At 39.8% G+C, this 1153433-nt stretch overlaps 6 protein-coding genes across 25 annotated transcripts in view; 3 read left to right on the top strand and 3 right to left on the bottom strand.

The window, feature by feature from the left end:
- Nucleotides 1-341184: 341184 nt before the first annotated feature.
- On the bottom strand, nt 341185-374658 carry ACTR3 (actin related protein 3). Of its 2 annotated transcripts, XM_064451107.1 has the most exons (13): nt 374457-374658; nt 358085-358140; nt 353727-353851; nt 353060-353170; nt 351368-351463; nt 350712-350819; nt 347763-347906; nt 346884-347057; nt 346024-346116; nt 345438-345563; nt 343382-343465; nt 342852-342978; nt 341185-341683 (listed from the first exon to the last, which is right to left on the bottom strand). In XM_064451107.1, the coding sequence occupies exons 1-12, from the start codon at nt 374498-374500 to the stop codon at nt 342883-342885; spliced, it is 1257 nt and encodes a 418-aa protein (XP_064307177.1). In that variant the 5' UTR covers nt 374501-374658; the 3' UTR covers nt 341185-341683; nt 342852-342882. The 2 variants fall into 2 exon arrangements, with proteins under 2 accessions (XP_064307177.1, XP_064307176.1); XM_064451106.1 differs by lacking the exon at nt 341185-341683 and having other exon boundaries at nt 342074-342978.
- A 13089-nt stretch (nt 374659-387747) lies between these two features.
- Nucleotides 387748-425922, top strand: SLC35F5 (solute carrier family 35 member F5). Of its 5 annotated transcripts, XM_064451105.1 has the most exons (17): nt 387801-387830; nt 390619-390689; nt 392845-392926; nt 396765-396906; nt 398026-398169; nt 400526-400588; nt 402135-402216; nt 403577-403767; nt 405419-405500; nt 406305-406392; nt 406953-407017; nt 407385-407489; nt 407946-408105; nt 411661-411751; nt 416540-416694; nt 417166-417254; nt 418218-425922. In XM_064451105.1, exons 4-16 carry the CDS (start codon nt 396772-396774, stop codon nt 417245-417247), a joined length of 1443 nt encoding a protein of 480 aa, XP_064307175.1. In that variant the 5' UTR covers nt 387801-387830; nt 390619-390689; nt 392845-392926; nt 396765-396771; the 3' UTR covers nt 417248-417254; nt 418218-425922. The 5 variants fall into 5 exon arrangements, with proteins under 5 accessions (XP_064307170.1, XP_064307175.1, XP_064307173.1 ...); XM_064451100.1 differs by lacking the exon at nt 392845-392926 and having other exon boundaries at nt 387748-387830; XM_064451103.1 differs by lacking the exons at nt 387801-387830; nt 392845-392926 and adding an exon at nt 388072-388361.
- A 31176-nt stretch (nt 425923-457098) lies between these two features.
- On the top strand, nt 457099-539979 carry GPR39 (G protein-coupled receptor 39). Its single transcript, XM_064451098.1, has 2 exons — nt 457099-458675; nt 539456-539979. Exons 1-2 carry the CDS (start codon nt 457805-457807, stop codon nt 539977-539979), a joined length of 1395 nt encoding a protein of 464 aa, XP_064307168.1. The 5' UTR covers nt 457099-457804.
- Nucleotides 537854-556725, bottom strand: LYPD1 (LY6/PLAUR domain containing 1). Of its 3 annotated transcripts, none has more exons than XR_010372971.1 (4): nt 556391-556725; nt 555300-555437; nt 538487-540566; nt 537854-538394 (listed from the first exon to the last, which is right to left on the bottom strand). XR_010372971.1 is itself a non-coding variant. In XM_064451099.1 (3 exons), exons 1-3 carry the CDS (start codon nt 556440-556442, stop codon nt 540337-540339), a joined length of 420 nt encoding a protein of 139 aa, XP_064307169.1. In that variant the 5' UTR covers nt 556443-556725; the 3' UTR covers nt 537854-540336. The 3 variants fall into 3 exon arrangements, 1 of the variants encoding a protein (XP_064307169.1); XR_010372972.1 differs by lacking the exon at nt 556391-556725 and adding an exon at nt 555945-555997; XM_064451099.1 differs by having other exon boundaries at nt 537854-540566.
- Nucleotides 556726-557447: 722 nt separating this feature from the next.
- Nucleotides 557448-967428, bottom strand: NCKAP5 (NCK associated protein 5). Of its 8 annotated transcripts, XM_064451091.1 has the most exons (20): nt 967208-967428; nt 947393-947521; nt 837046-837119; nt 788805-788868; nt 763135-763268; nt 710896-710986; nt 693050-693199; nt 665593-665661; nt 658694-658732; nt 652530-652649; nt 629571-629675; nt 626262-626453; nt 621922-625769; nt 621048-621225; nt 616810-616888; nt 595459-595770; nt 593132-593268; nt 587899-588028; nt 585002-585189; nt 557450-559063 (listed from the first exon to the last, which is right to left on the bottom strand). In XM_064451091.1, the coding sequence occupies exons 2-20, from the start codon at nt 947459-947461 to the stop codon at nt 558782-558784; spliced, it is 6261 nt and encodes a 2086-aa protein (XP_064307161.1). In that variant the 5' UTR covers nt 947462-947521; nt 967208-967428; the 3' UTR covers nt 557450-558781. The 8 variants fall into 8 exon arrangements, with proteins under 8 accessions (XP_064307163.1, XP_064307162.1, XP_064307166.1 ...); XM_064451093.1 differs by lacking the exons at nt 947393-947521; nt 967208-967428 and adding an exon at nt 889523-889668 and having other exon boundaries at nt 557448-559063; nt 595504-595770; XM_064451092.1 differs by lacking the exons at nt 947393-947521; nt 967208-967428 and adding an exon at nt 889523-889668 and having other exon boundaries at nt 557449-559063; nt 710905-710986.
- A 117380-nt stretch (nt 967429-1084808) lies between these two features.
- The window catches only part of MGAT5 (alpha-1,6-mannosylglycoprotein 6-beta-N-acetylglucosaminyltransferase), a 137409-nt gene continuing 68784 nt past the window's right edge, over nt 1084809-1153433 (top strand). The window contains exons 1-4 of one of the 6 annotated variants that reach the window (XM_064451082.1): nt 1084809-1085019; nt 1127850-1127927; nt 1136555-1136943; nt 1140821-1140988. In XM_064451082.1, the coding sequence (XP_064307152.1) occupies nt 1136706-1136943; nt 1140821-1140988 (406 nt within the window). In that variant the 5' untranslated portion in view covers nt 1084809-1085019; nt 1127850-1127927; nt 1136555-1136705. Of the gene's footprint in view, nt 1085020-1085722; nt 1085744-1127849; nt 1127928-1134062; nt 1134157-1136554; nt 1136944-1140820; nt 1140989-1153433 lie in introns of those variants that run through there. The other 5 variants (XM_064451080.1, XM_064451085.1, XM_064451084.1 and 2 more) reach the window with 5 other exon arrangements.

Raw genomic sequence — 1153433 nt, 5'->3', positions numbered from 1 at the left:
CCTTTCACCTGAACTTCTGGAAAATTTTTCTTCCTACAACATAATATGTATGCTAGAGTACAACAGTTGACGCAAGCCTGTTCTGAACATCAGTTCTCCTACCAGGCCACTGATACTCATACTCACAAACTGATAAAGCAAAAGATCCCTCCAGCCATGATTCTAGTGTTTCCACAAAGGCCGAACCTCCCCAGGCCTGCAGACGGGGCCACGTGCCAATGGGAGCCTGTAGCAGGTCCCTTCTAGCAGACCCCACAGGGTGCGTGTGTAAAGCAGGAGAGAAGTAAGCTGTAAGCAGCAAAGTTTAAGAAATGTGTTCATACCTGTTGCTGATAGCCTGCTTTTGCCATTTGATAAAACTGTCCTTTTAAATACTTTTCCACAACACTTCCACATGATTATAACTGGGAAAAGAAACAACAGAATCAAAGATATTAGAAATGTGGGAAACCTTTTACATTAAAATATGGTTTCTGTTGTTTGGGTTTTTTTTTAATTTGTTTGGTTATTTATTTTTTCCTTGATTTATACACACACCTGAATCCTAGATCAGAAATTACTTTAACGTAGTATGGAGAGAGAAAGTATAGTTTTAACTTCATTTTGGTGGGGTTTTAAAATTTTTTTTCAGAAGATAGGAATATCATAAGCAATATATCTGCCCTATCCATTATAAAAAACCTTTGTATCCTAGGAATTAAATATTAGTAGATCTGCCCTTGTGTGCCTAAAAAGACACTACTGTTCACCAGCAGTAGTTTGAAGACGCAAACAACTCTAGATCAGATTCCTTCCACGCAAGGGTTTTTTGTTGGGGTTTTAAAATACTTTTTTTTAATGACAAACTTTGAATGAAGGAGTATAAAAGTAAGGAAGTGAACAAAGACAGTTTCCCTTCCATTTTCATCCTTATGCAGGATTGAAAAAAAGTCCTAGGTTGTAATCAGATTTTGCACTGGGCTGGGCTGCCATTGATGCTGTTGGGGATTGGTCAGCCCCAGTGCACAAGAGCAGGACTGCAATCTTCATAATCCACTGCACTGATGTAAAGAAAGTAGCACATTTTGGAAAAATGGAGAAGCTTTTTAAGGAAAAAAAAAGAGTTAGCAACCAATAGGAAACAGAAATTTCTATACCTAGAAAACCCATAAGATACGAGACACTGAAGACACGGGGAGGGGGACATGGCAGGACAACACAGAGAGAGAGGCTGGGACTTGCTTTTGTTTCTTTTCTAAGCTCATTGCAATAATAGAGGTCTATGATGAGGCAGGATGGTAACACTTTTAGTAGTATCAAAGACAGGGAAGAAGACTTCAGTAATTGTTTTCCATCTGTTTTTGGAAAGAAGTTGTGCATACCTCTCCCTTCACTAGTAATCAAAGTCATAGCAGACAACAGCTACTTGGGATGACTTGTAAGCTGCTTGTACCCAAGATTCATAGCTTAATAAATCTTGGGGCTTCACATATGCTCCAGAAGACTAGAAAATTGTGTAGTTGTAATAGATTGTTGTAAAATATTTGAGCCAAACATTCTTACAAGGAAATAACCCAAAGACAAAGAACTGACTGGCTATCTAATAAAACTAGAAATGTTTTCCAGAAGTAGATTTGGGGGGAAGTGAAAAGAGGTTCCATAACAAAAAGCAATAGATGGTCCTAACAAGCTATTCTTAAATGATTAAGAAACAAATGTAAAGTCAACGCTGATAAAATCCACAGATGATGCAAAGAATGACCTGGTGATAAATATCAAGACACAGCAGTCACAGGAGTAAATACAGACTGCTTGATGAGCCGGCAGCATTCAAGTAAGATGTATCTTAACATAGCCAAAGGTAGGCTTGTGCCATATTCACTGAACAGCCTCCTAAAAGGAGAGACCATGTCCCAGAAAGAGGGAGGGGTTACAGTGCATTAATGGGTGAGTTTCCACCATGATAATGTGGTTAAAAATGACGATTACTAAATGTGTATTAATAGGGAGGTATTTTTCACTCCGGTGACACAGGTTATAGGTCTCGTATCTACTATTTTTCATTAAAAATATTAGGAAGTCTAGATTATACTGCAGGCAAGAAAGAATGCCTTACAGTAGAAGGCAGAGCTTTTTAGGCTCATCAGAAAGATGACTGGAAGGAGACTTGATTAGACAGTGTACATGCTGCTCAAGAAAAATTGTTGGTACTAAAAGCCTGCTTAATTCGGTTGTGAAGCCAGAGTAATAACCAGTGCTTGGAAGCTAAGCCAGGCAAATTGAAATGATGCATATGTTTTGAAAGTGAGAACTGCACAAACGGAGGATGACTAGTTCTCTGTCAGTAACTATTGGACTGTCTGTTATTCTGGAAGTTTTTTTTCTCTCTGACCACAAATTCCACTCTGGAACTAGGAAATGACTCAACAAATCTTTATTTTCCAATGGGAAGTGTTTATTCAAAAAGTTCCTAACCAGCATTAATCAAGTCAGGGACTGTGCTATATATAAATTTTCCCAAAGTGGAGCACGGAACAGTTTTAAAAAAAACCCCAGTGGATCTACTATAATAAATTATTCAAAAAAATATAAAAAAAAATATGTGCCATATACCCAAGACTCAGAAGCTAACAACCAACTAGTATTACTAGCTTATGCGGCAGTTCTTTTTGTTCAAGAAATACAATATATGCTGCTGTCCTGGACTTCTAAATTCATTCTCTATGGATGACCTGAGAAAATATGACTCATGAAATGAACAAACCAAAGAACCAAACATATTGCACAATAACCCTTACTACATTACATAACAGCAAATCTAAATTGACCTTAACTTCATAGTACTCCAACAGAATTGTGTATTAATTTCTGAGAACTTTACCTGTCACTTTATATATCTCATACATTTTTGCTCAACCGTTAAACAAAACTATTTTCCAGTTCTAATATTCCATCATATTAAACAGTGTTAGAGACAGAGGGATTTCATATACTGGAATTTTTCAATATTTTTGCAGTATTCATTGAAGATACTACAGTTAGAAAAAAATGAATGGAATAATTTTCCATAAAAGAATGCCGCCTGATCAAATAAAAAACGTTTTGCAGTGGAAATGTAGAAAGTGAATAATTTTAATCTTGTCAACTGAAGAAGGCAGAAAGGTTCCAATTTAGCCTTCATTTTGAAAATTTTCATTTCCATTCAATTTACATTTATACTTATATATAAACAGAATAAATGCAAATAAAAGGAATTAACACATAAAATTAAACTACTTGACCCCAAAAAGCTTCACAGTGTCTTTTTACTTCCAAAGAAATTTCAGGACAACATTGTGTGTTGTATTCACAGGACTTCTCTAGATGCAGAAAAAAATACTTAAGATATTTATAAAAAACATAGCACAGATCATGTTAATATCACAGAAATGTATATGGGGTTATCGTAGTTCATTCCTGTCTCCCATTCCATCTATGCTGGTCTGATAGGGTGCTGCCACTACAGTGATCTTACAGGTCTTCATTAATCGAGAGCTCTCGCCATGACTTGATCAGATAAACAATTACAAGTTCAGAATGTAGGTAAAAAAAAATATTGCATCCTGTATTTTCTATTTGCCTCAACTGGGAGTCCAGCCAGCCTATGAGCCAGTATGAAGGATGATTTGCAGGTGACTAAACATAGTTGCACCTTTGTCACTCTCGTGTTAACATCCACTCTCCCCTGGCGACAGCAAACAATCCACTACCACCAGATGTGCTAACATGCAGTCACATCCACGCCACTAGGTTAGACATTAACCCTGCTAAAATTATTTATTTGAAAAATGCAAAAATAATTCAAGGACAGAAATGAAATACTAGAAAGACTCTTCAAAGGCTGATGCAGTTATACCATCAAGCAGATTTTCAATATAGCGATGCTGATCTCTGCCTTGGTAATATTTATGAAAAGATAATAACTAATGCTGGGATTATGAGTTCAACAAATAGTGTAAAACACATGAGGTTTTACAGTAAGTCCTTGGGACACAATTTCGTAAGGAAGTTTTGGTAATTGTGTGCCATCGCTGTACTCTGACAGCTACAGAGGCAAATCACCCTACAGGAACTTCTGTAACCCAACAAGTGCGTACCAACTATTTAGTGCTACAGCACACAAATTCAGTGAAAATAAAGCCCTGCGCGTGTTCTCTGCTTTGCTCCAATATTCCCTTTTGCACAAGTACAGAAGGATAGGAAAAGTTTGTTTCAAAATCACTGGTGTCAATTGAAAAAATAAGGAGTCAAGGGAAAGAAACAAAAAGTAGGTAAAGTGTAACGCAGTGAGGTACAATCAATAGGAATAAGAACAAAGGGAGAGTATTCTGAAAAAAAAATAGGGTTAAAGCTCAGAATAAAACAATCCACAAGTCCTGTTTCTTTAGACTGCAGCATCTATGGAGCAGGCTGACTCGTTCGATACAACAAGCTGTGTTTATGGAAACCTGAGCACTGTGAAGCCTGATAAACTGCTGCATCAGCCTGTAGCTCTACCAAGCTGGGAAAGAAGATTTTACCTCGTTGCTTCTGCTTGTGGTTAACATCTTACTTGCTCCTTATATGTTGTACAAAACTGAGATGTAAGGATAGAATATGGACTAGAATAAGGATAGAATATGGATAAACAGGTTAAAAGAGACACACAGGAACCGCAGTCACGCAGACAAATGCAGCCCACCTCCACCTCTGCTTGTTCTGCATCACATCTATTTCCATGGGGCAGGTCAGAGGGTTCCCTCTGTCCACAAAGTCTGAAACAGCTCAGCACTGGAGTCCCCACTGATATTATAGGGACTGCTTAGGTAGTTTTAAATTTTATATTTAATTACAATATTCCATTTCCCAGTGCAGATCAAGGACCACCCAGAAGAAACTACTTCTTTTAGCTGTTCATCACAGCTGCCCCGGATCTACCTCAATAGTCTTTCATCTCGTATTTTGGAATAAATTTCTCAAGACTTGAAACAAAAATAAATTTCTAAAAAAAACCCAAAGCCAACCAAATAGCAGTAACAACAACAAAACTTTCTGACACTTATTGGAGGTGTAATATTCCACTTATTCACAATTACTGTAGCATTCAAGGAAAGAACAAGAAATGTACAGGAAAAATCAAAATTCATTCCAGCGCTGCATTAGATACAGAGTACCCAGACATGATACAGTTATTATGTGCAACCATTTCAATTACAAAGACTGCTAAAGCACGTAATTTGACAGCCACTTCATACAGTATCTCGTCAGTTGATCTGACAATAAGGATCAGGCCCTGCAGATTAAGTGTCAACTTCCCAATCACCTGCAAATGCTAGCATTTACTTTAAAAATCTATTTTCTCATTTTAATTGCATTGTGTCCACATGCTAAATCTGAGTTTCTTTCAATGGCAAGCATCATACCCCAAACATGCCATTTGAAAAGGAGTTACTTAAAATATCAACTATCTGCAATGTGTTTCAAGCCTGTATTTATGTTCTTTACAACACCAGAACATCTTTTTATGTTGCAACATGTTGTATATTGTTTAAAAATTAATGACTATTATGACAACAGAAGTGCTATCATGAGAACAGTTTTCTCTTTGGAGTTTTAAGAGTATTCAACAGCTTGGTTATCATTAGCTTCTGTAAATTAATTTTGAAATCTGATAACAACAGTCAAGGTCTATGGCAGAAGAGCTTTCATGATGTGACACCTAATTATAAGACAATCTTCATGATCACTCATATAGAAACTGTGTCAGAAATCTCAACAAATGTGTCTAATTAAACACCTCCAAAGGGGAAAATGGAATCACTTAGTAGGTTTAATTGCATACTACTAAAAAAAAATATTTTTTTCATCTTTTCTTCCCATGGTTTCACATGTACTTTTTGCTTTGAGATATATGGAGTATCACAGTGGACCAGTGGCAGCCTGAAATATCCACATATGGTCCATAGAAATCACATTGCCAACAAAAAAATCATACAATGCAACATTTCATGTTCCAAAACATTTTCTTTTCAAAAGACTTCACAGGATTTTCAGCAGAAAACTTTCATTTAATCAGTGTCTCAACACTAGAGATTCTTCTCCATATATTTCTTGAGAAAATACAGCTGTTCATAATTGTTATAACAAAGGTAACATTTACCAAGCAATACCATTTTTCTTGGTATAAGCAAGTCAAATTATTGTAGCTATAAAATGCGTATGCACCTCCCAGCCACCAGGCTATGGTATTAGACTCTATCTATTGACCTTTGATTATACTGCTGAAACTAAAGGCAGGATCAGTGTATTTTTATTTCATTGTATTTTGCTGATTTTACAAAATAGTAAGAAAGCACTTACCAGATGAATCATTATGTGGACAAAATAGCAAGATGCAAATTAAATAAGCTCCTGTCATGTTTGTATAATTATGACTATGAAATGCGTTCTGCATTAGTAACCGATGGGAATTTAAACATCAATTTCGTGAAATAAATAGTTGGCTCCTAGAACAAACAACAAAGATAATGCAGTAAATTCATCCTCTGTTCAAGTTTTCTGCAAAGAAAGCACTGAGCAGGAGTAGGAGAAGACATAAGGTCTGTTCCTTTTCTATGATTCCTTGAAAGCTGTATTAGGTGCCCAGAGGAGACCCTCCATCAGATGATTGAGGAATTTTGTATCTGTATTATGCAAGTATTGGTAATTCACTGCAACCTGTGCAATCATGCCTCATTCGCTATAAATAGAACATGCCGTATCACCTGAACACAATCTACTGGCCATAACTAGAGTTTGGTGCAATGAAGTATTTTTCTGGGCTCATTCTGTGTGTCTCTAAAACTGACTTTTTTTCTGGAGAGTCCTCGCTGTTCATACTTCCTTTGGTCTGTCTTTCACCTCGTTGTCTACTCCTCCTCCATCTCAATAGTCCTTTGATGTTTATTGCTGTCTCCCACCTTACCAAGAGCCTGTTCTAATCTTCAGTGCTCAGTGTTTGACGCTTCACCCCTCCTCATTCACTTGATAACTTAATTCACACACAAGTTTTTATTTACACAACTAGCTTAATGTAGCACATTCACAAGTCCAACTGTCTACTCAGCCACTTTTCTTTCCGTCTGATCCCAGATATCCTCCAGCCTCAGCATCAGCCGTCTCCAGCTTGTCATCAGCATGTCAGAACTTCAACATTTTCCAATCTCTACTTCTAAAAGCTTCCTTGCTCTCTCTCTCCTTCATCAAAACTGGAAATTCTGCTATTTTCCCTATTATTTTCCCTTCAAATCTGTAATCTCAGGTTTCTTTCTGATGTCCTGCTTCCCACCTTCTTCCCCACATGCTCTCTCTCCTTAGCTCTGGTTGCTGCTAAGCACGCACAGCTGCATACCTTCATGCTGCCGAGGCACAGGGTGAAGGTGTCCATTTTTCCCAAACAAACAATGGTGAGAAGGATTCAGCTGTTTTCACCTGATCCTCAGCCACCAAGCGACTAGAGAAGATGGGAGTCCTAGCAGGCACCTCCATCTGTTCTCTGTCTTCACCAGTTGAAAGTGCCCTGCTCCTATTTCTGGCCATTTACATCTTAGGGAACTAGAAAATCATTTCATTGCCCCTACCAGAAAGAACTCAGTTTAGGAATATACATGTAGCCTCCACGCTGTACCCAAGGCACTGCCCAGTTAGAAAGCACTGAGGTGCCGGTGGATACTATTTAATACTCAGGATTTCGCTGCATTAGCATTTGTCAAGGCACAGCTGACACCGTTTCCTGCCTTGTCCTGGAGAAGGCACCAGTTATTTCCATTATTGGGAAAAGAGAGGAACAGTAATAACTGGTTTGTTCTCAGCTTTCACTAGTTACAAATACTGTCCCATTTCATGGGACTCTGGGGGATCAGAGAGTATGAAAGGCCACATTCTTTGGCAGGTTGGTTAATAGCTTTCAAGTCAAGTCTCGTCTCGTCTTGTCTCCCTGATTCAGGGGTTTTTCACTTGTACTCAGTTATGTTTCCAGCAAAGGGCAATGAGACGTTCTTTTAGCTCCAGTCTACTGCTTGGCTAAAGACACTAGATTTAGTAGCTTGTTGCTGTGTGGAAGAACTATGCCAGTAAAGATGATGTGATGGCTATAGTGGCTTTTTCCCTTTATTAAACTGACATTCACATTTTACACTTTTAAGCAGCAAATTTCTCATTTGGTCAACTATTTATCAGAGGTATCACCTTTTAAAAAAAACATCCCAAAACAATCCCCGTACTGAGTTACATTATTATTGCAATTACTATTGTATTTTCTAATTACTTTTAAAATCAGAATATTGTCCACGGCGCTCCATTGATTCAAACCTAGAATGCTTTCCTAAAATATCTTCTCTCCCAGCTTGCTCTTGGAACACATGAAGCAATACAGATTGGCTATTATATCACTGCTAAACCCAGCCTTTTCATTTTAGCAAAGTAATTTGAAGCTTATTGTTTCAGTCTTTGAACCATTTATAAATCCAGTTTTATATTTATCAAAAAAGTTGGAAGAACATAAGCTCTCTTTATGTGGTACCTTCTCCCCTTTCCTTAATGCCCCAATATTGTACCTGACTACTCACTTGCAACTGGTTTATTTTCTTAAAGAAAGGATAGCTATATTGTTTCTCCTTCATTGCATGTAAAAGTAGAAAACGATGTTATTTATATATATGACAGGTGATCCAACTTCTCTAGTAATTACACTGCTTATCTTACAGCTACATGCAGACCGCTAATTGATATGTTAAGGATATTAATTTCTTACTGAATAGCATCATAGTCCTTACTTAAAACACAGATAGAGTAAATAGAATATGTTTTCAAAACCTGACCCTAGCCAACTTTATTATACGCATTGAACCTAATATAGTTTGTGCAGTCAAGAAGAGAACACCTCCTATCAGCCTGTTTTTACCGCTGCTTCCCATGAACAGCATTAAGTGTTTAATGGAGCTTGCTTTCCATGGAAGCAAAGCAGGGAGTGAGTCCTTAATGAGACTGAGCACTGCATAATTTACTTGGAAATAGTGAATTCTGTATGTTTGGGAATAAGTGCATTAAAAACCTTAATATGCAAAGGTTATATGCCAAATGCATAAATGGCTATTCATGTATAAATCCCATTCTTTACTATTTGTTGATCCCACTTGTTGCGGGCTGATGGTACAACTGAGCAGACCAATCCTGTGGGGTAAATTATTATAGATAATAATACTCAATAACAATAATAACTCAAATACATGAAAAAATCAAGATTTTGACAGCACTGGGAAGTCCTAGCTATATACATATATGCACACTGCCGCTCTGAAAGGATGCTTTAATGATGCCCATTTAAAGAGACGTTGCTTCACTTCTGCATAGCATTAGCCCTATGAAACAGCAACTAGCTATACAGCAGCTAGAGACAAGCACCACCTTGCTGGTCTCTGTGCATTTTCCCATATAAAATGCCTCCCTGGTTAGCGGGTCCCTAGAAAGACCCAGGATGCAGTAAGAAAAGTGTAAGTTTATTTATCAACAGAAATAGACGGTCCATACTAGTGACAGATGGGGTCCAGTGCAAACAGAGCATACAGAAACTCACCGCACCATCATCTGTGCGGGCAAATTCAGTGTAGGGAAGTTTGCATTTTACAAGGCCAGAATTATTACTGGATTGCTGTGAAAATATTAAAATACAAAAAGCCAGTTTTAACGTTTGCATTCCTCCTGAAGAATACAGTCCCTTTTTCTGTATATAATCTAAATAGCAGTAATTTGTTGTCAGTCACATTACCTTCTGAAAAGTGGAAGTTGTGAGAGACAACTGCAGCAAAAATGCCTACTAAGGTATGTACATTTATGTAAATGAATTTTTGGTCTATGGTACTTACTACTTGCTGTAAAGGCAGGAATGCCCTTTCTTGCACTGGAACCAGGCACCCTTGTCTCTTTCAGAAGCGTTTATAAACTTTTACCATTACAATTGATTTAAAATAATTGACAATGATGGATTTATTCCTTAGATATTACTAAGTAGTATGCGTATTTTCTAGAAAGCTCACATTAGTCCTTATATGTACCGATGATACATAGAATCAGAGAATCATCTAGGTTGGGAAGGACCCTTAAGATCATCAAGTCTGTAGTGTGTGTTTCAAATTTTTTAAAATGCAGTCCAGCTGAGCAAAATGTTTTCAACACAGAAAGATGAAAGGATCCAAACATCTTCACTAAAATATTTCTACTGAACTATTTTCCCTAGGCAAAAAGCTCACAAGCTGTATGGATACTAAACATTATTTTTGCAACCTCTCCTGGCTTCCTATGAATTCTTGGGATGGGGTTGGGACAGAAAGGAAAGGTAAAAAAAGTAAAAAAGTACCCCTTAGAAACAACACCAAAACCATATATTCAAGTAAAATCAAAAAGCTAATTTAATAAAAATTTTGAAAATACCAGGAAAAAAAAACAAACATTAAATCCATAGAGCACGAAGATGTGAGAGTCTAGGCCTTAGCAATGAATTGAAACATCATCCCAAATTTTTTAGAAACACATAAAATATGTATTTCTGCTAATTAAAATATTTAAATTTTCAGATAATCCCACCTGGTCTAGCCTACTAAAGGTCTTCAGGTTCAAAAGGTAATGATCAGAAATCTAATAAAAATTCTTGTATTTAAATGTCTTTTAAATGGGATCAGTGTTCTTCCAGTAATTACTGCTTAACTGAAGTCCAATACCCTCTGAATATTTTCAATAAATCAAGACTTAGATGAAGTGTTGTTATCAGCACTATTGTTGAGGAAAAGACAAGATGCAGTCCTAGAAGTTAGCTGTATCAGTCAGGTAGCAATTACAATAAATTATATTCCTTTCCCCAGCCACGGACCAGCATCCCTTACTTGCAACAGCATGCAAGCCCACGGCAGAGAGATCCTGTGTGCTCTGCCTGCTCTCCATGGGCTGCACTGTTGAAGTCCACACTGACTCTGTCAGTTACAATAAAATAAAATTAAGACATTTTACTTTCCTAAAAGTAAAACATATTTCCACATTCCTCCATCATAGTAGGTTATACTGTGAGGCAATGCAACAGCACTAGTATACGGTTGACTCCATGTGAAGATACACATTCTCAATTGATTTAAAGAGTAAGAATTGAAGAAATAAGAACATAAATAGTAAATGTCAGTACAATCTATCCTTATTGTTATTTTCTAAATATTCTTCATACTTCTGGATGTTATAATGTCTTTCAAATACCAACCAAATTATTAATCTCCTCACAAACTGGCTGATATTATAAAATGAATATTAAATACATAGCTGCATCTTTTACTGTCTTGCTTGCATTTTAGATGAATAACTAATTCAGCTCTCTCCAAAACACAGAAAAACCAAAACAAAATAAAACCTCAAGTGGTTGCCAAACTTAGCAGGGTACTGCAAGGTACAAGACGTTCACATTTATATTCATCTGTGCAAATTGAAGGTATAATGCTGGGACACCGTGGCTGTTCTTTCCAGATAATTATATTTTGGAATTGCAATGAAGCAAACAGAATTTCTTCTACGTGGTGCAGAATTTCTTACAGCTAAAGCTACTGCATCTTACTGGTGCGAACAGATACCATAGTCTAGGGGTTAGAAAAGCTGTCTGCACTGTGAAAAACAGCCTTTGAGTGTTTCTCAGTGCTACTTCCTATGCATGAAATGATCATCTTGATGTGATCCATAATGCTGACCTTGAGACTATCTGCAAAGAACTAGTTTTCTTTCAAGGCTCGCTATCCTGATTCCCACAAAAAGCCAGCCAGGAGGGTGTACATATTGAAGACAGGTGTTTGCATAATGTTTCCAAAGGACAGTCTCTGGCTGGTTTAAGACTCCTGAGCAGATTCTCACGAATGGGCAGTGCTCATTAGAGCCCATCCTGCAGATCTTGCCATGTCGCATATTTGTCTACCAGACACACCTCTCTCTCAAGTGTCTATATGTATCTCAGATGTAGATACAGCCTAGAAACATTGCACGGAGCCCTTCATGACCAGGAGGTCGGTCGGATGGCCACTGTTCACTGCCTCTTCCAATACACCGGCAACGGGAAGGGTACCAACAAATAAAAGGAGGTTTTGTCCTTCATGCAGACATAGTTTGGCTGAGGAAGTCCTTGCCACAGGACACTGTACGTGCCAATGCTTTATTGTGGTTCACAGAGAAGGTGTCTAGGTCAGGGAAAAGAAATCCTCTGAGGTTTCTGAAGACATAAAAGCGACCCCTGCCTCAGGAAGGCACCAACATTAAAGCTGGGAGATCCGGCGAGGAGCAGTCAGTATTGTATGTTTTATGGTTTTTAACATATTTGCTCTGGGCTACTTGTAAAAATACAAATGATGAAAAAACATAGGAGTGAAAAAAAATTTAGTGTTTCCAGCAATGACCGTCCTGGTTCTTGACTTTGTACAGACATTGCTTTTTAGTTGTAGTGTGCTGAAAAAGTATTTCACACCTCTACCTCCAAAATAGTGTTGTCTTAATTCAAAAGCAACCACACACAAACCTGTTCCTCGATTCAAATTAATGTTACGCATGTGTTAGCTCTATAGAAACCCAGAAAGTAGTATATATGTGGATTAAATAAATTTATAGAAACAAGTTTAACTGCTATGATAATTTTATCTATTGGATATTCAAGGAGTGGTAGAAAGTGAAATACAATTAGAGCGGACATGCAGCTGCTAGACTTCCTTGTACCTGGACTTCCCAGATTAAACAAATTGTTATGTTCTTAAAATTCAAAAGAAAATCCCAAGTCTCTTCACTCTTTATGGGTTTGGGCAAAAATATTGGTGTAAGAGAGTGGGAGGATATAAAGTATCAGCTTGTCTATTGTTAAGGAGGTTACAAAAAAATTAGGCATGTACTTGTTGTTTATATCAGAGGAATAAAGGGCACAAGAAATCCTGCTGAAAAGCCGATGAAGTAATGAAAAAAGTACTAAGATTAATTAAATGTAAGAATCCTATGCATGGGAAATAAAAATATGTAAGCAGAACCAGGCTGACAGGGCACTGCTGTATGTCCTGCACCCACCACTGCTGTATGAGAAAAAACTGGATGTATGACAGAAAGCATAGGGCATAGACAGTAATTTGTACTAGAAATTATTGCACAACAAAATACAAAGCTGGGATTTTTTTTTTTTTCAAGAAATACTTCATTTCCCTGCCCAAAAATGCAGGTTTTCAATGGATGTATCTGCTTCCCAAATTCAGAAAATAGTGCAATCATAGAGTAATCAGGACAAGGTTTTACTCAGAAAAGAAAATTTGTTTGGTATTTTCAATTTTCAGATCTTTTACTTCAAAATGCCCTTGTGGTCCAAAAAGAAAAAAAAAAAGTTGGGGAGGGGGAGACACAGAAGATGATAGAGATGACATTAAAATTACCTGAAAACTAGTTTTGAATATTTTCAGTAAAATAAAATGTTCTCCTTTTTTTGTTCTTCATCTTTGTGGTCTTTCACTTTTGTGATGCCCCTGTGACCAGGGTTCGGTTTATCTTCTATACTTTCTCATGTTTTGTGTCAAGGCTCTTGGTATAATTCTAGTGATGAAGAAAAAACTAAATATATCAAATATAAAGACTCAAACAAAACTACAGATCCTGCATTTGCTGCAGTGGTTAGAAAGTAATCATTAAAAAACAAAAAAGAAAATTAGATTTACATTTAACCTTCTCCAAGCCTGAAAATACAGGCTTTTGTGAATTTTTATTTAAAAATAGAACTGAAATAAAATAATTCCCAGATGTGCTTTGAAGAATATACTAACTTTTGGTTCATTTTTTACTGAAAGACATTACTGACTTTGTTCATGACCAGAAGTCTTAATTTTGAGTTGTATCTTGAGGGCATTTTACAAGATTTGCCTGTATGTGCAGTACAGTAATTACTTTTCTGAAGTGCACTGGAAAAAGGAAATGAAGTCAGCAGGTTTATGATCTCAGAGCTTTTTGATTTAATTAAAAGTCATTAACAGCAACCCCCACTATTCAGTTGCTGAACATGCCCAAATAGAGATCTTAAACCAGAAGCTATAAGCTGCAGGCTTTCCAGCTTGCTCAGGTTGAATATATGGCAAAATGCAAGGTTTTGACTGTGCTTTGGAGTGGACAGCAAACATGACAACAAAATTAATATCATTATAAAAAATTAAGTGGTGAGCCTAATGTGATTAAAGGTGAAACTTAGTAGAAGTAAAGCACACTAATTTATACTATAGTCCCTTCATGAATGTGTTGTGTATTAAGCCTGTTCTTGATTTATGGCATTAGAAACTTTCTAAGTCACGCATTTTAATGCACACACTGAGTCACAGCTGAATCACTCACTAATGTGCTATATTCCCTGATGAGCTGGCCAATTTAATATCCAGGCTGATGCCAGAATCTCAACACAATGAAAGCCCCTTCATTGTCATTCTGGTGTAATATCTAATAACAATTAGATTCCTTTTCCTTGGTATTGTATCTTGCTATTGTCATTCCAACAACAGATGCTTTTCTTATAAACCACTGAATTTACTCAAATTTAAATGTCAGGCAGACCAAGTAAATGCACAGTCCATGAACCTGCACTAGGGAAAACGAGCTCACATCTGTCTCATTATAATATATTGTATTTCCATTTCATTTATTTTCAATTCTGAGCATAGTTTCAAGCAATTTTTCAATTTCCAAACCAAGCAGCATCCTAGAAAAATTTTGGTGATTTTTCCCCTACTATGTCAGAAAATATATTGGTTTTTGGTCTATTTGTACGGTGTCACACAAGATCCCAGCACAATGCTGCTCTCACAAATACATGTTTATCCAGACAGCAAAACAACATGAGAAACCACTTTGCAAAAGTTACCAATGCAGAAATTCTACAGACAGGTTTCCTGATAAACACTAGCGCATAATTCTAGGTATCATGTACATAAACAAGTAAAATTTTTTGTACACTGCATAATTAAACGAACAGGATTTCACATGGGAAAGTAAGAACAGCCAAGCTCCAGCAATCTGCAATTATATGGGTTGTAGTGCTGGAGTTTTACAGATACCTAGCAATGCAGGTAATGTGTCAAGGAGTTTCTAAAGTACTTTAATATTTAGGGAATTAGGTCCTTACATGTTTTTTGATACATCTCATTAGTTGCACCTTTAGGTATGTCAGTACATAAAGAAATCTTGTTACTGAATTCAATACCTGCAGATTAAAATAATGACTTGTAGGTGCATAACAAGTTTCCAGATCAGTCTCTGTATAAATCATTTAATGTAAGCCATATTGAATTTTAAGAGCACGATGAACAATTGGTTTGTCTGATATTCTTAAAGACATGGGGGAAAAACCCCAGTAAATTCTGAAAGTCTAAAATTATGCTAACCTGGTGCGAAGGGTAACTCTGTCCTAAAATATAAGGCAATCTCAGTTGCTATAGTTTTACCATTATTTCAAATGATGGCCAGTCTCTTGTATACTTGTATATATAGAACTTTCAGACTGCTTCATCCAAGGTTAGTCTGTTTATTCCCAGTCTTTCAATATTTTCTTATTGTTAGGAATATTAAATCAACATCTTATTGTCGAGTTCCCTGGCAGCAGTCCATGTGAGTTGGGAGTGTACTTAGAATACGAATGAGAAAATTAATTAGTTGGTGACAGTTTGGAATATTAGTTTTTCAACTGCCACTTCTTATTAAGTCTCTCTTTTTCTGGATGTGCATGAAGTGATTGACAGCGTATTTCAGAAATACATAGGATGTCTTAAAAACTTTCATACTGAAGAACAATATATTCTTACTCTTTTTTGGGGGGGAAAAAACAAAATGCCATATTGTACTTAAGTTGAATGAGTACACTGCATGGAAATGTGGGAGTTTATCCTCTGTTCTGCCAGGTTCCATCAGAAATCCCAACTCCCACACACTATAAAGAGTTTTCAAGACTGCAAAAGAATAAATGCAATTCTTTTTCTCAAAACGCCAGTTGCTTTATAACACTGCTGTCCAAATGCTGGCCTACTGATGTACAAAATATATCGGTGGCACTGCTAAAACTCAGTGGCTCTGTGAACCACTGTAAAGTTTGCATTAAAATTGGAGTTAATTACCTCAGAAATAAGAATTTTACCAAAAAAAGAGAAAATGTCAATTACTTTGAAGAACATACTTAGTGTAAAAATCATGTTTCTTGAAAAATAAATGTAATAAATTTACTAGAACATTTAGACATGATTAACATTTTAAACTTGTGGAGCTTAACCCAAGTCGATGTAAGGTACATATGATATGGTGATGGCTTTCTCACCTCTGTGCTTCCACTTATTTTTTATTTTTTAACCTTGGCATTTAATTTTTTTTAAATCTCATTTATATTCTCCTGACATACAACAAAATCAGTTTTTAGATCTTGATAGGGCATTGTAGCTCTACTATATGGCTGTGCAAATGCAAACATGCAGATATCTTATTAAAATGTCACTGTTACAGAGATGTCTTTGATGCAAATGTTGTTATTTAGATGAAAACTGATTATCACAACAGTAATGGCTCTTGTTCTGTAAAATTTCATTTTAGTCCAGCCTGTTTAGAAGTCTACAGCTGTCAAACCTTGTATCTTTCTCTCTGATCCCTCAAGCAGATGCACTTTGTTTGTTCTTATAATAAAGCATGTGTCTGTCCTTTAGCTGATTACTGCATCAATGAGAACGTAACAAGATATTAGCTGTTTCTAAAGGTTTGCACATCAAAGAGAACTTTAAGCAGCTTTGTGAAATGTATTTGATTTGTTAAAACCGGAAAACTGCAGAAAAATGGAGCTGGAGCAGGTTGTTGATCCCTTGCATCTCGCATAATTAGTGTATGTAAGCAGTCCAGGTATGCATCTTTGTCTATGAAATTCTTCTGGTTTATGCAGGACAAAACTTTACCATCCTAGCTTTTCTGTATAATTTCTACTACTTTAACTAAGAATCAGTTCCTAAACATACACAGAAATTTAAAAATATTATACTTAAAATATAAAAAACCACAAACCTGTGCAATAACTCTCTGTATTTATATAAAGATAAAGGACATTAAGTCAACCTACACAACAGTGGCTCTTCACCACATAGATCTTCTTCATAGATCACGGCTGTGCAGCCCAGCACCCTGCTGTGCTCATTCCAGGGATTCCTCTCTGAAAGTTATTGCTCAGAAGAGTCACCAAAACAGTCCCCTGGGTTGGGCATTCCTGGTGAACACTGGAAAAGCCACACATTTTCAGAAGTACTTAAAATATTACTCCTGCTCTGCTTAGATTATCTGAATGGCTAGATTTACCTCTAGTGGAAGAGAAATATTGCTGCTTGATCCTGAGAGAAGGACCTAGATTTCAGACTGGCATTTTGGTTTAGCTTATAGAACTCAGACCTGATGCTGAACCTTTGCGTACTGTGTAGAGTAGAGAATAATCGTTTCTGAAATGAGAATGCAGCTGTGATAAAATCTGAGTTCAGAATCGGAGTGAAAAATAGAGAAAAAGGTGTTTTTTAAAAATAAGTTCTAAATATCATTTTTATTACATTGATTTCTATAAATGTCTATAAATTCCTTGATACAAAAGATTAAGTTTAGTAATTACTTTTGAAAATATTATCCATTCCTCTACAGTATTTTAAAGAAAAAAAAATTCTTTCATAAAACACATACAGCAGATACTCTAAATATTCATTATAATGAAATGCTGAATTTTATCTACTAGGTATAAACAATATTGGGTTAAAATAATGCACATAACAGCTACAATAGCTTGTCAACTGCTTGTGGAAATCTTGCATGCCATCTTCCTAGCTGTCAGAATCTTCAAACAATTTTTTTTCCTCATTTTAAACAAATCTTACAAAACACATACGATACTGCCTGCTGCAAGAGGGGACCTGCTAGCAGACTGCACTCCATGCACTCCGGGGGGAAATACGGGCACCAGACTCTGGGCTTCTAAGTGGCCTGCAACCGGAGCTCGCGCGCTGTGTGCAGACCTGACGCCTGCAAACCTCCCCGTCACCCAGGTTTCTTCAGAAAAATTGCCCTCGTTCAACCCAGTGTCGGAAGGAGAGGCAGACAGCAGCTGCACACATTCACACGTTATCTGCAGTTCACAAAGCAGCAGGGAAATGGACAAGCAGAGCGCTCTGGAGCCGTATCTCCCTAGCGAATGAGCAGCCTCCCCTCCGCCGCCAGCAAAGTTCACTGTACACTCATGAAATGTAAGGCGGTGGGCAAGGGAAAAGAAGAGGGACATACTGATACCTTTCCTGCTATCTAGAATTCTTTATTCAGACTGTGTATGTAGATGTTCATGAATGTAAAAATCAGTTTAATATACCTTTTATATTATTTATCTTCTCCCTGTAGTGTTGAAGCAAATATATTGGAACAGCAGCAGGCTCCTGCCATCACTGGATCTAAGCTAGCTGGATTTAAATATTTCTTTGAAAGGATCTGTGCAAACAGTGAAGAAAATGCTTAGAACAGCAAGCAGCAAAATCAAAGGAACAGGCCCAACTGAGATGAGAAAACATGTACAATGTCAACACACAACAGCATCTTCATTAACAGCCGTTCAACCCATAACCTCATAAGAGGCTAGAAATCCAACAGATCCTCATGGACTTTCCTCACTATGAAAACAAGGACAAATTTTTATTCAAAATAACCAGGAATAATAAAGTGTAGATCTATATTTGTGCCAATATATTTAAGGGACTGTATTATATAAATTAAAACTGGCAGCAGTCAGACATATTAAGTTGGTCCTCATAAAGATCCCCTAAAATCCTACCAGTGCTGTTTTATCCATGCAGCCATATGATTACTGAACTGCATTAGAGGCATACAGCCTACTACATGTTCGCTCTGAACTCACTGCAGGGAACAGAGCACTTTTGTTAAAAGGTCAACAGTGTTAATTCTCTGTAAATGTCTTTTGCTCAAACATGAACCCTTAACCAGTTCACATTTCATAGCCTCCTCCTTCTATTCCTAAAATTCTTGCCCTGCTTTCAGTGTAAAATAAAAACATTGTCACAGAATCATAGAGTAATTTGGTTGGCATGAACCTCTGAAGGTTGCTCAGGCACTCGTTAGGCTGAGAAGCCAATACAGTCAACATAGCCACCGGAGAAATGAAAAACACAACCCAAACACTAATATAAACTTAGGTTTATGTATCTAGTCTCTGCATGTCCAAAAGCACGCTGTAGCCAGCTACTTCTCCGTGTCAAAGGACCTAGTAAGGCATCATCTAAGGTATTTCCAATACCTCAATTAGCGAACTAAGTCTTTTAAATAACAAATGCCACCTGCATGGGATTTACCTTCTTTTGCAGAAAGGATAATTTGAAACTTTAAAAGAATACCCACATTCCTTTAAGTTTTTCCTCTCTTCCTTATCTATATTCCTCTGCATCACAGCACTGACCTCAAAGGCCAAAGAACTAACAATTTTTGCTAAAGCAGTAATTCAACTTTAAATCAACTGATAGGGAGTGTATGGGAGTACTGCTTCTCTACCCTGCTGGAGGAAACCGCGACCCCCACAAATCTCTGATTTACACTGAATTGACATGTGTTTAACCATTTTAGTATTAAATCTGTTATATACTCTAATGGTTCCTGCTCCTTCAAGGCGTCACTGTCTGATTAGAGAAATTATAAATCCAAACTTTGCATTCTGATTAATGAGTCATGAACATCACAAGAAGGCAGCAAGTGACCATTTTGTTAATTTTTGCAAGCCTTCCTGTAATCAGCATCGCAAATATTTTGGCAGAGTTTGTTTATCAAATCCGTACTGGAGCAAAATCTGTTTTAGAATGCACTTTTCTTCCTATTTTGACTCTTCTACAGAGAATACAACAGTGTTATAGGTGTCTACACTCTAATAGCTGTATGCTCTGGTTCAAACTGTATACAGCCATCTAACCCGTGTTAGAACATCTAATCTGATTAGGGCAAAGATTGCAGAAAAAAATAAAGAAAACAAGCTTTAAGGAATAGAGTGCAGAAATACTGGGGGGAAAAAAGCCGACAGAACTCAAAAACCAAAACCCAAAAGATACAATTTAAAAACTTTCATCTAAAAGTAATTTAACGTAAATTTTTTGCAGGTAGTGCTGTTAAAAAAAGACTAGAATAGAAATTAAGATGACAAGGCAGAATACATCAAAAAGCACCAATCTCTGCTTATCCTGCTTTCCAGATTGTACTGTGGCTAGCGGAGAAAGGAAGTCCTCAAAGAAGGATCCCCTTCAGGCTATTAAACACATACTGCTAAATGATATTCCTTAAGGTTTCATATCTTCTTCTGGAATAGCACCAAAGCACATAACAAACTCAAGGCCTCTACAACTGGTTGAGCTGTTACTGGGGACTTTGAGCAGCTAGACACAACACCCATCATGCCATTATTTAACATACTGTGTATCAGCCACTATAAGAAATCTGGCAGTGTCAAAGGCAAGAGATTTGTGCTGAGACTAGAAAACAGGTAACTGATTCTATCGACTCAGATTAAATCTTGATGCTAAATCGGGGATCTGCAGAGGAAAAGAGCAGTAATTAGCAGCCAAGCTGTGCCCTTCCCTTTCCTGCTAATAGCAGGTACCAAGGAATATTATCAACACCGAAACAACAAATGTGTTTGTGAAGCTGAGGAAACTATGAAAAAGGCAGCAGAAGGATGTCAGAGCCACTCTTCCCCAACCTCTGTCCCGGTGAGCACCTAAGGCATGGTGGGCACCCAAGGAGAGGCTGGAGAAGCGAGAATATAGCACATACCATCAAGCAGCTTTAGGAGGAGGAAACTGCCCTCTGTATAATTTTTCAGATATTCTGTGGAGATCATCATTACGATTGGTTCTGGTAATGGAAGAAACAGTGCTGAACTTAAAACCTAACAAAGTCCTGAGCGATGATATATAGAAACAAGTATCCTAACTGACCTTCCTAGAAACTAGAGGAAAGACTGCCTAAGAGAACTATAATAGATTTTGATCTTAGGGAGGTCAAGATAAATCTAAGGCCATTGAGGAAATGGTAGATATATACTTCTATAAACAAAAAAGAATGTGACCTATGTTCTTTAAAAACAGGTCAAACAGAACCGAGTGGAAACTTCATGAAGTTTTATTTTAACTAGCGTCTTAAGAGGTTTTTCAGGCTCTTTCTGGTGATTATGGGATTTTGCAGTATTTACAATGGCCACGTAGCTACATATCCAAACAATGGTCATGCAAATCAGTTGTGCAGACAGAAGTACACTAATTTAAATATTTAAGAGGCAGAAGTCAGCCATGTAGCTGGCTTTTTCATGGTACATTGAAGATTTAGAAACAAAACTATTAGCATTCTTCTGCACACAAAAGGTCGATTTAGGAGAGACTAGAGGAATTAATAATCAAATATGGTAATGCATATTAAAACTACAGAAAAATCTGCTATAGAAGGTACAGACATGGTTGAGAAAGTTTGGTTAAAATAAAGAGTCAAGTACCAGTTGTTTTCAAAGGAAAGGGATCATCCTTGCAAAACGTTATTTTTATTTTTTATCAAGAGCATGTAATCTTTATTCATTTATTTTGTATTAAGACAAGATAATATCTGGGGGTCTGTTTCCATCACTAGAAAACATATGAATGAGATGGCTTTTTGCCTCAACTGATATTTTCTGAATGAGTAAGAACATTAGCTCTAAGCAATGTGTCTAAGACACACTGCAGCAGCATGCTGCACAAGGCTCTTCTGCATGCTCTTCTGCGCCAGCAGAGAAAACCGGCTTCCTGATTTTGCCATCCCATTTCTTTTCTTAGGCATCCGTTGTGCCTGCAAAATCTTGGCAGCGGTAAAGACAATTGTGTGCTAGATAGGAACAGTTGTGACGATCATCATCGTTTGTGCAAGGAAGATATTATGGGAAGAGGATGCACTACACGGCTCTCCCCCCTCTTTGCGTGCTGTCACAGAGCCCCTTCTCAGCCTTGCTCTCTGCTATCCAGTCTCTGCTGTGGTGGAATAGGTCATCTAGTCACTGACAAGTAAGAAATCTCTTACCAGCAGGGGCAGTTCCCAGAAGAGGAGGGTCATCATCAAATGCATCGACAGGGCTGGCGCCCTTCACCAGACCTGCAGAGTTAATTGCTCTCTCTACATCAAGTACTGAAGTAAACTCTCCAGAGCTTAATGAAGATTGTTGGTACAGGAACAAGGAGGCTGCACTCATGCAGTTGTTAGTGCCCAGACTGCACAGATTGAGTTAAATGCAACTCCTGTCAGCAGTGATCTTAAGATGGCTTCTGTCTCAAATGCACCTATAATGGTCACCTTTTACAAAGAGGATGCCATGTATGCTTCCAGCAGCAGTTCTAAGTAGAGGTGCTGTGTCTCCCAACTTGGATTCATTATCAGCTCAGCATCACACTGTTATTAATAGCATTTCAGAAAAACAGTACAACCCTATATCATCTTGAGATTCATATACACAGACATTATTTTGCTCTTATGCATGCTCCTATATCTTTCAGAGCTGTGCAGTGGGGTTATTTGTACAGAAAGGCTCTGTCCATTTTGTAGGACTTATCTTCACTCCTTCGTGTGGCCACTTGGAAACCAGAAAGCCCTCAGACTCAAAAGATATAACAAGGAATCAATGAATAATAAGAATATTTATCTTTAAGAGGGCTTCAGAATTATCTGAGACAGCAGATAATGCCTCAAAGTTTTGCTGCATGCAGCTAGAAAGGCAGTAAGTTGGCACTCATCCATCCTATGTCTAGAAATGTCTAGAAATTCTGCCCCAGGGTCAGAAGTATGCAGAAAGTGTGCAGAAAGGGTGCAGAAGTAGTGCAAGGAAGGACAAGTGACTACCAGGGAAATGCAGGCAGCGCAATGACTAATAAACAAAACTACAAGCCTCCAACCAAACTGATGGGAGAAAGAAGGAAGGAGGTCAAAAAAGAAAAGGTATACTACAGAGTCATAATTACTGAGCCCCCTGAGGAGAAAACAGTGACATTACTTCAGTTTTCAGAAACACAGATTAAAACATGTACTTAAAAAAGCAAATGCTAAAGAGCAAAGAAGCTGATTGCGAGTCAACTTCACAAGTATCAAATGAGAGAGATTTTCAGTTACTTCATGTACTGAATACAAACCAAAATCTAGAGATTAAATGTCAACAAATGAAGGCAAAGCATTAATCTATTGTGTCATATCACCTCACCCCCAAATCACTAACAAGTCACTATCTATCTTATCTCTGATTCACTTATTGACAATCTCCATTTGTTTCATCAAGGAAAGGGACAATCCATTCAGGACCTAGCATACATCATCCTAAGCAGAAATACTTTGCAATAAATGGCAGCAGTGTGATTGACTTTGTGCGCCATAAGGAGACTGTGCCTTGCTTTGGCACAAAAGTACACAGTAGAAAAGTATAAAAGCATGATTTTCTGCCCTTTGTATATGCATCTTTCAAACATTCAAACTCAACTAATTTTCTCTGGAGAACAGCAGGAACTGTTCCTTTGTCATACCTCTAGAAAAGAGAACCAAGTCTGAAATCACTCTTTCACAGTCCACACCAACACACCCAACCGCTCACATCAGCTGTTGGGGGGAGCAGGCTTCTTTCTCTGCACCTTTGGGTAAAATCATGCAACCTCTAGGACAGTTCTCCTGGGACACTGGGGCTTGGAGTGAGATCTTGTTTAATGAGACGTGCCTTTTGGGAAGAACAGGCTTTCAAGCACACCGTGGTGTCATATAGGGCTAAAGAGCTGTATTTAAGAGCTTATCAAGAATCAAACTACCTCAAGGAACCCAGTACCTACATGAGGATCCTCAGAGAGAAGCAAGAGACATTGTTCTTTATAATCATTACATTTTAAGGGGTAGAGGTAGACAGTTTTATGTTTATTAATTTCATACTAATAGCTCATGTTTTGCAGAAAGGCCTTGTGGTAACTAAGACATCTGCTCTCAACAGATAGAAGGCTGTAAAATGAACAATCTCAATAAAATTTACAAAATTCTGCAAGTTTGGCTTTCTCTTAATCTGTAAGATGGAACACAACAAGCACATACAACAGAGAAGCAGAAAGGTTTTGTCAGCAAGAGCTTGCAAGATACCTGCACACAATTATTTGCAGGTGAAACAAAAATGTTAAGCGATTGCTGTCTCTTGGCCACTGTCACTACAGTAGGTTTGAGATTTTTCAATATGAGAAATTAGTTAATAAAAGGCAAAGGAAAAAGTTGGTTGCTGTGGTCATGGTGATAGTTATAATGGAACCATCACATTTTTAAGTCAAACCTCCCTGAAGTGTAAAGGCAGTTTTGTTGCTTTACAATACCAGCAGACTCATGCACACAGAGCTGCTATAATTCACCTTCAGTTTGTATTCAAAATTATTTATACGTAATTGAAAGGTGCAAACGCTCTTTTTTAATTCAAAGGTAGGGTTTCTTAATGCATTTGTGTTATAAGATGATTCTCTGGCTAACATCAAGGCAAAAACCAAAACAAAAATATCACAAAGTACAAAAGATCCCAGGTACAGGTCACCACCAGAGATGGATAATAGACTTGATGGACCATTAGTCTGTTCCAGTGTGCCTGTACTCAGAGTCAGCAGGGAGGAGGTAGGCGGTAAAAGAAACAGGCTGCAGACTAGAAAGGAAAGGAGGAAAATGATGTAGGGAAATCATGCTAAAAAGAGAAGCTTCTCAGTGAGTTTCCCACTGACTTTTTATCTCAACATTACGACCAGAAAGAAATACTTACGCCTTCCCAGGTTAACTACTCTGCAAACAGATATATTGCAGGCTGGGTTGAGGAGATGTAAAATCAATGCTATAAACACGTATCAATGCTAATATTGGCTCATATTTCTATTATTTACAGCAGTTAACCTGCACCTCAGGGAAGTCAATAATTATTACATCAATAATGAATGTTAAGGTCATCGTGGCAACAGCAATTGAAAAGAAAATTGTAGTTTTATTATAACAGAGTCTGAAGAAGCATGACACTTTAAACCAAAACTGGAGAGTTTGGCCAAAATTCTGCCATGCCTACCTGCACGCTTATCAAGTGTAATTTTTGTGATGCATTTATTGCTGTAATTAGAACTGCAGGATTACTGAATTTAAAAAGAAAAGGCAGAGAACAGGATGCCAGAAAGTTGACTAATAGTAAAGTTCTGATAAAAGCATTAGTCATAACAGAATAATCAGATAAAATCAGAATGTGAATAAGTTCACCAGTACATTTTAGGAAACGTAACATTCCTGACGCTGAAGAAACAGCATAAATTATTTGCTAATGCAATACAGCATTCACTCTCTAATGCATGACTCTACTTTGTAATATAAATGCATTATAATTAGTTAAAATAATAAAGTGACAAATCCTGTGTGTTTATCAGAAAATGTATAAAGCAAGCGGATAGAAGTACCTTTACCTGGTAATATTTCAAGATTGTTCCAGTGTGTGCCAGACATCCGCAACAGTTTACATTCATGGAAAAGGGATGGACTGTGTTGATAAGCACAAAATTGGAATGATATGAGCCTTGGCTTAGTCCTTAATGCTAAACTCTCTGTAAATGTGAAAGCTGCGCTCTGGAGATAGCAGACAAATGTCATGTTTGAACAAACGATATTGGGAAAAACTAACTGGAGGTCCCAGAAATAGAACTATAGTGAGGGAGCAAAACCACGAGGGTACTTACTTCCCAGATAGTATCTATACTTCATTCAGGACAAGATGGAGGAACACAGATTAGAGACATCTCTATATTGCTCAATCACAGAGAGAAAAACACTTTTAACGGAATTATAAAAGTTTGAGATACAATAGGCATATTTAGGTCACCTAGGCCATCCTCCATCACCTCCAGAACTGAACTATGCCACATGACAAGTGTCTCAGTGCTTTGTCCAGATTACTTTTAAATGACAGGAGGAGGGTGGGAATATGCAAGAAGGCAACAGAAGTATTCATTTCACTGGCTTACATGAAATAGTAATGTTAGTATAGCCAGTAAGAGCTGTGCTAGCCAAGCCAGTTGTTGAGTATGGCCAGTATTATGTTATGCTTAATGGGACATGGGAGCTCAAATCACTGTACCCAAACTGTTTGTTCTTCATGCGTATATTTTTCCTACATTCTTCCAGACCTTATTTCCTGACACAAATTTCAATATTTGAACACTTAACATAGGATCTTAGTAGGTAACAGGTTGATTCCTTCCTAGCTAGTTCCACTTTTTTTTGTCCATTTAATCAAACATATAGGCACTTAAATACCTCCCAATTCTAGAAATAGAAGTACAAAAAAACCCCAACCAACCACACAAACAAATAAAATCCCACAAAAAACCAAACCAAACAACACAAAAAACCCAGCATAGCTAGATAATTTCCTACGGGGCCCTGCCACTGATATGCTCTCATCATGGTAGCTGTTATGTTTACATCCAACTATACAAATTTCAGTTTCTCAGTTTTCTCAGCATTACCGAGGTTCTCATTACTCCAGAATCACCAATGCCTTTTTCCTGTATTTTTCGTGCAATTTATTCATACAGCTCTTTCCGGCCACCTTAGTCTCATTTTTCTTCATTTATTAAATGAGTCTGCTTCCTTTCGAGCAATATTTGATTTTCAGTACTAGTGACAAAGGTACTGCAAAGTCTTATATATACACGCACACATACACCCCAATCATTCATCTGCCTTCCTGTGCGATTAAAAGTCAACTAGGTTAGAATTCACTTGTTTTGACATTTTGCAGTTATAACTTTTCCTTTTCAAGTCTTAACTAAGGTCCTACTTAATTTTGTTTAATTCTTTCTTCTTCTCTTATGACCAGACAAATTTTAAGGGACCGTTATAAAACATTCTGCAGATAGTTTTAAAAAACCCACAGGTTAAATACAAGCAAAACAGGACTTTCTTTGGAAACAGCTAACAGCCAGAACACCTTTTCTCTAGAAATGTTTCCCAGTAAACCCTGGAAGTTCAAATCAGCCCTAGACAGCCATCATATCTTATACACTTCCTTGAAAAATAATTCTGGGAAACATCGTGACTCCTGCACTGTTCTGTAAAGCCCCACTTTAAAGAAAGGAAAGGAATTAAGAATAAGAAAACTTGGGAGTGACTAGCAATAGCAAGACTTGGCAGAAGACCTAGGAGGCAAAATAATGTTCACCCTTCTCTAAAATGTTTAAAATACTGTCGAGGAGTGGAGTAGGATCTGTTCCTTGCTACAGGTCATCTTGAAAACAAAAGCAGATCAGTAACTAGTAGACATAGAGAAATATTGCTACAGTCAGCATCTAGAAACGGCGCAACGCAGACTCTCAGAGAACTGAGACAAGTGGGCTAAATTTAGAAAGAGAAAAAAAATAAAAAAAAAAAGAAAGGAGTTTTCAAGCTCAGAGCTAGCTGTATTTCTATGTCCAGGGAAGGCAACGCTAGTACCATAGGAAAATAACATCTGATTATTGATTCATGCTAATGCCCAAAATATGGCATTTATTAGAGCAATTTGTGCTGTGCCCACTCTTGGCGAGGCGGAGCACTAAAGCCCGTTGCAGCAGCACTGACAAGCACGTGCAGCTTTGCCTTTCTCACCCACCCGAGCGTGCAAGCGCAGCACGAGCTGCGCACACCCTGCAGGAGACCCAAGGAGTGCTGCGGAGGTGCGCAGCGGGGGCTGGCAACTGTTGAAGAGAGAACTTAAAAAGAAGTAAAAATATCTGAGGATCCAAAGGAAAATATTCAGCAATACTCAGAACAGCTGCTGTAGAATAAATGAGGTCTGTTTTACTGGTTTTTTTTTAGCAGAAGCCACACAACGTGCAGTTTCCAAGTCCTGATCCAAAAGAAAGAATTTTCCATTATCTCCTACACCAGTGGAAAGTCTTTTCTTACATAGCAACCCATCCTGAGAGCTGCAGTACATCTGCAACTGAATATAGGCTCTCATTTATTTCATACTTCCAAGGCATAGTCATGCACAGCATTTGAATAACAGAGAGACGGCTTTCCTGTGCAACGTGTGCAGTAACTTCCGCAAAACTTAAATATTGGGAAAGCACCTGTTGTGTCTATTAGGAATGAGCTGGGAAGGAATGCAAAATGTGACAAGGCAGTCTATGTGGGACCACCAGCAATCTCTGATACATGGGGAATGTTGCATAAAAACTGCTGCTTCACAGAGTCTGGTGCTTACTACTATTTAGGAAGAAATGTCTGAAAAATAAGCCGGTGCTAAAGTAAAACAATTTAACTCAATGAAGCAAAACTTTTCATACAAAAACCACTCCAATTAGTTTTGACTTGTACTCCTTCCTCCCTTTTTTCATACCTTTCTAAAGACAATCCCTATAGAGGGTAATCTCTTCAGGGTCACTATTTGAGAAAACTGGTAATAACGGTTTCTGATATTTCATTGCTTCACAAAGTCCTGTAATACCTATTTAGCCTAGGACATGGGCTAAATTGTGAACAGCTGAGCAGAAAGCATACGATATAATTTATTAAATCTCCAGTATGTCAAAGCTGGGTTTTGTTAACCCCACATCACTATGCCTGCTTCCCACTCCACCTGTTTAATTTGGCTTCTTTAAATATTTGTAATAGAAGTGGAACTGCAGTCACCATGAAAAATTGATTTAAAGGATAAATCTTTATTAGCAGTTCTAAATATCACCTCACTATATACAGTTGTAAATCTGCAACCATTTCTTCAGTAGCAAGTATGAATGCCACAAGTTTGTTTTCCCATTTACTATAACTATGATTAAATATCAAGACAACAAAAACCTTGAAACCACAGCCCAGAAAATACTGAGGTCCCAGAGGGAAAACAGCAGAGAAACAGTGTGTCGTAGGAAATTTATGCATGCTCTGTTGGAAGACCACCAGGTCTTTAGGCTGCACAATCAGCTGCTAATGACATAACATCACATCAGACCGTGGTGACAACTGTAGAACAAAAAAGCAAGAGCGTGTTCTAATTGCTTTTTGCCAGACAAGGTTACAATCAGGACAAACCACAGTGTTGTATGTTAAAGCCAAAATTCCTAAAAATGACTGCATTCCAAAGGAAAAACATGATTGATCCTGAAGTTAATAAATCAGAGCTGTAGTTTTAGCTGCATAGCAGATTTACAGAAATGGGTATAGCTACACTAATCAAGATGGTATTTGACAGCGATAAATATGATTTAGAAAACATTACTCCTCTCCACATTCCCAGTGTTGTACATTGGTTTGCTTTGCTGTGGGTGACTGAAGTGACAGCAAAGCTTTACTTAGAACAATACCAGTTAAAGGATTTAGTTTAAAAATCACTGCAAATTTTCTGAACTGCTTTTTATGAAGGTATATTTAGTCTCAGGTTTTAAACATTAAGGTTGGAAAAGGCCTCTAGGATCATCAATTTTTCCTAACATCCAATCTAAACCTCCCCTGATGCAGCTTGAAACTGTTTTCTCTCATTCTATCACTGGTAACTTGGGAGAAGAGACCAACACCCACCTCACTACGACCTCCTTTCAGGTAGTTACAGTACTACTCATTCCACTTCTTCTATTTAGTAATCCCAGCAGAAAACAAATAGGACAAATTTACTGGTTTTCCTCTTTTCACGGATCCCTTGGATCCTTTGGGTATGTAAATTAAAAGACTAGTACTCATCTCCCATTTTCCTTCTTTCTCTTTGCAACTCCATAACACCTGATAATTTTAAAATTGTGTTTCTAACTTCAGCAGAAGTCACTTCTGCTTCTAAGTTAATGAGGGAAATGGAAAACCAGAAAACAAACACACACACACAGTGTTACTGTAGAAGGAAGAAACCCTCTCCTTTGATGTTCCCCACTGCCTGAGCCAAATCAAGCTGTTCACTATCACCCCCCCTCACCAACTTTGATTAGCACGTCTCAGAGTGTCCGGGTGCTCCCCTCCCAGGGCAGCCGTATCCTTCCCCAGCTCCTCACAGGTGACCGTGGTCATCCCTGCATTATGCTTCTTTGTTTGAAGTGTTGTGTCATTCTGCATCTTTGCCACAGAGCGCACCACAGAGGCATAATATCCTGGAGCATCACTTCTCCTCCTGACCTGGCAAAACCTCTAACCCCTTCAAAGTTTGCCCTTTGCTGATGGATAAAAATGGATTTTTACAGATGTAGTTTCTGCCTCATTCTCACTAATTAACACAAGGAAAGGTAGGTTTTGTCACATGTTTAACCAACTGCTCCTCACCTAACTGCCAATCCTATCAGCCCAACAGGGATGATGAGTGGAAGGTGAACAAGGTCACCTAAATTGATGAAAGTGGATCAAAAAAAGATAAATTAATTTAAAAGCACTTATTGTGTACTCAAAAACAACGAAACTTTATGAGGATCTTGCTTCGTTGCACTCAAGATGAAGCTCGTAACAAGAAAAAAGAAACAACAATATATGTACACATATACAGGTATGCCTCAAAGCTGGCACCTTGACTTGGAAGAAACAGAACATGGCTCTGGGCTTTCAGAGCTTACATGCAATTGGCTTTTCCATTTATAAGTAATCAGAATTACTTTCAAATACAGCCCAGTACCAAGGAGATCATGTTAGTCCTAGTAATTACAAATATTCTGAGTTTTTCCATAACCACAAAGTCTTCATAAATTTCCATTTTTAACTGAAGAAAATGATTCTCTAGTCACATTTTATGAAGTTCTATTTACCACAGTTAGTAGAAATAATACAAAAGGGTGTGAGGAATTAACTATACCTTACAAACGGAGCAGCATCAGCCTATTGCACATTCGGCTTTCATTTTACATCAAGGACTTTTGGGTAGGGAACTTTTAAAACATTTTGCAAACAACATATATATTTTTTATGCAATTAATGAATAAGAATTAGAAGCCTAAATATATAAGGAATATTAAAAAAACCCCAACCTTTAAATAAACATAGACAAGGTCCAAAATTAGCACAGAGGAATATTGCTTATTCCTGAAGCTGAGACCACAAAGCCACAAAAACAAAAATGTTGCAGAGGGAAGTTTAGGTATAAAAAAGCACAGGGCGAAATGGATGCAACACAAAAAGCCTCTCACTGAGGACCTTCTACTGTAGGCAAAGGCTTTAGAGGAGTTCAGAGTTATCACCTAATAATGAAAACAAAATCTAAATGAACAACAGAAAAAAAAGATAGAAGCCACATTTTATTTTAAACATACAAGGTGTAGCCCAATTATGAACTTTTTGTTTTCTTTGCATTGCTCCCCTTCAAAGGAAAAATATATAAAAATATATCTTTAATATCTGGGAGGCTACATTCTTTGAGGAAAGAATTTATCAACAGCAAACAATAAAACAGCAGCATTTATTACTTTAATAAAAAATTACCATTTGCTTTGTTTTGTTGTTTCCAAAATGCTTATTTTCTCCTAAAGGAGCATTTGCATTAATCTTATCCAGCAGTCCATTGTTTTTATCCTGCAGTTAGCTATACTTCTCTTGTGCTTCATAGTGTTGCTGAAATTATATATGACAGTGCTGATACAGCTATTCACTTGCATGTTCAAGCCTGCATCAGTAATGAATATTTCTCAAGCTGCTTTGAAGCTTTGGTTATGAAAATAGAATGAAAATGTGATTACTGTCACAGTAATATTGCCAGGTTTTTTAATGAGACAATATTCTTTATTTTGTCTCAGACAAAATTTTACAAATAATACAAAGACATGATTAACACTTAAATTAGGCTTTGCTATATTACATTATAGATGAAATTTATGCAGATATGTCCTTTTCCCTCACCCATCACAAAAACTTTCTTCAGATATTATAATTTTGTTAATCTAGGCACAGATCTTGGAGAAAAAAAAACAAGTGAAAAATAGATGGATATGAATGATGCCCTGGTTTGACAACATAGATGTTTTCTCTCTCTATCCCTAATCTTTAATTAAGCATCCCCTCATGCTTTCTGCCCCATCCTCTCTCCAGAAAAGTAGCCAGATCTTGTAGTGTCACAAGCAGAAACAAGCCCAAACTGAAACACAGGACCTGAACATCCATGATGTTTTGGCAAATTCAGAGTAGGATTTAATTAATTAATGTATTAAAGTTGTTATACTGAATACATTACAAAATGAGAGAGATTTGCCTCATTCAGGAAGACTCAGATTGCAATAACAACCACGGCACAGGTCAGGCCTGAGGAGCACCACCAGAGCGCCGTGTGTGGAGCTGATCGTATCTACCTACACCACGCCAGTTTTAAGTTATCATCCTACGTCTCTCAGTATCATAAGAGATAAATTCTCTCCTAACATTCTTTTAAACGATACCACAATATCCCAGAGTTTCAAAGGGCTCTCTAAATCCCCCTTTCTAAAAGACACAGAAAGCAGAACATACTGTCCCCCAAACCTTTATGTTTCAGCAATTCTGAGTTTCATAATTTTAATAGAAAGTCCTTATAAAATATATATTAGTATCATATATCATAACTGTCAGATATTCTATATCACTTGAACAGAATATTGCTATTTCACAGAAAAAGATATAATAGTGAAATATGGGTCTACATTTTTGTGTGTTTATGAATACATATATAAATCTAAGGCTATTCACTTAAAGGGAGTATCTTATAGAAAATCCTCTAAAATACAATTTATGTCCAAATGTGTCACGTTTCTTACATGATTTCAACTGATTAATTTTAATTTTTTTAAAAAATTTACTTCAATTAAGAAGAGAGAAAAAAAATGTGTCCTAAGTTACTTCATAATCCAATAAATGCAAAATGCCTCAAGAAGAGATGAAGTAGGTTAAAATAAAAAGTTTCTACCTAGCCAGTCATGTTTCCTCACTGAGCTGCTCTAGAAGGGCCAATGCAGCACTGGAAAAATTATATGGGAAATATGCAAGTTTTATTTTAGCTATGCAATTATTATCCACACAATGTTTATAAGGAAAATCCATTTACTCAAACCAGTAAGAGTAAAAATATTGTCATATATGGAACCATTACTTAAATCATATATTTCTTCTTTGTGTATTTGTAATAATAGCTCTGAACAGCTAAATTATGCTGTTTGACCCTACTGACAAACTGGCCGCCATTTTCTGCAAGCCTATCTTTCCACGTTTAGGGTCTTCAGAAAACTGGGCTTATGCTTTGCTGAAATAAGCAAAGAAATGACAAAAGACCATCCTTCTCCAGGCTCCCAGTGTTAAGCATAGCTGCTGGTGCAGAAAGACCAGAGACTTGAAGCTCATGGCTCTCATATCTCAGAAGAGCAGCACTGATCAGTAACAAACTGTTTGCACTTTCAGATGACAATTATCCAGATGAAGCTGGTGAGTACCACCTTAACCACTGGGATAGGACCACCTGACTTGCTAACCACCTTAGATGAGTTTCATAGAAAGACTGACAGATCCTGCTCCACTGGTCGAGGCACAGTGATAAGAGGCCATTTGAGTTCTGATTAATTTTTGTGGGTTCAGCTGTTTTTCAGGCTGACACAGTACTTGTCCTTCATGGTAGTTTTAAAATTCTGCTACATTCCTTTCACTTGTTTGCAATATGTAAGCCAGAAAAGTAATTAATTCCTTTGTCACACTTCTCTGTGCTATTTGCTTGGCAGGGAACATGGGAAGATGGAAGACAAGGTGAGCAATGACAAGGACAGTAGTGGAGCAGCCCAATAATGCAAGCTCAAGTTATAGAACTTGCATTATTCAGCCTGGTCTTGGGACCGGTTGTGATGTGTTTGAACCTTGTAAGGACATGGATATGACATTTAGAAATACTTCCTAAAATGTTTCCTCTCCAAATATGAAGCCGTTGGGTTTTTTCAGCATTTCCACTTTCTTTGTTTTTCTTTCATCAACTTGCTAAACTTGGGTTCTATTCTTTTCCGTATTTGCCAAGTGTTTATGTATGTGTAGTTCCTGTAACTTGTGGCTTTTCTTTAGTTTCATGAACCACTGTGCCATGTTTCGACAAGCACAGATTGAATTCAACTGGGTTATCTGCCTGAGTTGCAATAAGAAGTTGATCCTAAATATATGACTTAAATAGCTATGTTATTTACATTCTTCCTTAGACAATTTACAAACAAATCACTTGGAATTAAACTAAAATTATTTCCTAAAGCTATGTAAGATATCTGATAGAATAAAGGATGGACGCTCAAGACTTCTATAATTTTTTTTAAAAATACAGAACAAGAAATAAAGCGAGAAATAAAGAATTAAAGAACAAGAAATTCCCACAGTTTCTTCCATTAGCTTCTGAGAAATCAAATCCAGTAATGTTGGTTCACAGAGTTTTCAGATGATGAGGGAATCATGACTACATGGTCACTTGCTGGTATTTTTTCTCCATAATTATAAAGAGAACAAGCATTACCATCCCTTGTATTGAATCAGACCACTTGAATTACAGCCGCAGATTACAATCAATAACTGCTGGCGACTGAGGTTATATGGATGCCATCAGTACACATATCAGGATAAGTCAGTGTCACCTTCACCTCTCTGCCTCTAAATGATACCAGCGTACTTTAAGACAGATGTCTCTATGGTGGAAAAAGTTCAGTTTACTACATGGCATTGAAAGACTGTCAAAAAGACCAAAACAAAAAATAACAGCAAAGGAGCAGAGAACAAAACCATGGAATCCCATAAACGTCACATAATATTTAAGAAAAAATCTCATAATTTTTCCTCAAAACATTTGATAATAAGTTCTTATTAACCTACTTGGTAGTGACAGGAGGCAAAGGGCTTGTTACATTAATTGCTATCATCTCTCTGTTACCTTGCGCCCCTTGCATCTGCTGGTTTTATCCACCTATTGTCTAATCTTAGACCTACACTGTAAGACATTTGAAGAACAACATATGTTTTTGTGATGGGTACAGGCTGCAGCTGGAATAGCAAGGTCATGTTTTCTAACTGGCCTGCAGATACCCTTGCAATACCAACAGTAATAAAATCTAGGGAGGAAAAAAGCAACCTAACCAATATGGGAACAAGCTCATCAAAGGAAGAAAGATCTTCCAGGAGAGAAAGGCTGCTGTTACAGCTGGTGTCAGCAATATTAGGAAATGGAGGGACCAAATGTTAGCTGGGACATTCCAAATGAATCCTGAACTATAAACCAAATGGTAATAAACAAAGCTATTTGTCAGTTGACCCCCCTTGGATGTTGTTAACAGGCAAACAGCATGCCCATAGCCTATGGCAACCTGCAGACTCCCAGTGATAAAATCATGACAGCTAACAGATGAATCCTTTCTGAATTCTATTAAATAAATTAATAATCTTAGCAACATCATTACAGCAAAACATCCATCTTCTGCAACAGCTGTTCTTCCATTGCTTGTTACATTTATTTTCTGTGCTCTTGCCATGCCTTATGCAGTACAACTGAACTCAGAGAAACTGAACTTTAGTATATCATGGCAGACCTATAAAAACAGATTATTTGTATTTTTTTATGCAGCTCCATCAGTTTGTGCTTTTGCTTGAACAGAAAACATGTCTAGCTACTCTGTCTCTCAGGTAAGTAAAAATAAAATTTGGTACTGTCTGATGAAAATCAAATGCAAACCCTAAAAAATAGACAACTTTCATCTAAAACCTTTTGTGAATCTTTCAATTCAGCAACCAAGATATTAAATTAAATCTAGTATGCTCTTGTTCTGTCTTTAACTGACTACCTAATGCTAAATGAAACTTATTGGAAGTTCAAGTATGCTTTAAAATGTACCTACTGCTATCAAATTGCTTCTGAGTTTGTTCCAGAGTTACAGCCTGCACCTCTGTAACCTGAAAAGAACAACTCTTCTAGCATTCTTAGGAGAGCATTTCCAGAACCCCACAGCCAAGATAAGTAATAAACAGCTTAGGAAAGAGAAAAGACACACTTGACATTGAGCCCAATGATCACTTCTCCAAGTCACCACCTCCATTGGAATTTGGAGACCGGTATATCGTTACTGGTTGTGGTACCTAAGCATTTGTATCTGATTCTGGACCTGGGCAGTTTTGTTTTGCTTTACCCGCTACATGCTCTTTCCAAAACTGCACAGAGAATGTAATTAAACACACTCTTCTATCTCAGACAAAATAATCGTATGTAGAAACCTTAGTAACCTTTGAATCATTAAATCATTTTACTTTTGAATCATTAATCATTTTACTTTTTGGTGACACCTCCTACGCGGTATGCAAGCAAAGTAACACTTTGCAGAAGAAGTTTCCCAAAGGAATAAAAATGCACTAACCGCAGGTGCTTTTTCTTCTAAGGGCTCTGACAATTTCTTTTGAGGCCCCTAGTACAGACAAGTATTTAGCATTAAATAAATATGCTTAGCGTCAGACACAGCCTCCTCTATTTCAGCCCCTATATGGGAAATAATGCATTTCTCACAAATCAAAGGAGAGACCTGTGAGGTCATTTGCTCTTCTAGTCCTTCTATGCTCTGATTTCCAATTACTGTAGCAACAATTCTTGTAACTTCTTTTTTTAAATCCTGCTTTTGCTGAAAAGATTTCTCCTAATGGCGTAAATTGTGAGGCCTCTCCATGTTTAATCTATCAAAAATTCTTGCGTAGTTTAGATTTCCACTTACACGCTAATATTACAGATATCCATTAGATGTTTCATTCTAATGCAGAGCAGAATTTGCCTCAAATTTTTGTAATATAGTTTTCATGTCATTCTCCCTTTCCCTGACCTGGCCTTGGACTGTACTTCAGAACCTACTTTTGTCAGACGCAAAATTATTTTAAGAATAACTTCTTTTAAGTACCGTGTGCCCTGCACATACATGGCAGCATTTCACCGGGGCTCAAGATTTACAGAAAGTTCCACATTTAGCAGATTTTTGTCCTAGGTTTAATTAATTTCTTTAAACTTTTCCTTCTGTACAGCAACATTGCTGTTCACTCAGCAGTTAAATTACCTTTAAAGTACAATTCTCTGTATTGCAGACATCATCTCAGTGATACGCTTGCAACACCACTAATGGTAGAAGGATCTCAAAGCTTTGGAAAAGCTTCAGCAGCTGTATCAAAATGAGGAATCTAAATGCACAAAAAATTGTGTCCTGCATCTGGTTCTCCTACTGACTCACTGTCTAAGATTAAATTCAGCTCCTCTCTTTAGGACATGGGTATAAATTGAGGATAACAGTACTTAACCACCAACCAGAGAACACATTAAAATTGTGGCTGACAATGTACTTCGCGTGGATTTTGCAGTGAAACTGAGTGTAGAGTTGTATTTTTAGCAACAACAACAAAACCCCAGACAATAGTATAACAAAGGAAGTTGCACATCTACAGCTGGAATCAGGTAGAATGTGGGGACCTAACACCAAAATTACGCAGCTACAATATCAGTTTCTACTTCACCTAAATCCCATGGTACTTTATTTTTTACGTTCAACAGCCTTAATATGTCCCCCTTAAGATGTTCCACATAGTGGAACACATACCATGTGCCAGAGTGCCTGAGCAAGAGCATGGAGGGAGGAAGGTCTCCCTGATAGCTAGGAACAGCAGTCCAGGTCCTGCTTCAAGAACATTTGCGTGCTTTATTTAATGGTGGTTCAAAGTAAATTATGTATTTTATGTAAAATATTTTAAAAATGGCTAGGAGGCCCTTTTCATGAGGAAAAGCACTTTGTCTTCTTTCTCCAGCTCCATATAAAAGCAAGGAGAAAGCTCTGCTTAGGCTTGCCTTTAAGAGGCAGAGCTGATTTCAGTGGCCTTTTCCTCTCTGCCCTTCATGTGTTCCTGCACCCATTACCTCACTGAGTGTCCAGCATTGCATATAGCCACATCATAGGCCTCATCAGAAGCTGATGCAGATTAAATGCGATAGGGAGAGAGGCAGAAGCAAGCAGTATCAACAGGGCTGCTTATATGAGCACAATAATTGAAAGCAGTGTTCAAATTACACTCTGATTCTTCCAAGGCCTTCTCGTGATGTGCTTCAGGAGCCAAACTGCTTAAGACAGGGTCATGCAACCCACTTGAGAAGCCAGGGACTGAGGAAGGAGGCATTCGTGCTCAAGTCCTTCTTGGATCACAGCCAGAGTATTTTGTAGGGGAAGATAAAATTTAATTAAGTTTCATAGGTTAAAAACATTTCCTCACTCTTGTTGTCTGTCATAATGGTTTAGAAATGCATAATGAAGTCTTTCTTTCCCTTTCATCCACACATTTGTTATTATTGGCCTTGAGAGCTCAGATGGAGACACTAATTTTTTGTACTTTTAAGTGACTATTGAAACATTTGTTCTGAGGAAAAAAAAGACATGTGGCACAAAAAATGTGGCACAAAAAACCCCACACAAAATATGTAAAAAGATCTAGGAAAAGGAAGACACCTCGCATAATTGTGAAGGTATAATGTAGACATCTATTTATTCCCTGGGAAGGAAACACCATCCCTTACAATGGGTTATCAGCATTATATGAGCTTAGTCAATCATGGGACTAACCCATCTGGGCAAGCGAGAGCATTTAGGCTCTATCCAAACCTTAACCTCTTCTTGGTTGGGAATATGGATGCTGAAAAATGGGTTTGAAGTGGGGAAATTTTGAACAATGTCTCCAAAGTAGCCTTGGATTATGAAAGGAAACAGGCTGTCCCTGGTCTGACCCACTTATAAAGATGCACGGTTGGGCAGGAATCAGAAGACTCAGCTGCTGCAGAGCCACTGAATCATCACCTCAACCACAGAGTAGCTCCTTAGAACCTGGGGAGACAGTTCTGTGGGTTTAACTCTGTTTATCAACAAAGATAACGTTCTCTCAAGATAACATCCCAGTCTGGGGAACAAAATAGCTGCATATATCCTACACATGGCGCTCTTTTCTCTTTGCATCAGTGTGGCCCCTAATATATTGCAAGGGCAGTTGTGGTCACCCTCCAAACACACCTCACAGCATTACAGATGACAGGTCAATGATAGAGTGAACTGCAAGTATTGTCCTCCAAATACATATGAATACATCTTCTAAAGATCCAACACAGCCTTTTATTTAGGGGCATGAGGGCGGCCTTCTACTGTTTAAGGCTTTAAAAGCACCACTGGTTACACAAGTTTGTTAAGTCATGACTCTAGTAAGGAACAAAACAAAGATGAATCAAGAGGACCTTAACTAACCTGGGAGCCTGTCATTCATTTCAGTCCATTCCTCTGCTCCCTACTGGAAAGTCTTTGTCTGTACATGGCAAAGAGAGCAGAAGCTGGTCTTATTCATCTCCAGCTCCAGGAACAAAAGTTAAGGAATGGTGCACTCCAGTAGTCTTGCCCTCCACTTTAGAGACTTTGCTCTTACCTGGCGGTAGCTGCTCAAAAGGTAGTTTCTGTTGTCCCTCCCCCCATTATTATTGTTAAAGGCTACAAAGTTTCCTGAAGTCCTTTCAGTTCGCTGGTCTTTGGACCCAGCTTCTCATCCTAAAGAGATGAAAGTAGAAAAGTAAAGCGTTCAGCTCAGAAAGTGAGGTCTAAGTGGCCTAAACAGCAGGAGTTAATTAAATTCAAGATACGTCCAACCCAATTTGAAGTTCTATTCTGGCTGACCTATCCTGGTGATCAGGTCATGCCGTATAAGAGCCAGCTGTTCAGGCTGGAATGGGAAGTGGAAAAGAAACCCGAGAGCAGTCTAATGTGGCATCCAAAGCTCTTACTCTAGAGACACTTTAATTCATACGGTACAATGTTAAAATGAAAAGATTAGGGGTGGATCAGTGATTGCTACCTTATTTGTATCAGTGGGCCTCACTTATCAAACATACATCTGATGATATTCAGGAACGAAATTACTATTCCTTACTGTATGAAGGTAAGGTATTCAACCCAGTTTCATGTATCAGAAAAAGACTGCCCCCAGCTACCCTACTGCACCATGTTCTAGCTAGGGCTGAGATGTCCGAGTCAGGCATAAGAGAGAGATAATCCAGACAACTGCACTAGTCCCAGTGTAGCCACTAGCCCAGAGCAGTCTTAAAATTTGGTTCCATGTATCCACGTTGTCTACCTAGGCAGTCTAAACTCAGGGCATCAAACTGATCATAAATTTCATTGTTCCTTGTGGCAGGTGATTTTGGGGCTTTTGGGTATCCACAAGGTCTTTGTAGTATCTTCCGCCCAGTATCATTCACATGCCATCACCATGAGACAGACAGGATATATGAGACGTTGCCCCGCTGCAGACACACATGCTTCAAGACAACCTCTGAAGTACTGGCTTCTTTGCTCTGGAGCCATGAGGACACTGTTAAGGATCCAGAGTAGACAGTAAATTTGGCTTTCAGTCTGACTTCAAAGCCATTCCTGCTTTAACCCATCTAACCATGGGTTAGATGCAGCCCATCCTCCCACAGCTTGACTCCTGCACCAGCTAAATCAAAGATGGACGTAAAATGAAATGTTTCTAATTTTCAAAATGTAAACCTGATTTATGGTATCAGCTGATTGAAAAATCTCAGAATTTTAAAAATTCCGTTAGACATTTTACACTATCATAATTTTGAAGAAAAGTTTATATTGCAGACCTTAAAGCCCCTAAAAATAAAAAAAATGACAAATTTTGTTTCCTGTTATTCAGAAATCAACTCCAAACATTCAACTATAAATTCTTTAACAAAACTGTCTGCTGTACGGGGTACAATAGCAGACATGCTCAGTGCCCTTCCTGAAAGCCTTCGTCAGACAATTTGCTTCCTGGCTCCACAACTTTCCCAGGTACCCACCAGTGCTTCCAAGGACATACAGGAAACTAAAAGAGGGTAGATTTAGACTAGATATAAGGAAGAAATTGTTTACACTGAGGGTGGTGAACCACTGGCCCGGGTTGCCCAGAGAAGTGCTCGATGCCCCATCCCTGGAATCATTCAAGGTCAGGCTGGACGGGGCTCCGAGCAACATGATCTAGTTGAAGATGTCCCTGCTCACTGCAGGGGGGTTGGACTGCATGGTCTTTAAGGGTCCCTTCCAACATGAACTATTCTATGATTCTATGAACTAATTCCTAGTGGGAGCAGCTCTTCCTTAGGAAAACATGGCCTAAGGTGGTGTCAGGTTGTGTTACCCTCCATGCCAAAATCACGTTTCTCAAAAATTTAGTATGCATCACTCCAAATTACAGCACACATGCACTAAGGTTTTCTTTACTGTTGTAATTAGATCATCTTGAAAATAAAGGAGAAAGACTAAGCCACTGCTTATGCTCACTTGGAAATAAATGATGTTACCTCCTTCTGTTTAATATGTTGAAGTCTTCTGTACAGTGTATTAGATTCCCTAGAATCAAAGGGACATTTTTTCCTACAGTCTTAACGGCCGCCTTAGTAAACTGTAGAATACCTGCAAGTGGAACCTCAATTCCTAAACTCTTGCAATTTCACAGATATACATATTGAAGCATGAATGTGAAACATACTAATAGCATTTCCAAACCCTTACACAGCACTAATCCACCACAGAGACAATATGACTGCCCACAAAACTCCATTCCTTTTCCATGGTGACACCTGTAGCTAGTAACGCATTCTCCACAGTCTTCAACCTACTTGTCACTTAGTACCTGCAATATTACAAAAGCACTCAGTTGCAGGTGTAAATTCTGTTGCCCTTTATACCTGCAGATCTGATGTCTGGTTTGTGTGCCTGCAATTCATTACAATCACAAAATTTGGGCCTCAATCCTACAAGCCAGGTTGCAGCCCTTGAAAGTAGCAACTGTAATAGTCAGTCAGGGCCTTTAGAAAACATGTGCTTTTAAGTTCTGTGCAAGCAAGTCATGCAGTAAACAGCAATTTCTATCATGCTCTGATTATTAGCAGATGGGTTGCACCTATACATATTGCACATTCAAACCCCTGTGTTTTTTGCCCCCACTGATTTACAACTTTGTCCAACCACGATGCAAAGTAAGAATGTTTTGAACTTAGTGACACATGTATTTCCTATAGCTCCAGGACTCTATAAGAAGCTATGTGCCTCTCAACCATTGCATGAACTTCAGTGTCACTAATTCTAGAAACCAGTCTTGCAACAGTCCTACAACCCAAGTTTTCCCTCACTGCTCTTCAATAAGGAGTTAATTTCTTGTACTTTTGATTAAAATGGCGAAAAAACATACAAACTTTGACTATGAGAAGTTATTATGTTTTCTTCAAAGTCTTAAACCACCACATTCCCCTGACGAACAAATTTGGAAAAGAGGTGGAGTTAAAATATGCAGATAGGATCCCTGTATGAGGAATATAGATACATTTTCAGATGAGAAACAGAAAAATTTATTGGTCCTTATGATCAAAGCACACAAAACAATAATTATAAGCCTATATTATTTCTGATTTTCATTCACCAAAAAATGGCACCAATGAATCATCAACAAATAACATGATATATTGTTTTTTTAAGCTGTCTAAGAATTTTACTGGAATTAGGAAGAAATATCTCAGGAGAGGAGTTAATAGCTTCTTTCCAGTTTTGTTGGACAGGTGTCCAATTCATAAAAGCTACTTACAGTCCAAGTACAAAAATAGCTTTCTTTTGGAAAATATTGAAGGGTTACATTTTACCGAGTTAACCACGGCTTTAAATCAAAGATACGTTTTCTTTATTCTCTGTTTCTTTGCTCTTATGTTCATTATCCTGTTACTTAAATCCACAGTTACAAAAATGACAGTATTTTTTCATTGACAGACCACAATGCAGTAATCAAACAGGTTTTAAGGTAAAATTCAATGAACCTTGTTCATGTTATAACTCATAACTACTGAAAAATACAGTTTCGTGCTTAGCTTGATCAGACTTACACAGCAATCTACTACTTTTTTCACTTAGAAGAAAAAGTAATAGATGCCATGAATGTGATATAGAATCCATCCTTCAGGCAATTCCAGTAATTCAATTGGGTAATTACACAAAGCAATTTGCATCTTTTCAGCTAGAGTCAATAAAGAACTGTGGAGTAGTCCTAGAAACACAAAGGCATTCATGTGGGTCATAGCGTCTTTGACCCTTTACACACAACAGAAGAGAGGCGTGCCTGCCTGAACACATCCACAGAAATCTCCAAACCATCCAAAATGCTTGGAGCTTGAAAAATCAACCTTCAGATGTACGACTGATGCTATGAAGGCTCATGTACGCCTGCACCACGCTAGTGCTTTCAGCGTGTACTGCTGCATGGTAACAGCCTTTGGCCAAAAATTTGCCAACTCTACAGTAAAAATCCTTGAAATGAATATGGTGGGATAAGTGCTGGACTTCTTGCTCACGTGTAAATAGGGGCAGCTAAACTCTCAATATTAGAATAAAACCTGAATATTTTCCAGGCAAACACAAGAAATAAATTAGAACATAGAAGAAAAAGGGAGAGAGAAGAATAACATGTAAGAAACCTTTCCTGAGACTCAAAACTGTTTTTATGCTTAACTCTGGAGCAAAGGAATACATAGAAAACAAAATTCCTAGTGCTTAATCTGCTTCTACAGCATAGGAAAATTGTACAGTCTCTGCTAAGACTGAAAAGTAATCAGGTTTTTTTTTAGTTCCATTTGCTTCACAGATCATGGACAAGTTGCCCTATAACATAAGGTGTGTAGTGGGTAATCTACCATCCATGCCAAAGAAAAAAAACTTCAAGATTGCCATATAAAATAATTGAAAACAAAGCATGACTCTGTAGGTTTTAGAATGTCTACTTTAAAATATAACTTTATAGTATCAGATCCCTTTTCACACCCAATAATTTGTAATAAATTACTTTAATCTCAGCAGCATTAACAACATGCCTTGAGCAGATAGGTAGATACACATATCTAATGGCCTAATTCATGTGGCAACTGATTGCAGAGAAGGGGAATTTCATCAGCTCAGATTCTAATCAAAGAAAAGGTCAAGTTTCCTGTAGCTGTAAGTCAATTGTAGGAATGATTAAAGGTGCATCCACCTGCCTGGTAGGCGCTCCTCCTCACCTCACCCATCACAGCTCTCCCTGCAGCCCTGCTCCTCTCCTGGTCTTCTAAGGGAATTAGGTGTCTGCCAGCAATTAGCCTTAATGAGCCAGTAGTACTTTCCTGAGAGAGATGTTGACAAGCCTAATTGCAGAAAGCAACTGCAGAGGTTCTGCCTGCCTGAGACAGAGCTGTAACTCCTGATTTGCCAGATAGCCTGCAAAGCTTATGCACAGTACAAGCATACCTCCAGATGGTAAAAGCAGATCAGAATGCCTGATTTAAAGACTTTCTGGGAACTCTGGTGCAGAGTTTTAGTTCAGCACTTGGAAAATGCTGCATATCCTCCGTGCAGACACGTTTGTTCATATATTGGGTACTGATGTCCGCTCCAAGTTTTCAGTGACTTGCTCTCCAGTTAAAACAGTAATGTTTTCTGTGAAACCAACACCTTGCATTTTACTTTTCTAGATAGTTTGTGATGTAGGTACATTAATTACACTGTAGTTACTCTGATTACAATATGGTTCTAATTTTGGTGTCTGTAATTACCACCACTTCATATAGCTAGAAGCTTAATTTAATGCCTGAATTACTTTTAATTACCTCTTAAGTTCCTTACTTTCATATTTGATACATGCACTTACTGCAAAATTCCACTATCAGAAGATTAACTTAATTACCTTATTTTCAAGTGAACTTTTATTCTTGGGCAATTCCTAGTGATCTGTGTGCTCACATCTTTAATTAGTCTCTAGCATATTATGCATTTCTGTGTTGAGAATACACTGCTTTAATTGCCTTCTCTTTGTGTCTGGTAATTGCATACTGTTTTCAAGCTTGCTGGAGTTACATGTGTGACAGGGATAACAGAGATTCAGTTTTTTACATAGTTCATAGTACGTGACTGAAAACCATCAGTAAACCAGTGCAAAGATTATATCAAGCTCATATTTCCTGAGTTCTGTAAAGAGTGTAGTCAAGAAATAAATATCATACACACATTTCCACCAAGAGATGCTTTGTGATGCTGTGCAGTTTTCTCTGGAATGGAATTTATAAATTCCATTAAGGTTCATTGGTTTTCATTGTACGAGCATATGGCTATTATGTCACAAAATCACTCCAATAAGTTAGATGAAAAATAGATTTGCTCCAACCTCAGGGGCCAAATCCATGTCTAACATGCTTCACTTGAGTGGACCTGATCACACCCACTCAGAGCTGAATTGGTTTCAAAACCAACAGGGTCACCAATGAGTATTAAATGAAGGTCTCTGCCATACCTCCAAAATAACAGTTATATTCCGTTGCTACAATGACAGCAACCCCAATAGGTATCCTTTCAAACTTCCATAACAATAGTGTCATCCAGTCATTAGAAATTTTGAGAAGATAACAGAATAATTAGATTTTAAACTCGGTCATTGTTATCTTTCTGACTAGGAAAAGGACTATATCATTATAGACTGGACACAAAATAATTGGGAGAAGTTAATGCGCTACAGGTTAGAATACTGTAGCTATCTTTGAGTAAGTAGAAGCATTAGCGCATATTCACTGCAGTAAAATACTTGTCGTTCATGGGATTTGGATTTACTTTGCAGTTTCTGAAAGCAGAATTTTACATTGAAAGACTAGACCAGGTTATAAAATGATCCAGGTCCCTCATGGTGAGGACTAGTGGGTACTATGCATTTTTACTGTCTATACTGTAGTAGGTTCCTGTTTCTTATCAGGCACTAGAAACAAGCATAAGACATACAAATATTTTTCATACAGTGATTAAAATAAGTAGGAGAGCACAAAAATAGCTCATATTTAGTAGATTTTTCTGACATGCATACAATTTTAAAATAAATGTCTAAATGCTGATAGTGATTAGTGCATCTAATCTCATCAATTAACTGTTGTAAAAACCGAGAGGCATTAGCCATTTTATGTGCATATCTAGGTAACAGCTTCTACTCCCAAGAGAGCAAGTGACTTAACACAGGTAGACATTTTCTGTACGAGTTGTTCCATTGACTTTGGTAACGTTGTTCAAATGGGTAAAGTTAAGCACCGTTTTAGAACTGAAGTTTCCTGATAACCACTAATAAAAGATATGATAATGTGCAATACAAAGAGGAAATCAAACGTTACAAACCACTACAAAACCAAATGAGGTGGGCTTCTTTACATAGAAAATACCCTCAATTCTGTATGAGGTCAACAGGAACAGCAAGCACTTCTCCCTTCAGAAAACCTGCTTAAACTTGTGAGACAGTAATATGCAGATAACATTTATGCTTAAAGAATGGAAAATCTCAGAAAAGCAACATCCTCAGTTCATTTGTTTCCTTTTCTGTTCTGTGACTAGCATCATATGAGCACAGTGATGAAATGTGTCTGATAACAAATTCTGCTCAGCTATTCAAATCCCTTGCATACAGCATTCCCGATAAGTTAAGGATCTAAAATTGTTTTACCTGTGTTAATGTGCAAGTTAGTTGAAGGTCTTATATGAATCCATATACGCTTCTGAAGATTGATTAAACCAGCTGTGTAAAAGGTACTCTACGCCAATGCTCTCTTACTCTGTCGATTAGTTTCTTGATGAGATTCCAGAAAGAAAAGAAAGAAATTAAGGGGTAAAATGGCACTGAAAAGAAAATCCAATGATGCAATTAAAGCACAAATACTCTTCTCCATGGTGCATATTGGCTTTATGTGTACGCAGACATACACATACACAGCATTTATAAAGACAAAGCTGTGGTGGTGGCTCTTCACTCACCCTCCATGTTTCGTTCTTCTCACATTTCATTCCTCAAATACTACCAAGGCAAACAAAGAGGGATGATGCTCCAGAACACCAAGTGCTTTAACCTTCTGCTCTGTTGACTTTTTTTTGACATGCAGATTTTTAGACTGTTGATATTCAGAAGTTATTTTGTGCTACTAATCTATTGCATACAAACAATATGTTTTTCACATGCTAGATGTGTTCTGTGATACCAGAAATGTGGGCTTTTTATAGGGTTTGGAGGTTTTTTTAAAATAGCGTCCTGGTTCTTTTTTGGGGTTGCCAACTATTTTTATTTTGTGGAAACTTTATTAAAGTATCAGTAAGTGACAGGAAGAGGGTAAAAAAAGCACCAAACAATTCGCTGGCTGCCTTTTTCACCTGACCAGCAGCTTGCATAGCTCATAATCGCACAGAATATGTCTAATGTTTCTAATGATTATCTGCTTGGCCGTTCAAATAATAGATTACATATTTGTAATTAAGCTGTTGCCTAACAACCCTAATTTAATGTGGGATAGCTAAAACATTTGTGGCCTTTTTGTCTTTATGGGGCTTTTTCCATTTAAGACAGCCTGCTTCCTCTGACCTTTCCGTTCTCATTAGCATTAGCTTGAGGAGTAAGAGAAACATCAGGACGTGGCAAATATACATATACATGTACACACACAACACACACACACTTTGCTGATGAGTTCTGAATGATTAACCTCTTCTGTTTGCTTGCATATGTAGAAATATTGTAGAAATAAATAAATACCAATGGTCACTGTTGAGACCCGTACCATTTTTTTTAACAGAGGTAAATTTCAAATATATTTACATAGCCGATTCAGATCATCTTTTGTGGGGCTTTGTACTGGATATAAGCCTCACAGCCTACTGAAAAATAATCAAAGTGGGACCCTCAAACACACATAGGATTAGGCTAAAAAGAAAAATTCACAAAACTATGTATCCCAAATTATCTCTCAGCATTTCATTAGCTTAATGGAGAACATTAAACAAATAGTATTAATAAGAAAGCTAATTTATTTGCAGGAGTATAGTTATCATGAAAACATTTCCCTCATTTTTAATGTACTATAGTATTTTTAATTAGTTTGAATCTTTAACTATATTCCATAAATCCTTTTACTTATGCAGCCCATGAATTTTTAAATTAGATTTGATTTTTTTAGGTTAACTACTTTCTGCAAACCCTATTAATATTCAAATTTAAATTCAGGAAATGAGTAAAGCTACTGACTGAACATGATGCATTTTGTTTGATGCTACCTTGCCATACAACATTTTCTGAAGGATACATTGCGATTTTTAAATCTCTAAACACCACAAAAGGCTATGAGATATTCTTATATAAGCAGATGAGAGATGGTTTTCCAATCCACCTAACAAAAATGAACTGAGAAAAGAATCCCCGTGTGGTTGTTCCATAGAGCACACCACTGCATTATTTTTTTTGCAAAGTTTGTAACTTAGAATTCAGGAAATGCTACTTGCTAAAAGGCCAGATTTTTCAGCTTTTCACGTGGTGAGTAGTACACTGATTACTGATCTTCAAAATGTTTATTCACATACTTTATCTATGTCACTAAACACTTTGAAATATCAGACAATGTTTACAAACAAGCATGTGCTCAATCTTCAGAATGAATTTTTCCCTTTGCGAATAGATCCATTTTCTTGTAGGTAAGTCCCACTGAAATAAACTGTGTTTACCCCTTCAACATCACACTGCTCTTTCATATAATCTGACAAATATTTATGTGAAAACAATTAAACAGAGAAAAAAAAGGTGTTTCCAGTTTTAACAGACAATATATTTCATCATCAATCTGACTGAATCTAGTCCTGACATTACTATACTCCAACAGGTTTATGTAAATAAAATACCATGGTTACTTTTGTTTAGGGCTGATTCAAAAATGCTTCCGTACTCTACCAAATAATTAAAAGGGAAATTTTTCTCTTTTTTCATTCAAAATTTCAATTCTTCACAATAAATTTTCAAGTAAAAACAAGTGGTTGTTTACATTTTGTTCTGATTGTAATCAAATGTTTTCTTTCTTCTCATCAAAAATGTCATTATTTTCCATAAAAGTTAAAATCACCTTTCCTATGAAAAATTACATTTTTTTACTGAAACATGTTTTAATTGGAAAATTTTTGCTTTAGATAAGCAATCACTTTTCTTTAAATACATGACTAAAAGTACTGATTGTCCCTCTCTGAATAGTCTTCTTTCAACAACTATTTCAATTTGCTACTTTTTAAAGTACCCCCTGAGATTTTCTTAACTCAATGACAGATGGAGTTATGGTTTTGATGCTAGAAGTGTCAGAAGGTATCATTTTTAAATGTAGCAAAGTTACAGGCTCATGGACACGTTTTATTTTCCATATCAATCAGAAAACGTTTGAATGTGTATAGAACTCTGCCACTTTCAGCTATTAGAGATTATCAGGGAGTGAAGTAAATGTGTTCTGGTTTAATGTAAATGACTGGTCTTCTCTTTTCTCGGTGACTAATATGTCATGTGTTTTCTTGCAATTACAGGACACTACGTTCAGAGCCTTCAGCCTGCTTAACAATCATGTCTATACAGAGAAATACTGACTTTTTCAAATATGCATTTTCAGTTACCATCGCACATTTCTTATTTGACAGACCAACATGATAATGCTAAATGCAAGAGATAATTACAAAGCAACAAGTTTCACAAGTGAAGTAAATGCTAGTTCATGCAGTTATTTCCATAGACATGTTAGGCTTATATTTTATTTCCAAAACACGTCAGGTTGTGCTGTTTGCTCTCCTGTTACACTCAGACATATGCTAATTCACCAATCTTTTCTATTTCTCAGTCTCCCAGTTGATGAGATAGCTTACATGATATATTCATCAAGCCAAAGAATCTTGTTTTAGATAATTTAACATAATGAAGCCTGGTTGCACGCTAGTTTATCATTAGGGCTCCACCATACCAATGATGTATTACACGAAAAAATTCAGATGGTTCAAGGTAATGATGCATTTCGTTGATACATCAAACAATTCAGAGTAATGATTAATTCATTGATATAAGATCAGACGAACACTACATTGGTAATATATTACACTTAACATGTTATTGTAACAATATGTCCTTAATGATACTCTGCACATTAATGTCAGCACACCATCAATTGAAAGGTTTAAAATGTAAAAACCCAGGCTTGAAATGAAGTCATCATGAAAAACAATTTTAAAGTTGCAGCTATCTACTTAAATATCTTAATAGTTATTCTTCATAGAGAAAACATAGAAGATAAATTCTCCATTTAATTTCTTATGGCTTGCTGTATACTTCAAGGAATGGAAGAAGGAGGTTTACAGTATGTGGGGAAAGGGACTGGCCACTTGGGAGGAGTATAAGAACGTTGCCAGGGTATGCAGAGATGCAATGAGGAAGGCCAAATCTGGCAAGGGGTGTCAAGGACAACAAGAAGGGCTTCTTCAAATTCATCAGTAGTAAAAGAAAGACTGGGGAAACTGTAGGCCCACTGCTGTAGGAGGTGGGTGCCCTAGTGACACAGGATGCAGAGAAGGCAGGGTTACAGAATGCCTTCTTTGCTTCAGTCTTTACTGCTAAGGCTGGCCCTCAGGCATCCCAGCCCCAGAGGTAAGAAAGAAAATCTGGAGAAAAGAGGAATTCCCCTTGGTTGAAGAGGATGGGGTTAGAGATCACCCAGGCAAACTGGATCCTCACAAATCCATGGGCCCTGATGGGATGCACCCGTGAGTGGCTGAGGGAGCTGGAGGATGCTCTCACTAAGCCACTCTCCATCATCTTTGAAAGGTCATGGAGGACAGGAGAGGTGCCCAAGGACTGGAGGAAAGCAAATGTCACTCCAATCTTCAAAAAGGGCAAGGAGGAGGACCTGGGAAACTATAGGCCAGTCAGCCTCACCTCCATTGCCAGAAAGGTGGTGGAACAGTTCATTCTGGAGGTCATCTCCAGGCATGTAGAGGACAAGAAGGTTATCGGAAGTGGTCAACATGGATTGTCTAAGGGGAGATCAGCCTTGACCAGCCTGACAGCCTTCTGTGATGGTGTGTTTGGCTGGGTAGATGAAGGGAGAGCAGTGGATGTTGTTTACCTCGACTTCAGCATGGCTTTTGACACTGTCTCCCATAACATCCTCATAGGTAAGCTTACGAAGCATGGGTTAGATGAGTGGACAGTGAAGTGGGTTAAGAATAGCTGAATGGCAGAGCTCAGAGGGTTGTGATCAACAGCACGGAGTCTAGTGTGGTGTTCCCCAGGTGACTGTGCTGGGCCCAGTCCTGTTCAACATATTCATCAATGACCTGGACCAAGGGACAGAGTGTACCCCCAGCAAGTGTGCTGATGATCCAAAACTGGGAGGAGTGGCTGATACACCGGAAGGCTGTGCTGCCATCCAACAAGCGCTGGACAGGCTGGAGAGCTGGGCCGAGGGGAACCTCATGAAATTCAACAAGAGCAAGGGCAAGGTCCTGCACCTGGGTAGGAACAACCCCCTGCACCAGTACAGGCTGGGGGCTGAACTGCTGGAAAGTGGCTCCACTGAGGATCTGGGTATGCTGGGGGACAGCAAGCTGACCATGAGCCAGCAATGTGTCCTTGTGGCCAAGAAGGCCAACGGTATCCTGGGCTGCATTAAAAGGAGTGTGGCCAGCAGGTCGAGGGAGGTTATCCTCCCCCTCTACTCCTCCCTCGTGAGACCACGTCTGGGGTACTGCGTCCAGTTCTGGGCTCCCCAGTTCAAGAAAGACAGGGAACTACTGGAGAGAGCCCAGCAGAGAGCTACAAAGGTAATCAGGGGACTGGAGCATCTCCATATGAGGAAAGGCTGAGAGACCTGTGTTTGTTTAGCCTGGAGAAGAGAAGATTGAGGGGGGATTTCATCAATACCTATAAATATCTAAAGGGCGGGTGTCAAGAGGATGGGGCCAGACTCTTTTCAGTGGTCCCCAATGACAGGACAAGGGGTGATGGGCACAAATTGGAACACAGGAAGTTCCACCTGAATACGAGGAAAAACAACTTCCTGTGGGGGTGCCAGAGCAGTGGAACAGGCTGTCCAGAGAGGTTGTGGAGTCTCCTTCTCTGGAAATATTAAAAACCTGCCTGGACATGTTCCTGTGGTCCACTACTAGCTGTGTGAACTATTTATGGCACCTGCCCTAGAGAGACTATATCACAGGCATAGAGAGGCTGGTCTCCTTGGGTACAGGACACAAGATCCTCTGTTTTATCTCCAAAGACTTCTAAGCATTAAGTGTGGAATAGCTCCACACACCCCAGTGTGGTAAGCTCTAAAGGGAGTGCAGGGACCTCAAATAAGAGTAAAGGGGCACCAGGGCAAAACCAGGGTGAAACAAAGATATGGGAATTAAGGGATTAATAGTCTGATTATTGGACACAGAAAGCAAAAGATATTCTCAGAAGTAGAAGTAAAATGGTGTCTTGTGAAACACATCTGAAGGTGAATTTCAGCCTTAATATAGCATAGGGAAGAAAAACCAGTCACATGATAATTTAAATAGCACTAACTCTAAAAAGACATAATTTAAAATGTTTGGAAAAAATATTTTGCTATGAGTAAGTTAGGCTTGCAATATGCAAAGTAAGTCCCATGCATCCAGTAAAAAATGCTATTTGTTTCTGAAAATTATGCACGTCAACATTTTAAAACAAAGGATACTGCAGTTAGAGTGTAGCTTTATTCTGGGCTTCAAATTTTCTTCTAGTCTCTGGCAATATATACTTTACAGAGGAAAAAGTGATCACAGATTACATACAGTGTAAACAAATACTAGACATCCTGGATAAAATATAATCATGTGAATAGGGGGACATTATAAGCAAACAATTGAGAAAATTAGGTAGTGAAATATTACTTGAAATTGGGGAGTAGAAAGAGACTGTTAGGTGGTCTTAACCCGAAATTTCATGAACAAGAAAGGTGAAGTGTGCGAACAAATAAGAGTTGCCCTGGAGGAATTAATAAGAAACAGGGAAAAATACATTTAAAAAACACAGGGAAGAAAAAGAAAGTGAATCACTGCAAGGGTTTTTTGAGAATTCCAGGCAGAAGAGAAGCATTAACCATAGAAATAGAAAATAAAATTAAAAATTGTTCTATCAAAATAATATACTGCTAAAAATTATTCATACTAGGTAGATTCATTCCATCATTATTTCCATTCTGCCTTTGGTAAGAAGCAGGACCGTGAACAAATAGTGTAAACATTATACCATATCAAGTAGGGTAAATATTTTAAAATAAGCTGGTCTGGATAATGTGAATTCAAGACTCCTCATGTCTTTATTACTGATTACTGATTACTCTTTTCTTTCTTTTTTTCTTTTTTTCTTTATTTAAGGTAAGTTGGGCCACAGCGTTAAGAAGATTACGGACTGCTAAATTTCAAGTAAATATTCAAAAAGTTTAAAAAATGGCCTGAAATCTAATGCCAAGAGAATTGTACTGCTGTTCCACTTGAAATTATGGAAAAGATGGCATTTGGTTGAATCTTATAAAAATTATGGGATGATGAACAAAGGACAAGCAAATGTTTTCATAGAAACAGATTTTTACAGAACAAAACTTATATCTTGACAGATAAAAATCACCATAGGTGAAAAAGCTAATCCCACAGACGTAATCTTAGGTTTTCTAACCCTGCAGTTCACTTCACACAGTAAACACATGTATCTGTTAATCTTCCAAAAAAAGTTGAGAGAGGATTAGTAAGTGTAAGACTGAAGCTATCCCACTCAACATCATTAGTTTTTCTCTATGAGAACACGAACAGCATAACTAACATTACATCGCAGTATCTGATTTTGACAGGTGGTCAGAAAGTAACTGGGACAATCTCAGATTTACCACTCTGAGTCTGTAGCAAAAGGCCTCAACTGCTGTGTCGACACACTCCACCAGCTACTGAAGAGGGTCAGGAGCTATGCCTTTACTACCAAATGGAAGAGTGCATTAGAGAGAAACCACGACAGTAAGATATATTCAGAAAAATCCATCTTGGAAAATGAACACACATTTTTAAAAGCCAAAGAGCAAGAGACCAAGAAAATGTCCAAAATGCTTACAATTCTAAACTAAATGTCTTTTGAGGAGATACACTTGGGGGGGAAGGATATTCAGTTATACAGGCTGAAGAGTAATAAATAGTTTGTCACCTACTGAAGATCAGGTGAGATGATCAAAGAGGACAGTTTGGACTCCACCACCACAAATCTGTAAGTGCTCACTGCTACGTGAAGACAGGAGGAGTTAAGAAATCACCTGGAAGGCAGCATTAAGCCACTTTATTCCAGGCTAAAAACAGTCTCCTGAGAACAGCCTTGGACAAGGTGACATGAGCAACAAAAAAAAATCAGAGGAGAACAAGAACAACAAATGGGTTTTGAGGGTCTATTTGGGAAATAGTGGAAAATTGGTAATAAATTTGTGAGAGGAAATAACATGAAAAGACCTTGAAAAAGTGAAATCTTCAAGGTGCATAGAAGAAAAAGCAGTGTTCAAAATAACCTCTTTGAACTGATGGCAAATATTAGGGTTGAAAAGTCCCATCCTAGCAGTAAGGGACAATAAGGTGAGGGCAGCTGAGAAGGTAGTATGCTTTATATCCTCTATGATCTAGGAGAATTTGTATATGCCTTTCACCTTGCTGACATGGGTAACTACTCCTAATTATTGTCAAGAGAAAAAAATATTTTTAAAAAATTTAAAATACCAAAAAACCCCTATCTGTGTGCCTTGTTATATTTTTGAAGTTATGATTTTACTTTAAAGGTAACTATATAATTAAGGAAGCTAAAATTACAACTTCCATGTTATCGTACCATAAATTCTTCCCCATGCCCTCATCAAAACCCGACCTGTGCCATGATCAGTCATGATCTAAGGTCTGGCCTAATTCTGTTTTAAGTCCTTTGCTGAGAATCACAGATCAAGAGGTACCCATGGTTACTAGCATCCTCTTCAAATATATCTCTATTTGCTGCAATACATTTGTTTTCTGTTCTTGTCTGATGCTTGCCTTTCTTAATTTCATCATCTTTTCTCTATTTTTCCTCTTTGTCACATTCCATTATCTCCATAACCTTCACAGATGACCAGATCCAAATGCCAAGTGAATGGAATGTCCAGCACTTACACATTAGGATACATTACAACTTCTCTCTTTACTCTTTATACTCTCTGCATCAACTTTATTTCTCCAGTCTGTTGAGGAAGACTACTAACAAACTTTTCTAACTCTGACCTCCTGGTTTTTCTGAAAAAAAATCTGTTTTCTAAGTCTTGCAGTAATGTTCTGATGGGAGACTAAAACTGCATCATGTTAAGTAAACAAGTCGGAGGAACAAAAGAATTTGTGTAATGAGGTGGGGCTCCTACACGTGAGGGACTTCATACCAGATTACACCACTTGAGGTACCAGCTAATTGCAAAAATCTTACCTGGCAAACTTCCTGCCTCTTTGCAGCTGATTGGGCAGATCAAATAACCCCATCTTTTAAAAGGACCTACAGGACTAAGGAGGATTTAAAAATGTGTGAAATTTTGGTCCCTGGGACAGAGGAGATGAAGAACACATTTTAAAACTGCAGTATAACTGCACTATAAAAGGGAGAACTATTTTTAAAAAGGACATAAGAAGCCTTTAGGACACAAGTAAAAGCCATTAAGCCCAGCAAAGTTCAATTCCTTCTCTTCTACACTATGAACATCTCTAATTATTTCCTGAATGACCCCACTGTTTTGCGTGCAGTCTTGCTGGCTAGAAAGTAGTACATCTGTAACTTTTAAAATATAATCTCCATAAATGCATCATTATCCTATTATCTGCATTAGGCTGGGAACACTAACTTGAAAAGACATTACCTATAACATTTAAGATGTCATATAATTTAACTGAGCTTTCCTAAAATGACTGCATTTTGTAGTCTCCCTAACACACACCTCTTTTTTCCCTTTTAAAACCTGGGATCAGTGTAATTACCACCCTTTCCATTTTTCAAGTACTACAAGGTATTTTTGTAAATATGCTGATATATTCTAAAGTGAACTACTACCAGAGACAACTAATCCCACAATTAAATGTTCTTCCATTTCAATTGCATGTTCTAGAATTATACTTGCTTTAAGTAGATCTCCTCTTCTGAGCTTTTAAAATAAATTTCCTGTCCTTTGTTTTATACTAAATTTGATATTTTTTTATAGTATTTTCCAATGAATGGGCTCAGGTGATAACAAATTACAACGATTTCTCATGGTTATTAGAATGCTTATAATATTTAGACTTATATCTATCCTTTACATCACTTATTATAGAAACAACTTGTGTTTTTAACTCTCATGTGCTAAATAATATTTTATTGTTAAAATGTAGAATCCAGTAATAATAATAAAAAAATACGTTTCATCTTACACACTATTATTAGAAGTGGCTAGAAAAGTTGCAATTAAATTGTAGAATCTTCTGAAAGATTTTGATAAGACAGTTTTGCTAAAACCACAAGTTCTGTAGTTTTAACAAGATGACAATAATGATGAGGCCAGAAGGCAAAAATCAATATCTACATAATACTGTTCTTGACCTACAAAATTGCTTTCCTACTTGAGTGCACTACTGAATGAATAAAATGTCCTTTTCTCTGATTCACTGTACAGGTATACATATGAATATATAAATTAGTACTGGCAAATGCTTAAAAACATATATATAGTTTTATGTATGAAAATAGTGACTTCAGTGTATATATAAATGCATGTGTATATACACACACACTACCTATTTATACAAATACATGTACACAGACATATATTTTATATGTAAGCACCTGCCACTACTTAATTACTACAAAGGAATTAATTCCCAGGGCTTCTGATTCCAGAGCCCGCTTGTGGCTGGACTGTACCAATGGTGGTGTAAAGGAGGACACAGCTGCATTTGTAAGAAAACTCATTAACTTCAATTGCTCTGCAAATTTCATGACACAGCTCTAGACAGCAACCTAATTAATGCAAAGCACTATCCTCTTATAGATTAACTCTAAACCTGGAGAGCCAGAAAAAGTAAAAACTATCCAGGATAAAACTCACACTGTCCTGAGGTTCTCCAGTAGCACTTTATTTTTACACTGAGGTCCTGTCCTCATTGGACTGATCTCTTGGTAGACAAATAATTTATCTACACTGAACAACATCATTCTAAATAAAAGTAAAATTACTATATATTTATAGCAGTTAAGCATAAAATGCTAACATTGGCTGGCTTTTATTTTTTCCTGTGATTTAGGTGAATGTACCTAATCAATGCAACAATGTAAAACTTATTTAAAATTAACCACCTTTAATTGACTTAGGTGCAATTTGCTGTACTTTCACAAATTTCTGCATACTCTACAGCTCCTCAGTACACTGTAAACTTTTGGGATATGTATTTAATTTTATACAGGGCAACAACCATGGGTATCCAAGATTTCACACCATGACAGGTTGGAATTTCACTGAGACATTGAAGAGCGAAAGTAAATGGTCTTCTACAATTGCCGGTATCAACCACTTGAAATAAAGAGAATTTGCCTGATTAAATCTGGTCACTGTCACCAAATCAGGTCGTTTCAGTTCCATGCAAGAGAAGGAACAAAGCAAAAGTTGATGGAGCAGCTGCCTTAAAAATCCTGATCAGGACTGTCTCATTTTTATATCCTTATTAAACACCTTTAATTACCCAGTGCAGGCCTTTGGGAGACATGCAATGTATCTCATGGGAGCATGAGAAAATGCCAGGAAAATTTATTTGGACCGACAAGAGAAAACATCTTCCCTCTTCCCCATGTAGGAAAGGGTCTCCAAGTTCCTATGATGTCTGGGTTTCGTGATGATATTGTGGAATTTTATGTATCCTAATAACCAAAAGAAAGTTTCTGAAACAATAACAATTATCGTATTACTACATACATACAATAATATTTTTAATTACAGCTGTTGTTCAAGGAATAGTATCACTAGGTCCTCAAGGGCTGACCTTCAAGTCCCTGTTTATGAAGAAACAAAGGCCAGATCCCCACCAAGTCTGCACATCTCGCTACCTCATTGGAATTTAGCAGAAATCCATAAATTAGTTCTTTGATATTTTTATCAAACACTGTTCCCATCATCTATCAACAGCAGGGCTACAAACAGCAGCAGTCTGAAAACCTGTTTAATCAAAGCAATCTTCTGTCTTAACTAACATTTGCAAGCAATATATTAAACGCTTTGAAACTCACATGAACATCTGGTCCCAAGTGACAAAGAGGTTTCTGGTTTTTTGAGTTCTTCTGCTCTGGATTTGTACTATTAAAGAAAAAAAAAAGACCAAGGAATAAAGAAAAATAAAAAGAAACCAACCAACAAAAAAAAATTAAAACAAAACACTAGCTTTTAAAGCAGGGGAAAGCAATAGGCTTCTTAAATGAGCCAACAGATTTCTTCCTGAGCCTCTAATGTTCTCCCAGATTCCCTGTTTTAATTTAAACCAAGGAACTTCTTCAGGAAGGTATGAAAAGGAGATGAGGCTCTGACATGCTTCAAAAAATTCTTCAAGAGTTATCACAGTGTCTGAAAGACTAAGACCACAAAGAAACAATACAGTGAAACTCAGGCTACTTTGTAGGCTGATGCCATTAAGAAAAATGTGTCACTGCATATTGCAAAGCTATTACTACTTTTACAGTTTTGTTCTATGCTGCTTCTTCATATAGTTAATACTGGGGGGGGGGGGCCGGACATGACCCATGGTATTTTTGAGTGAGGATTTTTACTTGAGAAAATAATGAGAAAAATCACTCAATGCTTGGGTATTTAAGTAGGCACAAAAAATATTCAGTGTGTACCAAAAGCCTATAAGTACTGTTGGAAAACCCTCATTAGAGAAGCACAGCTCTTCCACAGAGGTGATTATTGGATCACTGACTTTAGAATTAAAAAAATGAATATATAAGAAGGATTAAGCAGTTAAAGTTCACACAGTAAGGCAGTATCCAAACTAGAGAGACTACCCAGGGGGTCTGATTTCATCATCTTCAAACTATTGTTAGACCACTCCTACTAAATGTTGCTAATTTAAGCAGTAGTCTAAAATAATAAAAATTAAAACTGCTGCTTGGAGGAACACAAAAAATTCATGCTCAGTTGTGCACCAAATTCAAGTATACCCCATTACTTCAAGAGGGAGCTCCAGCACATCATCATGGCAAATACACATTCACATTATATGCATGGCATTGCACACCTTTTCCATTACTGATCCCTAACAAACTAAAGTACATTGAAAATGGGAAAGAAAGAACATGTTTAACTTGAAATGTTCATTACACAAACACCACATGGGATTTTAATGCTTAAAACTCAGGATGGAGGCCACGGATTTTCTATTTATCAGATTTTAATCCCCAACTGGAATCAAACTTTCCCAAAAGGTGACTTCAAAACATAACCTCTGTCAGGAGGAGTAGGTGAGTGTGAATTTCATAAATATATGTGCCCAGATAAGAACATCGCTAGTGGTAGGACCAGAGTATGACTTTGGACAAAGACTCCAGCAGAGTGCTGTGAATAAATTTCACTGCTCACTGGGGAACAGAGTCCTATGCCTTTACAGAATCACGACCTTACCCAGCTTGGTTTGACAGGCTCTGCAAGTGTGGACAGAAAACGTTCTGCATATCAACGTTCAAGAAGCTAACTCATTTCAAGTTACTAATTTCTTTCCACACAGCCAATAATGAAGGTCCCAGCACAGACTATAAAGTACATTTTTTCTAAATGTCATTGCTACCAGACGTGAGCTCAGTGCTGTCTGTTTTACAGAGGGAGGAGTTTGACATCATTAGAGTTTAATTATTTACACTCAGTTCCTCCATCGGACTTCAAATGAAATAAAAGCAACATTAAGAGTAAGCCTCTGAGACCTTTCCTGATACTTTTTTCCAATGAATTGTAACACTTGAAGCCATCTAAATATCCATAAGATACTTCTGTGACTCCATCAGCACAGCAAGTGAGCAAATTATGGTCTCCACTCCCTCAAATTACAGCCATTTCCTTTTTAGACATACACCATGGGAGAAAAAGGCAAGATTTTTTTCAATGTAACTCCACAAGATAGTAATGAATTATCCCAGATAGAAAGGATCGTTTTACTTACATCAGACTCGTGGCAAACATGCAACAGTCCTTTACACCTGAATAGACTCTCAAAGGGAATGGGAAGGAAACGTACAAGAAACTCAATTGCATACCACTCCAATAGAATTTCAGTTTTACTTTCAAAACGGTTTCCAGTTTTCTTTGCTCAGAGAAGAAAAAGTCAAGGCCCTTTAACAGACTGAGCTAGAACTAAACTGTAAGTAAGGAAGCATATGATTAATTCAAATTATAAGTATGGCAATACAGTTAGGTTCTATTACAGCTCTGCAAATAGGATGCATTACTACTGACTTTATAGAGCCTGAATTTCAATTACACAGGAGAAACCGTTTCATCCATATAGCTCCTATCTACATATTGTTTGCTACTTGACTTATATTACTACTTTTATTAAGCTGCACTTGTTAATGTAGATATTAGCCCATTGGGTGAGGCATTCATCATATACATTAGGCATTCTACAAATAGTTCTGTTTAGGAGATCCTTTATTCCTGTAGAAGGTAAAAAGCTTCATAGATGAGGTCGGACCGTGACCTAAAACACACTACATCATCTCCAATCCTTTCCAACATTAGACACTGCACCCAGGTCTCCTAGTGGCAGGACTTAAGAAGATAAGGACACTCCCCAATAAGTCATACTTCTTTTTAGAGTATCTTTTCTAAAAGGCTAGAGGTAGTTCAACAACTAAACTTCACTGGAAGCTGGAGTTTCTGCCTTTGCAAATAGTTCTTTTTCTTACCTCAGAAAATGTGAGTGATTTGAACCAGAACTGGGGAAATTATTTTATTTTTGCTATTTTTACACTTCTTTTGATAGAAAATGGGTGTAAGATTAGCAAACAGCATTGCTGCTTGGAACCCCAGAAATGATGAGTCATCAGGTGCAACACAAAAGCATTCATTGAGTCTTTATACAAATGGTACTAGATGCAAAATTTATCAAAGGTCAGGCAGTGGTATTAGTCCTATAAATATCTATGCAACCTGACAGGTTTGTTATGGGTCAGCACCAAGAGAAGGAACTTCGCAAGGCAGTAGATGCACTACATTTTGAAACCTTTTTTTTTGCATACTCAGGGCAACTTCCAAAATTCTTGCAGGAAAAGAGCGGTTTACAGTAATCACTCACTCTATTGGGGTTTTTATTTTACCTCTCAGCTCCCACTTAAACCAAGTTGTCTCCCTTTCAACTGGAATTGCAGAACGTGAAACATTAAAAGGTATGTCTCTGGGCTGTGATCAAGTAATTATTTAACAAAGCACAAACTGTATTTCCTAAATCCAAATGGAACACATCTAATGATGGACAGCTAAGTAATCCAGGAGAACTGAAAGGGGCTTTATTCTCTTCAGCATTATCTACCATCTGCTACAGTTCCTCCCCTTCCCTCCAGATTTTATTGGGGTTAGTTTCACAGCAGGGAGAATGAAAAATACAGATTCATAAAAAAAACAAGACAGTAGACAGACAGCCATTTACTAAAAAAAAAATATAACAGTTCTATACCTAACTCCTTGGGGGAGTTTTTAGGGCTCTGGGTGAAAACTTTTGCACAGAAACCTCACTCTGACAGGACACCAGGAGGAAGGTCCATCCACTTCGCAAAGATTTGCAGATTTTGACTGGAAATTTTTGTCTATTGGAAAAAAAATCTGGATGTCAGCTAAGTAGTTTTCATGAAGGCTGTAATGGAAAAGGATGTAAAAACATCCCAACATTTTCCAACAGTCTTTCTTTATCTTTGCACAATTCTACATACTTTTCTTGTATTACTTTTTTTTTTTTTTTTAAAGATTGGAACCATGTTCCTACCAAAATCAATGACAGTCAAAGATGGTAATCAACTCCAGAAGAAAGGAAACATTGGAAGGAAATCTCCTGTGACAGGTAAGGAACATCTAATGAGATACCCAGGTATCAACAGTTCCTCCCAAGACTGTTGGTTTGACTATAGCTAAATCCCAAGGAAATCCCCTTCTCAAATCCCCTTCCCTGAGATAATTGGGACAAAAGAAAGAAAAGACATACTCTGATAGATTCTTTTCCTTACAATTTTTGAAGGGAGGGTATATTTAGCAAGAGGTAAGAGTTCAGCTCAGGATAACTATTAGTTCAGTCAGAAACTCTAATAGGAAAAGTCTAATCTTACTGCAAGGATCACACAGTCTCCAAGAGGAGATACTGTTGACTTTCTTAGTGCCCCATAATAATACAGCATGAGCATTTCTGTGTTCAAACAAGTTGAGATACATGTAACTATGCATCTATGCCTCCAAGTAGCACAGAAAAAATTAAAATGAATGGATCAACTGGTGAATTTGGAAGACAATCAGTGATCTAGGTAACACTGAAGAGAACACCATTTCACTATACACACAACAGTTCCACAACTGAAATACAGCCCTGAACACTCAAAAAGAAACATGCTTTTCTGCAAACTTGAAGTTAACACCTAATTTCTGAAGACTCCCAATTAATTAACATTTCCGCAGACACTACTACAAGCTGAAGACACAGCAGGTAGTGGCCACCCTACAGCATGTAGACAGGCCTGTGGACACACTGGTTGCTGGCCCACAGTTACAGCCCCCGCACAACCTGAGCTCTGCCTGCCTTTCCCACTGCAGCACTCGTTCAGTCTCAACCCTCTGAACATCCACCAATCTTTTTCACAGAACATATGGGGATTGAATGTCATCAAAAATTCTGTCAAATTCAGATGGAATTAGCCAACAGGTTTAAAAGCTTTGGGAGTACAGGACACAGAGTGCAACAATGTGTCTTTTAGCTCCTTAGAAACCTATGCTAGGGATACTACAGAGATTGAAGGGTTTTAGGGATAATCAAAATCCACTGCAGGAATACAAAGATGTCCTTCTCCAGAGCTCATAAGAGATAGTACACTACACATGGTATGTTGTACTAGGTCACACCAGTTTAACAATCTAACAATTCACATCATTATTTTTCTCTTTAGCAAGCATTCATATATATAGCAAGCATACTAGTGAAGGAGAGAGAGTCACTGCATGGCTGATACTTTTCAACATACAAGAAGAGCCTTCCCCTCCAAAGAAATGGGGGAGTGGGGAAAAGCTGTTTCTCTCTCAAACCTAGTGATGTGGCTCCTTCCACAGTGAGCTCTAAAACCACCTTAGTGTCAGCTTCAGACACAGACAACCGTGTTGCAAGATGCTATAATATAATGTTCGTGAAATTAAACCAAGTATTGTGTATGTTCACTTCTAATCTACACTTGAAAGGTACTGGGATTCCTACATCAGCTCAAGAGCCTAGCGTGTCCAACATTTTCCCAAACAAGTAAGAACAGTCTGGTGCATCAATCAGGACAGACAGTGCAATGCGTCTGCTTTGTTCCTTGATATTGGATTGGTATCAAGTAGAGTGATGTTGCTGGCAGATAAAACAGGGGACCTACAACCTTTCTAGGACATGGTGACTCTGTTATGCGAACAGAGTGCCATCAGCTGAAGTGTTTGAAGGGGAAGGAAGGGCTTGAAGTAGTAAGATGCTCCATCTTCACTTAATGTCCTGTCATCTGGATCTGAAAGGCAATGATCGTTAAGTCAGTTTTTAATGATGTGGTGTATGGTAGCATCTGGATTTATACTCCCAAACTGAGAAAACAGAAAAAAAACCCAGCATGTGTGAAGATTATGGTCTGTAAAAGGAAGGAAGTTCATATAATCTAATTAAAATAATGAAAAAAAAGATAAAATTGATCCATTTAACTTTTAAGACATTCATAAACTACCAAATCCAGAAGGTCTATGTGCAAATAGCAAATAAATTGCCACCAACAATTATTAAAGCATAAGACAGCAACAATTTTAAACTAGAAAGCCATCTAAAATGAGTTTCTCATGCAGCTGCTTTTTAAAAAGTTAAAGTATCCAAAGATGCAATAGACAGTGAGAAGTAAAGCAATCAACACAGGAAAGGCATGAAGGACACAGAACCCTTCTTGTTATTGAAGTTTTCTACATGACATGAATAACACATTATTCTAAAAACCTTATCAAGATATACCATTAGCCCATTTCATAGTTTTCTCTAAGAAGTTATTTGAAGTGTTATTTAGTATTTTAGTAACTTTGTATTTCTCTGTAACTTAATTTCCTCCTTCATTAAGTAGCATTCTGATTTTGTTCTTTGATGAAATCTTGTGCCTTCATGTTTTCAAAGAAAGCATATGAAGAGAATAACTAATACGTTTTCTGTTTCTTATAATCTTCCAGAGTTTTTCGCCCAGCTTTAAAAATTATAAAATCCAGTCAAATAACAGCAATGTTGTGTCTATCAGGAACATGAATCCAACAATTAAAACTAAGTGTACAAGAAGAATTGTCTGAAAATGTGAAATGCTTTACAGGATTCAGAGGAACACAGTGGCTGTTACATAGGTCCCAACAGAACAATAAATCAGGGCAATCTAAGTATGAGAATAAAAAAGCCTGTTTAAAACCAGTGTCATAAATTTGAAATACTGGAATACTGCGTACATGACAACGAATGTTATATGCATTTGTGTTTATTACCTATAATACAGCTAATAAAATGAACAATAAATAGCTCCCTATGAGGAAAATGAAGAAAGAAAATAATATGGGAAACAAGCCACAATTGGAGATCTTCATAACAAATGAGGGTAGTGGTTTTCCAACAGCAAACGCCTTGAACCCACCGTGATCAAAAAAACAGGATTGATGATTTAATAGACTACAATTTGCTAATTATGTTTGCCTCTCTCTCCAGTATTATACCTTAATCAAATAACTTAGCATTTCTTTTTAAAAACAGAGAGAAGGAGAGAGGAGAGAAGGGGAGAAAAGAGAAGTAGTTTCTCACTTGTTAAAATGAGAAATAATCTGCAGAGGAACAGAAAGGTCAGAAGAAACAAAACTTATGTAACAATTTACCGTAATAACAATTTAAAGTATCAAAAAACAGACTTCAAAGGATGATGAAAATTACTTAAAATTCTTCAGATATAACACTAACTTGTAATTCATTCACTTTGGCTTTTAAATTTAATAAACCTGAGAATCACATTTTGATGTCTGTGTGGACAATGAAAAAGTCCTTCATGAAAAGCACAAAATATCATAGAACTAATGATAATATCCTAAAAGTGGTCACTATGGATGCCATCTGAGAACACATCCCAGAGGCAAACTTTTGCCTCCTGGTGCTATTTTTGTATCACCACCATTAGGTCATGTGTACAAAATACCTTCATGCCTCTGGTATTGCAGCAACCCGCGTCACACACATCCCTGTTGGAACCTGAACACCTGATCTACCAGGCTGAGACAATCCACAAGAAATAGTGTGCACATATAGATGATGCTGTCTCAACATACGCTCTTAATGTAATACTCTCTGTGGAAAACCTTAATTCCTCATTACAGCTCACCTTAAAACCATTCTAGATTCCTGTCATCTAAACATTGCCAGATCAATACTTTACTTCACTCTTGTCACAAAAAAAAAAAGTTGCAACTGATACAGCTTTACATGGAAAGTGCATGAAACTGGAATAAGTCTTATGAAAATTCTCAAATAGAACTGACTTGCAATTACTGTTATTCTGGCTTGGAGTCACATCACTGGCCAGAATATTAAATACCTGAAATCTGCCCAAACAATTCAGCATAATTCAGGTGTTTCCTAATTAAAGGTGGCCAAAAATCAAGTCAAGTACTTTTACTTATATGCACTGACCAAGATGCATCTCTGATAAACCACACACCACAAAATTTGTTAGCACCGTAACAAGCAAAATGCAGTCGTACCGGCAATGGCAATCACTATAAAACTTTGGTAACTCAGATGTTTTTATGGGACAGTGGTAAGTCTGTAATTATGGAGAGGCTAAAAGGATCAGAGGAAAGTAAACCAGCTTCTTTATTTCTGTAAAGTTTAAAATCGCAATTGAGGCTTAAATACATTTTTCTAAGGTTTTTGAATGGGAAATTAAAATATTAGGAAGCACAGAAATATATAAGAAGCAGTTCTTGAAATGCTACTTTCACTACAGGGACAGATGCATTTTTTCTCTCCAAATTTATCTGAAGTTTATTCTAATAAATACTTTTCTTCCTTTTACTGCTAGAAGTTCAATTCAATAGCACATCCAATTAACATTAGCAGTTTTACAGAATCCTCTGTGTGGAAAATGTGTGCTTTCTAGTAGGATCCATCAAAAGAAGGACCTTTTTTTTTAACCATTAACTGTATTTTCTCCAAATCTTTAATCAAGAAAATCTCACATGTCTATTTGTCAGAATACCTGACTTGTACCAAAGGGAAATGATTGTGCATATTCAGGACTTCTAAATGGTTGCTGAGAGCTATCTGCACCAAAATTACCCAAATTGTTAATGAAAAAATAACAAAAAAAAACCCCAAAACATACAAACAAAAAGGATTTGTATTGCAAATGTTTTGAGTTGGCTCTCAAAAACAAACAAGAAAAGCCCAATACACACACACACACAAAGCAAGATTCTTTAACCGTTCCCTTAGCCTTCATGGGAAATCAGAGAGATTCATCCTGCTATGACTTGTGCAATTTGACTGGCACAATAAAATGATTTTGCAAGTGAAAACAGCTTTCTCTCTTACAAAATGGAAAGTTGCCTCATCAAAATGAGGAGAGAGAACTGAAGGTCAGAACAATGATTCATCTTCCTAAGGCAGAGTCACATAGAAGAGACCTTGAAAGAGTCAAGTAGTTACTTACGGGCATTTGAAAAAAGAAAAAAAAAAAAAAGAAAAATCACATAAATGAAAATTGTCTGAAAATAAGCACCAATTGTCTGTCTGGTTTTGGAGCTATTGTGCCTTCTGCAGTGTATCACTAAGATGGGTGATTATAGCAAATTATTGTAAAATACAATCTTCTAGGGAAGTTTTGAGAGAGACATTGATTGGTTAGTAAGTATACAAAAGATGAGGAAAAGACAGAAAATGAATAGCAATAAAGAGAGGGAGTACATTAAGAAAGAATAAACCGAAGCCAGACAAAGAAGCTCCTAAAGTTTCTTTTGTTTAACATTAATCCTAAGAAGTGAATGAAACTGTAAGACATCTGCCTTAGCCCAGGAACGTATTTTTTGTTTTCCAGTTACAAGTCAAAAACCAGTCTTTCCCTCTCCTCTGATTTGGTCTCTGCGAACAGTAGTGCTGAAAAAAACTCCCAGTCAAATCAATGGAAAGAGTCCCAGTGACCGCAGGGAAAGTCCTTGCGCATCCATCAAGTAGGTCATCTCCTTTTCAAACCTTCTGTGTCTATATCCATCAACCCTATGGACACAAACAGAAGTAGACACGTAATGGGAATGATTATCTGTGTTCAGAGTGCAGACACCAAAGAGTAATTGTAGGATGATCAATTCTCGCAAAACCAGGTCACAGCTTCTATACAGTGCAGCACGTCTGGAGACAATGTGTAGGGAGCTCAGCCTTAGGCCTGGTTCCTACACAGCCTTTTCAGCTTCCTTTACATATTATTAAACAGCAGGACACGTTCCACCTTCAACACAAAAATAAATTCTTTTACAGTGCCAACGTACATGCACAACGGCAGCTCTGTAACCCTTGTTACTGTTGCTTATCTGCAAAAGGAACACTACCAAAATATTTGTTGAAAAGTAGCTGAAAACCTTTTGGGTTTGACAGGAATCATTAAGATGGATGGTTTCTTAATTGTAAGCATTCTCCTGCATTTATATTCTTTTCTTGAGCTTCCCTTTAATTTTTACTGTCTTCATCTCTTCTCAAATTCCTCTTTGCATCGTCACATACCATAATTTGATTTACTAATGCATAGCTTTATCATGGTCTTCATATCACTGGATCTTCACTGAAATTTAACAGGAGATTGATTTTAACCAACTTAATCTGAATTTAACTGGCTTCTGGCTCATACACAGTGCATGTAAGTGTCATCAGAGCGAGAAGAGTATGATCAAAAGAGAAGGACATAATCCATTAAAACAGACCGAATTTGGAAACAGAAGCTTTATTTTCCAACTATCCTGAAAATCAAAAGTATATTTCTAGAAATTTTTATCTATTTTTTTTTTACCAATTATCTAAAAATTAACCTCAGTAGCCCAATCAGGTTTGCTTTTTATTTTCACTTTATAGATATTTAATTTGTAAAATTTTCACAAAATAAATTGTATATTACTCAGATCAATAAGGACAGCATCACCTGGTAAAGCTTCAGTAGAATTGGATGTTATTGAATCTGTTTAATCATGAACTATTATATAACATAGCAAAGATGTCAACTTTTGTATGGTTAGCTACAGTTAGCTACAGAAAAGCAACTAGTTTATGTGATGCACACGGTAGGATGTATGACTATACGCGCAACATATTTGAACACTATTACCTCCCGCATATATTGTGATATACCAATTCTCAAAAAAAACACTTCTATATCAAAGTTATTTGCACACAGACGTCTAAGTAAATTTTGACTAGATTAATTGTATGTATTATGGCACAGCCTAAAGGCACATCTATATAAGAGTCTCTATATGCCCTCTCTTTCACACAGGAAAGGGCTTTTCTCAAGGGCTTCCGAGGTAAGAAAGGAACAATACAAAGCACAAAGAGAAGAAAAAGTCTAGAGTTTGAGAATTCTCTAAAGTCACTCACAGATGTAAAGGGGAAATATTTCTCTGTATTATGAATATTTTTGTTGCTGGCAATTAAAAATATTTGCTGTTCCAAAGTAGGGCGAAGAATCAGAAATACATTAACAAATTTTGAAATACCTTGGCTTAAATTCAATAGTATATACATACCTTTTCTTATGACTTAAAAGTTGTTTCAAACTAAGTGGTGAAAGCACAGTAACTGCAAAATTTAAGCATTTTGATCCTGAATTAACACCACTGATAAACATGTATGTGTACATTGCAAATAACCTGTGCTCATAATTATCTATACCTTTCAAAACTAGTTTCTCCTTAGTCAAAACTGATTCTTCTTTGCAAACCATGTTTCAGTCGTAGCAAATTCTATGATTTTCATCAGTTTCACTGTGTACAATAAGTACAAGGGCTCATAAAACTCTCTTGTATAGTAAACAATCTAGAGCAAGTTGAACAAAATAGGAGGACAAAATACACCTAAAGCACTCTTGACACATGCCAGCAGGAAGCATTTGCACAGCATACTGACATCACTCTGTAAAGGCATCACAGAAAGTGAAATAATTGACTCTCATGATGAACCTTCAAATAAAAGGTGTGAAATCAAATCATTGATCTCACAGTTCTAATACTTAGATCTCATTCAGCTACAGATGTGGCATTGATAACATTATAACATTATCCTTACAAAATTTAATGTCTGGTGCTCTCTCCCATTCTTCACACCTTTTGCTATTATTACGGCATTAAGACTACAAGCGTACCATCTCCAGATCATAACAAGAACTGGTGAAAATTATTTCTTTCTCCACTTTGATATAGCCTTTGTCATAGCACAGATTAATTCTGCATCAACTGGGAACATATATGGCTACGCTACTTTAAGTATGTTAATACGTTACCTATGCAACACTACTTTGACTTTTCAGTATTCTGGTTGTTCCTTCAAAGCTCCTCTCTTTATAGCATTCCTTGATAAGGCTACTTCCCCTTCAGATACCAATTAATGAATATGAAGTCTGAGTAACAGCCCTGTAAAGCCATGAAAAGGCTGACAGTCGATGTCAAAATGAGGGTGGAGTGTATTCTGAATGTCTGCCCAGTCTACACATTCCCTGTGGGATAATAAAGCAGTTAAAAAGGAGAGCATTGGAATGGCTACTCAATCAAATTACAGCATGTAGAAAAGGTCAAAGCAGTAGAGCACAATGATATAATTCACAGATTATACAAGACATTAAAATTCTGATATGACATTCTTTGGGAAAAAAAAAAAAAAAAAGATTATAACAAGGACAGTAAATGGCAGGACATTAATCCATTCCCATGACAACATTTATACCCAAACTGGAAAATTAACAACTGCAACCTTTGTTAAGACTAGTTAAATGGCTTAATTTTTACTACACATTGAATCCCTGTCAACAGGTTCTGCTTATATTTAATGGAACTGGGTGAGGGGATGAAGTTGAATGACACAGTTATATTTCTAAGGATATACACTATTTCATCATACCAGAGCCTCCTGTTTCAACAAGCAACTGCATGTGCCCTGTACAAGCCTGAATAGATACAGATATAAGTTTAAAGTATATGTAGCAGACGTGAACAAGCACACTTGAACGTATAAAATTATGTTAATTAAATTATTATTATTTGTATCCCTGTAGGACCTAAATTTGTTAGTCAGTGTTAAGGAACCACCATATGTGCTACAGTAGAAGCAAAGTAAGACATGGTCAACTTCACCTTAAGAGTTTATGGATCTAATGTTAAACGTGACGTGACAAGCGAGTGGAGCAGATGGCAGTAACAAATGTAAAGGCAATATAAATGCAAGGCCCCATCAGCTAGTGAGGAGCCTGATCAAAAGTAGACAGAAATCAGCAGGAAGGTTCCCACTGCTTGAATGGGCATCATATCAAGCCTTTGATCACACCAATTATTTTCGCAACATTTATAGTCTTTATTTTTGTAACAGTAGATGAGTAATACCAACTGCACCAAACCGTGGCTCACCCTAGCCCTTGCCATTCAACACACTTCTTGTGTGTAACAACAGAAAAATGCTTTGCAAACAATGACAGCAAAAAGGAGTCGTGGCGGCAGTACACTGTAGAAGAGATTTGCAGGAGCAGCACGTACCGCAAGTCCACTTTGACTGAGACAAACATGGAAAGTATTTTGCATAAGATCACTTCTTTAAAATTTAGAACAGAAGGAAACAGTGAGTTTCAATAGTAAATTTACCTAAAACTACTTTGACTTTTACCACATTTAAAATTCCTAGAATAGCTATCTAGAGAATACCTGAAGTCCAGCTTTTCATTAACGTTAAACCATGTACCGTCATCTTTGATACAGTGGTAGCATTAAAGCTGGTTATAAAATTTTAAGTCAGAAAGGACATAAGCTACAAAGGGACTCCTCTTTTCTGCCAGCCTGACAATCTTAATACAAATCTAGATTTTATATTCCATTATCTTTGGTGATTAAAGGTCAGTTTGTACATACAGAAAGTAGTTTCCAAGTGGTTTGAGTTCATGCCCTTACATCATGAAAACTTCCTTATGGGGAAAAAAGTCACGAATATAATCATAAAGGATATTGTGTTTGATGATGTAACATGTCAGCTTTATAATTTCTTTCCTGTCTATAGAGCCACAGCAGGTGAAATAGTTATCTGTGTATTTTGCAGCCAAATCTCAGAGGCAGGATTTCTTGTTCCAGACTTTTTGCTTAGCCCATGACCGAGATTTATTTGCTTTTATTTCTTGTCATCCTCTTTTGTACTTCAGAGCCAAATGAGCCTGCACTATAGCTCAAATGTTTAGACTGGCAGATTCAAAGATACGCTCTGCTAAGCACTGACCTGTGACTTGGCCTTTAAAAGGATGTACTACTGTAGCATCATAGTTGTATTTTCAGGCTAATTATTTAAAGAACTTTTCAGGTCTTTACAATTTTTAAGCATTGAAAACCTTTTTGCTTTTGTAGAACATGCAAGGGAAACTTTATTATAAAAACATCAAATCAATTTGTTCTATTCTTCCAGTTTGCATTCCTAGTTATTAACAGTATTAGCTGCATAGCATACTCCAGTAACCCAGGTCAGAGCACCAAAGAAATGAATTAGAGAATAATTTAATTTAACAACTGTTTAAATATAAAATCACAGGAAGATTTAGATTGCAGGAGACCTCTGGAGGTCATCTAGTCCAACCTCCTCCTCAAAGCAGGGCTAAATTCAAAGCTGGATGTGGTCGCTGAGGACCTGAATAAAATATCCATAGGTAGTACTCAGGACTTCACATTTTCAGGCAAATGTGAGGCTGCAGTCTTAAGATCTCTGTTATGTTCTCTCTGGCTTTATGGATCTTTCATGGTTTTTCAGATGGTAAAATCAACCTCAAAAGCTACCTTAGCTGGTTAAAAATGCTGGTCAGAGTCTGTTTCCTGTTTAGTGTAACAGAGGCTGGGGCTTGATTAGTGTGTTTAGTGGCAATTACACTATGCTTTATTAAGAATACTGATAAAGCAATGCTGTTAACAGCTCTCATCGTCAGAAATCCCATTCTAAATACAGATCAGGGCACCAAATTTAAAAGCCAACAGGTTTATCAAATTGTACACAAACATTCAGGTAAACAGCAGTGAAAACACTGCCCATAAAAAGTCAGAGGTTTTACTTCAAGCAGCTATACATCCCCATATTATCCCATCAATAAACTCAGAAGCAAGCAGAGTTCTCTGATGTATTTTCCCACATCCTAAGAAAGTAATGACATTGGTTAAAATTATGAAACAATGTCCTGCAGAACATGAATTTTGCAGTTTATTAACACGGGGGAAACATCGTTACTGAGCTACCAAGACTTAATCCAACACACATTCAAATGAATGACCAAGTTCGCAATGGGTTTTTTAAGTTTTTTATTGCTGCAGCTCCCCAGGGAGTTTCATTCCAGTCCTCAAGAGATATGAAAACTCTGCCCACTCAAACCTCTGCTTGTAAAACATTGACGCACAAACTCTTCTCAGTACTGAAGCACCACTGAAATGAACGTGCAGAGACCACGCACCTTTGAATACTTGTTATTGAAGGTAACTATTAAAGTTATAAATGTTCTTACTGGCTGAATCTCATAGTCAACTGATTTCTCTTCCTGTTATATGTAATGAACAGCATCAAAGCTTCTTTCTTTCATCCCTGCCATTATTCTTTATATTTTTGAAGTCAGAACTATACTGGAATAACATAACTGTCACAACGTGTACGCCTTCCTTTCTGGCAAATTAGAGCTTTGGTGCAAAATACATAAGGCTATTGAAGTCAAGAGAGTTATGCCATGGATAAACTAACCTGGTAATATTTTTACAATTCGATGTCATTACAACACAAGCTTTACTTGCCTCTGTGACACACAGTGCAACATTCTTTAGAGAAGTAAACTGTGTTTGTTGCAAAATGTTTCAAATGGGACTGCTTTACTACCTATTCCCATTCCATTTTAAATGTTCAATATGTATGTCTTCAGGGAAAGACCTCTCTATTTGCAGTATCTTTGATTCAAAGATATTGCCAGCTTCTTCACTTAGGAAGTACTGAAAACATACAGTTTATTACTGGGAAATCTGTGAGCTGAGGTGTGTCATATTTCCTAGCCAATATGCTAGGCAAAAAGCAGCACATAGCATTTGGTGTCTTTTACCACTGAAAGAAGAGAAAATGAACTTGCACAATAGAAGACAAAACACTTCCGGCACTAACTAAGTCAAAGCTCCTGGGAAATGTGTGGTGGCATCATAATTTCTTTTATACCACTAGTAATGAGATGAGGACAAGCAATTGCACATACACTGTATTATTTAAAATTATATCACAAAATAGCAATGGATAATTGTACACCATTCTGTGCAAATCATTGGTTATGATCAATTTAAGCCTTGAGAAGCCATACTACAAGTAAAGGACATAATACTAAATTTATGTCTCCAAAGAGTTGAAATGCTGTCAGAAAGAAGGGATATACTGTGATTTTACTTTATTTTGTAAGGGACAACAATACAGCGAAAAGTTGGGTCTTACATGGCCATATGAAAACAAAAATACCCTATAAGCTTTTGCTCAGTTCTACTGATCTTGCCACATACAAAGACAGAGTCTAAATTAGGGCGGCCAATACAAAGCAACATCCAAGGTACATCACGTTTTACAAAAGCTCCTGGAGGTTCATATTACCTCTCAGCCTAACACACTTTGAATAGATCGGTTCCCTGCCACTGAAATCCACCCACTTCTGCAACAAAACATAGTGATTGCATGAGGCTATATCGATAACATAACACAGGCTTGGACCCACTGGTCCAGTGCTGTCGTATCTCAGATAAACTGGGTCTTCTGATAAATAACAGACACATATTGACTGATCATTAGCAGCCACAGCTGGATATTGGGAACCAGCACAGGGCAACCTTGAGCCACAAGACCTCTCTTTTGACTCCCCTATTCCTGGCACAGCAGATCCTTTATGTTGAGGCCAATCAAGGGTGACAGAGACTACAGATTTCAGAGCTCAGACCAGCAGGAAATGGGGCCTGTGTTCACATCACATCAGGCTCGTGCCTGAGTCTTTCTATGCAATGGATTGCATGGGAAGCCCACATACACATGAGAGGCACAGGGTGCATTCATTCAGTACTGAGCCCCAGGTTTTAACACAGGTGCATCTCGTGCTGGATATCAGATTATAAATGGCAGTAAAGGATATGAGATCAAAGCATCACTTGTGGAAAGCCACAGGGAGGTCCTTGATGATAAGAAGAACCAAGAACTATGTTTTCTGCCTGTGCTGGGAGAGCACAACTGAAATAGTGGCTAATACTGTCATGGGACTTGAGGTTCAGTACAGACTGAAGGACAATGTCATTTACCTGAACCGCAGTGACTCAGACAACACATACACTACATGTTGTTTGGAAACTTCCTTCTCAAGATGTCCAGTGGGACTATTAGACTGTGCACACATTGGAAAAGCAACTGAGATAGCAGCTTCACAAGATACAAATGTTAAGCAGGAGATTTACAGAGGCTCAACAATGGCACAACGCACCCAAAACTAGTATTAGGAACTATCCCCAAAAAGAACAAGTTTCATGACTGAGCCTAATTTAGAGTGAAAGAAAATCTAATCAGTTACCTTTTTGAAAATAAGGATGACCGCTTTTTGTCACCCAGAAGATTCAGGGTTTAATGTTTTTGTTGTTAATTTTAGATTATGACTAATTTCAATAATGAGATCCTAAACATATTCCAGCTCCGTGGTGGGGCACCGTTATTCTTATTATTATTAATACATCTGCTGTTTAAAAAGTGCCTAAATACCAGTCAGGTGACATTATTCTGCCAAATGACAGTAATAATCATTAATAAAGCAGGCTTGCTAATGTTCTATAGTTATCAGAAGAAATGATACTGTGTTTCACAGTTTTCCCTTGAAAAATCATAGCGCTCATTCTGGAGAAGAGTATTCACATGACATCAGGTGTAGGAACGTTACTTGTATATTCTTCCATGCACACCTAAATACTCAAGTCTTTTGGACTCTGGCCCACTGAAGTGATAGAAAGACCCAACACTAAATCAGGCAGTGAGTCCTAAAAATAGGCAATAGAACTTCCTCCGTTTTATCATCACTTAGTTTCCTACATTTACTATACCTTGCTACAAAGTTTCTCAGATCTGACACTTGGAGCCTGTCACAATCTATCTGTCCCACACCACCCTTTCCCATTTGGCCGTGTAACGACTCCTCCTATCTTACCCTGAGACATACAGACCTCTAAAGGAAGATATTTATTAAATTGAAAATAGTTATTGACAACAGAACCAAAGGAAAGAAAACAATCCCATTTATAGCTTATTTTGCCTGATGAACATGTTAATAAAAATGCATTACACTGAATTACTTAATTAAGCAAGCACAAGAAGAAAATTCAGTTCTATGTTCTATATACACTAGAATTCACAATTTCATTTTCTATACCATTTATTGTGCCTTCAGTTTGCAAAAGCTGAGCAATCAAAAACTCCTTGCATCAGCTTTAATCGCTCCCATATCTAGTGTGTAAGTGCTTACATAGTAATTCTTCTGATACACATTTCGAAAGTGTCAGTTTTCTCATTTTTATAGTAGTTAAAACAGACTTTACATAATCATCTTAAGCTATTACCAACATTGCATTGTTCTTTTTTAACAATTAAACCTTATTTTATGGCATATAACTATGTATTTGTAGAAAAGATCTGCTGTTAGGTCACTAAATTTTGTTTCTTTAACTTGTATCATTCAGAGATGTTTCGTGTTTTCACAGAATTTATCCTTCCACCAAATTTAGTCCAGAAGAATTAGATACATTCCTTAACACATAAAAATAGTAGGTGAAATATCAGAAAAGTAAACTTGTCAACATTTTCCCAGACTCTGACCTTCTGTACAGAACACTGAAATTTGTTGCAAAAGGTTAAATGGTGACCACACAAATATAACTTTTTATAGCAATATCAGCTATTTTAAACTAATTTGAAGTCACAGATCTCTCTTTTTGGTGCATCAATGATTTTTACTATGATTATGATGATGATATGATAACCTGAGTTATTAGAAAAAGTAATTTCCCAGTTATTATATTGAAAGACAGTAATTACTTTTTCAATAAAGAAAGTGAGAACTATTAGGATGGCAAAAGAGAAATAAATTAGCTTTATACCCTACACTCAGTTAAACTATCACAGCAAGAAGGCAATGAATTAAAGTAATTCGAGGGAAGGAATGGGATTTCACATAACAAAGTGTTTAAACTTTTTGAAAATCCACTGAAATCAAACATAAGAGCAGTATAACTATACTAACAGCAGCTAAGATCCTATGTAAAAATAGACTTATAAAATGTAAGTAAAGTATGGCTGTTCATATAGTCAGCATGAGATTCTGGCATTAAGAGTACACAGAGGTGTTCACCAGGGAGCCTTCTGTGCTAATCTCACCCCCTGTAAACAATGTAAATTGGGGTACCACAGATAAAGACATATTTCCATCATTAAAAAAAATTTCAAAATCTTTTAGGAATGTGCCATAAAGTGGAAGTACTTTTTAATACAATCAAATTTTAGCCATTGCACATTTTGCACATACAGTAAGTATAGTTTCCATCATTTTCTTTTTTTTTTTAAATAGGAAATCAGAATGAGAAGCCTGTTTATTAATTTCCTGTCTACATACTTCAGAGCAATCCAAATACTTAGTGATCATATATTTTTAATGCTTTTTCTTTCATCTTTAGGAATTTATAAATTTTTTTAATTAGGTGTGTTTCTATCACACATACATCTAAGTTTATTGATGGAAAATATTTGCCCATCTCTAATTTTACCCCAATAATCTCAAAAACCAAAGCAAGCAAATAATTCTGAACTTCAGGCATAGAATCATTCTATGAATCGCGTCACTACAACGGTCAAAAAACTTAGGCAATTGTAAGCTTTGGAAATTGGGAGTGCTTCCCAGGTTTACACCTCATATGCCAGCTCTGAATCAAGAGATCTGTGTGTTTCCCTTTACCAACCACATGCCACAACATTTCCGTGTTTCCACAGGGGGGGAAAAAAAAACAAAACCCCAAAAAGTTATGTAGAGATAGCAGAACATAGTGACTGCAGGTACACAATGGGGTCTGACAGTGCAGGGAGTCCTGTCTAACAGTCCAAACACTGCCTTAGTCACCTTTGGTCCCCATTCTGTTCTGTGAGAATGATGGATAAGTAGGGAGATCCCGCTCTTGACTTTCTTACCTAACCTGACCAAGTGTTTATGTCTCTTTAGATTATAGAAGGGCTATTAAGAGGCTAGACTCTTAATTTTGAGATCTCAAGTAAGTGGCTGCAATAAGGTGAAATGAAGACAAATTTTAAGCATCTTATAAATAGGAGAAAATTTAATTTTGATTCATTTCTGTTCCTAATTCATTCAACATCAAGTCCCATAAGGCTCCTGTTTATGACTGTCATAAATTCTATGCTAAGGAGGCTTTATTTGTAATTTCTGTTTTCCACATTTTTATGTTGCTCTGTAGATCACAATATGAACAATAACTAAAGAAAATTAAATACCGTAAGTGACATTTCGGTAACAACAGGAATTTAGCCAACACCTACCGAATGTAAGAACATTGGAAGAGAACAGATCAGTCATGAGTTTTGAACAAAGTGACCAAGATTATAGCAAAATGACTGTTCAGGTATAAACTGTGATCTTCCTAAATCTAAACTAGAATATTCAAGTCTCTTCTGATTCAGAGAACGTTATCCATACTAATTTGATAACCGATGCAAAAAGGAAACTAAGTTCTAGCTATGTTTAGCTATTAATATGCAGCACAGCTGGAAAGATGCAGACAATATTTAGTATCTCTAGGCTTTTAGTATCTAAATTTTTGCATGTAGCGACTTTATGTATTGCACTCCAGCATCTAAGGTTCACCATTCGTGTGCACCTATTTAATTTTATTTTTCATTCCTTCATCAGGCATAGAGCAGCACTGAAGTGAGTTAATGAGTCCTACTGCATTATCTCCTCAGGAGTCTTATGTAGAAGAATATTTCATGTATTAGTACACCATGGCTAGTGTGACATTTAATGGTAATCAAATATAATTTCTTTTAGTGAAACTGACCTAAGAATTGTCTTCAGATCTCCAGGGGATGTAGGAAAATTAATTCTAACTTTCAGAGTATTTGAGGTTACTGTAATTCAAGCAATTAAACTAACCTTCAAGCTTCTTAGTGGAAGAGCAAGACAGTAAGGCATTTTAGGCTAAAATTTTGTAATTTATCATGTACGCTCTGTTTCAGAAGTGAATCTGAAGGTATTCAAAAGGTAAATTCAAACCTGATCTTTATTTTCACTAGGTGAATGAGGATGAAGACAGAATACTTCCATTGTAAAGTTAGTCTCCTTTTTTGCATTAGTTATCAAGGACTGTTTTTATTTTAGCTTACAGTTTCAAAAGGGGACTTACATCACAAAATGTCCACCTCTTAAAGCATGAGGGTAGAAAAATTAACATGTCTCCCAGAGATGATTCATAGGATTTTACCCCCATATCCTCAATGAACTAGTGTTTCGTTTTATCATATTTTTTTCCTCAAAAGAGTAGACATTAGTTTCCCATCACACAATTTTGCTGTTGATTACAGAAATAAGAACTTTTTCTAAGAGTTAGAGATCATAATAGGGTTAAATCCTATTTTTAATAATAAGCCCCACTTATTTACCTTGTCATCTGACCTTATTAAAAAGATGGTTAGTGATTCCAACCATGACTGGTTAAAATAGTCAGACATCTGAGCTGCCCACAGCATTCTTTCACCAATCCCTTCAAATATTATTTTCCCTTTGTTAAGCTTTCAGTGCTCATGCTTCCTCTGGAAATTGGTACTGGACTAGTCAGCTGCTAGAATTGTATCCCTACCCATTACCAGACATGCTTTCCCAGACAACAATACCTACTAGGTTTTGATTAGCTATTTTTATAGGTGTTAAATGCTGGAATTTTTTCATTCCAGCTTTTAAGAAATAAAACATAATCTGGGTAGGTTTAATACACACGTGGGTAACAGTAACTTATCTTCATCTTTAATATTGTTGCTGTATATATATATGACACATTTCAGGTTGAAGGCAAAGTCTCAGTACATAAAAAAGACTTCACAATCCTAGGAAAGCGTAGGAGTTGTACCTCTTTAACGCTATGATCAGAATCAATCATTACACAGAATATCAAACACAAAGGAGATCGGAAGACATTTTGACCAAGACAACCATATTCAGAAACAAAAATGACACTGCAAGAGATGCTTTCTTCTCCAAAATATTCAACGGCTCTGAAAGTTCATTCTTGGAAGAAGAAAGCCCACTAGTGAGGCAGCAGTATGTCTGAAATTCTGAAAAGCAGAAATACCACCATGTATTGTAATCCTATCTGTTTCTAAAGAAATATTACTCTTAGTACCAAAAATATTACCTCCTCCTTTCTTTGATTATTGTGCTTACAGCACACTCGAGCACCTGAACCAAGCTCTCTTGATTTACTGTGTATTTCACTGAAGGGGACATTTTACCTTCTAAATTAGATACTAAAAATCCAGTATTGAAACTTGTCAGAAATTCAACATAAACTCTTCTTACCAAAAAAAAAAATTCAATAACAGCTCTGAAATATTATACTATACAGCAAAATCTCCATGTTCATTTGATATAGATAAGCCAGTTAAATATTTACGGTTCTTGGCCTCCTGTTTATTGCTAAGGCCTAACACAATGAAACTAGGTTTTAAAGAGCTGAATTTTATTCACGACCATAAAATAACTTTACCCAAAAACCATGAAATACATTTTAAGTTGTAAATCAGTCTATTTCTAGTTTTACTAACTGCTCTTTATTTGAATTATAAACTAGTAATTTTATTGGTTGCAAGTATAATTGTGCTGAATTACTCTGGCAGAAAAGAAACATTCAAAGACCTCTACTACCATTATAATGGTGAAAAGGTCACTAATTTCCCACAATATGAATAGACACATTGCTATTATAACTCAAGTACCCTGTGGCACTGAGAACAATAACAGATCCCACCGCTGTACTGTTTGAGGCAGTGCAGACAGGGCTATTTTATTCAAAATTTTATTATGGCTGCAGACATTTCACCTGGCCCTACTTAAGACAATCTTCCTCCAGCTGCTTCTCCTTGCACATGAAAAAGAATTGAAAAGTGGACCTGAGCAGAAAATGGTTAAGTATCTGCAGTGAAGATAAACATCCATATTACAAAAGAAGATGGAATTAGTTGTGTTGATTAATTAATAGGTAGTTGTTTGCTGGTTCCCTACCAAGCATCCAGACCTTTGCAAGTCTCATTCTTAGCTAACTCTTCTTGACTATTTTACTGAAAATATAGGCAACTCAGATCAAAGACACCTGAGAGCCAGTGCTGCAAATTTGAGCCAGCCTCCTTGGGGATCTACTAGCCTTCATACCCAATGCTGCCTGAAGTAGTAAATAAATAATCTAAAAATATTTGAATCTGCTGAATAATTTATTTTAGGAATATTAAGTAGTTCATGAGACTAATGAATGAGAGAAGGTTACCTCCTCCGTGATACTTATCTGCCACATATAGCACTGAAAAGACAGTAATCGAAAGACGACAGTATTACTGTTGCTGTAACATTTTGTTAAAGCAAAGGTGAGATTTTATCACCTTTGTGGTATCAAACTGAAGCAAGTTTAGTTTTTTTTCATTTATGTCACATGCTTATATATGCACTGAGGTATAGGTGACATCACATGCAGAGTATTATGATGCTATTTCACTTACTGAGCTTTTAAATTTTAAATATTGTCTTGCGATATAGAATGAAGCTACAAATAGTCATCTTTATAAAGTCAGTTGCTATTATGGGGATGCGCCATTCTGAAAGGATTCCTGCAAGTGAATTTGAAAGTGGTGACAGAGACCTGATGAGCAAAACAATGAGCCATAGTCAGACATCTTTGCCACAGAAATCCCCAGAGACAAGCCTCCATCTACATGCCAGAAGTGACTGATGACACCCGAATACAGCATAATTCAAACAGCCTAAGTGTTCGTATTTATTTCATGTTGTTACCATCTTAACTGACATAACAAAGGTATTGCAAGTTTCTAGTAATCAATTGTTTATACTCATTGCACATACAGTTGAACTTTATAAGAAAGTTTAATAGTTCAGTAATCCTCATTACCTTTTTAACACTTCTGAATTTTTCTAAGCGAAAGGAGCTGGTGAGTGACATTTCCTAACTGCAATTATAGTATGTTTTATCAAGCATTTGGGCAAAAATGCACATTATGCTCCCCTTATCTGGAAAATTTGATATATCTGAAACACTACAAAAACTTTCCTTAGCAATGATGTATTTTCATTTTATATTGTAACCATGGATTACTGCTGAAAGTAGTCATGGTGTGGGGCTGAGGAATAAGAAAAGTTTCATATTCTTTCATGCAGCAGTACAGTGTAGTAGCGCAATGAAATGCTGATTCAGATTGAGGATAATGCCCCTAAGTACAAAAGAGAGGCTGAAAAGTAAATTTGGGGGGAGGAGGGGGGCGTTTGCACAGAGCCCCCATACAATCCTAGAGACAACTAAAGGAATTTTTTTGTGGAAATAATCCTGAAAATGTGGGTTTTATACAGTCTCCTGCAGTAAAAATATGAGAGATCTGTAGACTGGAAAACACACATTTTTCAACCAGATTCAACACAAGTTTACGCTACAGAAATGTATGTCGGGTCTATTGAAAGCTCCAACTATGTGTATACATTCTGGGCCACTTATGGCGCTACTGAGATACCACCCTCACTCTCTACATTTCATATTGAATACAGAAGGACAAACTCCTACTGCAAAAAGGCATGTTTTTAACAACTACTTCCACAATAATAAAGCATTCTAGTAAGGCAGGAATTTCTTCTGTGTGCATTCAAAATCCACATTTTGTTTCAAAGCACAGAAATCTTTGAAAGTTCCTATGCCTCTGTCTTTTTCTGCTCATGGTTTTCATTGAAACATCGGCTAAATGCATGTCTTACTTTATAAATACTAATGGTAGCCCTTTCTCAACTACGCGAGATGACTAGAGCCATAACTGTTTAATCACCAAAGCCAACTTTAATAAATTTTCATTTTGATATGTTACTTATTACTTACACATTACTCAGATATATTACTTATCTGTACTTAAATGACAGGCTTACTTGCTCTGTAGCAAGTTTACATACTTGGGCTCAATAGCATGTGCTAATTCACATATTTTATCTTGCTTCATGCTGTCTTACATGTACACTATGTATACTAAGTATAAAATAAACTGAGCACTGTGAAACACTGGCATCTGCAAAAAAGGACTAGGGGTTTGGAGTTTTCAAGCGCACATATAAAAAAAAAAATCTACAGATTCAAGGACGTAGCATCAGTTTTAACTGTCAACAATGTAAACAAGTTTCTTACACAGCAGCTCCTTTGGGACTCTCCACTCCAATAAGTTCCAAAATGCACAAATGGATTTTGTCCCATTCAACCTAAATTGCCCTGCACATACTGGAATACAAAGTAGTTCACTTTCTTTCTCATTATGTCTCTTGGAGTCAACATGGTGAATTAGTGATTTATTATCTGATTGTCCAGGATAGCCATCAGCAGGATCACTGAGAAATCAAAGTTAAAACTTACGTCTTCATTTAATGCAATAATGCAGCTTTTTTAGTTGGAATTTAGAGAAAAAAATGTTTCTTAAGAGACAAATTTCATGCTAAGTCAGGGGGAGATGAAAAAAAGAATTAGACCGGAATAGCACAAGTAGAGAATTTTTTCTAACTGAACATATAATTCTATACCATTGACCATTACCACAAAAGACAAATATCTTCCATTATTTTCAACAGCACTAGTAAAGTTCTGTTCATGAAGCCTGCTTTTCTAGATGACATTATGTGAATAAAGTAACTTACAAAAGAAGAGTCATTCTAATTTAAGAAGCAGAGGGGAACAATAACTTCACACCAAAACCAGAATGCAGTTACTGTGGTGCAACTCCACCAAATTGTGGACAATTATTTTAGATTTATGCCATTCTCCTAGAGCAGACTCTAGATATATTTATTATAATAGGTGCCACAAGACGTGTTTGGAGGCACTGGGGCTTTGTGCATTACTAAGTTCAAAATCAAAATGTGCGTCTGCTATCCCCAATGTAACTTCAAATTGAGTTTACCATGCAGTTGCAGGTATCTCATTTCAAACAATCCAAGGCATGCTTACCATTCATTCTGCTTCAAAAACTAGACTGCTAGCCTCCACTGAGTTCGCTTGTCACGGTGAACCAACGCAAGTCATCAAAATCAAGGCCATATAATAAGACAAGTATGCAGGAAAATTGCTTGAAATTTTTTTATCCTGGAAATAAACAGCTCTAGAACATAAGTTTATTATTTCTGTTTATTGCAAGTATTAATTAAAACAGACACATCACAAAACAGAATACAGATAATGATTTAAACTTAAAACAGATGCCCACTTAAACTCAGGGATTTGATTAAGGTATCCAAGTTAGGACCTTCTTTATACATGAGGTACAGAGACGCAGATCTCTGACAGTTCAGAAGTCCACCTCATTCATCCTCAGATGACATCTGTTCAATTAAGTGTATAATAACCTGAACGCTACAAGATTCCTAAATTTATACTTCTGATGAAGTGATGGAAGTTGGTTGATTTGGGGTCAAAATAACTAAGTTGATTCTTGGACTCATATACTGGAGCCTACTGTTTTTATTATTATTATTTCTGTTGTAGAAACTAGCGTATAATTCACTATTTATTGCCTAATAAAATTAATTACTGATTTGGGGGCAAAAAAACCTGTTTGGGCATTTGTTTTAATCCCAAATAATTTAAAGCTAAACAAATATGTAATCTTGAGCCCAGATATGCATATGCAGACATCCAAGAGCGAACACGGTTATACAATTATCAGTTACAAAACCAGACTGAGGATTTTGCATTATATTCTCTTGTGCGGAATTCCCATAGGCATAGGCACATACAAATGGTACATTGAGACATTCAGCCTGTTACAAATGATACACTTGCAAGTGAATTGTTTGCGTTTGGGAGATTCTCTGCCCTTAAGTCATGAAAATAAAAATCTGTATTTTTCAATTGAAAGATCCACAGTGATGAGGCTGAAAATGCCAGAGCAGCACTCACAATCATCTTAAAATTTGAAAACAACCTGCTTAAGTGACCAATGTATTTAAGAGCTTGGAAGGAAATGAAAGACAAAACCAGTCAGATATTTCAAGCTCTAGAGTGACAATTATGTAGCAATAAAAATCTTACGTTAAATGAAGTATCGTTCACAACTTATGTTTTCACTTTAAAAATGCTTAATGAGACAGCTTAACTCAGAGAAAATAATTTCAAATAGCATTCAAGAAAACAACCTGCATAAGCAGCAGACCTTTGCCTCTCGCATAAAGCAGCAAATCCAGAACAGCCTTAATAAACAGGAGAAGTGCTTCTTTCCTTCAATTATGCAGCAAGGCCTGTTTTGCTGAGTCAATTTTAGAATAAAAATTCAAGTACGCAGGTGTTACAGTGGTTATTGTATACATTATTTTGTTCTGGAAAATACCTGATTTATACATACACATCCTCTCCCCAATCAATTTAGCATTACAATAAGCGTTACAAGTATTAGAACTTCTGTTATTTCACTAGGGAAAACCCCAAATCCTCACTTACAAGGAATAGTCAACAGATAAGCCTTTTAAAATCAGTAATTACCATATTTTGTTAAAAATTACTTCTGATGAGGGAATTTCACTCTTCCTTGCTAACATGTACTGAAAGATTGACTGATTTCCGTTCCCTTCCCCTTTTCCTCTTAAAATAATTCAATTTTTAAGAAGTTCTATTTGCACCCAATGGTAATGGTCACTACATATAAAAACTCTGGAACTTACCTTATTTGTCAGGTTGAGCACTAACTCAGTATTGACTCCTCCAACACCGGATCACATTTCTTTAATGCAGTCCTAACTGTATTGAGGTGTTTGGGTAATTACACAGGTAGTCAACTTCTCTTATTTGCTTGAGATACACAAACTTTATTTACTGTAGGATTATCTCTGTTGGTATACTCTTGAGAAGGAGACCATATGGTAATCTAATCTATCATCAGCCCCAAGCACCCCTGGCTTCTAACGTCATGTACAGCAACCTAAACAGGGATACTTTGCTCTTAGTCCCTGAGAAGACAGTTGTCTTTTTTCCATCCTCAAATCAATGATGCACTCTGTGGCAAAAGTTGGGATATTCAGCACAGTTTTAAACCCAGTTATTCCAGTATTGACCTACATTTCACCTTGAGACAGCTTTTTGAGAAAATAACTGGATTTCATAAGCTCTGTGCAGCGCATTCTATAGATTTCTGGCAGGTCTCTGATTCAGTGTATTGAACAACTTAAGGCATCTGATCAGGTGTCCTTAAAAGGATAGTGTTATTGACAGAAGAGCTCTAAAATGGGCTGGAGAGCTGAGTTTGTGCCTGCAGCCCGGTGGGCTACTTCTACAGACATCTCCTGTGTTGTATTCACATGTAAACATAAAGCGAAAGGCTCATTATCAGACACTATTAAGACACAAAGTAAGCCCTTTCCTTAAATATTAAGCAGCCTACAACTCCAGAGCATGTAATAACTGGTCCCCAAATCAAGATTATGAAAACATGATTTCGATTACTGGATGAAATATATTTACTATTTACTCAATACTCAGGTGATGTCATAAGCTACATCTACATTGATAAATAAAAAGGTTTCTGTCAACAAACTTAAAACAGTGGATCTCTGATCATCCATACTGCTTAATTCTTAGCTTACTCCCTAAATTAGTTTTGACAGATCCAGCTCTCTTTTTCCAACACAAATCTGCTCCAAAGGGGGACAGCCCTAAACAAGCCATGCCACTTAGCTTCAGCAATCAAGCCCCACTCCTCCTCCATTCAGCAGTACAAATGTAGCAAGAGAGAGCAGAAGAGGGTCGTTAAAGGGAGCGGACCCTTACACAGCAACCGCTGATAATACGTTTGAGTCCCATCACTGTCTGTTCTGGATAACATGACACCAAACCAACTCCATGCTACAGCTCCACATATCATTTTATTCCATATTACTGAAACTAGGCTTTTCAGGAGCAATGAAGTTTGAAATGATACATTTTTGTTTCTGACTGTCTTGTAAAATGAAGAGATGCAGTGAGGCTATTGATTGGCTTCACAGAGTGATGGCGGCTGATACTGGCTCTCGTTCAGTTTTGGTGACTCAGTTTCAGAAATATCCCTCTCAATACATTCTCACTAAGGAATAGCACTTCAGTATCCCACTGCATTGGTGCTATAAGGCTTGGTGAAAAATTAATATTATTACAGATTATGTGTAGCTAAATCATTCCAAAGCTCTTAAAAATTTTCAGTTATGTAGTATTCAATTTGTAACGGGTGTGCCCCATTTACTATATTCATGACATTGTTATGGGTTGTGTTAGGATAGTTTTAGAGCTAAAACTCTAATCTCTTACTTATGATGAGCAGGATTAAAATACATAAGTATCTAAATATATTGAAAAATTATGTAACAGATTTTAGAGATATTAGACAATTCTACCTTATGCTTTGAAGCACTAATTTTATAGATATATAGAGAGCAAGGCAACACTCAGAAATTACTGAGTTTGAAAAAAACAACTTATGTTTTCTTGGGTTTTCAAATCAAATTGATCTATAAGCATTAAAAGTATTATTTTCCTTCCAGAGTGATATTACTACTGCTTTTAGCTATGTTTCTACCTCAAATCACTTCTGCAGTGAAGTGCTCAGCTGAATGTTTAACCTTCTGTTTTGAGAGTTCCTTTTACTCTCTTCCCTTGTTCACTCTGCTATTTTAAAATTAGTTCTCTTACATTTAAGTGTAAATATCTTGGATTGTTGAGATCTTTTGAGAAGGTCTGTCCTATATTTTTGAAGAAAGTAAACCAGGTAAACCAGGATAGGAAAAAAGTTCTTCTCTTGGAGTAATTGCTTAAAAATCATATACAAAGTGTTGGAACAATATAAAAGTTATTCTCAGTAGTCAAAACTAGAACCAGCTGTTCTAGTTCACTGTTCACTGAATACCCTAAGTTCAAACAAAACTAAGTTAATATGAAATGTTACACAAAATTTATGCAAAATTAAGACTGTTAATTGAAACAATCATAATTGGAAAAAGCATTTTAAATTACTCGTAAGACAAAAACTGACGTACATTAATGTAAGCAAAGATGATGGCAATTTAAACCTCTACTGTATAATATTTTTCAGATTGGCATATTTCACCAACTATTGAAGAACAGGAACAATCAACGGGCCAAATTCTGAGAGCATGATTCAGGAAGCAATGAAGGCTTCAAGCTTTGGCCAAATGATTTAGTAACCCAGCAATCCTGCTAGTAAAATCTGTGTGTGCATTTAGATTTATAAATTATCAATGAAGAGGTGAAGTAATTTTTGCAGGTACTGTGTTGGCTGACATACCACAAAACAAAGCAAAGCAAATAGCAGCAGCCCAAAATCGTGTGCTGGTATAGCCAAAGTATTCTAATTAGGGAATGTTTATTTCCATTAAAGGTGAGACATGAAATTCACTCGGAGTCTGAGTCTCAGCTACTAGACTATATACTTTCTTTGTTCAAAGTGCACTTGTGTACAAGCATCACTGGACCACAGTAATTCAACTTCTGGACTAACTTTACATATGACAGCCATCCCATTGCCTGCAACAGTTAAAGAAAAATCACGCCTTCTCAGTCTGAGATCCTTTGCATTTTCTATTAATCAGGAACACCTTCAGGGAGGTGGGGGAGGCAGAAGTAAATCCAGAAGCACTATGTTCTGTTCTGCATTAAGGTATAGACATTTTTAAGCTTCTCTTGGAAGGACAAAAAAGCATTTCTCAGAGATCAAAACATTTTGTTTTACCAATACACAATTCTGTCTCAGAGACTGAATTCTGATGCTTGAGGCATAGGAGCAAAAAGCCTGGAAACTCTGATTTATGACGTTGGAGCAGTCTGACCCTAAAGGGAGTGGACCAAGCCAGCTGCAGGTAAAGCAGGCAAACATGGCACAGGGAATAAGCATCTCAGTATACAAAAGATGATAGGACGATCATCCAGCTGCACATCCATTAGTCTGACTTCGTTAACACACAGAGTTTAGAAAATATTTTAAAGGAATGTGCAGCAGAAGACAAGAAAGTAAACAGAAAATGAGATAAAAGCCAATAGGGATTTAACAAATGTAGATTTGCCATATAAACTTGATACCTTCTTTGAAGGATAATTGACTTGCTTGATAAAAAGCATACAGTAGATATAGTCTCTGTGGATCTCAGGACAGTATTTTATTTATAAGGCATCATCTGGGAAATATTTTGAACTACAGAAGGTAGTAATTAATACAGAACTTACAGTAGTACATCTACTAGGGCAGGCAGAAATGTTGGAGCTCCTCTGCCTGTAGTACAAGCTGATGAGTAGTAAGCCAGCAATGCATTAGGAGTGTCACTGGAACACTTTGAAGGATGGTTTTCTGAAATAGCCACTGTTAATCTGGTTTTCACTGGTTTTACTGTGAGTGGCGCTGGATTTTGTCAATGGTGATATCTACATGGATAAATAAATCTAGATACGCACAGAATCCATGTAAATCCAGCAACATTATTTCAACAGGGAAATGAAAGAAAAAGGAATGCATTTCAAGCCACTTAATTGTTGGGGGTTTTGTTTGTTTGGGGTTTTTTGTTTTGTTTTGGTTGTGGTTTGCGTTTTTTTGTTTTGGTGTGGTTTTTTTTTTTTCTTCTGGCAGATAGAGACTGAATCTAAACCTAAGGTCCCCAACACTGAGTCGTGTAAAGTTAAAATCAAAGTGAAGTTATATTATTCACTCCAGCACTGGTAGTCTTTACTGTTCCTCAGAAACAAGTCTTTAAAACTGTCATTTATTCATAAGCCCCAGAACAAGCAGAGGATGGGCATTTGACAGAAAAGGACATAGACTACATTTTGATACGTTGAGCAGCCTTGTGTACAGGGAAGGGAAAGAAAAAAAGATCTCAGTCGTCCCTCCCCATATTTCAAGACACTATCAGCCTTGAAAGTCAGCATAGAATGTGTTGAAACCTACTATAGAGTAACAGAAAGTAGCTAGTGGAACTGCCTGAAATACTAACATTTAAAAATGCTACACTCCTAAACACCTCTAATTGGCTTGAGATAGAAGCGTTACTTTTTTATGGATGGGAGCATGCACAAAAGTAAATTTGAAACCTGTAAAACTTTATGGGCTTGATTTTTATTTTTATGGAGCTAAACCTCCTTTCAAGGTTTGCATTCTCTGAGTGCAGTAACCATGATTTTTGGTACCAAGTGCAACAGGGCACAGTCTGGTGCTGCTGTTGTCATGCATAGCAGCATGCAGAATGGGTAGTGAAAAGCTGTAGCTTGAAAAGGACAGGTAAAACAGACCAAAAGGATTAAGGGGTAGCCATGAAACATTAGAGAGAGCAGCTATATCACAGTCTGTAGTGACACAGTGAAGAGACAACAGGTTCTTGTGACAGGAGTTGAAGAAAGCTGACAGGAAGAGGAGTGGCACCTCCAGAAAGGGCTGCCTGAGAAGCGTGTGGAAGAGACAGGAACAGAGAAACAGAGAAAATGTGATATAATTTATACAGAAAATCTTGTAACCTAGTCAATGTAAGAAGATTAAAAACCCAGAAGAAAAATGCAAACATGGAGAAACTATAATTAGGAAAAGATCCATGTAAAGATACTGACCACTATGGATTGTGTAGCCTTCTACACCAAGAGGCACCATGTGGAAAAGATGAGGGATTTAGCATCAGCTCTCCAGCACTCAGCTTACTACAGTCTCCAATCAAACTGAATATAAAGCTGTCCAGAAATGACAAAGAAAAATGGAGCTCCTTTCTCCTTCCTTCACATGCAAACACCACACAGCGTGCATGGGAAAGAGACAGAGACAGGTACACATGCAAGCAAGCTGCAATGTTTCCAGTTCCTCTCCTTGGGGCTGTTGCAGAAATTCTGGCAGTCCAGAGACACCCAAAGAATTAGTCTTTCATTTCTGGAAAAAGAATACAAATGTGATGGCCACTATCATGGCCAAACACTGGGGCTTGAATTGAAGATACTTTAAAATTAGAAGGTCTCCGCATTTTGTTTCACAGCCATGCTAGAGAAAAAAGCACTAGCAACCACATATGAGCTATGAACCCACTAAGTAGGCGATACAAAAGTACAAAGGGATACAGGTAATAGAAAAATATGATGAGTGCCTTGAGCAAGGGAAACCAAGAAATTGGTCTTCCTGCTTTTTCTGTTTCATAGTTACGATGACACGATTAAGGTGTCAAACAGAAACAATGTCATTAAAGGTGGAGCTAAGCTGCAGCTGTGGTGTGTAGTCATACATCTTCACATTGAGCTCACCCCACCAGGTGAGCCTGGAGCTCAGACATCATCCGAAATGTACAGAATTGCTATTTAAGGCCGTATGCAAGACAGATTGATTAGTCATTTTTCATTTCCTTGATTTCAGTGTCTTTCCCCTCAATAGTCTTTTTTCCTGTTATTTCTGTTAGCCCAGAATTTTCTTCTCCATCCCTACATTTACACATGCTTATAAATACATATATTTTAGGTTTTCTTACATATGCATGATGCTTAGTAGAATAAGAAGGACAATACTTCATTTAAATGCTAGTCCTCACTATTTATAACTACTAACTTCTGTAAATGGCTTTGACAAGCATACACCTTATATACAACTGTGAATGGCATTTCAACAGGGACTTTCTAAAAACGTTTCACCTCAAGAAATGGGTTTGACTCTAGGATTCTTATGCAACAGTGTATACACAGGTAAAATTTTTTACTATACCTCATTTTATAAATATACCCTGACCTACACCAGCATAAGCTCAACACACTGTCTCTTACAGGATGATATTAAAATCTCCTCCAATTCATACTACCAAGACACAGGGCCACAGAGATTGAGCAGACAGACTCCCTAAGCTTCCCAGTAATTTTCCTGAATTGAGCACTGATGAATAAAAGCAAGATTTCCTGTTTCAGCTCATCCAAGGTGTTTTTACAAAAGCAGTCCTGACTCTCACCTCAGCAGAGCGTTATTTTCAGTTCTGATTGTAGGGGGCTTCCTGAAGCCTACCTTGCAGAAGAAAGTCCTCTTAATGTATATACTAATAGACGAGATATGCTAACCAAAACCAAAGAAGTGACTATGTGTTATCAATTTTATTTTGCTTTCTAAGAAATCCTACTTTAAAAGGTAAATATTTCAATGGATTGAGAATAAGTAGTTTAAGAAATTGAAACAAGGTCAGGTAGCAAGTACGAGTTCTGTAACTAGCAAGAGTGCAAGTACATATTTGGCATTTAACAGAACCTTCAGGCTTAGTTTGATCAGTTATTAAAATTATTGCTAGCCTACAGGGAGAATCACAATAATTGATATAGGTCATAGATAATCAAAAGTGTCTCTCCCAGTGGGATGAAACCTATTAAAATCAGATATTTAAATCTCTTTACACTTGCTTATTCAACTCACGCGCAAAATTACTTGTCCCAAATCTTAGTCTCCAAGGAAGATTGCAGACATTTTTCATTGTTCTTTATTTGGTGCTAATTAACATTTTCAAGAGGTTTGAGACAGATGAAACTCAGTATATCCCAAAGAAATTATTCTTTCCAGATGTCAGATCTTTGCTTTATCTTCCTGAAAGAATCGACTTTAAAGCTCTGAATGTTTAGATTCTTCAATTGACATCTCAAAGGCTAATGTCTAAAAAAGAATATTAAACATATCCCATTATTTCTATTGTGAAGACCTGAACTTAAAACAAATGCTAATCAGATCAATTTTAATTACTGATTGAAAAAATCTAGCTTTGCTATTGAGGCTGCTATTGCACTTTTCTCATATTAATAATTGTTATGACAAAGGAATCAGATTAAAAAGAATTATTTTCTCTAACAAAGTTTAAAAAAGAGAAAACCAGTAGACAGCATATGGAAGGTAACTGGCCAATATGTGTTATGCCATGAAATTTATTAAAGCAAATTAAAATGTAACTGTTAAGTGCCTGATAAAATCTTATCAAAGACAAATGGATGTTTATCACAGATTTCAAAAGCTGTGGGGTTGAATTCTGAGAACTGTGCATATATCAGAGTTTTAGTTAAAGATAAGATTTTTTTAGAGTTTATTTTTATTCTCATTTAAAATTACAAGTAATCAGAGAGTAGATATACTTCATAGAAAAAAAAATGGAAAACCAGCACCTAGTAATACAAAGCTCTACAAATTTCTTCATTTAACATAAATTAGACCCTTAACATATGACTTAAGAGATTTTCTGCTCAGATCATTGTGTCCGTTGTGGTCTTATTTAGAAATAAAAAGCGAAACTTCTCTTTTCACTAGCCACAATTCAACAAGAGAATAGAATGGAATTTTGAATAATAGCTGCCTCTGGGGCATACATGTAGCCCTTGATAGTTGGCCTAAAGCTCAAGTTTGAGCTTTTAAGCTTTAGCCTTCTGGCACCATTTTAATGACAGCTGACTATGTGCTTGCCAGTCTTGCCATTGGTAATGTGACTCCAATCAGCTGTGATAAAAACTCCTTAGAATAATTATACAGTATTTTTTGCAACTCTCTCATGATTCACATAGCCATTCTGTCTCTGGGAATGCTTTGCTTTGATCCTCTTTCCTCAAAGTGTAAAAACAATTATTTCCTGTAGTCCAGGGTATTTATCCAGTAAATGAAAGTGTGGAGAGCAGGAGGAAGGCAGAAACCATGGTTACTTGCTAATCAAGTCAATATACTAAAACAGATTTTACTCACCTTGACAACGTCCCTGCACATACAATGCAGTTGTAATATTATTCCTAATAGTTTCACTATTATTCATAATTTGAAATGTATTCCACATTTTCACATTCATGAAAATGCTACAAGAAAGGTGTTAGATCTTTAAAGATTTCACTCAATCAAGGCTGAACATGAATTCAGTGCCTATATAGAAAAGGACACGTGAGAAAGCATTCAGCAATCTTTAATAAACTATTACTACTGATGTCATTTTTCTTACCTTCCTGTAGTGGCACATTGTATAATTAAACATTTCTGTTCTTGCCCAGAGAGTATTCCTTTGTGTATCAACATAAGCTTTGTTATGGACTGTAAAACGAATGGATTCACCTCTACCAAGAGAAAGTCTCCTGATCAGGTCAAGGCAGCAAAACAACCACCCCAAAGGCCCTTGGCACTAACAGAGATTATGAAGATCCTGATTTGCCTAATTATATAAAAGAAGCCCCTGGCGAGCCACAAAGTTCCCAGGACAGCTGGTCAGGTTAACAGATGGGATTCCTCTGTCCCACACAGCAGAAAGTGTCCCAGAATGATAACTCACCTCTTCCGCACAGATCGCCTGCATGGCTCGGGCTAAGTCAGCATAGACACCCTGATGGACTAACATCCTAGGCCCCCACATGCTGTTGTGGCACTGAACCTATTCCGTAGTTGCCAATCTACTGGCAGAGGAGCAGACTTCCTACTGGTGTGAGAAGACACCAGCTTCCAGCCTTCACTGTCACAGGACTCTTCCATTTCCCAGCCTTGTAAGCACACAAGAAGATCGCCTCCCCCTGCCCCAGGCTCAGCGACAGGCCCCAGCCTAAAGAGCTTCATCCTGGGCAGGACAGACCAGCAGCTGAGTCGAGCCCCCTGACGTGCCAAGGGGCTTGTATGCTCTGTGGCCTGTCACCACCATTGCTGAGCATGTGTCCAGTGTCCTTGGCCAAGATTTTGGCCCTGCTCTATGTGCACAGCAAATTGCCATGTCTGTGGCTCCCTTCTTCAGCTGCACTGTCAAACACAGCCCAACACACATCATCTGCTGTTCTCCAAACTCTTCCAGCTACACCTACTGTAAAGAGAAGTATTAAAAAAGGAAGAACTAAGCCCAGGGGGGGAAAAAAAATCCTTCAGTCTTGCTGTTAATAGCAGAGGTGGACATAGTAATATTTTCTCCTAAGGAGAAAGAAAAAAAGTTACCAGTGTGATAAATTTAGATCAAAACTTTTTCCCAGTTCTCCTGGTAAGTCAATAAAGTCCTGACAGACAGAAGCCCAGAATGGACAGATCTAACAGCTTTCGGTCACCACATATACCTTCCCAAATGTCCAGTTATAGAGAGACGTAATACTGACATGATGTCAGGTGTTCACACTACGAAATTAATAACACTTTCAGCAACTATGTTATAATCTAATGACAAAAATACTGCAAAACTCTCTTCTCTGAAAACAACTGGAACACTAATATTTCAAAACTGACTTGGTAGGAATGACTGAATTGCTTGTGCCAGAGAAATGCCTTATTGTGAAAGAAAGCCTACAGCCAAATAAAACAAATTCAGTGTAACAAGTACTGCAGAACTCCCATGGATTTTCATTACCTGCATAAAGAAAAAATGGATTGTGCAAGTGAAATACCATCAACTAATGCACTAAGTGTGAAATGTTAAGTGAGATCACAGGAAAAAAAAAGCATCTTTAAACACATAAATAAGGATTCTTTTGAAGCATCTAGTCAGAAAATCCCAAGAGTTCTTGATTTAGACATAAATATTGTGCAAGACATGTCTCATGATGTAACCACTCTGACACTGTATTCTTACATAGTATTCAAATTCAACGTCCTTGAAATGAAAGAAAAAATGCCAAACCTACTTTAAAAAGTTTCTTTTTAAAAAGAGGAAGTGCGTGACAGTGTCAAAACTTACCAAACAAAAATTACAAGTAGCCAAAAGACTAAAATTTTGTGACCTGAAACACAGCAGAGAGAGTAAACAAACTACTTTAACAGCTGCGACTTTAAAAGCCTTTCTACTACTTCATTATCCCCCCAAAAGCTAAAAGGGATAAACAACGGAGCTGTAGAGGAACAGCAGGAGTAAAAGATGTTTCAAAACATGAAGGTCACATTCACAGCTTTGTGAGGGAACCTGTGCTATCTGAGACACACGTAAATGCTTTTCAAAGAGGATGAATAGAGAGGTGGTAATATCCAATGATGATACAAAATTATTCAGGATAGTAAAACCTAAAATAGACTACAAAGAATTGCAGAAGGGTTTCATAATATTGAGAGACTGGGTGATAAAACACCAAATGAAATTTAGTGTTGACAAATACAAAACATTGTAAATGGAGAAAAAAGTAACCATACCATATCCACACAGTATTTGGTTCATACTGCTCAGGAAGGGTAGCTCATGAACAGTTCCCTGAAACATCAGCACATCATTCAGAAGCCAGGCAAGCTGACAACCAGAATGCCCGGAATTCTTAGCAAAGGAGTAGAGAAAAGGACAAAAATACTATCGTTATTCCACTACATAAATTCATGTTGTTCCTGCACCCTGAACAGCACATATAGTTCTGATTGTTCCATCTCAGGAAGGACATGATAAAAAGGAAGAGCAACAAAGATCATCAGAGATATATAAAGGCTTCAGTATGAGGAGAGTTTAAATGGAGCCAAACTCCTCAGCTGAGTAAAACCGATGAGTGAGAAAGGATGAATAGGGAATGATTAGTCACCACTACTCCTAAAACACGAACTAATGGACAAAGAACGAATTTTTCAGGCAGCAGGTTTAGAACAAAAGAAAAAAATTTTCTCACACACGTAAATAAATTATTGGATTGATTGCTGCAGCCAACAATGACGGATTTTAAAAACTGTTGACACAAATTCAAAGGTGATAAACACAACAGGCTGAATGCAACTTCCTCCAGTTTAAGAAGATCCTGCTCTGCAGCCTGCCAAGTGTCATGTGATATTTTGCATTTTGACTGCTATTTTTTTCTGATATCCCTTTTTAAGCTTTGAACTTGCCACAATACAGTTTCAAGTATGGGCTCTCAATAGCTGAGTCAGCACAACTGGAAGAGCAACCAGTTTCAGTCCTGGGAGGAAACAATGACCCAAAGGGCTTAGCCCACAAGTTTTAAGATCTGCCATAGCTGTGTGAGCCATGTTGATGGACTTAAACCAACCCAAGTGCAGCCTGCCTCCAAAAGAGAAGGTCCCACCCTTGTCTCCATGCCCTAACCCTAGGTCTGGATTGCTATGCAGCTACAGGATCAAGCACAGACAGGTTTGACCCAAGCTTGTGGCAGCTTGAACAACAACAACTGCGGGTGCACGTGGTTTACCAAAAGACTTCCTCAGTATCCTGTACTCCTGCTCGGTAATACCCAAGTGTAGTTTGTAGGGACCGCTATTTAATAATGCTAGCTTTTTAATGTGTGGACATATTTTTCTTTAAAAATCCAAGGCTGTTCATTGTCTTAAGGACAAAGATAATATTCTTAGGATAATGAGCAATGACAAATATACTTTCTCCACACAGAGTCACAATACTTCCACATTTCAGTATTTGCTCTTCCATAAATGCAAAAAACCTACACAGCCTCATTTATTCATTAGCTACACTTTATATGCTACTGTTCAATGTTTATTGTTGAATTATATGTCACTAATAAAACAAACTCCCCTTCCTCTGAAATTTGCTTCCTTTAAATTCATAAAAAGATTTTTTCCCCCCTTTGGGGCATTTCAAAGCATTTAAACTGTTGATTAGCCTCCAAAACAAATTTCAAGTCTTGGATACTTGCTGAAGGAAGGCAAAGGTACTTTATAACGCAAAGATCACATGTGAAAACCCTGTACACAAAAGAAGAGCTTCCCTTTTCATTATTTTATAGAATGAGTTCAAGTACATATTTGAGTCACACGCATACTCAGTAAAATTAAATAACTGTATATAAAGCAGTATAGTTTTGCATCTAGGAAGCATTAATTACTACTTTGCGTAGTACCTGCTAAAAGCTGCTATTCTGAGTAAGACTGCCATTTTAACCTTTCAAGAGACATAAGTGATAAATCTGGCCAATGACAAAATCAGACATTTGTTCTAGAAAGTCTTCCAAAATCCTGATATTAATACATTATCAATAAACATATGTGGCAGTTTTCAATGCTTTTAAGTAAAAAAATAATAAATTATATACTAAGCATACCAAATAGTCCATAAAATTTACAATTAAAATAAGATGACTTATACAGTTCTAATAAATTAGAATATTTTTATCTGCTTTAGCAAACATAAAATGGTTTATTTTAATTTCTAGGGATTTCTCCCCAGTATTCTTATCTTGCAGTCCAGTAAGCTCTACTGCCATCTTCTGATGTTCAGCTGTATATATCAAAATACATCTTTACATTTCATAGAAGTGTTGTTAAAGCTTTCTAAACTTAATGGTCAGTGACTCAGCCATTTGCTGTTAGCTTTTTGAAATCCATTTTTCTAGCATGCTGATTTTAGTTCTGTAATTCCAAAAGGCTTTCTTTCTTTATGTAGTAATTCCTTCCCATCCCCCTATTTTTCATATCATTGACACTGATGTCATCTGAATGACAAAATGGATTTTATCTTCACGTGAAGTCATTTTACCATGAAGAACACTCCTTTGGCCAGAATCCATTTGAAACATAACATATTTGGTCCTAAAAAACATCACTAATTTTTCTCATACATGACCAGTATTCCTTAACTTTCAAAGTATTAAAAATATTCAATTTTGCACTGTAACAAGCATAAAACTTCCACATTTTTCAAAACAAAAAGGGGATTATCCGGAAGCAGCAATACAGTGTTTAGAGATTGGATCTTAAAGGTCACTAGAGCTCTGCACGTGGTAGTCACAATCACAGATTTGAAGTCCCAATTCACTGTGTCTATTTTTCAGTTTCTCCTCCAGCTTGTTAAATAAATTATATACACAGGAAAGCAGAGGGAATAAAAAGAAAGAAAAGAGACTCTTCAGTGATTAGGAATATAGCAAATGTGCACAACCAGGATTCAGGTCATTGCTTCAATAAAAATAGAGTTTCATTAAGTGGGACAGCTCCTGTAGAAGAGATTTATTAGGCTCTATATCTCCTACCCATCTGACCTGTCAGCTTGTTGGCTAATACAGGTGAATCTCACATTTTAACCAGGAAGGCCAGCCAAGGCCCAAAAAAAATCTTTCTTGACAAAAGCACACTAGGCCCTTCCAACATAATATTTATTTTAACAAACTGATATATTCCAAGAAGTATCTCATTATAAAATTTACAACCAGTTCTCACAATAGACATAGGTCTGAACAGGGAAAAAGTAAAAATGAATGCTGGGCTATGAAACGTAGCCCACAGGGCCAATTCTGGACAAAATCACACCACTGAATGACATCTCCCTGTCTGGCAACCACTACAGTAAAGGACAGACTATCCCAGGACTCTTAAAGCACTTTGGAAAAGAGGGGAGGAAAGAGAAAAATCTAACCATCAGTAGTAAGGATCATTGACCCCAGCGGAAGGTAACTGTATTTACCTTTCTTCCTTGGCTCACAGAGGTCTCATCATCATGTTCCAAGGATCTAATAGCATAACTAGTCTTGGAGCCTTTAGCACAACTCCCTATCTAGTTTAAGACTATAAGTGTTTCCCAGATTAGATAATATACTAAGTCGTCTTTGGAGCCCTGTGTACTAGCCAACCACAACCTAGACTTCAGAAATTCCCAAACTAAACATGGTTTTAACAAAAACATCATAAGATCTGGTTTTGCCTCTAACAATTTTATCACAACATAAGTTTGGTGAAATCAGCAGAATGACTGCTAATATGCAAAGAGGAATTAGACTTGAAAAATTACCATAACATTTAGCTCACTATATTGCCAGTAGGGCACACTCACCATTTACTGGTTGCATCCTTTTCAAGGTTTGTTACTTGTACCATTGGCGACTTTTTTTTCTTCTTCTCCAAAACTGCTGTTACCTTTAGACAAAATAGACACTTCAACATTGCCGTGCAGAAAGCATGCAAAGGTTTCAGCTCTGGAACCGCTACTTGTCCGTTTTATCCTGTTGTGGCTATCACCTCCCAGAAAGCCCCATTTATCTATATCAACTATTAAATGAGGATTTTGTGGATTTAACTAAAAGTGATACCCAGAATAGTAACCAACTACTGGTTTGGTGCAACAACAAAGCTTTTAAACAGATGCCCTCTTTGGAGTAAGATTTCGCTGATGTAATGGAAGCACTATCTACCCAGATAGACCATATTATGGAATCACACATGTATAGTATATAATAATACATATTCAATAACCTGGAATCAATAAGTTGTGTAATGCCACTTCTCAATCTAACCAGACTTCTTTCTGGATTTTCTACCTTCATGATAGCTACTCTTGAAGATATTACACTTCTTAAATTAAATAACAAATAACATCAACCATAGTATATTTGTAAATTAGTGGCAAAAAAGGATGTTTAGAAGCAAGATGTATCAGGATCTACAAGCTGGACAAGAGCAACACTGAAGTTATATTTTTACTCAACATCTCTAGCCTGTATTTTCTGGCACAGAACCATATTTTTCTACTTTACTGCTGGCTGATATCCATGTTGAGGTTTTTCTACTAGCACAACCTATTTCCCCTAGCATTTCAGAGGGCTGCATTCAATTTCCTCTCCAGGAATTCGAGCAGAAAAAGGTACTGGCTCGGCATTCTTCTTAAGTTTTGAAGATAGTTTCATCTAGCTATTTCATCATCGTCATCTTTTTTTTCTCCCTTCTTTGAATTGCACCACTGCATTTTTCTCCTCCTCCATGACTAAATTGTTTAATTTCCTCCCATAGTCTCTTAATTGGCAACCATATTCATCGTCTTAAAGGATTCTAATCTAAGGCATGTCACTAATAATAAGAGTCCTTAGTTTGTGAGTTAGAAATCACCTTGATTTTGTGTAGCAGGAAAACAAAGAAAAAGGAAAAACAAAGGTAACGTATTAGCCAAAGTTCCTACACAATGCTGAAAGTCCAAATAGATTTCTTTTTTTTTTTCTTCCCCCAAGGTGGATATTTACTTATAGTTAACCAAGTAGAAAAACAAATATCAGCATAAGATTTCTTGGGTTGTTACAATGCTCCCTAGCACCTAATCCTGAATTATTCTGGTTTAGACAAAGATGTCTGCTCCCCTTGCACCCAGGCTGGAAAAGGCAAGTTTTTACTAGTTAAACCAGAGCACTAATTCTTAGACTTACACAAGCAATAAGGATCCATACACACAGAATAATTAAGGATTAAAAGTAGGCTGAACTGATCACCTCACAGCCTGAGTAAAAGTGGCACTGTCCTCTTGGTAGGTGAAGCATAAGCATCCCTTGTCACCCCCACAGTGCATTAAAAACATGCCCAGAAGCAGCTACGATGACTGCTGTGTGTGATATTTTTTGAGCTGGCACAAATGCTAGACATGTCGTAGGGAATTCAGATACAGAAAATTAGCACCGGGAGTTGTATAATTTCATTACCATCTCCTAGAGTCAATGTAGTATTAAACTATAAATGTGTTCAGGTAAACAAAAACTATATTTCAGGACGCTTACAAGATGCAGATTACATAGCTATGGAACCAATATTACGTACTACTTTAGTGTTAAAAGGTGCTAATTTAGGACAAGTCCCTTCTTAAACCACGTGCAAACTTAAAAGAGAACACAAACACAGATGATGTGCCGGTACTTCTTTTTTAAAAACAACTTTTGTTCAATGATGATTACATAATTCCATTTAAAATACAAATTTATCAACCTATATGAATGTTTTTATCACTTTTGAGGTATAGCTTTCATAGAAGTCTGTGCATATAGGAGGAAGGAGTCTCTCATCAATCGATTGATAGCTAACACTGTTAGTCTTGATCAAAATACTATTTACCTGTAACTAGCCAAGTCAGCCTTTCCACCGCTCTTGTGGAAGTATCTCGATCTAATTACGGGAAGAAATACAATCACGACTGGAAGATTTCAACGAGAACAGAACAAAGTAACATACAGTGCCTGGCCTGTTACTCTTCAGATTAAGACATGAAGATTCCTACCTCAGGTCAGCATGGAGCAACAGATGAAGAGCAACTCTTACCCATATGCAACGTGCTGACTTCAGAGCACTGCACAGCCACCATCTGTCATGTTGTGGGATTTATTCAGTGCTTTTGTTTAAAAAAAATTAAGAACTCACAGGGAGTTAAGCCATTTCTCTTTGCATTCATTGGGTCTCTATGTATTGTCAGTATTAAGGTAGACAGGGAACTGGAGAGCAAAACTGTTATACACATACACACACTTCACTGAAAAGGCACATTAAGGCAAGAAGTAAACAGATTGACTCATTAAATCCACTATATCATTCTCTTTGACAAAATTAGGAAAAGGTTGAATTTCAAATCCATTAATATTGAACTTGATTTGATGCTAATCCTCCTAAAAACCACAAATTTAAAAACCATTTCTGAAAGATAACGTCATATCCTCTCTTTCATTCTCTACAAGGAATACTGTAGTATTACTTATACCAGGCTGAATTAAACTCACTGGTATTATTAACAAGGGCATTTTTCTTTCCAGCTGTTGGTTTTATTTTTGTGGTGAATTAGTCAACCAATAGTTTCTCATAATTCTAAATGGGCTCTTACCATCACTGTTGTTACAAAGTACAACAGGCACCTTCTTTCTAAAGACGAATAAAAGACTTATAGCACTGCATGTTTCTTTCCTACCAAGCATCTATATGATTCTCAAGGGCTTATTTATTTGGTGGATTGTAGAAATGTTGTAACATTAAATTCATACTTTTAAAATCGAGTAACACTTTTGCAAATAAATTTTCTCTTTCTTTAGAGATATTATTATCAGAAATAAAGGATGAGTGAAAATGACAGCCACATTCATCTTTTGGTGATATTTCCCCTTAATACACTTGCTCTCTCTTTAAATGACATTTACATGATAGGAATTAAATTTCAGTGTTTGACAACCAGGCATAAAGGCACTGAGCCCATACATATTGGTCAATATAACATTTTTTGTGCGTATGATTTGGACTGGTTACTGCACATCCACGAGGACACTGGCCATGCCTATATCTGACTTCTCCAGGGCACATTGGTCAAACGTGTACCACACATTTTAAAATAAAATTGGACAAAACATACAGGCATTTGATCATTTCAAAAACAAAGCACCAAACATTCAAATGCATCTAATCTCTTGTTGCAAACCTCGTTACAATCAGCGAGAGGAATCTCACAGGTCTCACTGTGCTTTCGACTGGCGTCTTAGAACCCAGACTGCCTTTTTCTTCATAAACTCCAAGCCCACACCACTCCCTCACACACACACCTCCCTCCCCCCAGTAACCAGACTTGATAACTGCAATCTGTTTTCTGGACAATATCTGTAGGTAGACTGCAAATGACTGAACACATTCCCTTTGCTCCTCTGCATAGGTGTGATCCTGATGCAGTAAACCTCAAAACCCACAACTACTAACAATCCTGCCTTGAGTGAGGGAGGCATTGCCCTTCCCAGTGCTTCTGCCAAATTAATTTACCACCATTAACTCCCACATCAGCCAGCTGGGCCTTTTTACTCCTGTGACAAAATCTCAATGTCAAGCTAACAGACAGAAATGACTAAATTCAGTACCTATTTTGTTTAAAAAATTATGAATCTTACATGTTATATTCATCTGTCCAAGAATTTCTGAGCACTGACAGAGAGTCTGAGAATTACTCCATCCATTTTAAGAAGATACTACTTTATGGTTTAGTTTGGTTTGGGGTTTCTCTTTTGGGGCGTTATTTTGGTGGTGGTTTTTTTTGGGGGGGTGTGGGGGGTGTGATTTGGGGAGTTTTGTTTTGGTTTTAAGGTTGCCCTGTCCTGCTTCATTTTTGCAGATTCATAGCTGCAAACCAACAGTGCCATCCACTGTTCCTCAGGATAATCTGACTCAATGGATTTTTCCTGCTGTTATATAAAATAAGACACTCTTTTAGAGTTTCAGTGCTTGCAAACACTGGGTTCCTGGTACAGGCAAGAAGGTTAACACTTCTAAAGAAAAAAGCTAAGCTGTATTTGCAAAGGTTTGTATGGAGGATAATAAGAAATCCTGATTGAGAGCTATAGAAAACTTAGTGAGCAATTCAGATTTTTCTCCTATGACTCTAGGCTTTTATTTAAAGATACTGTATATAACTGATTTTTAAAAGGGCTGTAGGCTAACTTCACATCCAAATCACAAATGGGGCAACTCTGTCATTGCACCGAACTGCTGTCAGCATGACCAGTTCTGGAACTGATGTTCCCCTCAGAGCGGTGAAGCTGCTTGATGTAAGCAGCAAGCTGGGCACAATACCTGCACCTCTGCTCAGAAAAGGTGCTACAGCAGTACAAAGCTGTGCTGGTTTTCAAATGATTTCTCTAATAATCTAAATGGAGCTCTGTTACTGGGTGCACAGGTCTCCTACAAATAATTTTTGTTGATCAAAGAGGGAACCAGCAGCTTAGGAGAGACATCAGAAATTAGCCATTTACAGTGAAATCAGGAAAAGCGCTTAGAACACCACATTCATAATACAGGAAGAAAGGAACAAGTAGATCAGTATGGTATGAAACCATCAAATTTTCAATTTGTTTGAGGGATTCTGGCAAATATATCATTCTAGGTAGGTTTAAAGAGGCAAAGATGTTCACAACTGCATCTCAGTGTCCTTTTCCAAAATCACCACAGTTATTAGATGAATTATGATCACATAAAAGGTGTAGTTACAGACTAGCAACTAATGTAATGGGGCCTATGCACTGCAGCAAAAACATACTGGCATATATGTCTTGGTGTAAACTAAGAGACTGTAATTAAATACATACAGACAGAGAATAACCACCACTTTATTATTGTTTTCTACAAGTAATATCTTTAGTGAATGTTGGAATAAATATGTTATATAACTTCAGAAATTATGATCCATATGGCTCTAATTCATGTAAAAACTTAAGTTCATGCATGCTTTTAGCTGGCAAATAATGAATGTCACAGGCTTCAAAAGCCCTATTGGTGTCTGACAGCAGTACTATTGGGGTCTATTTAGTTACCCGAAGAGTAATAGAGAGCAATGGGTTTCTTTATTTGCAATGAAGTATTCTTCCCCACTCACAGCACATGGAAATGGAATTATTTTTAAAGCCAAAGAAAAATTGTTACCTAGAAAATTTGGGTGTTTGTGATATTGTCCCTAAAAGAGAGCATCTATTTCTGGCAATAGATGTGGCAATAATCTGGCAAATACTGCTCAGATTATGTCTATTGGAGTTCTCCCCTTGAAGTTGAAGTAAAATACTCAGGATTTTCTGCTGTTAAATGCAAATATTTCTCTAGACGGTACGCAGCTTACTTCATATGTACCATGATATCGAGACTTCATAGTTCATGAAGCTATAAGCAATTTTCATTTAAGCAAAATAAAATTTTCCATACCTCAGTTACGCTATTAAGTAACAAGATTATCTGGAATAGCTTGACCATCTTTAGCCTTCCAATATTTATTTCTTTTTCATTGAAATGTTACTCTAATTAGTAAATTACCACCTGTTTATATTTACCAACTGTTTAAATAAACGTAAAACTTTCTAGTAGAGATGTAAGTTGTGTTCTCAAAGAATTCTGAAGTATCACCTTTCAAAACAAACACAGACCTTAAAGACAACAGATAATATGCTGATCTTTTAAATGCGTTTTTAAATTAGAATATCAGTCAAAGGACCTGGACCATACTGGAGTATGCTTTTGTTGAAAATACCACAGTTGTAAATTGGGGAGAATAATTTGTCACACTTTTCCTTGGCCAGAGATCAGCCCCAGTTTTCAAAACTAACACTAGAAATTGTCATATTATCACTATTTCACTCCTTAACAAAAATAAGTTTATTGATGCCATTTCAGGATCCAGGACCATATGTTCATCTTTTATAGGATAAAATAAGCAATGAATGAACACACAGTTTTTTAGCACTATAAATAAATTTCAGTTCCACAACTGTTACTCAGGAGATAAAAAAGATCTCCCCATAAAAATCTTCAAATATAGTTCCCTTATATCATACGCTTCAGCCGCAGGAAGGGTTTTTCATTTTCTCAAGAAATTTCTATTTGGATAGACCTACATAAGGCTTTTCCAGTTACAATAAAAAAACCCCGTACAACATTATTTGCACATTTCCAGGAGACCCCGACAATATCCATAAAGCAGCTACATCTGTAAGTTGCCTGAATACAGCAGATCCTCCCCAGGCCTTCTTGTGAGGACAAAGGAGGAGACTGCAACAGCTAAGGAATCTGAGGAATTGGGTGCCCCATACCCTCTTCTGGAAACCCACTTAAGGCAAGCCCATTTCAGTAGTCTCTCAATCAAGTTTTCACGGTTAATAGTTTAGCAAAAAACAGGTAATGTAGTGAAACATGCATTATTGCAAAGTCACCCTCAATTCGAAACAAAGTTCATAATAACTGTGAATATACCATCCATATGTACTTATAAAGCTAACTAGCAGTAAATGTAAATTAATATGTGCATAAATACCATAAAAATAGATAGCAAAGCAGCATCACGAACATCACATTTTAGATAATATGCAACGAATATCATTATTCAGTTTCAGTAAAAAAAATTAGCATTACAAAGTTTGTGGTGTTTGTGCTGGCATATAACTTCTCAAATACATTCCAGTGAGGTCAAAAAGCATGTATCAAAAGTAGTTAAATTAATTCCTGTTGTGCTTTTCATGAACGTTCATAATAAGAAGGATTTTTTAATAACACTCAAAACATTTTCTTGTGATACATCGCCATCAACACTAGCTGATAATAAAATCAGTCTTGGACAGAATAGTTTAATAATTTTTTTTTTAAAACAAGGTTTCAATTCCCTGGTGCAATTATGGAACTTGAAATGTAATTCTCTTTAGAACTGCAAAGGAATTAGACCACAGAAACCCAGTTAAGGGTAAAGTATGATAAAAAAACATCTTCAAAGACCTCTTTTATATTGCTGTTGCCTCATATCATGTTATATTCTAAGCCTCAGTTGTGTTAATATCTGCGAAAGGACAATGAGAAAATCAGAAAGGAAAGAAATCTGTGTAGCTTAGCATTTCAAAAAGTCACAGAAAAACATTAGCCGTTGTCCTACTGCAATTTAACATTCCACATTGGGATGTGCCTTTGAAATGCAATAGTTACTTGGCAGGATGTTGTCAGAATCATCAGTAACTATCATTTAACTGAACACTGGAAGGAGGCAGAGAGAAAACCTAGTCTTTGGTCTGATGTCGCACAGTGGGTAATAGAAATTCTTCTTTACATTACTGTTGTGAAAAGTAGATATTTTTTTAATATTTCACTCTAACAAAAACACTGAGCCTAGAACAGATGCTGAAAAGCCAGGGGAGTGGGGGGAGGCGGGGAGGGGTTTAACCCTGCACATTCACAGACCAGTGATCTGGAGAGCTCTGCTTCTGGAGAGCTGTGTACAGCAAAATCAGGGAGGAATGTACAAAGATAGCTTTGTCACATCTGACAATGCTTTTCCTGGTAAACTCTAAAGCACGTCTCTAATTAAATGTGAACCATTAAATGAAATATAAAGCAGACACTTTAGTCTGAGCTGAAAAATTTACTGTTGAAATTCATGGATATTTACAGTTACCTAAAATCAACCACCCAAAGACTTGCTGTACAGGGGGGTAGGGGGGGTGGGGGAATATATTTCCCTTTCGCTTATCATATATGTTCCAGTTACCTACATTATTGATCAGCTCTCTGAAATTTATAGCACTAGGTACATTTCTGGTGTGTTATTTGGGATCGTAGGTATGGCCCTGGAGGTAAACATTTGAAGCCAGCAGGACTGAATTGGGAAGCAAGAGATCAGATTTGAAATGCGTTTTTGGGCACAATATGAGGAGTATTTATCCGACTGATTACCTTATTTGAGGACTGCTGCTCTAGTTCTCAGAAGGAAGGTCCTATTTGCACCAGTCTCAGCACAATATCCAAAGGGCAAATGCCCAGGAAATCGGAGCAGAGGCAACAGCAGTGTGTGTTGCCTTCCCATTGCTCCAGCTGCCAGGCACAAGATAAGTGGGAAATTCCTATTGTTTGCCTTTCAGGAGCATAATGAAGCATCACAGTATCCCAAAAGTCAACAAGTCACAGCTCAAAAACTAACCACTGATCATTTTCATTGGGAGTTCCTATATTGTCCAAACACAACACAACCCACAGCAAATACAGTGAGAAATGAAACACTTTTTTGCCCTCTCTGTTTTTGATCTCCATTAACCACAGTCTTACACCAGGATGAGGATGATTGATTCTCAGAAGTCACAGACACACAGGTTTTGCTAGCCTGGAATGTAAGCATTTTGTGCAAGGATTTGCAATTAAAAATTTGTCTTTGAAGCCCTACTGTCTGTACTGTAAGATGAATCAGCCTAAGACTGGGTTAGTAGATATATCTTTCCTGACTGCACATTTCCAGCTTAGGGAATGAAGGATGTCCTTGGATAGCTGCATTTGTTTGCAGCCATCCTAAAATGCTCCTAAACAGGAGCAATTAATATCAGCTTTGGTCTGTTCTTCTATATCCTGCTTATTACTCTGTGAATCAGCAGAAAGAGAAGGAAAATAATCAAGAACATCCTGATTCTGCTTTATCAGTACATCTTCAAAAACTAACTTTTACTATATTTAAACAAAAAGTGCATAATGCAACTGGAGGCAAGTAAGTTTGTCTACATCACCTAAAACTGAAATTTGCCTCTGTGACTGTCTTCAGTAACCACTGATGCCTTTCAAACTTACGTTTGAGAATTGTTTTAAGACTACTTGTTTGACTATTTTTAAAAAACTGTACTGTGACAGTAAACATAAATAGAATCTTTATGAAATAATTCACCTCAAAATCCCATACTTTTTAATTTAAAATTAGAAAGTATTCAGTAAATCCATTTATAAGACTCTCCTATGTCTGATAGTTTTAAGTAGATCATCTCCAATTTTAATAGTTATTTATGAGAAAGGCTCTTGAAAAGAGAAAGGGATGGCATAAACATACATTTACATAGTCTCTGAATTTAACAGAGTAATTTCAAAAATTCATCTGCAGATTTCCACATGTGGTAAAAGACAGACAGTTCTCAAACATGAGAGAAGGGAACTGGAAAGATTGTATTCACAGTGACACAAGTGCTGTCCTGACAGATGTGAAGACAGAGATTTGCTTTCTCTTATCAGGGTTTAAACTATTTCTTCCTCTGTTGAAATTATTTCTAGAAAGATTTGCTATTGATAGCACTATAGTGAAAGCTATTCAACACAAAGAATGGCGGTGTTTGCACAACTGCCTGGTGGAATGGGGCTCTGGTCACTCCGAGTTATTCACAGAGTGGGGAGTAATAGTAGAAAATGTCCCAAGATGCTCATGTGAATAAAAAAGAACGGTGCAGAGGAGATGCCCATATCAACAGGATGGAAAGGAAATGGATTACAATGTTTTGCTTTATTAGGCTAAGACACCTCAATAATTTAAAAAAAAAAATCACTAACAAAGTACTGTCTAAAAATATATCAAAGAAAGGGTGTTCCTCAAAAGACTTGGAAGGACAGAAATGAAGCAGCCAGAGTGACACATATCATCTGCAACACACTCTGCTTTCTCTTCACCTTGGACATGTTTGAATTTTGAGGGGAAACTAGGAATTGGAAGGTGTAAATCCAGAACTGTCAGTCATTCTGTGTGGGAGAGAAAGGCAGAAGACACTTGGAGAGTATGATGTTATTCACTACAGCTCACCATGCAAAGTGGGAAATTTCAAGTAAGGCAAACCTCAAGTTTGCTAAAGCTAGGTACAATTAACTGTCTGATTTTAAACTTATTGATTACATTCCATGAAGTCAGAAAAAAATAATAAGTAGAGTGTGACAGAAGCCTGTATCAACAATAATGGAATTGCAATATCTCTCTCAGCTGCAGAAGAAAAAAAAAAATCACAGGAAAGGTGGGATGTACCATACTGGGACCGCAACACCAGAGTTGAAGCGATGGAGGAGTTGGAATACACAAAAGCGCAGGACGCGTGCCCAATTCAGCCTAAACGAGTTCTGCTGGACCCTACGGTGGGGCCACAGTTCTCTGCAAACGGGTGTTCTTTCCACAGTCAAGCTGCTTAGAAGAATTAACTTTTTTTTTTTCAAGAAATACAGTTTGGAATGGACATGGTAGCCAGTACCCCAACCGCCCCACCTCTCAGATGTACCCTTTTCAGAGTACTGGAATTACAGATGGCCATAAATCTGGACAAGATGTTTTATTACGCTGTGCTTCAGGTAAAAACATTGCCAACTCTGTTAGGCTTATGTTTCTGCAGCACTTGCACAATGTAACTGGAAGTGCTAGAGAAATCTAACCTGTTCTCCTACAGTCCTCCAGTTCTGAGTCTTTGTAACCGCTGTAAAGCTGCTAACACCACCTCTTCACAGGCATACATTCCTTGAAAATAGCTCCCTGTTAACACTGCAATGCACAGAAAATTACATATTGCAAAGCTTTATATTTATGCTCAAAATTAAAATGAACATCAGGAGCAATTATCTCGATGACCAACCCACAATTTCTTTATCATCAGCTACAGCAAACACACTTATCCTCTCTCAGAACTTTTTCATCTCACCTGAAAGAACCTGTGCCAAGAAGAAAGACTGGACTACCTCCATTACAGACACAGTAAACTGTAATTGAGGTTTCAGGAGAACACTTACTCTGCTTCAGCGCAGAGGCAGCCAGGTCAGATAGAATCACGAATAACAAAGAAAAGAAAAAAAGGAAAAATATTCTTGTATGAGATTCCTTAACTGTCACCTAAAACACGAATAAAGCTTGACATGCCAGAAGTTAGAATTTCAGTTACATTTCTCATATGAGAAAGTGTGACAAAATATTAACTCACACAATCAAAATCAAAGTCAATACTCAGCTATACAGACAGTAACAATGTTACAGTCTGTTGATGTAATTTAAAGTTATCTATGCAGCTATTAGCACATCATATTCCTGTTATTCTCTGGAGTTTTCATCCCTGTTTTCAGCCAATCTTTGCTTTTGCATAATAATATCTACTATTATTAAATCCCTACTCACCTAGTAGATGTGAGAAAACTATAAGAGGTTAAACAAGTTTTGGAAAAGCAAGCAAAAAAACCCCAAAACACCAACCATCAAACCCCAAGAGAAATCATTTACCTTTCCACATCTCAGTTTTCATGAGAACATTTAAAAGAATGGAAGCTCACAAACCAATGGCTCTAATAACTGCCTACTGGCAGCAGTCTGCTAAGGACACACTGCCTGCAACTCTGTGCTATACGTTTGCAGCTGGTAGTAGCATTCCCATATTATGCTAAGAAAAATTTTTACATGTTTATTTGTGTACAACACCCTCTTATTTCACCTTTCTACACAAAGATATAAGATTATATATCTACCCACCAGGCAGCAGAATTCCTTCCCCCATTGTTGACAGGGAATTAATGGACTGTCCTGTTTGGTGCTTCTTTGCAGATATGTTCCATGCAATTAAAAAATATAACAGCTTTTTAGGAAAATCATAACAACAGTAGTATTCTGATATATTTAGGTAATAACAAAAATCTCCAGTTGATTTTACCATCGTAATGTTATTAAGCAATAACAGCTACCTGAAGGACATCCCAGTTTGAGAAAAATGAATAAACGCTAAGTAGCACTGATATCAGTGTTTCTATTCAACTGCCACAAAAGGCCCATTTAGTTTTCCTCTGGAATACCTAAAACATACCACATATCCTCCAGCAGCCTGACAAATATATTGATTGCTATGCAGACTAGGTAACAAAAACTAGACTAGTGGTAATTTAAGATGAACTTGTCTTTAGTTTGGTTTACAATACTTGCAGTTGAGCCTCATCTGTTATCCTCTACTGCCCTTTAAACACCCTCCGTCTTCCCACACATTTCACAGAATCTTACTTAGTAACCTGTTAAAACCATGTTGAGTTTTCATCTCAACAACAGTTCTGTTACCTAGCAATGCCATATCAGCTACATCCTCAGCTGGTTTAGGTACTTTGATTCAACTTCATCTAGCTGCTTTAGTTGGAGCAACCACCATTGTTCTTGACTGGAGAATCTTGACTCTGCTGGGAGCCTGATCTACAATATGGACCTGATGCATTCTGTACCTTTCATTTGCAGAAAAAACCCCTCTGATCTTCAAGAGAGTCACATTTGCAGAAGGTCAGTAAATGACTGATATCAAATTCTTGTTACATGTTACATTCATGCCACAGAAATGTAGGAGTGTTACAGCTGGTGATTGTAAACAAACTACTCATAAACCCTAACATCGTTACGATAGTTTAAATATGAACTATAACATTTCAGGGCTATTTTATTTTACTTACTAACATCTTAATTATAAATATTACACTGCAAATACTAGAAACCTTCCCAATATTTTCTCTGTAGAAATTCAGCTTCTACACTCATTTTGTTGGAGAGGCAGAAAGGATGCGTACCAAAGAGTTAATCACCTTCCAGCAGTTGCTAGGTAACATGCTCTGCCATCCCTGCATCCCCATCCCAGGGCATTCAACAAAGTCTACTGAAAATCACTATTGCTTCATCTTCAATTTTATTATTTGAGCACATGTCCCCCTCTTTTCCAACCATTCCCCCAGCATCCAGAAGATGCTGAATAAGTATCATGCTGGAGTAAAACAGATCCAGTCTTCTTAATTTAATCTTTCTTAAAAACCTGCTGGTTTTCCCCTTTCCTTGTACCCGGAGCTGCAGCCCTGCCTTGTTAGCCTTGCTGCAGTGCCAACAGTGCTGATTGCTCCTGGGGGCAGGAGCTGCAGGAAGGAGGTGACCCCAAAATGCACAACACGGAATAACCTCTAGCCACGACCAGCTGAACCTCTGTTCCCCTTGTACTCTGCATTGAGTCTTAAATCCTACCTATTGTCCTCAGCTAGGTTATATCCCAGACAAAACCATATTTCAGTCATGTACTTCTGAATTTATTGTTTTTTGTGAAATCACTTCCAATCCAATTTGAGAGTTGGCTTTTTTTTTTTAAAGAAAAATCACCAGCATTATCACAGACCAGAATGGACTCAAAGCACAGAAAGCCAATGTCATTTCAACAAAAGCAGAAAGGGGGTATTAAATAGCTATTTCTGAATTCTATTACAGATAAAAGTGAACAACCTGCTGCTCATTTTTGTCACTAGGTGAGTTTTCCACACCAAAAATTGAGCTGCTATATTTCACAGCTCTTCCTCTGTTAGGGTGACTTTCACCTCTAAAAAGGGGTCTTCAAAAGACCCATGATGCTACAGAAGGTGGGGTCTCCCATGGCAGACTAAATTTCACTGCTGATATTTTCATCAGCTCCAAGTTAATGTATTTTAAAATATGCTGATTCCAAAATAAAAGCTTTGAAACTCTCTTGAATTTGAATTGCAGGTGCTGCAGAGATAGCTGATCATGCTTAGGGCAAACTGAGTGTCCCTCCACGTGCGTGGCATTAGCATACACAATAGGAGGCACTTCCTGTTTGCTAAAGGACAGAAAATCATCAGACCATACAAAACTAAAACCATCAAATTATTTCAGTTCTATAATGAACACTCTTTGTTGTAATTAAGTTCTAGAGAAACATGTTTCTTAGTCAACAGTTCTTCAGAAAAGCCAACTGTAAGAAAAAGTAATAGAAAGGATATATCTCTATGGAGATCCCATTAACTTCTAAGGGATTCAGCTACTTTTTGGGTTGGTTAACTTGTAGAAGAGACAGAAACATTAGAAAATAAAAGATTTTTAGGTTTGAATGGATTTGCTCAATTCTCTATTACTAGATGTTCCCAATATTTCTGTTTCATTGAAATACTGACAATTTAATTACAAGTCTTTAAAAAAATATCCAATTATTGAAAAATAGTAGTTTAGTTAAATAGATGATATGATAATTAAATAAGGAAAAACTGAAAAAACCCTAAGTAAAACAGATTATTATTATTATTTAGAGTCTGATTAAGGAACAAACACCACCATCTTTCATGACTTCCCACTTCCTTTGTCAAGTCATTGGGCCTTACTGCTTTAAGCCCTTTATCTTTATTGTTAGCAGATGCTGACTGAAGAGGATACTTCCCCACATTCTAATTAAACCATTTTTTAATTCCTACTGTGAGGGCATAAAAGCTTGAGAAACAAAATGATTACTGACTGGTACAGAAGTTCAATCGATAACAGCCTGATTCATTCATCATGTTGCTTTATAATCCAAATGGAATACTGATTACATATTACAGAGCAAATAAAACAGCCAGTATGTTACTGTCAGGCTTCAAGTGCAACAACACTAATTACTGCTACTCTGGTCTGAGAAAGGGTTTGGGGCTTTTTTGTTGTTGTGGTGGTTTTATTTGGTTTTTGTTGGTTGGGGTTTTTTTGGTCCCCATGTTTGCAATATGTTACATACAAGTATGAACTAAAGGTTTCTGCACTAAAGAATATCTTGATAATATCAGGGTTTTTTTACTCAGGACTCCTACAGATCCTTAAGTTTTGAAACTAGGCTTTATGTGATTTTTTTTTTGTTATTTGATGGGTTTTTCGTTTCTGTTTTTAAATTACATTCAAAGTTGTCTCTATACACAAAGTAGGTAGATGCCTGGGTCTGTAGGTTGCAAGATAAGCACGGCACAACTGCCCCCCCCCTGCACCACAGCGCTGGGCTGAAGGGTGCTCCTCTCCTCCCAGGGACATGGCTGCCACGGAGGAACTCAGAGTATATCTGAAAGCATGCAGCACAAGAGCTATAAGTCTGAATTTCCAGTTATCTCCATCCATCCCCTCCCTATTAACAGTTTCTTCCTCTTCCTCTAACAGCCTAGCTCTCCCCTCTCCGCCCCAGAACAGCAAACTCCCACACCTCCAGTGCTACTGAACAGCTGAGAGGAGGTTCTAGGTAAGTTTACACCCTAGACTGTTGAAAACAGGGTATTTAAACCTTTATTAAGCTTCACCTCCTGAAGCCACAACCAAATCTAACTACCTTAAAGGCAGCTCAAATATACCTAAATTCTAGAGCTTAACAGATAAATTACATGTGGGGGCACAGCTATTACCTCAGGGAATGTCACGCTAAATTTGAGAGGGTTATAGAGTACCATAAGATTCTCAAAGGGAGAGTAAAAAATAAAATATAGCAACTGTAGTGAACTTTCCCTGCTATTGCTCACACACCTCCACACTGACAGCTGTCTCAGCTCCAAAAGGGAAAGAAATACCAGTTTCTTTTCTCTCTTCTGAGGGCACTCAGTCAGGACTGTCCATACCTTGATAAAAACATGGCCTGCTTTGGGAGGCAGAGAAGGAGATAGTGCACTCGCTAGATTAGCTCAGTGCCTCAGGGGTAGCAGCCGCTCATAACTGCTCACATCTCTTACCAGGAATCAACTGTGTGGATGTCAGTAACTTGGTTCTCCTGTATGTCCTCAAGGATCAACCAGGGCTGAAGGTCAGTCCTGGTCATTCTCAAGAAGGAGTGTCCTGTCTTTTTCTTTTTTTCCCAAGCAGGGCCCTGTTCTCAACCAAGGAGACCCATCTGCTGCACACAGGGAGGTGCTGGTGGGAGGGAGCAGGCACCCTGCCTGCCCAGACAGGCCATGGCTTCGAGTGAGGCTAGGGCAGGTGGGCTGGAAAGGACTGAGCCAGCAAGGAGCCTAATTTAACATTAAGGTCCCAAATAGTAGGTTTAATAAATTACTCCAGGACAAAAGCAAAACCTGTAATGTGTACTGGGAAAGCCTTATTTTTGATCTGCTGCTCCTCAATGATTTCAGGAGGAAGACTCTCATTTTGACCCTGACAGCAGAAAGACTGATACTAGTCCTAATGCCAAAACATAAATACAGATGAAAAACAATTAGAGGCAATTTTGAAGTGACAGACCCACAAAGAGCCATAGTTTTGAGTTAAAAAGTGGTTATTATCTTATCTATAATTCTTTTTGAGAACTGTGCTGTATTCTTCAGTCATTGTAAAAGCAGATAATAACAGCCATTGGCCTAAAATGTTTGCAACCCGGGGAACCAAACAGGAAGACGGATAGCAGGACAGAGTGTATCATTAGAGTAGTTTAGCTATTTTTTTTTCTCAAAGTGTTATATTAGAATGGAACATCCTAGTAAGGCTGGAAATCTCATTTTAATGAGTTCTGCAGGAATAAATAAAAACTGACAAAGGCACATACCTTGTTAACACTACAACTACTATGATTGTTTTCCCCAAAGGGAAAGACAAATAATCATATTCAGTTTAGTGTTTAGCAACAGTCACATGCATTTAAAATATGTATATGTGTATATATATTCAAGTCCCAAAAGCTACTTGCCAGCCTGATCATTATTAGTTACCTAATTTCTTACAGATATCAAATATAAAAGTCACTTTCTAGTAGGTCAGCCGGACTGGTTAAATAATCTCTTTCCAAGCTTGAAGTGCAATATTGACTGTAATGTGCCATTCCCTTTTAAAGATCATATATATTCAGGAAGTTATATGAAAAATTGCAATGAATAACAACAAAAATGCTACAGCAATCAGCTCAAAAGGCAGATTAGCTAATCAAATTCTGCTACTCGTGTTTCCATGGATGATACTTTATTCTATTGGTATATATTTATATATTTTTTTTGTATATATATTTATACTACTCTGAGCTTTCAGATGCTCAGAGGCAGGTACTATTTCTCAGAACATGCAGATCATTTCCTCTGAAAAAACTCATAGTCTGAAGGAACCTCAGTTTAGACTTTCAGAAACTGATGTATCCCTGTTTTGAAAATTCAGGAAAGATGTAGTAGCTTGAGGCTTTGCATTGTTTGAATTTCTAAAATATTTTCATTCTCATAAGCGACCCTTATGAAATTTCCGTGTGCACAGAATTTCTGTACTAAAGATACAAAATGTTAAAACATATCTAAAATGGAAGGCACAGACTTTTATACTTATGCTGGCAAACAAAAAAAAAGAGTATGATAAGCTAGGAAAGCATGCACAAGCAAAAAACCACCACAGGCACTAAACTTAATGGACAGGATAGCAAAAGAGGCATTAGATGCTGTGGAAAGGGATTAGGCATTTAAATCACATACATAACATGAACCAATTGTACAAGGGAAGAAAAATAAGAATTTGAGAGTCGCAAGGTCAGCTGACAGGGTGCAGTACATCAGTTACTGAGGCACCCCATAGTCAACACAATGCAACCTTTTGGCTATATGTGCATTCCTGTTGCAGCACAACCTTGCAACCAGAATTCAAAGTGCTTCATGGAACAGGATGATATTAAGACAAGAGGTGTTACTATAGGTGTTAAGAAAGTTTCAGAAATCCACATGGGAATAGATCTGGGTTTTTTCCATCATTTCATGACATAGCAGTTGAGATCCAGCAATTACTGCTCACATAGCAAATTCAAAAATACCTGCTGATATGCCTTTATATTCCCTGAACTAGCCCCAGGACAGGCAGTGGTTAAATGCCTACACTTTAAGATTGCCCCATTTAAAACAATGGGACTACCCAATTAATATTAAGCACATCCTTAATGGTTTCTCTGGATCAGGACTTACTGCAGAGAATAAATATTAAGTGATTGCTACATATGTCAGCAGAGGGTTGGCTAGAAACAAAGAATTCTATTTCACACAAAAAATGTTGAGCTTTTGACATGTTTTCATTCTGAATTAGGAAAAGAGATATAGACAGTTTTAGTACAATTCCAGAAAAAAAAAAAATGAGATTAGAGACTGAGCAGAAGAAATACACTGGAAAGCATTCTTTCCAGACCATCCAGCTTGGACTGCATTTATGCAGAAAGAAAATCTGTACTCTGCTGAGAATGAACACTTGAACCCTGAGCCACTAATCAAGTAGATCTTTTAATGGAGTTATTTATTTATCATGGACCCTTTGGTGTTTTAATTCAACATTTCATTAAGGAAAAAAAAATAGGAATTGACATATTTCTGAAATAGCTTCATGTTTTTTAAAAAATATTACTTTCTTTGTTGACCAGCTGCAGCCAGCTGGTACTTTGTTCCTTCGTGCAACTGCTATGCAGTCCTTATGTAGATAGAGGTTAAAATTGCTAACTGCCAACCCGGTGACAATTGCCTGCAGTCCCACCCAGGCTATCAAAATTCCTGATAGTATGCCTCTATAAATCACCCTATAGCATATGCCTGCTGAAGGAATTACAGTCACTATGTGGTCTACATCTGCAAGAAAGTCACACTGCTTTAATTACAATGGTTAAAGGTAACGCATTGCAACTGAGAACACCAAAATTCTAAAATTATAGAGAGATAGAAATAGAAAACTGGTAGAACCACAGCAAGGCTTTTATCAAGAGCAAGGCAGAATAATTTCTCAATCTCTAAATATGAAAAGTTTAAATTAGTCTTAGCACATAGTTTTTCTTTTTAAAGTCATCAGTGACCTCTGAGAATTTAACTGATATTAATTCCATAAATCACCTGTATCATGTGGTAAGTCTAAAACCATTTCCTAGGTCCCTTGTGAGTTATTTTTCCTGTAATGTTTAAAGAAATGTAGTTATGTTGATAATAAAAATATAAACATGCAGCTGATAAAAATACACTCTTTTATTGATCTCCATACGCTATTTAAAACAAATTTTGATTTTTATGTGCTACAGTTTCTGCAGAGAAAAATCAATCTTCAGTTATCTGCTGTCACTATCTCTGAAAAGTTACTAATGTTCCTGCTTTGAGCAAATAAAGATTACTTAAATTCAAATGATGCATACTGCTGTCTTCCTGGGATATACCTAGATATTATCCAGTAGTTCACAGGAATCTAGACAATTCCTAAATGCCTAGTATTACCCAGTACAGTTCATTAAAACCATCTAGGAACTTTTTAACTCTGCACTTAGTTAATTCTGAATACAAACATTTTTAAAAAGTTATGGTTTTGGGAGGGGAAAGCAAAAAATGAGAATGCCAGCTTGTTCTCAGAGTATCTCTGGTGAAGGAGTAACCAAAACTGATATTCCTTCATTCAGTGCCATCCTTCGTCAAACCCTCCATGAGACTTGAGTCAAAAGGAAGCCGAGAGTATAGGATACTGCAAGGCTGAAGGTTATTGGGACTCTTCTAGATTTTCCCTACTGAAAAAACAAAACAATAAAAAACTCAAACCGTGAAGCCAGGATAAGTTATCGAAAAGGGAGTGTGTGCTCTATTTATGCTATTTCTACCTTCACAGTTTCTAAATACTCCCTGGAGGAGAGCTCCAAGGGCAGCTATTCATCACAGAGACCCTGGCAGCATGACTCTTTCACAAAGAATATTTACAGCTGCAGTAATCCATAGACTACATTAAGAAACTCTAATCCAAAAATGATTAGCTCCCTTCTTCCTCTGGATCTCCATGGCCAGATGTCACTTGGGCACCTATTTTAATCGTTTCTGTCTGCAAAAGCCCCTGCATTGCTTGCGTTTCAGTACACCATCCTACTTGGCACAGCATAGCACAAGGTCACTACTAACTTAACCACAAATTCTGACTTTTTTCATAAAGTCTGTCCCACTGCCAGTCACGAGCTAGCTCTTGAGTTCAGGCTTTTGCATGACAACCTGCACTATTGAAGTTCAGAATAATACGTTTAGTACAGTAGCACTTCTTTTCAAAACCTGCTTTAAGAAAAATCTTTGCCTTTACTCAATTTTTGCTTTAGCTCCTTCTCCCTGGGTTTCTTTAAATTACTTACTAGACTGGTTGTTAACATAAACTACCTGTAAAAGCATATAAATTTAAGAAAAAAAAATCCCCCTTCACACTACTCAATATATATTTTTTTCTGAGAAACACACCTGAAAAACTAATATGCTGCTTTTTTCCAATAATCCTGAACAAAAAGTGTGTTTTATTCTTAATGATGCAACTGTCTTCCTCAAAAGTGCACACAATTTGTTTGCACACTTATTTTCTCAAGTCTTATCACCTCAGCTACAGCATTTACTTAACACCCATTGAGTTCTATTTAGAGAATAATAGTACACAAAGTAGTATTTACTGAGCATGAAGATCCTATAAGGTGCTTAGGAATTCTCTAGTTCACTACCTTGGCTGTCAGTGGAAACAGCATTTTGTTGTTATTTTTTAAGATAGAGATATATATATAGGATACCCAGGTCTTCCTGTTTGTCACCAGCCTATATCAACATTTTGTGGCAATATATTATTGCTATAAAAAAGAAGAAAAAAATGAAGGAAACATTTCAAATGAGCATAGTAACCTGAACTGAAACATCATCTTAACATTGTCAATATATACAAAACAAACTGTAACTAGGCTAATGCCAAGGACAGCCTTGTCTAAACAAGAAACCTGCAGGGCTGCCAACGGAAATTCTGATGAGCCCAGCTTACATGGGGTATAAAAAAGTTTCCACTGTAAATTCCTCAAAGAAAAGCTTAAGTTTTTGAGGACTTCTAAATTCGGGTGGGCTGGCATTGCCGTGATTCAGCGCTACATCTAAATACCTGTCAGTCCAGACCTGCCTGTTTTTGCATGGATCATCAGTTTAAGTGACTCGGCGGGGTTCCTAGCCCCCTGAAGAAGCTAAACCTAGGGGAAATGGTGGGAGAAGCATTGGGTCAATGATCTCTTCTTGCAGCTCACTTTGAGATTATTGGATTCGCTATCATTGAACAATGCAGATCACAGTCACATGAAGAAAGGGCAAAATCAGCCTGAAAGGTTGAATCCATTATAATTTTTTCCCCTAGATTTAATCCACTTCTTTAAAGCTCTTCTTTAAAACTCTTTAAAGGTATATGTGAAGGAACTTCTCAGGAAGAGGAATCTTTGCACAAAACAAGAGCTGATGTGAAAAGCATGAAGTATCCAGCAGAAGGGCTACAAACATAAAATCAGAACTTGGCATTTAAAATTGGAATGCATTATGTTTTAATATAATTATGAAATAAAAACTTAATAGGAATTAATGTCATTCACGTTACTGGTAAGTAATAACCATTTTATACATTTCAGATTATAAATGCATTCAAAAGTCACTTTTATGAGCAGACTTAGGAACTTTTTTCCTACCTCTCTCAAACTTAAATTAAATTTTTAAAGTAGATCAGATGCATTATGTACAACATAATCACTGAAGTTTGCTAGTAATAGGTAATGACACCTCTTACGTACCTGCATTTAACAGAAATCATTCACTTCAGAATTATTACAGCCATTACTCTTGAAATTATTTTTGCATATAGAAGCTTTTTCAAAATATGAAGCTTAATTTTACTTAATATTAGTTTGGTAGTTTGATGGACTATGCATTGGAAAATAAAATGCAAATCTATTTTTTTTATAATAAATTCCATTTGTAAAAAATGTATAGGTTGTTTGCAACAAATTAGAAGAGGAGCTTTCTGCTACCATTCAACAGGAACCAATTTATTTCATTAAACAGAAATCCACACTTCCACCCACCTTAACTCTGAAAATTTAACTAAGCATACCGATCTTCATTTTATTATGATCCTTTGATTTAAACACCCATAGATATTTGGAACATTTGGAACAGGGCTATTCAAAACAAAGCAACGGCATTCACAGACCACAGAGGTAAATGTCTTTCATACACTCTTGTGCTGAATCATCCCCTTTCCAACACATTTAAAATATCTATTAATATTACAATCACAATTAGGTGTCCACTTTTATCTGAAAACAAATGGTAAAAGTTATTTACATATTTGTGCACAAAAATGACAGTAAAACACTTCGTGTTAAGTATTCCAAGTGCTATGCATCTATCATGCGACAGTTGGCAATCAGGTGAGTACAAATGTGGATATTCTTGCACAAACACACATGCAGTATGTATTTAAAAAGGGTACTGAATATGAAGCACCACCTCTCCAGATTAGTACTATGAATAAAATGCATGCACTGTACAATTTTTAATACACAATGTACATAAGCCCCTTCTGACTCCAGGGGAATGAATCCTACCACAGAACTGCAAAAGACAAATGTTGGTTTAGCAATGTGTTATTAAATCACATAAATCACAGCTCACGTGATCCTGTTAGGTTTTTGTTTTGGTTTTGGGTTGTTTTTTTGTTTGGTGTTTTGCTTTGGTCTTTTTTTAAGGACTTTCCCACTGAACTCTCAGAATTCATTTTGGCCGTATTAGAAAAACACTTACAAGGACAACATTGGTTCCTTCCGTGAGTCCCACTTCAGTGGTCTGGTCTTGCAGCTCTCATATTAACTTACTGACAAAAACATGAACAACATTCAAAGTATTGCAGATTTGCTATAGTAATTGTATCTCCTTTTTCTATATGCCTTGCTGTGTACCAGATATTGCGTTAAAAAGAATGTTTGATTCTGTTTTCTGTTTATGTGAGGTTTTTGTGTATGGGGGCATTGGGTTTTTTGAGGTTTGTACAGGGTTTTTGTGGGGCTGGGTGGTGGGGTTTTTTGCTTTTAGTTTGTTTCTGAAGTTAGATATCTATTAATGACTTATTTTTCCATTAAGTAAGTAAACTACCATCCAAATCTATGAATTTCCTATAAAAATCTTACTTCTAAAAGTTTTGCAGAAGATTGCGTCCATGCTTTCTAAACTATAGTTCTTCCTTTCTGATAAACTTCCTTAAATTAAACTCATTGGAAATTTTTTGTTTTATATTTCTCACTCAAAAGGACAGTGTCTTCAAAAAAAGTGATTGACAGCAGAACTACGGAGGGGGACCCACAGTAACATTTTCTTCTTCCCAGATTGTTACCAATCCAACCACATTCCCTGTTTTTCTGGGGACTGATTTATACAAATGTTTCAAAACAGAAAATCTAGAATATCAATATTATTTTATATTTCTCAAAAAGATTATTCACAAAGAAAAATTAAAATTCATACTATTTTATTTCTTTTCACTCCATTTAGAACATAATTAATAACCAGCTACTCTTGTTAAGTTAAACTACATATATTATATAATACCTGGTTCTGGATATTCCAGTTGTTTCACTTCAACATTTTGAATACAGAGTTTTGGTGACTGTGGGTACTTGTTGAGGTCTAGAAAGACCATTGCTTGTCAGAACAAGGCTGAATTTTTTTTTCCATTAAATGCTTCTGAAAGCAAATAAATGAAGCCTCAGATATTTGGTTGCTGTTTTATTTGAAGCACAGAGACCTTATGAGTATATTAATTAGAGCCAACTATAGGTCAACTGGCCTGCCTTGAAATGAGTTAACACACAATCATTCTTACTTAAACTGTATTTTTTCTTATATGCATGCCTTGAGACATTCATTTTCACAGATGTATATATAGTCATGGCTCCTATACTAAGCCAGACAAAGGCCAGGATACAAACTAAGTCTTTCCACTGAATTACTGCACAAACACCCCCTCAAACTCCCCTATTTTCTGAACTTGATCAACTATTTCCTATAGCATATCCATGCTGAGGTTAAAGGCTAACGTGGAAATACCAGTAGGAACTAGGCATCATTAATAGTACAGTATTATCTTGGAGTACACACGCTTATTTACTCCATTTCTTAAAACCTGAGCACAAATTCTGAAATGTATTGCTTTCTATGCAAATCTTTAACTTTAAATACTTAAGAAAACATCATACCTTGACATAGGAATGTATATTAAAATAGAAGCTTAATTATCAAACTGGTGATTGAGTGTCCATTAGTACTAAAGTAATAGAATCAAGTTGAATAAACCAAACATTTCTCCATCTCTTATTTGGAATCCAGGAAAAAGGTTTTTGTATCATAAATGGGAAGAATGATGAAAGGGAAGTCAGAATTTTTTCCTTATACAAGCACTACAGAAGTTGTTTTTCTAAATAAGGGAGGATTTCCTATTTATAAAACACCTTAAGTGTAGTCTACTCCTAAAGACTATTAGATTGAGGCAAGGTAAAGAAATAAAATCACATGTACCTAGCAAATGAGGTGTAGCTTTTGGTCAATAGCAGTAATACCTGAGACAGGGAAAAAATAATTCTATTTTGCACAAAAAAAATACGTTAAAGATTCAGATTTTAAGATGGAACTGTTGTTAGATTATGCATCAAATAATTACTGTTTAATTTGTTCATTACCATTAATACCTATTTTGGGTGACCAAGGGAAGAGTTACAATTGAAAAATGTGTTGCGCAATATTTAGTAGGGTTTGCATGTAGGGAAGAGAATTCTGAAGCATAAACTTCTCATTCTTAAAATAATCACAAGGTTTCAACAGCATTCATCTGTAACACCAATCTCTTCAGACAAGAAGAGCTGAAGGGTGACAGTCAATATCTACACTTCTGTAGAGTCAAACATGGTGAGAAGCCAAAACCTACAGCACAGGCATTGAATGGCCTTATTTTGGTCTAGTGTTGCTGTGAGTGTCATTCAGGAGTTGTAACCATAGCTCCACTTCTGGAGAGCATGTATTGATGCCATTTTATCAGAAAGGAATCCAGTTTGAAGTCTGTGGACGCTCCATACCGGTAAGTGGGAACAATTGAGTGACGTGTCAAAACTAAAAACACTCCTGTACAGACCCTATGGCTGGATCAAGGAGGCAGAAGCTCCAGATTTGGAGCAGTGAACTATTTCCCTCCACATTTTCTTTCCCAAGTAACTTGGCAATTCTCATTATGCAGTTTTATAGCATTCCTCAAGATTCATCCAACTTCTGCTTCCATACAGAAGTAAATAGATGTAACTAAAAACAGACAGAAAAAAATAGCTTTTATTAGACCTGACTTCTGTTTTATCACATTTATAAGCTTTGATCAGTATCTGTATTATGCAGACTTCTGTATTGTTTTGTTCATTACAAGAGCCAACTTTTTCAAGGCTATAGTTTGATTTTCAAGGAGTGAAACCAAAACAACAAGAATTCTGGAGATCGGAAACCTTGCATTACCAGGTGTTGTTACAAAGCTAGTATGTGTATTCACTGCATCTTATAGCAAACCAAAACAGTGCAGCAAGTACACCTTTTAAATGTAATTTCAACCTTGTTATCAGCTGCCTTTGTTCTGCAGATACTGTTATCTTTTGAGTCTACTGATAATTGCTTCTGACTTGAATAGACAACATCACTTCTGATCCATTCCAGTTCTGACACCTTCTGATTTGGAAAAAAGCTTAGAAGAATCTTTCTAGCAAAATGGAAATGATGCTTACTCAGTTTTAGGCTGAGAAGAAATTACTTAAAATAAAGGATCATATATTGTAGTGATGCTCTGTTATAACAGAAGGAAAGGAATTAATAAATAGGATAGATATATAGCAAGGAAGGTTATATCATGAACTTAGAAGACAGTACAAATGTACTTGAAGTTCAAACCAAGTGAAAGCATACCTGTGAGGTAAGAAATAAATCTGATTCCTTTTTATGTAAAAATATACTCCCGTAGTTCTCCTGTTGTCTTACCTGCTTTGAGGGATTTGCATAAAAATGTAATGTATGCAAAATACAAACACTGTGTTACCAGTGGTCAGTGATATTAATTCCAGTCACAGAAACCAAATCACAAAAGTGATTTGAGACAGACAGCGCAGCCAATGTAATTAGGGTTTGATTCTGTTGCTAAAATCAATGAGATCCCAAAGCACTGCAGTTTTAACTGATGTCTAAAGTTGCGGATGGGAAGAAATAATAGTAATTACAGTGATAATTATATCAACTTCAGTGGCATCAAAGCAGGATTTTGCTAGATTAGGTGGGACTTAAGCTCAACACCTAAGTAGCACTCGAGACCTCAGACAAGTACTATACTGCCCTTCATATAAGCTGTAACACAGTAGTTTCAATGTTGAAATTCTATGTACTGCAAGATTAACTCTGATTTTGGTATGTTCGTACATGCTGCAATAACACCTCACCTCTGCAGCAGAAAACTTCCTTAAAATTGGAAAAATGGAATACTAAATGCATTGCACATGGAATGCTTTGTATTCTGCCTTATCACCCATGTAAGTAGGAGGATGAGTCAGGTGTTTTAGAAACAGTCTGCTCACAGCAGTAAGGAAAGCCCTCTGTTTTCTGTTTCAGCTACTGATTCCAGTAAGTTAAGATGACACATAAAAAGAAGATACACAAGAAGTGGGGGGCAAACATTTACTTTTTTGAAAGTACACAAAACTTACCTAAATATGGAGAAGCTTTGTCATTTCTTGGTAAGAGCTTGACCAGCATCGGATCTCATTTTTCTGAATCACCATTAAACTGCTGATGTGTATTTAGCTTTTCTACTAACACCCAAATAAATTTCCACTGTACTGCTGCCTAGCCAGTTCTGCCCATCTTGTATTTGTGCATATAATGACACCTTTCCAGATATAGTATACAATTGTTTACTGTTTCTCATCTTGCTGATTTTAGACTATCATTATTTTTTTCAAGGTTATTTTATATTCTCTCTGATTTGTCAGAAGATTCTTCCAACGTAAGTGAATTCAGTTCAAATGCTACCTACAAACGTACTAAGAGTATTCTTTATTCCACCAGCCAACTTATGAAAATACTGAATAGGGCTGGATCCCAAAATCCCTGGGGGACCAAAACTCTCAGTTGGCAAACACTATTATAGTGGTTCTTCACACTCTTCTGAGTCTCCTTACAATGATTTCATCTAGGTTATATCTACCAAGTCAACTAATGGTATTGCCATATAGGAAAGTGTTACAGTATCACATACTGCTTCCACCTTAACCACAAAGGCAGTTACGATGTAGGTTTGACGAGCCACCTTCTTGAACCACTGCTGTTGATTTTTTTTTTTATTACCAGTTTGTCATTCCCTGTCTGCTTACATATTGATAATTTTAGAATTACTCCAGTGTCTTTCTAGAGATTGAAGATAGGGGCTACTCTGGACACGCTTTACTTAGTCCTTTTGTTCGCCACTTAAGATGGATAGTTTGTTTTCTTGAATCTTCAGAGACCTCCCTTATCTTTCTTCCCCCACCCCCACTCCCCCCATATAATCTGTAGACAATAAAAGAATGATTAATGACTAAAATTCCTGCTTCCTTCCTTCCTTCTTCTGTGGAAACTTTCATCAAGAATTCTCAGTCTGAAATTTCTTTTATAGAAGTAGAGTTTAACTTCTTTTCCTGTTCACATTTGTGTTTTCTTCCCCTTTTTGGATTTACATTATAAAAGGATCTGGTCATAATTAATCTTTTTTTCTGCATAAAGACAGCCGTTTTGGTCTTACCAGGCCATTTCTGCATCATCTGTTATTGCAGCTGTCCCCGTTTCTTTTTTTTTTATATATGTGTGTGTATATATATAAAACACAGGACTGAAAGATTCAAATCAGATACCCATCTGAGTGTGTAATGACCTAGCCATCTTTTCTGTAGAATCTGAATCATTAAAAAGATATTACAGACAGGGCTGATAGGAAGTGCCCTAGCAGGCAGTCCTATTATAGAGCCCTGCTTTCAGTTGCTTATAACTTTGCCAAAGTGACTGCACTGAAATGTATGCACTACGTTTGCTTCAGGGTGTTTATAGTCTCATTCACAAATAAATCAACTGTTTCCCAGAACAAGATGAAGAAATAGGAGTTGTGTTTGTTATTTTTCTTTGAAAACTTAATATCCCTATTCTGGTCCCTCCTGGTCCCCCATGCCTCAGCAGAGAGCACACATCTGCAGCCCTAATTCCTGCAGAAATACTTTATGTTAGCACCATTGGGTCAGGGAAGATGCTTAACATCAAGGGAAGAGACCGTCTGTCTTAACTTCCTCCAGTTAACTAGTGCTCAGGTTGGCCCAAATTAAAAACTTGACAGAACTTTGATTTGCTGAATTTCAGTTTGCTTTTATCTCCCAGGTCTTCAGATATTTCTTCTTTAAAGTACAGGTATGAGAGAGCACAAAGGCAAGCCCAGTCACCCAGTACCAGCAGGTCTGGGCTGCTGCTGGCTCCGCTCTGCCCGGTCAGAAAGGGGAGCAAACTGATGCTGAGCTCTCCACACCCTGGACAATTACCCATAGCCACAGGGCTGCAGCATAAAAGCCAGAGACACTACAACATCAATTTTATGACCATAGACACGAACAGATAAGCTAGAAGTCCCTAATAAATTTAGTTCAAATTTTGCATTTCTCATCAAATAGCTTGTGTGTCCATGAAGACAAAAAGGTTGATCAGACTTACAGCTAAGCCCATTTTCGTCTATATCCTCACTGCTTAATAATACTTCCTTTTTAAAAAGGCATTTATGAAAATCCAGGAGCAGATCTGCAAAGTCATAATCTCTTCTTCCTGGGCCTTCATAGTAGATCCCCAACAGATTCAGTGCAGCAGAACAGCACGTAGCTCCCTGCCAGGAGGTACACAAATATCTGCATCACGCTGTATTAACAGTATGTTTACCTGAGATACCTTGCTAATTTGTCCCTTCCCCAGACAGTTGTCAGGTAACATGATTTTACACATTTGTAACCTAATTCAGAGACCAACCACAAAATGCTGCATTAGGGAACAGTATGCACGTTGTAACACTCCCAGCAGGCACTCAGATTGGCAAAAAGATGTTGTTACCACCTTCTTTAGAGTAGAACTGCCCTGAAAATTATGTTTTATTGTGAAATTTCTTGCAATTCCTTTTCTAAAACAGACCACTTAAAAGGTAATATACAATATTCCAGCCTAACAAAGTTCACACCAAGAGAAAAGAAAGATAAAATAATTTTGCAGACTGGCTGCTATAACTCACCTGTGCGGATAGGCTAGAATCCTTGAGGTAGTTTCTGTAACCCTACTAATCCTTGTTGTCCAATTCAGGCTGTTAGTCATATGCTGCTGGCTACCCAAGTTTAACAAGCTTCTCTGCATCAACGGAATTATGTCTTGTTCTCTGCAGAATCAGATATAATGAAGTTGCTCATTAAAAATAACAAGCTGCTTTACTAATGAGCCCTGATCTACAGCTTCCTTCTGTGGAATATCTTATTTTCAATTGAAACATAATTAGATTAAATTGAGGTCCCCAAGTTGGGATATTAAAGGTAACTGCAAAAATCATACTTAATTATGAAAACTGAATACACAGAGAATTTCAAAGACGCACGTGTAATACTTAGTGTTGAAATATTGGTAAATATTAATTAAAAGAAATTAATGCCAGAATTGTTGAGTAATAGTCCTTAATCAGTTATAGAACTAGTGTTACAGAACTTGAGCCATTACATTTACACCCGATTGCCTGAGGACAACTGTTTACATATTTAAAGTTAATGGCTTGAAATTCAGCAGCGTTAAGTTCAAATGATTTCCACTGACACCAGTAGGAATTGAAGAATTCTGACACTGATAAAATCCAGGCCATTAATTTATGCACAGAGCTAAAAATTACACTCGGTGCCAAGTCCACAAAGTTAAAAATATTCCAGGCATAGGATGAAAGCCGAGATCCAGATATAGGTGTCAGTGCAAGGAGGCAATATCCACAGCTGATGTAAAGCAAGCCTGTACCAGTGTCTTTGCATGAGGTCAACCATGTAGCACAGCCAACAAATGACAGTAATGCACACCTGAGAGTCTCTAAGCTGCTGCTTATCACCACCAGCATTGTGCAGTCAAAAGGAATTTTCTGAGTGACGATTAATAATATTTAAGAGCAGCTAGCTCTCAAAAGGAATGGCATGCCCTGTCAAGCTACAGCTCCTGCTGACTTTGAGACATATCTCCACTGACATCACCTCTGGCAGGATGTCTAACCCAAGCCTCTTCCTTCCCTTTAGCAGCTGCTCCATTCACACAAGCACACCCCCCATTGCTTGGTATCAAACAAATGCTGCAAAGCGTTTGGAGCTTTCTTGGGGGCTTCTTGGAGAGTTTTTATTCAGTGTGTGTGTTCCCACTGCTTCTTCAAAAAGCCTGTCTCTGTGCAGAACATCAGGGCTGAACGTAGCCTTAAAATGCCTTAATATGGGCTGTGAACCTACCTGTAAATATTTGTTTAATGCACAAGATTATGAATTAGCACTCCCAGAGATAGAAACCTATCAAATAAAAACTGATCCTATTACCTCTAACATCCAAGCATTTCTGCTGCAATCACCAAGGCTGTAAATCAGTGCCAAGCTTATTGGTAGATTTCCTATGAAGACTTCGGAAGAAACAGGCCGATGCTATTTTCACCCTCAAAGCTCAAGAGGGCTGGGAATACTTGCAGTTGTAATAAAATCAGGAAGAGGCAATGTAGCTGGTGTTAAACCATGCTGCACAGAGTGCACTCTGCATGAGCAGGGGCTAATGTTAAAGGACCTTTTAGTATGTTCAGAAGAATCCAGACTTAAGATGTCTGTTATTGAAATGTACCCTACAATGTCCACCTGAACTGTGGGACCGGTCAGGTCTCCAGGCACATGCCCTGAGCACATCCAGACTCGTGGGGTGGGGTGGAGGACATGAGCCAAGAAATACTCCTGAAACAACCCTTGGCATAGATAATGAGAAATTAAAAATAGCTTCAGTCACTGTATTCTGCAGCCTCCTGATTTTAAGATAACCTTGTCCCACTGTACAGAATAATGCCATGCAACTCTCCCAAAGCACTAAGTTGTTTTACAGTGATCATCCCTCTGTGCTGAATAAGAAGGAAAAGATCTGATAGCGTGGGCCAATAAAATAAAATTTCCTAAATCTTCATATGAGCAATAGAAAAAAAATGTTCTGTCCTCAAGTATATTGGTCATTCTTACACCCCACAGTGCCTGTACAAACCAGCTAAGGATATTTAGCAAAAAACAGTAGAAAGGCAGGAAAGCTGGAACAACTGTGTAAGACCACTTCAGTAATTTTTTCACTTTTTTCCTGGTTTGCAGATTCCCTTGCAAACATTTTAAACCTCGTAGTCCTATTTACATACGAGCATGAAAAATGAGCAGGTGTTCCAGCTAAAGTACTTTCAGTTTTGATAATTCGTATACTTAAAATAAAAGTGCTTATCAGAAATATAAGGGACTGACATCACCCATGAACAGAGCTGAACATCTATTTCGTAGCAATGGATGCAGAGATGAGTGTAAGATTGTTAACTCCTATTACATGCACTGCATAAAGTTAGCCACACATATGTACTTTGATAGAGTGGGCAAAAATGTAAGCACCCTTAACGTACTTTTGCACATTTTAAAAAGGTGGATTTACTCTATGCAGTGAGCTTTAATTATGACCTACAAAACATACAGTAATAGAAAATGCAATTGTATCCCTTCTTAACCTTCATTTTTCAATCCTCTGCTTTTTAATCATTTGCTTCATTGACCACTTACTTGGTTAATTTCACTGAATTATTATATTGAGCCACAGATTATTATATTTTTATCAGTGAACTTAGAAAGGTAGCTCATTATAGAACTTTAATAACTTTAAAATAGACTTTTGCTTTAGCCAGGGAACCTTATAAAAGCGTTCTACAACATTTACCATGGATTGGGTGCAGACCTTGCTTTTGTAGTAATTGAAATATTAAATTTTTTTGAAACATAATTCAGTGTATTGTTACCATCACATACATATTCATTACAATACAGAATAAAAAAAAGCTTGAGATCATGACCCTTAGGTATCCAAAACTGTTAAATGTTCTCCAAGATTTTAATGTTTTCATGTGTCTCCTTTCTGTCAGGCTGTGCCTAGCCTAGCTACAGCCCTGAGTACACCAAATTATAGATATACACTCACCCAACTCCCAGAAAAAGTGGTTGCAGAGAATTTTCAAGATGCGCACTGGCACCAGGAGGAGATGTCAGTGGACAGCTCAGGATCCTTGCAGTAGTGCTGCACAAAGGACACAGAGCCAAAGCAGAGAAGCAGTGGGAAGCAGAGACAGGTTCCCAGAGGTTTCAGGGCAGAAAGAGAAGAGCAGAGATTAAAGGAACCTATATGCATTGCAATAAGGATAGGAACTTTGGGCAGCAGAAAGAAAAAGCAAGATCTGTGAGGAAAAAAGATCATGTGAAAGACCTTGGAAGAGGATAAAGATTGATAGTGTATTAGGAAGAGAAAGACAATTATGTCATCCCTTGCAAGGAAGCAAACAGAGCTTCAGGCTACAGAAGCAGCAAACAACTGTTTATGCTACAGGTAGTAGGGGAAAAAAGGGGATTTGAAGGCAAAAGATAAACAAGGAAAAAATAACCAGAAGGTGAAATAATATTAAAGAACTTTTTTCTGCAATAATGGAGCAGCCTCCATGGGATTTCCAACTGTGGAGCAAAGGAGAAGAGCAAGACTCCAGAGGGGAAAGCACATGGGAGAAAATAAAAGACCCAGCAACACTTAAAGGAGATACTGAACGTACAAACTTCTCTCCTTTTCTCCCCTTTGGCAATACAGGTATTTGGCAAAGAATAAAAGTTCAAAAGGATTTCAGTCAATATGTTTGCTTTGGGAAGACAGCTATGGAAGTGGCATGCATCGAGGTTACATGATCATAAACTTGAGAGTTATATTTGTAGTTGAGTGAAGATACAAACTTGCATGCCCACCCTCTTCACTGCTCTCACAAACCAGCTCCAAGGCTCCAATTAACAATTTTGTTTCTACTGCAGCAACTCTAACCTACTGTACCACCAGGGAAACGATAACCTGCCAAGAAACAGACTAAGACAATCTCAATAGCTTAAATCCTCCCTTTCAAGGAATTGTTTGCCACCTCTATATTGTTTGATTCTCACAAGGGCTGCATACGCCTCTACAACTGAGCTAGAGCAACTTTCTCGTCTCTGAATTTACCATAGCCGAGTTTTACTAGTTATTCACGAACTGCAATTCATGTGTCATCTATTGAGGAGGTCAGTTTTACAGTGGTCAAAAATTTTTTTATACAGCCATATGGTTTTGCTGTTACAAGTACGTGAAACTAATGATAAATGAATACAGAGGCTCCAGAATAACTGCAACTGGAAATGCCGGTGTGTATATTTTATTTTAAAGCTTATGTCATAACATACATCACACACTAGCTGGCTGTAATGAATAACTATTAAAGACAAATACCACCATAAGACTGCAAATTAGTTACATGTCATACTAAAATTAAACATTCCAAACATTATTGTTAAATAATACACAATATATTTCTCAGAAAAATATATTTTATTGTTAAAGAGGACTAGTTGGTTTTAAGTTTCACATATAATGTTTCTTGCTCCAGAGAGAAGTGAAGGAGCTATAATTGCATTTTATTTTAATTTTTTTTTCCCCTTTTTGGTGGACAAACTCCCCAGGTATTAGTAAAAAAAGTATTAAAACTTTAGGTCATCTTCAAACAGAAAAGGATAAAGGGGGAATTTACAAGATGTAACAGAGCAAGGTGCAAAGATCCCAACAGAAGTTTAAACTTATTACAGTATAACCATACAGCTCAATGCTGACTGTGTTGTTATTAGTTCAGGACTTGAAGGCTATATAGCTATATTTACTCAGTATTGCACTCAAGGTAATCAGCCTATCTCCCAGCAGCTCCGTCACAGCTTCACTCAGACTGATTTCGGCTCCAAAGCTGGGTTTGTACCTAGCTCAGAAATCTATGCATTGCACTCCAAAGCACAGCGTGGACTAGCCCAGAGTTTAGCAGATTTTGAAAAGCCACCGTCCCAGGCTGGTTTTGCTTTCAGAGTCTTCAGTGAGAGCAGATTCAAACAATGCAGAACAGTGCCACGCTCTTGACCTCAAAATTTCAGGCAATAGACATAAGTTTCAGTTATGAACCACCAAACACAAGCATTTCATGGGAACCAGGACTAGTTTCCAGGCAGATTAAAACAGCAGATTAATTCTGCTTTTATCAGTTATGTATCACAACTACAGATATAAATGCAATTTTTCTTTAAAAAATTTTAAAATTTCTAAACTGTCTTTGAAGAACTCTCTTATCTAAGTATGCAAACCTTGTCACAGACCTGACAAAAGTAGTGCAAAACCACCAGCTTTCTAGTAACCAGGAAACTCAATGCCAATGCAATCGTCAGAATTGTCACATTCAGGCAGATTTTGGATTAAATCTTGAGGAGGTGAAGTGTTTCCCTTTCTGTGAAACCACAGCAAGTCTCCACATTCACAAGGGACTAATCTAACTAAATGCTAATAAATAGCTGTTGGAGGAAGGGTCAAACAGGATTACCACTGAAGCAAATTAAGATTTGCTTGTGTCTGTTCTATTCAGATTCTTTTATGGCATATAGGTATCTTTATTAAAAGCATGCACTAGCAGTGGGATCCTTTTATCCATTCAGAGTTAGAGCTATTAGTGACAAATTGGGTTTTAAAAAGTTGCCACTAGCACAAGAGAAGAGGAGAGAAGAGCACTCAAAAACCTGAAGGCTCAAATACATGTCAGAACTCCTGACATGAGCTACAGCCATCCTCTGAAAAAACAACATCAACACAATTGTGAGGAGTGATACAGAACTGAGAGAAAAACATTCAGATTATTGAACGGGTTGGCAATTCACTGGCTTTTAAAAGGCCCCACCCATCTGCGTGGAAGTTTTTTTTGCTAAAGCATTCAGGTCTCTACAAATCATTATATAATTTTACTTTGTTGATCAATTCCTTGGCAAATATTAAAGCCTTTTCAGAAGTATCACATTCTGACAGTGCTATCCTCTGTTCTTCGCAGCACCTTCTCACTAAATACAGGCAGGGCAGCTTTGCACTGAACAATGGAGACACAATTTGTAAACACAAAGGCTCTACCAAACGATAGTAAAATTCGGTGGCCCCTAACTCTGTGCTGTATGCTGAGATCGTGTTCTAGCTCATAGGCATTCCCATAGCAATATAGCAATGTTCACAGTTCAGTATCTGCAAACAATCCAAAAAAAATAGAGGCCACTTAGTCCAACCCCTGCCATCGTACCTGTGTGATTTCTAACAGTCCACAGTGGCAGATTTTACAGCCTTCCCATGTAACCTCTTCATGTTTCACTATCCTCACTGCTGATAGAAAGTTTTTCAGAGCATCAAAATTAAATCTTCCACACTGAAATTTAATCCCGTTCCTCTCTATCTCATCCACAGTGTATGTAAATTATTCCTTTCCATGTTGTATGTTTAGGGACTGGAGATGTGTCTTGCTTCACCTCCCTTAGCCCCCCTTACAAATTAGAATTCTTTCACTGTTTCAAGACTTCTAGGTGTTGGCCTCATCTGAATTCTCCATTTCCCTGTATTGTTCAGGAAACATGACGTTCAGAACTGAACGCAGCTTCTTCTCGCTGCTGAATATAGCAAGAATCCTTCACACATCTTACCCAGTACATGCCAACTTACATGCTACATTATGCAACATCCACAAGGTCTTAGGCATTGAATTATTTAAATGTCTGTCCTCCAGAACAGAAGCTCAAATCTATTCTCAACCAATAATGACAGCTGAGTGTTATCAACTACAGACATTGTGGCTTATTGGACAAGTTCACACAGGTTCATATTACAAAGGCTTACTTCATACTGCTATCAACTTACACCTTCTGTTATTTTCAAGAGACTAATAATTGTCAATCCACACTAACAAGAAGATTCAGTATTTAAAAATATGGCACACGTGGAGCAGCACGTAGATCTGTTAATCTGGTAAAGCATTAAAAAAACCCAAAACATTCAAGGGAACCACTCTTATTCCTGAAGTTAGGCACGTGTTTAAAGAATTTGTTGGGTTGGTAGCAGAAAGTGCCAAGAGGCAGAATTCACTTCTACATTTGTTAATGTCATTCTGTGCCTCAATTAAAAATCATAATCCTGGAAAATCAGCAAAATTTTAAGATAGTAATTTTAAAAAGCATGAGAAAATATTTCTGTTGTACAAATAGGTTATCAGAGGCCTAAAAACAATACCAGCTAAATCACAGTACTAGCAGTGGTAGACTTCAGACATGGCGGGCCCGTCTACAAACACTGCTAAGCATGCCATACTAACTTTTCAAGTTACTAGAGCTGTTATACGTGATTCACTTATTGTCTGTCCAATTTTACCTAAAGAATATGATCCTTCATACTCACACTCAATTATATATCAACTAACTCAAAATTAATGTATAAGTAGCATGTCTAACCGTGCATTAAAATCAATAATTCCATTAATAATATTAGACTTAATTTTCATTCATGTAATATTCTTAGCACAACATCTGTTTAGGTCATCTGCTTTATACTGACAAGAAATCTGGAAGTACTCAGATTTATCTTTTTTTTGTCCCTCAAATTAGCATCGCATTAATGTAATAATATATGTTAATTAAGCAATGCTATTAAAAATATTTTAAACCAATAAAAACCAAACCCTGCATATTCTGATTTTTTGTGCACACGTGTTAAAGTCTACCTAGACTTTAGTAAGTCCTTTGACGCTGCTACGCACAGCATTCTCCTGGAAAAACTGGCTGCTTATGGCTTGGATGGGCATATGCTTGGCTGGATGGCCAGGCCCAAAGAGTTGTAGTAAACAGAGCTACGTGCAGCTGGTGGCTGGTCATGAGCGGGGTTCCCCAGGGCTCAGTGTTGAGGCCAGTTCTGTTTAATATCTTTATCAGTGATCTGGATGAGGGATCCAGTAAGTTTGCAGATAACACCAAATTGGGCGGGACTGTTGATTTGCTTGAGGGCAGGAAGGCTCTACAGGGGGATCTGGACAGGCTGGATCAATGGGCCAAGGCCAGTTGTATAAGGTTTAACAAGGCCAAGTGCCAGATCCTGCACTTGGGTCACAACAACCCCATGCAACACTACAGGCTTGGGGAAGAGTGGCTGGAAAGCTGCCTGGCAGAGAAAGCCCTGGGGGTGCTGGCTGACAGCCGGCTGAACATGAGCTGGCAGTGTGCCCAGGTGGCCAAGGAGGCCACCAGCCCCCGGGCTTGTGTCAGCCCTGGTGTGGCCAGCAGGAGCCAGGCAGGGATGGGGCCCCTGTGCTTGGCACTGGTGAGGCTGCACTGCAAATACCGTGTGCAGTTTTGGGCACCTCAGTACAAGAAGGACATCAAGTTGCTGGAGTGTGTCCAGAGAAGGGTGACAAAGCTGGTGGAGGGTCTGGAGCACAAGTCTGAGGAGCAGCTGAAGGAACTGGGGTTGTTTAGTCTGAGGAAAAGAAGGCTGAGGAGAGACCTTATTGCCCTCTGCAACTACCTGAAAGGAGGTTGTAGCGAGGTGGGTGTTGGTCTCTTCTCCCACACAACAAGTGATACAATGAAAGGAAATGGCCTCAAGCTGTGCCAGAGGTGGTTTAAATTAGATACTAGGAAAAATTTCTTCACTGAAAGGCTTGTCAGGCATTGGAACAGGGAAGTGGTTGAGCCACCATTCCTGGAGGTATTTAAGACTTTTGGGTGTGTTGCTTTGGGACATGGTTTAGCAGTGAACTGGCAGTGTTAGGTTTATGGTTTGACTCAAAGATCTTAAAGGTCTTTTACAATCTATACAACTCTGTATTCCAGATGTAAGGGAGAACTTCATAACAGAGTCTATCCAGTATAATCCTACCAGTATATTCCTACTATTCATGAAAGGTGGGAGTGCAAAACCCAAAAAGGCAATTTGTACAGAGGTACAACAGTCAAGAATAACTTTAGCACAACAGCAACTTGTGCAGTTCAAAATGAGTTACACACATACTGGACCCACCTGTCGACTGTCCCCGCTTGTCGCCACAGGCCATAGCACCAGGATTTTCACATTCAGATCATTCATGTAACCCATTTAAATCTGATTCCCTTTTTAAGTAATAATGGGAAGACGATAAAAATGTTCTTTGGTGTCTAGTTTAAGATTTATTTCTGAAAGCTTAATTTTTCAGTATTATATTTCCATTTTTCTTAAACGCATTCAATGCTTTTTTCTAATTGAGCAAATTCAATTAGATTCTGATCGCTGGCAGTTTATTAAGCCTTTTCACTGCTGAATTAAAGAACATATTCCTTTGAGATACTGATATAAAAGTAGACCTGTACTTCAACAGCTGTTCTTTCAAGTCAGAGCATAAGTTAAGTAACACCAGGACAAAGGGCTTATCATGTGTAAATAAATCGACAAGACCATCCAGCTGCCACAGAAAGGGGCAACACTGAAGGCAAAGGGTGTTTTTCAAGAAATTCTACTACAACAGTAGTAGAATAGTCTGTGGCCAAGATAGTCTGTGGCCATTCTCAGTGCAAAATAATATAATGCAGGTGCAGTTATGCAGCAAATATTTTCAGTGAGATTTCTTCTGGAAGAAAGTATATCCCACCCGTACACTGGAGCTACAGCTGCTTCCAAGACTACATGGGACAGGCAGCACATTGGGGATGGGGAAGACAGACATGAACCATTTCAACCAGTGAAACACAACAGGAAAGGAGCACAGTCATTAGTGCAGGTGCCCATTTGGGAAACAGGTTGTTGATGCTCTGCATCATCTGGAAGTCATCTCCTGACAGCACCTTGGGAAAAACGCTGGTGTTGAAGGGCATTTTGCTGATGGCCTTTTACTGGTATGGGTCAGCAAGGCCCAGACAGCTCCTGTTTGTCACCAGGCTCATCATTAAAGCAACTGAATTAGGAAGCAAATTGCTTATTGTTTCTTCCCACGGAGAGCACAATGAGCTTTCAGAGAACAATTCAGCCATGGATCTCTGGATATTGAGCATGCAAGAAAACTGAGTATCCTAATGTATTCCCCCCAGTTAGCTTCTTGAAATTTGGGGAGATTGGTGCAGGCAGTGCTTTGCCCATGGATATGGGCTAGTCAAATGGGGTAGTTGTGAGGGGTTTTTTTAAACAATATTTTTTAGGGATTCTAATTTCTTCCCAGTCTTGCACTACATCCACAATCTGCAAGTTCTTCTCAGATGCTTTGTAGATCTGTGACAGCTTAGCCAGTTTGTCAATCCTGGAAGTATTTTATCCACTTTCTGTCTATACAAAAGAGCCCCTATCTCTTCCAAAATTTCAATCATTTGGTTGAGCCATGATCTTCTGAGACTAGTGAGTACTAGCAAGTGCTGATACTTGCAATAGCTTCTAGAAAAAAAAAACACCAACCCACAAACAAAACAAACCAATCCACTCCCCACCCCCCCCAAAAAAGGCAAAACAACAAAAACACCCAAACAAGCGGAGCCCTAACCAGAGACATCCCAGACAGCGTTTGTGTGATATTCAGTTGGGTAAACAGACATGCTGCCTCAGTTTCTACCATCTGCAATTTCACATCACTTCAGTATATGTTTTGCAATAACAGTACAAGCTACTTTTTCATTTTAAGACATTAGTAGAACAAGCCTTATATCTTAAATCACATCTGGGTGGATCTGCACTCAGATCTCAGCTGCTACCACAGGAATTTGGGGATGGGACTTGAGAATACACTGATGCCCCAGGCAGGACCCTCACTCTATGCAGCCACCATGCATCGACCTCGCAGCCACGCTCCATGCTGCAGCATGAGAAAATCTATGTGCTGCCACTGTACCTGTGTTCCCATCCGCTATTGTCCAATATAAGTTTCCTTGCTGTGATCCTTACTCCTAAGTGTCTTTATCAAGGCTGTAATGTTTATTTGTTATTAGTGCTTAGCAATGAAATAACTCCTCATGCAAAACTTATATCTAACAAAAATAAGCAAAAAATATTTCCTGCTTGACCTGTTGCCAAGAAAAATGAAGCTGAAGCAGTCTGTCTTTTTCTCTTGCCACTAGAATAAGTAGTAATAAAGTTATATTCTCCTGGTCGTGCTTCCAGGGCTTCAAATTGCATATCTCACAAGGAAAACAGCAGAAGATAATGTATTTTTTGGAGACATGATGAATAATACTCTGCAAAGGATAAATTTCACTAGTCCGACAAAACCAGAAACATCTCCTGAATAATCATTTAATATATTAACTACTTATTAGTTGCTTATATATGGATAGATGACTTCTGAGAGTTCTCACATTACACTTTCATCTCATCTCTACTGGGTTTTTTGGTGTTTGTTTGTTTGTTGGTTGGGTTTTTTGTGGTGTTTTTTTTTTTTTACCTTTCCCTGTTGGACACACTGTAAAAATTTGCCTAAAGCCAATAACATTATCCACAGATCTTGGCCATGTTAACCAGAGCTAACACCTGCAACTCTGACCTTCTGACAGGAGATAGGAAATACAGACTTTCCTCCAGTAATTAATGTCATGACCTTATTTTGTAGGGTCTCAACACTTTTGTTTGCATTACAGTAAAAATACAGGTTCAGGTATCATTCTAGTTTGAAGAGAACTATTTAAGTAAAAAATTGCTAATATTGGAAACAATGCCATTACTATCCAGATATTAATAAATTAATTACAAACTATTTTTATGTATTTGTTATTTTAATGAATCATGGCACTGTAAAATGAGTTCTAAAGAAATTAAACCAAAATGTGTACATGACTTATTCAAACAACCTTACTGTTGCATGCATACTGCGTGATTAAGGAAAAGCAATTAGGAAACCACACCTGAGAACACAATCAGAAACTATCTGGAGGACAATTAAAGCAAAACACTAGGAAGACACATCTGGAAAGCATTATCAGTGTATTGGGTTTGCATTGCAAGGTTTTAGTAGTGGGTTGGCTCAGGGGTGGCGTCTGTGAGAAGCTGCCAGAAGCTTCCCCCATGTCCGACAGAGCCGATGCCAGCCGGCTCCAAGATGGACCTGCTGCTGGCCAAGCTCTTCAGCAATGGAGGCAGCACCTCTGCCACAACATAGTTAAGAGGCAGGGGAAGAAAAGCCTGTGCCAGCAGGACCTGAAGAGTGAGAATATATGAGGAACAACCCTGCAGACACCAAGGTCAGTGAAGAAGGAGGGGGAGGAGGTGCTCCAGGTGCCGGAGCAGAGATTCCCCTGCAGCCTGTGATGAAGACCATGGTGAGGCAGGCTGTGCTCCTGCTGCCCATGGAGGGTAATGGTGCAGCAGATATCCACCTGCAGCACCTGGGGGACCCCACACCAGAGCAGGCAGATGCCTGAAGGCAGCTGTGACCCCGGGGGAAGCCCACACTGGAACAGGCTCCTGGCAGGACCTGTGGCCCCTGGAGAGAGGAGCCTGCGCTGGAGCAGGTTTGCTGGCAGGACTTGTGACCCCACGGGGGACCCACACTGGAGCAGGTCATGAAGAACTGCAGCCTGTGGGAAGGACCCACGTTGGAGAAGTTTGTGGAGGACTGTCTCCCCTGGGAGGGACCCCACGCTGGAGCAGGAGAAGAGTGTGAGGAGTCCTGACCCTGAGGAGGAAGGGGTGGCAGAGACAGCATGTGATGAACTGTCTACAGCCCCCATTCCCCGTCCCCCTGCGCTGCTCGGGGGAGGAGGGAGAGAAAACGGAGTAAAGTTGAGCTTGGAAAGAAGGGAGGAGTGGGGGAAGGTGTTTTAAGATTTAGTTTTTGTTTCTCATTATCCTACTCTGATTTGATTGGTAATAAATTAAGCTAATTTCCCCAAAGTCAAGTCTGTTTTGTCCATGACAGTAATTGCTGAGTGATCTCCCTGTCCTTATCTCAACCTGTGAATCTTTCATTATATTTTCTCTCCCCTGTCTTGCTGACAAGGGGAGGGATAGAGCAGCTTTGGTGGGCACCTCGCATCCAGCCAGGGTCAACCCACCATAATCAAGGAACTATCTTAGTTAAGAAAAAGCAGAATACTCCTAATAGGAGACCAATCATTGTAAGGGGGCAAGCAATCTATGTACAGAATAGTACAAACCACTTAAAGCTGTCCATAACAGCTTAGGCAGACATGTCTTTAGGCTGTCAGAAGAAAAAGCCATGAAACACACCCACAAAAAAAACCCACCAACAACAACCAAAAACACCCCACCACAAAACAAAAAAGCCCTACCAAACAACATTCATTGCACAGCAACCAGTGCTTGAGAAACATGCAGGGAAACCTGATCATCCTGGTATCCTGTAATGCTAAATATTTTTGCGCTTTCTTACCAAATGAAGGGAAACATGCCATGTTTATGGTCCCCTACCTCATCCTCATGGCTAGGTGGTAATTCAGATACAAGATTACTCATGCGGGGAAGGAGAGTGGGCATAAGAGAAAAGCGTGGTAATAAATATGGCCTTTGAGACAGATAACTAACAGATAAGATCCCTGCTGAAAAAAAAGGCTGTTTAAGGTTTACAGGTGATTTGAGAACCTGTGAATATTATGAATATGTAGTTAATGCCGCTTCCCAGAAGTGGAGGTATAATTCTCATTTACAAGGATTTCTAGGCAAATTCCACAAGTGCTGAATATTCCATATCTTTGAAATAACTTAGAGAGTACAAATATGTCGAAATTCTCACTTGCTTCTAATGTGACTAGAAGCATATAATCAAGAAATTCCCACAGCACTAGAAACAAGATGTGTAACTGACTTACAGTTTAGGCACATATTAGTCTAACGAACAACACTTACAGCACCCACTGAAGAGTTTCAAAGAAAGGGTCTTTCAAGGTAACATATTAAATCTAAATCTGTAAGATGCCTAATTCATGTTTTTCATTTCACTATTTGCATATATTAGTCACATCTGTGGTCTCCTAGAGTAGAGACAGACAAGACAGAAACTGACTTCACCGTTACTCAGGGTAGAGGACTGAAACCAGATCACCAGAAACCAGATCAGACAGAAACAACCTTCAGACCACATTTTACTTCTTCTCTAGTGTAGTCACTGAAAGTGACTGATGAGAAAAGAAAATCCTTCCTCTGCTGAATGAATGAATTCTGAGTGTGTAGCATCTTTATTGTGCAGCATCCTTGTTGTGCTTACCGTTTTAAAATCCTGTGGCCCAAGCGACACATACTTTCAGATCTCAGCAAGTAACAGGACTTCTTTGTTAAACCAATCCTACCACTCCAAAGACCTTTCTCATGATCCACCCACTAGGGTGACCTGCAATATTGAAAATGTGGATTCTTAAAATTCTCCAGTATTTCATTTCCAGCTACTGTGCTGAATAACTAGCAGTTAACATTTAAAATAAAGTGCATAAATTCAGATAGGAAATTCCTATAAATGTCCACAAGATTAAGAGGAAAAAAATCACTATGTAATCACCTAAAAATACTTCCTAGACAGTATGGGACCAGACTTAAACTCTGGTCTACTGGTAGCCATAGCTAAATGAGTGCATAAGCAAGTTCAGCCAGCATGTCTGATGTTGGCTATGCTTTCTTAAGTACCAGAGTCATCCTCTTGCAGTGCTGCAACCTGGAACCCACCTCCAAATGCTAATGCTCAGTTTCTTCTCATCCACATCTCCCACACAGCCAGAGGACCCATAGCATGCAAACAAGCATGACAAGAAACTTGAGAATGGAGAAGGTATCCATTATCTACCCAGAGACCCTGGTGTACTCAGTACTTTCCAAACGCAGAAGCGACAGATGGTCTTTTTTCCCAAAAAAGTTTATAAGCTCTGTACAAAGCAAAGTCTGACTGGACAAGCCAGTGGTGCAGAAGGAATGCAGGAGGAGGAACTGTATCTGCAGTCAGAAATGTTCTCTCCAATTCCTACTTCCTTTTATTTCCGTTGTTAGCACAGAGCCATCTCAACACCAAGCTGTCTACAACACTATACCATAACACTACATAAAGGAAAACAACAGCTTCTACCATGCTGTTTTCTAGCTTTAAAGTTACTCAATACATCAGTGTGGTGGTGCAGCCCCCTGGGCCTATTTTGCTGTTACCTTGGTCATAATGACCTGGGCATCAGGCAATCTCTGTCCACACCTGGCCCATCTGCAGCCTGAATTCTGTACCAGAATCGTGGCCAGAATGTAAAATATTGACCAAAGCCAATCATCTTGAGATCCTATAAATAGCGATTCAAGAGGAAGACCTTGTGAGCTCTCCAGGCTGTGTGACCCTGTATCTCCCCCGGGCTGAGATGCCTCTCAGGGTAGATTTTACAAGGACTGAAAAGGATCATCTTGTTGATTTCAAGAGTACTCAAAGGCCTGACTTTGCAAGGTTTGCCGGCTGTGCGCTGATGAATGCCAGCACATGAAAGTGAGTAATTCATGAAACCCATGAAAAGGGAAATTTCTATCACAGATTAACCAGGGGTGGGGGTGGGTGTACGCATACCCAATTTGATTATATACACATTTTCCCTATTCGCATAAACAGTTAACTAAGTCTGAAACTAAGATTGGGACCTAGCTGCACGTAGACTTCTATCTGAAAAGAGTTTAGAAAGCAAGGGGGTCTATTCTGAACCTCGTGACTCAACGGGAGGGTCCTCCTTATCTCCTGCATCCATGACCCCTCTGTGGATCATTCTAACTTGAGCATAACTGAATTTTCCTTTGTGCACTTCTAGAGTGAACCTTGCCATTCTCAAATCTAAGTCACTATGTTGGTTGTAAAAAATTCCATTCAAATGGCTGTTTTAAATTAGCTGATGCTGTTAAGAATTATACAACCTAACACTGATCTATCTCAAAAACATTAATAAATATTAGATTGCTAAACAAAGCCATATAACAAGTCATATTCCCGATTTGGTGTAGTCAGCCATATCTACAAGGTTGTATTTGCAACAATAGGACATATACATCAGGGGAAGGGTAATTTTTCTTAAAAAGGTATCATTTCAATCATTTTCCCCATTTAGTGGGGCAATGGATTCACATGAATGGGCTTAAAGGCATCCCATATGTCTGTAGGTTTATAGTGTAAGTCATAAGACAGAATTTTTTGGTAGAACAGCTACGAAGTTATTACCTACCAACATAACAATTTCAGGCAAAAGCAAGTGCTAGGTGTTTTAGAAGATACTATTTTAAAACAATCTTTATGTTCTAAGAGATTAATACTTCTACTGTTCACTGTATTAATTTACTTTCAGAAGCACTATTTTAACATTTTAAAATATTTTAAACTCTTATTTTTACACTTATTACATGTTTTAAAATGTCTTTGTATATTTTAAAATAGATTTTGTGCCTACAAGCCACAATTAATAAAGTAGTTTTGGTTGGAACAGCATTGCAAAAGGATTAGTTTGTTTCCAGATACACATTAAAGCTGTACCCTATCAGTGATGCAAATGGAAGCTGATACCCATCTTCTATTTTTTTAGTGTAAGTCAAGAAATACCTACAATTTAATCCAAACTGACCCTACTTAATGGATAACTAACAGCCATTCTGCATCTCTATGAAAGACATTACAAAAGTAGAAATAATAGAAAGCATTTTGAGAAGTCAATGGCATAAAAAAATTTTTGTTCTGCTGAGGTCAAGCAGGTAACTTTAACTCTCCAAGAAATATTCTTATCTTCCTACTCTATTTTCTACTTCTAAGAAGGTAGAGCTGCTCACACAGTATAGAGTAAAAGTACTCATATAAGCCTATACTGAAAAATTTCGCATTTGTAATTATTTCTATTTTAGTGTAAAGAAAGCATTCTGTAAATTGCTGAGCCTCAAACGTAATCTTTAATGCAGGCTAATTTTAAGAACTGGAATTTCTTTTCCATCCTGCCATGGTGCCATGCTATGCTGACAACATAGAGCGCGATAGGGAAAGTATCTTGAGGAAGGAGCAGAGGGACATCACCAGCAATAGGTTGAAGTTGGCTGGACCACAACAGAAAGAAGAAATTCTGCTCATTACTCAAGAACAGTAGAGACAATAATGACCAGTAACTAAGTGAAGCCATCCAAACATATCCAAACATATGTGCCTTATCGCTCACGTTGATATTAATTCAAGATAGAATAAGGTACAAAACAGAATGAGGATTCAGCTTTCAGAGAAATGGACTAGATTTCCAATAAAGTCTTTCCCATTTCTAATTCCTATTGTTGTATGATATTGGAAAGCTTCTTGCAAGTGATGCTGTGGGTACACACCAGCCACCAGAAAAATCAGCCTCTGAGAATGATTCCCCTGCCTGCCTTATGCAGGTAACTCACATGTATACAAGCAAAAACTCATATTCTGCTACTGCAAGAAATACAACAGTAAACCACAAACAGAATGTTAGAACAGCATAGCCAGGACTGCCAGTTTCTGTAGGTACTAGCACGTAAAACGGTGATGTCATTTGCTCAGATTTAGTGGTGTTTGAATTCCCGGGTACTTTCAGCTAACTCGAAGGACTTTTGACTTGAGTTCGGGCCATCTCAACCTCGCTCCTCCAGATCTGCAGCAACAGGCCACTCCATCTTCCATCACATCCCTGGTAGAAGCACAGCTACTCCAAGTGCATTACTTCTAAGTAGCTGACATTTTCTTACCAATGTCAACTGTAATAGTCATAGAATAAGAGTATTGATCAAAAATACATTCCTCTGACACACACACAGTATATGAATATATCTCAAAAATTAAAAGTGTGGCAAATCTGCTAGTGCCTTCTTGAAAATCACATTGTCATACATGCAGTCTTGCATTCAGAGTGCACTACAGAGAGCTGTCTTAATCTTCAGTTGTAACTTTTATAAGCTGTATTTGTTACTAGTATTTGGAAACATTATCTTGAGAAGGAAGCGCAGAGTAGATTTCATTTCAATATTTTGTTATTAATGTATCTTAGTTTATATTTTTACTGAAGGGAAGCTTCAACCTATTTTTGTCTAAATTACATTTTAGAAAATAAAGTATTATTGAAAAAAATAGAGGCTTTGATCTTACCTCAAATTTAGCCAAGACACTTTCATGTTTCATTTCTTATAATGCACCACAAAAGCACAGAACCACCTGAAGTCATAAAGACGGATTACAAAAGGGTGAGAAAACCATCTTGATATCACAGGTCTTTTACTTCCCCTTACTGTTGCTAACATGGATGCACACACAAGGAAATTACCTGTTTCTCAAAAACTCTTTTATCTTCTATATATCTGTGTAAACATTTTTCTGGGGTTTTTTGTGTCAGAAACCAGGTTATTCAGCTATGAATTTTAGCATAAAGAATTCAAGATTCATTTTTTGGCATGTTCTCTGCTCTTATGACATCGTATTTGAGCTTTTAGATGGAAAGTTAAACTAAGAATATTAACTCTCTGAGCATCCATAATGATATTAACAATTTTATTTCACCTTCCCTTGCCCCCTGGGAAAAAAGGTAGTGTTCAAGTTAGCTGAATAAACCTGTGCCGTGTGCATCTCCACTTATGGGTCTTACTTCCACCACTCTCTACAGTACACTTAATGCTTTCCAGCTGAACAGCTATTACTCCTGCGTTGACTATTCAGCAGACAGCCATGCCCTCTCCCAGGGAGACAGGGCAGCCCCAGCCCTCCGTTGTTACCTCTCCCCAGCGCAGCAGTGATGGGGAGACCCAGAAAGGACTCATGACTTTGTGGGCCAGCCTTCAGATGGAAAACCAAACCCACAATCACCCAATATAACATGAAGTAAAACATGCATTTCTGTTTGTTAATCTGTCTTTGGTATCTACGAGAGCACACTTCTACAACAGCAAGCAAATGCACGGCCCCAGAAGAGGAACCACTGCCTTAGCAGGGCTGAGCAATGAGGAAGGGTGCACTGAGCGACTGACATACTGTATTTAACAGGTTTCATTTCACCCACCAGGTATGTACTTGTCACTGCTGGAGGAGTGCTGCCCACCCTGACCCTGGGCTACACCCCCCTAAACATTTTTCATTGCTTGAGGATAAAATCCTTGTCATGCTGAAGTTGAGAAAACTATTAAAATAAAAGATAAATTTGTCTCAATAGTACATAAGAACCTGCACGATCTCAGCTGCTCAGCCAGAGGCTGGAATAGAGCCCAATAGTTCACTTTCACCTGCACTCCTCCCATTTCAAATTACCACCAGACTGGCCAGCACAGCCTAGCTGCTATGCTGTTTCTTAATAGCCCCAGCTGTATGTGTAATGAAGGCACAACTGCTCTGAAAATGTAATACCTGGATTCAAACAAAATATGATACTTCATCTTTTGTCATCTCCAAGCACTCTCCCAAAACATCTCCCAAGACCAAAAACTCTTTGAAGTCTGAGAACGACTATTTAATTTTTTTTCCTGACTTCTCAATCACATTATTTAACTAATTCCTGCTCCTCCAAGCTGTATACAACCCTGCTCCAAGTAGGCACAAGCTGTTCCTTTCAGCTGGGAAATAAAGCAGTGCAAACTGGCATCTCCCACAGTTTTACTTTTGCCTTTTGCATCCCCTTGACTTCATTTTTTCAGCTGAAATATCAGCTATCAGCTTAAAATAAGCTGATTTTGAATTCCAAAAAATGTGCAACCAGAAACATTAAGCTGCACCCTGAACTCCCGTTCCTCCTCAAATCCTGAAGAGTGACCTTAATGTTCAAGTGTGTCTGTGTGACTAATAACAAATTTTCTGATAGACAAGCAGATGTGTTATGTTTCAGTACTCTTGCTTCTAAATAGCTTTCAAGTGTTTAGGCCACACACTGCTGTTGAATTTGAATGCGCTAAATTAGGCCATGCAACAAGGAAGACAGATATCCTTAATTCATTAAAGTTTTCAGTCTAGATGCATAAAATGCTAAATCGGGGGGGGGGGGGGGGGGGGGGACGACACACACCAAAAAATCCCAGCACACACACACACACACAGAGTAGGTCTGGACGTGGGGCACAGAAAAAGCGGCTCTTTTGCACAAAAACATTTTCTCAACTCAAGCAGCTGAGTAGCCTGAAAAGGCTGAACTGACCAACACTAAGTTGCACTTGCAGTCCCTTTCCTCCTACTCCAGCACACCACTTTCCCATCAGCTGGGGCCCCGTATTCTGCCCCCCACCCCACCTCTCCTGAATATCTCATAGCACATCTCAATTTTTCTGCCCAAGGCAGTCACACTTCAGACACAGCTCATGAATACCAGGATCCGGGAACGAAATGCGAGCAACAAAACAGTTTTCCCAGCAACAGCAGACTGTCTACAGGCTCCCCAGTAAAGCTAGCATGTGCAAGAACATGAGGAAGACAATTAGAAGGCACAGAGGAACACAGCATGCAGTGGGTTACCATTTCACTAGTAGATCCTAAAGCAGATAGTGGTTCAAATTAAAGTGTAAAATAAGGATGCTCTAGAAAATAACACTTTAAAGGTAACTTAAGCTGGGGAAACAAAAAAATTCAAGTCATCAAATCAATAGTCACTTGTGAGGACTTTGCTTTTACGCATTCTAACTATGGCTCTTATTTATCATTAATATATTCAGGTTAACTCCAGAGGAGGAATAAAGATTGGTACTTTGTTGCTGTACACTTCTGTGGGAGAACTTATCTTGGGCCCGCACATCTCCGGGACACAGGGCTCTACCCACCCTGGGGACAGGGATGCACAGACATCAATACGATGGATACAAAATGCCCGTTTATTTAACTGCGTCACACACTTATATAGCTCTTGCGCTTCCTGTTCCTGCCACTCCTATGGGGAGGAGCCTATCTTTCCATCACAGCCCGTGATCTTCCGGTCACCAATCCCTGTCTATTCCCCTACAGTGCTCCTATATGTAGAGATAGATATCTACCTTTTAAGTAGAGAGCCACTCAAAATAGATTTTTACGTTATTTACTTGAATGATGTCCTTTAGTCTCACTCACCATAATAGATGGTAGCTTTCAAGAGTTTTGAAATTCATGGTAACATTTACAATATGTCAAGTTTCCAGGGGTTGTAGAGACTGAAATATATGCTTTTAATTTACACTGAAATGCAATGCTTTCTAGATTTTGTCTGAGCAATTTCTGCTTCAGAAATCAACATCTTTCGATCTGTTTGCTTGTTTTAGAGAATAATGATTAATTTGGGCTGGCTTGTTACTATTGAAATTTATGCAGAATTAAGTTCCTGTTTATCCCATCGCCTGGAGTTGCACAGGCTGTTTGTACACCCTAGCGGAGAAAGGTGGCCAGTGCACTCTTCCAAAGAAACCCTACAGAATAAGCAGCTGTTCTATTAATAAACAGAATATCAGGAGTATGATTCAAACCATAGAAAGAAAAAAATAACCACTGAGGCCCACCTGCAATATCAGACCTTTTATAACCAAATTGTGGTGAACTGGTTTATGTGAAGTGAGGCCCAGAGTGTTCAAAAAAAGTGTGCGACTTGAGAAAACAGCATCGAAGTCTGCAAAGGCAGTAGCATTAATTTACATTTGAAAACACACTTACTTGTCATCCTTTAAATCTCTTTCTTATATCTCCTATAATAGCTCCTCAGTATGCAACAAGCATGATATTTCTGATCATATTGTCAGTGTAGCCATTTCTTCGTCATTGCAGTTTGTTGCTTCATTTCTCAAAATCCACAGAACGTGAAAATAACACGCTTACATGAGTAAAACAATCTACTAGTATGTTCCCCAAAAGCAAAAGTCCTATGTAATTGAATTCCTGTAAAAATATAAATTAATACTAGTGGGAACTTCAGATAATTAGTCACTCAGTTTTCATTCAAACTGAGTTACAGAACATTTGTTGTTTGTTACACAAGATGTACAAAGATAGTCTCCAGTTGAAAAAACTCTCTCTACTTTTCCATAGAAACACACATCACAACAATAAGTTCTGAAATGGCAGCTTTTATCAGTTCTTACACTACTCTACAAAGAGGAAAAGAGTAGTTACGTGGTTTTTCTGGTTTTTATGTCATTGGTATAATTTTTAAACAAACTCACTCTTGTCCTAATATGTATTTTGTACTATCATAGGGTTAAAATGATATGCCTTATTTAGTTTACTCAAACTGAAGTTTAACCAAATCCTTGTATTAAGAGAATTATTGTTTCATGGTAACTGTAAAATTTTTTATAATTCCATGTTGATATTAGATCCTTAAGCTTCATCTGCAGTACTATATCTCTAGTACATATACTGTAGTTGATTGTTGTGTTTCTTTCCTGTAATAGAATAGCAGTCATAAATTTCAGTTTACTGAAGCATCACACCATGAGGTAATAATTCCTTTTCAACATTTCAACATGGAGTTTCCTCTATTCTTAAAATAAAAGTATAGGAGCAGCCTGAAAGTCAGGCCTAAGTTCTGTACATAGACATGGTGTCTGTGATGTCCATCAATCATTTTGTCCTTACCCCAAGGTGTTTTGGACCTATGAGTCTCAACCAAATCTGGCAACAAATCTCCCCTGTTCTGTGGGAAGGATCGGAAGAAATGCTCCTGCTGAAAGGCTGCACCTCAGGCTCACTCTTTACTACAGGCGAAGAAATCAACATACAAACTCATGCTTGGGCTATAAAATCCCAGGAGAACAGGCCTCTGAGCTGTCACTGCTAATGGAAATACTTGCTCAGTGATCTCTACAGCCCAGATCTGGGCACTGCTAGACAAATATTATAAACACTTGTCCTTACTATGGGTTTCTCTTAACCATCTATTGCTGGTAAACTCTAAGTTCTTCCATGGTACAAATCACTATGTCTCGCAATTAGATATTTTTAAACCACAAAAGTTTACTTGCAAGTCCTGAATAAAGATTTACTACATGCAGCACAGGTGTTAATCCAACTAGTTCCATTCTACCTAACCATAGAAGAAACTCCACTGTGGCAGCCATGTCTCACTCAGCCACCAAGTGTTAAACTTTCTTCCTTCACATGCAAAAAACTTTCACATAAGCCAACAGAACTTATGAGTAAAGATTTTTTTGATGCTTTTAAGTATCAGTCACTAAGAAAAACATTTTTAAAGTAACTTTTACATACCATCTTAAAAATACTTTTCACCACTCGCCCATCTGTCTCTGCTAACATATGTATACTCCACAGAATGGGTGGTCCTTTAAGTAGAATACTATCAAGGATAGATTATTTTCTAGTTTTGTTTTTTTTATCCAAGCCTTAAAAGAATGAAATGACAAATTGAAAAAGAACTATGCTGCCCCTGACATGTGGTTGCCCTTATAAGGCTAAGAAAAATTTAAAAGAAAAAAGTTTTTTGTTCTACTGGATTTGTTCTAAATATGCTTTAAAAGAACAAGGGGACAAATTGAAAAGACAAAAATTATTATTTTTAAGCTGCAATAAAATCTAGAGGTAGTTTAAAATTAAGATCTATGGGGAAATGATTAGATAATGCCAAAGACACAGAGCTCATTCCCATTCACCATAGCTCAATTGGAGGAGCTCAACACAACTTACCTCAGTCTTCACAAATTGATAGATGAATACGTTTTCCCAAAATTATTTTTATAGTACAGAATGTTGCCATATCTTAAGTCATAAGATAGCATTTGAAAAGAAACATTTTTGTACAAATTTAATATTTTATCCACCTTTTGTAATGGTTCTTAACATAGAAAGGGTGAACAACTCTTGTAAGCCATGTTACAATTCTGCAGGAAAGAGCTTTCCCTAAAACACTGCAAAAGGCAAACTGCTTATAATTCCAACAGGATTTATAACAAGAAGGGCAGTAAACACTGGCACAGCTGTTACCTGATCTGCTATTTGTCCTGCTTTTAATGCAATATAATAACCAATTGACATTACAACAAAAGACTTTTCAGAAACAAACTGAATATTAGAAACATGACACTAAAATACTAAAATCATGACTGTTTCTAAACTAATCTCAGACAAAATATTGATTTTATTCTTCCTGAATTAATCCTCATGAACATTTCCTGATGTATTTAACACTTAGGAATTTTTCTCATTGAGGATGACAGATGTTGCTTTGCGCTAATAGACGAAACTGTCCTTTAGACTTGGAGTCATGATAAACAAACACCTTAACGTATTGTAGGCTTCATCTGAGTATAACAATCTCTTATCCTATTTCCATTCACAGTAAACTCAGTTCATGTGTGATTATTAGATCTAATAGTTGCACACAACTCACTACAGTAGTAAGACCAAGATGTCTAACAGTCACATTCTCCAAAATGCTTCCCTTGTTATCCAAGCACTTGCAAACCTGACAAACATGAACACAAGTGTAGTGGCTGAGTTCCATTTATAGACAGCAGACCAAATCCTGGAATTTCTATTTGCACCATGTTTCCCCACAACCATCTCTCAAGATCTGGAAAAACAATGTGTGTGCTCTTCCAAGCATATACCATCTGCGCTTTCTGGATCAAACAACCCTAAAAGTAGCATCAGAGCAACTTCTGTGAGATTACATGGATGATGCTTTTATTCATAAGAACCATAGGCTATAGAGAGGCCCTCTGAAAGACATGAAGAGTCCCTTCTGCAGCCCCCTAAGAGCCTACCCATTTCTTAATGGATGAGATACCTCTTATCTATATGACCAGAAATGTGACGGCTACCACTACATTTGGGTGCCTTTTATAAATGGTTAATCCCTTCCCTGCCAGATATGAATTAAAAACAGCTTTCTTAAATAACCATGTTTCTCAACATTGCATGTACATTTACTTGTCATCAGAATTTCTTTCACAACTTTATTTACACAGGCACTTTTTAAAATCCATCCTATCCTTCACAACTTGCAAACAATTGCCCTCGATCCACAGTAATATGTTGAAAATAGAGAATCATTTTTCTTGCCAGACAAGGTGGATGGTTATCTGAAGTGAAACGTTTGATTTCCCAGCATCTTTCACGGAAACTATCACTTAATAATTATATGGAATAGGAAGTGACCATTCATCAAACCCATAATATATCAATTTATCATGGTGATTCTCTCCTTCATGTGAAACAACCAAAATGAATCAGCCAAACCAAACACCACCACCACCACAAAGTTTAAAAAAAAATCAAATTGATAAAATGCATTTTCCTCATATGGCAGAATGATTGAGGCCCTATAAATATTGAACTACCTTCTGTCATTATAGGAAATTAAAATAATCTCACATCCTTATAATTCAAGCCAGTATAAATTTACTGGCAATTTAAAATTATTAAATGTTATCTGACTCCTAAGTGTGGGTAACAAATAAGATTTTTCATTCCCATGCTACCACAGGCAATTTAGTTAAATTAACACTCAAAAGATTTTGCATTCCACAAAGAAATCCATCCAAATGAACCCTATTAGCTAAAAATACATACGCATACATTTACTTTAGCAACATCTAACCTTCAGCATGTCTTCAACATAAAATCGTCATAAATACATCAGTGGATTTTGTCACTTCTGGCTGGTCTAATGTTACTTGACTCAGCCAATTACATCTTAGATCACCTAAAAAATTAAAACATATTTCCTACTGTCTTGATTCTCTATTGTTGTCTTTCAGAATGATGTCTACAAGGCATATGTCATTGTGTACAACAGGTTGCAACATGTCCATAAAGCTGTTGTTTCTGAACAGGTCAGATTTTTCTGACCAGTCAAGTTGCTTATAAGGAAAACAAATTATCTGGATAAGTAAGTACCAGATTGAGTCATCCAGCAGTATTTGAAATAAAGACCTATGGAGCAGTTTGGTCTTCACAGGACTGGAATTCTATTTATGGAAGTGCAGGAGCAGCAGTCTGAAGATAACAGTCACGCCTGCTCTGACTGTTTTTGCTACCTACCAGGAAGGCGTCATGCTGGTAAAGTTACTCCCGTTCCTGGCCGTGTATACCTGCGAGTGCCATCTCCACCCTGTCCTTTTCCATGACTGCAGGGGCCTGGCAATGTGGTAGGAGTGCAGAGAGGCACATGCCTCTGCCCAGCACCCTTCCCGCTCTGTTTTGTCACCAGACTGTGGAAACTACCAAAGCTCACTTTTCTCTGACAAAATGGAGGTGTGAGACAGATTTCAAAACTGTTTGGAATAGAGGTACGTTATTCCAAATCCTGCCCAGATTTACAGCAAGCTGAGGAAACAGGCAAGTTGTGTACATCAGAACTACAAACTCATAAGCACAAGTTTAGTCCAATGAACTTACAATAGTGAAGCATCATAGTTGCCAGATTGTTTTACATTATTTTTAAGTAACCATTTACTTCGGAGGATGTGTGTTAAATATCTGACAGGCAGCCAAGCGGAAGGGTAGGCAGAATCTCAATAGCCAAGTAAAGATATTTTATACCTTTCAGAAGCAGTAACTATTATTTTTGCCACTGGATAAGAAGCAATTCTTTCTATGCTCCTCCACAGTTTTTCATGATCACATCATTCTCACATGCAGAGGGACCAAAATCACCAAGCCTGGCAAAAATCTAGCATGCATGTACTTTGGCCTATACACTTCTACTATGTGCTTCTACAAGAGAAGTCACTGAGGAAGAACAGTGCGCCTGAATAGCCGAGGTACATGGCTTTCTGTGCAGCACAGTCACACTGGAGGGCTACCACCACTGCCAAAAACCAGGGCCAAATCTCCCTGCCCTCTTCTCACTGTGGAGGTGGAGAATATCTCTTCAGGACTTCCAGACTTTTTTTTAACTTTGGCCACCGTCTTAGATTCAGATCTTATTCATTTGACCTCCTATTTCCCTTTGGGTATATGTTCGCTGTTAATTATAGTCCTTTATCTACTTTATGTAATGTTTTTGTTAGCCTAATAAGCAAGCTATTAAGTGTTTGGTCTTTTGTTTTACTTTGGTTTTGTTTTTTTTTAAAAAAAAAGGCATGAGAAAAGCATGAGAGCAAGCTCCTTTCCCCAGGTACCCCATGTTCTAAACAAAGAAGCAGCCTTCCTGTAGGGAGGAAGCTGACACCTGAACCTACCTGAAAGACACTGGGATAGAGGTTCCTTATGTTCTGACATTAATTCTTTGCATTAAAACACGCACCTTCCCATGGCTTCCCCTGCTTCAGGACAAGGTATTTCTGGTCTGTTATGATCTGAAATACAGTTTGTCCATGAAGTACAGTATGCAACCTGCTGTAGCATTTCCTTCCAAATCCCTGTTACTGAGGTATAGGAAAGAGCTTAAGAAATCAGAACTAATCATAAGAACTGCATTAGCCGTGCTTGTATAGGACATCATCGAAAACTGATGTCAAATTCCTTTACTTCCAGGCCCTTTTTTGTGCAGCTTTAATTCCTCAGCATAAGGCAAGTGATCAGATACTAATTTTTTGTACAATTAAATATTAATCACAAGAATTCAGCAATCATCTTCAATTTTGCCCAAGGCCTTTTTAGTCCGTTTACATTTTAAGTATTCAATAAATTAGAATATATATTTTTTATAGTGGTTCATCTTGTTAAAGCAATGATTATTCAGATATTAAAAAGTATTACTATAATGAACTATAAGGGAGACATTTTGGTACAGTAAATATTTGCTGCAATAAAATTTTAAATTAATTTTCCAAATATATCTATATTCCATATAGAGACACGTACAAATTGTGTTTGTATACATCAGCAAGCAATGACTCAATTAAGTAGATCCACTGATTGATTACAGAGAAGTAAAGGGATTTACCAAGTGGCAAAACAAAAGCATTATTTCTTGCCCTGTTCCTCTAGACTGCCAAGGCCAGAGTCCCAATCTCAACAGGGATGCAAAGATGGGGGGAAAAAACCAAGAGGAAGTCATAAAGGCAAACTTTGTATTACAGCTAATGGGTAAGTCTACACTAACGTTTTAGTCTGGGCTGAGAATGCACTTCTGCAGGAATCCCATTGCCCCCAGCTCTCTCACCAAGTTGGGGGTGCAGCACCAAGTAGGCAGGCTGTCACACTCCCAGGGCACCCCAAAGGCACACATCAAGCTACTGATGGGTGCTCAGGCCCAGGCCACACCACAGCTATGGCCCACAAAAGGTGTCCTATGCGGATGCCAGTACCACTCTCTTCCCACTGTAAGGACCTACAGCTACGCAGCTGCATCTCTTCCTTGGGAAGGCACTGCTAGGGCCACCAGCATTAGCTACACCAGGACCTGCCCCACTCCTCAGTTGCATGTCTCACCTTGACTGGCATCTCAACTTAATGATTTCTAACCTTCTCCTAAACTCTACCGTTAAATTTACTGGCCAGTCACAAAAAGCCGCTTTAGAAAACAGTACACAATCCACGCTTTGTACCCATCCCCCCAGAGGGTACACTGGAGATAAGTCTATTACTGCCAGAAATTGAGCAACTAAATCAAAGAAGTTCAACACACTATCACCTCCAAATTCCCACAGGCCTTCTCTTTTTAACCTAAGTTCTCCTCTCTACCCTTTCTTTCAATCTCTGGTTGTCCTTCATGTTTGCTATGCATTAAATAATTTCCACTCCCACTGGCCTCCACCCACAAATCCCTCAGACACAAGGCAGGCTATTTTCTGTCACTTATATGGATATTTCTGAGTCTCAGCAGTGCATGTGTTGTCTTACATGCTACTTCACTGTGGTGGTGATGCTCTTAACAGCGTCAAGATTTACAAAGTTAAGAACTGAAACTGCTATTCTCTTTATTTATACCAGCTCTTTGTGGCCTTTTAAAAAAAAATCCTGCTTCAACATCTTAAGACACTGTTAAAATTTCATTTGTATATTCAAGGCTGATTGAACTAGTGTTCTTGCGAAAAAGGCTGGTTTGCAGTATGTGTCAAGGTAAGACAGGTGATTGATTGCTCTAGCTCAATCCTGGCTGGATATAGCCTGCAGATCACTTAAACCTGAAGTGTCAGGTGGGGGTCTCCCCCACTTTTTGCCCTGTGACTGTGTTTGGTCTGACAGGGGATCTCAGCCCCTGAAATCTAAATGCCACCTTCCTCCTTACCCTCCCCCATCAGATCCCTAGTGATGCTCAGCTAAGGGGTTTGTTAAGCAACTGAAAAGCTTTTCACTAATGGACATTTTAGGTAACAGCTTCTTATGAAAAAGTAAAGTACTAGCATACATTTTTTACTTGTCAAGATTACGTTGAAAAACTGAAATGAGAATTGCCATCAAGGGAGACACAGCTGCAAGATCTGGGCACAGTGACATGTTTGCCAGTTGATAAAATAAAAAAATTAGAATAGCAGCAAAAATAAAATCGGCTAATAATTCCATGAAGACTTTTCTTAAAGCAAAATAATTAATTACATATTTAAATATATTTGATCATTTATTCAAGACAAATTATGACTGTAAAAGCAAGAAAGTAGCAGGGTGAATTCCCCTTTACTTCAAAAGAACCCTGTAATGTCAACATTTGAAGTTGTTCTTTTTTCATACTTAATGAACAATTATACCCTTACAGTCTAAAATGGTTTACTTTACACTAAAAGCAAGCCTCCTAGAAGACAAAAAAGCAAAGTCTTCAAGAAAAGTTCACTACGAGTGAACTTTCATTTCACTACTTGCAGCTAAAAGAATAAAAGGTATCTTTAACTCTCAACCTGCATTAATTTATTTTGCAATAAATCTTCAAGAACATAAAAGAAGATATAAGCACCTCAGTCTTGCAGTTGCACATAGCACAGAAAGCAGTTGAGCTTTCAGGATGCTTTGCTTTACTTTCTGCCAGTAACATTAGGAAGAACAGAAGATACGCAGCTCCTTTTTGCCTCTTAGCTGTAGAAATGCAACATGAAGTAATCTAAAATTAATTTCCCAACCACCTCTGGACTGAGGTCATCTTTCCAGGTTTTGATACAGGAAGCAAAACTATTTCTATCTAGAAACATATTACTCTTCTAGAGAGAAAAATGGTATGCAAAAAGAGCATCTAAATATATTAAATACACTATAGAGTACAACACTGTTGTCAACATATAAAAGCTTAAAACAAACACCCCCCACCCCTAAAAAAAAAAAATCACTGCTGCTCTGCTACCCAGGTCATTTCTGCAGTTCTCAAACTATGAAGCAGCACCAGCTACCAGTGCTAGCAGATGGCAGCAGAGCCAGAGCCCCCCTGCAGATCCAGGAGGACACTTCACCATCCTCAATCAGCTCTGAAACCCAGCTTCAGGACTGCCAGGAAACAGCAAGTAAAGCCACAGATTTACACCACATCAGCTGGCTCTGAATACTGCATATTATTGGCTCAATAATCTATAAATTAGTTATTTACAGGAATAAACATGCTATTTCTACAGCACTTTTTAATTGGCCATTTAGAGTCAATATATTTATACACATTTTTAGTTTCCATTCATGGATGTCACGGACAGTTGAAAATTAACACTACTGGTGCTTTAGCATTCTAGAATAAGTGCAATAGGTCAAAATATGCCTAGGCAATAAATATACTTCAACAGTTTCAAGTCCAAAGGATTCTGCTTTAGGTACTGTTTTCACTGTCCTAGATGAGGGAAGCATTGGACACTATTACATGGGTTGGAAATTGATGCTCTAAGCACTCAAAGTGCAGAGCTGCACTGCCTTTAAATGAAAAAAATTGTTAAATTATGGCAATTTGAGGTAAAACAAATGACATTTATTTGAAAGAACATTTGAGCACTTACTCTGCCTGGAGTCAAAGTGCTCTACTTACATTCAAATAAGCCCTCTTAAACTGAATGAGGCACAAGTTCAAGGGATTTACTCACCTGGAGCTTAAGTGGTCACAAAACTTGGAATAGCATATCCTTAGGGATTTATGCATTCAAATCATGGGAAGCTTTACATCTTTATAGGACACTTACTGGCTTCTAAACACTACTATACTGAAAGCCTGCGGTAACCTTCTTAGCGGAGCTTTATGCTACTTCAAACCTTCTAAGATACAGAGCACTAGTACAGGAGAAGTTCATATTAATTTTGTGCTCTCCAGTATGTTTTGTACCATTCTTTTGTAGATTGTGTTGCATTTTGGTGGTTCATTCCCTAAATCCTTCAGTAACCTGGTTTACACACCTCTCTAAACCTTTGGCAATTTCCCCATATTTACCTATGCTAGAGTAAAACAAAAAACCCTTAACACATATCACTGTAGCTGCACAGGTGCTTAATTTACAAATATTTAAAAGGCAGGCTCTAAACATTCTGATGGGTTTTCTCAGTCATTTCAATGTTAATTTTACTACTTCATCCAAAATATAATTTCTCCACTCCATATGAGTAATTATTTTGCTGATACTGGATCTTTTCCTCAATGTCATTCCTCAGTGGGTAGATGTAACTTTGAGCAGCCTACGTGGGGTTGGTTTTTTAGAGCAGCTGCAAGCTTACTGAAACACCTAGAACTACAATTAAGGATTTAAATAAAAATATTGAAGTTCGTAAACACTAATGATTCATAGTTTAAGGTAACCTCTGGGAGATGGTACCAGTTTTCCAAAGGCAAATTTACAGTTCGTATAGCAGGATTATTTATACCTTTCTCTTGACTGAAATGTTGCTCACAACAGGCACCTGCAGAACACCCGATTAGATCTGGTACAGCCCAGCCAGACACAACAACTCCTATGCAAAACATTCTTCAAAGAGTACACTTCATTTTCGGATCTGTTACATTGCAGAGTCTTGCAAACTGATGTTGTGACCCAACCGTACTGGTTTACTGATATTATTCAAAACATTTTTCTATTGCGTATTTTTCACACCTAAAGAATGCATATGAGCATTACATGGACTTGCCATATTTCCTTAGATGGAGCCCGCCTGAAAGACTTTTGTGCCACTAACACCGAACTCAAGCTGATTCAGCCACAGTGGTGAAGTTTTGAACCTGAATGTGATGAACAAAATTAACTTCTAATGGTGCAAGGCTGAGTAGAATCTGTTCTAGTCTGGTAAACAGTAATATAATTGCAGCCAAAGTTTACTTTTCATTTGGGAAGAACTATGCAGTCGTGAAAATATTGCATACAAACTATAATTAGGTGATATTTTGTAAGTCAAGCTACTCGTGGAATAATTTCACAAAGCCCACAGATTTTATTTGAGCCTTATGATTACTTATTACATTGCTTAATTAGCCATGAGGTATCAAGTTTAATATTGGTTCACAGTTTTCTACCCCCTAACAATTTTTGCAGCCGGAAGAATACTTACCAATGCATTTCCATTTAATAAAAAAAAAATCAACCACAAATAACCTAACTGTAATCTGTCTTTCCAATATTAATAAGACTCCACTGGAACATTGTTTTCCAGAAGGATCATCCTACATTCTAATAAGTTTAAGAGTTTGAAACAACTTCGTTCTTGTAAATATTTATATTATATGTGAAGTGAAAGTGGAAATAGAAATTTTTTCCAGTAAGACGGATTTAATTACCATGATAAAGATGCAGCACATACCTGAATCGTTTGCTTACAAACTCAATAAGAGCCAAACATGTTAAACAGACAATGAATTGAAGTCGTTATGAATTAAGTCAAGGCAGTTTGTCCTATTGTTGAAGATCTACACATGTATTATATTCATAGTAACTGATTTCATATACCTTTTAAATATGAATAAGTTTTACTGTATTTATATCTAATAGAATGTGCATACCATCATTGATTAGAATATAGAAAAATATATGGAAATCAAAATAATTTGTGTAGAGAGGTTGTGAGATTGAATTCACATCCAATCTGCAGAAAAAGAATTTCCATTTGAATCTCAACTCCAATTCACAATGCATAAACTATGGCTATTTATTACAGTGTTGTGTCATTTGTCGCTTTTATAGAATCCACCACATTTTTCCAGGCTATAAAATGCCTTAAAATTATGCAGCAATGATGTATGCTATCATTATTTTTCTTTGCCAGTGTTTGGATTACATTCAGCAGCACAAAACAGGGCTGATTTATAAACTGAATGAATAACAACATCCTTCAACAGTGTGTGTCTATGGAAGCTTCATTTGCTTCCTGATTCTAAACGTTATATTCAAAACAAATATTTGATCAAATTAAATTCAGAACATCATTGCACTGGACTGGAGCAAGTAACTGCAGAGACTGCTGAAAGATCATAACTTTCCAGCAAACATTTCATCAGGAGTGCACTGCTGCCAGCAACTGGCAACCAAATTCCATCTACAAACAGATTCTCATTCAGAAGGTAAAAATAGCCACCATTAAGAGTCTGTATAATAGGTTCTGAATATGAGAGTTTCTAAAGAAACTAATTCCTAAAGAAAACAATCCTTTAGTAGTAAATTTACAGTTCAGTCCCCATAAGTAAAGACTGGGTATTTCCTTCATTCAAAACCACTTTGATGGTTCAGTAATCTCAAACTTATGAGCCACTTTTGTGGGAAAAATCCTTTAGATTATAGTAAGGATGAAACTAATGAGGCTGTAGACAAATAATGAAAAGTTTATTAAGAAAACCTGTCTCCTAAGGAGTTCAACAGAAATTTGTAGGCCTGCCAGAACTCCCACAGATTATTACAACGCCACAGAAAAGGTAAGCTATTTAATAGCACACTTCCTCCCCTGAAAAAGCCATAACAAAAATATAAACACCTAGCATATATTCACTGGCCTCACTGCAAGCTAATACTGCTCATTTTGGGGCGATTTGGGGTTTTTGAGGTAATGCAGCAAGTCACTCCTACAAACTCCACATCGCAGCTCTGTGCCTAGGAAGAACTTTGTGATACTCAGGGCTGGGATGCACCTACTTTCAGGCATCCATAAGTGACAGCATGGACCAGTGCAACCATTAGACTGCTTGCCTTGAAAACAAACTGTTTCTCTTGGTTTTATTTGACATAGCACATTACAAATAAAGTAAAGTGTCAGCAAAAAGTAAAAATACCTAAAGCTCAGAACGGAACCATCCTGACACCAAAAATAATTTGATTGTCTTCACATGCTAACACAGATAACTACTAAACCGCCTTACCCAATTAACAAATCAAGGAAGAAGAAAGTGGCCCCATACAGACGAAGCTGATAAACCCTACTAATGCACACCCAACAGCAGTGGGTACCTTCTGAGCATGGGAAGATTAGCCCACAATTCTCTGGAGACATCACACACTAGACAGACTTTCCAGCATGACTTTCTTAGAATAAAACTGTTTAGATGAGTTCTGAAAGGCACTCCAGAGGAAACATATGTTGTTCTTGGCTATAATGGCTGCTCTGATAATTAACTTTCACAAAGACTAAATGCATATCATTTAACATTGCATGCATCTTCAAACAGTTGCTCCTAAATACTTTTTTGTATATCAAGGTAAAGATGAATTCAAATTAATTGCAGCACTTGAAAGCTCATTCCTCCAACTTGCTACATGTTCAGCATTTTCATTTAAATGGCCATGCCCTTGTTTTGCCTTCCGCTTTCTTGTTGACGTGAAGTTTTTCCAGAGATTATTAGGATGTCTGAAATAGGTTTTCAGAGAGCCACCTGCATCTTCCTGATAGTGCCATCAGGCAGGTGGGGAAAAACGCAAGTGTGAGCTACTGAGGGAAGAGATGCACGAAGGACATCACTTGCCAGAAGTGACACGAGGGTACTAGGAGCATTAGAAAGAGACAGAGTAAGGTGGAGAAGTGAGACATACAGAGTAGAAAGAGTAAATGAGGGAGTACAGACAGAAGTGGAAGAAAAGGAGGGGTACAAGTGGCAATCTCCATGGGACAAAGATTGCCAAAAGAAAAAAAAAAAAGAAAACCACCAAAAAAATATTGACAGCACCATCACATCTCCTGAAAGAGCTACACAGGCCCACAGCAGCATGAAATCAGAAGGAAAAAGCCAGAGAACAGCACGTTCAGGACTGGGATTCTCTATGTGAATCAGCTTCACAATACAGTGCAGTTACCTCAGTATTTCATAATTTTGAATAAGCCCCTCAACATCACATTTTAAAAAAAAATCAAGAAAAAATGCCCAGGTGATTTTTTTTTCCATTGTCAGTATTTTCCATAGCAATAAACTTCAGTCATTCTCCACAAATTCTTGTCTATACCCAAGAAGACTACAAGATCCCACAGGCCAAGGACAACTCTCACAAATATTTGCCATCAGGAATGCTATTTTATGACTCCAGTCACTAGAAATCTGTCATTTTCTACTGCTGCATCTCCCTGGGAACACAGACAACACCAAGAGATTTTAGCTGCAGTCAAAGCTATAATTTCTATACATAAGTTTTGCCTGGAAGTGATCTATGACAACTAAAGGAAGGAGATGAGTAACTGACTTTGGAGGTGAGGTGGAGGTGAACAAAACAAAACAGCGAGTACCGTGGGGAAGGAGCAGCCCTCCATCCCATCTAAGACAAGCAAAACATATCTGAAAGGTTGCCCAAAAAGTTGTCATTCTAGAAATGAAGTGAGGGCCACACAGTCATTCCAACTTCTGAAGAATTTAAGCAGCAGATAAATATAGCAGATAAAATACTTCAAGTGAAGACAGGACAACAAAGGATATGATGATGAGATGTGATGAAAACTGTGTATGAGGACAGCTGATTGAGAGTTGGCGAGAAATAACCAGCAGGAGCAGAAACCATATAGTGAGAAGATACATTAAAAAAGCAAAAAGGCTTTGCAAAACAGAAAGAAAAACTTCAATGTATGGGTCAGAAGCTTAGGGTATGGATACAGAGCCTGATTTACTGCCACTGAAGTACAAATCTAACTGTAGATGTTAAAGGGAAAGATCCAACACACGACTACTGTCAATAGTATTAGATACACATCTAAGACTGGGATTATTTCTGATCACTCACAAATAAAGATACACTTAACTAGAAAAGGCCCTGGCTCTCTGACCCAATCTCCAGTAATATAAGTGGAAAGAAAAGACTCCTCATGACAGCAACAGCCATTGCATCAAGTTTCAAAGGCAATAAATACCTACATTCACGTTTTTGCAATGACAGAGCCCATTGCTGGCACACGTGGAAATTCTCCTACTCCAGTTGTCCGATGCTCTCGCGATTAGATGGAGCTGCAAGTGTGCAGGTTGCCTCTTAATCCAGCCACACCCACAAAAGGAAAGTATGAGTGTTTGGCAATACGCATGTCACCACCTCACCTTCCAGGAGGGCTAAAAATAGTTCCCAATCTGATCTGAGATTTCTACAACCTTCAAGTTACTCTGCTGAGCCCCAGAAAAGTTAATCTTCAGTCTCTATTCTTCAAAAAAAAGACAAAAGTGACAGTAATTTTCACACCACATATGATCATGGCTTCAAAGCATTTTATGATGTAGCAGGATGAATCTGCTAAAGAAATGCAAACAGCTGGGTGGTTTTTATTTACTCAGAAATCCTGAGATAAACCTGTTGTCCTCTCAATTTTATGGAATTCAAAGACTCTTCAAAACAGTTACATGAAGTGTTTTTGGTTTTTCCTTTTCCAAGTTTTTTTTTTTTTTTTGGAACCAAGACCAGACAGGATCTCCAACAGGTCAGGATATTCCAACAGCCTTTCAAGGAAGATAGATTAGCAACCACCCTGCCATTTTTCCCGTTGTGGGTAGTTCTGTCAGCTTATGACAAAATTGCTATGACAGAATAAGAAACGTCTATATTTTTTAAACTTAGAACAGTAACTTCTGGATTTATTTTTTTTTTTTGCTTCCACTGGCAGCATGTTTCAAAATTTAACTAATATAAATCAAGTAGAGAACAAAAAAATGCATCTGGAATCTGACAAATACATGAGACAAACTAAGAGACAGGTGAGGAACAAAGTGGACCTTTACACCTCTTCACAACAGGAGCCCCAGCACCAAGTTTCAGAGCTAGGCAAAAATACTCCTCAACAGCAGTTAATTACCAAACCTGGTCCAGCACCTCTCACCAGAACGCATTGAACTATTTCTCCATCAGACAACCATCTCACTGTCTGTATTATCTGCTACACTGAGAAACTCAGTGATGCACTCCCAAGAGAAAAATAGCTTTTTTCTTTTTTCCCTTTGCAAGGCAAGTAGATAACAGACACGGCTGAGCAGCCACAGTAATTCTGAGAATGTACAATATAACAGACTTTGATCTGTTGAAGAGTAGCGAGTACTTCCCATCCCCAGAGCATGATGTACTTCAGATGTGGAAGGCTTTACTTTCTCAAACAGGGACTATTTAAACACAATTGAAAACTTGCTTTGAAAAAACGTCATTATGGATGTGGTGATCACCATCTTAGTCACCTCCAGCAACCGAAGTAATGACTAGAGAAGTCAAACTTCTGCCACATCAGCTATGCCTCATAAACAGCTGCCATTTCACAAAGCACACCTCTCAGCTGAAAAATCTCAGTTAATGATGGCATTAAAGAAATCTACCTCTCCTACATGTATGTTCTTCCACAGGAAATGGTCTTGACTTATTTCCAAATAGTACTGGATAGTTGAGAAAGCAAAATTTTAGCGTTTGCCATAGCAGCATGGTTACACATCCATGTGTGCAACTTATTTCCATAGAGCAAGGTTTTCCTGTTGCTTTACTTGCAGTATATCTGAAAAGCTATGAACAGACAGTGTCTGCCACACAATTAAAGAAAAAAACCAACTTGCCTGTCTTTACATGTTAAGTTTTTATGAATAAAATTAAAGATCTACTGAATCAGTTTTAAAGTCTTTAATATTAAACAGGTTAAGTATATTTTGGTAATCCTCTTCATTTATGTATACTTTATACAGTTTGACCTTAGAAACATGGCCTATTTTGGAAAAGGGAGAATAAAAAGCATAAAGCATCTTAGGCTTGCAGTTGACAGGCAGCAGTTACTTGAAAGAACTTGGAGATCTCCATAAAAGTAAGCTTTAGCCACTGGAGATGGAATGAGAGTTTTATATTCAGAGAAAGGAGAACAAATGAAAAAAGTTTTAGCTACTTAACACACCTCTACTACAAAAGTGAAATTCTAAATTTTAAGTACTTTCCAAAGCGAGCTCTTGGTGTACACTTTTCCACATTTGCTGTGAGCCTCCCAGTTGTTGCCCAGCACAATCTTTTCATTCTACAATTAAATATGAACCTCATGTCTTCATGAGCTACAGACTATTCAACTATAAAAGAATTAAAGGGCAGGACTCAGTAAGACCAGCAAAAACAGCTCTTTGCAGGAGCAGTTAGAGACCTCGCACTATATAAAGGTTCATTACATAGTAAGATACACTTCCATTACCTTGGATACTGCAGTATGGTGTTGGTTATGGTAAATGCTAAAACAACAGCTGCTATAACCTAGTCTTTTCTACTTGCTTCAGAAATGCTTCAGGCAAACTAGAAAATGCTAAAATGTAACTCAAACCAGACTTCATCCTACGAGGAGTTAGAAGAGAGGCTGCACCTCCCTCAGTAACGTCTCTTGGACTCTCTATTTTAAGCATAGATTCTTTGATGATAGAAAACAGCCTACAGAAAGATGCACTGTCTTTCGGTACCTTGTTCAGCGTTGTGTGAACATGACTGGAAACAGTGCTGTGAAATGCATTCGGGGAAAAAAGCAGCCACAGTGCATGCTGAAGGCAGGTTTCCTCCTGTAAAATATTATGAAAATTATGTGCACATGAAAATCCCTCTGCTCCAGCCTTCTTATACCTGCCTTAGTATCTACAAGTCTCCAGGAACTTCCAGGAGGATATCTGAAAACCTGGATTGAGTCTGCAAAAGGCTTAATCTACAGTCCATAGGAAAAGATGGATTCCACTGGCACTTCAGATTAGGAGCCTCGTTTCATTCCTAAAAACTACCTTTTGGAGGAGCACGTGTTATCTCCCGAGGACAGTGGCCATGTCCCACACCATGCAGCTCACCAAGTCCATGGCATGGCCAGTGGCATCAGCCTATCACCATAGAACTGAGCTCTGCCACTGCTGCCAAGTGACACCTCTCCCCTCTCCTTCTCCCGCCCCGGCAGAAATCTGGAAATTTTTGACATATCAGTCTTCTGCCAAACCATGGCAAACTGGATGAGCACGCAGACCTCTCCTTCCCCAGGAGGGATATGGGGTTGTTCTGGGCTATGTCAGAGTAAAATGGCAGCGTAATTGCAGCTAAATATTTTCGACCATCTCCTGTCAGTACCATACACTATTTCCAGCATCATGCAGAGCCAAGACACATCTAATATATTATGTCACATGCATATGCCATATTTTATTATAAAACAGACTTGAATTCCAAAAGGCAAGAGTGAAGCTGTCATCTTTATACTAGTGAAAATCTCTCTAAATATGAAAGTCACATGCAAAATGAGAAAGATGCCGATTTTCTTTACCTATTGGAAGTGGTGCTGATTGCTTGCAGAGTTGAGAAAAATGAGTTTCACACAGCAAAATGTACTCTCCATAACCTGTTACTCGAGTTAGTCAGATGCCCGCCAGCAGACAGGGAGCTGAATTGCACCGTACTGCCACCAGGAGGCACAGTCAGATTTTACAGTTTGGGTATTCTTCCTTTTGGTATTTCAGAAATTGCCAGAGTTGTCAAATTCTTAAGAATTTGACTAGAAAATATATTCAGTTTTGTTCTAGCAGCAGAAGACATTAAAAAGTTATTAAATAATTTTTAAAAAATCCTAAATTCTATCCACATAGAACTAGAAAAGCAATCCACTGCCAGAATAGATTTTAGCTATTTCGAGTGAAGTCAGTTCAATATGAAGGGGCTACCCACAAAATTCTTTAAGATTGCTAATTTTTTTTTAATCATGTCCTATAGGTGGCTAAAATCAAATACAGTGTTCACCACCTTCAGTAGCATATGAAGAAATTTTTAATAAAATACAATAATATTCTATTAACTGGAGAGTGGAAGATGAATAATTATTTCATTAAAGTGTGGGGGTTTTAATTGCAATTTTAATGCTGTAGGCTATAAATAGATCTAAATTTAATGGCAGAATTGTTTCTTGCAGCTATAAATTATTTTGACTTCAATCATATTTTAGACACTTGGAAACCAAATTATTGCTTGATAAGGTGACTTGCTGCTTCTTTTCACAAGTTGCAGCTCCTTTAACACTAATATTTCGATGCAAGTCCTTTCCAGAGTGATACAGAGAAGAAAAAAAAACTTCTGTAATGTTTGAATATGAAAGAGTAACAAAAGTCAGAGCACCCTCAGTAATCTCTCATCTTGAGAGGACTGTTTTTCATAAAAAGGGAGCTATGACATTAAACACATGCAGGTAATTTTTAATTGCATTATCTTTGTGGTAGATCAGAAAGCGAACACCAAACAAGCCCCACTGGGTGCAGAAGCCAGTGTCTGCAGCAAAGGGGATAGGTGTAGCTGTCTGCTTCTGAGACATCAGATGCTGGAGTTCAGTCTAAAGTAAAATTACCATTAAGCAGTACTGATGTAACACCTGTAACTACTTTTTAGCCCCTTAACACCTGAAGGTGAGGCCCTTACAGCTGAACATGTCTGATACAGTTAATGTTTTTAAATAAACAGAAACCCAATCCAGCAGTTTCTTGGGGGTAATTTGGAGAGAGCAGGCGCCAATGCTGTTTCCTGACCCCGTCCCTTTTCTGCCCAGAGCCCTCACCCCAGGCTCAGATAGCCCAGCCATGACTCAGGCACAGCTAAATGCCTCATTTCAGGATTTCTCAGCCGTGGCCAGAAGTCAGGCTGGTCTTTGCCAGGTGCTTTTCTGTTGCTCTCCCGACACATGTGGGAGCGAATATTTTCAGGCCCAAGACTGATCTTTGCCTAAAACAGAGGCCATGCACCATGGAGGTGATGGCAGGAGGCCAGTGCCAGGCATTGATTTGTTGCAGCCATGGGGTTTGGGGGTTGAACGCAGGAATTGGGGTGAGCTGGTCCAGTGGAGCGAGATGTCAGCCTCCAAAACACAAGTACAGACATGCTGAGGGCCTGGGACTGCTGCTTGTTCTTGCTCTGCCTTGAGGCAGGAGGAGGATGACAGAAGTAAAGAAAGGCCTTTTATGGAGGATGTCTGAAGTGCTCATGGAGCAGCTGCCGGAGAACACAAGTGCACAGGGGACCCTGCCAGGAGCTTCACACAGCCTTTGGATACATCTCACACCTGTGGCTCTCTGGAGGCTTCCAGAAACCTTGCAATAAAGACGCAATAATGCAGTGTCCCAGACTTAAGTGGTTTAATTCAGGAGTGTAAAATGTAGCTTTTATTTTATCACTTTATCAAATACCATTAAGATTTTAAAACAGAAATATGAAACACAGCTTTTATCCAGAAACCTAAGTGTCAGTACACAATCTCCTTCCTACCTACTCAGCTACTAAGTGAAAAAGTACACTCTGCATTTAGACGTAACAGCTTCAAAAATGCTTTGATAAATGCCATTAAGAAAATAGCTGGTTTAGGAGCAATATAATCTAAATGTGATTCAATCTAAGTGTGGTATTGTTGCTGAACTGCTGAGAAACTTGATAGCTAAAGTACTATGTTTATAATATTTCAGGATGAAGTATTACAAATGATCTTGTAAGTAGAATAGCCAATTGATATCAAACTGAAAAGCTGAAGAAAAAATGTTAATTTAATAGGTTATCAGTTGGGGGTCTCACCGTGTAGCATAAAGCATGTATTTTCAAATATTTATCTAACTCAATATGAAGAGAGGCAGATTGGCAGCCAGTCACATTTTTCAACAACATCCAGATGAGTTAGGTATTTATCTTCCATTGCAGTCAGCAGGAGTTAGATGCTTATTAATGTATTTGGATGCTTTAGAAAAATCACATTAGGCACTTTACACATTTAGGTGCCTTAAATTTCTTTCAGTTTATGGCCTTTAGTTTTCAAGTGCCTCAGTCCTGCACTTCTCAAAAGAAAATAACTGCATTTGCCTAATTCACAGGGGAACTGGAAAAAGCAATAAAGTCTGTGAGGTGTTTGGATATTGCAGTAATGGTATATAAATTCCTTGGAGAAAGGATAGACTGAGGACAAAAAAAAGTGACTGGATGTTAGGGTGCTATCAATACAACACAACAGCGTGATTGTGCAAGTACCAGCTAGAGAGAAAGAGTAGTCCAGGAGGTAAACGCAGAAGTATTTAGCAACTTATTCAGAACAGAAGCTGTCTGCTTACTCCCATGAAATCAGCAAGTGAAAAATCCATCCTGAAAAGTTACGATACTGCACCTAGGAGGTCAACTCCTGTCCCTTTTCATAAAAACACAAAGAAAATAGATACTTCAGTACTCTTCATGCTGTGAAATATCTATTGCAGATCCCTCCTTATCTTTTCTATGGATTCAAGCTTCTTGTCTTTTGCTTTAGCATCTGCATCATTCTTTTCCAATCTAATAACAACCTTTCCACCCCACTAACAGTAATAACTGTCAAGGCCACCCCAACCCCCCACCTTCCTCCCGTAGTACCTAAAAGGCAGCAAACAAAACTGTAACAGAGACTTGAATCTGAATATCAGGAAATTCATCCTGACTAAAGATGAAGTTTAGTCCCAAGGGAGGCAGATACATCTCCAATGATATTTTCACTGAAGTGCATAATATAGTCCATTTACTGGTATCTTGTAAAAAAAGAAAAATCTACTGAGAGGACAAAAAAAAATCACATCCCTTGACAAGTTAAGTATAGGACTGGGAGAAAGGGAGGAAACTAGTAATAAATATATAGTAGCAAAATTCCTGTCCAGTCAGAAGAACTAGAGGAGTTAAGAGGCCTTTTCCATTTCTAGATTCTGTAATTGTCATGATAAATATGCCTAAAGGTTTAGCTTGCCACAGTAGATCAATCAAAGTATCTGAGAGATCAAAGTAACTTATACGCTTAATTGTCCAATACTGTCTTAAGCATAAAATCAATCCAATCAGTAATTCACCAAAAAAATCAATTCTGCATACTCTAGACAAAGAAGATATCCATTATTCAATAATTGTTACACAGCTGCTATAAATGTACAATAAAGAAAAATGACCTTGAAAGCCATCAGATACGCTCCCACACTCACCAAAGCACATCCGTTGCACAGTACTGAGGCCTTTGCTTAAAAAAAAATTGTTTTAACCAAGTGGAAATTCCATAAAGACTATAATATTATTTAGGGTGCTCCCTAAGTAGTGCTTATCACAGCAGCCAACACAGGCCACCTCTGCTCATCCTAGAGCAGTCCAGCAAAAGATACCCTACTTGCTAGCTCAGGTGACTGCAGGGTCAGGAGTATGCTAAAACAGAAACCCAGAGCCCTCAAGTATGCTACAGCCCCAACCAGACCTTCCACACCATGCCCAGGATCACACTGGTAAGCACACATGCCAAAAAGACAGGCCACCACCTCAGCATGAATATGAACCTGCTATGAAGGTTACTTCTGAACCTCTCTGCCCTTTCTCTCGTTGATCTCCTATTTCTCTCTCCAATCCTTTGGGGTTTCCATCTGCTCAGCTGGTTCCTGCCTGTGTCCATGGCTGCAGTGGTCAAAACACTGCAAAAAGATAAAACACCTCACAGGGGTCCAAATACTTGCCAGAAGCAAACCCTTCCTTTCTCTGCTGCCATTCATTCCAAGCTTTTCAAGATAAATCAGCGCTTTATCGTCCATCTACCATGGTCATGCGGATCCTGGACTGCTGAAGGAGTCAACTCAAGAATGAACAGGACCCCCCATTATCTAGAGACTATTCACCCCTGAAACTCTTTTGGTACAAGATACTGTATTATGCGTTCATTGGCTTCCTTTAGTAAGGACAGAGATTTGGCTTTAACCCCCCCTTGCCAGCCAGAACATCTGAGGTGAAGCAGGATAGTCACAGGTCACTGTTGGTAAGGAATTGCACCCACACCACACAGTTTTACACTTGAGTAATTTCAAAATTTCTACTGGATATCTGAAATTGTTACAGTAACAGCTATATGTGTTTTTAAAGATCTTGATAGAAACTTAAGGAAATTTACTTTTGCTCCTGAGGGAAGTTCTCCACTGTGATAAATGAATGTGGGAATGCTTTAGCAAAATACATAACATTCCCCACCATGTTATTTACTCTTTACTAGCTTGAACATGCTTTCTCCCTATTTGGTTTCTTCTGGTCTTACACTTTATTCCAGAAATAGACAAACATTTATGTTCATCTTTCCTCTCTGCTTCTGCTAGCAGCACTATATCAAAGGCAGGAAAGCACATCACAAATAAAAGCTATTATTATTAGAGCAGCATGAAAAATAGAGTTTCAGTTCAATGACCAAAAAAAGATGAAAAATTAATCTCAGGTCATCCCAAACTGAACAAGGGCTCCTGGGCCAGCAGGTTTATTCCTCCACAGCATCCTCGTTTTGCATTTTCAGCAAGTTTTATAAGTACACTCATAATATTTATGTCAAGGCCATTAATAAATATATTAAAGTAGTCTGAAGCATAGTTATTGTAGAATGTTTTGGGTTGGAAAGGACCTTTTAAATATCATCTAGTCCAACCCTTCGGCTGCCATGGGCAGGCAGGAACACCTTTCACTAGACCAGGTTGCTCAGAGCCCCATCCAACCTGGCCTTGAACACTTCCAGGGATGGGGCATCCACAGCTTCTCTGGGCAACCTGTTGTGGCGTTTCACCACCCTCATAGTAAAAAATGTCTTCCTTGCACCCAATTTAAATCTACCTTCTTTCAGTTTAAAACCATCATGCCTTGCCAGGTCCTGATAAAAAGCCCTTATCGGCTGGGTTGGTGTAAACCAGCTCATCGTACAGCTGGAGGAGCGTTACTGGTGGTGGAGGCTTCTGAATATGTGCGACACCAGTAACGCTACACATATCACTGCAACTTTAGTTACATACTTGTTTTGTTAGTTTTTCCATGTCTGCAAGTAGGGCTTGCATTTGCCTTTTCTGCTCCAGCAACATCAGAACAGGGGATCGGCTGTCCCTGACAGGCAGTGGGCCCACGCTGCAGGCGCTGGGGTGGGTATTTCCCTGCAGCCCGTGGAGGGACACAGGGGAGCCAGTGGACATGTCCTGAAGTGCTACAACCCGTAGAGCGCCCACGCTGGTGATTTAAACCATACACCCACAGGCTACATTCAGTTTTCAATACTGCCCCTGTGTTTATGCACATGAAGTGTTTGGGGACAAAAGCATTGAAGTGAAGCGTCGAAGATTTCCTCAAGCTCTTACAGGAATCCTCTGATCCTGAGGGGGGGAAAACATGCATTCAGCTAATTTGTACATGAGCTGCTGATCAAAATTAAGTATACAAGTGCTAAATTTTCTTTCCCTGCCTCTTTCTCCCTTTCTTTCCCCTCCTTATGTCACAGGTAAAAACAAGGAGCTAGGTTCTTTGTGTCATTCACCCCATCAGGTTTTCATACATACATAACAGCTCATGAACCAGATAAACAACAAAACTAATAGTTATAATAAGAAACGCTATTAAAAATGCAACACGTATTAACTCTTCCATAATCACAAAGCCTGCTTCATAAGCTTAAAAGATGGTAATTGTAAGACTACAAAGGCTTGACTGTACCTACTGTACATTGAAAGCCTGTGTCCCACAGCAAAACTAGCTCCCAGCAGATACCTAGCATTCTTACTATTAACCCCGAGGGGGAGGACCTTTCACTTTGTACTACTGAATTTCATTTTGTTGCTCTTACTATAATCAAGGTCACACCAATTCTTCCTGTAGGTCATCTCAAGCCTTATTGACCACCCCTCTTTAGTTTTGTGTCTTTAGCAAATCCTATAAGCATACTCATACTTATGCCAAGGTCATTAATAAATGTATTAAACATAATTGATCCCCAAACCAGTCCATCAAAAAACTGCTATTGCCAGTTGCTGTGTCCCCATAGCCCCCTCCCTAGTCCACCACAAGCTAATGGCTCCTGAGGTCTCCTCCACTGCACCAGCATTTGGGTTTTTCAGCCACATTAGTTACCTATGGTTTAGCTCATCGATCTTGTTTACTATGCACCTGTAAGTTTATCAGTGCTGGCTATGATATTATTTACACTCTCACTTTAGTTAGATCTTCCAGCAATTGTGAACTCAGTCCATACAGGAATTAAACTTCTTATCCATGAACAAATCAGAACAAAAATGGCCTTCTCTGAAAATACCAAATTCCCTTCTTTGAACTTTCCTAACCTTTATTAAACCTTTTCTCCAGCTTTTCTCTGTCATTTGTTAGATTCAACTTAAAGCAAGGAATACTTTGGGAATTAAAAAAAAAAAAACCACTTATTCAGCCACTTTTAGTCTACTTTCACTGAGCTCATTCTTTACCATCAACTCAGTTCTGAATAAGATAAACACACATATGGTATATCAGCATAGATCTTCCTACAGAACTACACTGAAATTGTTGCAGACTGTAGCCATTGCATTGTAGCTGTTACCACAGTGCTACAGGGGACTGTAGCAAAACTACAGCTTTGTCCTTTCTCAGCTCCAGGCAAGAATCACTCATAAAAAAACTTATGATTTTTAGCTTCAAACAGAAAGAGCAGCAGATAAATTTACTTGTAACTGGATTTGCAGAGTCAGGTCACAAGCTGTACCAGGAGCCCAAACAGCGAACACCTGTACCTGCCAAATGGGAGTCTCCTTCCCTCAGCAGCAGGGATATATTCCTGTCCTTTAGGTTAAAGGTGAAAAAAATATTCTGAAGGCAGATTGTGTACATGCATTGAACCTTGTAGATAGAGTATATTTAACCAAACCAGTAAAATAAAAGTCCGAGCCTTTGAAAGATAGGCCATCTTGATTTGGCTTTAGAGCTCTGAACTAAGGAAAAATATTTGCTTTTTAGAAGATATTCCAGACCAGAACAAGAACGTTAAAAAAAATCCTAATTCTAAGACTACCTCTAATTTTCAAAGTGGACCTAAACTCACAGGCAGCTACATCACTTAGACACCATAAATATTTAAACAGTATCTTCCTATTTAAAGATTTGTTACATTTCAATCTGAATTATCCCATGTTTTCGAGAAAAATTAACACATTAAAGCATTCATTCTGTTTAGAAAGAATACTAAACTGGAAGCTTTCCTCATGAAAACTAAAGTAAAGGTTAGAGTTTTCAGTAGATCTAACATTCAATTCTGTTATCTTTTTATATGACCCTCAACCAAAAACCAGGCACCCTATCTCTTCAGCAGCCAGATAATCTTACTTGGTTTTAAAAGCATTTTTCTGAGCTGAAAGCATCAGGTTCATAGTTGCCTTTATTAACTTCCTTATCATAGACCTCTATAAGATACCATGGATAACTGGATTTTTCCTGTTGCATCTTAAATACATCAATATTAGAGACAGAAGTTTGGCTTAGCTACCAGTAACTATATTGCCCTATCACAGCATTTTTAAACAACACCCAGCTTCCATTCCCAAACTGCATTCACAGAATTTTAGCCACATATGTGCTAAAAATTATTTGCATAGTAGCATTTAAATTGGTGACTTTTATCCCTTTTCTAGTACGGTATCAAAAGACAAGGAATATCAACCAAACAAGCCCAGAGTATCATAATTACAACCTCCTTCCTGCCTGCTCTGCCCTACAGTAGCACTACCTCAAGCAGGTCCACACTAAAATATTTCACCCAAGCAGCCAGAAAAGAAAATCTTACAGGAAACCCTGGTTTGCCTAGGCTGCATCTTGGAGATCATTTTGCTCAAACACAAATGAAAAATAAATGTAGAATAACTGTAGGAGAGTGGAGGCTGCAAGTCAAAAAAATCTGAATCTGGGCTTGCATGCAGCAATATGAACCAAGTACTTTCACAGGTACCAGCTAAGCTACAGCAGAAAATAGTAAAATATGAACACCAAATTTCATCCTATGTACTTTTGTTCTGTACCTTAGAAGATCAGAAGCTCTCATCTGCAAGCAGGTCATACCCAGGCAGCAGCATCAGCAGATTTCCAAGGAAGTTTCTGGTTCAGGGACAGCAATGATAGAATCTGATTTTTTTTTTTTTTTTTTTTACACCAAATTGTTTACTTATTACTATCCAGAGAGCTGTAAGCAGTAAAGACTGTATTAGCAGATCTACCTATCAGGAAAAAGTCCACCCTCAGTGAACAGGTCTAGAGAAAAACACCAAAAAGCAGCCTGCTCTTAGAAGTAGCTTATATGGCATGGCTTGCAAGGTGTTCCTCATTAGCTAATTGAACTGATAATGTGAAACAAAGCAGGGAGCAATTTTCTGATGGGCCCTCCCTGATTAGGTACAGAAGAAATAGATACTGACTAGTAAAGCATGGTGCTAACACCTGAATACTGCAAATGATATGTAATCAGAAGTTAACTATTACTTTTATTGATATCCAAAGGGGGTGGAATATAAACATTTGTTGTCATGAAGGAACTACATTAGGTATTCTTAGAAGATCAAAAGTACTCCTTAAGTCACTTCTTAGTCTGCCATTTGACAAATTAATGTATTTTTCAAAACATAGTCAAGTCTCCTACACCTTAAGTCATGCTTTTCCTGCCAATAATCATGGACGAAAGGTTTAACTAAAAACACTGAGACAAACCTTACAGCCACAACACTGAATTTTCAGCTGCTGGTATTATGTTTATCATTTGGCCATGCATGGATTTGAACAGTAATTTGTGGCCAACAGATTCTTTTTAACTGCTTAAATCAAAGCCTGTGCTCTGCACTGAAAATTAACCTGATTAAACTGACCAAAAATAGCATGCTTGTTTTGGCAACCTTAGGCTAATTGTTTTGAACTTAATCTGTCGTATTTATTCACAGTATAGCATAAAAGGGGCAATGTTATTTTTTCACCTTCTAGAGCATTCTAGTGCAAGTTAATCAGGGTATCCGTTTAAATTACCAGGTAAAAATTACTTAGGAGCTTAAAGAGTAATTCATTGAAAATAAATATTCAAGTACACAGTTTAAAGAAAAAGTTTTAAATTTATATTATTTATATAAGTTTTCAATACAATTCCAAAACTATTATTTCTTAAGAAAACATTGCACGAAGGTACTAGTTACAATGTGATAAGGTGCATTAAAACATTTTTGGCAGTTCTAAATCTGTTTGCACGATTTCCATAATTTTGTCAACAGAAAAAAACACATTTTTATTAGACGAAATTACTTCCTTTTTTTCAGTCTACATGAAAGCAGAGAGCAAACATATTCCCTTGTTGCCACAGTTACCAGACTACTAAGTAGCCCTTACAAATTTATTCTACAAAAATAAAATACTTATTTTTTCCCCCTTGAACTGCTTCATTGATGTGTGTGCAAAGGGGGGTGAGCAAGTGGCAAGACTATTAAATTGTCTTCCCTGCTTCTTTTTTTTCCAGGGGAATGAACTACAGACACATCTATAAAAAAGCAAATGCTGTCCTGTATGGGAATGAAGAAATGGTCCAGCTAACAGAGCAAAAGCTTATCTTTCCAAGTGTTGTTTCCTAAACTAACATGTAAATCATCTCACAGAATCAACAGGCACACCCAAATACAAGAAAAATAATTGGACAGCAAAAGCAAAGGAGCATAGCTGCCATTAAAGATTTACAGGCTTTCATACAAGAGCAAAAGTTGCCTGCAGAGAAGCCCACTTAAGCAATCTCCAGCCTGCTGAGACTCAAGCAGAGCCTGTTGGTCTTCTCAAACAATATTGAGCATATTAATTTCATTGTTGGCATCTCTCTTGAAGCAGCTGGTCATAGAGGGGCTGCTACAGGGCCAGAGAGATACCATGTGTTTCCCACAGGACTCCACAGCTGCCAATAAGGATACCTGACTCAATATGCCTGACATATGGCAATCAAACTTTCCTAATTAATTCCCATATGATTTTTGTTATTTTTTTGAAAAAAAATTAACACAGCATCTCCACTGTAAGGCCCTGTAGTCTGAAATATGGAGACAGTGTGAAGGCTTTTCCACAGGAGACACTTACCCTCTCTGACGGGCTACCCGAGAACCAGGAAGCCTGCAGGAGACTAGAAAATCAGAAGTCCTCTTGGCATATCCCAAGCAGTGAAGTAAGCTTTTCAGAAAATTCCTGCCTACATGTACAATTCATGGGCAGTCGGTCACGCTTCTCAGCCGGAGATGTCTAATGCAATAGCGGAGTGCAGGTCTGTTGGGGTACTCACGCAGGAGGATGTTTATCTGCAGCTCCCAAGTAGATGAGTAACCTTCATAAGTCTTCTCTTTCGCACCCCTTCTTCTGCCCAGCGAAGGCTTTGCTCTCATCTCCCATGCTAATCTCCTTGTTACACTCTTCTTTGCCCCATTCACATATGTTGGAGAATCATAACAATACCGCAAGTTATAATAAACTCTTCTCTTGCTTTTTAAAAGGATATGCTTTTCTACTTAATAGAGAATAACTCTTTATGTCATAGAATGGTAAAATAGGCCAAAGAATTATCATAAGGAAGTAGGGAAAGCAAATCACACAGTATTTAATGTTTTCAACTCCCTCTCTGATTTAAAGCCCAGCCTTTCCTGATGTCTCCGGACTTCATTTAAGTCTCTTTCTATCCATTACAAATACCTACTCTACTTTCACTGGTATCTCAATAAATCAAAACCTCCACAGCATTTGCAAGCTGGAAATGGTCATTTACCAACATAAGCCTAGTGAATGTTCTAAGCATTAATATATCAGCTCATTTATACCAAAATATCCATGTATCACTTTGAAATTAATCTTAGCCTGATCACAGAGTCTGTCTCAACCTGAGAATGGCAAGACAACATTCTAGGATGCGAGACTTCCAGTATCAAACATTATCCATGAGGTCCCGCAACTGTAACCACCTTAAAAGAACCACCATGAAAAACTGGCCAAAATTAGCATTTGCAATTTCTGCAATGAAGATCACAGAATCATAGAATCATAGCATCGTTTAGTTTGGAAAACACCTTTAAGATCACCAAGTCCAACTTCTAACCTAGCACTGCCAAGTCCACCACTAAACCATGTCCCAAAGCACCACATCTACATGTCTTTTAAATACCTCCAGCGATGGTGACTCAACCACTTCCCTGGGCAGCCTGTTCCAATCCCTGACCATTCTTTCAGTGAAGAAATATTTCCTAATATCCAATCCAAACCTCCCCTGACACAACTTGAGGCCATTTCCTCTCATCCTACCGCTTGTTACTTGGGAAAAGAGACTGATCCCCACCTTGCTACAACCTCCTTTCAGGTGGTTGTAGAGAGCGATAATGTCTCCCCTCAGCCTCCTTTTCTCCAGGCTAAACAACTGCAGTTCCCTCAACCTCTCCTCAGAAGAGCTGCTCTCCAGACCCTTCACCAGCTTCGTTGCCCTTCTTTGGACATGCTCCAGCACCTCCATGTCCTTCTTGTATTGAGGGACCCAAAATTGGACACAGTATTTGTGGTGTGACCTCACCAGTGCCGAGTACGGGACACGATCACTGCCCTGCTCCTGCTGGCCACACTACTGCTGACAAAAGCCCGGGTGCTGTTGGCCTTCTTGGCCACCTGGGCACTGCTGGCTCATGCCCAGCCCGCTGTCAGCCAGCACCCCCAGGTCATTCTCTGCAGGGCAGCTTTTCAGCCACTCTTCCCCAAGCCCGTAGCGTTGCCTGGGGTTGTTGTGACCCAAGTGCAGGACACGACAGTGAGCCTCTTTGAAACTCATGCAGTTGGACCCAGCCCATCGATCCAGCCTGTCCAGATCCCTCTGCAAAGCCTTCCTACCCTCGAGCAGATCAACACTCCCACCCAACTTGATGTTTTCTGCAAACTTACTGAGGGTGCACTGGATCCCCTCATCCAGATCACTGATAAAGATATTAAACAGAACTGGCCCCAACACTGAGCCCTGGGGAACATCACTTGTGACCGGCCACCAGCTCAAAGGAACTCAGGTCCCTACCTGGCCCCAGAATGGAGTGACTGTATTTGTAGGTGTTTATAATATGCTTTAGTCAGACCATTTTTATAGGTGGTTAGCTAGTTTCCTGATCAGCAAAACTGATGAAAGTGGTTTTCACAGGTTTTTTGGGGGCATAGTTGTATTGCTGGATCCAAGGGAATGGAGGCCCAGTGTCATGCTTTCCTCCACGGCATCATTGCCAAAAGCATTTCTTCCTTGGGGACTCAGTGTTGTTTAATGAGGCAGGAGCTCACTCTGACATTTTTCCTTCTCTGGGGACATTTTCTGTCCACTGGATTTAAACATGTTGACAGAATTACCATCTCCCAGGCTATGGGAAATAAAAAGCTTTGTTTTTCAGGAAAACCATAAAAACCCATAGATTTTCCATATTTAAAAACTGGTGAATGTCACAGGTAGAATTCAAGTCAAAATATGAAATTCAGTGAGTCTAATCATCATCTGGTTAAACCAGGGAACTCTTCGCTGAGCTCAGGGGACCTGATTTACACCAAGAAGAGTAGCAGTACCATTTCTTTAGGTTTTTTTCCTAGTGCTTGCTGAATGCTATTTCTGTTTCAGGAAGAGTTAAAATTTCATCACCCACATACGAGAAGATGATAGTGATACACAAACACCTTTATCATTTTTGATACTAATCTAGATATGACTGAATTCTATGTACAAAAAAAAAGGTGTAACCAATGTGTAACTTCCAAAACATCAGAAGGTTTGTTTATGTAGTTTTTAAATTATGAAGTTCATTTTTTAGACAAATGCACAATTGTTGGGCTACTTACCATAAGTTTTAAATGTTATGCATATTTGACATTTTTGTACCCAGTTTAGTGTTAAATTTTGTAAACATGATGTGTGATACACCTGGAAGACAAAGTTCTAATCAGAGCAAATGGCATTTTATTTTAGTTTATTACTGCGGTGGTGAAGCCCCCTGGGCCACTCTGAGATGTCTGGATAAGCCCTACTGTGCTGTTATCTTGGTCACAAGTGCAGTGACTTGGGCAGAGGCACCCCCTGGCCACACCTGGGCCACCCACGGCCTGAATTGTGCACCAGAATGACTCGGCACCAGTTGTGGCCAGAATGGGAAATACTGCCCAAAGCCAATCATCTCGAGATCCTATAAACTGCGATCCAACAGGGAGACCCTTGAGCTCTCCTGGACTGCAGCAGGCTGTGTGACCCAGTATCTCCTCCTGGGCTGGGACGCCTCTCAGGGTAGATTTTGCGAGGATTGAAGGATCATCTATTGACGATTTCAAGAGGACTCAAAGGCCTGACCGTGAGGTTCACTGACTGTTGCTTGATGAATGCCGGCTCATCAAAGTGAGTAATTCATGAAACTCATGTAAAGGGAGATTTTAATCACGTTAACCTCTGTGTAGGGTGTGGGGGTGCAATTTGAACTGTTTGTCTACCTGTCTGTTTGTATGTGTGCAATCTGATTTAGAGCTGTTTGTCGGTCTGTCTGTGCATGACCGTGATTTGAGTAAACCCCATCTGTGTGTGCAACCCTGTTGTAAGTCTTGGGTGAGCCTCGCCATTCTCGAATCTTTAACTAAGTCACTATTTTGATTTAACAAATTTCATCTAATCACTCTGTTAAATTGGCTGATGCTTCAGCACTGTTAAGAATTATACAACCTAATTTTGTGATCTATCTCAAAAAAAAAAAAAAGAATCTTACATTGTTGCTAAACCAGAGCCATGTAAAAAAATTTTATTCCAGGACAATCACATACTTGTTTAGCTTTCCTTTCAAATGAAAATTTGTTTACCTAAAAGGGGACAGAGCCTTCTCCACAATTTATCTTTTACAGTCTGTAAAGCATCCTGCGTGCAATAATTTCAGCTGCATCTTTTCAGAAGGGAAATACAGATTTTCTTCAGTAAAGTGCAATAAATATCGCAGGTTTGTCTTCTAGATATTTCCATTATAGAAGAGAAAAGCTCATTTAACCTATGAGGAGAGGTTACTGAAAAACCTGGGGAAATGAAATCCTTATAAGGTCATCTCTAAAAAATTACAGCGCACTGTTGATTTACCGATGTAAGAGAATTGCAGTTCTTTGGCAGGTTTTTTGGCAGGAGGAGGAGAGTTGCTTTTTTTAGCTCAACAGCATGTCTAGCAAATCCATATTCTGTTCTTGTTTCATAGTAAGTCTTTATGTTTCTGCATATTGTAAGTTGGCAAACTCAAGTGCTTTCAGATATTATCCATGTACTGGATCCCTCTCATTTTAAGAGGTCTGGAAAGCTAAAGGAGGCAATTTTTTTCTCATCCTGAACAAGTGTGAAAAGTTTTTAAAATACAAAAAAAAGTTGCAGAATAGGCAAGTGTTTCTTTTCAATATTTTGCAAATGCTTTATTTTACTTCAGTTTAATTTTAGAAATACATTAATCACCAAAATTAATTATGGCAGGAGACTAATCTTTATTTTTTCCACAAAATTGCTTTAAATGAAGTATCCCCACAATTTAAAAGCTTTTTCCTCATATTTCATGAGCAAAGCAACACACTGAAAAGAAGTCTTTCCCGTTTTGACAAATCAGTATTTTCCAGTGACAAAGTCTTGTTACAAATCTTTTCTGCAATTTTCAATAGCACCAAACAGCATAGATTTAATGGGAAATTCAGGGAGTTAAAAGCAGGTCAAATTAGATTATCAGCTGTTCCATTATATCCCTGGAATGGCTTTGCCACTTAAGAAAAAAGATGGCTTCAATCGCCATGCAAAACTATCAAAGTTTTACGGTATTGTCTCCTGCGACCTTGGCCGTATCACCTAACATAAAACTATGCTCTGACAGAAAAGGCAAACCAGCCACAGACTCCATTTGAACACCAGACAGACATAAGTGTAACCAGCAGTCTAAGCTGTGCCTTCAGGTCCGCGGTGGGGACTGCCAAAAACAGATCGATGCGCTTCCTCTCCCATAGAGAAAGCAAGATACTCACCTCAAAACAATGTCATAGTTCAAAGTAGCTGAATTAGTACTTCGGCATCCTTGGAAGCCCACATCCCTGTGGGAATTTAAAAAGCACAGCAGTACTTTAAACGTATCTCACTGGTTTTCAATGGAGTGTAAATCACATCTATGATTTTTGAAACTCTGCACAGATAATTGTTTTGATAGCAGTCTCTCTGCACTATGAAAAAGCCAATTTTAAAAAAAAACCATAATCTTAGGGTAATGCGTCACTGTAAACTAAAATTGTAGAATTTCACACTTGTTAGCCATAAACATGTTCACCCAACTTACTTCCCCAGAATTTCGTCGTCTTCATTTCCTTTCTATTTAAAATGAAAGGCAGAGAAATCTAAAAATATGGTAGCAACAAAGTGTCTGATCTATACCTTTCATCTTTTTGAGGAAGAAAATAAATGTTAGTACAAAGCAGATGAAAAGGAACGAAGAAGCCACGAAGACAGCTCGGTGACGGAGACCTGAGCACACCCTCACACGTTGGTAGCACCAAAGCAAGGCAGGGGACTCTGTACTTATCCCAATAAATGCTGTCACAAATCTTGACCACCTACAAAACAAAATGCAAGAACAACCCTTCGGGATCACCTTTGACATAGCGTTTCATTACCTTTCAAGCCTGATTGCCAGATCCAGAGGGAATATTGCATGGCCCCGGCAGACACCAGGAGGGGAGTAAAACTGCAGGTCTGCTTTCACATTTTTGGGAGAATTGTTTTAAGTTACTCAGTAAGGAGGTTAAACTGAAAATGGCACAAGGGAACAATGGGCTGCCTGTGCCACAGCACGGTGCTAGGCAGTGAAATAACTTCTGTCATTTCAGGGTCTGTGGTGCTGCCTGCCATGTCTCTCTTGGATGACAATGAGGGATGATCCATGCACTTTCACATCCATTTGGGGCACGGACACCCACTCTCCCTTAGCTCGTCCAGCCAGGAAGAAAGGTTTGGGGCTAACTGCACAGCTGAACCCCATTTTGAGAACAGGCAAGTTCTCTGGTGGATCTAAGCTGGGCAGTGTCATGATCACTAAGGTCTGGGGATTTTGAAGGCAAAACTGTTTGCAAAAATAAAATAAATGTCTCAATCCTACCGCAGTATCTAAAGAACTAGAGGAAGACAGTGCTGGCCCATTTAAGCGATAGTTATCTGCACTTCCATCCTCCAAAGCCTCTCCCAAGTAGTATGTCTTTCATCTCCTCCTGTTTCTGAGATTACCATGTGCTGACAGGAGTATTTTGGAGTGATCTTAAAGTGCTTTTAAAGGATAACATGTGGAAATAAATAATTCAAATTTTTCTTGAGTGTTTCTTTAGTGTCTCAGCTTACATATAGAGAGTGCTTTTATGGAGTGCTCACCTGTACAATGGGTTGTGCTCTCTGCTAAGTGTTTTGCCTGAATGACTTTTGAATGCTCTTCTTCTAACACAAAGATAGTAGACTTTTACATCCCTAGTCTGATCACATTCCTGCTAGACAAGGTATCAATGTTCAAAGTACTGGACACGATTACTGGCACAATTTTTAGCAAAACCACACATGCTTTATGAATTAGCGTGTAATATCATTTGAGCTTTTAATAAAATGTGCAAACCCAGGAATAATATGAATATGGGAATAATAAAATTTTGGAGAATTTTTGAAACAATCAGGCAAGGCTTAATAATACCAAAACAGAGGGTAACAGAATAAAATTAAGGACCTGAAAATACAGCTGCAAGCATATCCCATAGCAGCAACAGGTAATGCCAACAAAGTATATTCAATTAGTCTAACTGATAAAAATTATTTATAAAAGAATTATATATGACATGACATTGGGTGACTATACTTTCTGACTATCCCTCCTTGCTAACACATGATTCACATCAAAAGAAATATACATTTTCTGTTGAAAATGCTAGATGTTCTGCTGCCAATTTTTCTTTTAAAATACTCATTTTTTAACACTTGCACGTACACTCAGGATCATGCGCTTAAAGAAAGCCACCGTTAGCACATTCTGTGATGTTTTTCTGACATTTTTAGTAAAAAAACTCATGACTAAAGATTTCAGTAGCTACTGATATGGTTTATAATCCCTTAAAGTTTCACAGGATAGCAGTCTTTAAAAAAGTGTTTTAAACCTCTCTTTCTTTCACCCTCTCTTTTTCTTTAAAGCCATCTAGGAACCCAGCCCTAAGGAGAGAAGTCTGGCTGGTTGCATCAAAATTAAAGCTTTCATGGTGCATTAATATGTCCCGGAGGGCATAGATTACTGTACCGCTGAGATAAAATTAAACATCTTGGTCCAGGGGTGTTCAACAGTTTCATTTTAGATGACATAAAGTACAGATACTATTTTTATCTCTCAGTTTCAACAGCCTGCTCTGGTACACTCCTTTGCCTGTTTTTCACCGTACGCACACACTCCTACCCAACACAACAGGAGTGGACAGATGTTGGATAGGTGAAGCACGTGGGCTAAAGCAGACCAAAATTTCAGCTGATCAATGTGAGGCCAGAGCGACAGGGGCACGGGGGTCTCTCTGCGTCGCTCTTGGTGCAGACCACACCAAGCATTTACACTCCCAAGAACCTCTGGGCTGCAGCCTGACCTCACTTACCAGACACAACACAAAAGTAATTAAACACATTTCAAAGCCTGCTATCTACAGGAGATGGGGCAGGATGAGCCTCCAAGTATAAAATTTATGACACTACATAAGGAAAAATATGAATAATGTGAATATTTCATTTTGAAAAGGTGAAGACAGATAAAGTAATGAAGACTGAGAAAATTTAATTTGGGTTGTTCTACTCATCCCTTCTCAGCATATAAAAATAGTTGCCACAGATCAGAGAGGCAGCAAATCAGCCTCCCAGTGCCATTAGTGCTGATCTGTCCCAGCAAGGAACAGAAATGGCTGTATAGAAAAGGCCTTTTCAGTGTCCCTGCAGGGAGACTGGCCACCGTGCTTGGGAAACCTGACATCCTTCCTCATGAGGTTTCAGGTGATTTTAGTTGACCCTGCTGAGGTTATCTTCTCCTCTGCCTTGTAAGCAGCAGTTGTTTATAAACTACATCTTTTTTCCAGTGCAGCACTGCTCTTGTCATGCCAAGACACATTCCTTCTATTCAGCCTTCCTAAATTTCACTGATATATGTAGCAAGTGTAACCCAGTGATAAGACTAGTGATTAGAGTCTATTAAACATTTATTGAAAACAACCTTTAACTGAGCTAATGAACTTCCAGTTCCACCTACATTTACAATTTACATATTCAAAGATCCTATTTGACTATCTGTTAAGGCATAGAGATTTATATTTCCCTTCCCAGCAAATTGTACCATATTGTTCCTCCATTGCAGGATAAAAGCAATGAAAATGTCAATATCTGCAGAAAAACTTGTTACATATTTGCAAATGGTAAGGCAACTTGCACTTTTGCTTCCACCAGAAACAGCTGAAAACAGTAGCTAACTTTTAGGCAAGAATTATTTAAAATATGTTATATGTACTGTCAGCTGCTCCTTGCAGAAATACCTTATCTACACCTGAGGTTTGGCATCTCTTCTCCCGCTTCAGACAGGAGCACTTCAGGGCATGGTTTAGGAGACATGATAATGTTGGGTTGATAGTTGGACTTGATGATCCTAGAGGTCTTTTCCAACCTTAATGACTCCGTGATTCATCTCTCCTCAAAAGGCTCACAGACCATGTTTTTCAAGCTCTCCTGCTTCTTCTGCTGTTGATGCTGACAGGACAAAAAGGTGCAGTGCCGGCTAGTTTTCTTAGGTTTCAGTTTCAGAAAATATTGTACTAATGCCTATATGGTACTGATATATAAATGAAAAGAGTAAAAATCTTGTATATTAATAATCCTGGTTACTTATCATGAAACAGTAGTCTCTGGTGATGCACAGTCATTAAAGGATTCCCCATGTGTGTTATGTGTCTGTATTACTTATCTTTGGGCTTCAACTTTGGCTACTCTAGAAGCAACAGAAGGTAAGAAAATGGCTTAACTGGGACAAACTGAGAGCCCAGAGCAGCAGACCAGTCTGAGGAGCAACATGGGGCTCAGGAGGGATGCAGTCCTGCTGCCCCACACCACAGGGAACGGTCCTCATGTCATGAAGCACACCCAGCACGGCCCATCATTCACAAAATAGGATTTCAACCCCTGTGAAATGAAGTTGTAGGTGTTTCCTCTTCAAAACTCATTTGCTGAGAAAAGGCCTGGTCTGGCTGGTACTCAGAAGATGCAAATCTCTGGGTGGCAACTGAATGTTTCTTCCTACAAGCTCTAAAGGGATGGCAAAACCCCACTTTTTTCCTAATTTAATTCATTAGCTAGCTGTAGGTAGTCCCTTACTCCATGCATAATTTTGATTTCTCACTCTGCTCAAGTACCTTATGAAACCCAGATTTCCCTCCTGAAGCAAGACCTTCAAAGGAAAGCACTGAAAATACCTTAGTAATTTATACATACATTTCTTGACATTTTCCAGCAAGCCCATCCATCACTGTTTCACCATTTTGCCTGGCAGGAGCAAGACGGATGCAGAGTATAATATCATTGCTGACCACAGCAAAATAAAGAGTATCTGGGTACCTTTAATTGTGCTGTTCTAAAATTACTTTTATGCTATAACACGTTCTTTGCATTTCAAAGCAAAGCACCCATATTTTAAGTAATATTAAGTACCTGCTTCTAAGGGTTGCACCAAGGGCATTTCTTTAAGCAATTTACAGACAGTTGCAGCTTAGACTCCACATAAGCACTTTTTTCTTTCTTGAAATGCTTAACTAAGAGGATGAATTATACTAGTCACTTAACTCAGTGCTGTTCTTCATCTGGCTCCTACTTTTCTGTTAGATCAATACTGAATGCCGCAAGACAAAAGGAAGATAATCAGATTGTTACTTTTCATTAGTTGGCCTACATGATAATGCCATTCAACTGCATTTAGGAAAATCTTTTTGCTTATATGCATTACGACTCTGCACATAAATTAGTACTGTCCCCCTTGCCAGACAGCTCCCTACAAACAACTACAAAGCTATGTTTGAAGGACACATTGTTCTTTAAAACTTTACCCTGTAGTAACACCTACTAGAACCTTGACAATAGTTAAGCTACTTCTGTACTTATATTATGCCTTTTTTTCTTGCAAATGCCTCTCTGTGTACATAGGACATTCCTGGAGTAAACCTGCTGTTTAAACCAGTCTGTTGGGTCATTTTATATGCTTCAGGGTTTCATGGTTGGCCTCCAGCTAATGCCCCAGAAGAACATAGGTCTCCTGTAAGCACCACATCATATGTGCCAACCTAAGGGATATTTCAGATATCCAAGGCTATTCCAAATAACACTGAATACCCATGTCTATGCAGCTCAATCCTACTCCTCTTGTCTTTGGTGGCAAGTTCTTCAGGAGCAGGGAATACCTCTTTCTATTTTCATGTGAAGTGCCTTCTACTGTGGAGTCCTACATCTGACTTGGACTGCATATACCTGTATTGCTACAATAAGGCACACTAACCAACAAGTCCTATTTAAATTAGACAGCTGACAATATAATGCTGTTACATTACTTATGTATTTATCTATAATAAATATCAGTACTACTTAAACCCATCTGAGTCACGAGACATCCAGGCTCAGTTAAGGCTTTGGATTAGACAAGACCGAAGACAAGAAAAAGCAGTGTATGTAGCTCAGCAGTATTTCTGGCTTCACCATCGATCCACTTATAATCTTCATAAATCACTTTCCTCTCCGCATGTATATTTTCTTTGCCATTTTTTTTTCTGTTTAGCCTGAAGATACAAACTGTCTATTTTGGAGGGCCCTTGTGGATAGCAGCAATTATTGACTTGGGCTAAAAAATAACAGTAAACTGAAAAAATTAATATCCTGGGCTTTCCCTTCTGACATGAAAAGAAGACTATGAGGAAACTCCTCCAAACCCTCAAATTTCCATGTGGTTTCCCAGAAAGTCATAAACCAGGCCCAAACAGGAATAGGCCAAGAGGCAATGGCCTCAAGTTGCATTAGGGGAGGTTTAGATTGGGTATTAGGAAAAATGTCTTCACTGAAAGAGCGGTCAGGCATTGGAATAGGCTGCCCAGAGAGGTGGTGGTGTTCATCCCTCGAGGTGTTCAAAAAATGTGTAGACAAGGCACTTCGGGACATGGTTTAGGAGGCCTGGGGGTGTTGGGTTGATGATCTTAGAGGTCTTTTCCAACCTTAATGATTCTATGATTCTAACTCACTAACAGTTGGCAACTTCTAGAAAGTTCACAGTGACCTAAATTTCAGGCTCTGTTATGAAAACCTGTTTCAAAAAAAAGCACGATAAGAATCCACAGAGCCTTAAATTCATTTTGTATTAGACTGAATAGAAGTATCTCGGTAATTAAAGACATGAAAGTTGTAATCACTAATGACAGCCTTCCACAGAGCAGTGTGGGGGTGGCAATGGCACAAGCTACCTCTCTTCTCCATGAGCAGATCAGCCTGGGACACAAAAAACAATTTGGTGACCTGGATGCTAATTCCACCACAAATTCCTCGTGGAACACTAATGTGTTATTTGCATATATTCAAACACTGGGGGGGATTTGTGTGCCTGTGGTTTCTTTCTGCCTCCTACTCAGCCTGTCTATGCTACTCATGCATAAGCAGATATTCCAGAGCACAGTTTTGCAGCTGAGGTTGAATACACAGGCACCTTTCCAATTAATAGCTTATTAAAGATTATGCATATGCCATTATTAATCAGCTTAAGAAATGTGCCTTTCATTTTGCCTCCCTGGACAGCTCTCAGTAGTAACACAGGACTGCCCAAAAACATGTCCGTTAGAGCCATGGCTGTATCAGCTGCCTCTACACAAATCCTGTTGCTGTTGAAAATTTTTGCTACTTCTGAAGGACTATTTCAACCATCTGCATTTCACTGTGTATGCTGTTACAGTGCTAGGCAGTATAGGGGGTTCCTCCTTTTCCAAAACCAACTTACGTGAATTTTCTTATCACAGAAGAACAAACTCCAAATCAATGCACAGATGCTCATTTTTTCAATTTTTCTTAGACTTTATTTACTTCTCAAATAAACTAATTAATTTGCTGTACACCAAGAATTAGATCAAGGCTCTTCAGCTGATACCCAACAGACAGAGACAACACATGGCTGCACAGGGTTGCGGAGCGATGTGGTGGGCTGGCTGAAGTTGATACAGCTGGAGGGAGAACCAGCAACTGCTCCTGTCATAAACCTACTTGGGCGATCTTGAGTAGCCAGCTGAATTGAAAAAATTAGACCAAATTCATCCAATACTGATGTTAATTCCTCATTGGTAGCTGGAAATTACATCATTTATAGAAGAGGAATTCTAAGTGTTGTTTCTAGCTTTTTAAGTCCCCAGTTTTCAGTGAGAAACTAACCAAAAATATCTTCAGGGCTGCCACAGCATTGAATCTAAAGAAAACATTATTTTTATCTCCAAGAAAAATCCTCAGAGAGGCTCCCATGAGGTGACTGTATTTGTGAACGGTGCCGTAAGGCAGTAACAAGAGTTTTAGAAGTCAGATTCAGAAAATTCCAACAGTCCCAGACAGAGGAAGGAAAATGTCAGTCTTTTAACACTTTGTAAAGCACTACAATTTTATGGTATTTTGAATTTGTTTTGAATCTTTAATGTCAAAACTAGCTGCTTCACACGCTGCACATTAGGTGTTTTATCACCATCTTCAGTAAAATAAATTTAATAAAACTGTCTTTTCTTTAAAAGGTGCTTGGCTTTTTCAAAGCTCCAAATAGGTTTTTGCCTGCTCCTCTTCTGGAAAGGCCCGGAAACTCACCTGTTTAATCTTATAAACTGCAACAGATTAGAGGAATGGAAAGAGAATGAATATTTATTTGTTTACTCTTACAATGTCTCAACACCTCCCATTGCTTTAAATTGGGGGGGACACGCTGTCAAGTTTGAGTTACAAAACCAGCTTTGAGATTTCTTATTCCTTATAGAGCAAAAAGTTCGATTCTTACAACATTTAATCTCTAAGTCTTCAAAAATGTAAAGTTTACAGACCACTCTTACCTTAAAGTCTTATTAGACTAAACTATGCTCAAAACAAATGCTGATTTTCTCCCATGTGGTTTTCTCTGCATACCTATATTCATATCGTATTTTATCTTTCTTCCAGGTCAACAGATAAGCACAAGTTTTTGGAGTCACATTATTCTGAATGCAGAAGCAGCACATGGGGGATCACTAATGAAGCAAATGCTAGTCAGTCTTCCCTGGCCTTACATGAGCTTAAAGACTAAAAGAGAAGGCAATAGTGAATCTGTCAGCTGGATCATGTAAAGTGTCTCAGTCTCAAGACAAAATTGTGTTGTATTTAATTCCTATGTATAAGACTGTATATTAAAAACAAATTCTGTGCCAAATTATTCTTCATTTCTTGGGTTTTTTTTCCAAGAATTCATTAAATTATTCTCAAATCTGAGCTGGAACTATTCTGAAATAATGTTTTCCAAGTCTTCACTTGGTTACCAAATTCAGCTGTTACTGACCGTCATCTTTACACCACAATCTGAATCTTTACATCACTATTAGCGTGTGAAATTTTACCTCAGTTCAACACAAAGAGCTTGCAAAATATGAAAGTATATGGCTGCGCAACGCATGAGTAATTCTATCTAAAAGTTCCATTCCTATTTTAGAGAAAAAAAACAGAAAACTTGGAGTTCTAAAGGTAAGATTAAATGCAAAATCTACAAGAGCTCTGAAAATGCTTTTCATTAAAATCTATCTTAAACTCCCCCCCAAATATCTTTAAAACTAGACAACTTGAAAGACGCTGCTTATTCTTTGGACCTTCAGGACCCTCAGATGGGCCAAACCAGCATTTCTTCTTTCAAGTGTTTTTCCTTAGAAGAACATGCATGGTAGAACCCAGCGGAGTAGCACTTGCTTGTGTGCAGTGTAAAAGCTTGCATCATTTTTTAAATTTTTTATAATTTTTTGGCATATGCCCTGTCAGGAGAAGGAAGCCATGCCACACGCTGACTCTCTGACTGTTTCTCATGTTAGCTATGCTGTTTCATAGCACAGCCAACAACCCCGAACCTGAAAAGACTTTCCATCCACAGAGAAGATGGTCTTACTATAAAATGCTACAGCTCCTCCTGGAAAATGTAGAGAGGTGCATCAATTAAGTATATTTTTATATTGTTAATTTATAGGGAATTTTATATTGTAACATCTGAGGAAGGGAGGAAGGGAGTAAGGGAGGAAGGGAGGAAGGGAGGAAAGGGAGGAAAGGGAGGGTCTATTGCCACACACAAGAGGAGTCTGATAGCAATTTCTACTGTACGAAATCTTGATCTGAAGGAGGAGTTTTCATTTCTGAAGATTTTTTTATTTAGAAACAACAAAAAGCCAAAACCAGCGAGCCACAGCTCTACACCAGCTTTAATATGACCTCTGGTTTTCATGCTAGTTTAGCCTTATGTAAGGTGATGTCTAGAATTTGCATTGCAGAAAATGAAAACATCAAGTAAACATCTCCTGTGTCTCAAAGAAACATCTGATGTAGAAACTTTATTTTGCTTATGAACTTGCAAACCTAACTGAGGGATTTAAGATGTTGTTGTGACAGGTTTGGACACTAAGACATATCTAAGAAACAGTCTGGCTTCAAAGTACAACACAGAAGCTTCTGTTTATAAATATTTAACTAAAGTATTAAGTAAAAAATGAGACGATCTCCTTCATGTTATTCCCTAAGGAATTTCTTTGGAACAAAACTACTCACTGAAATGAGTGGCTTCTTAATTCTCACAGATATGGGGGAATTTAATATAAACATCTGTTTTAGAAAGTCTCTTGCAAGTTTCCAGTTTAGCAACATGTGGCATGACATTTGAGTCCAGTAGTTCTTTCCCAGAGCTTGTGGCTACACGTTCAGCTCTGCCCCATCGCTACTCCAGACTTCAAGGTGGTCTTTTCCAGCTATGCAAGAAACATCCTCAGGGGGCAGGAGTCTATGGCATGGGTTCCAGCTCTCTTGCTCCCCGCCCACACAAACACCACTTTTGGCATTACGGTTTCAACTGCAGCTGTAAATGCCCTTTCCAGCTCTCTCAAAAGACCTGTCTCGGGTCCATTCCAGCCCTAGGACGTCAGCCAGAGGGCAGGTAAATCTCATCAGTTGGTCTTTAAGAGGCTGAAGGTCTTGATCACTCATGGGAATTACCCCTTCTCCTCAGACACCTCGCTAGCTGCCTGTCCCTCTGGCTGCCAGACCTGGTTGCCCCACCTGCACACATCTACAGAAGCAAAATCTTCTCTCTTCCCCTGCCCGTGCTGGTCCTCCATTTTCATAGTTACACATAATTATAGCAGAAGTGCCTGATCTTTTTTAAACCAAGAAAATCTTCATCAAAAATGACTGTTGCAGTACTGTATGTCTGTTAGGTCATGAATTACTAAAACATTATTGGATCTGAAACCTAAAGTGAATCTCACAGTAATTCAATAAAATTTAGAAGTTGGCATTAAAATTGACATAATCTTTGGCAGTCTACTAGTCTTAATTGTCCAAGAGCCACCTACTCAAATGGGATTAAAGAGGAGGAGATCAGTGGGAGTTGTCTATCATGACTAAATCATAAAGTCACCCATTATTTTGTGTTAATTTAATGTGCTTAAACATTCAATAAGTCTTTCTGCAGTAGTGAAGAGACCATCTAAGCTTGTTCTCAGTGCAATCGCATGTTTTCAAAAAAGTTTTGAAAGCAAGCAATGAAGGGTACAAACCCATGGTCAGATGTGATCCTGTTCCAGCAGCTGACAGTCACCACACATCAGCTGAGCCGGTGTAACCTTTTGTGTGTTCCTACCCAGCTCTGATTAACTGAGTACACCAGAGCACAGAAAAGTCACTGTGCAGCACCTTCCCCTTCCCAGCACGGCGTTGTGAGGCTGCTGTGCGGCAAAAAGGCACCACAAAGCAGCTGCACTGCAGCCTTGCTATTGAGACCTGAGAAGAATCCAGACATGAACTTCCCTTTAAAATATAACCTTATGCAGGGCAAAACTGGCATTACTCTGGTTATTAGTAGTTATTTATCAATTACACTCAGCATCTGCAGTAGATTTCAACAATTACTCCAGTTTTACTATTTGATTCCATCACATTTCATCAGCATGCTACTACAGCATGCATTATACATGCTGTATATTCCTCCAGCATGCTCGGTATTCTACAGAGAAATGATGTATCCAATAAGCCCTAGAGTCAGCCTCAAGAAAGTTGTACTATCAAGTTTCCTAATAAGATCATTTGATACATGTTGATCACACTCATCACCACCAGCTTTCATTTGATCAGGAAACTTGGATCATATCTTGCCTTCAGGGAAAGCAGGGCAAAATCTTTGTAAGTTGCCACTAAATGTAAAGCTACATTATTAAGAAACATAACTCAAACTCCTTCAGCAGAGACAGAGCCAGACAGATTTTCCAGCTCTGTGGCATTTCGCACTGAAAGACAAGCAAATCAGTCAAATGCAGTCAGACAGGGAACATTTTCATTAGATGTCTTGCTCATTTTTGAATCCCTACTCTGTTCTTCCCATCGCAATGAAGTTCATAACTACATCAATTCATTACTATGGCAACACAAGGATAATTAAAAATTATTCATACTAATATTCTTCATATACAGAATATATTTCCTCCAAATTTTAGATTGTTCTATGAACGCAAATAATATAAACCCTGGCTGAAAGACAAAAACCCAAACAGTACTTTGAACACAGAACTGGCACAGTAATTTTTTTTTGTTCATCGTCAAGAAAACTAGTCATATGTGCTGAATATTATTCAGCAGGATATCGTTTTTTAAAAATGCAAGCCATAAAAAGTATCTAGGGAAAGAAAGTCCAATAATCCGGATTGCCAAAGCCATTATTGATAAAGACAAAAAATAAATTAAAATGGCACTTTTGGTAATTTGACAGCAGAATGTTTACAAGCAATTCTCAACACAATAGTAAATGAAAAGTATGTGCCAAAGGGCATTTGTTCCAGCTTCTCCAACACACAAATACTGCACTTCCATCACTGCCCCAGCAGAGCTCTCTGCTCTTGCTAAGAAATGCAAATAGGAGGAAACCCCGCCAGGAGCAACCCTTCCCTCCTGGCTGCTGTGCCACTGGCAAAGGGACGTGGCTAAAGCTTGTCTGAGAGCCTAAGGCTGACCTATAGCTCATAGGATACCTCAAAATTTGGCCACAAATATTAGATTCTAGATGAAGCTTTAGAGGCCATTCAAGTTCAAACCTTGGAGGTTTTTTTATACACTTTGCCCACCAATGGTTCTTCCATGTTCAGGTATGATTTGTCTTAGAGGCAGCTGCCTTACTTAAATAACATAATTGTATTTTAATATGAGAATTCAGAACTCACCTATCCAGTGACTCTGTCCTCTTACAAATCAATGGGATTTTTGCCACTTTGTCTTAAAAAGGAACAAGACCGGGATTTCGGAGACCGATCATATGAAGATGTGCAATGTTCCTTCTCTGGGTCACATTGGTCAGGCAACTTTTACTGTGAGCAAAGAGACTATAAGTCAGATATACCAAGTGTAAGAGGACAAAGTCACTATCTATTGGCTAATACACACAACAGATAACTGGAATTAACGAGCATTTATGCTACGGATTAAAAAGCTTTCCACCTGATAAGACACCTGATGAGTCTCTGTGGACCAGGGAGTTGGTGGAATTGGCGGGGAGTTTGGTGGAAAGGATGGGTCAAAACAGGGTGATCCTTCATTTTTCTGAGTTTCCATCTTCTGATTCTCTTTTTCTTCTTAGTGTTTTTACAAACTGTTATGTCAGTACTTTTCCTCTTGAATATTGTTGTATTTCAGCTGGGTATGGAAAAGAACTAGGAATCCTCACAGTATCTTCATCTTTAGTCCTTCAGCAGCCTTGTGCAAGTTTCCTTTGCCTTAGCACCCATCATGAAGGGGAATTAATAGTGCTTAATTGTTCATCATGTTGGCATGTGGCAAAAATCTGACCATTTCTTAATGTGTTTTTTGGAAATGTAAATTATTACCTACAGAAAATTTTAAATATCGCAGACCTGACTCAGGAAAACACATGCAAGAAATCCCCTGAAAGAACTTTTGATTAAATAATGATTGTGGGATTAGGTTTGTTATTAAAAAGATAAAACCAGTCTGTTATCTAGCTTTTGTAGCCAGCAATGTTCTCCATAAATTATAATGAACAAATTAGTTACATAAAATAATACTGAATTTAAAAGAGCTATCAGGGTAATTTTACTGTTACTTCTTACTATCTTCATTTCCTTGGAAACTTTTTATCATTTTTAAGCATCATTTTGAGAAAACACTGAGAATCAGGAATTTATTGTTTTCAAGCAAGCCCCCTTACCGAAAAGTTACAGTATTTTCTCTCTTTCCCTCCCCTTTTCTTCTGAAAGTTTCATCAGCTCAGCTCATTACCACTACCTTTTGATCTACATGAGAGTTCTCCACTGGAAGTAGGATGAAAAATACACTAAAAAGAGAAAGAGTTAGCACAAAGTAAGGTACAATGCCATAAGACGCAAATTCTTCGATGCCTTCCAGGCGGCCTGTAGTTAGCTGGGAGGGGATATTATTGACAACCCTGCTGCCATTGCTAGTATGCTTAATTTTCACCTTTTTCTACTCTGTGAAGTAAGACTATTTTACAACATAGCTCTACCTCACCTACATCTTGAAAACTCCCAGTTGTCTTTGATGATGATGGCATTTAGCCACTGGTTGGCAGACAAGAACTTTGATGCTTCCACAAATACCTTTGGTATAAAGCCATGTATTTGACATCTTAAGCCTTAGAGGTAGGGGGTGATCAGTCCAGCCTGGATATTTTCTTGGAAACTAAAAGTATCAAAGATAATAATAAAGAAGAAAAACAAAGAGAGAGCCATTTGCATGGTATTCAGTGATACTCTGCAGAACTGGGCTCACTAATAAAACAAAGATCTAGGGACCCTGATTTCTCACTCCGTTATGTATGAAGATGGATTAGAATTGATTAATGATGTACACAGTCCCAGCATTTTACTTTTACTGAGCGTTTTCATATTGCAATGCCCAGAAATATTTCCGTTATAGGTCTTTAATGGCAGAAATAGATTGTATCCATCTTATATTGACTGGCATCTGCTATGCATTACTCCATGTCAGAGGGGATAGTCATTACTATTCAAGAACACCAAGATTATTAGACAGAGGGCCAAGAGAACCTACACTTTAAATCAAAAAAAATTGCCGTCCAGCCTTTTCCTTTTATATATTTACAATTTGCGTTTACCTTTTTACTCTTCCAACATGCAACTTCTCTGAGATATTTCCTCTAAGATGTTTTATTGTTTGTTTACAGTAATTTAGCTACTTTATCAACCACTTAGATGATATATTTACTCAGCTACTTCATCTGGAACATGTTTTCTTTTATGTCTATTAATCTACCTTGCACTTTCTGCAGGAGAATTGTAGCTATTCAATAATTTAAACTTTGACATTATGAGACTTTGTCAAACATTCATAGTACTATTCTGGAGAGCTCTTACATTATCACATGCTACTCTAAACATTCTATACTGATAGATATCGAACATTTTAATTTAAAAAGTCAAAATGTTCAATAAATGCTAATTGTGTAAGTGTGCAGGATCACACAGGTCATCATTAGAAGCAATTATTAAATAGAAGCCAAAATTTGTGCTGAACTGTAATGTTAGTAATTTCATTCCTTTGCTCTAAAATCTAGAAATCATTAAAGACTGAGCTGCAAGGATTCAGATACATACTGTCTGCTTTCGCCACAGTAACAACGTAGAAGAAATACTGGAAAATAATGAGCACATTGCATTGCTTTTTAAAAAATAACTGAGCTGAGCAAGAAGGCTTGAGAATTGTTAGTGTTTTTGTGCCATAAAAAATAAAATTCTGTCCAAAAAACCACCTTTGTCAGTTGCAGGAACTTTTCCAAAATCTTGCAATGCATTTTTTCTGCAGTGTGTGCAGCATTCATCAAATGAGAGTACACAGTATTTTTTTGATTACAGTTTAAAATTGAAACATAAAAAACTTGAGCCTCAAATGTTTTTTTCATTCAAACTCATTCGGTTTTTTATTTCCATAGCATGTAACCTATGCCAGCTTTATTGTGTAGGGCTTTCTACATAGAGTACTCAGGCGGTGACACAAGCATAAAAAAATCTTGTATATAAATCTTCCTCAACCTGAGAAATAAGTTTTTGAAAATCCTGCAATGAAGTTTTTTTTCTTTCATCAGAATTTGGTGCTAAATGATTTTCAGCTTTAGATCTGGAGCTATAAAAATGTGTTTCGGGAGAAAAGGGGATAGATTGGTTGAAACTTAGAAGTTTTTTCAACTATTCCATATAAAAATGCAAATATGCTCTAAAAAAGGTGGTTTAATTACAGAAATCTTCTTAGGTATGGTGACCCAAATTCTCTATTGGCCCAGTTCTCTTGCAGCATCAGGAGAGTTACTTAAGCAAGCAATTTTCTGCATAACACTCATTCTGAACAGCGCCTGAGACTATAAATACATTTATTTTGTGCAACGGCAATCCAGTACAAAAATTAGAGACGCACTAGGAACACAAGGCCTGGTAGACAACAAGTCTCTCATTTCCAAAGCTATTACACAAAATGGATCAGCGCCTCGTGTTATCTCTTATGACCTGACATGATTCCCCACCACCCAACTTTCGCAAGCTGGTGGGGCTCAGCTGTATCCGTGACAGACCACCGCAAGTGCAGCCATACCTGGGGCTTCGGCTGGTGCTTTGGATACACAAACAGCTTGATTCAATGTGTCTGAAGCTCAATCCAAATTTAACTTGTCTGCCTCAGGATTGCTACAGTGACCTTACAGAATTTCAAGCCAACACGTATGACAAGGAATAAATGAAAAATCCAAAATTGTCACAGAGGAGAGAAAAAAAAAAAGCAGTTTCATTTAATACATATCTTCCACACAGAGACAGCAAGTCAATGACTTGGTATTTAGTACTAGATGTTGAAAACCACAGCTGCCCACCAATAGCCAAGAGGCCTAAATCCAATGGCCGTCTAAAATTATTTTTCTTCATTCCTTAAGAGTTCACACATCGCCAGAGACTTCTGTAAATCACAGAAGGGAAATAGCATCCAGAGAGTTTGGGGAACATTCAGAGAGGAGCAAATACCGTAAAATAGAAAAACACCAATATTTCCTTAATTATTTTATGGATTTGCTTTCACTGAGCTTTTGTTTGTCCTCTGCAAATATTTGCATAATCAAGTTTCAGAAACATTAATGTTCCCAGAAAACACATACAGCAATTGAATTATAAAACTGAAATTTTTCAAACAAAATTTTACAAAAAATGTACTCATGGAGGTAAACTGAGATTTTACTGAAGGCAACTGTGGGGAATTCACAGCTCAAATTATCAGAGGGAAAGAGGGTTTTGGGTAGCACATGTTTGGTCTTTAAACAGACAAATCCTTGGTTGTATTGATTTCCAGAAGTCAGATACTTTTGTGTGAAAAAATCGTTGAAAATATTTCTTGTACGTGCACAGTGCCATCACCTGAGGGTTGAAAGCAAAAATCACAGAATCACAGCATGGTGGGGGTTGGAAGGGACCTCTGGAGCTCATCCCGTCCAACCCCGCCTGTCTCCAGGGAAGGGACCCCACAGCCTCCCTGGGCAGCCTGTGCCCCTGCTCTGGCACCCGCACAGGGAAGGGGTTTGTCCTTGTATTCAGGTGGAACTTCCTGTGTTCCAACTTGTGCCCATCGCCCCTTGGCCTGTCGTTGGGCACTACTGAAAAGAGCCTAGTCCCATCATCCTGACACCCTCCCTTTAGATATTTATAGGTGTTGATGAAATCCCCCCTCAGTCTTCTCTTCTCCAGGCTGAACAAGCCCAGGTCTCTCAGCCTTTCCTCATAAGGGAGATGCTCCAGCCCCGTGATCATCTTGGTAGCTCTCAGCTGGACTTGCTCAAGGAGTTCAAACCAAGTCTAACAGGTGTACACACAAGCAAGACCTCTATGAAGTGCCATCAACAGACATGCCTCCTGAAGTCACCAGAGTAGCTCTGAGGGATTCACTTTTCTTCCTTTCCTTGGTACTCAGTCTTTTTCACAGTGAGGACAGTCACCATCGGAATAATCTCCCCAGGAAAGGGGTTGACTCGGCCACGTTGGACACCTTCAAGATTTGGCTGGACAGGGTGCTGGGCCCTCTTGTCTAGACTGTGCTCTTCCCAGAAAGGTTGGACTAGATGATCCCTGAGGTCCCTTCCAACCTGTGATTCTGTGACTCTTCCATGCAAACAACCTAGTCTCACCCAGAAGGAAATGCAAAGCCACAAACCCTTTGCAGTGCAGCACAAAGCGAAAGAAAGTGAGAGGCCTCAGCTCCCAGTGCAAAGGTTGCTCTGGCCTTTGGGTGAGCTGGGTCAGCATGGTAAGTCAGCAGAAAGTTTCCTCCCACCTCGGGAAGAGACACAGTTAACCGAAAGAGTTTGTCTTAATTCCACAGAAAAGCTCACAGCAGAATCTCTCCCTGGATGAACACTGTTACTGCCAGAGGTTACAGAGCTTATGAGCCTACCCCAAACTCCAATTTTCCAGTTTTTACCTCCAGCTATTAGACATTGTGTCCTGTACAAAAATAAATTTTAAAAAGGTCAACTAAATAATTATTGATATGTGTATAAATTACAACAGGAAAACGTTTAGTCAATCACCCAGCACTGCTAAGATGCTTTTATGGGTTTGGATTAGCAGGATGGGGTCGGGGGAAGGATCCTTACAAGCAGCAGAAATTAATACATCCCACAGGGGGCCAGTGCAGAAGCACAACAATTTCCTTCCAACTTCACGGAGGCGCAAGGTTAGGACAGAGACGGAATAAGCAGACTATCGTGCTGCTCAGCACCACACACACTGGATTTGCTTGTATGGATGAAATGTGAGTGATGGGAAAGCTCAAAAGCTTTGGGAGTTTGATTTCTTTCAGCGTTCAGGAGCTGCAATGGTAATCTCAAAACATGTTCAAACTTATTTATACTCACAACAGGCAAACAGGTTAAAGAAAAAAATATAAAGTCTCCCCCCTTCCCTAGATTTATCCAAAAAGATAAAGCAAGCCCAGAGTCTTCCCTGCTGTTCAGTGGGAGCAGCCTCAGTTCAGGTATTAGGATGCCAGGTTGCGTGTGCTCATAAACAGCCCGTAGTGTTGAACGTAGAGGGAGCCACATGTGCCGATGCTCCTGCGGTGCACAGAGATGGGGACATGGCAAAGCCAGACCCACCGCAGTCGGAGAGCAACACCAGTGACCTGAGCCCGAGGAGGCAGCGGGGCTGGGCAAGGGGCTGCATGGGCCATGGGGGAGGGGGTGCTGGCTCTCATGCCTGCTCCCCTCCTCTAGCCAGTAGAAGAAATAAAGGAAAACAGAGGCAGGTTTGGCTCCCAGTTATCACACACGAGGAATTATAAAAGCTATTTTTTAACATGATGCTCATGTCTGCAGGTCATCTCTGCAGCAAATATGAAGAGAAATGTTCATGGCATTAATCCCGTGCTGGCAGACTGATACGGCTTTCAAGCTGAGTAAGTGTTTAATGCTCTAAAGGGAAGGGGGAAAAAAAGATTTCTTTTAGATAAATTGCTTAATTGGGAAGTCAGGAATTCTCCTGCCTAAGCAATTGATTTTACAAAAGAAAAGTTTATTTCAAAATGTAAACCTGCAATTCATCTACAATATCCAAGGAAAACTAAGCAAAGGGATAGATGCTCGCCTTAACACTGCCACAACCACAATTTTAACAACACAAATAAGGCTAATAAACCAATATTAGTTAAGTAAAGTTTCTTCATGCCTTGGCTGTTGTACTGAAGAGTAAATCTGGTGTCGGGTGCACCGAGCTGCCAGATCACTGACTGGTCATTTCCCCAAAGGGCAGAGATGAGGGAACCAGGTCCCCGGAGGGGCACTCAGCCCTCACCACTGACATCTAATGGTTTTGGAGACCAGCTTCCCTTAAGTTTAATGGACTTGTGTATTGAACCACACAGCGTTGGAGATCTCAGAGCAAAGCTCCAGTACATTCCCCTGCCCAAGAAAGTTCCCCACCTTATGCAGGAGCATGAACGGAGCATTTACTGCCGCCAGTGCAACTGCCGGGCACAGGCGTCTGCCCTCGTTTTCTCCTTCCCCTGTGAAAAATCTTCAGCAGGTCTTGGTTTTGTCAGCACAGAAAATGTTTGCATCTCACTTATCCACAGGGTGAGAAAACTACCTACCTACTGCACCTACAGATGAAAACCAGGGCTCTCTGATGAACAGCCACAGGACGTATCGCCAGCCAGGGACTTCCCCTCGGGCAAAGCACAATTAGCGCAAGGGAGAATTAAGATCACTGAAGGGATCAGACACGCGCTTGCCCAGCAGCCAGCAGCAGGAGGAGGAACAGGATTACCACCTTAAAGAACAGGCTCGCCTTTGAAGACAAAGTTCATCTTTTTAATGATATAAACTTTAAAGCAAATTTGATATTAAATGCTAGAATGTCGTAACTTTCTCAAGCTAAGGGAAAAGAAAACAAGGTAAGTGTCATCCTATAATGTAAGAACATCAATTTTTCCATGCTTAGCAACCCGCTAAGCACCTCTGACGTTCGCTACCGTGAATCACAGTAGCTTGCACACTTCTGTTACACAAACAGTTTTAATCTTTATTCCTCCACAATTGTGTTAAGGTAAAAATTCTTAGGAATCTGTGAGCAGAAATGTCACTGGATTACTATATCTGACATCTCTGACTTACAAAGGTAGTTCAGGTTTCACAGGAAATAATAGGCTTATTATTTTAATTGGAATATTCATTTTTATAAGCTACATCAATTATCACATTACAGAGTAAGTTTTAAAAAAACTTATAATTTTGAAGAGACTAAGAATTTAACACCTACGTACTGTCATTGCCTCTCGCAGTGCTAAAACATCGCACAGGTAACTAAATTTGGGCTAAGATTACCAAAATATTATGTTTGTATACTTCCAAATCATTTTTTTAAAGGGAGAAAAAAATTGTATCATTATTGCCATAACTTTTCCAATAAACATGAGTGTGTACTTTTTTCTGTTACTGTTTCTCTGTTACTACACAAATCAAGGGGCCTAGTTGTAACTAGCCCTGTATTTATATTTTACTAGGTTTCTTCCCCGTTACCTAACTAAATAAAACTACGTGTAGAAAGCCCATGTAATGGGAGAAAAGTATTGGGTTTTTTTCCCCAGCATGAAGTTTGCGAACACCGTGCTACCTCGCTTCTAGAGGGCCATTCTGAGGTAACACTGCAAACCTCACCTCTGACACTTCGCAATAAAGTACGGTATCTCTGTCTCCTGGTTTCTCTTTAAGGCAGTGACCTTCTATAACAATTTTAGTGTGACTGGCCAGATGTAGCAATGTAATCTAATCTAACAGCCAATATCTCTAGTAATGTCTTTTTAGCTGAAGCTAAAATACAATACTCCTTCCTAATCTTTCTTGACTTGCCAGCTGCCTTTTAACAGCCAGCCGCGATCTGAGATCCCATCTTCCTGTGACTCCTGTATCTCTGCCTTCTCCTGCCAAGCTGCCATCACCGCCTCGAGGCGTCCTTCAGATATCATCTCTATTTCCTTCTCAACTTTCTGTAAAATTTCCACAGGGCTCGCCCTCCACATCCTTCTCACTCGGTAAGGTCACACACAAACTCAAAGTGAACTGAAGCCATGTCTATGTTGCGGAGTCACAAACTGGTTCAGTTCCAATCTCCCTCTTTCCAAACTAAAATTTCAGGTTATTTTTGTGATACATCCTCAGGGAAGAGGTCAGAAGCTCAAGACCAGCATAATTGTCACTAAGCTTTAAACATCCTTTGGCTCTATCCCACTTCCCTTGCGGCCCCTGGATGGCACCAGCACCCTCCCTCTTTCTGGCACTCCTGATGTGGGGACGAGACCCATTAGATGCTCACAGCACCCGCCCACTGTTCAGCTTGTTAGCTGGTGCTCCCTTTGCCATCAACACTGAGAAATGAGCATTTCACAGCACAATTCACACAAACTGTTTTACCGGTTAAATTTAATATGAAATAAATCACACCCTCATCTGCAGCTGTTGGATTAACTTCACAGCTCAGGACTGTGGAGAGTCTTCAGTTAAGCTGATGGCTCTGATTCTAGGTGTTGCCTTCCCTTAGGTACCTTGGGTTGGCGTATACTGCTGTGAATCACTCTTAACTTCATTCACAGTGCAACTAACCTGCGTGTCTAATTCCCTTTCTTTGAAACAAAAACCCCTTGAGGCACTCTGCCACTATCAGGTGCCTCATTTTTAGGAATCATAGATGTTAATTTGTAGGTGCATAAGATGATTCTTTGCTTCTGGAACTTACTGCCAGTAACGTTGGGCTTTGTCAACACATGAGAAGTCAAAGTCACTGATCAAAAAAACTGTCAAATGATTAACACAGCACAACTGCTAACCTGGATGTTACATAACTTAACATTTATAATTCAATTTAAGGACCTCAGATAAAAATCTTTAAACATGAAAGGTCCTAAATAAATGCCAAAACAGCGTTCAGTTGGTGGGCAGCATGCAAGTCTCACCATCCTAATTTAAGAATGAAATAGTGAACAAAATAAGCACAAAATTGTCTTTACATGTGTTTAGAAAATCAGTTTTGGATTAAAGAATGAGAAAGATTAAATTCCTCAGGATGTGGTATCCTTTCAGGAAAGTGTTATCTAACACTCACAGACCTATATGTTAAGTGCCTTCAAAGAGAATCAATGCCATATTTCTTAAAGTAACGACTTGCAGTAGGAAAATTTTTATTGGATTGCAATCCAGGAAAGTACTAACCTATTATTAAATATAATTTATCATAATGTTCATGTATATTTGTGTATATTAGTTTTAAAGTACTGCCTTTTAAAGTCCTAGCATTATCGTTAAATCAAAAGCTATAAATTGCATGTGTATTAGAATAGACTGCTATGCATGTTTGTGGTTATATATGTTAGATATATAACATGTATACTGCAGAATCAGTATATATATTTAAACATATAGAAGTATCCAACATTTATGCTGTTTGCTAATTGCTTTTAAGTTTTTTATGAAAAGAGCAAGGAATTAAGAATGGGAAATTTTGAAAGCATATTAACCATTTGTACATGCAAGGAAGAACCAACAAACGTTAACCACCAGCAAGTTCACGGCAGGCCATGGAACTGCGTTCCCCCGTGAGGAACAACCCTGACCATCGCCATCTCCGCAGGCAATTGCTCCTGGGGCACACTGTGCACAAGGGTCTGACCACTCCTTACAGCATAAATTGGGATTTGATAGCATCTCTTCCCCTTTCTCTTTTTTTTTTTTTTATTTTTAATAGTACTGTGGGGTTTTTTTCCACTAGTACTGGGTTTGTTCAAACTGGTACCAACTGAGAGTCACCTAAATAAAACTAATCTTGATGTTACTTTTGACATAGAGCACCTGTTTCTTCGTAGACTGGAAGGGAAAAATATAAGTATTTCAAATGGTTTTTTTTTCTCATCCCTGCAGCTGCTTATTTGTAACCATGCATCTTCTTATGATGAAGGAAGGGTTGTTTTTAAAAGGAAGGGGCACAGGTTGTTCTCTGGTAGTACAGATGTTGGCAAGGAGACTGAAACAATACAGAAAGGTAATATCTGAAAATGGGAAGATTTACAAATTGTGATCAATTCTTCGAATTTCCATCTAGAGACCTCCAGCTTGTCCTCCCCATACGTATATGTGTCATCCTGGCTGTATTTTTGGACTGCAGAATACTAATAAATCAGACCAGCACCTCCACTCAACCCAAATGTGATCAAAACCAGTTTACCGCAATGGAAGAAAAGCAACTGCAGATGATGAGGATGCAAAAGAGCCCAGAATGCTTTACGGGAACAAGACTCAAAGAATTTCTATCACGCTCCAAGCCAGTCTCTCTCATTAGTGCTATAATCACTTTTGGTGTTCCCTAACTGGTCTCTACTCTCCTTCTGACAGTCCCAAGAACAGGATAAACACAAGGGCATTGTACGTTGTACAAGGGCAATACGGAGCATTGGCTCAGCATTTACCAAAATAAAAACTTTAACTTTGTTCTAAACGTGCATTTTGAGATGGCCCCATCCAGAGGCATGACAGCGACCTGCCTTCCCCATCGCCAGCCTGCCTCCAGCCTCCGCTGCTACCTCCACACTGCACTCCCCCGGAGCTGTGGTTCCTCACGTGGCAATGCAAACGTGTTTCCACATGGCACACCAGCGCTCTACTCACCTAACAAAACTAACAATGACAGCCCTGTGTTGCTTGTGCCCTGTGTTACGTATTATCCTGGATAATTCATAATTGGACACTCACTGGATTATCTGTTAGTGACTTGGTTTTGATGTAATGGATTTCAGGAATGCTGTTCTCATTTTAAGGGATTTATTTCCCAAACAGCTGGTAGATTCGAATGATTCCCACACCTGTGCAAAGTCTGTTTTGTATACATCCTGTGGGTATTTAAAGATCTCACTGCCTGAAGTTTCAACCTGAAAAGTATTATTGAACAGCCTTTTGAACAGGGAGAGCTACGTATTAGTATCTCTCTCTCTTTAGGAAGAGGTGCGTGTATAGCAGTGTGCAGGAGCAGGTAGATGTTTCCTGCTAAGGTGCAAGTCTGGTGTAAAAATCTTAGTTGCTGTAAACACAAAAATAAGTCCACAAGGAATACAACAAATCCCCTTTAAATATGATCTGCTCCTCAACCTAACTGTAAATAAGAAAACTATTAGTAAACCACTATTCATCAATTAGTGAGTGTTAAAACACTACTGCCATAAAGCTGAAATGTAAAAAATTCCTGATACTGTCCCCGGATAGTGATGAAACTTGCTGCAGAATTTTTGCTAAGGACCTATCTGCACTTGCCTTTTATAGTTTACTATCTAAAAGCTAATGAATAAATAAAAGTGAAAGGAAGACAGGGAAGAAGGAAGACTAGAGTAAAAGGGTATAACATACATATTATATTACACAGTAATTATGTGCTTCTGAAATGCCAATTAGTAACTCCCTCCATGATCGACCTCACAGTCAGATCAATATTAGGTTGATAACAGCAGAGAGTCATGCTCTGGTAGAGAATGTTTTATTATTAAAGAATGTAGAAAGCCACAGAAATATTAGCTTAACTCCTCTTTTTTTTTCCTTGTCAGTGCAAACTGTCATCCTGACCATGTTAAGAGCAAGACATAAGTACTTCTGTCCTGTGGTCCCTGTAATCTCAGTACAAATGTCTGGTTTGAAAGAATTTATAACAGCAGACCCAGCCAGCCAAGGTAATAATTCTTTTCTATTTCTGGGTTGTGTTTTTTTCTTCCCACCCCAAACCCCCCCACCCCCCCCAAACAAGGCAAATAATGTTTTAACAGAGTTTTTCTCTGTTGGGAGAAAAAAGATTTAAAAATCATTTGGCCATCAGCACAACATGAAAGTGCACAACAACAGAGTGATTCTCCTGGAAGAACTAATTTACTTGTCCTGTTGGCAAGATGAGCCAAAAGCGTGAAGAATAAAACCAGGTTCTTTGCCCTGGGAGGGCTCCTGAAGTCAAGGCTGTAATGGTACAGGAATAAGGCAGGTATTTACATTCCCAGCTAGACCCTAAAAGTTTTTGTTACAGGTCTCAGAGTGAAAGATCATTATTCATAGTAATGTCAGCAAGGTGGTAAGATTTGCAATCATTTCAGAAAAGCTGTAAAAAGGGTTAGAGATAAAAGAAGGCTTTATTAGGAGATTTTGCATTTTATCCAAGGGGTTTGGTATCTTTAGGCTTTTCCTCTTGCTTTATATTAGATTTCCTCTGTGAACTTGTTTCTCCATCATCAAATCAACTTTGGATGCAGTACACCCAGTTCTCAGTGCTCACAGGTGCAAAAAGTTGCATCCCTCCCTCAACAAAGAGGGATGTGAGATAAGGGGTGGGATGTCCCTACACGTGGGCACCAGCCCCCTGCAGTCCCAGGGTGATCCAGAGCAGGAACTGGCATGGATAAAGTTTGCACAATTCAATTTACTGAACAAGTGGATCATTCTACTTTTTGCTACGTGGATTCAAAAGTTTATGCTGTGTTACAGAGTGAGTAGCTGAACCAGAAAACATTGAGAAGTAACATTACATTGATTGTAACACACAGGAGCTGAGAAGTGATGGGTTCGTGTGTGGGAGAGGTACTAAAGTATAACAAAAAGAGAAAAAAAGTAGGTTTTTTATAGATCTCATTTCAGGGGGTGTGAAGCTTTCCTGTAACCTTTTTTCTTGAATCTTCATAATTACTGGAACTAACACTGTTTCTAGGAAGGTACGATTAATATGCAATTTACGTTTGTCTGGTCACTAACTACGTATTTTTGAAGTGATTTCCAGTACAAGGTCCTCATTACCTCAGGGCAGTTACTGCTCATCTATGGTCATAAATACTTTCTCATGGAGTATCCATTTGCCTAACACAGAAGTACTTGAAACTATTTATAAAGCACATTTTACACCTGACACATTGAATTAAGAGCAGAAAAATGAGACCATTTTCTAATGGCACCAGTACCTCTGCGTTGGTTGTAAAAGGGACTCGTGTCTAGAAGGCTCTGATTCATGTTCTCTCCTTTTGAAGACTATTGACTCGTCTGGGACTTTTGGTTTTTTTAATGGCATATCGATATTGGTTGTTATTGTTGTTGTTTTGGCTTAGAAGTCCAGTCAAATGAATTTAATAAACGTCGTTGTCTGTGAAAAAATAGAATCGGCTGTCCCAAATGTCAGAGGGAAATCCTTCCCAGAGCAAGTACCACACTGCGCTCTGTCCTCTAGTACTTTCAGAGGTAGACCTAGAGAGGATGAAATGGTTTTAAGCAATTTAATATTATATATGCTGACTCTTTGAAGTGGGCCAGAGCAATTGTAATTCATCACTTCCTGTGGCCTTGCCCATTTGAGCATGAACTAACCGGCCGTTTGTGGTGTGATGGATACAGTTACGCATTACACAACTGGTCATTAGAGCCACAGGTCAATCGCCACCTCGTCCCCGAGCCTACAGACATTCTGCATTACTGATTATACACCGCGAAGTGTAATGCAGCCTATATAAAAACGACAGTGCTAATAGAAGATTTATACCTTTAATCCTCTCCTGCCTCAGCTCTAAGCCATGATTTTTATTCCCAGCACTAACTGGATAAAGCCCAACTGACAATTTGCTAACGTGACATGCAGTTCAGCTGCTCCTCCTGAGGAGACAAACCAACCCCAAACCCTCCAACTTCATCTGCAAACGGAGGGACGCCCCAGCAGGTTTCCTTGCCCTGCGCGCAGCCTCGCGCTGGGCGATCCTGAGTCACCGACAGCAAAGCACTGAAGTGAACTTTTCAGGCTTTCACATCATTTTATGAAACAGAATAGCTGGTCTAAAATTTCTTGATGTTGTTTTTTCAGAACTAAGAATCAATAATCAAATACTGTCAGTGATTGTACTGTTATCTTATTTCAGGGGAAAAAAAAACACACCACATTTATTTCTGCAGAGATACTTCCTAGGGAATACAAATCTGCTCAGGATTTTGTATCACTGTAGAGAGCAGTAACTCGGCTAGGAAGTAGTTTTCGATCAATGCAAAGGCAGGATCGTGTCAGAGGCTGGGGAAGAAGGCAGTCAAGGAGAGAGCCCACCGTTCCCCCGGGGTCTTCCCCCACCATCGCCCTCGCCGCCCAGCCACAGCACCCACACACCTCTCCCACACGCGAGGACAACAAACCCAGCAAACGCACAGCCTCGTTCCTTCGTGGATCGTTCCGACCGGACAAAATCACGATTTTACACCGTATTCTTCAACCGCAGCCTTTAACCATACCGTTACGACAGAGTAACGATTAGGGAAGCAACAACAGCTCCGTGCCCGGTTGTCACCTCCTCCGGGGCAAACTCGGAAGGGGTCCGGGGTGGCAGCGGGCCCCCGGCACCGGCCGGCGGAGCTGTGGGCAGCGCTCCCCGCGCCCCGGGCGCTCTCGGCCGTTTCGCCCTAACCTTGAGCAAACTTTCCCCGCGCCCGGCCCGGTTCCTCCCCGCCACACCGGCAGGTGACGGGGCGCGGAGGCGGCGCTCCGCGCTCAGCTGAGCTCGGCTCAGCGGCTGAGTCCCCCTGCCGCCCGCCCGCCCCAGCCCGGCGGTGCCCGGGCTCCAGCCCTACCTTGACGGCCCGGGAGGACTGGCACTGGATGTGGTGGGACACCGTCGCCGTCTGGTTCATGTTGCCGCCGCGGCGCGCACCGGCTCCGGCGGCGCGGCGGGATGCGGGATGGGCACCGGGCGGGTCTGGGCTCCCGGCGCCTCCGAGCGGCCGGGCCGGCTCCGGCTGCGGCTCCGGCGGCTCCGCACCCCGGGGCACCGCGACAGCTCCGCCCGGCGGGGGCCGCCCGTCCGCTCCGCCCCGCCCGGCACCGCCCCGCACCGAACCGCGCCGCCCGCCCGGCCGGGGCCGAGCCGGGGCCGGGACAGGGACCGGCTCCCGCCCAGGCGGTGCACGCCGCCCTCGCCGCCGGGGCCGGGCAGCAGAGGCTGAGCCAGACCAGCCCCGCTCTGTGAAAGCCAAACCCCGCAGTGCTCTTAGCTGAAATCAATAAAATTGCAACAGAAAGTTTATGCTGGCTGCTTTCTCCTTGTTCCCCGGCGGTTTTTCCCTTTCTCCGTTCCCTTCTGCCGCCTCTTCCGTCGGTGCTGATTCGGCTCCCGCCCACGGCGGAACCGGGGCAGAGGCGCGGTGGTGTTACTCAGGTGGGAGACACCGGCGTCAGCCCCACGACCACTGCCCGCGCACACGGGGTTTCCGAAACCTCTGGGCTTCGTTAACTACCGTAACAGCTCCACGCTTCCCCACAGATCAGAAGAAGTGCAGCCCTGATTAGGCTGCTACACAAATAACTTTTGGGGGGTTCGTTTGTGGTACAGTCTAAAAACTATCCCCTCCGGACTCATAAACAGGATTTGCCAGAAACATACAAAATGCTTTTTCCACGGGTCCGGCCCAGAGCTGGTATCAAAGCCAGAGGATTTGGGGATGGAAGCTGGTAAGTTCTGTGAGCAGATTGTGACACCTCAGGCTGATAATAAGCAAGCAATATTTTATGTATACATAGCATTTGTAAATTCTCTCTTACTTTAGAGAAACCACCTCCCAGTGAAACAGGACGCAGTGTGCCACACACCACAGCATTCCTGGGGCCTTTGAGGGGTGCGTGAAACCACAGCTGGGGCAGGTGAACTCGGCTCAGGAGGGTGCAAAGGAAAAAAAAAGGACAAACTACAGCTGGAAGTCATGGCACAAATCTCCCAAAGAAACTGCTGATTTGGAGTTTCTCACTGCATGAGACTCCAGCTTCAGGCATCTTTGAAGCATCTGTTCTTTCAAGAGGGAGGTTGTTGAGCACTATTTGATACTGTATCAAAAGCTAGACTCCCAGAGCAGGAAGCTATTGCTCAAAAATAAAATGGCTTTTAAAAATTCAGGCCCCAGGTTGAGTTCGTTCTCTGGTTCTGTCTCTTGGTTTTCCTCCCTCCCCCCTCCCTTTCTTTTTTTTTTTTTTTTTTTGAGTAATTTGAAGAAACTGTACAAAGCATGTGTCCAAAAAGTAGGAATGCAAGAAAACAAAAAAAAGTTTTGCTGAAGACTTCAAGCTGAGCTTAGAGCTGCATGAAGAAACACTGGGCAGGCACTCATCTCCTCCAAGCACCTGCCCAGAGGCACCTGCCTTCAGGCGTGGAGGTGTGAGTCGAAGGTCCATCTCTGCAAAGGAGAGGCAGGCAAAGGGAGAAGGCTGCAAGCTTGCTGTGCTCACAGCTCAACAGAGTCCTCCAGAAGGACTTCAGCGAAATTGAAGTGTCCTTGTAAATCTCATCGCAACTTCAGATGTCCACCTGAGCTCTCTTAAATGGGGCTCATTTTGAGAAGATTTTAATTTCCTGGAAGGAAATCTGCTTAAAAACAGCTCAAATCCGCTATCTCCAAAGTCCAAATTCATTTTGCACAACTTAAATCAGACTCAAAGGCAGGTACTGCTGCAAACCGGTGGCAAAAGAGATTGAGCGGGTGAGGAAATGACTGGTCTTCTGCTCAGTCTGCAGAAAGCTGCAGAGAAATCCCCGAATGGGGACCGTCCCTGGGTATAAACGTCCCCTTCAGAGAGGAGAGAGCAGGCAGACAGTGTTTACTTCAGCGGTACCCAGAAAAACATCATTTCCAATGGAAGTCAAATGTGGAGTAAAGGCACAGCAAGAGGGTCCCTCCCGGCCCAGACACGGTCACCTCCGGGCACCACAAGTGCAGCATCCAGGCTGGCCTCTAGCCTGCAGGACTTTCTTGCATTAGCCTCCTTCATCTTATTGGATTTATTGAATTTTGAGCAATAAAAAACACATTTAGCAAGCATATCAAGGGCTCAGCAGTGCTCTTTCACCTCCCTCCCTCATATGCAGGCGGGAGTGAAACTTAATGGATACAGATGGGAAAAAAACTCACAGAAAAAAATGAGACTTATGATTTGACTTGAAGGTTCTTTGGTTGGTATTGAGGGGGAGGGAACGAGTAAACAGCTGTTTGGGAAAAGGGCTAACAGTGTAACTTTCATCATGCCTGCCTTGTGCCCAAACGTTTGTTCTGAAAATAAAATAATGGCTTCGAGTTATTGGTACCAGGAGCTCAAGCAAGCAAAGGCAACCTGGAGGAATCAAACATCTTCTTATTCTTCATTTTGAAATATATTTCTGTTTAACAACCTCAGATGGGAACTACTTTAAGCCAAAAGAAGGAACTCATGATATTTTTAGTTGGGCTAAGTATCTGTGGATTTTTATAAGCTCCTTTGAGAACTTTGCATAAAGTTTTTATGTTTGATTTTATGCTTCACAGTGGCTGGCCTTCCATGCAAGCCCCAAAACCAGCTTTAAGCTAACACAGAAATTTCTTTCTTATAATAACAAAGAAAAAGCAGCTTGAATAAAAAAGCTGCCAAAGACAGAGATAAGATCAATAATTTGCTGGCATTGTTTTTAAATGAACTTCTACAAATGTTAATATATCTATTCCTAGAAAGTATAAATTTTGCTGATTAACCTCCTGCTCTCACAAGGTGGAACCTAATTAGAGAATGAACCTAACAAGGGTGATCAGGAGTTGTAATGACTCTCTAAGTGTGTCATTTGTCATTATAAAATATCTCAGAAATAAGTTAGATCAATAGAGTGGGATTCCACAACATGCCGACTGAAATCCTCCAGAGCACCACTCCACTGCTTACTTCTCCCATAATGTCATTCACTGCCATCCCTCCGGTTCCTCGATGCAGCCGTTAATCCTCCATAGTGTGTAATCTTCTTTGGGAACTGGCTGCTTAGCGAAATGCAGTTCACCCTGGATGTTGACTGCTAATGTGAATATCCACATTAGCCCTGCAAGGAGGTTTTCAAAAATTTCAGTGCCTTTAGGGTGCAATTAAATAACTGAGTGGTTACCAAAATATGCTGGAGAATATTAAAGCTGTGAGCAGATGCCTCTGTTACATACTGCAATAGAGCAGGTGGTACCTGCTGGTGTCAGAGGGAACCCCTCAGCACTCTGAACAAACCTCCTTCCTGAAATATTTAAAATTATTAAGAACTCAACATGATCAGCCAGGAAAATTGATTAAACTATCCAGAAAGTTTAAGTGAAAAGATAATCCCTGTTTCTGATAGAAAACCCTGCCTGCCCTGCTGTCCAAAAGTGGCGAGTGGCCGTGGGCAGCCAGATCTGCTGCTGGAGGCAGCATTTCCCAAAGGTTCCTGATCACTATTCAAGTCCTGCAGTAACCTGCTGTTAGTAACTCCCAATATAGTTCCCCGGCCACACATTTTCCTGCCTCTTGCTTGCTCGCTTGCTTTCTAAGCCTTATGTTCTTAAAAAATTCCCCACAACCCAGAACCCTTTCTTCATTTTTTAAGTCACGTTTCATGAATTACGTTGTATAATCACTATTCTGAGAAACAAAAAAATTAAAGTGTATATTGGTAATTATATAAACTTCATGACAACATGTTTTTCTATATGTTTTTCTATATGTTTTCTATATGTTTTTCATGTTTGCTTTCTTTTCTGTTTTATGCAAGTACATAAAAATTATTCTTTTTGCTGTCCCACATACCCAGGGCCTAATTCTGTGCTCACATACGTTGGCAGCTATTGACATGAGCGAACTCAATTTCTAATTCACACCGGTTCCTAATCAGATTAGTCTTCTCTGTTTACGGACAAAGAAGTTTTAATACTGCAAGCGAGCCTGACTCAGGATCACTGCTAGGCTGCCAGCTTCCTCAGAATTATTAACCACAAGGAGCCACGCTATGCGTTGACGCTGGGCTTGCGTGAAACAAAGACAGGTCATAGCGTCCCTCAGTCAACTGTGCAAAAATTCTCTATTTCTTTCCTCTTACCCCAAACAGCTGTCAATGGAAAGGCCAGCAGCTATCACATGCTGCTGGTCATGGCCAGCAAGTTCACACGCAGCAAAAGGTACCCCAGGAAAAGCTGTTCTGGGGGATGGCAATGCAGCCTGTGCATATGTGCACGACCCCATGGTCCCTGCAGCTGGTGGTCTGGCTGCAGCTGATGGAGGGACTGTGAAGGAGAATTCCCTCAAGTAAAGCCTAAGTTCAGACAGACTCAATAAATCAGCAGGATGCCAGGCTTCACTCTGGCTGCAGTGCCAGGAACTGCTGCTGCTCTGTTAACCTGCAATGTCAATGTTTGGTTACTGGAATGAGGGATTCCTCTGAGTGGACTGTTCTCCCATTGCGAAAGCATTGCATTATCCCCACAAGGTGTTGTCTTACTCACTGTACATATTTCCACTCCTTTTACCCCCAAAAAATTCCCTCACAGCTTACTGTCTTCAGGTTTTGAGAGGTGTTTTCTAAATAGCCCAGTGTCGTTCAGTAATTGATATTTTGAACAAAACCAAGGAGAATTCACACCATTGCTGAAAGACATGCTCAAAACTTATAATATCCAGTCCAATATATGGAACTGATAAAGAAACCGATACAGAACTTCCTCATTTCTACAAGCCAATATCCACAGAAGTATACGTGCACATTTGTTACAATTACCTTCTGTTCTTATTCACTATATGCATTTTAATAAAAAATGTTTAGGGGAAATATTTGTACCTCTCTTTAGAAACAAAGGTGTACTAAAATACTCTGATACATGTACAATGATTCCTTCAATAAGTTTTCTGTAAAAGTGAAGGTGAATAGTATTAAATTACAGCCAGAAGATGAAAAAAATCCTCCCTGTTACAAGAAGAATGAATTATTCTGACTAGATTTTGCCTGAAAACATGGGACGCCATGAAAATAGGATCAGTAATGTTCTACATATCACTGACTTAGTATGGCGAGTATGTTGTGAAAAGCAATGGAAGTGAAAAACAGCCTGCATACAACTGCCTCATTACCAGGGAAGAGAAGCAAGCAGGTTTTGAGATAGAAAACTGTAAGCAAAGGCAAGAGAAACCGTCTGTGCCTGAATGAACTGAAAGCGTCACCTGCAAAAACCTGCACAGGCAGTAAGTGACTTTATGAGCGGTACTTTGCAGTGCACCTCTTAGCAGGTCTCTCCAGGCTGCTGAATGAATTCTGATGAATCACAAGCAGTGACAGAAGCAAAGAGTATCTTTAGGATCCCTTCAGTCTGTTTTGTGTATGCTTCTTATCAGATTCAAACCAGGAATGAGAAAAGAGCAAGTATTTACATTGTGGTCATTCCTTAAACACCAGAGACTGAAGTTATATCCTGCTCAGTGTGAATGTACCAGTCACATAACATTTACAAACTAGGCAGAAAATGAACAAAAATGTAGGAAATAGAAAAAAAATACATATACTTTACACATGAGGAACTTCAGGAAAGAACAAATACTTTTTCTTCGATCTCACGTGAAGTCCATAGTAGACCCCAGGGGCACCATGCTGCATCTTACTGCATTCATTTAGCCTTCTATCTGCAGGAGCTACTGCATTATAAAAAGAAAAAGGCAAACCTGGATGATTTGAGAAGTAGATTTAATTTAATGTGTAACTATAACTTACACTGCTATCAGGATTCAATATTTCTACCGTGAGAACTACGGGATGAGTAATGTTTTTGCACACGTGAGGTCTTGCAGGAGCACAGCTAACCATCTCACTACCTATGAGTGTAGCCATGTTCCCAGTCTCATTGCACAGCAATCAGGACCAGCCAAAAAATACTGCAGACATGCCAGAAGTAGGGTGAAGTGTATTTCTGTACAAGTTTATGCTTCTTTAAGCCTCAAAATCTTGCTTGCTATGGAAAACACTGAACCCCATGCAGAACACTTAGTCTGCAAGAACACAACAGCCCTGATCCCTCAAGGACATTTTTGTTCACTGAAGATAGGCCCAAGCATCATATATCTTGGTTGAGACCATATCCAAAATCCACAGTCCAGAGCAGCTTTTTTGAAGGTTTGAGATGAGGACACAAACTTGAATGAAAGGTCAAGCAAGACTGAGGGTACTTTGTCTAAGCAGGATCCTCTCCTTTATTTACAGTACATGTAATAAGCCACCTAGAAGCAACCCCCCCTTTTTTTAAAGATCAGACCCCAGCTAGTAGCTAAGCTTAGAATCATAGAATGGTTTGGGTTGGAAGGGACTTTTAGAGGTCATCTAGTCCAACCCCCCTGCAGCGAGCAGGGACATCTTTAACTAAATCAGGTTGTTCAGAGCCCTTCTGAAACATAAGAATTCCCACCCTGAGAGTCACTCCAGCTTTCCAAGTATTTATGTACCTAGTAGGTAGCCCTGTAAACTTGTCAAGGCTTTGCCAAGCTTACTTTAACAGGACTTGACCTGATCAAATTCTTTGTCCCCTCAATATGAAGAAGTTACCCCACAATTCCTTCTGCAATGGGGATATCTGCCCTAGATATCACATGCAAGCAAAATTCATTCTGGGCCATTGTGTTGGGCTGGGAAATTTTACCCCAAGCTGCTTGTATGTAGAGGTAGCAACCTGAAATCAGCTGGCAGTAAAGCTGGAATGAAAAAGAAAAGAAAAAGGAAAGTTCACATATTTAAAGGATTTGAAGTTTTAATTAATAATTTGTAGCTATGGAGACTAAAGTGGGGGAGTAGGGTTTTTTATGTTAGATCTCAAAGGCTGAAGGAAAGAAAGATGCTTTCCAGATTAAACAAAATGGAAAAGTTCAATGAAAATAGAAAAAAAAAAAAAAGAGAGCAAGAGAAAGCAAATTGGCCACTGTAGACCCTTTTCCTTCATCTATCTGGTTTAATACAAGCCTAAAGCCTAAGCAAAATTTTAAAGGCATGGTATCACCTGTGGGTGTAAGAAGAAAAAGAAAACTGTAGAAGAAAAATACCGAAACCATAATTATCCCCAACATTATGCTTCAATGTAACTGAATAACAGACCAAGTCTCTCCCTTCCTTCACTCAGTGTAAATCTAATAACACATATCATGAGGGGCTTTTTACAGATTAAAGATAGTTTACAACCAAGTGAGTACTTTTCCCAAAACATTGCAGAGCAGATTGTTCAAGGAGCAACAAGCAGAGGTTGCCATCAGAAATTAAAAGAGGGCTTTTTCTGCCCCTCAGCCAACCCAAGGTCTCTTTTTCCTACAAGACACATATTTCTGTCTCCTCACTTTAAAGGTGGTTTTTACAAGACTACCCAGCATGCTGAAGAAAGCTCTAACTCATTGCCACATGTATAAAATAGCAGATGAGTGATTAATCTTCTGGTTTATTCTTCCCTCACAGTATTAATTTATTGGTCAGGCATATTTTGTATACATGTTTTTTTGTCATGGCAAAAGCCATCATTTTAATTAAACAGGATGAAAGATGGGATAGCAAACAACCCGGTTAGAAAGACTGCAGCTCAGATTTCCAAGGTGGCTGTTACAGAGACATTGCTTTATCTCCCCACCTCTGGGGCAAGAAGGAGCAACCTGAAAATAGCAGCAGCCTCATGCAAGCTTCTAGCAGTCATTTTGGCAGTGTTGACACCTGAGATTGAACCTACCTGGTCAACTAAGGATTCTGCACAATCTCTAATCGTTGCTTCAGTAAAGGAAAATGCATGATGGTACAAGGAAAGTGCTGGTGGGGAAAAAGCTTAAACAACTACTTTAATGAAGCTGGGAGAAGGCAGACTACAGGAATTTGAAGGAAGAGCTTGGCCAAAGCACCAGTAATGAAAGAGGCAATAAACCTCACTTTTTAGATATAGTCCCTGCCATAGGGATATGAAGATGCTGGTGGGGCTGCATTCCAGAACCAGACAAAGCCATGCCCTTGATTGCTGTTGCTTGCAGCCATAAATGCTGCTGTTTAGCATGTTCCTGGAAGACAGTCCTCTTCTTCCATGTGCAACATTTCTCAGTCCCTTCAGCCCTGTGATGCTTTTTCAATAAGAAAACATCTGAAATCGCCCTTATCTCTCCTTGTCTTTCCAATCACAAGTGTGTCAGTCACAAGCCCACACTATTCAGCCACCACGATTGCTGCCGAGCTTCAGCTGACAAGCTGTGAAAGTTTTGGCTGCCCGAAATCATTGTGAATATTTTTACTTCCTTTTGTTAGAATTATGTGATGTTTGCATCTCACTGCCATGTACCAATGTACCTTCACACATATACCTCAGTGAGTTTTGGTGACATCAAGTATCACATCCAAGTAGTTAGGAAATACTACCTTGTTAATGAGACACAACATTACTGCCAGCTGCTCATTCCAATCCCACTTAAACATGCACAGAAATCATTTCCTTATACTTTAGCATCCTTTTTATATTCCAGTTATAAAAAAGTAGAACACTGTGGGGAAAAACAGTGTGGATCATCTAATCCTGCACTTTGCAAAGAACCAAGGACTGTTTCAGTGGAAATTACATTCAATGTCGCAGTGCTTCAACTAACCTAGGAAGAAGATATGTGATTAGAATGGTTTCTTTGTTCTGTTGGGCTGTGAGGCTTTTAGTAAATCCCAGAGAGGTGTTGAAGACCTGTGGGACTGAAAGTGCCGGGAGGAATTTGTCAAGGAGAACAACAAAGTCTCATGCACAATTACATATTTTCCAGCGGTTGTGCAATCTTCTAATAACTAAACAGAAATTATATCATCCTGCTCTCAGTTAAGTATAATACTACAATTTATGCTTATTGTGATGCTGAAGGCCTCAAACACAGGTTTCACTGACAGCTACAGTACCTGTAGGCAAGCGCTGTTCATTGCATTCACTTAACTTCTGAGACAAATGTAGCATAGCCATCCTGCACACACAATAAAAGGACATGAGCTCCAAACACATAATCCAGCCATTATTTTGATTGCAGTATATTTTCCAAATCATTCTGAAAATATGTTTTTATTCAAGTGCATGATTTGTCAAAAGCGCTTCCAGCAGGTGTAAGAAAAAGAGCAAAAGAATTGGAGCTTGCTTAACCAGGTTTATAAACCTGCTGTTTCAGTCTCACAGATGAATTACACTGCAGGAGCACGTTCACTAAATGTTCATGCTCTCCTTCTTGCCCTCCTACTTATGTTCAAAGAGTAGAATAGAAAAACATAAATCAAAGTCTCAGAACATTCTTCTCCAATTCTGAAGCTGCCATATCTCTATACTAGAATCATAACCCCCCACAATACAAATAAAAAGCATGGCCCAGCAATCAGCACTTCAAAATAATTACAGGCAACACAGTAATTTACACTTATCTAAAGACTTTCACCCCAAGGATCCCAAAGCAATTTATATACAATATAGATGTGGCTGATATGAAAACAATAATGCCAAGGAACTACTTGGGAATTGAGGGATTCTCTAAACCGGGCAGATCTTTGCAGTACAAAACTTTACATATGCCTGTTACCCTGATAGAAGTTCGAACCAAATCTATTACAACCTCCTGCCCCAAAAGTCCAGGCATTGACAGGCATGTTCTGAACCTTTCTTTAATTTCGGCCAATGATATTGAGAAATCAGGAAAGGAAAGGTCTTGATACAACACTGCCCATCAGACATCATACCCAGCTTCAGGAGGTGCTCATCGGAAGCACTACCAGGGTTAACACATTCTTCTGGAGAGGAAAAAAGGCCTCAATTTCTATGCTTACTTCCCTTTTCTTTTATCAAATTTATTTCTGATCCATCCAAGGTCTGGGTACATACTGGACTATAGGCAGAGCCTTGCTTCTTCTGTGCTAGATCTGAAATATCATTTACCAACCAGCTACTCAGCAAATTAAAGCAGAGAGTCTACAGGTACATGCTGGAGTCTCAACACTGTCAATAGCACCAGGCCACAGAGGTATAAATTGGTCTTTAAAGACAGCTGTGAAATAGCTGCTGGTTCCCTAATCCTCAAATGACACCCCTGGGGCACTGGGTGAAAGGAAGCTTGGGGACCTGAACAGATATGTGTTTCTAAAAATTAATTTACATTTCCAAGGCAATTTTCACATGGAAAAGTGCTACTGGTTCTTTCTATATTATAAAACATGGATTTTGTATTGGTTTTCCTCAGCTGACAAAGTGTGGGCATACAAACTTTGAAAGCATTAGCTGTTCACTTTGTAGGATCCCCAGAAGGCAAATTTGGGGAAAACCAAAATCTCTTTTGCAATGTGAGTTATAGACACCACCATTATGAAAGATCCCTGGCAGACTTCAGATCCAAAGAGATGACTGCAAATCCCAGCATTTTAAGAGACAGCTATATATTACCACATTTTAAAATTGAAAAATTGAATCAAAACACCTTAGTGCTACGGGATGCTTTGGTCTCAAGGGTAGGAAACTTACTCTTTTCCCTTGCTCAGACCTCTGTAACATATTTCTCTACCAAAACATGTACATAGTCCTGTCAGGGAAATACAGGATTTTTAATGGATTGAATGAGAGCGGCACAGACACCCGGACTGGAGCGTCTGCTCTGCATGGCTAATGTGTCTGCAGTCAATCTGATCAGAGGACAGGATTGGCCTCGCTGCTCATCATCAGGAGTGTTAGTGGCTCAGGAAGAAGGAAAAGCTAACTGTGTTCTGGGGTGAGGGGTGTTTGCTTTGGTTTGGTTTAATAAAGTAACATCAGGGGGAAATCTCACCATTTTTGCTACCTGCATGGCACCACACTTCTGTTTCACTCCTGGGTGGCAGCTGCAGCATTTCTCAGCAGGGAGATGGGAGTTTGCTATGAAAGTACAAAGAGAGAAGTAATTGGGTGGGAATTTTTTTGCCCTTCCTCATGATCCCTGGGCTGACAGCTGATCCACTAACAACACTCGAGACAAGTGAATTATTCAAGCAGTTTTCATAATGGGATGCTGGAGATGGTTGATTGTATTGCCTCACACTGGATTTCTTTTCCTTATTACTTTTTTAGGGGGCAAAGAGGCAAAAAAAAAGAACATCTTTCTTTAATTAGAGAGTCCTTAGAAATTGCAAGTATTCTGTATTGTCTGCTAAGAGATAGATCCCAAAGAAAAAAAGGTGAATAAATAACATAGCTCATAATGAGGCTGGTTTGGGCTAAACTCTGAAACTAAACCAGCAAATATATGAGGTTTATTTATTTTTCAATCTTCATACTGCTTCAATTTGTGGTTCACATCTTCAAGAGGTGAAAAACAATTTCATTTAGTAGTAAAGCTGCCCAAAGAAGCTATGCCAATTTATACCACCTGGGAATCTCACCCAGTGCTAATCTGTTTCATTCATCCCCATTTCTTGACATTTAACTGCCAAGGGACTAGCCTGGATCTGGAAATGTATTACCTGAGTGTCACCAGTAACACTGTCTCTTTCTCTCCCATTTTCTCTGGAGCATCTAAGCCAGAACAGACTTCAAAACTGGATTTGTGAAAGTGAGTGCAGGCAAGGGCAAAATAAAAAATGGGACTGAAGGAGTAAGATTCTGTAGTAAATTCTGGATAAAACAGGCTCTGTCATTGTCTTTACTGCAGACAGGAGTTAATTCCATAGTTCAGTTTTATCTTCTGTGTTCATGTATTTATGAAAATGATTTATAACATGGAGCTTGTAACTGCAAGGGAGTGTATTAGATGACCCCAGAGGTCCCACAAATCTTCATCTGTGGTTTCACTGTCCTCATAGAGTGCAGCCGTTGTGAGAAGTTGGTCTGGAAACAGCAAGGATTTTGACTATCAGTACAATAGACAGTACAATAGGTCTTGAACTGACTTTGGAGTTCAATAAAGAATCATTGCAGAGACCTGATAACAGGCAGTACATATTTGCTGCCTCCTATGCTTCTAATCATAGTACACTGGACTGGAAAGACATCTGGGGTATTTAGTCCAGTTCCTTGTTATTGTAGATGACCAAATAAATAAATCCATTTTAGAAGCTGGTAGATTGCTATGTCCTGTAGTTTTATTTCTAGTTACAGAAACTTTCAGTCAGTGCCAGGCACACTCTTGATGGAAGTATCTTTTGCAGTCTTGAGTTATTAAAGCATTAAGAAGGAAGGAGAAAAGAGGGAGACCCAAAGAGGATCCTTAAGCTCAGACACGACTGTATATGTTCCCTTAAGAGGAAAAGTTTTTTAAAAGGAGCTGAATTCTTCAAAATTCAGAAGCACCATTTTTGCTTAGCCCCATTTTAGAGCAGCAAATCTATGCAAGTTCTCACCTCAGCTAAACAGAGGGAAAAAAAAGCCTTCATACATATCTAACACAGATGTAAGCCTTTCACATACTGACATAATTGCAGTCTGCTTTGCCTCAGTGGCTGTGAGCCTTTACTGCCTGACATTGGGTGGTGCCTAGGAAGTGCTATGGGTGCAGACTCACCTGGCAAAACACATCTGTGCACCACAGCGTGCTGTGCTCAGGCTGGGAGGCTGTGCATGTTCTCCTTTGCAGTGGGATCTTCGAGAGACAGAGTTTGGGTACTTCCCAGGCTGAATCATAGCAGCCTGTGAAACACATGGAGCTCCACAGCTCTGGGAAAGAGCAAACACCTCAGTATCAAAAAATATCCATTGACATGCAATCAATAAAGAATTAGGACTCAGGAGTATACTTATTTACAGTGTACATGGCTGTATGGAAAATAGGCCTTCTCAGGTTGTCATACCATTAAAGTACAAACTTGGCTGTAAAAGTAGCTGTGCTGATGGAATAAAATTCTGTATCTCATTTGATTTTCCTCCAAAAGATGCTCTGACTGAAAAGAACACTATGACACTACACAACAAAGTTTGTGCTAAATGGATTAAAATCATAGAACTGATAGATCTTAAAGCATAAATTTAAATGTAAGTATCTGTCAGTTCAGTGCTGCTGTACATTGCATTTAGAAGCAGAGCTAAGTGATCATTAATAAAAATCATAGTAACATTAAAAGCTAGTGAGGTAGTCAATAATATTTGGAACTGCCTGATTATGTAAATCAATCGGCAGAGTAAAAAAGATTTGAAAACTGCAAAATGTCAAGTACTACAGATTCTTAAAAGGTGGGAAATAGAATAGCTGGACGCACTGGCAATGAAAGGGACTCATCATAGAAAATCCCCAATGAAATGTGACATCCATAACTGAGAAGGTGTGAGAGAGAAGGCGGACCAAATATTGGGCTGCATCAGAAGCAGAACCCAAAATGCCCAAGAGGTGGGGTTTTTTCCACGTTTTTTAAAGGAGCTGTTGAAAATGCTGGAGAAAGAGAGGAGAAGAAGAGGAGGCTGAAGGCAGAACAGGACAGGGTGGGACATACAAGTTTTGTGATGGACACGGAGATATTATCACCATTGAATAACTTGGAGCTCACCTGGTATCACAGAGGTTTATAATCACGACGAAACAGTGAGAGGTTTTACTCCCATCACGGCTACTGTTGGAAGAAGACTTCTTCACCTCTACCTGTATGAATGCTGATGTCTTACAGCTTCTGCACTACTTGGTAGATAGCTTGCTAGTTTATTGTAAAGCACTTCCCTAAAGTAATACTCTTTCATTCCCTGTTAACTTTGTATCCAGCTTTACACAATTAATTAGGGAAGTGTTCAAAGACCTAGATTTTAAACCACTTAATTAATAAGGAATGAACATTTAATGGCTATTCCTTTCAGACTATTTAATTTAATGAGAGAATCTGCAAGAAAAAGAAGCAAGAAAAATCGATTTAGTGTATAACAAATTGCAACAGAAAACAGAAATGTCTGAGATGAACATATGTATCTATTTACTGTTTGACTGCATAAGAGCATCCCTATCAGAGCTCAGGGTGTCGCACATTTTTGGTAACAGTGACACAGCTCCTTAGTTCCAAGGAACTTCCCTGCCCCAACAAACTGGTATTTCCATCACATGTCAGGATGTTACTGTTTCCATCCCACCTCCTAAAAACAAAATCCAGAAACACAAGAATAGAGGATCCTCATCATTTGCCCCAAATCCAAGAAAAGGCTGAAAAAGTGAGCAATGACCTCCTGAGGTCCCAGATGCCCTCCTGAGCGCAGGTGCCAGGGAGTGGCATTCAGCTCAGCATCACACTGGGCCAGGAGGCTGAAGGCACCCGTCATCGTATCACAGGAGGAAGGAAACGCTGTTCAGAAGGACGTAGGACACATGTGGCACCATAACGTCCCTGACTAGAAAAATTAGTGAGTCCTCATCCTAACACCCAGCTGAGCAATGAGATTTCATGCAGGACACACTTATTTGAACTAAATCTTTCTATTATGGAAAAAAAATCAGACAGAGCAGCAGCCTATCAGTTCTATTTTTTAAGAGCTGTCACACTGACATCTCTCTAAAAGCAAAATTTCTTCTTCTGTCAGTGGAAGGTCTGAATGCCAAATGATGGGAACGTGTACTTCAAAGTTACTGAAACATTTTTAGCTGTTTCATTCCCTGAGGTATCTGCCACAAACAAGAAGAGCCAAGACTGAAGACAGGATAACTTAGTAAAAAGCACTGAAATACTTATAGTAATATGAGTAAGACCTAAGAAAATATCAGAGCTGCTGTTACACTAAGCTTTGTAAAGACCATAAAAGAAACTGCCCCTCTACTGAGACATCTCAAGACCAAGCTCTGCTTTTAAAACAAAATTACTTTGGTACACACAAAGCATCAAGCTTTGGGCAGGGGACAGGTGTTGCTTTGTTATTTTAAGAACTTGGAATTTGGTAAGATCTAAGTATAAGCATTCAAAAAAAACCATTAATTATTTAAAAAGGCTTTGTTCATCAGTACTGGCAAGACTGATTTTTTCTTAAGATGAAATGAGGTTTTAACATATATAACATTTCAAAATAAATACTAGCACGTAGCATTGCTATGATTTTGCCAGCCATCTGCATGATTCATCCCCATATGATGGTTTAGCCACCTATCTGTTTCTGCCAAGGCATTTGGAATATAGGCATAATGGTTTTTTCCTCAGCTATTGCTAATTAAGCCTACCACTGTAATTTGAATCAATCCAGTAAGTCTAATTGACAGAACTGGGCCTCTCTTCCGCAGTTCATATACAAAAGATATTTGCCATGAATATTGCTATTTCACTTTAGGAATTGTTTTTTTGAAAAACTGAGAGACAAACATTGGTCAAAAAGAAGAGGAGAGGGGGAAATAATAGGGAAAACTTTTCTGCTTTCAGAGAGAAAATCTGAATGCAAAGCTCAAGAAACTCTAAAGAGTAAGGAATAATTACCATATTGGCCAAAAAAGGCGAGACTGGCTGCATAAGTGAGTGGACTGGGGTAAACAGCAAAACGTTTCCTCAGCAAATCCTTAAGCCCACCCCAATAAATTTTAATCTGGCCAGCAGCAGCCTCTCTGCCAAAGAGGCAGGATGCCTCTGCATTTTCTGTCCCAGCCAGGACAGGATTTAACCCTAAACATGTTTTAAAAAAATCATATGAACTCTAAAATTTATGTAATCACTTATGACTAACTCCTCATTATATCAGAAGTTATAGTATATGCAATTATCTCTTTAGTTTGGGTTTTAAATTAATATGAGTCATTCTCCTTCCATTTAAAACCTCATTTTCCACATGTACAACACTTCCAACCGGCTTTGGAAAAGAAATATCAAAGGGGCTAATTCCCCCCTGTTTTAATTTAACTGAAGAAAATAAGAGTTACATAAAGGACAGATTTGAATCATTACAGTGTATCTGAGCTCTCACAAGGAAGACAGAAAGCAATGGCAAATCTATGGGTGCATAAAAAATTCAGTGTCTTTTACTGGGTTTTAATGAGGCATTTTTGTTTTAACGGATGGCAGGGAAAGAGGAAAGTATTTCTGCAACGCCATACTAAACATACGACGGAACAAGACTTGTCCTCTTTTCTGACCCCTATTATGCTCCTGAAATTGCTCACAAAAAGAAGCATAATTGATGTGATTGTCAAATCCCCTTTCTCCAGGCACCATAATAACTTCCTGCACCTAAATACCACGGGACTTTTGTCAGAAGAGAAGAAAGCTCTCTGCTCCCTCCAAGAAGTGGCAGCTTTCTTGGCACTGCCATTCTGTTCAACAAAATTATCTAATCTATATGCTAAATTATTCCCACATTTAGAGCCACACCACTGCCGTGCTGTCACTCTGGCGCTGCCCCAGCACGGCTGATTTTTGCTTTGGGACGTTTTGCAAGGCACCGCGCAGGGATGCGGGGGCTGGTGTGTTCAAAGCTTGATCGTGCCTTCTGGGCTTCACTCACCAGGTGCGTTTTGCACTGTCCCTTCACTGGGTGTTTTACAGCCTCGGGAGGCTGCTGCTCTGTCAGCAGACAGCACTGTGATGGGCTCCCATCAGCTGCCCATGCCTCTGATGCTCTCCTAATCTGCAGCACAGATATACACCTTGGAACATGGATCAATTGATTTTTCAAATATTTTAATTGATCCTTGCCTATGGACATCTTTATGATCACAAGGCTGATTTTTTCCAGAGTCTGGCTATACAGAAGATGCCAATAATTAGCAAGTGGTTGCCTTAGAGATGCCTTATAAGCCCTGATTTTGACTGACAAATGATATAGGCAGGTAAATAAACAAAGTTTGTTATGACGAACCTAAGAAAAACAACCCTTTCTCCTATTTATTTATTATTTTGCTAAAGTATTTCACCAAACTCACTACATGTTCTAGACCAGCTTCTGTACTATGAATTCCCCTGAATAATAAGAAATTTATAATTGCGTGTATTTTGGCCTCCTTTCTGTTTTTCTGTTCCCATATTAGACAAGCATAAGGATTTATAATAAAAATATGTGCATGCACAAGTATCAAATATTGTTTCTTATTTTTAACTTTAAAAATCACTTCCCAGACAAAATTTGAATGCTCTTAAATAAGCCAGGAAAATTACTGAAGTGAATTATGAAAAATATTTGAGAATGTTTTGGAAATTCGAGAGCAGGGTTTTGCTGTATTGGTTTGGCTCCATCTTTCGATGGGGATGATCTGAATGCATTAAGAAGACTATTGAAATACATCCTTCCTTTATATGAAAAATAGAAATTATCTGTCAAATTACTTGAAGTAGAATGTATTCAGTTCCATCCCGAGAGATACCATTTTGTTTTGAGAAAACAAGCAAACTACTTGTGAGCTCTATGCATACAAGTACTTAAAACTATGTATAGTGTATAATTTAGAACACAGCTCCCTAAAAAAGGCGTTGCTGGAAGATGACAATTGAGCAGAGAGCCCAGTACACATCTGGCCCCTTTCTGGTCCAGAAAGGAAGGGAACCCCATAGCAAACATCTGTCGCAGGAAGGCAGTCAGCTTGGGGGGAATCGAGGAAGGCAGCCTGGCAGCAGGCAGAGGCCAGCGTGGAGGCAGGTGGTTGCTGACAAGAGCAGCAGCAGCCACTGAATACAAACCTGTGCTAAAATAACAGAAGGTAGTTTAGGAGAGAGTCCTAAACTGGTGATGCTGCTGTTCCAAAAGGAAGCATTTCTAAATAAAAATATTCCAGGTTTCAGATTAAAAGTTTTCATTGTCAATGTTTTATATTTCAATTCTAGATTTAACAAACAAATAAAACACCTTTGTTTTGACAGAAAACAGACAGACACTTCTCACAAAAAAAAAACCCATCATTTAATTAGCAAACTCATTTCCCAGTAAAAGACAGTTCTGACAGCAAAAGTTGACCCACCTCACTCTACTTCATGCGTAATGAAAGTGGATTTTAAAAATCCTACAACACCTACAGGGTGAAGCAAATTTCCCTTTGCCCCATGCAGAGCACATTCATTTTGGCACCCAGGGTGTGAACACTGGCTCTCTAGAAACTCCACCGGGTTTGGGCAATGTGGTGTACAACACTGCTGCTATATTTACAAATACAATGATCAGATGAGCGCGTTGAATGAATGACACTAACACATTACAAAGATGACAGAAGTAAAAATTGCAGGAGAAACAAACATCTATGAATGCTATATTTAGATCTGGCCATGATTTGGAGTAGCTCAGCACACCTTTTCTGTGAAATTATTTCTGTCAGCATTCTTAAAATATTACTGCTAACCCATAAGAAATACTCCTCATTAATTTTTACAAGTATATATGAATCTTACCCAGAGATGAGCTATCATTGACTGATGTGTTAAACTTTTCCATGCCAATGTTAATTTGTTTGCAGCGAGGGAAGTAAGCTCTCCACATGGCTTAAATCTCTGTAGCTCAGAAGACTTCAAATTGTTGAAGGTTTCTTTCCTAAGAAATATTCACAAATTTATTGCCTAAAAAGCTAAGTAATCTGTGATTGACATTTATACACACACAATCATATGCAATATATTAACTCAGTGTTTATGGCTCTGCATGCAATTAGCAGCACTGCAATTAAGTTCTGGCATAATGCTGCATTTCAAAAGGCCAACAAAAGGATGGATATAAAATGAGCCAGCAGAAACAAGTCCTTTATCGTTGCATTTTCCCTTAGGTGGTTTCATCCTTAAAGAACGCCTCACAAGCACTGGGACTGGGCTGAGCCTGTGAAATGTTCAGAAATGAGGTACTTTATCACAGTCCCACTGGGGATATTCTGACTCAAACTTCAGTACCTGTTCTGAAAGCAAAAAGTAACGTATGAGTCACTTACCCTGTTATCAAAGAACATACCCAAACTAGATGACAAAAAGATGATGATTTGCAAAGCAATCGGTTGCTTAATACTGCAGTTTTATTCCTGGTGAACAATCCAGCTACAAGCACTGTTGTTCTCAGAAACATCTGTAATTAGAAGGAGTTCCAAATATCTCAGCAGTGTGGATTACCTCCTTTCAGATAGAGGCTGACAGATCCATCTGTACAGTACTTACACCCCAGTTACAGGGATGGCATGCATTTTTGATGATCTATTTCCCCCTGAGTGCCCATGCAGGGTTAGTGCCCTTGCACCTCATCCAAACAGGCTAAAGAATTGCTGTTGCAGCTGATTGTAAAGTTTCCAACAAAACAACTATCCATTAAAAAAATGCCAGCCTGTAGAAATTAATTCTTGTCTTGCAGCATGTCAGTTTTGATTTACCAGAGGCAATTTTTTTGCTTTCCAGTGGGACTTCTGGTGAAAAGCACACAGCACATTTTACTCCAGAGCCTCCATGGCCAAGTGTGCTCACATAGTGCCCTCCCCCTAGCCAGTTTCAGACCCCAGGTTTTCTCACATCTCTGAGTAGCTTTTAAAGCACTTGGAAAATGAACACAGACTTTATGAGGTCATTTGTCTTTAATCCACTTTCTAAATGTTTAAATATGGTATATTGTTTATGGCATTTCCTGATGAATTTAGTGTAGCTAACCAGGAGAAAGGCTACATGCCACCACTGCAAGGCAACAGTTGAGCAAGGATTTTCAAGAACATGGTTCTGGACTTAGGACCGTGCACAGCACACTTTGATAGATTTGTTATAACTTTGGAGTTGATCCTAGAAATAGTCCTGATCCTTTACTCACTCTCTTAATGTAAACTGCAAAGGGCATGAGCCACATCTCAGGCTAAATAATGCTAGGTGGGTTTTTTAAACCTTAATTGTATGACATCTTTTCTCAAAATTACTTAATGGAGGTAATGTACATAACACATAAATATAGAAAAGGTACCCTATCATTAGCAATCACACTAATCTGCTGCGTAGAACTATTAGAAATAAAAGTAAATGTGACAGTACAAAATGCTCTTCATTTTGGAGAGACAAAACACATGGAAGCTAATTTGTTTCTCTTCTATCACTACTTCTCAAGTTGGCAAGTCTCCTAAATTAGGTCTTATTTTATTCATAAGCATTATACAGCACTTTCAGTAAAGCAGTTGGTAACTACCAGTCATTCTGCTTTTTAAAGCTGAGTAAGCAAACCCTTCTGTTTTATTAACTAGCAGAGGTTTTGTGAGTATCATCTGTAAAACAAGTAATTCAATTCATTGCTTACCAGGATGGCATGTGCTGATTAGCTAAATTATACTTCAGAAAAAGATCACTCTGTATTCTCAAAGTCTTATGAGAGGTAGATTATCTGGTTTATCAAACAAACCATTCCAGAACAGTGCATATCTGTTGTGATTTATCTTTGCATAATAATCAGAAACCTATTTCTGAAAGACTTCTAAGGAGCAAGGAATGATTCAGAGTTAAAAGGCCAGGGTGTGTTTTCTGCTTGTGGCAATTTAGCGCAGATATGTTTGCTATCCAATTAGTGCTTGTTTCTGTCCTTTGGTACTGCATTAAATCGGGTTAATGAATTAAAATTGCAGATGGTTTAATATCACTTTGGCTATTCTGTCACTAAGCAGATTTAGCATCGATTTCTAGCATGTTAGATTATTCAAACACAGTTTGTGTTTATACATACTTATATATATACACCTATATACGCACATAAGGCATAATGATCTGTGAAGTGAGGGTGGAATAAGGCTATCTCCTGTACTGTACTTCTACAGTCTCAAAAAATCAATTAGCAATTGCATGCCCGCATCTGTGCAGCGCATCCTTCACAAAATTGTATCCAAAGGTTGCATCTCACCATGTGGTAAGCCTGTGCAAATGGCAGGTGACAGTCTAGTGGTTCAAAAGCCACTTCCCTTCTCCTTTTCTAGCTCTATGGTAAAATGGTGACAAGTCTCCCTGTTGACCTCAAAAAAGCTGAAAATAGTCATAGATAAAAAATTTTAAAAATAATATAAAATTAAAACAATGTCCCTTTAAACAAAATAGAGCTTGCAGCATCGTTATGGCACATGAATTGTGCTGCGTGCAGGTGTGCTGCTCTGCAGGCACTTTCCCCACCGCAAGTCCCAGTGTGGGAGAGGCACCACCACAGCGCAGCTTAACCCCTGCCTGCAGGAAGCTGTGTGCAGCAAGGATTTGCTCAGCTTGCTTGGCACAAACTCAGCAAGCCTTGGAGCTTGTGCTCTGGCTGATTATTTGTTGAGCATTCAGGTAGCCCTAGACCAGGACCCTGGGCCCTCATCTGTGACTCTGATTCAGTGCTTCTGCAGGGCAGGAGCTCACATAGAAAGTCCATGTCCTGGTTTCTTTTCACATGCTCAGAAAAGGCAACCAAAGGCACTTTTCTGAGTTCAAGAGCAGGCTTAAGCTGCCCAGCAGCATTGTTGGTGGTGTGCAATGCCTCTGCTCCCCTAATACAGCCATCCTGCTCTTCCAGCTATACTTACAAACTCTCAGGATTCAGAGGTAATTCATATCATCCCCAGTTGCACCTGACACTATTTCCAAACTGTATTTGTGGCTGTAGTGTTATTACCCTACTCTGCACTCTATTCTAAGGCTTCTTTAATATTATTCTAAGCATCTTTGAAATAAATATTACAGTGTCAGGCAGGAAGGCAAATCAGAGGTTCTGGGCAGAGCCTTTCTCATTTTACTCCTTATCAGACAATGAACCTAGCCTTGATGGCCATAAATTTGGCCAACAAGAAAAAGGCCTTCTAAATATTTTTGGCAATACTCATTAAAAATACCACATATAGCTGCTCCAGTCACATGTCTCAGTCACCCAGAGGGTATAAACACTCTAAAGGAGACATAAAATAGGCTAGCCCATAGCCAACGCAAACGCAAAATCTATTTTGGAAGCAATTTAAGAAAAATGTCCTTTCTTTTGCTATTTCAGTATTTTAACTTAAAAAGCCAAGACTGAGTGAATGCAACTTAGAAAGTCCTTTTGGAGATTAGGGTTTGGGAAAGTTTTGGGAGCTGTAGCAATTTTTAAAAATCTGACTAATCCCCATACTGCACTTCTGCATGCTTTTGAGCCTGAAGTTCCAGCAGTGGTGAATTTATTGTGCAGATTATGATCAGAAAAGACTGGTTTGCATGGGCTAAAAAGTATAAACTCGGAAGTGAAATCCTCCTTTTTCCCATTTTGTTTGATCCAATCAATATGGATAGTGTTTGAACTCTTCCACAAAGCATAAGGGACCTTAACTTGAACAGAACTGTTATTGTTGAAAAGTTGACATTGACTGTCATTACTGTTCCTACTGATCTAGGTAGTTCCTGATCATATTTTCCCGCAATATCTTTGTAGAGTTGTAGGATTTACTTCATTTAGACATGATGCATAACTTATCCCTCTGGTAGTTATCTGAATTTTTCCTGTGTCCATAAAACTCCTAAAACCAAACCAAGCTGTGTTACTTTCTGTGGGTGATAATGATGAAAAGATGTGTTTTGAACAGCAACTCTCAACCTATCATAAACTTCAAAGAAACAGAGAGTTAAAAAATGTCTTTCACTATTTCCATTTTCTGTAATATCTGACTAGGACTGAAATATTAAAATGTGAGAAGATCAATTATTGAACGACATTCTTTATTCACTGACATTTTTTGTCAATTAAGTCAACCTTCAGTTTCCCAGGCTTCCTACGGTATATTTTATTATGGTAATCCTTCTTTCTGCATTTTTTTCTTCAAGTTTGTTTTTTTAAAATTCCTAGATCACAGAGGTAGGCTGCTTCATAAGGCTCTGTAATAACACTGTTTTATAAAAACTCTGCAAGAAGGATGGGATGTATGGGATTTTCCTCAGACAGACCTTTTTACCTTTCCCTTCCCAAAACAAGTCCATTCATGCCTTTTCTCACAGCTAGCCAAGAAAATAATATTAACTCCCTACGCTCATTGCAAGAGCTGGTCAGTGCTATTCAGTGCCACATCCCTCTGCACCAGCAGCACAGGCTCAGCAGTGTTCATGTAACTCAGCAACTTCTGGAGGTGAGCAAGGGCATTATAGCTGCATTATTGATTCTATATTATTATCTGTGAGGCGTATGGCAGAACTGGAGTTGTTCCGGCTCCTCTGGTGTGTAGCAGTGGTGGGGCAGCCTGAGTGGCTGCGAGGACAAGGACACCTGATAGTCCCAAATTAGGACCAGGGTGGAGCAATTTCTCCTTGCAGCCACATGTGACAGATCTGGGGCTGATGGGCGGTGAGGGGGGGCTTATTTTACTAATTTCTCCATGCCACCTCCTGACTCAGACACGAGCTAGTGCCTGGGAGCAGTACCAGTGACAAAGGAAAAGGGATGGATATTGTCAGGGTACCAGGTCCCTACATCATTCTCCTCTCCAACCAGTCAGAAACTTCTTCAGAACTTCTTTCAGGGTTATTTTTTGAACTGCAGTGTTGGCATGATCTCCTTGTTAAACCCTCTTTTCAGTACTGACCCAGCATTGCCAGTTCTCTCAGGTGTGCAGCAACTCTTGATTTGAGGGTGTTTTGCCTATTTGGGTATGGAAAGCTATTCTCTCAAAGCCACTGCCTTATTTCATGTGCCTGCCACACAGCTACAGCATAACTGAAAGATATCCAAGCTAAGGTTACAATCAGCTGCCCTGCAAGAGAAGGGGTTAAATTAGCTCTGAACCTTATGGCCATGGTCCAGTATCCAGCCTAGCCCCTCTGAAGCCCCTTCAGATGCTTTCATGTGACAGTGCTGACTGCACCTGCCTTTAAAGGGCTGGCTACACCACTCACCTCTGTTTTCAGTAAAACTAAATTCAAACCCTCCTGCAAAATGCCACTGACTAAACATCGTGTTGGTGTTAGGTAAACTATGGTGGGTGCTAGCTACCAACTCACTATTTTGGGGGAAAAAGAGAGCAACAAAAGAAGATGATTAACTTCAAGTTACTGGGCAAGACATTTTTTGTGGGCACGTTTGAGACTATTAATGATGCTGTTCAGAGGAAGGATATCTTTCCCCATCACAAGGAAAATACAAGACAAAAAAAAAAAAACATTTATACATTTATTATTCTGGAGTACCTGTTGATTTCCCTGGTGACTCCCTGGTACATTCCTCACTTACAGGCATTCATTGAGGCTGCTGAGGTTTTCAGTTGAAGCAGTGGCTGCCAAAGGACCTATGGTCACAAGTAATGAGGAAGGCACACAGGGAGCACAACACAGCAGCCCTCTCTGAAAGCAAGCTCCCAGAAAGATGTTGCATTTCTGCTCGGGCAAGCTGCCACATCCCATTTTTTACTTGTAGCAAGGCAAAGACCATTCCAGGATAGCATGGCTGTCTCCTTCCCAGGCCGTTTGTACCAGAGTTAGCCTCCCAAAGTGCTCCGCTAGGAAGCGCAGATCAAAGGCATGGACAGGCACAAGGCTCTGGGGAATGGGACTCCCCTCTCCCTTTTGGCTGTATGTCAGAAATTACTCCCCTACGATAACAAAAGATTTTGAGCACACTGAAAAATAAGTCAACTGTTAACTCAGACAGAATTATTAGGATCCTCTTACTATTGTCTGTAATTCATTTATAGCACTTGAGATGCCAAAGAGAGGCACTTCAGTGTATGATGAAACTGAAGCAGATGCAGCTTTTGATTATACAACTGCTTATCCAGCAAATGCAAAGCAAAAAGTTCAGCAGGCAGTTGCCAGCAGCTTGGCTTGTCTGCCTGCATAGCTACTAGTAACTTCTCAGCTCTGTCCCTCATTCACACATAGGAAAATGAAGCAGAAAATACATTACATATTTTACCCAGAGATCAAGAGTCATACTCCTGTCACCGGTCCATGCACCTGCAACCCTTGAGAACAGAAATTTCTAGAACTTTAAGATGTTTTTTGTTTCCTAAACGCAGAAGAGTTTTAAATTTAAATTAGCCAGAGATCACTGATACACAGGCATCGGGAATAACTCAAAACATATGAATCTACTGATTAAAATTTAATAATGAAGACAGTACTGCACTGGTATACAAATATTCCCTTTATACACATATAGCAATTTCATGAAAAACCAAAAGGCATAAGGACACATCTATTTTGAAGTTCCTCGGAGGACTCAGGAAGATCAGTCTCTGTATAACAGCACTTGTCTTTGCAACATTTACCATTTGCACAGTTCAGCCTTCCAACTTCTCCCATGACCCTGTCTAAACTGGAGCAGTAATCCAAAAAACCCACCTGACTTGTATCCTTGATTTGTTCTACTGATGGCCTTTAACACCTTGTGAAACACTCCTCTATGTGTTGCACTATGATTCTGAGATGCTACAAAACATTATGGGGAAGGCAGGTAGGTAACAGCCTTGGAGATGGAGGTAGAAGAGCCAGGATGAGAGAAGCAGAGGCAGTCGATGGATATACACACATGTATGTGTACATACCCTAAACTGTTGCTGACCACTCTTTCCTAAGATGTGGGTGAAAGCAGTGAGATCAATGACCACCAGTGAGCAGTGACCACACCATCCAACGAATGCTGGCAGCACATGATCCATACATGCATAGACTATTTCTCCATTTTACAGCCTCAGGATAAAACCTTCCCAAGTCTGTATCTGCATAAAGACCACTGTGTCTAACAATCACAGTGGACCTGTACTCCTTAAATATATTTAATAAAATGTTGGCATCCTGAGGCAGTAAGTTCCACAAAGTGATTATGTGCTATCTGAAAAGCAATATTTTCTTCTTGATTAAAACAAGCTATTTGTCAGCACTATGCAGAGAGGAGGGTGACTCTTGCCTTGACAAAAATCTGCAGTCGCCAGCTCAGGTGTGCAAGGGAGCAGTTACCGGCAGAAATCAGGAGAGCAGACGCTGCCAAGAGGAGATAACAAAGATAATAAAGATAATAAAGAGCATCTTCCTCTATACAAGAGAGTAAAGGGCCAGCAGGTAAAGGCAAACAGTGAGAAAAATAATTAACAAACAGAAATTTTCTCACAAGAATTAGCACAGACTCTTTCTGTCACTTCTCCAGCAATATCCACATTATGAAAATGTCATTTGCCGTTCTGCATAGGGAACCTGCAGCAGAAACGTGTTTGTATTTGTGTATTGTACAAACCCAGCTCACCAAGCTGGAGAACACACAGACGAAACCCACAAGCGCTCATACCATCTCGGTTAGCTGAACGCACAGGCTTGGGTGAAAGGCTGAAGTGCTGGTCCTCAAAGCTATTTAAGCTCTAACTCCCACCCTAATCACAGTTTCTGGTCTGGTCTTAAATAATTGTTAAATGCTTCATAGATCATACAAACTGGTTATCTGTTTGCAGAAACCATTGCAACAATTTCACCTGTTAGAAGCTATAATCTACAGGCTATTCGTAATTCCTTGAATACATTTTTTGTAAACTGTTTGCTGTGATCTTAGAGAGAAACTACTTCAGGAAATTATTTTTCTTCCTTCCTTTTTATTTTTTTTTAAGTTGCTTTCTAACATATAATTCAACAAGGAATTGCAAGCTACTAGCCAGGTAATTCAATAAATAAGAGCCAGGTAGCTGCCATGCAGTCTCAGTCTTTCAGGCTGAGTGATGACCCAATACTGCAACATATTTCAGGGGCGTATTCATTTACTCTCCTCTACAGGTCCTTCTATCTGTCTTTTCTCTGCAGTGTCTGAACACTTTCCTGTAACACATTAAGCAATATGAATATTATACATCACCTCTATGGTTCTCTTCCTCAAGTTCATATAGCGATGAGAGAAATATATTAATGTTAATGATCTCTTTATACTTCCTTAATACTTATCTTGCTTCCACCTTTTCAGAGCAGGGATTCTTTCTTACTGGTTAGAACATTTGGGCTTAAAGCTCATTCTGATTTTAAAATGTATTACTGTGACAGTCCTTGTATTTTAAAGAAGCAGTAGCAATGGATTTAGCAACCTCTCTAAAGCAGCATAAATTTGGGGTGCCTAGGGTCTGTGAGGCACTCACGGACTTTTCAAGCTGGTGGGCGCCCAAAGAACCCTGCAGGGAGGGACAGCACAGCATGACTGCCTCTCTGTCCCCGGCACTGTGCCAGGGATGCTCTCCAGAGCCCACCTGTGCCCGTCGGGGCTGTAGCACCAATGCCCCATCCTGCAGTGCTCACCGTGTGAAGCTGTGGGAACCACCAGCAGCCCTTCCTGATAATTTATTACCAATGCTAATAGTGCCAAAAGCACAACGAGAGAGTCTGTGACCTTGGGTCTCACTGGGGTTTCAGTGTGTGGCATCCTGGCTCGTCCCCTCTAGAGACTTTCCAGTGCTTGAGAGCCACCGGCTTTTTCTCGTCTAATTTCTGAAAGTTGTCTCTGATTCCTCCAGTCAGCGCACTGATATTTTATCATTCATGTCTGTTTATATTCAGTATTACCTTATATGAAACAGCCCAGTAACATTTTCATACAAAAGGTGCTATGGACAGATGATTCAGGCAGTTATGGTACATTCATGTATGACTTGCTCCAAGAGAAAAAGTCTCCAGTCTCTCTCCCCATCTACTCAGTCTCCCTTCAGCGTTTCTCTTCCAGCTGTCCCAGAGCCTATAGACAGCCGCCCCTCTAGGTGCTGTTGCCTCTTCAGAAGTAATTTCTGAAAAGCAATATCACGATGTAAAAAAAAAATCCCCTATTAGTACTTATCTTTCCTCTAACATGATTTCCGGTTGTTTGTAGGCTTTGTTTAATATCATCTTTTCAATTTAAATGTTCTTATTCCAAGATAAGAAAAACAATTCACTGACTTGCATTCCTTTTATCTGTCCTAATTAGTTTTCTAATTAATTCATAACTCCAAAAGCCTTCATTTATTTCATGTTTCAATTTAACTTCCGAGCTGCCATAATCAGATTAGCAATCAAACCCATTTAGAAAATATTTCTTCTCACAGGAAGCTGGAAAAACTCACACAAAACTGCCTTTGCGAATCTAATCAGCTTATGGTTTCTGCTTTGTTCTCCCCAGTCTAATTTTCAAGTTTGCAGGCATCCCACTCAATCTGTGAACTTAGCCATACAAGGATGATTCTTTCCCCCAGCAACAGCTCTGTTATTGTTAGGTTTTGCATTACAGTGCCTGGAAAGGAATCAAAGGTGTAGGCAGCTGTGTCACACCAAGTTGCACAATGCCTCCCGGGCACAGGTACACAGGGGCACCCAGGCTCCCTGTTCCCCAAACCATTGCTCTCTCCACAACGCCAAACCATACCACTTCTCAGCAGTGACAAGTGACATTTCCCTTGCGCACTTGGAAAGCAGTCCTTTAAAAAGTACAGACACCTGCAGATCAAAAGGGATGTGATCGAGCAGGAACAGATAGCAGGGAGTGGAATCCTTCTCCAAAACAGTTTCACTACATCGCTTTGATTCAGGAAAGCATCACCCTTTGGAAAAGCACTTAAATAGGTCCTCTCTTTGAATATATAATCAGCCCTGCTGAAGTCTCTGAAAGATAAGCATCCTCAAGAGCATCTTGAATAAAGACAGACTTAGCATGTGATTACATTCCTTAGCTGATTTCAGATCTGGAAAATGTAACCCAAAAAGTAGGAAGTCATTGTCATGGCAGATTTACAGGGCATCACAACACTGTCTGTGCCTATCATACAGCAACACTAAGATGTCTTATCCAACTAATACTCTCATTCTTGCCAGTTTTGCCCTGGAAATGGAGAAATTATACAATATTTCCTACAGCATACCTTCTAATCTTTGTGCTATCAAACTTTGGGGATATTCAGAACCTTCTCCCCCATAGTAATAGTTTTAGCAGTTTCCTAAAAATCTTAATAAACACTGTCTCATTTTTGTGCTCTCCTTCAAGTATTACCTGACACCACAAAGGACTAATTCAAAACAACCTGAACAAACCGATGGCTCACACCACATTCAAAGTTTGCATGTCTTAGGAGCTGGGGTTTTTTAAAATGACATAGCATGCTATTTTCTTTCATATGTGTGTGAAGATTCAGAAAAATGCTAAGAAATTACATAAATAAAGAACTTTTTCATTCGCATAAACACACATGAAGAAACAACTGAGAGAATTGCATTATAACTTTAGCGCAGGCATTGCAAATGCAAATTTTTAAATTCTTTGGGTTCATCAAAACCATAAAGGTTTTAAAATTTAACCAAACATTTACCACCCTACCCCCAGAAAGCCCTGTAGTGGCTGGCCAAGGTTAATACAATGATTAAAATATGGACACATATAGAAAGAGAGGAATAATACTTACAGTGACATGTTCTACTGGGTTACACTAAGGACAAGTTTAGTTGGATAAAAGCTACTACATGAGAGTTTTACCAAGGGTCAAAGGTTCATGCATACAGAGAAGAAATCCTTGAAGAAGACAGCTACAAAAAAGAAATTAAAATAAATACAAATAGCCATGTATTTCTGTAACACTGAAATCTCTTTTCTTTTAAAATAATTCAGAAGAAATCTAAATGGCATGACATGATAATTCAGTTTAAATTGTCACCCATATTAATCAATATTCATTTATTCTTACAGCAAGTAATATAACAGTGTTGTCAACATTTCATCTTTAGAAAAAGGCTTAATGACAATAAAAAGATGTCTCATGATGAGAGAAAATTAAACGTGTGTTCATTCTTGTTAAAGAATATATGTATTGGTCCTATCATGTTATTATATTAGCTTTCAGTGAATTCATAGTATTTGCATGTTTCCACGTTAAACATTTGTACCCATGAACTGCAATTCAGTGCTGAAACTGCTAACTGTGCAACTGCATAAAGATTTTTAAAAAAAAAAGCCAGAAAGATTTTTCTTCTTTAAAAAACATTCTGCACATGCCCTCACGTAAAACACTGCAGAGGCTGACAGTACCCAGATTGGGATGTCTGTGTGGGCTGAGTAGGAAATAATCTTCCATTAATTTTCAAATAACTTCTGCATGCCAGGAGTGGCATGATGTTCAATGTCATGTTTTTTCTTGTTGGTTTTTTTTTTGACACCTGAAACCCATTCAGAATTCATCTGCTAATAAAAGCAACCTGAAGAACACGTCAGAGGAGGGGACACAGCTGTACCTGTCATGCTGCAGTGCATGGGCATCGCAGCATGCTCTGAATCTGTCCCCTCCGCAGCTCTGACCACAGCTTTAGATAGCAACAAAGCAATTTTAAAAAATGGTTACAGCAAAAGAGTGAATATGTGCCAGCATCTCAATTCTCCCCCAGCATACAGTAACACCAGATGTGGGTACAAAAGTGATGTCTTCTGGGCTTGGGTTCCAGGACTGCTCTCATGCTGCAACCTATAGCCCAGCCAGATTTGGATCCATTTTCAACAGTCCGAGGGGCTGTTCGGAAGACCCCAGACACACCTATGTGCTACATATGCAAAACCCACGTCATCGTCTACCCATCCATCCACACAACACATTTGTACTGGTCAGGAGAATTAAAGTTTACCACAACAGAAATCAAACCTGCAAGCAGAGCAGTTTGAGGGCTTTAACCTATTTGCAGTTGCCTCCTGCTGTGCAGTTTGCACATCACTTGGGTTTGTCACTTCTGAGGGACACTGAAGTGCCAGGCAGAAGCTCATTAAAATTGTGCAGCATTAAAAGATCAATATGTGTTAAAGCCGCAGTTTCTACATTGTCTCCTCGTGCCTCCATGTCCCGCTCAGTACTGCCAGCCCAACAGCGAGAGAAACCCTGGGCAGTGGTAGTGCTGGATGGGAGCCGATGCAGCGAAAGCAGAGGAGCGGCAGAGTGTTATGGGCCCAGAACGGGCACACCGGTAATGCAACACAATGCTACGCTTTGTAAAGCAATGTTTTATATATAACCCATTGTGGGATGAAGGACGTGACCGTTTAAAGGATGTGTCACCTTTTAACACTGTGCCTGAGTATGTGTTACCCTCTCTTACAAACACCTTCTGCCTGCACTGTAGGTGCAGGGAGTGTTAGCAGAGCTGGTGCACTAAGGTGAACACTCAGCTGCTTTTAGCAGTGCCTTACTGCTTTCCTAAGCATCTTGCTCAAAGGATTTAATACTTCCCATCACCTCTTTTTGCTACGCATCTGTCTGTCTGACACATAGATAATGAAAGTGTACTCTTCCTATTTTGGTTTCTCATACTGACAATCAGCTGCAGGGAAAACACAGTCAGTCAGCATTTGACAGGAATGAAAGAGAAAGCAGGCTGATTTTGACCCATGCAATACGTTTCAAAGGCAATCCCATAAACTCTCCTCAGAAAAGCTGCAGACTAACCATACCAGCTATCAGAGATGCTCACCCCTTTGCAAAAGTCCCTAGCTCCAGCAGCAGTTTCCGTAGCCTGCTAAATCACTTCTTTATCAGAAGAACACACGATTGTATAACAGCTCTGACAAGCACAGGACTGGCCATACATTCCTGTGTTTTAGGATTATGAGTAAGCCTGAAGTGAAAACCAGAAACTTTCAGGCAGAAATAGAAAGTCAGTCCCCCACTGCTGTGACCACAACAGTCCCATGCATGGCCACTGCGCTGCCCACAGCCACGTGTGCCAAAATACCTGGGTGCCTGGGACCGGAGTGACCTGGGATGCTTGCCCAGGGGCTGGCAAACTCAGATTCATGAGGGAAAACCTTCAAGGGTTTGGCAGCCTGGACGACGTAGAGTGGAAATGTCACTTTGCCAAGTCCACTGAGAGGCAACCAGCATTTCACTGTTTCAATATTTCTGAAGCTCAGATTAATCTGACTCCAAGACTAGATTTTCTGAGCTATGAAGATGGTTTTAATATTGATCCTTTTTGTATTCTCTTACATCAACTGCTACTTGCAGCTGGATGGAAATCTTCCCGTAATATTGCAAACAATAAATGGTTTGACAAAACCTGAGATATTTTATCCACAGAGATGCTCCTTATACTGGAGGAAATAAGAACCCTTCACTAAGTACTTGGGAAATATTCATTATTTATACAACAAAAACCACTCTCAGGTCTCTATTTATGTACTTCTCTGTCAAAAGCTTTTACATTACTCTTATAAGTATCAGAGCCTGCTTTTTTGATGATGAAATGTCACATCCTTACTGAAAATTTAGGCTTCCAATAGCTTGCATCTCCCCTGTACTAGAGTTGATTTGCCACTGCTGCATCTCTTACTGAGTATTAAACCTATGCTAAGGTCAAAAAGCAGTTGGTCTCGCTCTAAAGTATTTAATCCCCAGATGCCTTGCATAGTCATTCAAATAACAGTAAAGAAGCAAGACTGGAACTTTCTCACAAAATGTATGTATTTCTCAGTATGTATTTCTCACAAAATGGTTTCTCATTGTGTAGGAAAATTTTTACCCCAATGAGACTTTTTATGGTGGAGTTCCTGAAATTGGGCGCTCAGGCACAGGCACCTAAGGCCTCCATGCTTCAGATATGCCAAGCATATGCCACTCACAGTGACACTATCGAGCAGCAAGAACTTTCCTAGCTTTGGGCACTTAGATTACTGAATGTAGGTGCTGATGACCCCATGTAATCCATGGAGAACGATCTTTCCCCCTGGAAGCACCTTTGTCTCTCCACAGACTGCAGAGCTCCCAGTGTAATTACTTTCCTAACCTGGTTGCCTCAGGTGAGGTAAATCCATGCCCTTTTAATGTAGTCTTAACACTAAAATGCCCTGAATTACTACTGCCTTGCCTTCATGTTCATCCTCTTCCTTTGTATTGCCACAGATGTGTGGGAGGCATCTGGTCCTTCCCATTCAGTCCTCTAAAAACTAAATTCTATATTGATTTCTATCATCTCTGAGCTTCCAGGAGCAGAAAGGAGATGAGAGTGACGGAGGTTTCAAAATCACAATGGATGGAATAAGTAGCTACACATATTTTTCTTTATGTATCAAAAATAATGACAGTAGAGAATACCAAAATAAGTCTTTAAGACATTTCCTAACTGGAGGGAGAAATAAATTAAAATGCGCAATAAAAGTTTTATAGCAGTTAGTGCTTTCACTTTGGAAAACCTGCTAGGAGCAAAGTTAATGGCATAATAAATTCTTTTATTGTGAGAAATGATTATTTGGGTTTTTAAAGTTTGACAATTTCTTGTAAATCTAATCAGCCAGCTAGCAATTAATAACTTTGAATTGCTTCATGTCTTTCTGCACAAGCACCGTCACGCTGTGTCAAGACATACACCTTCAAATGCTCAGATGTCTCTTACAGGCTAGTTCATATTTGCTGTGTGCACACAAAAAGAAGCATTTCTGAAAGTGTGAAATAACTGTCAGCACAAGCTCAGGGGAAGGGATCAGAGGACACAAGATTTCTGCCAGCACGGTTGGAAGACCCTTTATTTTACTTAGGATTCTGCCTGGCATATCTTTTGTGTTTCATTTTAACTCTAAGAAAGAGGCAGGTAATTTGAGTCTGACATGTCTCAAATCAACACTCACACCCTCTAACTTACTGTGTTTTCATCTATTACGCTTTTGATCCTTGAAGGGACAGAAATCTGTTTGAACCAAATTATTTTTCACCATTGTGGATGACACTACAACTTTTAGCCACAGACTAAGTTCAGATGAGGAATGAGGCAGTGCCAAAACATCAAAGCCAGGGAGCTAGAGGTGGTTTGGGTACTTTTGTTAATTTGGATCCAAGATGATATACTGGACCACAGGGCACAAAAAAAGAGTTTGCGGTTGAAATAAACATTAAAAAGATAAGTGGGACAACCAGAGTTCAAACACACAGTTCAAGAGGTCCACCTCCTTTGTAACCCCCGCTTCAGAGTTTCACTTTAAAACTGAACTCACTCAGAATTTAATGGCAAGAGATGATGTGCAGATGAATCAGTGGTTGGCAGCCTGAAGTGAAAATTCATAGCATCATTGCACAGGAAAGGAGGCAGCACAGTGCTGAATGAGACTTAAAATCTATATTTGTCCATTATAATATATTTTCTAAGTTATTACATATCCCTAAGAAAAATGAATGTGCTACAGTGGCTTTATTTAAACCTCAGTGGAGTTTAAAGTTATTTGGATTTTGTCTTTGCACAATTTCATCTATTGCTCTTCTTGTCTCCCATCAGCTGACACATAAGCCAAAATCCTGTTTCAAAATCAAGTAGTTTTTCATCTTCAAACGTTAATTATCACAAACTCTATGTGAAGCTGGCAAATATCACTGCCCTCCATTCCTCAAATAAGGAGACAGACAGCAGCAAAGCAGCTTTCCTGAAACCACAAGCTATCCCAGAGTCCGAAATGTGATTTAACTTCTGTTGCTTTTATAAACTGAGCAGTGGCAGTGACAGTGGGCCCTAAGTCAGCAAACACTTTTAATCACTGTTTTGAAAGTGTGTAGAAGTGAACAAACATCCTCATGGGAAAGGCATCCATGGGAAGTTGCCCGGTGCAATTCTGTAGACACTTAGCTCAGGCAAAATGTTCTCTAGGCTAGCATCCCTAAGGCATACGCAGAGCCAATGGATCCATCCAAGGCAGAAACCATAGGCAAAGGTTAGTCATGATATAATGCCAAGAAAGGCAGTGCAGTTCTTCACCTCTACACATGATTTTAACATCACACACGTGAGGGGGCATGAATCCCTTGCTCCCCAAACCTATTTAGTTTCAGTCTCTCCCTCCCAGCTGGAGCAAACCTTGCTTTTGCCACAGCAGTTTCCTTTACCTCCTGTTTGATATATGTGCTGGGTTTCTTATTAGGCTATGTAGAAGAGGCATCAGAATAGATAAACTCTACTTTTCAAGAGCTCTTTGTAAGTATAATAGCCCTTAATCACAATTTGGGGGTTTTTCAGTTGAGCAGAAGGTTTATAATAACTGGTGTAGCCTGGGTGTTCCACAGGACAGAGCCTGTATCTGTCTGTCCGCAACTACTTGTGCAACAATCTCCGTATCATTGGCCAAAGCATTTCACATCTTACCACAACATAAATCCTGCTCCAAGCATGAAGTACATCACTTTTATCAAAAGTCTCTCACTTCAAAGGGAAACCGCAGTGGCACGGAGCATCAAACAGATCCATGGGGCTCATAAGCATTTATAAGCCTCCTAAGAGCAAAACTCTTATGGTTCATCTTCTCAGCTAAAAAAAGACTCGTTTTAACTTCTTTCTTTTACACTGAAATACCATAATGTCTGTGAGCTATCCAAAGTCCACAGTGAAGATAACTCCGGTATCTTAGTTGCTCCCATGTGCAGAGTTCAGTGGTGGGGACAACCCAAACCAGTTCACACACCACACCACCTTGTTTCTCTTATGTCACTTTTTGGGGGTACGTAGAAACCATTTGCTCGCCCAGGAGCAGGCAGCTGGATTATGCCCACACAGTTAGTTCCACTGCTGGTGGAAGCAGCTTATCCTACTGCAAGGAAGCCTGCAGCAGCCTGCAATGTGGCAGCAGCCCCCACAGGTGGTGGCTCTCTCCAACACCTCGCCCAGGTCAGCGCCCCACACACCTGCCCTCCTGAACCCCAAACCTCACCACTGCCCGACAAGGAGGGCAGCAAGTTACTCAGCCCTTAGCCTTGAGGCAGCCACATCACATTCTGCCACCACCACAGAGATGCCGCAAGGCAGCTCCCTGGGCAGATGACAGGAACCTGGGAAATTTGACCGATTATGGGTTCACCACTAATGCTTGTTATTGGAGAATTAATCACAAACTCTAATTCTCACTCTGCCTCCACTGCAAAATGCAGCGTGACAGTTCCTGTACAGTGATGATGCACACATACGCTGCGAAAGGTCAGCTCCTCGAGCAAAGCCAAGCCACCACAACAGCAGTGTGAGTCACAAGCAAAACACATAGCCTGGCACAACAGGTCTGTGGTGCAGCATCATATACTCCCTTATCAGCTATTCCCTGCTTTTTGTTTTTTTCTTTTTCAAAATGAGTAAAATTAGAATTTAAAAAACCTTATTACAAGTGAGGAATTTTATAGCAAAGAACACAGTTGCATGCAAAACTCAGAGTATCTATTCCTATAAAAATAATATTTGAAAGCTTCTATACGCAATTAGTTCTGCCAGTGCGAATTGTTTTCACTGATAATGACGTGATAAAATGTTAAACAGCAGGTGGGAGCTCCATTACTAAATGCCCAGGAGGAAACCAGATGAAGGGCTTTTTTCTGTCTGCTGAGAATTGACCATTATTATAATGCATAACCTTTTTTAAAAAGAGGTAACAAAGCTAAGTTTTCATGACCTTAATTGCTTCACGTAACTTCACACGTCACACACTATTGTTGTTCATGTCACTTGATATTCATGACAATCCATAAGGTCTATAATTTGTAATAATTGTTGTTATTAATATACATTCTTTGAAGGCCTTTATGTAATCTTTAGCTAACCATATGGGATGTAAAATCAATGATCTGAACTATGCCATTAATAATAAGTTAGGTGTAAAGTTTTTTCCCAAAATATGAATTTTCCAGGCAATTTAATTCCTATTATCACTGTAGAGAAACAATAACCTTGACACAATCCTAAATTTCCATATGACCCAACACAGTTATTCAATGATAGATCCTGGTTTTTAGTGAGAAAAAGTTGATATTATTTTCTCTACACTATGCAAAACTTTAGTCCCAGATGAATTAAAACTTTCCACTGTGAACCAAATCTTCTCTAGTGTAATTACTTAAATAAAGTGTCTGGGTACTGATAAAAATCCTGTGGTCTGAGAGAGAAGGAGCACAATAAACTTTTGTCATTAAATTCTTGGATAGTGCAGTATTCTCTTTATTTCCTCCTCCTCTCCATAAAAATCCAGGGAACTTTGCACCCTGTAGGCTATTCTCAAAGGCCCAAGCATCAAGTCACAGGGGAAACAATAAAAAGGAAATCACACAATCTCCTCTTCTCTATACTGTCTCTTTTAATAACTTTTTTCCTCATAAATGAAGTCAGAGAGGCTTTGCCTGTTGTCCATACACTCATTTGGCAGAGAGAGAAGAGACCACTGCAGTCACCAGGTTTAAATCCAGCTCCTGACAGTGGGAAGAGGACTCCTCCTTCCCCAGGACATCCCCAGGTCTTGCAGTGGTGATGACACCGTAGACACTGCCCAAAGCAGGACCAAAGGGATGCCTGGAACATCATGCCTGCTAAATCCCCCTCATCAACTGCCCGACCTAATTTCTGAACCTTGTTCAGACCTTGTTGTCCAAATGCTGGGTGGCTTTTACGGTGCTTCAAGACATGAACATCAGCAATTTTTTTCCAGCTGAGAGAATGGGTGGACCCAGAAGGCAGAGGTTTCCTGGCTAAATACTCTCCCGAGGCATATAAAGCATGGTAAGTGCTATTTTCTCCTGTGAACTTTGAGCCAAAGCCTGCCGAGTCTTCCTGACCTCTGTCACAGTGGTATTTTAGGCTTAAGCTGATGAGGGCAGTGTATCATCAACACACCCAAAGCAAGCAGCTTGCAGGGTGCGCTCAGAGACCGACTTGGCTCCCGGCTCCTTGGGAAACACGGCAGCAGAGATACTTGAAACTTGGCTCTGAGAAGCAGTGAGCCACAGTTAGAGGGCTGTGGGAGACACTTTCTCCTGGAGACACAGTGGGAGATGGCATCCTGTCCAGAAGTGAGACCCCTCTGGGCGCCCTCTTCCCCTCCCGCTGCCCACCCAGGGCATGCAGTGCCAGCCCAGTCATGCCAGCCCTGGGGTGGGGGGGGGGGGGGGAAGAAAGCCAGCTCTAAGAAAGCAAAGAGGAACCTGTGATTCTGCCTCATCTTAACAGGAGGTGCTAACATGCACTAATTGTGGGTGCTGAGCACTCCTGGCTGTCATTGTGTCCCCATCTGTATACTGCATGCAGATCCCGAGCTCTAATTCCTAGTGTCTTCTCCCCTCTTGACTGAAAACTACCCAAAATGACAGCTTTATAAACGAGATGTTGCTGAAGACAAGGTCTGACTGACAACATCTTTACAGATGAGGTGCTGTCAGGCAGAATGCATCTTGATTTGTAGATTTGCAAAGAAGAGAGTTTAAAATGTTTACTCATAAACTCAGCAGATTTGCTAAAAACAAATTAAAATCTATTAAAGCCTAGAAAAGTTTAATGCTATTTTATGAGAACTACTTTAAAGAATATTACCTTACTACGTAAATAACACTTTGCTGATTAAAACTGAATAATTACCACTGGAAAAGCAGGAATGTGGCTATGAATGCCTGAAAAACCACCAATCTCTCCACAGATAAGGACAGTGTATCTGCTATCACCCTAAGAGAATATACTACTAAAGCCCATTTTTTTTGTTTCATTCTTTCAGAATGCTGAAATTTGTCCTAGGAAACTTCTGTAGTTTCTCAGCAGAAAATTTCCTTTTCAAAACAGCTTCCAGTGACAGAAATGGTTGCTTACAGAAGTCCAGGCTGCCTCTAGCCTCTGCCATATATTTACTAAATCATCAAGGACACAAATTTCTCTTTGCAGTTTACTATCCATTAACAGTATCACTTCTAAGCACTTTGTTGCAAAATGAAAGAGTTTACCATGCTAAGTGTCCCCCACAGGAAGGCACCTCCCTGCAGCTTCTTGGTTTTTATGTGCACGCCAGAGCTGGACACTCACCAGCACAGGGAATAGAGGGAGGCTGTGTTTGCCATTGGCGTGTTTGAATTTCCATACTTCATTTAGCGTGGTGCACAGTTTCTGTTTTCATCAGAGATCAAGATAGCACTGATCAGGCTATTTTTACGTTGTATTACACTTTTTCATTGCTGCATGATACCCCCTTCTTGCCTTGAACTGGATCACAATGAGTTATTCTCCCTGTTTTCAATCTTCTATTCTTTGGGGAAAAAGAAAACAAGGCAATCACACTGCAGGGGCAGCAGCATCTTTTTTTATAAAGATCTTCTGGGTGTTTGTCAGTGAGGCTGGGTTTTATTCTCAACCCTTAGAACCAGAGGAATGTCCTCAAGAGGATGAACTGGCATTTGGGCACCTGTCAAACTTGGCTTTCACTAAAACTCATTTCCTTGCAGTCTGCTTGAATTAATTCTGGCGGCGGACACATGACTGTCCTGGCTGACTATGAAGTTCATTTCACATCCCATAGAAACTGTATTCCTGGATCCTTCTTGAAAAGATATTTGTTTTCATTCTAAATTTAATTATTTTAATTGCCAGCCATAAGAATTTGCTTTCATTACACTCACATTTTCCCCTTCCTACAATCACAAACCAACTCACATAAAAGAAAATACATTAAATTGATTTTCTTCCATAGGAAATACATCAAGGAAAGGAAAGAATTGATTTTCCTCCATAGGAAACAAGACATAAATGTTTTTAATCCAGCTGCTGCATTCAGTTATCATGTAGAGTATGAAAAACTGTGCAATAAAAATGAAATTAAGTGCATAATAGCACAGCCCACTATTCCTTCATGTTATCTTAAAGTATCCAGTGTTTTGGCAGGACACAACACAAACCTTTAAGCATTACCTGCACCCATCTATTTTCTGATGGGTTCCGCTACTTATTTATGCACCTTTCTGTGATGCTCTTTAGAAAGGACCATGTTTCATCATCTGTCTCTGATTTCAGTGAGCAGACTCTCAATTAAATCATCCTTACTTGAGCAAGGGTGTCAAGTCCCACACTATGCTACAGCAGACTACACTCTTCCATCATATATCAATCCCAGGAAGATTTATAACTGAGGATATAATTCACAGACAGCTTTAAAGATTTTATCTCAGGGCTGCACCATCCTTGACTTTAAAATCATCCATGCAGATTTTCACGGGTCAAAGATATAATTACATCAAATTTCGATAAATTTGGGGGCCTGTATAAGGCAGAAAGAAGGCAAAGCTAGAAATACCAGATCCAAGCACTGCAAAGTTTGCAGCTTGACCTGCTACGTTAAAGCTTGGGCTAATCCTTAGTGAAAATACATTAGTCACTATATCCTTCTGAGGTCATTATCATGGACAAGCTGCTGCTGAATAGGAGGATTCCCCAATATGTTACATTTAGAAAAATAATTCCCAGCATCTCTTCTTTTCTGTGCTGTACACACAAGGGGGGAGCACAGCTATCTGTGATCTAAATGCTTACAAGAGATGATGGGTGCTATACAGCGGATGTTGTCTGCTGTTCCCACAAAAAGGATCCATGCCCCATCACACCCCACACTAGGCAGGCAGCAGGACCCAGGGAAATGTAGCAGGGCTGACTTGTGCCACCAGTGCTCACAGTGAAGGAGGGCTATTCACTTGCTGCTGACTGAGTCACTTCTGAGCATTTACATTTCTCTTCCTTTTCAAGCTCATTTCCTTGGTTAACAAATGCTAGATCTTTGATCAGTATTCAGTAAAAGGCAGATGCAATCCTTTTGGATGGCATTTTCTATATCTGTAAACAAAATATCAGCAAAAGGTTGAATCTGTTCTGTCTTCCAAACAGAGAGGGACACAGTTATTGATTTGGACGTTAGACTGCCATTTCATTGAAAAAAAGACTGATTATCTTTGTATCTAAACTGGCAGAAGATATCAATAAGAAACTTCCTATACTTAGCACAAATGCAGGCAGCTCCTATTTTAGGGGTAGTATGTTGCAGAGACATCACTTTTTAGGGGTAGTATTAGCAGAGACATCACTTTCCTCACTGTCCTTTGTCATTATCTGCCATTAAAAAAAAGATGACCATTTTTAGATCGATACATCTGAAAGCAAATACATGGAGTATTTGTATGGGGTATGAAACTGGAGATTAAATGCAGCTTCTAGTCGTCTTTTTAATTGTTCAACAAAATAAATGCTAGTTCTAACTGCCCTCTGCCATCAGTGTACCAGAAGTGTCCATGTCTAATCTCTGTCTTTGGTTTTGAATCATCTATGATGTTCTTTTTAATTTCAAGAGAGTTGTACATGTTAAGGTTAAAAATAATCAGAAAAAGAAATACCAGCATACTTGCTCTAGCCATGAATTCATCATGTCTAAGTTGTGCAGTTATGAGGAAAAGGCCCCACAAAGGGCAGAAGTAGTCTTCTAACCACTCTGCAACAGCAACCAGAAATGTAGTGGTCATTTGTTGCATGCAGGAGACAATTTGCGTGTAGCTGGTTTGTGCTTATGGTGTGAATGTGCTGCTTCCAAAGACACAGGCACCAGCACAGGCTCTGCAAGGCTTTTCCTTTCTCTTGTAGCCCCTACACTAGGTTTTCTATGTTGCTCAGACAAAATTTTATTCATCTGCCTTTCTAATATTTTTCTCAAAGAATTCAACCACCTTTCTGTTTTTCACCAAAGCTCAAACAGGTTCCTTGACAGGCTTTAATAAGAGCTACTCAAGGGATGTGAAGTCAAGAGTCTCCTACAAGAGCACCATGCTCATCTGATGTTCATTTATAGACCAAAGAGTAAACAAATCCACAAAAGGCATTCAGGGTTGCACTGTCAGCCATGCTGGTGAAATACCATAGACTCCTTCTGGGAGATTTCAGCACTTATATGGGCAAGATCTCACATGAAAGGAAACACCTACTTTGAAAATTAGAAAATACTTTTTACCTAAGGTTTTTTAAGTCCCTAAGTCTACAGGGACATTCAAGATATAAAGCCATGTCCATGCTAAGCCTCACAACAAGCTACAGTCACAAACATTTTGCCCTCTTGCTAGTTAGCGGTTTAAGTTTCTGCAGGCAGCAAGCCAGACCTACAGGATTTGTCAGACCACAGTACATTAAGGCTTATCCTTTACCTCTGTGCTGCTGGTCAGGAGATCCTGCAGGCCTCCCTGAGCTCAATTTCAAGGTCATAGGCTAATTTCTTTAACTGATTCCTAACCTTAAAAATGCCTTCCTAGGAGCAGTGAAGGGAAACCGTGCTTATGCCATGCTTGCTTGGTCTATGGAGTTTTATTCAACATCTCTACAGAAAGAACATTTGACAATGCCTCAGTTCCCCTGCAATGAGACATGGACGATACACCATCTAGTCCTGCAAGGAGCCACAGAAGATCAATCCACCTGTAAGGATCAAACAGTTAAAGCTGATTCCACACCAGGAGGGAGTTACACCACTGGGCACAAAAAAGAATTGCAAACCAGACATACCTTGGTCCCTCCGATGGTTGATGCCTGTCATGGTCACACAGACCAGTACAGACAACAAATGGGCCCCCGTTCCTATCAGACAGCAGCAACAATGACTAATAGATTCTATAAAACCCTGTAGACTAGAATATTTCAGGTTATCAGACAGTGTCTTAGCACCAATCTGTGTCCCTTTGTTAGACATGTTCCTGTCTGTACAACAGTGCAACAATTTATCTGGACACGGAGCCATCAATATCCAGGAGGGGAGTACAGGACACAACCATGTAGGCTGTTATGAGCCATCCTGGATGTCCTCCATTCTCCAGTGGCTTCCCAGAAATTGTCCCTGTCCTAACCCTCAAGTTATCAATGGCTTCGCACATCTCAGAGGTTCCCCATAGCCTCAGGATTAAGGCCATGGTCAAAATATGTTTTGCATGTGAGAAGACACCTCTTGTCACACGGGTTGCCCGGGCAAGGGGGAGCACTTCCTCACTGACTTAAGCAAGATGTTTTGCTGCATAAAAGCCTCTGTGCCAAATAGAACCCAAGAATAAGGTTTTGGCCATCCTTTTAGTGCACATAATTCTAAAACAATCTGAGAGATACTTAGGGATTATAGCACAAAACCACATGCAAAACCTAAGAAAACAATGGGCTGTTTAATAGCGAAATGTCACTGCATATTTGAGAACAATTCATAGTAAAGCTGTCAGGAGCTGCTGCCAGCTTATTTGTTTGATTCTGTTAAGCTGTTACTGTGTCAAATGTCAACCTTATTTGCTTGTTTTTCACATGTGGCATCTCGTTATAAACTTTGCCCGAACTTCCAGAAAAACAGTGTTTATCTTCAGTTATTCAGTGTGGCACAGAGTCCTAATCCCCAGATGAGAATCTCCAGCCACTGCTCTTATAAATACAAACTCAAACAACTTAAAGCTATTAGGGAAAAGACAAAGTTTGTTTATTCTGCCCCAGGTACTTATACGGCCTCTGTTCGTTTCAAGAAATAACGTTGCTACTCTATAGTTCAGAAGAGGTTGTAAATTAACCAGCACTGAACTGGATATATTCGCAGTTACCATTTGCCATTGCCAACCACCTATAGATTTCCAATAAACAGGTCTCATTCATTGTGAAAATTAGATAATTGAAACTATCTATTTGCTTCAAGGCTGTGGTCTCAGAGGTGACGCTTGCATTTGCCATGACAAGTAGGCGATAGCAGCCGTAATTCACTTCCACGATACTCTTTGCCCATTTTGTTTGTCAGTAATGAGAGTATTTTATGAGATACTGGAGATTATCAGTTGGCTTCTGCCCACAGCTCTTATGCTTGAGGAACACCCCTTTTTCCCTATTACTGTCCCTATCTCAGTAGAAATATTTAAAAATTATAAGAGAATGGAATATTGTCAAAAACAGCAATCCCAAATCACCCTGTTATCTTTTTCATGCTGCAGATTGCTAACTATCAGTTATTATGCGGGCCCTGGAGTAAATACATCAGAGCAAGTGGGAAATGTATAGCAAACATTGCCTAACAAATTTGCATGCAGCCCTGCCTATTGAACAGTAAAACATCTACCGAAGTATTAATTAAATGTCTTTTCTTTTCTGATTAAAATCTTAGGGTTGAAAATGAATATTTTTTGTTAGACTGTGCAGTGAGGTAGAAGAGGTAGAGAAAGGTTCGACTAGAATAAAACGTTTGCATGAAGTACAGTCCACTGAGTTACGAGTGCATATCTCCAGTTTAAACAGAAAAAAAAACCCTCAGAAAAGAGACACTTCCCACTCACAAAATCCCTCATTATAATTTTCTCACCATTCTCTTCAGCCAGTGCTACAACATGTTAACTGCCCCCTCACTACAGTGCAAGTCCACTTAGTCATTAATTGTTCAAAACCTGTATTCAACTGAGCCAAGAGGAAATGTGTCTCGCTGGGATGGATGTCTCACTTCGTGCTATGCTATTTTTATTTCAGAACAATCATGATCATCACATTACATGCTCCCTAACTGAAAATTACACAAATATATATAGTAGCAGATAACCCAATAGTTCAGGGAATTGGTGACCGGGATGATCCATCACCCATTTCCCAGATGCAGGGCTATTCACGAGCCACTGTGCCTTGCCACCTGACAGATGACTGCTTGGATCCATATGAAGCAATTTATAAAATCTTCATTTATTAGTGTTTATCAATGAAGTCACTTCTGTTTCATGAAATAGTGTGGCGATATCAGACATTATTTAAACTGCATATCGTTAACTTGAAAACTTTGATTCAAGAAGGTTTAATAAAAAGCTGGCCCCATGGAGGGGACATCTGGATTCTCGCTTGTTCAGAACCAGAACATACCAAAACTGTCTTATTTTACCTTCTGTTGTCATTTTATTATTCTTAGCTACAAAAATACATCTGCAGTTTTTCTACAAATAATTTAAAATAAAGCTTGCCAAGAATTTTTAAAGGAAATGTCTTCTTTTGTTTTAATGCAAGAATTGTTGACAGCTGGACTTGCCTTGCACTTGGAAACCAGGAGGCAGATGAAACTGGTTTGTGTTCCTGCGCTGCCTGAGTTAGGGGCAAGAAGTTGCTCCCAGGTCTCACCTATAACCAGGGTCTGCACTGTTGCACCAGAGTTGGTCTCTCCTCTTGGAGAGGAGGACTCTGCATACAATCGTTTGTTTGGACAAGGGGAGACCAGCTCATCTTTGAAGGGAAAGCTTGTTTTAACTCCTTCCTGGTGAACCATGCACCTATGCAACATGGAACAGCTACAAGCAAGGATGTGGGGAGACCCTCAAGATGTCCCCAGGGTCGCAGACTCACAAGAGGTGATAAAGGTGAGCTAAAGGTCATTCTCTCAGCCATGAACCAGAGATGTTTGGAACCTTATCTCACACCCTCAGCAAGCTCCATAACCACAGAAATAACAGATACATTGGACTGGATGTTTGTCTCTATAACTTTTCATGGAAAGGAGATATCTCCATGCAGAAATGTTTCCAAAATAATAAAATCATATCAAATTTCTGTTTCTTAAAAAACAGTTTTCTGTTTTTCTCACTTAATACAGCAAGAAAATGAGTTTAAACCCAACATCTCTGCCTGAATATTATTTAGGGAATTGTCTGGTGGGTTCTCAAAATCATAGCCTTTGCTCAGTTCTCATGAGATAATCTGGCCTCTGCAGGAAGGACGTGACAAAAGCAAAGAAAGAGGCAGCACCAAGTGTGGGGCAGAGTGATTTTTGTGCCTTCTCATGTAGGACTTGCTGCAGAGGCATCCCTAAAACCAGCCCATTTCCACTGCATTCAGAGACACAGAGTTTTGTGTAATCTGTGTTAATAAGCATGGCGGCTCCAAAGGAATACTTGACCCATATTAAAAATTCTTCTCCCAAAGGATAAGAATAAATGAGAGTAACACTGGCAACTTCTCAGGCTAAAAGGGCAATGTCACTCAAGAGATACCATCATCAGCTACAGCAAGAACATTTAACTGAGCAAGTAACTCAGAAGCATTGAGGCCTCTGCCTTTAAAATTACACTATACTTCATACATAATTTCAAGCCACGTTCTGCATCATTCATTTCATGATCAAAAATGATATTTTTGCTCTTAGTAACAATATTTAAGCTATGATGTACCTGCAGGGAAATGCATGATTGCTCTGCAAGAGAACACTTCAAATATTGAAATTAGCAAGTCCTTTATCCATAAGCCAACAGATTTGTTGCACTTGTTAAAACTGAAATTTGCTGTACTGGAAAAGAAGGATATAATTATAATTTATGGAGAGAGTATTCACTAAATAGTTTGATTCAAGTCGTTTGTATGTGTTGCTTTAAATAACCATCCTTCTGCATGAAAAACTCTGAGTTCAAGCAGAACAAATGGAGAACTGGAATTCAAGTTGGTGTTTTCTTCCATACAATGACCATTCAAATAGAAAAATCTCTACTGATTACATTCATTTATGGGCCTTGGTAAGGATAAGAAACTATTTTAGCTAATTTATGAAGATTAGAATAGTCATGACTTATAGGAAACAATTTATATAAGCAGTTCTAAAATATACTTTTAGATCAGGAAAGAGCTAAAATTCTGGCAGTGGCCACATTAGCAAAGAGAAGACACACAATAGTATTGATTAAAATTTGCATAATATCTGCTCAATTAAAAAAGCAGTGTTATATATTGCAACCAATAGATTAATCCACTTTTCAACCACTTTTAAAAGAATAGCGTAATTCTAGTTCAGAAATATTTTTTCCTCCAAGCAATTTGCCAAATAGGGGACTAAAATGTAAAAAAATTTTTCCATTAGTTTTAGGTAATTGAAATGCAAAGTGCTGAGCACTTAATCTTTCCAGGCAGGAAAAGCTGCCTGCTGTCAGATTTTATTAAGTCTTTTTGCTGCTCTTTGTATAGTCAATAACAAGTGTCTAAACTCAGGAAATGATGTAGAGGTAGTGTTCAAAGGTAGGGATATGATAAGGTGGTGTCTGCATTCAGGATAATATGAAAAACTCCAACATGTACGCAGGAAGATTTTTCTCCATGTCAACTAGTTAGCATGTTTATTGGAAGCATTAATTATTCTGACAACCACAGAGATTGTTAACTGTGTTAACTCCTCACATACTCCCTTCCTATGTGCCTTTCCAAGAAGACTGTTTACCTGCCAACCATCACAGGTAGATTTCTATATCTTAATAAAGCGAAAAGAAACAGTTCATTACATTTCTAGCACGTGTTAGGAAGTAAAAAATAAATTCTAGCATGAATAAGTGAGTTTCAAAATAAACCCAGGAGAAATATAATTTTGATAAATATTAGAAAAACCTTATACCTTCACAGAGGTGGCCTTCCATTTGAATGTGTGGTGCCATCTGAACCTCAGAAAGATTGATCAGGTTTAAACCTACAGCTGGAAGACAAAGTAACAGTTTACAAGATCCCAATATCAAAGCAGCCAGCAGAGATAGGTGCCCATCCATGCCCTAAATGCTCTTGATGAACAATTGCCATATAAACAATGCAGCTTCTTGATGTGTCCCAACATGCAGTTCCTAGAAGCCCAAAATAGGAAATCTCACTTGCAGTCTAATGTGTCTGGTTCCTGCTACTTTCCCACAGAGATGGGCTCCAGCACCATCTTCTGTACGTTGGCACCAGAGCTGGAACCTCCTTCATGCACAAGCCTCCTGCCAAAAGCTTGTGCCACCACAAAGCACAGCTGGGACTGCCAAAGTGCTAGAGAGGGTTTGGGAACTGACGCCTCATCAAAAACAAAAATCCTGAATAGATAAATAAAAGCATTGCCAGGTTTGATCATTCAATCCCATGTGCAACACTAAAAGTTTTGGTGTTTTATCTGTTCATAAATTAAATTAATTTACATGCAACAGCTATTTAGAGTTACAACCACATTACTAGGACCATGCTTTCCCACTAGCCTCTTCCTCAGTGTCACTCCTCCTCAAGTCTAAATTTTTAGGGCCAAATAATCATTTTCACTGTGCCCAAAATCACTACTTGGAACAGCATTTTCCAGCCTCAGCCTCACAAAGCTGTTCCCCGCAGAAGAAAAAAGGGATATTTTTTATTTATGTCTTTGTACCGTGCCAGTGCACAGCTTTTTGGCAACAACACAAATATGCCCTATTTACTCCTATCTTTCTTATTTTCCATTATTTGCTTTCCACTTTCATTGCAATTTTTCTTTCTTTCATTTCCTCTAGTGTTATTTTCCTTGTCTACCTTTCCTGTAGTTTAAGCTTCCTATTCAGTTCTGTCTCTTTACACCCATATCTGGGTCAACCTTTCTTTCCTGACTTCTTCTCACTTTTCTTCATCTCCCACTTTTAATTTCACTGTCATCTCTGAACTGAGGCCTTTCAGCATGCAGTTCACATGTTCTCCTTCTGCTACATACATGCATAAAAGGGTATGTTATATACATGTTATATATATGAATGCATATGCAATGAAAATTGGGTATTTAATAATAGCTTGCAGTTGCTGAGCTCTGAATGAGGCTTTTTTACTTCCTACTAAATTTTTTTTAAAAGATTTCCCATTACTCCTGGGCCTGCGTTACAGACCAGAAAGACAGGGACCTTTGGCTATATACACTTTGAAAAACCTCAAATCTAGGACCATCACTTAGTCTTTTCTTATTCTCAGGTCAGCTTTTCCTGGTTTTCTCTTCCTCTGAAAAACTAAACAGACACAGATCTAATTACCAGTATCTCAGACCATCATTAGCAAAGTAGACACAGAGTGAATTGAATACCACTTCAGGGAGATCATTACTTGAACAATCCCACAAAGCCTTTTAATATACCTTTCATTAAAACTGCACCCCCAAGCATTTTGCAAGAACTCAGTAATACACTTGTGAGGCTGAACAATTTGGGGTAAGAAGAGAGAATTTAAGAATCTGCATGCAAAGTAAAGAACTAAGTCAAGATATAAAAATCCAAAAGAACAATGAAGTGACTGTGGGTGAGTTGATAGTGGTGGTTGCATGCAGATCTGAGCTCCCTCCAGATACTAACCTGACGTAAGCTGATAGGACATAGAAACATGTCTGTCATGGGCACACTGGTCTGTAGAAAGGTCCCTAGAGAAAGAGCCAGTATTGAAAAGCTAAAGCTTGCTTTACAACTGAGGTATTTCAAGAAACAAACAAAAACCTATGTCGCTTTTACTCCTCCAATGATGAGCACATCTGCACCACTCACGGGAAAGGACAAAACAGCGTAAGCAATGGGAGCAAGGCAGTTTGAGGCACTTAGTACTTGATTAGCAGTAATACCCAAGTAAGCAGCCAGTCTGATCCTACTGCTACTCAGGCTGAGACAGAAAAGTTTCTATCAATCAAGAAAAAAAATCTGAGAGCTGTTAGCTAACTGTACACCTCTGCACTTCAAGGCAGGTCCTGGCCTGGAGTTAAGTGAACAGGACTCCAGTGACTTCAGTAATTTTCTGAAAAAAGTTACAAGTCAAGGGTCAGCATTTCATAATTATTTAGGGGCCCAGGGATGCAGATGCAGTTCAGAAATCCGCTAGAGACTTATCTGCCTTTTTAGGCATATCAAAATCTACAACTCAGATATAAAATAAACAACTGTTGCGTACTGAATAGAGCATTAAATATGACATTGTACAGTTTGGTATATGTGTACTTGTTTCCTTTGGTGTAAGGAAAAAAAATAACTAAAAGAACTGGGATTAAGAACAAGAAGAATAAAGACAAAGAAGAACAAAATGACAGTCATGGAATAGCAAACTGAGCACTGCTGATAGATTTCCTACTTATTACAACAATTAAGTTAATTTATTCTTAACAGTAAAATATACCTTTTGGATGAGGTAACTGAAGTTGGCTACAAAGCCAGTTCTTTCCTGTGGGAAGGAAAAGGGATCCAAGCCAACAATGAAGATCTTCAGCCAAAATACTATTTCATGAAAGACTAGAAAAATCGAAGTGTAAAATAAATTGCTAAAAAAATTATTGGCTTGATATTTAAAACTGCTGAGCGTCTGCAAGTCCCATTTAAGTCACAAGGAGCTGAAGGCATTGACAGCCTTTGTAAATCAGGCTGGATAAATGGCAGGACCAATAGCCAGCCAGGCTTACCGAAGAGATTTCAGAAGCAAATAATGTGAAATTAAGAACTCACATGAATGTAGTGGTAAAATAAAAATAAATAATAAACTTTAAGAAGAAAGCTCTCAGAATTAATGATGAAAACATTTATGAATTTTGTGTGTTGTCTTTTAAAGAAGACTCATTTTCTCTGTCATGTTTCTGATAAGCAAAACATTTCAGTGACAAGTACAGGATTATAAGCAAAACTGTATAATAAATCAGTATTCAAGACACAGAAATTTTAGTAAGAATATATATGTGTCAAAGCTTGCCTCAGTGATCTTTCACTTTTAGCTTTTTTTCAATAATACAGAATCATAGAATCATAGCATCATTTAATTTGGAAAAGACCTTTAAGATCATGAAGTCCAACCACTAACCTAGCACTGCCAAGTGCACCACTAAACCATGTCCTGAAGCACCACATTTATGTGTCGCTTAAGTACCTACAGGGTTGGTGATTCAACAACTTCCCTGGGCAGCCCCTTCCAATGATTGACAACCCTTTTGGTGAAGACATTTTTCCTAATACCCAATCTAAACCTCCCCTGGCACAGCTTTAGGACATTTCCTTTTGTCCTATCACTTGTTACTAGGGAGAAGAGACCAACACTCACCTCACTACAACCTCCTTTCAGGTAGTTGCAGAGGGCAATAATGTCTCCCCTCAGCCTCCTCTTCTCCAGACTAAACAACCCCAGTTCCTTCAGCCACTCCTCATAAGACTTATGCTCTAGACCCTTCACCAGCTTCATTGCCCTTCTCTGGACACACTCCAGCGACTTGATGTCCCTCTTGTCCTGAGGGGCCCAAAACTGCACACGGTATTCAAGATGCAGCATCACAGTGCCGAGCACAGGGGCACGATCACCTCCCTGCTCCTGCTGGCCACACTATTCCTGATACAAGCCAGGATGCTGTTGGCCTTCTTGGCCACCTGGGCACACTGCTGGCTCATGTTCAGCCAGCTGTCGACCAGCATCCCCAGGTCCTTCTTCCCCACGCAGATTTCCAGCCACTTTTCCCCAAGCCTGTAGCGTTGCATGAGGTTGTTGTGGCCCAAGTGCAGGACATGACACTTAGGCTTGTTGAACCCCATACAGTTGGCCTCGGCCCATCAATCCAGCCTGTCCAGGTCTACCCTCAAGCAGATCAACTCTCCTGCCCAATTTGGTGTTATCTGCAAACTTATTGAGGGTGCACTTGATCCCCTCATCCAGATCATTGATAAAGATATTAAACAGAACTGGCCCCAACACTGAGCCCTGGGGAACATCACTTGTGACCAGCTGTCAACTGGATTTATCTCCTTTCAATACAAACCTCTGGGCCCGGCCATCCAGCCAGTTTTTTACCCCGAAAAACATATGCCCATCCAAGGCATAAGCAGCCAGTTTCTCCAGGAGAATGCTGTGGGAAATGTTGTCAAAGGCTTTACTGAAGTCTAGGTAAACAACATCCACAGGCTTTCCCTCCTCCACTGAGCATGTCGCTTTGTCATAGGAGATCATGTTAGTCAACCAGGGACTGTCTTTCATAAACCCACGCTGATTGGACCTGATCATCTGGTTATCCTGTGCATGTCACATGATGGCACTCAAGATGATCTGCTCCGTAACCTTCCCCGGTACCAAGGTCAGGCATACAGGCCTGTAGTTCCCCGATCCTCATTCTAGCTCTTCTTGTAGATGGGTGTCACATTTGCCAACTCCCAGTCAACTTGGACCTCCCTGGTTAGACAGGGCTGCTGATAAAGGATTGAATATACTGAAAATCAAAAGGAAAAAATCTTCAAAATCCTTTGACACTGATATGTTTAGGGTCACAAACAGTACAGAGAGAGCAGAACACATCAGTGCTTTATTCTCATCCAAACCAGAAAACAATATCAAAGAATTTCAGTTATCTCAGGAATAAAGGACTGGAGGGCACCATCTCATATTTCTTTAAGTTTAGGATGTTTTAGCTGTGGCCTTCACAAAAAGTTCTTAAAACTGGAGTGATAGTGGCCATATTGACTTTTTAACAAGTACACACAGATTTTGGGGGGGCCTAAGAGGGAAATTTTTATCATTACATGAGTAATTCTTCCCTTTGACAGGCAGAAGAGACACATTTCTAGTTCTTCCACTGGCAAGAACTACCTCAGAGAGTGATGAGGGTTAGTTAGCCTGTGAATGTGCATACTTTTAAAACCAGCGTGGTTTTACCCTCAGGATTTTCCATAGGCTGCTCTTCTGAGACCAGCAATTTCCTTTCCAGCAAGTCTGTTCATTCTTAAATTAATGTAATTAGATTGTGGTCTCTCCACTTCCTTCAAAAGAACCACAAAAGTTTGTCACATGCTTTCTTCTCCTCAGAATAAAATGAAATGGACACACTGAAGTCAGGTCAGAGTCTCTGCGCAATCAAACCTTAGATTTGAGGACGGTCCCATAACCTGAGATGTGCTCACACCTGCTCTGGAAGAGGTTAATCCAGCCCAGAGTATCAGTGTTTCCACCAGAAATTCTTTGCTGTTGGTCAGCACTCTCCTGCAAGTACCAGCAGTAGCAGGAAAAGACCAGAAGAAATTTATTCAGCCCAGGAAAAGTTTGTGTTTCCTCACCCAGTTAATATTCCCTGCAGCATATCAGCAATGTGCTGGCCAATAGCTGAATAACAATTCCCTCCAGTTGCAGGGGCTGAGGTCAACAGGGTGGCAAGGAGGGAAGTAAATTTTGAAAGTCCTTTTAAATATTATTGTCTGACATGTCCTGTCAGAGGAGGGAGCTGCCCCACGTGGCCCATGGGCAGGGCATGACCCATAGAGACGATGTACTTCCCCAGATCCTGCTTCACCCCAGGGCTGCAGGCAAAGAGGAGGGTAAAGGCAGTTTTGTCCTTGCTCCTTACTGTCCTCTTTCCTGAGAGATCCATGGCATCCTCACCATACCCCATGAGTGACCCTCTAGGCATCCGCTACTTGTTTCAGGCCTCCTGCCTCCAGGTTGTCTGCCTCATTACTAACCCAGCTCAGGCAAGCAGACTCTGCTCACACCATCTAGGTCCTCTGCTCCCGTCATGGCCTGGGAGAAATGTCAGCGTCCCCTTGTCCCCAACACTCTGCCACACAAAGGACAGATGTAAATGTGGAGACATCAGCAATTCCAGAAGAGGTTCCCCTTGTCCATCCTAATCAGAAGATGGGTCAGAACAGAAGCAATCCTAGGTGCTGGTTCATATAACAGATGAAAACAGTACTCTAACACCACCTACAAAATCCCATTTCCTCAGGTGCATAAGCAAGATTGCCCCAGAAGCAGCTGGAACAATCATGGCATCTCTCACCATCAGAGATATCTCCAATCCAAAGATGTTCAGAAGTCTGGAAAAGTCATGGGCACCCTTCTGACACCGCTGCAAAGAGCAGCACAAAACTCAATATGATTGCTGCAGTTCAGCAGCCACACAGGCTGCTCCCCTGATGTCCTCTGGGGTATCGGTCCATTGGGTTTAGGGTAATTTTCTACTCGATGGTACCATCCAAAGCATTTGAACACCTCTTTGCACCCAGAACATAATGTTTCCACTTCTATGGACATCTCTCAGTGAGCACAGAATTGTAAAGAATGCTGTAAACTGCTGAAATCTTTGGGCACATTGAAGTAACTGAAGAATTTCAGTGTTCTCTGAAATTAAAGCCTGGGAAACTGCTTTGAAAATTGTTGCGGTCTTAGTAACAGTAAAAAATGATTTTAGGAGCATTCATCAGGAAGACTAAATATGTTCAATTTCTTTAATGACACAAAGGCCACTGCAAATGGTTGCGTGTTTTGTCACGGAGTACACTTTGAAAAGATCTGACTACCGAGATGCCATTAAATTAGAACTGCTCTTGTTGAAAAGTGTCTCAAATTGCCCTATTTTTTAGTAAGAAGAAAAAAATGTTTTTGTTCCTTCCTGTAATTTGTCATAGCTACACAAATCTATTACATGGCTTGACACTTTTTTGAAGAGTAATTTCTGAGAGAATTCATAAGAGAAAGATGAATCCACATTTCAAGATACAAAGAGACATCTCAGTGAAATAATGTGCAGATCATCATCAGCACCCACACAACTAAGTGGACATTTTCCCTCCTCCTATACAAAGGATTTATATCACTTTTGCAGTGTTTTCCATTCCTGGAGCTCTTGGAAGAACCCACTAGGGGACAGGAGGATTTGCTGCTACCAGCCACAGATTTCCCAAAAAGCCTGTCGTACCCTGCACGAGTCAACCTACTCCCTGATGCTGTGGGATCCAAGTTGGGGAGGAAGAGACGAGACAGCCTCTGGTACAAGATGCCACCAGTTTTCAGAAATTATTCTCTGGCTGCAGAAGATCTGGGAAAATGAAGACTGAATCACTTACCAACAGACTAGAAATCTTCACCTTTGGTGAAGTGGTGTGGGACATCCAAACTGATGATTTCATCCATTTCAACAGGGAGAAATCCACCTAGGCACTCCAGATGCTCCTGTTAAGTATTTTTCAAGTGATCAGTTAAAAGAGAAACAAACACAATCCAGCAAATAATCACCCCTAGTAACCTGGCATTATTAGTGAGCACCCAGGCACAGCACAACATCAGGAACATGAGTCCATAAGACCATTTGAAAGTGTTGCATCTCCAGTACAGATCGAAACCTGTAGGTGAATAACCTGTAAACTGGGAAAATATGAATTCATCTGGAAACTGATGACTTGTTGACCACTTTCATATAGATTCACTATCTGAAAAATATAGGGCAAGGGGAGGAGCAGAGAAAATTTTTCATGTACCACAGTCACTGTGCTATTATATTTTCTGAAGTATGAAGTTGGGTTTATAAAACAGGTTTGATCTAGGCCTCACCCATTGTTTTCTTACCACCATCTGTGTCTTCAAGGATTTCAAGTGTCCAAGGGAAACTCAATTTGGATATGATGTTTTTCAAGTCCTGAGCACTTTCAAGTACAAGCTCATTTTGTTGTACCAAATTTAATAAGTTGAGCCCTGGCTCAACATACTCATACAACACTTGGTATCGCAGTATTTGTGGTGACGCTGTGCAGTTATACTAGGATGAGAGAGATCAAAGTCTGACCGCTCTGTGTTAAAGAGAGTTTACCTTCCCCTCTACCTTTCAGATGAGCTAAATACTTGTTTCCAGTCTTCTTACAAACAGTCCAACAAAGGTTAGCACTCTGAAATTCAGTGGAGAGAATGATTCATAGTGCAATAGACATCTAAAGATTTTTTTTTCCTATGCAGTTCCCTGAAGCCCCCCTCAGCAGATCAATTAAAAAATTGTCATTGGTTTCCCAAACACAGCTAAAATAAAGGAAATTCCACTAAGGTCTTCCACAGACTAACACACATTATATGGTGTCATTTTCTTTTATGTAAGGATGTCTCAATATTAGACAAATGCAGTAGGGAAGATAATAATGAATTAAAATATGAATGCAGTAAATAATTCTTTTTTCCTCTGAAGGAAGAACACAGTATTTTTCTAAGATTTCCCCACTAACAACTACTTTTACTGTTTTCCTCCTCCAGGTCATCCTCACCTGGCCCAATGCAAGGTAGGTAAAACAGAACTTCACCAAATGGCTTTCGCATCTTGTCTAGAAATTCTGGCTGAGGTAGGAAACATCTTCGAGATGAAAACACATACAAGTGGGAGAAGGAAAAGTCTACACTTTTGCTTATAAACAGCTTAGCACAATGGGCCCCTGATCTCAGATGAGGCCTTGAGTGCTTTGCCATGAAAATAATAAATTCATTTTCCGCATGAAGATGTGTCATTTTTTAGGACACTAGGCCTTTCCCCAATCATGTGACTATCTCTCATTTCAGATTAAGATACAAACACTTTCATGGATCTATATGCTTTTACAAAAGTATTACTTAAATTAAACACTTTGCTGGTAAAAGTAACAGAAATTTATTGATGCATGGTATTTTGCATATATTTCCAGTGCTAGTCAGATATTTGTTACAGCTCTGAGAGCACATACCAGGGGTAATGAGGAGCATTCCCTTTTTGATCCTTTTATATTCTGTGGTGTGTCTTGTCTGACTTTTTCATGTATCAAACACCAGTCACTGTACGATAGAGAAGCTGTTAAGCCCTAGAAACTGGCTGTAATGAGCTTTTCAAGCACCTGATGTGGAAAAACAGAATAGTTGTTTATACATTCTAGGAAGTTTTGCAGATATGGGTTAAACATGCAGTATCCATAAAATGCAGAGCATTTTATTTTACAACACCAGCAGTAATAACTGTGAGATTCTTCGCTTTATTTTGTTATCATAGCGACTAATGAAGCCATTACTTTTTTCTGAATTTATCTCACTAATAATTTCAGTGAAAAACTTACTCAAAACACTTCACCAGAGGCATCCCTAATGTTCTGCCAGTAAATAACATATTTCATTTATAAACCTGTTTTCCATCCCACTTGGCTCGTCCTTTAGAAGCCTGTCAATAGACTAAGGAAATCCAATTTTCAAACTCAGCTAAACCTCATTTCCAAAAGTGTCTTCAATGCTCTGATCTTGTCTTCAGTTCAGTCAAAGATATGATTGTAATTCAGATAAGCATCTCTGTGCTGGATAACTGTGCAAAGTACTGATACTGATACTCCTGCCACAGCACAGGTGCCAGCTGAGAAAACTTGCACTAAATCCTAGGTGGGTTTCTGACCCCTGCCTGGCTGTCATGGTTACATTGCTGCCGGATGCTTAACACTGTCTTTGGTCTCATTATGCAAGCTGCAGTCTGGGTTTTGCCTTTCAAAGGTGTCCCCATACGTTATTTTACACTGATAACTGATACGTTTTATCATACGCTTGCAATAGGCTAAAAATTATCACATAGCTAGGATCCCATGGAAAGTTAACAAAATCTGCCTTCCAGGCCAGGCCCACTTTAAAACTATTAAATGAAGATCCTTTGCACTATCATAATTTATAATATATTTTTAAATGTACAATATAAAACTTGAGGATCTAGTAACAGTACCATTCCATAAACGGCAGGAAGAATCCAACCAGTCAGTCAAAAATTATTAAACCAAACACAATTCTAGCACATTTTTTGCCTTTTAGTATGGGTGTTAAGCAAAGAGCTGAGTTTGCTGCATTGCAAGAGCCACCACAACAAAATATAACCCCTTCATGGCTGGTGGTTTTAGTGCCTCTGGGTAAAGCTCACTCTAGTTCAGTAAGTCCTGAGTGTGAGTAGGTGTTAATACTTACAGCAATATTTAGAACAGAAATGCACATATGTAACACAAATCCGCTCCTCATTTTGTTCAACAAAACATTTAAGCATGTGTATAGGCCCCTTGAGGCTCCAGTATGAGTGCTCCTGAGCTGAGAAGTACATTACTGAATTACAACATCACAGAAATGTATCAAGCTAAAAGAAAATGCTTATCTTTTGCAGGCAATATTTAGGCTCACAGTGAAATCTTAGTGGGCAATGACAAACTAGCAAAGTCCAGAGGGCTGGTAGACCTTAACTCTAGTAGGCAGTAAAAGACATTACCATCTCCTTGGAAGGAATCTTCTCATTTAGCCAATGCAAAATTTTAAGGAAATCTAAAGCACTATATGAGGAGAAATAATAAGTCGTAAGAAAAAGAAATCTATAACCAAGTGCATAATTTTATCTGGAGACGCATGCAGTATGTTAGCAGTTCAGAAAGAGCTCATTGCAGGCACAAGACCACAAGAATGGGTAAATCAATTCAATAGAAGAATCATCTAAATAAATAGATCTCACGAAAAGCTACCACATGCCATTTTCTGTACTTGGCAAAGAACATTCAGATGACTAAGCAGTTAAAATTGATTTCTGATTTAATTACTTGGTTTTCTGATTCTCATAACATTTACTCTTACATACAGTAAAATGACCTCATGACTGAGCATTAGGGCTCAAATGATATCACGTCTGAAAAAAAGCTGTAGCACTTTTTAGAGTCTGCCTACTGAAATGAGAAAACAGTAAATTTACTAAATTCTTTGCGGAGTACTCACTGATAACACATATAGTCAGCCTCTTTTCTTCTGCTAGGTTTTAAATGATACTGCCAAGGTACTGTGTATTTCCTCATTTTTAAAAATATTTTCTTTTTCTCTTATCCTTGTTTCTAAAACCTTCTGGAAGTTAGTTGCTTCCCTAGCCTAAAAAAGATACTATACCGTTTCTTGCATTTTATTATATGCATGTGAATGGTCATTTACTGTAGGATTGCTCTTAAGTACAGGTTGGTACTTAGGATTCTCCCCAAGTTTATGAAATAACTTGATTGCAGTTCCAGAATTTTCAATATACTGCCAATTTTAAAACTTGTACTTGCACTTGTCTAAGCAGTGTTTTAAACACAATCATTTCTGGAATGTTCTTTTAGAAATATATTCCATAAAGCACTAGGGAAAGGTCAGACTGGTGAGTATTAAAGCTGCTACTGTTATTTTAGGAAATGTCATGGTAGGAACAAGTGAGGTTATCACATGTTAATCATTGTACAAAACAGGCGTCTTTCAGAAAATCTCTTTCCGTCTGATCAAAGAAAATTTGCAATTCCAAAACAAGGAAGGGGGAACCTCCTCATGAGTTTAGTGATTAAAAAACTTCATCTGCTTTGATCTTCTCAGGAGGAAGGGGTTTTGAGAAAGTACATTCCCCTCTATTCTGTTTGACAGCCTGTCCTGGTTTCAGCTAGGGTAGAGTTAAATTTCTTCGTAGTAGCTAGTATGAGACTATGTTTTGGATTTTTCTGGAAACAGTGGTGATAATGTGGAGATGTTTTAGTTGTTGCTAAGTAGCACTTACACTGCTAAAAAGTCAAGGACTTTTTCAGCTCCCCGTGCTCTGCCAGGTGCACAAGAAACTGCAATGGGACACAGCCAGGACAGCTGACCCAAACTGACCAACGGGATATTCCATACCATATGGCGTCATGCTCAGTATATAAAGCTGGGGGAAGAAGAAGGAAGGAGGGATGTTTGGAGTGATGGCGCTTGCCTTCCCAAGTAACCGTTATGTGTGATGGAGCCCTGCTTTCTTGGAGATGGCTGAACACCCACCTGCCCATGGGTAGTGAATGAATTCCTTGTTTTATTTTGCTTCTGCATGCAGTTTTTCCTTTACCTATTAAACTGTCTTTATCTCAAACCATGAGTTGCCTCACTTTTACTCTTCCGATTCTCTCCCCCGTCCCACCAGGGGGGAGTGAGCGAGCGGCTGCGTGGTGCTGGGTTGCTGACTGGGGCTAAACCACAACACAGCCCAAGCCTTAGCAGAAGCTGTTTTACTTTCTTTGGAACCAGCTCAAGATGCTGAAAATCTCTCTTTACAGAGGAAACTTCATCAGTCTCTCAAGAATAAATATGTTCTCATGCAGTTCCATGAAGAGCTAAAAGGAAATTAGAGAAGGCCTTACACAAAAGCATCTGAAATTTGACAAGTATTTTGTTGATGTTGCTTGTTGTGGTATTGAACCAGGAAAAGCTGGACTTTTCTAATTCTCAGTGTCCTACTCTGTCAGATGTAAATGGCAGGTCTTCACAAAGAACATAAGACCCTACTCAAGACCTTATGGCTTGGCTGAAGGCTTTGAACATGAAAAACCTGGCTGATGCACACTGTTCTTTGATTACTGAAACTTTGGGGTCACAGTTTGCTGTTAATGACTGGTGCTTGCTTTGATTTTTATGATCAGAGGGGATATATTCATTTATACTCTTTTGACTGCCTTACAAATACCATCAAAAGTGCCAAGAGAATTAGGTCAGGCTTATTTTAGAAAACTCAGTGTGCATTATAAGAATGACAAAAGACAGAATAGTCTCCAGTGAACCCTATTTAATATAAATTGAGAGGAACTGCATACTGAAATGATGTACAGCCTTGTGGCTGAACCCTACACTATCAAATGTATAAAGCAAACTTAGCTTCCCTTTGTGCTCACCTTTGATGTGCCTCATTGATGACAATGGGAGTTCAACCAAAGGACAATTTAGACACCATCCAGAAGAGAGGGATGCAAACTAACTGATTTTTCCATCGGTGGTTTTCTACAAAGCCTTGTAAGAGAGTCAATGCTACCTTCAACAAACATATTATAGTGCAAAAATCATTTAAACTTTCCCATATTTCAGTTGTGAAAGCATCCAGTTCTCAAGTTCTACCAAACTGACCCATGAAGGCTCTCTATAGATCCCTACAAGCCCTGAAATACTGTAGAAGTCTTCATAGAGCAAAGTCCTGTGAACAGAGGACTGTTTTGCATATTCAGAGTTATTTTTGTAGTTGCATTGGGTATAGATAGCAAGGTTTTGGCAGCAGGAAGGCTGCGAGGTTAGCCTCTTCTCACAGAGGGCCCCCTGTGCTGGACTTTCTGCATAGCAGTGAGGAGTGAGGGGCACCAAGGTCAGTGCTTTGAACACCAAGGCCAGAGAAGAAGGAGAGGGAGGAGGAGCTCCAGGCACAGGACCTGGTATTTATTTCCCTGCAGCCTGTGGAGAGGATCACACTGGAGCAGATATCCACACGGCACCCCATGGAGGCCCCCAGGCCAGAGCAGGTGGATATTCCCTGAAGGAACTGCAGCAGGAATGTGTTGTCAGGTGCTCCTAACAGGAACTGCAGCTCAGCTCCAAATTAAATTCATTTTCTACAAGTCGAGTCTGTTTGCCCATGTCACTAATTGGTGAGTGATCCCCCCATCTTTATCTCAGCCCACAAGCTTTTTCATCCTATTTTCTCCCCTCAGCCAGCTGAGGAGGGGGAGTGAGAGAGCAACTGGGTGGGAATCTGGCAGTCAGCCAAGGTCAACCCACCACAGTACTATTTTGGATAATCCAGATGTTTGATTTGTGAGGGCACCGTGGTCCCCATTTATATGAACAACACCCTATACTCATTAGTATTTGCCATTCTGGGATGTTTTCTTTATTAAAAGAGACTGAAAGAGAAGCCAGAATGTGTCAGGTAGAGTAATGGGACTGGCTCTTGTAAAGAAATGATTAAAAGATTTATAATTTTTACACTTTTGCCCTCTCAGGAGATTTCTTCTTCTGTTTCATTGAATAGTCAATCTGGTTGTTTTCCACAATTATATGTTAATGTTTCAGAATGATGTAAAGAAAATGGGAGTTGAGACTTAGTTTGCTTTTTCTGATAACCAGCAATTTGTTTTAGCTTCTGGGAAGGCTGCAAACATACCACATGGAGCCCAATGCCTTTGAATCTGACAGCTACTTCCCAATAATTTCTTTAGTTTGCTTTTAAAAGTTTCAGAAGTCACCTAGCAGTTCTTTCACTGAGCTGACTTGCACTGACCTTAAAGACCTGAATTACATTAAACAGAGAAAAGCACCTATTTACAAAGTAAATGCGGTTTCACTGATTCAAAGGGGACAGGAAACAGAATGTAGTGTCCAATGGGAACCATGAAAAGTTAGCATAAAATCTAATGAAACAAGATGGAGGTAAAGAAGGAACAGTTAATTTATACTTCTAAGGTTTGCTGTATGCAGAAGAAGACAAGAATAATTGGCGTGAAAAGCCCAAAAGATTACTTAAAATTTATTTTGAAGGTATATGTATCTGAGGCAAAAAAGTACAAGACACTTTCATTGAACTTGTAAACTGCCAAATCCAACTCTCCTTTGCAACATCATCCAAGAAAGCATGCCCTAAGCATACAAGGACAAAAAGGCTGTATACATTTCTCCTACCTAAAAATTGTAATGTCAGCCTCCCCTCAAATTTAATTCAAACAATTATGGAAACCATGAGCTGAGAATTGTCATTTATTAAATACGTGTAGACTAGCATAACAAAAGGCTTTGTGTTTCCTATTAATGCTATGACATGCACTGCCGCATGCCTGGTCTTCTCTCAAAATTTAAATGAGGCCAGACACTTGGATCATTTCAAACTGCATCTCATGAGCCCAGTCCTGTCTTCATTTACTGAAGAGCAAAACAAAGAAGTCAGCAAGGAGGAAAACAAGGAGGGTGTGCGAAGCTTGTCCTTGAGCTCTGACAAGCTGCAAAACTTGGGTCCTGACCTAGGCGAAGAGGACTAGCCAAACAGTCAGTAAAGTCAATAGGTATCACAAGGAGTGAGTGGGTATATTTGTCTCAGAGAAAAGGGGGTTTGGATCTTGGGGAGGGGGTGGCAGCTGATTTGGGTTGTTTTCTTCTCTATGAATTGTCTTCTTCCTGCTCCCCTGTCCTTTCTTCTCATCTGCAGAATTTGTGTAGCCTGTTTCACGGTGCTGCTGCTGTAGGCAAAGGTGGAGGCCTGGAAGGGGAATGATTTGATTTGCTGCTGCTGGGACATTTATTTTCACCAGACTAATGGTGGACTGTAAAATACTGCTAAGCAAAATTTCGTTATTGTTAATTAGCTATTGTTAGGATGACTGGAGTCTGTTATCCAGGCAAATATATTTTAAAGAAAAAAATGTATAGGATTTAATATATTTGCAATACTTACACCAGTATAGAGTCATTTTCAGCTCAAATTGAACATATTTTAAAGATAAAGTGGCCATTGTGACATTTAGAAAATAATACAAAAGATTAATCTTAAAAGCCAGAAGGCCAGACTAAGAGCAGAACACTGATTTCCTTCAACCCACAGCTAACACCTCTGATTCTCTTATGATGGTGAAATTGTTATGAACAATATTTGTGTTGTTTTATTCTACTGTATTTCAGCCTGAAATAACTCCAGCTTTTTATTAACTGCAAGACTGAGTCCTATTCATCAGTTAGGCAGGTGTATTGCCTGATAATGCAATAAGCTTTCCTGGATGTATGAGTTGTTTTATTTCTTTTATACCAGTAATCAGTTCCAAGAGCATAATAAAAACAAAAGGTTTATTTCTTTCTTACTGGTAGCGGAGTTGTAAATTATCATCCATCAGCAATAACTGTTGCCATTTAATAAAAAAATAAACCTTTCCTTAATCTCACATGGAACATATTAGATAAGAATAAACAATGATATTAAAGTTGGTGCCAAAATGAAGGATTGCTGCAACTGAGGATGTGCAGTGAAGTTATTTATGTAGAAAACATGGATGGGCCACAAAAAGGAACTAATATACTTGTAATAAAATAGATAATCCGAACTGTTCTGAGATATAAAAAGTTATAAATAGTAATAATCCTAACTCATTCTCCAGGTATTTCAAAAACAAAAAATTGGTCAGAAACACAAACTCAACTTAAAAAACAAAACAAAACAAAAAAAAACCACTCCAAAACCCAGAACAACAAAAACAAGGCTGAATGTTCATTTCACCTGCAAAGCAGGCATAAACTGTTCACCCAGGAAACCCTGAGGACCTCCTCCAAAGAAGTGTTCCTCTTTCAGTCCTGTCCTGCTTAACTCAGACCATCAGGCTGTTGCCAGAGTTCTTTTTTTCTAGATTTTTTTCAATCTACTACTGAGCTAAATGTCAACTTCAAACAACCAACATAGAGATTGCTACTTCACAAAGTCTGCAGACCTTGTGACTGCAGCCAGATATGCACATTTTTAAAATCACACACTAGGAAAAAAGTTTCTACCTTGAGTAGCTGAAAAAATTTGACAAGAAAATTCTGAAAAACTAGGCAAGAACTATTGGATATGAACATCTCTGCAAGATTTAGTATGTGTTTAGATAGAGCGATCAAGTGCTTACACAGAAAAACATGCACATAGGCTCTAGGAATAACCAGGATGACCAAAATTAAATGTCTTAACCAAAACCACTGTTTCACCTCTCACTCTAGGCATGTTACCCCTTTCAGCGCTCTGCCCTGGCATAGACCACCCCTGAGTTTCTCCATAGCCAAAGGACCTTTGTGCATTATTTAACCAGTTTCAAACTTCACTATCTGAAAGTGACAACTGCCATGTTTGTTTGTAATATATTCTATAAATATTTCTCATTTTCTCATCACAGTTCTTTTCTGTGAAACAAGACAAAGTGCACAGTGTGTACATCTGCCCTAAAGCACTTCTTAAACCAGGAGCAGAAGAACCCTTTCCCAGCTACTCACCCCATGCCTCACACTCAGAGCTACTGAAGTCCCCACAGCAGGAAAGGGAGATCAGCAGCTCAATAAACCAACAGTATCAACATGTATGAGCAGGAGAACACATTCCCAGGAAAACTAATCTGTGGATGGACTGAATGCCTTCCCAGCTGTTATCCTGGGAAGGTGATAATTCATCCTCTATCTTTCAGCTAGGTAAAAATATTCCTTTCCATTTGCACACTGGCCAGCTGGGAACTGGATCATCACTTCTGTCCTTCAGGAGAGGGCGAGCCACTTCTCCACTTGCAGAAGGGCAGAGAGGGGAGCACAACCCCATGGGAAGCTCCTTCACCTTAGGTTGGTGAGGGGATGGAGGAAGCAGAGCACAGGACCAGATGATGCTGAGAAGCAGCCACTGGATAAATGCTGCCTGCCCCAGAGACCTCACCCAGGTGTGCAGCTGCACGCTGAGGTTGAGAGGACAGTGCCCACAGCTTCCCATAAATCCTGAAATTCAATACTGGCTTCTCTAAATATAGAAACAAGTTAACTACAGGAAAGATGCATTACGACCCAGCAATAAAATTCATAGGGATTCTTTTTTTTTTTTTTTGCTTAAGGTTTAAAAATGGAAAATATCTTTCCATTATCTCTTTTCTTGATATATAAGCTTTGTAAATCACTGGCACGCCATTAGTCTACACTGGGAAGCCAACTTATATGAGCAAATAATAATGTAATTTCATTACTTTCTATTTCCTCACAAAGCTGACCAACTCAAGGCCAAGGAAGATGCAGATGAGAGACTCCACAGAATAGAGGATAAAGACACATGGGCCAGAGAGGATGCCAGTGAGGATACATGGGACAGTCAAATGCAGTGTAGCATGCTCACAGACAGCAGAGTAATATCTACTCCTTCTCAGTCACCAACCAAAATGAACCATCAGAACAAATTGCTTGACCTCTTCAGGTATCATAGCTCTACCTTTCATTCACCTACACCCATAATAAGCTCAATAACTTGTGAGTTCATCTTCATTTGAAAAAAATCAAAGGATAGCTATGAATAAAAAGCTCAGCCTGCATATGCAACAGAGACACCGTCAGGCTTGTGTATCAGTTAAAGCACTGTGTGCATCTTGCAGGCAACTGGAGGTCTACCTTTGCTAATGATTTTATGTGAGCTTACTTTCAGGTTTTGCTTCTTGCCTTTCTACCTCTTCCCCATTGCAGACCAGCCTCTCACCTTGTGTAGCAGTCTCGCATATCTGTACCAGAATTATGAGTTCAGCAGATAAGGGATAATCCTTCAGCAGACACTTGTAGACAAGTGGCTCCTCAGTCACCACATGCTCTAAGCATTTCATGCCAGTGGTGATCTATTAGTAAGAGACACTTCAGATGGGACTCCACTAGAGTCATCTCAGAAGGAAGAGGAGAGATCCCAGACCTACACCAGTTTGGGTGAATAGTGCCATTTCCTACGACAAGGAAGCAGCAGCTATTACCCAGGTAAATGTCAGACTTGCCAGAGGGAAGCTGGCTTAGATGAGATGGGGTGTTGGGAAGGTTTTGGTTTGAAGAGAAAAAAGCAAGTACTAAATTCCAAATTTGCAAGGCTGCCAAAACCCCCAGTGCACAAAAGGGAAATGTTGAGTCACTCTGGCCTGAGTTGCCATATTCAATTAAGGCTTGAACATGTCAGTCTGAAATTCAAACCCCAAAGCACATATAGACCATGCAGCCACCCACTTGACTGCTGACAGGGAATTATATTTGACTTTCCTGCCAGCTGGACCACACAAGCCATCTGTGAGAAAGGGTTGCATGAAAGAATGTTAATAGAAGAGATAAATCTTTATTTCCTATCCCTAGTCACTTGATATGGATTAGGGTTAAACTTTGGGAAGTTACATCTCACTTAACTGTCAAAATGACTTTTACTAACACTGGCGAAAGTACTCTTGCTAACACAGTTGTGTCTTCCAGCCCATTCCATCATAATTTTTTTTCCCATTCCTCCCCCCTTTCATGTTCTCCTCCCCTACTCCCAGTCTCTCACAGCCCAGGTAAGCAGCAGCTCTGTCCCTTTGGCCTTTAGGGCTCATCCTAAAGGAGAAGTTCTACTGGAGGCTGGTTCCTGAGGATGCATCAGAGCCTGGGGAAAGCCTAAGGTCCCAGACAAGCACCTCCAAATTCTTTAACATGGATGCTCAAAGGAAAATTTGTAGGGGAAAAAAAAACCTTATTTCAAACATGTTTTAAGGACCAAGGGTATAATTTTTCCTCTGCAAAGAGAAAAAGGCTCCAAACTTCTTTCCTAATGGGACTTTACAGAAATAGCATAATGTACAAAGGCATCAACTTGTACTAAGAGGAGGGGAAATTAATTGCAAACATTTGCTAGAACAATGAGTTCAGCAAGACAGACAGTGTAATATTATAGGCTTTAGTATTTGGGCATGAGAAGTCATACTTCACGAACTCACTCATTACATATCCTAAGAAAATCGTGACTTTCTTACTGAAGATGGAGAAGGGAGAGAATCTGTTAAATAGTCTCTGAAAGTGATGCTATATGCTTCAAAGATTAGCAACATAAAACTTCTTTCACAGTAACTGTAGCAATTCTTCTGTGCTATAATAGCTTAACAAATATACGTAGGATTTTTACAATAATGAGAAAGTTATAAGGCAATTAGTTTCTACCCACAAAAAGCTTTGAAACTGTTTATTCAATATACCATCAAAATTACACATTAGATTAGCAGGTTGTAAATTATAATCTAGACAAACCTCAAATGATGGCTTTTGCATCCCAGAGTGATAACATTATTCCCAGCTAGAAGGGAATAAAAATACAAATTATTTTTTCATTGTGACAGTGAAAACTTTCCAGTTACAATTCACATGCAGTTCAGTATTTTATGCACAAGTGAAGGAAGCAAGCAACATTTAAATGACAGAGTTATCAGTCTTTTTTGTATATTGCAGCTGTTTGGAAAGCCACAGGGCAAAGGCATTTATATATGAGATAAGCTCAGTCTGTAGAACAAATTAATGCTAGATTGTGAATTAAATGGCATGTCTTCGGACAGCTAATTAGCTTTGTGCTGCTCAATTAAGCTTTGAAAGGACATGTTGTGTTTCTTGATGGAAGAGAAAACATTTCCAGGCTGTTTCACATTCTCGGTGCTTTCTGTTTCTTTGACTGAGAAGCCCAAGAAGAAAAAGAATAATCCAGCAGCCTTACTGAAAGGTATCAAAGTCTAAACTACAAAGTATGCAACAAAGTTATTTTCAATAGTCCCAAAAATCTTTGATTTGATGTCAAATGGCTTAAAAACATAAGTTAGCTTGGGATAGGAGGGAACTATACATCCATGTCTTCAGTGCTTTTTAAACTAGAAAGTAGTAAGACCTCTCCAGGGAGAGGATAGAAAAGCTGTATAATAGCTTTCAGTGATTTGTTAATAGTGCATCATTCTTCAGTTGATCCAAAATTTTCCACCTCTTTTTTCCCTGCTGGCATCCTAAGCATGTGTATTGAGCAATAAACACTCAAATGTCATTTGGGTTCCTTACTCAACAGTATGAAACAGGCATTAAAGTTTCAAGTTTTGATTCACTAAGAATTATGTTTCTCTTGTTGTTATCCAAATCCTTTGAGACTTAAACAGTAAGTGAAAACCTTCCAAGAACAGGTTTCTCACAGGAACTTCAGTACTTCCATCTTCTTTCTTTGCTGGTAGTAACTAGGCAGCTGACTTCTAACTTCTCTTTTTCTGTTTGCCAACCTTAGAGTAGAAAAGCCTGTTTAAATTGGCATGGAGAGGGAGTAAAACTAAATTAGATTCCTGGAAAGGAGTAATGGTTTTCAAATCTAAAACCATGGTAATTCAGGATGCATTTAGCTCTAGCAGTGGGATCTTTCTTGTACGATGAGAGATCAAATTCTCTTTCCTAGCTAAATTTTCACTGCTCTGCACATTAATCTACCATTGAGCTGCAAACTGCACATGCAGAGTATTTATTCAGTGTGAGCCAATAACCACCAAAAAGGAGAAACCTGCCATCAAATGCTGCCCTTTGGCATTGTGGACTTCAAGGATCACCAGGCTCTTATCAGATTTCTGCACTGGGTATTTTGGCTGGCCTGAATCTTAAAGTTAAGAGCATTTAATAAGTATTGTGGATTGTGAAATAAACAGACATCAGGCATCTCTATCATAAATCACTGAGGACCACACTCACAAGCAGGGTACAAAATCTGAGAAAATTCTGAAGCTATGAAATGGTTTTTCATCTTCAGTCACCAGTTTTACTTATTGTACTTTTCCAAGGAAATTCTGACTTTGAGCAATTGCAGCCTGGAAGCAGGTGTGGGAATCCAGCCCAAGGAAGGACTGTCATCTGCTAACCTCCAGATGTGTGTATGCACTGCATATATAGCAGCATGACTATATACATATGTACATACACATATGTATGATACGTAGCACAAAAGTGGGCCAGTATAAACCTGCATGCTATTCTGGCTCTTCAGAGAGATTCCCTTGTCAGAAACAGAATAGCTGCGTATCAAGACTATTTTTCTGTAACTATACTTTTAAAGATTTTTACTACCAAAGCCCCAATTTAGTGTCATACACCTACAGTGGTATACATGTATATAAATATATGTATTCTAGATACAAAAATATGGCAGGTACACTCATCTGTAAGACCATGGCAGAGAACCCCTTTTAAATATGTGCAGGTTTTGCACATAATTTTATTGTCTGAATATATTTTGTCTGAAGAAAACACCTAGTGTTCCTGCTCTTGCAACTTCTGTTCAGGGAGGAAAGAAAAGTTCCTCAGGGTTGAGTAGGAAAGTCTTTGAAATCAGAGGGTAAATCCACAAATAGCAGTACTGAGAAAGCAGTAGTTTTTATGAGCTCAAATGAAAACTGACCCAGAACCCATCAGGAAACATTAACGCTACCTTAGCAACAATTTTCAAAATGTTGTTTGGAATTTGTTGGATGGTTGTTCAATCTGTTACAGAAATTCCAGTACAGTCGACCTTTAATATTTAAGCTGTACAAGCCATCAAGGTCTTCATTGTGGCTTTCCTCAAATGTTAACAAGAATTTGCTCTTGATGCTTCCCTACTAGCCTTGGAAGAGGAAAAGAAAATGGCAGCAGGTACAGCTGATGGGTGCAAGGCCCCATACTGACAGACAACTGCAGTGCCAAAACAGAGCAAACAAGCCCGTTCTCCACATAGAGAAATGAGTCTGAGTACATTATCACCTGGTGTTGACAGCAGTTCTCCAACAAATATATGAAGATTTCCCCCAAACCGTATTTTCATTAAGAAACCTAACTAATAGGAGATATTTATCAGATGTTAGTAGCAAAACCAACCATTTCATTATTTAAATATCAGAAAGAGAAAATAAATATATTTTAGTCACCTCTCTTCTGTGAGCCACTCCTCAGGGACAAGCAAAGGGCTGAGATTTTTCAAAGCCAGACAGAGGATTTAGATTCGCAGTTGCAACTACTTGCATAATGGTTAAAATGATAAAATTGCAAAAATGGCCTTGAAAATTTGAACAGTTATAGCTACTAAGCAAACATTTTCAATTCTTTTGTTACTCACGTAATATACCCTTTTTTCTTCTTTTTTAAAGGTGCTATTAGTTTTATTTTTGCCTGCATTGTCTCTCAATATTCATACCACCACATTTAATTAAGCTAACTCAGAAAACTCTGAACACATTTCAGATATGCCAGGCATCATAAGCCTGTATGAAGCACACAGAAGTGCTTCATACAGAAAGCTGTCAGAATTGAGAAACAACACTTGTCTGAGCTGTATTTAGCATTCTCAGAGTGAATCTGACATTGTGTCAAGAGTGAAGAATCAGCAAGAGCCGATGTTGAAAGGAAGAGAGCTTGCTTTGTTCTGAGTCCAAGAAACTACTCAGCATCACTACTTCCCAAATTGTATGAGATTCCTTCCCCACTTTGTTATTCAAAGCCCTTAATATGATGGGTTGAAAGCAAGAATACTTCAAAATGCACCAGCAATAGAGCTGCAACCATTAAATATTGTGCTATATTACCCCTGCAAATTCTGTAGTGCAGTTGTCAAACTAATACTACGAAGCCAGCACAGAGGGGAACAGTAGCTTCTTGAGCACTGATTTGTAAGACTTTATATAAGCTAAGGACACATGGAAGGAAATCAGCACACACAAAAAGGAAAAGCAGTGGGAAAAATTAAGCAGAAAACTCACAATAACTGAAACCCAACAAAGTATTTTGAAAGAAACAAAAATTTTCAGTAACAGAAGGAATAATACTGGGTGAAATGTTTCTTTCACAGGTATTTATCAACCTCCAAGCATGCGGCCCCTGTGTTTCAGTGTTGGCTGCAGGGCACCTCTGGGGCAGCGCTTTCCTGAGCCCAGCACTGGATGCAGCAGCACAGCCTCAGCAATTCCTGCAATTGCACCTGCACCAGCCCGATGAGCAAAACTGCTGCTTTCCTTAGCTGCCTCCCCCATACTCCTTCCCAGCAAAGCCCCTTCCGAGCTCAGAAACCTCCCTCTGTGGGAAATGCAGTGTTGCGGGTAAGTTGTGATAGACATTTCAACCTTAGTAGCCTGTGTGCAAAGATTAATGTCAGCAGAAACCTAGATAAAAGCTTGACTGTGTCGAATGCCAGAAATGTTCCTTATTTCGTCTTCCATTATGAAAAATGATTTTATCTTGACTTTTCAGAAATACAGTGTGATTGCTCTTTCAATTAACTTAGTGTTCTGTTTTCCATTAGTACAGTACAGAATAACTGTAACCCATTGTACCGTCCCAGGGCTTTTTTCAAAGACACTGATTTACAGCAGAAACAGGATTTTGTGTTTCTTGCCAGTTATGAAATTACTAAGGTAAAGCCAGGAAGCAGACACGTTAGTATTCATTTCATCTTCAGCTCCTGCTATTTCCCCAAGAAGGCTGCAGCAGGCAGTTCAACATAAAAGAAAGTTATTAAAAATTCCACAGCCTTGAAGCAATCTTCATAAAACTGATAATAAATTCAATTTTCAAGTTTCTTAATACAGCCTTCTCTTGACTAACACAGTTATCCTAACTTAAGGACCTTTTAAACTAATGACCTGGAAGGAATAGGGAATATTTCATTTGAATCTGTGCAAAAGTTGAAGAACTGCTCCGTACTTTGATTTTCTGCATCTCTTAGTACCATTAGCAGTCTCTGGGCATCCCTCTCTGCCATGGAAACTTACAGGAAAGAACAGGGTGATTCATAATGCAACACAAGAGATTAGGTACATTTCAACTCAGAAATATTAATAAGTTGCTGGTCATATAGTTAAAACAACGTCATGCGTAAGTAATACCTTACAACTCCCATTCAAATATTACAATCGGTAAAATAATGAAAGTTTACTTTACTAAACCACTTAGGACTAGAGCATATAACAAATTAACCTCAGACTTTGTTTTTGAAAGACAGTTATGATCATTTACATCTTACAGCTCTTCTTCAAATACAACACTTGATTTTAAAAAATGAAAGACTTTACAGAAAATACTGACATGAACTTACATTAAAAACTAGATTTCCAGAGTTGTCCAGTTTAGTGAATATCATTTACACTGCTTAGGGGATAGTTTCTAAAAAGCTTGCTTCCCCACATAAGAAAACACACATAAGTCAGTCTGCAGTTAGTCTAAAACTCAAAAGGAAGCTAAACATTTGTCTTCGTCAGTCCCATTTGAAGATAGTGTCCTAGATTTCTAAAGAGCTTTGTGAAAAACAACCATGCAGAGGTACAGAGAGATCGGTCGTGTGTGGTCCCGGCTGATGACACTGGCCTCACTGTCGCCTGCAGTCCTGTTCCAGGCTAACTCACACCCAGCACAGCCCCGCCACAAACAGGGGTTCAGCCTCTGAGCTAAGCCAGCATCTCAGTCAGCCACTGGCATATTTACACAGTCTTTGCTGGCCCACACAGTCCATAAAAATAATTCACGCAGGCAAGATTTTCCCTTAGCAGAGAGCCACGAGCACTGGAGGTGACACTTGGGCAAGCCTAAGTGACAGCCAAAGTTCCTGCATCTTAACAGAAAGGCTTCAAATCACCCAGGTTTGCCTAATATTCAGATTCCACTGTACTACTTGCTGATAGAGTTTAAACACCGGCACCCTGACAGGAGGATGGCCTGCTTTGTGAAGAAGCATAAGCAGTTTAAAACAAACAGGAGAAAAGGTAATATTTTGCATCAGAGGGTTCCCACAGTCCCCATCAAAGCCTCTCAGCCTCTCACAGGGATGAACCCTTCTTCTACACACCACAACTACTCTTTTTTGAACTTCTGCTAGGGTTTTAGTGCTGATTTGAGAACAAGCTTGTGTATTGATTTGCGAGAGAAAGGGGAAAAATCCAGCTTTGAAATTGTTCTTTTGAAGATACTATCTTCCAACCTCATACAAATATCCAGTGAATTTGGGAAATATTTGCAACATCATTTAAGTAGTTGGATACAATCTTCATGCATATAGAAGTTTCTGATCTGATACTATGGAGTGTTGCAGAGATTTGGATGAGCAAGTATCCACGTGGGCCCACACGCTGTCTCCAAGAGCTACTTTTTAAAGCAAATTAGCAGATCAAAATTAATTTGTATTTTAAAAACTGCAGAATTTAGCTTCTTTCAAGTACACACTTTTATAAATTGCAGCTGCAACTTCATTATCTGATTAAGTGCAGTGCCTGTTGTCAGATTCAGGGAGTGATACGTTCATACATTCTCTGAGCATATATCTATGAACAGCTTTCATGACTCTTCAAATTTTAACATATGCCGTAGGGACACAGGCTAATATCCAGATACCTTTAGCTCCAGAAATTTCTGAAGATGCTTTGATTAGTTGGGCTTCAGAGCAACGTATGTTACAAGCAGCCTCCGTCACACTGGGAAAAAAGATCAAGCAGCTCACATAGACAAAATAAGACCACTTCAAAGCATGGTATAGATAGAGACAAACAAATGAGATGAAAAAGCCTTAACCCCACTTGACAGAGAATTTAATCTCCAAGCAAGGACCAGAAAAGAAGTCTCCCCCAGAGCAGGGCCCTGAGCCAGCTCCTTCTCAAGCCCTGTCCAAGGCCTTGGTAGTAAAATCGTCCTTACTCAAACTGCCCGTTGGTGTCACACAGAGTGCCACTGTCAAGAAGTGTTTGCTGTTGACCTCTGCCTGCTCTCTCTAAAGTCAATGGCAAAGCTCCTACTGATGGCAGTATGAGCACAGACAAGCCAACAGGAAGAGGCTTTTAAAATCTTCCCCGTAATATGCACAGTGAGAAAGCAATTTTATTTGCACCGTTGGTTTGAACAAAGCATTACCATGCTTTGAGCACACCTATTTTCTAGTGAGCTACAGAGGTTGTTAGAGCATAAGCACAATCTGCCATCACATAATAAAGTCAACACATTACAGTTTAATTGGATGGAGTCATTTACACAGTAATAACAAGGATTAAGACACAGAACACAACAAGCCATTTTCTTAAATCTATAACCAGCTGGTTTCACTGCAGGAGTAAAGAATACATGCCTCACTCACCTCTTATTAGTCTACGTGTTTTGCCAGGTAATTTAAGACATGTTTACCAAAAAATCCACCATTTTGAGATTGAGGCATTCAGCAACACAGATGCTCGCAGGGGAGTCAATCTGCATGGGAGTGCAGGAGGGGCTCCTCCAACTTTTGTGAAGCTGCTATATTCCTGGATACAGAAAGCAACAACCCAAAAGGCAAATGAATTCCTTTGCCAGAAGAAAAAGCCCAGTGACACAGCTGGTCCCTGAAAGCCTTTGCTCTCATGTACAACCCCCAGATGAATGCTTCCAGAAAACTTCTGGACAATTACCTTGAGGCATAGGACCACAACCCATGTTTTCTGCAGGACATGACAGTCAGCCACAGAAAAAGATAAATCTGTTTGAAGACTATCCTCCCCATCCTGAGTTTCACTCACCAAGCAATGCCATGGCAGCTGTGCACACACAATCACACACCACATTGACATGTCCCGGGCACACACAGGGTTGGCACCATTTTATAGTTCACACATTGCACCTGGGCAATGGAGGGGCATAACTTGAAATGCAGAGGCATGGGGTTTCCAAGTCTCCTGAAGGGAAACTACACTCACTGTGATTTTCTGAAAGTTTCACACGGCCTCATTCCTAAAAGAACCTAATCATAAACTCTTGGAGGTAGTGAGTGGTTTCTGAAGGTCTCCATGCATTTAAAAAGCCTGGACTGAACCCCTCATTTCTCTCTAATTTTTGCTAACCTTCCAGTTTCAGCAGTTTCAAAGGGAAAAGGAGGCAAGACTGAATTTTGCTGTTTCACAACATGCCTGAGGCTGCTATGTACCATGGGGATCGGGCAGGTAACAGCCACTGGTGAGTGCCACATGGGTGCCCCTACAGAACTGCCTCCCCCTTGTTCTCTGCAGCATGGAAAAATGGGAAAACATGGCTAAACGCTATGGAGAAGCCAAGCTATAGACTTTTTGTTGGGCCAAACTGTCATTCTCTCAGTGGCTTTTTGTATTGTTTTATATGTTTTTATATGTTTATATGATTTAGCTACAAAGAAGATGGAGGTTTTAGTTACAAAGAAGATGGAGATAGCTACAAAGAAGGTGGAGACTCCCTTTTTACACAGAGTCACCTGGAGAGGACAAGGGGGAATGGACACAAATTGCTCTTGGGGAGATTCCGATTGGACACGAGAGGAAAATTTTTCACAGTGAGGACAGTCACCATTGGAATAATCTCCCCAGGGAAGGGGTTGACTCGGCCACGTTGGACACCTTTAAGATTCATCTGGACAGGGTGCTGGGCCATCTTGTCTAGACTGTGCTCTTCCCAGAAAGGTCGGACTAGATGATCCCTGAGGTTCCTTCCAACCTGTGATTCTGTGATTCTGTGTGATTCTATATACTTGTGTTACTGAGCTGACTGGTGTGAGGTGGCATCAGATACGCAGTGTTACCAACACATACAGTGGCTAACAGACAACAGCCGTGAGCTGGGGAGAGCCAAGCCTCCCCCCAGCATGTCTGCAAGCAGCTACCAAGGAGAAAGCAGTAATACACAGTGCTTATTTGCTGAAATACAGCTTAATTCAGTAAGCTGACAAAGACAAGGATTGTACAATGACATTTTGAGAGATGTTATTATAGAAAACGAAAAATAAATGTAACCAAAGGGCTTATTTGCTGCAAGCTATTTTCCAATTAAATCTCAGTATTTCTTTTAATGTATTTGCTGGTTACATTTTATTCTAAATGAAACTTTATAACCTTTTAGCCACATCTTGCTAATTCATCCTTGCTGACTTGATTAGCACCCATCAGATAAAACATTTGACTGGATAACTACACTAATGTTTTCCGTTCAGTTGCAAACATGCTGTTGTTGCCACTTTGCCAGAGTCAAACATACAACTTCGAAACCTGGAACTGCTTTCCAACACCATCTTACCAATAAACAAAATGTTATGGATGATTTTATAAAATAAATTATAAAGTTATGCAACCATTAACAAACCTGATTCATTGCCAAATCAAATTAGTATTTCCATAAGTTCTTTGGCATAATTAATCTGAATCTCATCGTTATGCTTATTCCCCTCCCAATGTTTGCAGAAGGGCTTGATTTCCAGCAATACTATATACTGCTCCACAGTACAGGCAGTGCAAACCAATTAATCCAATGCAAGAATGTCTACATCCAGAGACTGGCTCTCTGGTTATCTGCTGCATGGGTCAGGACAAACAAGTTGGTCTAATCCCCAAATCTGTTGTCTCCAAGGACCTCTGTATTAGAACTATCTAGAAAAAGAAAATTGAGATAAAAACTAAAAAAAACTCAATTCTGTGATATTTTAGCATTTCCAGAAAGAAAACTACATTTCTCAAAGAAAATATCTTCCCAAGCAAGTAACTTTCCAACTACAATATATTCCTGAGAGCACCCTGTGCAGCCTGGGCCAGCTCCAGGCACTCTCCAGGTCCTGGCTCAGAACAGCAGCCTGGCGTGTCTGCTGGTGGGACACTGGGCAGGTTTCCAACAAAGCCTGTGTTGCACTGAAAGACGAATACAGTTCAACACGTTCCCATTTCACTTGTGACAAAGAAATGTACTTCCAAAAAGTTTTGGAATAGCTTCAGTTGGTGTGATTTTGCTACACAAATAGATCTTGACAGTGTTTATTGCCATCCGCCAGGACTCCATTAGAATGGAAATTCAGCATAAGTTCCTTCTTGTAAAAAGTTGCCATCATTTAAAAGTTTCATCGTCACACATAATTTTATTTCTTTGCTCCTGTTTCTCTTCAAGGTTTATTTTACACAATATTCTATTGTATTATATGTCTCTGAGTAATCTCGTCAGAATTTTTTTGGGTAGCAACTCATTGTATAGGCTTTGCTAAATATGGGCTTTTAGCCTGTTTAATGCTATCTTCTTAGAAACAAGTACATTTAAAAGCATTTTTTTAGTAAATGTAGTTATAAGCAATATTCAAGGTACTTTTATCTATACAGTTTATTTCCATAAACAGATTTGAACAATATTCTCCTACCTTCACTGAAACAATTGCTTCTAAATACATACTACTATGTAAAAGAAAGAAAATCCTACAAACTGACAGTTCACATTGTACTGTTTGAATATAAGGCATAAGATTGTCCCTGCGAAAACTGTCCTTTAAAAGTCCTGTCAGGTCCGTCAAAGCAAATATGTTCCTCCCTGTTGCACTAAAGTCCCTCAGCATCACCACCAATGAGCAGCCCCCCTCTGCCCAGGAGCATCCACTTTCCCCCATGTGGCCGGGTGCAAGCCTGGCACCCATGCACACAGCATCAGGGCAGAGCCCCAGCAAGGGTAGGGTGAGTGAGTGCTGAGAAAGGCGGGGGCAGGCAGCTCCACATCTCCCATTAGTGCCTGTTCCTCCTCTGACTGTTCCTACCCTGTCACCCTCCTCCAACTCTGTCCAGATTTTAGCCCATACTGGAGCTGTTTTTCAAACTCAGTGAAAGAATGGCACTGAGGCACTGCTCAGAGCTTTTTTCTTCTATTTGGGATTGGAAAACAGCTGTTTCCCTACACAGCAGGTTGGTATTTTAAAACGTGACCGAGACACAGGATACTGAGCATGCAGACTAGGTAAATTTAAGGCCTAATTTTAAAATTGAGAACATCTTTCTAACATGTCTAACACTGAACTCTCCAACAGCAGATTAAGACACATTATTTTTTTCTCCTCCTTTAACATGTAGTACAAGAACTAAAACATGCTTAGTATAGTATGAAGGATGTGCTTCTCTCTCCATTTGTTGCATATGGAAATCCACGAAGTAATGCCTTTACAGTGACAGCAAATATTGCAGTCTGGTTTTAAGCTAAAATCCCTTCAGGTAACTCAAAAGATCCTTTAGAACAAAATTTAGAATGACCAAGTCATACACCATTCATTTTCTTAATTTAAATCTACGCAGAGAAATTAGTCTCCAGTTCAGAGATTCTGGAAGCTTGTGAAACAATTTTGTCTCTAAACTGTTGAAAAAATTCCATCAGTGTCCAGAATTAGCAATTACAATAAATTAATTTAGGTTTCCCAGAGGTTGTGATAAAGTAGTATTGCCTTCCAAAGTAACAAAAATAATGCAGATGCTTTTGATATCAATTACTGCCTTTACAACTCTGCACCTGAGAAGATTGTTTGTCATTGTGTAAGGGGCTTGTGTAATGCTAGAGAGCCAATTAAGACCCCAGTGACACCAGTGTAGTCACCCCAACCTCTCCTCCCTCTGGTCAGCAGTGGGAAAGTCATTGCCAGTATACATTTCAGATTTTCGATATTTACGTTCAATGCCTAAAGTCATGTGGGAGGTATCCAGACTAAAGCATTGCAGTAGCTTTTATTGAGTTACAAGGTGTTTCTGTAAAATGCTCCTTGGTCTCTGACAGAGTTTCATGTGCTTGAGTAAAGGTACAGCAAGAAATGGGGGAACCTATTCCTCCAGTTTCTTACTCTGAAGAACCTCATCCATCACCAGGACCACAATGAAATTAAGTAAAATTCACCAAAAATGTTTGTTTTAAGAGAAAACTCATGTCCCAAGGACACAGAGTTGTAAAATCATAGCATTGTTTAGGTTGGAAAACACCTTTAAGATCACCAAGTCCAATCGCTAACCTAGCACTGCCAAGTCCACCATTAAACCACATCCCCAGGCACCAGATCTACACGTCTCTTAAATACTTCCAGGGGTGATGCCTCAACAACTTCCCTGTTCTAATGCTTGACAACCCTTTCAGTGAATAATTTTTTCCTAGTATACAATCTAAACCTCCCCTGACAGAACTTGAGCACCAACATGGCACCTCTTGTCCTATTGCTTGTTACTTGGGAGAAGAGACCAACATCCTCCTCTCTACAACTTCCTTTCAGGCAGTTGTAGAGAGTGATAAGGTCTCCCCTCAGCCTCCTCTTCTTCAGACTAACCAACCCCAGCTCCCTCAACCTCTCCTCACCAGACTTGTGCTTCACTAGCTTCGCTGCCCTTCTCTTGGACATGCTCCAACACCTCAGTATCCTTCTTGTACTGAGGGGGCCAAAACTGAACACAGTATTCAAGATGCAGCCTCACCAGTGCCAAGTACAGGGCACTATCACTGCCCTGCTCTACATGTTTTTTGAACACCTCCAGGGTTGGTGATTCAACCACCTCTTTGGGCAGCCTATTCCAATGCCTGACCACTCTTTCAGTAAAGACATTTTGCCTAATATCCAATATAAACCTCCCCTGGCACAGCTTGAGGACATTTCCTCTCATTCTATTGCTAGTGACCTGGGAGAAGAGACCAACACCCACCTCACTACAACCTCCTTTCAGGTTGTTGTAGAGAGTGATGAGGTCTCCCCTCAGCCTCTTTTTCTCCAGACTAAACAACCCCAGTTCCCTCAACCTCTCCTTAGAAGACCTGTGCTCCAGACCCTTCACCAGCTTTGTTCCCCTTCTCTGGACACGCTCCAGCAACTTGATGTCCCTCTTCTCCTGAGGGGCCTAAAACTGAACACAATATTCAAGGTGCGGCCTCACTAGTGCCAAGTACAGGGGCTCGATCACCTCCCTGCTCCTGCTGGCCACACTATTCCTGATACAAGCCCGGATGCTGTTGGCCGCCTTGGCCACCTGGGCACACTGCTGGCTCATGTTCAGCCCTCTGTCAGCCAGCACCCCCAGAACATTCTCTGCAGGGCAGCTTTCCAGCAACTCTTCCCCAAGCCTGTAGCGTTGCATGGGGTTGTTGTGGCCCAATCACAGGATACAACACTTTGCCACATAAGGCCCGGGTCCAATTTGTGTCTTTAAGCACAAATGAGAGTAATGGGGTAGATGATTTGTTTGTAATTAAGTACAAAATACCTTGTTGAAAAACAGTGAGAGAGTATAACCCTGTATGATCTGACAAAAACTTGTTCTTCAACATTAGCTTTATGATTTACCAGGAAGAAATTCTGTCAGGAATTATTTAGTACCATTCATTTTGTACTGAATTTTCCCCAGAGGAAGGGGATTTTGCTTTAACTCCCCATATGTTTGTTGACAGAGCCTTCACAGGAGCTTACCTGCAATAACTTACTTTAAGAGGCAGGTTAAGAGAGAAGATGTGATTTTTCATCTCTGCTGCTGGGAGAGCAGACACCAGGGAGCAGGGTCACCAAAGCTTTCTCTCTACCACACCCATTGCCTTATACATAGGTAACAGAGGAACTAGTACATCCCATGGTGGTTTGCTGCTTGCTGCACATATTGAGAGAGGAGAAATAGTCCAGGCTAACTTGTCTGTTCAGTGTTAACTGCACTTTACACCCACCAAGACACTGGGAGTGCACAGCAGCCACCTCCATCTGAACAGGCACAGCTACGCAGCCTTCTGCAGGTTGCAAATGTGCAAGTGCAACCTCAAGTTTTCTTACTTCCAGCACTTGTTGAAAATAGTTTGGATGCTCAGCAAATTTAGGCTCAAGCATTCACCTCCAGTCAGAGACCAGAAAACCTTGTTCCTCCGGAGCATCCTCTGCCACTCAGACAGTATGATGTTCTTATTCCCTTGCTGTTCTCCCATGCTGTCATTGCTGTTATAACACCAATCACTTCTCTTTGCAAACTAAATATTCCTGTACATCTCTTTCATTATCCCTCTAAATGAAAGCACCAAAGTAAATATGAGTTAAGATTAGGCTGAGTACACTCTGGTTTTGATTAAGAGTATTGCAAAGGTTATAGTGAAGTCCAGTGCTTCCCTCACCCTTGCTTATCCAGTTAATCGCTTTTCCATGGTACAGACAGACTGCTAGATTACCTTATCCTGGTGCTGTGGTTTAGCCCAGCCGGCAATTAAGCCCCACACAGTCACTCTCTCACTCCCCCACAGTGGGATGGGGGGGAGAATTAGAAAAGTAAAAGTGAGAAAACTCATGGGTTGAGATAAAGACAGTTTAATAGGTAAAGCAAAAGCTGTGCGCACAAGCAAAGCAAAACAAGGAATTCATTCACTCAATTCATTTGTAAGCACTGCTCAGCAGTAACGAAATCATCTCTGTATTATCATCAGTGTTTTCAGAGCAAATCCCCTTACTAGCTACTATGAAGAAAATTAACTCTTTCCCAGTCAAAACCAGCATACCTGGTAATGAGGGAAAATCAGACTCTGCCTATTTCTAAGGGCCTAGTTAAAGACATGCCTCGTGGGCTTCTGATATGCTCTCAGTTGCTGTTGAAAGACCAAGAAGCTACCACAGCCAAGGCAACGTCTTCCCAGCTAAAGTCATCTCAAGGCATGGCACCTCTTCTCGCAAAGAAAGACCAAGTAGCTCCTGCTGGCCACATTATTCCTGATGCAAGCCAGGATGTTGATGGCCTTCTTGGACACCTGGGCTCACTGCTGGCTCATGTTCAGCTGGCAATGATCCTGAAGAACTTGGTAGCACACGTGATAAGCAGTATAAGTTAGCTTCCTTCAGGTTACCAAATAACTCAAAGATGTTGGTTTTATCAGGCAAAGCCTTAAATTTTCCTCACTCCTCTCTATTTCATAGCAATACAACTTCTGGGGCTGCAGTCAAGCTCATGAGCTCACCATTGTCAGTACAAAAAAAGCCAAATATTCTCCTTTTGTGTCCTTGGCCTTTGAAATTCATATCTACCCACTCCCCTACAAACCAAACCTTCAAGGCACTCTTGCAAATGCAGCTTTACACCACTGTGCTGAAAAAGACTACAGTGGTGGGAAGCTGAACAGCAATTCTGGTCATTATTTTGGTGCATACATTTGTAGTGGATTATTTGATTTAGGGTAGGGGTGGGGAAGATCTGCTCTCTATTGGATTTCAGAAATTTTTCCAAGACATGCATGGTTTGGATCTTTAAGAAAATAATCCAAATAAATGCATAAAATGTTGATCTTGTCTGACAAGGCCAAAATAACGCAGAAGTTAAGGTTCTCTACCCTCAATGCACATCAAAATAAGCAAAAACTAAAGCAAAAAACTACAATTAAATGTTTGTTTCTGTGTCTTTCACACAGATATCCTTTAGCTCCTGATGTCCTGCAAACATTTTTGCCAGGTGCTATTGCACAGGGGCACGTATTATTTATGCACAGTGCATATTTACAAAAGGCAAGACCTTTGGCATGCTCAGGTCTTTGAGCAACACATAGAAGTGCTGGGTTGCATAGAGGAGCCCAAACACAAGCCCTGCAGAGGCTCCTCACAGGCCATTCTCTTGCAAACTGTAACCCAGAGACGTGCCAGGAATGCAGCTGCTGGAAAGGCCACGTCGGGAGCAAGCAGCTTCACACAGCTCTGCTATCAGCGGGCAGTGGTAGCCCAAGATGTGCAGCCCCAGAACAGTGAAAAATCAGAGGGCAGCAGAGCAGTCAAAGCCACTTTAATCCCTTTCTCCCTGGGCTGCACCTTCTGTACATTGCCTCCTACACAACACAAAATCCTACCTATGGTTTGCTAAATACCTGGAAATGATGTAAGATAAGAAGTGCTGCAGGATCTGGGGTGTTATAAGTCCACTCATATCTCGGTCACAAGAGATACAATCCCTATTAGTGACCTAACGTTGCCAAGGCTGACATGAAAACTGGTTGTCTTCACTCATCCTCACAAGCAAAGTGCACAGAGGACCTGTGAGCTTCCCAGCAGTGACTGACCCCGAGTCTGGGCCTCCTGTGCTGGGTGCACAAGAGAGCCAAAGCATGCTACCATCCCAAACAAACAGAAAGTATCTGGAAAGACCAGTCGGGATGCAGTAATGCAAATAGACTTCTGTACACCATTTAGACAGCCTTTCTGTGTTATATGAGAACATGAGTTAATGTAGATTAAAGCCTTTAACAGAAGAACAGGAAGATGCTGGGGAAAAGTCCCTTTCACAATCAAGAAGCTTCATACATGGTGAGCACCTCATACCTGGCCAAGCTGGTTTCATCCCAGGGATGGGATCAGCACAGTTCAGGCATCTGGAGAGTAGCAAGGGCAATCTGCAACAAGACCTGGCACGTCTGGAAACAGGGACAGGATTAGATGGACCCTCCTTACACACAACTGATTCTGTAATTAAAGTGCTATCTCACTGCTTAGATAACAAAGGAAGGGTTCGGCGCTGCAACCCCTTTCCCTGACCCCAAACTCCTGTTCACCTGGAGTGCAATGAATAAAGATTTTCAATGAGATGCGCAAGGTTATCTCCATCAGGCTGGCCAGCCACTGGTGTTTCTTCACATTTTAGATTCCCAGGACAGATACTGCTTGTGATCTTTTGTCTACTACTTGCTTTTTAAAACTAAAATACTAACCATCTTTCCAGAGAGGTGATTGGAACAATATATTAAAATGCAAGTTGTAGTGCCTCCAGGATACACTGTTTCTCAAAAGGCCTTTGCTCAATTAATCAGACATAAAGAGTCTGGCAGTATCACCATCTGTATGTTGGTGTCAAGGACATCACCCATGTGTCACTTCTGTAATCAACCCAATTTGCTAAGCTCCCAAGTTCCTTGCAGCAGCCTTTAGTCTTCCTGAGATGGAAATAAAGCCCACTTGTTAATCATGAGGCTAATGGATTTTGCTGTAATTGACAGTGACAGAAGTAAAAACAAATTGCCTTGGGTAAACAATGAACTAGCAAAAGCCTCAGCAGCAGCCAGCTATGTTCTGCATTTCTGAAATAACAAAAGCTGCACAAATAATGCCAAAAGTAAGCAGCAGTGGGAGATGAGCACACTGCCCAGTATTTCTTAAGCTGTCAAATTCCGCTAGTAATTTTATCCAGAGCAACAGGGGACTGAGATATCTCAGGAAACAAACCCTCAGAATATAGAGGTAGAGCAAGAAACAGAGTAAACTCACCCAAATTGGCTCAGAGTTGGCCAAAACTCTGCACCTGGTCCCCCACACCCAAGAATTTACTGACTTCAAAACAGAGCTGGGCACAGGGTGACCGCAGCAAACACCCTCCCTGCAACTATGTCACTGCCAGCGTGGGGACACAAGGACCCAGTTAACCCAAAGATAATCCAAACCACAGAGGGATGGGGGCAGCTCTCCTCAGTGCTGCCAGGAGGAGAGCACAGCTGAAAACATCAGAGCAGGCACAGCCTGGATATAACCGGGGCCAAGCCAGGCTTACCTGTATTGCCTCCAGCCTGCTGAACCCAAAGCAACATGGCTGTGCTTGTGTGGGTAAGGCCTAAAACATCAAATTACACATGACCCTAAGGTGCACAGCATGGCTCTGGTGTGTACCTGGATATACAGTATGGGCTGGATCTGCACATGTGGCTAGCCTGGGAAAACCATCCATGATTACCCCTTCAAGAACTGCCTTCACTTTATAGTCTACTTACAACATGAACAGTGAAGAACATTAGGTGGAAACCTGTGCACCTGTTTCAAACAAAGTAAGATGTTTTATTGTTTATTTGTACCACAACAGTACTAATATGCTTCGGTGTCATGAGATGCATTGTGCCAGATGCAATATATAGCAGAAGACTGCTCCTGTCCTAAAAGGTAAGATGGGGTAAGATCAAGTAGGACCAGAGTAAAAAGTAAGTTATCCAGAACACCACTGCCAGACTATCCTCTCCTCAAAAGCCTATATTTGGAATATTCAGCTGCACAGTGCATTACCCTTTTATCATAACTTAAGGTATTAAAACATCTACCTAAATGTAAAGGAGGAAAAGACTTTCCTCTTAAAGTTGTACTACTCAAAGCTATAGCAATAATTGAAGTCAGTGATGTTTAATTTGTAAGTGCTGAGAGGTATGAAACATCTAGCCCTTACTGTGTAATGCAGAAATGAACGTTTCAAAGAAGTGAAGACCAGGATTTACACACAAAACTTATCTAGAAAGAAGCTTAATAATGGTTGTTTTTATTTGCACCCTGCTGTCACTCCAGTGGGTGCAGTCCAACAACAGATGTCCATTTTGACATCAATCCCTACTTTAGGATTATTTAAAAAATAACCAATTCATCATAACACTTCAGAAAAACATATCCATTTCAGAGCTACCAGCTCACTGGTTGTGGATCACATATTTAAAGGGCTACCAGGAGAATAAGATGGGGAAACTGTTACTTTGGAAACATGGTACATTCAGACTTAGCAATGTAATACAATAATCAAAAAGCACGATGTGCTTGGGAAAGAGCGTGGATATCCAGTCTTATAGTTGGCCTGGGATCTAGGGAAAGTGCTTACTGTTTCCAGACATAACTTTTCCCTTTGTCAACTTGCCATATAGCCTTGTTGCACTGTGAAAACAAGACTGCATTTACACTGTGGTTACCTGAAGGCTTTGCTCCAGTTTTGCTTCTCTGGGCACCTGCAGGAAACAAGATTTCACATGCATTTTACAGAAGAACAAATTGAGTAATCATGAAATCAAGCAACTTGCTAAAGGATACTTTGCAACACTTCAGCAAACAAGTGAAATTACAGAACACCATATTAGAGATCCTTGAGATACTGAGGGTACAGTAAATGGAAAAACCCTTATACTCACAGGAAAAAGATTCTGGACATTGTTCAGTTTCAGCAGCATGTGACATACAGCTAGACATGACAAATCACTGGTTCTTTTGCTATATCAGTCTGTGTATTTCTGCAAAATAGGTCTAATGTACAAAGCAGTATTAACACATTGACAGACATCATTAACACTGCCACTGTACTACTGGTCGATTACTTCTCATATTTCTGAATCTTCCATATTTAAGAGGTTCTCTAAAACAAATGTAGGAAGTTTTAGAATTCTACTGTTTCCTAGGTTTCTTTTTTTCCTTTACTTTTTCCACCAGAAGCATTGTGGGTACCACATTGGCAGCTCTGACGCACTGCAAAGTGTTCATGCTTGCCTTACAACACTCAGCACATATCATTGCTGATCCAGTTACTCACAAGCTCCTCTTATATGTTATATGTACAGTAGGAATTCTGAGAACCTGCTGTCAAACAGCATTATACAAATCCTTTAGAGCCAAGTTCTTTAAACATTTATGGCTAACTGCTATGCGAGTCAAGTGCACTGTTTATATTACCAAATGTCATATCTAATTCCCTGTTATGAACCCTTGAAATAAAATTATGTGATAATCACACAATCTGTTTGAAACCTGACAAATATATTCCCAGTGCAAATGATTTATGAAGATAATGCGTTGCTATAGCATAATGGTACTTCTTAATGGAAGCAGTAAAGCTGTTTCCTATGCTCCAATAACCACAGTGATTTCTTACACAACTACTGATTAAGCAATAGATAATGCAGGCATTTTGGAAACTATATACGCCACAGATCTGTTCCAGGCTGTTCAAAAGTTATGGCCTGTCTATCTAACTGGCCTGTTAGCAAGGTATGAGCTTCATTTGGGCTGTTTCACTTGCTCCTACCCAATTCAGTGCCACTGCAATAGATTTATGTTTAAAGTAATACACAGTTTAGTCTCTTTTTGTAAGAACTGCTCTTAATCAGAAAATTAATGACTTGGCTGGTGTGGTGTGAGACATTAGTAATGCCTACCCTGGTCTCCTGTGAGGGACTTCTGACTAGTACCTGGTGAGAATGCACACCTGAGAAAGGCTCTTTGCTGGTGATCAGCTAGCTCTGGTGAGCAAGCCCTGCTGCTCAGAGGTCACCACTAGTGACAGTAACTGAGGAACAGGCAGCCAAGTGCAGCGTAGTGGCATCTCCTGTGTGTCCTCCCTTTGTGTATCCCTCCCACCAAGATGGGAAAGTGTTCTCAAGAGAGAAAGTGATTCAATACACTTTTCCCAGTTTAAGAGTGGTCCTACCAACTACATGTTACATTATTTCCTGCTTCCTTTCCCCACCAAATGAGAAATCTCTTCTCAATTTTTTCAGCGTCATTATAATTAATATGTATGGCAGATGACCAAATTAATTGTTTCTGGGTTTAAATCTAATACTGGTAAGATGTTAACAATTTAAATGAGACCTTCAATTTTCTACACATTTCTGCAGAGAATTTAGTAATTGCTTTAGCTTTGTTCATTCTGCCAATCCATGCTTCATAACACTGATTTCATTAATGAGCAGCTGAACATGATTGCCCTGCTGATGATTTGTCCCTGTGCTACTTGTGAAATGTCATTTGAAATGGCCTAAGCTCAGTAAAAGGGCACTGAAAAATTTTAAGTGGCAGCACTTTGTTTTACTCCAAATTGCTACATGTAGAAGAAAAAATTGTATCTTATACAGTTATATCAAAAAACACATCCAGAAATGATTGATGCATGTTGCAAAATCATATCTGGTGGGATGAAAGACAAAACCTCTCACTATGACAATTTTCCTGAGGTTTAATTAGCATAAATATATATTCTTCAAGTGCATTAGTGCTAGAGTCATAGTCTACTTAGAAAGGGGCTCTAACCTGGTTTGTTCTTGCCTTCACTCACCTTTTTCAGTAATGCTAGGTCTGTAAAGCATGAACATTTAATATTTCAGAACCAATGTGAAGCAGACTTTGGGAAAGGGAGTGGTTTAAGATGTAGCCTTCAGGAGCACAAAGGCCATGTTCACTTAGAATGGACAGGACAAAGGGCATCTGACATATTCACCCCTGTGGCTGGAACACTCACTTACAATAGAAAAAAAGGAGATTGCCATGGGGGAAAAGGTACTGTGCTGTTCTCAAAATTTAGCCATCCTTTCAGATAGACTAAGTTGCATCATTTTTTCCTGTTAGCAATACAACTGCTACAGAGAGGGGAAGATTTTCAAGTAACAGCTTGATGTCCCCCAAGAAACCACCTTTCCTATAGGTGTTATTATGTGCAATGGGGTTATCCAGTTATTTTAATCTCAGTATTCACTTACTGCACAAAATTCACTGAACTAACACTTATTTTATAGGAGATTAATGCATTGGCATCTTGTGGAATACATTAATAAAACTTTGACATTTGCAAGGTGTATTTGATTAGTTGCAGAATGTAGACATTTTGATACATCAAGACATTTAATCTTTGGAAGAAATAGATGGTTGGGGATACATAGGAAAAAACAAAGCCTTACACTTTATGGATACATTTGAGCTGATCTATTGAGAAGCAACCATACAGATGTCAACACCTAGGGATTCCCCACTAATATGAGAAGCAAAACTGTAGAAGGTTTTGATACTTGCAGAAGATTTTGTAGAAACTTTCTGGACGTCTCCCTAACATCTTTGCCCATGTTATATTTTCCTCTAGAAAAATCTTTTTACATATTAAAGTGCTCAAAGGGTACACAACTCACCTATTTTTATTGGCATACCTTTACTGTAATACTTCCCATGGTGGTACTTCACAGAGCTCCTACCCTTCTCCCTCATCTGAGCATTCACCCTTGGGGTTGGGGGGAGGGTGTACTTTTGGCAAGAGGTAACAGCACCACCCTGTTCATTTATAATTTTTGCCAGATAAGATACTTGGATTGATAAATTTTGTGACCAGCATTTATTTTGAACCAGAAAGTCTCTACTAAGCTTGGCTCACCTGAAAGCAAGACTGGAAAAATGTATTATTTCTTCCTTAGTGGTATTCAACATTTTTCTGTGCTTTGCTGAGAATTGCTGCTCTCTCCATGAAAGGTGGGGAGAGGAACTTTGGTTAAGGAACAGACCAGCGTTACAGACATATTTCTTGCTATTTTAGTGAAAATATCCCTATTCATTCAAACCTTCAGGATCTTTTCTTATGTGAGTTTATACATCCTCAGAACTTGACAGATAAATCCTCCAGCTGGGACAGCAGGAGGGGAGCCAGGCATTCCACAAGCATCCTTCCTGACAGCTGGTGAGGAGCAATGGCATGAGCAGAATCGGGAGAACAGTGCTGTGGACTGGGACCCAGACAAGGGAACACTTACTTAGCTACACCATACAGATTTATTCACTGAAATTCTGGGAAGGTTTATGATTGCACTGGGATTTGCTTCAGCATCTCCCCTGCTACTGACTGAGGTTAGATCTATTCATATAAAAAGGTTGATTCTTTCAGTGTTCTATGGCCTGCAGATGACCAAGAAACCTAGAAACACTGCTGAAAATTGTTACAAGAACATTTTTAGCATAAACAAAATAAGTTTTTTTTCTTTAACTTTGTTCAGATTCAACAATTTTAGTTGAACCATTCCTAATAGAGACAAGTCTTGTGACACACTAAAGGACTGGTAGTTGGACAAAGTTATAAGCAATTGAAAGCATTGTCATAAGGAAGGAAACAAACATACAACCAGGCACTGTTACCTGTATTGCCAAAGGAAGGATTAGCCCTAAGAGAAGCATCACCAAAATACTGTCCTCATTAATAATTTTAAGGTGGTTATTTAAATTAGAAGTACAGCAGGTGTTAGATACTAATCAGTTGTGCAAAGTAATTACATTAGTTTTATGCAGTGTAATTGAAAATTAGTGTAACAGGCATTGAAGTAAGGGTGGGAGATAAGAGTAACAATGGTAAAAGTCTGCAGCTACACAGGTGAACACCATGAATTTATTTATGAGGTAGAAATGGGAACTTATATTAGTTTTTACTGGACATGTAACCATGCCATGGCTAAGCAGAGTTACCAGCGTGTAGCAGAACATATGATGTCAACTGTACAGCAGTTGTCTGTTCTCCACAACATTGAAAAGAGCAGCTTGAAAAATGCAAACAGATTTTGTTAACTGCTATGTAATATTCCCATAAGGGAATAAAGTTCACTGATATTTTAAGACATTCTCAGATGTGAAAAGGGAACTGCAAGGAGCCTCAGACAAATTTGATTCAACTGCTGACTCCCTGTTTTCCTTTCCACTGTCTTTCATGCATGCATGTGCTAGAGATCTCCCCCCTTCACCCCAGCTTGACTTGTTGATGGCAAGCCTGGATGCCTCCCAAGAGAGGAGCTGGATCACCAGGAGGCCACTCTGCAACCTGTCTGCAGGACGAGGCAAGTCCACAAGCAATCCTCTACCTGGGCAGGTTAGGAGCACTTTGCCAGCAGTGGAAAGGACCTACTGGCACCTGAGTTTGTGGGGTCCCTTCCTAGGTGAGTTGTAGGCAACAAGGAAGGATTTGAAGAGGTGCAAGAATTTCCTTCCCTATGAGAAACTGGTTGGCAGGAGGAAATGGTTTGAGGGAGCCAAGATCAACTTCACAGGAATGCAAAATATTTTTGAGTTGGGGAAACAGGATGAGGTGGCTTGAGACTGAGAGAGCCAGAGAGCACGGAAGGAAGGAGAAGAGGTTTCAAAAAATCCCACCTACTGTGCACAGTATCAGGTCACCCTGTTGAAAACACAAAGACCACCGAAGACCATTAAAATTTAGCAATATGGATTAACATCATGTGATCAAAGCCAGACTCACTGGAGAGGATTTCCCAGGTGTACCACACAAAAGAAACCTAAGAGGTACATTGCCCCTTCAGCTTGCCACCAGCAGAGGAGCCATGCCCACAATTCCAGCCCTTCACAGGATTCACTGCACATTTTGAGGTGCTTCTCCACAGCCAGACACTTCTCCTGCCCTCGCCTTCACAGGTATCTCCCAGGCACTTCCAGCAACTGTCACAGGTCCAGGGAGTGAAACCTAGGTCCTAGGTGTTACCTGGTGAACCCCTGGTTCAGAGCACAAACCATCCTTCATGCTCTGAAATTCTGCATTCATCCAAGACAAAGCCACACTCTCACGTTTGATCTCACTTCAGCTGGAACTACATAGTTTTATGATGCTTGTTTTTTCTGTCTAACTAGAAAAAATATTCTAAAGGTAGGAGTAGAGAGACCACGGTTTTATAACAGGGAAGATGCTGTGGCTTTTTCGTGTAGTCAGTTCACATGTAGACAAAAATGTAGACAAAAACCTTAAAATCAGAGCAAGGGGGAGAGATTTTTATCCATATTTTGTAGCTATTGACCTCTATCAGTGTCCAAAAAGTAAAACATTTGACTTCTGAGGGTTTTTTGGTTGCTTTTTTAATTCTCTGAGAATCCTGGAGTCATGATTAGATCAATTCCTGACCATTAGAATTTGAAATTAATCTATTTTGCAACTAGTGAATGCCCTTCTAGTATTTCACTGAGCATTTTAGATAGATGGATGAATTTAAACAGAACAAAAATGTATCTGATAATGAAGTCATTATGCTTGTTCTGATTTAATCAGAATATTTGCACCATATAAGTCCATTAGTATATCAACGAGAAGAAAATTCATACCAGGTTGCTTCAAGGAAATAACAATCATTTTATAAAATGTTATACTTCCAACAACGTGACTTGTCTCTCGCAAGCATCCACTTTACACCAAGCCTTGGTAAGTTTGTTGTGCAGCTCTGCAGCCCTACGATCCTATTTCAATGCTTTCTTAATAAAGGTGCTATCATTTAGAAGGCACTGTATGAAGAACTGCATTTTACTTTTAAAAGGTGTTCATAATCCAAATTGATACTTAGAGACGAGTGTGTAAATGCACGTGTTACAAAGCTTCTGGGGAAGATCTGGTGTCTGTTTCTCAGTCACATGAGGAGAGCCAAGAGCAGGCAAGGACCAGGAAGACAGCACATCGGTGCTGCAGGACAGCAAAGCCCTCCCGCCCGCCCAACCTGGGAGTTCTCGATGACCAAGGAGAGGCTCTGGGGACAGGCAGTTTATGCCCATTTGCCAAACACATGCTGCACCAACTTTTGGGGCTGTCTCCCAACCTCAGCAACTGTGGGGCCATCCCTCCCCCTAGCTGCAACAGGTTGGATCCCACCCCACTGACCCCAATATAGTCTCATGGCACAACTCTGACACCAAAGTCTGTGGGGTCACTCCCTCTGGCCCCAGATTATTGAGAAGCCATCCACCTCCATCTCTAAATGACTGTGGGGCCATTCCCCTGACTCCCAATATCTTTGGAGCCGGCCCCAATCCCAAAAACTTTGGGGCCACCTCCTGATCCAAACAAACTGCATCCCACGCCCCTGACCCCAATAAAATCTCCTAATGCAACCCCAAACCCAATATAACCTCATGATGCAGACCCAACCCCAATGATTATGTGGCTGTCCTCACCAGCACCATATGACTGAGGGACAAGTCCCTGAACAGAAATACTGTTAGGGTCAGTCCTGGACCACAACAACTGTAGTCACACCTACCCCCTCACAGCCCCAGCTGACTGTGGGGCCTCACTTAAATCACACGTCCTTCTTCCCCAAGATTACATCCCCTTGAGGTTTCCATCTGATTTCCCATCATTCTGCATTACCCACCAAGTGTACCTTGGTCCTTGAGTAAAAACAATCCCATGAATGGGTTTGCCTTTTCCCAACGGAGAAGGAACCCATATGGTCATTCCCAGCCAGTGCCAGGACCTCACTCATACGCTACATAATTGGTTGGTTTAGGCATGGCCGCGTCAGTTAGCAGTGTCTAGGCTTAACCAGCCAACTGGCTTCTGCTAAATTTTCATCCCAGTTCATGCCTGTCCCAGTGCCCATTGCTCTCAGTGTAGTCTCTAAAAGTCTGTTGCATCTTTCAATCTTTGCAGAGGCTGATGCCTGAAAGTGGATGAGATACACATGATCAATGCCATCTTCCTTGGCCCAGGTGCCTGAGGCTGTTTCAGAAGTGAGTCCCATTTTTGGACCCAGTTCTCTCTGAGGTGCAGTGTTGGAACAGCACTTGGCTTTCAAGGCCTAGGATGGTGTTTGAGGCGATAGTATGGGTTACAGGGGATGTTTCCAAGCATCTGCTGGTCACTTCCCCTGTGGTAAGCACATGGTATTTGTGGCAGTGTGATGTAACTGATCTGCCAGGCCGTCCATACTGAGATCTCAGCTACAGTCCTCCATGCCAGAGAGGCTTTACATGCTCAGATTGCTTGATTATGGTGTATGTTTCACATTAATGGATATCCTGTGCAACTGTTTCAGTGGTTAATTCCACCTCTTGAGCAGAAGAGTTCCTCCTACATGTGCCCACTGAGCAATGAATAGCTTAAGCTTATGTTCTCAGTCAAGGTCCACCTCAACTTCAATTCTGGCAGCCCAGTCTACCTGCTCATTGTGGCTATGTTTGTCAGTGACGTGGCTTTTGGGCATACAAGCATCTACATGAGGTACCTTCACAGCAAGGTTTTCTACCAGGGCAGTGTCCAGCCACAGTGCAGCAGCCCAGATGGGGCTATTGCCAGCAGGTCTGCTTCCGTTGGCTGTAGCCTGCCTCTCAGGGCATTTGCCACCATCCAGGAGTCAGTATAGAGACTGAGTACCGGCCACGTTCTCTCTTTACAATCTCCAGGACAAAATGGATAGTTTTCATTTCTGCAGACTGACTTAGTTTGCATTTTCCTTCAATAATTTCTGTGACTTGTCAAGTATGACTCCATCAGCATCTTTCCACTGCCAATGATTTCCCACAGTATAATATAACCTGTACATAAACAGCACATTGTTGTTTATCTGGTAATTCTGGTAACATAGTGGAAAGTGGAATGCCTTGGCACTGTGCAAGCACTGTTCAGCAATAGCTAAAACATTGGTGTGTTATCAACACTGGTTTAGTCATGAATCCAAAGCACAGCACCGTACAGGATACTGTGAAGTAATTCCATCCCAGTCAGACCCAGTACAGGCTTTATTATGAATATTTTATTCTGTGTCTCCACTAGTGGTGTTTAGTAGATCTGGTCATGTGAAAGATTGTTTCAAGGTAAAACACTTAAGCAACTTCAAATTACTCATATTAAACATCACTGCAGTCTTTCTAACTTAATTGTAAGGGCGACAAGTAAACACCAACACATGAAAAAGGAAAACAAACAGCATTTCACAGAGCAAGGAGTTAGAGATGAAGCTGTGGCTAGTGTTTTGCAGTAGAGTCTCGAGGATAGAACTCAGCCAGTGTTGTCTAACAACAAAACAGGATTTTATGTTTATTATCAGTATATATTCCGATTCCTAAAGGGAGGTCCCCAGTACACGTGTGTGCAGTCAATGTACCTTTCTTTGGGCAAGCCTTCGCGTACAGTCAAGTGTGAACATTTCTCTAAGGCTAACCTCACACATATGTCACCCAAGCGCTAGAGGAGCAGAAAGGGGATTCAGTACACAATTCAGTAATGTGGTTCATCTCTATATTGACTGGTATAAACTGAGGGCAACTTGAAGGAAAGACATTTCATTGTGCCAATAGGAAAGCAGAAGAGTACAAGATCAAAGTGAAGTAGCTTTAAGGGAAGATGAGGAATTAAAAAAATGGTCATAACTTACTGCTGTTTGCAAGAGAGCTTTTAAAAGACATTTTTGGCCTGCATGTTGTGTTTCACATCCTCACCCATACACTGAACAGATAGATTATGACTAATCACTGACATAGTTAAACTTTAGCACACATTTCTAATTACATCCTAAATATCTAAATACCTTGAACTCTGACTTTAGTTAAAGTGTTTCTGCCCTACATATTAACATAAATGATACTTTAAAGGTACATCTCATTAGGTAAGACATTTCAGGAGGAAGGACTTAGAAATTTCAGCTGCAGCATATCACAAATTTCAACTCAATCCTGGCTGTAAACCATGACAAACCTGAGGATAACAATGCAATGAAACTTGCAAATGGTCTTTAACAAAAAAGGTGGGGAAAACAGTGTTTCAGTAGTTTTAAGCCTCACAGACACTTATTTTTAAATTAGAATAGTTTTCTACTTCTTTGTGAAGTACGGTGGCTGAGAAGAACATCAACACAGTCATAAAAAGAGCAACTCCAAAAGTTGCTTTTCACAGAGAGCTCACGTCTAATGGAGCAGATGTCTGTTATCTCTTATAATTAGAAAAAAAACCCACATACAAACTTAGCAGAAAATTTCCTCTCTGTTACAATAGCATTGCCAAGTAAATACTGAAAATGATCATGAGGGAAAAAGTCACACTTCAGTGCCCTGAGACTATAAGGAACCATGCCAGAAGCAAAGAGCCAAACTGCTGCTGCTAGGTACCAAGACCAAGTCCAACCCCTCCAGAAGAGATAAAAAAATTACCTCCTTTGTATTTGGCATTACCTTTCTGGCTAAATTCAGCATTTTTAATTTCCACATGTTTGGATGGACTTAATAAGGAAACAAGTACATTTTCCTTGCTTCTCCATGTTATTCAGACCTGTTGAGCCTCACATACTAGGTGCCTAGCAAAGGTAGAGATCATTTAGCAGTTTATAGCCCTGACATGGCAGGGCAACATTGCTCTCCACCCTCTCTAACCTCCCTTTGCTTCATGACAGTTGTGCAGATCCCCCCTCCTCCTTTTGCCAGCTCCAGAGCTTCACACTTCACCAAACTGTTTAATTTAAAGTAAGAAAGAGACCACTACCCACTTCCCTGTGCTGGTTTTGCCTTCCTGCAGAAAGCAATGCAGTAAGGACCAGAGCAGGTACAAGGCAGGTGGGGAGAGCACACTAGCGGAAGACAAACTCCCCCTTTCTGGTGGTGTGGAATCATTGCACCTCCTCATCTCTTGAATATGTATGCTCAGACTCAGGCAGCTGGCCCTCACCCACCCAAGGCACACTGTATTGCAAATCGCACTGAGCTCACCTGAGATCCCTTTTGCACCTATGAAACCCAAAGCTGTGAAAGATAGGTTTTTCATCCTTCTCCATGTCCCAGAACATAAAACACTTCTTTGTATTTCACATCTTTCCCTTCGCATCTGAAGCAGCATCAGTCCACCTAGAGGTTCTGAGGGCATTCAAAATAAATGTTTTGATGAAAGGCCTATTTGACCTCTGATGGATATTTCCCTTCCAGTCATTCCCTTTTTCCAATTGCAATTCAGCTGAGGCTGCATTTGGTCTAAGTTGTTATTTATTGCTCAACAGCAACTCACTTAACAACAGGTGAGTTATTCACTACTGACTGACATCAAATGCAGCCTCATCCTCTTCTGTGAGTCATGTAGCCTGCATGAGCCGTTTCAAGAGCAATGTGGAAAGGAGTGCGGAAAGGGTGCTATTGCCCAGCAGAGCATCTTGACTCTCGTTTGCTTCATGTTTGGAAATGAAGCAATGATCAAACCAAGTCCGAATGCACAACTTTTCATTAGAAATCAGTTCATAGCTAGAAGAATTGGTCTTAGAGGACTGTTTTCTGGAGGCCTGAAAAGCCCACTCAGTGTTGAGGGATCCTCAATGAATTCCTGCTCAAACCATATTGACATTTAAAATCTGTTTTCAGGGAAAAAAATATCACAGGCATAGTTTCATGAAGCCAGTCTCTTTTTTCTCTGCCATGGATGGATCAACTGTAATTGCAAGAGTTAGTTCTCATAAAGCAATAAGCTGTGGAGACAGCAAAAAAAGTGGTGTCTGCAGAGTTAAGATTAGTTAAAATTCTCTAAGTAGCTTTTACGAAGCATCAGCTTTCTTTCCCTAACATACATGAAAATCATACACTTAAGAGCATTCACTGTTAGGAAGCTAGGTTTCAAGTTTTTAGCTACCCTCTTTCTTCACCTAAGGCAGATAAAATCGGTGTTGGCTAATGCAAGTGATACATTCTGCAAGAGGTACCTGTACAAGTTGCACAACTCTAAATTCACAAAGCATCTTCCTGAGTAGCTCAATAAAAATCTCTGCTCCAGGCTACAGCAGTGGTCAAAAAAATCTAATCAAACAACTGAATGCCTAGAAAATGTGATAGAAAATACTGAAATTAGAATAATGTCCTCAGATCGATATTACTCTCTCAGAATATAAAGGAAGGCTGAACACCCTAGCTGCAAAAAAAGGTGAAGTTTTAAGCTTCAGTTTTTACTCAGTCTACAGAAAGGCATAGAGCTTGCAGATAAAAGTGCAAATTGATAGTGCCCTGATATTTTAAAATCACTTGGTCCCCTCATTACAACAATCAGTGTGAACGTATACAAGGAACACAAACCCGAGGCTCTGTCAGCATCTGCAAGCTCTACTCATGCTCTCAATCTTACAGGCAGAACACTTTATGGCTCAAGCTGTCTGAAATAGATACTGTGGACAGCAGCACAAATACTGAATTTGTCAAGAGAGCTGACACTGCGTTCAGCACATCTGTAATTGCAATCTGGCCCCTACCAGAAGTAATTCCAAGCAACCACTTAGGAACAATATTTTTCTCCCCATCCCTTTCTATTTTTAAAGAAACTCAGAGAAAATCTCTTCAGATGACTCAGGGTTCCTCGCTGCTGCATCCAGCCAGACTGAGAAGCCAACCCATATGTGCACACACACCCACACACAACTGGAAAATATAGCAGCTGCTGCCCATATCCCCGCTGGATAAGTAGGGTCCTCTCAATCTCTGCTGTGGCCCCTTGTGAATAATTTCAGAAGGAAAAGTGTTTTGCTGCAGCAATCTGGTAAACCCCTTTTCCCACTGCAATCCCACTAGCATCTACCTTCCCAGGACAGCTGCACTGCCAGGGAAACGCTAACTGCTTCACCAGCCAGAAGGAGCTACAGAGCTTGTCAGATAGTATAGATACCTAGGCCACCACTTTCATTAAAATCACAAAATAAAGGCATTTACAGGTACATTTATCAGCAGCCTCTGAATGCACAAAGAGGAAAGGTCAAAAGCTTTTTTCTCCAGAACTGCTTTTGAATGAATACACCATTTTCACTGAAGGAAGAAGATTCTTACAGGAAAATGTACTTTTGCTATTGCACCTGGCTAGCACACAGTACACATTTATCTGCTAAGGTATGGTCAAGAGGGAATTTTGGTATGGGTCACTGATGTCAGTATGGTGTTACTGATAAAAAGCGAAGCCCAGAATGTTGAGGCTCAGAGCAGCTGCCAGAGACCTGCTAGGTATGAGTATGTGCTTAAATCCTGCAGTACTCAGTGGCAGGTAGGGCTAAGTGTTTGCTGAATTGAGGCCCTCAGTATAACGGCATTCAAATGTTAGCAGACCTTAAACACATCTGTTCATTATAGGAGAACATATTTAAAAAATTCTAATACCTTAAAAATAAAATCTGTGCTTCCCTTCAACCAGTGAAATTGTAATTTATAGCTTGCAGACTTAGATATAGCTTTGCATGTTTAGATTCATGCATTCTGAAACTTGATTTTATTATTATACATCTTGACACTGACTTTTTTTTAAAACTACTTATTTACGTTTACATATTTTTTCATGGTTTTAACAACATTTACCTGTTGCTTACATTTGTATGAGATCACAACTGAAGCTAAAGCAAACGTGTGATCAAAGCTGAAGTTGTTCTGTAGACAATGATAAGAACACTTAGAGAATTAAAGCATAAAAGAATAAATCATTAAAGAATAAAGTTATCCTTCTAAAGAAAACAAAAAATTATAGCCTAGAAAGTTGTTATCTGTTATAGTATTTTCCATTTGAATGGCTTCCTGGTTTTTTCAGCTTTATGAAACGAATGCTACCCGGGCCTATACAGAACTGGGGCCAAACTGCAGACACTCAGACCCACAAATTCTTGTACCACAATTGCCACCCTTCCATAGGAAAAAAAATCTAACATTCTTCAGGTAAATTGTTTTGGCAATGTTTTTATTTTTTAAACAAATACTACCAGTTTTTAAAGACAGAAATCAATGACTAATGAGTTTTAGTATAGCGGTTCCAATGCCAAGAAGTAATTATGGTGTATTAGATTTGCTATTTTACTGGAAATGCCCACACTGATGATAAATTGTTACACAACTCTGTCTGGATGCTAGACCACATCCAACATTAGAAGAAAAGACGAGTTTAATTAGACTAGCTGTGACATCATGACGGCTCCTTGCACTCAACGGTACCATCTTCCTCAAGATAAAAGAGGAAATATCTGAAAGTTTTGATTCCATACAGCTAATGAAATAAACTAAGGTTCAAATTATTCAACAGACAATTTTTCAATACAGATTTGAAGTTTAAAAGTCTTAATTGCTACATTTCAGACATATTTGCTCCACAGTCATTTTAACTGTGTATCTTTTGTAATTATGGACAAGCATATTTGATTCATAGAGGTATTCTCTAGTCATTTTTGTGGCCTTTTTTGTCAGGAATGGGGCATTAGCACCAGGGAGAAACACTGCAGTGCACATGAGTTTGAAACAAGTTGAGTGAGCCTGAAGTAGTCACCTCGTCCACAACTTGCAAGCTCTTTCCCTTTGCTGTAATGCAGAAATCACATGAAGGAAGGCATAGACATGAAAGAGATCGGTGTCTGCAACAGGGCATGCTGGCGGTGCCGAGGCCAGCTGCCCCCAGTCCCGCCAGGGTCCCCGCGCCACGCGGCTGGGGGTGCACCAGCACCCTCTCCAGTGCCCATGCAGCAGAGGGTACTGACCCACGCTGCCACACGTGAGCAGGAATTTGGTTGTCCACCACAGGTGACTGCAGGTCCCTCTCTCTCTCACAGAACCTTACTGACACCAGAAGGCCTCTGACCACTTTGAGGGCAGAGAGAGGCATCCAAAGCACACACCCATACCTTCACCTCTCCATTTTGAGGCAGTGCTGCCATTCCAGGTTTGGCTTAGCCCCTGCTGATGACCTGACTGCACAAAGCTGCCTGAGAGGGCCTCATAAACCCCGCAGCCCTCCCCACACTCCCCTCACTTGTGCCTCCCGGGGAAGTCCCAGTGCAGATGGGTAATGACCCAGCTGGGGTCAGCCCTGAGGAGGGCGGCCATAACCCCATCAGGGTGTCAGATGGCAGCGGCCCCTGAGGGATAACTGGGGAAGAAGAGCCACAAGCTAGTCATAGCCACAGGTGTGTCTATGAAAGAAGCATTGCTTTCCTAAACTTAGTTCCCAAAGAAGAAGGATGTCTGAGAATCCTCAAAGAACTGAAAAAAAAAAAAAAAAAAAAAAAAAAAGGGAAGGAAAAGGAAAAGGAAAAAAACAATCAACTTACGGCAGAGGATGGGAAGGTAGTGACCTGCCGGGGGCTGCTCCTGGCAACGCCTGGGCTGCTGGCTCTTTCATCACCCTCTGTTTTTACACTTGTGACTAAATGTTTGAGTGTTTTTAGTCAAGCCTTGTACAGGGTGTGCATGTCCAGGTGCTGGCTGTGGGAGCGCCTCTGTGAGGAGAGGCCGCAGCTGCCCCGTGCCCGACACAGCCGGTTCCTGCCGGTTCCAGCCGGCTGCGCCACGGCCTCACCACAGGGCACATCTGAGCCCATCAACAATACCGGGGGCCTGTAAGGAAGGGCAAAATGCCACAGAGGCGGTGAGGAGTGAGGAGAAAAGTGTGGGAAACAGCCCAGTGAGTGCCCAGGTGTAAGGAGGAGGAGGAGAAGGAAGAGGAAGAGGAGGAGGAGGAGGGGACGGGTATTTCCCTGCAGATCATGAAGAGACACCCACACTGCAGCCGATAGAGGACCCCATGCTGGAGCAGGGGAACATTCCCCAAAGGAGCTATGGCCATGGGGAGCCCACACTGGAGCAGGGGAAACATGTCAGGAGGAAGGAGCAGCAGAGAGGAGCTGTCATGGACTGACAGCAAAATCCCACATGTGCAAAGTACATCTTCAACATGCCAAAATGGTGGATATGTTACTTCAATTCATTGACTGAATAATTTACAGCACGATTTGTTTCATTCCTCCCCCCCCCCCCCCCCGCCCTGCAGTTAGAGACACACCGTTTCAGATTATTGGCACTACTCTCTTCACAGCAGGCCTTTATTCACTGCAGCGTAGGCTGCGGTTCCGGCACAATTCGGAATGGGCAGGAGCCAGCTCAGAGCGGGCTTCTATGGCAAACCTCCGAGCAGCACATGAGTAGTGCTTCTCGGGGTAGGAGCCTTTCCTCATATCAAAAATCCTGGCAGATTTCTAGGGAATTCAATGCTGTTAAATAATGCATTTCTGAGATCAGAGGTGAGAAACAGCTCATGCCATAAACTGATCAAATTTAATTAGAAACATTCATCAGCAGATAGCTATGATCACGGAGGCTGAAATATTTCTCTCTAAGCATGTTTAGCTCAGCAGACTTTTGCCGAATCTTCTGCCTGGCTCCCAGAGCAGCACCGATTTCCAGACAGGCCTTGCCAGGATCCTTAGATCTAAGGCAGATCTGCCACAAAGCAGATTTCTTCTGAAAGGGGATGTTATCTCTAAGTCCTGTTAGCCTTTCCAAGACTTTTTGATTTCTGTCACACACTCAGGAAAATGGCCTTCCAGCTCTGCAATTTAGAAAGCCCCATGGGTGCTGAGTGGAGTTGGGCTCCAACAGCTTCGAAGTTCTTGCTGCAGAGTGGGGACTCAGGCTGGAAAGGAGCCTCCTTTATTTGGGTGTCTGGGGTTTTTCCTAGAACGTCGGTAGGAAATTGTGAAAGTTTGCAGGTTTTCTTTACTTGGGATTGAAACTACATATCAAACCCACACGGGCAGAAAAAATCCTGGTAAAACTCTGCCTAATCTGTCCTTCAAACCTCAGTAGTGGTAATCCCACAGCCTTTTTCACTGCGGTTCAAATGAAAAAGAGACATGGAGAAAGAAGAAAATCCGGGCCCATGACCCCCTCACCAAGGGGGAGTGACAGACTAGCCAGTTACCAGTCTGAGAAGTGTTGATTTGGGCTATATTTTAGCACACCCTGATGTATATTGAGCATCCTCATATAATCGGAGTGTCCTCATGCTTAGCAAGCCCAGAAGTACAAAAGTCTTCCTAATGCTTAGGTCTGCCTTGCTGCAATTTAAGTCCAGCACTTCTTCCTTTACCTGTCATATCCCTGGAAACAATTTCTTTCTCTTTGCAACATTTTTCTCAGCTATATTTCAGGGCTGAGATCTTCCATCGATCCTCTCTCCTCTACAGGATGCAGATACAGCACCTCAATCTTTGATCATACATCTCACTTTCAGTAGCTCTGAACTCCCTTGGACAGGTTCACTTCATATTACTGAGGACAGAACTTAGTACACCAGTGGGACCTTCCTAGAGCGCCACATACACACTACTTCAAACATTTTAAATGCCACCTTCCTCCTTAAATATTGCAGTATTTGCTATTTTGTTGGGGGTGGGGAGGAGAGATGCAGGAGTATGATGTTCATGATTTCCCTGACATAGCAGAGCAGCTGGAGGATAACTCAGTGTGGCTCAAAGATCCTTTTTACAAGTATTGTTTGGCACCTGCTTTCCACTTTCTATAACAATTCATTTTAAAATTTCGGGACACTAAAAAGCTCACAGTTTAACATCCTACTCCCTCTCCACAGCAGGATACTTTGCTTTTAAATTCCTTAAGGAACAGCCAAGCCTCCTGAGTACATTTTCTCTGTAGATCTGTTTCCCATGCAGAAATCTTACCAATATTTGGAGGGAACCAAAGTGTCCTGTCTTGAATTCATCCTCTTTATTATTTTCTCCCTCCTTGCCTTCACAAGAACACTGTCACTATCATTTCATGATCACAAAAGTGCCTTTCACTGTCCTAGTCTCGCTAAGTCCCCTGTGCTCATCAGTTCAGAGCTAAATGAGTCCTTCTCCCAGCTTTCTCTGTTTCTCTGTCCCAAGTTGTCTCCAGCTTACTTCTGGAACGTCAGCCTGTGTCCCTGAGCAGTCTGTTCCCTCCCATTAAGTTCCTCATCAATCCCAGTCCTCCCTTCAGATGATGCTGTTTGTTGTTGCTGAGGTCCCATCCACCTGATGTGCTTACCTTGACCCCTACCACTGACATCCTTATCCTTCATTCCTTTCACATTTAACCAGGGACTTTAAGTGGCTTTATTGCCTACTACTTTCTGGACCTCAGAGCAGTTATACAGCTGATTTCTTGGTTCTTCCTCAGTCCTCATCCCGCAGGGTAGTGTGCACATACCTAAAGTTCTTGTAAAAATGAACCTCAGTTTTTCCTCTTTCCCAGTGTTGTACCTTGACTATGGAAACTCACGTCACCACCCTTCTCCTTCTCATTACTTTGTCCAAGGATCAACTTGTCAGTCCCAAATCTCAGTTACTAGTTAGCAACTTTACAACCAAAGATACTCCTTCCAACATTTAGCTTTTAGACCATCTTTTGATTTTCACGTCACCTTTTTTCCATAGACTGAATCACTCTCCTCTAGATATTTGATGTAAGAGAGCAGGTTCTCACGGAAATGTTGTTTAGCAAGAAGCAAATAATCACAGTGTTTCAGAAAGATTAACATACTTTAATAAATCTTGTTTTTTTAACATTGATGGAACAAGAACAGAAAACATCTGTCTGTATGTATATAGAGTTGTGTGTATGTATAGACAGAGAGTTATAAACACATAAATAAAAAATTTCCTTCAGCATCACAATCTATTCTCTTTAGTGCATATTCCTTTGACTTTATTATACGTGTCCTTTCTTTAGATCAAAATCTAGCTTCCTGGAAGCACATTTTCATAATTTATTAGTTTTAGAAAACAAAATCCAAAAATATTGCAAAACCTCACATACATATCACACGACACTTACCTTGAATACAAAAGACCAAATGCTGCTGATCTTGCAGCAGTAGAACACCCACTCAATGAAGTTACATTTTTGCTTAAGGAACAACAGCAGGTTTCAGTCCAGAATTGTATTTGGTTTGATTTTTAGATATTTTTTACTGCAGAATTTTACAGTGAAGATTATTTCCATAAGGCAAAGCTATGCAAGCATGTTAATCAACTTACAAGTGGATGGATCTCTATCACAGCAAATCTGCTATCCTTTCAAAAGGGATAAGAAAAAGAATGTTTAACCATGCAGCCCCAAGAATGCTAAGTGCTTTAGGAGAAATGGGACAGAAAAGAGAGAGGAAAGTGATGATCAGAAGTTCACTTTTAAGCCTCTGTAATACTTTCTTCTTCACCAATTTTTTATTCATCATTTCAACTACATAGAAAACAGTTTCACAAATCATTTTTTGTTATTGAAGCATTTAGCTCATCCTATGGCTCACCCCTGATGTTGTGAACAGAAGAACTCTCTAAAACTCATGCTGCTGCTGAAACCTTGCACCCACTGAAGGCTACTTCAAATAACCCAAAAGCCAGTGCTCAGTGTTGCTAATGGGGCTCTGCGTGACTGAGACTCCCCAGGAGCCCAGGACCCCCCTGGAGGCTGCTCCTCAGCTCTGCAGAGCGCTTGCACACAGGCTTCCCTGGCTGCCTGGCTGAGACTGCTGCCACATCTTGCATGGATCATGGCAAATGAGCTTACAAAACTTTCCTTGAAAGTTTCATGAATTACTGAGCTCTGGACAGTTTGCAGGACCAGGATGAGCTCTGTAATTGCTGCAGAAATCATCCAGATCAAACTGTTGAGACTGACAGCTGAGAATATCAGAGGGGTTTTTTCCTCATCCTTCAATAGGAAATATCTCTGCCTATTGGCTCGGTAACCACAGGCATTACGTTGGGGCTTGGCAAACTGTCTACCTCTTGGCCCAGACCAGACAACAGAAAGCAAATCCTGGCAAGGACTCCAGGGCAGCATCAGCACAAGCCACATCTACGGAGTTAATGAACTCAAGGAGTGAAACTCTTAAAGGAATGAATATCCCAAAATTAATGAAATTTTTCATTTCATTAGGAAGTGAATACTCTTTCTTTTTATTCCACATCATTGAAACCATAAAGACAGCCCCTATGGAAAGGGAAGACTCATCTGAAAAACTGATTTCATCTTTATCCATTATCTTTCTAAAAGCAGCATCTTAGTGCCTGTGCTTTGAGTGTTCTCCTGAGAGGCAGCGGGATTTCTTAATGGACTCTGTGCCGGGCTGTGGGAGGATGGCTCTGGCATTTATTTCCTCGCATAGCTTCGCCTAATGTTATAAATGTAGCACTGCAGCTGAGGAAAGATGAAAGTTGTCAGTTATTGCCTTGCATGTGGGAATCTCTCTAAGTGCATTTGGGTGGGTTTCCTGCCAGAGAGAGCTCCAGTCCAAATTTTTGTGTAATATTTAAAACACAGTTGTGTTTCACGAACCCAGCAAAAAGTGGCAAGCAATGCAACAGTGAGGTAAAGCCCAGACTTGTTTCCAAACGAGCCCTGGGCTAGCTGAGCCAGGCAGTTCTCAAGAGCTGTTCCCGAGGATGCATCCAGCAGGATGGGGTGTCATGGGGAGCTGTGGAGTGGCTGCAGGAGGTGCATGGAGCCCTGGTAGGGCCGGGGACAGCAAGAGGAAAGGTTTAAGGGGAGTTTTGGCAGACTCTGCACCTGATTCCAGCACTGTTGGTCTCGGTGCCAGGCCCCGTCCCTGGGCCCCTCGCAGGCACTAGCCTGGTCCCGCTGCCCCCCGTCAGCCGGGTGGCTGAGCGCACACAGACGTTGGTGCTGGGAGGGAGGAGGGAGGCAAGAGTGGCCTCGCATCTGATTACAAAAGTCTGCAGGCTCAGCTTGGCCACTCATGCTGTGAGTAATTAAATACCACTCTCTTCCCTCTCTATTAAGCCAAATACTTTTTATTTAACTGAAGATGTCCACTCTGGGCTTAAGACAACTGGTTGTGATTTGAAAGCACTGAGAGTCTGTGAATCAGCTGCTTCACTTGGTAATTTGTTCCAGTGATTAATCATCCTCACTGATAAAAACTATGCTGGATTTCTCATTTGAATTTATTTAGTTTCAGCGTTCAGCTATTCAGTCTTTTTATACCTGTTTTTTTCCCTGAGCCATTTAACTCTATAGTAACCATTACATTTTCCCTGTGAATTTCCATTGTAATCAAGTTACCTCTCCATCTCCTTTTTGATAATGTAAACAATTTAATCTCTTTGAGGCTTCCACTTTAAGATGGAGCCTAAACAATTCTGCAGCCTGACATTCTGCGTACAACTTTTTTTCTATATCCCAATACTGTTCCTCAACATCCTTTTTAATCTCATTAAAATGAGATTAAAATGCATTTTGCCCAAATAAGCCCTGCCTCCCAAGTGACCTGCATGACTTAAATAGATTTCCCCCTCCTCGTGTTGGTTCTCACTTTGCACCAGCCACAGGTTTATAATCCATGTTGATATATTTACTTTGATGAAGTGCAGTAGTGCCTGGGGGTGCTCCTCTCCGCTGACCCCAGAGCCACCCGGGGCAGGTGGCAGCTCTGCATGCAGCGCTGCAGCATTGCATGCTTAATAAGATCCCTCATGACATCTGCCTTTTTCCCAGCCTGATTCTGTGAAGCTGTGACCTATCCCTCCCATGACAGTGAGATGAGGGACTGCCTAGGGTTGTACCTGACCCTGCAGAGTGCAGCTAGCTGGGTCAGGTGAGCTGCACCCCCTGCACTCCTCTGGACCAGCTCCAGCCATCCCTCCTGTCTCATGAGAGCATTATGTGTGTATAGTACAATGGTATTTACACTTCTCTACATTTGTTGAGGTATTTTCTATGCAGGCAGCATAATAAACAAAACAAGCAAGGCACACAACACAGGGTTTTTGCTGATGTGTCTTTGGTGCAGTCAGAGCTCTCGTTATTGTATACCAATACCACTTTGCCCATGAGGAAGTGTGAAATGAGCAATTGTGAAGCTGAGGTCAACTTTAGCTGTTCAACATTTTACAGATCTCCTGTTTTAAACCACCATAGGTATAATAATTTTTCATCACAGTACTTCCACAGGTGCCTTATCCTTTTTTCTTTCCAGTAGTGTTGGTATGACCAGCTCATTCAGGACGAAAAGCTAAGAAATAGTTCCTTGATTGATTTTAATAGCCTGGTTAAAATTGCTATTTACAACACAAAAGTGATGCCAAGAAAATTAAGGCTGGGGGATAACAGAAGGGTGGCAGTGAAAGCATTGCTCTCTGCTGCTGCCAGCCCTCCTTCACCTCCACCCTCATGCAATCCCGCCCGCTGCACCTGGAACTGTGGTATTTGCAGACCCAGTGATGGCCATGGCTAGAAGCCCAACCTTCTGGACTTAACTAAATAAAAAAGGAAAGCTGAATTCCATGTCCTGATGTCTCTGGGGCCACAGATGCAATTCTGATGTGGTTCGTGTTTATAATTCAATGGAGTTTCGATCATCTCTGGGAGAATTAAGGAAAATGGGGCTACAATGAAAGATCTGTTTGTATTTTCAGAGTGTGCCTTGTGAAATCCCTCCCAGGATTCACCTTTATGCATTCCTTGAGTCAGGAGTGAGTAATGTTATTTAGCTTCTACATTTTATGGGATCTGCAGCTGCAGAATTAGAAAACAGAGCCAAAATAAATAATAAAAATAAAACAAGCTCCAGAAAGACACTATTGCCATTCTGAGCAGAAGGCAGGTCCTGTAAACAGGAGTGCCAGGCAGAGCTTGCTGTGCTTCCTTGGGGAAATAACAGGACAGCATCTTTCCATCACTGAAATCATCGGGGAAACAGCCTCTCTAAGAAGCTCTCTACAGCCCCTTTTTTCTTGTATTGTCTTAAGTTAGGGCAGACATTACTCAGGGACCTGCCATAGCTTATAATTTGGCAAATAAAGGATCGCATGTGCGCAGAGTCGAGTGGCTGGCAGATAAGCAGATACTGGCAAGTGTGAAAATGGGCAGTGGTGGCTGGTTTCCGGCCACACAGCCCCTCCATTGTGGTGCTCAGGGGTCGACACTAAGCAAAGCCTGAGTTAATATTTAGGTTTTTGTAACTAAAAATAATAGAAGAGCCTCACCTGACCTTCTGGGAGGGAAGGAGTTAATACTTTAGGAGGTTTATTTTTTGGAGGTGAACTTAATATCAGAGAAACCCTCACCAAATGCCAAGTTTTCTTCATTGCCTCTTGTCTGGCCAGTGTGATGGCTGTGCGGCGCAGCCCAGCAGGCGCGGGGTCCATTGCTCCCACCATGCAGGGAAAGCACTGCTACAGTGCCGGAGGATACACGATACAGCCAACTCAGCCCTGAGTGCAGCAAGCAATTTTAAAGCAGATGGTCTGAAATACTGTACAGTATTAACACATTTTAGCTGCCTTTCTTCCCTTTCCTCCCCCTCCAACCACATATCTGTAATAATTTTACTGTTTTATTTGCTAATGGAGTCAAAGCAACCAAGAGCAGCAGCTTTAATGCTCAATGAAACGCACCTCCCCTGGATTGCTGAGTGTGTGAAACAGCATGGGGGAGTACTGAAAGGCAGGTCAGTCTTTCTGTAAGGTACCTGTGCAGAGAACTTGTCCACCGCTGGAAACGTGTGGGCTGACAGATAATATATTTTCCTTTTCCCTATCACTTTGCAGTAAAAGTCTGAACAGTTTTAGTCTTTCAAATACCAATCAAACATATTTTTTTAACAGTTTGGAAACTTCTTTCTGGTTTTACTCTTTTTCCTGGACAAGGACTCTTCTTCTGTCTGGTACTTACCAGAATTGATTTTTAATTCAAATTACTCCACCTCTAGGACATCCTGTCAGCTTGAGAGGTGCAGCCATTACATTTCTGCCTTCTCAGGTTTGGAACATTTTTTTCATTTTGCAGCTATAGAAATTAGCTCTCTCTGCTCCCAGAAGAGCAGCAGTTACAAGAAATGCGCATCTTGAGCAGCAGAAAAGCAAGAAGTGGCATTAAGCGAAGCCCTGGCAGAAAGCCTGGGGAGTGCACTGGTGCCCCACTGCTGTGTTTTGGGGCACCTCATTCGTTTGTAGCTAATCGGGCCAAAACTCAGGAAGCTCCCTGGGATGGGGGAAGATGGCTGTAGTGAGGGGAAAACAGGTCTGTAAAGATGCAGCCACATTGCAGAGGCACCAATTTGCTGTGATTTCCCTTTGGATGCAATGATCAGATCAATACTTCGATGTGTTCAGGCAGGTAGTTCCACTTAATTTTTTTTTTATTTTTTTTTTTTAACTGAGTCCACTTCAGATTTTCCATGATAATCTGGTTTCCATTTGGGATGGAAATATCCATTTTTCATCAGTTCTGCTGAACTGATGGACTTGGAGTTTCTCCCTTTTTTGTTTTTGAATGTGGCCAGAGCGCTGCCTTTCCAAACGCTGCATGCTTTCTTCTGTCTAGCCCCCATGTATTCTTCCTCCTCTGTGTATGCTGGTCACCTTTCACGTTTTGGAAATTGCTTTAGATGCAAATAAATCCATTTGTGGCTCTGCACTCAGGATTTTAAAAGTTACTAGAAAATTCAAAATAACATAGGACAGATCTGAGCTTTTGCTGCTGATTCACATAATTGTTTTAAGGGGGTTTTGGTTTTCTCATTTTCTTCTTTTATTAACAGATGTTCTCTTCCATTTTAAAGGGCCTCAAAATGTTAATTGTTTAAAATATCAAGCCTGATCATTCTTTATCCTCTCTATGTTCTTCTGCTTTTTCTTTCAGCAAGATCACCAACCAGTACACAGCACATTTAATTCACTCTGTAGACCCCAGTTATAGATTAGTAGACCGATTCCCTTCACACAGCATGCTGAGATTTAAAGAAATAGAAGTAAGCAGAAAACATTGGACTTTAAATAGGGCTTCAGACACAAAAACAAGCTATCCTGGCTTGGAAAGTTTACAAGGAGCAGCTGGGCTGCAGGTCCACGCTTTTAGCATGTGTCATACAGGAGGATGTTGATTTAGTTTTGTCTAAAAGAGGGAAGGATGAGCAAAGTCCAACTATTTGGTAATTCCAGTGGGCTCAGACCATGCACACAGACTGTAGGCACAGCTCAGCTTGGGCACGGCAACTTCTTCATTTATGGTCTCATTTTGCTGCCCTTGAGCATCGCATTGTCGTTGACTCAAATGGAATGTTTTGGATGGGCTATAGGGCATATTGTCTTAATTTTCTTTTATCATTAAATACGCATTTGTGCTTGAGCTTCCTGTTGGTTTCTAGGCAGGTGAGCACTTCCAAGCTGAAAACAAATGAGGGGCTCTGAATGATCACCTGGAGGGTCCTGGCTCCAAAACATGCCTCCAACCACGAGCCCCAGAGCCCCAGGTCACTCTGCCTAACTCAGGGCCAGGGACAGGTATCTACATTTGAAAAGGATAATTACCTTCCCCTTCCCTCCTTAGTTACACGTCCCAGACCTATTCACAAGGGCCAGAGCACAAGGAAGGAGAGGCTCCCGGGTAGCAGTTACACAGACATCAGCTTCTTCTTACTTAAGGGTTTTTCTCTAAGTTTTCAGAAATCACATGAAGAAATGGTTTTGGCCATTGAAAATTGCTGAAGGTGGTCCGGTGAGCAGGCAGCAGCAATGATGCTTTGTCCCTCTGTTTCCCCCCAGCTGTCTTCTCTGCTCCTCGGACACGTCTGTTGCACAGTGTTGGAGAATGAAGGGTGTTTCCTCACTCTCACAGGTGTGTTTGCAAGACTTGCATGGGCAGCACTAGAGAAATTCAACATCCTGTCGGTGCTGGGACACAGGCTGACTGAGGAGATGACACACAGCCCCAGGGCTGCCTCAGGGAAGAGTTTCTTGTTCCCTCATTCCCATCTCTTCTTCCCCATCTTCCCCATGTTGCAGGTCCAGCAAAGAGCCCTGGAATAAACATAACTTGGGCCTTTAATAATGCACAGCTTATAGTGAGCAAGACAGCAACCTTGTGTGCCATTTCCATTTCAAACCATGCTTCTCTGTTTTCTCTCTCAAAGTGAGGGGCAGAGGCAGGTTTAACGCTTCCCTGGCTGATATCAGGATGGTTTGGAGAAGGAGAGAGGCCAAACACAAAGGTTCAACAGCCAGTGCTGGGGACAGCCAGAGAGGTATCAAACAGGCAGCATCCTGGGAAGGTGGTGCAGAGAGGCTTGGACCTGCTTTCTTCAGTTCTGCCAGTAATTCACCGCTGTCATTTCAGTGTGAACAGATTCGGCATACGATGCACTGCCATCATGTCATCTCAGGAGGCTACTCCGTGCAGCAATGGTATCACGGGCTTCCTTCAGCTGCCTGAAGGGCTAGTGCCATCTGAGGGGTGATTCAAGGGCATCTGAGACATCCTCAAGGCAGATGTAGCACAAGACCCAGGGATACCCACCCAGCTGAAGGTGTAGCAGGGTGTCCCATGGGACATCTCAAATGGCACCAGACACCCGTGTTTAAGCAGCTGACCTGAGCAGCCACCTTGCAGATGTTTGCCCCACTGGACTGCAACATGGGAGTGTGGTTCCCAACAATGCATATCTTGTACCTTTACATCATTCAACAGTCGTGTTGGGATACAAATTGCAGATCCAAGTGATGACTTTGCCTGTCACTATTCCCAGGCAAGACCTTTCAGCTGGGCCAATTAAGGCCCAGTCTGCTTACTGCCAGCAAGTCATTCCTTTTAGGATTTCAGCAATGAGCCTGGCTGCCAAGTGACAGTTTTGAGCACTTTTCTCTAAGCTGAGGCATTCTCTGATGATCCAAGCCACCCTGTGAAGGCATGAGCAGCAATCTGTTCAAAGACACAACCCTTCTTTTCTCTGAAATGTTGTTGTCAGTTTGTTTGTTTCTGAAGGAAATCAGCAAGAGCTACATGATATATAGTTTATTGCTATTAATTTTTTGATATATTCTTTAAATAGATTCCTTGAACATATTCAATCTCTTGAAGTTCTTTATTAGCTGAAATAATTTTCACTATTTAAGAAAATCTACATGTTGAATTGTGGGGGTTTTTCCCTAGTTATTTAAACTCCAAATGAATTTCACTGTTAACTTTCCTGATATCCATTTGCTCTGTATGAATAAATGGCACAGATGTCCTGTCAACTGTTCCCTGCTGCTCTAAAATACACGCAGCTTCTTTGTAACATGGACCAACTCACTTCTGTAAGGGTGAAGAGATATCTGTAAGAGGATATGTCTGACTGACTAAAAGCCAAAAGCTTTCACTAGCTGTCTCTAATCACCAGCACTGCACTTGGTCAGTGTAAAGCTGGGAAAGAGGCAGATAATAAATTTAAAAAAGGGGGACTTAAGCAAGACATGTAGTCCCAGTTGAGGTCTTCCTTGAGCAAAGGTTTTTCTTTGTGCATTGCTTTCCAGATCACCTTTTCAAATAAGTGGGAAAGAACAATGAAACTGCTTACAGAAAAACCTGGAGGCAGTATAGGAATTATAAAAAATGCCACACCTTGCCTGTTGCTTGCACCTGCACATGAGTCAGCCCTATGCCACAGACAATGGCATCAAATGCTACAGTCACCTGAGATTTTCCCTAGAGAGGGGAGTTCAGAGACAATTTTTCCAAATTCTGGAGGTGATCAGGCGTAAAGTTTGAGTTTGTTTCATAGTTGGGAGAAGGCAGAATAATATACTGGTTTCCACATAATTCTGCATAATATAATTTTTCTATCTCATTCTGTCAGCTACAGCATCTCTCTTCATTGTTACTGCAGCCCAAGAAATCCTCACTTTAAATCTTCCCCCATCACTCTTCTCTGTCCCGTCTGCACCAGCCTACAAGTTATTTTCTCTTTAAGTTTGCTAGGCAGGACTTCATCATGCCTTACACAGTCCTACACATCTCTCTCATACTATCCTCTCATTTTATTTCACATCATTTGTTCTGTATTTCCAGGCAGTTGGCATTTCTGTTAGTCCCATTGTTTTATATTATTCTCCTGACTTGACTATATGATCATCCTGCTGATTACATTTTATGTTCTGCTTTCCCCAGTTCTTACGTTTTTCAACATTCTAATTTATTTTGGTGGCAAGATTTTGGTGTCAGTTTGCCAAATAATTCTTGCTGCCACCACCTACTATTAACATGGGTTAGGTGACTACATAACTTTGAGAAATAGAGCCCTAATTTCCACTGGTTTTAAGAGAAACAAGCAGCTCAGGGCTGACCTGCCCTGATGTCTTCAAAGGGTGCCTGTGCTGGACTGGGCAGTAGAAATCTGCAGTAGCCTGAATGAGGAAAAGAATGAAAAGAGCAAACATATCATGTTTATTACAACAGTAATGATATCACAGTTGGTATGTGTTGCCTTATTCCAGATTTATAGCTGGGATCTGTGAATGCCCCAGGGCTCAGCATGCAATCCCAAGACACTCTATTTGCATGTACTCTGCATTCTATAAATAAAAAATGGAAGTGTCAGAGAAGCATTTTAAAACACTCTGTTATTAAGCAGTTACCGGCAGATCTTGTGCTTTTTGGTCATTAGTCTTCTACAAGATCTCCTTGTATGTTTTGACAAGCTGTAGATGTTCTAGCATTGGTGCCAGACTGAAAACCAAAGCAAAAAGGAAAAAAAAAAAAGAAGGGGGAAAAAGTTATCTTTAAATCTGTGTGTCTTAAGATAAAATCCTGCCTGCAGACAGACCCGGCCTGGCAGGAGTGATGGCTAAGCCCCATTTCCTTCTGTGAACAGCCACTTAACTGACAGACTTAGATGTGCAGCCCTACACACCAAGGGACACTGATGGTCCATGAAATTTGAGCCCGTATCAGTGATACATTTAATTTCCCATCTTTCACTCCAGTTCCAGATAGACATAATTCATAAAGGACAGGTTTTGCAGTTAGCAAACAGAAACAAAGACAGCATTACCACAAAAAGGTCAATTCTTCACCTATCCATTCTTTTTCTATGGAGATTCAGGACCTGAGAGATTATTAAAGCAGCGCAAAATTATTACTCGGGCAGAAATCATGAGGATATTCATTCCCTCTGAGGTGTAAAACATGCAAAGAGTGGGACCCCCTAGGTCTCTAAGCAGGGCCCTCTCTCACACCTCCATCTCCTTTTCAAGCTGTCTGTGCCCTCCCCAGCCCAGCTAGCTCTTACCTCTAGCCAGGAGACACAGGACCATCATTCCTGAAGCACGTCTCTGCTTTCCCAAAAGCCCACATGAGTGGGCTGACAATGAGCTCTCCCTCCCTTTTCCCTGCCACCAGCAAGGTTGAAGATTAACATCCCTCTTCATCAGGGCTGCCAGCTTGCAGGAGAAAACCAAGTGGTCCAGAGGGAGGTCCTTGCATCCTTGTTGATGTCCTCCCCATGGTTACCTACCCCTGAAGTTGTCCACTCCTAGGACATGTCCTCTGCTTTGTGTCCCTTTTTCTGCTGATTTCTCCCTCACCTGGTTCTTCTGATTTCACTTCTGGGCATCACGCAAGTTCATGTCAACTAGATAACCCAGGGATATATGATGTATTTAACCACTACGGTCAGCTCCCTTGCTTTTCACCCTCTAGAACGTAACTTTTATTTTATTTTTTTTCTTTTCAGCAGAAGGCAGAGCATTGTTGTGCAATGACTTCTTAGAAGTGAGTAAATTTATAGCTCTCCCACCTCTGCAAAGGCAAAAGCAAAAATCTAATTTGCTTTCCTAAAGCAGGACCCTTTGCACTCCGTTATGTTAACACTTACCCACTCTCAGGGCCAGACTGCATGGTGTGAAAGAAAAAAAGCAATTCCACAGTCACAGGAAGTAAAATAATATGTGCTGTAAGGCACCTCAGTCATTAGGTAATTAATTTGCATTATTTTTGTGTTTGGGCTGGAATGGAAGGATGATTCCTACCTCAGTGAGAGCTGAATGTTTGTGCACCCTGGATTTGGTGCCCATGCCTGCAGATATTTCACCATTGGGGTGCCACCTAACACCTACACAGCTAACAACAAACACAATCCCATGACTCTCACTTCCCCCCCAGCTCTGCCAGGCTGGGCAACTTGGTCAAGATCTCGCTCTTTACCAAGTGCTTTGAAGCAATAGCCCCCAAAGTTGAGGTGCCAACAGGGAGATGGGCGAACAGAAGGAAACTTGCCCCTAAACACCCACCAGCAATCCCTCTGCTGCCATGTCACATCTCAGAGAGTTTCCATGGCCCAACACCTTCATGGCCTCCCTCTCTGGGGATGCGGCTGCAGCTGCCAGCTCTGCCCAAGCAGGTGGGTGGACTCGGCTTGTGGCCCCAAGGCAAAGCAGCTGAACCTGAAAGCTCAGGGCTAGACGAGTCCATCACACAAACACCTTAGCAAGCCTTTCTGCAAGAACACCTAGGAGTGGGTAAACATGAGCCAAATGCCATTCCTAACCTTGAGCTAAGCCTTAGGCTTCCCAGAGCAGGCAGTCATGAGGTGGGGAAGGCTACAGGGGCAGAGAGCTCCAACTCCCCATTTCCCCAGAATGAGAAAGCAAAGATTGCTCTTTACTTCAGCAATTTCAGGAGCCGGTTTCCAAGGCAGCCCCAGAAGCAGTTGCACAGAGACAACTGCAGGATCAGCAGGTTGCAGCAAGTGGCAGGTGAGAAGGGAGAAGGGGGAGTTTGCAACTGCCTTTGTGTTTCATACACGTCTTCAGACTTGTTTATTTCATGTGCCAGTAGAGGGTCCTACCATATGTGAAATTACCTGCACCCCTATGATCATTTTCCTGATTTACTGTTGGGTCATCCCAGAAAAAGCACCATCACAGATGAAGCTGAGAGTTTGAAAATCGCTGGCTTGGGCTTTTTGATTATTATTCTGTTTCCTCTGTGAGAGATGAGCTGCACTCCCAGCTCTGTGTTCTTTATTTGCAGGTGATTTTTACTTAACTGCGCTATTGATCCCAAGATGGATAGGAAGCCGGGCAGCTTAAGCCCTGTCCCCGAAGGTGTGAAAGCTTCATTAGATTTATGAAATTCTCCTGGATAAACTGAGGCTCTGCAGTCCATCTAACAAAAAGGCTTTACATTTTACTCACGCTCTCATGATCTGTATTCCTTGTTGAATTATTATTTTTTTATCCTTATTATTGTTTAGACTCAAGGTTTCTCCTCCAGCTCAACAGCATGTGAAATGCAGTCAATTACTAAAAGCAGAAAAGAGCAATCCACCCCCTACGAGTCTCAGATACCCCATCTCTTAACCTCATCCTAATGCTGTCATCTCCCCTTCACGTCCTTTCTTGCTGGCAAGACAGATTTGGCATTCGCCTCCAAGGGAATTAAAAAGGATTCAGGAGCTCCCATTGTTTTTGCCTGGGACAAACAAAACCATGAAAAGCAAGAAACAATGACCTAAATATGCAAATAAAAACTGGCCTTCCCTTCTGGCAGCAATGCTTAGAGGGAGCATCACCCAGCAGTGGGGCAGAGCTGCGAGGCAGCACACAGCACACCAGGTTTCGTGAAGCAATGCTATATACCTTGTCCAGGGCAGCGGCTCCCCAGGACGCTGCCCCAGGTCTCTGAGCAGAGTGTGGGTTTTAGACTTCAGTTACCTATTTAAAAAGAGGAAAAGGACTGGCAGGATGAGCTACATCAATATGTTGTCTCCTTTCCCTGGCCCCATTTTTGGGGATCTCATCACATCTCCAGCATCTGCCGAGTTCTCACAGAGGGTAAGATATCCCTGGGTTGTTTCACTGTTGCTTATTTAATGCAATAATACTGGCTAAAACATTAGCAGGGCACCGAAGGGACCGCTTAGGACCAGAATTATTTGATATGTTCCCTCACCACATGTCTAGGGGAGTCAGTGGCAGATTCATGACATTTGTAGAAGACTAATTCAGAGACTGAGAAGTCCAGAGAGGGTAATGAAGTAGACAGACATCAGCTAAATGAGAGTGGGAAAAGGCCACCTTTTATATATAGAAAATATAATCCAAAATGTGTGATTTTTATTCAGAAAGAAAGAAAAGCTTGGAAAGCAATAACACAGAAGTAGTCCAAGAACAAGAATGGACAATAAATAAAGTGTAAGCAGAAACTGGTAGGTGTCACCAAAACATGACCGTTCCTCGGGGCTGATCCCTGGAATAGTCGCGGGCTCTGCTGCCCTGCTATGAATGCAGACAGGCAGTACCAGCACTGGATGGGTACACTGGCAGGATCAGGGAGGAGGATGGCAAGGACTGCTGAGGACCAGCAAGAATGGCCTTGGACGGGCTACGCAGGAAACATGACAGCTATGCACTTGAAGATTTTGCAAAACGGGAGTATCCAAAGAAATGCAAGGTTTCGTATAGCTGTGTGTGGAGGGAATGTATAATAGCCAGCTGGAAGAGCAGGAAAACCTCCCTGACAGCCAGATCAATTTGTCTGTGAAGTCCTGCAGCTTCCAAGAGGCGGGATGGGAGTATTATACACCCATTTTGGACCAGCACGAGCTGTTTCCCCACAGGTGCTGGCACCCAGGCACCGCCACAGCCCTGGCCCAGCTGCCTCCTCCAGGCTGCCACAGAGATAACCTCCCGCCCCCCAGAAGGCAGTGCTGCTCTAGCAGTTTCCCTCTTATCTCATGAAAAAATGAAAATGTTCCTGTTTGCCCTTTTCTGCAGTTTTGGTGAAGCTTCAGCATGAAAAATCCTTACAGAAATGACATCTTTTTAGGCATTTCTAGTTTCTGACCATGGCAAGAAAACATCTTGTTCTTTACAAGAAATAGGGATTGTTCTCACTGTTAAATGGCTGTTAGGATTGTCATTCTGTTTTCTACTTGCAAAAAACATTAGACATGGACATTTTTTTTAAGCCAGCTCTAGCAATGATGGTTGCAGTAGTAATGAAAATGGAGCTTTAAAAGACCCTTTACATCTCTTTGATTTTCCTCATTTCTGCCCTTAGAGCATCAAAGTTTTTTCTTGGTTTGTTTTTTTTTTTCTCTCAGGGCAGTATTTTTCAGGACTACTTTTACGGAGTATATTTTTAAGGATGTATTTTTATATATATATAAATTTTGATTTTTTTAATATATATTTTTAAGGAGGTATGTCACAAGCAACATCCCCATGTCACAGGCAGTACCCATTTTGTACAAGCATAGTTTTGGCTGTACCTGCTGGTACCCCGGAGCAGCCTGGGGTCACAGGGATCACAGCCTGGCCAGAGGGGTCAGGTGTGAGATGTAGGATTCATGTTTGCCATCATCAGCCCTCAGCAGGCTACAGCCAAGGTACCCTCACAAACTAAGCCCCTCACCCTCCCTTACAGTCGCTTTGCAGATGCTGTCTAAGATGGATCCTTTAGGATCAGAGGAGTTATGCCCCATCTCCCTTACTTGGCTGCAAAGGGAGCTGGCATGGGGGCACCCCGATGTCCCAGCCCCACTGCAGAGGGTGACATTGGAGCAGACAAATCCTGCCCATTGCATCCCCTTCGATGCAACTGTAGCCTCCTTCACAGTGGACGAGGCTACACAGGTCAGTCAGTCCCAGCACGGCTTCATTTAACCACCGGTAATTAGCAGCAACGCACCGACCTCGAGTGGGCAGTGAGCAGGGGCGATGTGTTAGGTGGGGAGTTCCTCCAGCTTCTCAGACAAAAAGCACTATCAGATGTGCAAAGCGTTACTGTAATTAAAACCCCTTTGCTGAAAAACAATTGCAATAGGCAGTCCTGTGCTAAACGACTACTTCCAAATGCAAGCCTTCACGTATAATTCTGGCTGACCTTTAAAGAGCCTTTCTACTGTGCCGTTAATTTTCACTGGTCCCTTAGGTGGGCACTTAAGAGAGTCTTCACTCACTTTGCACGCAGTTCCAGGGTTATGTTGTTCCCAGACACCACAGCCAAAGACCCATGCAGGCTTATTTTCTTCAGTGGTTATTTTTAATCATCCTTTTCATCAAATATTTGGCTGTTGCCATCATCTTGATTAATGAATGAGAGTGGGACCCCTCCTTGTTCAATGGCTGGGTTGTCCATTTCACACCCGCATCACACCATTCCTCCTTTAATATAGAGAAAGAAGTATACGGCATCTTGTCAGAATCTAATTTATTATTTCTAAGAACTCCTAGAATTTATTTCTTCCTCTTGAACTAAAATCTGAAATAGTGAATTATTTTCCTATAAGGCAGGTTACCTAAATGATTAAACCTCTGACCATGTTGTTTATTTAAATATATTATTTTTAAAAGCTATTGAAAAAGATCCACATCTCTTCAAGATCATTTTTCAAGATTCTGCTTTATTTAAAAGCATAACCCTCTTAAAAACCTCTGAATGAAAACACTAAACATATTTCAAAGCTGTCCAAGAGTTATTTAGGCTGATTTAACAACGTCCATGCATTATAGCTAATCAACGTGACTACTGCAGTGACAGAGAGGCCAGCCAGGTTAAGGTCCTGCTTTGGAAAACCACATTGCAAGCAGCAGCCGCTGCCCCAGAAATGCTCTCAGTAATTAGAGCCCCACAAGAGGCATAATGGGACGTAACCTAGTGCAGTTTATGAAGTCCAAAGTACACCTGTGGTGCGTCACAATTCTACAAACAACTATGGCAAACATTAAATAGCTTTCCTTCCGCGACTAGTGAAAATTATACACATAGGGATGAGAAATCTATTAAGTTATCCAGCAGGTAATGATTCCTGCCAAATCAGGCAGTGTGCTAGCTGCTTATTAGCTGTATTAGAAACCCGCAGACAGAAGGCATCCAACATTGTTCCACAGCACAGCATTATCCTTTGATTTGTTTCAGGCCACTTGTATTTGTCACCCACCCGCCCCCCCTCAGGAAGCCACCACCTGAAATAGGTTAGCTGTTGGCTTCGGCTCTGTAAATTGATCTTTGTGAATTACGGCAGTACAAGCTGGGGGCTGAATTACAGCCAGCTGTCTACAGGGTTGTTTTAAGAGAGGATTGTACTTCAAACTCAGGTGAGCCAAGGAAGGGACGAGGAAGTTTTGTTGCTGTAGTGCATTGCATCCTGAAGGCTTTGTGGTCTTCCCTAAAACAGTGCTGCGCATCGAACACATACACTCAAATGACCCAAAAAGTATTAGCATTTGTATCTGACATAACACTTAAGAGATAAAACCTTATTTTTAAGTTATTTACTGTTATTTTGCTCCTGCAAGATAAGAGTAGAGAGAAGATGCATCAATAGACATTTTATAGACATAAAAGATAAAAGATTTCTGTCAGTTACGTGGCTCTTTGACCAATTATTGTATAGTAATCTTGGGGAACAATCTAATTTAAATTTATATTTACTGTTACTATTTTATAGCCGCTAAGTACAACAATGGCCAATTCCTTCCCCTCCTTTGCCGTCACAATTTTACTGTGAAGCTGCTTATCTGAAGCTCCATCTCGAATTCAGCTGACCCCGGAGCCCTGGGCTGGTTTTGTACCTCCGGTGAGTTACTCGTCTGCTTTGTGCAGGGAAGCTGCACTTTACCCACTGGTGGGAAAGGAGAGCAGCAAACACAGGGGACCAGGTAGAGATGAAGGACAGGGGACCTTTATCGCTAGAACAAGTCACTGGCAATGTTCCCTAGTTTTTTAGTTAAAACGTTTGTCAGAAAGAATAATATGAAAGCAGATGAAGTGCTGGTGCCAGCGATGCATTCTCCTTGGACAGATCTGCTTTGTGAAAATCTAAAACCCAGTTGTGATGCAGCATAAGAGATATTACAGCAATTTCCACCAGTACTGCTGGGACACAGGAAAACATGCTGCTAGTATTGGAGAAATATTAATTTCTTGGGACCCCTGAAGATACGCAGCTCCACTATCCAACCTCTACACTGAGCAATGAAAAAGTAAAATAAACAAAAAAAGGTCAGCCAAAAATCCTACTGAAAAACCTCAGAAAAAAACAATGAACTGGTTTGGCCTTTTCCCAATGTGCTGGCTTTTCTCAGCATTTCCTCCTAGAAGACCTCAAGGTGCTGTTCAGTGCCAGGCCCACGGCACGCACCGAAGCAGGGAACAGGTCTCTGCTGTCACCCGTGTGGGATGAAGCTCCCATCAACCCTCTGGGTGTTTCCAGCCACAGGTCCCCGTGCAGAGGCAGTGAAGCAGCCTGTCCTTGGGCAGACCCTGCTGAAGCCAAGGGCTGGGCGAGGGCAGGAGGATGGAGGCATGAAAGCCCCCAGCCACGCAGGATGTAAGCCCTGCGGCCAAGAGCCATCAGTGCTGCAGGGTTAGCACCCCCACTTGTGTCTAAAGAGCTCAGCCATATTAGTGCCATAAGTGACCCAGTCCACTAACATATGACTTATTCAAAAACCATACTGGATTTTCATTACCACCTTATTTTTATGTAATACCTACAAATCATGATAGAGAGGCATGGTATAAATAAACATTATGGAGCAAGTCACAGAAGTCTCGTGCTCATCACAGAAAGACCTGGCTGTTTAATGGGATTTTTTAATTTAAAAGGGAAGATACAGAGTTGTTAGAGTCACTGCTGTCTGAAGTCTAATATACATGATGAGCTTCATGGTGTTTCATCCAGCCATCACTGAGCAAAATGTCCTTTCACTTCAATACTGCCTGTACACAGTTTTGTTTTCATATTGATATAAAGATACTATTGAAAAGTCAGTTTTGTTTACCCAGTTAACATGCGCATTTTATGTGTTCACTTAAGCCAGCACGATATTTCAGAGGCAAGCCAAAGCTGTTATAAAGATGAATACAAGTACTACAGAAAAACTTAGTTCAGTTTTTATATCTTTGCCATTGCCTCTTTTTTATACTCTCTTCCTCCTTTTTTATTCCCTGTGTGAAGTGTCAAGCACCATTCCTCTGCTGAAATACTGGCACCTCGAGTTATAATCTCACTGCAGCAGAAAAGGCAAAAGCCCCAAGAAGACGGCTCTGGATGTTGATAGCGAAGTGGTCACCTACAGAGCCACCTACAAAGGTCCTGGTGTGTGCTGCTCCCCCTCCAACTAAACCTGCACTGGTTGCTCAGCTGGCACCTTAAAAATCCTTTAAAGTGCCCCTTCCTTGGCTTGCAGTTTGCCCAGACACCAGCTTTTGAAAGGTGTACGGCAGAGATACTTGCATGTACAAACCTTGCTCCCAGTGAAGGAAATTCTCTGATTTCAAACATTATCCATTCCTAAAAAAAAAACATTTTCCCAATGGAGGAAAAAAATCCTGCACTTTCATTAATTCCCTCAAAGTCTTCCAACTATAGCAACAATAAAATAGTTTTTCCTTGAAGAAAAAAGAACAAACAAAGAAGCAAAGTGGTAGGCAGGGGTCACACTTACAAGGAGGCTCAGGGGACTCGGGGCAGCCGTACGGCACACAGACCCCCAGCACCACCAGTGCCTCCTCTGCCCACATCAGGGCCGAGTCTGCCGGGAGCAGCCAGCGCTGCCCACCAGAGAGAGAAAAGTCCTGCAGATATAATCAGATAGGTGCAAGAGTCTTCTCCAAACAAAATTTCAGCTTTCCGGTATGTTTTGAACCAGATTTTTAACAGCAACTTTTTTTCCCAGTCAATAATCCTCAGCTTTTATTTAAGCCGCTCCAACTTGCTTAAGTGAGTTCCTAACCCCACCCTGTCCTAAAGAACAAGAATTGCATGAAGCTTAATAAATTGTTACTCAGCTATTTATTTAGCAAAATTAAATGCCACCCCTAAGGACGACCATCCTGCATACGTAGCAGAAAGCATGTATTTGGTCACAAAAGCTGGCGGGCAAGATGCTCGGATGGGCTGAAGAGCAAGCGAGTAGAGCTGCCCTTTCTTCCCAGTGGCAATCACTCCTTGCAACTTCTTAACCTTGCTTGAACTGCAAACACTGCTGGGGCCAAGTGGATTTCTCATTTAAAGGATAATTAACCTTTCAGGCAAAAGCTGTGGGGCCGGGCTGCTCACAGGGGCTGCAGCCAGGAACAGCGTGGAAAACCTGGCTGCCACGACAAAACAGGGAGCACCGGAGCTGTGCAGCTGTGGGGCTTTCGGTTTAAATCCCATTTCACTGCATACCAACCTCTCTGTCTACACAAGCTCTAGGTATATTTTATCTGTCCTTCTAATGCACCTATCTACAACACGCTTAAACTTCCAAGGCATTGGAAAACAGCGAGCCCTTCGGTTTCTCTGTCTTTCAGAGGCTGGAAAAGCCTCAGCTACATTTCTCGTTCGGGTTGGACTGGGTCACAGCTTGTGGGCTTTGACAGCCATTACCTGGAGAAAGTATTTAAACAGCCCTGCTATCCAGCAGGGTTTTCAGCCAGGATAGGAAGCGGGCAGCAGGTGTGAAGGGGAACGCTGCCTGCGGCCAGTGTGCCTGGCCAGTGACCATGGCCTGGGCCTCAGCACAAACGGCACAGACCTCAGCACCGCCTCTGGTTTTGCAGCCTGGTACTCAGGTCTGGTGCCATCGCCACAGCAAACCCGCCCCGCTTGTTAAGGACGGATGGGCACATGGGGGTGAAAAAAAAAAACAGGAAAACACAGAGGAAGGCATTTGCAGAGCACTACAAAATGAGACATTGACCCCACAGGTTGTGGAGAATTGTCTCCTGTCGTCCCTTCGATCATTAGTTTTGACCTATTTAGCTCTGTAGAGCAAAGATGATAAATGAGAAAGCCTTTCCCTACGTACAACAGGAGAAGGAGAGGGAGCAAGGGACTACAGGTATTTAACAGGCAGTATTTGTGCCAGCAGAGAGCTGCTGTTAACCGCAGTTTCCCAATGCACAAGCTCAGGTGCTTTTGCCAGTGCAGCACGTCCGTGCAGTGAGGAGCTGAATTACCAAGCAACCGAGTCCTCCAGAGAAACCCCTGTGGGCAGGCAGAACATCTGGCATCACGCAGGGAAAAGCACTGCTATGGGATGAAGCTTTGTCGGCACCGTGTCCGTGCAGCTCCTGTTTGCCCACTCCATAACCCACGTTCTACCCTCTCGGCTCAGCTCCCGAGGCATCAGGCACTCTCCCACCCTAACCTTAGAGACAGGCGCCCGTTCACCTCACTTTGACAGATTTCAGCAACTTCCAGGGTGCTGCAGCGAGCTGTGTCCTGCAGGAGGACCTGCAGGGTGGGCAGGGGAAAGGGGAGCAGGAGAATCAGTTGGATGTGATCGCACAGACGCAGCAAAACCATACCCCACCTCAAGGTGCTTTGCAGCTGAAGGAAGGTGTATTTTCCAGTTTTAGATCTTGCTGTCAGCCCGCACGTTTTGGCAAATAAACCACGTTTGACATTTTGTAAGTCAGATGAGTTAATAGAGGTGAGACAGGAACAGATGGTCATCAGGTCACAACTTTGATAAAATCAAAGTGCATTAGGCAATAATTAGAGAAGTTCTAAAAATACTCAGAGGTCCATTAAAGGCAAGAGGTTCACACAGCTGCCACCCAGCCCCAGCCCAGGACCACTTCCAGGGCATCTGCTCGGGCTGAGCACTGTGACTACACCAAAACAGCCTGGTTATGCCTCAGCTCCCCAGAAGAGGGCTGCAGGGTGAGAACTGTCTCAGCATGTGGCACCTTAATGCCGCATTTCTTGTTGAGCACATCCTAACATACTTTTGTAGACCTCTGACCCTCCTGTCCTCCCCTGTGACTCCAGCGCCTTTGCTCCGGGTTGGGTCCCAGGCTCATGTGACTGCAGCTAGGCGAGCTCAGCTGCGCGGGGGCCAGCAGTGCCGGCTCCCCCTCGTGTGTCTCCTCCTTGCACCCACCAGGAGCACAAGGTCTAGCTATGGCTTTGCAACAGTTAGGACGGAAAGAGACTAGGACAGATTCAAAAGCAACGGGCAGGGAGATCCCATCCCACTTGCAACTTCCTTTCCAGCAAAAATAACAGAGCTGGCTTAGGCAGGCACAGTCTGGACACATTTATGCCCACCCACGCTGCTTGCACTTGGGGGACGCTCAGCCCCACCCCCACTGCCCACCTGCCCCAGGGCTTGAGCAACCCACCCTACCTGCGGGATGAGCATGCAGGCCGGCGGGCCGGCGCTTCCCAGCCCATGGCAGGCTCTCTGCAGCCTGTACACGCCTGGGAAGCCTCACAGCTGCCCCACAAAACTTCTCAGGCATTCAGAGAAGATAATTAATCAGAAAGAGAACAAAAGTAGAAATGACAGGTTCCCCGCCGTTGCTCGTCAGACTGAATGGGGTCAGGATCTGGGCCTGGGAGTGCCCTAACCTGAGGCAAGGGGCTGCGCTGGGGGTGGATGCTGGCAGGAAATTTGATCGAGCACCAGAGAAACCTTCCTGATGAAAACATCATGCTGATGGTAAACTTCTGCAAAAATATTTTCCTCTTTTACAAACCAACTCTCAGGTAACAGCACATTTTGCTCAGAAATGCCTGATGAGCTTACACTGACAACAATGCCATGACATCTGTGCGGCAAGTATCATCATATTAGGGTAATATTATCATTATCTACACTTTGTAGATGACAAGTACAACACACTAATGGCACCTAGTTACAACAAATCTCTATCAAGACTCTAACAGAGCAGAGCTCTGCCTGGCTTCATCTCTGCTCTTGGGTGCATCACGTCTTACAAGACATTGGCACTGCCACAGCATCCCCAGGCTGTCGCCTGTGCATTCCCTATGACCAGGGGCAAGGAGAGGTTGAATTAATTCAGAAGTAAATTGCAATGAGAGTACAGAAACCTCCTCATAGTTATCTCCTGAAGTAGCTTTCTGTACTGAGTGTGACATCTCCCCGTATCTTGATTCCCCGCCAACATACCTCTGACACCCCCTGCGCTGAGGGACTCAGCCCAGCTCAGTGTCCACAGGTTATCTCACACCACTTCTGTTGGCTGGTCCATCTTACAGGCATCTGAGCACCCACATCTGCAGGGGGACACTGATTTATTGGCTTCAAATAGGAAGACAATGCTCTAATCTTCCTCACTTTGATGTGACTAGAAGGCATTAGCCATTCCATGAAGGTTTGCCATCAGATGCTTTCAGTTAGATAACTTTTTCAGGGCAGGTTGTGCCAAAGGGTTTTCCAGGCTGCAGCGACACATGATTTCTTGTGGGAAAGTGCCATCCCGTGGCTAAGTGTGAAACCCTGACTGCATCGGGCCTGCAAACTCGCACCAGGCAAAGCCTCCTCAGACAACTGTACTATAACTAGTAAATACGCATTTAAGCACAGCCATAAGGCCAGTTCCCCAGCTCTCATCCCCATGGTAGTTCAGCAGCAAATCTGCGTTATAGAAGACCCTCACATCTTCCTTATTTTTTGGCTTCCTTAGAGTTTAGCCTGATGCTTTGTATTTGTTATCTCTTGGTTATTATTCTTTGGGGCACAAGTTTTGTTATTTTTTCACCATTAACAGGGCCTGGCTAAATCCCAGAGTTTGGAAGTTGGAGAAAACACTAAAACCAAACCAAAATCTAATACAACCCTGCCAGACGGTTTCAGGGGTTTTCATCTTAGACCAGAGCCACTGCTGACAGACCCTGCTGCACCATGGGCAGCAGTGCCCAGCCTCAGGGCTCTGCCACAAGGGAGGGATGGGGAGACTTCAGGTCTGCCTGCCTGGAAACACAAAGCTGGACACGTTTTTGCCTTCCCAACTCAAGACAATTTAGAAACTACTCCTCTCCTGGGCACTGAGCACAGCTCAGGAAATACATCATCTTCAGAAGAGCTAGACTGTCATTGCCTTGAATCACTAAACTTTAGACATTGGTAGATCAAAAATTCTTCTCATAAGGCACGATACCTCTATGCTGCTGCAGAGTATTGAGCCATGTCTACAGGATTTCCATCTGGAAGGAGATCAGGAGAATGTCTTATTTTAATCTGACCTCCATGTTTTTTTAAACCTTGAACCTACCTGTGCTTGGAACATTTCAACAAGTAAAATGCGCTAAACCGTCCCAACAATAAACAGTGCAGACATGCCAAGGGTTCAGCAAAGTCTCCATCACAGGCTGGCAGGCCTTGCTAAAAGACTGAATTTCCAGCAGCACTTTACAGGAGAGAGGCAGCATCCAGCATACACGACCCAAAGAGGGTGGAGGTTAGCTGGGAGGGCGCAGGAGGAGCAGAGTCCAGCTGTGCAAGCGGGAGGAGGTCTACATGGGGCTCTGCAGCCCAGGAATGAGGTTTGAGCCCAGGGTACCAGCAGCAGACACAGGGAGAGCTGCTCCCACCATCTGTGTCTTTCACCCCTTAACAGACGAGCGACTGCAGCAGTGAATGGAGTAGCTGTGGGTTGTTACTACTCTTGCACTCCAGAGTTTTCAGATGCTGCCCCACAGGGGGATCTGGGTCCCTGAGGATCTGCCCAGGTTCGTCCGACCCCATCAGCAGTGCCAGGCTGAAGCCCCCAAAGGCAGCAAGCGGGGCAGGGAGGTGCCTGCCCCAGTCTGCTGGGGAAAGGCAGGAGGAGCAGCTGGTCCCCCAGTTCAGTGGTGAAAAGGGATTGATTAATCACCCAGTTCAAAACCACAGGAGATGCAAGCCTGGGCTCTGAATCAGGAGGTGTAAGCTTTCTCCCAGGATTAGTCACCCAAACAAGACAACCAGGGAGAAAACTTATCACACAGCTTAGTAGCCAGGACATTTAGCTGGGAAGAAGAGATGCATTTAAGCCCCTGCTCCAGGTGATGTTCTGTTATAAAAATTGGAACAACTTCAACAAGATGTTAAAAAAGATTTGCCCTGGATGTCCATGAAACAGGGAGTCTTCTGGGCTTTAGAGGAGCAAAAATGGCTTCTTCTGTGCTGGTCTGTCTTTCAGACAATACACCTTGCTTTATCTATCTTTTAATTCATGAAAATAAAAAAAAAATACACAACTTGATTTTTTTTCTGTTCTCAATTATATCAGTGTTACATGTTCCATACCAAGCACTAGATCTTCTATAAACTCATTGCTGCTGTATTCTCTGGGTATCTCTCCAGCACTAAATGCATTTACACTAAAAATGCTGCAAGTTTGGGAAAAAACTGCAGCCACTCTGCAGGTTGCTGTGAATCAGAGCAATGCCATGGCTTTCCAAACCACTGTGGTAAAACAGGAAATCCAGGAAACCCCTTGAACCTTCACCCAAAACATTATTCACAGGTCTCTCTCTTGTCCAGCTTCAGGGAAGATGCAGAAAAGTATTCGCCAGTTGGAGTAACACCACTTATGAAAGACATTTATGAGTAATGCACACCATAATTACCAGAAAATTTACACAATCTATGTAATACAGGAAAAAGCAGTTGGGGCAGCAAGAGCAAAATTCCAGAAATTGCTCTCTACCGGCTGGTACAAGGATCCATAACTGAGCAGTACGCCCAAACACACAGGGCATCGCTTCTTGTGCGAGTGAGGCAGACCTTCAGCTAGCACAGCCCAGGCCATGCTTTATCAAAAACTTGATTACCAAAGGGAAAAGTTTTAAGAGATGAAACATCTGCAATATTCACATAGCTGCCCAGATCCTGTCTAAAACATGAAGGTTTATACTAAAAGAAGGAGGGTGATTATTCAAGCTTTGTTCTTTGTTCAATAGTTATATCAGAAATGAAATCTGGACTACAGAATTGCTACCCTACATCACTTGCTACTTAGGGGGAGGGGCTGGGGGAAAATCAACTAAATTATAACAACTAACGTATTTCTAATTTTACTGCCACAAGTTTTCAAAAAAAAGGTTTTCATCCCGCCCAACCGGCGGCATGGTTATCAGGCAGTAAGCTTAAACTGTGCTGTCCTGCCAGCTGGCAGCAGGAGGGCACAGCTCAGCGTGCCCAGCAGCTGCCTGTGGTCAGCTTTGTAAGAAATAACTCATTCATCCCAGCAATACCTTAACGTTTAGTCACAAGTGTTTTCACAAAATGAAGAGATGAGCCTAAATTGATTTGGCAGTGACCTCTGATTTATTCTAAGTTCAGCTGCGTGAAAACACAAGCATTTAGCCACACAGAGCCAATTAAACCTGGAGTCCCGCTTTGTCTAGTGGAATAAATCCAACTCCTGGAGACCAGTCTGCAAGTTTTCAGTGCTCCTTGCAATTCTCTATGCAGAAGCAGCACTGCTCCAGGTCACCCAGCAGTTGCCAGCACAATAAAAATATAAGTCTCCTTTATGCTGCTCTGTAACATCAGTCCCATTAAATCCTCCATTACACAATAAACATAGTCTTTGCAGCACATTTGATGATTAAGAAACATCAACATGGGGGGTTTTGCCACCTCATGTTTTCCATGTGCATTTTGGACGCTTCCTGCTGGGCCAGCTCAGTCACCCACCGCGTCCCACGGCCACGGCTCTGCCCCGGCTGCACCCACCTCGGCACCGGGAGGGGAAAGGCCTTACAGCTGCAGAACCGGCCAGGTAACCCATGTGCGCTTTATCAAAGAAACATGGACAGATCAGGGAAAAGATTCTGTGGGTTCTTGGGATGTTGATTACCTACACAACAGGATTTTGAAACCAAGAGAGGAAAAAATAAAGCTAAATTTGCACACAGGTACAAATTTTAATTGCCTTCTTTATGTAATCCCCTGATAATGAGCCCTAGGGGAAGTAAAAATATCACTTCTAACCTTTTTTTCCTTTAAACACTTGCCTTTAATTAACCTTTTGGATGCTCTAAACCCGACCTAGCACAGAACACCAACTGGAAGTACAAGTTTAAAGAGAACAGAGGGGTTTTCTAAAATTGCCTTGTATTCAAACTGTACAGTATCTGTTTTATGTGATCCCTGGGATGACCTACCCACAGGGAGGGACATTTCTAGGTCTGTACATAGGATCAAGGGTTTGGTGCAGGAGATGTCTAAAACCACACTGTCCTGGGCTGCTTAGCTATTTTTATTCCGTTTTGGCAGCAGGTATCCCTCAGCCTAGGAAATAAATCTCTTGGCCTTATTCCTGAACATACCGCATTAATCACAAAAACCTTGGTAGTACCTGTGCTTACCCCATTGAATACAGCTGGAATGCAAAACCCATCCTTTTACACTTGGCAGCAACTCCTGCTTCGGCCTGACAGCTTTCATGCTCAAATGTCAACTCCTCCTCCCATCAACGAGCTCATGTATGAGCTGGCTTTTTCCTTGACATACAAGCTATTTGCTAATGCAGTTATGACTGAGCCAGAAACAGAGTCCAGCTCTAGAGGGCTCCCCACCACTAGGCAGAGCCTGTTCCTGGAAAATACCAACCTAACAGACCTGCCTGAAGCAGCAAGTCACTTGGACACTGTCCCCTCCTGGGCAGCCAGTTTTTCCTATTCCCCCCTCCCCTCTCCTGCAAGAGCCCAGCTGCGGAAACCCAGTACACGAGAACCACCTGCTTTTCCTTGTTACCCCCCATAGCCAAAATCAGCCCAATTCTGAATATTTGGATGCCACCACTCTCTAATCCAGACAGCTCTTTGCTGAGCAGATCCACCCAGCACCCAAGGCCAGGGCATCTCGGTAACTGACAGCCTGTGAAGGATCTGTGCAAAACCAGATTTCCTTAAGAGAGTCTCACCTGCACTTGCCTCTCAGAGCCTCCCCCCAGAATGGTCCGTGAGCACTCACTCAGCTCCTGCACCCCAACTCCCGTCCCTTGGGCTCCTCCGCATCAGCCGAATTCTGCTGGTGCCTTTTCTCTGACTGCCCCAGCAACAGAGGCCTGAACGTGACAGCAAAAAGAAATGGGGGAATAAACATGTCCGACCAGAATTCCAAAGGATCCACAAACCAGAGTTGTAACTACATCTAGGACTAGCTGCAGTACATCTTTCATCTAATAAACTCTTAGCTGGAGGCCAGGCTTGGTGTATATCTCCACACCTATACATTCTGTGCATCTTTTGCACATAATCCTAGAGATACACATAGAGCTGTGTGAGACAGGAACCGGCGTTCACTCCTTTCCTTTCCATTTCCTCACTACACTTTGTATCTATGTATCAGGAATTTTTTAGTTTTTCAAGGGAATTTTAAAGACACTACTTCCTAGAGGGGAATAAACACAACCTTGCCTTATCTCCAGGCCATTACAGCATATCAGGAAATTCGGTCAGTAGAGCATGATACGGAAGCAGTTGCAAAACCAGAGGACTGTTGGAAAAGCACAGCTTAAATTAACGTCTTTATTTCACACATATTTGCCTAGCGGTCTTTCTTACCACATGAATCCATCAGCAGTTATGACTCGAAAAGCACTATTTGAAAAACTCTCCAAAACTGTATCATTGACAGGGAGGTGTTAATAATATAGTTTTGTAATACAACTATTTAACATTTTCTTCTTTGCACCAAGGCTCTATTCCATTCCAGCATGTGAAGTTTTATAATGCTTGCTGTAAAAATACTTTCCCATATTTATCCTCATTTTGGGGTCTCATTTATCATGCTTTGAAGCAACTGGAAGCTCTGACAATTGATAAGCTTCTCTCAAAAGAAACCTGAGGAATCTTTACAACTCAGAAGCTGCCAAGATCTCCCTCTTGTGGTCTTCTATGTGAACAACCTTAACTACATTTGTGAGTTCAGAAGTGTCTGAAGAGGAGGGTTTTTTTCATGAAATATTAACAGAAATTTTAAGTAATTCCATTCAATATATGAAGCATTCTTCCTAGAAAAAATGAGAAAGAGATTGTTTTCACTTCATTTTTATCTACATGGTATTTTCTTGCAGAAAAACCAGAGATCTAAAACGCAGTGCTGTCTCCTGTATACCACCACTTGAAAGAAAGCGGGGGGGGGGGGGGGGGGGCGGGGAAGTTACAGAACAAAGTAGATGAACAAACCTAACAATGGGGGAGGTGTTAGGTTTATATAGGTAAGTGCTATCTAGATGAACACATAAACTGCAGTTCTAAAATGCTCACACTTCAGTTTACACAATGCACATAACGACCTCTACCTTACAGACCAATCTTACTCTTCAAAAACCACAGCGGATATGTAGGAACCCCTGCTCACAACTTCCCACGTAATGAGATTAACAAGTCTGACACAAACATAAAAAGAAATTTTGTGCCTTTATTGGAATGGTGTTAGGCTTTAAATACACCAATTCTGATAACCTGAATATTTGGTTTTAATTAGAAATGACACTACAGAACTGCAATACTGGTCCAACAGTCTCGTCTTTACTTTTTCTTTTTAAAGCAAGAGATAGTATGAAAATGCACCAAGTAATCAGAAAGCACTAGCAGGCATCAGTTAATCCAAGATACTAGCTTCTTAGTTCCAAAAGCACTCGCATTGTATGGAACCCAGAATTTAGACCGGTCATGATTTGCAAGAACTAGCTGCATGAGTCATGACTTTACTCCTTTTTAATTTACTTTCACGTTGGTCACTGGTTAATTTTTTTTCCTCAAATATTACAGTTTCTTTAATTCATATTTTTCCTCAAAGTATAAAAAAAGTATGAAATATATAAACAAGCTCCTGCACTGCACCCGTGAAAGGGTGCAACGGAGCATCAGAGAGCTGACTATCTATACACCGTCAAATCCCATCAAATCTTGGATATTTCATTAATATACAAAATATCAGGGCACAGAAAGAACTAAAATCCACTTTTTTTTGTTTTGTTACGCACAGGTTCAAATAATCAATCTTAAAGAAAAAATGTGATCATTTTGGCTTTCCACTACATCCGCATGTTGAGACACTTATTAAAATAATCCTGCTTAATTGTGTTTGGTCTTTTTCTTATTGTCAAGTCATGTTTGTTATCTTAATACCAGCCATCAGACAAACAAGTGATCGGAAAGACTCCTCCTCCCCACCTCCCTATCCCTGACCCCTCCAAGGTCAGCTTTAAGACATGACTCCAAACACAGGGTTGTGACGACAGATGCTAGGACCAATCTCTTCATAATCTTTTTTGGTATGGCATACTTGGTAGAATTCAGGCTGTAGAGGGAAGGAGAAAAAAAAATTATCAGTGGCATGTACACCTTTTCTGAACAATATTAACATTTATGTAGCAAGTGGAAAGAACCAAATACAGATAACTTGAATTCCTGAAATTAATATTACATCACACGTGGATAAACACCAATGTAAGCAATGTATTTTGCCACAAAACTAAAATGGACTATTTACCAACTCACACAAAGCTGTAACTGAGCTTTCATTTGCTCCTTCAAACCTTTAAATTTTAAGGCAAAAAACTTCAAAGGCAGCAGGGAAGGTATATTTGCTACCCAAGGCCTATCAGAAATCCCCCCAACTGCATTTAATGTAAAGTGAAGGAAAGAGGAGAACTCTGGAAACATACCCAGAATGACTAAAACATGCTTTATAGCTAACTTACTGTGGAAGCCAGCATTGATCCTCCAAACCAAACAGCGTATCTTTGCATATGGTGTGTAATGACTTGTACATCAATGGGCTTAGGCTACAAAAGGAAAAATAAAAAGGTATATATTAAAACTTTGCTGGTAAAAATTAGAACTTTTTTAAAAGGAGTGTATATTCCAAGTTTACTCTTCACAAATTACTATTTTCTTAAATACTGTTTATGTAAATTTACAATTATAGCATCAGATTTGGTCTTGTACAACTCAGACTAAGAAATAGCTCTTGCTCATAAACCACCAGTTACCCACTTTATCAGACATTAAGAGATACTTGCATTCACACCAATTTTCTCCCAAGAGCTCCAATACAGTGTTCCACTCCAATTATCCATGTTCTATTTTCTGCTGAATTTCTTGAGGGACTTTTTATTTATGCAGTTGTAAGACCAGATCCACACTACTTACCCCTTTCAAAAAAATACTTCAGAAAGTTAATTTTTTAAGTTTCACGACATTATTTTAACAAAGCATCAGTTGCAGATTGACCAAAAGTTTATCTAGGACCAACAGTCAGTGTCATGCTTTTCAAAACCACAACACTCATTCCAGTTAGCCCCTTTCCCTCCATAACCACACAAACCTTCACTCCTTACTTGTGCTTATCAAAAATGGCACTGTACGTAACAGTTTCAGAAAGAACTAATTTGTTAGTTGCAGTACAGCCTGCTGAAATCTGAACAACTGGAAACAGCACCCGAAAACCATTTGTAACAGGTTAGCAAAATTCAAGTCAGTGACTACTTGCAGTGCCCAGTACTCTGAAGAAAGAATCGCATCAGATTTCTTTATTCGCATCCTGCTTTTTACTAAATGGAAAAAGCAGAACTAAGAACAAACTAGGTTACTTGAACCAGAGAACTGTACATAACTGAAATTTCAGAGTTGTCTACATGGCATATTATGAAGCTATACCGTGGGTTTTAAGGATTGTTTGAGCTCATCTAGCTAGATTACTACTAAAAGATGAAAAAGGAAAAATCACTTCAATCTTGCCTTAAATGAAAACCATAAAATAATTTTTATCTCTGCTGATAGCTTTTATGTAGGCAGAATCAACAGAAAAAATGCAAAAAGTTAGATCAGAGGTCAAAAGTGGAAAGAATATAAATTAAGCATCATGCAGTTTAGTGAAAAAAATTGAGTCATTTCATAGGCTTATAGATTAATTTAGGTGGGAGAGGACCCCAGAATGCCTCTAGTTCAGCCTCCTGCTCAAAACAGGGTCAGCTATGAGGTCAGAGGAAGTTATTCAGAGTTTTATCCACCTGAATCTCAAAAACCTCCATGAATGGCAACTGCACAACCTCTCTGGGCAGCCTGTTCCCATGCCTGATTATCTCCAAGGTAAGTTTTTCCTTTTATCCAAGCTGAACCTCTTTTTTTCAATTTATATCTGTTGCTTCTCATATGCCCATCATTCAGCACTGTCAAGGGCCTGGTCCCACTTTCTCCATCATATTCCCACATATACCGAGGGGCTGCTGTGAGGATTCCCAAAGCCTTCTCTTCTCTCAACAAGCCCATTCCCTCAGCCTTTCTTCATAGGACAAGTATTCCAGTCCTCTGACTACCCTGGTGGCTGGACAATGAACTTGCTCCATCTCTCTTATTACCTTTAAGTTCAAAACACTGAGAATGATTATTTGCAACTAATCAATAAGCACTAACAACAAAAAAAAGCTGGGAAGTGACCAACTGCTTTTACGTAACAGGCCCATCCTTTCATTAGGTGAGACTGATGTAGTTCAATAGTAATGGACAGGCAGTACAAGTGCACACCAGGGGAAATAGTACTATAGCTTCCTATAATGAAAGGATTATATAAATATTTTCCAATGCCAGTCTACAACTCTCTACACCATATGAATCTCTGAAAAGCTTCTAGAACTTTAAATGAAAACGAAGACATATTGGCAAAAAAGAATGTCATTGCAATATGTTATTCTCGTGTTTTCCTGGTAACAAGGGAGAGAAAGATGTTTGTTAAACGCATTAGCTGCCAGGACTAACCTTCAGTCTGCCACCGCTAAGTTCTTCACTAAGTTTCAGTCTGGCATCAACAGTCCTTTTCAAGTCTCGCTGTAAACGGCGACCAAAGTCCCTGAACATGGTTGAGCCTCCAGAAAGGACAATATTCTGTTTTGAGGAATAAAAATTAACTGCTTCTGAAAATGTAAGTCTCCAACTTTACCCAGTTCTTAAATTCTAAATACAGTTTTTTAGATTACAGTTAACAGATACGCTTTTAAGTTTTAAATTATCTAACACTTAAGCATGACAGAATATGAATTCACAAAGAGGTTGTCACATTAAAATTGGCTGTGCTTTAAAATCCATTTATATCTTAGTACATCTCACTTCTTTCGCTTAGATATGTGTTTCCCTTATTTCTTTTTCTTTAAATAAGAGTAATGAAACATCATGTTCTGAAAAAAGTGTTAGTGAACGACATAAAGCCTTCTGCATATTGGACTCATTTCTAGAAAAATGGTTAATTTTGTTGTTGGTCTTTTTTTTAAAACAGATTTTAAATACTTCTTTCAATGTAAAGCACAATCCTAATATAAATATTTAAAAAATCATTATAGCTACTGACCTTATACAGAGGACGTCTAACATCAATGGGACAATTCTGAATAACTTCATCTACTACTTCTGAGATTGGTTGCGTAAAGTCAGGATTAGCAAACTACAATCAAGAATAAAACCAGACAAGTCAATGTATAGGACCACATATTGCAAAGGAAAGGGGATAAAGAGAAAAAAGGAAAAGAAAGAACCATGCTATTTTACTAAAGACATGAAAACTAATAGTTATGTTAGCTATTTTTGCTGCCAGTCCTAAAAGGTCTGAAAGAATAATAAACCTGAAGTATCTGTTTTGCCAGCTATTGTCTTTGATAGGTTTTGTTAACTAGAACAGGTCAAAGAATACATGCCGCCCTCAGATGCCGAGCACCAGAGCAAAACAGCGTAACATGCAAAAAGCTGCAACAGAATGTAGAGAAGGATTCGGGGAGTGGGTGGGGTGGGAGGAACGACACAAAAGAGTCTTTATGCCCATTTCATTTTGCCCAACACTGAGATGAAGGCAAGGCAACAGAACACGTAGAAACCTGACTTTCCAACAGACAGGTATGAAAACAGGGTACAACATGGTGAGACCTGGAAATTCTATTAAAAATTGCAAGAAGAAGATAGGGTTTAGTAATCCATTTACTTTAGAAGTTTCAGTTATAGTGCTTTGTTTAGGCATCAGCCTGAATTTGTATAAAGATTACCAGCCACCAAGAATCAAAGACACAGTGACTTTCAATAAGAGTTGGTATCTATTTACAAATAAAAAGACATGTTAAGTCAGGATAACCACTTCTTTAAACGCTTGCTAATACTACTTACATACTATCATCTCAAACGCACCTAAACAAGAAGTGTATACAATTCAAATCAACTTACCTCAGGATGGAAGAAAATCTCTGGCCCCAGGAATCTCTCGTAGCCAACATCGATGGTAAATTCTTTCTTTGAGATAGCATTAATTCCAGTATACTGTTTAATCCACTTTGTACCATCTGTGTCATACTTGTTAAATTCTTTTACTAAGTCAGGGCAAACATAGCTAAAGCGTTCCTGAAAATTGAATATGTACAGTTAGAAGTATAGCAGAGAAGACGGTATAAACTTTTTAAAAAGTGTAGTAATTTAAACCTTTAAGCATAAAAGTTTTAAACTGGCAGGTACAAAATAGGCCTCAAAAATGGCTGAAGTGACATTTACTGTACACTGTTAGATAATGGCTCTGATACTACAAATCATTTCTGTGCAGCACTGCAAGCAGCACATCCTGCTGAGCTAAATTACTTCTCATCTATTTTTCCTCTAAACTTCTACGATGGTGAGAAATGAGTTCTAAAGTATATTGAAGAATTGCCATAGAAACAGGTTTAAGTGTACTTTAAGCTGAATGTCTTTCAGAATAGCTTTGTACTACAAAAAAAGAATGTATCAACATTCAGAATGAATAAAAGAGTAGGCTCTTTACATTACACATCCCACCAAGAACATTTCCTACTGAGTATTACAGTAATAATAAGGGGGGGAGGAGAAAGGGGAGACTAGAAGTGAAGACTGAAATTCTAGTCCAAACTGAGTATAACCCAACAGTATACCTTAAATTTAAGGTATTGTTGTAACATTATTTAGAGATTTTTATGTTATTTAGAAACAGAGCATCATCACTTAGATGGACAATGATTTTAAGAGATTATTATATTTTAAAAAAAGATATCAAGCTCTGATCTAAAATAACGTTAATGTCTGCTATGTTCACTTTACCTTCACAGCTTTAGCTGTTTCCAAGGATTGTTCCGGAGGAATTCCTACTTCTCGCTCCCTCAGCAACTGCTGAATGAAGTATGTTATATCTCGCCCAGCAATTGGAATGTGTTTGATACAGCTGCCAATCACATATCCTTCAGCCTGTAAAGAAAATTAATTAGAAGATATTGACAACAACTCCTCTCAACAAAACTTAGGAGGCAGAGAGAAAGAAATGGAGCCTAAACTCCTATTCACTACCTGCGATTGTGAGATTGAAGCCCGTTAAGACTGGTTCATTTAACTACCAGAAATCCAATTCCTCAGTAGCCTTATTTTACTTGTTAAAGTGTTTCACTTTGCATTGGTTCATAATTCTTACAACATTAGGAGGAACAGAAAGGTCACTAGTACATAAGGCAGACAAACAGCTATACTCACTATTCCTTGGCCTTTATTTTCTCTTCAAAATGAGGTTACTCTTACCAAAAAGGTCAAGGAACCTTGTATCATGAAATATTATTTTAGAATAAATGATGTGGCTCTGCAGTCACAGCCACTGATGTAAGACGTTAAATTCCACATGAACCAAAATTAATTTTCTGGAAACAGGGAAAAAATACATCATTTCAGCACATTAATTGTTACAGCTTAGAACATCAGACTGGTCCGTATTCATCCATCAGACTACCCTTGTAGGTCACACTTGTCCTGGGGGCCAGGACCAGTGCGTTAAAAATATCTGGTCTAAATGCAGAAACCAGAAGTTTTCTAGACTGGCTTTCAACCTCACCAGACCTGCTATATCCAAACAGATTAATCCAGGTATGACACTAATATTAAATGCTTTAAATTTCCTATATAGACACCTTACATTCATATAAAATGTTCTTTCTAACACAGAAAATAAAGTCATAAAAAACCCATACCACTATTTTCAGTTTAACCCCAGAGGTAAGCAATTGTTAATCTCTATTATACAAGTGGTATACTACTGCTGTCAGTTTGTTCCACATGTTTAAAAATCTCAGAAATCAATATCTTTATAAGTGATCTGGATAATGGCATCAAGTGTAGCCTGATGAAGTTTGCTGATGACACCAAGTTGAGTGGGGAAGTAGACACTCCAGAAGAGAGAGCTATTCTGCAGGAAGATCTGGATGGGCTGGAGGAGTGGGCCAGCACGAACCTTATGAAGTTCAACAAGGACAAGTGTAAGATCATGCACCTGGGAAGACATAATCCGGGAGTGCAGCACAGACTGGGATCCACCTGGCTGGAGAGCAGCTCTGTGGAAAGGGACCTGGGGGTCCTGGTGGACAGGAAGCTCAACATGAGCGAACAGTGTGCTGCTGCAGCCAAGAAGGCCAGCAGGGTGCTGGGTTGCATCAATAAGGGCATCACCAGCAGAGAGAAAGAAGTCATTATCCCGCTCTACTCAGCGCTTGTCAGGCCACACCTGGAGTACTGTGTACAGTTCTGGTCCCCTCCATACAAAAAGGATGTGGACAGGCTGGAAGGGGTCCAGAGAAGGGCCACCAAGATGATCAAAGGACTGGGAAGCTGCCATATGAGGATAGGCTGGGAGAGCTGGGTTTGTTCAGCCTTGAGAAAAGGAGGCTCAGAGGGGATCTCCTCACCATGTACCAGTACTTAAGGGGTAGCTACAAAGATGATGGAGACTCCCTTTTTACAAGGAGTCACGTGGAGAGGACAAGGGGGAATGGAGACAAGTTGCTCTTGGGGAGATTCCAATTGGACATGAGAGCAAAGTGTTTCACAGTGAGGACAGTCACCATTGGAATAATCTCCCCAGGGAAGGGGTTGACTCGGCCACATTGGACACCTTCAAGAGACGTCTGGACAGGGTGCTGGGCCATCTTGTCTAGACTGTGCTCTTCCTAGAAAGGTTGGACTAGATGATCTCGGAGGTTCCTTCCAAGCTGTGATTCTGTGACTGATCACCACCACTGCTACTATTTGGTATAACAAATCATTTTTAAAAATTGAGGTTACTGTGACATGATAAAGTTTGATTAGATTTTAATGTTAAAAATTGCAATTTAACTTCATTTTGAAAAGAAAAATGCATCTGTTGCCTAGCCACGCATTTAACTTCCCAAGGAAAGATGGGTAGAGAGATACATTACCAGCCACTTGAAATGAAGAACACTATTAAAGGTTCCAATTATAAAATTTCAAATACATAGCTTTGTAAAAGGAAATACATACTTCAGCAAAAACAGGAATTTGACAGTTAAGGAACTGCAGCTCTAAGTGTTAATTATTTAATAAAACATCATATGATCATACTAATTTTTGCTTTTAGCAACTTGATATATTGGAACAGATATTCAGCATTAATTATCCTTAGGGTTTGTTTGTTGGTTTTTTGTGGGTCATGTCTTCCCCACCCCCACAAGTCAGGTAGGAACTTTTTTGGGTTTGCTTGTATTGTTGATGCATGATAGTGTACTATTAAACATTGGTCAACAGACGTAGAAAAATTGTAAACAATAGACATTTGCCCTCAAATATTTTGTATTATTTCTATTTTATATATTAATTGACTGAATTAAAAAATGTTTCCAAACTTTTTGGACTGACTATGGTAAAGACCATATTCACTCTTACCAGCAAAACAAACTGGAAATATGCTAAAGCAATCCAATTTCATTGGTCACTTAGCATGGCCTTGTCAAATCACCTTTTAAGGTAAGTCACTGGAAGACAATATGCCCTGACAAACTCAGTTCAAGAGGTTCTGCACCACACAAAAAAAAGCCACCATCCCCCCCCAAAAGAAACACCCTAAACAAAAAAACCACACCCACAACCCTGGAAATTATCTGCCATTTTTGAAGATTCTTAACTGTACTTCAGTCTGTGTAAGTTAAAACTTCAGAGACGTTGCAGGACAAACTGTTCTCTGGTTAAACTTTTTATATAGTTTTAATGTATACTTACAACAGGAATGACATGAGTGACACCATCACCGCTGTCTATAACTGTGCCAGTCAGTGTTCGTTCTCCTACTTGTCTTGACGTCCAAGATGCAGCTAAGGCAAGGACAGCCTTGTAAAAGAACACACACAAATCTTCAAAAGAGCACTGCATTGCAGATCCGACCTTCCACTACCCTTCTTAACACCACCCAGACTGATACCCTCATGGTAATTTACAGCATGGAAACTGACTTGGTAATATTATACATGTGTACACAACAGCTTACAAAAGAGGGACTGCATAAATGTAGTTTTTGACTTCTAATGCTTTTTTAGCCACATTCAAATAAACTTTTTTTTGCAACTTCATATGGACAGGGACTCAATTCTTGGCCTAATACCATTATTGTGATGTGGTGTGTTGGGAGGTGTATTTATTTATTTATGATGCAACAGGTGTTATACTCTACTGCTTAGAGGCTGCCTTCTATACAGGTAACAGAGGAACAGTAGCTAACAGACTACAGAATCAATGCATACCAAACATCTAGTGCTGAAACTCCTGGCCAAAAGTACATAAAAGTATTCCAAAAACCACTCATCCAGTTTTCATAGTGAAATTAGTTTTAGCTCAAGGAGAAATACTGTAGCTCTAAATTTCCATAGCCCTGCCCTTACCTGAACAGCAATATATAGCCCTGGAACATTGAAAGACTCGAACATGATTTCAGCAGTATATTCTCTATTTTCTGGAGTATTTAATGGAGGTTCAGTCTGTGAGAGAAAAAAAAAACCAAGTTTTACTTACATTCAAATCAAACAGTTGACTTAAAAACCCAGACAAATCCTAAATTTTGAAAGATGAGTCATTCAACAACAACAGCATGTAAAAACAGTAATGTGCAACGGGTGCTTTTAACGGCAAATAGTGCAATTAAGAAAATCTAGAAACTCCTCTGACAACAGAATTTATGCAAACTGCATTGCAAAAACATGATGATTAGAGTGAAGAGAGAAAAACAGAAGTGCAATAAAAATGTTACAGTAATTACTGCGTAAGAATTTACATCGATGGCCCCCTTTGTGGGTTGGTTAGCTCATTACAGCTTTTGATTTCACTGAAAGAATAAAGGACTATCAACCTAAATATGTCAAAGGATACAGTTTAACACATTTAAAGAATAACAATTATCGTAAAAAATTCTCAGTGATTTGTTAAATAAAAAAAGCTGTTTTCTTCAGAAGGCAATCACTATGAAATAAGTTGATATGATCAGCTGTAGAAACGTACTCAGCTGAGATAAGCTAGCAACAGGATACAACGTGCTATAATAGTATGCTATAATTTCCATTAGAATACCAGACATACTTAATATTAAGCCTCTCCTCGGAAAGAACATTTTGGATAGTGCTACAAAATATTCAAGAGAGAAAAAAAAAATAAAACACTCTTCCATTGCATCAATTATGCAATAGGATGGTAAAGAGAGGAGGGAGCCAGACTCTTCAAAGGTAAGGACAAGGAGCCATGGAGACAAGCTGCAACATGGGAAATCTTAAGTATGTATTAGGAGGACAAAAGGTAACATGAAGGTGGTCAAATATTGGGAAAGGGGCCTAGGGTTGTTACAGTATCTTGATCCTTTAAGATATTCAAAGCTTGGCTGGACACAGCCTTGAGCAACCAGATCTAATTGCAACTGCTTTGAGGAGACAGTTGAATTAGATGTTCTTTAACAAGTATGGCCAACACCTCTAATTCCAAATTTGCTCTCTAAACATCAGACAAACAAATTGCCTATTTCAATGGCCTTAAATAAAATACTAAGGAATAGCAGATGCTTCAGAACAACACTGACCTTAATCCAGATCTAATTTGCCCAAATATGACAAGCAATCTTTCTAATTTAAAAGAAAAAAAAAAGAAAAAACAACACACAAAACCAACCACACAACAAAAAAACCACATCACTGTCTAGACACACCATCCAGGTGGCAGCACTGTAAAAACAAAATAATTGCAATTATGTCAAGTCAAAACACACAGGTACTGTTTTTTGCATTTAAAAAAAATATAAACATGGTTATTGAATTCAGCAGGTAAGCAGCAGAAGGAGAGGGATGAAGCAGATGTAATTTGGAGGAAAATGAGAAGCGAATAGAAAAAAGTTTACAGTTCAGACGCTCTGACGTCTTTAGGAAATTAAAGAACCTACATAGGATAAGCCAGGTCAGGAAAGTTTCAGGTAATTTATATTTAGTTTAGTTTTCAAGCTGAGCATATTCATATTTAACAATCATTACATAAATCAGCACAAACATTCTTACTAGTCACATGCAGTTTCATAAGTAGGATATATCTTTACCTACCAAAAGAAAATAATGATCCTCTGGTTCTGCCCTTAGATACTTAAAGATTACTTGCTCCATAAACCTCTCCATCAAGTCCCAGTCTTCAACTATACCATGGCGGATGGGCCACTGTTGCAGAAAAATACCAAAATGCAATTGGAAACAAAAGAAAGGGGGTAGGGGGAAAATCAGTGTTTTCAACTGCAGTAGAAGCATTTGATCTACATATACAAGAAGCCTTGCATTGGGTTTTCCTATTTTGATCTGACACCTATTCACAATTCAGATTTCAACCTTGAATAGCAGACAATACACTGCGCTTTTCTCAGTACAACAGAATGGTGGCACTATGATAAACCAAAGGTTCTCCCTAGCCCAGCATCCTGACTCTGACGCTGCTGATACAAGATGCTAAGGAACATGAAAGAATGGGATATTTCCACTTAACACTCTCCCATCCTCCCTTCACTTCAAAAGAAATATATCTTCACATACTTTTTTTCAAATTCCCACAGGCTCCTGAAGGTCACAAAACCAATACCAAACCTTATTCTCCATTTAAAATAGAGTTAATGACAAAATAAGATTAAAATGAACCCAAAAGCATTCATAAGAGGCTGCTTACTGTATAGCTGGTGCTTTCTGAACAGTATTGGAAAATTACTTAAAACCTTTCTCTTAATACCTTGGTTGCATAAGTTGGTTTTTCTATTGCTTCATCCCCGATAAAGAAGTCTAAATCATCAACACCTTTCAAAACCCTCCTCTGTGCTTGATCGACCACTTTTGCGGATTCTTTGATAGCAATACCTTTAACAGAACACAAACAATATTGTAGATTATATATCCTGCACCAAAAAAATAAACCCCAATATTAACGAACAGGAACAAGTCATATTGTATTCATCCTTTGTTTCAGGTATAAGCACAGAAAAGCTAAATAAAAACACAGATCATTTGAATTCTAATCAAAAGTAAATATCATTAGGATTTATAAACTAACAATACATATCTAAATATAGACTTAATTGTTAAGACACTCAACATGCAATCAGAGAGATAAAAGAAGAATCACTATGGGTATCCTTACAAATCTCATTTTATTCAACAAGTGTGCTAATTTTCTGCACACTAATAATAACGACAATAATTTTTAAAAAAGGAATGCAGTTGTAGAAGTATAAAGAGCAAGAAAGAAAACATTGCCTTTTTACAAATTGATGTTTTACTTCACTTGCACCAATTTGATTTCTGGAGATATTATGAAAATGAGCTATGGCACACAAAAGGGACCGAATAACAACTAAATAAGCAAAACGCATGCACAGAAGAAGGCAGGAAGGAATAAGTAGGAGAAAAAGTAAAGCATACAGAAAAAGAAAATTGGACAGAAATAAAAGGAGTATTTTTAAGAAGACAAATTTGTATGGACACATGATGCAACTTTAGATGCTTTAAAGTTGATTTTCAAAGTCTATGTTTAATTTCTTCCTTTAAATCCTACTCCTATCTTATTGTTAAGAATAGGATGGAGAATTTCATTTAAGACAGACTATAAATCTCTCCGTCACTTCAAGGAATAACCAGCAAAAGTTAAGAGCTTGCATCTTGGCAATTTATTTCTTCCAGGATAATTATCCATCATAAATAAAGAAAAAAGTTTTTATCAGAAAAATACTGGCTAAGGCTAAACACAGGATCCTGGAAAGATGGATTAGTGATTAGATATCACAGGAGCACAGATGTTCCCTTCCCTCATCTTTTGGATCAGCCCCCTGGCTACCAGGGCTGCAGTGCCAGCAATACCTGCTGTATTTTTTCAAGTCTTACTAATTGCCTTTAAACACAAATGCCCTTTACACAAATGAGGAAATTCTCATAAGCAGCATTAATATCAGACTCAAATATTCAAAGGTCATGATCCAACAGCTCTTTCAAAGGCAGAATTATTTCACTACCTCTCACCTTCAGTAAGTTGTTCTATTTGCTCACAACTAAGATTAAGGGAATTATGAAAACAGCTGCTGCAGACTCAACCCCACCAGACACAGGGCGGCACAGCTACAGGATTTGGAAATCAACAGCATGCTAGGGTAAAGCACTGTTAGTTCCTTGATGCTCCCCATCCTTCTCCCTTCTCTTCCCATGAAGGGCAACAAAAGCAGAGCTGCGCAGCCAAAGTTAAATGTTGTGAAAGACTGAACAGGGTAAAATAGAAGACATTATTTTGAGCTCTTCAGGAAGAAAACTGAATCATACTGTAACTTCTGCAGCAGCTTACAGGAGAGTAGAGAGGAAGCATAAGGCTGGAGGAAGCTGAAAAGCATGGGGGCATAGATAGGAAGTAGAAGCTAAAATAGTGGGGAAGGAGATGTTGCAAGGCCGGTGTTTTCTGCAAGTGAAAATAAGAACCTTGCCAAGTATTTTTCAAGGCATCATGAGAGAGCTCACACATTTTGGGAAATTCTTCTGTCCAGATGTGTGTTATCGTCAAGAAGTTTCAAGTAAAATACCGTCACTTGCCACATGATTATAGAAACGTTCAAGTCAAAGTGGTTTCACCCTGTTACTAGCCTAAAACAAGGTAGGAGCTCTCCATCGTTTGCTGACACTTAGGCTAGCCTGTTCAGTCCTGGTTTCTGAAGTCAGAAGCAAGAAGGAAACAACCTGCATCAAGAATCATATACTGAAAATGCAAACAGGAGAATAGATCTTGCTGAAAACAGAGCTAGGCTACCGCAGTGCCTGACGATGAGCAGGTACTCCAGCGGTATCTCAGAGCATTTGCCTTTGGTTTGCTCAGCCCAGGAATTAAGAGCTTTTAGAAAAGACTACATACTTGCATCGACTTGATTTTTTGTGCTTAACCACTACTCATGTCATTTTTGTTCTTATAAAGGTAAAAAAAAGGCCATCTAAAATGTAAACCATCACAGTTAAACTGAAGTAGAGGACAAATCAAGAGAACTACTGGGTAATGGAAAGAAGTTGACTCCTATTTCAACACAGAGCAGGAAAAAAGTTTAAGTGAATAAAAATGAAGCAAAATCAATGATCTGCTAAGATCTAAAAAACAGCCAGGGAAGAAAGCAGTGATCCCAAGTCTCTTAAAAAAATTGGCCCAATAGATTCTCATTTAGTTCACATTTCAAGCAAGGATTTGTCACCTCTACAGAAGCATATTCAGAATTAAATTAAGAACACAATATAACAGAGGAGTGGGAGATAAAAATTTGTTAAGAGCAGGAGCGAATAAGATAAGCAGCAAGTGAACAAGCCAGAAGGAATGCTGCTCAAACCTGTTTAACGGCAAACTTTTTTAGGGAATCAAATTGACAACATGCAAGTGCCATTGCTGGAAGTCAAAGGAGAAACCAGACCATTTTTCCTCTGTGGATAACGTTAAGGAAATTAAAGACACCAAAGTGCTTTGAAGAGATCCACAGTTTTTTGTAACATTTTACTCTGAAACTAGGTACTGCTATATTCTGTTTGCCTTTCTCTAAAATAGATTACACCAGTGTTACTTTACTTCATTTAAGGCAGAGGATTAATGCAAACTCACTCAGTTGGTGTAATTAGATAATTTGGATTACAGTGCAAATGAGAAAAATGCCCTTTTCATTAAGAGAATTGCAGTCAAGGATCATTTCAGCTATAGGAACATCTACACTAGAGCACCTTTTTAAAAAAAAAAACCACCACCACCACACTATATCAAAAAGCTGTCAAAAAATCTCACTTCCCCCCTTTCTCTTCTACTTTAATATCATCCCTGCTGTATAAATTTCTCTGCTTAATGATCTGACAGGTTATTACATTTCTAGAATTTGTTTAAAGTATCATGACATCTATTCTCCTTTTTTGGAACAAGAAAGCGATTTTAAAATTAAATAAACCAAATCTGAAGATGCAGAAAATATATGCAAACTCTATTTGGCTGAAATTAAATAAAACCATCATTTATCCATTTTTAATTTAAAGACTGCTAGGAAGCTTGAAGAGTAACATAAGGGCTTCTTCCCCCACCCAATGGTTTATTTACTTTTTTTTAATCTAATATTAAAACTAGTTTTTGTGTGAAAAAAAAAACTGTAGAGTATATTTTATATGCCACTGAGGTAAACCAAATGAAGTTCAGCTGGAAAACCAAACTAATGAAGAACTACATATAGAAGAGACTGAAAGGATTCTCTCCTGAAAACAGGAGAATGCATTAAGGAAATTAACCTTAGCTTTCTATGAAAACAGCTTTTTGAAGCATGTTTTCTAGAAGAATTAACAGAGCGCCTGAACTACCAAGTACTATTTTACAGCAACTATGCTTAAGTATTATTAGTTCTAGCTCTTTTCCTGTTGCGTTTACAAGGAAAACTGGGTGTACTAATTATTCCTTTCTACCAGGATGTAATACGTGATTACTTTGGCAAAGATGAACAATAACAAAATGCCAAGTGGTGTAGGAGGTCAAAAGGTGAATAATTTCTAAAGGAAGCTAACTGAGTTCCATTCTCTAGAGTGGAGCTGTATCACTTGAAGCAGGAGAAACATTTCAGACGACAAGGAGCAAATAAGCGATTTTACATGTAAAAAAAATAAACTGTTTTCTTGTTCTATTTACAAAACATACCAAATTAAGTAACATAGCCATAATACTGAAAAATACCTGGGAAGTATAACATTTTAAACCCTGAAGATATTAAAACACCTGATTTTAAATTTTTTTCTAGATACAATCAACTACACTTTAACCTGAGAAGTCCCTAAAAAGGGAACTTCTAAAAAGTAAATATAGCCACACTACTTTATTTCAATATGGTTTCAGTTTCCAAGATATTAACTTCAATTATTAGTACACCATTTTAATGAAGGTATCTTTCTACTGAGCATCCATAGCAAAGCAGAACAGAGCTATGCTATCACTCTGTACCAACATTCACAGATCTTTTCAAGTCACTCATTTTCAATTGTTTTTTTTACATAACATATTATAGAAATTCTTAGTGTAACTTCAGCATTCATACGCAAGTAACAAATACTTACATGAAGGAATAATGAACTGGGGTTCAGTATTACCAGCATATCCAAGCTTTGTATACCTATTGAGACAAAAGAGGTTAGGTTATAATATTTAATACTACAAACACCAAAGATATCTCCCTGTTTTAATGAACACACCTCTCTTCCCATATCAAAAAGTCCCACTGAATTTCCTTTAAAAAGAAAAAAAAAACCAAACTTCTCTTTTTAAAAGGTAAAACAAGGCTCCCTACCACAAATCAAGCATCATTGCTAACTTCTACTCTAGTAAAATTTTACTACAGAACACAAAGTATGTAATTCAATTTATCAATGCTTAGGAGTATAATTTAGAGTCAGAGTAGTTCTCCCCTGCTCAGCAGTTAGCATTCCTATAGAAATATATTCATATAACAAGTTTTCGTGGTAGAAGTGTTTTTGTAACTGCTAACTATAGGGGAAAGAGTTCCCTTGCCTATGGGCTGCCAGCCAGGCACGTGGCAGGGCTGGCCCTCATTACTTCACAAGTGCTTCCCAAGGTGTACTACCATAGGTGGCAAGTACGGACAGCTGATAATGACAGTGGTAGCAAAAGAAATTCCATTTAACAAATGGAAAACAGCCTTGAAAAAAATGTGTTTAACAAGACTAAGGAAAGCAAGAAAAGAACTACACGCCTTCACCCACCCAATTTCCAGAATGTGCTATGGATCTACACATCACTTTCACTGTCATGCTGTAAGAAAACTGAAGAAATTACCAATGTGTTCATGAATAACTACAAAACTTGCAGTACCAAAACTATCCAGCTGCTAGAAATGTTGTTACAAAAGAGTTAACAGCAGCATAGGCAAATTCTAAAATGTGCAGACCAAAATGCATGCTACATTCAAGAGTTACAGCCTACACACAAGTTTTTAATAAACACAGACATGACAAAGTTCTCATTTTCTTTATACAGTCAGACAGCTGTACTAACTAAATTAGCACCATCAGCAGAAGCATGAAACACTGTAGTAGCACCTCTATAATTTTGAACACTCAGATATAAACATGGAAGATCTCACGCGATATAAGGCAGTACAAACTTTAACAATCCATAAATTTATGTCAATAACACGGTAAAATGCCTGACAACAAATATAGTAAGAGGTTGGTGTTTACAGGCTAGAAGAGGAAAGCTGCTGCAGTAGGCTTTGCTGGGATGCAACTGATGCAGCGGTTCACAATTTGCTCACGTGTCCGCTAACGCCTACACAATTTCTATCGCTGACATTAATTGTGCACTTTAGTGCTGGGTTAGGAGAAATGGTATCCTCAAAAGAAAGGTATCTGTCTCTCTAAACAACGAAGTGGTTAGCACAGGACCACATCTAACACCAAAAATGTTTTGCAAGAGAAGTATTTTCAAAGCTATAAAACCCATCTTGTCTCTAACACACTGTAACAGTTGGGCATAGCTGTGCAAAAAACTTGACTTCATATTGATCTAAGGTAATATTTTCTGAAAAACAAAACTTCACTTGCAAAATAAGATACATAATGGAAAAGAAAAAAGAAACTAAACCTCAAAAATTTACACCTCATGAAGAGATCAGCATTATGCATTGTACGTGCCTGAACTCAGGACATGCAAGTCAGATTTTGCAGACTCAAGTTATAAGCAAGCACATTTTTTTTAAGTTTTCTTCTTAAATACCTAGCTCCTAAAAGAAATTTCAAGAATTCCACAATACGATGCTTCTATAACATGTCACACAGAATAAAACTGTTCACTGCATCTACGTTCTAAGAGGGTTTAGTTCCACAAGAAAATTAATAAGAAAACCAGCAAATATTGACTCACTCCCTCTACCTTCCCCTGCAAATGAGGAACTGTGGCATGTATATTTTAAAGCTAAATCTACATAGGAACTTTGGAGCCCAAAGGCTACATAAACCTACAACTAGATCAGAAGTGCTTTAACAAGCAAAATAAAGTTAAAACCAGTATTTCAAAGAAAACAAAAGCTAAACTGTTGCAGGTAACAGGCTGCTTAGCTGCTTGTGGTGTGGGAGACTGCCCAGCACACACACACACTCTGCCAAACAGACTGAAAGAAAAACAGTCAAATGAAAGATGCATTTTATAAAAAGGCTGTATTCAGACATAAAATCAGCATATCTAAAATACTATGGCCTACTCAGCAAGAAGTCTCCTGACTCATTAAAAAATAGTCCCATTTTTAGGCTTCAAAAAAAAAAAGGGGGGGGGGGGGGGGGGAGAAAACAGCTGCATGTCTTCTGGTTGCTGAACATTAAAGAATTACAGCCACAAGTCCCCAGGGTAGTCTCCAATAAAAGGCTTCACATCTGTAGCGTGCCAGGATTTCCCTGCCACACTCTTCCTTCAGCATCAGGAATGCCACCACTGCTTGCTCATCGGTCAGGGAAGGGACCCGCTGTTACCTCCTGCACCTCAGACCCGTCCCTCCAGCTCCACGCTTGCAGGCACCATCAGCCTTTTGCACTATTCATATGGTGGCTGGTACTACGGGGCTCTGGAGAGCAGCTAGGGCTGTCAGGGACTATGATAATACGCCTAACAAACAGTAAGCTTTGTAACTAAACGTATACAGAGATTCCCTTGAGTTAAAATGGCAGTTTAAAAATGTGATGAGACAAAAGAGGTACGTTAAAAAAAAAAAAAGAGTAAAAGCTGATAATCTTCAGTTGTCCAAACGCACAATCTAATAACAGTGGGTTTTTTTAAAAACTGACTTTTGCAAAGATGAGGCTTTATTCAGACTGATCAGATCTATTCAACCACTGTCACTTCAAGTAAATATTTAAATCACATGAAAGAAATAATACCATGAACAAGCTAGATTTCCCAAGTATACAGTTTCCACAAGCAGTTCATACAGGGCAAAGTGTGTCTGACTAATGTATGATTCACAGGGGAATGAGGCACACCCCATCTTCTTTGGAGCAGCAGTCACTGCCACTATAGAAGAAAACCCGATATTAAAGATATAATGCAGTACCAATACTAACAACAGCTTGCCTTGCTTGCTACACAGCACTGAAGAGTGGCAGGAGGGACTTCCATGGAGACAGGCAGGCACATGTCATTGAATGAGACGAACTCAGCTTTCCCGCCCTGAATTTGGGGCACTTGGCAGTAAGAGGGCAAGGTACTGTACAGATGAACATAAAAGTATAAGCAGATTTCTATTAAAATCTGTAACATAGAACTGAACTGATTTACAAAATCCAAAAGTGAAAACCTGAATTCAACCTTGATCATTCAGATGTTTTGCTTTATTTCTCCACGTTAAGCTACCTGAAGCCTGGAGTGTTTCTGTGGGCCTATTAGCTCATTTAAGCAGAAAAGGGGGGGGGGGGGGGAACCCAAACTAAAAAAAAAACCACAAACATGGCAAAATATTTGTTGGATAATCACAACCTTCAGATTTACTTTAGAAGGTAAGCTACAGAGTATCCAAAAGCAGTCCACAAAGTCTCAACACATATGTGCATGTAGGTGTATAGAGAACCATATACATATACCCTCCCCCATCCTATCAATATACACATATATGGTGCTGATATTCCCCAATGAATTTCCTGAAACATCTCCAAAAGTCAAGGGGGTCTCACACACCACCCTCTGGCCTATGCAGGTGTAATGATGTGACAAACAAAATAGGATTTTTTGCAGGGGACATTCATACCACAAACAGGGTGAGGTAGCAACTAATGAGGGCTCCTTCTAAGTTAACTCCACCAATCAATCTCTCAACTATCAGTGGAGAAATATCTCTAGAGTCACATTCACCTCAAACTCACACCCTGAAATTGCAAAGCAGCTCTGTACTGATCTGAGATCTCTCTGGAAGGACACCGAGACGGCTCTGCACAATGTTCTCAACTGCACTAATGCGATTTCTTATACGTGCTCTCTCACCTAAAATAGATGTTTCTGAGGCTATGACATGAAAGCAATGTCACTTGAAGGTTACTTAGTCACGTAGACAATTTTAAAGCCAAAGGGAAACAACACTTAGGGTAAGAACTTCTAACGAGAATGTCATTAACAGAACCTCCTTCCACAAACCTGAAACCGTGACCATGCACCTTTGCTCCACTTCTTCCCTGTACATAACAGATGTAATTCTTCATATATTCTCCCAAGTTATACACCCTAGTTCTAGCACAACCGCAATTTTAACAAAAGGCTGAGGAACAGGGGGACAACTGCTTTGTAGGAAACAAATGTATTTAGCTGCTCTGAGAAGTACAACAGAAATGGGGTGGCCCAACACAAGCTGTATCCTTGACATTTTCCTGACAGCTCCATGCAAAGACATGAATTAGCCAAACACAAGCAGAGAAGAGCACTAGAGGGCAAATGTCACTTGATCTTCAACTTCTGTAGAGCAAATCCAGGTTACAGCCTACCCTTCAGTTACTACTTTTAGTCCAGGTCATTAGGAATTTCATGTATAGGACACTTTTCTTTAAAAAAAATGCACAAACAGGAATAAGATGTACCTCCAACACCAGAAAGATTCAGTGCAACTTTAAAAACAAACAAACATAAAAACCACTTTTCCGTGGGGAGGGAGGAGTAATGGGAGTGGGAGTAACAAACCTGAAACTCTTTTGAAAAAAAGCCAGGACTAGGCTGAAATCAAAATGGTGTTTTTCTGGTTTACCTTCAAGGTGCGTAAATTTAGAAAAACAAATATAAATACAGGATTTTTTTTCAGAGGGCTTTTTTGTTGGTTCTGTTCATCAAATTGCTGTCTTTTCATGATGGTTCTGAATTACTGTCCACCATCTGAGCCACAACAATCCTTCTGTGCAAGCTCTCAAAATGCAACACATTTGTTGCCTTGTACCTTACCCTTTAGATGCAATGGGCTTCCCAAGTACAGTACAAGTGGTAGCTTGTGCATGTAAGTCCTAAAATTCTGCTTTGGTGTATACCACCCATCAAAGGGGTCATGCTCCAAGTACGTCTAACATTCAGTGACAGGATTAGGCTTCACACAAAGTTGAACTGCATTTATTCTTAAAAGTAAGCCAACACTGCCTTTCTGCAAGGCGCCACACTTGTTCAGGCAGCAGCAGATCTGTACTCCATGACCTCTTCCATCCAAATAGGTTTAGTGCCAATCTCCCACTTCCCATAACAGTCTCGTTCCATTTGCTTATAAACTCTCCTGAGGCAAGAGTGCTTTCCTGAAACCATGTGGAAGAGACTCCAAGAAATGAGGGCCAAAGACAGAAAGCAAGATGATTGCCCAGTAACCAGAACACATATCTTAGAAGAGGCATGATGTGAGTTTTGATCCCTACTCCAAAGACTGCTTAATTATTTTATTCCATGAACATGCAGACTTAGATATGGATACCTTACAGACATACTACATACTGCTTCCTGGAAGAAATTTTGAGATTTCCAAGTGATACTATGCCAATGGGAGTCAAAACTTATCACCACACGTTAACAGCTGCACACAACAGCAAACAATAACAGATAAGTGGTTTAAAAGAAGTAATCCTTGCTAATTTCTGAATGCAAAACTGATCCCAGAGCCCAGAAGTTTCAGGCCTGAGAATCACTGTTTGGTTAAGCTGTTTTCCTACAGTTTGAAATCAGATGCCCATGACCTGGAAATTTTAAACACGCCCTGGCATTTCTGTTCTCCTGCTTAGACAATTCCCACTTACATGCTAGCATCCACAAATCTGTGCTGAGCAGGCAAGTGCACCTACCTGAACTTCACAGCCTTCTGAAGCTCCTTTGTGGGTCTAACCCAAAGAATTTAACTGAGAAAGAGGCTGCAAGGGGGCCCTTTATTTGGATCAACCAAGAGCAAAGAGAAACTCCAAAAAGAGAGGCCTCAGTTATGTAAAACAAAGAACTGTGAAGAATCTTACTAAGCCTACTGCCTTTGCACATTAATTGCCTTCATTAGTACGGTCTGCAAACCACCTTGGCCATTTAAATCCAATCTCATAAGCACACTTCTCAAGACACCACAGCAGTAAATTCTCCATATATACTACTTGAACACCAGCAAGGTCCATTATAATATTTGTATGGGAATCTGCTTTCTAAAATAATTTTTTTTTATGCAGAACTCCTCCATAATAGATAGCTTGGCACTTTCCTGCATAACAAAACTTACAGAGAAATAGTTAAAATGATTGCACACGAGTCATATTTCAATTTATGGAATTTCAAGCATTTCTTATCCCTTTAAATTACTATTAACCGAATAACATTATTATGAATGGCTCAAGATAAAAGATACAAAACCAAGAAAGGTTATTCTACAATTTCACAGTTTCATAGTTCCACAGCAGGCCCTGTGTGAAGGCATGCAAGATACTGCAGATGCAACTTAGGTTCACTGAAGCATGTAAATTCTTTGTTGCAGGTGTGCATACAACAGCAAAATTCATTGCTGACTAAGTCACCTTAACTCTAGGAAACCTGTAATTAAGTGAGAAGGTTGTAGAAGGCACTACAGAAAAGCTCAGAAAGTCGGGAGATTTTAAGGAGGACACATATATGGTAATATATTCAAAAGGTCATGAAAAAAATCAAGTGGCAAAAACTCCAAGTTTTTAAAAAGAATGGAAAGCGATTCTGCTCTTCAATCCCCAGCTCCTTACAGATGGTCTATCCAAAGACTTCATCAAAGAGGGCTTAATATCCTTTCCAGTTTTAACTGGATAAATTCTACATAGACAGAATAAGATAGGTACAGTGTTTTTTAGTGTCTGATGTATTTAGATAACAAAAATGCTTTAAAAAGAAGTGAGAAACTTCTGAAACATGGATAAGCCCTTGGTCTTCACACATAGAGCCTCACGTTACTGAAAAGCCTGAACAAGCCTTTGTTGCTTTTCTTCTATCCTTGTTGTACACCAGATGACACTGAAAGGTCTAAGCAGTATTTACTTTTCAAATCCCAGTGAAGTGAAATGAGAAAATGATGGTGAAAAAGGAAAGTCATCCTGCCTCTTTAAAAACTGTCCTGGCTCTAGCATCAGGTGCCAATTGGTTAAGCAGCATCAGATCAGAAGTCCCTGAAGGAACTGATTATATTAGGAAAATGGGACTTGTATTAATAAATTAGTTTACGATCTCTTTTCAAATGTCCTTAATAAAACACAAGATAGCAAAAGACTTTGAAATGAGTCATGCCTTTCATATTTTTATATCTTTAGCTAATCTACATATTACCTTTTACAGATCACTGATTTGCATTTTTAAACAGCAACTGCTTCTGTCAAGTTTTAAAACTCTTGTTGATCAAAAATGTTTTAAGTAATCAATAGTTAAAGCCAAAGAATTAGCTCTATAAATGGGAAAAGCACACAAGATTAGAAGTGCTCTCAGATGAAGAATCTTGTTAAGCTGTAGATGAGACATCAAGGGATCATAAAAGGGATTTCAAAGACATATGGGACCTCTAGACATCAGACAAATCTGGCAGTCTGCAACCTCAGCCTTGGAATTAACTGCACTACTGCATCTGAAACTATTTTCTTACAATATTTCCCCAAAAAAATAACAGTCCACTCGAACAAGAATTTTCACCTTGACAACAAGTACTTCTTCACCACATATTGTAACCATCACAGTAAAACAAACGATAAGCAGACTGGAGTGCAATTTAAAAAGTGAGCTCAAAAGCAGCTTGAAAGAGAAATGCTTATAACCAACATTTATTTCCCAAATAGGAAAAAAAAAACTCTAAAAAAGCTTAACTTATCTTTAAAAGTATTTTTGTCTGGAATATTTATCCAGTGCTGCTTCTTATCAGCAGCTACATCTACAATTCAATGCATGTATATGACTAATGCTTGCTAGTAAAATCTAGCTAAAATGAGTAGCGAAAAGCCACAGAGTCATGGCCACAAATAGCCAGACAGGAACCCTCCAGGTGCACGACCAAGAGGCAAGAGCAGCCTGTGCTACACAGCATTCAGAATAAATTCACATGCATTTTAAGAAGAGTCTCTAGATGACAGTTTTTACACCAGCCTGGAGAACAGAGGAAGCTACCACACTGTGCAGCTTCTAATTTTACCAGCATTTGGGCAAAGCAGAAAAGAATCTACTTTCAAATTTGCTCTATGTTTACTTGTATCAAAATTCTCCTCTCCTAAAAGTAAGCGACAAGAAGCACAAAAAGAATACTTGAAAACCAGCTCATGTTCAAGTGTTTAAGGCTAACAAAATCCAATTCAGGCATTCTGATGATACTACCATCTAAATATGTAATCCCAGTCAATTTTATTTATATTTGTAAAATCCATTTCAAATATTTAATGCTGACAGGTACTTTAACCCAGAAAATAGTTAGCTTTCCTTTGACTACATTTTCCTTAAAGTAAGAAGAGCAAACGGCTTTGGATATTATCTTTGTATAATGAAAGGAGTTTGTGTTGGCAAAAGCAGAATGCTCTCTTTTTACTTACTGCTTGCTTTGAGACTTCTGGACTAATTCGTTTTAACAAAGGTCTTAACAGTGCTTCTGTGTTACACCACACCTACACAATACTAACCAATACTGCTAGGGTTTTTTAATAAATTTATATTTAATTTTTATGCAAGTTTTCTGAGCATTTTCCACAACCCAACTACTCCATGCGATATTGCCAAATGAGGAAAAAATGCCCCAAAGGTCTGGAAGTCTGCATGACTAATTACTTAATAGTATAAACTACTTATTCTGAGGGGGAGATTAATTTGGCAACTTCCTACATCATTTGCCCAAAATAACCTGAACATTGCACAGACATTTATCAGGAAGGAAGAAAAAAACCACAACACAAGAGAATAGATTAACTATACATACTTTTCAAGAGATAAAACAAGGAGGGATCAATCGAAGCAATAAATACATAATTTCCAAGTAAACAAAATCTTGCACTTTAATTAATGAAGTAGGCAAAATCTGCATCTCATGATGCAGAAAGAGCCATAGCCGATAAAAACCTGACTTAGCTTGGAAGTTTTTCCAAACAAATGCAATACAGTGGCTAAAATTGTGAAGTTATTCCACTTCAAAAAAAGCTGAGCATTCATGCTTACTATTTGCACAATTTCAGCACTTGAGAGCTCCAGCTTTGAACCATCAGCTGCTATGCTATCGCCCCAATCACACCGATCTGAGCAGAGAGTAAGATGAAACCAAACAGACAGACAGAGCATGGACAGGAGCGAAGGAACACGCAGCAAGCACTGCGGGAGGCTCTCAGCACACCTCCCATCTGCCCAGTACACTGGTTACCACTTCAGCATCTCATTAGGTAACCAAATGTTTTCCATCAAGAATAGACTTGCATTAAAACACCAGTTTACATATTTATCATGTTACACCATGCTTCTAATAAAAGACAGCTTACAATTAGAAACAGTTGTCTTGTAAAAAAAAAAAATGCACCACTCAGCTGTGAACAAAAACATACCACTGAATTTTGTTTAGCATAAAACGGAGGTCTTATTAAACAAAATCACAGAGATTCCAAAGTTTGACTGCAAATATGCAAGCAGTTATGTTGTGAAAGCTCTTGCAGGTGATAGCGTGATAAACCTAAGGCAAGTCATGACAAATAACACACTTATACTGAAAAGATACATAAGTAAGTGATGCTGCATCAACTAAAGAATTAAAATGTGGATTCATTCATTGATAGCAGGTCACAATGAAAATCAAGTTATCACCAGACAACCTCCTATCTGCATCTTGCCCTCTACAGACTGAGCATGCCAAAACACATCCTGTGCACAGCTGCAAACACTTGCAATGACCACAAGAGAATAGTAAAAGGGAAACCCCAGGGAAGGCGGGGAATCGAAATTTATCTAGAGTTTTTTCCATGTCTGGTTTTAAAAGTGCAAACTCATGACCAGAACGAAAGAAAAAAAACCAAACAAACTTATGTTATACCCTACATTAAGTCAGCAGATGAAATTATGACTTTTTCATTTTGAATATAATCCTCCTTGACAATTGACTAAAACACACACACACACAAAAAAAACCAAACAAACAGCAACACAAAAACCCCAAACAAAACCAAACAACCCAACCAAAAACACTTGGAAAGGATAGATGGTTAAAATAATCCTGCCTTGGACACTAACAAGTTTGCAGTCGAATTGGTATTTTTAAGCATCTACCAGGGATGATTTTTGTTAGATTAGTACATCTAAATATATTTTAGTTCAGTGATTAAGAAAACCAAAAATTAAAAATTAAAGCAAGAGACCCCTTTTCCTATGCAGAGCAGAAAAGAACTCAGAGACAAACTGAAAAAGTTTTTAGTTATTTCACTTTTGAATTTAACATCTTCTTCTTAAAGTCTTCAAATGAAGAATGTTTGTCCAAAATTAAAGTTTAAAAAAGTGTTTGAAATTGTCAAAGCCTTTCTGCATTTTCGAAAGTCTGCAATGATGAAACGAGATGTTGAAACATTATGTTGAAACTTTCACCTTGCATCAACTAAAAGACCAACTGCAAAGTTTCCTATATGTGCCTAAAAAATAATGCAGAGGATGGATTACTACTCAAGAAACTTATACTGTATTTCTGAACTCCTAGAAGCTGTACTTTCAACTACTTTAGGCAAGGAAGTGTCCATGAGACTCATGCAATCAACATACTTTCTGGGCAGAGCCTTCAAGCCAGGTACAAAACAGCGACCGACAAACAAGGCAGGGCGGCTTCCCTTCAAGCCCACGCACACCCGCAACCCTGCCCTCCCTCAAACCTCCCCTCACAACCAGGTGACTCTGCAAGCTTCCCGTTCACAAGTAGGAGCTCTGCTGTGCACAGAAGTTGGCTCATTTATCATTAACTTTACAGATTCAACCCATAGATGTAAGTGGGTTTGTCCTCTACTCAGAAATGCTGCTGCTGCCACCTGTCCCCCGCCTTTTTGCAATATATATATATATATAATCTCAAATATAAGTAGGACATGGGAAAAGAAAAGCAGAAACAGGAGGACTGGAAGGTGCCCTGCCTTTTGGATGGCTTCTGACATGCACTGCAGTAAGATATAAACTGATTCCTATAACGGAATTCCAAAAAATATATATATGTGTAACTTAATTCCTATTATTCCTAATTATATTGTATGCTCTGTGCATTTAGTGTTACAACATAGACTGTGATGTATTAGAATCATTTAAGAGACATCATGGTCATCGTGGGTCTTCAGAACCTGTTTGCAATTATTAAAAAAATATAAAATTAAACCACACCTCTCCATCTAGCAAAACTCCTTTTTCCGTGTTAAGAAAGAAGCACTTCCCCCCCTCTCCTTCCCCAACCACTTCAACTACTGGCAAGCTACAGATACTCTTAAAATTCTGGAAAAGTATTTTTTCCATATTCTATTAAGGAATTATTTTGTTCATGCTTTCCATTCTGAAAAATTACTTCTGGGATGACACAACATAGAGAAAATTCATCCCAAAAGAGAACATTTTCACCAAGACTGGAACCCATGAAAGGTCATGACAAGATATTTGATTGAAACATTAACTGCAAGAACACCACAGTGCTGAAATATTTATACTAAATATAAGTTATGATTTTAAGATCTGCAGAAATAGCCCACATCTGGGAAAAGAAAAATCATTTCAAGGTCCCATATAAGATACTAAAAAAGTTGCTGAGCAAACAAAATAGAAGCTGTTACTTCCCCTTACCTTGTTTTTATAGCACTGGGTTTCTCGTCTTGCATATCTTTGCTGCCTATTGAAGATTACTAGCTTTTCATGGATCTTATTTACACTACCAGGTCAAAACCCAGAAGATAAACAGAAAAACATAATCCTGTCATAACTTCTCAAATCAGAGGACACTCAATCCATAAATACTTCACTCTACTTAGGGGCATGAAGCTATACAGCTGTTGCATGAAGATGAAATAGAGAAGTAGGATTTGTAGAGAAGTACCCCAACGCAAAGCTCGTTCTACTGTGCACACCACGCGAGCACCAGCCTGGATTTTCGCTTCTCTGAGGTTTCATATGCCCAAGTTTATCCTTCCTTCATTTACAATAAAACTGGTTATAGAAACTGAACAGCCAAGAAAGTCAGAGATGTGACTCACTCCAAAGAACAGTTTGGAACTTCAAGTCAAGAAAGCTTTGAAATCCTGAGCAGTCTCAATTTTCCAGGCTCTCAGCTCAGAGGGAACCCAGACTGCTGTCAGGTTTCAAGAGACTCTCATGCTTCTACCACAAATGGCGGGGCTTTCTCCAGTCAACTCCAAAACCTTTCATTCTTCCCTAGTATTCAGGAAAGAAGGATGAGAAAAAAACCAAACACACCCATTTTTGTAATCAGTGTAAGGGAAGTGAAAAGGGGGCCTAGCTTGGCATATGAGGGGAGATAAAAGAAAGCAAGAGGTGAGACAACATTATCTTTCTTCACACAATCACATAACCAGTCCACTCAAGAGAAGACTAACCAACATACTGACCCTACCAGTAAAAGGCTCTGGTGTACATTAGAGAAGCTGGTCATCTGTGACGCTCAAGAATTGACTGGCAGTGGATCCACCTGACAGTCACAGAAAAAACTGCACACAAGCCTATGTAAAAGTGGAACTTTAGGTACAGAAAATACTTTTCTTTAAATCACTTCCATTGCTAAAATTAAATTCTCATTTTGGAAGTGCAGTAGGTTACACAGCCACTTACTTCAGCCCAGAGTCATTAATTTGAACACTTGAAAACGCCTGCCACCCCAAATGAGCTAATGCAGTGTTATACAAGTTTATACCAAGGAAAGGGGGGGGGGGGGGAAGCATTCATACAGAAAGACACAGCTAAAATCTACTTGTCAACCTAATTAAGCTAAGTTCTGAAGTGGCGTAGGAAGAGCTTTTAATCATGACTCGCAGGCTGTGCTGTGCCCTCCTGTAGAACAGGCAGCAAGAACTATTCAAATACCCAAAAGGCACAGAGCAAAAGACTGCAGCCTGCTGGGATTAGAAAAAGGCTCATACTCATTTTCTTTCTTTGGTGTGTTGTCCATATACTTTACAGAAATAATTTCATGTTAGTGTTCTTTTTTGTATTTTTATTTTTAAAATGCATGTAATCCTTAGACACACCAGTCTGAAGTAAGTCCCAGAATCTACCTGTTCTTACTAGGATATCATTACCTTATTTTCTAGATATCAGGTTTGCTTAAGCAAAGAATGCAAATTTCAAGATAACAAATACAACACTGGAAGCATTTTTGCTACACCCATCATCTGATTGCCATGTCACTGACTTCACCCATTTGCCAGCTCCAGCTGCATGACTTGTACTTGGATGATCCCTAAAAAGTTTGACTAACTTGTTAAAACCTCAAGCTACAGGGATCACATGATCTCTCCAACATCTTCCATGCTTTGGTCTCTTCATGCTTTGAAAGGGGTTCTCAAAATCTGTCTAATCTGTGCAGGCTGATGCTGAACAGCACAACTCTGCCACCTTTCTTACCCATCTCCTTCCCTTCAGTTTTAGCTGGCAAAAATGAACACATGCACAAAAATCACTCAGATCAACAAACTGAACCCTGTGGCTACATGCACAAAACATGCAGGAAGACAGCCTTAACACATCTCCTACATCTGCCCTCTTGCTGATTAAGGTAAATTCTCCTTGGACTGTAAATTAATTATCATCCCCTCCCTCTAAAAAAAAAAAAACAACCTACTTATTGGAAAATTTGTGTACTTTTAAAGCCTTTCCCTATTCTAAACAAGGCAGTTCCTTTCAACCTTCCTGCTTTGCTTATATTTTCAAAACCTCTTTTTTTTTTTTCTCCTGTTTTCAGGGGCTATCTTCAATTTGTCTGCTTTCTTTTATTTTGGCAGACAAGACAGTACCCTAGGTGACACCTCAAGCGGGATGTGCAGAGCACAAGGCTAACATAATTTGTGTGTCACATTCTCATTTATACACACCACATGAGATGGGCTGGGAGGGCTGTATCAATTATAAAAAAGAAAGCTATGACCATGATTATGCTATCACATCCCACCACCCACCTGTTCCTTATTTATCTCAAGTATTAGATTTTTCCTTCTTAAATTCACCACTTTGTCTACTGAAATCAGTGAATTCCAACAACCCGAACTCCCTGTAATGTTTCCAATGCTAAAAATCTTCCCTGAAGTGCAGTCTCCTGAGGGCAAAGAACAACCCTGGACTACAAAGTGCACCAGAAAGGGAAAGCCTGGGGAGCAGAACAGGTTGGGCTGCGTTGAAAAAAAAATACAGGTGCACAATAAAACAATAGCTTAGATTTTGAAGACTGGGGGAAATAAATAAATCGGGAGCAAGACTCAGTTAACCTCATATTCAAGAACATTACAGAGTATGCCCCATGCACTGGAATTGGTTAATGGAGTACTTTCACACAGATCTTCCCCACAGTGAGGACAGTCACCATTGGAATAATCTCCCCAGGGAAGGGGTTGACTCGGCCACGTTGGACACCTTCAAGAGTCGTCCGGACAGGGTGCTGGCCCATCTTGTCTAGACTGCGCTCTTCCCAGAAAGGTTGGACTAGATGATCCCTGAGGTCCCTTCCAACCTGTGTGATTCTGTGATTCCCCAGAAACATTTGTTTTAACACTCAGGTCCCTTGGTATACCTCGCGCATTAAAAAGGCAAAGTCATTTCTTACACAGCTATATACTAGCATGCTCTTCCTGCTTGGCATCACTGAAACCTTTAAGTCAATCTTTCTCTCCAGTGGTCACAACCTATATTTTGCGAACCTATAAAGACATAATTATTGACTTTAATGGGACTACCTGCAAACATGTGGGATGGAAAAAACCTTTAGTGCCATGCAGCGCAGTACATTACAGATCTTTTGTTTTGAAAGATAAATGGTGCATATACACATCATGTTAAACTCTCACATACTTCCATTACACTCGCCTACACGCTCTCGCTCCTGCTGTGCTAACCTTCCTGCATCCCACAGAACTCAAGGTTTTAATTCTTGCTCTAACTACAGGTATGACTTGTTCATACAATTGTTAACCATGCATACATTAGAGACACATATATGCCTGCTCTTCCTAAAAAACAATTTATTAACATCCTACGCTAAACAGATTTTCTTGAAGGGAAGATGAGCGTGCACTTTCAAAAAACAAGCCCCTGGATTTCAAAAGAACATTCTCTGTCAGAGTACTGTAGATGTTTGTACCTACACTGCAGTCACTGAGAAATGCCTCTGATGATTTTTAACAAGAGGGATGTGAAGTGAAAGAAAAAGACAAGTTAAAGGATCAGCACACCACCAGTGCTAGCGAAAGAGGAAGACTTGAAATATACCAATACTTTCCCATAAAAGCATAATGCACAATACCGAAAATAAAATATTTAATCTTTAAAATCACACTGCAGACAGCAGGTCACAGAGTGGTTGCCACTTCCTGAGTGTGCTCCTGCAAGCGGTACCACGTAACCCTTCCAGGCTGGCTTCCCACAGACACCTCTACGGACTTGCTCCCCAACCCAAAGCCTCCAGGAGCCATGCCACGGCAGAAAAGGGTGTCTGAATCCCGAGGGCCTCCTCCCGAATCTCTTTTTATGCTATGTATCACTGGCACCGCGTTCTCTTCATCATCCGGTAGCTGCTAAATAAAAAGAAGAATTTCTAAAACGGATTTGGTTCAGGTTTGACACTGAAAACTGCCTTATAAGGTATAAAAGCCCGAAAGCAGGAAGAGGCTTTGACAAAACTAAGGAAGTTCCTCTGCGCTTGCTCGCTGGAGGGGGAGGGGTTTTTTTTCCTTCCACAGTGAGAAGTAAGACTGAATAAATGACATTATTTAAAAAAAACAATAAATAAGCCCGTAAAAGCCCGCCAGACGGGACCCGAGGCGCGGTGGCTCCTCCGGGCGATGGCCTTCCCCCCGCCCGCCGCCCCCAGCTCCGGCAGCCGCCCAGTGACCCCGCGCCCCGGCCGGCACCAGCCGAGGAGCCGAGGGTGGCTGCTCCGAGAGGCCCCGGCCGGCGGGGCGGCCCCGGGGCTCCGTCGAAGCGAGCGGGGAGAGCAGCAGGCGCGGCCCCGGTGCGAGCCGGCTGCCGGGGCCGCGGACTGAGGGCGGGGGGCCAGCCCCCCGCGCCGGGCGGCGCCGCCAAGGGCCCGGCGGAGGGGAAGAAGGGAAGCGAAAGCAGCCGGCTGCTCCCCCCACCCGGCCCGGGCCTCCCGCTACCGGCGCCGCGGCGAGCCGGGCGCGGCTGCCCGGCCCTGCGGCGCGACCCCCGCCGCCATCTGCAGCAGCGGCACCCGCCCGGCCCCGCCCCGGCGGCCCCGAGCTGTCAGCGGCCGGCCCGGCCGTCGCTCACCCCGTGCCGCAGTCCACCACACAGGCCGGAAGCCGCCCTGCCATGCTCCTCGGTAGCGGCGGTGCTGGGGACGGCGGGCAGCCCTGGGCGCGCTCCGGCGGGGCTCGGCGGGGCCGGGCGGGGAGTGCGGGCACTTCCGCAAGGCGGCCGCTCCCTCCCTCCCTCCCCCGCCCGCTCGGCTCGCAGGCACGGCCCGGCGAGCCCAAGATGGCTGACCCGCCCCTCCCTCCTTCCCTCCCTCCCTCCCTCCCTCCGTGCGGCGGCGAGGGCGGGCACCACAACCCCAGCCCTCCCTGACGCCCGATCTTGCGGCCGCGCCCCTGTGAGGCGGAGCGGGCGGGAGGGTTCCTACCCAACCCCCCACCTCTGCCTCGGCAGCCGCCGGCCTCCTTGGAGGTGGGTGAGCAAACGAGGCAGGCTGGAGGAGTGTTTTAATGCTGAAAAGCTGAGGGAAGACTGGGCGATAGCTTGCGTGGTGCGAGGAGGTGCTGAAAAATGACCAGGGGATAGCTTGCTGCAGGCCCTGCCAGTGAGGGGCTGAAAGCCCTCCACAAAAAACCTGTCACTGAAGGGCAAATGTAGAAGGCTGCATCTCCTCATGGTGCTTGTTGGCGATGCCAGACACTAGCTGGGCTGGCGAATGAAACACTGGCTGGGGAAGGTACCAAATACCTGGTGGCACCAGCCACGGGCAGCCCAACTGCCTGGAAAACCCAATTCCCCTCAGCTCCATTCAGAGGAAACCATCAAGCCCCTCTCACCCACAGACCTCCACAGGAGCCATAAACCTACACTTCACGCTCCCCATCCTTTAAAATCCTGCAGCCAGAGGTGGGGTGGTACAGTGCTGCCAGGCCAGCCAAGCAAGTTGCTTTTCCCAGCCTCCCACCAGCATCGGCTGCCTGCACCCACCAGCCTTCAATACCACCCACCAGTACACTGCCCATGGCGTGCTCCCACATAACTGGTGCAAACACACATGGTCCTGCCCCGATCGGCCATCCCAGCGCACTCACTGATGGGATCAGTGGCATCTGTCACTTCTTGGGTTTAGCCATAGGCCCCCGTCCTCCTTTTGAAGGATTTTTGGTTCCAAAGGGGGCAAGAGCATGCATTGTGGGGGCTTTGGCATTCACATCTGAAAAAAACCTGTTCACAGGCTTGCTCTCCTTTCTCTCTCTCTTTCTACCTTTCACAGCCCCTAAGGCTTTGAAGGACAGACTGCTGTGTCTACCAGGTCAGGCCCAGTTCTTGCCCCATGGTGTACTGTAGCCACATGCTATTTTTTGTTTGCTTTAAAAGAATATTAGTATTTTAACAGTTCTGGTATTGGGGCTTTCAGGTATTTTCAGTCCTTTGCTTGCTGCTACTACCTTGGAAATGTGAGGATGTGAGCTTCATGGCATAATCCGCTGTCACACTAAGGGCAAATTTGATAGTCCATCAAAAGAGGTAACTGTCCAGGCTCAGTGTGCACTAATGGGCCTTAATGGCCCTAATCAGCCTCACCTGGGGCCTCCATCCCACACTCCCTGCCCAAGGGCACAGGAGACCCATTTAAGCTTAGCCCTGGGCCCTTGGTTTTTGCTTGAGCTATGCTGTAGGTGTGTGTAGTTCTAGCCTTGCTTTCTGGCTAGATATTAGAGTTGACTTGTCCCTGTGGGCCTCCCTGGTTACCATCACTGGCCCTAGTCCTGGTCTGCAGACTGATATCCTGGCTTTACCTTGGACCTATTTTACCATCATGAACTTGTCTGATGATCCAGACTCTTGGTTGAACCTGGCCCCTATCTTTGGGTCTGCCTACCTTGCCTCACATACTGTGGGATGTGCCCAAGCTGGTGAGTCCCCAGCCCTTCTGGCTGTATTACCGCAGGTGGCTCCATGTCCCTTAGGGAGCCGCTAGCCTTCAAGGGATCCTCACAGTGGTCTTGCTTCCACCTTTAAGCGTTGGTCCTCCTCACTTAGTTTAAGCAATCTCTAATTAACAGGGCCATTCCCTGAGTTCACTGTAGGGTTAGGCAAGAGTCAGTGCCAGTGTAAAGGAAAGGCTAGGTAGGCTAGGTATGTGCCCTTCAGGTTGAGATAGGAGGGAGCAAAAAGATCCCTTTCTGTAGCAGCAGCTAGAGAGTTCAGTCGTGAAGTTCAAGTCACCATCTGGCTTCTGTGGGCTGCCAGATCTTCCTGAAGAACATAAAAAAGGAAAGGAGATACTGAGAATATTAACATTTTTATTTTAATGTCAAAGTGAATTATGAATAGAACATTACGAGGCAGTTTACATATAATGACAGGGATTTCTGCAGGATATTGTGTAGCCTGTGAGCTGTGTTGTGCTAGAATATGAAAGATTAGTATCTCTGAAAGCTTTTCAGGGTAAGTGCAAATAGCCCTTTTTTAATGCACATGCCTCTGTATGTGCATAAGTACATATTTATCTAAAACAAATACAGTTAGCATATAAACTAGCATGCGGACTTTTCTCTTTGTTTTATTACCTGGTTATTCAGGGTTATATATGCAGCAGGTTCAACTGCTGTGTCTGGCAGATGGAGTCCTGGAACAAGGGAGCAGCTTAGTGCTCCACTTTCAGGAGTTCAAGTAACATGCCAGAGGAGCAAGAGACAAGGGCCAAAAACCAGTGGCATGCAGAAAGCAAGGAGCTGGCAGGTCTTGTCCTGGCTATACAGCTGACAGAGAGGCATATAGAGTGGCACAGCGGGGATCAGCACCACCTAGTTAGTATGTGCAGTGAGTTCTGAACAGTGTAATCATTAGTGTAACATAGCGGAGTGTTCTTTTTTCATTTATAAATTTATCTAATATTTCCAAATAATGCTCCTGATTAGTCTAGCTAAGCTTTAACAGCAAAGTCAAAAGACAGATATTAGAACTGCTGTAAAAGTATGCTGATGACTTTTTGCTAACAGAGCATCATTTCACTATAAAACATTAAATCACACCCACAAGCACTTACTGTAATGCACTCTACAGAAAATATCCCTTAGCTGGATTTATTTTTTTCCTCCTTGTGAGTACAAGTGTCTTCTGCGAAATGGCAGGACACTAAGCAGGAAGAAAAATTCTGCAGTTCATATGGAAAGCGAAACAAATCTGTTAACTAACTCCGTTGCAAACTCTTGCTATCAGTTTGTGTTCTTCCTGAGTCTGCATTAAGAATAACATTGAAAAAAGAGCAGTGCTGGTGCATTTTGGTTTACTGAATTACAGTGGAATTTACATTTGAGGACCAAAAAGCATAGGATTTCTCTCAATATCAAGGTGCCAAGTCAATCACAGTTTTGCAAGGGAAGGAGTTGAAAGACTGGACTCCCTGGCCACGAGATCTCATGTTTCATTTTGTTAGTCTTGCCAGATGCAGTTCTTCAGGTGGCCATAGACCCAGGCACCAGTCCAATAAAATAAAGGTGCAAAATTTCTCTTTAAGCTATATTATCTCACATTATTGTAACATAAACACAAATTTGGTGTATTAGTCATCAAAATTCAAATAGATCAATCTAAATTACAATACTGCTTCCTCTATAGATCCTTTGTAGCTCCATGCATTGGCATCCAGATAATCTTGGTGGATATTTTTAGTGTAGAAGTCTTGTGCTCAAATTACAAAATTGAGCTTATAAAGCTAAAATTCAGCTAGATCCAGCAGGATTGCAGTGCTGACTGATATATTTCCAAACTTTCTTGCATTGAAATGTTTTCCAACCCTTACTTATTTCTTCAGTATGGGAGCAGTAGGGAAAGCCTACTGTCTGTTTTCATGGTGTAATTTTCTGAATCTTTTCATCCTCATTTGGCCAGAAGTCAGTTCCAAACTTATGCAAAGCTTTTCACTGTTTTAGGGTATACCAGAAATGAAATTTTTAAAGGTTAGAGGCAATGTCTTCGTATGTTCTCAATCTTACCAAAGGGAGTGAATAAACCCCTAAATTGCATTTATCTGGTACCATCCTACACAGCACACATAATCCAGCAACATCATAACTCTATGATGCATCACAGTACAACTTTTATAAGCACAGTAGGGTTGCAGGTGAACTCTTCCCGAATACCCGTGATAACAGAAGTAATTACCATTGCAGAGCATCCTCCTTCTGTTGCTGTCTGCCTCCAGGCAGTTTGCAATGTAAATGTAAAACAAGGGAACACAGATGAATACAAATGCATAAGGCATGAGAAGATAAAAGTTCAGAAGGAAAGTATTTCTATTAGTCAACAGGTAAACACAGGAGTAGCCTAACAGTTTGGTTCAGCTGAAGGAAATTTTCAGACAACTTTCCACAATTTTTATATAAATAAGTCTTGGGGCTCCGAATTTCTCCATCATGCAGGTATGATTTGCTAGCTCTGGCAATACTACGTATTAAAATTTCACAAGTCCTTGAGCCTGAAGAAGTTCATACCTAGACAAAAGCATTACAAATCACTCGCTGAGCTAGGTGGGAAGCTTTTCAGCATCTTGCTCGTTCTGGATTGTTTTCATGCAGTTAATGGCCTGCCCTTGAGCATACAAAAAGAACAACTCTGTGAATCCATATATAGATTGAGGCCTGGGAAGCAAAGTAAAGTGCAAGGAATAAGAAAAAGCAAAAGGAAGTAAAAGTTGCAGGGGCAAAGGGATTTTGGTAATTCACAAGAGGGCTCAGAACCTGATCATGCCCAGGTCAGCATGTTAGATTGGTATAAACAATTTAAAAGGCAGGTTAATATCCAGTACATCACACAACATCTTAAGCCCAGGTGAAGCTGACAATAAAAGCTAGAGAAACATCCAAAGAAAAGCAGGTCTAGATTATCCATTAGATAATATTCACTTTATTTTAAGTATTTATTATAAAGTACATTGCTTAATAATTTATCCATCATGTTCTCAGTATTTTAATATAATTAAGTTTTACCAGTAGCTGGTGGAATACTACAGAGAGCTAAACAAGAAAACATTTTATCTTCCTTGATATATGATGTATGCGGATTTCTTCCAGGAAGGGCCACAAGCAAAATTACAGCATTATTGGTTGATTTTGGCATAGCTATAGCAACAGCCATATGGGAGGCATGTAATTTCATGGAGCTGCACATGGTGAAGTCATGGCAAATTACCAGGATCTCATTTGATGTGGCTACTCTCCAAGAGTTCTGACTTAGATCAACTAAAACCATTAACTTTCAAAATATAATTAGTCCAACCATTTTTTTTTTAAATAATGAATGGGAAAAAAACCAACTATGATTCTTTGCACACTGAAACAAAGTATGGAACGAGAGAGAAAAATTTATAAGCCAGGGCTTGCTTATATCCTTGGACTATTATGCTGATAACATCACTATTGCCTATTATAGTTGCTAGGAATAACAGCAAAATGTGCGTCAAAAGATCAACCTAGAAAATATAAAGGAAGAATTTGACTGAAAATGTGATGACTTAAACAGAAGCTCCATGTTCTGGGCAGAGGCAAAATCTGCAGAAGTCACGCTGTCTAGAGAAACACTGCGTTCCTATTTACAGTTTGCTTTTCCATTCAGAAGTGTTTATGCTGCTATTCTGTGCTTTCTCATAACAAATACATCTTGTTCCATTATAAAGTGTCTGTAAGCAAATTAGCAGAATGATGGCAGCAGGATTTCCACAACAGCAAAACAGGATACGATTCTCTGCCTGTGTGTTGTATCTATACTGCACAGGCTCCACACGGTCACACCTGGGAGCCAAGTAACAGTAATTGATAGCTTGGCTATGATCAGAAAATCTCTGCTTTCTCGTGTAATAGAAACATTATTATGTGTCCTCAGTTGTACCTATTTACTTTCTTGGCTGGAACAAACACGTATTGCTACCTTTTTCATATGACTTACTATACTCTTCAACAGAACCGAGAACCTAAATCGATCATAGCTGTATCTGACTTGCCTTTGCAGTTTTACTTCAGGCATCAACTTACATGTACACCATGTCATGAACCATTAACAGGAGTAAACCCCATGATAACTTGCAAACATATGCAAATCCACAATTTTTAATTTAGTGATCTTTGAATTTGTATTCAAAGATTTATTAAATCAAATCAGTACATCACTACTTGGTAAGTTTGCAGTTTAGCAGTCGTTGCAGGTATCCATAACCGATGAGGTTTCCAGAAGAGCACAGAAGCTCACTGGGGCAAAACCAAGCCTTAAGAAAGTGGCAAGATAAGAGCAAGACAAGTACTGGATCATCAATGCTTAGAATAGAGAATCAAGATGATCCAAATGGGTCATTTCACAAAAGTAGTAGCATGAAGAATCATAGAGCATGCAATGGCACCATGGATTTTTGAGCTATTCAAACACCTGAAACTGCAAGCAATTGAAGGTATGAAAGGTAAACAAATAAGTTTCTGTTCTGAGATACTTGTTCAGGCTTTTAACGGATGTTTACCAGCTCTTGAGAGGGTTTTGCTGCTAATATTTGACCTCCCATTCTAAATGGCTTTTCATAAGAGGATTATTTAGAAACACTTGTATTATACCTTTTTGGGTTTTTTCCTTGTTTTGTGACTTTTGGAAAAAATATATTCTCCTCAGCTGATCCAAACTGTTGACTCCCCAGATTAGCTTTCAGAAGACAAGAGATGTTAAAGGCTACTATATCACAGCTATGGTCATTGTGCCATGCTACTCTTTCTGCACTTACTTCAAGACAACATGGGGAGGAGAAAAGAACTAGGCGGAGAATTTAGAGCTCACACAGGCAGATGTTCTTCCCTGGATGCAGCAGCGTGCTTCTTGAAATTGGTACCAGCCTTTCCAGTCAGCTGGATGTTCTAGCGTCCACAGTTCTATTGGCAGAAGCATGCATAAGCACTCCCTAATTGTCCCCAGACAAAATGAGACAGAACTAAAAATATCCTCTCTTATGGGTTAAATAATTTGGCTGCCTTCTTTACAGCAGGATGAGGAATGTTCTCTCTAGCAGCATAAGGAATGCTCTCTCCAGCAACGCTGGGGTATAGCAACGAACAGCTCATGCAGTATCTTCTTCAATTATCACAGTTATCTGGAGCCCAAGTTTCTTGTTAAGATGCATGATTTATTGTATGATTTATTTACAGACAATGAACAGTAATAGTCAAATTGGTCAACAGTAGAAACATTTAAAAATTACTGTATTCCTTAATAAATAAATAAATAAATAAATAAAACATCTATTTCTAGTGACAATGCTGCATGGATAAAAAAATGGAAACCATTTCAAAGCACTATTTATGAATGCTGAGTACCTCCACACTAGGTCTATTCAGTCTGTTTGGTAATATATAGAGAAAGAAACTCTTAACTCATTTCTGGAAAGCTGGGTTTTCTTGCTTGTCCTGCTGAAAGACTGTAGGAAATTTTCCTGAAATAATGCCCTAATGGATCATCAAAAAGTATAAAAGCTGATTTGCAACTCTACAGTGCTGTGCCAGCCACTGTAAGGGTTATATGCATGTCTTTGAAGAAGACCACAGTCAATTTGGAACTATATGCTCTTCACCCATCTAATATCAGAAATATATCAAAAACTAAGAGAAACATTGTGTTCCAAGCATTTCATTTGTTCTGCTGCTTTTAAAAACTGTACTAAAAGCAAACACTGTGGCAAATTATGCAAATGAATATGTAAGTTGGGCAAAATCTTACAAGCAAACAGATGACGAATTATGTTAGCCCTTACTGCAAGAATAGGGGCATTAGAATACCTATTTGGAGCACTACATGCATTTTCAGGTTGGTGTGCTGTCCTAACAAGCCAACCAACTTGACCTTTAAGGACAACGTAGTTTGAAACCTTACTATGTGAAAACAATGCACTGGCAAAGCCCCAGATCAGTAGCCCTGTCAGTGCAATTTCTCATCTGATAAACTTTAATTTTTGGTGCATTTTAAGAGGGTCCACACTGAAAAGACCATAGGTCCTTGTTAACATCATGAGATGTGAAAAACAGAAACTTTCCCTCCTGTGTTTCCCTGGAGAATAACTTCCAGTTTAATCCATTGTGTGCTCTATATATAGAACCTATATATACACAGTACGTCTCCCATGCTAATACTGTAAGAATCAATATGGGACATTTGTTCCTTTGCTCTAGGCCCTTTTTATGAGAATACCTGACTTATCTTGAATATTATGCATGCCCAGCAAGGGATCAGTTAACTCCTACCATATTGGGCAATACTGCAGTTCACTTTGAACAGTACCTTATGGCGCAATGAACCTCAGTGAATCATTGCGATTATTCATACAGGAATGTGCAAAAGCACAAATAACAAAATCTGTTCTGTGTTCTCCTGAACATACACGGTCAGATTAAATGCAATTCCAACTGTTCAGCCTTGTGCTGGGAAAATTGCCTGACTTGACCTTTAGAAAGTTGCTTTTACAGGAATATTTGGTGTAAGTAAAAATTACATTTGACTCTATGTTAAGGCCTGTTTGGTTTTTGGATTGCATCTCCAGACAGAGCAGGTACTCGTGCTCACACACGCATTTCTGCTACCTGTGGTATTCCAATGACTCTACTTGTCAACACGCCTGAAGGTTACATGTACAGTCCCCTCCTGCATATGTTTTTTTCTCAATGGCATAGTAATTCTGTAATTCGGAACACTTCTGAAGGCTTACTTTCCATTTACTTTTTGTTTTGCTTGGATAGGCTTCTAAATGGGTTTTTAAAATTGTCTTTTTTAAACAAATTATGATCACAGTTCATCTGCTGAAAATAATCGAGTGATAGCAATATAGTTATTTTCAGTCTGGGAAATCCCATTGCCAACTAAGATTCCTGGTTTTTTTACTATTATAAATCAGCAAAGTAAAGAGACTGAAATAAGCGACGACAAGTTCTGCAAACATGTTGTTTTACTAGTCTGTAATCTTACTACTAGCTAATATTTGCAGTAATGTTCAGTAGCAAGCAGAAAACGCTCTCGATTCTAGTTCCAGAGTAATGGTTGACAAAAAGCTACATTGCAAAAGTATTTGTGGTTTTTGCTTCTAGTATTTTTGCAGCATAACATTTTTTCTGTAAATACTGATATTTTCATAGTAATCAGCATAAATTTTATTCAAAATAATACAGTTTTAAGCACTGAAGTTTCTTAGAGCCTTATCATAAGGTAAAAGAGTTAAGAATCAGCTGTGTAACATCTCAGCAAGGGTCAAAAATACAAAATGTTTGTAAATACACAAAAAAGGACTGAGAACAAAGTGGAAATTTTAACCACCAGAGTCTAACTCATGATACACACAAATTTTGATGTTTTAATGTCAGCATCTCAAGAACTGGATTGGGAGCAGGGGAAGGCAGTGAGGATAGTCTAGCAATAGAACCATTCCCTCAGTCACGAGTGGCTTCGTGCAAAATGGGACTTAGGACATTTCAAGGGCAGTTGAAGACAACTATAAGACACATTAAAACTCAAATAGTGCAAAGAAGGTGAAGTGGAACAACTATTACAAGTTATGGGATAAGATTATTAACCAGTGGGCTAAACCCAAGCAAAATTAAGCATTTTCTTCATGCCACAAGACTCTACCTAAATAAATCCTTAACAGCTAGTGTTTTACTGTACACAGAAGGGAATAGCCAAATTCATAGGTCCATCAAGAGCTATTAAATATACTGGCCTTCCAGATAAGGATGCTGTAAACCATTTATTTCTAAAAATTACAAGGATGTGCCATGGAAACAACTACTAAGTGCTTTGTTTCCAACACCCTTTTCCCAAGCATCCGTTATGAGCCATAGTGGAGACATGATTCTGAACTAGATGAACTTTTGGTCTAACCGAACAGAAAAAGGGGAAACTCTGCTGTCACACATCGTATACCAAGTCTAGTCCTGAACACGTAGATTACATCCTTAAGGAGGTGAGAAGTTGATCAAAACTGACTCCATCAGTTTAAATTTTAATAGTGTCTTCTGCTATCTTATTCATCAACATGAACAACTTGCTCATCAAAGATCTGATCCAAATCTTTCTGAAGGAAACATTTCTCTGAAAAAAGTAGATTCAATTCCTTTGTAAAGATCTGTTATGAGACCTACAGAGTATTAAATTTCCTTCTTGGGATCTATTTCATCGAAATCAGCTATTATGTTCTTGTAAGTAGAACATACATGAGCAGAAACTAAATTCTAGTTTTCTTTATAACTGCAATTTAGAAGGTCCATAAAATAAATTTGAGGATGTTTTCTCTTATGAAAATATTACAGTGCTGCCGGGAAGTAGATATAATTTTGCATTGCCTATAAAAGTGCTGTTTATGTAACTAAAATATTCACAGCAAGAAAAATAAATATGCTGTATGTGTATATTTGCACTATACATACAGTTTTATTACATGTGATTACTGAAACACTAACTCCTAAAAAAGGAACAGTAGAAAAAAGGGGGAAATCATTCTTATAATGGTTTCTTTCAGAGAAGACACAAGATCATAATGTGAACTTTTACAATAGGAAGCAAATTACTTATTCAAGAGCTAAAAATACAGGACTCCTGTGATATTTCTAAGTGTAAAATGTACAGACTTCCTGGGCTTCTGAAAATGTTGATCAATTTTTCTTCAAATGCCTCAGGAACAACAGCGTAAGTGCCTCATCCTGTGATGAAGAGAAGTTTGGCACTCCACCTTAAGAACTGCAGTTTTCTCCTGTTTGCCTGCCTCAGTCAAAACGTTTAAAATAAAAGCATTAACAAGTTGGATTTAGCTGTGTGACCGCATTGAGATGTAAGCTGCATAGCCTTATTAAAGAAGAAAATTCACGTACAAGAGAGGACATGTGGTGCTACGCTCAGTAAGATGGCTTTAATTCAGAGTTGGGATTTCATATGCTTTCCTGTCAAATGAGATTGAAGAGGACATAAAACCTGTGTATCTATCTACAGATATTTTGCCATCGCTAGCACCAGCTACTGCCACTCACTGTGGGACAACAGCACTTGCCTGGGGCAGCAAACCAAGCTGAGCTTTACTGTGTTAGCTCTCAAAGGTGAATTCCCCTTATCCAGAGACTGCCTATCAGTGTGATCAGGTGAAACAGATGAGGCTGAGAATCTGCACCTTCCCTGTTGCCTTATTTATTCTCCCTGTTCACAAGAACACATGCAGCTTTTTTTAAATATAAAAATTTCACCCAATTTTAATATAAATTATGCATAATAATTTTCAAGATATTATTTAGCTATAAAGCTATAAAGCTATAGCTTTATAAGACCATTAGCTGTAAAGTCTTATGTGTAGTTTCTTCATCAAGAGTACTGTGATCATAACTCTGCTTGTCTTCTCAGGTTTCGCCACTTATTAGCTAACTGACCTTGGATTAGCCACCTAAGTTTACTGAGTCTTAGTGTAAATACGTACAGTGAAGATGTGCAAGACCTATGAAAATTAGATGCTGAGATGCATACCCATTTTTGTAATTACAAAAAATTTTGTAATTACATTTCCTCCAAATTCGACAGAAAATGCCATTTCAAAAGGACTGCTATTTTCCTGCTGTTTTGTCTAAAAGAAGTTCATTTTACCTACAATCTTTCCAAAGTTCTAAAGTCAAAATTTCATATAAAAGCACCATAATGCATATTTTGGCAATTTTGGCTTCAAGGCAGAAGATAGTGAGGACAGAGCACAACAAATCAATACAGTATCATTTATAATATATACTCAGAAAACCTCCAAAAAAAGACAGTTTGAATAAGAGCATAATTCACTGCATCTCCTTGTGTCATACAGACTGTAATGCTTCAGGGCAGGGAACTGTATCTTACTACTTCTGACAACCATTTTTATGAGGCATCAAGCTTGTCAGATGTCTCTTAGTGCTACACGCAAATAAAAATACAGCTATATTAAGAAATGAAGGCTCATAAAAAAACCCAAACTGGTTTCAGACTAAAAGATCTAAAAGGTTTTTCTTTCTTCTCAAGAAGCAACCTTTATTTATACACAGGAAATAATTCAAGTCCAACACCGACACTCACCCAGACATATGATGATATGACATAACGTTTTTATATGAGATAATGGATCTCTTCAATCACCAACTTGTAGGAAGGGCGAAATGTCTTGGTTTTTTTTCAAGTTTCAACTGTGAATACCACTTCAATTAATTTCACAGCTATATCATAGGTATCACCTAATTACAATTAAATATCATTTACTTTTCCACTCATCTGTATCCACCTCTTACTATTATTTCCTGTAAGTTTTCACTCTAAAATGACTAAAATACATAATAGTTGAATTTTGCAAAAAGATGCATTTATGTTAGCAGGGGAATACTAAATTACCTGCAAAACATTACATACACCGTTGGTTATCTTTAGGTTGCTACTACGAGCTCAATTCTTAAATACTGATCAACACTGACTACAAGGAGGTAACGTGGCCTAAAAACCAACTCAAACAAGACCAGAACCTGGTTTTGCAATTTCATCTTAGCCTATGCTACCTTATTTTAATTACTATTTTTTGGTAGACTTTAAGTTTGCCTAATATTCCCTTTTGCAGCTTGGTTAGTCAATAACTTATGCTTCTCAAAGTTAAACCCAAGGTAACTGTCCTTTAATGTAGCTTACACGTGTACACAATTTCACTTGTTTATGCTATCAGAAGTGTGTTGATAGCGAAGCAGACATCTATTTTGAGAGCTCCAGGAGCTGCCACCGCTCCCCGGTCCCGCGGGCCTGCACCGCGCGCTGTGGAGATGGCGGTCACTACGGAACACGCGCCGCCATCTCGCTGCGTTTTAGGGCATTTCTCAAGGGTCTTCCTCACTTCGGTTTGTCTTTCTTCCCTCTTTTTGACAGACTAGTTTCGAGCTCCATTCCACTTCTCCATCTCGAGTTATTCAGTTCGAGCTCTCTTCCTCCGCCTTCGCTGTTCCTCCATCTTTTGGTTTCTTTCTCTTTTTTTTGACCTTCTTGCCGACCTTTTTTTATCTTACCGCCTTGAAAAAGGCTGTGCCGTCTAGGAGACGGCTCGTCTGCCCGAAGGAAATTCTCCTCCACCGGAGCAATTGCGCCCAGTCTCCCGCTAAGGACGACCAGCGCGGGCGGGACACCCGGTGACTGCCGCCCGCCGCCGCCGCCCCCCCGCCCGCTGAAGGACGGGGGCCCGGCAGGCGTGGTGAGCGGCTGGCCGAGGGGTTCGATGGGGCCGGCCTGCGGGCGGGGCGGGGCCGGCGCTCGCTCGCGGCCTCGGGGATAGATTCTCGGCGCGGCGGCGGCCGCTCGCGCACGCCACCATCTTAGAGGGCGGGCGGGGAGGGAAGGGGAGGGTAGCGGGCGGTGCCGCCGCCGGACGCAGCTCCGGTCCCTCCGCGGCCTCAGGTACCACCACCGCCGCCGTCGCGGGGACGGGGTTTGCGGCGAGCCGTGCGCGGCGGGAGGCGGGTTCGGCGGCTGCTGCCCCCGCCGTGCCTGTCAGCCGTCGCCGGGGGTGCTGTGGGGGAGAGGCCTCGCCCGCCCCGTCCCCGGGGCTGAAGGGGGGTGGGGGGGCGATACTGGGCCACGCCTCGCTCTGGGAGAGGAACTTTGCCCCTTCGCGTCGTCCGTGGGTGGGGGGGCCGTGCCGTGCCGTGCCGTGCCGTGCCGAGCCGTGAAGCGTCGCGGGCCGTGCGCCCGTGTGTGTGTGTGTGACCCGTCCCCCGCCGGCCCTTGCCGCCGTTGCCGGCGGGAGGCAGCGTGTGTCGCCCCTTCCCTCCGCCCTGCCGGGCCTCGGCCCCCTCCCGCGCGTGTCGGTGGCAGCGGTGTGGGAGACGGAGCCTTGATCACCCCGGCGGGGTGGGCCGAGGGCGGCCGCCCGCCCGGGACGGAGGGGTGTGTGTGGAGGGATCCGCCGTCCCGGGAGCGGGCGGACAGGTGCGAGCGGTCCGTCCTGCCGTGCGAGGGGTTCTGCTGCCCCGGCCGCGGGCCGCGTCCGTCTGTCCCCGCGGCCTCCAGTGGTGGTGTACGTGTGAGGCCCGGACGGATACTCGTCCTTCCTCTACTGTCATCCCCCGGGCTTGAGCCATGTTTCTTTCTCCTCAGGCATCCACTTTTTTTTTCTGAGTGCGTCAAGATTTACTCATTTCCTTCTCTTCTTTTCCTTCTACTTTTCCCCAAAGATACCTGTCGGCAGAAAGGAAGGAGAAGACCCCGCTCACTCCGAAAGCAGGGTTCTGAATGCGGTGGTTTTGCCGCTTTCTGGCGTGCATGGAAAGCTCAGCTTTCAGATGCAGGAGTGACGTGGAGTTTTGAAGGCTGCTGTGCTTTTTCTTATCAGACATCTGTGGCTGTTTATCTTGTGACAAAGCGTGATATGTTTAGATCTTGTACTAGACAAGATTAGATGGGTAGCATGTGAAATGGATGTCACTTGTAATTCTTAGCTGATATTAAAAATATAGCTACTGGTGGCTAAGAGATGTACATAGTGACACTTAAAGAAGCCTTGGCAGCTTGACATGAAGTTTTTTCTCCTAATGTGATTGGAAGAAAATAAGAAGGAGGGCGATGTCAGTTCCGCTTGCCAACTTTCACTCTGCTAACCTGAAACTAGTATGTTTCTAACTCAGTGTGGTCATAGATGTTCATGTCCAGCAGCATTGTAGTCACGCTGTGATGCTGTATAGCAAACCTGGAAGTATGTGGTTAGATACTCTGGTAGCTGGTAAAGATGCCAGTGTGTAACAGCTTAATATTCTGTATTAGGGTTTCTATATAAGAAAATTTGTTTGATACTTTGTTTTGCAAATTTTGGGTAAGTGTTAAATAGGAAACCATTTCAAGTGTTTCTTTTATTCCTTAGATACTGGAATCCAGCTGTGCCGTGACGGTTTGATAGTATGACACTTACACTGTGCACTGCCAGATTCCTAAAACATCTCTTTATGTTAAGATAAATTCTCTTATTTTGGTACTAAAATTAATGTGTTTTCTGTGCAAACTTCAGTCTTGTATAACTTTTTATTTAGCTAGGAATGGTGATCTCTACTTGCAGTACTCAGTACTGGCATGAAAAGCTTGACTTCAGTTTCTTTTCTTGGGTCGTTTGCTTCACTATATCCTACAGGAAACTTTTCCTTGAGTAAAGATTACAGGGCTGTAGAGAATGTAATTGTCATGTTGCATAAGGCTCATCTTTCCATCTCTTCTGAAGATTCTTGCTTTTGCTCTCATCCCGTGATACCCCTTGAAAGTTTAGTGGAGGTTAGAGTTATGTTAAATTAATATTGCTTTAATGTACATTTCCAGAGTTAGAAAGATGGGTGCAAAATGTCTGTCCATTTACTTTCAGCTTTTTCTCTGGTTAGACTCAAAGCACTGACTCTGTATCTTACCTTGAAAGTAATCAAATATGAAATGAGACTGATGACAGTACATGTTAAAGGGGAGGGGGTTGTAATGCAGAACTTGTATTATTGGAGCAGCTGGTATAACTGGAAGAACGAAAACCATTTCTTCTGTATGCAAACCTTATCTTGGTATGTTGTCTTTAAAACTGTGTATGAAATAATCTTGAGTAAATACAAGGAAGAATTTCAAGTTGACTTGCTTGCACCGTGGTTTGTGACTGAGTTGCTGTTCTGGGTCTCTTGCTATTCTTGTTATGTACTTTTTTTTTTTGGGTGTGTATGGTTTTTTTTGTAGAACAGCTAGAAGCAATGCTCCTGTTTTGCAATGATTTGGCCATTCTTTTACTTATAATATTCTCTCCCCTAACTGTCAATAAAATAAAGCTATTGCATATTTTATGAACTTCATATATTTTCAGGTTGGAACTTCTTCATATTAAAAAGGTTATAATCTGCACAAAGAAACATTTAGTGCTATAGAAATAAGATTGCACATTAAGTATCAATGGTGGAGTTATATATCCTGGCCTCAGGAGTCGCTTATTGCATGTTCAGAACAGTAGAGCTGGACAGGCTATTGAGGCTGTTGGCTTTAGTGTAATCGGCTACCTGAACATACATTGTAGGCTACACAGTGAGACCATTTTTTAATCTTTTTTGTGCATCATAAATTAAAGTGGTGACTCAGCTTAAGTGATCTAGGATACTGTTACATTTGAAAAACAAAATACAGTGTCATGACAAGGAGAGTTTAGTTTTTTCTTTTTTTTTTTTTTTTTCAGAAGATCTTCATATAACTGGCTGAAAAATGGTTTTGCAAGATGACAGCACCAACTCTAACACTGTTAAAATGGTAAATAAAATAAAGACTTAAGATCTCCAGGCTATTTGATGAAAATTATAATGATATTAAGAAATGCCCTTTAAATGACTAGTTCTTCAAATGTCAGATTCCAACTGGTATATTTAAAGTTACACCATGTGGAAAGCATATTTATTTCCTAATAATGGAAACAAAAGACAACCATATGCTGAAGTTTCTATTATATTTAATAGAGTAGAATATTGTGTTTACTTCTAAACCATCATTTCTGTTTCAGCCTGTATGTCTTCTGGTGGCTTAAATTTATCATAACTCTGTGCACTTGATGAATTAAATGTTTTATAAGGGTAAAGCCATGTTCTTAGAGGGAAGTGTCTTGTACAGTTCTCATTTTAGGTGTCAGGTGTTATATTAATATGCTAACCTTTTAGCCTGTAATGGGTTAGTTTTGGTAATAAGCATTGAACAAGGTTCTGTGTGATCAGCTCCAGTCAGGACTGCAGCCCACAGCAGATATTGCATGCTTACAGAGGGTGAGGTAGATGTCTTGCACAATAACTGAATTTAGGTGCAAGTTCTGCACCTGGTTACTTGAGTATAGCTAATATGGATTGAGTAGGGGCCAAAAGTAAGCAACTGAATAGTATCTTTTTCTTAGTTATATTTGGTTTAGTGTGCATGGAGGGAAGAATTTCTAAGCATCTTTTTTGCTTTCTATTTATTTTTGTTATTGTTACATTCAGTTCTTTTGGGTGCCTAAATTAAGCATGCATGAACTGTTGGAGCTGTGTATGGATAAAAGTCTAATGGTTTAAGTCTTGGTTATCTGAGATACTGATCTTAATCTCTAATTAGGTTGGTAGTGTAAGAAAAATATTACCAGCAGCTACTGTTTGTATGTGAGGGCACTGAATTAAATAGGTGTTTAGGACCTACAGTGAGCATAGGCTTTGTGGTACAGAAGATGGATAACCGCACGCCTGTGTCTCAAAACTATGTCTGTTTTTTTTAAACCAGTCACAGTCATGTGGTAAAGGGCTTGAACTTGCTGGATGCTAAGCAGTGTGTGAATCTTGATGAGTTTAGCGCAGTCTGAATCATAGGCTTCTGTGGTCCATCTTTATAGTCTACCTCTTAATCTAATTTGCAGTAGGTGAAAGGTATCAGTTTAACTTTTGCCTCCTATTCACAGTTTGTAAACTTTCAGCCATGCTTGACAGGCTATCAAAGGCAAAAGTGATTTAGTTTTGCCCTTACTGCTACCTCTGTTTGGTGCACTAATTTGTGACTTTTTAATCTAGGATATGACTCCAGTTGATACAGTATATACCTAAAACAGAGCTTCGCAAGGTTTCATATGAATAAGAAAAGAAAAAAAAATTCTAGCGCTTCCAGGCAATAAAACTTAGGGCTTTATTATTCTTGGTTGTCAGTTCCAGTTGGGTTGTGTCTTCTCTTGGAGCGCCATATACTTGCTAACATCTGGATATGCAAATAGTTGCAGATTAGATGGGCTTCCACTTGGTCTAGTATAACATTTTTTCCAAAGTTTTCTGTAAGTATAATGTTTCTTTCTGTAATTAACAACTTAAAAGTGGATTTTATTGAATGTTTTTATAGGATCTGAGCTTAAAAAAAAATAAATATGTAACATATGCAGGTTTTTTTTGTACAGTAATAAAACAAATATATCAAATTAAGGAAAGATACTGGGCTTCCCCAAGAAATAATGCGGAGGTATCTTTATCTTTCCAGGTTATTTCAAGGCCAAAGAGCATTTAGGCTCTTCCACTACCTTCCTAATTCTAATATTTAAATTTGTTGCTTAGAAACATAGGTTTAAGAAATAGGGCTTTTCTCTGCACAACGTAAAAAATTAGAACTCAATATCATCAGGTTCTTCTTTCTTGTGTGAACCTCTTATATTCAGTTATTAAGGAAGGGATCATGTTCTTTGAAATATCAAAAATGGGAAATGGTCCTGTTTTCTTGCAATTCAGTGCTGTCCTGCTAGCATTTTTGATGTGGACTGATTCTTAAGTTTCTATATCTGTATGTCCCCAACATTTAGGACTTGAACTGTGGCAGACACTTGTGGAACTTGAAATTTTAGAAGGTGGTTACACAGTTGTCTTTGCAAATACACACACACACACAATTTTTCAAAATATTTTTTTTTTTTTAGGAGACTACCTTCACTTTGACATGATGTGTGAAGTTTGTTAGTCGGCATTTTTTGTTTGTTTTTTTTACAGTTATTGTGGAAGGTATGTATGAGAAAAGCAAATCTTGTTCTTTCTGTGTTCATTTTCATTAGAGCATATTGCCGTCAATGTACAGAAGTCAAATATAAAGAAATGTGTGAATTGTATTTCATTACACATTCATGAATACTGGTACTTTGTCAGTAAGTGGGATAATGTGTCTATCTAAAACTTCTCAAAACAGTAGTTTTTATCTATCTTTGCATTCTGTGTGAAGTCTTACAGGTTTTAATTCTGTCCTAAAACTTAGTATATAAGTTTCGATAGGGTTCTGGTTTTCTGCTGAAGATTATAGGCATTTTAGTGTTTCCGCTTTGTAATTTTTTTAGGCAACTACTAGCTTGAAAGTGCATTGTGCTGCATGATGAAGACTTTGTAGTCACCCTTTCTTGTTAAGCTTTTTTCCTTGTTATGGAAGAACCAAGCAAAGGACTATATTAGGCACGTGAAAATGTTAAACAGAGACTTTGTAGTCAGATGAGAAAGTAATAGCTGCTATTACTGTAACATGTAAAAAAATTAAATGTCAAGATGTAAGTATGGGCTCCTTAATTAGAATTTTAAAATCTACTTATTACAGGTAGAAAAGAAATGGTGCAACGTGTACTTATACTCTGAATAACTTCATATGTAACTTCTTACTGAAGAAGTACTTGATACTCTGTCATCCTTTACTCCCTTACTGCTGAGGGATCTTAAAGCAAGGGAGTTGTACAAGCCTAATGTAGACGAGTATAATATTAAGCACCTACACACTGCGCATAGAGATCATGCACAGATATAGTGCACATCCTGTATGTGCTGTATGCTTTGAAGCAGTTTGTGGTGAGAACAGAAGAGCTAGGGATGCAAGCATCTGGCGTAGTGATGCCAAATTGATCAGGCTACTGCAATTCCTCCCTGTCTCCAGCTGCCTCTTCCTTTCCAACTGCTGCACGTAACTGGTGGAAGGCTGGAGGGGTTTCCCTTTCTGTTATACCTTACTACTGTTCGTGTTTCACGCTGAAGCCTGACAAGAAATGAAATTTCTTCGTTCTAACTCCTTTGGAACTCTTTTATGCCCAGCTTCCATTTTTTGCTCCATATTACAAAAACACATAGCAATTTGTAGGCTATATATAATATAGCTTAATAGAATGGCTTGTAGGCTATTAGTCATAATAAAATGAAGGCAAAGTTTGTAGAGTATAATATGTAGTACCTATTAGACCAATTCATAAAAACTAAAAAACCCTTATAAGCTTTCAAGCATGAGAACCTTTCTGTTAGCTTACTCAGGTTTAAAATAATATCCCTATTTATTCGCTCGTTGAGAACAAATATGTTCTTTATTCTGTATCAAATAAAAACTGCAGTTCCTTGCCGAGTCTTTCGTAACTCTGCCCCTTCCTACTTACAGACTTCTGCTTTCTTTTGTCATTCCCACCATTTTAATCAGAAAAGCAGAATAATTATCCAGAACTGATGCCCACACATGGAATATATCAGCAAGATGTAGTGGTATAATTATATTTCAGGAACTCTGCCTGTTGATTTTTCTTTGGAAAGAAGCCCTTTGAGAAACAGGAAGAAGTGTCAAGATTTGAACATAGCAGAGACTGTATTGCAAAGGAGAGGTATGAGTCAAAGGCAGGAAACAGTGTTGTGATCTTAAATACACGTGTGCATATCTAGGCATTTAAGTCATTAATCTGAGGAGTAAGCTAGTCTGGAAAAAAGAACTGTAGCTTCTTCACTGGAGATACTGTGGCACTGTCTCTTTCATAAATAATTTTAAATAACGAAAAGACAGTGAATGTTTGTATGTTGACACATGTGGAAAAAACAAAGTGTAATTTAAATTCACTGAACTGTATTAGCAAAGCAGACCATTTCTATTTACTGGGAGAGTCAGGAGCTGCTTCATAAAGGTGAATTATATTTCAGCTCCTTGAGGAGTTCTCTCAGAGACAATGAGTGCTTGAGTTTATGATAAATAGCAAGGTATGTTTTGTAATCTGTAACAAATTAACTCCTAATAAAGTGCTTCTTAAAATATATATGTACATAAGTTAGTGTTAATCATAGAACTACCATATACACACATTACTGAGGTTTGTTAGAGAGTGTGTAAAAGGTTCTAGTACAAGTGGACCAATGAATGAGTCATCAGTCACTCTCACTTGTATTTGAAGCTTTTTAATCATAAAATCGAATGACCAAATGTAATAAATCAAATCCTAAATTTAGGTCTTCTAACGGGCAGTTGTAAAGCTGTATCACAAATCTGAATCCCCTTCTGGTAGCTTTGGAGGATGTAAGAATGCATGTAGGTCTGGTATGCTCATGATTAGCATTTGTTTGGAGTAGGTCCAGTGGATCTTGTAATTTTTTTGAGTCAAAACACAAGCAACATTTTTTAAAGCTTGTTTGCCTTGCTTTTCTTATTTTTTTGAAAACTCAGAGTACTTTATGTAGAGAAATACTTTAGTGATCTCTTAACATTACTGAGACCACTAATGTTAATAGTTATTTTTAGTGCTAGTAGTGCAAAGTGAAGCCCTCTAAAGTTAGACTGTACCACGTTTTTGGCCAACCCAAACAATATCAGGTCTGTTCTCTTGTGTTTACCTTGGGCATTAAATAAAGCAGAAGTATTCTGCCTGCTGAAGGAAAAGGAAGGAAGGTTGATCATGGTTTATTTATATATTGCTATAGTGCTCATCTCCTGCATAAATTTTAATGTTTTAATTGCAGGTAGTCTTCCTAATATGAATTTTTGCAGCTCAAGCTGTATCTTCAGAATTTTCTGTTGAGCGGTACGCTTTTACTCTTCCAGTATATAAAAGCAGTTGGCTATAAGCATTTAAACCCAGATGTGCTTTTCTGATAATTCGCTAGGACTGCTTAACCTGACACATGTATATTACTACCTTGAACAGAGACTTCTAGGAGCTGTGAGGTGCGTATAGGAAAAGGAAAATAGGTTTGTGTGTGTCAAAATCCAAACTTGTTTATGCTGTAATTTCTGGCAAGTCTACATGACTTTTGTACTAGATGACAAGCTTAAAGCTAGTTCACTGCTGTAGTCTTGATTTCTAAGAAGATGAATTGCTCTTAATTGATTATTCCTTTTGTGTAACATGCTGGGGCACAGTCAAAATCATTATCAATGTTTTGGGGTGTTTTAACAGTCAAAGCTTTCTGTTGCATATATTGTATGCGTACTCCTAGCTTGATACGTTTTCACTAGAATTGGTGCATGTCTGTATTTCACAAGTTGCCAAATAGATATATAAACTTTTTTAGTTCAAGTGCATGTATAATTTAATTTTGTAAGTTTACAATTAAATATTCTTTGGCGTTTTTTTCTTGAATCACTTTATGCTTTGAGGGGTTATAATTTACCCAAATGTGTTGCTATAAGTTTAAACAAGTTTCTGACTACCTTTAGTAGAACTGTATTTGGCACAGCATGTCAAACTAATTTCTACTGTCCTAGAGTATCTGAATTTACCAAAACATATTGGTTTCAAATTTTGCAGTATTGTAGCACAGAAATTCAAAAAAGGCATGATACGTTTACCTACTTTCGTTTACTGCAGTGGTAGAACAGTTGATAAATTCTTGAAAAGTTGAATTTTACTTCTAATTGCCCATAATGTCTCTGAAAATCTCAGGCCAGATCTGTCAAAGATGCTTTTTAACAAACACAAGCATGTGTTTCCTGGCATATTAGGTCCATTTCATACATATTAAGCATTTGCCCCTGCTGTTTGTTTGTGTTGTGTTGTATTGTATTGGGTTTTTTTGTTGCTGTTTGTAACCTTTTGGGTTTTATTTCTTTATTAATCTTGAATAGGTTACAAATGGTGTGGGTTTTTATCATGAACCGGATGAGCTCCCAGAGCAGTTCATCCACTCAGCGTAGGCGAATGGCTCTAGGAATTGTCATTCTTCTCCTCGTTGATGTGATATGGGTTGCTTCTTCAGAACTCACTTCTGTAAGTATGGTTCCATGCATCTTAAAAGGAAAATAAAAGCTTATTTAAGAGGAAGATGCAGCAGAAACATGGTTGCTCAAACACTTGGTGAGTGTTCTAGTGCAAAGTTTAACCAGCTTTTCAGTACAGGGAAGACAATATCCTTTGGGTTAGTGAACTAACCTGCATCCACTAAAAGTTGCAGACATGCTCAACTCTGTGACTGTTGCTTTCGATACAGAAAATGTTATTGGTGGCTTTAAAATGAAACAACATAAGCTCATAACTAGGTACTGTAATTAGGGAGTTTTTGTGTACTGCCATATTGATTAAAATAATGTCCATATGTTTCCCGAGAAGTAGTAAATGAGCTGTAACGTTGCAGGTTAGGTGGTATGGTGGATTATAGTTCAGAACATCCAGAAGTCTAGGACCGAAGGAGTCATGGAATTTAAGCCCTATAATTGCAGACAAGTTTGTCATAATCTAGTTCATATATTTACCATCTTGAAACTGATCTGGTATTTACTTCATGTTAAGTTTTAGGACTTAAGACAGAGCTTTAACAGTGGAAATTGTGTTTTTAATAAATTTTTGTCAACTTCAGGTTTCTGAACTGTCATAAGGTTATGTTCTTTATCAGTTTTGAAACTAAACACACAAAAATGTTTGTGCCTAACATGCTACTATATGAATAAAAATTTTTTTTCCACTGAGCTGGTGGAATCTCTACTGATACTGAAATGTTACTTAAAGTAATCCTCTCTAATTTGTGATTGCTATGCTATTGCTTATAAAAATGGTCTTCCATTTAGAAAATGTTTATATGTAAACATATTTTCAGGGGCATATCAATATGTTTCTTGATTAGATACAAGTATTAAGTAACTTTTCTCCAGTGGCATTGTATCTTACAAAATGCCTCAGTGCCACCTTGTTGGCATTTAAGATAGCTCGGGAGAGGGTACCCCCAGAATAGGTAGGGCCATTTGTGACTTTTGGTCATACATGCCAATACTCACAGCACTGTCGTTTTGGGTACCAGACTGTTCTGGACTATATACTTAAACCTGTTCTTTCATTCTGTGAATTCTCACCTAATTGGTAATTTTGGATACTGCAATTATTTTCTTTCCACAGTATGTTTTCACAAAGTACAACAAACCTTTTTTCAGTACATTTGCAAAAACATCCATGTTTGTTCTATACCTCTTGGGATTTATTGTTTGGAAACCATGGAGGCAACAGTGTACTCGTGGGTTTCGTGGAAGGCATGCAACTTTTGTAAGTATTTTAACTCTGTAAATGTTTTGGTATTTATTGAGGTTTGTACAGAAAAAAACTTAAAATAGGGGCTAGAGAACATAAAAATTTGCATGTTTGTGAAAGAGTGCTTTCAGAAAAGCAATTATAAACAGAATTATGGCACATGAATACATGGCAATCATAATAGTAGTCTTGAGAGAGGAAGAAAGGAAGGGAAAAAGCACAATGAAATGTGTCAGGAATCATAAGAGATGCTCTACTGGGCCAGACTGTTCGCCCATCTAGCCTGGTAATTTATCTTGGACAGTTGCAGAGGATAATTCTTTTTAAATAGAGCTTATGAGCCCCGCTGCTGTTGGCTGTTGGTTCCCTTTTACTTCCCCAGTGTCTGTAGCCAACAGACAGTACTTGACAGTACTGCAGTCAGTACTTGAACTTTAGCTGATTTTTATGACTGACTCTTTTTGTCTCTGGCAGAACTACGAACTGTTTGCCAAGAGGTTTTGAGGTTTTTAAAGTTGTATTTAGGAAAGGTGGTAGAACAATGTTTTTGTTGTTGTTAATATTGTATTTTTATAGTCTTTATGCACGAGTGACCTTCTGTTGCCCGTTCTAGAACTAGGCATAGTTTGTGCTAGAGTGTAAAATTATTGTCGTATTACAGAAATACATACTTTTTTCCCCAAGGAAGTAAAGAGATGTTGGGAGGAGTGCTTGTTCTATGCCAGTGTTTCAGGATGCTGAACAGCAGGACTCAGGAAGCAGTAAGGCATTTGGCCTGATACTAATCTCACATGAAAATAACAGAAAATGTGATCCAAGAACACGCTGTTAATCAACATGTCTTTGTAGAAAATAGCTTGTATGAAAGGAACTGACTTCAGTTCTGGATATGTTAGACTTCACTGATAGTGACAGTTGTAGGCGTAACATACTTAAATTGAAGTGTTGCATGACATTAAGCCAAATGATTTTTAGTGTTAAAAAAACCCCAAAAACCTCAAGAAGAGCGACCACAAAAAAATCAAAACTCCAAAAACTAAACCTTTTGTTAAAAAAAAAAAACCCCCTTGTGTTAGCCAACTGTAAATGTTCTGTGTTTGACATATTGAAATAATTTTTGCTAGATGAGCCTTTAATACCAAGCGTCTGTGCGTAGTATGGCACGTGTCAGACTTGATGCTGTTCAGGATCTTCATAAGATGATTGGGAAATAAACAGAATTTGCAGATTCTTTACTGGCAGTAATGACAAATAAGGACGATGAAAGCGCTAAAGGATGAGTAGCTGTACAGAGCAATTATACTGACCAAATTAATTCATCTGAGCAGATGAGTAGGATAAGGGGCTATTGCCTAGCGTGAATTGTAGTGGTTATATTGACCAGCTGAATCTCATGCAGTGCTGTGTCAAGGAAGGAGATAATATGAACCCATATGAACTAGACAACAATGTGCTCACTCTGCCACATTCAGTGTGTGGTGCTCATGGCAGCACTACTGGAATCTCATTTTTTTTTTCTAATTATAAAAAGTAATTTTTCAAAGATTTTGTAGGAAATAGCCATTACTCTTGCGGTTAGCATATTTCAAAAGAACAGTGCAGAGACAGAACTGGAGCGTGCATTAGAAGATTTGTTTTGTTTCTGTTTTTTTTTCCCGGTTTTTTTTCCCCACCCCTAAGGAGTTTAGTTCAATATTCAACTGTATAATTTTTACAAATGCGTTTAGAATGTCATGTGTTTATTAATCTGGAACAAAAATTATACATTTATAGAGATTTTATTTCAATAGTGTTTCCCTAAGCAATCATTCATACCTTACTAGTAAGCCCTCTTCCACATTAGAGGCTTTAATAGATTTCTTCCCAGCATGGTAGAACAGCGAGCTGCAGGTCAGGGAACAGGGGTAGTAGTGTTCATTAAGATGCAGAAAGGAGGAGGAAAAATGATACTTGACCTCATCCTAATGTAAGCCTTGTTAAAACTAAGGCAAAGTTCCAGGTTTTTGTGCAGAAGAACTTTGCCTCAATAAAACAAAGAAACAAGAGGCTTGTTGTTAATACGTGCACGCAACAGTTCAGTGAAGCATCTCTCATGAAGACTGAACCTTACAGGTTTTGTCATCCTGACAGCCTAATGATGCATTGATGCCTGGGTAGTTGAATTCAGTGGGGTTCTCCAAGAGGTAAAAGGAATTACTGAAATTATTTACTGAACACGTAAGCCCTCTTGTTTATTGGGGAGGAGGGCTGGTGGGAGAGAGGGAATTGTGGTAGAATTATGGAAAAAGGCATTGAAAACTTGTTCTCAAAAACTTTCAGTTACTAATAACTCTGCCTTGATAGATTATTGCATTTAAGCTTCTGTAATTAGTTTGCAGATGCTGAAGGTTATTTTGCTGCTTGTACAACAGATAACAGTGTAAACAGTTCTCTGGTAAGTGCCTGAATTTGTGAAGGTTGATGCTTTACAGTAATACGACACCATTATCCTGACTTACTGTTTTTAAAATATGGTAGTCTTAAATGTAATAGTTTTTGGCACAGGGCATTGGTAACTTATATGTTACTAATAATGCTGCAAATGACAACATTGCTTATGAGAAATACATGTTCTCAGCTCAATAAAACACTTACTTGAATGTTTCTGTAGTAGTCTGTGAAAGAAATATTTATGTTAGACAAAAGAAACCTTTTACATATTCAGGTCGTTATCTGCCAAAGCAAAATGCAGAGAGCTGGTGGTAAAGTCAAACAGTTTTCAAGACTGAAATCCAGAACAGAATCATTCAGTTAGTTGAGTATCTTGTATACTGTGATCCTGCATCGTGTTTTGAAAGAGAAATGGTTTGGCGCCTTGCTTCCCGTGGCTGGAGTGCCTACTGTTCAGTGAATCAAATGCCAGTACTGGTGTTCTGCTGATAAGCTGCATTGCCAGATGGCATTTTTGTGGTGATTGTCATAATCTGTAAGTGACAGTTTGTTATGCCCCTGTTGATCACAGATTGCTGCTCAGTCTGCATACCTAAATCGGAGGCCACATGCAGAAATGTATCCAAAACACAGAACTTTTAGTTTCCCTGGCCTCTGTAGTAGGGTAGGGGGAGGCAATTGAGTGTTGACAAATTACCATATGGGTATTTTATACTGAAGAGAGAGCTGAAGAGAGATTTTTCAGGAGTATTTTTCATTTCATTCTTTGTCTTTTTCCAACTTTATTTATCTGCATTTAAGAATCAAATCGTCTTAGTCTGCTCAATTCATTACAATCATCTGACTCTAGAAGCAGGATTCATTGGACAATTTTGCATTAATTTAAACATCCACAACAATTCTGGTCCTAAACAAGGAGCCTAATGAAAATGCAGTCACCAGATCTTTTTCATTACTTCACTCTTAGAGTTCATTAATTTAATTCGAACAAGCAGCCTAAAACTTGTCTTGTTAGAAATATTTTAAGCAATTGAAACTTCTGCTAAGTACGTTATATATTGGAGTTCCTTTCCCGAAGTTTTTTTACTTTTAGTTCTAGTTCATGAGCTTTTAGGGTCATGGGAGGGAAATGAGTATGTATACATTTTTGTATGCATACTCTGTATTTTGTGTTTCTAGTTTATCATTTGGACAGAAGCTATAGATCTAATGAAATGTCTGTGATTTTGATGAGGTTTTCTTTTAACTTATTTTAAATCAGTAGGTTTGAATTTTCTGGGGATGAGTTTTGTTTTCATGAGGATATACAAAAAACCACAGAGTTATTTTTAAGTACTGCATTTTACGAATATGTTTAACATAAAATATGGATTATGTACGAACATTTTTGACAAGCCTATCCACTGTGAGCAAAATCACTTTGTTAAATTTTATTCTCTTAATGTTCACCAAGCTTTATTTAATTTTCTAATTCTCTAAATTAATTCTACTGCTTACAACTTATAAATATCCTGCTTAACTGTATTTTTACTTATACTGATTCATTTTAGAGTGAACCTTTATATGTTCCTGTAAAGTTTCATGATTTGCCAACTGAAAAAAATGGCAGTAATAACAGCGATGCAGAGAAAAGTGAGTAAAGACTTTTGGAATGCTGAAATACTAGTTAATTGGTGAAGGAATTGCTTTCCTCTTTGTTGGTATAACTGCTGTCATGTTGCAGGACTTGCCTTTTTTTTTTTTTTTTTTGCCCCTTCCTCTTTCTTTTTCTTTGGTGGGTTGGTTTTTTTTTTTCCTTCCTTAAATCTCTTATTGCATGAATTGCAGTCTCATATATTTACTTTCAGGTAGAGAAAACATAGGCCTATCGTTCAGTTTACCTTTCTTGGTCACTACAGATCCAGCCTATGTTTATCTCAAGGGACCAACTGGGTTCAGTACTTGTGGTTCTTTCCTTCTGGGCTTGTATGACCAGCAGCAGTGAGTCAGCCTCTGGAAAAACAAGCTATTGTCCTTTTTAGAGCAGGAGCAAAGCAGTCAAAGTAAGAATTTTAACAGTCTATGTGCATTCTGATTTTATTTAAGCCTCACTATCCTGTGATAGTAGCTGAAACAGGCCTAATTGTCCCAGACAATTGCATAAAAGTTGGCTATCAAAGAATCCAATTATCTGATCCTCAGCAAGAGTCCCTGCTTATGAAAGGGAAAGTCTCTTTGGTAATTTCTAGATGACGTGTTAAGAACAGCTTTGGTAGGCTCTGCTGTCCTGTGATACTATGCACCAATAATTTCAGGGTTCTTTGAGCTGTAGGTTTTCCCTTTACTTCTTTAAGCAAATTAGGTATGTTTCATATGGAATTAGGCTAATATTTATACGTAGCATGTAATGTTTTCTTTACACAGGAAACTAGTGATACTTACTATACCCTTATAAATAAAATCTGATCCTGGTTAGCAAGATTAGTTGGAAGGTGGATTTCAAATGAGTGAGAGACCTTATGATCTCTGCTAAGCTTTGAGGTCTGTTGGGCACTCTCATCCTCTGAATGAAATATTGCCTTTGCAGTTAGGTGTAGTTGTGTGCAGTTTTTGGCTGTTTGACTATTAAACAATTTTTAAAAAAACCTTATATGTAACATCAGTACAGAATATTTCCTACCTAAAATTTGGTTGTTACCTTGTGTGGATTTTTTTGAAAAGGAGGAGGGATGGTGCTTTTCAGTGAGGTTTTTGTGGGTGGACAACTGTACTGATTGAAAACAGTAATTGTGCTCTGTCTTATTACTAGCCTATCAAATAGAAAAATACTACTTTAAAAATAACGCGTGTCTTCTATTTGGACAAAAATGCTTTACTTGTGAAGTATTGTAATCAATGCTGTATTAGAACATTAGAGTTTTATTTGCATATTGTGTTGGCTTGAAAAGTTTAATGAAAATATGCAGCTTGGGTTTTTTTGCCTTTTTTTCTTTTCTTCTCTTTTCTTCTTAAGCTCCCAAAAAGCCTCGTGTAAGGTTCAGTAATATTATGGAGATTCGACAACTCCCATCGAGCCATGCATTGGAAGCGAAGTTGTCTCGCATGTCATATCCAACGGTTAAGGAGCAGGAATCAATATTAAAAACTGTAGGAAAACTCACTGCAACTCAAGTAGCAAAAATTAGCTTTTTCTTTTGCTTTGTGGTATGTCCTCCATTCTTTCAGAAAACTTAAGTAAAGATGCAATTAAAACTTGTATAATAATAGTGAAAGAGTATTGAGATGACTTGTATTCTTTATGCCTCATTTTATAAATGTAAGAAGTAAAACTTTCCATGTGTGCTGGACATGAAAGTACAAATTCTTATTACCTTCCCTTTAAAAAGAGATCATGGGTGTGTAGTTAAATGTAAGGTCAGTTGTAAGATATGCCATGCTTTTGTGGTATGGTCCAATGTCGGATATGTTTGGTACAGCAAAATCTGGGTTTACATGTATACAGGCTGTTAATAGCTGCAGTGAGACTGCATGAAATGGGTAGATGTCACTATGGCTTCTTTCTGAGCCATCACAGAAAGAGTACCACCTTATGGCTCACTGGCATTGTGCCCTCCAGTAGGATGAAGAGAAGAATTGTCCTTCAGCTCCATTGAGGGCTGCAAGATTTACTTACGAATCTGTTTGTTGCTGGTGTTTCTGCATCACGCCTCAGTTCTAGGGGGAGAGGGAGACAACAGTGGAATGATTTTTGAGAGACAGTAAAAATGTAGGGAGCCGATCAGTGATCACTTTTCCAGAAGTAGCTTCACCAATATGGCAAAATAGGTTATATGAAATGTGGACCCACCACAGCTTTTCCTCAGGAAGTAGTGCTCTTTAAACATCATTATTATTATTATTATTATTATTATATTAGTACTGTTGATGCATGGACCAGAAAACGGCGATGAAATTTTCTGTGTGTATACATAAAGAACATGCACACAGCAGCAAGAGGATAATAAGCCACTCATTAGTCATTTTGAATGGATGAAAATAGCTTTTTAAAAAAAGATCTAAAATTCTATTTGTCTGAGTATATTTCTATATATATACACACATGCAGACTTTCTAGGGTAGACTCCTCATGTTCAAAACAAATCCTGTTCATGCTTTTCATGGATGCTGCTACTACTGGCATGTATTTGTATTTCTTCTTGGACTGTATAAATATTTCCAGCAAAGACTTTAGGGAGTGGTAACTTCCCTGAGGATATATCTGAGATCTTATTAATGAGATCTCAGTCAAAAAATGATAAAACACTTGCCATTTTATTCCTTTATGGAGGAATTAACAGACATGAATCATTCCAAAATATTTTTTAGGTATTGAATGTAAGTGATGCTTGTTTTTTAGGATGGAGGTGTGTGCCAGTTTTAATGACTCTAAAAAACCACTCATTAGGCTGGCTAATGTCCCATGTATCTCTGAAATTTCTTTGCAGTCCTTGTGCAGTTATATTCAAGCACTTGCAAATAAGTTAAAAGTACCTTTAGTTACTGTAGAATAGTTATTATAGTGTGATTTTAATTATTATTAATTATGAAGTTCTGAAGTATGTTATTCCATTACTAAACACATAGCTGAATGCAGTTGGGTCTCATTTGGCCAGTTCTAATCTTGCCTCTGTCTCTTAATGTACCTGCCACTTAAATAGAAATTAGAAACCTGTTTGAGGTAAAAGTCTTGTTCTGATTTTATTTTTGGATAAATAATTGGGTTTTCTTTATTTAAGTAGGATTTTATTGCACTGAGAAACTTAAACTCTGTTGTTGCCATCCATATAATCGCAAAATTATTTTTCTCTTCACCCAGTGGTTCTTGGCAAATTTCTCTTACCAAGAAGCTCTGTCAGACACCCAAGTTGCCATAGTTAATATCTTGTCTTCAACCTCTGGTAAGTTTTATTTACACCACCAGATGTACATTACAAGGCTGTTTATAACGTAAAAATCTTTTTGGTTACAATGGACTTGCGTAATGATTTACCTGTGGTTTTGGGGAATAGTAAGGCTTAAAGCCATGGAATATGTACATTTGAAAATTTAATTATGTAATTGCAGGGGTTTAGACTGTCTTCATGATTCCCCTGCTTTTTGCTTTTCAAGTTCATGTGTGTAGTTTTGTGGTTATGTCTGTGTATTAAAGAGATATATTGGGAGTGTAATAGGTTTGAATGAAAGGTGGTATAATTTTTTATCAAAACAGATAGAATTCAGAGTAAATTTGTCTTGTAATTTATTATTATTTTTTTAAAAAATTAGTTTAGGGGCAAAGAACTTAAACCACCTAAATATTATGTGTATCACTTGCTTTCCAGGTTTTATGCAAGACTTCAATATGAGCTTTAAATATTTAAATTATGTGACAGTCCATGGTTTAAGGAGTAACTGATTTTATAAAACAACAGAAGTTTTAAAAGCACAATTATGTGATACATCCTCCCCCCGACTTTTCGGGCTTACTGCAGTTTATTTTGTTAATATGGCTAGCCTTTCTCAAAGTTGAGCATGTATTTGTTCTTCTGAGGATTCACATCACAAGGTGTTAGTTTCATAATAGTTCCAATGAAAATTAGGGATGCTAAGATCAAGTAGTAAAACAAGTATGTGAAATATAAAGAAGAAGATGTCTGTGCACTTTTCTGAACAAACTAGTAGCAAAACTTGATTGTATAAACTCTTCTTAATTTCTGTTGCAGGGCTTTTTACTTTAATCTTAGCTGCAGTCTTTCCCAGTAACAGTGGCGATAGGTTTACCCTGTCCAAATTATTAGCTGTTATTTTAAGGTAAGATAATGTCATGGAACATAGTACTACTGTACCTACTATACCTATGGTATCTGTGACAATATATTATATGCTTCACTTTTTAAAAAAACCTTGTTTCACAGATAAATTGAGCAAGTGAATTAAGTCTTTTTAAATAATTCATATCATGAACAATTACTGAATCTCATGCTGCTGTAGGAAATTAGATGAATTAGGTTTCTGTTGGAAATATGTGAACTTGTTTTCTTGTTGTTTAATTATGGTTTCTTTATTTTTGTGTAGATGGGAAAAAGGGAGAGGCTTGACGTTCAGTGTTGTCAGCCTGTTTCATTAAATGCCTGATGCATTGTTCAGGGAATTGAAAGTGGGGGTGTTTTTGTTCATTTGATTTTACCTTAGGATCAGGCCTTAGCAATAGAGAACTCCTTTTGGCTTTTCCAAGAGTGGGTTTTGATTAACTAAAAATAGCTAATGATGGAACTGTATTTTTATATTCTCCCCTTTTTTTTTTTTTCCTGTCTATGTGAAAAAAGTTCTGGAGTTTAAGTAAGCATTTTGCATTTCTTCTTTTTTGCTAGCATTGGTGGTGTGGTACTTGTTAACCTTTCTGGATCTGAGAAATCTTCCGGAAAAGATACAATAGGTATTTGGTTTTTTTAATCTTAGAATATGCAGTGACGAGCACCGTCTTTGCACAATACTCAGTAGGTCATGTAGCAAGCTATATATTTCTTACTCATGTAATGTTTCACAATCTGGCTTTTTAGTTTCAACTTCTGAAGCTGGACATTTATGATGATTTTTTTCCCCCATGTATATAGCTTAATTGCGAAAGTATTTACATTTTCGAGCTTTCTGCATTTTTTCGATGCTTTCCATATAGTAATGGATTCTGTAATAAACAATTTATCTCTGAAAGTTTTACAACAGAGGTATGTTTAGGAGAGTTGATCCTATCATGCATAACATGTTTGGCATGTCTTAAGTGAGCGTTTTTTTCATCTTTACAGGTTCCCTTTGGTCTCTTGTGGGAGCAATGCTGTATGCTGTGTACATAGTAATGATAAAAAGGAAAGTAGATAGAGAAGATAAACTTGACATACCAATGTTCTTTGGTAAGACTAAAAATAACTGTATTGAAAGTTTTAATTCAGTTTGTGATTAAATTGATTGTTTTCAGGCACTGAACTGTAAAAGGGTAAAGGGGCTCAGAATAGCCAAGGAAGTAGAGAAAGCCTATTGTTCCTGTGGTTATGAGTACTTTAGAGACTGGTCATATGAATTGTTTCCTGTTGGCAGTCTTAACAGTGGAAGATAACACTACCTGTAGGAATGCAGACAGCCCCTTTGGACTCAGTGGATTTATCCCCCTTCCCCCCCCAATTTCAAGCCTGTAAATATCTGATGTGATTGTTGTTTGTGAATTTCAGGTGAACTTTCTTTTATTCGTTTCCTTTGAAAGATGTAAAATACTGCTTTTGCTGCTTTTTTGTATAGCAGAGTTTGGCTGAGATTTTAGTTATGTTGAAGGATATTTATTGTTATTTACTTAATGCTGTTTTTATACTCAGGTTTTGTAGGGCTGTTTAATCTGTTGCTGCTGTGGCCAGGGTTTTTCCTTCTTCACTATACTGGGTTTGAAGCATTTGAGTTTCCCAGTAAACTGATATGGATGTGCATTGTCATTAATGGCCTTATCGGGACAGTTCTGTCAGAGTTCCTCTGGCTGTGGTACGTATTACATGGTTTGTATGTATTTCACACTTCATTATGTATTACCTGTGTTCTCAAATGTTGAGATGTCAAATTGTCTAGGTAGGATTCCCTGCCCCCCGCCCCTTTTTCCCCATCCATATATGCAGTTGGAGTTAGAGGATGTCATCCATCATGTCACAATGTCCTGTTTAAGAGCAACAGCTAACTTTAAAAAACAGGTGACATGGTCTTGTAGTATACATTAAGATACTGTGTGCTTAGCTCATTCTACAGTTAACATTTTGAGCTTAAAAGACTTTGTGGGACAGAGTTGCGGTGGTAATAGGAGAGCATGAATTTCTGTTCTAACAGTTCTTCAGTTTCTGAGGCCTTGTGCATGTTGGATATCTACGAGTCAGAATGTAGTATTCTATAGTTGACCTATTTATTTAACTCTTCAAAGACTTAACGAGCTAAATCTCATCAGAACGCCTTAATCATGAAGATATGGCAGTTCATAGATTAGCCTAGCTTTTGCTTAGAAATTTAATTATATGATAGTCTGGATAGGTCAGCAACAGAGGATTGAATGTGAGGCTTTTATATGAATGGCTCAAAAGCTGTAGCAGACTTAACACTGCCCTTTTAACAGCTACACAAAAGTTTATTGGAGAACTGTTTGGTACGTCAGGGCTCCCAACTTCAGGGAATTCAGGAAGTCTTTGACTTTCTTCTGGGCCAGCTTTAGGTTAAAATAGAGGTGTAACAGAAAATTATACAAGTTTTATTTTATTCTGGAAACACTGAGGAAGGGTTTCCAAAGAGAGACATGATTCCAGTGCCATCCAGATGCTCAGTGAGCGATGTCAGTTTCAGTGCTACATTTTGAATAAGTGTGGTAGTCTGAGCTTTTGCATGAGAACCCTTGGTGTTCAGCCCCTCAGCTCTATGGTATAGAGACTGAAAAACCTCATGGGATAGCTACTCTGAGACAGAGATATCTGTAATCCTAGGATCCTAAATCCCGAGACAGCAGTACAACAAAAGATCTGGGCAGAGTTCCGTGAAACCCCTTTTTTGTGTGCATGTGTGTGGATTTTTGTTCGGGGGTTTTGTTTGTTTTCAGATCAAGTTTAAAGTTATTTAGGAAATTAATCATGACATTTTTTGTTTATTGGCAAAGTCATACACCAGTTCTAGTTATCAATGCATTGCAGCATACGTTCCTTTGTAATTTAATTTGATTATTGATGGAATATTTTTGTGATGTTAATGCCATCTTGTAAGGTTAGCCTGTGTTCAGTATCAGTTTGTAAAAAGATTGAGTGCATTTTCAACGTAGGCAAAATAACAAACAAACAAACCCAAAAACAAACCTCTAAAAAACCCAAACTTGGATCTTGTCCCAAAATCAAGTACTAGCATAGGGTTAAGTACATGGGTGTGCACAGACTTTTTAAACACATGCTATTTGTTTAATTATTCAGAATGATAATCCAGTTAATTAAAGAGCTATTTTTATTTCCAGTTCCTTTTTCTTACAGTTTTGGACTAGGACTAATTTCAGAGTTTGTGCTGACATCATCCTTTTAGCAGTCCAGTGTGCCACTAGTATGGACCTTTACTCTTTCTTTGGAAGTAAATGATATTTAACCTACTTGTTTACTCAACCCAACCACATACTGCCAACTAAATAATGTAGTGGCAGATGTGACCCAATGAATTTTTATTTTTTTTTTAAACCTGCTGATAAGTTTCATTGAACTCCGTACCATTTATTCATTTATGGTGTTCGATGGACAGGTTGATTCTAATTTATAAGTGGTCAGTGCAGAAATACAGAAGTATTCTCTTCTGGTATAGAACGGGATTTAGAATATTGGGGAAGAAGTTTGCAAAAATGCAGAGTATCTAAAAACCTGTTGTTTCCTTTCTGTTCCTTTTTCATCTGCTTAGATTTTTCTTTGTTTTCAAGACACAGAATGACACAAAGTGATTACAGATATCCAGACTGGTCATTTTTGCTTGCCTTGAAGTCAGTCTTATGGGAGGACCTAATGGCTTGGTTTGGAGTACTATTCTAGTTTAATTAGAGAAATACATGCACAAAGTCATGTTCTAGAAAATGTTTTCCAAAAGTGTGTTCAAATCTTTGTGTTTAAAAGGTGTTAACAAACTTCAGTGAGGTGAATTAAAATAGCATTGTCTTCAGTGACTCACATTTCATTAATATAATTTCAGTGATGCATCTGCATCTGTTTAATTTTTACGGTAACCAGATGAAAGATTGAGTAGGTAAAAAACAGATTTCAGAATTCTAACAAAAACTACAAGACTTTCCTCCTTTAAAATCAGATGTGTGCGGAACTAATTGCAGTTCCACAATAAAAGCATAGCTTGTACTGTTTTCAGTATTTGCCAAGGACAGGAAGAATTGCCTTTATCTTAATAAATAAATAAATAAGTTCTGGATGCCTTTGAAATAAGATGCTGACTCAGTAGTGGGCATTACTGATTTGAATTGGGTAGATACCCCCTTGTATGTATTTTCTTCATATAGTAGAATAGGCTATTTCATAGAGGAGTGGTTGCTAACAAGTGTCACTATCCTTGGTAACTTTTGAATTGGTCAGTCATAAAATGAGAATTGCAATTTTTTTTATATTGGATGTTATGCTCTTCACTTGGTATCGAAATGGCTCAGGCTAGTAATATTTTATTTATAGAGCCGTAGGCTTAAGTTGAAATGCTGAAGATCTGAAGAGCTCACGTGTTCTGCTAGGTCTGTCCTACGTATACTTTGAGGTTTTTTTATATATTTGTTTGGTTTTCTTTAAACTTTTTTCAGTAAATTGGTCATTTGCAAACTACGACTTGCAAAGGAATTTGGGAAAACGGGTCAGTTTTCTATGGCTGTTAATGAGTACTACTCTGATGTATGACTGTAGTTTTGTTCTATCATTTAAATAAATTGTAATGGATCTTTGTGACTCAGTGATTTAGAGAAGTCTAATGACTTTGTTCCTGCTTAGGAAATACGATGAGACCACTTGCAGAATGCAGAGAAGTCTTACTGAGACTCTGAAGAATGATTTCAAGGGTGTATTTTAGAGTGAGATTTAAAAGCACAGTCTGTTAGTTTAAGAATTTGTCTATTTGTAAAAAATATTTCTCTTTTGGGGTAGAGTTTCTAGACATCAGTAACCTTTCTTTTTTAATTAACCAGACTGGGACAAAACAGATTTAATTGCTATAAGCTGGTATTAACTATTTCAAAATTGAAACAAAATGCAGATTTTTCTAGGTGAAGTCACTACATGTGAAGTAGTGACTTTTCCATCATCTCAAAAGGTTTGCATGGGAATTAAACCTCACTCCAGAGACATCAATTATCTAGTTAAGAATTCTATGCAGTTTTACATATTTATGACAGAGTGTGGGTATCTCACATTTTTCTTATTCAAACAAACAATGACTAACAGTCAGGCTTGATCAAATGCCTTCTGCAGTTTGATGTATTACTTAAGTTGTCTTATTTAAAAGACCTCTTTGCTATTATTATCAATAATAATTATTATTGTTGTTTTTTAGGGGATGCTTTCTTACCTCATCACTGATAGGCACACTTGCGCTAAGCCTTACAATACCTCTGTCCATAATAGCTGACATGTGCATGCAAAAGGTAACGTATTACTAAGTTTTGACTGTCATTAACAGAATTTCTTTGAATTAAATGGCAGTGGTATATTTAACGATATATACAATGAACAGTGTTTTAATTCTGTTGCTTGTTGTTAATGGTTGAACTGTGTTGTAATTAATTGCTATTGACAGTTGTAATTGATATTGACAGTTACAGTAATTTTGTGGATGCAAGCATGCACTTGAACACTTAAATATATTTGATTAAGATGCAGCTTGTATGAAAAGTACCCAAAGTCACCAGCAATGTCTGGCCAAATGCTTTACCTTGAACGGGCACTCTTCAGAATTAAAGAACAACTGCAAATAGAGCACACCTTAAATTAATACCTTTACAATTATAGAATTGTTATAGACTGCCTATCTTGAAAATACTCACTTAGCAAGAAAACCAAAAATCTGCAGTTTTACCACAAAGAAATGTAGCTGTTACAAGGCTTAACTGCATATTATTAGATCCATGTGGATGGTAGGCTTCCATTTAACTGTCCTCCTTTAAGTTAGTCTAGTTTCACTGGTACTGAGGTAATAGCTGTGGAAAAGTCCTGTATGTAAAGAAAGAAAAGAATCTGATGAGTTTAGAATAGAAACTATATGAAGCTAGTTTATATTATTCTTCAAGCTGAATAGATACTTCTCATGCTGGTGGGGTAGAATTCTCAGTTTTAAATGGAATGTTAGAATATCATATTTAATCAGTGGCAAGGAATATAAAATTCTTAATTTCATGTCAATAGTTATTATTTAGCACATACTGCAAGCATGCAGTTGTGGTTTTTCTGTGTTTTTTTTTTTTTTTTTTTTTCTTTAAATCGAGGTCACATAACTCTTTCTGTTTCCTGAAGGCAGGATCACTTGTTTCTGCTCTTCATTTTGGATTTAAATAATCCCTATTGCGAAAATTTTAAGTTGAAAGTTAAACCACCTGTTAAACTCTTTGAAATAGCTTAACTTTTCTTACAGTGATAATGCCCTTCTATTTTTTCAGGGCATTCTTACTTACTCCATTATGGCTATGCCTTCTGACACCTCCCAGTGTAGACACAGGTGTATTTGTCACTTTGCTAAAGTGTGAGCATTTCTTGTCGCACACTTGTGTGCATTTTGACAGTTGGTGACATCTGTATTTCACTTATGTTAAATGCATGTATAGGCATGTGGTATGGAGAGGCTGCGGGAGCTTTTTAGAAAGCAGGGAGTAAAATTATGAGCCAGGTAATGTGTTTTCTGGGCTGAAAACAGTGAATTAGTCAGTATTTGAGCCCCTTGGCCTAAATACAGTTTGTTACTGAAATACAAGAAGTTTTTTATTGAGACGATGTGAATTAGGAAGCAGTTTAGTCATGTAATAGTTCAGCTGAAAATTCTATCAATAAAACTGAGCAAAACCGACCAAACTTAGAACTAACTATACAGTAGTAGTTCTGATATTTTGAATAGACTGGTGGTCTTGCTTTGCGAGCTGGTGCTTGCTTATACTGCTTTGATGTTCTTCTGAGTCTTGTAGCAAACACAGTTATGCTTAGTTTGTAAGCTCTGTGCAAACAGAAATGTAGAAGTATGAGAAGAGAAAAATTCTGACTATGCTCAATTTAAGCTATGTTCCAGGCATTCTCCGACTAGTGGTTCCCCTGAAGCAAGTGGGGTTCATCCATTATCTGTGGTCATTCAGTTTATGACTTGTTTTCCATCACAACGTTTGAATTTTTTTCTTTTGAGGCTTGCACTTCTTTTGTACAAGACTGACCAATGTGCAAGAAATGATTCAAGTCTTGCACTTGGAATGTTTCCTGCCAAAAAGAAACTTTACTGCTTGATGTTTTCACAAGCAAAGTGTAAAGTCCTAATGAGAACCTTTTGACTACTGAAATTTTCTGGCAGGTGTGTAAAGATGGGGGGAAAAGGCCACACAACTTGTATTTCACTTAAAGTCAGTGTGGATTTTTGAAAATAAAGCTGAAAAATAAAAGGATAAAAATAAAAAACGGAAAGTTAAATTGGAAAATAAAAGGAGAATCAGACCCTGAATGAATACTTGCGTAACAAACATGAGATACAGTTTGTTTCATATTAGTATTAGCTGAATATTCCATCATGGAAATACTGCAAGGTTTTGCTGTGACTCCAACAATAATAAAGCATTTGTTGGGAAGATAACTGTATTTGTGTTGTTGTTTATATATCTGAAATATACACTTGGGATATAAATTGTAACGGGAAGGTAAATAACTAATGATGGCTATTAAGGAAACAAGGGGTAGAAAAAAATCTGTAGACTTTTCCCCTAGAAATTCACTTTAGTCAAGTGGAGTTAGGTTGATATGTGAGCTAATGCTGGTAGCAAAAAATAACAATTCTGTATGTATATGTGTGCATCTATAAATATTTTATATATATAAATGTGTGTGCAAATACATTTTTAGAGGGGGGTGTGTCTAGTTACATGTTATGAATATATGAAAAGCTTATGTGTCTTCTGAGGCAATTCATCTAAACTTTCTTCTGGAATGCATTGAAAAATGGAATATGCTTTTCTAATTTTCAGTAAACAATCTCTAGGCTATTTAATCTGAGTGAACACAGAGTCCAGATGTTTTAAAATTAATTTATTCTTCATGTACTCATGCAATATCAAGGCATTTGAAATAGCCAAAACATCTTTAAGTCTCTGTTGGATGTCTTTCAGATGATGTCGGCAATACAAGGGCAAGTTATATTTTTAAATTCATTTTTGTAATTTATCACTGTTAGTTGCTCCAATTTTAATGTACTTGGTATTTATAAACAAACAAAAAGTCCCCACAGATGTAGCTAACTATCTGACTTCCTGTACACCTTGTATTTGTTCTTTTCCTATTTCTTGTCTTAAATCTTCCTCTTTCTGTGTTGTCTCAGTTCGCGGTGGCAGTGTTTGTCATGATCTGAGTCTTCATGCCTCTTCCATTTCATCTGCCATTCTTTTCACTTGCCACCCCTTGGCTCCCTCTGGAGTTTGTGGTCCATATACTTGCTGCCTTCTGATCCTTTCAATTTTTCTTTCTCTGAAAAGGCGGCTTTGTCTTCCTCTGGGCAAATACAGAGCAGCTGACCATCGGGTGACGCGGGAGAGTAATCAGGGAGGGGTCGGGGGTTCGTTCTTTGTTTTGTTTTTTTTTTTCAGATTCATCTATACAACCCACATTACTGTTCTTTCTTCTCACACTGGCTGTTACGTACTTTCTGTCCAAGTTTCTACTTCTTTATCTGTTTGGTGCTTTTTGCTTGTGGCTGCTTCTTGTATATTAGAGAGTAGGTAAACTCTTACACCTTCTGGTACCGGACTGTGTCAGCAGGAGGTCATTGGTGGGATGTTAAAGCTTGTCTTTGACAACAAAGTAAATTTCCTACTGTATCTTCTCTTGCTGTTGGACATAAATCCTTTGTCTCTTCCTTTTTTTTACAAAAGAAGTTGCTAGTATTAGAAGCACAAATGAGTGACCCTAATTAAAGGCAAACTCCTGGAGATTTTGAGGTTGTTTGTACAAGTGTATTTGTGCAAGTATGTGCATACAAACATCAAAATATCCTAAGCCAAGGCTTATGCTCACTGAGGTCTCATAAGCTAATAGAAATTTAAGCTTCCAACTTCAAGCTTTCCAGTTAGAGTTTCTGGCCAGCCTTGCCTTTACACCTCATTTCGGTTTTCTTAAAAGGAACCTATGTAAGAATGCTGCTGGCACGGCTAATAAGGTAAAGATTAAACTATTAATATATGCAGTTTTCATATGACTGTCAGATGGTATGGTAACTATACAATATGTGTAATTACTAACTTTCTGGGTCTTTATTGTTCTGTAATAATCTGACATAAATCGGAATCTTAAGAAATTACAACTAAATTTTTAACAACTATTCAATTTTTCCTGTTGGGAGCTTATGTGTTTATGGATTTCTGTTAGAAAGCAGTAAGGATAAGATAAGGCTCTAACAATTGCAGTTTATTAGATATTTGAGAGTGAACATCGGTGCTAGGTATCAAAATTACGTTTTTCCTCAAAGTCTTCAACTTTGGAAACTTTCTCCACAAGGGGGTGCCGTGCCCATGGGTCATTGCTCTGTTAGCCTTAAAGGCGTTTCAGAAACTAGTTCTTGTTCTTGCACCCTTCATTTCTCTAACTTCTAGATTTTGAGCTTTAAACAATCTCAGGTGATCACTTCTGAATGTAGTGGTAGATAGATACAAGGAGTATTATAGATACAAGTAGAATTTAGTTTAAATTGGGCAAATAACGTGCCCTGCCTTTTTTTTAAAAAGAAAAGAGAATTATTGTACATATCCAGTAGTATAGTCTTTCTCTGTGCATTGATTTCAGCAGTTACCATTCAGTGGCAGTATATTTATACTGAATAAACAGGTGCACAAATCTTTCAGGTGAGATCTCGTATTCAGAATTTTTGCAGTGTCTAGGGGACTTTCTCATCGGTACCAGTCAGACAGCTAAAACCTAAAAATGAGTCTGTTTGGAAAGAGCAGTCTTCATCCACAGCACAAACAGTATGTTACATTTATAAGAATAGATCAATGAAGAAGGTTATTCATTTATTAGAAGCTGCAGTGGCTATAGAAATTGTGCCAAATAACTTACAAAAATATTTGTAATATTCCACCCAATTTAAAAGAACTGAAACTTTATCTCAAACTTACAATAATAATTATTTCAAATACACAGTATGCCGATATCTTTTTCTTTTTACTCTTGAGTGAATGATGTTTGTGTTTTAATTCCAGGTGCAGTTTTCCTGGTTATTTTTTGCGGGGGCGATCCCTGTATTTTTTTCTTTTTTCATTGCAACTCTCTTATGTCACTATAACAACTGGGATCCAGTGATGGTGGGAATCAGAAGAATTTTTGCCTTTATTTGTAGAAAACATCGAATTCAGAGGTAGGGCAGTCACAAAGTATAATCCTATCTCTTCTTCAGCCTTTCCAATATCCTATACTCTTTCATAAGCCACAGTACTCATACTGTATTTGTTTTAATCTAATTTTATATTTGGGTGTACTAATTTCTTAGTACTAGTAGCTGCCAATCCATTTATTAATCTATGTAAAGTTCAGAAAATGGGAAGACGTGAAGACTGTTTACCTGTTAAAAGGATTTTCCTAGTGGCTGTCACAGCTTTTCTTTTTTCCTTCTCTCTCCCCCCCCCCCCCCCCCCCCCCCCCCCGTCTCTATGATAGTTGCTATGAAAATTGTGCAAATGTGAGTATACTTTATGAAGTTAAGGGGTCTTTGTATGTTTTTAATGGCTGCAGTTCAAACCACTAGCATACTTAGTCCTTCTGTTTTCTTCATAACAACCAATTTAATATTAGTGTATAACTTTAAACAAATAAATTTGTTTCTTTTAAGAATGCCGGAAGAAAGTGAGCAGTGTGAAAGTCTCATTCCTATGCATAGTGTTTCACAAGATGGAGACAGTTGCTGTTCGTAGACAAAAGGTATGTTTAATAAACTTCAAACAATACAGAGAAAGGTGAGGATTGGTTTTCATGATGGCATTTGTGCTATATAAGTACACATTTTTATGGAGCATACCGTTAATCTTGTTCTGTATTGATGGATAGAGTTTTGAAGGGTATCTTCAGAATGATTATTATTCGTTACCAAGCACTATTCTCACCTTGGCACGGTTCTTGGTCAATGGTTTTGAAATGTAAAGTAGTGGGTTTTTTACTTAAGAGTATTATAACATTCATCAAAACTTGGACATGAGTCAATAAACCAGAAGAGGCATACAACTCGTTGGTATGGATGATGTGTGTGGAAGAGATCTGAAGTAATTATTTCACTCTTATTAATGCTGTTGAGGTCTCAGTTTGGGCTGCTGCAGTTCATGAAAAACATTGACCGTTTATGGAAGTTTAGAGGACATGACCAGACTTTATCATAAAGGATCTAGAAAATGGGAAGGAGTCCTTGTGTTTGTGGTTGACAAGAATCAATTTGTTAAATTACATTAAATATTAGGGAAAATATTTCTCATGGTAAGGGCAGGGAAACAAGAGCAGAATAGCTAGGGAGTTTGCAAAATATCCTTCCCTAAGAGGAGGTTATGCAGACCTCTAACAGAAACATTACATGGTTTGTTGATACTATCTTGGAGCATAAAGGTAGACATAGTTTAGGACGCTCTTAGCCCTGTGCTTCAGGGCTTTAGTTTTCAAATAACGCATGCAGATTTACATAATGAGAAGTATATTTTTCTTTTCCAATGCTGCTTAAATCTAATAATGAAATTAAAAATATTTTAACCAAACCAGTAAATGTGGTGTCTTAAGCTTAAAACACACAAGTTATTTCCTTTATTAATAAAATGGAAACAAATAAGCACAGTGATTCCTGTTTTGTAATCTTTAATCACGTAGTGCTGATATCTTTCTTTTTTTCTCCTCTCTTCCTAGTTTAAAAATGGAACGATGCCCAGCGAAGAGACAATCTTCTGGAAAAGTCCCTAAGAAATCATGTTTCAGTGCCTATTATGAATTTGTAGTGAAAATTAAGAAGTTTCAGTTCTTTTGAAACTCTAAACTTTTCCTCTTTCTTGCTTTCATCTGGTTTTATAATGAACAAATTTACTACATGCCTATCACCATAGGGAGTCTTAGTCCATCTGAGCAACCAACCTGCCTTATGACACTGAGCTGGTGAAGTTACTTGACAAAATCAAGAAAACAAACGCTGTTAAGTGATTTCTTTCTTCTTTTAACTCACAATTTTGTTAAATGCTGGACAATATTATTTTTAAAAAATACTTTCAAATGAGTTATGTAAATAAGTTTGCAGGTCATCAAGTCTTACAGGCTTTCGGATGAAAAGCTAAATAGATATGTTACCTGTAGTAGGTACAAATTAACTTTTTTATGTTGTATAAACTATTTGCATATTAATAGAAGAAAATAGAAAAATAATTTATTAAGTGCATTCTTGTAATTCTTGAGGCAGGATCTTTGTACGGTCCTGAAACACTACATATATACTGTCTTTTGCCATTTTGAGAAGCCTTGTAATGGCAATGGGTGCCAATGTTTAAAAATCTTTTGTTACCTAACAATCTGGAATGTTTAAAATTTTGATGAATGGTAAAATATTTGTAATTACAGTACATTTGGGTGTACATTCTCAAAATCAACATTTGTTTTGAACAGACTGATCTGTAACCCATTCATATTCCCAGTTATCTCACATGGAAAAACTAAATTTGAAGGTTTTCAGATGTATAGCTGCCAACTTCAAAAAAAATCAGATTAACTGTGAAAGTGTTCAGTCTGTGGGTTGGCACTACAGTAATGTGCTAAACAATCTGCAAGATAAAGGTGTTTACAGTGATTTATTTTTTCCAGTTGCATTAATAAATTTATTCTAAAATTGATAATTTTCCTTTTAACCTGTATCTTCCTTCCACTGCAGTGCTTCTGTCCTATTTGATTCTGAAAAATTATGAATAATTATATTCAGGAATATCTGAAATTATTCAGGCCATTTTCCAACTTCTGGCCTATAAGACACTTATATTAAAGTTAATTTTGGCTTTTGATGGATTTTATTTTTTTAATAATGAATTTAGGATGGATTTTCAGCTAACAGTATTCTCTTCCACATAACAAGTGTAGGGTACTTCTACTATCCTTCCCCACAAATGTAGAAGGATGACGGAACACAAAGCTTTTTCATGTTTTGACACTCAGTAATGATCCTTCCAAAAGAAATGTTGGTGGTTTGGTGATACAGCTACTAGACAAGAGGGAATGCAGGAAAGCAAGACACTTAGCTATACATTTAGAAGAATTGACTAGCCAGCAGCTAGAATTTAATGTAAAAATCTGTAACTATTGAAGGGAGAAAAATAATGTGGGGGTTATTCTGGTCAAGTATTACACCTTTATCAAATTCTTCCTTCCAGTTTTTAACAATGGATTACACTGCAAGTTTCAGTGATCTGAGGCATCTCTTTAATATGAGATAGGAAGTTCTTCTTTGGATGTCTGCAGTAGGAATTGAAAAAACCAACCAACCAACCAAAAAAAAACTATCAAAACCACAAACCAAAAACAAACAGAAAAGTTTGCTAAATTTATGTAGGCATTTTGAGAAACTTCACGTTTCAGTTCCCAAACCCCACTAGTAGAGCAGTTCAAAATGCAGTATGTAGAACTAATTTTACATTTGACTTTGGTAGAATTTTCAGGGATTTTTTCGTAAGTGGATTTTTCTTAGGTGTTTGGGGTTTTTTAAGGAGATTTTTTTTCTAAATTATAACAAATTAGAGGATGTTAGCTGCAGCATTTTTCCAAGAAGTAATGTTAAGGCCTACCGGCAATAAAAAGCTGATATCTGTTTTCAATTAATGACATGTTTCAATGAGGTCATACCGAATATATAATGCCAGGCATTAATTACAAATTTGAGTCAGTTGGGCATTGCAGCATCAGTAACTAAGCCTGGGAAAACTGAGTTTGCTTTCAGATGGGCAATTACAGTATTTTTAGCAAAATATTCTAATACTGTTGTTTGCAATTGGTCATACTGATAGAATTGGAGCTGTTATGTATAATGGGCAATTACTATTCGTATTTGTCCTTATGTTCATGATCCTGATAGTCTCCCATGTATGACTTTTCTTAACTTGCATTATTCATTGTTTGAGAGGTTAAGAAAATAAATACTAGGAGAATATTCTGACCCCGGGAACGCTCAAGGATGTTTTTGTTCAGTGAACTCAGTTAGGGCCATCCCACTGTTTTTAACAAAAATGTGTTAATTTTTTTAAAATATTAAATATTTTAATCTCATGGCACTGGGTAGCTTGAGCAGTATTTTTGCATTAAATTACAGTTCTTTAAAGAATAAGAAACAAAGCAAACTGTCCTTCCTGAAAGGATTTTTAAACAGTGGTGCCCCTGTAGTTACAAGAAATGTGTTACAGTTTTAATTACGGAATCTATATGTAACATTGTTCCTGCATTTAATAGAATGTGATGAGGTTTTTTCTATAAAATCTTGTGATTTTTAGTACAATAATATTTTATAAATATAATGTCTAATTTGAAATGTAAATTGCATAGCTCTCTAATGGGTGCTTGGTAAATGCACAAGAGATTTAGCTTTGATTCTCAGGTACCTCTGACGTAATGGAGACATGCTGGGTTTTCCTTCCTCGTGACACAACTGGAATGTGAAGGACCTCTCTCGTAAATGCTTTGCCCTCTGTGTGCTAGCATAAATTGTCATTGCTCTTACTGTTTCAATTTGGGGATGTCTTTTTTTCTGACTTATTTCTTGTAGGAAGCACATACACTTTAAAAAACTGATGAATTTTTATCTCAAGCGTTTCTTTGAATGTCAGATGCTTAAGGAACAGTGATTTCCCATGCCTAAACATGGAAAATGAATACTACATGTGTTGTTCTGTCAAACAGTTGAAGTAATTCCTGTAATTCTGTGAGACAACCAACAATTTCTTCTGTCTGTGATTGAGGTTTTATATATGGAGGATTCAATGATGATAACTTACCAAACACTATGTAGCATGCCTTTGCTTTTAGGGTTTTGGCGAGTCTTGCATAGTTTGATATACTGTGTACTGCACTCCAGAACAAAGGGAAAAAAAGAATTTCAATTTTTCTGGCTACTTTCTGTTAGGTTTCAGTCATGCCAAAAACGTGCTCACTACGAGGGGCTGCTGTAGATGCAATACTTATTCAGCAAAGGACTGAAATACCTGCCACATCAGTACTCAACAATTACTTAGAAAGGATGGGGCACGTGAATGCCACTGAAGATGCTCCTGTTGCCCACTGTGCGCTGCATCTCGCTCGTTGCCTTTTTGCCTGTGGAAATCCATGCAGGGGCATGAGGACTGTCATACATGACTGATTTGGCTTGTCATGGAGTTGGGCTAGCGTGGACTGCGCACTGAAACTCAGAAGCAGGGAGGCTAAGGCGCTGCCTGGTTGTCTCACTGTGGTCTTGCAAATGCTAAAGTATTTTGCAGAAATAGTGTTAAGCAGTGGTGTTCTTTGACAAACCATGGTGCTGCATGCGATACTTGAGCCGGTGCGCTGGTATAGGCATTGCATACCTCCTGGTAACGTACTAGCAAAACTAGGAAAGCCTGCAAATTACTTCGCTTGGTGTGTTCTGTTTAGTTGTCATTCTCTTTCACAGTCCCCATTGTGCCAGGTACTGCTATTCACAGCTATGATTGCTTTAAATAAGGTGGCAAAATGATTTCTTTGTAAGTCTTGGTTCTGTCTCTTTTTGTGTTGAACGTTATCATTCCTACCCTCTACTAAAAGAACCTCCTATCTTAGGGAAATAAAGTTACTGAGCTATACTGAGGTATCAGAGGATGGGGAAGAACAGTTAAATTTCAGGCATAGGGTGAGTTTATAGACACACTTTAAAATTTCATATGAAAATAGGCCTTGGTAAGGCAGAGTATTTTGTACGTTTGTAAATGAAGCTAAGAAGTGTCATTCTCAAAAATCAAGGAACAGAAACTAATGTTAATATCTCAATGTTGAGCTACATGGCTAACTATAGAATGGTACTTTTAATGAGTTTTCTTTATTTGGGATAAGTTTTGAGTTAGTTACCATTTCTGTTATGATTGTCATACATAGTGTCTGCAATTTAATAGTTATAACTGCAGTAGCATTTAAGTCTTTGTTCATAAACAGTTGTTATGCATGTTTGTTGTTTGTTTTTGTTTTTTTTTTTAATCTAATCCAGGATTGCATTAATGCTGTATCGTGTTTTACATGGTTATTATTGCATGGCATGATTTCTCAGGGAAATACAGATGATACCATGCGTTGTGAGAGCTGATAACTAATTCTTGCTTTTAAAATTGTTACAAACATTGTCAGGTTTCACTCAAACATTTCACATCACATAACTTTTCGTGTTGAACTTCCTTAGGCTTATCAGGTAAATCACGAAGGGGATGTTAACAGCGTTTAAAGGTGTCAGTAAAATAGACTCTGCCCAACAGTGTTACTTTTTGGTCAAACATCCATTCTAAACTGATATTGCAATTTGTGTGTGGTTTTTTTACTTTATTGTACTATGCACCACATAAATTAACAGTTACACTGCTGATTTGGAAGCTGACCTGTGGCATGACAGTGACATTAACTGTCAGGGTTAGGCAATGCTATAGTAGTACATAACCTGATTCTGGGGTAGAGTACCAGTATCTTCAAACATATATTCACTTATATCATTAGATTTTTGCAAAGTGAGTTCACTGTGGGGATTTTTGTTTGTTTTTCTAGTAAAGTTACTTTGGCTAGACTGGGATTTGATCCAGAGGCCACCAGAGTCATAGCATGAATAAGGTAACACTTTATTGAAAAGAAACTCTGTAGTCAGGTTGACCTTTATGCCTTTGCAGTATTTGTCTGCAGCTCTAGTTGGAGCAGTTTGGTTTAAGGCTTCAGTAATGTAAATTTGAGGGATTTTAGTGCTGGTAAAAATGGTAAACATACTACTGTAACTGGTCACAAAAATATTGCCCTATAGCCAGCATGCAGCTTAATTACTTAGAAGGCAAATTTGTCTTGCTACATGACTTTTTAAAATCAGCAGTATAAGAAATGTTAACCACTTTGCTTAGTTGTGTACTTCTAGGAGAATTTTTTGTCCAAAGTGAGAATATGTAATCCTAGTCGCCATAGAAAGCAGCTGTTTAGTTCTACAAGTGCCGAGTTCTTCAACTGCATCTCAGTTTATGAAGTTGTATCCAGTGTTGTTTTTTAATGAACTTTTGGGGGTTTTTTTGGTTGGTGTTTGTTTGTTTGTTTTTTGTCAGGGAAGGTGCACAGGTTTTTGTATATGTTCCACAGAAGAAATAGGACTGGATACTGGAATGGCCTCAGAAATAATATTTCAGGGATGTTTCTGTAGTTCTTCATGTATGGTCCTGAAGTTTTTACACAGGTTGTTTTTTGGGGTGTTTTTAGGGGCTGTGTGTTGGTTTTTGTTTTCCTTTTTGGCTTTGTTTGTTTGTTCTTCTTTTAAAAAAAAAACAGCCAAAAACCCCCATGTTTATCAAGGTGAGGGAAAGTACCCATTTATCATAGAACTAATTTTATAATGTGCAATTTACTGTGTTTTTGTTAGAGAGATCCTTCAGTATGTTACTAATGTTGCCAGCCCACAAGTCTTTTCTTCGTTGTCTGTGTTATCAGGGGTGCTTCACTTCTACCTAAATCTGACCTTTTGCATCCCAATTAAACTAGTTCCTCTACCAGAATCAGTAATTTCTAAAATATTTTTAGAATCTGCTTTTTCCTCTAGCTAGGGGACCAGCAGGGGCTTTCAAGCCAAATAGTATCCCTTTCCTATGGGAGAGGAAAAAAAAACCCAAAACTTTAGAAAAATAAAACCAATAACCTTAATTGAAAATAAAGAATTTTACTCGGTAGCACATGTGATCAGCTGTAAAATCATCAGGGTAATTTCTTACAGCACAACTACATATCAGAAGTGCTTAGCCAGTAGTGTACTGGATTGATCTCTCTGGTTGATCTTGATTTAATAGAGAAAGTAATAATCTCATATTGAAGCTGAATGCTTAAATTAACCCCTGTAATTGTAAAGAAAAAAAAAAGGGGGGAAAATTATAGCTGGAGAGAGGGTGTATGTGCAGAGGAGTTTCTTCTCTGTTTTGGGGGATTTAGGTTTGGGTTGGGTTTTTGTTTTCTTTGTGAAGTGTTAGAAAGTCCCACATACAATCCAGTTACAAACGAGTGCTCTATCAACTGAAAATCGTGAGAGGCTGTTTACAAAAAGCTATACTGAAAGCTTAGCCAGTTGTTCAAGTTGACGTTATCTGATTAGAATTAGAGAAATGTAACGAATAAGCGATACAACTTCAGCTTTGTACAGCTGGGGGGGTCCTTGTCGTGATTTAATAGTTGTGTAAGTTCTCTTTGGAGGGGATATTAGTAAAATTAAATTGTTTATGAAACTTCTTCTTAGTTGTTTATACAGATTGATTTGTGAAAGTTGTAAACCTTTTGTGCATTAAAAGATGCACAAAACCAGTAGCAGTTTTGATGGTCTTTTTGGCATTACGTTTTGTACTAAGTTTCAGTGAATTCTGAATAACACTTTTAAAGCAGAAGCTGCTTTAACTGAAAAACTTTCAACTGAAGAAAACTTTTGTTTGCATGAAGTGTGTATGATTTGCTGATAATTCAGATGTTCCGAGAGCTCAGCTAGTTCCAGGTATATATTCTCTATGAAACATCTTTATGCATAATCTTTTAACCATTTCCCGAAGTGAGACCAGAACCTGAATCGCTGATGCATATTGCATTTGCAGTTAAATACCTGATTCCAGAGTGTGTTAAACCTTGATCTATTTTTGATAAAAAATGAAATGTAGCATTTTTATCTAATTTCCATTTAATGATAAGTATATTCATGCAGAGAAAAACATATAATCATGGCTTGATGCAGTGATTGTAAGCCAAGAAAACAGCAGGATGGCGGTAGTAAATCTGAAATGATGATGCATGTCTCTTCAGAAACTCTGGCTTCTGGTTTCTTCCCTTCCTCTTCTTACCAAATTGGTGTCTCCATTATTCCAGGATTACACAGGTGAAGCAAGGACCAGAACTTTTACCCTTTGTTTTTTAAAAATGAACATTGCTTTTTGCCTGGAGTGTCTTTGCCCTTTCACTTTGGTTTTTTTTTTTTTGTGTCAGTTAAATGAGAAATATAGAGTAAGTATTTTTAATTAAAATCAGATTTAAGCTACTAATTATTTTGAAATTCTCTATATTGAGAGATCTAATGAATGGAAATTAAAGGCCTATATTGCAAATATTGAACAGTGCTTATATATTTTTAACAAAATCGGTGTATATATATGAATATTTGAAACATGAGTAAAGGTGCAAATTGGAAGATTGTTCTTGGCGTTGATAAGTTTATAGATTGAAATTCTTAATATCCAATACCAGAACCCTATAAAAGGGCTAATGAAAAGAAAATGTAATGTATTCTGATGAACAGCCTGTGTAATACAGTCAATGGGTGTGATGTTTTGTTCTGTATTTATTATATGTAAGTAAACAATAAAGATTATAAATCTTATTTTCTTAACAGTAGTTAGTATTTGGTTGGGGTTAATGTGTAAAGTATTTTATACCATCAGTTAAGAGAAAACGAATAGTCACTAAGGGTGGGCTGCCTTGGGAGAACAGTGTAGCGGTGCAAAAGTCTTGAATCAACACACTGAATTCCCCTCTTCCACCCTTAAAAGTGAGTCTCAGGATGTCTCATTTTACCTGAAGTCAGCTAGGATGCTAAAAGGTTTTAATTTGGTCCCAGGTTGGTCTAGTAATTTAAGAAGTAAAATACCAATTTTTAATCCATTTTCATGGCAGCAGGTAGCTTTTATTTGCGAATACATGAACTATAGAAGATAGGAGATGCTTTCATCAGCAGGGGGAGCTACTGTCGTATCCAGCCATCTATTGCATTCCTGAACTCCAGTGTAAGAAATCATATAAGTGGTAAAACGACAATCAGCTTGCCTGTTTATCATCCTTGATCCTTGGAGTTAACCAGGACTAGATATTGACCTTCCTTTGTGTGGCTGAACTTTGTGTCTTGAATAATCAAAAATCTCTTGGGGATGATAGGCATTTACCTAAATACTTAATAGAAAAATTAGAAAAAGTATTTTCCTACTATAGGCTTTTCTGAGTTCTCTGGATTACCTACAGCTGAATTCTGTGTACTGATATAACCAATGCCACTGCACAGCTGTAGCAAGAAGCAGATTTTTACACTAAAACAAGGAGATGCTTGCTGTGTCATATCTAAAATATACAAAAATGCAGTATCACAGAATGTGATGTGATTGACAGTGCAGGTACAAATAGGTGATTCTTAAGTTTCAGACCAGAGTTTCTTAGAAAAATTATAAGCATAGGTGTAAAGACAAATATAAATCACAGTGTGGAGAAGCAAGGGTGTGCATGAAACAAACAGTAATTTAGCTAAGGACTTGGGACAGTATAAAGCAGGGAGGATTCCTCTCTTGGCCATCTTCACCTTCACAAATCCACTGGGAAGAGCCATGGGTTTACCTGCCACTGCTCTGTCCTAATGTCTGAAATGAAAATTTGTAATGAGCAAGGGTGATGTAATCCAAACAGTTATTTCATGGAAACTGCTCTTCCAGTGACTGCACTGTTGTGAATGTTGCAGGACAGGAACAACTATTGAAATCAAACAATAATAGGCCTGTCACTTTTATTTTTTTACAGTAGACTGATAAATTGTGGTAAGAAGCTTGCTTGCTTAACTGCTTTGAAAAACGTTTCTACTCTGAAGGGGTTATAAAAATCTACTGAAATTGTCACTTATGCAACAATTTATTCTTGACACCAAATGGAGAAGTATCATATGTGCCTCTCTTTTGTGCAACATGGAAAGATCTTTGTTCTATCTTATTTGGCAAAGAACTTTGAGAGACATTCAATCTAGCAAAATTTCTTAGTCAAGGCTGTAGTGCACAGTCTGGGGGGGGATGTTTTAACTAATTAACATGGAGTTCATCTCATCGTGTTCCCTGACAAGCAACAGGAATTCTGGAATTCAAAAATTTGAAGCAAGTTGGCTTAAAAAATTTCTATATACTTGGAAAAGCAGCTTGGCAATAACATGCCTGTTCTTTTTTTCTAGTGTCCAAACTGATGGCTGGAATCCCAGTCATTGTGTCATCACTCCATTTTGAGTCCTAGAGATATGTAAAATGTGGAATTGTTTTCCATTTTTGGCAGGTTCTCTCCTTAAAACATAAACTTATCTAAAATTTATCACTTTCTTGGGCTGTATCAGAACTTCATGAGTTGTGCGGAGTGGGCAACTGGCTGCATAAATGGCCAGGCGAGTGGTCACAAAACCATATTAAGTAGGTTTTTCGAGGGAAGTTTTGATAAAGGTGTGTGAAGGCCCCTAAGGAATGCTGGGAGTTGATAATGGTTTGCCATGTTCACTAGTCCCGAGAGCAGGGCAGCTACTGGGTAAATGACTGAGATGATAAGTTGTTTTGTGTTTGGGTTTTTTTTTTTCTGGTTTGCAGGGGTTTTTTTTCTGTTGTTTTGGGTTTGGGGTGGGTTTTTTTTCCTTATCCAAAATAGGGCTCAATGTATTTTTATTCCATTAGGTTAGTAAGATCTAAACTATTTTCTGTGATATCTTGACACCTAGTACTTTTCTGTCTACAATGGGACAAGCTAGTGCGGGCTAGCTAGATTGCTTTCAAACTCTAGGATGTAATTTGTTGACATATTCTTTTATTCAACTCTGTATGCCCTTCAGTTTTAGGAGATGCATTTCATACATGAAACTGCCTCATGCCAGAAGCTGAATGTCACTTGCTAGTAGGTGAGGTTTAAAGCTTCTAAGAAAGATGATTTAAACCTTATTTTCAAACTTTTTCTTCTACCAATAATGTATGTGGGGAAACATTCTTCTTGGTTTTTATTTATACCTGCAACCCAAGTATATCCCACAGAATCACAGAAGGGTGGGGGCTGGAAGGGACCTCTGGAGATTATCCCATCCAACCCCCTGCTTGAGCAGGCTCACCCAGAGCAGGGGCACAGGACCGCATCCAGGCAGGGGTGTGAATGTCTCCAGGGAAGGGACCCCACAGCCTCCCTGGGCAGCCTGTGCCACTGCTCTGGCACCTGCACAGGAAAGAAGTTTTTCTCGTATTCACTGTGCCCATCGCCCCTTGTCCTGTCATTGGGCACCACTGAAAAGGGCCTAGTCCTATCATCCTGACACCCACCCTTTAGATATTTATAGGTATTTATGAAATCCCCCCTCAGTCTTCTCCAGGCTGAACAAACCCACGTCTCTCAGCCTTTCCTTGTAAGGGAGATGCTCCAGTTCCCTGATCATCTTGGTAGCTCTCCGCTGGACTTGCTCAAGGAGTTCCACATCCTTCTTAAACTGGGGGGCCCAAAACTGGACACAGTACTGCAAATGTGGTCTCACTAGGGCAGAGTAGAGGGAGAGGACAACTTCTCTCGACCTGCTGGCCACACTCCTTTTAATGCAGCCCGGGATATTGTTGGCCTTCTTGGCCACAAGGGCACTGTGCTGGCTCAGGGTCAGCTTGCTGTCCCCCAGCACTCCCAGGTCCTTTTCAACAGAGCTGCTTTCCAGTAGTTCAGCCCCCAGCCTGTACTGGTGCATTTATATTTATTTTTAAAAACTTGACAAAACTTAAGGTTTCCGAAGAAATGATGGTTTATTACCTCAGTGTGGACTCTTCTTCCTTTCTTCTCCTCATTTTCCCACCTCTTCTCCCAACCCCTGCTGCAAGCTTATGTGAAAGAAAACCCAGTTCTAGTTCATGGATTTGCACACTTTCAGGTCTTTATTTGGTGGTATTATCTACTGTGTTACAATTTGCTGTGACATAAAGATATTCGTACCATAAAGATTCCTTAATTATCTAAATAGGCACTTCTTTGTGGGAACCTTCCAGTGTTGTGTCATTTACTAGGCTGCTTTAACTACTAGGATCATGCTGCTAATGATGATGAAAAACTCCTGGTTACACTGCAAATGTGCATTTACACAATGCAAAGGAAGCTTTGTAAACTTAAGGGAGCAAAGAGAGCATTCTGTCTATCTGTAGCAGTTCCCATTTAGAAAGAAGCTCAACTGCCAGTAGATCTATTTTTAATTTTTTTAATCCCTTTGGTAGGATGAAAAAAAATTTTAAAAAACCCTGAAGTTATAAGCAGATGGCTTTTGTGACTGTGGTGCTGCAGGCAAGCAAGGACCCAGGACATCTTTCTGACCATGGGACGTGATGATCTGAGAGGAAAGGGAGATGAGGAGGAAGTTTGATGCAAGGACCACTGATGAATGGAGTTCGGTCTTACGCGTACATTTCCCCAAGTCCTCCTTGCCTTTTCATGTATTTCGTTACTCACAAAGGAATGTACAGAAGGCTCTTTTCACTAATTGAGAGGACGTTATTAGTTCATAGTATAAATATTTAAAGATATTATGGAAGTGTATTAGTAATTTAACAATTGTCTTTTGTTAAAAACACATTTTGACAGAAATGCCAACACTGACTTCTACCTCTTAATTTCACTCTTAGGTAGGAGCTGATACAGCTCCATCTGTCACTCTTTTGCATGTGACTCTCTTTCCCATAATTTGCATATGATCAGCCACCAGTGGCTGGAAATATGTCTTAAGTAGCTGGTGCTGTTTAATTGAAGTGACTCATTCTTGTAAGCAAGAAGTGCTTCAAAATGAAGTTGAATTCATTACCTTTCATACAGGAGCGTGTTGACCACAGTGAATTTCAAGTGTAGGAAGAGAAGCACCTGGATAATGTGCTCTTAGAATAGGATAACAGAGTCTCACCAAAGTGTTTTCTCAAGGAAATGGTTACGGACTAAGCCAGTGTCCATCTGAGATGCAAAGGGGCAGTCAGGACCAGCAGAGCCTAGAGAAGAAAAAGAACAAAAGTGATGATCAACCAGGAGCTGAGGCAGAGCCATGGTAAGGGAAAGAACAGCTCTTCAGAACTAGAAGGAGGTGCATAAATGGTAGAAGTGTTTCATTCTTTTAAAAAACACTAATTTGCTTTTAGGGGTCTAACTGATATAAAGGTTTGGTGACACATACAGTCTGTCATGAAGCAATATGATGTGTTGGCGCTGTGCCAGGGTAGTTCCTCACAACACCTAGTTAATGCTTTTAATGGTGTGTCTCTGCTTTCTGGCTCTGGTCTGCCATTATACCTGCCAATCTACCTCCTCCCTTTGCAGATTATTTCTAAAACTGCCACATTCGTGTCTCCTTTGATAAAGTCTTCATTTTTGTCTCTCTCTTTTTTTTTTCTCTCACAGGTTTAAAAAAAGACTGTTCAATGCTAAATTGTTCACAAAATTGGCAACAGAGGCATCCTAGCAGTGTGCCTGCTAGGCATGAAGAGGCACAAGTACAGAGGGGTTGAGAGTACTGGCTTTGCAGATTTCTACTCACATACCACACTGTTTAAATCTGAAAGTGTACGTTGGCCTTGAAGTGTATCTTCAAGACAGCTCTTAACAAAGCTTCTTGTTTCGCATAACAATATTTGGAAGCTTGCTACTCTACACGTAGTGAACATTGTAGTTTTTGCTTAGTTTTGTTTTCAGCAGAGGATAATAGTTTCAAGGTAAAGGTTGCTCTGTGTAAACTTAAGACAAAATGGACTCTAAAGAAACTACAGTCTTAGTCACATCCATAGTGTTCCTTCTGATTTTGATTTGTACCAAGGATGGGGTCTTACACTTTGAATGTTGAGAGCGGACACAATATTACCTCTTCCCCTTCCTCACCATTACCGATTACACTTGGGGAATCCCCTTCACCTTTCAGGCATTTGGGTTTTCCCCTTCCTAAAATTACAGTAGTGATTATAATTTTGTGTGTGTCTGTGAGGTAAAAACATGAAATTGTTGGCAAGGTTTCTGTGGGGCTTGGGCAGAAAGCTGTAGTTCATACTTCCTTAAGAATGCCTCAGTTCTTACAGAAGTAATAATTACAGCTTTCAGCCTAAACCCTGCAGCAACATTACCATCTTTTCTCTCATATTCCCTTAAATCTCCCTAATTCCTCCTGCCCTGCCCAAGCTGTACTATTTGGGCAGTCAGTCTACTTCCCAAAATCCTTAATCAGTCCTCACTAGAGATGCCAACAGTAATAGATCAGTGCTATTGCCACTGCTGGGCCAGGACCTTTAATACAGATGCCGCTAGAGAGACACCGATGAAGATTAACTGCTATTTGTTAGGTTTTTAAAGGAAGTCTTTTAGCTGTTTAAAAAGAGAGTAGGGATTGCTCCAAACAGCTAAAAGACTTATTTCTTCCATGTAACAAATGTCAGTTTACCTCAATTGCTGCTACTGCAGAAGCTGTGCCTGTATCAAAGGCACAGGGCCACAGTAATGGAGATGTAGAAAAGGTAGAAAGTATGGCTGGGATTCACAGTGCTTGAGGAACTGACCTAGGCTCCCAAAAAGCACACATCTGTAGGAGACTAGGAAGTGGAACAAACCAAGGAGGTAGGGAGAGAGGTAAATAGGGTGACACAAATGCAAAGTGAAGGCCATGCAAGTCCTCTCTATCTGCCCACCTCTAATTCTGCCTCTTAAGGTAGTTATCAGGAACTCCCAAAGCTGAAAGAGATGGATCAGATAGAGCCTAAGTCTGAAAGCTCCTTCACACAGGACATCTCTGTAGATTAACTTGACTCTGATGATGTGGTCCCTGGAGATACCAATATATGGAGAGGACATAGCACTTAAATCAAATTCACAGGAACCTAACGGGTCATGTTGCAATGTTTAGATGAAATCAAGGCCCTCAGTGGTATGTGGAGCAACAGTCCTCATCAAAGTGCAGTAAAGCAGAGCCTGATCTTCAAGTTCTGGAATTAGCCAAACACTGTAGTACTAGTCAGACCATGGTGAGCATGGCAGTCTTGATTTTGGGTTTATCTGCATTCAGATATATATCTAATTCTGGAGAGTCACCTCAGCATCCCCTTCTGCACAGCTCTGCCTTTACTGCTGCATTGTAGAACCTGTAACAACAGATTTATCCTAGTATGAGTCCACCTACTTATCTGCTTTCATACCCAGGAGAGAACTCACAGAGACCATGACAAAACCAGGCCCATGTTTAATTATTCTATAAGCTATTTCTTTTTAAAGCAGTGAAATAATTTTTCTGTTCAGTGTCCCTTAGCCCAGGTGCACCTTGCAGCATGAAAACACCCAAGAGATGTCTGCATATTAATTTTTCTGTCTTAGAAAGATCTGCATGTAGTAAAAAAACATTTTGAAAACATCTTGGTAGCAGTAATATTTCACCACTCTCTACCCACAATCTGTTGAGACTGAATGTTTCCTTCCTCTGAGCCACTTTGTTGCCTCTAACCCTATTCACGTGCCTCTCAAAATGTTTTAGCTGCACTCTGCAAATCACCAAGCTCAGGTTAGGTAGGAGAAACTCCTCCACTGGTAAATGGACTGATTACAGTGGTACCCTGGTGTGGGTTTTGTCTGTTTTTTAATCACGTGGTAAACCCACAATCTTACTGCATTTTTCTTCTCCCCATCCTTGTATGCACAAACTTACTCCTCGGAGATAGTCTAGCCTCCAAAAGTTGGGAGTCTGAAATGTGTGTCTTCTACAGAAGGAATAATTACATACGTGTAAATTGTAGTTCTGTAAAGATAGATCTCAAAAATTGCCCCTCGCCCACATACTCACTTTCCTACTGAGCTGAGATCTATCTGTATTTTATGGGTTTTAAAAATAGGGTGTCCCTCTCTTCCCCCCCCCTTCTTAATGTGCTGCTGTATAGGGAGGGTTTTCTACTTTCTTTTGCGGTCAAAGCAGACTTTTGGAGAATTCAGGATAGCTGAAACATCTGAGCAGGTGTGGTGTGAAACTCTGCTTGCTGCGAACACTGACTTACAACTTTGAGCTCAGAGGCATCCCACTGAGTCTCTGTTCAGGGGAACAAAATCCCACTTCTTCCTAGAATGATACAGGCTGGATCATCAACTGGAGCAAAAAAGCACGGCCCCATTTATTTGAATGGAGCTGTGCTAATTTATGTCAACTAAAAAATCTGATTTTAAAGGACAATCTGCAGTTAAACCCTACAGTAGGTAAGTAACTGTCTCTAAATGTGGCTGGTTTGGTACTTATTTTCTGTTAATTTGATATTGTAACTTTTCTGGAGATTTTTTTTGTAGCAAATTAAAATCTATACGACTGGAAGGGGAGAGGTATACCTGAGTCTCATTGTTATATTGAAAGTGAGAGAGCGGGAGCAACAGAGATTTGTCTTTCTCCTTGCTGATTGCATGAGGCAATGTGGATCACGTGAATTAATTCCTTATATTTAGTGTGGCTTCTTTTTTGCCCACCCCCCAAAAGTAATAGAGTTTTAAATTTTATCTTTACATTTCTATCTTAATTCCTGCCTCAGTTCTTCTCTGCACTGTACTTGGAGTGGTGTCTTTTAATGTTATGTCCAAAATTAGTTTATGAAATATTTTAATGTTAACAATTATATTATTGCTAATCTTTGAGTAACTAATGTGCACAGCTTCTCATTTTTAGTAGTTTCATGGCTACGTGCTTGTTATAAATTTCTGGATATGGCTTAACAAATCATTCCAGGAGAGCAGAAGGGCAGACTGCCCTTTACCCTTATTAATATTGTTGTTTTTCCTGTAGGGACTGATTCTTATGTCACTAGTCATGATTATTTGTAAAGTAGGTACTTGCTATTATTTTAATTTTTTTGTCCATAGAGCATCCTTTTAAGAATCAGTTACGTACACTGGAATAATTATTTAGTCTTAATTAATATTCTAGTTTTATTCAAGGTTATTTATGGTCTTTTACTAGCTGTCTGTTCTTTTATTTTAAATCCAGGGCTGCCAAATTTCTTCGCCTGCAGATGCTTGAGACAAAGGTATACAACAGATTGAATCCATTGGCTCTAGCCTGTAAATGTCCATCTTCCTCAAGCAGCAGTAGTATAGGGTTTTCCAGGCTAGCAGGCTAGTCTGGTATTTAGAGTCTAGCTTTATCCACTTTGTTCAATTATCATTTGTCCCAGGAAAAGGAAAGGTGAAGACATATTGTATGCTGCAAGAATTAGGAAGCTGATTCACCCTTCAGGTGTTTAGTTATTAACCAGGGATCATATTATCAAATATACACTGTATGAGTTGATTTATCTAAATAGGAGTATCATTTTTTGTGCAATTATTAAAATATTCAGACAATTGCAAGATAAATGTAGGAAGCCTAACCTGATAGCTGACACAATACCTGGTGTTCAGCTCAGTATTTCTCCTTGGCTTTACAGATAGCAAGACCTGATCAGTGTGATGATCCATTAATGCAACACATGCATCATCTTCTCCCTTTCTGACTGAAGTGTGTCATTCAAACTGACTGTAGAAACAGGAGAGGTATGTAAGGTGCAATAACGAAGTAATCATGTGTAGTACTGACTGATGCTGAAGGGCTTACATGTGTAGAACTGCAATTCTACATGGCATAATAGAAATTAAGTAAAAAAACTGACAAAGGCAGACCCAAGTATATTTGTATAGGTATTCCATACAGCCCTGATGGTTTCCAGCCCACAGAGTTTGTGCTGATGTCATAGAGTTTATCACAAAGTGAGCTCACCCAGGCAGGAGTACTAAAAACATGGCACTACTGTTGACCATTGTGATGCCAGTCTAAGTACTGCTGCCAGATGTTGTCTCCATCAAGAAATGAGAAGAAAAGCCTTAGCTGTTAGACCCCGTCATCTTTTCTAATCGCTTCAAACACTTAGTTCAGAGGACTGTTTTGCTAAATTTACATAAATGTATCCTTGTATCTTAGTCCCATCTTCATATCCTGGCTGATATTTTTTGTGGTGTTCTTGGGAGATGGCAGGCAGCGTGCACCCACCAGCAAGCATGCACGGGGCGCTCCAGAAAGTTTAGGAGGGAGCAAGGTCCTAACAGCTCTGCTCAGCCTCCCAGGTTTAAACGTCAGAGGGAGACGAGTGAGTAAGAAGCTGCAGTTCCTTGCCAGTGACCTGTGTGGATGGAGAGGTTTCTGTGAGTTCATAACAACTGTTTTAAGCTCTGCTTAATGATGGGAAGATTAGTTGTCCATATGTAAAGGCAGAGGTGCTTCCATGCAGCACAGGCAGGTGCGGTGGGTTGGCCATGGTTGAGGGCCAGGTGCCCACCCAGCCACTCTCTCACTCCCCCTCCTGAGGGGACAAAATAAGATGAAAAAGCTCGTGGGTTAAGATAAAGACAGAGATCACTTACCAATCACCCTCATGGGCAAACCAGATTCACCTTGGGGAAAATTACTGTAACTTATTACTCAGGCACAGGGAATACCTCCTCCCCAGACCTGGGCACTCACTGGGTTGTTTCTCACACCTTATTCCTCTCTCCTCACCGCCTCTGTGGTGTTTTGCCCTTTCTTAAATACATTTTTCCAGAGGCACCACCGGCATCGCTGACAGGCTCAGCTGTACCCTGCGGTGGGGCCGTGGCGCAGCCGGCTGGAACCGGCGGGAACCGGCTGTGTCGGGCACGGGGCAGCCCCGGCCCCTCCTCACAGAGGCCCTCCCTCAGCCAGCACCTGGACGTGCATACCCAGTGCAGCAGGATTTCTGAGCTGTGGTCCTGAGCCTGGTACTTTTCTGGAGGATTTTGGTGTCAACAGCTGTGGAGAAGGAGTCCTAGTGGATGCACCTCAGCTTCCTGACACCAGGAGGGCCAGGTAAACCCCAGAGGCTCCTGTCCTGGATCTGTGTGTGGGTATGGGGGGATCAAACTGCACCATAGGAGTTAAGAAGCTGGCTGAGCCACTGAATAGGTATCTGGCTCTGTTAGTTTAATCTTTCCCCATGAGGAAATGTCTTTCCCTGTGTCTTTCCATAACCTTGTCCTTTGGTGGCCTGGTAGTCATGACTGCACACCCCCGGGGCTCACATGGACAAAGTGTTTTGCCTGTTGCCTAAATGATGTGAAGTGGTTCTCAAGGACCTGCCAAAATTTGGCCTTGAAATCATAATCTTATTAACATAAGCTCATGTTAGTGCTGTTTCATTTTGATCTACTTATGTGCTCTCTACAGCCTTTGTTTCATCTAGACATTACAGTGTGGCCCGCATAAATGCCTGGTAAATTTATTTTACCACTGGCTTTAGCGGGATACCATCCCACACAGATGACATGCTGTGCTCATCGACGTGATCATGTAAATAACCTCAGAAAAACACTACAGAAATTACTGGTTTGCTTACTTAGTACATGTGTGCTTTCATAGACTGGCAGCTATATTCCTCCCATACACCCTGGAGTGCCTTTGGCTTGGCGTGGTTTTGTTGCACTGGGGAGTTTGCAGGTACGTGCTTTCTTAGCAAAACCTGCGAACTCACCCCCAGCACCTATTACTGCAGCAACGGCAGCACGTCTTTGCACGGCTTGGTCCAATGTTTGGTGGGCAGAAACTTGCTGGCAGACTTGAGCTTGGTCCTGTGCTGGAAAGATTTTAAGGTTCAGGCTGAAAGTTGCAGGTAGGGAGATTGCCTCTGTCCCTAAACACGTAAGTCTGAATCTGGGTTCAGTCAGTAAATAGCACCTCACTGGGTTAAACTCCTGCACAGTGATGTAACAGGAAAGGCATTCCCTTGGTGAGGTGTGCCCTGCCCACATCCTCACTAGCAATCCAGCCTGAGGTTCAAAGAGCAGAGAAAAAAGGATGACAGACCTCTCTCCATCCTGCACAGTTGCTCCTACTCATGTTCTCTGACTGCCTGGATAGAGCTCAGTGTTTCAAAAGGTGCCTTTTTATAACAGCAAACAATGTATTTTGTCTGCTGTGGTCTCTGATTTGAAATTTAATGTACAAATGTGTATTGAATTTTAAAATTCAAAACCTCTTTCTCATCCTTTCTTGCAGGACATTGTGTTGTCTTGCAAGCCAGGCCTGAGGTGACTAAACATGATAATATTTTGTTATTTTTGATTGAATAAATAGACTCTGAAAGTGAAACAAACCCAATGGCTCCAGTGGAAGGAGTCCGTGATCCATGGATCATGATTTTCTGAGGAAAAGACCTTGGCTTCTTTGTCCAAACACAGCAACTTTTTAATTTAGTGAAATTTTTTGAAGCTATAAAGGGGGGAGCTAAAGGTCCTGAAATATAAAGTACTTAATACAAAATATTTTAGCAATAATATACTTCTTTGTGTAGTCCTTTTTTACCAAGAATGAACAGGTCCATCACATATGATAGTCTTTCAGACAGTATTAGCAGTAGTATAAACTGCTCTTCTGCATAAAAAAGGAAGTGAATTCAAATGGCCAGAGTTGCTGTTGCTCAAAAAATTATCTTTCTTGAAATCTAAATAAAACAGACATACAGAACAGCAAAATAAAAACTTTTGTCTAGAGGTAATTCTTGCTTTCAGCCTCTCAGCTGAAAAATTACAGAGACAGCAGATAGTCTTAGCCACTCAGAGACTGCAAGTTTGCATGAAAGCCAGGCTGCTTTAAATTGTGGCTTTTCTGTCCTGGCCCACAGCTGCCAAACACACAGGCTTAGCAGCCTAAACCAGATTCTCATTAGAGAAAAGGGATAGCTGTGAGAAGAGTAGTTTACAGAAGAAAAAGGATACATATCAGGGAGAGGACAATATCAGGAATTAAACCCCAATTTACCTGGAGGTATGTGGGTTGCTCAAGCTGCTGGAGATAACATTTCTGCTTATTTCTTCTGTATTTCCACATCTGTTCAGGCCTTCTTCAAATATCAGGTCAATGAGATCCAGACAGTGTCATACTATCTTGGGAGCTTTTGGCAATGACAAGTCAGAAGAAGCAGCAAAGTGTTTTGAGTTCATCTTTATATGGGTGCCTAACAAAAATCTTTTATAGCTACCCCAAAGGGATTGGTAAATAACTAATACCCCCATATTTTTTCAAGAGTCTATTTTTAATCTTGGCATATCATCTTTGTTCCACTGATTTCCTAGTTCATTCTCCTTTTGCTTTCTACTCATAATCAGAACACAGTTCTTGGTAATATTGACAATATTTATTTGGATAAATTTAGATCTAATAATCTTTTTATACTAAAAATTTGACAATATTCATAATCATTAGTAACTACCCTTTATAAGCTTTTATCCACGCAAGAGTGGTGATTCTCAGGGTCCCTTGAGCCCCAGTTGTGAAAACGTACAAAGAATGAAATGATAACCTTACTGAAGCCAGTGGGAAGCACCTTCTTCGAAGGCAGGGATAAAAGATCACTATTTTGGGAAATGCTGGACATCATAAATTTAAGTGCATATATTGTGTCTCTTTGTATACATCACCTTGAGATCCATGATGCTATCTATTAAAAGAAGCTACAGTAGCTGTTATGTCCTCGTGGGATTTCTCCCTTTCCAGCTCCCATTACAGTGCTTTTTAGTAAGTTTTGGCATCTAGGTACATTTCTTACTCTTAGAGTACTTTATATTTAAGACTTAGAAGTCTTAAATTTCTTACTCTTTGTAATGCATTCTGCAAAGGAACCATATTCAGCTGGCCTCTGTATTATTGTTACTGCAAGTAAGTGTGTGGGCTAAATGAACTGTCAGGCATCAAATAACAAACATAAGCACGCACTTAAACACCGTGGATTTCATACAAGTAAATGAGTATGCGCTATTCATTCTTGTACAGTGTGAACACAGCTTTCCCATATTTCTAAGATTTTTTTACAAAGCTTCATGATGGTCTTAATTATTCAGTACCTATTATGAGCCTCCAAGAGTAGAATGAGAAGTGCATTTCCTAGAAATGAAACATGGAAGTGTTCTGTAAGCTATTTTAATGCTAATTGTTGTTCACTTTTTCAGAGTTTGAGCTTTAAACACCACAACTGTGAAAAGATCAGACCAAATTGAAAAATGTATTTTGGACATAGTGATGAAATTGTGAATTGGCATTTAATCGTGGAAAGTGATTCTGTAGCAGGTTGGTTTAGATTTTTCAATTGGTGTGACTCAGTGAGCTTTTATGGTAACAAAATTGCACAGTAGGCTTTAATTGTGCATAATTATTGCACTGCATGGTGCAGAGTACTATATTCTAGGCATTCAACTACATTCTGTTAAATTTTTTTATTGAACTCTGAAGAATTGTACCTGATGGTATTTGATATATGCTTGTTTAATCTGCTCGTGCTTTTTTGTCTTAGGAAAATGAAAATAATTATAATAGAATTTTTTTAATTCTTCCAGTTTCCAGATGACTAATTATAGGTTACTTAATAGCCTCTGCTAAAATTAACTGGAGTCTTAGTTCTGATTTCAGCTGCAAGAATCTTGTGAAAGGTCTTTGGGGTTTAGGGGTCTAACTTTAAATAATACAGGGTTCAGGGTCTTCCACATTCATCTGTGCATCCTTAAGACTAAATGACACTTGGTGGACTTTCATCTTGTTACTTCAGGAATCTGTAGCTGTTTCCAATTTGTTTATTTTTATTTCCTGAGTATTTTCTGTCTGCTGGATCTGACCAGTGCATCCAGCTAGAACACAGATTCAGGATTAGGAAAATTTTATTTCCTCCTCTGTAAGTAAAACATTTTTATCACTGTGGATGTAATGAATTGTGAAATCCTGTTGTGCTTTGTTTTTTTCTCCTGCTAAGCTTTCAAGTTGTCAGGATTGATCTGATTGTTCCCATCTTTTCACCAATAATGGAACCTAGCACTCTGTTGCTGTCATGAATTCAGTATCACAGCTCTCAGTAATCAAAAGGCCTTTATGATTTTTCTGGGATGTGACATTTCTGTGGAAAAACAGCTTTGGGTTTGGGGCTTGGAGTTTTTTGGGGGATGAAAAAATAGAGTCTGATATTATTGTAATTACTCTACAACAGGATTCTGTAGTTCTTCTTCCCTGCCAGGGATGAAAGTACTGTATAATGAACAGTAGCTCTAGCAGATCTTTTTCCTATCTGTATTGATGAACTTGCCATTGTTATAAAGTAGATAACAAACCTTACAATAGTCCTCTTTCTTGTTAGCATCTTCCAGCAACTTCTGTAGCTGGCCTCAAAGAACAAACCCCAGGAAGAATGAATTTGGATTGCACCACTGCAAAGCCTTTTTTGTTCTTCTTGTTTGTATAGTAAAAATGAATTAGCAGGAAGAAGCTTCATTTTTTTTAATCATCTAGTCTGCATTATTCCAAGACATTCTGAAGAACATTGTTATAGGTGGGGTTAAGCCAGGCAGGGAATTTTTGACCCCTTCCAGCCTATTTACCTACACTTATACCTGGTGATCTATATAATTCAAAAGGAACATGTGAAAATTTGACTAAAGGCTTCACAGTTCTTTCCGTAAGAATGTGTGCATTAAGGAACAATGTGGGACTGTTGGCATCCCACCCTACTCTGAACTGTTGAATTTTACTAGGGGGGTGAGCAGTCTTTCCAGCTTTTATCATTTCTGCTTTGCTACTTATATCAATGGGAAGTAACTGTATAAACACAAAGTCCTGTCTGACACCTGCCTTCCTGGGGTGCTCTCAGCCAGGACTGCAGAGAGAACAGACACCTTTGTGGGAGGGTGAGGGGTAGCTGTTGATAGGAACTGTGAAAGGAAACATTTAAACACATTTTAAGACCCTCCTCTTCTTTATAGGCACTGGCTCTTAAGAGGGGTCTGATCCTCAGTTGAATAAGGTCATTTTACAATATGGCAGGTTTAAATGTGTATTTACTTCAAAAGCCATTGCACTTCCAGAGATAATCAAGTCTGACGATGTGCAATAGAACTGCTTCAACTGTGACGCTTCAGTCTGCCCTGGTTTTTTAACAAAAAGGTTGGTGTGGTTTTTGGTTTTTTCTTTTTCTTTTTCCTTTTTCCTTGCTTTAGTTTTTAAGGGACTGAAGGAGGAATGAGCAACAATAAAAAGGAAGAAATTCTTATGGATTATCTTATTGCCTTAGAAGACAATTTGGATGTAGTCCCAGATTATACATCTGCCCCTCTAGTGTACATCTGAAATAATATTAATACCAAATCAGGCATCTGTGTGCTAGATGTGTTCAGCTGTTTGTGAGTGTGCTGCTGCTGCTGCATCTGCAGAGAATAGCCTGAGCTTCCTCCTGTGCTTAGCCAGAAATGGCAAGAGGAAGAGCAGCCTTCATGCCTTGGCTCACCACCCAATTCAAAAAGGTCTGTTTGGCATGTCACTCTTCAGTTTTCATCCTGCATGCTGTAACCCCCATAATGTTCTTTAGCTCACACCCTGAGTCAGGTTATGTTTCAGAATTACAAAAGCAAATAAAATAAAAATGTTTTCTCAACATATTGTTAATTGGACAGGTGCCAGCAATGAAGTCCTGATGGATCTCTGTTGGGAGGTCAGGGCAGTTTTTCCATGCAGGGTTGAAGCCTGAAATGGAGAAAATTGCCATGGTCTGGCTGCACCAGTTACTCAGGCATACTCCTCTAACTGCTCTTAGCTGGTACAGTTAAATTAATTAAATTTACTTAAACACTTGCAGCCTTTCAAAGAGAGCTGAAGCTTTTTTGCAGCTCAGGTGAAGTTACAGGCTGGGGCAGGATAGTGAAAAGGTTTACCGTCTTTATTTATTCATATAAATGTACTTATGTTTTTGTATTTTGCTAATAGTCCTAACTATAAACTAGTCCCAGAGTGGAAAGACCCATTTATATTTGACATCTTTTGTGAGATAGCTTCACTTACAATGTAGGAAGAAGAATGATATTCAATAGGTCCCTCCTTTCAGGTTCCTTTTCCAAAGACTTCATTTATAGGTTGCCAGGTAACCAGAAGTCTTTGACTTTTAAATAATACTTCATATAGTTACAAAAAGTGAGATTTTTCCAGAGTTGAAATGGCAAGAACTATCTGAAATAAACAGTAGTCTTAGCAAATGTCTATGGAGCTGACCACTAATATGTACACACACAAACGTGAAAGAAGCAATTTTCTAAACTCTTTGGTGGCTGTATGGATCCAATTTCAAGTACAGACAGTGTGTATTTTCCTAGCGGATTATTAAATTGAGTCTGCATATTCTTATTTAAGGTCATATTGCTGTTCAATAAGTAAATCATATTCTTCCTCTCCTGGAAAACCAGATGTGTGCTGCTCCCAGTCTGCTTTTTCTTCTCCACCAAGTTGGCTAGGTTTTCTGCAGTATGGAAGAGAGGGGTAAAAAAGGTAAGGGTAATTAAAATTGTTGGCATTAACATGACCAGCCAAATGTCCCTAGAGAATAGCAGCAGCTCTTCCCTTCTCCTCCTACTTTCACCTTAGAAGAAGGAGCTCAGTGCTGTGGATTACCCAGATTCACTCATGGAGCTGGAAGAAATGCAGAGTACCCCAGGAAGAGCTTTGTCAAGGATCTGCCAGTTTTTCAGCCACCTCAAGACTGTGGCTCGGTTACCATTTAGGTAGTTACCTTATTCTAAGGATCTAACCCAATATAAGTCAAAGTTACACATGTGCTTATTACTGCCCTATGCTAATTGACATCAGCGAGAGGACACAGCTGATTTTAGTTGTAGTCCTGCGTAACTAAAGCCCCCCACTCCTGACTGTGGGTAGGGGCAGGAGAGGCCAAGCTGGGACTGGAGCCTGGACAACAGGATGTTTATGGATCTCAGGAGTTGTTGGTGTGGCCAAAGACAGAATCAACTTTCACAGCAGTTAAAGTTGTGCCAGCACGCCTTAACAGCAAGAAGTTCGTGCAATAGGGTTTCTTGAAGACTCCTCCTGCCATAGCTGGCTTTGTAGTAAAACTAGCACAAGAGCTGCTTTTGGTCTGCATCTTGCTGCAGCGAGTGCAAGGGGCAGTTCACCTGCCTTGGAGTGATTGCCTCTAATTCTTGCCTCTCTCTGCAGTTTAGCAACAGGGCAGGAAGGCAGGAGTTGCAGTGCTGCCCTGCTGGCAGGGAGCTGCCCCGAGACCAGTATCTTGTTTCAGACAGTTCCCTAAGAGTCCCAGTATGGCAACGAATTTCAGTTCTTACTTGACCAGCTTTGAGTTTAAGCTCCCCATGCAACAAAATCTTTCCTTTCCCTTTAAAGTCTGGGTTTTGAAAGTTTTCTTTTTCTGTGGGGATACTTCTGAGGTCGTTGTGAAATATCTTACTCAAACATTCAAGCCAAATCAATTCTATTTCCAGTGCTTTGTCATGGCAGCAATGTATTAGAACAACTTAATAAAACGTTTATATCAATGTCTGAAGTTCACAGCAATCTGAGAGTGTGCAATGACATCTGTAGGATAAGTTATACAGCTCAGCACTGAAACATGACCATGGTACAAAGTATATTGTTTGGAAATCTACTGTCGGACATGAAATCTAGCTTTGCAATTTTTGCTTCAGAATTTACACAGACACTTCTTTATCATAAATGAGAGATGCTTACATGCCATCCTTTGGGCATTCCAGTTCAATCTCAGTACTTCAGGATCAAAACTGGCGCAGAAAACACAGCCTGCGTACCATTAAAAACAGCCAGACTTTTCCTAGCAGTGTGCTTATGTTAGTTATTCAGATAAGGTAAAACTGATAACACATTTGTCAGGTGTTTTGCTACGTCTGTCCTTCTGATGAAGTGCTCTGAAACTACAGCATAAAGAATGCAGATTTATTTCAGCAGAACCCAAAAGTCTTAATTCTTTATTGCTGCAAAAGCACAAAACTTCCTTATAATCAGCCTAAAGAAGCCAACAGAACACAGAGAAGATTCCTTCCCCTCAGAGTCACTGTAGTTCTTGGGTAATAGGTTACCCATTTGTACCTCAGTACATGTTCATTTATATACGTCAGACGAGGAGTAGTTTAGTAACATAAAGCAGAAATTTGGCATCCACAGTCTGCACTTCTCTCTTTGCATTTGTGCCAAAACCCAGTAAAAAACCACAGATACACACCTCCCAAAAAGCCTACATCAAAGCTAATACATCAACTTGCTAAAATTGCAAATAGAAGTGATTCATCTCTTCCAGATACTGGCTTCCTACTATTAGTTCAGGAATAGTAAGGAGATGTGGGGGAGCTGGAAAAGCTCATTTCAACAGCTTTTTAAATTCGTAATTCAGTTGGGATTAGACCCAAACCTGTTGAAGATTTATTACAGTTGATCGTGGTAGGATTGTAGTATCTAGCCCTTTACTACACAGAGAAAAGAAAAGCTTAGAAATGAAATAAGCCCATGTGATGCAATGGAATATTCCAGTCAAATCACAGCCAAATCCTTCAGCCCCTACTCAAGTGTAGGCTGTTTCCAGGTGAAGACAGCAAAATTGTTTGTAATGACTCAGAAACATTCAATGAAGTTTCTTGGTTGATATCACAGAAGGATGACTAAAACAAATTTAAATCAGCAGACTTGGATGTCTTACATTTCACAAAACTGAAAAGAGGAATTTTAAAAGGGCCCTTTTTTTAAATTATGAAATGTGGGCTAAAGTACCTAATGTAATAACATAGTCCAAAGACTTAGAAAGCTTGCCATGGGTAAGAAACTATACTGTTAGCCTTATGTCAGTCCTAGGCAAAATAATGGAGAAGTTAATAAGGGATTTAAACGATAGAGATTCAAAGGACAGAAATATAATGAATGCTAATCAGCACAGTATTTCTGAAAAATACAGATTATGCAGCAAACCTGATTTTGAATGAGATTATAAATGCGTTGATAATGGTGGCTGTGTAGATTTTGATAATATTTTCCATATATTCTGATGAAAAATTTTGCATTCTACAGTGTCAGTGAAACATGCATTACAAATGAGCTAATGGATAGATCTCAAAAATGAGATATCATCGGCAGCTATTACAGAACTCTTAAAGTGCTCTAGGGACGTTGGTTCAGGGAACCTTAAACAAAATGTGGCAGATAGACGGAGCAGCTAGGGCTAATCAAGGGTTGGAGCCAGGCATCCCCTCTGGGAATCAGAAAAACTTGGATGTATTTCAAACAATATCTGAAACTACTGGACGTTTTCATCAATGATCCAGCTGCAAATAGATGAATTGCAGCCTGGGGCAGTGTTGCAGGATGAGGGTAGGGTATCCCAGTTTGCTGTATAGGTTATTTGTTAATCTGAGCCCACGCACAGAAAACAACCAATGCAAAAAGACAAGCTATAAAGGACACATCTGCAGAAGAGAGTGTTTCCTGGAAAACAGCAACTTTAAAGTTGTTTTAGGAGATCAAGTGAAATTCAATACAACTTGTCAATGTGATACTGTAGCAGAAAGGAGGAGGAGGAATAGAGAAGCACAAGCTGAGGAACCGCTGATAGGACTGAGAAGGTATCTGCCAGATGAGACTAAATGCAATAATGACTGAAAAGATGTAAAAAGCTGGATTCCACGTAGAAAACAAACAAATATGACCAAAGGCCCAGATACAAAGAAGAAATAATCAGAAAGACCACACACTGGTGACAGTACGTAGGTGACTGGAATAGACTGTAAGTACTTTTTCAAGGGCTGTTTACCAAATTAGAGTCACAACAAGAACTAGTGTCTGGAGGCAAAAATTGAACAAGTATAAATGAGAAACTGTACTCACATTTTTAAGGAACTACAAAAAGAAATGTTGGTGTCTTCATCTCTTGAGGTCTTCAGGTTAAGAAGGGTATAGATATTTTAGCCAAACAGAAGCTAATGTCCTCGCTGCAGCGGGACTGGGTGATTGTCATGGGATCCAACTAGCCTGTTCACTTCTGATCTTAAATGTAATGAACCCACAAATGAAAAAGTACAGTTTTCATTGAAGACAGTTAAATTTTGCCTAGAGAAGTACTGCAGCATAATTCCAGGTTTTTGAAAATTGAACAAAGTTCTTGGTTCTGAATACAAATCCTGCCTTACAGTGTTGCTGTTTGCACACATCACAGACTTCTTGAGCTATTTAATCCTCATTAGTGAAGCATTATTAATCCACAACACTGAAGGACAGGAGGTATAATTTAGAGAAATCCTTATGGGAAGGATCTCGTAGTAGATAAAAAGGAATTACAGTGTTTCCATAGACTAGTAACACAAATCATGGCACTCTAATGTGGTTATTTTTTAATGTTGCAAATTTAAAATTCTGCAGAAGAGTTTTGGTTTCCTATGGGCGCTATAGGGTTAGGGATTTGTGGTTTAGCCCCAGTCAGCAACTAAACACCACACAGCCGCTTGCTCATTCCCCCCGCTCCCCTTGGATGGGCCAAATTGGAAGGGCCAAAGTAAGAAAACTTGTGGGTTGAGATAAGAACAGTTTAATAATTAAAATAAAACAGTAATAGTAATATTAATATAATGAAAAGGAAAATGACGAGAGAGAAAGAGAGAGGTGAAACCTTGGGAGGAGGGAAGAAACCCAAACCACAAGTGATGCAACTGCTCACCACCTGCCAGCCGATGCTGCCGGTCCCCAAGCCACAATAGCTGCTTCACCCAGCCAACTCCCCCCAGTTAATATACTGGGCATGACGTCATATGATACAGAATATCTCTTTGGTCAGTTTGGATCAGCTGTCTTGGCTGTGTACCCTCCCCTCTCAACTTCTTGTGCACCCGGCAGAGCATGGGAGGCTGGAAAAGTCCTTGACGAGTACAAGCACTACCTAGCAACAACTAAAACATTGGTGTGTTACCAATATTATTCCCATACTAAGTCCAAAACACAGCACTATACCAGCTACAGTAAAGAAAATTAACTCTATGCCAGATAAAACCATCACAATTTTTAACCTGTGTTATATCTAACCTTGGTCTATGGGATTTCTGTCTTATGTGTTCCATAAGGCTTTCCCATAATGTAATGTGTTAGAGAATCACTGAACTGTTCAGCTCGCTATCTTGGGATTATTTTCTTTTATACTCACTAGCAGTTTAACCTGTCAAAAACAATTATTAAGCAATTTGTAACTTAGTAGAGACATAAATGGTCTCAAAAAGCTTATGACTGAGAAAAAGAGCAATGACTTGCTAGAGCTCCCATCTTTGCAGAAACCCATAATAACTTGTTTGCCAAAGGTTAGAATACTTGAAAAGAATTTAGAAGGTCATAATATTTGGAAATTATCTATATGGATTTTTGATAACCTCTCTACTGAGAGAAGCATTGCCACCTTGTGCAATGGCCACCTCTTCGCTGTGGGGCAGATGCAGCCTTCCTCAGACAGAAGGCATCACAGAGGCAGTATTGCCTTCAGCTGTGCAAACTGGTATCAAACGGAGTTGTCACTCCTGGTCAGCTCAGGGCTGTATTAGACAGGAGTGCTCTTAACAGAAACCCTCCAGTTTGCACTAACTGAGACAGAGAAACCAGGAAAAATACTACATCCATGTCATTATGGCAATCCAGAGGCAGGCCTTTATTCCCCCACTTCCTCTCAGCATTTAAAAACAGAGCTGACCCCTCTCTCCACCCCATAACCCATCCTAGGAGAAAGGGAGGAAGAGCTTTATGGCCACCTGCCCAGGGAGAGAGAGAAATCCCTCTGCATGTAGGAGTCACTTCCCACATTTCTGGTAGCCGTTGTGGAGGGGACCATTTCGAAGGGACACTTCCCAAGTCCTCTGGGAAGGATATGTCTCCCCTCAGTTTGAGAAGCTGGATCTGTCATTTCACACAGCTCTAAAAGTAAGAGATGCAATGCCTTGGAAACAGCAGTCGCCATGAGCGATGCTGCAATCAAAGTGGAAATGAAACAATGGTGCTTTACACAGCACAGTCACAGAAAGGGTACAGGCATGATACTATATTCCAAAATGTTTCAGTGTGGGAGGCAAATTACCTCAGTCAATAACAACAAAGTGAGCAAATAAAAGAGCTTGTATTTTCACTTAACAAAAGGAAATGGCTGTTTTGACCACATTTAGGGCTTCCTCAGCTCCTTCTCACTGGATTCATCCCATAGTGGTGTTAAAGACATAAAGTACTTACATTTAATACTGACATTTATTTTTACTGCAGCACTACATAACTTCCAGAGCAGCAAACTTCAGTCTGGGGCTTCCTGCAACCCCTGGAGTCAGGCTTGACCTCAGTGTTGGTAATACGAAGCTTCACCATTTCAGGACACAAATACCAGACAAGGCCCAAAACAGGAGGGAAACCTCAGCCTGTAGGAGTCTCTTACTGCAAGTCTGTTGAGCATCACCTAATTATTTTCTGGCACCCACTGAGCCTCAAGCCTGCCTTGATTTTCTCACTTCTTATTTCCGTTCCTTTACCAAATTGTGTGTACATATATCTCAACTAGGAGAGAAGGATGTTAATGAAATTGCACTATCCTATCCACTCCAGGGTTTCTGTGTGAAAAGATGGTCTTTGGCTCTGTCTCTCTAAGCTAGTCTTGGGTACAGTTCCTCTATCAAGGATTTCTTTTAGAGAAGGGTCCTGAAAATTGGAGTGCGGTTTAAGTCCTGGGCAGCCTCCAGAGCTTCACTGTAGCTGTGAAGTCCCTGAGTCAATCATTCATTTGGAGACCTCTGTGCAAGTCTTAAACAGATTTTGCAAATGTGTTTTTAAACTTAACTTACATGTAGACAAAACCCAAGACCAACTCTAAAACTTGCAACCACCTACACACAAAACACTTCCAAGGAGTCCTTCCTGCCTTAGCACCATTTCAGGATTTTGATTGATGTTTTCCAGTTGCAGGTTTCTTTCTTCCCAGACAGTCTTCTTCTCCTCTGGGTAGTACACAAATCTGAGTTAAAACTTCATGTTTTTACAAATTCCAGTTCCTTCTTTCTGGGTAGTATCTGGAGATAATATCTGTAGAGACTATCTTTCTAGGCTAGTGTCTCCAGATAACTTCTACTCCTTATCAAATGTTTATTTAGGAGCAAACCAGGCAAAGTCCATCCTGGAAGAATTATTTCCTTTGGCCTAGAGCCAACTCTTTTATCTATTTGAATAGGTGTCCTGTAAAACTAATGACTCTTCAGCAGTCTATTGCTAGCTCTTTTCTATGTGCAGTGGTTCTTCCTGATAGCTCTTAAGTCAAACAGAAGTTAAGACTGGAAGCAACAATAACAAAGAAGTCACCCAACAGTTGGGCAGTCAAAGTAACATTCACAAAACGTGTGGGATATATCAGCTGATATATATACAAAGATTGGATTTGTCTCACTTCCCTTTACATGCTGTCTCTACAGTGTAGATATTACAGCTGTTATGTGTGCTAGGAGCCCTTTTTGTCAACAGAGAGAAATAGGTACTCCTGGGGCTGCAGGCATATTTTATACATCTTCTTTAGGATGGCATCAGTCAGGTCTTGGTTCCACTGAGGAAGATCTTCACCGACATCAGGCAATCCTGGACTGACAGTGTCAGATGTCAGAGCGGGCCTTGTGGCAGCAGGTTGGCATTTACAGCTGTTTAAAGCACTTATTTTCTTAGTAGAAAGAGTATGCAAAGAAACAAAGCTAGAAACTATTGTCAAGAAAGGAGGGAATGAGGGGGAGAGAACTAGAGATTCAGAGAGCAAAGAGAAAAAAGTGATAACTAAAATATTTCCCCATGAACTTTACATAATTCATGTTTCAAGAATTATATAATAGCAGTTGATTTGCTACAGACAAAGGACTTTCTGTATTTTTCCAAAACAGAAGAGCTCTACTTACCTGGTATGGTAAGTCACAACAATTTATTGGTCATATAAATGTACTGATAGGTAGTCATGTTTGTGCTTTAACAACCACCCAGACAGACTACGATACCACATAAAGACAGGTGAAAACACCATTGAAAAAACAGCTTGGGGTCCCATTTCATATTTATTTCCATGTTCAGTTTCAGGATTTGGATCTGTAGGATGGTGACCAGCCACTTCTTGTGTCAATGATTAGTAGAAGAATTTCAGAAGTAAAGGAAGTTACACAGATAAAGTAAGCCTAACTGCATGCCCAAAGCAAAGGAGGAATCCCCCACCCACACTGTCCAGGGACATCAGAAAAAGCACTGCAAGCAACACAAACATTAACTCCTAGGTAAAGCATGTGCTCTAAATTTACATCAGCTCACTTTCACATTTGGTTTATATTTTCTTTGCTTGACTTACATTTACCAATATAGTACTAAATTGCCAAATAGTCTCATTACACTGTAAATATTTGCCTCTGCACTTCAATGACAGCTAAAATGCAGTGAAGAAAAAATGTCGTCCTCCTAAGAGTCAATACCAACCTGGTGGGGAAGTATGCCACTGCCACAGAGTTAATTCATTGCCCAGTGTAAGTGGAGAGCCGAAGAGACCCAGGGCTGCAGGGGACCAGTGGGAAGCAGTCTTACTGTGCCCACAGGGCCCTGACATGAGGCAGTGAGCCTTGCTGAGCCTTTACTGCTTGTCACTCCCCAGCCAGAGTCTACTTCCAGGCCTGCTCCAGATCTCCACACCATCTCCCCTGTCCTCAGGCTGTAATTGAAGGCTCTCCAGGCTCACATCCCATCACCTGCATAGCAATGCTTTTGCTGTGACTGGTGTGCTTGGGACTTTGCATCAGACCCAGTGTGTGGCTGCTCGCTCAAGATGGCAGGCTGCCGACCTGGAGAGAGGCTGCAGCCTAAATCATTCAAGCACAGATTGTCCTCCAAAGCTTTCTCAGATTTCACAGCTACTGTGTGCCAGGGTGGAGGAACAGCAGAGCATGCAGCAGCACAGAACACCTGCCCCAAGAAGCCCTGGTGATATGCACCAGCATGAGGACAGCAGAAATGAGAACAACTTGGGTCAGTAATTGGAGTCTAGTGGTTCAGCTGAACAGTGACTGAAAGTTCAGTGTTTCACAGAGCCTGCGGTGATGGCATATCCTGGAGCCAAAACTCCTGAAATTCACCTAGCGTTTTCCCTGAGAGCAAGAACAGAAGCCCTTCATTTTGGGCAGATTTCAGCTCTGACAGCTTTTACATGTTTTACTTAGAAACCCAGATGTGGCATACCCTATACTCACAAATTACTATGTCATGTTAATTGTCCTGCTCTACCCAGAGATAGCTGCACCATTGCAGCAAGAGATGAAACACTCTGCCTTTTCTTACAAGCTATTTAAAATTGAATTTGTTGAAGACCTTGCAAGGGAAGAACTTTATAATGGTAAAATACAATTCCCTTCAAGTGAGAAGTTGGGTATTTTGAGCCTTGTCACCATGTAGGTGTTGTAAATGTAGGTATTGTAAATGAGAAAGAACAGGGTGACAGAAGTGCCCTTGCCTTGGTGACATGCTGCTAGGACTCCTTAGAAGCAGGTCAAAAAGCTGTCATTAGCTTGCTTCAGGCTAAAGCCCATCAGCTGAGTTTTGAAGAGAGCCAAAATGATTCTGTAATAGCTCAGCTGGGCACATGAATGCCAGTCCTGCCAGTGATGAGATGGCAAGCACAAGAAGGAAGCAAGGAGATTTTTTTTGCTTCTGCTGGCAAGAGTAAAGCTTAATATTGCTATAAAGAGATTTTTCAGGAGAACAAGAGTGAACCGTCAACATTTTTAGAAGATTCCCAGTTGGTTTGTTAGCAAACAAAGAAGAGCACATACTCTGAATTGCAGTGTTTTGGTACCTGCATGTGACAGCCACTTCCATAGATTATTGACCTTGCAGATTCGTAACAAAAATTACAGAGAATTCAGACTGTGAGAAGATGCATTTTTACAGAAGTTCTTTCCATCTTGTAACTTAAGCAACTAGCTACATTCAGAGAAAGAAATCTCAAGTTTTTTTCTAGAGCAACAGCATAACAACATCCAAAAAGATGAGCCTCTATTAAAAGGTGGGTTGGAAAAGTACACTGCATATGAGTTTTACTTGACAGCTTAAAAATATGGCATAAAGAACTAAGTATGCTCTTAAACAGGAGCTTTGAATTGTATTTTAAAGCCATTAACATCCATTTGGACAAGGCAGTTCAGAAGTTACACAGAGAAAAATGAGCTTTGATTCAGTGTGCTGGGGATTGTGCCCCAGCGCTCACAATGGTGATTTCTTGAACCAGATGTTGTGCTTTGGTGCCACTGTGCTTCAGATAAAGGGGAGTCTGAATGGATTATTTTAGGAAATGCATTCAATACAGTTGTTACATTATTGAGACCTGGGCTTAGCGTATGTGTTCATTTTGTTTTTAAGTTACAACTCCTTTGTCAAGCCTGGGATATAAATAAACTCATTTCCTTTGGTGCCTCATTCCCAAAGGATGCAAAAAGGACCATCTCATTTCAGGAGACTTGCTTTTCTTGCTTTTCCCAGCCTGTCTAATCAGCTTCTCTCCATTTGGGGCCACAGCTGCCAGGCCTTTTTTGGCCTCCTAACAGCTACTGCAGTGTCAAGGGACAGAGAGAAGTGGTTCTCTTTCCTTACTCCAAGAGTGGAGAATTAACCCTTTCACTTTCTTGCCAGGCAGAGTGCATTCCCACCTAACCACAGTGATCCACAGACCTCCTAGTGCATTTGGTTTACTTCAGGCAATGCTGTAATTGAATGAAGGCTTTGAAAAGCTTTAATGTCCTTAATTTACCAAGGTGATCAGAAAGCAGGTGGTGTATCGTTCAACAATTCCAGATATGACTAAGCACAGTAATTATGTGTTTTGGTGCTGTAAATGTGTTTTAATTATTATGAATTAACATCAGTTAAAACCATCAGAGCAACTAGTGAAGAGTTGTGTAAATGCATTTCTGTCCTGTAGTCTACGTGCTGCAGGTCATGGAGGAAATTCTCTGAAATACAGCATACCGGTGAGGAGGCTCAGGTGTTGCACAGATTTTCTGTATCTTGGATAAACCGTTTAGTCTCGCTGTCCCCAGTTTCTTCTCATATTGCTTGCCAATTTGTAAAATACGCTGGAAGTAGTGAAGTGCTCTGATCTATTTATTTAGACAGAATGATTTGGAGCAGAGATCACTTTTTAATGTGTATCCTGGAAGCACATTTGAAACCCTCTTCTCTATCCTCCAGATAAGCAAACATTCACAATATGATATTCCAAGAGGATGGCATTAGAGCAGGTAACACTGCACATCATCACATAAAAGATGGCAGCTTTCCATGTCACCTTTCTAGAGGTAATCTAATTAGATTAGAATTCATTATGGATATGCAGGTTATGCAGCACATCTATTGCCCAGATTCCATAACCCAGCCTCTCATGTTGCCAGAAGAAAAGGAGCCAAGCCGTTAACAGTACAGTGGTTGTTAGACTGTGCTGCCCAAAACCAAACTCTTAGGGAAATTAAGAAGAAATAAATTTTACAAATGACTTGTACTTAGTTATATTATTAACTATCATCATAATATTCCGAAGAAAAATATAATTCAAGAATAACTCACCAGAAAAATACAAAGGGATCTTAACCATAAAGAAGAGGCTTCTTAGATTTCAGAAAACAGAAAGAAACCTTAAATTACCTGAATACAGTCTTTAATTATTCAAATTTTTAATGAAAAATAATTTTAAAAGCCAACATGAGCTGTCTCACACAAATTGATTTCTTAAAACATTTAAAACCATTTGGATGCTTCACTTTTGTCGGTGTTGTTTCTTCCTTTTATTCCCACAGCGCTTTCTCCTCAGCCTGTGCAGATCACAGAAGCTACCTTCTGCAGAACAGCAATCTCATTTTGTTTACCTTGTGTTTCAAAGAGAATTGAACAAGCCCAGGATTCGCCTTCTCTAAACAAATACTGGCAAGACAAAGGTATCACAGCTATTCTAGGGACAAGAGGTTTGTTGAGATGGAGAACAGTAAAGACTGGCAAGAAAAAAGTCGATGTGTTTTTATCTGAAAAAAAAGTTAATCCTTTTCACAGCCTCATTTTCTTTGCTTTTGAGATAGCTTTTCTTTTTCATTTAAGTTTTAGAGTTTTTCAGCTAAAGGAAGCAAGAAACCGAGGTATTTTCTTTGTTGCTGTCAAGTAGCTTGAACAGTTTGAGAACAGAAACCAGTCAGAGCAGTGTGATTAGCGTAGCCAATTAGGCTGGATTTGCATATTCACAACACGGCTATCGAGAAATAATTCTGCAGAGATAATGCAAGTCTGGCAATGCCTGTCTGCCAATCAGAGCACCCTGGCTCCTGTGCTATGTGGAAATTGAGAAATAACCATAGAGTGATTCTGCAGATTTGGCACCCCAAGCCAACACACGTGCTATGCAGCTGGGGAAGAAAGTGCATTTGTACAGCGGTAGCAATATGATACCCCCACACACTGGAAAAGGTTAATCTACAATCCATTCACCTAAAATGCAACAGCATCTGTCAAATGAGTTTGTTCTTCCAAGATTCATTCCAGCTACAACTTATGCTAACTGCCACTTTTGGGGGCTCAACCTTATCAGGAGTTTGTGGGACTTGGCTTTCAGTGAGATGGCAGTTGGCCAAGGACGGAGTGCCTTGCAGCCCCTCCTGCCCTTCAGCTCAACCAGTGGTCCATGGGCATGGCGGGGTGCTCGATGGTGTGCTACACAAGGTGCAGAAGGTGAGCTTTGCACAATGGCCTAAAGGATGGGCGACAAAGCCTTGCTTTCTTCTGCCCCAAAAGGCCCACACGAGGGTGTTATCCAAGGACCAGGCAAGCAAGCAAACAGCCCTTCAGGAAACCTTGTAGACTCTGTTGGGTAACAAACTGGGGCAGATTATCACAGCAGCTTTATTATCTCTGAAAGTGAAAAATCACCTGATATACTACAGCGACAACAATCCATGCTCCATCTCAGTGTTTCTCTGGCTCCCACCACTTGTAAATCTCTTCCCAAGAACTGCATTGCCGCAAGCATTCAGGTGAGCATGACTGTGGCCAAGTGGGTGGCATCCAGAGCCAGCTGCCACCCTGTGCCCATGTAATCTGCATCTTTGGGGTGCTCTGTTTTCTTACCAAGGGGCTGACAAGTGATTTGCTGCAGTGTGCAGCATCCATGTGTCCTATTTTAGAAAGAAATACTGTGATCTCTATCTTCAATGCTCTTGACTCCTCTTTGGTGCTGGGGACTGAAGTAATGGTGTGTAATTGCAACAAATTGGGTCTGGAGGGACTCCCTGGAGCGTTCACTCAGGTACGACTACACAGGCCACACTCACTTTCAGAACTGCTGAGGGAAAGACAACAACATAAAAATTAACTTGTGGTACTCACTGCTACAAGATATCAATGCAAATTTAACAAAATCCCTAAAATTAGACTAGTACACAAATCATAAGTTTATAAACTAGTATCATGTCCACCAGAGTAAAAACTATGAGCTTTCAACCCCCATGCCACAAAGAGGTATTAAGCACATTTAGTTGGGGAGAAATGTCTCCCTCCAGGAAGATATATTTTTTTATAATCATCCATGATAGGGATTTTATACCTATCTCTGGAATACTCACTGCTGATTTATCTATTCCAGTAACCTATGTAAGATTTTTTTTTTTATGGTCTCAGTCTATCAGTATCCACAATTGTCTCTTTCCTTCCTATCATCAGCTCTTTATTAGAAAGTTAATAAACTCTGTGTATGTTCTAAAGATAATATTGAAAACTGCAGAATTGTGTTCTGCATTTTATAATTGGTGTGGAGAAAAGGGGGAGATATAATCCTATTGGGCCTTCTCTCTCTTTTGCTCTCTCTCTCCCTTTTTCCCTTTTGATGGTAAGCAGCAAATTTTAATTAGCTTCATTTCCACAATTCAGTCATGCATATGTAATCTTTGTTCACACTTTTATAAAGTAAAATTAAGTGAAAGAAATTGGGTAATAATAGAAAGCTTGTCTGAGCAGAACAAATATGAATTATCAAACACAAGGAAAGATGACCGGGACTACAGGGCTTGAAGTTATGCAAGGTTTGAGGTGATTTTTCTGAAACAGGAATGCATAAATAATGCATAGAAACAGGTGCTGATTATCCTGTTTTGGGCATCTTTTGTTCATTATATACTTGGGCTGCTGAGGTACAGTGATAACCACCGAATGTGAGGAGACTGCTTAATAACAGCTTTCTAATGTTTCTCTTTTATCATGAGCTGAAAGTGTCACATGAGCTTGTCTAGTTAATAAAAATCACTTTGTGAACCCACTGTTCTTAGATTTGATATTGGAGTACAGATCACCATACTGGGCCTCTGTCTTGATTATAGCTACAAAAGCTGTTCTGCCGTTTTGCATTGTAATTTAAAGGCTTCCTAATCCATATACACACCCTCTAATTAAATGTTTCCAGGGGTTACCTTGGGAGCCTTCAGTGCTATGGTTCGAAACTAAAACTAAAGAGTCCATTAAATTCATTCTGCCTGGGGTGAGGCACAGGAGAGAGGAAGTACATTTTCATCCCCTGCTACTCTGGATTATTTGAAAGCATAAGCATGATCAGGATTACTAACTTCAATATTTTTGTTATCTAACATGAGAAGATGGAAATTTAAACGGAGACAATTGATGTGTCTAAATCTAGAGTTCAGCTTATTTTATAACTTATAGAGAAGAATCTTTACAGTCTAAACAGTTATTTTAAGAAGCTACCAGTTCATCACCAGCAACTAAAAACCAGAACATTTACATTTGTTGATGTAAATCAGTCTGTGGCTGCACAAGCTGCGTAACAAACGCTGCTGCACCAGATGCTGAGGTCTTCATTAAAGGAAATGTGAAGTAGTGAAGCATGTGGCATTAGCACATAAAGAAGTAAAGTCTGAAGCCCAGTTAATGTTAAACTCATAAGCAGATACTTGCTCTTCAGCGCCTGTTCACTCATTCAACCTCACCTCACCAACCTAACGCCTTAGGAGAAACACCTCTGTCCCTGAGAAGGAGCTCCTATTACAGGAAGTGAATTTCAGACTTGGGTGGTGGTTTTTTTTTTTTTTTTTCTTTCCCTTTCCTAAGCCTGCTTTGCTGCCAGTGACTAAGGATAGTCAAGTTTTATGTTAATGGTTAACAGAACAGCTATAACTACACAGAAACTCTGACTTCCTGTTGCTGGGGCTGGAACCAACAGTCGCCTCTGCTTTGCAGACGAAGAGGCAAGTGTTGAAAGGAGAGCAGTTCACACTGTAAAAGGCTGGAGAACGGCAGCTTCACTCAGTAGAGAAAAAAAGGAGGAAAATCCAAAAGGAGCAAGAGGTGCTTGTCATAAAGATAGGTAAGAGCTGAAACACTTTACTGCTCGGCTTATTGACTCAGCGGCTGTTGCTAACAAAACCCACAGGTGTGACTAGTTGAGACACATTTGCTGTACCTGGCTGCTCTGACCTGCGTGTCTCGGTCAAAGGGACAAAGCGAGAAAAGATCTATTTGCTGTGAATTTGAACATCAGAGAGGGCAGGAAGGCTCTTTCTCCTTCCCCTCTCCCCAGGGTCTGCTCATGGCAGGACAGACGACATCCCCTTCGGACTGTTCTCATCTCATTGACCACAGCCACATCCCTGAGTTTGAGGTGTCTCTTTGGATCAAGATCACTTTGGCCCTAGTGTATGTCAGCATCTTTGTTGCAGGCATCTTGGGCAACAGCATCACCATCAAGGCTACCACGATCCTGCAGAAGAAAGGCTACCTACAGAAGGAGGTCTCGGACCACATGGTGAGCCTGGCCTGCTCTGACCTGCTGGTCATCCTGCTGGGCATGCCCGTGGAGTTCTTCAGTGCCATCTGGAGGCCCTTTTCCACCCCCTACGGCAACATGGCTTGCAAGCTCTACCACTTCCTCTTTGAAGCCTGCAGTTATGCCACTGTCTTGCATGTGGCCACCCTCAGCTTTGAGAGGTACGTGGCTATCTGCCACCCCTTCAAGTTCAAGGCAGCCTCTAGACCTCGCACAGTGAAGCTGCTCATTGCTTCTGTCTGGGGTACCTCTGTCATAGTAGCTCTGCCCCTGCTCTTTGCCATGGGCACAGAATATCCCCTGGAACCAATCGAGGGCTACCAAGGTATGACTACCTGCATCCAGCCTATGCCCAGGGACCACCACCCTGCACTGAAGGACAATATGACCATCTGTACCAGCCTCTCCTCCAAGTGGTCTGTCTTTCAAGGCAGCATCTTCTGTGCCTTCACTGTGTACATCATAGTGCTGGGATCTGTCACCTTCATGTGCCACAGCATGATGAAAGCCCTGATGATCCACAAGGAAGGAACTGTGGCAGTGAAGGGTGGACTAAATCACCAGGACCAGTACCTAAGAAAAAGTGAAAGCTCAGAGGCCAAGAGTTCCAGGAGACAGATAATTTTATTCCTGGGTAAGAGCCCCATCCTACTCTGCCTCCCCTCCCTTGCCTCCTTTCCACATGGGTGGGGGAACCCAGAAGCCTCCATTTTATCTCGCCAAGTTCCCCCAACTGGGGAATGTATGGTTTGAAACTGGTGCAAAATGAGGGAGAGGGATACTTTTGGTTGTGATGATATATTTTAAGAAACCTGATTCCCCTGCATGTTTTTGACTGACTCGTTTCGTTGTTGGAACAGGTGGGAGGGAAGAAGAAGGAAAAATCCATTTACTATCTGCTATTTATGTACTTGATTACACTGCATGCCTACATGCAGCAATATGAGTAACACGGTGTTGCTGCTTGACCTTTGGGGTAGCAATAGGCAAGGGTTGCCTGGATATAAAGTAGTTCTACTTGCCTGTTTTCCCATTAAATTATGAATGTGTGCTTGTTTAGTACGGCTCTTGATGGGAGGGAAGACTACCTTACAAGATCTGAAGCTTGTCCCACTCCAAAAGCATGTCCCTGTTAATTCAGGATGCTCCCTGGAGGGTACTTATTTAGCCTTGGCAGTTGTGGCTGTGTTGCATCCAAGCATTAAGAAAGCCAAGCTAGAGAGTTGATTTGGTCTTGCAAATTGCTGTTGCCCTCTTTGAATTTTTTTTCATGGTTTTATTTGAAGGTCTATAACCTTGGAATTATGTTTGATTCTGATCTCTCTCGCCACATTTGTCAGACAAAAACTAATCAAGCTGTCATTTCACCAACTTGGAATCTTTCCGGGCTGTGATCCATGTAGTCTCCACATTTGTTGATGCTCTTAGAGGCACTCTTAATCATGCTCTGGCTGAATTACTGCTAGTTCTTGTTTTGTTGAGTTGCTTAATATGATACTGGATATAATAAATGAAACATCTAGACTCTGAATGCACAGTAGACCTAGTATTCTGCGTTGCTTTTTGGTGCTCTGCTTGATACTACAGAAGGGGAATTGAAACTCATGGGTCTGTCCGTTTCTACAGTTTTAAGTTTGGTGTTTTGTTTTTTTTTTTTTACCATTCTGTGCTTCCTCATCTAGTCCTGATTTTGCCATGGTCTATGGTTGGGGCGTGAAGCTGCGGGGTAAGGAGCCCAGGGTGCACCCAGCTCCTCTTCTGCTGCACCTGTATTAGAGCTGGGAACATGGCGAAAACCTGTCATAGAGACAAGGCATATGACTCAAAGGTTTGGGGAAAGGGCGGAACTGCACACCAGGAGAGACACTGACAAAGGCTTGAAATGGGAGATGTGACACTGCAGGCTGTGCAGAGCATTTCCTCATGCTCAGGGTCTACAGATAATGAAGAAATCATCTCCTCGTGCAAGGTGTCTGTTAGTCTGGGATGAGAGGCCCATATCTGGGTGATTAAAAGGGCTCTTGGTATCCTTATTCCACCAAAAGTACTGATTTCTGGGGTAGAGGCTTAGCAGCCAATGTTAAATACAGCATATTGCATAAAGCAGAAAAAGAGATAAGGCTTTGCCTTTTTAGTGCTACTGTGGGATCCTTAAATGTCTGTGGACCTCTCTCCCCTTGTAATTTACCATCCACAGCTACATTAAAGCCCAGTCTAAGATCCAAATCCTGTAGCAAGTTCTAGCTAGGCTGAGAGATGAAGGTAGATTGCCACGGCTTTTCTAACACTCCTTGATTATTGTTCTTGCTTGGTGATGGTCTAGTATGGAATAGGGCAGACCTAGTGCTGCTTGCAGAAGTGTTACAAAGCTAAATGAAAGTGATTGGCTTGTCCTTTATCCTAAGAGAATTTGCTGCCAGTATCTGATGCTTCTTCTGTGCTCTCAGCTTTCTGGAACCAGTAGATACTTCCATGAATTCCCTAAAATTACCTCAGTAGCAAGACTCTTAATACAAGTCTTGCTAATTTACTTGGGTTGGGAAATAAATTAATAAACTGAGGAGGAGGAGACTGTGGCCTACATCCCTGAGAACAATGCAAAGCAATTTAGTTTGGAGATTTCATAAGAATGATGCTTTAGGGCAGCTTTAACCCAGAAGAAATGAACATTTAAGTTGTTCACAAATCGCTGAATTTAAATATAGTGATTTAGAAGTCCTCTGTTTTTCATTTAACAGATGGGTCAAATTAAAACAAATACTTGTGCATTCCCAACATATTTCACTTTTAATGTGAAATGTAAATGACAGCATATAGCATGATGTCTTTGAACATCTAGCAACCCTAAAAACAATTTCGCATTTTCTTCTAGTTGTTAAAAGTGGTAAATTCTATAAAACAGAGATTAAATTCATAAATCTCCTCGCGATGAGAAAAAGCTGAGTATAAGGAGACACAAGAAGGTACTGATACTTTTTTAGTGTCACGTTATCGTGTGGCACTTGAGAAAATTCACAAAAATGAATTGTAAATGTTGAAAGTGAAAGACTACTTGCCGTAGGTAGTATTGACACTTGCAGGATGGGCTCCAGATGGGGTGACACCACTGCTGTGATGGCGGAGGAAGGTGCAAAGCACCAAGCGAGGAGAGCACCACCATGCTGGGCAGGCTGAGTACACAGGGGGATGAGTTGTTTGTCCAAGAAAGGTGGCTGCAAGGTTTGAATCTTTCAGCTTAAAGCCCAGACAGTCTGGTTGGGATTTGAAGTCCTTTATGTAGAGATGTCAGTTCCTTCTTTTTCTGGCAGGCTTGCTACGCTCATGGTGGAGAGAAGGGACTGCCCCAAAGGCTGCAATAACTCTATGCCTGGTGTTGGGGAGGGGGTACTTCCAGTGGCTGTTTAGCTCGAGTTTTGGTAGATTTGTCCCAGTGGAGGAATGCAAATTTGTCCCAGTTTCTTGGAGGAAACCAATTCTGTTTTTATAAACTAGTCTGTGCAGTGCTATTCCTTCCAACTTCCTTCCCACTATTGCTGTTGGCTTCAAGAAAAACAGAATAGCACATATAAGTCTCTGCTTAATGCTCCTGCTCCTGGAATTAGGCATTTTGTGCTTTTGGATAGACTGGGGGTATACTTCCCACAATCTCTGTGTGTGCGATTCATTTAATCCTCCTCCAAGTCGTGGTAAAACTCCATCGCCTCCAGGGGGTCAGCCCATCCATATGAGCAGCGTAGATCAGATTAGCTGACACTGTGTGGGTTACCTACATTTGTTGTTAAAGCAGCTTTGTTCATGTCAGGACAGCAAATCTTTCTTCTAGTGAAGGGCTACATAGGTGTGGATGAGTGTGGCCTGTCATGAATAGCAGGGAAAATATAGCTGAGCTTAGTTTTTTGATAGGTTCATGGCAGCATTTGTTAATAAAAGTTTGTCCACTGCCAGCAGCAGAAACTGGATAGCTACAGTGCTTGTGAAAATACTTGGCTGATGGCACTTTGAAGAAATGCGAGCTTTTAACAATATTTAAAATCTCCTAATGCTTGGCCCACCGCAACAGGGATTGATTCAGTCTTTGTGGCTACTCAATCTCTTCTTTCTCCTGGGGCTGTAAAGGGCAGGGCAGTGATCAGAGGGCTACCTAAACAGTTATGAGGTGCAGCTGTGGACCTTTTGCTGCTCCAACACCTGAGCTCAGGCCCCTGACACCACAGCAGCGAGTTCTTAAGAAAGGGTGAGTTTGGAGACTTATATGTATTATTATATATATTATAACTGCATTATAGCAATCAAAGAAGGAGAATGTAATGGAATGATCCCGTAAAAGAGTGATCCAGCAGTGCAATAATTACAAATGTTAAAAAAAAGAAGGCACTTTCATAGCTGAAACTATGTAAGTTGAAAATCTTTAGGAAATACTAATAGGGGGCCTGCTCACTGGAAAAGGGGAGCAGTATGGGACAAGCCTCCCTGCAAGCTGCTGGGGGGATGGGCTTTGGCACCATGGCCTTCATGCTGTCAGTGCCTGCTCACTGCCCATGGCTACATCCTTCTTAATCTGGTCAATAATATAAAGCCACATTTACACAAAAGCAGCTGCATGGTTTGACATCAGACTAGATCTGACTGTCCTGAACCTGTACTGTACAAAGAAGTGAGTTTTGACTATCCCAGATGAAAAATTTATTGCTTCTAAAGCTTCTGTGATATTTCCCTTGGCAGCTTCAGTTTTATGCTTCTGCTAAAAGCCTTAATTGTTTTGTATAAAGCAGTCTCAATCCTACCACAGTAAATATGTTGAAATAAAAAAGTCCTTTAGTGTTGCTACATCCTCTGCTCTTCTTTGTATACACTTCCAGTTTGCTCTTTGGAGCAACAGTTTTCTGTTTGCACAGCAGAGGCACCACACTGTGTGGGGCAACTAGGCATCGTGGGTGCTTTGCCATTTGCCAGCCAGCATCTGGGCAGCGCTTTTCTGCCATCTTGTTTAGCTCTTCCATCCAGAAAAGTGAAATATCAAAGTATTCTGGCTGCTATGAAAGTGTTGAGGTAGATGCATTAAAGCACTGCTGTAGCTGCAGCAGTTGGCAAGAGCCAGAGCTGCAGCTGGACCTACCTAACCGGAGACCCTGCTGATACCAGCCTGACTCCACCAGCAACCTGATGTCAAGCGGGGCAAATAATTCTCTGCTGTCTTTTTCCTGTCACTACAGAACTGCAGCTTTTCTGCTTTGGGACCTTCTGATATAAGTTGAATTTTGCCTACATGCCTGGACAGCAAATATCCTACAGCTTCTTTAATGAGCAGGGAAGGGAATTGCTTATCATAATGTATGGCAGTGCCTCCATCTTAGATAGACAGTGTGGTGGTGTGGGGTTTTTTTTAAACTTTTATTTGGTCTAATACTTAAGTATGTCAAATACACTGAGTGTCAATCTGAAGATAGCAGCAGTGGTGGTTTCATGTGATGTGGTATGGTACAGGTAGCTTAAGGTCTGGTCTGCTTTCTAAAGCGATAGCAGCTAGAGTCTTTACTGAGATCACTGGTAAGTGACATAGAAGGAAAGAGAGTCCCTGTCTTTAAATCCAAATAAAATGGGCAAAAGGGAAGGGCTGGAAAAGCTACACAGAAAGAAGTCAGTGACCTGACCAAGGCCATAAGTGCTATGGAGAGACATGAACACATCTGCTGGATCTTGCACTAATGCCCTGTCTGCTGGGCCGCCTGGCCCCTCTCCTGCCACCTTTTTTGGTGGTGACTGTGAAAAGGATCCCAGGCTATTCGATAGCGATACCAAATATCACTGTAAACACCATGGACACAGCTGCACTTGGCCATAAGCTAAATCAAGATAAAACTTCAACTCAGAAATTAAAAAGACCTCTTAAAACTGAAGCTGGGGCACCATTTTTCCCCCCATATACTAGTGCTGGAGATTAATGTTTTGCTCAGAATAAAGGTATTGTGTGTAGAAATAGCCTTTTCCAAAGATCACTAAGGAAATGTATTTCACTTGGCAAATGGGTTTTCAGGAGGCAGATTACTTCAAGTAGTTGTGAAAAATACGTGGTTGTCATCTGGAGATGACTCAGGCACAGTATAACTTGACAATGGTAGGACTTCTGTTACAGGAAAATTAGATGCTTCTTCACAGGCTGGAAATTGGCTGGGGTTTTTTCTTACTGAAAAAGGTAATGCTTGGGGATAGAACAAAAATTGAAAGAATAACCTAATTGATTAGATTCCAGAACACAGCTCCAGCCCATGTTCTTTAAACTCAGCTTCATTGACTCCTCTTGGTTCATTTCTTTAATCATTCCACTCAGCTGCCTTTCTTCAGAGACTTTGTTGGAGAGGTGCCCAAAGATAAATAGGTTGCAGGCTGGGTATGATTTTCATCTCTGTGTTTTATATGGTGTCTCCATCCATATATTTCCCTGAACAGGGCTTCAAATTACACAAGACAAGTAGGAGACTGAATGCACTGAAATGGGTAGCAGGGGCTGAGCAGGGAACGTGAAACACTCAGACCAACAGACCAGGGTCTGACCATTCAACTGAATGGGACACCCACCCTCTGTCACTAGTAAGATTTTTCTTTTAGGTGCTGCTTTCTGGAAAAGAGATAAAGCAAAGGATTTACCTACTGATGTTCAGTAAAATTTGCTTTCCTCTTTTCTGCAAAAGTATTAACCTGGTGTCAATGGCAAAACTGATCAATGCTACTGTATGCTGGTGGCACAAAACTGAAGCTCAGGTATTCAACAGCTGACAGTGGAAAGGCTGCATTCAGGGATCAAGGCTTCTTGGGGCAATTGTGTACAACCAACCTCCCCGAAGAGCTGTGGGACTTTTGTTGGTTTAAAAAAAAATACAGAGCCACAGTAAAATAGATTCAGGGCAAACTTCCAAAATCCCGATATCTGTATGTTGTATGTTTAGTTTTCCCACACTGTAACTTAAAAATTAATATAAGCAGAAGACAGCATAATTTTCTTCCCTGTTGAACAGAAAGCAATTTATCTACTGCTGCTTTTAACTGGACTCATGTAATAAAAGATTGTGCTTTGGCTTAAGTAGACAGTCTTCCTTTCCTCCTATGCCAAGGGATGGCAAAATGGTACAGAGAGAAAAAGAATGGAAGAATAGGGACTAATTGAGGCCAGCACCCCCAGGGTATTTAAGACTTCTGTAGTTTTAATGGAAAAATCAATGTGTGATTACACTTTGCATTAGAGTACTTAAAAATTGCTTCAACATGAAAAGTCTGAAGCTTTAAAAACAACCTAACCCTGCAAATACTGTAGTCAGAGAACCAAATTCACCACTAGTGTAATCCCTGTAATTCTCCATATGTGATATCCTGGCAGATACAGTCTCTGTGGACACGTGACTACTGTCTTTGCTTCTGCGCACGAGAAGCCCATGAGTAAAATGAGTGGTTTACTGGTGCTTAGTGAAAATCACTGCCATGCTTCTGACTTTCAGCAGATGCCTACAAGGAAACTGGTATTTCATCTGGTCTGATAGTGAGCTATAGGAGTTGGCATGCTGCTTCAGCCTAGCTCATCCTGTGCTAGCTCTACCATCTGTGTTGTCCAGAGACTAAGTGGACATCTGAGATTTCTTAAGTACTTCTGCCCTATACTTGTCTGCCCAAAGTCTTTAAGGCTCATTAAAGACTGCTACCAGTGTTGGCCTTAAACTTAGTATTATTAATGTCTCTCTCTCTCTCTCTTGCAATCAGTGGATAACAAACCTATCGGCCCTTGGTTCTTGCAGCACCCTAGGTATATGCTAGAAGGAGGGAAGTGCAGGCAACATCCCTTGCTGTAGCAGTGTGAGCCAAGAAACAGGCAGGGGGCTATTTCCTCTGGGGACCTGAGGTCTGGCTGGGTCATCTCAGCTTCTGAAAAACACAATCTGTATCATGGAAAACCTTCTGTAGGGCATGTTTTCTTAAAAGTGGAAGCCTTGGAAGCTGTCTCTTTCTCCAAAGTGTTGATAAGAAAGCAGGAAGATATATTTCCATCAAAGTGGAGAAATGCAGATGTTGCTCCAGGGATGAATTTAGTTAAGGGAGATAGCCCTCAGACAGAATACAGCAGCCCTACATTAAGTAACTCTGTCCCATCAATTTCGGTCTACTTCCCTCATTCTTTGGCCAAGAGACTATTGTCTTAAGCATTAAATTTCCAATTTCTCTCTGTTTTCTTGCTTTCTCTTCTGAGCCAGACACCATCTCAAATGCAGATTGCTCTTGCAACTCCCCAGTTTCAGCAGATAGGACTCATTTGTGGCAAGTCCACACATGATTTATTGAAGTCTTTACCGGTGAAAACTAAATGCATTATCTATTCCTCTATTGTTTCATATTCCAATTATACTGCATTTCACAAAATTAGATCTTTTGTTTTCCTAGCTGATGTTAAGACCATTGTCTTTAAACAGTGATTGCTAGCCTATGAATTTTAATGGAAGAGGGCTTTAATATCTGAGCATTTATTAACAACATGAAGCTTTCCATTTTATCCTACGTAAGTTCTTGGTTTCCTAAAGGCAACATTTGCGTTAGAAACTGAGAACCAACTGTGGCAGGTACACTCTTCCCGCCTCCCCCCCCCCCTCCCCAGCCCCGGAGATCGGGGCTTTTGGCACTGTGATCACTTGGCACCTCATTTTTGTGTCTTTTGTGCTTTGCGTGCCCCCAAGCATGTGCACCCCTTGGTAGTGGGAGGGGTGGGAGAGGTGAAACCCCTCGGCAACAGAGGGTCTGCAGCTAATGAGGTGCCTTCATTCAGAGAAGCTTCTAGAACATGACCACTTATGACCCCGGCTCAGATCGACCCAGGATATCAATGGGGTGCTGCCAGAGACCCCCTTGGTCTGGTCAGCTTGGAGCAGCAGGCTGTGTCTGAAGCCTTTCCCCTTTTTTTGCCTTTTTTGAGGGCTTCGTAAGCATGTTTATGCCTGTAGACGCCAGCACTATACTTATGTGAGAAAGCAGTTATCCTTCTGATCTCTGTTGTGGATGCATAAGTAATATCAAGGTCAAAATATTATGGATTAAATGAGTCTGCCAAGAACTGCTTAATTGTATAAATAGCAATCTACAAGGAAAGGTGAAACTGAGAAAGAAGTTTGGTATTGTTATGAACTAACTTTTCCTTACTTCCCTTAAGCTGTTTTTAGGCTTATGGGGTTAGAGGTGGGGATCTCTCTGTCAGCAAGTGTATGCTTGTTACAGAAACAGGTAGAGAGAACTCAGAGTACTCAAAGACAGTTGACATCCATCTGCAAACAGGTGCACCTATGTAATAACTAGCAGGAAACTAAACTTTACTCATGAGTATAAGGAAACCCATACAAAGAGGTGCATTAGAGAAGATAACATTGCTTAGCTACCCATCCTTGTCCTCACTCAGCATAAACGGCTTTCTTTTCTCATGTTTTATTAGGTAGCATCTGCACAGATATTCAGGAAGCCGTTCTGCTCCAATGTCTAGCTGAACCCTGCAAAAGAGCTCAGATACAGCCCCTTTCAGAGGGTAATCTAAATATTTTGTCCCTGTTCATATAGCATTTCTGCAAATCTACCTTGCTTTGCTCTTCCAGATAATATTGCCAGCTTGCTTTTTGTTGAATGTAATGATTGTCTTACATAGCTAAAGGAGGGCCTGCCTCACACTCAGTCTTTTGTTTTAGTGGTGTATCTAGCATGGTGCTGCTGAAGGTGATTTTCATTTGAAGAAATATTAGAAGACTGTCCTGATTGCTCCTTCCTCAAAAAATCCCTGGAGTTCAGTATATGTGTACCCCTTCTATTAAATTGCAGTGACTACAATTATTCCAGCACTTTTTCCATGAAGCGTAAAATTTAAATTGTGGAACTTATTGTTGTGGAGGCCAAATGTAAGAGTGGGCTCCAAAAGAGATTAAATGTAACCTTGAAGGAATGTGCTGTCAAGAACAAGATATAATCTCCACTTTAGAAAGTCCTGATATTGCTGAGTGCCAGAAACTTCATGTGAATAGTGCAGGAAAATCCCTCTATGCTTGTTCCTTCTCCTGCAGATGTCTATGCGGGATCATCACAGAGAGAAATTAATGGACAGATGAGCCCTATATCTGTCCCAGTATGTCTGCTTTTAATCTGAAACTTTCTGTTTATGCCAAAATAGGCAAGAAATCAGAGTTGCCTTATGCCAGGTACAGGAACATGAGCTTTTTAAGATGGCAGAACAAAAAGTTTGTTGGACAAGAAAAAAAAATTATTAAAATGCTCTCCCTCAAATTTTTGTTATATTTTTCCTACACCTCCCTGCCCTCCCAAATATAAACTTTTCAAGAAAAAAATGCATTTGTCACAGGGTGTGGTTTTTATCTGTGTGTGTGTGTGTGTCAAAATGTGTCTTGTCTGATCTGTTCCGGTATTTTGTATATTGATTTTTTCCTTCCTGTGCCTCCCATTCTATCTGTCCAATAAAAACAACTTTTGAGCTCCCTGATTTTCAAAATAAAACTGAACTTAAATTTGTCCCTTAAAGGCATTAAGAATGAAGGTCCTCACTGAGTGTCTTAATAATGCTTGAGAATATCTATAGAAGAGAAGTTCTTGAAATGGCTATGACTGAGCCAACTATCAGAATTAAACTTTCAAGGTAAGTTAAGACTGAAATAGCTTAGCAATAAGGTACGCAGAGATTCAAACAGTCTTGGACACAACTTTAACATGTCAGGTTTTTAACCGTTAGATAAGAACTAACGTGGTATGATGAAGGACAAACAGACGTCAAAAGCAAGCATGCTGGTCAAGTTTGCCCTTGCCCTTCAGAGGGTGAAATTGCTAAAAGCCTTCTGACTTTGTGTCACAAGTTTATTCAGCAGATCTTTCTGATCAGTTGAAAGAAATGCAGGTCTAAAATGAATGGAATGGGTTGTGTCACAGGTGTTCAAAAGGTGGTATTTAAGTGATCTTTTAGTCTTGAAAACCAAAATACCTAAATTCTGGTGGTAGTACTGATGACATCAACTCCTGCCAAAATGTGCGAAAGCATGTATTGGTATTTGCAGATGTACGATGTACACATACCTTTGAAAATCTTGGACAATGATTCTAGGGAGGTAACTTAGCTACTGAAGTATAATGGGTTAAAATATATCTTTTTTTAAATGTGGACTTTTGAAAAAATACTGTCTCTAACTACCCACGTTGAGGTTGGAGAAAAGCGTTATTAAGGTGCCTTTTCTCCCTGAAGAATGGGGAGACAAACCTTTAGGAGGAGCTAAAACAAGGTTGTATTGTTTCATGTAGCAAAATGAAGAATATGGCTGGCTTTGAGTTGTCTGTGAGCACACCAGGACAGTGAGTACCACAGAAAGAGGAAGATCTGGTTTGTACCTTGGTTTGAAAATCTTGCGAAACTGATCAGTAACAGCCATATGCAGAGCGACTCCCAGGACCATCAATCTGATCTCATAGTGCAGTGAGTTAAGCTTAGCAATCTTGCTCTGCATCTTTAGAAACTGCCCAGGGAGTCCAGCCTTATGTCAAGGAATCTGCAATTGCCTTTGTTTCAGCTGTAGGGCCAAGGACCTTCCCTCCAGCATGCACAAATCTTCCTCTTCAGCTTAGAGACTTGAGCCTGAAAGTTGTAGTACCCTTGATTAACTCTGACCTTACAGAGCTTTAAATCCATGCTGAGTATGGATTCACTAATCTGGTCTATAAAAAACAAAACAAAAGAAAACAAACCAGAAAAAAACCGACACAAAAATCCACCAGCAATAGAAGAGCAAAATAAGAGAGTTCTGCAACTGCTGTCTGCTGGTCTGGTGGATGCAAAGGGCCACCACCCCTCAGTTAGAGCAGTCTGTGAGCAAAGCCAGAGCAGATCTGATCTCTGAGCCTGTGGAGGATTGTGAGTGTATACCTCTTCTCTTTTTCAGTGCATCTTTTGTGCTCTTTCTTAAAAGATTTTCCCCACCTAGTGTACTCGGAGGCAGCCTTGGGAGTTTGTTTTCAAAAGTTAATGTCCAGAGATTGAAACTTTCCATTGTCCTGATTCCCGTCCCTTTTCCTACTCCTGCTCATATACACATCTACTGAATTCTAAAAAGCTTTTTGATAGGGACTTGAAATTCAAATGTCCCCTTTCTATTTGTCTTCTGGTCCAAGCCAACATTTAAATGCATTCCTTTCTATTATATAGAACATATTGACAATTTAGGAAACATTGTCCTGCAGTGCAAACGCTCTGATATTACAAAATATTGCCATGTTCTCTGCATTGACCTAAATGATGGCATTGGCACAAGAACTAATAGGTCTATAGGGGCCATGAATGAGTACAGGCAGAAATGAGAAAATTTCTAATCATGAGAAGGACATGTTCAGGGACAGCCTTCCAAATGGAGAGATGGACCAAACTAGATCAGTTTCTGGGGCAGAGAACGTGATCATTTCTCCAAGTGCATGACGTAGTTGCCCGTGGCAGGAGTGGGGGTGTGTCTGTGGTCATAAAGCCCAGTTCTCCACTGGGTTGGGAGGAAGAGGTTACATTTATTGCTCCTTGGTATGGCACTGTGTGACTCTGTATCCTTCTTTGGGAGGGTGCTGAACTTGCAAAGAAGGTCCAGCAAACTTACCCAAGCTGAACATTTTCTTGGTGAATACCTGTTGCCAAAAGCAGCCTTTCAGAAAGCTGGCCTGGGACCACATAGCTTGGTGCACACATGGATCTCTGCCTGTAAATGAAGGATGTATTTCCTGTGTGTTTTGGTCTCTGAATCAAGGGCAAGATACCACCTGTGCTAGTCCTCCTCTTGCTGCTGCAGATCCACTCTGCCAGCCAGGCTTGATACCCTCCTGCACAACCTACATGGCCATCGGTCTCCCTGTGCCCGATGACTCGCGTTCAGAAGCCTGCCTCTGAGTCCCTATCTCCAAGAGAGAATTGCTTTAACCTTATCAAATGGAAGTGAAATTTAAAATTACTTAATGTTTATTTGCTGACAGGCAGGAATGTCATCTAAATTGACTGTCACAGCTTGAACACAGTGCTGTAGGACCAAATCATAACCTTTTGTTGGCCTTCAGTGAAACAATGTTAAGTTTGGGGAGTGGAGATATTATTTTGGCCTCCCTGGATGTATGGATAGAATTCTCATTTTGAAGTTTTATACAATGAAGTTATATTTGATATTTGCATAATTCAAATACATGAAATCCTCAAACAGGCACAGAAGACTTGATTTCATTAACTTGGGATGCAGCCATTCCCATCTCTCATGCAAATGGCAAATACCTTTCCTCTAAGTATACTTTAAAGATTCATTTCCTTCTCTAATCAAGTGGTGAAATCCTACCCACGGGAACCAGAATTGATTTCTTTTCCCTTCAGACTGAATAGCATAGACCTTATTTGGGTTAACTTCTGTCATGAAATGTAAGGTTAACCCTTCTGCGTGGTGTGCATCAGCTAAATGTGTTCCTGTTTGCTGCTCCAACACACTGAAAATGTACACGGTGCAGTCGCAAATGTAGCTGTCAGCCCTGGTAAGCTCAGGGAAGCTCTGCCGATTGTCAACAAGGATCTATTTCCACTGAAACCCTGACCTTGAAAGCTGGTTTTTAAATTTCCTCCTGGGCCTTGAACACTGTAATTGATTATGGTTGTTTTGGCTTTAATCTTTAGCAATCAAGGTGAAGAATTGCTCCCAAATTTGTTAAGATGTCAGGGGGAAGGCAGCTTCCCCACACTGCATAGCTGGTGTCAAGGAGCCACAGTGGACTCTCGCAAGCCTTCCAGGAAGCACTGATGTTTCTGTTCAGAAATGGAAATCGGACAGGAATGCTCCTCTCTCGGAGCTAGCACCTGTGCCATGTTCTCTGTGGGGGACCTCTTGGGGCATGAGAGAGCTCCACTGCATTAATGCAGTTTAATAGGCATCAGTGGAGAATTAAAGGTATCTGATGCTGGTTCAAGTAGCCTTAGGGAATAGTCCCTCACACTTTGTAGTGTGAGCCCATGGCTGCACCTCCTCAGTGCTTAGGTGAATTTCCCCGTCTCCTTACTAGTGAATTGTCTGCATATCTTTGTATGCTATTGTCTGGTTCACCTCCTTGGTAATAGAGCTCTGCATTTACTTTATGTCTTTCAGATATATCACATTTCACATCAATTGTCTTATATTAGTTGAAACTGACAGCCTGGCCCCTTGGCCACTGTGCTTCCCTGAAACATTTCTCAGTGCTTTCATCGAAAGCAGGATGCTCTGCCACATGCTACATTCTAACGAAGAACTGCTATAAAAAACAAACCAAACTAAACCAAACAAAAAAGAAAACAGAGAGGAAAAAATGTATCTTTCTTGGTAATTTGGGGTGCTTAGTTTTCTGATTCTTTTTGTCTTAGGACACAAAGTAGTTGTTGGGGAGGTGTTTTTTCTCTGCACTGAAAGTGAAGTTATGGTGTGCTCTCTGCCTCTCCTGCTCACTACCCTGCCCTGTAGAAGAAAGCAGTAGGAGGTCAGCTGCACTGAAGAAAAGCCAAGATGTCCTCGGTTTTCCTCTTGTATCAAAGGAAGATTTTACTCTGTAACCGGCACTAATTAGTAAACCCCCCCTTAGGTGTATACACATTGTGGTATTTGACCTCTAAAATTCCTAGTGTGGGGAAGCATGTTGGGTAGCAAGCACTGAGCTTGCTCTGGTGTTTTGGTTCCTGCATCAGATGTCAGCTGCCTTTCATGAATGAGTTTAAAAGTTCAGCACTGTGGTTCTGGAGAGCTTTTGATCAGTCTGACTTTACTGCTTCATTTAGTTAAACCTTGCACTGCCCCTTCAAACCTCTGAGCTGCCTGCACCACTGGGGCATGCAAAGCCTGATATCTGATAGCAGCTCAGACAAAGGAAGCAGTAGACTGAGATATATCCTGTCTCTGCTTCTCTGGAGGTCATGTGACACCAAAAAATGTGGCTTTTTGACACCAGGGAATGCTGAAATGGTCTGTATCTACATACACCCACAGACCTGTGTATATATGTGTATATATACACACATATAGGAGTATTGACTAATTAGGAGTAGCCATTCTCACCAAACCATTTGTCTGATCTCAAGGCACATCTCTTATGCTGAGCAGCTTCCTCACACTTCAGAGTTGCAGGAGCCCAGAGCCCTCTTGGTTGGCAACATGTTGTATTTTACAAGAAAAGCCCAGAATAATGAGGCCTGAAACAACTGCTTTGTCTTTGTGCATCTGGAAATTTTGGAGGCTTCTTTTCAGTTTTGGGGTGGGTTTGTTGGTTTGTCTGTTTCACTCTTTAAGCAGACTTAGCTCAGGGGGCCTCAGCTCCCATTGTGAGCAGCCACATTTTGGAAAAAGCCTAATTCAGCAAAAGCCCCAAGAGCCTAAAGAATGAGGCAAACACCATGCTTCTTGGGGTGCACTGGAGATCAATGCACTGAATTCAGTAGAAGCTAGAAGCATTTCAGACTTGTTGACAAAAATCTTGTTGATTGAACTCTACTGAACTCACCTTTCAAGTTATTTCAGGTCAGGAATAATTGCTATCTTTACATCACCATTTTCAAATTCTTTACCCCTTGAAGCAATGCTGAGAAAGTCAGTGTCCCTAAGTTTCAAGTCTTTAGTTTTCCTGCTATTTTAATATATCAATGATTCTGATCGGTTTCGGTCAATATGGTTTTGAGGAGAAAATTCTGAGGCGTGAAAAAATCTGTTTAAAGTGAAACATCACGCTTTTGATCCAAGGACTGATGTTCTATAGGAGGAATAGAAACAAAAATCTCATGATAACCCCTCTGCTTTCCTAAAATAGAAAACCTGACTAGTTAATGAATATAAATGAATGTACATTCACTTCCTTTTTTTGAGGTTACTAAAGCTGATTAACATTAGGTACCACAATTTATTTAAAGCAGTTGAGTAATTATTCTGCTTCCTATCCCATGAACATGCAACTTATTTATTACTGAAGGTTTGGGGTTTTTTTAAAGTGTATCCTTGGAATCACATTGGGGTCATATCTTTGTCATCATCAGAGTTTTAAAATAAGTATTTCACAATAAGTAATTCTGGTATAGAAGGAAAGAAGAAAAATTGGGCAATGCTATAGAAATTCAATAAACTGTGATACATCGTCTTACAGGAAAGGACCTGAAATCCTTAGGAGCAAAATAACGTATTGACAATTTGGCGTTACACAAGTAGAATTCAATATTCAGCATAATTAAATTAGAAATTGATAGCTTCAGCAAAACAAAACAGTTTTTCATATAAAATTTAAAACAGGTGAAGCTACTTTGCTTTATTGTGACACAGGGTGGATCAAGGTGCTTTGGCTGGGAGTTATTTTCCAGCAGATCATCATAAAGTGACTTGTATGTGTTGGGCTTTCCTGTTATATTAGTCTAATGAGAATTTAGTCTCTGCTTGCTAGCAGAGGCTGCCATAGCTTCTGCCGTGTTGTTAGTTATATCAAGCAGGTTAAGTTACTCCGTCCAGGTCTACCTTTGTTAAAATTGCATCTTCCCTTCTCTCCAACCATCCATCCTCAGGGCTGAGAAAGACAGAGAAGTGAGCAGATACTGGCTGCAGTTGGAGGTGGTCAGGAGCTGTGCAGTTGTGGAGATTTTGCAGGCTTGTTCCTTGTCCCTTTTGTTAACTTTAATAAGCTGGCTGTTGAACAGAAATCCTTTTAACCTGGTTAAAAGTTGTCCTCTAAGTTTGCATAGTTTGAGATATTATCGGAGTCTTCTTTGGGCTGGGAGCACTTTAATTCCTCATGCTTGGTAGTTGTCTGTAAAGGCATGTAAAATGGTTTGTGAAGGAAGAGAAACGCTGAGATTATTTAAACACAATATTATTGTTTTAAATGTAGTAACACAATTATATATTATCTATCACTTCAGTATGAAAATTCTATTTCAGTATTAATGACTAAGTCATAGGCACTTCTAGCCACCATAAATGAAACTGTTGACATGAGGACCATAACAGGGCAGAGAGTTTCAGCATTAGGTCACATGCATAGCTCTCATTAATGTTCAGGTTCTGCGTACATGCCCGTAGAAGAACGTACAGCACTTAAAAGCTGGGGGAAAATAAAAAAGAATCTGCTTTGGAAGTTTCCCTGCCAAAGCACCTGAACCTCATCTAAGGAGTATTATGGGACAGAAAAAAACTCCTGCAGCTGGTGAACTTTATGGCAAAGTTGCATTTCATCCTCAGACGAGTTGTAAAAGACAAGTTAAAATAAATCTACATTCTGCAGATGTGCAGACAGTTTATGAATAAAATGTAATTCTGCAAGCAACCTATTATGGATATAATAACAAGTTAAAAAAAATTCGAAGCAGCTGGATGCTGTTCATTTAGAATCACCAACTTCTGAAACAGTGATATCCAGTAGCCTATCCTGACTTAGCAGAAGCAGTACTGACTTATACAAATGCAGGTACTTCAGTGACGTATCTTGTAATTTATCTATTATGTGGTAGTATTTTGGAGCCCAATCTGAGACCAGTGGGTTATGCACTGTAAAGACAAGAAGAAAAAATTTCAATGTCAAAATATACACAATCTACATAGCTAGAACCAGAAAGAATGGTAAAAAGGAAATTCAACATATACAGTTGATCTTCTCTAGCTTTATTAACACAGCTGTTGCATATTAAGTGCATGTATTAAATATTTTGGAACTAGGTAAGAAATGTTTATTTACTGAAAAAAAGTGTGCCAGCTACTTCTAAGAACTGCAGGCTATGTGACAACTGTGTAGCATGTTTTAGGTAATTCAGTCTTGCATTTCCTGAAAATACATATGCAAGAATCTTCACTGTAAAAACAATTCTTTTTCTTTGAAGGGTTCACCATTACCAGGAGTTCCAACATGTGTTGCATTCTTTAAGATATTCATCATGGGTTAGTAGATGAACTGCAGTCGGCTGTCAAGGGGAGATGGATTTGAGTAGCAAGAAATGCTGCTAGTAGACTTTCATTGTCAGCCACCTCTGATGCTGATGTTGGAAGATGAAGAGGATTATTTGCACCAGCTTGTAGCTGCTCAGAGAAAAAAATAACTTCTGTGTATTTGCAGATTAACCTAGACATAGGCTTTGCTTCTCTGAAGAAAACTCCTTAATATAACTTGCATTGAGGCTCTGAAATGCAGCCTGTTTGTGTTTCTCCCTTGGCAATGTTAGAAAACCTCATCGCTCCCTGATCTGTGTTTGAACGGTCTTCATTTTTATTTCTTTTAGATAAGGGATTTCTCTGCTTTAAACACTTCCTCTCCTTCTCTCTCATCTGAGCATGGAGATGTTGGGAGGTTGTTTTTTTTTTCATCTTGAGCCTGTGCAATAGTCCAACTATTTGTTTTCAAGTATCTCTGGTTTGTCATTGATGGGCAGTCATGTTTCCAAATGGACTGACTGCAGCTCTTCTGGGTGATTCCGGTTTGTCTGATTGTGTCTTGGAGTAACACAGCCTGCAGGCTTGTTTGTTCATAGTCCTGCACATTCAGACACATTGGTGCATTAGATGTCTGTGCTCTATGCATTTAGGACGGCAAGCTTCCTGTGACAGGTAAGGTGTAAGCTTGTAATTTCTAATAAATCTGCAGTTTCATGTGCAAACGAATTATATGGAGTGTAGGAAAATTAAGAGAGCAATGATACTGTACAGTTTAATTCAGGCACACATCACTCCCCAGGAATAGCCATTTGTGTGAGTTATGTGGGTGTCACTTTAATGCTTGCTGCAAAACCAAATATTTTGGACTTTTGAAAAGACCAACATCTGATGCTAATAGTCCACGTTTTTAGATCCCATGCTATCAAGATGTGAAGAAATGAAGCTGAAAACTCTCCTTCCTTTCCCCTTCTTCCTTGACATCTTCCACCCATGTGCTGGTTCTAGGTCAATCAGCAAATGAACAAACATGTGGGATCTCTAAATGGGATAAATGTGTACAGTTTCCTACTGGCACTTGATTTGAGACCAAACGTGAGTAATTAATCAGTTTTTGGAGACTGATCTTCCTTTTTGCCCTTCCTGCAATCTCTTTCTCCTCAGCTGGCTGAACAGCAGTCTGTGAGTATGTACCTGCAGATAATACAAGAAATTGCTTCAAAGCCTTCTCTCCCTGAGTATCTTCCCTGCCTTTAATTTGGTAGTTTATATGTGGAAAAAATTATTATAAAGGCTGTGATTTGACAGAGGGTGTTTTCCCCTTCAATGACTGTAAGACCAAAAGTGATTGCAAAGTGTCCACCCCTTTATGCTTCAAAGACAACTTCCTCTTTGTAGCTTGTAAAATCCTCTAAGCCAAGAATGTCTCATGTGCATAAAATCTATGGCTCCCTCTTGCATCTTAGCCATAATAGTTTTTTTACAGCTCTTGTGCTCTTCCTCAGGCAGGCAGGACAGTCACCTGAAAGCAAGCACCAAATCTGTTGACCGGAGGTATATGCATAATCTGATTGAGGAAGAGGTAATATTGTCTGCTCTCTTGTTTTGGAGCCAGGCCTAATAGGATTTTTTAATTCTCTGGTTGGAGAAAGAGGTGGCAGCTTCATAAAGCGATATTACTTGTTAACTGTTGCAGATGAAGATAATCTGAAGCACAAGAACTATCAATAACAGAAAGCACTGGACAGAAGATTTTCTATATGGGAAATTGCCCATCCACAGCATACTAAAGATTTTATTCCTTTCATAAGTCAGGATTCTGACTTCACCCAAAGCTTTTATGACTTCGAATTTTTATCCCACTGTCCAGCTGCCTGTTCATTTCTTTTTGAGAATCAGTTATGGGTTTTCTTTTTAAAACACCTTTTCTATGCCCCAGCACTACACACCAAAGCATATGCATATACTTTGCTTACAGTCTGGCCAGGTTTATTTATTATTTAACTTGCAATTAGGGTTCTAAAACTGAAACTAGTTTTACCCCTTCACTGTTACGGAGCAAACAGCAATTTTCTCAGTGCTCGGTAGTAGCAAACTCTCTCCCTCATTCTCCCCTTCTTCCCCCAAATCAAAAGTAAATAGGATTTATTTTCATTCCCCCAGCTCCTACCTTAAAGTTGTTCTGCCTCAATGGCACCATCATTGTGAGATTATTTAACAAGTTTTGTTCTTTACACCTTTTGTAATAAACATGTTTACTAGCAATAACTTTGCTAAATTTGTAACCCTTAGACTCAGGGACTATGCCCTGAGGTCCTCTGTGTTTTTCCTGTAGAAGGATTGGATGGAATTTCAAACGGTGTAGCTGCAAGAACAAACTACTGAGTATCTTTTTCTTTTCTTTTAAAAAGCAGCAGAAATTATTTCAATGTCACACACGAAGATTTGTTTTGCCGAATAGCTGAAAAGATGGTTTCCCTCCATTTGTATTCATGACAGCTTCTGCATATCCAACTATCAAAACCTATTATGAAGAGCTGTATTGTAGTGTAGATAGATTTCTGTGCTTGTCATAATACAGATCTATAGGTAAATTTGTCAGTGATACATCCACTGCCATATTGCCACGTTTCTTACAGAAAATATTCTTAATGAGAACTACTAAGTTAAATATCTTTACTGCATTTCAGTTTATTTGGTTACTTGGTTTTAAGAAGGATGTATTAAATTGCCAGGGTTTTTTCAGTTTGGAGTAAATTTAGAAATACAACATTGAAATCAAAAGAAATTTATTGAGCTGGTTACTTTCTACATCCTGTTTTTTAATAAGGTGTGCACAGTCCAACAAGCTTCTTTCTATAACTTCCAGTGCTAGATTTTGACTTCTTCCCATTTATACGTGACTTGTCCAGCCCGTGTTAGCAGCTTATTCCTGAATGGATTTTGACAAGTTGATGAAAAATCAACCCTCCTTAATTCCCATTTTGAAGCTAGGGTTTGCTGGAGCTCTAGGGCTGTCTTTAAAACCTAACCAAGAAAAATCCTGTGTGCTTTTGTTAGAAAATCTCCCAATGAAAGGAGTAACATCCTCCACTCTCAGTGTTTTAGTTCTCATCCTGTCCTCCCTGCCATGTTTCTCCATTCCCTGTTATTAACTGAAATGGGGCTGAGGATGGGGTGACCATGCAGTTATAGGGAGGGAGTGTGAAGGAAAGGAATGGGGCTTGTGGTGGGGAAAAAAGGGTCACCCATTTGTTTCAGAACTGAAGCTCGGGGTTTTTTTTCTCATCAAACTGGAGATAGTTAGAACAAAAATGTTGTTGTTGTTCAGAAATTTTTTTTTTCTCACAAAGATTAAAATAAACATTCTAGGTCTCTAGCTCAGCACTTAAGAATATGAAGCCCCTAACAGATCAAGAAGATAAAGCTAAAAGGTATTGCCATCATGGCTTGGTCTGATCTGAAAAATCAATAATTGAGGTTCTCCCACCCCATAAACAGCAAACTTATCTGGGGCAGGGGAGAAGGAAGAACTGAGGGCACAGCCTGGTTTTGGGGCTCTCCAGGTTGTATCATACCCGTGGTGACACTCCCTAACTCCCACTAATGCACACTAACCTCACTTCTCACATGCCAAGCCCAGAGCCGTGCACCTACTGCAGTACCAGAAATTACTGCTGTTATCCTTGAGCTCTGACTAATTTCCTTTCCAAACATAAAAATTACATCAACCATTGAAAGACAAACTAGGTGATGCCAAGCGGAAAAAGAAATCCTAGTTAAAAGATGCACCACCACCACCACCCCCCACCCCGCCCCAAGGATAAATCTGGAGGAGTGCTGGGAGTGCCCCATTACAGGTACCCTGGGGAGGTGACAGGGCCCAGCCACACCAGGAAAACTCAGTATGTGTGAATGGGACAGCTCAGCCAGCACAAGTCAGTTACCATGTGTTGATTTGTCCTATGGGTGCCTGGGGAGCCACCCAAAAAGTGGCTCTGTGTGAGGTGTGAGGCAAAGGACAACTGCTGTTCCCCGCACAGGATGCTTTCCCAGAGTCAGGAGCCGAACAGCGTGACCTTTCTCTGCAGTGATTTGCAAGGCCTGGTTTTCAAGTCGACATGTATTTGTCTGCGTGAAACCAAAGTTTGTGTATGGGCACTGCACATTGCACGTACAAACAGCCAGTGAGGTACCTATGCAATATGGTTTGGCAGTATTGAGTTGGATCTGCCCACAACTATAAGCCTGCTGCATGTGAGATTTCTGTTAGACCTCTGCATCTGTTTCTGGGTTCATTTGGCTCTCCCAATCAATCCCTGTGATTTTTTGCAGGCTCCATCATAGCTTCTGGTTTGGGTGATGAGCACATGCAAAAATCTGCAAATTAGGTAATTTCTGAGAGAGAATGCATAGCTTCCTTGCCGAAGCACTTGGGCTCCAAAGAAAAGGGCATAAATCTAGTCTGACTCGGTTTTACTGGGCTTCTTATGTGTTTCTTTTCCAAGATTGCCCTGCAGGTTAAACTACTACTCCATGTTCCCTGCCATTCAGCCCCAAGTACAGTACATACTATGGCAACAGCATTCAAGATGAACCCAAATTAGGTCTGTGTCTGTGAGGGAGACAAAATAAAAAGAGCAAACTAGTTTAATTACTCCCCATTCAGATGTAATTCAGTTGCATTGCACTAAGAAAAAAAAATGCTGCTGGGATGTTATGAGACAATTAGTAAGATAATGGAAAATAGTTAATACCCCTCATGTCTGTGAAAGAATCCTCTCCACTTTGCTTGAGAATAGTCTTGAAAGGATTTTCTGAATTGTATTTCCAAGCAAGAATATCTTTTCCCTTTGGAAATAAAACAAAATCCTGTCACAGTCCAAAATAGTTATTTACAGTTCAGAAATCATACAGTTCAAAGAAATCACCTTGGTCCTGAGCCAGCCACAGGGTGCTGTGAGAATACTCCTCCTTTGGGAATGAGGAGTGATAGGTACACTTTCTCACCTGGCAGTTTTGATTGTGCCCTGTGTTTCCTAGCAGGCACATCTAAATGTACCCCTGGGCTGTTCATGGTAGCCATTTGAAACATTTCACAAATATCTCAGGCACTCAGATGTGTCACAAGTACCTTCCTTTATTATGTTCCAAGATGGAGCACTTTTCCCTCTTCCACTGTGACAGCAAATTTAGAACAGCAGATTTGCCAATAACTTGTCAGCTTATCATCCCAGCACCCGTCAGCCGCAAATGCACTTGCCCCTTGGCTACAGGGTCTGAGACTCGGGCTCTGATCCCAGCTCCTCTCTGGTCCCGCTGAGTGACCTTGTTCAAGCTGTACAGTCTCCCTGTGCCTCGGACACTTCTGCACCATAGGGATAATGATTTCTGACTCCTTTGAAAGCCTGTTTTATTTGCTACAGTAGAGTCCAATTATCCTGGCTTTTGCCACTGCATGAATCACCAGCTACCAGCACCCGTGGGCACAGCAGGGTGAGCTTGAGCACATGTGTGGGCATTAACACAGATTTCCTCACTTCTCTTGTTTTGAAGTTCTTCCCTTGGGGTAAGGAGTTTGGGGCTTTTTTTCTGTGTGTTACTCTCTCAGCTGCACAACTCCCATTAAAAGTCAACCTCCCTGTGCAACTTGATCGAAAAAAAAATCCTGTTTAATGTGAGATTAGTTTAGGCTTTTGTACTTGGTTTCCTTGGGACTCTAATGGCAGTCTGAAAAAGAAAATCACCCCTGAGAATGTCTAGCACTTTGGGTTTCACATAAATGTAATCCAATTACCCCAGTCTAGCCCATGCAGAACTATTTGGTCTGAGGTATACATCAATCTAGAAGTACAATATACTGAACTGAAAAGAAGGCAGATTGGGCATATTTCTTAATAGCGTAACACAATGCAATTGCCAAAGGAAAAGCATATGTTTCTGTCCTGCATTACTCAGTGGCTGAACTGAGTAATTTGGGAGAGGAGAGGGAGCGAAGTCCTTGCAGGGAGGGATTTTAGAGGTATCTTCCCTGGAGGCCAGTTTTCTAAAGGCATACCATCTGGTGCATTCAAAATGCAAAAAGATTTGTTCTTCAGAAGTCTGAGCCAGGGATAAAAGTCCATCCCTGCCAGGGATGGCTTAGCAGTATCCAGAGAGAGGGATGAGTTTTATCACAAGCAGCGAAATTCTCCTTTTCCTCCACCCTTAACCTCTAATTCAAACATCAAATAGACTGATTTTACTGTAGCTGCTGGTTTCTGTAATGAAAGTTTCTGATGTCCTTGCTTACTGTGAACCGAGCAATGAACTGTTTCATTACTGTTTCTGCTTTGCTTTCAGGCACCTTCATTTTACACAGAGGTCAAAAAGGGGTTAAACACAAATGCCAGCTTTATCCTAAGCAAAGCCTGTACTGGTACTCAAACTGTCTGCTCCTCCCTTGCATGCCTTGAGCAGCAGTCAGACGACTGCTGTGGTGCAGAAGCTTATGGCTGCTCTCAGTGTCAGCCTCAATATTGGCATCTCTCAGGCCTGAGATGTAATGATTGAGTCTCTTTGCAGAATTAAGCATTTTTGCCCCATGCCTTGGAGGGTAGATTTTGAATTGCCTTTTAGAGGATCAGTTGGTCATTTAGCTTGCCTTGGAGACACCGCTGGCTCTGGTGATGGAAGCCCTTGCTGCATCACTGTCACAACTGAAGCTTCTGCAGAGGCTGGAGGCCTCCAGGAGGCAGCCACTGGCTCATGCCTTCTCCAAGCACCAGCTATTTGAGGCTTACAGTGTGCTTAATGCTCCTATTGGGTGGACTCAGGCTGTGCACAAGATGACCAACAGAATATTCTGTGTAAGTAGAAGTTAAGAGTTTACAACAAAAGGTGGTGCAACCACTGGATAAGAATACATTATTGTTTCATGCCTGAATACTGAAGAATGTGATCATAGCCCTATGGCTCCTGGCATAGCTCGCGGCTGCGGGGTTAGTTTCCCACTGGAAACTGGGTATGGGAGCCGTAAAACAGGAATCCTGCAATACAGAGAAATTATGCTAATCTCTGGCTATTAGTGCCGTGTATATCCGCACCTGCACAACAGCAGCAAGACAAGTGCTGTGGGCTGCACCTGCTTTAGCTCAGCAGAGCATAATGTTCCTGTGGCTCCCCAGGTCTCAGGTATGCTGTGTGCGCAACGATGTGTCCTGGCAGCCCTGCTCCTCAATGATCATGTCCGCAGAGCTTCAATCTTGTCTTTATTTTGTTAACTTCTCTTTAGCATGCAGCAAATCAATGTGCTGGTGAGATCTGAGTGCTGCCAAACCTCCTTCAGATGTGGCTTTTTTGTCTAAGCAGATAAAAAATAAAAGCTAACCTTAATCAGTTACTTTATTTGAAAACACGCCTTACACTGGATTTTCTCATACTAGGCAAAAAAATCCTGTCTGCCAAACAGAAGCCTGTGCAACCTCATCTTCCACAGGTACTTCTGCAAGTGAGAAACTCTTAGAAAATAAGTCCTGGTCTATTCCTTTCAGTTTCTTCCCATCCCTGGAAACATTCAAGGTCAAGCTGGTCGGGACTCTGAGCAACCTGATCTAGCTGAAGATGCCCCTGCTCGCTTCAGGGGGGTGGGACTAGATGGCCTCTAAAAGTCCCTTCCAACCTAAACCATTCTGTGAGTCTATGATTCTTCTGCTCTTTCTCCAGATTTGTAGATAGACTTTCCTGTGTCTTTGAAGCTTGATAGCTTTAATGGGCACCTAATGTGTAATATCACGGAACTCAGAGGGCAGTAACTCACTGAAAAGTTACTGGGCATCTTCCTCACGCCCTGTACTTAATAGATGCTTTAGCCTTGAGGAGATGAGCTGGGTCCTAGTGATGATGCTTTGCTTTGTGTTCCCATTATTTGTTCCTTATTGATCTCTGAAATCCATTTGATGCAATATTATTGAGTACTAACAACTCCCACATTAAAGCTGTTTTTTGTCTCTAATTTTGTGATGTTTGCTTGGTTAAGCACTTACCTGGGTATAGCTACACCTTTTAACATTGGCCACAGCTTTTGCCCTGCCCATCTTATTCCTCGCAATTGAAGAAGGCACAGCGCAAGAGCAAAATAAGTTTTTCTTATTATAACTTCTGAGATCAGGCAAATTCATGCAAAATAAATGTGTTATGGAGGAGCAGTAATAACAGAGCCCTTGCGTTGTCCTTTGTGTGGCCATGGTAGAGCTGGCTATTATGAATAAATCAAATTATTACAACTGGGACTTTCTCCTGGTAAGTTATCCTTTCCTACCTTCTGTCTGTGCTTTCTTGTGCTTGGAGGATCCTTGTGGACTTGATAGAACTCGAGACCTGATGAAGGCTTGAATGTAACTTGTATCGTAGGGTTAAACACTGCTTTTTGCTTTCTCCAAGTATATGTTGCCCTTTACAGCTACCTCAACTGATAGAGTACCGTGTCAGTGAGGCCAAAGGAGCGTAGTCTCTACAAACTTGGGAGAATGTATTAAGGCCCTCTGAAAACCTATTAAAGGTCATGTTAGAAGCAGTGTTATTCTTCACCTGCCTATTCCTTTTAAGCTCTTTTCTAACCATCCATGTTGTAAATATCTCTGACTCAGAAGAGTTTTTCAGGTGGAAGCCAGAGCAAAACAAAAAATGTGGCTTAATTTAAAAGTCTTCCTGGGAAAAAATGTGTTGACCATTACAGAAAAATGCCAAAGCATCGTTAAGTGCTGTAAATATCCTATTAATGAAAACAGTTATTTAGAGTGGTTAGCCCTAATTTGCCATGCTGTGCAAAGGACATGTGATTTAAAACTTTTTCCCCCCCTGTTATCTTGAGTAAGGAGGACCTTACAGATTAATGGTGAGATGGTGAAGAGAACTTGCAAGAGAGGCTGTTGCTAGAATAAATTACCCTGAACTTCCCACTTTAAAAGTCAGTAGTGCTGCTCTTCACCTTCCTTTTGTAGCACCCTTTCCTCCTTAGCACTAAGAAACTCCCCAGAGGCTCATTGAGGGCTCAGCCAGAAGGGTAAGCTGCTTTTTGCTCTTTATGTGCCTGGGCTCATTTTGTGCGATACAGGGCCTTGAGTCATTTCGGCTGTGAGGGTCAAATTTCCCTTCTGTCTCCAGGGGTATAACACTTCTGGAACTCACTGAACTGTTGTTGGCAATGAGCAGGAAAGGTGTATGATGTTGACGTGAGTAAATGCCAAGACTGTAATGATACAGCTTTCCTTCTGTCTCATTCCTCCCTGGAAATGCTTGAGACAGGCAGGACATTTCAAGTGCCTGTAATTGAAGGCATTAAGGTTTTACTCGGCTTTGCTTAAATCGGTGGTCTCAAGCATATAGTCCACTGCAATTATATATTGCTTCATGCTTGATTTTATGGTTCTGCTGACATAAACTTCTGCTGGAGCTTTTTCAGGCATAAGTAAATCTGAAATGTACAGATCATTAGAGGAAGTATTGAACCATTTACCTGTAGAATAGACATAGATTAACTGGGAATGGATCAGTGCGCTTTTATCACATAGCATCAATAGTAAAACTGAAAATTCTTTGGGTTAAAAAAAATAATTGTTTGCAGTTACAAGGAGATGAGGGATAGCTTGAGAGAGCATGGTATGAGATACACGGCAGCCTGCATCCTGTAAAAGGAAGTAAATATTTGTAAGCAGACCTCAGTCCTAGTTTAAGTGACATTTCAGAGGAGAAAAAAAAAACTCCAAACCAAACCACTGAGGGGGTACACAGGGAAAAAAGACTGGCCCTGAGCAATGCTTTCTCCCCTTACCTGCCTGGTGCTGGTAGCTTGCTCTCTGTCACCAAGTCTGAACCCTCCAATGCGGTGTGGGGAAGCGTTGCTCTCCCTCCTTCCTCCATGCTGCAATGGCAGCAGGGATCGATTCAGAGGAAGAGTCCTATGGCCCATGTTTATTGAGCGGGTCAGACTAGGAGATTATAGTATCATTCTGTCTTTCTAATCTAATAGCCTGCTTTTATCCAGTTACCCCCTGGACTTCAATTTGAGCTACTATTCGATCAGAGCACAAATAAATGATAGAAACCCTCCATGACAGCATGCCAGAGGAAACACTACAAAAACAGAATTAATTGAAAATATATATTCCAAGAGTGAGATATGGACCCTTTTTCTAATAGACTTGGATATTATTACTGAAATACTGGCAAATTCACACATCAATGTAAATTGTCTTCCTGCATCTGTCAACAGGCACCTAAAGCAGTAATAAAGGCAGAATAGCTCCTCATAAATATCCAATATCCTAATTATCAGAGCTTAACTTAACCAATGGCAGGGTAATAAAAAATAAGATTTTTTTGATCTTTTGCCATGAAAAATGCATACTTTATTCTTTGAAGACTCACTGCAGTGTCACAACTTTTGTGGCAAATAGAGCATGAAGCATATTGTCAAAAATATGGTTAGGGAATATGAAGCCACTAAATATTTTATCTTCCTGGCAAAGTACTAAGAGAAAAGTATAAACCTTAAATCTATCAGGTTCCTCCTCCCACCTCCCAAACTGTTTTAATAATATAGGAATTCAAGTTCCTCAGAGAAAAGCAACACATCCATTTTCCAGTGTGCTTTGATATAGTGAGTATCATGAATTATGTAGTGTTTGCATTGGGGTTTAAAATGTCATCGGTGTATATCTCTAAGAATTGTTTAGCAGTCATGCATTATGAGTGTCCATTTTTTAACTTTTTAATGATCAGTCAAGATGTGCTGGTTGGATGCAAACCATTTCTGACCGGGTGTCCCAGGGACAGTGGGAGATGGGGGCCAGGAGGGACCCCAGGGAGGGACAGGCGGTCACATCTGCTGTCAGAAAGTGTTGTCCCTCCTGGCAGGGTGAGGCCTCTGCATGCCGTCCTGCTCACACAGCTGCGGCCAGCTGCTGAACCTGCTTTCTCAAGACCTGGAAGGGTGTCCTGCCTGCCCGGCTGTGGCACAGCCCGTGCTGGCCCAGCAGGATGGATACCCCAGCTCTGCAGCACTCTGGCCTGTGGGTCAGGCAGCCCTACAGGATGACATGGGCTTGCAATACTCCTCCTAGTTTTTTTGCATGGTGCCTGCCTGTGCCCCAAGTTGAATTTCAGCCACGAAATTAACTCTATGGCAAGGACCAAGTCCCGTTCTTCTCTGTAAATTGCATCTCTCAAAGAGTAAGCGTGGCTAAATGAGCCTTCCCCCTTCCTCATCACTCTTACGAAAATCAAAGCTCTACGATATATTACTCCTGTTGGCTTTGTGGTATGGGGCAAGACTTCACTCTTAAGAGACCCTTTCTTTGATTTGCCAGCATGGCCTTTGATTTCACATGACCAAGGAGATGATCTGCTCTGCCTCATTCCTCATTAGTAACCCTGTCTTACCTTGCACTGACACCTGATTTTGTCATTAATGAGCATTTGTCTTCAGATGCTGTTAGGGAGAGGGTAGGAAGTGTGACACTGGTAGAAGCAGTTATCCCCTGGATGTCTGCTCAGAGATCCCTCCAGCAAAACAGCTGGATTAATAGAGTTACACTTGAAGGGAGATGGATGGGGAGGCTTCAAGAGTAACAAGATCCATTCCAATTTTTTCATCCTGTGCCCATTGCTGTGGTTGGAAACACATGACTTACTCAGTGAATTGGTGAAAATCAGTAATAAACCCATGAATCTATACCGAGCACCTGGACATATGCTGTAGTTCACATTTTAATTTATTAAAACAAAGCACCTTTTTACAGTGTAATCAGATGTATTGCCTACGTGGCAAGGATACGTAGGGCCCTTGACTGGCTGCTGACATTCACCTGACCCTTGTGAAAAAGATGTGCTAATGAGAAAGTGGCCAGGTCAAAAAATAGTTTTCTGCTGTTTGTTACTATGTAAAGGGAAAAGGCCATGTGTATGTGGAGTCAGGTGGTGTCAGGGCTCCAGTTACACAGCTGAAAATCACAGCTTTCTGCTCTCCAAGAGACTGGGTCTTCTGTTATACCAGTGATGTGAGGACAAATTATTTCAGGGTGAGAAATCAATTCCTGCTTTATAAGTAGGAATCTGTAGACTGAAATGCTGCCTTTTCTCTGCTTGGTTCCCTTGAAAGAGCTAAATGGAGGTTTCCCAGACTTGCCCCACACATGGCTGTGGTCACAGGCTATATCAGTATGATGGAGAGGAGAGCTGGCCTTCCTCCCAGGGAGGACGTGAGGGGCTCATATCCCCCTCGCAGTCTCAGTGAAAACTTTGGTGTTTGCTCGAAGTGTCAAAATCCTGTGCACCAAATTATTTCTTGAGGAGACCTGGGAACAGGAATATGTTATATACAGATCTTAACGGTGAACTCTGCTCTTCTGGTGCAAGAATTTAAGTGTTGGCATAAAAGTATTGCATTCACTACATGCCACAGTGTTTGAAATAAAAAGGACTTTGAGCATATAGTAATGTTTTGACAATAGTGGTTTTTGGGAGGCTTTATTACAGGGACTGTTGCTTTTTTGATGACAAAAGCTTACAGATGAATGTGCATAAAGCAGAGGAGTCCAATTTTTCACAACCTAGGGAAAAAAGGAGCTCCTTTTCGTAACACATCGCTCATACTCCAAGTGTGTTCACCTCTCTATTTTAAAGCATGAGAATGCGTAACAGCCGGGACAGCGCTGAAAGTACATTCTTTAGAAAGGATAGTCTATCATCTTGTCTCCGGCTTTATACTCCCTGTTGAACAAATCTGCCAACATGACACTGGATACTGATGAGCAATTTGTATGGTTATAAAAATATTGGCAGAACTCCATTGTTTTGCTATTTAATTCTTAATTTACATTTTTAATGTGCTGTGTCCTCATTCATATTACAGGTTTTAGTCTTCTGTGTACATCTGTAATAGAATGATTTTTTTTTCTAAAAAATAATTATGAATACTAAAGAGCTGTTACAATTGCACTGTGTTTGCATTAAGGACTGTGCCTGCCTTTTAAGATACACTTCCTTAGGAAGGGAGTACATTTGCAAGGGACAGGGGGAAATAGAGTAGGTATATGGTATAGAATAGGTATATTTTTAAGTGTTCTGCCTGAGCTACAGATTGCCTTCCAGTGATCAGACTGGCAAAAAATGTGTAATAAATAATGGGGACTGGAGACCCAACCTCTGAATGGCCTGTCTCCATGTATTTATTAGCCTTCCCTCCCACCTCCTCAACCCCCAGTTTTTGATGAGAAAGATGTTGTTTTTTGCCAACCCAAGGAAATAAGGGCTTAGCAATAGTGCCTTCACTCTGTGTAACCTAGCTGTGTTTTCAAATTGCTGTGTCCAGTAAAACTTTTTTACTGGACTATGATTTGTGCTAGAACTAAACTGCTGGTAATTGGTTTGCTTTTCACCTCCAGAACAGCTCACTGACAGAAAGCATCCTAATATAAGTGTATTTTTGTGCTGTGTTCACACAATGCTTGAGCTGTTAGGGGAGGCAGAGAAATACCTCGTCCGCTGGCTGAAACAGGGGCTGAGCAGTAGGAGCGAGCTGCAGCCACCTGGGTCCTGCTCTGTCCTGCCTGCCCCGCATGGGGAGCTGGGACTGAGCAGCCCTGCTGCGGGCTCGCTGCGGTTGTGAGCTGCAACTGGTTCCACCTCCTGCATGGAGAAACCAGAGGCGTACGCTGCCATTGAGAGAACTGTCTGCAAGGATTTTATTCCATTAAACAGACTGTCATTCCCAGTGATTAATGACTCAAGGAATAGTAATACAGTGAAAACATTGATGGTAGGCTTGAAGTATAGTTTAAGGATTCTGAACCAGAGAAATAATAGCAAACAACTTTATGTGGCACTGGCTTATAAACTTGCTTCTGTGAGAAACTAGTGGAAATCACAGGGAGAGAAAATGGATGTGTTCCTGACAGCAGGGTACATGCAGGACACCTCAGCACTCCCGTACCACTGCTGGGGTTCCTGTGTCCTGTGAATGCACCGGGGAAGACTTCTTACAATGCTTTGCTCCAGCAGAGAGCTTTAAAGTTGCCATGAAACCTGGTAACTTTAGGGTCCCTTTCATTAGTGCACACTTTCCCCCAGTGGGGACCATGTGTGTGCCCATGCCGAGAGCGGGCGGCAGCCCGTTAGGGTGCGGCAGAAGCACTTTTTGCTGTGTAATCACAGAAGGACTTGCAGGAAGGCTTGGAGCAATTCACTGAGAGTAGGAATTAGACTGGAAACAAGTTTCTACATACGCATGCAGACCCATGCATTTTTATGAGGACTCATTAATTCATGGTCGAGATAAAAGGGCTATGGGGAATGAGAACCAAGTTGTTCAATGGAAGAAACAGGATAGCGATTTGATTTGGGGCATATAATGAACAGTGTTGAACCAACCAACTCCTTTTTGGGAGGTGCTCCTGGGAGAGCTTTCTTGAAGTTTAAAGCATGGATTTTGTTCAGGGAACCTGGAAAATGCAGAAATACTTTTAGTGAGGCTCCTCACTACGCTGCTAAGGAGCAGGAGACCCCCAGGGCACAAGCAGAGGAAGGGGAGAGGGTGAGTGGAGGGGGATCATGAGGAGAGAAGCCCACAGTCCCGCAGTCTGGCTCAGCTCTCACTGAATCCCAGGGTTGCTTCTTCATATGCATCCTTCTCCTCCCTTTAAAATCTCTTGAGGCCTCTGTGCACAGATCACAGGGTCTGTGGGCCTGTGAGAGGGGTGGGAGCTGGGCAGGGAAGCCCTCCCCGGTTATAGGGGAGCAGAGGTGAACTGGCCGTAGGGCGTGAGTCTCTCGCCTATGCCCCAGTGGGAGAAGAATGGCATGAAGGGGTGCCTTGGGGCAGGATGGAAAGGGGACATCAGTGCCCAAGCAGACCCCGGAGCTTTTATTCTTGTTGGTGTCAAAGTGCAGATCCCCGGGCACACTGAGCACCTGCAAATAACTGCAGACAAAAATGCTCAATGAAGGTTGGACATCTTGGGAAATAAGGCAAATCTGATCGACCCCGTCCCCCCGTTTGGTGCTTACACACCAAAGTTAGATCAAGCCTTGCAGTTCTAATTTGTAAGACTCTCCGTATGCTGGACAACTTTGCTTTGATCATTGGAGGTCTGTGATGTGTATCTGGGACCCTAAATGCTCATTGCATAGATTTATATTCTTAACTAGTTGTTCAATGCTTTTTCTTTTACAATAAGCAGTCGCAGCACTGCTAAAATAAATGTGGGGGGCTTTAAATGTCCAGGTTTGGATTTTTCTTGAGTCTAGCAGTCTTTCAAAGGCATTGGTGGGGAAAGAATTGGGGCATCCTCTAACTCACAAGTAAGAAGTGTTTGCCATCTTGGTGCCACTTTATTTTTTTTGTTCTACATGTGTGAGATGTTTATGAAAAAGAAAAACCATTATCCAAAGAAATTACACAAGCCCCAGTGAAAGTCACTTCTCTCCCATGTGATTTCAGATAGGCATACTTTGTGCAGAAATACTAATAGATTGTTTAGGAGTGTCTCTCACAATGTTTTTCCTCTTAAAAGCAGGGTAAGAGCTCGCGGCAGTGCACGTGAGAATGTGGGGTGAGATGCTGCAGAAGAGCTCTCTGCATCCCCAGGGCTGGCGGGGGGTCCTCTCCTGGAATGGGGCCCCTCCACCCCCGCAGCCTGCCGCACCTCGCCCTTCGTCCCGCCATCGGTTTCTAATACGCGGGGTGGGTAAGAAAGCACGGGCAGCAGCGCCCTTACGAAGGACGCTGCCCTCTCTGCTCCGTGGGGTCTGGCCCTGTGAAGAGCACGGCAGCGTGATGCCAGCCCCGGGCCGCCTCCGCTCGGCTCCCTTCGGCACCGCTCGGCTCCCTTCGGCACCGCTCGGCTCCCTTCGGCACCGCTCGGCAGTGCTCGGCACCGCTCGGCAGTGCTCGGCAATACCCGTCACCGCACACAGGGACTCGGTGCTCACCCGGCGGCCGCCTGGGAGGCGTCCGGGGCGCGGAGGGGATGTGCTGGGAAGGGTTTGTACCTGCTGCTTGTGCCTTCTCCAAGGAGATACACTGGGATTGCCACCCTCGGCTCCCTGGACAAACGCTCTTTTGCTTCCTCAGAGCTGCATAGGGTGTAATAAACTGTTACTGCAAGGAGTCTACTGAGCGCTTCAGATTTAATTGAAAAGATGTCTTTGATCTTCCTGTTGCTTTGTATAAGTTGTAAATTACACAATCCTGCAGAAAATTATATGTAAAGTAGGATTATGGTTCCCATTTTTATTATGAAACTGGCTCTGCTTGGTAAAAACCAATTCTTATGATCACTTATTTGTCATTTACCCTCCACTTTCCGTTTCACGTATTAAAATCCTTGAAATCTGGGTGGATTATTGTAATTTGGATATTCCAAATTTATTTATAAACAAACTAGCTAAGCAGATGCTGTAGATATCAACTATAAATGACTATAGTAGTTGGGGCTGAAAAGTACACGTGGCAGCCTTGGGGTGCCAGAGGCGGTTCCTGCACGAGCAGCTGTACAGAGCAACAGGCTGTAACGCCTGCTGGTGCTGGCAGTGCTGGGCTAGGACAGTGGCTTGATAAAGTTTAGACCTTTTCTGAGCTCTTACTGAGTTCTGCATGTCTCTGCATCTCAGCATTGACCGCTTTGGGGGTTGCAGTGGCTCTGACAAGGGAAGGAGGGTGAGCTGAGGGGCAGAGGGCTTTCCTGAGGGGTGAACTTGAGGTGGGAGTGGGAACAGAACATCAAAGGGAAGGAAATTTAAAAATCCTGACAGGACTTTCTGTCCCTGATGCTCCAGCTTCTGCAGGTAGCGGTGGGTGGTTTAGGTGGCAGAGATGCTGCACTAGCCAGTAGACATTTCCCTCTGGGAGGTTCAGCCTCTCCCTGCTGTTGCTTTCTAGCTAGCATTGGAGTTGTGGCACTAATTGGATATTTGGTTTAAAATGAGAGTAAAAAAACCACCTCCAGGTACTAAGCGGTGCCATTTGATTGCCAGCTTTGTGGGACTGCAAATGGTGCCGTGGTGCTGCAAGGGAAGGGGAAGTCGGAAGGGCTCAGCGAGGACATAAGGACAACTCCTGCAGCGCAGCAGAGGGTGTGGGATGCGCTGGGTGGGACTCGGCAAGCACCCACATGCTGCGCTCACAGCTGCCTGCAGCACTGCCCTCTACCCAGCCCCTGCTGGGGCCAGGCTGTGCAGGATTCCTATAATTTCTCCCTTGCACAGCAATCTTTCCCCCCCTACTCTTTCTGTTCCCTGTCCTGTATTGTAACACCCTCTTTTGTGCCCTGCCTCTGAGAAGCACAGAAAGGAAGATTAGGTGATGGAGGAAATGTAGCTGCAAATAACAAGCAATGGTGAAGTCCTTGGTAGTCTCTGGGTCAGAGGGTCCCAAATGGCACCTGCAGAATCTGCCGGAGACCATTCATGTAGTGGGGAGGGATGAGGCTGGATCTGCCTCAAGTGGCGGGAGGAGAACGACTTGTATGTTTGTGTCCCGGGAATACATAGTCGTATGAATGGCAAAGAGGAACAAAGGAGGAGCTAGAGAGAAGTAAGGAGACTCAGTAGGACAGGAGAGGACATGGGGGAAATGAAGAGGAAACAACTAAATGCAAGAATAGGAGAAGATTTACTATAGTATATTCAGCATTAGCTCAAGTAATACGAAGATCTTCAGTGACTTTCTGAGATAATATAAAGTAGTGCATTTTTTCACTGCTAATGTTGAGTGCTCCTTGAATGTTTCCTGATTGTTAGGGATTTCTTCACCACCACCACCCCCAGGTTAAAGTTTTTGTATTTAGCCTTCCCCTTCTTTATTCTCCCTTTCTTCATTCCTTCCTCACCCCTCCTTCCTTCCTCTCCCTCTCCCCCCCTTTCTAATTTAAGCAAAATTGGTTCAGCTGGTTTTGATTTATGCAAGCATGGGGAAAATATGCTTTTCCCATATCTTCAGAATAAAATATGTGCACACTCATAAGTCTAAGCTGGCTGGAACTAGCGATGTCAAATTAGCTTGTTTATAGCCCTCACTGGGGAGTTCCAAGTTTTGGAGAAAATTGGTTCCATGTTTTTAAGTTCTGAATGCGCTGGAAGTCAGCGTTTTCATGTGCACACATTAGGTGGGGTTTGTTTCGTTTTTTCTCCTTCTCCTAATGCTTTTAACCTGAATCAGCTTTGAGTATTTAAGGGTGCATTGCTAGGAGACTCTTACATTCTAGTCAAGCTGTCTTGCTAAAGCATTTTGATCACACATGGGTGCAGAAGGTAGCACACTTTCCTTCCTTCTAAATAAACGTATATGAGAACCAAAATGCGGTGGGGACTCCTGAATAATGCGAGCCTAGTGTTTCTAATGCAATGTTAACCATGGGAAATACTTAAGTTTTCAGAATGATTGGATTTGTTTCAAAGACCTCTACCACAACATTTACAGCAGCTGCTGAATGACATGCTTTGTAGCACACGGTATCAAAGAGTTGTACAGTAATCTGTAAGTGCTTAAAAGCACCGATGTGTACCACCCTGTTGTGCCTGCATGCTCTTGGGGAAGCCCCATGGGTACCAGCCTCATACCTCTCTCTAGGATTGAATTTGTCCCCGCGGTCACAGCTGTGGCCTCAGCAGCCCAGCCAGAGCTCAGACCCTGATACTTACTCTGGTTCAAGACTTGGCCTCGCTGTTAATACAGATCCTGCTTTAGACAAGTATTGGCTCATGTTAACTCTGGGAATAGAGTGCTAAGAGCTGAGGGCTAAAAATAACAAGCAAATTAACCTAACCATAAAGTTCTTACCCAGCCTTTTAGCAGTTCCTGGCCTACTTGCTGAAAAAGAGCTTTGCTGGGTGAAGACCTGGCTTCCTCCTGTGGCCTTGCTGCCAGTGTGTGAACGCTGCTGCCCCTTCCCAGCCAGCACTGCCTTTCTCCAGCTGGAGTGCTTGGGTTTCAGGACCACGACCTTCTGGATGTTAGAATTTCCTTATTTTTATCTGTACACGTTTTTTTCCTCTCCTGTTTACACTGATCCCTGTCTATCTTCATGTGCAGGCAGGTGGTAGTATAAAATTTAACAGGGGCTCCTATTTGCACAAAATAAGTCACACCTCAGAGCTGTTTTCACTGGAGAGGAGGAAGGAAAAAGACTTGGAGGCTCCCTTTCTCTTCCTAGCCTCACCACTCTTCTCTAGCTATCCAGCGGAGCTCCTGATGCCTGCCCCTGCCCTCTCCCTCCACACAGCCACCCAGGAGAGATGAAGAAAGTGGGGAGGATCACTGCTGGCACAGGAAAGGAAATGTCATGCTTGAGGCACCTGGTGGAAACCCCTATAGAAGCAAAGAAAAGTCCTGGGGTTCAGGATGGGATTCAGGATTTGAGGGACACTGAGAGCATGCAGTGCGTGCTGGACAACACAGCATGTCCCTGTCCACGCACACTTTGGCACCTGCTCCCAAGCCCTGGGGAAACACCTTTATGCTGCAGCATTTAACCCAAGTGGCTGCATTTATGTGTCTGGGAAAGTGATCCAATTTTGTGCTGTATTAATATACCACATCTGTAATGTAAAATCTGATAGTTACACTGTGGCTTGGAAAGACAGTTCTTTAAGTCCTGGTGGATGTATTTGACTCTTATACATAACAGTGGTTATTGGTAGCCCTTCAGCATAACCTGTGTCTGTGTGAATGTATCTAAAATCCCTCTCTATCATTGTTAACATTATCATTGTTAATGAAATTACTTAATCATCTTAACCTTGATGCTGCCCTGGATAAAAGACCTATGATATATCTGTAAAGGAATAACTACGCATTTGATACAGTTGAAAAGATAGCATTGATTTATTTTAGTCTGATTTAATGTTAGTACTGCACAACATGAAGCACTCTGTGCTGCTCTATGGTCCCACTTAGGGACCATAGGGTAAATAATTGCTGTACTCGCCATCCCAGAAGCTGCATGTGTGGTACAGCGTGTGGTGTTGTGATTGTAGTTTCCAAAAAATATGGGTGTGTTTGAGCAATAAAAAGGCAGCTACATTTGCAGCAACAGGTGTTTGCATTATTGCCCCTGTGGTGTGTGTGCATAATACCTGTCGTGGGTATTGGTGTGCTCCTGCCATGGGGAGACGCTGAGCCAAGATCAGTCTGAGAGGGTGTGCCGCGGGGTGGGAGAAGAGACCAAGGGGCTTCTTGAGTGCCAGGAATCAACTCCATCAGAATGACAGAACAGGCTTAATCAGAATTTTACACACTACTTTTCTTTTAAGAGAAGTCACCTCCAAAGTCTTTCCCCTTTGGCCAACAGAATGACTGTCTAGGGCCCAGATTTCCCCAATAAAAAAGCCATTTCCCCAATAAAGAAGTCCAGATTTAAAAGCTGCTTTGTAATTGTGCTGGGCAGTCTGACAGTGAAGCAAGATATGCTGTATTATTTTTGGTTCTTAATTTTAATTTAAGATTACTTTTTCAGCCGTACCTTAATCACGTAGTGCAACTCCAATCTACAGAGAGGACTGGATCATTAGGATAATTAGAAGCTATTAAGAGTATAGGATAATATCACTATAAAGCTGTACAGATGTTCTGTGTTCTTCAGGTCTCTGTCAAAGGAGGAAATTTAACATATGTCAAGTCCTATCGGTGATGTCTACTTTATTCCTGTTGTCTATAGGAAGCTTGGAGGGATTCATCATGCTACACTCAGAATATCTTTTCCTGCCTTGTTTTCCAGTAAAAAGTATTTTCTTCTTAAGATCGGTAAAGATACTTTTCTCTTGCTCTATTACCCCCTCCCAGTACTTGGACTCAGAGGTATAAAACCGGGAGCTCTTGCCAGTTGTTATTTCTCTCTGAATTTCAACCAGGAGCTTTTTTGTCTCTTGCATTTATTCAGCCTGTGATCATCAGTTCTGCATTACATGAACCTGCCTAACCTGTCATGTTTCACTCCAGTAAATGGAAGGGATGTCTCTGTGTAACTGTTCCCATCTGTGATAACTATTGCACTGGGACTGGACCTTGTGCACCCACATGTCCGGGCTGGAACAACTGTCCCCACAATATGTTCACATTTTGAATGCGACTTATACCTGCGTGACCCCTGATACCTCTGTGGATAACTCTAGGTCTTGGTGATTTTATACACCATTTTCAATGAAAATTTTTATGGTTTGTTTTTTTTTTTCTTAAGAAATGTGGTTGCTTTGTCACATCGCAATACATACTTTTCGACTGCACTGTTTAGATTTTGCCTCCTCTCAAAAGTATATTTTAAGGTTGTTGTCATTTTAGGTAGCATCTCTGAAATAGATTTCCAGATGATTTGAATGGATACCAAGAGGTATTTTAAGTCTTAATGTTAGATGTGGTTCATCTCTTTCACTCACTCTCTCTTTCTTGAAAGATGCTTTCAAAATGCAGAACTCTGGTCCTATATCTGAATGATTGGCACAAAGATTTAATAAGCTCTTTTGTCTTTATGGCAGTTCCATTTGTAGCAATTTAAGTATCAGTCTCCAGTGAGCCTGAGTCAAAAACTTTATTTAATATGAGCCAGCTAAATATAATTTCCCATTTCTTTGATCTCCCCTATTTTAATTTGCTTCTTATCAGGTACCTGTAGGGCTAATAGATACAGTTGATGGTTTGCTGCTTACGGAAAGATCTCATTTAAACTGCATGGATTATTGTTGGTGAGATATTGCAGTATTCTTCTCATTACAGATGTGGTAGTATAGGTTGGAGATGTTGTTGCTAAAAAACACCCTGCAGCTGTTGTGGGTAAGGGTTTTGCTTCTGAATCTCCTTCCAGAAACTTCAGTAAAATACAGGGAAGGGATTTGATGAACAACATCTGAAGTAAGTGCCTGTTGGTTAACAGCAGGGTTCCTACCTCAGCACCTTAAGTGGCCATGGATAGATGCTGAGTAACCAGAGGCATGCCAAGCTTTCCTGATAATTAAGAACACAAGCACAACATTTGCCTTTTGCCCCACAGCAGCAGCTGGGATTGCTGGGTCAGGACGAGGACTCTCAGGCTGCCAGGCCCTCTGCCTGGCTGCAGGTGTTGGTGTGCCACTCTGCGGTGCAGACTGATGCCCCAGTGTTGTGCTCTGGGGGATGTTCATGGTACGTAGTCTTAACGCTGAAGCTGCAGAGAGAGCACCCCTTCTTGAATAGTGTCAAATCTGGGTGTAAGCAAGGCAAGGATGAAAGAAATGCAAACAAAACCTGAGTGTGGCCATCGGGTGTCCCAGCTGCCTGTGCTCACATGCGTGTCTCATCAGCCAGTGCCACCTCTTGCAAGAAAATTGTGTCCTCAAATGCCTTTTGTGGAGGCAGCTGGGGAAAAGAGGAACATCCAAGCCCCCAATTTTTCTTTTGCTTCATCACTTGCTACTCAGAGCAGCAAGAGGCAAATAGTGCTTCAAAATCCCTGGAGGAAAGCATCTCAGGAACAAGTGTGAAATGCAGGAAGGACAAGCCAGGCTTGATTGATGTTTTGTGCTGCTGCCTGTTCCCACTGGAGATTTAACCCACTGTTTGCATTTCCCTTTGCCTGAAGATGAGTGTTGGGAACTGATGAGGGTAGCTCAGTCCCTGTGTCCTCCTCACCTGTGGAAACCACCTGAGCATCTATTTGTAGAAGAAAAAAACAGCCAGTCTTTCATGTTGTGGATTTTGGTGTTTCTGTTCAGTAGTCTGATAAGGACCTTGGTGCTTGTGAAGTAAAGATCAGGTGTGCGCATGCACACGCAAGTACATTATACTAATTAGAGGCAATTTAAAAACCAAACTCTTCTGCACTATTTAAAACACAATAAACAGCTTTGCTCCCGAAGTGTTAATCATCTCCTGCTGTTCAGTCTCTGAAGCTAAAACCCTCTACTCACTTCAAAACACTCTCTCAGTAACCAAGTGTGACATCGCAAAAAGGATTTTGAGGACTTCAGTCTGGGAAAAAGCAGATGTGTTTAGGAGGATAAAATCACCAAGGTCTTTGGATCTACAAAGAAACTCCAGGCAAGAGAAGGAGAAGAAATGAAAACAACCCTAGTCAGCATAAGTGGAAGTGCTCTAAAATAAAGTTTCTCAAGTCTCCCTGGAAGATGGTGCAGGTGCTGTGTGGGTGCCCACGTGCCCGGGAGGAGTGCAGCAGAGGAGGGAGAGGAGGCGTTGGTCTGTGTGTGCTTTGAGGATCCCCACTGTGTGCCATGTGTGCTTGGGGAAGGATTTGGGGAGGGGTTAGCTGTCGTTTTTCCTCAAAGTCCCAATGTGAGAGCAGGCACATCATTCTCCAGGCCAGTTATGTGACAGCTGTGTACTCCCAACATGTTTCATCACTGGGAGGCAATGAATTAATCCGCTACACAGATGAGTGCACCCATCTCTCTGCAGAGAGGAGACATGCAGCTCGGGGTGTGGGGTATTGCCAGGGCCCTTGAACCCCGTGGGGTGAGGCTTGCAGGTGGGATCCTGCCAGGCAGAGGGAGATGGTCCCTCCCAGCCTGGCTCTGTCGCCTCCTGCTTTCTCAACTACTCTGAAGGTCAGATCCTGCCACACCATCACCGCTGTGAGATGGAGTGTGTTATTAAGCTGAACCTAGAAATAAAGAAAGGGTTGAGAAATTGCTACAATCACTGACCCATGCATTTATTATAATTGAGTCCATTAGCCTTAATTTTATAATTTCTAAATTAACTTTGCACATTTACAAATGGCCTTAATTGCTTGATGGAGAGAGTTAGGCTTTAACAATGCTAAATGCATAAAAACTGTATCAGTTACATCAGTATCAGTGGGTTCATTTGTAATATAATACTGCCAATTTAGTTCAAGCAAATTGTTTAGAAAACGCATTGTTGAAGCATCAAAGTTACTTTAAGTCATTGTAGCTAGTAAGAAAAAACCCCCAAACCTCAGTTGGATGTTTTCACCTGCAGGTTCCTCCCTATGCTGAAGCCTTTGTGCATGTTAAGCACCTATTTTAAGCACTATTTTAGCACTGGCAAAAGGTGTTAGCATGCAAACATTTAATCTGCAATTACATCTCTTTACAAACAGTAGCCTCTCTATAATAAAGTCCTCATCCAGAATTTGGGGTCATTCTCTGGAATTTTTATGCCAATCTGTGAAGAAAGTTCAATTGTATTATAATCTTCAGTGTGGACCTGCTAGAAGGACGTTCCAGTTTCTAGGCCCACAGCCTGGTGAGGGAAGGACATCTAGACAGGAGCTATTTAATCTTCAAATGCATATTAGATGTTTTGGAAACCATGTTCTTGGGGAACAGTGCTGGAGAGCAACCAAATCCCTAATCTTTATTTGTTTTTAGAAAATCCAGTGAATAAAAGAATGTTCCTCCGGTCCATTAAGAGATGTGAAGTGGTGAGTGGTTTCAGAGGGCGTATGGGCTCTGTCTACTGGAGATATCTATAAGGAAGTAGACCATAAAGCATCAGTTGCCTTTCAACTTGTTGGGTTTTTGGTTCTTTGGTTTGTTTTTATTTTTTTAATTCACATAAATGCAAAAAACCTCGACCCCTCTTAAAAACCTTACTTTCCTTTTGAGTATGATGCCGAGATTTGAATTCAGTCCTGCTGGCGCATTCTGCCAAATGGCAGCTGCTGGTGTCCATCTCCTGACATGAATCTTTCCAGATTGTTTTCCTCATTATTGAGAAATGCCAAACTCTAACGCTGAAATGCCTTTATTGCCGATGACTGCAAGGTGAATATTTTAATGTTTCCCCTGAAACTTTGATGTTCGGTCTTCTTAACAGGTAGCATTTCTTGAAGGCACTGTGAAGTGTAACCAACCGTATGAAGGATCAGCCATTATGGCCACAAAATTGCTGCTGTACTAAACTTGTTAGAGCAAAATTTTACTTGTTAGGCTGAAATTTTACTTTTGAATAATTTTATTCAAAGTAAGAAGGGATATGAATTAGAAGTTGTAGTTCTCTCTATAAATCGGGGAGAGTAGAAAAGCAAGGGTTGGATAGTAATTTATTCAAAAGAAACTTGATATTTGGTTTATTAATATGCAGCAGTGGCATCTGTGCTTGAGAAGAAAGTGAATGTAGAGACTTCAGCAAGCAGCTCTGGTACATGTGACATTATATTATGTTTGATTGTCAGTAGTACACCATGACTGACATTGAATTGGGACAGGAAAGACCAATTTACACATGTTTTCATTTGAAGATGGCAAATGTTTCTTTGCAGATGTGGATGCTTTGATTGAAGCTTAGAAACCGAAGACTCTTAATAAAGATGGCAGCAACAGGAGGTATAGCTAGATTAAATGCTTTTTTCCCTTGCATCTTCCATATCAAAATAACAGTGCTTTTCTCCTCTTCTGCACTTGGATGGACTCCTTCCACCTCTCCTCCCCTTACTCCCACAAAAGAAAATCTTCCTTACCAGTAATTTGGTGGCAGGGGTATTGCTGAAGGTGAACACCAGAGCCACTGCTATGACCTAGTCTGAACTTCCAGATTATTGGCTATTTTGAGGTTGGGTCTCTGTGGCTACATCAGAAATTTCCCCTGTGACTGGACAACCATTTTCTGGCGAAAGTTCCGTTTAAAACTACTGTATATATTTCTACAAAAATTTGGGTTTAATACATATTCTTTCCAAGGTCGGGAGTGGAGAAAACAAACCCCAGACAGACAGTCCTCTGGAGTTCTGGTCCCAGTGGGCCCTAGGTTATTTTCAGAAAATATGGACCTATTTAATGCAATTTTTATTATTATAGTTCAAAAAAACCCTTATTTTTTTGCTTACTCAGTCAGTTATGAATCTGAAATACCTCTGAGAAAAGGGAAAAAAACCCCAACCTCAAAGATCCAGTGTATGAGGAACAGATAATATTTCAGATGGTGGTGGTTTTAAAGACATCAACCATGAATTGTAGCATTCAGGTGCAGGTGAGCTCTGCTGCCCTTCGCATTTATGGTGCTACATTACTAATAACAGGAGTCAGAGAGGGAGTTGAGGAAATCTTTACAGAAGTAGCTCGCTCTGCTGTTGCCGTATCAATTTCCACTGTCTAATCTTTCACCTCTATGGCCTCCACTAGATACTACAGTCCTCTTAAGTACAGAATAGCAAATATTTCCCAGCATGCAAGGATGTATTCCAAACCCATTAAATCTTTCAGCTCAATTCTGTTGTTGGAGTACCTGGCCTGGAGGTTATAGCATTAATTTTTTCAAATGCCACTGAAGGCCTCTTCAGTTACAAGTACTGGAAGAAATCTAAGCATCTATTTGAACTGTGCACGATCCTTTTGTCTTGGTCACTGTCTGACTTCATTTGACTTGGGTTTTCCTTTATTTTTGTTAAAGATTACAATGTTAAAGGCTACAAATATTAAAAGTTTAGAGAAAAGGGGAAGTGACAGGACGCAAATGGTCTTGTTGAGGATCTGTAAAATCCAGAAAGGCAGTTTTTTTCCTTTTTTCTTTTCTTTCTCAGAGATAAATGAGCAATAAGAGATAAATTAGATGGACTTCTTGAAGTTTTGTCATACTCCTCTACTGAGTAAAAAGCACGTGCAGTTACAGGAATCTGGGGTCTCTGAACAAGACCTATGGAGAGCTGTCACGTGAAGATGGTGTAGAAATGGATATAGGTGTAGTCACGACCTAACTGAAAACTACCTTTTTGATTTGCAAGAGGTCCTAGTACAGATTATAATGTTCAGACTGGAGGCTTTAATAGGATGATTTGTAGTGCATCCTTTGATGTTTGATAACAATCAAAATCCTTTTATGTTTCATAATATAGAAACAGCAGCCACAAGCTGTGATTGAATCCCGGTGAGGCCTGAGCCATAGGGCTAAGCCCATCCTCCTCCTCCCTGCAGCTGTCCTGCCCTGCTGAACCTCATCTGCCTGATGCCTTGTTCATGCAGGGGTTTGTTAGGTTAGAAGGGGCCATGGGCATCTAAGTTTGGTCTCCCCAGGGTAGTGATGAGAGCTGTGAACGCCACAATTAAATGAGGGAATTTTGTACCCCAGTCAGCCCTATATAGAATCACTGCACAACCATGCAGAGGAGAAATGCCTTTCTCTTCAGTGAGGCTTGGAAAAGCTGGCACTATGTTTTGTGAGGCTCTCTCTGGAATTCACCTGCTTAGGGGATTTTTGGGGAAAGGAAAAGCCCTTTCCTGGATCCCTAAGGGACTAAGTCCATGGATATAACCCCAGTTCATCTCAGACTGGGGGGTTGAGGTAACCCCATGGTGCCCCATGTGCTCCCATACCCGTGACATCCCACAGTGGCCCATGATGTTAGGGTTGGGCACCTGAGCTTGAAGGGGCTTTGCAGCTCCTGTGTGACACCGGCATTGAGTGTTCCAGGCTTGAGAGGCCTTCATAACTTTCACCTATCCCAGGTCTTTTTGGGTAAGGCTTTGCTAACCATAATCTTTGAGATTTAAATTTTTGGATTTAAATAGAGCACTTGGTTCTCATACTGAGAAAACAGAGGGGCCCATGACAAGTGTGTCTGTTTTAAGTTCATGACTGGTAGAGGGCAGAACTGCAGATGAACCACTTAGAGCTGCAGAGGTTTCCTTCAGGCTTCTTAGCAATGAGGCAAACGTGATCCAAAATGAGCGTTTCCAAGAAGCTGTGTAGCAGTGGGGTTTCCTCTGCAGTATGGTGGGGACTTTGGGAGCATTCAAGAAAGGGACTCCAATGGCAGTGATGTCTGGATGAACACAGGGATGGTGCAGTTTGGTTGCATGAAGGTATCAGAATAGCCTCCTTATTTATCCCAGCATAATGAAAGTGGAGAAGGGATGTGAATTGCTGTCTATAAATATATTGGAGGAGTAAACACCAGGGAGAGGAAGGAGCTAGTTCAGCTAGAGGACAGAGCTGGCACAAGAACAAATTGGTAATAAACTGGCTGTGAATAAATTTCAGATGGAAATGAGAAACAGCTTTTTAATCAGTAAAAAGGTGAGGTTCTGGAAAAGCCTTTCACTGGGATTTTGGGGGCAAAAACCTAACTAGTTTGCAGATGGATCTTAATCAGTTTATTAAAGGGATTGTGTGATATGGTTGTCTCCAATATCAAGGGACTGTGCTCCTTGACCTATACATCCCTTTAGTGCTATGTTCCTACATATTATATTTAGTAATTCTCTCTGAATTGCTGAAGTGCGCTGAGGACAGAGTAATGCTGTATTCTTCTGATGCAATGTTATTTTTCAAAAAGCATATCAACCTGTAAATGCACAGGGATAAGGATAGTGCTAGGCACCTTTTTATTTAACCTACTTTAAAATGAAACCTGAGGACTAAATGGCTTTAGCCACTCAGAGGACACTGGCCATATCTCTCCCCACTCCATAACTAATTTAATTTCTGAAACTTGCGCTTCCAAAAAATATTGGCTGCTTAGAATTGGAAGTGTTAGAGGATATATAATATTCAAGGTTACTGTATGATTAAGGACAGCAAGCTGCCATCACATACACGAGGTGTTAGCACAGCCTTGTTCACAAAAAGACCAGAAACTAATCATTACTGCTTGCTACTTCCCATCATGGTAGACACTTCAAGCAATAGAAAAAGCAATTTCTTACTTAGAAATTGTTTTACCCTTTTTCCTTTGAACATCTAGAACCATCACTCTCAGGTCCCTCCCTTCTGATCGATTGATTGACGGTTGCAATTGAAAAAGCAGTTGGCTGCTAAAAAAAGCCCAACCCCCTCTCTCTAGTTTTGTACTTGTGAATGTGAGTTTTAAAATGAATGTTGTGAGACTAATTGAATGTGGTTGGCATCTGCCACTGGTACAGTGAGGAAAGGAAAGGCCTCCATTCCTGACTGGGAGAAAACAGACACCTTGCAAAAAGCTATTCTTTTTCCTTCATTCATCATATCTCAGAGTTCACAAGAATAGCTAAATAACAGAAAACTAATTCTAGATTCTGAGTCTGCTTTTTGAAATGTGATAAAGCAAATCAACAGCCTGGTTCTTCCTAGGCTAAGAGATCTCAGAATCTAAGTGTTGTTGTTTAACCTGGTAGGCAGCTAAGCACTACACAGCTGTTCGCTCACTCCCCTTCAGTGGGATGGGGGAGAGAATCAAAAAAAGGTAAAACTCATGGGTTGAGATAAAGACAATTTAATAGGGCATAAAAGGAAAGGGAAAAAAATAATAATGATAAAAGGATATACAGAACAAGTCATGCACAATGCAATTGCTCATCACCCGCTGCCTGATGCCCAGCCAGTTCCTGAGAAGTGGCCATGCCCCCCTGGCCAATTCCCCTCATTTTTTAGTTCAGCATGACACCATATGGTATGGAATATCCCTTTGGCCAGTTTGGGTCAGCTGTCCTGCTGTGCCCCCTCACAGCTTCTTATGTAGCTCCAGCCTCTTCATTGGCAGCGCAGTATGAGAAGCTGAAAAGTCCTTGACTTAGTGTAAGCACTGTTCAGCAACAACTAAAACATCAGTGTATTATCAACGTTATTCTCAGCCTAGGTCCAAACCACAGCACTATACCAGCTATTAGGAAGAAAATTAACTCTATCCCAGCCAAAACCAGGACATTAATTCAAACTATGATGAATATATCATAATGCTTAAATTCCAGCAATGATTACTGTGTAAACTTTGTAAACAACTAGTCTGAGGGAATAATTTGTTTTACATTGAACAGAGTGCTCTGGTTGCGAGTGTCAGCAGAATCTAATACCAGTCCCAAAACTCATTTTTATTTTAAAAAAGGTGTAATAAGCTTATGAAAGATGTGAAAGAAGAAATCTAAATGCAACCACATATGAGCTCAGAAAATATCCTCTGCACAAAAGACGTGCAATCATAAAATGGTATTTGTTTATGTAGGTTTTAAAAGATTTTGTGCATCTTATTGACTGTTGTATGTAACAAAGATTTTTGCATTTGAGCACTGAATTCTTCTTTGCATTCCAGTGCAGGGGAAAGCACGGTGTGGCACAGAGCTGCTCATGTTGGCAGGTGTAAAAGTGGAGGGTTTGGTCATGTAAGTTGGTTCTACTTTGTGTCCCCAGTCGATAATTGCCTCACGTTTTGACAGAGCTCTGATACATCAGATTTGCAACGTGTGCCAATTGCATCTGCAACAATGCAGTGCAACTGCTCTGCACATGCAGAAAGGTTGCTGGTTTGGGGCTGTACCTGCAGTATACCCTTGCTCAGAGCACTATGAATTAGCAGTTCAATTACTAGGAAGAAAACGATAATCTACTCTCAAAGTACATTGAATTGGTAGGTCTCCTGCAATGACTGGAGATTAGCCCCAGATTTCCATATATTCCAGTCCCCTTAACCAAGTTATTATTTATTGATGTTGGAGTCTGTTTTCCTTCTACCAAGGGGGAAGTCTTAGATCAGAAAACCCCAATTAAATGGTGTTTTGCAGGACTTGATATTTGGAGTGCATTTCCATCTGATACTCTTATTCTCTGAACCGGATGTCCAGCTTCTTCAAATTTAGTTTGTTGAGCATGATATGCAAATAAGGAATAAAGTACTTACTTTTTTAATCTCTATTATTAATCTCTATGCATGCTTAGAACTCAACTGGAAAGCAATCTCTCAAACCTTAAACATTTTTTTTAATGTAGGTATAACTCATTTCGTTACCCTCTAGACCAAATTAATGCATTTTGAACATTTCTTTTTGGTGATGCTTGTAACACTCTTGGGTCATTTAGTATCTACTCTGTGCCCTTTGCAGCCTGACCATGCAGCAACAGTAAACTGAGCTTGTGTAAGAGCCCAGCTGAGGGATTTTGACACAAGAAGTTATTTCTGAAAAACATGATGTTGGACTAATCTACCATGGAGCAATCTCCTGCTGCAATGGATTTTCCCTGTCCCCTAGCAGAGGCTTGTTAGGAAAAGGGAGTGAGTGGGTTTCAGAGTGTTGCTTTGAGGGTGCTATGGGAGAGGCACTGCTGCAGGAGGGGATGGAGTGAGCGTACCAGAGGGACCACAGCTCCTGCCACAGGAGCTGCTCTGCCCCACATGTGTAAATTCCCACGTCAGGAGTTCATCCTGGAAAATTGTGAATAATGGTTGACACTTTATTGACCTTTTGATTATCAGAGTGAGAAGGAGCAGAGAGAGCTGGCATTTCACCTGGAAATGAATGCTCGAGGACGGTCAGCAAATGCTGTGAAACTCACTGCTCTGGGAGGCACTGTCCTCTGGGTTGCTGTTGCTCTAGTTAAACCACACTTCCATGAAATGTATTTATTCTGTTTTCATTTCAATGGTGAAGAGTAGCAGTATTACAAATGTGCAGCACTGAAGCTCACAGCAGCCCTGGTTGTGTAACAAGGTGCTGTGTTGTAGGTACAATGATGAATTTTAAAAAGGGATGTAAGCAGCCGGATACCGCAAAGATTTCTATAGGGATTTGAAAGGTGAGTTCAGTTTTGCAGATGTTCACAGTGTGAGGAGATGCCTGGGACAGAGTACAAATTGCTAATTAAAACCAAGAAAAGTATAAGTAATCCTGATGCTATAGGCAGAGGAGATGTGGACGCCGATGTCTCATCTGCTATTTGGGGGTCAATGTTGAGTAGGAACAGACTGCAGAGTATGTCCCAACTTGGCATCTCTTCTTCTCTTTGGCGTGAGAGAAGTGGGAGGGAGAGGGGTGAGGTGTTCATCTCAGCAGCCTGGGAAAAACATCTGTTGAGCACTTTGAATGGATGTAAGCAAAGCACAGCAACATTTGCTAAGGCGGAAGACGAAATGAGCACACTGTGTGCTGTATACTGAGAGCTCAGGTCAGTCCCAGGCATTTAGTGAGGATGAAGCCCATATTGGCCAGCCCTGCTGGAAGCAGGACAGGAGGCTGAGCTGTGGTTCAAGGAGATGGGCAGTGAGGCGGCGGGGTCTGCAAAAGATCAGGAAGAGGTGTTGGTGAGAGGGGGACTTCAATTTTTGCTCTAGCCAAACTGCTCGCAAGCTGACAGCTGGACATCCAGGGGTACGTCAGGGAGACAGGCTGAGCCTCTCACTGGGACACACCGAGACAGGTCCGTAATGAAGAGGCAGATCTGAGTTGTCAGCATGGAAATGGCAGCTGCATTTGTGCTGGCAGCAGAGAGGGGACCCAGCACCGATCTGTGCAATCCTACAGGAAGCAGAGTGAGGAATTAATTGTTCTAGTCATTAAATGAAGCAGGAAGAAAATCAAAGAGGCTGAGCTCCTTGGGGGATGTGGACTATTTTCCATTTAGCAAAACTCTGTAAGATTGAAAATATTAATTTTGCATTTTAGAAGGGGATTTTTTGGGGGGAAATGCATGCTCCAGATAACCAACAGCCTCACATTTGCTAGAAGGACACAGCATCCAAAAGGAGTGCCGTAACCTGAAAATCCACCCTGTGACAAAAGAGCTCTTTCCCATCAGCAAAACCAATATGGCACAGCTAGAAGTGCTGTGGACAAAACTTCAGAATAAAACTGCAGAACAAATGTTTTCAACATGCTGATTTGTTGGGACCAGCTCTGATGATCGTTTATCTTCAGCTCGCTTGTGCGAGGGTGCCCCCAGCAAGCTCAGTGGGCTGTTTATGCCCTTGCAATAATGGAGATTTTCTTTTCATATAGCAGCAGCTTGAAGAGTGGAGAAGAGAGAAATAGCATGGTTGGTAAAACACCCAGCCATCACTCTGCTTCGAGTACTGTAGTCAAACATCAAAGCCTATGGATGTATTAACGGGGAGGCAAAGGTCAAGGAGCACTGGCAGAGCAAATAGCGTGGCGGCAGCTGTATGCAAGCAGGCCAGCTGCTTCTTTCAAAGCTGTAATCTAAAACCAAGAGAAATGCCCCTGCATTTGTCATCATTCAGTAGCGTGACGTGGTGGCATGTTGTGCTTGCAGCTCTTCAAAGCCCCATGCCCTGTCTTGCCTTAGGTGATCTCTCCCCACGCCTGTACCCACAGATCCCTGTGACGTTTGACAAGTGGAACCATGGCCAGGAGCTGTCACGTGCTGAGCTTCTGCATACGCTGGCTGGGTGCTAAACCCCATGCTCGACTTCCATAATGCTGTCAGACTCATATGCTGTAGAGATCCACAGTGAACCAACAAACAGAAGGAGAGGGAGTGCTCCAGTGTCTGTGCAAGGCCCTGGCAGTGCACCAAAATTCACAGATAAACAGGGCAAATGGGTTGCCTGGTGTCCCAGGCCAAGCAGGGCTGTGGGCAGGATTCCTTGCTGAGCTGTAGCTACCTGATGCTGGGTTGGGGGAATTTGCCTCATTTGCATCTTCTTGTGCCTCTTTACTCTGGATTCTTTTTTAAACTTTCTGAGTAACCTATGATAGCTGTGTATTATTAAAGCCAAGTAATGCAGAGGGTTTGCTGTCAAGAAGGCAGTAGGGTGCTTTGCTTTGTGAGATGCATGAGTCTGTCGTTAGCCATGGTGAGTTCACTAGCTGTGGCCGGCAGAAGGTGTGTGACAGCAGTGGTGTAGTAAGGGATTAAATGGGTGCTGCTGCCTCCCTCTTCTTGGCACTAAGAGCTGCCTTTGGCTTCAATATCTTGGTGTGAAGCAAACCACAGAAGAAGGGATACTAAGCTGAGTGCAATCTGTCCCTCAAAACTGCCGGGTGGGAAACATCATCAAAAGTGGAGCAACAGCGACCAAGAGAGGCCGGAGACTGCAGGTGAGTTTTATGGCCAAATCCTATGACTTTGGGAGCATCGTTAGCTTTTCAAAGCTATTTCTTAGAAGAAGGAATTTGCAGAAACCCAGGTGTTTGCATGCAAATCAGTCTGTCAGAGGAAATCAACAGGAAATAAAAGACACGTTTAGCATTTTCCCCCCTGACCCTATTCTTCTGTCCTGGCATGATTGCTTGGAAAGGCTGCAGAGCGCTTAGGTCTCCCTTGCCACAAAACCCAGCACAGTTGCCATATAATGAACAGAAGTGCAGCTAAAATGTTGCCAAACTACCCTGCAGTCATTTGGTTTACTGGGGAGGGAGCAGAGAAAAAAAACCTGTGAAAAGCAGTCACTTCAGCAGTGGCAAGAACTGCGCGTATAGAAAAGGGACAAAACTGTCATTATTAACCTAAGGGTTGCATTGCTGGAAGATTGCAGGGGTTTTTTCTATAGCAATGCCAACTGCTGGTTTTATTTACACTATCTTAATTTCTTTATACCTCTTGTTATGTTCTCTTTTATAAAGACACATATGAGGCTCCCAGCAGCATTAGCTCAGGGCCTGTCTCTTTAGATTTCCCACGTGCAGTTGCAGACTGCCATGGAAACAATTCCTGGTCCAATTGGAAGACCTTTTGTTTTGTTTTTTTTTTAAAAATAACTTTCTCCTGGGTCCTCAGTTAGTTTTATTTTTAAATATTTTGAAGTGTGGGAGAAATTTTTATAAAAGGCAGCAGCAATTGACTTATGGAATGTAGTTTAAATTAAATTTCAGAAACAGTATCTGCTACAGTACTAATAAACTGTTATTAAAGCAATAAAAGTGAAAAACAATTTATTGGGGACAAAATAGGGGAAAGTGAGAGAAGAAAGATAGCTAATGAAAGGCAAATAAGGGTTTGGCAGCCCTCTACAGGGCAGAGTGGAGCTGGCAAAAGTCCAGCTGGAATATGTTTCCTAATTAACTTTAATTCTCCACTTTTAAATTCAGACTGGATTGCAATATTGTCATTTCTCTGTCATGTGTGTTTCTCTTGCTGAATTCTTCTCCTGAGCAGGAATTTTACACTGAATGGCAAGTGAGTAAATAAATAAATAAAATCAATTGCCATGAACCATTTCAGTTTTCGAGACTACAGGATATGCTTTTAATGCCCCTCTCCAAGCTCCGCGTTCAACTGCGGGAACTTCATTAACACGCTCATTAGCGCTATCTGATTCACTGCTGCAGCCTCTCACTGGGAGCTGCAAGCAGCAGCTGGGAGAGCGGATCAGCTTGAGCTAATGCATATGTTAATAACACTAATGTTGTAGCATTTGGTGTTGCTGAAAGAGAGAGACAGTAAAATATCTGCACTGTCTCCTGCTACACTTAAAAAGAAAAGAAGACCAATGCAACATAAAATAAAGCTATCTGCGAGGAATGTTTATAGCCAGTATTTATAGATTGGTGCAGTACGTTGGAAAATCAAACACCCAATGCACACATGAAGACCCATTCAATGAATTATTCAGGAAGATCTATTGTAAAGTGCTACACTGACAAGGAAAGCAAACTAATGTTTCAGCAAGTTGAACTGAATCCGCCACCTCTGACCCACCAGCCTTGCACTGTCAACAGACCTCCGCTAACACAAACTCGGTTTTCCATCTGCTCGCTGCTCATTGCTGGCGGTGGCATGAAGGAGGTGCCGCCACCACAGCTGCACCTTGGGGTTGTGCTGGAGGCCCTGTGAGGAGTCAGGCAAATCAGCAACTTCTCCGTGGCCAGTAGGGAAATGAGCCATGTTGCTCCGCTCCGAAACACACCTGTGTGGCTCTGTATTTGTATATTTGAAAAGTATTTGGTCCAGCCCTGTGTGTTTGCTGTGCTGAGTGAAATGACCAAAGTAGGCAGAAAAGGCAACCTGTTCATATTTCATCAGCATCGTAGGCTTTCCAGATTTGTGGATGTGTGTTGGCCCATTTGAGTCCAGTTTGCTGTGTATTTCAGTGTCTCCACCGTGAAAGGTGAAAGTGGGATACAAGGTGATGGGTTCTTTTGATTTACATCTTCTAGGCTTCTTGGCTTGTGTCCTGTGGCCTTAGAAGGTCAACATGTGGCCCAGTGACCGGTGTCTGCTGCCAGGAGAGTTTCTCTGCTCCTGTTCCCTACTCACTAAAATCATGTCAATGTCACATTAGCACATTGTGCCTTTGGACAGCGTGGGAGAGCTCTGTCGACATTAAATGCTTATGAAGGGGACAGGATTAACCGTGATGAATAGTTTAAAAAGGTGGGTTGACTTTTCAATAAAAAGATCTTGTACATGCTGCCTTACAGATGTAACTTAATTCTGGTATGAAAGGTGGTCTCAGTGCCTCTGGACACTCACCACGGCTGAGATACTGTGTAATGTGCACCTCAACTCAGAAATAAGTGAAACATTAATTTTGCATGAACTGCTTAAAGCTAAAACAGGTTTTTCACCCCTCTTCACCTGACTGCAGTATTGCCACCTGGTTCCTCTTATTCACATGGGATAAATCTTCACTTCTGGCTTTCAGCGTATGCCTGAACTTGTGGATTTGTCACGCTATTTACCGCGGTTTTGTTTTCCTGCACATAGTCTCTGTTAAATACTGATACATTTTCAATTATTTTTTTAATCTGATAAAGCTTTCAGCTAATTTTATTTGAGCTAATAAGCAATTCACCCTTTCAAACTGCATTTTCAGATCTTTTATCTGGAATCCCGATCTCCATTGCAAACACTGCTTTCAGCTCACCCGCTGAGGCTTTGCACACTGAGATGATGTAAAGCACACTCGAGAGACTCCACGATTGCAGACTTAAAAAGTATTTGGTCCAGCATTGGGCATTTTTTTCCCCCTCCATATCTTTATATTCCACATTTGAATGTATCATAGTGCTGTACTGATATTACAGTGATACTGCCTTTGTACCCACAGTGTCTTTTATTGCTGTAAATGAAAGATGCCCTTCAAGTTGCATGCGGTGACAAAATCCGAGATACTCTGTAGAGCTGCACTATTGGAGGAGGACCAGAGGGAGAGGGATGTGGAATGCCTCAGCTCCTTCGTGCTAATAAGTTCACGTCTGGTCTGAGCGTCGTTTTGGTTATAACCTGTCAGGAGAAGGCTTAGTCAGTGGCAACTTTGACTGAGTCAACAGCAAATTCCCCAATGACCTGGATATGCTTTTATTGGTACAGGGTGAATGAGTTGCGTTTAATGAAAATTATGGGGGCTTTCCTATTTACTTTACAAAGTGCTCCAACCTTCTTCATCAGTCTTGCGTGGACAACTTGCCTCATGCCATAACTGCAAGCCTGGTTCATGTGCTGCACGGGTGGGCTCTCTCTTTTGCAAACTGTTGATATTTTCAATTTTCTTTTCTGTGCTCTGCAATTACCAAGTTAAAATAAGGACCAGGACCCTGCTCTTCCCCTGGAGCAGTGAGAATATTTATGGTACAAGGGTGTATATTGTGTGCACTGACCTTTGCTATCGAGAGGACCTGTATGAGAGGTCAGGGTTGCAAAGCCAGGGTTGCACAGCCGCTCCCATCGATCAGAAAGTCACTGCTGTGCCTGCTGCGAGCCATGCGGCCGATCCGCCGAGCTGGGGTTGGTTCTCTGGGTTTTTTACTATGCCACGTCCTATACATAGAGCACTGCTATTAAAGCCAGCATGACTGTAGCATGTTATGAATTACCTACTGTTTCTGACACGTATGGGGACCTTGCATACAAAGTATCATCACGGAGCCAATTTTTACTGTTGAATGAAATCCCGTAGAAACTACTTTCGAATGGAAATGATAATGAAACTTTAATTATAACTGTGCTACTTGGTTCCCTGAGCATACACATCCCATTAGATGGTTTCTGCTAAGATAGTGACATCTTTCAAGCTCATTTCCAAGCATATTAAAAAAAAAAAAAAAAAAAAAAGGACGATATTTTACCTGTGACGTTACAACTATTGGTATTTTTTCTGGGTTCATCAAAACCTCATTAACACTAATCAGCAATGTGACCAGAGAATAATATAGTTCCTTGGGTTACAGACTGAACAGAAATATTTGCATGAGCCAGAAACATATTTTTTGTTGAAGTTTTAGATTTTTAATTTTAAAAATTAAAATTTTCACTACAGCAGAAGGGTTTGTACAGATAGATGTTTGGGCAGGGTGCAAGACAGGGTTTTTTCAGGTGATTAAGCATATTGTTCCCACATGACTAGTAAAGGGAAAATATGGTGTAGTTTTTCTGTTCCCCACTTATATCTGTATCATCATCCCAGGCAATAATTTTGCAAAAAGGGATATTTAACTTATTTTTGTCAAATGAGCCATTCCATTACCTTCAGGATCTGTGGGTAGGACTAGCCATTACTGCAATTCAGAAATGTGCAGCTGGAACTAGACGACATTAATCTGTTTATTAATTAGATTATTTCTAGAGTAGCTACAAAACCCCAGATCTTTTCAGCATGAGAAACACCGGGCAGTTTAATGGTTTGTGGATTAAATGCAGATTGCCCCATGTCTCTGGTAATAAATAATCCAGGATTATTTCAGATGTCGGAGTGTGTTGGAATCTGATCCCTCCTGGCATGAACGGGCAGGAGCCTTTCATGTGCTCACCTGGGATGTCCCCTTATGCCACCATCTTCTTGGTGGCTCGGCATATTGAAGGACCGAGTACATGGAGGCAAGAGCTGGCAGAGACGTAAACAGGTGTTGAAAGGGATTAGTCTCTTCAGCCTCAGCACTTTGGGGTGTAACCAACTCGTGTAACATCACCAGCAATGATAAACAGCTTTAAGACAGGTGCCTCTGCATGTTGGTGCTGGGATGCAAACAGGCAGTGTAGCCCAAGGCACTGTCTGCTCTTGGGTGTTATGTGACTCAGCTTGCCTGTACAGGGTGGTGGACAGTGGAGTCCGGGTTTGAGAACCCAAGCCTTTGTCCTTTTCTATATGGACTTGAAAAAGAAGGAAAAAAAAAGTGGTGCATCTTTCTGGTACCGCTGACTAACAGGGACAGGAAAGGCCTTTGCCACATAACACCACTGGGAAGTTAGGAGAGTTTTTTCACTGTTAATTTTTGAAAAGGGAAAGAAAAAAGGCAGCTGCTCCAGTGCAGGAGAGTGTAAGAAAGGCCAATGTTCTTAGTTTAAAATAGCCCCAGAAAGCAATTACTCTTCTTGTGGGAAGTGCAGGATTCCTGGGTACTTCTTAAGCTTGTCCTGCAGGTACAAGTGTGCTTTTAAATGTTTAACCTGCTCTGTGAATCCTGCTGGGAACTCTGTTTTCTCTCCTTGGCTTTGTTGATGTATCTCCAGCTTGTCTGTGTGAGCACTACCAGATTGCAGTAAAGAAAAGTTGACATTACTACTTGGAATAAAGCCTTCTTCCCTTTGCGGCGCAAGGGGCTTGCTTTTTAGAGATAAGGTTAGCACCTTTGGCTCCAGCAGTACCCTCGGGTTAATGATTATCATATCCCAAGCACAGAACTAGGGGAATGAGGATGGTGCCAGTAAAGGGAGATACTGGAGGGATGTGCTGCCTTTTACGTGACAGGATATATCAGCTGTGAGCTGAGGGCCTGATCTGTTATTTAGTGCCTACAGTAACCTCGGTGTTACTCTGAGTGCCTTCCGTCTGCTTTCATTTAATTTCATTTGTATTCCAGCTATTAGTTTATATAAGATGCCAGGATCAGGAGAAGCAAGGGAAGATAATGCAGCCCAAATACCTTGCTACAGGGTCAGGTCTTTGCTCTTTGCTACTAAGCAAAGTGACAGACGAGTTAACACATAAGTTGTGGGACAAGGTAGATGTAGTGTTTTCAGGTGTGTATTACCTGTTCTGTGTGTACCAAACCCAACCAGTGAACAGCCCAATCTGTCTGAATTTGAAAAAAAAAAAAAAAGAAAAGAAGAAAAAAGAGAAAGAAAAAACCTGTGTATGCTGCTCAGGAGAATATTTTAACATCTGGAATAGCCAATCTGTGTAGATCCGGTTCATCATCTTCATAATAGGCACTTTCCTTAATTAGCTAATTGCTTGCAACACAAAGTGGCTATATGAAATTGGTATAGCAGGTTGTTGCACAGTGGCTGCATGAACATCATGGCTGTAACTGCTTAAATCATCTCACTTCACAGTGGTGTATCTTCTCAGGGTCTCAGAGCCCCTGGTTCACTCCCTGTCTGTTGTTGCGAGTCCTCCCACCAGCTCTGGGAAGGCTTCTTTCCCCTGAGAGCATGCAGGGCATCAGTGTGGCTGCACTCCTCGCTGCCCCAGGCCTGGACACAAGCAGCTGTCTCCTCTCAATGCCTCTTATTTGCACAGGCAAAATACAAGTCTATGTACTGTCCTTTTAGAGAGAAAAAAAGAAAAAAATCTCTACGCCTGACAGTCCATGCACAATGGATTTTATGTCTGCACCATCTCAGGAATATGGGTTTTTGTCATCTCCGTTGTTCCTCTATGCACAGGGAGATTGGCGGGCAAAGGCTAGGAGTTCAGGGAGAAGGGGCAGCTATGGGCTCACACTGGGGTGCAGTAAAAGATGGGGAGGTGCAAAGCAGATTTGCACACACCAGGTTCCTTCTTGTATTGCTTGTGCAGAGCCAAACCAGGAGAGGAATGATGACTAAATTATACTAGGTGGGTCCAGAAGGGAGAGGCACAAAATCAGAGGGGGTTTTGTCACCCAAAGCAGGGAATAAAACTCCTTAACACCGGGTGTGTTAAAGAGCAGGCATTACTTTATTCGGTGCTGGGTGCATGGGGGATAATTCCTCCTAGCATGCACACCTACTGGAGTTCATTTTTGACATTTATACATGAAAGTTAGCACACCACGCATCATCATTGACCTGACTAGGCATCCCCTTCTTCCATTGGCCTGCATCTTCTCCGGTTAAGTTTAAAGCCACAGTGTGATTTTAATTCACTGCGCATGCTCAAGAGGAGTGGTAGTGGTGTCCTTTCATCCCTCAATTGAATTGGTGGTCACAATCTCCCCCTGCCAGAATACCTTCCCCCAGTTTCTGTGCTTTGGCACCTTCTGGGCCCAGATGTTCCCTTCTATCACTGCTGACTGATTTGTGGCCTTCCTGTATCTTCACACCCTTCTTCGTGGCAGGATGTTTCCACTGTTAGTCCTTGAAGTTCTACTGATTTGTATTCTTAAAAGAAAACAGGTTCTTGTCAATGAGGCATTCATTGCTAATACCCTCCTATTGGGCACAAACAGTGTTAGTTTCCGCTCCTAACTGTGTTCCTTTCTTAATTACTAACAACTCCTGCGCTATCCATTTCATCCAAGAAGAATATATATATATATGTTTGAGGTAACAGTATCAGAATGGAAGAGGTGCAAATTCCCCCCACCTGCAGGCTGGAGAATTGGGTGCAGCGCAGCATGTCCCAGGGCAGTGTGCATCCAGGGCAGCGCACACCCCATGCAGCGTGCCCACCAGGCTGGGTGGGGAAAGTGGAGAAGCTGGAGCACTTCAAGGAGAATGGGTGACCAGCTCCGTGAGCTTTCAGAGCCCTTGGTCCTCCCTGCCGCATGTTATGGGGAGGCCCTTCACTCATGGAGTGGTGGCCCGTTGCTGTGGGGATGTCCCTGTGCAATGCAGCACTTGGTAGGGAGCCTGCCCTGTGCTCTGCCGCCACACAGACTTTCCTCTGGGAACAGAGACTGATCCTGAATGAAAGTGCTTTGTTATTTTATATATATTGGAGGATTTCTCATTTAATAATTTTGTCCTTAACATGGTGCTGTTCATCTCTACTTCCTGATCTCCCAATTTCAAATGAACATGCCCTACGGAGCACCAATTTGCATGGAAATCCTTACAAATCTGGAGGAAGTGCTCTTTGTGTCTGCGGTTTGACCTTCTACTCCAGAAACTTCCTTCAATCATAAATCTGTACAATTCCAGTAAAAAAAAAAATACTATGACACATGAATTTTGTTTTAAATTAGACTCTAAGGCCCAAGCTTTAGAACTGAGTCAGGCCAAGATCTTTAAGGTCTCAGTACCTGATGTTATGAGCCTAAATCTGTGTTTACAGATTTACCCCTCCATACTTCTCCCTTGCCCCCTTCCTTCCCCACATGCAGGCACCAGCAGGTAAAAAGCCGGGGCACCAGCAGCCTCCCTCCTCTTCAGGGAAAATCCTGGAATACAGAAAACCTCTGCAAAACAAAGCATGCATTTTATAATATACAACCTCTAAATTGCAATTTAGAAAACAAAGTGAAGGCCAGTTTCTTTTCTGGCTCCCTAAAGCTACTGTGAAGAGAGATATACTTTGTCTTAACAAAATATCTAATCTTATCTACAGTGTCCCTGTTTTTAATTGCTATGATAATATGGGAATAATGGAGAAGAATACCAACCTGTAGGTTAGGGACGAATCAAGGCAAACCCACCCAGCTTTCCAAGGAGGCTCTACAGAGGCTGCAGGAGCCAATTTCAGAGGTACTGTGAAAGTGAAACCTGATGAACTGGAAGGACAACATGATTACAATGCAGGCAGGACCGAGATTTTCAGTTAAAAGAAAAGCATGTATTGGTGCACAAGCAGATACAAATAACCAAAGCCTCTTCATCTGAGGGCTTGCAGAGGAATATCTTTCTAAGGTACGCTTTTATAAGCATTAAACGGTTTTTGGCACTTGTGATAATCACAAGGTCCAAGAAAACGAAGGTAGAAAATTGCCTTTTTCTGGGAAAGAGCACTGTTAATATTGAAATCGTTAAAGCAGCCAAACTGTGTGAAGGGCATCTTTATTCCCCTTTGGCACATCATGACTACACTTTGATCAATGCAAGCTACGTCTCCACGGTTTTCTTTGTCTAAACCAGCTTTGATCAACCCAATTGCACAAATTTCTCCAGGCTGCCTCCATAGTAAGGATGTGTGTGCTTGGCTGGTTGCTGGTGACCTGTCCTTATCCATATGACCCTTATGATGAAGAAATAAGATTTAGAAATGAGATTTTTAGATGAAGAAATAACATTTAGATCTCAGCGGATTCAGCAAAACGACATGATTGTGAATTGCTGCCTGTCACTGGAGCCGCTGGGGTTTATTCCAGCCAGCGGCGCTGGGTACCCACTCCTTCACGTAGCCACTGGCAAAATGTGGAAACTTCAGCCCTTTTCAAGAGGGGAGCCATTAACAAAAGACTGATAATTAAATGGAAATGCCTCCTGTGGTCGTGGGCTGAGCAGGCCGTGGGCTGAGCCACGTTTGGCAGCCCGGGGAGGGAGGGAAGGTTTCAGGGGCTGCCAGTTAGACCAGAGCAGGGGGTCCCTGTGGCACCAGGAAAGGGGGAGAGGGGTCTGTAATGTGGGGGAGAAGGGAAGTATTCAACAGGCAGAAAAAAACATCTGCTTTTAAGGGGTGGGTAGAGAGGATGTTCATCTGATGAAATGCTTTTGTTTTTAATTTCTTGCTTGAACTGGTGACTCTTCTTTTCTCTCCCTTGTTGCTCTCCCCAGTGGGAGCAGGGTGCCTCATGGCCAGGCAGCTGAGCCTTTGCCTCTCACCTGCCCCGGAAAAGAAGAGAAGAAGTGGAGAAAGATACAGGAGACTTATGAAACTCTGGCATGCTCAGAGAGTAAATCAGGGTGTTAAACAAAACCTCTGCTCTCAGCTGGCTAATGTTTCAAAGGAAAACATTTCAAACGCTAAGAGAGATTGTGCAGTTAGCCAGTGATGCAATTACATGGCTGTAAGCTGTAGAAACTCTTTCAATGTGGCACATATTAAACCTTTCAGAGGTAGTGCTTTGATTTTTAATTTTACGCTGTTGGCAGGCAATCAGGGTCTTTAATAGTATGGGGGCCAGAGGGAAAATGTTTCAAAACAGCAAGGATCTTATCATAGTGTGCAATTAATGAATAATTATTAAAAACCAGAAATAGCTGGAAGAGCAGGCAAGAGCTGGCAGTGCAATTCTCTGGTTTCAGGCCTATAATGAAATCTCAAGAGAGGGAAGTATGATATGCAGCTTTGTGCAATTAAAGCTGGGATTTTTCTCCCCCTAGTTGAAAGATCAGTGATCTTGAAAAAATACACCTGTCACTTGGTTTTGTTTTCAAGTCATTTAATTATCATGGTAAGGCATTTAATATCTAACAAGCATGGAGATGTTCTTCTGTAAATGATGGAATGTTGGGGTTCTTTTTTTTAAACAGGAAGATTTTGGGTTTGGGGTTTTGTTTTGGTTTTTTTTAAAGATGTTTGAAAAAAAGTCTGTCAGCACAGTCTGAATGTATTAACTATGGGAAAGGGCTGCAGCAATGCTTTCCCATTGCTCTGCCTGGTAAGTTTGTCCAGGAAGACATCAGAGCTGAGAGGGAAAGGCTTTATGTGGACATCCAGGTCTGTTTGATGCTTTGCCACAGGACTGTCATTTGTCTGTGATGCTGCAGAAATTTCTTAACACCTGTTGTGTCTTCCTTTTTTCAGTCTGTTAGAAAAACAAGAGCAAGAAAAAATACCTGTTGCATTCTCTCATGCAGGTCTCTAGGGCGTTTATCCATTTCACCTGTTTCCCTGTGTTCAGGCAGGAATTGCCTTTCTGCCTTGGGTCTGTGTCATACCCAGCACAGTACAGCTGTGATCTCACTGAAATAAAGCAGCTCATGGTCCTTCGTGCCGCTACTAGGGAGTCCTAATTGTACAGGTTTGGATGCAAGACACTTGTTCACGTGGGGACAGAAGCGGTCTCCCACTGGGTGCACTGTCCTGGTCTAGAAAACTCAAACCCTGTGTGAATTAGGAGGCAAGAACTGATGTCTAAAGAGCCTCGTTGCTCTACCAAGCCAGGGAGTGCTGACATGCATTGTGCTTAGTTTCGACGTGATGTAAGAGCCCTTTAAACCAAAAACTACCTTATGGTCTAACGAAAATAACAAGAAATGTTACACCCCTGACCTTCAGATTCAAGGCTTTGTGTTTTCTTTTTTTCTCAAGTGCAGCTATGGCCACATGTTATCACTGATCTTGTTTTCCTAATTGAAAATGAACTTACTGTTAGCATTTTCACTTGGAGAGAATAAGACCTTCCTGCTTGGAAGTGGGAACAACTGTTTTGCTTTTAAAGCTGCATAACAAATCTAATAGTTAAAGGTATATCACTTGTGTTTTGTCACTGAAATCCATTTGTCTGTGGCACAGTGAGAGTGGCTCTGGCACGCAGGCTTGAAGATGCATTTGCCTGAGCAGCCTCTTCTTTTGAGTACTGAACCGCATGTGCTCACTGCTGTTTCATTATATATGAACTAAACACAGAAGAAGTTATTTACAACTATCAGGCATTTCTACGTGCAATATTAAAAGAGGTTTTCCATTAGTTTCAAGATAGAACAGCTTAAACTGTGTGAGTGTGTGTTTCTTGGCTGCTAATATCTTGCATTCATGTCTCTGGTGTTATTGTTGTTGTACTGGCACACTGCAAGGGTGTAGGATGTTGCACGCTTCTGTACCGGTACGTGTGCTCTAGTGCATGACTGGTATTGACAAAAACAAACTGTGAACTACTTGGATCTGCACTGAATGGGGAAAAAACTCTCTTGGTTCCTTGGAACCAAGCTCAAGCTTTCTGGCTTGAGCAGACTTCTGTGTATTTATTTAGACACTTTGATTGCCATGGAGCATGGCAGCTCTAAAGAAATTCACGAGCTAGAAAGTGCTTCGAGAAACAATTAGATTTCCCAGACACATTACACTGAAAACCAATGGCACACTGTTGGGGAGGATGCCAAATTGGCTGGTGGGGGGCAAGCAAAACTCAGAGTGGATCAGCATAAACGAGCTGTGGCGTTTTCTTGAAACTGTTTCTAGGAGACAGAAGCCAATCTTCACCACTGCGCCCGGTTTCTCTGTGCCGATGTTTTGTTTTCTGGCCTCTGGGTTTTCTTCTGTTTTTCTTTCCTCCCAACTCTGACGCCTCTCCTTGCTCCGCAGCATTGGTAATACACCGTAAATGTTTGCTGGCTTGTGAGAGAGGCTCCCCAGACCCTGTCCTGGCTGCGGGACAGAGACTTCCCAAGGAGATGTGGGAAGGGGGGAGCCTCACTGAGCTTTGCCAGCCAGCGGTGCCAGGAAGCTGCTCTTCTGAAAAGACAACTTCAGGCGTTAGAAGCTGGGCCTGTTTTGGCAGAGATTTTGCTGTCCCCGACCCTATTCCCAGGCCAGGCAGGTGGGTGCAGCAGTGTCCCAGCCAGTGCTGCATGCCTGTGAGTGCTGTGGTACCAACCAGGAGCCGTGTATGCTCCTCTCTGCACATCACCCTGGTTTTGGGGATGGTCCCTACAGTTTTTGGCTGCTGCTTTGGCCCAGCGGGTTGTCAGCCTGGAGAGGTGCTTTGAGCCTTGCTTCCAGTTCTCACCAGGCCATGAGGGTGGAGGCCATCGCTCTTCTCTGGGTATTTGCCTCAGGTCTGAGAGGTACCTGTGGCTCTTGAGCTCGCAGGAAATTTCCTTTACTGCAAGGCATGCTTAGCGCTCATGAAAAGCAGGTTGCTAATGTTCATTTGTCCCTGAAAGACCTTCTGAAGGCAGTAGCTTTTTTTCTTTCTTCTCCCTTGAAAACATTGAGGCAGAGTGTGCACCAATGGAGTTTTTTGCAGTGTCGTAACTGGCTTCAGCTCCTGTCATTAACTGATAATCTTGCCGGATCTGCTGTAATGCAGTGCCAGCTCAGCAAGCTCCAAGGAACTCTTGGGTAAAGTGTTCTCCATTTTGAGACCATCGTCAGCAGCTTATCACTTGATTTATCTCCTATTTCCAGGTGTGGAACTAAAAGTAAACTGTCATTGTAAATCACTAATTCAAGCAGAGTGAGAGAACAGCACATAGTTTGCATATTTCAATACCACTTAATTAGGAAAAAAAAATCCCTTGTTCCATACAAATGTACAATGCAAATCCTTTCTCTTAATGCTTCAGATGGGTAAAATGTCCTGTTGAATCCCACATGTCTAATGCTGCTGTTCATCTTGTTAAAACAGACTTTTAATTTTGCCCCTGGGACCAGATCGAGAAGTAGCTTTCTTTAAAGCCCAACCCAGTATGTGTCTCAATCTGGGAAGAAGTCCCTGCCTGCTCCTGGCACAGACACCAGCACTGACACCTCTTAACCCAGTCTTGAGCCTGCTGACCTCATTTATTTGTTTTTTAATTAAAAAAGCCTTTGTGCTTGCTAATTGTGTAACTGCCACTTTACATCCTAGTAGTCCTAGATGAGGTTATGTGTCTTCCCTAAAGGTGCTCTCATTTGACTCTTGTTCAAAATCAGCTTCCCACTGCAAACTGTGCTTTTGCATGACTAGACCTCCTTCTCTACCAGCCCCTTATTGCCTTGAAGCCACCTCCATGGAAAACAGACTCATTTACTGGATCAGTGGGAATAACATTTTCTTGTGGCGTGCCGCTTCGGAAAAATAAATGATTCTTGATACAATCACTGCCTTCAACCCTCCTCTTTCACTGTCCCCCTCTTCCCTTCTTCCATTACCCTTTACACTCCTGCTGCGCTGCTGGATGACTGCACCTCCAGCATTTGCATCTTTTCCCTCCCTCTGCTCTTCGTCTTGGCAGTATAAATTGCTCCAGCAACCTCATAATTTTGATCTGCAATCATTTTTCTCCACTAGCTTATGGCAGTGCACAGACCAAAGGCTTTCTTTTTAGACCAAGCTGACTACTGATGTACTGATCTCAGAGGAACTTCGGAGCCGAGAGGTTTGTGAGGTGCCACGTGCACCAAAGTGTGGGTTCAAAATTAAAGCCAGAAAAGAGAACATCCCTTGTAAGAAAACATCCAACATCTCCATTCCTGTTTTATTCCTTTCAGCACTTGCCAGTTGCTATTTAAACACAAACTTATAAACCCACTATCCTGTTATAAAATGAAATATCCAGCTTTAGAAAAATGAGCAAACAAACAATAACACCCTCTTGATTTATTGGTGTGATTTTTTTTCCAAAGTTGACCTCTAACAGGCTTTTCTACTGTGGCTAAAAACATTGCATTGTACATAAGATTTTCTTGTTCAGATCAATTTGCTAAATTTTCATTTAGTTTCAAAGTGGTTCATTTTGTTGAGGCTTCATTTTGTTCAGACTAGCAACTCGAGAGGTTTCCTGTAGCTTAGAGAGATTGCTTTTGAACTGGTACATTATTCAGTCATGAATTGTTTCTTCAGTATATGAGCAACTGAGTGGGGTTTTTATTACAAATATGAGTATGAGTGCAGAACAGCTACTATTTTGGCCAAATAATGAATGTAAAAGTAAGCACGAGTCTTCATAGTCTGCTGTGATGCTTTGATGCTTTTTGACACTGTGTGCATGGGGGGGGTTTTTTAAGTACTTAGCAAAAACCTCCTGTAGGGCATGGTAATATGATTGACTGCACACAGAATTAAAAAAATAATACAGTCTATTGTAGAAATATGGCTACACTAGTAAGAACAGAAACATTTTCCTATTATCAGAAGATACAAGTGAGGAAATTTTGGTCTTTGTGATCAGCTACTAATTAAATAGGTCTTCAGCTGCATTCAGCATGTGATCCTATTGCGATGTTCCGAGTGAGTGTAACAGGATTTCTGCAATCACTGAGGTAATGAGGTGGCGTAGGGTAGCAGAGCAAGTGCAATCCCAGTGTTATGCACCAGCCTTTTAAAATATGGTTTTCCTCTGTGTTGTTTACCAGTGCACATGATTGCTTTTACCTACCTTGAATTAGTTTCCCCCTCCACAGGATTTTTTTTGTCCAATAAAGTTAACTTGGGTAAATGGAAAACAGTAGGAAAGAAATGTCTGGTTTTTGAAGTTGCTGTCTCTGGATTTAGGGAGGTTCTGTAGACGGAACATTCTTGTAGCAAATCAGGTGACATTATTTTCTTAGCGAAAATAAGAGGACCTTACGTATTCCAGCTGCCTTAATAAAGAGACTGAGGATCCCGTCAGTGCCCCAAAGCAGATCTCCTGCCATCTTTTGCTGTAATAGGCTTTAATGGTGCAGTCACCAAAAATTGTTTTCCCTGACTTTAGAGGTGGGAGGCAGGGTGTGTAAGGGCAGCCTACTGTCCCCAGCACAGACACCTGGGGTTCACTGTAGCACAAAATCTAGGCCCTTGGCTCACTGACTTCAAGGAGATAAGAGTCCATTTTTGCTCTGATATCTCAGGAGAGAGCTGCTTGTCTTTGCTACGTGATTTACTGGTTAAAGAAGTTTATTGCCACATGAGAAGGCGATTTAGACTTTTTGTTTTAATCTCTTAGTCTTGAATATTTTAAGAAATATTAGTTCTATTAGCTCTTGGGAGCTAGATTCACTCATGACTAGGTGAAAATCTTACAAAGCTCAAGAAGAAGGTATCTAAAAATCTCTTTTCCCAAGATGTCTTAGTTGAAAGGTCTGAGCAGAAAAACTTGTTTTAGAGTAAGAGGCCATTATGGAAAGAGGATGAGAAATGAAAGTCTAGTGGATATAGCTATGTTAATGGGGGCAGAGCAGCTATTTAATTACGTAGCAATGTCAGAAGCAATAGGATTATCTATTTCTGGCATGGTATGGGTCAAACTGAAGACCAGCAGTTGAACTTAAGGTGCTATATAAATGCATAGGCAAGTCCCCAAATGCTTATAATTGCCCTCTCAGTTGCTGTGAATACTGCTATTTAGTGATCTTCTTTCTCGCTTTCATAGTCATATATTTATTATATGTGAAAGGGTTATTGTAAAAGTCTTTTCTCCATCACTGTGGTCCTGTGTGCTCAAAGTTGGAGCCAGCTGCATGAGGCTGGAGGAAGAAATGTGTTTTGTAATTTACAGTAGGGTAGATTTAGTCCTTGCTAAAATCCCCTGCATCTTCACTGTGCTCCGAAAACATTATATTTATCACCAGATTCCAGATTTTATGGTAAAAATGGCATAATTGAACCAAATGCATTGCCACATCTTGATTGCTGTCCTTTGTTTACAGGTTTTCCTCTACAAAGCACTGTCTTTTTCCTGTATTTTCTAGGAGAGAGGGAGAGAGCAAGCTGCCGGGTAGCTGGAGCTCTGGCTTAATTAGTTTTCTCAGGTCTGCAGTAATATCTTATAGTTCTTAGGTTTCTTGGAAAGGTGCTACAAAAGATAGAGCAAGCAGTATGCTCCAATTCCACCTGGAATACTCTAGTTAGCTGTGGATTCACCTCAGGGAAATAGAAGAGAGTTAAAAGGCCAGTGAAAACGTACCCTGTACGGCTTGGATAAAGAAAGGAACGTGCACTCTTTTTTTCCGAAGTTAAAAATAATTATAAGGGGGTTTACTTCAAATAAATTATATATAACGAAATGAGCTGACATCTTTTACTAATACTGAGATACAAGACTGAGACTGCACTTGTGGGCAGAGGAAGAAACACTCTCTGATCTTTACTGTGAGCTATGGCTGCGTGCCGGCTAGGTGAGACATTTTGGAAGTCCCCAGCAGCTATCTGAAGGCAGAGTGCAAATATCACAGCACAGACACGAGACTCCCAAACCAAACGGCACCCGCGTGCTCGGCAAATCCATGCTCGGGTGTTTATTTGAATGCCATTTTGTGGAGCACATTCGCTTTCTCACCTGATACAGGGAGACTTTGAGTCTCACAGACTTTGAATTAGGCTGCTGCCAAGGTTGCGGTGAGGGGGAGGAATACTCTTTATCTTGTATATATATTCCTTGAAAAGGTTTGAGAAAGGAGGTTTTGACATGTTTGCACTCATTACGATTCTCTGGACAACTCTGAAATGTAAATAAAAGGAGATTCGGGTGTTAGCGGAGAAGAGACTGCTGCAATGGAAATAGTACCGCTCCTTGAGTAGCCTTCTCGGATGGAAGCTGCAAACAAGCAGTATTTGGCCAGGACATTTTCCTTAGTGTGATTTGGAGGAGCTTCATCACTGCCCAAGGCTTTGATCCAAATAATCAAAGGTTAGGCCTAATTTAAAGAATAAACCTGCCTTGTTGTGTAATAGTTACTTTATGTTTCCCCCATTAACATGATAGCCAGGACACACTTCCAGGAGTGAAACTGGAATTTGGTCTTTATTCACCTGCAGCGTTGGAGTTGCCACTGTGGCTGTATTGGAGGTGGATGAATCAGAGATTCCCCCTTGCCCCACCCTTTCCAAAAGCTAGCTGTCCGCCACCCCAAAATACCTCACTTCATTTCTTACGGCACTGTTTCCAGGCAAGAAAGTTTTCCTCACTCTCCTGCAGATCATGATCTTCCTTAAACCTTAAAATAAATTCGTTCTGAAGATGTATGAAACTTCAGCTTTCTTTTTGACTGCATTTGTTTACTCTTTTCCCTCTGAAAAGAGGAATCTGTTCAGAGAAGAAGGCTCGCTGTTGTCAGACAGAGCAGGCTGTCAGTGTGTTTAGGAGAACGTAACAGTCCTTCAGGCAGCGTTTCACCTGCCCATGCCAGATCCATAGTGGCTAAAAAGAAATATTTGTACTGTGTAGCTGCTCTCCTGGGTGATTTTACCTAAGGATTAGCTCCTGGGGACTAGCACCTCCCAAGTGCCCATTTGGGGTGGGACCTGTTTCTACCCACATTTTGTTGCAGCAGCCCCATCCCCCACTGCCCTCTTACACCACACAGCAGCATCCACCTGCGTTTCCTTTGGCAGAAACATACCTTCTGATCAAGACAGAGAGCCTCATCCACATCAATAAATGTATAAAATATATTGTTATGATAAGAGTTGCAAAGGTGAGCCATACGCAGTGCGGGGTGAGCTCCAGAAACAATCTGGATGGCAAACGTAACTGTTGTGGCCTGTTTGTAAATCAGGGTGGCAGTTTCATCCAATGCAGCACTCTAACTTTTTTTCTCCCATCAAGGGAAACTGAGGTACCAGTATCTTACTGGACTGACACAGTCACCTTCCTCAGCGACAGAGAGAACAATAAATTGGCCTCCAGTCCCAAAGCTCAGCCACCGAGCTGTCAGCCTTCGTGCCACTGGTGCCATGTCTGCCTTAGTGCATGTCTGCTCTTCTACTCCCTGGATCCTGCTTCCTGTTGCAGGTTTTGGTGTAGAATTTAGGCTGCTGAACATAAACTCCAATTGCATTTGTTTTTTAAAGCAGCTAGCAAGAATGATCTCGCTACCATTTGTGCATCAATAATTCCATTTTCATCTTACTTGCTACAAAACAGCAAGTTTTCTTCATTTGAGGGTTTTTGGCACAAAAATATGACTTGGAGATTGATAGTATCTCTCTCGTTTAGGAAAAGCTTTGCTTCTTCCCCCATGACAATTGGTTCCATATAACATATAGCTCAAGCTTGTCCTTCTGGCGGAGCTCACAAGTGTCTTATGTATCTGCCGCGCTAATATATTGTCTTTCTGTATTTGTATTCTGCAGCTGATTGTTCAATGATTTCTCCTGCTGAACTGCAATAGATGAGCTGTTTAATGTTGCAACGGCTGATTTTGTAACGTAAAAACAAAAACCCTCTCAATTCCAAATTGTGTTTGCTAGTTAGAATGCAGAATTTAAATGAGTTTTATATGGAAGAGGTATTTTTCCTATTGTTTCGCCAATGCAGAAAGAAAACAAGTCTTCACTCTTTCTAAAAGAAAAACAAAGCAACCATGGCAAGAATTCTTTTTGCAAGGAAGAAGCATCAATAAAAACTAAACCTGTTCCCTTTTATACATATGTGTTCATATTAGTGTTTTTCAAAAATACTTTCTCAATGCAGAAATAACAGTTTCCAGTACGCATGCCTTTTCTGACAGCTGGAATGTTAAGACTTCTCAGAATCTGCAGTTCAAAATATAGTTAGTTTACTATGGTGTGTCTTCTGGTCCTGAATCTATTTATATTTCCACAGAATTCTCAATCTTCTTTTCACCAAAGTAGCCCTGATTTTAAAATTATTTTGTTTTTACTGGAGAATCGTGGTAGTGAACAGAAATGAATGACTCAAAAGTAGGTACTGGATTTTGTAGCTTTTACTGACAAACCGCATGAGATGGGCACCCAAATGACACAGTCGACTGTTGCTTCAGCTTCTAAGTTGGTATTTACTGTAAGGCATAATGGTTTCATGGCTGTTTACCCACCTACGTGAGGGAAAGCACCAAAGAGAACAAGGGCGTATATTAAATTCTCCTATCAGCTTTTATGTTTCGCAGCAGCCTTGGCTGTGCAGTGACCAGCTTGCTTCACCCACAGAGCCGGGGTCCCGAGGAGCGCTGCGGCGTGCAGTGACCTGAAAGGCTAACCCGCACACGGGTGGCTCGCCGTGCTGCAGGGGTGCTGCTTCGGCACGCCACTCCAAAAATGGACTGTGCAGTTACAGTATCACAGACTAAACCGTCATTTCTGTGTAAAGTTGTGCACATTTAAGGCTGAGTTATAGCTGATGAGGAGTGCTAAGATGAAGTTTGAGATCGGAAGATTAAAGACAAAGAGCAAGATAAACTGTATTTGAAGTACAATTTTTAACATAGTGAACAGAAGAAATAAATGACCCGTAAAGGTAGGAACTTGTTTGGGGAAGATTTTCAAAGGTGCTATTGTTGCTGCATAACAGTGGCTATAAATGTGTTATCGTCTCCATAACAATTTTTAAGTATATGGTGGCTTGACCCTGGCTGGATGCCAGGTGCCCACCAAAGCCCCTCCCCAGCTGGACAGGAGAGAAAATATGACAATAGGCTCACGGATTGGCATAAGGACAGGGAGATCACTCAGCAATTACTTTCATGGGCAAAACTGACTCGACTTGGGGAAAATAAATTTAATTTATTACAAATCAAATCAGAGCAGGATAATGAGAAACAAAAACTAAATCTTAAAACACCTTCCCCCACTCCTCCCTTCTTTCCAAGCTCAACTTCACTCCCAAATTCTCTCCCTCCTCACCACAAGCAGCGCAGGGGGACGGGGAATGGGGGCCGTGGTCAGTTCATCACATGCTGTCTCTGCCACCCCTTCCTCCTCAGGGTCAGGACTCCTCACACTCTTCCCCTGCTCCAGTGTGGGGTCCCTCCCAGGGGAGACAGTCCTCCACAAACTTCTCCAATGTGGGTCCTTCCCACGGGCTGCAGTTCTTCATGACCTGGTCCAGCGTGGGTCCCTTCCACGGGGTGCAGCCCTCCAGGAACAGGCTGCTCCAGTGTGGGTCCCCCGTGGGGTCACAAGTCCTGCCAGCAAACCTGCTCCCGCGCAGGCTCCTCTCTCCAGGGGCCACAGGTCCTGCCAGGAGCCTGCTCCAGCGTGGGCTTCCCCCGGGGTCACAGCCACCTTCAGGCATCTGCCTGCTCTGGTGTGGGGTCCCCCATGTGCTGCAGGTGGATATCTGCTGCCCTGCTAACCTCCATGGGCAGCAGGAGCACAGCCTGCCTCACCATGGTCTTCATCAGAGGCTGCAAGGGAATCTCTGCTCCGGCACCTGGAGCACCTCCTCCCCCTCCATCTTCACTGACCTTGGTGTCTGCAGGGTTGTTCCTCTCACATATTCTCACTCCTCTCTTTGGCTGCAGTTACATAGTTTCCCCCCCTTCTTAAAAACATTATCCCAGAAGCACTACCACCTCGCTGTTGGGCTTGGCCTTGGCCAGCAGCAGGTCCATCTTGGAGCTGGCTGGCATCGGCTCTGTCAGGCATGGGGGAAGCTTCTGGCAGCTTCTCACCCTGCTCCACCCCCTCCCACCCCCCCCAAAAAAAAACCCCAACCTCGCCATGCAAACCTGATACAAAGTATTAAAACTAACATGCTTTCCTCTGGTAATGTATGAGCGTGTATGGCTTTTAAAAGCATATAATGACTTTAATCACTGTTTTGCAAAAAGACGGCTCATGTTCAGTAACAATACTTCTGTCATGAAACTTCCTTGGGTATTTTTAGCTTTTTCTAGTGTTTGCACTGTGAAATGGCAGTTTTTAAAAATATTTGAGAAGCAAAACTTGACCCTGCTAGGAACTGAAGATAATTGTCAGATATCTTAAATAGCTAGGAAGTAAAACTGTTAACACTTGTGTCCTCACTAATTACATTCTGCATATCTACGTTCCCCTGACAACTTCTGATAGATCCAGTATCACTCTACCTAACGGCTGAGGGCTGTCAAGTGACAGTGCAAAGCAAAAATAGCTTATTCCTCTGAAAAGCTCTGTGTGCCATTGCTTGTGGATGTGGATTGTGATGGCATCCCTGGCAGCTGTTACCTTTCAATGCTGCAGAGTCAGAAAGGATTTTGCCGTAGGGCCCTGTAAGTCCCGGCTGGAGGGATCAATGATACACAGCCTTGAAACCTTGGTTCACCTCCGTGTAAGTCTCTCATAATCTTCTCCTTGTTTAAAGGGAATGTTCGTGTTTCTCAACCCAATATGCTGTTTATTAGTTGTGTAACAACTGACGCGCACTAGAGACTGAAGCATCGGCACTCTGTAGGAAAGCACGGCTATTCTTCTGGGCAGGTTCCTTTAGCATCAGTTTCTGTTAGGGAGCAGGTTGCTGCAAACACAAGCTTCGCCTCACCCTTTGCTACTGAGTAGCTGTCATGATATTTCTGTGTCCTGTCCAGCCTAGAGCAGCTCTTTGTTGCCAGTCAAGGAGAAGAAATGTGTGCAGGAGGGCGGGGAGGGGGGACACCCGAACTGAGCAAACCCTCGGGTAATGCAGGGATTTCAAATGGAGAGAAGAACTGTGGGCCAAGAACACTGGTCTGTTGTGGCACAACACTGGGCCAAAACCTCTGACAAGCCAATTTGGTCTTAGTGATCTTGTGCCACCCTTAAGGGCATTGGAGGGAGGGGAGACTGTAGTCCCATCCAGGTGAGGAGACGTACACTTCAGATTCTGCTAACATCTCCTGGGTCTTACTGATGATGTACACTGGCATGTAGTCACCTGTGAAATGAAGCGTCAAAAGCAACTACAGGTGGTTTTCTTATGCTGAGGGTGGCAAATACTTGTGTGAAACTCTTCTCACTACGCCTGACAACTCCAGTTATCTATGGAAGCTTTTAATAAGGACAAAAATAAATTCCTCGTGTTGTCACTGCCCCACACTTGAACACATTGCTGTTTCGAGGAAAGAACGGCTGTTAACGGGAAGAATGCACGCAGCTCTTTAGTATTTGTGATTTAGCGAGACCATTAATGGTGTCTTCAGTTGGAAGAAAGACGACTTTATGTGCAACAAAATGGCAATGTATTTATTAAAACCTTGCAGGTTTGGTTCATTTGTTGGACCAAGAGGCAGCTTGGTTCTACTGAGTGCCTTTTGTTTATTGCACCGCTTTATGGGGCAGCACCGTCCTGTCACCCAGCTGTGCTCGCTAATGAGACACAACCTCGTTGTGGAGCACCCCTGAAGCCGAGAGGAGCATCATGAACACTAGATGGACCCAAATCCCTCTGAAGGCTACAGGAATTGCTGGTCCATTGGTTTTTTACTGGAAGCTGTTGACAAGATCAGATGTACATGGGGCTGGTTTTCAACTGTTTGTCCCAGGCCATATGCTTAATCCTTCCAGCAGCATTTATAAAGATAACTAGCTTGTTACTGGCTTCTGTTCAGCTTAAACCCATTCTGAGAAGGGCTGTGGGTTGTTTGCCAGAGCCTCTCTGCAAGATCTTGGAGATTTGCCTGCTTATGCTGGTGACAAAAATGTTGTCACGCTACCTCCTTTGTCCTTGTTATCCCTGCAGTACTAGCACAGGCAGGAGCAGGGGCTGGATTTTATCTCGGTTTGGCTCTGCCAGTGGAGCCCCTGTATATGTGGTCTGTGTCCATGGCAAAGGCAGCAAGTTGCTGATGTGCAACAGTGAGGAAACTCCTGCTCTCCACGGAGGCCGCACACTTAGCAGCCAGCCCAGATCCAGTGTCAGATCCCAAAGCGAGCCTGCAGCTCTCTCTGGTGCTTACAAAAACTCTGATGGGGAAAACACGGGGAGATATACACTGGCCACAGCTCCTCTTCTCCCTGTAGTTACTGCCTAAGTAGGGCTAGTTTACTTATTGCGTCCTTCCCTTCAAGAAAAGCATTTCTGAAAGGCAAATCATTGTTTCTGGAAGTTGAGGATAAAAGGAACAGCATTGCTGGATAATTTGAGCTTATTCAAAATGTATGTAGCAATACACGTATTGACTTGTTTCAGTGAATATCAAAACTTATTGTCCCTTGAACTAAATATTGACACAGACAAAGCAGTATCAATATTCATCTCTCAGGTTAATACAAGTTTATATTCACCTCAACATACATCAATATGTGCTTATTATTATAATGTTTGTCCTTCAGCAGAAGAAACTTGCATTGGGTGAAAGGGAAAAGGGAGTTTACATCAGTATTCTTTTCCCATTTTTAACTTCATCAGATGCTTTATCCTGTGCACGGCGCACTCTGCAGCCCTCGTTCAAGCGAAACCCTTATTGATGGCTGTGACACTCTAGGCACTGAATACAGGACTGAGCGATTGATTTTTGGGAAATGTGAAGTTAACTGTCACTAGTGGAAGGGGCAGCAAAACCACTGCTTCTGTTCTGTAGCCTAGGTGCTTGGTGGTGCTCCCTGTAGTAACTCAGAGCTACTGAACAGCTCGCGGAGGCGGCGGCGTAGCGCCGAGTGCAGGACATGAGTTGACAAGGCTTTGATTCCGAGAGCCGGCTGTGAATGGGTGCCTACGAAATGATGCCGTTAACGTTGAATGGGGGGACACCTGCAGATCTGTTAGGAATCTTGCGGTAAGCGCCTCTGACGGCTGTGTTACGTGTGGCGCTCTGCCTCTGCATGCCAGCTGGACCTTTATTTATGGGCACTCTAACACTAGAGAAGGCAGTGGCCTATTCGGGCCTTGCATTTGGTCCAAGAAGCAAGTGTGCATGGGCAAGAAGAGTGTGGCCACTGCACCGTGTCTGAAGGATTATCCTTCTGATCTGTCCCATTGCCTTTTTGTCCTAATTCTAGCTCTTAGAGACCAAGAAGGCAAAGGTTCCCTAGCTAGACAATGAGGGCGGGCTGCACAAAGATGATGCAGGCAGGGTGGCACTGGATGTCACAAAACTTGTTTGGGCTCTACGGAGACATTTTAGCCCAGGATTTATGCTATAGGGACCTGTTTACATGGAGTTACCAGCTCTGGCAGTTAGGCAGAAACATTGCAAGTTCCACAGAAGCACTGAAGAAATGTCACTGTTCCTCTCTGGGTCTTGCTTTTAAACCTGCTGACCTTAAACACAAGAGAGATGAAAGGATAGGCAATAACTGGGGGGGAGCAGCAGTAAAAGGTGTGTTCCTGGCTCCCACCCCCTGCACACCCTTCTGCTCATCAACAGCTAGCTGCCCTTGGTAAGAGATAGAGGGGTTTGAGTCACATGTTGATGTGAATAGTAGCTGACCACCAGATAGTCACCAGCAGCTGTTAAAAGCTGAAAGTGTGGATCTAAAATTCTACCCAGAGAAACTTCTCCAAACTCTTACCTGCCAGAAGCAGCATGGACAGGAAAGCCTTGAGGCTGGCGAGAAGGCAGTCCCCTCCTTGAGATGCTCCAATCCTCCCCAGTTTAACACCTCTGGGGAAGCGCAGTGTCACCGCTCCTGCTGCCGCCAGTGGTGCCGAGCAGCGCCAACAGCCAGTCGGTATCACGCCGGTTGGCTTCTTCGCTGCACTTGCAAGTCAGACTCGCAGCAATGGAAGTAACAGCTGTTTGTAAACTGACATTTAAACAGCAATTGTCAGTAGACAATAAGCCTACGGTAGCTGACTTCTCACGCACAGACAACTGCAGCGGCGGAGGCACGGAGCAGCTGCACGTGCTGGAAAACAGCACTGCATTGATCTGCAGTTGGGAAGGTCATCTCAGTGACTCAAGACTGCGTTTTGTCGCTTGTCCTTTTTCTTAACAGCTAGAAAGAAAATAAACTAGTGACTTATGACCTTATTTCTAATAAAGGCAAGGTTTTTTTGAGTCCTGGGTAAAATAGTAAACGTAACCTAAATACATGCCCAAACCCCCACCTCCTGAAAGTCACAGTCTTAACTGGGACTGGACTCTTTGCCTTCCTCCCTCTCCCAAGTCAGCGGTGCCTGGCATTATGGCCACAAAGAACCTGATTAGCGAGCAGGTGTATGTGCTTGTGTTTTCAAAGCCATCTGCAGCAGATTCAAACCATATCCCCTAAACAGGGACCAAGTGCTTTCCTTGTGATTAGTAATGCCTTATGACAGCAAACTTAATAACAAGGGATGATCTCAGTATTTTCCTCTTTTGGGAGCTGATACCTCTGATGCGCGGTTGGAAGACTTTGTGAGTACGGCATGGGGCATTATGTCATGTTGTACCTTGGTGTATAGTTGGGCAAGTGTGCGAATGTGAAATGAGCACTAAAAAAGTCTCCCTCTGAACCAACTGCATCGCTGCCTGCACTTGACTCATACCGCAGTAACCGTATGCTTATATTCCACTGGCAATTGCCATTTAAATGTCAGTTTACAAGCAGATGTTGAGAACCCGCCTTTGTGCCATTAATTAAATCACAGAAAAGCAAAGTTTGAGGTTTAATGCTGCTTGGGCTAACAGCGATGAGAGGACCAGCAGATGCCGGCAGACCCGAGCTGTCAGGGTTAAGCCTCATGGGCAAAGGAGCACGTAGGTAAGTTCACCACAAGGCCCTCGGTTAATGGGTTACGGCAGCCAAATAAAGTGTGTTGTTGGCATTTCCTGGAGCAGTTACAATTTTTTAGGCACCTCCAAGTTTTGTGGGATGGCTGGCAGTGGCAGGGATAGAGGGGAAATGCTGGACTATAAAAGGAGACAGATTTAAGTGCTCAGGTGCAGAAAAAAAGACAAAAAGCTATTCAATAGAAGAACAAGCAAAATCTGGAGGAATGGAGAAGGAAGGCCTCTCTACTATACCAGGCATATGCATGTATTTAAAATCCTTCCCAATAAAGTTCATAATGAATTTAATTCAGTCCCCCATGGCCCAGAGGAATGTTCTGAGTAATAAAAAAGTATTGCTAAGGGACAGATGACTGCCAAGCTCCTATTCTGTGCCAGTAACGCGTATTTACATTATTGGCACTTAAACGCTAGGTTTATTTTACTACATAAATGATCCTTTGTCACATATTAAGAATTAATACTGCAAGATCCACTTTTGGGAAGTAACACTAACAATTTCCAAATCTGAATCATTGTTAACTCTGTATGCTTTATTTTTAAAGAGGTTTGGGGTGGTTTTTTCCCCAGATTAAAATTGTAGCTGAAGGTGGGAATTCCTATTTTGGGTAAACTTCGCTTTTTAAACTGTTTTTAGTGAAGGATCTTTTAAAGTTTGTTTTTTTCTTTTGTTACCTTGAAGTATCAACATCAATGTTAAATGAATTACAAGCTCAAACACTTAAAGGTTGAGATGTGTTCACTTACACATAGTCAGCTAGGGAACACGAGGCCTCCTGGCTGCTGTTGGCATGGTCTAATGCAATTCTGGTGATTAAACCCTGTGATTCAAACCTGCGCCTGAAATTTCCAGCACCAGCAATGGAGGTCGCTGGACCACAGCATCCCTTTGCCTAGACCATCATTATTCCATAGCAGATAAAACTCTGCTCGCACCTAGTGTGTCACTTCAGTGCAGTCATCAGGAAAATGAGGGGGGGAAGAAGCTTCTTTTTTTTTTTTTCACTTTAATAAGGAGTGGAAGGGAAATTTGGATCTGAGATGAAACGGGAAGGAGTTTAATTCCTCGCAGGCAGCAAGCTCTGGGGGGGGAAAAAAGCATCAATGCTGGCGTTAGTTGCAATTTGTTTACCTGCAAGCTGAGGCAATGTTCTCTAAGCACCTTCTGCACGTTACAGTACAAAACAAACCTCCACAGCCTGCGTATGAGTTCAACCTGATGGCTGCAGTGATTCAGTCAACATATTTACTGTGCGCTAAGGTCTGAATGTGAACCTTTTCTTCCGATGCACTTCAGTTTACTGCATGCAGCCACGTCAAGCATGAACAGTCGGAAAAAATACGGTGAATTTGTCAGCATGTTTATTTCCATGGTGCTTCTCCTTTGAATCAACGAGCGTTTTTTCTCGAGTGTAAAAATGAGCAATTACCCATCCCTGGAAACCAACAAAGTTTTACGGACACCTCCTCCCACCCCCAAAGGACCACCCTCACCGCCCTCCGCAAGGGCACAAGCTGCTCGTTTTTCACTTGCTCTACACACAACGGAATATTCAGTTCCCCAGAACAAAAGTGTCTGAAGAATATAAGGGGGAATATTAAGCACTTGGCATTTGAACTAAAAAGAAGGGTCGCTGGCAAAGGACACGAATACAAGCAAAAAAGTCCGGCATCTCAGAGCGCTGCGTTTGCGCTCCAGAACTGAATGCACGCGTTGTTTCCTCAGTTTTTCACAGCAGCGGTCATAATTTAGGAAACCATTAATCAGCACGATGAAGTGTCCCATTTCTAACTAAGAACAAAAGAATCACCCTGGAGAGCTTACTTTCTTTTCCCTTGGAAGGGATCATTGGGTAAAATTTGACAAGAATTCTGCAGACCCAGGGTTGTGGGCTTTGCGTTTCGGTTGCACAGGAGGAGAAGGCACAACGGACCCGTGGCGTCCCATCGCTGTCTTCTCATAAGGACTGTCACAAGTCACTGCTCAGGGCGCCGTATTTCCTGTTGGTCCGTGCGAGGCCCGCTGTTCTCCCTCTATTTATTACGCTGACAGCAGAGCAAAAAGCACTGGGGGCTAGAAAATTTGTAGGACTAGTAGAAAATTCAGATCAGCTTATGACAGAGACACTGCAGGTACTGAAAAATGAGGCAGGGCGGCATGGGAAGGGTAAGGCAGCCAAGCAGAGGGGCGTGGGGTCATGCGGGAATGGGAATGAGAATAAAGGAACTGTAGCTGAGGAGAGTGATGGTAGTTGCAGAACAGAAAATGGCAAAGGTAAAGGCATTTATCACCTGCCTACTAAGAACAGCCTTCCAGGGCTCTTAATCTAGTGCTGTAGGTTTAAGATCTGCTACTTCCCCATCCTACCAAAATTATTGTGACATTAAGTAATTACAGAAGCAAATGGTCAAAACCACAACTTTTATTTGGTAGCTTGTTTGGTGAGGTCATACATTTGCTACAGTAATTATAGCTTTCATTATGAATTATTATTTTTTTTAATAAAAAGACATTTCATACCTTTTCATTGCTGGGCGTGGTGGCAGTTGGACTTGGACGTACCCTGTTTAAGCCCTGGCAGTTTTAAAGCTATGAAAAAAATCTTTCTTCTCTTTTCTGTCCCCCTTCCCCATTACATTCATGTCTTCCCACTAGAGAAATATAACTTTCCTGGCTTGAAAAATCAGCGTGCACAATTTCAGAGTTGGGTTCCTACAGCGATCGGTTCAGTGGGGGAAACCTGACCTAGTCTGGGCAGGGAAAAAGCATTCCTGTGCTTCTGCTGAGAAAGGCGGCTAGATGGAGGAGATTAACAGTGTAATGGAGGGCTACTGGAAGGGAAAACCGCGCGCCATCAGGATGCTCTCTACTATTTTGTGCCTCTGCAGCAGGGACGCCAACCTGCAGCTTCTGCTCCCTTTAAGTGTTCGTGTAAGGCACGCTTCCTGCAAAGAGAAAAACAAAGTGGAAACAGTAAACTGGTGGCTGCGCTGTGTTTCAGAAGTGGGGGAGCACTGAGAGGAGTTATTTTGTGTACCTGGTATTCCACGCAAGCTGCCAGGATTTCCAGGGCTTAGGCGGAGCAGAAGCCGCTGGCGAGGGTTCGAGTGCCTTTCCCTGGCTCGGCTCCCGCCTGGGCGCAGCCCTGGCCCAGGCTCGCCCACGCGCTTCTTCAGGGCTGCCGGTCGGAAGGCGGTGTCACCGCTGCGACCCCAGTGAATGCTGGACCCCGGAGGCAGAGCCTTCAGACATCCAACACTTCAGTCACCCCCTTTTTAATGCCATTAGTGATTCAGCAACATGTTATTGATATTTACATATAAATACAAAATGGTCAGATACCACATTTTTAAGCATAATTTATCATCTGAAACTGCTTACACTTTCATGACTAGGCTTGGGTTTTTCTCATTTACATTCATAATTTAATTCCACTGGAATTTGATTGTTAAGAAAGCCCAACATATCTTAATTACCATAAAAAGATCCATACATATTTTTACTTAAAAATATCTTCTGTAAGAGGAAATTTACCAAAAATAACACGAAATATATTATTATGCATACTTTCTTTTTTTTGTAAAGTACAAACAAGAATCTGATCTCTTCTGGGTATTGCCTGATCTAATATGGCTATAGGTTCTTTTATTTTGTTTGTTTTTCAAAGTAAAGGGAAAAGACGTAAGGAATGTAAGAATAGAAACCGAAATAAAAATGCATTCTTTCCAAAGATACAGGCATCGATGAAAGAACACTTTGAAAGCTAATAAATGACAACAGGTACAAAGAAACACTATCCAAGCACTATGCGGTCTTTTGTCAGAGCATGTGCTGCAACAGTTATTAAAAACAACAAACAAAAAAATGCTACTGGCAGAAAAAGCTGTCAAGCAAAACATTGAAAAATTGGTACTATTTCCTAACGAGTAGGTGCAGAACCGATACTAAGTATATAATGGTTTTTCCCCATGTATGCACACTTCTTTCTTCCTCTTTCCATTCGCAGGACTGATTGTTGCAAACCTGGCAATATGCTGGATGCCGAACCAGGTGAGAAGGATCATGGCTGCTGCTACACCGAAGCAGGACTGGACCATCCCCTACTTCAGAGCGTACATCACTCTTCTTCCCATTGCCGACATCTTCTTCTACCTCAGCTCGGTGGTGAACCCCCTCCTGTACAACATCTCTTCTCAGCAGTTCCGCAGCGTGTTTCTGCAGGTCCTCCGCTGCCACCTGACCATAGAGCACGCCAACAAGGAGAAGTTTCTCAGAGCCAACCTGCGCTCCAGAGCCAGGAGCAGTCGCTCTCTGCGCCCGCTGCTCTTCATCTCATCGAGGCACAACTCTTCTACAAGGGGCAATAACAAAGTTTTCTTAAGTACTTTTCAGAATGAGACCAAGCCTGACTGCAGTCCACAGACACCAGGTCTTGAGCCGCCGGAGCCCAGCTTGGAAGTAGTGCCTCTGGGGACTAGCTCAGAGCCCAGTCCAGACGCACAAAATGGCCTTTGTGAACACCAAGTATGACTTCATAAGGCAAAGTTAATGATTAGCGATGAACTTAAAAACACTGAAATTAAAATGGCTGAGGAATTGACTGCATCCTAAAAGGAATAACACAGATGGATTTGTTTCCAATTATGCAAAAAGAGCAGGAGCTCTGTATCCTGCTGGTGGGATTTTTAAGTGCACACTGGAAATTCAATCTGCTAACTGAATTCATTAGCTGCCAAAAATATCAGCCCCTCTCTCCCCACAACCGCTGAACCTCCCTCACTGTTGACAGGGATTTGGAAACAAACAGAAATTAATTGCAGTGTCTTTGAAGAAAGGAGGAGACAGAACAAACTGTGTCAGGGCAGAAAACTTGCTTGAAGTTTAGCACTAGGAAAGCAGAAGAGCCAATGTAAGTAGCAGAAAGGTGGTCATCACGCATGCCCTCGGCACCACGCCAGAACTCCCCCTCTTCTTCGGCCGGGGTCCATTGCAGAGCGGAGTGTTGCAGCAGCTGATACAAACAGAGTTCACCTTCCCTGGAGAACAAAAGGACTGGTACCCAGCAGAGGCGATCAGACACGCTGCTGAAGATGCGCAGGATTTGCGGTACATGATCCCTGTGACACAAAGCAAAGGTTACTTAGTGTGATACGAACACGGTTTTGCTCGCAATGTGATTCATGCTTGAAAACTGTTGCAAAACCAGTTTACATCTCCAAAGCAATGCTGGTGATTAAGCCAGACACCCCAGCTGTGACATGGCTGACACGCTGCACTGCAGGAGCAACACAGTCGCTCCTGTTTGGATTTTTCTTTTATTTGATTCTGGCTGGAACCAAAAATATTACAAACTTGCTTTACATAATTTATATTAAATGATGCATTTTATAGCCAGAATTCTTCATATTTTGGAACAAGCTTTTTGTATAGCTATAACTGAAATGCTGTTAGTTTGAAAATGACTTTTGTTTCTGTTGTTGAACATGTCCGATTTGTTTAAGGTGTATAAGTAATTACAGTTTTCTATGCTGTTAATCTCTTTTGAGCATTTTTTCCCCCTTTTCTTGTTCATTCGCCACACAGAGACAAGCAACCAAGTGTAAAAAGCAAATGACTATCAGCAAAACTTTCATCTCCCCCCCCCCCTTTTATTTTTTTAAAGAAAAACTAGAAGTACTTTTCCAGGTAATCTCAGTCCTTGCCGCCTTTGAAGCTTAACACCCTCAACAACAAAAATTTCCATTTGTAAAGACGACTTTCGGAGTTGAAAGTCTTCCCCTTTTAAATGTAATTTCAATTAATCTAATTAAATATATATTTTCTCAAATTGTTTCTACCTGAAAAAAAAGTATATTCTGATGCACATAGCTGTATATTTTAAAATGGCTTATAAAGGCTTTAAAATACATAGTTGCATTTTCCCCCATCACAGTGGAAGATGGTTGTGGCAGTTCTACCTCTCCTCGCTCTCAAATTTTCCTGCAAGTGATACAGTAGAAATTGTGTGTTGGAAAAACACCGACATAACACATAAATAGGTAACGGAGATTTGCTCGTGTTGCCTTGTCATTACAAAAAAGAGGTGACTATTTCTAAGGATAATAAAATCACTCTTCCTTTTGAATATGGGATTCTCAAGTTTTTTTCTTCGGAAGGGCACGGGAGCAGGACTCCCTTGGAGAGCAGTGCCTCTGCATCCCGTAGCACCATTCCAGGAGGTTTTTAAATGCACGGTGATCAAGACTTCTGCTGGAGGGAGTGAAGCAGGAATGTGACTGAACTTACAGTACCTGCAGATACTTGTTCAGTCCCCGGCGACTTCGGAAATAAGCTCTACAGCACCTACTCAGTCCAGGAGATACCTCTGCAGCAGCGACTGCCTCTGCGCTGCTCAGGGCTGTGTGCCGCAGCAAAACACTGGCTGGGTTATGCTTAGAAAGAAGGATTTCCTGTCTTCAGAGCATTTTAATTAAAGCAATTCTTTTATACTGTCACAACATTGCTGCCATCCCAACAATGCAGGTGTTTCCCTGTTTTGTGGTCTCCCTCTGCAAATCTAAGCTCTGAAATGTGTTTTAAGGCTATCCGTCTAGTTAAACTTATGAAGAGAAGCCCTCAAGTCAGTGTTAAATCATCCTCTGTCTCCAGTGAGCTTCAATCAATCAACACAGCAGGTAGAGCCTTTTCTCAAGAAGGAAGAGGAGCTACAGGCTGTTCTAGCTGTAACAGCAAAGGCACACAGATCAAGAGGCACAATCTTTATTACTACAGTTTGCAAAAAGAAGAGAGCTCTGTCTGTTGACAAACCTCTGCTGTCACAGAAAGGCTCTACTGTGCTGCCACTGATAGACTTACAATACTGAAATCCCAGGTGACGCTTCCCACAAAGACCTGGTGCTTTGTCTGTGTTCCTCCCGCAGTCTTCCAAGAGCTGGGGCAGACGTGACCCTTCCCATGTCTATGATTAACTTTTTTCCTTCCCTCTTGAGAAAGGCATCCTGTGTTCGTTGGAACCAGGGACAGCAATTGGCCTTCCGTCTCTAATCCCGCAACTCCTCACCACAGATTCCTTTCCCGCGGCTACGGCCACCCACCAAACTCAGCTGTTCCTCTGTCTCCCATATTAATAGGAATGAATCTCAACTTTCCCCTCAAAGACCAAGCCTCTAAAAAGCTTTTGACATTGGCTGATTTCCTATTCCTGTTGTTTTATAGATCACAACCTTCCCGCAATCTCCTTTTCACAAGATTCCTGCAGATCCCTGTTCACAATTCGAACTAGTAAGTGATTTATTAGTTTAGGTCCCTGAGATATCATATACTTTGCAATTTTCCCTGTAGACTAGGGGTCTAGAACTGTTCGGTGCTGTGAACAGTTAGATAACGCCCACTGAGGCATGGTTTTCACCGGGCAACTCTCGAGACCACTGCTGCAAAACCCCCAAAGTCCTACAGCTCAGCTCCATGTGTTTACAACAGCTCCGCTCTCCAGGATAAATCCCACAGAATGATCCTGAGCTCCTTTGGAAGCCAAAGTACAGTATTCCTGCACAGGCCGAAACTTTACAACTCAAAGTTTCATGCACAGAGGGACCATGTTCGTGCCTAGATAGAGAGAATAATCTAACTAGGAGTAAAATCCCATTGTAATGCTTCTCCTGTGGCTTTTCTGTAAATACATCTTACAACAGGAAATTCCACTCCCAAATGATTGTTTATTCCCATGCCCAGCTCTAGTAATCTGGATTGTAACACGATGCTTTACATAATTAAAAAAGTCAGCACTTCTATCAGGTTTTTCAATAGCTACTTGGCTAAAGACATGCCCTTCACGTCCAAGTTTTTTTTCTTTACGTACTGACAGATTCTTCTGGCCTCATGAATCAGCTGCCATCATACACTAATCGTGCTTTTTACAAAGCATCAGCTATGAACTAAACTTTACCAGCAGAGAAAGGCTGTGCTTTTTCTCTAATCCTGTCATATCCTTACAGCAAGATACCATGAAAACGGGCATGGAAGGTTGATGGAAAGAGAGACAGAATGTTAATAGTACAGGAGTAACATTTTTAAAACACTTCATCCATGACTTCACTTTTTGTTTTTTTAAACCATGAGTGTGAAAAAGCAATGGCGCTTTAGATAGTACAAATTAAAGAAAGGCAGTAAAAGTACTCTTAAATCTTCTTCCTATCATATTGTGATTCCAGTTTAATTGTGGTAGGAGATAAATTAGTACAACTGACTTCCACGGTTTGATGCCACGGCTCTCCTTGCTCCAAGCAAACAGGTCACCGTGCCCCCGTTGCTGCAGCTTACCTGCTGAGTTCAGGCACGACAGCAGCGTCCTTGCTGGATTATTTCTAGAGACTAATTGCTTTTATATCTCAAGGATGCCTCTCCTCAGGCTCCTCCCTTGCAGTGGTTTATTGTACAGTTGAGCCAGTTCTGAAACTAGTTCTGAGATCTTCCTGAATCATTCGCCACCACCAGGCTGAACTGCAGACAGTTCTTCAAAGCGGTTATCTGCCTCGTAAGACTCATACCACAAGCGTAACTGCTAATTACCAGATATTCTTGCTTAAGCAATCAGCTTGATACGTTCATTAACACATCACCTAGAAACATAATTGCAAACCTTTCTGGCAGCTTTTCTTCTACCTCAGATTGTTCCGAGTTGCCGGCTTGGCAAAGAGACCACACGTTTTACACTCTGCTCTTACCAGGATGGGGTCACTCCCAGCTACCTACCCCCAACAGTTCACACTAGTGCTCAAGTAGCATACTCAGTAATATACAATTAGCGTATTTACTGCCCAGTCTCTTGATGGCTGAGTACTAATTCATCCTTTTTCACGGATTCAGCAGCCCCCTGGCAGCAGCGCGGGTTCTGCACAGGCGTAGGTACTACCCTGATGTTTTACTGTGAAGTACCTACTACTGACCAATTGATTTTCCTTCATTTTGGCTTCAAGGTCTGTGGGGTTGGCTAAGGATGTAGTTCAAGTACAAGTACTTTTAAGAAGAGATGGGAGTACGCAAGGCTAGAATATCTGTGTGATAATGCAGTAATATTCCACACCCTCTCCTTCCACATACACCTGCTATCATTTAAAAAAAAACAAACAAATCCAAAAAAACCAAACCAAACAAAAAAACAACCCAAAACTTTGGCCTTGAATTGGGCATCAAAAATCTACTCCTAGACTGAGCAACCTGCCCATCATCACACCTCTCCCTGCCCCACATGTGATCAGACATTTTCACGGTGTCAAGGCTCAAACTACTATTTCTGCAGGATTTCTGCCTTATTTCATGCAAAGAAGTGATTGTGCAAATCTCAAGGCTTTTCTACAGTTCCTGCTTGTAACACTGATTTGCTCACCTAGGCCCGTTTTATGCACATCCCACCAGATGCCAAGCTCAAGCCCCTGCTTCGCTGCAGTCTAGTCCCATGCACCTGCACCCAGGCACTCTGTTTTGGCCACAGGCAGATGCATTCAGCCTTGACAGCAACAAACAATTCATGCTACGGTTTATTCAAACCCAAAGGTGAGAGTTCTTCCACCTAGCCTGTCTGCAGAGCCCAGTACATGTTGTCTTGAATAACAGCTTAACTTGTTACTAGGACAACAAAAAAGGTGACATCACACTTACTTCTTACACTGTGTGTACGCAGAAGGCGCCAGAACATCCAAGCTTTTTCTCTTACTGCTTGAAAAGGATGGTACTATGCACCTCCAACTCCGACTGTACAGCAGGTACAGACAAAAAAGGCCAAGCATAAGCATGACTCTCCAGCTTTGGAGCCAACCATAACCTAGCAGTGTGTAACTTTAGTTTGCACCTGTACACTCAAGACTGTCCATCAGCAAAATACAGACAGTCTCTGAAGCCAACACAGGCAACTTGGATACAGCCGCTGAGATCAGCGACCTAATTTCTAGAAACGACAGCCACCTTCCCCCTCTATGACCCAACTACTCTGAAAGGGTCTTCTGCAATGGCAGACCTCAGCAGGAAACTGCAGGCTTCTGCTTCACCCTGAACCGTCTATGGCCTCATGGCCACAAAACTCTTCGCTCTGTGCGACTCCCGTCAAGTGGATGATGTTGTTAAGCCCAACACAAACTTTTCCAAGCGAAATGCTCTATCCCATGGCCCATGACTGACACTCCTCATTTTTATAGAAAGCTTTTGCTCACTGTTTTGTACCTATCCATTTTCCAGGCATGCATACAGTCAGATTTGTCTTCTGCAACTCATTCCACAAATACTGCTTTTGCAAAACCTGCTGCACGTGCTCTGAGTATGCCTACTGCACTAGATCTTCTGAAGCAGTAGAGAACAGTCCGTGCCCAACTCAGGCCCAGGAACAAGGCATCCTTGAGCAGTCACGGAACCGCCTTTTCAGGATTGGACCAGAAGTTGGGGGCATACACAGAGCCATAGCTTCAGGAGTGTAGAAAAGTTTTATGTCTTAAGAAAAATAACTCAAAAGTTAGCAGGCAGATCAAGACAAGGTTTTGAGACACGCTGTTAAGACTTTGGCAGAACTTCTCCCCTCGACGCTTTTAGATGTGGTGCTTAATCTTGCCCGTCTCCTCCAAGCAGAAGGCAGGAAACTGGCCAGCAGCGGACAGTTCCTATCGTGGCACACGCAACCCATGAGAAGCGCCCGGCCACTGTTCCAGCTCTAGCATTAGCACAGTTTCATGATTTGCATGTGATTTGTTTTGGGTGTTCTCTGAAAACATTAGACAATGTAAAGAAATCATAAAGACAAGCATAAGGACCATGTATATGAATGGATACTCCCCCTGTTTTAGGATCCTGAAAAGTTCCAATTATCTTATTTCACACAAACTTTCAATTTTCTCGTCTTGGTGAGTCTGCAAGTTTCCCTTCTTGTTGTGCGTAGACTTGATGTCTTGTCTGCCTATCCACGCTTGCTTTGTGATTTCCATTATGTGTGTCATCCTTTATTTCTTGCCCTAAACTGTCACTTGCTTCCCCTCCACTGGAGTCACATTCAGTAGCCAGCAGCAGTTACAAAAGCTCTTTTTGTGATGTCTGCTGAAATCTAAAATGAGAACTTACACTAGCAAGAACAACACATAAACATTTAATATCCCTGAGATACATAAAATACACATGCGACTACTTCTGGATTTTACTATATCAGTGATGTTCAAAATTGGGTTCAGACTACACACAGATAGGTTTCTAAATTACGTTTTTTAGTTCTCATATTAGGTTTTATGCTCATCTTTTTATGCCTTCAGTGGTTTTGCTATAACTGTCAATTCCTTAGCTAGTACCTGTAAAAGGTCCTATTGTGATTTGCTCTCTGTTTTCTAACGTGATTATAAATATTTTATCTAATAAGGTCCTAAATATCTTAGAAGGTGACTCAATGTTGAGAAGCAATCATTCTTCTGACATTGTGCTTCCCCAAAGAATCGTGACGTTAGTCAGATCACGTTTTTATTGGTTTAAAGCACGAATTAAACTTCCCCAACACAAATCCTTTCATCTCTGACTGTAAATGCACTGTTAAAAAACCCAGTTTAAGCCTGTGTAAAGTATAACCATATCTGACCATCTCCTCTCTGTTTCATTTTACACTAACTTTTCCTATCCTCGCCTCCACAACTTTCTGGAGCTCACAAGCAGTTTAAATAATTTGCACCCTGCCAGAAATTTTATTATGAAATTTATTAATTGCCTCATAAACAGCTAATTAAATACTGTAAGCAACCATGATCAGTGTTTTCCAGATGAAAAAGTGGAGGCACTGAAATTAAGTGACTTGAAACCCTTTGCAAAGCTAGGTCACACACTTCCAGATTTTTAATCTGGTGTTTTAGGACTGCAGCTATTTCATCCCTATCCCCTCACTTTGATGCATTCCGTCAACAAGATAAAAGCATATTTGTGCCATTAGACTCTTACGCAATTCTGTTAAAAAAAAAACCCCAAATCCAAAATAAAACACCCCCCTCACCAAACTCCACCTCGTTGAATTAGCATATTGTCATCATATTTTTTATGAAAACTTAGTCAATATCATCACAACTCCTCCATACCTTTGACACTTTTTAAAAGTTGTACCTTTTTTTTTAAGAAAGTAATAGGAGGTTTTTGGTAATGAAAGGCTGGCGTCCTCACTCTCCCTCTGACCCAAACTGACATGGCATCTTGCAGAAATTAAATAATCTTAGAAAAAAACTGGACAATTGTTGACCAACAGAGGACAAGGGTCAGGATTACCATGATAGTGCTTTGTAAATCACGCCTTCTAATTCTGGTACTGGAAACACAAATCAACACTGCATTGTTAATAATGAAAGTAATGGCACAAAGTAGCCTTTGTTGTTGCCTGCAGTATCACGAAACAGAAGCAAGGCATTAAACTGCTTAAAAATGCATAGGCTGAGAAAGTTAAGTACAGCTGCTAATGGCGGTATTATCAAATAATTTTTAAAGCCACAGGAGGCTGCAAACCACAATGCAAAGCTCAACTTTCACCTGCATATCTAATTCTCTTGTTTTCTGCTGTCCTCATTCATTTCCCTGCTCACTAATGCGGACTTACAGTCAAGTACTAAAATATACAATCTTTCAGACAAAGCTGGCTCACAGCCCTCCATCATCTGTGCTCTCCTGACACAAAGGTAGGTAGATGCCTTGGATGTCAAGATCAAAATTTACATTATCTTCCAGCAGGAGAGGTGAGCTAAGACTTAATATTCAGAATCGTCATCTGAGCATTTTTCTTGACAATTCTTATCTGCCAAAATGAACTGGGAAGCCACAGTCCTTATGCCTTTACAAATATTAAAAGGCTACACCCTTGTAATGAGTCCCATAAATAATTTCACACGTGAATAGTCTTGTTGCATCCGACTCATTACCGCCCTTACCGATTTCAGTGGAACGGCTCACACACATACACTTGCACGCCAGTACCTTTAATATCCATTCAGCTTTTATATCTTTAGCTATTTTCATACCTGCAGGTTTGCAGCCTGTGCAACTTCAGAGTAGACTTTGCCTGGTTTTTATATTACTTTTTCTACATCCAAAGGCTCATTAGTGATTTGGCAAAATAGGTTATATCGTGCTTTCCAAAAAAATATCCAGATTACAATGGAAAAATGGAAATGGAAACAGTTTGGGTTAATTAAAACAAGCTCGCCAATGTTTTGATGAGGTCGCTGGGAGCTGAGACAAGTGGCAGGGTCAGGCCACAAGAAGTTTTTGGAAACACAGACTCATTTGTGCGTGAAACACAACAGGAAAGGCCTAAAGGAAGTTTAAGGGACACCAGGCTGCGGGCCCTCTGTCCTCACAAAATTCATTTGTACACCTGTCGTACAAGTCTGAGAAATAAAATAACATAAAAAGCTATTGCCCATGTCCTACGAAAAATGAAATCCACTGGACCAGATACCACAACTTCTTTAAAATAATACAGCCTTTGACACTTCTGCGCTTGGATCTTTGTAATGGCTTTCAAGTCATAAACTGCTCAAACTGTTAACTCCACTGTTGCTTTCCTCTGTTTGAGGGCCGTCAGAGCAGCGATCTGCTACCTACATACTGTCTGTTACTGCTCCTTAGCTAACGCGCTTAGTTCCGTTCATCCCACATGTGGCTGCAAGTTTTCTGAGCAGCCCAAAGACCAGAAGGGATTTCCTAGTAAGAATACAGCTCTGGCATCTTAAAAAGTGTTTCTGAATGGGAATTTATGCACAGCTCCAAGTTTTCAGCATGCAGTACAAATTAACAACATACATTGCAAGTCTTTTATTCAGCATCAAACATGAACTGCATGTTTCCAGTATTGGTCACTACATCTTCATTTCATTGGGCACCTGGTAGCACAAGGTCTGATATTACAGGTAACAACTATCACATGCCAAGTTTTTTTTTTTAATTGTCAGTAAAGATTTATTATGTTTTGCTTTGATTTAAAAAATCCACAAAAGTTCATTCAAGTTATATTGATATGCTTTGGCCAAAAGAGACAATGTAGAATAAAATAAAAATGCCACCGCCAGCTCAGTGGCTGTTTCTTACTGATGCTAAATGGATACTGGGGATGCAGCTATTCCCTATAAAACTTTAATGCCTACAGTGATTCTGAAGACATTAAACTTTGTTTGCTGTTTTAATCATTCTGTCAGTAAACGTACACCAGAGTATCATCTGCCCTTGATACGAGTGTGCAATTAGTATCAGCACTAATGGATGCCATACGTGAAAACAGAAAAGCACGTGCTTCTGTAAGCCTGAACAGCCATACACAAAGTGACTTCATCAGGGCAGCAACACTGTAAGATTTAGAAAAAGTAATAATCACAAGTGAAGAACATAACATGGGCCAACTCATCGCACAACCTAGACACTGTTTTCCTCTGCCTGATAAAACAAATGATCGGGAAACCAACACCGAGAAGGGTTAAGAAGTAAATAAAATTAGAGTCCAGCCGTGAGAGGATGATCTCGTTCATGATGTTCCCATGCACTAATTTTAAGCACACAATTACAGCAATTGCTTTAATTACACTGCAGGATTATTTACTATGTAAATACATTAAAAGGACCATTGATAAACCAAACAAATAAGATAATTTTCCTACTGCAGATTAACAGAAATAACGAGGTGGTTTCCCAATTCATTTGCAAAGGAAAATTCACAAACAATCTTAGTTTTATATAGACAGGCATTTAAAAATAGTCTTGCTACTGTGGATTTTATTTTTTTTTTAATCTTGCAAAAGTAAGTTTGTGGAAGTACATTCACAGCTCCCTTAGAGCACAAGGTGCACTGTCCAAAACATACACGTGGGCAGGTTTGCTTACAGTGAGCTCTGAGAAATTTAGACTGGCTGCCTTTCTGGGCTGATTGTCTCCTCCTCCATGCTTTATTCCTCTCAGGTTTCAGTTAGCATTAAGTAGGTTTCACATCATCCTTAATGCTCAGATACTTCAGTAACAAGTAAACTTCATTATCAGGATGTTTTCTATGATATATGTATAAAGGCACATATGCATTATATACTCATCTGCATATCAAGATATGCTCATCTGCATATCAAGTCTGGAGAGCAGGTCTTATAAGGAACAGCTGAGGGAGCTGGGGTTCTTTAGTCTGGAGGAGGCTGAGGGGACAGGGTATCGCGCTCTACAACTACCTGAAAGGAGGTTGTAGCCAGGTGGGTGTTGGTCTCCTCTCCCAAGTAACAGCAATAGGCCAAGAGGCAATGGCCTCAAGCTGCATCAGGGAAGGTTTAGATTGGATATTAGGAAAAATTTCTTCACTGAAAGAGCAGTCAGGCATTGGAAGAGGCTGCCCAGAGAGGTGGTGGAGCCACCATTCCTGAGGGTGTTTAAAAGATATGTAGACATAGCACTTCAGGGCATGGTTTAGGTGACATGGTAGTGTTGGGTTGACAGTCGGATTTGATGATCCTAGAGGTGTTTTCCAACCTTAATGATTCTATAATTCTAAGATGTTTCATCTGATCCCAAAATATATGTAGGAACAAAGAAAACCCACAATATCCTAGAAAATGAAGGAGCACTGGCATTTCTAAGTTAAAAGTTCATAGATGTGAAGGAGAGAGGGGAACCTGTCATGGGTATCTCCACAAAGTATCTGCAAGGGGAACTACTATAAGGAAGAACTTTGATCCTTTGACAAATGTTTGATTGACAGTTTTCAAACACACCCTCATCCAGCTAAAGAACACACCAGAAATGTACCCCTTACGTTAATTGCTGTGGGACAAAAATTACTTGGTGTAGTCTTCAGTGCCACTTCCCATGATGCTCACCATTCATCCCTCTAAAGGAAGAAAGCACTGATTTTTTTTTTTTTTGTTAAAGATTAAATTAACAAATTAGTTTGTAAGATTTTGCATTGCAGGCAGAATTCTGTCCTGTCCTTCTGTTTCTCCCACTGGAACAGAATGTTAACAGAACTGCGTAAAACTTGTTCTAGCAATTTTTAAATACAACTGCTTAAAGAGAGAAAAATATCTTGTCATTTACTTGACAAAGTCTCCAGTTCTGTGCCCTGACAGATCCCCCAAGTGCAACTGCAATACAAACTGCCACAGCAAAGTGCACGGTTGCAGGGGAGGCAGAATTATACCAGTTCCACATAATCACTTAATCAGGTACATGCTTAAGTACCGCTCAATTCTCAATTCATTTTAAGTTGTGAAATGGAGCAAATTTCTACCTGACACTACAAGCAGCTAGGCCAACATGCCTGCTGATCTCTAAGTCCTAGTGAATAATACCCACGTTCCTAGCTACTCACATCAGTCTCTCTCATGGCAACAGCCACTTTAAGCTCTGTGTTAGGAATGTGCCTATGCTGCTGTTAGTTCTCACCTGAAGCTGAAAAGTACTTCCTAAGGTTGGTTCTCCAGAGATTGAGATAATGTTCTGAGAAGAACACAGTGACATTTAAAGCACTGACCCTAACTTTACAGCAACTGAAGAGGAGTGGTTTGTTTAACTACGACCAGGCATAAGGAACTATTTACAACATAAATGAAAAACACTGCACAGAGTTGTAGCTCTCCGTGTGGTGTTTATAGAAAGTTTAATGCAGAAATGAAGCTGAGCCATGGAGCTGCCATTGCACAACTCAATGAACACTAACAAATACGTAAGGAAAAAAAAAGTCACTGGCTACACGCTAAAGACTGTATTGTAGGCACACCACAGAAAGTAAGTCAGCAACCCCCTCGACAGCAAAACGAACATGCAGATTAATGCATGCTGCAAAGGATGTGTGACTGCATCAATAGGTTACTGATTCAGACCATGAACTTTATCTCAAAATATTGCATTTAACTTTTAAATAAGATTTAGGAGAACTTGTAACATTTTGCTCACTGACACAGCTATATTTTATTAAGGACAAAAATGGGTTAGTCTATAAAAATTAAATTAAACTCCTTTGACTGTATCTAGTCAAGAGGAAAAAACTCTAATTATGAGATTGTGCTGTCAAATAAATGCAAATTCACATCTTTCATATTCTGGGTTAAAAATTCAAACTCAAGTCTATTATAAATGAAAATCAATATTTGAAACATTTCAGCTTTCAGTGATAAGCAACAACCAAAAGAATCAAGCCATGAATATACTGGTAGAAGTGAAATGAATTATTAAATAAAACTTGGGAGAATAAGGCATTTATATGGCACACATTTAAATATCAATTAGGAAAAAAACCAATAAAGGATGATGAACTGAATCATCTGTTTTACAACCAATCCTCTCTAGAATTGACTGAGGATAACTGAGAAACTAAGCTTGCAATGTAAATTCCACTCAATTTGAAATAGTTAGCTTAAAAATTTAAATGTATTCACTAGCTGAAATTTACAGCCTCTAAGCTTAAAATGAGTAAGAACTGCATTTACAGAGTAAATTAAATAAAATAGAACAGTGGTACCTGCTATGCACAGCATGCTAGTTACCTCCTAAAGGGAAAATCTGAGGATCTGCTCAGAGACAATGTCAAATTGCACAGAAAAAAAACCCCTAAAACAAAAAACCCACAAACCAAAAAACAAACCCACCCAGAAGTTTCTTTTAAAAAAGCTCTTTATTTACTATATTGCAAACCAATTTCTTCACAGGAGTAAGGACAAATTACGCAGCAACGTACGTCTAAAATCTATTAAAACAGTTCAGATTTGCATTTTCAACGTGCCACAGGCACACTGGCCAGACTGCACTCTTGCCTGCTAGTGAGAAAAGATGCGTGACTGGCCATGCCACCCTACCCATGCAGAGCACAAGGGGCTGCCTCTTCATGTATTCACGGGTGCGCACATGCGTGCCCACATATCCGGAAGAATTGGACTTTAACCTGTGAGGGCTGACTTGACTGAAAACACTCTTCTGACATTCACCGGAAGGGAAGATTACAGGTTTCGGGAAGGCTGATACAGTCTGAGGTTATACTGAAATGAAAACACGAAGGAACCAGGGAAGATGTTAAAAAAAGAAACAGAACCAAAAAACCCCCAAACTACCAGCAAACAAGTAACACCAAACAACTGTTAGAACTAAAGGAGAACTGACTTTTTTGTCTGTGTCTCTATACCATGTTGATAGACCTTTGAACTGCCACAGCGTCCATTCAAACTTATTAAAAGTACTACAGAAGCTGTGGTGTGCAGATAGCAATGCCTTCAAACGTTCATTTAGAGATACTCAGACTTTAAAGGTACCTTGCAAGCTGTAACTATCTCCCATCCCCACCACCCTTTGCAAGTAAATTTGAAATAAAATACTCCAGTAATATAGAGCTTGAAAAAGACTACTCTTCCTTTAAACCCACAGCTTTTTTTCCTCTACACTGGAGAGCTTCTAAATATTTTACAGAAATAGTCACTGTGGATGGTGTTACCCAGGAGGAAACAGAAGTGCCCACAGTTCAGCCACTGTCAATAGGTAACAATGACTCTTATTATTTTTCTAGGATTCCTGATGTAGTGATCTGAAACTACCAGCACAAGCAGAACTAGCTGATTGATAAGCACTTTGAAAATACTAATGAACAGTTTCCTCATGCAAAGAGCCAACGTTACTGTTCTAGCCGTATGGCTGCACACATTTGCTAGGTAGAGAGGGATTCTGCTGTTACTGAAGGACTTGTTGGGAAACGACAGACTACAGCTTGATTTGTCTTAGCAGCATAACAGCAGCCCTTTACGTAAGTAAACTCCACGCTCTAAAGCGCTGCCCTCAGTTGCAAGATGTGCCATCCCAGCAAGCAGCTTTCCCTTAAATCAGGGTGCTGAAGTCCCAGCCCGCTCTCTGCTCCTCAAGCCTACCGCTTGGCACAGAGGTCATGCTGACGCTGAGGCACGCCGCTGAGTTACAGCTGCCTTGCCCTTCTAGTGCCTGGTGCCCTAGAGCTGTCTGCCCCAAGAGCAGGGCACTGCATGAACTCCGGCTCCTGCAAACATGCTGCCTCGCCACTCCACCCAGCCCTGAAGTCACCAGTGAAGCTGCAGTCCTGTGCTCGTGTAGGTGGCTACAGAGTGACGTGGTGGGCTAAAAACCCAGGCAGCTCTCCCTAAACCTCAGATGCCTTCCAAGATGCTCAATAAGAAAAGCAATTTATAGCATAGCTTAAAAGACAATAGAGGTGAGAAGCAGAATCACAGCTAGTTTCCTCTTGACTGCATTTATCCCCAAATATGCTAACTTAATATTAATTACAGTAAGGGGAAAACCCCCTTTTAGACTTAGAAGATGAGTACAGCAAATATATCCATTTGTGCCCTCCTCTCCCTGCCAAACTCCCCAAAATGCTCTTTTTATCCCTCTTGCTTGATGTTTTCTTTTATAGATGAAAGCAAAAATGACTACACTTCCCTTCCCTCAAGATGAACCTTCAGAGTATATGAATTGCTAGAGTAAATAAAAGAAAGGAGGGAATTACTAATTTAATGCTCTTCCATCTCTTGGGGAAAAAGCCCATGTAATTAACTGTAATGAGATTAAACTAACTTGTTGTTATTAATTTCCCAGTGCTGGGAAACTAAATCTGAGACCCATAAGACTGTGTATTAACAGCTTTATCAACATTTGGCTTGCATCCTTCAGTTTTTACACCAGTTTTAAAGGAAAATGTTTAACTTTATTGAGTTACAAAGTCACTGGGAAGCGTAAGAAATTGAGTCTAGTCCCTCTAGGTAGGAATGCCAGATTCATCTGCAGCTGAATACTCTGAATGGGCGGAGCCAAAAGCAACAAATGCTCTCCAACTCAAATAAACAGAAGTGCAGTTATTAAAGTCTTACCAAAACTTTTCTCCATTACTTCTTTCTGACACATATCTTGAACGTTCACTGTACAATTCACGATGAACTCTGGAGCAGAGCAGTCATTGTTTAGCTGAAACTCCTCACACTGGTAGCACTGTATTTGCAAAGCCAAACCTGGAACAGATAGAATTTTGCTCAGTATAATAATAGCAATAATATGAAAATAAATTTAAAAAACCCAAACAATCAGCACGGGCCAGATATCTTCCTTGTCTTTAGCTCTTCGCATTTTGCTATTCCCAACTACTCAACAGCTCAGTACGACTTTGACAAAAATAACGTAAAATAAACGTGCCGCCCCCTCAGCTGGGGCTCTGCCTTCCGTACGCGGCACCTGGTGAGAAAGGGGGCTCCTTTCCGCGGGGGCTCCGGCGCGGACAGGCGGCTCCGGCCCCGCCGCGGCGTTGGGGACGCTGCTGCCAGCAGGCGGCACCGCACCGGCACCGCACGGCGGCCGCTGCCCCTCGCCCACCCGGCCCCGGGGCGCCGCGGGCTGAGAGCTACCCGAGCTCCGCAGGGAGCAACCCGACTAATAGATACGCTTCGGCTCTTATCTGTGCCGACGGGTTTACTTAGCTGCTAATTAATTACAAATGATTTAATTACTATTTTGCCACGCACAATTACAGCTGCAGAGCATCCTTCACCTCCCTCCTCTATCATGCAAACGAGGTGCTCGGCACGGCTCGCCCGGAGCCGCTCCTCCCAGCCCTCCGTCGGCGAGCGGCGCCCCGTCCCGCCGCGGGGACCCCCGGCCCCACCTCTGCCCGTCGCGGGGGCGCTCCCCGCAGGGGCGGGCCGCCAACCCGCCGCCCGGGGAGGCGTGCGCGGCGCTGCGGTCAGCAGGCGGCATCCTCAAAGTCCGCGGCCGCGCAGCGCCGCGCCTCCACGGCCGGGAGCCCTCCGGGGCGCGGGCAGGACGGCTGGCTCCGCTGTGCCCCGCGGTGTGCGCGCCAGCGGGGCTCCCGCCCGGCGCCGGCTCCATCGAGGGGCTGCGAGGGGACGAAGCCCTCGTCCGGGCAGCGCCGGACTCGCCGCCGCCGGGGGAGAGGCGCGGAGCGCCTTACCTGGAGCCAGGCACAATCCCCAGAAAGTTGCAGCGAGGAGGAAGAGCCGCATCCTCCCGGCGCCGCGGCCGCCGGGCTGGCGAGCAGCCGCGAAGGAGCATCAGAGGGAGGGAGGCAGCGGAGGCGCCGCGCACTCCGGCTGCTTCCCCGCCGCCCCCGCTGCCCAGCGGCGCCCTGGCAGCCGGCGGCGGAGCCCTCCCGGCTCCCGCCCTGTCCAGCCCCGCTCCGCGCTCCAGCCTCGCCGGAGTTGAGCGCTGAGACTGGAAGAAACTGTACGCGAAGCGAGAGCTGGGGGGCGGCTCCCCCCTTCCCTCCCTCCTCCCCCAGCACCATGTGATGCCGGCGGAGCGGAGCGGAGCGGAGCGGGGCGGGGATCCCGCCCGCTGCCCCGCGCCTCAGAGACTGGGAAAGTTGAAGGAGGGATGCAGGAGGTGCCCCGCTGCTGCTCCTGCACCCCCCACCCCCCCCCCCCCCCCCCGGGAGCCCCGCGCCTCCCATTCGGCGTCCACTTGGCCGGGCGCTGCGGCGGGCTCCCACACCCTCCGCCCGCCGGGGCGGCTCGCCCACCCGCCCTCCTCTCCCCGGCGGCGAGGCACGGGCTCCCTGCCCCCGCCACTTCCCCGCACGCCCGAAGTCCGCGGGTGGCCGCCGGATCGCGGAACGGCCCCGCTACGAGGTGTCGCTCGTCCTCATGCAAAGCCCCCTATCTCCTGACAGGGGATGCTAAAGGGTGGGAAACAGGGGCGGTGGCTGCGTACGTGTCGGCGCGGCGATCCCCCGCCTCCTCCGCGGGCACACGCCCGCGCCGAGGGCTCTACACCTCGCCGCTCCCGGCGGTCGGGCGGACGCTCCGGAGCCGGCCGCCGCAGTCCTCGCCCGGGGCGCGCTGACGCCTCTCCCCCAGCGCGGCCGGGCGGGCTGAGGCGGCGCGAGCGGCGGCTGTTGGCGAGGCGGGGCGGGCTGAGGCGGCGCGAGCGGCGGCCGTTGACGGGTGAGGGCTGAGGCGGCGGCAGCCGTCGGAAAACCCGTCCGCGGGCACCCCTACCCGAGAGAATTTTTATTTACAAAAGATGTTTCAATGAAAATTTCTAAAAGTCGAAAAAGGTGATGCAAGTTCACAGCGGAAATGACTTAAAATATAACAAATTGCACAGAATTTAACACTGATTGTACAGTATTTCAAAGATTAACAGGCATGTGCTGAAGAAAACGTAGAGTCTAGAAATATCCGAAATATATCTAGTTTACAGATCGCTGTACAAAAAGCAGTTATAAATACTTCACAGCTAGAAAAAATACACAGAACCTTTGAAATAGACTTTCCCTTACATATAAACAACCTTTGTAGAAAAAGAAAACCACCCAGGACAGGCCAATCCCCCCCCGCTTCAAGATATGTTTGAACCAGTGCTGGTTAGCACCAACAGCTTCATGTGTGTCACCAATGGGAGTTGAGTTTCAATTTTTAAAAATAATTTTAGCATTTCCAATTTAATTTAGACCAAATGGGGACTACAAAAGATAACACAATATGGTACATTCATAATTTCATAGGCAATGAGTACAGGGGAGGTGGAAGTAGAGAAAGTGTGCTGCAGTCAGAAGCGATGGGTGCTTTGTGTAGTTCTCCTTCGTACAAGACTCCCCTTGGTGTCAGTGGCGAATTACTTTGACCCTGATGTTTCAGTTACGCACATGACTGATGAAGTCAATACCAGCAGTATCAGGCCTTTTAATCTATTAGTTTTCTTGCCATGTCAGAAGTCAAAACCCTTTTGAAATAAGACACCTGTTGTAAAGTTGTAATAACTAAAATGCATGTTCCCCTAGAACACCTGTGTGGAATTGCACTAAAAATTAAAAAAAAAAAAAAAAGTTTTGCAAAAGGGAGTCCAGGAAAGTTTATTACAGACAATTTGGCAGGCTCAGCTTTATGGTAACGCAGTGTTTCTACATACAGTTTGAAGACTAGAACAACTATAAATCTTTTTTAAAAAAATCTACTAACTTTCCTTGTTAATATTAACATCAATTTCTTTAAGTTAGTCATCTGCCATTACAGGAGCATAGCACCAATTTAATATTTATTGCTGTCATTTATCCCTACAAATATATTTTCCCAAGATATTTACAACTGTACAAATATTCACAAAAGTGCAAAATTAAGACTACTCTGCGTAACTGTTCGTTGCCTTCAGTGTTGTGTCTCGCGCATCACGGTGACTGCCGTCTTGCCTTCCTTGATGCTGCGTGGTGAAGAGTCAGAACGCCCTGTTGTGAGTACAGCGATTCGGAGTGAGAATTTTCAACCACCGTCTCTTCTCCCCCCTCACTCCCTGCTTGCCTTTGGCTCTGGTACATGCCGCGGTTGCAGCCCACTGGGAAGTGTTTCTATGCGTCGTTCGAGCCTTGGCTGGCACAAGAGGAGAAGCTATCGTATAGAGAATCGCTCAAGGATTCTAAATTGTCCACGTCGTGCCTACCCGAGCTATTTAAGGAAGCTTCTTCTCTCCTTCCATTTTCTTCCTTTTGTCCTTCAACCTTGTTCAGACAGTTCTTCTCTTTTTCTAATAAAAGTACGTTATTGCTGTTAAATTTATTGAGAGACTCCAGGGAAATTTTAGATAATCTATTCTGGGAATCCTCTTTTGTGTCTTCAGTTTGCTTCAGTTTCTGTAATAAGCAAGGGAAATATTAGAAACATATTTCTTACAAAAATAAAGTTATCCTACTGTACACCATTAATTACCATCTTTCCAAAGTTCACAGGGTTAAACGAAATACATTGTTAGATGCTTAAATATCTGATATAATTCAGTAGACCATTAATGTCCACTTTAGGATAAATCGTAACTTTAATGATTCAGCTGAGACAAATAGGACTCCATTTACAAAACAGTTAAGTGCTATTAATGTCTTAAGTAGCAGATCCTGGGTATGCATGTGTTAAGCATCTCCAGCATCTTCACAGTAATTCTTCTCCTTTATGAATACGTTGTGGGATACGTTTAAGTGGGTATTTGTTTAAGTAGAGTTTGGAGTCTGCTAAAAAAAAAAGAGGTGCACAGACATGTTCAGAGGAGAAAACAGCATTTTCCATAAATTACAGACACAAATGAAACTTGCTAGAGAACAACCTCACATTTTGCATGTGTAAGCCTATTGATTTCCACAGACCCAAACCCTCTCTAATAGACAAGAAAGCAACAAGACAGGAAATTATACTGAACTGGGCTAATCCCCACGGACCAGAATCAATCAGATATTGGCCAGGCCTACTCGGAGGAGTGTTGTAATTCTGCAGGAACACCGGGCGATGTATTAGCACATTATATTAAAAACACACAGTAGGATTATATGAGAGTAATTTCATCCCTTTGTTAGCTGCTGGTATTTTCAATCAGAGATCTGACCAAGGAATAGTTAGGGAACTGCGCAGGGAGCAGTTCAATAAAAATGACCTGCCGTTCATATACAGGGTGTTTCAGAATGGGTGTAACTAACTTCTCTCACAGATAATATTATCACAGAATGAGAAGATAAGGTTCCACGCTTTATAGGACTCTCATAGAGGTAAGATGCAAGAGTTCTGAGATACGCTGTCAGTGCAAGCCTCTCCTCATATTTGGTATTACCATCAGATAGCGAAGACCGATTCAGTAAATTACTGTCCATCCAAGGCACAAATATTTTGGTTTAGACAGAAAATGAAATGGTATTTTAAGCACACTGAAAATACAGCATGGCCAGATGCATGGATGATGTGGATCATTACATATGCAGTTGTAAAGGGTCATTAGAATGTTTTGAAAAATTCAGGTTTCAAGTCAGTCAAACGTTGCGCATGCTCTGCTCTGTATTCCTGGAGATTTTGGGCAAGAAGAAGGCAAACTGTTACATAGTTTGCTTGTTTTTATGACAAGTTAGATAAAAATCAAAATGCCAATCCAATGACTCTTTATGTTGTGCTTGTGTCATATTTCATAAGCTAGCAATGCCTGGATTAGGCTAGTGTTTTTATCAAATGTTTCAAGCAGACTTAAGCAAAGCAACAGGAGATACTGAAGTCCTAGTAAATGAAAATTTTCCATTTGGTTCATTAATTAATCTTCAGTCTAAAAGGTTTTAGGGTGTGTTATGTTAGGTTTTGATTTTGGATGACAGTTAAAACTAAGGTCTTCAATACCTGTAATAATGTTTTCTGAAATAGAGGAATATAACCCTTGGAAATAGGAACAGACACAAATTTAGGACCCTTCAATATAAATTCTCCACAATTTCAGCTTAAAATGTTCTTCCCTTTGCCCTCATTTGAAATATTATACAATATTACTAAAATAGTTTCACTTCTCTGTAGGCCAGATGAGAAAATTCTCAGACATGGCATCAATAACATACATATTAGCACTTTTTGCTCTTCAGAGTACTGAGCCTAAAATGCTTTATTATATGACAGACTAAATGATTTTTCTTTGTGTATATTTATCCCATGTCATAGCTTTTCTTTACATAAATTGAATGTGGCTGCTTAGCACAGACTTGGGGCTGCAAGAAGTCAATATGGGTGTTAGTAAGGTCTATGATAAAACTTCTATTGATTCAAATGGAGCCAATTTCAGCTCTTGGGTAGGAGGAGCAGAGACACCTAGAGTATTTGCTGCACAGAGCAGTCCAGATGAAGTATCAGAATGAAGAGTAGGATCTTTGGCTGGCTGAAGGATAGATTTAAACCACAGGACAGACTGGAGTGAATTCAGCGGTATATTCTGCATATACGTAGTATCAATAATTGATTATACCCTAAAAGCACAACCTAAACTACAGTCCTGCTTCAATCACACCCTAGTTTGTAATTTAATATAAGGCTAACAGTTTACAAAACAGATCTGAGGAACTGCAGGGAACAAAAGCATTCTCTACAAATTTTAAGGAGAATCATTGAATGAAATAAAATTGAATTGAAGTGAAGCCCATCGGTGAAACACCGGCAAAAGATATACAGAGTAGCGAACAGTGCATCTATGACACATCAAGAAATAAAGGCAAAACTAATTCTGAAAGTTGTAGCAAAATTTATTACTAAACTAGAGACAGAATTCAGAAATAAGTTATGGATGTTTTGGGGACATACAGTTGCCCTTTTTAGATGTCTTAATGCCCAGTTACATCCTTTTGTGAAAACAAAACACAAAAACAAAAAACCATAAAACCTTTTTTTGGTGCAAAGGTAATACTTGTGTGATGTGGAAAGTAATAATTTGTGTTTTTTCATTTGATTCAGGTGACACCTGTTTGGCTACAATACACTGTTTCAGGCCACCTATTGCTCATTTTCTAATCAGGTAAGAATGTGGGATCATCTGGGTGGGACTTTTGGTAGGGAATTAATATTCTAGAACTGTACTCAGATATCAGATATACAATATGATTTTATCTCACAATTTTATTAGTACAGCTGCACTTAAATCTGTTAAATTTTCTGTTAAATCATATATGGAAGAAAAATATATTTGTAGTTAGAAAGTTAAAATATCATATTCTAGACGTTGACACATAGAAGAAAACTCATTCACAGCCTGAGCTCCATGACCAAAACTGAAGAAAACTTCAAGGAGAGACAGTAATGTAAGAATATGCATAATGAACAAATAATTTTCTCCCACAGTAACAAAATTATGTACATTCCTAGAGTTGAAAAGTCACTGATAATCTCTTTAAACTTGGTGTGTCAGAACAAATGATACCCCAAGTTCTGTAAGAATTTTTTCTGTAGTTACAATAGATACAATTTGGAAAAAATTACCGGAGAGTATTTACTTAGATTCATCCTTAATTAAGTTTCTTATTTTTCATGGCAGTCACAACAGCTGCTACATGAATCAAAAGGCAAAACCAAAGCAACTATTATTAGAATTTGTTTGATAAATTGTGTATGCGGTTAAGTAGTGTCTTTAGTTTTGTTCATGTAGATTTGTTACTGACTTCAGCAGTCACAGATATAACAAAGAACAAGGGTTAGCTCGAAGATGTTAGTATTGTGCATTTTAAAGTAATTAGTTCATTAATGCATTTGAGAGTCACACTAATATGAATCAGTAGCTTCTCTGCAGACAGGAACATTTGGCAGCAGATCAGATGCCTTTTATATCCATGAGAACTGGGTGAGATTTGGTAATAGTGTAGAGAGCACCTAACCCCTAGGCCATGGGTTCCAGTCAGACCCTTCCTGTATTAGCAGTGACTTGCTGCACAATGAACCGGTGGTTTTACCATCACATGAAAAAAAAAAGGCCTTGGTGATTTTGTTCAGCATTGCTAGAAGAGCAAAGATGGGACCAACAGTATGTGCTTGCTCCCTGACACAATTCTTCTCAGAGGTAGTACTGAAATACCATTTCAGCCTGAAGGTGTTGACTTTGCTGCTATTATGCATCTGATCTATGTATAAATAAGGTGTCTGCTGCATTTGGTGTGGTCACTTACATGTTCTCCTAAGTATTAACTTAAGCAAAAAGGTGAAAAGATGAAGTCACAGATTTTGGTCTAAGCAAAGAAAAAAAGGCTCAGTGCAGAAAAGGAATGTGATTTTCACAGTGCCTCTGTAAAAGCTTTGGCCCGTCATCCTAAAGCAGATCAATGTATAGCTTGTTTTACTTATACTAACTATATTTTCATATAGAAAATCCATACCATTATAGCCTCGGGGTATGGGGAACATTTGTTGTTCTACTCTGTGTGAGTGGAGAGCTTCCCACCACTGGTGTTCCTTAGCTAGTCATACGGGCACCTTATGCGACCTGAGAGCAGTGACTGGTTGTCAGAAGAGGAGAAACTCTATCTGACATAATACAGACATTCATCATGAGTCACATCACTTTGAAATAAACTCATGAGTCATGAATCAGAATAATGTTTCCTTGTTGGCAACATCCTAAAGGGAATAACTAAAACCCATTAGTGATATAATAAAATCTGGCATGTCACTTCAAGCACAGAAAATTAGGAAAACAAAACTAGCCTGCAGTTACACTGATACGTTATAAATAGGTGTTATTTCTACATTAATACATCAGATCAGATTTTTTTTAAACTTGAAAAACGAGAGGTTACATGTGGGTAGAATGCATTTTTAGTGCTGTGTGATCAAGGACCAGTCACAACTGTAGCTATTCTGAATGGCACAAAGACTCTGCAGGTCTAATAGGAAGGAGCAGGGAAGGATGGGCTGGTCCACAGGTACAAAGGACCCCCAAGCAGGCACGCAGAAAGGAATGCAATAGCAAATCCATTTCTTCTGTATGGTAACACGCAGAAGCCCTGATTGCCTGAAGGTCAGGCTATGCTTAGAAGGCATGCCAGAGCCCAGAATTAGCAATGAACCATTCTGCAGGACAAATGTATTTTCCAGCTGTCTAAGTTTAGTTAACCAGCACTTTAAAGGGCTCAGAATCAGTTACACACAAGAATAAAATGAACTTTATTTATGTCTCTCATGCACCGGGCAATTTAATTTTTAGATTAACACAAAAGCAAGAAGGGCATTCCTTCAAGTAAAGTATAACTGCAAAACACTATTGGGTAAAAACAACTAAATTGCTATGAGAATTAAATATAGATCAACAAAATCAATACTTAATTGTATAACTCAAGGTCTTTCATTTCAGATCTGATCTCTAATAGGAGATACAAAGTATGTTCACTTTTTATTTTTTTAGTTATTTTTTAAGACTTTATTGTGAAGGAAAACAATTTTCTTGACTTTTTCACCTTTTTAAAAATTGTTAGTTGCTTTGTCTGTACATGTTCAAGGTAAACTTGATCCCACAATACCACTGTTTCTTATTTTAAATTCAGAGTTTTACCAATTTAGGTGTCCTCTAGTCCTGTAATTGCTTTGTATTTATGACACAATGGGTCTACGTGGGATATGCAGTTGCAGCATTACAAAGGTTGTTCATATATAACCTATTTAGTCAGGCATTTTTAATACGTTCACAACTTGTTGTAAAATAGGTGTATTGACATACAGAGCAGTACTCTGATCAGCGATATCCTGGTGTAATCAGAAGTAACTTCCCACAGAATTCAGTGGTGTTACACAACCGTTTTGCAGTAGAAAGGTGTAATGTGAAAGGGGTTGGTTTTGAACTACCAGGTTCTATCACCTAGCCAGGTCAGAACACAATGGCAGACTCTGTGGAAAGTGAACAGTCTCCAGGTCTCATTTAACATCAGGTGGACAGGTAACACTCTGCAGTGAAAATAGTTGTACATTCACATCCAGGAAACTACAAAGGTGAAAGCTGTAACTGCATGACCTCTGCTGTAACACAGTTGAGCTAAAAATGTGATGTTTGAACTTCTTTCTCTTTAAAGCATAACCTTAAATCATGAGTTAAGCCTTGCTCTCCCTTGTATATTGTCAGAAGCTTTCATCTATTTTCTGGACTGACACTAAAATAATTTTTGAAATAATGAATCACTTTTCTTTTTTCTACTTGAGCAGAAATCTCACAATTATTTTGCAGTAGCAGACAATGACATTGTCAAAGACACAGCATCAGATTTTCAAGATAAGCAATAAGTGCCAGTTTCTTTTCTTGGGAAAAAAATGCATTGATATGAAGTATTTTTAAGTTCATTAGTCTGTTCAGCAGTTTATAGGAAAGCCATAAATACATAGGTACATATCGTCATCCACTTACAGCATTATGGGACAGCATTTCTGATGGGCCTGAATTGTAAGTAAATTACCTTAGAGAAAATAAAGCTGATTAGCATGAACTGTGTACGATTCATAACTGCAGATCTGGACAAAACAGCTATCATTTAATGAATAGGTGACCAAGGAGTTGACACTTGCGTTGTCTATAGCTTGAGTTCTTGCGCAATTCAAGAGATAAAAGATAGTTTAATGAACCGAACCTTATGCTTTCAAAAGCATAATTTTTGTAAAATGACGAGATGACTAGGTACATTCAGCATTCTAATGCCAAGAATATCATCCTCATAATTTACAAAGTATATGATTGTTTTGTGACATGACAGGATTGTTTGACCTGATAAGGTATATACCAACCCTCTTTGAACTTTTGCATAATTTAATAAACCAGAATTTTCAAGTCCCAGTTTCCAGGTGAGATAAATCTAGCTTTTAACCTTCTGCTCAGTTATGAACTGAATGCCACAAATGTGGTTGTTTTCTTACAGTGCCTCAGAATGGCCACTGGCTGCATCCACTGTGCATGGGCAAAGTTTATTTAAAACGGAGTAAGAAAATACAATTCTAGGTGGCGATACCTTGGAAAATGGACACAATGCAGCTGCTCAGTTGAGTGTGTTGAGGGGATTTATTAAAAAGAAAAGCAATTAAACACCAGAACTTCCTCCAGAAGGAAGCAGGGCCTCACTGTTCACGCTGGCAGAATCACCAATTTTGCTTCTCACAGAGGGAATCTACCCACTAAAAGCAATGCTAACAGCAATCAGAGGCTCATCACAAGGCATTAAGGAAGAAATATCCACGGTGGGAAAGGAAGCTGGTACTCAGTTTTTAGCACGTGACAGACTGAAAATGAACAAGACACGCATAGGATACACTTCACCTTTTAGAGATCCTTTTAGAGGGAGTTAGATAACTAAATTGTTCTGATTTTTCTAGAGATGGGGAAAAAAATCACAGTGAAAAAAAATTCATACTGAATGATAAGATTGCTGACAAAGTTACTGAACTCAACTTAACCATCTGAAGTTCAATACTTTTCCTTGACAAAATTACATTGCCAGTGATAACCTACCGAATGGTACTGGTACTAAAGCAGTCCTAAGTAACTTCTCTGTTTCAGTATTCATCAGACTGTATTTTACCACACAGCATTTATGTGTACAGGGGTTTGTCCTACTGAATGGAAGTCATCGTCCTTACCTTGATGAAAGTGTGGCTGATTGTTTCAATAAAGAAGGGGTTTTATAACAAAAGGGCTATAGTTTTATCCTGGACTAGAGGAATACTATTTAAATTGGGCTACTTACTCAGAACTGAATCAAGAATGAGAAAAAAGTATGGTTCAAGAAAGATTTTTTTAAATCTAATACAAAATGTGGTTCTTAAAGAGACAGATTCTATCTCACATTAGACTGTCGCAAAAAATTCCTCTCAAACTCAGAAAATGCAGGATCGTACTCATACAACATACATTCTCACTGACATTTGCAGTAATCAGGGTCATTTTTCCGTATGGCTGAACTATTCTCAGACTACTGTTCCTAAGTATTAGCTGTGTTCTTACCTGTCTTCATCTTCCACCTTTGGCTTTTTTGAACAAGGCTATTTATTTTGGTAATTACAAAGACACTTATCCCCTCACTCTCCAGTGATGTCTGAGTTCCTGGCCTGTAATGTCTGTATGTCAGTCATCCCGCATGCTGATGGAAACAGAATTGCACTTCAAGACTGTACTGCAAATGGTAATTGGTGGTGGGCAATGATTTTCCACACTAGTAATCTTCTCTTTTGAGTACTGGGCTAGATTAACTTCAGGTTAGCCTGTGACTCTCCGAGGTACATCAGCTGACCTAAGGGCAAAAAGACAGAAGCAGCAGATGGAGAAGGAGCAATGTTATGGGGCAGCACCAAGAGCAAATCAGGGGTATGAAGAAACCGTGTAGAAATAATTCTCCCGGCTATGAAAATTGACTTCTTGTATGCACTAAGAGGGCTGTGCTGTCTGCAGGGGAGTTCAAAGAGTGTGAACCTCTGGTGTAAGACCTGCAGAGGAAAGAAAGGGAATGTCCTTTCTTACAGGTTTTAAAGATGATTCATAGAGGTCATTTAACCAAAGGAGTGAGCTCCGCAGCAAATAGTTTTCTCATTTGTTGCCTTTGAGGAGGACAGTTGGGAAGAGACGAACAATCCTTCCAGACCCATCAGTCTACCTCTGCGCAAATGCACATTTAGCCACTGTGGAGGGAGCCTCCATGTTTGTGTTCATGGTGCACACACATGAGAACGATACTTCTTCCAAGCCCTCACCAAGCAGAGATACAGAGGTGATAATTTTTACATTTGGAAGTAAGATTTTCTTTATTCTTAAAAAATTCTGATTTAGCATGCTTGAATCCCACCCCAACAAAATAGTTTATTTTAGGAGCCTGAAGCTGTCATTTTGCTTTCCACTCCAGATTTTAATCAACTCCCTACATATCAGAGGTTTTTTTACCTCTGATGAATCTAACCAAAACCCATTGCCCTTTCTTTCGCCTTCTGTGGCACCTGGCCTCTGGAAGGCACTAAGGAAACCCACCAGGTGTCTCCCTCCTCTATAAGGATGTGGATGACACCTTCCCTAAATGAGGGCTAGGAGATGTGGCTGGGCGATCATGCCACGTGTTGCACAGGTAAGTGCTCCTGGAGGCCGCAGCGGAAGAGGCTGTAGCCCAGGCTGCCTTCCAAGTAAACGTGTTGCAGCCTGAACTATGTGCATACTGCTTTCTGACCAATGACACTATAAAAGTTCATTTGTAATCAGAGAAAACTGGGAGAGGATAGATGCAAATAATGATGCTGGTTACATGACTGCACTTGCCACCTCTTCAGCTGGTGTTATGATCTGCACAATTTTCAGTACTGATTCAAGCAAAGCATGTATTGCAGAATGGAAACCTAAGTTCATCTGCCATCAAATCCTACGTAACAGTACAGTTATTTACATGTACTTTCTAAATTTATGCAAACAATTTATCTTTGCTGTAGTGCAGAATATTCTGAGGGACAGAGGCACAATATGCACAAAAATCTGAGCAAGATTTTCAGCTATAGGCTGCAGAATCATACTAAAGCAGAAGGATAAAACTTCTCTTGCAGTTTTCAGTTCATTTCAGTACACCAAGTGGTATCAATATAAAGCCCATAGTGTAAGTCAGCTAGAAAATAAATGCTATGAAGGATGTTCCATTTTATGTCGTTTGAATTTGATTAGTGATTAGTCTTGGCGGTTAAACCACATGGGAACAGTAATCAAGGTTTCTCCACTGCAGTTCTGTAACAACTGGAAAACACTGTTGGCTCATGTCTTATACCATGATGGGATATTAACCTAAAATCTAATTAATCTATGAATGAATTACGGTTCTAGAAATATACTATATTATAATCAATTTTAAGTGAGTTCCTAACAGAAGATACGATGAAGAAAAAGCTGTAAAATTACCAGAGGTTGATAAATTCTGTTTACTATGACTGATGATTTTTATGGAGGATAATTTTACAATCCATCAAACCTTTGTCAGTTCAAGAATCATGCTGCCAAACGTATGCAGTAAATTAATTTTTAAATTTACATATTTATTAAAAATCTTATTGAAAACAGCAGGAAGTAAGTCTTGTTTGAATAATAAAATAACTTGTTATTCTACTGGAAAGGAAACAAAAAAACCCAAGCAACCGTCTATTACGATGATTTTATAGTAAGGCAGTAATTATAAACAGCTACATGACTTAGTTAACCAAACAATGTATTAAATAGCCAACCCAAAATTAATCAAGAAGTAAAAACAAAGTTGGAAGATAATAAAGTAAAAAATGTAATTTAAAGGCTGAGAAATTAATGGCTGAGTTTCAGATGTGCTTGAGGACATGATTGTTAACTCAGGCCCATTGGCAGGAGCTCCCAGATTCCCTGTGAAAGCATGGGGAGCTGCAGGTGCCTGCCTGGCTTCCCCACTCAAGGTGCTGAAGAGGAACGGAGCACTAGCAACCTTCTTGTGCACGTGGGCACAGGAATGTGCCTGGTGTGATGTATTGGTGGCTCAGGAAACCATTCCGTGACCCAAACCTGTGTTTATTCTCACAGAACAGAAGTCCGCTGTAAGAAGGCATTACAGGCGCACCCTGGGCACCTCCTGCTAAAAGCTGAACAAGAACCATAAAAGCAGCTGCTGAACAAGGGAATAAACAGAGACAACAAAGGAGCACGGTAGGATGTGGCATAACCCATGAGGAGAGAAAGAACAACTTCCCCACCATATATAAAAGGAAGGATGAAGAAGTGTGCCAAAACGGTGGAACTGGGAAACATGGTGATATGAACTGAGGCAAGTAAGGCACCTCAGAGACTGGCCGAGCAGAGCTCTTGGCTGTGCCTACTTGCAAGGCCTCATTTCAATGTTACCCATCCATTATGTTACAAAGATTTTCTGCTTCACCTTTGAGATATTACTACACTGCTGTGATTCCTGTACTGTCCATATCCTACAGACATGCTCCTGGTATCAAAAAAGCACTGGAGCCAGGTCTCATGTCTTCTTTGTTTCCTTCCCTGGTCTCACCTCCACAATTGCTGCAGGTTTCTTTTGACCACTACTACTCCTGGGGCCAGCCATTCACACTCTTAAAATGCCTACTTTGCATATACAAAATACAGAAGCCATCCTGCCTCCATCCATCAGAAACAAGACTCGTGTTAACTAGAAAAAATGTGCTTCCTCGCTTCCTCCTTTGCCCGGCTCTAAGGGATGATCAAAAAGAACCATTGTGAATTAAGCAGAGTAATGCTAGGCACTAAGATGACCACTGCTGGAGATGCAGATGGAAGTTCCTACAGCCAGATTTATGAGTGTTAACTTGCCTCCTCACAAAATTAAAGCAGTGATATATACTTCGATTAATATACGTATAATTTGGCTGAGATCCGAGGGGATTTTAGTAAATCTATGGGTTTAGATTTGTTTGCTTCACCTTTTAGATACAAGCGCATCTGTTTCTGGTCTTGAGAACCTCTAGTCTACTTTGTGGTTCAGCCAAGCATACAAAATGTGTCTCACTTGGATCTGTAGGAGGCATTAGTGGTTGCAAAGTCTCTGTGAGGGGACCAGCCTTGAAACAGAAAGGAGTCAAGGACAAGTGAGCTGGACAGACCTTTGCCTTTCCATCTCTGCCTCCCCTGGATACCAGCAAGGTTCAGGTTAAGCAGCTAAGAGGATCTAAAAGGCTGGTAAACATTTATGCTGAGGCCACCCAGGGTAAAAAAGTCCGCTCTTAGAATGTGAGGTGTTAGTTTGACAAGGCTTTGGAAGCTTTTTCAGAGAAAGGAAGCACAGTGAAAATATATATTGGGAACCCCAGTTCTGTGGGGTCTGACCCTGCCATTTGGCTGTGAGAAAATCTTGTTGGGAATGATCAAAGAAAGAATATGTGTGAGGAACCAGGACAGGGTTCCTGCAGTGACAGAAAAATGTAGTATTTTTTGTATTGATTTTGCTACAATTTGTATCTAAATAAAGAAATGTGTACGTGAAGTGAGAGCCAGCCACATGAATGTATTTTTGGATGAATGCTTTAGGAGAGTCACTGACCTTAGCAATACAGAAGTGGTATTGCAGTATTAATGCTGTGAATTGTTGTGAGATACTGGTAATACAGAACATGCTCCTATGCCTAAAATCCAGATTATAATATTGTTAATGTAATAGACCACTAGGAGGACTAAAATACAACTGGAATTCAAGCAGACACACTGTAGAGCTAACATGCGCTCATTTTTTGAATGACCAAAGATGATACAAACAGGAAACCTGGATAAAAATAGAGTAAAGCAGTTCCCAGGCCTTATTAGTGAATGAATAATTTGAGAAGCGTTGCTGAAAATGAACAGGCATTTGATATTTATTAGAATAAAAAAGACAAACCTTTAAAGTGTTGATTTCATTGAAGTTTTAGGTTATTCAGGATTCAAATACTTCTAAGAATGGAATAAAAATTGCCTCTGTGCGCAGACATTGTTAGGAGCCCTGTACAGACTCCTTTACAGGACTGCTGAAGGCGGTACAGTTCTGCTCACGCAAAAGTCTTTGCAGGATCAGGGTGTGAATTTGCTTCTGACATTCTGAAAATTCCTCAGCAGAGGGGTGATGTGTTTGTGGTTAGCCTTTGTAGTGCAAGACCCCATCTTGAGTAAGAATGCTTGATGTGAATATTCGGTGCTAATGATTATTTGCTTAGCACTGCTACAGGGCCTTCAAAGCCCTCAGAGCAGCCTCCTAACAGTACTGGATCAAATCCTAAATGCAGCTGGAAGGTATTATTTATAGTCTTTATTTAAAAATGGGGAATTTCATAGCAAGAGAAGTTTAGCAATTTGGACAGTCAGTCAGAACGTCACCCAGATCTCCACAGTCCTGCAGTCTTAACTGCTAAGTTTTTTGTCACTATTTGAATATTTATTTCTTTCTTTGCAGGCAGAACATTCTCTGTGGAAAGACAGCCTGTATCAGTCTCCTCACTAGAGAGCATCTGAAATGCTCTTCAACATACAGGACCTGGCATTTTATCCAGTGTATGTGGTAGTTAATCAAATGTTTTGCACTGACTTCAGTAGACTTTGGATCAAACTCTTGATGCATTAGAGAGATAAATTATTTAACTTGGTGAGTTCCCCTAGAAACAAAATATTGAGCAGCAAACAAAGCTAACAAACACCAAATGGGATACCATCTGCTGCAATGAACAGAACATGACCAGTTTCCCCCATGCTTGAGATTCTTCCAAAATACAATCTGAAATAGGTTTGTTAAACTCCCAACTGTCTCACAAAATTGGCTTAGCACAGGTTAGCAAATGCTAATGCCACCAGCAACAGCAAGCCAGACTCTGATACATCAATTGGAGTTGTCTGTGTTTTTATTTCTATTGGACTGCCCTGTGTAAAAGCTCAGGGGTTCTTTGCTATCCAGAGCCTATGGAGCCTATGGAGAGGTTTCTGTTCATGCCCTGTGTCTTACAGCCCAGGAACACTGAGTAGTTTCTGTCCCTGAGTAAATACGAATAGTAAATATCTTTATAACGATGCAGTCATAAATCTGGATTCTTCTACCCTTTGACATGCAGATTCCATGCCTTACAACCTTCTGGAGGAATAGGATATGGAGGCAAAACAAGGTCTATCTCCCACAGGAATGGCAGGAGATAACCGAAATCCCAAGTCCAGAGCATTCCTTACGTGGTATCTGCGTTTTTGGCTGCGATGGAGAACGTGTAGATTGCCAAACACTTTCACAGGGGCAGAAGGACACTGCTGAGCTAAATGCAGTGTGCATGACACTAGTGGGTGCCATCAACATTAGCCCCCTTTCCACTTAGAAAACATACTAACTGAGCAACCACATCATTTTTATGCAATGTGACGAAAAAAACCAATAGTATATGCCCTGTAGAACAAGACAAGCAGATAAATGTCTTCATACCTAAATTTCCTACATAGTCAGACACTTCATCTTCTAGTGTCACCACTACAAGTGATGAACTACCATGAGCAAACAGAACTCCAAAGACTATTCAGTCTGCAGCAGTTAACCAGAAAGGCTACAGCTCTCCACATTACGCAGCTCTTTTACATGGTCACTGCTGTTCTTTGGCTTGCTCTGCTGCCTCTGTTTTCATCACTGTGCTGCTAATGATGTCATAATGCAGACTCCATGTTTTTACAATGGATTTTATTTATAGAAATGCTGCATTATAAATATTGAACTCTCTGGCTTGTTGCAGTGGTTCTCAGAAATATGAAAAGAAAGGATGATGTTTCAAAAATAGTAATAATAAAAATAAAATTACATAGCTGATCATTTTAGCATTTTCCAGTTGCTCATACTCCACTGGTAAGGAAAATGCAATAAAGAAATGGGTTTAAAAGTACAAAGAGTTTCATTATGATATGATCTTAACTGTAACATTGTAAGACCAGATTAAAAAATACACAGTATTTGGCCATCCCCTTAACTCAGGGGAAAATGCCTGCTGAGGTTCCATGACGTTGCCCACAGAGCCAACGTACAGAAGCAGGCTGCTACAGATCAGAATTCTGCCAGACAGAGGGAGAATATCTAAACCAATTTTCAAGCACCTATATGAACACCATGGTTTTCACAGGTTCCAAGTATGTGAATGTGAACATCAGCAATTGCGGCAAATTACTAGCACCTTTGAAAACTGGGCAGCCGAAGTGTCTAAATATGTATTTAGTCACAGCATTAGGAAATGAAGCTTGAAAAAAATGGCCTATATTGTTACTGATTAGGGGCCACAAGCAAGCCTCTGCAGTTCTTTCACAGTGATCAGGAAGCGTCTCCTGGCTGCTTAGCTACCTCTATTCATTGGCTTCAGGCATTGTCTGAAAAGCTCTTACATTTCAAACCTGTTTTGCATCTTAGTACATGTGTTACCAACAAGTTTCCCAATCTGGTAACTTTTCTGTGGATACAGTGTCTTGGTGAAGTTTAGACATTCCTGTTGTAAGAAATATCATAGACTACTACTGTATGATTAACATTCTAATTTATAATGCTCAGCAGTATCATATAGTCATACTTAATTTTTTCATTCCCACCCACTTCTGCTTTACCCTTCATTCACCCAAATCAATCCAAATCTATCATCAGCAACAGTCACCATAGGGTCACAAAGGGAAAGACCTATTTAACTATTTTGATAAGGTTACCTGCCTAGTAGATGAAGGGAAGGCAGTGGATGTAGTTTTTCTGGATTTTAGTAAGGCTTTTGAATCTGTCCCTCACAGCACCCTTCTGGACAAGCTGTCCAACTGTGCAATGAAGAGGTTCACAGTGCGCTGGGTGAAGAACTGGCCGAAGGGCACAATTCAAAGGGTTGTAGGGATTGGGTCTACATCTGGCTGGTGACTGGTCACCAGCGCCGTAACACAGGGTTCAGTTCTAGTGCCAGTCTTGTTCAATACATTTATCAACGACCTGGAGGCAGGAGTTGAAGGCACCATTAGCAAGTTTGCTGATGATACTAAACTGGGAGGTACTGTTGACTCTCTTGAGGGACAAGAGGCCTTGCAGAGGGATCCAGGTAGATTGGAGCATTGGGCTATGATTAATGGGACGAAATTTAACAAATGGAAATGCCAAATTCTGCACCTAGGACAGAGCAATGCAAGTATAAATTGGGAGAGGAGTGGCTGGAGATCAGCCCTGCACAAAAGGATCTGGGGGTGCTGGTCAGCAGTGTGCCCTGGAAGCCAAGCTGGCAAACCGCATCTTGGGGAGCATCAAACACAGCACAACCAGCCAGTCAAAAGAGGTGATCATCCCACTGTATTCAGCATTGGTGTGGCCTCACCTCGGGTACTGTGTGCAGTTCTGGGCCCCACAACTTAAGAAGGGTGTGAAGGTCCTTGAATGTGTCCAGAGGAGGGCACCAAAGCTGGTGGCAGGGCTGGAAGGCATGCCCTATGAGGAGCAGCTGAGGACTCTGGGTTTGTCTACTGTGGAGAAAAGGAGGTTGAGGGGGGACCTTATTTCTCTCTGCAGCTTCCTGAGGAGGGGACGTGGAGAGGGAGGTGCTGAGCTCTCCTCTCTGGTCTCCAGTGATAGGACGTATGGGAGTGGTTCAAAGGTGCACATGGGGAGGTTTAGGCTGGACATTAGGAAGCATTTCTTTACTGAGGAGGTGGCCAAACCCTGGAACAGGCTTCCTGGAGAGGTGGTCGATGCCCCAAGCCTGTCAGTGTTTAAAAGGCATTTGGACGACGCCCTTAATAACATGTTTTAACTTGATTAGCCCTGAAGTGGTCAGATGATTTCTGTAGGTCACTTCCAACTGAAATAGTCTATAGTCTGTTCTATTATATTCTGTTCTGTTCTATTCTAATGCTGAATAGAAATCAAAGAGCAATTCCAGCTCACAAGCAATCTAAGGTCTTGTTTTAGAGTATGCTTTACCATAACCCACAGGCTATGTGCATATGTAATAGGATGTCAGAAAAATAACTTTTAAATGTTTGACCGGCAATTATTCAGATAATTCTTCAAATAATCACTTGTGGTTTCATTTGCAGAGAATAACACTAGAGTAGTTAAGGGAAGTTCTTAAGGCTACAGCTTTTTATAGTAAGTAAAAGTTTTAGTGACCTCTATTAATGATCAGGCAAAGAATGGAGTAATCCAGAGAAGGCAGCACTAATGGGAGCAGAGCTATCAGGATGTGTCTCAGTCAGTGATGGATTGATGGGCAGTTCAGGCGGGGAGGACTCTGACACATGCTATGAAAACTTACATCATTCTTCTTAGCCTTTGTGAAAGATAATTAAGCGTTTAAATTACATAGCTATATCTTAAAAACTTCCCAAACTTCCCTGTGTCACTTTATTGCTAATAAGCCTGCTAAATCCCATGTTTGTTCCTCCTATGAAATACAAATATTTATTTCCAAGAAAATAATATGGATATCGCATAAGGCCTGGAATTCATGTATCACGGCCTAAAATACAGTAAGAAATAAAGTCTTTCATTTTGGAAATTGCTATAAATTACGGTGTTTTAAGTTCACAAAAAATATTTAACCATTATTTTTCTTAAGGATTTAGACAATCCGTGTGTCATATTGCATAAAATCCAGTAAAACTTCTCATTTAAATAAAAGGTGAGACCACTTTTGGGAGATGAAAACAGCTTGTGGAACAAACTATAAACACCTACAAATCATTTCAATATGATTTTTGCAGATATTTGACATAAAATTTTCCTTCTTTTCAAAGAGTATGTTGATTAGGATATTATTTTCTGTATATATATGAAAAGAAAAAGCACCTCTTAAAAAAAGAAATAGTTTACTAACTTATTTTCAGCATACTGCTACAGTTTCCTGCTACCATCAGCTGTGTAACTTATTCCTCATGTATTCTGCTCAGAACAGAACTCTCATCCTAAAAGATCAGTCATTTCCTACCCTTCTCTGCATGATGTTTGAGTGCTTTATGCAAAACATATCACTGTTATAGATGGGGAAGGCAAGTTTCAGCTGGAAAAACAATTCACAAAAATATTAGAGCATTATTCATCTCATTTAACTCTGCTAATCAGATGCTCCTCTTGGAGTCAAAATATTTTCCAGCTTCAGAAAACAAACAGCTCACTGAATACTTCTCTGCCCTATTGCTCTTATCTTGATTGAGTAAAGCCAATGTTTATTGTATCCAATTTATGTTTTAGCTTTTTCTTTTACTACTAATAAAATTTCTACCATTAAAACAATTACACTATCTCACAAGCTTTCTAATATTTATCATTTGTTGCTGTTAATGTGCCCTGAATTCCATTTTGGCCTACAGCATTATTATAAAATTCTAATTCAACACAGAGAGAAATGAAACCTAAAGCTTTATTTCCAAAGATGGAGGACTGAAGAGTGTCTGGTTACAAATGGCAGAAACATTAGTGCATTTTGGGCCATGCTGCAAATCACAGCAGCTCCATCTGCCAAGCCTTTCAAAAACAGCTCAGAACATTTTCCACTCAGGGAAATCACTAGTAAATGATACTTTAATTCAATATGTACTTTTGGTTCTTGTTAGACTAAGGGATCTACCTACCTGCACATAAGAGCCACAGTGTCTATTAAATCCTTCTGTAATCTTCAGTTATACAGGCAAATAGACATTTTAGTGCTCAGGGTGTATCTGCAAGGCACGGTGCAGTGTGATGCAAAGATATTGGTGGGCAAGCAGGGTGGGCTGGGACCAAACGCAGTGGGGTCGTATCAACTCTCCCGCTTATTTCATCTACCCATCCCTGCTGAGAAATAGCCTGGAGTAACCAGGCCATAAGGAGCTGCGCTAACACTGTGCCCAAGCAGGCTCACTGTAAATTAGCTCTGTACAGCTCTGTGTTGCTCTGGGCATTCGTACATGAGCAGTTTTGGACCGTTTCTCCAGGGGCTCCAGCAAATGAGCTGCAGCACTTTTTGCGACATCTGGGCCAGTGTCTGATGTGGTTATGCAGCTCCTACATGCTGAAAAGACAAGGTTCTCTCTGTAATTTGAAATTACTTGCTGAGATGGTGGGATATGGGGCTTCTGCTCCAATGATCGAGTTCTTCCACTCAAAAAAAAGGCAAAGTTCTTCCCGCCTTACAGTGCCAAAGGGGTTATGTTCAGTGAGCGCAACACTCCAGCTGCGGCCACAGGACAGCTCAATGTGTTGCCTTAAATCAGACAAGCCCACACATCTGCATCTGGCACTTGGCAAACCACAAAGGCACACGTCACTCGGTGCTGTGAGTTATCTGGGGATTTAGCATTACATGACACTGTGCCATAGGCACTAGAACTGCACCTACATGCCAGTGACACTTCAAGTCCTTCACTTTCCTCCCATAGCTACAGCTTTTCACTTCCTCCGCATCTTCTCTCAGACTCACATCCAAACTATTCTCCTGCTAGCCTTGCACACCATGTGTTTCAAATGCCACACAGCCTGCTGTACTATGCCAAAGACTTTCTGTCCCTCACCAATACCCAAATACTCTGTTAAAACGCTGTGCTAAAAGATATTTGAGTTAAAATGTCGCCACCTACCCGTCCCCATAAATACACTAACCAAACATAAAATAGAACTTTTACACCAGCTGGAGGGATAGTCAGAATGGGATTTGGTGGCACAGTACTAAAACTACTGAGTCCGTTAGTGCTAGAAGCAGAACTATATCAGCAGATAACAGCTTCCATGTTTTTTTAGGGTATGTTTTTCCTAAAAATATCCCTTGCATACCATTAAAAAAGTTATTTTCTCCTGCGGACTCTGCCTTCCAAATGTCACTTTGTCTTGCCAAAGCCTTTTAAAAACTTTAAGAAGTTATGGAGAATGTTCTTATCCTCCTTGTTGAGCCACTCTCCACTGCATGATTTTTTACTAAAACCCTCAGCAGTGTAAGAAGCCTCAGTTGTTTCACCTAGAAGGCACAGGGAGAGAAATGAGCCTCTGTATAACTGCAGCTTTTTATTGTTGCCAAGCTAGTTCCTCAGGCTAACTGTAAGAATGTTCTTCCACACTACACAACATTTCTTTTAAGTGATACACGTCAAGTGAGACTTTGGTCCCAGGAGACTGCCTAGCAGGCTTCAAATTGCTTGTTTTGCTGTCTCTCCACTTTACTTTTTGGAGGCAACTTTGATGGCAAGATACTAGAAACAATAAGACCTGATTAGGAATATAAAGCTTGGTAGCAGATCTTGGAATGTGAACTTGCCCTATGGAAAGGAAAAAAAAACATGCAGAGACGTCGGATTTGTTGATGTCTGGAGACATCCTAGCCTATTTCTAATTTCACATTTCCCCACGAGTTGAATCAGACTTGAGGCTAGAAAAAATATTTTTAGTTCTGTACTACTCCCATGGGTGGTATGGTGAAATCTGTTTTCTTACCAGATCATGCTCCTGTGGTTTTTGTCACTTATGTTGTCAAATACTCCTATAAAAGTCCCCAGACAATGGATCTTACATCAACTTGGGTAATTACTCAGTCTTTGCTTTGATGGAACAAGTATTGCATCATTTGTCTGAGAATCAAAAACCTTTGATTAAATAGAAGAAGTCTCGCAGCCCCTAGCCTGTCAGTGGGTAAATCCTATTGAGACAATTCTGACAAATGGAAAAATGTGTAGCTTAAAGATGCTCATACACACCACATTTAGGGAACAGGGTGGGCCGTGGTGCAGAGAGACCACTTCTGAAGTGCCTCTGAAGGCCTCGCGCGAGCACTCTCAGTGACCTCCCCACGGCGGCGGCAGGCAGACACGATCTTGCCCAGCAGCACCAGCTCTGGAGGCAGAGGGCCAGGGCAGCTCTGAGCAGCACGCACGAGGCAAGTGAGCTCCGGGGCAGCCTCACTCCAGCTGCGCCACTTCAGGGCTGCCGTTGGCTGTACTGTACTCCGACCTGAGTGGGTACACCTGTGTGGCTTTACACCATCATGAGACTTGTGGCTTGGGCCCTACCAGTTTGAGCACGGTGCTCAGAACATGCTCCCTTTCTTTGGGTGACGTAGTTTCCTCTGTTTTCAAAATGGAGGTGCCGAGTCCTAGATGGATATAAAAGTCTGCTGGGTAGTTTACTTTCCCTTTATAACACTGCCCTTTATAAAGACTGTTGCTGGATCTGCTATATACACCCTCTGCTAACATGATGTAAGTTTTGAAGATCTAATACAAAAGCATAAATAGAGTAAATGCTATTTTCAGTTTTTGTGACAGGGAGGATGAAAGGATATCTGATCCTGACTGAATTAGAATGTCTGGTTCTAGGCTGGCATCACCTAATGTTTACATTAAAAGACCACCTGCCTAAACGTATGCAATGATTTGATATACTAATTTCTTACATGAAGGAAAAGCATTGATCTTAAAACACAAAAGAGGGGTGAATGAGTGTGCAGGCTTACTCCCCCATCTACAAATTGTACAATAGCAGGATCTCCCTTAATAACTTAGGTTCACCAGAGCTAGGAAAGGAAATATAATTGATTCCCTCCTCACCTCATCATCTTCCTCTCTCTTAAGCCTGGCATAGAAAATAGGAAAAAGGAGGTGGGGTTTTTGTGCTTGATACACAGTAAACTGAATTACACTACCAGTACACAGAAATCCATAATCAGCTAATTCCTGGATTTGATCCAGCCCATCTAGATACTTTCTCTTACTGACAAGGGACCCCTACTGTCTTCTATTACTTTCTTGTATAATAATTTGTAAGAGTTGATTCAAATTCTATATTTGCAGTAACACAGATGTTGTACACAACAAGCTATGACCTACGTCATGTAGAGCATTTGCTGTTTACCTTCTGGTTGTTAACATGAGATAGGTATTGCTGTCTCCAATTTATAGACAGTGAAACAGAACCTGAGACCAAGCAACTAACCCAATTTCACCCAGTGCTGCCCCAGCTGCAGGAACTATTGTTATTATGAAAGAATAAGCAAGGTAATTATTTAGTGCTCACTTGAGGGTGCACTGCAATGTAGTTTCGCTCTCTAAAATACAAATGGTAGCTACAATAGCTGCCTTTTACTAGTTCCCTGTAGAGAAAAGCTTGGAGCAATATTCGTCTTGCTAACTTTGGGTTGAAAGTTTGCTACTCAGTATAAGTTAGCTGCGTAGGCTAACCTATTCTCTGGTTCGGTCAAGGAAGTGAGTAGTTCCCCAGCTCAATACCTCCCTCCCGTTTTAAAGGCTTAGGATGCAGCTCTTCCCAACTGCTAATTGGGAATAAAAGCCTAATATCTTAGGCTTTTTTTCACATGTGATAAGCAGAATCTCTCCCTAAGCATATCTGATAATGTGAAAAAAATTAGTTTTCTGTGAAAGCAGAGTGCACAGTCTCCCTGGAACTACTTCAGATGTTTAAATATGGAGAGTCTCTTTTAACAGGGGCTCCATTTAAAAGCCAGCCTAAGAGCTTCTCTCTTTCAGAGAGAGTGAGGCACCTTCAGAAAGTGACTCAATGTTCTGCAAGAGCTGCCTAAAGAAGTGAACAGTGCAAAGTGCCCAGTGTGCTGCCAATTCATACCCTAGCTCAAGACTTACTGCACTCTGTAGGAGACGAGACGCAAGCAGAAGCAGCTCATGCCTTTTTTTGTTTTCCCCTTACTCTTGTTTAGTGTAGCCTGCAGAGGTGTCTAGGCTGCTTTAACTATTGCTGTAATTCAGGAATGCTGGAACATCCTCTATAGTATCAGCTTAATGCTCTGGGATCCTTGAGGAAGGCAAGTGTTGTGCAATTACCAAACTTCCTTATTCTTGTTTCTAGACCTTTTGTGGATATTCCGCTCTGTTAATATGATGCATTAGAAGGCTTGTGAGCACAATGAGTCAGTCATCTAGCATTAACTCCCAATCAGCTTACTCAGCTGTAAAAAACCTTGAGTTTATCTGGGAATGCCGCCACCTCAGTCCCATTTGCAAGTGCAGCCAAAACAGCAGCAACTTCTCTCATTTTTCCTTTTCCTGTATTTGCCAGCAAGCTCTAGTAACTACTTGAATTGCAAGACACGGTGATTTGAGCATTTGACCTCCTTCATGAATCATCTGTACAAGACATACAAACTGCCGTGTTGAATAAGGCCATAACTTCACATTGCACATACAAGCCTCTTTCATTAAATGAGCCCCCTAGTTAAACTGCTGATGTAGTTAACTGTGCCAGAAATGTCAGATTTCTCATGTATGTCACCACAACTGAGGGAAAACAAGAGGATTTAGAAACTTGTGATGGGTACCAACCCCTTCCATAAAGGATCTTGTCTTTAAAGTGCCGATCAAGTCATGCCTTGAAGTACAAGCATGCCTTGACGGTGACCCAGATAGAGTAGCACATAGGGGCAAAAGAAAGCAAGAAGGGCTGTATTACAGAAAAAAAAGTATGCGATGGTTGGTTAAGGCCAGAGAAGGAAACACATTTTTCATGATGCTTTGGGATCATAAGGGTGATTAAATAATAAAATCTCTGACTGACTCGGTTACTTCTCCAAGGGAACAAAGACGACAACAAAAAGTCTTGTGTCAGTTCTCATTTGATCATAAAATAAGTTAATAATGGGCCTGAGTGAAGGAATTCTATCTTGTTTTCTGAATTCTTATAAGAAAAAATAAATCACTGAACTTCTAAAGTCTAAACAGTAAATTAATTGAAATGTGAAATAATTTTTTCTTTGCAAAAATATGGTAGCAATCATGATGACAGCAACCTGCTCAAGGCACTACCAGTTACTGCTATAAGGAAGAGGAACAGCTGTTTAATGCGGGCCTCACTGAAGTTTTGCTGAACAGATGTCTCCCACTGGGTGATGGCAGTGGACTTTGGATCAGGTACTGCATATGTGTTACTGAATTAGAGAAGTTACTGTTTAATTAAAATTAATTCCATTGATACATATAAGAATTATTTCTAGTTTTCAAGGTCCTACATGAGAAAAATACACCATGGATGTTAATTTAAGAGAAAGTTTGATGTCCGTGATTCAATGCATTTTATTTATTCCTTTCTTTGAAATTGCGATTTCTTTTTCTTGTCCAAAATTCTGCGGTGAACAAAAGGACATTATTTCCAAATACGTTTCCCAGGTCAAAATAAATGTAACATCATGTTGGTCTTAGTGCCAAGAGAATTCAACCAGGATGCTGCTTAAGATTTGGCAGATACGAAAGTGGAAAAATAAATATTTCTCCTTTCAGTGAGTAAAGCCTTTTTTGATTCCTCAAACTGTCCATTCAGTGTCCCTTTGTCACAGTAATTGCCCATTGGTTGTTTCCCTCCTGAAACTCCTTCCGTGCAATACATTTTGCTGATAAAACTTGTGTATATACTTTGGGGGTAATGCTGGTGAATATGTTTTGTGACAAGGAGACAATTCAAATGACAGTAAGTCCAGGTTAACAGAGCTTTCTGCCAGAATGTCTCATTAGAGCCCCCCAGTCTGAAGCCACTGTCGTACTGGTGCTGTACAGTCCAATTTAATTGGGCTGAGGGACTGATACAGCACACTGCTCTTTTGACAAGCAGTGTAAACTCATTCTGCCCATCATGACACTTTGTGTTTTTTTTTAAAGGCTTCACACACACCACTTGGGAATGAACTTCAAAGCACATAGCATTTCCTTTTTCAAATCGCCAAATATTCTCTATGAAAGCTGCATTTTTTCCTCCCTCAGAACTTACCTGTTTTTTCCAGAGTTGTGGGCCATAAATGCCTAGTTTCTGGTGTCCCCCTTTTTTTGTGGGTAATGTTCCAGATCACACAGTTGTCATTTAAACAGACTGTGGATCTTCTTGGGTTGGACAAATTACAGATGAGAAAAACTTGCCATACTGGTTCAAACAAGGAGTTCAGGGCAACCAGCTTTTCATGGTTACTGCTTCTGATTTGTCATTCTGAAAAGTTTAATACTAATAGGCAAATATCTAGTGCTTTATTGAGCTTTCACTGTTCACCGAGAGGCAATGCTGTTTTGAGAGCTATTTCAGATTCTCAAAAACTAATCTCAAAATCCCCCCAACACAATGCATGAAAAATGCTAGTGCTGAGTTATACCTGTTGCCTTCTAGCTTAATGATGGATTTTTACAAGGATCCTAATGCTGTTCCAGTGAACTTTAAGTTTTGATGCTGATTGGGCAGGTTGCAGAGATGTCACATACAAGAACTGCATGAGAAGAATGAATGAAAAGTAGATGCAACTCTGAGCCACTTTTCTATCTATAGTGGAGCCAAATCTAACTGCTCTGTTAATAGCAAAAGACCTTGGGCTTCAGAAGGCAGAACTGATTTTTATATTTTTTATGTACATACATACATAATTAATCTCATTTGCATAATTAAGCTATGAATTTCTAGATGTTCAAGATGAGGAATTAAGTGGATGCTCAAATTATTTTCCTTCATCTATCCTTTTCAATACTCTTCTGCTACTGTTTTTTTTAATTTTCTTATTCCCAATTATGAAGCCAGATTCTTGAAAATTGTTCTTTCTAATACAACCTAAATATATTGAAATTGAATCATATTCTGGGTACTAGTGAAATTGGTTGATTGGGAAATGAGGCAGATACATTTCAGGATTTTTCTTTTGAAGTTTGTGAGTCAATTTAATATTCAGTTAAGCAGGGCTTTCATGCCAGCAGAGTTGGAATAAACAGGGGCATTGCCAGTTTGTTCCACACATTCCTTCTGCACATTTGGCCCAGAGTCCTGAGAGCTCTAAGACTCTAACTTTGGTTAGAGGTAATCACCTCTTAAGTTTTAATGCATAGTGATTTTCTGAAGCTGAAAACTGGGGTCTGGAAAGAGATAATTTTTCTTTGCTCTTGAACTACATCAGTATGCTACCAAACAGCAGCTCATCATTATTTTCTGCCACCCCCTTTGTTTATACTGTAACATACCCAAAATGTGCTGAGTGCTACACACAGAAATGAAAGAGCTTGTATTTAAAAAGCAGAAGAGCTGGGGAAAGAGACTGAACATGGAGGCAAAATTACTACAGTGGATTATGGCTGGGTGGCTCTATTTTCAAGCAAACAAGCCTCTTAGAGCAAAGGAGAGAAAAACTGAGAAAGAAGTGTGAGGATGAGAGGAGAAAGCATGAGAACAGAGGAGGAAAAGAGTAGGTTGAGAAGTTGCTTTTCAGGGTTGTTGAGACTGTATGATATGAGGTTCAACATTTTTAGAGACAGAAAAAGCAAGTGGATTCATGTGAAGTAAGGGGAGAAAGCAAATTCTTTTCAGTTTAGCCTCAAGATCTACCAATCAGATCAGGAATGATCTTCATCAAAATAATGTTTAAAACCTTCAGATCAGGAGTTCCAAGGCTAACACCAAGAGTTATTTCAAAAGAGACCAGAACATAGCTGACTTCTATCACATAGTTTCATTTGAATTTTCAGGAATACCACTGCAGATATTTAAGTCATTTACTATATGTTGTTCTATACATACTGTCTAACCATATGTGAAGGAGCAGCCTTGAAAGATAAATTCTGTGTTTTCTTCCTAGCCTTAATTTTCAACTCATCTCTAATGGCAGACTGCTAGCGCTAGCCTGTCTCCACTTGTCAATTTTGGAAGTCTAATTCTATGACAGGTGAGCATCAGAATGTAACATTCTGTTCTAAAAGTATTTACACCTTCACTCTTCTGCAGCTCACGCTGTTTTTTTCAAGTCTGCCTGGTTTTTGTAATCAATCAACACACGGAACAAAAACCAAGGGGCAAATAAATACAATCATGAAGAAAAGGAGAAGTAATATAAAAATCACAGTAACTCACACTTGGGATGTCCTTGCCCTTGCTGTCTTTACTGGAAGCTCCACTCAGCTGCTCAATTAAACTGTAATGTGTTAATTGTTCAGGTCCATCCTCTCCAAAATGGGCATAGAGACTGTGTTGGTATAAATCCAAGATTGACATCGGGTTCCCCAGAAATGACTTTCTCTGATTTTGTTTTTCCTGCTCAGCTGTAAGAGATGCTAAAAATAATATCATTATGGCATTATGATGAAATGCAGTCTACATACATTGTAATTTAATTTTTAAATTTTTAAATGTATTTCAAATGTTCTAAAGTATCTGGAATTCAATGTGATAAAAGCATTAAAACACTAGCTCCTAACCGTCCCATCAACATATATACAGGGGACTCTTCAACCTTAATATTCAGGTTCAAGGAGATGGTATGAGACAGCCAGAATTAATTTCCTTTCTTTTTTAATTATAGATGAGAGGGTTAATTTGGGGGATTGTTCTACTTTTTTTTTTTTTTTGCGGTACGTTTTTGTTCTTCTCTCTTAATAGCCTTACATGGCAGGTGTGCTAAGTTCCTTTAGCATGTCTTTCAGTTTGACTATATTTGATAATTCTTTCCTTCTCACTACATTTTTAGCTAATGAATACAACGGTATAAAAAATACACTAGTAAGGTAAGAAACAAGTCCTACCCATTTCTTATAGAACCTACCATAATACAAGAACATTATGAATAAAAACCTCAGTTTCCAAAGTCCAAGGCTGAAAACTCATTTGAAAGATCCCAACAAAACTAAACAAATTTTCTGCAGCTTCATAGAGACGCACAGGAGACAGGCTTGCATAATCATTAGCTTCTTTCCTCACACTTGTTACACAAACTTCAACTCTACCTTATAACCTATAGCATTAGAAGAACCTCTGCCTCCAGTGCCTCCAACAGAATTGCATCAGGATAAAACCTTTATGAAATTAGAATAAAAACATTTTCACGGTTGAAACGGAAGAACCTGGAATAGTTGGCTTATTTCCTGCTATCCTACTGACCTCCTCCATAACACTGGGCAATGTACTGGGAGTCTCATCCAAAGCCCACTAAATCAAGGAAGGTCTTATCATTGACTTTTAAGAGTCTTCGCATCAGGCACTCATTCTCTCAGTCTTTCTGTTCCCTGGTCATAAATGGAAAATTAAAATCACCCCAACATTATAATTGTGCAGCCAGTGAAAGTTCATTAATGTTTTGGTGACTCATCTAATAAATATAATTATCTATACATATAAAAATATTCTCTTTGACTTGGTTCGCTGCAGTCCCTGCCTGAGCCTCATGTGGATGTTTTGAGGTTATATCACTTGTGTGCATAAAGAAGCTAAGATTTCTGAACACAGAATGGTATAATGTGTTGCTATTAATATGATGTGAGAACTGCATTTGTAGAGTGCAGAACAGAAATCCTGACCATAAGGAAGGGCCATAGCAGAAATACTTTTGCAATAATGCTTTATAATTTTCCTTCCTATTTGTCTCAATCATAATTATGAATTTTAGTTCTGTTACTAGCCCAAAAGTTAGGCATATACACAAAATTAATGATTTGTTATGTAAAATGGAGACTTCATGTCATCCTTAGGTATCCTTTAACTTGGAATTTGCTGCCATTTAATTCAACTGCTTGCACACACTAAAATCCTTTTTTTTCAAATTGTGATCAATACAGAATAAAAAAATGCTTATCTATCTCTTTAACAAACCACATCTTTCTTGTATTAGAACATGACTTGTTAAAAAGCTAAATCTGTAAAAAGTGTTTACGGGCTGAGTTAAATGACTTGCAACATTTCATACAGATTAAAAATATGAAGTTACCAGAGTAATGTAAATAAACAGTCCTAGCTTCCTACTTTGCTTGCTCTGTGGTGGAATCACAAAAAATGGATTACCTCTGAAAATGCCAAATGTTTAAGTCCAACTCCCAGCAGATACTAAAGTACACAATCTGTCTGTTGACAGTATCTAGCTGCCTATAGCATTTTTAATGCATTCATCACTGTGGTATCTACTGTAGGTGCTAATCTCTGCTAGGTCAAGCACACCGCTGTGCAGAGGGTCAGCACAAATCCTATGAATCACTGAAGTACTGCTTAAGCTCTCAGAGCTTCAGTGGTGCTTAGACCTTGTCCTGGCCTTTGCACTTGCCAGAATTTATCTCCTGCAGGGAAGCCATCAGCTGCGTAGGCAAGGATATGAGCCATGCTCTCCTCTCCCTCCTAGAGGGCACACATCTGCACTGAGTGGTGGCTTGCAGCATGGCAAGCTGGTGGTCAAGACAGGACAGCAATTTCTTGGGTTATTAAACACACAGAAAATGATAATCTCAAAAGCTTCCCTTAATGTGTTTTTATCTGTTGGAATTCAGTAAATTCCACATCGCCATCAATTCTCACAAAAAGGTCTGGTACTTGAAAATGGCAATATATACATGGAGGACAATGAAAGAGAATTCACTATGGCACCATAACCAACATTACTTTGATATAGAGGTTGGAAAACTATGGCCTTGATCATTGGGTTATTTCAACTGACTAATATAATTAAAAAGAGGGAAGCTATCTTTATAGTCACCTTTAAAATTTTGTAATAATGTAACAGACTTCTTTTTACTTACACTGCAGGGATTTATGCATAAAAACCTACAAGCTAAGCCCCTGCTAGCACAAATTGTGGAAGAGAAGAACAAAAGACACATACACAGAATAAAAAGCAAAAAGTAATACAAAGCTAATGGAAAATTAGACTGAAGTAAGATCTGGGGTTAGAAAGTGAAAACTAGACAGAAAGTCCAGTGAAGGACACTATATGCTGCTGAGTCAGAGTGGAGATGAAGAATATATATTTTTATGTACAAATTTTCAATTACCTTGTTTGTTGTTCTTTGTTAAGTCTACTAAAGTCTCCTCTGCAGTTTTAAAATAACTCATTTCATACTCTGGCTCCGGCTCAGTGTCACTGCTGCTTGCAGAATAAGTACACACTCTCAGAGCTTTGTCCTGTACAAATAAGGGTATTGCAGGCATTCAGATGATGCATATATATCAGAATAATGCCGAAGATGGTATTAGGAGTGGAACATTTTATATTCATCATGCAGTGTAAATGGATAGTTCAACTGGAAAAAGTCTGCATTACCAGTTTAACTAACCGCTTCTCCTTCAAGTAAGTAATCATCAGTCTGACGCGGGGGAAATAACACATTCTTGTCCTGGTAAGTCTCCTGAGTTAGTCTGGCAGACACAGTCCAGATTTTACCATTTTTTTCACTGCAACGCTGTTTTCAAATCTACCAACATTTTCAAATACTTTCATCCACCAAGTTCAGTTTTAAAACTTCTCAAGTATGTTTAATACCATGTATTTGTAACATATAAAATTATCACACAACAAATGGTTTGCTGCAAGCAATTCTAGAGTCAATTAGGATGGCCAGCAGACAATACTTTTGCTTTCTATACCAGTAAATCCTAAATTCTTCCTAAATCCATGTCCCTTGTCCTGGCATTTACATTACAGTACTGGAGAACCCTTAATCCCCAAATGATTCTTATCCCATTTCTCTTCAGGAAGCAACATTAAGGATTTTCTTCTGGAACTAAAGAGGAATACTGACAGCTCTGGACAGCTTCTAATCATGGAGGGCCTGAAGGCTTAAACCTTTCAGGAGCAGCAGTTCAGTACAATAAAACCCACAAAACAGCTGTGGGGAAGCTAAGCCCAATACTGCTGAGTTAATGGCATCTACAGGTACAAATACCACCTACTATCCTAACCCCAACTGCCTATCAATGGCTCAAAAGAGTTTTTAACTCTGTTTTTCAAAGAGTGTTATTAATTTCCCCATCTTCCCACCCACGGTGTAGTTTTTAACTGATGCAGAAGGTTATCAATTTGACAGGAAGCACATACTTGTGGATAGCATGTACCTGCATGTAGCCAGGTATGCCCAACATTACCTTAGAATTAGGAGAATGTAAGTCAGCTGTAGTCCTGAAGACATTTAGACACATTCAGATGCCAGCTACACCCACACTGACCTTCTGACTCTTAGGCAGACTAATTAGCAGTAACACATGTATCCTGTATCTTGTTAAGATGGTTTTGCGACTGGAGGTGGTCAGTCACACCTGGCTCAGGGTGAAGACCACACTGATGTGATTGTTACTTGGAAGCCATCACTATCGCATGACAGAGGATTCATCACCAGTTTGTCAATGACAAACTGTTTCTGTTTCTGTTCTAAATATCCAAAGCATGGGCCATATGAAAATGCAAGAAACCCCAGTCAGTAAATACATGGACAAAGCAGACAGTAAAAAAAGTTACATAACAAAAGGATTTTAGCCTCTTGTAATGTAAGGCTTATTATCTAGCAGTCTGACAATTTCCTTGCTTAACGCCCACTTTCTTGATAAAGTTTTTTTCTCTCTTTGCTAATCTGCTGACCCTGTACTTCTGGCAGGGCTTGGCATTCCTGAAGATAAATAACTTGACAACCATACACAGTAGCTTTTACACAGGTATATGCATTGGCCTGTTCATTCTTTCTGCAGTTTTCATTAAAAGATTGAAAGACAGATCATTGCAGGGATTAACCAGAACCACACAGAAACATGTAAGAAGAGTATTTTCCCTTTTACAATACCTTCATACCACATCTGCTCAAATGCTTATACTACACATCCACACATACAAGGAAACCTTGGCCTGGCGTAAAAAAGAGATCTGAATCTCATGGAAAACAAACAAACATGATCGTTCTTGAAGAGAAAAACAGGGTAAAAGGACTCCATTTCCTTGTCTATAAAATGCCTGTGAGGTTTTTAATTAAAACATGTTTACAAAGGAATCTTTGGCAGCAGGCTGGCCAACTTGGTGAGGCTGGCTTTAAACTGAAGGGCTTGGGGGGCAGGGTCCAAAATGGCAATGCTAATACCATCACATCCAACGGAGGATAAGCCAGGCCAAGCACAGCAGTGACAAAGGTGCCTTAGCTGCCTCATGAGATGACAATCAGAAGACCAATCACGTCAAGGGTGTGCATGGCTATAGTGGGTCCTCATGCACCCCTCCAGGGAAACCTGTGTGCTCAACTACCTCTCTGAAATGCCTGTACACCAATGCACACAGCATGGGGAATAAACCAGAGGAACTAGAGATCTGTGTGCGGTCACAGGACCACAATCTGATTTCAGTCACAGAGACATGGTGGGATAGCTGGCATAACTGGAATGCTGCCATGGATGGCTACAGGCTTTTCAGGAATGACAGATCAGCAAGGCGAGGTAGAGGACTTGCTCTTTATGTGAGGGAGCAACTGGAATGTACTGAGATCTGCGTTGGAGCAGAGGAGGAATGAGTAGAGAGCTTATGGATAAAAAATATGGGGCAGGCAAATATGGGTGATACTGTTGTGGGCGTTTGCTACAGGTCACCTTATCAGGAAGAGGAGGTTGATGAGGCCTTCCACAGACAGCTGGCACTAGCCTCACAATCACAGGCCCTGGTCCTCAAGGGGGACTTCAACCACCGCGGGAGAAGCAACACAGTGAGGTGTGCACAATCCAGGAGGCTCCTGCAGATCATCAAGGGTAACTTTTTGACACAGGTGGCGGAGGAGCCAGTGAGGTGAGATGTGCTGCTGAACCTTATACTAACAAACAAAGAAGGTCTGGTTGAGGATGTGAGGGTTGGGGGTAGCCTTGGCTGCGGTGACCATGAGATGATGGAGTTCAGGATCCTGTCTAGTAGAAGCAGGGCAACAACCCTGGACTTCAGGAGAGCTAACTTGGGCCTCTTCAAAGACCTGCTTGGAGGAATCCCATGGGTTAGGGCTCTAGAAGGCAGGGGGGTCCAAGAGATCTGGTCAATATTCAAGGACCACTTCCTACAAGCCCAAGATTGGTGCATCCCTATGAGGAAGAAGTCAAGCAGAGGAGCCAGGAGACCCACGTGGATGAGCAAAGCACTTCTAGCAAAACACAAATGGGAGAGGGAGATTCACAGTATGTGCGAAAAGGGACTGGCCACTTGGGAGGAATATCGGAACATTGTCAGGGTTCACAGAGATGCGACGAGGAAGGCCAAGGCCCACTTGGAACTAAATCTGGCAAGGGATGTCAAGAATAACAAGAAGGGCTTCTTCAAATACATCAGTAGTAAAAGACAGACTGGGGAAACTGCTGAATGAGGCGGGTGCCCTGGTGAAACAGGATGCAGAGAAGGCAGAGTTACAGAATGCCTTCTTTGCTTCAGTCTTTACTGCTAAAGCTGGCCCTCAGGCATCCCAGCCCCAGAGGTGACAGAGAAAATCTGGAGAAAGGAAGACCTCCCATTGATGGAGGAGGATGGGGTTAGAGATCATTTAGGCAAACTGGATCCTCACAAATCCATGGGCCCTCATGGGATGCACCCGTGAGTGCTGAAGGAGCTGGCAGATCCAAGCCACTCTCCATCATCTTTGAAAGGTCATGGAGGACAGGAGAGGTGCCCAAGGACTGGAGGAAAGCAAATGTCACTCCAGTCTTCAAAAAGGGGAAGAGAGAGGACCCAGGAAACTATAGGCCAGTCAGCCTCACCTCCATCCCTGGAAAGGTGATGGGACAGTTCATTATGGAGGTCATCTCCAGGCATGTAGCAGAAAAGAAGGTTATCAGAAGTGGTCAACATGGGTTCACCAAGGGAAGATCATGCTTGACCAACCTGACAGCCTTCTATGATGTCATGACTGCCTTGGTAGATGAAGGGAGAGCAGTGGATATTGTTTACCTCGACTTCAGCAAGGCTTTTGACACTGTCTCCCATAACATCCTCATAGGTAAGTGTAGGAAGTGTGGGTTAGATGAGAGGACATTGAGGTGGATTGAGAACTGGCTGAATGGCAGAGCTCAGAGGGTTGTGATCAGTGGAGCAGAGTCTGGTTGGGGGCCTGTCACTAGCGGTGTTCCCCAGGTGACTGTGCTGGGTCCAGTCCTGTTCAACATATTCATCAATGACCTGGATGCAGGGACAGAGTGTAACCTCAGCAAGTTCGCTGATGATACCAAGCTGGGAGGAGTGGCTGATACACCGGAAGGCTGTGCTGCCATCCAGCGAGACCTGGACAGGCTGGAGAGCTGGGCCGAGGGGAACCTCATGAAATTCAACAAGAGCAGGTGCAAGGTCCTGCACCTGGGGAGGAACAACCCCATGCACCAGTACAGGTTGGGGGTTGACTTGCTGGAAAGCAGGTCTGCTGAGAAGGTCCTGGGAGTACTGGTGAACAACAAGCTGATCATGAGCCAGCACTGTGTTCTTGTGGCCAAGAAGGCCAACGGTGTCCTTGGGTGCATTAAAAGGAGTGTGGCCAGCAGATCAAGGGAGGTTATCCTCCCCCTCTACTCCGCCCTAGTGAGGCCACATCTGGAGTACTGCATCCAGTTCTGAGCTCCCCAGTTCAAGAAAAACAGGGAACTACAGGAGAGAGCCCAGCGGAGAGCTATGAAGATGATCACGGGGCTGGAGCATCTCTCTTGCAAGGAAAAGCTGAGAAACCTGTTTGTTCAGCCTGGAGAAGAAAAGACTGAGGGGGGATCTTACCAATGCTCATAAATATCTAAAGGGTGGGTGTCAAGAGGATGGGGCCGGACTCTTTTCAGTGGTGCCCAATGACAGGCCAAGGGACAATGGGCACAGATTGTAACATGGGAATTTCCACCTGAATATGAGGAAAAACCCCTTCCCTGTGCGGGTGCCAGAGCAGTGGCACAGGCTGCCCAGGGAGGCTGTGGGGTCCCTTCCCTGGAGACATTCACACCCCGCCTGGATGCGGTCCTGTGCCCCTGCTCTGGGTGTGCCTGCTCAAGCAGGGGGGTTGGATGAGATGATCTCCAGAGGTCCCTTCCAACCCCTACCATTCTGATTCTGTAATAAACCATGAAGATGAAGTACCTTTGGGTGCTGTATTATTAATAAATAATGAGATTGCAAATGAAGAGCAAGAAAGTAAATGTAGCTGTAGATTGCTAGTTACTCTTCCCACTCTATTAAAAACATTCACCATTTCTGATTCATTACACCACAATATGTATCTCATTTAATAGATGACACTTAATTTATACCTTTGTTTTAGTAGTTTTCTTGGTGGTCCACTCTGGAAGAACTTTTCTCTTTTCCACAGTTTCTTCAGTACGCTCTAATGAGGCAGAGGTCACAGAACTTGGTTCTTGTTCACTTTGTTTTGCAAGGTTAATTATTCCTGAATTAAGAGAGAGATTATTTAAATTGTAGATCTCATCAGTATCTTCATGACAGTGTTTCAATTATAATTCAGTAAAAACTGGGGGCAAGTCATGATACTTTCATTATGTCAAATAATATCTTACTACTCAAAGCAACCACTTATTAACTTACTGGAATAATTTTAACAACTGTAGTGGCAGAACCTGATCCAAAGCCTTTTCGGGTTAACAAGAGAAAAGGAAGGCATGGATTTAGATCCCTCTAATAGTTTTCAAATATATACTCTTTCAAATCAGAAACAACACTCAATAGCTAGTTCTGGGCATTCTAGGATCCGCTTTGCTGCTTTATGTTCTCAGAGAGAGAACAGTCTGTTAACATAAATACAATTAGAAGTACCTTTCTAGCAGAAATTCTCAATCAGCTAGCCTTTTTATTTGCTATATTTGCACTATGCAAAATCAGAACATCAAAGAAGATGGATGGGGCATATGAAATAAGGTGATAATTGCAATTTGGATGAGAAAGCGAGAGAGAAGAATCAAATGAAAATATTCTAGTAAAGCATGAGTTGACCCCTCCATCTGATGTATACTACTTTTTTTTTAAACATCTCTTCATGACAATTTAATTAAGGTACAAACCTTATGAGGTTGGTGCAGTGAATATTAGCATTAAGATCAGAACAATCTTACTGCTACTGACTTCTTATGAAGCAATTCAATGCTTGCAGTTTCTGTTCAATTTGTTATAATGACAGTGTTTAATCGTGGACTCTACTCTATAGCACACTGCTGAATTGAGGTCACACATGTGGCCATTCAAGCATGTAGCATATAATCTATAACTAAGATTTCTCTTCTGAATCCTTCTCTAGCTGTACCATTAATTAACAGTACATTTATTTTAAAAATACCAAGTATTAAAATATCTTTTATTTAGCTTCGCTTTGAAACAAGCAGGGGAGTCTGCAATGAAGCATACAATATGTGTTTGCAGTCTATTATACCATTACGCACTAGGAATATTGCTAAATCAACTAAGTTCTAAGATGTTTAATTAGAAATCTTCTGTTATGCATCTTATGAACATATTAAAAACACTTGTTCCTCCTATGCTCAGTATACATCAGCTCATTAGCAGAACACATATTTTATGGCCTTAAACTAAGCTTAAACTTGGTATTTAACCTTACATGCCAATTACATGGAATCTGTCTTATAGATAGAGTGCTACAGATTTATGCAAGTTAAACACTCACAAATTTTACAGAAGCAGTAAATACTTATGCTGACAAAGTGCTAACAACCATAACCCCAATAAATACATGACATTGCATTTGATCAAGACAAAACAATACTCTTCACCATTTAACCAATTACTTTTACTGCATTTTGTACCATATCTATCATGCTATGAAAAATTCCCTGTTGTAAATGCTATATGTAATGATTTCTAATGTTATTGACATATATATTAATAGCTCAAAACCCTTCAAAAATGCATATACATTGTCAGTGTGCATTTATAAAAAACTGCACAGAGTTCAATGGAACTATTTACTAATATGAAGTTATTTGTTAGTCTTTGCTGGATTGCTAGTCCTTTTATTCCTTTGTCAGCTTTTGTTTTACAGTTTAAACACACACGTAGCTGGTAAGTGAAAGTAAGGTTTTTTATGTTCATATATAGAAATGTATTTGTATAATATAATAAGGTTACGGGGTCTTGTTTGAGGTCAAGGCTATATATTCATTGGGACAGAATTTATGCATTGAGGCCAAATGAGCCTTTAGTCCAACCCTGGTTTCAAGAGCAAGTCTTTAGGAATGTATCTTTCCTATGTCACAATATGGCTACGCTTTGTACTTCACCACAAAGTCTGATCCTGAATATTGCTTAACACCTGCATTCTTATTCGAGTCAAATTTTAAGGCTAGCATATGTTTTTTCTTCAAGTACTGTTTCTTGAGAAAAGGATTTAAGTACTTAACACATTTTTCTTCCTCAGATAAGCATTATGTGTAACAAAATTTCCACACGGCTCAGGTCACAAACTTGTTAACCTTATGCTTTCATAAGAAGAATATCTTCTGCACTGCATTTACCTTTTCTGTTATCAATTGTCATTATTACAGGACTGCTGCTAATGAAAACAGACGTCAGGGCAGAAATAATATGATTTTCAGTGTAATTGACATTTTACCTGAGGAAGCTGGTTTTGGAAGGCGACTTTGAAAAGGTCGTACACCTTTGGCAGTCATGGCCGGATCAGATGTCGAGTGACTAATTATGCTTTCCACAGACTCCTGGCTCTTAGCTGTTGAAGGCACTTCTCGCTCAAGAGTTTTGGCTTTTACTGAAGGAGCTGAAAGAACTTGCTCCGATGGTGCAAGGCCTTCTGTTTCCAAGGTTGATTCTTGCTTAGAAACGTGTCGCCCTGTAGATCGGTTCCCCGAGTCGGGGAGGGGGAAGGTTCCAATCCCACTGTCCAGTGTCCTCATCTGGCAGCAAGACTCTAAGATACAGGAAAATTGTGTGATGGGGTGGAGCTAAAGGTGTTGCTGGCATTTAAAGACAGTGAAAGGGTCTATGTGAAAAAAGGACATTTACAAGGGAAGGTTTCAAGGAAAGAAAAACATTTTGCATTTTGTGAGTATGCTGTTACCTGTCATTTGTATGCTTTTGACACAGTGCATCTATCTAACTGAATACAATGAAATACCATTTTGAAGTGCAATTAAACTGACCAGCAGATGCCAAAACATTGAAATTGCCCTGCTTCAGAGTTACGATGTAATAATGAATAAGAAGGGCGTGTCTCAGAAAGTGACTACGGCTGGAATTTTAAAATTATTTAGTTTGAAGGTCCACAGAAAATCTGGAGAGTACCAGTGTGAGGGACTGAGTAACATAATGTATTTCTTCCTACATAAACGCACACTCCACAAAAGCTTAGCCTCTCCATACCTTTGCCTTCTTCATTATTTCTCTTACGAGAAGGTGTTAATCAAAATGTAGCATTTATTCTTAAAAAAAATTAAGATCTACAGAATTTCCTAGAGACAGCCATCTCTCAGTGTGTCCTGAAAAACTTGGATAGCAACAGCCAAGCCTTCATCTACCTTGTTACACTCTGGTTCTGCTCATCCCATTTTGGATAAGTGTACATTTTCCAGCAGATTGCCAGACAGGGATACCTTAAGTACTTGGTTTGGAAGTAGTATGGTCACACACAGCCCTCCCACTAATTCATCCTACTGGAGAGCTGCTCTACGAACCATGGAATAGAGAAATATGCAAGTGTAGATACGTGCATGTTGCTATTCTAGCAACTAGGATGTAACAGCACCACCCTGCCCTGTCATTTTCCACTGATTCCCAGAGACTTGCCTTGTGTTTGTAGAATGAGCAAACAATATCAAAGGGACTATGATGGCAAGGTCTTTCTGAGAGGTATAAACACCAAGGAAGGAACTTCAGCACTAATGGTTGGAAAATGAGCATAATTTAGGTTAAACATCTGGAAAAATCCCTCGATAGCAAGACCTTCAGTCTGTGGCAGACACTCCCAAAGGAAGTAGAGGAATTTCCTTTGCTTTGAACAATTTAATGCTACACTGGATAAAAGATATACTGCAGTGAACAATTGTACTCTAGCAGGAGATGCAGAATATGACCCAATATATCTTTTCCATCCCTTTTTCCTGTGTTCCTGAGTATTGATTTATTTTATGATATGCCCATTTATTATTTAAGCCTGTTGTAGTTAGCAGTCCTCTGTCAAGTCCTTTTCATGGTTTTTACCTCTGCAGTGTTTCTAATACTCTCAGAAATTCAGAAATATTTCTCCTGTACAGGCTTTGCCTGTTTGCTTTTGAAATAAGAACATTAACATGGTCATTTTCTGTTAACATCTTAACCTCAATGGGCCTTATTGGATAGCAAGTAAGAAATTACTTACAGATAAATTAAATGTCTATTTATGTTTCCTGGTTCTTGTCAGAAGAGGAGGAGTCTATATTTACATGGTTCTCATTACCTTATCCTTGTCACTGAGGGTCAAAGAAAGACTGAAAGTCATACTGAGCACATTAACTCACAGGGCCTAGCTAAGCTGCAACAGCAAAATGAACTACGCACTGCCTTTTAAAAGGGCAACAAGTGACTCTGATTTCTTGCACACAATTACTGCATCCCAGTTAATTTTCCACGGGGAAAAAGAGGTAAGGCGTGGAAACCACAGCTAGCTGGCAACTATGTTTCCCATCACATTTTTGAGCTAATGTGTCGTAATGATTTTAAAAGGTGGTGAAGGCTATCCAGGAAACATGAAAAATAAGAGAATTACATTTGGTTCTGCTGTGTCAAAGGGAGGTATCCCAGCCACTGAACCCTCTTACTCTAGTTATCTTTCCCCTAAGATAGTTTTTGTTTTGTTTTTGAACAGTAAAATACCTAGCTAGAAGTGGGTCAACCATTCCTATCAGGATGTAACAGAGCTAACAAAAGTAAGTTAAGATTCTAGGTGTCTGTCCTTGCCCTTTACTCTGTAGATAATCAAGCTTAAACAGTGTGTTAGCTCATGGACAAGCAATGCTTCAACTAATGACTATCAGTAACAGAGTTAGTAAATAAAGGAAAACACAGAATAAGAAAGGGCTTCCATTGGTTTCCTCTTGACCAGAAGAAAGACATTTGTGCAACACTGGTTATGTTGAAGAGGCAGAGCTCTTCAGCAGAGACATGGAGTAAACTGGAAGCGCCACAGAAAAGAACATCCTGAAAATGAATATGTGAAGAGTCTCCCCTCTACTCTCTGTACAGTTAATGCTAGACCTGAGTTTGCAACCCAGTTCCACAGGGACTCTGAATGATTTTGTAGCACTGTTTCCTTTTTGAGCACTCTCTAAGAAACTAAGAAGTCAGTCCCTCCTAATTATTACACAAAAATTAAGTAGACTCAAAATGTATACTAAACAGCAAAGTTAAGTCTTCTGCTCGGAGCGAACTGAAGATGAACATGATTTTACCTTCTAAGGTCATGTTTCTTAAAATGCCATAAGGGTTTGTCTTGCTCACTGTTACCCTGCGTGTGTCTAGGAATGGACTATGAAAGCAGCGCCACAAAATCAAGAGAAATGAATACCGAGGGCCATAATTCCAAGAAAATACAGTCTCCTGCTGTTCCCAAAATAATTGGGACAGTGATGGAGGAGCACACCAGAAGTGTCACATCGAATTAAAAGTAAAAATAGTTTTAAGCAATTATAGTCTTTCTTCAGAGACTTTGTCCATGATAAAGGAAATACACCATGTGGAAAACATTTTTAAAACATCTTACTAATTTTTAATGCTGAACAACTACAAAAGGGTCTGGCTTTCAAAGTGCTCAAAGCTCAGCAGTACCCCACTGTGACACTTAAAGACAGAGTTTTGAAAAAATCCTGTGACTCAACTATGTTGAGCAATCCTCAAAAACCTAGTCCTAAATCCACAGAGTACACCACAAAATTCTTCATGGATGTTAATTTTTCACTAATAAAAGTAATTCACTCCTAAAGCTGTATTATACAAATAGAAAAGTATTGCTAAGAGCAATTTGTATTACTGAATGAATGAATTTACATTATTTTGTGTTGTTTTTAAACTTTTATGAAGCAACTGCAAAATAAAAAAATGCATTATACATCTCAGTGACAGCTTTCAAACCGAACCGTTCATGGCCCATCTGATTTCATCAGTTGCACTGACACTTCAAATGACTGTTATCAGCGAGAGCTACACAGGGCTACATAATGAAAATATGTAAAAGTTAAATCTCTGATGCTGCAACAGTACTACTCAATAGATGAAGAATGATTCTGCAAAACATAAAGTCTGAAAAGAGTTCTATATAAGCTTAACTGCTTTTGCTTGCGAATTTTTCCTGGCATACAAGCCAAATTCCTTGCCTGATTCTGTTTTGTTTCGCCTCTTTCCCCGCCAGGGAAGCAAGAAGATCACACAATGGTATTAGTTTTTATAGTGGACATAGATAGACTCACCATCTGCCATTTCACTGAACAATCAGACTAGAATCAAAAGTCTGAAATATTGAAATAGCCCCTTCCCTCCCTCCCATCATGTGGATTTGAGACTGAGCAGAAAACAAAGTCCCTGGAAGTCGTACTGTAGACGAACATTTCTCAAAACTGAAAACAGACATAAGGAAGGATTTAGAGACATTTCTTGGAAATCATGAAACTCCTGACTGCATGGGAATCTTTTGATGACAGGGCATTGTAAGAGCTTTGTGGACAATCTCCCCAGGGAAGAGGTTGACTCAGCCACGTTGGACACCTTCAAGAGTCATCTGGACAGGGTGCTGGGCCATCTTGTCTAGACTGTGCTCTTCCTAGAAAGGTTGGACTAGATGATCCCTGAGGTCCCTTCCAACCTGTGATTCTGTGATCCTGTGATTCTGTGAATCTGAGAAAGACCTTTAACATTGAGATAATTCTCAGCTACTAAGCAAAAGGAGTTAACACTGCACAGAAGTTTTCTGAAAGTTTGCTGAACTCCCTACTCCTCAGTAATTTTCAGCTTTGGTATTTTCACAGGCAAGGTGGTGATGCAGTTTATGTCCTACATCAGCTGGACACCTTGGTAATTTGTACAGTTGGACAGGCTTTGGCATATTCCAACATCACTGGTGTTTCACCAGAGTTTTCTGGTATTGGGAGACCACCACGACCTCTTCAACATGAAGCCAGCACCCAAATTAGGTGAAATAAAAAGGATTTTTGAAAACTGTGCACCATTCTGAGGGTATGAACAAGAGAGAAGAATAGAAAAGGGACATACACTCAGGCTGGTAGGTATCAGGAATTTTAAAAATGAGATCATCGCTGGGGAAAATTATAACAGCAGCTCCTTCTGTGGGATTTTTACATCTTCCTCTGAAATGCAAAAATTAAAGAGTTAGATGTAAACATAGCCCACCGACAAGAACTGACAACCTAGAATTCACTGAAGTCTTTTAGGGCATTCTCCTGAGCATGGATCATTTAAAAATGCCTCTTAAATATCAGCAACAGATCACTAACCCTGATTATTTTTCAATTTTCTTTATTTCTTGTAAAACATTTTCCAGAAAGATACCACAAACACACCACCTCTGTCTCAGAAACTACCCCTGGTACAAATCATTGGAGACTGGGAGAGAATACCCAGGGAAGCTGACTGCTGACATTGCTTTTGTCTTCCGAGGCACTGGTATCAGTCGCTCTGAGAGTGAGAGGAGCTCTTGGTTTGACCTGGTACCACACTGTTTTATGTTATATAGCTGCCTTCTCTGCTACTCTTTTTATACAAGGTATGTGAGAGAAAAATCAGTTTGGGGAAAAAATTAAAAGAAAACTTAGAACAGCTATTAAGAAGGGAATTGCTTCCAGCACAACAAAAGAAATGTGTGTCCAGCCTACCTGAGGCTAAGTTCTACGCTGATGGTTGCGAAATAGGGTATTATTCAAAATAAGCAATGGGGCAAAATCTGTCCCACTTTTAGATGTCCATCGTGTTAATCTTTGTAATGTTGAACTTCTGTAAACCTGTGCTGAGTCCTAGCACATATCCAAGAGATTTCATGGATTTCATACAACAGAAGACATGAGGTGATGATGATGATTTTAAACACAACTTCTGATACACATTTCTTCAATAATGTGAAAAGATATTTTTACTAGGGGGGACGTTATTGTAAACAAGCCTTTAACTGAATAACTGGAGAGTGTTTAGAAATGTTTCCTCAGGTAAAGTAAAGATTCACATTCTCATAAAGTCTTTTTATATTACCTTAAAAAGAGTTTCACAGATGCTTAGTCTATTCACAAATCACATACCAGTCTTTCTTTACATAGGGACTGTGATACTTTTAAGAAATCCATATATTCACCCATGGTTATTTTGACCATCTAGTTAAAATAATATGTACGTTTCATTATGATGCTTAAATCATCCATAAAAATCTTTACGGAAACCACAAGATCCAAAGTTTTACCCACAGAGCTAAAACAATAAGGCAACAATCACCAATTCTATGAAGCAGCTATATTGTCTTATACACATACATATCACTCAAAATGGTCAGGCAATTCACCCACTTTGATTTAAACATAATAAGAGGAGACACTTCTGGATGTGGGCATACAGGGAAGGACTTCCAGGTCCTAAGAGGAAATAAATGAGAGGCCCTAACGTGTTGTAAATGCAGTTTTGCCTTTCTACCAACTTGTGCCATGACTGCCAGAAGGCAGCCAGCCGCCTCTCACTGCTGCTAGAGGGGGTCAGGATTTCCAGAAGCAGCTCAGTAACTTCACCCATTCCTCATCAGGTAGAACCACGTTGTTACTAACGAAATATACTGATGGATACCAGATGCAATTACAGCAAACAGACATTTTCTCTACTTCAAATGACTGACACAAACTAACAGTTTCTATTTGGAGGTGGAAAAGCTACACAAGTGTGTATGCTACTTAACTTTGATGGCCATTAACGTTAAAGATAAACAGCAACAAAGAGGACAGATGTATTTTAGGTCAAAAATATCACAAGTAGTTCTGCTTAAATCAGGCCTTCTATGTATAATACTGGTAGCACAGGGACATATTTTCTTTCAAAGCAACATCCCACCTCATGAAAACGGTGCAATTCTCCCGTGCTCACCACTACAGCTGGCTTGAGATCTTCCTTACATAAATTTTGAAGTTTTGGCCTACAAAACTGCACATGATTGACACAAATTTCAGCTAAAGCTTTGAGTAACCACCAGAATTTTCCACAGAAAGCAGACATTTTCGGGGAAAAAAAAATCAGTCAAAAATAGCTCTGTATCAAGAACAGTTTCATTGGGAAATTTCCAGCAAGCTGTTTTCAGAAGCACAGACTCACTTAAGCCTTGAAAGAAGGTTTTGAGAGATATGTAACATTGAATGGGCTTTCTGCATTTAGGATACTGAAAATGAAAGGGCATAATTCCCATCAGTAACAGAATACACACATTCTAACAAATTACCTTTCTTTGTGTTAGATAGCTCAAGACTTTCTACTAAGCTGACACAGGGAACCAGAGAACATGTAGTTGTTTTCTTCTGAAACACAAAGGGAGTATAATTTTTCTAGTATTTTGAAACACGTCAAATTATTAATTAATAGGGTTTTTTTTTCAGAATGTAAATAGGTCTCTGCAAAATTGGTTTATCAGTTAATAAACATCTTTAAGCTACATGTGGCATTGGCAGGAAGAACTTAAACTACAGATGGCAAAACAGATCTCTTTATTTGCACATCCTTCTCTTCATCTGCAATGCTAAAGCAACCACAAAAAAAAATGTATTTCTGCCAAATCAATGTCAATTTTAAGTAGATTATTCCTTCTGGGTTTACACTATAATTTGATCCAATTAGTCAAAGATGAATGCATTATTGTTTTCTATCTAGATCTGAAGTATAACCAGTATGCAAAACAAAAACCCCGAAGGCTATCCTAGGTAAAACTAGAAAAGACACACATTTTCACAGCCCTGATAGTCTCATGGGTACTGCGTTGGTGAAATGGAATTACTTCTAACGTGTACTAAGGGTAAATGGGAGGACAACTGTGCAGTGTATTTTCAAATGATGGATCTACAAGTGAACTTCATTCATGGCTGCTTGAATCTGGGATTATAATTTATGCTTATTTATAATAACAATAACAAACACAATAAGTACAGACTTTACCGACTTATTCAGTGTTCTTTCTATTGCTTCTTCCTAGTCAAGCTTTTTTTTTGCAAAACCCACCAACTTCAATATGTCATTTGTCCAACAGTTTGACAGTTGTCTTCAGTTCTCCACGACCACAATACCATCTTTGAAATGTATTTTCTCTGTTGAAACAGATAATTACTGCCTCATTTTAATTCCAGTCCCACCTTAAAGTACAATTCCATAGTAAATCAAAAGATTAGTTTTAATTAGTAAGTACTAATAATTTTGTACTCCAATTTGGCAGTTATCTATGGATTTGGTTTTTCTGTGGTTTTTTTTTTTCTTTTTCTTCTAGTAAGTCCTTCCCATCCTCCTCCAGGCATTTAGATCCCTTCCTTGCTTGCATGCTTGGAAAGAATGGTGGCAAGCTACTTGGAATGGGGTTGTTACAGAGAACAAAACTTTAAATGAGTTGGAAAAAGAACTTGGATAGTTCTTAGAATTTTCTACTCCACATCTTTCAGTGTCTATTAAATACAAAGGTCTACAATGCAGCTTCCCGCTGGGGAAGTCCCACCACCGATCACAGAATCCCAGGTTGGAAGGGACCTCAGGGATCATCTAGTTCAACCCTTCTAGGAAGAGCACAGTCTAGACAAGATGGCCCAGCACCCTGTCCAGACGTCTCTTGAAGGTGTCCAATGTGGCCGAGACAACCACTGCCCTGGGGAGATTATTCCAATGGTGACTGTCCTCACTGTGAAAAACTTCCCTCTAATGTCCGATCAGAATCTCCCCAAGAGCAACTTGTGTCCATTCCCCCTTGTCCTCTCCATGTGACTCCTTGTGAAAAGGGAGTCTCCATCTTCTTTGTAGCTACAATATCTGGAACGATTTCTCTGTATTATGCTGTTATATTTTCATTCTAAAAATCTACTCACTGTTCTTAAGAGACAGGATATTAGAAATAGATATGATTTTATTCCTACTAGAAAAGAAATATTGAGACTTAAAATTAATGTGAAAAGCAACTTCAAGCTCTGTGTAAAAGGTAATTAAATGCAGTCCAGCTGCAGCCTGGCTGTCAGTGGGGCATCTTAGAAATACTTTGGGGAGCTATTCCTCTTCTTTTCTAGCTGTATGTCTCCCTTTGGTTTTAGTTCTGCACTTGCCAACCATCAGCTTTACAGATTTGCAACTGTTTAAGAAATCCTTATAGATGAGTAACAGCTAAGAAGAAAGAGAAGTCCTCACATCTGATGCAAGATGTGAATCCAAGGTAAGCAACAGGTCTGCCGCAATGCAGAATTGTGTCTTTTCAGGCTTTCACTGAGAAAGAATAGCCTTAGTACCCTGAAATGTAAAGGTTGGGAGCTAACAATTGCACACTGTCTGAGGAACATCTTACTGGGGATTGCTCACTCAAGGCATGGATGGATGCTTCCCTTCATTTGCTGTTCTCTAACAGAAAAGACATATCTCAGCTCTCAGAAATTGTACTATGAGTAGCAAAGCCCAAGAAAGGAGGGTTTATTATTTACCCAGGTGCTAGCTGAGGGCTGCCTCAGCCATGCCTTTTCCATGTAACCACAGGCTACATTTCTCTCTTTATGCCTCAGTTCTTCATATTAAGACACAGAGCTAATCACACCTCCCCGTTACACAGTGATAGCGTGAGGATAAAGAATCTATGAGTTTGGCAACCAGCCTATAACCAACCTGCAATAGCGTGAATGTATAACACTTGTGTAGAAATACCTTTACTCTAGCTTTTTTTGAAGGCTGTTCAGGAATTAATAGCAAGCTGGAAAATTGAGACCGCAGTTACAAAGAGAAGAGGTCACACGTAGCATCTCAGATACACGGGCTGCACACAGTGCCCAGGGGAGCATTTGCCACTGGCATTTGGCTGTTCCATTGAGGGTTTGTGTTCACTGATTAGTGCATTTGAAGCATTGAAGGATAACGGGGTGGAACCACTGATTTACCTGCTCTTAAGCAACTCTCTTATAAATGGGAGCTTGGTTTCACTCACATTGAGAGACTTTCTTTGATTTTCTATTCCCAACAGATAGGACTAGTGACAGTGCTTTAAGCATAAATGCTGACTCTTGTAAACACAGACCAATTTATAAGTGCACAGGAAGTTCTGGGTTTTGCAAATGCACAGGAGAACATACTATTAACATCACTGTTTTTTGTTTATGGTACAAAAAGACTGAAATTAAAGACACATGAATATTAAATAATGGTTTAAATAATTTATTTTTAGTTCTGCCCTGCAGATGACTTTACCTAAGGGTACTACTAATAAACAGTTGCAAGTATACATGCACACCTAAAAAAGACTGATTTTATTTCTTAATTAATGAGGTGAAAACTCATTAACAGAGTGAACACAGAGAACTTTGAGTAACTTTTAGGTGAACTATAATTTTTCCATTTCAGTACTCAATTGTAGCTCCTCCACACCAGCTCAATCACTGTGAAACTAACTGCATCGAAGCAGGAGTTGGTAAGAAACCATAATGATTTAAAGCCAGAATAATGACCAGAGATTTTTTCCAGGAATTTTATTTTTTGGAAAGAAAAAATGTATGCAATATTACATGGTGTTTCAAAAGCACCATTAGAGTGTGCATTTTGAAACAACGTACTGGACCTCTTTGCACATTAAAGATAGGAAGTAGGGAAATTATCCACTCTGAATATATTTGTTGATTTCTTTATCTTTTCCTCACAGTGGATTGTCCAAACACTGAGAAATTCTCAAGTTCACCTATGTTAAAAACAATGCACTAATTGTAAAGGTATTATTCTCTATTATAGTGATTTTTTTTTTAAGAGCCTCTTTCTCTGATCTGCTATGATGGCTAATAGCATAATCAAATGTCAACAATTCAGGTCTCTGACAGAAGACGTGAATCAAAGCTCCTCAAACTCAGTTAAAAATGTCAAAGACAACTACATAGGATAGGCTATCCTATACTCAGAGTGAGAATTTGGCAAGATATATCGATACAGCTCAAATATAATTGTCAATTCAGGTGAAAATGTATTTTTCATAAAAATTCTACTAGATCTCATTGTAGAAAAGGGGTACAAAGTCCATGTGAGCACAGTTGAAAAAATTACTCAACACATACTCATTCATAATGCTTTTCCATTTGCTCAGTTGTACGTCAGGTATATGAATTAGTGTTCATAGGAAATGCATGACAGAAGCTCTGTACATAGATCTACAGATGGTCCTAGCCAGAAGCAAAAAACATGTGAAGTAGAAAGTTTCAAATAGAAGGACTCATATTGTTATAAAGAATACTGGCATGTACTATCCTGTAGTAAGTATGATAATCAGGCACAGTCCTGATTTGAGTGATAAAAATTAATATAGGTTGTAAAGTAGTGTAAATCAACATAGCAGCATTAACTTCAGAGTTGAAGAACCCGACCATCCTGTTTAATTGACATTTTAAGCCTGAATGAGACCAGCAGATTCTCAGTATCTTGAATAATAATTAGACCGTATCCTATAGATAATGTATCAAGAGACATGCTGCTTCTCGTTCTAGTGACAAAATTTGGTATTTCTGGGTGAATAAATGTAATGACAAAGAAGGAAATTAACAGCAAATCATTGTGGCTAATAAGGAAGTGTTGATCCAAAATATTAATTCTCTCCACAGAAGGAAGACAAGCCAGACAGTAGGCTGCAGCAGTGCTGTGGAAGAATTGGCAATTAGACAAGTGCTATGTGTACTGTCTTTTAAAGTACAAAGAAATGATTTGTCTTTGCCAGACTGTGAAGAAGGTAAGCTGACATAAATTAGAAGGCACTAATGGATGTTAGTTTCTTATTATTCACATTGGCAAGGTTCTCCATCATCTTCAAGGAACATAAGGAACAATTAGAGAAATACACAGAAAGTTTCACTCTATTATCCTAGGCTCCTTCAGACCATCATTTCAAAACTAATCCCTGAAGAAATACCCAAATGCCAGACAGAAGTCAAGAATGCAGTACAGCAGACACTATTCATCCCGTTTCTAGTGGCCAAACCCACATAATGCTGTTCCTCTCACAGCTCTCTCCATTTTGCGGAGTAGCCTATTCACGTTCTCACCTGTATGAAAAACATGCACTAATAAAATTCCACTGAAAAGATGCAGAACAACTCAGTAGAAGGAGAGGATATTTAATCAGCTTTATGCACCAGTGTGAGTTGTTTCTGATGAGCAAGTTCTGGGATGGTAAATGAGGCATTGCAGAATGGTGCTCCACACTGCCCTGGAAGGCCACTCAACAGCACAACTACACCAAATCTTCAGTAACATTAATATTACAGTATAAGAGCACAGAACTGCTAAATGTTGTGTAAAGCCTCCCAGAGAAATGGCATTGGTTGTGGACAGAGTTAGAACAATATCCTTGAAGATATCCAAAACTCAACTGATGATGTAAGTCGCTGAGCAGAACTTCCAACCTATGTGCTTCTAGGGGTATGTTTCTACACCAAGACTATCAGTTGTTCTTGCAGTGTCTACTGGTTATTAAACAGGACTTCCCCTCAGTGATGCCTCTTTTTAGCTACTTTGGTTCAGAAAAGTAAGCAAGCCACAGACACAGGACATTTTAATGGTGTTGAAGGATCAGAATGAGGATTTTGAAGTACAAAAGGGGAAGAACAGTGCTTGATACTTGCATTAAAATGTAAATGCTTTGGGGATGGATATTAGATGGAGGCATGAAATGGCATAAACTTTGAGGAACTGACAGAGGCATTTAGGTGAGTGAAAGTACAAATGTAACTGATTTTTACCCAGCCAAGCTCAGTTCTGTTTGTGCATTTTCACATGTCTGAAGTATCCTGAGGCCGTGATAAATAAGGAGGTTGTGAGGGTCTCTTCCATATCTTCCAGGCCCCTTATGGCACTAGCTTTTGAGGCTTTTTTTCTTTCTTATGAACAGTTTTGGATCCTGATGTTGCTAGAGGCAGGCAGCTTATTTTAGTATTTATTAATTAATCATTGTTTCAGCAACTGGGAACCTAGTCCTTTGGATTAACATCCAAGCTGGTTAGCTATAGCAAGTGAGCATGTTGTTAAGGTGCCTGCTACACTGAAGTCCCATTTCAAAGCTCCAGCTCAGGAAGCATGCTTACTAAACACAGTCAACACCTACATATTTACCTCTCAGCTTCCACATGCACACCTGGCTTTAGAAAATGGCTTTGTTACTGAGGTACAGATAAATGCATGCATACTTGTACCATTGCTCATGTATATGGAATTCATGAAAAATCTAATACCTTATCACTTGTATGAAAACGTAACATTTTTTAGCATGCAGATTTGAAATAGGAACAGACCCAGGCTGGAAACGGATTCAGTGATTACTGGTTTTTATTCAGTGATTACTGGTTTTGTTTGACGGCTTTTACACACAGCAACCTCCCATGTAGGGACTTCTAGGTATTCCACAGCTTTTCTGGGTGGTGATGGGGAAGATAAAACAAACATTTTTCCTTTATCTGATCATGTGTAAATGAATGATTCAACTGCTGTATCAGTGATGATTGCTAAATGGTTCTTCTCAACTTCTATCAATGGCCTGATGAAAGGAATTAACGCTGACAGTGATAAGTTGTTTTCTCAGGCATTGAGACTTCATGGCAAGAGAGGATTTCTTTTGCGGTCAGAAGACATTTTATCAGTTGAATACTGTTCTTCATTAAATGCATTAGAGGCGTCCAAGGATTTGCCTGACATTTAAGCAACTTCTGGATTATCCTTTTGCCTCTCCACAGTGCTCACCTCTCTTTGCTGAATGCGCAGGCTGTAATGCAGATCAATTTGTTCACCATCTTTCCTCTGTCACTTATTCTGTTACGTTTATCTCAGTAATTCATTACAGACCTCACCTAATCTGTCTCCAGGTTTTGAGGGTTCTTTAATGTAAATGTGTTTGCTCAAATATGTCAGGCATAATGGACATGTTTTAGAATGATGCATGTCAGACTTAATATATTTACCACATTAATCAGGCTTGTTCCTTTCACATCTATTTCCATTCCCTGAGAATGAGAAAACATGAATTCAGTAGCTGTTTACTTAGTACTCCAGTAAAAACACCCAAAGTTTTAGTAGTTTACATAACGGTGGACAAAATCAAGTCTTTTGTTTGGCAGAGGGTGGTGTCCAGTATTTTTTCTTTTCTTACTGGAAGCTTCATGCAAGCTTATTAATCAAGCAGATGAACTGCTATTGTTTTCATCAAGCTTTGGAACAGGCAATTGGATTACTTATAATTAAGCATCATGAGTATGTACGTTAAATGGCACATTCAGAAATTAAATTTGAAACACACTTTTTCAATTCTGGTATTCATTGGATCTAGATTTCAGAAACTAAGAGAAAAAAGGCAGATGACACTGAGGCAAGGATCTGTTGATTAGAAGTGGTATCACTATGGAAACAAAAAGGCAGTATCTTTATCATGGTCTAGACTTGTGGGGAGTGAGATCATGAGCAATACTGGGGCACCACACAAGCAGTAAAGAGTGACCACCAGTTTTAAATGATGCAGGTGAACAAACATGAAGGGAAAGGTGAAAAAAGAATATATTGGCAGTAAATGGGTATGTCTGTGGGACAACCACACAGACGAACCAGAAAGGAAAGAGGAGTCAGAAACAAATTTACCTGGGGTACCAGAAAGAATGCAGGCCCTTCTCCTCATAGAAAAGTCTGCTTATAAAGTGTGGTTTTTATTTTCGTATATATAGTTTCATAGTATGGCTACTGGGTGCTGAATAAAACAATATCAGAATACACAGATAAGGCTATCATCTTTAGTATTTTGATACCCCAGTACAAATAATTATAATGCTGACATTTCATTTTAAGTCAAACCCACTTACATCTACAACATGTTATATGTCCTACTTTTGCTATCCGTACAGCTGTAAAATTGCTATCCAGTTGCTAGCAACGTTCTATAAAACTTGCTATGCAGGACATTACAGAATCACAGAATCACAGAATCCCAGGGTGGAAGGGTCCTCAGGGATCATCTAGTCCAAGCTTTCTAGGAAGAGCACAGCCTAGACATTCCTGGTTCCTACGGAAAATGTAGTTTGATCACTTTTCTTTGCTGCATAAAAAGCTTAGAGGGGTGCACTTTAAAACCCAATGCAACATATGAAATACCAACAACACTTCCGTTCTGGAACAATGGGCATCTAAGGGGTTCAACCAAATGTTCTCTAAAGAAGATGAATCTCCTAAAAGTTGCTTAAAAGACAGAGCTTCCTTTTTCTGACCAGATTGACTTTAAATTAAACTGCAAAACCCTTCTGCCATGTTCTTGCAAAGTAGAAAAACCAATGATAAAGCCTGCTATAAGGCAGATGATTATCAAGAACTCTAATGGAACTGCGCGCTGGGCTACAGCAGAGCTACAAAAGAATCCCTTGACCTCAGTGTGCATTTTTGTTCTAGCACAAAGCAGCACAGTCTACAATGCACTTTTAATGTTGCTTTGATAGCGTGGAAGCCCAAACCTCTATCTAGCTAGAGACTTTTCAAAACCCTTTTAAGGATCTGCAGGCATTTTTCTCTGTATTATAGAAATGCCAGTATCTACAAGGTTCCTGTTTAATGTTGGATGAATCAATTTTGAGCAACTGACCTGGACCTCTAATAAAAATTCGACAAAAATTAGACCTGAGTCTTTCTTCAAAGTTTCAAAAATTCTATGTTTATCTTCATAATCTTTCAGCTGGTTCTGAATTTCACCTGAAATACTACAAAAAATCAATAGCAGTCAGTGCCACAGTTAGACAATTTCTTTCCAAGAAATGTGACTCCTCTCTCTGTGGATTCAATCCCCAGCCTGCCTCATGGAATTATCTCCCCATACAATTTCAGTAGGTAGTATCTTGTTCTGGTTTTGGCTGGGATAGAGTTAACTTTTTTCCTAGTAGCCGGTATAATACTGTGGTTTGGATTTAGTGTGAGAATAATGTTGATAACACACTGACGGTTTAGTAGTTGCCAAGTAGTTTTTACACTAAGTCAAGGACTTTTCAGCTTCTCATACTGCCCTGCCAACAAAAGAGGCTGGAGCTGCATAAGAAGTGGTAAGGGGGCACAGCCAGGACAGCTGTCCCAAACTGCCCAAAGAGATATTCCATACCATATGGTGTCATGCTCAGTATATGAACTGGGGGGAGTTGGCTGTGGGGCAGGGGCCACTGCTCAGGCATTGGCTGGGATTGGTTGGTGGGTAGTGAGAAACTGCATCGTGCATGACTTGCTTTGTGTATTCTATTATTATCATTACTATTATTATTATTACTACTACTACTATTATTATTACTACTACTACTACAACAACAACAACATTTTATTGCAATTATTAAACTGTTCTTATCTCAACCCATGAGTTTTCTCACTTTTACTCTTCCGATTCTCTCCCCCATCCCACCAGGGGCAGGGGGAGTGAGCAAGTGGCTGGGTGGTACTTAGTTGCTGGCTGGGGTTAAACCACAATACTGGTGCTTCCAGTGGAGCAGACAGTACCAACAACACTGATATATTTTGGACTGCTACTACCAATTCTGGTGTTATCAGGTATTTGCTCTCTAGAGTACCCACACTGACCAAGCAAACTGCAGGTCTGTTCACATTTTATTTATTTATTTTATTTTTGCCAGTGATGTCATTCTGAGGACAAAACCTACCTGCAGTGATGTCCCTGATGTCGAAGCCCAACAGGCTTTTATTAAAGAATGAATCCGGCCTTTTAGTTCAGTCAGTGACACATTAAAGATAACATCTGAAAGCAAAAACTTTCCAGTTTAATAAAGTAATTCCTTTAGATGAACTGTCCACGCTTTCATGTACTCCCTGAACTTCAGTGCCTTAGACCAGAAGTGCTTGTTTGATTTATTTAGGAATTGTGAAGGATAGAATGACCACTAGAAATCCACTATGGTGAATAAATGTATTTACATATAGAAATATCTGTGACACAAACCCCAAACAATCCTCTTTCTTTGTATTGAAACCTGAGTATAAATTTAAGAATAGCCTTGAAACCTCAACACCTCACCTCAGCTTATTTAGGCTGGTGAATATATGCTGAGATGGTGTTTTGTGTGAAGCTTGAGTGTATCATTAGTAAAAAGCATATTTAATGTTGACTCGCTTATCTAGCGAATTTGTCACCTATTTGGGGTGATAAAGAGAAAAGGAAACTGGACCCAGGGAAATTATTATCATGCAGCTTTCAAACACAGGGTTTGGTAAATCACCAAAGTGTTGATGTCTGAGAAAACGGCACACTCAGTCTTTCCTCCTTCATCCTCAGCATAGGTTTATATCAACGCTGAAGAATGATATGATTAATTATGACTAACTTTCCTCTTCATTACAGATATGTATATCTTCCTAAAAAGAAAACAAGGCCAGGAACCTTTTAATTTGTGTAGGGACCTGTATAGGCAAAAATACTTTTGCTCCTTCAGGGTGCCTGTATTTTAGCCATAACAGATGAATATTATAATCAAGGAAACCACCTTTGGTATGACTGTTACTGTATATCATAGTATTCTCATGTGAAATTGTCTGCAAGAACGAATTTTTCAGTAATCAGCATTTGTTTGCTTGTGCCATGGATTTTTGGCTTTTCCCTTCAAGCTGTTTATCAATGAAAACTCTTAATACATTATAATTAATACAATCACACTCTTCCAGGAGTGGCTGCTAATTTGAAACAGTACTAGAAATATGAAACATTTAACTTTCTCACAAATCCTTTTTTCTTCTCAAGATTTCCAGTTATTAGCTTCTCTAGGTAAAGGTGTCATTTGTAACTGTCATGCAGTCTTTTTGGCCATCGTGACAATGGGGAAATTCAAGACAAACACTGACACTTCTACTCCCATGGGGGAAACAGAATTCTTTTTCTTTGTAAAATGAAGGCTTTTTATGCTTACATGAGGGCAGTAGTGTCAGGAGCTTGACACACTGTGTTTGAATTCAATAAAAGGATTTTATTTATAGGAGTATTTGGCAATGCTGCTGTACCTGCCTGAGCTGTGGATTGTCTCATGACATGAAGGGAAAGTCAACCATTTTATCAGGTCCTTCCTCTTATTAGGTACTTTAGCATTTCCCACTTCATCACTCTTTCAAAACTCAACAACTTTATTGCAAAGGGCTTGAGGAAGGAGCTCTGAAGATGACTGGACCCAAAAGTCCAGTCATCTCCCGTCTGTAGGAAGTGGGAGCACAGGTACTATCTGTGCTGCCAGCGCCACATTTGGCATCTTCATTGACAGTACAGCAAAAGCGGCCAGGGTTTAACATTTTTGGTTTAATTTTTTAAAAAATGTTTAAAATATATGTTTAAGTACAATATAGCACAAAATAAATGACTGCTTCATGTGGAAATGATCATGCATTCCTGAGATACAGCTATACTAAGAAGGGAAATTTTATATTACTGTGCATTCTTGTGTTCTTTCAATTTACCAAATCCAAAGAGTCAGCAAAATACTTAAATTTGTTTAGATCATCAATGGGCAATAAATTAAAAACCTAGCAACTGGCTTTTTACATGTTTCTTTGTTTAACACACCCAGGAGTATCTCGTTATTAGAAAGTGATGAACCAGCATTGTGTTACACGATACCAACCTTGAAGACTGTTCAGTTATATTTATCTTGTTTGTTAGCTAACTGGGCAGAACTGATGCCAATTTAGGTATTTTACAGTGACAACTACAGCAACATGTGTTTCTCCGATTATTTCTTTACCATAATGAAGAACATCTTCCCTGCTTAATCATAGCCTTTCTACATCTTCTATACATTCAGCTCTATTTTATTAACAGCTTAGATCAAAACCAGTAGAATAAATCCATTAAAGTACAGCTACAAAACCACAGTGGACTTTGTTTTGTTAAAACAACTGCTTATGTCGGTGAATAATGCAGAAAGAAATGAATTTACAGCCCACTGAAATTTTCAAGATTTCAAAGATGTTCCCATTCTAGCAGAACCCCCAACACTGTGAAACTGTTCCATTAAAACAACAGACCAAAAGCGAGGACATGAAGCCCTCAGGACAGAGCAACTGCCCTCTTTGATCAGACTAAGGACCTGGCTCACTATTAGGTGCTTGATGGCAGTGAGGCATAGCATTACAGAGCCATCCTTTCTGTATTATTCCCTTCTTCTTCTGACAACCAGAAACTTAGGATTTGATTAACAATGAAAGGCGAATTTGGTGCTCTCACATCTCAGGTAGTTCTCCATACCAATGAGTTCTTTATAATCTTCACAACTTCTTCCTTGTATATGGTTTTGACTAAAAGTTGCAAGCTGCTGTGGGAAATGTTCCAAATGAAAGTTTCTTAAAGCTGCAGAGAGTTTCAGTCTTGAAAAAAATCAGTACCTTTCTATGAAAACCTTTGTATTAGAAAAATGCCAGAACCTCTATCAAGGAATTTGATAGAAGAATCTGAATCAGACCTAGGAAAGCTTGGTATCCACAAAAGGCAATATGGATGCACAGCAGCAAAAATACCAATGTAAGATAAAACATAGCCTGATGAGAGTGGTATAAAACACAGCGTGATACTGATTTAGGAGTATTCAGGAAGTGCACTTAGATCCATGCTTCTAATTTCCCAGGCTTGGGCTTATCCTGCTGAAGTAAGTAATGACTGGTACATTCTGCATTAGGACTAACTGTGCTAATGTTGACAAATTTGCTTAGACTTCAACTATTTTTACCATGCCAATACTACCTATTGCACATAATGTCTCCCATTGTCAAAGAGTTTCCTGACATTAACTACTAGATCCTCCGAGTAAATTCCTCAAGATAATTCTAGATGGCTTGACAAGGCAGAACAGGGATAGCTGGCATCCTGTGTTGAGCCTTAAAGAGATGGCATTCTCTAGGGAAAAGAAGATACTTTTGTAGTTGATATCATTCAGATGATGGAAAGGTTGTTGTACAAGCTATAGAAATTTCCCAAGGGCAGCACTGCCTGGCATCTCTGTAGCATTACATGCTGTGGATTTGTATAAACCTGGGCCACAGACCTACATGTCACTTTATCCATGTCATTAGCCCTGAAAAAGGTAAAGAAAAAGGTCTCTTCTTTGCAAAAAAGGACTTTGGCGCACAGGAAGGCTGAGCCCACAGTGATGCCCTCTCCCAGCTGACTGAAAGCCTCATGAACCCAATGCACAATGGAAGTCTGACTTTGGGGAATGCCAACCAACCTGCTCCATAACCACTATGACAGAGACTCAGATTTGGAGCCTATGGGAGGAGCAAAATATTAATGCCCACAAAGGGCACCTGCACGACGTATTACCGGACCCAATAACAAAGTAATATATTGAAATATACAGCAATTAGGTCTCAGCCACAACCCTCAGTTACACCGATGGACACCAAGGAAGCACTGGAGTATTTTCAGAAAAAACCTCTGCAAATAGGTATTTTCTCTTGTTCAGTATCTGGATTTAAAAATGAAACCCCAACATTTCACAGCAATTCAAACTAAAAGTTTTGAGAATTTTGGGGTGGAGGCAAAATAATGATTTCAGTCTGAGGAAAAATAATTCTGAACAATCTTAAGTGAGTTGTTGTCTTTTGGGCAATTTCTAGTAACATAAAATAATTCCTTTAATCACAGAGTGAGGAACATGTATTTATCTTTCCAGGGCTGGTGCCTACCCACTCACAGAATCTCCTCAGAGTCTTTCACTGTGTTGTTCAAAGTTCTTTTTATTTAGTTGCTGTAATGGAGCCAAGTTATGGCTGGGTTCTTAGAGCAGGAAGAGTTTAGGGATCTTTTCTGCAAGTAGGACAGCCAGAGTTTATTTGACTGAATTTAGGACTGAAAAGGATGTACAAGTCAATAAAGCATGCAAACGTTTTCCTACTACCCCAAAGAGAAATGTGTTTCGACATGATACCTCTGTTCAGCTCCACTTGCTGGGTTGATAGTATTAGTGAAATGAAAGAGCTTCTGGCTAGCAAAATCACCTACAGTGTCCCGAAAACACCAAATCAGATTTTAACTATTGCTGCAGTCTCTGCCTGCAGAGAGAACTTGCTAAAGGAGAATCTTTTTTGTTCAGAGTCAGTTCCGTATATTGGTAACGTACTGCTCCAATACAGACCCCAAACAGACTTATGTTTCGTCCTCCGCTGCTTATTAGATATTTCAACATGTACTGTGGTTAAAAATTAGTACATGCCAGTCAAGAAGCAGGGCGGATAGTGCTACTCTCCTGAAAAGCGTAGAGCAAAGGCAGTTTTAGTTTCAATAACATCTTTAAGGTCTTTTGAACAGACACCTGGTTTGCTACTCCTTCTGATTTAGTTTAATCATAGGAATTATTCTGCTATTCAGAATTTTATTCTGAATTTTACTAATTCAAAGCCAGATGATGGAGTTACAGTATATCAGTATTGTTCCCATTGAAAGTATCATGCACAACAGCCCTTGAGTTAAGCCACTATATGTAACCCACTAGTTTTGGAGGCTGAAATGATTTTTCATAGCCAGATTAAAAAGCCCTTCTGTCAAGCATTGCATTGATCCCCAACTGGTAATGGTATGCACTCAACTTTTATATAGCTGGTGAAATCTGACTATGCAGGATAAGAGCTAAATGAATGCTAACGCTGACTTTAGGTGGGCAAACAAATAAAGTAATGAGAATTAAACATATTTTTTTTCCAAGTACCGAGACAGCAATAAAATCCAGTGTAAAATATAATCTTGTACCTATCACATGACTCTGACATGTAGTCCTTGTCATGGTGTCCTCCTCTTCTTCTTGCAGGTTTTCTGTGACTACTTTAGCCTGTACATAGTACAACAACAAAAGTGAAGAACATCTGTGACTCTGTTTATGTTGCTTCATGATAACTACAGAATATCTTTTCAGAAATAAATGAGAGTAAAGTTACAGGACAACTAAGAGTGGAAGTATATAGCCTGTCTCATTCTATGAACGAATATCTGAGGATAACAACTTTAACTTCATTCAAAGTCACAATATGCAGCAGTCAAAAAATACCCTTGGAAAATGCAATTCCTCAAAAGGAAAAGTATTCTTCTGCATTAAAAAAAAAGGAATTATTCTCATGTCTCCTGACCTCTTATTTGTTTCTCTCTAGAAATGTTTCAGACTCTATGCTAAAAAAAAAAGTGACCTTAATGTGTGATGTGGTGGTATCTCTCTAATGCAGCTTGCAAACACTGAACTTTGGCGTTTTTATTTCCACCTCTGTTTAAAAACATTTATTAGCTAAACAGAGAGAAAAGCTTTCATTCAAAAGAATGCAGTGCATACTTAGAGCCTGTATGTGTTATTCAAATTCTCTAGATATTCTATTTTTCAGATGAAGGCATATTTTTGCTCTGTTCTTCTGCACTCCTATTTCCCAAGTGTATATATAATCTGAGTATCTTCCTAGCATACAGTGAAAACCCCCTCCATTACATGCCATCAGTGGCCATAATTCAGATGCAGGGACATATTTTTCTGCCATGCTATATAAATCAAACAGGAATGAAGATACTTTCAGGGTGATGAGAGGAGGAAAGCCAGCACTGCAGAAAAAAATATTTTCAACATCTTAGAGATCTTAAATTATTTGTTAATCACTCTCTGCTGCTTTAAACCACTTAGAGCACGTTCACAATAACTTTAAATATGTTCTGTAATCTAAACCAGTAGAATTTATCATCATTTGCATGACATATCTTTGATCATAGAATATATTCTGCTTGTCTGGCTTACTCAAGTAGCCCTATTGACCTCTTGTGACTAGCCTCAGTAAGACATGAAAAACTTGCTCTCTATATTTATAGAAGTGCGTTTATAATTTCTTAATCCCAGAGACTTGATTACATCTTTTTTTCTTCTGAAATGAGGCACTTCAGGCTACGAAAAATGAAAAGTATGTGATCACTTGGCATTGAATGATGGGGAGGACAATTCCTCACATTTGCAGACTGCATGGCGGTCTGTGGCTTGCTGCTGATGTGACATTTCACAATATTACAATAGATCTCTAAGTATTCCCCCAACACACAGACTACAGACAGAGAGTGCTATACCAAACTCCTGGTGTCTTGATTTTGGTGCCACACTTCCACCTCACAAAGTAAAGCCCATGGCTTTTCTAAATTACACTGGGCTGTAATAAAATCACAAAGATGAAATGAAGCAGTGCAGCACAAAAATGATTGTATCTCACCTTAAGCTCCAGCCAAGGACATGAAAAAGTATTGGGGAATGTGGAATATCCTTGGTGTGGGCTAAAGGATTATGTATTTCTGTTGGCTGGCCTTTAGAGCAAAGTGCTTTTTTGATGAACACTAACGGGAAGCGTATCCCTCTGAAGGTGAATGCACAAGGCCGCCATTGGTGGAACATTGCTTTTTCCATAAATTCAGTGGCAGTCAAGCAATAACGTTCTTTGCATGAACAGAAATCAGAGGTAATTGGTGCATATGTTATGGCATAATAGTGCCCCAAGTCTTCACCTGGCACATCATAAGAGAAGAGATTTAATAATAAAAAATTAAATAGGCTTTAAAGGAAAAACTTTCTAGAAAATTAATGTTAAAAATATGTCATGGCCAGGATTTAAAGAAGCAGTGTATATATATATATGATATGCAGTTTTGAAATACAGCAGCTTTTGTGCTGAACCCATATGATTGAATACACTTTGCATTGTTCAAAAAAAGAAATCTTCTTAGTTTAGTGCTTTTCAAAAGATTTATGTTTTTTTCCAAAAGCATTCATTTTGTCTTTTTACAAGCAAAAAATTATAAACACAGGCCATTCTACTGCTTGCGACTGTTTGCAGTCACAGCTCTTTCCCAATCCTTTGCAATCTGCTTCAGAGTAAGGAGGCACCAAGGAGGCACCAAAGAATAACTGGAAATGATAGTAATAAGATGCATGAACTTTGAATTTCAAGACTTTCTGTTGTTTTTCTTGTAGCAGCTTGGAGGACAAGATGAAATATCACATACTGTGGAATCTTCAGGTGTATCTCTAATAAATTAGCATGAAGAACTGTAAGCAGATGTCCTCAGGATTTTGGCACTAGATATTTCTTTCAGGAATTAAGTGCCACAAAAACCACAATATGAAACTCACAAAGATGAAGCACATAATGTAACTTAATTTTCAAAAACAAGACAAAAAATACTTTGATTCCCAGTGAACACAAGAGTGTATGGTACAGGACAGGTAATGCTTTTTCCCCATGACTAACATGTCCTTAAAAACCAAATAGTATAATTAGTATTTCTCCATTTATTTATGTATATTAAGGACATCTTTGTAGTTCCCTTGTAAAACAAAGTGTTTCTTGAAGATATACTTAAAGTCCTAAATGACTATTAATGCTGCATTTAGAAAGACTTCACAAAATGACAAACAAAAAGCACAGCAAATTATTGCAGCATTAGAAAACAGTAAGTTAGAAAGAAATTGTAGAAGCAACGTGTAGAGTTTTTTGTACTTCTGTACAGTGAAGATATACCCTAAGCTGTCAGGACCATATTAAATGGGGCATAGTTAAACTGAGTGGCTCTGATAAGGAGCTCTGCTTTGCTATCAAAGTTCTAGATCAGTTGGATTGAATTTCCTGCATATTGCACATTTCCAGACTTTCATTCTCTCTCTTTCCTTTCAGTGACACTACAAGGACAGCCTCAGATATGCTTATAATTTGTGGGTTTATAATGCAGGAGACATCTGCATTTTCAAAGAGGAGATGATACCACAGGAGTCAGGAGGAAAAAGTTTTGAAACACATTCATTCTGCATATGTTCCCCCTAAGTTTTAAAAAATGACCTTGCAGATGTTCTTAGGAAAGACTTCTGCATTGAAGTAAAAAAAAAAAAGTTGCCTGAAGTTGAAACCATGCATGGGATACTTTAACCTTAAGCATCCTACACGTCAGTACTAAGCTAAGAGTTTTCCCAATTCCCATTATGAAGCCTTTTAAAATTTGTTTTACCCTTGAAACACATCCCAAAGAATTTGAATTTCAAGTTCTCTCAGATGAAATAGTTGCAACTGTTTATAATCATCATGATAATATGGTCAAGACAGCTATCAGGAATGAGAAAAGAATGCTCATTGAGTTAAAGCATCTCTGTTTTCCTGGTGCTTGGACTTTAAAACACCATTGAAAAGGCCCTTGCAAGGCAAGAAATTGGTCACTAAATTCTAAGGTTAATTATTAGAAGCTTCACAGCGAAGGGCACCCGTTCAGTCTTACTTTAGGCTACAATCCTAGACTCTGTGCATACCTTCTCGATGCAGAAAAGTTAGCCATTCACATAACCTTTCAAGAACCAGAATCTAGCAGCTAACAGAAAAAAAAAATTATTCTTCTAAGTTGCAACATACTCTCTGCATAAATTAAAGTGTCAGGTATAGTTAGTACCTTATTGAAGCATAATAAAACTAACTACAGGGCATTAACAGCGACATCTTCTGTGGTACAGAAACATGGGTCAAATGTATGTTTTTGTTTTTGAAAGATTCCCTCTTCAGTGACAAATATTAGCAAACATGGTCAAACACTTTGCCTTTTCCCCATCAGCACTGCATACTTTAGGCTTGATGATTTCTATAATGTTCAGAGTAATGTTCAACACTGGCATGCAGTTTTCAGGGAAAGGGGAAAAATGCAAAAAAAGAAAACGGTCCTATTATTGCACTCTGGTGCAGTATGATTATAGCATTGTTGTGCATATACCTCCACTGGAACTGAATTGCCAGCAGAAGCAGTAGGATCTTCATGACTAGCTATATAGTCTGGCCTATAGTCAAACTGCCAGCTTTTGTATTAATTCACAATTCTCTAGCTACACAAAATCTTTCTATCGTATATAAACAGTTATTATCCTGTTTGTACTGGCAATAAGGAACACATCCAGAAGTTAAAAAGAAGGTAATAATGTTTTCATGTACTGAAGCACTTACCAGGGTCTGATTCTGCATTTCCATATCAGCTTTTGTGTTGCTGTTTTTCTTGTGGTTTCCCTGAGAGCTGATAGAGTTGCCGTGAAGAGAGGAGCCCTGGGAGCTGCCCTTCGACACGCTCCTGTAGGAAACATTATTTGATCCACTTTCTGTCTGCTGAGCTGCTTTCTTATCAACTCTGCAGGTAGAGAGTGATTCCTCTGATAAATTACATTGCCCTTCTTCAATCACTCTACTTTTCCATTCCTGTAATGTTTAAAGTAACCTCTCTGTATCTTTCTGTCTCTAGACCTTTGAGTGATAAATGTTTCTAACTAGCCTTGATCAAATCTGTCACTTGCAATTTCAGGTAGTATATCAATTTAGTCTTTCACATATGATGATTTATATTTTATTTGGGACTGCTGTGGGGCAAACGTGAAAACACAGTATAGCAATTGCTAAGTTCTACTCTTACCAAAGGTTGTGATAGCTAGAAATGTAATTAATTCTGACTAGTGACCAAATATATGTTTGCTGGTTACCACACATGAACATGGAATACATTAAAATGTACCTAATTATCCTCTATCTTTATACACCATCTGCCTAGATTCTTGATTTCTTGAATCACTTGAATTTCTATCAACTTGGATGTAACTTGCCATTCTTTAATTTCAAAGGCCATTGGTTTGCTTAACAGAGTAACATGAACAAAATTATCGTCTCATTATTAATGTTTTTTCCTGTAGAGATTAAAGTCCCAATAGCGTACCTGCTGATTGCTACTATGCATTCTTAGTCTAAACGGAAAATACATTGAACTTTGCATCTAAGCATCTGTAAAAGCTACGTCGTACAACAACATATCCCAAATTGTGTTCCAGAGTTTTACCTGTTTAAAAGCTCTTTCATAAAGCTGTCTTTTGGTGAGTATGTAGCTGTGGTGGAACCTTTGACTTGTTCACACTCAATCTCACCAGGCATGTCTTGTGAAGGTTTCATGATTTTGCTCTCCATGACATCAGATAAAATGTCACCGTTGTCTGTTTTCCTGTTAATTTCATTTTCTATTTCACAGTGGTGTTCAGTTTTCCTTTTTTCTTTTCTTCTCTCTAATTTTGTCTGCTTAATTCCGAATCCTGAAACTTTTGCATCTTTTTTTTCTACCTTTGTTTTAGGAACATCAGTTTTCCTGCTACTCAGTGCTGGGAGCTTACTCTTTCGAAAGCCAAACCAACTAGCTATAGAGGGCCCAGTCTTTTGTTTAGTCTCCATGGTGGGAGATTTGGTTTGTCCCTGACCCTTTTGCACATTTTCTTGGATGCATAACATGACTTTCTCCTCTATTGTAGGTTGTAGAACTGGTGAACTCAAAACATTGGTAACCTCAGAGGCTTCTGCTAACTTTAAAGACATTTGCTGTCTTTGTGACTTTGTTGCTTCCGGTTTATGAGGACACTTTATTCCATCTGAGTTTTGAAATGATGAAGTGTGTTTGGAAGATACAGTAGCTGACACTTCTAACTCTAATTCTGCTGGCCGAACACTTTTTTTACTTAGAGCTTCGTGTTTAAAACTTTCAGTGCTTTTCTCACTCTGGACAGATAGGCTGCGTGCGTCTTTCTGAGAAAATGGTTTGTTTCCATCACATTTTGAAGTGTTGTGAAACAAGTCTACTTTTGAAAATGATCTGAAGGGCAGTTTGCTTGGGCTTCCATGCTGGCTATTGCAACTATTCATATTTCCAAGAGAACTTTGTCTAGAATACGAATTTTCTGTGGTTTTAGGAGTATATGAAAGAATCTCAGGTGTCACTGCTGACCCAGCAACAGCCTTGATTTGAGGTCCTTCCGTGGCTGAGTTCTGCCTTGTTAGAGAATTTCCTCTATCAGAAGTGTTTGTAATAATCTGAGTCCGTACTTTTCCAAGACCTTCTGTCACAGAGGCAGATGGCTTTTCCCTTGTATGAATGCTAAAACTCTGACTACGAGCTTTCGCTCCATTCATGCCCAGAGCTGGCTTCAAGTGTGACTTGTTGCTAGAAGAAACAGATCTCTTAACTAATTTGTTTTCTAATCCATCTACTCTGTCTACCAGCAAGTTGCAGTTTTCATGTGAATGAGGTGATGCTGTATCCATACTAAGTCCCACAGTAAAATTATTTTTTACTTCAGTATCAGACATAGAGTCTTTTAATTCAGCATCTGGTGAACCTCTAGTGGTTAGACTTACAGATTCATTTTGTTTGTACTTACTTGAACTCACATTACTTTTGGAAGCTGCATTCATACTGTCTTTTTCCTGCTTCCCTGGTACAGTAGAGCTCTTGCGGACAAGTTGGGGAGATTTGACAAATAATTTCAGTCCTACAGGGAGACGAGTTTTCATTCCTTTCTCATTAGAGTTTTGGGTAGTGTGTGCAGTGTCACTACCATGAAACAGTGTTGACAACGGGGAATTGTTTACCTGAGATAGTAAAGGCTCACTTGTGCTTGTTGTATGACATTGAGGAGTTGCAGGGAGAATGTTTGGCATCTTTTGAGGCTGATCCACCCCACTGTCACTGGAAATATCTTTTTTGCTGGAATGCGCATCTTGTGAAGAAGTTGTTTCCAATGACGGACAACCTAGCGAAAAGGACCTGGCTGTTTGAATATCTGTGTTGGAGAATTCACGATTCCTGTGCAGATCCAGCTGATTAGGGTTTTTTGGGCAGACTTGCTTTGTGTAAACTTTGGAAAGTCCTTGGCATGCACTATGGGGTTGCTGAGATACGCATTTATTTTGCATAATTGCTTCTGCATTTTCCTGAAGGTAGGATAATTCAATTTTGGCCACAGAAGATATATTTTTTGCTTGCATTTCATGACTAGATTGATTATGAAAGCCAGAGTTCACAGTTCCTTTTAATGGTGATGATTTCAGTATATTTTTTGCTGTTTCACTGGGACCAGCTCCTCCTAACTTTACCGCCACAGGTGGTGAATGAGCATAATTAGGCCGAATCAACAGGGATGTTGACCTGTCTGGAGGAAGGGGTGGGGATGGTGATCGGGCTTCCACAGTTGCTAAATCACAATGAAAGTCTCTGGTTGGAGGTTCTCCATAGTCACTGGGCTCTATAAGGTGCTGAGGCAACAGTGGTGATGCTGGACTCTGACTCTTTGGATACTTTGACCCGTTGCCTCTGCCTGGACGTTTCAAGCAGGGCAGGGGGTGGGCAGGGGGCTTTGGAACCTGAAAGTCAACTTTTGAGTCAAAATTACGAGGTGGACTTTGTCCCTTTTTGAACCTTGAAAGCTTTACAGGTGGCAGAGCAGGTGATTTCTCAAGGGTTGCAGGGCCCACCGATTGAGTTATAGATGTCTCCTCTTTCTCCATCGCAGTTTTTTGTGGAGAAAATTTACCTCTACTGGGTATTTTAGTCAAGTTTGGCTTTTGATTGATTCCTGCATGCACAGTGGAGCTTGAATTGGCCTTGTATGATACATCATAAACTGGCTTCACTAGTTTTTGTCGTGGAGTGTTTTGCAATGTCACTCTTCCACAGCTTGAAGATTCACTGCAGGTCATGGGGACAACGGCATTTTTATTCCCAGTATTATCTTCAAGAGACTTTTTCTCAGTTTCATCTTCAGATCTTTCTAAAGCAGTGTAGTTTCTAGCATCGGTTCCTGTCTGCAAATCAGTTATTCCCTGAGGTATAAGTTCAGTATATTCTGCACTGGACCTAGTTTGTGGCTGCTTGATTGAAATTTCATTTCTTGTTACAGTGACAACTCCAGTTTGATGTGAGCTGAATTCAATAGGCTCACCATCCTCAGCATCAAATATTACAGTAATGCACTCTTCAGAAGAGGTCTTTTTTATAACCTTTTGTTGTTTAATGAAATTATATGTCTTTGGCCTAATGTATGAGGGAGCAGGTATCTGTTTTTCCTCTTTGTCAGTAGACACAAACTGAGAGTTCTCTGTGTCTTTGAGCATGTCAGAGGTCTTTGTGTACTTCTCAGTGAAAGGAGTTGCTAATACATCTGATGGACTTTTCTCATCACTGCTTTCTATATGCAATTCATCCAACACTTCATTGTCATCAGTATCTGAAAGCTGAAAATTAAGGTCCTTCCAGCCTATATCTGCATGGCTTTGATTTAACTGTAACTCAGGCAGCTTTGCTCTGGTGCACGATTTTACTTCTGCCTGAAGTCCGCTGACAAAACTAGTCAATTTTTCAGGTCTTTCCTTTGAATTAAAATATGAACTTCTTTCTGGCAAATGTTTCCTATTAGGCTCCCAGTCAAAGAGGCTGTCAGAAACACTGTGAGTTAATTTGTTACAATAGGTCCTGCAGTCTTTGCTTGGTACTTCCTTCAGCAAGAGTAAGGATGAAGAGTCGTCATCTGCATCATCATGCGAATCTGAATCATAAGAGAAAGTTTTGTTATGTTCAATGCAAATACTTCCTATTTCCATTGGCTTACAATGAGTCTGTTCATTATGGCTGCCACATTTAACTCCAGGGGAATATATTCCTTCATTAGAGTTCATGCAATCTTTGTAACCCCATTTTGATATTACTGAAGATGATTCAAGTAATATCTTTTGCTTCTGTAATTTCTTCAGCCCTTCTAAGATATGGTTTTCCTTGATACGAGTTGGAGGTAGATCTTCTGCAGGACTTGAGAGATTGCTTGGGAGCGAAGAACCAATGCTTATTCTTTTATCCCAGCTCACGGATGACTGTTGAAACAAAATAAAACTCACATATTACTGACAAGTGCCTTTAATAAAAAGTGTTACCATTTTAGTAAAGAGATTTAGGAGTTGCATAGGGCATTACATTTCATCTGTTGCTATTAATAGCAATGCTCTTTTTTAATAAAGGATTTCATAGTGGTGTGAAGGCTGCAGTGCATTTAAAACCTGTAGGAAGAACAATATGAATGGAAGGATTAAGATAAAAAACAAGAATAATTTGTACTGTAAAAGACAGAATAAGTGTCAGAATAAATGAGGAAACTGTGAGCAAACTGGAGTGATAAAGGAATTGTTAAAAAAAATTAAAAGGGGAGAGTGAGAGGGAGGGAGACATCGGGGAGAGAATCCTTACTGAGTTTAGTGACAACTGTTTTAAATATACAAGAAAGTGAAAAAAATTGGAAATAGGCAGCTTTTCAATTATTCTTGTTTCAGATTAACTTAGGCTAATAAATGAAGATTAATTTGATTTACCCTTTTGCTGCATGTCTTTCCATCATTCCAAGTGTAGGAGGAACCACTGGAATATTCACTGCAAGCACTTGAGAGGGAGAGTTCACTGCTACTGCAGCTGCTCCGGGGATACAGGCGGCTAGGACCTGTCATATTTAATTGACTCTGGCATTTCAACATAGGTATACTGGATTTCACATTCTGCTGGCATTCCTAAAATATGAGAAGAAACAGAAATATCATATGGGTGTCAAAAGATCATTTAACTTCCCATTGATTAAGAAGGACAAAGAAAAAGCAAGTGAGCTACTTACACCTTCCTGTTATGCCATTAGCATCTGGTGAATTTAACACAGAGAAGTAAATTAAAAATTGCTAACATTTTCATTTTTCAGGGGAAAAATCCTCAATCCTCCACGTTTTCTTCTTTATTCTTGAACCAGTGTTCTGCTCTTCTTTTGCTAAAGATTATTCTGAGTCTATTTGAATTATGCTTTGTACATAAGCAGCGTGCTCCAGTAAGATACAGAAAACAAAGTTATAAGAATACAAGTACGTCTTGACAACTGCATTATAGCCCTACAATGTAACAGATGAGGCTGTACATCTTGGACAAAGTAAATTAATTTAGTATCCCAACCAGAATGTCCACCGAGAATGGAATCTCTCCATTACAGTCTAATTTTGGTTTCCTATCTAGTTCAAAGCTTTGTCTAAGAAACTCTGTGACGTAGGACAATCCATCTTTGTGTCGCTCGCAGACAGCTGAAGCCTCTTGCTTATGCAATTTATTGACACTTTATGGCTGCCTTTAGTACTTGTGTAGTTATCGCCCCTCTCCAAATGCAATTTCAGCTGACTGTGACTAAGTGCCAGCTTTGAGGAAAAGAGTAATGAAGAGCAGATAGCACTTTAGGTAAAATATTAAACCTCTGTAGGAGTATCTAGGATGCCTTTAATTTGTTTTCAAACTAATACTCTTGTGCCTAACAGTGTTGGAGCTTCTTTAATGTTAAGTGCCTCCACCATTCTGTTATGCTATTCTCCAGTTTCCTTACACAATCAGACATCTTTTTAATTACTAGGAACACCAGACAGAGTGACATGACTCTGTTTCATAAAACTTTGCTTTGGATTTCATTAAGGCAAGCTCAAACAATGTTTATTGATTTTTCTATGTAGAGATACCCCAAATTAATTTTGCTTAGATTAAAATTTTACCTTTATATTAATGAAGACACAGGAAAACTAAAGCTATTGAATCCACAAAACAATTACAAAACTGTATACACAGTAGACACAGCTTGTTCATGCAAACCTCTGGAAAAATGCTCAGTTTGTAGGCACTTCTCACACACTAACATGTTTGTTGGCCTTCTGCTAATTTCTTCCATATACTCCCCCATGTCCTGCCATTTATTACTACTAGGGTTGAACCTTTTTTCAGTTAAATGGGAGAGCGCAGAATTTTTACTGCTGAGGAGTTCATCAGTACAGCTGTTCATTGCTCAACTGACATAATAATGTTCTGTTTTTGACAAACGTAACTACAGGGCAAATCATTATTCTCTGTCACAGGCAAAACCTATGAATGGGAAAATCATTTAGAGGTAGCAAGAGCACATTTCACCTCTGGGAGTTATTGGTACATGTTCTCCTAGGAAGTCAAATGGATGCAGGAGGACTAGCCTTTAAATCCACTGGCTCTGGGAAGAATACATCTTTCAGCATCAGAAGCAGGCTGATGCCTGTATTTTTGGCTCTGAAACAGGCTTTCTCGCTTTGTTGAAACAAATTACTCTTTATTTCTGACATTGTGGTTCCCATGGGAGACCCTCTCTCATCAGCTTCCTCAGCTATGACAGCGTCATTCCCTGTAAAGTTGACTGTAGAGAGGCCAATGGCAGCATCTGCTTGTTCTGGCTATTTCATTGCCTTTGAGCTGAGGTATGAGGTATTAGGAAAACATGTCATGTCAAATTTCTGCCCTTTCTACTAGGCTATGTCCCAGTCATCACAGTGTTTAAGGGAAGCATGCCTGTAAAATCCTTTGCTATAAGAACCTCCTGTAAGAGAAAAGAGGAGATCACAGCATACTGACAAGTACTGCCTTCCCTTCCTGTCATGTTCAGCTAGTCTGAGAGCCTTTCCAGGAGACAGACGTTTGGTCCTACAGTTTTATCAATGGGAAAAATGGAAATATCTAAGCAAAGCAGAAAAGCAGTGTATTACTGTAGTAATCTTTATTGTTTAAGAGATGAGAAAATGTGCAAAAAATACCATGCCATTACAGATTCTGAAGTAGGATATCTGCCCAATTTCTAGATTGCATTCAGATTACTAAAGAGAGAGTGGAATTTTCTCCTGCAATTTGACTTTATTCTCTAAATTATCAGAGAAAGTACTTTGAATAGTATGCTTATGATGCATTAATTAAATATATTTAATGTGCATATGGGTCTATTAACTGACAAGGTGAAATTTTAATTTTCTGTAATCATGACTCTTAAGTCATTACCTTTAATAAAATTAGAGTAAAAAGGCCTGAATGTAGTATTACTATTTAAATACATAATTTTTTTTCTAGAAATAATATAAAATTGAAAGAATCGGACTGTTAAAGACACAAAACTCTGTAGTAGAAAAACCTAACCTGAAGGCTTAATTACTTACAATGCAAAGGATCATTAGCATTTTTGTGAACCTTTGAAACAATGCCTTTTCATTAAAGTATGTATTACAAAGGAGATTACATTTTTGTTGACACTATTATACTTCAAGATCAAAGGCACATAGAGGTTCCATGTTCTGTTCTTGTCCTCTTTGTTTCCCTCTATCTTTATGTGACTTTTGTTTTTTAAGCTACTTTTCTCTTTGACAATGAAACATGAAAGCCACAGTGGCTAACGTTTTGCCAAATAAGCACAAAGCTAACCCCATCCGAAAAAAACAAAAATGCAGAGCCCATGAATTTTTAAAACTTCATACATAATATATCATAAAAGTAGGATGAATAATACAGTGTATGGGATTTTATAAAAAGCTCCTTGACCATTTCTCAGAGATTCTGAGATGTAATCAATACCCAAAAAGGTATCTTGGGGACATTGCTAAGATTTACGCCTTTTTGCACAGAGTGACACTATCTGCTTACTATATCAACTGAGGACACAATATTGAATTTCAGAGAACAGACGGAAGAAGTATTGTTATCTGCCTCAACAGTGTTTAAATTCAGAGATCAGCTTTATGGCTCATCCCTGACATCAGACTTCAGAGGCCAAAAGGAGGGTTCCAAATGAGGGGTATAAGGACAGCGCAAAAACTCACTTGAATCTGAGCATCAGCAGTTCGAGATTGCATCAGGCTTCTGTTTCGTTCTACTTCTGAAAGCAGATCCCCAGATGAGAGGTCTAAGATCCGTGAATGGAGTTTCTGAAGGGACAGAAGGGAATGAGCAAAGCATAAGCGTTTGTCAAATACGCAGCAGATCAGCAGTTTTAAAATTCCAAACTCTGCTGTTAAATTTCAAGGGAAATTAAGACCCTGAGGTAAAAGATTTGTTCTAATTTGAAATGTTGCTGTTTGTGCTTACTTTGTCCAAGACTTCCTTTCTGCAGAACAGATCATTCTTCATCCAAAACAAACTCTACTTTTTCTTCTAGTCAGTGTTTTGCAACTTATCATTACTTCACATGCAACAAAGACGAACGAATGCAAGTCCTACCATTATCCATAGAGTTTGACAGGTTTCAGGAAAAAAGCATGAAAATGAACTACAAAATTAACATTTATAAATCAATCAACATGTTAATGTTGTTTTATTTACGAGCTGTTGCACCTTGAGTGAATGATTGCAAAACTGACCCTATTTTTAAACAGCATTGATCTGCTGAAGGCCTCCCTTGCACACATTTTAACTCAAAGTCATTAATGTCATCTGCTAGGAACAATTAATGTGAATAGAAAATAATTGCATCGGGGAACTAGGGACTCAGAGGATTTTGCGCATTAATATTCACATGCTGTTTGATTATATACACAGTTCTTTTTTGAGTTTTGCTTGGAAGGATGGCTAAGCTTGTGCCTTTTCCTCCATGTTCACCTGTATACTAATTACTAAGGCTTTCAGTGTGCATTAAGCCTGATTTGTTTTAATTGCAGTTTCAATAAAATCCATGATTTACGTGAAAGCCTTGGCTGATGACTTCAAAAGAAGAAATATCTGCAGTCTTGTCAGTCGTTGGACCAACATATCATGTAACAGGCAGTATGGATCTGACTCACAGTCCACTGAAATCAATGAAAAAGGACTTAGAAAAAAAAAACCAAACCCCAATAAAAGGACTTTGGATTGGGCTCTTTTAATTTTCCCATTGATTCTCCAGGCTTGCAACCTGAAAGACCACATCTACACCCTCCTCAGCACCATGGGGCTCAGCTTGGAGGCACAAATGGTGCAGACCCTGCCAGGGTGCTTTGCCAGGGGGACTCTGTGAAGGATGCAAATCATAGAGACCTGTCAAGGCTGCATGAGTAGGCCATCACCCTGTCCATTCAAAAAACCCTGGTCAAAGAGGGAAAAAGAATCGGTAGCCACAAAAGCCCTTCCGGACTGTGCAGTAGTAGTAATGGCAAGACAGTTCTTTGCAGGGCCCTGAAACATCCATCACACAGTATCTTATGCCCAGCTACTCCGCAGCCTGCTCTCCCGGTACCCACTGCAGAAATTCATCTGCTCGAGAACAAAGCAGGCGGTTGTTCCTACAGCCTCTGTTATCTGCATGCTGTGCTTCAGGCATCTATTCCAGACAATCCAGCAATTTTTTTTAAAAACTACTAGTTATAAATTTGGGAGTAATTTCTCAAGAGTTACATATTCATCCAGGTTTCTTCAGGAGGTACTATCTATCATAGACAGATTATGGAAAGTATTTTCAATGATCAATGTTCTGTATAAGCATATTTTGTCCAGTGTATTGTTGAAGCAATTAAAATGCTACAAGCACTTAGTATCCAATGTACTTTTCATTATAAATATTAGCTACCTCCAGGCTATGTGTTTTTTAACATCAGTGATGCCTATCGCCTAGTTATTCAGTGTGCACCTTTTAAAGTGTTATACTAGAGTTACTGTGAGGTGTTTCTTCAAGATTTAAGCTCCAGGTAAAATGCCTTCCCAAACTCACAGATTTACTGACCTAGTACATGTGTTATTCTTGACAAGAATCACAACTGCATCACTGAACCACCAGAAAATTCCACTGCTTTCAGAACCAGGAGTCACCGATGTTATGATCAAGTGGTGTACTTGCTCTTTGCAAAGGAATTACTTTCTCCAGTGACACCAGTCACCTGATTTTTGCTTCCACAGATATTTTAGCAGAAGTTACTATAGCCAGATCTGTGCATTGGTATCTGAGCATCTGGGCACCTGGCATCTGAGATGATGACTGGGGACATCTGAGATGGGTGAACATTTATACCTGAACATTTATCTTCCCAGAAAAAAAAGTATACTGGAAATAGAGCTATAGGAGTTCTACACTTGTAAAGCTGTCTTCCCATTTTTCCAGCAAGGCATTTTAAATATTTCATTACTTAAATGGCAACATATAATATACCCCTGCAATGTCATCCAATGGAACTTGGTGTGCTGCTGTTATTGTCCATATCAGACAAAAAAGCAGAGATCAGCCCAATTGGAACAGGCAGAAAAAAGAAACAATTTTTGGTCAGTCATAAGACGTAGCCCAGCAGAGCATGCCATGAAGAGCTCAGAGTTACGGGGTTCCCTCCACACTGGCTCGGTGACCGCAAGGGCTGGGCTGCACATGGCTCACGCTACATCTAAATCATCTTCGCCAGCATTAAAGTCTATGACTCTATAAAACTAAAATGACAAAGGTGAATCAGCAGGCTAAAATGATTAACAAAGAGGGAAAATGGTTCTCAAGATGTATAATGTGATTATATTTCTGTATCAAACAAAACATCACCACATTGGGAGTATTCCCCCCTACACACATGCAGATAAACTGACACACAGCCAGCACAATGACTAGCATTAATAAACAGCATAACAAAGTTTGAGATCATTAATTAAATATAGTCACACAGTACTGAAGCAAGTCATCCAATTACAAAAGAAAAATGATAAGAAAATTGTTTTTGTTTCATTCATTTATTCTTTTGCCTTCTCAATTTTCTAATTAAAAAATGGGGAAAACTCTACTGTTTGTTAAAAAATCTCATTAGCCATCCATTTAAATCAAGTACCAGGTTGTGCTAACTATGTATCTTGATTCTGATTTCTTCTCTGATATGCAAAGCGTACTGTGTCCTTTATGGTTAGTTTCCAGTCATAGTCATAGTCACATAACTAGATCAAGGAGCTACTGCTGCCTTAAAAATTGTACAATATTAAAATCACTGTTGATGCTATCATGATGCAATGCAAGAAAAGGTAAACCACAGCACAGAATGACTTACATAGAAAACATCACATCAGTTTAAATGAATACTTAAATATGAAACTGAAGAATTACAACTATAAATCCAAGTCACCTGCCCCATTCGTTAGTGCCCTGTATAATGATCAGGGGAAACCAGGCAATATTTGTACATGGCGGGGAACATCTGCGTCCCTCTGAACACAGGAAACCATCAGGAGCACTGGACTGCAGAACAGAAAACCCTATGTAATTTCATATGGTATGGGCTGGGCCAACTTGCTTGGAAATTACCCGGTACTGAGTACTGCCGGGGCAGGAGCGGACTAAAAAGTTCATAACATCTCAGCTAGGCTGACCCATGTCTCTACAGAAAGTAGTGCTGAGAGGTACAGAGGCCAGTGCAGAGCAGAAAGGCCTCCCTGTGGCTGCCTGTGACCAGTAGCAGAAAAGCTCCTCCTTCACCTGCGAGACTGACGCAGAAAAGGCCGTGCCCTTTGTGGCTCAATGTCAAGATAAACTCCCATAAGCCACATAAAAAATAAAACCAAAGTAATTGATAATTTAGGTGGAAACCTATTATATCAAGTGCAATAGGAAATACAATTATCTGGCAGCAGATAACCAATCCATCACGTAGCAGGCCAGTGCCCCCTCCCTCCAGCAGCATCCTTATTAAGGCTTTCTAGGAAGATAAAAGAAGGCTACTACCTACTGGCATGAGGCAATATTACAGAGAGACTCCACTAGCTGTTGTGCCTCTTGACTGTATCTGTGCAGACTATCTATCAGTTCTTATCTCCTTTTTGAAACGTCTAATGACCTGCAGCATTGCCAGAACAATTTTCAATGAATTATGCCAAACTGTACATGGCTCTCCAATATTGGATGAGTTAATTGCTATTAAATCAATTGGCTTTGCTTTTCTCACATGAGCCAAAGTCCATCATTCACAAGAAGGAAATTCTCTCTCTAGGTTCTAAGGACACATTTTCATCCTGGTGCTCCATGGCAGAGCTGTAAATGCTTGTTTGGTGCACGTGGCCTCCTGCCATCTCTGCTGTTATCTGGGGCATCACAAATCAGAACAGGCATACTCTGCACTGCTCTCCTACCTAACCTGACCATTTTAAACAGTTTGGCAGGGAACACCTTTTCTGCAGCCTTCACACTGCTCATTTTTAATAATTTTCTGCACAAAGATTACCCTCAAGTCCACAGGCAGCAACACCTCCACTCCAGTTCTACCCCTGTTGTATTAAATGAGTTAAGTCTTAGTAACTCCACCAAAAACATGCCAAAAATGTGCACAATCCTTCACCTATTCCATCAGAAGTTACCTAGACTAAGAACACACACTATTCATAGTATGAAGTGTGAATTTCTCATGCACTAAATACTCTGAAATAAAGGAAAATATTAAGCATAAGGAAAAAATAATAAATTCTCTGAAAGAAGAAATAGATTTTGCTTTTAGAAAAATCAGAGTTTGTAATACATATGCTTTTGACATACGGCAATTCTGCTTTCTGAAGAGAGCAGAACAAGTGGTTGTCAACATAAACCAGCCAAATATGAATCAAAAATGAAAGTTGTAAAAAGATGCTTCCATTTTATTTAATTCCAATAATCACTAACATAGGAAGTGTACTTGCAATTTTATACTGTGCACATACAGCAATTCCTGATGGCTTATTGCGTATAATTAACATCATGAAATAAAATAATATTAATTTTTTCAGCTTTTGGAAGTTATATATTTACTAGAAAATTCAGAATTATGTCCTACTTTCCTGCTATTCACTTCCTGTAAACAGAAATTCATGGCCATCACTGTTAAACTTTGTAGTAAAATAAAACCACTCTTTCCATTTTCACAGTTTATAATGGCAATTGCAATTGTCATACTGAGCACTTTCCACTAGTTAACCAGCTTGGTTAGGAACTTGCCTTCATCTTTCCAGCTGCTTACTGCATGTGAACAAAGGCAGCTTCCCAGCAGAGTTCTTGTGTGTGGTATATGCCATCCCAGATTCCTTTTTATACCTACATCTTTTAGGGTAATTTCAGTGACATTTCACTGTGGAAATAGCCGTGCTTTTTTCCTTCTAATTCTCTAATAATTTGCTTTGCAATCATAATTTATCCTAACAGTGTGAAGTTACGTCTAACTGTGGCTATTATAAATATTTTAGACTAACATGAAATCTGGCTTTGCGGTGGTTCAGCTGTAGAATACAGAGTGTCTTTAAGAAGCATTCCTGTCCTTTTTACCACTTTTTAGCAGTACCTTTACACAAAGTAAGGCCACCTATGCACAATCATATTCTTATATTGCTGCCCAGAAGTAAACAATTAATGTGATTTTTTTGGTGGCAGTTCTGGCAATAATACATGACCTTATCTTATAAGCTACATAGAAACATCTATATAGGTGTATCTCTCTCTAGATTTTCACAAGTGTGTTAAAAAGACACCAATCTTTAAAGGATGAGAAAATAAGAAAACAACTGTTATTCTAGGAGGGCGGGGGAATTAAAAAAAAAAAAAATCAGCCTTTTCCAAGGAAGAAACCCCAGGTTCAGACACTAACTTTTCTTGCCTCAGCATTAGGTAGCATTCTGAGTCCATGTTCACATTCACTGGTAGTAACATAACAGCTCAATAATTTTATGCTTCTGGATTTATATATTTGCTTTATAAAATTTGTTACACGCTTACAGGTAAAACATACAGATTTGACTGTAAGAGATTATTTTGCAACAAATATTTGGACTTATATTTTCACTTGTACTTACAGCAAACATGACCAATCAATCTGTACCTGTGCACCAAAATTTTGCATCAAGAAGCAGTCATGGAAAAGAAAAGTATCAGTGAAGCATAGCAGCAACTAGACGTTCACCATGGCTCTGTTCTGGCCCTGTTCTTTTGCTGCAGAACATTTCCTAGAGAAAGTGAATAAAGCTCTGCAATATGGGTAACAGGAGTTTGTCACAGGAGACATCTAGGAGAACATGTGCTAGGCAGTCAAGTTGAACATATATGTTGTCTTTCATATTTAATATTCTGTTCTTTCTTAAGGTCTGCCCGACATGTTAACTAAAATTATTGCCCTCTATGTTGCTGCTACGGTCTCACTAGCTGTCCTGCAGGAGACTTACCACTATAGCTGGTTGGATTTATTTTTGGCGGGAAGGGGGTGTTAATACACAGTAAGGGAACCCCAGGATAACTCTCACAGCAGGCAGTTGGAGACTCTTATTTATTGGTCTTACCTAAGCTGCATAAAATACAGGAACCAATCACAAACTTGCAGTATTGCTCAGTGGTAACAAGGGGAAGAGTTATACATAAAATGAATATTAAACTGAATAGCTGTAAAATACAATTCAGTAAGCTAAATCAGTTCTTAGTACAAAAAAGGAAGTTCCCAGCTACTCCAGAAATTTCAAGTGGATTTGAATTTTCCATTAATCTAATAAAAATACTTCCATGAAAGTTCTAATTTTATATTTTCCACTTGTTTTTGTTGTTTTTCCCTCTTACTAGGCTGACTTTCCTAAAAAACCTAAAAGCCTGGTGATACAGAAAATGCTAGACTTTAAATTCAAACCCAGTATTAACAGTGGTTTGTCAGTTTTGCTGGTAAATCCTTCAGGCAAGTTTACTGAGACTTAACTGACAACATCCAAGGCAAAGTACAAGGGTATGATATTACAAACATTTGTGTGGAAGATTAGGGTGCTAAAACTACATCAGAAAATCCTGTTAACAAGGCAAATCCAGCACAAAAAATAAAACAAAGGTTTCACTTGCATCTGCTTCAGATTTTCCCAGGTTGCTGCTCTCCATTATTATCAAGCCATCCAGAGATGGCAAAAAACAGTGAATAAGATGCCAAAGTAACTCAGAAGGCTGGAAACTTATATCTTAGGGTATAAATTGAGAGGTATTAAGCAGACATTTGATGCATAAACATAAATAACATAATCTCTCTGCATTCTTCAGAGAGTCGACAACATTAATGTAATCCTAAAATTAGCCCTGTTCCAAATCCCTTAGTTTTATTAATTTTTATAAACTCATTTAAATAAAAGTTACACTGAAAAATAGAAACTAATCCTCTCTGATCCTAGTTTTCATTTTATAAATCTATCAGTGTTTTCAAGCTCTGAGACTCCAAAGTGTTAGCCTTCATTTTAATAGTCTGTAAATATTGCAGTAATAATAAAAACAACTAATTTCTTTTCTCAGGAAAATGTATGTCTAAAGTTCCCTGTGGTTTGTAATTACTGTAAAGTCAACAGTTTACATCAATGACCCAGTAATCAGCTAGTCAAAATGTAAATAAATAATGAAATAAATGTTTTCAATGAGCTTGCTCATGGAAGACTCCTTGGAGTATGGTAAAAACAGCAGTTTTGTGATAACTGTATCGTAGAAGAGTCAAGTCTCTTATTAAGGACATGTTTGTGTTTTGTTTAATATTAATTTGGTACAAAACAGTAAATGCTTTTTGTAAATACCTTTCTATTCATCTAATAGTAATTAATATGTTAATTCCACTTTGCAAAATGAGTGCCAACATCACGTAAGTGCTATGAATTGTGGGAACGTCAAAGAGTGAAAGGCAGAATCCTGCACATCCTGACACCTTCTCTTGTTACATTGCTCACAAACAAACATTTCGGCATGGTCAGGATCAGCCTAGCAAACAACTTTATACTGAACTCCTCTGACAAGGAAGAACTATACAATTAATCTTTTATGGCATGCCCTACACATGCTATCTATCTATGCTTTAGCAGTAAAAACAGGGGCTGATTTTTATTATTTCGTGGCACTTAAATTCTTTAACATGAAAACATAGACGAAAAGGACTGATATTTCAGCCTCACTTATACATTGCATTATCAATCATTATCTGATTAAATGCTACTCACTAATTTCAACAGGCTGCTAAACTGCTGATACTATGACAGTCAGTGATATTTGTGGTAGCATGACAAAATTTTGGTCTTTGTGATTCCACAGTTTAAAATTCATTTTCACATTCACTTTCTGACTATGCCCCAAAATCATCTAAAGGAATTAGGCAGACCTCACTACAATCTTGTTATGGACATTTATGTTGATCGATGTTGGCTCTTACAGAATTGGAATCTACAGATCAATTCCCTTATTAGATTCGTTCTCAGTGCTGCCATGATCATTTTATCACAGAAGCTGCTGCCATCAAATGCAGCTTTATCACTTTATAATGGGATAAGCTGAAGCTTTCCTCTAGCATATAGTTAGAAATTAAAACTGTCTGAGGTCTAAATATTACTTTCCCAGATTTTCAAAAAATATCCTTATTAACTGCACATGTCTGTTTTAAAATCTATTTTAAACTCAATTTACCTAACCAGTAATAATTTTTGCCCCCAAGAAAATTCCCGTTCCCAAGGTGGTAAAAAAAAGGCTAACACTGGAGACTGCCCTGGATCTATTAATCACCTTCTTCCTGCTGAGTCTACGAGTCAGATGGTGGAAAAAAATGAGGCTAAGAATGAAGATATGACACAAAACCCAAAATGGTCTCAGGAAGGGTAAGCAGTACTATGTGAGCACACAAACACACGTGCAAACACTCAAAAAGCAGACAGAACAAATACATGCACAGGGTCTGTGGCAAGTGTTTTATCTGGTTTTGAAAATATGCAGGACCATGGTATTTTTGTAAGAGCGGTGTTACATCTCCTGTTGAGAGAGGAGTTCATCACATTAATTTAAATCTCTGATAAAATAAATTAGCTTTTTTATTGCCAGGTTGAACTACAGGGCTATGATTGTTATGTATTGCTACAATCTAAGTCTTAATGGCATTTTAGCCCCGTGGTGGTCAAACAGAAACCATTTCAAGCCTTCTAAAGGCTATTAAAACATGTGCAGATGTCTGGAAAATTAATACTATTATCTAACTCTAACCTTTTGCCTGTAGGAGAAAAAGGAGAGGGAAGGCTTAGGGAAGATGTTTTAGATCAATACATGGCAACAGAAGAGTGTAAGCACTGTTTCACACAGAAGTTCATTGGCTGTGAACAGGTGATTCAAGCGAGCAGATTCATCCTGATTTGGATTTCATTGAAATAATTCATTTACTCAGAAAAATAATTTAAGAGAGATGAGCGTCATTTTTACAGTCCTTCCTCACTGCTGTTTCCAAGGTCCAGCAAGCTAGACACTGGAAAGGTTCATTCATTTAAATGACAAGAGAACGAATTTGTCAAGGTTAATGTTGAACAAGCCATATTTTCTTTGCCTCAGTATTATGCATTTAAAAGGTTTCTCCATCCCTCCACCCTATTTTTCCTATGTGTAATATTGTTGAAATGTCAGATGGACTGAAAAGAGTTTAAAAGTATGAAGAGGATTTCAATAAATACTTTTATCGTTAGTTTAAGGCTTTTACATACATTTTTTCTCTCCGACTCTAATGCATTGTTTTTGGCTGTGACAGAATAATTTCAAATAACGAGAGACTTTTTGAGAAAGTTTTCTTGAATACCTGGATAAAAAGTACTTTATTCTATCCTTTTTCCTTAAAGCACTTACTTGAGGTATGGTTTAGAAAGAGTAAGTGGGCAGATTCCCAGCTGGCAAGAATTATTGGCTCCACTACTTGTACTGAAACTAAAAGAACTTCTGCCAGGTCAGGAGTTGTCCCACAGACTTCCCAAAGTTCTGCCACTTTTCAGCAATACAGCTTCTACAGGGTCACAGCATGCATGTGTTGTGGTATTTCATTCTTGAAAGTCTCAAATCTGACCACAAGATCTCCAAATGGCAGTTCAAGTTGTGCAACATTTATTATGATATACTAAAATCATGGAGCTTGAGTGCAGGACAGACGACTCTGTAGACCTGATGATCTGAATAAGCATCTCAAATCCTGGCTTCAGACCTCTGTAATTCCAATGACCTACACCGGAGTGGTGAGAAACTGCAAAAGGATCTTGCCACCAGCCTGGCCATGCAAGCCAAGAAATCTTAGTAAGGCTGAAACATTGGTGAGGTGGGAGAGCCAGTGCTGGTACCAGCAAGGAGGGTGCACCATAGTGGACAATATGAGGATACAGACGTGCACTGCCCATGCTCATCTGCACCTCACTTCCATTGGTGTAGCCAGGAGGAATGCAAAGACATGGAAAATGAGAAATGTTTTGGCCCCATTGTTCCTGGGCCAAACTGTGCTCTTGCAAGGGAAGCTGCAGAGCCCTCTAAGCACTATTTAGCACCTGGATCAGCCTTGGGAGTGCCAGACCCTGGCAGACGATGACACAGAAAAGAGTCCTCTCTCCCACCCTGCAGACAGTACCAGAGGCAGCCTGCCCCAGGCTGGAAGCAGCTGCGAGCTTTACCTCTAGCATAGATGGCTGATAGCTGCAGATCCTTTCGGCAGCCGTCTGTACTCAGAAGAAGCGGTGCCAACATTTGATTAGGAGTCTGTGCCCTTGTGAATTGATTGTTTTTTCATGGTAGATAAAAGCAGGGCTTAGGAGGTATTATATAGGAATTTCAAAAGGGGTCAGCTCACAGTCTGGCACCAAATAAGTAGGCAGATTTTTAGATCTCAGTGCAATGCCTGAACACCTGCAAGTCTAGTCCCGTGTGCATGAAGGACCTAAAGACCTAAATTAAAGGTTAATTCCATTTGTTATTCCCCCATGAACTGGTGAAGACTGGTAACAGAGCTGAGAGTACCCATATTTCTAATTATTGTCCAAGATCTCCTAAGGACCATTTAGTGGAATAAATTTAAGTGAGCCTCTAAAATACAGTGCCAATCTCTGATTCACACTTGCAGTATCTATAATCCATAATAAATGTGCCTAGACCGGTGCCTATGCACAGAAAAAGTGCACAAGGCTTGTTTAGAGAAAAAAACAGTTATGAGTAAGTAATAGAAAACTTTAAAAAAATAGATGGAGCATTTCTGCTTTTAAAATATGACTGAATATAAAAATTTAGGATCAAAACACTACAAAATTAAGTAGTTCATCTCTGAAACTGCATACCAGAAAGATGAACTGAAGAGTGGGCGTATATTTGAGATTTTTAAAGCACTGATATTAATTCAAAATGCCATTACTTTGGCAGCCTGGTTTCCATACTTGTAATGCAGCAAGATGGAGTTTAATTCATAATGTTGAAGATGCCCTTGTAATGCACACAGGACACAGACAAATCACTGCTCCTCCCTGCACCCAGACATCAGTTAGTGACTAATGAAACACAGCTTGCTCACATCCAGAGGAAGAAATGAGCAGGAATGCAATCTAAAAATGCTAAAAATACAGAAAGACTCAAGTCTGTCAATATCACACTGTTAAAGATTTAATGACAAAGGTAACTTTTCCTTTTAGCTTGTCCTTATCAAGAGAGATACGCAGATGGTAATTTAAGAGTTAAGGCACTAATGGACTCTTCAGTTTCACTGAGCATCCATGTGCTGATTTTATCTTGCAATACAGTATTTCACATTCTCAGCGAAGTCAACAGAGATTTAGTCAATAGTGTCATGGCCTTTGGATGAGGATTTGAACCTTACCAGTATCCAAACCATCATTAAAGAAGATAGGTCATTTGGGAAACAAAGGAGAGCATTAGTAAAATTCAATACTAAAAGATGGGGTTGGTTCAGTAGGTGTTTTATGATTCATTATAAATGGCATTTTATTCTAATTACCACACCTTTCTTCTATGCGCAGTATCCATAAAAGTATACAAAACATACAAAGTATATCACAGGAAAATTAATTTTTTCATAACAGATGGCAACAGAAACTACCTTATGAGTAATCTTATGTGCCATAAACCACTTAGCATAATGTTAGCTTGATTTATTTGATGGAATGTATAATTTAAAATTACTAACAAATTACGCTGACCTGATATAATCTGAACAGTTTAAATGTTACCAAGTAGAGTACTTAATAGCACACCTCTCTTTAAGTAAAAGAGCCATAATTCCATATGGCTTCATGTCTGCAAAGTGCCACTACACTTAAATATCAGTAAGAAAACCAGTTATAAAGTAACATATGAATGAAGTTTTATATGTACTGAGTGTAATAACAGATGAAATTAATTGTTTATCTATTGTTATTTGTTTCATATACACACACTTTGGCAGTTATCCTTCATTTAAGTTTCAAATCCTTAAGAAAACAAAAACAAACTACACAGCTCCATTAGTGCAATAAGAAGAAAATGACACATTTGTAATAATACTAGCTATATTGCTATACTGCTTTAGAATTTCAATAGATTCCCACTTTACCACAAGAAGACGACCTCTAAATCTTTGAATCATTTCATTTTATGCATTCTTTTGGTATTTCATTTGGGAGTTATGGAGTGTGAAATATGCACCATGATGAGAAAACAATTATCTAGCACACCTGTTGTTTGTGCATATCACATTTAAGCTGGGCTTGCGGTGGCTACTATTTTATTCCACTGTGAAATCCAAAATGGGGAGGCTTTAAAAGTTGACCTGATCACATGAATTTACACTTTTATATGTAACTTGTGTGGCTTGTACTTACCACATAACATTAGTACAAATCCAGGCTAATTTTTGCTATCGGACTGTCAGTGAGAAAGATTTTTCCATTTAGAAAGGAAGCCTGAACGAACGGCTCTTGACTTAACTACACCAAACATATATATAAAAAAAAATTGTAAACTTTAAAACCAGAAACATATCAGACAAAAAAATGCATCTGCTGGTCACACAAAACGTAAGCACATGAGTAACTCAGAGTTTTCACAAAGTTCACCACCTAGAATAAAGGCTGCCTCTAACCAGCCTCTGTAATTACACTTGACAATTTGTGTGGGGATTTACATGGTAAGTCGCTAATACATCTTGCTAATACATTCAGCAAACAGAGCAGGCCAAAAGAGCATCCAACAGGTTAAGCACTGCTATAGGTCAAGTATAACTGCACGGAATAAAAAAAGAGTATCTTTTTAATGCTTATTTGAAGCACAGGGCAAGTTTGAAAAGGAATATAGTGGTACTATTTTATATTGTGGAACTCCATCCTTTCTTCATAAATTTATTCCCATACTGAATGTACACAATAATAGGAAAAAACATGAAAAACATTCTTGTACTTAATGAGTCTGCCCACATACTTACTGAGGGTTTCAAATGCCGTATTGGATTCCTGCCACAATGTGTATCATCACTGATAATAAAAATCTATGCATAAAATAAAGACAACTCTGGTTCACCCAGTGTCAGCTGCATATTTTTCTTGTCTAAAAAATAGGCAGTAAAATCTTACTTTTGTTGTTAAGGCCTGTCACATCAGTACAGCCCCATGGTTTTCTTGACATTTGCTTACTCTGAAAAACTGCCTTTGCTCTTCAGAACAATGCCTACGTATGTCTTCAAAACTTAAAAAAATATTGCTCTTGTCAGTCAAAATCATTCATAAATACTTCACCAAAGATTACTTGTGGATTTCCTAAAGATTATTTGCTCATTTGATTTACTGTTTTCAGTACCTCTGTAGCAATTTATTATCATTAGGATAATGGAAAAAGCTTGTTTTTAGATTCGGTATCTGAAAATTATATATTTAAAATTGTATCACAAATTGTCATGCTTGTATAGATTTGGAAAGCCTTTCAGTGCTTCTCTTTGGAATCTCTCAAGACTAGTTAAATTACTTGGAAATATGAAATTCTAGCAGTTGGGGGTAATTTTCTCTGAAAAGGGTTATAATTCTCACCAGAACTACATGCCTAGTGAGCTTTAGTTAATAGTTTCTTTTTGCTTGAGAGGAAATTGGTAAGAATTTAGGTCCTGAAATAAGGGACAACAGTCAGACAAGAAGGGAAATCACCAAAACACAAATGGAGCAGATGGAGCGGACCTATCAGTCAGTTGATCTAACTCCCTCATAATAAAATTGTATTCTCCACTGAAACTCTAGCTGTGCTTTGTTTGCTTTTCTTTTAAATGTTCTGAGGGATAATGCCCTACCTCTCCTCCCATACACCATGCCATGGTCTGTAACAAAAATTTTTGTGATGTTCCTTTATCAGCCTGAATTAGATTTAGATCCAGCAAATAATTTTGACAAATGATTTGCTTTAAGAATGGAAGTTTTGTAGTTTCCTTAGTTAGAAAAGAGCATGTCGGGACTCCCCCATATTACAGACTGGTGTTCTTGAGGGACAAGAAAAGTTGCCTTAGCCATTTCACTCAATGGATCTCAAAAAGCTTCCTGGAGGTCTACACACCGCAGCCGTGATTTACATACTTACAAGCATAAGTCCCTGTGACTAGAGATGGCCTGTAGAAAGTCTCGGATGCGGGTGACATCCAGTGATTCTCAGAGCATTCCCAAAAAATCTGCTTATCTCAGAGCCTCCTTCCAGAGCTGGCTGGATATCAAATATCAGCCTAATTCTATCACGTATTATGCTGCTGGTGTTCATTCAAAACTAGAAGTCATGCAGCTTAACTTAGGGAGATTAGATGGAGTTTCTTTGGAGGGGGCTATTTCCTTTCCTTCTGTCGTCACTGACTTTGCTTACCCATTCATCTAACCAGTAGGCTCTCATGAACACCATATTTCTGTGATGTTTCTTCAGCATATATTTGGAGCTGCAAACAGGGCAAGTAAGAAATATAGTTTTTAATGTAGTATTACACGTTGATGATTTAAGCTGAGATAAAATACAGAGATTTGAAGCTCTGTATTTGTGTCTTCTCAGATGTTATGGTAAGTGTGGACATGACAGAAATAGAAAGTAGGCACCATTTTCTGAGCTAATGCAAGACTGGAAATAATGACATCAGCATCTTCACATGGAGAAATGTTCCTTTAATTTGTTCTTGAAAGTCTCAGAAATCTTTGAGTGTTCCTCATTAGATTGCTATCTTGATTCCTGATACACAGAAGCATCCTTATAATTTCCAACTGCTACAAGACTGGATGCTCTTTCTTGGGACAGGATCTCCAAGACAGTAATTGTGCACCTTTGGTAGCCTTGATCTGGAGAAAGCGCTCCAGGAGGGCTATGGCCTGAAATCTTTTGAGAATTGCAAGTGGTATAAAAACAACCACTTCACTTCTTAGTAGTTCCTCTACTAGCAATGTAATTATTGGATAAAGTTTAATGTACTAGTTTTAACTGAATATATCTCAAACATGCTTTAAATTTTTGTGATTATTTTTGGCTGTTGATATAGCCATTGAGATCATCATAACTTTTAAGCAGCTTTCCACTACTGCTGAAACAATTAGCAGATCTGAAATTAATTTCTCCGTCAAGCCACCAGTTCTGACTCCTGAGTAAGTAAATATCACTACAGATACTGCAACACCTGATTTATATTTATATGCTTACTGAGAAGAGAAAGGCAGAGTTTGTTCTGGAGCTGGAACTTTTCAGAAGATTTGCAGATAAGAGTACCCTGACATTCTGATGGGTACAAAGGAACAAATGTGAAGTAAGAAAATAAGCAAGTCAACAGCAGGAGTTTCAAAAATTCGAATACAATTTGCTGATCTTTGTATCAAGTCTGCCTGCTCTCTGAAGAGCCCAGAGGCACAAGGCAGGACTAGTAGCTGGCTTCTGAGAGATGGGTATTATGCTACTGCTTAGCATATAACAAACCAGTTATTTAAACATACTTTGGAATGCTGACAAACTGTTTTCTAGAAGTGTGTGATGATCTTTAGTTTTAATTTCAAACCCTCAGATACTTACTTCCTGAAATACTTAAATATTTCATATATTTGATTGCTGTAAAGCAATGCGACTTCACTTTTAACCTTCTGCATTCAGACATCATCATGTCTAACGATGTTTGAACCAGAGGTCACACTCTGAGGCCAGATATTCAATCTCCTTTTGTCAGGTGTTAGGACATTTAATTGTCCTCTTTTTCTTCCCATATATAATAATGTCATTGGTGCAATTTACCCCTTCCTGCTAAGTTGTACAACTGTTTCCATCTAAGTATGAGCAGCTACACTCTATCTCATATGTCAGGGCATAGCTGTCAGGTTATTAAAAGAGCTAATATCAATGCAGCTATAACAAAGTCGTCATTATTAAAATTGACCTGAGAATTCATTGGGCTGTGCTGTAGCATTCATGACAAAATTTTAGACATAAAATTAAACAACATGGATGGTTCATGAGTAATTGTGCTGGTTTTGGCTGAGATAGAGCTAATTTTCTTCACAGTAGCTAGTATGGGGCTATGGTTCGGATTTGTGCTGAAAGCAGTGTTGATAATACAGGGGTGTTTTTGTTCCTGCTGAGCAGGGCTTACACAGAGTCAAGGCCCCTTCTGGCCCTCACCCCACCCCACCAGTGAGGGGCTGGGGGTGCACAAGGGGTTGGGAGAGGACACAGCTGGGACAGCTGACCCCAACTGACTCAGAGGATATCCCACACTATATGACATCATGCTCAGTATACAGAGCTGGGGGAAGAAGAATGGGGAGAGGATGTTCAGAGTGATGGTGTTTGTCTTCCCAAGTCACCATTACGTGTGATGGAGCCCTGCATTCCTGGAGGTGGCTGAACACCTCCCTGCCCATGGGAAGCAGTGAAGGAATTCCTTGTTTTGATTTGCTTGTGTGTGCGGCTTTTGCTTTACTTATTAAATGATCTATCTCAGCTCATGGGTTCTCTCACTTTTACCCTTCCAATTCTTTCCCTCTCCAGGCTGTGTGGGGCTTAGTTGCTGGCCAGGGTTAAACCACGTCAGTAATAAATGAAACTAATATAGCCAGAGAAACACAAGGAGAAAATAGATGCTTCAAGAGTCCTCCCTGATTCGTTCTGGAGTTGATAAAGTAGAATTTTTATGATGGAGATAAAATGGCAATGAAAATATAGTTCAGAATGAGAGATAACGTAAATCTTACTATTACAAATATTATTTTATACTATCCCAACTATGAAAATTTTATTACTTATTTAATAAATGAATCAACTCAATAAATGTTGTTACTTGCCACTTTTTAACACATTTACTGAAGGTTCTCTGCATGCTTTATAAAAAATCTGTGACAGCAAACTTCTGGGTGAAAAGTGAAAACAAGTCTTCATCCGTGGGAAGAATTCAGCTAACAAATAGGTTGAATTTATATAAACAGAGATACATAGTACAATCAAATTACTGTGATATCTATCAGAAGGCAAACCCTGACCCGTGTTATCTCAGTAACTTTATACAAGTCATCATTGTTGCAGAAGGAGGTATGTAATATCAGAATCCAGTTCAATCTCATTAGTTATATTTTCAGGTAGGATTGGAAAAAGAGGACTAACTAGAAGAAAAAGATCAGTGTCTCAAGACTGAGCAGTCTATACCTGATAAACTCAGAACAAGTGTGTGAGACAACATAGCTAAGAAGTGGAAAAACTCCATAACTTGGTGATTTTAGTAGTTTAAAGTGTCTTTGAGGAAAACACTGCAGAATTTAGAAAAAATAAGACAAAGGCAGAAATACAGTGATATTGACATTTACATTTTAAAATATTTCATAGATGCTACACATGGCCATGGGCAAAGCAGAAGTGTTAAGTTTTATCTAAGGCTTCTTATTCCTACTCTTGTACCCTCTCTTTGGATTTATCTTATCCCTTCAGCAACTTTCTGTATCATAGAATCATAGAATCGTTAAGGTTGGAAAAAACCTCTAAGATCATCAGGCCCAACCATCAACCCAGCACCACCATGCCTCCTAAACCATGTCCTAAAGTGCCACGTCTACACATTTTTTGAACACCTCTAGGGATGGTGACCCCATCACCTCTCCGGGCAGTCTATTCCAATGGCTGACCACTCTTTCAGTAAAGACATTTTCCCTAATACCCAATCTAAACCTCCCCTGGCACCACTTGAGGCCATTTCCTCTCATCCTATCACTGGTAACTTGGGAGAAGAGACCAACACCCACCTCACTACAACCTCCTTTCAGGTAGTTGTAGAGAGCCATAAGGTCTCCCCTCAGCCTCCTCTTCTCCAGGCTGAACAACCCCAGCTCCCTCAGCCACTCCTCATAAGACTTGTGCTCCAGACCCTTCACCAGCTTCGTTGCTCTTCTCTGGACACACTCCAGCACCTCAATGTCCCTCTTGTAGTGAGGGGCCCAAAACTGGACACAGGATTCAAGGTGCGACCTCACCAGTGCCAAGTACAGGGGCACAATCACTGCCCTGCTCCCGTCGGCCACACTATATCACCTCCATAAATTTCCCTCTTCAATTACAACCATTTTCTCTCTACCCAATTTAAATCTGAAGTCTATTATTCCCAACTATTTCTCCCACTGCCAGATGAAATACAAGGTGGCTCAACAAAATGGAGTTCCTGGTTTTCTTCTCCCAATGCTCTCTTGCTATGACAGGCAGAATTTCATCTCTTTTTAGCGACCACATTAACTAAGCAAAATGAAGCCTGCTTGGGCAGAAGCTACTCCTCTGTGCTAGTTTTTAACTAAAACTATTCATCTTCTTCAGATGGTGCTGGGACAGAAACACTTTTCCAAAGCTGCTTCATTTTAAGAAAAGAGATTGGCTGAATAAAATAAAATTTAAAATAATAGGTGATCAGGCTTCTCTTTATTTATCTACCCTAATATTGGCTCTGTAAATCACACCCTTCAGCTAGAAAGAATATCCCCAGAAAGACAGGGTAGCTCTTAAAATCATCTACAATACGAAAGAGGTAACAAAAAAAAAAAAGCTTGAGTTATCTCTTTTTCCTCCTTACATTTTCCATCAGCATTACTTAGTCTTTTCATGAGAGGAGTGACATATCCTCTGTGTCACTCTCCCTACAAGCAGTAAGCACACCAAAATTTCTAGTAGCAAAGAACTTATATGGTAATATACATAATCAGATGCCTCAAGAAAACATGCATATTTCTTTTAAAATACTATTAGGGCCTTTGATTTCATGAGTACTTACACTTCTTGTAAATGCATCAAAGTGTAACACTTTTAATAGCAGTTTTACAGTGAAGGATTCCTGAAGCAGTCATGAAAACCTTACTACTTTTTTTTTTTAAATTGGTAGCAATCAGTTTTTCTTTTCATCTGTGTGAGAACACAGTGCAATCGGTACAGTATACGGGCCACTATTCTGAACAAATTCAGAAGACTGGTACCAGTCTTTTCACTGAAAAAAATGTGAATGGTCTGATTTCTAAGACGACGACACCTAAATCCTGTATTATGTGCTTAAAATCAAATATACAAGAAACCTAGGGCAATGGTGAAATAGGTTTTTTTTTTAAGAAATCTATGTTTCTGTTGAAATTGAAGATGTCAAGAATGTTTATGGTTTAAAAATAAGCTTACTCTTTAAGACAAGAGTCTTCTAATGTCAGTTACAGAATAATTTGATGGCAATATATAATCAAATCACAGAAGCTGATATGCAGAAAAAGTAACTAATACTATTTATTTTTCGCTTATACCCTCTTGTGCAGCATTCTTCAAGATTTTTAATTGCACTGAGTGTGTATACTCCTAGGATGAGATCAGCATGTAAATAAAATTGAGCTGTATTGTATCAGACAGTACAGGGAAGGTGAAATTAACACCACATGTGTCGCCCCACCCCCCAGCCCCTGTTGGCAGCATTTGACAATTCACTTTGATTAGGGTCATGATTTAACAGGAATGTCCTTAACCACATATTTAGCACTCTTCTATAGAGTGACAGATTTAAACAAATGTTTAGCTACTGCTCTAAGTCTGGGATGTATGCATTTCCAGGAAGACATAATCTAAACTGTGCTTCAATTCTATGCAGGCACACAACAATATTTGCTTAATTTCAGTCCTAAGGACTCTTCTTCAGATTTTACATCTCAGACTGCAAGATCACAGGCTGCACATTTATTCAAGTCTGGAGCACAGTTAGAGGATAAATAAATTTCTGGAAAGGCACAAATTTTCTGAGGTTTTTCCAGTAAAAAATTAATATGAAGTGTTTTAACAGAAGTTCTTAATTTTTGGATGAACAATGCAACTTCTTCTCTGCTCTTTTTCCCCAGATGGTGTAAAATCTATTGACAGCAAGAGGGACATAACAGCAAATTTTGCTGCTGTCTGGGAGATTTGGACTTTGCAAATGATCTTAATGTTCTTTCTTCCTCAGCCAATAAAGTCAAAGCAAGTGAAAAGAGGGGAAAAAATCTATACACAGTAGTTCCTGCCAAAATGTGCAGGAACAATGATGTAAAATAGTTTGAATCCCTCAGGAACACCTGCTAGATCATTTGGTTTTCTTCCACTTGATGCGTGTTCATCTCTTTCAACTTCTTTCATAGCAGTGACACAATCCAGTTTCAAGGAACTCAAGGCAAAGCATTAATCCCACTTTTCAGTGAAGTGGAAGTAACACTTCTGTAACATTCCCAGAATAACCTGGCTTTATTATTGCCACACAAGGAATTAGGAAGAAGAGCCCTATCTGTAATGTGCATCGTGTGTGCAAAGAATGTGCAACGTATAACTTCTGTGCAATCTAACCCAAGACTAACATAGACTAGAGTCAGACACTTTGGAAGCAGAAGAAAGCAAGCAAGCAAGCAACCAATGAACCAAGCAAGAAAGAAATAAAGAAAAAGAAAAAACCCAGAACAAATCAGGAAGAAGAAGCAGGTGGTGTGACTGTCAAAAGCAGAAGTGAGCATGTTGTGGCGGATGTATCAGAAACTCTGAATGGATAAAGATAAATCAGTTCTACACAGGAGTGTATGAAGGATGAACAAGCAGGGAAGAAAGCAGGGGGCAAGGGAGAAGAAATCAAAAGATTTCTACATAGATCAGACCCAGGAATAACTAAGTCAACACAAAACCAAGAGACAGAACAAGAATCTAAGAGTAACACAAGAACCCAGATCCCTGTGTGTGGTGGTGCAGCCTCCCTGCCCTCTCGGCCACTCTGAGATGTCGGGATAAGCCCTACTGTGCTGTTATCTTGGTCACAAGTGCAGTGACTTGGGCGGAGGCACCCCCTGGCCACACCTGGGCCACCCACGGCCTGAATTGTGCACCAGAATGACTCGGCACCAGTTGTGGCCAGAATGGGAAATACTGCCCAAAGCCAATCATCTTGAGATCCTATAAACTGCGATCCAACAGGGAGACCCTTGAGCTCTCCTGGACTGCAGCAGGCTGTGTGACCCAGTATCTCCTCCTGGGCTGGGACGCCTCTCAGGGTAGATTTTGCGAGGATTGAAGGATCATCTATTGACGATTTCAAGAGGACTCAAAGGCCTGACCGTGAGGTTCACTGACTGTTGCTTGATGAATGCCGGCTCATCAAAGTGAGTAATTAATGAAACTCATGTAAAGGGAGATTTTAATCATATGTTAACCTCTGTGTAGGGTGTGGGGGTGCAATTTGAACTGTTTGTCTACCTGTCTGTTTGTATGTGTGCAATCTGATTTAGAGCTGTTTGTTGGTCTGTCTGTGCATGACCGTGATTTGAATAAACCTCATCTGTGTGTGCAACCCTGTTGCAAGTCTTGGGTGAGCCTCGCCATTCTCGAATCTTTAACTAAGTCACTATTTTGATTGTAACAAATTTCATTGAATCACTCTGTTAAATTGGCTAAGGCTTAAGAATTATATATAACCTAATTTTGTGATCTATCTCAAAACTACTAATAAATCCTAAACTGCTGCTAGACCAATACTGTGTAAAAAATCTTATTCTGCAACTCTGTGATGGTGACCTGGCACCACTCTGCCTTTGCTTTAGAGCTTCACAGTAAGTACAGCTATTTGCCCTCACCGTGGGGATTCCCTGGCCTTTAAACACAAGTTGGTGAGCAGACCATGTTTCCTCAATAAACAGCCCAAGCTGATGAGACTTAGCAACCCTCAGCTGTCAAACAGCAGTGCAAGGGCCCAATTTTACTTTGAGATACAGATGCACAGCATCAGAGGATTTAAGTAAGGTACACATTTAATATCACTTACCTACCTGACATGACTCAAAATTCTTCTCCAAAATGAATGAATTTTTCTCTAATAAGAAATAAAATATATCGCTAAAAACCAGATTTTGCCCTATTGTTAGAAACCTGCAGAGTTTTAATTAGTCCTCATTTACTGTTCTAGCTCATGGCCAGATTTATTGGAACTTCTGCAAAGCAATTCTACTTCTACAATTCTACTTCTACAAAAGGATGACATAGCAATAGATTAATTCACAAATTTGGTCTTTCCCAAATGAAAAGGGATACTGAAACAATTCTTACTACTCCAGAATGGCAAAGGAGTGGGAGATGGTCAACTGGTTTCTCAGCTATATTCTCCCATAAAATATTGGGAAAAAAACCCCACTCTAAGCCTGTGAAGATGTACTTAAGTCCTTGTAACACATGTGGTAAAAGTTAAATGAATGGGCTGTCTTCTCACAGGAAATTACACTGTTCACCATCAAGCAGAATGTTAAGGAATCTGAGCTTCTTCCCTGCAGAGGGATAATGAACCCATATCATTCCATTTATCACAGTGAAGAAGCACCTAAAAAAGTAAGCTACTCTGCAGGTGTGCTCCTTTCTCCACATTTGCACATAATATGTAGTCATAGCTGACTGGCATACACTTCCAGTTTCAATGGTATCAGATTATAGATAATGGATATTCTTCTAATATATTAAACCTATCATCTGTCATTTCCCACTTATTGACATAACCTTAAAAAGAAGGAAAATATTTTTTAATTGTGAGAAATATAAAGCTCATAGCTTGCTTTCTGCAAAGGCCATTTCCTACCTGAAGAAGGAGGTCAGACGCTGGTTTGACTCTCTGCTGGAAAAGAACACTTAATGTTCGATTCTGTTGTTCCAAATCAAAAACTCTTGTTTTCAGCTTTATACATTCCTCCCTCAGATCCTGCAGCACAAGGGAAAATAGGAAGATTAGAAAGCAGGTAACAGAAGCACTTAAAAAGCTCTAAGTAACGTCAGATTCTAAGAGGAAATACATATACAACTTTTAAAACAGTACAAATCAGAAAAATGTGCTACTTGATTTTCTCTGGTTGTTTGATCATCACAGGATGACATTAAAAAAATCTTGTAATGAGAAACAGTAGTTACCTGACACATCCTTTTGGAGTTTTCTGTTAGTATAAAAAGTGGCTTTGCTAGCAATGTGTTTCATTTTGCAGACGACACAAAGCGGAAAGCAGCAATTAAGATATGAATATTGTAATACACATAAGCTAAGGAAAAAGCATAAGCTATACCAAACCAGGAAGAAGTTCAAAGTGGTACTGTGCCTTCAAGGTACTCTTCTGAAGTCTGATCCCCTCCTTGCTTTTTCTGGAATAACCAAGTCAGCATTTCTGGCTGGCTACTGTGGATGGTCTGTATCTGCCCCACTGTAACTTGCCACTGTAGAGCTGGCTAGGCCACAGTGAGATGTTGGTGCACCAGACACGTGTGCACCATGTGACATTTCCAACTTGATGTACCAAAAAGCCTTAAAATAGGCCATTAGAAGCAGAGGTGGAGTTTAAAACCTCTGCATGCATCTTAAGGCACAGGACATTACTGTCAAAACTGAAAGATGCTGGTCTTTTAGCCTGAGTCAGGCTGAGTCAGGTTCGTCATGAACAAGCCATTAATGGCTTTGAGATAAGCAAATATCTATCTATCTATCTATCTATCTTCAACGTAAGACCTGCTTTTCCTGGCCACTTGAAGGAATAGAGAATTCTATCAGAAAGAGGATTTTGGAGAGAGACAGAATCTGATACTTGGCCTTTCAGCATAATTTGTGCACTTGTCCATTTTGAGGTGTGAGAGCTTCATAAATCAGGAATAGTGGTCTCCTAATAAAGATTACATATAAAAATAATAAGCTGCAGCCATAAAAAAATTTAAATCTCAAAAATACTTGCCCATATTCCTAAAATCTAGGACAGTTACTGCCCTGTGGTATTGCCTAGCTGATATTACTTTCCACCATATGAAGGTGGAGAAACAGGCCTCTGGATCCCCATATGCTGTCCTGTCAATACCATTAGCAACATGATGACCTAGCCTTATAAGAAAACAACTCAGAGGAGGAAATTGTAGTCATATGTAGATTAAATTCTTGCCTACAGTTGCTCTGGTCTCCACTGTAACCAGCACTGAGGTTATATGAGGTGAACACACAATAACTAAGCTCATCTTGAGACCTCCAGAGAACTGTCAACATCTTTTTATGCATATAGTATGTATCAGATTTTACGATACTACTGGATCGATGCAGTTATTTTCTCTTGATAGTTTCTTAATATTTGTTTTAGGTGACTGCAAGTGGCTGTTCAAGTAAAATTGCTAGACCCTTCCCAGAAAATCTTAGTTTGATGTTTTGTAAGCCCTAAAGCTTTGATTTCTGTCAGTGAGACCTCTTATCTCTGGTCTTACACAAGGCAATCTCTATCAGGAAACTGGAAGAATCCAGACCCGTCATTATCTGCCTTTCACAAATAATCAGAGAATTTAAAACCAAGCCTTAGCTGTTACAACAGTGTTTAGCATTTCAACGCTACTAAGTGCACTGAAAGGGAAAAATTATTCACAGAAACTGCAATGTAGAAAAAATGTAAATCTTAGCAATGCCTCTGCTCAAAACCTTCCTATCTTACAGTTTTAAAACCATAAGATTTGATTCAAACTTTAGACTTTCTGTAAAAAGTGAAATATAAGATAGTAGATTACGCGCCTAGATGCTATAAACCGTGCCAATGGTAATGCCACATGCAGTGCAGAGGAGAAATGAGGCGCATTAAGGTAGCACTATTCTGGTAAAATAAAGTCTGAGTTTAAAAAGTTGAATTCCTAAAATTACCAATTAATATGACTACCAAATGTCTGAAGCATGTAATTTCTCTACTCTGGGCAAAATGACCAGCTATTAAGATAATAATCTCCCAAATATCTAAGGTATTCCTGTGGTCTCACTATAGTAATATCCCTGAGCATCTCTATTCTTACTTTTTATGTTCAGTATGAGAATCGCTCTTCTCCAAAATGGGATTCAATGCCCTCATTAGAGGTTCCAGAAATACACTGCTCTTCCTCTGAAGATGCTTCTTCTGTTTTAATGCTTAGTTCACTTCTTTTTTATTTCATTGATGAAAAAGAAGAAGAAATAACTTTCATACAGAACCCAGATTAAAAAAATATTCTCCAAATACACTCCTGTGGAGAAGGGTAATATGCAAATAGCAGATAGATAGATCACAAAACAATTTCATTAATGGTGTAACTCAAATTTCAAACTGCCAATCCAGGTTGTACGTTAAAAAAAAAAAAAAAAATCCAGACCCCAGCACTCCTACCATCTCATGTCATATGAGAAGTCTTTGGGCGGAAGGAGAAAGAATGGATGCTTCCAGTAAGTATCAGGGGAATCAGGCTTGTCTCAAATAATTTTGTTGTTTTTCTGACTTCTTAAATTTCCCAGAGGTAAAATTTTCTATTACTAAGTGGTATAAAGTCCATATAATTTTGCTGCATAGAATTGTGAAATTTTGCTGTGTGGCTAATTCAGCACAAATCTCAATTTATTATAGTTTCTCCATAGTCACGGTAAAAAAAGGCTCTCACATTAGAGAAATTCTATATGTATTATAACAAATTATATACTTGAAAAGTGCACATTTAAGATTGTAATTCCATTTCAAGGTTTCAGTGACATTGATAAATCACTCAAGCTTTGCTCACTCAATTTGTGTCACCAGAATCTCTCAGTGGAATCACAGCCTTTCCACATACTGGCGAGTACACAGTGCTTTATTCGTTACATTACAGCATGTACTTAATTTAAACAAAAATTAGTCCTTGAGGGACAATTTCAAATTCACAGCAAAGCCTATGCAGTGTGCGTTACTGTACAAAATCAGTCTTCTCCATTTTCTGAAAGCTCTCAGCTTTTCCTCATGTCTCACTATGCCCCAGAGGAGTGTTATCTCACTGTGGCATGACTGGCTCTGTCTTACGGCTTAGCTGCACGATGGTAGATTTATCTGTTTACCAGTTACTATTTGGATTCCGATATCTACCTATTTGGGACTGGTGCGAGAAGTCCAATTTCCTCTTTATTGTACGCTATTGTGTTCCTGTCTTTTCTTATAAAAGGACTTGTATGAAGGTGTCAGGAGCACTGTAACAGTTAATATTCATTAGCATTTAGAAGAGTACCCTCTTTCCTCTTTCGATGGATATTAAATTAGCTGTTATTACTCAGTAATAGGTAAGCAGCTGTTAAATTCCATCAATACTAAGTAAATCACTTTATTAAATGTATTCAAATCTGTTTTTATTGTATCCATATGAACTCCTTGGTTCCTATGGGTTTGGGAGGATTAATTGCTGAGAAAGTATGTAGTCATCAAAATGTCTGACGCCTTTGCAAAGGGACTGAGGAAGCTCCTCTCTTCATTTGGGAAACAACCATAATATTCCCAAACTAGAGATTAATATATTGAGATTAACTCTCTGGTAAAGATCTAATCACATATGGTTTTATATTACAAAATGTGGATGAGGCTATTGTGTGTATTAAGATGAGAAAATGCCTCCATTTCCATTTAAGCTGTACTAAAACACAGATTTGGGATTTTTTCTAAAATAGCTGAAGTTATGTTTCTAAAAGGTGTTACAGGAGTAGCTGTGCAGACTGCAGTCCTCTGATGATGCACAGACCATACAGCATATGTGTATACAGAGTACAGGAAGAGTAATACAGCACAGATAGCAGCAGTGCAAGCTTCCCCACATGTTGTGGTTTGCACAAATCACCTCCAAGCTACAATGTTTCCAATTACTGTAAGGCAATATCCCTCTTCTAGCATAAAAGGCTTTGCTGTGCATCAAAAAACCATGGGATTGAACAAGGATACTTTCATCCCTAACCTGTGGTAACGCTGTGTTGCTGTTTTGTGGCCACAACTGCTGGGTGAAGAGATTTAGGGAACGTTATTAATTCTGGATTCCTGATGCTAGCTTGGGCCACAGGAATATGTTATCTATGTAATGGGAAACTGCACCCTCCAGAGTCTTGCATCACTTGCCTTGGTCACCTGGACATCTCTGTCTTCAGGGCAGGATACCCAAGAGCAGACTTAATGGGATCAGAACGTCTCCCTGCGCATCTTTTAATCTATCCCGTATGCTATAAAATTGATTCACAAAAAATCTGCCGAGTAAGAAGCTAAGGGTATCCAGCCTTCTCCCTGATGTGCAGATGGCTGAATGCTACCTTCTGCACCTATCTACCATGCACTTAGGTGCATATGCTTATGGGTGTGGATGTTTGTCTATCCTACTGTCAGGGCACACTGCCCACTTTTAGGAGTTTAGCTGGCAGAGTTCAAGGTCAACTTGTTCATGTCTCAGCTGTGCAACAATCACCTTGCAGCTATGCCCACACCTAGGCTCCTGCCTCCTTGATCCTGAGCTACGTCCTGACTCCCTAGCTTGGCTTCACCCAGACCTGCCTCCTTGCCATGGACTTGCCCAGCAAACACGGGACTGAGGCTGACCATGATCAGTGCCTCCAGGCCTGACCCTGGCACTTGATGCTTAGCATCCTGCCTGCCCTGCTCAGCCCCTGCTCACCCCCTTTGTGGGGTGTTCTGCTCTTCTGAATGATGGAGGCTTTGGAGCCACTCTCCAAAATATATTCCAGTACCTTGCTATATTTGCATCTAGAAAGCTTTTGGGTGTGTGGCAGAGTTTTTTGATTATTTTAACTTTGTGTTACTGCTGCATTTTAAGAACATTATTTCTTGTCCTGTCATTCAGTGTAGACAAAACAGTTTATATTCTTCTTGGCATTATCTGCACTAAAAGACTGTATTTATGTCTCTTTCAGACTTGTCTTTTTAAAGCTAAATGATCCAAAGAATTTAATAATGCCACATTCATCAAGTGGTCTAGATCTTATAAAGGATCGTTTCTTGAATATTGAAGGATTCATAGCTTATTATTATAGGTATTTATACTTTGTTTGCTCCCCCCCAATGACATAATGGAATCATGTCTAACTCAAAGACCATTTTTTTCTAGAACTGTCCTATCCTTTATTCCCTACCCTCTCTGGGCACCTAATTATTTCTGCTTATATGTATTACCTTGCTTTTCTCTCTGTTTAATTTCATCTTTCTTTTTCTCCAGATCAGTCCTTCATTTTAGCATGCTAATTTTTAATTTTACTCCTCCCACTAGGTTCTGTTGGAAACAACCACACTTCATATCCAGCCTTTTGAAGTGTGAATGGAAACTTCAGTCATGACTTGATCCAGAACTGATGTTTATAGAAGCCGCAGTGAATCTTTTCATTCTGCCAGGTTTGCAATCACCCTACAAGATCTTTGCCTGTGTCATACTTCCTTGCTCACCCAGGAGAATGGAGTAGGAGGACATCAAAAGGTTTTTTAAGACTATATACACATTCTTTTTTGCTGGTTCTCAGAGCACAAGTAGAGTAGCTGAATCCCTGTTCTATATACTGAGCCTTCATTTACTCAGGGAAGCACAGGCCCACACCAGAAAATCTTTCCTTCCACTGAATGCGAGTAAGCATCCTAACTATTGACAAGCCCTGCTTGGGAGTGACATAATTCATTATGGATAGGGAATGGAAAAATCGCCATCTGGGGGAAGCACTGTCAGTTGCTATTGTCTCAATATAGGTAAACAATAAGATTTAGATATGGGTCCTATATGATCAAGACTTAAAGACCTATAATCTCATGGTTTTTCATTCACTTGTATTGCAAAAAACTTGATTTTGGGCCTGACATGTGACAGTCTTGGTAATTAAACGTGTGAACATAATTTTAAAAATGTATACCGTATAAGAATATATATCTCTCAAAAGAACAATGTGCATCTGCAAGCTTTAAGTTATACCACAATACCCAGACCACAACTTACCTTCTGAGTAAGTAGTGCCTGAACAACCTGATTAGCTACCTGAAATAAATAAATAAAATTATTTAAGTATGTTATCATGTGTGTTTATGCATAACAGTACCTTCTTTTGTGGCTTTACACTCCACTTTCCATCTACAACCACCACCAATTCTAGTATTTTTATTATTTACTAGTGTTTTCATCAGATAATACTAGTAAGCATACAGGAAAAGCAGATTAACTACTTCTGGCCTAGTTCTCATTATAAACAAATGTGCATTGTGTCAATTGCAGTATGACATGATAGACATTTTGTTAACTTCTGTCACCTCTTCTTTGGACTAGATTAAGATTTCACAGTCTATATGCAGCTGGTGTGCATCAGCATGGATTGACTGCATTTGCTAGCGCTGATTTTTTACCAGCTGAGGATGGAGTCCTGAATGTTTTCATGAAGTTTAATTGTTTCTTGATTCAATATTGACAAAATGGTACATCTATCATGACAAGCAGAAACCATAAAGTGCCACAGAAAATTGAAGTACCTCCTGTCATCAGAATGCGGTTGGAAGGCATTCACACCACACACCATAACTGACTTGAATGAGATTACACAGCATTGATTAGTAGAACTATATATTCAACAGGGAATTTTTGAAGTTATTTTATACATTCTTTCTAATTTATATTTACCAGCAGGAATAGGGGCAGGGAAGAAGAAGCAGCAGGAGGGACAGAAAGAGGGACTGAGATAAGATTTTCTGTTGATCGTGTCTAACTTGTATGTTACGTTTCTAAGGTAATTATATATGCATATGTTATTGCACAATGTGTTTGCCTATATTTTTACTCTGGTATTTAGGCAGAGCAACTAGAAATCTCACTCTGTGCAAAAAGAGACAGTGGTTATGATTTCTGGTTTGGTTTTGGTTTTCTGAAATTACAGTAAAGCATATGCAGGTATCACCAAATCTGCATTGTTTCATCTTAATATTGGCAAAATAAAGAAAATAACCCACACCATTGATGTGAACCGAGTTGTGAGGAAAGAACTGAAACTAATTCATTTCTGTAAATAATTCAATTCTGTTAGATCCAAAAGCTACATTTGATTTATAACCTCATAAAATTGCCTAGTGTAATTTTTCCTTCTCCAAACTGGTCCCTAACTTAAGGTGGCCTGTGGAACAATGGTCCCATAAAAGACCTCTGTACATGATTTAACAGAAGACACAGACTAATATTAGAACAGTAATAACTGACAGAAGTAAATACGTTACAGCTTTGAAAAGCCATGTTCCTTGCCCTGTAGGCTTTCAGGATCTACAACTGACTGTTTCTTCTGGCATGTACTTTTAATGTCTGTTAGCTCTACCTGAAAATTGAACTAGCCATATTGAATACATTATTTCTTTACTTTCTGACATGGAGTTACTTTACCAAGGAAGAACTAAAAGGTGCTTTGAAGTGTGTACCAGTCACTCGCAACAGAAGAGCTGACAAAATTACTCCCATAGCTTTTTTTTTTTAATGGGGGTGTTGGTTGATGAGAAGCTCAACATGACTTGGCAACGCATGCTTGCAAACCAGAAAGCCAAATGTATCCTAGGCTGCATCTAAAGAAGGCTGCAGAGCAGGTCCAGGGTGGGGATTCTGCCTCTCTACTCTGCTCTCATGAGAACCCACCTGCAGTGTTGTGTCCAGCTGTGGGGCCCCCAGCACAAGAAAGACATGGACCTGTTGGAGTCAGTCCAGAGGAGGGCCACAAAAAATGATCCGAGGGCTGAAGCACCTCTTCTGCGAGGACAGGCTGAGAGAGCTGGGGTTGTTCAGCCTGGAGAAGAGAAGGCTCCAGGGAGACCTTTTTGTGGCCTTTCAGTACCCAAAGGGGACCTACACGAAAGCTGGAGAGGGACTTTTTACAAGGGCATGTAAGGATAGGACAAGGGCTGATGGTTTTAAACTGAATGAAGGTAGATTTAGATCAGAGAGAAAGAAGAAATTCTTCACAATGAGGCTGGTGAGGCCCTGGAACAGGTTCCCCAGAGAAGCTGTGGATGCCCCATCCCTGGAAGTGTTCAAGGACAGTCTGGATGGTGCTTTGAGCAACCTGGTCTAGTGGAAGGTGTCCCTGCCCATGGCAGCAGGAGTGTTTTACTAGATGACCTCTAAAAGTCCCTTCCAACCCAAACCATTCTATGATGCTATGATATATTGCACAGAGAAATGTAAATGGCATAATCTTCCAAATGGGAAAAAAACCTGAACTTGCTGATGTGTATGTGACAAATTTTCCAGCTCAGGTGTATGAAGTTAGGTATCTAAATGAAAGTACCTGACAGTGATCCATAGCTCCTATAGATCTCAATGAGATATGTAAGTGGTTTCTTTACAAAATGAGGTTATTTTATTCTAATATCTAGGAACTTGGCAAACTGTGTTGCTATTACCATTCAAAGATTTTCAGGACCGTATTCTTGGTTTTCAGCAGGAACAGAGGGGGGAAGCCTTCAGTAAAATGTTCTGCAGTTAGTAAAATTAATTTAGCAGTCAATAAGTGGAATCATATCCAAACTTTTGCATTGGAAATGAGGTTGCCATTCCACTCCTACAGCAGTGCTAGTGTCCAGATGGAAATAGACTGCTAAGGTAGCAGATCTACCTAATTTTTTTTTACAGGTATCAAGAGACACCACAGATATGAATGAACAACATAAGCCAGTACTACAAAACTGATAGTCAGAACTACCAAAAACTGAGGAAACTGAGACCATTGAAGACAGAGGGACTGACTTCTGAGATGCAGAATATATGAAATTGCCACTGATATGAGGCAAACCTGCAGCTCAATCCTAGTAAAAAGCAGGCTGTAAAATGACTTGACCTGTGATTGATGCAGTTAATCAAGGTGAAACAAGGAATAGAATAGAGATGGCCAGTTCCTTAGTCTGCTATTATGTAGGAGATGCCACTGCTTGCCTTCACACTGCCTGCCTTTCCTTTGAACTTAATAGCCAAGATCTTTAGGTGAGGTTTCCTTTTGTGGATTGCAATAAAAGAGATAAAAGATCCAGCTTCACTTTTTCCTTATGCAATTATGTTTACATATACATGTTATAAAGTGGTCTTAATAGAAAAGATATAAAAGAATGAATCAAAGAAAAGAGGCCCTAGTGTAACATCTATTACACCTTTTACAAGTACTGAGATTTTACACAGCTGCCTTCAACTTACGGTTTCATAAGCACAAAGGCATTTCAAGTGTACCAAAGTGAAAGGTCTTATATTTTATTCAAATCTTAAAAATAGAATGCCTTTTTAAGACAACTTTGTGTTTTTGATTAGCTAATTCTTAAAACATCAGCAAAAATATTTACCCTAAGTTGCACAGTTTTCTGTGTGTAAGTATGGTGAAGCTAGACAGAAATCTCAGCCAGCACAGGGATGTGAATAGACATGTCGTTGCCATTTACGAATAGAAAGGCAGCTGAATTCCAGGATAGAAAACTAGGATTAAGCATGTTAACGTCAAACCCCAAAGGTATAAGAACACAATCCTGGTTTTTGCATTAAATTTTTCAGAAAGAGAAAGATATGTTTATGGAGCATTTCTGAAATTAAATTAAATGAGCTCTTTTCTTATTTATCAAATATTGGAACATTTCAGTAACACCTTCCAAATACTGTTCTAAAGTTGTATATATGTACACTTCAGAGATGAACAATTAGTTTAAAATCAGTGAATATTTATTAAAATTCATAAAGGACTCATTTCAGCTTGACCCATATTCTTTTCAGATTTCATCTCTATGAACAGCTGAGTTTCATTGAATTTTACCATGAAAATTTTTACAGAGCATGCATTTTTAAGTCACAGGTGCAAGCATTCATACAATATTAAATGCGGGACATTTTATGAATGAAAAGAACTATGTAAGATCATTGATAAAAAAAGAAAAATGAGAGAAAATAATGGCAGGCATAGCTTTAAAAACTCAGCTCTGGTATCTTTTTGTCAAACATTGACAGAAGAATCACAGTGGCTATTTTTACTACCTTCATACGCAACTTAATGGCCACCAACACCTCAGCAGAAAGCACACTGTGCATAGCAAGTGTCCTTATTACATTGCTGTTGGGGCCTGAGGGACCAAGCAGGGACACTATTGGCAGGGTCGCCAGATTAAACGATGCTTGAGTGCCCTAAGCAGAGTTTGCCTGTGCCCAGGGGAGAGAAACTGCAGTTTGAGGATGCTCAATGATGAGTGAAAGATGGCAGCATTCTCCCAATAGTTATCAAATGATGTTCCCACCTCCATTACCTCAAGGGCCTGTCAAGCATCCCAAACATGTAACTAGCCAGAATGGCCAGGTATCAGCTTTGGAGGTGAGCACTCCTTGTATATCAGCCCAGAAGTTCAATATACTCATAACTAATTGGACTTCAGAGGCAAAAGTAAAATCATGGTTGTAGTAGGCACTCAAATGTTTTGGTGGCAGGTTTAGCTGTCTCAGATTTGGGTGTGATCATTCTCAGGTACACCTGTGTTCATCCCTTTAAACCCATCAGGTCTCCCTGGGGTAAAATGGAGCTCAGCACAGATGGATATATAGCTGTAGAGGATACATCTGCTCCTAAAAACTGCTGAAGAAGTCCTTAAGCCCAAATTAGGCAAGGCCTGAAGACATTTTCACCTTCAAGAAGTGGGGTTGGTGTAAGGTGAGTTATGAACAGAGGAAGCATCAGCCTTAAAGGAAAAAAATTTTCAAGGGTAAGATTCCTCCCCCCTTCCCCATAAAAATATTTATGGAAAGCATTTTATTTTCTTAAGATCTCCAGTAAGTATCCCTGTTTGGAAAGGACTTTGCCACATACCACCCATCCTCAGAAGACTCTGGTTGGGAGTGAGGGTTCTCACAATCATTGATTCTGTTATTTACTAATTATATTTATGTCTCATCTCCTATTCTCTTTATTATTACTACAATGAAGTAGGGTGAGAATGTGTGATTTCTGGTAAAGCTCCACCAAGGGAATGTGCTTAGGCAGGTGCTAACTTGGGACTCCTGCAGAATTTGCAGTTATTAAATATGGTTTTGTTGTCTGAGTCACTGGCAACAGCTTCACCTCAGTGATCAGGAAGGACTAGGTCCAAGTTTGTATCAGCTAAAACAATGCGGTTACAGAGCTCTTGCCAAAGCATTGTGGGCGCTGAAAGGCGAAGAAGAAAAAAGTGATACCAAGCCATGGGGAAGGACAGGAGAGGTGACTGCACAGAAAACAGAAGCCAAAAATCAGAAGATAAGCAAACAAAAACTAAAGCAGGGAAGCACAAAACAAAGGTGATGAGAAGCACTTTCTCCTGAAGAAGTTGGCACAATGTGAGAAGATGGATACAGCTGTGATAATATGGAAGAACTGAAAACAGCCAACATAATGTTGAAGATAATAAAAGTTCAGAGCATAATTATTCACTTTTTAAACTGCAACAGCGTGTAAAAAACAGAACCCTGGGTCAGAAATCCATCATGCTACTGCAAACACAATAAAAACATATCTTCTGTCCTTATAATCTGTATGGAGTGTTTTGCTGGAATGGACAATTATGGTGCTTTATTCATTTCCAAAACTAATTATGCAGGCAGATTTTGTCCTAGACAATCAGAAAATAATTTTAAGCTAAGCTCTGTAATTTAAACTAAAGTTAGTAATTTTATGGTAATTTCATCCTTATCAACAAGACATCCAAATATCATTCAAGTGTGCACTGAATGGAGTGACTTGGGCCAATGCAGACCAAGGCTCTGCCGGTATCCCAGGGCTGCAAAACAGACAGAGCATAACCCAGTGGGAAAGTGTATCTGCAATTCTTTTACTCCAGCTCCCTGATAAAAACATGCTATGGTGGCAAAAGCGTGGATTTGCTGATGAAAACCTGCATTAAACTGGAGGTTTCTTGTACCAGAGCTGTCTTGCTCATGCCAGTAATACTTCAGCAAATGCTAATTAAAAAACTTAAAAAGCTGGCATGAAGACATGAATTGTCACCTGCTATGTGTGGATTGCACACTCATGCACTCTTTTCCCAAAGCTATAGCTGAGATGCTGGTGTAGTTTTTGTTTTGTTTTGTTTGTGTGTTAGCTAATTATTTTTGCTAATATACATTGTTGTTATGGAACCGGTAAATGATTTCTACTAAGCAACTCTTCGAGTTACTAAAAGTCTTAAAACTACTTAAAGCTTCTGTGTATGCTGAAAAGCCTTATTTCAGGATAAATGGGAGGAACAAGTAAGCACCAGTTTATATGTAAAGGAGAAAGCTGCATACAACAGGAGATACTAGACATTTCTAGAATGGTAAGCATTGCTAGAGTGCTCAGATGGTAACTGATGGCTAAAATATATTGTATCTGTGACTGGAAGGTCTTATCAGAAGCTGAGCCATAGAGCAGAAGTGAGCCAACAGCTAGAAAAAAACCAGCATAAAAAGCTGTGTATGTAACGCTAAGGGGGAGCTGAGAGATTAAATTCCCTAGTTTCAGAATATATTACATAGAAAAGCTGGGGGATTTTTGATGGAAGAAGCCGCTGCCACCTGTGTTCCACTCTACAGAAAAGGAGTACACAAAACCTAATAGGCAAATTATAATTTCCTCCTCCTAATTAAACCAAACCAGTTCCAAATATTGGTCACAGGGTTATCAACTTTTTGGTGGAGAGGTGTGGTCAAAACAGGATTTACAGCAGAGGTCATGGAGAACAGTATCTATGACTGCCAGATACGTCTTCTTGGAATTAATTAGAATGAGCTAATACTAGAAAATAGCAGAACAATGTCAACCTTGTTAGAAAGGAAGAGATTCATTTTTGTTCATTTAATTATAGTACCAGGTAAGAACAACCTTTTAGCTACCTTACCTCATCAAGACATCTTTCATACTGTTCTCTCTGACTTTCGTTTTCCAGAGCCAGTGCTGAATTCTCTGCCTACAGTAAAATAGAATAAATAAATATGTAAATTAATCAAAGGGTATCTTGTACTACATGACAATTCATAAATTCTCAGGGTGCTTATTTTGTATACTTCTTTAAGATCTAGAATAAGAAGTACCATACAATTTATTTTGCTACAAGTTGCTATTTTGAGTAAAAACAGAACCGACATTCGTTTATGAGATTATTCACACCATGCATTACAATTTAGAACAATATCAGAGCAGATATTCCAAGTATGCCCACAATCTCATCTTGTCAGATGCAATAGAGTTGGCAATGAAACATTATAGACGACATTGGTATATCTTTTCTCCTTCCGCCTTTTCTGTTTAGAGTGAACTTACTATCTGAGAAAGCCACTTGGAAGGAGACAGAGGCAGCTGCTATCAAAAGGAAACAAAAGGCAATCTCATGTAGACCTTTAACTGTGGCAGCTCTTCATAAGCCTGGTTTTGGCAGTGGGTAACTCCAGATGCCCTGGTCATACTATAGCTAATTGGTGAATTACACCCCCTAACTGAACCAGATAAATTTATTAGTCTTTACTTAAAAAACAATTCCTACCATTTCAAGAGTGAGAGAGGTATTTTAATACATCTGAATGCAATCTTAAAGTCAGAAAATTTTCTCTCAGTATGTCAGTTTAAATATAGAATCATAGAATGGTTTGGGTTGGAAGGGACCTTTAGATATCATCTAGTCCAACCCCCCTGCAATGAACAGGGACATCTCCAACTAGATCAGGCTGCTCAGAGCCCCATCCAGCCTGACCTTGAAAATTTCTAGGGATGGGGCAGCAATCACCTCTCTGGGCAACCTGTGCCAGTGTTTCACCACCCTCATAATTTTTTTTTTTCCTTATATCCAGTCTAAATCTCTTTCAATTTAAAACCATCACCCCTGTCCTATCCTTACATGCCCTTGTAAAATATCCCTCTCTGGCTTTCTTGTAGGTCCCCTTCAGGTACTGGAAGGCCATAATAAGGTCTCCCCGCAGCCTTCTCTTCTCCAGGTTGAACAACCCCAGCTCTCTCAACCTGTCGTTATAGAAGAGGTGCTCCTCTTTTTGTGGCCCTCCTCTGGACTGACTCCAACAGGTCCATGTCTTTCTTGTGCTGGGGGCCCCACAGCTGGACACAACACTGCAGGTGGGGTCTCACGAGAGCAGAGTAGAGGGGGAGACTCATCTCCCTTGGCCTGCTGGGCAGCCTTCTTTTGATGCAGCCCAGGATACAGTTGCCTTTCTGGTTTGCAAGTGCACATTTTTGGCTCAAAAAAAGTTTCCTGTGGAGTAGTGCCTTTCACCTGTCTTTAATTTCCATTAGGCTCATATTTTTACATAGTGCAAACTTCAAAATGGCACAATCTGGTATGTAAATTACAGTAAATCAATGTGTTCTTCTATATATTATGACGACTTTAGGAATTCTTTCAGTATTGGAAAATCTCTAAAGTGTGCTGTATACGGCTGCATCAGAGAAAGTTTCAACTAGCTTTCTCTTAAAGACTGAGAAACTAAAAAATTATATATAATCTATGAGTTAAAATTGGCTCTAGAAACCTCTCTGCCTCCCGTGCATAACTTCACGTCATGTAACCATAACACCAAAATCAATGCATTCACATAATTACAACTATTACGCAATTTACATTACTTGCTTCCCTTTAACCTTCTGTCAACCTATAAAAGTTACTTGAATGCTGCTTCAAAAGAATGGTGGTTATACAAAGCAACAGTCATAAATATAGTTAACATGTGTAATTTTAGAGAAAACCTTAATGTAATGTACTGTATTGAAAGATTCTGTGGAAAGATGCACAGTTCTCTCTTCCTTGTTAAGAGAAGCCAATGATTCAACAAAATGAAAATCCCAAAGTCCAATAAATTAATTCATTAACAACAATTTCAAATTCAGGTAAACCCTAAAATGAAGACCAGGAAGAAAAAGTAAACATACATAATTATCCAGCATATTGAAAGAGAGTAAAGATTAAAAGGAAAGTAAGAAACAAGGGCATATAGAGTTTACCTATTTACAAGTCTAAATAAACAACGGTATAGAATCCATACTTTATCTTGAGGGTACAATTAAAGCCAGCAAAGGTGGTAAAATGCTCTGCATCGTATTTTCACAATGTCACCTACCAATGGATTCAACATATGGCTATAAAAAGTCTATGGGCGATCCTGCAGAGAGCACTGTGAGATGAGGCAGCAAAAGGTATAGATGCAGAAGTAAGTAGCAAAGTAGAAGCAGAAGCTGCAAAGCAAAAGCAGCAGTAAGAAATCAGAAGCTGGAGGGTAAATAGTCGTCCATACCAACGAGACTCTCATATACAGTTATCAGTTTGCTTTTATAGACACATTGTTGCAGACTGATAAAAATAAAGCGATGTTTGGTACATAAAAATGTGTTTCTATGACTTAAAGATTTTCAGATGTTTTCTCTATGAATATCACCCTAAAATGCCATCCAAAATAAATTCTTATCATAGAATCACAGAATGGTTTGGGTTGGAAGGGACCTTTAAAGGTCATCTAATCCAACGCCCCTGCAGTGAGCAGGGACATCTTCAACTAGATCAGGTTGCTCAGAGGCTTGTCCAGCCTGACCTTGAACACTTCCAGGGACGGGGCATTGACCACCTCTCTGGGTAACCTGTGCCAGTGGTTTCCCATCCTCATTGTAAAAAATTTCTTCCTTATATCTGGTCTGAATCTACACTCTTTTAGTTTAAAACCATCACCCCTTGCCCTGTCACAACAGGGTCTACTAAAAAAATCTGTCCCTATCTTTCTTATAATCCCCCTTTTAAGTACTGAAAGGCTGCAATAAGGTCTCCCCAGAGCCTTCTCTTCTTATTGTTTTGAAGCAATCATTGAACGGTTAGTTTGCACAGCCTTTCATTCATGCATCTTGGTTTACCTATGAGTTTAATTTCCTTAATTTTCATTTTCACTAGCATAAAAATATATTGTATTTTATCCTAAAATAGTTAGGGCAGACCACTCCCATACAGAGATGTCTAAAAGAACTACAACACATAGCTGTACTACACAAACTACCCAGAGAGCTCCCCATATTTCTATTACTCCATAGTTTTGAATGCCATGAGGCTGTAAAATGGAAGCTAAGTCTTCCTGGATCTGTTAGCTAAATCTCTTTCCAAATAGGCTACAAAAATTAGGAAATCTGAACTAGACAGTGTTATAAATAAAGGCTACATTTCTGCTCTTATCAAGCCACAGTGAAAACATCTGTATAATAAAACCCTTTTTCACACCACTGGCTTCAAAAGTGTAATGAAAGGATGTAATGCAGTCAGTGTTAGCTTGACTTTTGTGCTTCTTGATTGCTGAGCAAATCATGCCTATTTATTTGCCATTTTTGTAATGAGGACTGGACTAGAAGGGAACGCTTGACTGACTTTCCTTAAGATCCTGTGCCAGTTCCCACAACATGGGAAAACTAGTCCTTGATATACTAAATCACTCAATATTGCAACTGAATATTTGCTAATAATCCTCATTCATCCAAAAGTATTCATTTGGAAAATTTGTAATAGCACTTGTGGTCTAAAACCCCTGCATCCTAATCCAAACCTTCATTTATTTAACAGAAACCACTGAGTTTTGATGTTATTGTAAGTCTGCTCAATTTTTGCTCAAAGGCATCTGCCTACCTCCAGTATTGCATATTCTAGGCATCTTTTGCCAGTTAAGCAAAGTACGACTCCATGGAGGAAACCACTATTACATTTTATTTTCATTTTTATATTCAGGCCATACATACACTAGGCTAAGCTGCAACAAGAAGTCCATGCTTCTCACAACATGAAAGCTATTGCACACTTGCAGGCATCCAGAGACAGTGGTAGAGAAGTACTGACCCCCAATGCAGTCACTTCTCCCATATATAACCTAGCAGGGGACTAGGCAGGAAAAAAACCTAGATTACTGAGAACGGTACTCTCTTAGATATCAGCTGATTTCTATAGTGATTTCTAGTTCTAGGTATAGCTGTCCTCTAGGAATTTAGGTATATTTTGTAATACACTTAGAAATAAACCATCTCTGTACCTCAGCCTCGCAAACACCCGAAGTGATGCAGCGCAGCAAACCGCTGCAGACAAGCGACGTTCAAGGCCTGCCACCAGTGCCTACAGGCAAGCATGTCTCTTCTTGGGGGATCAGGTCTCAAAGCGCAGTACCAGTCAGTCTGCCAAAAATAACCATGGCTTAATTTACCATTAGATGAAACATTATGTGTTGCTTTTGGTCATTATAGATTCAAGGATTCTACAAATCTCAAAACAGAGGCACTTCCTAGTTCTGATTTGGAAGAAAGTATTTTGCACAAGAGTCTCTCCAAACATTGGAAAATTTAAAGATTTCAATCATGACTCGGGTAATGCTAAACAGCCTTCAACTGCCTTAATTAGAGGCAACTTTGTTCTGAATTGTGAGACTCAGTGTATGGAAAATCAATTTGAAAGTGAAAGCTTCAGACTACTTTGTATAAAACAGAGGTTGCCTTGTATTGATACCATTGCTAAGATACAGTCATTACGAGAGACTTTGTCAACTCTAATTTTAATCCCCTTCTCAGGATGGAAAACATAGCCCTAGTAATGATGAAGATTATCTTCACGTCAGCTAACAGCTCTCTCTCTCCTTCACAGATGCTGAAGAACACTCTGTATTTTCTCCTATAAGGGCAGCTGTTTGCACTGTTTCATTTGAGACTAGTAACAGACAGACTGCACGCCTGATGCACTGAGGTCTAGTCCTGTTCCCGCTGAAGTCAGTAAGAATCTGCCATTTATTCCCCATGAGTGTAGATGCAAGTCAGGTGCAACAAAATAAACTGTATTTGTTTTCACATTACACAATGTTTCCTTAAAATTAATTAATTTTCCTTTGGGGCAAGAGGAAGTTCCTTGGTTCACAATGAATTCTTGCTCATGATGCTATAAAAGAAACAAGGAGACAGATGGCAGCCTTAGCGTTTTTCATGTTTCTAAAAACATGTTATATGCTGGATCAGTAAAGGCAAGCCAATTAATTACAATTGTTAAAAAAATTTCTAAAAAGGTCATGATAATTACCTTTAGGATACCCTTAACACCAAAACACAAGAAATATCCATTCAGGCAGTACAACCACGTAACCTTTAAATTCTTGGGCAAACGCATCTCCACCTGAACTCTAAAACGCATCTCAAAATCATCTTTAATGTGGTCAGATTTACTTTTTTGTTAATGAACAACAAATGACACTAGAGCTTTTTGCATCATAGGAAAAAAACAAATACAAGCCCCCCACCCCCCTGCCCCAAACAGACGGAAATGTTGTCTCCCAAAAAGTATTCATTATCAGTAGGCTCTGGGCCAAAGAGTGCTCTGCTCTTTTCCAGCTCAGTGTCTTTTCTTCTGAGTTTACATGGTCAAAGCATGACATCCCCCACCAGTCTCACTGTGCCAGTTCAGTCCTCACCTACACTCGTAGATCATGGCACCTTTCAGCTGAATAATAGCACCAGACTACAAATAGCTGAAATAAATATACACTTAATAAATATACTCTGGTATTGATAAAGATATTTAGGATGATTTCTGTATTCTCTCCTCTTCGTTTTTAATAATTTTAGAGAGGATTATTACAAAAACTTAAGGATTGTCTACTAATTATACTTTGTTCAACGTTTACCTATATTTGGTAGAAGTGGTAGACACATTCTCATGTCTTAGAATGTCATGAGACATCCATGTGTCCTCCAGATTTACCTCTCTAAGTGGCACCTCAGAGGACAATTTTCACTTAACATCCTGCAAAAGCCATTTCTGTGTGCTTCTTGAAAGAGCGAACTGAAGTGCTTAAATTATGTTTGAAAATAAGATTTGGATTTAAGTCCCTAGAGTGTTTTTCAAAAAGTTAAACTTTACCTTTCTGTGCCTTGATTTATTAAGTCAAGAGAACAGGAACAACAACATTTTGCTATCTAGCTAGCATGTTCCAGCGATGTATGAATTAGGATATATTTGGTGCACTGGGGCCTTTAAGTGAAGAATTATTTCATGTACCTATCAGGAAGTCTTCAACAAATAACTCTCTACAGTTTTATAGCCACAATGAAATGAATTAAACCACTGAATTTTCTACTAGAAGGCATAAATAAAAGAGAAGCACATATAGGACTGTTTTCCTTACTCATCCACGGTAAAGTTGCAACAAAACAAAAGAATGGGGGGAGGAAGTGGGAAGAAAGGGGAGAGAAGTATGTATTTTGCACTAAGGGAAAAGGAGATCATAGATTCACAGAATGGTTTGGGCTGGAAGGGACCTTTAAAGATCATCTAGTCCATCCCCCTGCCATGGGCAGGAGATGAAGGTCTAAAGGTTGTACGTCAAGTTAGCAGCTCAACATGCTTTGAAGGTATCATCAATAAAGGTCAAGAGGAACAAAGTTATGACAGTGAACTTTAAAATCCCTGACAGAATGCTACAACACCGGTTACCATGTGCACTTCTTTGTTATTCATACTAAACTATTCGTCCATTTATAGAAAGCTTTATTGATTTACACAGACACTCATTTGTCATGCCCTGTGCAGTGTATTAATAGCTGTCCAAGAACTTCAAATGTGCTCAGCAATTTTTTCCTGCTTTCAGCCTCTGATTTTGTGTATTTTTGTGGTCATAGCTTCATACAGCACACATGAGAGGTCAAAACCTAGGTCAAAGCCTGTTGGTAAAGTAAGAAGTAATGTTACAATCTCTTCTTAGGGCCCTAGAGCATTTTTTTGTTAAGCTGCCCTTCTAGGAAGAAATTACAACTTGAGCCATCTCCATATCTTTGGTCACAGGAAATTCTATATTATTCTGTCCATGTTACACCAAAAATTTGTCATTTGGAAGGCTAACTCAACACATTGTCAGAGAAAAGTTTAACAGCATAGTTATGCTGGTTAGAAGTAGAGAAAATTACATTTGTGGTTTTAAGTCCACATAATTATAGCAACAAAAGCTTTAATTTAACTCTAGCACTGTGAAAGCATTTCCGCTGGCCGCTTTCCAGAGCCTTTATAAAGCACTTTGCTAGGAGTAAAATAGGAACTGCACCTCACAACCTACCTATCAACATTTGGATGTTTCCACCTTCTGCTTTATGCTGTCAGAGCAACATTGGAGCAACCACGGAGTGTTTCCCTGCCGAACCGTGGCCCATGTGCTACAGCTCTGCTCCCTGACGCCCCATCCCCAGGGCAGTAACTGAGGCTGGAGAATGCTAGGTACTGATGAAGTAAGCAGTGAATTTAGCTGACTAATAACTAAATGTTACTGTATACTTTTTCAAATGTCCCAGTCTTAACTATTTCTTCTACCTCATGGAGATAGGGGAAAAAACCAAAAAGGACAAATTAGCGATATGATGACAGCCAGGCTTCTCACCCGTGTTTCAAAACACATGGGTCCTTAGCCTTCTCAGTTGCATAATCTTCAGAATGTTTTTTAGCATGATAAAATAGCCTTTTCGCTTTAACCACACTTAAAACATTTGGCACATTTAATCTGAAATATTCCATCAATGCTCAATTGACATTCAGGTAAAACACTGCAAGAAAGCAACACGTATCCAATGTAAAATAATAAAAAACAACTGTACAAGTGTTAATTATAGTTCTGTCTGCATAAAGGCCATATAAAATCTTACTGGGCAATACTGGTAGGGATCATTCTTGCAACTCAAAATGTCAATAATACATTTTTTAATTATTTACTGACACAAAAATATAGTGACATTAGAACAAGCCACGAACAGTTCTCATAAGCAGTCTCTATCACAGGCCATGCCGTGCTATAGCTGTGCTACCAGTAAGATGGTTTTGAAGCCTCATAGACAGCAGTATAACCTTCTTCTAATGTATGCTAGAAATCAGAAGATATTTATTCAACATCAGAAAGCTAACCACTTAAGATTATGTAAAAACTTGGGCTTAAATGATCCTAACAAAAAGCAGCCCAAAGTCTGTGCAGCTGCGTACGATTTACAAATTACTGATGAGTTGATTCATGTATTTAAACATGAATTTACACTGGAAATTATGTAACAGCTTTAAAAATTGCATGGATTTCATGCTGCCAGAGATGAGAACTCACTAGATTATCTGCAGATCTGCAGCAGATCGCAGGGACAGGCTCCCACCCAGGGCTCATAACCACTGAGCTCTTTTCCTGTGTTTCCCAGTTCCCACAAGAAGAAACAACAGCCTAATTGGTGAAGCCTCCTGTTTGAAAGAAGGGGATAACTAGAATTTAATCCTTCAAATCTACGTATACTGGATAAACATCTGAACCTCAGGAGCTGAATCAAACAAACCAAAACCAAATGAGATTCACACAGTGGTGATGAGACTGCCTCCTAAAAATGACTAAAAGTAAACCTCATATCCCTGGGAATTCCTCTGTGAAACACCTTTACATTTTTATTTTATTTTTCAGAAATTGGGGCTGGAAATTTTTAACTGGTTCAAGAATGTTAATATTTGTCTTTTTTATTTTGGTTAACTCTAAAGTAGTTTAGAATGACAAGCCTTTAAAACCTTCAACATTTTCCATTCTGACACCACAGAAATGTCTGGAGTTGACATTTTAAAGAGAGGGTTAGGAACAGCTCTAGCAAAACAGACTGCATTACAAGCCCAAGCTTATCTTTCAGCAAATAAATATTTGGCTACTAACAGATATATCAATAATAGCTTTGTATGTCTACCTGTGTGCAAAGTGTAGAAAACAGCAAATTCTACCATTATTTACAGAAAATATAATAAACTTACAATATATCCATAGGTAAAGCACTGTCAATACAGGCCTTTGAACACATATGTTAAAATTATGAAGGATGCCTTTATTTTTTCCCCCAAAATTCTTCCAAATGATCATATAGAAAACATTTTGAGGACGAGGAGTAAAAGAGATCTAGATAAGCAGAGACAGGCAGCATAAAGTTGTGTGTATTTCCTGAAGTTAAAGATATATACTACACATGATGGTCTATATAATGCCTATACACTTGATAAGGCAATGAAGCACAAGTATGAAAAACCAGAAGTCCAGCTTGACTCCCTGTTTTTTACCACTCAGCCTCTCAACAACGTGCTGAGCTGTGTGCCTCAGTGCCATGCATTGCCCTGCACGGAGACCAAGGCACTCACCTTCTACAAACAAAACTCCGGTGCTGCCAAAAGAGAAGCAACTGCTATTAATGAGGGGTAAAATGACAGACAAGAGAAAGCCCTCTCACTCACAGGCAGGCGGACCCATGAAGCCACGTGATGCCAATCCTGTCATACAGCAACACTGACTTGGGCAGTCAGGAGGGAGGGATGCTGAAACTCATTCGCCTTTCCCAAAACCGCCACTGTGATAACAGTGCGGGGCATTTCCCTACTAGTGTGCACCGGGCACAGTGGTATGGGCCATGATGCCGCCACACAAATGTAAGACATAAGACTGAACTTTTATGCAAGGAACAGTGTATGCATGTCGTGAAATTTGTTTATTTTCTCATTTTCCAATATTTATATTTGGTGATCCTTCCCCTTACAAACTGTGAACCACAAGCTGCTGTTCCATCTCGGTCTTTTTTTTCCTCTTGTTTTAAGCAATTTGTTCTCTTATGGAAGTGTTCTCCCCTAAGAACTGAGAGCATTTCACTCTGACAGTCTTACTGTGCTTCCCCATGTAATATTAACAGGCAGTTATTTCCTCTATCAAAGAGCTAAAAATAAAATCCCTGGTCCATGAAAAAAGTATGAGGTCCTGAAATTCTAAGTGAAACTAAGATTCTTACCATTCATGCAGGCAGATAAAGGCAAGCGGTGTGGACCTGATTCATCTTGAAGGGCATTTTGTGTTTAATATCAAATTGTATTTAACGTATCCATAAATATTGAAAACTCACATAAGAGTTAATCGTATCACATTTGGTCAGTTGCATTTATTTCAATTTGTCTTGCTAAAATACCAAACTCTTCAGGGAAAATTCAAAGTCTTTTAAATTAGTAATTAAATAAGTTCAAAACCATTGACTATCTATATATCCAACGCAGAAGCTTGATAAAAAAACTTCAGTGCAGCCATTTTCAAAGAAAATATTTGCTTTCATTTGAAAGGAAACACTTTGCAGAAGATTTTGATCAAAGGTATAAGTGGAACTGAAACCAGTACAAATATCTCCTTCTGAAATAATACACATGGCAACCACTTTTTAAAAATTTCACTTGCCTAATCACAAAACAGAAGGTTTTAGGTAGGTTTCTGTTTCATTCAGATCTTGAGGAAAACTCATATACTTTGAGGACAGTTTTCAAGCAATAAGAAAGGCAACTTTAGAATTTACTTTGAATGAGTTATCCTTCAAACCTCGTCAGCTTTGCCCATGAGGTTACTGACACAGTGAGAGTCTTCTACTTTTTGTGATTCCATTATCCACACTTTCCCGAGTAGCATACTCAACTTCAAGGTTAATCTAATGTAGAGTTTGAAAAGAATAGGCATTTCAAATCCATTTATGAAAATTAATCTCTGGGCAACTCTGTTCCAGCAGAACCCATTTCTTATATTTTCCTACTTGTCTAGCTGAGACGTTCATAGTAAGCACAGGCGGTACTACTACCAACTCATGGTGCTGTGACGTGGGTATGAACAAAGAATCACAAGAGACGAACAAAGAATCACAAGAGACAAACAGTTTGTCTTTACAGGACACACCTCAAAATCTAAGTATAGGAATAAGCCACAAAGTCCATAAGCTCATTTTCTTCAGAAGTCAAAATTCAAGAATTTAGCTACTCCTTTTAGCAAATTTAATCTACCTTTTCAAATTTTGGCAGGTCACGCTAAAATGTACAATTCAGGAATGGAACGTCATTTTAGAACCTATTTAATTAAAAAAATTGTGACGTATTTTTCTTTAAAAACTAAGATAAGTTAAAAATTGTAGTTGATAGAATTAAGTACAAAACCTTCAAATTAAGTACCAGGAAGCCAAGGATTACACACACACACACACATATATATATATACAAGAAAGGTTTTTTGAATTTCTAGGAATTCTATCTATCAAGAGCTGCTCTTCTTTAAAGTGGCTTTTATATATATTTTTTCTAATATGATTGGAAAGAACACAAAATATAATTTCATAGGCCAATGCAAAAAATGGCCCCAATGCCATATCTGGCACTTCCAGGCTGCTCCATGCACCTGAACTGGAGGCCTGCTATTAAAGGATAGCAAACAGTTCAAATTTGGACCTAAATCTGGCATCATTTATGTGTGCATTTCCATATCTTCAAGGAACACCAACACCAACCTCCTTCCCACTCCCCCACTCCCCCTCCCCCTGGGAAACTAAGCAATTGAGTGTGCTTGGGGTTGATGATATACAGAGAAGATTCAAAACTTTAAAGCATTCCTGCTTTTTCCCCCATGTTTTTTAATGTATAATCAACAACACTATTAATTGTCTCCCATAACCAGTTATTTTGGCTCTCGCGGAAGGTGAAACAACAGATGTTTTGCCCTGTCTTCAGAGAAAGCGGATGCTGAACTTTTATCAAGGAATATTTTTTTCCCAATTATTTATCCTTAGTTTCTTCATTTAGTTTAAACAAAAATAATGATGAAATAAAGTGATTTAAACTGACAGCCTGGAAAACACTGATCCCATATGCTTAAATGTCACATTCACTGGCTGTGTGATGGGAAATTCATACCAGTTCCCTGTTGTCCAATGATTCTTTAAGTGGGAAAATCTGATTTTTTCTTCTCCAAAAAACATTTATGAAATGGAAGAAAATATACAACTGGTTTCCTTTTTAAAAATACCCCTTGAGCTTATTTTTTTTTTAATTCTAAGAAAAAGAATTACTATGCTATACTATGCAATAGATTTAAAGTATTACATGATATTATAATTGATATTGTCACGAAATATTTTTAAACATAATAAAGTATAAAATACATTATTTTCCTTCTATGATGAATCATTTTACTCTGTTCCTTTAAACACTTGGAGTTAAAAGGTTTCCACCACAATAAGCTATTAATGTCAACTGTTTCACAATTCATAACATAAATTTATAACAAGTTTCTTTGTTTTTAACTGCATGGAAGCATTGGGTTATTTCTGAAGGCAATGTTTCCTGCAATTTCCCTTTCTTCATCAGAAGTCACCCGTAAGTCAACTGCCCCAGGTATTTTAAAATGAACTTCTTTTGATGGCTTCAGTTATTTCTCTCCCTTCCAGCCAAGGAGCTGCGAAGCAAAGCGAAGCAGAGCAGGTATTGGTGCACTGTATTACAAATAGGATCAAATGCCATATAACGTGCAGCAATTGCTTTGTAGCCAATAGCCAACTTCTAATAACTGAATCACAAAATTACTGTTCATTTCTTGCTCACTGAAATAAAACTCTATTTGCAAACAACACCTTGCTTCTCCTGAAAGCATTGGGCATTTTTCTTTTTTGTTTTCATAGTCACGATAAGTAGCAAACAATGCCCCTCGCTCCACACAGCAGTTTGTAGTAGGTTGATTTCTGAACTGACATTTGTTAAATTAAAAGTTCTGATTAATTTTATTTTCAGTCTTTCAGAGTGGAATGGTGAATTTGCAGAGTAATTGTATTTTGCTCAACAAACCAACAACCCAGACCCCAAATTCTGTCTCTTTTAAAAGCTTCAGCAGTTTAGACTTGCGTCTATTTTTTCTGCCTTGCAAACTGTGCTCACTCCAAAGATGATGGATGTAGAGGGATAAGGATCCCTTCAAAACTGCCTGATGTGGCAGTGCCTGATTGTTATCCTAATTAGTCGTATGAAATTTCTCCTATTGCACTGGCCGACATCGGGTGCATCTACGTTGGCTTTTTGGCTTGGATGAGCAGTAAGTGTCCTTCTCAAGAGTTTTTTGTGATCACTCCACTGTCCAGGCTACAGTTCACACCACAGTATGGCCTCGGAGCCAATGGACTGGGTTTCTTTTATAGGAAATTGGAAGAGGAACTCCAACTGCTGGTGGGCTTAACTAGAGCTAGGCCAAAGTAAACTCCACAAAATGTATATAACGTGTATGTCAGGTCCTTAGCATCAACAGCTTGGCTCTACCAAGCTGCTCCTGCTACGCTGCACTGCTTGCTAAGGTAGACATATAATTACAACAGTCTATCTTCAGATCCTAGATTAATAGTGATAGACCTAAGGAAGTCATCTGCCAGAACAGGAATGTATCCTGTAACACCTAAGTAAAAGACAGGCCTCTTGGGAAGGCTTCTTCCTACATACAACAGAGATGTGCCAGAGGCATTTTTTTTACTTGGATAATTTTACAGCTTTGTACTGAAAACAGAAAATATTTCATGGAAACAGAAAATATGAAACTGTACAGAAACACATACATTAAAGCCAGCTACATGAAAGGTAACTATTTAAGTGTTACAGTACCACACTAAATACTTTCTAATTATTTACATAGCTTTATTCTTCAGCATATACAATTTATCTCAGATTTTGTTCATTGTACTTACATTTGTTGGTAAACTACAACCCTAGGAGATCCAAGAAAAGTATTAGTCTACACACACTGGGGGAGAAGGTAGCAAACTGTAAAAGTTCTTAAAAAAACAAGCTTTGGATGACAGTAACAGTCTCATATGGAATACACATTAAGTCAAAGCTGATGGGATCCAGAGGTGCTCCAGTAAGAGGCTCAGGCACGAAAAGCTCAGCAGCAGCAGCAGCCCAACAGCCTGGCTCTGATCTATGTAATGAGCCAAATTCGCATCACACATAAGTGAGCACAACCCAAGTGCAGCCACTGGAACTGCACCCAACTTCACATGTCCAAATTTGACATCACATAGCCAAATACACTAACACTAGTATCAAACATGAGGAAATGTTGCTGTTTTCTTATTCCACACTGCTGTTCAAGAGCAGTATCAGTGATTAATTGATTGGCCTACAGGGAAAATGCAGAGAAAAGAACAAAAATAAATCAATGTATGAAATACTATGCAATGTAATATATACCTAGGATCGATCACATTACTGCTCTGTCAGATCAGCCTGCAACTGGGAGATATTCCTGCCTGGCAGAGGTCACTAGTGGGGCAAATCAGTTGCTTAAAAACTTGAGAAGTTCTCATCTCTTACTTCTATTCAATTTCTTTGTGAAAAATACAGGCTTTGCCTAATACTAGCAAGTTCTTTTTTACAATGAACTAAGAATACCTGTTTCTACCCTTCTAACTGGGTGAAATTTTGAATGGTTACCCTGGGGTCACTGCGAAGGACAAATTATTTGATAAAAAGAATACAAAGAAGACCACCACCAGAATGAAAAAAAAATATATTCTGCCACACCACGAGGAACCAAGAGGAAGACACAAGCCTTTTCCTTAGCAGTGAAGTTACGACAACACTACATCCAACAGCTCTGCGAAGATCTGCTAAAGCTGGCTCAGGTTGCTAATGCGTTGCTGTGCTGGAGATAATACACTGCTTTTCAAGAAGAGTTAATTAGTTCAGATGAAAACTATGCCATGCAGCTACACTGTTTCTGCTACTTGAACTGTCTTGCAAGGCAGGGAACTCTATAAAAAGACTTTATTGTTTATAAAGCTTGTAACACGGCCTCTTTCTCTCTTTCACTCATCCTACCTTAATTTAATCAAATTAATTTATGTACATAGTGATCAGCTATCTCTGCAAAGCACTGGGGAGACACTACAATGTGTAACAAAATTGTTTTCATGATGATACAGATCAGATTTAAGGTTACAGAAAGAACATTCATTGCCTATTTAAGAAAGAATGTCCCAACTGTCACTATTAGTAATAGAGGTTAAAGTATAATGACATCAAAGCAATATAGGACCGAAGGAAATTACCAACAAGGAGGCAAGAGGCTTTTCTCTGGCACATGTCTAAGGTCTAAAGAAGCAAACTTCGTAAGATTTAAAAGAAAAAGAGGGAGCTATTAAGAGGCAGGTAAGAAGAAACTTTAGCTCTTTTATCCATATGACCTCTTCACTGAAAAGCCTGTCTCCACTCATTTCCAGCCTACCATAAAGTATTACAAGAAATGCTAGCCAAGCATTTCAGTGCGAGAGCTGCAATACAAGAAAGGAAGATTTTAATTTCTTCTGTAATGCACAACAGTCTAACATAATGTGCAACCCTCAGACCCATTTCTTCAGCTGACCTGAAACTGTTGCTGCAATAACTTTACAGAGGACTTTGTCTAGCCAAATAACCAATTTGTAAGTACTCTCTTTTTTTTTACAGTTTACCAAGAAGCTGAATGACAAACCCAGGTATTACTTGCTTCCTCTTTTTAAAAGTTTTTCCTAAAGAGCTTAAACATTAAGACCAAAAGCATTTAAAATCAGGAAGACTATTCTGGAAGAACACACAATTTGAGCAAAGACAACAAGGAGACCTGCAGGCTGATTGAAGGGAAAGAGCTGTAATTACTAATTGAGCATTTCTCCTAAATAATTTCCAAGTCTTGGCCTTGTATGAGTACATACTAATCAGAAGAGGAGTAGAAACATGCATGAATCGCAAAGATGAATGAGTGCTGTCACCACCTGTGATGGAAGGCTAGCAGGTATGACAGTTATTCCTGTGGGAAGGGAAGAGACTCTGCCCTCTAGATGGCATGATGTGCCTGTATATCCCAGCTGCAACTGGAGACCCATGCCAGGCAATCTAATAATTTCTCCACCTGCATAGGAAACATGGGCACAAACATCAAAAAGATCAGATGGCTGTTCTTGGTCTCAGCAGGAAGGTGACAGCTGCACACTGCTGAACGGCAGAATGGAGGCTATCCTGGGGCAGAGCCCCTGTTTTAGCTGTTTGATGTGGGAAGCAGAGGAAAGGTGCTCAACCTGAGAAGAAACAGAATGGAGGACCTCCCAGACCCCATATAGGGAAAGGCAACTTACAACTGGCAGGGATGGGCAATATGTGAAAACATTTAATTGAAAAACACTTGGGGGGAAAAAAAATATTGTCTTCATGGAAAAACAAACCTCTCCTTGGCATTCACAAGTACTGCAGATCTTAAGCAGACAAATGTATATTAAAGCATGTCTTCATGCATGTCAGCGCTTGTAGGGTTATATGGGGTCCATGTACAGCTGTTTTGATGATACACTGAAATGAAATAATCCATTAGTGAGTCATCAGATATCTATGAAACCATCAGTGACAATCAAGAGTCCCATGTAATGGACCGAAGTCAGACTATTCCACATTTGATTTATCTATTCTCTTTATATATTTATAACTAATCTTAAAATCTGGGCTTGTCAGGACGACAGATTAAGCAGACTTAAAAATAATCATTTGAGTATTTTCTGCTGTGGATTATTAAAGTGGTTGCATAATAAAGCCAGTGAATATTGAATTCCATGAGTATGTTTATCATATAGATTTCACATGTGTAGTTAAACATATGGCCAACACAGGAGCCAAGGCCTATATATGCTACAAGTCAGCACAGCTCCAGTAATTCCAGTAATTTAAGTGTAACTATACCTGCCCAGAATCCTAGTCAATCTCCAATTCTGTATTTCTGCAAAATGAACAAAAAGGAAATCACTATCAAATTAAAAAAAGTGCTTCACCATGCAGACCTCATTATTGTTTCATCGTTTTCCAAGGCCAGTAAAGAGAAATTAGAAGATAAAAATTATTTTGCTATGTAGGAGTTGTAAGGGATTCAGCCCTAACAGCTGAAGTAAATTAATGGGGATTGCCTATGGAGCCAGTGGAGAATGTTCACAGAATACTGGGATTTTCTTGATAATGCTAGTTTGACATGAACTGCAGCTATTTATTTAGTCTATGAACTATACAACTGTCACTACTGTCAGCCGAATTGCATGCTTTATTATGTAAATTAAAAATATAAGATATGATTCTAAAATCTCTGCCATACAAATCCTTCCTGTGAAAGAAGTGCCACTGTGAGCAATGAGAAGGCTCACAGAAACTGCTTGTGTAGAACTGGGCCCGGAGTGCATACCCGATAGAAACTATTTAAAAAAACTACTCAGTCTCACTCTGTGAAATGATAGATGTGTTGGGATAAACAGAGTCACCTAGATCTATAACACAGTGTTGGAAAATCTCATTTCATTCAGCAGGGAGAGTGAATTTTCAATTGTACCACATGCCTGATTGCTAAAAAAGGTAAGTTACATTATCTACTGATTACGTGCAAGAAGGCACTATACATGGAGAGAAGGGTACTGAAAAACTATCATTATTTAAATTATAAAAGTCAGACTGAAATATCAGATTCTTTCACTGCAACCTAGCAAGGACTCTTCGCAGAACACGGTTAACATTTATTTCAATAGAGAAAATCTGACAGGTTTAATAAAACCAAGACGATTTTCCTTGACTTCCGTGACTTACCTTTTCTTCACTGACTGCACCTATTTCTCAGACCTTCTGGCACCAAATCATTAATCTTGTAGCCATATTCAATACTTTTGAACTATGTAAAGAGTGTTTGTTATGTCAGCCAAGTAAGTACCACAGGTGGTACATAACTGTAAGAAAAGAGCTATTGTACTGGAATTTGGAATATCATAGAAAAACCTGAATTTATAGTCTGCTTGTACAATAAATACATGACATTACATTTGGTTGTGCTAAAATGAATATTAAATGCTTATCTATGTTCTCATTTTTTTGTAAAAATTCCAGAGCTCAATATACTCTCGAGGATCCTATAGTTGACCTATAATTTTCACAATTCCATGCACCATAATTTAGGCAAAAAATCAACACTACAGGCAAACTAAAACATCTTCTAAACAGTATCTTGACTAAAATATTAATGTGAATTAAAAATTGCGTATAAGAAATGTTTCTTCCACCTGGAGGATGTTGTATTCGCTGCCCTGGAAAAGGATATTTCACGCCCTTCTACCTTGAGAAGGTACAGATCAGGAACAGCATAAGTTACTCACTCTGCCTTTCCAAGGTGCCTTGTACCTCACTTGGACAGACTGATGTGTGTGATAAGAGCTCTAAAATATCTGATGCTAGAAAGCCAGTAACATTTATTAAAACCTAGATTGACTGCATGAGCAGTCAAGGAGAAAATTTAAGAACTAAAGAAGAAAAATTCTGATATTCAGCAAAATTCCCTTTATACGAGTAGTTGATGGGGTATGACATGATGTCACACTTAAAACAATTAAACATAGTTTTAAAACTAAGCAGAATAGGAACACTAGTCAGAGCATATTCTGTTGAGCACCTTGCTGAATTAGCAAATTTCAACAGATTACTGCTTCATGGGTATCTCATAGTAGAAAGCAGAGAGTCAATCTGGAAGTTTTTACCTTTTCAACGTGTGCCAAAAAAACTCAGAAGCTCTGCATGTTGCGACCCAAAACATTTAACTTCTGAACTGTGGTGCTTCATAGGAGACGCAATTCAATATTCTTTTTTTTTCCTTAGACTTAGTTAGAAAAGAAAACAATACCATCTGTTACTCAGACTAAAATTCCTAGGAGGCACCACAGTTGATTTTAGAAACCAAGTATTTTAAGCTTTCATTGAACTAGTCAGAAAAATGCAGCTATGCATGGCCTCCTCCATGCCTCTCCCACCAGTCATGGAGGCAGTGACTTAATGTGCAGGCTTATTTATATTAAGGCACCCTCCCATTTCAGGAGATGGAACTGTTTGGTGGAACAGTGGATCAGCAGTCTTTCTCTAATGATAGCAGCAAATGGTTACAGCAAAGAAAAAGAGAGCAAACCTGAACAGCTCTTCCTACACCTAGTAGGCAGGGCTATTTTCAACATTGCTGTGTAAATTCATATCCTGACTAGATCACTTTTGCATGCCAAAAAGAAATTGCCATCAATTTTGACTGGCTTAGGAAAAAAAGTCTAAAAGGAGAGAGAGAAAAAAGAAAAGTCCTTTTAGATCCTCAGTATTTTACATGCCTGCAGGAAATACGTTCTCTTCTCTTCCAATAGTCATCACATGCTAACTGAATTTAACTCTCTGCACAGAAGAGGTTTCTATTAATCTTCATCTTTTATATGAAGATATTATTTCTACTAAATCCCAACTGATAAGGTGCACTGACCACTGAAAACTATTCAGTGTCTGTGCCAGCTATGGAGAATGCAGCTTCATGGGCAGCATGTAGCATAGACGGAAAAGACACAGTGGAATATCTGAACAGCAGGAGGGCATGAGCTGGCAGAAGGGAGGGTACAAACAGCCAAGGAGGAGAAAGAGCTAGCATCCATGAGATCTGCTTCTCAAAGACTGGGAACAACTGAGCCACCGAAGATCTACAGTAGAAGAGTTCAAGCATCAACAGATTATGGAATACATTCAGCTTAATAGCACTTCTTTGGTTTTAATTTAAAATTTACTCGGTTATTGGGAAGCTAAAACAGTTTGCCAATACTATTACCAGCAAAGAGCTGGAATAAACTGGGCTGTTTTTGAAACCAGTGATGCGAGTCAATGCTGATTCATTATCAGCCACTGGATAAGTTTGGAAATAAGACTTTCCCTGCCTCATCGTCTGATCCCTGGCTATATAAAAAAAGAAATCTTAGGCATAGTTCAGAAAACTAATTATAAAAGTCTCCTACTGAAAAGATTTGAAAGTAAAATAATCCATTAATTAGGATTAAGTAGGTTGGCCTTTGGTGACTGATCAACATAATGAATCTAGTTATGTGGATGGCCAAGGCACTGAGCTAAGAAGAAGCTTCTGGCTCGATCAGATTAAATGTACTGGCTGGAAGAAGACTGGTGGCTACAAAATATTTACAACATTGCTGCTACAAAATACTTAAAAGTTTCATGATTTTTCTATGCATCAAAGTGATTTGAATTTCCTAGAAACCAAAGTGAAGCGGCTGACTTTCAATAAACAAAAAGCTTTTCCTCACAGTTATTTTCAGAAACTCGGGCTCTTTGCACATGCACACTGCATGTTTCTTTCCATGGAAAATAATGTAATTATTAATTTTCTTACCATTTCACATTGTAGCACATGGAAAATGAGAAAAAATAAAAGGAAGGGAAAATAATGTAAAGGCAAAACAAAAACCACCAGCACCCTACTCAAAATAAAGTTATCTTCTCAATCCCCTCAAAGGAAATATGTACCCTTCTCATATGTCTTTTTTATCTTTTTTATAGTTCATTGATATAATGTCTTTCTTCCTCTGCAGGGTAGTAAAAACATAATATGGGAAATACTCGACATACTTCCTCATTTGTTTAATGGTGATGATACAAGGGAAATTACCCCTCTAATATATTTGAACATTTAGCTTATTATCCTGAGTGAGTTCTCTCCCAAAGCTCAATTTATTAAAACAAAACACATCTTTCTATGATGAACTGCAAAGGGCAAGAGGGCAAAATTCTATAATTAAAATTAGAGTGGTTTTGTGACTCTTCCCTAGCAGATACTGCTTCTACTGCAGCTTAGTTTACTGAAACTTTCATTGAGTCTCACTCACCCGCAAGCAATGAGATTTTCACACTTGAATTAGGCTTTTCATTTGATAACTTCAAGGTTACAATTTAATACTACCCCAGTGGCTTGCTATTTGGTGAAAAATGCAAGGTTGTGAGCAGCCTTCAATCATTGTTTTTTGAGGCCAGTGGAACTCGTGCCCATTGCAGAACTTCTTGGAGGGGAGGGGAACACCCAGCAAACCAGGGGAACCATTTCCTTGTTGGCAATGTTTATTTTAATTTGAATGTATATACTGTGTTTTTAGCAAGGCATTAGTGTGTGCCATCATAGGCTAAGGTGGGCAAATCATCTCTTCTGAAGAGTGGAAACTGCCCCCACATAACCAAAACTCATTAATTCCGCATAACGAGCTGATGCTACACTGCTCATCTAACAGAGGGGAGTGGAATGGGACCGTGTGTGGTCAAGTGAGGCATGCACATACAGCCAGGAAACAGAACAGGCGCTAGCAAAAATATGACATCCTATCCTAAATGCAGGCACTACTCATTCCATAACAGATGGACATCTTGTCACAAGCCAAGCACAGTGCACCATGTGATGCAGTGTACATGCCAACTCCTGCCATACAGATCAACTCACAACCTTGGAAGGAGGGAGCATGCCTGCACTCTGCTTACGTAGAAGACTTCTAGTGATGTCTGGGAGGAAGGGCTGTGGGTTCTTCATGAATGCAGATAAGAAGTCAAACCGGTGCTTACCTTCATAGGGGAACGAACACAGAGAGAAGGTTGGAGTGAGTAGGGGCAATTCCAATTCTTTTTTCCTGCAGAGTGGATCTTGGATCTATAGTTTGGATGTTCTTTATATGTGGTAACTCAGCATCAAAGAGCTGGTTAGACACATCTAGACTCAAAACCTTAATTCCCCCACTTCTGGAATCTGTTTTCCTCTTTGCTTCCTGTGTAAAACAAATTACCCTACCAGACTAAAGCAGAGCATTACAGCCCTCTCCTCTGAATTGTTTCCAGTTCCATGTCTTTGAGTCGATGTATAAAATACATCCAGATGGAAGAAGCCAGAGGAAACCAGCCAGCTTCCCAAGGTATTTGACTTGCCACATTCCAGCTCTTTACCTGTCTACAGATGTGTACCAAGGCACACATAGATGAAATAGACTGTACAGGATGCAGGAAATCTGCAGCTGAGATGGGAACTGAATCCCATCTTCTGGAGTCTTCATCCATTATCTACTCATACTTCCCTTTCTTTTTGAGGAATTCAGAGGACATGTAGCATGTGAAAGGACGTAACGCCACAAAAAAAGATTTGTCAGCTTACTTTCTTCCATAATCAACCAAAACCAAAAACTTTCTAAGAAAGCTGCACTACTGCAGTTGCAAAGAATAAAGTCCGGAAGAGCTGGAACATTTCATACAGTTAGACATAGTTAATTCATACTGAATTATCATCACTGCATAAATGTCAGTGCAAATGACAGACTTTAATAAGCCTTCAAAGATGACACAGTATTTATCGCTGATTAATTTTTAAAATTAAAGTAACTATGGCTTTTACAGACATGTTTAGATTAAGACTGACACTAACTCAGTATATCAGTTTAATTCACTTGCAATTATGCAGGTGCTTGGGCAGCCTGTATTTCAGTCATTTAAGGCTAAATTGGGGCAGAGAGCCCATAGCTCCATAGTGGATAACGAAGACCTGGGACAGTCCTAAGGCTTTTACAGACACTGTTTTTCAAATCTAGAATATCTTCAAAGCTTTCCTCTGTGCACTGTGACTGTGTAAACTGTTCTTGCTGGAAACAAGAACTAGCGTACAGTCTGGCAATGAGAGTCCGATAATACCTAACATACCCATGAGGGCAAATTAAGATTTTGTGAAAAATTTCCAAGTTAATGCATATAACTTTGGAAATATAACATTATTGTTTTACTTTAATTGTGTATGTACCTACATACACCTGAAAAAGCTGTATGGGGGTTGATGCACATCCAGAATTATATTTTTTCCTAGATTTCTGGCTACCATTTAAAAAAAATTGCAATTATTCTGGTGACGAAAGCAGATTTAAAAAATGAAATTCCACCAAGGAGTTTATATGTTATTCACCATACTTCATTAATATTTCAAATTTTTTCAGCACTCCAAATGCACAGAGAAGTTATCAGAGATTTTTTTTTTTGCTTTGTAGAGTTAGAAGGCATTTGATCATAACTGCTTAAGTAAATTAAGTGGCATTTCAAGAGCAGCCAACTAAAAATGCTTAAGGCACAAAGGAGTTTTGATATCCAGGAAATCAGAATTAGTTTAAACTACATAAAATAGGATACAAGATGGTATGAACCATTTGTTATTTGTCATCTGTTTCATTTGATTAGAAATGTATGGTATTTATCAGTCAGGACAGTGGAAACAGAATTTGCTGTAAATGGTAAAGGATGTAAAAGATTATAGGTAAAAGGAGCAATGGGAGAATATGTATATATATTTCTTATCAAAGTACATGATAGCTTTCATTTGGGCTGACTACAAAGACACTGTATTATACTGATTCATATTGTTCAGTGAGAAAATTTCTAGGTTAAACAGAAGTTAATAAAACCTAAAGAGTATTACAGAAATTTATTGCGGAAAACATTTAACAGCACCCAAGCATAAGAAAAAAAAAAGAGAAAGAAATGTTAAACACAACTCCACTGATACGGAAGCCACTTAAAGAAAGTTTTCTGTGAAAATGAAGCCTCAACCCTTTTTTCACACTTAGATTTCATAACCTGCTGGTCCATATCCAACAGTTGAAATGACTACAGTTTTCCTCACATTGCCAGAAATTCTTGAAGAAAACCACCATTCCCCTCATATCTGCCATGTGAGTACTCCAGGAAGGGCAAAAACGATTTATTTCATGTATGGAGCAGGAATATTCTTCCCACACAGACATTCAAAAGAAAAGAAACTAAATAATCTACTATGTTGTATATGTACTGGCTACTACCATTTATCCCTGTGCCAGTCGATAGCTTGTCTCTTTTAGTACTTGATTCACTTGAAACTTAGCTCAGAGTTATCCAACTTTTTTTTGTTTTAATGTGACCAGTCAAGAGAAGTTACTAACCAGAGAAGAAACCTTACCTGCTGAATCCAAACTTTTATATAACAAAAACATGACACCACTTGCTCGAACTTTTCCCTAGATGTACACTGTAATACATTGGAATATACTCATATATACATACATACATACAGTCTCTCATTTCAAAAGAAGCTCACACTAGCAATAGGACAATGAATATAGGTAGGAAGGAAGGATGGAATAATTTTACAATGCTCTAACAGACTAGGCTCCATCTTGTCATGAGCTACACTTGTGTAACAAGCAAATATGAAGAGATACTAAAAGATTTCTTAAAAGTGCTGACATTCATTAAATTACATTATTAGGCATGAATGGATTAGGTTCTACATTTTGACTATTACTTTTACTAGGTCCTGTGTATAGGCAGTCTTCAGATTCTACAGCACACAGATGGAGGACCAGCTTTAGAAAGTACTTTATTAGATTTTATTAATTGTGTATGATACAGTAACATCTAATCATGTAAAGTAAGATTAAAGATTCTGACACCCACAGCACAGGAACTAACAAACAGCAATTTTTTGTTCCTTTCTATGTAGACTAATAAAATATTTAGAATAATTACTCTGCAAATAGTAAAGGATTAGAACTGCTAATTGCATAGAACTTAAAAAAAGTATATCTCTTAATTAATAAGCCATAGAATCTTTGACATTACAATTTATATTCTTCAAGAGAAAAATCAAGTGCAAGAATATATAACATTAAACAACACACAATCAACAACACTTTGTTTTAATTATCTAGGGCCACAATTAATGTCAGCCCTGCAGTTCATCTTTCTACTTTGATAGCTCCTTAGACTATTTACGTAGACTGATACTTTCCCTGGGAAACTTATGGAATGAATCCTCCTGGGGGCCATCACAAGTCAAATGAAGCACATGATTGGGAAAAGCCAACATGGCTTCACTAGCGGCAGATTGTGCTTGACAAACCTGGTGGCCTTCTATGACAAAGTTGACAAAGTGTCTGGTTGACATGGGGTGGGCAGTGGACATTGTCTACCTGGACTTCTCCAAGGCCTTTGATACAGTCCCCCACAGTCTCCTCCTGGAGAAATTGATGCGTTATGGCCTAGACAAGTGGTCTGTGCAGTGGGTGGGGAACTGGCTGACAGGCCGCACCCAAAGGGCGGTGATAAATGGCTCCTTTTCCAAGTGGCAACCTGTCACTAGTGGAGTCCCCCAGGGATCGATATTGGGCCCAATCTTATTCAACATCTTTATAAGTGATCTGGATAACGGGATCAAGTGTACCCTGATGAAGTTTGCTGATGACACCAAATGGAGTGGGGAAGTAGACGCTCCAGAAGGGAGAGCCGCTCTGCAGGGAGATCCAGATAGGCTGGAAGAGTGGGCCAGCAAGAGCCTTATGAAGTTCAACAAGGACAAGTGTAAGATCATGCACCTGGGAAGACATAATCCAGGAGTGCAGCACAGACTGGGATCCACCTGGCTGGAGAGCAGCTCTGTGGAAAAGGACCTGGGGGTCCTGGTGGGCAGGAAGCTCAACATGAGCGAACAGTGTGCTGCTGCGGCCAAGAAGGCCAGCAGGGGTGCTGGGTTGCATCAATAAGGGCATCACCAGCAGAGAGAAAGAAGTCATTATCCCGCTCTACTCAGCGCTTGCCAGGCCACACCTGGAGTACTGTGTACAGGTCTGGTCCCCGCTATACAAAAAGGATGTGGACAGGCTGGAAGGGGTCCAGAGAAGGGCCACCAAGATGATCAAAGGACTGGGAAGCTGCCATATGAGGATAGGCTGGGAGAGCTGGGTTTGTTCAGCCTTGAGAAAAGGAGGCTCAGAGGGGATCTCACCACCATGTACCAGTACTTAAGGGGTAGCTACAAAGAAGATGGAGACTCCCTTTTTACAAGGAGTCACATGGAGAGGACAAGGGGGAATGGACACAAGTTGCTCTTGGGGAGATTCCGACTGGACACCAGAGGGAAATTTTTCACAGTGAGGACAGTCACCATTGGAATAATGTCCCCAGGGAAGTGGTTGACTCGGCCACGTTGGACACCTTCAAGAGTCGTCTGGACAGGGTGCCGGGCCATCTTGTCTAGACTGTGCTCTTCCTAGAAAGGTTGGACTAGATGATCCCTGAGGTCCCTTCCAACCTGTGATTCTGTGATTCTGTGATACTTGAAGTACGGCATACCATATTACGTGTATTTGAACAAGCCACTGCACAACACTGACGTCAGTAAGGAGACCTATTCACTGACCTTCCAGAACTAGATTCTGTCTGTCTATAACGATATGTTATGTATCTGGGTGGTTTGCCAGAACTGATAAAGGTTGTGACATTATTGAACAACTTCCTAACAACTGAGGACATAAAGAACTGCAACCGTCAGGCAGACCAATTAAGAACAAGGCAAAGCAATCATGCATATTTGGAAATAGAAGACTACAAGGAACTTACGGTCATCCTCCATCGACAGATAAAGCAAGACTATAATAAACTGTACATTTATCAGACTTCTATGGGCCTTAAAAATTTAGTATCATGGGTTTCTTTTCTCAGGGCAAAATTAATATTAAACATGTTTATTTTAAAAACAGCCTAAGGTTTTAAAGGAAAGAAAAATTGCAAAGACCGCCTATTCCTTTCAGATTTCAGATTCTGGATTTGGATCCAAATACAATTGTAACTGTTCATGGTTTACTTTTAACAAAGACCTCCAAAACAAAAATCCAGACTCTTCATTTAATCAGAGTACAACTCAAAATAAAAACTATGATACAAAGAGCCTTCACATTTAATCAAAAATGTATAGGCCCAGTGATGAAGCCTTCATTTACCGAGACCCTACATACGCAAAATGCCACTAATATCATTCTACAGCGTTAACTTATCTGTACATATAACACTACATAGATACTTGAATGGAATAAAATAGGGGAAACACTTGAAAAGTTAAAAATACACCTTTGTATTTGTTCAAATTTATATTAAAATATGCACAGTCTTATTTTTTTATACACATGAAGCCCATGCTTCTATCAAGGAGCACAAAATAAGTTCACATACATAGCAGTTACAGTCTGACCTGCACCTTGTCCATGGTTGCCTAACTAAACTTTAAAACTTTTCCTCTAGTTAGGAATTACCACAAGGTGCGCTATTTTGCACATCTTAATTTTCCATAAATGTACTCAAAATATAGAGTGTGCTGTACTCCATGTAGTCTACAAGAAAATAGATTTTCCACAATCTAGCTGTAAAAAGACCTGAGCTCTCCCAAGCAAGCAGTCCAGCAATTAAAAGTTGAGCAATAAACTACAATGAAGCAACACTGGTTTTATGGCAGTTGTTAAAACCACCTATATTAGTCTTACAATATTAATAATTGAAGCAAAACCAGTAAAAGCAATTTTTATTATTAAATGTTCTCAACTGAATTAAAATAATGTATTAAGTTCTTTTTAAAGATATCTGATGCTCAGCATTAGAGAGGGATCCTTTCAGTTGTTCTAAGACCAAGGTTCTTGTTCATCCTTGGTAAATGAATCATAAAAAAATACCGCATAACATGAGTACAGGTGAACTGTGAAAGATTAGATTAATACTTTAGGGTGATTCAGTGCAAATAAATTAATGTGGTAGGGGGAGGGTGGTATTTTAAGTGTGAAACCATTGTACTTCTTACCTCCAGAGCTTTCAAACGCTCCAGTAGCAATTTTGTCTTTTCTTTTTCCTCTTCAGTGCTACTGCTTTCACTTCTTGAATCTTCATCTGCCAGCGTGTGAATTTTTTCCTTGCCTTCTTTACATTTTCTACTGTCTTCTGACAGCTTTTCCTGAAATAGTTTTTTAAAATGTCATTACTCACAGGTGGAAATGAAGTTAACTATGTAAATAGCTTTGAATCTTCCTTGTATATGAATGAAAAAAGACAGAGCGAGTTGCTGGTTATGTGATTACAGTACTAAATAAGAGGAGTCATGAAGGGTCTATGAAACATGCAGCTATGCCAGTTTTGTAAAAGTGCACACACAACTGCTACATCTACTTAACATTTTTGAAAAGTGGAACTCATCATCTTTTTAACAAAATAACTTGCAGTTTCTTCTTCAAAAGTTGCAATGAAAATTAAGCATACCAGCTTTCAGTGGAAGAATTTTTCCTTTGAGATATAAAGCAGTTTATTGAGGAAAAGCTAACATATGTTCGTGCCTAATGTATTTCACCTTTCTTCATCTAGAGCTAATATTTGAATTACTAAATAATGTGCTGAGAACCAAGCTACCACTTGAATACTGATTTAAGATCTACACTAATATATAAATGGAGAGAATCAAACTGACAGCAAAATTTTCCGAAGTGCCCCAGTCTATACAAGTCAGTCAGACCGGGTTATTATTAGCAGCTGCTACCGAGTGGACTATGGCTGCTGAGTTTTACAAGAGGCCTATAAAAATCATAGGATTGAACAGTGAAACCTACTAACTCCATTAATTAAGTGTCCAAGTTCTCTGTTGAGAGAGATATAGAGGAAGCAACACATCCAGACTACAAGCAGGCAATGTAAAATATTGCCCAAAACGACATGGCAAGCATAAGGGGATAAAAGAGAACTACACAGATGTACAGAGTGAATCATCATCTGAGTGCAACACAAAGTGGACAGTCGCTACCTTGTAAACCATGTTCTCTAACTGTATAAGCAGATGCAGTGTGACAACTAAAGAGAAGATTAAGAATGGAAAATGTGAGGTAAATCAACATTAAATAATGGGTGTCAACACAAATCTGGAGACGTCCTTTAATGAGCATTTAGTTTTCTTTGTGTCTTTTTGATAGTTCTTATATACAGAGGTACACACTTTCATGATCTTTGGGTTAGTCTATAAGTGAGATGTATTTCCTGTAACTACTACAGAACACAAACTCTGTCTAAGCATAAAAGTATGTATTTTCATGAAGAACCAGTCCAGCTTGAATAACTGTGCAAACATAACTCTTTGAGAGTTAACAGCAAGACATTATCTTAATTAAAACTCATAAACACAACTGAATTAAAAAGCAGCACTGTGAATCACATTTCTAACAATGTCTTTTTTAGATATTGACTAGCTTAGAAATTGACTATTACTATGTTAAAACGTTAATCAAGAATCAATTTTATAAGCTATGGGCTTAATCACTGAATACTCTTACACAAACCATGAGACACAGATCTCATTCTGAGCTTCAAAACATAGATGTCAAAGAGCCAATCCATCAAGTTTCCAGCATTAGTACTACCCTGATCACAGAGGAATCATATATGTAGCAATTGGTTTTGTTTTTTTTTCTTCCTCACTTGCCACTCACTGGTGCAACAATCAAGCATCTGTAAAAAAGCCATTGAACAAACCATTTTCCCTTCAAGTTGCCCTGATGAGCGTATTGACATAAAACACTTCGATGAACTTAGGAAAAACAATTGGCAAAAGTATCTCTTTGATGTAATTCAAAGACAATAATTTTTAGGAGAGAGTGTGACATGAATTATATGTGGCTAACAATGGAAGAAAATACAAACCCCTGCACAGGGTCACCTTTTCTGCTAAAACTAAAAGGCAGCAATTTCAAAGGACAGCTAGAAGAAAGCATAGGTTATGACATTTCATCACAGAAAGGGGAGTAATGCAACCTCTCACGGAGTAAATCCCAGTCACCTGAAGAAGTAGCCCATTCATCTTCTAATTACAAAATCTGATGAACTTTGCACACTAGTGGCATAATCAAGAATACACAACCTGTTTTATTCTGATGTGCACTAGAATACCTCAATATACTTATTACTGTTAACCCTGCTTAAGTGTTTAAGTACTACAGCTCACATATTTTCAAAACTAGTTTATTACTAAATGAGTTTCAGTGTTTCAGGCACGGGCTAAAAAGGTCCCTGATATGTCACCTACCTGTAAAACCTGCAGAACAGAGGAAAAAATTACTAACCTTAGAAACTGTGCTTAGTCATGCAATTGGTTGTCCTGTCACTTTAACCAGTTCTACCCGGGTGACATACAGAAAGAGTAGAGTAGAAAATTCACACTCAAGAAAGCAAAGAAAACAGGTACTTCTTAAACACCCTTTGTGCTTAAAGTCAAGTCAACTAAGAGGGAGGATGACAAAGGCTTTTGGAACAACAGAATCCTCTTAAGAGTGAAAAATCTGCTAGTATCAAAGGCAGCTGCCTGCTGGGGGGAGGCAGGAAGGGGCAGAGAGGGAGTTGCAAGAAGAAATGTGTATTTCCTGTGCGATGTTGATCAAAGCCTACAGAAAGCTCTGTATTGAGCACGCTGAAGGTAGCAAACAATGGTGTAGAGCAGCTTATTCCTTTTTTTCCCTAGATTCCTATACTTCTTGTGTTACCTCAACTGAACACCACATTTTGAATCTTCTAAACAGCTTCTGTTGTATGCCTCACACATTGCACAATTAAAGGCAGGCTGGGTTTTCAAGCTGAATAGTAAAACGCTCTCCAGGTCAGAAGTCCAGCAAAGGCAGAGTAAATGCTATCCTGCTGATCAATCATTTCTGTGAAAAGGTAACAGGTGGAAATGGTACCTTGGAAGTAAGCTGGACAGAAAAAAATAAAAACGAGAGAAAGAAAAAATGGCAAAAAAGCAACAACCCAGCTCTTTGTCTCCCCAGACCAATAGGAGTTTAAGACACATGCCTGTACCATCAGAGGATGCTGATGAGAATTCTACAGTAAAGGCTCATCTATATCTCTAACGTTGATTGTCAACAAAGGGGCAATAAAAATACTAAATATTCCAATTTTACTAAAAGGAAGCTAGGATTATGCTGCTCACTGTAGACTTGTTCCCACGGAAATAATGAGAAATTTATAATCAAGTCCCACATTGTGTAAGCTTCCCAAGCTGGTTTAAACTGTCATTGCTTTTCTGAAACCAAGAGTATTTTGCAAATCTAAAATGACATCCTGCCCTAACCATTATTTCTAAATATTTAGTTTGTTCTATAAATCAAAAAAAAAAGTACACTGATGATGAACCCTTTGATCAAACACTATAGGCCCTATAGCCAATAGAAAACAACAGATGAAAACAGACCCTGCAGTCTGGAAATGGCAAGCTTTCTAGAATCAATGAGAAGATATAAATCAGTGAAGACATTGATCTATGAAGCTGTACAACGCAGCGACCTGACTGAGACTTATCAGAAAGCTGGTTTTCAGTTAGGTGAAGTAAGAAGGAGCAGTATAATACTTCTTTCCACTAATAAATAAAACTAAGAACAATAAATTAAGGGAGCAGGAAATCCACCTGAAATTCCAAATGAAAATTAACTGGAATTTGTAGAATGCAAAGAAATACTTAGAATATAAAGCCAATCTTCTCCCTTCCACCCATCTTTCAGAATACTGAACATGAAAGTGTTTTCACTGTTTATAAACAAAAGAAGTAACTACACTGATAGAAAAGTTCATATGGAAGCTTTCAAAGGATAAGAGACCAAACTGCCTATTTCAGGAATTACCTCTGTATTGGGTTTGTGTGGCAGGGTTTTGGTAGCAGTGGGACTACAGGGGTGACTTCTGTGAGAAGCTGCCAGAAGCTTCCCCCGTGTCCGACAGAGCCAATGCCAGCCAGCTCAAGATGGACCCTCCATTGGCCAAGGCTGAGCCCATCAGTGACAGTGGTAGCGGCTCTGTCATAACATGGTTATGAAGGTGGGGGGTGAGGAAACCTGCCCAACTGCAGCCAAGAGAGGAGTGAGAATATGTGAGAGGAACAACCCTGCAGACACCAAGGTCAGTGAAGAAGGAGGGGGAGGAGGTGCTCCAGGTGCCGGAGCAGAGATTCCCTTGCAGCCTCTGATGAAGACCATGGTGAGGCAGGCTGTGCTCCTGCTGCCCATGGAGGTTAGCAGGGCAGCAGATATCCACCTGCAGCACCTGGGGGACCCCACACCAAAGCAGGCAGATGCCTGAAGGCAGCTGTGACCCCGGGGGAAGCCCACGCTGGAGCAGGCTCCTGGCAGGACCTGTGGCCCCTGGAGAGAGGAGCCTGCGCTGGAGCAGGTTTGCTGGCAGGACTTGTGACCCCACGGGGGACCCACACTGGAGCAGCCTGTTCCTGAAGGGCTGCACCCCGAGGAAGGGACCCACGCTGGAGCAGGTCATGAAGAACTGCAGCCTGTGGGAAGGACCCACGTTGGAGAAGTTTGTGGAGGACTGTCTCCCCTGGGAGGGACCCCACGCTGGAGCAGGGGAAGAGTGTGAGGAGTCCTGCCCCTGAGGAGGAAGGGGTGGCAGAGACAGCATGTGATTAACTGTCTACAGCCCCCATTCCCCGTCCCCCTGCGCTGCTTGTGGGGAGGAGGGAGAGAATTTGGGAGTAAAGTTGAGCTTGGAAAGAAGGGAGGAGTGGGGGAAGGTGTTTTAAGATTTAGGTTTTATTTCTCATTACCCTACTCTGATTTGATTCGTAATAAATTAAACTAATTTCCCCAAGTTGAGTCAGTTTTGCCCATGACAGTAATTGCTGAGTGATCTCCCTGTCCTTATCTCAACCCACAAGCCTTTTGTTATATTTTCTCTCTCCCATCCAGCTGGGGAGGGGAGGGATAGAGCAGTTTTGGGCACCTGGCATCCACCCAGGGTCAACCTCCCACAGCCTCCTCCTTCACCCCAAGAAAGGCAAAAGGCTGCTGACCTTCTGGACACAGAGTTAGTTGTGGGGATGCCTTTCCTCTAAGACTCATCACTTTGTCAAGGAACAGACAAGTATCAAAGAGATGCTTAGCCAGCTATTTCTTAACCATTATTATTTCAGAAATTATTGTACTTTTAAAATTTTACTGGTAGTGCCATCAGTTGTCTGTTCTTCTCCCTTTCTTCTTTCTTCAGATGCTTTCTAGGAATTATATGCACACAGAAAAAAAAACTGGAAAATTATGAACTCACTTTAAAATATTTCAATTTGTAACTATGAAATTTCAAATCAAGAAGAGTAAGCGTCAGATGACATGAAGAAAGAAAGAAGGTAGCTAGCAAAAATCTGTTTAGATTTTCTTTTTTACAATGAAAACCATGATTAGGCACTAATTGGAATAAGGGCTCTTTCTGATAGTAATGACAAATAGATATGAAATGATCATATAATACCCCAGGTAACTCATGTTCTAATTCTTCCTAATTTGAGATTTTACAAGAAAGGAACTACCTAGCCAAGGAAGAAGCCTTTAAGAAAACAAAAATCATTAACACCATTCACCAGCAGACGGGCTTCCACGGGAGGAGACCAAACGGAACCAGCAGCAGCACAGCACCAGCCTCTGCTCTGAGCAACAGGAAATGCAAAGTCCTGCCCAGGGGAGGAATATCCACACGCACCAGTAGAGACTGGGAGCCAACTGCACAGGAAGGTGTCTGTTGCAGGGAAGAAAGAAGACGGAGCCAGTCTCTTGGAAGCAGCATGATGAAAAGACCAGATACAATGGACACAGCTTGGAACATGAGAAATTGCAATTAGATTTTAGGACCATCCCCCTCCTATTTTTCCCCCATGAGGGTGGTCAAATGGTCACTGGAACAGGCTACCCAGGGAGGTTCCTGAATCATGGAGATATTGCAAAGTTCACTGGACAAGTGGCTATAATAATACAACGTAGCATAATCTAATCCTGATATCACTGCATCTGGACTCTACAGTACTGACTATAAACAGCAATCTTTCACAAGGATGTGTGACAAAATACTGCTTGAACCAAACAAGAAGTTTAAAAAAAGATCAAGATCTTTGAAATGCTGATTTTCCCAATGAGCATTGGATGACATGAAATGCTTGTCTGGAAACTGGTAAGTAATAATTAGAGATGACATCTTTGCATATAGAAGCTAAAGATCATTTTCATGTGATAAACACAAGTCCTCCAGAGAAGTGAAGTGTTTCAGATGCAATGTGGTAAAGATCCCTCAGATACAAACGATCTCTATTTCAATTTTGGGTGTCAGCTTGTGATGCCTAAGTGTTGGGTTGGTTCCCCCCCCCCCCCCCCCCCCCAATTCCTTTAATTCTTCAACTTCTGCAATTTATTAGAGACAACGGTTTTATAAAGGTTACAAATTCAAATTCTTCTGAGTCATGCCTGCAATTTTCCAAAACCACATTTTAATCATATGTTTAACCCAAGAATAAAATATACGTAGGATATATAATTAAACAAGGCTTATGATTGCTCATAGCCACTTATTTAAGAAAAAAACCCGAAACGATTCATAATGTAGTTATTACCAGATCGTATACAGAGGCAACAGTAACAGGCATCCAAGAACACAATCAATACTGAATCCGAGCTAGGTGGCTAACTCAGCATCTCAAAACATTTAGCACTTTCATGGTGTCTCAGGAGCCTCCATAGGACTTTCTAAATAAGATATTTACTAAATAGTTATATTTCAGTGACTGAATTTGGTGATCCAGGTACACTACACTACATTTCTAACACTCCTGCTATAATAAAGGCAGACTCTTAACCTCCAAACCCAAATGGCAATTTACAAATCCATATACAGAATTGTTTATGTAATAATAAATTGTGAATGTTTTTTCTTGCAAGGCCATTCTCTAGTCTTGATGTATTCTTAGATGATATACTTTCAGTGTTATTTCCACTGCAGACCTCCTAGTGTTCAGCACTATTCTTCACTGTGAGTGAGCAATATGAAATGAGAATTTTCAACCGTTGATGTAGATAAAAACCATAGATGAGGCTTTCTTTGTACTTTCATGAAAAAACAGCCCCAAGCCATGCACGAGCAGCTCAGTCTGACTGCATAAGCTGAAAAAAGGCAGCAATTGCTCAAAGGACTATTGATGTAAAATTCCAACAAGGTTAAAATTGTTTTCCAGTGGCACCTTGCTCCCCTTTCTCCCCCCACCATGACTTTTTTCCCTTAATCTTAATTAACCCTCATTTACTGTGGCTCAATCCCTCTTAAATATGGCCTTTGAAATTTTTCAGTATCTTCTGATATGCTTTATAGCCATTTTCACTGAGATGTATAAGACATTTGTATGTTAAGTAGGAGCAATGTGAAGACTGATGAATTCATGGAGTTTCCTGCAATAGGGGTGGCCACTGATATCACTTTGACCTGAGTATGTCTGTTCCATCTGCAGTTTTTTTTTTTTTAATTTTCTTTATTTGCTAATGGGAATCCCACTAAACACCATGACCCAGGTTTGAAGAAAAACCATAACTGAACAAACAAGTTAGAATGCAGAAAAAAATTTACATGTAACTAAAGAGTACATTCTAAATTATATCCAAGTATAAGGCTACAACTATGACTTCTGGTTTTACCTTGCTCACTTCTATCTATGTATTCAGCTATTTTCTCTTGCTTTATTTTCTCTCAGTGGAAGGATAGACTAAAATATAGCTTTGCGTTAGCTAGCACATCAGCGAGTGTAACTGTAATATATTTTTGTTTAGCTAACAACACTTGTTCAGACAAGGTGACCAAAATTGAAGGAAAAGAAAGGAATGCACATACATCACAAAATTTTATAGAAACATCCCAAATTGTTCACAGTTTAACATTACCGTTGTCAGGAAAAACAAATAAAATTCTTCTTTGTCATCTCTGGATTTCACTTACAAAGCGAACAGAGTAAGCAGTAACATTCCCCAGATTAAATACATGTGATGGATAAGAGAACAAAGTACTTTCTTTACATTTCTGATATGAGCCTCCTACCACTCAATATCAATATAAATGTACTACGTATTAATCAAAACACTTCTCACTAGTACAAACTATCACCCCTATTGAACAGTTCTGCAGTAACATTAATAAATTTCCTGATGATGCTTTTATTGGCTCTTCATGCATCCAAAACATCTATTGCTTTTGAAAAAGTTCAGATCATAAAGGACTGTAAAAGAAGAAAACCTTCACAGTAAAGTTCACTGCTAAGTGTACTTATCATGTCAGTAAGAGTAGATGGAGATTTTTGTCTTCAGGTCCCCAGCTGAACATCAGTCCAGGGTGCCAAAGTGAACTAGGCTAACCTCGCAACCAAATACTGCTGTTGACACCATCCTACCTTGAGTGAACGGATATTCATATTATCAACAGCACCCTCACCCCCGGCACTTTGTCTGTCATAAATGAAATCAAAGACTGACCATTCTGGAGGTTACTCATCCAAGCCAGGTTTCAGGCACAGTGGTGCAGTAGCTCACTGTGTATTTTATTCTATTGCTCTTTCAAAACGGAAGACATCAGCTACACTGAATAGCAAAGTTATCATCAGAAAAAGAAAACTGTTCTAGAAGCTAAGCTGTTCCTTCTTCATATGTGCATATATGATATTGTGAGAAGAATATGTGGTGTGATTTTTCATGCAGATATTCTCTTATAAATTGGCTCATTATAGTACCGTACTTAAAGTAATCATCTTTCCTCCCAGGAAACCTATATGCAGCATTTAAACTTTCCTGAAGGAGTTTGTAAAATTAAAGTAACTACACTTGACTAAAATGACAGTATTAAAATATCTACCTTTGACTGAAGTACAAACAAGCCAAACTATTCTGAAAATTAAATTCAGTAAATTTTCTGTAACAGCAATTAAGGCAATAAATAGAATTACTCTGAATTTAAATTGCTAGAAATAAGCCAATTTTTCTTCCCTTTGCAGCCCTTCACTTTTTTTTTTTTAAATAATATCTTTTCACTACTTGGATGAAGGCCAAATTAGTCTTTTTAATGAAATGAAAACGTTAAGTGTAATTATTTTTCTTTTTAGCCCCCCAGAAAGTCTCCTGAGTATTTACACTTGTTGATCCAGTATTCCATAGACAGTTTCTTTAGGGAATACCAGAAATAGGGTCTAAAGGACATACCTGACGATGAGTATTAACCAGTATTTTGGAAAGACAGCAATATATTAACTGACTAGTTCTCACCATAAACACAATCGCAGAAGCTGGCCTAAGAAGTTACCTGTGGGATTAGGACAAAAAAATAGTATATTATTACATAACCAGGTAATTTTTTTCAAATGACAGGGATTAGTTCATTTGTCTCAAAATCTTGCCAGGAAAACTTCTGGAAGAAGCTCAGAATGCATCTTCACACACAAAACAAATGAAGGAATTATCATTCTGGATCAGATCAAAACTTCAACATTCCAAATATGTCATTATAATGTAGATTAGATATATTTAACTGAAATTAAAAATACTCTTCTTGATCAGCAGTGCACATTCTTTCCAAAATGAATATACTGGCATACTGATAAGTGCATTCTTCTGTTAAAATAATTTTCAAAAACAGAATGTTTATGAATACAGCATAATCTTCTTTTTGCCCTCAGAAAATAAGCAAAATTTTAGACTTATTTCAACTTTTTAAAATCTTAAAAAAAGCATTGCTTTCTGCTGCTGTGAAAACATAAATGAATCACAGTTCAAAATGCAGGGTGAACAATATCTTTAATGGAGATGGGAAAGCAGAGAGAGGAAATGACTTGGCCCAACCTTGGAATACCAAGGAATACAAACTGTTTTTTCAACTCTTCCGTCCAAGCACTTCTGTCACTGATTGCACTAAATGGTCCCTATTAATTATTTCTTATTCATTATAACTCCTCAGAAAATGCAAAAGATTAGAAAGATAAAAATGCTTCTTATTTACTTGCCAGACCCTCTTGCCCAACCAGAACCTCTTCAATACGAGCCCAGGATGGGCAATGCTGTGTCAGGTCAGCAAAGCACAACTGGATCCCGACAGGCATCTGGATAGGCTACAGACAGGTAAGACCCCCTTATTAAAATCTTCTTTTGGCCAAGAGCCAGGAGTCACACTATAGACCTGGGAGCTCTAAAAGCAGTTGCCAGATGGGAGATGAAACCAACTCCCTGGGGATCTCATTGCTCTGCTGAGAAACAGAGCGGGGCTGGAAGTGGCGCTGGGTCCTGTGGCAGGCGTGCCGCAGCAGCCCCATAGGCTTGCTTTCTCACGTAGCCAAAGCGTGGCTGGCTTCAGCCTGCATGTCAGCACAGCCCTGCTGCTGGTAGCCCTGCTTTGACCTGCGTGAGGAACACATGACGATAAACAGCAACAGGTTGGCCTTCATATACAAAGATACCAGCATCTCTCCAAGCAGCAGATTATCTTAAAACTGGTATTTGCTATAAACTCCAGGAGGTTATTCCAGTCTCTTAGGACTACCAAGCAGAGGCATGGTAGAGCCATACTCTTTTCTCTCAAATACATCCCCTGAATTAGAAAAAAGGCAACCAGGAGAACATCATTAAGGGCAAGATTAAGGCTGCAGATAACCTGCTGTGCATAAATGGGAAGTCCCTGTATGCATCAGGATGACCTGTGTCAGTGAGGCTGTGAACCACATCATCATCTTGCTTTCCAAAGAGTGTCTCTGACTTTCCGTTATGCCTGTTTCATATGTAGAGGGTTCAGGCAATGTATATGGGCTGTTTTTGGTGGATTTATTCCAAAAGTAAGAACTAGAAGAAAGATATAGCAAAAGATAGAAACACTATGTTGTAGTGGAAAATCTAAATGTAGAATTACAAACAGTATAATACATAATAGTATCGTCAGTTCAGTCAATCTTCACCTCTTGCTTCTGTAGGTATATAGAGGATTCTGGAAAGGAAAGAAGAGCTTGTTTTCTGAGAAACAGGCAAACAAATGCCACATTTCACTTATGAGACTTCAGTGTGTTAAATGTAACTCCACTGCTTTGTCACTGTATTACAAACAACCAAAAAGGGAAAACTATTTGCACATACATTCCTTGCAACAAAACTGTAATTTTTAACAGTGTCTGAGGAGCACCATCACTCTCATTTGGGGGCAAGAATCCAACCTCAACTTAGTTAAATAAGGGAACAAATATTTATCAGAATCTTTGCACAGTGGTGGAAAACTACCAAAGGAAAAGCCACAAGGTGTTAGTTATTACCAAGCTAGCCCTGGACTTCTCTGTATGGGAAAGTGGTCCAACAGCAAATGCTTGTGTCCCTGACAGCCCGGGAATTCCAGTGGAGCTCCCAAGAGTGTGGGTGGCTCCTCTTCTGTCCACCTCTGGGAGACTCAAAACTGCTAAGCTTTGCCTAGTAATATTCTCCTTAGTAGCTTTGGAGGCCTGATTGATGCAGACTCCTGTGTACGCTTCCAATCCAGAGATATAAGTCTAATTTTGAGGATATATTTCCTCTTTCTGCAATAGAAGACAGCATTAAGAAATCCTATGTGGATTTCAGCTAGGGAATTCAGCTAGTGCCTCTTTTTCAATTCATGGCCATGCCCCATCTATAAAATGTTACATATCAATGGCCTGAACATTAAGGATGTATAATTTTGTGTTAAGATAAAATTATATTGCCAATAGGTACAGTTTTTCTTCTCACGAAAGAGCTGTTGACACCAACGGCTGTGCAAATCAGAAGTGACAGCCACAACAACTGTTCCTCATTTGAGTCTCACAAAGCATCCAGAGAAAAAATTGGCTTGATATGGCCAACAATGCCACCTGAAATGTGCCTGTATCACTTACGCAGTCACACCCCTCTGACACCTGCTTCAGAAAGCAACTGGCAAAACACTCCAGGCTTCATGCCTAAGAGCTAGAAGTCTTGTAGGACTGGAATTATTTTATTTTTGTATTGCAGTTATCAGTATTGCATTTTTACAGATAAATCGTCTTTCTTAGCTTTGGATAAGGCAGGCACATGTACACATATTTATAACCAGCAAGAAGACAGGAAATGGAACTGAGCTTTCTTATGTTTAAAGCCACTCCTCCTATGAAGCTGCAGTGTGAGTTAATGACTGCAATGGTGGTGATACCTGGCAAATGGGACAGATGTGGAGCTGTGTGCCATTCTTCTCATCATGCACACTAAGCCTGAGAAATCTCTTCTGAAGTCATTACTTCTCAAAATCTTGTCATCCCTCCAGAGTGAGAAAAAGAACAGAGCTGAACCACAGTCACCCAGCCAGCTCTTACTCGCCAAGAAGAGCCCATCAAAATGCTTAGGCTGCAATTGCTCAAACTGTCTGCCACCACTTTGATGTCAGTGTAGTCAGATGGGTGCTGAAATGAGCAGTGAAGCAAACATGAGACAGGACACGTACCACTTACAGAAAGGAATGGTCTTCTCCACTGCATCCAGGGCCAAGGAAACCTGAAAAAAATGCCCTACTATTAAGGCTACCTGTAACCCCCATTGAGTCTTTGAGCCAGACTCCTCTTGGTGTAGACTCAACAGCCCTGATCTCAGCACAGGGATCATTCTCCTTGACAAACTCCCTACCCCATTACTCATATCTTTCTCCTCTTGAATTGTATAGTCAATCTCTGAATACCTTCACTGTTCACCATGATGAAAATCCCATCTGTAAAATGTAGTCTAGACCATGTCAGCTGCTGAACAAGCACAGTCAGATACACTCTGCACTAGCACAGAAATTGAGGAAAGACTGGGCCCATCACGTTAGATCACGTGAGTTTCAGGCTGTCTAAAACCCAGGATTTCAGTTCCTGCTGGTCAGAATAACGTGCCTGGTCCCCACAAAACTATTTGTTTGGAGTGTAAATCTCAAAGAAGCACAGTGGGATTCTCAGAAGGTTACAACCCCTGCAGTCATGAGTTTTTATTTCCCTAAGTTTTTCATATGAATTCATGCACCAAAATCACCAAAATCCCAACAGCAAAAACTTACTTCTGTATTTTTTAATACAAGACAGAATGGTGCCACTTGAAGACCATCCATGCTCCACTTTCAAATTGATTCCTCTTCTATTAAAAGTATTTGTATATTATGCAAACTCTTGGGGAAGTAAGCCTTTTTTCCAGTTTACAAGGAAATATGAAAAGCCTGAGATTAAATGATATGGTTTTCTCCTCTTTTTACAGCAAAGGTTAAAGGTGGATAGATAAAGTGAATTTGCCCATGGAAATGGAGAAATCTGTAGCAAATGAAAGAATCAAAATCTAGTCTCCCAAACACAGTGCTTTAAAGAGCAGATCGTCCTTCCTCTCCGATGTGACTGCACCACATGTTTCCTGAGCTTTAGTGCACATATTGACAATTCCAAAATTATAACCAATTGTCAACTTCCAACAAACTCTCTTCCTCATCTATTTTGATCACTGTACACTGACATAAAGTCAAAAGGAGTTAAAAAAAAAACCAAACCTGAAAGACTTTGAGTGATCTGTAATCAGGTATGACTCTACCTAGATACCCAGTATTGTGATCAAACAGGAGAGAGACTCTAATTTTTTATATCCAAATCACAAGGACAAACTTAGAACCATAGGATAGAATCATGGAATCATGTAGGTTGGAAAAGACCTTTAAGATCATCGAGTCCAAGCATAAACTTGAGAGGGAAGGTCTCCAGGGTGCTTGTTTTAATGTCTTGAGTTCAAGTACTTCACACAATTATTTGTGGGGATCACTATCCCTCTTAGTTAAAATACTTGGGTCTTGAATGAGAATAATATTAATATGTAAGTTATTGGTCTAAGTTTTAGGTGGACAATGCCTCTTGGAAACATCATAAAAGCTCTTATATACTTGAGTCTTTTAAGTCAAGTAAACCTTTAAGCAAGAAATACTATGGTTCACAGCAATTCAAATCACACATATTCTTGTCTACATGCTACATGAGCATTCATTATAAATCTTCCCTCGGTTATTATTATGTAAAATGATAACAGAGGAGAATTTTGTTTACAATCCTGCTTCTAAATTCATTTACCCTAAAGAAATCACATCATCCATCTGTAAGTCCAGCAAATTAAATTCCCATAGGGCAGCTAGCTCTACAGAAAGGGTTAGAATATTTTGCTTCAAGGGAGAATCCCAGCAAGACCTAACACAATATTGCAATAGTACTGCATGCTCTGGGCTCCATCTTATTATTATTCTTCTAACATGATCACTATGCAGCATTTAATGTTCATTAGCAGGAATGTTTATTCTGGAGTCAGGCATATTGATATTATAATAAGAACTCAATTTCATACATCCCAGAACAATAATTAGGTTTCTAAAAAACAAGTATGTAGACAATGGTCAATAGATCAAAAGTATTTATTGCGTGGAGGTATCTTTTATCACTATTCAAATATGAACTTGAACACGCTTCACACACTAAAACTAACTTACCATGGTATCAGAGAATATGGGACATATGTTGATAAGTCACACTGGAGATAGCCTAGGTCATGTCCTCATTTTTTATGAAATATATGGTTGTGCAACTGCAGTAAAATCTGATACTCTGTCATACTGAGTACTGATCACATCATTCTGACCATATCACAGTGATCACAGAGAACAGGTACAGTTCAGAATATGTTCTGTAAGGTAACTGATTCCAAAGGATGGCTTTCAAAACAATGGTAGCATTTATATATTCAATAAGTCTTGTGTATGTATACGAAGAGATAGATATGTGTCTCTTGGAGTTCAGATCATAAAAATATTTTTTTCACATGTTAGCTCACGTCTAAACTTCACTTACAAAACAGGATGATAATACGGTTATCATGTTCCCAAAAACATGAATACATCACTGTTTTTAAGAAATATTACCTAGGTTGTATGTTCAAGATCTATTCCCATTTGTGAATTACCTTAATAAATATATGAAAAAACTGTCTGAATGCATTTGAAAAGATACAAATGAAACGCTTCTATTGCAATATTGATGCCTCTTGCCAAACATGGACACAGTAATTGTAACAAAGTTAATAATATATTTACATGGCATGTTTGTCCATGATTTCCACACAGTTGGTTTCAATAACATATTAATGATTCATATAACGCTTATTAATATGTTTCTCAATGTTAAAATACTTTGTAAACATTTCAGATCACAGATTCTTTGCCAACTATTTGTTTTGAAGAGCCTTTCAGGTATTAGCTCTTCTGATCATGTGGCTGTTGCCTAAATCACACTGCATAGTTTTTACCATGTGACTGAATAACAAACACACCTCAAGTGAACCATTTCTGACCTATGTAGCAGGTAGCCATAGGAGGGCAGGAACGCGCTGTTTTGCATGTGAATAGAGCCATTCATTGAATTCGAAGAAAACAATCTATTTGTTCAGAAGTTTATCATAAATGTGAACAAAAGGGATGCAAGGATGAATGAGTCAGACATTCAGAAAAAACACGTTCATGGAAACATTCCATATTTTTGACCTGTTTTACCAATCACAGACTGGTATATGATGCAGTAACCTCCAGGAAAGGAAAAAACATTGTTTTTGACTCATGAATTAGGACAAGAAATTCATAAGCAAAGAAAATTGCATATTGGCAATACGGCAGAAATGAAAATGGCTAAAAACCAAGTCGTCTCTGATATCATGAGTGAAAATGTTCCCAAGAATAAGAAGAGAAAAGGAAAAGAAGGAAGCTGTTATGTAATGTGGAGTACAAGATTAAAAATAATCCTAGAGTAACAGGTATATGGGTGGTTTAAAGTCCTGAGGCAGAGGTGGCTTCACTCTATAGGAGAGCTAGGCTCAGATGTGGGGAACCAACCCTGACTATTACCTAGCAGATTCAAACAAAACCCCACATCCAGACAGAGGGAAGAAAGGGTTAGCCAGCAGTTTGCTACGTGGAGGAGGCTGTTTGCTAGAGCTGAAGGGAAACAAAGAATTGTTGTTCTTGTTATTAACTGGGCAGAACGGTCTTGTTCTTTCATTGGTCAGAAAATAAATCCAAGAGATTTTATACTAAACACACCACGGCACCCATTCTCCTGGCTGGCAGGAGACAACAAACACCTATGTTGGTATGGCCCCAAAGGGAAAAAAAAAACCAAATCAAAACTAAATTCTTTTTTTCAAAAATTAAGAAACAAATAAAAGATGGAGGAAAAACCACACAGAAATATGCAAGCACTGAAATTGGAATGATTAGTTTATCTCCCCTCTAGGGTAGCAGCACACAAAATTTCAAATTTAAAAAAGACTCCACAGCTAATTTTTCTCCAGCTCAAAAGAAAAATAACAAGTACACAAACCCTCAGTTCAATTGAAACCAAAATACTTTATTGCTTTTCTTGTTGAAAGTGCAAAAACAAAACTCCAAAAAGCTAAAACCTAACTGTGGTACCACCCTACTGTGGTTTCCAAGGTGAGACAGCATACAGAAAGGCAGATAAAATCATTCCAGCTGTCTGTTATAAACAGACAAGTAGTCCACCCAAAGGAAAGACTGACACCAAGCCCACTTTAGAACACCCACTGCATGGTGGCAGGAGTGAGCAGGAAGTATAAAGTCTGAATCTAGACGAGGAAACTCAGTTTCATTTTTGCATCCAAAAAGGGTAATGAGTAAAATATAGACACTTTTATCACCAGTTTCTGAAAACACAATGTTCTATTACAACTTCAACAAAAAGTTTAATTTGTCCTGAAATTAAATTTTACAGGCTATCATTTTAACAAGAAAAAAAAGTTTTTGGGGAAGGTTAATCTAAAAGATTTCTTTCCTTCAATCCAAGCTTAAAATGAATTTTTAATTACAGTGATAATACTCTTTAATATACATTTTTGTTTAGCTATATTGCTGTATTTTTGATCCATCAGTTATAAGAACAGATTAATATAACTAGAATTTTTGAAAAGTGTTTTATCTGAAGGATCACTATCTAGTATAGACTTTAATATATTGTTTCAGCATTTTCTATCTTTGTAAGGCATAGGTATTCTGTTTAAAAAGATATAGGATAGGACTGACTTCATTAAGCATTTGTTTTTTTTTTTTAATCAGATATTTTACACACGAACTCATAACTGGGATGTATCTCATTTCTGTTTCTAGACACGTAAAAAGGCTTTGCACCACCTCAGGTTCACTGCTTCCAGAATACAGCAGTATGTTAGGAAAACGTAAAACTCTCCTTTCTTATAAACAGCATAAACAGACATGGTTCCAACTGAAAAAATCCTCTAAAATCTCTCCTCTCCTAAATTCTGTCCTGAGACACACTCTCTCTACCCCAACCAAGGCTGATAAAACACACCTTCCACAAGCAGCAGTAAGAAACTATGGAGCTTCATATGCAAACCTCACACCCAATAAGAATATTGGTAGATAAAATCATCCATTACCATCTGAAGGTCAAGTTGTCAAAAGCATCTATGTTTTCTAGAGATGCTGGTATATACTTCTTAAAATATTAAGTGCTTTAATAGTCTTCAAAACTAGTTTCTCTGTCTCCCATTAACTGTGAGGAGCAACAACTGCAGATAACACAATGACAATAAAAATGAAAAACCTTAAATGGTGGTGAGAAAGCACCTGCAAAAATGTAGATAGTTCCGACCACCACTTACAAGCATTCATAACTAACAAACAGAGGAAACAATGCCAGACACGTTTACCTCAGTAGTGTAGTTTTTGTTTTAAAGAACTTTTCTTTCACAAGAAAAAAGGCAAAAAAGTCACTAATACCTGATATACCTTCATGATATTGACAGTTCCTTCTCCATTCTGGCCTGGGGGTCCTTGGCTCTGTAGCAGATTTCTCACTGTCTCCTCCATTCTAGAGAATGAAAACATTTATAAAAGTCAACTGTATGGAAAAAAATTAAGAGTTGCATTCAGTGTTTTTGTTCTTTACAAGAGCCTAATGCATCCATGGCTACCATTAAATTAATATTTAAAGACAATCCTGGCCTTATAATGTTCTCATACTCCATGTTATGAATAACACATTAAGGGCACTCTTTTATCTTTTGAATATGCACAGTAATTAGTTGTATTGTTAAAATCTTACTGGAGCTCAGTTATAAAAATTAAAAACAAATGTGTGCAAAAGACATCACCTTGTCAACAGTGTAACCAAACACCATGATAAAATTACTGTCATAAAATCAGTCAGATTAAAAAAACCACAACTGCTGCATTTCTAGCCAATTGTCAGGTTTTGTGCAATTTAGACAGACTGTCAAATACATTACTAGTATTTACTCTCTATGTCATAGGTGCAGCAGCGTGTGCCAGTACATTTGTTTATAGAGGCACAGCTGCTGAACACATTCACCCTTCTCTGCCCTTTCAAAGGGATGTAAAAAGCAAGTGTAGGCTACAATCTGGTACTACCATCTCATGAAAACATAATCAGCTTCCATCAGTGAAAGAAGGAAGGTTTTCACTTTCATTTTAAAAGGTGCTAATAAACACCAACAAAAGTTGTCTTTGATCTACACACATTCATCAAGCATGTTAAAACCGATAATAACGCTAACCCTCCTGAATGGAGGCTGCAGAGAATAGAGAGTTCTGCTCCTTCACACAATAGGGCAGCTGGGGATAACGGAAGCCCCCTACAAAACACTGGTCCCATTCAAGATAGATCGGAAATTAAATCTATGGGCTTCGGAGATGTCACCGAGGCTGACCAAAAATAAAGGATTTGGGACTACTGCTGGTTTCAGCTTTCTGAGTACTGGTAAGAAGAGGAAAGGGATCAAAAGCCAGAGAAGCAGTGATGGACACAACAAAGACGCTGGGTTTTACAACAAAAAGTGGTGAGTGCCAATTCCAGCTGGAGGTCATCGTGCTTCTCCCCACTCCCCAACTCCTCATGCGAATTCTCACTCCTGTACAGCTGTGTCAGCTGTGCAGATGCAACAGTGTTTTCTCACCCTCACTTTCATGTTTTCTGGTCTTTTCCTTTGAGGCTGACTCCATCCCTTCATAGAGCTGGAAGAACAGCCAGGCTGGAACACGGGCTGGAGATGGGAGACTGCTGTGGCATGGGTGTGTGAGTGACACGAAGGCAGGAGAGAGAGGAATACCTTAAGCCATATTGCCAGATACACTGTGTATTAAACTGTGACCTTGAAAAAAGACCCAGTATTCCTAGGCATATCAGACCAGAAACTGCCTGCTGCTGTTTATTTTTTATGGTGTTTAGGGAAACATGACTTTTGTGTACCATTCTTTGCAAATGCAATTGAGCAGAAGAATTATTCACAGAGTATCACTTTTTTTTTTATTTCTAAGGTAACAACCCAGCGAGACAGCAAATATTAGCTAACTGCTCTGGCCAAAGGCCAATAACATTATCTTCTATATAAGCTTCATAGTCTTTCTGTTCTTTCAGTCTTATCAGAATGAATGATATTGGCTAATTTAGCAATAATATGATGTTTTGCTCGGTTTTCTCCTTTCAAGTCAGCCAGCTAAACTACTTTTTGAGAAGCCGACACTGGGTATTCATTTTACTCAGATGAACACTGACATTTTACTTATTCGTATGATGGGTTTTTGTCATTGAAGTGCAGACTTCTACATTGCCAGAATGCCCACAGAATAGTTGGACCATCTGTTGACCAAATGCGAATAAAAACAAGCCAGCTCTAATCTCTAGTGCAGACAGTGGTGCAGTTTTTCAGCTGCAGATTGGAACCATTTCTGCTCACAGGCTGACCTTAATCAGATGCCTTTCACACAAAAGAACAAATCATTTTGGTTCATAATATAAATTCCTGTGCAGTCTTCACCGAAAGATTTCATTTCTTAACATGCTCATAATTTCATTTTTAAATTAATGATGTAATAGTATTCTTAATTATTTTCTTCATGTATACATAAACAGTTCCAACCCCAGCCCTCCATAAAGTTCTTACAAATTAATAAAAAAGCAAAAATAGGAGAAAGAATAGATTCAACTATCACTACAATCAGAGTTTTCCAATTTAGGCCTAACAGTATTAAGGAAAATATAATCTAGTTGCATATTAGTGTCATCAGTTAAACCAGCTCAGAAAAATTATGAAGAATTCTTAAATTCAATAGGTCATTTGATCCTCAGTCAAATTCAGATGGTCTGTTTTGGATAACAGGCCCATCTTGTCAACAGCCTTATAGGGACTGGTGAGCCCACAGTTTCATGTGGCAATTAAAAACACTTCCCATCAGCACTCAGATTTCTATGCAAGAGAATAATCTTTGCAACATGACAAAGAGCTCAGTTAAACACAATTGAGACTACTGTTGTTTTGTTGTTTGCAGCTATTATAAAAGTTTATAAGAGTTGACAGCCATAAAGCTGAACCGCAGGCATAACAGAGACAGTGTGTGGTTGCTAAATAAACAGCTCTGAGTGGACCTTACAAGCTTTAAGTACCCATGGAATATCTGAAAAAGGAAAGAGAAAACTAGTTGCTGTCCAACAAGGAGGTGAAATCTGCTTACAGTCAAATTTACTGCAAAGCTCTGATGGCAGTGCTCTTGCAGTTTATAAAGTGCTGCTTTTTCACTTGCATCCCAGTTGTCCCTTTTTAGGAAGGACTGCTTAACCAAACATGGCACAGGGTAATAATTGAGACTTGTTTCTTATAAATTAGAATCTTTGGAGCGTGAATTAATGGCACCTTAATTGAACAGCGATTGTTAGATTATGATCTATAATACTTTCCACAGTGACAGTACGTGCCAGAAAGATTTAGTATAAATTCTTTTAAAGAATGCAAGAACGGTTGAGCCTCTATAAGTTTAACCTGAAATCCCATGTTTTGTTCCCTGAACAAGGGTTGCAAAGGACATGTAAATTTTGGAAGTGAAGCAGGAAAATCAGGATCTTTATGAAAGGCTATTTCTATACATCAATCTATATTTTTCCCCCTTCTGGTAACCATGAAAGGTTACCTTCTCTATTAGAAGGTTATCTTCTCTATTAGAATCTAGGATTCTAATATCCTAGATAGACCCACTCCAACATCAAGCACTTGCCAATTACACCTAAAATAGCTATCCCACTCCCCATGAATTCTGTCTGCTTGCTGGCCTATGCTAAAAACCCCGTTTTGCCAAGGATTCTGTGCGTCTTATGTAACCATCAAGCTGTTAAGATCTGTAAAAACAGCCTCTAAAGCTCACCATTCCTGAGTCTACATTCTTCAATCACTATTTAAGACCATGTATTCTCCCCTTTCTTCAGTGTTCTATTTACTATCTGAAGCATCTCAGTTAGTACCCTTATATCTTTTGTTATATCTATTATTTGAATAGAAAATCGAAGTTTTCTTAAAACTGAAGTATTGCCTTAAATTCTTCTGGTTTTAAAAAGCTGATTTCTTTAGGGGAAAAATAAATTAAACCCATATTTGATAGAAGCTTCTCAAGTGTCTTGACAAAATGTCAGTTTACAGTAGGGGAACAGTCCTCCATCAGTCCTAACCTAAGGAGAAATTTCTCAAAGCATTAAACAGAAGATGAAATGAGGCACTCTGAGACCAGAATATAAGAGTTTAAGGAAGATAAAATATTAGTGCTACTGTGGAAAGCACTGTCAAGATTTCACCTGGAATATTATCTGCAATTATGATCATCAGTGTTCAGGAGCAGCCTGTTCAGAGAGGATTTGGTGAAGAGACAGCTCTGAGGTTATTTAGAGGAACTGAGAGTCTGTGTCATGAGAAGAGACTAAACAACTTATCTTGCTAAATTTAAGAGACTAAGGACTTCCACAGGTATGACTTCCACAAAAGAATCGGTACGAAAAAGTAGAATGAGAGAGAAAACTACATCAGCCTAAGGCCAATGATTGACAAAACAAGATGGGAATATAGTGGTTACAAATACATTTAAACTGGGATTAGGATATTTTTAATTATTGAAAAAGTGAGACTCTGAACCAGTCTACCAGGTAGAGTAACGGGACGAGAAACCTAAACAGTTTTAAACCAGAATTGAGCAGTTTATGAAATTAATTACACATCAGGGTCAAGAGCCAAGGACTTGAATTTATGATCCACAGGTCCTTGCTGCTATTCATCCTGAAAGAAAATCAGTCATTCCTACATTTAAAAAAATGTAATTTGTCCTGTGCTGTTGACAGGATACCAGGAAATCAATTCAACTGCAATGTACAGTAATTTATTTTGGCTTTGTTTCTGTGTGTGTTTCTGGGCAAGGGGGCCAGGACAGTGTCTGGAAAGGAGGAAACATTGTTCCTTGCCCAGGGAGCAGCACACAGGGCACAGATGCTCAGACGTCCAAGATGGCAGAAGGAAGCTTCTTCTGTATTTTTTGCTGAAACTCGTATCTTGTCTGGAAGCCAGGACCTGCCTGCAAGGACCCACTAAGCTGTAGGAGACTTGCTTTCAAGTTTCTTGATGTTATGTTTCTGACAGCTCTGCTGCCTCCATCTCCTGCCTGGCCAGGCTGCTGCAACTCACAGCATTCACCAGAGCACAGTTTCATCCAGGCCATGCGAGACAGACCCTGCTGGGGCTGACACATCACTGGTAGGCAGTCAGGTTCCTGACTTTCCTCCCAATTTTCTCAGGACCAGCACCTTCATAAATGGGCACTTCCTTTGTGCCATTCCCCAGCAATGCTGGGACATGGTCAGAAAACCTGCTGGCTTTGAGCCACTCCCAATTCTGTCATTTCAAGTGGACCAAAGCCAAAGTCATAAGCTATTTTGTTGGGGTTCTCCCCAAGAACAAATTTTAAGACTGTACAGGAATTAATCTTTCCTCAGGACACTACTGCAAGGAGGCACAAGAGTTCTGCTAGCCCTCCAACTCTGCAGAACCTTCCCCATATATTTCCCACTTTCCAAAAAGGACTTTCAGACCCCTTTCAGTCAGGTTTACTGATTTTCTTCCTTGAGAGAGGTATCTCTCACAGTCTGCCACAGTAATTTCACACGTGAAGAGGATTTTCTCTGACAAACTTTTCAGCTGGTTAGGACATGCTTTTATGTCCTGTCTCACTGCAGAGGAGACCCAATCTCTTCTCCAGTCTTGTGTAGCATATTCCTTAGAGGGGTTTGATCTCCCCAGACCTAAAGCCATTCCTTGACAGAGCAAGCTTTCCTTGAAAAAAAATCCTTCCCATATATCCTGATCTTTGATTCCCCTTAGGGGAATAAATACCCTCTGTAGCCCATGCTCTGTTCAGCCACATCCCACACAGCCCTTTTTAGAATTCTCCGTCCAAGGGAGAGGTAGCATGTAGTTGTTCTAGATCTAGAAGGTGTATGACAGTCTCAACACCTTCCCCATTGACCTAATTCCTTCAAGATTTCCACAGGCTGGCATCTACCTTTTGCTGGGTGCTATTACCTTCCCTTTTCATCACCCTCAAGCTGAGATGACAGTACTCAGTGGTTATTTCAAATGCATGTCACATTAATTCCTTCAACTTAATACTGACTAACAGTCTTACAGAGATGTGTCCAAATGTTTCTACAGAATCTTACTGCAGCAGCTGAGGTCTGTGTTTCAGCTTTTTCCATCACCTCATGCCATGCAGCAGGTGCAGGACTCTTTAAAGTCTTAGAGAAAAACATTAATAACATATCTTTCTCCATCTTTAGCTTAACTTACTTCTGTGTTATCAAAATTCTCGGGTGGGTATTTTCTTCCAGCTCCTACCTGTGAGACAGTGAAGCTTCCTGCCTCTCTCCTAGGCAGCCTCCAGCTTAAGTCTCTTGACTTCTATTTTTAGTAATAGCCTCCCTGGAGATGTGGCCTGCGTTTCAGCTGTTTGAGCTGTCTGACCCCTCCCTACTGCCTGATCATGGGTGAAGGAACAGGTTCCCTCATGGTTTCTCAGCTCTTTCAGCTCTTGGTTCACCTGTGAACCAGCTGGCATTTTCACCAGCTGGACTTTGGTTGTCTATTTGGAGACTGCAATCTGTCTGGCTTTGGTGGCAGACCTCTGTGCCTCTCTCCAAGCCTTGCAGCTCTCTCTCCAAACTCACCATCCAACCAACCAAAAACCTTCTGTTTGACTCAGCTCCCACATAAATTTGTTGGCTTACTCATACATTGTTTCAAACATCAGTTTTGGGGTTACCAGCCATTGCATTTCCCTCACCAGTCCGTTCAAAGTTCTGCAATGGATCAGGTTAGACTTTCTCCTTACAGCGAGACCCTCAAACTACCAAAAGGCTTCAAAGTAAACAAACACACACAACACCCCTTCCTGAACAAATAGAAAAATCCTGATTTTAGATTAAACATGATTTTTTTAAGGAGGAAAAATATGAAAGTGGCTTTACAAGAGACATAACAGAAACAGAGAGAACTCTTCAAACAACAGTTCCTGTTCACTGCACCCTTGCAGGAGTGTCTTTTCTTCTGCCTTGTTTCAGTTAAATTAGCAGCTTTCTGATCTGCAGACTCTGCCTACTCCCCTCCGGCCCCAAGGATTTCCATTACCTCTAGATATGTCTGCCTGCTCCACTCATCTCTCCCCCTGATCTGCAGGCTCATCTCCAGCCTGTGCAGTGACCTGCCAGCCACACCTACAGCCCTGAGACCCGCTGCTCTCCTGCGTGAGCCATGGTGATCCCCGGGGTGAAGCGGCCCCTCCTTCCTGGAGCTGTGTCCCATCGCACCGTTCTCAGTGCACCTACTGCAGAGCGCCTGCAGCACACCGTGAGGCCGCTGCTTCAAATGGGTAGGTAGTCAGGAGACAGACACAAGCTTCTCCAAAGAATTCAGATATTGAAAATTAATTAAAAAAAGCAAAGAGAGAAGTGAAAACAGATAAGTCATAAACTTTAAAAGAGAACTAACAGATGGGAAATGCTGAGGCTTTAAACCCCAAGGGATTTCCTCACATTTTCAGTTCTGCTTAGGATACAACATTGGTCCATGCCTTATGGCAGTGTGCTGGGCAAAGCCTACAGAATGCACAATATCCATCCTTAATATTTCAGTTGGAAAATAAAGTAATAATATTCTCCATAATAGCAACAGAAAGACACACATATTATATATAATTTATGTTTATTCTTTCTGTTCATCAGAACAGATGCTCACCAATCCAGAAATACCAAGGCAAATTCTCCTCCTGCAGCACCATCATAGCACTTTCCCTACCACAGGCTCTGAACAGCCAGTTCAAACCTGTGGCATTTGCTAGTGGTAAATCCAAACTGCACAAGGCATGCTCTTTTCACATACTCATGCTAAACCCTCCTTGTAAAAACATCCTCAAAGCATGCTCAAACTGTTGCCTGAAGGGAAAGCTATCTAAAGAGAGTAGCATATAAAATAAAGTATCTTGTGCATGATGAAGGCAGCTATTGCAAGGCCATGCTGTAATGAAACAGGTCTCAAACTCTATTTACACGAGTGGAGAAGGATCCTTCTTTTGAGTGGGCAATCCATCAGGTGGTCTGTCCGCTAGACCATACCACCACTTGAAAATTACACAGAATTGAACAGCTGAGCACAACATTTACTTAGTCGAACCACTGACCACTGAACCCACTGGAAATTTCAAGGTATCCTTAAAATAATGTGAGTATGTGCTTGAGCTTCAGATAAGTAGGGTAGGATTTTGAAAGACCTTAGCACTGGTATATTACTGCTCCCACACAAGTCTGAATTTTGTTATAACACAATGGCAGACCTGACATTTCTCTGAAACTGCTCTAACTACCATCTGAGCCAAGAAATGCTGGAAATGTTTCCATTGTGTCTTTCAGCCATGCAGATTTCACTCATCAAACTTATACCTACAGCAAAAAGTTTCTGAACTGCAACAGAAACCAGTGACAATGTTTATTTCTGTGTTGACAGATAGACAAATGCCATATGGGCTGCATGGGTGTCTTCCATCACCAGCCCTCCATATAATTTCGTAAGTTACAGGCAAAAAAGCACTCCAAGACTAAGCCTCACAGAAAAAGCTTCTCACAGGCAACTGAAAGGATTTTTCAAATGGAAGGACTGTTCCTCCTACAGTTCCCCAGTTACATATTTGGGACCTTAGGACAGGAGATATTTTCATTAACTATAAGTGGATAGAACCAGACATGTACAGAGAGCTAATTCTTGTGTCAGCTCAAACATACGCTCATAACTTCAAACTCTATTCATGCTGGAGACACCAGAAATAGTCAAAGTATTTCAGCAAAAATAAAAGCACCAAAAAAACTACAGACAAGTATACAATTAGACTGCAAATATATCCAATTTCAAATAATAGGGTTTTCACATTTTTCTTGGTTTCTTCCTTTTAAACAAATATTTGGTTTTCCATATTGCAGATATATAGATATGTGGATAGATGAATCTACCAGTTCCTCCAAATACACATTTAATTTTGCATATAAGCACCCTGGTATAGACAAAACGCTACTGCTTGAAGTTACTTACGGGAACGTAAAGCTACCTCTCCAGACAACCTGCACCAGTGGTTCACCACCCTCACAGTAAAAAATTTCTTCCTTACATCCAGTCTAAATCCACCTTCTTTTAGTTTAAAACCATAACCCCTGTCCTATCACAACAAGCCCTACTAAAAAGTCTGTCCCCATCTTTCTTATAAACCACCTTTAAGTACTGAAAGGCCACAATCAGGTGTCCCCGCAGTGTTCTCAGATTATTTTTGTGGCCCTCCTCTGGACCCGTTCCAACAGGTCCATGTCTTCCCTGTGCTGAGGGCTCCAGAGCTGGACATAGGACACACCCGAGTGGAGCAGAGGGGCAGAGTCACCTCCCTTGACCTGCTGGTCACACTTCTTTTGATGCAGCCCAGGATACGGTTGGCTTTCTGGGCTGCAAATGCACATTGTAGGCTCATGTCCAGCTTTTCATTTCCCAGCACTCCCAAATCCTTCTCAGGGCTGCTCTCAATCCCTTCATCCCCCAGCATGCATTGATACTGGAGGTTGCCCTGACCCAGGTGCAGGACCTTGCACTTGGCCTTGTTGAACCTCATGAGGTTCACATGAGCCCACTTTTTGGGCTTGTCCAGGTCCCTCTGCAAGGATTCCCATCCCTCAAGCATGTCAACTGCACCACTCAGCTTAGGGTCATTTGCAAATTTACTAAGGGTGCACTTGATCCCACTGTCTATGTCATTGATGAAGATATTAAATAGTACTGGTTCCAAAATGGACCCCTGAGGGACACCACTTGTCACCAATCTCCATCTGGACATTAAGCCATTGACCACTAACCCTCTGGATGCAGCCATCCAACCAATTCTTCATCCACCGAACACCCCGCTCACCAAACCCATATCTCTCCAATTTAGAGAGAAGGAAGTTGTAGAGGACCATGTCAAAACCCTTACAGAAGTCCAGATAGACGACATCCATAGCTCTTCCCTTGTCCACTGGTGTAGTCACTCCATCATAGAAGGCCACTAGGTTGGTCAGACAAGACATCCCCTTGGTGAAGCCATGTTAGCTGTCTCTAATCACCTCCCTGTCCTCCATATGCCTTAGCACAGCTTCTAGGAGGATCTGTTCCATGATCCTCCCAGCCGCAGAGGTGAGGCTAACAGGTCAATAGTTCCCAGGGGTCTCCTTTCCACCCTTTTTAAAAATTGGTGCAATGTTCCCCTATTTCCAGGCACCAGGGACTTCACCTGATTGCCATGACTTTTCAAATATCACAAAGAATGGCCTGGAAACTGCATCAGTGAATTCCCTCAGGACTCTGGGATGAACCTCATAGGTCCCATAGACTTAGTTATGTTCAGGTTCCTCAGGTGGCCATGAACCTCATCTTCTCTTACAGTGGAAGGGACTTTGCTCCCCCACTCCCCATCTTGCAGTCCATCCACTTAAGAGGTGTGGGAAGAGAGGCTGCCAGTGAAGGCTGAGGCAAAGAAGTTGCTGAGTACCTCAGCCTTCTCATCTGCTGTTAGCAGTTTGCCAGTCTTGCTCATCAGGGGAAGTACGCTTTCTTTGACCTTCCTTTTCTCGCTGACGTACCTGTAGAAGCCCTTCTTATTATTCTTTGCAACCCTTGCCAAGTTCAGCTCCAGCTGCGCCTTGGCCCTCCTGACCCCATCTCTACACAGCTGGGCAGCAATCCTATACTCTTCCCAGGATACCTGTCCCTTGTTCCACTGCCTGTGCATTTCCTTCTTGCCCTTCATTTTGACAAGCAGGTCTTGACTCATCCATGCTGGTCCCTTGCCTTCCTGTCCTGATTTCTTACACCTGGATATCAAGAGCTCTTGCACTCTATGGAAAGTGTCCTTAAAGATCTGTCACCTCTGTTCTGCTCCCTTGTCCCTGAGGGCAGTTTCCCAGGGGGTTCTATGGACTAACTCCTTAAACAGCTGGAATTTTGCTTTCCTAAAATTCAGGGTCCTGACTTTACTCGTCGCAAGACCCGCATCCCTCAGGACTGCAAACTCCACCAGTGCATGATCATTGCAGCCTCCAGTCTTGACATCACTGATTTCATGTTGGTGACCAACATATCACATCCCCTCTGGTAGGGCTGCCTATTACCGGGCTTAAGAAGTTATCCTCAGTGCATTCCAGGAGACTCCTGGATTGCATATAGCTCACCATGCTACTTTTCCAGCAGATGACAGGGTGGTTGAAGTCCCCCCAGCAGAACAAGAGCCTGTGAGTGAGATGCCTCCTGTAGTTGGAGTAAGAAGGCTTTGTCAATAGGGTCCCCTTGATTGGGTGGCCTGTAGTAGACACCAACCACAAGGTTCCCTTTGATGCCTTGGTCTCCGATTCTTACCCGTAAGCTTTCAACCTGCTCATGGCTATTCTGCAGAGACAGGTCTTCACACTCTATCCACTTCTTGACGTAGAGGGCAATGCCTCCGCCCCTCCTTCTTCACCTGTCCCTTCTGAATAGCCGGTGGCTATCGATAGCCACACTTCAGTCATGGGATTTGTCCCACCAAGTTTCAGAAGTCTGCAGCCCCAGGGAGGCAGCAGACTTCCCTAAGAGGAGGGTCTGTCCATCATATTGGAACCTCTGTTCCACTCATAAGGGTGTCGCTGACAACTATAACCTGTCTTTTCTTCCTCATGGAGGTGGACGTGATACAGGGAATAGGCCTTTCTGACTCTGGTGACACCTCTGGTGTAGATGGACCATGACCCACATCATCCATTGGCTGGCCTTCTACATCATGAGCCTCATACCTGTTATACAGAGGCACCTGGGAAGGTGAGGTGGGCAAGGAGGGGATTTGCCTCCCGCCCCGAGTGTGGACTTGCCTCCATTCACTCCTTTCAGCTCTTCTTCAACTCCATCTTCAGTAACTTCAAATAAATCAGCAGTTTTGCTATCTCTGTACTGATACATTAATGTTTCACACATTTCATACAAATAGCTTCTGCTAGTGCTCGCATAACCTTAAACAAGCCGTTCAATCTGGAATGAAGCATGGTATCAAAAGGCTTGTTCTGTCTCTTTATCATTCCAACATTTCTTCTCTTGTGCGCTAAAATGAAACCCGGAGGATTCGTGGGAGGATATATAGAGATATTTATACCTCACCATTCTGCAATTGTTTAACATTAAAAAATTGCAAAACACTTAAAATACCTAATTCTTCTGATTAAGTGGCAAGTGAGAAGGCATAGTATCACTGTACAGAAAGACATATAATTCTTTTGATTAAGTGACTACTAAATATTCATACCATTACAGTCGTTCAGAAAGTTTCATTATACCGAACACCATACAACATGCCCTGATGCCTTCAGAGGCAAAGACTGCAAAGTTTATTAAATTCCTGCATTCTTTTTCCCTTAAAACGTTATTTATGAATTTTATACCTTTAAAAAACTAACTACTAATGGAGCTCATGGGGGTCTAAAGAAATATATACTCAAGAAACCACTCCTGGTTTGGTTCAATAATCTAAATCTTACATTAAAAATCAAATTCACAGGACAGCACCAGCCCTTTCCTGACACTGTACAGCCAACTGCAAAGGCCCAAAGGCCAAACTCCTGCCAATATAACTATACAGGACTCAAGTATGAAGAAAAGTTTCCCACTTTGAACTTGGATCCCCCCAAAATGGGTCACCTCTGATGTTCACAAATACAAAGAACAGCAAGAATCAACAGCAAGAAACGATGACTTTGGCTCCCAACCATGAGATCTGCCTAAAAGTACTTTAAAAGCTAATATAATTTCTTTTGACTTTCTGGACTTCAGCCTTTCCAAATTTCAGCTCATAAAGACTACAATCAGAAAATATAAAAATGGATATTTTCAATTCAGCTGGGACTTCCTGAAAGCCTCTACATGTAAGATCAGTGAAGATGGATGAAGTGTGTAGGAATATTCCATGGGATGTCTGTGCTACAAATAACGATATAATAATATTTTAATTTCTACAGGGGATAATGTACTGCTGTAGGTGTATCTAGAATTTGTCTTTCCTTTTTTTCTCCTCAGCAGAGAGCTTGCTTTGGCTATTCAAATAGACATTAACAAACAGAGGGTATGAGACAGTTCTTGGACCATCAGCTATGATCTCTGTACCCTTCATAAACAGGTGATGCCCTGATGCCCTCTCTGTGTGACTAGGGCCTTGTCACACAACAAACTTTCCACATTACCCTCCAAATTACCAATTTATGGAATTAAAAAAATATATATATATAAAATCCCTCCATGTGTTTTTCCCCGAAGTAGATTGGGCAGGATAGTGAATGCCAAGTATCTTCTCCTGAGCATGAAGAATGCCTCCTTCTGTGACTGCCAGGATAGTGAATGCCAAGTACCTTCTCCGGAGCCTGAAGAATGCCTCCTTCTACGCGGGTTTCCTGGAGCACTGCTCTGGAACAACATACCTTCCTACTCAAATGGTGCCCAGCTCAACAGTTTACCCTTCTAGAGGACAGATCAGTGAAAAGCAATGCATATCTACTACCAAAGAAACCTAAGATGTAGAAGTAATTACTCTTCTAGTGTTAAATTTCAGGTGGTTAGAAAACAACCACAAAAACAAGTCATGTCGGAGACATAAGAATGAGAACTTACTGGTTGTAGATTTCCAAACGCTAGCAGCATAGCAAAATGGCCTAAACAAGTAATATATGGTTAGAATAATGTTCTCCAAGGGCTTAATTACCTGTATCATTAGGTAGTGGTAATCTCTCTAAAATTATATTGACAGCTCTTCTACAAACAAGCAGTTGATAATGAGGCAATAAAAATACATGACAATGCACACAGAAGAGGACTGGAATAGCATCATATACAGCATCATCAACTTTGATGCCAACAAACAAGAAGGGCTGAATTAAACTATTTGTGAACTGGTCACAAAAATCTCAAGAAGGACCTAGATATATTCTGTCATTAGTAACTTTTAATGTTCTCCCTTTCTGTATGTGTGCAAGGCTAACAAAAGCAAAAGAAGATAAGAAAAAGAAGGGAAGGGAGTATCAAGGTGCAAATGAGATGCAAGAACAAAGAAATAACAATAATAATTAAAAAAAAAAAAAGAAAATAAAAAGGCAGGGACACTTTCATGCCTCTATGTTAAGCGCCATAAAGCACTCCCCAATCTTTACAAACACATTACTCTGCCACAGCCATTATACATTGTGTGAAGTAACAACAGGAAGAAAACCCCACCAGAACACACAGGCTCAAAATGCCAAATTCATCACTATTGAAGCCCATATCTTTAAATTGCACAATCCTCGACACAAACTGAATAAAAGCAGGGGAAAGTTTCTGTATGCAGGGTTTGCACTGAAATATACAGAAAGAACACTGGCTCTTTGCTGCATCTATGTCCTTCCACTACTGCCTGCTCCCATTTTCCCCTTGGTGAAGTCATGCAGAATGTTGCCCTTGTATTAGACGCAGTATTTGAAATCTCTTTCACCTCACAGGTTCAGGAGGTAAGTTGTATGATGCAAGAAATCCGATGAGAAGAGTAAAGGACGCTTTAGAGGGAAGGCCAGCTATCAATAAGGAAAACAAAAGGAACAGAGGGGAGATTGAAGGGTTCTGAAAAGCATATCCCGTTACTTTGGCCCACAAAGTAGAGCAACTGGACAAACTAAGAGTTGGATTAGGAGAAAAGAGAAAAGGGAAATACTTATAAATAGAGAAGGAAAGCAGAGGAAAACGTTTTGGGAAAGAATCTTAAGGAGAGAATGGAGAGGAAGAGAACAGGACAAGACATGAGAACCAGAAATAAAGGCAAGACTAGCATAAAAAAATATAAGAGAACTTTGAGAAGAAGAAGAAAGGACATGAAAACGTAAGCAAGATGTAAGAAAACAGAAAAACAAAGTGGAACAACAACGAAAAAGATAAACGTAAAGAGAAGTGAAAGGACATCTAGACATCTCTAAGGCACAAATGTTTATTGTAATTATTTGTAATGTATTGGTATTTCTTTTGTAGGAACAGGAGAGATATTAGCTAGGACTTCCAACAGAAGATCATTTAAGCAGGGTTTAGAGAAGGATTTTTAGTCTAACTACAGCCCTAAATGGAGAATCACAACATTACTCCCTCCTCCCTGTTCAAGCACTCATTCTTTAATCATCTATCTTCAGCACAGCACGGGATGCATTTTCAAAGTGCTCTGCAGGATTTTAGCCACACGGCTCCCATTGTGTTTAATGGGAATCCTGCGGACAGAGCTCTGTATGAGGCTTTCAAAATGTACTCCAAAAATCTCTAAATAATGTACTAGTTGAACATTACCCTGTTTACTTCTCATAGGACATGACTAAAATGAAACAAAGTTTAGGTAATTTATAAAAGTAGTATTTATTGGGAAGCTCATCAGTGTTTCCTATGGGGATATTTTTCCTCTGTAAGAATATTTAATATGACTATTTAGGATTTCCTTATTCCACAATATCTAAAACAGAGAACAAAATCAACCTAAACCACATGTGCTTCAGAAAGGAAGATCCAGCAGTTAACACATCAGCCTAAGATTCGAGAATCCCCTCTTCAAGACTTTGCCCTGTCATAGGATACCTCTGTGGCTTTGTTTCAGATTCCCCTCTGAAAATTAATTTAACATTTTCTATTTCATAACAGCTTTATGATGACAATAAATACCAGTGATGCATTAGTCAAAGATTCGTCAGATACAGAAAAAATGCTCCAATATTAACTCCCCCTCTCCCTTTAAGAGGAGGGCTGTTTCCATGACCAGGTCTGAGATAACATGAAAGTTCTGAGAAATATAAATCCTTGCCATCCATGCTCTATAAAGAAAAGACCTTCGTTTCTGTGCTTTCACCTTTCAGACGCATCATTCAGAATAAATACATGAAGATGCAATTTTAATCAGCTTTCATGCACCCAAACAATAGATCATATTCCATCATCCTTTGGAATATGAACCAAATAGGATCAGCTACATAAAAAGCTTCAGGGATTTCAATTTCAGGGGACAGATCCTCAACCTCCTCAACCTGTGCAAAGCAAAACAGCATTACTGCAGAGAAAAGAAGGCTGGTGTATTCATTAGGGAAAAGTTTAGCCAATGAACAGCAAACGTAACATATAGAGCCTATATTTCTAGCTTCAGAAATGAACATCAGATGTAATATTAATTTCAACAGTTTACTATAAACTGTTACTTTATCCATGCAATTTGTGCTACCACAGAAGTGGAAGATCACCTTAGAAATACATACATTCATGTCAAGGGATCTTGGAGAATTGGGCTTGGCAAATAAAATTCTTCAGTCATGAACTAGTTAAGCACTTTTTCCTGGGCTTACAGAACAGATACTGGACATAAAGGTCTACTATGAAAACCTCAGGAAATACTTGAAACACAGGAAGTTCAGTATTTTGCAAGATTCTGAGTTTATGCCAGTGGAATGCAGAAAAATTAGATGACTCTGGAAACTGCTATGTCTACCAGCTTCAAACTGTACTAGCATGAATTATTGCAAAATTGAATAACTTTGGGCAGAAGTCATTCCATTGAACTAACAGTTCATTTCATAGAATCAGGGCCTTTGTGACTTAAGTGAACAGACAGCATGTATTTTAGTTAATCTGGTGGAAACAAAGCCTGCCTTACTAAGAAATAATTTAGCAGTTCTCCTGAGGGGCTTTTTTTCCCCCGTATATGCAAGAATGAACACAAAGAAAAAATTCTTTGGAATCCTTAATTAAATATTATAAAAAGTTCAAAGAAAACAATCATTATCTTTTAATACAACATTACAATGCAGAAGACTGATTTCTGAAAAAAACAATTTAGATATCCATGACCAGGAGGGGAAAAGGGCAATAACAATAAAAAAAAGTTGGAACGATACATGAAAGAGAGGCTGGGTTGGACATGCCGGGAATGCAGGGTAAGTGCTGAATGGCAGCATCTCACAGTACCAAAACTTTAAAAATTCAATTTGTTCTTCAGAAAGGAAGGACAGTTTACCTTCATCATGAGCAAAAATGCTACATAGGGCAGGAAATCTTGTGCATGACAGGGGATTCTAGTAATGGGAGAAGAAGCTACGTCAGGTCCTTTTAGATCCACAGCTGGGCAGGGGAAAAGGCAGGACTCTTACCCAGTTAGTTACACACACACAATATAACCTGTGGGTATAGGAGACATTTAAGACTCCTGCTCGCTCGGTTACCAAGTTAAGCTACGTTTTATGATACAATTATAATAATTCACTCAGGTTTCAATGTGTGGTTATAAGGGTGCGCTCTGGCTAACAGAAACCAGCATGGGCCAAGCCACCCACTATGGGGGCTGCAGGTACTTTGGAAAACGTAGTTCTTGCCAGCCTAGTTAGCTTTAGATTGACAACAGGCAATGGGAGGCTGAAGGAAAAATAAAGCAAAAGGGCAAAAATAGTATCTCCTCAAAATCTACATCTGGACCAGCCACCGCTTTTACATGCCAGTGCAGTGCTTTTAGTGTAGATCTATCTGATGGTTACCTTTGCAGCAAAGAACATCCCACTTGACAAAAATGCAAGCAATGTCATCCTGCCGAAAATCTAATATGGGGATTGGTTGTAAGATGAAACTAAAATGAAACAATTATTTTAGATCATCCATGTTCACTTTATTTTTAAAATAACTGCTATAATAGTAATTTGTAAAATATTAGCCTGTTTTATTAGTCTTCTAAACAGCATTTTTATTTCAAGATTATTATAAAATAAAGATGCTGACAGTATTTTTATTAGCACAGTGCTAGCGCAGTGTTTTTATACCTTTGTTAAGCTCATTGCTAATGATTCATTTCAAAGTAATTTCAGATTACTAAAAGGAAGTGTAATAGATTTCCTTAATCTTCATCATCCTAAACTCTCATTTGCTGTTCACGCCACCTAAGCACACTGCATGTTTTGAGAAATAGCCTGGCCTGCAAATGGCATAAAGTAAACCTGCTAAAAAATAAACTTATTGTTTGGAAATGTAAAAATTATAAATATTTGGAATTGCTGAAGGAATATGGTAACTCATTTTGCAATAAAGGCCACATTCTACTGCAAAACACGGGCCTTTTTGTTTTGATATTTACACTGATACGCCTTCAAATGGAAAATAGTCTAGTGGGAGGAAGAAAGACAAATCTATATCTGGTGGTGTGATCAGTTCCAGCATTTGACTCCTAACACTGTTTGCTAAAGCCAAATCTTTTAAAATTTGAGCAAATACATCTTGATTTTATAGATTATGTCCACACCTCTTTGAGCAAGTGGAAAGCTTCTGGATTTGAAACTCAACTGGGAAGAAATCTTTCAATCTATCACTGACGAAAAAGTACAGAGAGAGAAAAAGCTATTGTTACCTTAAAATATAAGGAATCATCTACCCATTTTATTGTTCAGTATTATTTATTATTCATGAGAGGCTGCTGTTCTTAAGAGAGTTTTTTCAAGCACCTGTTTACAAACAACATAAAGACAAATACAAACTGCAGGAACCTGGGTGTCAACAAGCATTAAGAGCTGCAAAATAGTTAATACACCTAAAAGACTATATTATCAGTAGATCTAAACAATGAATGTACATCTAATCCAAATGTGCCTTGCAATAAACAACAGTTTTCAACTGTAAACATAATTTATTCCTATACTCTGTAGAATACCTGATGATATAAAGATATCCAATATTCCTTTATTTTTATAACTTAATTCACTACTATAATCACACAGTTAAAAAGTCAAACATAATTTTGAGTTGTTCTAGGCACCAAGAGCTAATGGTGGGAATCTGTGCTTGAACAGTACCTTGCATGTACACTAACATCCGCCCACTACAAAAGTTTTCCAACACTAGCAAGTGGACTGTATATGCTGTCTTTCCTGAGCCTGCTTTAAACAGGCATAGGTTTCACAGCAATAAACATCTACCTTGGGAGATCAAGGACATTCTAGCAAGCCTTACGTTGTGCAACCAAGAAAAGACATCCAAAATCATTCAGCACTTCTTAAGCCCTGTGTTTTGCCCTAAAAAACTTTCACGTTTTTGGTAAAAATAAAAGGAGAAGTTAGGTCACTTGCCTAGACTCAGTCCATCAGAAGAGTTCAAACTTCCTTTCAGATTTCAGTGACAGCAATATCTGGCTCATAATTTAGTCAAGAACAAAAGCCAGCAGCCCAGCTTAATCCTTTATTACACCAACTATACTCTGCCTCCTATTTTCTTTAATAATGGAATGGCATTCTTTTACATCTTAGTCTTTTATGTAGACACAATATGAACTCTCCGGTTTGGTTTAATCTTTGCTCTGTAATCCCAACATTTAAAGAGCAATGCAAAGGTGAATTATAAGGTATTTTTGCCTAAGCATTATTTTTTTCCTATGATCTTCCCTAGCATATGAACAGCACAGAAACAGGCATTATAAATAAGAGTTAATTATTTGTACCGTCTTAGTATAGCAACAGATACAGTCACAGTATGAGAGAAATGTACATTTAGCTTTGCAGGGAAGTGGATTAAGAAAAAAGCAGCTTTCTCTTAAAGTTTGGAGAATTTTTTTATGAATTAAATTTGCAAGTAAGCGTGACAATCATAATAAAGTCAGATGCATGCTTGAAGTTTTCAAGCCATGTAGACTGCACAGATTATACTGAATTACAACAGTCATGCTTTATTAAAACTCACAAGTATATATACTAATGAATGATCACCTCATATAAAATTTATATATTTCAGCCCACACATTGCATAAAATTAAGATAAAATGCCACATATATAAATGAATGATAGCTAAAGTTTTATGAACTATAAACACAAGGGCAGTAGCGCTTCACTTCTGCAAGATAAATTTGACATTTGGACAGCATTGTGAATCACAACCCAAAATGCAATGATCAGGGAATATAAGCTGCTTATCAAAAAAAAAAAAAATCCAAAACAAAACCCAAAAATACAGCATATCACTCTCACATGGACTTCTCAAAATGTTGTACCACAAAAACCTAATGCTTCTTTCAGCTATTGCTGAAGCTGTACCATCTCCCAAAGAATGACGAAATCATCTTCTGAGCCAAGGTCTGTCAATACAACCTTCAATACCACTTGTCTATATAGACTCTTTATACATCATACAAACAAACAAGACTTCACTTTAACCTAGTGGTGCCCATTTTTGTCGCTTTGCTTTTTTCAGGAGGTATCTGTGCTCAACATCATAAGAAGGCATGCCTTCCTGTGGCAGTATATAACAATTCTGCCATATATTGTACGTATAAATATTGACAGGAAAATACATGCAGAAAAATGTTTATTTAAAGTATTGTTGTACTTTGAATAAAAAGACATGAACATCAAAAGTGGATTTAATTACACTACATATATTTAATTCTTTTAGGTTTTTTGGTAAGCGTGTCTGCATTCAGGCCTTTGTATTTCGTGATGCAACAGGAATGATGGAGAGAAGAAGCCACTCATGTACATTTTTAAAATAATTGCCTAATTCAGGCCATCTCCTCGAACACAAGTCAGTAAAGTTCAAAACAGGTCCTCAACTTTTTTCAGTGAGAAAAAGTCCAAAGCTAGAGCTAAATGATTGAATAGCTATATTCACACAGTGATTACTGGAAAAAAAGACAGCATTCACCAATAGACTGCACCTGCAATGTTAAATAAAGGTTTGCCTTACACTGTGCTTGTGGAAGACACAGAGGTGAGGCAAGATACTACATGGTTCAAGTTTTGTGGAATTTGAGCAGCGAGCTGGGTCTTTTTTTTTTTTTTTTTTAAGAAGCATTTTTAACTCCACCTTTGCTACTTTAGAGTTTCATTGTCATTTTGACTGAATGTTATTTACACCATTAAATGTGCACATTTTCAATCTGGCTCCAGGGCTTCCTTCTTGGTGCCCTATTTTTAAATCTCTACAGAAGCTCAGTCCCTATGCTAGATTACTATGTCTAGTGCTGATACTGCTACAGACATGACAGGCAGATTTAATTTACTCAAATCCCAAGCTACCCTGAATTTTCAGGTGAACTTAATGTTTAATTAGAGGGAAAATGGCAAAGAAAAAAGAATTCCTATGGATATAATTTTAAAAATTCTGCTGGACAGTCTTCCTTAAATACTTTGTCTGCTTTTATGTCTACAGTTAAGAAAATGGTATCTCAAAGAATTAGCATTACTTTTACAAGAACTTATGATTGTACGATCTTTTTATCTAAGAGTTAGTGACTGAGAATATCCACCGCTACAAAAAGCAGGCTTGGGAATATTAATGCAATATATTTCTAACTTCTGAACTAGATAATACATGCATAGTTTACTTAGGAATATTTAATAAAAATCTATTAATAAACTTCAATAACACATTCTCCAGGAGATGCTCTGACAGTCCATTCTGCATTATCCTAAAGTCTTACTTTGATTATTGCTTTGTTGCAGGAGGTATTATTATGGGTCCAGCCCAATGAAGAGTGGAGTACAAATTTTCAAAGTTTACACATTCACACCAATTTAACCAACAATTCACACCAGTTTAACAGTAATTTACAACTTTTTCTTTTTAAACAGAGAACCTCCTTTTATTGTTGACTTGTTTTGTTCTATATATTCCATTTTGAATACAAACACTCATACGTTATCCATAAGGAGTACCGCGGAAGTAGTCACCAATACATAAGCGCTCAAGGAAGTTGCTTCCTTTTCCTCTATGTTCAGCTTTCACTTTAAAAAGCAAATATTGATTTATTGAATATTACAGAAGAAATGACTAAAAATGTTTTAAGATCTTGAATGCAAGAGGAAAAAACTGCCCATTTTTAGTGCATCCCCAGTCTGTGGTCACAGGGTGTCATCCAACTTTCCCCAAGCCCACTGCACGCAACCATCCCTAGAAAAGGATAAATGGGGCTGGAATCAAGTGGATACTGCTGAAAAGTATGATAAAAGAAGACATAAGGCACTCCAGAAGTATTTCTTCAATGTTATTAACTCTTGAAAACTGACAATTAACAGAGACATAACATCTACAAACTGCAAGAAGCTTTCAAATTACTGAAACCTTTTGTATCTACCCTCCTTGTGGGGAATATAATCAAATAAATTCAGTTGTAATTACACGGGACTCAGATTCAATTTGATTTTAATTATTTGAAATGTGTACACACTCCAGGAAAACCTCATTAAGATGGCTCAGCCAGTTCATTTTCAAACAGGACCGGTAAGTCAACATTTACAATTATCCATCACAACAGCCATCCATTCACTCTAATGGTTCAGATTAATCAATTATTACAGTCAATTCAAATCAGTAAGTAATAATGAATAAAACTGTTCTCCAGTTGTGTAAGCAAGATCTGATCTTCCAAACAAGAGAAAGACACTGCTGGAAATTTTTGATTCCATTGCTGCCTCCTACTTTTCATTTAGGAGAGCATATTCTGTTGTGGGGATCCCACCCCCACTGTTTTCCTCAAATAAAAAGGACTTAAAGTTCTTTGGATTCCTACTAGAAGCAGAGGATTGCAATAAAGAAGAAAAAGATGTTTTGACCTCAACTTCAATGACAATAGGTTGATTTTTGTACCCTGCCTATCTGCAATACATTAAACAGCAATGTCTTTCTATTTTGCCCTATGCAAGAGTACAATCATATGTTGTTCAGGAAAAAATCCTTCATGCACGGCTGTTATATTTTCCCTTTTCTCCTCTTCCATGTCTCCCTCTCCCCATCTTAAACACTCAGTGTCTCTTTCTCTGAGTAATTCTTGGAACAGAGGACTGAACTGCTGCAGAATAAACAGCAAGTGTTTGTGAAACATTACTGTGATTAAGGTAAATTTTTGAGCAATGAAATAGATTTTTCTTTTAATCTTGGCATCTGAAGAGGCAAAATATGCTTCTTTTCCCACTACCTGGGATATTTTTGTAACATCAAAATCATTAGCGTATTAAATCTGGTGGTTTGATGACAACAAATGTAACAAGACCTCAGGCATGAACAGGAGCCCATTGTACAAAAGCACTTCTGTGAAGTCAGCCAAAGCTAAATCCAGGGGTTCAGCAGTAGGTCAGTACATAGCTCTTTCCACTCCAAGTAAACAATTGAAAAAGAAATCAGCAATATCTGAAAACCTTGTTGGAAATCCTTACTTAAAACATACTGTTAGTAAACCCAAGCCTTTTTCTCATGGCATCCCTCTCTCAGAAGTATCACCAATCACACTGTCTATGTAATATGCTTTCCTATATTAGTCGCAACAGACACTTCCAAAAAATTATTCATATATTCATTTCCCCAATTATAATGAAATTTCATTCTTAAAAGAAAAAAAAAAAAGTAGCTATTTTATTCTCAGACTAAAATTCACATAGCATTAAGATGAAACAGCCATAGAACACTTCACTCTTATTACCTGGTCATTAGCTTCTCAAAATCATCAACATCCAAATGCTGTATAACCCACTTCCTAGATCTCATTTTGGCCAGTTCCTGTCTGGAAGCTCTCAGCTTAATTTTCTAGCCTCAATTTTCACTTTTTATTAATAGTGTCATTGGTTGGGAGCCATTACAAAAGTTCTTTTTTTGCCATTCCCTGCAAAGTGTCAGGGAGGTCACTTAGTTTCTGCAAGAGTAGCTGCCCTGAATGGAAATGATGCTGATAACAGGTGAAGAAGCTGTGGAACTGAGTTCAGTGGAACGTAACCAGACATTTTGGGTGATGTAACTTCACTACCAAGGCAAGTATCTTGCAATAGAAGTAACTTCTATTCAAAAGAAAAGGAATATGAGTTTATGTCTTTCAACCTACAAGAATCAGAAAAAAAAAGGATTCTAGAAAGGCAAAATAGTTACAGCAATTTTTCAACTGCTTATACATATAAATTCAAACACTGCATATTGCCCACTGATGTGGGGAGTTATGACAAACAATAACAGACCATAAATTCAATAAATAATCACACATCTGCATCACTGCTACCCATGAATTTTTTCTAATACTTTAGAAAGCAGCATACTGTAAAGTAGAAACACAGTAGCTTTAATTTTGTTCCATGACTAAGTGTGCCCAAGTAATGCTTTTGTGAAGCACTAACATTACCCCAGAGTAATGAATTGTTAGAAAATAAACAGATGTTAACTGAGTACTTGAACTAAATATACTGTAACATATATAGTTAATAAGGTTCAGTGGTTAAGCAAGAATACTTCTCTCTTCACTGCACCTATCATCTCTTGTTACTATTCATGCCATTACTTAGCCATAGGTCACTCAAATTCATTTTCCCAGGGTAACATTATAGCCTTCCAGGTATTTGAAGCAGGCACAATAAAACAAAAAGGTTAATTGTGCATTCTGTCAGGACCATGTGGCATCAGGCCATGACCATCATTTGCCTGGTAAATCTTATCTTAGTTTTCTTTGCTATTTAAACTCTCCCTGGCTGAATGATAATTTTTCATTGTCTAAGCTGCATAAAGGGTAGGTTTCAAAATAAAGTTTCAGGTTCTTTTGCTTATACCTTGCTTAACTCTCTAAAATCCCTAATTTTGGCAATGCTTACTATACTCTTACAGCTCTCTCACCTCCTAATTATTTAATATTATTTTTTTTTTGAAGTTCAAATGTATTATGAGACTAGTCTCCCTAGTACATGGCTACAAGTGAATGCATAAACTAACTTAATAATATATACGTAACAAACTATATTCCTTGCTATGAGCAGTCAAGACACAATGAGGTTTGTGCACAATATAAAGAAGGTTGAAACATTAAGCACTGTATGAAATTTTGATTCTTTAGGCCAAATTCAACTCATACAGGAGAAAGCCCAGCCATGCCAAGGACAAGTGAGGACTTCATCACTAAAAGCACTGTGAGTTGGATCCATAAGTGAGCTTGTGCATCTGAGAGAGAGAACTGAGTCTTGAGGAATCTGAATGGCGGAAAGCAGCACTAGAGTTGTCGAGGACCGTCAGGTGTGGTGTGTGCACTTGGAGTACAGCTATCACTTATGCCAAGAACTGAAACTGTCTTAAAACATAGTCACAATAACCCTATTTTGTGGGGAGAGAAAGGTGATGTTAACCTTTTATGTTACAGCTCTGGAATTTGAACACACATTCAACAACAGGCCATGACCAGTGTGAAGAATGGCATGAAAGGTGTCTAAATCAATGACTGGGACACTCACCTAGGAGACATGTGGGCAATTTTTATCCAGTAACTACATAGTTACATGGATCCATGTAAAATGAACTAATTCCAGAAGGAGCCCAGCTTTAGGTGAAAAGAGGAGGGTATTTCCATGAGGAGGCCATCCATGTGCCAGTTAGGGAACATCCTCCTAAAAGACAGGATAAAGCAGCTAGAATCCCTCAGTCTAAGCCATGCTATGTCTTCCAGTTCTGGCTCAAGTGCTGCCTTCATTAAGCAATCATAAGAGAGGACCCCCTCCACCATAATTTCTTCTTCCAAGAAGTTTACAGACAAATTCTGAGCAGTTTGCCTGTAGCACTGGTTTACATGCATAAGCTCTATGAAGGGATACAGTCTTTCCCTCATCTCTAGCTGGTTTCTCACTCAGCATGAAGGCTTTATGAATCACCATTCAGCAGCACCTTTCCCTGTGCATTATAAAGAGAACCAGAGCATCGAATTTTGGCTTTTCTATTCCCTCTGCAGTATGTTTTTATTTCACTTGAAAGTCGTTTACTTTTTCATATTATATTTTGACTATACAACAGACAGACAAAGCCCAGAGAAAGTGGAACTAATTTGTGCCTGTGTTCTTTAAAGACAGCAAACGCTTTCTTACTCCATTCAATACGACACTGTGCGTACAGGAGCAGCCTGGCAAGGATATTAATATTACCACTCTCACTCTGTTTCAGTAATTAATTGCAACTCCCCTCATAGCTGTGATAAGCTAGGACACACGTATCATTTCTTGTCCTTTCCTACTTGTGAAATACTAATGGAAGAGAAATAGGTACAAGACTTTTGCAGTGACCTTGTATTAGGACTACAACTCCTATAAACTAACCCAGAATCAGTATGGAGCCATTACGAGTCTCCAGCAGTAAATGTTACGGACACCCACTAAAAAAGCATGCAGCTCAGTGAGGCATTTCATTTCTAGCAAAACACATTATTAATGCCAATTATAGCATGAAAGATGCTAATGCCAGGTACTTTGGAGACTGAGCAAAACACCGATCCGCTTTGAAGCCAAGGTTTGTCTTAGTTACCAATTTCCCCGCCAAAGCACAGATTTATCTGTTGAAATTTTGCTGCCTGCTTCTTTCCCTTTCACTTTCAGAGGTACCTAGAGCTGTCGAAATGGAAAGCTAGGTACAGGCTTCCCTCTCCAGAAGAAGAAATAACTAATAAATAGGATAAAGACTTAACATTACTATTGTAGCCATATTTTCTGAGGTAATTTCCATAAAAATTCCTCTTCTCCTCTTACTCTCTATGGAAGAGTGAAACACACATCTGTGTGTAGCTTGGCGAAAGGTGTGGAACAGACAAGACAGACATTGCCTCAGTTATATTTCTTCAATGAGTCATGCTTAGACACTGCTGGCTAGAGAGACACTAATGTAGTTTCATAAACCAGAAAGACAGTATATGTCAAGAGCAAGGTGTATTTATGAGAGCAAAAGACATAAAACTCTCTTTAGACCCTGACAAAGCTTACAGAAAGAAATATACTTGTCAAATGCTAGACCTTAAGATCCTCAGAAGATAGTACATGAAATGTTGGGATATTTTAAGAAATCTGTCATTGGCCCAAAACACATGAAAATCATATAATAAAGTAACAAGCATGTTCAGTAGTAAAAACAAGTTAATAAAGAAGCAGAATTTTTTTTTATGCTTCCAGTGGGCTATTACTAAACAACTTCATATGAAATTATGAGTTTAAAATTCTCCCAGGAGTATTTTTAAGCTTGTATTTTGGTTTTTTTTAATTACAAATAAAGGCATATAGATGTTCATCACCAGCATGCAACTTAAATGAGATGAATTATAAATCCTTGGGAAAAAAACCTGAGGATTTGAGAAGAAAAAGCTAAATAAACCTTTTAAGAAACAAACTAGGATATTACAAAAGAACGTGCTGAGTGAAAACACATTTGACTGCCACATGTTCTCTTGGTATTTATTTTGCTTGTTAGTAGTGATTTCTGCTGTATGAGTGCCATCACTAGCAAATCAATCAGATTTCTAAAGGGAATAAAGTGGCCTCTTCCAATAAAAGCAAACAGACATTCTCATTAAAAAGCAAAACAAGACAATAGGGTTTGACTTTCTCGCTCTGTAACTCCACTACCCAGTGCCTGCTATCCCACTAAACAAGTTTAATGGCACAGATATTGGGTTGGGGCTACACTGAGCAAATCCAGGTATCCTGAAGAGATCTTACTTTCACCAATATCTTGGCAATCATAAGGAACATCAACAAGCTGCTGACAACCATTTAAATGGCAATAAGGTTTGAGGAAAATATTTTTAAGTATTTTTAATTATAACAGCATCTATGTTACAAGTGTAAGCATCCATGGGGAAGAACTTGCATCACAGAAGTATGAAGCTCTGCTGAAATCATTGGGAGGTTTTCCTCAATAGAATAAAAACTCAGTAAGAATATCAGAAATTTAGTAAGGATATCAGGCTCATGCAAAATCACAAGATGCAAGATTCGATTTTGTTGTACATGGCAAAGCCTTTGCTTAAGGACTTCTAACAAAGATAAGAGGGCAGCAAATTAAATGCTAACCATGTATTAATATAACTTACTCCAACATCAGCTGCCACATGCATCCTCAGCTGGAAGACATTCACTTTCTTCACTTGCAACCTCCTCTCTTTAGCAATAGCCACAGGGATTGTTACAATCCATATTCACATATATATTTCAATACAAAGACAGGATTCTGAAGTATTATGAAAGGCTGGTTTATGTGCATGTTAATGTATGTCTATAAAGTATGTAAGAGCCAAAAAATATATCATGGAATATCTGCTTACCTCTGTTGAAACAATGTCTAACAGTATGACTTCACAGTAGAAAGGTGACAGACACAAGTCACACATTTTAGGTTTTGACTGCTGTTAAGTAGCTTCATGTCTTTTTACTTCTACATGCCTGTTGGCAGAAGAGGTATGTACTCCACTATAGAGGGATCTTCAATCTAAATTAATTACATATCACATCCATAGGAGCAAAACAACAAAAAGAAAGCTCCTATATGAAATGTGAGATAGCAGTATTTGTTCTTTCTGGTTAAGTACCTTGGTTTATTTTTCTCCATGTGGCTACAGCGGTGCTCAACTTCTTTATCAACAAATACCTTCCCTACATGTTTCTTCTGCAACCGCTGAGATAACTTCTTGAAGCTAAAAATGAAACAAAATCCATATTTACTCTCACATAGTTTTAGTAACAGATGCAGGCATGTATCTGTCTTTGGACAAATTGATAATCCTCCACAAAATCTGAATATGTTAGGACTTTGCTCATCTACACTGCACTAAGCTTCAACTTCACAGTTTAGAATCATTGCTAGGATATTTAACTGCAGAACATTGCAACAAAGATTTTTTTCTCTCTTTTTACTATATTTGTAAGACATCTGATGCAATCAACAAACTTTAGGGCAGTTACATAAAATCTTTCTACTTCTTCCACTTGCAAGTAGAAGTTGGCAATTATATGAGCAAAAGACGTTGTCATGTTTTTCCTTTTTTCTCATGTCCATATTTCAGCAATTACAGGTTACAGCTGTTGTATACCCAGCTATGGACAAAATATGTGAAATTTTCTTTTGGTTTGTGGGTTTTACCCTTTCCATTAAAACAGTCCTCTAAAAACATCTCAACTTGCTATGCCCTTCACAGGCATAGAAGCAGATTTCCTGATTAACTGGAAAAGATTTCGTATGACTAATTGGATAAATTTGGATCTTCCCTATTTAGTGTCTTCATTTTTGGAGCTGAACACCATCAATTATGTTTTGACAGAGGCTTATGGTCAGTGAAGTATATCCTGAGCACAGCACTGCAGTATGGAATGTTTAAATACCAGATTTTATACCAGGTAACTTCCCTGCAAGAACAAAAGATATTCATATTTTAAGCACATGAGAATTCATAATTGATAGAATTTGGTTTTTAAAAATGAGTACCTTTAACTCAGGCTTAAATTATGTTTCAGAATACAGACGAAAACTGCAATGCAAACTTAAACCACTGAAGAACAGAAAATTAATAAAATAATCTTAGAATGGTGATATCAAAGATTGTCTGACTTATAATTCTTTGAGTTGTAAATACAGATAAGTTCTAATAAGTCCCACATGTGAAAGCTTAACACATGAGAGCTTAAACTGAGGAAAACAAGCCTACATAGTGATTCCTGTCAGAAACCATTAACTTCACCTGCCAAAAAAGCCACTGTTGTAGCTGAAACAATCCCCCAGAATACAATTCACCAGTTAGAAAGAAAGGCTGCACACTTATCACAGAATTCCTCTGCTAGGATTTTATGCAGTGCTGAGACATACAGAAATGCCTATAGATAAATTTTTCCGTTATACTGCTGTATTACCCTAAGTGGGTGGATCATAGCCACGTAAGCAGCACTGTGAGAGCTGCCATATGACCAGCATTGCCTTTTGTATTAATGTAACTGCAGAAGCTGAACTTATAGGGACTGATGGGGAAGAATACAATTCCTGGAATTAGAACAACTTATTATATATTTGTACATCAAAAATTGCTTAGGAACAGGAAAGAAAATCCTGGCTGTAAACAGCCTGTAGCCTAAACAAACCTCTCACCGTCGCACCTCAACTATTTTTACATAGGATATCACTGTAGATAGAAGACCTAGACTATTTTAAATATCCCTAGATATCGAAATTTGGCCTATTACATGTGGCCAAAATTTTTTAAAAAATTTTTATTAATGGAATCTTCTCAGAAAGATGCCTATCCCAACTAGAGAAAGAAAGGAAATACCCAAAACTTCTACATCAATCTTGTCTTCCCAGAGTACTGGCAGTAGACTGAAAGGAGAATATAGAGGCAGTGTTTTCCCACAAATATGTGGAAAATAGACTCCTGATGTCATCACCAGGGAACACATACATCTACTGGAAGATACATAGGTGATCTAACCAGAAAGAAATTTCATAGTTCAAGGATCATTGCAATGAAGCTGATGTATACCAAATAAGCAGTCCACAAAATATTAGATTGGCCTAAAAATTAATTACACTCAGCAGGAAGAATTTGATTCATCTGGATTAGTTACTAAAAAGCCTGCAAAGGGCAGATATAATCTTTTCTTAGAAATGAAATAAAGATATGATTCCAAGTGTCATTCTTTGAACATACAATCTATACTCCCATTACCAAAATTTCCACAGTAAACTTCCTTAAAGTAATATCACCCAGTATAATTTTGTGAGGTATCTGAAAGAAGAGTTGACGAGACAAAAACCTACTTTTACACATGACAAAGGTATTCAGGTCAGGACAGGTATGACTGACTTCATTACAGTATGCATGCATTGTCCAGTGACTTACTAGGAGCTATATGCTATGAAAACACACTAAAACATCAAAAGACTTAGCAAGGTTTATCAGCTGCAAGTAAGAACACTTACACTTGATTGACACAATGTCCTACAATCAAAAATGCCCACAAGAAATCTTCAAAGATGTTTAAGCCACTGCTTTTACAACAACAGTATCAATGCACAACTAATTTGATTAGCAAACTGACAAAACACAATCCACCACTTTTAAATCTTAATTTTTTTTTTTAAATTCAGCCACTCTTGTCTTTTTCATGAGGCATCCATTCAAAAGACACTAGAGAAGCCAAATAAGGAAAATGATAACGATGATTTCATTATGTGATCCTGACTATGGTTTCAATTCATCTTGAAATTTAGGACTTTGAGCATATTGGGCTGGAAAATTAAGTTGCTAATACTTGAAAAACAATAAAATAACAAACTGACATATTTTCTGCTTCTTACAAAGACTGCACAGTACTGTATCATGAACTTTTAATTTTCTAGCAATCATTCCATTCAGTTTACAAACCTGTGCACTGTCTGTTCCTAGACAGTAAGGGTCTTTCTTGATATCAAAGCCTAAAACCTCAGGGACTTAACAGCATAGAAACAATCCTCCATTTTTATTCTACACCTTTGATGACTAAACTGAGCAACTTCAGACAGTGGAAGCAAGAAATTTAAAAAAAAAATGATGCCTAGCATTAGGTTTATTCGTGTGGGGTTTTTTAAACTGTTTCCCACTACACTGTGTCTTTGATCACATTGCTAACCACTAGCCCTTAAAAGAGAAACATGTAATTGAAGGCAAAAATCTGAAAGATGTAAATGTTAACTCTAAGAGTGAAAACATCTAAAAATTATAAATAGGATGGATACTTAATGGGAACTGTAAATTTATCTATAAAGAATGCAATACTCCTAAAGATCCACAGTCAGAGATGCAAATGAGACTGAGTTGGTCTATGTGCAGTCAGTTCTCAGAAGTCTTTGTCATGACAGGTTTGTAAATAATAGGAATTTTAAAATTCAAACCAAAAATGGAGAGCAAGGAGAAGACAGAAGACAACTAACATTTGGAAATTCATTTCTACGTCAATAATACCATTATCACAACTTGCAAATGAGGTTAAGAAAGCCTCCCTGAATGTTTTTGCTGCAACGCCCATGATAAACCTATGAAACCATTATAAATATGAGTTTCTAAACCACGGGTAAATGACACTGAAATTTGTGGCTTGCATAAATCACATATTGCAACACATCAGGATTATATGCTTTCCATGGCATGAAAAATTATGAGATTTCACATAAAACACTGAAAGAAAAAACAGCTCTTCAGACCAACATTTAAAATGTTATAAAAGAGGTCTTAAGACCTCTTCAAATTGATAGCACACAAGTGTGAACTCTAACTATTAATATATAATAATCTTTAAGAATTTCACTGTATCATTCATTTTAAATTCTCTCAAACTTAACACAATCAATAATAAAAGTTTCTCCAGAAAGATGCAGTACCTGCAAACAGCCTCTCTTAGCATGAAATTAAAGTCAGGCTCCTGTGAATAGGCTCTCCCAGGGACACTCCTCTTGTGCATGTTCCGGGACATTGCCAGTTCCTTTTTCTAACTTGGACAAATGACTTCTCACAAAAGGCTACTCAGGAACTGAGCTGCTTTTTAAAAAAGCATTAACGTGGCCCCACACTGTGCAGTCAGAGAGTCTTCTGCATGAAGCCTTCATTACTCATACATTTCAAATCTGTTGCATAGCACATGGGACATCAAAACTAATCATTCTGTCCAGTCCTCTGTTTCAAAGTCCACAGAGCTACTGTTTCCACTTGCTACTGGGCAAAACAGGCTTTTCCTTCACCACATGTTTGCTAGTGTCTGACCTACATCACGAAGAAGAATGAATCTTCCACTAATCCACATCTTAATAGCCAGACTTTCTTAAACTCCAAAGAGGAAAGCCAGGCATTTGACAAGAAGCATTATTCCTGCCCCCACCTTTTATTTAATATTCCTAGTCCTCAACATTTTTTTTCATATCCTCTTGTTCTCTTTGCAAAATATATCCAAGTGAATTAATGACATTTATAATAATCTACTATGTTAATAAATTACAAAGATATCATCTGCCAGTACTCCATTTATCAGAAAGCTAGGTATCTCTGTTGTAGTTTTTAATACAACTAACCTTTTAAATCAGGTTTAACAGAACTCAATCAGAATGTGCTTGCAGTAAGTAATATTCTGTACTAGACCTGCAACTTGCTTACTGAAATACTGTCATCTCTGCCCCATCAAATTTTGAAACCCAAATTATACACTGGATTTTTTTTCTTTCCAAATATTTTCTTCCTAAGCTGATTTGGGAACCTGCAGACTTAGAGCACCTGGTAACTGGAGCTTTCATCTTCTCAATTAGCAGGAAGACTGGAGCTGACTGAAAACTTCATTAGAGTGGCCAGGCATCTTTAGAAATGTGTATCAGGTATTTTTCAATTTAGGGAAAAAAAGTATTTGTAAAAGGTCTTGTATTATCAGTAGCCTACTGGTGGTTAGACCATGCAGTCTGTAAATTCAGATAGGAAAACAGTTTCCTGACATCCAGCAACACTGTTCTCTCCCATTACCCCGTTCTTCATGTGCAAGTTTCATCTTTTTAGTATTGTTTAAATTATTTCAATGCTGCTTAATAGGCTTGATCAACTATTACCTCATTATGCTTTCCAGGAAAGCATTCAGCGCCTGATGAAGAAGTCAGTCCTAGTAGGCACCGTATGAAGTTGATCACAGAGTCAAGACCACGATTTTTAGTCTCACTGTTTGATATTTACCTTGCAAAACACTATGAATTCTACAGATGAAAAGTCCCATGTACAAAAATGTACATACATGTATGACAAACAAACTTGGTTTTTTTCATAGTATTTTCTTCTCCTGTCTCCACAGGATACATAGAGATCTGTCAGGTTATTTAGCTCTCAACTCCCACAGCTGCCCTACCCAGAATAGCTCATGATGATGTTCCAAGGTACATCTGCTGCATCAGAAACCCATGCAAGTGAGGACCATGCGAACATTGTAATGAAATCAAGAGTTTTCCCTCTCAACCCTTCACTCCACTCCTAAAAAATGGTGACAAAATGAAGCCTTCCACTTTCTCACCCACTCCCCCCAAAAAACCCCACACAGAAATGTATCAGGTGGCAAGCGTAGCCTGTTTATGAGGTTACAGAGAGGAGACCTAACTGTAAGACCCTTTTCTACCCACATTCCACCAGGGAATTTATTTTTGTTGCTGTAAAACTCCTGGGAAGCTCTTGTGTCCCTGTTCTGAACATCTTAAGTCTTAGAGGACTATCATCAAACCTGAAATTTTGTGAGAAATGTTTGGCCTTGCTTTGTTTTCTAATATGCTTTCTCAAAATTTTATTTAAAATTCTTGACAAGAAGCATTTTGGTATTTGCTTCCTCACTAAGCACAAGTTACCTGAAATTCCCATTCTCGGTTCTGGAAAGTGAGACAAGACATCAAAAGCATCTTCTCTTTTGCTGCCTGGTTCCCTCAGCATTGGCTGCTCTGGATCCTTTCCAAAGGGAGTTAGTTGGCTGGGTCTGAGCAAAGGCATAAATTTTCCATGGTATAATCACTGTCTCTGCCCACAGATCCTATTTCATAACATAACTGTGTGATTTTGATTAATCATACCCGATTCAAGTGGACTGTGCTCTTTGTTTCTGATTCATCAAGAACACAATACCAAACAACCCGCTGCATGTGTGTACACAGGGCTCTTTTCACAGGTCCACAAGGCAGATTTTTCATGAGCATACATGTATAACTACTTTGAAAGACATGAGGTCTGATGTCCTGCCACTGAGTACAGGGTTAGAAACAACGGGGTCAGTAGCCATCTGCAACACTTATATGGCTTCCATTAAATGCAATCTGCCTGTGAAAGTCTTGACATGTGGTTAGAGTTCATTTGTGCCTTTTCATTTGCACATGTATATTTTTTCACCACGTAGATGGATCAAATTTGCAGTGACAAAGGTTTTCCTTCAGTGTTTAAATAGTTCCCAATTTATTCCTTAATGCTATGTATAATTTTGCAGCAACATTAGTTAGTAAATTGTTCAGAATTTTTCTGCTTGCTTAGCTGTAGAACCTCACAATTTTCATTTAGCAGCCAACAGAGGAAACAAATGCTAAAAGATTTTGAATAATTTTCATAAACTTTTTTTAAAGCCAACTGGTTTAGATACGGAGAAACAAAGAGCGAAACATGTTTACACAAGTGTTTCTTCAGATCAGAAACAGAAAATTTCAAGCTAAGTACAGGCTGAATTATTAGGAAGAAATAATATTGTTTATTAGACTTGTATCAGCTTCTATAACAAAAGATAATACCAATCTTTAAAAATCTTCTCTACTTCCATGGACGAGGAAGCCAATGACTCTATTACTACCATGAGATGATCCTTCTATTTTTAAAATAAATGTATTTTTCAAATCTTCTATTTTTTTAAATTGATGTATTTTTCAAATGTAGATTTTTAAGTTGTGGAAGTGTGATTATTTCTCCTCTAAAATGCTGCTTATCTTCCTAACATAATTTGCTGAATGTTATTTCTGCAAGAGATGCATGCTCTTCATCAAAAACATTGCTGCAGCTCGAATAACCAAGCTAACTTTAAATGAGCTGGCATAGATCCTGACTAACAGCACTGCATCAAGGAGCTGAGTGCAGGGCAGTCAACAGAATATTCATCTGGGGAACAGGCAGGCTTAGAGAATACACTGATAAACACACTGCTTCTGGTGCTATGTTACTCACTGACTGCTAGCTCAGATACCTGCATGTTAGCTACCATCACAATTTGGACTTATCTCTAAACATTTGGGTGGGAGGAGGAGTGCTAGTTACCCTTCTAATTTATCTCTGTAGCTTTACAGGTTATTAGTTAACTGGAAAACCAACACTTGTCTTGGAGAAGCACGTAAATCAAGTATGCCCTCAGAATGCCTAAAATGTGCTCTTGTGCATTCTTACTAGCTTGAGCAATAGTATGCACACCCAACACATGGCGGCAGATGCATTTAGAGGGTTTACTGAAAAGTGTTAATATAAAACATTAAGAAATAAAAGATAGAGAATATGATGTTCATCTTTTTTATTCAGTCCCAATGCATTTATGAAATTGACAGTGATATCATTTACAGAAAAATCAGCAATGTTTTGGTTTTGTCTGTTTAGCAGAAATAAACACAATTAGCACAAGAATTGGCTAGCAGTTTTTAAACGTTAAATTAATCTCAATACTGCAGACATAAAGTTCTGTTAGAATTACATAAGAATATATGGAGACTAAGCAAGATGCTTAAAATAAAATATATCCTCATCTACTGCATTTATGAGATCACAAAATCACTGGCCCACTTCAATTTAAGCATGATAGAATGAAATCACATCCTCAAAAGAATTAGTTGAACAGTCCTAATCCTTCATCTTCTAAATCCAGCCCTACCTCTCAGCCTTCATATTGTTTAATCTGAAGAGTAAAGAGGACTGTCATCTAGTTCTCTGAATTCCACAATGATTAACCCTTCAAAATGAGAATGTAAGGCACAGACTGAAGATTCAAAGTGATTAAGACTCCACATCTGACTCAGACAGTATTTTTAACCAGAAATGTGCCTAACCTTATAAGCTTTGCTAAACAACAGCAAATACACAGCAAATATCAGTGTCCTGGATGCAGGAATTATAATACTGGCCACTCAGAAATTCAGCTGGGTGTTTTAAGTGGAGGAGAATCCAGATAAACAGAGACTGAAGGACGAACAGGCAGGAGAAGAGAGACAGTAAAGGGTTCAGGACAGCAGCAAGCAAAGACATGAAACAGATCAGGAAGGAAGACATGTTGGGGCAGAGTGAACATTGAGGGTATTGGGAACTTAGCCTGTGCTTCCACTACCTGTAAGGGTATTGCTAAAGAAAGTCCAGGCATTTACTCCCAAACAAGTCACCTACAGATGCCTATAGGCATCTTACTGGGTGCCAGCTATATTTCACAGAATCATAGAATGGTTTGGGTTGGAAGCAACCTTGAGAGGTCATCTAGTCCACCCCCCACAGTGAGCAGGGATATCTTCAACCAGATCAGGTTGCTCAATCCCTGTCCAGCCTGACCACGAATGTTTCTAGGGATGGGGCCTCCACTACCTCTCCAGGCTCCCTGTTCCAGTGCTTCACCACCCTCATAGTAAAAAATTATCCAGTCTAAACCTACCCTCCTTTAGTTTAAAACCACTGCCCCTTGTCCTGTCAAAACAGGCCTTGCTAAACAGATTGTCCCCATCCTTCCTATAGTCCCCATTTAAGTTCTGAAAAGATGCAATAAGGTCTCCCCACAGCCTTCTCTTCCCCAGCCTGAACAACCCCAACTCTCTCAGACTGTCCTCACAGGAGAGGTGCTCCAGCCCTTGGATCATTTTTGTGGGCCTCTTCTGAACCTGTTGCAACAGTTCCACATCTTTCTAGTGCTGAGGGCCCAGAGCTGGATGCAGTACTCTAGGTGGGTCTCACCAGAGTGGAGTAGAGGGGCAATATTTCCTGGCAATGTTCTCCTCCCATCAACAGTGAGCAACTAAGTTCAATGTGAGAAAAAGCACCTGCTTTAGGAAGACTGCAGTAACAGACATACAAAACCTGTGAAATTGCTAAGACCCATCTGAAACACAAGTTCAGACCACCTATATTCAAGAAAAATTAACTTGCATTGCAACAGGCACAGGAAGGAGTCAGGCTAAAAAAGCTGGGGAAGTTTAGTCTGGTAAAGCAGGAGTTCAGTGGGGACAGGATTAGTCAATATGTGTTTATGAAATGAACCTGATATAAGAACAAACATGCATAAACTGAGCAGTATTGTACGTCCTACAAATAAGAGCAGTTCAGTACAGAACAGGCATGCAATAGCAACAGTTGGGCAGAACAACTATTCAACAGTGGGCATGATCAGATTGTGGAAGGCTTATGTGCCATGATTGCTTCTAACAAGGCGGGGGACCAAGCCTCTTGGCCTAATTTTAGACCCTAAAATTTACAGGCAATAAATACCTGTCAAATAAGTAGAGCAAGTCAAGAAAACAGAAAGAGTGAGCTAAATTACCTGATTAAAGTATGAATTACAAATTATTCTCAACCACATACACATTGTTTTGTATTTATAACTAGATTAATATCCATATTAAAATGCCACATTATTGTAAATAAAGACTCTGTGTCTTTTAGATTTAAAACATTATTAACTACTCAATAACCTTCATAATTGAGGGGAAGGTTCTGAAGAACCTAGACAAAATAATGAAGCAGTTTTTCTCAGTGCATAGTATTTCATTTCATTAGAACTTCATCAATGCCAATACTGCTCCAGTACCATGTGCCAACCTAATGATAAAAGGTTATTTCACATTTTTATATGCTCCAGATGGCAATGATTCAGAAAGAACCTCACTCCTTAGTACAGCAGGATTAGAAAACCTCTTACAAGAACCTCAATTGACATTTCTCATCCTGCCAGCACTACAATGGTTCATGATGCATGTGTTTCACATTGCAGTTGCCAGTTTAATTGTCCCATTACAAACACACTGATTGAGAAAATACATATAGCACTGCAATAAACACTAAATACGTCACAAAATATGCAACAGAGGGCTCACAATGAAATGCAGGCAACTCTGGTATGGGAAAATATTGCTCGTTATTTTGCAATGGTATAAATTTCAGCAATTCAGTATATGACTACAAGAGCTGAATGAAACCCAGAATATTTAAAGTATTTTTACAACAAGAATACTCACTGAAGTATGAAACTAGTGAAACCAGTGACCCACTATTCCTCCCTGTATACACTAAAATTGTCTTCAACATGTATTTCAGAAACTGATCCAAATGGCCTTCATGAAACTCAAATTTTTTTAAAAAAATATGTTTCCCTCCTTAACAGGTTCTACAGTAAATTCACACCAATATAACATATTCTCACATTATTCATAGCCTTAGACAAAATGAGCTCTTTTCTCTGTGAAGGGTTGAAACTAAGATGTAAGAACTGAATTTGATAGACATTTGCCTTTTAAGGAAGACATTGACAGTTGGATTGTTTTTTGCTTTTTTTTTCTCTTCAGTTCAAGAATACAAGCATAGTAGCAGCAGACGTTTACAGTACTTGAGAAGATTAAAAAATACTTTGCCTTGAACAGAATTAATATTCTGAGATACACTTGCATTCAACAAGCCAAGGGGAGGGATCTCCACTCTATACCACTTTTAACACAGTTCCTCTTTGATATACCATAACTGTAACTGTAATTTTGAAGTTAGTCACCTCCCTGGCTTTTAAATCTACTTATTACCTTGCTCTGCCTTACAATGCCTTTCAGAAGTACATGTGGTCAGAATTTTCCAGTTTCATACTGCTTTTTCCAGTAAAAAGGACTATGCACAAAGGCTTATTGCTATTTGCTTATCATCTATACGTGATCTATTCATGACTAGTTTTCTTATGGTTAGTAGATACAAGCTGGAAGGAATCTGCTAGCTGAAGACAAATGGAACACAGCCATAAAACCACAATCAACTCAGTGCCTCTAAGAAGGCTTTAGGATGAAGGAGGAAAGCTATAGCTAAAGACAGGTAAAGGTTACCTTATGATCAGGTGAGACGGTATATCAACCCATGCCACATTCATTCAATTAATAGACTCTGCAGCTTGCAAACACTGATAAGGGCACTACAACTTAATGATCTAATCTGTATTCCTAGAGAATGAAAACTTAGTTCAAAACACACAGTTTACTTGGATCTCCAATGCAGGCACAATGTACGGCAGGATATGCTTTATCTGCTATGTACTGGCATGAAAAAAATGGACAATTAAATCCCACAGATATAGAAGAACAAACAGGAGGATTAAAAACACTTGCAGAAAAAGGTATGTCAAGTTCTAAAATGCAGCACAAACTCCTGTGCCAAAACAAGAGAGAACAGAAAACTCTGTTCTTTTGTGGCGTTCAGCCTCATCGTCTCACATCTCCTCCTAACCACTTTTCTCACGACAAATGCATCTCTTCCTTGGCATGCCACTTCTTCCCTCCTATCTGGAGTGGTGGTGAAAACCAAGAAGAGTAAAATCCCTTATCTTGAAGAAAGCAATTGAACGGGGATTCAGTTATCGTGAAACAGAATGATGCAAAAGAAAAATCTTCTCCTAGGTATATGTAAACTAGGAGTGTGTTTCAACAACCTAAAATACTCAGTGTTCTCTATGATGTAACTTGTTCTGAACAGAATTTGTAGTTTCTCTGCATCCTTTTGCAGCACATCCTTAGTTATCTGATTGTCACAAGTGGAGCTCATTGTTTTATGCAACATAATATTCTATTGACATCCTTCAGACAATGTTTTCAGAATAACCTATCCATAGTTATTATACTGCACGCTTGGAAGATAATTCATGCTTTCTGAAACACATATTTAATTAATGCTATTTAATACATAATTTGACTGAAGGGCAGCATTGCCCAATTTGTAAAATTTGAGATTATGAGGCAGGCACTACACATAGAATTAAAATCATGTTACACTGAAAATATCGTTCAAATCCATCTACATTTTCTTACAGTATCTGCAGACTGAAGCACACATTATGACCAAAGATAATCACATTAAGATTTTTGGCAATGCTTTACAATAAAAGCTATCTACAATAGTAGACAGTAATTGTTACTAAATTTTAACAGAATCCCTGTGGAGTTAGAAATTATAACCATATTAGTCATAAATTCAGCATGATTAATGACACTGCAAAAAATATCAAGATTTTAAGCAATAAACCCATTACAGGCAAGGCCCACAGTAATTACTTAGGTCCGTTCCTGCCATAAGCCAGATACAGCCGACTCTCATTGCATTTTTAGTGCAGTCATCCTTTCAGGCATTGGTGAGGATCTGGCCCACCAATTTTCCTTATTTTTTTTTTAATAGTTTGAATCAGGTCAGATGACTTCAAACTGTAGCATTTTTCTTCAATGTTTTCTTCATCTTTAAGAAGGGAAATGCCCATTCCTTTCCAGGGGACATTCCTTCTGCTAGGTCTAGATCCAAACTCAGTGAGAATCCTAAGCCCGCCCTTCCGACAGGAGTGAAGAAAGACCTCACAGCTGTTCTTACTGGTACTGACAGACTAAAATCAAGCATCTTTTCTTTTTTAAAGCCCATTTTTGCTCTAAGTAAGTTCCATTACATATATCAAGAAAATGCACAAGCAACATCCATGCAGCTGAAACAAACCTCTTAGGCCTTCAGGGCATAAATCTCTGAGGATGTACCCACACACCATCTAGCAAAATGTAGTATCGGAGTAAGAAATGAATAATTAGAAGAACTAGGACTATGAGCCTATCCAAGAAAAGCAAATCCCATCCTGATCTCTTAATGTTTATCATACACTCTGAGAAGCAAAACTCCAAAACAGATTGCACCTACCATAATAGCTTTTTGGCTTTAAATATACTCACTGCAACTTTTAATAATCATATTTGAAATGTGTTCATAGAAGAAAAAACACCCAAGATATTCAGATAAAAGGAAAGGATTAAAACTAAAATTTTAACTTGCCCAGTCCAGTTTTGAGCACTGACAAACAAATGAGCTGCTGCATGGCCTGTTACATTAGAACAATACTGTGGAATAATTACAAGTTCTAAGATAAAATTAGAATTACCATAATAATTCTCCTGTGAAACAATCCAATCTAGGCAGACTACAAATTGCTACTAGGTTGAAAAAATATATTACCACCTCAAGTCAGGCAGATAAATTATTCTATTTCCATTAGTTAGTGTGGGTACTTAAGAGGTTATGCAGAGCAGGATGACAAACTGATTATATTTACAAATTATGTATTGGTCACATTTAGAGACCAGTTCTTTACTTGCACACCAGCATTAGAAAGCCAGCTATGCAAACTGTGAGTAAAGATATGATTCTACAACATTTTCTCACTGACGAGCAAAAGTCCCAACCTTTAGGGCCCACCTTCAGATACAACAGGTGGCACCAAGTCAAGACATCTTTGTGCATGTTTTGCTATTCTGTTGCCTGTACCATTTGCTTTAGAGTACTTTAGAGAAAGCCCTTTTCTCCTCCCTGCCTCAAACACACATGAAAATCAGAAAACTTTGCTTTGAAATCTGAGACAAAGGATTCCCCTATTATTCTACTCAGAGAGATAACATGCAAGTTTTCATGTTCCCCTGTACCACAAATCTGTACATCTGCACTATTTAAGGCACCAAACTCCTCAAAGGTACCTGAAGCACTCTGTTCCTTCTGCCCTTAATGAGAGCAAAAGGTATACCAGTATCTTAAAATGGCTGAGCACTTCTCTGGATCAGATTTTATCTGGTTGCAATTAGAATGGGAATGTAGGCTCCCTGTTTTAGTTTGCTGTAAAAGGTAAAGGTAAAATTTAGACTCAGTCAACCAATGATCCTGTGAAGATTCCAGTCATGCTCATAAAAGAGAAGCATCACTATCAAGATCATTTGGTTTTACATCAGCTTTTTAATCATAATATTCCCTCATGGTTTAATTTGCTCTGTACCTACCACCATCAGTCTAAATATACACCACTGCCCATTAATGATACATTTACAGTTTATAACACAACTTACAGTATAGGAAAATTATTAATACAAGCCACCTCAAGCATCTAACAGAAAAACAACCACAAAAACTGTGATCATAAACTCATGCTTCTCTCTGACCCATCAGTAAAGAAAAACAGTCTATAATTGGCAAGTCGCCTATCAGATATGGCTTTTAAGTATAGGTTTATAATCATACGACAAAAGGAACCACAGGTGTGATGGTATCAGCAAAATAAAATGGGATATTATCCATATTATCTGGGTAGTGACTTAAATCTAATCATGGACTTAGTGAATCAGTCTTAACTAACATTATATGTATTGATTTTAAAAATATGTGTGTCTGACTCTCCAAGAGAACGGCTCACTTTCAGGAAATTAATCTCAAAGTGTGGAGAACACATGCTTGCCTGGCATGAGCATACAAAAGACTGCCAGTTGTGAAAGGCACATGCAATAGAGGTTTCAAAACATTCCTGTTATTTCCATTTCATATCCCCTCCCTTCCCAGGAATGGGTAATTAATAAACGGTACCATTGTACAACACTACAGAGAAACAGGAGACTTTGAAGACAGACTCAGTCATTGTGTTGGTGTAGAAATCAACTCTGGTAGACAATCCTCTAGCCCAAAACAGATTGATGCTTTTAAAAAGTCTTTAAATTTACCACAGTCATCCATGACAGACCCTAAGGTTCTTTGCCAGCTTTCCTCTTGCCAGTTCTTCTTACCTAGTTTAACTTCTCTAATCATTTTACTGAGACATAATTTCCATTCACACAGATATCTTTGAATTACTGGATTCAAAAATGTAAATGACAATGCTGTTTCAAAGGTGACTATCTGTAATACATTCTACCTAAGAACTCAAGGTCTTTATCATTGCATTGTCCTTCTCACAGGTATTCCCTCCATTTCTTTTTTAATATTCTTTTGTTATACAGATATTATGAAATGAAGACAATAGTTTTAAAAGACAAAGATACACATACAAGCTGAAGTAGAGAATTTTTCCAGGTTCAGGTTCAGAAGGATGGATCTGGCATTTACATGAACAAACAAAACTGCTGAAGACTTCTATCCCACCACAATTAAAAAGAAAACTCTCTCTTATTTGTTTTGGTAGGAAACATGGCATAAAGAATTACTGATTATTTTTAAAAAGAAGAATTTTCAGATTATATGGAGCCATTAATAGATGCTTCTTTGAAGTATGTCAATAGTAAAGTCCATTAACAGAAGACATAGTATATAGAATTGACAAAATTAGATGGTCTTACAGGCAAAGGCAATCTTCCATTTTAATATTTTTAAAGCACACATGAACTTTCAACACATATACAAAAGTGTTCTACAGTCTTACGATTGCAATCTGGACAGAAGCCTGTCACCTTTAAATATACTCCCTAATATAATCTTTTCTGCAAAACATTGTAAAATTATTCTAATACATCTGCTTGGAAAGCGTTCCTAATGGGTCAAGTAAGGGATTAACCTCACATTGCAGGATATCCCAAAACAGATTATCTGTAGCTGCCACTAAGAATGTAGCACCTGATTCTAGCCATGTTCTAACTTCAAATCCACTTCAAGAGAGATACTACAGAGCATTATTAACCACAGCAATTCTTCTCTGAGTACATTAAATTTAGTTAAAAAACCTTTTCCTGGAAGAGTTTCTCAGAAGCTACTTATCAGAGCGCAGGCAACTGAACTGAGCACTGGGACCATAATTGTTCAGTCTTCTTCATGAAGACTGTTGTGGAACCATATCCAAATATTATTAACAACAAATCAGTCTAATCTTCTGTGCACAATTTCTTAGTTATATAGAAGTAAATAACACTCCTTTGGGACTTCACTCATTCTCCAACTGCCTACACATATAACTGTCAGTGGTTGTTTGACTCCACTTGGTGCCTGTGGGTATGATCAAGACATCGTGACTGAATCTACTGATCTTAATTCTTTAACTGGTTACCTTTCACATTTTATTTTGTGGTCTCAGATCATCCTTGTCAATCTTTATTGGTATATGTATGCTATTCTTTTCCTTTAGGGAAGACTAAGACAGAACAGCTGTTAAGCTTTCCTGCTTTCTCATCTATTACATGCCCTTCTGTCCTCCTATCTTCCACACAATTTTCTGTTTAAAATTATTTTCATCCTTTTATAATCTTTGTTAAAATGCCTTAGTTGTGTGTATATATATATATATATATATATATAAAATACCTCCAAATAACAAGCTGACCTAAGTATAAAGGAGTTTGGTGTTTCACACAGAGGGGGTAATCATGCATGGGAGCATCAAGGCAAGCTCGGAAGAAAAAGTGATAACCATTTTCCAGCGTAATTAGGGCAGGTTCTTTCCTGAAAAATGGCTTAGAATTGAGAATATAATGTTAAAAGAAAGCACTTAAAACAATGTTCTTTTAAGACCATAGCTAATTAATATCAAATGTCTTGACAAGGGAAAAATAAACTAAAGGAAAACAAATGATTTTCTGCTGATCTTTGCACATCTTTTTCTGGCAGATCTGCTGATCCTTCTGCTGGTCCTTGGAATTAAGGTATCTATCATGTCTAGCAAAAGAATCTTCTTATTAAAGATGTAAAGGAATGTGTTGGGTTTGAATAGTCTTTTTACCTTATATGGCATCAAGGAATTGCAGAATAGCACGTGACACATCTGTGCCTCTCCTGATTTCCCACGTTCAGAAGAAACCAAACCATGGCAAGTTCCACAAGAAAGAAACGGTCAGTACTTTAACTCTCCATGTTCTGATGCAATTTTAAAAATACATCTCTAAGAAAAGCAAACCAGCAATAAGTAACGGAATTCCTCCTGACAGCCACAGGTCCTATCTACCTTGGAAACATCTTGCCATACACGACTGCACAGCTCTTAGGCATCAACGCTACTCAGTAACAGAACTTAGCTCCTTTCATAAATCTGAACATGTTTTAGACTGGAGAATTATCTGCAGCTAGAAATACCTGCAAAAATATGCCTATTATTGTGCAAAACAAAATGCACAGAGCCTTAAACTTTGACAGGTACAGTATTTCACAGTACATAAACAACAAACATGAACCTCAACCTCTTCAAACATGAGTAGCAAGGGAGTCTGCAATTTCACCAAAATGAGGTTTTCACTGTGTTCCAACATAAAAGGGTCTGTAGACACAATCACTACATCTGCACAGGAATCCCTACTGTTACTCTCGAGCACAATATTATTTGGTACATGCTTCCAGGAGCTTCCTTCAACATTGGTGGAGATCTCTCGCTTTGTGAATGAAACAGCCATCTAACAAGAGAGATCATGGATACATACCACACGCTACTATAGATAGGTTCTGCTTGGTCAGGACCATGTAGGGAATGCAGAGAATAGTCAAACCATCTTTCTATTACAAAAATTAATGCATGGAGGGGATTATATGTTGTCTGTAGGTCTGTATATGGGCATTGGTAACCTACTGTTAAATTATGGTGATAATGTTGGTATATTGTTTTTACATTAGGCTTTGCCTTGTAAGACAGGGTAAACCAAAGGATTACACTGTAACCTAGTACAGGTTTGGTGCTAATCTACTACATTACGCAAAGGAAAAAAACCCACTATATCCTATTAAATTGTAGTGTTTGCTACGACAGAGGAAGCAGAGTATCATTTCATGCTCTGATAAATCAGTAAAAGGCAATAGACGCAACCTTCCAGAAATACAAGTATGACGCATACTGTCAGTATGTAAATACAAACCAAACCCAGGATTTCCTGAGCACACAGATAGCCATGTTCTTGTCTGTAGAAGATAAAAATTATGTATTTCCCCAGACCCCTTGAAAGAAGCTTTCAGCAGCTAAGAGCTGCCATGAAACACCATCACATGATTTATTAGTGCATCGGGGTACTGAAATAGGGCTGGCTCTTAATGTAGCTTCAGTGCTTGAACAGTCCACAGAAGATCAGGAACTGCATGTACCTCTACGTGCATCTTTAATAATGCCTGAAGCAAACCAAACCATTGCTCTACAAAAGTGTTACATAAGTCAATATACGCCATGCAATATACTCTGCTATAACTTCTGGTCCTTGCATGACTTCTGTGTTTTGAGTTTACACTGGTTCTTCAGCTGTCTGCAGTCACTCTGACCTCATTGCTTTTGTTCTTTCTCAACTTCTGTATGAAAATACATATTTCAACCTGATGGTTTCTAACATGAGAATGAGAATTGCTGTTTTTGAAGAAAACTGAGATAACACATTCTTTGAAGATATCTCTCATGTGTATGCACTCTCAAAACCACCATATTCATACACAGAACAGAAGAGTGGAAAAAATGAAGCCTGGTATGACAAATTATAAAATTCCTTTTTTTCTTCTTGTTCGTTAAACAACAGGAAACCAGCGTATTTAGATCAAAGTAGGCCGTGAACTGCATGGGGTCAAACTCCATATAGAACCTGGGGCAACCTCCTCTTTGGGCTTAATTTTATGGATTTACTAAAACCATTCCTTTATTTTCTGCCAGATGAAAACTATTCACACAAAAGCTCCTTGATCTTACTTAAAATAGTGCTTGACATTTCTGAGCAACCATTAGAAATGAAATATGTACCTACGTGTCGTACATATACATAAATAAAAATACTAATATACTCACACCATCAGTGTTAATTTAGAAGAAACTTCAACCTTTTACTCTGTCAATTCCAATCAAAAGACAAGACCGCTATCCTAAGCATTAGGTCAAAGCCCTAGTAAAATAGTATTCACACCACGTCCTGAGGCTCAGCAAGTCCAGCCAAGAGCTAAGCAGCTCTCCAGTGAAAGCACTCTGCCCAGCACACCGAGAGAGGCAGCTCCAGAACTGGTGCCTGTGAAGCAGACATCAGCTCCACCTCTCTTTAGACCATACACCAGAGAGGCCTCCCAGCACTCAGAGACCCCAGTGGGAGGGACCCCACGCTGGAAAAGGGGAAAAGTATGAGGAGGAAGGAGTGGTGAACTGACTGCAGCAGCCCCCCGCCTGCCCCACCAACCACGCCACTCAGGGGAGGAGGTAAAAGAGTCAGGAACAAAGGAATGAAGTTGAGCCTGGGAAGAAGGGAGGGATGGGGAGGAAGGTGTTATTAGTTCTGTCCTTGCTTCTCACTCTCCTACTCTGTTTTTAAATGGCAATAAATTAAATTAATCTTCTCCGAGTCTGCTTTCCCCTTGATGGTAATTGGTGAGTGATCTCCCTGTCCTTATCTTAACCCATGAGGGGTTTTTTTCTTATTATTTTCTACTCCAGTCCTGTTGAGGAAGGTAAGTGAGAGAGCGGCTGGGTGGGCACTGGCAGCCAGCCAAGGTCAACCCACCATAACATGTTTGAAGATGGACATCTTATAGTCAGCAGCAAAGCAGGAAGTAAGTGTACAAGTAACACACCAGACACAGAGCACTTTCAAGCCAGCAAGTTGTGTTTTATACTTACTCACTAGGTTTCTTTGTAACTTTTCACACAGTCACATCCAATAAAACCTGGTGGTATCTAAAAACGTAGGGCAGGATGACAAGGTCAGCCTTTGATATAAACTCTATCTTTTTGACAATCTGCCTCCCACAATAACACTACATACAGGCCATGCAGGGAGGATAAGAGATTACTGCAGAACTACACAAAAGAAGACAACTGTAGACAGCTCCTTCTGTAATCTTCCTCTGAGACAAGGAGTGAACTCCCACATAGTATTTTACTCGTCCCTGCTATGACAATATCAAAGGAATTCCATCAATGGCTGCCAGGAGAGCATTTTAATATTAAAAAAAACCCTAGATTAAAATGTTATTAATGGTTGAAATTGGCATTCAACGGGCATTAGACAAACTGACTGACCACAGGGGCTACCGAGGTGTCCTACTGGTTTATACTTTCCAGGCACGTTCTCTATTGTGTATGGATAACCAGTCATGGCAGCAAGGCCACTGAAGTGCAAGCAGGTGGTGAGCTCTAGATCAAGCAGATGTGATAGCGTTAGAAATTACAATGTGATGATGCAACATCAACATGCTGATGCAATGCAAAAAATCTCTTTGTCACAGCTGCTAGGAAAACAGTTATCATTTCCACTCACCTGCTGACAAACCAGAATGGAGCAAGGAGAATTAACAATAACTGGAGAAAACCAAGTAGGATGTGCTTAAACTAACAGCCACGCAGTCCTTTTATGTGAAGTGTTACCAGATTTGTAGTAGTCATTTTTCCCCGTGTTCCCAGGCTTAACCCTACGGTCAATATTAATGTGAGGGGAACACTGAAATACAGTCTAATGAGAATTGCACTCATCCCATTCACAGGAGCCTGGTGGATCAAACAAGGGCCGTTTCCTACTTTTCCAATAACATCTATTCTTAAAAGCCTGAGGCAGTTTTCCAGTCACAAACATTGATAGCTATAAACAACATAATCTTAACTGAAAGAATTTTTGAAATTTACCCAAAGGGGATTTTAAGATTTGATACGAGCCTCTTCAATTACTGTTTACAGATATACTTTACAATAGTGTGTTTTATTGCACTTGTTTCATTTAGACCAAAGTAGTAATCAAAATAACTTAAGTAAACCTACCTCTTTTACTGCTTTAACATTTAATCCTAGTTTGGAGTCACACGTACCGTATGCACTCAACAGACAACAATTTCTATTGCTTACTGATGTACAGCAGAGAAACATAATCAATTTATATTGTGTGTATTAGCGTGCTTTTTAGAGTGATACTATAAATCACACCTACTGCTTCAGGCCGGGTTGTTGCATTTCTGTTCCTACTGTTGTAGAAAGATGCTGAAAGTGGGAAAAGTACAGCTGAAACCAAGAACAAGGAGGTACATGAGACACAGTCTATTTTCTTCTCTAATGCCCAAGATATAAGAAGTTCATGGAGGGAATAATGTTAAACTATAAGTAATCAAAAAACCCAAAAAAACAACCAAACAAAAAACAAACCAAAAATAATTAACCTAATTTCCTGCAGAACTGGATAAAGAGGCAGCAGGCATAATACTAACATAAGTGGTGACCTGCCAGTATATACATGACAGCTGCCAATAATCAAAATGGGGAAGTCAGACTGCATGACACTGACTTGGAAGAAACTGGGCTGACAGGTACTTAAAGGGTTAGTTTTTGTGCATTTGAGAAACATTCATCTATACTTTGTCATGCCAAAAAGTGCCTTATAGAATTTAACAGAACAGCTGCAGCAAAGCAACAAATCTCAGTGGTTTTGAGAAAGAAAACATCAAGGATTTCACCTCAAGGTGAGATTATACTAAGGCAATGCAAAAATAACTGCATCCAACTACAGTGTAAAATCCTAACATTAGCATTAAATGGTTTTACTGCAGGATCTTTCCACACTTTAGATATATTCACCTCCAATAAAATTAGGAGACAAACTTAAAACTACTACAAAATTCCAGTACAATTCTGGGAAAGAAATTTGGTTTAAAAAGCTCTTGCTCCTTCTACAGCAACTGTCACATATTTATCAAACTAACCACTGTGTCACTTTAAGGCTCCAGCAGATTTATACAGATGTTAAGAAAGAGAACTTTGATTTATTTCAGACTCCTAGCCTTATTGCTTACTTGGTAAGAACAGAAACGTCAGTCAATAAAAACAACCTCTTGCCTTCTGAACCCCTCAATCTCAAACTATGTGCTTATATGACAGATTAAAGTTTTCACACAATTTCAGATAGGAATAGGCAGCTTTCCTCCCCTGATTACAAAGGTCAGCTTACAGCTTTCCTCAAACTATCATGTTTCATTCTTTCAAAGATGCAGAGAAAATACTCTGAGATACAAAGAAACATCTTCCAAATCACAGATTAATCTACTGCCCTGCGTGTATATGTAGGAATGCCTATGTAAATACACTCAGTTCAGGAACTGCACAGCTCTAAAAGATTTATGCTATACGTTCTTTAGTCTATCTGCATCTGAAAGCCAGAATGTTTGGGCCCAAAGTATTATTCTCTAGCAATCTTCTTCCAAAGTACTTCCAATTTGCTTGATTTTAACATCTCTTCCCATCACCACCTGTCTTGTCCCATTTAATTGTTCTTAAATTGAGGAAAAAAAAGTCTCAAATCCTTCAAACAATACAGAATCTCTAAGTGGCACAAGATTATGCAGTTGCCAGTTTCATTATTTGCTCAAGCAGGGTAAGCAAAAATACACTCATTTAGGGAGAAAGTCTGTTTGTGTAAGCAAATATCCTAATATTCTCCTAAACATAAGAAAAAAATAACCTCTAATATTCATCATAACAAACATAATGTTTTAAAAGCAAATGAAGTATTTAAGTAATGCATTCTTTTCCTAGCGTCTGGTCTACACTAAAATAAAATCATACCCTGACGCAGCCAGTGGCAGTTTTCATCATTGGTAATAACAGGGCCAACCTCAGGTGCCAACAATGAAAAGTGATATTTAAGTTCACCTTCAAACAGTATAGCTAACATGCAGACAGCCTTACAAAGAATATAATACTGATTTAGATGGCATTCACCTTTATCTCAATGAGAGGTACAAAAATAAAGAGGCAAACAACTTTAATCCAAAGAACTTGCATCCCTCTGCTTCTGGATAGATCAGAGCAAGATAGACTGCAAATATTAACAGAAGGAAAAGAATGGATTAATTTGAAGACAGTGGACTTCAGGGATCCTAACTAATAATATAGTTATCCTTTTCAGAAACACTGTAGAACTGAATCAGACTACCACAGCTTCACAGGACTAATGAAGGGTTATCCTAAAAAGATCTGAATATGCAACAGTTAAAATTTTACCAAGTTACTGGGCACGTTACTCTGGCGACTGGTTTCCCTCACCTCTTCTTTTCTTTTTTCCTTAATCAGGGCTGCACCATCTTTAAAGTTTATTTCAAAGGCTTCTAGTTATTCTAACAATAATATTGTTCTAAATTCAGGACCTCAGGAAATTCTTCCATAAATAAATGTGTAATAGATCAAAATACTCTAACCAAGAATACGCATAGGGTGGATTTATTTTGTGCATATTACTGAAGGAATCTCACCAGAATAAGTAAAAATTGAAACCAAAAATCATAGAACAACAACAAAAAACTAAAGATGAAATATCCTTAGCATTTTTAGCGAATGAATTTCAGACTTAAGTGAACACTTGGACAGTTTTTTAAATTCTGAAGAGCATTAATGGAAATTTTCCAAAAACAGATCAGAACAAATTTTATTATTACTAATACCAGCTTTTGCAGTGTTTCCAACAAAACCAATCTCAGATCAGAGGAGCAGCATGGCAGACACTGAGGGGAAAAAAAACGACAAAAAATGCCCAACGCAGAAAACCCTAAAAACCTCAAAAAAATAACCAAATAAAAAACCAACCCCTCAGCTCATTTTCATCATATTAAACTGAACTTGAACTTTTCAACTATTCAGGGGCCTGAGGGAATAAGTTAATATTCAGTCTTGATGGAAAATACACAACATACAATTCCATTGTCTCTTTTGATTTTGTTTTGATTGTTTTGTTTCTGTTCATGTGACAAAAATAATAAAAAATTCCATTTAAGGTACAAGACTTCATCATGCATCATGAAAACAATAAATAACTCAAATCATTGGTGTGGTCATTTGAATGGTTTGTCTTAAACCCCAGTTCTAAGCCAGTTCCCTTGTAAGTGGAGCTCTGTTCTAGCACAAAGCTCTGGTTCAGTCAACACAGGAAGAGATTTGAAGCAGGTCCAAGGAGGATGATTACCCAGCTGGTAAAAGACATCACTTTTTTTTCCTTTACTCAGATTGATCGAACCCATTCTTGTTAGTTAACAGACACAAGCAACCAAACATTGGCTTATCTATGACATGCACTTTTTGAGACAGGAAGACCTCTACTTGGAAAATTATTGGGAATTCTAACAAATGCAAAATCTCTAGAAAAGAAAATTTTCACCGTTATATAGAATGATGGTGTAAGCCCTCTAATTTTACAGGATTATAACAATTATTGGGCCAAAAGCCCATCATGTTTACAGAATTTCAGAGGGAGATCAGGTTTTGCCTTACATTCCATTCATTCAAGCTATCAACAGGTTTGATCAACCTTTTTGCACCAAAGTATGTTCTTCCCTTATTTTGAACATGGTTTATTTATGCAACATACCTGGAAAACTGTTCTTGCAGGCCGCGCATCTGAGCTCTGCTACGCTCCGACTCCAGTGTCACCTCCCGTAATCTTTTTTCACTCTCAAGTCTTAAATGTCTTTCTTCCTCCAACTCATGTATCAGCTTCTCACGCTGAAAGACCATAAGAAGTTATTTATTAACTGTACCTGTAAAACATACTTTTAACAAAAGTTTAAGATTTGGGAAAAGATCATTGAACAATCAAAATAATTACCCTAACTATCCAGTCCCAACATTTTTTTTGTAGATGTTACACATCAATGCTACACAAACATGTAACACAATGTTACACAGACTAACAAACTAGAGATGGAAAGCCTTTCAGAATATCCCCATCACGCTGAGCTACTCTTACATGGCTCAGACCCACTGAAGTCAGCATATTTAAAAACAAACACCCACTTTCTCCTTCAAAGCTCTTTTTCTTCACCTCCACTCAAAATAAATGTAAAAAATCATATTTGAGATCGGTGATCTATCTTGCTTGAATGCAGGCACGGTAAGCACAAAACAAATCAAGAGGACAACTTGCCACACAGTCTCACGAGCAGAGAAAGGACCTGCTTCTGCACAGCTGGTTTTCTTGTTTTGGCTCAGAGAGGATCCCTCCCTGTCAGTAGGGCAGAGTCTATTTGAATCTATTTACCAAAATACTATGACAAAGAATATGTTTTAAAATATTGAGCACCAATCAAACAAATGGGAGAGAAATAAAATTGTCATTAGTTTTACTAACAGTTCTTAAAGGCAAGTAGCATATGGTTGTTGCCAATTCTTGAAACAGAGGACCAAAAACCCCAACCCACAGCGTACTGTGGTACACTGTTGGAAAGTACTGTATGTGGTGCACTGCCTGGATAAATCTGCATATGTCATGGCCTCATCTCTTTTTTTTTTTTTCTTAAGAAAGAACATCATATAAAAGGGTATCTAATGATTTCAAAACTCTATTTTAAAAGTAGCTCAGTGCGATTTAGGAATTGCACTGAGGAATGAACTGAAAAGTTATAAAAATTTTTATTGGAATTAAAAAAATGAATACACAGCCTTTACCATTTGACACTGTTACATGGAAATTAAATTAAATTAATTTTCTCCTTGTGCATTTAAATGAGATAACAAATCAATAAAACAACCCAAGCCATTTACATGGTGCTATATTACACTCCATCAGCAAAGGGTTTCCAATGTCAGTTGTCTAAGAAAAGGTTAAGTCATTCTAAAGCTACAGCGGGTTCACTACCTATATGCTTTGAAAACCTCTGTGCCCATAGTGCAGTGCGATTTGTAGCCTGTTAGAAAGTCTGGCGTAGTTCCATTGCTGACCTAAATTTTCATGACATACCTGTAAAAATTTATCTAGAAATTATGCATACAGTTTCATTAGAAAATAACAAAGGTATCTTAGTGTTAAGCCATTAAATGGGGGAGACAGATTATTTGTACAAGTCTCACAGCTATAAATCTTACTGGATAATAATTTACAATAGCAGTAACCAAGGGACCAAAAATATGAATGTTACCAAGTGGAAAAGGGATCTTAAAGACAGTGATAAATAAGCAGATGCCACAAAGGGAGGCTGCAAATGATTAAATGAAATATCTATAAGCTTGTGAGAAAATATGGGGAATTATTCAGAGAACAGAGGGCTTCTGTGTAGTTGGTCATATGTAATATCTGGAAAATGGAAAACTGCAAAACAAGAAACAAATTATTGAAAAATAAATACATTGTTTTAACTAAATTACCTACTTACTGTCCTTACTGTTACATAACCATGTTCTGCCAGGTGCTGCGTAATCCTTGGTTTCTGCCAAGCTAAGAAGAGCAGAGATTGCTCAGCACCAGGCAGAAAATAACACAGCACCTTCAGTACAGAGACTATGGCTCATGAATATTGAAAGCATTTGTTATTTCTCCAGCTTAGATCTCATCAATGCCAGCTTCAAAATTGTATTGTTCCAGAGGCCCTTGCTGAATATTGTTGGCATATTCTCTTACAGAAGCATTTCACTGCTGCTAAAGGGACATCTAGAGCTTCCAGAGAGTCAGAAAGTAGCAAGGAAAATGACATAAAGAAATATATAGTTACCACCCAGGACTTAAGACAAGCTTTCAGAAGATACTGGAGTCTATAGAAAGTGGGCTTAAAACCAAATAAGTAACTGTCCCTATAGTAACTGATAAACCATGCTGGAGGAAAATCAGGTACAGTTATGAACCTCTGAGTACCCAAGTGGGCTCAAAGCACCAGGCTGTGCCTGCACAACCTGATGCAGTGACTATGATAATGGACTGAAAACCAGAGATTCAGCCATGTCTGAACACCCTTTCAGTGTCACTACTGCCACAATGATCTTACTCTGGTACAGCAGCTACCTCTGTATGTCTGCTATGCTGACCATTCTCTGGTCTTCAAATAAACCTTCTTTCTACATTAAGTACAAAGCCAGATCTCCATGGGGTGGAGAGACAAAACATGACACTTCAGAAGGCAGATCAGTATCCTGTCCTCCATCTCACTGCCAGGATGTTTTGCCGGTTGCACACAGCTCCATGGACTGTCCTGCAGAAAGAACGTACCTACATGCATGGCCGTGCTGCTGCTAACCACAAAATCACATTTCCTCATAGAACATAGAATAGCCGAGATTCACAAATCCAAACTTTCCCCTGCAGGTCAAAGAGCTGTATAAGCTGTTTCTAGGTTTCATCTACCTCTTGTTGATAAGTCAGAAAAGCTCTTTCTACTGTTTGCTCCTTCTATTCATGTGGGGAAGTCAGTACTACCATCCTACACAAAAAGATCAGCACATCTGCCTGTTGTTTGGGTTTTTTAAAGAAGAGGAAAGGACCTAGGAATTACCTTAAGAAAAGTACTCGTAAGCCAACAACAAATTCACCTTGTAAGAATGATAACATTACAGGAATGGAATATTTAAACATTAGAAACTTCTGGAATGAGTTAAACGTCCAGTTCCAATTCAGCCACCTCATGGGCAAGCATAATGACGGCTTATACTATATTATATTACCCAAGCACATACTACTGCTATACAAAACTTACACTTCTTTCAGGGCATAAGATGAACAACAAACAAGTCACAAGGCTACAAGATCAGAAACAAAAGCACTAACCTATGACCCTAAAATTCTGGGTTCTCTTCCCAGCTACCAAAAATTTCCCGTATGAGTTGGGAGACTGTCCACAGGAGAGTTGCACAGCAATAACACCATCAGCCTTCATTCATGTGCTCCTTCGCATGAATTTACTGGCAAACTTGAGGCACTTCTGCCATTTCTTGCAGAAAGCAGATCTGCTTTCAGCCAGATCACCGACAGTAAATACTGTAGAGGAGGGGGAAGAAAGAGTAAGAGGCCACCCACATGTCGGAAGTTTTCAGTCTCCAGGACACAAAACACTCATGTATACTACACACAGAAAGTAGCTCCCAGCAGTAGGGATCTTATCTACAAGAAGAGAGAACATTTTTATTCAAACCCAGAAAAAACATAATTAAGTGCCACAAGAGAGAACTGAGCCTAACATACAGAAATGCCAGGATTAAACAGAGATTTTTTTTTTGTTTTCTCCTGGAAGCAGATAACATATCCCTGAATTGTCCAGAAATTTTGCATTGTCATAACCCCCTTTATAAGCTCCTCTGGGCTAAACCCACTTTATTGCTGTGCAAAATAAAGGTGTGTGAAAGGAAACGAACTAGCCAGAAATGGTTCAAGGTTTTATAGTGAATATAAGCTTACTGGAAGGGGATACAATTAGCATGCCATGCAAAGAAAAGGTTAAATAAAGAAAAAATCATGTGAAATAAATCAGTATGTTTTAACACCAGAAAAGTAGCTGCCATCTTCCAATGAAGTTATATGTGTTCCCACTTGCCAATTCTTCTTCAACTGCAACTTCTCTCCATGAGCTATGCTCAAACTATTTTCCTCACTTTCGCTCCCCACCTTCTGCAGCACAGCTATAACCTTCTCCTCTTAGAAGTATAACCCTTACTTCACTCTTGCTTCCCTTTTTCAGTCTCTCCACATAGCCTGACTTTCATCACATCACCCTGTCAAATCTCTGACAACTTTCCAAATATGCAAAAATCTTCTGTGAACAAACTAGAGTGAAAGACAGGGTTAGCAAACTCCACCAATACTTTCGTGCAAGTACTAGAATATTTTAACACTTGAACAAATACTGTTTGCAATTACTTTCTCATGAACATTTCAGCAGTTTCACTAGCTGCTCATTATGCTCGTGAGCCAGCGTTTGCACTTCAATGAGTTCCTTTTTGTGTAGCTGTAGAAATGTTCGTGTCAAAATGTTTCATTTCTCATCTGGGCAGGGATACGTACCACACATTAACTCGTCCTTTCAAACTTAAGGAAGGAATCCAATTTGAGATACTCATGATCAAAACAAACCGCCTGAAAACTATTTATGGCTAGAATGAAAATAGTGCATGTGACAGAAGAATCCAAATCACTCCTTAGCATTCCATGAAGAGACCAAGAGACAACGCCTATTTTCAGAGTTACTGGTTAATAGCCATGGTCTTGGTCTAAAGACTGACCAGTGCAGCCATCCAACAAGTGTCTCCTAAGAGTCAATCAAGTGTTTATGTCTCCCTTAATTCACCTAGGACACGTTGCATATGTCAGGACCTGGTTCTTTCACGTTACACCAAACTGCAAACGTCTCCTCTCCTGAATGACCCCTGATGCTGCAACAGCCAGCCAAAAACGCAAAGGTGATAAAGCATGAAGGTGGATATGGCGGGTGGCAGCCACAGGCGGGGGAAGGCAGTGCACACTGCTGTGGGGCGAGGAGCTGCACAATGGGCCCTTCATTTCTGGCCAGAGGTTTACACCCAGCCCACAGAGCAAACATGCGGCACCTGAAGGTTTTGTACAGAGAGGCTGCCTTCTTACTGTTGTTCATTTCTAGGCTATCTCGCTGTCAACTTTAAATTTAGACATGGATGACACTCAAGCCTTCCAAGTCAGGGACTTCCAGTTTAACTCCTTTGCCTGTCACTGCAAGTAAAATCAGGAAATGTCTTATTTGAATGGCGGGACTGACTCCACAACAAAACCTTCTCAGGGACTTTTCTCCACCAGGGTCAAATGATTGACCCTGCCTGAGTTAAGGCAGATTTCTTATTCCAAACCGTCTGGTATAATCCCACCCTTTTGCCAGACCTCCCTGACTCCCCTCCTCAGTGCTGACGAACTTGCACCCTCCATGTTAAAACTGCTTTGCCAACAGCTCATTCCTCCTTGCCCCTCCACCAAAGAACAATCTCTCCTACCCCTAATAATCTTACTTTTTCTTAACGTCAGTGGGTCAGATGTATAGTACGGCTGTGGCCACTGGCAGCAGGGGGCTGAGGGAGGGCCTCTGTGAGGAGAGGCCGGGGCTCCCCAGTGCCCAACACAGCCGGTTCCCGCCGGTTCCAGCTGGCTGCGCCACAGCCCCACCGCAGGGTACAGCTGAGCCCGTCAGCCATACTGGTGGTGCCTTTGGAAAAATGTTATCTGAGAAAGCACAAAACACCACAGAGGTGGTGAGGAGTGAGGAAAAAGGTGTGAGAAACAGCCCAGCGAGTGCTGGGGGAGGGGGAGGAGGAGGCACTGCTGGCACTGGGGTGGATATTTCCCTGCAGCCCGTGGTAGGACCATGGGGGACATTTCCTGGACTGCAGCCCGTGGAAAGCCTACACTGGAGCAGGTTTATGGAAAAGGACTGCAGCCCATGGAAGGACCCATGCTGGAGCAGGCAAAAGGTGTGAGAAGGAAGGTGCAGCAGAGAGGGACTCTGATGGACTGACTTCAACCCGCATCCACGTCCCCCTGCACTGCTCAGCGGGGGGAAGCTGGGGAGACAAACTCCCCAAACTGCACTTGGGAAGTGTTGGTTTAAATCGGCCTCTGTTTTACATTATCCAAATCTATTTTAATTGGCAATACATTAAATTCATCTTCCCCAAGCCAAGTTTGTTTCGCCTGTGAGGGTAAATGGTAAGTGATCTCTGTGTCTTTATCTTGACCCATGAGCTTTTTCAGCTTATTTTCTCTCCTGGTCCTGTTGAGGAGGGGGAGTGAGAGAGCGGCTGGATGGGTGCCTGGAAGCCAGCCAAGGCTGACCCTCCACACAAAAGTATTTTAACTTTTAATTTTTCCTTTCGCATAAAATCATACTACTCCTTTGATCAATAATGTTATCTATATGTTAAACAAAAATGTGGCTGTGCATCAAGATTTAATACTATAGATAATTGCAAGTGAAATATTAAAGGGATTCAGTATACACACACCATGCATAATATACAGGCTGTTGCTATTCATAAGGGAGCCAGCCCGACATTTACGTAGGAACTGGTCCCTCTTTTTTCTGTTTAGCTTATGTTTCAGTCTTATGAAAAGCAATTCTTAAGAACAGCTAGGTATAACTGGACTGATTAGTTCAAATATCAAAAATGTCTTAAAAGGGGCACAAATGTAATCTCTTCTCATCTTTAAGGTTACCTTATAAGTAGTGAAAAGGGCTACCATTTAAATAGAAATACGATTCTTCTGTATTCTTGAATTTGTTCTTTGCTTCCCCAGTGCACTGTAAGAAGGGTTTTAGTATGGTACTACTAATTATGCTAACATGGGACCACTATTTTGTCAAAAAAAGTCTACATGAGAATATTTAACACAGGCTTAGCATTGCTCAAAATCAGGCTAATAACCTTCACATTAATTTTTTAACAACTATTTTAAAGCATTTGCTAAAGAGGGTCACAATTTCTATGTAATTAATATTGATTTCAAATAGATACTTTGCAATGAATTTAAATGAGGGGAAGAAAAGAATACAAATTTTTTTTTGTTTATAGTTTGAAGTACCATTAAGTCATTGCTAATCTAAACTGAGAATTTATCTATTTATTTTCATATATTTTCTGATGCTATGCATCTCTTGCCATAAGAGTCATAATCTTATAGAACCATAACCTGGTCTGTCACACAACATCCTATGAGCCAGACAGAATCAACTGGCCACAAAATTAGACAACACCGCCACCATCACAAAAGTAGACAACACAGACAGAATTAAGCAAACAAATAGCAACTACTAGAAGCACATTAAAAATTTTTTTTTCAAGCAAATCATTGCCCAATGCTGTTTTGGATAAATATGTGTATTCAAAGTACTCAAAACCACTGTTTTATCCCCCTTGTATGCCACTTTTGAAAGCCTGCTGCAGGCAGGAGCCATGAACAGCCTGGGATAAGGGATGAGAGAGGGATGGTGAAACAGTTCCATTTTTCAAGAAATAACTATGAAATATTAATCGAAGTAGAAACTGGAATTTGGAACTTGGTCTCCCAGTTGTTTACTTTAACACAGTAATTCATTTTTTCCAATGCAATGAATATTTATTTACCCCAACACAACGTATGGTGATCAAATGGCATTTGTTCAAGTGCCTCAGGGTATACCTGAGCCCCAGCTGCCCAAGCTGTTGGTTAGAGGCAAGTACAACCGTTCTCTATGTTATAGGTATTTTCTGAGACCTTGTGTCTGGGTCCTCCAAAAAAAACAGGTCAAGGAGTCCGAGGTGGTTCACCTTCATCTGTCTTACACAGAAGATGGGTGAAAACTCTTCGGTGTGGTCACCTGCAGAGGCAGATGTACCTGCTTGTCACCCTCCTGCAAAGCCTGGGGCTCCCCTGTGAGACAGGAGTCCTCCCTCTAAACTCCCCTTGTGCAAGCCAGCCCTAAACCCAGCACGCAGGATACTACAGTCCACTGTCTGTCTAAACTTATTTCACTCACAGATGACAGGAAAGAAATGTGATTACAAGAACAGAGAGCACATAGCAGTTATTATTTCATCATAAATTGCACCAGGTACTGTATTCTTCTTCAAATTAAAATGAGTCAAACTTCAGAGTGTCCTTTGTTTGCTCCTCATTGATTGCTGTTAAACCAAATGTTTCTCATTCTGTAATCAATACTTCTCTGCAAAAATAAACCGAGGCACTGACAAACAACTTTGCAGAACATTGCAGCATTCCTTGTAGTGGACTTTGACAGCACGAAAAAACACATGAAGAAATCCCAAGGAGTGAGGAAAAAAGAAGTGCATTGCTTATTGTGCTTATTACAATTTTTGCAGGCTGCTTACAGCTGAATCATTTTACTGTAACAAGACTTTATTAAATTATCTGGCTACTGAAACCAGAGCTTTCCAACAGTAGCAGTTAATATGCCTTTGTCCCTCGTTACTGTTTCCAGCTATACTGAGAATACTGACAAATACCCTTAAACACTCAAAGCTTTCCCAGGGATGAAGTTATAGGTATTTTTAAAGCATGGTGAAGCATTAAGGTACAAACAGTAATAACTTAAGCACTCGGAGGGTTCATGGAGGGAGAGGTAGCTTTATTTCCACATCTCTTCAAAATAAGAAAGTTAAGGGTAAGGTTGTGTGGCTGCTTTGTAATCAAAATTAATTACCCTTTTACCTGACACAGATTTGTACTAAGGAGGCTAAAGAAGAAATTTTCCTGATTTACATTAGGCCTCTATTTTTTCCCCAATTATTTTATGATGCAATCATTTTTTTCCTAAACTTATTCCTGCTAAAGCTCTGCAACAGCAAGATATAAATAGTATAAAAAGCAGTATCCTAATTTTAGGCTGGTATCTTCTAGCTTTGTCATTCCAGTAAGAGAAAATGATGGTTCTTTTGAATAGGATTCTGCTCCCAAAATGACAGGCTACCTGAATAAAGCAGGAAAATCTAACTGACACTAAATAATTTGTATTAACATTTTCTAAAACTGCCTTGAAAACAGTTAAAGTAAATAATTTGAAGCAAATAATTTATTTGCCACCATGAAATTTTAACATGCTAATACATCTCTCTCTTTGGCTTCATATCAGACTAGCACATGTATCCTGTGACTACCGGATGAAAACCTTGAGCTTTACTTGGCTCTAAGGTGAATAGCAAGATCAGAAAGGTTTATTATTATTAGTGATATTTTAGTGACAGTAGTTTACACACTTTATATTCTTGGTTGATAACACTGCTCCAGAGCAATTCAAGTAAATTAGAAACTCTTTCTTAGTGTAGTTACTCCTTCTGAATAAAATAAGATGCTAGCTTTCATTGTGCACTAGCTCAAAATTGCCACCATGTGGCAGGACAGCAACTTAATTTAGCATTATTTATACTGCACTGATATGGTTTTAATTGCATCTGTACGACAGAATAACTGCTGTGCTGAAGCTCCTTTATCATTGTAAGCCTGCAATTAATCTGAATTAGGCAGGCTATTACACGAGCAGTACTGTATATATAGTTGGAGTTGTGACAACATTTATTTTACAGAAAAAAAATAACTAAATAATTCATAAAACCTTTCAGCACAGAGCTGGATGGCTAGCAACGCTGTCTGCCCATTGCTTCCAACAGCAGTGGGGTATGGCCAGCTCTCTGAAAGGGAGCTCTTACTGCCCAGCAGTTAATTCTGTGAAACATGCAACAACAGGCCACAGAAAATGGAGTCACCTTTAAAAAATAAAAAACAAAAAACAAAAAATCCCACTCATAGTCTTCCAGATACTAATAAACTTGAGTCAACTACTTGGACCTCTTTTAGTACCTTTCCTGGAGACATACCTAGAGACACGGTGGCTACACACCACCCATAACAGCAATGCGTGTGCAGGCATGCTTTCTGCAGGTGGAACATCTGCATCCCCGGCAGCCGTCATTCATTCCCACAACTTTTTAAAGGTCATCTCTAACATAATTTCAGTGTTGAATGAAGGCAAGCAATATGTATTTTGATAATCCTGTCTCCCTAATAAAACAATTGCTAGTCATTCAAATTCACAATTGATAGCCCAATTTCAAAGGCTCATATTGATCTTCAGTTATTAGCGTAATTAATTTTCCCATTGTAGACATTATTTCCTTACAGCGGAAGGGGTGCAGAGAGAATACTATTTGTGACCTTGAAAGTCCCACAGTCGGTCAGATCATGGACTTTTTTTTTTAATTATTAATCTTAAAATGATAATGCTTTTAAAAAATTAATTTGCAAATGTAACTGAGTTTCTAATAGCTTCTACAGACAGTAATTAAAGAAATCTCATTTCTCTAAATTAAACATAATGAAATGTTTTTCAAGATCAAATAAAAACTTGGAAACAATATTAAGACAGACATAATTCATATGAATACCTAGTATTCCAAAGCGTGAAAAAAAACCCTCTGTCAATACCAAAATGAGAAACAGTGAAATTAATAAGTAATATAATGTGGGGTTTTTTTTTCCCTGAAACAGCTTAGATTTTAATGGCTAATTAAAATTCCAAGCCCTTTGCTACATGCTTTTTGTAAGGTGAATTGCATTATATCAAGATGTCCAACCAAGCATAAAGGTGTTTGTTTTTTACACCGGGTATATACAATCTTTTCATTAGAAACAAAGTTTTATAACCAATGTAACTTGTTTACAATGAGCCTTTATTAATTCAGTTGCAAACAAGGAAAAATCCCTGGTCTGTGCCAGTTTGTGTTTCCCACTTGTCTGATTCAACAAAATTTGTAATAATGGTGTTTGAACTATAAAACAGCACAAAAGAGTGTGTGTAGACAACAACCTGCATGAGAATACAGCCAACCCACCTGGGCCAGCAAAGTGTCAATTGTTTGATTCACCTACAATTTTCTATCAGATCTGCCATTCTTGAACACTTCCGAAAGGGATATCAATGTAGCAATGTATGAAACACAGAAGGTAAGGCTCCTGGTCACAGAAATGCAACTGAGGTTTTGCAATTCGATTTTTTCATCAGAAAAATCCTAAATCTTTGAATACATAAAAGTCACACTAAAACATGAAGCAGTAACACAGTTATAGCCTGCATTTATACATTTAAAGACTTCACAGACTTGAAGAGCAACATCCGTACAGTTGAATGCTTCACTCTCAGTCACAATCTAGTAGATTTATTTAAATAAATAGGCCATGGGGCCGAACTCCCCACCCACAGCACAAAGATTAAGAATAAATGAAGCCAGGTGATTTCAAAAGGGTCCAGGTTCAAATGCTTTACCCTATGGAATGTTGCCTATATTTAGTAATCAGAAGTTCCATCTTAGATCAGAAGTCTCAAGAATGTTTATTTCTAATAAAGGCGGTTGATCTGCAGCAAATCAACCATTCCGAAGAAACAAAAACAACATCAAATAAATCATAACTCAAAACCACAAATTAACCCTCATACTACGTGCACAGGAGAAGGGTGTGCTAACAGTATGGCATTCCACCGAAGAAACCTGCTCTAGGTGTGCTTTTACCCTTCTTGGTCATAACATTGCAAATTGTTCAGACATCTTTCATGATCTTCCCTGCCTCAACATCTCTCTCTTGTTTAACAGCATGTCTGAGGCTTTAGAACTTACTTTGACTTGCAGTGAAGGCCAGAAGATTAGATCAAAATTCTCTCAAATGCATTACATGTTCTTTGGACTTTTTGTTACCTACAGCAACACTTTCAAAACAACCGTACATGGTATAGGTGCATGAGAAGCATGGCCAGCAGGTCGAGCGAGGTGATTCTGCCCCTCTACTCTGCTCTGGTGAGATCTCACTTGGAGTACTGCATCCAGCTCTGGAGCCCTCAAAACAGGAAAGACATAGACCTGTTGGAGCGAGCCCAGAGGAGGCCACAAAAATGACCCGAGGGCTGGAGCAGCTCTGCTGCGAGGACAGGCTGAGGCTGAGAGAGCTGGGGCTGTTCAGCCTGGAGAAGAGAAGGCTCTGGGAAACATTATTGCGGCCTTTCAGTACTTAAAGGGGACTTAAAGATGGGGACAGACAGTAGAGCCTGTTGTGATAGCACAAGGGGTGATGGTTTTAAACTGAAGGAGGGTATATTTAGACTAGGTATGAGGAAGAAATTTTTTACTATGAGGGTGGTGAAACACTGGCACAGGTTGCCCAGAGAGGTGGTCGATGCTCCATTCCTGGAAACATTCAAGGTCAGGCTGGACGGGGCTCTGAGCAACCTAATCAGGTTGAAGATGTCCCTGCTCACTGTAGGGCGGTTGGACTAGATGAGCTTTAAAGTCCGTTCCAGCCCAAACTGTTCTGTGATTCTAGGATCCTGTGAGATGAGCTATAGGACATATGATTTAGGGTGGTTTCTACATTTGCACTTGCTCAGATTACATTTAATTTTTGATATGGCATTTTTTTGTTTTATTGTTAAGTAATAGGTATTTGCTGTCAGCCTGGATGAAATTCCAGCCTAGGCATGGACTTGAAGAGGAGATTCCTTCAGCTTAGTAAACCAGTGTAGTCCCACAGCTGATACTCTTTCAAAATTTAAGATTTTCAAAGGGAGTTTTAAAAGGCAGGTGGTTCCCAGATCTTGTCTGCACTGTTTGGAGTCTCTACAGAAGATAATCCCATGAACTATGGCAGCCAGTGGTCAGTTCAGACTCAGATTTATTAAAGTTCCTTTTAACCAGGTAACAGTGTTTTGATAAGCCACTATGTAAACATTATTGCAAAGCAGTATTTTTGGCATACTTGCAAATGGCTATGAAGTCTAGACAGAGTGGGGAGAAGGAAGCCGTGAATTTGTGGTCATGCTGGATTTTCATTTCTGAAATGCTGATGCCTATCCATTTAAGTGGACTTGCTGCAATGGAACAGTGCACCACCAGAAATAAAGCATAGTCTGTAAAATGGAAGACTAAGAAGAAAAAGGACAAGTAAAAAGACAATGAAAGGTGACATGTCACTTAAGCTACACTTTTTATACCTGGCATTGATTTTAACCTACGGAATTCCTATGAAGCAATATGGTATCTGCAGTATTTATTCCTATGCTTTCCAAAGTATGCAATGAAGGGACACAGTGCCAGAGTACCAGTGACAAGGAGGGCCCATCCACAAGGTTTCTTCTAGATCCAGCTGTAATGGTAGAAGAGGTCACTGCCCCAGTCTGATCACTCCTGATCACTAGCAGGAGGTCACCAGCCTTTCAAGTCAGCAGAGAACTGCTTGAGGCTCAGGGTGGGATACAAGGCAGCTGGTTTAACTGAACCTACCACCAAACATGCTTTGCTTTGCTGTAACCTGGCAGGCTGTGCAACAAAGAAGATGGAGCACTAGCATAATGCCCACCCACTCTGCTGTGGTGACAGTAACACCCAGCAGGGAGACAGTGACATCCTAAATGATTCTTCCTTATCTGTAATGCCTGTGTGCCTGCACCCAAAGCGAAGGGGTTTTCTCCCCCATTACTGACCAACGTGTTCTTCAGATGATATAAACAGTTCTTTTCTAAAGGACCGGATGCTCACAGAACAAATGGGCATGTGGCTGAATCAAACGTTTCCCACTTACATTCATAGAATCATTAAGGTTGGAAAAGACCTTCAAGATCATCAAGTCCAACCACCAATCCAACACTACCATGTCTTCTAAACCATGCCCTGAAGTGCCATACCTACATGTCTTTTAAATACCTCCAAGGACGGTGACTCCACCACCTCTCTGGGCAGCCTCTTCCAATGCCTGACCACTCTTTCAGTAAAGACATTTTTCCTAATATCCAATCTAAAACTCCCCTGACGCAGCTTGAAGCCATTTCCTCTCGTACTACTGCTAGTAACTTGGAGAAGAGACCAACACCCACCTGGCTACAGCCTCCTTTCAGGTAGCTGTAGAGAGCCATAAGGTCTCCCCTCAGCCTCCTCTTCTCCAGACTAAACACCACCAGCAATCTCAGCTGCTCCTCATAAGACCTGCTCTCCAGGCCCTTCACCAGCTTCACTGCCCTTCTTTGGACACACTCCAGCAAGTCACAAGCTCACAACCTAGGAGTAGCATGTGTTTCTTGCCCTGATGCTGGGGAGAGTTAGGGTTTCTTCACTTTCTGGACTTCTCATTAATGTATTGGTATTTCTTGCTAATAAATAGGATATCAAGAAGTTAACTGAAATAAATGTAAGGCTAAACAAAAATTGGGAGGATGGGAGAAGCAGAACTTAACCATGCCAGCCATGAGAAGCGGCTCAGAATTGTTTGCAGTGCCATCGGACCCCCACGGATCTGGGATGTGCTGACATTTTAAGTTTTCGCACACACACTTCTCTTTGCCTTTCCCCGCTGACACAGTCAACACCTCCGGCATCGCTACTTTGCTGCTAGCTACCTTCCATACAGCATTTCTTTTTCCCAGGCTCTTTACAGCATTGCTCATGAACATGTCAGATCTTATTACATTTTCTTCTGTGTTCACTTGTAGAGTCCATTTATGGTCGGTAAGTAACTGCAAAAAAGATACATTATTTACTCAGCTGCTCTTTGCATGTATTTGAGTCCTATCACTTTAGTTTCCTGACAAATGTACCTCTTTATCATATTCACTCCTTTAGCACTGCAGGCACTGCTATAGGCAATAGGGAAATGCGGTGGGTTTTTTTGCTGGCCTGCACATCTTCAATGGTATTTTTAATAGAGCTTCCACTGCAAAATCTTTATTAGTGTTCATGATGTACACATGCAGAACAACTAGCTCAACTTCCAGGGGCCAGACTGAGTTTGCAAGCTTGGTACCTGGAAGAAGCTGAAAAAATAAAATAAGTTTGCACATTGTTTTTAATTCATTCACTGGTCAAACTGGAGCAACTGAAAGACTGTCTCCACTCTATACCATTTTGCAGTATCACTTGTCAGTAACAGGTTCACTTGAATATCTGTTCACAGGTCCTGTGCCTGCTTGGGCATCTGGACATAAGTCAGTGGCTACACAAAAAGAATAAAGCTAAGAAAAGTTTCTCCTTCCCATCTCTGTTAGGTTAAACACATTTCCAGAAGCTGATATTCTTGTTTCCTGGGGATTCACAAGGATATTTCTGCTAACCTGCTTACATTCCTTCTAAAGCTCTTCCTTTTGAAATGCGTTAGATTGAACGCGTTCTTCACACCCCAGCTTCCACTAGCTTCCTCCTACGTTTTCCAGTTTGTGAACAGGTTTCCCTTGTCAACTGATGGGAGATACAACCACTGGAAACCTGCCCTTAGACTATTGCAGCCAACAACTCCCAAAGTCTAGTTTTAGTGTGAAATTATTTTTCAGCTTCTCATTTAAAGCATGTATTTTCCTATGATATCTCCTACATCACAAGTTTTCCCTTCTGCGGTGGTTCATTATTGATGACAGGGAAATTATACGCAACACAAGATTTCTAACAACAGCCTGGGAATTCTGACCTGCTCCTCTAGTGATGGCCATGGAAAAAGTTGCTTAAATGGAAAACTGCCAGTCACTGCCACAGGGCACTTGTTAATAGATACTACCATGAATAGGATGTTCCCAAGAGATGATAATTTTTCTCTGGCACTCAGAAATCATTTCTAAATAAGCAGTGTCACCATGGATGCTGATCACAAATGTGCAGTGTAAAGATGTAATTACAAAATGACAGTCGTGTGGACCGCATGTACTGAGCCAAATCCCCTCTCGGTATTCATCCCAAGTCACTGGGCTGTGATTACCGATGGCACATCAGCACCCCAGGCTCCAGACGGCTCTCGGCACTATTTAGATGCCCAGTAAGACCCTGCCTCTTCCCCAAAGAGTTAGCTACGTATACAGGTAATCAGAAGAACAGCGGAAGAGTCAGAATAAAGCCTGATTTACAAATGAGCAATTTAGATCAGAAATTAAATATTTTCTAAGACTATAAAGGAATTAGGGAGCAAAAGTAGTAGCTGGCCTTGCAGGACACCAAAGTTAAAGACTATGACCCTTACTGAGCGTAGTGAGCAGGGGGTTTTCGCAGCTGGTTATTTGAGGTCACACAACAGGGTACTGCACAGAAAGCACAACTTACCAGTACAGTTCGGAGAATGAGTGAAAGTGGCTTCACAGCCAGGTAAGGTCCTGTATCAGGCCTGGTACTTTTATTAGTTTCCAGAATAACTACAGAGTGCATCATGCCAAGCGGTATGGAAATAACACAATCCAAACATCCCAGTCATTCCCACAGTCTAGACAGTCTCCTCTCGCAGGACATGCAAGCAAGTCTGATCACCAGTTCCAGACTTGGAAATCTATGTCATGAGATCTTCATTATGAAAGATCCCGTAGAATATCAAAAGATGCTTTATCACAATGCAACAGACACAGAGCCAAAACAAACAGCAAGTATGTAAAAGCAAATTCCTGACAAAGCAAAAACTGAATTAAAGTTTATGAGACTGGAGTAGGGAGGGAAAGAAGAATCACGGTTGCTAGCTTGAGCTATACAAATCTTTACAAAGCTACATAAGTTTAGTATAGGATGACATTATTTCCGTACTGGTTTTAATATTTCTTTTAACTCTTGAACAGAAGTTGCAGAGAGGGGAGTGATTATGCTATGCCAAGAGAAGAACAACAACAAAGCAAATGGGGCTTAATGGCACAAAGTATATTAACAAGTTCAAATCATGCTCAGATGAGCTGCAGCTAGTTTTTACGTCTACCCACAAAGCACGCTCTGGTCAGCAATAGGCAAAAGTTTGTCCCAGTTTTTGCCATCTCTCTTTTTTTCATCTCCAACAGACTACTTTCTGTATACATATATTTGGTCATTGACCAGAGGGAACTGGACAAGACAACGGTACCTCATCAGGCTATCTTGGTGCCACGGAGCTTCCGTTATGGATCCCGGCTCCATTGCGCTAGATGCTGAACAATGCCTGTTGCAGCGAAGAGTTTTTACTCTAACACAAGACAGTCTAAAGCACTGCTTGAGCTGACTCATTCCAAGGGTCAGCACTGACTTCACGGTACAAGCTCCAAGAGCACTACATTCATTTCAATAAATGAATGCACAGCTGAGCAATACTCTTGATATATAAACTGTGTCCTTCCTTGTACAGAAACTTTTCCTCCCGATAATCTTTTCTCTCCCATTTGGGGAAAAAAAAAGGTCATTCATCTGGACCTAGACAAAAACCTCCTCGGTGTGTGCAGGGACTAGTGCCACATATCACAAAAAACCAAAAATCAGTAGAGCAATATTTAGGTTCACCTTTACATGACAACAATGAAGAAATTAAAGACCGTGCTTCCTGTCCAGCAGTGAAAATGCTCACCTACCCCGACCTGACTGGCTTGATTAGACTGAGGCGAATTTGGGGGATCAGTATTTCTGCACCATCTCGTTCTCTCTGCCTTGCTTTAGCCACACTTTACACGAGAAATCAGTAAGAAGCCCAAATCACCATGAGGGCAACTATAATGCACCCCACAGAACCCCTGGAAGAGTTGATAAAATATGGAAATGACAGAAAAAGGTTGGAATTGTTGCAATGTTTTCCGTGTTCCCAGAACTAACACTGTAAACAGACCTTTTAGATGGAAGTTACAGTGCTGGTAAGTATTATAAATTCTACACTAACAGTTTAACTACTGGCCACAAAAAAAACCCAACAACAACAAAAAAACCCCCACAAAGTCTTCTTTTACTTGTAATATGCTACTTTCCCCAGCTACTTCAAGAAATCAGTTCCAATACCAAGTGTATCACAGCAGTTTCACTACTATTAACCTGTATAAATATACCTTCCTAGTTAGCAAAAAATTCAAATTGTTGGCCCAGTGCATACATTCACCCTTCCTCTTCAGAGCCTCAGAGGTTGTGACTAATTCTGTTCTAGCTGACATCCCTTTCTTGCACGAGATAAAACCCAACCACAAATGTTCTGCCTCTCCAGCCTGCAGATCAGTGCCTCTATTTAGGTCACCCTTGCAAAAATATTAATCCAGTGAGTGTGTGGCTTCCTCGAGTCAACTCCTGCCACTGCCTGGAGGAGCTCAGGATTGTAGAGCTTAACCTTTGATACGAAAATGGCTGCAATTCACTGTTATTAGTGCATGGGCACATCACTCCTATTAGGTGGTGAGGTGTTGCCTGGAGCGGGCCACATCTGTTTCTAGTCATAAAGCGGGATTTGCTTCATGCTGAAGCCAACTGCCACTCCGATATTACACACACCCATAGATGCTATGAGACTGCATGTGCCCTTTCCATACTTCAACAGCCCCTGCCTTTGTTATCTAATGTATAAAAGGCAATTTCTACTTCAGGGTAATTTAGTTGATATGACATACTTTCTACAGATTGCCTCTGTTTTACTTTCAGACCTTATATAAATGCATTTTTATGTATTTATTTTTCTGTGTTCAGTGATTCTTACATAATTCTATTTGACTCTTTTTTTTTTTATGTCAGCTAAATACTTGCAGAAACTTGTTGAAGAGATGTACTACTTTGGTGAGTTCCAGCTGAGAGGCAAAACTTATTTCTGCTCCTTTGGATATAGCAATGGTCCTCCTTACAGTGACGGTGCCTACAACAGCATCCTTAGCAAGCAGAGCAAGAGAACACCAAAACCAAGGACGGAGCATCACTACCTTTGCAATGGCAAGTACCAAGAGCCCCTTCAAAGTCCTGTGTATTTTCAGATACTGCGGCTAATACCTTCCAGCTCCACAAAACCTAAATCCCAGTGAAGCCAAAAAGGACTGCACTTCCAGCACGCCACATGTCAGCTTTCCACCAGGGCTGTGGAGGTGGGTGTTGTTTCCAATGGCTGCAGCTCCCTCTCCTGGTGCAAAGCCAGAGCCAGGGAGCCCACCGGCCGGGGGAGCAGCCAGCATCTTCCCAGGCGCGCTCACACAACTCCTCTTACACTTTAAACAACGATAGAATTAAAGTGAATTGATTTTAACAATTTATGGTGGAATTTATTGAATAAACCGGACTCTGAAATTAGGAAAGAGTAACATAGGCTTTGACAGGCAGACGATTCTGAGAAGAGGCAATCGGGCTCTCGACACTTGTTTCAGGAAAAGGGAGCAACCAGGTTGATTTTCTGCATTGGAAAATGACTGTTGGAAGGTCTCATCAATCTTAAGTCATAAGGAATCCTTATATTCATAAAAGCATTAAAATACAAAATCTGAAACTATCTACATATTTACAAATTTGAAGTAAACCTCAAAAAATACACAAACTAAAAAAAATATCATTTATTTTAAACCCACTGAAGATAAAACTGCAAAGTTGTGAATGAGGGCATTTGGCCTAATAAAGTATGAACGATTAATGAGGTCCAGGATCATTAAACTAGGCTTGTAAAGAATTTCAATAATCATTACAGATGCTAACTGCTACTAATGTCACTGGGTTTCCGTGAGGGCTGTACAATGAAGTTTCTAAGAGAAAGGAGCTAGACAGCACGACAAGCTGTGTATAAATACACAGCTTCACAGAGAAGACATCAGAAGGGTCAGATTGCTTCTTTCTGGTTTAGGATATTTAATATTCAAAGAGACACTTTAAAATGGCGAGCTTACCTCTGCCTCTCTGCTACTTTCTAATTAAAGCAGAGATAGATGTTTTTATAGACATAGGAACCCAGAAGTTGGTAAAGACAACTTAGCCTTTTGTACCTCATCTTTAACACTTCATTTATTACTAAATATCATCTATTTTTGAATGACCCGGGTGCTTCTGCAACAACAGCCTTCCCAGCTGCTGGAGGCGATGGCAGAGATTCATCACGCTGGTGACAGAAAGCGCCTCCGTGCTACCAGCAATACATTGTGCTGCCATCTGTAAGACCCCAGCTCAGCAGCAACCTCAGGATTCCCCCTCCTCCATTAAAACAAGGTACATAGTGCAGATGTTAGGACCTGGGCCTCTGAACATGCTGACCGTGCTCCTTACCAGAGGGCTCCCTTCTAGCTGATAAATGGGGCAGCATTAGTATCAGCTGTGGTGCTGACCACAGAGCCGGGATGGTGGCCCGAGACAGAGCGCCCTGGCAGTGCTGAAGGTCAGGAGAGGTAAATGCAGCTCCCAGAGAGGTGCGGAAAAAACACCATTTCCTACAATCACGGGCTGCCCCTATAACGGTGCATTTCCAGCTCCCCACAAAAAGAGATGGAGATTTCGGTTTCTATTTTCAAATTCATTTCCCTCAGCTCAACAAAGCTTCATCAAGCCAGGGTCTGATCTCCTCATTCTCCTTGCCAAAAACTAGCACCCACATTAGAAGTCTAAATTTGAGTGAATGAGCAAACAACTAAAATTACATACAAAACACCCTGGAGTCTGGAAAAGCAGAGAATATGGTCAGACTTTCTACCGATTTTAATGCAATTTCAATCAAGACCTTTCCTGCACTTCAACACGTCCGTCTCCATGTGAACGCTCCAGTTTGGCAGCGCATGATAAGGAGAAGAGGCAGAGATCTTTTCAAAGCTGATTACATTACAACTTCGGTTTCAATCTGGAAGAAAGACCAGTTTGCACTTCCCGTGGTTTTGTAAGAGGCTGTTACGTACATCTAAACACATTACAGTTAAGAAAGTTGTAACAAGCAGAAGTGACTCGGTTCCTAGTAATAATGGGATATCTTACTGATGCTGCGATTTTTTTCTGCCTTGCCTTTTTACCTCTTCCACTCTATTTAAAAACTTGCAGTCTCTACTGTTTTATAGCAAAAACTGTTTGTAAAGCAAGAATTGTGCTGATCACATCAAAACTCATTAATATAACTTGTTTTTCCATTATTAGCGCCATCTGAGCCTGTTGAAAGCCTTAACCAGGGCTTTAATTTTTCCACAGAGAGCTTTAAATTAATTAGTGGTTTACATGCTAACAAAGAATCTGATACATTCATAAATCAATCTAATGCAGAAGGATTACCAGAGGGTGGAAACCTATTCAGTGGGGACCTCACATTCACTTAACATGGTGGGTTTTTAACAAAAGGGTGCAGGTGTGGAATAGACGGGTACCGGGAAGAGCCCATGATAATCACTTTGCATCACTTAAAGACGCAGCAGGACACATGGTAAATCACAGCCTAGGGCCCACCCTAAGTGAAACCCATGTAGATATAAAAGGCAGCATCACCCCACTTTAACCTTCACAGCTAAATTGCCAGAGTGGTACAATTTCTTTTATGTAGGTTACAGGCCACTGAACTAATGGAAAATAGAGTAGAATTAAAGGACTTGGATGCAGAAATACAAACTAACAAAGCTTATTTACATATATGTTACACAAGGTATCAAATTAAAAAGTTAACATTTTATCTGGGCAATTATTAAATGAATCCAAGTTATTAAAATATGACATAATTGTGCATACTTTTGGTTCATTTTAGTTTTTTTATCTAAGTTTCTGCTAACACAACACTTACTCTGCCACGAGAACTCTGCTATGTAACTGGGGCAGCATTCTTCTCATATTTTTCCTAACCTGGCACTGTTCACTGTTAAGAAAATTTCACTTTTCCTTGTGTTTTCTGTGTGCTAAAGGTCCAAAGTCATGGACTTAAAGTTTCAGAAAAAAAACCCAAACACAACAAACAACAAAACTTTGATGAATAAAGCAGTTTTCAGTCTTTACCATGTTCTGAAGTAAACTTGTGATCTATTTTGAAAGCTGCTCATTTTAATAATGGCACCTCTGTCACCACAGACACCTGCACAGTCTCCATCAAATGCTCTAAGAACTTTCACATATTAAGTGATCATCTTTTCCTTTACGGAAAGGTAAAATATCCTTGATGAGTCAGAAGAAACATGACTAAGAAAATTGGGAACATTCACATTAAGAAATTAAAGACCATAACCTGCAGGAAGAGCCACCCAGCAATCTAGGCTCAGTGCTGCTGAAACTTTCAGTAATGGATTGGCAGTAGAGTAATTGTGCGTGTTGATAATGAATAATCAATATTTACTGATGGTGGTTAATAAAATAAAGAAACCTGAGCAACTGTCAGGTATTCACAGCCTGAATTTATTCAGTTCTCCTAATTCAAGTAATTTATAAATACATACTCACTCAATCCTATATATGAGGCATCAAATTTTCCATATAACCATATGGAAAAAACATATTACAGGTTATTCATATATTTTTGGTGATAAACATTTATCTTGAAATGCAGTTGCTTCACTTAATCTTCTACAGTACCTTCCAGTAATTATCTATTTCCAATAATAAATCAGTCATGAAAAATATAACTCCAGGACATACTAAAAAACATATTTCTTACAGGGATCGCTGTGGGACAGACACACTGGTATCGCAAACAGTACGTACTGCCTGATCTTCAACCTCCGCTGAAGTCTCTGAAAAACGTCTCCTCATAAACACTCACTTCATCATCACTCACCATGTTATTTATACAGATGTCAAAACCCATTTTTGAGCAAAAATACCACAGCTTAAATAGTTTCTACAGCACATGCTCCATATCTATTTTTTGTTACTGATTTCATGTACACGTCTGCTTAGCTGCAGCGGTTCCTGTGACGCTGGGCAAACCTAAGCACCAGGGACCACACGCAAAAAGGCCACAGCTGGTTGCAGGTTATGGCAAATGCTAACTGACAACCCCCCTTGCAGGGAAGCAAATCCTAAATAGCATATTCTCCCCTTGATTTGTGCTGGGAAGGCAATAGGGAAGAGTATCCACAGATTTCTCACACTGTGATCAAAAAAGGTGCCAAACGGGAAGCAGGAAGGACAGCGCAAACCCTCTGCACCATGAGTCCCTCCGGCACACTGGTGGCAGGGCAGCACGCATGGGGACAGGACAAACACTCACTCACTCACCTACTCTGCTCACCCTAGAATCAGGCGTGGGTTGGCACAATGTGGTCATCCCTTACCCTTGGGACTGCAAAACCAAAATAAAATGTATTTTTTGAAAAGAAGCAAGAAATGTTAGTGCCGTATTAAACAAGGTGCCATCCTGCAAAAGGCTTGCACGATGTTTTGCACAGTTCCCGGACGCAGGGCAGCAGCGTGGCAGCACGGCTCCTCATGCTCTCTGCCCTCTGCCTTGCTTCACCCTGGTATAAGAAATGCTTTCCACAACACTGAGCGAGGCATTAAAGGTAGCATGTGCCGTCACCTGTGCCCTTCCCAAATGAAGCAGTTAGCTCACTGAAAACCTTCATGTCAATCTAAGTAGCACAGCAAGCAAAAAAGAAAAGAGGAGTAAGTAAAGGCGATGAGCTAATTAGTGATTAAATAAAGCTGTGGCCTGTCACTGACTGCATTGGCAGGGAGGCTGTGGGGGGTGCCATCTCTTTTATCCAGAGTCACAGCCGGTGACAGCATAGCAAAACCCCTCGGGCACCCTGCAGCTGGCCGGTACCACTGCCTGGCATCCTCACCGCCAGCCCCAGAGGACTCCATGCCGTCTCCAGGGGGATGTCCATCACACCAAAAAGAGCAGCACATGCAATTTGGTACCCTGTGGGCATGCTGCTGGCTGCCAGCACTTCTCAGGAGAAAGCCTTGCTGCTTGCCAAAGGCTTGCTTGCTCAGAAACCCTCACCGAAATTTTGCTGTGAATCTTTCTAAAGTGTTTGCCCTGAAATTGGTTCCTTGCTACACACCCCGAGAATGCAGCCTACACAAGTCACTTCATCCCTGGCCTCCCCTATGTTCAAATACTCCATCACCTGGACCCTTACTGCTCCTGTACTGCTCACAGCCAAGCAAGTTCATTAGTGTTAATTAATGACTGCTGTGTTTCATATTAACACCACCGCTTCTAAGCTCTGAGACACAAAGAAGTTTCCATACATCAACAGCTTCAAAGCAATTGTCTCTACAGGTGCACTCCTCCTCGGCTGTAGTTGCAGGATAATTGTCGAAATTACCCCTTGGGGAAGAGGGGGGAAACTACCTAGTATTTACCTTGGGGGAAGATTGCAACCCTGGAGAGCTACCTATCAGCTCCTAATGGGTTACAACACTCAACCTCTCAACAAATTATACAAAATTACACTCTGGTTAGCGGGGCTATGTGATTAATCCCACCAGCCCATAGTAAAAGGCACAAGAAGTGTCTGACCCTCATGAGATGAGGCCACAAGGTGGGTGCATATACCAAAAGCATTACCAGGTCTAGAAGGTTAATCAATATTGCTCATTGCATTAAGTCTTGAATTATTCTACACTCAATATATTATTTCTGTGCCTCCAAGGGAAAGCTAGTTTAAAAAAAAAATTATAGGAAACATTTCAAATAGAGTAAACAGCTCTCCAGATTTTGAAAATCGTTTACACTGAAAACTCGAATGCCACTGCAGATCCAACGCCTGATCTTTGCCTTTCTTCCTCAGGCAAAATTCCTGCTGGAGCCAGCAGGAGTTTTATCTCAGTCACAGACTCTTGGATTATGGCTTAACCTGACATACATTTGTTTCTCAGTTCCTACAGGACTTCTGCCCCAATAGACATAAAACATTCCCCAGTGACCAGTCTTCCCAACTGCTTAAACCCTGTCTCAAAGTCTCTTGGTGGCCAACCCAGCCACGCTGCAGACCCAAGGGCAGGCGCATCAGGGGTGGTATGGGATGGGAGAGGGCAGTGGTTTCCACAGCTGAGCTGGGCACGCAGGCGGGGCTCAGGGCAAGGCAGCAATATCTGCCTGAGCAGACCCCACTCGTCTCCTTCCCTTTGCTCCCAGGCATTCAGACCCCCCAAAAGCCCATGTCCCAGTAGAGCTCCCCACAAGGCACCACCAGCTCTTCTGGAGCTGTGTGTGGCCATGGTGAAAGCAACAGATTCATGGCAGGTTTTGCTTACCTGCCATTTATGTCGCTCCAAATATAATTTCATGTATTAATCACTAATAACGATTTGTAAGATGCACTCATAGGAGGCAGGTGGGATTTTAAGGACCCAGCATCACACAGCTAACAGAGCATCTGATCCCCAGAGACCCTTTACAGCTTCTCTCCACTAAGTTAAATGAACTTTGGACCAAGTTCTCTCACAGCCAGCGATGCAACTCACTCAAACGAGCAGCAGTTTCGCGAGTGTGTTCAAAGGGACTGGTTTGGGTTTTAAGATTTTTGAACGGGTCTGCTTTATTCCATGGAAGCCTAAGACATTTTATCTGAAGACAGGGACAAACAAACTCCTTAACAGATGGGAATTGTTCCTTAGATATTAAGTAATTAAACACAATCAGCACATGCTGGCTCCTAAAATAATTGTTTTGAAGAGATAAGGCACTCTATAAATTGAGATTTGTGGTTAGCCAAAAATTTGCCATTTCAACTTTTGCTCACAAGCCCAATCTCATAAATTGCTACATGAAAAATGAAGATGTAAGGAGCATTACATGATTTACAAAATTATCAGACTGAGGTTTTTTTAAGCTTCCATGCTTGTATTCTTCCATTTTTCTGCAGTTGGCTAAGATTTAACAGGCAAGTTAATACACTGCATTTTGATCTGAAATTGCCTTTCCGTGCTTGCCTTGCTTCCAATTCCAGTAAGCACCATCAGCAAGTAAAAGGACACAGCTTTTCTCTACCGCAGCTCTTCCAAGGAAGCCAAGATAGAGCCCTGAGTTTCCTCAGATTTATGAATACATTGTTGGCAACCCATCATTATGTCCAAGAAGCCTTAATGCTCTGGTGACGATCTTCAGCAAGACAAAACGCACCTAAGGCCTGAAGTAGTTAGACAAGAATTGCAAAGCAGCGAGTTGCTGCAGCTTACCATTGCTCCTTCACTCTTACTTTGTGCAACTTCTCGCTGCAGCCGAGCCACAGACAGCTTCTCCCTATGGAAAGAAAAGCGTGTGAATAGGAGTTCATTTTTCACTGGCAGAGAGAATGCACCGCTTCCCCGTCGGGGTGGCATTCCTGCACATCGCTCGGGTAACCCCCGCAGCAGACCCTGCTCTCCTCACCATGTTTCTCTGCGATATTTAGCGGGTGCATTATTGTTTCATCTTGTGGCAGTATGACAGAACTGTTAATAAATCAGCTTAATCTAAACATCATTTGCTCCATTCAAACAACAAAGTAGCTCATCATGGTGGTGATATGGAAACAGACTGTGCAAATCAGATTGTGTTATTTATTTTCCTACAGCCTTGCACATCAGCTTTATTCTGCACTATACTAACACAAGTTCGAAGGCTTTTAGATTATCAATAAATGTATGCATAAAAATGAAATTTAAAAAACTATTCTGATCCTAAACATACTGTGCTGCATTTTGTAACTACTGAATTATTTGATTTTTTTTTAATTAGCCTTTTTCCTGTAAGATCCTTGCCCAAATGTTTGGCTTGATTCAAGTAGCAATTAATTTGCTTAATTAAGGATTTGGCGATCACAACACATTTTCACCTGAAGAGTTCTAAGAAAGGAATAAAAGTAGGGTTTCAGTATGTGTAGAAAGATATTTTCACAGTGTATGGTCTGGGAAAATGTAGCAGGTACCAAGAATGTGAACTGCAAAACCTAGACAGTGGAAGGCGGTGCAGGAACCGGCCACTGCAGGAGGGGTACAGGAAGGGAAGAATTTGCTCGGAAGCTCAGCAAAGCAGAAAATACTTTACAGAACAAGTGGGACTACAGCAGCCTACCATAAATTTAAAAGGATTTATGAAAAACAAAGACACTTTTTCAAATAGGCTATTTTTAAAGACGAATATCTATTTTGGAAAGAAAAGCACCCTGCAGAAACATCAGAGGAATTTATCGGCACATGAAGAATTTATTAGTACACAACGAAACACAAATTTGCAGATGAATAAATTATTTACAAAAGATGATCAGCTTTGAAAACTTCCAGCAAAAGGATTTTTAAATCAGAATGTATCCATGATAGAGTTTGAAGTTTTCCATTTCCTCGTGTTTTGCCCAGAAATTCTACTTGGTCTAATTGGAAAGATAGACCCGAACCATCCTAGTGCAGCATCCTGGCACTTGCCTGGCATATTTAAAATCTCTGCCCCCGTGACCACTCCATATACTGTAAATGTAGAAATGCCAATGGCTCAGGCCTGCTGAGACATGGCAGCAGACAAGCAGCGTCTGCCTCACGCAGCTGCATAGCAGCTACTAAAAAATACTACTATTGGTAGTAGCAAAAGCCAGTGCCGGCTGTTCGAGGGCCGGCAGGCCCGGCCTCGCGCCGCCTGCGAAGGGCTCCAGCCAGGAGACCACCAGCCATGACGCCCGGCCTTCCTGAGACATCTTGAGTTCAGGAAAGAAAACCTTCCCGCTGTGCACTGCACTGAAGTATACAAAGTCTTGAAAGTGCAGAGACACATCTCCCAGCTCTCTCGCTGCAGAGAAGAGCAGGGGCTGGAAACTCCCGTCCCCCAAAACCTGCAAAGGTGCCCAGCCAGGGCTGAGGGAGGACAAGGCGGCCGACGATCTCCCCAGGCTCTGGAGCCACTCCTGTCACATTGACTGGGTCACTCATCCAGAATGAAAAGCTAAATGCTCTACGATATATTATTCCTGATCTTGCAATAAAAGTAGCCTTTAAACCACTTCTGTAAGCCATTTCTCAGGAACTGTTTCTGCTGAGGAAGATCCACGTGTACCTTCCTAATTACTGTGGGAATGACAGGACTCACGTCACTCCACCATAGCTCAACATATGCTTGGGTCACCAAACCATTCCACCCTCTCCGTTTCAGTAAAAGACATGTTATTTAAGTGAAGTCTCCCCAACAGTCACCTGCCCCCGCATGCTTGCTGCACCTCACAACACCCCCCGCGCAGCCAGCTGGTGGCACGCTGCAAGCATGGTTATCAGATTAATACCAGGCATAGCTAATGTTGTGATTTGTAAACATATACGATGTTGAAACCACTGAATATTGGCAAAACCTAAAGATATGGCCACAGCCCAGTGGAAGTTGCATTTGTGTTACTCCAGCATGGTATCAAAATCGCCTTTCGCACACCTGAAAAATTACTGAAAATTGGGAAGTGGCATTAGTACATCATTGATAGCCTTAACACAAGTATCCTAAAACCAGCTTCTAAAAGACGCATACCGCCCTCCCTCTCCCTTGCTCAGATACCATCACAGGCAAATTACAGAACTGGTTAATTCTATTTTAAGGATTTAGTTCATCTGCTGGAAATAGCCCATTGCATTTTTGAACCGCTTCAGCACCCTAATATGTTTCAGTGGAAAAAGCGAGTATAACCTTTGAGGGGGGTTTGACTTTTTAATTGCAAAACAAATGCCTGAGGATATTTTACGAGAAAAGACAGGGGTAGGGGAATAAACAAACAAAAAGCCCCACAAATCACTCCTCCATACACTTCCTGCCAGTGGTCTGAAGAGATTTATTTAGGTATTCCTCCTACATGAGGAATACTCCTACTTTCCTCTCTCCATGTTACCTCCAACATGGAATAAATTCCACACTCATGTCTGGAATCCTGGAATTTTATCAGAGTAAATTCCATTCGAGCTCCATCTGCAAAGAGGGCTCCTCCTAACTCTGGGTGAGGATCCTGGCTGAGGTTCAGAAAGGGCTTCCTTAACAATTTTTCCAGTGAAGGAGAGCAAAGACTGACATTCTCATACTGTGTTTATAACACTGCTGCTATTAGGAATAGAACCACTTGTCAACAGAAGAAAATGAAAAACCTGACTATCATGTATGAGGAAAAAACTGCGACAGTGGATACAGAAGAGCCATCTGTTCCAATGGTGTCTAAAAGTAAGTCAACTTTGAGGCAAGCAGAGTCTGTGCTCCCACTTCAAATAGGTCCCACAGCATCTTCTGCCTCCAGCCTGCATTCCCCAGGTGAAGGAGCTGTGCACTCACAGCCAGACCTGTGCAGATGGTTACCTTCACCCAGGCAGGACACGTGGCAGAGTCTCAACTTGCCTCTGGACCACAGTCATCCCTGAGATTATTCCAGGGAGTTTCACTGGTGATGTACTTGGCCCATCGCCCACAGTGAGCCATTTCCCACCACCTCTGTTCAAATGTACGCTGGTATAACGGGTGAGAAATATGGTCAGAATCCTGTTACGAGCCAACAGCATTTAACACCAATTTGCAGTGTTGGACGTTTTCATATGAGACACATGACAAAAGAGAACAAAGACTGTCATGTCTAAGCACAACCAAATAAACCCGTTGGTTACTACCCCCCATCTCAGGCAGTTTTGATTAAGACAGCACCTTCAGCGACTATTCTCAGCCCCTATTTTTTAACACGGTGTTACAATTGGATAAGCATTTTACTATGACTGAGCTGCAAAAATAATAAGCTTTTAGCTGCTTTAGCCTTTCAGATGTTTCAAATGCAAAGAATATTTGACATGCAGCTTCAAAGTTAATCTTGTTTTTTTAATCTTTAAATAAGAGAAATCAGTACCGTTACTTTGTTGCTATACAGTTTTATTTATTTTTAATCAAGCATGTTTCATCCTTACAGTATGATTAATTAACAAAGTTAATTAGCAGCTACAGCCAATCTGCAAGAAAACAAAATCTTCTCTGAGGATTAAAAAAATTAGAACACGTTCATTGAGAAGGTCTCATGTTCTCTTTTGAAAAACCACCAAATGATAAAAGGTTTACAAAAATGCTCTTTGAAAGCACAGTTTATGCTCTTAAGTTTGAATATTTGCATTGTAAATGGCAAAACTCCCAGCCAAGGACTTTGTGAAGAGATAATTAAAGGAGCCAAATAAGGATTCAATTATATCCTTTCCAGATGGAACCAAGTGCACAAGTAGTCGCTGTGTGGATGGAAGAAAGATACAATTCAAGTCTCAGTATCACTAGTAGATATTGCGGTAGCTTGTTCAAAAAAAACAACAGTTTGAGGAAAGCCCATTTAGTCCAAGGAAAACACAAATGTGCTAAATAATCCTGCAAATTCTAAACTTCCCTTAAACTAAAATTTCTCCTTCACTCTCCCTTCCCACCAGTTCAACTCATTCAACTACCAGACAAAAGATCCTGCATCCCATGAGAGTGACAGCTAATCCACACAGCTCAGGGCTTCACTGCAAAACTGTGCTGCTTGAACTTCTCCCAGTCCACGGGGGTAAAGGTAGGTAAGTCGATGCAATCACAAGCCCCCACCTATCACATAATTTTGAACAAATGCTGATATTTTTCCTGATCTGGTAAGAGATATTCTCAGATCAAACAAAACAATAAAAGCTACACTGGATGAGTGAAAGACTCCCTTTTTTTCAGTTCTTCTTTATATTGCTATTTTACATTGATACAACAAAACAAAAAACTCTAGCAGTGAAATTCAGCTTCCCAAATTTTGAAAAAAGATTTTCATTTTTATTTTGAAACCTCGTATTCAGAAGCTCTTAGATACAGGGCTTTGCTGTTCCATCTTACACACAAAGATATTACTTAAAACAGCTTCTGGATAAAGTTATGAAATAAAGATTCCCTTAAAACGTGCTGAATTATACCCATTTGCCAAGATCTCAGCCACAGCCAGGATATATTTTCAGTGGTAAATAGTAATTTTACGGTTTTAATGAAAAAAAAATAATTTTATAGTTTTAATGAAGAACACAGACTTCAAAGGAATGGAAAATGTCTTAGCAACATCATCTGAAACTTCAGTTAATGCTTCCGTGAACCTTCATCCCCATGATCCACTGGGAAGACAAGGGCTCTATCAAACCCTGCCATTGTCCTTTCCTGTCACACACAGCAGCCCCACGACCTGCCAGCAAGCATTGACATGTCTTGCATTTTCAACATCGACACATGAAGATTTCAGACTTTTCCTATTTCCTTTTTCCTAAGTAAATGCTTACTTTTGTACACAGGGAATGAACGTGGACAAAATTTAACAGGTATGACAGCTCCCAAGTTAGTAATTTGTTTCTCTACTTGCCTTTTTTTTCCACGAGCAGGAAAGTGTTTTCTTCATGTTTCATCCTTCCTTGAAACTTTCACTCCAAAGTGATTTCATTTAGAAGAGGTCTGTTCTGCACCACAAAATGAAGCCCAGCTTTTCCTTTCATTTTATAACTTACACTATTTGTAAAGCCATAAAATCACCACTTGACCCACTGAAAAGTCAAGCTCTGAAAACAGGCTTTTCACATTTGTTTTATTTTTGGCGATTGTGCCCAATCAGAGCGGCCAAGCTATATGCCAGCAAGGCCTTCTGTGCCTTCTGCAGGCTATTTTGTAGCAGAGAAATTCAAACCAGGTTTTCCACTCCACACTATTGGTGTGAGTTTCAAGAAGTGAATAAATACTCTGTTCATACAGGGAAAAAACAGACAGAAAAATGACACCACCAGACACAAAATCTGAACTTGCAAGGCATCCCTAACCACTGTTCCTTGGAACTAGTCCTTATGTATCACCTACAAAAATTATTTCTCTATAACATTTTCCCTCCCCATATCATCACCTGTCAGCATGGCATCATTTTTCAAACAAACCAGAAAAAAACACTACTAAAACCATTAAACTCATATTCCAGCATGGTGCCAACCCCGAGGGGCAGGGCACTAGCTTGTGCTGAGCGCCACAAGTCTGGCTTCCTCCAACTCCTGGTTTTCCAGGGATGTTTCCCATCCGATCGCTGACCAGGCTTGACCCCGTCGAGTCTATGAGAGCTGACAAGGGAACAGCCGAGGGTGGAAGGGCTGCAGTGAACTAATGCGCCTCTTTCAGCTCCTATTGCGGTCACAGTGGTTAGTGATGCTGCAACCTTCCTTCCTACTCAAGATCACGTACAACGAAGGCATTTGGTGCTTTAGAAACGTCAGCATCGTGCGCATTTTGAAACTGCTCTTTTAGAGTAACAACAGTTTAACTAGATCTGGCAATAAAAGAGTCATCTTGCAAAGAAATATTCATTGCATATTTAAAGCTGAGCAAAGTACGAGCATTATTTAATTATTTTTACAATAATTGCAAAGACAGGTGTTACAATAAGGGAAGTGCTAATACTGTCAAGCAGAAGCAGGATAGATATGATGAGCCACCAGCAAGGCACGGGCTCCTATTTATTGCTCATTTATTTGTATTCATTTCTGAATGAAAGATAAGCATACAGAAAACATCATTTACATTAAAATTCTCTTCTACAAGACATAATACTCCCAAATGCAGACAAGCAAAACAGGTAGTAACTTACTGAAACTGTATTTTCTTTGGGTGATGCTAACAGTAGGGGAAAACACTCACCCAGGATTAATAGCTATAATCTAAAATATATATCAGCAATCCCCAGGGGCTCCTCACCAATTTCCAGCAGGTTTTAATGTATATGAATTCTGAATTAGAAGTTCAAAGAAGATCCATCTATTTACTTTTCAGAAGCATCCAGACAAGATATGAAATACAAAAGAAATACCATGGAAGAAGATCCTGGGGTAACACAGGCCTGAGTCACGTCCCTGGTCAGAAAGGAGGCGGCAAAAAGTGCTGTAAGAGAGAGAGGAATGTAGTGGGGGCAGAGCCTTCGTTATAAAAACAAAAAGGTTGCCTTTGGCTAGGAAAGAGGGGCAGAGCCATGGCAGAGAAATTAGAAAAGGAAAGGTTATCAGGAGTCCATGGCAGATTATGACAGGATTGTTTTCATGACAAATTACTCTCTCAGCACCAGCACGGCAGCCGAGGTCAGCTGGGCACTTGAGCACAGTAATTCTCCTGCCCTAAGCATGTGCATGGGGATGGGCGGCAATGCATTTTCAACAGAAGCATCTTCTCTCACATTGGCAATCTTTATTACTTCATTGACGTTTATTGTTTTCCACACCGAAATTATAGGTGCCAGACTGTACACTTTAATGATTCACTGATATTTCAGACAACATTTCCAATACATCTATTTCTTAATGTTGGGGTGTCTCCTTCCACTATTAGTGCTGACTGCACAACACAGCTTGCCTCTCAAATTCTGTATACCTTTCGGTCAACAGTATCAGACACAGTTAGAGAGGTCTAGCCCCAAAGTTTAAAATCTTGGGTTTTTTTCCTCTCAAGCTTTGAGATGGTTTTTAACCTCAGTAATGTAGTAAAGCCAGCAAGTAAAGAGCAAAAGCTTTTTAAATAGACTCCTTTAAATATCATTCATTAGTAACTGCTAAATAATTAGAATGACAACAAATAAAGCTACCAATCCCCCTTTTGGTTCCTTGATAAGACATGGAGGCGGTACCAATCATCACAATCAATGCAGTGTCTTGATTAAGAAAAAAAAACAGGCCAAAAAGTTATTCCTTCCTCATGACGCACACACTCAGTTGTAGGATAAAAGATGAATGTCTGTATGACACAATGCCAAATAATCAGGATAATTATGAATTGTACCAAGCAATCATTTTGCAAATCTCCTGGAACATCTCACTTACGACCATTATTCATGAGATAATGCATTTGGTTGCAGTTTTTTTCAGATATATTCCTCTGAAGCTTTTCTTTTGGGCTGAGATTCCAGGTGGAAGAAGAAAATGGGTAGGGAAAAAAAGCTGAATTTTTTAATGAAGCACAGAAATGGAGGAAAAAAGTTAACATTTTCCTAATAATTTCTAAAGTTTGTGGACAGTATTGAGAGATACTTAAAGTTTTATTTTAGCAATCAGCCCAAACACAAAACAGTAAACTGCAGCAGGCAAGGGAGTTACATCTGGCTATCAACTTTAATGTAATATCAAGTATGAAACATCAAACACCTAAGTGCCAAGAAATACCAGATAAACAGCACTACAGTAGTGAACTCTGAAATACATCTGAAGTACAGGTTTTCACATCATAAATTAAACAATCCATGCATTATGTAAACCTTGCATTTATCAAAAAGCATAGTTAAGGTTTAGGCAGGGCCAAATTCTACACAGATATGCTCCCTGTTTAAACCTTCTGATTCGATACATCCCATGAACTACTAAAATGCACTACTACAAATAAATGAGCATAGGATCTGTCCCACAGAATTTGTTATTATGAAAAGCAGTACATTAACCATAAACCTTATTGTCGCTGTTTTGCAATCCACACTATGAAATACCCAGCAAAAGCAATTTGACAAATTCACACTGTTTTAGTTTGGAATTTCTTGACATAACTGACTGATTTATCAATTTTAATGTTACATTAACAGTAATACTTGTCTTTAATGCTGTATTATTTCTGCCAATAAGTTGCAATCAAAAAAGCATACAGTGGGAATTTGTATAATTAGGCAAGCTGCCAAGTTCTTGAAGACTTATCGTCATGGAAAACCTCAGTGTTCAAACAGGAAAAAAAGAAGAAAAGGACTAACAGAAGTCAGTTTGGAATATTAATTCAGCAAAAGAAACTTTAAAATCTTATATAAGCAGTTGTTGCACACAGATCCCCATCCTTTACTGCAATAATGATGGCTTGCTCTTCTTTTCAGGTGCTATTTTAAAATAACTTATACAAAAGAAAGTACCTGTTTTAACATAAGCCTTAAAATGCTCCAAAATGGTAACAAATGTCCTTCTGAGAACTCTTGCACAGTACAATGCCTACAGTTAGCACTTTTCTAATTAAAACAAAATAGTAGCATTTATTTCCTTTTTAACATCATCCTTAGAGTCTCTGTATCATCCTTATGACCTTCTCCAAGCAAATTTTACACTACCACCTTTCCCTTCTTGTACACTACTAGTCTGCCTTCTGTAGAAGGGTATGGTCCAGCAGCTCCATTTCCTTAAACAAGACCATGAGACAGCAAGACAGGTTGCTGAAAACCTCCCAGTTTAGCTTTCCAGTGCAGCTGGGTTCAAAGCAGATAATGAAAGAGGCACAGGGTCATTGCTACGTGACAGTTTGGCCCACGGGAGAAAGAGAAGAGTTTAAGTCACCGCCTTTTACTCCCTCTTCTTTCCAACACACATGACTGCCACTCTTCATTTCACATGCCTGCAAGATGCTTTTCTGGTCCTGATCCCCAAATACACCTGCTCTCATTGCTGGAAGTAATGCTGGAAGCCAGTGGCATTTGGCTGTTCAGCAGAGCTGACATGGGCCTGGCAACACATCAGTCACCAACACACGGAAGATGCTGCTAAAGCAGATGCCACTTTCGAAAGAGTCAGATTTTGATTTCTGTGACTTGGTGAAATTAAAAGTAACGGCAGTGATGTAAATACAGCTGCTCTCTCTGCAAAGCCATTGAAAGATCTTTTTTCCTTCTTTTTAATGCACATTCAAGAAAGAGGAGATAGAGCAGGGACTAGAAAGAAGCCCCTGTGTGTAAGGGTACTTTTCACATCCTGCCTTTCTTCAGCACATCATTCAGTACTTCCACTCTAGATCTCAAACCAGCCTACTGTTGCAGGTTGCGCACTGCTGAGCCATCAGGGAAATCATAGCTCTTTCTCCTAGCAGTGTCTTTCAGCTTTTGAGTGTATAAATTCTCACATGGATGTTTTGTTTTTAAGCTGGGTCAAGCCTTTCTCCAGACTAGTTGGAGTCTCAGTTCTTGTGTTTCTAGTTGGGGTATTCTGTATGGTTTGAAGTACTAGATCCTTACAGCATACAGATATATACTGTTTTTACTGCATTGTTTACTTGTGTTAGTTTTTTTGAAAAAATAAATATTTGGAATCCAGAAGACGTCTCCTGCTATATGAAGAATTCTCTGGATTGTAACCCAAACAGAATTAGCTGTGAATCCTGAATCCCTTCAGCCATTTCTAGCAAAAGTTAATTCTTTTTTTACTAAGCCTGGACTTAAGATGACCTTGAAAAATTAAAAACAAAGGAAGAAACAAGCAAACAAGATATTATTTTTGCAAAGGACTTGGAAGTTGAGCTAACAAATCCCCCAATCACTGGTTGCTCATATATATTTTTTCTCTGGAGATTTGTCACATGGAGATAATGTGCCGTGGAAATTCTTTTGAAAGGATATGCATCTCCCTAAAGGATTTTTAATCAGAATTTATTGCTCATGAAAGATTCAGGATTGGCAGCACTTCAATCTTCAGTTAATGATCTTTGTTTATTAACATAAAATGCATCACACTTAACAGGAATGTAACTTTCTCAACCAATGCATCAAAGCACGAAAGAATTCTCACTCCTTCAGTCTTATCCCCTCAGGCTGTCTGAGAGGGTGCTAGATGAAATTTATATGGTTGGCCTCGAAGAAAATAAAGTCAGAACCCCTGTTTCACATAAGACTGGAAATTGTGGAAACATTTATTCATAAACTGAAATTACACAGACATAATTTAAGAGCAAGAAATAGCAGCAGACTGACATTGCTTCTTGAAGTGTCTATTCTACCCATGCAAAGTTTTACCAGTATTGGAAGATCTTCGCTTAGTCCCAATTGTAATTGCGCTTAAATTCTGTAGTTAACATTCACGCAAAATGCTGATTCCACATGCTGTTACTAAATTACCAACTTCTGAAACTCACTGAATCTGCAAGAGTGATGAAGGCTATAGACAACTGGGTCAGTAAACCGGAGATTCCAGAAACGCTCCACTAAGCCACCCCTTGTACTTCTATGGGCAAAAAACAAAAAAGTCAGAAGTGCATTTCTTCAGAAAAAAGGACCAAATGTAGAACTGAAGAAAAATGGGGTGTAGGACACAAAAACCAAATACATTGTTTGAGACACTAAGCCCAACACTGTTTTGGGCACTAAGCTCAACCAAACTCTTAGATCCCACTGCCTTCTTCATAACTAGCTTTCCTTCTGCTCTGCCCGAGTGATACATCCAGCCCTCGTCTGTTTGTGAGAACTCTTAGAAAAAGATTTTTCCCCCTGTCCTCTACAAAGGTTTTCAGTTTTGCTCTTACAATTCAAAGAAGCTATCTGGTTTTGCTTCATTACTGGTTGACCTCTTACCTCTGTTTTCCACTCCTTTGTTCCCAGATCATCACAACACATTCCTGGTATTCTTTGTAATCTCTTTTTTTTGGGGGTGTTACATAGTGTCATGTGTTTTTATCCATCCAGAAAGACCACAGCATGAGGACTTCTGTTTTTCTTAACAGGCTGCACTTACCATGTCTTTTCACTCTCTGAGCTACGCTTACTGCACACTCTGTAACCTTCCAGCTGTCACTCATCTCCTGTTCTAACTGAACATTAAAATACCTTGGAAAAATCACCCTCTTTTTTTTTTTTTTTTTGTGGACAAGGAACAAAATGAGAGTGATTTTATTCTGTTTCGCTCACTGGACTTCTCTCGACTTTTTCTCTTTATGCAATTGTTCAATACTTAAGTATTCTGGCACAAATTGCAAGCAAATCTGCAATGACCTTCCACACAAAGAGAAAATACAGAAGAGAATCAAAGTAGTTCAGGAAGAATCCTTTTCTCCACTGCTTAATTTGTTGTTGTTGTTTCTTGTAATTTCACTTCGCACCCTCAAGAATAAGAATACTATTCTATTAAGACCCAGAAACACTGCTCAGTAAGGCGGACATGTTTCTACTGGGGACTGTCACCATTTTAAGGCCAGAGGCAGCTGGAACTTGTATTAGGCTCCTGGAATAGAATTTTGTGCCACAACCTATCTTTGCTTTCCTCTACCAACTCACCTGAGGGATGAGAGAATTTCTTCTCACATCATTTCACCAGAAATCAAATAAACTGAACAGGCAGTTGCCATATACACCTTTGGGTACAGCAGCAGAACAGCAGCACCATTGCCATGGGTATTACCTGCACACCTCTAGACTAAGCACTGGGCACAGGGATTACCGAGCAGTAACACAGAGTATTTTGTAGTGAGAAAATCATCAGAATGGATCAAAGTATACGCCAAACCACTCTATCAGATATATATTAAAAAATATAGATGCTTTCTGCACAAGGGAAAACTTCCACATGTAAACCACATAGCTCCTGTATTTGTACTTCTAAATATCCGTTCTGTGATGCAGTGTACAGAAACCACACACAGGAGGCTGCGGGCGCCTAATGAGAAAATGTAGCGAAGGGAGTGTAGTTAAAAACTAAATTAATGTATACAAGACAAATAATTTTTTTTAGTACACTTTGAAGCAACAACCAATATGAGGGGGAAAAGGCTACCGAATTGACAGAAATATGGTTTGCAGCATACAATTTAATAATTCATCAATACTTGAGCATATATGCTGAGAGACGTGCAGTATTTTCCATGTTTACAACATTGCTGCAAAATTGGCTACGCGATTTTACATGTGTATATCCGTGATCTCTATTATTAAAAGCATCAGTGCCTCTAGTCAATCATTTGAATTTATACTGTAGTAGTGAAAAAAAAAATTAAACCGATTATGAAAATAATTTCAGATATCCATTCATTTTCTTAATTCTGAAAGTAAAAAGCATGTTTTATCATTCAAGGACATTTGAGATAAACTCTGCCAAGACCACCTCTGTAAAATTATCCATTTTTGGTAAAAATGTAAAACGGATGGTTTGTAGTTTAAGAGCAACAGGTCATTTAAGGACATGCAACAGTTGGTTCTCAGGCCATCTGCAAACAGTCACTGGCACAAACGCATCACTCACGGCACACACTTCGCGTCAGCGCAGACCCTGGAGGGGCCTTCTGACGGGACTCCCAGTAAGTGACAGATAAAACAAATGAAATAGTTATCTTTTGAGAGCATTTCTCAAACATCTACATAAAATATATTCTGGATGTACCGGTAGGCAGTATTTGCCACTTAGTCTTCAAATGCAGGAGTGTGAAGCTGTTTATTGACTGCAAAGATTTGGAGAAAGAAGGTAATTGAGACTGTTCTATAAATCTCCGTAAACTTCAGTAACCTACTAGTTTTGTGAAGAGACAATAAAAGAGGAAAGCTAATAACAGGGAATTCCTTTTTATTTTTTTAAAGTGATACCATAACAAATTTCGTTGGAAAAAGTATAAACTGCTGGGCTTCCCTCAGTCCTCCCCCAGGCTACGGGACATGCTTCAGTATCCCTCAAACATAATAATTATTTTTTTAAATATTCTAAATAGTGTAATAATAAATATTCTCTAAAGCATGTCTCACTATGCTAGGAAAAAAAAAAGCCAGCATGTTGAAAATCGCTGTGAAGTATCCTTCAGTAACCCAACTCATGAACTCATATTCATGCAGCCTTACAGCAATAAAATCAGTTCTATGCTAATGATATAATTGTTTCTTCTATCACTCTGTCTATAAAAGACTAGATAAAGCCAAAGGCAGTGGCCTCTGGCTGATAATGTGTTTTGACAAATTAGATGATTAACTGGAACCTCAAGCTCGAGTTTCGTTGTCTCAGTAGACCCAAAAGAAGCAAAGAAAAGACGTGCTTTTGAAAGGACGCGGATCTACAGGGACCCAGCCTAGGCCGGGCGAGCTACTCAAAGAGCATTATTTGTACTGAACCAAACAGCACTGGCATGCACACAGGCTGATTCTAACATCAAAATGATAGCTGTCACTTTAAATAATGGCTACAGCATCTGGTAGTATATGCAAAATGCTTTCCAGTATGCTCAAGTGGAGATGGGGAAACTAAGTTATCAATGACAGTTTTACCACATAATATACCAGTCTAACACTTGAACACTGAAATCCAGAGCACATCAGAAATATCAGTGGAGCAATGACAGTATTTTTGTGTGTATTTATGCAGCCATTTAAATTCACATACAGCCCAATCACAACCTCAGTGGTTGCCTAGGAATGAAACAGAAGACTGACTAGCAACAGGCACAAGACCCACCTGCATTGCTCAAGTTGTTTTACTGAGCTCAGTTAAAAAACTCACGTGTGGAGACCTGAACTTGCTTCAGTACAACATCTTTAAAACCTGCTCTCTGAATATTAAATGAAAAAACACTATCAGATGAAATTTGGGTACCGTATATCCTTTCAGCTAGTACAGCTCAACAAAGTTGAGCCAGAACTGTTACTTAAAGCTTTTCCAATTATCTGTGATGTGACTGAAAATCCTATATGAAGAAGTATACTGATATCATGTTACAAGTAAACACAATCTAAAAACCTAGCTTTCTGTTTAAAACTTGAATCAGGGAAGCAAATGCCTTCAGGAAACCCCAGATAAATTAAACCCTCTTGGGGCATTTCAAATTATTTTCCCCAAAGACATCAGCCAGATCTGCTTCGTCAATGAGGCCAGCTTCTCAAAGCTCACACAGTATCGCTTTCAATGTAAGTTCAGCTTCAGCAAACAAGTAATTTAGAAGATACAGGTGAATAAGGATTAAGATGTGTTAGCATTCAGGCATCTCCAAATACATTAAATGTATATTAAGAAATACTTAAAATATTAACTGTCCAAAGCATTAAAATGGAAGGATTTCCAGGAGTTCAAATGTCAAACAGATGCTTCAGCAAATCTGCATTTCTCCAGTTTCCACAATAACAGGTTTTGAAACCAATTTGATGTTTGAATAAAGCTCCTTGTCATTTTTCGCAGCAGAACGGTTCCAGTATTGTATCTGGGTAATGAACTGTGCTCTGAAACGACTTAGAGTCATCACCACAGCCAGCTACATCACCTTTAGTAGGAAGCAAAATAAAAATCACACACAGTACTCACGTAGCATCACCACAAGTATTTCCTCATTTACAGAACCAGGCAAATGTCAGTTTCAAACTAAGGTATTGATTATTTCAAAATTTAATTCCCCAGTCAAAAGCTATACTAAGAAAATAAAGCCAGTAAAGGGCATTTGCCAATTAAGTAAGTGCACCTAATCTTGATTTTAACTTACTTTGATATTAGAGATCATAAAACTAGAACTACACTTTAAGTGCCTGTAATAGAGTAGGAAGAAAAACAGCCATACATAAAATTGGTGATAAACTTTGTAGATAAATCTCCTCTGTCATTACATGCCTTTAATTCATGAGATCAAAACAGCTGCCAGAAAATACATACATAGGCATTTGGAATTTTTGCTGCTTAAACCTAAGTTACACATATACCTTAAATTCAAAGGATCATAATGAGGCTGCAATAAGCACCTACTTTAACATCCACCACCAATAATTGGAATTTTCTTAGAGAAATCCAACAGAAGCAACCTCCTCGATACCCAGGGTTCATTAGTGAAACTGTAACAGTGTTTCTACTTAACAGTGTTTTACAAGAGTACAAGAAGAACTGGAAGTGCTTTTATATACAGAATATGTGTTACTAATGGTCTAAGTTTCTATACAGGTGTTCGGAGCTTTTCCAAACTCAGGGGATCAATACCTAAAAAATGTTTGCATTCACTTTCCTTTATCAAAGTCCCCAAAGCAGAACATAACAGCTTCTCCTTTTTCATTGTGCTGCAAGAACAAGCATATTTTGATATGCTAAGATACTTCCATGTTGAAATAATTTTCTTAATGAGATATTGTCTTAATTAGTCTATCATTTGGAGGTTACCTAGAAGACACATTAAAGATTTTTTTAGTGAAGCAGAAAAAAACCATATGGTTTTTGTTTGCATGTTATTTCTTACTATAAAACCAGTACCTGCTCATTACTGCACATCCCATAAAAACAGTTTTCACAGTTGACACTGAAAGCTGTTATCATCTAATTTCACATGGAAATGAAATGCTAGGATTTTATTCTGCCACAATACCCACATATTCATCCCTTCATTAAACGTTGTCAGTGAGAATGCATGACCAAGACACAAAAGGTCTTGCTTTACCCTGCTCCTGGCTCTAGCAATAGGTAAGGCTTTGTACCAGCAGCTCTTCCATCAGTCTCTGTCTGCAAAGTTCTCACTCAGCATCAATACAACATCAAAATGTGTTAGATGATTATACAGCTATGTAATGATTTTAGCCCATCCATGAGCTCATTCATCGACTGGAGAGCCAAGGAGTCATCAGTAAGATCTGCTCACCCTTTAACAGTCCCATATGGCCAGTGTGGAAGTCTAATGGAGAGTGGAGGCTAACAGTAGACTATCGTGGCCTGAATGAAGTCACTCCACCGTTGAGTGCTGCTGTGCCAGACATGCTAGAACTTCAGTACGAACTGGAGTCCAAGGCAGCCAAGTGGTATGCCACAACCGGTATCGCTAATGCATTCTTCTCAATCCCTCTGGCAGCAGAGTGCAGGCCACAGTTTGCTTTCACTTGGAGGGGCATCCAGTACACCTGGGATGGACTGCCCCAGGGGTGGAAACACAGCCCTACCATTTGCCATGGACTGATCCATAATGCATTGGAACAAGGTGGAGCTCCCGAACACCTACAATACATTGATGACATCATCGTGAGGGGCAACACAGCAGAAGTTGTTTTTGAGAAAGGGAAGAAAATGTCCAAATCCTCTGAAAGCCAGTTTTGCCATAAAACAAAGTAAAGGGACCCGCAGAAGAGATCCAGTTCTAAGGAATAAAATAGCAAGATGAACGTTGTCAGATCCCAATGGATGGGATCAACAAAATAGCAGCCATGTCTCCACCAACTAGCAAAAAGGAAACCCAAGCATTTTTAGGAGGTTTGGGTTTTTGGAGAATGTATATTCCAGATTACAGTCTGATCGTTAGCCCTCTCTATCAAGTGTCCCAGAAGAAGAATTTCAAATGAAGCCCTGAGCAAAAACACGCCTTTGAACAGATTAAACAGGAGGTAGTTCATGCAGTAGCTCTTGGGCCAGTCCGGGCAGGACAAGACGTAAAGAATGTGGTCTACACTGCAGCCAGGAAGAATGGCCCTACCTGGAGCCTCTGGCAGAAAGCACCAGGGGAGACCCAAGGTCGACCCCTAGGGTTCTGGAGTTGGGGATACAGAGGGTCCAAAGCCCGCTATACTCCAGCTGAAAAAGAGATATTGGCAGCATATGAAGGGGTTCGAGCTGCTTCAGAAGTGGTTGGTACTGAAGCACAGTTGCTCCTGGCACCCCGACTGCCAGTGCTGGGCTGGATGTTCAAAGGAAAGGTCCCCTCTACACACCATGCAACTGATGCTACGTGGAGTAAATGGGTCGCACTGATCACCCAGCAGACTCAAGTAGGAAACCCCAGTCGCCCAGGAATCTTGGAAGTGATCATGGACTGGCCAGAAGGCAAAGACTTTGGATTATCACCAGAGGAGGAGGTGACACGTGCTGAAGAAGCCCCACTGTATAACAAACTGCCAGAAAAGGAGAAGCAATACTCCCTGTTCACTGATGGGTCCTGTCGCCTTGTGGGAAAGTATCAGAGATGGAAGGCTGCTGTATGGAGTCCTACACGGCAAGTCGCAGAAACTACTGAAGGAGAAGGTGAATCGAGCCAGTTTGCAGAGGTAAAGGCCATCCAGCTGGCCTTAGGCATCGCTGAACGGGAAAAGTGGCCAGTGCTCTATCTCTGTACTGACTCCTGGATGGTGGGAAATGCCCTGTGGGGCTGGTTACAGCAGTGGAAGCAGAACAACTGGCAGCGCAGAGGCAAACCCATCTAGGCTGCCGCATCATGGCAAGATATTGCTGCCCGGGTAGAGAACCTGGTTGTGAAAGTACATCATGTGGATGCTCACGTCCGCAAGAGTCGGGCCACTGAAGAACATCAAAACAACCAGCAGGTGGATCAGGCTGCCATGACTGAAGTGGCTGAGGTGGATCTGGACTGGCAGCATAAGGGTGAATTATTTCTAGCTCGGTGGGCCCATGACACCTCAGGCCATCAAGGGAGAGATGCAACACACAGATGGGCTCATGATCAAGGGGTGGACTTGACCATGGACGCTATTGCACAGGCTATCCACGAATGTGAAACGTGTGCTGCAATCAAGCAAGCAAAGCGGGTAAAGCCTCTGTGGTATGGGGGACGACGGCTGAAACATAAATATGGGCAGGCTTGGTAAATTGACTATATCACACTCCCACAAACCCACCAAGGCAAGCGCCATGTCCTTACAATGGTAGAAGCAACCATCGGCTGGTGGGAAGCACATCCTGTCCCCCACGCCACTGCCCGGGACACTATCCTGGATCTTGAGAAACAAGTCCTGCGGCAACATGGCACCCCAAAGAGAACTGAGTCAGACAACGGGACTCATTTCCGAAACCACCTCATAGGCACCTGGGCACGGCATTGAGTGGGTGTATCCCATCCCCTATCACGCACCAGCCTCTGGGAAAACTGAAAGACACAATGGACTGTCAAAGACTACACTGAGAGCAATGGGGGGTGGAACATTCAAGCACTGGGATACACATTTAGCAAAAGCCACCTGGTTAGTCAACACTAGGGGATCTGCCAATCGAGCTGGCCCTGCCCAGTCAGAACCCTTATGTCCTGTGGAAGGGCATAAAGTCCCTGTAGGGCATGTAAAAAATATGCTGGTGAAGACAGTCTGGGTTACTCCTGCCTCGGGCAAAGGCAAACGTATACATACAATTGCTTTTGCTCAAGGACCTGCGTGTATTTGGTGGGTGATGCGGGAGGATGGAGGAGTCCAGTGTGTGCTTCAAGGGGATTAGATTTTGGGTGAAAACAGCCAATGAACTGAATGGTATGCTGTTAATTCCTATATAATGTTGTATGACATCACTACTATCTTAGCTATATGTATGGGACCTGAGCATGACGTAAATGGTATGGAATAAGGGGTGGATACTGTCACGGTTTTAGCTGGGATAGAGTTAATTTTCTTCACTGCAGCTGGCACAGTGCTGTGCTTTGGACTAAGTATGAAAATAATGTTGATAACACACCGATATTATAGTTGTTGCTAGGTAGTGCTTGTACTAGTCAAGGACTTTTCCAGCCCCCCATGCTCTGCCAGACACACAAGAAGCCAGGAGGGGAGGGGGCACAGCTAAGAGAGCAGATTCAAACTGGCCAAAGGGATATTCCATATCATGTAACATCATGCCCAGTATGCTACCTGGGAGGAGCTGGCCACGGGAGGGAGGCAGCAATTGCAGCTCAGGGACCAGCAGCATCGGTCGGCGGGTGGTGAGCGGTTATATCATTTGTGTTTTGGCTTTTTTCCCTCTTTTTACTTTTCCTTTTTACTATATTATTATTATAATAATCATAATTATTATAATTATTATTTACTTTATTAAACGGTTCTTATCTCAACCCACAAGTTGGGTTGTTTTTTTTTTTGCTTTTGCTCTTCCAATTCTCTGGAGTGAGCAAGTGGTGCATGGTGTTCAGTTACCACCTTGGGCTGAACCACGACAAGCTACTTGCTAAATTCAAAACTATTTTAGTGAGCATACTAATGTTTTTTTCCCACAATCTCAAATGTAGGAAAAGATAAACTCTCAAGGTACCAGAGGTCTATCAATAGGTACTTTCCCCCAGTACCGTCTTGTAAAGACATTATGACAAACTTTACCTATTTATAGACAGTACTTCTGTATGCACCCATAAAAACTATAGCTTTACTTAGACTGGAATCTAAAGCTTCCAGTCTCTGAGAATTGCAAGTGACAGACAGAAAAAACTATTTATTTTCTAGACAGGTACTAAATAATTTCCATTTCCCTCCTATATACAGGTCATGGTCTACAAGGTTTCCCGAAGACACATTTTCTTTAAAACAAGTGATATCTTTTAGAGCATTCCCTGCAACAACATGAACTTTCCTTTTGTAAGGAAAATGTTTCTAAGTAAACACATACAAGTACCTCACAGTGTCAACAGTTTTAATGAAAAAAAGTATTTAATAAGGCTAGAAAATTATGCCCATCCTACCAAGCAGCAATTTAAACAGGCAGACAGACAGATGGCTGATTTCAGTCATCCCCTTTCCACTGGCATGTATTTAATCAGCTGAGTTACCCCAGACAGATAACTAGCTCAGATTTTTAAGAGACAGACAATGACAGCGCAGGATATCTAGAGCTGGAGATCAGCAGGGTTTAGAAATTACTTGAGGCTGGGGTTCACCAGCCCTTGGAAGGATGAAGGCGGCAGGGCTCATCCCCGCTCCCCACACCAGCAGGGCAATTCGGGCACCTCCTGGAAGCCGCAGTGGCTCAGCAGCACCTGCAGGACATTCCTGCAGCCTCCACCGTGATCCTCCAGCTGGGCTCTTAATTACTGCCCTGACACCCAGCTGCCTCCTGAAAGCCTGCAATCCTCGCAGCTAGAGCTCCAGCAGCCTTGGGCATACAAAGCCTCTTTTGCTACTGCCTAGATGGCCAGCCAAAAACCAGACACGTAGAGCTTTACTAGAGAGGAAGGGGAAGAAAATGCTCTCACTGATACAAAGCAAAATGCCCCTCTGACCCTTCAGACTTTTAGTTTATTTATCTCCTCTTCAGTATAGGCCTCCAGCCACCAACCCACTCTGTCTAGAGTTTTTCATTTTTAGGTTGTAAATCCGCTCCCTCCTGAGCAGTCAGCAGACTTTCCCAGGAGTTCGCTGGCCAGCCATCAAATGGCCACACTGAAGGACAGGGCCAGGCTTCCACCTACTTAACTGCACTCCCTAATGCCCACCCTCTCTACACCTATGTTTTATTTCCTCCACATCCTCTCTTTCTCTAGTTCTCCAAAGCACACTGCTTTTTCACTAATATTTTTACATTGCTGAAGCCAGCAAGTTTTCATCAACCCTAATACACAAGTTTTGGTGACAGTTCTCCTGAGCAAACTGGGTTTGACCCTGAAGTCAATGATTATGGCCAAGGCCATTTAGTAACGTCTGTGTACTGTCCTTAGACATCACAGAAGAGGACAAACCTGGGGAGTGAGAGCTGACATTAAAACCTCTGAAGACGTTAGAGCATGGAGGCTATTTGGAAGCACAGTAACAGCAGCTGGATCCATAACTACAGAGAGCAGAGTGAGCCCCTTCCATTACTTTACAGAGAAAAAATGAGAGAAGGTGTCATAAATTTACACAAATGGCTCAAATACTACAATCTGAGTACTCAAATACTTATTTCTGCCTCAGCGATCTATGGGAAATATGCTGTTCAAGCTGGTGATACGACCACTTGTTAGTGACTCCTAGAACCAGCCCCATCTTCGAAACGGCATGCCCTGAAGCCTCACTGCAGAGTGAAATGAGGACATCACTCATGCTAACCTCAAGAAATAATCTCATACTCAATGCTTGTTTTTATACAACATACTGCCATGGTATTTACCGCCCTTTTTATGCTCTTCTATACACAAGAGGCACAAAAAAAATGTTTTTATTTTAAACCAGTGAAGTTCAAGAGGTTTTCTGACAGGTTGAGGTTCTTTTTTCATTTTTAAAAGGAATTAAAAATCCAGATCACAACATCCAACATGAAGCAGTGGTGAAAGTCAGCGCCTGGCTTGCTTATTCTCAGAAATAAAGTTGAGCCATTTCAGGACCTCGTCTTTTGAGCATAGATTGCATTCTAGCATATCAGATGCTGCAGTAATGGGATTTTGTAAATCTGAAACGCATTCATGTTGTGTACATAAAGAAACTCTTGATGTTTTACGCAGTTTAATGCTTTTTTTCATCATATGTACCCGCCCATGCCCCCCTGCTTTCAACAGCTAATAACCAATACATCTGATGAAAATTAATTGTCTTGACAGCTTGCATAAAAACTATAAAGGTCCAAAGGAAAAATGCAGTGGCAGCATTTTCTTTCTCTGTATGACAGTAGCTATGGAAACTATCTTAGAGGCCAACTGGCCTTCATCCCAGTATAACACAAAAAAAATCAAAATGTTACTTTCTGAGGGTTAGTCAGTGGCGCCAGTCTTAGTTGTCAACCTCTGCAATGTTGCCACATGTTAGCTAGAGTAAAATATTCTTTGACTTTGTCGGGAGCAAAGCTGATATGACATTATAGTCCTATAACTGACTTAGATAATACCGAGCCTTATGAACTGTGCTCATATTGATAATTTTTATGATAACCTGTTACAAAGAACCTATAAAACATGTAAAACTAGACAGATATCTAAAATACCAATGTGCAAATTATCCATTTTCTTAATAGAAAATATTTTTGTTAATTATTATGATAGTGATAATTTAGTCTTATCCTCAGGTAAATACTTGCGGCCAAAGAGGAAATCTCTAACCTTATTTAACTGTCACATTTCACTAACTGAACCTCCTATCCTTTTGGAAGGGTTTTATCCCATATATCTAGCCTGAACAAAAGCTGTGATTTCTAATACAGTCTGACAAAATCATAATTTTTTATGAATGCAGAGAGATTATGAAGGGTTTTTCCTCAAAAGGTAAGATACAAATGATCCAGAGGTTGACTACTGCAAATGCATGTGGCAACTTCCATCGCTAACCACAGAGGACCTTCTGTAGACAGCAATCAAAGGTCATTAATGAGGATCTCAAACTATTGAAGAAATACGTTTTTCATCCAGAATTCTATTCAAAAAGTAGTGAAAGATTTCAGCCATTAAGAAACCTACCTATAAGGAAGGAAGCCAGAGTATACAGACACCTCAAGTATACATGCATTTCCATCTGTGCAGAGGTTGGTATTTCACTCAACTGTACCATTTTGCGACACTGCAGTACTCCGATAGCTTTCTCCAGTTTTTCTGGAAAACTACTTCTACTAACAACAGCAATTCTTATTTAAATGGCTTATGGAGACTACTCAGGCAGGACAAAACTATACAGGTCAGGTTTATGCTCAGTCAAGAACCAAATTTTCACAAGTGCCACATGATACTACCGGTGTGGGGGTCTACTGCATATGATTCGCAGGCTAATGTAGAAAACGAAGCACGGGCTGGCTCTTACCTGATTAGCCAGGTAACCACTGAGATCCATAAATTAATTATGGTTGCATTCAAAAAAGTCTGCACCTATTGGCAGAAGATAACTATTTTTAGTTCTCTTTAGGCGTATGCCTAAAATACAGGATACCTCTGAAACTTTAGAACTGAATTTAGCTCACAGATTACAAACACCGTTATTCATGAATGTCTAGATCTCCATCCCGCTGCTTCCACAGAGAAGTTACGTTTCACCTCCTCCTTACCTAGAGGATCTGTTTATAAGAGGTTAGACACACGCAGGCTGGATTTTCAGCAGGCCTGTGTTGGCGTAGCTCCATTTTGTCCACTGGAGATCCACTTCTCTAAACCTACTACTGCACTGACCAACTAATTTTAAATTGAAGCCAAGCATGCTATTTTCAGGCCATTAAATGAATAAGGATTATTATAACTATCAAAGCAGGTCAAGACCACATTTGTTGCCACATTTCCTCTTGCTCATAACTAATGATCAAACGATGACCCCTACAGGTCCCTCATTGGGGTGGGACAGCCACCCCTTTGGGGTGGATGGGCAGGGGTGCCAGAGCTTCCCAGGGGCAACCCCAGGGAAGGCCCACACAACATTGCTTGGCCACCCTGGTCTGCCTCCTTGTAACCTTAGCCACAATCTTCAACACACTTTCAGGTGCTATACAATTTTCCATAGATGAAAGCTTCTTTCTCTTGCTAAAAAGAAGAAGATTTTTGAGCTGTATTTATTAAAGATCTAGCAAGGAATGTCCATTCCTTCTTTTTAATAAACTAGCATTGTGTCAAGCAGCTTTCTCCATAAAGCAGCAGACACAGTCTCTCAGAAATCTGTATTTAGCTGCACCACATATTAGACAGTCAACAACATAATTTAAGACCTTCAACACAGTCTTAATCCAAATTGTTTCACTGGTTGACTGCTTGTCTCACCATATGGGAAAGGAGCTTTCACATTTCCTACCCAGTCCTCACTGGTGGGATATTTTGTAACATCACTGTAAGAAAACAAGAAGGGCAGGTTTTCTGAAGGCAGGGAGAAATTCACTACTGCTCCAAATGGGAAGAGGGCGCAGACACCCAGCTGTAGAGCTGGGATTTCATCCCATCATGTAGGAGCTCGGCATCTGAAATATTGATCAGGGAGACTAGAGAGAAGATGGCTGTGCCATACTTAGATCCCCTTCATGCCATCAATAAATCCATGCCTGACTGGAACTACAGGTTTTATTTTAGATCTAAGAATAGTTCTCGTTAATTTACCTGTTTCCATAGATTTATCAGTGTAAGACTGCAGCAAAACACACCAGAACTATTTATTGCAGACCTCACACTGAGGTTTGATCCAGCTACTACTAAACAAACCAGGTTATATTTCAACTAGCTTGGATCTGACTCAAAGTATGTGGTCCACGCTGCCATCACAAAAAAGAGGAGATTAACAGAACTGAAAGGACAGACAATAGGGCTTATATGCCAAAAGCCAGACTTATTTTCCCCGGATAATCTCATAAGAGACACCCATGACTGAAAACCTTGTCTTGCTTACTGTCCTTAAGCCTATCACAGCTACACCACTGCCAAGTGAAGATGTTAAGGAGATTAATCCAGACTCTAATAATATTTATCTAAGTATTGCTATAAATACATTTCTTAGAAAAGCCTTTACATGACCAGGGAGAGATAAACTCATATATTGATACATCCCAACCTATCCAACCTTCACCCTAGCACAAAACCCAGAATCAGGCAGCAAAATGCACAGTAAACACTGAAGCATGTTTTCGTTACTCTATGAAGTAAATCCATCAGAGGCCACTGCCACCGTTGCTTTATGTTAAGTGCATACTACAGCAATAAGTTATAGCATTAGCTTTTATCAAAAATATTTTTAATTAGCTATGAAAAGTTGGATCCTTTTGTTGATATAAGTATCTCCACCCCGGAAAACAAGTCCCAGTAAAACAAAAGATTCTAACGTCTGTTAATAACACACTTGCTCTCTTCCACTTTTACAACTTGGTTTCCTCCCTCACTGAAATACACGCTGTTGCAGATACCAATATCTTTCTCCACTCCTGCTTTCATTCTTTGCAACATCTGTATCAGGAATCTCAAGACATGACAAACTGTTCCACTGCAATTTTTTTTATTCCTTTTGTTCTGACACTTTCCTAACACAGCTTTTCAAACTTAACAGAATATCCCTTTGTGGTTAAGTATTTCCTCCCTCTGATTAATTCCTGCAAACCTGCAGTTCTCTCCCTGAACACAGCTTCACCATTTTCTTCCAAGAGGAAGTAAATCAAAATCCACCACAGCCATTTTCTTCCTTCACACCTGCCAAGATGGTGTTAATCTCCCAGTCCCTCCTCACCTGTTCCCGTTGCCTGCCTTTCTCTTCCTTAGGGTTCTGCTGCCCCTGGATCCTGTTCCTTGCCATACAGGTCTACTACAGTCTTTCCTGGCTTGAAGAAACCCACCAGAATCATCCTTGATTCTACTTAATTCTCTGGGATCATTGAACACAGTCTAGACTGCCACTCATCCTTGCCCTTAGTAACCCATATCTTTCCTAGCAAAATAACAGAACCAGTGCTCAACCCTCTGTGAGGTTCTTCAGGAACCAACTCCTAGCTCCTCATCAGGGAACCCTGAAGCCCCACAAATCCTAGCTCAAACCAGGAACATTTACATGGGAGTCTGGAACTGAAAACGTTGGGATGTTTTGGGACTTTCTGGTTTCCAGATACAGAGTTTGGACAGAGGCAGTCCATGTTTACCAGTTAGGAGACACCAGCATTTGTGGGCTCCTGTTACCTAATAGTCTGATATGGATTGGTAAGACACGATGCCAGCCATGGACAGTCTTAGCAGTTTTTAAGCAACTCTTCAGACATCTGATCTTCTGAGAATGTAGGACTTTAAGAACAAACAGAAGTCTTAGTTTCTAAAGAAATCTACTCCTCTCTGACCAATGTCTCCTCATTTTCCTTTGTACTTTGTAGTCTACTTCTCTGTTGTGTACCTCACATGTACTTCGTGGGGTTTTGGGGCCACTTTCTTTCTGATCATATTTTAATTCATCAGGTGCATTTGCTCTGGTAAAACAGTGTGCTGAGGGGTACTTTTTTAGGTGAAAACTTGCCTTGCATCAACATTTAGCTCTTGAGCACACCGCTCATGAGCTTACAGATTCTCTCCTGCAGCTGTGAATCAGGACAACCACCAGAGTAGCCTAGGCGTTAATGTAGACACAAGGTCCCCAGCAGTTTTCCCCTGCTGCATGCCCAGGAACAGCTGCTCGTGCAACCTCTAGGGCCGACTGGGAGACAAAGCGGAGGTTTGGTCCTGGACCCACAAAGGATTGCTGAAAATAATCAAGTTCTTTTTCTTCTTTGTGCCATGTCCATTGATAATACCGATGCACCTACTGAGTCCTTGGCTAGGCCTCTACTTCAATGCCTATGCAAATGTAAATATACTTCTTTTGACAAGAGCGAGCATTTAAAACAAATAACAATCAAACCATAGCAGCATATTACAACACTTTAATTATTCATTTTCTTTAGGTCACTCTGAAAATGATAACTGGATACTGATACTAACTTACCCATCTACAAGAGACAAGCTGTAGCAGTACAGCAAATGTTGCATGGGAGAGAACCTTGCAGTGAAACATACAGCAACTTGCTCCTACTTCGTGAACTACAACTACCCATCTAGGGCTTAGATACGAGAGGCATTCCCAGCAGTCCCCTGTATTACTGCATGTGCTATTTAAATGAAAAAAATATTTCTCTATACACACAGAATCATATAAGTTGGAAAAGACCTTCAAGATCATCGAGTCCAAACATAAACCTAACACTGCCAGTTCACCACTAAACCATGTCCCGAAGCACCACATCCAAACATTTTTTGAACACCTCCAGGGATGGAGACTGCACCACCTCTCTGGGCAGCCTGTTCCAATGCCTGACAACCCTTTTGGTGAAGTAGTATTTCCTAATATCCAATCTAAACCTCCCCTGATGCAGCTTGAGGCCATTTCCTCTTTGCCTATTGCTGTTACATGGGAGAAGAGACCAACACCCACCCCACTACAGCCTCCTTTCAGGTAGTTGTAGAGAGCGATAAGGTCTCCCCTTAGCCTCCTCTTCTCCAGACTAAACAACCCCAGTTCCCTCAGCCACCCCTCATAAGACTTGCTCTGCAGACCCTTCACCAGCTTCGTTCCCCTTCTCTGGACACGCAACCTGATGTCCCTCTTGTCCTGAGGGTCCCAAAACTGAACACAGTATTCTCAGTGCGACCTCACCAGTGCCGAGCCCAGGGGCACAATCACTGCCCTGCTCCTGCTGGCCACACGATTCCTGATACAAGTCAGGACGCTGTTGGCCTTCTTGGCCACCTGGGCACTGCTGGCTCATGCCCAGCCCGCTGTCAGCCAGCATCCCCAGCACCTTCTCTGCAGGGCAGCTTTCCAGCCCCTCTTCCCCAAGCCTGTAGCGCTGCATGGGGTTTTTGTGATCCAAATGCAGGACACAACAGTGTGCCTTTCTGAACCTCATACAATTGGCCTCGGCCCATCGATCCAGCCTGTCCAGATCCCTTTGCAGAGCCTTCCCTCACTGAAGCAGATCGACACTCCTGCCCAACCTGGTGTTATCTGCAAACTTACTGAGGGTGCACTCAATCCCGTCATCCAGATCATTGATAAAGATATTAAACAGAACCCGCCCCAACACCGAGCCCTGGGGAACACCACTTGCGTCCAGCTGTCAACTGGATTTAACTCATTCACCACAACCCTCTGGGCCCAGCCATCCAGCCAGTTTTTTAACCAGCAAAGGGTATACCTGTCCAAGCGATGAGCAGTCAGTTTCTCCAGGAAAATGTTGTGGGAAACAATGTCAAAAGCTTTTAGTAAAGTCTAGGTAGAAAGCATCCACAGCCTTTCCCTCATCTACTAAGCAGTCACCTTGTCATAGAAGGGGAACAGGTTAGTTAAGTAAGACCTGCCTTTCCTAAACCCATGCTGACTGGGCCTGATCACTTGGTTATCCTGTACATGCCGTGTGATGGCACTCAAGACAAACCGCTCCATACTTTCCCCAGCACCAAGGTCAGGCTGACAGGCCTGTAGTTCTCCGGATCTTCCTTTTGGCCCTTCTTGTAGATAGGTGTCACACTGGCAAGCCTCCAGTTGTCTGGGACCTCCCCTGTTAACCAGCACTTCTGATAAATGGAGAGTGGCTTGGAGCTCCTCCGCCTGCTCCCTCAGCACTCTCAGGCAGATCCCATCCAGTCCCATAGACTTCTGTGTGTCTAAGTGGTATAGCAGGTCACTAACCATTTCTCCTTGAATAATGGGGGTTCCATTCTGCTCCCCATCCCTGTCTTCCAGCTCAGGGGGCTGGGTACCCAGAGAACAACTGGTCTTACTATTAAAGACTGAGGCAAAGAAGGCTTTAGGTACCTCTTTTCATCCTTTTTCACTATGTTTCCTCCCACATCCAATAAAGGCCGGAGATTCTCCTTAGACATCCTTCTGCTGCTATGCATTTATAGAAGTATTTTTTCATTCTCTTTTATGGCAGTAGCCAGATTAACCTCTAGCTTCTAATTTTCTCCCTGCATAACCTCGCTGCACCTTTGTTGCCCTCTTGAGTTGCCTGCCCTTTCTTCCAAAGGTCATAAACTCTTCTTTTTTTTCCTGAGCTCCAGCCAAAGTGCTCTGTTCAGCCAGGCTGGTCTTCTTCCTGCCAGCTTGCCTTTTGGCACATGGGGACAGCTTGCTCTTGTACCTTCAAGACTTCCTCCTTGAAGAACATCCAGCCTTCCCAGACTCCTTTGCCCTTCAGGGCTGCCTCCCCGGGGCTCTGTCGATCAGTCTGCTAAACAGGGCAGAGTCTGCCCTCCGGAAGTCCAAGGTGGCAGTTCTGCTGGTCTCCCTCTGTACTTCTCTGAGAATCAAAAACTCTATCATGTCATGATCGCTATGCCCAAGATGGCCTCCAACCATCACATCACCCACAAGCCCTTCTCTGTTCATGAACTACAGGTCCAGCGGGGCACCTTCCCTCATTGGATCTCCCACACACTCCAGAAATCTCCTAGACTGTTTCCTCTCAGCTGTATTGTATTTCCAGCATACACCCGATAGACTGAAGTCTGCTACAAGGACAAGGGCTAATGATCGTGAGGCTTCTCCCAGCTGCTGGTAGAAAAATTCATCTGCCTCTTCATCCTGGTTTGGTGGTCTGTAACAGACTGCCACCATGATATCTGTCTTGTTGGCCTTCCTCCTGATTCTTACCAATAAACACACAACCCTATCATCACCATCATTAAGCTCTAGACAATCCAAACACTCCCTAACATATAGAGCTACCCCACCACCTCTTCTGCCTTGCCTATCACTTCTGAAGAGTTTATAGCCACCCACTGCAGCACTCCAGTTGTGCGAGTCATCCCACCATGTTTCCATGACGGCAACTATATCATAGTTTTCCTGCTGTACAATGGCTTCCAGCTTCTCCTGTGTATTGCCCAAGCTGCGTGCATTTGTGTAGAGGCACTTCAGCTGGGCTGCTGTCCATGTCACCTTCTTAGAGGAACACCCCTTCATTTCTTTGAGGTGTTTCACCAGTGTTCCCCTCTTCGCTCCTATTACCTCAGGAGCCCCTAGTTCATCTCCATACAACTTCAACTGTGCTCCAGTGAACCCCGCGCATCTCAGAGACACAGGCTGAGTGCCCTCACTAGCAGCCTGTCCCTCTAACCTTTGTGTGTCGTCCCTCAGCTTGTCTCGGGCAAGTCTGATATTAGCCCCCTCTCCCTGTAATGTATTTTTGTATGTAGTAAATTGTTTGAACATTGGCATGTCAAGTTCCCATTAACACTGCCAGGAATGATTACGGCTCAATCTCATTTTCCATAGCCACCAGGATCACTTTCCTGCAGATATCAAGACAGCCAAGACATGTTGAGTATGGCTCAGTTGGTAGCTTTGAACTTCATCCAAAGTCAACAAAAAGATGCATATATGGCACTGGGTTTGGCCTACACTCACCACTGACTGCATTTCACACAGTTATGTTCTTATTAAGAATGCATCCTGAAGTGCAGCTAAAATAAGTCAGCGGGGTCATAATTTTATAAACTGCACCATTGGCTTTTATACCTGAGACTAGGAGCATAGGCTGGAATGCAGACATACACAGTGGGCGTGGAGAAGAGGTACACAGGCAATTAATTCAAAGAAGGAGAAAGGGAAAGAAAGAGCAGAAAAGTTCTGTAAAGGTCAACTTCTATTGCCACCGAAAGGATTCTACTTACAGATCCTGAAATTTTTCTAAAAGCGTAAAGCATACAGGTCATCTTCAGAAAAAAAGAACCAGTGAGAATAATGAAATGGTATACTCAGTCACAGGTAACTTTAATATCTGCAAATATACAATGGGATAACAAATTTAGCTTCCTGTAGTGGCTTAGACCAACAACATGGGCACAGAGAAGAACTGAAAAGCCTAAAGGATTCAAGTGAACGTAACGAGAGAGCAGCTGCATTGTCTGTTTAGAACAACACAGGCCACCAGGAGCCAAGAGTCTATTTAAAGTTATACACAATGCAAGGAAAGTTATTAGAAGATGGAACAAAGATGTACATGGAAAGCAACTGGTGAATGCTTGGCTCAGACGCTCAGAACCACATGGATTTAAGAGAAATCCTAAGAAGAGAGATGGGTAAAAGAAGAAATGTTTCTTTTTGTTCTTTCACAGCATACAGCAGTGTTGAAAACTTTTTTCTGTGATATATTAAACTTTTTTTTCCACGTCTTGTTTTTTACTTCCTGATCTTACTCGCATTTTGATTATTCTGAGGAATAATTTATATTTCACATGTGAACTGTCAGGGCATATACCACAGCAAAAGAGGTAGAAGTACTTGACTCTCCTTTATGAGCCATTAATTTCTGTATTTTAAAGCTTGTCTCCATCTGAAAAAAAAAACCTTCCCATTTTCATTTCAAGGGGTAAGTATAGAAGAAAAATAAATTCTCAAAGAAATAGTGAACTCCAGGGTCTCCGACTTTTAGAAGAATTTTGCATATATAAGTCTTGCTTGCAGAACACACAGTCTTTCTCTTAATGTTTAAATCATTTGAATATATTTTTAAACAAAAAAGAAGGAAATCACTTTTTTTTTTTCACATCAGCTTGGGTCTGTATCCACCACCTAATATCCTAATACTATCAATTCTTTGGTCATTCCTAGGAGTTTCCATTACACCATGTAAATGAGACCTAAATACCAGAGAGTTAGAAACAATAAACAGAATTTTGCTGTTGTAATCCCTCCAGACCTTCTTCAGAATGGAAGCATAAATGCAAAACCTAGCAGGCTGCCGGTTGATGTTTTCACACAAATATTACTAAAATTGCCTTTTCATCATCTGATTTCTGAGCAATGGCAATTCTGCATTAGGGCTCTGACAACCTCAGCTTTACCACAGCACGTGTTTCAGGCAGAAAAATGGCCCCAAACCTCCACAGAAACATAAGCCAAAAACAGAAAAACAATTTCTGCTGCTTAAATACCAGTCCCAAGCCAGCTCCCTCGCGCAATGTGATTACATTTTAACTAAGTAACCACACTAACGGCAGCTACCTACCGTAATTCTTGAGGTGCACAGTAAAAGGGGTTTGGGTTGCTTGGGTTTTTTTGCACAGCGCCTCTTTGCAAGCTCTAATCCTGTGAATGACCACACACTTGCTTAACTTCACAGGCAGAGCAGCCTATCTATTTCAATGCTATAATTCTAAGGTTAAGCAGGTGTCTAACTGGTTGCAAATTCAGGGTCTTAAATGGAAGATTAATCAGTGTAAGAAGTGGATTTATGCACAACACCTGGCTGCTGCTGCTGAGCTTATCTGTGTAGGGATTTATCTGGCGAAGTCAAGCAGTGGTGTAGCAGTAACACTCTACAACTGTTACAACTAACCCTAAATAGCATCAAAGTGGAGAAGTTAACTATTAATAATTACTACAGAGAGGGAGGTTCTTTGCTTAAGAAAGAAGGCGGCACCAAAAACCAATAAAGCATACATTTATACCTCACTCCAGCAAGAAAAACTTGTCAATAAGTAAGCGCTACATGCAATTAACAGCAAAGAAAAAGCTGAAGCAGGAATAACTTTGCCAGGAAACTCTCTAAAAACACCAAGGTACAGAGAGACAAGACTGAAAAAGCCAAAAAGTATAACAGACAATATTTTTGAGCTAAAGGATATGATGTTCCTGTCTGCAATGTTCAGTAAAAGAGGAAACTATATGAGAGATGCTGAAACTATCCTGAAGTTTTGGCCTTTTTCATTTTTCCATCAGAGCATCAGAGCTCTGCACTGAACTTCCAATTCATCCTTAATGATCAGCACACCGCCGCGCTGGGGGGGGGGGCGCACCATATGGCTCACTTTAACCGCGTAAATTGTACGCTGTGACATGAATGGAACGGCTCCATGTACACAGTCAATCACCAGTTTCCAAGATTTGGCGGAATGGGGATTAAACCGCACGCTGGAGCCGCTCCAGGAACAAGCAGGGCTTAGAGAGGGGCAGCACAAAGTCAGGCTCAGGCTTCTGGTCTGTACCTCTGAAATCTGCTGGGTCACAACAAGTTCTGGGAGTGCTTTCACCTGGATGACTCAAGTTTTATTAAAGTATTTTTAACGCAACAGCAATGTAATAATGTACTTTTTCATACTGGTTTCCTGTACAGCACAGTAATTTTCAGGTTTTAAAAGGAACACGTAAATCTACAACAGCAGCGACTTGATGACATTTTTACTCTTGCTACTGGCAAGCCTCATCTAATGCCAGTGGCATTAATCCCAGCACTCGTGGGCAAAAGGAACTAAGTCTTGGTAAATTCAACTAAGGGTACTGGTGCTTTATCCTGAAAGGGAATACTGTTGTTTAGCTTATATAATTTGTTTCCTCTTTTAACAAGGAATGGAAAAACATTTTTGGTATTCATAGCAAAAACAACAAGTATTTTTGGTTCATCACTAATGACCAGGATCAAGATTCACAGAACAAAATTTTTCAGCTTTCTGATTACTGCCTATTTATTCCCCAACCGCATTTAAAAATCCAGCCTGCCCATTCCAGCATTTCAGTACAATTTTTATTGACCTACTAACCTGTAACTCTGGGAAGCCTGGAGCTAAGAATGCAATAATGGCTAGCAAATTCAAGTCTCCAAACAGAGTGTAATAACCTTAAGTAAACTACTGCCAAGCAAAAGTCCTACAGATCAAACAGTTCCCACGAAGCCTTATGCTATTAACTAGCAAAAGAGTCCCATGATATCTCCATAGTCAGGCACAATAACAGAGCACTGCGCTTCTGTTTACTTACATAGCTTATCTGCAATCCAGTAATGTATACAGTCAATCCCTCAGATGTAAATCACTTGCCTATTTAATGTGACTTTGCTTGTTAAAAACTTTGCGAGCTTTCTAATGGTAAACAAGGGGTTTATCTGGAATATCAATTTTTAAGGGATGTAAAAATTTACAGTGGATGTTTATAAACCATTTCAATTGGGGAGTCAATTTTCTGTCATTATGCACAGAAAAAGAACTGCAAATACATAAAGTTTGCAACAATGTGGTATTCATGGGACTCTGCGTTTTTCCTAAAGGAAAATGCAAGGCCCAGTCACACTTATTCTATCTTTTTTCAGTCGTTTTCTGGGTAAAGCCACCTCAGAAGATGGATAGCGGATCTATCACCCTACTAAAGCCACCAGAATCAACAACTGAGAGCCGGGTGAGACAGCAGCGGGTCACTTCACACCCTGCATGTACTTCACACCCTATTGCTTTGTGTACTGTAACTCGAACTCATTTCAAAAAGCTTTTTTTCTGCCTGACGTACTTATTCCATCAGTACAGTCTCCTTGTGCAACGTGGAAGTGTCAATCTTTAAACAAACAGGAATAAAAATAAAAAAGTAAAAAATAAAAAATAGAAAGAAAGCTCGTTGGGATGCTCCTGCCACAGTCGCAGCCTAAGAACAAAATCTGCCTCTGAAGCAACAGGGCTCAAACGCAGACACCGCCGGCTACCCTCCCCGCGGCTCCAGGAGGGAAAAAGAAGGGAAAAATAAGGTTACAGCGCCTTTCCTCCGTCCGAGGAGGGGCCGAGCTCGGCGGGGCCCGGGGAGCCGTGGGAGCCCGCCCTCCGCGGCCGCGGGGCGGCGGGGCTGCTGCGGCCGGCGGGCGCGGAGGGCGGCCGGTGGGCGGCCGCGGGGAGCCCAGCCTGCATCCCTCCCTCCTTCCGTCCCTCCTTCCGTCGGCAGGGCGCTGCGCGGCCGGCGGGGCGGGGAAGGGAGGAGGCCGGGCCGGCGGCGGGGAGCGGCGGCAGGTGCCTCCTCCCGCCCGCGGGCCGCGCCTGTCCCCGCGTAGCCCCGCGCCCCCCGGGGCGGGAGAGCCGGCGGGCGCCGCCGGGGCCGGCCGGGGGGAGCCGGGGAAGGGGAGGAGACGGCGGCGGCAGGGCGGGCAGGAGCCGGCGGAGGCGCGGCGGGCAGGTGAGGGAGGGAAGAGGGAGGGGAGGCGCGGCCGGCTCCTTACCTGCTCGGCGGTGGGGCATGCTGCGGCGGGCGGGGGCAGCGCGTCCCGGCGGGCCGGGCAGCCCGCCCCCGCCGCCCCCCGCCTCGGCAGAGCGGCTGCGGCGCCCCGGGCCGCCCGCCCCGCCGCCGCCGCCGCCGCCGCCGCCGCCGCTCGCCTCTTCCGCTTTGTTCCGCCGCGGCGGCTTCTCCTGCCGCTCCCGCCGCAGCCGCGGGACGCCTGGCATGTGCCTGGGGAGGGCGGGCGGCCGGGGTGGCACTTTCGGCGGGGCGGGGAGCGCGGCGGTGGCCGCCGGGCCCCTCCGCCCCCGGCCCCGCGGAGGAGCGGGGCTGTCAGATCCAGCCCATCTGCCGCGATCGCAATCGGTCGCAACTGAATGGCTCCGGCAAATCTGCGCCGGCAGCAGGGGCTCGCCGCGGCGGGGGGGCCGGGCGGGGGCGGCCATTGTCTGCGGGGCCGGGGCGGCCGGGCTCCCCCGGGCTGCCCCGGGCTGGGGGCGGCGGGCGGGCGCTGCCCGGGGCCGGGGTGTCGGGGGCAGCCACCCCCCGTCCGCCCCTCCGCGGGGCGTCGGGCAGCACCCCCCCGCCGGCCGGGCCCGCTGCCGGGCGCGGCGCTGAGGGAGCCCTCGTTCTGCACAGCCCGAAACGAAATGCAAATCGCACGTTGATGTCGCCTCGCCTGTCTTGGAAAGTTAGGAGAGAAGGCGCCCGGCGGGGGCTCTGCCCGGCGGGGGCTCTGCCCGTTGGCGGCCCGCTCGGGCGGCTGCAAGGTAAAACGCTTCAGATGGGTGAAGGTGTGCACGGCACGCTTGGAAAGCTTCGTGTTTTATGGAAAATCAGTTCCTAAAGAATCACTGAAGGCTTTGTCGTCCAGTAGTCAAAAAAACTGCAAGTCAAAAAAATTCTCCCGGTTGCAACAGATCACATCGGTGTTACTTCTGGATGTGACCAGATCATTTCTAGACACAATACATTTAACGGAACCTAAGTGTAGAGCGAGCAAGAGCTCGGTCAGGATTTTCCAGTTTAATTAGAGAAAGCGTGAGATAGAGGTCTTGGAAACGAAGTGAGAGAACCTGAGATGATGCAAACAAGAGCTGGAGTCAAGAGACTGCAGGAATCACAGGGTGTGCGGTAAATCCTCGTTATGCTGACACAATTAAAGGGTAAAGCTCTATCTGAGGATCAGAGATGAGAAGAAGACAGGAGAAACTGAAGGTGGCATGAGGTATTCTGGATTTCAAATCTGGAGGTTTCTGAGCAGAGGAGCAATACGCTCTCAAGAATGAATACATCACTGGAAATAAATATACCACCAGAAATACTGCTCAGATTTTACCTAACAGGTTGGCTGTGGTGGTACAGAGAACAACCTTTGCCAACAAATATATGACTGTGTTGTCTTAGCTAAACCGGTAACCAGGTCTCTTAATGCAGTTTTTATTTTCCAGTTCAGGAAATCCTTTTTCTGGTGTAGAATGGGAACATCCAAAAAGATTTGATCTGTCAAAAATGTCCTTCTCAGGACAGCAGCTTCCGCAGGCACCTTGGTCTCTCCTGATGAGACACAATGGTTCGATTTTCTAAGGGCTGATCTAGAGTCTTAGGATAGTCAAAGTCCTTGGGTTTAATTCAGTGTAATTGGGTGAAGTATAAAGCCTATACTACGCTGCGAATCAGAGTAGATGATATAGTGATGTTCGTAAACACTACAAAACTCTGAAAGAAAGCTGAAAAGAAGCATGAGAAGGGAACTAGGCAGAATGGCAGCTAAAAGGTCAGAGTCTCCAAATCTAGCAGATTTTGGGGTCTCCAAATGGATTCTAATTATCTGTTAGAACAGGGTTGTCATGGTTTAAACCATGATCGTGTAGCAGTCATGTAGTACTGAAGTAATGTCTACTGAAGTGCTTGATTGCTTTGTTGTGTGGGGAAACACCTTGAGCAACTCCCCTAAGAGTTAATTTTAATTACTGAGTTTAAAATGTGTTTATTTTGTGTTTAAATAGAAATAATAACATCCCAATAAAATGTAATCAAATTATAATGCTGGGTGCTTGCAGTCAACCTAAATCGCCTATCCCAATTCCTTTATAATTAGCGATTGAAACTGCAAAGGCTAAAATGGTTTTTGAGATTTGGCTAACATAAGAGTGGCTGCACTGGATCTGCCCAGAAGGTCTGTGTAGCTCAGGATCATGTCTCTAACAAGGGGAAAACCCGAAAGTCCCGCTCTCCAGCCATCTGGGAGCTCGGGGATGTCCTGAGCCAAGCTTCCCCTCTCTGCGTTTAGTACATCTCACTAGATCTCTTCCATGACTTTGTCCAGTCTCCAACTTGAACCCATGCACACTTTTAAAATCTGCGATACCCTGTTGCAGGTGCTCTGAACCTTGCTTACATGAAAATGGCGTCCTTTAATTTGTTTTTCAGTGCGTCACCAGTTAGCTTCATCCAAGACCCTGCATTTATTGCATCAAAAGAAGCAGCGGACAATCTGCTCCTCTCCATGCTACTCACGTTTCTAGCTCTGCCATCCTCCTGCCTAAGATACTGCTTTTTCAGACTCAGGAGTCCTAGCCGTTGCATAAATGAAAGCCATCTCATGCTTCTGATTACCCTTTCCTGCCCTCCTCTGAACTTTTCCAGTCCTGTTGCACCTTTTCTGAAGTGGGGGACCAGAACTGCAACCAGTAGTCAAGATGCAGTAAAATCGCCAGCATAATTACGATCCCTAAGTGTGATACTGCAGATCTTAAAATACTGTGCTGGTCCAGTCAACAAATCTTTCTACCAGTCCAGAAATTACTGCGTAGGAAGTTTTTATTTAAAGAGCACATCCATCCACAATTCTCCTTTCCCAAATTCCTAGTGAAATCACTGAATGATTTCACCAGATATGCTAGATTAAACAGGACTACAGGAATGAAAAAATATATTGCCGGTTCCTTAATTATTTTCAGGCCTGGGCTTACATCCACTGAAATCAAAAGCAATGGAACCAGTCTCCTACTCTGTAACACAAAGTGATTTAGAATTAAAAAGAACCAGTATTTATCTACAATTTAAAGCTACGATTACAACTTGAAAGTAAATTTTATGCATATTGAGCTGTACTGTTCCTGACAGCTGAGATACTTACTGTTCTTCTGTGTCTTTTTAATAGCATCTCAGTTTCATACACAGCATAAGTACATGCTCCAAATCATTAATTATTTCTCATCCCTAGGCTTGTGCAATTTTATCTAGCACAGACGTTTATAAGACAATATACTAGTCTTCAAACAAAATTCATGACTTTTCTTACCGTCGCTCTGGAGCGATAGTAAAACCAGAACACTCGTACTTTCAAAACACTAAAATGAAGTAGATTATAGCATTAGCTTCATACATTAATGGTAGCCGTAGGTTTAAATATAGAAACCTAACAGCTGGCACTGACAAATGCAGTAACTGCCCAGTATAGGAATTCTGTCTTTTTCTCAGAGACATCCAGCTGCTGTTAAAGACGGCACAGATGCTTCTTAAACCGGCTCCTGATTCTCAACTGGCATGATGTCCACGTGGAGGTGATTTACCTCTGCCCACTGTTGCATTCTGCAGCTCTTCCAAATGGGAGATACTTGGGAAAGAACAGGTACGTTGACAGGATGGAGGTGATTGATTTGCACAGTAATCAATAACACCAAAATAGCCCTGTAATCTTCAAGAGGGTCTGTGCTTCAGGGAGAAACATTATACTTAAAAATCTGGGGGGAAGAAACCTCCAGAAATATACAGTTATTCAGTTTAGCTCACTTCTTGTCCTTTTTCATAGTGATTTATTTACTTAGGACTTAAGCTCTGTATAGGTGATGTAATCCTAGATTTTCAGGTATTCTGCCTAAAGGTTGCTAGCACTTAATGCTAGCGGTGTTCCAAAACTATTAAACATGAGTAGGGTAGAAATCGCTTGTATTGACGTCATTTATGGAAACAGTTCCTCTTTCAGCCTGACACAGGACACTGTTCAGTGAGACCTGGGGCAGCACTGCCCTTTTGGGGACTTCAATTTAAATATCGGGACAATTGCCTGCGCATCCGGGAAAACTGCCAGGCAGGCTATTGCACAAAGAGCTGCACCGTAGTAGCCAACGGGGACACTCGCTGAGTGCCCTGCACTGGCAGAAAAAATCACTTCAAGGATCAGCCACTTGAAGAGATGTTCCAGACCAGACGGTTCCCAATAACCATGTTGTTATTTCCCAGTACAGACTGGTAAGCAGGACTACTGGAAGACTCACAGTCTGGCTGCTGCCTTGTGCTGACATCTGTTACCATCAGCTCCTGTGGCTGATGGTTACATTCAGCTCAAAAAGGGTCTATGAAAGTTTTCTCTTGATCTCAGTGGAAATTTAGATCTTGCATAGGAATACTGCATATCTTTTGAACTGGCTGAAGAAAAGGTCAAGTGCTGCCATATGCACATTTCCACATTGCAGAACAGAAGCAAAAGGAAATCCTGACTTTCCTGTCACTGGGAGAAGGACAGCGTTTGTCCATTTTTTTTCAAGCATTTATAATAGTGTTATTAGAGAAAAGGAGAAGAGGGATTGAGAGTGCTTACAGCTTTGATCCGTGTTTCTGGACCGACCTCCCAGGGCTGTGCAGGAAGGTAGGTACTTCCTTTGCATTTGATCTCTCTTCCCCAACTGGGAAGAGTGGAAGACCATAAAAATACCAGGCGCCTTACAGGAACCACGCCATACATATTTGTTTCTCTCAGAAGAGCTTAAGAGGCTCTCGACTTGCCTGATAGAGGACTAAGAATCTGCTGAATGAAAAACGATGTTGGATTTATTACAGCATTATCACGAAGTGAACTGGGAAGAATTTGAGAGGTAACATCAAACTCGCATCAAACCTCCTCAAGTACTGAGCAGTACAAGCATTTGCCTGCTCTGGCACCACGTGGAAGCTGGTAGCCTTATCCCTCTGCTGTCTTTAAAGGTGCTACATAAATGACAGCAAACTAAATATCCTGCAGAAGCTGGTATCTCCTTACTGCTAAGCGTTTGCCGGAGATTAATCTAGATTTTCTGGGTTTTGCTTATTTAAGTTACACCTTCTCAACTCTGCTTAGCTAATCAGGTGGTAATAAAACTAAGAGGTCTATATTTTGCAAGCTTTTATTCATTTTTTAAAATCTCAGGGGAGTATCTACATAAGCAAGAGTTTGCAAATTCTGAGCTATGCTGATTTAAGTAGGAAAAAAATATGCTCAGGACTTTAATATCTGATGAATGCTGCCTTATATTTGAAACCTTGTCCCTAGTGGAACCCATTACAATAATGTTTATACAGGTTTATGCTATAAATGCATGGTATTTTCCCTACAGCAGAGTATGTTGAAAAATTGCTGATAAAAAAAAAATTTAAAAATCATGTGCAAATGGGCTATATCCCAGAATATGGATCACTATAGATATAATTATGCCCCTTTATTAACAACTAAAGCAATGGAAAATGTAATTTGTTAACGTAAAAAGGGCTTCATACAGCTGGCAGAATTGATAGGAAGGGCACCCTGGATCTCCTGCAATGTGTGTAAATGGGAAGCCAGCCAAATCCTACAGAATTAAAGGAAACTTTCAGAAATGTGTGAAGTACCTCCCCAAGCTCTTCCAGCCTGATTACAGTCAGCATTAGGGCTAAACAGGACATCAGGCGAACCTCCTGGATAAGGCTAGCTACAGATCTAAACTCCCCTTCTGCAAAAACACACTCCAGCACATCTGGATCTTCAGGTGCCAAGTGCACACAAAGCCTGGAGAAAGGTGCTGACTGCCGCAGTGGCAAGCGGGAAGATGACAGTGATGGATCAGCGCACGCTTAACATCAAATAACAAGAAGTGGCGATGTCACAGCAGTATTTCAGTTGCACAGGTGACCTGCTTTCAACTCAAGCGGTATTTGTCCTGTAACAGGCCCAGCCGGGTGACACAGGTACCTACCTCCATGGTTTTCTCTACATTAAAAACCACCAGCACAGCAGCACCAATATACTTCAAAATAAACTGCCTCAAGAGAACAAGGTAGAGCCCTTCTCTCCTCCTCCCCTTGCCACTACCCATCCCCTGACAGAGAAGATCCTGTACATGGGCTTTTATACTGTTTGTACTTTTATACAAGGGCCAAGGACAGGAGTTGGAGAGGGCACTTCCAAAGATGGGTCTCCTCTTCCACACCTCATCATGCTATGAGACATAGATATATGAAAATTTTCTCCCATCACAGAGCACAGGATAAGATTTTCACCAAGCTTGCTTTAAGCCATAAAAGCTTTTAAAGTTTCAAGCAGTGGTGTGGGAACTTCATCCCTGAGATAGGAGTGAACAGGCTGACAACACACAGCGCTGTGGCATGAGAAATACAACCTTCTTATTAATACACTCAACTGGAACAGAGAAAAGCTCTGGCTTAGACACAGATCTCTTGTATAAGTTCCATTACTTAGTATATTCACGACTTTATTTTTCTCTGTAAAAGGGGAATTATGTTATTCCTTGTTTCATCCTTGGGGCTGAAGAGATGAAAACCATTTCTCACTTTGTGTGGAACAATGAGGTCCTGTTCTCACTTGGGGTCTTAACTCTTGCTTTAATGTAATTTAGAAAAAATAAAAATGGTTGAGCATTACAGAATGAAACAGAAATGCTAACCTTGATTATTTAACTTCTCTTTCGCAAGTGAAACTGATTTACAGGGAAAGGTGCTAACCCAACTTGCATGACTTCATATACTTTTTCTCACTGGCCTCTTCTACATCTGCCATCAGCACTGCCCTGTTTGTAGACCTTATTAGTGAAACAGATCAGTGACAGACCATTTCTTTAAAAGTAACAAATTCATAAATTCTCCACTTCTACTTCCTTAAACCCACCACCCCATCTAAAGCCCAGTCTCACAGCCTGTGTCTTGTGCACTACACATTTCTATGGTACATTTTGACATCCAGTTTTTATGAGAGTCCAAATTCTCACTTGGTGCCTTGATGTAAATCCATGGGTTTCCCTCTGCCAGATAGGAAACAGAGGCTCCATGTAAAGATACGGTTGTTCAGTCTTAGAGAAGACTTCGGGGCAATGTCACTGTTACTCATAGGAATTATTCTTTTCTCTGTGAATAATTCCAGTAAAATAATTGGAATTAGCTGAGGAGTGAAATATGATTCAACATGAATAAGCATGGCTGTGCCTAGACATTAGTGGAGAACTAAATTAAACACCAAATAATAAAAAGAGAATAGAGTTTCCTTTTGGAAATGTTTGGGGTTTTTAGAAAGGACTAGATAATCTCTAAGCAACAATAAAACAGGTAATTGCATATTCATATCTTGCGGACTGCTATGTTGATCTGTTATTTGGATTTGTCTCTGAAAACCGAGGTACTGTTTCAGGTGAGTAGGCGGTCTGATGTTCCCCCACGTGGCCGGTCGTTTTGCGTCAGCCTGTGTTTGCCCCATGCAGGGATGCCACGGCGGCACAGTGCGTCTGTGGTGTGCCCGCTGCCTGCTACCTCAACCAAAGTGTACCCTTCTGGGGACACAGGCAAAAAGCCCGCCATCCACACTTAGCTTCAGGTAAAATCATCTGAAAGTCTTTTTTTTTCCTAACCCTAAATAGCCACTAAAGTAATATGTGTATCTGCATACACAAAAGATTTTGTTCATATAAAAAATTTAAAACAAACAGAGAACAGTGCCAAGATTATCCATTTCATTTCCCAGCATACAAATGAGGATCTAATTTACTCTGGGCTGTTCATGCATTTTGCTTTTAACAAACATCCATATGTCAAATAGACCTTCCACATACTTCCCTGCTGGAGTTTTTTTCCTTTCAACTTGGTAGGGAACATTTGTGATCCTTATTCTACCAAATATATCTAAGGAATATATTTTGCTCAAGGCCTTCTATTTTTTAATTTAAGAGAAACAAATCAATTCATGGCTCTGGCAGTCTTGCTATTAAGCATACATCTGTGCAAAAATACCCCAATCCCTAATTAATTACAGAATGTTATTAACATTTTAAAATTTAACATTGGTTAATGTATTTAATTTTATAAACATGACCATATGAAATTACTTTTTAAAGACCACTTTCCCATCTTCTGACTGCAGTTTTAAAATCTGGGGAGTTCAGCATAGGTATGGAGGTATTTGCTTATATCAAAATTATTTTATATTCAGGTGGTTCCAAATCCTTTATGTAATGACTTCAATAACTGAGGCTTGACACCTCACTCCTGACTCATGCAGCACTGACAGCCAGTGTTAATGGGAGTTTTCTCCGATTAAATGAAACAGGCTGAGAGTGATATTCTTTAAAATTAATACTTGTTATGAATGTATAATGCCAAAATCATCCTGGGTCATGTTTCTCATACACCACAGCACATCAAACTGAGCTTAATTTTAAGTCAGCTTAGTAAATACTCCACAAAAATATGCCCAATCAGAGTCAAAACGACTCTGTGTTGAAGATTTACTTATCGATCAGGTAAAGAGTTGCACGTAAAATGACTATCAACTTCAATCAGTTGAGATCAGACATTTTGTATGACTAATTAGTGGAACTGATAAATTTTGAACAGCTGTAATCTTTTGTAAGATGCCTAATTTACTAACTTGTTTAAAAGACAGTGATCAGTCTTGAACATGGAGATACATTATACTCGAAGACGCACTCCTTTAATGCAACTTGCAACAAGTGTTCTAGCAGCCATCCAGTCTTTTCCCTTGGTTACAAGTTTAGTATTTTTAGTGGACTTACGTAATCCATAATGTTAATTTGTAATCTTTAACCTATTCTCTCTTACTTTTCTGTGATCCTGTTAAAGATACGATGTATAAGGCAAACAGTAAAACACGTGCTTTTCCGTACACTCGTTATTCACACTCTCATCCAGTTCGGTCATGAAAAAGCATCTATAACAACTGTGGTGTGAGACAGGCATTGTACCGGGGCGTCACAGGAAGCGAGCGGTTTTCATTCACAGATAATACGATGGCAGGGCTTTTTGTGGCCTGTAACTACATCTGCACTGCTCACTGAACCATCCAAATTTACACTCAACTAAAGAAAAGGACATTTGGCAAAAAATCAGATACATTTTTAATTGGTATCCTAATGTGCATATTCAAATACTAATCCTTGATAGAAACATGTATCTGAAGCAGTATTGTCAACTCTGTTAGACAGCTTGGTAGCCTTATATGTTTTTTATCTACATTTTCATGTTAATTTTTTCACATGTAAAGTCACAAATCAGAAGCTCCAGCTGTAGAGAGACATATATGCTGTTATAATGTTAGCTGGAAACTTCTGAGTACCTGTGGTGACTGAATGACTCCTAATTGCCAAACTCAGTTCTGCTCTGCCTCAGCCAGCCTCACTTACAAACACTGAGGAAACCAAGAGGAATACATCAGTGTTTTCATGGGTTTTACAAATTTGTCATATATAACCACTACTAAATCCAGCAGTGCTGTAGACATGTAGCAAAAAAACCCATAAAACACCACCACTATTCCTCCCCCTCCCCCCCAAAAAAAACCACCACAGCCCAGCAAACAAACAAAAAAAAACCAGATTAGCGGGTTATATTAGGGGCTGATAGCACAAACCACCTTTTTCCTGGTTTTATCCACTGGCAAGACGGTTTGACAAGTCAGGTGGACTGACTATCAAGAAGAAAAGGAGAAGAAAAAGCCTTATGCTCTCAAAACCCACACCAAACCAAACCAATCTCTGCCTGCTGATCGTGGGCTACAACAATTCTGCAAGATAATGCATTCCAAATACAGTCTGTAACTCACATTAGCATTGTAGACCAGAGACAACTTTTGTTATCAGAAACTTCCAGAAAGGGTTAAAATGGGGTTTCAGCCCCAAGACCTGGCTGCTTTGACCTTAATTCCCCTCAGGCCAAGTTACTAAGCCCCTGACAAGAAAAAGATATTTGTGCAGAGCATGACCTTAGCTTTAGCTGGGGCAGCATTTGTGTTTTTTCACAGCTTTCATTACTGTAATATCATACATAGGGTTTTTCATTTGTTTGCCATGCAACTTACTCCCCTAAGATTAGTCCTTTTCTAGTCAAGCAGTTTAAAGCTAATCACAGTTGTTATTTTAATCTGTACTCACCATTAAGAATTCTTGCAGAGCTATTTTGCTTGTTAGCAATTATGGTCTCCCAATGGAAGTTCATGATTACAGCAAAAGCAACCTGTTTAATACTTGGCACCTCTTTAGTATACAAGCATTAAACCCAGGAGCATAGAAGAATGCTAATGCTGGTGATGAAAGTATAGCATATCTATTTAACAAACTCTGTTTTTAAAATACAACATTGGAGAAATGCCATGTGGTCCTCATGCACATTTAAGGGAACTAGTAATTGCTGTCACTGATATATGTGTGAAGACTTAAAAATAATGATCTGCTGTCAAGGTCAATTAGCAAAGACCGCAGGAGCAAATTTCTGCTTCTCATGTTGATTGTCCATGGGATTCTGCCATAAAAATTATACATAGTAATACACATTAGCTGAATTAAAGCATTAAATGTTTGTGTGAGAAACAACACTGCAGAGGGATCCCCCACCCCTGACCCAATTCTACCCCATTTAAAGTTATTTCCAGACAGTGTAGGGCAGAGAAATCTAAAATAATCCAGTGTTCTGGTTCAAGCTGATACAGTGAGATGCACAGTCACTATTGTGCATCACCTCCAGTGATAAACGTTGGTGATTTACATTGATAAGAGTTGAATTTGTCTCATGTTGGGTGGATTCATTTTGTTCAAACTTGAAAAATGGGGGAGCCACTGACAAGTCAAATATGGTATCATTTTCATCATTCTTTGTGCGAAAATAATTATTGTAAAATGTTCAGTATAAGAAAATATATGTTAAAAAAGTCTGCATCGCCACATACTAGTGAGGTACCTCCACTCGTTGCTGTAAAGCTTTTAAAGAACAGAACATCTGAAGCTGGGCTAGAGGTCTATTTTGGTAGAATGCTATAAAACGTGACCTGACCATAGTCAGTTCTCCTGGGATGGCAATTACGACAATAAATGTTCCACAGCAGCTGCTAATGCTGTGTATAAACAGTCGTCCTCTAAAATGAAAAGAAATTTTTGCCACCACATGTCTTTTAGGGTCCCATTGTACATGTGGAAATGTATAGGAAATGTAAAATTGATATGCGCACCATGACATTGGCTTTAGTCTCCTCTGTCTTAGCCTGGCCGCTATAAATCTGTCCTGGCTGTAAGTAATGCTGAAGGAGCTAAATAGTCAGAATTTGTGTCTGTCTTTTTTATTAGCTTGCCTAGAGTAAAGTAGGGGTTATCGGTCAATGTCAGGTTCATCGCCCAGTGACCCACTGGGTTAAAATCATGGTAGTCACAAATCAAGAGCATAATGAAGTCTGAGAAGAGGGCTATGCTGATTTATTAGGACATCTGTCTGGCTATAGACAGCCTAGTACTGCCCCTGCATCCTGCGAGCTATTAGCATAATCCTCACCATGAAACATCTTAGAGATTTAAAGGAGAGAAATAAAGTATTCAGAGAAGACCGGCAAAACCAGAAGGGTTTATCTTGTAAGTCTTAACTTTTTATGCCAATACCCCATAAAAATAATATTTCAAATAAATTAGTATTAAAAATAAATTGCTGTTTTCAGTTTTCCAAAAACACTGAATTTTGAGAACAGATCTGAATGCCTGTTCATAATAAAATAAAGTCACTACTCCTGCTGCTTTTCAAAGCCTTTTTAATCTTTTATTCTTCATTTATATTTAACCACAGTGGCGTCATCGACATATGTTACCCCCTTCCTTCTTACAAAAATAATCTCCCAAATTCTGTAACCTTAAATGTAAACTTCCTTTTTTTGTGCCAATTACTTTGACTACTTTTATAAGAAAGCAGGAATTAAACACAAACTTTCTGAGTTTTGCTTATAAGTAAGACAAATCCATACCATAAATGCTGTATGCTGTAAATGCTGTAATACTACTTTATATCCTATAGGCCAAGAAGTTTGTGAGATGCACGCCAACTAGTAGTGTCATGTGCAAAGCTACTTTTTTTTGTACATGTGAGGCATTCAACTGAAAAATCAGACAGATCATTATTTCTTCTTTGATCAGAACTAAGGTACAATAGGTTTTAATCTATGAAGATTAACTTATTTCCTGAAGATTTCTTTATATTTGACTATGTATTAATAAAAATTGTCACCACACGTATGTCTTCAGAAAGAAAAGTTAAATATTACATATGTTTTTATATGGCTGTGACTGCTGAATGAATTTCATCACTGGTTCTATTCCATTTCCTCTGTATTAAATGCTATGCCAGATAGGAATTTAGCTGGTAACTATAAAAATACGAGATAGTATGTCGTTAATAAATAGATACTGAACGCTTTGAAAATACAAAGTGCAAGCAAATACTGCAAAGTGCTGTCATGCAGATCTTTTTAGACCAGCTGTGACAATAACAATTCTATACAAATGAAAAGTCTGGAAATTAATTTAAAAATTACCAAGAGATAATTAACTCATTAAGGGTGTGAGACTTCTGTGGCTTCTGAAGATTACGTAATTTCTTGGCTATCTTTACCAATTCATATCAGAAGGCCCTGAAACAACAGCTAGAGAACAGTACTACTGAAATACAATAAGGAATCTATAGATTTAGACATTTTTGCCATCACATCACTGCTGGAATGACACTTGATCAATTTTGGAAAGATGCAGGCAATGCACAACCTTTTGTCCTAGCTAACGAAGGCATTGACAGTAACACAGCAGCAATACCTCTGAAATACGATACGCAATAAAATTGCTGTTGTAAAGACGAAACTATGTATGGAATGAGGCGAGCACCTTTTTGCGAGAGCTGACAACCTCCCCCTGTGAGCAGGCGGCATTTATTAGACCAGATGAACCCATGGTGGTCTGCAAGGTCCTATAGCCATCTTACCAGAAGGATGCAGAGTTGAGGAGTTCTTCATAAGTGCTCGTGCAATTATCACATCTGCTGTACGGCAGAGTAGAAACACCCACTAGCTGCACCCTAACATTGGAAATCACTGCTTTGTTTAAACCCGAGTTAAGTCTGGGCAGGCGGCACTGAGTAACATAAATAGAGAAGAAACAGAAATTCTGTGCAATCAAGAGTGCTGCAAAATTTTTAAACTGTGTTTATTTTAGTTTCAAAACTCTCAATTTCTCATGCTGCTATGCTGGTTTTTTGGCTACAGTTTGTGTGCCATTTAGTGAAAACACTTAGACTCAAGCATATAAGACCATTTCTTAAATTCAGTCCAATTAAAAGAATCTGAAGTAGAGTTAGCACTCGCTGCTTAGAAAACTGAACATGAGGAAACCTGCGCACGTGTAACTGCCCTTATTAGCAAAGGCAAGATTCAACTCGTGTGCGATGCCCTACTTATTTCACTTAGGTAAGATGTGCTAGTCTGCAAAGAATTAAAAAGTGGAGAAACTGAATACCAAATCATTTATTCAAACTCAAGAACAAAAACTATGCAGTGCAGTATTTTTTCCAAAATAACAACATAAGGAAATATGGATGTGCATAGTACTTACCTCCATAAATTCCAGCGTTGTTCTTCCAGCTGAGTCACTAAATGCTCTATGTACTTGTTTGAGTCCATATATTCCTAAATGAAAAATGATTAAAAGGTTAGTTTTTCAAAGTTCAAAATTTGTAAAATTTTGAGTAAAAGGCAGGGTCAGTTTGTGGAGTCCACTTTCATTTTGTAGCCAAGGTTATCCCATGCACACAGTGATGTAAAAATCCTGCTTAAAGCCAAATTTGGATTCATCCAAGTGAACAGGGCAGTAGCCCAATACACTTTTCAGAGATTATTCGAGGGGAAGACAAAAGGTGGTGAGGGTATGCAAGCAGCACAAATAAATTAGAGTACATATAAATACATATCCATATTCTAAGCCCAGAATTATATTCCCTGGATCCAGACTGAAAAAATAACTTCTCAACAGCACAGTCACTGTTTTGGTGCACATTTTGTTCACTTTAGATATAAATCAAGGTGAACTGGGTATTTGACTCAAATATTTATTTTATGGACAGTATGAAAAATACCCTATTTGAAAATGAAACTATAACTCAGCTCCTATGTAATTTTCCAGTTCAACTTTTGCAGATACTGTAACTTGCAATATCAGCTATATGAGAGCTGCTGTGTTTGTGTCTAGACAGAATTTCTGACAAATAATTATAATCAGATGAACAATTCAGATTTTTTTCTTATGGAAGCCTATTCTTTAAACTCAATGCAAAGAGATGATGCTTATTTTCAGCAGAGAAATACATCAATAATAGAAATATACCACTTCACTTCCAAGAGGAAGGAAACTTTAGTGTTATTTATATAAAATATTTCAGAATGAATCCACACAATAACATGTGATATAATATGATATATTCATATGACAGCAGTACCAACACAGCCACATTACTATTACTCTGAAAGCCTATGGGTAATAATATAACTCTTGAAATATCTCACCAAAGCAAAACCATGTTTCAAACCTCACACTTCAGGAAATAACAACTATTGGAGCACTATACGGAAAAGAATCCGTCTTCACTTTCTGGAGAAAAAAGCTCTGCTTTTGCAGCTCACTTTTTAAACTTTGGACTCATCACAAAACCACTATGTGGGGTTTTTTGTTTGTATTAGGGGTTGTTTCTCTACTATTATTATTTATTTTGTGTACAAATATGGAATTTTGTTGCAAAGTAGTTGGTTCTTCTCAGCCATTTATCTTCATGACCAGGAATATGAGATAGCTACTATAGGGACAGTACATCATCATGTCTTCTCAAGGTGAAGATAAATGTTAGTTGATTTTAATGATCATAATTTATATATAAATGTACATTTTTATTTTTCAGGACTGGAATTGTTCTAAGTGATTCTGTGTCTCTGCCCAAAGTAATTATTTTCTTGTTCTGGTTGAGAAGGAGAGAGAGTGGTTCCTCAAAGTCTGTCGTAACACAAAGAAATGGTCCCTGGCACAGACAGAAAGGAAGAGTAAGAAGCTGCTCCCCAGGAGCCTGTGCAAATGCATCTCAGCCATACGCTGTTCAAACTGTTCCTTGAAAACCTTTGGGTATTGTGAAACTTTCCATTAAACACTGTGGTTGCCCCAAGCTTAAGTTTTAAGATTAACTGCTGTAGATAACTGTATCTTGTAGATGTTACTTTCAGAAAACATAAAATAATGTAAATCCTAAGAAATGCCGTGAACTTTAGTGGTATTAATATAGCTTTTATACCAGTGCTGTTTAGATTAGATGCTGTTTTCAGCATTCGCTCTTGCTCTCCCTGTTACTCGACTGAGTTGAATTTTACCTGGATTATACCATGTCAATTAAGCAGCAAGCTTCTTCTAAAGCCAATACAAGTAATTCTGAAATACACATATCTGACAGTTCAGAAAAAATATATAGTGACAATTAGTTGCAGTACCATGTTCTTTAAAACAAGCTTCCTTTTTTTATTTAATTTTTTTTTTACTACAATGAACCTGGTATGAATTAGTATTAATACCTTTATATCTTTTTAATGTAATATTAAACAATATTCCTGATTTATTCATTAGTGCACTTTGCCCTACAGGCAAGGATAGGATCAGCGGTTTTATTCTGCATAATTCTACCATGACAATATAAAAACCTCATTCGGAAGCAATCTTCTCAAAAATATTATCTAGAAAAAAAGACAATGGGGAAAAAGCAAGCAATGTGTTTATCCTGTATGACTGCTGCCTTAATGTGAAGTTTTTCCTGTGGCAAGTCAGAAATATTATTCTATTTCTCTTTGAAGACCTGCAACTCAGGACTATGTAATCTGTCAGTGTGCAAAAGTGATGTAAAAGAATCAAACGTGATTTGATAGAAACATCATGATTAGAAGTACGTCCTTTATTCTACGCTGCTATGGCAAATTCATGTGCCAGCCGTGCCCAAAGCAAGCCATCTGCTTCAGACAAGGCCTCTGTTCCCAAGCCCAGGTTTCTGCTCTTTTTTCTTATCAGTTATCCCAATAAGCCAAATTCTGCTAACCCTGGATCAGTATTACCATTTTGTCCACATGAAGCAAATAGCAAACAATGATTTGAGATTTAGAACAACTCTGTGATTTATAATAACTTGGCACATTCAGTGAAAGCATAAAATCTGAAAAAAAAAACCCTGTAGTAATCATACCTCTTCACAAAGACTATATATACAGTTGAGTAAAGTACTGACATTTTTCAGTACCCAATAAATCACATTGAGAGGAGCAATACAAACATTTTGTAGCTTCCTTGGAGTTCTGTCTTATGAATGCTTGCACCATGTAGGCTTTGAGTAGCAGGGCTAACAGTCGAGTCTGAAAAATTGCACAGAGCATCATTTTCTGATGTGAGCGTACGTCTTCAGGAGTTTGCACTATTGGAAGGAGGACCCAAGTCACCCACGCATGTGTAAGAAAAATACCTTTTCCTTTTGAAAACAGACAAGATCCAGTAACTGAGTAAGGATAAGAATCATTTAGGTAGACATGACCAGTACTTATGCTAGATACTAATAAGACCGATCAATCAAATAGGAGAGAAAGGCTGTGAAAGGACAGTGGCCCCAGGGTTTCAGAATTGGCTTACATTTCTGCCTGTTCCCACCAGAAGGCTAAACCCTGAGCACCTCCAAAGCAGGAGGGGTTAAGGCTGCATAAGGCAAAGTCAACATTTCTGAAATTATGCAGCATTTTTAATCTGAAGTTGGAGGCTCAAAATTAGTGCATTTTTATACATCTAATGATATCGTATAGTGATTCTGCCAGTTGTGGCATTGCCATCTATGCAGTTATTCACAATAGTACTAAACCTCACCAGCCTGAGCTGCATCGTACCTGCTTTGAGTCCCACTCTGATCTTCAGCAAAAACCTGCTGGATTACTGAGTCCATGCTTAAAAAATATATTATTTTTTTAATCCTTTTCCGAATAATGGGTGAAATCTGTCCCGTTTCTTCTCAATTAGTTAGTTTCCAGCCAGGAGGGTTTCACTGCTCCATCTATTCTCCCGTGATGCTATATAACTTCACTGTAATATGTTCAAATGCAGTAGAAAATCTTTCTAACAGCTGCGGAAATTCTGGTGTCCAGAAGGAGTTGGTATGCAAACATCACATACCAGCTCACCTAATTTAGAAAGCATTAGAGATTTACCAAAATTGTCACTGTTTTGAGCTGAAGCACAAGGCTACAAATATACCTAAGTATATTTTTTGACAAAACTAAATATCTAACTTTGCAATGCTTAATTGTTTTGGGTGGTTTTTTTTTCTATTTTCTTTGTTAGCTGGACGGCTGTCAGGAAAAAAAGAGGAAGAGAAAGGAAATTAATTGCCCTTACTGAGGCCTGAGATCCACTGGTCGGTATTTTGGTTGGTTGTGTGGGTATTTGTTCTGGCATATCCATGTTGTTGTGCTGGGCAGGGTATCAAAAATTATACAGCACACAGAACATTTTCCCATCCATTGTTACAGAGCAAACCCTTAGGGCAACCCTAGGCTTATAACACAGGAGTTCCTCACCGGAAGCTGGAGGTGATAAATTTAAACTAAAGAAATAGCACGTAGTCTCTGCCTCTCTTAAGGAACTTGCACAGCTTGGTATCAAAGAGAGTTTAACGAGCTTAGCAATATGTGAAAAGGATTAAGAATACAGTCGTTGATCCAGCAAATCACTTGATTACGTACTTAATTCAATAGGGCTACTCATGTGCTGAAAGTTAAGCACGTGCTTTGGAGCTGTTACTGGCAGTGGTCACTGGGCGGTGGGCGGCATTGCGGTGGGACCGGCCGTCCTGCGGCTGTGACACCCAGCTCTCCGAAACCCGCACGCCTCAGCCGGGCATGTGGGGACATGGCAGCTGCCCTGCCTGCCACTGCTTTGCCCATCCTGAATCCCAGCCTATGTCCTGGGCGCACAGCTGAGGTGCCCGAGTTGTGCAGAAAATAGGGAAATTGAGATAAAGCCCATGCCAGCACTCATCTTCCTGCAGACTGGCTTTGAAGCAGGGCTGGGAGGAGGAAGTCATACTCAGCCCTGCAGAGCCTGAAGTGTCCCTTTCGCCCTCTGGCACATCTAACCCCGCTCCTGGTTCAGCTGGGGTGGACGCTGAACAGACAGCCCTGCTGCAGTCCTCTGCAATGCTAGCCCTTGACTCTGCTAGTATTCGTATTTGAAACCATCAGCGTTGGATTCAAGGTCTTGTGCTTCCCAGAGGACGATGTTTGTCATTGAGAACTAGAGAAAAACACCAAATAAACAACCTGATAAACATACAGACAAGTTCCTGTGAGTATCTGGAGCCGTCCAGCTCTGGAGACAGGGAACTACACAGAGATCCCTCAGTCATCTGTTGCAATGGGGAAGGTCGTATTTTCACAGGGAAAGGTTATTAGAAATCAAACAACAACAAAGCTGTCTGCAGCCAAACAGCAGACTCTTGCAATTAGGAAATGATGTTAGTAAAGCAAAGAGTGGATGGGATTGACCTGTGAGCGGGAGATCTAAGCCATTACACTAAGTGCAGAAACGCAAGTCATCTTTGAAGGATCTTGGAAGAGTGCCTTGGGGAGTGCTTTAGATCTAGGGAGAGTGCCTTCAGAGAACATTATAACTTTTGTAAAATATTTATTTTTGTTATCATCCTGTTGCATAAACCTTTGAAAGAAAATAGGCTTTCTTCCAGCAGCCCAAGAGGAGATATATATATATATGTATATGTATTCTTGCCTGAATTATGTGTTTCGCATGTCTGAAAGTATTGTAATAGAGGATTTGAGTGAGCTGCTGTTATACAACATTACTCAGCTGCACACCAAAAATAAATCAGGTATAAAAAAAGATAAAACCTCTCTGCATTAGATATTTTTGTCACTCCCTTCAATACCACCCCTGGCTAGACTGCTCACCTTTGGCCCTAAATAGCAATAAAAGCTAAACTGGGCAGCTTAAGAAAATAAGATCTTTTAAAACTGTCATTACTGGTGATTTTTGTTTTCCTACCTGATTTCAACATGTTATTTTAATTGTCAGTTTTATTAACAACTGGCATGAAAGCGTACATTTAGAGCATCCATAATGAAGCAGAAGGCTGGCAAGGGCCCTCGTGCACATACTGTGGAATTACACCATTATGGTAAAAACAGTAATGATTATTTTAATAAATATGTTGAGCAAATTTCTTAATTGTTGAAAATCACTTAAGCCTCAGTGAACAGTTCACATCACATCTCAGCTGCAGTGATTAAAACTGATTCCCTGACTCATCTGTAGCCAGTTGTTTTCGTAAAAAATCAGCTGGGCTTTCCTCCTGCTGCTGCTTGGCTTCTGCTTTGCACCCTATTAAATGGCACTATGCACAGAGGACAGCAGAGTTTAATAAAGCCTGAAATAGCACAAGCTCGTTAGCTAAGGACAGAGTCTGCACCCCTGCGCACTCTGAATACAGGGATGCAGAGAGAGTTTGCAGAGGAACGCTATCGAGATTTGCAGCTGGCATCCAGAGCCCAGCTGCATTGGAATTTTTGCCAACTTGTCCCCAGAGAAGTACAAGCTCTGGGATACAGACGTGGGTACTCTGCTACTCAGTGGCACCTGATGTTCCTGTTCTTCCCACACAGGGCCATGGAGAATGCTGTAGTTTTTCCACCAGCTTATAAAACCTGTTTTCCAATAAGACGTTTTCTACAAGGAAATCTCATGGCTCAGGCAGGCTTGTGTGGGAGAGATGTACAGACCAGTATTCTGCGAGGATTCTTTCCTGGCTCAGTAGACCATAGCTGGACAGTGAAGAACAGATTTGGTGAAAAACACTGCCACCATTCAGATTTCCAGGTGCTTGGCTGGTTTGAGTTGCTCACCATTTAAGGGTTACAGTGGTTTTACATGTCAGTTATACAACCTACATGGGCCTTGACATGAAGGATAAATCGTAGTAGGTAGGAGGATAGCAATGATGCTGGACTTAAATTCTGGAAGAGAAAAAGCTAAAACATTGACCCAATTGAGGTTAATTACATTAGATCTGCAGTAAATCAATTAAGTGTCTCAGTACTGGGGATAAAGGAAAGAATCCCAGAGCTCCCCAGCTGCTACCCTGTGATGCTAGGGAGTGAAACTAAAAAGACAAAAATATATGTTTTAACTTTCCAAAGGGAAGCCCGATGATGGATTCAGGCAAAAAAATAACAGCACTGTTTTCAGCTGGACAGAATCTGCTGAATTCCACCTTTTTTGATACGAGTGCTGTAATCTCATAGGATGCTGCAAAATTCCTAGTAATACTACACTGTATCTGCCTTGTAAGACCTTTCCTTCCAAGGGATGCCTGCTGTCCTCTAGCAAGAACACACAGCATGGGTTCAAAGGTACATGATTTCTCAATGTCCTGATTCCTCACCAAAACCAGATGACTAAGCAGAGGCCACATCAATCCTTGCAACAGCACCTAGAGGCTGTAGGTCTGTAACCCAAGGCATTAGGATCAAAGTAAATGGAGAAGCTCCAGCAGATGCCCTTGTTTTCCATGGCCTATGAAAATCTCTGGCAGTGGTAACAGCAACGTACTGGATCTCATGCCAGTTTAATACTCTGGCCCCTAACTTTCACAGCAGTTAATGGTTTAAGCAACAGCTAGGTTGAAGGACAAATGTCAGTTTATGAAAGAGTTTCCTGTTTCATCCTCTTTCAGGGCAATGAAGCAGAACCCAAGATAAAGTAGGCGAGTGTTAGGATAAATTCCTAAGTTCAAACAGATAGATGAAAATAATATTTTACAGAAAATAGGCACTTGGGCAGCAATTTCAAACTGGGATCCATTAAAAAAATATGTGCTTATTTGACAGACTCAAATATTTTTCAAAATATGGTAGGATATAAAGTAAGATAGTTGGGAAGTAAAGTCAGAAACCAAGAAGATGGATGAAATACAAGAGAAAGAGATAACTAAAACCAGAAAGAAGGATGACAGGAGTGAGTAAGTACAATGAACATGTCTAGAACTTGACATACTTTTTTAAAATACCTTTAGCTCCAACAATTTTGCAATCCTTGGGCATAAAAGTCTCTACGCAAATAACAGGCTATGGAAGTTTTGTCATTTCTACTAAATACTCAGCAAATTATTCTGTTTGGCTGCATAAGTAAAGGAAATCGGACATTTTGTCCAACAGGTAAAACCATGCTATTTTTAGCTGATTTTTGTTCCCTGAAAGAAGTATAAATAAGTAAAAGCAAATCCTGAGCATTACCTGGAATTTATTAGAATTGTCTTGAAATAGAAAAGGATGATATCATACCAGAAAAGTTTGAATTTATTAGACATCCTCTAAGTCATGGAGCTTTTAAGACCAGTTAACATCTTCATTGAGTTATATGCTGTTACTGCAGGAACAAAAGCCAAGATGATATAGAAGTGTGTCCTACAGCATCAACAGGTGGATCCCTTGATTTGTATCTGGGGTCAAATCAGGAGATCCTTTTGGTAATCAGTCTGCATAAAGGCTGAGTGTCCCTGGATACCTACCTATCCTGAGTGTAGCTCACTGCGAATGGAGTTCAATCAGGCTGGTTAGGGCCTGATCCTGAGCAAGAGGCAGGGAGCAGGAACTGCAGCAGGTGCAGATTATGGGCTGCACTTACCCACACTAGTCCCAGAGGAAGAAAAAACACAGAGAACTCTTTGAGCTTCTAAACTACCAAAAAAAAATCAACTAGGTAATTGCAGCAGCCAAAGATTTTAGCAGGAGATGGGAAAACCCTGCCTTTTTTGCCAGGAAGAGGAATAGTTGCAGGGTGCACCACAGCACCCTGATCATGTCTCCTGCACAGGTTTGGGACTGCTCTCTCAGTTACCTCAGCACATGGAAAGTTCTTGTTCTCAGTCACTATAAAACATCTCTGTATAGTGAAATGCAAAACAAACATACAAAGTAAAGCTTAGCATAGCCATATATGTGACAGTTCCCGCTGTTCAAAGTTATTGATGACCACTTAAGGATGTGTCAGGGTCACAGAAGTGTTTATGTCCCAGAAATTCCACAAATTAAAAGGCATCTGTGTTCTTTAGGGCAATAGGAATTTGCTAAACCAGACATTCAGAGTCAAGAAAAATGAGTGCAAGATGTGCAGATTTTATGAGTTTGCTGCTACACAATGTGCATATTTACATGAAATAATTAGCTGTAGTCTTGTTTATGTCAAATCGAATTTACATTAATAAACTTCACCCAGCAAAGACACTGATGCTGTAAGAAAATGCCCAGAAATGTTAGCAGCCATAAAGATGTAGAGTAAACACCAGAGCATTTAATTAATCAATTTCTGACATTACCTGGTAATTACAATTTCTGAGTAATTTCTTGGATTTTTTTTATGAATATAAATCAACCATAACATACAGAAGAACTGCTGGTTGGAGGCATTTGACTTGCGTATACATATGGCACTTGCATGTGACTCATACTGACTAAAAAGACAAGGAGTTATAACAAGGATAGAAAAACATTCATGGGATCTATTGTAGAGTTGGGGAAATCTAATTCTAAGGTTATTACAGACGTTTGGGATTCACAGATAAAGACACTTCATTCTCAGTATGTATCAGACTTGTTAACTCATTTGGAATAACTGGTATCATCCATCCTAACAACAAAAACCTTGGGACCTGAAGTTTTCTATCATTTTCTTTCACTGCTTAATTATCACTTGTCCTCACGTATATTCTGGCAGCTTCTGAGAAGGAACAAGGTACGCACACACAAATCAGGCATATCTTTGTATGGTTTTATTTCTACTTGAAAACAAACTAAATGAAAAAGCAGTAGATGTTCATCAGTTCAATAGTTCTCTTATTAGAAGTCCATAGTAAAAAGTATAATATGTATGCACTTATATAAAACATAAAAATGGAATATAAAAACTCAGCACAATGCTATAGGCATATCAATCTGATGATCCCAAAACGCGCCCAAGCACCAGTGCGCAAAACAAGGCAAGAAAAAGTTCTGAGGATTTCCAGCTTCTGTCCCCTGCTCTAAGTACAAGGGTAACCCAGGGTTTAGCAAAACCCAAATTATCTACCCATAAGGGTTTGTATGGACAGAAAACAGAAACTGGAGATGAGCAGAGAGAAGGCGAAGCGCTGCGGCAGAGGCTGAGGCCTCCCTTCCAGACAGGTCTCGCTCCCCTTCTCCTGCCATCCCTCTTTCACCCACCCGTCCGCATGCTGTGCTCTAGCCACAAACTTTTTCAGATAGAGGAGGGAACATGTTATAGCACATTTTGAAAATTAATCTCTGTGTTGACGGCTCTGCTTGCAATGCCTTGCACACACATATCTATAGTCAAGAAAAATTTATCTCAGCGTTAAAAATGTAGCAGGAAATCCCAGAAGCTGCTTCCAGCACTCTCCCTCTTCCTGGTACGCTGAATTTGGTGGAACTACTCCGACTTATATCCATCCATCTCATCTATATGATACGCAAATATATACACACAGATAAATGATGAAACATGCAAATAAATAAGCTCCTAAACATCTCTCGTTCATTGAATTGTTTTTTCACTCTGTGTTTGTGTAGAGAAAAAAGAAACAAGTCAGAAGCTAACACACAAACACACCTTTGCATTTTTCTAGTTTTATTATAAGCAAAACTGGCAGCCATGCTCCCAGGGAGCGCTGTCAGCTCATGCTCTACCTGAAGCACCTTTACTGTCAGCTGTCATTACCAGGGCTTGCAGGTTAAACTTAGGGTTTTGATTGATTATAGGACACAATGGAGTCCAAGGCATGAATCATTTGCAAACTGAGGCCTGCATCACACTGTTTATTCAGCCAAAATTCCCATTGATTTCCATGAGATACTCAAGAAAATAAGAACATTCATAAATGCAACAGGATTGGCCATGCTTGTGTTTATTTGTGAAAATGGAAAAAAAAAAATCTCTAAAACATTCAGCATATTTTCTTGTAGGTAACAATTTGATTCAATGCATGTGAGGAAGCTAACCTTCTCTGACAGTTGTGCAAACCAGTTTTCCCATAAGGAGCTCTGATCCCAACTGCTGCAGCTCTGCGGCAGCCACCGACTGTTGCCACTTATGAAGACAAGCTCACAGTCCCAGGGCAGGACAGGCAAGCGCACTAAAGAACCTGACTTTCTGGGGTCAGGGGATTAATCATAAGAATTTTGGCATTTCCTAAGTGGCGTATAGGCTAGACAGCATCATGTGATACTGGTTGGAGATAAACTTTAAATATAGCAGGGATTTAGCGAAAGTGGATTTAGTGCAAGGAAAATGTGTCACTGTAATGGTAAGCTGTAAGCAGAAAGTTCAGTAAAGTCCCAGAAAAGGAATAAGAACTGGAACATTTGTGTCAGCAAACAGCATACAAGCATGCATTTATGTTGTGTAGGCCTGTTAAATGCTTAAGCCAAAGCAGTGCCTTTAGTTATATCCACTAATTCTCAGTAAATTCTGTGCAGAACAGAAAGCACAAAAGCACTGAAAGCACAATTTTTTGCTGGGCTGCAACTCCAACCCTGTCACCCCTACCTCCCTACTGATGCTATGGATGCTTACAGACGTACATATCAGTCAGTGACAGCAGTTGCAATTGGATGCACTGGTGAGATTAGAGCATACATGGACTAAATGGGATGCAAAATGACACAACACAGTGCTGCCTGGGTGCAGTTCCCTGCAGGCATGGATTTTTATATGAGCCCAGCGCTCCAGCTCTTCAGTTTGCCTCAGTGACAGGCATGTTGCAAGCGGCCATGCAGCAGCCTCTGTGTCCTCCTGACAGCCAGAGAGAGCCCCACACCAGCCAAGGAAGGCGAGTCTGAAAGGTTGCTTTGATGGAAAGCTGAGAGCTAGAGCCATGCTCCCACAGCAGCTGCAATGCATGGAGCAGGGATCTTGGGGGAGGCCTCTATTGACCTGTAGTCAGACATGGGGCAAGGAGATGATGCACTTGGGTGAATATGGATGCAAACTGTTGAGTTTAATGTGTAGGAGTAACTGAGCATAACATAAAGGTTTTCATAAAGTAGAAATTGGTAGTTTTTCTTCCTCACTTATGTTCCAAACAAAGCAAAGAACTCCCCCTTCAATCCCTGCATGTAACAGTTATATTAATTATCATTATTATCTTGTGCTTTTATAAGAGGTCTAACATATTATTAATATTTTGTCTTCTGAATGCTTGTAACTTCAGTATGCCATGTACAGTAGATGCTAAACAAATATAATGACACTACTCAATTTAAAGAGAATCTATTTCCCTGTCATAAAATTTAAAATGAACCTTTAATTTCATTAAGCATTTTAGAATTCACAGGTACAATGCAGTACCAGTGAAATCAAAGCTGTAATTTAGCTCCTGGTTAATGCTAATAATTTTTCTGCAGTTGAATATTGCTTCACAGAATTGCAGATCCATCTCAAATGTTATGTGCCTGGAGATATTAGTTACAGTTATTGGAAAACATTCTGTTTATTCAAATAAGATTGAAACAAACAAACTGTAGCATGAAAGGCTTGAAAATACTTGTTTAGATAAATATTCATTGCCGGCTGCTACACAGGGTATATAGCGACAATTCAGATTACATGATAGCTTTTTGTTTTATATACTCTCTTGCCAGTTAGCATTCAAAAATGTAACTTTAAAAATGCTCTTAATTTTATGTGTGAAATAGCAAGTGAAATACTTAGCTGTCCACGCTTCTTGAACATGAATCTTTCAATCCACGGGGAACTTAATGTGAATTAACAGTGAGAATATAAGCATAAACCTTTATATTTCTGCTAATCTAATTCTTGTCACTAATGGTGGCTTACTGGAAAAGTACTTTACAACATTTAACTGAATTACATTTTAAAGATCTTTATCATCATCAGCTGGAAAATGTATGGCAACAAGTGATGAGTCATGTTAGTGTACCTGCTGCTCTACTGCCAACTTTGTGATGTTTAGATACGTCTCTTTCTTGGGAAACAGTGTCACATACCCAGTTTCCTGCAGAAGCCTTGGTTCTCACCAGCCTGAGACACAGAGGACAAATTAAAACAAAATGCATATCAATCCTATACCTAAAAGCATTCTTTTTTCACATGAAGTTGACATCCCATTTTCCATGCATAAGGGTGTCACGGGTCAGCTTCAAGTGGAATCGTGCTCACCTTGATGGAATTAACTGAGGGCATGTCAGTCCAAAATGAAGAAAGTCAAGAGATGCACAAAATAATCATTTTTTTCCTCTCTACTGTTTTAGAGTAATTGGGCAAAAATATTTTTAAACAACTGGTTTTAAAAAAAGCGTCACTTGGGGATACTAATTATTTTACATAAACACTCTGATACATGCTGACCTTGCTGTCATCTAGTATTTGTTAAGCATCTCGTGTTTCTGAGTATTCAAAACCAGTGGCAATTATATACAACAGAAGGGTTGAAATACTTCATCTGAACTGTGTAGGTGCTCCATGCATGGATCACAGACAATTTACTGTATGGACCTTGCAAGGGCTGATGATTTAGATTACTTGCCATAAGCCTTAGGATGTTTACATGCATACTCTAGATTGGAAATACTGAGGTTATATTAAATCACAACAAAAAATACCAGCTTTAAGAAACTTCAAAAGTTAAGAGACATTCTGGCCCAGAAAGTGGTAAAGAATTAGGTATGTGCTCCCTTTCAAATCTTGACCATCTACACTAACATGTACTTCATACAGATTATTATGGAAAAGGTTGACTAGTCTTGAAGGCTCTGCCCTGCCTCACGGCCTTTGGCAGACAGGGTGTACAGCGATGGGGGGCAGGTCTCGCAGGTATCCAGCTCGCCCAGGAAGCCCACAGAAATGGTAGAAATGTCTCAGATCTCACGTAAAAAGAAGCCTTCCACATAAATAAGGTTTTAAGGTGTTACAGTCATCAAGGTAGTCATAAAACTGAACCATTGGACCCACTCAGCCGTGCTCATGTAATCTTCCGTGGCTTTGCTGTGAAAAGTGCTGAGCATCTGCAAGTCTCATTGATACTGCAGAATTAAACTTAGTCAGGGAGGAAAAGCAATTTTCAAACTTTAGATACAGTCCTTAATCATTCATTTAAAAAGCATTTCCATAGCCATCAACTTGACAGTATTTAAATGAAAAGACTCTGAAAATCTCTTGTTTTCCAACAGGAAATGTTTTCAAGGGTTGGCATTTCACATGTATAAAGAAATTTACAGTAATCATATCCTGATGACAAGTCTAGGAGAGGATTTACATCTAACGGGAACAATCTAATTTGTCTTTCATACAGTAATACCCAGTGGCTATTGTGAACATTTAATTATCAAGGAAATTAAAGACAACACTAGAAAATTAATGTTTTAAGAGAAAGTCATATGGTCCATTTAACTCTTCTTTTGACTGTCCACATAATGTAATAAGATAATTTGCTTCTTTTCATATGCCTGAGTAATAGAAATAACACTTTTCATAAATCATCTACAAAAGCTTTAAGAACAAAAGCAATCTAGTCAGAATAAAGCTTTCAAATTACTTCTATATAAATGCATATCATGTGTATGTCAGAAATCCCCCTCTGAAAGAAAAAACCTTTACACTGAATAATAACCTTCCTCCTACTCTCCTTTCTGACTGTTTCTGTTTGGATATCACTGCACAATAGTACTGTCCTCTGGTCGTATGGGACTCAAAGAAAATTTTGTCACAAACCCCAGTGTCACAAACTCACTTTTTGGATGCAGAGATGGTGGCATGCTGTGAAAGCATGGCCTGCACTCCCAGCAGGAAGATGCCTCATAGACTTGTAGGAAAGCACTCAAAAGTTTTGCGGGTGAACAGAGCCATTTCTCTTGCCTCACCTCTCTTTCTTCCAAGCCCCCTTCATAATTCTGAGTCTTGTAAAACAAAATTGTTCTACCAACAGCTTTTGCAGTAGCAGTGAAGGAACAGGGCCTTAAGGAGGAGGATGCCTCCTTCATGTACCTGGGATGTGGCTAAAACAGCTTCCTGGCAGAAGAGGCCCTAGACCTGGCAGCCTGACAAGTTCTCCTGCTGTAGTGTCTCCTGATGAGGATGCTCAGGGTAGGATTTCAGATTACACCCAACCCTGCAGTGCTCGCCTACACAAACATATCTCAGCTTGGTATGGCCTGGGTCTATCAGTCCAGCCACTCTTGCCTGTGTCACTCCAGTTGTCGAAGGGAGAAGCACAAATCACAAAGGAAACAAAAGAGCACGGGTTTAGGTGGGGCATCTAAATGTGTAAAGGTGCAGATAGGCACCTAACAAGATTTTCATAAGAATGTGCTCATGCTGCTCCCTTGGAGTTTTCTCAAATCCCTCTAGACTTCTGGTAAATTCTCAAATCCATCTCCCTGTTCCTTCCTTTGCTTTGCTTTTCTCTTTCTGAAAGGAGGAGGGCAAGGAAGCCCAGCATATAAATTCCTTTCCTTTGATACTTGCATTCATACCGCATAAGGTAAAAAACCCCCTCTCTGTCCATATTTGAAAGACACAATCATTTATGTGGATAGCTGAATTCCCCCTTATATTACTTTGTATTCATGCATCAGATGCCTGGGGCCAGAAGGACGTGCTGAATATGAGAGTATCTGTCTAGCCACAAAGTAAATATGGGGCAAGGGGAGGATTAAGACAAGGCAAGTGAGTCTGCCATTTCAGATTGTAAAACTTTGTGGGCTCTCCTGTGATGCCAAATGAGTAAAGAATTTCACAGACATAATTGGACTGATCTCTGTGCCGGGGGAAACTGAGTCACTGAACAGGTCAAGTTCTCTGAGTCAATCTAGTAAGAACATAGCTGAAAGAAAGATGTCCTCAGTCCTGCCAGTCCTTTAGTCTGATTCCATCCATCTCCCTAACTTGGCATCAGAAACATGCCAAGTACGTATGTGCATTATACACACTCACACGCACATGTACAAAAAATAAGCTAATACAAACAGTGTGTATTTAGTTAGGATCCAGTGACTTATTTTTACGGTCTTTAAAATTGCAGAGACCCTTTTCAAAAGAGAGTTACACAGTCAGCTCTGGCGGCGTCTCAGGAACAAGGGATTTTTTTCTGCTTTGACAGATTGTACTGCCTATGCTAAGATATATCAGCTGATAGGTCTCAAGCCATATTGAATTGTTTTATCTTTTAAATTTTGATGAAAAAGACCTTTAGATTATTTGTCTCCTAAAATGCTCCTGATGAGAGCTTCTTCTTTCAAATCTAATACTAAGTTATTAATCAAGGCAGAGTTTTCTGCTTTCCACAAATCAGTAGTTATTCATTTAGCTATGATTAGTGCTACATGGGGAAAACCTTTGATTTAAAAAAGGCAGCATTCAACTCTTAACAGATATAATGCATCATAAATGTAGCTTGGAGTTGGAATAAAGTGGAGATGTACTATTCTGCTGGGACATCTGAGGATTTCCTCCTCATCTAATTTTAATTTTTAGCATTGATATGCTATAACTGCTTTATCTGAAAATGGTTTCACACACCGAAGATATGAGACACATATTAATATCCACCAAGAGGAAATTCTTGAACATGACTGCAAACTCCAGAAGTATTTACTAATTTATAATCTATATGGGAACACTAATTAGTTCCACAGTGACATCTGATGATTTGCATTCCCTCAAAGCTCTGGGAACGTTTGTAAACCAGGCTGCTTTCCAGTGGATAGCACTGCAATTCCAGTGACACAGCAGCACAATATTAGGCTAGATATCATCAATCCTACCACCAATTTACATTATTATTTTCATCACTGTATATAAGCTCCCAGAGAGGCAATCAGACCTGGAGTCCAGCAATATTGGCATATGAAGGCACTGTTCCTGCCTTGGCCACCCCAAGCTCAGACACAAACCTCAGTCTGAGTCTGCAGATAGGACTGAGTTTTGAAATGAACTCCAGGTTCAGGGTCTATGTGAACAACAACAGAGAAAGGGATGCAGTCAGGTAACAATATCAGATACTCAGTTAGAAAGGTTAAATATTATTGCTATCCATCAAAATGAGAGAACAGCATGTGCCTGCATTGCTAAATGTGAAGAGCAGTGTCAAAGCCATTTCCGTGCTCATCCTCCCTCTGGACCAGCCCATGGAGCTGCTGCCTGTACTCATGCTGCCCGGGTCACACACATTCTCCCTGTTCAGCCGAGGTGTGCTACCCAGGGCAGAATCAGCGAGGAAAAGGAGCAGTAAAGAGTTCACACCACTCTCTGAACTTGGAAAATTCCAGTTAATTATTAAATTATATCATCTGGGGGCTTGCAGTTCATGGACAATAAGCTATAACTTAGACCTGTCAATTAATGTTTTAATTTTGTGTACTTAGAGGCTCGCTCATGCATGCAAACAGCTTTTCCAAGACATGACTGGTGACATTTCCCATTTCCTCGTCTATTTTTCTCCTGTTGCTCCTGTTGTGACTAAAAGCAGCAGGATTATATTTTTCTCAGTGGGAAATGTGTCACCTGCTGTTGAAAGGAAAGCAATTACTGTGTCCTCGCTAAATCTTGGGCCTATTTGTGTAGAGCTTTAGAGCTTAAAAATATAAACATCCCGTGCTGTGCCAGTGTAAGTGGTTAGGCATTTTGGAACCCCAGCTGGGATCCCCCTGGATGTCACCTTTGGTGCCTGTTAAGTACAGGGAAAGATGCCAAACCCGAGTGCCTTTCCCGTAACTGTGTCTAATCAAGGGAAAGTAAAAGTGAATGATGTGCTCTTGGTTCCTGCGTAGGACACTTCAAAACATTAGGTTCTCTCTCTCCCTCCTTATTCCAGGAGTCAGATTATACTTTTCAGCTTTACTCAAACAAGATTCATGCCTGCCCTGCATTCGTGCGGTTGTTTTCACTCCTTTTGTGTGTTTTTATGTGACTGTAAACCTGTCTGACAAAGGGACAGGTATTTTATTTGCACACTGTCAGACGCTATTTCTCTCTGCAACCTTCCGTTATCAAACAGAAAAAGCCTTATAATCAAAAATGGAAAATAAAGCAACTGGACATGTACATTTGCAGTTAACCAAAAGCAATAAAAGAACCAATGTTCTTTTTTTTATATATATATATGTATGTATACACACGCACACGAAAGTATGTATAGGTGTATGCTAAGACATGGTAGCTTTTAATACACGAAGTTTGTTTCTCATGAGTTTATTGCTATCTAGATTTTTTTTCCAATGAAGTGAAGAAAATGTGTGTAAATACTTGAAAGGGAAAGAGCACAAGGATGACTGGATTTAAGAGAAAAATAATCTTACACTAATTATGAAAAGAAGTTTCTAACACTGCTGATCACTGCCCTAGGATCTAGGGAAGTGGGTATAGAATCACTTCTGTGGAAAGGATCAGCAGCCTCAGTATTGGGCATCATTTCAGGTAATAAGAGAAGTGTTTTCAATTTTTACTGCTGTTTGATCCCAACCAATAATAACAGTCATGAAGATCTATTTTCCCTAACACAAACTAAACAGTTACTTAATATTTAAAATAGGGATCGACTACAAACACATTTAGGAGGTACTGTCTATGTAACAGTAGTATGTTGGAATAAAATACACCTTTATACATATTCTCATTTCTAACGAAGCATGCAAACACAAGCTGGAAAGCTACTTTTTCATATGAAGCACTACATGTGGTGGCCATACTTAGAGAACTGTCTATTTATAGTAATTTTTAAAGTATCTGCCTTATGTTAACCATGTTGGATGGACCACAAAGGTCTAGTACCTGTTTACTACAATAATAATTATACCGATACTTTTGCCATCTTCTACATCTTAATAAAAATGGATAATTGAGATTTACTGAACCCAGTTTGTGTGCTCCATTAGTCCTGTCTCTGATAATGGCTAGGCCCAGCTATTTCAGATGAAGGTATATGAGCCCCAGGAACAGAATAGAATAATTTAGGTAGAAAGGGACCTCTGAGATATCTGTCGGAAACCACACACAAAGCAGGGTCCACTGCAAAGTTAGATCATGTGAAAGAAGGTCATACCCAGCCAATTTTTGAATGACTCCAAGAATCCACAGCCTCTCTGGGCAACCTGTTGCAGTGTTCAATCACCCTGATGGTAAAAATTTCCTCCTAATATCAAGTCAGAATTTCCCTTCAAGCAACTGTAGTCCATTGCTTGTTCTTTCACTGCACACCTCCAAGGACAGACTAGCTCCATCTTTCCCATTATCCTTCCCGTAGGTAGATGTAGACAGCAATAAAATCTGCCCTCAGCCTTCTCTTCATACACCTGAACAAACCAGTTCTCTCACCCTCTCCATCCGCCATCCCAGGCCTGTCTTGGTGGGCAGCTCTGGACCAGCTCCAGGATGTCCAGGTTGGACCAGTAAAGAACCACTGTGCAAGACAGACTTCTTTGCCTTCACACCAGTAAGGCAGCTCCTTCTCTGAATCACACAGTTCTATATTTATTCTTCAGAACACATATTTTATGTTCAGCAGCTGTGGAAATACTTAGAGACAAATGAATGTCTAAATCCTAAATCTACATAGCTGCTGAAATCTGTGGTAATGTCACAGGTGAATTATGTATTCAAATCAATTCAAATTGTGTTTACAATATACTTTCTATCACATTTCTGTAAATCTTGGATACAGCCTGTTGACATCAAAACACACACACACAAATTTTCAATGCACATTAGGAAATTTTTACCACAATGCAAGCTAGCACTGAACAGAGGGATTCAGAGGATAGTATTCACATAATAAATTAAACAGCTTCCCCAGTTCAGCTACAGTATGCTGGCTGCTCCTTCAACAGCAACTGAGAGCTAGTCACCTGTTAACTTTGCTGTTGAAATGCTATTAGCTGTGGAGATACACTGTTTACATGCTGATAGTGTTTGGCAGGATTCAGAAAGGACCTGAAGTGCTACAATCCTTCTCAAATTCTGAAAACTGCAGGTGGCATGTATTACCCACTTCACAGTGTACGGCATACATAGTATGCTGCAATCTAGCATTTAAATTTAAATATTTATCATTAAAATATGCAAGGAAAACTGTATGAAGAACACTAGATTTGTGTTGCTTGTTTAAAAAAAAATCCCAAATTCTATTTGCAGTGTTTTGTATTACTGACAGCCCTTTCTCTGTTTTGTTCTACCACAAGTGTACATGGTGCTCCATGTATATTCAACATACAAGGTGTCCCAAAGACACCAGTTCTTGCTGGCCATGAATGAAGCTGAGGTGAAGAAGGAACATTGTATAATAGAGCAATATACAATACTGCCCCAGCTTTTCCCTTTCTGTACCACAAAACACTTTTCTAAGAAAATTCTTTTATCACAAAATTAAATATTGTGCTTTAATATAGTTTATTATCAGGAAAGACAGAGGAAAAATGCCATTCCGAAGAGCAACTTTCTGTTCATCTAGCTTTGACAATCCGTATCTGTTTCATTGTAGAATTTCTGGTCAGAAGCCCAGAAATAGATCAGTAAAAACCAGAGGGTACACCTCACAGATCATGTTTTCCTTCACATGATCTGCTAGAAACAAGGGCTTTTAGCACTTGGCCAAATTCAGACACTCTGGCATATGTATAGGTAGCTGTTCAAAATTGCATCCCAGGAAATAAAATGGTATTTAACAGCTTGACCTGTAAAATCTTTCCTAAGCTGTGACTTTGAAAATAAATACAGCATATGGTTTTGCTGAGGCATACCAAAAGATTCAGTGATAATATAAACACAACAAGGCTGGGTGCTTCCTTTCCAAATAATTTTGTATATGAGTTGCCAAAATCTATACCATATGTATTTTATTTTATTTTATTTTATTTTATTTTATTTTATTTTATTTTATTTTATTTTATTTTATTTTATTTTATTTTATTTTATTTTATTTCTCTTCTGTTCTCTTTTCTTAAAACGTTCTGGAAAAACTGACTTTTAATTCCAGATTCATTATTACACCCGCTTTCATCAGGGAATCACAGCCATCTCAGTATGCCCTGTGAAAGTTCGTGAGGTTCACTATGGCTCTTGAGATAGCACTTTGCATCCTCTGCTTTCTAACTTCTTATGGCATTCTAATGTTGAGTCCCAGCTAATATCACAGTCATATCTAGAACAGATTTGTACTGGAGACTACAGAAGGGAAATACTACATTTCTCTTATTTTCTCAGCTCTGGATAAAAATAGTACCAGACCAGTAATCCTTTCTATATGGGCAGATGGCCGTTTGATGTATGTACTCATCTACAAACAAAATCCAGAAAGTCATTTGGCTTTATCGCCATTCATTATGTATTATTGGTCTCTCTTCATTTAACATCAAAAGTGCAAATAAAAGGACTGCCATTCTTTATGTTAATTATTCAGTTGATTACTCATGAATAATAACACTTAGTATTTATATAGCTCTTTACAACTCTAAATGACTTTATAAATCTTGGTTCATCAAAAAGTCTTAGACTTCTTACCAGAATTTACCTTCTAGGAGTAATGTCTAACCGAAAGGAAAAAACCCCGGTGTCACAGTGTTAGCTGATGAATATTTAGTGGTTTGAGGTACCAAAGCAACTGAGTGTATGAGCTTTGACAAGGTTTTGTGTTTCACTGTCATGTCATAAATTCTTCTCTTCTGCATACATGGAAACAAGCAGGCTACAAAGGGGATGAGAAATGAGAGAAAGGGTAGGGAAGTATTATGCCAGTGAAGATCAATTTATTGAATGATTTTATACCATACCTACTGTTACCTGACTGCCCAGTACAGGTCAAATATCACGTCACCTGCATGGCGGTTCTACTGAAGGCTAACCTCACCCACTTTTGAGGGTGAAGACTAGTCAGGGGTAAATTGCATCTCTGTGGCTCTCCGTACTCCACACTGCTTGCTAAGAACATGCTGCTGGTGTCTGGCAGATTTTTGATAACAGATTCAGGGTAATAATCTTCCAAATCAATGCTCCCCCAACCCTCCAACTTACAGAGCTTCTTGCACCAGTTTTCTTTGTATACAGCTGCTAAATTACCCAACATAATGGCCGTACATAACGAGACCTGGGACTGAAATTAATACACTCATAAAGTTATAGATGTCAACAGAATGTCCTTGTAATAAGAAGGGAAAAAAATCAAGCTGAACACTGATGTAGCATAACTCAGTGGCCATATAATGCAACACAAGCGAATGCAGGCGTGCAGCTGGCAGCCCGGGTACGTGTATGCCTGACGCAGGCTGTCAATAACTTTTCCTTTGCATTATTTCAAGTAAATGAAAAAGTTTATATCACCTCGGTATATTTTGTAGGAGGTTTTAAGCATGGAGTTAATCCAAGAAGCTGCAAATCCAACTTTCAGTCTAAAGCAACCTACTCACCTCTAGGCAGAGCAAAAGAAATACAGGTTGTGTGTCTAAATGGAAGACAGCTTACATATAGATTTGTCTGAGAACAGATTTTGCTGGAAAAAATAGGACTATCCTGGAAGTGGTCACTGTCACAGAGCAGTGCATGGAAATATGTTCATGAAAGAATCCTAGTCCTTTCTGTAGGGAAATAAACACACCTTCATGCCAAGAGCAGATGCACAGACAGACACATAAAGGGGCCAATGCCTTTTTCAGTTGCTGGCCCACCACGGTCACTAGGGCTGCCTTAGGTATATGTTAGTAGGTCTATGTGTTGTGACATGTCAGGACCAGCTGTGCTCCTTCCAGCTCGCATTAAACACTAGGTGACTCTACAGTTATTCTCCACCTCTGCGCTGCTTAAGAAAGTATTAAAATTTGTCTTCCATGGGACAGCTCGCTTGAATGTTACTTAGTGTTCAAGCATTTGCCAGGCTGAAAATTCAAGAAGTGTAAAAAAGAAATAATTTTTTGATATTAGCCATACAACCAATGTTTTAACAATCATAAAAATGATTGCAGGCTTCAAAATGTGCTATTTCAGTGAGGCAATTAAAAGCAATGGTCCAGTGTCAATGGTAGTTTCTAGGGGTTGAATGAAATAAATAAACCTATTAACATAAGTGGATGCTTACCCTCAAATCATCACAGGAATTTGGGTATTATTTAGAATATTTCTGCTAGTTTGTAAATGACAATGTCATTGCAGTATAATTTTTGTCATTAACTGTCCAGAAGTCAAGAAGACCCCAGCGATGCAAAGCAAAATGCAGCCTCATACATGTAAGAGCAGTCAGCCCAGGCTGCAGTTACATTATTTTATACAACCTTTCAACCCAGGGAATCTAGTTAGAATTTAAACTAAATGCAGATGCCACAATGTATTAATACCACAATTTTCATATGGCAACAAGCACGGGTATAGTGTGTTATTAGAGTTAAAAGCAAGCTGGATGAGCAAACACAAAGACACTTCCTTACCTAACAGTCTTCCATGTCCCTTTTTTGTTTGCTTAGGACCAGCTTGATAGAAAACCTGTTGGGAACTGCTACAGCAAACAACCAGCCCCTCAACAAACAGCAATATGTCCTTGGGGAACAGCTGTGAGATCATTTTTATTATTCAAATAGGTAATACAAACCAATGGCTAGGGGATTTTTTTGTACTTGGGCAACAGATTTGCTAGTGTATCCAACTGCTTTCAGAAATCTTTACATTACAGTAAGTAATCTTGGGTTTTTTATGATGCAGTTGAGTATGTGCAAATATATGAATTTAAGTACATCGGTAGAAGAACTTGTTCATACAAACATAATTTTACAGCACCCCCCAAAACTGTGCAGGAGAAAAGCCACCAACCGAACTTTGTGTAAGCGGCAAGTGATACTGTGGTTTTCAGTCTGGGAATGGCAACTTGGAACATTTTAAATTAATCTGACTTTCTGTTTCCTCCATATGTTACAAAAGTCAGCATTCATAAACGCATCTCCAGTCAGATACTTAAACTTTGGAATTATGGAATGGTCACTTCCTTGAGATTAAAACCTCATTTCTTTCAAGGCAATTGTTATCTGAGGAGGAAGGAGTTAGTGGATTACAGCAGCTGGAGATGCCTGCAATTTTAGGGCCATTTTTAGTCCATCCAGGCAGAACGTTGTCCCAAGTTGGCAGAAAACTGCAGAAGCAGATACACAAGTATGTGCAAACATTTGTAAGATCAGGGCTCAAGACAGCTTTCTAAAGGAATAATTGATTCCCTAAAACTTTAAATCTGTCTGTTTTGGATATATTTCTGACCTTCTTTGTTTTAAGCAGGTTTTATTGCCACAGAAGTTTGAGATTTAAGTTGTCTTGTGAGGTTCGGAAACACATTAGCAAAAAGCTGAGTACTGTGAATATTTCATTTCATCCTGATGGCTGTTAGTGTTAGGTTAAACATTACATGCAATAAACCCCTATGCTTAAAACAAATAATAACGATTGAATTGACAAGAAATAATTCAAGTGTCTAATTTCTGTTTTGCTTGACGGAAAATTTGTTCATTGACTCCACTAACAGTAAAATGGTTGTAACAGCAAGAACAGTAGCAATAGTCATGCAATACATCCAGATCATAAATGCTTCAAAAAATCTACCAAAAATGTTTTGAATTAATAAAAGTGGTTTCCTTTCTTAAATAATTATGCAATTCATCCTTATTAAAGTTAAAGCGTATGTATTAGATCCTTGACAACACAAGAAAGGATTTAAATGAATTAACAGCCTCTTGTAGCCATCTTGACATGATTAGTTTGTAATATCAATTGTGCAATATATCAATTGCATTATGACGGGTAGAGAGTCTTGTACATTACAAAAATGACAGATATAGGCTCCTGTGCATTTTTTATTTTCATTTTAAATCCAGTCTCATGGGCTTTTACTTAATAAAACCCAAATATGTTACTCTATTTGCAAGTCATAAATAAGCCTGGGCTTGGGTCAGGGCTAGCAGAGGGATCTTGGACTCCAGAGGCTATGAAGAAATGCCAAAGACATCCGAGATCCCGCAATTTTTGTGCATGACTTCATGGGGGTGGGCGGGTGGGTTGGTGTGATTGCAAACAGTTGAGCAAATTTCACTGGGAGCCCTGGGAGCTTCACAGCAGGTAATAAAGTGCAGGCATTCAGAAAGAAACATTGAATGCAGATCATTAAGATCTCAGGAGGAACTTTAAATTACTCAAGAGAACCCCATTACCAGTGAGGACACCCCTCAAAACTGACCTCTTCTGAAAGGCTTTTAACCTCAGGCTGTCCCCAGACTTCCAAGGAGAATAACCTGACAGCTTTCCATCTTTCAATATTCCCTAAATATTACATGCCAGATGATCTCTTCTCATATCTTTGAACTAAAATGCATAGAAGATAGTGATGAAGAGAGGACAGAGCTGGAGAAGTCTAGGCCCTCTGTTTTCAGTAGTACTGACTACAGGTCTTTCAGAAGAACAAGAAAATTTTAGTGCAGGAGTTAGGGAAATCCCTGGGTCCCTTGCACAGCCATTCAGTTCCTTGCAGGGCTTGTGCTAATTACAAGGTGGCACTGAACCCAGCTGAATTTTACCTTTTATCCAAGCATGTAAAAAATTTCTGTTCATTATAAGTCACCAATATATAACATGGTACTCTCTACTGTGTTCACAGAGTGAACAGTAATACATGCACTAGGGCTACAGTAACTAGATCTGCCTGTGCTGTTGTCACCAACGGAGGGGAACTGGGGCTGGCAAAGATTAGGTGACTTGTTCCTATACGCTCCCATTTCTATAAGCTCTATTGCTGGCAATGGTGTGGGGTAGGTTTAGACTTTAGGCAGGAGGTGTCAGCACTCCTGGGCACTGGTTCATGCAGACCTTTCACTGAAGGCTCAAGATTTCAAGAAGATCAAAAAGGCCTCAGGTTTCAGGAAAGAAATATGACCTTTCATAAAAAAGGACAAAAATGCGGGGACCAGTGTTTGCCTGAGGATTACCTCAATCTCCTGCTGTCAGTTCTAGAAGCAAAGTCCATTATTACACCTCTGCTGCTGCCTTGAACAAGTTTCTATAGTGTAAATGAAATGATTCTTATTTTCTGCCCATGATGGTGATAAGTTTGCACTTTACAGGAACAGCTCACTGCTCTCAATTGCCTCGTCATTGATTTTCTCTAGGCCATGCCTCTCCTGTTGTACTGTAGACAGAAAGCCTCCTTCCACGAGGTTAGTCCAGATGCAGTGAATTTTACTGCTGCTGAAACTCACTTTATCCCAGTGGAAATTTGCAGAGATGGAGCTAACAGAAAATCCTGTTACCTTCTTGCTGGCTCTGCCATTTGCTTCCTGCAATCCACCCCACTGTGCTCCTATGGAGGGCTTGATTTTATATCGGAAAGGTAAAAACCCATCACAGAGGACAGAGCAGAGAGAGGATGAGACAGTGTGAGTCCCTCCACTGACAGGAGTTTGGCTGTATCGTAACTGCACACCTGCTCAGTGAGAGGCGACAAGTGTGCATCGTACTGTGTCTTACAAGATAGGTGTACGGGTGTCAGCAGAAAATTAAGAATGAGAGAACCTGAAGAGCTCAGAGGATAAATGTGATTACATTTTTAAAAGCCACTAAAACTCAAGAGCCTGAACCCTATATATATTGCATCTTTATATATATATATATATATATAAAGTAAAACATTTCACTCTGTCCCAGTTAGGCTCAGAATTTCTTTCCCTCTGATATACCAAAATTAGAAACACATTTTCAGAGAAGGTCTAAGTTCCAAATAGATGCATGGCCTTCAGAAAGGCAGCCCTACAGCCTTCTCATTTTCCTCGGAACGGCCATCTGTTTGGTCAATTAGATGCCTGACTATTAAAAATCCGATGCACAAGGAAAATGGTATGATCATGCAGAGTGGCTATACACTTTTTCTCCCTCGCAGACAGCGAAATGCACACGCTAACACCAATCCATCTGCCTTACGACACAGATATACAGCCATCAGTTCCTCTGTCTATCAAGCTGAACTGAACTCTGCTTCCCTCCAAGATAATAAGAGCATGACAAATTGATCTTCTGCTGTGGCGAGTCCTTTGACGCTGCTCTAAGAGCAGTTTGAATTTGTTGAGAACATGAGATTAAAGCAAATCTGAAGTTTAAAGATCAGATTGAATCGCTTGCTGCATCTGCAATAACCGAGTGGTTCCTGACTGGAAAATATGGGATGTTGTTTTCCTCAGCTACATCCACAAAATATCTAAAACAGATTATAAAGATGATAAACTCACATAATTAGTTACAGTTAATCAACATATGAAAGGTTTGCATTGTACTGTGATCAGTAATTACCGGTTATTTCAGATTCACTCTTGTGACTGTTACTTGTCTGTGACTTATCTATGCACGGTAAGCCAATTTGTCACAGGGTAATAATGATGCCTCAGAAGTGGCTCAGAATCTACTCACTTTCTGGGCCTAAACATTATCTGTTGACCCTTTGTGCCTAAGAAAATAGAATTAATATTTTAAAAATATTTTAAAGTAAAACATTTCTTTCATAGGGCTCCATAAACAACTTGCATTGTCATTAAAGTGAACTGAGTGCACAGGCTTGGCCCTATGCCACAGCAATATAGCGGTTTAAGCAAATGCTTTGTTGACTAGGGGCTTTTGTGACTACTCAGAATTATTTTTTCTTTTTTCTTTCATTTTTAAAAAATATGTAAAAATATTTACTCATGTCAACTCAGGTAGCTATGACTGCCCCCCCCCCCATGTTTTCTTATACACCCTCTGCCTATTTACCCATTTCTCATCCCCCCACAGTTACCAAACTGTGTATACCTTGGCCCAGGGGCATGGCCCAGGGGAGTGTATAGTCCACATGTTGGAAGCTCCAACAACAGCAGAACTGAACTGAAGGGGCTTTCTGTGAAATTCTCAAAGATTATGCAGAGTGGCAGCAGACTGTACTGAACTTTGGGAGACCTCCCTGCAAAAAGCACGTGGTGTGGGCCCTTGTTCTCATGCCTGCTAGAAAGTAAAAGTGGAAGAAAGAGGATGTGCTCAGCCTGCAAAGGGAGAGAGAGCTGTCTTCTAGTTCAGAGAGCGAGCGGATATTCTGACCCTTCCTCCTGCATTATGAATTAGTTTATGACTACAAACTATGGAGCTGGAGTTATGGAAATGGGCCAGAAGGTTTAAATCAGATCCCAGTGCAAAACACTGCTCTCCAGAGCAAATGTGGTAAGTGGAGTATGGGAAAAATTTTGCAAATTTGGGTCTCATTTATGCCCATACAAATCTGGCTCTATGTACTGATTCCCTTGGTCTGCAATCTCAGTTCCCGCAATTTGCAGTCAATATGAACCATTCATGTACCTTAAGTTAATACATTTGGTGAAGAGGACAGGAAAATCCTGCACGGTATTACAAGGAGGTGGGATACTGCAGCATTATCAAGTTCAACAAGGAGGTGTGTAAGGTCTTGCACCTTGGAAAACATAATCCAGGAGTGCAGTACAGACTGGGATCCACCTGGCTGGAGAGCAGCTCTGTGGAAAAGGACCTGGGGGTCCTGGTGGACAGAAAGCTCAACATGAGCGAACAGCGTGCTGCTGCGGCCAAGAAGGCCAATGGGGTGCTGGGTTGCATCAAAAAGGGCATCGCCAGCAGAAAGAAGTCATTATCCTGCTCTACTCAGCGCTTGTCAGGCCACACCTGGAGTACTGTGTACAGGTCTGGTCCCCGCTGTACAAAAAGGATGTGGACAGGCTGGAAGGGGTCCAGAGAAGGGCCACCAAGATGATCAAAGGACTGGGAAGCTGCCATATGAGGATAGGCTGGGAGAGCTGGGTTTGTTCAGCCTTGAGAAAAGGAGGCTCAGAGGGGATCTCACCACCATGTACCAGTACTTAAGGGGCAGCTACAAAGATGATGGAGACTCCCTTTTTACACGGAGTCACATGGAGAGGACAAGGGGGAATGGACACAAGTTGCTCTTGGGGAGATTCCGATTGGACACAAGAGGAAAATTTTTCGCACTGAGGACAGTCACCATTGGAATAATGTCCCCAGGGAAGTGGTTGACTCGGCCACGTTGGACACCTTCAAGAGACGTCTGGACAGGGTGCTGGGCCATCTTGTCTAGACTGTGCTCTTCCTAGAAAGGTTGGACTAGATGATCCCTGAGGTCCCTTCCAACCTGTGATTCTGTGATTCTGTGAATCCCTTATACACTGTCCAGTTCACTCTCTCTTCCTTCTCTTCAGTCTATGTAACTTTTGAAAAATACAGAAATAGTTAAGGTTTATAAAACAAAGTGTCAAGACCCCCAAGACGAGGTAGCATGAAAATGTATTTGGAACATGCCTTCACTTTTTGCAGATCTGCTGAAAACCTTTTATCATAATTAGAACTGCTAAGTAGTTTTGTAACTCATTTCCATATAAGGCAGTCATAACATTTGAAAAATAGCAAAATTCCTGTATGCTTTTTGAGGTCTGACATAAAGTGACGGGAAACACAATACACATATCATTTAAGCACACTGTGCAACCGAATGCAGCATCAACATGAAGCCAAACATAAGAAATACAGAGGAATTTTTTGTTAAGATAATTCTCAAAATGCTGCATAAGACAAATATAAACATTTCCTTGGAATAAAATGACAACATTCTGTCTATCTTCAGCTTTGCCAGCTCATTCTAAAGTACTTTAGTAATGTACATGAATGATTATGAAGGTTGTCTTAGATGGTTGCCTGTTGCCCTGAAGAAAATGTTTATGACCTGAATAGATTAATTATATTCTCCTCTTAAATATCATTCCTTCAGGACTAGTTATTGTTGAGTGCAAATGTGCCACTTTATATGCAAATAAGTGGACTGAGAGTAGAATAAAAAGTTCGGCATATATCTACTGACAAATCATCTTATTATGTTTTATATTAGCAGACAGAACATCTTGTGGAATGAAATGTTAATAGAGTTCAACAGGATGTGGTACTTGCTTCCTTGTTTCTAGAAAATCTTAGTCAAACTTTCAATTATTTTCTGTTAGTCACCTTTGCTTCATTTGAGAAGGATTTTAACTGAACAGTAAGAAAAAGTGATACATCGAATGCAAGAAAAAAATCTAAAGCTCATTAATGCTTAATATTAGTAAACCTGTTCAATAGAATTGATGTAAATTAAAAATAGAAGCTAATGTAATGTTGAACACTCTATAAAAGAGGATTCAAAATACCTAATTTATTAATGCAAGTCAGTACAGCCAAAAACCAGAGAATCCTGGGGTAAACCTTACTTATAGTTAGCATAGCTCATCGTTAGACAGCCAAGGCTATTCCAGTTTAGCACTACACACTTCAGTCATGTGAATGTTTAGATATTCATGAGTCGAAGGAATTGCAAGACATAGACTTTTGTCCTTAGTCTTAGTTGTATATCTGAGTATTGACCACCATCTGGCTCCATGGCAACAGGCAACTTGTGACAATTTTCAGTTATTTTAAACCAAAAAAAGGAAGTTGCTTGCACCTGCATTCATGATCCATCAGTAATCCAAGCAACTCTTTTATTACTACCTGCCTATAATATTTGTTTAGCTTGTTACTCACTTTTATAGAAAAAGATGCTTTAGAGTTTGCCTTGCCATGACATTTGTTTCTGAGGTGCCCAAAGTGAGAGCCCACTGCCTACCATCAGCCATCAGGAGAGTGGAGGTATTTACCAGCTCTTGGAAGACAAGACCTTCGGTTTTTAAATAAAGGAAAGATCCAGGAGACCTGAAGAGGAAAAGATGATGTCTCTAGAAGACTGGAAAGTGTAAGGGCAGAGAAGTGTCCTGGTTTGATTCTTGCTTGGGAGTTTCACATTGGATTAAAAATTATTCAAATTAAAAATTATTAATTGCTCAGGGACAAGAAAAACATGGATTAGGAATCACGATCAGTTCTTGTTTTAACTTTTCTCATCTATGGACAAAACAGAGTCTTCAATAAGGCAAATTAGCAATGCGAGTGTGTTAATGGAGTAACATAGTAAAACCACCTCTGCTATCCCTATGATCTGCTGTTTTAGGAAGACAAGCTTTGAATGAAATTGCAGTGTTGTACAAAATATTAAATGTAAGAAATTATCGATTCCTATGGCTTACCTTTTTTTTCTGGATTAAAATATATATTTGAATTTAAATATAACCCATAATATTAGTAGAATGGAAATAGTTGAATGAAATTTTATTGATCAGTTCACTGTATCTTCTTCTCCCATGTTTTCAGCCAAAATTTTAATTACTGTGATTACACCATTTTTTATATGGCATTAGTCAAAATCAGCTGAAGTCAATGTCAAAGTACCTGACTGAGTTGAGAAGAGCCAGGTTAGATGTAGAGCTCTGGATCAGGCCATGACAATTAAAAGAAAATCACTGTCAGAATGATTTAATCATAGACAGCCTTGACGCAGTGTTATTGCCCTTGATGCGTGAACTTAATTATTGAATCTGCTGCTGGGAATCCTCAAATACTACTTAGGGCCTCTGAGATGCCCCCACTTCTGAGATGGACCCGCTCCAACAATGGGATGATTGGGTTCATCAGCACAGGAATATATAGGCAGAATATATAATCTCTGTGTTGCATTTACACTGCTAATGCATTCGCTAATGATACAGGATGATTACATTCACAAGTGGGTTGGCTGTTAATCTAGGATGCCGTACAAAGTACTACAAGCATAGTAAGAAAGGAAAAACACTGCAATATGGATGAAAAAATAGTTTCCCTTGCTCTCCCATCCTCTCCCTAAATCCATGTGCAGTTTTGAAAGCAAAAACTATTAAAAGGCCCTTCTTTCATTAGCAATCTGCTCATGTGGAAGGTATCGGCCATCTTTGTGTTCCAAAGAATAGATAGATAAATAAATAAATAGAGAGATAGAGATAGAGATAGATAAATGAATAAGGAAGATGACAAAACTGCCCATAATATTTTTAAGCTCCTGTTAACGGATTTGTCCAAACAGACTGAAAAATATTGGAAAAAAATTCCAACAAACCCTGCTGCATTTAGATCTTGCATGCCAAGTGACAACTCAGAGATCATTTTTATAGCTGTAATAATCCTATGAAAATGGGGTAAAACTGCTGCTGGCATTCCTCAAACTATTGCGGCAGTATCAGGAACCTCTATAATTATGAGGAGATATTTGAGCCCATCATCTCCAATTTCCAGATAACTTACCAACTTAATCACCACTCTCCACAACACAAAGCAGGCAATCTTTCTGTCTTTTGTTCATTTTTTGTATCTTAGAACAGTTGCATTTCAGTCTTCTATACACCATCTACTCCCACATCTGTCTCACACTATATAGCTATTCTTTACAATTCCTGCCATGCTTATTTTTGTTGCCACATTGAAATCTTGTGCATAATTATGTGAGGTTGCTATGGAGATTATGTGTGATTTGGCATGAGGAAAATCTATTGTGTTTGAGATAGTTCTGCACACTGACGACCGCTGAATCTTTCTTCTCCCCTGCCCTGGGGATTAGGAAAAAATACCTGCCTGGATGTTCACAGCTAGAGACCAAACATTTTATAAACAGAAAAGTTTGTGTTCTGAACAGAGGACAAGAACTTTACCTTTTTTAGGGAGATGGATATGAACTGGTACAAGGTGATGGTTTCAGCAAATATTGATGTCCATGTTTTTGAAGAATGCACCACAGGTAGTTTTAAAATGTCCATAAAGCTATTTTTTTCCTTTGGTGAAAATGTCATTGGTGAATGCTCATGATTTCCCCTGAAGATATTATGCCATATAATTTCAAACTAGGTATAATTTAGTGGACAGAATTTTGAAAATTATGTAGACAACAGTATTTTGAAATGTTAACTTCTCCGGCTTAACTAGCTCTATCTTTTTCAGGGCTGGGTACGCTTGCAGTGTGATTGATTACTGCACATCAGTCACAAGCAATTCAGACCATCCAGCTTGGCCTGAACAATAGCTAGAGGCTTACACAGAGCTTTCAACCAAGGTCATGGGTTAGTCCTTCCTCACCCCAGCTAGCAACTTCCCTCCTTCCTCAGGCTGGGACTATCTCAAAAAGCATATGTATTTGCATAGCACGAGGGCAGGAAAACACTGAAACACACCAAACGTTTCCACCATGAAAGATCCAACTAAAGAAATCACAGGGATTTCATAGGAAAATCCCTCCCATTTCAGGCAGAGGTAGAGCACAAAGACAGCAAGTGTCTGGGAGTGAAGAAATGTACTCCTAGAAACAGGGATTTCATAAGGAAAGTGCAATTCAGGGACCTGTTTTAAAAAAACCTATTCATGTGACAACTCCAAAATAAAATCCAAAGCCTCGGACAGTCACAGACTCTGCAGTTCAGGTCATCATCATGTGGTTGCCATTAAGTTTGCAGGTGCGATATCCTTACTGCCCCGGTAACGCTGGATGGAAGGGAAGGGGCAAAAAGTTTAGGTGCAGAAAAATAATGAGATTTTAAAATATTGAAACGCTCATCATCGTCTGCCATTCCTTCATTCCTCGTAAGTGACACTCATCATTTTTACTGCCCTCCTACAAATCACCTTGTAATTTTTACTTTTATGCAACTAGTGATGAACGTTTGCTGGCCTAAGCGTTTCTCAAATCACCAGTAAGAGAAACATTAAGATGCAGCTTGTAACAGAAGGACAAACACACCCTGAGGTGTATGCATCTTTATGCAGAGCAACTGCTCTCTTCCCCACATAATTTTATATTAACCTGCTGCTCAGGACTGCTGACTGTGAACACAGAAATACATCTGAAATGGAGAGACTCCTTAATTAAAATCTGATTTTTGATAAAAATTATAACTACTACAGCCAAGTCTTTGGAAAAAACCCCATATGACACCCTTTCACTCAGTGATTGAGACTTCAGAAGCAACAGGACTTTGAATGATTCTTTTGTATCTTCCATCCCCTACACTGGATGCTTGCCATAGAGCTTGGCTGATGTTTGCAATACTTTGATTGCTGCCCTACCATGCTCTGAAGGGGTAATCTGCTTCAAAAGCTGCATAAATTGATTGGCCTGACTTTGGTGACATTAAAATAAAATTGGAGTTTGCTCTGGTGGTTCATAATGTTGCCAGAGCCCTCGAAGGAATTTACAACCTCATTATGCACAAATGGGAATACATTATTCCATATATTGCTAATGTTACAATAGTGTTGAATAATAGAGCTTTTTAGTATTTGAAAAGCTCTTTTACAGCACCTTTTGAGGGTAGTTGATAAAATACAGTCAGGTAAAGCCAATTACTGACTTTAACAAATCCGGTATACTACTCTATGCATTTTTAAGCACATTTTTTTGTGGCTAGAATTAACAGAGATGTCTGAAAGAGTTCTTTTAAAATAAGAAAAAATGAGACAAAAAGGGAGGAATGGTGGTTAAACACTCAACTGCCTGCGTTCCTTATACAGCTCAGGCACGCAGGTTTTGAAACGCTGCATACAAGAAAATTATGCAATTCATTGCGTCCCGGTTATACGCCAAAGATGTTCTCCAAAAGAAAGGGTGAGTAGAGGTGATCTGGAAAGGGCTTTTAATCTGTGTGATAAATTGCCAAATGCCATTACATTTAATGAGTCCCATCAATGCAGTGCTGGAATAGCAGAAATAAATAAATAAACAGATAAAGCCCGATCAAAAAATTAGTATAAACAATTACATGAATTAATAATAAGAATCCTATTAATGCCTGCATAATTTAGAGAAGTGAATGAAGCCAATTTTAAGCTTTAGTAATGTACGTTTGGTGATTTGAAGTCTAATTTTCTAAAGAGGTCTTAATGCACCTTTTTTCCTATTTATTCCCCCCACCTGCCCCCCATTTAAGGAATGAGCTTTTCTGGAAAAAAGCACAAAATAGAATGTAAAATTGTATTTTCTGCAGGATTTTAGAACTATACTGTGAATCTCTTTTTCCTGCAGAATATCCAGTGGCTTAAATAAACAAACCTATGGGAAGCACAGAGACATCATTTACATCTGTAACAACTGAGAAAAATGTCCATATGACACTCGGAAGCCTGGTAGAAGAATCTACTGTTTCCAGTATTCAGATCCTATTACTGTCAATTTCTTGAAATAAAAAAAAAAACCCTTGAGGAAAAGCTTCGTATTTGGCAAATGTTAAAGAAATATTCAAAGGGGAACCATAATGTATATAGATATTTTGAGAAGATTTTTACACCTTAGCACCTTCATATAGGAAAACAGAACCCTCTTGACCTGCAGTGAAGAAATGGGTTTGAGTTAAAGTTCTCCTACACTTCTTCCTAAGCAGCAGATACAATCTGTGCATTTCTAAGAAATAATTTCTGGTCGTTTGATAGTTAAAAAAATTAAGAGAGTAAGTGGTGGGTAGAAAATAAGAGTCATGAACAAGAAGCATCTAAGCATCATTAGAAATAACGAAACACAAGTCTTGGGTAGTTCTACAGCAGAGAAATGGGAAAAATGTGTTGTTTAGTACCAACATCTGTTTGCAGGTTTTTTGGGCAATCCTCTTGGCACGTCTCACCAGGTAGCACATTTGCAGGAGGACACTTTGGTTTCACCCAATTAGTTTGGGGCACTTTTACCTGAGAAAATTCTCACATATGACACAAGACTCTTTTACTTACCTTTTCTTCAGTAAACTATGGTCTGAAAAAAAAAGATTGAATTTGAACTGCCAGAGATTTACAATAGCTACACTGGAAGAGTGCCAGAGACAAATGAAGAGGGCAACATGTTATCCTGTAAGGCACTGGGTTTCGTGATATGGCTCTGCAGAAATAAAATGACATTTAAAAGCTCCTGGTGATGTCTGTTTTAAGTTGCAGTGCAAACTGACAGTGATGTTACCAGCTGACATCAATCATAGACCTACACTTTAACAAGGATAGAATTTACAGATATGTATTCTCTTAAAAGCACAGAGCAGCGATATTGTTTGCTGCTCTTTTCTCCTCCTCAAGTGGTATACTCAGTTATGCTTGGAAATTCTCATCTTCCATTTGATAAGCATATCAAATTCCTTCTGTTTTGCTGTGCAGCAAGTGATAATTATTTATCTATTATGAGAATATATTTAAGAAAATATAAGATACAAGAAATTGCTGATGAGCAGCCCATCTATGGTGAGGGCTGCATACTTACATCTGCATTTTCTTTTCAGGCTAAACTAATAAAAAAAAGAAAATAAAAGTAAGGTAGAACCTGGTTTATGTGCTCAATACATTGAATGCAACAAAGCTGAGCATTATGTGATCAACCTCGTGATCAACAGGGCAAACTCTGGGTGGAGGCCTGTCACTAGCGGTGTTCCCCAGGGGTCTGTGCTGGGTCCAGTCCTGTTCAACATATTCATCAATGACCTGGATGAAGGGAGAGAGTGTAACCTCAGCAAGTTTGCTGATAATACCAAGCTGGGAGGAGTGGCTGATACACCAGAAGGCTGTGCTGCCATCCAGCAAGACCTGGACAGGCTGGAGAGCTGGGCCAAGGGGAACCTCATGAAATTCAACAAGAGCAAGGGCAAGGTCCTGCACCTGGGGAGGAACAACCCCATGCACCGGTACAGGTTGGGGGTTGACTTGCTGGAAAGTGTTGAGAAGGACCTGGGAGTGCTGGTGGGCAGCAAGCTGACCATGAGCTAGCACTGTGCCCTTGTGGCCAAGAAGGCCAACAGTATGCTGGGCTACATTAAAAGGAGTGTGGCCAGCAGGTCGAGGAAGGTTATCCTCCCCCTCTACTCCGCCCTCCAGTTTAAGGATAGGGAACTGCTTGAGCAAGTCCAGCAGAGAGCTACCAAGATGATCAAGGGGCTGGAGCATCTCCCTTATGAGGAAAGGCTGAGAGACTTGGGTTTGTTCAGCCTGGAGAAGAGGAGACTGAGGGGGAAGATTTCATCAATACCTATAAATATCTAAAAGGTGTGTGTCAGGATGATGGGACTAGGCTCTTCTCAGTGGTGTCCAACAACAGGCCAAGGGGCAAAGGGCACAAATTGAACCACAGGAAGTTCCAGCTAAACATGAGAAAAAGCTTCTTTCCTGTGCGGGTGCCAGAGCAGTGGCACAGGCTGCCCAGGGAGGCTGTGGGGTCCCTTCCCTGGAGACATTCACACCCCGCCTGGACGCGGCCCTGTGCCCTGCTCTGGGTGTGCCTGCTCAAGCAGGGGTGTTGGACAAGATGATCTCCAGAGGTCCCTTCCAACCCCCACCATTCTGCGAACCTGATCGCAGAAGATCGTTGAAGATGTCCCTGCTCATTACAGGGGGGTTGGACTAGGCGACCTTTAAAGTTCCTTTCCAACACAAACCATTCTGTGATTCTATGATTCTATGTTCACTCCAATCACACAAGAGAGTAAACATTTTAGGTTTAAGTGATTTTCATCAAAGATAGTAAATACTACAGATAAATGTCTGAGAAATATTTCAGTGAAACTTGCTTTTCAATGAGGTATTTCAACTTACTGGTGAACCCTTTGTATTTCTGGCTGGAGTGAGAAAAGTCTACCTATCTTCCCATGTCCAGCATTTCCAATTAGCTATGTTTTCAGAGGTGCTCAGCCAGAAGAGAACAGTTTACATTGCACTTTTAGCTCTATACTTATCTCAGTCTGCAAGGGTACAGAACTCTAGTATTGTTTCAAGTCTCTAAAAAAACTACTCCTGATCACCTCTATACAATGCCAGTTCCCTAAAAACTGAATATACCTTTCCAAAGAGTCGCAACACTATTTACCTTGTTCAGCTGCAAACCAGATGCTAGAGCTCTACATATCCTCTAAGGTATGAAATTTAATTCAAAAGGATTCAGGCTCATCCCAGCTCTCCTCCTTCATTTCAGCAATATTTTTCTCACTCAGTTGCTTGCAAGAGTGTAAGCTCATTACGTGCTGTCCAATACTCATCAGAAGATTATCATGTATTAATTTTCAAACCTAATATTGCATTTCTTCCTTGTGATAAAGTTTCTCAGAACAGAGAGCCAGAAATTACTTTAGAGTGGCAATTTGTAAAGAAGATTAGTCTGGCAAAGTGGATCTGAAGAGTTTGTTTCTAATTATTTCCATAAATGAGCTTTACAGGAAATTCTAACAGGAGGTTCCAATGATCAAGCAATTTATGCCAAAATAAGCTCTAGTATGCTCCACCTTCAGACACTGCATTTATTCCATTAAGATCTATAGACATTTCTGAATAACACTAGAGTCCTAAAGCAACAATGAACATTTATTTTATTAGCCAATTTATAAAGTACACACCTCGTGTACTTGCATTTGGATTCTATGTAATTATGCCTTATACCAAAAGGAGTTTTATCACATTTGGTGGACTGTGTTATGCATCTGTGATCAATTCTAAGCCTTATTTCATGCCTCAGTGCTTTGAGCACAATAAGGAGAAGCTAAAGGCTTTGGCTATCATTTTGCATATGCATTAAAGTTGACCTGGAAAAAAGCACAGCTTTTAATAACATCCGGCAACTTTTAGGTTGCTCATGACAGAACAAACAATCATTCTGGGATGCATCATCTTCCCTCAGTATCAGCTTTCCAAACCTCAGAATTACAAGATCAAAGTGACAGCAAAGAAAACTTTGCACATGTCATGCAGGCCCAGCCAGGACCCTGAACCTCACACATACCCTATTTTCAAAATGTACAGGCATTCACTGCCTCCGTTTGGATCTGAATTATACAAAGCTCTAGGAGAGAAATCCAAAAATGAACTTTTGAACACCACTGAACCCATCAGACACTTCATATATGGGCTCCAACATTGCTTTTTGAGGCCATCCATTTGTGTTCCTATCTTACAAAGCTATATATATACCAGATAGAAAGACCTCTGTGAACAGCCACCCTGCCAGTCTTTGACTAGCCCTTATCCCAAAGCAGAACTGTGAGACAGACATTTCTGAAGCAAGGTTCATGTTGAAATTCCAGCTGCAATGCAGCCCTAACCACCTGGTGATAGGCAGTGCTGTTACTCTGGAGGTGGCAGCCCTGCTGATTCCTGCCTGCTGCTTCCCAGACGTGAGGATCTGAGGGGACTGATCTCATTGAGGATAGCACATTAAATATTTTCTAACTAAACATGAGATTTTTTGCCAGTCAGGACCGTAGCCATGTTCTTAGTTCAATATCACTAGGAAAGAAAGTATTTTCACATTTCAGTCTTCTGTGTTAATTAATAAAAATCGGTGATTAACGTCTATTATTTGTTTGCAGGGCTTAATTTTTGTCTTCAGTGATGCAGCCAAGTTAGCTTCAAATGAAGCAAGCATGAAAGGACAACAACAAAAAAGAACTGCTGGGACTCATTCATGAAGTATCCTCTGTTCACACTCCATACATGCACATATGCCCACCAACAGGAATTGGAAATCGTGGAAAAAGCACCCAAATGCAGCTCTTTCTGGCCTATTTCATACATCTTCCCTAAGCTGCAATCATGGTCCCCTCCACCAGCTTATCCAAGACACTCAGGGCATCTAAAAGGAGAAATAATAAACCATCCACTTTGTCTTTCCCTTCTCATTCTACAGGAGAAATAGCCTAATTTACTGTGCGTCCATTTGTGTACTTGGGTGAGCCAGTTGAGCGGGTATAACCTACAGTGGGATGAAATTACTGATGTAAACCTAAAACTGAAAAAAAATATTTGAGCTTTAATTCTGGGAAGAGTTGATATTATCTTTATTTTACATGGCTTCTGGAAAATTTTGTATTTCCTGCAGTCTCGAACTCCCCACAGTAAAAAAGTAGCTTCTCTGCTCTTTGCGATGCAGCTCTTTGGAAGATGTTAGCCATAAAAGGAGAAGTGATCTCAAAGGGAGCAGGGGCCAGTCAACAGATGGCTTTTAAAGATGAGGGGTCAAGAGCTTGGACTGATCTGTCTACTCAACAGTCAGCACAGGAAACAGAGAACCAGGGTGGTGTCCATAGTGACATACATTGCTATGTGGACACTCCATTTGGAGACTTTTCAGGCTATTTGGCTTTCATTCCTATATATAATAATCTGTAATAATCAATATTATGAATCACAAATGTGTTCAGCATGTTGGCCAGGTATATGTCCAATAGCTTGGGTTGCAACCTATCAAGTGATTGTGGATGAAGCTTAAAAATTAGCTGCAAGAGAGCACTTCCTACAAGTGCACAAAGCAGCTCCACTCAGTGGAGAGCAATTAAAGGAGGCGGCCATCATGATGTTGTAGAAAGTATCAACTGTGCATTCATCAGTCCTCCAGCAGAGTCCCTTCATTCCTGCCAAGGCTCCCTCTGTGCCTCTCTGTCTGCTTGGATTGCTGCGCAGGAATGTAAGTCAGCTAACAAACAATGAATTTAAGGGCTAACGAGTAGTGCTTTGTTGAATGCTCCTTTTGATATAAGTTCAACCATGGTCAAATTTGCTCACAAAGCTGAAGGGCTACCAAACACACTGGAAAGAAGAAAACTGTAGTGACCTATAATATCTCATGGAAACTTGCAATTAGTTCATGCTTCAGAGTGAATTAGCAGAGAGAAAATTATTGTAAAAGGGTACCTAGGAAATTTTGATAGATTACACAGAAGTCTGGTGATATTGTTCTGATACCTCACATAATTGTGACATAACTGCGTTGTCATTGCCAGGAAGTGCTTTGTGGGATTTTAGGACGAAAAAAAAACCAACCCAGAAACTTATGGAAAAACTTAAACTTTTGCTGTTTGTAGATGGACACCTGATCTGTGAAGGGGAACTAGTCCAAATTTGAGATGTTACTTTATTTTAATGCCATATGGCAACCATCACCACAACTGGTAGGTACAACATAATCCAAGCATCTTTTATGTGTGGATAAAGGAGTGCACATACAGAACCTTGCCCAGTGCTTCCTGAAGGCAGGCAAGAACTTTGTGACAAGTCGAGGAACTGAAAAACTTCATTTTCTGTACTTCAGAGAAAAGTTTTGGGTGTTTTTTATCATGGATTTCTTTCGTAATAAATTCAACCTTATATTGCTGAAAGGGTGTTAAATCTTGATTTTCAGCAGGAATTCAAGAACCAGCTACTGACCGCTTGTTTTATTTATTTAACCCTCATAGGAAGACATGTAGGGCTGAAGCCATCACAGCTGTGCCTGCAAAGGTACATCATTCATGAGCTTTCTGTATCTGACACTAGTACAAAGTGCACAGAGTATCATGGGTGTTAGAGACAGTGAGAAAAGAACTGAACTGATTTAAAAATTATTTTCTCCATTATATCATAGAGAGAGAGAAATAATTTTCTTTCCCTTTTGCATACTGCAAGTAAGTTTTCATAAGAGTTTTTAGCAGCTAATCCACATTTTATTACTCTCTTCACTAGCTCTAGGAAATATGTAGCTTATTTTAGTGAAAATTCACTGTAGATTATGGTAGCTTGGAAGTTATGTGATGAAAACCAAAACCAGGCTCAGTGCAAGAGATTTTCCACTTCATTTCGAATGAAAGGTGTGCCAGGCTCACACATATTTCTACAAAGGCAGCCAAGCAAGGGCAGGATAATACAGCATCTGAGTTTTGGCTGTCACAAATAACAAAAACTCCAAGCCAAGCAAACTTTTGTTCACATAAAAATCCAAACAGCAGTTGGAGAAAGCTCACAAAACCTCTGTTACACTTCTGATTTGTCTACCTGTTTTCCCAGAGCACCTTTTGGGGTACAAAGAACAGCCAAAGTAATGTACCTCCTCTACCCTACACTGAAATGAGTTGGACAATATGTGTACAGAGGATTTTTAAAAGCATTAAGTGAATATTCAGTGTAACTGCATACTCGGTCGCATTCATTCAGATTAAATAAGAAATACATGAAGTAACTAAAGCTACTGTTTTCCTCTTTTTGTTCAGACTGCTACACACTTCAGGAGATATTCATTGTACCTTTTGCTTAAGACCGGCCCCACTATGACAATTCAACTGCAGAGCAGCATTGTCTAATTTATTTACTCTAGAAAATAATCTGCCAAATCTGACCCAGTAATACAGATTACAGCCTTTTACATATGTTTGAAATACTGCTTAAAAAGGTAACGAGATAATTTAGTGAGACCTTCTATAGCATATAATTGGTAGAGTATGTACTGATACTCTGCAGATACTCTACTGATACTCATAATCTACAGTATGAAGAGGGAAAATCCATTCATCATAGAGTAGATTATTATTTATAAAAACCAGTCTAATTCTGTAACCTTTCATTATCTAGGTTAGAACAGATCAGTGAACCAATAAACATGACTGGGGAATCTAGATGTGCCTTTCTCTAAGAGAGCAAAGCCTGCCTGCTCCGCACTCTCAGATATACAGTTAAGCCTGTTCTTGAATAAAGACAAGCTCAATAGATACGGGGAAGCTACTGTCCATGTGTTAGGGCCTTTGGTAGTACTTAAAGGTGCATAATTCTAAAGTTTGATTGATACAACCCTAGCTATAATAAAAAAGTTGTTATAATGAATTAATATAGTAATCATGTAAATGCATGTTCCAAAATAGTCTGCAGTACAAAAGAGTTCCTTCATCATTACCTAACTATTTTAACAAATTAAGATTTTTATAGTTAATCTGAATACCATGGTATATATTATTCATTATTACAGTCACATACTACTTGGTATTTAATTCCTTCCCTGTGTGACTGAAGCACTGTCAGTGTTAGTGGTGCACTGAAGATCTATGGTCATTCAACCAAAGAAACACCTTGTGCTGGTGAGACAGTTCAAATACAGGACAGTAGGTACCTGGTTATCCAAACCATTCTGGTCTAGCCAGTGTGAAGCCACAAGCTGTGCTGAACTCAAGGGCAGAATCCCAGGCAGGAGACCCAGTCTCCAGGAGGCAGACAGAATGCATCCTCATTAGGTAACTTCTAAGTTAGTGCTTGTGTTTTGTTTTTCATACAGAAAACCTGCAACTTATTTCAGGCTAAAAAGTATTCAAGCACTGCAAAGCACTTGAGAAGTGCAATACAAGCTATGAAGAGAAATATGACAAGCACTAATTATTTTTCTTTTCAGCATTTCTTTTATTTCTGAGGACATGCTCACATCATGGCACGCTACCACAATTTTGTTAGCCAGGACTTAGGAGATGGCCATATTGCATCTTATTTTGCATTTGCAAGGAAAGCACACACTGGTCCTTAGAGTGAGGTCCCTTACCTCAGCTAACATAAACCCACCCCATAACCTGCAAGAGGCTGATGACTTCCAAATCAAGGAACAGCACAAAGAAAACTGAAATTGTTTTTAAGTTGTCATTTTAGCCTGGTGTTCTTTGTGAGCCTGATACCACTTAGAGCTTCATTTCCCATGCTTTTGAAATGTAAGGGTTCTCTTAGTAAAAAACCCAAGTTACCCCAAAGCATGCAGGGATGCAGATTTCCAGGACTGCTCCATACACAGAGTTTCTCACTGAGACGGGCAGGGAAGAAGGGTCCGACTCAGGGCTTCCATCCCACCCCCACCCTTCTCCCCACAGGAACTTGTGTCCACTGACACACTGCACTCATCTGCCCCCCTTCATCGCTTTCCTCTTTCAATGCTTTTTATAAATATTGTCATTTCCTGGGAACTTGCCATGCTATTTGTGCTGGTTTTACTATTTTGTTTACATTTAAACTTCCTCTTCTTTACAATTCCATGGATATATTTACATTCACATTGAAAAGTGACCCCACTGGGTGCAAAGCAGCACACTGGGAATCTCTGGAGGACTTTGTGACCAGGGTGAGCAACTTGCTGCTGTTCTATTTTAAACTCAATGTTTGTTAGTTATCTCCAAGATAACATCAGAGGCTGACTTACATGGATCAAGGAGAAAAATCCAGTTCTCCTTCATTAAAAGTGTTTGCCCTATTCTGCCTGAAGATACTATACAGTAGACATAAATTTCAAAGCTAATGAATGGAATCTCAAGGAGCCAACCTTTAGCAAGGAGCATTACCAGAGTTCTGTCATGAAAGTCATTTCTGTCCTTGCTGAATCCTGGATAAACAGAGGTTTTAAATGCTGGAACAGTGTCAACGGTTTTATAAAGCTGCCACCATTTATTTATTTGTGCAGCAGAGTTTGAAAGAGTCTAAAAGAGCGTATGCTTGTAAATTACTGTGCATAGTGGGGGACCAGAGGATGTGTGACTGTTTTGTGTAATTAAAAGTGAACCAAGGAAACTATTAATAACATGAGATCTGTGTTATTAATACCCCATATTATTTCTGGTATTAAACAGGCAGTATCTTCAACCTCACATCTTCAATTCCACAGATCCATTTGTGGCCTTAGCTTGCTCACCGGGGATACCTCTGAGCAGATCACATGTATTCATGCACAGCACAGAAAGTAATCAATGCATCTGTCTGCCAGAATGATTTTTAAGCATGGTTTGTCTCATTTAATTCCAAGTTGGGAGCACAAAAAGTAACCAAAATATGATAATCGGAGTATAAAGAAAGCACAGATTAATGTCAGGCAAGAACAGAAAAACCATAGTGATCCTCACCAGATTTTTTTATTCATGGTCTGTCCTTGTACAGTATATAACTGACTATGTAAGATGTCTAAAACACAGAGCTTTGGCAAATAAAAGACTTTCCATTTATAATTTCCCCCTTCTTCCTTCTCATAGTTATATATCCTATAAAAGGAAGATTTAGTGAGGCGTGTTCCAATAAATGGTCTGCATTATCTATAGCTCCATATATCCTTAACATATCAATCTTTGAAGTTCTGTACTTCACACAAATTTTTATTATAGGAGCCCAACTCCACAGTTCTTGCACTAATTGTTCCTTCACAACAATCCATGAAGCATTTGCCAGGGTTAAAACTTAGACGTAAAAACACAGACTATCAATCTCCATGGGAGTTTCAGTCAGAGAATAGACAGAAAGTTTGCTATGCAACATGGTTCTCTTGCTAGGGATGCTCTGCTATCAAGACTGAGCCAGAATCTTTGCTTTAGATAACCACTGAATTAAAAAAACTCTAAAGCAGCACTAGAATGTACCTATCTATTATTTACTGGCAGTGATGAGTAAATATTTTGCCAAATGGATGTTGGTTTGATTATTATTGTAGGGGGAATAGCTGTCCAGAGACAGCTCTGGACTCAGTTATAGTGTCAGGATGGTACTTGCCTGCAGCCTCCAAATCAGCCACCCAACAAGCAGTGAGTAGAGCAAGGCACCTCTCGGCACGCTGGCTACCATGCAGCCCCATTTGAGGCACCTCCCCTCCTTGTTCTGTGGAGGCTCCAAATGCACCAGAAATATAGCACCCCACACCTTGTGCCGAGCTCTGGGCTCCATAGCCAGGGAGATCAGACACTGCAACACCCCAGACTTTTATGGACCCCAGTCTTAAATGTTGTCTTGGAGAATGGAGCAGAGTTCACCCAGCAGAGTTTCCCCCTTCTCTCATGATGCTCGGTGTGAGCTGATCCTTATTGTTGCAGTCTCAGCTCAGACAGCAACAGGAGCTGAACGAGGTATTTCCCTACCAAAGACATAAGCCTTTATTGAGGATCATGTTTTGAGCCCAGCTGCTCACACTGAGGAACTGATGGAGCATCAATACATCATCCCTGGGCTGGTGACAGAAGGGTCACACGAAGTGCTGAGAGCCAGCGGAAAGGTACGGCTCTCGCTCAGCCTTTGATTCATCCTGGCCCAGCAGACGCACTGGGGAGCACTGTGCAGAACAGCAACATACTTCTTATCTTAACTTTTGTCATAAGCTGGTGAGTACATAGAGTTTAGGGGAAAAGACCCAGCTACCTGATAGATTTTCCTCAGGATTATAAAATTCTAATTAAGATTTTCAATAAAGTTATTAGAAGTAGAGTTAAGCTGAAGTCCTTGTCACCAAACATGACAGAGAATTAAAACATTACACAATGAAGCATAAACAACAATGTGCTTCATTTGTCCATTTATTTTACAGTCAGCTGAAAGAGTATTTAGGTCATTACATTTAAAATGCCATTGCGTTAACTCTTGTGTCAAACACCACAATATCCAGGCATTAGCAAATCTGCTAGGTTTCCTAATGCCTCCCTGGAAAGATAAATAAGTTTGATTACTATGACAAAATATTTCATAAAGAAGTTGTTCTTAGATATTTTGGTGGCTTCTAAATAAATGCCTTATGTCAAGCCACAGATGAACTCTGTGCGATGTAGAGAATTGATGTAAATTGATATGAGTTAAGGAAGAGGCGGACTGACACTAGGAGTGCAGCTGTCTGTGTTGGTGACTGATAGTGAGGATAGTGATGAGGGGCAAAGAGGTTTGGCTGATGTCAGAAATGTGATTTCAGGATGTCAGGTTTGAAAAACAGTCCCACAGGAAACACAGCCAAGACCTGGAATAAGAGAGGAAAGATTACAGAAGAGCGCAAGAGATAAAAGATAACAAATGCCAAACATGAAAAAGAGAGAGGCGCCTGCACAGACCCTCTCCAGCACAAGCTGAAAGTGCGGTGCAGTGCCGGGAGCTACAACCAGGAACCCAACAGTGTGTATCTACAGCTGTTAGCACTGACAACACTCCGCAATTTAGACTGCAAGGGGAAAAAACACATAAAAATAATGAAGTTCTTAAAAACACATTCTATAAAGCAGAGACAAATCCAGGATTTAGATGCATGTCAGGACTGGAGTGGAAAATAATTCAGAAGAGATTTCCCTTCTGTATTACACTTGCCTACTTTTGAGTATCGCTCCATCAGACATGCCAGCAAGAGCTCTTAGTCCTAGTTCAAAAATGTTTTAAATTGGGGGATTTCTTTGCCCACATCAGGTGTCTCTACCTGACCTGTTTCCTCAGGAGTTCTAAGCTTCTGAAGGACCGACTTGTATCTCGCACTGCTGCCGTTTATAATGTACACAAGTGGAAACCACTGCTACTGGTAAATGGAGTGAGAAAATGAATAATATCAGCACCGACTTCCATGAATATACGTGTACGTATAGTATGTGACGCAAAAGTTCAGTTTTGAGAAAAGAGATGTAACATGAATAAATGTGGGTAAAGCTGAGCGTACACAGGGCATGGAGCACCTCTGCCTTCGCAGTCCACAGGCACCCACTGTGTCACACAGTCCAGTCCACCAGCAGTCCAGCAAAGCCCTTACATTAATGTTTGCTACCTACCAAAACATCTTTAAAATCATGTCCCCAACCGTCCATAGCAGTTACAGGGAATATCCACCTTTCAGCAGTTGCGTTCACTGAGTGCCTTTTTTTTGTCCTGTTTTTCCTTTACTTCCTTCAGTCAATGTTTTTGTATGTGCCTTATTAGGTACTGGCATTGACTAGTAAAGATTTTGCCAAACAGATTTTTGTTTGATTAAAATTATGGTGGAACTAGATTGATTTCTGTGCCTGTGACTGTATACTGTAAATAACTTCTCAGCTTTTAAATACCTACACATTAAAAATAGGGCATGTGCAGTAATAAGTCAATAAGGCTAGAAATGTCTGCAGTGACTCACCTGACAATCAGCACGTTCAAATGTGATATGGGGAAAAACAAACCCTTTGAGCCAACCCGACCTTACATCAGAATATCTGAAGGCTTTAGCTGGCTGGTCACCGTATGTAGAATCCAAGCTTTTTTCCCATATGTCTGGCAGCCTGCAGATAGACCATATGGAATCACGGCAAACCGCGGTAATGGAGGAACCATCACTACCGAGGGTGAATACGCTGGAAGGTCAGGCAGGCTTTGCTCGCTATTTGTGACAACAGTTTTACCTTTAAGGTACTACTTGATTGTTTTCTATAAAACAGACAATAATTCACAAAGCCATTCTTTACTCTCATACAGAACATAAAGAGTTCTTAGTACAAGTGAAGATTTTTTTACAAATAAATAAAACCTTCCATCCTTTTTATTTTTAGAAGTAAATTTCTTTTACTATACACTGCTGACACAACTGCATTTCTGTTCTTGCTTCTAAAAACACATAGCTATTTCCAGAGTTTATCTTCCTATTAAGCTTTGAAAATATTAAACATATTCCATATAACACACCTTTAAAAATATCATTTAATGTCATATTTTGGAACCTGAAGAGTGGATTACATAGGAGAAATGAACCCAGTAGATGGTGAAGTTTGAGAAGGATTCAAGTCATATTTTAAAACTAAAATCCCCAAATTGGATTTTAAAGCCCCAGTCACAGGGAGGATTTGCCATGCAATTTTATTTCTGTCCTGGGTGGGGCCAAAGATCAGAACACCATCCAAAGAAAATACAAGTTGCAAATATTCTTTCCTCAAAACTCAGCCTGAGTTGAAACTATATCCTACGCAGAGATATTATGATTAGAGAGCACTACACAGTACTGGAATATCAAGAAAGTGCTGCAACTGGGTCAGTGTTATATTACTGCCACAGAACCAGAGGCTTCCCTGTTTATTTACGGGAAGGTGGCTGGTTCTGCGTGAGGCTAACATACTGCATTGATGGACAAATCCGTGTTTCTTTCCAGGGCAAAATTCCCTTCAATGCCAAAGGGAACTTTACCAGAAACACAACACGTAACTAAAGAAAACTGTTTTCTGAGCAGTTGCAGGGAGAGCCTGATGAATCCTCTTGTGTCTTACCCAAATGTGATTACTTTATATTGCCTGCTTATGCTGAGCGGTTATTAATCACTTTTAAAGCCAATTTGTGAACTTGGCTTAGAAATCCTTTCTTACAACATCTTTGCTGTTCTCCTTGACTTGGTTTAAATTGTTAAAAAATACAATGAAAAACATTACCAAAACAGATGTGTTCTTTGTCAAACTAGCATGAAAACTCAAACTACCTTGCTTCATATAGAAAACTTTACATATAATTTTATTTTCACCCATTCAATCACAAAGTAAAATTTTGTTCCTCTCGAACTTCTGTTTCCACAGTTAAACAAAAACAGATACCAAAAGGACCATCTTCTAATTTTTAAAATCCCCATTCCCCTGCCAAACATTTGGTTTAGCTTGATCACACAGAATAGCTCCAGGCTTTTCACTGCATAAATAGGAGTATGATATTAAGTGACAACTGACTAAAAAGTAATATGTTGAGACTGATCATTCAAAGTTAAGTTTCCCCAAACTACAATACTTTCTTACAAGTTTCTGAAATGCAGATAAGAAGTATTTCTAGATTTGTTCAAAATGTTTAGTATGCCTCCATAAGCAAACATTTTCTCTGACTACAGTGAAACAAACAGGAGAATCAAATCAACTTCATTATATTTATTTTATTTTGTAACCCCTGGGCCAGATTCAATAAAAGCTTTATCTAATTTTAGTCTGTGTGACAGAACATTAAAAAGATATGGTATTTATTTAATTTAGCACTCACTATTTTTTGAGCAACAAATGATAACTTCCTGCTGACTCTTGTTTACTATGAGTTATGCATGGGAATTGTGCTTTAAATAGCTAAATCCATAGGATGTCAAAATCTGGAGCTTGGACTGGAATGTACACAGATCTTATTAATTACCAAGGCCTGGGAAAATAAATGGAATACAAAAAATATATTTGGGCTCTGGATTCAGCATGAGAACAGAGTCAGCATTCAGATTCAAAGCCAAATCAGAGCTAATATTCAAGTATGCATGGAATGAGGTCCCTAGCAGTGGTTATTGTAAAATTCCTACTCTAATTGACAGAAATCTCCTGATATTTCCTTCATTTTTAGCCAACTGAGAGCAACTTTCTTTATTTCTCTGTCTCTTTATTCACCTGGTTTTAGGCCCAAGGATGGATATCCCAGTCCTGCAAATTTGAACCTTTCACCTAAGATGATCATGTTCTCTTTGGGAAGAAAGTTACCTTGCTATTACAAGTTGTCTGTGCATCACTACGTGCTGTGCTGCTTTTGGAGCCATGCACGAAGCAAGGAGCTTGGCTCATGATAAGCAGATCTCTGCTACTTGAGCCCTTTCTTTTCATATGAGGTAAAACTGAGCATGCTCTGTCCACTTGCAGCAATGCAAAATGAGAAAGCCTTGAATCTTGCCCCAACTTCATCTTAAACTACATTTTGTCCACCTGCATATGTGCTTCCTCCTGGTTAATGCTCATTGCAACATTTTGCAAGAGCTGCCTAGCAAATGAACAGAGGATATCTTACATTCATCATATGGCTGGGATTTGTTTGCAAAAGGAATTATTCTTCCTTCAACAAAAGCCAAAAGAAAGTGTAACTGCTCATTGTACTGACCATCCTGCTAGGCCTTCATGACTCTCCCCTGGACAACAGGCTGATAATCTCTGGTTTTTCTAATCAGATTTCCAAAGTATTTGTACAGCTTTGATGCATGGGAACATATGTGGGAGCTCCATGCATCACTCCCAGCAGACAGTCCTCTGTGTCCACACTTCTCCCAGTAATTTACCTTTCTGCATTTTAGCTTGTGCTCTGGCACAGAACATGCCTGATGACATGCATTTCTCCTTCAGCCTCTGTTCACAGTTTCACCCTTAGCCAAAATTTGAGAGATATGTCTTTTCTTTGTTATTCTACGTGAAGTTTTTGTTTAAAGAAAGCCACTGTCCTTTTGAAAGCTTGAAGGCATGTGAAAGCAGTCTCTCTACATTAAGAATCCCCAGTGGGAAATCCGTAGTTGCATTCCCTTCTGCATCAGCACTAGGAAAGCAGAAACATGGGGTCACCAACAGCAGTGTAGAACAGATATTACTCACAGTGAGACACTTGCCCCAAGAGGGTCAAATTCAAGCCAGGTGATCGCAACAAACGCTTTGAACGCAAAAGATATATGAAGATTTTTATAGTATCTTGGCGTATTTTCCTTAAATACACCTCTGCCCTTCCCCACGCCCATATATATTGTTGCATCTTTCGGTTTTAGTATTCTCTTATATTCTTAATAATTTTTTGAAGTAGGTTGTTTGAATCATATCATTAAATTGTTTGTGGAAAAGATTCCATTCCATTATTTGCTATATATAATAATGTCAGTTCCTTATATTGGATTGGATTCCTAGCCCCATTTTTCCTTTCTGAAAATCTGTTCAGTTTGGAAGCCTTTCCATGTGCAGAATTCCCTCCTGGATTAACGAGGCTGGCTGATGTCACCACTGTGCAATTCTGGGTTAAGCCGCAGTAACTCCCCTGATCTCAATAAAGCTGCAACAGCAGAAAACTCCAGTAACGCAACAGTGAGTCACACCCAGGCAGCTCTACATGTGGAAGGGTTCTGGATGTGTCCAAAGAGTAATCAACAAATGCTCCTCATTTTTTACTGAATGTTAGCTGTATTACGCTGCAAAACATGGATTCAATATGCCAATGCACACTTAGAAAACTTACACAAAACAAAACACCAAAGCTAATTTTGATGTTAGTGATCTATACACATCAGCGACCTGAAGCTATCTGGGATACAAAAGGTTATCATGTTATAAGGCAGCAAAATTGATTAAATTTTCCTAATGACATGAAGTCACAGTATATTAATCCTTAACCCAATAGTGTCACATACGGCTTTCTTCTCAGTTTGGTACCTTGGCTATAGCATCATGGGACAGGCTCCAAGTTTTTTATCAAGAAACGTGCTTGTGATTTCTGCCTAAGAACAAAACAGGAATTCAGTGTTGTACCCAGTGTTTGCAGAACCAGGCGATGTCGATTGTACATTAGTTTGCATATATATGTTAGACTTTCCTCTTTCTATAGCTCTCTTCTTTTCCTTAACGATCCATACTGCAGGACTGATAACAAAAAAGAGTGCAGGGAATTTCACAGCTTTAGAAGGAACAAACATGAAATTAATGTGCCCAGCATTGTTCTATTTAAAGCACTGGTAAATGAGCCAACAAACTACTGTCCATGAGCATTACATCACATGTTGCCACGTTTCTCTGAGGCTATATAAAGCTGTAATATGTTCACTAATGAATTGCGTGGTATGTTCAGGCCATATGGCACACCAGAATTGTACAATACAACGCTCTAGCTATAGGGGTACATAACAATCAATATCTGACATCTATATCATCACATGTTTATGAAACACCTCCCAAGGAGGCTACATGTTGAAATAAACAGTGTATATTTTATTGCTTGCTGTCCTGTGTGCTTGTTACAATTTGGTTTATATATTATTTGTTTATAAAATTATTTGTGCTAATAACCCAAAATGCCAACATATTTTTTACTTTCCTCTATGTCCTAAATTCACTGTTGCTGTGGGAATAGAGACGAGGTGATTGGCTCCTGTTATTTTGTTTCAAAAGTTCCAGCTGCTGACTAATTACTCTGTCAGAAAAGCAAACATGGCTGTTTCCCATGTCTACACTACATCTTCTTATTTCCAAATATGAAACTACAGGAATCCAAGGCAGTTAATATGTCAGGTTTTATTTACATAGCTCTTCAGTTATCATGTGGAGCAGCATCTCTGCCCAACCTTTTGGATTATAAAAGGATTTTGTTGAAAGATAAAATGCTAGGGAATGGGTTAAAGTATGTAAATAATTTTAAACAAACACATAAACAAAAAGCAGAACACTTGGACTATCTCTGTGCATTATGGTAAATGAAGCCATAATCTCCTAATGCCCCTGACAATGAGGTCCCTCCATTAGCTAATAGCCAGTTTTAAACACAGTCTTATAATAATTCTACCAACTAAATAAACATTTTAAAATGAATACACACACATGTGCATAATCAGGCAGAAAATGTACAACGTTATGTTTCACTGCCTATTTTTCATTCATTAAATTTTGAACAGAGTAAGCCTGCATGCAACTCTGCGACCCGTGACAAAAATACCCCCTTGAAGTTAAACCAGCTTTCAGTTACCCACCCAGCTTCCTCATAAGGTGCTGCACCTACAGGAGCTGCCTTTCTGGGAGAGCAGACCTACCTTTAACGACTGAAGTAATGATAAGCCACACAGGTCATTATACTGGCCCGGATCATTTGGGTTCCTGCAGCCATTCATTCTGGGTGCGAAAATCCTGGATATGCTCAATCAGGAAAGCAAAAGCGCGCTTTTCTCTTCAGCCCAAAGCGCTGCTGCTCTTCCGCTTCTTGTCAATATTTAACTCGTTTGTCAAGTTGGATTATATCGCCTGTCCTAAATCCTACTCCTTCAATTCCAGCTCGGTGGGTGTGCTTCCAACGCAGTCTCTTAGTCAAATATTGATAGCTTATCAGAGTCATTTGTTTGACCTGAAAGGTTCCTTCCTGAGTGCATTATCTTATATAGGTGATACTGTTGCCAAACCAATGCACCAGAGAAACCAACACGTCAACAAACAGCCATGATCTCTGTGTTCCATAGCAACGTGCACAGAAAACAAGGCCTTTGTTGGATTTTCAGCATTTCTTGATGATTAGTTGCCACAGAATGAAAACTACATAAAAATATCATTCACAACAATAGGAGAAATTCCAATTATACATACTTTTCAACAGATTAGTATAAAACAACCTGTTTTTTCAGACTTCTTTTTAAAGAAAGCTGAAGGAAGTGCTTCTTCAGGGCTGATCCCACCCTCAGACATGGCCTGAAGCCACCCTCTCCCTGAAGCTACCCCACCATGACCGGAGCTACTTCTGCTGACTGCAAACAAGCCATTTCTGTTTGACCCACTGAAGATGCGACTCCACACTCCTATGAACAGGCTCATACAAATTCATTTTTTTTCCACTTATGTACATTTATGTGCAGGCTAAATGTATCTCTTAGGCACAGGCAATTTGTGAACACCATCCTCCATGGAACAAAATTTTGCTCTCTAAATTTAAAGGCACTAATAGTATCAAGCAGCAAAAACAATGAGGCAAAGCCCATATGCTGTTTCAAGCTAGAGTAGTTAACATTAAAAAGTCAATTATTACCAGCCCACTGCAATATTTTGTCTCAGGAGGTAGAATATTTTAAAGAAATATTACAATGTCTCAGTTGCTTGCTGGGGGAATATTCTGATTTTTAACAACAAACTTTGCTTATTCCAAAAAGGGATAGGATACAAAAAGGCTACAGGTTTCAGAATAATATACACAAATATTCCTTACAGATCTCTTCTTCCCTGTCCTTCCCCTAAGCTTTTTCACCAAATAGGTGCATTTGGAGCCAAAGAGCTTAGTCCAACCAAACCATGGGAAAAGTAGGATTCACACCGATTGCAAGGAGCAGTGAAGGTACAATAAGGTGCAGTCTGCCTAGTCATATTTCCCAGCTAAATTTCTGGAAGTTTGGGGCTGCTGGGCAATTTCGCATGTCTTTGATAATACAGAACATTTACATCCTTGTAAAGTTATCCAAAGTTATCCAATCATTATTAATGACTAAGTCAGGTCTGAAAATTTCTGTCTACACATGGATATACACGTTGAGTTCTCGCAATAAGTTAGCAGGTCAAAATCATTATAACTGTGCCTGACCCAAAGGCCGCTGAAGCGACTGGAAGTTTTCCTACTCATTCTCCAGGCTTTGGGCTGGGCCAGGCTTCACCCACACAATTACAAGGGACGCATTCAGGGTGGCTTACTTCCATTCCCATACCTCTGGCTCCAAGAGAACAAACGCTCTGTGACCAAAAACATCACAAGGTGGTTCAAGGTTGATGTATAGGATCTTGTCCAGCATTTCAGATTTCAGATTACCAAAAACTGGTAGAAGCTCACACCTGCTGTTCAGATATATGGCCACTAGCCTTCAGGTTACGGTTACCAGCCAGTGAAATCATGTATACAGTACAAATGGTTATTCTAGATATAAAGGGATTCCTAACCTATATCCAATCTCTTGAGCCACCCCCTTCCCAGTGCTGCTCTGAAACATACAGCCTGCACTGAAATAGATGCTGAGCCTCAAACAGTCAAAAGCAATTTTGTAGTTCTAAATCCAACACATGCATAATTGGTCTCTGAAACTAGTGGAACAAATGCTATTCTCTTGCAGCAAGATATTTTTGTCTTTGATAAATATTAACTGACATGCAATAGTCATAGCAAAAGCAGCTGACCCATATTTCATAACTAGTGGAGCTCTGCAATGGGGAAGTTTTCTTTGACACTATCATTAGAAGCACTCAGCTGCTGCAGGCTGTGAGCCGGATGCCAGAGCAAAACTCTTTCTCAAATCACTGAGTACAAGATCACCGCGTGTGGTATCGACAGCAGGAAATGCATTGGAGCTCACTTGACAGAAGATTTTAATGTGGTTCTTTACCTCTTTTTAACTGGTTAAAAAAGACAAAAAGTGGAGATATTCCAATTACACCTTATTAAATGTTACTTTTCACTGGGGAGGCTCTGTGGACTCATCACTATCAGCACAAACAATCATGGGGAGGAAGAAGAGACTGGTGGGGTCGGTTGTCACAAGGATATTGTGTGATAGAGCTGACCTAGCTGCTGGGATTACGAGATAACATACCTCAGTTTGTCATGAGGCCATTTTCAGTGTAATTGAATTGCTATTTTCAAAAAACTATAATAGAATGTAACTTTGGTGAAAATTATTTAGTACCTGAAATCTGCAGATCTGAACAAGAATCTTTAGTAACTTCCTATTTTTATAAAGTTCAAGAAAATGCCAAAAATGCTAGACAACAAAAAGGTCTATAGAGAAGACTACATTCTTTAACCTATAATGGTTTTTATTAAGAAGCTGAAGCACTGCTAATGTTTTCAGGGTTGGGTTGAACCTGGGGCATTTTGTGCTTTTTTGCAAATAAATAATTTGATTCAAAGTTTGCAAATGAAAAGAGGAGTGCAGAAAACCTGGAAATAGTCAAATTCTGTCCAATATTTTTAGTAATATAAACTACCATAAACCTTAGAAGAAAATACTACAAATTTGGTACAGGGAAATCTTTGTTTACTTAATGCAATTCTGACTGCTTATTATTTATTTATTTATTTATTTAAGTATTGCACGAGTTCCCCAGCCAAGCTGTTCGGGTTGCCAGCCTGAATAGCTTTCCACATCTGCTGCCAACTGATGTCTCCCCTGACGGTATTCAGAGCTGAAGACCAAAAATTTCACATACAGCAGAATTAGCTCTTTAATAAATGGGTCTGTGGAGCAGTTCAGCCTCGTATAAAGCAGCTGTTTCAGCGGTCATATGGCTTCTGGTAATTGCTTCCAAAACCTGCCTTTGCCATGGCATCCACGTCAAGGAGTTACCCAGTTCTGCCATTGCAAGTCCCCATTTTTGCATTCTTAAAAAATATTTTAAGTGAAATGGAAACCGTGAGGGCTATATTTATGTTGCTTGACATTCTGTGTTGTTTGAGGAATGAAAGTAAATTCTGATGTTTAGATGTCACTGGAGATTTTTCATCCTTTTCTTGAAACCCATTTACACATGTTTAATGGTTTCTTACGTGCATAGAGGCAACTTTTTTTCTGGTACACGCTGAAACAAATGTACCTCACAGATTCACTTATGCATCTTGGACATATCAGTTAAGGTCTTACCATCTTACAATGACTGCCGAGCTAATTCTGCCAAACTCCCATTGCCCCCAGCGGAACTTTGTCCAAAATGAAATGGAAAAAACCTGGATCATGCTCTGTGTTTGGGAGAAAAATGAACTGTCTTGGTAGCTGCCACATTTGTGTGCCAGAAATTGTTGTGTGGGATTTTAAAAGGTGCTTACTTTTGGCCTCTGTTCCCAGTGAGATCAGTCAGCGATTAAACTTCCATTGACCTCAGTGGGAATAGGTTTAAACTCACATTAAGCACTTTAAAATCCAAGTGTGCAGGCTTTACATATTGGACAACATACCTTTCCGAGCACTATTATAAACCCTTTTCTCTATCAAATCTATAGGCAATACATCTTTTGCAGTAGGTGTTAGAAGAGGCTGAATAAGTGCAATTGTTTTTCAATGTCACATGAATAAATTGTGTATAGTGCCACGGGCTGAATAAGAAGAGACAATTTTTGATAAGCCCATAATGTTTTTCTTTGTTTTAGAATGTGCTCATTAAACTTTGAACAGTGTACAGCACGCAGCATCCGACATAACTGCTGTTCTAACACTGCCATGCCTGACCCATCACACAACAAACTGAACATGACTTTTTCATGAGAAACAATAAAAAATGTTCATCAATTATTAAAGTTTTCTTTTCAGTATGTATGGGTGAAAAAACATATAAATGAAAATAAAATATCTCTTCCTACATGTCACTTATGCACACACGGAATACTTTGGTTTCCTTATAGCAGGCCCAGCCACTCCAATACCTCATTAGAGCATTGTCTGACATCTATTGTTCACGTTTTTAGGCATGAAAGAATTCAAGACCCTCACTGCTGTCCTACACACAGCTACGGCCTTAGGCTAAAAAATAAATACCTGCCTTTCACAGAACACAGTAGGCAGTTCAGCGTTTCCAGAAATAAAATAATACTTTCTCCATATCCTCTATCTTGATCTTTTCAGAAAGAATCAATTAGGTAAAAAATATTTTTGAATGCAGCAATGCCAATAAAACTGATGGCACACACAGTGTGGAGAAGGTAATTAGTCCTGCAGTCCAGTGTTCCCTCACATGAGTGGGAACGCTCTGCCCATGCAGTTTCAGTGACCTGAAGGTCATTCTTCTGTATAAGGACATCTGCTACAAGGAGGTCACTAAGCTTTTTTTAAACCAACAGAGAAAACAAGGACACTGCTTTCCTCCCCTGCCAACTTCTCTGCAGAGCATCACCACATCCCTTCCACACTTCTGCCTTCTGCCCCACGCTGTAAACTGAGCAGTGGACACTCTTATCCTTTGTCCTTCATTGCCTTCCATCAAGAAAGCATCTTAACTTTCTTGAGGCGGAAAAGACCCTCCTTTGACCTCACTCTTCTCAGTTTTTCTGTATTCATGGATGCCAAAGGAGACTGATGAGGAAATTGGTTGTTTCCTTCCTGTCCCCCACCCCGCATTCCCACTCATGTCTCCCTATTTCCTGACAGCAGCCACAGCAATGCTTGTAAAAAAGCTAATCTCCACAGTGCCTCACCCTATACATCCTATAATTCCCTTATCTCATCCAAGAGATAGCACCTCAGCTAGTACAGTGAGTACTAGCTCATTCTGGTGTTCTGTAAAGGATCTGAGGTGAGTGTGTCACCCAAGAGCTACAAACACCATTTCCCATGGTATCCATACATTAAAAGACTGGAAAATCTAACGTCCAAATATTGGCCAGCCAAACTTGGTTTAATGCGAGATTGAAAGAGATCACAACCCAGGGAAGGGTGGCTGCAGGCCATAAATGCAAGTAGCTGTGTGATTAACAACATGTTATACCCATAAAATTTAAATCAAACATTGGTCAGCTGAAGGTCATTAAAGAGAAAAAGTCCCTCAGTTCTCCTTTACTCTGCTCTGAAAGGCTGATACTCACCAGTGGGAGGTACGGTGGACTAAGAGGAAAACCACACAGATTTAAAAAGATTTTGTTTCATAAAAAAGAAAAGGAATTTGCTGAGTATTATGGTAAGCCTAAGCTGTGCAAGGAAAGCAGTAATAAACTATAAATTACCAGGAACAACAAAAGAAACCCCTGCTCATTTGAGTGACTATGGTCAATAGGTATCACTTACCTAGCACCCTGAGCGAGCACTGGCAGCACAAACATTATAAAAAGGCCAAAGTTTCAGAGGGCTCTGGATACTTCGCCAGCTTTTGTAAGCAGAGTTCAAGAAACATGAAACTACTTACTGTCAAATGTTTGCCTGCTGACTGTGAATAGTCACCTTTTACAAGAGCTAGAGGGGATTCGAACATTGTTTCCACAAGACTTTAACCCAGAGCTCCTCAAAGCAGCGGAGGAGGCTTTGCATACCTAAGTGCCAGTACCATCAGCTGTGCAACACATCAGGTCACTGCAGGATCAAATAACTTCTGAATAAGCAGGTTCTGCTTAATTTCACCGCTATCTCCTGTATGAATCAAACCATGCTTGCTGGCAGTACAAGTGAGATCCCTTTTTTTTGATCTCCACTGCTGGACTAAGTATAAATTTGTTGGATTGAAATCAAATTGAGAAAAAGACTTTTAATCCTTGATGAAACTAAGGTATAACCAAGGTATATCTTCTATATCTATAGTGAGATAGAAGATTATAAATGTTTAACTCCTAAGTTCATTTAGCAATTATGGGCTAGTGAAACAAACTCAGGGGAGTTGAACCTTTTGGTCAGAGTTGCACAGAGTTGCAGAGTTTGAGGGGAGACCTTATCACTCTCTACAACTACCTGAAAGGAGGCTGTAGCGAGGCGGGGGTCAGTCTCTTCTCCCCAGTAACAAGCGATAGGACGAGAGGAAATGGCCTCAAGCTGCACCAGGGGAAGTTCAGGTTGGATATTAGGAAAAACTTCTTCACCGAAAGGGTTGTCAGGCATTGGCACAGGCAGCCCAGGGAGGTGGTGGAGTCTCCATCCCTGGAGGTATTTAAAAGAAGGGTAGACGTGGTGCTTGAGGATAGGGTTTAGTGGTGGACTTGGCAGTGATAGGTTAGCGGTTGGACTCGATGATCTTAAGGGTCTTTTCCAGCCTTAATGATTCTATGATCACATGGGCAGCTACAGAAAATGAAACGCTGATGTGCACTTGAATTGCTGGAGGACAAATCAGCTTCTTTGGAAGGCATTTCAGCTTGTGACTCTTTCAAGCTTTATCAAGGAATTCATTTTCCTAAGCAGCTACCAAACAACAGGAAAGATCACTAAAGTCCAAAACTGGCCAGCTGAGACTTATCTGTTACATCTGGCCCAGGATATGATGGCAGAATATGTGAAAAAGTCCGAAGAGCAATGAACCTCTACACTGAAATTACCAAATTCAGTATATTCACATAAATGCTGATTTAAGTATGTTTACAGCAGTTTATATTTACTAACATATTACTATTACATTATTTTCCTTAGCTTCTTTGTAAAGTTAAAAGGAAAACAAAATCATTCTGGTCTTCGTCTGGGAAGTTTTTCTGATGCTGACTTTATTTATTTGTTTATTGCCAAGTAGAAGCCTCAAGGATGTGTAAAGTATCTGTTGTGACACACAGCCCTTTCTTACTAGATCAAATCTAGGTCTCCACAGACAACAGATAATAGCACAAAAGGGGAAGTGTGAGATGATCTCGCAGTAGAATTAGAGAAAGAAAGGATTTAAAGCTGAAGAATTTGAGAGAAAACATCCATTATGATACACTTCACATTCACCATTAGGCTGCCCACAGGAGGGAGAGAATCAAGAAGCTGTAAAACAGGGTTTAAAATGGGCTTCCAGGGACTTGAGGAACCAGTAGACCTCCATTAGACAGACTTTTGACAGGTCTCTAAGTTAGGATATCCTATATATAAAAATAAATACGGCTCTAGCTGACAGACTATTGTTTCTATGGCAGCATAGATCAAGACCAGTCAGAACTCTTCGAAGACTTTGAAACCAAACTATTTCCTAAAGCCACAGTAAGCACATGGTACAGATATGGCATTATTCGTAGCTTGGAGTTGGTTAGTGATAGCTGCCTTCTTTCTTTGCTTTAAGAAATAAAGCCTGTGCTCCTGGGACTGGGCAGGACGTGCAGGCTGCTCTCTGTTTGCTTTCCTGGGAGGTATGTGAGTATCTGGGACTCTTAGTACTCAGGAAATGTGAAACTATCCATGCACAAACCAAAAGGTCTGAGCCAACAAGGCAAACACGACAAATCTCAGATATACGTTTTCATTCTCCTGTTTTGTAAACCAGTTTTATAATTTTTGGCATGGTAATGTTAATTTTTGCTTTTTCTCATTCTGACCATGCAGATATAGAGTGGAAAACTGATGAATCCAGTCACTTCTGCTAAATTTGAACCCTGTTTTCTCAGTTACTTCAGCTTCTATCATTCTCTTCCCTTTGGGGAAGACTACTCTGATTTTTTGCAAATTTCTGGAGAACATTTGCAGCAGGAAAGCTTCCACCATGTGAAGAAATGGGTTTTAGAATATTGCTCTTTAAAAGCAAAGAAAAGGGCTGATTTGAAAGTGATTAAAGACTGAGAGCTAGAGAATCTTTGAGGATGGAACATACGGTTTTACACAAAAAAGTTCCTTGTTCAGACTCTCTTGTTGCTTTACCAGATTACAAAGGGTTTTACCAATGGGAAACAAAAGCAGAAGGGGCAGGTTGAGCTCAGGCCAGTGGTTTTAAATGAGTCTGTATTCTCTTAATCTCTTGTTTCTAGAAGAAAATCCAGCAGAAGAGATATAAATCCATGGCAATGAAAATGTATGCATTATAACAGTATCAGTAAAGTATATATTTATTTTGGAATGCCCTTAGCAAGCTTAATACGAACTGACTGAATTTAATAAAAGAAATATTTGCTTTCTTGTTGATCACTCATGTATGGACCTGCATCCTTTGCTTTCTACATTTCAGCCTCAGAAACTAAGCAGAAATACTGACTTTTCCTCTGCATGTTTTTTAAACAGAAGGTTATTTGCTACACCCACATACCTTTTTTACTATAGGTCCCTGAACACCTACAAGGTGGAAGGGGGTTTTGTGAGGGAATGGGAATTGAGTGCTTCAAGAGCAGTGAGAAGCAGGGATTCAGTTAACTGGCTGCCTCCTAGGCTCTGAGTCATACAAATCTTAGCTTCAGGAGCATCCTCTGAGTTCAGCAAAAAGGTTTCAGTACATTCACAATTTTTCAGGATGGTGGTAACACAGGGTTCAAATAGCGAGATTTGTTTGTAAGTAAATTCTTCTCCCACTACTACAGCTGTGTCAAGGCTTATGCCAACTGGCACTTGAAGCTGTTCTGCTGCCAAAATTTGCTGTCTCCAAAGCAAATGGGAGTGAGCCAGCATCCTGTGGATCTCCACTTTAAGTAGCCATCTAAGACAGTATATAAGACAAGCTTGCAGAAGAGACTGGCGATCTCCATAGGAACAGTCAACTCAGAGACACAGGAAGAATGAGAAAGAGAGAGGGAGGTAATGTATATTGGATAAACAGAGTTCATTTTTGTCTCCTGACTAATATTTAGGATCAGATTCTCCACTGGGATAAAGTAGAGCATCTTTAGCCCTATGTTTGCAAAAATCTTGACTTCATTGTATAAACCATATTATTTGAGATGATAAATCTGGGGTCTGTTTTATTTGTCTTACAGTTTAAGGGCCTCCAGTCTATTGTTTTCAAGGCTCTTTCCCATATCAGACAGGCAAGACACTTAGTCGCCCTTCATCTTCATGCAAATGGAGACTGCATTTAGTTCCATGAGTCTAGGTTTCTAGGAGTGAAAGAAAAACCCGGAACCAAACACCACGAGGCAAGTAACAAAACCATGAGAGCTAGTGGCTGCAAAATCTGTCCAGCTCCAGCTCACATCAGTGGAAGTATGTGATTTTGTGCCGGCTGAGGACCCAGCCCTTAGTCTAAATATTGACTCAGTGTTTGGTCTCATGGACTAAACAAGGAGTTTCACGAGGCATTTCCCAACCCAGTTGAGTTTGGAGAGCCTGAAAGCCTTCACTTCAGCCTTTATGTGAGCAAAACTGAGACCTCTGTTTGAGTTTGTTCCCAAATACAGTAAAAAGATTTTTTAGCTGCTTTAAGATTTGGTTTTTATATATGCTTGCTGCAGCACCTACAATCTAATAAGTATTCTCCACAAATACAAGAAAAAAAATTCTTAAGTCATAATTAAGCTGGACAAAATATTTAAGAATTATTTTTCCCCTCAAAACCAAGTTATTTATCTGACTCAGGAAAAGGAAATCAATCTTTACTGCTATGCCTGAAGTGAAATTTGTCTTCCACACTACTGAGAGCTTTGTGTTTATTTGGCCAACTAAGTATGTTATATAGGAACTTAATAAAAAAGGCAAATTACAAGCATTTGAACATTTATCAAATTATTTAAAAAATATAGGAATATTTGCAAGATTTATATTTTTAAACATTTAAATGGTAAAAGGACTTTTATGGAACCAAGGAGAAGGCATCAAATGTCATCTTCTGCATTAGATGTGCAAGATCAATCTTAACTCAGGACCATGAGCACAGTAGAGTACATATCTTTGCTTAAGAATTTCATTTCTTCAATCCATTTTTATCTCTACAACTACTAGAAATCTGAACTTTCTTTGACATTTGTTCCCTCTTGAGCCTGATCCTCCATTCTCAGCATAGCGACTGTACTGCAAATTTTGGAAAAAGAATTAATCCTTGTCCTGAGCAATTGCCTGTTTTTCCCTCATACTGAGTTTGTTGGCTCTGAATTTCTATAAACCACTTTTCTAGATTGGACTCTGCTCTTTTACAGGCTCTGTCAGTGATATACTGCCACATACACTGAAGTAGATCTCATCAATGTACCATCCTCTGTTCCCATCACGTTTTGGTAACTGTTGTAATCAAGGTAAAAGGTCTTAGTTAATTATTTGCTTCCTTAAAGGGTTATTGGAAGATTACAGAAAGAAGACAGGTAGGTTATTGTTAGCTATAATACCGCTGCCTCACTCAAAGGCCATCAAAACCTCTCTCACATCAAAGTTCCTTACTGAGAATTTACACTGTGCCATATCTTAACGAGTATAGACTGGGATCACGAGTCCTCAGGGCTCAGAAAAGAAAATCGCCTCTTTTTATCTATAACCTTTTATTGTTGCTGTTTTCCTTGACTGCTTAACTCTGGCCTTGAGTGCTCTTGTGCACCAGATTACAGCCTCCATTTACAAAGGGGTTACCCCACCAAAGGGACAAAAGCTACATTACCCCCAGCTTTGAGAGCAGGCACATACGCTGGGAATTTTTTCCAATAGAAAATATAAAGGCTTTTTGCTACTCACATTTTCAATTTGCCACATCCTTTCTGGTCACCTGGCAATGACAACAGTGAAAGCAAGTGCATGTTTGTCCCCCATTCACTGCCTGGCTCCCTGACACAGCGTAAGGGACATCGCCGGTGGGGACGCTCTCGGGTGAGTGCCATCTGTGCTGAGGAAAATTGCCTACCTACAAATGGATGGGGCAAAATGTATGTCAGGAAGAGGAGAAGAAATTTTTTTTCTGTTTTGAAAGGCTATCGAGGATTTCAATAAAGGGCAATAGATGCATTGCCTTTGATTAGCTCATAAACCCCCGTATTACCATTCTGGGCAAATAAAGCTCTACTTAACAGTCTCTGCTGTTATAGAGATGGGTGGAATTTATCTCTGATGGCTCTTCACTGAAAACAAGTCATCATTTATATCCCAGGAAATACTAGACTAATAAAAACTGCCATGTACAGTGCAGATACTTCCCCCAGTTTCTGTTTGGGAGCTTATTAATTATCAGGACTTTCTGAGAGCTTTGTAAATCAGGACAGAATCTGCTTAAATAATCTATGAATGTGTGATAATGTTCATTATTTTCAGACTTCGGAAAAACAAGTCCATTCCTACCCAAAAGCCCTGTAAACCAGGCAATCCCATCACCACAGCAGCACACTTGTTCAGCCTGAATGTGTGAGGATCCCCAGTCTGTAATTACAAGATACCCTTTCTGTATTTCCTATTAAATGATACAAAGCAGCAGTAATTGTTTACCATGGATTCAGCTAAAGGTCTTTATACTCTCTGTGTCCTTTTAAATCACTTACCTGCATTTGTCTTAGGACATGTGCTACCTTCTAAGAAAAACATATAACAGAACAGATGCCTGGAGAAGACCCATATCACAAGAAAAGGCTAAAGTCTGCTTAGGAAAAGGGATCAGACAGGCACACCCTTAAAATAAAGACAAAAAGTCTGCAGCCTGCGCCTGATCCCGTGCCTTCCTGCAGCTCCTCCTGCTCGCCAGCCCGGGCTCAGCCACGGCAGGGGAAGGAACAGCTTTATAGGGCCGTCACCACCTTTCCCTCCTCACCCAAATCCAGCTGGGGACATGAGGTGCCCCACACGCAGGTGCACAGAGATAAAATTCATAGACTCGTGAACCAGTCCAGAAGAACACAGTCCAATAATTTCACAGGGAGTATGGCCAGAAGAGGCCCATGGGGCTTATTCACTGAGGGGAAAAAAAAAAAAAAAAAGAGCAGGACTGACTTCTGCAATGCAAGTATTTACACAGGCAGATCACAAATCCAGTGGTTTTAGCTGATCAGTCAAGGGGAATGACTTGGTAAGGCCAGAACAAGGAACAACACTTGGGAAGAGCTTAATTTCATTGTCTAAAGGTTTCTCCGCTGCATTTAAGCCCTGCCCTCTGCTTGTTTAGGCAGCTTTTCTTGGTAACAAAAGACTTTCACACTCCAGCATACACGAGAGATACAATTTTCAGATGCACTGACGTGACGCAGGCTTGGCACTGGCCTTGCTTTGCGCAGACTGAATGTAATTAGGTTCTGGTCACTGGTCTGTGGGCAAACACCAGCTTCCAGTCCACTGATTAATTCATCTTTAGCCAGCACAGTGACATCAAAAATGGACACAGTTCACATTGGGGAAAGGGTTAGAAAATTGGAGGTTAGAAAATTATGTTTTATCATCTTTAGAAAATCCTGTGGTACAGTCTTGGATGCCACAAATACCCAGAATATGCATCCCAAACCAAGGTGTCACAGAAAGGCACAATTCTCCTTCCTGTACGGTACCAACAAGTGTATAGAGAGTAACTCACCCTATTTTTAGGTTTGTCAGACATTCATCTCTCACTTCCCTCTATCCCTATCTCTCCTGGCACCACTTCCTGAGCTTTGCTAATTAGTGCATTGAGCCATACACATGGATATATAAATATAGATTAGATATAAAGACCTTGTGTTTCTGAGTTTTAAGAATACCCCTAAAAATAGATGGTAATTGTGTCTAATATGGAGCACTGTTCTCCGTATTTCCTTCCTTGCCTCCATTTTGTGAGTACAGTATAAACAATGATTTTACCATCATAAATAATTCAAGTCATTCCACAAGATATCAGTAATGTCAATTAGACATATTTCTTCCCATCAATGAGAATTTCCTGTTTTCTACTACGCTTTGGGAAAAACACTCTTAGCCTTGATACATAAGGAATTGAAAAAATGTCTTTTTTTTCTCATTCCATTCACAGCATTCAGAGTTCACCTTGTACACTGAACCCAGATTCACAGGTTTGTGCTTCCTGAAGTTTGTACCCTCATTTCAAAGTGCCGTCCTGCAATTCATGCTGGGCTGGACAACGTATGGTACTTGTTATGAAAGCACCATAATGCGAGTTTATTGGGCCTGTAAGTGACATACATCCTCACATCGCTGGCCCTGAAAAATATGTAATCCATATTAAATAAAACCCTGAGCCATTTTCAATAATATTTGCTCGGTTTTAAAAGGTCATTAGAAGGTGAGCAAAGGTTGAGGGAGAACTTTATGCAATGGATAAGAATAACACAGCACAGATGTAATATTTCTGGTGGATGATCCACCAGGTCTTTACAAACATTAATTAAGTCTCACATTTTCCATACAAGATAGGTAAACACTGTCACTCCCTTGCTCTCAGATCTGTAAAACAAGGCCAGTAAAAGACTCGTGACTCATAAGACATCAGAAGAGCCAAGAGCAAAATTAAAAAAGGCTTACCAGCCAGCCCACATTCCAGCAACTTGAATTAATTCAGTCAGTGATGGGATCCTGTGCTGTACTCATGCAGGGTCAGGTCCTACTTCCCTTGCCAATGACAGCAGATTCCTGGCTGTATTTGACTTCCAGTTTTGCCTAACTATAAATAATCTGCTACATCTCATTCTTCCAGAGTCCAGTCATCTACAGTTTCCAACATGACTTCTTTCCTCCTCCTTCTCTACTCCACTGCTTTAATGCTTAACCCCTCAGTTCTTTTCTTTGCAGCACGGTATTACGAGAAACCTCTGTAGAAAGGGAAGCTGTGAACCAAATGATGAACATGTTCAGCGTAGAGTCCACAGCTGTGAGAAATTCAATGCTAACAAAAGCCAGCAGGAAAGTGTTTAAATTCTCCCTTCTGTCCTCAGACCTGAATATCAGCAGGGTGTAAGTGGTTCATGGACATTGTACCTCTCATCTTCGCCATGGGGTGAATTTTACTTAAACACCACAGTCATATCTCACAGCTTTGGTCTCCGTTCCTACCTATTTTCAGTTCTGAGATATATCCAACAGAAACGATATCTAATAATAAATAATAAAGCACCCTTGTGCTAACTTTCAAACACAGCTATGCACCTGTAAATCCAAAGTGCTGCACCAGGCATGTGGAATCAGAGATGCCACAAGACTCGAGATGAATACATCAGCAAAAGAAGAAGCAAGTTCACATACAGCTACTCCAAGTTTTCTAAACTGCTGGGCTTTATGTATTATATAAAATAGATAATCAAATTTTATCTTTCTGTAGTTGGTCAAGGATGTTCAAAACTCTGTCCTCAAGAGGACTTTTGAAATGAATGCACTAGCAAGTTTCTTAGGACAGGAATTTTGTCTAAGAAGTACAGGTTCATAATCTGAATTACTATACAGGCAATTGCATATCTAGTTATTTAATCTGACGTGACATTTGCCTATGTTATTGAGGAAAACATGTTTTATTATTTTTAACTCTTTGAGCCAACAATCCTGCAGGAAAGAACACCACTATGTTTCTTTCAAACACTAATAAAAAAATTGCCAGAAAATTTTTAAATGTAGCCTTTGTCCCTGGTGCAAACACATATAGATTTGCCAGGTCTGAAATTAGATTCATTGTGGTAGTCAAAAGAATCAAAATTATGGTGGAAAATGGTGATGAAATAGATTATATGAATCCTTTACCCAGGTATGAGAGCACAATTAGCTCTAGAAGCATCGCTGCCATATTTTCACAACCAGATACATTAAAATTAGCATTATTATTTGTGTCATTTTCTTAAAATATTGTATTAATATCTACTTTCCAGAATGGAGCTCCCATTTGATTCTACACAAATTCACTGTGCACTGCTGAGGGCAAAAGAGGGGCAAGTCACCTCTTGACCTGTGCATGGAAGTCCTGCATCATTAATGAGATTAAAAAGGAAGGACCACATTTAGGCAGGTGATCCAGCAGAATAAGTCTCTTGAGCTGAAACCACATAGTTAATTCCACTGCGTCAATATTTCAAATGCATCAGGTTCAGAGGGAAATACACTTGACAAAACCAACAACATATTTGCTTTAAATCAAAACCCGTAACCTGCAATAAATTAAGTGCCAATATTCTTGAAATGCTGCTTGTTTTTATGAATACCACCAGCTATCATGTCACCAGGATAAGAAGACATTTGAAAAACAAAGGTATAAAATGCAGCATACCAGATGGATTGTGGCTTAAGAACATAAATAAATATAAACTCAAGCCATTGCTCATAAAGTATCATTTCAATAATCTGAGTGAATGACCTAGACAAAGAGATGGCTTGTATGTGGTGGTAAATATGCTGCTATTTTAAAAGCTCACAGGCTCCTTTAAGACCAACAGCATTGGAAATCCTGAGCTATACCATGCCAAACAGCATTCAGTTTATTCAGATATATCATGTTCTGGGATCTGAAGAAGTGTGTTCAGTCTTTTAGTACAGTGTTGACCAAGCCTAACTTGCTTTTTCAGTTGAATATTCAATGAATATTACATTTTACTCAGGTTCTTCTTGTGCTGGTATGACAGTGCAGTGCAGCTGCCTACCACTGTCAACATCTAATTTCTCTGAACAGTGAGGCCAGAAATTCATTTCATCACCCTGAGAAAAAATAATAGAAAGCATAAGACCTGGAATGCTGGAGACATCTCATGCTTGGGACCAAAGTGTGGTTTAGACAAAAATGGTGAACTAAGGAGATGCCACTGGAACTGATAATTTGAGTAAGCCTGAGATAAGTGATGCTTGATGGGTCTCTCCCTCTCTTTGTGTTCAGGCTTCCCCACTTTGCACAGAATACTTAATTAGCCAGGAAGATTTTCTTGTGGGAGATTTAGACTCCCGTTCCTATAGCAGTGGACAGTCAATTATTTATACAAAGCAGAAAAGAGTCAACAGAAGGGACTGTGAATGCCCCATGCAACATAAAGACCTATTGCTCAGAGGCTACAATGCTTTCGAGGCAGAAGAGAGAACTGAACCTTATAAAAGCAGGACAAAATCATCTCCTTCTCCCCGGGTAATAGAGCTTTTTGCTGTTTTGCGTGTTTTTTGTTGTTTTTTTTTCTTCCTGAAATGAGAAGGAAAATTTGACCCAAATTCACAAGCAGTTTCCAGGCAACTGAACTTTGCCAGAACATGTAATGAAGCTCTGAAATGCTATTTGCCATCCTGCTGTAAAAACTTAATGGACTGCAGTTGTATCACAAGGTAAACTAAGGACAGCCAGCTACTTCTGAAAGGCAGGGAGGAAAATTTTCTGTCACTGAGGAAACACAAAATACTTCTCACGAGGATGCATTTTCATCTCCAAAGGATAAAGATCCAGATCTTGCAAGTGAAGGGAATCCTTCCCCCCTACCATCCAGAATCTTGTTTCCATTTCTGCTGTATGAAATGACTATTAACGCCTTATGCTATCTTAGGATCTAGAAGACCCACTTATTACGCAGAACCCTCACTGTTTTGATGCTGCGTAAACTTTGGATTTTTGGCAACAGAATAAGCAGAGATTTCAGAATAGGAGCCACCCTAACCAGTTCTTTTCAATACATGGGGCAGTAAGGACATGTTTTAAAGGCTTTTGAAGAACAGCAGTGAAGTATCTTTTGGCTATTGAAGGAGTGTTTTTCGGAAGTGTTAGGAAGACTGGGAAGTAGTACGAATGCCTTTCAATACCTCTCCAGGCCGAGTGAGCTTTACACTAATGGCAGGTCAGAGAGCCGAGTCACCTCTTCACAAGAGGCCTCAAGAGGTAAATTTCCTTAAAATGCATTTAGGGAAAGGCAAACTAATGAAGAAGCACAAGACAGAGATATTCTGACTGAGTGAGCAGATAGGAAAATGAGTCTTTCCCTTTGACAGGCTTAAAATAGTGGGTTTTACCTCTAACCTGGCTAATAGATTCTATGATTCAATGATAACAGATTACTGAAGAAAAACTAAATTGAGCTCTATTGCACCAGCTTAGAGAAAACTGTGTTCCAGTCAAGTTCACACATTTCACTCTTACATATTGGCTGACCATCATCATATATGTTGATAGTCTGCTACGATGGCTCAGCCTTGCATACTGACAAAGATACTCAGGACTTCCAGTTAGAGTGCTCTGGTTGGAAGGGAGAATCTCAGATTGCTGACAAGTTAATGCTGGGATTGTCTTCTGGAGACAAGCTGTACAGTTTTAGCACAAGGTTGAATGTCACAGCAGAAAGTAGAAGCCTGAAATCTTTTAATATCTTAAAATTTAGCCAATTTATTTAGTAACAGACTTCTATCCATTTCTAATTCTGGATAAAGCCACATTAATTAACCCTTGAGCTAAACGATATGCCAAGTACTACCAGCTGTCTTTTCCCTGTTCTTCCTAGATATACGTGTATAAAGACAGAGATACTTAAGAGGATAATTGCACCCAGCTCTTTGTTCACAGAAGAAATCCCCTGTTTGAACTTGTGCTTCCTTCTTGCATTGGAAACCCAACAGGGCAGCTCATTGCAGAACTGGGTAGGAGCATAAATAATCTGTACAATTTCTTTTGTTTGCCTCATTGTGTTTTTAATTATCTCTAGTAGTCCAGTCCCTATATTCTTTGTCTTGGAGAACCATAAGTTTAGAGAGATGCACTAATCAGCAGTTATCTACCGTGCAACTGTGCACAGTGACAAGATATTTTAATGAGTCAGGTAACCTATCATACTATTCCAATCATAAATCAAATCAGGGGGGAAAAACCTAAAGAAATGTATAGGCTGATCAAAGTCAGGCAAAAGAATTATACTTTCTGTCTCAATTTGGCCAATAAATACAGATTATATTGTTCAATAAAATGTTAAAAAAAAAAAAGAATGATATCCTGTTTTGGATAAAAACACTTCAGAAAAAGATATTTCCTCCAACTGTTTTTTACTTTGTGGTTTGAATTATCATATTCCACATTAATATAATTTTACACCCATTTTCATGGGGGCAAAGTTTCACTGGTAAAGTGCATCCCTGTTAAGATGAATATCGTCTAACACTATGTCAGTTTTGTACTTTTATTGCCCTCCGCCATTCCGCATGGAGAGCACAGGAGAGGAGGAGACATTTCTTCAATTAAATGTATGGCTCGTTATTTCTTCTGCAGTCAGTATTTTCTTTATGGTCTCTCAAATAAAGATGTGGGATATAGTTTGTGTCCAGATTTGCAAGGCAAAACAAAACACAGTGTGGCTACTGCCGCGTATTACATTCTTCTGTGTGTCACAGTGAGTGAACTTAATTATGGTTCATTAAGCCCAAATCCAGTTTCTCATTCATATACCCAACAGTGTGGTATCAAGTCGTAACTTCAGCATGATGTTCTTAAATCAATGTGGACTTTTTTTTATACCAACATACCCTATAGTCCTTGCATTTATATTTATAAGTGGAAACACGGCACATTATAATTAATGATTTCAGAAGCTAGTTTTGAAGAGAAATAAACTGGGATTATCAAGTCTCTTCCCTGAGGACAGAGACAGTCTGATTAAGTACTTCAAAAAGTTCCTTTAAGATATCTTTTGCAGAAAATGCCCCTGCTGTGTCTGCCCTCTGGTTATTAGTTTCACCTGTAAACAGTTCACTGCCACTGCTGACTCCACTAAACATCTTCTTTGTACTTCAATCTGCATTTTATGTGAACTCTGGAGCTATTAGCCACTAATATCAACAGCATTGCACAGTCTAGGAACATTTATTGCTCCCCTGCTTAGTTTAATGTTTCTGCCTTAGTACCGTAATATTATTAATAGTCACAAAGTACAATAAAAGAAAATTAAGTGTTTATTTTGTTTAGGCTTTCGCCACTTTACCTGCAGCCTTTTTCCATTACATTTGCACATAAATGAGCATACACTACATTTTTCAGTGCATCTAAAAATCAGGGTTTAACTCCCCTAATCATATTGTTCTATTTTCAGTCATCTTCCAGGCCACTTTATTTGTTATTGCAAATTCAAGTATATTATGGGAAGTTTATACATATATATATTTTATATAAATGCATAGCATGCATTTGGTAGCTATTTGCCTTGCTAATAGATTTCATTTGTATATTTTTCCTTTTTTTAAAACAAACATTTTGTAAAAAGATGGTCTTCAGTAGTGGCATGACATAGTTTGCAGAATGTGCTCACATCACATGCACACCAAAATAGCCTGTTTGCTGCTTGTGGTGCTACTTTATTTTCCCCCTCAGTTTCATAGATATAAAAACAAAATTAAGGTTTTAATGCCTATTAAGATAGGCATTGATTCAGACATATTTCAAACTGATGTGAATGAGATATGGAGACAGTCGCCTTCAAATAGACAATGAAACCCTGAAGTGTCCACTCTCTTGAGCAACATTGGCCTCCACAGTCAATGTGCTGATAAAAAGTGAGCCAAGACATATCTGGCCACAAGAATATAAACTAAAGTGCTTCCCATGGGTATACACAATTATGTGTAAGAATAGCATTAACCGCATTCTTTCCAAAGACCAGCTCAAGTACATATTCCTATTAAAGAAACTAGATTGTGGGTAAATTAAAGGTTACATGGTTAATGAGTATGAAAAATTGCAGCTGCAAAAAGCCTCTTTCCGTCCGGCGCAGGCTTTGTGTGGCACAGTGGCGGGCACAGCCCAGGCAGCTCCTCTCCCACTGCATGGCAGAGGTGCCAGGTCTGAACATCCAGGCTGAGAGGTACCTGTAGGGAAATGGGATATAAAATAACACTTTCTGGGGCCTGCATACTAACAGAGTTAAAATTTAACCAGGCCCATAATCTCTTTAGTAGAGAGAAATTAGTCATTTTCCCTGTCTAGATAATTTAGCTCCGCACAAGCCCCAGCCAGCTCTGCAGAACTTGCACGATCTTGTACAATGGCAGCATGAATTACCTAAACCACACACAATTTTGGTTGTGAAAGTGCAGGTCCAGGGAAGCCTGATGGGCCCTGATTTCCCAAATGGTCCACAGAGTGGCCTCCTGCCAGCCTGGCACGAGTATCCAGTATTATTGGACGCTGCATCTTAGATTCAACGCTCTGTGGTTAAAGCTTCACACTTCTAAGCAGCTTAATGAAAGACAGTAGGTGGCTTACATTTTTTCTGAACTTTCTGTAATTTGACAGTATTTTTCCAGTATTCAGGGACTTAGATTATATGCCAGGAGTCCTGGCACCATAGGAAAAGTATTAGGTTCTCTGTTCTTTCACTGAGTCTAGATTAATAGCCCCAAATTCCTCTTCCCATTGGACTGAAAAGAGATGCTTTGAAATCTATGCATTTGTTGGGCTGTATTCGTTCGTACACATAACTAATTACAAAGTAATTAGTATTATCTCAATACATCTAAACAGGCAAGCAAGGGAAGACAGAACCATTTATTATAGCGACAAAAGGAATCAGCATTTTCTTATCATAAAAATCCAAGTTATCTTGTTTTCGTGTGTGTCAGTGTAATTAATCACTGTATTTAGCATTCATAGATAATAACACCCAGTATCTGCTTTGATGAGATACAAACAAGCATATTATGAATCACTTCACATCCAGACCATCTTAATTGCTGAAATTACTGTCTTCATGTTTGCCGCTTCTGTAACAGCAGTTAACTCAATAAAATGCCTAAACAGCCGCATGTTTTGGCAACCAGTTTAGCCACCGAACTAATATGGCATTCGTCATTCTTATTATGAAGCCATATTCTTCCTTCATGTACAACTGCCTCAAGCCAGAGAAGTCCATGGGGAAATGCAGGGCATAAACAAGGGCATAGTCAGACTTCCTATAGTGGATGATGGAGAGAGTGAAAAACATTGTCAAATTCACTAATTTCCTAATCCCATCTAAATAAACCTCTTAAGCGGATGGAACACAAAGCAAAACCTTACTTTTATCTTTAACTGAGTAATAAAATAAAATTAAAAAATTAAAAAACCCTTATCAGTTAATTGAGATTGTCTTCAATTATATAAATATGACTGACTAACCTTTAGGGCTTTTCATTAACCAAGGTTCATCAATTCTAATCATCTGACACTCAGATATTCTAATGGCAAAGCCAATGTAATTAAAGTTGCCAATTCTGCTGACAAAGTTCTTAGGTTACAAGCACAGTTATCAATGTAAGATAAGTAATCTTGTACCACACTGATTTCACAGATACTGTCCTATCCCATTAATATCTTAACCGGTGACAGATTTTATTAATTACATTAATCTTCAAATATGTACTCAGTTGTTACTTTCTGTTCAGAACCAGAAGTAGCCACCGGTTCGCAATCCTGTGTGATGTTTTATCAGAGTTAATAAACACAATAGGAGTCCTGGTAGAATTAATCATCATCTTTAATCAAAATAATTACGTTTTTAATCTTCTAAGGGTAATTTGTTTGACCTCATCCTACCAAATACATTCTCAAACATTCTGCTATGTGGATTGTGACTGCAGGCAGGAGGAGAGTCAGGGTGTGAGAAACAAATCCAACAGCTGCTTTAGCATGTCTTTTGTATCGCACTAATATCCTCATATAATGTATAAAGATTTCTTATTGCTACAAGATAACTTTCCAATCAAATCATACATTTGCTGCCTACAAAATGTGCATGAATTAATTTAAACAGCATATAACACTATCTATTAGAACAACTGAAAAGCATTCTACAAGCTATTATGCAGCTGCAGACATCCAAACAACTGCCAGACATAACACACTGGAAAAGTTTAATTGACTTCCATTGGGCTGATCACAAGAGTGAAATTACCCTAGATGGTAATTCAGATGTGGTTTTCCTTTTCCAGAATTGCTACAGGATATTTAGGAATATGTTTTCAACAAGAGGCATCCCATTTCTTCCTTACATTCAGTATTGTTTGATTTATCCTTTTTTTTTAATACATCAAGAAGAAAAGAATCAGAGGAGATCTTACACCATATGATAAAAACACCTTACAGCAATGTGATTTATGGCAAAGCACAGTCTGAGTTTCAAGTATCAGAAAAGGAAAGGTCAGCCAAACTGGGTCAGATCAAGGGTTCTGAAAGTGGCCAGCAGAAGATGGCAAAGGAAGAATGTAAGAGGATGGCAAGCATATTGTCCTACATTCAAGGGACACTTTCAGACAGTTCTGGTCTCAATTTCTTCTCTAATAATTCTTAAATTAAATTTTCTTTCTTGACTGCTACTGAATATTGAGCTGACATTTTCATTAAACTATGTATAGTAACTATAATGGCTCGTTGGTGAACAGTACTTCGTTCACCCCTGAATGTATTGAATACCTTGAACACTTTAATCACTAATCCCTATAGCAATCATAATCTTTCAAAATTAAAGCAGAGTTGTGGAATATACCTGAGTAATAAATACGTCCAATGATCTCTTAGTTGCTTTCAGACATTCAAAAGCAGAAAGAAACAGATGATGTAAGAATTTTGAGGGTTTGGTTTTGGTTTCTTGGGCTGTTGTTTTTTTCCACCAAAATCACAGAGTGGGCATTAGAATTATTAACTCACAGGTATGTCTTGATATTCTTACTCAAGCAATCCCTGGCTTTCTGACTATATACCATAAATAGTTATGAGATAACCAAAAGGAAAGTAAAAAAACCCCAAAATTAAGACATGCTAAATATTGTTGCTCATAAGCCATTGAAAGCTACAGGTTGTCGTCTCTCTGCTCTGCTTGCAGAATTTCTTCTGACCGAACTGCAATATTGTGCCTATATTAAAAGGAAGAAGAATCATACTAATTTACTTATATCTTTTAGGAGTGGCTAAGCAAACTCATATTGAAAATTTGAATCAGTACTTGAGCTAGCCAAGAGTAAACAAAAAGCTGAAAGCAGGCAAGGGATTGGGTTTGGTTTTGGTTTTTTTATTTTCACTAATAAATTACTGCAGTAACTACATAGGCACCTACCTACATAGCTTGGGGCTGCATCAGCTTCGGTCTTAGCTTACAAAGAATTACTTTGTGTATTCTTTGACTTAGAGCCAATCCTGTTCAGAATATTATCTGTACAACTATGTTGGAGTCAGTAAAGCCTTGAACTTGCAGACTTAAGCACATGCTTTTTTATGTACTGAAAATAGGCTGGCTGATGGCAATGAGAAAAGGCACAATGAATATGAAGTGCAACATATATAAGAGTTTGTAGGAGGAGAGCCTACAGAAACATCATTCAACTCAGATTTTTGGTATTTGCTATAAATGTACGTGCCCACATTCATTTCAAGAACATTTGACACTTTGTAAACCACATTGCTCAGAAAGTGCAAAAGCTACACTGACAGCTTAGCACAAGTTCACGGCACAACTGCATCAGTTTATCATAGAATCATAGAGTGGTTTGGGTTGGAAGGGGCCTTAAAGACCATCTGTTTCCAATCCCCCTGCTTCCATGGGCAGGGACACCTTCCACTAGACCAGGTTGCTCAAAGCCCCACCCAACCTGGCCTTGAACACTTCCAGGGATGGGGCATCCACAGCTTCTCTGGGCAACCTGTTCCACTGCCTCACCACCCTCAGAGTGAAGAATTTCTTCCTTATAGCTAATCTAAATCTACCCTCATTCAGTTTAAAGCCATTAGCCCTTGTCCTATCCCTACATGCCCTTGTAAAATATCCCTCTCCAGCTTTCTTGTAGGCCCCATTTGGGTGCTGGAAGGCTCCTATAAGGTCGCCCCGCAGCCTTCACTTCTCCAACTCTCTCAGCCTGTCTTCACAGGAGAGGTGCACCAGCCCTTGGATCATCTTCATAGCCCTTCTCTAGACTCACTCCAACAGGTCCATGTCTTTCTTGTGTTGGGGGCCCCAGAGCTGAATGCTGTATTCCACGTGGGGCCTCACAAGAGCAGAGTAGAAGGGGAGACTCACCTCCCTCGGCCTGCTGGCCACGCTTCTTTTGATGAAGCCCAGGACATGGATGGCTTTCTGGGCTTCAAGTGCACATTGCCGAGTCATGTTGAGCTTCTCATCAACCAACACCTGTGAGTCCTTCTCTTGAGGGCTTCTTTCAATCCATTCTCCACCCAGCCTGTATTTGTGCTTAGGATTGCCCTGACCCATGTGCAGGACCTTGCACTTTGCCTTGTTAAACTTCACGAGGTTTGCATGGGCCTACATCTCAAGCCTGTCAAGGTCCCTCTGTATGGTATACCTTCCCTCCAGCGTGTCAACTGCACCACACAGCTTGGTGTTGTTGGCAGACTTTCTGAGAGCGCACCCAATCCCACCATCCACATTGCCAACAAAGATGTTAAACAGTGTTGATCCCAATACCGACCCCTGAGGAACGCCACTTGTCACTGCATGTTAACTAACATGCAACTGTCCTCATATGCCATGTATGGTTTTAAGCCATACACTCACAAAAGGATATATGAAAAAGCTGTCTTTATTCAGTCTGAACAGTGAGACATAAGGCGTCAGTGCAGTGCAATGTTGTCTCAGAGAAACGACTATGAGGTCCAGCGAGCTACCTGAAGAAGTATATGGCAAATTCAAGAATGCAAACCTGCTCTCAAAATACAGCCTCACTTTTTTCCACACGACCACCAATTTGATCTACTTGCCAAACACACTGAAAAAAACCTAGGGAGTCATATTATTTCCTTGACGTTCCATCGTTCTCAGTTGGGCTGTCAGAAAATGCACAGTAGCAATGCTAGGCACTGAATCAGAAGCAATTAGAGAGCAATACTGGTTAAAATTATCTCAATTCTTAGAACCATTTCTTCCCACAACCCATATTTAAGGGCAAAACCTGGAATCTTCTTTCAGTTCCTATTCAGCTTAACAGGCACTCGCACTCTGAAGTCCCTGGGAATTGTTTTTGAAAGGGGGTTGAACAACAATGTCAACTTTTGGCCCAAAGTCAGCTGGAAACAAGCCACAACCTAGACACAGTTGGCCCTCAGGATATGCTTCCAAAGACCTTGGCAAACTTAAAATTAAATTTTAATTATCCCTGTTCAGCTTGATTTATAATAATTGTCAATATCTGTGGTTTGAAATAACACATTTTACAACATGATCAGTCAGAGAAAATATTTTCCTAATGACTAAAGGGAGGAAGAGTCTGCAGTGAGTCCAAGAATTATATTATCAATCTTATTTATTATTTTTTTTAACCATAAGACACAAACATTTAGAAGACATTGATTTGAAATTGGGGTGAAAGGCTGAAGAGTATTATGTTTTCCTGGTTTTGCAGCAGTCAGATTTAGGAGTCTAATCCTGCAGACACAAGACCAGCTGAGGTCCCAGGAGTTCACAGAGATAATTAATGGCATTTGAAATGCTCAGAAATTTTGAAGAGTCCATAGAACTATAAAGATTTTACTTGCCAATTATCTTTTTTAAATAATTATGATGTGCCAAAAGCTGATAACTTTTTCATTTGGACAAAGATTCTTGTGATGTTCTTCACAGCAAGTAAACCCACAACCGTTCTGTACCCACGACAAGTTCCATTAAAATATTCAGCTCTTTTTGGTCCTATAGAGTTGCACAGGAAAGGTCACTATTAACACTGGACTTTCAAGCTTATCAGCTTCTGGGCAATATTTCTGAAATAAACTGCCATGACTTAAAGGACAGCAGGCAGAAAAACAAACAAACTCTCTTTCTCAACTGGGGTCAGCGTTTCTTGCCTTTGAGCAATGGTCACTCGCAGAACCACGGGCTCAAGCTGTAGTTGTGTCAGGAATTTTCTAAATCAATACTTCGAGTTGCTCAGAAATCATCTGCTTTCCTGCTTTGAATCTATTTACAAAAAAAATATTGCGTATGATTTTAAACCAGAGGAGTAAAAGGGTAGATTAAAAATATAATAGTAACTCAATTCATGTGAAATAAGAACCGCTAAGCTACAGTGAAAAACAGATCCCAATAATGTCAGCAGAGGAGTGTTCAGAGGACATAAACCACAGAAATATTGCAGTTACTGTCCCTGTCCTGAGTAAATGGCTCACCAGAAACAAATCCCATCATTTGCAACTATTGTATTTGCAGCTCAGTGTAACAGATGATGTAGATATCCTCAATTATTTTTTTCCTGTATAAAATGGATAAAACTAATATATGTTTCTGTTGTGATTTTTTTGCAACTTGACTCTGAAATTGCTTCTGCCATGGGTCTGTGAATTCCCAGCCACTGCTTGATTCATTCTTACCCATGTCACTTCAGCCAAAAAACATATTATAAGCTTTTGCAATTTCATTTTCTTTTTAAAGGTAGTCTCCTGTAACAACTTCTTCCTAATAAGCTATTTGTTTTTCATAATACCAATTGAATGAAACATTTTGCTTGATGCCTTAAATCTTGCCTCATTTACAACATTCATCCATTTGAGCTAAAAAAAAAAATTATCATCACCTTTCTTTTAAATAATTAATGTGGGTAAAACTTGGCAATCCGGAACCTCATATACAACGGAAAAAAAGAAGACTTCCCAGCTTTTCTGCATTTTATCCCTCAAACAGAAAATTCCTAAACAGGCTTCCTCACACAAGTTCTTTGCTTATTTACAAACACAATCCCAGAAACCCTGCATATCATCCAGAAGACTGTATATTAAACCTATTGATTATCTCATACCCTGCCCTAAAGCAAAAAACCTTTAAGAATTACAGCACATTATTCTATACCAATATTTTTCCTCTCTTCTCACCCAGGTAGCAGAAACCTGAGAAGGTGAAGAAAACCTCGGTGGGAGTTCACAGAAAGCCACAGGAGGCTGAAGTCTACAGCTTAGCTCAGCTCAGCTCCAGACTTCTAGCCGAAGTCTGATTCTCTGCCTCTGAGAGTAATACAGCTTTAAAACATTTTTTGACAGCCTCTTCTAAAGTTAGAACATCAGTTACTGTCCATGTATATGTAACACTGGCAGCTGCGATGGGCTGCACAGAGGCCTCAAGTAATTTTGCACAGAACCTGTCCTCCCAGATAGCAGGAAGAAATTATGCCCGAGATTACTAATTTTGAGCAGAGACTCTTCTACAGCCTCATAAACCATAAAAATCCTCCTGGTGTCTAGGCTGCTAGCCAAATCAATGTTTAGGATGATGAGCAGGCAAGACTTAAACAGCAATTCAAGGAAACAGACAACTACTCTTGCTCCAGAGGAAGAAGTCTTTAATAGTGAAAGTATTAAAATATTATTGAATATTGAAATTAGGTATTTTTGGGGAAGGGATCAGTGAGGCTTTAGAGGACTGTAGGCAGGGGAAGACACGCTCAGTGTGTGTTCCCTAGGCTGTGTGATCTTATGATAGGATGGGAAGGCAGCGTCCTACCCCTGAATAAATTTTCCCTGTGCTGGAGATCACGGTATTTGCTCCTTCTTTGGTCACCTGGAGGAAAGGCCTCTTCATTGCCCCTTCCAGAACTGAGAGATCTCATCCCTGCCAGAGCTGTGCCTTGGTGCACTGCTAAGGTGCAGGAGGAAAAGGAAAAACACAACCTCCCTGTGGTAGAGCCAGCACACAGCAAGCTTCCTCCAGGTTTGGGGACAAGGTCATCTGTGCAGGTCTGGATAACAGGTCTGAAAACCTCGCAATGCAGATAACACAATAGCACGGTAGTATTAACACCTAATAATTTTTCTGTCATTTGATATTGCATATTACTAGAACTGTGGTTATACCATGAAACCTGCAGATCACCCATTATTACAGGGAAGCTTTGTGACAATTATCTTTTAAAGTAGTAGGTTTCTATAAAATTGTATATTTAACTGTATGTTCTCACAGTTCAAAGTTCATTAATTCCACAGTCAATTTATTCTTTTGTAAAAATGATACTCCGGAAGCTACTGTTTGAAAAGAAATAAGATTTCATAAGAAGCAAACCCCACAGGAAAGAGAATTACCAGCAGATAGTTTGTGTTCATTAGATAAATTTATGAAATTGTAGGCTTGATTGAAAAGAAATCTAAGAGAGAAAAATCTGTTTGGAAAACATATTTTGCCTTCTTGTAGCTGCTCATCAACACCAGTAAGACAGCTATACAATACAGACTTTAGAAATTCGACTGCTTAACATCTTCCAAGTAAAGACGGTCTTGTAATAGAGCAACAATCTCAGGATCCGTATCCAGAGTTGGGGACAAATTAGCAAAAACTTAAGGTTTTTCAACTACAAGTTAAGTTGAAAGCTTTTTAACTACAAGTTAAAAGCTTTTTAACAACAAGCTAAAAGCACCTTTCCAACCAAATCATTATTGCTTTTCCATGGGCAATAATGAGCTTTTTCCAATACAATTTCCTAGTGAAACAGTAAGAGGTAGATTTACTGCATTTATCCTTCCATTCTGCACCAGGAAACACAAAAAATGATACAGCTTATTTCAGATACAGAAAAGTCCACAGCACAGCTGCCTTCTTCGGCACATGGGAAGGATCTTCAGTGAAAAAACCTGGACCAAAGAGAAAAGTGGCATCCCCTGGCACAGTGTTCACACAAATTGGCTCTGAGAAGCAGAATCTTTCAATAGAACAGGATGAAAAATCTTCAGACTGCTCTATTTCCTTAAGAAAGAAGATCTAAAAACAACTGAGTCAAAACCAAAGGAACATCTTTTGATCACTTGAATGGTGAAGATGAGCTGTGTCTTGTGGAAGTCAATGTGATGTGTACTGTGCTGACACCATATTTATTTACTCAGAGCATAAATGCCATAGGATCTGGGGCTCCAGGGAACAGCTTCACCCTGGAATACAGCATCCTTGCTCCATTCATTTTCTTTTCATCGAGGGAGCACCCCACTATGGGATACTTAACTACAGAGAAGAAACTGAAGAGTTCTGATACACCACACTGCAAAGCCTTCAACCCCATGTAAGGGCTTCTGAGGGGTTTTTGGGAGAGTGAATTTACCAGTCAAGGAACAAGTCAACATCATGACTTCTACCCTGGGCCAGTGAATCACTCAGACAACTTCTTAGCACAGAGAAAGGCAGCATGGCATTGCAACAGTGTGTACACAAACACACACATATGAACAAGGCTTCTTTTGGCCCTGAAATATCTTGTCCAGATTTAAACTCCCGGGCTATTGGCCTGGCATCAGGCTGTCAGTTGTACAGCCTCAGATGGTAGCCTACATTTTAATGCTAACTCGGTGCCTTGTGTTCCCAAGCAATGGACATCGGACCTTTATGGGAGTTACAAATTATTGGATGCACATCAGGAATTTTTTAAAGGACCTTCAGGAGAGAGATGCAAGGTAATCATAAAGAAAGATAAAAAATAAATTAGACTGATTTGAGTTTAATTCAAACCCCATCTCCCTCAATTAGAGTTTTTGCTGTTTTCAGTAGATTTACATCCTATAAATACATCTAATGCAATTGCAGGGGTTTTCAGCAGAAATATGAAACAACCTAAGTCATGTTAAATTAGTTTTTAAACTTTGGTTAAATAAATTGGATGCCTCAAGATAAACACATAAGATTCCACACTCCCTTCAAGGGCCACAGTGAGAACTTTTCACTGCTGTTGTATGTGCTTTGCTCCTCTCTCTCACAAAGCTACACTGATAACTTCTACAGGTGTTTGGAACAAACAGCATAACCAGAAGAGAGAAGCATGCAGGGAACAGCATCTCTGAGTCCTCGGCATCCCCTCCACCTGTGAGCTGAACCCCACTTGAGAAAACAGGATTAATTAATGCCAAAACAGCTTTTCTGAATCCTAGCAGCTCTTGGCTCACTGTTCTAGCCTGCATGCCCAAACACAGACGGGGTGCTGTACACTATATAGGGACTGTAACTAGATGACAGCTGAAGCTAGCAAGTCCCAGAGAGACCAAGATTTCCCTTGGTTTGCTTCCCTTCCCCACCCCCGTATCTCTTCCATCCTTGCAGCTGGAAGTGGGAAACCCATAGGGATGTGGGGAACCCAGCATCCACCCAGAAACATCCCCATGGGCTCAGGATGCCATCTCTACATGAGCACAGAGACTGTAGAATGCAAGAGGATTTTCCAGTCTGTCATTTCTAAGACCTTTTACTACACACTGCACCACATGGTGCATGAAGGAAAACAGAAATGACACTGCTGCATATTTTCCTCGGTATGTGGTGAATCACACTTAACACACAGAGGAACAAATCCATAGAATGGCTCCACATAACACACTTTGATTTTTATTTCACCCTTAAATATTCTATATTTAAGCATTACCAGGCTAACACGTAAGCTTTATAAGCTATGGTATTTCTTCAAGAGAGACAATGTCAAGAACTTGGTGCCAAAACGACTATTTTTGCCAGTAAAATTAAGTCCTGTGCCACTTTCTTGCATACCTTGTATGTATACGAGACCTTTAAACAAAATATATGCCTCATCTTTTGTGGAGTGATTTCTTCTTTTGTCAACAGTACATGCACCGACCGCTGAGTGGAGGATAACCTAAACATTTTAACTTCAGCTCTCAGTTTTCCTAACCTTATACAATCACTGCAGTCATGTCTCACTTGATATCGGTTGACTACAGATCTCTTTTTGCTTACCTGGAGGGCAAAAAAAATAGAAACGGAAGACAGAATATAGCATTTCAAAAGAAATATTATAGCTATTAGTTCCACAAACACACTGTACCTAACTCAGAACCAAATTCTGCTCTCAAAAAATGACATGTCATTTATAATTATGTGTGTATGTGTACACACAGGAAGTGAAGGGGACAGACAGAATATGGGAGGACAGACTAGCCCCTAAATTTTATAAAGAAATTTCTGCCTCAGGTGTCTGAATGTTGTGGAGATATATTATACTGTTATCTGTGTTTAACAAGACTTAGAGTGTATTGCAAATGGAGTTCATCAACAAAATGAATTAATTATTTTACAGAAGAAGTTAGGGTTTATTTTTGCAATGACTTTTAATTTTAATTCATAGTCCTACCAGCTTTAGCTGTCAACATTGGTTAAAATGAAACAGGCAAGCAGGAGATCTGGACGAGTTTTAGCACACTTTATATGATAAAAAAAATTATAACTTCCAAATAGCTAATAGAAATCTGGCACGATATTCAGACATTGCAATTCCCTTCACAAATCCTTGTATTACTATTTCTGTGTTATGGAAATACTAGCTAAAAAGTCAGTGTCAGAATAAGCTCCTAGCTTGTGTTTCTGTGCTCACCCCACTCATGTCCTATAGCTCCTCTTTGAAGAAATCTTCCATTTCAGCATATGTTCACACCATTTCTGCCAGTTCTCCTAGGAAAAGGTAATTTTTGTGTGATGTGTCAATAGCATAATGTAAGATATCCCACAGTGGATGCAAATACTGCAAATAGAGTTTGGCAAGAAATGTCTCAGCACACAAGATTTCAGAATTTTTCTGTGATGAACTGGGAAATGACAGAGACCTTTATAAATAAAAATGTGATACATTTCAGCAAGAAATGTTATAATTTTTCAACTGGCATTTTACAACAGAAGGGAAAAAAAAGGAATGATATTCCTTTTATTCTACTGGATGCAATACAAAGTGATAAAGGCCTCTATCTTAGACCCAACACATGGTCTGCAGTAGTTGGCACAGTCCTCAAAGAGAGTTCCACAGGACTTCTTTGGAATGCTTCCCTGTCTTGGAAAATCCATAGTTAAAAATCAAACTGTGGATTTCCCCCATCTTTCCCTCTTGAGTTTTGGCCCTATGTGAAAAACATGATTCAACAAGTTGGTATGTTTCAAACATCCCACTTTTCTTCTTCCTTTTTTCTTTTATTCATACCAGCTTACCTTCGTCTTTGGTAGATCAGTTTGGAAATGCCATTGGGGTTTTAAAAGCAAAAGCAAAAGCAAAGCACATGCAATACATGGCAAAGATTAAACAAATAGCTCTAAAAATTGCTGGAGGATCAGCACAGTGCTGATAGAGTAGTGAATCAAAAACCACACATGCTTTAAGGTTTCATTGTGACAGTCCTGCACTGAAGGCATGAGAAAACTCAGATGAGTCACACTGTGTTATAACATTTAACATAAATCAACACTATTAATTCAAGCAGACAAGACAAGTTACAGTCTGATGCATTAGTCCAGAGAGAATAGGAACAGGCAGATTTTCTACAAATCAACTTAACACAAAATAAATAGAACAGCATCTTAGTTCTTTGAAATGGCCCTCTCATTGGTGAAAAAACTTCACTCGCTATTCATGCTTTTTTTAGAAATTCTTCATTTTAAATTAATGCTTTGAGTACAGCATTCTCCTCCAGCCAAAAGGTCAAAAGAATTTTAAAGCTAGTACATTTCAATTAAAAGTACAGCAGCTCTTCCCTCCTTCCCCAAAGTCAGGGAAAGGAGAGGAGCTCAAGGCAATCAGCTGCTGCATTAGGCAGTGAAACAATTCGGCCTTGGTTCTTCCCTCAACTGCCCTTGCTTCCCTTCACACAACTTCCCTTGCTACTTTTCATACATTGCTTCTAGCTACACTTCATGAGCTGCTTCCGCTTGGGATGATGAAAGTTTGTCCATGTGTCAAACTATTGACAGCCACTTCTACCCGTAAAAAAGAAGTGACATATCATAATGATACCCTGTCCTCCAAAGCACTCTCACAAGATTGCAAAGCACTTCAGAAAAGGTATAAACTATCAGCGTCAAGTTACTAGTGATGAAACTGAGACACGTTAGCCACAGTAATAAGACAGCCATTAGTGGAAGCAGCCACTAATTACTGGTTTCTCTTTTTCACCACCATTTTGCCCATCATCTTTGAAAATCTATGCCAGGTTTTGCTTTCCCTGGTTGTTTGCTTACAAACAAAAATAAACTGCTGCAAATCTCTTTTACCTCTGAGAACCACACTAGTGATATTGTGGCTTCATAGCATTACAGAGCTGAATAACAAGGAGAGGTAATACCAGGGCATGACACTGAAATCCAGTTCCTGATCCTTAACCCTCTAGAACTGCAGAAGAACTAGATTTCATAGGCAGCAGGACCATCATTATCTTCAAGTCTGACCTGCATTATAAAGGCCACAGAATTTCATTCAGTAGTTCAGTTGGTGGAGGGAATTAACAAGGGATGCTTGAGTCTACCAGCTAAAGCAGCTCTAGAGACTACTGAGGTAGTAGTAAGGTTAAAAGGAGGGTAAGGTTATCTGTTTGGTGCTCCTTTCCAGACAGTAAAAGCTAGGTTAATGCTGTACTGCCCAAATATGAAAATTGTCAGACTTCATTTATAAGCCTTTATCCTCATTTATCTGCTCATTTATCAACTCTTCCAGGTGGTATCTACAAGGACAGAGCCATCACCCTGAAGCCCTGAGCTACTGGCCAGCTATGCAGCAGATTTGCTTAAACCTAACCACAGCCCAGCCCAATTCTAGAGCCTTCACCAAGGAGACGAGCCAATCCCTTTCACCATCTCCCTTCTAATAGACATTTTTCTATGGTCTATTTTATGTTTGTTTGCACAAACATATGCCATGAGCTCAGAAAGTCTGTCAGCAATTCACAGATGGCCACAATCATCTGAGCAGCTTTGGTAGGGCTACAAGGTCTGATTAGAGGTGTTAAGCACCTGGAGCATCTCATTTTGGTAATGTTGAGTCAAGGTTAGCCTTGTGCAGAGACAAAGGCTAGCTACTGTACAAATTTAGCTTTATGTTCTGAATTACTTTAACTCCTGATATTGTTTGGGAATTTGGGACCGATTGAATATGCAAGAATAGTGCCTGAAAATTGCATTTGAATTTAATGTTGTTGCCATATCTAATAGAAAATGCAGCTTAAAGAGTAGCATTTATCAAAGACAGAGTTCTAAGGCTAGACCCAACACCCCTCTGTTTTCCAGAGTAGCACATGTTGCCTGTTTGTGATGAACAGAAAGTAAACTGTGTGTTATTCACAGTTACAGAAAAAGCAAAAGATTAAAACATTGCTGGGGATGCACACTGCCTTTTCTTACTGCTGTTTTCCAGGGTCTGTACTGCCTAGAAACCTCAGTAGGGAAAGGAAAGAAAATGGAGGAAAACAGTCTTTGAAAAGAAGTTTGGCAAGGCTTTTATATCTCAAATACTAGAAAAACATTGTACAAACCTTGGTTTGAGGATTACTTTTATCCTTATTTTATAGGGATAAAACAATGACAAATGAGCAGAATGAAAAACAAGAAAACACTAATAGCATCAAATTTGCAGGAGAGAAATCACAGTAAAAAAATACAGCACTAACTCCTTCCTCGAAGCAAGTACATAGGCAGAAGTGTCCTTGCTAAACAGTCCAGAATATGGGCCAATTTATCAAATGAGAAGATTCACCATGAGCTGTAAATTGTCTGCATTTTAAGCAAATAAACAGTAGCCCATTGCAACAGATGCTCCCCCAGTAGGAGACCCCTCTTGCAGAGCTTTCCTAATTCCTGCTTGGGGAGTTTCTTCTGAATCACTTCACCTTGGCCAGGCTGGGGACATTTGCTGGCTACAGGAACAGCAGCAGAGTCCATTTCCCAAACACCCTGTGTGTCCCAAAATTGCAGTGAGGATATCCACAAGACGACAAGTCCCTCCCACAGCTCTGACCTTTCCTTTCCTGCCGGAGCAGCAAAATCCTCCAAAACCCATGCCTGTACCTGCACCGAGGCATCCCACAACCACCATCATCCTGCAGTAGCCTTGGATGACAGTGGTGGTTCCTTTGACAGCCCCACCTTTTCAGGGGGTTCCTGTGATTGTCTAATTTCACTTCTTTTCAGAGAGGCCTTGATGATAACTGGCCATGCCCCAGGCCTCCTAATTTGAGCAAATGTTACATGCTACCACATAAGATCTGCCTCCTGTGTAACTCACAGTCTTGTACTCATCCATAAAATTGTAACTTAATGATATTTAAAATACTGCAGTTACATCGCTCTTTATATGTATGGAAATGCTGCAATTTTACAAAGGTGGGTTTCCTCTCTCCGTACCATGATATCTTGGATGCACTGTGTGTATGCCCATTTGGCAGGAATTGGCTTGGGTCAATGGTTTATTAGCCATTTGTTGTTTGAAAGCCCCACACAGATGCTGGATGTTTTGTTTTCTTTTCCTGATTGCTTTCACACATGAAGCTGTAAAGATGTGTCGATTGATCAAATGAAACTAGTGCACCCTTACACCCATATCAAGCGTGCCAGGTGAAGGGTCCATGTAATTGCTTGCTTTGCTCAGTGCTGCTTGTGGCAACCTGTCATCTGTCTGGCTTCCTCCACTTGGAAAATAGTTCAGAAACTCCAGTCCCATCCCATTCGTGCACTCCAGAACAAAGCTCACCCTCGAAATAAACACCGATTAATTTCTATTTTTTAACTTTTAAGAAGATAGGCAAAATTTGCAATACAAGAAGTCTTCTCTCATGAAACTGTAGTGGAATTACTGGCAAACAAGCATCATTGTCTCTACTGGATGGATTTTGACCCAATTTTAACTATTTTGCCCTCCAGTGGCTTATATTGACAACATGGCAAAAGTCTCCCTTCTCCTCATCAGTTCTGGTTTAATTATAGGTACTTTGAATCCAAAGACTAATTTCCTTCAAGCATTCCATTATTTCAGCTGTAACACATTAATACATTAAATTAATACATCAAATAACTGAAAAAAAAATCCAATTTTTAAACTATGCTCATTTAATTATTTATCATTAGAGAAAAAATATTTTAAACTACTATACTTGTTGCATACACTTTGTCAAAACATTAGGTTTAAAGCACAGGTGCTTATAGAATCATAATATGAACACAATTTCTTTTTCTCCAGTTTCATCTTTTCTGAAGCTGAAGATACAGCTTTTATAGCAAGGACAGTCATTATATTTTTGAACAAACAGAATTCATTCAGTGACAGGTTTATTGCTTGTTTATCTCAGAAATATTTGCTACAATGGACATCATAGAAAATTGCAAGAAACCAAAATATTGAATGTGTTTTGAATTGCATTATATGGAATTCTACGGCTGGAGTGGTATTTGATAAAACAATGTTCTCAACTCACATCGTCACATCCAAGAAGGATGCCTGAGTTCACGAGAAAAAGATGCCTGGGTTCACTAGAAAAAGCTGGATCTTATTTGTTTTCTGTCAATATTTTCGGTTGACTAAAGCAAGGCTTGAATCTTCTTGACATGATAATTTCATTGTATCCCAGGTTCTGCACAGAACTGGATAACTCTGCTTGCTTGAACTGCCAATGTTATTGCTTTAATAGTTTACAGAATCAAGGAGTGCACTGTAAATTTGACAATGCTGTAGGATATAGAAATGTCACATTTAAAAATATCCCTCAAAATGCTTTTTCAAAATGGCAGGATTTGGAACAAAGGTCATATTTTTGACATTATTTACAGTTGAGTTGCTCAGATTACTTATGGAAAAAGCAGCCATGAGACTTATTATACCCACAACCACCCATCATTGTGATATATGCTATGCTGAAAAGATAAGACCAGCTCCAGTGGGGGGAATGACTGAGATGAGAAATACATGAAACTACATGTGGCAGCATTTTAACCTGCAAACTCCCCAAACACAGAGAGTTAAGAATCAGTCTACAGCCTCTCCCTAAATACTGTATTCTTCTCCCCACGACAGGAGAACTGCAGCTTGTGGGAGCATTAAATCAGGGAAGAGACAATACAAACTTTAAACAAACAGGTTTCAAGAGGTCTTAGAGAAGAAAATTCTCTTTCCCACTAGAAAATGAAATTTCTTACATGACTCTGGAATATGAAAAATCAAAACTCTGAATGGTCTGTTCTTGTACTTCAATTCAGCATAATTCACATTGTAATTTCTCTGGCATTCCTGAAAACTGATTTCAATGGGTGCTTAAGCAGCACTGCTACAAAAGCTCTTGAGAAGTATCAACAAAGTACACTAATGCAATGCTACACTAACCATGGTAATGTCAAAGCTTTTGGCTCAAATTTAAATACACTTTCCCTCCCCTGGATCCTTCCTTACCTCTGTCCCCCATCAAAGATGGGCCTCAGCAAATGCACATGTATGATGGGTTGACCCTGGCTGGATGCCAGGTGCCCACCAAAGCTGCTCTATCCCTCCCCTCCTCAGCAAGACGGGGGAGAGAAAATATAACAAAAGGCTTGTGGGTCGAGAAAAGGACAGGGAGATCACTCAGCAATTACTGTCATGGGCAAACCAGACTCAACTTGGGGAAATTAGTTTAATTTGTTATGAATCAAATCAGAGTAGGATAATGAGAAATAAGACTAAATCTTAAAACACCTTCCCCCACCCCTCCCTTCTTCCCAGGCTTAACTTCACTCTGATTTTCTTTCCCTCCTCCCCACAAGCAGCGCAGGGGGACGGGGAATGGGGGCCGTGGTCAGTCAATCACATCCTGTCTCTGCCACTCCTTCCTCCTCAGGGGCAGGACTCCTCACACTCTTCCCCTGCTCCAGCGTGGGGTCCCTCCCAGGGGAGACAGTCCTCCACAAACTTCTCCAACGTGGGTCCTTCCCACAGGCTGCAGTTCTTCATGACCTGCTCCAGCGTGGGTCCCTTCCACGGGGTGCAGCCCTTCAGGAACAGGCTGCTCCAGCGTGGGTCCCCCGTGGGGTCACAAGTCCTGCCAGCAAACCTGCTCCAGCGCAGGCTCCTCTCTCCAGGGGCCACAGAGGTCCTGCCAGGAGCCTGCTTCAGCACAGGCTTCCCATGGGGTCACAGCCTCCTTCTGATCTGGTGGATATCTGCTGCACTGCTAACCTCCATGGGCAGCAGGAGCACAGCCTGCCTCACCGTGGTCTTCACCACGGGCTGCAGGGGAATCTCTGCTCCGGCACCTGGAGCACCTCCTCCCCCTCCTCCTTCACTGACCTTGGTGTCTGCAGGGTTGGTCCTCTCACATATTCTCACTCCTCTCTTTGGCTGCAGTTGGGCAGGTTTCTTCCCCCCCACTTTCTAAACTTGTTGTGACAGAGCCGCTACCACCATCACTGATGGGCTCAGCCTTGGCCAACGGAGGGTCCATCTTGAGCTGGCTGGCATCGGCTCTGTCAGACATGGGGGAAGCTTCTGGCAGCTTCTCACAGAAGCCACAACTGTAGCCCCACTGCTACCCAGACGCTGCCACACAAACCCAGTACATGTTATGTGGATTCCTTAGACAATCACCTGTTTTGAAAAGTGTTTTGAAGATCTAAACTTCCCTGGCAGCAAGTCATCCCCAGGAAAGAGCTGCACACTCAAAGGCAGCACAGGGTTCCTATCAGCAGCAACATGTTTGAAAGAAGAGCTGAAGGCAATGCTTAGATACAAAAAAAGCCGAAGCTGAGTGGGGATGTTTAGGCGGGATGAGTCAAACTCCATTCAAAGTCACAGAATAACAAACTGTAACAGTATCTGACTTGAAAGAATTTTTTTTTTTACATTATTTTGTTCTGGAACTTGTAATAACCTGACATTTCTTAAAATATAAAAATTGAAGTACAAAGAGTCCAATTAAGTAATCCTGAGACTATGAAAAAAGCCAGGTGCAGCAAGAAAATTCAAATTAACACTCATCTCAAGCTTCAAATCAAGTGTCAGTTTGTTCCTTTTTATTTTAATTTATTGTAGTCAACATTAGTTAAAGCTGGAGACATTTGTTCTCTTGCTAATGATATACACATAACTCCCACTTACATCCCCTTGCTCCTTCCAATTAAGAACTTCTTCTGAACATTACAGCTAGAAGGCTTATCTGGCACAGATTATTCACTGTATCATATGGATTCAGGTTCTTATGTCTGCAAGCTCTTTAGAGCAGCAATTTGTTCTTTGTTTAGCATATTTTGCAGTGTACAGTGCTAAATAAGCTTAGGGAGTGCTATTCACTGAGGCATGCTTGTGCTCAGTGGATTTGGCATTGCCTTGTGCTTTGTTGTTTTAGTCTGTGCAAAACCCTTCTCCAATGCAATGTATAAAATCCTGGCTGCCTGTAAGTCGATCTGTTTCTTAAGGAAATCTTCAGACTAAACACACAAAAATTAGTGGGTCTGAGAAGCACTGTAGGTGGAAATGTAGCACACATTATATTACCTTGCTATTCCCTGTGTATACACAATGAGCACCAGCTCACTACTTATCTTCTCTGCACAACTAATTGCCTTCCTTACCACATGGTTTTGACACATCTTGTGTGCACACTGGGAATATTTAACACTAACTGAGCAACAAAACACCACCAGTTCCTTGAGTTGTTAAATTCAACACAGCTTGTCCAAGTTAACTATGTCATTGTTGCATTACTTCTTTACTTTTCAGTCTTATTGAAATAAACTTGGGAAAGTATAAAGACAGGGTATTATTCCTCTGAGACCCATGGAACAGGCTCCCCCCGTTGACGCAGAGCTCGTGATATTTTATGAAAGGATCACATCTGTTTAGCCCCCAGCTCCGTCCTGTGAACTCTCGGGCTCTCTGGACAAGCAAAACAGATATGGGGTAGATGTTCCCTGCTTCCACAGAGTCCGTGGGATGGAAGAGAGCTGCAGAGCTGCCTCTTCTCCCCTTCAGGGGTCTGAGAAGGCCTTACTAACAAACTGCATGTGAACAGGCTTTGTCAGATCAAGCTTATGGTCAAATAAAACAGCCCCATCCAACATGGTACGTGTCCTTCCAACACAGACAAATATCAGGTAGCACCTTAGCATTACACTTAGCACCATTAATCTTGATACCTTTTACCTTCTCCGGTGCCAAGCCAGCAAGTAGCACCATGGCTCTGGACCAGATGGGGCACGGACACTGAGGGATGGCTAAGCCCAGTGGCTGCAACACAGAGTCTTGGAATTAATTTCCTATAAAGAGTGGCAAAACTTTTGGTCTTTGAAAATTGTATGTCCTCCGTGAGAAAGAAATGCTTTCCTCCAAGAAAATATAGGGAATCCCTTCAGTTTTATTTAAATAAAGCTTTCTAATCATTACCGTTGTTAAGGGAATTGGAAATGGGTAGTTTGTAATTTTCACTCTTTATAGATTTTCCCTGAAGGAAAGGAAAGTTTAACGTAACACATTTTATATCTCATGTGACACTCGTCCTCCTGACTCATACATCAGGGACTGGGCAAGGGATGTTTAGATAAGACACTAGAAGTGGTTACAAGGACTGTGTAGCCAAGGGGCGAAAATATTCACGCTCTCAGTTGACTGATACAGGAGAGGACTTGTAATACCTACAGGTTATAGGACATTTTAACCCAGACTGAATCCGTAGGATGACTGGAAGGATACTTACACCGAACACTTGATTTCTGAAGTTGCTACAAAAGGCAAGCAATATGTTCAAAACAACAGAAAAGGCTTAAGTGCTTAAGGTATCGACACTTCTTTCGCTGACAGTGATCCATGAAAAACAAAGACAAGAGTATGCTGATGAGATTTCCACCGAGGGAACAAAGCAACTTCACAGAACTACAAGGCCAGGCTTCTGCCTTCACTCAGACCAGCATCTATCCTTAGAAACTTCACCAGCCTGTCCTTCATGGAACAGCATCAAACTTGTCCTTATACAACTTTAACAACAGGAAATATTTCAGCTTTCTAGTCTGTTGACCTGATTTTAGTCACACTTACTTGACTGTTAAGCTCTTAATTGCAGCTGATTCTAACTTAGTATACACTGAAATAGCTTGATTTTCATCAGTGCCAATTTATATCACATAAGGCCTTGGTCCACTGACTTCCGTAAAATGATTCTTGATTTACTCCAAAGTTTATGGGGGTGAAATCATGCCTTGTCTGTTCTTTACATTGAAGCTTCAAGCTGCAAGCCTAATTTTGAGAAGGAGGTTGACAGACAAGTTCATTTGTAATATGTAGATCAGCGAGGCGGAAAGTGTGCCAGTTAGCATTAAATGTAACTGCCCTCCCCTTCTTCTGCCTGTCTTAACCTACCATATTATTTCACCTGCTCTCTAAACAAACAAGAACTGGTTCGGGTTTCATATTCTATCTCACAATTGCTTCTGGTGCTCCAAGATCACATTAAAAGTGATTTTAAACACATAGATTGTATATATGTTTATGTGTTCCCTATCTTGCCTGTAGGTATTGATACTATCCTTAAATTTTACATATGTTTGTATATGAGTGAAAATAAGAGCAAGTTCAAAGCCCAAGTAGCGTGCTTAGGACTTTGTATTTTAATAAGCGTAACAGGCAATGATAAAAATACCTATTAGTCTCCAGTCCTAAAGGAAGAAAAGGACTGAAATTAAAAACTCAAACAGTCAAAACAAGGTAAACAAGAGTTAGAGGGTTTCTTCTTATTTATTTGAAAAAAAAATTGGATTTTTTTTCTCTGCTGCTTTCAGATATGGTAAATCTCTGTTTTGAAATTAGAAACCTGTATTTCCAAACTTCTATGCATTAAGATATCTCCCAAAATATGTCCTAAGTTTTAACCTTAATGTAAGAAAAAGGAACTTAATGTTGGTTGTAGTACTAAACTTAGTTCTATTTCATACATACCAAAACACTGAACTCTCTCTCTTGAATTTTTTTTTTTAACTTTTAATCCTACTGGAACACACATGACAAAACACAGACCAATCCAGCAGCCTATTGAGTCAGCTACCCGAAGTACCAGAATCATAGTGAAAGGTAAGCACCAGGAAAGGACAAAATCTCTCCTGCCTTTACAGGACACCATGTTATACCCTGCAGCAAGAGATCCAATTACAGTTACCACTATTAGCCAAGGTCAGAAAATTATTGAATACTATTAAAAGTTCATCCACAGTATTTACCTCAGCGACCTCCAGCAATCTTGAATTCCACTGGGGGACAATATATTGGCTTAGTTATTGCCTCTTATTTGAGATGGGCCCTAAGCTAAACATATCAAGAGATGTTTGGCTTCAAGTATCTGGGTCAACATAGTTCTAATTCGCAGTAGTTCTTTCATTTCAGAAAGTGTCTTATTTCCTTCTCTCAGGCATCTGTCTGAGCACATGTAAAGCACAATGAGCACACCTGACTAAAAGCCCACCAAACAGTATCATTAACCTCAGCTGATTACACGTACTGCCTTGGGACTGCAGACCATCATGGAAATAAATACTGGAGGCTAGTTTTACAAAAGGATTGGACACATTTATGGTTGTTTATAATATACGTATCTCTGCAAGGCAAGTTGAGGCTTACAGGTAGGAGTTTCAAAGGCACCTCACATTGCAACAAGCACATTCAAATCAGTATGTTGACCCAGCACCAGGTTATAGGGTACCCCATCTCCATCCACCCTGTAGAGCCTGTGCCAGCTGAGCTTTCCATGTGAGGGTGGACCTGACAGCATGTCCTGTACAGAGCCACAGAACTATACTAACTAAACTGTCAGTGCAAAAGGGCTAAAGCTAGAGCTGACACTATCAGCAGAAGTCTATAGGCAGAAGCTTTGCAAGGATATTTTAATTATTGTAAAAAGCAAGCATTACAAATATAGAGTCAAAGATTTAAGGAGAGATAGGCATGTCAGGGTATAAAACAGGCACAGAGGTTAGCTCTGGTAGTGAAAAGCATTTGGCATATAATTGTGATCCGCAATAGAGCTGTCTACAGGTCTGTATTTTGTTATTTTCATTTTTAATTTTTTTTGGTCTGGCTGCATTGTTTTATTGAAGTACAGGGTATTACAATTGCTTCAAGACTATCTTGCATTCAGGCTCAAAGGGGTAAAAGTCCTTATGACAGAACCCCACACCTATGAGTGCCACTGGGGACATGGTGGGTAAGAAAGCTGCGGGATCTGTTGGACTTCCCTTTCCATGGCCTAAAATTTGTCCCTACCAGCAGTACGGAGCTCTGAGGGGCTCTGTCCTTGCCCCAGATATCAGCAACACCTCTGCTTAATAATGGGCAGACAAGTCAGTCACAGCATCCTTCTTAGAAAGGCCTGATGTTACATGTGAGATGGGCCAACATGATACCATGCCTTAACTCACTCTGCCCTTAAGTGACTGGGAGCTCTAGGAGTGCTGGAATTGACCTTCTGTCTTGCCCATCCTCTGCAGGCAGCACATGGACAAACAGCTAGCGTCTTTTCAGTCTTGTCCATCCCAATGGGATGTAACAGTTATTCTGAAGAGAGCATTTTTCAAGAAAGAACCTATGCCCTCTCCTTTATGCAAATGGAAGAACATGGAGTATGTATTTACAATTTGGAAAGGAGAAGAATATTGTGCGTAAGCCTCTGCTGAAGAACTAAGTTCTAGCCATGAAGAACAGTTGGAAAAGATTTTTAAATGTACTTACTGTGAGCCTGAATTTTCTGGGAGTTTAAAGATTTGGTACTATTCTTCTATTAATATAATTTTTTAAATTATCTCAGTCCTAAAATACTGAAAGGATTTATTTTTTAATTAATCTTAATGTATAAATGAATTAACTTACATAATTGCTCATTTCAGAAAGTTAATTCTGTAGTCGAAAAAGTAGATGCTGTAATTTTGGTGCCACATAAACTATTCTTTATAGATAAAAAAGTAGTTTTAATTGTAAAATTTGCATTAGCAAAGTTTTGGCAGATGAAGAATAATTTCATCTGTGCTTAATTACAAATCTTTACCTTGGCATGGGGTAGGTAAGGCTTGCATTTCTGCAGCTAGGAACTCCCTGTCAAACATGTCTCTGTAAATGTAATTTCTGGAGAGGTGAAGGCTTACTGGTTAAGACTTTCAAAGGAACTGGTGACTTAAGGTGCCTGAAAGTTTACAACGTCCCACTTAATGGGACCTGTGTTTCAAGATTTCCAACATTTCTTTAAATAAAGTACCCAAAGTTGAATGCCCAAAGCAATACACCTGCAGTCACTAGTCAATTGAAAATTAGAACTGAGGAATTATAAATCAAAAAGCTTAATTTTGTTGCTAAACAATAGTCATAAAACTAGTGAATGCAAAAAAAGCTTAATTACTTTGAATCGCATAGTCTCCATCAAAGGAGATACCCAGGTCACTTAGGACTGACTTTGAAAGGAAAGAGAGTTTCTGCACCAGAGGGAAACAGCAATCTAATGACATCAGTGGTGCCCTACTCTTACACTACCTATATGTTATATCTATACTGCCTTGTATAGGTGTGGCATGCTGATTTCTGGGCACGTTTAACTGTAACGGTATGTCCTTTAGCACATACAGTGAATTTTGCACTTCAGAATACCATCTAGAAATCTGGGAGGCTGTGAGCCAGCTACTGCAATAATTCAACTTGTGCTGTTATCCAGACATAAATCAAACCCTCTGCGTCCTGCTGAGACAGCAAGACCTGAGCTTTTGCTGAATTCCTACACTGATAAAAAAAAAAAACAGCCTTGACAATGTAGTTGATGTGGTACTCAAAGGAAAGCTTGAAGTCGCAGATGAAACTGAGATTACAAGGTGGTTGGAAAGTAAATAACAATGCCATCAAAGAGAACCATACATGGACAGGGGTTAGGAGAAACCTGCTGCTTAGGCAGTGACAACCAGCGTGATTCAGTATCACAAGACAATCCAATTTACAAAGACAAAACATGAGAGAAAACTACCATCCACCCTCAGTTACAGCAGGAGAAACAGGTATAGCACACTAGTTGGTAACTAAATGATGTTTGAATGAAAATAGCTATAGAATAAACAGAGGACGTTAGCTTGTTTCTTGTCTAACTTGGACAGATGTACGTCAGGAAAAGGTCCATTGAGGTTTCTGGAGTTTAAGGGATGTAAAAGACATGAATGAAATAAGATGCAAACACTTGCAATGTCAGATTCTGTCACCTTAACCTATATGGAGTATGTACTTTTCTGTCTGAGATATCTATCTAATCAGTGCCACTGAAGTTTCTACTTAGTGGAATAAGGCAATAGATAGGTTGCTAAAGGTAAAAATATCATCTTGCATAGCTTGAGTAAAGCTGTTCAGCAATTTTATATTGACTAGTCTTAGAGGAGGCTGCAGTTTCCACAAGAAAAATCAGAATGTTTGAAGGAAAATGCCAATATCATTCTTAAAAAACAGATTTCCTGTAGGAGAACAGAAAATGTTTAATTTCTGGGGACGATTTACACAAATTTAATGTGCACACAGGCTCCCACATACCCCTTCTTACTGAGTCAGAAGGTTTTTGTTTGTACTTTGTGTGCTTCAGGTCACAAAGACCACTGTAGTTCACCTGCTGAGTACCCCCACCTCCTCCTTCTTGTGTACCAGGTAGAGCCTGGGGTTGCTTCCCCTCCAGAGACAGCACTTCAGAGGTTGACAGCTGTGTAGCCTGGTGCTCCACATGTGCCACAGGGTAGCTGGGCAGCAGGGGAACATGAGGCATATAAATGATGACTCTCTGAAGGCTTTGCAGGAAAAATGGGAAGAAAGTAAATTCCGTTTTTGAGAGAAGATATTTTCAGCATTTCTAAGTAAAAAAAAAAAAATTTAGTTGAAAGCAAAGTGTCAAAATAATGAAACAAATTTCCCTGGATGGAAATACCCTTTACGTCCCAGTCTAAGTCATAAATCTGACAGGAATTCTGCATTGCACCTCATGGAGTAATTTCTTTCAAGCATTTGTCTTTCTGGAAAGATCTTTGAAAAACAGGTATATTGAAATGAACTTACAATGCAATTAAACAAAAGTCTTTTCATTAAGAGTCAAATCTTGCTCTTTTTGACTAGGACTGCAACTTATGCTGGAAAACTTTGCAAGGAGTTGGAAAGTAAATATTATTTCAGAAAACTGTTTCGATGCACTATGCAGTGAATAATACACTGGAGGCAAAAACAGATTAGTAGAATTTTGGAGAGCCACGTCCCATAAGCATACATCGCCAAAGACACGTAGGAGCCTTCTGAACAGTTACACAGTGGTTTGGGATTCAGTGTGAGAAATCACTACCCTGAAACATGATCATATTGTGAGTTATTTTTGCCAAAACTCATAAATTTAAGCAAAGAGAGAACATATTGGGTGTCTGGAAACAGTGGAGGTAATTTTTCCCTTCAGACCTGCTAGAGATTTTCACTATAATGAAAAACTCTAAGGTATTATTAGAGAAGTAAGTTGGGAAACTGTTTCCCAGCCAAAATTACTTGGATGCACTTGGTATGCTAGAAAAAATACCCATTGAAATAATAAAAACTCTCTGGATTTACACTGTTAGCTTCCCATAAAGCCAGCTGTTGTTACCCAATTATTTTAAATGCTTTGCGATGATCCCAGCTCAATTCCTATCTGGGTCAAACGAGGCCCTAAAAGCAAAAGCAGACAGGCAAGCTCAGAGGCGCAAGAACAGAACTAAGTAGAAATGAGCCACTAGCAGAGCCATTCACAGCAATTACAGCTCGACAAGCACTTACAGACTCCCTAGAAAAGAAAAATATCTGGTATCGGAGTATCTACCCTTGAATGTCCCTGCCTCCAGGGGTGCCGAGCAAAAGACATATTTACACTGCAGAGTTTTGCGTAGCTCTGTTGACAGCATGAAGCAGAATATTTTCCATGTGAAAGATTTAGTCAGTTCTTTGGCAGCTTGGTTTTCAACCAGAAAACACTTATTCCATAAAGGCAAAATATACGGCAATTTAAATGAAATTTTCAATAAGACACACTTTATCTAAAGATCAAAACTGTAAACTCGTGGAGCAAAACAATCTACGTCATCTCTTTTGGTGTACATCATCTATTACAGCTACAGAATTAAATGAGTAAGAGGGCCAAAAGTATATCTATATATATTTTTTTTAGAACAAAACCAGGATTTTCCAGGTGGGGGACTGGGACTAAACCACATATCAATATCTGAGAATTTTAACACAGGCTGGAAATTCTGGTTTGCAGAGGTCTCAAAACTGGAGCTTTGATTTGAGGCTATCCCACATTCACTATCAGTAAGTGGACAAAATAAACAAAACTCAAGAACACCAGGCAAAGTTGACCATAGCTATCTGCAAAATATATCTATCTGAATATACCTACAAACTGTTTTGCAAAGATATTTTATACATTCACATAGTCTGTGAGAGAAATGTAGATTCTTCTAGGGATGCAGCTCTATTCAAAATAGGACATTTGAGAGGTTGCCATGACTGAACTAGCAGGAGGTAGATTCACTATTCATTCTCCATCTTGCAGGGTAGGGAATTATATCAACACTATAAAACAACACAGGACATAATTTCTCTTCTCCCCAGGACTGTGTTCAAGCGGCATCAGGCAACTGTGAGAGCCAGAGAAGACCTGTCCTTCTCAGGGGCTGTGTTATGTTTAATTGCTGAAGGCATGAAGCATTTTAAAAGGTTTGTCAATAAAATCCCTATTTAGTTAACCCCAATCTTCTCAGATCTCTTGTTACAGGCAGCTTTCTGCTCTTAACATCTGGGCAGGCAAAGCCTCCAATTACACTGCTGTATTTGGTAGCTTAACAGACCTAGATAAGGGACCCCAGAATATCCATTTCCCTTGGTAACTGCTTATCTCTGGCTAGTCCAATGATACACAGCCTTTATGTCACAGCAAGGCACATAATCATGTGGCAGGCCATGCAGCGTGTGTGCATATTCACATTAAATCCAAAGCTTTCTGTGACCTTTCCTCTTCTGTGGCTGGACTTACATCTGTCACAGCTACACTTTGTAATCGATGTGGAAGGGGCAGGAGGAAAGGGAGAGAGCAACCCAAGATCATGGCCAGGAGCAGGCTCGAACCCCTAGAGCTCTCCTCCCCTTTGTGCAGCCTGCTTCTTGCTGGCATCTTTGGAAAACAGGGCAGGAGTGGGCAGGGGCGGGCAGGAGGCTGCTGAGCTGGCTGCGGACCAGATGGCAGGCACCCGCCAGCTACTCGCGGAGTCCCCGGGGAGCAGAGCCTGGCACACACGTGGCAAATCATCAAAACTCCTCTGAATCATAACATGAGGTTCTATCCAGAATAAAGATCTACTATCAGTCAAATAGCTCCATGGCAATATTTCTCTTTAATATGTCCCTAACTGGATGATATTGAAGAACACCTGTAAAAAACAGCTCTCAGCACACAGTTGTCTCGTCTGCACTGAGGCCAATCTATGATCATTTTCTTCTAAGCCTTGCTATGCACAGCTGTAAATTACCACAAACTTCGCATAGTTCAGTCTCTGACTTTTGTCGACTTGAACATTTAACACCCATTTCTTTTTGCTGCCCCCACATTTTGATTTATACTCTGCTGAGGTTTTCTTCTTGAATCTCTTTCAAAATACATACAGACATTTGCGCTGCTTTTTCCTTCACTTTCATTTTTAGTTCCCCCTCTGCAGCCAAATCAGTGTCTTTAAAAGCTTTTTAGAAACTGTTTAGGATTTAATATTTTCATGTTGAAAGTCTGACAGGGAATTTGCTGAGATTCTGTAGCAACATGGACTGATTTTCCTGCTTTTCTTTAAAGGCCACAGAAAATCATTGCCCTCTCTTTTTCACAGTCCATCTGCCAGCTAATCTGCAGGCACTAGTAAAATAATCTTGGCTGTTCTCTGTACTTCTTAGTTGTCCTCCACTTTTGCATCAAGTTCTGTGACAATGAACAAGGGCAGATCAGCTACAGAAATTTCTCTTAAAGCTTTTATTTTAACCTTCAGGTCTCATGTTTGTCGCTTTAAGTTTATGTGCCAAAGACATGGGAAAGCAAAAGCCAGCAGTTTGTCAAAGCATGCTCTCTAGGGATTTGGGGTCTGTTTCAGCTGTCACCGTGTAGCCATATATACCTATTGATGTAACTTCTGCTGTGCAGCAACAAATGGTAAATAATTCCTCTCTTGGAGCACACTTCTGCCTGTGTTGGTGTCAGTGCTTTTGATCAATAAACCACTGAGGCATCTTCCAGCAGGAATATTGTTCCAACTGTTGCTCAGCAACAGCACGCTCCATGCACTATTTCCTTGTTGTCAATGCTATATATGAGCTTTTTGCTTTTATTCTCTCTTCAAACAGTATCTTCTCTAGCTTGCTATGCAGCTACTGCTTACTGTTTATCCACATCTCCAGTTCTTGAAAAGGGTCACTGGTTTCTATTGGTATAAACTAGCTTTAATCAAAGTAATAGGTCACTCTCTGTATCACTCCAAGCAAGGATTTTAGTTCTTTCTGTGACACTGGCACATAATAGAGCCATTTCCTCAAATTAGGCCTGACACTTACTTCTTCTAACATAATTCCCTGGGTTCACTGAATCCCTTTGAACTCACAGCCCCTGTATTTTTTAGTTATGATGTTAGGTTTTGCCAGGCTGCCCCAGAGTCCAAGAATGGCACTCAGAGTAACTGACTGCTGCCAGGCAGTCCAGCGCTTCACACATTTGTTTTCAAATCTCTCTTCTGCAAATGAAATCCAGACCAGGCATCCCCACCACTGCTACATGGAAGTGCCATTGTCCATCTTATTTGGTGAAACTAGCGACCTTATGCTGTTTTTATCCAAGCTGATGTATATTCTACTTCTAGTACCCTAGATGTACTGCTATGCTGGCAAGTTATGTCCTTAAACCCATGCAGACCACAGTGTTTCCCACATTACTAGCATTAGTGATATGCCAGTATCAGTAAAGCCTAAAGCACTGCTGTCCCACATCAGTGGTTTCTCTTTTCATCTCACCTCTCCCCAGCTTCTGCTGTGAACTCACCCATTCCGATGGCTCTTTTCTTGTGTGTTTTCTCCACCCTGACATACCAGAGCTCTTGTTCCGATTTCCACTTTATTAAAAATGCAAATGCAGAGAAGTATGTGCTATTGGCAATACATTTATAGATAGCTCCATTTTTGCAAGCTCCTGGTGTCTAAAGGCACTGAGTGTGCTCAACAGACAATCTGTTCTTCTCTGTAGATGGTTTTTACACACTCTACCCACACTGGGATTTTCTTCTTCCACAAAGTTTCAAGAATATTTCAGGGCTGTCTATTATATAGACAGCTGATAGAACTTCATTTGCCCAGTCTGTGGAATAGATGTCCCTACTGTCAGATTTGCAGAACAGTGCAAGCAATACTAACATTGCCATAAGGAATAGACTTTTCTAATATTTTCTTAATAATTTAGCATACCGAGTTCTTATGTCAATTCTATATTTTAGGGTTTTACCTAAGAATGTGCAAACATTAACCTAAGTTAGTAATAGCACATGTTCTTTCCTGTATTCTGTCTTCTACCTCAAAACAACACACTTGTCACCTTTATTAAACCATTCTCCTTAACTTGTGCTCCCACTCTATGTGCTGAATGTTATGGATGCTTTAGCTTGCCTCTGCGACACACTGAAAACTGTTGGAGAATCACATTCTGTATGTCATTTCCAGCACTGCACCGTGCTTTTGCAGTGCCTGATTACACCCTTGGCACATGCTTTTCTTCTGATGGTGTACCCAGCTGAATAAATTTCTAAAGTATAAATTCACACACAAATAAAAATCCAAGTTTTGGAAGGACTGAAAATATTTGCATAGTCATAAGGAATTTAGCAGCAGTTTTTGGTCATTTTTTTTCCCCACCTGTCTACAAACGTTATAACATTAGCCAACATCTCACTAGGCAATATTTTTAATGCCACCTTTCATTTCAACATGTGGGATTACATTATATTACAAAGTAATGTTAGATACCTTGTGAATGTCGCAGTCAACTAGCAAAAAGTCAGGGCTATTCCCTTCACTGAATTTAATTCCCACATAGGAAGAGCTCCTCTCCCACCTTGCTGACACAGCGCTCTTCACAGCTTTGCTATAATGTCGCTTTCTCTATGGCACCTTTCATCTCGCAATATCAAAGCAAGCTACAGACACATGCTAATAACAGACCCTTCTTTGAATACTTATGAGTAGGAAATTATTATAACCTCCAATTTATTGATGAGAAAACTGAAACAGAAATTTATTCAGCTGAGTTAGAAACTGATTAGGGGTTATAGATGTTGGACTTAAGCCCCACATGCCTGGCTCCCAGCCCGGTGTGTTACTCGCAGATAACACACACACACTTCTCAGAGGTCTGCGATTCAACTTTGTGTTTTTGCACATGACACCAATACAACCACAGGTAGACTAGTTGAAGGTATTACTCCCACGCCCCAGTACAATTCATTATATTACTCTGCTACCCTTATTACAACAAAGTGGTGTCATTAAAGCTAATCCTACAGAGCCCCACAGGAGCGTGTGACCAGAATGAAAGCAGCAGGGCACAGTTCACAAGCCACCAGAGGAGCACTTTACCACAGCTTGCTTTCAGAACTAAAATCCTCATTTTAAATAAAACAAAAACTTCTACTTTGATAAACGCTGGCTGCTTCAAAAAGATATTCTGTTCTCAAATCTCCCCAGCTAAATGCCACCACAGCTGTAAGGGCCAACCACGTGTGTAGTCAGGCTGGGAATTATCCACACAAATAGAGATCACAGCTTGAAACATTGACTTTTTCCTGATCAAAAGGGTCTGGGAGACAACTGGGCAGTTTGGATCGCGCAAAGGATAGGGCTTTTATAATGTTCAAAGAGCACCCCAGTGAATAGAATAGCCGATGTGGCCCTGGTGGCAGGGATACGTTCTAACACTCTCCTCATCCCACACAAGTTACTTAAAAGCTTGGCTTTGGGTCTGTTTAGGGTTTGGGTTTTTTTCCATTTTCCTTTTTGTTGAAGAACTTCTGTAAGGAAAATCTGAAATACAATCAATCCTTTCATTAGATTTTTAATAGCATTCCCTGACTAAGCTGCCTCCCCCACATACCAAATAATAAATTGCAAATATTATCAAAGAAATCTTGTCACATACAAAATGTCTCCATTATGCCCGTACTAAGGAAATGTGTTTTAATTTTATTAAAGTACAATTTTTACTTTTCTATGTGTTTTCATATTCGTTTTTCTTAATCTATTTCAGTCTGAAGTGAAAAAAATACAGAAACATCCCTTTCCATCCTGTTTTTACCTAGTTTCATTTACTAGCTATTTTCAACTACCTATGCTGAAATGAAAGATTTAATGTCAAAAAATTACTCAGAAAGAATCTAAAATACTGAAGTATTCACACTATCTCACTTTGTAAAGCTGTTCTTTTTAACAAAACCTAAAGGTTTTAAGGATTTAAGACACCTGGTAAGGCAGAATGTTCTTCAGAAAGATCCATTTCTCTTAACAGCCATATATGCCAGTCGAAACAGCAACCAATCTGACATGGAGCTATGTGGCAGCTAAGCAGTGTATTGCAAATAAATATATTCCATCAACATTATGAATTTTGCAGTTTATTTTCATTCTAAACAGAAATATTGCAGCAATTATAGCAATGGCTTTGGTCTCGATTTCTTACGCGGCAATCCAGAAAGACCTAGAGTTCCACCTCGTTTTCCGATTGCTGTCTGTCCTGTCATTTTCTAATTATATATAGTATAAAATATGTTTAATATTGTCATAATAATATGATGGGACAGAGACCTGTTATTCAGAACTAAAAAAAGAATCAGAGATCTTCTTTAGTCCTCCTACCTCAAACCAGTTTGATTTTCAGAGTTATGGTGTTTTGATTTTAATCAATTTGCAGAACAAAACTTGGTAAAACCAAAATACAGTAGAATCATTTGTACAACAGATGAAACAATAAGGTAGCGTAAAATTATATTGAAATTGTAAAAAGTATATCCTTCTTGGGTGGTACATTTTGGTTTTTAAATATCAGGCAGAAATTACAAAGATATTATTTTCTTTAACTGATCTCATAGGATTGCCTGGAAGAATTATTATGAAGTTACTATTTCATAGTTGTTTCACCTGAATATAAAGCTATAAAACATGATTGTCACTGCAGGCTTACCTGCTTTGTCTGCAAATTTAAATGAGTGTCTGGGTGTATAAAAAAATTCTCCAACCTGTTGCCAATATTGGAAACCTACACAGCAATAACAGCCATTGGCTGTATTAGAGATTTCTGGAATAATAGCTGGGATATTATGACTAAAAGCTGATAGGGATCTAATTTCATTGAAGCAAACAGCGAGACTCCCTGTTGACCTGAGTGGCAGTTGTATCAATTCCTCTGTTGCATTATCTGGCATTTCTTTACAGGGGTACAATTCTGAATCTTGTTAAAATACATGGCTTCAAACTACTAACTTCCAGTAAAGCATTAATTCAAATATTCATGAGGCCCATAATCACTAAGAAAATATGTCCTATGAAGCACATTCTATGAACACATTTGTGCACTTATGTTTTTTCATTTTAAAAAGGTTTATTTTCCCTCATTGTAAAGCTTATTCCCCCAAGATACCAGCTGGAAATGGGTAGAGTAGTATATGAAACAATACTAAACTCTTCTCCTTTATCTGAGGTGATCAAAAAGTAGTTACTGTGCCTGTGTTTTCATGTCTATGAAATTTCTCACTGGCATGTGGTTTGAAGGATGTTTCTGAAATGGATCCTCTTCATTTGAAGCCTGAAACTCAGTCTTTGATGGGAAAGGCCTGAATACAAAACACACTGATGAAATTTATGTTCGTATTTTGAAGGCCCAGATCCATATTCTAAGGAGTTTTAAGCCATGTCTTTTTTTTTTTTTTTTCTTCAGAAACAACTCTTTCCTTTTTTTGCCCTTCCATCAAATACCATTGTAGCCTATATTCAGAGTCTAAGAGATGAGGGAGGAAGAGGGAATTTTTTTGTTTTAAACATCACTATGCAATACTTGTAGATTAAATCATGGAAAAAACATTTCAGAAGATTACAATCTGATGCAGATGGGAAAAGCAGCACAGCCAGGCAGGGTGAGGAATGTTATCAGAAACGCCTATTTGTATCTCACGGTCCAGAGTGCAAGCCTAGAAACATGTTTCCTTTAAACACACAGAAATCAGAATTCTTTCTGAGAAACGATAATGCTGGAAGGCTACACCAAACAAGGAGAAGCTGTTTTCGAGCAAATCAGGGCCAGATTTTCCAAGCAGAGCATCCAGCCCTGAATGCCTGAGAGGTTAAACACAAAACCTTTGGGAAGAGATACAAGAAGAGAGACGTAAGGACTCGTGCAGGCGGAGGACTGGACTAAAACATATCCACTCTGTTACCAAATTCCATCTCAGTGCTATAAGGGTAGTGAAGACAGGCATATGATATGAAGGCAACAATTAAGAGGAGGTATGATAGAATAGGAATTTGGGGAAAATGAGAGGAACATAAAGCACTTTGTTTTGCCTGGTTGAATTTCATGAGGTCACAGAGCATCTGGTGTGATCTACTAACAGGCTGCTGAAGGTACTCGAATCTCAACACGTGTCCACAGATTTGTTATGAAATAATAGCTGGCAGTAAGCAATGAAGAATGTTCACATGTTTCTAGTTGAACGTATGGATGACACTAATCTAGTTATACATATACTACTCAATATAAAGCTTCAATAGACACTGACCTGTAATATAAACAAGTACAGAAAACGGACATATGCACTAAGAAACTCTACAGGCAAGCATAAACCGTAAACGCCACACATACCAGAAGGCATTGTTTTAAAACTGGGTGTGTCAGCCTGATGGTATAATGAGTCTGTATGTTCAAAATATTGAAATATTGCAATATTTCTTTCCCTCACCTGTTTGCTTCAACACTTTTGCACCAACACAGGCTAATCAGCCACAGATCTTCAGCTGGCGCATATTGGCATAAATTCATTGACCTCAAGCCAGTGCCTGAAGACTGTTTTTCAGCTGCGTAGAATCTCCCACCCTACTGACATTCTCCTTGCTCTTCAGCAAGTGGTATTACCTTCTCATACAGCGACAGTTTCTGCTCCTCCTCTAATTAAGTCTTTACGGCAATTCTAATATGCAGGTAGCACCGATTATTACGCAAAGCACTTTCGATGGTGTTACACACGCAATATTCCCTATGACATTGGCAAATATCTCTCTCTGCTCCCCCCTTGCCAATAGAAAAGGGTAAGAATTAAGCATAATGCACTATCTTAGCTATAAATTAAGTCCAAACTAGTAGTAGATGGGACTGGAAGCCAGAAATACCTAGTTCCTTGTTCCCATCCACACAGCAGACCCCATCATCACCTCAGGGAAAAGAAAATTTCTATCTTAATGCATTAAGTGAAGGCTGAATCTAGTCCATTACATCAGTGTAAACATTTAAAGAAAAACAGTACTGATTTGCCATGCTAAGCAATATCTTTGCGCAAAATTCACAATTGCTAACTTTTCCCTCAGCTTTCAGATCACAGTTTCTATGAGTGTTGTTCTTTTCTCCAGGAAAGTATTGATAGTTCGTGGCCAATTGTTTGGATCTCAGCGGTACATTTTAGCTGCAGGATTTAGGCTGTAGTCTGTTTCTGTGTGCGTGCCTCAAACTAATAACAGAGGTTGGACCAGGGAATAAACACATTTCTGAGCATACAAAACATGCCAGATTTTGTTTGACTCTGAGTGTATTAGATAAAATTGTGAGTTCATACTAAACCTACCTTCTCTGCCCACAAGCTAGAAGACAACTGAAATAGTTTTAATAGCGCTGGGAACATGATGTGGCCTGCTGAGTGCGTGCAAGCTGAGAAGGCAGGTTTTGGTGCAGGCTGAACAACCTGAAAACTGCTGCCTCTTACCATCAGAGCACTGAGCTGCAAGGCCTGAACAGGAGGGAGCTTATTATGGCCCCAAAATCAGCTCTGAGTCTGAGGGAGAACTCACTACTCCTCACAACTTTTATTTCTCTCATACTATTTTTATTTTTCAAAATAAAAGGGCTGTAATTCTTATCATAAGAAACAGTGCCATTTCAAAGCTAAGGAAAAGGACAGACCGCTTTTGAGACATGCTCTGCATGTTTCTTCACTGGCCAGCTGACACTAAGAAGCATAGACCTGCTAACTAAGGCCTAAGGGGGAAGAACAGAGTCCTCGAAGGCCTGCAGAGCAGCAGAAACCTGGGAAGGAGGGACTGCTCTGCTGACCCCTGCTAAAGAACACAGCAGATGAATGAAAGATATCAGTGGATGGACTGAAACCTGCTGAGTCCATAATCACTGCTTTTAGCATGTCAGCAGGCTTTTTACTTTGAAAAAAAAAAAACCTCCAAAACACAAGTATAGCATGAGACGAAAATAATTACATAGTTGTAATAACATGTAAAGTTCAACGTAGACTAATCATCTTAAATTTACTCAAGACAAAGGGTCACCACAAATAAGGGCAACACATTACAACATGGGGATACAGAAGTCAGACCCAAGAGATGGGACAGGAGCATTTCTACTCTCTAAGGGGTCTTTGTAGCCTTTTTGGTGGAGAAAATATCAACAGCAAGCCACAGTGCAGGTGAGACAGGAGTGGTTGGCCAGAGCGGGCTATGGGCAGCTCATGCAATGGGGTTCACACAGGCATGGATGGGGCCTTTTTACCCAGGAAAGCAGGCAGCTGGGGTCCCACAGTCACTGTCTGTGTGTATGGAGATGACACAGGAGATGAGAAATATCTGCTCAAGAAGACATCAGAGGTGAGGACTTCAGATGACTCTTGGTACGTTCTGGGAAGGGAGTGTTTGATTGTTCTCTAATGTCCTGTTACCTTGCTGCTGTCCTTTCCCCCCATTAATCAAGTGCCGTTTCATGAATTATTTGACTCATTATTTCTGAGTAAAGAAGTACAGTTCATTGGGCAAAGTTTAATATTTGTGGCTTTTATGTAAGAGGCCAAACCAGCATTCATTATTGAGCCCCAGAACCTGAACCCAGCCCTTGCGGCTACCAATGGCAAATCCATCTGCCTCCAGCACTTCCCAGCATCAGTCCCAGCAATACGAGTACTCAGAAAAAGACGCAGCTCTATTATCAACACCCAGGAACAAACTTCTTCCTCAGAAGACAACCTCTGTGAATGTCAAAGAGATGGCATGGGTTTCTTTGGTGCCCTCAGCTTTTCTTGTTTCAGTATTTGTTTCACTAACATGCTGAGTACTTGACACAGGTGTGTTTATCCTCTTACACAACTGTTCAACATCTGTGAGCATTTTCCAGTCATGTATCTGTAGTACAGCTATCAAAACCCCTTGTTAATCTCAGTCATCATTTGAAAACATTAACTAAAAATAAACCTAGAATACAATCTCCATGAATTCAAATTTTACATATAGCAAAACCAATTATTTTAGAGCATATGCATTTACATTTCTCTTTTGGGTGATATTACAATGCTTTATACGTTCACTATGGTGAACAAACTTTTCCTAGTATCCTCAATAGTAAAACAAGGACTTCTGATGAGATGACCTCAGCTACCTAAAGCTCTCGTACACTAAGTATAAAGCAATACAGAGTGATCCCACAGAGGCTGAGTAGGATTTTAATTACAAGTTTGGTGTATTTGTCTGTGTTCCTTTCTTGTGTAAATTCACTGAATTCAGGGACACACTTCTATACAATGACATGTTTCTATTTAGGATGCTGTAAAACTCCTGTACTTCTACTCTGGAGAATCTTAAAAATCACAAAAGGCTGTGATATTGTGATGAACAGATAAACACCTTTAACAGGTACATCATTATGAGTATTGCCTCTTAACAACTATATTTTTATGACAGAAGATATATTCAGTAAATTCAGTAAATATTCATTCTTACCACAAGACTGCTGTCCAGAGAAAGTCTTTTCCCAAATTCCCTTTTCTGTAGCTGTCTCTTTCTCTCCATAGCTGAGGGTATTTGTTTTCCTTTTGATCAACTAGAAATGTCAGACTGTTTCCAGAATCACTAGGAAAAAAAAAATTAAACACACATTTCAATATCCTACTTAACAGTTTCTGTCTTTCATCATTAACTTTGTAATAACCCGGCAGCTAATGACTTTGTGTCTATAGTAGGCTGTGTTCCAGGAACAAATTTTCTGTGCCAAAAAAGCTGAACTCTCCAGACAGAAATATTACCAATATGTTTGGGTCACTTCTCAAGGAAAAAAAAAATATCTGCTACTACAGTCTCTATCAATATAACCCATGTTTTCATAGTCCCTTTTAAACCGGGCAGGGAGCTGGATTTGCAGAGCCAATGAACTACCTTGGGCCAGGGAGGGAAACTGTTTTACATTCATTGTACTCCTCAGTAAGCCCTGCTTGTTGGCACATCTGTGCTGCTACTATGATGTACAAATTTTGGACCTAATCCTGAAGAGTTCTAAAAGCTTTCAACTCCCATTATCCTTAATGAGAGACGAATGCCCTCAGCACTTTCCTTACATCTTTAAGGTCAAAGATTCTGCTGTGATAATCAGACAGTCCCACTGCCTGTAGGGAACAGCCAGGGAACTTTACCCCATAAAGCTCCTCTTTCCTAAAGAGGAAATTAGTCTTTCCAGTTTTGTAGGGTTTGGTTATTCCTGGCTGATGGTTTCAACTAAAACGAAGCCACAGCTTACAAGTAACATCTACCAGCTCTCTCTTTTCTTAAATATTCCTGATGATATATGTATTTGAAAGTTTTAGCTTGTATTTTAAGGTTGTATTTATGGCATGTGATTTAGGAACACGGTCAAAGCTAATGAATTTATTCAGGATTTACAGAAAGTAGTGAATAATAACAGAAATCAGAATCTAGCCTAAATTAAGGCAGGCAGATACACTCATAAATACAGAATCAAATGCAGGAATTTTCTTCTGCATCTCATAGTAACTGCATTTACTGTATCAGAGGGCAACACCCTGTATCTCTTAATCTGGGCTAACTCCAATTAAAGACAAAGAGTTTTCACCACAAGAATTTGTCCATACCTTTTAACCAAGATTTGAAGTGGAAACCTATTTAAAAACTTAATTCTAGTAAGGCTGAGATATTCATACAGTGCTGCCTAATGCTAAACCTAGAGAAATTCATTGCATTTGACTGAAAAAGAGGACTAAGCAAAAGACAAATCTGTCTGTTTCTGATCCTTTTTATTCATTGGAAATAGCACCTTCAGCCACAGCCAGGTGATGCGTGAATACCACTGGGCTTGGTTGTAGGGTAACACAGCTGGCATTCCCAAAAGAAGCCTTGCATGCGCCCTCCAGATGTATTTGCATGCCTATGGATAGACTTGACTTCTCATGCACCTGTGAACAATCCCATCTGTCACTGTGATGATATCAAGCAGATAAAACCACTACAACTCTTTCCCCAGGTTGTCCCCAAATGCTCTGCCAGGAGAGCATATAGAAGCCTGAACGTGGGCCAAGCACAGGCTGCCTGCAAGGAGAGCAGGATGCCCCTAGCTAAGCCTCTGAAGCCAGCTAGAATTCAGAGGGCTCCCAGACGCATGCAAACTGGGATCATCAGGTACAATGTGGACATCACAACTGGGATTGCTCTTGTAAAACACTTCCCACAGAGAAACCATAATTGGTCCAGCTACCAAACCATCCAGTGGTAAATGCAGCCTTATATTAAACAGCACCTGGTGTCTCCTACACTTGTTCTGTACTTCTGGTTTACAATTAAGCAACACCAGAATTCAGGTAATTTTCTCCAAAATTGGTAGAATTTAGCCTTTATACACATTCATCTGAAGAACACATGCAATGAGAACATGTACATGCAATGGTAGGAAAATCTCAGTTACTGCACTGTGGCAATTGCTTCCTCGTGGTTTTTTCCCAGGTTTACCTGCAAGCCCTTGCTTCCTTTCTGTAGTACCAATCCTAAAGTCACACACACTACTTAATTCAGCTAATGAGGAGTCTCAGTGGTGTGCTATCGCATAATTACCATTGTTTCCTGATTAGCTATCACGTCTCAAAAGAAATACCACAATAGATTAGAACAAACACAGAAGCAATGTATTACACCGTTCTTGTGATTATGCCAGAAATTAGCAAAAGGAAGACCTTATGTAATCTTTACGTCATTCTTCTCTGCATTCATCATGGCCTGGAGAGCATGACTTCCATGAATGGAGACTTTGTTTATCAGTGAGCATAGAACCACTTCAGAGTGAGCTAGTGATAGCTACAATCAGAGCCAATTATCCCCATAGAAAGTCAAGTATTTAATATGAATAAGTGCCTGGAGTTTCTGTCTGCAGCTATTTGGTGAAACCACCCCAAATCCTAGTTTAGAAGTAAAAGGAGAAAGAATTATTATTAATTATTCCTATAGCTTATATGCTATGCTGCCTTGAGCACTTTAAGGAGGGAATTTACTGTAGCCCTACCTAGCACAGCATGCAGACCAACTCCTGTAATGGTGAAGCAGCCTTAGAGCTGCAGACTCTGCTCCTTCCCCCACACACACCACGGAAGCTCAAATCTCTGGGCACGTTACCATTAGCAGGCTGTCACAGATCTCTTCTGAAGAGTTAACAACCTAAGGCTGAACCCACTTAAAGTTTTGAATCAAAGGTAATTATCAGACAAGATAATACAATATATCACCTGTAGCAACACATGCTGGTGCCTCAAAGTACCCAACCTGGGAGGCCTTTTAAGAAAACTGATCATCAGAGTGAAGTACTTACAAAACCAGGACAAGTTTCTGTCTTGGAATGGTCATTTTTGTGCATCATACTGCTTGTCACAGAGAAAAAATGACCCTCCCAGGTAAATCTCTCTTCCTCAGAGACCAACTAAAAGACTACAACAATTCAAAATGGAGGTAACACAGCCCCCAGGAAGCTCAGCAGAGGAGAACAGTCGTCCAGATGGAACAGCCTTGAAATGTAAAAGCGCTGAGAATCAGTTTGCCCAATTATCAGAAATACTATTTTTGTGCTACCAAGAGAACAGACTGTAGAAATTTATCAGCCTTCCCTGACCAATTTGCTCGTCGATATCTTTGCAGCAGAGACCCCAGCCATCAGCATTCAGACCTTGACTGTCCCATTTAGCTCAGCTGAACTGTGAACTAGTGCAAAGTCACTTCTGATTTACAGTGTCTTCACTGATACTGCACTCACATACGTACATTGCAAATCTTTGGGGGCACATTTCACAGTTCTTTGTACTACAGGAAATTTTTCCACCGTAGGATTCTTCTCTAAGGGACTATAGACTTCATCTGTGCTCAGCATATTGGGGAAGGCACTGAAGTTAGAGGTACTCAGCAATTAAGCCTGTATACTCAAGATGTGTATGGGGATCAGTCTAAGAGAATGCAGGTCCCAGATGTTTGCCTACTGTCTTCTCAGTTTTGCATTGAGCTCAGGGAAGAAAGTTTTCTATGGGCACAGAAAAAACTCTCAGGGGAAGACCTCAGTGGGATCTTGCTTCAATACAGTATACCCTCACTGTTCATAAAGCCAGCAAGCCAGAGGCAACAGCCTCTGATTATATATCCTAAAGCGCAGTATTTTTAGTACTCAATATAAGAATGTTCATTACTTCAAGAGATGGCTCTAAAACTATGCCCCAAGGAAACGGTGTGATTAACATAGAAAAGCACTCTCTAAAATCTATGCAAGAAATTTCTTGGATTATACTACCTTCATTTCTAGTAGTAAAAAAGGATGATTGACATATATTGCTTTAGCTGGTGAAAATGTATAACATTATATTCCTTAGATAAGCATCCAAGATATTTTCAGATGGTTTGAAACTGCAGTTACATTTCAACAGAGCTATGCCAACATATGCCAGCTGGGAACAAGCACACAGTATATCTTTTTGGTAACTGGAAATGGACTGTATTTATTTTTCTGTCTTTTACAAATTAGTACAAATTTAGCTGTTATGACACATGACAAAAATGACAGCTCTTCGAACTAGTGTCCTTTCATTTAAATTCAGAATAGGTGTAACACAGGCCCCCTCACCCTCTGCTTTGCATACCTTAACACTGCCAGAAGGCAAAACACCCATAGGGCAGCAAGGTACTCCCTCTCTGCAGTCTGCTTGGCTTTCTGAGGCATTAACGAGAGGACAGGTTTTACGTTGTGGACAGGAAACTCTCGGGTAACAGAATGAGCCCAACATTATACAGTGATAACCTTTAAGCACTTTTTTTCTACTCTGATAGTCCTGGTTGTTTGACAGCCATACTTTAAGCCTGAAAGAGAATAACCAGAACTGGTATTATCCCTCAGCAATGAATGGAGAAGGAAAATAATATCACTAACATAGGTCAGGAAGCAGCTATGAGAAAGTAAAAGTTCTAATCAATGCAAATGTTAGCTAGAATGAACAGGTGACCTAAAGGTGAAAGATTTTATATCTCATTACCAATCTCTGCAGTGATTCCATTTCCTGAGAACCTAATTGAATTGAACTGAATCTGTTATTGTCTGGCTGTGTTTCTTTTGCTGACTCTGATGCTAACATCAGTGTGTGTATGCTTGTTTTTATTGTGGTATTTGTAGGAAAAGGAGTAGAAATAGGTATGGTATACTTTGTCTGGGCCTTCTCACAACTGGAAGAAAAAAAGAATCCAGAATTATGGACTTGATCTGTATTCAACAGATCAAAGACTGTTCAGTCCTGTAAAATCACTGTTTATCTTCCCAGGCCTAGGCCAGTCAAAAACGCTAGATTTGTACTAAGCTTTTTGAGTATTTAATTTTTTTTTTTTTCAAATGGTACAGTGTTCAAACCATAAGAGCAGCGGCAGCAGAAAACCCCACCTTACAAAAGATGAGAAAGTTCTGCCTACTGATTAAAAGTGAGCCATGAAAAGGGTTTCATTACCACAGCGCTATCTCTCCCCACCATGGTATTTAGCCTGGTCATGACTTTAAGTGATAAAGTGGGGAAATAATTCCAAAATTCTCTTTTGTGCTAATGTTTCAAACTTCAACGCTTGGGAAATAGAAAACTACAACATCATCTGCATTTATGCAACCTGACACTTAGCTAAATGGTTTTTTTTTTTTTGTTTTGCCCACAGTGTATTTCATAGCAATGCTGTAAGCAGGACCTGCCTGCCTAATGCCCAATACTCCCAGGTATTTGCTTAGACTGGTCAGCAGTTTGTTAGTGCTAATGTATGCATTGTACATTCACGCCCACTGGATTAGGTTGCTATTTAGATAAGCAAGCTGCATTTTTGCGGAGAGGGAAAGAGAATGTGCCATGTGCCAGCATTAATGAGTTAATTAAATTAGAAAAATTCCAATCCAGGAGCCTAAAATGCTTAGATAAGTAGAATACTATGGGAATTACAAGGCAGCAAACACAGCACTGCTGTACCATTCTTGCCTGCATATCTAGATATTGTGACTGGCTTTGGAAAATTATGTTAAAATAAAATATGCCAAGTCAGCCAGAAAATATCTAGATAGAAAAAGACTCCTTCCTAGTCCTATTTTTTTTGTGTTCTTGTGTGATAATTCGTTTTGATATACCCCAAATTTCTCACCATCTCTAAAACTGTTCCAAAGCATATTGGAACTGTACAGGCAGTGCGCAGAGCCAGCTGTGCCCTGCAAGTTATTTTGTAATCCAAACCACTCCCTAATCCAGTAGTCCTCTAATTCTGATTCAGAATGTCCAGTGGTCATCCACAAGGCCATGATAAAGTAGCTCCAAGGAAGTGTGGGAAGGGCCAGAGCTAGACAAGGAACCATCTCACCTTTGTTGTGATTTTAATTAAGTATGACAACACTGACACACAGCAGTCTACAAAGAAACTAAAAGTTGACTAATTTGACAGCCAAATGATGTAGATTTCTCCTGCCCTTACCCCATCCCTTGAAATAGAATCAGCAGAGCACATACAGTGGTCTCATGCAATTTTTGACGGTGATCACTTGCCAGCAAAGAACAGACTCCTAGTACAATGTTCTAGAAACACAGCATTTAAAATAAAGCATCTCGTTTACTAAATTCCACCCTGTTTTAATCACAGTTTTCAACATACATTTCCGCTTTCTCCATGCAAGATAATCTTCCATTTATGCAGCAAACTAAACAACCAGTAAAGCTTTCTATAGCATTGCTTCTAGGATTTAAAAAAGTTAAGATTAAGGGCTTAAATCTAGCAAACCTATCAGGGTGCTCAGAATAATACCAGGAATTTCAATAAATCAGAAAATAAAGAATATGGCATTAAAGATGTTATTACTATGACAGCTGTCAAGATGAATTGCATGAGAAGCATTTAAAAGATTTATATCTCAGTATCAAACCAGGTTAATTAAATGGATGCGTGCATCCATTTAAGAGGATAAGGTGGGTTGCAGTGACATAAAATGAGAGGGCACAAGATTACGTTCTTTCAGCATTAACAAGAACAGGTTGAACTGATATCATTTCCGTATTCTGTAATAAGCATGATTCATCCATTGCCATTTTCAGCTCTCTTTTTCTTTCCGGGGGAAAAAAACCCAACCCAAAACCAAAAAAAAAAAAAACCCACAAGAGACTATGAACATTTATAGACTAGCATAATCAAAGCTTTAACCTTTTCAGCGTTTTCTGTTTGAATTGGCTGTCCATTTTTATCACGGGGTTCCAGGGCCATGCCGCAGGGAGGAAAAGAACCACCAGTAAATTACACCAAAAAATGCTGGAAAGGTCAAAGGATTGCCCTGCCCTGTTTGCTTTTATGGGACATATGAAGCATTCATATCACGCAATAAAATTATTGAGACAAAAATGATGAAAGATAAGCAGCCAGAAAGCATCAATCTGTCATCAGGATAGCAACTGATCAGCATGGAAGAAAAGTATATATTACAGTGTTATCAATAAAAAATAGATTATGACAATGATGTTTGTGTATCCTTAGTTTCTGCACTGAAACAAAATCCTCCTGAACATTGTAAGACGTGCAGCCAAGAAAAGGATATCCAAGCAAAACTGAGGCTATTCAGGCTCAAGAAAACATTAGATCCACAGCTCCCATTTCTTGGGTGAGTTTCTAACTACTCATTATTAGATATTATTTATTACTACATACTATTATAAATTATATCAGCTTTTATATGGTAAAGATGGATTCCCATAACAATTGAGCCTACTCCAGCAAAGTTTTGCAATCTAGGCTGTTAATCTGCAGAAAGGCACGGTCTGAACACAGCTACAGCATCAGCTGCCTCTGGAGGCTTCAACACACATTTCTCTCCCTTGAGAGCCACAGCTGAGCTGAGGTCAGGATTGGGCAGTGCCAGGCACCTGGAGAAGCTGCACTTCGGGATCTGAGGAAATTTCACTCAGGGAACTGCTACTATTCACACACCTAAAGGGTTATGGGGAGATACTGAGGTTCAAAAACAAATGTCCCCTTTGTATCCCAATAAAGATACCTCTGGCATTTTCTGGGTTAAGGCTGCTAAATATGAAGCGCTAGATGCAACCTCTAATCTAGTACATCATTGTTAGAGCTAGTTGTTTCTCACGGTAAAATGATTGGCTGGCAGCAGAGAGCCCAACAGGAATCTCATTAAGTTTCAAGCACTGAATTACAAATCTTCATCAGAGGAAGTGGCATCAAGTTTAGGAAACCAAGAAAAATAATGTACCAAATGCATGTATGTTCATCTAGTATGTTGTGATATTCAGAAAAATGCATGCAATTAAATCAACATGTGAATCGATCCAACAGACAACTAACTGGAGGAAAGAATTTAAAATACACAGTCGAGTTTCCTACCTATTGCTCAGTTTGATTTGTGTTTCCTTCTCATCTTTCTTTCATCGGTATAAATTAAGGCACTACTCCAGAAAGTTCAAGAATCAAGAATTGCAAACCTACATGTAAGACCTGTATGGGGACGGGGGGGTAGGGAGGGTGTCTCTGCTGAAAGCAATGGTAGATTACCAACTTAATTTTTGAAACTAGAACTAGGAGCTTGTGAAACGCACCTAAAGAACCCTTCTGAGACAGATGCATTTCAGTCAGCATCTTTTCTGCCTGCCCATCTGTCCTAATCGTAGTCCAGAGGGAACGCTAAAAATCATCAGTTTTTTGCACATGCTCCACCCCTTCCACCTGCACTGCTAAAAGGGATGATGGCTCAAACGGTCACACAGGACTCCATGATCCAAAAACAAGCCCGTCAGACACCAGAGTGAATATACTTGGTAGCTTTTTGTCGCTATCACCTCTCTTGTTTCTCATTCACTCGTTTTGCAGTTTGTGCACAATAGAAGTTTGTAGCAAAATACTACAACAGTACATTTTGGTGAAGGAAAGTGATTTTGTGAGATGAAGTGTCCCAAATGGATGCTACTCAGTTTGGTCCTCCTCAGCAGCAGAGAAGAAAGGAATGAAAGACCATTTATTTACTGATGTATTCCAGCTCATGGATATGAGGAATATTAAAATCATCTTAACTTAGTGATAGTGTTCAGACATCTGGTTTTACTCCACAGAGCACTGGGTAACACTTCAAAATGTTCACGTGGCTCAAAGGAAAACTCTCAATATAAAATAAGTACTGTAAAAATATTTCCTCAGTTACCAGGAACATCTTCAGTACCCAGCTCTGCACATCCTCCATAGGTAACCAAAATAATTCGCATCAGAGGGAATATTGCAATGTCTAGACTGCAGAATTTGTCTAATGAATCTGGGGCTTTGGGGGTTGTAACGTGGTGTCTCACATTTCACCTTGCTGTACAGACACTCCCAGTGGACCAGGGCCTATCTTTACATTACAGACAATGACTTTATAATGGAGGTATTAGTTCAATAACAGCCCAGAAAAGAAGCTGAATCAAGCTCGTAATCCCTTTCCGTCATATGAAAAATAAGGGAGGATAAGGTAGAGTGAAATATATGTCTTCCCTCCATGATCCAGGAAGAAGGTAACTGAGAAAGGGCTCAACTCATCCATCTGAATAACCTGAAAATAGCCCCTCCACCCCACCATGACTGAAGTCCAGCCTGGGGAAGAACAAGAGGGGGAAGACAGTGCCAATCTCTTCCAGTGCCAGCCAAACCAGAACTGAGCCCTTGGTTTGAAAGAATGGACTATATCAGGGGAACGAAACAAGAACATGCAGCCTCATTAGGCTGAACTGCTCCAGGTGCTTCCCATGCAGAACACCGTGTATATTTTTATCAGAAAAAATTCTCATTTTGCTGTGCAAATACTTTCACTGAGTTCTGCAAATCTGTACAGTTCGACCAGCTGTAACTACAGCTGCAGCTCCTTGGACTCTGCAGTCACCTCTGTTCACTGCTACAGACAAGACACATAACAGAGATGCAGTGCTGGAGCTGAATTTGGAGGTGTCAGAACTAACTTAGATCCTGTAAGGGTGGGCACTAAAGTCCTTCAGCTGGCTCCCCAGCTGTTCAGCCTTTGCAGAAGTTAGAAGTCTACTCTAATTTCAGCTGACCTAACATCATCCAAGGATCAGACCCAAGGGAATTCAGCTGCAGCATTCCCAAACATGCTTCAGTGACATCTCTCCTTCATGCTCATGCTCACAACAGAAAAGCAACAGGGCACGACTCGGCTCTACCATCTCCAGTTTTGTTGTGGGATGTATTCCCTATATGCCAATGAGCATACACGAAAAAAACTCCAGAGAGATTTCCCCAGCCAATTCAAATTCACTTTATTCTTACACAACAGAGCATGTAGGACTGTGGGATATCAAGACCGCAAAATTAAAAGGAACAAATACACATTGATTAAACTCCATCTTCAGCTTATGGCCAAGAAAACTATTATGAAAATGTTAAAAATGAAAGATGTTCTGCCCTTATCCATATTTCCTTAGACAGTGACAGAACACTGAACAGTGCCAGCATACTGAACAGCCCTTCACCTCTTTTTTTCTCTGCAATTCTAGAGCAATCTCATCTCAAACGCTGAATTCAGTTCTGGGCCAAAAAGATATAAACAAACATGATGGAATTCAGACAATAGCAGCAAAGACAATTAAAGTATTGACTTGGTGGGAAACAATTAACAAGTGCCTTCATAGTAGTTTCAAACAATGACAAAGAGGAGACTGAAATGGGAAGAAATGACCATCTACGCAAGTTTGAGGGACATATACTAACACTAGAGACAGTGAGGAATTGATTAGGTTATTGACAATAGGCTGAAAAGAAATAAAGAGGGGAAAAGGATGCTGAGTATCTGAAGAAATTAACTAAAGTGAAATCCAATACAGATTGATTCCCAGAGAATCAAAGGAACACTTGTCAAATTAAAAAAATAAGGCAGGATGAAGTACAATAAAGTACACAGAAAGTGAGGATGCTGCCAGGAATGCGTTGTCTGAAGACCCTGATGGGGAAGAAAAGAGCCCTGTCTCCCTTTCTTCTTAGAGTCTCTCTTTATATATTGCATTGGTTGATCCACATTAGAGACAATTAGAGTGAAAGGCTTTTGCTTGGGGCGGGGGTGTGGGGGCGGAAGAGCCACTCCATCCTTCCCCCCATGCAGTCAGCTGCTGGCAGTGCTTACTCCAGTTTCTCAGTGTGAAGACTGGCTGTCACACACCGATTTCTAATTTTGCCATCTGCCAGAAACTTAATAAAAATGTAAATTAAAAAGCATTCATTAATTTCCTATTTAAAAGGTTCACAGCTCTCCTATGTTTTATGTCATTCTACCAGTCTTTAATTCATCTGCACTCAGTTCTACCAAGTGAAATGGCAGAGAACAGATACTCTGCCATCACAGATAATAATCCCACACATCGGGATCACGGATACAGTACTATCCAGAAAACATTAGAAAGAGAGGAGGCATACTATTAAAATTCTCTAGTCTCTCCCTTTCTCAAGCATCTCCCTGTTTAGAATGCAAAGTAAAAATCATTAGACTACAAATAGTAGCATGAAAGAAAAAAAAAAACAACAACTGACATTTCAGAAGTTCATCATTCACTAAAATCTGAAAGATATTTTTGCTTGCAGTAGCAACAGTTGGGTTGGCACAGGATTACTCTTCCACTTTTTCCTTACAGAATTCACATTTATGCCTCAAATAGGGTATTTTTTCCCCTAGATTATTTCTTGGAAATAATGCTGTGCAAGTTTAGATAAAGCTATTAAGATTATAGTTTCTGCTCCTCCAGTCTTGCAATAACCAGTTATTCAATAATACTGTTTAGCTTGAATTTCAGCTGGGGGGGAAAGTATTTTTAATGGGGAAGGGGAAAGCGTTAATGCACTTGCTTGTTCTGGATCATCCACTTTGATTTTGAAAGTGCATTTTGAGACTAAATCTAACCTTTTAAAGTATTTTGTTCTGCATAAGGTTTATTAATTTGGTGGGGGAAGGGAGGAGAAACAGTTTTGGACATAAGCAAGAAGGAGAGAAAATATATTTTTTTCATTTCAGGTAAGCCCTAACTGTTTGCCCATATTTTGAGTTGGATCCCTGCTCCTAAGTGGGTGGTTTAGCTTGATTCACTAACTTCACTGTTTCAGTTTCTCTGCTATAGTGTGGAGGTAATAATACAAGTGCCATTTACAGAATAATTCCTCTTTGTCAAAGACTTTAACAGTGAAACTTTTTATTAGTGCTGCTGCTCTGTGTCATTACTTTTCTCCATCTACCAGAGATGTACATCACTATGCACCCAAACAGGGGAATGATTCTTTCTCAAAATTCTGCACAATGCAGCAGAAGACACTTGGTTCTCATTCACCTCTTGGCTGGTCTGTCAAAATGAATGTTTGTAGAAATGCAACTGTGACAGAATTAAACCCAACAAAAAGGCAGAGAAGAGCCTGCCACCAACCAACTGAAAGCAGCTATGTAGGCAATAAGCCAAATATCCTTGACTCTCTCCACAGATTTAAAACTGGCTCCCATACAGGGCAAACCAGGAAGCATTAAAGCAGCATTTAAAAAAAAAACATTAGAACAATTTTTTTTTTCTGTGACAGTTGGGGGTCTGAAGCAGGGTGCTGCAGGCTTTAGTGCTGTTCACCTTTGGTTTTCCCTGTTGGTTCACAGTGATGTTACCTGGAGCTACTGGAGAGAAGAGAATATCTGAATGGGACTCTAGGAAGGGGAAGAAGAAAGGAAGGAGAAAACCAGGTGGGGTCTTCACAGGGAAAGAAGTCCCATCTTCTTGCCCAATGGTGTGTCCTAAACCCACAAGAAGGTGTCATATCCTTCCTGTCTTCTTGGGTGAGGATCCTTTGAGTTAAACCTTAACCTCTTCTCTGCCTCACACCTGGGTGAGCCACCCCATCTCAGCTGAGTATGATAGGAGCTAAGGGGATCCAGCCTCCTTCCTACTGCTGCTGGTTAAGTTAGATCCAGGGAGGGGGGGAGCATTATAAGCTCTTGAACCATGCACCCAAGGTGGGAATCCCCCTGTAACTCAAAGGAAATAAACCTGGAGTTCAGGTAGAGAGGAATAAGTAAACCAAGTAAATAGCAACTTGCTTCCACAACAAACAATAGCCAGTGGGTGAAACTGAGAATTTAGTGCTTTACTAGGAACACAGAAAGATTACCTCCCTGCCAAGAGCAATCAAAACTTTGCCTAGGGTTTGTGGTATATGTCTGTCTCTGCATCTTCATGCCGCCCATGGCATTCCTTTCTCAGGGCTGTGCTGAAACTAGCCTCTAGTCGATAAATAGTTATCAATGTCTGTTTAAAGCTTTTTCTTGTGACAGGAGATTTCTGTTGTAATCGAGAAGAAATGCAATTCACTTGATTAAAGATTGGTAAATATAAATGACAGAAATAGTTTGCTATGAACATCGTGATGTATTCCCAATCAATAACACCATGACAGAACTGCAGCTTAAGGGAAGGAAGTTATTAGTTAGATTGTGCTACTGTTGTCTCTCCTCTTCAGTTCATTTGCTGCTGCCTTTCATTTACATGTGCAACCTTAAAATAAAGATTAAGATCTTAGTCTCAAATGTTAGGGCTAGCAGCCAGTGACATAAGAGATCTGTTTATTATAATGTTACACCAGGTTTCACTTTAATACTTTCCTTCATAACAGCTACTAGTGGATGTTAAAAATCCTTAATGATTTAGCTGAACTTTTAGAAATTACTAAGTGTTCCTCACGTGTAACTGCAAAGGGCACCTATACTGTTTATCACCAGCATAATATGGGGATTGGATAGATCTGATTATTGGTAATTGGGAATTTAGCCTTTCACCTCTGGATCAGCGTTTCAAACTCAGACCAGGTTGGTATTGAATAAAAGTCATTTCCATGAGCTGGCTGTTCAGTGACCTCTATGAAATATTACAAGTTGGTAGTGGACAGGTGTCTATATAATTAAAATACACTTCGCAAGAACAGTTGGCACCCTGGAATTTTCTCATTACAAATCTATAATCTGGTCCCCCCAGCTCATAAGTGGAAAGTATTTGGGAGCACTGAGATGTCATTTAAAAACAAGGAGGATACAGTGTTCTTTGTTAATCCCACAAACAAAGTATGTTTGTTCCTAGAGCAGTTTTGAATCCCCAGACAAATGCTTTTGTGCACTGCAAAGATTATTAGTCAGGCTAATAAAATTAATGAATTATAAGTAAAAAATAAACTCTGAAAACTGATAAAAACCTAGAGCCCTGTAGGTTATATTTTGCAAAATCTCACAGACAGCACTATGTGCAGTGTTCACTGTAAAGAGAATATATTTCCACACAGTATCAACAAAGCAGAATCACACAGGATGTGCCACATATCCATGAATCTGCATTAATTGATCTAATATTCCCAGACATCCACACAGAACTCGAGTATTTTTGGTAGCCAAAACTACAAAAAGGGTTTTGATAGAAGGTATGCCCAGTCTCAACATGAGGTGGTTTCTCTGACTAGGAATCAAGGCAACAGTTTTATATTTGAGTAGGATTTGGGGGATGGGCAGGGGAAACAGTACAATATTTTGCAGCTTTTGAAGAACCAAGCCCATAATTCAAGCCTTCAATCTGTTTCTCTTCTTTAACCCTTTCAGAGGTTTTGTCAAAGAACACGTGAGAAAATGCTCTCCATTGACTTTGCTTTCTTCTTATACTAATTCTAAACTAAGCAAGGCAGAGCACTTGAGGCTTAGGCCCTATGACAGATGCAGCTTCGTAGAACTGTGGGACATTGAGAGACTGTCATGGAAATCCTTGTGGACTTGCCAATGATTCACATCTGTGTCCATGAAAGATGTAAGAACGTTATATGGAATCGAAACAACAAGGAAGGACTTTTAAGTGCAAGTAAATCCCCAATAGTGAGAATACATCTGCAAGATGTTCCACCTCTGAAAAGAAACATTGTTTGGTCTGACCTAGTTCAAGATGCTAAAAGATGTAGAACAACAGTTGCTAAGCTTAGCAGGAGGACTATGGATCCACCCGAGAAAAGAGCCCTCATCTCAGTGAGGGAACACAACAGAGAAGAGATTAGTTAGCTCAAGAATCAAGTAAACTTAATTTTGTGAGAAGGTGAAAAGAGAAAAGAACCACACAAAAAACCCCAGGCAAACCCAAAATCTCCTAACGGTCCCACTATGGACCTACTAGGTCCTACTAGAAGTTTTTTACTAGGAATTTTCTTCTTAAACTGGTTTGTTCAGCCACTAATTTCCTCTGCAAGCAGAAACTGAAATATAGGGACAAAAATACTGCTAAACAAATCTCAGAATTTAGCCCTCCAGTCTCCAATTTATGGGCATTAAATTAGCCTTCTTTATACATACATTTCAGATGGAATGCTTAAAAGGAAGAGGAAAACCAGGAATGTGTGGAATCAAAGCAAGTATTCACCCACCCACTTTTAACACATTTCTGCCACATTGTCCAGAAGAACATCTATAACCTGCTCAAACTGAACCACAAACCCAAAAAGTTAAAAACCTGGAGAGCCACTGTTAACAAATTGCAGATGCATGGGACTCATCCAGAAAGACCTCACAAATCAGCAATGAAGGGAAGAGAGAGCAAATCATGCAGAAACTATTTAATCAATGAGTAAAGACAATTATAACATCTGTTAATCTTTTGTGTAGGTTATAATTAGATGCTGCGGAGGAGTAGCCTTTAAGGGGGAGGCAGGGAATCCTTTAACATCTGCTAGAAGGGCAAACACTGTGCAATAAATGACTTTAAATGCAATCAGCAAAATGAGAGCTGTGCCGAGTTCACAAAAGGCCTGTATAAAAGATTGAGGATAACAAAATATTTTGCCAAAGGTCAACTCCTGCAGCACTAGAGCCTGAGTAATGACTGCTAGTGTAGAGGCCACATCAAAACCAAACGTGGTTGTACCTCTGAAGAACAATTCTTTTCTCATTTGTGCCGTTATAGCAAAAGCACATGCTGCTGCTGTATATCACGTCAGCTTAATGACTTATTAGGGCTGTATCTATCAACCTTGAACAGTTTAGAATAAACAGGTATGTATGATGTATTTCAAAGACCAGAATTCAGTCTAATTAGACTGACACAAAACTGTGTTGTACTGTAAAGTGATGTGATTCTGATTTTAAATAATTAATCTTTCAGTAGCTTCTAAAAAATCCAATTATTTACTCGTTTTGCCCTTGAAAACAACCATATGCTTTAAGCTGTTACTCACTGAAAATGTAAGACTCCAAGAGGGAGTTATTTTATCCAGTTTAACATGGCCCTCTACTGGCAAAGTAACCCCCCAAAACCTTACCACTATGAACCATTTTGTCAGATCATTTCAGAGCAGCTGAAAACATCCTACATTTTACAGCAAAGTTACACCAAATCTTAGAAGATAGAAGCATAGATCAGAGCTTTAGGAATTTGCATAAATTAAGCCATCGCTTAATCTCTCTAGAGCTCCTGCACCAAGAGCACTCCTTCCTTTACCCCAGCAGATGCGGCTCCGGACGTCACCACCAGAGCAGTGAAGAAAAAAAGCTAAGTGCTCATATCTAGTGGAGAAAGTCATTTTGGAAGCAAATGCAACCCTTTTACTCATGTCAAGTTGTGGTAGGTTCCTCAGGGAGTGCCACTGATTCCCAGCAGGATCAATGCACACTTGTGATTTCAGTTTGCACAGTCAGGTAATACTTCGTATAGGTGAAGCAAGCACAATATAGTCCAGCTGCAAAGTGAATACTGTTCAGAATACAAGTGCCAATACCATCAAAAAGGAACTTCACTGCAAAAGAATTCCTGCTCCCTTCTTTTCTCCACCATTACTGAAAATCCACAGTGGTGATTCAACACAGCTTCAGTTAAAGTGAAGCAGACAATGAAATTCGCCTCTGTTGTAGCATGCAGTAATTAACTCTTCCTATTTGTATTATGTCTGAGCAACAAAGAAACAAAAGGATATGGTAAACTGTTGAACTTAACAATTGAGATAACGACGAATTATAATAATCAATTAGCACTGTCAAAGAAAATAATTTGTGACATGCATTTGATTCTGCACAGACCCATTGTGTGCACACACTATCCAAGGCTAGTTTGGTTCCAGAAAACAAATAGTGTTGTCCTGTGGAAAGCTTATCAAGCATGCAGTTTAACAGTAGCATTTGTTCTTGCTGTATGTCAATACTAATAGACCATTTTTCAGCAACGTAATTTTTATCCACTGCTTTATAATGCAACCTGCTTTTCAGGGTCTGCAACATTCATAGCCCGTAGACAATGTTACTGCAAGTTTCCAGAAGTCACTGCTGCTGTACAAACCACATTTATGTGATTCACCTGAATGCCAGTCAATGGAATCATAAAAGACTCCAAGTATTTTTCACATAATAGCTACCTAAGTTTTCATCCCCAAAACATCATGACTAATTTATGTAACCATGAGGGAATACCTAATGTAATTCAGGTTTCTGCATGCTACGCAAGCGGTATCATTAGACAGTACAGAACCAAGTCTTACAAGTGTTAATGGTTCATGTTCTATTTGCATTGTACATTTATTCTGTTTTAGTAATAAAACTGCATATTAGATGCCATAACTCACAAAGGTGTTCTGGCAGCTTTGGCATGGATTTTTATTAAGCACAACTCCAATCCTGCCAGGAGCTGAACACGTGCAGAACCACACAGGACCTACAGAGCATCACCCCGCATTTGGCCCTGGCTGTGCCGTGCTAAGCTCCTCAGCCAACTGTGCTTCCCTTTGGCACCTTTGTTCTGTGGCTTTTATCCTTACCTCAGTCCCACTTGTCAGATGATGACAGGCTGGAGTCTGCACTTATTCCATTTCTTTTCAGATGGTGAGAAAGCCCAAAGAACTGACATTCTCTTGGCAATTGTCCCCTTTAATGCCATCCCAGAATGTTATCAGATTATATGCGGTATCCTTGGGCAGATTTCTCAGACCCAGGGAAAATTCAACCAGGGGATCCCTCTCCTGAAAAGTGAGCTCACTCTGTATCCTAATTTGCTACATTGGAATGTAAGAAAGAAAATGTAAATGTGAGAAGGGAAATGTAAGAGAGGAAAATGAAAATCAAATGCCCCCAGGCTCATCAGGTTTTGAGAGTCTGCTCCTGCTCTTAAGTTAATTAGCTGAAGATTTGCTCTTGACTGAAGTGGAAGTGGAATTGTACCCTACCACTTTACATTTACTGGGGCAGGATTTCTACTTGTTTAAATCTAAGCCTCTAAACACTTATACACAACTCATGCACGGGAGAGAAGTCTATGAAGTTTTCTGAAAAAGGCGTAAAATTCACATTTGTAAGATTAGGACTTGAACTTAAAATTAAGTGAGAAAGATAAGTGGGACCTGAGCATTTTTTTTAATCTCACGTTGTTCTAATTATTTTGAAGAGTCTGTAGGCATTTGCCAACATGATACCTGAATACTTTGCAAGTGTAAATACCCTTATCAGTTCACATCGGTGGATCATCATTATTGGCCACAATGTAACAGAGGGAAGGAAAGACTGGCTCACAGGAGTCACTGTGGTAGGGATCAAACCACCTAACATTAAACCTGTTCCTTCTCTCCAGGGAAAGGCTCTGACACGCTTCTCTGTTCTTCACTCTTGCATTCAGTGGAAGCTTCTGAGCTACAAGAAGGTCTTTTAAAGAACATACAAACTTTTTGTTTATACTATTACTGAAGAAGGGTGAACACGTAAACAAGCAAACTCTATGCTCTTATTTAAGCACCTAGTTAAAACCCCAGAAGACTTTGCCAGTCGCATGGCATCAATGCAGAGCTAAATTTAGGGTTCTTCCATCCCCCCCCCAGGAGAATATGCTTCAATTCCAAAGACAGAACAACAGCTCCTAAGTTGCACAATATCTTGAAATGCCAAGCCACATTACATCATCAAAAGAAGAGACAGACAGGTTTTGATCTGCTGTAGAAACAGGGTCGCTCGAAAGGGGCATCTGCAGTTGTAGCCACCCAAACCTTAATAGGAAGCCCCAAAAATCTGTTGCTGTGTAGGGTTGAGAGGCCTCGTAAGCAAAGTCAGCAGCAAGAAAAGCAAACCAAAGCTGATAGTGCTAATAAATAAGGAGAAATCCTCCAGCTCCTATTTGATTGATTTGTACTTACTTACTCTCATATACTTGCCAATCATAGTTTGCTGATTTCATTCTTCAGAAATGTGCTTTGTCTCCACAAAGACAGATCATTAAGTAGAGGTAAATGGTAATAAAAGAGTTCCTCATACACAGTACTGTGATCAGGTTACACCCTGGAAAAGCCTCTACAACTGAAATTGCAGTAATTTAGAACGGGCTTCTGTGAAGGATTGAACTGAGAAGCAGGAGACCTGGGGTTTGTTACCAGCTTTTGAAGCAGGTAAACTAAGTTTTAATAAATCACATCTATGGGCCAGTTTCCCCCTATGTAAAATGAGAGTAATTCCATGACAATCGCAGCTAGTTGTCCTGAAAATAAGTTAACCAGTGGTCAGAAACATAGTTCTGTCCCACAAACAGCAGGCAGCATAGAAACAGTTTTCACAGTAGGTACCAGTGTACTAGTGTTTCAGCTCTGATGTTTCAGGTTTTCTTAGATTTCTAACATGAACACTCAAAACAAAAATTACTGTTTCTCACATAACTGACAACTCATTTTATACAAAAGGCATCGGATTTCAAAGCACTGTATGATTCTTTCTTTTAAACTTATATAACCCCAGAACTTGAACGGAAGTTAAAAGTAAAAATAGTCAAATTTTGCTTTAAAACGGTGCCTGCATAAGGAACAAAACAATTTTTAAAGAAAACTGTACTAAAAACTATAAGGAAGTTATATTAAAAATTCAAGTTAATTTTGAATATTCAAATAAATACCATGAAATGATAAAAGAACAATCTTAAGACAGACTAGTTTTTGTTCTGTTAATGACAGTACTCACGAGGTTTTAAGAATCTTAGTGTTTCATCACTTAAATTAAGAGAGAGCCACTTCAGTGTAATCTCATGCAAACAAAAGCCAGAATCAAGTTTTCATTTGTCCTTTACTCTGTTGCTGAACCACACTCAGATGCATGGCTGTAATTACTCCTAACAACTACATACTTGCTGCTCTTTTAATTAAAGCAAAACTACAAATAGCAATGCTGACACACTCCTAGAGAAAATAAGCTTTACAGAGATGATAAAAACACCAAAACAGCAAAAGTCTTACTTGCAGCAGTTCAGTTAAAACATGCCAGCCCTGGAGAACTCAGAACCGTAAGAAGTCTCTGCAGTCCAGAAATTCTCTTGAGTTTATCCAGTGTTTATTTACCAAGCTTTAAAAGTCTGTGGTTAGAAGAACAGAGTTAGCTTTCTACACCATCCACAGCACTACTGAAGTCCTCCAGTAACAGCAGACATGAAGTTTGCTGATAGTTGGGTTTGCTGCTGCTGTGTAGTTGCTCAGTACTTGTAAATACAAGCTCTGTGGACAAAGTCCCAAATGACATCACAGGCAGCTGCTTATTGTTGAGTCTTTATTAACCGACTGTCAAAAAAAGAAAAGCAAAGAGGAAAGAAAAGCACAAACTATCTTCCCTGCAGCACAATTTGCATCTTAGTAGGAGTTGCAGTGCTACAAGTATAAAAACTTCTGTTTACCCAACTGATGTTTTCTTAGAATGAATAAACAGTGTTTGCAGGGAAAGCAGAAAAGTAAGAAAAACTTAAACAGCTTCAACATGGAAAAAGCACAAGGAGAAAAGAAAAATTTAAAATGCCAGCAGTGCCATTTTCAGAATTTCCCCGGAATTCTCCTAAGTCTTTTGTTTATTTAAAAATATGTAGCTAGGGCTGCAAATCTGCATGGAATTTAAAGCACAGAGCAGAGGACTTTAGTAAGTTGAGATGAAAGTTTCAACTCCTCCCTTTTAAAAGTTACAGAATTACAAACTAAGATCTTTGCAAGATTTAAGACAGCTTAACTTCAATTACAATGTGTTTTGAAGAAAACTCTCTTACCTTCTAAAGACAAAAATGTACGAAAGCAAGAAACAGCACCAAACATAAATATTCACTATGTGTTAAGGGAGTAAATACTGACCTTTCCTTCTCAGAGGTAGAGGTCCAAGACCAAGTAGTGCTTTGGAATTGAAACACACACACAGTTCCCAGCGAGGCAAGGGATACTCACCTGAGAACTAGTTCAGCTACTAATCTGAATCTGTCCTCTGTCATTGAGAGTTCCTGCTGAAAGAGAGGGGCTGGCAGTCTGTGCCTTGATTTCTCAGAAGTCAGTCCTTTCAAGTCAGAACTTCAAATGCTGGAAGGGCACCACCAAGGGTTGTGACAGACTGAGCTGTGTTATCTGTGCATGCTTCCACACGAAGAACTTCAATATTGGGAAACACCTGGCCACTCACATCCAAACACCCTAGACTGCATGTTCCACAAACAACAAAACAACCGAAACTTGAGCTCAGTAATGACCTGAAGCCAAGTTTTTACTACATTTTAATTGCTACACGTAAGAGCATCAGTCTAAATTCTGCCTGTATTTGCAGAGAGCAAATCAATCTTGGGTCAGATCCTCAGCTGATGTAAATCAAGCTAGATGCGATGACACACCTGAATAATAGCAGTCAGCACCAGCTGAAATCTTGCTTTTGCCTGCAAGAGTGCCATTAAAAAAACCTGTGTGACCATAACAACAGAGTGCCTGATTTTCTTGGTCCTTGCCCTGAGTGGCAGCAATACCCTGCTGACGTAGTGCTGCTGAGCTCACTGGAACTGCTTATACAAACAATCGCTACCTCTAAAACATAAGTCTGTGCTTTTGAAGGACTTCTGTTATAAATGCACCTACATTTAGTTCTGTTGCTAATCAGCCTGTAGCGCGCAAGAAACATCGTACTGTGTAACCATGAGTTATATTTACTGCCCTGACTCAAACCTATGGGGTTGCAGTCATCTTCCATTGCAGTCAGCAAGGTTTTGTATCTTACTCATTAAAAGCTTGCCAGTTTGATACAGGAAGTCTTCAAAATACTTTGAAGTGGACTGTGGGAAAAATAAGTACTAACATATAATATCCAATAACATGAATCTCAAAACATAACAGCTGTAGTCCCAGCTTCACAAATGCAGTAGTGCAGCTACTCTATTTAAGCAAATGTGAATGAGGCCACGTGCTTCTATGTACAGCTCCATAAGGCTTCAGCTCATTCCAACAGGAACAAGCCCATCCATAAGATCAGCCAAAGAGTTAGATTTTGTTTAAACCTGATGCTGATTTACAGTGTGCTTCCTCACACCAAGGATAAGATTCATTTTTTTCACCTGCCATTAGAAGTATTTATAAAATTGCAAAACACGGTTATGCTCCAGCTCTCTTAGTAACAAAGCTGGCTTGTCACATGACCCTAATGCAGACACACTCATGTAGAAGAAAGGAAGAATGTATAGATTCATAAAATAAGGAAAGCACTGGTTTAATCGAAAAAGCTAAATGTTTAATGAAATAAAAAAGGACAAGCCTTAAGGAAAACTGCAGCCTGTTCCCAGGAAGAATTTGTATTATTTAGTAAAATTTAGCACTCCCTAAACTTTCTAGAGAATGTTAATGCATCTCCAGGCTAAGCACACCTAGATGAGCAGGATCAGGACAGCAGACACGCTGCTCACATGTCTCTGGTCAGGCAGCACTGCAGAGGCAGTGACTTCAACTGCCTGAAAGCAATTTTTCAGAGACTTCTAAGTGAGTTCTATCTCAATGCTTCCAGAACTGGTCAATCTTGTAAAAATAAATGTGCAAAGTAGCAAGATTTGTGGGTTTAACCAGAAAGTTATTCTTCCCAAGAGGAGAATTCCCATGCGGGTGGACAAACAGATTCTGCATTCTTCAAATTACAGCCCTTATTAAGGGAGTGGCCATTAGCTCACCCTGTCAGTGCATTTATCCATCTAACTTCTATTCTAAGTCATCATAAGATATAGCTACTGGCTGTGCAGATACAGCTTATTTTTGGCAGGAATGCTGTGGCTTTTGTTAGAACAAAATTCACAACAGAATTCAGTCCTTGACTACCTGTAGGTTGAGTGAAAAGATAAAGAAGTTGAAGTCATGAGCTGCAGTAGTTGCTCCTGGGCTGATGAGCAGCAGGTTGACCTGAGTCATGATTCTGAGGAAATAATTCAGCTTCATACTCCCTCATTTTTGATGGGCAAATAGGTAAGATGAGACATAAGGAGCCGATCTAAGTACACATGGATATTAGTAAAACCTGTCAATTAACTGATAGCAGTATTGCCAGGATCTGTTAAAGACCCTGTGTGTCATACTAACACAAAATCCATACTATCTTTAGGTTCACTGTCCACATTTGATTTTTCTTTATTATTAACGTAGAAAGTTCTTCCTCACTGAAGAAGCCAAAACAAAGCCCTGATATTCTCACAAAATGCAGTTAGTGGATGGGATTGAGTCACTTAAACTGCACACCGTTTTTCCTGAAGCACTGCAGAAGTTCCTGCAGTCACACTTGCCCAATGTGCATGCGTGCTTCTTACCAGCACAAGAGCAGAAAATGGCTTGGACCCAGGTGCCTCCGGGTCCACTCTCTCATTACAGACTCATAAAGCTGCAGCACGAGGTGATCAGCCTCACAGCCCAGCAAGTTAAAAGGGAGGTGGTAAGACCTAAGAGTATTCCCCTGGAGGGATGTCTAATGTGCCACGAGTCCTGTCTGGTTCAGTACAGCTTTGGATGGTGAGCCTGTGGGCTACGTAAAAGCCTTGTTTTACCCTCTGATACTACTCCTGGGGCAAGGACAGACAAGGTGACAGACTGAAGAGCAGTTTAGTCTAGAAGAACTAAATTGCAGGACATTAAAATCTCAACAGATTGAAATATAATATAATACAATCCTAAACTGTTATAATTTTATCCCAAAATAAATACTCAGATCACTGGAGGGCAAATTTAAAAAAGAGTAAAATAAATCGCAGGCTGCAGAATTCGCCCTCCTTGGAGTTGCACATGGTTGGAAGTCTTGAGCTGGTTCCTAAAATATCACAGAAATTTCTCCTAAATGACACCAGGGTACTGAAGAGCAAAATGCTCTATGAAAGTTACTATTATTCTCACTTTTACCAACACAGTTAACTATGTCTCACAAAACAAATACCTACAAGCATGTGGGATCATCACAAGTTAGCACAGTAAACACTTTTCTAAGCCTGGGGTAGTTGGCAGAGAGGATAAACAACCGACCAAGTAAAAATATGTGGAGAGAATTAAAAGGAAGCGTGTGGGCGCGGTGTATGAATCTCCTCAGATACTCACTGTCAGAAAAGGGCCTTCAGTTGAAGCAGTTTGATCAGGCTGGTAAGCTTTTGATCACGAAGATAGTTTGGTTTGTAACCTTACTGGGTGATTTTTCAAAGCTTTTTACCACCCCTGCATGTCAAGAATAGGGGAAAGGTCTTTAGCAAAGGCAGGTTTTACTGCTGGAACAAACAATAGCTCTCTCCTCTGTCACATTTATGAATTTAAGCTTCAGAGAAAGCAGCAAATAACATATAACAACAATAACTGCCTTCTAATCGGCCATTCCACTACATATGGGGTCATGGGATATTATTAATCTGCTTCGTCCTTTTCAGTTGTGCTCGTCACCTAGCACTGCCATGCTCCCCACTCCAAGAGCTCTTGGACAGCTTTCTGAAATGACCTGCACGTTCCCCAGTACCTGTCACTCCAGCAGCTAAAAAGATGATATTCTACCTCCTGGCAGGGGACATTTATATAGAAACATTTACTCTAACTCATATCTGACACTATGGGAAATCCTGTCCTTAAGTGTCAGGATGAAGTCTTGACACACTATTCTGACACATAAAAAAAAGAATGGTTAAAATGAAATGTTTTATCTAACCTTTTTCAGATAAGCTGAGAACTAAAATGAGCATATACAATTTTTCCAGCCATAGCAGTGATTTGCAATCAATTTTTAAATCTTTTTCAGTTCCATAATTTTTGCTTTAGTAGAATTCTGTGAAAACCATTCACCGGAGAAAATTGACAGGATGTCTTTAAAGGACATTGGCTTTCACTATAAATTGCCTCATTGTAAAATACGATGTTAAGCAAATCATACAAAGTCTGTTTTGAGTGTTGCCACTTGAAACTGGAAGAGGTAGGCAGAAGCTGGATTTTTGACTTACAAGATAACTCAGAAACGTTTTAAATGTGATTACTAAATATAAGTACATAAGACTGGCTCTCATTAATTCCATGGGTTAAGCCATTATTCCTTCTTTGCCTTTCCTGTTGTTTCTGGAATCAAGCAATTGATTCAGACACCAGTGACCTTATCCAGAGTTAATTGAAATCAATGGCATTAGTGGATTCTGGAGCAGGCCCAAAACCAATGTGCATTCAAGGGCTTTTGTATATCCTTAATCACATGGGTAAGCCTCTGCAAATTTAGATTCCAGTGGATCCAATCATTAAATCAGTTATGCAGTGTTTAACTTCACATATGGACAGTGGTCCCCTGCCGGTTATTGAAAGTGGTCTCTATTAAGAGGAGAAGGTTATTTCTGTAATCTATTTCTGATGAAAACGTGTATTTCTACAGGTGTCAGTGTTCCAGCACGGTTGGCACCTAATGGGAAGGCTGACTAATTTGTGCTCTCCTCCTGCCTTTTCGGACATGTCGCTGTGTGTCAGAAAGCAGAGGTATCAGCTTGTGAAACACACATTCCTCTGATGCAAGCGTCTGGCTTCTTGGCAGCCAAGTCGTGACAGGTTCTGCAGCAGCTGTGATGGCTCCATGCTCTTTCAGATGGTTAAATAGTCTTGTTTTTTAGCCTAGCTGTTTGTTTTCTGCTGCACTGCTGGATGAAAGCCCGTTTGCCCTTTTAATCAATGAACTGGCCATTGGACTGCAGTAATCAGTTACATTTTTGTACATGTCAGAGCAGATTCTTGCCCAGAGACTGCCAGCTATACAGCCCTGCCCTCTCAAATTGATGCTTAAGCTCGTCCTGCTCTGTCCGACACCTTTATTCGCCAAAGAAAAGGTCATCTTTCCCAAAGTGAGAGCAAGCCCTAGAATAGCTTTCTTTAGCCCTCAGTCACAGAATTTCATAGCTCCCGCTTTGTTACAGGAGATGGTAATTAGATCAAACAGAGCAAATAAGGAATACAATTTATTTATTTCAGATGGCTTTATAAACTGTCCTCCCATGTGCACGCACCAGATGGAGATAAGAATCTGGCTGGAAGCTTTAGCCTTACGCTGTGCGGCTCAGAGGTAACAGCACATCAACTTATTAAGGGAAAAAATTCTTCAGCGAAGATTACATAAATCAGAATTAAATTTTATTTAAATTGCCCTTAAACATATTATGCAAATCCAAAATATAACAAGCAGTTCCAAGTAGTTCCCTTGAACAAACAAGCACACGACACTCCTAACACTGAACGTGATAACACAACATTAAAAAGGAGTTCTCACAGGGATACCACAAAGATCAAAAGGTGCCACCTACCTCTCAGCCATTTGTAAACCCATCTCCACCTTTTCACTCCAAATGATAATCTGTGCCTCTCTGTGTTAGACATCCTTCCTCCTTTTTCCCTGTATATTGCTGCTTGTGGAGGAAAAGTAAGTAATGAACTGACTCGGGCAGGCTACGGTGTCCCTTGCCAGGCTTTTACTCTATGTTCTTCTTGTGCTTGCCATATGAAGCTCTTTTTGTGGGGGTAAAGTACTGTTGTTGCTACCTTCATCAGAATAGGGAAACTGCACAAACAGGCCAATTTCTGCTCCTGCCACAGAGATCTTAAGGAGAGAACAAACCTTCCTTGCTATCTACCTTCACGTGTTTCATCAATCCCTTCATGAGGGCCTAGTAACAACCTGATCAGTCCTATCATCCACTCTATTTGCCAAAGTGCACACACACAGTTAATCAGTACCCACAAGTAGCTCTGGTCACTGGCCAAAACAACACCTGTGAGAATGATACATCAGTGTCACCGTGGGTCCCAACCACACCAGGTCACGCGTAGCCAAACAGAGTGACCAAAATCAGCACTCAGCACCATCCTTTCCCAAAAGCTGTAAGAAAACAACAATCCTAAACCTGTTTGAAATATATTAGTATCATTTAAAGTTCTCTTTGGGTCTTCCAAATCTATCTTCAAAACAGGACAGGGAGGAACCACTACCAGCATATGACTTATTAAAGAAGACCTGCAACAACATCCCTCATTTTAATACCTTATAATTCCATATTGTGACATACCATATAAGTTGATATAAGCATCCTATTTTACTGACTGACTGTTATCAACAACAGTCTATCTGAAATGCCTTGCCAGTATTCTGGTCGCATAACCCCCCATGTCACAAGTAAAATGCTCAGGGGGTTAAGCTGCTTGCTTAAAGCCCAAGTGGAGCCACCAACAAATTGAAGTCTAGAAATTACTGCTCCCAATACTGTAAATGGAGTCCCGGACAATGCCATGAAGTCTTACCCAAAAGTGCCTCAATGCAAGTCCTCAGGCCTCTCTCTGCTGTCCTTGAAAAATCCTGGGTTGCTGTAGAAAGCAGTAATAACCTGTACACACACTAGAATTTCAACAATATGCTGTGATTACTTTAAATCTGTGAAATATAACAACTCGTAACAGCTAGCTAGACACCTTCCAAGGAAGGAGACAAAAGTGTGTCTTTGCAAAAGGGATGATGAAACAGCCTGAAATTATTTTTGTGAGGAGAAAGGTTTCCTAGTCTCCCTGCAAGGAAAAACCCCTCCATTCTGTTTGTCTGGATAGAAAAGGGCAGGTATATCAAATGAAGGCTGTTCCGGTTTATCACACTGCCTTCTCTGCTACAGTACTGAAGATTTTATTGCATGCTATAAAGAGAGGAAAAACTCATCTTGTAATCATATAAACACAGTGAACAACACAGAATAAGTATCAATTACTTTTGCAAGTTTCAGTGTTAGCCTCAACCCCTGAGGATAATTTCAAATGGTATGATAAAGACTTCGGTTAGATTAAAAGCATCAAAAGCAAACTACCATTCAAAACCAAACAATTCTGTCTCTGCTATGTAAGTTACAATAAATTTTCTGAACTGGCAGATTTCCCTCCTAGCTGTTCAGCTGTTCCTTCCCCATCGGTAAAACAAGTCAATCTGTTTGAGAAGACAATTTGCCACCCATCTTACTTAATGCCACACATTAAAACAAAATGACTGAATAATTTTGATGTCAAAGAGCTGTTTTAATGGGAATCCATGGTTAAAAGAAATAACTGCAATAGAGAAATGCAATCAGATGCTGCTGACTTCCATGTGAATTAGATCTAGATAAAATAACTGTCCAACTTTTTGTCTCATATTTTACATGGAACTTTTCTCAAATCCTTCAGCAGGTCCCTGCATATACATTATTGACTCTTTAATCTCATGATCCAAATTTTGCTCAGTGATGTTAGTATAAACACAAATGTGACTAACAGACACCACCAGATCTGTGATAAATGTTTATTCATGTGGAGTTACACATTATGAAGTCCTGCAGCATGCTAGCAAGGCAATGTAGCTGCATTTTGCATTCCCTTTGTGCCAACAATATGTGACTATGGAAAGTGCACCAAAGTGCAGATGACTAGTGGTAGGTGATACTCGGTAAGGTGCAATGACTTGCAGAGATGTTTCAAGTAGCTTGGAATAAGCTACTTTGGTTCTGGGAAGCAACTTGGCCACGTTAGCTCCCCAGCGTGGAGCAGAACACAGGAAATACCCTCCGCAGAGCCCTATGCCAGCATGGTTACAGTCCTGCCCCAGCCCAGCGAGCAGGTTCAGAGCCAGCTCGGTTATTTCCACATGGCACTGCCGTATGACTACCAGAAGTGTCAAAAGTGTCCGTTTTGCTTTCAGAGAGAGAAAGCAGGAAAATGCTTTATCTTCACAGTGTAAGTCATAACCTGAAAGGCTTTCCTAGTCGTGGTGTGAGTTCGTTTGATTCATCCTAAAACACCATTCTTAGCTGAAAGAATAAAAGCAGCTCTGAGGTTGAGCACCAACTTTGAAATGGTCTGTGATAACATGAAGCAAGACTCACCCTTGCTTTTTGATCAAATGAAGGGCTAGGGCTCAGGCCAGTTAACTGTCTTATTATACCAGCTAAAGATCAAGAAACTTAAGTGCATACTGACCAGCACTGCTAGTGCCTTCTCCATGTTCCCCTGAGTTCAAATACAATTTTAGCAATCCAGATGAGCAACTCCAACCTGCTTTCAAAGGTTGCATGCCATACAGTTAGCTTTCATATACTGTTGGATATATGTATTAATGACAGGGATTAGCTGTCACTAGCCAGAACCACTTGCTTAGTATATTTGGTACATCCTGAAAATATGAACACTTTAGAGTTTTAACCCAGACATGTTTGCTCTACTTTATGTTCTAGGTTGCTTTGCTGAACTACTTGGATGAAGTCTCGTGTGTTGACCAGGAGGTCAGCCATTGCAGACACCTGGAACAGCTTCTCTCGTGTCTCCCCTGCCCTGTTGCTGTTTCCTTACCCCTCCAACATTACAGATACAGCAGTTCCCAGCATGCAGAAGTGTATCTTACTCTGTATGAGTTGGCATTATCAGTTAGTATTCCTTATGTGATACCACAGGTAAATGGACAATGTCTAAGAATTTTAAATAAGGCCCAATACATTCTGTACATCATCCACAATATTGGCAGTTTCCCTTCAGAGCTTTTCCAAACGATCCAGAAGCTTGGACATGAATAATTTCTCCAGTGCTATAGCTTAGGCACTTGTCTTTAAACAGATGAAAATTATTGTTTATTGCTATGCAGCCTTAGGACATATCAAGATCTCTTTCTGTTTCTGTAGTGAGGCCCGATTAATACCTAGGACTTTCTGACACTCAGAGAATTTCAAACTATCAGGATTTCAGACAGAATTGTAATGCTCATGTGTGCTTTCATAATAGAATCTAATTATAATTATCCAAACCAATATCAACATAAGTAATGACAGTCATTCTTGGTCTACAGGAAACTTAGGTATTCTATATTCAAAAAAATATCTACTACAAGAGATTTTTCTCTATCCCATTGCAAGATCAGCATTGCACCTTTGTGTGGCTTCAAATTAGAGTACTTTATTGAGCTAGGCAGTCTTTGGCTAGTCTCCGTGAATGTTTTGCTGCAAAATAAGATGGGACAGTGCAGTTGTTGCTCTGTGCAATCTTAGTATGTAGAGGGCGTTAGGAATACCTGCACAGAGAACCAGTGTGGGATAGCCATTTTGTAGTGATTTACTGCTAATTTTGCAGTAACTTCTCCATGTAGACAAGGCCCTAAATCTAGGTGTCTATTTTTAAGGCATATGCATTTCAGTAGCTTTTACATAAAATGATACCAATGAAAAACAGTATTTATAAAATGTCACAGACTAAGAACTTAATTATAACTTGTTCATCTGGTGGGACCTCCAGGGTTACCACTCCCCCCTGAAAAAGTCAGTTTATGAATGCTTAAAAAGCCTGCTGTAACTTTTGAACTTTGCCTTGTTCATGAGAAGTTTGCTCTGATTATTTACTGTTTTAAGACCAGGCAGTTTTGGGCAAATTATAAGATGACACTTCCTCCTAATTAACTTTACAGTTAATCTGTTTTTTTCCTCCACCTGCAGCACTGTGAACCCCCTGAATTAAATCTCAGCCTCTTTGCTTTATCTAATAAGAATGTTCACCAACTGTTTTCCAACTGCTACCAAGCAAACCTGAAAATTTCCACCAAACTCAGAATCCTGACCATCAGAAGAGATTGAAAAATATTGGATTAGTATACCTAGACACATTACAAAACAGGAATTTACAAATGGGACTAAGCTAAACCAATGTTATTAAAATATAGCATAACTGAGCACAAGCAAGCTTGGTATCGTCTTTCCTCTTCTCCCCTCCTCTCCTCAGAAGAATCCAATGACCAGATAGTTGGCAAGATAAACAGTAAATGCCACTGTAACTTAGTGGGGACTATGTACGTGCAAAGCAGAAATGGTAAATATAATGATAGGACTTGGTTTAATATTACATGTTATGGTTTTTAAAAATATATTTAATTACTACTGTCAGAAACTGTGCTAAAAATAGGTTCTGAGTTGCATTTTTTCTAAATGACAGATAACTGGAGGAATGCAGCATTCACAAGGAACTGTTTGTACCAGGCACTGTATTTCCTCTCCACCCAGCAGAACTTTCACAAGAACTCGTATGAATTTTGCAAATATACCAAGGAGAGAATAGACACCAAAGGCTGTAAAAACTAGATCACAGGCATGCAAGTATATGCAGGTGCTATAAGCAAACTACATTTTCTTCCCACCAAAAACGCCTCTCTAATCGCCAAGTTAGCAAGAATGTCCTCATTGCTCCAATATTTTCCCTGCAGCCACACAATTTTTTAAATACATATGCAGCCATTTAATTTTATCACCTAGAATGACAAACTCAGCAAGTGACAGTGTCCATCAAGTCTCCTGAAGGTTACATACCTCTTATATACATCTTGCAAATTAGTCTACATATTCAGGCTGTCTGTACAGTTATTAAAATACTATCATCAGTTTTCAAGAAAGAGAAGGAAGAATTTGGATTTTAGCTATTCCTATAGCCCTGACTCAGGCATAATTCTCCCTAAATTGAGTGGGGAGTTAAACTTATGGGGAGATTAAGTGACTTCAGTTCACTGCTCCCATACAGCAGACCTACAGAGCTGGTTTTGTTTGGAAATGTTTGGTGTTAGGAGCTGAAACCACAATCACTCGTTATCCGAGCAGCTGCTTGGGTGGAGATGCCCCCCGCTGCACTAGGCTGTGGGTGAGGAAGGGCAGTGTGCTGAAGCAGGGCTGTCTGACACAAGGCACTTGTGACCCCCTCACAAGGGAGACCTGTCTCTCAAGCCATTCAAGCCAGCACAACTTTAATTCACTCAGAATAAGGGTATGGTCATGCTTTATATACTTATACCCCTGCTTCCATGTGGAACAGCAGTGTTGTCTGGTGCCATGAACTAGAAAACCAGTTGCCCCAAACAATGTCAAAACCAAGGAGAAACAGCACAGCTCCCATGCCGACCCTCCTGCCGCTGCCCCTGCTGTTCAACAGCTCCTGGCCTGGCTGGGTAGCAGGTAGTGCCTGGCTTCTAATTGCCAAGAAGCCACCTCAAAATTATTAATGCCACATCTTCCAACTATGAAGCATCCATTTTCTACGGATACCCGTGGAAAATAGTTGCCCTCAGGATGGCATATTCTGGAAATACTTTTGAGGGAAACAACACGGGTGTTGGGAGCAAGGCAGCAGCAGAGACACTTCTCAGAGACAGATGTTCACCTGGAGTATCTTCCATCTGAGCACATGTGAGCGCTTGAGCAGTCCAACCGGCCACCTCAGCTGCGTACTGACTTTACGGTGATCTTTTCTTTCTGCCTGGGAATTACACAATGGCCAAGTGTCTGCGCCTTACCACAACACTTGCCCCTTGCTCTAGAATTCAAGCCTTAGTTAAAAGTTTCTACACGTTATGCCCGGAAGGAAGATTTATCAAAACATGAGAAGAACATAAACCTTCAACCTATATAAAGCCTGAGACAACAGCTTGGAAATTCTATTATTCTTCTTAGCACAATGCTGAAATGAAACAACAGCATTTCCTAGAGGCAGCCTCAGTGAGAACACCAGATTTTTTAATAAACATTAAAGTGCAGTTCTTGGAGGTTTTTTGCCACCCTTCCAAAGCGGCCTAACAGATTTTGCCTTCAGCCCTACTGCTTCTCCCTCAACAATCCCAAATAGAAACCCATACTTTTTTCCCATCATCTAAAACATTTAAAACCAAGATGTTAACTAAGACTACTGTAAATTGAACAACAGTACAATGGATCTATATAGCAGGGCTTTCCTAAAGGCATGTATTTACACATTTGCTTAGGTGAAATCTCCCTGCTTTCAAGAAAACTTGAGCTGCAACCAAGAGTTTCAGAAAATGCTGTGAGATGTCAGGGCTGGGCAAGGCCCCTCTACCAGGGGTACACAGTTAGGTCTGTGCTTCGTTAGGTCTGTGTCACAGTCATTCAGAAGCTGCCTCTTGTCCATATATTTAACACCACAATTAAAAGCCTGATCCAAAGCCCACCAATGTCAATGGAAATCCATTACCTTCTGCGGGATTTTGGTAAGCGTACCACGAGCTGCACCGCGCGAAGCACCGCCAAAGGAGGAGTGCTTCACAAACAGCATTCGCATACAAGACCCAAAACCACAGGGGCTTGTGGCTGATCCCTATCGTGCAGTCCTGTCTCAGACGGCAAATCTCCCAGCCTCTGGGGAACAGCAGACAAACATTTTAGTCATGGAATGCTGCGGAGGGCATACAAAACCAGTTTTGTTTCAGGACAAAACCACAGAAACAATAAAGCATGGCAGTGGTTTCACAAATCCGCAGTCACTCATGTCGCAGTTTCACATTACGTCGTGCCTGGTGCTGCATGAGGAGCTGCCAGAAGCTCAGGAATGCCCTCCTGCCTCCTCTCCTGTGCCCCATCACACAGCCAAAGGGTGACCCAGCTCAGCTCCCAGATGGAAATCATCCCTGCTGCTCACGCACACAAAATCTATCTGTCAACAGAGATAAACACACACTTATGCTAAGCAGAATCACCCTGTGGCTAGGCAATCAAGGGACTCTGTGAAAAGAAGGGGAGAAAGAGAAACCTGTGGGGAATGGTGGAGCAGAGCTGGACTGGCACGCACAGCCACGGCTATCCTAGATTAAAATGAAGTTACATTCAGGTGGGTTTCCAGGAAAAAGGCTGCTATGTGATCTTCCATTGCATATCATTCAGCACAGTGAGGCGTGTTGTGTTTGCACAAAATAGCCTCAAACTCTTGCATATTAGTTTTATTCCCTACTGTAATGAAAGAGATAAAGCTATTAAACTTTCCCCATACAAAAATCAAATTTATCATCTGTATTGAGCCAAGCATATGGACATTGCAACCCCACCAATATCCATTGAAAATGGTTATAGCAGGCAATTCTTTTGCACAGATCAGCTTTAAATTCTCAGACACTTGTGCACTGTCAGAAATCTATCCAGTATTTACGGCTTTCAGTCACTTACCTAATTACTATACAAATGCCTTAATGGGATTATATGGGGGAAGAGAGGAAAACAAGGGGGAACCCAACATATCCCTCCTACCTTAACTGAATGCCAGAGGTTGCCCCTTATTCCCATTTCTCTTTTTTCATTCCTGCTCAAGTATGAATGATAGCACCCAGCGGACATACTCCTGGGAAGAATGGAACTAGAAATGCTGCTCTTTTAAAATGCTTCAAGCTGCTAAGTATCCAAACACACAGGTTTGAGGGATAGGTCCTCTGTCTCCATAGCACTCAGCAACCATACTGGTGCTAGAAAGATGAATTAAGCTCTAGCTACACACTACACTAGTGAAAAAAGGACCAAAAAAGCCAGTGGTCCTCACTCCCTCTAGTGTAAATACATTTTCTAACCTCACATTCCCAAGCATACATTCACAGGCTGGTTGTATGGAAGCTCTGATAAATACTGAGCCGGTTCAACATTAACCACACTGCTAAAAGTTCAGTCTACAGAACTGAAAGGTTTGGGCAAGTAGGAACAACTTCAGTTTGTTGTTGGGTAGTGCTTTGTTGCACGATACAGACCTGAACAGCTCCAGGACCAAGGCTGGTACAAAGATGGGAATTCAGCTGAAACATGAGGAAGCTCTTCCCGTTGCTACTGGCACTAACTCGTGTAGCTGCAATCAAAGAATGCCTCACACCTGAATTTTGTCAAGACCTAAAAATAAATTACCCATGAGTCACCATTTCTAAGTTTCTTACTGAACAAGAGCACGTACAAAAGTTTTACAAGCCACTTTGTGCAACGCAATTGCCAGTATGTTGCCAAAGACCCAGGTTATTAAAAAACCCACAGGCCCGGGCGACACCGCATGGCAGGGAAACATTTGTGTTTTGAGCTCTACTGATTCTATTTGCCAAGATATACTACTGCAGCCACTGAGTACCCCGGGGGATTAAAGAGTTAATAAAAACATAAGGAAATGCACAATTACATAAAATACAATCTGTCAATCACATATTGGAAATGGACTATGAAGATGCCAGTATAAGTGCATCTACTTATACCCAGAGAAGACTTTAAACAGTCGACCGTGATTTATACATGCTGCAGCTGTCACACACGCTATTTCTGACATTCATGAGCCTATGCATACTGTCAGTTGAAGAAATTTCTAGTTATTTGCTATTTTGTAGATCTGTAAATCACAAAAATGCTCATATTATTACCATGTGCTCTGACAGTTTGCATCAACAGACCATCTCAGAAGAACTACAGTGATGAATTATTGATAGTATCTCACATAGCTGGCAAACATTTATTTGAAATGCTGTGATACAGAACCTGCTTCTTTCCAGTCTTGAGATCAACGCTAATGTAAACTACAGCATACAACAGATCAAAAAATATACAGCCTAGCTCTCAATTCATGATCTCATTTTTATCATTCGATGGTTCCCATAAAGATTGTTTATTATTGATGTGAAACGCTGGAACCAAAATATCCTGTAGCTGGAAGCTGGAAGTCTCAGTAACTGAGTCAGTGTGACTCTTTTGGCCTCCTCTCAATATACTTTATTTCCTCTATTGAATAAACAAACAGTCCCATTCTGTAATGACAAAGCAAGCCAGGATTTTCCCATATTGTTTTGACAGATGTTGTCAGGAACTGATTACAAAAACCTGTATACCTAGTAGATATTTACTGCTACGATTTTCCATAATGTAACTGACCTACATGCAGAATAAACTAATGTCATAGATAGCTGTGGTAATGAAAAGCCTTTGACTATGGAAATTAAACTGCAAAATAACTTTTCCAACTGTTGCAAAATCTATTTTTAAATGCACTGGAGGAAAAAATATGTTGTTTGTTACATTGTACTAACAGGACACAGAAGAATATGATGGAGATGAAAGGACCGATTATCAAAACCCCTCAATGCCTGGTTCAGGCACCTTGCAGGAAAAGATCAGATCTTTTTCCAAAGGTCTCATTACTCAAAAGCTCTCGGTGATAACAGCCAGACCAACATTCAGCTGACTGCTACTTAGCTCAGTACATTCAGTCACCATTTAGTCTATTAATAATGTTTTTGTGCTCTGTTTTTACAGGTAGTTGGAAAATGCATCAAAGCTGGTGGGGTTCAATTATAAAAATTACTTTAAAGGGTTTTCTGGGGTTTGTGTTGCAGGAGGGTTGGGAGAGGATGCTGTTTAACTGACCGCACCCATGCATTATTTAAAAAATAAATAAATAAAAGCAGACAGATGCCCCATTACAATTATATGCAGAACTGTGAAACAGAATGATTTTCTATTATCAGGTGTTAATGTGCCCTTTGTAACTGCTAAAAGGAAGATCCTAGACGCGGTAACATCACGGGGCTTCCTTTTAAATATTATTTTTCAGGACTGTAGCCCCCACTGGCTCTGACATTTACTTGTTAGGTAGGAAATCACAAGCAAGTCCCAAGAGGACAATATTCTTTTGAAGCTAAGGGAAAATGAGACCTACAGGATACGGGGTAACACAGTGAGGGTATTTTCATCACAGCGAGGGTATTTTGACCAGCAGGTTTACACAGCCAGCTGGCGTTGTTGCAAGACCAGGCAACTAACAATTCTGAATATCAAAAATCTGTAGCTCTGTATGAATGACAAAAGAAATATTCTATTATGTCATTCTGTCTGTGCAGAATGAAGCACTGCACAATTCATATGTAAAAGTGTATTTCCCCTAGATTCTGTGCAGCCACAGAAATAGATCTGCATGTATGTGTGCATACACAGTACAGGTAGGGTTGAAAGAATAAATATAAATAAAAGGACATCAACAACGCATTTCACATTTACAACAACGGAATCCTTGTGTGGTTGGCTGAAGTGAGATCCTAACATGGTATGAGCCAAAAGGTCTAAAAAGTTTCAATGACCAAAAGTTTTCACTCTCTAATAAAATACGTCCTTCAGTGGAAAAAAGAGTTTTTAATTATCTGTGGAAATGTATCATTTGATGGCTTTTCTTATGTTGTTTGTGTTCAGGTGTGTTCAACAAGCCCAAAATTGAGAATTTTGCACTTCTTCCATTTAGAAATAACTTTAAATGAAATCCACAACTGAAAAGAAGCTTAATTCTTCACCAGTGTGAAGAAAAGTTGAAATATATTAATGCACTTCACTGTAGCTAGCATCCAGGAAGTAAAGTATTTAGGTGGGAATTAGGATACCTTAGTCTTTCAAAGGATATGGGCCTACGTGACTTAGGCTTTCCTGGATATCAAGGATAAGATCCAAAGCCCATTTTGAAATTATAAAATATTCCAAAGATTTACATTACCATCAGACTACGGACCTAATTTGATAGAAATCTCACAAAAGTGGAAACGACCTCTTTAGTTATCGTGTCTCTTTTCTTAAAACCGTAACTTTCTTCATACTAAATATATAGAAAAAGCACTGTTCAACAAACACAGTACCACCAAGCCAAACGCAATACAGCTGCCTCTTCGGGCCAGACTCTTGTCTGTTGCAATACTCTGTGAAGGATTATAAACTGCCTATCATCCCTCTGTGCCATAAGTAGGGTCAATATGTCATTCTTTCTATGCAGAATATTGTGTAAGAAATTACAAAGGGGCCCTATTTAGATGACATTCCTTTTTATTTCATACTCTAATTGCCCAGGAATGGCAAGGTAAAAAGAACATGTTGTCCCAGTGGAAAGTGTAGGAATAGCACTGAGCGAGATGCACGTACAGTAACACTTTACACACGCACTTTGACCTCTTTTGACACTACAGATCCTTTTCCAATTTCCAGAAGTTTCCAGGAGGAAGCAAAGGGACTCACCTCTGTCTATCTGATGTCTCAGTGACATTTCACTGAGATGATAGTTCAGTGGGATTTGCACATCTAAAACTCCCTCCAGGGAAGCTTGTGAAAAATATCAGTCTAACCTACTTTCAGGACTTAGTGGAGGAATTCTATTTCAAGCGCCAACGGCCGCTGATGTTGATGGGACGATGCAAAGGACTGCAAAGGGACCTGGTTCTGCTCAGCCCCATAGGGCCTGGTAAGGCCTAAAAGCCACTCATAGAAATTAAATGCTCCTGTGAAGTTATTTAAAATTGAGATCTGATTTAAGGAGAGAGGCAAAATCTTTGGAGGACAATATTATCAAACTAACAGAAAACCAAAAGCTATGGCAAATATTCCTACACATAAGAATCAAGCAAAACCTTTACTAAAAACAATCCAACAACTTGAAATAACACATTCATCATCCAATAACTTTGAAATCAGTTATGCTTCCAAATAAAAAAAAAGCGTCATTGTGAGAGATTCATGATGATACTCATAGTATTAGGCATTTAGAAAAACAGAGTCAGGCTAAATCACTTGTTCTTTGTTACCTGAATTCCAGATCTGAAGGAGCCATGGCAGAGCAGAGAGCTCTCCTGTCACATTCGTGGACCCCCACACTAAACTCTTTAGTGATGCCCCCCCAGACAGCACAAGTTGTGGTTGTTTTCTCCTCCTCCTTATTTTTTCCCTTGTTTCACACTGGAGAGTCCCCAAGAACATATAATATACAAAGTTTTAAACCCTTATTTCATCATGCCTCCTGAACCCAATTTGAACTTCAAACTTCATTTGATTGAAGGGGGAAAATGCTTAGTACCTCTGTGAAGAAAATCAAGACTGTTAAATCCATCAGGAAGTGATTCAGATTAAATGAGCACCACCAGAAAATAGTGGAATACAACAGACCCCAAAAAACAAAGCAGACAGGCATCATCTTTAATTTAAATACCATAATTTACACTGTTCTGGTCACCTTCAATGATCATTATTTACTGCATGCAATGAAAGCAATGTAAACCACAATCAGTAAGTGAAGGCAAGATGCCAAGGAAACAAAGTAAATCAAAAAGGAAGGAGAATTTCAGCTAGACTGACATGCAGAAGCACTTTTCTTGAGCGATACATGACTAGTGTGAGAGATAGGATAAGCTCTGATTGATTTCCCTGCAATTGTATGAATAAAGACAAGAGGGCATAGCATTACTCATTATACCACCATCTTCTCAGTGGGTTATATACAAATGAGGACTAGCAAAGCAAAGTTGAAGTGTCCCTGTAAACAGCAGTTACAGCAGATACACACAAACTGAGGCACATGTGCTTCACCCAAAGGTTGGCTATGTAAGTGCAGATTCCAACTCGAAAGCTGTCAGCCTGGCTAATATCAGACCCTTCAGCTTTATGTTACCCAGCACAATATATTTTACACGGTAAGCCAAGTTGCACCTCTCCCTCTCTTACCCATGCTTTCCAAACAGTATGAGAGGAATAGTACCCTCAAATTCATTTCCGTTATGCCTTGACTAACAGGGCTGACCACAGGGCTACAGGAAAATGCCATTTCCCTCCTGCTCTGGGATCTCCTACAGCCAGCACTGCCCACCAGCTATGCCTGGTATGCAGCTGAGGCATGGCACAGAAGCCATGCTCACGGATAACCACAAGTTACAACACCAGAAGATGTGCAAGTCCTTGCATAAAGAGGGAGACTTCACACAGCTGCTGTTCTTATGATCTCCCTAGATAAGTGTAAGGCAGTGTGCCCTGCTGCTTCTTCTTGGCTAGTAAATGAAGGTGTGGGCTTTGCCTCACAGGGGTCTAGGAAGACCTTTCAGAAATTTGAATCCTCATTCCGTGGGAAGAGCAGCTCTTGAGGCACTACAAATACAAAGTGAAAAAGTGCTGTTGACCACAACTACTGCAGTTTAATTGATCTAAACAAGAAATAATTGTAATTATCCAAGGCTGTCAATAATTCTAGGAAAAGTTTTGCTTAGTTGCATCTACACAGCTGATGCCTCTTCCATTGAAATTTCTTGTGCTTTACACATAGAGCTCTATGGATTTCTTTCATATCCTTGTTATGTTACATATATAAAGTTGTCATTTGAAAATATTTCAGGCATAATATTTACAAAGTTAATCCAGCAAGAAAGCTTATTGCAGAGAGATTCCAGTTTTGACTGCTGAAACCACTTGGTCCAATCGTTTATGGTAGTAAATAAATGTTATGAAACTTCATGGAGAAACTATTATCCAAATTACTGAACAACAACAGAAAAGCCTTTATTATGTTCCAGGAATGCATTTCTGGCATGGAAAATAACATTCGTATACAATGTCTTTTTATAGATTAGTGAGAGGAAAAAATGACTGCATTGATGTACTGCAAACTGGAGGGATTTTTCTCTTTCCTGAGGAATTACAAGTGACATCAGTTTTCATAATATCTGAGAAGAAAAGAATATACTTTGCTGAAAGAATTCCAGCTTTTTTATTCTCCTAAATTGTGTTACCGAGACAAACTATCCCATTGTTTATTGTTTGCCAAGTTGTGGCTCTGGTGTACATAAAGAAAAAGTGTTTCAAGCTCTCAAATATTTTTTCTGAATAATTATTTTATTGTTTTTCTCTCGAGCAATGCAACAAAATGACCCTACTGAGTTTGCCAGGGGCTTGGAGCCTCCACCTTCCGTGCATAAAATAAGATTGTCCATGAGGTCTCAGCAGACTGTTCTCAGGATAGTTTTTCCTGGATCATGTCAGTTCAAGCAATCGTCTTTAATGGTCAAAAATGCTGTTCAAAAAACTAAGCAGTAAGTACTGGGGTTCTGCAGAGGAAACAGTTTCTGAGATTTTCCCCAAGTTGGTAAGCAAAATACAAAGTGTAGAGTTGAAAAAAAAAGAGCCAAGATGGTGGGATTTTATGGTAAACTATAGGGAGGTCCACTTGTTCTCCCCTTCGTCACTATATAAAAGGCAGACCTTTGGGCCACACTAGTGAAGCTCTCTGATCCATCAAAAAGATCTTTGCTCTGAATTAAACCTGAAGATCTATCAGACACACAGGATGTGTTGTCTGTCCCAGAACAGGACCCTTTATGCAACACTCTTCCTGTGTAGAAATAGGAAGGAAGAACTTCCACTCCCCAAGTTAAACTTTTCATATAAATGATTCATTGTGCCATATTTTGTTAGCAAGGGAATCAACAGGTTGACTCAGGCTTCAGCAGTTCAAGAATTCTTTCCACCGTTTCAATGGGAAAAGGATAAAAACCATCTGTGTGACACTGGCAAGCTACTCCAGTTGCTGCATTGCCACCAGTTACTATGGTCATCCATATCTGCATCACAAAACCTTTCTTAATACAAGTTAACTCATATGAATAGATGGTTTTTCAAGTCCTGTACTCCTACTGCTCATTCAGCATGGAGGAAGTTACATTTTGCAGATAAAGAGATCCCAATAGTCTTTATATGTAATTCTGTGACAGGCCAAGAAAAATCACATTTGGTAACTGCAGTCACAAAGGAAGAGTTTCTTATCATACATACCTCACTGAGAAAATACAGCTTTATTTTTAAACCGCATCTATTAGATATACTTATTTGTCTTCAGCACGTGATTTTTTAAAGAAAAAAACCACCTTAGATATATAGATGCCAGCTCCTTGCTGGTCTAAATTGGCTCCCCTGACACAAATGGACTGCAGAAGTTTGTGTCAGTATAATTTGTCCTCTATTTCTTAATGCATCCAGATATTTCATTCAAGAGTATTTCCCCTTTATTTTTGACACTGAGAATACCTTACATTTTGTGTTTGCAGAATTAATTTTGGCATGGCATACTTTCCCTCATGATGAGTGACCCCAAAAGATTTGTTGTCAACTACTTGTAGTCCCAGCATATCTTAGCATCTCTGTTTTGCAAAAGACATACATACTGTTGTGCAGTGACTGCTCCATATAGAAAAGCAGAAACTGCCACACTGGTTTTGATTCAGGCTTAGAGGAAGAAACTGGGCCAAGCTTCTGGACACATCTAGTTTTGCATGCCCATCCTTTTGTACTGCTGTTGGTCTTTTGCTTGTGGTGTAGTCCTGATCTCACAAAAGTCAGCAGCAGTATTCCCCCCACCCCGCCCCAGACATTCTTAGTGTCATCCTCTAAAATCAAAACTACTAAAATGTTTGACGAACTTAGCCCCGCTGCAGTGGGTCATTTTTAGGTCCTTAAGACCAAATGCAGCTGTCTGCCTCGTGATCGGTCACACAAAATGACTTTTTATCCCCTTTTCTTTATTAAGAGGAACACTTGACAAATGACAAACTATACTGTTGACTCAAACTTCAGCAGGTGTTTCACGAGACACTGCTCTATGGGAGGCATGGAGCAGCAGCTTCATACAATCAGAATTCATTTCTGGAAGTTATTCTTTTGCAAAGCAAAGATTATAACAGTTCAAAGAAAATAATCTGTGCGACTGTCAAAAGGCAAGGACATGCTCATCTTTTGGAGTTTTATGACAAAGTCTGTCATTGCAATGAACAAAATCAGTGAAGAGCTTCACAATCAGAGGAAGGATGATGTTGTGGTTGTTAAAGCACAGGTGCTTAATTAAGATAATTTGGGTCTGTTTTTTTTTAAACTTTGCCACTGTCACCTGTGTGACTTTTGGTCAACCACTTGTCTGCATTTCTGCTCCACTCCGTACCTCTCTCACTTTGAAATAGCCTTTTTTTTCAACTTTGTTGATTCTGACTGTCAAAACCTTGGTGCAGGCAGCAGCAGGAGCAGCAGTGAGGCTGGGATGAATGAAATGCCCTGGGGAGTAAGACATTAAGCAAGCACCTGGAGCACCACTGCAGGAGTTCTTGTGGTGTCCAGCACCTGCTTCATGAAGCTGGATCCTCTCAGTATTAACAAAGTCTAATTGAAGCTGCACCTAGATTCTGATGTCTTAAATCATACTGAAGAATAAGTTACTCCCCTAAAGCCACCTCGATCTGTCAATAAAACATATTCTTGGATGACACTAATTGTCATAGCTGCACTGAGGCTCAGCAAGCAAGTTCAATATAGACATGACAATAAATCCCATCTTAGAATCCACTGCAACAATAAAAAATAAAGTATTTTCTCATGTTTGCTCTGCTGTTTTCTTCCCTCCTTCCCCTCCTTATATTTTTTTTTTCGTGTGTATGAAGGAAATAGCTTTATAGGGGAAAAAATCGCTCCAATTAAATGTCCTGGGCCATAGATCAGCCTGCTGCCTTGCAGAAAGATCAACAGTTTTACCATTAAAGAAAATGTGTCTTTGCTCACAGTACAACCTGAGTTAAATTCTTAGTAATCAATGAAAGAAACACCTCATTAACAGATCCTTCATGATGGAGGAGAGGTTAGTTCAGAAGAAGAGATGGAAGGCAATCTCAAAGAGCTAATACAAACTTCAGGCTTATAAATTGGGTTCTGGAGAAATTGTAGTGCATGCCTCACATCGCTAGGAAACATCTCGTTAGAAGTACCCACATCTTGATTGAAACACAGTCTGCATTGCACAACAAAGCCATGACATTTCCCAGAGAAGCCTCCATACTCTTCCCTCCATCTCCTTTAAATGAACAAAGAATCCATTTACAGATATTTACCTTTAAAATTACTCAGTTTTGGCACTGCATCACAGTCTCCTGAGGGGACCAACAGCAGTTCAGGGGACCTGCTTTCTGTTCTCATAAAGCTCTGTCATTGAGAGCTAGTCAATAAAATATTCTTTCAGTTTTTATTGTCAATAGCAATACATCATGTTTGCACCACGTACGTCAAGCCAGGCAATCACAAAGCACTTCACAATACCTTATTTCACAGAACATCTGTAAATGCACATACCTCCTGTACAAAGATAACCCTGCAGCGCTGAGCTCACGTGGGGTGTGCACTGTCTGATCACCGTGCCTGTTACCTGCACATCCCGGGTAACCCTTCAAACCTCCAAGTCAAGCACTTACCCAGCCCAGCTGGATTTAGATTGCAAAGAAAGCAGGATTACATTATTCTCTACAGGATTTTGTAAAGCATGGAATTTTACACTTCAATATTCCTTGTAACATGTATTCCTATGTTACAAGAGTGCATAACAATCCATGCATTTCTGAAAAGTTAAATATACATGGCAATATTGAAAGTAAGATGTTTGTTATCAACAAAGAGGCAAAAGAAAAAAAAAATCAGCTCTGTGTTTCTCCACAGGAGCATCAAGGAGGTATAAAATAATTTTTAAAAATTAACCTGCACTAACAAGCATAGCAATAGTTGCTCCTTGCACATTGAAACGTCAGAGAGTGTTGCCAAAGGTAAAAGTGTGCATTTGAACATGAATATGGTTCTAGGAATGCATTTTGTCCTCCATACAATCTTTTGCAGTGGGTCGGTTTCTTTTTTAGCTGTACACAGCCTTTCTAGACTGAGAAAAGAGGACGACTATAAAGACAGGTATTATTTTGATAGTGTCTCTGCATATATCCCCTACAGGCATAGAGGGGAAGGAGTGGAAAGAGTAGGAACTAGACAGCTACTGTTATTTTCTCTGGAAGGGTGATTTGGAAAGAATAAAGAATTGGCTTTTCCTTCAGGACCAGACACAAGACTGAACCAGTGTGGGTGAGAGGCTGGAAAATAGAAGTAAATTACTTTTCTTCCAACAAATGAAGGAAATAAAGGCAGTTCCTTCCTTGGAGCAATCACATTTATACAAATCGGTATCTAGAGACACAGGCTAACCCTACAGAAACAAGGCTCTCAGTAATGAGTCCAGCTGCCTATCGAGGAAAAGTTCTCCTGGGTTGGTGTGACAAAGACAACATTCATGTGGGCTACCACAGAAGAAGTCATATAAAAATTACCCTGAATTCCTGCTTAGTGGTTCCTACCACAGAAGACAGGAAGAGGACAACTCCTTGACTTTGGACAGGAAAATTACTTTGGTCCTGTAGGCAGGGTGTATGTCTGAAACAATCATTTAATTAAAGCCCAGGATCCATTTTGTGAACCACAGCTACCCGCACTGATCACCAAGGTCTTAAAATCTCATTTAAGTGTAATGTCCTCATTTATCACAATAGTTACCACAACAAGATTAAGGTTCCGGACTACTGCCCTGAGCTGTCCAACTCTGGATAACTAAAATACTGTTTTTATTTGAATTGCTTTCTATAGAGGAAGGAATCGTCAGCAACTTCACTGTATGCATGATGATTTTATTGCTTAGGTGAGAGGCTGGGGAGTTGCCTGGTCTGCCACCAACAAACTGTGTAAGCAACTTTGAGAAGGTTAATCTTCTCAGGTTTTCCATAAGCTCTCAGATGGATAGGGTGAGATTTGAAATGATCACTTTAAAGACAATAGATGAAGAGATAGATTCACCATAGTGGTGAAGTTCTGCAGGGCTGCCAGAGCTCTTACAGCTTCCAGATTTTGAAGAGCAACCTGAACCTGTATTGCCAGTCTCATAACCTGGGTAATGACAGGATAGCTCTAAATTTATGCTTTGTAATTGACTGTTGATCATTTGTCAATGACTAGTTAATGACTATTGTTCACCCCGCTTATCCTTATGACATAAAACTGTAACACGAAGAATAAAGAAGTTTACCAAAGAACTAGCTCCACAAATACTAACAAGTGCGCACAGAGCCCTGCTAGTAAGAGATCTCCTGCAGTACATTCTGATTTGCCCTACTTACCTTCTTCTATTTCCTACTGGAAATCATTCCTGCCAAAATTACATGCCTTGTGATATACACATCTGGTATACATTACTCTCTTGTTTAGGTTTTCCACTAACCATGTTAGAGGGTGTAACCATTTATATTACTTTAGTATTTCTTCTCTTCCTCTACATATTACACAACTTTATGTTTGGAAATAATTATCTGCCCTCCTAACAACTTGTCCCCCAAATATCCCAGAAATGAAGCTCCAGTGGGCTCTATTTTGTAATAGCAAACACGCTCTAAGTGCAACAGCAATCCTTGGTGTGGCTTTACCACCGGCAAGGGACATGGAATGTTCTTTTGTTGTCCTTTTCAAGTAAATTAACCGTAAGAGAAGAATGAAGTAAGAATTGGTCACCTCACTGAGGACCAAAACTTACTGTTTGATGAAGCTGAAGAAACATGAGTACTATTCTGGTTTCCTTCAGCAATCTCCCTATAAATACACAGTGCAGTAGTTGCACTTGCTTTCAGTTCACAGGTCACAAAATGATGAGCAAACTATCAGACACAATTTTGGTGTAAATTCTACTTTGGTGTAAATTCTACTTTGTAATCAACATCAGAGATTTTCACTTTTAATCTGAAAAAGAAGCACCGTCCTTTTGGCTTTTTTTAAAATATTTTGTTCAAAGTTGTTCATGCTCTGAACATCACTCTCAACTGCCTTGTAACTCTCAAGTCTCAAAAGATGTCTCCACCACCATGTTGCACATTGCTGTAGTGGTATCTATCTGGTCGGCACTGACCAATGGAAGACTCCTAACAATACAGGGTTTTGCATGGAACATCACCCCAACCAGCCCATGCAGAACCATGCAATTACCTTTCAAGATTATGGTAGAGACTACCAGTGCAACAGGTCCTATCAGAGCTTTCCAGGACACTGGAATGGTCAAGGAACTTTAAGGTTCACCACTCTTACTAGAAAAGGCTGTCATCATGTTTATCAATTACTCTGAAATTATTGGAGTCTGAGTGTGGTAAGAGCAAGTGTAAAATGAAGAATTCATTTACAAAATCCAAAATACAGGCAACATAATTCCAGTTAACAGAAATGAACACAAAAATCAAGCATATAGCTGCTTATTTCTTTCATCTTTCTGACCCTGCATAAACCACCTAAAGGCCTGCTAGATATTCACAGCTGAAGATCCATTTTTTACAGAAACATTTGTGTTCTTACTCTGCATTCACAGATAAGGATCTAGACTTGAGGATCTCACTTCCTTTTACTCACTGCCACTCTTTGAAAGAGTAGCAATCACATTTTCAACCTCTTGTCTCCTGCTTCCCCAAAGAATTCCTCATCCTTACCTGACTTGGGAATAGGGTTTGATCCTTCCCAGGCACCGGTCCTGCCATCAGCATGGCCAGGTGTGATTATCACTTGGTCAGAGAGCAGCACCGACTCAAGAGAGTTCCAGTGTTTGGCAAATCCCTATGAAGACCATTAGACCATTGCCCATTGAGAGGCAAAATGCTAACGATCAAATCCCAGCTCAATGTCTGCAGTACATTACTGGCTCACATTTGAGGACAGACACAACAGTACCCAAGTGTGCTGGAGTGATAATGAGTTTAGGAAGGAACTGTGAAACATGCACCAAACATACTCCAAGCTAACATACTTCTCCCGGTCTCCCATTGCATACTGCCTCTTTCTGTCTCTGTGCCAGGAGGTCTGTGGGCCTCAGGACCAGCTCTGATGGGAGAAGATAGAGCAGCAGTAGGGAAGAACAGGCCACACAGCTCCTGTCACAGAAACGAGTGCCAAACATCAAAGTTATCAGGGCTGACACTGGACAAGAGCTCCCTTAGGCCAATACCTTCAATGTATCTGAACACCATACATGAGTCCTTATCAAGGATTTGAATGCAGCACAACATAAAAATTAGAAGCCTCTATCCTCATGGCTACTGAAGAATACCACACACACAGAGGAAAAATCCCCTTCTGCCCAGGTAGCAGGAGCGTTGCTACTAGCTAGGCTTCAGGTTGGGTGAGACTTTCATCTTTATCCACTAATTAGCTTGACATCCCTCTGCTGCTGTACCACTTCCCATAAGTACGGGGCCATGTTCTGTCCTCCAGAGTTCTCTAGAGCACCAGGAAAATTATAAGAGAAGGAATAGTAAATCATACCGAAAATTAATAGATGTTTTAATGTAGAAACCAAAGAGCACTTTGCTTTTCATGAAACCACCAGAATAGGCATTCTCTAGTCCTATGGGCAGTATAACCATTACAGACTCCACACAAGTCTTCTAACAAAGGAGGGTATATATTCAGATACCCAAAGATTTCAGAGTTTGACCTGCCAAAGACATGAAGTAGTTGTGGCTTTTACTGTAGCAGAATCACTGAGTAATACCACCCAGGGGAAAACTCAAGGAAAGTTCTCATCTGTTTGCCATTATAAATTATGCCGACCCTTCAGTTGGACTTATGTAATTTTCCCTGTGGAGACACACCAAAGTTGTACAACTTTTCAGCAAGTCATTCTGGGGAAAAGCCCAATAGAAACCTGCCCATGTTTTGGCAGAATTGAAGGGCTAATATCCCAGGAAACAATCCAGAAAGCCAGCTTTCCAAAGGATATTTAACCTTGGGGACACCTAAAAATTTTTAAGTGTTCCCAAACTATTTCCTCAACACCTGCTCAGAGGTGCACTGCAGTTCGGAAAGTTTCATATGTCACTCTGCTTAAGCTCCCCCAAGCTCCAGAGACCAGGCAGCGGTGTGCCTACAGGTCAGTGAGTTCCCTGAAGAGACACTTCACTTGTTTAATTGTGCCGCAAAGGAGGCTCTGATTTGCAAACAGCTAAACCTCAGCCAAACACGGGTACAATGAGACCAAGAAGGAAATACAGAAGTGCTAATACATCCTTTTCACCTGTTTGTACACTTTCTAAGCACGTCTCTTGCTTTCCTTAAGGTAACTGGTATATTAGATGAATCACTGGACCTAGAGGATATATCCATCATTGCACATATGCATAAAGGAAAAGTAAATGACATGAAAAATGTTATTATGCAGGAGGACCTAGATTCATCTTTTGAGTTATACTGAGTGAGTCAAGACTGTTTAAGACAGAGGCTTAGTTTGAAACAAGTTCTTTCACCACTGAGGTTCTACTAAAAAAAAGACAACAAACAGCCTGCTTTTGTTGAAATAAAAATTTACTCATATTGCACTGCTCTTCTGCAGATCTGAAAAATACCCTAAACTGGCAGTTTATTAAGTCAGATAGCATACCAAAGAAATTTCTATTAGTATTAGCAAACTATCGCAGTCTTAGCTGTTTGGGTCTATCCCACTTCCTTATGATCAGCTAACTATTCTTTGCACCCTTCTGTACCCCTACTGGCTTTGGGCTTAATGCTTGATGCTGTTATGGATCAGGTGCTGCTAAAACTCATGTACATTATTTTTTATTACTTTACGCATACTGTGTATTTCATAAACATACAGAGATATCTATTTCCATATTACTTATTGCAATTAAATACACATTGACCCTAATTTTGTAACAGTGGCTGATGATGAGTAGGGCTTACCCAAAGTAGTTTCAATCTATTCAATAGATTTCCCTCTGTGAATAATTGCCAATCAATAAGGGTATTTGCAAAAGAAAACCAACCCCTCAATTTAGAGATTTTTAGTGTTGAGTCTCTTGAATTTTCTTGGTTTTAACTGTATTACAATTATTTTCATAGTATATGTGTACTTATGTTTATGTTTCTTGACAAATGCCTTTAAAACTTGATTTTATAATTTATTTGACATTTATTTTGGCAACAAGCTTACTTCTTATGAGCCTCTCTTTGGCATGTGCTCTACGCTACTTACACATTACCAATTAACAAGGCACATTTAACTGAACCCCTACTGCTGCAATATGATCTGTCGCTATGAAATTTGGCAGAGCCTTTACTCATAGTTAACAAAAGTGAAGCCAAAACAGACTGACTGACCATGAGATGCTGGAATAGGAAGGAATCGGGAACTTCAAGTTATTTCATATGAACTTCATATCATAAGAGTGAACAACAGGTAGAAACCAACACTTGTTAGATCTGGAAGACATTTTTCCAATTTCATTTACTTCTTCGTGCTACAATTAAGAAAAACCAGAGATACCACAGGAAACACTTTTAATTCACTTAATTTCAACTGTTTGTTCAATACAAAATGGGTAAAGACAGTATTCTCAGATAAAATATTACATAGAAAAAAAACACTCTGAACTGTCTATAAAAATCTTTGTTTCCATTTCTAAAATCATCACAATGATCTACTAAACAGATTAAGAGAAAATTTTACCAAGGCATATTAAAAGCAGAAAAACTTGAAACCTCACTTGTAAGTAGATGCAGTCATGACCAAAACATGTCTGGAAAGTACCAACATTCAAATCTAGTTGTGTATTAAAAACTCTGTAAAGGTTTGTGCATCTATCTGACACAGTATCACCAGTGACTGCACACAGCTGCTTCCTGGGCAGTGTCTTTCACCTATTTACACAGTCTGTTTTATCAGCTGAGCTTCTTCCCGAAACATGAGGTTAAATCAAAAGTGTTAATGGCATCTTTCAGTGCCACTAAATGTAAACCTTATTTATAATAACAACATTTAAAGCATTAAACAAAAAAAATCTGTCCTTACTTACAAGGCAAAGCAGAAAAGGACGGTCATTCATTATACCCCATTCACTATTTTCTGTTTCATTCTGTAAATATTACAGTGCCACTGAGAAAAAATATAATGTCTGAGGTTCTCAGATCTTCCTTCAGAGTTTTAATCATTTGCTTCCCAAGAAGGGGTTTAACAAATACCACACTGTTCTGTCAATATTTGTATGCAGCACCACATAGGGCAAACTGCCAAACTTGCACGGTTTAAAGAGCCAAGGGTAGAAAACTGACACCCTAACAAACACACTCCCGCTTTGTCTCTTTTAAGGTGGTGGTAAAAGTGTCATCTTTGCTTCTGACTGCAGTTTCGGAGAGCTCTTTGTTTGATTGTTTTACTTCTACAGAAATGCATTATTTAATAATCTTCATTCACCAAACTTCAGGGATTTGTTTCATGCCCAAACGTTTCTTACGCAATTATAAGCCTTTTGCTCTCCACCAGCTGCACTTTAAATGTATTTTAATTGGCTGGAATTTAGAAGGAATCCATTTGGCGGTCATTTACATTTGAAGCACGCCCCCAGCAGCTGAAACAGGCCCCAGAAGCAGCCCGATTACTTCATCAAAAGAAACTGCCTGAATACCGTTGACTCCTACATAACTACAGTGAACTCTATTATATAGGTGTGGTGATGTAATTATTAATTCTGTGCTAAATTTTTGCTTATACTGGGAGCAGAATGTATTACCGACCGATACATTTACAGAGCGGTCTGCAGTTACAGTGCTCAGCATTAGTTTTCAAACATCACTGCATTTCCAGAGAGGGGCCTTTCTTGTGCTTTTTCTCTATCTGATCTAAACAGCGACGTGGCTCTAACACTGGCATTATTGTTTCTGTACTTGCAGCACATCAAGAATGTTACCAGCTGGATTTCTGTATATAATATTATTTTAAAAGCTTCTAATGTGCTAGTTATTCAAGATCAAAGTAGAAACTAAGTTTAGTACATTACATTAGGAACAGCTCGTTTTGCCATTTCTCTTCATTTTTGGGTTCCTAATATGTATTGTAAGCCAACTTTGCAGAGCTTTAATTTAATGTAGTAGGTTCACCCTACTCTGCAGTTTGTAATGCAAAGGTTTAAGAGTTGACAGCAGCAGGGAGAGCTACCAACAGCTGCTCAGAAAAAAAGAATGAGAAGACATTAAGGAGAGAACCACAAGAATTCACACTGTAAAATGCAATATTTAGGATGAATGTAATGAGATTAACAAGTCAGATTTAAAAACAGAGAGGCATTCCAAGTGATGCTGATTGAACGCATGGTATCTGAAAACCCCAGAGCTCTGCAATCCTTGAAAGCTCCTGTGAAATTGTAACTGCTTGAGAGTTCACTTATCATCAGTGTACCATGGAAGATGAAGGAGCAAAAGAAAAGGGATTATTCTCTAGCTGAAGTACAATGAGAACTGTTTTCTACATTTAAAAGGTGAATAGTTCTTGAAGTGAAGTTATGACAATACTTGCCGCCTACAGAGAAAAGCAGCGTTTCAAGTGCATTGTATGAAAAGGAGAAGGATTAATGCCACAGAGAGAGACCATTATACTATAGAAGAGCTGCATATTTTAATAATTTGACTCCATCCAACTCTGGAAATTTCCATAGTTAACTGGCTATACTCCTAAGAAGTGGAAACCCTCAGTGAACTGAGACCTTATGGGAACTTACTGGATGTACGACTTAAAAAAAAAACAAACAAACAAAATCACGCAGAAATGGCCAAAGCAGATGACAACTTATGAGAAGCCCAGTCATTTGCTGCCTTTTAACTACCTTAATGTACTTCACTGAGAGAGGGCCAAGCAGCTGTCCAGACTCTGTCTGCATTGTTATCATAACCCAGTGTAACACACTCAATGTATTTCATCCTCAAATATATTCATAACATGCAGAAATATTCTTGCCTTCCTCCTTTTGAAGGCATAATGCCTATGACCAAGCTGGGACATGAATCCAGCTCCTCAGTGCCTTCCTTTCTCCATTAGGTCATGCATGTATAATTGTCCCACACAGACACTTGCAGCCACAACCCATATCAGAGCTGACACAGGTTAACAGCCAAAAAGCACAAGAAAGCATCTTAGATTTTTGAAAGCCAAAGGAAACAGAAGAGGAGGCTTAATTCCAGCCTTCTTTCACCCTCAGCCAAGCAGAAATGGAAGATTAGAGAGACACTCACCTTCATCCAATCTGTAGCCTACCAAAACACATGACAAAACTCCCAGAGTTCAAAAGGTGATACGACGGGAAAAAAGAATTGCAGAACTATTTATGACCTCAGCTATAAATGAAAAGAAATTCCTAGATCATTACAAGCAACCAAAATACATCATATTTGAATCCTTACTCATGCATCATTGAACACTTTACACTTTTGCCTTCATGACTTCAGGTGTTTGTTTAAAAAAGTAAAAACTCTTCCTGATAGAAGTGCTACAGTGTAAATATCGGGGAAGTGTAGATATGAACTGTGTGGTGGATGAAGAGGGTTCCAGACAGAAGGGCAAATGGCAGCATGCATAACAGCCTGCTCCTGTCCTCCTGCCTCTGCCAAGTGGCAAGCAACAAACTTTGGCAAGAGAAAGGTCAGTGCTCTATTCATGCTGTCACTCTGGGAATCCCCTGCGTTGTCATGGGCTGCGTGATGACAGCCATGAAGCCTTGATGTGCCATTGATTGTTATAGGACACTGAAGACAATTGGCCATTATTTAGCTTCAATATCTATCTTCACAATTATTTAAATGTGAGACACTGGCAAATGTTTCCAAAGAAACGGTACCGGTGTGATTTTCAAAAGAGGGGGACTGATTTATTTTCAAGCCTCTTGTGAGATTCGAGTCACAGCCACAATAAGCCTCAGAGAAGCTGTACACTAAACTGATTTTCTGGTAGCAGTTCCGCAAGAAAACCCTTGCATTGACAAAACTTAAGCATATGAAACATTTACTATTAAGACAGTTAATAGCCCTAAGCACAGTGAAAAGGAAAAGCATTACTTTGAAATTTCAGAAACTATTAAAAAAAGAAGGCAGAGAGAGAAATATGGGTGCTATCAAAAGAAAGATAATCAATCCTTTAAAAGCAGAGACATCAAGCAATAAAGAATACTTCCACCATGCCTAATGGCAATTCTTTGCTGCCTTCCTTCCCTAACTGCTGTTGGCATTCAGCTGGATGAGACAAAAAAAAAAACATTACAGTAGTACACACAAGCAAAATCGAACTCTGTCAAAGGAGAAACCCCACAGTGAATGAAAAGCTGGTTTTCTCTTATGCAAATGCTATGCATCAATGAACCAGTTTGCCACCTAACAGAACCATCTTCAGGAGATATATAAGGCTATTAGTGTAACTGATACCTGGTTAAAAATGAAGGAGGTGAGGGGGATGAGAATGCAGGCATGTAGGATTTATTAAAACAGCATCCCAGCAGAGTCCTGGTGAAACATACGACAAAAGATAAGAAGCATGATGTCTCTGAAGAGGACACTAGAAAGAATATGTCAGAAACCAGGAAGTATTAAAATAAAAGCTTATTACAGGCTTTTAAAAACTAGGTGAGAGAACACTGACCACTCAATTATTTTTCTTTAATCCAGAGACTGCCCATGTGAAATGCTGTGAAGGCAAGTAATTGGATGGTCAGGGTCTCCCTGGTCCTTTCTGAGGTGGGCAGGCAGAAGGAAAGCAGAGGACAGATTGCAGCCTTTGTGCTCACGAAGTGGGATTACCTCCATACATTTCACATCACTTTATGCCTCCCCATCTTCCTTCTGTACATTTCAAGATTTCCAGATCTGGGCAGGCAAGTGTAGGATAACAGCAGACTCAATCTTCAACTGACCTATAGCATTTTCCTAAGTATCACCCAAAAGGTTTCATAGCACACACACAACTCTACCATGCTATGGTGTAAGGGAAAGGATGTGATTTATGAAAACAGATTTCCTTCTCTGACCTTCTTTTGAAATCTGGTTCTGCATCTATTGCTTTCTTGAAGGAACAGGATCCAATTCAGCCCTACATACATAAGGGCGTGTCTTCATGAGGACCATATAAAAAAAAACCTGAAACCCACAGCATGGATGCCAGGGCCTTGGCACAATTACGCTCCACTACCCCACGCCTGCCGCATTGTACTGCTTACTCATGCTGACATATCTCCAGTGGAAACAGGGCTTAACAAAAGCAAGATGCCCGTTATTAATGTGTCTTATGCTTCTGAACAGTAAAGTCGAGGCCTTGTAAACAAAAGAATGTATACAAAAGATATCTGCCTTTTCTTGGATGGCGGTGACTTGATTACAAGACCTTGAGACTGTGCAGTAGTGGAATGGCTGAGGAAGACAATCACCTTCCTCGTGCATTAACGTCTCACCTTCTTAAGAGCAATGGCAAGGGATTTGGGGATGTTAGAAACAAACCCCCTCCCTCACAATAAGCAACACTCTGAGAAATTCTTCCATGTCAGCAGCCTCCTGGGATTTCAAATGTCATCTGTCTGTACCTCCTGTGAAGGAATGAAATCTCTGATACTGGAACTGGAACACAGGGCGTGTTATGGAAATACCAAGAGCTGAGATGACAGACACCCTTTGACAGATCAATTCCCTAAAGCTAAGATGCATGCATGGTTGGTCTATTATCTGCTACACACACTCCTGCGATGAGGTATTTGCAGCACTATTTCATTCTTCTAAGTAGGCCCCAAACAGTGCTAGATATGGAAAAGTTTTTTCAAAAAATAACACCTAGTTTGTGTCCAAGGCTAAATTCATACCCTCAGCCAATCTGGCTAGGCACAGTCATATTACTCAGCATTAACGTCAGTTTGGAAGCTTATTCTAGTATCAGCGTACATGGACTTCTTACCATCACTTCTCAATTTTTTCCTCCAAAATATTATCACTTTCTCGTTGCCTCATATCACCTGAAAAGGGGAAAGATATTTTAAATATGAGTTTGTATTCAGAATTGCTGAAATCATATGCCTTGCAAATTGCTGCTGTCAGAGAAGGTAGTAATCTGCTCATGAGGAGGATAAGACCAAACATGGTCAATATGGAAAACATCAGACCATTCATTCCTTTGCAAGGGCATTCTCTGAGAGTTCAAGTTTTCAAGGCAGAAGACAGGCATGTGCAGAAGACACCAAAGGCTGTGGGATAATGCAACTGGCTACAAACAGGTCTGGACAACGTAACTGACTGGAGGGCAAAAGTAAACAGGGGTGGAGCAAAACCAATCCATATTATGCATGCTGCATGGATGCACATTCACCTTCAGGGGAGTCAGTCTGCTGCCCTGGAGAGATGCATCATCTTCAGGTGAACAATATTTACTCTGATGCATTAAGACAAATGTCATTTTCAGTTGCTGCGTGCTGGTTTACCTTATAACCAAGCAAATTCACGTGTCAAACTGTGACAACTTGAAAAGAAATATAAAAGAATATAGAAAAACTGTACCTAGAGAAAAAGTATCAATGTGTCACTCCTCCCTCATAGATAACATATAACACCCCATTGTAGCTATTTTAAAATATTTAAAATATCTACTGCTGTTCTAGGACTTCTCAGTGAGGATTAAGTTCCAGAAGTTGGGGCAGACACCAAGAAGTCCATGGCTGCTCATTCTTGATACCTTTATCAGCTTAACAAGTGCACAGTTAGGTTGAGGAAGACCAATGGATACTCAGCATAGGAGATTAAGGACCTCTAGAAAAGCTGAATGTTTGTTTATGCACATTCCTATCCATCTCTTGGTCATAAGCACTCACATCTTATAATAATGCCTGAAAGTTCATCTAGAGGACATTCTTTTCAATAAACATTAGAAACTATGACATTCTCATTAGCTTAATTAAGATAAGACAACCTGCAAAGATTGGGATGGTTTTAATTAAACTGTGTATTGGAACAGCACAGAATGGTAACACCCAGTGTTACCAATGAGACTGGTAAATTACTGATTTTTGTTAAGGCTCTGACTCATGACACCAGCCATACCAGCAGATCATCAGGACCACCAGTGTTGGGGAATTTCTATATGAACACAGAATTCGATTATTTCAGAAGAAAGTTCCAGATCATACTTTAATCACGCAGGTTTTCACCACTACTTAGCAATTATTGTAACAATGCATATATTAAGAACCTTGTTTCACATGTTCTTTTAATAATAGCACTTGGAACTTTATAGAGTATTAGAGGATTCAGCATCTAAATCTTCCCAGAAGGCAGGCAAATAGCAAATGTCATACTCTCATAATGCATTTAGGTACTGTATAGATGGGGCATAATTAAAGTAAGACTTAATTAAAGCTTTTCTTCTCCAGAGATGGACAGGTAAAACAGAACTTACTGTATTCTTGAGTACAAAAGAGTCTAAAATTGTCTTTATGATTACACAACTGTAGACTCTCAGTACAGCAAAGGAGAGATACAGTAACAGTTGGGAGTAAGTTTTGCTTCCACCTATTTCCATTTCAGTCTGCACTAATTCCTAATCTCTTGAAACAAAGCAGTCAGGATCTACTCTGCTTAGTACAGAAAACTTGACTTGTAACACACTGCTAGAAGTTTGTATAGGTGATCCCTTCTGTTTGTGCTTAACTGTACTGCTTTCAGTGATGCACCACAAAAATCCACCTGGGTGGAACCAGCCACTTCAAAGTGTGTCCTTGGGCACATTACTTAACTTTCTTGGTTAACAACTGTGTTTCTTTACGGTGGTACTCACCACTTACTATCTGTAGGTAGAGAAAGAACACCCAAAAAGGGAGTGTCAGCCACCACATTATTGAACACTATATAAACTTAGTGTTGTTTAGTTTTTGTTTGGAGTGAGGTCTCTGAGACGATGGCTGGCCTCAGTGTCCAGCCCAATGCACGGGGAGAGACCGGAAAAAACCACAAAAAGCCAGCCGGGCATGCTGAAGTCAGGGCTTTAATATGAAGTCATATATTAAACCTCAGTCCCTCTTATACCTCAAGTATTGATTCAGGGCTGTACAAAAATCTTTCTGCCTACTTCTAATCTGTGGCTCCATCTCTTAAAGGTATTTGGCAGTAACAGTTCTCTCAAAAGCCTTACACAGAAAGCTACCAGAGGAAGCAATGTCCTACTCTGTGTTTTCCAAAGAGTAGCTAAAGGTAAAGTGTGTTGAGGAAATGTGCCACCAGTCAGTATTTTCTATGCAAGCACCAAGCCAGAAACAGACACCCTATCAGCTGGTTCCTACTGGAGAGACCCTCCCGTTTAGCTGTCATGAATGGGACGTCTGTGCTTCAGGCACAAATCCCTCTTAAAGGCTAAACTTCCAGCTAGGAGACAAGACAGAGCCTTGCAAGGGGTGAACAAAGACCCCCTATCCTGCAGACATTCCCTTCCACTGCAGGTGGGCGAGGGGAGGGCAATCTGCTTGCTCAGTGCCCTAGCCCAACCTGGCCAGGTAAAACTGCCAACCAGCAATGGGCTTTGCCAAGGGAATGTATCCAAGAAGGCTGGGCTACATTAATATTGAGAGCTGATTATTTTACATCCACTTTAGGGCTGCTGTAGAATTATTCCCTTGGACTAAATAAAGGCCTAAAAAAGGTGGAAAGACTTTTGAAAACTATCTTGCTTGTGTTAAAATATGAACCTAAATAGTGAAGTTACTGGTGACCTTAGGCTTGGCTGCAAAGGTCTGAATGGCTGTAATGGGTATTGCGTGAACGTGGGTGACTGGACCTCTGTGCAGAGGACTTGTTCTCTCAGCAGCTGCTGGTGTGGTTGTTAGTTTGAGTTTTAGGGTGATACAGAGGCAAAACACAGCTTGGAAAGCCAGAGCTGGGCAAGAAATGACAGCCACAAGGTGGAAACAAGAGAACTGACATCTGCCAGTCAGCCACAGATTTACTGTCACTGACTCTTCTTTCAGTTCCTCGCTCTGCTGAATGGGGATAACCTTTTCCTCAAATGACTGTGGCAGCAAGAGGCAAGGAATTTACATATGAAATCCTTTGCTGGAAGCAGATACAGGAGCTGAACACTGTATTATTACATGAGAAATAACATTCTTTATAAAATCTGTCCTAGTCACAATGCTGTACTAAATTTTCCTGAGCATAGGTGATACTTTAGCAGGATTTTCTTTGTCTATAGAGACATGGAAAAAAGTGCAACAGAGAGTTACAACATGACTAGCAAACAAGTCCAAATGTTCTAAGGTTATAAAAATGAAGCAGGACACAGAGCTCTGTATATTAGCTGCAAGATCTTCCAGTTGCTTCACTCTTCCTCCAAAAGGCAATGAAGCTTTCTGAACACAGAGGAGAATGATATGGTCAAACCTCACGCACCAAGTAATTACATGGTTGAATTCTGAACAAACTGAGAGCGCTGTAGGATAGCGCTATTTACAATTACTCAAATTAGTGGACACGAGCATATATAAACACTCCAACCAGAATGACAGCATTTTGGTCAATGAACCAGCAAACAACAGAAAAAAAAAAAAGGGAAAAGAGCTGACAAAAAAAAGGAGGAGAATAAAACAGTCACAGCCTGCAAAGAAGTAGTGAGTTTGGCATTTCAGTTTGCCAGACCTGAAATTCAGGTTTAAGGAATTTTTTCTTTTTCACACCATGCCCACATTTTCTGAGGCCCTTAGGTGCTATAGTATGGGCAGCTGAATTTTCTGTTCTGTTTCTATTTCCAAGACGACAACAAGCATTCATCAGGTGAAATGAGATTTGTGCCAGGACAGCTTTTGCCCTGTGCCCTCTTGACCACATAGTCCACATACAACTTTTCACAGATGGGTTTTATCTAATTTTAAATTAATACAACAGATTGCTTAAAGCATCTACTGATGACAAAGCACTTCTAAGCATATTATACTGCAGGACTGAGAAAGGACAGCTGGATGTCTGCAGGAACAAATGTGGGGTTTGTTTATAGCTGGAGTTTCCAGAGCCTCAGCAGTGATGCTCTGAGTCAATCCATCCTCCAGCTACCCAGGTCAGTACCATGTATGTTGAGGTCACATTAACCCTTCTCCACTTGCACCACAGATTCAAGCACACTATGTTCCAGCAAATGATTGCTTACACCAGCTTTCTACTCCAGAAATCCTATTCAAGGGTCTTATGTTGATACACAGTCACAGTGAATCAGGCCCTGAGTATTTTGACAGTAGAACAGTACTTAACTTTTAAATATGCCCAGCTGTGGACTTATTACATCTAAATAAACTGCATGTCTAAAGGAATTTTCTTCCTTGCATGACAAACATAGGTTGCTTTTCTTCTGATCCCTAAATAGACCTCTCCCATTTGTGTTTAGCCAAATATTTTGCTGTAAAACTTTAATAAGGGGAATGATGATTCACCTGAATTATAGCTATACATCTGCAGTAACTGTTTGCAAAGATGCTTGGATGCTCAACACACCCATGGGATGGCTTGCAAAATAATCCACAGGAATGTATGTTAGAAAAAACAAGCCATAAACATACCAAGATGAAGGTTTGACTGGGGTTTAGTCAGTTAAAACAAAATTTTTTGCATTGAGCAATTAGAATCACAATTTCAAAAGGTGTTCTCTTCTCTGTGTGGTACATGCATATGGTTCACATAAAAGAAACTGTTAGCTCTTAGGTCAGTAAGTGCATTCTTAACAATTGCAAGCAGAAGGGGCAGATAAAGAGCCCAAGACCAGGTTGGCCTTGTATCACGCATGAAGATTGATTGAGCCAGAGCAATTGCAATAACAAGCATTTCAATCATGCCCTAGGCCTCGCTAGAAAAGCGCTTTTAAAAGGCAACAATAGAGACACTACTGCTGATACAGGAAAACTACAGTGTGTATCATCTGGATCTCCCAGATGCTAGGCTGTGCACTCATGATGGATTGACTTGTCTATACCACGAGAGCACGTGGGGAGCATTTCATTGTTCTGTTCTTCTGCCCCTATTCTTTGGACTTACTCCCCACAGTAATTGGGCACTGGGTTGCAGGGGGCCTCAACGGCATCACATTACTTCTTTCCTGAACTATGATCGTTATGTTCTGGTTATTACTTTTCTTAAAAAAAAAAAGATTGTACAAGTTCTGCTTTTCATTGCACAGAAAGCAGTTGAAAATGAAGACCCAGACTATAAGCCTTAGCAACCCTAGCAGATATAACATATTTGATATCCTATTTTTATTCTACTGTCATGTTGCAATTAAAAGGAAAGATTTGCCACCTCCTTCTTCCCAATTAAAAATCTCCAGATGGAAGTTGGCTGGGCATGCCAGACAGTGCTCAAAAAAACCCAAATCCATAATGAAATATAGAGGAAATTTATCTTGATATTGTCAACAAGTGAAGTTTAGGGGAATGAGAAGTTACATTCATCCAGGAAAATAGCAATACTGTTTGTCTACAGAACCAATGCAGTAGCCTGCAGCTGCATAGCGGGAATTTACAGGGATTCAGTAACATTTTTATATGGAAAATGTACACATGAGATGGAAAATATAATAGAAGGAGGATACATTCATTTGGCCAATGATCAGAGAAATCCCAGTACTACAAATCACTGCACAAGTGATGCCACAGCCTTGCAGCATAGGAGCTATATTGGTCTTTGAGGATCTCCAGGTTGTCTGAGTTGTTTCCATTCTGGGTTGTGGGATGGATTCTATCTGCCATGGAGTTGCTGCCATAATTCCTATTTATTCTGACTGTACAAGAAGAAAACACTAGACATTTGTGGGATTCGGTGTCATTTCATAGAAGAAAAAGATGCAGAAAAGCTGACCAAGCCACAGAATAATAAAGTTGATTTAGGAGGGGAGAGAGGAGAAAAAGCAATGTTTTACAGAAAAAGACCTTGGAGCAGTAGAAGACTGCTGTAGCAAAAAACAATGACCTGAGTGGAAACTAGACCTTTAACAGATGAACAAGAGGGAGGATGGGGTCCTCAGAGCTGCATGATGAAGAGATCTGCTCCTTCTGCTCCATCACCTCCTCATGTCACCTCCTAGTGCAGAAAGCAGAGTCTCAGGGTCACTGTCGATTTAAAGATAGATCTGCTAATCTATGGTTTAATAATTATAAGCAAAGAGTGTACATTTTGTTAAGTTTCAGGCCAAGTTTAGTCATATTTCCCCAGCACAGCAAATCCACCTACCCCTCTGGCAAGAAAATGAAAGATGTAAGAATCAAGAACAAACATGTATTATTGGAGGACACATATTGCATTTTTAAGCTCAGACGCTTAGAAGCTTTCATTATAAAGCAGTTAATGATGGGCCAAAACCCCAAAGGTTTTTTATTCTCCTTCACCAGCTGTCAGCTTCAGCTGCAGATAAAACAGGATCCTGATTTAAGCTTCACAGATAAATCCATAAAGTACGCAAAGTTTAGATCATCCCCACAAACACTGGTAAATACCTTACACACAAGACCATGGTGCTTCTCAGTGTGCCTTTTTCTTTCCTTCTGTTTTACAAGTAGCAAAAACATTAACTCGGTATTTTTGTGTCTGGGAAATTCAGAGTCCAAGATCTTAAAGCAGTTGTGGCAAACTGAGACAAGAGTAGGTGTTGCAGTGCACGTCTGATGGATGTAAGGCAGCCCCAAGTGTATGGAGAGCCGCCACTGGGGATCTTTCCAGTAAGTGGACAGGTATTGTTCCCTTCGATCGACTTCATTACCTGCTTGATTTCAAACAACAGCTCTGTAAGCAAAACGCTTGTATTCAGACTGACAGTGTCTGTGAAATCTGGGGAAACAATGATTTTTTACTAAAAAGCAGAAGAAAACAAAATTCCTGTCTTCCTCAAATCATGCAGTTTGCACCAAAACCAAGATGATAAGTTTGATCTGCAGTTATTTTATGGGTCTCTACATAAGGTCTGATAGTGAGGTTACTGATTAGCACTGAGGGAGCATAGAGAAGAAAATCACTTCACAGAAATAAGAACATGAAGAGTTTCAGACAATGAAGTGTATCAGTCATACATGTCTCTGAAATAAGCATCATTCATCTTAATATACCTTCCTGTCCTCTTGCTTCATTTAAGTTGGAAAAGAAGCTGATAAAACTTGGTATATTTTTGATATAAACTAAGCAGTGAATTATTTGATCGAAGTATTACTTAAGCCTGAATATGTAGTCTTTTTTTTAAAATGTAGGATGAACACTTTTATTTTTCATTTTGCACATACCAGATCTCTAAAGGAAATATAACATAGTTTTAGATGTCCAGTGAAACCACAGTGCGCTTTTAAAAATCTACATCTACGTGAAAGTTAGTGTTCTTCATATTTGAAAAAGAAATATTACCAAAAAAAAAAAAAAAGACGACAGGATATTAAGTGATTTAAATCACAGTAGAGCCTATAGAACTGACTAAACAACCAGCTGTGAAAAGAGCCAGATTCTAGATGAAATGGACTGTAACATATTTACAAAAGAAAGCAAGGAACATAACCTTCGACTTTCCCTTAGGCCTCATAAAAGAGATTCAGCTGTGATTTAAGAGACCTGAGGCAGGAAGGTATCACAGAACATAGCAGACTCATTTGGTGGGAAAAAACCCCAAACCAAACCAAAACAAAAAACCAAACCAAATTTAGTTACTTAAAACGTTATAGACAAGATTTTTTTTAATTATTTATATATCTTTCATCCTCTCTTCTTCTCCCATTCCAAACAGCATAAAAATCTATTACTATATTGATGTGATTCCATGCAAAGTATTCTTAAGGAAGGAAAAAAATATTTTAGCAGTACTCTTTGCAGCACAGTGAGACTAAAGCAACAGCAGCTATACAGGAGGAAGTCCTGCTCTATCCCTCTACCAGTGAAGTGAAGTTCAGACCTGCACCAAACACCTAACCTTCCCTGCAAAATTCTCTCTCACTCCACTCTGAAAACTGAGGGTAAACCAGAAGGGAATTCAGAATTTATTTAATGATTATTTAACTAGTTCATTTTACCATAGTATTCACCACCTTCCTAGTGCTTACACGTATGGAGAAAGCCATTAACCCAAGGCGCTAACAGCTGAGGCTACGCACCAGAAAGCACTAAAATGCACAGCCTTCAGTCAGGTTTCACTGAAGACGAGCCTTGCAGCCTTTCCTTTAGAGTAAAAAAGGTGCTGCTTGCATTCCCATCCCTCCACAGAGTATTGTTTCAGGTGGACTTTTTGTAGCTCTGTTCGTTTTATGCTAACCTAATATCACCTGCTCCATTTCTCCTCTACTTCTACAACATTTGAGCAGACATGCTACCCAAGGAATCCTCCCCCGTGCTTCCAGCCTATCAGACACCAACACAAGCCTTCTGGTAAGCCTGTGGTATAGTACCAATCAGATCCATAATTAGAGGAAATATGCCCCAGAAGACATTTTTGTATTTAGTGAAGAGGAAAAAAGAAATTGAGAAGCAAAGAAAACCAGTCAGGTGCTCTATGAATCATGATGTGGTTTGAAGTTTGAATTCCTTAATAATAATGTTTTTGCTGACACATGTTGTTTGTATTTGCCTTCAGAACTGTCTGTGTTAATAATGAGTAATCCCACTTGGAAAATATTTACATAAATGTATTTATTCTTATGTCATGGGCATAGATAGTGTCTTCTTTAAAGGGAAAGAGCAGCCAGGAAATGACTAATACTGCATCCAAGTTTAATGAGCTGCCGTGGGATATCCCACCAGAAATCTATACACACACAAGGGCTACGACTCCAACCTCAGTTACCACTACCTGGAAGAAGCAAGGCTGCGCTGGCCCTCAGGCTTTGGACACTACGCTGTATTCTGCCAGACAGACACAAAAGTCAGATGTTCCCACCACCGTGATGGTTTTCAAAGCCGCTGCAGCATGGCCTGCAACCACAATCTAGATACACACTTATAACATTTACAGGTGAATTAATATGTCAGGTCAAGAACTAGTTGTCATATTTCACTTTTGAAACTTTGGTTTCAAAACCACACCATTTTTCTGTACTAATCCTACATTCATAGACATTTTCATTGGGAGACAGGGGGAATGCAATGTACTGTAAAGTGGGTGAAAGGGATTAATGCTCTTTTCTGGAAAGACAGTCTGTGGAGAACAAAAAGAATTATTCTGGGCTATGCTGATAGATTTTAGATGTGAGGCAATAAGGATCAAGGTGACTCTGAACTCAGAACTATGGAGACAGCAAAGCCCGGGAAAAAGCTGGACTGGACATCAGCCATTAATAATTCAGCCATCGTCCTCCTCCAGGAACAGTTAAGTTTGGAATCCAAAATCAAGTTTTCAGACTAACTTTTACACCCAGTAGGAAAACCATCTGAGAGAACAGGACAATGAAGGTAAAACAGAAGGATCCTTACAGAATGTTATTCCTACTACTTATTGTCTGTAATTACCACTAAACAATTAATATCTAATCACACTTTTTAAACTACAGTTCGCATTTGCACTAAAGACTTTGTAAGTTATGTAGTAAGGATAAGGTTAGAAAGACATTTACTGATGCTTTTGTTTTTCAAAGCATCAAAGATGCTTTTTCTTTTACTTTGCATAATTTTTAAAGATGCTTAGTTGCAGGTAAGAAATATACCAACTTGTTTGTGTTAGGTTTAAAGGTTAAAATTTAAATGGTCTAGTGTGGTTTCAAAGCTGCCCATTGAAATTGAATATATCCTTCTGAAAACAAAGGTGTTGCCTCTTTAAAAAGCTTGCTCAGGAAAATTTGTCCATTTGGTGTTTGCTGTAAAAGGGATGCCCAGTTCAGGCAGAAACAAGTTCTTCTGAGAAGCTGGGAAATTGTAGTTAAAATGAAAAAGAGTGGACTGGAAGGGAGCTTCCCATTGATGTAAACAGGGAGTAAAGACAATGCAAAGTGCTGTTGAGCACCAAGATCAAAGGTTTCCCAAAGCTATCAAAGTAGACTATAGGTAAACCACCCCACCGGGCTGAGATGCAGAATGTGGCTGTGCCTATAATACTCATTTGAATCTGAGGACAGAGGAATAAAACCGAAAGGAATACAATAAAACATTACCCGTGTCATGTGTTTTTCTTAACAGCTGTATCTAAAGCTGAACAACCCAGGAATTCTGTGGATGTTCCCCTTAAATTCCTAGCAGAAGACAAACACCTGCTGGGGGCTGAAACAGAACCAAGTGGATAAATATCTCAAGTTGAAAATACCCAAAGCCCTTTGCATGTCTTCAGTATCTTTTTGGACTCTTTGACCATGGGAGACAGTGGTGAAATACAGTGGGAATCCATCCAACAGACCCAGAATTAAGATATGCCCTAGTCTCTAAAAATTTTAGCTTCCAAACTCAGCAGGTTCTCTGTTTGCTTTGCATGACTGAAGGAGAAAATCCAAAATGATACATTACTTTCCCTTTTGAACCTGCACTTTTAAACATTTCCAACAGCCTGTGCAGGAGGCAATCAAGAAACTAATGAGATCACTACATATGGCCTTTGGATGTTGCAGCCATTGTAAGCCCCACAACCCACACTGCCTGCTGTATATCATTCGTTAATGACATCTGTCTCTTCGGAGGACAATCCATCCCAGCAGCACCTATATGCGGGCGAGCCAGTTGTCTCTGTTGTGGCTGGGGACAAAAGGCTGACATGGGCACTATTCATGCAGTTCAGTGACAGATTGTGCGACACAGCATGGCTCCTTGCACTGTCTTCTGCTCAGAGTATCACACTGAATGGAGTGGGTCATAAGCAAAGTATTTTCCAATAAGCTGTTATCATTTCTAAATTATGAATGGATAAACGGTGCAAAAGGCTTGCAAACATTTTGTCGGTGTTCCTACCCACAAGCCATTCTAAGTTTTCCCAATTGCTTTGCACATACAGAGCCAGCTGGCGATTGTGCATAACCTGTACAATGGAGTGTCCAATACCTTGGTTGTATATTTGATGACCTATCCATGGTTACAAATCACACCGTTATGGTGTGCTACTTTTACAAATGTTTCTAGGCCTGCTTTTAAAAAATGAGCAAAAGTGAGCAGTCCACAGTCCTCTGAGGTGAACCAGAGCTAACAAAAGTACAGCTCTGGTTCTCTAAATGCTCAAGAGATGGATGAATTTAGCAAAGCTGGAAAGCATTGCTTCCAAGAAAGGTGACATGAGACTGATGCTAGTCATATTCCCTTACTTTTTCCAAGGCACACAAATATAAAATTTACCTCTGCCATTAAATAATATGCAAACTCTTGTTTCTCTGCCTTGAACAAAAAAAGCTATCTGTTTTTTTCCAGGGCAAAATATACAAAGACATGCCTGAATATTGCCACAGGCATCTTCAATGAAGATTTAAAAGACATTTCAAATTAAAACCTTGGCAAACCTCCCCTCCTCCCCAAAAAATCAACTGCCAACAGCAAATATTTCTGCTGGCAAACACTTTTCTGCTCTATAAAATTCTTCCCTATTAGGAACCTCCTTCCCCAAAGGCCTGGTAAAAGGGTTTGAGAGAGCTCCATGAATATTGTCGAGTGGAGGCTGCACTTTGCCTTAGGGCCAGAAGGGACCATTAGATCATCTCATCTAACACCTGCATTAAAAAAAAAAAAACAACACAACAACAAGAACAAAAACAAACAAACAAAATAACAAAAAAACCACAGAATTTCACCCACTCACTTCTGTATACAGTTAGCAAAATGTGTTCAGTTAGCAATTATCTTCCAGAAAGTCATTTCTCCACCCCTGATCATCAAGAAATTGAGAGTTCATTCAGCAGTTCCTATATTTTTATCTCTGTGGGAAAACTACATTATACATCTCAAGAAATACTTTCTTGGAAAGAGATACCCCCATTCTGGTACTAGGGTTGGTGTTTGTATTTCCCAAATGCCTCTCTCTGAATTCAGATTCTACATCTCACTGGGATGTATTGGAATGTTACATGAATGTTATTGTGCAATACTGAATGTATTAGTAATTTAGGAACTTGTTATAAAGTTTACAGTATGCCCATCAGTAACCTTACTGTGCTGAATGTGTAAGATGGACATATGTTCTGGTGGTTTTGAGCCTTGGAGTGAATTTAGAGACAGATCTTGACTGATGCTGAACCACATCAATTTACCCTTATCCATAAAATAAAAGGACTCCACCTGTTAGAGCTTCTGGGTATGGTTTCTGCACTAGCCAGTTAATTTACCTGCTTCTGCAGAAGTCTCTCTTTTTTAATTATACAAAAAAAAAGTCTTGAAGTAAACACAAAAACAGAGAGAAAACGCTTGACTACATTTTTGTGTTAAAGTTATAAAAAACTTTAAATTTCTAATCAATTCATATCTTACTGCATCCATATTAAAAATCATGGCACTGGCATGCAACTTTCAAAGAAAATTTATGTTAATGTCTTATGTATTCAATATTCTAGCACATTACTGAACAGTTTACTAGCCTTTTACATTTATAATTCATTGCACGATTTTTGCCTACCCTCACTTGCTGGAACATTTCCCATTTGGGGGAAAAAGTCCAGATTGGAGTTATTTGTCCATGAGGCAGTTTAGGTCTCTATTTATCAGCATATGATTATTTTGGCTCTGGGTTTGTGTAACTGTGTTGGTTTTCTGCAGTATAAAGAAGAGAAGACATTTCTGCCTTTTTGAGAGAAAGTGTAATGATGACACAAAATGACATCCATTGTCCTCATAAAGAGATAATGAGGTAGAGAATAAAAGGACAAGGAGAAGTTTAACCAGGAATAAATCCAACAAAAATGGAGGAATGTGAGCTTTTGAAATGGTATGTATTGTGCCACAGATTTCAAAGTCAGCACAATTAAAGCTTGCGTGTGTGTATACACGTGACGTAGTACTGCATCATTGTCCAGCCAGGGTTACTGGGAAGTATCGTGCTCGACAGTAACTGTTTGCAGGACTGGCCCCCACATGGTCAGATCTGACACCCAGTAAACAGCTTTAATATGCAAAACCTGTTTTGCCTTCTGAGAGTGGTTTTGCCAAGAGAAGAACTAAATGATGACATCATCTGAAAAAAATCTTCCCAAATTACATTCTTACCTGAACCATAGCCCCACTCGGTGTTTTATGCTGTTTGCGTACAATAGCTGCTAGTATGTCAAAGCAATCATTGCCAGTACTCTCAAATTTGCATCCTTGCCCATCCAAAGATAATGAAGTGCTTTGCAAACACTGGCTCTTAATCATTTGGGGAAATACATTCATCCTCAAACACCACCCTTCTGAGGCACGTATGGGAAATTGCTTTCTCCAACACTGATGCATGCAGGCTTTCGTAAGGAGAAATAATAGAAGTAGTTTTATATCACACAGCCCTCTTATCTCTGCAAGGTATCATTATAAGCTTTCTCCTGTGTCAAAAACTATGCTAACCATCTGAAATAGGCAGCTCTTTTTTCTCTGGGAGAAAAAAAAACAAAGGAAAAAATATTTACTGGTTTACTATCATTTATGGAAGAAAATTCATCATTATACAAGAGACTTCTTCTTTCATAGCTAGAAAAAAAAAAGCATCATGCTCTGTTTTCTTATGCCTCCACTGGGAGGCGTCCCTCAAGCACTAGATAACCCTGGCAGACTGGCAGACCTAAGATGAGAAGTTCAGTCTCCTCCAGGAGTGGAAGTGGAATTGAAGCTCAGAGTGTAGGATTTATAAAGTTGCTTAAGGAAAGCAATGCAATTAGAAGGCATATGTTTAAGACAAATCTTAGAATTTGTGAAAATCTGCAGGACTGAGGCACCTACCTAAGGCTAAATATCTACTTGAGTACTTTATCGATTTAGGACCACAGCTGGGAGGGAAGAGCTTCTCATGGGAGTCTGCTCAGGCTCCCAAATGTCTGTCAATAGGGAAATTCCAAAGCAGATACCCATTTGCCACCATTCAGTTTCTATGCTAGATAACCTGCACTGACTCGAAGCTCACACCAAATCTTGCTCAAAATCATGTGCTAGCTGGGAAAGAAAGAAATCACTAGCATAAAACCAGGGAATCAACATCATGAACACATCTGTGAAAACCTACAGGAAGATACTACTTTCTCATAGGACTGAAAGGGATCATTTCTGTAGCTCCTACGTAAGAACTCTGTATAGACAATTCAGTGCTTTACACACAGCATAATAATTCCCCACAAACAGCTACAAGACGAAATAGATCACACTAAGTCCTATGCATGCACAGCAGTTTAAATCTCAATGGATATCAAAGCATTTAACAAATTACAGCCTGCGATAAGCAGACAAAATAGATGGTGAACTGTGTTGTAGGTTCCTGGACACCGCAGAAAATAACCCACAGCCACTTCCAGGAAGATGAAATAGCAGGTAAGTGGTTAGAGTTAATTCCCTGTAGAACAATATCGGCTACTTATCCAAATTAATTAATAACTTAATGTTAATTTCAGCCCTGTTGCAAACATACATACATGGATCATCAATATGAAATTGTTTCCAGGTTGCAGAACAGTAAACCATTATCTGATACTGTATAGAAGTAGAACAATCTCTCCTCCTTAGCTACATGACTTTTTCCCCTCTGGCTGGAAGTTTGTGGGTTACATGAGGTTATAATTCTTCTGAGATAGCCACACACAGAAGGATTTTATTATTGTTGGGGACACGAACAATAAGCACGTTTAGGATCCTGACATAGGTGGGGAAAGTGGTCTGTTCTGAAGTTCAAGTAATTACAAAAAGCCCCTGTGCATGAAGGACTGTATTCAGCTAAAGAATTAAAATCATATTGTCTTCATTCTGCATAACTTGTTACATTTTCTTATACTGTCCTCTTAGAGGAGCAACCTCTTGTTCAGGTGAATTGACCAGAGCGCAAAGATCAGCTGTGGATTAAAGATTAATTAAATTATTAATTAATTAAATTCTTAATTTAATTAAAGGCTAATTAAAGACTGCATAAAGAAACCTCCAGACCAAGTGCCTGTTGTCTTATTCAAGCATGGCTCTTAAAGACATTTCTACAGCTGTACTTGCAAATTTTTATATATAACATCAATTCCTCTTCAGGTCTTCTCAAAGTGCCAATCCAGTGTTTCATTTTTACTGCTTTTCCCTATTTCCAGATTTGTCAGACACAATTTCTTCCTTATGAATCAGAAATAGTTAGCTTTTGTCAGCTGATATTTCTCCAGATGTTTTGTGATCTCACATCTTATTAATGTCTCCAGGATATTGCCTGCCAGTAAGGTTAGGCACGTAAACCTGTAATTGTTTTTCTCTTGCCCTTCCAAATGGCTCCCATGCTGACTAACAGGTCTCGTCAGCAAGGTCAGCCAGAGAAAGCATGTGTATAGATACCCAGAAGTCACACGCAGTGTATTCTTCATTCATCCAGTGACCACAGTATTTTCAATGGTATATATCTAAAACCCATATCTACTAGCACAAAGCCTGCTAATCCGATGGTGAAATGGGAATGAAACAGTTATAAATAAAAAGAGAAAGAAGAAAGAGGGGGAGATGTTTCCCACACCTATCATTTGAAATCTCATCGTTGAAAGAAAATCTCTCTCTGTCTTACAGATACTCTCTTGTGACTGTGTGTATTTCAAGTTGCTACTAGTCTTCAGGTTATGCCCTAAAAAGAACCGGAACAGTAGAAAGAGCAAGATGTGACACGAGAGCTGGCAGGAATCCAGAAGACATAATTTGCACAGTATAGATTTGAGACAGCCTTAATATTGGGGATAACCTACTGGGGGCTCTAAGGTTGAAATCTTAGACATTCAAGTTCTATTTATGCTAAGATCTAGTGAGTATTTCTGTAAGGGTGGTGTCATTGCCATCTTTACAATTGGCTTAGACCGGGTAATGGTACAACAATAATGTTATCTACACAGCATTTATTAATCCTTGTGTCCTTTGAACTAAAAGACTGCAAGTACATTTAGACACATCATGGCTGTAGCAAAAAGTTAAGTATGAATGATCACCTTGTAAAAACATTGCTGGCACTAGACAGCTACACAAAAATCTTCTAGCTGCTTCTGCTGCTATTCCAAATTCAAGTTTGCCTTCCTGTCATTACATAGTTTTCTTTCAAAATCCAAGACCTTGCATAGTTTTAGAGTACAAAACAGCATGTCTGTGCTTGTGCAGACATTTCCCTCCTCTCCTCTCCTGAATGTTTGAAAACTCCAGAACACAGATATTTCCCTATTTACACACTGATTAAACATCCTTACTGGCCATGCAATTGCATCTGTTAGTTCATTCAGTATGCTACAATGGAGATTATTTAGATTATCCTAAAGGATGTCATCAACATTTTTGAAAACTCTGTCAAATAGTCATTCAGAATTTAATTTTACATAGATTACCCTTGAGCTTCTGTACACAAGAGGCCCTCTTAGCTCTTTTGATTTTATATTTATACCGAGACTCTCTGTGCAAGATCCAGTTCAACAAGGTTTTCAGGCCTTCTCCTTTCTTTGCATATTCCTAATGTCCAGCTTTCAAGTCTCGCTCACTGAGAGACACTTGCCCCATTCCCCAATTATTCCTTTTTGTCTGCCCAGATTTAAAGCTTCAGACCCTGCCTGTATTTTTAGTTGGAAGCAATTCCAGGCTGTGTCTGGATTGCTATTTTTGTGCTCCTTAGTTTTGCAAACACCACTAACACCATAAGCATCACAGCACTCAACCTCAGGTTTATGACTACACTTTTTCATCTTAACACTGAACAAAACTAATCTGCAATGATTCGGTCCAGGTTGATGTGAATGGCCAGCCAAAAATGGTACTTCTTGTTGGTTCACTAACTGTTTAATGTTAAGACCTAATTCCTATCAAGTCCAGGAGTATCTCAGACCTGCCTTTTATTATTCTAATCTAGTTGTGAGGAATTAAATTATTCCATTATTGTGCAGCTAGTAATTTTACTTCTTCTAATCTAATAGATTACTGTACTGCCTGACACCACATTCAACCCACCATCATCTTTGGTATATTCACAGACACTTTCTTTCAGATAGTCCCTCATTCCATCCGCTTGTTGTCTCAGTCAGGCTGTCTGTTCCTTGTTGACACTCCATCACCTAATACTGGTAGCCTTTAACCCTTGCATCCTATTTAGCTCTGTTTTCCTGCACTAGCTGATCTCTCCATCATCCTTCTTCACATTCACATTCTTCCATTTATTAACCTCCTCAGAAAAGGGTCTGCTATTTAGATCCTCTTGGGCGTTAGCTATCTGCATCTTCCAGGCTTATGACCAGGCTCATCCCCCTCAACAGTCTCTCAAAATTCAGTTGGAAATCCCAGGACTTCCTTTGATTGCATTTCTACTCCATAGATTTTTCTGTCCACAAAATTTATTAAGTGCCCTTTGATACCAGCTGCATGATTCCATACATCCTGCACCCTGTAGGCTTGTTTGCCTATGTCATGTTTTCATATTTGGTATTTCCTAAAGCTGCCATTTCAATCTTCCTTATCCTTACCAGAAAAAGAGGGGACATGCCCCCTCTTTACTTAGGCACTAAAAAGCTCATACAGCTTGCACTACTTGCTGGACTTCCAGTGAACTGAGTCTGTTGTGCTTTCAAAGCCCTCTCCCTCAGCCAGCTCCTGAATAAATATAGTCTGTGACCACAGGCAGAGAAGAGGTGCCAAGCCCATCTGCCAAAAAGGCTCCTGTAATGTACCCCAGAGAAGGACTCCACAAACAACCAACTGCTACAGGTTGATGGCACCATATAACATAAAAAATCTTTGTGCAACCCTCCATCCTAATGCTCTGCTCCTTGTTTTCCACTGGTCAGTTAGACTGAAACATCTTTCTGCTCCTCCTGTCAAAATGTTCTTGGGAAGGATTATGATCCAAGATGAAATCCTGGCATTGGGCTAGCCAAGTGGCCATTAACATCAAAGAAGGCAAGATTTTGCCCAAAGGTTCCAGTACCCAAAGCAACCAGCGCAGTCACCTTGTCAAGTTTCTGCATGCAGAACTGGATTAACTCTGTAGATTAAGGCACTCTATCATCTTCTGAGTATTTACACGTTATTTCATCTAATACCAAGTATGAATTCTGTAACTAGGTATTGCACATTAGGCTGCTTCATTTTCATGATTTATGTTGCTAGTCTCTTGGCATCCACCTCAGAATATAAATCAAACAACATAGAAAAATCATTGCCAAAAAGAAATAAGATTTATGCACAGCTCACAGTGGTCATGCAGCATCTCTAACTGCAAAAGATGTTCTCTAATCAATTTAAGATACATCATCTTTCTCATCTCAGAGCTTTAAAAAAATACATTATATTGAAAACCTATTCACAGTACCCCTCAAAGGCTGCACTTCAAACCTTCAGTCAGCTTCTGCAGCCAAATAATGCAGAAATACATCTCAGAATTACCTCAAATACAAACTTAAGACTCCTAGTATTAAAAGTAGAACCACTGTTGTCCTAATTTTCAGCAAAGAATTTACTAATGAAATTCAGTGTTCTTGAGGCACAAATGAAAGGTAACACTTAATGATAACTATTTCCATCATCCCTTATTTGATTCAGAATGTTTTTCTCTGTTGCTATTGTTGTCATTATGTTAATGTAATTACTTTTAGAATTACAGTTGTTAGTAAAGTCTGTAAAGACAAAGCAAGCTGTATCTGTCATAGAGATTATTGCAAAAAAGTCAGTGCTGCTGCTCTCTAAAATTTTTCACAGAAAAGTTGCAAATCATAAAGGTTAAACTTACCTTCACTAGGAGTTTTGAAGTGTGAAAACATTTTTTACATTTCTGATATAGGTCATTACATGTTTTAATTTTTACAAGCTTTTTTCTGTAGCTTTTTTTAAAGCTTCTTTAAAAGTGTTCTAAAACCAAATAAAAATCCATATAAAATCTGTTAAAAAAATGACAACTTTTTATGTTATGTTCTTGTGATATTTGTGGAAATATAAAAAAGCACATTTTTTATGCTGAGAAATTAGGATGAATTCTCAGGTATACAAGATCAACAGTTTTCATCAAAATCCTTCTTTCCTTTTCCATTAAAAAAAATATAGCTTCAAATATTTTTGTCAGTTCTGTCAACTAATACATGATGCAAATTCATTGCACCCCTTCTCTAGATACTTCAGTGTTATTAAAAACTTAATTCAAGAAGCAGAAAAACTCAAGGAAAATGATCAAGAGAGACCTCCCATTTATCATAATCATTAACTAAAATAAAAATAATTGCATTCATATAGAACTTTATCCAGATTTTTTGACACAATTCCCACCCAAATCATGCCTTCTTCCAGGGCATGAGAATAGCTTATAGCCATCTCCCCTGCATAACACTTTCTTGATTTAGTAAAGTGCTACTACATGTAATTACATATCTCTTGGGGTATTTTGTCTGCATCGGTTTCAGTTCACAAACCTTTTCCTATCCTAGATCCAATTATCAGAGAGATCTATCCTCCTTAGGCTTGACTGGTCTGCCTGGACCCGCACTCAGGGAGCGAGCAGCAGTTCCTCTGTAGACAGAGACCAGGACAAAGCCGCACCCACAGAAGCACAGAGCCACCTGGATAACAACCCCAGCTCCCAAGAGCTCTAACACAGCAATAACCCCGACAGCACTAAGCCCAGATTGCCTAAACCCCAGTCCTTGAGTTCAGAGAGTTAATATGCCTTCCCCTGCATGAACTGACCTCTCCCTCACACGGGGGATTTTAATGGTGTGGGTTTCAGTCTAACCAACACACCTTAAAAGCCCAGCTGTCCAGTTCAGCCCAAGTATCTTGCAAGTCTGCGCGTGGTTACTCATATATTTCTTTGTGTGGCTCACTGAAGGCCTGCAGGGCTGGGGACTGAATAGGGATCTCTCTCCAGCTGATTTCCAGCTCTTATTCCTAAGCAGATGTCTTGTGGTCTTAAAAATAAGACACTCATGTTTTATGGCCTTGACCAGGCACTTGATTTTCACAAGGGAAATAATACAGAAATGATGATAAATTGTCCAATAATTCCTCCAGCAGGAATCCAGAGAGAGAAGACATTGAAGAATTTAAAAGGGGAAGAGGAGATGTAATTTAATAGCACAATGGTTGTGTTTTGGAAGAGTGCGTGTGAAATGTTACTGTTGACTGCTTATTTTTTTTAACTAGGTGACTTCTGCTGAAAATATGTGTTCGAAGTGACCATGACAAGTGAAACTCGTTCTGTGAACATTGCTGTCGTTTTCTGTAGCTCAGTGTGGCATGCCCCTGAAAGCAGGGATTACAATCTTGCAGTGCAACCAACGATGGCAATCTTGCGGTGCAACTGCAGAAATTAGCACGTCCTTAATTGCCCTGTGAGTCTCAGCAGTTTGCTGCAGTGCTGGCCAAGGGTCGTACTCTGACAACTCATCACACAAGCAATGAGAGAAGAAGAAAAAAGTCGCACCCTCTTCTATTTTCTCATTCAGGGTACAAGATATTATCCCAGCTCCTGGTGACCTCGTTAACAATTTACACAGGTGGTAAACTGTCTGTGTGTACGCATACTGCAGCACACGCATAGCACCGTATCCTCATGTCTTTCCTGGTAAAGGAAAAGAATAGGTAACTCTCACAGCTGAAACATTACTGTCCTGCTTGATTTGAAAATCATACTACTGAAGTATAGTAGAACTGAACTCTCTCTGCTGAGATCTGGCTGTGCCTTGTGACTTTTAAGTATAGTGAGAGAAGGACAGTCACAAAACACCATGTGACAATCTTGGATATACTGACGTCAGCGCCAAACCTCCCATTTAACTTCACAAGGGCCAGAATTTTAGCTTGAATCTGAGATGCTGACACAAATCCAATGTCATCCCCCAAAATATCATAGGTAACTAAAATTAGTTGATTTACAGCATTAAAAATTAATATGACCAATGCTCTTCAGATGAAAGCAGAAGGAATCATACCAAAATATCCAATCCAGGCAAGACAGAGATGTCAGGAATGCTTCACAAAAGTTTACCAATGATCTTTACAGCACTCCTTTGCATTCCTGATACTTTGTAATTGTAAAACACGTTTCAATACATTCCTTCATAGCCAGCTTGAAACACATCCCAATAACAGTTCTTTGCCGTGGTTCTGCATAATGCTGGGAAAAGAGAACTAATTAAAAGAAATAGTGTAAATGACTTAACTTACTTAGACAATATGGGCATTAATTTCACCCCATTGTATATGTGTAACCAACTGTGCAAAACCAAATAAAATTAAAAAAAAATATTAAAACAGATCAGAGATATTATTTATCCACAAGACAAGACTTATTTCAGGATATGGGGAATAAGGTACTATAGCATTAGGAGAAAGACCGCTTGTCCTTTTCAGACACCCAAACATTTAATTCCTTCCATTCTCACCCACCCTCACAGAGGGCACAGAACAGATGCAAATGACACTTTCACAAATTCTCCCTCTTTGAACGTTGAATGTTCTCTCACTGAAACACCCTTTTGTTTTAAACCTGGTTTTGCATCTTCATAGAAGGCAACAGGGCTGGGCACTCACATGCCCCTGTAGCCAAAGTGAAATGTGAGCGCCCTTTGTGAGCCTTTTGTCAAAAACTCCCCCTGATATTTTATATTTTTATATCAAGGTAAATTTGCTAGGAATACTCTAAATTGTTACTCATGCTTAATGTCTTTACGCAACTCAGCACCAAATATACCTCCATTATGCATTCAGAGCCCATCAGCCATTACAGAATGTTATTTACCTCAGAAATTAAGACACTAGAAAGATTATTACCTGGTGTGATCTTTTCTGCAAGGCACTTATCTATGTGCCTGTAAGCAAGCAAACATTTTTCAGTGTCCCTTATCTGTACCACTGACACTGCATAGTCTATTTAGGCTTTTGCAGGTGGAGGGCTACGCCTCTGTGGCAGGTTTCCCATGCGTATTACAAGACTAACCACTGCAGTGATGTCATGACAACAGGTATAAGAAACTATTACTGACTTCTTAACTTTTGCTCTCGTCTTGGGTCACCTCTCTTAGTAACACCACCAATACTTCATATTTACAGTTTAAAGTGGTGAATCAGTGTTTCTATATTCAGTCATCAACATACCATATCTTTTGATTAGAAATTACATGTATAAAAGACACCAAAATGAAGCTGCTGCTAGAAATACCCATTAAATAATAGGTGTTCTTGCTGTTTTTTCAGGTCCATTGTATGATGCTTTGGTGCACCGCAGCAGTATCATTTCTGACTCAAAAGCTCTGCACAGGGGATTTGGGAAGATAGGATAGACTGTAAATGATCCCCAAAAGCCCTGAGAAATTTGGGACAACTTCCCTGTGAACAAACTTCTATTCATCCACTGAGTGTAATACAGTGAGTGACAGCTTATACAGAACTTGGCAGGCTTCACAGAAAGAGAAATAAAAGAAAACTTTTAGCCTGTGATACGCTTTATGACAGGGCAGTAAAATCTTAATTGAGATACACTGAACCATACAAAGCAGTTCATATAATACAATACAGGTTTAAATTAATAGACATAGTCAGAAAGAGATGAAGGAAACCTCCTTTAATGATAGATCCTCTGATTTTTTTAGAGTATTCATTTTTATAGTTCTCGCATTCTTACCTGTTCTTGTCATTTATAGTATGCATAAGCAGATAAATTCTCGTATTTCCTATCATTACTGTAATTATTTTGACAAGCTTTAATTACACTAGTCATTTTTAATTCCCCTTTTTACAGGAATACATAGCATGGCCTCAAAACTTGTATCATCTTGCCTTAAAAATTGTGCAACCCCAAACACAATTCTAAACGTGCTGAAATCCATCAGATGTTTAGTTCATTACTACGTACAGAGTGTGGGAATAGCTTTTACCATAGTTCTATTTCAATGCACTCTCGCTACAGGATTTGGTGTGGCAGGATGATTTTTATAGAAATTTAGTCAGCTGTAACTATAGAACTGGAGATATTCAAGCTGAAATCAATAAACTTCAGCACAGCACAGATGTTCGTGCAGACATACCACCTGAAACGGTCACGTTGCAATTAAAGGATTCATAAAGGAAATAAAAATAAATACCTGATGGCAGAGATTTATTTTATATCCTTTTTTTGCAACATTGTGACAAGGGGGCTGTGAGGACATGATCTGTCTCTCTCAAAAAGTGCCACATGATTTGGTCTGCGTGAAATAATGCCCACATAAAAGGCTGCATGAGCTAAGGATTTTTAACTCAGACTAGCAGCCCTTCTGAACCTAGTAACAACCCTAGCTCCCAAACCCAGACCAAGCTATGCCTTCATCTACCCCAGTAATTCTTTCTAACCAAGATCTAAACCTGTGGTCCAGACAGACCAGCAACAGCCCTAAAATCAGACCAGATGCCCATCCCTGACCTCCAGCAATGCGTGCCACAACCCAAGAGCCCTAGAAGTCCTAGGTCCCTTTGAGACCCATCAATAAACTTATCACATCAGACTCTGCCCGTTCATACTCTGTCCTTAATGCTATCCCACTGCTAACTGGTAATTCCTGAAGGCACCTGCCCTGTATCTATCCCAACAACCCCAAGTCCATCTGCCCTTCTGACCTTCAGCTCTGCCCCCTGCTCTTAATTCAGATTTGTTCTACACGCACTCTAGACCATGTTCTGTACTCTGAGACCGTATTTGTTTCAACCACTCATCTTTGAAGGTGCTATAAAATTATTTCTGAAATAAAAGGAAATGCAGTCAAGGTTGTGGTGTCTCCACTTTCTGTTAAGGCATGTAGTAGCTTCTGGTTTGGAATCACGCTGATACAGTACCTGGCTGCTATTAGATAAATTTGAAACAAACAGGTCAACCACTATATTCTGAAAACTAACATGCCACTACTGTCTGATCAGTAAACACAAGGCAAGGATATAAGTTGTCCTGAGACCAGGTACAGACTGAACTGATGGCTGTCATTTTCTGTTTGGTTACCTTGACTACAGTTCCTTCCTGTCAAACAGTCCTTAAAGTTAGAAGTTCACTTTGCAAATATACACTCCTAACCTTTTGTTGGGGTACTGCTGAACTTCTTTCATCAGACACTGATAAAAGTTCCCCTACAAGATAAAGGATCTCATGAATACAGGCTTTCGTGATTCTTTTATTTTAGCTCCAATTTCCCTATTGAAATCTGAGCTTTATGCACGAGACAAGTGACTTCACCTTCAATGTGTTTTCCTCAATATGATTGCTTTGATACCTACAAATTATAAACCCACGATTCTGACACATTTTTCATTTTAGCAAGTGACCTTCACACCTGGTTGCCACGTGCAGTTCACACACATATGCCAGTTCTTAACTGCTATCCAAGTGGAACATCTTCCTTTTGAAGGCTTCACTGAAAACTCTTCAAAATTTAAAATCATTTACACTTTCTGTCAGTTATGTTTGCATAAACCATCGCCATTACCCAGGAACAGCAACAGGATGAACAAGATGTACCCACCACAGTTGAAAAGAGCCCATTCATCACTTGAAAAACCTTAAAAATACCTGGCTTTGACTGCAAAGCAGTTTTATATTTAGTTTTGGTGAAAAAGAGGAGAGGAAGGCTTGAAAATCCAGGGACAGATTCTCACCTTGTCATTTGACACCGCTTCGCTGATTTCAACAAATTTATTCACTCAATACCAGCTGGCAAGGTAACTCTCAGTATTTAATTATTAGGGGTTTACTTCCATTTTAGCATGGCCACAGTTTTAAAGAGACAGATACTGTCTGAGAGAAACAGACTGAAAAGTAAGTAGAGTGTAAAACTGTTTCCATGGCAACTCTTGAGATAACACTAACAGCCTACCTAGCCTAGAGGGATAGGTAAGTGAGACTAAAATACGTATGTAAGAGAAATACTTCCAAGGTCTTTTTTCAGTTTAAATACATAAATTTGAATTTAGGTACTGCCTGAAAACCCTAGATATTACAAATCCTATATGTTCAATATAAGTAAAAGAACATCTGTCTTACACTGCACAGAATGATTTAGGTGAGAAAACATTTTCTGAGAAAAGCCTGGGATCTCTCCATGGAAAAAAATCAAGACATGACTGTATCTTACCCAGGTAAGTTGCACAGGCTTTTTGTCATTTAAAAGTCCCACCTAAGTGGCAATGAAACAACCTCCATACTATCTTGCATTTTGTTTCAGCATGTAAGTGATTGACTTAGAAGGTCTAAAGAATTATTTTGTCATCACTGGTGAGAAAACAGTTTCTGGCTTCCCACACCAACACCCTTTGCACTAGCACCATGAGGAAGCCCTGTGGTTGCAAGAATTTGAACAGCAAGGAAAGGCCAGTGGCATGGCTGGCAAAACCAGAGCAAGCAAAAAAGCTTGAAAAATATGACAGAAAGAAAGATATTAGTGGAGAGAGTCAGTTGGCAATAGAAGGGTATTTAAAAAACAGATAATGTTTTGGGGAAAAAAGCTTAGAACAGATCATGGATAACACTGAGATAATCCTGTTCCCATTCCCAGTGGGAATGTTCTCAGTGTCTCACACTCAGAGGCAGGAACCGTGGCGGTGAGGCCAGTTGAGGCGATTGCCCTAGCCACGCTGCAGGATGGCTTAGGAATCAGGCTCTGGACTGCAGAAATTTTAGCCCAGTGTATTTAGTCAAACTAACACGAGTCACAATTTTCTCAAAAGCATGTTGAAAGTTACCCCATGAGGGGTTTAGCTGTTCTGCAGTGAGGCTCTGGCTACACCTTGGTCACCTCACCTCTGCCTAAAAATGCCTCTCTCCTCAGACTGCAATTAGAAATTCAATAAGAAACCTCAAATCCCATGCAAATCTTTGCTGCAACTTAATTGATTCCTTTTTTCTTTGAGGGGGGAAGATATGATCATCATTTATCTCCAATTTCATGTCTTCTAAACCACCTGCTGTTCTCATTACTCTCCTCTAAGCTCCTTCTAAGTCTTTCTGGAAGTGTGGTGCCCAGAGCTGAAGTCAGGACTCCAGCTGAGCCTTCACCAGTGCTGAAGTGAGCAGAGTAATTACATCTGACACTCCTCCTATGACATTCTGGAATTATATTTGCCTTTTTACAACTGCATCATGTAGTTGGCACACATCTGAGTAGCCGAAGCCTTCTGGTACATATGTATTTGATTTCCAAAAACAGAACTTCACTTTATTTCCAGTTTAGCCTCTGTTCTGATGCCATCCTTCAGAGTGTTTCATTCCCCCCTCTTCTTCATTTTGAGTCATAACAAATTTTGTAACTGCATTTGCTGTTTCATAATCTAAGTTGTTAAAGGAAAATGCTGACCAGAACTGAGTATACAGCAGATCTGACCTGCCCAGCTCCAGAAGCCCTCCCAGTTCTGTCCACTCAGACAGGCAAACAATTGGCTTTAAAATATTTTTTAAAAGCTATTGTGTTATGGCAATGACCTCTAGAGCAGCTTACCAAGCTGGCTTATGAGAAATGGCATTTGGGACTGTCAAATAAATCTTTACCTAAAAAGTACTTTAAAACTCTCAGATATTTCAAAGATACTGCTTCCACCCTGTCAGTAGTTCAGTTATTCTACCACAGTTACATTATTTGTCAAGATAAAAGTCTTGATTGTCTTAGCTCAGAATCCATAAGGAACCAAAATTTGACTGACTGCTCTAATATCCACTAGATCTTCCACATTTTTTCACTATAAAGGTAATTGCTATGCTTGTTTTTCTCCTCCCCCTTGAGATATAATTCATGAAATCTTACAGATAGCCAGTAAAAGTTGAGAAATCGCTCCAGCAAACTCCGTAGGCACTCTAGACCAAGCCTGAGGTTCACTGAGCCTTTTAATCAGAAAACACAAAACTTATTCTTTCCTTGAACCAGCCTGCACGCCTATCCCCTTATTAAAATTAATTTCATTAAGCATCTGATCACAGTTAACTGTTCATTGAAGACTGAAACAAAGGTGGCATTGACTACTCCAGCCCTGTCTGCCTCACCCTTTACTTCCTCTCTTCCCCTATCATGCAAGGAATCTACATTTTCCTTTGTTTTTTTTCTTTTTCCCTTATCCTAATATATTTGTAGGGCCCACTGGTTATCTTTTACACCCCTTCCCAAGCAAAACATTCTGGACTCATCTCACTAAGTAAGACTAACATGTCTGAGACTCATATAACTGGGTATTTCTCATTTTAATCCATAAAACCCTTTTTGACACATGTCCCAAATGAATGCTTGCTCACTCTTGTGCTACTGATAAATATCAGCAGTGGATCAGCTGGATTCAAGTAGATTTCACAGGAAGAGCAGTTCATCAGCTACCAAATATAATTCCCCTCACACAGAACCCACTGCAGAGAGCTCAAAGGAGACATTTGTACTGGGCATCAAGTGGCACTCTAACCTGCACCTTGTTAAAAAGTCGAAGCTCAGATTCCCTTCCTCGCAATTCGAAACACACCATGTTGTCTAGAATCAGTGTAATGAGTGATTTCTACCACAGACCTGTAAGGAATGTAAAAGTATTTCAACTGCTATTTCAGGGTTAACCTTTTATAAGTTCTTGCCCTCTAGGATCATTATGAACTTACTTCCATTTTTTCCAATACTCAAGTACTACTGTAGTGCTTCTCACTTGTACCCAGCTCCCTCTTCATAAATTGCCAAGTAACTGCTTAAACAGTTTTTAAAAAATCATAAATTCTCTGCAGAGTTTTAAATTATTTATCATTGGCAGGCATCTGGAAATTAGCCTACACATGTCTGTCCAAGAGATAAAGAGACATAACATTTTACTGACTGCTAGAGAAAGGCTGGCAGTGGTAAAGAGGGAGCTGTCAATAGTAATGCAGGGTAAATAGGGATAAAATATTCTGGTTTTCTTCTTCCATCTTTCCTCCCCTTACTCCTCTGGTGACTTTAGTATGATTTGCTAGCACCCTATCTTCTCCAACCTGACTGCAGAATCACTGCCCTTTTAAACCCAGCCAACAATCTTATTTGAAGCACCTACAGCACCAAGCATGACAAACACAAAGTAGCAGAATGCTAACAGCATTTATCAAGTACTTACAACTCCCTCTGTAAGCTTCTATAACCTATATTCTACATTCTCTGTCTGTACAAATGGAGAACCCAAAATGGTAATTCTGTTCCTCATAGAAAATGCTCGTACCAGCAGATGCTGCAGATGAGGTTAAAAGGCTATGAACTGGGTCTCATTTGAAATATGAATGTACTCAAAGATCACTCCTCTATTCTTCACTCTTGAGGCAGGTTTTAAAAGGGAAAAGAAAAAAAAAAGCTCACTACTAGGTAAGAATACATAAATTCATACAGTTTTGATAGGTTTTATCATATTAACATACACTTAGAAATTCTTTGGCAATTAAGTATTGTGCAGTCAAGAATACAAGGACTGCAGTTTCTTCAAGAGGCCTCATTTTGCCTCAATTTGTGCCTCTCTCTCTCTTGACTCTGCCATGCTTAACAAGCAGTAATTACTATACTACAGGAGAATTACATTTGAAAGCTTTATGCTAGTAACACGGAGTTTGATTTAGCATTGCAGAATGAGAAACCAACCTCAAAATGAACAAAAAAGTAGGTAGGACATTAAATTTCTGCACCAGTAAACGGTAACTGAATGCAAAGTGTTAAGAGAAGTCTTACAAGTAAGTTCTGTACTATGAAATGCAGTGTTATATTGGGTTATATTATATCACTGTATATACCTGAACTAACTCTAAATCATCTCACACAAGCCTGAGTTGGCAGCATAGCTATGTCAGCACCATGCCCTGTCTATGCTATTTATCCCAACCCAAACCATCATCCCCAACTGCAGTTAATGCAGCTATATTGCTTCTGGGACCAAACTAGCTCAAAAACTACATTGTGCCATGTAGACGTACACAGAGCAGTGGCAAAAGTGCAGTCTGAATGGATAAACTGTGCCATTTTTCAATTAAGTGACTTAATGGATGCAGCACTTCAAATCTGTTCCCATGGCAATGTGGAAACAGCAATGGAAATACAGGCAGTTTCCTCTTATACTCTCAGTACAAGGAGGAGAACAAAAACCTTTTCTCCATTTGAATGAACAAAAGCAGGACCATTTTCCAGTGCAAACATGTAAAGCCAAAATCTTTCCCATGTCCTGACCACAGTAAAATTCATGAATAAACAGAAAAGACTTGCCAACAAGGTCAAAAAACTTGGTTTCGCTTTGTCAGACCAACAGGGGTTAGGGCTAATTCACAGAGAACATCCTGCTCCTCTTCCTCCTGAGCTAAAAATTAAAGCACTGTTGGAAGAAGAGTCCCAGATGTTCTTTCAGGAGGGTGAATAAAGGGAGAGACAGCCTGTAAGGTAGCCTCAGCTTTGCAATTAGTCATCGCTTTCCATTGTGTTTGCAAACAGACAGCTAGCGCAGTAGAGGAAGCAGAGAGATGCACCACACAAAAAGTGATCTCTCAGAACATCTTCAATCTTGAGGTAAAAGAAAACACAGGCAGCTGTCACATGGTCTACATCAAAAAAACAGCAAATTCCAAGACAAACAAAATTCAAACCACTTATTCTCATTGCCTCTGCTACATTAGGAGTCTGCATCTTCCCATCACGCCTAAAAAGAAAACGCTTCTTAAGCTGCTAACTTCATTAATGGAGGGGATTTCCTCTGGAAAAAGATATCCCTTTCACCACATTGTCATACTGTCTTGCATCATCTCAGTCTACTTCTGACTTAATCTTTGGAAAAGCTTGCTTTTAGGCAGGCCCCTAAATCAGGTGCTGAGAAAGCAGCAAGACTGCATCATTACACTGTGGTTGAAGTGAATGCTTATAGATCAGCATACCCAGATGCCCAGATATGCATCTCATTGTCTATTGTAGCAGCCTGTTATTAATATTTGCATTCTGGTTGTACCTAAAAAGACCAGTCAGCAGCAAGAACTCCATTCTGCCAGACTTATTGTACTTAACATCTACCTACAACTGCCTCATGCACACATAGCGCACACATCAAACGCTAATACCATAGGCTGTCCTGCATGCTCAAGAACTAAACTGGAAAGTAATCCTTTTGCTAACTTTCTAAGCTCAAACACCTGAAAAATTAATGCAAAGATTACTTTGCTAATGTACTTGTAGCAGTAGTGATGAGTTTGTAGGAAGATTCCTTAACTGCTTCCACCAAGCTGCTTTACTCTATCTGGCCCTCCTCAGCTGCAGAGTTTAATCAGAAACCTGACCAAAGAACACAGACATTGCATAGCATTTACCTTAAGGAAATACAGAGATCCGAAAAGGAAACAGTTGAAGTCTCAGAATGAGTGTCCTGACCTTTAATGCTCTGTAAAACATTGTTATGCCACACGCCACCCATAGACTATTGCCTGACCTCAGAGGCCTACATCAAGTTCCCTTTTCTCTTGTACAGGCCAGGTAATCAGTTTGGGGTTTTCCTCCTGATGGATTTGTATTAAGAGCTTAATTTAGGCCCTGCTGCAGCCATCATTTCAGACAAAGGGGATCTAGAGCTGGCAGTAAATCTGGACCACACCATAGCCTAAGTCTAGAAAAGGAAAGTGAGAGCAGAGACTTTTGAAAGCAGTCCCCCAGTATTAATACCATTCTGATTACATTGTCCGTCCACCTTATCAAAAAGTCCTTTGTCTGCCTTCCTTATTTTTTCCTCCTGAGAGTTAGTCGTGAAGCAACAAGATGCAATAATATGCATCCTTTCAAGTGAAAACACAGTAGTGTCACTGTGCCCTGAAATCCAGGACACTGCTTGAGCAGCTGCTTTACACCTCATACTGCATGACACAAAACTGAGGACGAAAAAGTGAAAAGGGCTCCAGCAGAGGAGATGCAGGTCTCCTGCTACCCTGCCTTTTAATTAAATATCACACAGGATTAAATGGAACTTAATTTAATTCCATGGGAAACTCACACCCACTCCATGGGAGTGCATCACTCACTGTATGTCAGCACTGTATGGACGCCTCTTTTTATTAATAAATGCTCCCCCATCCCAGACGCTGTGTTTGTGTGTCTGTCTCCTTGTCACTCCCAACATGTGGCCTTTCTAATCTCTTGCCTATAAACCCTCAAAAATCCATCACTGGGGTATTCTGAAAGAATTAGTACTGGATGTCTTTGCACATGTAAGCTGCAATATATTCACACATTCACAATATGTTCTTGAATTTAACCTGATGAATGTGGCTGGGTATTTTTTGTTAATATTAATGAGACAATTATTTTCTTTGTAAGGGACACAGAGGCGGCTTCTTGCTGACTGCACTGGACCAGCCCATACTTGTCAACCACAAGGAATAGTCTTTACACTCACCATGAGCCCCGAGCGACGAGAGTTTGGGATGGTCACTTTTGCAGTGGTTTTCTATCTATGTAAGACGAACGTGGTTTGGAGACACATTGTATTTGGTTTCTCAGAGAAAGCCCTGATACCTTATGCCACTTCATCCCTGGTGTAACGTTAGCTGAGTCAGTGGAACTTAGCTGGCCCAGATATGATTTATATATGTGCTGTACAGACTGCTGCAGTAATTTCAGAACAAGAATATCACAGTGACCTTGACATGCCTTCTCTTCTCTGTTGTTTTTAGCAGTTTTAATGAATACATCTTTCCTGAGCAAAGGATCAAGATGTGGTCCCTTAGATTACCCACACAGATGATGGCTTCTAAATTCATTATAAAATCACAGCAAACGGATTTAAGAGTTATTATGAACAATTCTGAGATGGTGCCTGCCAAAAGCCTGATTATGCTCCCAGCCATCGTTTTTCAGACGGGGAAATCTGTTAAAGTAAATCTCCAATTAGGATGCTTGTGTTCTTTTAAATTAATGTTTCATTTCAATTTTGTTTCCTAGTTCCTCCTGTCATTTTCTGAGGAATACATGTGCTGAAATCATTCCTTTGATGAGGCTCAGACAAGAAGCTTAGTGTGCTTTGATGTGGAAAAGGAAAATGGGCCCTCTTTGTTTCTATGGAACCAGCCTGCAAATCAAGGAATGATTGCGATTGCTGTACTTAATGCGGGGTAAGCCCAAATTTTTTTCAACCAATAATGAAAGCAGGAAGAAGCAGCTTATTCAAAGTGTTGTGAGCAACCAAGTAAGGACAAGACCTTCCATAGTTACCCAAACTCTCATTCTCGATTTTCTTCACAGCATCATCAAGCAGTAGGGGAAACTATGTTTGGACTGGGAAACCAAACCACATTTGGACAGGGAACTCTGCAGGACATAGCTATGCCACCCAGACATCAAAGGGCTACAAACCTCCAGAATATCACTCCATACATGTGCAACCTTTGTGTCTCTGAATGAGTAAGTAGCAGGACTGAATCACAGCAAGAAGTCCGTCTTCGGCTGTATTTGCTATTCTCACTTCCCTGTGTCCCCCAAAGACAGGAGAATATGACTGAGGACATCCAGAGGCACTCGTACTTGACATATCCCAACTTTGCAGACAGACGGAGCAGAGGCTGACTGCGATTTGATGAACTGCACTTACATAATGCTGTAAATGTACTTTTGTGTGCGAACACAAGAGGTCCAACTGTACAACCACAAACTTCCCCTATAAATACATATCCCATGTTTTCACCTTTTATAAAAATCAGAGGCAAGGATCAAGCAAAGTTAAGAACAAAAGTATTTCTGATGTCAGTGTAAGAAGGGTCAACTCTACTCTCTGCTGATGGGGAAGACACCCTCCTTTGCAAACTGGACATGTGAGTATTTCAAACTACAGTAACATGCTGAAAATTGTGAAACAACTATCTTGCTAACTTCTACAGTTGTCAGTCTAGAGTCAAAGGAGGTAGTTGCTCCAAGCTTTTGTACTTTCTGACCTCGCTGCATCTAGAAACATTAGCAATAATATCACATCGCCGTATCTGGTTTTCCTATGCAGCATGATGCTTCAAAGTGAAAGTGACATTAAAAATGGATTAGATTAGATGTGCTAAGTGCCTACTGCAAAGTGCAGCATGCCTTCAACTCTCATGGACTTCTGTGAGGAAGGAAAGTACCAAGCACTTTGCAAGAGCTGGTCAGTTACGACAGGCATGTCTCCTATTACTGTTTCAGTGCTTTCCCACAGGCATTCTGTATCAGTAAAAGGGATAACTTCTCCTGTAGTTATTATGAGCTAGATCATATATAACACATAAAACGTTTATTCCTCACATACCTTGTACATTAAAAACTACACTGTTAATTTTAGAATAAGAAATAACCGGTTCCGCTAAGTTTTACATTTCCTTTTCACTGATTGCACACAGCAGAGAGAAGGCTGCTACTTCACTTTATGCTACTAGGGGATTTTTGATGCTTTTTTGAGCAAGTTTTTTCCAGGTCAATTCCATGTACAAAGTAGGCTGAGAATTAATAATGTTAATAAAAATGCGCATTAATCAACCAATTCATTTTTAAAAGACACTCTTAGTCGGCAAAAGGTGTCATAATGAGTGATATATTGTCACCCTGATTCCATGAGCCACCTGCAGCTCATCATGAAGCTATAAAGTAAACTCTTCAAAGAGAAACTGTTAACAATCTTCAGATCCAAAAAGAAAGAATGAAAGGAAAAATCACATTCCCTCCATTGTGAGTCAGCTCCCCTGCAAAAAAAAGGAGACCTGGAGCAGTTACATTTGGGGAATTGTCATGTTCCTACTTCTATATTCTTCTCTGTTTCTTTGATCTAAAAAATCTCAGCCACTGGGGGCTAAACCAATCCAGGAGATTTACATGGCTTCTCTGTTCACTCCTGGGTACGTATCACATTCTCTACTGCAGGCGCTTTTTAACAATTCATTTCCATTTCAGTCTGGAAAACACAAACACTATTATGGAACAGGCTTTAGCAAAGGAGACTGCCTCTCTTAAACCCCCACTGACCTCCAGATTAGGAAACAGATTCTGCTCCTGGCTGTGCCACGGATCCATGCAAATGACTTCGATGCTGGGTTCCTCACTCTTACACAAGTGCATACCATTTTTTTACACTTTGTTTCATTGCTGAAAAGGGTCCAAATTAGTAATACTGCACTTTGATCAGCCAAACTTTTTTTCTGAAGACAATTCCTTTTCTGAGAGGAAGTGTCGCTACATCTAGCCAAAGACGGATACACTCTCATTTTAATGCCCGTAAGTCCTCTGCAGCGGGAAAGATACAGAGACCTGCAGAAATAAAGAGCATACACCTCTAACAGAGGGCTAAAATCTGAGCTTTTTGCCTCACATTAAATGACATTTTCTGGTAAAACACTCCTAGGCAAAGTAGGAACAGAGGATAGTGGCTGTTGTCAGCAGCCATACAGCAAACTCAACTACACAGCCATACCCTGTCCTTCCTTGCCAGGCAACCCATGAAGGAACACCTCAAAACCCAGAGAAGCCAATGAACAACATGCTTGCGACAATCATTTTTGTCTTGTTAGGTGCATAAAGCAGTGCCACACAAAGGAAAGGTGTTAGCAAGAGTAAGCCTAAGTGTACATGCCATAGCCTGTACATGCATAAAGCCTGTATTTTACCTATCTGGCATCAGCAAATCCTTCCAATATACTATCAGACAAACTTCTGAGAGTAACAAACGAGTTCTGATACACATTTTAGCCTGCCATTTTACTGCCTCCTACATGCACACAGAGACCCCTAGCTGCAATTTTGCTTAGGACAAGCATCTACCTGAGAATACCAGTTAATATAATTTTAATTGAATAGTCAGGTTTCATTTTTAGCAACCACCACATGAAGAGGCAAGATGGTATAATGGCATTTTCCTATACAGCATACCTGGCAAGCTCTCACAAATTTCCAGTGGCACAAATTTATCAATCATCTGTACAGTTTTCTGCTAAAACTTCTTGGCGGAAGGGTAGCTCAAATGTATGTTATTCCCTACAGGAGTAATCAGAACAGTCTGTCTCTGAGCAATATGATATCTACCTCAAAACCCTGTGAAAACTGATGTATCATCAGGCATTATTTGATTCTTATGAGAGACGCACTGGGAAGCCCTTTAAAAGTCAGTTACACAAGCTTTTATGCTTAGACAGAGCTCTGATTCCCCATTGCTTTCAAGTCCTTCAGCTCACAGGCAGTCCCAAAGATGGGATGCACGTAGCTCTGGAAGCACAACAGGAACAGATCTGAGACTGACTGCACAAGGCAGACTCCAGAACAGTTGTGGGCATGTCTGCCCTCAGAGCCAACCTCCTGCATACTTTGCGGCCAGACAAGCCTAACTGTGCAGGAGCCTAACTGCACACGCTGGATGCCTACTGCAATGCCAGATGTGCCCAGGCATACAGGTCCCCACATGCCTCCTCCTGAGGGCTGCCCTGAGGCCAGACACAAGTGACCAATGTGGCCAGAGCCAGGCACAAGCTGGGCCAGGTCTGTTTTAGGGACAGTTTACTTGTCCCCTTGTTGTTCCAGCTTAGCTCTGTGATCACACCCCACAGTACCACTACTAAGATTCCCCCTTTCTCTTTGCTCTTGGAAGAGTATTTGTTGTTGTTCCTCTCCTCCCTTGACACGAATGGGTACCATTACTGATTCAGCAAGGAAGCAAAGGCCATACTTGCACTTACACTTGCATTTGTAAACTGATTTGTGTGAACCCCAAGAAATGCATTATACCGCAGAAGTGAAATATGGCTCCTTATTTCTCTGGCTAAAACAAATAAAGATTTAAAATCACTTACAGCTTCACAGGATCAGCATGTTTAGGAGAACTGCTTATATCAGCTGACTCACTGAGCACAGTAATGAGCTTTTGGCCAGGTGACAGGTTATGTGGAACCCTACCAGATCAATGTGAAGGGGGAAAAGCTCAGCTTATTTGAGTACTCCATCCTCTAAATGTACACAGCAAGATGCCAAGATGTCCACATATGCTATACAAAGGAAATTCAAACTAATTCTACATTATATTCCCTTTTCCTATCCAACTTGCTTTCTCTCACTTAATGCTCAAGCTATTAGGATTTTAGCAAAGAAAACCTGAGGGGAGAAAAAAAGGCTGAGAACTCATTACAACTTGTTTCAAAATCTTCTGCCAATTTAGTTAAATTCAATCAGTTTTCACTAGTAAAGTATCTTTTGGAGAAGACCAATGGAATGATCAGCTGAAGTACTGCCTCTGAATGCAAACACAGATGAGCACAGCTATTAGCAAAAAATACTGAAAAATATGTACAAAACTGTGCTTGAGCGTGCTACTGAAGTGGAAGAGATATGGAAGCTAGACAGGGGAATGGGAGACTACAGTCCTATTCCTGTTACTCACATAAAGTTTATCTTATTCTTTTTTTGCCCTAATTTAAGGCAAAATCTCAGCATCAAAGTGACTTCTGACATGTTCCCCACAAAAAACAAGCCCTGCAGGGAGGGCAGGAGCACCTGGGCAAGGGCAGCACATCAACTGCTCTACATTTGTCCCGGGTGTCTGCCTTCACCTGCAGTAATCACAGATGAGCTCTCTGAAGGACTCTCCATTTAGAGACACATGTGTACCACACTGCAACGGATTGACCCATATATGAAGATAACTGGGCAAGCAGGAAAAGAAGAGCAATGCATTTTAAAGCCAAAGAGCTGTGCTGGATTCATCCATTTGGCTCTAGTTAGGTGAAGGGGAATATCAACCTCTCACAAGTCTGCTCTGAGCTAATCCTAAATGAGGTAGTGCTGGGGCCTGAAGAGCTGCGGCTGGTTTGTGCTTAGGCTGAAGAGCACAGCTGAGAGCACCAGCACCATCCTCCTGCAGCCACACAGCCTCCGGGTGCCTGCCCAGGAATTTTATACAGAAACCATCTGGGCCAGGGAGATGTGGATGTGCCAACTGTTCCAATCTGTATCTATTTTATAGGCATATCCAATACAGCCTTGCCATGTATCACTTCACCAAAATATTTAGAAACACATTAGCGTACAATACAATACCAAAGAGCACTGGCTTGGACATTCATGGCTGGGCACGCTCTCTTGGAAACAAACACCAAAGTGAAGACTGACTTGCTTGGTTCACCTGCATCCCAAAGTAATTTTTCTGGCCTAGGGTTTGTCATAAAACACTTCAGGCTGAAAAACAACCCTATGCACACAGGAACAACCTGATACAAGGATCTCCAGTAAAGGTCTCTAACTACGACAGTGAGCAAGTAGCTAAATCCTCCCTCTGCTCATTGAAAAGAAATTAATTCACTCTATGTGAACACATTAAAAGAAGAAATGTCCCATTAAGGACAACGGTAAGATGCATTTTCATTTCAAAGGAAATAAATGTCTTCCTAAACTCTAGAGTATCATGAGGGGGATTTCCTACTAGCTCTGCCAGTCATTAACAAAAAGTCACTCATCTGACACAACTGTCTATAAAAGAGGCGGATCATGAAAGTGCCTGAGTCGCTGAAAAGAGAGAATTTTGAGATCTGTGACTGAAAAGTGCTATGGCACAAAAGTGGATATGTGGGACAGTTATTAATCAGCCTTAAGACAGCCTTAAGACAGTCATAAGACAGCTTTCCAGACACTTAAGCAATTTCTGAAAATAGTTTCAGAAATTTTGGTTAAGATCTACAGGCTGGCATTATTGTTTTACTCATTAAAAAAACATCTATAAATGTCTGATTAAGGCATATGTTAGAACACCTCTTAAAACAAAGCATTTCTTAGTGTCAGTCCAGCCTCCAAAGAATGCTTTTATCAGGTTGGAAAAGTGAATAGGCTAATACATAATGATCTATGCAACTTTTGAAAAGCACAGACTGATAAATAAGGATTAAAGGGCTGTGAGACAGCACATCTTCACCCATGGTTAAGAGGGAGAATTAGAATTCTCATAAATTCTTTAATGTAGAAGTTAAGTATAAAAATCACGTGTAAGTAGAGTGACGTGAGGTCTGTCTTGGGAAGCAGCTGACAGTTGCTAGAAATTCATTGTAAAGCACATGAATTTTGACCTTCCCTTTACAACCAACCAAGTTATCAGCAAAGGCCAAGTACTTGCCATTCTACTTTTTCCTGCTTTAGGCTACAAATCTTAATGTTATCTCAATGTGCATTATGAATTCATGCGCTTCATTAGGAATAGGCAGGGAAACATGAAATAGGCACTTGAAAAACTTCACAGAATTTCTCACACCATGAGGAAGAATTCCAGGGCATTTTACAGAGCACATTTACAGGGGGTATACATGAGCTCTGAAGTAAGGGTCGCTCCAGAAATGTGACTTATGAACACCTGACCTGTAGAATATCAACATGTATTTGAGGAAATGTTTCTAAAAAAATAAATCTTACAATTATTTATGCCACTGCAATTATTCATGCCACTGCAATTACTCAGGCAAGGTTTTTAGAGCTTTCACGGTCCCAGCCGGGTACTTTTGTTCCCCATGTTGGTGCTGGCAGGCTCGGTGTCCACCTGCCCCTGGCACCCCCTCCCCGAGGCCCAGGGCACCCCCCAGGCCCAGGGCCTCACCCGGCACCCCGTCCCCCTCCAGCACACAGGCCTCCCCAGAGGCCCAGAGCCCCAACCCCACCACCAGGAGCTCAGGGTCCCCCGGCACCCAGGCCCAGCCCCAGGCCCCGGCCCAGAGCGGGGCCGGCGCCGTTGCCAGCCCTTTGCTGCCCCCTGGCGGGCAGCGGCCGCCACCACTGCGGCCCGGCCCGGCCGCCGCGCCCGAGGCGGGAGGCGGCGGCCGGGGGAGGGGTGGGCCCTTTTGTAGCTGTGAAACCACGGCCTAAACCCGGGCCGATCTCGCCTTTCCAGGCACAGCGTGACTGTGAGCAGTGGGTAGGCGCGCACAAGGCTGGGACAGTTTACAGAGAAGCCACGGGGCCTAATCTAGCCGGGAGAGCGGCACTGAAATCACCCCACAAAAACACACCAGCAATGAATCTCGCATATCCTTTCCCTAGATTATTTAACAAGTGAAGGATGGATACTACAGGCTATTTTTCACCCAGCCACCCTCTTTTCTCATGCATGCAAATCAGCACACAGGGGATTTTATGCCCATTTTTCATTTAGAAGGGAGCTAGAAGAGTACAAATTCATCTCAGTCCTTCACGCTTCTCCTGTTCACAACTGGTCATCATTTTCATTTACTGTTTGTGCTATCCTTTAAAACTAATCACACTTTGATTTTCTAGCTTTCCATTCCGCTGTCTTCTGTTATTGCATGAGAAATGGCAGCACTTTTCGAAGAAGCGACTCTGGAAGCAACTCAGAGGAATGATGTGGTGCGTACCGAGGGCTGACTGGCAGCCCCGGCACCTGGCGTGCCTCTTCGTGCACCCCCATGGCAGAAAACAGCAGCACCGGCAGTGCCAGGGCCAGGGAAAGGAGATTTGTCTTCCTTTTCTGTTATCTTTAGGTGTATAAACCAAACCAAAGAAGCAAAGGATTTTCCTAAACACTGAAAGAATAAGAACCTACTACTGTGGCTTTGGTATCGAAAGGGTTTAAATAATTGAAAGCAATAAAAGGTGGCAACTTTATTAATAATGGCAGCAAAGCACCGAGAATTTTCTGCTGGACTAATTTTCTGGTTGCTAACAGAGAATTTAATTTTGTTAGAAGAAAACTGCTCTAAACCACTTCCCCCCCCCCCCCCCCAAATTATCCCAATCTACATTGCGTCAGATCTGCCACGGCACTGCCAACGCGCTGCTCTCCAGGATCAGAACTTTCAGCTTCCCCTCCTCTCTGGGCCAGATTCCTGCAAAACTCTTTTCCTGAGAAAAATCTCATGGATGGCTGCAGCGGCTAGGAGCTTGGCGGGAAGAAAAACGCTCCAGCTCTTCCTGGGAACCCCAGACTAGGTGGGAAGGCAGAGGGTGACACCGGACCACAGCCCTGGTCAGGCCGTCCTTGGCTAATGTAGTCCAGGCAGCCCACAGCCTGACAGGTGTCACGGCTGATACCCTCATCTAAGGCATCTTTGATGTTACAGGAATGTGCTGAGTAATTTTTTGTAGACTGACACACTCAGACAAAAGGCAGCAGTAGGCTCTTAATGGCAATTTTGCTAAGGCAAGGCGCAAATCAGGGCTGAAATGAAGCATTTTGCAATACTCAGAAAATAAAAACCCCAAACGTATTGCTTTTCCAGAACAATTCAATGCTCTGCAGGTGCACAGGAGAAGTGGGACAAACAAGCGGTTTCAATTTTTAAAAATTCATTTTACAGAAGAGAATAATGGGTTAAAATAAGAGGTTCTGTCCCATGCATCTCACTGGGGGAAAGGGGATTCAGAACAAAGTGAATATTCACTGGAAAGATTTTAAAAGGCATTTCCTGTCAAAAGAGAGGTTTGATGTGTTCCATCTTTTATTGCTGTTAGTGCACACATACAGGAAGTGCTTGGATAAAATTGTGTCAAAACAGCAATGCCAGAACAAAAGCAGGGCTCTCTGCAGAAGGCATAAATAGCACCTGCAGTGTTAGATAAGTGTCTTATCCAAACCTCTTACTTACTGGTGCTTCAACTGCTGAGCAAGTGGCCAATCGACCCCGAAGGTGGCATCATATCACTACCCAAGACAGCAATGATTGACCTCAATTAAGTAACTCAGCTGAGGTTTCCAATAAGAGATGACAACAGCCATATTGGTTTGAGTTCAGGTGGCTTTATAACCGAGAAACAAAAAGGTGATGTAGCAAAGTCTGCATTCATTTTTGGCACTTCATCAGAGACACCTTCAAAATTAGTCAAAACAAGCTTATGAAGAATCACCAAGCTCATATGGCTAGGCCAGCTGGTCATGTTTCACTATGAAGTGTATTGCTCATTTGAGGACTGTAGCTACCACTGCTGCCACATAAATTTTGTACCCTTCTTACTGTTGTGAAAATGTTTAACATTAAAAAAAAATGGATACAAAAGTGCTGGAACAGAAGTACAAGACAGCTGCTAAGAGCAAAGAGACATATTCAACAGGACACAAGGTTCCGTGTGTTAGCGTTCTGTGAATCCTGTTCGAGATATTCAGAAAAGTCAACTGGAAAGCCGCAAGTTACGTGCTGATTTCCTTGCCAGAGGAAGTGGCATTCACTGTGAAGGCAGTATTAAAAAAAAAAAAGTGATTGTTTCAAATGCCAGATTTGTCAAATAATAGGTAATTTCTGGAACTTCATCTGAAAGGAATAACTACAGCCGAGCCAGGTCACGCCCAGAGGATCCCAGTAATTCACCACAAGGAACAGCATGCGTCACAATTGTTTTAGTTCCTGCAATTACATGGGTTAGCAGAGAATTAAATAGAAAGACCTCTGTACTCAACAGATCTTTTATACTTATTTTGCCCATACTGCCCTTTGCTGCATCTCAGCTCTCAACATACTTGAAGCGTAGAATGTGTCGAAGTGGCACAGTGCAGAGCAGAACAATAGCTCCTCCAGAAACTGGTATGCTCTCAGAGATGGAGGACCAAGAGAATTCTAAAATTGGGCTACCCATTTTAATGCAGCACCTCACTTAGACCCTTTAAGAGGTGTACGCACCCTCACTGGAGCACAGGGAAACAATCTTTGTGACAGGCCTTAGACAGCTTCACAGTTCTTTGATATGGCTTGCAAAAAGAGGCACCTGGTTCTATAGTCTGTCCCTGGGGGCTGACCATAGTTCACTTTTACTTCACGGCTTCTTTGCAGAAAAGAACTTAGACGAAAGTTGCAGTCCACTAAAGTTTTCTTTAAGTTTTGCTATGGATGTTAGCTGGCAAAACAATTTCCCCTTTTCTGCAACACCAGGAGTAGTCCCTTCTGCTGAGCGAACAGGCTAACTTGTGAGTGAACAGGAAGGCAAACCTAAGGAAGGAAGGGAACCTTGTAGCTACGCGTAATAAAAGGGTTTGCAAAAGGCAGGGAACCTCAGCCTGATTTGGAACAGAATGCATATTTATTCTCATGCAAAACCACCTGCATGGTGTCATACCTAGCAAGATTTTTCTGCTGTGGAGTGACTGCACAGAGGCCTATCTTAGAACCTATTCACTAGGTAAGAAACCTAGGCCAGCTAACTTCTCTCTGGAATATCCACACTCCTTATACTTTGTTTAGCTAGAAGAAAACAAGATATGATGAGAGAAGGTCTCAGAATAAGTGAAGAAACCCTAAAATCATCATTCAGAGGCTAAACGGTGTCTCACATTATTTTCAAGGCGGAGTGACTACAGTTGATCCTGCTGAGAATTAAACATTCAAATCTAAGAAGTATAGTTTTAATTAAGCCTAGCCCAGTCCAGGAGTGAACAGGAGCCACTGCTCTTAAACATGCTTATTTCAACCTAGAAAGCAAGTGGCTCCAAGCTTCTCCTAAAACTCCTTAACCTTGGATGGAGTCTCCTGAGAGTGAGGAAGAGCATTTCAAAAGCAGCAAAGCATTTTGGGGAGGGAAAGCTCTTTAGGCATTGATGTGGCTTCATAACATCTATGTTGAATCACTACAGTGAGAGAGACAAGGGGAGTTAGATTGCACCTTGTTGGGAAAGGCACCCACAAACTGCCTGTTCATTGCTCTCACAGCTGAACTATACAGCGAAAGACAATCAATAGGCGAGAGGCACAAGGAGACAGCAAGATCATGAGTCATGCAACAGACAGCACGTAGAGCAGCTCTAGCACTCAGAAGGACTTCAGCTTTCCAGATAATATAGTGAAAAACTCTTTAGAAAGCACAGAGGTACTGAGCACTGGAATGAGAATGTACTGGTGAAATGCCTCTACACCACCTGCCTCCATCCAAAAACTGCCCATTTTTAATAGCCACAAGCAATAGTCACCTTGTAAGATTTGTGTTCTCCTCTTCTGTTTTAGTACAAACTACAAATGGTTAAAAGCAATCAGCTTTTCTTCGAAATGGAAGAGAACAGAGTGGTTCGCAGATGCAGAAACAACTGTAAGGTATTTAAAGAAATTATAGCCTTTGATCTGAGCCCACTTCCTGACTAATACTGCAGACAAATACACGTTATCATCAAACACATAGGTATGCTGATAAGTATGTGTGACAGAGCTTCCAATCACTACATTTTTTGTGTAATCATGCCAGCATGCCCCAGTGCTATTCTAAAGATAAATTTTAAGTGTAGGAAACACAGAGTAATGAGGTATGTTTGGCATAAAGAGAAGCTAGATCAAAACTGGGTGTCAAAGATGAAGGCTTTTCATGACTGGAGGGAGGAAATGTCAGGACAGCCTGAACAGTGCAGAATTTTGAATCATGTATGTCCTCCTACTCCAAAGCCAGATAAGCAGTAAGTCCTTCTGGTGAGAGGAGGTAAAATGGAGTTTCTTGCCACAAAACAAACTTGACATCCAAAAACTTTCAAATTAGTATCTCACAAAGCTCTGAGAAGCCCATCAACAGAGCAGCATTACAGAAAACCAAGGCCCACAGAGGTCATGGCCAAGCCTAGACTAGGATGGGAAGAGCCTGATATTCTCCATGCTCATTTTCTTATTAGAGAGTTGATAGAGTGATGTCATCTAGACTTCCAGGGAAGCTCTAAGTGCAGAACTTTACATCTGTGGAGGAATTTTGACATTGCAGGATATCATTTCATTGAACACAAGTTAAGCAAAAATTTCAGAATTCCGTGCTAAATTTTTTGGTTTTGTTTCATTGAAACAAATATTTTTAGAATTCCCAATATTCCATACAAAGTATCTGTATTCAAATTGCTGAATAACTTTACTTTTGCATGTTTCCAATCTTACCAAAATGACTAAGCTCAAAGGAATTTTACAGAAAAATTTACAAGCAGAGATATACCTTGAGTACCGAAACCAACATTTTTCAGTGGCAAAATGATACAATGGGATGAATGTTCAACCAGCTCTAGGTCACAGCAATTATAAGACCATTACAGAAGAGGAATTGTCTGAGCTACCATAAATGTTTTAGAAAAGATTTCCTTCACTGGTCATTTGTTGCGTTCCTTGGCAATCCAGGAAACACGTCCAAATCACGCATATGCACACTTCCTAGCATTCATTTACTCTGAAGCAACAACACACTTTACCTGTCCCTGCAAATCAGAACTCATTCTTCCAACAAAAAGCGGTGCCAGTGCAGCAGGATGCAGAACAGGTCACTGTGACAGCTGTGTGATTGTAGCTAATCTTTTGATTCTCAGCACTTCTCAGCCCTTTATTAACGGTGAAAAAGACAAATGGGGAAACCTGCAGGTATTCTGTTGTCTCTATAGACTGTTGCGGGTAAGAGCTGCAGGAGTCCATAAAACAGTGCTCCTTCAGTGCAAATCAGTATATTGCTGGCAGCTCACACTCTGCAAGGGTTCCTTTTTTTTGAGGAAATCCTTTCCATTTTCAGGATCCTTTCCGTTTGAGGAAATAAATTCTCTGATTTGAATCTGCATCTGTTACAGAGGTGCTAATATTCTGGGCATGCCTTCCCCAGAAGCTAGTGAGGGACATACCTACAGGATGTTTTCCTTCCATCGAGGCAGCATGGAGCATCAGTTAGACTACTAGCCTAACACAAGAACTTCAGGCTCAACTACCTGTTTAATCACAAGTTCTTTTATGACCTTGTATAATTCCCTCAGTTTCTCAGCACTTTGCTTCCTTTACTGGAAAAATTTCACTCTTGTGGTAGAAGAGGTGTTTAGGTACCCAGACATATGCATGTTGGAATAGAAACGGATGAGACAGAAATGCAGTGCAAGGAGTGATAACCCTCTGACATGCACTTCTGCATAATACAGTCTGTTGTTCCTTTTCCACTCAGATTTTACCAGCAATAAAACCTTCTACCACATCCAGCACTTCGAAGCTTTGCATGTAAAGCAGGTCACATGGCAGTGAGATAAGGACCCCTTGCCTGGCAGACCATCCTTCATCTACACTGCAGTGGCATCCAGCCTTGTCTGCAAACATTTTCCTAGTGAACAAATGCAGGCTGACACGGCTTAGCGAAGAAATGGTTCTCCTCCGTTAGCTTTCACCCGCGTGCACTGTTGTGTTCGGATACTATTGCAACTGAGAAATAAATAGTCCTTTTTTAACCAGCCACGTGTGCTGCAATGCGTTACCAACAGCCTTAGTCAAACTAGCTTCAGGTTCTGAATCATGTTTGCTACCTAATTCTCCACACACTCCAGGACAGACCAGTAAAGCGAAGCCAAGGCAGCCTTCTTGACTGCCTTTGCCTTTGGTCTAATGCCACAGTCACAACAGTACCAAAGCTGGAAGGCTTGACCTGGCCCTGTGTATACTGGTTTCAACATTTTAGATGAAAAAGATGTCCAAAAGTGCCAGATACTGTGTAGAAAATGGAGATCTGTCACAGCTTCTCCTCTTTTTACCTAATGCACCCAAGATCTGAGTTTCATTCTGGTGCACTGAAATATAGGTATAATAGGTATTAGATTTTGTTAGTAGGGGTAATTTACTCTTCTAATAATTTTAACATATATGAATGGAAAGCAAATGGGAATCCTTCTCTCCTCAGAAATTTACAGCAACATTGTTAGAAGGAGGGGTGCCCAAGAGAACTCATTTGATCCTTTCTCCCACTCACAAGTGGTTCCTAAAATAGATTTTCATTCCCATAAACTATCTGGAGCTTCAATGAAAGATGCTTTAACAGAAGGTAGGACTTTCATTCACGCAGCCCAGGGAGGCTGTAAGATCAGGACACCTTTGCTACATGCTCCAAATACTACCATCCCACTTTAGAAAATTGAAAACAGAAACAGAGAGCAGAGAGATCAACTGCGTGTCTGACAACCCAAAATCAAACAGTTACTTGCCCACAACATCTAGGATTTTCTACTCCTGGACACTAAACAAGTTCGTTTTTGCTGTTATAAAACAGAAAGCTTCCAACCACAATAATATTTAAGAGCTCATATAGAAATAAAATATTCCCACCATTACGGACAGATCTCTTTAAAAGACTACAAAAAAAAAGACAGAACTTCTGTTTTTCAAAATCTCAAGCTAAAGAATCTATCTGGAAGGTCCAGCTTGTCTCTAGCTCTGAATTTGACTGGCCACTTCAAAAAGCAGTGGCTGACAGAAGAATTTCAACCCTGTTAGAAATTGCCAATTCTGGAGCACATTCTGCTTGTTCCAAATTCCACATATTGCAATAATGAGTGAAACATGTATCATAAGCTTATATACATATTAAAGTGTTAGAAGTTCACTTCAACAATGAGCACATTCCATTCTTTTGCATGATAAGTAGCATTTTTCTTTTAATCTTCTCTAATTAATATCCTTCAGCTAATTTTTAATTCGCCTCTATGTTATGACCAATGGGCAGATGATTCATAAAATGATACAGCATTTCAAAAACTCTTTAATCAGTAGTTTGCATTCTTAATTATTTTGAAACTTCTATATTTGTCAAAACCCACAGAGCAGTATCTTCATTTGTATTGTGCCTGAAGGTTTCAGTGTAGAGTCCATACTAAGTAAAAGAAGTTTTGACAGAGCCTGGGAAATTGTTGTGAATACGTCCTTCTCCTTTGCTTGCTTTGTACTCTTACGTTTCACAAACATAGCTGTCTAAAGTAGCATGGATTTGGTGTGACGCCTGTGGATTGAACTGCTGTGGATATCCCTAGGTGGTTAAAAATGTTATTGAATAGAATCTATCTCATATATACCTTAACTAAAGCAAGTGGTGAGATTTTAGTCTATAAAAGGGGGACTTTATCTGGTCAAATGAAAAACTCCAATACAGAACAGCTTTCTCAACAATCAGAATCAAAAAATATCTTTTTTCAAGTAATAATTTGAATAATTTGTTGACTTTCTAGGGTTCTGGGCAAAGCAAAAACTCAGGACTAACCTACCCTACGCAGCTCAGCATTGAGCTTGCAGGTCTGAGCAAAGTGCAAGACAGAAGAAAACAACTTCCATTTGATTCTAGTTTCAGCTCTCAGTACTGCACACACAATTTACCCTAAACAATCATTAGATAAGAAAAACAAATAAGCGTCTAGACATAGGAGCTTCCCATTCCAGCCAAGCACCTCAAATGCTAGAGGCCACAATGATATTCATCTCTGATCTCCTCTTGGCCACAGGATTACTGCGGAGTGACCAGCTTTTTAAATGTGGAAAATCAGACGGGGCATTAGGTTTCTCCCTCCATTTAGAGCCTAATGCTGAGAGACTCTTTGGTGAAAAAGAAATAGGAAATGACAGCCATTCAAGTCACTGACAGCTGTATTTGGGAGCAGGTTGTGAACTTCAGAGCATCAGCCCTCTTCAGATGCCATAATCTCCTTAAACAAGGGGAAGGATCTTGGATGTAGACAGCACCTAGCATTTCCTATGGGCTACTGCAAGTCCCTCTGCATTCAGCACACATCTGAGATACAATGCTGAATTATACTTTTATATTGTTTTGGCTGTGTCTCTCACTCCCTTTTTCTTTCACAACATTTCCTACTCCTACACACACCGTATGCCTCATGATCACTACACTGCTTCAAAAGCTTGAGAAGGCTGTAAGCCAGTCCTTGTGAGCTGGGTCATCCACAGTGCATGATAACCAAAGGGGAGAGGCCTGCACAGACCTCTGTGTTGTCCCTGACCTGAAAATCCAAACTGTAAAATCTAGTTCTAATAAGGAATGAATTATCAATGCACAATTGAAAAGCACTTGCAGGACAATGCTTCTGTTTTCAGGTGTATCCACGTTCCTTTAAAATGGAACAATTATGTGCTGCTTCAATTAATCTTAAATTTTCAATGTAGGCAAAAATAGATCTATTATTACATTTTTCTCTCTGAAATACAAACTTTGAGAAACTGAGGAAACTAGTTAGCAAGGTTGTCCAGAGTAACTCAAGTGTGTAAGTAATGAAAAAACCTGAAATCAAATTTCAAATGAAAGGAAAACTCGTCAAAATAGACACCTCAATGTAAAATACGACCGAGTGCTTGTACAGGAATGGAAGGGGCATTCATTGGCAAAAAGCATTCTTCAGATGTGAAAGGTACAGAAACACACCCAGAAGGGTTTAGATGGGCTTACAAATAAAACAGAACCCTGGCTCATAAGTAGAGAAAGGCTAAAGAGGGAAGAAGTGAGGCCCTTACCAAGCCACAATGTGGTGGAGTGTGAGGATCATTCAGGTTTGGCCTAGCAATTAAATACAGCTTTTCTTCTGTTTTCAATAGGGATGATTACATTTATGAGAGTAAGAGTAGGGCACCTCATGGGAGTTGTAGCTGTACGCTTCTACGGGAGAACTTATCTTGGGCCGCATACCTCCGGGACACAGGGCTCTACCCACCCTGGGGACAGTGATGCACAGACATCAATATGATGGATGCAAAATGTCCGTCTATTTGGCTGCGTCACACGCTTATATAGCTCTTGCGGTTCCTGTTCCTGCCACTCCTATGGGGAGGAGTCTATCTTTCCGTCACATCCCGTAATCTTCCAGTCGCCGATCCCTGTCTATTCCCCTACAGGGAGTGAAGCATTTACCACATCCTATGAATTACCATCATTTGCACAATCAAAACAAAACTGAAAATAAAGGGGTAAATAGTCTCCATCCAAAGGTGTAAAAAAATCACTGGTACAGCAGATAGGGTATTTGTTCCCATAATTTGACAGCAATACCCTATGACCCAGAGAAAAAAAAAAACAACACGCTGTGTGTATTTTTTAAAGGAGCAAATTTGGGGATAGCACTGACGTTTTGCAAGACTTTAGTACCATTACTGTAGAATGAGTAAATATAGGACAGAGGTATAAATGAAAACTGTGATAAAGTGCCACATGGTTTTGTCAAGCTAGATTGTGGCAGTCCATAGTGTCTCTCTTCAGTAAGATAACTGGTTTTTTAGACAAGCTTAGTACAGAGGAACTAATCTCTATAGATTTAAACCAAGAATTGCCTTCACTGCCTCAAGGGGCATTAATTATTGAAGTGGAAAAAATGGAGATTAAAAGAATAACTATTAGGTAGATAAGAAAAAGAGATTACAACTGTTTATACTGTTGGGAAGAAAAGGGGTGTCTTTCTGAAATCAGTGCCAGTCCCAGTTCTGCTTAGTATTTTAATAAAAATATTGGTCCAGGAGAAGAACCAATAGAGAGAGGACGAGGAGAAGGAGAAGATAGTTCAATAAAGTGTGTGGTACTGAAGCTTCAGGTAACACAGCATAGGAAGGTAATGCCAATTACTAAGAACAAGTTTTCATGCAAAAAGAATTGCACAGCCCTATGGTATAGAGCCACAGAGATGGAAAGAAAATGAACAATGAAAGACCTGCATTTACAAGCAAGAATTTTGTTGCTGGAGTCTGGGCCTTATTAAATGAAGGTGACAGTAAAGAAAAAAAGCAAAAGCTGTATGGTTAATCGTAAGATAACAATATGGTGCCAAACCAGTCACCTCCAGGGACTACCAGGGCTGCTCATGGGTAACACTCCACTGTTTGTTTACTTCTAGAAAAGTCAAAATATATGCAAAGTTGCTGGGTTTAAGCCCTCAGCTGTATCCCTGTTAAAGTGCAAAAGGGATAAACAATATCAAATTAAGTTTGCAAACTAGAGTACCAGCTGACAAGGACAGACGTGGACTAAAATCTTGATTTGAAAAATAAACTCATGTTCATATTGGGATGAATTCAAACTTTAGTTTAAGCCCAGATCTCAAACTCAGGAACATTCAGATCTGATGCTGGAGTCAAGGCTTGTATCTCTGACACTGTTTCATCTCATAAAATAAGAAGCAATATAAAGTAGGCCATAAAGGATGTGCTGCTCAATTCCTGCAGTCCGTGAACAGTTTACTTTATTGATTAAGCTTATAGAAGGGCAGGATTCCTCCCCCACCCTTACCTAAGGAACAGGCCAGATGAGTCAGTGAGCAGGAGAAGGGTCCAGGTAGCCACTGATGCAGGCTCTGAACAGCCTGGAAAGGGATGTCCACTCCTCATTGAATGAGAGTGTTGCTTATAACCTAGGTGTGTCTGGATCCATATTCTCCCTGTCCCATGAAAAGACTTTCTGGAAGAAACATCTGTATGTCAGATAGTAATGTTGGGACACTGTTCTCCCAGTCTACTCACTCTAATTTTTTTTCATCCTTTTCATGAGATTTGTTTCTGAATTTAGAAATTAGGAATAGTCATCTCTGTCATGCTTACCAGAACAAGAGATGAGCAGGTTCTTATTTCCAAGCATCCCAGTATAAACAAAAAGCAAGCAGAAGGATCATTACAAATGCTTAGGGATTTTCCTCTGTTCCTTAAATGTATTTACACCAGACAGGTGATGAACATAGAATGTAGAGACTTCAGTAAAGCTATGAAAAACCTGAAGCAGCTTTAGCCTGATTTGCTACATCCATTCTGCAAGGCATCCACCTGGGGACACTGAGAAGAGAAAGAAGGCACTGAGAGCCCAGAAATGGAGAAACTACAATTCCTTTCTCAAGTCCTTGGCTTCAGATCATGGACTTGAGGTAAAGTAGAGCTAACAGTGACGGAAACGAGATCTGAAGTACATACCTGCATTTAACTCAATCAGTCACTAGATGTCACTGTAAAATGTATCAAACACAACAGCGGAAGAATATACCTGCCAATAAACATGATCAACGCCACTCAGGACCTCCCAGCTCCGACAGTGCATTCTTCATAGAGAACCTGGAAATCTCAATGCCTTAGTCGAAACAGTAAAACACTTGCAGAATCAGATGTCCATTAAAAAGTTTGGGCATTGAATGTACCGGGCACTGAATGCAGACCTCAGACTTGCTGGAACTTCAGCATTCTCGATGCCAAACATTGACAGAAAACAAAATGGTTGGTCAAAGGTGGCTTATACGTGTTGGACTAAAATGATTGAGTTTCACTCTATATCTATAAAATTTCTACCTTGGACTTTTGCCAAGGTTATCTCGTTCTAAGCACCACTAAAGCCACTGCTGAAACTGCATCTTTTTAAGTGATTAGGCTGCCTCCTAACAGGAATGCTCAGTGGCAGTTATAACACAATCATTTGGGTCATATGCACTTAATGGGAAGTCACGGCAATTAAACTTCTTTCCTCCCTGAGAGCATTCTGGACAGCCCTCTTGCAAAAGTGAATTTTTAATGATGCCATGTTTACAGATCTAGTTACTGCTTTTTACTCTGCATCGTAGCTGCAAATTTTAGTTCCTTGATTATGAATGTGATTCCCATGGTATTCCCTAGCTAGCAACAAATTTCTTGTGGGCCTCATCCAACTGGAAAAAGTAGTAATTTGGGTTTTTTCACTTTAATAGACAAAACAGGAAGCTTCTTGTGGTTTGGTTTTTTCCCTAATAAAAGAAAGATCAAATCTTGGTTTCTTATTTTATATGAAACAATCTTTGATGGCTTGCTGGTATAAATACTTAACAGATGGAAATTCAGTCTTCTGAAGCTCTGTTCCCCACAGAACATTTCACCGCTATCTATGCAACACTGGAGCTCCTTTTTTTTCCATTTTTTTCCTGTTTTGGGGGTTTTTTTTGCACTTTTAATGAATTTATAATATACGATCCCTTCTTCTACTTCTCTCTCCACACTTCTCTCCTTTCCACAGAGGCTGTGAATTACTGTTTGTTCTTCTTTCTCACAAACCTCTTCTTCCTATTTTCCCACCTGCACTGGCAGAGGCTCAGTTCTTGTGAAAATGCATTCATTTCTCCATCCCATCTCAGCCATGTCATCTACTCAATGTAACAGCTGCTAGTTTCTACGCCTGTGTTTCCTCCTTGTGGAGTGTTTATCCAACTACTCAGTTTCCAGTAATTCTCTTGCAGTCGCTGCTGTCTGGGCAGTTTCAGCATCTGGACTCACTAGTACTGATATTCCTTTCACAGCAGCAAGAATCAGGGGTAAATCCATAACTTTGCTGCAATCAACAGTAAAATTCCCACTGGTCTCAAGAAGATCAGGATTTTTTTACAGACTTAGACCACTAGAGAAGAAAGGAAGTAGGGCTTCCATTTCTGGATCCATCTGTCTGAATTATTAAACAAAATAATCTGCAATAATCCTGGGTTAGTTGTGTTTTAGCAGCTCACTCATAGTAGATTTGATGTATGAATGATTTTGTGATTCCTGCTCTTTGGCTGTATTTTTGACAGGTCTCATCATGTTACAAAACCCACTTGTACAAGTTTGTTTATTTCCATAGAGATCATCATTCTCTATATAAATTTGAATATACCTTTTAATGATTTGTACTTTAAGTACATTTATGTTATTTTATTTAATGTACATTTTAATTTTCTTTTTCCCTGCTTTTTCCTAAGTCACTTCAAAATACCACTAAAAGTCACTTGAGCTTATAGCAGCTGTACTGAGCAGAACAGTGGGAAAGGTGGCACTATTTCCCTCAAAAGGCTGAATTAAATTTATATTATAGGACAATTTTACCTTTGGTGAACTCGAATTCCCACCTATGAAGAAAAAACATTAGAAGTCTTCCTGCATGAGAGCTTCAGGACTGATCCTAGAACTTGAAAACATAAATGGCAGTCCACACAGTATTTCTTAGTTCTTATCTCTATATTATACATGCAAAAAATATTTTAAAACTAGATTTTAGAAGACTTCACAAATAATCTGAATTGCAAACCTTTCTACTGAGTTCAGCAGGTTGTGCCTTTGCAATTCATATGCATTGAGGGATATAGCCTCCAAAACACAAATAAAAACTACAGGAAGTATATTTGTCTCCACTTCATAACTAGGGAGCTTAGATACAAGATAGCACAAGAGTGCCTAATTTAAGCACCACGGCTGGCTGGCTTAGTTTCGGTGTCAGGACTATTTCTCACCACAGATTGTATAGGAAGTCTGACTCTGACAGCTGAGGAAAACTGGCAGACTAAATCACTTGTTGCTCTTTTGAACTGTGTATCGTAACACACAATGCAGTCTCATATATTAAGCAGACAGAATTCTACTCTCCAGTGTTGTACCTCCACAGAAGCCTGCGAACAGTCAGCTTTAAGACAAGGACCCTAACTTGTTACCAGCAGCCTTTGTCAGACCTTCAGGGCTACTGCAGCAACCTGTATTCAGTTTTGGGTGTGTATTTTCAGTAGAATCACTGAAGATGCATGAGTTTGGGAAAAAAAAAAAATAGGCTAACAGTTTTGGATGCCACGGTGAGTACGCAGTGCTTATTGCCAAGGAGAAGGGTAAAGAAGAAAGGCATAATTGTTCACAAGAGAAAGCTACATATTTTAACCCAAAGGGATCATAAAGTGACTGGTTTCATGAGGTCACTGATCAGTGTTTAGCCCTCTGGTACTAAATTAAACAGGTCATTTAAATGTAAGCATCCAAAGCTTAAGAGGTTGAAAAAAAAAATCACTAAGTATTTAATGAAAAATCTGAAGAAATAAATGTATGTCTAGCTTGGATGATGCAACTGATTTAGTGATGGATTTTAGACTTAGGCAGCACAGCTGTATTTTCTTCCAAAGCAGAAACAGGGCAGGTTGACAAAGAAAGTTTCTGTTATGCACAACATTTTAGGATGAGTTTGGTTTCTGAAACAAGATTTCAGTCCACTGGGACCAAATCCAAGAATCATCAAGGATGAAAATTTGGCAGTAATTTTGTTTCAGAAATAATACAAAACACGTTTCAGATAGGAAATAAGCTATCTCCCCCCAGTAGCGTTATGTTACCATCTACTAAGAACTGGGCTCCTAAACTTCCCAATGCAAATCCTGAGATCTCTGGGAAAACAGCCTGCTTGGATTCACAGGGCTGCCAGTCCTGAAGCAGTTGATCTGGCAGGTCTGCCTTAGAGCTACTGATCTTGGAAAATTTAGGTTTTAACTGCCAGTGTTCCAGTAAACTTTGTTTTGATTTGGTGGAATGAAAGATCTTAACATACATTGCTGCAGCAGCAGCAGAGACAAACAGTAATCCTCAAGTGTGTGTTACATGTGTTGTTAATGCACAGGAAAATGAATACTGTGAAATTACTCTGTAAGACAAGTCTGTTGTACATACAAAAGTTACAGGAACTCTTCAAATGCTTACTCTTAATGCCTTGGTGACCAAGATCCTAAAAGAAGACATATTACTTATTTAAATCATCATGTAGAGCTTTCCCTTTGGAAATACGAGAGAGAGATGACTGTCTTTGAATCCTAGAACAATGTGACATGGTCATGTATATCTTTATTATGTAAAATACATATATAGCCCACATAATCTAAAATAGGTTTCTGACATAGACACAAAAGGATTGGTTTCTTTTCAGTCATTGGTATATAAACAACCTTGGGAAACATTAGAAGAAGCTTTCAGTATTAATTTATGTGGCAGCTGGTTACAAGTAAAAGAACTTTTTTTGTTGTTGTTATGGAATGACTAACACAGATAAACTTTTAGGAGATATTCCCAAAGGCAATTTAAAGAGATTTTGCTATTTGCAGAAGACACTGTTACTGTTTAATTTATAAAGTTAATAAAATTATTTCTAAATTATTTAATAAGGTAGGCAGTAATCACAAAGTTAGTACTTGTCTGCTTTGTTAGTTGTATGAATCATACACCAGATGGAAAGATTCTGATCATGAAATAAACAACTATAACAATTTCTGTTTAAATAAAAAATAATTACACAGCCAAAGGACTTAGCTTTACTGTTTTTTCAAGGAGGGAAGTGGGTATTGTGCCAGGGCAATGATTTATATTCAATCTAAGAACTTTTTACTTCTGTTTTCTTTTAAAAGATGCATGTTTACATCCCTTCTTCTTAATTACACAATGTATCACTAACTTACAGCACTATTGAATGCAAACACTATTTCAGGCTTTTGTGAGTTGACACAGTATTTCTAGGACAGGGTGATCTGAGGGCAGGGAGAAACCACTTATAGTTCTAATCTGAATATAAATCCCTGGAAAGAGGCAAACAGAAGAGAGGGGAAAAAAGACGGGAGAAACAAAAGATAATTTAAATTCCTTCCTTTCTCAGTCTAAAGATCAAGCCTTTCAAATCCCTTTTAATACACTTTAAGAAAGATTGAAGTTGCTACAAGTAGCAGAGCGTCTCACTGTGGGTTCCGCCCTGCTCTGATGCTAGTTGATAGATACAAAGTCACACAATCTGAGTATATATAGTGTGGCTGTGTGCGCACGTAGTGAAGGATTAGGACTGACCATGTAAATAAGGCTATGTAAGTCTAAAGAAGACTGTATAAGTGTAAAATACATGGAGAACTTTGTATTTTTCATGACTAGTGCCTGATGTTGCTGTTTGTAATGTGCAGAGCTATTACTGAAACTTACCTGCAGTCAAACCCTTTGTTCAAAAGTTTAGAAACATCTGGGGAATATTAAGGAAAAAAAAACCCACATAATTGTGTCAAATAGCCAAGAGTCTTGCATTAAATAAAAAATCATTCTGTTCTTTGGTTAAGTAGAAAACAATATCTCCTCTTTTTCAGTATTTTTAGTTGCCCCATCAAGACTGCAGACGGAAAAAGGAGTTTTCATTTGTGTCTTGGATTCATATTTTTATTATCTACCTCAGTCCACTTCTCCCTCTCCTCAGTGAATCACTCAAATTCATATCTCAGTGTAACCGCCTCCCATTACAATTACAGTCTAGCACATAGCAAGTACAAGCGGAGCAAAGCAGGACAACGAAAAAAGACTCTCAGAAGCCAAGGAGGAGAGGTCTGTAAATGGTGTACATTCTTCCTTCCAGAAACCATTCTGGCAGCGGAGTCTCCTACCCTGGCCACATTGTAGTATGAAGCACGGAAAATCAATCACGCAGAGTCAAATCCTTGCTTTCTACAGATTTCATATACATTGTGCACAGAGGGGCAGCATCCATTGCCTTTACTTAACCAGTGGTCATATGCAGTCCAAGTTCATTCAACACTTACCTCCTGGAGCTTCTTTTTACTTTTGGGATTGTTGGTCCAGCAGGCCCATGTGATGCAAGAAGAAGGGGAAAATGACACTGTCTCCTCAGGAGCTTTTGGCAGGTTCCTGCAGAGAGCATTCCAGCCTTCAGCCCTACTGTGGCCAGATTCAGGCTTTGGGAAGGCAGGCTCTCCTCTTCCCACCTACCCATCTGCAGACATATCTATCTCTGAGCTCTACCAAACCCACTCCCATCCCCAATCCGCCAACTACTCAGCCCTCCTAGCAGCGACTGCCAAATGCACCCTCCTGTTCCTGCCACAGGCTCACCCCGAGAGTCAGGGTCAAACCTGGCAGTCCCCCACCTTTAGCAACAACACCAGCTGCCACTGCCTGTCCCTCTGTGGCAGGCACGGGAGGGCTGGTTCAGCCATGTGGGCTACCTTCATCCCTTGAACAGCTGCTCCCTGTCTCCTCCAGCAAAGCAGTGGTAAGCCAGATGAAAGCATTGCACAGGCCACGAGCTAAGCCACACTCACCTTGAAGCATTCCAAGGGCGTTAGCTCTGATCCTAGGGACAACGCTTCTCAGGGAGCTTACATCCCACAGCCCAACAACTGGCTTTGCTACAGGTACACACTGGCGCCAATCTCATCTGTCCTTCCTTCCTTGTCCCGCTAGCACACACCAGAACACCAGATGTTAATGGCTTATAGACATGAAAGTCTAAGTCACATATTCTTTCTTCCTAACCTGCTTTTTCCTGCTTCAGTCAATCCATTTGTCAGTCACTACAGCAAACTGCATATACCAACTCTTCCTGTGACAAGGACTTCTACATACCCCTGACAAAGCTGCTACTATGATTGTTGTTAATGCGTTAGTGCTAAAAAAAAATACTCTTATGCCAATATTTGTTTTTATAAAAGAACTGTAATATGAAGCTGCTGTCCAACCTATGAATATGGAAAGGGCTGGATATCACTTAATTCCTTTGATCCATGTCTCCTACAACACATACATGCACATGCATACATACTCTTTACCTCGCTCCTCTTCCTATTAAAACATTTCCTTTAAAGGTATTACACTTGGCTGACTTAGAATACAGATTTCAGAGGTCAGGGTGACATACATGAGAGCTAAGGATAGACCACAGTTAGTCAGAAGGATCTAGCTATGAATATTGCAGAGGAGATGAAATTATGTCAGAGTCCAGGCATCTTTACAGAAGATGGCAAGACAAGCTTTCCTTTAAATAAGTCCACCCATGACAAGACCAACTCCCACAATACTGACCAATCCCTGCTTCCCAGACACAAACACATCTTTAGCAAGGAGCAAAGAAGTGGGGACTGGGAGGTGGGTGGAAGGGTATAAATACATTTTCAGTGGAAACCTTAGAACATTGCAGTAAAGCACATACACTAAATTATTAAAAACTGAAAATGTAAAACTGTATCTCACATTAATTTCTCAAGCAGAGCTTTGGCCCCGAAAAGGGGAGAAATAGGAAGATGTTCCTCTGAGGGACTTCTTGTGCTGGGTAAATTACAAGGTATTATTCAGACGCTACAGTGTTCAGGGGCAACCTGGAACTCCAGGGTATGCAGCCAGATATTACTTACCCTGATCTATGCCGAGGATGCAGGAGCGTAAGCACACTGTTTTCCACCAACTTTAGCCATAGATGTCACTTGTACTAGGATGTATGTACTAATTTGAGTTACACGTATGTTCCCCAAGGACTTCTGACAGGTGATTTATCATCAGTGAATGTTGCGAAGGCATGCCGCTGCTTTCTGAATCAATCCTTGTATCAGTCTTGATAAGCTAACCGATAAATGCGTTTTGTACTATCGCCTTCTAGTAATTGGTTCTCAAAGCTTGCTTTTTTCATACTGCTCCTTTGATATTCTGTAATGCCATGGACTGTCTTTGAAGAGTGAATAATAATGGAGAGCTTTAAAGAGACTTGTAAAAGTTATGAAGTCATAAAACTCTATTTGATTCCTCCTTCAGTCTGTTTTCTGAAAGTGTGCTGAATTTTAATAGTGAAGAGATCTTATGGGCTTTGAATGAAAGATTATTTTTGCTCTCAAGCCACCGTTTCTACTGCACTGTCCTCATTGATATTTCATTGCCTTTAGGATGACGGGATGTATATAGAATTTTTTTCCCACGTCTCTTATCAACAGTGTTTTGGGACATTCGTTCAAAAAATGTATGCCTACTCTCTAGGGTTTCCTTTCCAAATATATGGTGTAAATCAATTCTGTATAGAACTACAGTCATTCGGATACAGAAGGTACGCCAAAACACACTTTTGCAAATAGGGGTTGTACTTCTTTTCCTTTCCCTCCTTGTTCCTGGCAGCCATGTATAGAAGCTTCCAGTAAATTGAGTCCGTCTCTCTTCCTCTTTTCCTAAGGTGTGACTATGTTGTGAATAATTGATGCTTCTGCAAAGAAAAATAGCTTTCTTAATCATGTTGCACAGTTTCAACTTCCACCAGCCCATTAACTCAAAATAAACTACTAAGTATTCTGTCTGCTCTGTGTCTGCACAGTGACATTTACCAGGAGAGAGGCAGACAAGAAATAGTCGGTGACTGGAGATTTTTACAGACCAGAATAGTGACACTGTAATCTTGCTCTTTCCCTTCCTATACACATCATCCCCTTTTCCAACCTCTATGTCCTTTTCCAGACACAGTTAAAATGACCGTTAGAAGTGCCTCTTGATATATGTTCAAGTCCAAAATACAGGTATTAGAATTCACTTGAAATTTAAAATAAAAAAAAAAAAAAGAAAAATAAAAGTAAAAACAATATAAGCATTCTCTCGTTCCAGGATATAGAACTGGAAAGACATTGCCATTACTAAACTAATTTCTGAAGTCAACAGATGGTCTTGCTACATTCAGAGCGCTTGGAAGTTGTTTGCTCTGTTCTTTGTTTGTTACAGGAAAAACCTTGGAATTAGTTTCAAAAGACTGTATCCAGAAGGCTTTATGCCAATCCTACTTAAAACAGCATTTCTGATAAAGCTGAAAACAACTTTCACAGTTGTGAGTAGGTATAAATGTCACAGGACATTTGTAAGTACACATGAGCCAAATTAGAAACAACAAAAGAAAGTCTGATGTTATCACCCGAGCATATTTCATGCAGCCAGTCAGTGACAGCAGCCCACGGATGCTGAGGCCAGAGATGCTTTGGTAAATAGAACAATTTGCAGCATTGTATGAGCCATCAGTGTAGCAAAATAAACTTCTTGGAGGCATGTGGTTATGCCTCTTCCTGAAACACAAAAAGTGAAAAGCACAAAATAACTTCTTATCTGCAAGAGCTGATTAACAACTGCCAGCTATGTATCATACAAGTGGAAGCAAGAGCTCTTTAAACGGGAACTTACAGGGCTACTATGGCACTTGAGTAATCAATACCATGCCTTTGTATCAACTACCTTTGTGTCTTGTTTTAGGGAAAAAAAAACCACACCTTTTTCTTATCATGGTCTTAGACTGCCATCAAACACCTTATACACAAATGATCAATATTTAACATTGCTCCCTACCATGGTCACATCCAGTCATATCTAGTAATCAAGGATTCATTCATACTAACTTCTTGCAATTATCATGGCAAAGATTGGGAAAAGTATTTCACCCATGCATTCTCCGTTTGCTGCCTGCATTTATGGATAATAGCACTATTTGCAGACAACAGCAGCAAAACTTTTCTCCAGGGGTATTTATATCATTGCATTTCTTGGATTATGGTTTGCACTTCCTAGTGTAATAAGTACCCCAGAGAAGCACTTAAGTGCAGCAATCAAGAGAGGAGTTCATCTTCCTGCCCAATAATCGCTGCATCTGAGCCATTCAATAGGAGTGCATTAATGCCACACTGTACTGTGAATTGCATTCACTCTTCCCGAGCCTCCACTACAGAGAACAGAGGGATTGCGGTCTTGCTTACTCAAATGTAAGTAATGAATTCACCTGAGCCATGTCCATAGACTGCTAAAAGGGAGGATATAGCTTCTGTGTTTTAGTAGTGTTTATATTTTCAAAATATGACTCAAAGCTATTGTTAAAGTCCACTAGTAGAAAGAGATGTGAGTGAAAGATTGGGTTATTGACATGCCTTTCCTGTGAAAAACTTGAGGCAAAGCTGTGATAGTTGTCTACTTCTCTGCAATTTTTCCTGTATTAATTAGTATAGATAGAATGTACGCTCGTTGATGCTCTATGCTTCTTATGTAGATTATCTATCATCCATTGTCATGTGTCCTAAATCAAAAGTGCCTACTGCCCAGGTTGAATAATAAGGTACTTGTAACAGCAGCTGAAAGGAATAAAAACAAGAAACCAAAACCAGAGCTTTTGCCTCCTTTCATTCTTATTTTTCCCTGTCCTTTTAACATCTAGCAGGCCACAAAATGAATGACAAGGATTAAATTATTTGGCTGCCAGATTATCTCAGTGGCTGTTCTTAGCAGAATATCCATGCAAATCATTGAGAGAGCAGGATATGAGCAGGTGAATCAGACTCTGCAGGGTCACTGCACATCTCATTCTCACTGTATTAGCCACTCCCTGGTACTAGAAAGCCTCAAGGAAAGAAGATAACCCACCTAAATGAGTGCTAAATATTGAACTAAATCAAAGCCAATAGATGTGGTCTTAGATTGTCTAACAAATCTGACCTAAAAGGAATAGGAATTCTGCAGATGATCTACCCGAAAACCCCCATTGTGCTTGTGCCTGCCCATCCTTTGGGGTACATTTTGTTTAGTTCCTGCAAAATAAAGACATGTCTTACTAACAGGACATAGGAAATACTAAAGTGAAGAAACTAAAATTCCAAAGCTACCATCTTGTTTTCATAAACCTTAAAATAGAATTTCAAAATGCTCTTCATTATGGTGCAGTCCCATTGTTTGTTGTGTACATTTTCTCATTAGATTGAAAGGTAGTTGGGAGAGAGGACATCCTCCTGTATTTTACCTGTGCAGTGCCTTGTGCAATGAAATATTTATCTCCAAATGGAGATTCCAGGCTTTATTACTGCATGAATAATGTATGGAACTTGACTTATAACCTCCCAAAGACCTATTTACAAGTCAATTTTTCTGTCTGTTCAGCACTGGGCTCCCTGATTACAGCCACTGATAATATTTTCTTACTTTACAATAAAGCTTGTATGCTAAATAACCTAACCGTCTATGTATCTGTTAACTGTTCTTTCTCCCATTATCTAAGGTACTTACTTACTTCAGTTAAACTACTTATTTAAAAAAACAAACCATCTTCCTTGGCTCAAGAAAAGTTGCCTTTAGCAACTTAAACTAATGAGGAAATTACCCCAGTGGATAAGACATCCAAAAGTTCAACTTAAACAAAGAGGAAAAGAATTTGCTCTGATCATAGGGGATTGCTCGGTGGGGAAAACCAGCAGACAAAAAAATTGCAGCTTCTCATGACAAGCACCTACAAAGACAACGCCTTTTATATTCCTCAGATACATGCTCCACTTCTTACAAATCACTTTAGGACAGTGGACTGAGCTTCTACACAGAACATTTTAATAGAAAAGAAAAAAGGTTCTATTAAATTTTTTATAGAGAGGAGAAAGAACTGGGACAACACAATTTGCTTGCCTAGTCACTCATAACTTTTCCCTAATTCCTCTACATAACTGAAGATAATTTCTAACCATATTCAAAGCGTTACTCGACCAAGATCTTAGCTCAAACGTACTGTCAATTCTGGAGCACTCTCTCTCATGCTAAAGACGCCTAGCATCAACTGCCCTCTAAAATGCATTCAGTAAAAATAACTTAGTAAACAGATCTAATAGAGTAAGTCAAGAGCATTTGTGTTTAGTCACCTTGGATTTTTAGGTACTTTTAGGTAAATCCTGCTCTGTATATTTAAGTGGGTGTTGATTTGGGAACATTACTAAGCAGTGGTGCTACAGGGAAGAGTCTACTACATAAAAAGGAAAAAAAAAAAAACGTTCCTCAGCCATTGTGGACTTATCTTGGGTTTTCTTAGATAGAGTGTACCTTCCAAGGAAAAGTCTGACAAACACTAACTGGAAAAGCTGCAGTTGCCTTCTTTGTTATATGGACTTCACATCTCCTGTAGTGTGTCTCAGACTCTTTTAGAGTTGAAATGTCCAATAAGCCAGAAAAATGGAAAAAGTGAAAAAGAAATGACATTTTACTTAAACCTGTTGATTAGGCTAAAAGCTTCCAAATGATAAGTACTAAAGATAAGGCACATTTCCCAGCAGTGGAAAATTGAATATTGAGTTATAACAATTACAACTGCCATTTCTGAGCCTTCTAAGTGATGAGTGGTTTCATTACAGATAATGTTGACAGTGTGGCAGCTCTCTGTGAGACAGTATAAATACCTGCCATACAGCTAATACAGTGTGCTTACCTGCTTCTGGCAGCCAGAAGAAACTATCAATACATATGACAAGATACTAGAATGGACTTCCTAAATTAACAAATTCAGTCCCCACTATCAGCCAGCTATGTCACACAATTCCCTTCATAAGCTGATTAAAGAACATCCCAAAACTAGCTGGGGAGGAGGGATTTTTACTCCCATTACTTTTCCTGGACAGACATTGCAGAACCTCAAACATCTGACATTTAGAAACTTCTGATTTCCTGCCTAAACGTAATTATGAACCAATTTGTTCTTATGACAAATTTTCCTTTTGGGGAAATGGTTGTTTTCCCTCTCCAATGTTTTTCAGCCAACACATCTGTGTGCAGCAACTGCATTTCTTCTAAGACTTTGCTTTGTTAAGCTAAACAAACCAAGTTATCATTCCTTCTTTCCTAGACTGTTTGCCTTCGTAGGTCTTGTCTGGTTTATATTCCAGTATTAATTAATCCTTCTCAAACAGGAACACCTGTACATAGTGAGAACAGCATCTAGCATTGTGTCTAGATCTTATAGGATGGATCCATGCCTCCTCATCTGTACGCACCCAACTCATCAAAGATTTTTTTTCATGGCTGCATCGGAGTCAGGTCTGTCATATTGTCACTTGTATTGGAGTCTTCTCTGCTTTTGAGCAGGTAATCTCCCAGCTGATAGCAAACATTCTTGTTTTTATCTACCTAAATTAGGACTTTGCATATTATATCACTAAACTGAAATCCATTTCTACAAGCGAGGTAGTTTAGCTCTTCTCATACATTTGCAAGTCCCTTTGGGGTACTCAGTATTTTCCATCTGTGGGGCGTCATTGTATCCCTTAGCTCTTAGCAAAAGTATGAAATAAAACTGATTACTACTTCAACTGAGGAGCTTCATTATTATTCCTTCTCCAGTATTATATTGCTCTTTTCAGCATAACCTCCTTTTAATACTAATTGTGACGCTTTAGGCCATTCCTCAAGTCTGCTTATAATTCTTACACTAATACCAATTTTAAAATTATCTAACAGGTAAGTTTATGTAAATGTAACATGCTCTATCTCAAGCCTCTTCCTGGTCTGCAACTATGGTGTCCACATACTTTTCTTACTATAAGATACTATTGTTTTTTGCAGGAGAGACTGCCAGAATCCAAACCACAAAAATGGTGGTTTCCTGCACATTAAGAAGGCTTCTTAAGTTCTTCTGGTAAATGATACAGTAATAGAGTGAAGAGCTTCTAATGTTTTGTCACAGTAGAGTATCCACACAGTAGACAGAGTCTAAAATTTTGTAATGAGACCCTCCTTTTCTTCCCCAGTCCTCCTCTTCTCCATTCCCTTCCTTCTTGTTGATCCCAGCCAGCAGCTGCACCACACAGCCACTCGCTCACTCACCCCAGCAGCAGGATGGAGGAGAGATAATGAAGAGTAGAAGTGAGAAAACTTCACAGGTTCAATTAAGTCAGTTCAATAAGTGAAATAAAGTGGAAGAAAAAACCCAAAACAAGTGATGCAAAGGCCATTACTCACCACCTCCCTCAAACGCACCAATGCCCAGCCAGTCTCTGAGCAATGGCCATCTCCTCAAAACCATTCCTCCTATAGTTTCTATTGCTGAGCATGATGTTACCTAGCATGGAATATCCCTTTGGTCATTTTGGGTCAGCTGTCCAGGTGGTGTCCTCTCCCAACTTCTTGCCCACCCCCAGCCTACCTGCTGAAGGAGCAGAGTGCAAAAAAGAGAAAGCTTTGCCACTGTGCAAGGACTGCTCAGCAATAGCCAAACACTGGTGTGTTATCCGCACAGCTTTAGTCACAGACCCAAAACACAGCCCCATATGGGCTGCTAGGAAGAAAATTAACTGTGTCCCAGCCATACCCAGTACACCTCCAAAGCCACAGCCAAAGCTTTCAAACTGCAGACAAAGAAGAGAAGCCACATGCACTTTCAGTTGCCTAAAAGAATCTTGCTTTTCAGAGAAGTTGTCATACTAATTTACATGCTGTGTATATTTTCAAGGGCAGCACATCAGTGCTGCCAGCATGTGAAGGAAAAACATGAAAGTTGTCAGGGTTTAATTAATTGAAGGATTTTTATAAATCAAAAGTGCATTTTGGAAAATTCACAATGGTCAGGATTAGCCTCAGAAACATAGAAAGCAAAAGAAATTGGGGCTGTCAAGCAAAATTTAATCTTCTGTTTTTGAAAGAGAACTTGCTTGGTTAAAAAAAAAAAAAAAAACAAGACAGAAAAAACCTAGCAGGGACATGGTACTGCATAGATGCAGGGCTTAATTGAACAATTAATATCCATGGAATAGTGCCATGCTGATCCAGCAGCACTTCCTAGATTGATCATGGCTTGGGGGAATCTTTCACAAGACAACAAATATCTTTTTTTATATGGCCAACAAGGCTGCTCAGTTAGAAGGTGCTCATGGCCATAATATGGTTTTAGAGCACTCCTAAGAGCTCAGGATGTTGTTTCATGTCTTAATTTATGCCAAAGGGCAGGGGAGCAGGGGAACAAAGTAGGGATACCAAGTAAACAAAGTAAACAGCAGTTAAGCATTCAGTCCAAACTGTAAGACTAGAGATAGCACTGATGCAAGTTATATCTTCAAGTATAACTGATTCATTAGCAGAACCCCAGAACTTAATTTTAAAAATAAAATTACCACAGTAAGTAATATTCTAGCACATATATCTTTATACACAGATCCTAGAAGATACAGAGGCAGACAGCTTGCTGCTGTCATCTCTCACTACGGTATCTCTTCACATAGTATAGTTTGAGAGAATGATGCAATCTTCCTGCAACTTAATTTTTTCCCCATTTTTATACTCTTCTTTATCTTTATACTCTTTCCCATTTCTTTCACTCTTTCTTGAACCATTTGTTTCTATAAATTTTTCAGTTCAGGCACTTAACTTCTTCCACTGGAACTATTGTTTTATGTTTAAAGGGAAAACATCCAGGTCATTGACGTACAGCAGTCCTTGGAGGAGTATTCATACTCTGCTCTACCACCCCCATTGGAGGAACACTCACTCACCTGCTTCCCCACCTTTCTCTGCAGGTATACTTCCTTTGGCACCACCTTGCCCTTATCCTCCTGGCACAGTGACTCACCTGCCTCATGGAGCCAATGAACCAGTTTATGCAAGGAAATTCCCCTCCACAGAATAGAGACTGCTATTTCAAATAAGCATCTGTCCTATTACAGAATGTGTTACAAAGGGCTCCAAGAAAAAAGCATGATATTGGAGTGCTGGTGCACAAAGGCATAATTATATATAAATGAGTAGAGATTTGCATGTGTGTAAGTGTATAAATGATTTTTACTAATGGGCACTTGTAACCGGGATAAGCTCTTGCTATAGAATCTGACTGCACCAAATCCAGGCATGTTCTTAGTGACACTTTTAGTATAAGTAGTTAAAAAATACAGATACCATTCACAGAATTCAGATTTGTAAACATGAATTGTGAAAATTTCATTGACAATTTGGACCACGTCTCATTTTAACTGAGCTTTAAACTAGTTTGTACTTCTTGATTTTTCCTCTGGTTTTGTATTATAAAAATATTTCACAGAACATCACTAACATTTTATGGCACGTACCTAAACAGCTTATTCACTCATTCTTTAATAACTGATACTTTAAGGTGTACAGAGGTCTGATCTGCACATACATCCATAATACAAGTAAGCACTAAGCCAATGTATTTGTTGAGATAATGAGGCAGGAAAAACAAACAAAAAAGATGCTACTGTAGCTGATTTTACTTTTTAAACAGTCCATTATAGGTTTTTTGGCAAATTACTTACACAGTTATTTAAGCCAATGGATAGCTCAGGGAATTGTTTCTGTGGGTTTATTTATTTATTTATTTATTTATTTATTTGACTTCTTTTATTGCCATTGGTTGCACCAGACATCTGGGAACAAGTTAAAGAAAATCCAACAACAAAAAAAGAAGCTTTTTGACACCAAGGTCAGAGAATAAAAAGCTACACTAAGAGATCAAACTTGCCACAATGAAGAAGGCGTATCCGGCAAGGAAAGGAGGAGCCATTCTTTTTTCCCCAGGGCAATACTATTTTCCTATGTGAAGATATACAAAGAGCTCAAATTATTCATGCAAACATTTCCATTAGGGTCAACGGGAGTGCAGTGAGCAGGATGTGTAACAGCATTTGCTTGAAACCAGCAGGGACCAGGAACTCTGTTGCACTAGTTATAGTTTATACACACTGAAAGGTCTTTTGGGCTTTTACTGTCTAAATTATAAAAAACTAGGAGGAAGAGAGAAACAGGCACAGTGCAATTAACACTTTGATGTATCTTCAAGTATATAAATGTTAGTTTCTCACTGCACAAACGTTTAATTTTTTGCTGGACCAGGGCTAAACTGACTGGACAAAGGTCACTTACGTAATTTCTGTGGAAGAGTTAAGCACTGAATTACGTTATTCTAAAATCCAAGGTACATCAGTATTCAGCCCCAGACAATCAATCCTGTTATGTCAAATCCAGGCAATAACATGCTAGGCACATTTACTTCTGTAACAGCAGTTTTACTGTATCTTTGTAAAGTGATAAAGAAGATGAAGAATAATAAAAAAGATCTAACAATACATGAAAATATTTTTTTTCTTAATTTAAATGATGGAAAAACCCTAGAAAGAATAAAAGCAGTCAGGTCAGATTCCTCGATGGCACCTGCTATATATTATTCATGTCCCTAAAGCATTTATAATGTGTAAAACCATTCATTTTAAAATATATATTGTAAAACTTCCTCATTTACTACCATTTTAAATGCACTTGCCTGTAAGGGATATGATAATATTCTCTATGACAGAACAGAGCTATCTTTTTTTTTTTCTTAATCAAGCCAAAGATCTGCTAGAACAAGTTAAAATCAAATCCTCCTCTTAAGCGGTATTTTCAGCATGTATTCTTTCCAGAACGGGCGGTTGCATGTTGCATTTATTAAGTCTCTGAAGTCATGGGTGGACAACATGGCAGGACATAGCACGAACTGTTTCACTGAAACAACTAGAGTGTTCAACTACAATATCAAACAGGAGGTATCCGATGGAAACCTCTTGTGACAAACTGGGGCCTCTTTGGTCTCCGAAAAGTGGGTAGCAAAGCAATGCCCTACACAAGATTCACTATTCATCGGTCCTTGTATTTGCAATGTTTTTCAGTAATTTATATTTGTTGTTTCTTCATTCCTCCCCTAATCATGTAGTGAGCAGGAGCTGCCAGTCCTTAAGGAATGTGGTATCTGATGCAGTATCTGATGCTGCATTTATTTTGTTCTGTTCGTAACACAAATGGATCACTTCACAAGTAAAATCAACTACAATGGTGATGTCTTTGGTTTTGTTTAATTTGTTCAGTTTTAAATGCTGGAGCTGGATTCGCCTTAGATCTGTAAGAAATAATACACCCAAAAGTCTTTTCCTTTTTGTCAGAGGAGGTAGGCTATTATACAAAGTGTATGTTTTTATCCAGATAGTACAATACAGCTGATGCAAATCCTATCGAGCCCTTGTAAAATGCTGTTTTAAGAGCTGACAGGACCTTAAAGAACTCAACAGCTCATAGAGCTGAGCTCTTCAAATAGACAAGTCATCTACGCATACATTTATGCAACTACATTCCAGTTACAAAGACCCTTAACCGTTCTTAAATAGAGAAAACCAGCCACATCCACCAGACACCACCTACATGACCAGCTTCCATACATATCTTTATGCATTTCCCTTAGGAAATGCATTATTAAGGACCTGCCAATCGATTTTTCTGAATTCTAAATATTTTCCTATGAGGTACTGAGAAATTTTTACCAATTGCATGACTGCAGCTAATCTGTGAATTACTCCAGCCCCAAACACTTTCCCAGTTTGTCTCCCTAAAAGGGCTGCCTTATCTTTATTTCATGTAACAGTGCTTTCTCACATAACTAAGTAAATAAAAATAAATAACTGAACTCTAGTGGTTAACTGTGCTATGTAGATTGCTGCCATGTATTGCTTCATTTCCACAATGGTGGTTCACTGCATACTGACAACTGAACACTGTTCCTTTAGAAATCTCTTTCCACATGCCTTAGTCCTCACTCACCAATACCTTGAATTTTTATTTTCAGTATAGCCACTGACTGGTCACAGGTAGCAGAACATAGAGTTGTCATGGCAGATAAGATTGCCGATCCATCAAGCTTGGTAGTCTGTCTTTATTATATCTCAGAGGAAGGTGCAAATCCTCATAATGTGATAAGCAATTATGCAATGGTACCCATAAGGGCAACATTTCTTTTCCACTTTGACAATCAGCTTATACCCAAAAGCAAAAAATACTATTATCCTTTAAATAGTTTCCTATGTTGTGCATGACAGACTCCCTTCCCTATGATTAATATTCGACAGGACACTGTCATAGCTAATAGGCCCACAATCTAATTTTCTAACTTGGCCAAAGAAGACCAAGACTAAAAAGCAAAGCTAGCAGTAAAACTGTTTTTCAAAATGAAGACTGAAACATAGAGAAAAAGCTGGAATCTGTGGCATTAACTTTGTTAAAGTTTTAAGCACAAGCTGTCCAATGATTTCAGACCCATGCACGACTAATGGGGAAGACAAAACACATTTTCAGATCATATGTGAAGAGCCATTTGGAACAGGCATGGAGTCCATGACCTGGATTTACCTGCTCTCCTATAGTAAACTCTGAATAGTAGCCTTTGATGGCAACAATCTCTCATAACGATACTGCTTTAATGCATGTTTCCTGGTGGTATTTTGCACGTCAGCTCCCCTGAAAAGGACTGTCCAAAAGAGTAGCAGTGATGTTTTACTGAAATTAATCAAAGCCTGTAATCCTTTATCTGTGATTCTAGCATTTCTGGACCTACTGCTCAACAATCTGCTGAGCTTGGAATAACTCAATTTACGTAATTTCCAGTCTATGTTGTAATTATTTTCCATAATTTATAGTAGATTATGCAGAATGTCCCACAGAGATCAGCAAACCATCTGAACTCTCCCTAGCTCTGACAAAAATAATTGAGATGTCAGATGACTGTGAGTTCAGATTTCCTTTCTATTAATGGGTAGTCATATTTCCATTCTTTGGAACCCTTATTTTTATCCAAAATCTGACAGCTTCTCCCTTGAAAGGAGTCAGCTATTAATCCCTGATGGCATTTGAACTTAATCAGAGCAGAAGTAGAAAAATGAGAAAGCATATCCAGACAACATTTAGGAAAAAGTAAGTTGTATAGAAATTTGTTACAGAAAGAAAAAGCAAGTATGTTTTCAGGGACAAATTAGCAACCTATTGAAGGTGATTAGCTTTGTATTTTATACTAAAACATGTTATTTCCCAAAACATTTGAAAGATCAAAAAATACAGGAGAAGAATTTTTCTGAGTTCTGTAAATGGAAACAACTGGAAGTAATTACCAGAAACTGAAAACAAAGGAATTAACGAGATAAGAGCAAGGAGAGAGCTAATAGTTTCCAGAATATCAGTTAAACATGATATGTCAAGCTCAATAAAGTGTAAGAAATTGGTAAGTTCTTCAAAATAGATAAAAAAAACATTAGCAAATACACTGTGTGGGAGGAGGTTCTACATTTGTAGCAGGATAGACATGCCCTGACCGGTCTTTTCTATTTATAACTGTTGTAAGTCTGTGCATGTAAGCAACAGAACGGGAGAATGAGAAAGTTTCTGACTTTTTTGAATAAGTGCATATAAATGAGTACATTTATGATAAATTCCATGAAAGCAAATGTAAAAGAAACATTTTAAATATGATGTGCATAGGGTTATCTGCAGTGCATATGTATTTCTAAAAGTTTGCCATCTGAAAGGGAAATGCCCATAGGCTTCTAAGTTTACAGGAGTCAATATTGTTTGTCCATAGTTTGCTGTTAAATTACTCTCTATTTTAGCAGCTGTTTTCATACAGGACATTTTCACCAGAGAGGCTTATTTGTGGGATTTTCAGTGATACAAAAATCTAGGAATGTTGATATGAAATAGACAACTAAAAGTTGTGTGTGTGTTTTCAGAAGGGATTTTACAGTTTTTAAGCACCTTTACAATAAAAGACCAATCTAGAGCTCTCCAGAAAATTGTCAAAGACCCACCGATGCATCACAGAGCATCTAAACCTATGGGCTAGAACTGTGGTCGCTTCACAAGTCCTTTCTGAAGGAAGAGCAGTTTGAACCTTGCTTTACCTCTGCTGCGATAACCTGTGGTTACATCTGTCTGAGCTGGTAGGGTGGTCTGGCAACTACTACACTATCAGTACCAACCTTGCTTTTCAACCCCAGCTTCAGCAGGCAAGGGCAAGATCAGATTTACTAAAGTAAACATTTAATCTACCTGATCTGATAGACTGAAGTAACTCGACCTGCAGTATTTTTAGGCAATGACTAACGGTAAATTAACCAGCATATGAAAAATACCTTCTTTCCTGCTAGCATGCTGTATCTCATTGCTCTACCACCCTGTAATACACATAAAAAGATGACATTTCTTTAAACACTGGCTCTCCTCATTGAATATTTGCCTTTGTCATTTGTCAATAATCCTAGCTCCTAATGACTTTAAAAAAGCAAGACTTCAAACCACTAACTTGTATATTATTTAGCCAGATTTACTTAAACTACAGGCATGTCCCAAATCACCTGCTACTCTCCTAAACTACAGAGGTAACCTAAAAACATATAATGTGATTACACACAGTAAATTGATGGTAATCCATTGCCACCCCTAAACAGACACATTTTCCAGCTTGCTAAGATCTAAATGATTACACCTAGGGCCTCCACTGTGTGCAGATGTGAGGCTGCTACGGGTTAATGGGGTTATAACACGGAACTCTCAGTCGCACCTCTCTGGCCTGGGCTGATGGAGTCTATTAAATGCTTTTGTCCAATGATCCTTCTCTAGCACAAATAACAAAAGTTACTTGGAAGTTTGATGCTGAAATAGTATCTCAGCTATAAATCTGGTCAATATTCCGTTCCACATGTTTGTCTGAAGCCAATTGTGTATGAATTTTGTTTGTATGAAGCCAATTTTGTATGAAGCCAATCTTTCCTTGCATCTCATGCTTGTTACACATATATGTCTAAGGAGATACACTTGCCAGGGACCTAATTAGGAATACATTAAAATTCCAGGCTCTCAGTTGTACTAGAAAACTCAAAAGCTTGACTGCACGTGCTTAACATTGAGATGTATCTCCAAGGATAACCAAGTATGTCTAAATGCTTCCTATCCACAGGGACTGGTATGGGTCAGAGACTGGAGTGATATGAGAACTAGATTTACAGACAGTCCTCTTTAATATTGCTTGAGATTGCTAATTTATTTAATAACAATGGCAAAGAGCAAGAAAAAACCAAAAGATACAGGTTTATTTCCGTGTTTGGACAACTCACAGAACACCTGAATTCCAGAAGAAAAAAGTATCCACCCATTTTCTAGCAGACTTTTCATGTAGAAATAACTGATTAAATTGGACAAGCTGCTGTAAATTCATTGTGTCCTGTCCCACGTTTGGTCCCCATTCCTTTCAGCTGCAGGTCAAGTTGGTTTTTATCACATTTACAAAGCCTTGACTAGCCTGGGATCTTGGTACATTAGAAAGTGATTTCCTTAAGCTTTACTGTAGAATCTTCCACTGATGACTGGTTTTATTGGCCATCTACAATGTAGAATTTCTTCCAAAGGTGCAGATCCCAGTAACAGCAGAAGTGACAGCAGAAGACAGAACACAGAAGGAAACTGAGTTTTTGAAATTATTTAATGTAGTTAGAGGATAAAGGCAAAGAACAATTTCAGAAAACTTGAAATTTTTTCATATTAAGTTTAGTTCTTGGAAGAAGACAGTATTTATTATTTAAATCAAAATTTCCCTGAATACATGTGTGTTGATCAATACTCCCTCCTGAGACCTTTTCTGTTAATACTTCTTTGATAAGAGACATATAGGCAATTCACTCTCTTTCATGATCCTGAAGAATTTGAATTTTTACAGTTGCAGAAAGCAAATATAATTGATCCAGCTTTGACTTTTCAGCTGTATGCCTCACAATGCCTATACATTGTCAGAGATCAGACCTGGGTGAAGTGATAAAGGTGTATTGTTATTTTTCACATTTGCAAGTTTAGGTTTGGGGTTTCTTTTTTGTAAAAGGACTACATCTCTGAGTAAGGAAAGACTCTCCCATGCTCCAGTTAGACTGCTTTTCATTTAAATGGGTTGTCTGATGAAGGAAATATTTTCCCTTCAGGAAGCCTTTCTGACTTCCCAGTGCAAGATTTCTCTCATAGCACATGTAAATGCTTCTACTATGTCTCTTGCTCCAGAATTGTAGGTTGGCATATGCATAAGGTCAAATGACTTGGTGCATGTCCAGTGGCTGCATTTACCATAATGTACCTTATTATTTTAAGAGATGTTGTACAGAATTTTTTGTCATAAGAAAGTCTCTTCAAAATTTTTTTTATGATGCAGAACATGTCCCTGTTCAAGAAAAGCATCGCAGAGAAAGCAGTTTGTCTGTTAAGTTTAAGATACTTTGTCAGTGTAACCATTTCCATAAAGCCCACTGTATTATATGTCTGCAAAAAAAAGCAAGTCCTTTGTTCAAAGATCTTCAGCCTTGTGAAGTAAGAATACATTAAAAAACCAAGATATTTGGGAGAAGGTAAAAGATGGAAGATGTAATAATTCTTCTAGTAAGTAATGAAGACGTTTAATTTGATAAATTCTTCTAAGAGTCAAGTTATGAACTCCATTGTATCTTATCAATTCTAGCTATGTTAAGTGAATATTAACTTCGGGGTAAACTTTGCATAGTCAAGCACCACACCCAAAAAACCATAAAAGTAAAGGTGCTTTTTTTCTCTTTTTGCAATGGGAATCCTATTCACAGACACCCCATTTCCAGAAGTGTCCAGTAACAAGATAAGAAGACTTAGAGGTCACTGACATTCCAGAAATCATGAGCATTCGTTTAAGACTTTTGCAGAGCTTGAAGGATTGCACATATAGTCTCTGTTGTACAAACTTGGTGGGATTAGCAGGTCCAGACAACTGCAAGCACCTAAAAGATTCTCACCAATGTCAGATTAAAGTTTTCCAGATACTTTAAATCACTTTTAAGGAGACACCATTTAGGGTAACCTACAATATTCAGTTATTATTTAGCAATTAGAATTTCACTAAAACTTTTACTTACCACCAAAGACATGCTCAGTATTGTCCACACCTTAGCCAACCTGATTTTTTTTCTTTATTAATAACACAGAATAACAATATAAATACACATCAGCCTGTAATTCATTGACCACAGGATTCTCAACCTTTTAGACTTCTGAATTAGACCAAAGGGAACCTACTGCATCAGCTTAAACAGCAGAATGCCTACAGGTAAGCTCTCATATGTGGTAATTCTACAGTCCAGAACCCTCTTTATTGCTCATTTCATAAATTACAGACAAGAGTTACTGCAAATAATTTCTTGGTGTTGGAGAATATTCCAGGAGTTAAGACGTGGGATATAATACAGTGACCCTACATACAGTTTCCTTCATTTGGGGTGCTGAGGGAAAAAGTGTTCAAAGCTGATAGTCTAAATCTCACAGTTTGAATTTGTTTCTAATAATAGCAGAAGCTTCATCTACCTCCTGTTGAAGCAAGAGACTGTTTTGTCACAGTTCATAAATTGTTGAAAACAGTTTCCTTTTTGTGAAGTTTTATAATCAGTCCTTTTTAGCTTTATAAAGCAGTCTCCAGTTTAGTGTCTTCTATAAATCAAATGTCTCCCACTTTCAAACTTTAATTGTCAAAATAGTGACAACAGCTCTCTTTTAAGTAGACAGAAAGGAAACTAAATCTGTTTTCAACACCCTGGTTTAACGGTTCCCATACGTGAAATGTCACCTGGCTACTTGAGAGAGAAAAGATGCCAATTTCAGTGACTGCCTACATGATGTGTTTTCTGCACCCTTGTGTGATAATTGACTTAGCATTAATGAAGAGTAAACTTGATAAGGTACATTTCTGAGTTTGTACATCCTTTTAAGTTTCAAATGAACAAGTTAATAAAATATTTTCAAGAAAAAAGAACAATGATGGGTCACAAGAATGATTACAAGTTTGTACAACAGTACTATCCAGATTGTGAAGTCTGTCAAAAGTTCTGGAGATTTATAGTAAATAGGGTATTTCCTAGATGTGTTGTCACTCAGAGCAGTACACCTGATGCACAATTAACATCCTAGTTCAAACTGTAAAACCAGATTCAAAAGTAAGGATTATTTGGCTTTTGATATTTGTTTTGGGTATCAAATAACAACAGAAATACAGATACATTTAACTAAGTTAAAGCTGAAAAATAATTAACTTCACAATTTCACTTTACCATTGACCTGGAGTCCCTTGTTACACGAGTGATAATGTAGCAGAGATCCAACTAAATACTCTGTATTCCAAATTCATTGCTCTGTTACACTGGTCACAACCACTCTAAAACACTAAGGGTGCACATTAGTTAAAATTTAGGAGCTTGACCCTTCAGTCTCAATATTTTCCAGATTTTGTCAATGAGACACAGTTCCATGAGATGAGTAGGACAGCAGCAAATGACTGGGGCTATACTGGGGGTAAACAGGCATGGAGATATATACATATATATATATATATATATATATATATATATATGTAAAGTTCATCTGAGACACAGCAGAGTAACATTTCCAGAATATTTTTAAACCTGTTGTTTTGAAGTCATTCCAGTTCACTGTTCAAAGCATGCCAGGAGCTTCATGGGAATCTATGAAAGCCAGAAAGAGGAATTGAGTCTACAGGTTGTTAGACCTTGCTGCATTGGAGCTATTCTGCACCTTGATGAAGTTGAATTTCACCATAAAGGAAAGGCATTTGTCCTGTTCAGGTCATTTCTGTTAAGGTGAGGGAGTCCGACCTTGGAAAGGAAGCACATCCCCCAGTGAGCTGGCAAATAAAGGAAGCATAAAAACATAGTAACAGCTGCTCTAAGCCAGATGAAGGACCAACCGCTCAGCATGTCAAAGCAAGAACATGTGGAGACACTTTATGAGCCACGGATGAAACAGGACAAATACTGAATGATGCCTTCCAGGGAGTATTTTCCCAGCTTCCTAATGGTCAGAGACTTGGAGGCTTCTTTAAATTGTTACCTATTTAACAGCCACTAAAAGACCTATTATTCTTGAACTGTGTTACTCTTCTCTACATCCATTTATATTTTTGGCCTCCAGAAAATACTGTGGATTCTACCGTTTAACTTATATTTTGCCTGGACAAGTATTTTGTTTTATTTGTTTGAAATCCACTATTCAGAATTTCTTCATTGGGTGCCACAGGGTTTTTTTTCTGCGACAAATCCTGAAAAATTCTGCCCTGCTTACCCTTGTATGATCAGTGATTTCATAATCTGGTTTTATTCAATCTTTGTCACCTCTTTCCCAAGTTGTTCTCTAACTTCTAGTCAGCTTCGTCTCTTCTCATATGATGTAATTCAAAGTCTGTAATCACCTTTATCGTCCTTTATTGCTTTACTATATCTTTCTTGAGGTAGTGAAAGAACTGCCAGCTTCAAGTCTGAGTGTACCATGGATCTATACAGACATAGGGATGTTTTATTTTATTCACAAATCCTTTCTTAATATTCCCAGCATTCTGGCTTTTTGATCACTGGTGAACATTGAGCTGATATTTTCAGACTCTTCAAAGTAATTTCACAATCTCATTCCTGATCAGTAATATCAAAAGTCCATTTGGTTATATAGGCAGTCACTTTTCATTTTTTAATGTAATTTTGCATTTGTCATGCAAAGTAATATCAACACCAAATTATATTTGCTGGTTTATTTTCCTGTCACATAGTATCACAGTATCCTCCTGCAACATTCTGCAATCAGATTTAGACTTTATTATCCTCAGCAATTTTATATTATCCGCAGTTGTCACCTCAATATACATTCCCTTTCCAGATCATTTACAAATATGCTGAAAAGCAAGGTCACAAAACAAGGTCCTGAGAGATTCCAAAGATAAACTCCCTCCAGAGTGCAAATTATTCCATATCCCTATTTCTATTTTTGCCTTCTGTCTTTTTCTACTCCTATCTTTTAAGCATCTTATCCCATGACGATCTCACTTCTTTAATGACAGTAAGCATTTAGCTCAAGATTTTGCGAAAAAGTTTATAGATAGCTGAATAGAGACTACTCTCCAGATCAGAGAGATGGTTACTGACTCCTTCAAATAACAAACCAACCTGTGATCTTATTGTTTACCTCTACGAGAAGAGGATCATGTATAGATATTCACCTATTATACATATTCTATCTCTATATGTCCTAAGTATATTTCCTGCCAATTCATCAGGGCAGAAGGCAAACTAAGCCATCCATTTCCAATTTTCAGAGTTGCCACTACAGACCTCTCTGAAATGGGTGCTTTTGATAATTACAAGAAGAGGCCGAGTAGACAACGTAGCAAAGACAATCACTCAGAAATTTCCTACCTAAGTTCCTTCAAAACTCTTGAACAAATACCATCAAGCCCTGCTACTGTGATTTTCATTGATTCAATCTAAAAACTTTTCTATTGATTCTTCAGTTTGAGACAATAGCTCCATAAAGATTACACTGGCAGGGAAACTTAGACTGGAGGGGAAACAAAATTACTACCTCAATAGTGAGCATCAATACAAATAACGAATCCAGATTTTCTGCTATGTCCTTACTGCCTTTGTTCTTTCTTAGTCTTTCTCCTTTTATTCCTTAATCATTTATCTGCTGCACAGTCTCTCTGGCAAATCTCCACAAGTGGCCAGTGACTTGTTTCCTCAGGAAAGTCTTTAATTCCCCCAGGTCCAATGAAATCTCTAAAAGAAATCACGATGCAGTTGCAGTTTGCATTCAAATGAGAACACGGAGTATCTCTTGCCCCTTGAGCAGTCATTCAAACCTGTGCAAGGTGGATGTAAAATATGACCATTCTTACTAATTACTACAAAGGGAAGGAGACAGTGGAGAATCAGCTCCACTAGATTTACACTGTGCCTACGAAATTTTACAATTTCATGCCACTTTGCACTGAAACACTACTGTGATGTCTGAAAAGAAATCTCAAACAATTTCCTGCAAATGGGGAGCTCCTTAGTACAATTATTGCACACATTAAGTATCTATTAGAAATGTCTGGTTTGGTACCTAAAAACAAGGGTTTATTTCCTGTTTGATAACCCAGTGCAAAGTTAATGGAAATGTTTGTACAATTTATGTTTACAATGGCTGTGGTAATGGGAAGATCTCTTGGAATATACAACAATGTTTTCTGGTGATGAAAAATTTTATAGCCCAGTTGTTACATTTATGAACAGGGGGCAGAATAAAACCTTCAAAAGCAAGATTCAAATAATAATTTATGGCTTTGCTCTCTTGTACTGGGCAGAATTTATAATACCTTTTTAAAATCCGACTTTTTCATATCCATAAAAACTTAGTGGGAAGGGTGCGGTTAAAGGCTAACGGCAAAGTCTTACTCATGTTAAAAAACAGTGGGTTTACCTGAGTATGGGGAAAGGACAGAAAATTTTCTATTTCCTACTCTTCTGATATTTAATCAGAGTTAAACCAAGGTTATCCTACAGCAACTTCAAATTGTGAATAAGGAGCAAAAGGGAGGGAGACAGTGACTCTTCAAGATTTCACTTTGTGATCAGAATATTGTTAGTGTTGAATATGACAGCTCTTCAGAATGATTTTGTACAGTAGTTCAAAACACGTAGGTGAGGTCCTGAGAAATCAGAGCAATCAAACAAAAAAAGCAAAGATATTATTGAACAAGAACACATAAGTTTTCTGATCTCCAGCACAGAGGTTGGAGTTGGTTATAATTTTGCAGTAAATTCATTTGTAGCAATAAAGCTGAGGGAGACATCAAACAGAAAGCTTTAAAAGCCTATGTTGGAAGCCTCAAGACACAGATACTGTGTTTGGCAATGAAGAGACAAAGATACTTTTCAGGAGGGCCTTTTTTATCTTATCTCTGGTTCAAATTTCAGTTTTTCCTGCTTTTTTCCTCTTATCCCTTTTCATTTTATTGAAGTTATGTTCAACATTAATAATACAGTACTCAGCCTACCACCAAAGAGTGCACTTAGTATCTGCAAAGCTAACAACTGACCCTTTGTTCAGAGGAGTGTATGGGAGGTTTATGAAAGAAGGTAAGAAACCCTGTGCAGAGGGATGGAGACCTTCCAGAGACCAGGCAACAGCCTTTGAAGGAGATGCAGGTTATAAGGCAGATGGTCCCTAGTCCTACCCGAAGTGCTTTATTGCTGTGCTGATCCAAGAATTATATGGTGATATAACACTGTGTCTACCTACTTGAGACAAGAGAGGCCTATCAACTGGACCAAAGGCAGGAATGGTGGAAGTAGTCCAGCCAGCAAAAAAAGAGACTTCTATACTAAAAATATTGTCTATATCTATATTCTCTAAGAATATTTATCTCATAGTAACAGATTTTTCTATTAGGAAAGGCAAATTAAATATTATGCTATGTGTGGTGTAATTTTGTTATACAGTGTTACAAGCCAAAAGGAAACAAAGCTTACACATACCTCCCTAAGGAAGGTTTTACATGGGTACTGTCTGTGAATAATCACAGAATTCTTCTATGTTCTAGACATGCCTCCACATTACAGTAGTTTATTCTTTGAACAAACAGAGATGGAAAATTCAACGACAAGACTACTTTAAAGGTGACATTCAGCAACGCTGGAGTTAGCACTGGTGGTTTCTGTGCATTAGGTTATCATCCACTGCTGTTTCATAATGAGAATTCTCCAAAAATTGGTACAGAGAAGTGTAAAAGAACTGGTCTCACAACATAAACATTCCATAAACAGTCCCACTGCACTCAATGTCTTCTAAGGATTACTTCTGTACTTCTATGTTGAGTTTACAGTAAGCAAGGAGAAGTTAGCATGGATGCGACTTCTTAACGTACTCTGCCCAAGTTCTCCACTAATCTGAAGCTATGACTGCCACACAATCACACAAGGGAGTTACCCACTCAGGGCAGGGCTGTATTCACAACTTTTGGACACAAAATCAAGCAGGAAAACAATATCAGTAGGTGATATATTGAATGCCTCTACCAGAATACAATTCTTTTCCTCATTAATACAACAGATCTCAGAGTAACCCAGTTGTTCTCCAGTAACAACAGGTATGGCCAAGATCCTCAGTCCTAGCCTTACACAACATTTAGATGTTTTCACACATCCAACAGACCTACCAACTTACTTTCTTTAATCACTGAATGTTGGCTCACAGGATGCATTCATTTGCATGTAGGGCAGCTATACATGTGGTGTCACATGGTGGAGTGTGACTACCTCTGGGAAGTATGCTTCCTGGCAGATCCTTGAACAGATAGGACAGCCTTAGAACGCACCCTAAATTGCAGTGTGGCACTTCAGCACCATTCCTGCCTATACCCGAGTGTGATGGGATGAGTACACAGAGTCCTGGAACCAGGGAGAGAGCCTGTGGCTCTGAGATCCAAACAGGCAAGATGAGATGCCAGCATCAGGGCCCAAATTGCATGAATGGTCCTAATTAGCCTCACCTGGGGCCTCCACCCACACTCTCTTCCCATGGGCACAGAATGAGCAAGCAGATGGATGAAGCTTTAACTGCGTGAGCTTCATGCTGAATGCAGGACAGGCCTGACATAGCTAGATCTGAATAATTAGTGATCTACTTGTTACACATTAAAACAAGGAAAAAGCATGAAAGTGCCAGGTTGCTCTCAGATTCTCCTCACACTGCAGGGGTTTATGTTCTCTCTTCTCTCAGTCTCTTGCTCCCTAAGTTCCAAGAACCCAACCTTTTCCCAGGGAAAGCTCCTTGAGCAGGGAGCCTGCTCTCTATGCAGTTCTCACTTCCTTAATCAATGCAGGTAGTTTGCCCGTCCCTGCCATATTTTATTTAGCTAGGTCAGATATACATACTGTAAAATATGCAGCATGACTTCCTATTCTGAACAGAGGATCTGGTTGGTATGCTTCAGTTTGAAAACTGTTAGCTAACAAGATCTACTGTTCCCTTTGGTAAGAGCTCTGCTAGGAGACCAATGTTATTATTTTCTGATGTATAATATTTCTATCATAAATCATATCAAACTCAAAAGTGACTGCAACGTTAGGTCAGCTCCTTCGCAAGAGCTTCCTAAATTAAAAGCATAATACATGGAAAAGAATCAAAGCGCTGTAGATGCTGTTATTTTACCTGCTTTGTTTCTCTGTGACAAAAGCCTGTTCCGCAAACAGCGCAAATCATAGCAGGTTTTTTAAAAAGTTACTCATCTTACACAGAGGTCCAAGGCTTTGATCATTCAATGACTCGTAAAATTTTCAAACCCCTAACCTCTTGTTAAGCGCCAGTGAGTTTCCAACTGGGAACACAGCATAATGCTGGGTGAAAAGTAAAACTCCAAACTGCACAGCATTATTGCAGATGGGTGTGGGTACACACAAGCATCCTTCAGCATGCATCCGTACACGTGCAATTTTATGTCCCGTGTGGAGAAACCCAAAACGAATAGCACGGAACACTAGCAGAGTTTTTGTGAATTGTCACCAAAACTATACCCATTTACTTGATTTTAGTTTGGGTTTGGTGCTTTTTGTTTGGGGTTTTTTTTTTGTGCGTGTAACCATTTTCTGATGATTCATGGCATGTGAAGAATATTGTAGCAGATATTGATCCAAATTCTGCAGCTTACTACAAGCTAGACCTAAGCAGGAACATATATTTTCTACTTTGATTTCGATCTGCTCTAACGAAAGAGCCTCTATCGATACCAGGGAGAAGGTTGGCCACCAGATGTCACCCACCTCCTACCAGCCACCCCTAAGCCTGTGTGTGCAGGCTTGGGAAAACATACCGCTCTCCAGAAGGTGTGCTAAATAGAGACTGTCTCGCCACTACGAAAGAGTCATCTTCCCATTACAAAAATACCTCATCTTTTTTTGCTCTAACGGCTCTCAAACACTGACGCTTCAGCAGCTTGTAGAGTGTGTTTTAAAGACGACCTAAGAAGTAGGCGAATACCCTGCGGCCGCTGGCACAAATACCTGCGCCTGTGTCTAATGCTCAGAAAAACGCGATCTGACGCGTCCCCCTAGCGCGGCCAGACCCGCCGCTGCGGCCAAAGCCAAGGTCCGCGCCTAAGCTTACGTGTTGGTCGGGGCTGCGAGGGCTTTGGCGGACAAGCCCGAGGAAAGCTGAGGAGGGCTCTGAGGAGGCTGTTTCGGGGCGCGCAGCCAGCCAGCGCTCTTCCAGCCATGTCTGTCTCTCTGCTCCTGCTCTCCCGACCGCTGGCTGACAGACTGCCCAGCGCCGTGAAGCGGCAGCGCCGGCCCCCTGGGCCGCTTCTCCCCGCCAGCCCCTCGGGGGGCTCCGCTAGGCCCGAGGGCGGGCGGCGGCGGGCAGGTGTGAGGAGAAACGCAGGGTCGGGGCTGCAGCGGGGGCGAGGCCGCCCCTGGAGAGAGCAGCTGCTCTCACACACTCGCCGCGGCGGCTGCGCGGGGCGGCCGTGCTTGCGCGGGCTCTCTCCCCCTCACAGCCCCGCCTGCCCCCCCCGAGCAACCGGGCACGCACTTTGCACACGCTCCCTCGCTCTGCCCCGGCCTGTCACAGGCGCTTCCGGCCGGGCGGGGCCGCCTGCGCGCGCTCCCGCTCACGCCCGGCAGCCGGGGCGGGCGGTGCCGTGCCGTGCCGTGCGCCGTCGCTGGTGGCTGGCAGTTTGCAGACGCTCCCTCGCCCGCCCGCCTCCAGGTGGCCCGGCCCCCACGGCGGCCGCGGCGGCCGCCCCTCAGCCCGCGCCGGCCTCCGCCGAGGACCATGGGCGATGCGCTCCTCCCGGCGCGGCAGGCTGCGCACGGGCGGCGGCGAAGGAGGTGAGGCGGCGGCGGGGTTGGGGACGGTGGAGACGGTGGGGGTGGTGCCGCGCCCAGCCCCGCTGTGGGGGACGCCGTCGCCGTTGCCCCCCTCAGGCCGCTGCGGCTCAGCGGGCCGTGAGGGAGAGCGGCTTCCTCAGCGCCCCCCCCGCCCCCGGGCCACATCGCCCCCTCCCCAGGGCTGGTCTGGCGCGGGGGAGCCGCCCGCCCGGGTGCGGCGGGGCGGGAGTGGGGATCGGCCGAGGTGGGCGCTTATGGTGCGGCGGGGCCCGTCCTCGCCGCGGCCCGGCCGCCCCCGTCACCTTGCGTAACGACCTTCCGCGCCCGGCTCGGCGGGGAGCGCCTCCGCGGAGCCCGGGGGGTGCCGCCCGGACATCCCAGCGGGGGCGGCCCCGGGGAGCCCGGCCGTGGCCGCCCGCCCTATGCCGGGGGCTGGCGGTGGCGGCGGGCGCGCCCTGGGGGGACGGAGCAGCGCTGGCGGAGGCTTCCCGAAGCGCGGGTGGCAAGTTTTGCCGTGGATGGGAAGATGAATCTTGGGCGAAAAGTCCGTTGAAATCTCCCCGCTGCGATCCGGTTTACAAGCTCTCGGGTTCACTTGTGGTGCTGGGTGTGTGTCCTCTTCAGGCTTCGTAATCTTCTAGGAAGTGAATTTGTGAAAAAGGTTCCTGAGAACTGTAATTTCTGCTAACTGCTGTCTGCCATGTCTGCTACTTTTTCGCCAGAGGTGCGTTAAGCTGTAGGTTGGAAATAACAATGCTCTTTATTTGCTGGATTCAGTATTTCTAATGCATCAACGTCGTTTTGTGGTTTTATCGTAGGGTTTTATCCTGGGAAAAGCAGTGGCTGACCTGGTGTGATTGCGTAGATATGCAGACCTATACTAAAACAGATTTTTGGGGGCCAGTTTTATTGTCTCTCTTGAGTTTTAGAAGCTACTTAAGATAACCTTGTTTTTTAATATGTTTAGGGGAAAATAAACGTCACTTAGTTTTGAAGAACTAAATCTCGGTAGAGGCTTTTCTCACTGTTAATGCAGGAAGTGTAGGTTCCATCTTTTCCAGCCACCGTATAATGCCAGCCTCGTCTTTTGAGTGCGTATTTTTTTTTCTGGCACTGTGGTCAGTAAACCTGGGAGAATGAATTCTTAATTCTTGCGTTAGGTCTCTTGATAACTGCAGCAAGAATAGAATACTCTTCAAATGAAGGCTCACTCCTGACATTCGTGTTATTCTAGTACACAGTCTTATTTGTCTAAAAAGCTCTGTCACCTTGTCCCCATGAAATAGTAGGATAGCTTTTTCAACAGCGTGACTCATAATGCTAAATACAGGAATGAATTTTGACTTAGTGCAGTGCAAGTGCTTTATCTCAGCAAACAGCTTTGGGAGTAGAAAATGCAAGTAGGGCGGAGGGAATGCCTGGTCCTGTACCTGTTAATCTGTGTCCTCAGGAGGACAACATTTGAAGTTGTTTGCAGGCTAGGGGTATGTCTTTACTCCTGAATCAATGAGGTGATCTCAGTTGTTTCAGAATACTTTTGCCGTTTCATAAAAGGCTGAAAAGCTTTCAGAAAAGGAGGAACCAGTTAGTTCTTGTTATTTATTATTGAAACCATTTTGCCTGGGGACACTGAGTCCAATTTAGTCTGAAAGGGTGATTTACCTTTTTCCTTCTTCATCTCTGTGCAATGTTTCTGACTGTTTTTCATGAGAAACTCTTACTGCAACACCCAGAGTTCACGTAATTACTGCTGGCTGTACCCAAGGCTAATAGTAGGAAGAAGAAAAAACCTTCGCTTTTTTCTGGTGGTTTTGTTACATTCAAGGTAACTTTCACTACTGCTTCCTGCTCTTTACCTGTATGAGTTTACCCTTAAAATGGCCCACAGAGCAGTACGTTTAGCAAAAGGGATGTCTGCTCTTCATAATTTAATGTATGCAGACTGTTTTCTGTTGTTCTTATACAGAATATGGATTTATTTTGTACAAGCAGAATAAGGATTAAATAAGAACATATGTCTCCTCTTTTCTGGGTGATAAATCCATCTTGCTGTCCGGGAGGAAGGCAGCTTATTCAGCCTGGACTGAAAAGATGCTGAAAGACAAAGTGACTGAATACTGCATATAAGAAGATCCTAAAACTTAGGAAGCAGCCAGCAACACTGGGTGTAAATAATCTAAAATCCTTAATCTACTTCATGAAATAGAATCTGGCAGAATAATGAAGTGTTTTGAATTCCTAAAATGACTTAGAATAAAGACAATTGCTCTCCAGTTCTAACTCATCTTCCCTCCAATCAGATTCCCTTCCTTTCCTGTGATTTAAAAAAAAAAAAAAGCTTTATAACATCAACTTCTGTGCTTGAGATAATATATAGAATTCTATTAGCACCACTCATTTCCCTTCAAGTTTGAAATTATATATTGGTTTGTTTTGTTTGTGAGGTTATGGTTTTGGCATTGTTTGATGCTTTCATTTAACAAGCTCACTCTGGTATTGCTTCTGTTTAATAAAACAGCTTCATATGCAGTTTTCCTCATCTTGGCTTTAAAATTTTAATAGAACTTCAGGAGTAGTTGCATTAACTGCCCTTCACGGATGCAGTAACTTGATTATTAGCTGTGTGGTAGGTGGTTTGAAGGTTTGTGTGAATGCAGTGTTCATTTTCTGAGCAGACTTGAGATCTAAAAAAGGCTGTCTTAGTGTTTCATGGGAGAATTAGTTCAGTTTTATTGATAGGAAGAAGCAGTTATAAGGGAGATTCAGTGGCAAATATTACCTCATGGTTATTTGCCAACAGATTGTCTGACTTAGTGTATGCTTAGTCTCTTAAATAGAGCGTGAAAAGAAATACAATATGCGGTATATCAAAAAATCCAGGTTCTGATAGCATTTTCATTTATGTCACATTATTCCCAAAGTGTCTGCAGAACTCTTGCTTAGCCTGGTTTGGAACCAGAGCAGTACTCCAGCAGCAACTCTTGGTAACGAATATCGGAAGCATCTGCTAAAGGAAATGAACGTGCTGCACAGTGCTAACCAGCTGGGAATGTGATGAGTGGAAACTTTAAAAAATCAAGCAGTTTTGCTATTACTGCATCTTCAATTTCAAAAAGTTCTTAACTGATTGGAGTGGAATAAGGTCATCCTTTATTCCTCTCTACGTTTGCCGAGTTAGTGTTTATGCATCTCTGCATTTCACATACTACATATGCACATCCACTTAAACAAAAAAAACCCAGCACCAAAACCTTAAAAATGTTGTCTTCCATACTTCAGAAGAAAAAGTGGAGTTGTGCCTCTGTGTGTGTACATGCACACTCAGACTCCTCTTGTTTTCCTCTTATAGCCTCTGGTTACTGACATATATTATTGAAGTTGTAAAGGCTTCATTACCTGTTTTACTTTCATTTCTTGAAGAGCCCGGACCTATAACACAATGAAGGATAACGTCTGTGAGGAGTAAGTCTTATTCAGATTGTGTTTTGATTGTGGCTTGATTTCCGTCACTTTTGACCCCCTCTTTTTGCTTCTCATTTGTTCACATGGGTTGATAACTCGCATACTGTAATTCAAGGCCCCAAAGAGAAGGTGACTAGAATTTTATAGAAACTTACATTATTTCAGTGAAGGGTTTTGGATATTGACATAGGCTCTCTTAATTGGATGGCATTTGAGGAGGAGCCACCATAATGATGGTGAAGTGGTGACACAAGTGCTGACACTGCCTCCCAGATGTGAGGCAGTGGCTTTTTTGTGACTATGCACACTTTTATCAGGGTGAATAGATTTATGCTTCTGCATAAGCTGGAATAGTTCAGCTGTCTTGAGATGCATTTGTGGGGTTTTGTTCTTGCCTTCCAACAAGGAGAAGTCTTGTCTGCTTTAATCAGGTGAATCCTTCAGACCCAAGGTCCATGCATGCACGCAGACCAGGATGTAGCTTCTTTGAGGAACTTCTGCTTTTTCATATGTCTGTGACAGCTTGCATACCAGGGAGACACTGCAGTGAAAGAACAGAGAAGAGAAAATTAACTCGGGACACAGGGATTTTCTCTTAGAGTACTGTAAGTAGTAAAGTCCTTTTCATGAAGAGAGCTTAAGTCAATGCTGTGATTCGTTTGATTTATTATTTATGGTTTGTATGAGCTAAGAATCCTGTGATCCTGGCCCTCTGAATCTCAGAAGGTCCTCTTCCTGTTAGCTAACTGTATTTCTTCATACATCCCACAGGCGTTCCAAACTGTTTAACCTTGATTATTAGTCTAACCTACTAATGTTTGTCATACTGATTTTTGTATCCTGATAAAAGCCTGTAATCTTTGGAAGTTATCAACCACCTCTTTTGACCTTGTCCTTTAGACAAAGGGCTTTTCGTAGGTTACAAGTACCAGGCAGAATCCGATTTTACTTTTATCGGTCGTTGCTCATGAGTCATGTAGTTTGCTGCATTTCTTTGTATGTCAGTTTTTGCCATATAATCTATTCCTTGTGCCTATATTTCCCTAGAATAGTTTTCTTCACTCTTGGTAGCTGCTTTCACTCTTGCTGCTTTCTTTCTATTGCATGTTAATGCTGTGTTCCTCCCTTTTCTAGCAAACAGATAAGGCACACATGCACTGTGACTGGTACGGCATTTTATATAACCTCTTTTGAGGTCCTAGCAAAGCATTTTCAGATAGCTACTAATCAAGGAGTACATTGGATATCAGGAAAATTTCTTTACTGAAGGGGCTGTCAAGCACTGGAACAGGGAAGTGGTTGAGTCACCATCCTTGGAGGTATCTAAAAGATGTGTAGATGTGGTGCTTAGGGACATGGTTTAGTGGTGAATTTGGCAGTGTTAGGTTTGTGGTTGGACTCAATGATCTTAAGGGTCTTTTCCAACCTAAATGATTCTAAGATTCTTAGTTGTCATAGAAGGCACAAACTGCAGTGAATTATCATTCCTGCCTATGGTTATATTTTGTGATCTGGATGTTTTCTGGACATGTGACGTCTCAAGATACTGAACCTTTGGACTCGTATCACATTATGTGATAGTCGTCTTGTCTGCAATATGTGTGACTAAAGCGGTTTCTCACATTCTTACAGATGATCGTTGTCGGTACAAAGGTTTCTGCATGTATTCACTTAGGCAGTAGTTCTCTTGGGTTTAAAATGCTGTGTCTTATCGCTCTTCTCTTTTTTTTTTTAGTTTTGTTTGTTTTTTGGTCCCCTCTCATGTGTGCTTGTTCCTTTGCAGCAGAGAACTAATGCATTGAAGCAGCACTGAACTGCAGTTTTTGGAAGTTTCCCTTGAACATTGCAGATTGTAGCTGTAGTTAGTATGCACGTGATACACTTGAAAGATAATTTCAAGTATTGAGGACCCCAAGTAACTCTGCTATTATGACCTTTTTTTGTGAAAATGCCTGTGTTTTCATTGAAGATGGCCTATCCGAAGTGTTGCATTTGTCAAGTAAAACTTTTCTACATGTTCAAAACTTTGAACATTTTTGATATGGTATTCATAGCAAAAAATCTTTGAACACATCATCTACTTCCTAACAAGCTTTTAAGTAACTTCCATGAGTCTTCCTTGAAAGGTCCTGTTCAAGTACTCTGTGTGCAATGTTATAATTTTCTGTGTTGTAGATTGAGAGGAGTGAACATACTAGCTTTAAGTTGCTCTTGAGAAAGTTTTATGCTACACCATTAGGCCTCTGTATCAGACATACCAATTGATTACTTTTCTTGAAAAGCTTGCTTAAAAAAACCCCAAACCTAGAATAAATACGAGGAATGTTTCTAACCTGGTAGTTATCCAGGTTTGATGTTGTTTATTCATTCTGTACCAAGACGCTGTAACATGATTTTATTGACTGTTGAATGAAACTGTTTGTATGACCTAACCATACAGTGAAAGTCCCACACTGTTTCAGTGCACTGTAGTGTGAAGGCTATTTTTGCCTCAAATAAATGCTTCCAGTACTAATGCCTCTAAACTATTACTCCAAGTAACATGAACCATGAAGTAGTTCACTTCTCCCAATGTTGGTTTGAGTGGCCCATTTCTGTCTAGATGTAATTAAAGCTTGCTATTTTTAGTAATTAAAATAGCATAAATATGGAAAACAGAGAATCTGTCTAGAAGTATTCAGCAGACAGTGACAACCAGATCTTCGTCATCTTCAGATTCTCAGGATGAGTTTTCTTTCTGTCTCGCTTTTGGTATGAATTATACATTAAAGTGGGTCCCCTTTTTCCTAAAAAGAGTATTGAGTATTATCTTGCTGTGTCTTTGGCTGTTTGGTTACCTGATCTTAGAATTTCTGAGCCACCTGGCAAAGGAGCTTTCTCCCTGAAAAAAAGAGAAACTAAGCAGACATATATTCCATGCCTAGGAAAAACCTGTAATACTCTTAACGTAAACTTCCACGCCTGTTTGACAAACTCCTGTGGTAATGTTAAAGGATCTTAACAATGGTGTTCTCTGTAGGTACTAATACATTGTATGTGCATTTAATCTTTCCCACCTACTTCACACACACAGGTACACACGTACCAACAACAACAAAAAAATCAAGAGACATCTCCAGCATCTCAGCTTTTGAAACACTCCAGCAACTCTGAAAAAAATGCATTTTTTCAGGATTGTAGTGTGTAGTGGATTCGGAAGTGGTTTTGGTGGGAAGAGGGGCTGCAAAATTCCTTGGATATTCCTTGGATAGCAATAAGATGTTTAAAAAAGAAGTGGGCAAGTAGTCCAAGTAAGGAACCAATTTGATGCTCAAGTGGTGGAGGTCTTAGAGGCACACTTGCAAGTGAGTATGAGCAGAAAAATGGCTATTTCTCACTCTGTGTGTTGATGGAATTTAAGGAAGGAAATGTTAAAATACATACCTCTGTTGCAGGGCTTGTGGAAGAAAGTTCCAGGGAGATCAGGAAAAAATCTGAAAAAAATATTTGGAGGACTGAGCAAAATGAATTGTTTGAGATAGGCTTTTGAAGAACTCAAACTATTTGGAAGTCAAAACTAAATTTAGAAATTGTCCATTAAATTTGCATAAACATGTAGCCAAATTAGAATATTCTAATGGTTTTCTTTCTCATTAGTTTTAATTAAGAACTGTCACTCCTGTATTCTGGTAGGATTTTTGTCAATGAAATCAGTATTTGTGTTTCCTGATCTGACAGAACAGGAAAAGGATGTGGAACATTCTGTGTAGGGGAAAAAAAGACACAAAGATGTCTCAATCTTTACCACTCAGACTTCAACCTAGGTTGTACAGGATATTTGACCGGATTATTAAAGCTACAGTATTTCAATCAGTTCCCTAGCACTTTGATTTGTTTTTGTAAGTTCTTGTAAAAATGAACAGTTTCCCTCCCTGTATTTCTCTTCAAGAAATGCTGTTTCTCAGTCAGTACTACTATTGATCCCCCCAGAACATGGTGAAATGCAGCATCATTCTGTTTATGCTTAATGTTTGTTTGTGTTATGTGGCTAGTTTTGTTTTACTAGACTGGAAAAAAGCATGCAGGAGGAGAATGCTGCAAATGCTTCCAGCGTTTTTTCTACTCAAGCTAACAGCTATTTTACTGTAGGTAAAATCAACCAGTTCTGAATACTTAGTCTAATTTTAAGAGCCTGTAATCAAGTTAAATGAATATGTTATACTTCAAAATAAAATATTAGATTGTTATTTATAATAGCTATTTTGTTAGATACCAGTTGAGCTTATTTATAAATCAGTTCTAGAAAAAATATTTATCTTCATTTTGATATCATAACTTCTCTTGAAAGAGAAATATAGATTGTAGTCCTTAGAAATAAGATAGTAATCTGTGGTTCTTACTGGAATACTTTCCCACATTTTTTCAGTAGCTTGGCAGTCATGTGTTCAAGCAATTGGATAATCGGTAAAATAGAAATTCTAATGTTTTAATGATGTGAGAAATGAAACTGAGCTGCGTGAGTGTTTGACAAAGTGATTTGACGTATGTCTGAATCTAGGTCTTAGTAGTTTCAGGCTTCTGGAGAGGCTTATCGATCTCGCTTTATCGCCCACATTGTTAATCTTTCTGGAATTTTTGTCTGAGTCTGTAAAGTGACTCTCCTGGGGTTCCAGATTGATAACTTTGTAGGACTATGCAAGTTTCCTTTGAGGAAAGCTTACAGTAACTTTCATCTAACCTGTCTTACCAAAATTTTCAGCAAGGTAAGTTAAAGAATATTTGAGGGAGGAAGGAAGAGCTGGAAAGTGATTAAGGTTTTGGCCTCCCTGCTGGACTCCATTACAAATTGCTGCTTGCTAGCAGCTGAGATGAACTCCTGTTAAAATAGTACTTACCCACTGGAAGTGTGGAATTTTTGTTCACTAGTTGATCTGTGCTGGCTCCTGAATGCCCAGTGAATGAGCAGTTGTTTCAACACACTTGGTATGTTACCAACAGCCGTTCAGTGTGCCATCGGCCTACATTGAAAGGAATGGATTTTTGTAATGATGTAATGAGAGTTGAAGTGCAGCGGGTAAGGTTCTGCACTGGCGTAAAAGGCATACTGCAGTTTACGTAAGCTCTTTTTGAGTTGATGCTATTTAAACCTCTGGCTCTGTATATTGAAACTAGTACAATGAGGCCCAAGTGTGCACTTTAATTTTCCTTTGAGGGCTGTACTGGCTGATAGATAGCAAAAGCTTGTAACAGGTTTAGGTTCTGTTCAGTTTCTGTTCAAGTCCTTCTACCTTGATTCATTTCCTGACATAGTAGTTTCCATATATACTGGTTACGTAGCTTGTGCACTGTGTAATGCTACAGAAGAATGCCAGTATTGATTAAGCTACCTAAAATATCTCTGAGAACACTTTCTTACGTACTGAGATATTGGCGCGCATGTGGCCGCATCTAGAGTGAAGAAAACAGTGAGTCTTATAAATGGGAAAAAAGATAACCTTTTAAAAAAATCTGTACTTGAAAAATAGTATTGTAGTTAAAATATACAGGGAAAACTGTTCTCCATAAATATTGCATTTCTTAAACACAAAAAGGGGGGTTAGATGAAGATCTGAAGCATCTAATTTCTCATAATCTGGGGTTTTAAAGAAAATGTAAATTAGCAGGGGGTGCTTTTCCCTACATTTGAAACACAAGTTTTCTACATGCTGTGTATTTGGACAACTGATTTTTTTTTTTTTTTCTCTCCACCATTAGTACTCTGTTTTGATAGAATTGTTTTGGTCTCAATTCAGACTGTTGTTCGTACCTCAAGTCTTGTTCTACTCTTGTGTATTGTTCCCATTGGATATGGCAAACTTTAATTCTGTTACCCGACTGATAATCTGGTACTTCAGGATATTCAGGTATTCAGAATGCTTTGTGTAACTCAGTAGTCTTATAATGCCGTTTTGTAATTTGTAGTACCTTATGCTAGTCAAATGTTCTGTGCTCTGACCAGAGGAGGATTAACACCAGTATTTGCTGGTGCTTTTACCTGGGAATGTCATTAGTCTTCCTGGTCTTCACCAAGACTGCAGTTACATGAAATTTGTGCCCTCATGCTAATCTCTTGCCCTCATACCATCTCTCCTCGTTTCCTATCAGTGCATTTATGTGGCAGTGCAGTGAGCTGGCTGACAAATTGTTGTGACTGTAAATGACTTTCTGGCATTTGGTTGTTCATGTTTCAGAATGACAACGTTCCTTCGCTGTCTTCACCTCTTAGCTGTATAGGCTGGGGAAGGAGGATGGAGAGGGGTAATGGTGCTGCTTTCAGTGGCAGTGCTGGCTTGAACATCAGTCTAATTTAGAAGATCGTATTCCTATTACTTCTTAAAATGTTAGGTTAACAGATAGTTAATATGTTCAAATGGACTCAGTTTTATCTAGCAAGTTAATGTGGTTTTTTTTCCCTCAAGAAGACTTATTCTATGTAAGTACTATCTGTGTATGCTTTTGTTTGTTCATCCCAATTTATACAAAAAAAACCAAACACAACAAAAAAAAACCCCAAACACAAAACAACCTTCTCACTGTATAAATTCCTGATATACATATATCCATCTCAGATTTCATGCTATTGATATTGGATGTGTATTATGAAAAGAGTTTTAATGAAGATGTACTCTTGCCCTTTCACAAGCTACAGAGTATTTTTAAATAACCACTCAACTTATTTTTTTAAATAACTACAATTTGTAACTTTATTACAAAGGCTGCTGATACAGCATTGTAGTTTTGTAGAAGTTACTTTAAGAACCTTAGAGCACTCAACATGTCCACCTTCCCTGTACTATAGGGATCAAGCCTATTGCTGAGGGTATAAATGTTTGTCCAGGCTACAAAAATGCGGGATTAAAACCTTTTCATTGTTTATTTGGTACTGACCAGCTCTGTCATCCTTGCATTTGACAAATGGGGGAAGAAATCTGTCAAACGTTGTTAGCATACTTTTTTTTCCGCTAATGTGTTCTCACTTGGCTTGTGTGTGTGGCCAAGTGCACTGCTGACAGGTGTCCAGTTTATTGTGGTGTTAAGGTCTTTATTTCCTTACACAAATTTCTTTAGAATATCACATAAAGTACACCAGGGTTTGAGTTGTAAAACTGATTAAAAATAATAAAATAGAAATAATTAAAACAGGGAGAAGTGTTAGAAATTCTCCAGAATACTGTGTAATATGTTTCAGGGTTTTAGTCATACTTTTGTTTCCATTTTGGCTTGTGTCTGTCTCCTTCCTTCCCTATTTTGTGTAACATGAAGCATGTTTTCTTTGTCACTGCTAGTTAATTATCGCTGTTACCACTGCCTCTGGTGTTCCACGTCTTAAAAGACTGAAGGGCTAATCATGTGCTCTCTTTTCGTTCAGCCTTCAGGAGATAAGCAGGCAGCATACGTATTTTCAGTTCTGCTCAGCACTGGAAACATCCTTCTACTAGACTGTGAAGATTTTAGTGAATATAATCTCTTATTTAGCAGATGTGCTAAAGTTCAGCTGTCTCTCAATTCTAAGTATGCTTATTTTGGGTTTGGTTTTTTTTTCATTGTTGGTCAAGCTGGATTTCACTTATGAGAGAAGTGTTTTGGGTGTCCTCTGCTGTGCTCGGAAAGAAGCACGATCTCCTTCGTAATCCAGACTTCTCAATTACTTTTGCTTTTTTTCTCTCCAAACATCTCCTCTTGAAGGATGAGATTTCGCCATGTGACTTGAATTTTTTTCTTGCACATTACACTTAAAGCTTTATCTCATCCATTCCTTCCCATCCCCCAAAGTGTACTCCTGAAATGCTTTCTCCATATTTGTTTTTCTCTCTTAAATAATTTAGGAAATGTTCTTATTTACTGAACTCACTGGCATCTAGAACTAGACTAAAACAGATCTCCTAATCCCACCCCACCCACCCAACAAACCTGCATGGATTTCCCCCCCCCACCCCGTAAAAAGTCGAGGTTGGTGAAGTCTCTGGTATATGCGCAGTTGTGCTGAATCTTTGTTAAAGTCAGCTAATAATAGTTACAAAATGAAATAAAGCCCTTCTGTTGGATTGCTCACCACCTAATTATCAAAACAGATGATTTCAAGCAAGGATTGCATGCTTTCAGAAGGCCAGTTGATCTTGCGTCTTTTTCTTTGTCACATCAATAACTCTTTCACACAGATCCTCTTTCTTGCCTGCTTTTTTTGATGTGGCTTTTTCAACTGACCTCAAGCAACTGTCTGTAATGATTGAGGCCATTTTTACTGATGGTCTGACTCTTTGCCTGTGTTGCACAAACTTTGAATCTACAGAAAATGAAAGCAGCACATTGAAGAGGTGAGTGATACCTGAGTGTTCTGTAGTCTTTCTGGATCTGCATTTTTTTTTCCTGGGGGTTATTGGCACCAGAATTTACCTCCATATTTTTGCTAATATGTTCAGTATGGTATTGCAGTAAAGTAACATATTTGCCTTGATTATTCTAAATATTTGTATCGGAATACTTTAAGGTTGTCATTACAGCCTTCCTTCCCCCCCCAAAAAAACAACACAAAACAACCCCAACAAAAAACCAAATAAAACAAAACTAACAGAAACAAAAACCACCAAAACCCTACCAGTCAGGATAAACAAATGAAAATATTATGGAGAAAATGTAATTTTACTTATTACAATTTATTGTTATACAATTATGTTGTGGTTTAGCCCCAGTCAGCAACCCAGCACCACGCAGCCACTCGCTCACCCCGCCCTGGTGGGACAGGGGAGAGAATCGGAAAAGTAAGTGTGAGGTAACTCATGGTTTGAGATAAAGACAGTTTAACAGGTAAAGCAAAAGCTGTGCGTGGAAGCAAAGCAAAACAAGGAATTTATTCGCCACTTCCCGTGGGCGGGCAGGTGTTCAGCCACCTCCAGGAAAGCAGGGCTCCATCACACGTAACGGTTACTTGGGAAGACAAATGCCATTACTCCAAACGTCCCCCCTTCCTTCTTCTTCCCCAGCTTTATATACTGAGCATGATGTCATATGGTATGGAATATCCCGTTGGTCAGCTGGGGTCAGCTGCCCTGGCTGTGCCCCCTCCCAGCTTCTTGTGCACCTGGCAGAGCACGGGGAGCTGAAAAAGTCCCTGACCAGTGTAAGTGCTACTTAGCAACAACTAAAACATCTCCGCATTATCACCACTGTTTCCAGCAAAAATCCAAAACACAGCCCCATACTAGCTACTAGAAAGAAATTTAACTCTACCCCAGCTGAAACCAGGACAAATTATTAACAGACCACTGAGACAATTTAGAACATAGGGAAGCTGAGCACAGCAAGGCATAAAATAAATCTGAATTTAGACAACTTTTTGAGTACTATCTTCTGAAATGTCTAGTAAATCCATGCTATCTATTGTCTCTTCATAATTAAGCTGCTGCTTTTGTAAGCTGGCTTTTTTGAGTCCCTCTTTGAACTTTCATTGTATACAGATTTTAGGTGTCTAATGTGGAGATGTGAATGTCATAGAAGCTAGATACTTAGAGCCATGAAGCAGTAGTTAGTTTTGCTTTTTATTTTTTCAACTAAATGAGGGAAAAAATCTTCCCAATTCTAAAGAATGTTACCAGATGAGAGGTAGAAGAAGACCTGGTTGTAGTGATGGTGAAATTGTTCTTAAGGAGTCATTAAATTAACTGGTTGGGTACTGCTCTCTTTAATGTAAAGCAGGCTTGAGTAACAAGAGCAGGAACAATGCAGTTAAATGGGAGAGATTAGGAGTTAAATGAAACCTTACCTATGGGAAAAACAACTGAAATGCTCAACTGTCTCGAAGAGCAGATATTTTCTCCAGGTTTGGATAATAAATAAAAGCCACTCAAGAGTCATATGCCAAAGTAACTGTATGCAATAATAATTTTGGATTGAAATAGATATTGTAAGAGCAGAGAGAGAATTTCCAAAGCACTCTGCAGACATAAACATTGTCATGTGTTGAGTCCAAACTGTAGGATACATCTTTTCTCAGCATTAAAACAGCAGCTTAAGTTGGAGTAAAGCCTGGAAGCTATTGAGTGATACAAAGCTGTAGAAAGAAATATTATATCCCTCTGAAACACAGAGGGAAATGTATCAATATATTCTTTCTTTTGTCAGGCTATTAGTACAAACAGTTCTTCTCTTTAAGACCAGACCTAATGAACTTCAGTGACTGACTGCTGTTGGGTTTTGTCCTTCCCAGCCCCCTCTAATTAGAGAGACTGTTATACTCTGCAGGCACATGGCTCAAATACAGGTTTAGTCACTTTCTGCAGTGGAACACAAGTGTAAGCTAGTAGGCTAAGACATGATACAGTGGTAGGATAGTCTGTGTTGGATCCCTGTGGTTGTAACTTACAAAGCAAATGGACTGCTCTGGATGTTGAAGCGTGCTTAAGATAATGCCTTAAATAGTTATCTGTGGGTTATCTGTCAAATCCTGGCTATTACAAAGATAAATCAATGTAGCCTGGTGATACAGAGTTTAAAAGAGAAAGGCTTTTGTACCAACTTATCTTTTAAAGATGTGTTTACCAGCACATTTCCCCAGTGAGTAGAAAGGAATGAATATTTTCACAATATTACAAAATCTGTTCCTGTGTCTCTCTCCCTTTTTGTCTTCATTAGCTATGACTAAACAGTAAAGAAATTCATTCAGCTGCAGTAGTATCAGTATAGTGGTCTCTCACTTCCTCTCTGCTAGTATTACAGTACTGTTTCAAGACCATTTAAATTCTGCTCAGAGCTGTAAATGATCTCTTTGGCAGCCTTATATGCATTTACATTATCTGCTGCATTGTAATAACTTTCAAAAGGATTGTCTGAACGTGGCTTTTTTGTACATATTTTATAAATGAGTATTCATGTCTTAGAATTGTGGGTTTACTTCATGTCTTGTGCTTTTACCTAGCTTGGTTCTAGGAAGATACTTCCTGATGCAGGCTGGGAGAATGGATGCTGAACCTGCCCTGAAGGTCCAGAAGAAAATCAGCAAGTAGGAATAATTCTACTGGGCTTACACCTTTGATACCAAGTGTCTTCTCTAAGAGATTTTCATCTAATTAAACATTAGGTAGAGTGTATAGTATATTGCAACCAAATGTCATCCTTGCTACTAATGGAAGTTCCTTTTGAGGCAAGCCTTCTACCACTGTATTTGTCCTGAGAAGTCTCCTAGTTGGCTCAAAATACACAGTTTTTCACTGTCACCATTCCAGAGATGGACAATACTGTCTATTGAATTTCCTTTCTGATTCCAGAAACCATTTGAGTTTAGGACACTAAAGAGGTTTGCAGTAGGACACGTTTTACTGTAGGTGTTGACTAGTTTAGGATGCAACTACAGTAGGAAGATGTTACCTAGATTATAACCATAGCAGCTGATTTTCAGCTGTCAGTGGCACAGCTTGTGATAACTGGAGATATTTTTTTAGAGCTGCCTTTTTTGGTGTTGGGGAAAGGAGGGAGGAAGCCTTGATGCTTAAATTTCTGTTGCTTATAATGCATTTGTACTGTTAAAACACCAGAGAACTAAGCTAATGTGTTTGGATGGACCATGGAAGTCTGACTTAACAGCCTTGTAAGTCTTGTGCCTATGATTCAGGTAATACTTGGCAAATATATGGATACTTTGTTGTATGTGCGTGGTGTTTTCAAATTACATTAATCTCTGTAGTGTGCAAAGGAGCTTTTAGTTGTACCCTGTGAGATTTTCTGCTAGAAGGGACTTGGTTTTTTTTCCTCTTCCATCCCTATAACTGTGAATAACATCTAGACTGGTTTCTGTTGCAGTGGCAAAGAGATTTGCTAATGTTAAGTTTTATGTGCCATTTTAGAGAAGACTTACTGAAGTAGATCTGTTTCTGCTTGGTTGTGGAAAAGCATTTCATCTGATGACAAAGCTTTAGTTCATATGTGTTTTCTATGAACTGCCTTGTGTTCCCAGCACAGGAGGGAGAAAAGCTCAATGTGCGTGCTTGAGAACATGCCAAAGAGCATGCATGGTGGAATTCCAGGACTGGTGAAAACCGAAGGAAAGGGTAACAGGTATTAAACATAGCTCATAGCTTTAGATTATATAATCATTGTGCAGTTCAACCAAGTGCAACTACCTCACCAGATTTGTCTCTCTTTTTAAAATTGGTTTGAAAAGATGGAGCCCCATGGAATTACTTAAACTGATAAAGTTCAGAGAACTATGGTAGGCAGGTGAGGAAAATAACCTTCTGATGTGGTTCAGACTGAAAAATGTAAGATTAAATCCATGGCAAGGCAAATATAATCTCATTTTAGAGTTATATAAGGCTGCTTAAAGTGGGTCATCAGTGTTGGGGAAGAACATGCCTTCATTTTCTAGGCTTTTTTCTTTTAACATACTAAATGAGTTGGTTTTTTATTTTTTCCTCTCCCCTTCCCACACTGGAAGGAACACTTTTCTCTAGGGACAAAGATAGGATGAAGCTAAATATATCACTTGTCTACTTTATTCTCCATCATGTTGTTTCAGTGGTAATTGCTTGTTTGCGATTTACCTTTAGAGATTCTGCCTGACATATGGAGAGGGGCATAATGAATATATGCAAACATATAGCAATTTAAAATTCATTCTTTATTGCACTTTGGTTTTAGTTTACAAATTGCTATAACAATTAAAGGGATTTTGTAAACGTTAATCTCTGCACGTAGGGGAAATTTCACCTTAATTCTTTATTATTTGTGTGAGGTGGAGGAAACACAGCTTAAGACCCTGCACTTTTTTGTTTTCTAAATTATTTTTCTAAATGATCAGGAAGAGACTAAAAAGTTGCTCATACTATACTGGGAAGCACTACTGGAAGCTAAGAACAAAAGAGATGAAGCTTTGAAGAAGTTATGAGTGCTAATGGTTCCTTAATAGTAGCTGTGCTGTAGTATGTTGGGGAGTGTGGAGAAACGGAAAAGAAGGGGTAAAAGCACACAGTAATTTGAGTTGAGGAAGGTCAGGTCCTTCCATAGTCAATGCAGGGGATGAGGCTTTTGGGGCTGCTGCTTTGAATCACTCCCTAAGAGGGGAATAAGGGCTAAGATAAACAGCTCTGCTACCAAAAGATACAGTTTCTCCTTTTCCTTTCACTAGCTCTGACACACACCTGACCCATCTGTTAGACAGCTTGGTTTGTAAAACAACCAGAAAGCTAATGTAAGAAAAAGGCTTCTTTTGTTTTCATGATCTGAATCAGCTCATTGAGGGATCGGTTGATTTGGCACATCTAGCACAAAGGAGGGTGTGAGAGTGAGTGGCTTGGAGCAGTAGGATGAGAAGTGTGGAGCGAGATTAGCCTGGTCCCCAGCTGTGAGCTGCTGGCTCAGCTCAGCTGTCTTGTGTGGCTGGACCCTCTCATGTGGGTCTCAAGGCCTCCAAGGACCCTGGCTCTCTTCACTGTTGTGGAGGGAGAAAATGACCTGCAACTTTCCCTTGTTCTGTGGTCACAGCAGTGGCTGCTGTTGTAATCTTTGAACGTTAGCTTTTCCTTCCCCTTTCACGCAGCATAATCTTGATTTTTATTTGAAAACAGGAGATATGGTAGTCTTAGTAAACCTTTATGCCTTGTTAGGTATAAAGTCAGTAAGTAAGTGATGGGAGGGTTTCTGTGGCAAATAAAAAAAAAGGCTAACTTTAACTTCTCAGTTGTTTCACTAGTGTCACTGCTATCTGCTCTACTGATGCTGCAGAATTTTTTGTAAGCAATACCTCAAAAGTAAGGAGTATCCAGAATTCGTGCTTTAAGGCTATGCTCAAGGAGAACGCACTTAAAATATACTGCTGAGTGAGAGTGTCCTGCTACACCTGTAGCATTGTCAGAGTTCAGTGCCAGCCTAGTGAAGCTTCCTTTTACTTGTATTGCATCTGGGTTCTTTGCATTTTGGCAAGCAGTCAAAAACCGATTTAGCCCTTTACAGGAATTAAGCATTGCGCTCAGATGTCGTAACTCAAAAGACTGTGTCCAGTGTATGGTGTGAAATTAATCAAAAGGAAAGAAAATTAATGACCTGCTGTGGTGCCATCCATCAGGATATCGCTCAGCAGGTGTGAAATTAACTTGCCTTGACTGTGGATTAAATTTAACGGCATGACGTAAAACTACAGAAACTGTTTCCGTTATTACTAGGGGGCAAGCGTTTTTAAAGATTCCAGCTTAATGATCTGCTTACGCCATACAGTGGATAGTGCTATGATTGTTTAACAGCATGAGTTTAGAATATGTTCCCCAAGAAGATCAAGTATTACTGTATCAGTAAAAATTGTTAAAGGCAGGCCACAGAACCACAGTTTTAATTTTTATAATTACTGTGCACCAGATGGTGGACGTATATTTTTTCCAACATAAGTACCTCAGCTCAGATAGAAGCAGTCGTGATCTTTATTTACTATTAATCAGTTTTTTAACCTAGGTGATTAAAATTCCTTTGTTCTGGCCCATTATGATGACCTTTGAAGAAATGCATAGACAAAGCCTCACTATTGTTTGTTATAGTTACAACAAACCCTTTCCCCTGGCCTGCCCTGCCCCCCCACCCCTTAATTATGAGGATAGCAAAACTACCCACTAATGTTAACTACCCACTAACTTTATTTAGGAGTAAGTGTCTAATATTAGATTATGTACTTAAAGCAGTTGGTAATTCCTAGTTAATTTAAACATTTGTTCTGAAAGAGCAGTACTACAAAGATGCAAAATACATTACAGGTTATTAACAGCTCAAGAGAAATGAGTACGGTGAAGGAAATGTATTTCCCAATTTGAATCTAAAGATCTTGGTATTCTGCCAACTCTTTTCTTATTGTGTCCTGTCCTATTTCCTTATGTGTATGCACTTTTTCCTTTATAGTTGCCCTGATTATTATTTTTTTTTTTAAATGAAGCATTTATCACTGTTGTGGAAACTTCCTTTGACTTCTGAGTTCTTAGTGGATTTTTGCTGAATATGCCTTGAAAATCCTCCTCTAAGATGTTCAGAGTCATCTCAGTCCTTTTTAGAACTCCTGATGTTTTTGCTCTTGATAGAAAATAGTCATGAATGGTTTTTTCATCTCCTTCCCTCCCTGCCGCCCTCCCCCTTAAATTCCGAATACGCATTTCCAGGAGTTAAGGAAGCTGGAAGTTGCCTGTTTGTGATTAAGAGGAAGACTTAGTTATGACTTGCACAGTAGCTTTCTTTCAAGTAAGGCTGGCACACGTCCATTAATATACTTTCAGGATAAAGTGTCCATAGTATATTGGCACATACTTGATTAGCTGGTCTTTATAAGTTGACTTATTTGACCTCCTATTAAAGAGCTCCCATGATTTGTAAAATCAGTAATTTTTTGTTTAAATATTCCTGATCAGAAAGCTGTTGTAGTAGTGAAGGTCTAATTAATGCTTCACAGTTGTGGTAACAGAGTTCTGTGGGTTTTGTGTCAGAAGATAATTCTGACATTAGTAGAATGGTTTTGATTCATAACAAATACGATGTAACTACTGAGAAATGTTATGGTTGCTTTAGAGTTATCCCACTCAGTTGCTGTGTCACTGGCAGTAATTTCTTCAAGGATAAACCCATAAGTAGTAGCTCTAGGATCACAGGATCCATACTGTTCTGGGACTTAAATGAAGGGCTCTGTAGTCCTGAAGAATATTCATTTGGGTAGAGCTGTCAAGATATTTTAGAAGTTTCCTCTTTCTTTGAAGAGAAACGTCAGTCTTGGTACCCATTTCAAAATGAGGAGGTAAGCAAGTCATGGAGGCCTAAGGCTTTGTAACATTATAAACATTAAGAATGCAGGTCAAGCTTTTAACACTGAACAAAGGTTAGATGATTACTAGAACAGTCATATTCCAGCTGGAGCTTTGGGCTGCTTTCTTCTCCTGCATCAGAAAATGAATGTTTTGATATGAGTGTCCAAAACTTGCTCTTAAGTTTTAGGTTGTAACATGATGCTCTTGCAGTCTTGCTTATATTGACATCAACCCTTGGATACTGTGTTCAATTACCTGCCTGCAATTTGGATTTTACATTACTGGGTTTATTTAATTGTCATACTGCCCGTCTCTTGTTGATGGCTTTTATAGTTGCCGAAGCTTTATGATTAATTTGTAGCCCCAGGAGAGGTGGGGAGAGAAGAGGAGAAGAGTCAAGTTTAACTCCTTCTGTGGAACTTCTCCTTTAGTTTTTGAAGACAAGCAAAAAGCAAAGAAGGAATGCTGTGGAAGCAAGAAAATTTAACTGTTCTGCCAAACCTTTTTGTCAGTCTGCTTTCCTAGGAAGAAGGCCTTGCAAGTCTGTTTTGATGACAGGCTGTGTAAGTTGGGTCACACGCTCTTCATCGTGCCTTGCATTCAAACTGAGGTTGTGCTGGCTGTTTTTTGCCATTTCTTTCTCCTCATCCTGTCATGAGAGACCATGAAGCAAATCATGGTGTCTTCACAGCAGTGTTTGATTGTTTTTTATGCAGCACTACTAGATTGTGGTATGAACAGAACTCAGATTTCCCTACATTGCCTGTAACAAGAATATGCAAAATTGGTTTGTCAGCATGCTCAGAGTTAAGCAGTGTGATGCTCAGTGCCTGTGAGTATGGACTTCTGAGAAGATATTTGGATTTCTCTTGATCCAGAATGATGTGATGACTGCAGCTGAAATTAGCAGAGATGGTCTGTTACAAGCAAGCTGATGCAAGGAAGAAAAAAACAGAACAAAGTCAAAGAAAAACCCTGCTTGTTCAATGTGACTTGCACAACTGATATTGGCCCAGATAGGAGATGGGGAACTGTCTCCTCTGGTTGTACCCCATGTTTACAGAGCATTTGTTTATGTTCCAGGTTATGCCGCCAGTACTTTGGGTTCTGATGGGCTCAGAGCACATGGGGAAAGGGAACCTGTGTCTGCTGGCAAAACTGAGGCAGTAGCCACTGGTTAAATGATTGGGTAGGGTTTGGTTTTGGGGTGTGTTGTTGTTGTGGGTTTTTTTCGGGTTTTTTTTGTTTGGGTTTTTATTTTGGTGGTTCTGTGTGAGGAGAGAAGACTTTGTTTGGCTTTTCTCACGGTATTTTCTGTATTTTTTCAAACTGCAGTCAATAAATGTCCCTTCCCACAGTCTATAGACTTGTGATTGTTATTGTAACTCAGCCAGGGATAGACAGAAACTTGTTGTTATATGACAAGTAAAAATTATGCTATTTAATAAGAAGTTTATTCTGCACACAAAAAATGGAAGTATCGATTAATTAGCAATCAAACTACTTATTTTGCCCTCTAGTTTATTGTGTGATGTAGGTTTATGCCACTGATTCATATAACTCATTACAGCTCATAAATGTCACCGTAAAATTAATCAAAATAAGAGTGTTAAAGTGTCTTGCTGTCATTAGTTATCCAGTTGGTTTGGGTTTGTTGACGAGTTTGTAGATAAAGTGTGAATTTTATAGTTGAAGATGTCATAGGACTTGGGTAGCATGCTGCTTCTCATTATGGAAAGAGACTGCCTATATCTAAAAGCAGTAGCTGAAACTTTTTTCTGGTCATAGCTACTACTTGCGTCTCCTTGTCAGCTGTGTCAATCAATGTACTGCACCAAGTTTAAAAGCAATAGATGCAATGGTGATACTTGTCAATAAGTCAGTGATGACTCTTCTGGGATCACAGTACCAATGAGATGCTTTCATTGAATCCTTGCATTCTTTGCCCAAAGAGCAGTCAGTCAAGATCTGGAGCGTAACAGTGTAAGCTGAAACAGCCACTTCTTTAATAGTGCAGCTGATGATTTCCAGATGCAAATTATTGTAATATGCTCAAATACTTTACGTGTAGGCAAGATCCTGGAGTCTGCATCTCAGAAGACTGGCATTGTGAAAAGGCAACTAGGATATAGTACGGAAAGCAATTCGCATCAGTCATTTGACCAGCTGATCAATGACTTGATAATTATCAAGTGATATTATAATAAGATTTTATCACTTGATAATATAATAAGTCTCAGTACTTTACAATAGCAGGTTGTAATACTAAAAAGGTGTGTCTGTTGGTAAATGACACCGGAAGATTTTTGTACAGGGTATATCTTCTTGTAAATTCTAGTTAAGTTGAATGGAACTCTTTGAGGCTAAAACTTCACATTGGTTTATTTTAACAGATTTAGAGTCCAAATGTCTTGACACGTACAGTAATCCAGCTCCAATTGCCATGGGCCTACAGCTATCAATGGTTTTTTTTGTTTTACATCAATAGATTTCAAAGATTTGGGGATATTATATGCTGTTTATTATATAGAGTAAATAAGGTGTGGGAATATAAAGGGATAGAAGGCTGGTGGCTGAGTCATGTAATACATCTCTCAAGTTCCAGTGTGTAGCTTATCTGTGAGATGAGACTATAGATGTGCAGAATTGAAATAGGAACAGCTTTTCGGGTTTTGTGGGTAGGGTATGTCAATCTGCTAGAAATTAGGCACAGAATTTGGTCAAGAAAGAAATTGTATTGTCAGATTGCAGTGTCAGAAGTACTGCCACCTGATCCCAGATAATTTTAAGTAAACCCTAAAGCAGCCTGGTAGATAGCTTTTGTTTGTTTGTTTGACAAGGGAAACATTTCGAGATGTATGCCTTAAGTGACTGAAGATAAACTTTTTAATATGCCTTTTTAAAACTAACATTAAACTGGAATGTCCTTTTTGGTTAGTCTCTCTTCAAAGAAAGATCTGTTTTTAATAACTTATGTGGAAACTATGAAAGATTTAATATGTGACAGCTCTGAAATAGGATGGATGCTACTCTGGTGTGATCTGATTTGGATTCTGACCTAATTTCTTTTAGTGAGTGATTGGTATAAGACTTTGTGGGGTACATGAGCTTATGACTTTTGGAGATTACTGGCTGATATTTTTAGGTTACCAGCTAATCCTGGTTAGGAGTAATGTTTTCATCTGAAAACTGACAGGTCCTTAAATTCTTCCTGGTTTGCTTCAGAATGACAACTGGAAAGCGTACAGAAAAAGCAAAGGATTGTTTGATTATTTCAACCTGTCTCATGCTGTGGCTCTCTTCTACATAATGATGATCTGTGTGCATGGGTGTAAAAAGTGCTATTTTCCTTTAATGCTTAAGCAGAAGGGAAGTCTTCCATTAAAATGTTAATTTTGCACATACTCTAAAAAGTATTGTGTAGCCACATTGCCCCAAAAATGTTTTGAGCCTTTCCTTCTGGATTTTTCTTAATGTTGCTTCGTAGCTGTTTGCAGAGCAGCCAGATTATAGATAAACTAACAAATGCAAATTCACAGTTCCATTTGCTTAGTCAACAGCTGTATTCCATAGATAAGCGCTATGGTCCAGATGTTTTCTCCTTGTTAGCAGTCACTTTTGTGTGCTTGTAACGGCTGAGAGCCCCTTGTTCTTCAATCCCACACTTAGTGTTGGGTTGCTGACTGCTTTGGGTGTTAATTTGGAAGGTAAGCATCTTGTCACCTCTTTTACAGATTGACTCCAGAATGCTTACCAGTTCTATGTATGAGGTCACCTTTGTGAATTTTTATTAAACTTTGTAAGTGTAAAGAAGCATAAAAATAAAGGCCATAGGATCTTGAACGCTGGAGAGTTATTGTAGGACTGTAGCTCCTGTAGCTTCATTTCCTTTTTGGTGTGTGCCCCTTGATGGTAAGGGAAGCCAAAGCAAGGTGGAGAGAAATGAGAATTTGCACTAAAAGTGTAATGTGTATGAGTAATAGTATGTTGTATTGAAATATTGCTCAAACTGAGTGGGTTTTGTTGCTGGTTTGGCATGCTAATATTACTAGGTTTTGCCCTTTTTAGTGAAATGGTATATACTGGATGAGCTTGATGTAAAATTCTGTGGGCCCCCCTGCCCAAAGATTTACTGACTCAAAAGAGCCCTTGCCATACACACTTTGTATTCTGAAACCTCTTCTATTGCCATTACACAGAAATTTCCCATGATGGCTTGGTGAGGTCTTCATCTCATTGGGAACGGGGGCTGAAGTGAAAGGGAGGGGAGTAGGAGGATGTTAGATTCACATGGGTGATGACATGCCTTACGTGACTTCCCTGCATCCTAGCGCACACAGTTATAATCATGCTCTTGTCTCCTGAAAGCAGAAAAGGCTGCAGTTCTGAGAGGAGCGTTAACAGTGAAAGAGAGCAACTAACTCCCAAGAGTTCTCCCACACAAGTCAAGACAAATTTTGCAGTTCTGCAGATCAGTGTGGTTTTTATCCCCACTTCCCTGCCGCCACACACCCCTGTTGCCTTCCACGGCAACTCTTGGGGGTTATTTATGGTGCTTTCAGGGAAGAAACTGCTTCATCTACCGCTCATCAAACAGCTGTTGGGGTAGATGGAGCATTATCTCTCACTGAGGCTTTCTGTGCCTCCTTCGGCCCTTCAGAACTGCCCTAACAACTCTCCATGTCTACTTCCTTATCTTCTTTCCTCTTTCCTGTCCAGTTTCTGTATATCACTTGTGGTTTTTATTTGCTCCCACAATACAGAAAAAAAAATCAAATATTTGGAGAACTTGGTTAATTTGTGAAAGTTTTCTAAATCTGAAAAAGCTGAAGCTGTGGAGGTTTGGCAAACTTATTTAATTATCTGTATTATATCTGAATATATATATCTGAATATTGCACAAATAACACAGAGCTTCAGCTTTCTGCTCTTTATTTACCTGGTTTGGATATGCTGGCAGTATTCCCATGGAAGGAGGCTCAGCTGCCTAGATACCTAAATTGTCTGGATAATGCTTTTGTTTTTTTAATCTCAGATTGTCAGGCATCAAAAGGAGTCTGTTTGTGGGAATGGTTTTGACTTAATTTACATGTGGATGCATGGAATTAAACACATTCATTCCATTAGGGGAGACCTGTCTGTTTTAAGAGCTGCTAGTCAAGTTCTACTCGTTTCCAGCATATTCCTGAAGAGCATGTAGTTGTATGGATACTTGGGAACAGACATTTTTTAAGCAGGATTTTGAAATCTTACAAGGCAACACTGGAAAACCAGAATCCTTCTCTGAGGATGAAGGTCCCTGAAAGAAAGGACTATTGAAAAAAGTCAATGGGAAGATTGCTGTTTAGAAAGGGACCTGAAATAAGGCAACAACAGAATAGAGTACACCTAAGCTCAAATACAAGAATTGACCAAACTTGTCCTCAATTGCTTAGGACAAAAGTAGATGCTTTTCACTCACTTGCTTAATGATACTGTGCAATGTGTTCTGGGACTGTCTGGGAAACAGAATGGGCTTTGTGGTAACCTGCATAAAATTTCATTGATAAAATACTGTAATTATGGAAAGCTGTTGAGTGGAGTCATGCCTATAACCATCCTTTCTTTCATACCAGGGATACAGTTCTTTCAAAGCAGTTTCAAGACTTGTGTCATTTACTTGGCTAAATGCAGGCAAGGTTTGTGGCCAAAATATATTTACTTGCATCTGATGCTTGGTGGAAATTGTGTTGATGAAAGGATGCTTGTTGCTTACAAAAAAAAAACCAACCCCAAAACACAGTTTTGCAAAATTTTAATGGCTTTTTCTAGTAAATGGTTGCAAGAATTGTGGTACTGGCTCCAAAAGTCTTTATCTGTATGGGTTGTGAGTAAAAGCCAACTGTGCTTAAACCAAATAAGATGCTTGGAATAGATATCTGAAGCATGAAACTTTATTTCTTACTAAAACTTCAAAGAATAAATAATTAAGAGTCTGTACAATATGGCAGCTTGGTACCTTGGACCGTGTGTCCAGTGTGCATATTCTCACTTGATTTGACGCTGACTGCTGCTGGTGTTACTGAGTCTAGTTACATATAGACTAATCTAGATGCTGTTCTTTGGTATTTACAATTGTGTTAAAAGTATTTCACTTACAGCAAATCAAGGCTTCTGAGATGGGCAAATGTAGGCTTATGTTAGTAACAATAGAATTCTTCAAATAAGTGCGAGCAGCATTAAAGTATCTGTTGTTTTTTAAAACACCTTCACAGTTAACAACACAGTTGAAACTATAAATTGTCCCTGAGTCATTTTGTGCTTAGCATTTCATGTTACAGTGTATATAAGTATATACACAAGTGTATATAAGTACTGCTTCAATGTTGAGAATAGTATTTGGTTTTTCACAGGTGATGCCATGCTAGCAGGAATATTAACTAAATTGTTTCCACAATGTTTATGGGTACTTCTAGAATATTCATGTTCATGTACACCATTTTGGATGGTGTGGCTGATAGGAAGTGTTAAGGTTTGAGTGGTTTTCAAGTCTGTCAAAATGAGTTGCCTTACCTACTTAACTTTTGAATGGTGGGGTTATACTTGTTAAGGGACTGGAGCATCTGGCATGGGTGGAGAGGCTGAGTGTGCTGGAGGGGGGAAGCTTTGGGGGAATCTTAATATTGTTCATAAATCTCAGATTGGAGGGTGTAAAGAAAACAGGGCCAGACCCTTCTTGATCGTGCCCCAAGACAAGACAAGATGCTTTAAGATAAATTTGAATATAAAAGCTATTATAAAGAGCATCAGTCCTCTAAGTGGTTTTTGTGTATTCCAAATACATACCAGCATGTCTGAGTCTGTGAATACTGCCACAAACTTTGTAGTGTTTATGTGAAAAGTCTGACAGACTTACTTGAAAATAATTAAATTAATCTGTCACAAAGCCAAATAAAACCTTAGCAGTGGAGAAAAACATGTAATCTAAACCTAAAATCAGAACACAGATTAAAATCCTTGTTATATTTTAATATTAAATTTTGAAGGAGATGTGACGAATGTGTGTTGTGTGGGATTTATGGAATGATTCTTAAGTGGCTCAGTGTATCACCAGACTCAGGCAATTAAATACTTACTAGGGCAAAGAGAGAGAAAGGCCAACCGCCATTTTAAAAACTGGATACAATGGGCTTGCTTTTATGTAAATTACAACTTAACAGGTGTTTGAAAACAAGCACAGTTTTTGTGGTGAGAAACACTTTGTCCATGTTCAGCCAAATGAATGAGTTTTAAAGAAGCTGAAAAGAGTTAATTTATTTTCTTTCCGATCTTACTGAAAAAAAAAAAAAAAAAAAGAGATTTAAGGACTTGCTCAGTAACTTTGCAAGGCTGTAACAATGGGTCATTACCAGGCATTGCAGTTAGGTGTTAAAGGTTGATGGAGAGATCAGGCATAATGCTGAAAACATAAACGTAAAGAGAGACATGCTGCCTTTGGGTCATACTTTTTCTTTTACTGCTGCAAAGTAGTACATCACTAATGATCTTTTATAAAAAGAGACTGAAGTGCATTCAATGGTGGGTTCTGCTTCTCAAGTGTTATCAGTATAATCACTCAATATATTATGTTTTATTTTCCTAAATGAAACTGTCTGCTATTTTCATTACTTAACAAAAAAAGGAACAAAAACGTGTGAGTGGAGATGATTTTTATAGTAGTCTCTATTTTCTCAATACTGTAAACAAATGCACAATTTTAAAGTTGAGTAGCATCATTAAGCTGGATTTCTGAGTGATGGAAGCTATTCCTTCTTAAATTGTTGCAAGCCATTTTTTCTTTTTTTTTTAATGGTATAATCCTTCTTCTTAGACCAGCTTCTAACTATTTTGGACTGAGTCTGTTACTTGGTACCAGCTATACTTCTTGTTCTTTATTCCTGTCCCTGAACACCCAGCATTGATAATTCCCTATTCAAATTAATTATTGGAAAAAAAAAACAGATTTGTTTTTCATGCTACAGAAACCCACTGTGCAAATACCTAATTCTTCATAGGTAATCCAACAATAAATCTGTCTACCTTCAAAATAATGTTTTGCACTTCTGGGTGGCTTTCTAGTTTTGTTTTATATTCTTTGATAGAATGCACTGAAGTAGCTGAGGATAGCTTTCATATTGGTGAGTTACGGGTAGTTAGTCTGCTCATTTTATGAACCCAAAGAGTAAGACTGGCCTACTGTGGTCACAGTGCATATTGGTTGGAGCACAACAGAAAGCACCCATGAGCTCTGATTCCTCAGCTAACCTGTAAGGCTGTGACTGCAGTATTTATCAGACTGATGGCAGTGAGGGGTAATAGTATTTTGTGATTACTTGCCAAGAGTGCATTGCTAGCTAGTACTCTGAGCACACAGACCAGAATTCATATCTCAACAGTGTGGGTAGCACTGTGTCCTGAATTTATCTGGAGCTCTTGTGACTTCTTCAAAGTGAAAATAGCCTCCTTCACCTAACATGCAAGCAGTCAACCCATCTCTTCACTTCTAATTCTCTGGCGTCTCTAAAGAAAGGTAATCTTGGTATAGTTCTTCTGGAGGCTCACCGAAAAATGCATCCAACCCTCAGAGGTCGACCTGTCAGAGAACTCACCAGGAAAATTGTGGAATCACAGAATCACTTAGGTTGGAAAAGACCCTTAAGACCATCGAGTCCAGCCGCTAATGTAGCACTGCCAAGTCCACCACTAAACCATGTGCCCTGTCTGCATGTCTTTTAAACACCTCCAGGGATAGCGACTCAACCACATCCCTGGGCAGCCTGTTCCAGTGCTTGACAACCCTTTCAGTGATAACCCATTTATCTGCTTCTACTGTTAACTAAATCTGCTTCAGTTTGCAAAGGGTAGAATGTTTTTTAAAGTTTGCCTTCTAATGTTTTTCTTCTTACCTTGACTGCAACATGTGTCAGATCCCTCGAGGCTGTCACTGTCGAAGTGTGGCATCAGCTGTGCAATGCTAATGAGTTTCAGTAGAACACAACAGCAGTCTCAGCCTGGTGCAGCCCCTGCAGGTTCTTCATCAGTCTTGTCCTGTTTGCAAGAAGGCCACGTTTCTCAAGGATGTTGAGTGTAGAAGTAGCAGCAAATTCTCCTGCAGGGACAGCTTACTAGCATTTTAGTGAAGAAGTCCTGGCTGTAATATTTTATTGAATTTATTAAGAGTCTGCAAGACTTGAGAAAATTATAACACTGTTAGGTCTTCAGGTTTGAGTGACCAGCCAGACAAACTTTTACTGAACTAACTGGTGACAGAAATTTGCAGTGTTTGTAAAGCATGCTGTCCCATCTGCCTGTGGGTTAAATGAGTCCTGTCCTAAAAGGTCAGTCTGTCCTACCTATGAGCCGTATTTTTTATTCCATCTGTTAATGTGAATGCTCTGAAGGTGATGCCGAGAGAGAATTTACTAAATATATACACTTTTTATGGAAACAGATAGTCCTTGAACTGATCAAGTTTTCCTGAATACCAAAATGAAACAGCTTTTGACCACCCTCTCAAAAGACAAGTGGTAGAAGATGATTTCCCATGACTTCTGTCACATATGTATTTCCTTTCTCTTCAGATTCTTCATTCATTTGGGATGTTAGTCTGTATTAGAACTATTTTTGCATTGATTTGTTCTTATGTATTCATATATATGTAGAATATGTATTATGACTACATTTATATTCATAACATAAAAATAAAATGTGACTACAAAAATATCCTAAAATCAGGTAGAAACCTGATAGAATATAAAAAGCAGAGCAGTGAACTATGATTTCTTGTTATGAGGATAATAGGGAATATGTAAAGCTTAAAATGTGGGTCCCTTCAGTTTTTCAGTGTTTAAGCAAATCATGAGAAATAGTTGAAAAGATAACTTTCAGTAACAGTACTCAAGTCTCAAGAAGAGTTTTCTTCTGAATTTTTGAGTTATGGCTGTGATTTACACTGACTTTCCAAATGTAGCAAGTATAATATACCAAATCCTAAAGACTTTTTAAAAAATATTTTTCCCCTTTAGCACATTAGGAAGGAAAGGGCGGGGGGAGAAAAAAGCTGGTGTTGAAAAATTCGGACCTCACTCCTACTCATTTATAAATTGCTGTTAGTGTTCCTGCCTATATGTGTGAGCCTGAGGTCCAGGATTGTGGTTTAAACTATAAGCAGAGATAAGATACTTTTATACAAGAATAAATGTGCACAGATGGAGATAATCAGAAGTGTAGGCTTTTTTAGAGGTGTTAAAAGCCCACCATACCAAGTTGATGTTGATGAGGACTACAGGTGTGAAGTATGCTCAGACATACCCTTAGAGTCTGATTTGTAGAAGGTGTTCAGACACCTACAGGAGTACTCAGGAGTGTCTCATTAAGTGCAGTGGGAGTTGTGTATTTGGACGTGTTCATAAAGCTCTTAGATACCTCTTTGTATCTTTATTGAGATTTCTTCAAAATTCTTGATTTTTGCTCTGCTGTTGACAGTTGCATAATTAAAGGGATTTGGGGGGGGGGGCTTGCCTTGGTTCTCAATTAATGATAAGAAAACTGAATGTGGTCTAAAGGGTAGAAACAACAAAACTTTCAAGGGCAGTATTTTGCATAACATGAAGGATTTCTGTGGGATTCTTTAACCTATTTGGTGCATTAAAATTCAGGAAAAGGACCTTCTGTGCTTTAGAAGTTCTTAATGATAAATGAACAAAGAACCCTTTTTTTTTTTTTTTTTTAAAACCTACTTCTGTAGTTACACCTCTGAGACATCTATTCTTTGAAACTTAGAAGAAAAAATATTTCGGAATCTGTTAACAAATTCTGAGCATTTTTTTATTGACAGTCATCTGGCATGACTGACAAAACCCCCCTTATTTTGCTTTGTGTGTTACTTCCATTTAAGGCACACTTCTGTAGTAAAGGAAAATGTTGGTGTTGGCAGAAATACAGAATTTGTTCTTGTTCCTTAATAGTCATAGCCATTAAATGTGGATAGTCATGTAGCTTTTTTTTATTTAATAATAAAAACTGTAAATGAGATGGGTGGGGTTTTTTTAAATGATATAGTCTTGCATGTAATCCCTGTACTGCATGGTAAGCCTCCATTAAGCTAATAAATCAACCTTCATGTTCTTGAAACCATTTTCACCTACATTCCCAGCCCTTCATAGCCACAGTATTAGCCTCTCCTTCCAAACTCTGAATGTGAGGACATTAAAGAAGAAGCCCAAGTCTTGCAGAGTTTTGACACGCTTTCTGTGAGGTATGGCCGTTTTCATTCTGTCATATAACAGAATTGTTTTAACAGGCGAACACCCCTCCCCCCTTTCTAATCTCAATTTAGTGTAATGTGATTTTTTTCTCTGGCTTTCCTAAGTGTAGCAGTGCTGTGCTGACAGCTCTCTTTAAGTTCTATGTTTTCTTGTACGTGAGGGCTTGTTTCCTGCCTCCACCTGGGCCATGTGCTGCCCTCATTAGACTTTCCTATTAGATAATCTGGAAAAAGCATATTTTTGTTTTCTCCCTTGTTCCTCCCTAACACAGGTAGGCATTCTCCCTTTAATCTCAGCAAAACTACTTCACTGTTCTCTTCAGCTCTCTTCTGAAAAGTCTACTTTGTGATGTCTACAGGAAAAAAAAGAAAATGAGACTCCCATTCTTGTTAGCACTACTTCCTAAGGTTGGTTTCCTTGTGTTTCCAGCCCATCAGCTCATTCTGGTCATCTGTTTTTGCACAGCTTGGCTGCTGGGCACAAGACATATCTTTGTCCTTGGTACTGTCGTATGACAAGCCAAAGTCTCCTAATCCATGTGTAGGGTTTACAATAATGCAAATACTAGCCTGGAGGGGTGGGTCTCACTAAAAATGCTGTGTGTACAATATGACATGTTCACCTGTGTACTCCAGTGAAATCCAGTTGTGGTAATTTCTTTTACTTTATTTTTTCTTTTTTTTTTTTTTCCTACAGGCTGTACTGTATTGGGCAGTTTGATACATTTAGGTACCTAGAATTTTACTTTCCAGACAGAAAAATACATACAAGAATTGCAGCTTGACTTGTCAAAAATGTGGTCAGGGTTGTGGTGTTTTTGTGACCTACAGGCAGCACATTTTATTTGTGTATTTCTTTTTGCATATATGTGTTACCTGAGTTTTATCTCGTCTATTGACTCAGAACATCTTAAGTATTTAGCCTTTAACAATAGCATTAGATGAGCTAGTTTTTCTCCTGCTTTAATTGGAAGTTAGGTCAGATAGAGATGAATGGATTATCTGTTTCACTGGGATTTGTAACCAGCCTTATTGTCTTACAAATTTTATTATTCCTTTAGGTTCTTTTACTTCTGTTTTTGTTGTAGTGGTACATAAGGTTATGTGATCTGTTGAAACCTAGGGGTTGCTGCTTTTCTTCCTTGCCTCAATTTGTTCTTTTTTTGGGTTTTGTTTGGTTTTGTTTTGTTCTAGCCAGTCCCATTTCACTGCTTTTCATGAAAAATTACACAACAAGTATTTAATTTAATATTCTTTTGTAACGGATCTTCTGAAACTTTCTTGCCATACTGAAATAAAACATCCAGTGGAAGAGGAAGAATAGGATATGTTAGTGAATGTATTTTTATTTAAGATAAATTGAATTCAGTGGCTGGCTTTTTTTCATAGTTATGCAACACTAAGTTTAAAAATGAATTCTTGTCAAGGTTCTTGAATAAAAATTGTGGGATGTCTTGGCACCTTTCCCTTTTTGAAAGGGAAAAACTATCTGCTCTTGTTCTTTGAAAATCGGTTTCTTGGGATAGGCTGTAGTATAGGGAGGTCTTTAGTGTTTCGCTGACACTTCTCTAATGCTTGCGGGTTTGCATTTTTAATCTCCCTGATGTTTATTTGCTTGCAGTGTTTGCAATGTCACTTCAGTTTTGCTCATGAAACTTTTTAGGCGTTTATCCTTCACCCACTGCTAATGTTAGATATTTGTTACTCTTGGTTCCTGTTTTGTCCTTCAAACTCCTCCTCCCTTCTCCCTATCCCCTAAAAAGACTGAAATGCCGACTAAAGTGGAGAAAAGTGCCAATCTACCAGTTTCTTTTCATTATCATGCAGTCTTAAAGGTAGTTTTCTTCTGTAAAGCACATTTTAACAAAGTCCTGTATGGTTGTTTTGAAATCTATATATACACATGTAAAAATTGTTTCTCTTGTGCACGTTTGTCAAAAATACACTTAATGCTTTTCTCCCCAGTGAACTTCGTATTCTGAAGTGATGAAAGTGTTCCTGTTTGATTGCTGAGAGTTGCCTCAGATGGCCAGCCTTCAGTGGAGAATGAAATGAATTTTTTATTAAGTTTTGCATCTAGTACATTATAATACTCAAAAGCTATGTAATGAGAATTTCCATTATTCTTTTTAGAGACTGGTGCTATATCAGATTTTGTCCTTTTTTTTGAGAGAGAAAGTATAAAAAAATTCAAGTAATTCTCCCTATCCCCTCAAAAGTCTAAAATGTCAAGTGAAGTGTGGGGAAAAATAGATAGGTATTTTTCATTACCATGCAGAGAAAAAAAAGTTTTTGAAAAGTGAATTTTCATCCCGTTTTAATTGGAAAATATCAAGGAACTAAGCCATAATACGATGGAGGCACAGTGCATTTAGTAGTTGTGCTGGTTTTTGCTGAGAAGGGGTTAATTTTCTCCACTGTAGTGCCTGTGGCGGTCAGGGACCTTTCCAGCTTCCTGTGCTCTGCCATGTGGGCAGGGGGCTGGGAGGGGCGGGGCCACAGCCAGGTCAGCTGACCCCAACTGGCCAATGGGATGTCCATTCCATACCATGTGACGCCATGACCAGTATATTAACAGGAGCAGTTGGCACGCGGGGGGGTGCAGTTGCAGCTCAGGGGCTGGCGGCGTCGGGTGGTGAGTGGCTGCGTTTCGTGCTTTTTGTTTCGGTGGTTCATTCCCCCTCCCTCCCCTCCCCGGGTTTTTCGTGCCTCTCATTGTTTTCCTTTCCATTGCATTTTTGTTGTTGTTGTTTTTATTTTAATTATTAAACTGTTCTTATCCCAACCCAGGAGCGTTACCCTTCCGGTTCTCTCCCTCGTCCCACTGGTGGGGGAGTGAGCGAGCAACTGTGTGGGGCTGAGCCGGCTAAACCACAACAGTCTCTTTTGGCGCCCAACCTGGGGCACGAGGGTTGGAGATAATAAGAGCTGCTGGTCGCAGCACCATGTTGTCCTTTTTGCAGTTGGTGTTAAAGATTGGTGTTGGTTTGTTTAGTCTGCTGTGTTCTGCTGTGATTAGTAATGTCTGGCCTAAGAGATTTGTTATGCAAGCACTCATTTTCAGCTTTATTTGGTGCTTTTGCTGAAACTGTTACTGTACTTTGGATACCACCTTGTTGGGGCAATTAGCAATTATACCTCCTCCTCTGAGAGATTTTATATGGAGGAAATACAGAATAGTACCTTTGCAACTTTGTTCTATGATGTCTCTGCCTCTATTACAACAACCTTTTTGTATCTTGAACATCCTTGGGTGGTTAAGGTATACTTATTGTTAGTTTTTGGGCATGTCGTTTTGGTTTTGACTAAGCAATTTAAGAATATCACCCAGAAATCTGCCCCGAGGCTTGATAGTTACGAGTGGCAGGGCATGTGGGATAGCATGGGCAAATACCTAGGGTAGTGGGTACCCCCAGTGCTTTGGAGTTTCACCCCTGAACAAGTGCAGAATCCTGAAAAACTAGTAGAATATTTGGGGAAAGTATGTTGTTATGCTGGGAACTCCAGAGAGACACAGATAACTACAATGTGCTGGGGCCTGGCGCATGCATACCGAGTCCCGTTCAACAGTATTCAGTGCTCCCAAGGAAAAGAGAAGGTCTCTGGATTGAAAGGCAAAGTGACAGGCACTGTGGTCACTCCAGCCCTGACGACAGGCACTGCGGCCACTCAAACCCCCAGGACAAGCATTGTGGCTACTCAGACCCCCACGACAAGTACTGGAGCTGGCTCAACCCATGCCAGTATCAGTCGCCCCCATACACAAGAAGAAATATTGGAAGCAGATGTCAGCTCGTTTAGAAAGGGATGATGAAGAACCAAGGCCATTATGAGGAGAAGAGGAAGAAGTCATAAATGAAACGGAGACCACCCAATCCCTGTCCTTGAGTGAGTCGCAAGATATGCGAAAAGATTTCAGCCATTGTTCAGGTGAGCACATTGTGACCTGGCTGCTCCGATGCTGGGATAACAGGGCCAGTAGCCTGGAATTAGAGGGAAAAGAAGCCAAACAACTGGGATCCCTTTCTGGGGAAGGGGGCATTGACAAAGCAATTGGAAAAAGAACACAAGCCCTCAGCCTCTGGAGGCAACTCCTGTCTGGAGTGACGGAAAGGTATCCCTTTAAAGATGATGTTACATACTGCCTAGGAAAATGGACAACCTTGGAGAAAGGCATCCAGTATCTAAGGGAATTAGCTGTGCTTGAGGTGATTTATGGTGACCTGGACAATCAACGGTCATCCAAAGATACAGATGAAGCCGAGTGCACACGACCCACGTGGCAGAAGTTTGTACAGAGCGCGCCATCCTTGTATGCATACTCATTGGCAGTGATGTCCTGGAGACAGGACAAGGCACCAAAAGTGGTGGAGGTGATTGATAGACTCTGGGATTATGAAGCAAATATCTCTTCCTTGCTAGTCTCCGTTGTGGAGGAACTATTCCGAGAGGTCCAGCAACTCAAAGAAGATCTGTCCTACTTCCCACCTGTACGGAGTAGTGTCTCAGCTGTTAGGAATAAGCGTCCTTTGGCTCAAAGGAGGGGATACACACCACGGGCCACCCTATGGTTCTACCTGCGTGACCACGGAGAGGACATGATGAGGTGGGATGGCAAGCCTACCTTGACCCTAGAGGCACAGGTACGTGAACTGCAAGGAAGGACAGTCACTCAGGGAGGTTCTTCCAGGAAAGCTGCTGCTCCAATTTCCAGTGAGCAGGTCCCCATCCCACTGGTAGGGGAGTGAGCGAGCAAGCGACTGTGTGGGGCTGAGCTGCTGGCTAAACCATAACAGTAGTAAAAAATAATTTAAGGGGTACTATATACAAACTGTTACTTAGAGGAAATTGGTAGGAGACTTCAAGGCATCAGGGGCAAATGTTTCTATTGATGCTATTTGTAATGTTTGCCTTTAATGCTTTACATGCTTGCCCACCCCTTTTGTGACACCTGACTGGTGCAGGAAGGGGAGGGGGTGTGGGGTAGGTGGTCCAACACTGGAGGGTTTCTTCCTTGTGAACCAGCAGGGAAGAAATCATGAGAAAGCATGGGGAGGCGGTGGGAAAATGGAGAGAGTATATGCTGCTCAGTAGTGGCACTGTGTTACTTGATGGTTCATGAAATGAAGGAAGGAAGAACCCTGCAGCATGTCTACCACAAAACGTTCTAGCTGAAGAGGATTTTTCTGCGCTTCCTCCCTGGCCATGGAAACTGAGTGGAATTGCAAGGAGGGGTTTTGAGGACTATTGTGTTCTTTTGCAGTTTAAATCTAACGTGTATGGTCTCCCTTGTAGTATAGGGAAAGAGAAGCCAATCAGATTTGCCTATCCAGATTTTTCGACTGTACTGCAAACTGAGTGAGGCTAGTAATGGACAGTTTGGATTTTTACATTACCTAGATTGAGAACTAGGCACAAAAAACCGTTTATTTGGGTATACATGCAGTCAGTTGCTCTGTCATTAACTAGGGCAACTATTGCAAGTGAAATTCTACATGTAGTAGAGCCTAACAAGCCATACCTTCTTAACTTCAGTGACCTCTGGTTTGCAGTCATAAATCACAGCGAGCTGCTGCAGTCAGTGCAGGGAGTGCTGTGCAGGTTGCAAGCCAGCTGAAGGTATTGACTCACTCTGTTGGAAAAAGTCTTTGTTTAATGACACACATTTGGCGCATATCTCTTCTCTTGGTCAAGCTGATAGAAGCTTTCCCTGTTCTGTAGTCCTCTACTTCGGTTTATTGATGAAGATAATGGCATAACAATATGGGTTTTGCTTCTCAGTGCTTAGCATGGACTCCTTAGCAAGCCAAAGCAAAGCTCTAGTTGAGGCTTCACAAGTAGCAGACCTGATAAATTGGAACCTTGTGCTTTCATCCAAACTCACAAAACTCGTTGCATCTATAAAACAAGTATTTGGTGGGTTGTTCTCTTGTTAGATTTTGGAGTTTGAAGTTTAGATGGTATATAAGCAAATCGGAAGAAGGAACAGATGAGATACTTAAATCACACTTGATAAAGAAATCTGAAAAATCTGATATGCACCAAAATCATTCTGTTCTCTAGCAGTATGTGTTTCTTGGTTTGTGCTTATATAAAAATGCAGAAAGGATGTTATGCAAGTGTTTCTTTGCTTGACACTCACTACGCAGCCACCTGTTAAAACATAATCGTATGGATGATTCCCAGTACAAGATATAAAAGCTTTGCTGCTTGTGATGAAGTATGTTTACTAACCTTCAGAAAGCAGATTTTGTTGTTAGCAAAGTAGAATTTGAATGCCCGATAAAGTAAACGCATACAAAGTTTGAAAGTAGTACATGGGCTGGAAGATAGTGTAACAGAAACGGAGCAGCCAGCTGACTCCTCCTGTAGAAAACTTCACTTACTCTGTACTTCCCAAACTACAACTGTGGATAAGGGTGGGTTTAAAAACGTGTTCTTTTTTGGCTGTCTTCAGATTTAACAGTATCAAAAAAACCCTCTTGACACTCCTGTGCAGTATTTTATGTGAAAGCACTTGGCTAGTAGCCTAAACTCAGTATCAATAAACATAATTAATTATGCATTGCCAGACCACTGAGGGGAATTTATTCTCTAAATAAACATGGAGAAACTAATGGAAATTGCCAAACTTTATAAAGGTTGGTTACTTCTGTCTCTTGTGTCATCTGTGGTTAGATGCATGTGCATACAGTGTTTCCGACTATCTCTGCCTATCTGACTCTGTGTGTAAAATGTGTTGAAGAGGGTGGCTGTTTCGGAACATTTGAAAGTATTACAGTTTGAAAAACATAAGTTTATAGGAACTCTGAGTTGTCGCTGACCACATGGAAGGAGGTAATGTTCGCCAATTTATTTACGAAATTAATGTGAACTTAGACCTTGGAGTTCATAAGCTGCAAATGTTTAACATGCAACTCATATCACATATTTTCATAATCCTGCATGTAAATCTTGAATAAGTTCTTGTAGCGTGTGGCTTTATTTCCTATTGTTGTCTCCAGCAACCTTAACGTAGCCCCATAATGTCTTCTACAAAGATAATGCGATGTTTTGTCCCTGATGAGCACTGAGAGCTGTAGACATCATTATACTTGTGACTGTATACGCGTGTAGTGGAATGGATCTTATTTACAAACTAAGGGCCAGACCATTATGGTGAAACCAGTGCAAGTGTTTGGAGGATAAATTGCATAGCAATCTAACCCTATGAGAATTTTTTGTTGGTAAAGTTGATATATTGATAAGACTAACTGTAAAATTGGGGAATAGTAGTTATGAAGGAGTTTCCTAATGTCTTGCATAACTTATTTAAGGGAGGTCTTGAAACAGGCTGTTCTAATCACTTTTTGTGACTTTCTCATAAATGAAAATCTCATTCTATTCTCATTGAAGGTGAAAGCTTTGTCAGCTTAAGTGTATCGGGAAATACCGATAACTTTTTTGACAAGCAACCTGTTTCCTCTATCAACAGTTACAGCCCTGTTTGTATTTGGAAACTTACTAGTTATGCATTACCAGTTGCACTTGTAATCTCATTTGTGTCTGTTGACATATTGCTCCTGATGTTGATTTAGTAGTATTTAATGTTAATCAGTTTCCTTGGTCTCACCTGACCCAGTGAATTCAGCCATTCAGTTTGTTTAGCCCTTCTCTATCAGGCTGCTCTTCCCTAGTACCTTTTCTTCTGCTTAACATACATTTTGTTTACTCTCTCTTAGACTTGCATTGAAATGTTTTGTTACCTCATCTCCTCACTCAGGGCATTTGTTTTTCTTCTCCCTGCCTCACCTTTCATTTTCTTTATCAGCTTTATACTTAGTCTTTCTTATACTGATTCCCCCCCGCCCCTTAGATTTTCAAGCTGGTTTATCCCCTCCTTACCAACTATTGTTTTCTCTACAGCTTTATTCTCATATCCACTGTTGTGCAGTTGCATCGATTACTGCATCAATGAAATGCTGATGACACTTGCAAATTATTGTTCATAATTAAAAGGAAGACCTGAGCTTTTTTTCCTATTGATATGGTCTTTATCTGTAATCTGTTACACCTAAAATGTGTGAATACAAAATTTCTACCTCTTCAATTTTTCTAGTCTAGTTTCCCAATGAAACAAGGCTCTTTCAGTCATCCAGTTTTGTCCCTCATAACTTCCAGTTCCCATTGGAATTTCAGTCAAACTGATGGTGAAATCTCTGCAAGCTTTCAGTAAATTAGGAGCTGGCTCAGAAGGCCCCAGCTAGCACAGTAAGGAAAGACATGGAATCAGAAGAGATGGTAAAGAAATAAGATGCAGAAAACTAAATTGCTACTCCTCTTTGAAGTATTTGCATTTTGTTACAGTGATTAGATGGTTGTAGGATGGATCATACATGCTCTGGGCAGCCTTAGTATGTTACTGTGCTGCAGGAATTCAAGAAACCCTTTTTGATATAGTTACGGCTCATTCAAACGTAGGCTGAACTCTGGTTTCAAGTACATTGTGTCTTAGTAAATCTGCAACTGTGTGCCAGTCTATAACCAAAATATATGTAAAGAAGGGGACAGGAGAGTTTGTATACTTTTTTGGCCATTAATGTCACAAACTGTATTATGTTACTTGAGAGGATAGCTGCAGGTAATTGATTTCCCTGGCAATTTCTGTGATGCATATCTAGAGTATGGATGAGTTTGGTGGTTCAGAGTAGTTTAGCATGTTTTCAAACAAGTTTGAGACATGCTTTTTTAAGTGTATTGATGACCCTGCTAATAACGCTTTGATTTATATCGTGGAGTACTCTTGGAGATCACAAACTGAATTCCGCTTTAATGAAAATATTCCAGAAATGCAAGTAAAGTCCTCCAACTGTTGGTGTTTGGTTGTTAAGACCAGACTAGATACAATCAGCAGCACTGTCCTCCCTGTACTGACTCCCACGCACCTGAGCTGAAATGCCTATGGTGTGAATGTCAGGCCCTCAAAACCTACCATTTTGTTTTGTAGATATTCTCCTCTTCTGCTGCAGTACTTGCTAATGTAAGTAGAGATTTTGAGATGTAAGGTGTGATTTTTATGTCTATTAAAGACAGACTTCAGACTTCATTTCCAGGTTTATTTAAGGATAATTTTCTTGTGTAACTTCTAACTAGATCCTTTGAGAAGGAAGAGGGAATTCATGATCACTCAAGCATTTGATACTGTAAATAATTAAATTTGCCAAAATGTTAATGTTTACATTTACTTTGGAACTGCACTGCAGGAGGAATAAGTTTGCTTTCAGCTCTGAAAATGAAGCTAGTTTTGCTACCAAGCCTTGAATGAGAGTATTGACAATAGCCTCAACAAAACATGCTTTGGAAATAGGCCTTTCCAGTAATTTGGATGATTTATAAAAAGCATTGAGGCATTAAATGAAGATCATTACCCAAATTGTTACTGCACTGTGGACCAGAATCGGCAGATGAAATAGCTTTCTCAAGTACATTATAGATTTCTAGAGAACCTGAAAACCTGCAAGTGAGAGAGGCTAAAAAGAGGAACATTGTTAATGAATGGGTATAAGCAATGAAGAGACTTTATGGAGTTGTGCATCCATCCTTCACTACCCTGTTGTGCAGAACATCAGCTCAGAAATCTTTGTTGCTTGCTAGGCCTTTGTCATACCATTTCCTGGATTGTGGGGTTTCTCTGTGTGTCCTCCCACCTCTCCCTGCCTAGCAGTAGTCTAGAGAGAAACTACAAAGCGATATTACTGATTCACTTTCGTTATGCTGCTACTGCCTATGCTGGCTGGTTTTTTTACACTTCGCTTTTTTTTTTTTCCATTTAGCTTTGTAAGGGCTACAGCTGAAACAGAGCTATTCCTCAGAGTTTGCCAGTACAAGTTGTTCTACAGCTGTGTAGGGATGGTGAGAGAGGGGAGACTGTTTTCCACCTACTCAAAATAGTTCATAAGTTGTGCCCTATAATATACTAAGTAAAACTCATATGTTTGCAAAGGAAGCTTGTATAGTTTGTTAGATTATTCAGATAACGGTGGTTATAATAGGTGACAGGTTAGGATGTGGTTGTCATTGGCGTGGTACTGGCTTTTCTTTGAAAATATTGCAGCAGTCGTGGCCAAGTCATTTGGTATTTGTCATAGTTTACAGTAAAGCTTTAAAGTCCATAGCAGCATTGTGAGAATCATGTGCAGAGTGGTTTTATGTGAAGGCTCATATTGTTACTGTTTGCTTATAGCTGGATAGATCAGAATGGCGTAGATATCAAAACTTATGTCTAATGCTCCCTCTGACATTTGCCCAGTGGCTCCCTTCCACTAAGGTACCTGGTCCTGTGCTTTTGGAGGAAAAGCTTTACTTTCAAGTGTGACTGTAGGTTTCTAACTGGGCTTTATTGGACATGCACAGAATGATGTGTGTGTCCCTTTAAACATTTCCACAGTGGGAATGCTATGTTTGTGATAAGAGGTTGTTATAGCTCAACAAAAACATAAGCCGTGTAGCTTTGGTGCTGTTGCTGACCCAGTAACACTACACTCACTCATCAGTTAGGATGGGACAGATTGTCTTTATAATACTGTGGAAAGCTGATCTGTGTGTGGCAAATTGTTGCTACTTACAAGGAAAAATAAACATTTACAGCTTTTATTTCAATGAAAGTTCTCTCTTAATCTTTGGTGGTATTAGGTGTTGATAAATACCAATGTTGATCAACAGGATATATACAGGTGATGCATGAAATAAGATATTTTACTGTCCTACTAACTTTTAAATTAGATATGAAGCAAATTGCAAATTCATGCTTTTCAATAATAGAGAAGGACTTAAATGCAGAAACTGGAGCAAAGGAATAAGCAGCAGTACTGTTGCTTCTGTTTTCCTGAAAGCGGGTTTGTTCACCTGGTGTGCAAAATGCCAAAATACACCCAGTGGAGGTATTTTATTAATGTCATATTTGCGCAAAGATGGGTGCTAGGTGGTAACTCCACAAAGCTAGCACACCACACCAAGAAACTACAAGGTATTTTTACAGTTAAATGTGTCAGTCACAACTAATATTCACACCCCCCCCAGCTAATAATTCTTTAGTTTCTTTCTCACTTCATCCTAAAGGTACATCTCCCTTTAAATTTGCCACGCCTGCTCAGAGAGTAAGTGGCTTATATGAGTAGGGGGCTTTCTGACCTATGGGTGTGATTTTTAGTATTATAATGAGGATAGTTCACCTAAAGGACACTTAGTTTTAGGTCTTATCAACATGCATAAAATATCCCAATTTGTTTTCCTGCTTGACTTCATACTTTATCACCCAGCTTTCAGCATCTTCTGAGGTGGGGTGTTCCCTTTTATTAGTCTCCCAGTTCTTCTTCAAGGATAGAGTCACAAAACAAGTGCTTCCCTTTCTCTCAGCTCCCTCCTCTGACCACCAAATTCTGTTTTGTAAGGCTCACATGGTTCATTGTTATTACTTAGCGGAAAATTCCATTTTCTGTGGGATATCACTTCCAAACAGGTGACTGTGTTGAAATTTTAATTCCATTAAATTTTGTGCTTTGGAGAAGCAACTTGTATTTTCAGCCATTTGTCTAGCCACATGAGCTGGAATGTGTTCAAAACGCTTGCCAAGAACAAATCCGTTGGAAGAAATGTTATACTTTGACCCAGGTTCAAGGCTCTCTAAAGCAACAAGAAATAAATATTTTTTAAGACTAATTTAATGTTCAGCTTAGATCGCTGTGTGGTTTTTCTTCTCCTTATGATCTGAAATACACTTGCTTAATAGCATACACACACTAATATTCTATGTATTTATTTCTACATTTCCTCTATTTTGACTTGACTCTTCTATCTTTTTCCATTGGTATTTGTCCTTTGCAGAAAGTTTGGATATAGAATCCTGTAGCAACAGATTATTTAAACCCAATTTAATGAGAATTTATCTTTGTTTTGATTATCCACAATCCCCGGCAATGGATAAGAAGTTCAAGAAAGTTATTTTTCTTACACATATGTACTTATATTTTTGTCTCCTATTTTTGAAAAACCTTTTCAGTAAGATATAGTGAGTATTTTGAGCATGAACATGTTTGGATCTTTCATTATAATCTTATACTTTATTTTTGGTGCTCTGTCTGGGGTCCAGCATAATTGCCAAAGACTACATTTAGTGTGTTGACCATCAAGTTGACAAGGGATGATAGTTGGGCATCCACATCGATGAGAGCTTTCTTGCTGAATACAAAGAACTTTTTATTTTTCCTCTGTGAGTTGGACAGAGCTGCTGTTGAAAGTTACTTGTTTGTTTTTTTTTTCTTGGACAGACTGCAAGATGTGATGTAACAGGCTGATTTGTGGTTAATAGCAGTGAGTGAGACTGGAGCCTGGAGTATCTGCTTGATGTAAGAAATGAGCTAATTGATCCAATTTCTATATAATAAACTTACTGCTTCTTGGAGTGCTAAGTCATTTGGTTACTTTGATTCTAAGCTGAATTAATTTTATTATACATTAAAAATACGTAAAGTTTTCTGTATAAGCTCATAGCGATGCTTGCAACTCTTACTACCATAGTTACACAGTGTACTAAAGGGATGGGAGAGAATTCCCAGAAACCAAGTTGTACTCACAGAATTGCTGTGCAAGAACCAAGGATGTTTTGCTCATAACTTAGGAGAATTTCCAGGTGATCTGAAACGTATGAGATCATGCTTCTCAGCAGGTGCCATATTTATGCCTTTCAGTGGACAAAAGCCACATGACATAAGAGGATGTCACATATTAGCCTTTGAGGGTAGATGTGAGGAAGGGACGAGAAAAAGCTATCTACTTCTATCTACAGTAGAAATATGATAAAACTATGTAGCCATGAATCCTACTTTTAAAACTAATTAAAATTAATGAAGTAACTTCAAAGTTTGCTTGTTCAGTTACAGGAGACTCTTGAGGCATGAAAGCATGACTCATGCATACTTTTTTCCACTGGTTTTAGGTTTGTAGATCCTTTCTCTAAATCTTAGGATGACTGGGGCTCTCAGTCTCTTTAAGTTACCTTCTTGCAAAATAATAATAAAAAAAAAACCAACCACAATTTCCTAATCTCTTGATCAGCATGCTGACATCCCAAAATACTCTTTTTCAGTGAGAAAATGCTATATTGGACATCTGGTTTTAATGCAGCAGCAAGACGAAGATTATTAATATACCCTGTACTTCTCCTGTAAATGGCTGTAAAAATGTAAATTTTTTTTGTTTTTCAAGGTCAGGAATATTTCTGCTTTTCTGAAGTTCAAGGGCATTCTATTCCTAGTCCTAAAATTCATTCAGTTTTTTGATCTTTTAATAACATTGCTTAGAGAAGATCAGGATAGTTTGTGATTATGGCCTTAACATGCAGTGCCTGGAGTGGTTTTAATCGATAAACAGTATTTGAACCATAAGGATTTCAATCCATAAGGAATTTTCCTTATGGATTTTCCTGTAATCCTTTTTTCTTTCATCTGCTGTGTAAACCTTCCTCCCTTTTTTTACTCTTTCCTCCCTGAAATTTCATGTTGTTTGCTTACCCTGATAATAAGAACATCTGATGGTTTAATTTCTGTAGGACTACACTACACAAAATTATGTGGTTGGTAGAAAACTGGAAATATTTCGGAGTGCTCTGTCACACCACAGACCCACATGGGGAAATAATGGTGGGGTTGCCACCCAAGCCATTTCTAAGTGGAGAATTTTATTTTTGAAAGTGAAGGCAAGCTGCTTGCTCAAGATGAAAATTTACTTGGTTTCATGGCATCTTATCAAAGCCTGCTTTTCTCTCGTTCAACTTGCATCTCACCGCCTTCTGCCAATTTCTACTACATACACACAAGCAAATGTGCCCCCCCAACCTAAAAAAGCCCAAACCCAGAGTATTTATACTCTTACTCTCCCTCAGTCCATCTGTCCTGCTTCTACTGTTGTGACCCAGTGTTGTTCTGCTTTTCTCACTTCATGGGACTGCATCCTAAATCGCCACTTCAGGAACAGTACGTGGTACCATTTCAGCTGTAGATGGGTGGTGAGAGAGAAGACGTAGTGACATCTGTCAGTTAGAAGAAAAGAATGGGTTGGCAGAAGTGTTGCTTAAAATAAAGTCGAGCAGCAGAAGGAAGAGCAAAAGTAAGACTGCATAATTCAGCTAAGAAAATGGTTTTATGCATTTATTTTATATACTAAGGAACTTAAATTATAAAATGTGCAGTTAGCAAAAGTGTGTAAACATCTGTTACCAGATGAGTCTGGTATAGTTGCATGATTTTCCAGCTACCTCTTCTTCCTGAGGTACTGGGAACTGAGACTGTCTGTGAGGTGTGTAGGGAATGTGTTCACCTCCAGCTGGAAGTCTCGCCTAGACCTTGGACTTACATGTTGTCTTTGCTAGCCTGCTTCTGCACCTTCCAGAATTTGTTATCGAGAATCTTATCTTTTGTAGGACTGATCACAAATTAATAACAAAGGTTTATTTTAAGATTAACAAAAATGTTTTGAGGTGCCTTAAAATTTATGACTTGAACTATGGAAATAATTGTTTACTCATTAGTTGTTGAAGTCAGTGGAGTCTTCCAGACTTAAACTCTGATCCGATCATATTTTCCCTTTCTTCAGAAGACTAACCACCAGGTCAGTGTTTCAGAGTCATATGTGATATTTAGCTTCTTCTGAAATCTTGTCAAGTGTTATTGCTGAATTTATCTCTTGGAAGAAGAACATAGCCACTATCATAAGTTGTCAAAGGGTTGCAAGGCTGTAGTTTTCTTCCTTTGTTGCTGTGACCTGGTCAGGCTAGGAGGGCAGGATACAGCCCTGTTCACCCTAAGCAGGCACAGTCAGCTTTTGACTATCCTGCTGTCTGCCCTCCAGGTGATGTGTTTGACACGGTCAGTGGCTAAATGGCAGCTAAACTGTTTCTGCACCCTCAGTGTAACAACTGAGGGCCCTGGGTTTTGCTAGATGTGTGGATGGTTTTATTTTAATAGAACATATTTCCTAAGTTTATTGATTGTTTAATTGCCATGTCAGTACTAAAGTCAAAATGTACATGGTACAAAGGCACTTGATTCCAACCTAAATGATTCTGTGATTCTGTGTGGTATAAGCAGATACCATGTTGAAATGCAAGTATTCTTATCAGAAATCAGGCTTTTTTCTTCTCTGAAATGGTTTATTGTTTCTTTTCTTCTACCAACACAGCATATGACTGTTCTTTGATTTCCCTTGACTGTATTTAAAGTAGTAAGCTATAGCTTATCCTGTTGTTAATGCTGTATTTTGAAAGAAGGAAGGGTAGATGCAGCCTCCAAAAGGACTGAAGAAAGCCAACATCTTGCAGTAAATAAGATCGGGGGGGGGGGTGGGGTGGGGTGTCTTCAGCATGGATCATGCTATTTCAGAACACAGATCGGCCAACTCATGTGGGACATCTGCTGAGATGTTCCCGCAGGAATAAAGAACTGCAGTACCAGGAAACCCATTAATTTGCATTCAGTTGGGGTATAGTGCACATCTGTTTAGGCAGTGCAGCTGCATTAGGAGACAGTGGTTAACATCAGCCTGGAATTTTAGTTTATGTATATGTTGAAGCATGTCTGGTTTAAACTATTAAAACCTAGCAGTCCCAGTTGGACTCATTACTCCTAGAAAGGAGGTTTTAGAGGATTGCCTATCCCTTTTAAGATGCATTACATCAGCTTCTGCATGAAGCATGACTCCTGGCATCCCTTAGCAGAGAAGTGCTGGGATATGGCAGGTGTTTTCACTCACCACTGTTTTCTGGCTGTAGCTCTGGTGTGTTGGCAGCCCACTGGGTTGACACTTGAATTATTGTTAGCTTTTAGGTTAACACACCCTGCACAAGAATAGAGGAAATTCACAACTTGATGTTTGTCCTCTGTTGGTCTGTAACAAGTTGTTCTACAGAATCCAACAGTTGCAAACCAAAGTGCAGCATGCCCTCTTAGAAAACGATCTGGAAAATAAATCAGTATTTACATTAGGATCCCGATATGCAGGTTTAAGAGCACCTCGTTGAGCTAGTTGTGATACAATAACAAGTTGTGTGGGGTCAGGCACGGTGGCATGATGTTGCAACTGAATACACATTGTGTATGGATACCTGTAAGAACAGGAGAGATTGCTGTGACCAAAGGTTTAGAAGGCTGATAAAACAGTTTTAAACCAGCTTTAAACTTTATAACAGAACTTCTAGATTTATATTCATTAACAATACATGTTGCTAATGGCTAGTTCTTACTCATTTCTAGTCATTAACACTGCATATGCAAAGCTATTAGTCTGTAACAATCTCATTTTAAATTAACTGTGAGTGTATAGTACTACAGAGCTGGTGCCATGTCCTTGATGGCAAGATGTTCAAAGCTGTCACAGGTGCCTTTTCTTGTTGCTTGGTAGTTTTATTCCTCCTTTTCAGCTTTGGCTGCTATTGAAAGAAAAGCAGGCCTTGTTTTTTTCCCCCCACAAATCTCAGGGTTGCACTTTGTCAGTGCAATAATAATTGACCATCACTGAGCTGCTTACAGTTCTGGGGCCTCTGTGTTCAGCCAGTGCCTGTATTTTCAAGGCCTTTGTTCTTATCTCATATCTAAGCTGTATGTCATAACAAGAGGCACCTGGTACCCAGCTCTAGCTCATGCAACAAGTTCTCCTAATAATTTTACAAGCATAAGAGGCTAGGATTTGGGCCTTGCCCATTTGGCATAGAAACAGAGTTGGCATAAAGCATGAGGCCTGTTCCTAGCAGTGGCAATACTATTTTTACTGAGCCCCTTGGTACAAAAATGGATATACATTATTTACTAGTCATGCTGTATAAGTTTGCTTATGTTTGAGTCCATAACAAGCCAATAATTAAATACTACTCAATCTGCTGCTACTTTTGTGGGTGCAACAGCTTCTGCTTTGGCTACAGACAGTTAAGGTTTTGTAACTGTGGAGCTAGTGATGAACACCGAATTCAACTGATGAACAGTCAGACCCTGACTATAGTGAGGATAGTACTGCTCCAAGTTTATCCTGAGTAAGTGCCGTTTCTTACATAGGTGCAGTTGGACAGAGAGCATCAGGCTTTGTGTATGTACATATAAAGAGACTTTGCTTAATCTTTTGTAGGTAATTAATTCTCCTTCTTAAAAAGTGAAGAGAAATACATGGATATGTGTCACTACAATCTGTTCATGTGAAGACTGACTGTTTGCACTCTACTTCAAGCATTTAAAACAAAAAAGTAAAGGCTTAAAGCACTGAGAAATGTGTAGTTTGCATCCCTGATGCATGATCACTTTACTTTAGCATTGGGATACTTTTTCCTTATACGATTCTAAATAGCATGAGGAGTTTTTTTGTTGTGATGACATAGGCATGGTAATATTATCCTCCATAACTAATGAATTGACCAACTGCTGAGGAGGATTTTATTAAATATAGACCAGAAAAAAAAGTGTTTTTAATGAAGCCATGTGAAACACTAAAAGTACTAAGACTATTAAAATTCTTATGCCTATGGAAATGGGTGTAAGGTTAGCCCTTTTCCAAAGAAATATGCTAATTATTTTTGTTAAGGGTAGAGGCAGTTCTGTTTTAAATTGTTGTATGTTTATCACAAAGAGTGTAACTGGTCTGTTTAAAAAACTAAACAAACACTAGTGTGTTGGTTCAGTTGTGGTGAGATTTTGGCTGGTTAGAGTTGAATTGAAGGAAGAGCATAACAAAGCTGCTCTTTATTAAAGGTTTTCTTGCCTTGTGTATCTTTTCTCTTTCACCCTGTTTTTCACACTTAGCATTTAGTTTTGGTACATTAGCTACTCTTCAGTAAATCATGAGGAATTATCTTCCTAACGGTTTCACAAACAACTTCACAACTATGACATATCCAGTTTTCAGAGGGGTGCTGGAATTATTTCAAGAGTTGTCTTAGAGTGAGGTCACCTCTTTCCAAAGCTTAACAAAAAAAAAAAAAAAAAGAGAGAAAGAGCGCCTGTCATTCTTTAGAGGCACGTACAAATATGGGTTTCCTTATCCTCTTTAGATGTGACTCCCATTGTGCATTTTGGAGACTAGACGAGGAAAGGGCCTTAATAGTTAACAGGATCAGCTCCTTTGAGGACGTTTGTAAGGCAAGGGGGAGAATATGGGAAATATTCTACTACCTTAAGTTTGGGAATGGCAGAGAGGTAACTAGTCAGCAGGCACTATCAAATTCCATGAGTGATTACAGTAGACAAATGTGTATTGCTTCAACTGTTGCTCACTTCAGTTATTAATTTCCCATCAAAGCAGAAGTACCACAGAGACGTTCCTGTGCTGCTGTCTCCATGCATTCCACATAACCCCTTGAAAACTTCTGACCACTGTCCACTTAGATACCAAATAAAGAGTCATTATAAGTATGTGGTAACCATTAACCACGGAATAGTTGTGTGGCAGTCTTAGACGTCTGTCAAATAATGGATTAAACATACACCAAAGTCAGTGTGGGTGTGCACCCGGCCATGGAAGTGGTGGGACGCACAAGTTCTCCTGTGCACTTTACAAACCTCCATGGCCACCAGCAGTGCTGTAAGGTTAGTTAAGTATGTGTTGTTGGGCATTCGTCAGGTTGCTAGCTGCTGGAATTGTTTAAATGGCAGTAAAAATAGGGCGGGTTTATGGTGTTTGGGGTTATTGTTTGGGTTTTGCGGGGGTGTGTGCGTGTGTTTAGTTTGGGGTTTGGGGGGTTTTTTAGCTTTTAGCACTTGAAATAGCGGGGGCCATTCTTCCCATCTGTCAATGAATTTTAATCCTTTCTTATGCCAACACTTTAATATTTGCTGTCTACCTCTACAGTTTTTGAGTGAATTTAAGGCTTTTTTTTTTTCTGTTGATAAGCAGAACGGAAAAGTCAACAGCTGTGTTTAAGTAGATCATTCTCATAGGTTTGACATACAATTTTTTTTTTGTAATCATCCTTGTTTTTATTCTAGAACTTAAAAAAGACTGTGAAATACTTTCATTTTTTTATTGCTGTTTTAAATGTTAATTGTGTTCTGTGGGTTTTCTTCCTAAACAACTAGTCATAAAAAATTGTTAGCACTTGTCTGTTAAAACATGGTGGTGATAGGTTTACTTTCTTAGTCAGTGTTTTCCACTTCACAAACAACTGATAATTGGGGAAGAAATATTGACTGTAACAGCCACAGTTATTTATTAATTATCTTATCGCTATAGAGGATCCTGTCAATTCTTACTTGAAATTAAGTCACTGAGGGTATTAATCTTGAATATTTCAGATTTCTTTTTAAAGTTGTGATGTTGTTTTAAACAACAAAATTTTCTATGTTTTATCACACCAGCTATTGCAAGAGAATAGTAAAACATTCAGTTTTTAATGAAATAACAATACTCTACATTTCAGTCAGCCCAAGAGTGTCCCAAGGCTATAGTTAAACCAACTGAAAGAAGTAAAACTTCCCTCTGCCATTTCTTGGAAAATTAACTTAAGTTTATGGAGAGCAGCATTAAACAGAGTCCTTCATTTTCTGTGTTGAGACCATTCATTTTCTTTATTGAGTTATTTTAAGTGTGGAAAAAGTCAACTTGAGGGCTTCATAATCTTTTTCATTGTATTTGCGATTTATTTTTCTGCACCATTCCTCTTTACGCAAAAGATGGCTTCAAATTGTTCTTTTAGCAACATAAATGCATAGTGCAGTTGCTGCCTTGTCTGTTTTTAGTTTACTGTGTAATGCAAATTCATTTCTACAGTTGATAATAATCAATAATGCTGAATGCACACACAAGACATGTTGGAAAATAAGTGGTCCAAAGGTATTTCTGTCCCTTTGCAGAACTGCTGGTTCAACTGAAAGCAGAAGATCTAAAGGGAATTTTAGCAAACAGGGAGCACTGCTAGCAGGCATCTATGTAATTATCCTATTAAAACAGAGTAACATCTGCATTATCTGTACAAGTGCAGAATGGAAGGGAACATTATGTTATCTAATCCTGTCTGGGAGCATTATGAAGTTAAAAGGATAACATTTTACCAAATCTGTGTTTTAACATGACAAGTTACACTTAATTATCTTTTAATTACCTTTCTTCTCGTTGGGTTTTATGCTAAGGACCCTGCCTCTAGCCCTCATCACGGAGTTTTCTTGCCTTTGGATTGTTTACGCCAGGTTTTATCTTTGAGTTTACCATGGAAAGATGGCCCTAGTGTGCCCTGAAGGCCGTTATTACAATTCTTTTTCCCTAGTGTGTGAAAAGCACCAAGAATATTAATTTTATATACAAAAGGCACGTTGTAGCATTCAGAAGTATGTGTTTGGAATTTAGTTGCAAAGAGCAAACTCATTGGACTGTGTTTTATGAATAAGGAGAAACTATGCATGGCAGAGGCCACACAGGAGCAAGAGATTATTCCAGCCTTCTGACTGCTTGCAGTATAAGCCAGGAGAGTGTCTTGGCTTAAATAATGTAGATTTCTTTTTATCTCTTTGCCCCTGAGGGAGTCTGATTTCCTGATCACCTATCTAGCCATATGCCATAGCTCTTGCCAGGAACTCCAAGCAGTGTCACTGCCAGCTAAAATTACTTGTTTTCTGAGAACTGAATTATGTTCAGAATTGTCTTAAATTGCTGCACTGCCAATACAACAAAATGTTGTGTGTACACACACAAATATGTAAAAGCACCCTTACCTTGAAATTCATCTTAGAAACTGCTTGAAGCATTGAATTTGATCCAGATACTGAGAGGTGTTCTACACCTGGTCAGGCTCTTCGCTTCCTCTTTGTTCTCTTTCCAGTGCTTTTCTCAGCTTCTTTGTGCTCTGGCTAGTACAGTACAATGTTGATACATATAAATTAAACATTTACAAAGGAAGGATATTGTCTACTCCTATTTTGTACCAGTTAGAAGACCTAGTATAGCTAGTAAAAACTTCTAATATATTGTGGTAACTATGCTTCTTTTATTTCCCCTCTTGCAACAGGATGGAACTGAAATACGGATATACGTTGACTAAGGAGTTGGAATAAGACTGAGTCCTGCTCTGTGATATTTATATACCTGGACCATGAACTTGCAGTTTGGCTTCATGCTTTAGGAACCTTTGTAGTAACTGTGTGCAGCTGTTGGGAATCATGGCATTCTCTCCATGGAAGCTGTCGTCTCAGAAACTCGGCTTTTTTCTGGTGACTTTTGGTTTCATTTGGGGAATGATGCTTCTGCATTTTACTATTCAGCAGCAAACACAACACGAAAGCAGTTCAGTCCTGCGTGAGCAAATTTTGGATCTCAGCAAAAGATACATCAAGGCATTAGCCGAAGAAAACAAAAATGTGGTTGATGGGCCTTATGTTGGGACAGTGACAGCATACGGTAAGTGTGTGCTATAGATTACGTGATAATCTGTTTACAGTTTTTTCTAAGTTGTCCAAGCATTTTACTTCATAATGCTGCTCAACTGACAGTACTTTGCACTGCCGATTTGCAATGTGGAGAAAACAGTCTTCACTTGTAAGTATGAAATGGGACAAATTTTAAATTTCCAGTCACTTAGAGATGAAGTTATGTGCTAGTTTTTACGGTATTTGTCTAGTAGCTATATCTGGTATGCCTCAGGTTGTTTGCTAGAACTTCATTTTAAAAGAAAACAACTTTTGCTGTTTTTAAGAAATTTGTGAGGCTTTTCAGTTTGCGTGTCAGCGATCCAAGAAATTCCTTGTGGAAGAAGAACTTGCCTTACTGATAAAGTGGAGACCTGCTATGTTGCTTTCTTCTTCTTTCCAATTTCGCTTCTTTGTTCAGTCAATTTACTTAAGTTTATGTATCTGGCATAAGCTTAAATTAAGCTTAAATGTATCGTATTTGTCTCAGGGTAGAGAACTTTTTTTGTGGGTTTCAGTTCGGCAGAAAGTTTTAATGCTTACTCTCTTCCATTTTGTACATGAGAGTTGAGTTTGTGTGCATGTGTGAGCGAAAGCATGCAGGAGAGAACAAACATGTTGCCAGAAAATATTAGAAAAGTAAAAATATCCAGTTTCAGGTTAGGTGTGGCTCCTTTTTTCAATCTGATAAGATTGTGTCATACACCTTACTTGTTAGCATTTTCTAAACTCACTCTCTTTCCTGCTGACCTGTGTGCTTTCAGGCTAACTGGAAAGTTAATGGCTAATTGGTCATCTGTATTTATTTCCTTTTATATATGCCTTAATAATCAGCTCTGAAGAAATCGGATAGATGTCTTTTGTAGGCTTAGACAAAGAATAAAGACTAGGATGCAACAGATAATAGCTGCACCTCTTCCTCTAGTTTTCTCTTTAATACTCTTTCCTTTTTGATGCATGTAAGGAAAATATCCTGCTGGGCGATTCTTTTCATGTCTCCTTTTTCCTCTAAAAAAATTTTTTTTTGAGTTTGTGTGAAGGAGCTTGCCTGTAAGGCTGAGATTATTGTCCCAAACATAGCAAAAAATTATATTGCTTTGTTGCTTAAATAACAAGACATCCCTATTCTGCAACGTCCACTGATATGGGACTGCATGTTGAGCTATACTGGTATTGTAAGATTACAAAGCAACACAAGCTAAATAGAATGGTACTAGATCAATACTTAGATTGAAGATCTCCAAGCAGGTAGAGGTCCCTAGAGAACTGGGTGCGTAGGCTTAAAACAAAACCCTATCTGCTACATAACCATCATTAGTGTCCCATTATCTTGTAAGGGTGTGTGATGGTAGGTGAATTGAAGAAGAGAAAAACCACAGGAAACAATATGTCTCCAGGAATTGAAGGGTAACGTCCTTAATCTGTGCCCTCGCTAGGTCTGAGAGTACAGGATATCCTTGAGCTAAGGATAAGATTCCCCTGCAGCTTGTGGCCTGTGGCATTCATTTCCCGTTCCGAATCCTGCTGGGGAGTAAGCTGACTTGCCGCCAAATAGTGGTCATGTTCCCCAGGAGAAGTTAAACTGCATTTGAAAGTGGGTGAAATAACTCTATAATGTTCCTGTGAAGGTAAAGCTAAGTTTTGTGCAGAAATTTCAAGTTCCATGGCGAAGAAGAATTTTACAGTTTAAAGACAAGTTTGGACAGCTGTTTTCAATTAAGGAGTTTAGAAGGATGCAAAAGAATGGTAGTATATTTATTTAAAATATTAGAGGGAAAGGTGCTATGGTGAGTGAATAACACCATATTAAATAATACTTTATGAAACTGAGTAAGATAACAATTACTTAATAAGTAAGTTTGTTTGTCCTGTTTGGTGTACCAAATGATCTGTTGATAGCAAATGATCAGGTTATCTGTTCAGGAATAAACACATTAATGACTAATGTTAATGATAATGAGTAGAAGTTGGTATTTAGCCTTTTAATTTCTTTTAATGTTATCCTCTGTTTGCTATTAGCGAGTACAGTCATGATTTCCATGTTCAAGAATAAGTTTGAAGTTTGCTTCATTTGGCTGCTTTTACTCACCCAAAATGTTTTCAGTCATTCCTTAATTGTGATTGCACAGCTCGTGTGCTTTTTCACTTTTTCGTTCTACCATATATTAACCTTTCCGGTAGGTAGATCACACACTTCAGTTTTAAAAGTTGTAGTCCAAATATACACAGTGAGTATTAGGGTTTTTTATAGCAGTAAACAGTTGTTTTACAAAAAATACCATGAATCTCTGCTTCTGTCCTCCCCTTCTAAAGCTAGCCTTCAATTGCCTTTTTTTTTGTTCCATGAGCAGTCTCATATCAGTGTTTTGGTATCAGTATTAAAAAAATACAATGTTTAGCCACTTTTCTCTTTATACTCTGTGTATGCCTTTATGCATGCTGTGTTTCTTTCTTATTGTTTCCTGAATCTCTTTACTACTTTTTTCCTCTTTCCTACTCTTCCATTTTCTTCTGCACACTGTACCAAAAGTGACTTCTGGACCCCTTTTTGAGATAGTCCAGATAATTAGTGATTAAGATTCTATCTTCCAATCTTTAAAGGACAAAGGAAAAAACCAAAGTTCTAAAGAAAGATCTACTTTATGGCTCCATGCAATAAATACAACTCTCGTTTTATTTGGAAAAAAGAATCATAAGCTTTCTAAAAGTAATAGCCTTTTCTTATTTACTCTCTCATTTGCACAGAACTGGGCTAGTCATGGAAAAAAAAAAAAGGGACCACAAAAAAGTGTGGCAAAAATACAACTGATGTTGGGGCAGAAGGATCTCTTCAGATGTATGGAGAAATTTTCTATTAGAGATCAGAAAGTTGTTTAATTCTGAAGTTGTGGAAAGCAGAAAATGTATTATACATATGCACATAAGATTATTTTATGTAATTAAATGGGAAAATAACATAAATTCATCACACCAAATTCTTTAATCCTGAGACAAAGGTAAATGAACAAAGAATAATACTTCCTTTCATCTTCTTTGGCTTGTTGCCGCTATAATTATACAGTTTAGTCTGATAGTAGTCTATTTTTCTCCTCTTGCCCACGGTTCTTTTAGCTTGCCCAACTGTCTGTGTTACTGCAAGAAATCTGAACAAAGAAAAGGGAAAGAAAAAATATCAGAGAACTCCTGGGTTGTCAGTTGATATGCAGACTCCTGTTACTGTGCATTGCTTTCCACAAACAGTGTGTGCTGTGTCAGGCCAAATAGATAGGTAGAGGCAATAACCAACAGACTGAAGAAAAGAAACAGGTGATTTATGGTGTTTTGTGTATATGGCAGAAAGGTTGACCCTAACTTTTTTTTTCCAGTGCAGGACCTGGTTGTGGTGGAAGAGGTGCAGGAGAAGGTTTTTGTACTGGCTCAAAGCTGTCCCTTCCTTTGGGAAGGGGGTTTTTGATTGCAAGTGACTGAGCATCTGACAGACTGTTCCTCTGATAGTGCTTGAATATGGGTTTACTTTTAGATTCATTATTATTTGAGCAAATTCTTATTACTTGAGCTATTAGAAAGCATGCTTTTTTTTTGTTCCCGTCTGTGTACCCATAAAGGCGCATACTTCACCTTGAATATAGGATATGTATATAAGTTGCAGTGTGCTTTATAAAATACACAGGAAGACAAGTTCCATGTCCATGGAAACTTTTATCTGAGGCTGAGCAAAGTAGGGAACATTAATGCATAGAACTGCTAATGAGAAAGATTTGCTCTGAGAAAGTGTCTATATATATTCCAGTCTCATTCTTGTATCTATTTTTTGATTCTCTCTGACAGCGTGCATTGCATTATTAAGCAATTTAACTTTTCATTTGTAGATTTGAAGAAGACACTTGCTGTCTTGTTGGATAATATCTTGCAGCGCATTGGGAAGCTGGAGTCCAAGGTGGAAAATCTTGTACTTAATGGAACAGGAGCAAACTCTACCAACAATACTAGTACTCCTGCTCCCGGCTTAGGAGCAGTTGAAAAGCTTAATGTAGCAGGTAGGTATGGCAGCTGTTTAAAATATTTATGGGCTGTTTAATCTGTATTTTTTCTTGGTCATAACATGATTTTTCAGTGTTAGATATTTGGAGTGTCTTAGAAAACAAAATTGAAACTCCAGACTGTGTCAATGGCAATCTTAAGTCCAGTCATCTTTTACAAGCTCAGAGGAAGACTGACTTCTGTGGGAACTTGAACACATAGAAGAAAATCAAATTATCTGCCAAAGGCATATAGCCTACCTTTTTCATTGTAGATGTTTCATAATTTAAATGGTTGTACTTTAGAAAGATGAAACTGGGCAGACATTTTCTCTCTAGGCCTAATTACTTGGGTTGGTATGAATCTGCTCTGCATTTCTACTATATGTGCTTCATTGGTTAACCAAAAGAAAACATTGTTTGTTACTGGTTCTGATTTAAAAATGTCCTTCCCTACTCTGCTTGATAGCTCTTATGATTTGACACACAGAGATGACCTACCTGGTACCTTCAGCTTAAATAAATGTATGTTTTAAAATGTCATTCGAAGTCATTAATTTTGTCTTCAGTGAATAGACCGTTCACTACCCTTACAACTTCTCAAAGTATTTGAGTCATCCTGTGGTAGCAGAATGCCTTGCTAACCCCTGTTCCTTTACTGTTCCCAGCTGTGAGTGTGGTTCATACACTGAATGAATCTTGTTGTTTTTACTGCCTTGCCTATTGCCCTGCATTTTGCTCTGCCACCAGGTCTAAACAGATACTGGTTGTCCTGACTGATAGGAAGGTCTGAGTCTGCCTTGCTAATGATCTTTGCAGTCCCAAAAAGGGAGCAGACCAGAAGAGTTAGGGCAACTTGGTAAATGGGTTGACAGCTGTGCTTGGAAGTCTTACCTGTGCTTGGGTTTCCTCTAAAAATAAATATTTCTGTGGAAAGGGTGTTACCCTCTTAAATTTGTCAAAGCAGAGAAGCAGATGCTGCCTTTGGTAGGGTAGAAAGAAAGTCTGGGAGAGCAGATGTAGAAGTGATTACCAGAGTACAGCATACCAGCAGTGTTGCTGTGTCAGCTGCTCTGTCCTAACTGCATTTGTCTGTACAAGGACATTAAAGGCATATTATGCCTCGGTGTCTTTACCTTTGTGTCTTTCTTGCCACATAGTAAGAACATGCTTATAGGCATTTACAACAGTCCCTTTGCATGTGTGTTAACTGCTCGTTTTGCCTTGTGGTACCTTCCCTCTCGCCCCGTGTCTGTTGTCTTGGTTAGACTGAAGGCAGATTAGAAACAAGTAACTGAACAGGTGTAGCACCTGCAGACTACTAACGGTGATCGTGTTGCTACCACAAGGAATGCAACACAAGATCTATGTTGGAAGATCTTCTACTTCAATGGAAAGTGAGCTAGTACAGTATTGTTACAGTTTCTGTGTTGTATGTAAAATGAAAAACATCTCTGTATTTTCTTTTTGTAGCTGGACAAAAGAGAGACTTGATGCTGTTATTTCAGTAGGTTTGCAGATAATTGGAAGAAGTCTACTTATGTTGTTGCTTATAGTTTATAGGCAAAGGGTCATTGTTCTTATCTGATTAGGAAACAGTTCTTCGGGTGAACTAAATTTTGTTTGTTATTCTTGGAATTTGCTAGATTCACAATTTTAGTACTCACGAGCAATGTTGAAGGAGCTTGGTAGGTGTTCTCAGTTTGCAGCGTTTACGTAGCTTTTCTCTGCCATAGGCTTGCTCTGTGGCAGAGAACACTTTCTTATTAAAGCTTCAGGTTTTTACCTTTGACCCTTGGTACACAAAATTTAAAATACCTGAAGCAACTATGTTGAACAGCACCAACAGAAAAACCTTTAGGAAATAGTTTCTTAAGGTTTGATTAATATATTATTCTGGTGCCTGTTTGGACAACGTCACTGCTTAGGTATCTCTAGGCTGAATAGTACCAATGGGTAGAACTGAGCTTGAAGCCAATCCTTGTGTTAAAGTGCCCACTGTTCATCCATTTGAAGCAATCAGTGGAAATTCATCTGATCAGAGGCAGCCAAATGGAAGTGAAAAACTTGTTTCTACTTCTGTCTTCATAGCATTTTCCTGACAGTAGCAAACTCTGGAAGCCATATGATTCCAGTAAAATCATAATATAAATATCTTCTCTGTTAGGAAGGAATTGTTCAGAAAATAAGCTAGGTGAATAAACATTGTGATTACAGTACCAGCTACAGTGTTGGTTTGGTCTGCAATATTTCAACAGCATCCTTTTTTATTGTGATAGAGCAATTGAGATAATCTGAAAATTATTGTAGAGGAGACATTTTGTTACCCAACAGTTTGTCATTCTGCTGGAGCTGAAATGTGTGTATACACATATACATGATACTTCCTTTCCTTTCTTTATAATAGTTTATTCAGCTGTTATGCTATGAAGTGACCACAGAAAGCAAACATGTTAGGATTATCATTTCTCTGTTTATCAGCTGTAATATTTTAATGCTGACTTTAGACAAATTTGTTAGCTATTATTAGTAATTTCACTTTTTCTGTCTGGACAACTGCAGTATTTATGGAGCATCCTAACAACATCATGTTTAATACTTTTAGAAATGTCTTTTAAAGACTGCTTGGGTTTATTTTTTTGCATATCTTTTTTTGCCTGGGAGTCACTGCTTAAAACTGAAGGAAAGTAAGCATTTCATAGCCTCATTCATCAGTGCAACTGCGCAGTGTCATTAGCAGACTTTCCTAGGAGAGTCCTGCTTCCAGTGGAGCTACTTCATGCAATTATTGTTTTTGCATTGAGCTGTCACAGTACACTGAGACCTGATTCTATAACCTGTGTACCCATGTCTCTTTACCTATGAAAAGCCTTTCTGAAATAAACGAGGGTTCATGCAGGCTTACACTGCACCTTAGTATCTATTGGTACTGTTTGTAAACCTTGGTAGTAAATAGAGGAGTCACTAATCATCCTGAAATCTCCATTTTGTCCTCACTGACCTTGTGTAAAGTTTACTGTGTTGCATACTACCTGAGTACATATAAGAGATAAAACACCACATAATAGAATGATGGGAAGGTGATTATACTGTAAATATTTGTCCTCATTGCTGATTATGTCTGGACACAAACTGAAGAGCAAAACATATATTTTTCGTATAATTTGAAACCGACTATCATGGCAGGCTAGACTTGTCAATCTGAATGTGCTATGAGCTTTTCTTCATTGTGTATTTTAAGTGTTAGTAACACTTTCAGGGAAAAAAAAATAGTAGTCTTTTATCTGCAAACTAGGAAGAACAGAGATGACGATTGGTCAACATTTCTTCTCCCAAAGCCCCTCTGCAAGTGCAATTTTCTTTTGTTGGGTACCTTGCTGTATTCAGAACAGCAGCATCGATATGCTACAGATGGATCATGATAATGCAAGAATCCTGGTTTGGTTCCAGGGTCAAGTTATTGAAATCGCGTCCAGGTTATGGTTTTATCTAACTTCATTAAACACACAGAATCACAGAATGGTAGGGGTCGGAAGGGACCTCTGGAGATCATCTTGTCCAACACCCCTGCTTGAGCAGGCACACCCAGAGCAGGGGGCACAGGACCGCGTCCAGGTGGGGTGTAAATGTCTCCAGGGAAGGGACTCCACAGCCTCCCTGGGCAGCCTGTGCCAGTGCTCTGGCACCCGCACAGGGAAAGGAGGTTTTCCTTGTATTGAGGTGGAACTTCCCGTGTTCCACCTTGTGCGTGTTGCCCCTTGTCCTGTCATTGGGCACTAATGAAGAGAGTCTAGTCCCATCATCCTGACACCCACCCTTTAGATATTTATAGGTATTTATGAAATCCCCCCTCAGTCTTCTCTTTTCCAGGCTGAACAAACCCAAGTCTCTCAGCCTTTCCTCGTATGGGAGATGCTCCAGTCCCCTGATCATCTTGGTAGCTCTCCGCTGGACTTGCTCAAGCAGTTCTGCATCTTTCTTAAACTGGGGGACCCAAAACTGGACACAGTACTGCAAATGTGCTCTCACCTGGGCAGAGCAGAGGGGGAGGATAACCTCCCTCGACCTGCTGGCCACACTCCTTTTAATGCACCCCAGGACACCGTTGGCCTTCTTGGCACCAAGGGCACAGTGCTGGCTCATGGTAAGCTGCTTGTCCACCAGCACTCCCAGGTTCTTCTCAGCAGAGCCACTTTCCAGTAGTTCAGCCCCCAGCCTGTACTGGTGCATGGGGTTGTTGCTCCCCATGTGCAGGACCTTGCACTTGCTCCTGTTGAATTTCATGAGGTTCCCCTTGGCCCAGCTCTCCAGCCTGTCCAGGTCTCGCTGGATGGCAGCACAGCCTTCTGGTGTATCAGCCACTCCTCCCAGCTTGGTATCATCAGCAAACTTGCTGAGGTTACACTCTGTCCCATCATCCAGGTCATTGATGAATATGTTGAACAGGACTGGACCCAGCACAGACCCCTGGGAAGCACCACTAGTGACAGGCCTCCAACCAGACTCTGCCCTGTTGATGATGACCCTCTGAGTTCTGTTGTTGAGCCAGTTATCAATCCACCTCACTGTCCACTCATGCAATCCACACTTCCTTAGCTTGCCTGTGAGGACGCTACAGGAGACAGTCAACTGCCTTACTGAAATCAAGATAGACAACATCCACTGCTCTCCCTTCGTTGACCTAGCCAGTCACGCCATCGTAGAAGGCTGTCAGGTTGGTCAAGCATGATCTCCCCTTGGTGAATCCATGTTGACTACTTCTGATAACCTTCTTGTCCTCTACATGCCTGGAGATGACCTCCAGGTTGAACTGCTCCATCACCTTTCTGGGGATGGAGGTGAGGCTACTGGCCTACAGTTCCCCAAGTCCTCCTTCTTGCCCTTTTTGAAGGCTGGAGTGACATTTGCTGTCCTACAGTCCTCGGGCACCTCTCCTGTCCTCCATGACCTTTCGAAGATGATGGAGAGTAGCTCAGCAAGAACATCTGCCAGCTTCCTCAGCACTCGCGGGTGCATCCCATCTGGCGGCCCATGGATTTGTGAGGATCCAGTTTGCATAGGTGATCTCTGACCCAATCCTTCTCAGCCGATGGTAAGTCTTCCTTTGTCCCGATTTCTCCTCTCTTCTCTGGGGGCTGGGATGCCTGAGGGCCAGCCTTAGCAGTAAAGACCGAGGCAAAGAAGGCATTCAGTAACTCCGCCTTCTCTGCATCCTGTGTTACCAGGGCCCCTTCCTTGTTCAGCAGTGGGCCCACTGTATCCCCAGTCTTCCTTTTACTGGTGATGTATTTATAGAAGCCCTTCTTGTTATCTTTGACATGCCTTTGACACAACTGGTAGGTGACCATGACTCAGATTTTTGGACTGAAAAAGTCTTTCTTTGAGATTAAGGACACAATTGGGCCAGATACGGATTTAAAAAACAATTTCTACTCCTGTCCACCTTTTCTGTATAGACAACTAGAATAATAGTATAAAAAGGGAATATTGATAGTATTAGAATCGATAGATTTTTTTCAGTTCATATATACGTTGTTTTTATGTTAGCTCAGATACGAGTTTGAATGTGAGTAAGTAAGTAATCTGGGTAACAATGAAGAGAATGTATGTTGAGAAACAGTTGTCACTTGTGAAATGGTTGAAAAAATATTATTTTTTTTTAAATGCTGACATTTCTCAATGAACTGAGGTAAGGGGCTATTTAATTTTTGTCAACTATACATCTTGATGGCAGAATGTCTGTTGGACCAGGAAAGTTCTTACTTATAATTAGACTTGCAAGGTTACTTATTCCAGTGTGCTTACGTTTGGGCTAAAACCGCCTTCAGTTACCACAGTCTCTTGATGTTGCAACATGGAATGTATCATCCTTCTTTCTAATGAAGAAAAAAAAAACCTTCTATGTACTTTTTGATATTTTTAATGTTCTTTTGGGGATGTAGATATCCAGACTTTGAGAGTGGTCACTTAGCTGCTTGGACAAATAAATTTGAGTAGTTCATGTTCCCCTAAGGTACAGATCTGCTCTCTGCTAGTGCACAGCAGTTGCCTGTAACTCGATCACAGTGTTAATAGAAGAATATACAGCCTTTGCATCCTTACAGGTGTAAAAGCAGATGAAATATTTCCTATGAACCATATGGATGAGGAAAGAACTAATAGTAATGATTTTTGTAGCTCCTTTTAAAACAACTGTAACTACTGTTTGTAGTCAGGATGTCATTTGAAGGGCTACCAAATGTCTTCTAAAACTTTAATCAGCAACTTCTGTAGGCTTTCCTGGTGACTAAACGATAAAACCAGTAGCAGAAAGATGAAGTAGGACAGTTTCTTGAGGAAGAGAAAAAACACTAGGGAAGTACCTGGCTATCAAAGATTCCTCCCACCCCCTCAAAATCAGTGTTCAACAAAGGAAATATGTTAGGTAATGTGAGCCGAAAAGTCTGGGGAGGTCCAGATAAGCGTTGGACTGGGACGTGTTACAACCTGGAGTATTATGCTAAAATAATCCATTATAAATTCCTTCATGAAGGAATGAGCAATACCTGCTCTGAAAGAGCCTGTCAGCAAAGGAAAAAAAGAGGCACTGGCATGGGAAATAATCAGTGTTTAGCAGTTTGGAAAAAATATCTATCTTTATTTTAGGTTTAATAATCTCTAGACAAAAAGTAGCTGTCATGGTTTTTTGTCATGTCACAGTCTGATAGAAATGTTTGTGGCCTCCTAAAAACAGCTTTGATCAATTTTTAGCCTGTGCTTTGACCACTATAGCCTGAACAAGCAGTTTGTGTGATAGGTATTGGTATATAGCCCATGACTTTTTCAGTAGAGTAGCCTCTTCATTACCATCCTGAAACCTAAGATATGCTGGTATTTAGAGATTACTTATCATAAGTAAAACATAATCTTTGATGAAGATTTATAACTGTACTTTGAGTAGACGTACAGATATCTTAAGAATATGACTCGGTGTTTCAATTGTAGGAAATAAACACTGGAAGTAACGTTATTCATCACTTTACATTACTTTACAAAGGTCTGTTCATCACTTAGGCTCCTTATTTGGGGAGACATGGAGAAAAGTGGCACTCTTATTCTTTTTTTTAATTATTATTTTTCCACCTCTGGCTGTCAAGCAAGGTGTAGAACTGAGGCAGCAGTGGTGAAATCTGCAACAGAAAATGTTGCTCTGTAGTCGTGTGTAGAGTTTTTGGCAGATAAAAGATCTGAAGAAAATCCATCTGGATTATGCTTGTTCATAATAAGAAGGTGCTAACATTTGGTAGGAGGATATATTGAGGATTAAGCAAGGACTGTAACTCAGCTGTCTCTGAAGTAGGTGAACTCAAACTTTTATTTGATTCATTTTTTGAGTTCACGATTAGACACTTCTCTCTGTTAGAGATCTCTCTCTTCCTTTTCAGGCTCTCGGACAACTAGCATTGTTGATTTTTATATAGATTGTACTGTGTATTCCTATCCTTAGTGTGTTTAGGTTTAATGTTTGTAGTGTGGTACAACACCTGGTTTCTTTCTCTGAAGTTAGTTGTGCAGAACTTTAATTGAGGGAAGCCCAAGAGCAAAACAGCTTCTCTTCTCTTTTGGGTTGTGTGAAAGGATAATAGAGCATTTTGGTATCACAAATCCCAAAGATGCTGATGATGGAACCTTTGCTAGAGGGTGAGGCTGCATAGATTATGTTAAAAGCAAAGCTGTGGAGCACTTTGGGTAGCTTAGGCAGGAGGTTAGGCATTATTTCAAACCCACCCCCCCCCTCCCCTTTCAATTCATGTGTGAAATCATAAGCATACTTTCCTTTTTCTTCTTCCCTCCTCAAAACCATCAAACAGTGTGGTTGTTTTGATACTGGCAATTTTCAACTGCTTTTCCAGAACCTCCATTTCATTTATGAAAGAGTGAATTGTTAATAAAGATGCTTATAAGGCTTCAGCTGATTGGTTTCAGAAGCAATGAAGTCCTCTTTCCTTCTGTCTCCTCTGTCTTTATTTATCCAAGTTGTATCTGAAAAGCTTTTAAGATATTTGGTAGCCATCCTTTCTGAATTTGTGGGAAGTAATATATTCCCCCCCCACACAAGAAAGTATTAATCTAAACCTTGGGTGCCTAGCAGATAAGTGTTTCTATCAGCTTTTAGAACAGGAAGCTTTGAGTTACTGCCACAAATAACACCCTAGGTAAATCTTAAATTGCTGTTTTGGAGATGATTAAACGGAAATAGGGAAATATGAAACCATGACACTTTCAAGCAGAGCTTGTGTACGTGGCTGCTTCTGTTGAAGCCAAACCCTTGGTTCCATGTGACAGGCACAAGATGAGATTGGTTTAGGCAACTTGGCTTTTAACAGTTCTGCTTTTCTAAGATAACTATGAAAGAAATCCTTGATTTTTGTGGGACAGGATTGCGGTTAGCATATTTCATCGGATAGTGCAATCTGCTTGCACAAACATGATCAAAGAATCTCATTTTTTCTGTTTTCTTCATGTGATTTTCTTTGTTTTGGTAAGAAGGGGCTGTGGGGTTTGTGTCTTGTGAGTTGGGTTTGGTTTGGGCTTTGTTTTGGGGTTGGGGTTGGTTTTTTGGGGGGGAGAGGGGTTGTTTGTTTGGTTTGGGTTTTGGGTTTTGGGGGGATTTTTTTTGTCCCTAAATTGTGAACTCTTGCTATGTTCTTCTGGCAGCTATGGGAAAAACTTGATTTAAGCAAACTAAATGAAATATTAATACTGAATATGCATGTTGCAAAACAATTTTTTTAAATAAGAATGTTGGTTTAAAGGAAGGGCCAAGGTGCTCTGAGGCCATTGTCATCACTCTACTCTGCTTGTTCATTGAAAAGCTAAATTTTTAATTAGTGTAAACATCTAACACCTCAGAAAGTATAATTGCACTGAAAACTGTGCCAGACTGGTTTTTTACAAAATGTTCTTTTCCATTGAAAAGCGTTACTTTGGAAGATGTTAATTGTGTGTCCTGGATCCCATAAAAATGAGCAAGTGAAGGTTCACATCAAATTTCTGTCCACACCCACCATGTACATAGCTGGTACCTGGAGAGCTCTAAGACTAAGAACAGTGAAGTATCAGGTTGCTGTATGTAGCACAGCTCCATGAGGGAGAATATTTTTGGTGTATCTCTTCAAAGTTTCTGTAGCGTTTCCACCTTATGCGTTAACTACTTTTGCTGTATTGGCTGTTGAGTTCTCTTCTAACAACTTCAGCGTTAACATTTTTGAAGTAACTCGTTAGGATGCAGACTTCAGTATTTACTTGTCATCTGAGATGTGATGGCTTAGATGCCTGTCAGATATCTGGCATCCTTAGTGAATATGTAGCAAGGCAGGCTGAGAAGTCACAGAATCACAGGTTGGAAGGGACCTCAGGGATCATCTAGTCCAACCTTTCTAGGAAGAGCATGGTGTAGGCAAGATGGCCCAGCACCCTGTCCAGACGACTCGTGAAGGTGTCCAACGTGGCCAGGTCAACCCCTTCCCTGGGGAGATTATTCCAATGGTGACTGTCCTCACTGTGAAAAATTTCCCTCTCGTGTCCAGTCGGAATCTCCCCAAGAGCAACTTGTGTCCATTCCCCCTTGTCTTCTCCATGTGACTCTGTGTAAGTCAGCCTTGGCAATGACGTGACCAGGCTTTTGGGTTTTTTTTAAAAAAACATTACTGTGGTGAGAGGGACCTTTGTCTTGGTATTTCCATGTCCTTCCTAAAGACATGGGGCTGACATAATGAAGCTGTTCAGATGAGGAGGAAGGCTCAGATAACATCATGATCAGTTGATTTGTCTCCATGGCTCTTTTTCCAATGAACTTTGTTACATCTGTAACAGCCTCATTAGTTTTAACAGCCTGCAACCATAGTTCACTCTGTAGTTCTGTACTTGCAGAGACAAACTAGATAAAAAAAGCTAAGCTATTGCATATTATTTTGCATTTCCAAAGCTGTCCTCCTGTCTTAAGAGGATTACAGGTGGCTTTTCTTCAGTTAACATAGTATGTACCATGTTCTGTATGGTCATGCCTTAAAAACCCAACTGGTTGTCCCTGCAGATTGTCAGAGCATACCGGGTGTAAGATGATGTGGGCTGCACTGGTTCTAATAGCCAAGATAACAGCTTTCCCAGGGTAATGCTTTGCTTTGACTTGTATTTATTGTACCTTATCCATTGTATTCTTTTTCCATACTGTATATAATACCAAGCAGTTTTTCCCATTTTGCTGTCCATGTGCCTCCCACAAAGGCAGTACAGTGGAGCTGGGGAGAATTGTGTGTTTTCAAGCCTTGCTGTTGCAGCACAGCAGAGTGACTGTGCAAAAGACCACATGTGAATATTTTCCACTGCAGTGCTAAGCTGTATTGGTAATGCTGAAGGGGCTGTTAGTGGTCCCCTGGGCTGCATTTTGATGAACCACTGGACTGCTACTTGAATTCTCCTAACACTGCATTGATTTCAGTAGTGTTAATGGAACACAGCAGCACAGCTGGTGTGAGGATGGACTAGCAGAAGTAGTTAATTTTCTTTAAATCATACCGATGCTTTGCTACTGAAGTTTCTAAAATGTTGGTAGAAAGCATTTTGTGCTCTGCATTTAAATCTTGAAACCTTTAGCTCATTTCATTGAATATGTTGATAGCGCTTTCAGCTCACACTGCAAATTCTCCCTTTAAAGAAATTGTACCAGCTGGAGATGAAAAATGTGAATTAAATTGAGGATGTGTTAATTAGTGGGAGAAGGGAAAGGAGGCCTTGAACAAACCAAACAGCCTTAACTACAGTGTTGTGTCTAACCATAGATATCAGATTTCAGAACTGAATTAGAACCAAGAGAAGGGTTCCATGAATTAAAGTAAGAACAGTACTTTTATTTAATGATCAAAACCAGAAAGAGAACAAAAAGAGATAAAATTGGTTAATAGACTCAGTTGAATATTGATTACTCTGTCCTTTTAATACTAAGGAGGTTCCTGATTTTGAGACCTGCTGATGAGAAACACTTTGAGTTGAGCCTTTATCTGTGCTATATGTCATCAAAAGATACTCTAATATGCTTTTTTGCACTAGTCTGAAAATCTGGGGCTTAGTGTCAAGGTTCCAAAGTATATAAACTTTTGTGTCATGTTAAATTCTTAAGGTGTTTCCATTCTGTGAAGAATGAAGAGTTGGTCGTTAGCAGACTGGGTAGGCTGCTGGTGTCACAGTTTGCAATTTCAACAGGATTGTGGCTTTTTCATTTGCTTTAACCAATATTGCTATTTTAAAACTTTTGTGACAAATACCTATCAAACAACAATTTCTACTGACCTGAGTAATTATAACTGCTATTCAGCTTACTGTCTTAGTGGATTATTTCTAGACTGTCTGACAGAGAAAAATTGAAGCAGAATTTTTTAGCTTGTTACAAAGCCCACTTTTTGAAGGATGTGCAATACAGGAAAGGGACAAAATATGTATGTAGCACTCACTACTGCTTAGTTTTACTGTTTTGTTGAAGAATAACTAGGAAGCAAACAAAAAAATCAATTTTCTATCACAGATGGTGCTTGTAACCACAGGTTTTTCTCTTGGATGTTGTAGACCTTCACTAAAACAAACAAAACCTGGTGACATGGAGTTTAATGTCAGGGGTCAATGAAGACCTGTACCTTTGAACTGGTGTTTAAAGAGAGTGGTGTCAAAGGCATGGGACTTTAGCCAATATGGCTGCTCATGCAGAGCAACAAGGGAGAATTCTCTCTTTCAGTGCAAGGTTAGGTGGTTTAGCTTAAATCTGCCAAGTCATTCATGCTAAGGTGCCAGACTTTGCACTGAAATAACTGATTGTTCACAAGTTCAGTTTCACCTGCTGTGCACTAACGATGCAGAGCTACATATATTTAAACAGCCAGAGACATTTACAAAGTGAACATATGGCTCCTTTCTAAACCTGAGGATGGAATTTTAGTTATATGTTGAATATCCCAGGACCTCACAAACAGAGCACTGTATGTAAAGAGTTTTTGCTGAATCTAGAGTTGCTTGGTGTTTATCAATTTTTTCAGTTTTTTCCCAGGGTAATCTGTAACAGCTGTGTGCTCTTAGATTTTTAATATGCTCACATTCATCTTTTCAATTTGTCGATGCATTGACATTTAATGTAACATCATATGAGATAAATGTTTAATAATTATGTCTTTGCACAACAGCAGTCAAGAGGAAATAAGCTGTGCATGACTTCAAAAACACTTTGGTGTCTGTAGAATAGAAACGAATATCATGGCTCACACAAAGCTTAAGAGAAAAAAAAGCGTGTGTATTAACTACTGCTGCTTTGTACTGACTTGACAGTTGCTGTACTTCTGACTTCTTTGGCTGTAAGTTCTAAGTTTTGGCTAGGAAAAGAGATCTCAGAACTTGCATTTTAAATTACATAAATCCTAATTAAGGATAAAAATCCTTG

The sequence above is a fragment of the Phalacrocorax carbo genome, chromosome 5 (assembly GCF_963921805.1).
Source record: "Phalacrocorax carbo chromosome 5, bPhaCar2.1, whole genome shotgun sequence".
Taxonomy (NCBI): Eukaryota; Metazoa; Chordata; class Aves; order Suliformes; family Phalacrocoracidae; genus Phalacrocorax; species Phalacrocorax carbo.
This window is presented reverse-complemented; position numbering and strand designations above follow the sequence as displayed.

Bases quoted from the DNA above. Each gene is read 5' to 3' on its own strand.
- ACTR3 (XM_064451107.1), bottom strand. From the start codon at position 374,500: ATGGCAGGGCGGCTTCCGGCCTGTGTGGTGGACTGCGGCACGGG. The intron at 350,820-351,367 runs GTAAGGGCAGGG...TTCTTTTACAAG, and splicing joins GGCTATATATTGCTGTTCAG to GCTGTCCTTGCCTTAGCTGC. The intron at 345,564-346,023 runs GTCAGTAGCTAT...TCCTCAAAACAG, and splicing joins TTAGACGTCCTCTGTATAAG to AATATTGTCCTTTCTGGAGG.
- SLC35F5 (XM_064451100.1), top strand. From the start codon at position 390,658: ATGACAGCACCAACTCTAACACTGTTAAAATG. The intron at 390,690-396,764 runs GTAAATAAAATA...AATCTTGAATAG, and splicing joins ACTCTAACACTGTTAAAATG to GTTACAAATGGTGTGGGTTT. The intron at 407,490-407,945 runs GTAAGACTAAAA...TTTTATACTCAG, and splicing joins TGACATACCAATGTTCTTTG to GTTTTGTAGGGCTGTTTAAT.
- GPR39 (XM_064451098.1), top strand. From the start codon at position 457,805: ATGGCAGGACAGACGACATCCCCTTCGGACTGTTCTCATCTCATTGAC. The intron at 458,676-539,455 runs GTAAGAGCCCCA...TTCCATTCGCAG, and splicing joins ACAGATAATTTTATTCCTGG to GACTGATTGTTGCAAACCTG.
- LYPD1 (XM_064451099.1), bottom strand. From the start codon at position 556,442: ATGCGGCTCTTCCTCCTCGCTGCAACTTTCTGGGGATTGTGCCTGGCT. The intron at 555,438-556,390 runs GTAAGGCGCTCC...TATCTGTTCCAG, and splicing joins GGGATTGTGCCTGGCTCCAG to GTTTGGCTTTGCAAATACAG. The intron at 540,567-555,299 runs GTAAGACTTTAA...TTTGTGTCACAG, and splicing joins AGTAATGGAGAAAAGTTTTG to GGATCATGTACCGCAAATCC.
- NCKAP5 (XM_064451090.1), bottom strand. From the start codon at position 889,600: ATGAATGGCTGCAGGAACCCAAATGATCCGGGCCAGTATAATGACCTG. The intron at 693,200-710,895 runs GTATTAGTGACT...AAACTATTTCAG, and splicing joins ATATCATGAAGGTATATCAG to GAAAAGCTGTCAGAAGACAG. The intron at 629,676-652,529 runs GTAGGAAATGGC...CTGTCCCTTCAG, and splicing joins CGTCTGACCTCCTTCTTCAG to AAACTCCATTCACGGATCTT.